This window comes from Hesperophylax consimilis, chromosome 25 (assembly GCF_061612785.1).
Source record: "Hesperophylax consimilis isolate HC1 chromosome 25, BYU_Hcon_1.0, whole genome shotgun sequence".
NCBI lineage: Eukaryota > Metazoa > Arthropoda > Insecta > Trichoptera > Limnephilidae > Hesperophylax > Hesperophylax consimilis.
The window spans coordinates 10985281-11991234 of record NC_142860.1 but is presented as its reverse complement, the minus strand read 5'-3'; the positions used below and the strand labels follow the sequence as shown (position 1 = coordinate 11991234).

Sequence of the window (1005954 nt, the reverse complement as noted above, 5' to 3'; positions counted from 1 at the left end):
TCACAACGAAATAAAAATTGGTATTATTTTTTATTTAAAATCATTAAAATTTATGGACAGTTAGACACCCCTGACCTGATTAATATGATCAATTACACCCAATAAATAGCACACGAGACACCATGTTCCATTTCACGAAGTTGCTTCTCGTACTAATTTCATGTACAATTTTTGTTCAATCGTGTGGGAAATAAAACTTGCTTTGTTGACATATTTAATTTAATAACATTGCCAAAAGTAATATGTAAAAATCCCTAAATGTAAAAGTGAAAGATTTTTTGCAAAATAAATTACTTACATTTTTTCATGTTTTAATTCAATGGGCCACTAAATCAGGGCTGACCCTACGTGAGCTCAATTGTCAAGGCACCAAGGCCCCGTAAATACTTAACAGTCCTAAAATATCGCCAGTGAGATTATTTTTAATATAAACGGCGGTAGAAAAAAAATCATCCGAATATTATTGGTGGCAGTACCTAGGCGTCTACTGATTTTTGACAAGGGGCGCCAAATATTTACTCGCGCCAAGCGCCGTAAAAAATAAGTTAACGAAAGACATGTCAATGATTACGATACTTACTAACATTAGATTATTTTAGTGATTTGGTTTGGTAACAGCAATGTTGTTATCATCTCTAAACATTTTTCTATAAAGGAATTAAAAAAAACGTTTCATATATTTCAAAACTGAAAAAACTTTTTCATCCCAAATTACTTGGATATTCGTGTTTCACGAATTTGTTTTAGCCATAATATATCAATTTATATACATTTTTTACAAAAAGTTCACACATGAGATACGTGCGAATAAGATAATATTGTTAGTGAGAGCTCATATAGGAAAACAAATCAAAGATCCGAAAAGCAAGTGTCGCCTGTAAGGTTAGGATCCCTATAAATATAATTCCAAGTTATCCAATCATGAACTTTACTATGCCCGTCCTTTCATTTACATTTTTTCTCCTTCCCATGTCCAAAAGCGTGCATTTTCGGATGTCATCTCATTCAAGTTTTCAAATAACTCCTAACTTTCTTATTCTTGTGGCAGCATTTCAGTCGCTCTGCATGCTTGCTAAGAGTTATTTACATCCGTCAAGTTGATTGATGCTAGGAGCCCTGACAAGATAAGCCGGGTGATACCATTACTAAAAATACGGACATACCGGTCCTTAGAGATTGCTCTCTTTTCCCCCTATATCTACTAATTTTACCTTTTCGTGCAATACTTCATTGAATACTAGTCTTCGTGACTTGTTTTTAAAAGTACGAGGTCTGATTCGATTAAAACATTTTTTTTGTGCAAAGTAAAATATTCCAGAATTTTATTATAAAAATTAGAATACTTTTTCCGTACAACTTTCCCCAATCTCCCTTATGTTGAATAAGCACATTTCCAAAGAAACCCTATCAATGCAAAAAGTATCTTTAAACATGAATAAAAATATGTTAAATGATATAAATAAGTAAATAAACAATATTTGCGTGATAAAGTAAATTTATAAAAGAAATTGATTTCAGGAAAAGTTTTTGACAAAAGAGTGCAATAGACTAAAATCATTGTTTGGTGAGCATAAACGAACAATTTAGCTTCGTGCGCTTTCGCGTCATTTCTTATAAGTCCGCCATTTTGAATGCCGCTAGTCGCGTATAATCTTGTTATCTGTCGTTAAAGTGGGATTTAGTGGTCAAATCTGCGGAAAAACTAGTGAAAGAGTCTCCTGAATGTTCTAAATTAAAGCATTTCCCAATTGTGATAATAAATAAGTGTAAATATTGGGTATTTTTCGTGAAAGTTCGTGATATATGTGAGAGTGACTCTGGAACCTGAAAAGAGCGCGTGGCTAGATTCTATCCTTTGTTTTGTCACTTCAATATTTACGGTAAGTTTCAAAACATAATTTTACGCATGCCTTATATAATTAACTCAATCGAAGTTGCTAATTACGGGTGTACCGGCTTTATAATCATTGTTCTTGTAAACCGCAAACACATTGGAGTACAAACTTCCATAATTTTGTGTACGGCGAGTGTGGGGCAAACGATGCGCGGCGGCTTTACATTCATTTTATCTTTCGGCTTCATTGCAAACTTTCCCGGAGCGTGTGAGAACAATGTTCTATACCCCTTGTTTACACCAACTTATAAATAAAGTTGGTGTTTATTGTGTAAACCCTCGGCATTCGGCTTGTGACTTACTGCGATGGACATATTTATTTAAATCGCGAAGCTTTACCAAATGACGGTCCATCGACGCATTTACTATCGCCTCACTACTTCTCACTAATTTTTATTGTATTATTATGTTAATTGTTAATGAACCTTTTTCGTTAAAGATTATACTCAATTACCGCCACAACACAAAACTGTTAAAATACCTACTTAAAACATTTAATTATCGTTTTATAACATGTGGGCAAGCCTAATCAAAACTGTCCATTGTGAAATAATTTCTCTCGGAAAGTTGGTCATAATAAATTAATGGTAAAATGTGTAATTTACCTGCTGTGTTTCAATCTTTAAATGAACATTAAAGCCCACATTTTGCTAAGAAGATGCATCATACGCTTCATTGCTCACTTCATTAAACTTATAAAACAGGTTTTGTACTTTTTGTCATTGCGTTGCCTTCGGACGGCGAGTGGCTACCGAGCCGTAAATAATTATTATTATGGTGGATTTTATTTTTTGAACAGCGGAAATATTTAATATATTCTTTTCCATCTTTTTAGATAATGTATGTTTGAATTTATCTATACATACCAAGCTGAACGGTAGTACACAAACTGTCGATAATTTTAGTAAATTGTCTGGTGCATGATTGATGGACTACTTTCACGCTTCTGGACTTGCCAATTTCTTTTTAGCATTATCCCTTGTCCCTTTGTAATGGCATGTCTTGCCGTCCTTGAAATCGGTATTATAATTCTTCCTATTTCTTTTCACGCATGATACTTTCCTAATTGTATTTATAAGGCTAACATCCGGCCTTTAATTCCTTTATTATTTTATCTCAATTTCCGACCGTTTTTACTAAATTATTTATGGCTTTCTGTGGGTAAAATGGTCGTACTTCTACGTGTGTTCAATTATTCAACGCTTTTTTGATTCATTGCTTTTCTAATCAGCCGACTCATGAAAGTAAGTGGGTAGGTCCCTACGTAGGAACTTTAATATTATGTATAATATATTTATACGTAATAATACTGTGATAATTATTATGACCTAGATAATTGACTCACGGCGTCACAAAGAATAAGTAACAAGATTATAATATTATATCTACACGATAGCATAAATAATAATCTAGTCTTAATTTAGAAATTTATTATTTTGTTTAAGTTTTTTTATGTTGAACAATGTGTTGAATTTTACTTTCACCTATCATACGTTTATCTAAATTAATGGTGTTATGTTTGTAGCCGAGTTTGTCCCGTGTTCATAATTTAATCTGTATAAAATCCCAAAGAATCAGCCTCGTCATTCTATGAAGTTACGCCATGCAGGAAAAAAATGCTGTTAATATTGTATTATGATGATGAATGTATTTAGAAATTAATAAATGTAGTATCAACGCTCAAACTTTGCGTTATTATACTCTTCTAACGGAGTGAGAAATCACAAAAATAACAATTTTTGGAAGTTATACTCCGAACAAAAATATGTATCATCGGTTTAAATTGGGTTTATAATATTTCAACGGTACTTAAAATGTCACCGCGATTACGTCGCATTTTCATCTTATATGTATTTGTACTTTAAATTGTCGCTCCACTGCCGAATTGTGTTAATATTGGATTGAATACACAACTGTGTTGTGTTATGATTATTAAATAACTCAATCATTAAAGTATAATATTGACTTTTTGCAAATACATTTTATTATGATTGTAGAGACGGTCTGCATTCATAGCTCCCGTAAGCAATCGGGTCCCTTATGTACATGTGTGACCGGTCTCTGCCTTATCGTCAGTTGGGTACTCTGCTATTTTATCGTATTCATTTCAAAGTATCCCAGTCCTTTGAAGTTCACGACGGTTGTGTTTGGCGATATCTCCTAGTCAACAGCTTGGTATTTAACTCCCCTATTATCTGAGCCTGGTTCCCATCAAGGCGGAATATTGGCACTATAGATGAATCAGTTGTTTCTTCATCTAACAGCTATTGTTGTTGTCCACTCCCAACGGTTGCTCGTGTTTTTTCACCATACCACTTTTTATTCAGTCTCACTGCAAATGGGGGATGTCACAGTTTCACTGGCTCAGATCAGATATCGGTTTGTACTCTCATCACAGAATCGACACAATCTTCAGTCAGCATACAACTTGTGACTCATAATAATATAGGTATGTATTTTTTTTTAAAGAAAGACAAACATTCCCGGGTTACGAATAACCTGACAATATTTGAAAATCTCCTACTACCACCACAGTACGCTGAAAATGTTGCTTGTTTTGTGATGGAGGACTTAGCCAGCCGAGGAATTGAACACACTACGCCTGGGTGGGACCCAAACGCGATGTCAACTCGGCCACCGACCGGTCAAATAATAAATAATAATGTATAAAATTTCCACCTCAATCGTTTGCTATCGCTTGGGGCCCCACCCAATACCAGTGCGCGAACCTAATTAAGCGCCGAGTGATAAGCATCTAAGCGCGCCCATTTCCTCGAATATAAGTCATTTTTTAAACGTTCATTTTACAACATCAAAGTATTCCGTTAAAGATGTCGTGTGGGCAGGCGGCAGGCACTTCGGACGAAAATTGAATATTGCCAGTTAAAATAAATTTTTATTAGTATATTTTGGTTGTACAATTTTTATTTTCCTGTTAATGTAATATTGTTTTATTGGGTACCTATTCAACATACTGTGTCATAATATATTCTGGACTTAGCAAGTCTAGATATATTTTTTAAGACTGGTGTACTGTGTACTTGACATTGATAATTAAGATTTTTTATAGAAAACAATAATATTTCCTTTATTGATTCGCTAGTTTTCTTACCTGTATTCGCCCATAAGTGAATTTAAACACTCGAAATATTTTTTTATTATTGTACAATAAAAATATATTGCTTGTCCTTTTTCAAAGCACCATATCTCAGCTTGTAACAGGTGATATGTTAACCTCGAAATTCCAAACGTGAAAAGCTGTGCTAACTTCATGATACCAGATATCACCCACCGCTCCATGGTAACAATTTTCCACTAAATAGTATAATATAATTATTTTCATGACGCCCGAGCTCACTGTCCGCGAGTTTTGGCTGCTTTATTATCAACAAAGTGAAATATATTTATTTTTAACCCCCCCCCCCGAGTCCTTGATGTTCGGAGCAAATATATGATTGATTCAAACAAAAAATGTTAAAAGTAAAACATTCATAGGGAATGTATTAATTAGGACAGAGTTAACTATGTAATTATTTAAAAACCACAAATCGATAAAATAATAACGATAACAAATTGTCAACTATATCAATCTATATTCATTCATAGTGTTATGTTGGCATTCTCGTATCTGCCAAATATCTTGTTTAAAATAGATTGCACACCAAGTATTTATCTTCTTTCATCATCGGAGTGACCATTGATTTGTTAGTTAGTTAATTAGTAAGTTTTATCCCTAAAATAGTAAGAAAGCTCTTATTAATAATTAATGGTGACATAATTCATTAATTATGTTAGTTAATTCCTTGCAGCTTTACACAGAAGCACACATTATTATAATACCTACATAATATAGTATACTTTATATGTATTCATGTTGGATTTGGCAACGGTTTGACCCGCTGTCAGTTCACTGATTTGCCCCGCACGATTTTCCTTCCGAAACTTGGCCAATAAAAGTTTAAAACGCAAGTTGAAAATTTAACTCCGCGCTGGGGGAGGAAAATTTAAAAGTTTTTACATCAGGACATAGTTTCATTATGTAGGGAACGCTTCCATAAGTTTTCTACAGAAGAAATACCATCATTATGTACGAGTATGATAAAATAACGTGGGAAGTTTTTTTAACATAATATTTACTGATGCTTTCTAAGTATCAAAGCCTCAACACTTTTAAAAAAAAAATGCTCATCATAACTTCATGAGTCATTACATTGAAACCTTTTTACATGCTGTCGGTATAAAAGGCTCTCTCGAACTTAAATACGGCGATGTGATACGAGTAGAAGATTCTCTCTGTATTGTTGCTCTGATGAGAGACCATCACACATAATACGAAACGACGCTTGATATAACTTCTCGGTTATTTAGCCTCACAACGATGCTATCGTTCCCCGACTCCGGTCATTTATCCGTAAATAAATTGGTTTCATGATAACTCATCAAAACGACAATTCAACACACCTATAAAAAGTGTTATAAAGTTATGAAAAGTGATGAAACAAAAACTAGGTTAAATAGGTTACATATGTAACTATTTAACCTAGTTTTTGTTTCATCTTTTCATAACTTTATAGGTGTATTGATTTGTCATTTTGATGAGTTATCCGGTCACCAAATAAATTATATAGGTATAAAGATCACGACGTAACCTTATTTCAGAGCTAGCGTACTACGTTAATCCTATATTACTATTATTTTTTTCCTACCAAGCGTAGACATCAATGTTGTTCTATTCATGTAGTAGTTTACTTTCTTTTCTACACCTATGTACAGTTTTATATACTTTCAATGATTTCTGTATTCGCTAAATACGTGACTGTAAATTAATTTTATTCGTCTATTGATTTGCCTCGTCCACTTTTCGCCAAAACCCCCCGTAAACAAGTCGTCGTGCATTTAATTTTCCGCCCTGTTTAAAACATTTTAGCTTCAGCAAGCTAAAGCACACTTATCAAAACGGCATGAATTAATTTCATTCCACACTTCTATTATTTGCCTCGTTTGCTTTTTGTCAAAATTCCGTTACATGATCGTCACGCATTTCATTTTTCGCCTTGTGTGAAATGCTTTTGCGTAAACAAACAAAAAACTCTGTTAAGTTATTAGTTTTGGCTTATTTAAATCTTGTAAAAAGATTTTACATTAATTACACTAAAGTTTTGCAAAAGTATTCATCTTCTTGTTGGACGACTTGAGATTCTTGAGAATACTCGTAAAGCACTTTCATCGGGAAAATTTCGAATAGACATAGATTTATGAGTAAATCAAACTTTATTACACTAGTATAAATATATTATCCGGTTACAGAGCTTTTTAGTGACATTGGTTTTCAACCATCTATGTACCTTACGTATCCTTTGATGACACGATTAAAGTGTAGTGGTTTTATCATTGCAACTATCGTATTGTCTACGGGCCCCTGGATTGGAAATTACAAATCTATAAATAATGGGTAGTATATTTTTTGAAAATATATAATTAAATAAAGCTATGTCATTTTCCTGGTACTTAATTGATTTAATATTGCGTTTTAATTCAAGATTAACGAACTAAAGAGCTAACTATTCTTCATAGTTTCGTTGCTAGTTTCCCGCACAAATTACTTTTAACATTTTATGTTTTCTTATATTTCAGGTTTCAATAAACTCCCCCACCCTGATATGGGGGGGAGTAGCGTTGTGAAAAATAGGAGAGGAAGAGGAATATAAAAATGTTGTTTAGTGGAATTTGGCTGTTCACTTGAGCTTTTTAATTTAGCATACTGTGACTGCTGATTTTGCTAATGTAACAAATCCTCTACACTTCAACGATGCAGTATTTTGGCGAATAATTATTTTCATTTTGAAGCGACGCGTTCCACGAATTCAGTCCTTTGTGGGAATTCGCATTCAAATCAGAATAATAATTAATTAACGTTTTATTACCACCGCCCACTGGAATATTTTAGTTTACATTGATTTAAATTGAATTGGAATTGAATGCATGAAGTACCTACTCGGATTGCGACAGCAATATCCCGGTTTATTGCCAATTTATAATCTCCGGGGAAATTTACGATTTCCGTTACTCATTTTAGTGGTACGACCACAAAATTTGATATGATTGATACGAGGATTTACCTTTGGGATAGGCAGTGTGGATATGATTTTTTTATTATTTTTTTTTATTTTGCCACGAAGGTATCCCTTCCCGTTTAGCCACATTTACAACGGGCTTGCAGCGCCATCATCAAAGCAGATGTGGACATGATGAATGATGATAAACACTCAAGGCTGAGTTGGCTTTCGACTGTGAGAATCTTAAATCGTATACCTATTATCGTAAGTTGGCAGGCCTCGAGGAAAACCTTCGTACATCCTGTGTGCAAATAGAAAAATAACTCTATCACAATCATATTTGTACCCAATACAATGCACCCATTAAAGTATGCGTTGCTTGTGTAGAGGTGTAAGTCGTAATCATAATAATTGCTTTTATGACATCGCACTCGTAGAAACATCTCGTCGATAAGTTACCGAGTCACAAACTGATGTCATCATTGTGCATACAAAACGCATATCGAGGATTTGCAAATATCATGTGTAGAATGAGATTTTGCAATAAGATGTTATTTTCATAAAGTTCAGGTATTAAAATCATGCCGATTGAGAATACAGTTCATTCACCCCAAGCGTAATTTATTTCTAATTTTATTTGAAAATAAATGCCGAATTTAGTTTTTATTTTTTCTTAAGAACCATTTTTAGTTTTTGTGATAGTTATATTCTGCTTTTATTATTATTTCTAATTAAAATTTAATAACAAGTCAATAATTACAAAAAATGATAGTATTGTTTTGGGTTATAATTTAGCAATCAAACTACAGTAGTGTTGTATTACTAGTTTACTTGAGTACTTTGACGTGCACTAACGAATTGTACCTGCGTAATTTTAGCTAAATTCTAGACATGCTACATATTATGATTTCGGATATACTTTCTCGCGTATCGCATTGTTGCGTAAGATGTGATACATCTAGCTAAAATATACTCTTAATTAGTAGTTAACTCTTCTGCAATTCTTTTTTTAGATTTTGTGTCTACATTAACACAGATATTTAAAAAAATACATCGACTCGCAAAGAAAGGCTATTTCTCTACCTGCTATAGTGACACATGTAATAAATATCTTAACATCCTAAATTCATCCTGCATAGCTAGTCCCAATCTCCACTTTTACAATCATTTCGCACAGAATCATTTTACAATAATTCTGTGCGAAGAAAATGCCCTGGGATGCTGATTTATCTTTATTGGACTGCTCTATGTATATGTATACGATACAGGATTAAAGTATTTATTCTTATGTCGAAACTTATCGAGTATAGACGTTCATTAGCAGCGTTCTCATTGTCGACACGCAACGTTACAATTGTTTTGCGTGCTGACCAACAAAACTATCGGCGAACTATCCTTTCCCTGGGCGACGTGTTCCGTGCTCGGTATAACGAAGAGTTTACCTGGTGGAGGGGCGGCGCTGGTGGCAGTGAAAGGGGAAGGGGCCGCATTTCTACCGTGGAATGCGTTCTGGCATTACCGCGCCGCGCCGTGGGCGTTGCCGCCACTCGCAAATTAATGCTGATATGTTATAGAGCCGATTGTCTAAGCTCTAGGAGAGATGATGGATTGCTTGTGGACTATTTTGAATGTTTTATTTGGACCAGCATTATTATTATTTTCGAATTCTTTTCAGCGAATTGTAAATAATATTGTGATTCATTCATTTACAAGCAAAACAACCCGCTTCTGCGGATGAAACGTAATTTTTCATACTAAATTGACGAAAGTTATTCTGGTTACAAGCAGCTTCGGATGTATAGCGTGGGTGTTCTTCAATCTTGTCACTTTCTTTGGTCACATTGAGCGAGAGTGAATCGTCTTTTACCTCACTTCCAATGTATGGTATAGTCACAATTCTGGACTCGAGGTGCTCGTCAAATTCGCTCAAGCATAGCGCATTCGACTCGTGAAAAGTCATATCAAGCACACTTAGGACGGGTTGTTTCGGAGAATTTGAACAATTCATCAAATTTCAACGTTCATTTTCGGGTTCTGTGAAAGTCCTATTCAAGTTCTGTTACTATATCATTGTAGGCTAGTTGCTTGACAAAACTGAAATAAAAACAGAACTTGAAAAAATCTTTCACAGAACTTGAAAATGAACGTTGAAATTTGATGAATTGTTCAAATTCTCCGAAACAACCAGTCCTTAGGGCGGGTTGTTTGACAGAATTTGAACAATTCATCAAATTTCAAAGTTAATACATATTCAAGTTCTGTGAAAATCCCGTTCAAATTCTCGTACTATCCAAATACTGCGAAACAACCGGCCCGTTTTGAAATATTAACGGAACTTCAATAGAATACTATTTACACTTTTTGGGTATGTTAAAACCACCAAGCTAGACACATGCCCGTGTTGTGGTGATTAATTATGTATAATATATACAGTACATTAAAATAATAAATCAAGTATGAAATATAGAAGAAATTAAAATAAGTATAAAATGTATATACTTTAAAAGAAAAAGCAGTATATAGTTTAAGATAGTATATGTAGTATACAATTTTTTTTAAAGTCCCAGTTCTGTGAGTACTAACAACAAACAACAAACAATTCATTAAAATTTCGGTTTATGCTTCGAACATTCATTGCGAATATTTGTAATATTGGTTGAACTACGAGATCATTATTTGTCTCCGTACATGGAAGTATAGCCAAGTTATCAGATATTTCCACCATTTATAATGTTCAATAAAATATGTCAATAGATTTGACGAATTATTTAAAATGACATTGAATGGCTCTGCACATTAAAGAGATTCAGATTAAGATTTAGAACTATGATGAGATACATACTTCTTGTGTTCATATAGAATATCTTTGGGCTGAAAGTAACTAATAGTATTTTACTGCTGATTATTATAAAGAATTTTAGGAAAATTAAAAATATATAAAAGATATGTAGCTAGATAGAATATATAGATATTGAAGTAAATATTTAGAAGGGTGGTAAGCTGTGATTAATTAATTCATTAATTAAAATAGAAATTGAAGTAAATGTTTAGAAATTGGGTGGTAAGCTGTGATTAATTAATTCATTCATTCATTATTTTAAAATGTGTATCGTAATGTTTGTTCCAATTACCGACATGTAGTTTTTTTTAGTAAGCTTAGTTATACATACTGGGCATTGCATCATCTCTATTATTTTATTTACTAACGAGTCTTGTTTTTATGCAAACTGTCATCATTTATGTTGTGTAAATGGTTCACATTATGATTCGCACGCGTTGCTTTTTCTAATTCAGTCTATTTCCACCGCTAGGCAAAGTGCTGACATCGACGTATCGGATCAAAACTAAGCTAAACATTATTTTGCTGTGTAGTCACTTTAGATACCTACCACGTTTTGTCAGAGTTCACACAAAGCTGAATTTGTTATGTTGAGCTTGTCTTAGTTTCATCGTATTGTTGTTTATTTTTCATGACGTGTTTTGATAATATTATTGAAAAATGGTAGCCTTGTTAAAAAAAATTCTCATGTTGATCTTTTGTCGGTTATTCTTTAAACGGTCATGTCATTGTTTTCTTAACTCTATTAACCCTTTAATTTATTGCACATGCCATTTTACGTGCTGTTCAAGCATAACTTTGTTTGAAAAGGGAGTAAGTTCTGATTGACTAGAATACGAACATCTTACCCGCCGGATCATCGAACATATACTTTAACTTTAAATTAAAAAAAATGGAATAACACAAACAACTCTAAATCTACTTAAAAGTTACTTAACTGGAAGAGAGCAGTATGTACAAATTGGTAAAAAAAAGTAGCAAAACTCTATCAATCAAGTACGGTGTCCCTCAAGGAAGCGTATTGGGTCCAATACTATTTCTCATTTATATTAATGACCTTATGAGTCTTCCCATTGAAGGGGACATAATAAGCTTTGCAGGTGACACTGTCATTATATTCTATGAACAAAATTAAACAAGCACACAAAAAAGCAGAGCAAGGTCTGACTGTACTCCAAAACTGGTTAAAAGCAAACTCCCTTACATTAAATGTGAGTAAAACTAAATATCTAACCTTCTCTAAAAACAAAAGAGGTCAACCAACGAATGAGCATACACTCAAATTACATGAATGTCTAAACAAATATCCGCAATGTTCTTGCCAATAAATAAACCAGAGGCAAACCCCTCTCACGATCATAAAACCAGAGCCAAGCAAACAGACATACTAAATATTCCTAAATGTAATTCTACCTTTGGACAAAGAAACTCTGATTTTTTAGCAATAAAATTACATAATAAACTCCCTTTCAACATCAAACAAAGGAAAACGGAAAATAACTACAAAGGGCATCAAATCTTGGCTTAAGGAAATATCGGAAGAAGAACTAGCTAATATATTAAAAACATCATCTTAGTCGCTGAAAACGTATACTAACATATATAGTCCCCCTGAGCACAGGATCTCCTAGTGAGGAGGACTTCAATGATCTGTTTTAATTTTATAATTTTTTCATGTGCCATACATAAATGTACCTAATTATTTGAAAAAGTAACTAAATAAAAAAAACATTCATATTGTCTGAATAATGAGACAAGTACATATTCATTGAATGTCCCTTCATTTCTCCAATTGCACCGTGAGAAGGCGTATATCAGACACCAGAGCGGTGAAAGTAAGTCATCGATCTTTGATCCGCCCCACAAATATAATAATTTATTTCTATCTATTTCAATATCCACCGCGATCGAAGCTAAGCTAGTACTACTAACTTAGTTGAGTATTTTTCTTACTTTCGTTTCCACCACGATCGTGATCATGAAAGTATGAAAAACACTCGTTACGATGCGAGTTAAGCTAAACTATGTTAGAACTAGCTTAGCTTCGTTCGCGGTGAATACTGCTCTTATGAGTGTAAAAAATATGAGATTAGGGTTTCCTGTTATTTACATAACAGTTTCGTGTACCTACTTATCGGAAAATTTTATTTGATATTCCTATCACTCTTACCTTTAACCCCGAATTCACTTTTTTTGTAATCAGTTTCTATTATTCTCATTCAAATGACAGTTTTCTTCATGACAATCGTCTCTTAAGATTACACTTTTTTTTATAAAATCGCAATTGATAATTGCCTAAACGAAATTCTGGATAAAAAAACCCTAAGTCACATATTCTGTCGAGAGATTGTTGTTATCAGATTAATTTTGATTGTAGTATGATTACTTGATATCATTTCAGCGCCACAACATACGAAAAGGAATTTCATACGCAATTTTCTTTGTTCAACAATGGTGTGCATTTTGAATTGGTTGTTGTTTGTCTAGTCATCGTGTCAAATCTAGTTACTTTATAGAGCGGAGCTATTTCATGCAAAGTTTTCGATAAGGAAGCAATTTAGGAAGACGTGTAAATAAACGGAAGTAATTTCTTTACAAAACTCGATCGTATTTGTATTGGCGAATTAGTAATGACTTGTTTTTACAAACATTGTGCGAGCGAAAGTATTCATTTTTAATTGACTTTGGAATCGTGGGTACATATATATTATATATTTTTAATATATTAATCAATTCTGCTATTTAGTTATTGCTTTTATAAAATTATGCTACCTGCCTCAACATAGCCAACCGAAGTTTGAAATAACAAAATTTAATTAGGTCATACTATCAAATAGATTAAAAAAAGTATATGTATTTATTTTCACGATAAACAATTCGGAAGTGGATGTAATCATTTTTTTACGTGTTACAGAATTATTTTCAAAACTGAAGGTTTTTCCAAAGATTTTTTTTTTACCTGTAGAAAATACCAGGCAGTAAAAATTGACCGTCACCAATCCAGTATTTTCCACTTATATTTTATTCTATTGCTGCCGTTTAAAATAGAAGCTATTTTAGTGTGTTTCATGGTTTTTATCAAGCAAGGGTTTATTATCGCTTTCATTTAACTTGTTTTATAACATCGATATTCTTATTCCCACTGAAATTACAATTTTTATGGCCCAACTATTCCAGTTTTTTTTTCCTTCGTTGCTCATCACACTAGGGAATTCCTGTGTCGAGATGAGCAGCATTATTACACCGTTAGCTTATAGTAAATTGTTATAATGTATTAGAATACCGAAAATCTTTTGTTAATATGGGATATTTCTACTAATGTTTTTATTCTAACATGTCCATGTAAGTGAGTCTGCTTTCATTAATATTTTTAATTTAATTTTAATTCATAGTTTTAATTTTTATTTTCTCATTACATTATGTTGGTTTATTTAGTGTAAAGTGAACCGGTGAACCTTCACAGAACTATAAATTAACTGTAATTATTCCAAAACTCACCTTTGTAGAATAGGGTTTTTTCTCACGGAAATTCCCTAATGGAACATTTTACTGTCGATTTTCCACCTCTCCACGGGGGAAATATTAACACTCCATTAGGGTGTGTCCGTGTATTCAAGTAAAACACAGTTTCAAAAACAAACAACTTATTAAGTTTAGAATATGAATGAATTACCTAGTAATTATTGACATTCATTTGAAAGCACCGACTACTGCAGCTATAAAACGTTGGTTTGCTTGAATTAACACAATAGCGAAAATTTAGTCTGAATCTGTTTGTACCTAAATATTTCCAAGCCAATCAAACATGATCGTGTGTGACCTATTTGGCGTATAACGAGAAAGTGTCGGAGTTCGTCGGCACATTACATTATTGACTGAAAGGTGTTAAGTTCTTTTCCCAGTGGAAATGAAGAATTGCTCTCCATTAAAGATAAACGTAAAATAGTTTTTATGTTGTTGATTCTATAGGTACATCATGCTCCGAGGCGAAATAACCGTTTTATGTTTTACCCAAATTTTTCAGATGAACGTGAATACCTAACTAGTAACTACGACATTTCATTTTTATTTTGGCTCGGTCTCTGCTTACTTTTCAATCCGGATAAATCGGCACACTTGAATGTTTTCGTAGCCAAGTCAGCTTTTTGCACGGTCAATACGAATGGTGAAAAAGATATAGAAGATTAGTATCAATTTAAATTGCCTGCAGGCGGCAATGTTCGCTCACTAGGTTTGTGTATAGTCTTTTTTTATAGTATCTGACAAATACTGTGATCTTAGAGATTGCTTTATACGAAGTATTTGCCTCGGTGGCAATGCTGAAGAACTGCAGCCGCAGAAAGCAAATTTCGACAAAGTTATTTCGTAGATTTGATTAGTAGATTAGTAGATTTGATATTTATAACATCTACTCCAGGCTGCAATCGAGGGTGCAGGCGTCAATGATTTGATTATGCCGAAGAAGTGTTGACTTTTTTTGGTTAAATATGTTTGTTTTGGTGACCGGATAACTCATCAAAATGACAATTCAACACACCTATAAAAAGTGTTATAAAGTTATGAAAAGTTTATGAAAAAGTACATTAAAAGTACATTAAAAGTTTAAAGTTATGGTAACTATTTAACCTAGTTTTTGGTTAAATAGTTTGAAGGTGTGTTGAGTTGTAATTTTGAGGAGTTATCATGGAACCGTTTGTTTTGCACATTTTTAGGACATAAACTAATCGAAACCTATCAATGTACTGGACAGTTATAAACAATCTGTTTTTTTTTTTTTTTTTTTTAATTATAAGGGTATCCATCGTGAATAATGTTTTTTTCATACGTTATCCTTTCGTGGTCATCCTCCCCTCCACAGTTTTACAATCTAAGGTCAATAGTGGAACACTTGAGATTCAGCGAAACCGCTCGTGTGCCATCAATTCCTCGTCGATTTTAACGCTCCTACAGTAGTTTATTCGTAGCATTATATACACAGACCCTTTATCGGTTTGTATTGTAATTACATACTCCTTTTACTGAATAAGGTCGCCGATTATTGGTCTATTGTTAATCAATCATTTTAAACCTTTCATTTCGGTCTTCTTTGATAATCAATTTTTGATTTCTGAATATCAAACCAGCTTGCGCTGACTAAAGGGGTTTGTCAGAAGAGTCAAATAGATAGTAAAACTAAAAAAAAATTGCTGATTTTTTACATTGTGTATGAAGGTAGGTTCAACAAATGCTATTTGAGAATAAAATCTTGCATATTTTTCTAGAAAAATTTTTAAATGTTATCAAAAACGAGTAGGTAAATATTTACTAAAAATTTTATAATATCAAATAGACAACCATTTTTTTCGTATTTATCTACGAAAAACTTTCACATCATCTATATAAAAATTCCTTGCGTTATGATTAAATGTGTAGAGAATGCTTGCATTTTATTTTTCGTATGTTTTACCACTAAACTTACTCTCGACCGTTTTCGGAAGAGCCCTCCTTTACGTCGGGATACAAGTTATAAATAAATAAATCACATACGTTTAGTGATTTTTCATTGTATTAATTTTGCGCCCGTGGGCTTTTACACAGGTATAATTTTGACTTGATGCATAATTTAGAACAAATTCCGAAAATCATTCAAGTATTTGTTTCTTGTAATCTAATTATGACAAATCCCAATGTAACCTTTTACTACGACCATTAAATATAAGAATCCTCTGCAGGAGACTTTTTAATTCTACTTTAGAAGTTTACTAACCTCACCCTTTGGACGGTGTTTGGTACAGTTTCCGAGTATGTCAATGGCCGCGGTAAACGCTCGTGCGGCGGCAGCGTATTCGTACACTCGTCTGGCGGGCGCATGTATTTCCCCGACTCGGCAGTAAATAAAATGCTGATTCAGAAAACACCCCTCGCACGCCGGCGTACATACTCGCTACCCACCATTCGCCACCCTAACCGGCTTCCCAGGCAATGGTAAGAGGGGAGGGGGAAGGGGGTTACCAAGTTACAACCCCTTGTGACATTCGGCTACTAACTGCGAACTGTGTGAACTCTTCTGATGTTAATGTCGGCTTTTGGGAATTGTCGGTAAACTTTATCACTTTTATTTTACTGCTTTTTATTTATTGTTACTTTTGAGGTTAGTAGTTAAACGCGTATTATAGTTTTTCTTTGATTAGTTTACTTTACTATTCTAGTAGGTACTTGTGGTATAAAGATCGATACTAATATACATGTAATTATTATGCATATTTAGTTAAATATACATAATCGAAAGAAATAATTTTCGAAGGTCGTAATGTGCGCAATTAGCGATTGATACATTTAAATCAGTCGATATACTTCAATCTAGAGTTCGGTTGATGTCGAGTTTGTACTTTTGGAATGGAATACCATTACTAAAGTGCTTATTATTTACCCGCTATTCTAAACGGTATAGATGTTCCTGTTTGCATATTACAGAGTGTGTGGTGCATTCAGCTTCTACTGCGTTTCCTTACGTTTATTATTATAATTGTCCAATGGTTTATCTTATTGTGCTTTACCAGCGAGTATATCTATCTAACGACTTAGATTAGTATTTTCTGAAAAGTCTTGAAATTTGGAATATAACTTCCGTACAAATTACTATTAATTTCAGTGAATTAATTATATTTTCATCTTCCAGAAATCGTAAGAAATCGTGGTCTAACAAATTATCGCATGAACTAAGCGTACATTTTCATTTTCCTCGTCCATATAAATATTATGCAACTCGAACCCGAGTAAAATGAACTTTACTACTTGCCGTTTCTATTGAACACTATATTATGACAAAGTAATATTCTCTATTACAAACTTAACGCTCTGGGACACTAGTTTTTCACGATGCAATTGCTATTCAGCACTAAATGTAGTAGTAAAACATATTTATTTTCCGGCTGTTATCTGTTTGGGAAGCCAGTTTGTTGTTTATCATTTACTAGTGTAAACCTATCGTTATGATCGTCATGGTCAATTTTTGTTATTTGTTTTTGGGGTGTTATGCCGTGTTGCGCTAACTCCTTCTTTAGCCAACGTTTCGGACAGCATTGCAGTGTCCATTATCAGTGCAGATGTGTTATTTTGATGATTATGCTGTCCGAAACGTTGGCTAAAGAAGGAGTTAGCGCAAGACGGCATAACACCCCAAAAACAAATAACAAAAATACTTTTGGCCGTGAAAATCTTAAATCATATGTCATGGTCAATGTTGCCAACTCAACTACTTCAAAATATGCTAGAGTGATGGGAAAAATATGCCAGAAATATGCTAAATTCCTTTAAAAAATGCCAAAAAAAAGCCAACATAAATTTAACTTAGTATTTGTTGAGAAATAGAGTGATGGGAAAAATATGCCAGAAAAATGCTAAATTACTTTAAAAATGCCAAAAAAAAGCTAACATAAATTTAACTTCGAAATAAAATCAGTGAAATAAAATATCAATATCTTCATCTTCTTCTTCTTCATTAACGGCAGCTGATGTGGAAGGCTGAGAGACGGAGTCGTTACTTTCTTTGGTCCCAATGCAGCGTAGTATTTCGTCAGGAACAGTGTAAGAATAACAGCACTTTCCTGCTCTCTTTAGGCCAAATCTCACGTACAAAATGGCATTCAGGGTTCTCACCGCCAAACGATTTCGGAGTTTTGTTTTGACCAGACTCATTTGGCTAAATACACGTTCAATGTCCGCATTTGAATGCGGCAATGTTAAAATAGACATTGCAAACTGACATAAATCACCGAAGGGGTTATTATTAGCTGCATTTTATATTGCATGACTTCATTCCAAAACTCTACAGTGGAAGTCAAGGATTCCCATTTAATGTGAACTATGTTTCTCCATTGAGACACCAGTTTTTCAATCGATATCATTTTTGTTAGTTTATTATTTTCATGTTTCTGTAAAAATAAGCCAAATAAATATGCTATATGCTAAAAGCATAATAGTTATGGTAAACATGGAGTAATTATGCCAAATTTAGCATATAATATGCTAACTTGGCAACACTGGTCATGGTAATGTATATCTTATTTAAACAATTAGTTGTCTTATCACAACTCCTCAGGCCTCAGCCATATTTTGTCACACGGTCGGAGTATTTCCGCTTTGCAATAAAATCCAAATAAATAAAATATTTTTGAACGTATCCGAAAACTAAAAACTTTTTTAGACAGATGATGAAATACCCTTTCATATTTTATTATTAGAAATAAACATTTTTTTTTTTAAATATTAAAATTTTTACTGCAAAAATAAAATTAAAATGGCTTACTTTACGTTTTTGGAACTAAAATTACTGATAACAAAAAAAGACTTATTTTATATTAGACAAATGTAACACAAACGTTAATATCGTCTCATTTTTTTCATTCAAGTTTGTTTTTTTTTTTTTCAAATTTCGGTCAGTAGTTTTGAAAATGTGTACATTTTGAATGTGTTGTGGATAACTTCTGTATTTAAAGTTTTTTTTTCTTTCTAACAACGTTTAGAACATATTCCTCACCACAACAGTAAGGAAGTGCAACGATTTGTTTGAGACCAAATGAGTTGTTGCCAAAAGTGAACAAATTAGCCCGAAGGATTAAGATTTTTCAGCGTATTTCAACATGTTCAAGTGTTAACGTTTTAATGAATACAGATTAATGTATTGTTTCACACCAGTGAGATTTCTTTACAACAACAATAATTATTGTGACAGCATTAATCATGATATTTCTTCAAATCCATGTTCCACACAAATCCCTGGCAGGTTCCAGAGTGGAAGAGATTCTCAGTATCGCCCTATTGTAAGACCACCATTCAGAATTGAAACGTTGTTTGAAATGGTTTTAGCCGTGTTTGGTGACTAGATCTAAAGAGCCAGGTACTCCCCCGTCTTCCTCTTTCCCATCTCCCCACTATCTTCAGCCTCACAACATACCCCAATAGGGGATGCCATAGTCTCAATGGCTCCAGACGGTCGGGAGCAAAGATATTAGAAGAACGAGATATGCTATGTTGGCCGCCGGACCGTAGGCGGAGTACTACCTAATTAGGGTACTTTGAATACTATCGGGACGTGTACGCACAGAAATCTGTTCTATGTATTAGTGCGGATACCTTAGCGTAAGCAAAGGTGTGCAGTAGTATTGGTGAACAAAACCGGCGACACTGGGCAAAACAATTCCACACAGTATGAACTGCTCATAGCACATCTCGTTCTTCTAATATCTTTGGTCGGGAGCTGTTGGGACTCTTGTGAGGTATTCACAATAAAAAATATACATAGATTTCGTCAGAAATTTCTAGCACGCTATAATAAAGTTCTCAAATAGGTACAAAATAGCGTATACCAGTTTAAAAAAAAGTGGGTGTGTCAAGCCTACGCAAGACAGAAGTGAAACTTCTTTTGTTAAACCGTATGAACCACAATCAATTACGTATTTCACTCGTATTACACTCACGACGCAGTATACTAACCAAGCAGCTGATGCTTGGCGTGGCGCAGTTCGCTGGTGTCTGAGAGAGAGGAAAGAAGAGAAGAGAGAGAACGTTCGTGAGCGGCTCCCCCACCTCAACAAGCGCATATGGTGAGAGAGGGACAGTGAACGGTGAGCGGTGGTGGGGGTACCCGCATTTTCGTGTCGATCCTGACTCGGTTTTACTCCGTCCCCGAATTACGCGCCTAAAGAAGTTTCACTTCAATATAATATATTTTTAAAAATAATGTACAATGTACAGAAATAGAATCCCACACAAGATCGCGTAGTGCGCTCTAGCGAACGGATATTTTATCAGAGGGAGATAGTTTTAATTTTTTTTTCTGTAAATTATTACATATTATCAAAATAAATAAATTAATTAAATAAATGTAATACAATTATCATAATATACGGATTAGATAATAATTTTAATCCAACACAATAACGCAAAGCGCGCTCTAGCGGAGTAATGTTTTATCACAGTGAGATAAGTGTTTTTATTATTTTGCAATATTATTTTCTTTTAAAAAATGTTCTGACCTACTAAAAAATAAGATATTGAATGAAAAAGGCGTTAAAAACAAAAAAATAATGTGCGATGGCCGAGAATCGAACTCGGATCAACTGCTTGGAAGGCAACTATGCTGACCATTACACCACCAACGCCAGTTGTCGGGATGAGCTAAGAAGCATTTATATGTTACTTCAAAACTTTGACTAGATCAAATGAACTTTAATCGGTGGTGGGGGTACCCGCATTTTCGTTTCGATCGTGACTCGGTTTTACTCCGTCCCCGAAAATTCATTACGCGCCTAAAGAAGTTTCACTTCAAAAAAAGTGGGGAAGATTTTGACACACCCCTAGGGGTCCCACGAACTGGATTTACTACCCAGTTTGTTTGTTTACTTCACTTGAGACAGATACTAAAAATGCGACCTTTTCTTATTCAATTGTAACTGACATACAGAGAATATATAACAACAAAATGCTTAAAAAATGTAAACTATTGATTATTTTACATTTCCACGTGCATAAGTAGAATTTTTAAGCTTTTAAGGTCATTTCATAAAAAATCCCCATTCCTAAAATTGAACAATTGAAAGATTAATATTTAACATAAGAATCAACTATACTTTTGCCACTAATCTAATAAATGTATTATCAATAGTAATTGGTAATGGAGAGTAAATGGCAAATAATGTAAAATCTTGCAACGTCCAGTGCTCATCATGTGTGTCCGCTGCGTGCGAAGTCTTATCATCCCCGAACTTACTTTCTAATAAAACTGTGTTTATCTGAAGTGACTTGCAATATAAGTATGTTTTCTGTATCTGTTTGTAAAATTAGATAATTTTACACGAACTTGTGGTAATTTTTCACGCTATATAAATTGTCCAATTATTATTATTATACATATTTGATTTTAACTTATACACCTGCGCAATTATATTGACGATATTGAAAGTATATTATTTTTACGATTCTTCTCATGATCAATAAAGCACACTTAAAAGAATATTTTAAGGTGCGCACACCTCCGCTACAAGATCATTCTACTTCAAGGCAAACTGCTATTTTTGTCTGTCTGCAATTTTTTCTAGGTCAATGAATTGCTTCACGCCCCTGAAAATATTTAGTTAACTTTGTTTCGCATTACTATGCTTCTATTGATGTTATGAGTTGTTTTTTAATTTCCTAGAAGAGAACGACGTTTTACAGTTCATTTAAATAATTTGTTATCAGAAAAAACTACTTTAAAACTGTCGCTTTAGCTTTGTAAATTTCCCTTGATGTGATATTTTATGAAAAATCGCACTACATAATTAGCTAAGTATTATTATTGCATCAACGTCGTAATAGCGTTTATAGCTTCCTCTTGGTCCATCAATGTCCTAAGTTCCATCTGTTTGCCCTCACGCGTCGTTCCTTTTGCATAGCGCAACGGGTTCGACAGTTGTGACCGGGGCGGATCCACTTTATTGCTTCTATAAATAATACAGTTAAGCTTTCCTCCATCTGCTGCTGCTCTCCGGATCCATAAACTCCGCCGGCCACGCTGCAAAAATGCCTTTTCATAAACGATCGCGCCCATCAAGCGAATAGTGTACTTTGCACAGACATTCCTTCTTCATTTACTTCTTTTTAACTGAAGACATTTACTCTCGGCGAGATGCCGACTTCTCCGGACTGAAACATCTGCAAATTATATTATGATATCCATGGACAATTCTATTTTCCTTGAACGATAAGTATTTGTTAGGATATCTTGCACAGGAGATTGCATAAGACACGATTGGATAAAATGTGAGAATGACATTTCCTGCACTTTCCCGTATTATTTATTATCCGTCATTTTTTTATATCATTTACTTTGGTATGTGTATCACATTACTCAACTTCCTAGGAAAATTTAATTATCTACCTTAAGTACGTGCGCTGATATTTTATTTCGTTATTCTTACATACACTTTAAAGTAATTATTAATAAGTGCAAGTAATACAAAATAAAATGTTCCTAATATAAAACATGCTAGTAGTATTTAAAATAATCAGTAACTGAGTGTAACATTCACACTAGGTGAGGTGTTCGCATGTTTTCAGATAAAGTGTCGTTGAATATACCTAGTAGGTTATTAGCACTTAAAGTACATCATAATAGTGTTCAGACACAGTAACAGTGTTGTTACTCTGGTCGCGATAAGGTTGAAATTGACTCATTGCGTCTGCAACCTGTCTAGAATTAAGCAATTCTGATGCAAAATCAAAAAAAGCAGCTGGAAAAACTTCCTACGTAGGAACTTCGACAGTTCAAATTGTTTATACCAGTCTGCTTTGTTTTTTGTAGGCTTGCGAAATGATACCGAAAAATGCCCTATCAGAAATGTCCAAGATGTACCTACTTTATTCATGACATTAAAAAAACAATTTAGGATGATTCTAGGTATTATAAACGGTTTTAAAATCATAATATTCATGTTTTTGAGGAGTCTACCAAAACATTAACTAATATTGAGGGCTTGTGTGAAGAAAATTTAATTGTTCAGAAAATAACCCCTTCTGACTTAAGTATAGTTTAGAGTCAGGACTTTCCATGCATGCTTTAATAAAAATCATACTTCGTTATACTATGAAGTGTTAATTTATTATTCAACAGCGCTTAGTAAGTTCGAATGTAATCAGACTTATGGTAAAAATAAATTGACACTGCGTTTGTTTTATGTTTCGTTTTGGATATAACAACAGACTGTGCCGCCGGACGGGTATAATAATATGTTACGCCAAACAATTTCCCTATATTTATGTTTTTCGTACTAAATTTGGGATTACCGAATTAATCTATTTTATATGCCCGGAAAAATCTATGATCTGAAAGTTGAACTGCTATTGAATTAGTTGATTTCAGATAACCCGTATTGGTAGTAACGGAAAACTTGTTTATTGTGTTTATTATTGTAATCAAAATTATTCATCTGTCTTCTGAAAATTTATTTTTATTTCTTCTTATTTTTCAGGTAAGCGATGATCAAATTCTCCTACATCAGTCCATTGACGAAACGTGCTTAGGTAATGGTAAATTAATTCAGATTTTTCGTATTACTTTCTTAGGCTAAAGCCTTAGAAATTAGCAATATTATTGTAAAATTTGATGAATTAAAGTAACGAACTAAATTAGATTATTTTATGTAAAAATAACTCGATTATCGCAGAAAACTCTCGCTTGGGTTAACCCTTTATACTTTTGTTCAGTTTGCAATGTTTTCTGTGTAGAAAAATTGACATAACTCGATATTTCGAAAACACATTCTTTTTGTTTGGGGAATTTGTAAGGAAACTATATCTTCACTTTCATCTCGTTCATATAATAAAACAATATTTTTAAAGTTAAACCGATTGTTATGATGGCGGCGCGAAATGTGAATTATTCATTTTGGCTATTTTTAGGATTTTATTAATGGCATCCAGTATATATACATTTGAGGCAAACTGGAAAGAATTATTATTTCTCTTTCTAACGTAAAAAAATTACATATTTCCGCATGATAGAAAAAATATTAAAATTCTTTTATAAAATTTGACCCTAAAACGCTGGAGGGGAAGTGAGCGTTAAAGTTAGCTGGTAATCTACAAATCTTACGAACAATCTCTGACATTCAGACATCAAGTAATTGTGTAGCAATTCACAATAATTCTCCCTGGTTCGCAACCTCGGATAAATTGAGCAATCATTTGATGAAATGCTAGATTTTATCTGGATAGTTTTCAAGTGCTGCGGTTCATTAACCTCTTATAATTTATCTTTAAGAGGAGCTAAAAATGTGTATATTCTTGGTATACCTTAATAGGCATTAAAATCGCTTGACAAACGGAGTCAAGAAACGTTCGATTTCAAGCAAAAAACTGGTTTTTACTTATTTTGTAAATAATTTTATAAGAAATCAAAAAAGTTAATCAAGTGAAACTGTCACAGATAATCTTAGATATAATACTGTATTTTTTTATAGTTGTTTCCTTAACGCGCTCATACATTTCTATTGAAAAAAAATATTTTTTAGTAATTTGCATTTATATTTTTATTGAGTAATTTATATTTTTATTTGTATTCTACTCAAGGGAAGCGATAGGAAAACCTTCAATTTATCTAAAGCATATTTTTTGGTATTCATAATGTCCACCAATTCGTTATAAAGATTAATCAAAATAGTGATTTGGCATTAAGCTTCGCCTTAACAAGAATCTACGATCTTCACTCTAAATGTATGTAATAATATTTTTTCTCCCAACTTACTCTATTTTCTCGTTTCTACTTCCTTAATAATGTCGGTTACCGTAATACTTAATTAAAAAATATTATTATCACTTGACGCATTCACACTTAGTTTTTAACCTATTTAGATTATCTCATCACTTAATATTTATACGTATTTCACTAAGAACCCACACAATACTAGATACCACTTTCCAATAAGTTCACTTCTCACTCTCGGGATGAATAATAATTAATCGCATGCGTGCATTGAAACATAATCATCGTTTTTTATGTGCATACCACACGTTAGTCTGACTGCTTGGGGCCAGGAAGACTATGCCATTCCCAAGTAATAAACTAAGAAATGTTGTGACCCGAAGTGTTTTTTTATGTGTACGAGGAATTTTAAAATGGCCCTCCAATATTCAATTCGTTATTTTCTCAATCTCAATTTGGAGTAAAAAATGTTATGGGCACTTTGCTGTCCGGTAGCATTTTTTTTTCAATTAAAAACAAAAATATTAAAAATTTCCACACTACATCACTGTCATTGGCATTGCTTTTCGTGTTCAACAGCTGTTATAAGCAAGTATGTCGAAGAGCGTCTTCGCTCTTTCGCACACACTAAATAATAATAGTTAAAAATGAGACGAATGGTCCCGTGCCATTTCGTTGTGATTGTAAAAGCGTGCCAATATAGGTACACACGTACATTATTCAACGGAATTCGAATAAAATATTGCCAGATGGGTTTTCAAACTTTGACAAAGGATAAAACAGTGGTGACGTGTGGTGAAAATATGAATAGTAAATTTTTTATTAAAAAAAAACGTTACCGGACAGCAAAGTGCACATAAGATTTTTTACTCCAAATATGCTAAGGAATAGCTGGTTAAAGTTTGTCGGGTACGTGCCGATACACCCTGTACATATAGGTCGACCGGTTTCGACAATGGAAATATAAACGGCATTAAATAAGACAATTACTAGGTTTATATAATGTCAAGTCACGATGCATTCTCCGATATTTTAATAATAGTTACTTAAAGATTTAAAAAAAATATATTCTATTAAATTTTATAACTGACTATTAATATTATTTTTTATCTACATCATGTTTGACGTATCCCCTAATTACTTAAGTTCAACCTGTAAAAGTGCTTCCAATGAAACTCCCACCGGTTCATTTTCGATATACCAAGCAAAATGGCCTTTTTGAAAGAAGATTTAAAAAGTGCCTATAAACAACGTAATAATATTAAATTAAAAATACTACATACTGAACTAGTACATGACCTTCACCCAGTAGAATGGGACTTATTCGACGATAAAGTGAGAAATGATGTGTCCAATAAAGGTTTTGAAAAAATAATCAAATTAGAAAATAAACTAAAAAAAGAATGTGAATTAAATAAATAAAACGCCTATATCAGCAACAAAGTTTTACGACCGCGTACAAAATCTTTCTTCCACTTTGTTTCACCCACAAGATGGCTCTCCTGTCAAAAAGGTTTAAATTATAACCTCCGCTATACCAAACATAACTATACTATAGTGATGCCATTGAAAATGTTGTAGTAGATGTTGAAACGGCGTAACACAAGACTCCACGAACATTCCAGTATAAAAGTGCGGAAGTGATAAAAAGACTTGTTCCCAAAAACACCCCTTCATTTAATTTGGAAACCCTCCACGCAAAGACTATTAAAAATTAAAACGTAGTGTTGTACAACAAAACAAAATGTAAAAAAAGGCTTTAAAAGTTTGTAAAAATCCAATGTTCACAGATTTATCACATGAAAACGTTAAATTACTCACTAAAAATACACAGGTTATATGGATTCCTAAAGATACATAAAATTAATAGTCCTATTGGACCTGTTGTTTCCTGCTGTAATTCCCCTAATTTTAAATTAGCCTTTTTTTAACTAATGTATTTAACAATGCCAATGTGTTTCTCCCTAAATACACAATCAAGAATATCATGGAATTAGTGAATCAATTGAAAAACTCATTCTCCCATCTATCACAAAACTTATTTAATTTAATGTTGTAAACTAGTTTCCCAATATACCTGTAATTGAATGTAAATCTTTAATAGCTAACTTACTTGTTGACTTGTCCAGTGGCTTACTCGGCTTTTTAATGTTTGTTTGAATAAAAATTATTCATAATTTAATGAAATGGTGTACCTGGCAAAAACATGGTCTACCAATGGGAGCCCCAACTATTCCTTGACTGACTTATTCACGAACAGCATTGAAAATAACATATTTTATTGTAAATATTTACTAATAAAAAATGTTCTTTTATGGAAATGTTATGTGGACGATATTTTGTGTATCTGGACGGGTACAAATCGCCAGCTAAACGCATGTGCCAAAATGCCGCCGCGAAATGACTAGAGAACCCCCTAAAAGTGAATTCTCTCCCTTGCACAATTTTTTACCAAAATGTACGGGGATTAAGATCCAAAACCGATGATTTCCTACAAAGTGTAATAATACAGAACAACGATCTTATATTACTATCAGAGACATGGCTTAACGACAGCATTTACAATAGTCAACTCTTCGATCAACGGTATGACGTGTTCAGAAAGGACAGAACCTCGGGACATTCAAGGGGAGGAGGAGTACTGCTAGCCGCGAGACGTGACCGTGCAACTCAAACCCAGAGACTTACCTATCTGGAAAGTAAAGACGAGAATATGTGGATAAAGACATGCCTAAATGATTTTGGTGTTATTTACATATGTGTTGTGTACATTCCACCGGCATCGCCAAATAAAACATATACCGATTTTTTGATAAGGTTACCGAGAATTTTAATTTTTTAATCAATAAAAAGATTATTATAATAGGCGACTTCAATCTAAAATCTAGTAACAAAGGCACCGAAATGGATCTCATATATTTTATGAATCTTTTCCAAATGGAACAAAGCAACTCTATTACAAATGTGAAGGGAAGCACGCTGGACATTGTTATCAGCAACATTGATTTAAAAGTATATAAATCCTTATACTCACTAGTTAAAGAAGACGCTTATCATCCATCGTTGTGTATAGAGATTTCGCCGAACAAAAACACAACCAATTGTCAAACACGAAACTTGTGGAATAATATTGATAATAGTGTTAGGCGAGGATGGAACTTCGAACATGGCGATTTTAAAGCTCTTTATTGCCATTTACAATCTCATGACTGGCAACCTTTGAAGGACATAAATGATGTTAATTTAGCGACACACTTTTTCTATTCCATAATTTATAAATATTTTGATATGTGTTTCAAAATTAAGCGCACTCCGAGGAATGGTAGAAAATATCCTAAATGGTTTTCTAGTGAGATTGTTAGCGACATAAAACTCAAATTCAAACATTACAAAAAATGGAAGAAAACTGGAATGGTGAGTGACCGGGAAATGTTTTGTCTACTTAGAACAAAAATAAAACGCAGTATTCGATTAGCACATGTGCAATATATTAATTCTATTGAAAAAAATATCAAATGCGATCCCAAATCTTTCTGGAAGTATATCTCGTCCGGAAGAAGTGATGGCGGGTTTGTTGACCATGTTACTTGGAATAATCAGTCTTTCTCAGGAGCAGATATTCCAGAAGCATTTGCAGACTATTTTAAATCAACTTATAGTAAGGAAGCTGCGGACTTGAAATCTTTTATACCTGGAAAAAATACGCCAACAAAAGCACAGAATGTTGATATTCAAAATATTACAAACACTGACATCACCGCTGCTGTTAAAAAATTAAAATCCAAAACTTCTTTTGGACCGGATCTTATTCCGTCATTCGTGTTAAAGGGATGCTTTGAGCCCTTATTAACACCTCTCGCGTATATTTATAATCTCTCACTTAACTCCGGAATATTCCCAGACCTGTGGAAAATCTCTAAAGTTACACCGTTACATAAAACTGGTGATAAGGCTTCAGTCTCTAATTATAGACCAGTGGCGATCCTATCCTCTCCAGCCAAGTTGTTTGAACTAATAATTCATAAATGCATTTATACCCAAGTTGAACCCTTTATAATTGACCAGCAACACGGTTTTAGGTCTGGCAGATCTACTGTGTCTAATCTAATGGTTTTTACGGAGTACATATCTCAAGCTCTTGATAGTAACAATCAAGTAGATGTATCATACAATGACTTCGCAAAAGCCTTTGACTCAGTAGATCCGCTTATTCTCCTAAATAAACTCGACCAATTTGGATTTTCAGCGAAACTTCTATGTCTATTTGTAAGTTATTTCTCCAATAGACAACAATACGTAACTTATGGTATTTTCCACTCTTCCAACTTCATCACAAACTCTGGAGTTCCACAGGGGTCGAATCTTGGACCCTTACTTTTCTCGCTATTTATCAATGACATTTACCATTGCATAAAATTTTCCAAGTTTCTCTTATTCGCGGATGACATGAAACTATTCCTTTTAATAAAATCTTTGGAAAATTGCTTGCAGCTACAAAGTGATATAAATTCTATCGTCGAATGGAGTCATACCAATAAATTAGGGTTTAATATTAAGAAATGCTCCATTATGTGCTACACCAAGGCAAACAAAACGATTTACTATAACTACAAAATGTCTTATTCATCTCTTCAGCACATTGTTATTTCAAGAGATTTGGGAATCGCATTTGATACGCACTTAACATTTCACGTCCACATAGAAACGATATGCAACAAAGCTTTAAGAATGCTAGGATTTGTGCTAAGCAACTCCAGACATTTTTGCAGCTCGGCCGCGATTCGTGTGCTATACTATAGTTTAGTACGTAGCATTTTGGAAGGTGGTTCTGTAATATGGGGACCAATGGATTTAACTTACTCTCAAATGATAGAGAAAGTACAAAAGAAGTTTCTGAGATATTTATATCTTAGAGACTTCGGATATTATCCCTGGTTATATCCATCAGCCTTTTTGTCCGGCATGCTGGGTATTAATAGCCTCACCGATAGAAGGAAAACTGCTTTGCTGATAACAGCATATAAACTTCTAAATGGTAACGTCTGTATTCCCGATATTATAGAAAAATTTGAGTTTTATGTCCCCGACAATTATACAAGAGCGCGCAGGCACAGAACCTTTGTCGTTCCAAAATGCAGAACCAACTTACCATTAGTAATGCCGCTCGGAAAAATGATTATGTTACTAAATTACCTGTCCCCTGATATAGATATTTTCCAACTTAATATTCACCAGTTCAAAAACGCTATTATTACTTAATAAATTAAAATAAAATGTATGTTTATTATTGGTTATGTATAACTGTAAATGTGCATTTAAAATAAAATAAATAAATAAATAAAAAAAATAAATTCCTATTACTCCGCAAATCCTTCTATACACAAATTCAGTTCACACTAGAGTTGGCATAAATTCCAGCTTTAATTTTCTAGATCTTACTTTATCTATCATTAACAACAGAATTAACTTCAACATTCATAGAAAACCCACATTTACCGACACCATAATACCTCCAACCACCCTATCTCACATAAAAATTCTTCTTTCCACAGAAGATTCACCGCCTAGTCACCATCCCTTTATCTAAATAATTTTTCTAACGAACTCCTTATAATAAAACAAATATCTATCAACACAACGGTTATGACTCTGATATAATTAATATAATTATCTTAAAAAAAACTTCACTGAATCACAACAAATAAATTTCTATATAATGCCATACCTATCATTAATAATAATAATAAATTAGCTACCCAAAGACGCAGAATTTTATACCTCTTCCCTTGCACCTCAAAACTTCCTTCAGAAATAAAGCCGGTCTTCTGTACTAATAATGACTCAGCCAAACTTTTAATTAATTGAGAAGACAAAAAACATTAAGCCACTCTGGCATCTGCAAACTCAATTGCAACGATTGCCCGGCAATCTATAAAATTGTCTATGGACAAGTGAAAACAACAGCTGATTCTGACAGATCCATATTTAATGACAAAAGTACTGAAATTTAAGCAAATTTAGCAAGTAATCAAAGTTGAAACATATAAACTAGTGAAAAATTAATCAAAATAATAGTGTATTTCGTGTTGACAGTGCGAAACAACTTTACATATTGCCCTGAAAAATTACGCATAACGAATTCACTGTCATTGTAAGCTATAACCACAGACAATTTATGTTTTTGAATTTTTGAAATCTTTTTGAATTTGTGAAGAGGTTTTTTTTGTCATAGACAAATAAGTTAAATTAATTTTAACTCAATAAGGGGTATTTCTGAACAACTATAAGAAACCTACCTACAAACTAAGATATAAATCAACCAAAATGTCTAAAACTCGCAAGGTTTGCAGTGCAAAGAAAGATACATCTTCACCTTTAGCAACCACGTCTGGCCCTATTGATTCACCGTCGGCGCATCAGTCAATGATTAACATTGACACTGACTCATTAATCAATTTTTTTGAGTCGAAACTTGAAATCATGCGCACTGAAAACAAGAAAGCAATTGACGCTGTTCAGTTAAAATTAGATGCGCTATCTAACGAGTGGAAGGACCAATACACAAAAATTCTGGGATGTGTGAGCGTTCTCCAAGAAGAAAACTCAAACCTCCGGCAAGAAGTCCAGTCACTCCGAGATGCACAAGATGAGATGGAGCAGCGCAGCAGAATATGCAATGTAGACATCCATGGGATTCCCGAAGCAAAGGGCGAAAATTTGATGACATTAATAGAGAAAATAGGATCCAACATTAACGTCCCGCTTCCAAGTAGCTGTGTGGTTTCTGCGCATCGCGTCGCTCGCGGCCACTCCTCGCCCTCCAACCGTCCGCGCAATATAGTCGTACAGCTATCCACAAAACGACTTCGTGATGATGTCATCGCTGCAGCAAGGACTCGCCGCGGCCTTACCATGGAGCAATTAGGATTTGGTGCTCCCACCACCAATTTTTATATAAACGAGCACCTTACATTGAAAAATAAAATCCTATTTGCCAAAACACGAGCCGCCGGAAAAGCTAACGGCTTTAAATACATTTGGGTGCGGAACGGCAGTATTCTGGCGAAGAGAAACGATCTCTCTCGGGTTTTCACCATTCGCCGTGAGGGAGACCTTCAAAAGATAATCACACATGATCAGCAAAACATGTGACTACAAACATGTTACTGCTGTCTTTGGTATCCGCTTTCTCACAGTATTCTGTATCCTGTAATTTGTTTCTTTCAAAGCTACTTTATATTTTTGTTTAGCGCGCAATATCCCTATAACTTTAAACCAATACCATGTTTCTCACATATTCATTCACATTCTAAAATGTCAACATATTTCACATTCATTGATCTAATAAGTAGTCTATGTTTTTTATGTAATTTCGAAGCCTCATATGCCCTGCATAATGTATCACTCGTGCGATTGTGGAATATGTCAAACGGCACTCCCACTCTGGTGAAATGATCTCATCATCATCTATAACCGTTTATTACCAGAACTGTGGTGGTATTAGGACCAAAACCCAGGAGCTACTAATTAATGTATTATCGAATAACTACGACGTTATAGTTCTAGTTGAAACATGGCTTGTAGCAAATATAAATACTGCTGAATTCATAGATTCGCGTTACACGGTATTCCGACGTGATAGGGACCGTACACTCACTGGTAAAATGGATGGAGGCGGTGTGTTGGTAGCAGTGCGCAAGGAGCTTGCATCTTCCCGGCTCGAAGACTGGGAAAATGGTCAAATCGAACAAATCTTCATTTCTATTCCGGTAAGGTCTTTCAATCTCATCATATGTGCAGTATACATACCTCCTGCCTCACAACCTACGGTCTATGATACGTTCTCCAAAAACCTGGAATCTGTATATTCATCACAACCAAATAATACTTTTTGTGTACTAGGAGATATGAATCTACCAACTCTGACTTGGTCATTTTCCGAAAACAGCAGTCAAGGTCTCGCCTCCTCAAATACGGCTGCATCGAAAACGTTGCTTCAAGCAATGTCATTGATGGACTTATTCCAATATAACTGTATACCTAACCATAATGAAAAATACTTAGACCTCGTATTCTACAGTCGTGAAACAAATGTTACACGTAGCATCAACCCTCTCATCTCAGAGGATAGACACCACCCAGCCCTTGAATTTGATTTATCCTTCGTAATTCAACCAAAAATCAAAAACAAAATACAGCGTAGGCGCAATTTCAGGAAAGCTAATTATGCTCAGATTAATGAGGACATTAATTGTATTGATTGGTTATCTGAAATCGCAAATTTATCAGCCGAAAAAGCAGTAGATCGATTCTATTTAAAAATAAACAATGTAATTGATAAGCTTATTCCAGTATTGGCACGACGAAATGACAAATTCCCCATATGGTTTACTCCAGAACTTATTAGGTTATCAAGGAAAAAAGATAAAGTCTGGCTCAAATGGAAGACATATAAAGGTCTTTCTGATTATCGTGAATTTTCCTTCTTACGTGCTACATACAAAAAACTGACTTATGAAACCCGAAGGTTATTTTTTGACAACATCGAAAGTTCATTTCAAAATAACATCAAAAGCTTTTGGTCATACATATCCTCATTAAAATCGTCTGATGGATATCCTGCTGCAATGTCCTTCGAAGGGCGCAAATCTAACGATGCCCAGGAAATTTGTGATATGTTCTCTGAATTCTTTAAGTCAACATTTGAACCTTCCTCTATCAATGACCCAATTATTAACATTGACCAACTTGAGGAAGTTCAGGACTCTGGACTTGCGCACATTCACACAATTAAACTAACGGAAAAAGAAGTGCACTCGAGTTTAAAATCGATGGACATAAACAAGGGTGCGGGTCACGATGGAATACCGGCGTTTTTCCTTAGATCTGCTGCGTCGTCACTGTGTGTGCCGCTTACCATAATATTTAATAAATGCCTGAGTGATGGAGTTTTCCCTGATAGGTGGAAGTTGGCCTATATTATACCGGTCCACAAGGGTGACTCGCGTCAAAGAGTGGAAAACTATAGACCAATATCCATTCTCTCGGCGATCCCTAAACTATTGGAAAGACTTGTCCATAACAATATATATCCCCAGCTTGCTGCCAAAATTACTGAACAACAACACGGGTTTGTAAAAGGCAAATCTACCATGAGTAATTTACTTATTTACTCAAATTTCTTATTTACTAGTATGGATCGAGGCCACCAGGTAGATGCAATATATTGCGATTTCGAAAAAGCTTTTGACAAGGTTGACCACCTTATTCTTATCAAAAAAATTATGTACAACGGAATTAGAGGAAATTTATTACGTTGGTTTATCTCATATTTAACAAAAAGACAACAAGCCGTATCATTACGAGGACACACTTCTACATGGGAACCAGTTACTTCTGGCGTGCCTCAGGGGTCAATCCTGGGTCCGCTGTTGTTTATTCTTTTTATTAACACTGTTACTAAATGTTTCGTGCATTGTTTATATCTTTTGTACGCTGATGACATAAAAATATTTGCCATTGTTCGGAATCTAAACGATTGTCTGCTCATACAAAGCGACTTAGTAAGGTTCGAAACGTTTTGCAATGAAAACAAAATTTACCTAAGCTACAATAAATGTAAACAAATAAGTTTTACTAAAAACCACAACGCTATCAAACACAATTATTGTATTGGTAATTATTTACTCGAACGCGTTTACTGTATAAGAGATCTAGGCGTTCTTTTTGATTCCAAACTCCACTTCGATGCGCACATTGATAATATTGTGAATAAAGCTTACAGCATGCTAGGATTTGTCATCAGAAACAGCCGTGAATTTCGAAAACCTGAAACATATCTTCTTCTTTACCACACTCTGGTCCGTTCTCAACTTGAATACTGCACCTCCATATGGAATCCACTTTACGATATCTATAAAGAAAATATTGAAAGTATTCAAAAGAAATTTCTGCGTTGCCTCAATTACAGAATGAGCGCACCCAAACGCGGGTACATAAATATGCTCTCGAGTTATAAAGTCTCCACTCTATCTAACCGGCGAACATACCTTGATCTCATGACTCTGTATAAAATCTGTAACAACGTTATTGACTGTCCCGACTTACTGAAATTAATAAACTTCAAAGTACCACCCAGAGTAACAAGGCTTAACGACTTATTCCACATTAGCAGGACGCGTACAAATGCTGGTGTCAGGGATCCAATCAGAAGAATGTGCGAATCACTTAATCAGAACCAAAACCTCAAGGACTCTGACTTATTCTTTGATACACGCACTACTTTTAGTAGAAAAATGAAGACTGTTTTCCTACAAAGTTCATAGTAAAAAACTTAGACATACATACTTGTTTAAATATGTATATATTATTTAATTTCTGTTTAACATTGTTTATCTATTTATATATATATATATATATATATATATATATATATATATATATATATTGACCTCTTCCCGTAGTATGTTGATCCAGTAAGAAGTTGTTAGACTATGTTGATCCACCTTTAACACCATATAACTTGGCTATTGTGGAATACATCTGAATGAATTGACAACAGTGGTACAATAATTATCAATGTTGCCAGTTTGCCAGAAAAACCATTTGATATACTGTTCATAAAATTTTCTAAATTTGTATGGAAATCGGATGCATAATTTATGTTGATCTACCTAAATTGGCATACTTATGTTGATCTCATATATATTGATCTATTCCCGTAGTATGTTGATCCAGGTAAGAAGTTATTGGACAAAGTTGATCTGTGTCCCTATATATGGTTTTACTAAATGAACCAATCAAGAGCAATCGGTGGACTGTTCATCACAAGGTTTTATCTGATTCCGTAATCTTTTGTGATATTGAACTCAAAGTATTAGTCTCTAGAGTCGGATATCGCATGAAATGACTGTGAGATGGTACCGTTTCAAATCAAAATGACGTGTTCATTCGACTGTTTGTTGCTTGAATTGTTTATAAGAAATGTATGCGTATTTAGATTGAAACGAAACTTTCGCAAAAATCAAATCCATTAAAAAAATACCTACTGCGTGGCGGGCCGGATCGAAAGAGACTGGTTGAGGGATACCTTTTGACCATCAAAATCCAAAATGGCGGCAAAAGGCATAATGTTATATGGGAAATATTGAACTTGCATCTATTACCATCTCTCCTGATTACGCTTCGTGACTTAGTAGGGGTGGCCGGGTTCTTGGTTATAATGGGTAATTAATGGATGATTGGACGAGGTTGGAGCTAAGAAAAAACTGTCCAAAGAAGCGAAGCTAGCAGTCCACAATGGAGTGCTGGTACCTACCCTAATATATGGAAGTGAGGCATGGAACTGGCAGAAGAAGGCTGAAAGTAGACTGAATACTGTAGAAATGAGATCCCTGAGGCATATGTACGGTAAAATCATGTATGACGAAATGTGCGTATGCTGTGTCTATTCTACAGATATTTTATTAGAGCCTGTTAAAAGGAGCTAGCAGCATTGATCCCCAGTGCACCGTGCACGTGCTTGATACTCGACAACTGCTTGATACTCGACAACTCGACGGACACGAGCGGATTGATGTTATCGATACATATATGAACGGGTCGTTTCTCCGACTCGTTTTACCGTAAGTCGGCTCGTATGTGGAACGAGCTATCGGCATCTGTTTTTCTTCCTCAATATAATCCGGGCCTCTTTAAGACCCGCATTAATAAATTCATTCCTACAGACCCTATCTTAATCCGCCCCATAACGCTGCCCAACTGGGTGGAGACATAGTTTCTATGTATTTAACGTATTAAGACAAGGGCACTCTTGTGAGAGGTGTCACATAAAAAAGTCATACCTCCGAATTTGAATATAGAGACATACAAAATGATCTATATTATAAGCAATGAATCCACCCATCTTTTATCGATTATCACATTATTTTAGAATTTAAAAAAACTCGTAAGCTTATAATCGCAGAACTCAACTCAACTTCAAATATTAATATTCTGTATAAACGATTGTTACATCTTACCGGAGATGACCAGATAAATCATCAAAATGATAATTCATCACATCTTTAAAAAGTTATGTAAAGTCATGGAAAGTGATGAAACAAAAACATTATTAACTGGGTTAAGTAGGTTAGGTTAGGTTAGGTTTAAATTTTTTATTCATCGTTTCTAATGACTTTACATCACTTTTTAAAGGTGTGTTGAATTGTCACTGTGTTGAGTTATCATGGAACCCTTACCGGAAATGTTTATATTTTAAAGTTCTCTAAATAAAATGAAATGCTCTTAAAAGAAACATCTCATATTTAATATTATACAACAATATGACCGGAAGTCGGCATCTTTCTTTGAAATAAATAAATCATAAACTAAAAAACAGCTACAAGGTGGTTACAAATGCAATTATATTTAATCAATTTGTTCGATTATATTTTATATGAAGTTTTTTTTACAGTGGGCCAAATGAATTCTATATGTGGCCAATTGAACCAATTCAACCAAAGTTGTCCAATTTTAATAACTTCGACGAGGAAAAGAAGTTTTTTAATTAGTTGAATAATAATTTTTCAAAATTTCAATTATGTTTAACGTAATACACTATCTGGCATCAAGAAAATCAGTCTAGTCACGAACTGTAACTATTTAGTGTAATAAAATAAAAAAATAAAATTATGTTTATATCATAGTTTGCTTTAATCTCAATAAAAAAGAAGGAAAAAAGTTTTTTTTTTATGAATGAGATAAAACTTTCCCCCAAACAACGTGTATATTTAACTAACTAACTAATTAACGATCACGCCGTTTCCCCGCAGGGGTAGACAGAGAGGACGGACCGCCAAACAACTCGGTCTTGGCACACACTTCTTGCCTCATTCACATTCATACATCGTCTCATAATACTCTTCTATTATTCTGACTCTTGACATGACCCGACTCGAGTATCTGATTCACTTGATCGTGCCATGTCTTCCTCGGGCTTCCCCGACTTCTGCTACCATTCACATTTGCATCATATATCCTCTTTACACACTCCTATCTTCGCTCATTCGCTCTACATGCCCAAACCATCTAAGCGTCCCTTTCTTAATCTTACTCATTACGCTTACATCAGCCTTGCACTCTTTGCGGATCTCCACATTCCTCACACGATCAAACATGGTTTAACCACACATACGCCTCAGGGATCTCATTTATGAATTAAAATTAAAATAGCAACTTCACATTAGGAACGAGAGGACAACGAACAAATAAGTACATTGACTAAGTGTTACGGACGGACATGCACTTGAGCAAGACTTGGGAGCTGTATTCACAGAAACTTAAAAAAAAAAAACTGACGTTTAGTTGTAGTACTGGGTCAATTGTACTGGTATCCCCCGAAAACATAAAAACATAAACAATATAAACTAATTTTTGAAAAGAAAGACAAACATTCCCGGGTTAAGAATAACCTGGCAATATTTGAAAATCTCCTACTACCACCACAGTCAGCTGAAAATGTTGCTTATGTTGTGATGGGGGACTTAGCCAGCCCAGGAATTGAACACACTATGCCTGGGTGGGACCCAAACGCGATGTCAACTCGGCCACCGACCGGTCTAAAATATGGCAGAAATCGCTCCAGTGGATAAATAATAAAATGTAGTTTATACCCATTTTAAAAAAAAAATCGTCTAAAGAAACAGAAAAATTTTTAAAACAGTAATAAATAAAATACATTCTGGAATCGTTAATAAGTCGTTATGAAATATTTAGCCGTGTTAAGTAATCAATAGTATCGCGGTGGCAAAACGTGGAATTCCATAGCCGTTTTTAATTTATTAAAAATATTTATGATATCAAAGACAAAACAATTAAATGTATTCTAATCAGGGTGTCGTTATATCCCGGCCGGCGGCTAGAGACTTAGAGTATTATTACTAAGGCCTGAGTCCGCAGGTGCATTATCTTAACAACGAAGAGTAGGTCTGATCAAATTCACAATACAGTATTATTTTATTAACAAAATTAGTTTTCATACAGAGAATATCCAAAAAAACGTTTTTAGTGTATAAAAACATATCGGCTTCTTTGTCTGGATGTGGTGTGATTTCATTTGTATTTTTTTATGAAACATTAATATGAATCATCGAGGAATTATCAAAATTTAAATAAAAAAATATTGAAGTGTTTTACGCTCTCATCTAGCTGGTATTAGTATAGCACTGCACGTGTCATCCATAAACTGTGAAACAAATCAGCCTCTCGTTGGGTGGTCATGTTAAATGAATGTTATTCATTGACACTATTTCTGTTTTCATTTAAAAAAAAAAATATGAATATCACACCAGAGTCCCTGGAGCCAGTGAGACTATGGCATCCCAAATCGGGGTTGTCGTGAGACTGAAGATATTGTGAACCTCGAAGGAGATGACGAGGAGGAAGTTGGGATAGTACCTGGCTATTCAGATCTGGTTGCCAAACACTAATTGTAAAATAGTACAAATTAATTTTAGTAAAATTTATTTCAGCCCGCGACCTTCGGATTGCTAGTCGATAGCCTTACCCCTCGATAACAGAGGCCGTCATTTAGGTACGTTTTAAATTATGTTTTACATTTGAAAGTAGACGTTTATCACAATTTGGGAGGAGGGTATGTGTACCACGGCCCCGGGAACCATTTATTGGATAACCCACACTTCTGCCATAGGTCTCCCCAAGTTGTTTGATATGTTTGGTGACTTATCAGGAGTGCCCGATTTTATGGGATGAGGTATGTGAGGGGCTTGGCGGCGGATGCGCCTGCCTAATAACTGCGTGGTGGGCCGGATCGATTAGTCCTCTTTCAACGCATCGCCTTGCAACGCAGTAGGAGAGTTAGATTCTTATGTATATCACTCAAACACACTGAACCCCAGATTACTACCCACCCATCAAACCTATTTACTTCCCAGAACTCACTCTCCTTCCTTTCCTTCAAAATTCCCCCAACACAGCATTCACAAAGATGACATAGGCCCTGAGGGTTACGATTTTCCTCAGGGCCTCCTGTGTGGAAATGATGTAAAAAATATAAGAAATAAACAACAATCTCGCTAAAGGTTGGCCGTGACCTATGGTAGGGGTGTTGGTTATCTAATAAATGGTTCCCGGGGCGGCGGTACACATAATTGTAATAGTTCTCGAGGGCTCTGATGTACAGACATTATGGCTCCTGTTGATTGACGAACATATACTAAAACATCGTTGGTTGGAATCGGTGCTTGAAATGACTTTAGCCATGTTTAATAAACAACAAATTTAAATAAATTTATAGCAATTTTAATTTAAAATTTGAAATTATTAAATTCTCACCAATCTAATCGCCGCAATTTTAATAGGCACATATTATGGATATTACGCTTTGTTTCAACTTAATCATTACAAGAAACTTAAGTCGGGAGAGATGGTAAAAGATACATTAAAATAAAATTTTATTCAATCAAAGTTCAAAATTTCTCTTATAAAATAACCCAGACAAACCTCACCCCATGAACCCGGGCACCCCTGCTAAGTCACGAAACGTAGTAAATGATGTATTAAATTTACAATTTTTGTTTAATCAAGTTCAAAAGATTTTTTTAGCATGGATTTGATGTTTGCGAAAGTTTTTCAATATAAATACTCGTGAGGCAGTCTATCCTCTTTAAGTACAAAGTCATTTTCATAGAATATGGATGTTCTAACACAATCTAAAAAGTACCACAACGCGCGCGAAATCTGCGGTTTTCAATTTACAACGCATGCAAGCCGTCAAGTTTGTCAGAAATATATAGATCAACAAAATAAATCGTGTAAAATGTATATGCGACCGAAAAATGGGCGTGGCTTACAGCTAAATCTCGATGACACAAGTTGATCTATAGGGATTTACATATGTATGCCAGCTTGGGTAATGGATCAACATATCCGAGGTGGATCAACAAATGCAAACGGATCAACATATACCTGGCGTACCGTCGCGCAAGATCAACATAGTACGAGAGGGGATAAATATATATATATATATATATATATATATATTATTTTTTTTTTGTTTTACTCTCTAAATTTTTTCAAAATAATTTGTAAATTCTTATAAGGATATTGCGCATTTCTTTCATATCTCTATTTGTAAAATAATATTCTTATGTATATATTCCCCTATTTATAAGTTAAAATATTTGTAAATGTTTTTAACTGCTGTTTAAGTTAATTCGTGAGAAATAGTTTGGATGCAGGTAAATTCTCTAGTTGATGTTTTGTATATTCTTGTCAATTGATATCTGTATCTGTTTTTTCTCCTAAATTAAAAAAAAAAAAAAAAAAAAAAAAAAAAAAAAAAAAAAAAAAAAAAAAAAAATACTGGGCGTAACGTTAATATTCGAATGAAAGAACACACCGGGTGTTGACAAGTACAGGTTCTCAAGAATATCTCTTAATAATTTAGAAACATTAGAAATATCGAAATCAAATAAAAAAATTGCTCACTTTTAAATAAACACTAAGAATTAATCTAACCCCACCCTTCCCCTACCCCTCTACCAGGCACTTCTTGATGCTCTCTCCCTCTCGCACATGCTTTCTCTTTTCCCTTTGTTGTTTTACTGTTACCTTTTCATTTTCCTCTGTATTTATTTTAGTTTATATTTCCGTTGTTCTGAAGAAGTTTGAGTGTAACCGAAACCGGTCGATCTATATAACTCAACAAAGTGGTTTAAAACAAAGTAAAAAAACTCTATAAATTGTCAAGCCACAAATTGTTTGCTTTCTTCGATATAATTTTTTAAACACTCTTGAATTAATTTACTACGCATCCATTTGCTTTGATGTCGCATTTAACATATTTCATTATATTTAATTTTGAATTCACTAGATGGCAGTATAATCACACTTCTACGATAGTCAACAAATAGCTGGAAAACGAGTTAAATCTCGTCTTCATTCCAACTAACTCACGTTATTTTCAAAACGATCAATGTGTGGTATTTGTCTTCCGCAATAGCAAACATCGTTTTCAGCTGTGTTTATTGCTAGAGTAATACGTCAATGACAATATAATATATATACTTACCTTATTATTATTGGCAATTGGTGATGAACCTATAAACTATAAACCGCTCCTCTGCATTATTTATCAAACCAGAAGCTATAACATTTAGCACTTTGAAGTAGCAAATAACTCGTTATCATTGTGTTTTTTACGTGATTGATATTAACTATATGTACTTGAAAATGTCCGTTCATCGAAACTCTTCTATTTAAATCTTGAAAACCTGTTCTTAGCCACACCAGTTATTATTACGAGCCTAGATTTATTGCCTTTATTTTAGCTTCCAAACACTTCTCACGGAAATAACCATAATGCGGTATTAATGGAAGTTGTAGAATTTTTTTAAAAGTAACACTTATTTTTTTGTTTTTTGTTCACCCATTCGCTCGGCAAAAGTGTAATTAAATCATTCATTCAACCCGTTTTGAATGTGTGCTCAATAATATAAGCTTGATCCTATTTAGGCAGCCTGTATATCAGGAAGGTTGTTATCAAAGGTCGAAGGGCTTTCGTATTTTGATTATTCATGAAAACTGCCCCACAATCTTAACTCTAAAAGAAAATCTGCTTTTGTGCCTTAATGAAAACTCGAGAACGAACGGTGGGTGATCACCGACGTACATTTTTGTCGCAGCGGCGTGATCGTCTTCCTTTCTGTGAAATATTTGTCAATAAATTAATCTGACAGAATATAGACAACTCGCATTGTAATATCACTATTCACTCCTCGAAAATAAAATCTGCATATGAATCACTAGTCCTTTTTACAGTGGCGCGACGCACAGTGGGCTGAAAATCGCTTTTCATAGACATGTTTTGGCTTGCAGTGTAAATAAAATATTGTAAACTAGACAAAGCATACTCATATGTAAAGCATTTAAGCATTAAAATGAATCATCTACATTAAAAAGTGTTTTTTTCAGCTTTGAGGATTTAAAAAAAAAATCGCAAGTTGCGCCACAATACGAAGTATGTCAAAAAAATACAAATAAATAGTAGTATATCTGTGTGTAAGGATATAATGGCCAACCTTATGATTCCAGAGATAACCTCATTTTTAATGTCAGTGCCATACAATTTTTTCTTACAAAAATGATAACTCCTTCATTTGTACACGCAATTGCTTCAAACGAAATTTTATAGCATAGTAATGATCAGCAGAATCCATTTCTTGTCAAAAAAAATACCCCTGAAAATTCAAGTCTCTATGTCTATGAAAGGCGATTTTAAGCCCACTGTGCTCCGCAAAATGCTAGCTGTGTAAAAACTTTACTACAAATCTCAAATTGGGTAAACAAAAGTCTGGGCTTGTTTCCAAAATTGAATATTTTGTTACACTATTACGAACGTGTTATAATTTACCCACCCTCGCTCATTTTTAGTTTCGCTGCGCCAGGCGGTTCATTTGAAAACGACTATTCAGATCCTGCGTAGAAAAGAACCACAATATGCTGCTAAACTTGGCTTTATGCGCTGCTAACCTATGGCTTTTGTCGCAGTTTATTCTCCTGGTGCCAAAAATATGGTCACGTGGTTTGCCTCCAGCTCGTCGAAATGATACCTAGATTTCATGTTAGGGCAAGTCTACCAATTTGGACGTCTATTTTCGCCGCTTCATTTCTATCGTGAGCTATGATAAAAGTTAGAACGTATATATCGTGTTTTTAACCGTCTCTATAAATAAGACAAGACCGTCGTTAGACATAGTCGTTAAAAGGGCGATGAATCCAGTTAGTAGAGCTAGTAGTCAATATTCAAGTGCGCAGATCTTGCAAAATTTATTTTATTTGCTCTTAATTATCATCTTCCACTTGTCTTTAATTAAGGCGACACAATATTCTAATAACGGGGGTTTGCTCGAGGCTCACATTTTAATTAGTTAGGAAGACAAAATTTTTGTGAGACCATAACTGTTCCGAAGGGTTAAGATACCGACTTTATTTTAGGGTGTTCTGTCGTCTTAAGTATATTGTCCTTTCTGTTTATACAAAATATAATTTGCTCGGCGCTTCACATTAGAATATTATACATCTATGCATAAATATAATAAACGTATTCACAGAGGCGGCGTGCCCGCTGCCCGCGTTCCATCTTCCAGTGTTCGATTTGTCGTGAAGACAAACCGGATTGCAAAAGACGTCGACCTTGCGAGCGTATTAACACAAGAAGTCTCCCCTCGCCGTCATTTTATTTAGCGAGACGCCCGAACATCTGTATGTATATTATATTCATTGCATAAACCACCTCTGAGGACAGGTTTTAAAATACGCCGACCGAGATAAATACAGATTCTTCTTTGCATACATCATGCATCATATGCACCGTGTGCAGTATGCCGATCCGTTTTTAATTTATCCGTACTTGGCCATCTACTGTGTCAGAATATGTATGGATCAAGCGAGAGTTGTTAGGGACCTAGATGGGCTTCCTTTACCTCATACACTTCGAGTGCCACGTTTTGTTTTATATTATATACAGCATTTTGCATCCGTAATCTAATAACATTCGTAACATTTCATAACATTCGAGCCCCTATGTTTTGACATTTTTCTTATGCGATGTAAATAATAATTAATATACAGGTGTACTTTAACAAATGATTTCTGACATTATTTGAAGTAAAAAATGTGAATCAAATTTTAGTTTCCTGTGACGTTTTTGATGTTTTTTCTTTACAAAAACTTTTTTTTTAAATTCCACATGTTCACATCGACCTTAGCTGTCCAATACCTACTGATTTTCTATGTTTTATGTTGAAAAAAAATGTCACCGACTGCAACATTTTTTTAAACATTTATTACTCCAAATAATATCAGGAATCACTGGCTGAAGTATGTCAAGTACGTCCCTTAACACCTGGTTTTATTGTTAACTTGAGTTGGGTCATGTCAATTTTCTGAATAACAGAGGAGTACGAATGCGATGATGTATGAATGAGAATAAAGCAGGGAGTGTATGTCAAGACAGAGTCGTGTGGCGGCTTATCCTTTCTGCTTACCTCTCCGGAAGCGGCGTGATGTCTAACCTAACAATTTCGTCCAAAACTGTCACACACTTCAGTTCAGGTTGCAAATTTTTACACATTTGGTTTTCTCCCTTTCTGCTTCTTTTTTAGTCAAACGAACAAAAAACTGGCAGTGTTGTTTGATGGAATTGGGTGAAAATATATGTAGGATTTAAGCAAGCTAAGTGAAGAATAACCAAATCACTTACTCTTTTGCATCTGCGAAGAAATTCAGACACGACACAATCTCCTTATTAGTTTATGTTTTTAACGACAGCCCGACAACCATTCCGAGTGCGATAACTCGAGGTAATTAAGATGAAGCTACAAGCCAAAAATGTGGATATTCTTGGTATACATTATAAGTAGGGGTACGTAAATTTCGTTTTTACGAAATAGATGCGATAAAAGCGAAATCTGCATTTTATTTGCGATAAAAGCGAAATTTGAAAATTAAATACTTTCGCACCTTTTTATACGTTACGTGCTTTCAAATGTTGATCAGACGCGCTAACAATTATTACAACTCTGTTCAAAACAGACAGAGACGGCTATTTTATCAACCGAAAATTCTATCGATCACAGCATGATGTTGAAGACAGCAGCTCAAAAGAGCTTGGATAAATTGTTGGTACACATGGGGGGGGCCGAATCCAACAAATGAGTGCTACAAGCACATTGGCAGATTATTTTGTCCATCGGAAGCAGCAAATGTGCCCTCTTCTTCTGTCAATTCAAATTCCATAGTGGAAAGCTTCGCAAAAATTCCGTTTTTTAAAAGTGTACCACAAGAAGAACTAATTGACGGGTACTCTCATTTTCACAGACAATTACTTCGATTGGTCGGCCAAGAAGCTCCTGTGGATGTAATGCAAGTTTTAGTTACATCAAAATCTTGCTACGCTGGATTTGCAAAAGCAGCTATTCAATGTCTCAATTGCCCTGTCAATAGTGTTGATGCCGAGAGGTACTTTAGTATCTACAACATTGTCGTTACTGATCGCAGGCAAACAATGAAAGATGAAAATGTAGAAATTACAACAATGCTAGCCTTTAATTGAGTTTTTAACACTGTATTTTTTTTTGCGAAATAAATGCGAAATTTTCTATTTTGAGTTTTTTTAAATGCGAAATCACGATTTTTTATTTGCGAAATTTACGTACCCCTAATTATAAGTAATAGGTATTAAAAATCGCTTGATAAACGGAGTCTAGAAACGTTCGATTTCAAGCAAAAAACTGGTTTTTACTTATTTTGTAAATAATTTTATAAGAAAGCAAAAAAGTTAATCAAGTGGAACTGTCACAGATAATCTTAGCTATAAAACTGTATTTTTTTAAAGTTGTTTCCTTTTTGCGTTCATACATTTCTATTGAAAAAATATTTTTTGTACTTTGCATTTATATTTTTTATTGAGTCATTTATTTTTTATTTGTATTCTACTCAAGCGGAGCGATAGGAAAACCTTCAATTTAACTAAAGCATATTTTTTGTTTTCATAATGTACACCAATTCGTTATAAAGATTAATCAAAATAGTGATTTGGCATTAAGCTTCGCCTTAACAATAAGTCACAAATATAAGAAGAAAAACGACATTTTTATTCTCAACAAATAACAACAACCACCTGTTTCCATGAGAGTACTACGAGTATTTTCTTCTAAGAGAACCAAGAGGTCCAAAAAACAAAAGTACTCGAATTTACACAATCTTTCTGCAATGTGTTCCATGTTTAAGGCGATGCCATACGTAGTAATGCAAAATCATGTGTTTTTGGTTTGAAAATTTGGTCGCCTAGAAATGTTTCAGATGCTTTAATCAAATACTGCGAGTAGAATACATCTTGGCCTCTGAAATAATCGAGTATTTTTTAGATAAGTCTTTTTATAAGCCCAGAAAAAAATAATGTAAAGGCCTATGGAAACTGCTTTAAAGTTCAAAATCTCCTACTTACGAACCCATTTTCGGTTGTGATTTTATTGTATAATGTGGCAAATTAAGTTATTTATAAAATGATTGAAAAAAAAAAATTATGCCTGAACATCCAAAAAATAAAATAAAAGGCGCTTTTTGGCCATGTTTTTTTCTTGCATAAATCAAAACAGGCGAATGGTGTTAAGCGGGAATTTAAACCTTATCGCTATCTACGTAAGGGTTGTTATTGATAACGGCTCGATTTAAAATATTACACGACGTAGTGCATCGCCTTAAAACATTTTCCAGCTAGTAGTGACGATTATGGATTAGATACGTACTGAATAAATGACATCCCAGTAAGAACTAATAATATTCTTATTTGAAAACACATAATATAGAGGAGCGTTATATCTAGAACGAATTTTTGTTTTTCCAAAAAAAAATTTGGTAAACTCCAAATACACACGAGTAATAACATAGAGATCACTGTAGAAATGTATTATAAGTTTGTACAGCGCCCTTGAGGTGTTTTTGCACAAAAACGGCGCTATACAAGTCGTCCAATTATTATTAGATGTGTCTGGGAAAAACCACCTTTACAATAAATATGATAACATTATCAAAGGAAGCCAAACGCACGTGAAACAGAGCGGAAAATTAGGGAACAGGAGCGAACTTTAAATGAACTCTAAAATAAGATTATATTATTTGATCAATTTCCGTTGTATATCAATGCATATGTACACAATACAATGTCAACATTATATTGTAATAATCTATTATTTCAGGCAACTTTGTTATAACTGATAAAACTCTCTTTAATTGTTGTTGTGATAAACTATTTGTATAATTATTTGGCAGCTGAACTTAACCCAACTGATATTGATTTACCTTATAGACATCATTGATGGTTGTAACACATATTTAAGCACTGCAAGTCTCCTATTAGAGCAGATTCTATTAGATACAGTAACAGTTAATATCACTTGAAATAACGTTACGCTCCTGGTGTAGACATTAGGTACTCTGTAAAACTGATGTAAATGAAGAACAAGTGAATAATAGTGTTTCATTTGAAAGAATTCATAAAATTTATATCCATGTCCAGAGACGATAATATTAATAATAATAGTATTTGGATGATTTATAAAGCGACGTTTTTATGCAAAATCACCTCAAGGGCACTGTATAAATATATAATACACTTCTACAATGATCTACTAACTATATATGGAGATAATATACAGTACCATACTTACCTGGTAGGTCACTTGAGATTAACATTAACTAATTGTTTATTAGCGAAATTTAGATACAGGATTTAGGACATAATTGGAAATAATTGGACTTTCTCTCAGTAATCGTATATTTAATTTAAGGGTATGACAGCTTAAAAATGTAAGTTTTTAGTTTAGACCTAAATACAGGGTATTAAGCTGATACAATCGTGTTGCACCTAATGTTCATGTTGAAGCGACGATAAATCGTGGCAATTTCATGCTCACCTTGATATATCAGCATTGTATCTTGTGACCCACTGAAATTACATTATGTCTTGTAGAATTTTATGTGGCTGGATCTTCTGCAAATTTTTCAGTGCCTCATCAAAATTGGCCACGCACAGTTGTAAGTTTATAAGGCATAAGTTGATTTCTGAAGAAAATAAAGAAGCATAAAGTACACCAAGTCAAATAGGATTTGTTTGAAAGCTGATTCAAGCATTGGACTCGCATCTGGGCATCGTGGAGTTCAATACTCTACAAGCTAAGGACTTGACAGCGGCACACACTTTAGTTACCGCTTTTAATGACAGCAGGAAGGGTTACAAAATTGGCTGGTTTCCCGTCACTCCTGAATATTTACATACTTACTTTAATTCTAATACCCCATTTTAATGATGCATCGTGAAGAGTGGGTGCACTTGGCTCTTCTGAACATTTCGTGTTTTGGAGTTGCATCCGTTTGTTTCTCGGGTACAGATTTTATCTTTATATTCATTTATCTATGTAAAACACCCAATCGGGCGTAATAAAATGTTTGTTAATTACAAACATGCTTTACAACAAACTGTCCATGTTTATTTTTATTATTATGTTACAAACTTTAACTACGTCATTATATTGCTATAATACACTTATAAAACTCCATTTTACTTTTTTTTTATTTTTTTATAGTGAATACCTCACAAGAGTCCCAACTGCTCCCGTCTGGAGCCAGTGAGACTATGGCATCCCCAATTGGGGGATGTTGTGAGGCTGAAGGTAAGTGGGGAAGGGAAAGAGGAATGTGGGGAAGTACCTGGCTATTCAGATCTAGTCACTAAACACGGCTAAAGCCATTTGGAGCAACGTTTCAATTCTGAATGGTGGTCTTACACCAGGGCGATACTGGTAGTATCTTCCACTCTGGAACGTGCCGCAAATATACTTTATATTATTTTAATTAATTAATTGTGAAATAACACAAATTAATCAAATAAAATTTATTTGCGCACGCCGGGTTCGAACCCGCGACCTTCGGAATGGCAGTCCAATGCGTTACCACTGGACTATGCCGGCCGTACTACCTTCGATACACAATTATATCTTCCATGCTTCTTCGTGTGCACTTTTTTTGGCTGTATTAATTTATCTGTGTTCTGTAGAACACCCAATTCGGCAAAATAAAGGTTTGCGAAATACAAACACGCTTTACAACAAACTGTTCGTTTATTTTCAATAATATCAACAAAGTTACTACACATTTGCTCTGCAACTACTTTCATAGTACCTTAAGTACTTATTATATAATAAAAAATAACTCCTTTGTACAACAGATACTCTCTATGATAACTTATATTGTACCTGCTTAGATTATTGTACTCCTGAACAACTTACCTATGACAATGTATACATTTAAAAGCCTTCAAGGCGTGATTAAAGAATAGTACAGAGTTTTCCAATAAGAGGTGTTATTTTAATATTCAATCGTAAAAGATCAATGGTTTCGTTGCTTGTGTGGCACGTACACGCCGTCTTGTTGAAAGTAAACGTCCAGATCAATACCATCCAATTCCGGACATAAAAAATCATTAATCATCTCTCGATAGCGCAATCCATTCACCGTAACTGTTGCTCCAGCCTCATTTTCGAAAAATTAAGGTCCAATGACTCCGCCGGACCATAATGGTGCTGCCACACGCAAAGCTCACATCAACAGATAATATAAAGCACAATAGCGCTCGCCATACAATCCCATACAGACCCGACACACGTAAAAAGATAACGCGCTATAAGTGTGGTTCTGAACTTCGCTAACCGAATTTATTTTACGTAACCGCTCCCGACGCGATATTTGAAAAGTTATGCGTCCCCCTCTCCGCCGCCAAAAGGAGAGGGGGTCATTTTAATTACGGAGCTACCAACTAAGTTCCGTGTTCCCTTAGTAAAGTTGTCACTTTGACAGATGAAATTATGTTCCTCGGCCGCTCTCGAATTCAACTGACCCCCTCTCCTACCATAGGTACAAATATTTGATAGCGTCGTGTGTCGGTAGAAAAGATGATGCGCTGTACATTAACTTTTGATGTGAGCTTTGCGTGTGTACTAACCATAAACCGCACCAAACAGTCGCACGTTGAGGATAGAGAGGCTTTTCAACAATAACTCTTGGGTTTTCCGAGCCCCAGATGCGACAATTTTGCTTGTTAACGAAGGTGGAACCGAGGTGGAAATGGGCCTCATCACTCAAGATGATTTGCATTTGATTCACTCAAGTGAATTTTAATAATTTCAATGCGTTGTTGAAGCGTGTATCGTTCCATTTTTATTAATGGCGTAGTTTCTACTTGTCAAATGTCAAAAAATGACAGCTTCAAAAGTAACATCCACCGAAATAGCGGGCATTTCAAAATAACACCTCTTATTGGAAAACCCTGTATTATGACAGAAACCAGGTCAAAGAAGCTGTGAATACGTGCCAACATGATAAGAGGCCAAAGATCAAGACCGACCCGGAAGACTAACATTGTGACATTAAATCTCTGGACTATCCAAACACTGCGTCCCAACATGCTCGTATCATTCGACAGATAGAGGTGTCTTGCAAAATCATAGTCGTCTGAACGTCCCCTCTAGCTATTACTACCCAGTTAAGCACTACACCCTCATCTCACATTGCTGACGTATTTCGTCCTATCCATCTCCCTTACGACGGTACGTATTCCCACCGATCGATATAACAGTGACCCCGCCGCAGTATCAGCTTATCTCGGCTCCGCTATCCGCTCGTCTTTGTTCCTGGCCGCCACGGATCAGCGGATAAGGCGGCCGTCGCTGCTGCCTGCATTCGTACCTGTACCGGAGTGAGCGACCTCGTGCCTCGCGCCTCGCAGTCGCTGCTCTAGACCGGCACCACTTCTGATGTTGTTTTGCTCTATTTGGCTATTTTATACCTTTATTCTGCTGTCTTAGGTCTAGCGACACGGCAGCTGCTAAAAATAGCCTCCGTGATAATATGCCATGGGAATATCTCCAAATGCAGGTAATAATTTGACTCCAAACACTTGTAGCGTTTGGAAGACGGTGCTTTTCGAAAAGCGTGCAGTCCTTACTGCTTCCTCATTTATTTAAATTGGAGAATTATAAACATGGAACAAATGACGCGGAAATGGTCATTTTAAAGCTTTGAAGCTCGTGATGGAAATAACACACCACATATAAAGGATAGTTCTGGATATTCCCCAAGAAAAAGCTCAAAAAAATGCAAATTTTAATGGAATAGTTCCCCTTAGAAAGTTTTGACCGCTTGATATTATTATACATATAAGATAAATAAAATGTATTTTATGGTATCTTGTCGTTCATTAATAATTCCAAATTAAAAACTGCGTTTCAAAACCATCTCGATTCAAAGCAAATCCTTGGATATCTCGCCAATCCTAGCTTCACAGAATTTAAAAAGTAAAATTTTCGTCTAAAAACACACAATAATTTGAATTTGCTTTATTACGAAATTTAAATTTCTATTCGCGTAAAAGCCATAAGTTTTATGATATTTAATATCTTATTATTTTAATTACAGTTAATAATAATAATTATCAGTCCTGCGTTCTTACTTTGTGTACCTTACTCATTCGTGAATCAGTACACCAACGTAATAATTTCAAAATATACACCATTACAACCCTACAGGCACATACCGTACGTAGCGCCATTTCATCTTTTGATAATCGTTTATTTTCTTTACTTACACTAAATTCCCCGTTCCTTGTTCAAAACATCTGTTTTTGTAAGGTTTATTAAAAAAATCACCGACATTACAAGTATCAACACCCTACATAATATATTAAATAAATAAAAAAAACTCATATCAGTAAATTTTCGCTCGCAGGCATGAGTCGAACCCGCGTAGATACTTAGTTCGCCCTGGTGAAAGATCACCATTTAAAGGTTGCTTGAAATGGCTTTAGTCGTGTAACCAGAGCTGAATATATTATATATTATGTTGTTAATTACAAACGGTTATCCTCCCCATTTCCTTGCGAGATAATCGCATTAAAACTAGTCCAAAACGCGCAGAACGTCGTATAATTTATTCGCCATATCTTTTTACTAATCTTGTCGGCATACCATTATTTGTTATGGCGTTCGATTATTTATAGGTCGTGTTAATTTCTTTCTGTCTCAATGGAGGCGAACCTCATTGTTGTATAAGTATATTGTTTTTTTCTCTCGATAAACGATTAACGACCGCCACAATGGGCGTTTGTGTCGATTTATTCAGCATCGTAAACTTTATTGTAAAGTAATAATATGAAAGTCTGCACCGCCTTGTCTTTTTTCTTTTATTTTTATTATTTATTAGTAAAGTTATTTATACTACACTGTGCGATTTTCACTTCCTACGCTAGAGCATAAAATATAATGTAGGTTGAAAGAGATTTGTCCAATATACCTTGCTTAGATATTTTGCGGATACCGCCTCATAGTAAATATTAAATATACATTTAATTAATACGTTTATTTAAATAATGCTTTTAGGAATACCATTTCTGTCGGGTCTGATGCTTTTCGGGAGATTTATTAAACATGCTCTATAATATTTGTGTCTTTTACTTTTGGTGATGGTTTCGCCAATTATGACATTTAATATCGCCGTGGCTAAGGGCCACCATAGAGCGTTGGCACATTGCTTGAAATGGTTCTATCTATGTTCAGTGACCAGATTTGAATAGCCACTTCCTTCACCTTCACACCGTTCCCAAATGGGCGTTCCAATTTTTCTGGGCAATTTGAATTCTGGTGCGGTAAAAAACATTATTTTATAAACGTTTTTACTATGTACATCGTCAAGTTCTCATGGCCATACACACAATGCTTTGTAATTTAAATTCTTTATGGTAAGTTTTTAGATTTTCACGGCCAAAAGCATTTTTGTTGTTTGTTTTTGGGGTGTTCCTTCTCCTTCTTTAGCCGACAGCGTTACAGTGTCCATCATCAGGGCAGATCCGGTAGATCCGAAGGTGTGTAATTGTTGGTTGTCGAGTTTGTGCTTATTTACTTGGAAGCGATACCGTGCCGCCAGCTTCAATCCACTACAAGCTTGTAGGTATTACAGTACAAGGGAACTGCAATTTAAGTGAAAGCACAGTATTTACGTTAGCCTGGGGCCCGTCCAAGTGCGAAATGCCAACGGAAGTGGCGACATCTTGTGGCGAATTCTAGAATTAGAAAACCGATTGAAAGCGGTTAAAGCAAATGTACCCAGTATCAAGGTATCAATACAGTGGTTTTATATTGTATTATTATATGGTATTAGAGTATACTTAGACATGTTATTTGCGTTTAGCTTTGGTGTAGCCGTCAATTACCGGATACCAAGAGCTGTTGAGCTTAGCTCCGTCGTCTCTATTGATATTAAATGGATTTTTGTAGATTTCAATTGCCTCCATAATCAGGCGTGATCTATAAGTTTTGGGTTTTCCCAGGACCTCAGGAGCAAATCCAAAGTAATGGCCGGTTTCAATAAAGTGTTCGGCGATTGCCGATTTATCAGGGTGGCCAAGTTTACAAGCACGAAAATGTTCTGCTATCCTTTTGGAAATCGTCCGCTCTGTCTGGCCTGTATAAACCTTGTCACAACCAGAGCAGCTGAGTTTGTACACTCCATCTGCTTCCAGAGGAAACTTAGTCTTTGCAGACCTCAGTAGGTCTTGGATTTTGGTGGTGGTTCCGAAGACAGCTAAAGAAGGAGTTAGCGCAACACGGCATAACACCCCAAAAACAAACAACAAAAATAAATTCTTTATGTTTAATATTAATCCAATAACCCAAAATACATTTGAACAGTAGTAATATTATCAAATAGCGACCCAAAGGTAAGGTGTAGGTAATGCTGCGCAACATGATTTATTCAAACGCCTCTTGCCGCAATAATACTGAATAGGTATTAAAGAATCGTAGATAAATTGTTGTTGTTGAACCCCATTCATACGTATACCTCCGGTTGAACAATGCGTGGAGTCGCTATTATACACCGCGCACACATCACCCGATCTTGAACAATGATCCCCCTTCTAACCTACTGTAGAATAAGGTAGGGGGTCGCAAACTGTATTGTAAATGCACCACTAACTTGTTTTATTGCGTTCGCGTACCACGTTTTTCAATAACACCAAATTTTCTATGTAAATAAAAGGCAATGTCCGTATACATGTTATTTAGGGGATAAACCACCTCAGCGCTCCGAAAAATAGATATAAAAATCTTTTTTTTATTTTACACGTACATATAGTTGTTTATGAATAATTTGAAATAATAACGAATAATTATAATAGCGGACATATGAGCCATCAAGTAGGGACCTCCTTTAAAAACCTTTGCTGTTGGTGTATCATCTGTCGGGCATCGTCTGAAAAATGAAAAACAAAAATTTCTTATTTAAAATGGTAATAGCTAAGATAGAAATTTAAAAAAATGGTAGAAATGGCATGAAATCAAAAAAATCGTACGAAATATTAGATAATATTATGTGTTGTAAATTTGAATTTGAAAAAAACAGTACGGCATCAACATCAGCGTCTTGAAAACTACTTACCTTCCGCGATTCCTAGCCGTATATGAGGTCTTCCATTGTTGCCACGATGTCCTCCGGCTCGCTTTGAGCAGCTGTTTTCAATTGCCTGGTCTCCTTAGTCTCCTGTTGGCCTCTCATGTTGGCCATAGATATTCGTCCGATTGCTACCTGAGTTTCGAGCCTACTCTGCTGCCCTCAATTCTAATTGCTATAACTTCGGAAATAGTCAAAATTTTGAAATGGTTAAACGTAAAAAATATTATTAAAAGTATAAAAAAAATTCTAGCAAAAAAAAAGATATTTTGAAAATCATAAGTAACCCCTTAACGCATTATCTCTGCACTGGAGTGATCTCGATACTTACGGGGTATTTCACCATCCTGCTCATAAACTGTCAGAAGCACTATGCATAGGATAAAGTATTATTTCGATTTCACCAACGCTCTAAAACGCCTATATGTAAGATAAAGTCCCTCTTCACTATACGGTACTTGAAGCAGCTAATAGTGGTTATATGTCGGATATATTAGCCGAGTTTTCTACCTATTGCCTTTCAGTACGTTTTGATTTGACACTTGATACTTTTGACAGCTGTGAAGTTTACATTATTTTACTTAAATGTGGATTTAATTGAGTATTTTGCCAGAATTGAAGATGCAGAAGCATATGACGGGTCGCGGGCGTCAGTAATGCGAATGCCAAGAGTGAACAGTAAGTGACAATATAAGCTTATGAAAAAAATTTGGAAGTCTTGAATGATGTAGATTTCATTTCGCGCTTTCGACTGATGAAACATGCTGTTATGTAATCCATAACCGAATCATCGACAAAATGTCTCGGAGAACCACCACCAGGTATGTTATTTTAATACAAATACATAACGAAATAGCTGTACTCAAATAATAACAGTGTATGTACCCAGTGACGTTAGTTACTGTGTGTAATGTTATTTTGTGTGCCCACATAATATATTATTATATCCTGCTACAAGCATTGTACATAGATACACCATAATATAATTGTTTTCAGGATTAACGCTGCACCAAAAAGAAGTGCTAGGAGGCTATTGTACACCTCCGTCCAGTGTACGTTCACTTCCCTTAGGACCTGGCTCCCAAAAGAGGTTTATTTATAATTTGGATCAGTTCCTTAAGGCTATCCTGCAAACATGTTGCAAATTGCAATGTCACCAAGTAAGAATCTTTGCTACTTCAATAACATACTACAGTAGTACATACTATAGTGATAAATAGTCATTAGAATCAATGAAGACTATTAAAATGATGAAAGCGCAAGCCAACTTCATTCACAAGACTCATCGGGCAAGTGACAAGCACAGTGTTGTCGCCTGAAGGCATTGCCATTGCACTGAAATAATAATGTTGATTACTGAAATTACTTTCTCTTATTTCAGGTGAAAAAATGCTGAAGTACGCCTAAACAGAAATGGTGTGTTCTGCATGAACACGCAAGTAACTGCTATGTTATATACATAGTTATATACTATACTGCACATCTTCGGATCTACCGGATCTGCCCTGATGTTGGACACTGCAACGCTGTCCGAAACGTCGGCTAAAGAAGAAGTTAGCGCAACACGGCATAACACCCCAAAAACAAACAACAAAAATGCTTTTGGCCGTGAGAATCTAAAAAACTTACCTAACTGCTATGCCAATTTAATTATTAGATACAACTGCTTCCAGGAGAGGTAGCTTGGATCCAGTCACGAGATCATTGAATAATGTTTATTGTTTAATAATCTATTATAATTTAAGTTCTATATTTGTAAATAATTATGTATTAAAAATATATATTTGTTAAAAGGGAATGGAATTAAAAAAACATTAATTTATTATTGCAATTTTTAATTGTGCTTTTCAGTTTCAATTGCCTCTTATCATCTTCCTCCTATTTCCTCAATTGTCTTCAAGTATCAGGACCCTCTGGAGTCTGGGGAATTCTGTTTAACGAGACGGCGGCTTATTTGAGGCAGTGGCCGCCTCACAGCAGACACCGGCTGCGGCTGCTTGATCGTCGAGGCGTGCGAAGCAGGGGGATGGTCCAACTATCCCACGGCATAAGGTCTGAGGCGGGGGATTCTGGATCGGAGACTGCATATCCAAAAATAGCCCTGGAAGTGGACGGTTATCGAGGAATGCTTCGTCTTCATCTTCTTCTATGGAGAACACCTCCATGAGTACCTCTTCTGCAATGGCATTCGGGTTATCTGGAAGTATAAGAGAGAATAGTGCGTTTTTAGTAATTTACTATAAACGCTCCCGAAAGAATTCAAATAATTCTATGAAAAAACATTTAGCGTTTGATAAATATTTGTTGAGGTTTGCAAATTTTCATATTAAATTAAAAAAAGTTAAGGGACAATAACTTTTATAACATCTTTGTCTAATTAAATACATTTTTGTTTCGTGTAAAGTAGTAATTACAGTTTTCATGATGAAAAAACCATTTGTAAGTGACTTTATCAATGTTTTAGTTCAAAAATTTTATATTTTTAAGTCGATTTGTACTGCACAAAACTGAGAGTCTTTAATCCACATTCAAGAACAATATTTTATTTTGAAATATATTAAAAAATAGCGAATTTATATGGAATCTGAATTCTGACAGTTCGAGATGCACGTTGCAAGGCTTTGGGGATTAACAGGAAGAACAATAATTCAAAAGAATCAGTGCGTGACATTGTGTGACTTTGAACATCCTCATTTGTAATATTATAATACCTGATGCCGTTATCTCCTAAGGACTTCACCGCGTCGCTATATTCAAGTAGTTTGTTTACACTGTCACTCGTCTTTCGTAAAATTAATGCTTCGATCTCGTTTATTCATCCTGAAAAATAAGACAAATCTTTTAATTCGACTCAAATCTCTAGTAAGATCGCATAATAATTAACAATACCAAAAACTATTGTACTTACCAAGAATGAATTGGGCAGAAATGTCGCCTGCATAAATAAACCACGTCTGTTTACCGTTTTGACGTTTGCAATTCCATAGAAACAATCGCATTTTAAAGACAGGCGTTGCATTAGACATTATAAAAGCGCTGTTGCCAGAGAGATTCGTCTAATAGCTGCGTGGGACCTTGTTTTCTGTGGTGAAACGCACCTAGGTTTATGAGCAACTTTATCGTATGCATAATTTTATGTGACATATAGTTATGATAAACTTTATAAGGGTTTGGTGAAAAAGCCCGTTAGTTACATTAAATTTCCGAGTTGTAATAATAATAATAATAATAATAATTGGATAATTTGTAGAGCGCCGTTTTTGTGAAAAATCACCTCAAGGGCGCTGTACAATTTATTTCCTAGGATCTACATTTGTTATTTAGTTTCTTAACCGTAACAATATTGTATACAAGTAGTGAATGACAGAAAAAGTTGGAAACGCCTGAGTAAGACAGCACGATAGACATGTGATGAACGAAGAAAGGGGTGTAAGGAGAATGTATGACGTGGAAGTGATTGTAGAAGACGTCGAGGACGCCAGAGGAAAACAAGGCACGAATACTAAAGTTTTCAATTATTTATAATGGTATTATTTTCATATATAATATGTACTCAGTTTTCTTGTAGGTACACTAGAATTCACAAACTTAAAACATTACTTCAAACCATTCACAACGCCGGGTACAATATAACAATATCGTCTATTGAGAGGAAGAGCTACAAGCCAAACATGTGTATATTCTTGTTACACCTTATTTTGTAGGTAATGGGCATTAAAATCGCTTGACAAACGTAGTCTAGAAACGTTCGATTTCAAGCACAAAACTAGTTTTTATTTTTTTTAAATAATTTTATAAGAAAGCAGTTAATCAAGTGAAACTGTCACAGATAATCTTAGCTATAATACTGTATTTTTTAAATTTGTTTCCTTTACGCATTCATACATTTCTATTGAAAAAAATTCTTTTTAGTAGTTTTTACATTTATATTGAGTAATTTATTATTTTATTTATAGTTGAGTAGCGCCCTTTGTGGCAGCTGGACGCGTCATGCCGTCTCCAACCGCTTTGTGTTTTTTTTTAGTATTTTCAAGGGAAACGAGGCAACATCCCTTTGAAGTTATTTTAAAAATCAGTGAATCAACATTTTAAATTAACTTACCAATTAGTAATCAGAACTTAATAGTAATGTGACTAGAGTGCAGTGTTTCAAATATGAATAATCGAAAATTGTGCTAAAAATATTCTAAATTCGCTGAAGTTGAACTTGGGACGAGAATCGGTAACTGTAGGTACGCCAGATGTTTTCAATGTTATTCTTGGAAACTCTGAAAGCCCTAACAAGTGCCCAAGGTGATTTATTATCCCTCCCGCCGCCTTTTATTTCGGAACAATGCACCACTAACATAATCACCAGAAACAAGTGTACAAGGATATGGATTTTCCGAACGTCACAGCGGTGCTGCCAAGGTTTGTTATCTATGTGAGGATACTGTGACAGCGCTTAATTAGCAGCAGACACATACCTGGATGGATGACGAACCTCGTGCTGGCACTGTTGGTGGCGCGGTGCACTCTTTCGCTGCAGTAGCTGGTCCAGTTTCCTCACCACCTGGGATTCTTGCTGCAGAGTCTCCATCCTCTACCTTCGTCGAATGTCACAGCGGTGCCATTGCTTCGCCTTAAAAGCGACAAGTGACTAACTTAACATTTTTGTTAACTGAGGTTTTAATAACGGTGTTCTTTACAATGCCCCCGTTAGATTGGAAAAAGTTCACTAGATAAACCTAGTTTAATTAGAAAAGCTTTGAAAATATACGATTACACTGCACTATGCACATCATTTCATTGTTGCTATTTTATCTTCCCCTGTTTACTATTTCATTTATTAGAATATTAATTGCAAAAGTAGAGTCGATATTTATGTTATTGGTATGGTAAATGATGCGTTTTGAAGAACTTCGACAAAATTGGAGCAATTTTTAGTATCCGTGCTAGGGTATTTTGCTCAAATAATATCCCCCGTGAGGCTTGCTAATTGCTTATTACCGCAGTTAGATTTAACCATAGCGGCCTGTATAGCCCGCGTACCGCAGCTTGTGTAGATCTGAAGCCAAACAGGGATTAATTAAGCCAGGGTGTGTTTTGTTTAGGGGCGGCGGCTATACTCCTAAACCGAATGCAAATGTGGCTTTTAATTAAGTTCAACGTGACGGCGTGGGGCTGCCTGTCGCCTCGGGTTTGCGCCTGTGTCTGCATCTTTGATGGTGAATAATGGACCAGAAATCTTTCTCTACTCTGGTCGGTGGAATAACTTCATGATGAATTATTGTCTTTAAATTTAGACCGCGAATGTAGAGCGTTATTGATGTTTAATGTCTAGCAGTTTGGCTTATTCCTTTCTACATCATGTCATGCTAGTATTTATAGAGTAGTGATTTTGTTGTAAATGTACCTACAATGTCAATGACTACTGCCGCGTATCCTTATTGTGTCTTATTCTATTTTAGTTTTAGTTAGCTCTGCATACTGCAATTCGATACAACTTTCGTACCTGTAACTTAAGTCATGAAGTGTGTGGTCTTCCGTTACCCCCTTCTTCCATGAAACCCCTCCCCCAGGATTATCAGTTAGGTATTCTTTCGTTTGTTTCTTTCCATAATGTGACCAAGACACTGAAGTTTCCTTTTATGTATAGCAATATTTCGTCGTTCGATAAAGGACCACTGTGTTGGTCAACCTTTCTATCCAGAGGCTATTTCGTGGATTGCCTTATATCTTCTTTGTAATGGTGTCCAGGTTACATGTCGTAGAAGATAATATAGCCGATTCTTTCATTTAGTTTTAGGTCACGGTTGCGGAAGAGTTTCTGAACTTTTAAATGCGAACCTTTCATCTTTAGATATGACAGATCTCTAACAAACTACCCTGAAAGAAAGAAACTTTGGTGTAAGCTAAACCGGTATGCGTCAAATGTATATCAATAAAATTGTGATTGCCATGAAGTTTACAAGATAATATAATGTCAAACAGAAACGGCAAACTAATTGCTTTCTCCGATAAATAATAATTGTTTTGTAAAATGAGTGTAGTTATACCCGCCCCTTCAAACAATCTTGTTTGTAGTAATATCTTCTTTGCAGATAATTAATGCCACCAGCGATTTTTTCAGCAATTTGCACATGTTCGTAAATACAATGTACAGACTTCGGACCTCCTAGTTCTCACTATTTTTTCCTAGAAGACTTAATTCGTGAAGCGTATTTTTGACGTAAAAACTATATCTCATTATATTCCACTCGCCCACTATGCGGCGCGAAAAATAAATAACGAAAGATGGAAGCGAAACAACCTTGAACTTTTAAATCAACACGGGCAGTGCGAGTAAAAACATTTAATGTTTGAGTTCTCCTCGGCGTTGACACACAACAATGCCAGGAATTCTTTTCCGTTTCGCTACCTCAGAGAGGAGAATTGAAATATTGATATAAACCTTTTGCCTGAAAAATTTACTTACGCAAACCTACCTTCATAATGTAATCATGGGCTAAGTAAAAACCAGCGAACTTTCAATCAATAATAAATAGCTTCAATTTCTAGAAGAAATATTTTGTAACTACAACTTGACTACCTTCGTGATATTGTTATGGTTCAAATACTGTACAACATCTTCCTGCGGATATCTTCAGATTGATCTGCAGAGGTCCATAGCTTGTTTTTGTTTTAAAATCACCACGATATCGAGTAACCCAAATAAGCTTCGTAATTAAAATCATACTTTCTGCTGCACCATATTCTGAGAACCAAAAGTCCAAGAATAAAATTAACTTCTCCGAATACTTTACTTTCTCCGCTATTTGTGTGGATTCTTCTATTTTTATTTGCAAAACCGTTGCTAGGTGCTACGATCTACAATTTATCAAACACTCTGGCAAACCATCCGAAGATTTTTAAATTAAAAAGTATAAATTGTTGGGAAGATTATTTAAACAGACGGGCTCCGTGCTCGAGGGGTAAGGCTCTCGACTAGCAAGCTGGAGATCGCGGGCTCGAATCCCGGCGTGCGCAAGTAAATTTTATTTGATTAATTTGTGTTATTTCACAAATTGCTCGTTTAAAATAAAATATAGCATAGTTGCGGCACGTTCCAGAATGGAAGATACTCTAAGTATCGCCTTGGTGTAAGAATTGAATTGAAGAATTGAATTGTACCATTCTGAATTGAATCGTTGCTTGAAATGGCTTTCGCCGTGTTTGATGACCAAATCTATTCAGCCAGATACTTCCCCACCTTCCTCTTTCCCATCTCCTTCCCTCTACCTTCAGCCACACAACATACTCCAATTGGGGATGGCATAGTCTCACTGGCTCGAGACGGTTGTGAGCAGTTGGGACTCTTGTGCGGTTTATCTTTTAAAAAAAATCTATTTTGTGTGCACGAATTACATATTCACCAGTACAAAGTAGTAACACTGAAATCAAATGACGGAAGGTGAAAACCAAATATGTGTATCAGGAGATTAAATGAATGCGTTCTCACCCAAACAACGCATTAACAATGCATGGTGACGTGCGCATTATTAATAATTATGTTGACGTCTGCCAAATCTTCCATAACAATAAATATCTATGGTCTAAAAAAATATCCCATTTATTGGTGACGGCATGATCTCCCAAAAGTTGAAAACAAATGAAACCAAGTTTATAAAATAATATGTACAGGGTTTTCCAATAATAGGTGTTATTTTGATATTCAATCGTAAAAGATCAATGGTTTCGTTGCTTGTGTGGCACGTAGCGACGTCTTGTTGAAATTAAACGTTGTCCAGATCAATACCATCCAATTTCCTCCATAAAAAATCATTAATCATCTCTCGATAGCGCAATCCATTCACCGTAACTGTTGCTCCAACCTCATTTTCGAAAAAGTAAGGTCCAATGACTCTGCCGGACCATAAACCGTACCAAACAGTCACACGTTGAGGATAGAGAGGCTTTTCAACAATAACTGCTGGGTTTTCCGAGCCCCAGATGCGACAATTTTGCTTGATGAAGCCACCGAGGTGGAAATGGGCCTCATCACTCAAAATGATTTGCATTTGATTCACTCAAGTGAATTTTAATAATTTCAATGCGTTGTTGAAGCGTGTATCGTTCCATTTTTATTAATGGCGTAGTTTCTACTTGTCAAATGTCAAAAAATGACAGCTTCAAAAGTAACATCTACCGAAATAGCGGGCTATTCAAAATAACACCTCTTATTGGAAAACCCTGTACTTTCATTGTATGTTATATTTAACAGGAACACTTTTCAGAAATGCAAAATTGGGAGTTACATTGTTAATGCGGTAATCATTTTCTTCGTCAATTACATTGTTGATGCGGTAATCATTTTCTTCGTCAATTACTTACAGCTTATAGTAAGGGGATTTAAAATATGGGAACACAGAAGTAATCATTTGAGTTATAGTAAGGGGATTTAAAATATGGGAACACAGAAGTAATCATTTGAGTAAGCTGAATCATTATATTTTGTCAGGCCGCATAAACAAGAAAGTAAAAAATCCTAAAACCTTTTTATTGAATCATAAAACGATAAAAAAAACATTGAACGGAAAACGGATATTAGCTGCATTCTGGGAATACGTATACTTAGTGGAATTGGCAGTTACGTAACTGGTAACTAGTAACGCTCCCGAGACCGGGGATCATAGTGCTTAAACGATCGCCATCGCAAAAAACATCTCGGAAAACAAGTTTTTCAATATACAATACACAGATACCTACATTTACATTCTGAACTATTTATATCTCTCACGAGACGAATACACGTGAACCCGTGTGATGTAGATAACACGGTGAGCTTCATTACAAGTTGAACATCAAAAGCCTAGAAAATAATGTTTGACACCAACAACTAACCTGCTAAGCGTCTGTATAAAGAATTCCAGTCGATTTTTTAAATATATTTTTAAAGTTCACCATGTAACTTAAATTCTAGTTTTTTTTTTCAAATGTCGGTTTCGTAGTATTAATAATTATAAAAGTTGGCATTTTTCAAAGCCCTCCAATATTCAAAAAAACCTACCGAAATCTGACGGGGTACGCGTGACATCATACGTACATCAGTTTTGTCGGTTAACAGTAAAGTCAAACTAGTTTGGGTTGGTATGAAATCAACAAATTCTAATTTCAATATTTAACATACTATCTAAATATCGTGAAATCTTTTGAAGTAATTTGTAGGTATACCGCACTGGTGAATCGTGTGCGAGACTCTACCCATTGTCCGCACTCTAATGCACGCGGCCTACCAACCCACCCGTGAGGTAGCTGTGTAAGTTCTGTCGTAATAATAAAACATATATATTTCGTTGATCTATTTGAATACATATTTTTTACGCCTTATATTTTTCATTCAAGTTCCTTATTACAAAAAACTCCGATGTTATATTCATAAAATGTTTGTTGTTTTTTCTCTCACTTTTTGTTGGTGTGCGCTATTTGCTTGCTCTTTCATGGATGATTTTCGTTTTATTCTTGCTGGCTACGAAGAAGTTCAAGTTAAAATATTAACTGGATAATAGGACAAAGCGTTTGATCCGGCTGGTGTTTTAATTTAGTTATTCATCTTAAAGAGTTTATTACAGGTGTGTTTTGTGACCACCCGACACATACGCCCGTTTTGTGGCGGTCGGTTATTGCATATTTAGAAGAATACCAGGTGTTAAGCCCCACATACCGTATTTCAACCGATTTATAACAAGTTTTTCGTTTACTCCTTAAGTTTTAAGTTTAAAAAAACGTTTCTTTTGAAGATAATATCCATAAATTTGTTATGCCGAAACGTTAATTATATGAAGTTCACTCGATATAAAAAAATCGCAAAGTAAGCTCTGAAAATTATGAAACACGTTTTGTTCTGTTATTTAATATGTTATAGGCATGAAAAAAATCACAGTGTATCTTTAAATGCAACTAAAGCATTTTTCGAGTGATTTCAAACGAGTCGTGTTTTATTAAATATTTTCACCATTTTCGCTTAATTATAATCGTTTATTAATATTAGCGCGCTCCCTCTTAACATCCGCGTTTACGCATCTCCCTTTCAAACCATCTTTAAACGCTTACTACGGGGGCTTAAGGGACGTACTTGACTTACTTTAACCAGTGATTCCTTACATTATTTGGAGTAAAAATTTAAATTAAATTTTGTACACCGGCCAAGTTCGCCTCTTAACACCCTGTATAGATTTTACAAGAATTTGTATTTTTTCCGTCTGTCAGTTCATCTCCCAGTAACCCTGTATAGATTTTACAAGAATTTGTATTTTTTCCGTCTGTCAGTTCATCTTCCAGTAATTCTGAACTCTTTCACTGGTTACATCCGTAAATACCAGTTTTCTATTATTTCGTAAAGCCTCGTTTACTGTTAGCTTAGTATTTTTAATAATCGTTTGATGTCTACCTTTATAAAGGCCCTAGTCGTGGTATTCGTCAAAATTGCACTATTTAAATTAACCAAGTATTAAAATGAGCAATATTTTTTCTCAGATGGCTATATGAACTTCTACATTTGATAAAATCTTTCCAGACAGCTAGCTTTCTTCCTCTAATTCAATCTGTGACTGTTCGCGTTCATTCTCTAACGAAGCCAACTATTCCTATCAGTATGTTATAGAATTACAGATGTATAATAGCATATCTATCTATAAAGCCGGGAATACACATGCCTGTAGCTGGCACACTTGCATGCCAGCTCCTTGCACATGCCAGCTACTATCATGTGTATACGCTAACTTGCATGCCTGTACCTGCCTTGCCAGTAGATTGCACAACATTTGATTTACTGGCATGCAAGTTGAGGGAGGGGACGAGGGGGGCTATGAAACCGGCATGTGTGAACGTCGTGACAAGTACGGGCATGCCAGTAGCTGACCTGTTGTTCGCCGCGGCCTTTTCTCTCATTAAATTAGCCACACATTGTACTGCCAATTGCAATACGATGATATTTAATTCACTTCGAATGTTTTCCATTGCCAAAAAGCTTGAGACTACTCAGTCTCAGAGTGATTTGAGACACGTACTGTCTAGTGACTGGCATGTGTATACGTCTTGCAAATACAGGCATGCAAGGACGCAACTGGCATGCAAGTTTAACTTGCATGTGTATTCTCATTGCGCCAGTAGCTTGCACATGCCAGTAGCTTGCATGCAAGCTACTGGTCCATTTTACAGGCATGTGTATCGCCGCCTTAATAGATGACGCTGTAGTCTGTACGTTGTAAGTGTGGGTGGTAAGTATTATAATAACGAACACACTGAAACCGAAAGTCTTCCGAATTTCAGTCAGTATTAAATTATTGTTATATATTCGAGACGAGTCTGTGACTTGGGCACCGCGCATTGGCTTAGATAAGCGTAATCATATAGGTACATTACGGTTCTCGGGGATAGTTCACACGGGGTTAGTGGCCAGCAGTTACGTGGGAGGTTGAAATTATTCGAATACTGGCTTAAACTCACTTTAGATAGTCACAAGTCTTGTTTAAATAATTTTTGTATGTTGCTTACAGGTGATACGTATTCAGCACTATTTTTCTTTTCTTTTCTTCATAGTAGGTACCAAAGGCTAAAGAAATTACAATACAACTTTTGTTCTAATGTTTATCATCTTAAATAAATAAAGTTGCTGTTTAGTTCAATCCTCGTCTTTTATTTATTTATTTTTATACTGCGCACAAGAGTTTTAAAAAAATATTGGAACTTTTTTTAAATGTTAGTTTTCTAAGGCCTACATGAATTTTACATAATGATGGAAATTCCATTTTGGTTTATTTTATAGCGCTTCAGTTCAACTATATGAATTATTTAGGTAATTTAAAAGAATTTAATTTAGAACTTAACCGTTTTTTTGTTTTCGTTTTATAGCGTTCGCCCTTGACGTTATATTTTACGAAAATGGCACTGTAAGAATACTCGCTAGTATTTACCTGTTTTTCCACCTTATCCGTTTACTTGTGGTGTAATATTATTATATTTACTATGCCCGGAGGTTACGCTGCCGCCGGCCGCTGATAAACGTGGCGAATTCCGGAATTCGCTTGTTCTCGGTTCGGAGGAAAATTCTAGAACAGTTGTTCATACTTCATATGTTCACGCGCCATACGAACTATATTATAACACAGTGACGTGGATCACAGAGGTCTTAAAAGAGTGTTCTTTAACTAGCTAATTAAATTATCATTGATAAATCTCCTTTATTTTTTTTATGTTGTGACCTAATTTAAATGATTAACTTTGAATTGTGACGCCTGCTGAATTTCCGGCAGTCGAGCGACATATTTCTCATTTATAAAACTAAAGAAAATCTGTTGTTTTTTATGTATTCTCAACAAGCGAAGTCCCATAAAAAAACTTCAGAATTTAGGTAGGTAGTTAATAAATAAATAAAAATACAGAATTTAGTAGTTACTTCCTAATTTCTGTAGTTCCTTTTTCACTCTACACAACTCAGCTCGCTGCGTATTATACATCTGTAAATTAGTATCTGTTTTAGCTGGTTTATAAACTACCACTAATAAACTTGTTATAAATTTAACACAACTGTTAAACAACCATTAATGTGTGGTAAATGGTTGTTTATCAGTTGTGTAAAATTTAAAACACCTTTATTAGTAAGGTGTAAGTATTTTAAAAGTAATTTACAGAACCCCAGTGATATTTCAGGCGGTATGTCAAAATGGCACTATATAATTTAAAGTCGAGCATTAATTTATTTTACAGAATTATTTCAATTATATAGTACCTATAAACGTTTTTTTTTATATTATATGTTTACATAGATCTTGCACAATGCTATACAGTGTAAAGTAACAATAATGTGTACGTACTGACATACATATTATAGTGTTCCGTGAACTCTCCACTAGAATATTGTATTATTGTTGTTGAATTTATTATATTATTACGCTAAAGAATATTATAAGAAAGACATACAACGTATAGATTGACGATGTGCAGATACTGTAAAGAATTTGTAATATATCGGCTGTGGTTTAGTAAAACTCTTCAAGCCGCAGAGTGACAACTTTATAGGAGACGAAAAAAAATTTTTTTTTCCGAATTTGTAAAACTATTGAAAAATCTTGAAGTTAAAGTGATAATTAATTTTCAAAATTTTTATGTAAAATAATAATATATTTATTTTATAAATTTGCAACCATAAACATGTCAATAGAATACATAACAATTAGATAAATTTAAGGATTCTCAAAACTTGCCTCACTAGGCTAGCGGCTAGCCTGTGTTGAGGCAGTCATTTTAATGTTTAGTTTAAATACTTGTGAGTATACTTACACTTATATTATAATATAAACACTCAAATTTTTTGTTGCATCAATAGTTTCGAATTTAAGTGTGAGCACTGGTAAAGGTCTTATTATTACTTTTTATTCAAATTATAATGTTCTTTTATTATCACGTTTTAATGTTCTCTGGAAGAGTATTGTACAATCTTGTTGTAATGTACCTAAAATTTCTTTGACCTAAAGTATTATGCATTATAGGAATTTTGAGTAAATCTTTGTTATTGTTTCGAGTACAGCGAGTATTTAAATTTTTTGTGTAGTATTATGTATGTTTGAATAAAGGTTCGTATGGATACGGCAATTCTATATTGAAATATGAGATATATGAGGGTTGGATAATTTCCTCTATGGTTTTCTCGAAATAACCAAAAATTAAACGCATACATTAGTTTTTAGTATTAAAAATACCCTAATCAGCAACAAATAATTTACGATGTTGTACTTTGAAGACTATTCTTTATGAAAAGTAACATTCCCAAAAAATATGGCTTTAAGGGTTTTTACTAAAACACTGTCGATATTATAGTGTTTCGCGAACACCTCACTAGGACAACCTGTGCTGAGGTGTTCACGTGTTTAAAAAGTAAGTTATCGCATGTCGTTTATTTGATTTCGTAAATAAGAAATGTGGGTAGAAAGAAACTCGAGAGCCAATTTCGGAGAAATGTCCGAGAATCGGTCGGTTAGTTGGTAGGTAGGTTATAGCGACGGGTTGACGAACTCTGCTATGAAATATGGCGGAACGCACATAGCACAGCGCAGCTATAATAGTAGCTATAGGAAAATAGCAATACCCATATCCACAGGGCCGAGTACCGCGGTACGTATGCAAATGAGAGACGCTCCGATCTCTCGCAAGCGATAAATCTCACACCGCACTTATATTATTCATGGTTTCGTTCCTACTAATATTATTTGTTTCGTGAAATATTGCTTAGGATTTTTTTTACATCGAAATTCATCCCGAATGATAATTCCAACAAGCAGGAAAACACAGAATTTAACTAATCTCGACATTTCGGAATTTGCATCGAGCAATTATTCTTTATTTGAGTTGTCAGTTTTTCGTGTTGCTAGCCAAATTGTTCATGTTTATTTTAGTTGATTTATTCTTATCGAAATTAAAATATTCCGATAAATTTATTCATTGCGTACACTACCAGTTTATTTATGATCTTTACAATATTTAAAAAACGTATAAAAATTTCAGGCGTACTAATCTACTGCACTGTTTGAGTATACTGTAAAATCCTTTTTAACGGGCGTAATTAAATAAATAATAAACAAAATCAACCTGTAAAAAATAGTTTTTTTACCATATACATCTACTTTCAAATGCCTTAAATAAATTAAGTTTTTCTGAGGATTGAACCTTCCTACCCATGAACTGGAGTCCACAACTCTACCAACCGAACCCGAATGGATAAGACCGACATTTATTGCGTATATTGAATGCTGTAATGTCATCGAATTTCAGAGAAATGCGTATGTGTTTGAGTGTGTTCGTGATTGCCACCAAAAGTTGATAGAATGCATCGTTATCGAGTCATCGACAGCGAGTCTATCAGCCAAGTTTCAGCTCGATCGGATGTCGGGAAGTGGATTAATTTCCGCTTCCAACATTAGCGCATTCATTCGTTTCCGAAAACAAAAGCGAAATTGTAATATATATTTTTAAAAAGTAACAATGACTGATGGAAGATAACGAAAATATTGTCGTTTTACATTTTTAAATCTTTCAAGATAACCAACCATACTATTCTTACGATGTCGATTTATTGTATCAGCTTATTTTTGAAACTTTTAATTATTCATTGTGGAATCGCATTTTAAAATGATTTCTTTAACGTATAAAAACACCTTTTATAACTTAGTTCCACTTATTTATTTCTGACGGACCGGTTTCACCTTATAACCAGCATCTTCAGACTGGTCTGAAGTGGAAAAAGTTATAAAAGTTTTTTAATACTTAAAGTCATATTCGTATCAACTTATCTTCTTAATAATAATAATATATAGCGTCGTTTTCGTGAAAAATCACCTCAAGGGCGCTGTACAATATTAAATAATGAATACCCCTAGGATGGTTACACCTAGTTACACCTAATGGTTACACCTAGGATTCACAATAACTAGTGACTTAAATCTAAGAATTATTTCTAATGACTTACGACTAAGAATTATTTCTAATGACTTACGACTAGGAATTATTTCTAATGACTTACTACTAAGAATTATTTCTAATGACTTACGACTAAGGTTCATAACTACTGACTGTTGTTTTTAATGTATTTTATTTTGTTTCAGGTAGGAGACCAATTTTACTTCGTCTTTTGAAAAAGATTCATCATTCTTCTAAGGTAACATTAATTTTCACCTATTTTCGAAAGTGATTTTCATTAAATATCCAGAAAATACATATTCTTGATTGTCAACGAAGGACATCAGAGTAGGGAAAAATGAATAGATTATACCAACATTGGAAATTGATCAATAACTTTTCAACGGGCTCACCACGAGTGACGAAAGCGAGATATTCAAATCAATATCGATTCAAACTCATTCCAATTAATTAGCGACCGAAGTAATGTTCCTGTTTAGTCCGCCGTTAGTCACTACGCGACTTAAGGAAAACACATGTCATTTTTCAGCCGACATCACCTATCGCTAACCTATACAAACTGGCTAGCATGTTGTTATACAGGGTGTATCGGCACTAACCCGACAAACTTTAACCAGCTATTCCTTAGCACATTTGGAGTAAAAAATGTTATGGGCACTTTGCTGTCCGGTAGCATTTTTTTTCAACTAAAAACAAAAAAAAAAAAAATTCCACACTACATCACTGTCATTGGCATTGCATTTCGTGTTCAACAGCTGTTATAAGCAAGTATGTCAAAAAGCGTCTTCGCTCTTTCGCACACACTAAATAATAATAGTTAAAAATGAGACGAATGGTGCCGTGCCATTTCGTTGTGATTGTAAAAGTGCGCCAATATAGGTACACACGTGCATTATTCAACGGAATTCGAATAAAATATTTGCCAGATGGGTTTTCAAACTTTGACAAAGGATAAAACAGTGGTGACATGTGGTGAAAATATGAATAGTAATTTTTTTATTAAAAAAAAACGTTACCGGACAACAAAGTGCACATAAGATTTTTTACTCCAAATATGCTAAGGAATAGCTGGTTAAAGTTTGTCGGGTACGTGCCGATACACCCTGTATACATGGTTTTCCAATAAGAGGTGTTATTTTGATATTAAATCGTAAAAGATCAATGGTTTCGTTGCTTGTGTGGCACGTAGCGCCGTCTTGTTGAAAGTAAACGTTGTCCAGATCAATACCATCCAATTCCGGCCATAAAAAATCATTAATCATCTCTCGATAGCGCAATCCATTCACCGTAACTGTTGCTCCAGCCTCATTTTCGAAAAATTAAGGTCCAATGACTTTGCCGGACCATAAACCGCACCAAACAGTCACACGTTGAGGATAGAGATGCTTTTCAACAATAACTCTTGGGTTTTCCGAGCCCCAGATGCGACAATTTCGCTTGTTGACGAAGCCACCGAGGTGGAAATGGGCCTCATAACTCGAGATGATTTGCATTTGATTCACTCAAGTGAATTTTAATAATTTCAATGCGTTGTTGAAGCGTGTATCGTTCCATTTTTATTAATGGTGTAGTTTCTACTTGTCAAATGTCAAAAAATGACAGCTTCAAAAGTAACATCTACCTAAATAGCGGGCTATTCAAAATAACACCTCTTATTGGAAAACCCTGTAGTATGTCTAGTACGCACGTATGTATTGCAATAGACGGCTTATTATTCCACATTGTGCACATTGCGGAGGTATTTGCTTGCTGAGGCCCAATAATAGTCTCCCTTTAGCCGAGTGACGTAACCGCAGATACTTTATTGATACTGTATAAGCCGATCATTCGTGGCAATTATTATTGTGCACAGTGCCGAGTGATGTCGAGTACCTATTCAGCTTCAACCTTTGGTACAGAATTAACTAGATTCGCCTTTGAAGCACACACAGGCTATCCCATACCTTCATATTATACCAATTCAAGGGTTTTTGCCATCATTATTACTTGCATATTGCTCCTTTTTCATTATAATTAATATTTATGACGCCAAGAAACGAATTACCGGTCACTCGGAACAACGGAAGTTCCGTCTGACGCAGAACAGTTATGACATGATGAGATCTCAAGGGCGCTTTATTAATATTAGGTAGTGCGATTGCACCATACTACTCTAAAATGGGTAATGGTTAACGGCAAGATCTGACACACCACTTTTCTGAGATAATTGAAGCTTTAACGGTCTGATTTGTTCTTCTATTTTGATAATGAGCTCTGGAGAGATCTACGAACTTTTTCGTCAAATAAAAACTTGTCAAAGGGAACGTGCGTGTCCCATCGTTCGGATCGAATGAACCGTTATTTTACCCTGTTAAAATTTTGTTTGTTCTTAAATTTCTTTATACAAAAAAGTGAGTGGGTCATGGAGGAAACACATCAGAACCTTTTCTAATAAAGCCTTCATTAAATCAATGGAGATGGCTAATCTAACAAAATTCATATCAATGTCTACATTAGAATCGATAAGCCCCACTTGTAGATATAATAATTTGTATGTGTTTGTTGGCGCTTCGAACATTATCCAATCATTCAGCCGCCATTGTATTTATGTTGTGTTTCGCGAGTCGCTAAAAAAATCGACCCAATTTTAGCGAACGTGTTATGCTGGCACCTACTCTCTCTCTCTCTCTCTCTATATGTATTTTAATGTATCACTCGGCTCTCCAATTACCATGATTTGTAACCGGGACTTCACGGAGGATATTATTTATAACACAGTTTTATTTATAAATTGAATTTTCCCCTAAATACTATAAACCTGCCGGTTACAGCTCTTCTGTTAAATTCACGATATTAGAGAATTTTGCTAATGAACGAATTCGAGAAAGTTAAGAGAGTATTCAGTTACCTATTTCTATATTTTATCTCGCATTACCGTGACTTTTAATAGCATATTTTGACTGTTCCTACATATTATTAAAATTTGTTAAAGCATCACGGTAACGAGCGTTTAAAGATGAGACTTGGGCCCCATACATTGTATTTTTTATGATACCTCGCAAAAGCGCTCCTGTCTGCTCATTGAACAGACAGTGGGACTATATCGCCACCCGGTTGGCAGCGTGAGAGGTGGATTAAGGAAGGGCCTGTAGGAAGGGATTTATTAAAAAAACGGATAACTAGAGAGTCGACTTGTCAGTAAACATAGAAAGTCTGTCTAGCCTAACATTTGTCTTGATGACGGATACTATTTAGAAGTCTTTACGAAACGTTGACTCAAGAAGGAAGAGAAAATGCAGCACCCCATTATTAATACCACCCCACAAGTCACCTAACAATAATTCTATTGGCCCTGAGAATCTTAACTTATATTTCTAAGTAATTATGACCAGTTCCTAGATTATCTTACCCGAGTTTAAATTCAACTAATGTGTGTTTATAAAAATAGGTACTCCATATTTGACCCCTGGTTCTCTTTCACAGACAGATTAATAATGAATAGACTCAGTTGACAATCTATACGCAAGCCGGCGCCGTGTCCCTATTTTTATTTCTTGCGGGATTGTGCTGGTATGCATCTTGTACGTACGGAGTACGACGATGTCTATCAGTTTGCAGTTTATTTCTCCGCCTGTACCGACATACTTCCAGTTTATATCTCCGCCTGCAGTCTGTACTATTCTATTGTACTTGGGTAGTGTATGTACCACGTATTTCCATAAATCGGGCCGCCTGCATTGTGGAAACACTATACTACTATTGTACGCTTTAGTTATGCGAAACGAACTATCGCGGGAACAAGTTGCGCGGCCGGCAGACGAATATATTAACAGATGTCATTAGCATTTACGTTGAACGGCTGTTGTAGGTGCTGAAGCCTGAAAATATCTCATAAATTAATAACTTGGCTACTTCGATACCGCACTCACCGCACTATTCTAGTTAAATTAATGATTATTATATTATTAATACCGAGACCGCCTGCAAACTGCATTAGGTCCACTGTGATGTCTCCATTAAGGCTAAGTAATGAAAAATCATTTGTTTTGGTTTGAAATTTTTATCTCAGAAATATTATAGATTATTCGAAAAAATGGATAATTTTTTATCTTTCTTTTTAGTTTTTTTTTTAGTCCAGAAAAATAGAAAGAATCAGGCCTGTAAAACTGATTCAAAGTGTAAAATTTCCTATTTACAAACCACCTTTCAGATATACTTTTATCGTATAAAGTGGCAAATTAAGTTTGTTTAGAACACACTTATTTATTTGTGCCTTCACAAAATAAAATAAATATCTTGGCGATGTTTTGTTTGCATAAATCAAAACAGGTGGCTGGTAAGCGGGAATTTCAACGTTATCGCCATCTACATGACTGCATGATTTTACCCAATTCCGAATGATCCACGCCTTAAAAAAGATAACTACTCTTCCTCAATTTGGCTTCAGAGCCATCTGAGCCTTTTTTCTCATCAAAAAAATTTAATAACTAAACTCCGTCTAATGAAATTAGGTTTAATTTTTCACAGCAATACAAACAATTGCTGTCATGTATGTATGTATGACTCGTATTTTCGCTTTTTTGTAATTGTTAAAGTAAAATATTGTAAGAAAAATCCATAATATAAATTTAGATTTTGTTTATTTGAAATGTATTTCTGCATTCGGTTATCTTATATTCACGTCGAGCCATTGACCTGCTCTCGTGCGCTCTATTGTTGACACAACTGTTTCGGTGGAGCATTGTTTGATTTTGGCAAATTATTGCGATGATTGTGTTTTTACGTTGATGTTGGTGCGTAATTTCGCAGAAACCTGCCCAAAGTAATTTTTTTCACCTGTTCATACAATCGATTATGCCAATCTTTCAATATAATAAACACACATTTCGGGCACATTATTATTATTTGAATATGTAATATTGTTTCAAGCCCCCATAATACACGGATAATACCTACTCTACGTCAGCGGGACGAACGCGCATCGGATGAACCAAAAAATAAATTTCATAGATCGCTCTTTTCGCCGTTCAGCGCTGTGGCCAAATATCATAATTTCGTCTGGAAATCATTATACATAATAATATAAAGTTAAAATTTGGAGTTAAACGAAGTAAGGTTGGATAAAGTTTCTATAAATTAAACTTATTATTTATATATTTTTTAACTCAGGCCAAGATGCCAAATAAAACTTCTGTAATCAAGTGGGTCATCCGACGACCCCATGCATTTTTCTGTCTTATGGGCTTTTAAACTATAGAAAACCCAATTATTCATTCAATTATTAAAGGTAACTTATGTATTTGCTCAGAAAAGCGTAAAATACTAAAATGATATGTCAAGGATGGTTCCATGATAACTCAACACTCTTTTAAAAAGTGATATAAAGTCATTAGAAACGATGAAATTTTTTTTTTTAACCTAACCTACTTAACCCAGTTAATAAAGTTTTTGTTTCATATCTTTCCGTGACTTTTTAAAGATGTGATGAATTATCATTGTGATGATTTATCCGGTCACCGTTAGGTATTTAAGCTAATATAAGAAGGATAGTAATTTTGGGTAATACATACTCCCCCACTTAGCTGAGGGATAGTTAAAGATCTTACAGTAGTTTTTAACTAAAAAAGTAGCCAGGTATCAGATGGCAGCTTGTCTGCATGTTCTGCCAAATACATTAGACATAGTCATTATGTGGGTATTTTCGGCAAAGGTACCAGATACATTCCAACTGTTTTCTGCGACGATTTTTAATAAATCAAATGTCAGAAATTGCTTGAGATTTTTAGCTGCAGCAAGATTACGTAAAAGTCGCATATTTTCTCCAAGATATGCCATGGCCTCTTTTTACAATCAATTGCTCACCGTTGCACACGGCTTATTCAACAACTCATTTCATCCCATAGACACGATAAAGATTAGCCGGCATTCCAGTCATCTTTTCCATCACACATTCAACAAGCTTCAGATTATATCTAAACATCTGGCAAACAGTTTTACAATACCCCCAAAGATACCATTACTAACGCAATCACGTAAGTTATTAACAATCTGCCACACTTATTATATTAAATGTAGTCTGTTGGCATTTTACTTGTATACCTACTTATATACACCCACATATTTTATTTTATTTATTTTATTACAAGATAATACATTACAAAATGATAACAAAGTAATAATGTATTATTCCCAATGAGTTTATAAAACTCATTTCGGGAAAGACAACATTAGAAAGGACAAGGCAAATAAATTAACAAAACATTAAAATAAATACATTAAAATAAATAAACGCAGATGTTATTATGGAGTACCAGAGAAAGATTGTGTTAGTCATTAATGAAACTGCTAAGGAAATATCTTTTAAGAGCTTTTGTCAATGTTTTTTTGTTAGTTGCCGGAAGTTTTAAATTATATATATATATAATTACACTCTCGTAATATACCTTAATATCTGGTAGATAAAATATTATGTCACTGTGTTTATATTGCGTCACAGACAATATGACATTATTGTCTTATTCTTTGACAGTTATTCGAATATTTCAAAGCCATTTATTGTTGATTCAATCCAATATTGTATTTGTATGCCTCTCTTGAAAGAATTGAGTTTTTATACTGACAAAACTATTTATTAATATTCATTTTGCGCATGTACGGGCGCAAACAAATAATTCGTCATCATATTTGAAAGCATAACTTCATTTCTCATAAAATAATTAGATTAACACTATCTTTGAACGTGTAGATTATAGAAATATTACATATACCTCATAATATACATATATGTTGGCCTAGATCCTAGACATGATCCCAGATGCATAAATAAAAATAATGTGCAATGATGGAGAACGTTGCTAACGGAGTGTTGAAGCCGCGACACCTGGTTAAGGAACCCGACGCTTTTTTTTATTATTTTTATTTTTTTTTATTTACTTTTTTTTTTTTTAACAATTTTTCATATAAGATAATGTGTCCTTACTGGGGTACCCCGTTCTAAGGTCACATTGTACATGGTTATATGTTTGAAATAGTATAAGTACATATGTTAAAATACTACATAGAAAATTAAAAAAACAATATTTAGAGAAAAAATAAGCTTTAGTCTTTGTTGGGTTGCAAAATTATATCTATATTCTTCCTTCCCTTATCCATAATCCATTTCTTAATGTTTCTTTTGAAGTCAGTTATTTTTTTAATGTTTTTTATTTCAAAAGGGAGGACATTAAATAATTTTATAATAGAATAATACTGCATATTTCTTTGTCCAAAAGTTGTTTTAGTTGTAGGTTGGTGTAACATGTGTTGTAATGTGGATCTTGTGAGTCTGTCTGAGTTTGTCTGTGTAAAGTTGTCCTGGTTTTTGAATGCGTAAATTAGTATATCTTTTTCGTATAATTGTTTTGGTGTCATTACATTCAGGGTTTTAAAAACATAGTCGGTAGGAGTTCTGATGGGGATCCTAAGTATAATTTTGAGAATTGCCTTTTGTGTTATGAGGACTGGTTTTATAGTGGAATCGCATGAGCTTCCCCATCCGATAAGACCATATTGTAGTCGAGATTGGGCTAATGCGTAGTAGATTTGAATTAATTGTTCTTTATCTAAAATTTTTCTTATTGTTTTGAAGAAATAGGTTAGTTTTTTTAATTTGTTGCTCACATTTTCTATTTGGGAGTTCCAATTTAAGTTTTGATCAATAATTATCCCAAGGTATTTTATTATTTGAATTTCAATCAATTTTGGGCAGTTGCAAGGAATTTCATGGTTCGCGGTTAAACAATTTTTATGAATTTTTATGTTTAGATTTGAATTGACTTTATCTGTCTGTTTGTTGTAAATTTTGAATTTAATATATTTAGTTTTTGTATCATTTAATGTTAGTGAATTTGTATCAAGCCATTTTTTTACCTGACTTTGAAACACTTCTACTGGTTATCGTGCCTCCAGCTTTTGCACAATCTAAAAGTGATATGAAATATAAAATAATTACATAGATAATATACGTTATGAAGATTTCCTGCATTTCTGATAATCCTTATTAAAGTATTCTGTATTACCCATTCAACAAGCCAAGCCCCCATCCAAAGTTCCATCTCCCTGTAACAGTGTGTAGACTGGTGTAACTGTATATTATAGTATGTACGAGTATATTGCAACACCCCCGCCGATACAATGCCCAACACAATCACATCGCGTGTTCACAGGTTGCGCCCGGGAACTTTCCCGCCAACTTTACAGTGACGGGAACTTTACTTTTCAGCCGCTGCACAGTGGTTCCAAATACCCCAAAACTTGGAAACAATTCACAGGACGGATTTACAGGAAATAAAAGGTGATATTATTTTTTGGTATGGGTAAAAAAAATAAAAATATTCGGTTTTAGTAAGTTTTACTGTGATTTCTGCATTTTATTAACAAAAATATAAAATTTAAAATGATAAAATTAAATTAAAAATATAAAAGTCCACATCCTTGGAAAATACAGGCCGAGTAATGTTTAATTTTTCTTTTTTAACATTCTGATGCAGACGATGAACAATCATCATCATCATCATCGGTGTTAAAAATACTTGAAGAATGAATATTCGGAGGAATTATTAAGTCGTAAACTTCCTTAGGAAAACGATTTAACTGTTTTTTTGGGAGTTTCCTGTAACTAGTTATGACAGGGTCAGATGTTACTAACATTAAATTAAAAATATCCTCATTACATTTCTCTCGAGAACATTTTCGAGAATAGTTTTCGCGATATTTTTTTAAATCTTTGTTCCGAGCTTCCTGAGCCTCTTCTGATAATTGGCCAATCGGCAGCAATGCATTCGATATTACGTCTGGCCCGTGGATTAATAACTTATGCACAGTAGGGGGCATATAATACCACGGATACAATTTAACGAAATACTTAGCAGTATCAAGAGAAAACTTCCTTAAATTGTCAATATTCATATCGTAACCACTTGATATTGTTACTAAAATGACATGCATTCTTTCTATAATTTTTTTTATCTACGCCTGTGATCTCTGATGCCAAATCTGCGTTGCGGAAAAATCGCCTGGCTGTATTGCCGTCATTGGAATTTCCAAAACCAGGCTTAGGCTGATCGACTTTTGATCATTGATGACCCCATTCGATTTTTGAATTCCTTTTGTATATTAGCTTTATGTTTCGCCACAATTTCCTTGTCTTGATTTCGGGCTTGCCTTTTTTTTATTGGTAGTTTATAACCCACATGCAAAAGACATTCGAACAGTCTAATCCAACAGTGTAACACTGACAAACCAAACTCTAAGGTTGAAGGTTTATGTGGTCTTGTTAACATTTTATCTATATAATTAAACTCTTTAGAACTGGCACCACAAATGTAGCAACGTTGTGTAGAAGCTGTATCTGTCAAGGCGTTACAAATTTTCCCATCAACCATTGTTAAGATGAGTTCATGCGACACCATTATAATTTTTCCATCAAGTGCCACGGGTGAACTCGTAAGATTTTTTATTTGCGCACTTATTCTGTTCTTTTCAGCAATCGCAAGTTGTGTCGACTCTTTGGCAAAGTTTATTTTAATTGGGCGGCAATATCTGGTAGACGATAGGCGAGGATTCTGCCACACAACGTTTGTATTGTCAGAGTTCCCGCATACTAAACATATGGGTACGATTGAAGATATAAAAACGCTTGAATCATCCGCATCCGCTTGCGTCCCAATGAACATCTGTTTGTAAGAACTATGCCCTGAACTGCCATCAAAGCCCCACTTTGAAATCAACCGCAAATTTTTTGATTGTTTACTTTTTAAACCACAAATGATTTCTTTTTGCACATTGATCACACGTTCAGAAGTGTGATTCAAAAGAGCTTGAACAGTTACTTCTGCAGATGTAGCAGTGATTGTTATGTCTTCTTTTTTTGGATAGCACGCTTTTTTTGCTTCAAGTACTATATTGTATGGTGGAAACCTTTCAGGATCTTTGGATCTTATGACACTGTACTGGTGCTTTGTAAGCTTGGCTTCCACCATGGTTGAGAGGTCTTCCTCCCCAGACATCCGTCTAGAGTGAGTATCTTCGAATACCTCGTACGCTTGTCTGTACTTAGATGCACGCCTAGGTGAACGAATGATGTCTTCTAATAATTTTGATGCAACCGGTTGTCCAGAAGCTCTCAAATTCATTTTTGTTGCAAACGCCAAATGAGAAAGAGGTGAATTTTTCCGAAGATCTTTAGTTTTTAAGCGTTTGGATCGGTCAGAACTCTGTTCAAATTGTATTTCCGGGCGACCGCTTCTATGTTGTTTCCCATATAATGTAAAACTGATAGGCGTCTCAAGCCATTTTTTATTTTGCATCACAAATTTAGCCTTAATTCGACGAGCAATTATCCATCTTGTTTTAAAGCGAAATTTGAAGCCCGCGATCTTTTTACCGAGTTTATCCAACCCTTCTTTAGGGCAATTGGTGAGGTTTATAAGTTTTTTTTTTCAAATATAAATATCGTCTGTCCATCTGTTGGCACTTTGAATTCATCAGTATATCAAATAACTCCCTTTGTCTCAGGAACAAATCCCTTGAAACCGAACCTGTGACAAAAATAATATTTATGAAGCACAAAAATTTAATAGTAAGTAAATTATGGAAAAATTACTGGACCGAAAAGGGGCATAAAAGTAGCAAGATTTTTTTTCTTAATATGATTCTAAAATAGTTTAGCTACAAAAGTGTATGAGCACTTTTACGAAATTCTAGGAAATATGTAACTATAACCTTAACTGTTTAAGAATTTATCGTATTTTTTTTCAAATTTGACCAGATATTTTAAAAAAATATATCGCAAATTTGTCACATTAGAAAATGAAAAAAAAAAACATTCCGTATTTAGTACATACCTGAAGGTATTGGATCCATGTTGAAAAAAATATGCCAGCAAGCGTTATACAAAGTTATCACTCCCTATATATTGTATTATAAATGTTGCACTTTCACACAAACGTCTTGCCTGCTCTGGAAGCCGATCTTTACTGACGTGGTACGCAGCGACGAAACATTTTGCCGAGTTCGGTGGTGGGGGGAAAGATGCGCTAGGATGTGTCGTCAAGATATAGCAACAAAATTTAGTGGTCCCTGTAATTTGAAATTTTGAATTGTTTCCAATGCTCCCATACTGGTAAAACCATAGTGCGCTGCCTGAAACTTTTGCCAAACTCGATTGAAAATATTGTTTAGGCATCGCTGGGGAGGGTGGGGCTAGTTGTCGAACTCTCTCTCCCTTTCGGCAGATAACTTTTCATTTTACGGAACTTGTAGTCAGTTATTGCCCAAATACTGGAGGTCTTTTATTTTGTGTCATTTCGATTGAGTGACACACTGAAATTGTGGTACGATTAATAAAAATATCAAAAAGTGAAGGAATATTAGAGATTGAATTAAGTGAACATGCCTGGATATACATACGACTGCATGTGTACCCGCAGCGATATTTTGCAAAAGACACCAAACGTTCAATTAATTCATTTATTTTGTACGCAATATGCCAAATAGTGACGTATCTTTTTGCTAAAATATAGCGTTTTTCATCGCACTTACGTCCGGAAATGAAGTTTTAGCCCTTCGTCCCACGGGTCGGAAAGCAATCGACGTAAACCAAATGCTGTTAAAAGACCCTGCGCGGAAAAGTATTACACTGAACTGCCTGCAGACTGTTATTGTACGAAGTTAATTTTCTGCGCAGGGTCTTTCAGCACTCGGTTTATGTCGATTGCTTACCAACCCATGGGGCAACGGGCTCAAAGTAATATGTCTGCCCAACTTAACCCCTCCGTAGAGGTGAATAATATAGTACACAAGCAGACGTGTACCCGACGTTGCCTACTTTTCTCTACTTTATATAAATATAATATGTATGTTTATGTAATAATTTTTAAAAAATTAAAGAAAGACGTACGTTCCCGGGTTACGAATAACCTGACAATATTTGAAAATCTCCTACTACCACCACAGTAAGCTGAAAATATTGCTTGTGTTGTGATGGTGGACTCACCCAGAGGAATTGATCACACTACGCCTGGGTGGGACCCAAACGCGATGTCAACTCGGCCATCGACCGATATATAAACCTTCCGGGAGAAATTCTCTAAATGACAGTGAAAACCCTGTCAAAATCCGTTGCGTAGTTTAGTATAACTGAGCGCACAAACAGACAGACGTGTAGAGCGACATTGTTTTATACTAATTACAGATTTCCCATAATCTGAAAAGTTCTGTATTTCCAATGAATACAATCAATTCAAAATAACATTAGGGTATTCTTAGATGTATGTAACAATTAATGCATTAATCTAATTAGAAAGCATTGTAAAACGTATTTTATACAATTCCCCGACCCAAAACTGTGCCAGAGACGCCAAGATGATAAAAACCAAATCTCAAAAAAAAAATCTTAATTTTGGTTGCATTCTGGCAATAGTATTCACTCGGAATGCAACTCAACAATTTTAGTATTTATTTATATTGGATGAACTAAATGTTGTATAAGATAACGAACGATATTTATAATAAAACAATCAAAATAATAATCATTTGACTTCTTGACACAATAATTGATTTGTTTTTTGTGATGGTGATTCCGTCTCAAGAGTAGATAAGACTCAATGTTCAGTTTACAACGAGTGGGAGTAAGCCCAAAGTAACTACTGTTTACCATCTGCATTTAGTCTAGATGAATCGTAACATTGTTGATCCAAACGAAAGCGGAGAGTCGATAAAACTACGACGTTCAGATGATTTAAAACCCTTATCGGCGACTAGGACGGGGCGCTCGCTGTTTCAAACTACCACTTAAAGTTACCCTGGTTAAATAGCTAATAAATCTGTAGTTAATATATTTTATGACTTTTCTTCATCGAAATGGTTCCACAAGGTTGGCTATTCGATGAATAAACAGTACCGCTGCCATCAATCTTATTAATTACTAGCTGTACCCCGCCACGCGTTGCTGTGTTTCAGTGTTACAGTGCAGTTAGAGAAACAATAGCGGTTGTTGCTTTTATGTCCAACCCTGAACGAAGAAATCTTGCTTTTTTTGACTAAGTTATAAAAAAAACTCAAGTTATTTTGAATCGGTCCATTCACATGTAATTACAAATTATTCAATGCATTTCATAAGATTATAAATGGACGTGTGAAAAGAAAGTGTTCAATAGATATTTGTAATCAAAAACGTATTTAAAACTGAATGAATGTACCATTCAATATGTTTTTTTTATTCATATGAGCGTGATTTATGGATATGGTCGTGTTTCTGATTTAATTCTTTTCACTTATCAATAATATTTTACGCGAGAGTTTCGCGTGCAAACTCAGATTAATTATTATAACTTTCTTTTGTTTTTTTCTGCTGATACAATTGCACAAAATAATTAATCATTCTTGGGTATTAATTCTCAAAAATTTAATATTTCACCATTTCTTCTGTTGGCAAATCGGCCTTTTTGGGTTGGGAGCGGTGTGGGACTCTTGTGCGGTATTCACAAAATAAATCATCAATTTCCAACACCTCTTGTATCTCGTCTTCTAGAATCGATCCCACGGTATACTCGTCAATGTAGTTATATTTGTACGGTACGGTACAAGACTCGGATTGTAGTCTGTACCTACGCATCCGAAGTGACCCGACCCGGTGACACGTTATTGATCTACCGCCCACCGGGCCTTAAACAGCTTGGACCTGCCGTCCGCTGAGCCCGAAGCACGCGGCAGGCTCTGCGCTCCCTTCGCTGCGGGCTGGGCGCTGCCAACCAGAACTGTGACAGTTGCTCTGAGAAACATTTATTATTCGTTTTTTTCAATTTCTTTTCCAATTAAATTTACATACTACTCATTCAATTTTCTAAAATTCATTTTATTTGTTTTTTTGAGAAAGACGAACATTCCGAGGGTACGAATAACCTAACGTGTATGAATTTCTCTTACTTCCATTATTATAAACGGAAGATTGAACCCGTGACGCCAGGGTGGGAAATCTGAACCCAACTCTTTGGACCACTCGGCTGATAATTTGACGCTAACCGCGTTATATGGTTGAGGCAACATGTTCTTAGTAATAATCTGAGAGTATTAAATAACGGTACATACCGACTTTTTATAATTTATACTTAAGTTAGTACATTGGTGAAAATTTACACAGTAAATTTTCCATGTGCTCAAGCGTCAATCAACTAAACTAAGTTAATTATAGTTTAGAAATTACTTAAGTTTGTTTTTTTTGTGTGTCACCTGAAATTTTTAAAATTTCGTTTAGATTAGATTTTCTACCCTTTAAAGCTACCGCCAGTACTAATTGTACTGGCTACAGCAACATCATCGCCGAAGAAGGGAAGCCGGCAACTCTATACGGCTTGCGAATTATTTCACTCGTACTCTTTTTACTGAGCGCCAGTAAAAAGTGATTTTTGGTTTCGTATTTAAAAATTAGGTATTATTTTGATTTATTACAGATTCGTCCTGTTTGACATTTCCGAATTGGATGCATTGATTGCTCTCGTAAGACAAGTTTAATGAGTCGTCTCTGCTCATAAACATATGTATTATTTGTATTTATTTTAAATATTTACCACTTGCTGAAAATTTTATTCCTACTTGGATAACTGCGCTAGTTGAAAAAAATCTCCAGACGATAAGTAAACGCAAATAATTGAAGAGAGTGCACGTCTCATTGTTTGTGTGCATAGATATGATTGTGGTTCAAACTGGTTCGAAATAGTTTGGCACACTCGCCAGCAGTCCCCTCTTATTCCAAAGTAATCCTATGATAAAGTGCACCACTAATCAACAAGAACCCTGACAACATTTGAAATACTTCTACCTACTGCAACAAGTGCTGAAAGGTGTGTCTAATTTTTAAGAATTATAATTAACTATGTATTTAATAATTAAACGTTCTTAATTAACTCTCTAATGATTAATTAAACTTTCTAATAATACTATATGCGTGATGGGAAATATTTCTGCGTAACGCGTAAAATTATTCAAGTTCAATGAACATTTATGTGTTAAATCGTATCAAACAAGCGATTGTGAGTAGGTGATAAATAATCTTATTTTAAAATAAAAATTCAATGTTTGAAATACGTATATCTTTACAAGATATTTAAGACACTACAAAATTAATCTTACATAGGTACCTAAAATAAAATACGAAGTCAGACTTTGTTTAATAATTGATGGTGGAAATGGTGAATGTATGCAGGTACGACAGTTGTATTTAACTGACTAAATAAAAATAAATAAATAAATTTGGATGTTCAAAAATTTGTCACTGCCAATATTCTACAATACGTAACTATGAAAAAAAAAACAATTTAAATCGTGGGACACGGCAAAAACGCAATAAACAAACTTTGTCGAAAATGCCCTTCATTCATTTTACGTTTATGTGGATTGATTGACAGGAGAGAGTAGATATACGAAGAACACGATTCTGTACACGATCGTGAGTAGAGGCTATCACTCTCATGCCTTTTCTGCTCAATCAATAACAATTTTTCAATAGATTCTTACACATCGGCACATTATATTTTTCTTTATAATGCTACGTATTAACGGGACAAAATTTGCGTGTCGAGCCGCGAATTATGGGAAAGATACGAAGCAACCGCAAACAGTGCTAACCGCCGCTTGCGGTTGCTTTGTTCCTTGCGCACCCCTAACATTGGCAAAAGGTCCACTGCTACTCAGCTGTACATTCCGGACCCGGAATTTAGCTTGTTTTCAGCTTTTAATTATTCAAATGTGATTTTGCGATCTGGGTAATTTCCCATTTGCTGTCTTCTAACTCGAACTTGTGGCGTTTATTAGCGCAGCACCTGAGAGTCGTTTGATCTCCCCCTGACCCAAATGCTGTGTAAGGACCAATGATTGAATCGAGATTCCCCCCCACCTCCCATCTCATCAGTACAATTATACAAAATAATGAGATGCTCCGCTCTCTTTGTGCGGGAATATCATCAACAAACATTTTCCTACAGATGAAAATAACACCAATGCGACTTCAATTACAAACGTACAATCATTTAGGTGCAACCCAACCTTACCTGGTTTTATCATTATTTTCATTTTTTAATTTAGTGTAAGGGAGGGAACTATGTCGCCACCAGGTTTAGGCTAGGCAGCGTTGTGAGGTGGGTCAAGTTAGGGGCTCTAGGATGGGTTTTATTGATTTATTGAAAAGATCTGGATTATATGAAGAGGAAAAACAGATGCCGGTAGCTCGTTCCACACACGAGCTGTCTTACACAAAAAAGAGTCAAAGAAAGTTCTCATTAAGCCAACATCAACTGTGGACGGGTGTTCCGCTTGTGTTCGTCGAGTGTCACGAACGTGCACCGGGGATCAATGCTGCTAGCTCCTTAGATTAGGCTCCATTAAAATACCCGTAGAACAGACATTGGGTCTGTGCATTACCAGAAATATTTAATATTTACGAATATCTTAATTTATAGCGCTGCCTACGTGAACTATCGCCTTTGGTTAAAGTGTCGCAAAACCTATGAAACCTACGACGATTAAATAATATTTATATCTGGTATTTAGCAGTCACTTTGTGGTTTTACATATTGATGAAAATAAAACAATTTAGTTGTTTATAACCACAAATTTTTATTTATTTAATTTTCTATTACCAACCGGTTTCGCTTAGTACAGTAAGAGGCATAAAATCAAAAGTAAACAGTTTAATTTTATACCCTAATGCTTGTACTAATCGAAGCCCGTCGGTTATAGGAAACAAATAAATATAATTTCGTGGTTATAAACAAAGTATGTAATTGTTTTATTTTCATTAAATTGTATTTAAAATCGTGACGATGATTATACGAAATTTATTAAAATTGTCAAGAATTCAGAAAAAATGTCTAACAACCGGAAATAAAACTCCGCAGACCAGCATTTTATGTTCACCATTTATATTAGATCCCAAATCGAATTTATTTTGCGAATATGATTCCGTCTTTTCAAATGGCGGGTCGCTTTATTCTTGGAGGACCCTCGAAACAAATATTTTTTATAAAGAAATCGTACTTCTTATTCCTAATAGAATTGAAGTAGAACCTCTTAAAACTGGGGTGGGTATATAAAGCAGGGGTTTTATGTACAATGGGCAGAAACCTGTCGCATTAATTTTTACCCAACCTTTCACTTTCCCATCTCCTTCAACCTCAACATTTCATATTATAATCAATATAATAATCATCTATCTTAATTTTATATTTATCATCAATTTAACTGTATAATTATTGGTTCATATATTAGAAAAGATTGCATTTCTTTGCCCCGAACGCCACATCAGATGGAATGATTTATTCAGCATACCACATTATAATGATGGGGATAGAATTTAAACAATTCACCAAATTTCAACGTTCATTTTCGGGTTCTGTGAAAGTCATATTCAAGTTCTGCTAACATATCATTATAGCGGACAATGTCTTGGTTCGGTGTCCTATCCTCCAAACTTCTGTTCGCACTAGGAAAACGGGTCCGGAGCTGGGACAATACAATATTTTTCCTGTTCTTGTGTCAACTAGGCATTATATGGTAATAACCACGAGAATTTCTCAATTAGGGAGGTATTGTTACCACTTATATTATATATATTGTTTAATTTTGTATTATATGTATATTGGTTAATAAATAAAAAAAACCACCGACTTCAATAACAATGAAAAAATAATGTTTGTAATGAATGCTGTCGGATATAGTGGTTGAGGTTTTTAAAAATCCACAAAACGTCAACAAATTTTTTCGGATTCACCTCGGTTATGTGATTTTTTTGTTACTGTGACGTATTTCCAGTTTTGTCATTTGTACAAAAGTGGAGTCCATCCAGAGTACACAATATTGGACCGTTCCTCGGGGGTTACTCGCTTTGTGAACATCAAAGGGAAGGAGGCCTGACCCACACGAATGCACGACATTTACTAAGCCCACCGAGGCTCCATCAGAATTACGATATAACAGTTGCTTGGGAATACATTATAATATAGTGTATTATGGCCGCCAGCTCGACAAAAACACACTGGACCCGCGTACTCAACGCATGCATACATCAGGACAACTTACAATCCACACAATTTCCTATGAAAATAGATGCTTCAGGAACGGTGACAGGATAACTCATCAAAATGGCAATTCAACACACCTATAAAAAGTGTTAATAAGTTATTAAAAGTGATGAAAAAAAATAGGTTAAATAGGTTACATATGAACTATTTAAAATAGTTTCACTTTTAATGACTATATCACCTTTTAAAGGTGTGTTGAGTTGTTATTTTGAGGAGTTATCATGGAACCTTCAAGAACACTAGTAGTAATTGCATACTTAAGTTGCGTACAAATGCCTTGTGTGTCCTTACCTTTAATCTCTTATGTTATGTGCTTTGCGGAGAAGATTCAACAGACCTCCTAACATCTTCTTTTGTGATCCTCAGTTTACCTGCAAGGTATCTTTTATAAGTAATAAATAATACTAGAACTACAAAGCAAGAAATCCGTTGTATGAAACGTCAAAAAACCCGAAAGGTGGGTACGCTTAGGCACAGCCTTTTCTCGGTCATCTTTTTTGCCATCATTAGTAGAGGTTCTAACTTCGGTCCGGTATCAGAGTGGTAGATACTCTCAGTATCGCCCTGGTGAAAGAACACTATTCAGAGTTTCCCATTTCCTTCTCTTCCTTCCCTTCCTTCCCTTCCTTCCCTCCCTTCGGTCTCGCAACATACCCAATTGGGGATATCATATCTTCACTGGCTCCGGTTAGGAGGGAGCAGTTGGGACTCCTATGCGGTATAACCATTGAATCACAAGGTCATTTTTCACGAACGCGGCTGAATGATAGTTGTTTATTCTTCTTTTTAAGATTCCTAGTCTTAAATAAATAAAACTAAAAATATTTTTCTCATTAATCATAAATTTCTCCGACATTTCCACTTAAATTGCAAATGGCGTATGAAGGCATTTTTGTCTTCCGCCTTCTCGGGCATTTATCGCTTAATGTACGCTTATCTTAGAATTCCGATAATTTGCACTTAGATTGTCTGCACTGTTTTTACGTACTTTACAAACCTTTGTTTTAGATGGTGACCGGATAACTCATCAAAATGATAATTCATCACATCTTTAAAAAGTCATGGAAAGTGACGAAACAAAAACTTTATTAACTGGGTTAAGTAGGTTAGGTTATGTTTAAATTTTGTTTTCATCGTTTCCAATGACATTATATCACTTTTTAAAAGTGTGTTGAATTGTCACTGTGTTGAGTTATCATGGAACCGTTTTAGATAAGGCGCAGCTTAATGACTATTTTCGATTAATATTTACTACGAATCGGTTTACCTTACGATTAATAAAAAAAGGCTTGGAATAAATTATAGTTTTCCCTATATTTTCCCTCGAGTAAATTACAATTAAAGTCTTAAGTACTTTATAAAAAATATAAGCGTTTGTCTTTACAAATATATGAACGCATATTATTTTATGGCTAAGATTATCTGTGACAGTTTACTTCGATTTTTTTTCTTTCTAATAAAAGTTTTCACAAAATAAATAAAAACCACTTTTGTACTAAAATCGACAATTTGTAAACTCCATTTGCCTAGCGATTTTTGTGCTTATTTCGTATATTCGTGGTGATATAAGGCACAATAAGAATGCACACTTTTTCGACTTGTGTATTCCTGAAACGTACAGACTACAAGCCGATTTAATTTATCTAATAGACCCCTCTTCTTGGTTGGCTGATTCTCCAGTTTTCTATTACGGACAATGTCGGCTGAATTACCTATTTTATTTCTTTACTTCTCCGGTGATGGAGAAAGGTATTGATGTAATTCAACGGAAAATGGAGTGTTTCGTAGTGACGCGATGCTTAATGCAGTCTGGTAAAGCTACATCTTACACGGTTGCATGATAACTCAACACAGTGACAATTCAACACACTTTTAAAAAGTGATATAAAGTCATTAGAAACGACGAAAAAAAAATTTTTCAAACTAACCTAACCCAACCTACTTAACCCCCAGTTAATAAAGTTTTTGTTTCATCACTTTCCATGATTTTATATAACTTTTTAAATATGTGATGAATTATCATTGTGATGATTTATCCGGTCACCATCTTACACATATCCAGTGGGATTCGCAATAAATCAGATTTAAACATAAACATGTTTCGTGGTGCTTTGTTTGGAGAAGCAGTAGGTTAGAAAGACATTTGAATCTCTCTCCACCATAAAATGTTTATGCATGTATTATATGTATAAACCTTCCGGGAGAAATTCTCTAATGATAGTGAAAACCGTTGCGTGGTTTAAAAGGACTAAGCGCACGAACAAGTCGCGGATAACAACTTTTTTATACAATTTAGAGATAACTGCAGTTTAAAAACTGTTGCGGCGTGAATGGACTGTAATTGCGGTATTTTGTGATATTGTTTGATCGACTTACCAATATCTTCAAGCTGTCGGCACCTTTCCACTTTGCTCTGCTTTAATCACCGGTAAGGTAATTGTTAGTATTGGAGGAGGTCAAGGAAAGGGAATAGTGATATTGGATTTGCGAAATGGTTCAATGCGTTATAGATTGCTATTTTTATGCACTTTTCACGGCGTTCTTTGCGGTATAACATTTGCCGTTTATAGCGCGGCGCGGTGGTTTTAATAACTCAAGATAGGTTATGCGGAAAGCGGTTGTACTTGCGGGCGGCGCGATACTTAAACAACTGACTCATGTAGGTAAAAGGCGCGGGACGCGGGTGGGAAACAACAGAACCAAATACTTTGCAACAATAACTGGCCCGAGCACCCATCATGCTACAATATAATTATAATATCTTTTAAATATTATTATAACTCCTCGTTTAATCTGTGCTTATATTGCTAATATACTTTTAGGTAAATTACCAACATTTTAGGGTCACTTTTTAGCTCTCTATTGAGAATATTTTAAAAAGTACGCTAAACGTGAGTCAATATTTTTTCTTCTTTTAACTCATAAAAACATGCTTATTTTAAATATGTGAAGATTGTTGAATTTAAGTGCTCAAAAGCAATGTTATTTTAACATCTAGTGTGTCTACAATGGTGTAAATTCTTTAAGTCTGTCTTTTGAAACGCCTACCTCTGTTTATTTCATGTTTCCCTGTACTTTATTATCTCCATTTAACATTATTGTTGCATAGGTAACATTGGCTCTGAGCCACTTACATGAACTTCGAAAGCGAAAACCACTCGTAATAAAATCACTTCAGATCTTTAAAATTGTAGGTGGGTAATAAATAGAGTTAATTTTAATTTATCTTTGATGGTGACGTTCAATTTTGGAATTTGATTCGTTTGTGTCCAGATGTTTTTCCTGGAATTGAATATAATCCATCTTGAAATAGACACTAGAAAATGCAATTATTACTTTGTGTTGATGAGGTAACCACCCTACATTGTTGTGACTGAATGAGTAATAATTATAGAAAAAATAATTAGATCCGAATGAACATGCCACCACCGACTTGTGCCCTAATAATTATAGCGGTCTTTTCAGTTGCGATTTGAATATGTATGAAGAGACAGGGCAGTATTTCTGTATTGCTTAATAGCAGGGGGTCTCGTGCTTTTCAGTGGTAAAATTTATAAATTATAGATGTGTTAGTAACCGAAAATATTAGTTTTTTTTTGTAAATTTCAGTCTTTTCAATAAATATTTTTCAGGATTATTTCATAAAAAAATAAAAAACATGAATAAATAATTATTTGTCAGTTACAACATTGAGAAAGTCGAATTCTTAAATCATACACTCCAGCTTAGTAAAAAGTCGTTATTAGTATTCTATCCGTCATGTTAATATTTTGTGCCGCTCTGGGAACCATTTATAGGATAACCAAAACCCCTACCATAGGTCACCCCAAGTGGTTCGCTACGTTTGGAGACTTATCAGGGTGTCCGGGTTCATGGGGTGAGGTTTGGTTTGTCTAGGTCTTTGCGGACAATGCTTTTGCCCACCTCTGCGTGGCGGGTCGGGTGAGACTAGTTGAGGGAGACCTTTTTACATCTCCAGCCGGACTCTCTCAACTCATATCCATGCACCGCTTTTAACTTTCTCTCCTTCCTTTCCCTAAAAAGACCCTCCACACAGCATACCCAAAGATGACAGGCCCTGAGGGAATTTTTCTTTCCTCAGGACCTCCTGTGTGGAGCTAATCTAAAAAAAGTTAGAAATTCAAAATCCTCCAGCATTCTTTGTTCTAAAAACGTAATTAATGTATTTCCTATTATTTTGCTTCTAATTTTTTTTTTTTTTTTTTTTGGAATTATTTTTTATTTTTAATAATAAGTTTACATGGTACATAATTCATTTTACATCTTGGGTTTTTTTACTACTCTTCCATTGAAAGCATTTGCTTGTGTATGGAAGTAATACTTTAATTAATTTTGTTGATTTATAAAATGTACTTATTTGATTTATCTTTTTGTTTCAGGTAAGTGATTGCGAAGTTCTGAATAGAATCCATGTTTGCTGGAATCTTTTGGAGAGGTAAAAACCAACATTGCTATTTTCTTTTTGGAACTAATTGCTCCTTTCTATTAATTTTCTCGAAATCGACGTACAACCGGCAAAAAGTAAACGGTTTTAAGCGAAATCTACGATTCTACTGATATATGTTTTAGAACAACTGACGTGCACGTAATTTATGATAAAAATATAGATCGTATTATTGATTGTAACGAAAGTGGAGAGAAAACAAATTGCCGTTTTTATTATTACATGATATGATAAATCAAGCAAACTTTAGTGAATTCACTAATTCTAATAACATTCTCGGACCTTTTCTATCACTCCCGTTCCAAAGGGGGTAATACACGTAGCCCAAACAAGAGTTTTGTGCGATATCTAAGTTTTTTTTACATCACATACACTCTATAATTTAGGTAATCATTAGTTAAGGCGATGCACTACGTCGTGTAATATTTTAAATTGAACCGCTATTAACTACCCTTACGTAGATGGCAATAAGGTTTAAATTCCCGCTTAACGCCATCCCCCTGTTTTGATTTATGCAAGAAAAAAACATGGCCAAAAGGTGCCTTTTATTTTATTTTGTGGATGTTCAGGCATAAATATTTAATTTTTTTCGATCATTTTATAAATAACTTAATTTGCCACATTATACAGTAAAATCATAACCGAAAATGGGTTCGTAAGTAGGAGATTTTAAACTTTAAAGTAGTTTTTATAGGCCTTCTTATTTTTTTCTGGGCTTATAAAAAGACTTATCTAAAAAATACTCGATTATTTCAAAGGCCAAGATGTATTCTACTCGCAGTATTTAATTAAAGTATCTGAAACATTTCTAGGCGACCAAATTTTCAAACCTTAACACGTGATTTTGCATTACTACGTATGGCATCGCCTTAAGCCACCCCCCCTTCCTAAATTCTATAGATTTATAAGTAATCTTTAAGTTTTAAAGTTCCAAAAAAAGTGTTTTAAGATAATATCTATACATTTGCTATGCCGAAACGGTAATTATATGAAATTCCATCGATAGAAAAAAATCGCAAAGTAAGCTTTGAAAATTATTAAATAGGTACTAGTTTTATTCTCTTATTTGATATCGTCGCTGTGAAATCAAACCGGCATATATGCAAAAATGGAGATTTTGAGTTATTGGTGTCAAAAAATTTCTTTTTTTCCCTTCTATTTTTATGTCGAACCGGCATGTCGTATAGTTGAATAAAAATCTGTCAGATGGCGTTGGGCCGGTATGCATTTACGCGTGAATCGCCATTTTTTTTAGCAGAAGACAGACCTATTCCGCAATACGCCAGTTGCTTCAAAACTTTCAAGGGGGAAATGCGTCCATCATGTAAGTAAAACTGGATTATCTCACAATAGTACATTTTTATTACTACCAAATATGACTTATTGTATGACTTATTGGCAGATAATCCGGTTTGCACTTAACAAAAGCGTTTATAGCAGCCTCAACTAAAACAAACCGGCATATATGCCAAAATGTCTGACCCGGGTAAAATTTCTCCCGGTTAAAAAAATAAATTATAATAGGCAAATGTAAAAAAAAAACTTTAGCAAACTGAAAGATGCGAAACTGCGGTGAGGAATACGAGTCTAAAACCCGTGGAAGAGTGAACCAACGAAGCATGAAGCCTCCTTGCCACAACTGTAAACGCAAGTGTTCCTAGTCATTACTACAGATCTCAAAGTTCTCGGGAGTATATCGATGGTGGAAAATCTATCGCCGATCACAGAGATTATCTAATATAACAGAAAGAAAGGAGTCAAACCTTGCAGGAATCAGCTACTACCAGTACAGAGGTTTTTTCAAGTCATACAAACTTTCACACTGAAGAAAGATCAGTGTGATGTTTGTCTCATTTACGACGGCAACTTTTACTTCAAAACCTCCTACGGATCACATGCCTGGGAGGAGGCGAAGAAAAGGAATAAACGGGGCAATGGGAGCGTGAATCCTGTTCTGATGCACGCTTATTCCAAGAGACTATTGATGAGAAGAAGAAAAATGGTATCCTAAAGTTAGTTACCGCCGGGATAATACCGTCAATTCAGATTTCCATAAACGATTGGGAAACTTTGAAGTTACCAGCAAAGGAAAGAGCAGTATTATGTTAATTGTTTATAAAAAAAATTGTGAAGCAATAAATTATTTTTTCATTGACAACATTGTCTTTTTTTATACCTTAAACAGGTTCCAAAAGAAGAAGCCACTGTGACACAAATGCAAATATTACACTGATTTTAAAGCCATACTGGCATATCTGCATTTTACTCTTAATTTAAGCAATTTTCGATTTATTTGCAACTACTACTTCAATAAGCAGTATTCGTCTAAATTTTATTCATTCATAAGGTGGCATTGAGGTGAACCAAACGGACGTAAAAAGGAAAATATCATATGCGAAATCTTTAAAGCGCTCTGGTGAAAAACAAGCATTTTGCAGATATGCCGGTTTGATTTCACAGCGACGATATGTTATAGGTATGAAAAATTCACAGTGTATCTTTAAATGCAACTAAAGCATTTATCGAGAGAGTTTTGCTCTATTTCAAACGAGTTATGTTTTATTAAATATTTTCGCTTAATTATTATCGTTTTTTAATATCCGCGCTCCCTCCAACATTCCTATTTACGTATCTCCATTTCAAACCATCTTTGAACGCTTACTACGAGACCTATTGATTGACTGCTGTGTGTTTTAGATGGGCCATGTCGACTTACTACTACCACGTAGGTACAAAGTAGTAACTGAGTGATAATGGAAAGAGCAAAAGTAATAATAAAATAAAGGGGTCTCTTCGCGATGTTATGGGGAATCCTAGTGACCCCCTTTCGGATCTTACGTAATTTTTACCTTCGGGCACGGAATGGTTAATTCAATATCAATGATTTTAAAACGCATTAGCAATGTTCGTGTTTTTCAAATGCCATTAAACTTCAACGTCATAAATGTCCAAATGGAATTATTACCAGTAGGAATGTGAATTATCTTTAAAACACGCGATTATCAGCAAATATTTTCATCACACGTAGAAAATGTAATAAACTAATCAATAATGTGACAACAGCCTCTATCTGCTATCAAATTAATAATCTCTATGTTTATTATTCCATTTTATGTAGCACGTGAGGTCATTTTTATTTTTATCTCACTATCTGTAATTGAGAAATCAGTTTTTCAAAACTCTAGTATCATACAAAAATCATACAGGAAAAAAATATCCGCATGTATTTTATATAAGCACACATACATGCATAATATCTTTATCTCGACACCTTTGCTTGAATATTTCCAAGTGTATATAAAGAGCATCCAGATTATTATTATACGCGGGTCGATTGTATTATAAAATTTCCCCCTAGGCAAAAAAAGTTTTATCGGGAAAACATAAATCACCATTGGTCAATGTGTCCTTGTCATATAATCTTATACCCGGATTTAAAGTTCAAAGGTCAGAGTCGTTATTATTATAAATATAACATTTTCTTTCTCCCCTAGCAAAGTGTACGTTCCCACCACGTGGGTAATAAATAATAATATTACACGATGCTAATTTATTGCCGCACTGTGGCGCCTGCCAATTAGTCCGTGTTAAGAGGAACGGCTGCGGTGCCTGTTTCATACAAAATTTTAATTTGGATTTACGGCTAAAATACTAGAGTAAACGGTTTTTATTTTTTTTAAGTTAAAAGACATGGTATATATAAAGTACGCATATGGATCAGATTTTCGATTTTTGCCTTAAATTATAGAATATAGGCCCCAGAAGATGACGATTTTACATGATTTTACGAGGCATCTTTGGCAATTTTTTGTGACCAAATGGAAGATATTTTTTGAAAAAATCTCACATATCCCGTCTCAGGCATATAATGAACTATACAATAAAATTTGAATCTTCACTGAAAAAAGTTTTATTTGCTTCAAAAGCCGAATTTGGTGGCCACAAATTCAACGTATATTTAACTAGCTTTTTTGTTATTGTCTCATTCGCACTTTCTTGAGTCGGGCTGGCTAGAGTAGGTGAAGCACGGGCCGGGGGGCAGGGGCCCCGGAGAGATCGCCTGCCTAACAAATACATGCATAAATACCTACGTCAATCGTCCTTCATTTTTTATTATTATTGCTAGTGTATGTATATGTGACATTCGCAGTCAGCCCGCGCGGACATATAATTGACGAATTTGTTACTTTGTTTACGAATAATATTATTTTTAAACTCCACAGTTTTTAACCGAAGCATCCCCAAATAATTTATTTCATTCAACATGGGTAAGTAATCATTATTTGAGCATTTTTAACAATGATAATTAGATTATGAATTAGGGTACTTACGTTATTGATTTTTATAAAATGTTATTTGTGTTTTAGGTCGAAAGTGGATACGTGGTAAGCCACCCAGTATGCACCGGAAAAAGAGGAAGTGCAATGTCAAAAAGACAGAAAGAACTCGGAACAGGTGAAAATTAAATGCAATATTTATTATAAGTATTTATTTTTTACGGTAAAAATGTAATGTTTTTTTGTTGTATTCAGTTCCGTAAATGATGTTAAAGATTGTCAGGCTAAATTTGCCAACAAGGATTTTTTCGATGCTAAAACATCGATGTGAATTGTGGGATTTTGAGCAAACGGTAAGCAAATAATTTTATTTTCACAAGAACAAACTCTCGAGAATGTACACAATAACATCAAGATACCATCTTTTGGTTAGTAGTGAGAGTTTCATTTTATTGCCGTTCAGCTTTTAGTTTTGATGACAGTGTTTTTACACATTGGTACAATTCAATATTACACCGACGATCTTTAATTAAAAGTGATTAAATTTAAGAATAAAAACCGTCCTCCATTTTTGCCTATAATTGCTTGTACTATTTTGTCGAATTTGTAAGTATAATCACTACACATATTGATCATACCTTGACAGTATAATATGCGGTCTTTTGTTTTCACGGTTTGATGCCTGTTTTTTTTTCTTTTAGTACCGATGTGATTGAACCCGAAATATCGTCGCAGAAAATGTCAGACGTATCACCCGACATTATATAACATATAAGTAATGCCTTTAGTTAGAAAATTGAAATTGGAAAATTTTGTGGTTGACTGACAAATTTTATGAAATTAAATTTTTAATTAAATTTTATTTATGTAATTATTTATTTGCTTATTTATATTGGAGTCTGTTCTTACTATACAACTACTACCTGTCCGACTTTTTTTTATTTTTCACCTTGTGCACATGTATTGTGTAGATTATAAAATAGGATTTTTTTCAGTATAAAAAATCTGGGACTAACTACCATAAATGTATTCCTCACTGCCTAGAATGGACGGAAATAATTATACCGATTCATTGAACATTTTTTAATAAAATATGCTTGTTGCTATTATTCTTGCTGTTATTGTGCTGCTATTTTTATGGTTATTTTTATTTATAGTTGTATTACTTAATTTTGTTGTTGACATAATATTCTTCTTACACAACACTTAAAAATAATCTCGACCAAAATCCCAGTGATAAAGTCTGTGCGTGTTCGGAATTATATACACAGCGACACGACTTTATAACTTTCTTCCAGATAAAATAAAAAAATGTGATTCACAAAAATTTCAAAGGTAATGTAAAAATTAAAAAAAATAAATGATTATGTCAAAGGTAAGGCCTTTACCGGTGCACTTACACAAATTTTAAGTAAGTGTATATTTCTATTCTCTACAATTATATTACTTACTGTTCATATATTATTTACTGCTGTTAATTCTATGTACTTATCTAATTTATAAACTTATACACCTATTATTACTATTATTATAATTTCGTCTGTGGCCACATGTACGATGCACGTGTACAATTTCCGTATCTCCTACAATAATACACGTATCTGCTAATTTAAATGAACTAAACAAAAGGGTGATTCCCCGTTTAGATGCAAATATATTCACGCACAAAAGAAAAAAAGCATTTCTCTTTTACTGGCCTTTTATGCGTGATATTGTCAGTGCCTAACGTGTACATGCGCATATACCAATACTATTAAATAATAGGTCGGAAGCCCTTGTATGCTGTGCTGCTAATGGAATGAACTAAACGAAAGGGACATTTCACCGACTTCGTGCAAATATTCAAGCATTGAACTTAATTTCTTTTTTATTTAATCTCATATTATCTAACTTTTTTTGATCGCTTGCAACGTCAGCCGTACTAAAAGCCAGGTACTCCCTCTCCGTTCCCCGCTGCACGCTCCGTTAGAGAGGGACACAGGACAATAATTATTTTTGCGGGAGTCGAAATTTCGTCCGCGAAAACAACGCTCTTAACTATTTATGTCGTTATACGTGGTTGATTTCGTGATTAATTTGTATCTATTCACAATACCTATGCCTAAAAAAGGTGCATTTTGACGTGATTATACGAAAGCTTCAAATGATATTTCCAGAACCAAAGGATGAAGGTTTATGACCACTTTATTCAAACTTATTACATTTGTTGATTCATTCCTCTTCTTCTGAACAGATTACTTTGACAACATTTTCTACTAAGCTTGTAAATTCGCATCGATTGCCGGTGATTGTTTAAGTAATATTTTAAACTTCCTGCGCTTTTTACCTAATAAACCAACCATCACGCCATTTCCTCGCAGAGGTAGGCAGAGTACGCAACGCAGTACTCTACGTGACATGTCTTGCTGTGACGACACCAACTTCTTCGATCCACTTCTTCGTCCACTTACTATTATATTAACGTATTTTATGCAGTACAATACACAGGCGACCTTTAAAATGTCCTCCCTTTTATGACTGAAGTCTCTTCTCTTAAATTTACCTAATGCCTCAGATGCCTGAAATCCTTTAGCTTGCTTTTTAGTAATGTCGATTAATGGTTTTATATTATTTTTCTTTTTAACTGATATAACTGCTCCGTTTTATAAAATGACTTTTAATTTATTTTCCAAATCCGTCAAAATGGCCCAGCGACAATCTCGAACATTCATCATCCGATTTGGCACTTCTGTCCCGTCCGAGTTGATAGGTTGCCTAGTCATGTCGATGCCATTTATTTTTCAGCGAGCCCAATAAATCACCGAATCTCGTTACTAATGTATCGGGAATCTAGTATACTGTATATACGTAAGCACTTGGTTAGGTATAGACGTAGCTAAAGGGAATCAGGAAAGTGCGCAATTATAGTTTACAGCGTACAAAAGGGTGGTTCAGGAAAATCAATGGGACTTGCCAGTCCTGACACTGCAGAGGGAGTGGGAAATAATAAATAACCCAAGTTGGTACACCCGGTACGCGCTCGGAGGAGATGAGCATTACCCTGACATCGCGTTGTATGTGTTCTGTGTAAGGCCGCGCATAAACAGGTCAACATTCGTGGTTTGGCTCGCGCAAATTGTGTCCTGTTTTTACGCACCCTAGTGTTACGTATACATACGTGAGCCGAACTGAATCTCAACTTATGGGAAAGGAACAAGGCAACCGCAAATGGCGCAAAACGCCGCTTGCACTTGCTTCGTTCCTTTCCCGTCATTCGTTGCTCGGTTCTTTTCTGCTCGTTGGTTTTGTGCTCAAATATGCTAAATAAATAATAATTGAAAATAATCAACCACTTTAATTGCTTAAAAACAACCGACATATTTCGAAGGAAATGCTTACTAAACTAAGTGTTGATTCTTTTTAATTAAAATGATGCTACAAAATAAATTTGCTCTGTTTGAAGATAATAATTGTTGATAGTTTATTTAAGGAATTATTTTTAGAATAAATTTGGTGGTAGTACGCGAACTCGAACTCTGAAAAGAGGTTGTGTTTAGTTTTCTAGTTGCTTGCAACCTGGTGTGAATTACATTTCATTTCTCACAGTTCTTTGTTCAGAATAAATATCATCTAGTTGTTTCTTTTGTGCGTCAAAATTGAAAATGACGTAATTATGTTGCCTTGAGATTTATTTATTAATTTTCGGGAATCTGTTGCGGTGCTCCTAAATCCTAAAAATAACCTAGAAAAAAAAGTTGGCATTAAAAAAACGTTTTTTTAGCGTCTTTCTTTTCAATTTTAGATTATTACTGCCACATATAAATATGCCACTAGCCAATCTTCGAATCCATTTCGTTTATCGGATTCGTTCACATATCACGTTCTACAGTGAGAACTATCGGTTTTCTCCAACACTGTTTTTCCTATATTTTTCCTATTTTTTTTCCTTAATTGTTTTTCGGAAAGAGATATATCTCAAAGAAAATGTTATTGGCTCCGTCAGTGTATACTGTAATATAAATACTGTAGGTATGTTTGTCCCGCGCACGTCCTTCCGTCTTGAGAAACGATTCGGCCGCCCCGAGTAATTTATTCATTGCCTCGCGCTCTGCGTCTCCGCCTGAACGGCGGTTTTCTCCGGCCGGCAGAAGCAAGGAGGACCGGGTGATATATTGACACTGCCGGCAGAACCAGGGAAATTGTACTACCGCCTATATAAGCGTCATTATATTGCTCCTCGGAACGGATGGAGAATTAATTCATAAGGCGGGTTATTTGGTATTCGAATTAGTCATGCGAAATTATGTTTGCGATGTATTTTATTTTACCTCATTTGAGAAATTATGTTGAAGAGATAGGTATTTTTTTTTTTTTTTATGAAACAAACAATCATTTATATATTTAGCATAAACAGCAATTATTTACAATATTAGACCAATAATGTTCCATTAATTCTAGTCGTTGATTCAATATTTGTAACTATATAATATATTTATAAATGACAAAGAAATATAAAGAGTAAACATTATAAGGAATTACAAAATGTTATAAAAACAATTAAAGACAGTTAGTTATGTAGTAATACAGTTTTCGCATGATTATAATAAAAACAATAAAATAAACTAAGATAATAGGATTATTTCACAAAATAAAAAAATTAAGTTATCAGTTTAGTAAGTTGCATTTTATATGTTCTCAAGTTACACTTAAAAATGTCTACATCTCGTAAGGCATTGTGAGTTTTACAGATACGTCCTATTAAAGAGTTTTGCGCATATTTGGCTTTACAGTGTGGTGTTCTAAATAAGTCGTTCGATCTGATATTGTGTTCAGGGCAACGAAATGCAATCTTTTCTAGCAGATATGATGAATCAACAAGACTGTTCACGATTTTGCATAAGAATAGGGCATGAGAAATTTTTCTGCGTCTATATAAAGCGGTAGGGTCAAATCGATGATCACTAAAGCGATACGATATGTGTTTAATAAATTAGGACTGGACATTTTCAATACGAACAATATATGTTTGATATTGAGGATTCCAAATGACTGAGGCAAATTCGAGTCCTTACATATGACATATATAGCAGAATTAGTGTGTGTGCTATAGTGAAAGGCTTTGTAATGGGTATAATAAATCTTAATTTTTTATAAGCTTTTTCTAAAATATGTTCAATAACATTTTAGAATCTAGCAGTACTAGAATTCTTCATTCTTCAGTAATGTATTATCACGTGATAAAGTTAGTGATATAAAGATGCTTTACCTGACCGGAAGTGCTTCGCTATCACCTGTTCAATAATTAACCTCGATACTACTACTACCCACTCTAAAAGCAATTTCAGAGCAATCAGCCGACTTTCGATTAATCCATATTACTGGCCGATGCTTTAGATCAAAAGATACCGATTTATTTTAAGATGATTTTTACAACGGCTGAAATATTATTTCCATTTAGGTCAGAGGCGGCTCTAGACATCCAGTCGCGGTAGGACATTTGAAAAAAAATGTTTGATCAATCTTTATTTGATATTCTTAAAAATACCCATATATTATTATTTATTTCAATTTGTAGATAGTTACGTCATGATTATATTAATATGTTAAATTGGAAATAACTACACAATCCATGTACTGCGGCAAAATATTTTTTAGAAATTAGATTTTAATGTAGTTTTACACAACATTAAAGTAAATAAAACAAGAGTTTGAAACGCCCGTCCGCAGTATCCAAAGATACTAGATGCGAAGCTAAGAGTATTGTGGTTCCGTGGTTCGAAGCGACGCGACATTTATCAATTCCATTTAAATTGGGATTCTATTGGACAGTGAACTTTTACGTTTTTTGTTTTGTTTCAATCTTCGGCTTCATTCTACATCGATAACAACACTAAGAATTATTCCAAATCTTTCCCGAACTGTCCAATTGAAAAAACAACCATTATTCCACACACGAAAAGCGTGTAAAATGAAAATCCGACATATGTTTATGTCACCATCTCTTTAAAACGTATAATATTCATCGTGCTGTCTCCCTCACCGCCATGACCTAAGCGTCCTTAAGCTTTCTTCAGTACCTAATTTTTACTTAGACGAAGAACGTTGTGCCATCTCATTTATTCTATGGCGCGCATAGGGACAGAAGATGTCAAAGCCGGGGACATTCTTTAAATTGACACAGCGAATCGTATGGACTTGTGAATGAAAGCTTCTATTAGAGAAAATGTATGTCACTCCCTCGCCGCCGCAGCCGCTCGCATCCCTGGTATTTCACGGTGCATTTCAAATAAATTAAGAAAAAAACCAGTTGATTTGATAAACATAATTTATTATTATTGTTGTCTTACAATTTTGGGGGATAAAACACCAATTGACCTAAGGGAAGAACCGCCTCCTGATTTAGGTATGTTTTTGCTTTATTCCACTTTTACGTGCTTTGCTTTCAAAGTTAAAATAAACAAGGTTAAAATAAAATCTAACATAAACAAATCACAACCATTCAGAATCGAAACCTGATTGTGTTTAGTAACCAGATCTGAATAGCCACTTACAACCTTAACACTCCCCTTCTCCTGCCACACAATATTATTGAATAATTTGGTTTTATCGTTGTTTTACTTTATTCACCAAATTAACGACTCCACTTAAAGAAGACGAGTTAAAAACACCTTTCAATGCTTCTAGGGATGTTCACCGACCATAATTCACCACACAATATATATGCAATAAAATTTATGTCTGAGTGATGTTAAGGACTGTACGCATTACATAGTGACAAGTTAATCTAATCTAACAGAATTGTTATTTAATTTCAATATTTGGCTGTTATTTGTACTTTAATTTATTAATGGCAAATAATTTTTCTCGCGGTGAATTTAACAAAGCGTAACTCTCGAAGCGTGTCAGAATTTAAAAGACTATTACTTCATTGTCTACTTGTAAGCACTCAATCCGAACATGGTGTTAACATTTTTTATTTAATTGTTGAGTTTTTTTCCAGTCTGTAAATCATTTTCGTAAGATGGTAAATTTAATCCGGTACTAAATGAACATTTGAATATTGCACGAATAAGTTAATGCGAATTTGAATGAAAAGTATAAATTAAATATATTGTTTGGTGGGAAAGTGGAATGTTTGCCATTTCATTTGGAAGCAATGTTTGTTTGGGAACGTTTTCATTCTAGTTTACATACGATATTAATGAATTGTATTCTATCACTCAGTCTTGTCAGTCACACTTCAGGATATAATAATAGTTTTGAATGAACATTACTCCGTGAAAGCATTTTAGAAGATCGAAATATGATGAAAATGCATTTGTTTCTTGCGGTTTATGACTCGAAGCATAATATTTAAAATATCCTCTAGTACGATATACGACGCGTTGGAATGCAAAATGCAATAAATTGATGCACCTACCCATTGCCATCCGTTCGTTCGAATATGTACGTACAAAGCTTTAATAATCGCTATCTTGATGCATTTCCTATGCAGTTATAGCGTCGTAAAGAAGCGAGTCTTGCGTGCATGTCTTATTTATAGCATATTATTTTATTGGTCACTGCTTTAAAGAAAGGTACGCCATACCCTTCGATGCGCTTTGAAGAACAGCTATTCCACGATGTAACAATGCAATAGTCGATAATAAACCCTTGATACATACTTAAGATTCAACAGTATAATATTTTATGTTCATGCGGGTATTAATTTTATGATTGAGATTTAAAGAGGTTATTTATTGACTTCTCGTAAGATTCTGTACAAAAAAATGCTGGATATTTTATGTCATTTTTGAGTTTACGACCCTAAGAAGCATATTTCGAATCCTACAAGAAAATAGTTATTTTCATATATTAAGTTTTTGGAGAGCAGTCAACGACAAATAATATTAACTTGAGCTAACTCTGCTGAAAAAGACATGTATTGTGCCAAGGATAGATTAATAAGCCTGCAAGACCAAGGGTGTTAGGATGTCTAATCTTTGGTAGCTGGATGGTACGCAAGCCAATAACACCGCACACTTTGACGTGGGTAGGGTTGCCATCCGTCCCGATATATCGGGACTGTCAGTGTTATCGAGTCCTCTGTGCCGAAAAAACCTTTAAGGTTCCGAACAATTTTGGGAGGCGGTTATGGGTATCGCCGCCCCGGGAACCATTTATTGGATAACCAACACCTCTGCCATAGGTCGCCCCAAGTGGTTCGCTGCATTTAGTGACTTAGCAGGGGTGCCCGGGTTCATGCGGTGAAGTTTGTCCAGGTCTTAACGGCGGATGCATCTGCCCACCAACTGCGTGACAGGAATAGGGTGGAGCCCGGTTGAGGAAGACGTAGTGGGAGGGTTAAAGATAAAAGATAGTCAAGGGATTGTGGGTGGTATTTTATACACCCTCGACACAATAGTCTCAGCCACACGTACACTTCGGAGCGGCGGTACCACGCGCCACTCCAGGCCGCCGCGCAGAAAAGTCCGAAAGTAAGGTAACGATTTACAGCGCAGTCCATTGTGAGACGAGTGGCAGAGCCTTATCTCGGTAATGTTTCGATTCTGTGGTCATCATTATAATAAAATCTTTTAATTTAATAAATGTACAAATTTATTTCTAATTTCTATGTGGCTATTCCGATTTGTGATTCGCTGTTCCTATTATGTTTAATATACAACAGCGGCTTAAGATCATTCGCGTACTCGCGAGCATTTGTAAAGTGCATTATGTGGTACCCGCATCTTTCATTATTATTTATGGTTCTGACCTTTAAGAGTGCATGCAATTGACGTTCTCTCCGCGCATCTCAACTCTCAGCACGTAAATATAATAGACCAATGCCATAGTAACTCCTCTGAGAACTTTCATTACTATACATGCAATCAATCGACACCTATTGTTGCACAACGATCTTGAATATCGACTGAAAATGCAGAAGGGAATGTCCCACATTTATCGTAATAATTGACTGAGCCTAGCGAAGTCCTGTTTTATCTCGACCGTCGGGCATTTCATCTATCTGTAAATTTGTTTGTACATTCCGCTTATTGTTGTGCAAATCTGCTGCATCCACTCCATTATTCAAGCCGGCCTTGCTTTGATTAGATGGCTAACTTTGACTGAGCTTTTTAGTATTATGGTACCTGCCTTAAGAATGTCTTGAAATTTCTTTGGAAAATTCATATAATTCTTTAAATAATAAATTAAATAATGAATTAATAATAAATTAAATAATGAATTAATAATAAATTAATTTTTACTGAAACAGTAAAAAATGTATATATAATGTATATATATAAATTTAAAAATAAAATTAACCTCACTACAATAAATAATTTAACGAATTAGAATGAAGATGATATCTCACTAAATTATTTTATAAATTATTATATAAAAAAACTAAAATCTCTTCACTTTATATGTTTTTATGATTATTTTTTTCTTCTATTTACATATGTATGTTAAGTTTTTATTATTTTCCCTTTACACACGAGTTTTAGACTCTTGTAAAGGTAAACATGTTAATTTTTATTGAAATATGTTCTTACTATGTAAATTTAAACATTATACTGTATTTTATAAAATAAATAAAAATATTAAAAAAAAAAAAAAAAAAAAATATAACTACCAAGAATTGTCATTGAAATTTCTTGGGAAAATTCATATAATTCTTTAAATAATTAATTAAATAATGATTTAATAATAAATTAATTTTTACTGAAATAGTAAAAAATGTATATATATCTAATATACCTAATTACGTTAGAAAAATCTAAGAAGAGAAAATTTGAAACGTATTTTTTTGGACGCGAGGTCTACTGTTCAATATATATGTTAACTAAACTTAACACCCCCTTTCAATAGTTGTGACTGGTGGACTCCGAAATTATTTATACAATATAATTTAAGCCTGTGACCGACCACACAATAAGCAAAATAAATACAAAACAATACAAGAACAACAAGTCAACAAGAACAACCAGAGATCAAATGGGAAAATAATTCACCGACTCCAGATATTTTCATATCAGAGGGTTCGGCTCGGAAGAACTTCTAATTGGACCTATAAATCCTACTGATCCCCAATATAAATATTTAAATAATGTTTCATAATCCTAAATTTTATTTTAAATGTATTTAAAATGACTTATTATTATTATTCTTATAATTATTTATGTTTATTCGGCATATCGCTTGCTATACATTCCAATTAGTAGTGTATGTACCTAAAACTCTATTTAGGTAAGTGGTAAACACAAATAATATTAGTAATTGACTTATTTTATAGACCTAATCGCTTGAGTTCCCGGCGTTGCCCGGCTTTACGCAGGGTTTTTTTGAAATTGAATGTACACTCAATGTTTGCAATAAAACTATAGAAGTGCGCTTAACAAGCTACATAATAATATAAAACAGTAGTGAAATCATATAAAAATGCTTACCAATTGTACTTATAAATAGCTCAACGTTATAAATAGGGTACCTACGTAGGTAGATACTCCCAGAATATTTTCAGGCCTTTACAAAAATATATTTTACCTGCTTATTATTTATAGATTTTTCCTTTAACGGAGATTTTTTTATATAATTGTTTTGTTTTAAGAAATGTTAGTTTAATGAAATTGAATATTATTCCCTTTTATCGTTTCACAGTCAATGTGCATTACAATAATATACAGTTATGATATTTCAATAATTATTTTTATCGGTTCATTATCGACGGAACAATGCAACCATTAATACAATGGTGTTATATACTATTACTATTTACAGTCTGTTGTGCAATGTGTCTGTGTTTGATTGCACATTGTCAATCACATGACACATATATCTATATAATGACTTACCAATGGGCCTATTATGGCATTGCATTATGCATTGCTCATGGTGGTCTCCTTGACCTTTATTTTGTTTATAAAAATATTACCATTCTATGGTACACGTAACATCACTGAAAACTATGAGATCAAAATATAATAATAGTTTGTTTTAAAATAGTTTTATTTTTAACCCTCAGACGCTTTGCGTGTATGTATCCGAAAACTAAAAACTCTTTTTGAAAGGTGATGAAATACGCCTTTAAATTTTATTATTAGAAATAAACTTGAAATTTTTCGATACATTAAAATTTTGAACTCACCTTACGTTTTTTGTAACTAAAATGACTAATTACGAGAAAAAAGGCACGTTTTATTAGACAAATTAATGTATTACAAACATTAATGCCGTATCATTTTTTTGTCTTTTCATACAAAAATAATTCATTCAAATTCGCGAATTTAAAAAAAAAATCGGTTAAACCTTTGGTGTACAATTTAATATTTCTTAACTATTATTTTTAAATTGAAAACTTTACGTAATTAATGGATTTAATTGCGACTGCAAACTCGCTATTAGAACAATCTTTTACGTGTATATAAAATGCATTAACTTTGTGGCTCGCCATAATGGTAAATAACCTTTTAGTTTGGTATTTTGTATGAAACTAATTCAACATAATATTTGCGTACGTAAAGCAAACCCCCAACCAAATCAAAAGTCGACAGTCGAGTGTGTAACAAGTAATAACAGCGTTTGGTGCTCGCTGAACAGTGAACATTTAACATTAAACGACAACTAATCAAACACCGCGCCGGCCGTAGAGCGAGAGAGAGCTTCGCGTCGCTTTGGCGTCGGCATCGGCCCGGGCACCCCCGGGGATGAGAACTGCGAACTCGACGCGTATAGGCTAATCAGGCGTTCGTGTCTCTGTTAGAGCTAAAGTTGAAATGTGGTCGGGCGGTGATAAAGTTCCTCGTTAGCTCTCCTGTTTACTACTGTAAGGATTGCACGCATCAACTGACTTTACACATTACAGCACTTGATGTACGAATTGCATCACTTAAAGGCTTTGCAGATTTCAAAATGGGAAATTACAAACATTCGTCGAATCGAATTTTTTAATCTATTTTAAAGAAGAGATAATGGTTTAGGTTGAGAAGTATCTGTCTATTCAGATCTGATCACAAAACATTTCAAGCTAGTAAATGGTGATTTCACCAGAGCGATATTCTTATCAAATCTCTGCTATTATGGTTTTCTCAATATATTCAATAATTATTATGTACCAAACCATCTAGTTCGGGTGGCCGGGTTCATCGGGTGATGTATGTTCAGGATGCGCCTGCCCATCAACTGCGTGGCGTGCCAGATCGAGAGAGGCTGGTTTGAGGAGACCCTTCTCTCGACCCATCGCCTTGCGCCGCAGTGGGAGGGATATATTCAAACATCCGTCACTCCTGGACACACTGATCCCTAGATTCCTACCCAACCCACATACCTTTTACCTTCTTAGACCTTTCTCTCCCAACTTTCCTTACCAAAGACCTTCCACAGAGCATCCCAAAGATGACATGACATGACCTGAGTGGGTTTAATGTTAAAACAATCTCCATTCTACACCCTTTTACATACAAAAAAGCATTTTGTCCTGAAAACAAGTGAAATTAAGAAGACAGTCGCACACAACCACCCTCCACTGTCTGTTACCTGTCTACCCACCAACATTTTCTAAACACATCTCCTCGTTTCCCCTGCGACCAGCAGCTGAGCCGCAGCGGCGAGGTTTTGTCTCCAGTAGACGCGTTATAATTGCCATTCACCAACATAGTGAAGTAGTTGAGCAAAGTTGCCAACTTAGCCGACCGCACGCCCCCCCCGCACGACGCGCGCCCAATTTCGGAAACTAACGGGGATGAATATTGAAGCAGCCATTGTAATTAAAATAATCCGAGTTTAAATAGTTTCAGCCTATCAAATGCTGTTTAGGGGATCGGTTGGGATTCACGCCGTGAAATGTAATCGTTGTTAGTTTTATTGACTCATTCGGATTGGTTGAACCGTGTAATTCTTTGAAACGAATTTTGCAAACACTAAATAAACTAAGTGTACCCTTTTCATTGAACTTAATGTACTAGAGCTACTATTTGGCACATCTTTATTATCTATTTTTAATTTAACTTCTTTATACATCGGTGGCTCTACACTCCATTCGCCACCAGTTCTCGGTTCTTCCCGTCCTGCTCCAAACTCTTCCACACATTCGCCCCCAGTTCTCGGTTCTTCCCGTCCTGCTCCAAACTCTTCCACACATTTAGTCCACCTTCCTCAGGGTCGCTTCCATTTGAGAGTGGGGACCACTTAAGTCATCATCTTTCTATGGTTTCATGCTTAACTATAGGCTTATTTTAATTTTGTATGATTGATTCATTTTCTGGCGCAGGTCTAAAAAATAGTGATAAAACTGATTTACAATGGTTTTTTTTAGAGCAGTTACCTACGAACTTGCAAAAAGTGTATATTAAGGCGATGACATACGTAGTAATGCAAAATCATGTGTTTTTGGTTTGAAAATTTGGTCGCCTAGAAATGTTTCAGATGCTTTAATTAAATACTGCGAGTAGAATACATCTTGGCCTTTGAAATAATCGAGTATTTTTGAGATTAGTCTTTTTATAAGCCCAGAAAAAATATAATGTATAAGGCCTATGAAAACTGCTTTAAAGTTCAAAATCTCCTACTTACGAACCCATTTTCGGTTATGATTTTATTGTATAATGTGGCGAATTAAGTTATTTATAAAATGATCGAAAAAAAAAATATTTATTCCTGAACATCCACAAAATAAAATAAAAGGCACTTTTTGGCCATGTTTTTTCTTGCATAAATCAAAACAGGCGGATGGTGTTAAGCGGGAATTTAAGCCTTATCGCCATCTACTTAAGGGTTGTTATTGATAGCGGCTTATATTGATTAATTTAAAATGTTACACGACGTAGTGCATCGCCTTAATTAATTTATTTGCGTGTTATTTTACTAGCGAGGATCAAAACACGAAACTTATTCCGCCTGACGTCATCCGATACAATGGGACCGACAAATATAAATAGTATCTGCCTACTTATGACGTGCACCACATTCTTTCTGCCTATTATTTCACCATCTCAGTTTATGATAAAATTGTAAATGTATAGTAAGTATAAGTATGCACACGGTATGCTGCCATTTCCATCGCTTACGTGACTGATGCAGATTGTCAAACAAATCTAATTTGTAGACTTTTGTAATGTTATTCCTTCCTGCATACAATAATAATTGCTTTGTATTATCCCAGCCTTGTTGAGTGGTCTAATGCTCATTTTCCGTCTTACGTATCTTCTCATTTCAAATTCGTTTTCAGCAGAACGTTATCTCAGTCGCAACACTGTCAACTACTACTTAAAATATTCTATCGAATCTAATTATATTGCAATTAAAAACGCCAATATCGGTTGTGATTCTGTCTGTAACTTCGGTTCAATGAACCGAACCTACAACTTAATTTTTTTTTATTTAAATTTAATTGTCGCTCTCAAAATTGGACCTGATTGTAGGAATAATTGAGATAAGCCATAAAGTAGGTAAAACCAAAATTATTGTATTTTAGTTAGTGAATGATTCTACATTTTAAATTTGTACCTACTTCTTTTATTTGAAATTTGATTATCTCTAAAATTGAAGATGCTTTTTATTTGTAATTATTTTTTAACCGCTTCTGTGCCAAGAGCGAGTTAACTCGCATTCTTGGCCTGCTGTGCACAGCTACACTTCTACCTACTGGCATTTAAAAGGTGAAATATGACGTTTTTTTGTTTGTTTTTAAAAGGCTATGTCGCTGAGGCAAATATTTTTTAGACAATTTTTTCAGATACACAAATCCTGAAATTTCACAGCTATCCCGTGATTTTCAACGGGTCCGCGCTGGTTCGGTCTCACCATTATAACTCTACAATATCATAATATATTCAAGGACTTCTGGACCTCCGTCGTCAGCATGTTTATTTCCAGGTTCCTTTGTAGACAGAGTAGAACGTGAATTACAATGGGGCCCATTCCCCTATATTTTTGCTCTCATTATTCTCAATTCTGACTACATAGTACTTGCGATCTTGTGATGCGTGAGTAGTTGTGTCTGAAACAGGTATAGACAATTTGTTTAGGCAGTGATGATCAACGTTTTTAACCGAAGGGCTAATTTATCAATTTTAAATGTGTTGGCGCACCGCGGAGGGTAGGGAACATCAGGTGGTATCGCAAACCTATGTATATTATCTAAAATAATCAGAACGCAAAACAAGGTCAATTCAGTGAATAAGAAATGTCAAAAATCCGGAAGCAAATGATTAGTAACATAGAGCACAATATTTATCAATCATAGAGCACACAACGAAAGCGCCATAGGCTCGGCCAAAGAAATTGTTAGGTTCAAGGTCAAATAAATGCTCTTGATTTTTATCTCTCGGAAAGTTTAGTCAAGAATACTTGGTATTTTATAAAACGAAATTCTTTAAAAAGCAACAAAAAAGCGCTGCGCTGCGAAGGTGATTGTAGAACCTTGAAATTCTGTGTGTTTAAGAATATGTATTTTTAAAAACTTATTATTTTGAGCGGCTGATTCAAAACTTTGTGAAGAAAGTCTAAAGCGGCCGCTACACTACTCGCTTCGACGCTTCGACGAAGTCCTCGACGAGTTAGCCGATGTTCGAAGTGCGTGCCCACACACTCGTGCAACTTCGCGAGTAACTCAGTCCAACCCGTCAGTGATTGGTTTATTTATGCCGTGACGCTTCGAGTCCTTTGACTCGGGCGCATTTACCGACAACAATCGGAAGTCGGACGAAGCGAAGCGAAGTTGCCCGAAGCGAAGCGAAGTTCGTGCCCACACTATCGTATTTGGTCAACTTCGATCAACTTCGCGAGTAGTGTAGCTGGGCTATAAAGTTTTCCGCTAAATATTTTTACAAAACAGAAAAGAAACAGTTAAATATTTTTGTTGATATTTTATTATGCCAAATCGGTTGTAGAGAGGGCTCGCGGGCCACGTGTTACTGGTTTAGGGTTTTGCCATTATTGATTCAGTCTCTTACAGGTGGTCCAGCTTCTGGTTTCCTCCTTTATTTAGGGTCAGTTTTGTTATTGTGCGTGTTCCAGAAGGTCAGTTAGTTAGTATACCGTCTTCGGAATCTGCCTGTCATTTCATGTTCATTTTATGCATAAGAGCGACTCGGCTTAAGTATATTCCCTTGCGCTTTCATCGGCCTTGCATTAATTGCAAATCTTCTTTTCTTAATACGGTTTAGATGATTTTACACGCCAGACGCTATGTAGGTATAATTTAGTAATGCGATATTTTTATGATTTACCGCTATTTGCGAACCTATCCTAACCAGTACATCTATTCTTCTTTATCATTGTTATTTGCGTCTTGGGCGACACTGTGTGTCTTGTTGACATTTATCTCCAGTCAAGGTGCTATTATATGTTAAACTTGATACATTGTAAGTGCTCATATAAAAATATTTTTCACAATTCAATTCGTAAAAGTCGGCAAGGAAAAGTATTGCGCCGGAAAATATAATTTCGCGCTTCGTTTTCTGGTTTATTTTTCGGGTAAAGGAAAGGTATATTTTAATAATATCTATCTTCGGTAGGCAAGCAAGCAGATTGTCTTTTAATTGTCTCGGTTGAAAACAATCTCAATAATAGATATAGTAGTGAGCCGCACGCTGCGACGATTCTTGACCTTGGCATGTTGCTCAATTAATCAGATTGACTTTGCTTTGTAGTCCGACGCATTCATCTAGCCCGTACTTACAACTTACACGTATAACTTATATATTATTATACAGGATGTATCGGCACGTACCCGACAAACTTTAACCAGCTATTCCTTAGCACATTTGGAGTAAAAAATGTTATAGGCACTTTGCTGTCCGGTAACATTTTTTTTAATAAAAAATTTACTATTCATATTTTCACCACATGTCACCAATGTTTTATCCTTTGTCAAAGTTTGAAAACCCATCTGGCAATATTTTGTTCGAGTTTCGTTGAATAATGTACGTACGTACCTACGTTGGCGCGCTTTTACAATCACAACGAAATGGCACGGCACCATTCGTCTCATTTTTAACTATTATTATTTAGTGTGTAAGAAAGAGCGAGGACACTTTTTGACACACTTGCTAATAACAGCTGTTGAACACGAGATTCGATGCAAATGACAGTGACGGAGTGTGGATTTTTTTATTTATTTTTTGTTTTTAATGGAAAAAAAATGTTACCGGACAGCAAAGCGCCCATAACATTTTTTACTCCAAATGTGCTGAGGAATAGCTGGTTAAAGTTTGTCGGGTACTTGCCGATACACCCTGTATATACAACATTATAATATTATTATTATGATTAACCTGTCTCACCTGTGATCATTCTTCTGTGAGTACCTCGGGAAGTTACTAATTCATCGCCTAGAAAAATAAAATCCGGTGCTCACCCCCAATTTTATAGTTCAAAAAAGTTTTATAATATTTTGAAACCGCTTTCCGTGAAATATTTTAATCGTAAGGTACAGTTTTTATTAATATAAAATATAAATAACTCACATCCGTAGGGATCGGTCTGAAAAAAAGTTATTAGAGTTATGAATTCGTCGGAATTAATCAAAATGTGAGCCTCGAGCAAACCTCCGTTATTAGACTATTGTATCACCTTAAGGCGATGCCATAGGTACTTAGTAATGAAAAATCATGTCTTTTTGGTTTGAAAATTTGGTCGCCTAGAAATGTTTCAGATGCTTTAATTAAATACTGCGAGTAGAATACATCTTGACCTTTGAAATAATCGAGTATTTTTTATATAAGTCTTTATAAGCCCAGAAAAAAATAATGTATAGGCCTATGAAAACTGATTTAAAGTTCAAAATCTCCTACTTACGAACCCATTTTCGGTTATGATTTTATTGTATAATGTGGCAAATTAAGTTATCCATAAAATGATCGGAATATATTTATGCCTGAACATCCACAAAATAAAATAAAAGGCACTTTTTGGCCTTGTTTTTTTCTTGCATAAATCAAAACAGGCGGATGGTGTTGAGCGGGAATTTAAACCTTATCGCCATCTACGTAAGGGTTGTTATTGATAGCGGCTCAATTTAAAATATTACACTTCGTAGTGCATCGCCTTAAAAAGCGCACTTTTTAATGTATTTGTGCACACCAACAGAGGTTCAAAATATATTTAAATTGGTTCGAAAATGGAATACCTTCCCGCAGTAGTCCTAGACCTATGATTCGAATAATATACTTGAACAGGTTGTAGAAACTTGCTTGGATAGGTACACTACATATTTGCTTATTTCCAATTTTCATATTACATCCTGGTTTACTAGCAGTCGGATACTAATAAAATAATATTTCCTACCGCACGATTATCTCAACATGGTGTGAAATATCGTGGATTACAACCTGCCGGGCATTGAGAATCAGGTGTTTTATGAATGAGCGTGCGGGCGTCACAGATACGGTTATGGTAATTCTCTCGGCGATAAAGCATACCAGGCGATACCTAATAGTTAATAATTATAATCCTTGACTAATTTCTATAGCGCCGTTTTTGTTAAATATCACCACGTTGGCCGCTTTACGAAATTAGATAATAACTAGATTTACGAGGAGAGATTTAGGGATGAGCTATGGTAAGAATAAGTGAATTAAATACTTGAGTCAGGTTCGTGCCGAGAGTTGGTACCTATATGTATGAATATGGGTGTAGCAAAGGTATAATCTAAGTATACAAGGTGTACGGGGTAAACTTCGGGTGGTGATTCTACATGATGGTAGAAGTAAAAAAGACACTTTCCTTTGTTCAAAATTCCGTTTTTTTCCATACAGAAATATTTTTCCATATGCGTTAATTCAACTTTTGTACCTAAAAACTACCTTAAAACGTTGAATTTTCTAAAAGTTATTTTGTTTTTTTTTTACTTGCCCTGATCATTTAGAATCACCTCCCGAAGTTTGTGCACTTTATGGCGTATAGGGTAAATGTACTCTGCGACTTATAGGGTAAATGGTTGCTTACCATTGTTGTGTAAAATTTAAAAAAAAACATGTGTTAGTAAGGGGGTTAGTCTGCGAAATAACCAGGTAAAGCTTGACGTACTTAACTTTGCAGTTGGGGGCGTCGTTATCGTAGATATTTAGGATACTAAAAACTTTTTGAATTAATAATGTTCTTCGTTCTTTCGCTCCTACTTAATCGATTTAAATAAATCTACATACTTATTAATTTTAGATAAAAGAGAAAAATCATATACATATATGTATAATAATATTATGTATATGATTTGACTGATAAAATGTTGTTCTTGTGCAAGAATGACCAAAATAATAAAGGTCTTCATTTGCACATTGAAACATTGTTGTCGGAGGCCCACTTTTATTTGGTTGTTATAATCATTGTCATCATATTCAACCTCTTTCCCATAAGGCGTGATTCATTGTAGGCTACTTCAATAGATAATTTAAATAATATGATCTCTTCGGGCCTCTGGCATATTTATTAGACCCTGTCAGAAGGTCGGAGAATTCGAGCGTATTTCCGCTTTGCATTCAAATCCAAATAAATGGAATATTTCTGAACGTATCCGAAAACTAAAAACTGTTTTCGATAGGTGATGAAATAAGCTTTCATATTTTATTGTTAGAATTAAATATGTAAATTTTGAAAAGTTAAAATTTTGAATGCAAACATAAAAAAGCTTATAAAAATTACTGATAACCAAAAAAACTCTATTTTTTATTAGACAGATGCATAAAATATACTGCCGCCACACTTTTTTGTGGTTTCATATAAAAATTCACAAAGTTACATACAAAATATCCTGCACATTTTAATCTTTCTTTAGTTAATTTCTAGATTCGAATATAAAGCATGTTTTCTCTTTCTTACACCGTTTAAATCATATTTCTCACTATGACAATAAGGGAGATACAACGGAACGATATGAACTGTTCACAAAGGCTAACAAATTAGCCTGAGGAGTTATTCAAATAGATTGTGTTAAACAAGTGACCAGAAATAAATCCCTCAACGTACATACAAACTATAATAAAGACGCTTTGCACCGCACTAATCTAATCGGTCTAATTCTGCATAAGCTATCTCAATATCAATATTGCGACTTATTACGGCGTGCCAAGACTTATTTGTGCCATTTGAATAAATCATATACACGACAAAGTTCTCCCGTTGATATATATTTGCAAAGCATTTTCGTGCCGAAACTTATCCTTCAATTTTATTCTGAAAAAAGTTTGTGGTTGGCATTTTTACAGTCGACAAAGTTATTATTTGTTTTACAACAGTTTTGCATCAAATAAGCTGGGCTACTTCTTTCTTCAAATAGATGGCCTTTTTAGATTTCTTTCGTAAAAATAGATGCAGTGTGAATATCGCACAAGAGTCCTCACTGCCCAAAGTCAGGAAAACTACGTTGATCTCAAAAAGGTTGCAACGCGATATATTATTATATAAAAAATAGTTATATCTTGTATATTATTAATAAATTCTTCTTCTTTCGTATGGTGCGGGGGGGGGGGGTGTCAGGGGGGGACATCTAGGTCTGCGAGCCTGTCAAGGGCCTCAGGCGTCGCCATATGTTCCTCATCAATCCCGCCGGGGAATGAATGGAGCGTGCATTCGTTGACCACATGTATAAAATTAATAAATTGAAAAAAAAAACTACGAATGCATGGCTGGAAAGTACCGGGCTATTGAGATCTAGTTACTAAACGTTAATTAAATTCAATTGAAGCAAGCTTTCGATCCTGAATGTTGTTTTTTTTTTTTCACTGTTAATTTTCTCTGCCGGGTTTCGTAAGCGCGATCTGTCGATCTGGCTCCAAGAAGCTTGCCACCAACAATTTAATGTACCTTATTATTCAGCAGAAAAGTTAGAATGAATGTCACTGCACGCCCCAGAGGTGTAAACAACATTAGTTCTCGTGCGTTTTAACATGAGTGCAGGCCGCATCTCATTATCATCCGGACTAGTATTAATGGCTGGGTTGGTGGGTCATGTCATTGAGAACAATCCGTCTGGTGTATTCATATTATATCTCGTCAGCGCTTAGGCCAGTTGCGGGACTACTGAAACGGCAATTCAACGGAAAGGTGAACTGAATGCCAACGTTCATTCATCTCTAAATCGGCCAACTCGAATTCATGTTGATTTAATTGGTACTTCCTCAAAACTGACATTTATGTGAGGCAGTAAAAAAATTATGATTATAATAAATAGTCCAGTCAGTGGGGGATAAAAAAGGGCTCCACCTTGCAAAAGGTTAGGTAGTAGCGATTTTCACATATGTTGTTAAAATTGGGACTCTAAAGAAAAAAAAAAGTTTTCGACCTTGGGGGGGTCGAGCTCGACCCGCCATCTTGGATTGAAGGTGCAAAAATGTGGTTTTTTCAAAATAATTATGAAGTGGTTGATTTTACAACCAAATTGTTGAACACAAACTTAAAGACAACTAAATTACCTACATTTTTTGTAAAAGTTTTTTTTTGTAAGTCTAATAGGTAACGAGTTACAGTGGTTGAAAGAAGAAAATTTTGACAAAAAATTGTAAAACTCCAGTTTTCTTGATAAATTTTGTACGAAAATATTACACAATATCATTTCAACGTATTTCTACGTTACAATATACTTATATAGCATCATCCGTGTGCTCGATGACGTTGATTTGTTATAGTGGGATCCTAGTCTACAGCTGACTTGGCAACACTGATTGAGTCCTGGTTACAGGACGTTGCTTGGATGCTCGGTCACTCAGTGTGCTCGTGCGCAAAGGTACGAAATCATCATTTTATGGTGTTTTCTAACAACTTCCAGAAGTCGTGCAACTTGAAGGTAGCAAAATTAATGTTGTGGATGGAGGATATCTTTAACATAAAGTTGTATGGAATCGGAATGATTATTTTGGGTCAATTTGCGAGAAGTACGTTCACTATGTAAGAAATCACTATGGATCACATGCAGTCATTGTTTTCGATGGATATCCGCTTGATGATGGTGAAAAAAATACGAAAACCGCCAGAAGACTTCGCCGATCGAAGAAGAACATGTCTGCAGATGTTCTTTTCGATGAAACAATGCCAGTTCAAGTTTCACAAGAACGATTTTTAGCCAATGAAAATAACAAAGTCCGTCTGATTTCGATGCTTACAAAGCAATTTATACAGGATGATTTTACAGTTAAGCAGGCTAAAGAAGATGCAGATGAGTTGATTGTCAATACTGCGATTTCCTTGTGTTCATCGACGCTGTTTTCATTATTGGCGAAGACGTTGATCTCCTACTTCTGTTGACAGCATTAGCGCCACCCAAAAGTAGTATATCTTCGCAAACCCGGGAGAGGCAAAACTTTTGAAAGACTGTATTCTGCGAATAGTGTGAAATACAAAGAGGCGGCTGAGAATATTCTGTTTCTTCATGCCTTTAGCGGCTGCGATACAACATCGTCCTTCTTCAACCAAGGAAAAACAAAATTTTGTTCGCTTGTGCAAAACGACACAAGACTCAATGCCATGATAGGAATCTTCAAACAACATGATGCAACACCAGAAGACATAGCAGTTGAAGGAACACGCTTTCTTGTTGCTTTGTACGGGGGTGACATCGATAAGGAAACCTTGGAAGAAGTCCACTACAAACGTTTCGCAAAGTCGACAACAAAAAGCAAATTCAATCTTGCATCTTTGCCACCAACGAACGACGCTGCACGGTGCCATGCATTTAGAACGTACCATCAAGTCCAAAAATGGTATGGAATCAAAAAAAAATCCAGAAAACTGGTGCTGGAAACGTGACACCAACGGGCTTGTTCCAGTAAGAATGACAAAGAAACCAGCACCCGCGACTTTATTAAAATTTATTTCATGCAATTGTAAAAAAGGATGCGGCATTGCATGTAGCTGCAGGAAAGCTGGATTGAAGTGTTCTATTGTATGTGGGTGCTGTAATGGTCAAACATGCCGAAATTCGCCAGAGGTTCACATCGATGTCGAGGACGAAGAAGAAGAGATTTTGTCAATGGAAGCCCAGAATCTCAGTATTACAGGCAATGAGTTAGATGATGACATTGATGACGAAGACTGTTATTAAGTAACATAATTTAAAGTAACATAATTCATAGTAATGTAACATAATTTCGAAATCTACCATCGCTGGTATATCTGTGTGGTAAACCTACTGGGGATACCACAATAAAAAATGCGCCATGTTCTCTACCTCATGGTGGTGTGGAAATGAGTTAGCAAAATTATTATAATTATGTAATGAATTACCCGAAAAAATTACAAAGTTGGGAATTTCATAATTTTTTAGAAAAATATTCACATTTCCGCCACTGTAACTCGTTACCTATTAGACTTCCAAAAAATAACTTTCTACAAAAAATGTAGGTAATTTAATTGTCTTTAAGTTTGCAATCGACAATTTGGTTGTAAAAACGACCACTTCACAATTATTTTGAAAAAAACAAATTTTGGCACCTTCAATCCAAGATGGCGGGTCGAGCTCGACCCTCCCAAGGTCGAAAACTTTTTTTTTTCCTTAGAGTCCCAATCTTAACAACATATATCAAAATCGCTACTACCTAACCTTTTGCAAGGTAAAACTCCCCACTGACTGGACTAAAAGCACGTGCGAGTAATTAAATTTTACATTGTTTCATTGAGCTAAATCTAGCTCTAAAGGAGCTGAGTTGGCAACCCTGCATACAGGCATAAATTTTCGTATACATGCATAACCCTGCAAAACAGGCGAAAATCTTTTATTTTTATTTTTTTTTAATGGTACAATATTTTTTTTACATTTCAAAGTTTTCCAGTAATGTTGGCCTCACTGGGTGGCTTGCCCGTGCTGAGGCCTTCATTTTATAATATGAAAATATAATCTAAATACAATCTACAATATAAGAAAATAATACATTTAATATATAATCTTGAGTGTTTGTGAGTGATGTGTGTTTATATTGGTTTTGTGTGTTTATATTGGTTTTGTGTGTTGAGTGTAGGTTTTATTTTATGCTATGAAATTTTGGTAATATTGTCTTTTTTTTTCTTTAATCCATTTTGTAATTTTGTGTGTGAATTTATTTTTATTTTCCTCAATTTTAATTTCAAGTTTTACACTGTTGAAAGCTTTTACAGCATGGTATTGGTAGTGTCTTTGTCCAAAGCTTGAATTTACTGTCGGAGTTTTTATGTTTTCTTTGTACGCTTGTCTAACTGGTCTGTTAGTGTTATTTTGTGTATGTTGAAATTTATTTTTTGTCAAAAATGTAGTTTAGTAGTGTTTTAACGTATAATTGGCGTATATCTAGTACGTCACAGCTGTTGAATATTTGGTCTGTATCAGTCAGTCTATGTTTTTTAGTATTACCTTTAAGATCGTTTTCTGTGCGGTTTCTATGTAATTGATAGCCGTTATTAGTTTTTTTTTTGCTTTGTGTGTGAGTTTTACTGTTTTATCTTAGTGTTATTATTTATTTCATTTAATATGACACCTGCATTTTTCGGCTTTTAGTGATACTAAGATTTAGTAATATTATTTGCTATAGCTAGCTACTCGCAATTCTTCGTTTATATTTGTAAGTTTTCGCGTTTCTTAGTTAATTTTTTATTATTGATTATTATCGAGAAACCGAGCTGATACAAATATAAAGTTAAACACTATAACAACATTCTACAGCAATGGTTACAGCTAAGAGCCCTATCAACAATATTATCCACACAGAAAAAAATATTAGATTACTTTTTTATTAGATTAGTTTTTTCAGAAAATTATTCATTATTTAAGTCACTGTTTTCCAATATTTATATGTAAATTAGCTTTCATATTTAGCCATCATTTTTGCAACTCAATAACAATAATCGTGAGGTTTGAATAATCCAGAATAAGCAGGTGAGCCAGCATTAAATTTCTGTTTTCGTTATTTCGCGAAGCACTTCGGCAAGCTCACGGAACACCAGTTAAGAACCACTGCACTGCAGGGTTAGTCAATATATAAAACCCCCACCCATATATTATTGCACGTGCTTCTTACTTCGTCCGCATTTATACACACCTATTGGTATATTATTCTGGCTTGACATGAAGTCTACGTAGTACGTTTTTTCGAGTCTGGGAAAATTATACCAAACCTGAATCTTATCCACTTCGCTTACATTCCTTTCTAAGCTGTAGGATTGTAATTCGATCATACATTCGTCTCGGGGATTGGACACCTCATTTCGTTTACTGAAGTCCTTTTCTCTGTCGGTTCGTTGTCTCACTGTCGTGTCAGTGTTTAATCATAATTCCGCTGTGAACTGCTAGTCTCGCTTCCTTAGCAACATATTATTATTGATTACTGCATTTATTCCTCTATTCAGATCACGTGCAGCAATTTTAATATGTTTTGCATCATAATATATACATACAGTGAAGCACAACCGCAAGTTTTGATATCCGGCCAACATGTGTCATAGCGGGCGATGCGGTGGGGCAAATAATATTACTCACACGTGCCGTTATATTCTGCAATACTAAATTAAACGTGTCAAATTAATATAATTTGAAATCTAAAAAATATATTGAATATAGGTTTTTGTATAAACCGGCTGATTATAACTTCTTTACATCTTCAGAGGACGTGTTCCTAGTCCTGAAAATCAGTGAAAAAACGCACACTTTCCAATCTTTTAAAATTATAATTAAAAGAAGCTTAATCAGCACAGCCGTATTGTAAAAAAAATGAAATCAGAAATGTGAATACATTCTATTATCTGAAGAAATTAAAATAAGTGTTCAATTAACCTTTTTGATTAGTTTGATCCGAATTGAATGCATGTTTCTAATTGTAGGTGCCCAATGTTGCTTGTCTATTGTGGGGATTGTACAGATCAGGTCACAGTACACATGTGTAACTATTGCTGATAGATTTTGTTTTAACCTCTCCCTCTTTCTCATAAAAGATGCATTTACTCGTAATTGCAAGAGAAGTTCCAACAGAGCTCTCAGTGACAGTACCATATTATTACTATATGTATTGTGTGTGCTTTACGGGTGAATTCAACGCGACACACATTTAGCTGACATGGCTCTGCACGGGATTGCGAATTTGCGAAAAAGTCGGAAACGTTTGCGAAAAGCGTAATCGCGATGCGTTGGCAAATTGGCTTTCCACCGGATACAGCACTTTTTCCTCGCTGTGTTTCTACGGATTATTCGGTATTAAATTTATGTTTACATGTTTTTGTTTTGAGTATATCACGTATATAAGTAAAGGTGGAGAGGTTTACTTTATTGTTATTATGATATTCCGCTAGTAGTATCTTACGGGGACCTTGCGATAATATTGGATGTAAAATCAAACTTTATCCAACACATTAACGGAGTCATCAAAAAAATTCTGGGATTTATAATTCGTATAAAATCTAAAATTCTCTCCCCTTTTCAAAATTATTATTAAGACACAATGAAACTCCGCCTTTAAGCAACTTTAGCATGAGAAACGTTTTTGACTTCAATTAACATGATGTATTGAGCTGTTTGTTTCTTAAAAATAATAAATTACATTTGACTAGGTATGTTGATTTGGAGAATATCGAGAACTTGTGAATTCATTCATTGCTTTATAACTACTGTGAATCTATTAGTACAATGTTAAGGTCGCTTGATTTGATAATCGTGGCTTATGTTCTGAGACGTCCCCGATTTTTATTTCCATCCACGGCTTTTCATGTTTTTACTAGAGTTTTTTTTTATTAAACATTCTTCGTTCTATCTCTTAATCTATCGTATATTACCTGCCCATCCGACTAAAGGACCTCGTTTGGTATTTAACATATTACATTACATCGGCCTTGCATTCTTTTCGACTCCTCTATTTGGTATCCAAATAATGATATTGCTATTTTCGATACTGACATCAATAGGTTTTTTCTTCCGCCGATCTGAAGATTGCATTTTACAAACCATCTGCCAAAATACGATTAATTGGAATAAAAGTATTTGCTTATTACTTTGCTTATTTTCGATGCTTTATTTTTATCACTCATTTGGCGTAGAACACTCCAAAATAACTCTTCTGTTACAATCATCAGAATCCATACATTCCTTGATCGTTGGAGTGATTATTATAGGTTAATTATCTTAACGGTAAGATTTGATTGGACTGAGAGTGGATCAATCAAGTCTTGGAGTTCGCGTCATAGCACAGTGTGGCTTTTAATAATGGTGTTATGGAATTTAAATATAATTACTGTGATTATCCATTCGTACAAAGTTTAGGTCATCTTGATTTGATAATCGTGTCTTATGTTTTTTTGAAACCCGGAAATATTGTCGTTTTTGATGTGAAAGATCGTTCAGCGCGACTAGGGGGAAAAATCGGCTCTTGCGTAGCAAGCGTGGTAAGACGGGACGACGCTTCGTTCGGCCAGCCTCGTGACACGTCGGCTCTTTCCGCCCGGCTGCCAAAACTCTGCGGAGAAGGCTCTTCAAAGAGTAAATTTTCTGGGATGTTTTGTTGTCCTTGAACTAATCTCATTTATTTTTCTCAATAATTCTCAATTATTTTTCTTAATTCCAAGGTAAAGTTTATTGTTGTCCAGTAAGACTTTTTCAACATCAATATTTTCACTAAAATCATCAATATTTTCTTGGGTAATCTGTGGTATTTCTTTATTGAAAAATATTCATTTACGATACAACTTTACCGCATCGTATAAATGAATACATTTTTAATTTGTCTTATATTTATCAAAAATATAAAAAAAACTTGTTAACTTTCATTTTAACTTCCTTCAATACAAATCAATTTTGATGTTTTACGTCTGCCGGGAATCCGCCGGATATTTATTTATTTATTAAGACATACACAGTACAATAAGAGACAGTTAAGGATATTTTTCGTTATCACATAGTTTTAGTACCTATAACGTATGTCCATAAAATATCATTATGTAATTTCGCCTGAGATAAATAATTTAAAAAAAGAGTTAATTTATATATTATGATAGCTTGTCACAACAATTCTACCTCAATCCCTCGCGCTTTTGGACTCTTGGGATAACACAAAATAACCTAAATTCTCGATAACAAGACATGGTTAGGTTTATCTTCACACTCGCAAAACTTGCAAATGTACATCTCACCGAAGTCATTTTCGTTGCCGAAAGACCAATCTGATACATTATGCATACTTCAATGTGCCACTCCCACGCAAACAGTTTGCCATAAGCCATAAACTTCCGTTAAAATCCGTGGCCATTTCATCGGGGAACCATATAAGGAAGCCATACCAAAATTCGCTTACATTGGTGAATATTTGCATTATTGTTTTCGCAGAACGAAAGCGCTTAGATCAATCAACAGCCTGTCTTCATTCCTCATTGGAAGAGAAACCCACAATTCAAATCTGCATATAAATTCATTCTGTTTGGTAAGTCTCGGAAACCAACGGGAATAATGAACAGAATAGAGAATAATGTAATGTGACTGACTGACTACTATACCTTTACTTCGGGTCGGCGCTTGTAGTATTTATTTTACGCATTATATTTAGTTAATCGTTATTACCGCTCAAATTTCACATCATTTCTTGCCCATGATAAATTAAAATAATTGAAAAATACATGTAACTTTGGTGTGACCATTGATTATGATGAATTTTGATTGCTGCGGAACTTAGAAATAAAGATAACATTATTTTAATTATTCTTGTTATCGCAGGACACCTTCAATTGAAAATAGTATTATGCCTGTGATAGACTAAGCTATTTTATTTTATATTTATCAAATATTCAAACACATTCCAATAATTTACAAATGTACATATTTTTTTAACGAAACTGCCCAACTCAATTGAGAATTTATTTCTCATGTTTGAATTGGGGAGTAGCTTCATTTTGGTTTATAAGGTGTAAAATTTCATTAATTGAGGTACATAATAATTAACAAATAAACCTTGATGATAAATTTAAATAATATAATTAAGAAAATAATTACAAACTTAAAAAAATATTACTCAAATAATATAACATTTATTAAACTTAGAAAACATAAGATATATACATAAAAGTAAATGTACTTATTAGGTAAGTAATAATAGAATGTAGGTACAGAGCTATTTGTAAATTGTTCGAAGACAGAGTTGGCAATATTGTATGAAATGGGTACTGAATAAATACTAATTAATGGGTGCTTATAAGCGCGCTGTACTCTCGTGGCTTGGCCTATTTTAGCATATAGCTCGCCATACATACCCATTGGTAATCGTGATAATCGAATAGCGCAAGTCTGTCAGCTCCATTTATGTACTCGTGGGAATATGTTATGAGAACTTTAAAAAAATATATATTTATAATTTTTTGTTACGTCATAGGTTTATTTACTTATAGAATAAAAAAATAATAAAACAAGCTTTCTCTTTTAGCGGCAAGAAACAAAACAAACATATTATGGAGAGAAATAAATTAACAAAAAATCTCACATCTGGAAGGATTCATAGATATACCTCAAATAGTTGAGGAAGCATAATTTTATATGAGTATGTACATTGAGAATTATATATGCATATACATACACATATTGGTTTATTTAAATATACATTCATACATTATATGTGTGTATGAATAATAAAATAGAATAATACAAAAAACAAGTTATATTAAAGATTAAGAATTTGTTATTTTTACAGCAGAGGTAACTTATTATTAGTGTAGCATTGGTTGTAATCCACGTATTTGTAACATTTTTATGTGTGCTGTTTGTCGGCATGTTTTTACACTTATTTTCTTTGAACTTTTAGGGTGAATTATACATTTTGTTGCAATGAAAAAAGTAGAAAACCTCAAGTAGACTATTTATGCTGTTGCTAAAACGATTTTTGGATATAAAACATCTAAAAAAATGTGTTTTTGGCACTGTAGGAAATTATTTTCTATACCTAAAAAATAAAAATTTCTTAGATATATCAGATAATCTTTTTTTCTTACATATTTTGTTGTTGAATTTCCAAAGTAGGTACTGAGAATTTATCCCCGTTGTAATCAAAATGATTGGCCCGGTCATAATCTCGTTTATCACAACTCTGGTATTTTACTGCCGGCAGATACTCTGTACAGTGTACAGGTACCACAATATTACGCCACCGTCTCGGGTCACAGTCTATGGACAATGAACGTAGCATCAGTGACGCATATCATAATAATCTGGTGACGCTCAACCAAAACCCCACGCACGTGTCTGTGGAAAAACAATATTGTGTTATCGATTCTCCTCACTACTTCTTTTCTCCTGGTACTGGCTGTTTTGATTTACCTTGATCATATCTGCTTTTACGTTTACTTGGGGTGACGCATTTTCAATACCCACCCTTTTATTTTATGCTCTTACGTCATCATCATGGCTAAAAAAATTGTGAAGAAAGGGCACCAAGTATCAATAATATGTTGCATAACTCTCTTATTTACCAAGTTAACTCTCCCGCAGTCAAGTGGGGGAGTAGGTAGTACCTACCCAAAATTACTATCCTCCTTATATTAGCTTAAATACTTGTTTTTTTTTTTTTTTAATTTAATTAAAATCAAATTTAATAATAAAATTATTAAGTTCTGCAAGTATTTTTTGGTTTTTGTTATTGTTATTTGTTATTGTCATTTTCAAACTATTTTGAACTAGTTTGAAAATGGCATTGACAGCCGAAACAGCTGTAACAATAATAAAAACCAAAAAATACTCGCAGAACTTGATTTTAATTAAATATAAAAAATAAACGGAGTTCTACGAATTAAACAAAAAAACAATAAAAAAAATTAAATACTTGACATCATTTTTTTAGTACTTTGCGTATTTCTGCGCAAATACATAAGTTAACATTAATAATTACTGAATAATTGGGATTTCGATAGTTTAAAAGCCCATAAGAAAAATGCATGGGGTCGTCGCAAGACCCACGTTTTGTTTGGCATCTTGGCCTGTCAGGAGTTTTACGCTATTAGAGAAATATTCTTGGGTCTACCTGGGGAGCTAGTCTATTTACTTATAAATGAGATATATGATATCTAAGGCTTTCTTGAAACTCGATATTGGTAATATTAATGACAAATCGAATATTGTATTGTTGAATATTGAATATTGTTCTACGTACTACAGGTGTTATTATTATGTAAATATTTCATTAGCTGTGTATATGGTGTTTGTTTTTAATTATTAACTCCAAATAAGATGCCCTGAGATTTTTGTAATGATCTACGCCATATTTGAGGTTGGTGTGCGTAGAGTATTAAAAATAGAAAGGTATGAAGCTGGGTCTTGAAGAGAACCATAATCAAAGGTTAGAACAGAAAACAAATAATGCAAAAAGTAATTTCGATCCGTTCTCTTATTCAATATATCGGGCACGCGTTTATCGTGTAAAATGCATTGATTATTATAGTAAAGTTGTACAGAAGTTTGTATCAGAAGTTGTACTCTGGCTCCATGTGAATACGTAGGTACGGTTCATGTTGGAAATAATTTCTGTGAATTACAACAATCATAGGTAAAACACCTGTAGTATGTTAGCTTGCATGAGCATTTTAGATTTATTCCTTTTCATTGCGGGTAGGTTTCATTAGGTTTTTTTGTTTGTTTTGTTTTTTACTACACAATTCAATTGTTTTTAAAACATTGCAAGTTATTCATTTCTGTGCTTTTTAAAGACATTTAGTGAAGAATTATAGTAAATAAATATAAACATAACTATAAAGAGTGGGTAGGTATATCAACTATTATCATCAAGGCAGCTTCATTGATGCTAAATATGTCAATATCCGAATTGATTCACAATAGCAAAATGGGCAGGCTGAAAGATACAGCAGTCTATACTGTCGGCGACAGAGATAACCATCGGGAACATAGAAATGAATGCTCTCCATGATAACCGAGTTTTCCAAACTTCCACGAATCAGTCTGAAGAAATGTGCAACAATGTGCACATCCCTCCCGACCCGTGGATTGTTCATTCCGAGCATGCTTAAGAGAAAGCCACGGGTTGTAGCCAAACAATGTAGAGAAATCCTCAGAAATTTCTTTTGAACTCTCCAACACGAGGAAATACTTTTCCTGGTGTGAACTCCAAATTACCGACCCACCTTAGTCTACTCTTTACTATAAATTGAATAAGACTACGAGAAAAATAATTTTTCCTCCAAATTCCTCGCACTCAATATGAATAACCATTGTGATTACCATTTTCAATGGCAGCTTAACAAACTTTCACAGCTTATAAAAATTCAATCGCGATTGTCTAACCGATATTACTATTGATGAATGGAATTGCGATGCAACGATTCTTATTTAGCGATTAATTTTATTGTTAATGTTATACTGAAAATATAAGCAATTTTCTCTTTGATCGAAAAAATACAACAAGTAAAACATCTAGCTAAGTATTTGTAAATTTCCAGTGGTTAAACAATCTATTTCTCCTCCCTAAATTAGTCCCAGATAACAGATATCATCTACATTTGCGTTTACACATTTTCGAAAAATAACGAGCAGAATAAAGATTATTTATTTTATTTAAATATATTCGCGGCCACCTCAATATAATTAATTATCGTGTGGTAAACCAGAAATTAATTTGCAATACCAATTACTAATCAAATATTAATAACTCAATAAGCTACCTTAAGGTGATTATTCACAAAAACGGCGCTGTACAAATCATTCAAATATTATGATGTGTTAATAATGGGGTATTTTTACAAACTCTGAATGCCGTTAACAATGTGTCGAAGATTTAAGTTAATTTTTATCAATTATGATTAAACATAGATTCGAATCGCGCATATCAACCAAACATCAAAATGACAAATAACAATTTAAGAATTATATCCGTGAACTGCAGATCAGTTCGCAGTTCTGTAAAATTTATACATGATCTTTGCGAATCACACGATATTATATTAGTTCAAGAAACGTGGTTACTCCCTACAGATCTTATCGCATATACACCCGGATTTCAACAGCTTGGGAACCTCTGCCGTTAATATCGCCGATGGGCCACTCCTAGGAAGACCGTACGGTGGAGTGGGGATAATCTACAGACAAAATTTAAGGGTTACCGCAATCCCAATGCATAACTGTCGGATGGCCGGACTCGAGGTTAGTTTGATTACTGAAACATTAAGTATTTTTACAATCTACATGCCAAATTGTTCAACTGACAACTTTGAGGAATATTCTAACTGCCTTGCCTCCCTACAAGCAATAATTGACGATAAAGATTACATTAACACAATTATTATTGGAGATTTCAACGCTAATCCCGACTCACTCTTTGGATTGGAGCTAATCTCTTTCTGTCAAGAATTTGAATACGTATGTGCCGACATCGAATTATTACCTGCGGATTCTTACACCTATATCAGTGACGCACACAGCTCTACCAGGTGGTTAGACCATTGTCTGGTAACGAAAAATATTTTGAAGCAAATTGTTGATATGAAAATATATTACGATATTGATTGGACAGATCACCGGCCTCTCGAGCTGATCTTACAAACAGATGGAATAGCAACAACGGAAGTGTTTACATCTGAGTTGAGGGATCCAGCACTATGGAATCCGAATAATATACTCGATATCGGAAAATATAACTCTTACTCGCAAACCTATCTCGTCAAAATCAAGTCAAATAAAACATTTGCTGAGGATGGTGGCAACCCTACACACGCCAAAATAAAATACCTATACGGCAGTATAGTAAATGCTCTGCGTAGCAGTGCCATTTCTGTGTTTACTAAGCGTACTATCCAAAAACATAAGCAAGTATGTGGGTGGAATGAATTTGTAGCGGATAAATACGATGAATCCAGACAAGCGATGCTCACTTGGATAACTAACGGGAGACCAGGCGAGGGTCCTGTCGCAGAGGATAGAAGGGCAAAGCGTGCTGCCTTTAAAACAGCACTAAAACAATGCCAAAATAACTCGACTCAACTCCAGATGGACAAAATAGCAGGGGATCTAGATAATCGTGACTTCAAAAAATTTTGGAACAATTCAAATAAACTGATAAACATGCGTTGTAAAATCTCGTGCAACATACACGGAGAGACGAATCCAGAAGTAATTGCAAACATTTTTAAAGAACATTTTGCAACTACTACACCGACTATCGACTCAAGTGAATCACATTTAACTGCTTATGATGATATCGATCTCACCATCACAACTAACATGATAAAATCGGCCATTAGTAACATGAAATCTGGAACGTCTGCAGGGCATGATGGTTTAAGCACCGAACACGTCAAACATGCAGGGTCAACGATTATGGGACTTCTGGCAACACTGTTCACCGACATCATAAAGAGTGGCTATCTACCCAAAGACATGACGAAGACAATTATTATACCGATAATAAAATCCAAACTGGCAGACATAACTTTACAGGAAAACTACAGACCGATATCCATCGCCACGGCCATCGCTAGAATATTTGAACGAGTTCTCTTAGATCAAGTCGGATACCATATGACAACGAAAGATAATCAGATGGGTTTCAAGAGAGAATGCTCCACTGACTCAGCTATATTTTGCGTAAAAAGAACGTTAGAATACTACAGGAAGAAGAAAACAACAACTTACGCATGCTTTCTGGACCTTAGTAAGGCATTCGACAGAGTTTCCCACCCCTTATTATGGAAAAAACTAAAGGAAAGAGGGATACCATGGAAAGTGGTAAAAATTCTCGAATCATGGCACCGTCAGCAAGAAAACCTTGTAAAGTGGAAAGACGGATTCTCAGAACCCTATTTCTTGAAAAGCGGGGTCAGACAGGGAGGATGTATGTCCCCAGTACTGTTTAACCTATACATGGACGAATTAACCCACAGATTAAACAATGCTGGAGTGGGCTGCCACATCGGAGGTCTATGTGTTAATAATATGAGCTACGCAGATGATATGGTTCTGATGGCACCGTCAATACGGGGATTGAGAATTCTCCTGAAAATCTGTGAAGAATTTGCTCACGAAACCAACATGATCTATAATGCGAAAAAAACAGCACTGTTGGTCATAAAACACGGGGAAGGCCCAAAAAACATTCCCCCTGTCTTTTTGAATGGTGAGATTCTGAAAACAGTAGAAACCACAAAATATCTAGGACATGTCATCAACAACAAGTTAACGGATGATGAAGATATTGACAGGCAGAGGCGTGTACTGAGTATAAAATGTAACATGCTCAGTAGAAGATTTGTGCTCTGTAGTCCACGAGTGAAAAGGACGCTCTTCATAGCATTTTGCACCACCCTGTACACATGCGAGCTCTGGGCTAATTTCAAGAAAAGAACAATGGAAAGGCTTCGGGTGCAATATAACAACGCTTACCGATTGATGTTCGGACTCCCCAGGCACTGCAGTGCCTCCTCTATGTTTACAGAAGGACGAGTTCCAGGATTTGCAGCTCTGTTAAGAACAAGGATTGCAGGACTGAGGGGAAGGATAAACCATTCCAGAAACATTCTTATCATAGAATCCCGTCTGACTTCAGGATCGAGCATTGAAGACCATTGGAGAAAGATACTTGCTCCCACAATCTTAGATCCGATGGATTCCCGTGTCTCTCTGGTTTAATTTCATCTTTAATTTAATTTTTAATTTTTAATCCCTTTTTATTTATTTTACTATATGTAAATACTATCTGTACTTATATCCTCTATGGGATGTGTGGGATTGCACTAACCTCCCCACATCCTGGAATAAAGAATTTATTATTATTATTATTATATTATTATAAATATGTAAAACTTTAATACATAACTAATTATTGATTTCAAAAGCGACCTAAAACCGCACATTTCGAAACGGTTCCAAATGGCTACAACGTCATTATTTTTTTCTTTCCTGAACTTTCTTGCCTTCGTTTACCATAAAAAGACCCCTCCACAACCATCCCCAAAAGATAATCCTCAGACCCTGGGGATTTTTTCCTCAACGCTAATTTAAAAAAAAACTGTTTTCGCCCTGCGTGACGTCAACGCCTCCGAAATCACGAATATAAACAAACATGTCGTTTTAGCCGAAAATCGGAAATGACACATTTAAAAAAAAATTTCGTCAACAAAAAATACCTTCACCATCGTAACATTTTTCTTAATTATTTTCGAGAGTAGAAAAACATAATTATCAATTCGAATTCGCTAAAAATGAAAATATCAATTTGTTTGTTTAACTTCCATCTTACTTTTTAGTGGAAATTGGCTCAAAATCTGCAGATAGTTTCAATATTTTTTGATGATCGAACCTTTTTGAATCGGACTCTTATGATTTGCTAAATCAGCACAATATACATAATTATTTTTCAATAATAATTACTAAACCTTCATATTAATTTATTGCGCTTATTCCTCAATTATTATTAATTATCAATTATCTCCGACTTTATACGAGTGTTTGATCCATATCGCAGAAGATAGGACCGGTCTGGCTGTCCAGCAACTTTCCTTCGAAGCTGATTTAATTGTTTATTCAGATATTTGCTCATCAAATACAGGTTTGTATTACATATTTATACTCCTCATGTGTGCGACTTGTATGTAAATGTGAGCTGTCGATTTGGTATCGTGAGATGTGTCTACACGTTTACAGTTTACACACTGATAGAACCTTGATTTGCATAGGCGACTTGCAAGATTTATGTATGGGCAGTTGTGAGGCTTGTTGGAAATTATTGGCAAAACTGCTTTTAATTCGTTACACTTTTATTTGTTTTGTTGAAATTATTTTATTATTATTGTCTCTAATGATGTTTTTCTCCCTCTGTTGCAGGCTCAAGCTAATAATAGTGTTTCGATTCTGACTTAGCACCCGGAAACTTGGTAAATATTATTCATTCTTACTTATACACTCTTTTATCATTAATTTCCGATCCTGTTTTTAGATTCACAGTGGTATATACTCTATCGCCGCTTTAAATCCGTGTTTAGTGACAAGTTGTGAATAACCAGGCACTTACCAACCATAATTTTTTCAATACCCCAATTGAGAAATACATACATTTAGTCCCACTAGCTTCGGGCATTTACAACTCTTGTGCGGTATTAAAATGTACTTTTTTATTCCTAGTTTTGTCTATTATGTATGAACAATTATTGTATTACACTTTTCCCCTAATAATTGTGTCGTTTACAGTAATTCTCCATTAAAATGTCATTTCTTCATTTCGTGTCAAAGTGTACATCATCTTGTCTTCCTATTCGGAGAAAGTAAGATTAATTCGTGTGAAAAAATGTACGTTAACTGTAGATGACTCACAAAAATGATATTTTTGTGCAGAGTAAAACGGTACCAATCATCACACTTCCACACGCAGATGATGCATGTCGTAATGGTCGCTGATTGCACTGATTAGTTCTGCGATTTCCTCCGCAATCTTCGGCTAATAGATCTCTTGGGCCTTAGGTATTGGCATATTATGTTCGAAGAATCTTATAGATTATAGATAATTATCGCCGATGATGAATTGTGAATTCACTTCAGTATTATTATAAGTGTACACACTGGACTCCCTTTTTACACGATTTCGAAATAACACGGTGCTACATTCCAATATCGTACCAGATATGCGTAAACGGGTTCGTCTATTATCTGATAATCTTTTACGATTTTTATAAATTTTGTTTTTTAAATTTATGTTTAAATAAAATACAATAAACAACATTGAGTTCAACATATCCTGATTTTTTTTACACAAGGAAACATATCCACCATTATTTTATTTTTTTTAGTATACACGGTATTGCGCGGAACGTGTCCACCGTGTAAAAAGTTCAGTGTATTATAATATTATGTGGCTGGGAAGTGGAGATACAAATGACAAACGTGTTATGTTCTGTATAGTATGAATGAAAACATAATGTGATGGTGATAAAATGACACATATTTCATTTTTCTATGGTATCCCTTCATTCGAATTCCATTCTAGTTCTGTTATTATCTCAATTCTGTGAAGCAACTGGCCTATAATGATATAAATAACAGAACTTTCACACAACTTGAAAATTAGCTTTGAAATTTGATGAATCGTTAAAATTCTGCGAAACAACTCATCCTAAGGACGGGTTGTTTCGGAGAATTTGAACAATTCATCAAATTTCAACGTTCATTTTCGGGTTCTGTGAAAGACTTATTCAAGTTCTGTTATTGTATCATTGTAGGCTAGTTGCTTGACAAAACTGAAATAAAAACAGAACTTGAAAAAATCATTCACACAAATTGAAAATGAACGTTGAAATTTGATGAATTGTTCAAATTCTCCGAAACAACCCGTCTAGTCCAGTCAAGTTAAACATGAAAAGGGGGTTGTGCTTGCAAAAGGTCCAGTCATTCTGATTTTTTTTATATGTTGTTAGGACCTAAACCAGTATTAAAAAAAAAAATTTGCAACTTCGAAAGTGCTGTGCGAGCGGCGGTGGACCTAAAAAACCAGGAAATTTTCGGATTTTTTTCAGTTTTTGCTCAATATCTCAGTAAAGGAAGGGTCTGACCGGTGTAGTCGGTATTAATACTTTTAAAGTAGACTAAATTTGCTATAATTTGAGACCAAAGCAAGCTATATAAAGCCATTGGTTTTCAAGATACAGTTCTTCAAAAATAGGCAATTTTTTCCAAAAAGTGAAATTTTTTCGAAATGGTCACTTATTTTGTAAAATAATTTCTAAAATACGCATCCCACGTCAAATATTGTATGAAATAAAGTTGTTGTAAATTTAATTAACTTTCATTTGAAACTAGATTGATATCTGTAAACTTAACGATTCTCTCAAAAATGGCAGATAACCAAAAACAGTCATAAGTGGATTTTGGGTGAAATGCAAATAAACTGTTCTCACGTCTTTTTATGGTTTTATTTATCAAACAGTTAACACATTTTTGATGAAAAAAAGATATTACATCTATCGGGAATTACGCCATCTTCAAACATTGTTTTATATACCTACATACTAAAATGCTTGTACAAACATCATGGTACCTACTTTATGGACAAATTACATGTACACAAAAAATAAAACTAATATAAATCATGTAGGTATTGTGTCTTGGTTGCCAAATCATGTCTTTCTTTTTATCTTAGCTGGGAGAGGCGCCCAGTCTGTAGTCGGGTCATCTTCATCGTCCGAGCATTTCAGCTCCACATCCGGGACGTTAATGCGAAATTTGCCACCGCATGACTGACAGAGGACTGAGCAGTGGAGCCCAGCCTTTCTATACGAGCAGCTCCCAGAGTATCCTTTCATGCATTTACATGAAATTTTTCGCAAAAGGGCTGGAGGTGCGAGATCCATCCCGGTGGGGATGGGGGTGAGTCCTTGAGAAGACAGCTTCCACCCCCATTCAGTGAGATTCAAGTTGACTCCCCGCCACTTCTGCACTTGGAGGTAGCACCTTGCTGCATGGTGGCCTGCAGCATCTTCCGTCGGTGGCAAACGGGCGAGGTTTATGTTTGTTGAAGTGACAAACGTCTTATACCTCAGGAAATCCAAAGTATCCCTCGCGATGTCACCCCAATATAGAGCCACGAAGCACTTGATGCCTGCTTCACTCACGGCTTGTGGGGTAGAGTCTGGCCGAAGGAAGACCTCCACTTGCTCAGCAAGTGGTTCACTCTTGCTCAAAAGTGTGCTGATTTTGGTCTTTCCTTGGCCAAACGGTGCTGAGGTGGTATCGAACCCGGCAAACGCGTGGGTAAATAGTACCGTTCCTGGTAATTGTCGGGAGTCCTGGGTGTTGTAGGAGGTTGTAGAGTAGTGACAGCAACCAGCTTCACCCTTCGTGCTCTTCTGAAGATAGACGTTTGTCTCTTCAGTGCCTAAACCATTGAGAAGAACGAGCAGGTCGACATCTTCTCCCACTATGACGACCCGATCGGCATCTGCTCTTTTTGATAACGTCATCATGACGATCTCTTGATCAGCATCTTCTTCGGCAACAGCCACTTCTACTCCCTCCTTCTGAAAGGCGTCACAGAGAAGAGTTATAAGGCGTATCTTATTGTTTTCATTGCCCAATACATGCTCTTGAGCAATTTGAATTACTGTGGATTCATCGAACGTCAATTCGTAGCTGGAATGAGCTGAGTCGTAGCGCCAGAGTCGTTCCGCTGTTTTGGTGTTTTTTTTTTTTTTTTAGGTAGGTGGTATAACGCACCAAAAGTGCTCGAACCGTGCTCTTCCGCTGCCACACGACCTTGTGCAAGAGGTAGCCACCATCCAAAATGACGTGAGTGCTGGCATCTATCGGCGTGTGGCTGGAAAGAGGAGTGTAGGCAGAGTACAGAGTAGATTTTGTGCCCTTGCGCATCCCTTGTTCATTGAACAGAGACATCGGGAACGGGGCCAGCTCATACTTGAAGTCATCCTGTAAATCCTGTTCAGATTTCTTTGCAATACACACTCGCTGAAAAATTGTGAGCGGATCCACAGCCACTCTTCTATTTTTGTCCGGCAGTTTAACGGTTGAGGTGATCGATGCCAGCGTGGTAACTTTATTTTTCCGTTTTATTACTACTTTGCCGTACATTTTCCCCACAATTTTCATCACTCCTTCCGTTCCAACTCTCTGGGCTGTGTGGCAATTAATTTCAGGACCTGCCAGTAAACCACTACTGATAGAAATTAAACTGTCAGTTTTGGGAAATGGAGGGTGGAGAGCAAACCAGTTTTTTAGTTTTCCCATATCACTATTATCTCGGATGATTCGAGAAGGTCTCATGTCTACATGCTGCTCTCCAGTATGACATGATAAGCTGCAAAAACTTTCCAGTTCTTCACAAATATTCAACATAAACACCATTCCTGTTGTTCACCTTGCCAGAACACTTTCGGAGATTCCCCTTCCTTGGGTCCAACCCACCATAGGTTTTCATGGATCGCATCAGCTTCTGCTCAATTGTTAGGTCTGACCACAACCCAGACCAAAACTTGTCAGACCGGCGAATGGTGAAGGATCCTTTTGTGAACATGTCGTATTCCCTTTTATCCATCCGATCTTGTAGAGCCATCATATCCTGAAGGTAGAGGTGCGCGCTCTTAGCATACAAAAAATGTCCAGCTGCGTGGAAAAAAGGGAGCATCTTGTGGACAGTGTACAAATGAAGGTTCCAATCACCAGCACGCTCTGCCTGGATGAATAGTTTTATCAAAGTGGTCATACAAAAGTATTGGACCCACAACTGTGATGTTGGACCATTCGCTTCAATTTTCTCCAAGGCACTTTTAAATTTTGCATTTAGTATTTGGTAGGTATCAATTTCTTCTGCTGATATAGTGAGAGACCTTTCAGTGTCTCGCAGCAATTTTTCAGTCTCGTTTCTTCTTTTTTCGTCTCAATTTTTCGGGGACAATAAAAATATTTGGCTAAAATATTAGTGGTGGTTTTAAATTTGGGTTAAGTAAGTTTCCCAATTATTGTATTGTTTAAATTTGACTGAAGGTCGTTATACTGGTCGATAATTATGCCATAAAATAAACCCATGATGACTCATGGGTTTATTTTATGGCATAATTATCATGGGTACTAATGGGTACTTGAAACTTGAAATAGTCGTAATTATATTATAACCCTAGGATAAACCCACGATGATTAATGGATTTACTTCACAGCACAATAAAACCATAAAAAGACGCGAGAACAGTTTATTTGCATTTCACCCAAAACCCACTTATGACTGTTTTTGGTTCTCTGTTATTTTTGAGAGAACCGTTTAGTCTACAGATATCAATATAGTCTCAAATAAAAGCTTATTAAATTTACAACAATTTTATTTCATACAATATTTGACGTGGGATGCGTATTTTAGAAATTATTTTACAAAATAAGTGACCATTTCGAAAAAATTTCACTTTTTGGAAAAAAATTCCTATTTTTGAAGAACTGTATCTTGAAAACCAATGGCTTTATATAGCTTGCTTTGGTCTCAAATTATAGCAAATTTAGTCTACTTTAAAAGTATTAATACCGACTACACCGGTCAGACCCTTCCTTTACTGAGATATTGAGCAAAAACTGAAAAAAATCCGAAAATTTCCTGGTTTTTTAGGTCCACCGCCGCTCGCACAGCACTTTCGAAGTTGCAAATTTTTTTTTTTAATACTGGTTTAGGTCCTAACAACATATAAAAAATTCAGAATGACTGGACCTTTTGCAAGCACGGATGTACATCTTGACTGGACTAGTCCTAAGAGTTTTTGAATTTGAATGAATTGTGGAATAGGGAATGATAGGTGGGTCATTTTATCGTCTCGATTTGTTTTACCTTACAGAAAGTTCGAGTGTTTATTTTAATTGTATTGTTGTTTATACTGTACAATTTATCAAATATTCATAACAAATGATGATTTATGTTCATTCTTCTGCCAAAAGTCATGATATGCATGAAGGCATTGTCAAATTATAAGTTACTATTTAGGGATCTATTAAAGATATGCCGATTTTTGTAGCTTTCAACCTTTTATTTTCTCTTTCAAATTATTGTAGAAAACACACTTCAATCGAAACTAGGTGAGGTCACCTATATGAGTAGGCGGTCGGATGTTGTATACAGTCGAGTAGAAATTAAAATTACTTTATCTCTGACTTACGAAAAATGTTCTTTGTGGTGGAATGCAAAGTCGCCCAGCCAAATCGTAAAAATTATTTATTATTTTGCACGAAACGGTGTGTAATGATATTTTTTACATTCCTCCTGCGCCGAGGCGTGCTCGCGTTTTGCTTCGGCGGCTCTGGAAAAAAATAATATTCCTTACTGCCATGACGGTGTGAGTATGTTACCAGTTTGCGCTGGTAAATGGGAGATGTTTGCGTGACCTCATGACTTGTAAGTTTCCACGAACTAATAGCTTTCCTTTGAGTTAAGTAGTCTACTGGAGCTAGATGAATCCACGTATCTAGATTATTTCACAAATAATGGTATGATTATATATAGTAAATACAGGGTTTTCCAATAAGAGGTGTTATTTTGATATTCAATCGTGAAAGATCAATGGTTTCGTTGCTTGTGTGGCACGTAGCGCCGTCTTGTTGAAAGTAAACGTTGTCCAGATCAATACCATCCAATTCCGGCCATAAAAAATCATTAATCATCTCTCGATAGCGCAATCCATTTACCGTAACTGTTGCTCCAGCCTCATTTTCGAAAAAGTAAGGTCCAATGACTCCGCCGGACCATAAACCGCACCAAACAGTCACACGTTGAGGATAGAGAGGCTTTTCAACAATAACTCTTGGGTTTTCCGAGCCCCAGATGCGACAATTTTGCTTGTTGACGAAGCCACCGAGGCGGAAATGGGCCTCATCACTCAAGATGATTTGCATTTGATTCACTCAAGTGAATTTTAATAATTTCAATGCGTTGTTGAAGCGTGTATCGTTCCATTTTTATTAATAGGGTAGTTTCTACTTGTCATATGTCAAAAAATGACAGCTTCAAAAGTAACATCTACCGAAATAGCGGGCTATTCAAAATAACACCTCTTATTGGAAAACCCTGTATATAACAGTATTTGATCGTGCAAGGACTGCGCTTCTACCGATCGATTCCTCGAGATGAGGCGTCTTCCATTAAAGTATCCCTGGATTATCATTTGGGTAATAATTTATCGCCCTCGTGATAAGTTTTATTAAAGACTTTAGTATTACAACCGCTTAATCGAGAGACCATGATCATAGACAATCGGTGATTAGAATAATTCAACGTTTACGATGCATCCGAATCGCAATAGTCGTATCACCGCGACAAAAAACATTCCGTCAAATTATAGCATATTATTTAAGTAAATTCTTGTCAATTTTTCACATTATTTATTTTCCTGCTTTGTACAGAAAGATCGTCAGAATTGATTTAGTAATGTTTTGTTCATTTATCAAATCGCCTGTTAAAATAACGTTAGAAACTGATTGACTTGGTATAAGAATAACCCGTACAACAAACTTCATTTTTTTCATGGTTCATTTATCTAAATCACCTTGTACGTAGCTAGATAGCGATTGTCTTCATCTTCACAATCATTCCATGCCCACAACCGTGAAACGACATCGTGTTTCCTACGAATGGCACGTTTAACTAAGCTTGGCGAATTTGATGACTCGTGAAGCCTCAGTAGAGTAAGACACCATCGGAAAAGTAATAACAATTTTTCTTCCGATTATTATTATTATTATTACAAGTGTCTGTCATTTCTCCGCCGGAGCATGCAGTGCTGCTTTGTTGGGAACTTTCTAAAGGCGTCTGCGAGAAGCGATTCGTCGAATTATGTAAACGAAATCTGACGTTGACCGACTTTCGGCTGTTGACAAGAAGTGGTGGCAATAGTTGCTATCGCCTTTTTTGTCAACGATGACCGACAGATTTTTGATGGTCGTGAATTATGCGCCATTAGATTTGTACAGCGTGTTCAAAGAGCATGATATTCCGTCATGATATTTATTAGGAAAAGAACACGTGTTCTCGATATATTCTGAATTACTAATATTTTATCAGGAAGTTGGCATGCTGTCACTTGTTTAACAGCATCATTTTTCTCCGTGTAAATATTATTAATATTGTTACGCATTTCAATCAATTCTCCCATTCAGGAGGTTAAGTGAAATTGTGTCGGGACATCGTAAATACTTATTTGTTATATATTTGTTATATATTTGTTATATATTTGTTACTTCTTATACCACCGACATAACTTTTTGAAAAGTATTTTTGAACTGTTAAATCAACGCTCGTAATAAGTGACTCGTTTATTATGTTACTAGCTGACGTGTACCCGGCGTTACTGGGGGTTATTATTTATATATTTCATAAGGTTTAGCTAGCGTTAGCAATGTAAGCGCCATTTGATTACAAAATATCGACTTTTGTCTACTTTCTATAAATATAATATGCATGTATTATTACAGCGCCCTTGAGGTGATTTTTCACGAAAACGGCGCTATATAAATTAGCTAAATATTATTATATCTAGATAAACCTTCCGGAAGAAATTCTCTAAATGATCCCTATCAAAATCCGTTGCATTGTTTAGAAGAACTAAGCGCACAGACAGATGCAGATAGCTACTTTATTTAATACTACTTGTGCAACCGTGTTGGGGGCCGAAGATATTTACGATATCCCGAGTTTTCTAAATTCCGAGTCCTGCCTGCCGAGTCCGAGTCACTCAATATTAGTATTGTATCTACATATTATACGATATGTACACGAATGCTGACAGAACCTTATCCATATAAAATTTTAATATTTAATCACGTCGGAAACAAGGCTGTCATTGGTATTAAAAACCTTCCAAAATAATTTTCTAAAGTTCAAACTGAGGTTATCGTCAAAATCATACTGAGCCACAGACATATGAATATATAGACTAGAAATTAAAGGTGAGGGGTAAAATCAACTGTTGAAGAACGAAGGGGGTAAAGCTGACTGTGATTCGTCAATAAATCAATCTGACAGTATATAGGCATCTCGCATTATAATACGAGTATCACCATTTAGTTCTTAAAAGTAAAATCTGCTTTTGAATGAATAGACATTTTTACATGGGAGCGCAAATTACTCGCCACGTTATGAACAAATTTGCGAAGTCCAAATTCGGCAAAAAAAATTTCTTCTATTTTCAGAGTCGAATATTTTGTTTACGTATTTAGTTAAGACACTTTTATAAGTGTTCATAATTTACTTCCCTGTAACAACGATGCGCACACTTGAGAATCGCTACATTCGACCAATGTTGGCTCGATGTGATAGTATATGTTTCTACAACTGAATAAGCTTAAAATGATGCTTACATATGGAATGTAATACGACAATTGGGTTTATTCTCTTTTTAACATCTATTTTTACATGTTTTCATATCACAAGCCACTATTTTTCCGTGTTATTTCATAAAATGCCTCGACCATAGCACGACGCTAGTTCGAACAAGAATGATGACGTCACATTCTCAAGATTCACGGGAAGCCATACGCGAGCCCAGCCGGCTCCAGTGGAACCGGTATGGGGAGTGGGGAATAATACGCTTTTAATCACTTAGGGCAGGTCTACTAATATTCATATGTCTATGTACTGAGCTTACTTTTGGTCTAGAAATCTTTTCGACTACGTTTTGCGGTCAACTGCCAACAGAATAAAAACTCGTCTGAACAAATTTTTATTGCTATTGATTTATTACGAACACTAATGGTTGTTGATCGGTTGTATAAAATTAAAAAACGTTTATTAGTAAAGTCCTAAGTCTTTGTGGCTTTAGATGCTAGTTCAATCTCTCAATTATTAAAGTTGCGTCTCGTATTCTAACAGATTGTAAACTATTCTCAAGGGGTCAATATCATTTCAGCTGTTAAATTTGTATAACTTATAGAAATAAATAACCCACGTGGTTTTCAGTTTGTCTAGGAGAAAATTTGTAGGTCACATTTGATTTCTTCTTGATGTTCACCAAATTCGCCTTTAATCGTTCTTTGTAGGTATTACTGCTGTTGCTGTAGAGCGAATGAACGGAGAAAGGAGTGTAAGGGAAATATATGACGCGAATGTGAATGGTAGAAGAAGTCAGGGACGCCGAGAAAGGACACGATCAAGTGAACTAAATCAGAATAACATAAGAGTATTGTTGTATGAAAAAAAAAAGTTGTATGTAACTAGTTATTCATTTTCGAAAAATCGACGTTTTATATTTTAGGGTGGAGAGACACATTACGCTGTACGCATCTTGCCTTGGCCTTTTTTAGAATATCGCTCGCCATACGCTAGCAATGATATGATATGCTGAATTACGCCAAGCCAAGAAAATGTAGCGCGCTTATAGCGTGGTACGTTACAGGCTTTATCTGTTTACCCGATGATATATCAAATAATAATATATAAGACATGATAAATTATATTCATAACAGATTTAGAAAAAAAAATCATCAAATAATAATAAATTGGTCGGACATAAAATCCGATGTGTAATTTTTTGTTTTACTTATTCTCTTAGATATCGAATATTGCTAACAATTATTAACGTTAATACACGAGTATATTTGAGTATAAAACATAAAATGAGTGTCGTTCTACTTACGAATCGAACTTTCTTCTATCAAAGAACAGCAAGTGAAAGTAGAATAAGGTTGACTGTTAACTTAAGGCAACGTTGTAATTTAGCAACGGTTGACTGAATGCGAACAAACCATTAAATATAGTATTTGTTTTATTGATATAGAGTATTTATTTATTACAGCAATAACACGTCGAAAGCAATTAGGATCAAAATATATCATGAATTCCGGAAACTAAATTTGGCTAGACGATGTATGAATGTGAATGAGGCAAGGAGTGCGGAGAAACAGCGTGATGGTTATTAATTAATTAATTTACTGGACAATTTGTAAAGCGCCGCTTTTGTGAGATATCACCTCAGGGGCGCTTTACAGTTGATGCAGGTATTACGAAAAATATAAATATTATAAAAATAAAGTGAAGTTAAGTTAAGTAAAAGGAAGAACAGTAACAGGTGACACGAAGATAGAAGATAATGGAGACTCTGCAGCAAGAATCCTAGGTGGTGAAGAAACTGGACCAGCTGCTGCAGCGCGAGAGTCCACCAACAGTGCCAGCACGAGGTTCGTCCAGGTATGTGTCTGCTGCTAATAAAGGGCTGACAGAATATCCTCACATAAATACGTTAGTTAAATTTGGCCACACCAGCCAAAAGGGGTGATAATAACCATTAATATTTTCCGAATTTTTACACGGAAATCAATAGTGGCATCAGTAATAAAAATGAACAATCTATTTGTATTCATTATAAGTGCCTATATGAAAATAATATAAATATATCGTCTGTAAGTGGCTTCACCACAGTTTGATAATGCCTTCAACGGGCGAAACAGCTGTCACGCGTTATAATGATAATAAAAATTTCACAGCAGAACTTGTTTTTAAATCAACTGTTTTTTTTGTTTGCTAATTAAATAATAATATTATGGATTTCCTAAAAGAAAAACCAAAAATCAAAATGGAGTTCTACAAATTAAACTTGAAAACAAAAAAATACTTTAAGGATCAAAGTTAATAATTATGTAATAAAGATAATTTTATTCTTTCATAAAACTGAACGTTTTTCTGACGCTGTTTATTTGTAATGCGTTTGCTTTAACAAAAATTGCTACTCAGGTTTTCTATGCTTTCATAAGAATAAGGTCATCCTCAAGATGACTACGTATATCAGTGAAATATACTTATAATGGCCGGTTTTTAATGCCGAAACGCAAATTGTCGAAAAAAGTAGCAATCACGCAATATTTCAATATAAATATTTACAGACGATTAATATCAAGGTCCTGTTGCCAAATAATTTATGAAATTTTCATTTCATTACATTTTAACCATTCGATACAAGTGTTTTATTTTGCTGTTTGTTTGAAGTCTCAAATCCACAAAATACTCGAAACTTATTATCGAATTTATTAGGCTATAATAACTTTCACAACGAGAAAGTTAATTAATTTGGAGGAAATTTTGATACGAAAAGAACAAAAGTTTCGCATTATAATAATAACAATGTCGGAAACATTTCTCAGATTTAGTAAAGTTGGCCAAATAACTTACAGTTTGTTTTTAAAAACTTATTCAACTCAGATCGAATTTATAAAGAGCTCTTCTAATAGTTCTATTCTTATAGCGTTTTATAGTTTCTACTTGTATCTAGTACTACATCCATTATCTTTCAAAAATTGATCCAAAATTAAAAACAATACAATCTTTTACACCGAGAGGAACCGGGATTTAAAGGAAAAAAGTAGAAATAAAATATCGCCACGTAATATCTATTATCTATATAAAAAAAATGTAAATGTTACTTTGTTCAAAATCTTAAATCTCCGAAAATTCTTCTCCGATTGCTTTGAAATTTTGACGCAACCTTGCATTTGAAAACGTGTGTTTTTTATATACCTTTATTATATAGATGTAACCTGTGACAGGTAAAAGCACTATTTTTTTATCTATCTCAACAGACAGACAGCCATAGCAATGCGTGGCGGGGTACAGCTAGTTTATTATATAGGTAGATTAATAGCAAAGCGACTTTATTTTTAAAATAAGTTTGCAAAATTTCTCCTCTAAACTAAAAAATTCGAACTATGGTTAAATTTTACTGTTTATGTTGACTAAACGAGATTTTATAAAATAATAATATGTTTAAAAAAAACTTATTTTTACAGATGTCGCGCCTGTGATGCTGTAAGTGGGTTCAGTTTGGTGTGATAAACAAACTGTCGAAACTGAAAATATATAAAGAAGATATAAATTGGTCCATTAGTTAAACTTTATGCTTAGAGTGTAATTTAATCCAAAAGACGAGAAAGAAAATGTCTTAAACCTGAAAACTTGAGTCGTTTCAATATCATTGATAACATATTATTGACATCGATCCGAAAGTCCCCAGAAAAAGTATTGGGCATTTGTATAATTTGCCAGCATCTCTCATCTCTTTTTGAAATGAAAAGTTTGAACATAAATTATGACCAGAGACCCTCTATCGGAATCGGAGCCATAATTCCCCGGGATCGATAAATCATAAATGTTCACAAAAATTATTAATCCGAAAAGCCTTCTCCGTAATGGGTGGGACTCGTTATGTGAAATCACAGTTATGTCGCCATATTTTTTTAAACTATACGTGGTTCAGCAAAATAATAATGAATGTATTATGTTACTCCTGAAGACACTTTCAATATATCCCCAACGTAAGAAATCATTAGCTCTTTTGATAAATACGATAATGCTTTGCAAATTCCTTCAATATAGAAATTTTTGTCATGTTCATGGCAAGTAAAATGAACTATTATTTATACGCTTGGGATTATCGCGGACTGGCATGCTGTGAGGATTTTTGAGAAAAAAAATAATAATCAGTAATAATAGTAATGACAAAAATGCTTGAACAGTTACTGTAATGTTAAGGCCCCTTAGTAAGCGTTCTAAGATGATTTGAAAGGGAGATATGTAAATACGAATGTAGGGAGCGCGCTAATATTAAAAAAAACGATAATAATTAAGCAAAAAATGTGAAATATTTAATATAACACTACTCGTTTGAAATGGATCAAAAATCTCTCGACAAATGCTTTAATTGCATTTAAAGATACACTGTGAAAATGTTCATGCCTATAACATATTAAATAACAGAACAAAATGTGTTTTTAATATTTTTCGGAGCTTACTTTTTACTGCAATTTTTTTGTACCGAGGGATTTTCATATAATTAACGTATCGGCATAACACATGTATAGATATTATCTTCAAAAATAACATATATATATATATATATATATTTATAAAGAGAAACTTGTTATAAATCGGCAGAAATTGGGAATGCGAGGCTTAAGTTAGTTACAAAGCAATGATTGCGTCTAGTAACAGAATTCAATCATAGTTAATTTAGTGTTAATGGCTAGATATTAAGTTATATTCATTATTCCAAGTAATTATTGAATCTGAAAATTACCATAAAGTGACCTAGGAAATATCTTGTTTAATGCCATTTGTATTATTTTCCCTTAAAATTATCCGATTTGGTGAATATTACAGGTTTTTATATAATTCTTTGACAGTTTTATTCGACTTAAAACCGAGAAGATAGCTATACTTTTTGACAGTAGAATTTTTTCTCTGATTACGTTTTTTTGTCTTGTCAAATAAATTTGATAATTTTTTCATCGTCTAAATTTTATTTCTTGGCATAATTTCTTTCTGGCTTTTGAAATGACTGATCATTCCGGTCAGCAAACTCGGAGTTATTGCTTCAGATATAATTTATTGTTTATTATTTTAAGTGGCAATCGACTGGATTTGATTTATTTTAGGTTTTATAATGCATGGACAATTTCGATTGACTAATTTTAGTCAAAAAATCACCCTAAGGGCACTGTACGGAGCTAGAATACTTGTTTCGAATTGTTAATTTCGATTTAAAACTATTTGTTTGCTAACAAACTCTGGTTCGATAAACTCGGAATTTAAAAAAAATTAATATCAATTTTTAAAATTTGAACCTATAGTATTATTTCTTTTTACCAGAAAATAGTTTTAATTCTACATTTTATACATGTATTTCTTTTGTTTAAATTTTTTAGTGTTAAAAGTAAGACAAATTTCGTGGTTTTTCAAGGGTCTCCGTTTTTAGCTAACATGCAATGTATTCTCATCAATAACTTGCTTGTTTAATATGAAGTCACAATGTTTTGGCTTTATGTCTAAAACTGCTTTCGTTTTGTATGAAATATTTCATCAAGTGCTTCGATCTTACAACCGGTTAAAGTTAATATTATTTGACGAACACCTAACATTAAAAAATGATTTATGTTACTCAAATTACGTAAAACATAATAAATGTTAACCAAATTACGTTAAAAAGGAATTATTATTATTATTTTTTTATGATTTTTTTTTATTGTTATTAAGTTTAATTTAAAAATAAACTGTTTTTATAAACCCAATAACAATATTATTGAATATATAAAAAATAAAACAAATAAAAAAAAAATAAAAGAATTAATTTTAATGAAAAAAATGTCTCACAAAAAAACCACTGTAAAATGAATGACAAAGAAACCGCAGAACAATATAAACCAAACACACATAATTTGTAAATTTCAACTACTTTGCAGAAATTAATTATATTACTTTAAATTTAAGATAATAAAATGGAGTACTACAAATTAAATACAATAAAAGTGAAAACAAAAAATTACTAAGCTATTTGTTTAGCCGATCTTTATCTCGAGCGGAGTTTGAAATTGACTACCGCCGTAGTAAATGGTTGGAAAGGCCTACGAAATCAAATGATTGTTTGTTGCTTTATAAAACATACTTTCCAGCGTATAAAGTACAAAATGTTTAATCCGCCTAATATTATAATGCCAACTTTACAGGAGCTTTGCGTACAAAACAAAACTTTCGCCCTCTTTGAACGACTCGGAGCTCTACATAAGTCCATACAGCCATACAGCCAGCCAGACCAGCAGCCTCTGCGCCGCGCGTCCAACTTTCTGGATTACTTTTGTTGCCAGAATTGTTATAATTTCTTTTGAATAAGTTCGCGGTGTTCCCGTTATTAGGGGGAGATTTTCCTCTCCCCCCATTTCTACCCTATTCGCTCCGGTCTACCCGCAGTAGAACAATAATAAATTAGAATGATTTATACTTTGCCTTTGCCATACACCCCCCCATCCCCCAACCCCTAGATATCCACCCCCTCTCCTTTGCGGGTTTTTATTTTACGACTTTTAATTGCGAATTTCTGGTTTGATGAGATTTCGCTTTTAGTCTTGACGGTTTATTAAGATTATGTTTAATTAATGAAATTTTATTTTAAACTTATTTTGATGCCCTGTTCAAGTACCTTTCTTTTTTTTCTATGATGGGAACGTACCCATCAACTTCCTGGAATTATTTTTTGTGGCAAATTAAGTTATTTATAAAATGATCGAAAAAAAATTAAATATTTATGCCTGAACATCCACAAAATAAAATAAAAGACACTTTTTGGGACGTTTTTTTCTTGCATCAATCAAAACAGGCGGATGGTGTTAAGCGGGAATTTAAACCTTATCGCCATGAACGTAAGGGTTGTTATTGATAGCGGCTCAATTTAAAATATTACACGACGTAGTGCATCGCCTTAAATGAAAAATACAGAAGATACTAGAGCGATGACTTCACGTATGAGCTTTCTCTGGAACTAAACATACAGCCCCCCGCCGAGAGTTTAATAGAGTAAGCAAGCATTTAAATCACATTTACCAAACCGTTTTAAGGTTCAATAATTGTACTTCCGAACTTGCCGCCATTTATGGCAATTATTGTTCATTTTTAATACATCGATTATTTATTGACTCGTGAACTTTGACTGTTTGTAATAGAAGTCGACTTTACTAACGCATGTCTAACGACAAACATCATCGCAATCACCTCCAAACCAAATAGAGATAAGCTATTCTACATGCTTATTCAAATAAATACATATAAATATATTTCCCACACAATCTTTTCTAAGAAAAACGTATTATTTATAAAAGATTAACTTTGTTAGGAATATAAAAAAAACGTTGAGGTGAAAGACAAATTGTAATTTGTACATTATGTTGTGTTAGTGAATCTAGCTTCTACTACGTTTAGCTTAATTGCGAATAACCTTATCTCCCCACACTTGTTGGCGGGATTGTTTTTTTCTGGCGGTTGCTATTCGCCGAACCGGCCGAAACCAGTTCCCGCCGGTTCGAGTGCACACATTTATCATGCGCGGCCGAAAGTGGAATTTATCAACGCGCGTGTGGCTTATTACCTCATTTCTATCTAAGTAGGTAGCAGCCAGCGCTTGCTCTGATACTATCACTTATGTCTGTAGATACTCTATACGCCAGTGGGAGCCGGAAATAAACTACTGTGGGAAATATTATATTATATATTGTCCTCGTGATACGACCGATACTTGTCTCTCTTAGAGTGCTTCTCAAATTGTCTTCAAATTTAGCCCATTTAATTTGCTGCCAATTATGAAAATGTATAATGTGTGTTTCTGGAATTGTGTGTGCTTGGATGACACTCAGTGCCACAAAACTAGACCTGCGCTCCGAAAATCTTTCAATCTCACGCACTGTTAAACAGTTAAACCAACCAAGCATCTACAATCTAGGGGTCAGTGAGTCAGTCCTGGGTGCACTGATCCCTAGATTCCCACCCAACCCTCATACCTTTTACATTACCCGAACTTCATCTCCTTCCTTTCCTTTTAAAGAAACCCCACACAACATTCCCAAAGATGATGACATGATGCCCCGAGTGAAATTATTTTCTTCAAGGGTGGGCAAAATGGATGAACTTCACATTCAATCGTCTTATACAAACAAAATTAGTGATAACTAGCGTAGACCCGAAATAATTTTCAAAATTTCAATTTTGAAAATACCAATTAAAATAATTTACTATTATAGGTAGGTATTTTGATGCTTGTCTGAATTCTTCACACAGTCGGTTCCTAATTTGAAAGTGGCACTTATATTCAAAGCAAATTCGTGTTTAATGAACCAGAGTTCACAGACAGACAGACCTACAACCGACATTAGTATGTTCAATTATCGTCGTATTACCAGTTTTTAAAACTTTGTAATTTTAAAACTAACTAACCATCACGCCGTTTCGCTGCAGGGGTAGGCAGAGAGCTTCTTGCCTCATATACATTCATACATCGTATCATACATACTCTTCTATTATTCTGAATCTTGACATGGCCCGACTCAAGTACCTGATTCACTTGGTTGTACCATGTCTTCCTCGATCGTCCCCCACTTCTGCTACCATTCACATTTACATCATATATTCTCCTTACATTCCTTTCTTCGCTCATTCGCTCTACATGCCCGATCCATCTAAGTGTCCCTATCTTAATCTTACTCATTACACTTACATCAGGCTTGTACACTTTGCGGATCTCCACATTTCTCACACGATCATACATGGTTTTACCACACATCCCCCTCAGGCATCTCATTTCTACAGCATTCAGTCTACTTTATCTGCCAATTCCATCCCTCACTTCCATACATCAGGGTAGGTACCAGCACTCCATTGTGGACTTCTAGCTTCGCTTCTTTAGACAATTTTTTGTTAGTAAATACTTGAATACCCGGTACCTGCGGCTTTTCATAGTTTAAAAATTACAGTTTTTCTTATCATTAATTCATATTACACGTCAGTCGTAGAAATGAATATGTCTTACCAAATAAATACACTAATGCAACGTGAACGTATGTAGTTAAAATCGATTTCTGGCAAGTTATCAACGTTATCATTATCGATATCATCCGTAGTATCATTCGACCCCTCCAAGTCTATTTATATCCATATCACCATGTCGGTAAATACAGGCGTAAATGTAATTCGCAGCTACTATGTATTGTATAATAATGCAAGTACATGCGAGTAATAACTACGTATGAAGTAAATCGATCCACAAACTGGCACCGCGAGAGGAGAGAATATTATACTCTTTATTTAATCTCTCGTTTCTGTCCTTACTGCGCAAGTAGTGGCTAACCGGTTTCAACAGACGATGATTCACACCGCACTGTCGTTATGAACAAAAATACAATACATACACTGTCTATGGTTTAACAATACATATAGCAAATAAGTTCATATAAAACCATTTATTTACCAGTAGGTATTTCTCATATGTAGGTATTTTATATTAATTATTATTGTCAGCCAAACAGACACAAATATACAGGGTGTCCCAGGGTAAAGTGCGCTAACTTCGGGGGGTAAAGTGCGCTATCTTTGGAGTTTGCGTGGTTGCCTACTGTCCCTGGGGAGGAAGGTTCAATCATTGATCACCGTCTTGCATCAAGGCAAAAATACTTGGTTGTGAATGTAACTGATATGTTTGTGAAATGTTAAATGTCTGTTTGTACTGCATCATACTGACATGTTCTTCTTTATGTGTAACATATGTATGGTGTTCTTATACATATACATTCCACATATATACAGTCAATAGAATCAATATAAACTGCTTGCTTCAGATGTCTTATAATGTTGGCTAACGGATGTATTATTTTAATGAAATTTTTTATTTTTAATTGTTAAGTCTCTGACAGCCCTGAATTGTTAAAGCTACTTTGCCATACACTCCGGCCATAGTGGCCAAGTGGAGATATAAATGTGATTGTAACAATAAACTCACAACTATTTGCGCTACTATAATATTTTGCTAGATTATATCTGTTGGCAAGTCACCTTTTCTGTATATTTTATCCTGTTTAAATTAAGTGTTTTCTATTATTGTAGCATTCTATGCCTTAAGAAAATTTCAGCTGTATCACATTCAATGTCGTTTTGTATACATATTGTCGTGTTCTTAAATGTAATACTAATATTCGCCTATGTACCACTGTGTACTTATAATCTAATGTATCACATTACTGTAAAAGCCTTTTATGGCGTTCAATAAATAAATAATCAATAAGCAATCCGTCAAAACCAAAATAAATTAAAAGATATTTTAACAGTATAACCACTCGAACGATCGCGCGTCAAAAAACTTTTTTCTCCGATTGCTCGCGGTTTTTTGGCGACGAATTTGAATATTTTCCGCCAACATTAAAAAAATCAAACCTCCGAATTTTAATACGGAGACATAAAACTGATTGTAGTGCTATACAGCCAATGAATTCACCTATATTTTTATAATTATTCTATATTTTTAGAATTGATAGATAAATTATTAAAAAATCTTAAACTTTATGAATGCGCGAAATTAGCGTTTTTGTGATTTGAAATTGCCGCCAGTGGCAGTTTTAAATATCTTTATAGAATATTTTCTACGTTTTTATGTTCTCTATGGCCTGTTTGATAACCACAGATGCAAGAATATAATGGGAAAATAATTTTTTGTACGTTATGCTCTCTTCAAAAGTTTGGTTAGAAAATAATTTTTTAAAATTTGAGTGCGTGACGTGTCAAAATTGAAATCACTGTATTATACTATATAATAAATTTACCACAAAAACTGGTATTACGTTAGGAAGATACATTAACTGTCTACAATTATTAATAAGCATAGTCGCCGTGTTGGCTTTATTTTATTCATTTGATGAATTATACAGAGAGCCTATTTCACGATGTCAAAATCATGGTGCTACTTTTTAAATAATTGTAAATTAGAACTGGAGATTTGTAACCATGTTTTTATATAACGTGCAAAACGAGGAAATAAGGCTTAAAATGAGATATACATCATAGATATAAACATTGCCAATATTTCAGGGGGATACTTTGAAAGTTGATGAAATTCACCAATATTTGACGAAAAATCACTACTGACAGCTACCTTAAGGTCAATCTACATAGGGTATATCGGAATATGTAAAATGATGATAAATTTGTATATATATATCAAACCTTTGTATGACCGTAGAATGGCAAATAAAATCATAGTGATAATTTTATATCTAAACGCAAAGGTATCGAAAAAAAATGGATGAGGGGAAAATAATTGATGGAACCAATAATTGATTTATTTATTAAGCCCTAATATCCTTTTAAATCAATATTACAGTTGTATGGTTACAATGAAAGAGCAGTATTTTGATTTAAACATTGTTTACACACTTTGTCATAATAAAAATGTATTCAGTTTATTGGTTTATTCATAATTTAAGAAAATCAATACATAATAATATCATTGTGCCTCGCTATAGAGTGAGATTCTGAGTATCGCTCTGGTGAGGGACCACCATTCAGAATTGAACATTGCTTGAATTGGCTTAGTTATGTTTAGTGACTAGATCTGGAAAAGACTAATACCTTGATACATTAAAATTGCCAAGAATACATACATTTCCTCTTTATTCGTGGGAGCCCATTTATTGGTACGCGCATGACGCTTAAATTGTTTTTTCGCAATCCATTGATCTGCATACCTGTTGGTCTCTCTCGCGATCAGTTCAACGAAATCTGCATCAAAGATTTTAAGAAAGGCATCCACAGGTTTGCCCATTTCGTCGGTATTGAAAGTTGGTCCCGGCGTGCCTGTGAAAGTCTCCCTTATCCCAGTAAAACGTAAGATATCATTAGACCAATCGAAAGAGTAACCTTCAGGCGGCAGAATCAAACGCATTGCCTCACTATCTACCTGGTCTTGTCTACTAAAGTCTATGGCCATAGCGGAGTTAGGTGAAACGTTGATAATATTATGATAAGGTATTGGCGGCATGCAGAAGGTATCCTCATCGCTCTCTTCGTGGTCGACGTCACTCGCTTCGTCATCCTCGTCGCTCGATCTGTCCATTTCTGAAACAACAGAAAACCCAAATTAATTTAATGTGTCTATATTACGATAACCCACTGCCTCTGGTACGGCTTATGACTCGCAATACGATGGTCGCGGGATCAAATCAAATAAATTATATTTGAATAATTAGTGTTATTTTCACACAAAATTCATTTAAAATAATATATATTATATTTGCGGCACGTTCCAGAGTGGAAGATACCCATAGTATCGCCCTGGTGTAAGACCCCATTCAGAATTGAAACGTTGCTTGAAATGGCTTTTGACGGCCGGCATAGTCCAGTGGTAACGCATTGGACTGCCATTCCGAAGGTCGCCGGTTCGAACCCGGCGTGCGCAAATAAATTTTATTTGATTGATTTGTGTTATTTCACAATTAATTAATTAAAATAATAATTAAAATAATATATAGTATATTTGCGGCACGTTCCAGAGTGGAAGATACTACCAGTATCGCCCTGGTGTAAGACCACCATTCAGAATTGAAACGTTGCTCCAAATGGCTTTAGCCGTGTTTAGTGACTAGATCTGAATAGCCAGGTACTTCCCCATCTTCCTCTTTCCCTTCCCCACTTACCTTCAGCCTCACAACATCCCCCAATTGGGGATGCCATAGTCTCACTGGCTCCAGCTGAGGCTCTTGTGAGGTATTCATATAAAAAAAAATATAAAAAGTTAATCAAATACTTGAGGCGGGCAATGTCAGGAGTCAGAATAGCACAGTCAGGTAGGTATGGAATGAAGAAAAGAGTGTGTGTGCCAAGATCGAGTTGCATGGTGGTTCATCCTCTCTGCCTACCGAAATGGCGTGAAGGTAAGTTAGTTAGTTTTATAACTCACGGTTTCCAAGTACAGACTCTTCTAGTACAGCTGCCTCGTCCACGTTACTTTTTCTGCCCATGTCTGACTCTGAAATAAAAGAAAACACAAATTTACAGTAGAATTTGGATATAATGACTTTGCATTTAACGGTCTACTGTTTTAAGTGACGATAATGTAAACTCTAGTAAGGTTTCATAGCTTTTAGTAGGAAAACGTATCCGTTTAAAGTGACCAACTACGTAAAGCGACCTATTTTAATGATAATTTGTCCGGTTACAAAACCCACCTACCAATACAGCCTCGCAACACAATGAGTCCCGTGAAGCGAAAGTGTTTTTTCAATTTAAGAAAAAAATGCTGTATTACACCGTTTAGAAGCCGGTGAATCAAATGTAATCCTCGCAAAGAAGTTCGGCATGTCTTATTTCTCACTCTGCAATACCCGTTACAGAAAAAAGATGTGTAATGATGCATCCACGACATAACAACAATACATTTTGTATGTTTGTTATGTGGAATTTTTAAGTACTATGCTTATTTCCTGCCAATATACCAACAGTGAAACTGTGCTAGGGATATCAATATAAAATATAGATAATTGATTTTATATTGAGCCCCTGGTATGACATTTCAAAAAATAAACTCACCGTTCCCAAACGCCGACAATTCTTCGTAGAATGGTACGTCCACCCACAGCTCGCTGTGATAGCCGGCTTCCGGAGAGAAGAGTTCCCCACTCCGCGATGTCCCAGGTAACGGCTCGGGAGATGCTGCACGGATAGGCATAATTGGTGCATTGGGAGCCGTTGATTGGGTCTGTGCGGGAGTGGACATCCACGGTGGTGGTACGGGTCGTGGCAACGGTGAAGGCGTCCCTTGTGAAAAGGGACACGTTGTTCTCTCCGGAGATGGAATTCTGAAAACATTTACATAAATCATAGAAAATTGTTCTCATTCACGTGTGAAACAGTAAGTACAGTATGTAAATAAACAATAAAATAAGAACTCTGTAAAATATGCACTGAATGTGCCAAATGCACAGAGCGCTGAACTTACCAACTCTCACTGTAAGAGTGGAACGCTGTCAGGAAAAAACAATAATATTGTACCAAGCATCTAAATACGATTACTTACTTTTGTTTAGTTTTTCTTGGAGGTGCGGTAGGGAGCAAAATGCGCGCCGCCTGCTTCTTGAATTTTCGGCTTTCCAGCTCTAGCCGGATGGAAGCAGGCAGGGCCCTAACAGCCTTTAGGGCCTTGACGCGATCTTCTCGCACCAGTAGCAAAGCAGGGTCGCTGTTTAAATAAATACAAATATATGATGAGTTCAACGGCCACAGCAAAGTACTTTCATAAAAAAACATTAAAAAATACTAACACTCCAGACGAGGCTGCAATTGCAGCTCTGCGTTGACGTCCACGTGCAGGTAGTCCGGCACCAGCTCGTACCCCACGTCTCCCTTTTCCTCTGCCTCCTCTTGCAGTCAGCACCGCTCTATAAATTTTAAATTGAAAACACTTAATGTAAGTACTTAAATGTTTAAATTTTGTTAAATATTGCACTAATATAAAATTTGAAAATAATTATTGGGTTGTGGAGTGATCCCTTTCCCTGGACGACAGCTGTTTCTGCACAAATTTGGTAAAAGTAAACAAATTAATTAATTATACAACTAAATTACTAAATTTTGATTGTGTGACGAAGGCTTTACACCATTTTACATGTGAAAAAGAGTCAACTTTTTGACATATGACTTAAAATAATTGGTTAGCAAATATCTGTATTAATAATGAACCAATTCAAATAAAACTTATATATATCTCTTTGTTTTGAATCACTGTGATGGAATATCTATATTTCAAATGCGCGAGTGCAGTATTTAAGACATTATTGTAAATCAAAAACAGATGACGTCTTCAGTTGACGTAATCTTACACAAAAACTTCAACCAAAACAATATAATACAAACAAACGAATTAAAAACGCATTTCAAAGATAGATAAGTCAATCATGATTACACAGATATATAATTATGCGTTAAAAACCCAATAAATTAATTACTTACGGCATTTTAGGAAGAGTCCAAAATTTCGTGAATGTTGAAAATTTATAATTTTGTTTTTGACAGGACGCCATAAAAAAACCGCGAAAACTCGTTAAATAACACTTCAAAGACAACGGATAAGTTCATAGACAAAGAGAATATATTATCAGCTATTCGATAAAACAAGTAGCTGGCCATGGAAACGTTTTAAATAATTACAATAAATATTTTACGAATGGTAGAAAAATCGGTCCATTTTTGGACCGATATCAATCGCAGAAAAATAAAAGTGGTCGATTTTTCGACCGAAATCGTTCCAGTGGTTATAGAAGGTAGGAGCCAGTCCCGGGGAAGAAGGTTCAATCCTCAGTCAAACCAACAAAAAAATACGTCTATTAATAAAAATTGATGTATTATACTTTGGGAGGCGGGTATGGGAACCATGTATTGGATAACCAACACTTGCACCGCAGCAGAAAGGATGGATTCATATATTATGTCCGTCGATTACGGACATACTGACCACCCCCAGATTCCAAGCCAGCCCTCATACCTTTTTCCTTCCCATAAATTCCTCTCTTTCCTTTCCAAAAAAGAATGAATTAAAAGGGTGAATTACTATTATATTTTTTACGGATTGATTTTGTGCTCCACTATTTAACCATTAAGTAATTACATATATTATATTGATAGTACAGTATAAAATATGACGTATCACAGAGCAGGCGATGTAAGCTAATATTCGGGTTTTCCTTATCGTCCTTATCAATGCTTTGACGCCTTATCACTCGCCAAGAAATAGATGTATCAAAAATATCTTTCCTAAGCCTTGTATAACCAGTTTCGATGACTCAATTGTTACTTTTTAGGCCTCTTCCGTACGAAATGTGTTTTTCAACGGCTGTTTCTACGCCGTTTTTTACACAAAGAAATGATTACGATACCAAAATAACTTGTCACCGCGGATATTATTTCAGATTTTTGTACCATTCCGATTTTCTTATTCATGCAATATTGTAATTCAATATTAGTCATGATATTATATGATACCAATCGTAGTTGTCATTTCTGATTATATTGATATCATTTAATTGTGTATGTGTAGTTAGAAATCTATAATCCCCCCAATAAATTAGTTTTAATTTTTACACCACTGATGAACAACCATTTGTGAATGGTAAACGGTTGTTTATTGTTGTGTAAAATTTTAAAAACGTTCATCAGTAAAGAGTGTTATTTTTATCTCAGAGCTTTGTTTGAAAAAAAAACTTTATCGACTTAAAGTGCACGTGAACGTGAAAATAGCCCGTAAACTGCAAACTCCACTATTCACCGTACAAACTCACCCACCTGCACAAATGTAGGTACAAATGCACCTAGTACGTACCCAGCGCTGTGGACAAATGCACCGAGTAGTGAAGTAGCCCGCCGCACTCGTAACTCGTAACAATGGCTGCACATTAAATCCCGTACAGCCTGTAATTGCATTCGTCTACCGGTCTACTCCATGCAATCTGCACTTTTGTGCTCGGTGACTGGGAAATGCGGAAAGTACCAATGCAACGATGCACAAAATACAGAGTGTTCCGTTTTTACACAATTTAAATACAACTATTCTCGTTTTAAATAATTGAATATACAAAACATTCTAGTGCTTTTCTACACTGGTTAACCGGTTTGAAATGTGCTCGCTAGGTACATCACTATTGGTGCGCCACTTATACATTTTACGAACTCTCTTATTGCGATGATTTCACTGTACCAGCATAAGGTATGTATTTGAGAGTAAACCTGTCGTATATTCACGGTATCCATAAAATGCACATCCTGATAAGTAATAATAAATGCAGGGTACCTAGTTTTGGTTGCATATTTCATTTAACTACAATATTTATTTAACTTTTTTTGCAGTCCGCAAAATCTATACATAGTGTACGAACGCAAAGGACGCGGGTTTCGGCTTTCGGATTAGTCGGCGCGTAGGCGGGCCGACTGGCGCAGACGCGCCAGCGAGAATGTTTGTATGTAAACGTATGAGACCGCACATAGTGAAGGCAGGTTCAGATTTGTGAGTGCGTAGCGGCGCCGATAAGCTTTACCGGATTTTTTATTTATTTTTTAATTTTTAAAATGAAAGACAAATATTCCCGGATTACGATTAACCTGACAATATTTGAAAATCTTCTACTACCACCACAGTATGCTGAAAATGTTGCTTGTGTTGTGATGGAGGACTTAGCCAGCCGAGGAATTGAACACACTACGCCAGGGTGGGAACCAAACGCGATGTCAACTCGGCCACCGACCGGTCAAAGGTGAATTCTTAATTGCTACTCGCCGGTGACGCCGGTTAGTGACGCTTATTTTGTTGAGCAGAGGGAAGGTAGTGTCGAATTGTAAAATGGGCGAACTGTTAATTGCCGCCGTTTTCAATAAATCGCCAGTCTGGGATAAAATAAATATTCTACACACTGTACACATGTTTTATTTCTTGATTTCAAGAAAGGATTATCCGAAAGTAAAAAATCTTTGTCAAAACTGACAGCTGCTGTCCGGCTACCGCGCAGGTGGCGCAATTTTTATCCGCGTTCTACGTGTTCTCAACTCGGCGCCAACTGCCGCCGACGAACACGGGCACTGAGCACCGATATTATGAAAGCCGAAACCCGCGTCCTTTGTGTACGTACAGATATCTTATATTGTGGGCCGGTATATCAGTTACTCTTTATCTCGCTATGCTCGTGAATCCTTGCTAAAATTTAAGCGTTCTAATTAGGCCACTTAATCCTAGCTAGCCGCAAACGAGTAGTCAGTGATACATCTTTCAAATTTGACATTTACGTAAATAATTGCACAGATACTTTCGTCTCGCCAAAATTTAAGTATATGAGTTATAGTTGAGTGATGTGCTAAGCTCGTATATAACAATCATGCGAGGATAAAGTGCAATTGATTTACCGGCCTTATATCATCACCAATTTTGATATATTGAGAGGCTGAAGAAAGTGGAAGGAAAGTTGAAAACTACCTGACTATTAAGATCTAATCACTATCTACGGTTTAAAGATTTTTCCATTTCAAGCAACGTTCTGTTCTGAATTGTTTTCTTTCGTCGGGGCGATACTTAGAGTACCTACCACCCTGAAATGAGATGCAAGAGTACCTATTACGATTTTGCTATTAAAAGTACCATTAATTTATTATTATTAATATTTTTGCTAGAATGTTCAGGCCACATTTTCACTGTCAGAACTATTACCTTTGTATATGAATGTACGACCTATTCCTACACATATATAATAAGTAGTATAATATGTGTGGTGCAACTGGGACCTTCTGCAGGTTTATGTGAAAGTTGCGCTTGTATCACCACTTGTATTGTTTGCATTTCTGCATGTACGAGTATGACTGCTCTTTGCTCCCGGTGCATTCTCATCTTTGTAATGGTTTTTAGGTTAGGATCGTTGTTAGTTCAAAACGTTGGTATTTTTCACGCCATCATCTTCTTCTTGATAATAAACATTTAATAAAAGATAGTAGTTTATATAGTATGTATGATTGTCAATTATTATTATTTTTAAATACGTCTATTTGAATTTCACTTTTGTTTTCGGTAATAAATTAATGAATGTATAATCTTGGTAGCGGAAATTAACCCACTTCCCGAAATCCGATCTAGCTGTAACTCGGCAGATTGACTCGTCGATGATAATGCATTCTATCAAATTTTGGTGGCACTCATGCACTGATATATATATACTGATTTTTTTTCAGAATAAGGCGTTTTATTATTATTATTTAATAAACAACAATTTACAGCAGTTAATCTACAAAATGAGGAACAGTTAACTTCAGTTTCAGCTTCAAGGAACTTCAGTTCTCAGACAAACCAAAAAAATAAAGTCATCATTTTTAAATGTTGACGACATTTGTCAACTTAATCGATATGAGAATAATAATTATTCTAACTAATTTTACTAACACAATGTTGTTATGGTGCTTTAGTTATACACTGAATGTGTATTTATTTATTTTTTTCGCACGTAATATACCTATACGTATTATTATTATTATTTAAATGTAATATTTAATTTTGAGGTTAGAAACATTATTGTTATAGCTTGATGAAATTAGTGCTAGTGTCAGCCCTAACACGTGTTGATAGATGTAATAAGCTGCATGATTTTTTTACTAAAAATATATATATTAAAATAGAATATAGATATGTTTTCTTTAACAATGCTCAGTGATCTTTCTGAGAAATACATTATGATCAACGCCGTACGGATAATTTTATGTTTCCACTCACGCCGCTCGCAACTCGCAAGTACGTGAACTAACAATCAAAGTTTTAAATGCAATTTATCATCTAACTGCAATGCAACTTTGGAATAGGGAATACGTAGATACTCAACTCGTGTGGATGTTGGTACTTCGGTACCTTCTTCTAGCACTATTACTAATTTCATCTGCTAACAAAACTTCATCCAAACACAATGTTCGGATGACGAAAGTTTGAATCGCTGATAACTTATTCGTTCTCTCCGAGTACCCTTTGGAACTTGTTCTGCCCTGCACCCCGTCCCCTGAGCACGGTGGTGCCTATACTTCAAGCGTTCTCGTGTGAGGTAGCACTAGGTATATTATAATAAAACCCCTCCGTTGCCAATGGTTCGAACATAAACTATATACATCCCCGATATCTTGAACATATTAGATAAATACCACCAAGAAACGGGCAATTGTCATCACATTACTCTAAACCACTGGAACGTTCAAACCAATTTTAAAACCACTGATCTCTCAATGTATACGCTTTTTTATTTTTTTTATCACTTACACACAAACTATTTTTTCACGGGAGAGTTTACAAAATACTTGATTATGACATGTTTGTTTATTTATTTGTTTTTGTTTACAGGTGAAAGAGGATTGTGTGACTTATTTGCAGAGAACTAAAGTGGTAAGCATTATTTTTTTTCCGTTTAGACAAACATTCCCGAAGTACGAATAACCTGACAATATTTGAAAATCTTCTACTACCACTACATTGATTTGAATCAATACTTGAGTTTTGTTATGTGTCATGTCAAGAATCTGCACCACGGAAGAGCATGTAAGGTAAGATGTTGAAACGTGAATAAATCAATGAGTGTCTCCCAAAACAGTTGTGTACATTTTATTTATTGGTCATTATTATACATATAGCGCCGCTTAGCGTTTAAATTACTTCAAGGGCGTGTCACTGGTCTGTCTATCCAAAATTAAATATATAAATAATACATTGTATATAAAAAAATCTTTACTTTTCACTATTATTTATTGATATCAACATGTTTCAAGAACAATGTTCCTTTCTTCATTCTTCGCTTATTGAAGAAACGGCGTTTTTATCTAGGAATTTAAAGTTTTCGCACTCCGATTACCTTCTGATAAATAAAGCGCACAAGGATCATGAGAGCTCCATTCTCATGTCTCGTGTCTATTTCTTAAGCTGGCTGTACAATCATAAGCCTACAGCGACCGCTACACCGGAAATTTTATTTGCGGTAAGATGGGGCTTCCCGTGAACAGCGATTTGCCGCTGTCAAATTTACGCGATTTTGCCAATAAAGAAGAAAAGGCCCAACTGGAAGAAATAGGATGTAACCTATAAGCTATACCCTTTGTACTCTTTTTGTGCAATAAATATTTTTTGAATTTTGAATTTAAATAAAGATTGGTTTGAGATAAAACAATTCTTCATGCGGTTTTGTTCCGTTAACGGCGGAATTGAATGGAGTTCATTAATTTTATCCGAATGACAGCCAGGTAACAGTAACTGACTTTGAATTCACATACGTAATGTTATAAACAGATGCGTTGAGATTATAAAGGGTTGGACCAATAATTAAAAAGAAGGATGCTCATTTTTAGAAAACTTTTTTCACCTGAAAAATAAATGATATCTCTTCGCTTTTTGGAATCAGAAAATTTTATTTCCGTTTACATTTGTTTTCATTGTGCTTATTTGAGTTCTATCTAGTGTTATTTTTATATTGTTTTCGGGAGTTGACAATGATCTTATTAAATTATTCTAATCAGATTTTAATTCACATAGTTAAAAAACTAGTTCTGAAAAAATTCTATGAAAACCTGTCTTTTAATTTATTACATCTCGCTTTGGCGCGTTTTAGTACCATTTTTTACGGTAATCGTTTCAACTTAACCTGATTTCATAAGCTGTGAGAAGGCTGTAAGTTCGAGCGGACGTCAAAAACTTACGCCTCTTACGACTTCTGTAACTTGCTATATATTACGGTAAGAGACTTTGTTTACATTGGTAATTTTGCCATAAGTAACTTACGTGATCGACTTACGGAAAATAAAATACGTATGTAAAGGCAGCATATGTCAAGTGCGCGGTAGCATTACACATTCTTGCGACAGTGTTTAGTGACGAGATGTTATAATCGCTAATGTGCTGGCTTCGAGTGCTGGCTTCGAGTGCTGGCGTACTCGGCGTGTTCCTAACCGGGCGGGTACTTGATATTTACTTACCGGCGTACATGTCCTACTACTGTACTTTCACTACTCCCGTGCGTTGTTGTGTGGTAATTTTTTTGCAGTGCCACGGTTCTCGGGTTCGACTCTCCACATCGACCTACTTTTTTTACATTAACTCCACAAAATAATTTCCCCCAGGGCTTATATCATCTTTGGGGACGTTGTGTGTAGGGTATTTTTAAAGAAAGGACGAAGTTCTGGAAAGAAAAAAGTAAAATAAGGAATCTGGGGGGAGGGGGTTAGTGGGTCCAGGAATGACGGACATATGAATCCATCCCTCCCACTGCGGTGTACCGATCCTTCCAGCCATGCATGGTGGGCAGGCACATCTTCTACCAAGACCTGGTTAACTTCACCCAATGAAATAATGAGGCATACAGGTAAAAATAAATCAGTAATTAATTTTTTTGTACCATGTCTTTCTGGGATACCCCAGACAATATCTTTCATCCACTTGCGTCATGTACGTTCTCCTCTCATCCGCTCTACAAGTGCAAAATATCTAAAGGTCCCTTTCTTGTGTAATCTAGTTAATTACGCTTATGTAATCTAGTTAATTACCTTCCATTATTTCCGAATCTCATCATTCCTTGAACGTCTAGAGTGCTTACGGATTTAATTTCTAATTCCATTCAATAACAATTTATAAATCAATAATGATTACATCTCTTTTTTCATTACGTTAATAAAACAATTATTGTTCTTTGCATACCTAATGTAGTCTTTCTTTCTTTCTATTGAGCTGATTGACGAAATTTTTTTGTGAAAATGGAAAATTGAATAGAATTATTAATCATAATATCGCCGTGGTAGTTTTTTTACAATTTAAAAAATATTAACATGTAATGACCAATTTGGGAGACGGGTTTGGGTACCGCCGCCCCTGGAACCATTTATTGGATAACTAACACATTTGCCATAGGTCGTCCCAAGTGGTTCACAACGTTTGGTGACTTAGCAGGGGCGCCGGGTTTATGGGGTGAGGTCCAGGTGGGATCGGGTGAGGCTAGTTGAGGGAGACACTTTTTGACATCTTCATTCGAACCATCACCTTGCATCGCTGTAGGAGGGATGGATTCATACGTCACTCCTGGACATACAGACCCCCAGATTCCTATCATACCCTTTTCGTTCCCAGAACTCCATATCCTTCCTTTCCTTAAAAATACCTTCCACACAGCATCCCTAAAGATGACATAGGCCCTGAGGGAAATTATTTTCCTCAGGGCCTCCTGTGTGGGCTTAATGTTAAAAAAAAGTAGAGGGATTTATTTTATATTGTCAAGTTGTTCGTAACCCGGGAATGTTTCTCTCTTTTCAAAAAATATTTTATATCTGTTATGATTTCCTCGTGGAAAAGTCCAAATTGATATTTGTTGTCAAGTAATAATGATCGTTGTTAATTTCCTTTGTGTATCACACACGGAGCGCAGAATCCCGTGCCCGAGCGTTCGGCCATTCCGACATTTCGATTATTGGAATTAATTGCCGGCATAAATTAGACTAACGATTCTGTTGTAAGCGCTATCCCGGAATACAGAATAAACAATTAGCGATAACACAGGGAGGAATTATTATTATTCGAATGTATACAGTGTACGGAATACCCAATATTTCCTATACATATTTGATTAATTATCCGATATTAACATCTAGTGAAAATTTTGGATGTGAACGATATTACTCGACTGTATTCCACGGACGTAATTAATTTATAATTTATTTAACCGTTTTGTCAAAAAGCTGGACGCTAGTAAGGGATTTTAATAGTTAACTAATTCTAATTATTTTCGTTTGTTTGAAATTCAGTACGCTAACGAAATTTATAATAAATATAACATTTGCATCGTGCTTCGGTTATCAATCTTTAATTCTTTCTTTCAGCGCAAATAATATGTTAAAGCTGTCCAATATTATTGTAAAATAAACACAATTCCGAATAGAAACTTCCTTCGAAATTTCATAAGCCGCGTATAATGACAGATCTGAACAGACAGGCTCTTCCAAACCTTCCTCTTTCCCTCATTAAGAATGACATAGTCCCACTAGCTCCTTGAGACTAGCTTCTTCGTATGGTGGAAGAGAGTTGATGGCGGACAAAGTGCGATGCTGAGAAGCAAGTCGACAGCATCGGTACTTAATTGTTCTTCAGCACAAGGTAGTATTATTCTGCGATGTGTTCCCATTAACAGTTTGGTACTCTTGTACGATGCTCCCATAAAAATAGGATGCCGTAGTCCACTAATCCATGTCCAGTAATCATAAAAAAACTTAATTAAATGTTGCTAAATATGCGTTATCTCTCCGCAGCATCTCGCCGACAGTTCCCTGATAACTCAACACATTGACGATTCAACACTTCAAAAAGTGATGAAAAAACTAACCTGTTTAACCTATTTAACTTTAAGTTTTTGTTTCATCACTTTTTAAAGGTGTTGATAAATAAATTGTGATAATTCAATCATTGTGTTGAGTTATCTGGTTACCCCCGACAACACCCCCTAGGAGAGCAGGGACTCCCCCACACTGCCAAACCTTATGTTAACATTCTCCGCGATGTAACCATGCCTTTGCCCGCAGTGCACACCCTTCTTGTTGGCTTGGCCAGGTAGGTATTCGTACCTGTCACCCCCTAATTTAACTCATTTGCCGGGATAAGTACTAACAGTCCGATGACAACCTTCTGACCACGTGCACTATTAGTTTTGCAAGTTTGTTAGCCTGTGACGACTGTGACTGCGGCGAATTCTGCGAGCCCTTATTGAAAATAATATAATATTATGTACCTTCTTTAAAGCAAAACGTTCGTACTAATACTGTGCATTTTGTTGTCATGTTTGAAACAATTAATACTTAGTTGCTACTTGATGCCCGAATTCGTACTTATTTTTCCCATTCAAGAGTTGCATAAGAAGTAACAGTTATATATTATTTATCTTTAAAAAAATCATTGGCATAATGACTAAGGACGGATTGGTTCGGAGAATTCGAACAATTCATCAAATTTCAAGGTTCATTTTTGGGTTCTGTGAAAGTCCTATTCAAGTTCTGTTATTATATCATTATAGGCTAATTGCTTGACATAACTGAAATAAAAACAGAACTTGAAAAAATCTTTCACAGAACTTGAAAATGAACGTTGAAATTTGATGAATTGTTCAAATTCTCCGAAACAACCCGTCCCAAGTCTTACAAATTATTTGCTTCGACGGAAAAGGCTGAGCAAATTTCGCTGCACAGTTCGAGAGTTTATGCAAGGTCGTGTGCATAATTAGCTTGCTATTAAAATATTACAAAATTGTAGAGGTTTTACAAATATAACACATTTTCCGTGAATTTAATATAATATTGCCAATATAATTATTATCTTATCATCTCTGCTAATTATCAACAATAATTTTATCTACCTACAGACTTGACGTTTCATCCTTGCTCATACTAATTTAAAGAAATAAACGCAAATAAAGCTATATTTAAGCAGTAAAAAAGTGCAGAATACATTGATTTCACGATCGTGTGTTGTTTGTGTGTTTTCAAACTTTAAAAAAGTGAATCTGTGCTCTATTTCATTGTTTGTGAAAAAAGGACAATAAGACACAACAATTTAGTGAATTAAACAATTAACAAACAGTGAAACATAACGAAATTTAAAGTTTATCCTAAATATCTAGAACCTATTAAGGTTTTTATTAAAAAACGGTGTTTTTTACTTTAAAAAAATATGAATCCACATCAATTCATGGATTCTGCGAAGGAGGCAATTGATGATTTATTGAATTGTGTTCAAGATAAAGTGAATAAATTTAATAAAGAACAAATTAACTTAATTACAACAAAACAAGTGCTATATTTAACTGGATGGGACATCTAACTCTTCAGTTATCTGAAGCAAAGGAAAAAATAGTCGAACCAACATTTGGATACGGCAAAGTAGCTGAAAACCAAAATAAAACATTGGAAAGTGATTACAAATTAATAGTTTCATCGAACAATGCTGACGAATCTTCAGAAAATATACAAAATAAAATCAGGAAGAAAATTAACTTAAGTAAGATTGGTGCAAAAGTGATTGGTGTTAATACGATATCTAAAAATAGAATACTTATAAAATGTTCGACAAAGTACGATGCGGAAAAAATGAGTAAAGCTATTGGAGACGAGTTCAAAGACATCAGCGCTACAGAAATTAAAAAGAAAAGACCAACTATAATACTTAAGGGCATTGCTAATGACTATAATAAGGATGATATAATACAAGATATAATCGAACAGAATGAAGATATCAAGGATGTGATGATAGATAAACCAGAAATTGAGATGACGTTAAAAAAGATCTTGAAAAACAAATATAATAACACATCTAATTACATAATAGAAGTTAGTACTGAAATAAGAAGAAGGCTAGTATATACCGGTAAAATCTATGTGGGATACCAGAGAATACAAGTAGAGGATGCCCATCCTCTAGTGCAATGCTATCACTGCCTGGGCTTTGGACATACTTCTGTCAGGTGTCTTCATAAAGAAAAGGACAAACCATTGTGTACACACTGTGCTGGTGATCATTCATACAAAGATTGTGCTAACAAAGATAAAGAACCTAAATGTAAAAATTGTGATAAAAAAAATAAAAAAATGAACTGGAATATTGACATCAGGCATTCTGCAAACGATAAAACGAAATGTATTGTGTATAAAAAAATGAGCTTTTTAGCAAAAGAAAAAATAGAATATTGACTAGAAATAAGATTAAACCTGTCTCAAAATAGATTTAGTGTTATTACATTTTATTACATAAATATCGTTATAAAAATTATAAAAAATCACAAATTAACTAACAAAAATAACATTATTATATTACATTATTTTTTTAATAGTAATATCATAACGTCACCTTCAAAAACATTTTTTTGTTTACTTAAACATGCATTTTTTCACTGTGTACTATATTTCACATTCATAATTATAAAAACAGCTTTTAAATTTTTTTTTAAATATGAAAAATATTCTGAAATAACACTAGATGTGAACATACAGTTTATTTTATATTTATTAAGCCTTTATCAAAAAATACTTGTACCAATTAGCTTCAAATACAATCACTTTTATTTTGTTAAATATTTAACATTAAATTCTTCAATTTATACTCAAAATATATCTGTTAAACAAAACAAGAAAACAATTAATTACCATCACGAATTAAATGGCGCAGAATAATTTTTCTTATATAGATAATGATAATGAAATAGATAAGATTAAATAAGATTAAACCTGTCTCAAAATAGATTTAGTGTTATTACATTTTATTACATAAATATCGTTATAAAAATTATAAAAAATCACAAATTAACTAACAAAAATAACAGTAGTAACTAAGTATTTAAGTATAACTGTAGTACAGTAAATAATTTAGAAGATTGGATAAAAAAACAAAACATAAATTCGTCTGATAATCTTGTTTGTATTCAATTAAATATTAGATCTATACAAAAATATTGGGATGTATTGCATATATATTTAATTAATTGTTTGAAGCATATTGACATTCTGATGCTATGTGAAACATCTGTACAAAATGAAAGTATGTGTATTTACAATATTCCTGGATATAATGCATATAACTACTGCAGAACTGATAAGTCAGGAGGAGGAATTATATTGTATATAAGAAACAAATTTGAATTTAGACTAAAAACATTAAAATCAATACATTTTGAAAATATATCAGGAAAGCTCATACTCCAGGACAAAACTAAAGTCAATATAATAGCTATCTATAGACCTCCTAATTTCAGTAAATCTTCATTTCTGACGGAATTATCATCATATCTTGAGACAATTAATAGTAAGGAAAATATTATCTTACTTGGAGATATAAATCTTAATTTGCTTGATGAACAAGATAATATTGTAACTTCGTATGAAAACTTACTTACTAACCAATATTTAACTAAATGCATCAATGTAGTAACCAGAGAAGCTGTATCAAATGGACAAATTACTCGCACGTGTATTGACCATATATTTGTCAAATTTAGAGGCAAGAAAATAACAGCTTGCGTCTGTGAAAATAATATTGCCGATCATTTTATCACTGCTATTAATATAAAATGTCATAAACGTCAGGTAGACTTTGCAAATAAGTATATTCAAATCATCTCACAAAAGGATATTGATAGACATATCAGAGATTATAACTGGAGTAAACTTATAGAGGATAAGGATTGTATTTCATTATATGAAAAAATAAAATCTTTATTTAATAAATTTTACAAGAGTAGTTCTAAAACGATAGTGCAAAACCCGAAAACACGACCTTATGCAATAAATGAATGGGTAAGCAGTGAATTATTATGTCAAATAAATAAAAGGGATAAACAATATAAAAAATGGAAAAGTACACCAACAAACAAAACATATGAAACAGAATACAAAAAATCACGAAACCTTGTCAATAAAATTATAAATAAAGATAAAACTAACTACTATAATAATAAATTTAAAAACTGTTTTAATGATACAAAAAAAACCTGGGATGTGATAAATAATATTTTAGGACGTAAACCCAAAAACGATTGTGATGAAACAATAACACGATATATGTTAAAAGATAGAACTGAGGATTCTGTGTCAAATGATTTTGTGAATTACTTCTCGGATAGCATCAGCAACATGTTACATAAATGCAATCACAAAGCTACTAATATTGTACTGGAAGAACTGCCTCACAGTTTATTTATACCAAGAAAGAGCTACTATAACTGATATTGAAAACATTGTTAAAAAAATGAAAAACTCTAAAAGCACAGGTATTGACAATATAAGAATGTTTGATTTAAAAAGAAATATAAAAACTCTTGGGACATTAATTACTCATTTAATCAATACGATAATAAAGCAAGCAAAAATTCCACAAGAATTTAAATGTAGCATTACTAGACCAATATTTAAAGGTGGAAAACACATTGAACTGGGAAATTATAGGCCTATTAGTATACTACCTGCGTTAGAAAAAATTCTCGAAAAATTTTTATCAAATAAATTAAATAATTACATTGAAAAATTCGCTATCATAGATCCAAATCAATATGGCTTTCAAAGAAAAAAAAATACTGAAAAATTACTGCAAGATTTTTCCAATTACATAAATAATCAATTAAATAATAAATTACATGTTATTGTGTTATTTATCGATAACTCTAAAGCTTTTGACACAATTAACTCTAAAAAACTGCTAGAAACCTTAGAAAAAATTGGAATAAGAGGAAATGTGTTAAATTTATTTAAAGATTATCTTAGAAATAGAAAAATATGTACCAAAATAAATAATACTTTTAGTAAAACAAAGAATGTATCTGCAGGAGTTCCACAAGGTTCCATATTGGGACCTACACTATATATAATTTATGTAACTATAATGAAAAAACTTTTCTCTTTTGTTAAACATTTTGTATTTGCAGATGATACGGCATTGGTCATATCACATAAAGATCTAAAAATTGCAATTGAACTCATGCAAATTGACTTTAATCAACTTTGTAAATGGTCACATGATGCAGGACTATTAATAAATGCTAAAAAAACCAAAGTTATGCATATAAGATCACCTAATGCCAGATTTCAATTCAATCCTAATATTATTTCTCATAGTTTTAATTGCATCCATAAAAATATCCCGACTAATTGTAAATGTGAAAGCTTAGAATTAGTTACAGAATATGTCTATCTTGGTGTTACAGTAGATTGCTTTTTCAAATGGGACAAACATATTAAAAAAACCTGTAAAAGACTCAGATCAATTGCTGGCAGAATGTACACATTAATTTTTTTCCTATCAATTGAAACACTTAAAATAATTTATATGTCAATGGCAGAATCTATTATAAGATATGGATTAACCATATGGGGAAATACTAGTACAACCAATCTGAAACAAGTCCAAGTTGTACAAAACGCAATTGTAAAATTACTAGTCGTCCCTAATATTTTTAAACAGAGACATAATACACCGTTGCTGTTTCAGAGTGCCAAAATTTTACCTGTTAAGGCTATACTATGGCAAAAAATCATAATTCAGTATATATTTACCCCGCAGCATAAAGAAAAATTAGAACATAAATACAGTACTAGATTCACGCGCAATGACGGGTTAATAGTTCCGAAATTTAATAATAAATACGGACAGAGAACGTTTGAATACAACATACCGAAGATATTTAATTTATTACCTGACACTATAAAGCAATGTAAATCTATGAATAAGGTTAAATATATGGTGAAAAATTGGCTATCGGAAAAAAAATATTTATTTTAATATGTATGAAATATTGTATGAAAAAATTGTTAATTCTGTAGATATAAGATGTAAATTATAACTTTAAAAAATGTATTTGAAACTAACTTTAAGCACCTGTTGACAAGCCAATTCAATCGGCTTAGCAGGACTTGTTTTTTGATATTATGTATTAACTATTTATTCAATAAAAAAAAAAAAAAATAAAAAAAAAAAAATCGCTTTGGATAGAACGGCTTGGAAATAACGAGGTTGCCATATTATTTTTTCAACAGCTCTCTCATTACGAGCGTCCAATCTTCTAAAATCTAAATGATCAAATTAACGTTAACCGTTGCAATAATAATTCGAGTACCCAACTTCAGGCAGCTCTATATCTATCGGCTCGGGTCTTTATCTATCGGCTCGGGTCTTTTTCTTCTACAAAGGGCATTGAAGAGTTCTTCCGCTGAAGGTAAACGTTACGTCGTTATTCGTGATTTATCTCAAACTCGGCACTGATTGCCGATCAGATAATGAACTATTCTAGCCAAGAGCTACTCGACATTATTTGAGATCTTTCGCCGAAGATTCTCTGTACAGTATTTTTTTAACCCCTCAGGTCTCTGGCATATTCTGACAGAATTTGTGTTTATTTCAGCTTTGCAATACAATCCAGATAAATAGAGTATTTCTAACATATCCAAAAACTGTTATTGTATTATTAGAAATATAAAAAGGCTATTGTTTCACAGAATTTGAACAATTAATCAAATTGCAATGTTAATTTTCAAGTAGGTACTGTGAAAGTCCTATTTAAGTTTTGTTATTATATCATTATGGGCCAGTAGCTTCACAGAACAGAAATAATAACATAACTTGAATATTACTTTCACAGAAATTGGATTTTAACTTTTAAATTTGATTAATTGTTGAAATTCTCTGAAACAACTCGTCCTTAATGATTGATTTCTAATAAATGCACGAAATTTCATATTTTTTTCTCAAATTGCGACTTTTGGTTTTCTAGAGGTGTAAATTTGAATTTTTATGCAGTTAACTTCTAGATTTTAATATAAAGCGTGGTGTTTTTTCTTTCTAACACTGACCTAACAAGACCATATTATGAGCTGTTCTCAAAAGCGAACAAATTAGCTCAAAGGGTTAATATTATTATTACTGTTGGTTTTTCCCACCTATTACTTACCGGATAGGTACGTGCTTCCAATGATTGAGATTTAATCTAGCTAGCTGTTCTTGGAAGCGATGTGTTTGTGATATTGATCGGTTAATTGACCCATTGAATAAAACTTTAAATGTAATCAGTTGTTCTTTTTTAAAAATAGAATCATTTTAAATGAATGGTATAAATAATCATTTATTATTTGAACTAATAACGATTACTAGTAGAATTAGTGTAGGGAAGTAATGGTATTTGTAGAAAGGTTGCGGAGGAAGTAAAACGATTTACCGAGAACAGAACCTGAATATTGTGATAAGTTTAAATGTGTTCATTTGTATTATTTTTTTTACATAAGGAATACCAGTAGAATTAGTGTAGGGAAATCATGGTATTTCTAAAAAATTTTACCAAGAACAGATTAATAGCTTAATTAACGGACCTAAATATTGTATTGAATTAAATTTTATTGTTGGTTATTGATTATTCTGTAATTATTATTTAAGGTGTTTGGCAAATTCTGATTTCTTTTGTTTTAATGTTCCGAGATTCTAACGTTTCTAATTATGCTTTTCTTCTCCTTTTTGTCTTTTTACAGTCCTTCCCTTTATTAGCGCCCTTGAGGTGATTTTTCACGAAAACGGCGCTATATAAATGAGCCAAATATTATAATGTACCTAAATTATGAATTTTTGTTCTTAGTTCAGAATATAATACAATATTGCTAATAACATCTGACTTTTTAACCCGTGGAACGGCGATGAGTCTCAGAAAACATTCTAGCAAAATATCGGATTCTTATTAGAAGAATTTGTGATGCGATTTTGACCTTAATGGTTTGAAAAATATATGAATACAAAACCAGCATCGCTTGGGCTAATAAAACGTTAGGTTCCACTAATATATTTCTGTTTTATGCTTCCTTCAACGGGAAATAACAATTTGAAAACTTTTAACTATGGCTGTTAATCAAAAAATAGATGGATGATTTTGTATACAGAATTATCATGATTATTTAAACATGAAAAAGGACACAACAGGGTGAAATGACATATATTATGTATGTCTTCACAAAATTACTATATATGAATGTGAATGGTAGAAGAAGTCGGGGACGCCCGAGGAAGACGTGACACCATCAAGTGAATCAGACGATTTCTGAATGTGGCAAGGAGTGTGTGCAAAGACCGAGTTGTCCTCTGCCTACTCCTGCGGAGAAAAGGCGTGATGGTTTGGGCATCTAGAGCGAATGAACGAAGAAAAGAGTGTAAGGGGAATATATGAATGTGAATGGTAGAAGAAGTCGGGGACGCCCGAGGAAGACGTGACACCATCAAGTGAATCAGACGATTTCTGAATGTGGCAAGGAGTGTGTGCAAAGACCGAGTTGTCCTCTGCCTACTCCTGCGGAGAAAAGGCGTGATGGTTTGGGCATCTAGAGCGAATGAACGAAGAAAAGAGTGTAAGGGGAATATATGAATGTGAATGGTAGAAGAAGTCGGGGACGCCCGAGGAAGACGTGACACCATCAAGTGAATCAGATACTTGAGACGGTTTCTGAATGTGGCAAGGAGTGTGTGCAAAGACCGAGTTGTCCTCTGCCTACTCCTGCGGAGAAAAGGCGTGATGGTTTGGGCATCTAGAGCGAATGAACGAAGAAAAGAGTGTAAGGGGAATATATGAATGTGAATGGTAGAAGAAGTCGGGGACGCCCGAGGAAGACGTGACACCATCAAGTGAATCAGACGATTTCTGAATGTGGCAAGGAGTGTGTGCAAAGACCGAGTTGTCCTCTGCCTACTCCTGCGGAGAAAAGGCGTGATGGTTTGGGCATCTAGAGCGAATGAACGAAGAAAAGAGTGTAAGGGGAATATATGAATGTGAATGGTAGAAGAAGTCGGGGACGCCCGAGGAAGACGTGACACCATCAAGTGAATCAGACGATTTCTGAATGTGGCAAGGAGTGTGTGCAAAGACCGAGTTGTCCTCTGCCTACTCCTGCGGAGAAAAGGCGTGATGGTTTGGGCATCTAGAGCGAATGAACGAAGAAAAGAGTGTAAGGGGAATATATGAATGTGAATGGTAGAAGAAGTCGGGGACGCCCGAGGAAGACGTGACACCATCAAGTGAATCAGATACTTGAGACGATTTCTGAATGTGGCAAGGAGTGTGTGCAAAGACCGAGTTGTCCTCTGCCTACTCCTGCGGAGAAAAGGCGTGATGGTTTGGGCATCTAGAGCGAATGAACGAAGAAAAGAGTGTAAGGGGAATATATGAATGTGAATGGTAGAAGAAGTCGGGGACGCCCGAGGAAGACGTGACACCATCAAGTGAATCAGATACTTGAGACGATTTCTGAATGTGGCAAGGAGTGTGTGCAAAGACCGAGTTGTCCTCTGCCTACTCCTGCGGATAAAAGGCGTGATGGTTTGGGCATCTAGAGCGAATGAACGAAGAAAAGAGTGTAAGGGGAATATATGAATGTGAATGGTAGAAGAAGTCGGGGACGCCCGAGGAAGACGTGACACCATCAAGTGAATCAGACGATTTCTGAATGTGGCAAGGAGTGTGTGCAAAGACCGAGTTGTCCTCTGCCTACTCCTGCGGAGAAAAGGCGTGATGGTTTGGGCATCTAGAGCGAATGAACGAAGAAAAGAGTGTAAGGGGAATATATGAATGTGAATGGTAGAAGAAGTCGGGGACGCCCGAGGAAGACGTGACACCATCAAGTGAATCAGACGATTTCTGAATGTGGCAAGGAGTGTGTGCAAAGACCGAGTTGTCCTCTGCCTACTCCTGCGGAGAAAAGGCGTGATGGTTTGGGCATCTAGAGCGAATGAACGAAGAAAAGAGTGTAAGGGGAATATATGAATGTGAATGGTAGAAGAAGTCGGGGACGCCCGAGGAAGACGTGACACCATCAAGTGAATCAGACGATTTCTGAATGTGGCAAGGAGTGTGTGCAAAGACCGAGTTGTCCTCTGCCTACTCCTGCGGAGAAAAGGCGTGATGGTTTGGGCATCTAGAGCGAATGAACGAAGAAAAGAGTGTAAGGGGAATATATGAATGTGAATGGTAGAAGAAGTCGGGGACGCCCGAGGAAGACGTGACACCATCAAGTGAATCAGATACTTGAGACGGTTTCTGAATGTGGCAAGGAGTGTGTGCAAAGACCGAGTTGTCCTCTGCCTACTCCTGCGGAGAAAAGGCGTGATGGTTTGGGCATCTAGAGCGAATGAACGAAGAAAAGAGTGTAAGGGGAATATATGAATGTGAATGGTAGAAGAAGTCGGGGACGCCCGAGGAAGACGTGACACCATCAAGTGAATCAGATACTTGAGACGGTTTCTGAATGTGGCAAGGAGTGTGTGCAAAGACCGAGTTGTCCTCTGCCTACTCCTGCGGAGAAAAGGCGTGATGGTTTGGGCATCTAGAGCGAATGAACGAAGAAAAGAGTGTAAGGGGAATATATGAATGTGAATGGTAGAAGAAGTCGGGGACGCCCGAGGAAGACGTGACACCATCAAGTGAATCAGACGATTTCTGAATGTGGCAAGGAGTGTGTGCAAAGACCGAGTTGTCCTCTGCCTACTCCTGCGGAGAAAAGGCGTGATGGTTTGGGCATCTAGAGCGAATGAACGAAGAAAAGAGTGTAAGGGGAATATATGAATGTGAATGGTAGAAGAAGTCGGGGACGCCCGAGGAAGACGTGACACCATCAAGTGAATCAGATACTTGAGACGATTTCTGAATGTGGCAAGGAGTGTGTGCAAAGACCGAGTTGTCCTCTGCCTACTCCTGCGGAGAAAAGGCGTGATGGTTTGGGCATCTAGAGCGAATGAACGAAGAAAAGAGTGTAAGGGGAATATATGAATGTGAATGGTAGAAGAAGTCGGGGACGCCCGAGGAAGACGTGACACCATCAAGTGAATCAGATACTTGAGACGATTTCTGAATGTGGCAAGGAGTGTGTGCAAAGACCGAGTTGTCCTCTGCCTACTCCTGCGGAGAAAAGGCGTGATGGTAAATTAGTTAGTTATACCATTTAATGGGTATATTTATGTGTGCTTATATCGTTACTTCTTATAATGAGTGTCGATTTCGTAATTGTATCACATCTAAGCATAATAATATATGAAGTTATTATGACAATCTTCCCTATAAGTACGCAGCAGACCACGCTGCAATGGTTTCGCCCGTAATTTACTCGTGTTTCGCTGTTCATCAAAAGTTGGCCGTGGAAAACACCGTTGGCTCGGCGATGTTAGTGTGACTCTACAACCTTAACTAGACGTCAACGCTTTTCCGATTAAAACTAACTTGTGCTAGCGCCAGCCAACCAACCAACCAACTTCCAGTCGGAAATATGAAGAAGTTACTTCTCTATTGCCGAGATCACTGTAAATAATAAACATCAAATTTATGTATGGATGCTTGACACCCGGCTTCCGTCGTGGGTTTATCAATATTCTGTATCATTTACTAGCTCAAGTCTACGGCGTTGCCCGGGCTTTGCGCGAAGTTTTAATGTAATTTGTGACCTTCCTCCCGTTATAAAGGTCAAGTGTGCAAATTTTCATCAGCCTCTATGTATTAAAACTGTATATTCGTACAAATCAAATCCATGCCCCCGCCACAGGTCCCAGACTCTCTTATTTATACAGGATGTCCAGGGTAAAGTGCACAAATCGGGAGGCGATTCTACATGATAATAATCGAAATTCTGTTGTTTTATTTGTACAAATATATTTTTCCATATAAGAATATTATTTTCTCCGTACAAACAATTGAACTTTTGTACCTGAAAACTTCCTTAAAACGTTGAAATTTCGAAAAAAGTTATTTATTATTTTTACTTGTACTATCATGTAGAATCACCTACCGAAGATTATGCACTTTGCCCTGGACACCCTATATAAATAGATTAATAGAAATACTAGTAATTAATCAATTTATTTCTCGTAGAAATTTTTCAAAACGTTTTTACTGTTTTATACAAACGGCGCACCGACGGCTCAGAAAAGCTAGAAATAACATAATTTTCTTTTATAAATGATTACATACTATAAAATGAATGTGAAATATAAACCATCCGTAAATGAAATGCTGAATTTCCTCGCATTTATTAATGGGTCCATTTCATAAAGGCTCATACAGTTCTCAGCGTTGCTTTTTAATTATCGCGTACCTACATACGGTTGTCAGTGCTATGTTTATTGCAGTTTGCTCTTCGCCGACGAGTTTTAGTGTAATTATCATAGTTGGTCCCGCAACAGGAAAGTTTCCCCGGGACCGAGTTCACCCCGACTTGCATAATATACAACATTCTGCCATGTGCTCTGTGCTTTGTGGCTTGCGTATTTCGTAGCCGGCGTGTAGTTGTGATCAAATTATAATAATATTTTTCCAAAACATGACTTTATACGAACGATTAAATAAATAATATTGCTAATTCCACTGAATATCTTAACCGATAGAGGTATGATGTGAGCGTGTCTAGTGTGTCTGAACAAGGGAAATTTTCTAATGTAGCCTAACCTAATCTATCACATCTATGACTGTTAGAATTGTAATAAATTATGCAATTACTGTAATGCATGCACAAGCATGCAAGCATACAGCCACGAAAAAGCTTGGTTTTCTGCAACGCGCTTTTCTCGTGATCGGTGAGTCGTGATCTATGCTAATTTAAAAGAAAACCGATGTTGTCAATTCACACTAGACAACTCGTCTCCTAGAACCCAGACAACCAATGATATTGATTATTGTGTGAATCTGAAGTGACCAGTCCGGTAAGTATGTTTTTCTGTATCTGTTTGCAAATAATATGTATGTTTTGCTGAATCTGTTTGTAAATAATAAAATTAAATAGATACTAGGAATTCATAATATTATACAGCGCCCTTGAGGTGATTTTTCACAAAAATGGCGCTATACAAGTTATCTATTTGTTATTATTATCATCATCCGTTTTCAGTATTTAATAATAGTTCATGCACTTTACGGACTTACTTGAGGGAACGAGTATATTTAGCCTAGAAACCACACGTTCTTGCAATCAAATCTTGCAATACTTAGTTTTAATATAGTGCATAACTCTGTTGACAGCACATTCCTCTGGGAATGCTATGGCTTGTAAGTACCTGAAAACTTCCGTCGTATTCGTCGCCGCGACTTGTTCAAGACACCACACGGCAGTACATAAGTTCTAGCACAGCATAGCACGACAAGGCGAATGTTGCTATTTAATGAAATTTCTGAAACAATTGATATATTATTTAATAAAGATCTTCCCAAATGTTAATTAATAAATTCAAAATAATAAATTAATCTTATAAAAATGCAATAATATCAAAAAACATGTATATTAAAGTTTTTTCTTTCGATTTCGATGGTACATTGCCTATGTTTAGCAGTTAAGTAGTTGTTTTTTTTAATATGTCGATACCAAAATAGCAGATATAAACTGAAAAGATGCGATGCTTTTAATTCCCATCATCATCACGATCATTATCGGATAGGGTATTGAGATATTTTTGTTTTAAAAGCTTGGCTTAGATCTTGGATACCACACGTGCCGCATAAGTGGTTGTTGCGATTCTACGTGATCTTATTTCCATTAAACTTAATTAATGCATTATTGATAATGTTATGATCGAAGGCTTACCATTCAGATTACAGCATGCTACACACTCTGATGCTAATCCCATGTATTATGCATATTCCAGAACATCGATCGGTAATGTAATAATATGTTGTTGCTGTGTTATCTTTTAACAAATAATCGTAACTATAAAGCAGAATGTTTCAGCAAATATTATAAAATTTCCCTAGGTGAATTACATCATTTGTTATTGTGAATAACGCCCAAAAGTCCCAACTGCTCCCAACCGTATTCATCAAATTAGACTATGGCATCCCCAATTGCGGTATGTTGTGAGGCTGAAGGTCATACCTGGATACTCAGATCTGGTCACCAAAATCGGCCAAAGCCATCCTAAGAAACGTTTCAATTATGAATGTCTTACACCAGGGCGTTACTGAGAGTTGTTGTTGAAACTCTCACCATGCACGAATAAATTATTAAAAGTTAACACTTCAAATGTATTTGATTTTATTCCAATTTTGCGAAAAGTTTAAGAATGAATATATTTTTCATGTTGAAAATAAATAACACTGGCCATTTTGCCTCTTTAAAGTTATACTTCATAATTACCAAATAAGTGCCCTCTGAGGGTCCCGTTTACAAACACGACGAGAAATAATACGAAAAGTTCCCCATCTCCTTGTATAGAGTGTATAGAGCAGCATCGAACTTCTCTATTAATACCTACCTGCCTAGCTTACATAATTGTTGGGTCAATCCAACGAACTTTGCCAATATTATAAGCTGATATTTCTGCATGAAAGGCTTATGCATAAAGTTGGGGAATACTTTGTCTTCCCTGATCACTTCTGTTCGGCAATTAGTTTGCTCCATACTTTGCTTGCCCCGAGTCGATAAGTTTTATCTTCCCTCTGTGTTTACTCTTTATCTTGCGTAGCGATAAGCTATTACAAACTCATCCGATAATGCCTACGTGTCTGTATCAGGGCCAGAGCTACTACTAACAGTACTAACACTAACCACACCCCTTTGTTCATGCGCCCTAGGTAATCGTGCGTACTACTATTATGTGTTTTTCTAATTCTAACCAATTATTTACCTCGTCATCGTTCTTTCTTCAATTATTTTACTATAATATATATATTAGATTCTGGTTTTATAACGAAATAACAAGCTTTTGAAAAAAATAATGTTTTACAAGTTGGTATTTGCGATAATACTACTGAAATATAACTATGCTGTTCCGGACTTGCAGAATGAGGGGTGGAAATTGCCAACCTCCGGTTGGAGATGATTCTGGGAGAGAGAGACAGTTCAAGAGGGCCTTGTTTATAAAATCTAGTCTTGAATTCTGTTCTGTTAAAATGCGTATTTTCTGTGCATATGAACGAATTACAGGTAAAATTGTGGTAGAGGGTTGTCAGTACCCACCCTTATGTACTGAAAATACGTAATTATGTAACTTAATTAATTTCTCGTCTACTTTTACAATAATAACAGTTATTTGTGTGTAAAAATAAATGTACATTTGTACGTCATAGGTACCTATACAGGGTGTCCGGAAACTCGTAGTACAAGCGGGAAACTGGTGAATTTACATCACATTTGGAGTCGATTTTGTAGTATATTTTTTTGATTTGAGCTTTCGTTATCGAGTAAATCGAGTTAGAAGTTGATTTTTTTTTTTTTTAATCAAATTCCTATAAATTATTACTGAAGATCAAAGTACACAACTAATTAAAACTATTTGAAAGTAAAACAAATAAAGAAACTCGGATTTGAAGCATTATTTTGAAATCACCCTTCATTTAATCCGGTGTAATCATAAAATATTTCTGCTCTGCAGGGTTAAAACATCTGTTGTTCAACCCTAAACACCAGAAAAAACTTTAACGCTAAAATAGCCGAAAAATATTTTTTTTTGTTTTTTTTGTGAAAATGTTCAAATCAAAAAACTTTATGTTTATTTGGGTTCCCCATGTGGTGTAGATTCTCCAGTTTCCCGCTTGTACTACGAGTTTCCGGACACCGTGTATAATTTGTTTGTTTTAGTTTTGTGCGTCTATAAAATTATCTTTTTTACTATCGATTATTATTTTAAAGTTTCGTAACACCTTTATCACGATTTGGTTAATTCGGTTGCCTTGCCGAAGAAAGGAAGATTCAAATTTTTGCTTAGTACTTCATTTAGCCCAATATTTCGTCTTTTCATTTCACATACCCCTGATACAGGTGTGCGCGTGTGTTTTTGTCTTATTATTGCTAATTTTAATTTTGGTCTCTTTTTATTTTTTTTATACGCTTACTATATACATATTTTATAATTTAAATTTATAATTAATTAAGGAGTACTCACTGTAGGAGCAATTCAAGAACATGACTACATGAAGGGTGTTACAAAATCATTATTTAGACTAATACGCACTTAAAGTGAAATAACACAAAGCTACGCTATACGAATGTTGCGTTATTATTACTCATTGTATTCTCCTGGACACTTGAGTTGGCTTATGACTAATTAATTATTTAATTATTTCTAATATACGTATTACTAAAATCTTAATTTTTTCTAGAGGGATTCCTACGGATGTAAGCTATTTATATTTAAGATTGATACAAACATTACCTTTCTATACAAATATTTTATTTAAAACGGTTTGAAATTTTTATTAAACGTTTTTCATCTGTAAAATTAGCGGTAAGTACCTGTTTTTATTTTTCTAGACGATGAATTAGTAACATCCCAAGGGATCCCTTTAGAAACATTTGAGATTTTAGTAATAATCATAAATAATAAAAATAAACCTTGCGGAAAGATCGATTTCTAGGCCTGCTAGGGCAAAGTTGACCGTAAGTCCGTCCATTACGCCGGGCCGCGCGCCGAATGTTGTTTTTACAAGACTTCATCACTTATGTCGTTAAGATTCCCACTTTATTTTAGAGATTTGATAGGGCAAATTCAACCGCAGGTCTGTCCAATCCACCAGGGCCATGCGTCGCATATTTTTGAGTATGGCTTTTCACTTACGTCGTTAAGATTCTAGCTTTATTTTAGGGTATTGTCTCGTCTTAAGCCGCCAGCTCGTGCGGTTGCGGAGCGCGTGTTCGGGGCGTTTGCCGGTCTACCTACCCCGTCAGCCTGCATAGATTTTTTGTTCCGATAGCAGCTGTTGGCGGATGGACTCGAGTTAATGGCCGTTGTGCATCCGTTGCCCGTTGGGACACCTTTGTTGGGTCACAAGCACCGGTACAAAACTACCCTATGTTTAAATTATGTATATTATTTTGTTATTTTGTCGGTATTCCCGAGTGGCCTTTTGCATGGTGCAATCGTTCGTATGATTTATTGCAACGCTTTGTTCGTGCCTACTTTTCGATACATCAATATTTTGAAAACAGCTGTTTTGTTGTGTGCTGATGTCGTGAAACGCACAGTTTAAATTGCGATAAGTGATTTCTATGCTAGCGTTAAGGCGATGCACTACGTTGTGTAATATTTTAAATTGAACCGCTATCAATAACAACCCTTACGTAGATGGCGATAAGGTTTAAATTCCCGCTTAACACCATCCGCCTATTTTGATTTATGCAAGAAAAAAACATGGCCAAAAATTGCCTTTTATTTTATTTTGTGGATGTTCAGGCATAAATATTTAATTTTTTTTCGATCATTTTATAAATAACTTAATTTGCCACATTATACAATAAAATCATAACCGAACCCATTCTTAAGTAGGAGATTTTGAACTTTAAAGCAGTTTTCATAGGCCTTTACATTATTTTTTACTGGGCTTATAAAAAGACTTATCTAAAAAATACTCCATTATTTCAAAGGCCAAGATGTATTCTACTCGCAGTATTTAATTAAAGCATCTGAAACATTTCTAGGCGACCAAATTTTCAAACCAAAAACACATGATTTTGCATTACTACGTATGGCATCGCCTTAATGTATTTATTATATCCACCGTGGTCGGAGAGTAAGGCTCTCGACTTGCAATCTGCAGGTCGCGGCTTTAGGGAGGAGACACATTACGCTATACGCATTATGGCTTGGTCTATTTCAGCACATCGCTCGCCATACACCATTAATGGGAATGTATGGCGAGTGATTCACTGAAATAGGCCAAGCCACGAAAATGTAGCGCGATTGTAGCGTGGTCTGTCACAGGCTTTAAATTCCCGCGTGCCCAAGTCAATTTTATTTGATTGATTTGTGTTATTCAACAATTTAATAATTTAAAAAAATAGGTATATTTGCGGCACGTTCTAGAATGGAAGATACTCCCAGTATAGTCGTGGTTAAAAACCACCATCCCGAATTGAAACGTTGCTTGAAATGGTTTTAGCCATATTTGGTTACCAGATCTGAATATCCAGGTAATTTCCCTCCACCCTCTTCCCTATCTCCTTCCTCTCCCCACTACCTTCAGCATCATCAAATATGGAATGTATTGCAATTCACTACCCCTGCATAAATTCTGCAATAAACTCTTATTATTATTATTATTATAAATAATAACATACCTCAGTTGGGGATTCCTAGTCTCACTGGCTTCAGACGTTTGAGACCAGTTGGGTCTCTTGTGCGGTATTTTGTACTGGATTTGTTGGAACGCCACACACCACATTCCTTACATACATTTCTAGCATCATCCAAATTCTTGCTTACCTCTCATGCATGGGCAATCTTTTGTTAGACTTGAGATATGATTTACACACGTATTTGATGCATGTCTGCGATGTCCCAGACATCCATCTGTTACACACGTCCAAACCATCTAAACTAGTGATGGTCAACCTTTGCCAATCGGAAGGCCAATTTATCCATTTTGAATTTGTTCGCGTGCCGCAGGGGGTCGGTCCATTCAAAATGACAATTCAACACACCTATAAAAAGTGTTATAAAGTTATGAAACTGATGAAACAAAAACTAGGTTACATATGTAACTATTTTACCTAGTTTTTGTTTCATCGCTTTTAATGACTTTATTTCACCTTTTAGAGGTGTGTTGAATTGTGATTTTAAGGAGTTATCACGGAACCGGTACATACAGCTAGACATGGTCGGTGATGTCGCGCAGCAATTTATATTGTCTAAAACCGTAATTTTGCAATGCAACAACCACAGAATGCTAAAATAAAGCGCCGAAGGCGAAAAATTTATATCTCCAAGGCCAAACGAATAAATGGTATCGATTTTTATTCTTATATATTTTTATTAAAGAACATTTGAAAAATACTTGCAAATATAATAATTCAAAATAGACAGACAGAATATTATTAGGAAACTCTTTCGTATTATGTTATACAGATTTTGAAATTGTAAAATCTCTAAATAGTAAAGTAAATATTAAAGTCTCTATCCGCATCTATCTGTTTGTGCGCTTAGTTCTTCTAAACTACACAACGGATTTTGATAGGGTTTTCACTATCATTTAGAGAAATTCTTCCGGAAAGTTTACACATATGATTCATGCATATTATATTTATAGAAAGTAGAGAAAAGTCGATGTTTTATAATCAAATCGAAAAAAAATATTTTCGGGCACTACATTGGTAACGTCGGCTAAACCTTATGAGATACATCTAAATAAACTACGGAATTGTATATCTTAAAAAGGCCTACAGAAAAGTCCGCTATGGAATATGTCTATCTCCTAAGGATAAACCCCACCAACGCCGGGTACACGTCAGCTAGTATTTGATAATCATATCAACAGAAATCTCTAAAATTCACGAAAAAGCTCTGCGCTAAAAGGTCGATCTACTAAATTCTGTCTTTTTAATAATGTGTAGAAAGCTTATTATTTTGAGCGGCTGATTCAAAATTTTGGTAAAGTACTAAAGTTTTCCGCTAAACCCTTTTATAAAACTGAACAAAAACCGCTGAATATTTTTTACCGCAATTTTATTTGGCAAAGTGGGCCGTACGGAAAAGAAAGGGTCGTGGGCCGCACAAAATGGGCACGCGGGCCGCGTGTTTCCATCACTGATCTCTACACATCTTTTTCTTAACCATTGTGCTTACACCGGAATTGAATTATTTTCTGATCTCTACATTAATTACTTCCATAACGCCTTACGAATATCATTTCTCATTATACCAAACCATGAATATTAAATTCCTTATTTATGTATTAATCTTAAGTTAGCTCACATCTTCGTGTGTGCTAATAGTTTTATAAACATATAAACATGTACATTGTTTGGCAAACATAATCTTTCTTTAAATATTTCAATAAAGTCACAAAAAAAGAAACGTTAATAATTGAGATAGACATATTTTCTTAATTCATTTTTGAACTTATTAATATTTTCTATCACAGCAATTTCCTTCGGGATTTTGTTATAGAGTTGAACGGCCTGGTACATCAGAGATTTTTGGGTGCTTGTTTTTTTTCTTGTTGGCAATCTAATTTGCTTAGAATTTCTCGTCCCGTGTCCGTGTATCTCGTTATTGTAATTTATTTTTCTTTTCAGTTCCTTAGACATCATCCCTAAGTTAATTTTATGTATAAAAATAAGTACATTCAAATACACAGTTTGCTTCACCGTCAAAATATTCAGTAATAATAAATTTTATCAATGCAATCCGAAACTGTAGTCAGAACTCTAAACGGTGCGTCAATTCTAAAGCGAGAATACACTGTACTATACCGTTATAGCAGAACTAGAGCGATACGTGTCATTCGTTAACATAATATTCACCGGTCCGTTACTGTGTGGTTTTCACTCTGCAGAGTTCAAACCAAGTTCATATTCAAATTCATACTGTTTGAACATACTAAAATACGCATGACGAATCAAATGGAGACCAATGGAATTTGTTTTTGTCACCTATTTTTTTATGTTAATTTTACCCCTAAAGTCTCTGATATTTTCGCATTACAGATAAATTCGATATTTTTTAACGAAAGTATTATTTCTAAGTAAAGTACTTATTCGTAAAGACTTTTTTCAAATTTTAACATTACAAATCGACATTTAAACTTTTTAAAGTCGCTTACTGAAGATTTTTATCACGATTTTTTGCGCGAAACTAAATAACTTTTTTATGGTAATTTGTTAATGCAAACTGAAAGCGCGGTATTCTCTGTTGCTAACACAGTATAAATCACATTTCTCACCGTAACATGAGATAGCATAACTTTAATGAGACTGTGTATATACTGTGACTGGGATATACGTCCCCAAAAAAGACTACGATTGTTTGTGAAGAATAATTCTCAATATTATTCAGCGGGTTAAGAAGTAGTGGTCTTCCAAATAATATTTTGATTAGCTCCCTCCCAAATATCATAAATTTTATTTCAAAACATGGTAATTTTCATCATAGGTACTTATAGGTTAGGCTAGTATCATTTCTTCTTTATATCATTGGATACGATAGGTAACACAATTGACTGAGCTTACGGAAGTCCTGTTCTTTTTACATACATATATATATGTGTAAAAAGAACAGGACTATTGAACAGGAGATATTTGACGGCCGGCATAGTCCAGCGGTAACGCATTGGACTGCAATTCCGAAGGTCGCGGGTTCGAACCCGGCGTGCGCAAATAAATTTTATCTGATTAATTTGTGTTATTTCACAATTAATTAATTAAAATAATATATAGTATATTTGCGGCACGTTCCAGAGTGGAAGATACTACCAGTATCGCCCTGGTGTAAGACCACCATTCAGAATTGAAACGTTGCTCCAAATGGCTTTAGCCGTGTTTAGTGACTAGATCTGAATAGCCAGATACTTCCCCACCTTCCTCTTTCCCTTCCCCACTTACCTTCAGCCTCACAACATCCCCCAATTGGGGATGCCATAGTCTCACTGGCTCCAGACGGGAGCAGTTGGGACTCTTGTGAGGTATTAACTATAAAAAAAAAACATATATATATATTTTTTAAATACATACATTTATTTTGGAACAAATATAATATGTGATTTACCCGCCTCGGAACAGACTTTGTCTAGTGAGGCGGGTAAAAGAAAAGAAAACAATGTAAACAACCATGAAATTAAATAAACGCCCGGGTTGCCGGCACTGAAACTGAAAAACTGAAACTGAACTTGAACATTTTGCATTTCGTCGAGATGTAAATGTGTTTGCGTGTTCTGTTTACGGTTCATGTTGGATACTACCTTTTGGTTACGCCAGAGTGTACTGTTCACAGAATATAAATAACTCGGAACTAAATGAATGAATTGCCTCTGTATTTTAGATATTAGGACAACGAACGCATCAACAAAACAAAATTCTCAAGTTATTCACTTCGTTTCCGGTCAATATTCACAAACAATCGTAAATCATTCTTCATCTGAAACTACTCGAAAGTGGGACAACGCTCTCATCTACATTTCATTCTACGTTCTTTCCTATTCTATCAATCCTATTGTCGGTTATTATTCAACCACGCGGTTAGTGGCGCAAACACCCCCATTCCTTGAATAAAATATTTATTCCTAGGGGGCAGACGTCTTGTGCGGGGGTTCTCACGGGCACGTATGTAGGGATGTCGAGCACGCGCGTCTCTTGCTAGGTTTCTCAGTTAAATGTGTTCGCTGTGTTGCGGCTCACTCACTCGAACACCGTGGTGAAATAAATCAGACGATATAGCGGTGTCACGTTGTGGTCAGTGTTTTTTTTTCTCAGCAACTCAACCTAAACTAAGAGTAAATTAATTATTTTCGACACGTTGAGGCAATTTATACCTTATCCGGACCAGAGCAAGGAATACCTAAGTGGCCACTCCCAAATCTCAAGGTCATATCAGAACAATATGCATCGCTTTAGTATTCAAAGTAACTTCTTAGTTACATGCCTTCCTTACCAAGAAAATTGAGACAAGTTATAAAATAATACGAAATTTCATTGATGCTAAGAACAAAAGGACACATTATTTGATACAATTCTGCATTTGAAAAACAAGTCACGTGTGTTCTTCATCTCCTTCTCCCTTCCGTAATCGTACGCATGTCTTCTATCGGGTACGTTTCAATCGAATCGATATGCATTCCGGATATTATAATATGTTTACGATCGGGACCGAAGATGTACGGAATTCTTGGAAGTGGGTAAATAATATTATGTTCTACAATATGTAAACATGCAAATGTAATAATTTAATAATCGCTGGTCGTTTTCGATTAAATCTCATTCCTCGATGCATGGTCTGCAGTGTCTGCATGCTAAATCATGTTATCGTGGTTGTTATTCGAGTCTACCTCGCTCGAAAGTTGTGTTTGTAAGACGAAAGCGATCATTACTTATATACCTACTAATAATACGAAGTAGGTGGGTATGAAGTGGCGATGTACGTGATTTTTACTTCGATCCCAAATCCAGTGGAGTCAATTCGCCAATTCGTCTGCGTGCAATTCTGATTTGTGTATCAATTCTGTGCAAATCTAGATGCTGGTCGAAATAATATAAATAAATGTCAAATCAACAAATAACAATCCGTTTTCAACGCCGCGGCAAGGCTTATCACCGGAGTATCTAAATACTCCCACATTTCAGAGCATCTCAAAAATCTGCACTGGCTCAAATGTCCTGAAAGAATCCAGTTCAAGGTATGCTGGATGGTATTTAAGTCACTTAACGGAATGGCTCCGGCTTATTTATCAGAATTGTGTATTCCAGAAGATTCCAACTCTCGACAGTCAACCCTTAGGTCAGCAACGTCATCAGCTATCGGAAGGTTGAAGGAACCAAAGCGCACACCAGATACTAAGTTCGGTGAGCGTGCTTTTGCCGTGTCAGGACCTAAAGCCTAGAATGGACTGCCACATGATTTGAGAATGATCGCAGACTCGACAGAATTTAGGTCTAAACTTAAAACGCACCTTTTCAGACAGTCGTATCCATAATTTCAGAAACCTCCACTTTCACAGTTGACGGCAATTTAAATTTAAATTAACAAAATGTAAAAAATACTAAAAATAAAATAAAATAAATAAAAATAATAATTAAAAATAAATAAATAAAAATGATAACAACTAACAATTTGTAGGCTTTTAAGACAGTTAAAATACATTTAAATTAAAATAAAAACTATAGCAGACTTAAGATCATGCGACGACCAGTGTTTTTTGATATAGTGTCCTCTGCGTGCAGTTCTATCTTTTATAAGCATAAACTTTTTAATATAAGTGTGTTTGTTGGAAGTGACTTGCCAGGTAAGTATGTTTTGGTATCATTTCTAAATAACAAATGTAGATCCTAGGAAATAAATTGTACAGCGCCCTTGAGGTGATTTTTCACAAAAACGGCGCTCTACAAATTATCCAATTATTATTATTATTATTATTATTAAATACTGTTGGTTTTCTTTGTAACGACTTTTCATCTCATTATAAATCTAATTTATCTATAATAAATTATAATGAAAAACTAACACTGAACTTTTTCGTTTACCTCAAAAATGTTTGATTGTCTCGTTTTATTCAATTGCTTCAAATCAATTATTCATGCTACCCCAATCGAAAAGAAATTGTATTGTATTATGAGTGCTTGTCGTAAAGTCCAATTATTTAGATGGAACGAAAAACAGTTCCCTTGAACTATCTGTAAAGTAGGAAATGGTCTAATTAATGCTTTTATAATTGACTAATACTGTTTTTTTGTAATAATTAAAGACCTTTTCCGTACAGTAAGGTTTTTTCATAATATTTTAGGACATAATATCATGTCTGAATGGGAATCAAGCAAGTAGGGTGTGTCGAGAGAGTTGCATGACTTTCAATTCTCTTCCCTAAATCTTGTATACGAATCCTGTGATACTTGATTAGTTAGTTTTCTGTGTTGTATTTTCTCTTACAATATATAATACAAGTTGCAAGGACCAAGTTTAGGTCTATCAACCTTAGTTGACTTCACAATAGGTACATAACTTACACACAGTGTTTTAATACTGAAGGTTATTAAAATGATGATCTTGAGGACTGAATTCAAATGCGTAATAAACAATGACAAGGTATGCTAACTAACTAACCATCACATGTTTCTGCGCAGGGGTAGGCAGAGGGGACGGACCGCCAAAAAACTCGGTCTAGGCACTCCTTGCCACATTCACATTCATACTATTTTTTTACAAGGTAGGCTTTCTTAGAATATTCTGACGCAGGGAACATATAAACTTGCTGACCCTTTCTTGCTAGTTACAATAGATAAAAGAATAGGTAAACGAGATAAAAGACATCGCACATAACTATACATTGGAGGGGACCCCACCACTTCCCCAACGTCGTTATAAGGAAACATATGGTTACCTCCTTCACCGCACACGTCAAGACCATTCTTTTTTTACTTAACGAAGCTACATTTTTTTAACGACTCTCTAGACCCAGGCAATATATACAGGGAAATTAATAGATATTTTAAAATCATTAAGTTAATGGAAAACATATCTGTATTGATAGATATCTGCATGTATTATTAGCATCAGTCATTGCCTATGTCCTATATTTATTAGTAGTATACGTGGTCTAAAGAAAAAAATGAGATAAATAATAAAATAAAACCAATTGTGGCAGAAAAACTGACACAAGTAAATCTATTAATAACGATTAAACTGGAATCGATATGATGAATAGGACACGCTGTAAGCTTCCTAACAATATTCTTTTACAAGCATAATATACACTTGCTGTCCCTCTTCCGCTAGTGACAATAAGTCGGCGTAAAAATGACAAAAGGGCTGTTCGTTGCCGGTGGAAGCGTATACCGATGCACAAATACATTCAATTCCAAGCTTTTTTATTGCAACCAACTCTCGCTGTGTTACCTAAACCACCATTCATTCCAGTGTTTGAATTCAATCACCAGTGAAACATTTATTCAATAAGCGAATCGAGCTTTCTTTATGTTCTTCCTTCCAACAGTGGGAAAGTCAGTGACACAAAATTCCACGAAATACCCAACGGAATCAATACGTCAGTTGTCTTTTACTGAGAAACGTAAGCGTTGGCTCCCGTCCACCGTACCCACCTTCCCATATAATGTAGCTACTTCTCTTATGTCTACTGGGTGTACGGCGTACCTTATCTTTACATATACAACACCCCTACGTTCCACGTAACAACTGTTTTTCTCACAGACATGTTGCCGTTTGGAATTGTTACTTTACTAGGGCATGCAAAATCATCGACAAATTCATTAATCGGTAAAAACATTCCATAATTCCAGATTACAGACTGGATTGGATAAAGGCATTATTAGAACGCGATTATTATGGCGTTAAGGTATTAAACATCACGGGCCTTACTAATATAAATAAATAAAACGAAAATACTTGTTATAACAGCCCTAATGATGGTACGGAGGTACCTAACCGGTAGACAGTGAAAATATATTAATAAATTGACTTAAAACCAAGTATTTTCGTTTCATTTATTTAAAATGTCAAGTGACAATGTGCTTCTTTTGAAAAAAGAAAATACATATAAATATTACACCTGCTTATACGTATTTTTTATAACCATTTTTGTGGAAAATCACCGCACTGGCGCTTTATAGTGATAAACAAGTTACACACGATTTTCTACCCTACCCGTTCTTATATGCTACTACCGAAATACCTGTATATATCTGAAATGCCTGTGTATATCCTGATGTTAGTCAACATTCAATGAGAGAGGAGAACAGCGACATTTGGAAAAGTAAACCTGTAATTAGAAATCTGTTTCCAGTTTAATTAATGTATCCATATTTACCGGTTTACCGAAAGCCGGTAATGCCTACCCTACGTTGTGTACCTAGTAATACAGTTCGGTCAGACGTGCTCCTTTGTGTGCGGGATCCTCCCCAACACCCGACGCGGTGCAGCCAGCGGCATGTGCCTCTCGTGACATTCTGGTTTTCACGTCCTCTCGGTAATATGTCTTCACTGCGCATTCTGCATTTTCCGAAAAGCATTTCCAGCATAGTATTTTTATTTCTCCACTTTTCTTCCAACTTACTTTTGTCACAATTTTGCGCTTGCGATGATCTTAGTATTACGTAGTAAGCTATATACTTCTTTGTCGGCGATACCTTGACTTAACCTTATTCATGATCCATAATGTAAATAAATCGGTTCCGTGATAACTCAACATAATGACAATTCCAAAACTCCTTTAAAAAGTGATATAAAGTCATGAAAAGCAATAAAAAAAACTAACCATATAAACCTAACCTATTTAACCTGTTTTTTTCATCACTTTTCATGACTTTTTAAAGGTGTGTTGAACGAATAAAATACTCGTTCAATTTAGTAGGCGATACATTTTGCCACACGGATCGTGGGTTTGGCCCATTTCAGCATATCTCTCGCCATACACTACCAATGGAAATGTATGGCTAGCGATATGCTCAAATAGGCCTAGCCACGAGAATGTAGCGCCCTTATAGCTTGGTCTGTCACAAGCATTAAATTCCACAGCACGTTTCTACGACTCGTTCTTATGTAAATCGAACTACACATACCTGCATTCGTCTTTCTTTCCCAGTTTAATCCGGACCTCTTCAAAAGCCTCTTTTACAAATTCTTTCCTACACCCCTTCGTTAACCCTGCTCATAACGTCGCCTAACCGAGTGGCGTTATAGTTACCTTTTCTTTACACACTTTGGACTGGAGAGTTATAAAATAAAATAAAAGTGGTTTTGTTTCAGAATAGTATCGCAATAATTGTAGATATAGGTATCTACACTATTAAAAACTACCAACTAGTAAAATATAAATGTTTTATTTTACTATTCCTCCGATATTTTGTACCTTTACGACTCACAAATCACTTCTACTTATTAGTATTTCTTCAGGCTACCGAATAACTGTCGAATATTACGATCACCCATAGGGACGTACGTCGTACAACCGAGACCGTCACTCATCAGTCTCTCCACATTTGCCCAGTAAGCACTCAATTAGCTGCCCTCGTTATGGTACGACGCACATGTTGATACAATCGAATATCGTCCAACCACCCCATCACACATTATTTCACTACCCGGTACTGTTTTATCTATCGGCGTGTTCACGCTACCGCCGCACATCTGTCTGCCACTCAGCCGTCCATACATTATTCACTAATGATTATAGTAGTTTGTTACCAAACTAACATACTACGGACTGTTTATTACTTTGTTAGTTCCACACTAGAAAGTGGAGAATAGAGTAAGCGGCGTGATGTGAATTGTTGTTTGTTTCACACAATGGTGGACTTTATCGCGTTTTAAAATAGGGAGTGTGTCGATAGCTGCATTGTGTTCATTTCAATATTTTAAAACTGGTTTATTTATTTTTTTCTCTTTTCTTATATTATGTACATCTAAATGGAAAATTATATGTACCATGTATTATGTTTATTTGTTTGTGTGTTTTGGTTATTTATTTTGTTGTTGTTTTAAAAATAAAAACCTTCTGTTGTCACTGTATTATGCTGTATTATGCAGTAAATGATGAATCATGTAAAAGCCCATCAGGGCGTTTAAATTAATAAATATTTTACGGAATCTTTCAATACTCTACGGAATCCTGCGCTTAGAACGCCTTTGTAACCTCTTATCAGTGTTACATTGCGTAATCTTTTATACTTTCACGTAATTTTATAATTGACTTTCCTCAAAGGCTTTCACATCGATTAATTTGAAACCAAATACATGTCGATTGTAGAAGTCTGGTCTATAGTAAGTTAAGCTTCTCTCTAAGATTAGGGTTTTCTGATTTCACATTTTACCTGCCTTTTTAAAAATAATCCAGCGAACTGAGGTTACCTGGTTGGCCAGGTGCCTCTACGAGAAAGCGATTTATTCGGGAACAATTTGTTCACAGCTTCAATTGATTTTCAAATTGTATGGCAAGTGGTCCCATCTTGTTGGAACAGTGTCTTCCTTCTATATTCCTCAGTCCGCTGGATTATTGTTTATAACTAATTTATACCTAAAAAGTAAGATATACGAGAACAAACCCAAGAATGTGACACTATTGAAGCAAAATATCAGATCAGAAATGGCAACCATTTCAACGCGTTGTTGCCAATCTTCGTTCTAGATTAAGGTGCCAGCAGTATGCAGACAGATAATCTTCGCAAAATAATTTTTCAGTTCTGTTATAAATAAAGAATACTAATTTTAATATTTATATTTCTTGTTTTATCCAACTATCGAATACCCGCTGCCCTTTTTGGACACCCTGTATTATTTTGTAGACCAGGCCAATACGATAAAATATTGAAAATTAAATATCGTTAATCATTCTCGTAGCGAAACAAAAACGGTACTGCCACCCACCGATTACTACTAGTCCCCCGACATAAAATATAATGCATTTGAGTGTTGATCAACTAACTGTTTTCCACGTGTAGTTTGGACTACTAAATCAATATCCATTTCGAATGGATGCATCGTAAAACGATTGATTGTGTGATATCAAAATACAGAATATCGAATGAAGCATACAATGTTACTTGGTACAATTTACGTGACCCGTTCTGTACAAATATAACAAAAAATATTTTTCTTATTATTTTTTTTAAAGATAAACTTACGTGTTTACAAGACAAGGTTTTTATGCGTATTTTAATTCATATTGAATCGGTTTAGTGATCAGATCTCGATAGCCAAGGTATTTACCAACCTTCCTTTTTCCATCATCACATTCTTAAACCTCACAACATTCCCAATGCCATGGTTCCATTCTGGGAGCAGTCTATTAAAAAGTAACTACTAATGAATTTATTCAGAATAATCGATCATTTTAACAATTTCATCATTACGAAATTCATTTTTAGTGTATTATCTATTTAATGTTTATAGCTATGCTCCGTTCTTAAAGGCTTCGAATCGAGACATACTTACTTAGAAATTACTACCCGTACCCATAATCATTTTTACCAGTATTATATTCAGACGGAATTTTTCTGCTGTTTATAAAGTTGTGAATCCACCGGTGAACGTTTTTTTTCCAAATTTTATTTGTGTTAAAATAATATCTAGCCTGCCAAGAAAACACAATTTATGATGCACTATTATTTTCCTATACCGAATGCTCCTTTATTTATGTGATTCTTGTGCACTTCGATGGTCAAACAATGCACTGTCGTGCAACGACTGCAGTTTGCTTAATCGCCCACCGCGTCGCTCGTCCGCTTGCTCCTCGGACTTGCGGTTTTATTGTTTAAGACCCTAGAGACTAAGTAAGTATCATTTCGGCTGTAGACCAATCCAAAACCCAATGTGTGTCTATTACGCTGTTAGTATTAAAAATACGGTTTAGCTATCCCCCGAGAACATTCATTTGAATTACGAAGCCCGGATCAAATATGCATCGGGTCGGTAAGGAATCGACATAATACCGGCAGCGGTTTTGCGTATAGTGCTTCCATTGCCCGCATTCTTAATGCACTTGGTTTACGTCGATTCCTTACCGACCCGTGAGAGTTAAGAGGAAGCTACAAGCCAAAAATATGTATATTCTTGGTATACTTTATATCGTAGGTAATAGGCATTAAAATCGCTTGACAAACGGAGTCTAGAAACGTTCGATTTTGTAAATAATTTTATAAGAAAGCAAAAAAAATTAATCAAGTGAAACTGTCACAGATAATCTAATCTTGGCTATAATACTGTATTTTTTAAAAGTTGTTTACGCGTTCATACATTTCATCTGAAAAATAAATTATTTGTATTCTACTCAAGCGAAGCGATAGGAAAACCTTCAATTTATCTAAAGCATATTTTTTGGTATTAATGTACACCAATTCGTTATAAAGATTAATCAAAATAGTGATTTGGCATTAAGCTTCGCCTTGAGGGGTTAGAGAAATATATGTACGGTAAACGTATTTAATCTGCTTAAATAAAATCTCATAATTAACAAGACTTTATTTAAAAATAATAATAATTGTACGTGATTTTATTTTTCCAACTTCTATTGAAAAATAATCAAGACGTGAATTTGAAGCAAACTTTAACCTCGTTTATCATACGTTAATGTTTTCTTTTGCCAACTACAGAACTTACTAACTTCGTAAGGTAGGAAACCTTTGGACCAAGGACGAAGGCCATTAATGTCACGTATTTATGATGTATAGTGTATGAAATTTTTACCCTACCCAAAAAGTCTATAATAGCTAAGTAATATTTTTAATATCCACATGAGATAAAAATTGTGGAGCGCAAAGATCGCCGTTCTATTTATATAAAGAACAAGAGTTACATTTGTAAATTCACGTGGGTATTTCACCGAATTTAACTCTTGTTAACAAGATTTTAATTCGGTAAATTCAAATGATTCCCCTTCATAGAAAATATTAATCTTGTACAAAATAATAGTAGGTATTTATAGCTTTATATTATCATTCTACTATCGAAAAGTAGCAGAAGTTGGGGACGCCCGAGGAAGACATGGCACGATCAAGTGAATTAGAAACTTCGTCGGTCCATGTCAAGAGACAAAATAATATAAGAGTATGTATGAGACGATGCATGGATGTGAAGAAGTGTGTGCCAAGACCGAGATGTTTGGCGGTCCGTCCTCTCTGCCTACCCCTGCGGGGAAACAGCGTGATGGTTAGTTAGTTAGTTAGTTAGTTTAGAGAAGTAGAAGTCACTTGCAGTTAAAACGCGTTGAAAACCAGTAGGATCTACTCGCATCGTATTGTGCAGTAAGAGCGGCGCTTTGGTCTGTTATAACAATCAATGGTGCATTTTCTTGTCTGTGCACTTTATGTGTACTCTCGGTTGTTACTGTATGATTTCTATATATATGTTATGATATATGTTGATTTCTTCCCCTTTAGTGATCTGCACACAAAACCGATATTTACCAGTTCTAGTTTTATCTACTAATTTTTTTAAAGATTTTCCTAGATTCAAGATAAATGTTCCTACTTCTCTTCCAATAGATAAAGCAAAATTAATTGACTCACATTGAATAGAACTAAATAACTCACCATCTCGCATTTTCCCCACAGGGGTAGGCAGATAGGATAGACCGCCACACACTCCTTGCTTCATTCGCATTAATATATCGTGTCATGCATATTACTATCCTGTTATTCTGGTATAGGATAATTAATAAATTAAGATATATTACCAGTAATTCTTCAATTGAAATATGAGATCGTCAAAAATATAACTAGGTCTCAGTACCTCATTTGGGAATGTCTTGTCCCGGAACGACGGTGGATAATGGATGTGGGTTTAATTCTCAGTTGCGACCGTTACCTTTTTATTTTCTGTTATCTTCTACTTCGATGATTAAATGGAATAATTAATTAAAATGATTAACTGCAGTATAATTTACTTTGAGATCTAATCGCTTTGATAAGTCACCTTAAAGACACGTTACATTTGCCGCTCTGCGAAGTATTTCAAGCAAGCAAGTGTCGCTAATGTCATCAGACACGATTTACACACGTGTCCGAGGTCCGCTGCACATATGAAGATCGAGGTAAATACTGATAAGAGATGCAACATATATGAAAATTTGCAAAGTATAAAAAAAATGTCTACGATATCAGTGAATTTCCATAATTATATTCAAGCACTCATCCGGTTGAATGAGCAACCTCCAATTTTAGATCAGTTTGGTTTGAATGGCGCCCATTAGATAATGGCGGTGGCGTTTGTTCTCGCGGTCAGACTTGTCATCTCTAATTCCGAAACCGGTTTACATTAAATACGCCATCGTTGTTCTTATTCTTCTGTTTCGTTCTAAATTTAAACACGGTCGCGAATAGGTAGCCGTCACACTTGTAGACTTCATCACAGAAACCAGGACATCTTTATATTAGTTTTCATTTTATACGAGTGCTGTTTGATGATTGCTCATAATTTACGTACAAAAATCGCATCTTCACTTTGATGTTGGGTGAGATTGTCAGATTGGAACAGGTAAGGTAAGCCTTCTCGACTTCTGTAGATCTCTTTTATGATGGAATTTATTCAAATTATCATTTAATGCGATCCTTGCAATAGTGAACGAACGAAATAAAATAATATACTATGTTTTTTTGTGAATATAATGCAAAACTTTACACTTTTCATGTGAATGAAAAGTCTAAAGTTTTCCAAATATCACCGAAATTTGTTTTATTTTGCCTTTTTTTTTCAAATAAAATTTTTACATACATATCAAAACTAAGCATTTTAGACGGATTTGTGTGTCCCTATTTGGGTTTTCATATTTATCTGGTGGTTACATTTTGGCCTCATCTCGTGGAATAATATACGTGATTTATTTTTACTTCTGCAGTAGACTTAAATATAATATTAACTTTTAACACACTTTGATCGGGTTATTTTTTCGCCGGCTGACCGCTGAAAACGGGCGAAAATAAAGGTCCCGCGCGAATTTGTGTAATTTGTTTTAAATCGCTATATCTTCTTAAATAATGGAAATATTTCAATAAAATTTTCTACATACTAACTCAGCATACCCAAGCTATAAAATTTCTAGCCGAAAACCAAGTATTATTTCTAATGCAACATAATAAATCGAAAACAAAGTCATTGTTGTGTCATTAGGGCTCAATTTTTTAAGTATAAACTAGGTTTCAATTTAATAAAATTACAAATTATTATATTTTCACCAAGCCCAAATCATTATAAAAACAAAAACAATTGCCACTTCTCTAGTATCGTCAAAGTAACACATTATTACCCATTGAAATACCACGTGTACAATTGCTCCTCGCACGGTACAGCGGACCAAAACCATCGGAACATGCTAATAATATTGGTTATTTTTTCAAATGAAATTTAAAATAATCACTTACGGTAGAATGCTTCTCGTATTGCTCACGTAATATTGTTTATTGTTTTTCACCATACACTATTAGGTTTTAGTTTCTAACCACTTTTATCTAATCAGTTTCAGTTCACGTCTAAAAATTGTTCATCTAATATTTGGATACGGTGTGATACTTAGTGAAACATTCCCCCCTATGAAGAGGGACGTCGCAAAATTGACACATATAACTCGTCAGACCTTTCGTTTTGTGCGCAGAACACACGCGACATTGTCTCTGGGGATATTTCTTTTTACCGCCGGTGACAATTTTTATCGCTTTATGTTTTTTCGTGTCCATTGATAATCTCCCTGGAGGATCTTTTTTCAAGACTTTCCTTTGTAATTGTGAAGTGGATGGTCTCGGTTCCTCAAAATTTGCATCAGTTTCAGAAATCTCGGTCATTATCCAATATTTGGCAACATTAAGTAAAAATTGTTTATAAGTCAGTCTTTTGGTTGCATTCAAGGCCTTGTAAACTTTGTAGGAATTAAACAGAGCACAATTCAATAAATACATCACAGCTCTCTTAGTCCATTTTTTGGTTCTTCTTATTATTGAGTAATACGAAAGATACTGATCTGCACGATCAACTCCTTTCATATATTTGTTATACTCAATAACACTCTGTGGTTTCCAGATTCGTAGTTTCGTCTTCCAATCGATATTGCCGCTTTCAAGTATGATCGAAGAATGTATAGTTGAAATCATTCTGACGTCCCTCTTAGATTTCCAAATTTGCAATAACACATCATTTTTTCGACGGAAAATACTTTGGCCTGGATTGAGTTTTACGTTTTTAAGGCATTCGGGAAAACCTCGATTAATTCGCATTGTTCCGCACGTTCTTATTTTATGTTTCAACAACACTTCACTAGTTTTAACGCTATTATAGTAATTGTCCATATATACATGATGCCACAAATTTAGGTATGGATTAAGCAATGTTTCAACTGTATCTATTAGTCGCTTTCCTTGCCCACAGTATATTTCCAAATTGCAAATATATCCCGTAGGGGCTTCACTAACCATTCGCACGAGAATACCATATCTAATTATTTTTGACGCATTGTATACTTTAAATGCTAGCCTTCCCCGCCACGGTATGATGCTTTCATCTAGAGAAAGCTCCCTTTGAGGCTTGTAAACAGAATTAAATTTTGGGATGAGATATGTCAAAACGGGTCGAATTTTTTCAAGGCGGTCGCTGGAATCGGTAATGTTTTGGTTATTTGAAAAGTGCCAAGATCTCCAAATTTGATTGAAACGATCACGGCTCATTGTTTTTGAAAATATGGGCGTCTCGATACATTGGTCTGAAGACCAATAATCTTGTCTCGTAGTTTTTTGCACTTGACCCATAAGCAGAATCAATCCTAACATTTTTTTCATATCTGGAATGTTTATGGGCTTCCACTTGATGGATTTGTTCGTTTGTTTGAATCTTGATTCATTTTGAGCATGGTAACGATTGCTTTCTTCTACCATCATTTCAAACAAATCATTTCCAATAAATAGTTCTACTACTTGCATAATACTTTTGGAATCAGCTGGTGTTACGCAAACACCAGGATGACCTAAAAATGATTCGATATTTGGCGGATTATCTATTCGAGACCACTCTTCTCCTTCTTGCTCCATATCACTTTCTTCAGAATCACTAAACTGTAATGGCATCACTGACATTCTTCTCCTACAAGGAATTTCTTCACTTCCACTAGATTCTTCACTTTCACTATCGAATTCAGGCAAATAATTACTAGAACAGGCAGATAAATTATCTGCAACGATTTCGTCATCACTTTCGTAATTTTCAGAATCCATTTTGAAAGGTTTGAAAAAGCTAATATAAATATTATCTCCTCAGAACACAACCGTACGACAATTTGCGTTTTAAAAACTGACATGCACTTGTCTTGTAAATATTTATTAGGGTCCGCCTAACTGTGTTTGCCGATACCTGCTTTTGTTAGTCGCGTCAGACACTGTGCGCTCGCTCGCACCTAGGAGTTGAGTGGGTGCGGAACAGAGATAGAGAGATTTGTTTCGGGTTTCATGGTCATAAAAACCCTCATTCCAAGAATTGAATTATTAGAATAACAGAATATGTCATCTAAATTACTTATTTCGTTGATCTTCAAATGAAATACCTATCAAGTGTCAAGTTTTAAATAATATAGGTCATTTTAGTTGAAATATCGATGTACACAAAAGACTCCAAGATAAATATTAAAAAAAGACTTGCATTACAATTTGATAATTATGTACGTATAGTTGGGACCTTTACAAAGAGATTGGTATATAATATTCATATAAAGACATCGGATAATTTCTTCTTTTCTGCCATTGAAATGAGGCGGGCGCAGAAGGTAGAACTACCCTTCCCGACGTTAAGCATCAATCGACCGAACGGGTAGAACTACTCTTCCCGATTAAAGTGTGTTAACATGGTATGTAGCTACCTCCCACTCCTGGCCGTTGCCAAAAAACTTTCCACGCTCCATTCAATTAAAAAGCGACAATCGAATGAGCTACTTTATCGTCGTATAATCAATGCTGATCAGTGATCACTGTTAAAGTAATTTTCAATTTTGTATTGCGAATACCGCAAATTAACTTTATTAATAATGTTTGTTCATATAAAGCACATACTTTGCGATGTGACATTATAATTTAAATTAAAACAATAACTTAGTAAACACCACTTTACAAAAAAAATACTTAATAGGCATTAAAAAAAACGCGGGATTCATCTTTTTTTTTAAATAATTTTTTTTTTTTTAAATAAAATACATTTTTCAAAATAAAAAAAATTGTCACGGCAGAGAATCGAACCCCGATTAACTGCTTAGAAGGCAACTATGCCAAACATCACACCAACAACTATTGTAAGACGACGTCATAAGTTCACTATGTTTACTGAAAAAATTGTCACGGCAGAGAATCGAACCCCGATTAACTGCTTAGAAGGCAACTATGCCAAACATCACACCAACAACTATTGTAAGACGACGTCATAAGTTCACTATGCTTACTGAAAAAATTGTCACGGCAGAGAATCGAACCCAGATTAACTGCATAGAAGGCAACTATGCCAAACATCACACCAACAACTATTGTAAGACGACGTCATAAGTTCACTATGTTTACTGAAAAAATAATAATATTTTTTTTAGTTTATAAATTATAAATTGCATATTCCTATACAAAACATAAATTACAATTACCTCTTGGATAAAATGTCCCTATTGAAACTTTCTGAAAGAAGAATAAGCACAGATTTAATACTGTTACAAAGAATACTACATTTTAAAATTGACTGTCCCGAATTACTTCAATGTATCAATATCCATGTTTCCAAAAAATCATGTCGACATTTCTTACCTTTTTACTTCAATAACACCAGGACACTAGCTTACCAAAATTCTCCGATTCCGAGACTTCACAATCTCGGAAACAAATATTCTGATCTGGGTGATATATTTCATTTGAAAACTAATCAGTATAAATGTTGTATATTCTATCACTTCTATTCTTCTAGACACAAATAGACCTATGTACCCATATAACTTCTCCGCTTCTACTATTTTGTTTTGTTGAATCTTTTAAATTCAATTTTATGCGTCAGGATTCATTTTTGTCATTATGTTCTTCTTTATTGTATTAATTTTTAAGTGTTAACTCTGATACAAAATACTTGTATTTTTTTTAAAGAAAAGCCCACTAGGGCGCGTAATAAATAAATAAATAAAATGTTAGGTACACACAACCGAAATTATATTGCTTGTTTTTTGTAGGGAATGAAAACAGATATTTACAGACTGTCGGTCATGCTATGAAAGGGGTCAGATGTATGAGATAAACTATCAAGGGAAATAAAATAAAGCGTCCAAAGGCTTACCAATTCAGCTTTGATACGAGTGTGATTTCACAAATCGTGACTCCATAAATGCACCCATGCATCATTGCAAATGAGTTTGTCAATTAAAAAAAATTTGTTCACCTTCTAAATTTAATCGTAGTATTTTTTTTTACAAATTTCGATTTCACAGTTAAAATAATTTTCAAACACGCCGAAACGATCGAAATCTGGTGGGGTACGACGCGTGACGTCATACGTACCTCATTCAGAATCCGTATTTATATTTTTGGTAAAATGATCATTGGGTTACATTATTATTCTTTTCAAAACCGCCAAAAGTCTGATATCTAAGACATTAGTGAATTGTCATTGGTTATTACAGTTTAGTGATTACATTGTGCAAGATAACATAATATGTGTTTCCGTACCTACTTGCCTAATGATTTATACGTATTCTGTATCTCACAAATTAATTCTCCACATAACCGAGCCACGGCCGTAAATAGTGATAATCGCTTGATTAGATTTAGATAGTCGTTCAAACTAATCTACATTCGTCTAATTTAGTTAGAGCTTGTTTCTAACTTCGTGTCGGTGATGATAGATCATTGTGGGATATGTTACATTATCCCCCCTTGGAATGCCGGGTTTCAAAATGATATTTTAATAAATTGCATCATCTTACAAGATAATGGGAAATATATTCTATGTAGTTTCCCCAGGATAGCTACTTATATTCCTACGAAAATATTCTTAAATTTTATTATTTTCTCCAGCTGAATAAGCATGCTTCACAATAAAAAAACAAGTCATGTGAGACTGTCCTGTAAATAAATACACTGCGGTGAGTTACTATCAAATGTAATATACATTTTTCAGTGAAATTACGCCTTTGTTTTATAACGTCATTTATCATTATTATCGATTGTATCATATCAGATTGACATCTACCTATTTTACAAAGCGATTATATTAAAAAATACTCACTTCGGTTGTGATTCCATCTGTGTCTGTGCTCTAATGCTTATATTTTCGGTACATATGCCGCTTTTATTTAAACAGATGGTGGTGAGAAATTGTCAGCGTAGTTGCCATCCAAGCAGTTTTAATCGAGATCTAAAAAAATATTAATTTGAAATTAAAAATGTATTATTACGTTTAATATTTTTGATGCTGTAGCAAAATTTCTCAGTTTTCATCTTTGCAAGTCAAATTACATTCCTTAACTTTTCACCTGTACGTAGTGTAACTAGTTTAATCATAAATATTCCAATTCCCACACTTACATAAATTTACTTAATTCTGATATTGTGGATGCGTTGTGTGTTGCAACAAGATTGAATGCTGTGGTTAAATATTCTATTAATTATTTTTAATTCAACTGCATCCTTTTCAGTTGTAGAAGCCAAACTTTGAATATGTACATACTTCTTGCAAGGTTTATGTTATAAGGTCTTTCAAGTTCAGGATTGTTACAAGTTAAGTTCCCCCCCCCTCCCCCTTCCCACCGTGGAGCAGAACAAACTTCGGGAAAACTTTTAAGGGGATGCGATAACGTTCCCCCAACTCCCCATCGCCGGGTTAAGGGAGTTGTTGCCAAACCCCATCGTATCAGTGTTACCGGTCTGTTGCAAGGGTTTATAACAAGAGTGTCGATATATTGTTGGGACTCGATGAATACGTCATAAACTATATTTATGTTTTTCGATAAAAAGGTATTGTAAACTTTGCACTTTTTAAGTTTAGTTACATTATTTTACTTACCTAAACAGAGTATCTGTTTTTTTTTAATGTGAATACCTCAGTGAAGTCCCTGTGATACTATGGCATTTGGGTATATTGTAAAGCCGAATGGAGTAATGAGGTGGGGGTGCGAAGGAGAAGGGGAAAAGGAAGGTTGTCAAGTACCTGGCTAATCAGATCTGATCACCAAACTCGGCTAAAGTCATTCTTAGCGATTCTTTTCTGAATGGTGGTCTTTCACCATTGCGATACTGATAGTATTTATCACTCTAAATATTCACGAGAGGTTACCTATGGCTTCATGAAATTTGTACAACTCTGGATTTTCTTTATCAATCCGAACTATTTGAATCGTCATTGCCACAATGGAAATGTTTATGTGCTTAATGGTTTTACTAAACAAATGGGTGTTTGATTATCGTACCTGTTTAGGTACTTGTCGATGGTATCACGTTGGTTATGTTATGGTATTTTTGCCATATTTTGAAAGTTTTACACGCTTTTCCAAAATATTATCTAATTTGTGTTTTCATTATTGTTTCAGGTGAGTCTTCCAGTCTTCCGCATTTTTAATTACACGCAGCTATTAATGGGTATGTTTTAATTAAATTCAAAATATAATAATATTATGTCATAATATTTGTTCCTCATTTTCATCAATGATATAACCAATTGCTTCAACGATGTCGAGGTATTGCTCTTTGCAGATGACGTCAAACTATACAAGAAAATAACTGATATAAATCATTGCCATATACTACAGTCAAATATTAGTAAGTTTAGAGATTGGTGCGTTCAAAATAATTTATTTTTAAATGTAGTAAAGTGCAAAACCTTGACTTTCTTCAGAAACAAAAATCCTGTTTTATTCGAATATTCCATCAATAACATAGCTTTAGAAAGAGTCACGGAAATGAGAGATCTTGGAATTATTTTGGACGAAAAACTAAGTTTCACCAATCATATCCATCAAATTGTGAACAAAGGTATGAAAACACTAGGTTTCGTATTAAGAACAACTAAAAACTTTAATTCTTTGCAAGCCATTAAACTATTATACGTATCTCTAGTAAGAAGTCTAATTGAATATAACTCAGTAGTTTGGTCTCCATCTTATACAATTCACATTAACAACATTGAGCGAATACAAAAAAAATTTCTACGTTTTATAAATTTTAAATTAAATATCCCTGTCGAAGACTTAAAATACAATTTCTTATTAAATACTCTAAAAATACATACATTAGAAGATAGACGTAAAATAAACGATTTAACGTTCTTATTCAAAATACTTAACTCTAAATTCGACTGTTGTGAACTCCTGCAACTTATAAACATACATACACCCACAGTAACAACACGACAAAATACAATATTCTACAGCAGCACACATAAGCGTAACTACATTGCCCACTCTCCGATACAACGACTTCACACCATGGGAAATCATTACTTGGGTGATGTTGACATATTCAATACCAACTTGGCAAGTTTTGTGGATCATTTAAAACATTTATTTCAACAATACTCCTAAACACATCATGTAAACCAACAAATAGCTGTAATTTTCTGTTTTTGTTTCTTGTGTTTGTATAACTTGTTACGTAGCTTTTATCAAATGTAATTTTATTCTTATTTTTTATGTTTGAAAGTATTTGTCAAATTAAAATTATACTACCAACCATGTAAAAGCCCTCTGGGCGTTAAATAAATGAATAAATAATAAATAAATAAATGTTTATAATCGTTGTGGCTTTCAAATTCCAACGGAACTTGAATCTTTAATTGACTTCATATCAATTTTAGTTAATTAATATTATAAAATGAATAAATCGTCAAGTTGTTCATAGATGTCTACTTCTTCACTGAGAAGAGTTAAGCCCTGCGATATCTTTTGGTCACACATCTTAACAGTAGTACGTAAATAAACTTTGAATAATTAATCAATACCAGAAAATTATCGTAGAGAACTTCGAATTATTGATCGAATCCAATGTCTGTAAATTCTTGTTTACATTCAATTGCCTGTTTATAAAACAGGTTTTTTATGAAATTCCGATGGATTGCGACGTTTACACAAGTTTAATTAAATATTTAGTTGCTCGTACGCAGTGCCGTATCGATTGCATGTATCTTTTACATCTAAATTCAGATTTTATGTGAATACCGCACAAGAGTCCCAACTGCTCCCCGCTGTCCGGCACGGAAAATGGAACCGGAAGGCGGGAAATGATTAATCCTAACCGTGATTATTTGCTTCGAGCCGGTGGAACTATGGCAACCCTATTTTAGGAAACGTTGTTAGGCTCGAGAAAGTGGGAAGGGGAAAGAGTCACTTAACATGGTAGCTTAATTCATTTCATGAGTTTTTTTTTTGAAATGTTGGTGTGTGGTAACCCATTATATAAATTTTCTTTTTTGTTTTCGTGTTCGCCAAGTTAAGCATCCTCGATTATTCCGCTACGTAATACGAGAAGTTAGGATTTATTTCAGTGCATTTATTGCAGAAATTCTGGTACTAACTACCATAAGTATTCCTCATTGCCCAGAATACCTATACATTAACACAGAGAATTTTTTCTGAGACAGTTTATTTACGTATAATAAATACTGTATTAATATATAATTTTTACTATTCATATGTAAAAGTCCCTAAAAGGGGCGTTAATAAATAAATAATATTATAAGTCGTCCTGTTTTTACATGCCACCCTTTTACCGTACCTTAATTGGCGTGAAATAAATAAATAAATAAATTATGATCTGTACAAAATGTCTTGGCAACCACTCCTTGCATTCACGTTCTATTATTCTGAATCTTGACGTGACCTCTCATTTGATTCAGTTGGTCGTGACATGTACCGGTTTTTTCAATTCAATCAGTGTTTAATGCAGCAGCACGGCTCATAACCATGGTTTCAAAATATTCGCACATTTCAGAACACCTTCGTAACCTTCACTGGCTCAAATGCCCTGAAAGAATCCAGTATAAACGGTGCTGGATGGTGTTTAAATCCATCAATGAAATGGCCCCACCCTACATCTCTGAACTATGCGTCCCGGAAAACACTGGTCTGAGCCAGTCAACTCTTAGATCAGCAACATCATCAGCTGTAGGCAGACTGATAGAACCTAAGCGCAAGCCAAATATGTACTAAGTTTGGTGATCGCGCTTTCGGAGTATCTGGGCCGAAGGCTTGGAATTAACTCCCTCCGGAACTAAAATCCAACAGAATTCAGGTCTAAACTAAAAACTTACCTTTTTAAGCTGTCGTACCCTTAAATTAAATATACCATTCCTAAGAGAAAGTCCAGTTATATCCAATTTTCCAATTAAGTCCTAAATCCTGTATCTAAATTTCGCTAATAAACAATTAGATAATGTTAATTAAGTGTTAATCTCAAGTGACCTACCAGGTAAGTATTGTACTGTATATTATCTCCATAAATAGTTAAGTAATAACAGATCACTGTAGAAATGTATTATAAGTTTGTACAGCGCCCTTGAGGCGATTTTGCACAAAAATGGCGCTATACAAGTCATCCAATTATTATTATTATTATGTCTTCCTTCATCTTGCGTACCCGACTTCTCATACCATTTGCTTTCGCGTCATATTATATTCTCCTGGCATTCTGTTTTTTCGTTCATCATTCTCATAAAATAACAAAGCTTGCAGCATCCATTTCAATTTTGCTTTCCAAAGCGATACAACTTAGTTTATTATAGGCAGAAGGGCACCGCACACGTATTGAAATATCGAGAAATAATTTGCATACTTCGTAATAATGTAAGGAACAAAGTACACACACACCATCTCGCATAGAGTTCAAAAGTACGTAATGGCTTTTCTAACAAGTGACGTAAGTATTAGTTGGGCGTTTACTATCTCGCATACAGGGTGGATCAACAAGATTCGATTATCTTTACTCATGCTTTGTCGGAATCTGATTCGATTGTACCCGAAATCTTCGGAAAAAAATATTTGGGATTGCTTTATAACCAGCTCCGGGGTCCCTAGAACGAACACACCGATAACATTATTTTGGTAACTTCTCTTCGTTTCCAAGCGCGACTGCAGATCAAAGAACAAACATGTCGACTAAATATGCTTTATTCGACGACTGTTGTTTGTTCGTGATCGACATAATCAATCAGATGATTTCGTACTAGGGGGCCCGAAAAGGGAATTCAATCAAACACCATTATCGTCGCGATGTTTGTATAATACCTGCATAAACTTTTTCTGATAAATTTTCTCCTAAATTGTTTTTTTTTGTGAAAACCAACGACACATGGGATTTGAACTAGGAACCCTAGATCCACGTTCGGTTAGAATGTTACCGTTGTGCCGCGGAGTAGGTTGGGGGAATCTGACCCCTGAATAAAGTTTTGGTAACATTAAAAAAGTTGTCTTCACTACTGTACCACATTCGGCAATAAATTAGTATCCTTATTCCTAGCTAGGTCGCCCTGTATCCCCATACATCTCCATACAAGTTGTATATTTTGTAGCCCCGCAGCGTTCGCATCCACCGTTGTAGTATGTATTGTAAACTTTCTTATGTGTGCAGTTTCAAACTTCGTTACTTCTTCCTCTTTACTACTGCTCACTCGCTTCTTCCATTCTTGGACTGTGAGGGAACTTTCTTCCTCGCTACTTGAAGGCCGAACTTTGAACTCTAAATCAATGCTTGTTTGTGTATTGTTATTATTCAAATGGAACCTTTTTTTATTTATTGCTTCTCATAGAATATAAAACATAATTTTTAACATAATAATTCAGCCTCACTGCTGTAAGCCTGTATCTAGGTTAACAATTTACACATTCTAGTGCAGCATAGTAAAGGTAATCATTACTTGTTTCATGAGTGGCCAGTTGGGTACTTCGAGAATGCATTGTAACAATTTTGAACCAAATCGGAATATTAAATGATTATTACACAAATATAAGATACACAGTAAGTATGAAAACAAATAGGGTGACTCCATAGACGTTCAAATTGATAGACCAGCCAATCACGGAAAGGGGAACAAAGGAAGTTGCGAGAAGCGCGGGAGGCAGGGCGACCATCTTCCTTTCTGTGATTTTTTCAAAAAATTAATCGTGTCGTTTAAAAATCGCTAATATTATCTTCAATAATTAAGTGTATAGTATTACATGAGATATCTTGTTTTAATGTTATACTGTTGTTTTAAATTGACTGTTGTTAATAAGCTACTTTTATTTTTAATTTAATTTAAAATCTTATGGTATAAGCCCAATATGTCGTTAATAAATAGATAAATAACACTATTCAGTCCTCGAAAATAAAATATGCGTACGAATTACTAGTCCTCTTTACAACTGTGCGCAAATTGCTGGCTAAAATAAGGTAAAAAAAAACTTGCAAAACTGCAAAATTTCATATTTTGTTAGACACTTAAAATTGTGTTATAATTTACCCACCTCACTCATTTTTAGGATCGTTGCGCCAGGCGGTTCATTTAAAAACGAACATGCAGATCCTGCGTAGAAAAATCCCATAATATACTGCGCTGAAAACCTTTGCCTTACTTTAGCGAATTTTTTTTTCTGCGCAGTATCTGGTTATTTGAATGTGCGCTCTTCGGCAATGTATTATCACCTAGTGGTGATGATCTGGCTTGTTGTCACACAGACCATCAGGGAATAAATTAATTCCCTATGAAAAAATGGATTGATTATTAAATTCACTTTGCAGGAAAGGTAACAAATTATAATCCAGCCACCAAATACATAAAAACAGAAGACTCACCGAAAATATCACTTGCATTGAGTTTACAGCGATTCCTTAAATCTCCAAATTCGGCAGCGGACGGCAATCGGCACGATAATATTTGCATTCGCACTATGAAATTATAATCTGCCACGACCAGCTCTCAATAGAGTAGAATTTAGAATAATAAAGAATTTACACATTGTAATTCTAAAGTACTGTCACTTTATTGTGACAAAAATATTTTAATCCTTTAGTCTTAAATCCACCAAACAGGAATAGTGCCCTCTTTTGTCAAATAATATAATTCGGATGCATCCATCTGATTAATGCAAAGATGACTGTAATTCATTATCACTCACCTGCAGAGCAAAATCTATACAAAACTGACCAGAGATGTCTATTCTGTCCACTATTTTTAATTTTTAATTTTCAAATTTTATTTCAAACTAATTTTAAATCTACTGCTTCTCCACCTAGTTTTCCTCCGCTCGTCGTAATGATACCCAGATTTCATGATAGGGCAAGTCTATCAATTTGTATGTCTCTGTTTTTAACAAACGGAACACAATTTTAAACCTTTATATATTTTGTTTTCTCTCGAATGCTCAAGTTGCCGTTTAATATTATGTACTCGTATATGTATGCTTTAATACTATGTATAGTAACTATTTGAGTAGAAAGTATTTATTTGAGTTTTTACTTAATATGTTTAGTACATACTACCCATATTAATGATCTACTATTTAGTAGCTACTTTGTGGATATTTGGTAGTTTTGTGCGCGGTTAAGTTTGAGCTTGCCTTGAATTTAATGCTAGTTGGTTTTTGATATCACAAACTACTTATTGAAGTTTGTTTGGAAGTTCGTATGCCGCGCACAATGTTCAGCACAAGTTTGCAGTTGGTAATTAAGCTCTTTGGAGACGTGTCGTGATAAGCCATGCATTCGTACCCAAGAAGTATAGGTCCCGGAAGTGGAAAATGATAGAACTCCACTCATCCTAGTTGAAAAACTCACGATTCGCTCAATATTTTTTAACCCTTTCCCGCTTTCATGTTAGCTTGATGTTGCGTATCAAAAATACACGGTGTCAGGAAACTAGTGCTACAAGCGGGAAACTGGTCAATCAACATCACATTTGAATCTATTTTACTTTTTAATTTTAGCTTTCGTTTTCGAGTGAATCGAGTCCGAAGTGTTATTTTTTCCGGTCAAAATTAAAAAAAAAAACAGTTGCTACGGAGTTACTGTTCAATGCCATTTTTTTAAATGCGTCGAAAGTTGTTTTTAACCCTTGCAGAAAAAAAATAGAAATGATCAAATCCAAAGATATTAGAAGAACGAGATATGCTATGTTGGCCGCCGGACCGTAGCCGGAGTACTACCTAATTAGGGTACTTTGAACGGTATCGGGACGTGTACGCACAGAAATCTGTTCTATGTATTAGTGCGGATACCTTAGCACAAGCGAAGGTGTGCAGTAGTATTGGTGAACAAAACCGGCGACACTCGGCAAAACAATTCCACTCAGTACGAACTGCGCATAGCACATCTCGTTCTTCTAATATCTTTGATCAAATCGAATGAAAATAGTTTTTGGGTCCTCTATGTGATGAATATTCTCCAGTTTCCCGCTTGTACCGCTTGTTTGCTAACACCGTGTAAAAATATTATCTTTTTTTATTTCTCTTAGGGCGCCGTCAAACCTTAATTTTGTTTTATCTGATGGACCTTTTAATTGAAATATAGTTCAATTCCAGATAAAGGGGTATTTCACCATCCTCTTGATAGCTTATACATAGGAAAATGTATATTATCCATAGACATATGAATATTAGTAGACCTGCCCTAAGTGATTAAAAGCGTATTATTTCCACTCCCCATACCGGTTCCATTGGAGCCGGCTGGACTCGCGTATGGCCTCAAGTGAAATTTGAAAACGTGACGTCATCATTCTTGTGCGAACTATGGTCGAGGCATCATCGGTTCATTTTACGAAATAACACGGCAAAATGTTGACTTGTACTATGAAAACTTGTAAAAATAGATGTGAAAAAGAGAATAAACCCAATTGTCGTATTACATTCCATATATAAGAATTATTTTACTCTATTTTAAGCATATTCACATCGTATAATATAGATCAGTTTTAGAAACATATACTATCACATCGAGAAACGTCTGGACGCGAAACACAAAGCCGGTTGGTTGCTGGGAAGTAAATTATGAACTTTTATAAAAGTGTCTTAACTAAATACTTAAACGAAATATTCGACTCTGAAAATAGAACCGAATTTTTTTGCCGAATTTGGACTTCGCAAATTTGTTCATAACGTGGCGAGTAATTTGCGCTCCCATGTAAAAATGTCTATTCATTCAAAAGCAGATTTTACTTTTAAGAAGTAAATGGTGATATTATAATGCGAGATGCCTATTTACTGTCAGATTGATTTATTGACGAATCACAGTCAGCCTTACGCCCTTCGTTCTTCAACAGTTGATTTTACCCCTCGCCATTATCTTCTCGTCTATTAATTCCTATAGTCTGTGATATTATCCTATTTACTTATTTATTGAGTCCTACTTTAGTATTCATTACTTGAACCTATACATATCGTATAAGTTAGCCGAGTTTTCTAACTATTGCGAGTCAAACATTTATTTGTTTATTAATTAACATACGTTATCCTATGGATAAGCTATCAAGCGGTTGATGAAATACCCCTTGAGGAATATTTAAAATAATCCGCTTTTTATAAAATTATTTATCTGTGTCGTATTCTATAAAGATTATACAATGTAGTTGTAAACATGTTAGTTGTACAAAGTACTTTTATCTTGCTAAAGAGCCGTGAGAACGTTGCGAAAACTTCTGGTAGGTAGATGGATTACGCCCATCCATATTTACCTCTTTTTTAACTATTTGAGGCCATCAGCCTTGTCGGTATTCTTACACTGTCTCTATCACACTTGATAATAAGTAGTTCAAATCGGATTCAGGACATGTCCTTGTGACTTGTGACTCACCAACTTTTTTGGCTGCTGTCTGTATCTCTTCAGAAGTTAATATAACATTTTGTGAAATATCAAGATCAAATTTGAAAATACATCATTGTTAATAATTCGGGCATACTTTTGGCATTATAAGTTAATCCAAGAAAGTTTGAAATGAAGAGGGCATGTTAAGGGTTTCGTATTGGAACAAGAAGAGGAATAGGGAGAAGTGGGGAGACTGGGGACTGAAAGAATAACCTCCTCACCCCTTCCCCCTACACACTTCTTATCAAACAAAGTTTAGTTTAGGGTAGGGCTGTGTAAGTTGGCTCCATTTCCACATAAAACTTTCCAACTTTTCCCTTCTGCCGAAAGTTCGACCCCACTTTCTTTAAATGCCTTCTTGCGCCTTTTAAAGATTTTAACATTTCGGAAAATGAATTATATGAAACTTTTGCCCAACTATTTTTATATTATGTACCTAGACCTACACGGCATTTTTATAGTACATACGTCATAGGACACCGACCTAGTTAGAGATCATTTGTAATTTTTAAATAAACCATTTTTGGTTACGTTACAGATTAATCATTTATTCTCTTGCATTAATTTTTACGGTATTAGTTTGACACAATTTTGTATTGATATAAGAAGTCTGTTACATTAAAGTACATTTGTTTTAAATATGTTTGTCAATTCTGAAACAACTGATTTGGAATGTAACACATGCAAGATGCAAGTTCAAAATATAATGATAAATCACCACCAGTTATTTAGGCACGCTTGCTTCACTAACGTAAATATTTATTTCCCACATACCCAAAATCAACACACAATACTTTTAGCTGATAAAGATTATAACAGTGATGCACAAACGGCGGCCCTCGGGCCTTTTGCCTAAAAATCAACAATATTCATTTATTGGTTTGACCTCCGGTTTTGAAAATGTTTACACGATCAAATTCTGTTTCTAAAAACAGTTTCGATATTTCTTTTCCGGTGTTATTGTCAAAATATTTAACGGCAGTTGAGAATGCCTGGTTCTAAAATCATATAGAATCACCCCCAGAAGTTAATGCACTTTACTCCCGGGCATAATTGTATTATAATGTAATTATTTGGTTTATTTAACTATTGGGTGTTTATCGTTTCTTGGATTTATTTCAGACAAAAATTTGAAATTTTACTATACTTTCACTGCTTTCTCGAATGTACCGAAAATAACGTTTAATATTTTACCACTCTCTCAAGGAGTTAGAATTTTAATTTAACGTATTTCGCTGTTCTCTACGTCACACACACTCATCCACTTTAGCCGTAAAATCAAAAGTTATAGCCTTCTCAGGGTTTTATCTGAAAGGATATAAATATCACAATAATATATTCCGAAAACTGTCTTGCCCATAACCGTTTCCAAATAATAAATGCCACTTTCAAATGACAAAAACGTTACGTTCTCGATTGACGACTATAAATAATATCACAGTCAATCGATGGCTGGGGTCTGATTTTAGCTTATCTAATGTTAATAGGAATTTCAAGCGACCAATAAAATACCCAATGGAAATTCAACATCTCTACAAACTGGCCATGTTCATGTTCCCTTGCGAAGCTCGTGTAATGCTTTCAAGAATGAAGCAATATTACTTGTTCTGTCTTGTTTTATGAATCTACGGGCTTTTGCAGGTGTTCTTTACTGGCCTTCGAGGAAATAGAATAGATATTAAATTAATTCAATTAAGTTTTATGATTCCGATGGAGTGGGTCTTAATCGGTTATATTTACGAAGAAATCTGTCTGTCCGTGTAATCAATTTATTCACTAATTGGTTTCACAAAAATTCAGTAAGTTAAGATATTTGTAACGCCACATATTTTTTTGATCGAGACTAGTTTTTTCTATTCAGGGTAACAAGTACTTGATGCGAAATATTGAATGAGACAAGCAAACAAATAATTTAAGCGGTTTTGATTCTTAATAATTTTTGATGTCCACGCCTACAATAATAATGTCTATTATATGCACAGCAATTAACAAGCATTTATTTAAAGAATTGTAATAAGAAAGATACTTTCAACACGCGCTGTGTACTTACTAATTTGATTTCTCACCGAATTCCCCGTCCCAGATATCTAATCTTCCTTAGCGGTAGGACCCGTTATAATTTCTAGCAGATTTCTAAAATAATATATCAAAAAATCTTACTTTACCATCTCCGACATGATTCAAGAACTAGCAATATTAATTATATGATTTTTCCTTTAACTGTTGAATAAGAAATAAAATATAAATAATTTCAGAAACACCACTATTTAATCAAAAACGATCGACGTGTTTCAAAAACAATGGGTTTATTTTTTAGAATAAACACTGTGTAATGAAGATTAACAAATTTAAAAATAGACAAATTGGTATCGTATTATTACAAAAAAAATCAATAATATAATATAGATCCTTGAGTAGCGTTATTTGTTCAATTTAAATTGAAATGACGTCACATAGTGAATTTTAAATTATATTTTAATTTTAACCTTAATTAGTGTTTCGCATCGAGCCACAATCACCAGTCATCTGTATATTATAATTATTTTATTAATTAATTTTATTTTAACCATTAGTAGTACTATCAATTTTATAGGGATTGCGTAGAAGGTTTTTTACATCCTTTTTATCACTGTTTCAGTTTGTCAGTTTATTTTTTTGTAGCTTACATTGCCCTCTTTGAAAATAAGTCCATTTATTATAAAAAGTTGCCTATGTCCATAAATGTTTTATAGTAATGCCTTCTCCGCAGAAAGCTTTTGCGCGTCAATCGGCAAAGAGGCTTTCGCCGTTTGGCGTATCTCGGTTTTACTGTACAGAGTTAAATATCACGATACAATATTAATAAGCCTCGGCTTACAAACACCCCAAGTACATAGAGCAGAGTAGTAGGAAACAGATAACAAACAAACAAACAAATAAAAGTATAATAATAATATCTAACGAATGTCTAAAGTCGTAACCCAACAAGTTATTACCGAAAGTTAAACTGAAACTCTCCGGGAACAAACTGGGAGGGTCAACACACTCCCTGTGTACACACTGTTTGTACTATAATACTTAATGCTCCTCTCTCCGGGATATAAAGTTGCTGAAATTTTCTTTTAATACTGATTTTTTACGTTTGATACTTGGAATATTAATATATTCGCAATGAATAATTGATTGAAAAATTGTGGGAATTTTAGTCTGTAACTTTCACGATTAAAAGTTAAAATTCTTTAATGTGGGTTACTATTAACTCTTCGTTAGACAACGTTAATTTTTTTGCCGTCCGTCAGTTGATTCTATTTTCGTAATAACTTGTTTTTATTGCAAAATTATGTTTTTGTTCTTAAATTTTACCGTCTTACCAAGTAATGGGCCTCACTAATAAACGTGTTAACATAAATGTAGGGTAAATAAATGGTTGTTTATTAGTTGTGTAAAATTTAAAAAACGTTTATTGGTAAGGTGAAAAGTATTTTTTATTGTGCCTATTCTTAGTTAGTTAAGTATAGTAAGGTTGACCAAGGCCGCGTTATTTCACAGGATTCAAACAATTCGTCAAATTTCAATGTTAATTTTCTAGTTCTGTGAAGGTTCTATTCAAGTTCTGTCATGATTTCAGTTTTGTTAAGCAACTGATCAATAATGATATAATACTAGAACTTGAATAAAACCTTCACATAACCTGCAAAACAATTATGAAATTTGATGAATTGTTGAAATTCCGTGAAACAACCCGTTGTAATTATATTAAGTAGGTAGGTATTGCAGTACCTCCTTAAAACTAATGATTTCAGAGGAAATTTTAATTTTGATTTATTAAATAAAAGAAAATTAGAAACATACTTTTTTGGACGCGAGGTCCACTGTTCACAAAACTTCTAGTAAATAAAAGCTCTATAAACAACCTTAAGGCGAAGCACTAAGTAGCATTACAAAGTCATGTGTTTTGGGTTTGAAAATTTGATCGCTTATAAATGGTTTAGATGCTCTAATTAAATACTGCCAGAAGAACACATCATGGGCTTCGAAACAATCGAGTTTTTTTTAATGTATCAGGCCTATAAAAACTGCTTTAAAGTTCAAAATCTCCTACTTACGAACCCATTTTCGGTTATGGTGTTATCGTTCAAATCAAGTTTTTTTTTATAAAATGATCGTAAAACATTTTAATATTTGTGCCTGAACGTTCGCAAAATAAAATAAAAATTTTGTGATGTTTTTTTCTTGTATAATCAAAACAGACGGATGGTGTTAATCGAGAATTTAAACCTTATCGCCATCCCCCAAGGGTGTTATTGTTAGCGGGTCGATTCAAAATGTTACACGACGTTGTGCTATCCTTTAAAAAAATCTTTCTCTGAAAACACGAAATGCGTTTTGTTGCTTTCCACCAGTATTTGCGTTTGATTTGTTGATTGTGTCTACGATTGCTTGATTGCGTCTGTATCTTTTCAGTGTATTAGTGTGTCTGTATGGCGGTTAAAGGGGTGGTGGAGACCACAGCCCTGTGAAACTTCGTCAAACTATCTTCTCTCTAGAGCAGGGATGTGAAACTGCTTCTGTTATACTCGTAACTAATAACGACAATAATAAAATGTATTCCGTAATATTAGTAGCTTATTTACGGTACTTGCGAAGTATTCTTCCGTAACTCGGTTGAAGTAAACGAAAATAATACTTATGAAGACGGTGTCCGGAGACTAGTGGTACAAGCGGGAAGCCTGTGAATATGAATCACATAGAGAATCCAAAAAAACCTTTTTTAATCTAAGCATTTCGTTCTTTTAGAACTTTTTTTGACAAAGGGTTTAACAAACTTATAATACAAAATCGATTCTAAATATGTAGAGACACCAGTTTCTCGTTTCGGACACAACGTATATTATTATTTTATTTTTAAGATATAATATAGGTACATCTTCATAATATTTGGATGATTTGTATAGCGCCGTTTTCGTGATAAAATCACCTCAAGGCCGCTTAACAACTTAATTTATGCATTTAATTTATTCCTTCACATAGACTTATAACTTATCACTTAGACATACAGATTGCATCTACCGGTTCGTCGATCCCGATCAAAGCCATATGTACAATGCATTTGATTGATTAACGGGATGCAAGAATGTACATATGTTATTATTATTTATTTGCATTTTATACAGGCAGATAATATACAGTACCATACTTATCTGGTAGGTCAGTTGAGATTAACACTGTTTATTGTTTATTAAAGAAATCTAGATACCGTTTGAACGCAAATGACATAATTATAAAATTGGACAGTATCGGACTTTCCGATATTTATTTTAAAATATGTATTTATGTTCTTTAATTGACGTGTTTAGGAAAGGAAAAGCAAACTTTTTACTGGGCGGTAACAGAGTACAAGGTTTTGATCAGAGTTCATCTTCCTAAATGTGATCCATCCCTCGGTATAAGAAAGTATTTGATTAATATAAATCCAATAAGATTAATAAGAAAAGTGTGATTAGGCTTATATTATAGACAATATAAGAATGCTACTTTCAGGCAGGTATATTTAATTTAACGGTATAAGAGCTTAAAGAGGTACGTTTTTGGTTTAGACCTGAATTCTGTTGGACTTTTTATGCATCTTAGTTCCGAACGGAGTTAATTCCATGCCTTTGGTACAGATGCTCCGAAAGCGCGATCACCAAACTTAGTACAGTGGTGCCTCACACAACGAACTTAATTCGTTCCAGGAGCAAGTTCGTTATGCGAAAAGTTCGTTATGTGAAACGCGTTTTCCCATAACAATACATGTTAAAAAAAATAATTCGTTCTGTAGCATAAAATATGGTAAGATGACATAAAAAAAATATAAATTTTTTGTTATTATTTTTATTTAGATACATCTAAAAACATAATGAAAAAAACACACATTTTTTAATTTTAAGAAATAATCGAATCTTGCACATCTTCATCCATTTTCCGCCGATGGTGCGCAAAAGAGAAATCACCTTCCTGCTTTTTTTAGAACCCATCATATAAAAAAAATGTTGAGTTTATCTTAAAAGGACGACTGCCGTGATACGTGTGCGATTTAATTCGTAATGAAGAACGATTGCTGCGATACGTGCGTAAGTTAAGCGTACTACGCAGTGACTAACGAGTCTAACGACTGCCTGCGCGGGAGGATGCAATTAATCGGCAGTGATCGTAGAAGATCGGGCGACTTCGTTGTGTGAAGCGAAGTTCGTTGTGTGAAGCGAAGTTCGTTGTATGAATCGTGAAATGAACGAAAAGGAAGTTCGTTGTGTGCAGCATTCGCTGTGCGAGGCGTTCGTTGTGTGAGGCACCACTGTATTTGGCTTGCGCTTAGATTCCATCAGTCTGCCTATATCTGATGATGTTGCTGATCTAAGAGTTGACTGCCTCAGACTAGTGTTTTACGGGACGCATAGTTCAGAGATGTAGTGTGGGGCTATTTCATTCATGAATTTAAACACCATCCAGCACAATTTGTACTGGATTCTTACAGGGCCCTTGAGCCAGTGAAGGTTACGAAGGTGTTCTGAAATGTACGAATATTTAGAGACTCCGGTTATGAGCCTTGCTGCTGCCTTAAACACTGATTGAAGTTTGACAATTTGATATTTTGGAATGCTGGCATAAATGCCGTTGCAGTAATCGAAACGTGAGACTACGTAAGTGATTTGTTGCCTCTGTAGGAAGGTTTCTTCAGACAGACTTGAGTTGTAGTTGTGGTGAAAAAACCGGTTCTTATAGTCCTATTTATTTGACTTTTAAACGAAAAGTTCGAATCGAAAATGACACCGAGAAGTTTGACTGTTGTTTTGGGGATAATAGAAATAGGTGAATCATCTCGGAATTTACGTTAAAAGAAATACATGGCTAGTTGCACCCCACGAGACAGTTGGCAGATCTGTTGGGGCTTTTATTTCAAGACTGAAAATAAAAATTTCAATTTACTTCCAACAAAAAACATTTGTAAAAAAAAACACTGTAGATGGATACTAGGTAAGACAGAAGATCTGTCTTCTTTCGACTTGCATCAATTATTTATTTCATTATTGGATCATGTCAAGTTGGTGTTGAGAATTGACAGTATCATATCACGAATATATACATTATCCAAGTAAATTTCAAAATAAAACTTTGGTAAAATTAATAATTTTTGACGAGGCCTGTTAACGCGCCCGCCTGCCACTATGGCTGTACCCAAAACTTAAAACAAACTTATGAATGTTGTGCGCGCTTACTTCGGGCAACTCCGACTGCCTCGCCCTCCCACTTCCCTCCCCCCACTCTCCCATCCATTGTCTCAACTGCCAGATCATTCCAGATTATGATTATCGCAAAGCCGAAGTCGCCGAGAAATGGAGGACCAATTTAAAGCTCCTTAAACTCGGCAACTTTCAAAGTGTCTAATGTATTAGCTTTTATGTTGCGGATTATATCCCCGCCGACGACTTTTTGTTTTGTTTTTTTTTGTTAATTTATAATTATACAGTTTTAATTTATGGTAATTTTATTCTTAACTATGTTATTTTTTAATCCTGTCTAATCAATAAATAATCGAGCTAAACTGAACTAAATTATGTGAGTATATTTTTATTAATTTATAAAACAAGAACTTATGAGTTTTTACTAAATGATATTTCGACAAATGAAGTGTTTAAAAAAATACATTTAGACACAAAGTTTTGTCGTTTTTGTGATTTAAACAATTTTGAAACACATTTATTGGATTTCAATTTTTTATTCACCAGGTTAGAAAATGTCATCTGACCTATTGCGTAGATAGCTAGTTTCAAAGATACCCCAGTCGCATACAAGGGATATTATAACCTCAAAATACAGGGTGTCCCGAGGTAAAATGCGCTAACTTCGGGAGGTGATTCTACATGATTGCAGAAGTAAAAAGAAACACTTTTTCGAAATTCCGATATTCATTTTTCAATACAAAAATATTTTTCCATAGAAGAATATTTATTTTCCCATACATCTTTTTTTACCTAAAAACTACCTTAAAACAGAAATTCTAAAAAGTTAGATATCTTTTTTACTTCTAAAATCATGAAGAATCATCCTCAGAAGTTAGCGCAATTTACCCCCGGACACCTGTATATGTGTCCTTGACCTATCAGCATTTGGGTGTCATATACTCCCAATTCCCAATTTGTCCAAGGAAAACGTCATTATCTAAATGACAATTATTTTTTTGAATAATTTCTGGTCGATATTGAAAAAAAAGCGTATAAGAAAGTCCAAATGTTTCGTCACATTTGAAAATGAATAGAAACGACAAAGGTTAAGGTAATGCTTGCTTGGATAATAAAGTGAGTGCAATAGACTTTCGAAAACGAAAATGGAACGCACAAAAAAATACAGACAGAGGAAATGCCGAACGGTCGAGTTAAAACAGGTCTTCGGTACGCCCAGTCAAATATAATTTTATTTATCTATTTTTTTATCCCCTCCACCTAGTCAGGATGGATTATTTTTGGCAAGACGTTTCAAGATCTTTCATTCTCTCTCTAATTTTGTTGCCTCGGCCCATTAGCGAAATAACTTCAGAACAAACAGGTTGGTACATTCAATCATTTTAGCATGCTAATTCGTCAAAGGCATTCGATAAAAAAATGATAGTAATTCCTTGGCACCGCCATAAATATGTAAAAGCAAAAGTATGAAAGTTAGCTGTTAGCTGTTAGGTACCACTGCGAGGAGAGGAGAGGAGGGGCCGCGCTCTCGAAATATTCCTAAAAGTTTGGTCGGAATTTGGAATGGCGAAACTTTCTACTACTTCTACACTTCTTCCTCCCCAACACAATTGGGAAGTTTCCCGAGTTGTTTTTTTCCCAGAGAGCGCTTCCAATGGCGGCAGCTTAAGTTTTTAATTGTGAAACCATCGCCACTAATGTTAATGTCGGAGATTCCTCGGATTGCCGCGACTACCCACTTTTTCTTCGCTTTCACCCTCCTCTTACCCTTGGCGGCTACCCTTGGAGTAACCCTTCTCCGCTAATTTGCTTTTGTCAACTTTATCCCGCAATGTTTGGGAATGCCGTGCTAAAAAATACACTTACAACTTACTTGTTTAGCGGAATTCTGCATGTTTACGGTTCACGGTCGACTTGGGATCAAATTTAATTGCGATTTCATTAACTAGTAGGTACGTTCATGCATTAGACCGTTCAAACAAAAATACTTAGGGACGGTTGTTTCACAGAATTTCAAAAATTCATTATATCGGTTTTGGCCAGTGTTTCACTTAACTGAAATAATATCAGAACTTGTAAATTTTTTTTTTTTTGATATCTTTATTTCTTTCTATGTAACAATTTCCAGACATTTTTGTTTTATTTTCCAATGTACATTTGTTACTTAAATTTTGTTTACTTGCCATCGGTTTCGACACAACCGTGCCATTAACTAGCAATCTTAAAACTAAGATGTTTTTAAGATATTTTAAACTTAATGTCTTTTAAATTAACTTTGAAATTTGAAAAATTCACCAATTTCAAGTTCTTTTATTATTTCATAATGAGCCGGTTGTTTCGAAGTACTTGGATAATAACAAAACTGATAGGAAATTCAAAGAACTTTAATTTTAACATTGAAATTGTATGAATTGTGCAAATTCTGTGAAACAATCCTCCTTATATTCCCTGATTGATGATAAACGTGAATTATGGGTTTTGGAGTGCAGTCATGTATTTTTAAATATATAATAGAAAACTCTGTGTGGTGCGTAAAGCAATGAAGACTTTCATTTTAAATTACTAGCTGCTTGTATATAGTGCGTTGTGTTTTTTTAAGACAGTGGTTTAGTTACTAATTAACACTGACAAGCTTCGGGAGGTGATTCTACATATATGATAGCACAATATAAGTAAAAAAATCAATCACTTTTTTGAAATCATAACGTTTTAAGGTAGTTTTTAGGTACAAAAGTTTAATTTTTCTATGGAGAAAATAATATTTTAGTGTGTAGAAAATAATATTATTATATGAAAATATATTTTTGTATGGAAAAAAACATCGGAATTTCGAAAACTGATATCTATTTCCTTTACTTCGAACATCATGATGTTTGAGCACTTTATCCACAGACACCCTGTTCATCGTACGTTTTAAAATATTTACCTGGTCATAACACCGTACAAAATTTCATTTAGCTCGTTTGGTAGACAATCAAATAATGTAATGTTTGCTTTCACCACGTAAATCTGCAAATTCACAAATTGTTTCAAATAATCATTTGGTATTCCAAAATTGTAATGCATTTATTGGAGTTTTTCACGTCAAATCACCACTAGCATTGGATGTTTGATGTCGAGCACTCCCGAGCTCTCGAGTGCCCGGAGTGGTAGTGTGGCTGTCTACCACCTACACCGTCACCTACTCGCACCAATACACCAATACGTGTATTATTTACAGAATTAGTATAATTACGTTCGACAGAGTGCGGCGTCTCTCTGAACCACTTGCTACGAACTGCGAAACTGTTAGCAACCAAGTAGTTGCCTTGACCTACCGAAGAACTATGAATTACTCATTCATAATATATCTAGAACACGTGTTCTTTCCTTAATAGATATCATGACGGAATGCTACAATATCAGTATTTGTAGGAACACGTGTTCCGCCGTCCTCACAAAACATTTGCTGTTAACTGATACTTTTTAGGAACTCCTTCAAATCATTCGTTATAGGCCCCGCAGTCACATTTTTAACGGAAATACGAATAGTTTTAACAGATTTGAAAAATTAACTGTGTTTCAAATCAGTTAGTTTTCTCCGTGCAATAAATTCAGCGAAATTAGCTTTTGTCGCTAGGACAAAATCAGGACGATTCTGCAGTGCCTTGTTCGTTTGTATGGTGTTGATTGAGAAGTTACAAGGGGATAGAACGCCATATATCACTATATATTGTCTCAGTTCACACGTGAATATCTAAATTGAAATTATATCTGGATTCAGTTTGTGGCAGATACTTTCAGTATTGACGTGGTGAAAGATCACCATTCAGCAGCGAAACATTGATTGAAATGGATTTAGCCGTGTTTGGTGACCTGATCTGAATAGCCAGGTGCTTTTCAACCTTCATCTATCACATCTCCTTCCCTTTCGCACTCCCCTCAATCTCATAACATATACCACAACTGTAATTCAAATAAAAAAGTCAACTATAAATAAAACTTAATATTATAAAAAATATGAATTTAAGTTGGTTTGTATACAAATAATGTTGATGTTAGTCTTTGTGAACTTATGTTCATTTTGCTTGGATTACTAAATCATAATACCTATGATAACATGATAATATTATAAAAGTTTAATTTTCCGTGAAACTTTTCTTGTTTGGGAACAAACCAATATACAAAACAACACAAAACTTGCGAACATCGTTCTCGTATTCGACTAGATGTTTAAATACTACGAACGTGCGTGGTAATATTATTAACATAAAGTAATGTAAATGTTTGTTTTCATTTTAATAAACACGGCATTGTAGCTGGTAACATGTTAAATTCCTGCTAAATCTAAATAATAACGACATTGATGGCCTAACCTTTCGCCTTCTGTTCTAGGAAGATCAGCGTGAATACACTGAATGCGCCATAGATATAGAATAAGAAAGACGAGCCATCACCTAATAAGCAATCAAGCTATTTCTGTTCTAGGAAGATCAGCGTGAATACACTGAATGCGCCATAGATATAGCATAAGAGAGACGAGCCATCACCCAATAAGCAATCAAGCTATTTCTGTTCTAGGAAGATCAGCGTGAATACACTGAATGCGCCATAGATATAGAATAAGAGAGACGAGCCATCACTCAATAAGCAAACAAGCTATTTATGTTCTAGGAAGATCAGCGTGAATACACTGAAAAACAACTCTGAAATGTAATGAATTTTCAAATTCTGTGAAACAACTTAGTTTAGTTTTAGTCCTTAGTTTTAAGTCCAGTTGTTTCGCAAAAAATCAAGTGTGACAAAGTCATCAAATAGCCAATCAGCGCCATTTTTTTTACAATCGAAAATTCACCGTTAAACACCGTTCTAGGTGCTTTTTCAGCTTTATATCATATAACAATAAGTTGACAAGCTTAATAACATTATAGTTGTCCTCTTCCGCTGATCACAATTTGTTCAAAAGCTGAAACGGGGAATGGGTCGTTTCATAGAATTCGAACGTTTCATCAAATTTCGAAGTTAATTTTCAAGTTCTATGAAAGTTATATTTAAGTTCTGCTATTATTTCAGTTCCGTGAAGCAACTGGCCCATAATGATATAATAACAGAACGTTTATAATGATAATGAACAAAAGAATACAACTTGAAAATGAACTTCGAAATTTGATGAATTTTTCAAATTCAGAGAAACATCCCGTACTAATTGGAATCGGCATTTTACGGGCTCATTTCAACTGTCAAAAATCAAAATTGCATTTGATGACATTTTTACATTTGAATTTATGCGAAACAACCCGTCCTATGTCTGTTTTACTCTTTACAATTGGAACGAGGGAGGACAAACTGAGACTAATGTACTGTATCTATCTCTCTGACCTTGAATTCGGCTGGTATGCTCTTTTATCACTCTAGGACTAGCAATCTGCAATCTTCCACAAATTGGAGATGCCATGGAGGTCCCACTGGCTCAGGGTATTTGGGACTTTGTAAATACCGCATAATAGCCAAGGAGATTATGACATCCCCAATTGGTGTATGTTTTGATGAAGAAGAGAGTGTGAAGGTTGGGAAGTAACTGGCACGTTAATGTTATTGCAAATGACTTTTCGGTCCTTTGAATGGTGGTCTTTATCCAGGGTGATACTTAGAGTATCTAAGTTGTATTGTCACTAGCTTCAAAGCCAACCTTGTACGTTATAAGTCCCTGTTCTGTTTGACTAAGCCTTCATTGCGTTTTATAATACCATTTCAACCAGCAAACCCGCTATCTCAAATGGGTAATTTAATTACATATTTAAAACGCGAAGCTTGTATTGTGCTAATGTTCAATGTACACAATTCCCCGCAATTAACTAAGGTTATGAAGAGTTATCGAACTTTCAATGTGGATAATTATTTAATTAAAACCATTACACCCCCTCCACCCTCCCCTAAAACCAACCCCCCGGCGTCATTTCTTGTTTTTCTTGTTACCGAAAAGTTTGTTGTTAAAAGTTTGTTTTATCTAGACGGGCGTAAACTTGAAATAACTCTCTTTCCAAAGAAACTTTGCGCCGGGCCGAGTTTGGAAAGTTTTTCATAAGGGATGGGGTGGTTTGTCCCCGTGGCTCCTTCATCCCACCACCCCAAATAAACCGAGAGCCGCCACTGTCGGCATTTTATACTCAATGGCTCATTTATATTCTTTTTTATTGTAGCTTTATTTGTATCACTTTACTGACAGTTATTTGCCCGTTATGATTTTTATCACTACAATGAATGAATGTTCCTCTTTTAGAAATAGCCTCTTGTAATTAATTAAATAAAATAAAAATAAACTTTGTATACACAACTATTTAACCAAAAAGGATTTGACATATTTCAAAACCAATGGTTTCTTCGTTAGGGTAAAGATTTAAATTATAAATTATTCGGTAGTAATTAGGCAAAAGGGGCCATCTGCACCAATTTTACTTGGAAATCTACTTCGAGATGGCCCTTTTTGCCACATTACTACCGAATTATTTAAATTGTACACGTTTAAGCCTGTGACAGACCACGCTAAAAGCGCGCTATATTATCGTGGCTTGGCCTATTTCAGCATATCGCTCGCCATACATTCCCATTGGCGGTGTATGGCGAACGATGTGCTGAAAAAGGCAAGCCACAACGCCACAAAAGTGATTTTGCAATATTGAAGAAGTAAATATTATAATTATTAGGTCACATATACAATGTCTCATCACAATTAATAATTGAATATATTGCACATTTCTTTTTCTACTGTTCATTGATGGGTTGGTACTGTTGGCAGTTGCAATTTGTTAATTTATTATAAGTTTTTGTTGCGATAAATGGTAGGATTTTTTTAAATGTCAATACTGCTCAAGAGTCACAACTGTCTAAGTCATTGGGACTAATATTATGAGGGTGAGGGGAGTGGGGGGAAAGGAGATGGTTTCGATTCTAATTGTCGGTCTTTGTACCACTCTGGAAGTAATCCATTAATTTGGATTGCCATCTTTCGTTTCTAAGTTCGAAATAAATTATTTAACTAACTTCTGAATAAGTATTTTTTCCCTTCGTAATACCCAATACCCTGCACCATCGTAAATCCTTTTGACATTCGGAAGTTTAAAATGAATTAATCATTATGCTAATTTTGTTTAAACTGAAATTGAAATCGAGATTACATGACAAGTTTTTTTCTTGAATAAATTTAGCAAAGTTATACAACTTTTGCAGCTTATCGAACTTTTCAAATAACCTCATTAAATTAAAGATTCATCTCGCAACAGTCATCTGCCACGTTAATATTAGACTCGCGTGTTCAATGTTTTATATCATTGAATAATCCCGCCAGTGGCGCACTGCTACTGTTTATACATTCAGGGGTGGGGGTGGTCAGGGAGGCCCGCCCAGTGGCGTTCCGGGTAAAGTTTTAATTGAAATCTGAATCGATCGCTCGTCGTTTATAATGCGCGGCAAAACTATTGCAATATTATTTACAAATAATTAATACGAATGGACAAAACATTAAATGTTTCGCCATTTGGGGCTGACACACGCGACCATGGAGACATCTGGAGAAAATATTTACGAAAAATTAACGAGGCTAACCCAACAACTTACTACTTTTTTTAAAAAGAAATACAAACATTCCCGGGTTACGAATAATATGGCAATATTTGAAAATCTCCTACTACCACCACAGTAAGCAGAAAATGTTCCTTGTGTTGTGATGGAGGACTTCGAACACACAACGCCAGCCAGCCGAGAAATCGAACACAATCCCTGGGTGGGACCCAAACGTGATACCAACTCAGCCACCGACCGGTCTATTATTTTGACAAATCTGCCTGTAACTTTGTATTTTATACCAAACAAATATTTGTTTTTCTAACGAATTCGTATAATTTCATTCTAATCAAATACACTTCTGTAAGTTAAGCTGGGTAAATTTTAGTGGGATTTACAAAATAATTGCCAAAGAGACGTGAATTCATATTTTCCATGATTATTTGGGAATTTTATTTACTAAAGGCCTTACTTTTTTATATTTTACACAACTAATAAACAATCATTACTGTATGGTAAATCGTAAAATTTTAGATAGGAGGTAAATATCTTAGCTCAAATGTTTTTTGCGTTAAGTCGCTCAACTCGAGTTGATGTGACCAACACGCACTTATGAGTATGTGTATCGGTACACATATTATAAATACATATAAATTTCCGACAACGATATCCTTGCGAAGCGTAACTGAGTAACAACACCCTTGTCTTGCTTGCGCCTATTACGCTTACGCATTATGGTGCTGCCAGACGCAAAGCTCACATCAAAAGTTAATGTACAGCGCATCATCTTTTCTACCGACACACGACGCTATCAAATATTTCTTCCTATGGTAGGAGAGGGGGTCAGTTGAATTCGAGAGCGGCCGAGGAACATAATTTCATCTGTCAAAGTGACAACTTTACTTACTGACAGCTTGAGCACGTTTTCGAAATGGATGATACTTGTCGCCTATTGCTGGATCTGTTGGACAGCTCATCCTCAGATGATGATGCCGCCAACTATATAATTATAAATGCTATTTATAAACTTTTTAGATTTTAAACAATCTGCGCGTAAATAGCGCATTTTCACATAACCTCTCCGTCGAATCAGGAAATTCGCAGTTCGCACGCCGATCGACGAAAGCGACATATAATAAATTATTGTAAAATAAGCTCAAGTCAAAGTCAAAGGGCGAAAATTTGTTTACTTCAAATTCAAATATTGATTATATTTATATTTTAAATATATGTTAAGTATGTTTGCCAAATAAAGTTTTTTTTTTATGTTTCTAAATTTACTAGCACACATGACGATATGAGCTAACATAATAAATAAGAAATGCATTATTAGGCTGCTTATGTCATGGCTGTCAAAGGGAACACGGAACTTAGTCGGTAGCTCCGCAATTAAAATGACCCCCTCTCCTTTTTACGGCGGAGAGGGGGACGCATAACTTTTCAAATATCGCGTCGGGAGCGGTTACGTAAAATAAATTCGGTTAGCGAAGTTCAGAACCACACTTATAGCGCGTTATCTTTTTACGTGTGTCGGGTCTGTATGGGATTGTATGGCGAGCGCTATTGTGCTTTATATTATCTGTTGATGTGAGCTTTGCGTGTGGCAGCACCATTATTCGTGAGAAAGGGACAAGTGTATTTGATCAACTTTGAATATTTGAAAAGAATTTACAGCTACGCGAAAAGTTTGACTGTGTTATTATTTTTATTACATATGTGTTAAAAATATTTTTTTATTATTATTTACACTCCAATGGGGAAATATCACGTCTTATTTAGAATTTTTTTTTTGGAAAATACCGTGTAGTACCGAAATTACAAGCCACTGAATCTAGTCTCGTTTGACGTCAAGAGACCTCATTACACACGCTTTACCCAAGTTTACTTTGAAAGCTCATAACTTGGTAATTTTTCTATTTATCGAAAAACCATTTTACTGTCGTTAATAACCCATTAAATATAATACATGCAATTTACAATAAAATAAATGAAGACGACCCCATTTTTGTTCTTTAGGTCAAATAACAAATTTAAAAAAAAAAAAAATCAAAAACAATAAATAAATCTTCCACGTGTCATTACTGGTCACTCGACTGAGTAAGCGCTCAACCACTTACATCGACCCTACCTGTCCAATACTGACTGATTTTCAATGTTTTTAGTTGAAAAAAAAATACGTCAAAAATGTCACCGGATCTAAAATTTCATGTACATTTTTTTATCCAAATAATATCAGCAATCACAGGTTAAAAAAAGTCAAGTACGTCCCTTAAGAGGAAGCTACAAGCCAAACATGTGTATATTCTTGGTATACCTTATATTGTAGGTAATAGGCACTAAAATCGCTTGACAATCTGAGTCTAGAAACGTTCGATTTCAAGCATAAAACCGGTTTTTATTTATTTTCTAAATAATTTTATGAGAAAGCAAAAAAGTTAGTCAATTGAAACTGTCACAAATAATCTTAGCTATAAATACTGTATTTTTTTAAAGTTGTTTCCTTTACGCGTTCATACATTTCTGTTGAAAAAATATATTGTTTAGTACTTTACATTTATATTTTTTATTGAGTAATTTATTATTTTATTTGTATTCTACTCAAGTGAAACGATAGGAAAACCTTCAATTTATCTAAAGCATATTTTTTGGTATTCATAATGTACACCAATTCGTTATAAAGATTAATCAAAATAGTGATTTGGTATTAAGCTTCGCCTTTTTTCCTGTATTGTAGTAAAAGTATCAGTATTAAAGTAAAAGTACATGTTTTAAATTAAAAGTACCAGTTTTAAAATAAAAGTACATGTTTTAAATTAAAAGTACCAGTTTTAAAATAAAAGTACTAGTCTTAAAATAAAAGTACCAGTTTTAAAATAAAAGTCCCAGTTTTAAAGTAAAAGTATGTTTTGTCCAGTTAAACAATGTGATGTAAAATGTATATTAATATGAATGTCAGTCCCCCTTCTTACTTGGACCGGACCCGACCCGAGAATATCAGTGTTAGTCTCCCTTCTGCTGAAACAAAAGTTTCTAACGAAACTGTTTGATTTTACGCCAAACTTTTGTAAAACACTTTTTACTTAAAAGTTTCCCGACCACCGAAATGTTCCGACAGAATGAAACAATTTATTTCCGACGAAAATATTCTAACTATCTTTAATCAAATTTGGTACGGCTCTTGGTCCATGGGAAAAATTGTCGGCAAAGCTATTAATGTAGAATTAAGATATCTTGAGCTCTCACCCCATACGTGTACCTGATATTCAGAATCAGTCGAAATCACGCACTCCTTACTAATATGGCGATGAGGTAGAAATTCCCGCTTAACATGGCCGCCTGTTTCGATTTTTTTTAAGGCGATGCCATACGTAGTAATGCAAAATGATGTGTTTTTTGTTTGAAAATTTGGTCGCCTAAAAATGTTTCAGATGCTTTAATTAAATACTGCTACTAGAATACATCTTGGCCTTTGAAATAATCGAGTATTTTTTAGATAAGTCTTTTTATAAGCCCAGAAAAAATAATGTAAAGGCCTATGAAAACTGCTTTAAAGTTCAATATCTCCTACTTACGAACCCATTTTCGGTTATGATTATATTGTATAATGTGGGAAATTAAGTTATTTATAAAATGATCGAAAAAAAAATCAAATGAACACCCACAAAATAAAATAAAAGGCACTTTTTGGTCATGTTTTTTTCTTGCATAAATCAAAACAGGCGGATGGTGTTAAGCGGGAATTTAAACCTTATCGCCATCTACGTAAGGGTTGTTATTGATAGCGGCTCAATTTGAAATATTACACGACGTAGTGCATCGCCTTAAACATCGTTTTATTTTATTTTGTGAAATTCAGGCACAAATAATAGAATGTTTTTCGATCATAATCTAAAGAGATTAACTTGCTATATTATATCATTAAACCATATCCGAAAAGCGGTTAGTAAGTACGAGATTTTCACCTCAAAGCATTTTGATGTGAATCATCTTTTAGCGCCTAGGGGGGGTAAACCGACTTTTGCTTGGCAAGCGTGGCGTGGCAAGACGGGACGACGCTCCATTCGGCCAGCCTCGTGACTAGTCGACTTCTTCCGCCCGGTCGCCAAAATTCTGTGCGATATATTTGCTTCTATTCTCCTAAAATTGGCGACGGATCTATCGTAAATAATTATGACTTTTTAATTTATAATATATTTTTAAAATTATGTAAAGACTTGTGTATTTTCATGTTCACTTCCTTCAATAAAAATCAATATCGATGTTTCACATCTGCCAGGCACGTAAGTCTGATACTATACGAGTTTGGAATGCTAAATTAGTCTAAAACTTAATTCTATAAAAATAAATAAAGTGCACACTTGTCAGCTTTACAATATAATAGGGGTGGCGAAAATTGTTAATCGTGCTAAAATGAATTAAAAATATTAAGTCCTTTAAATAATTAATATAATTTTACATTACATAGTTGCGGAAACAGTTTTCCAAGTTTTACATAACACCGTGTTGTCATAAATACATTTTGTAAAGAATCAAAATAAAATACTCAATGATAAACTACTTAAATTAGACTATGGCATGTAGGTAGTTAAAAAATGTAAGGTCAACAATAAATTAGGAAAATAAAATAATATGTATAACTAAATATTTGCAATGAATGTCATTAACACAGCCATCGTAACTCTACTTTCTAATATATATCATTACAATGAAAATAAATTAAAATATATTCCATTTGTATCCCCCTGAGTATTTGATACCCGCACAATATAATATCTTAAAAAACGAGATATTCTGCCAGAGTTATCTATCATCTGATTAAAGGAATAACTTGACGTTTTATCCCACTTTTGTTCCAAAGTTGTTTAAAATTCACCCCAACCCCGCCGCCGGAGTTTGTAATTAGTTTGTCGTTCGGTAGGGGCGGGCGGTCGCTTTGGGAATTATTATTATTATATTTGTTCGCCTTGCCTTTATTCTGTATCTCGTCTTGCGAGCGGTGGTGAGGCATTTTTTAGTAATGGTCACTAGGCTTATCTTGCTAGGGCATCCACAGAGCAACTTAACGGACGTAAATATATCTCTTAGGCCAGGTATATCGGTTGATTTTAAACTCAGTTTGGTTGGAACGTCGAGCTTAGCGCGGCCTATAAGATAATCCGTATATAGTCGTTAGCCTGGATATCAGCAATATTGCACGTATTTTCTATGATTTTAATAGATGAATGTGCTTCTTTTTTCTGTATAAAATCAAACTACATTGTACGTGAGTGGTATATATGTGCTGTCTAATATCATCGCGAGATCGCGAATATTTCAAAATGTCAACGCCAGTCATTGATGCAGTTTATTTTTAGGCAGGTTTAATTTACTAGTTGATTTTTTGATAAAGTTCCCCCTCTTCAATCAGCATGGTACATACGCGAGTTTCGTAATTTTAAATAGTATTTGTTTTGCTGGAGTCGTTCATTATTCATAAAATTACGACGTACTTACCGCTGAAAACAAATTGTCCTGACTGAAAATCCCTCTTATACCTTACCAGACTATTTTAGATTGATTATCAATTAATAACGTCAACATTCCTCATCGCTCGATGAATATAATAAATAGTTCATAATGATAAAGTTAGGTAATTTACGTAAATTTCTGTGAGATGGAAGTATGCGATTATTATAAACGTCAGATTTGACATGTGTCTTTGCTGGCGCCTCAATATCTAAACAAGGAATTATATTGCGGCTTATCATGGCTTAAGCGACCGACTTAGCCCGCTTAAATTTGAGCGACGAATTTCGTACGTAGCGAGGATGGGGACCGACCGATACGCCGGGCCTTAGCGAGCAAAGAGCAATAATTGATATACCGGCCCTAAGTAGATGAGTGTTATATCTATATCCATTTTTCTTTTTCCGCCGAAAGTTCGCGGAGGTCGCCACTGGTCGGTGCCGACAACACTGCTCGGCCGTACCCTCTGTATTCTGTTGCGCCTGTCCAAATTTAGAAGACTTTTATTATTTATTATTCTTGTAGTTTTACAGTTTGCTCCGTATGCTCCATATTCGTCGCGCAGTTTGTCAGAATAAACATGTTCAAGAAAGCTTTAACAACATATATTTGCCACGAGGAAGGACGAATTCTGCAGTGTTTATACTAAACTTGATTTTACACGTCATATTTCGTGTTGATATTGTTATGTTATAACTTATAGTTTGAATACATTTTGTTGTTAAAATACACGTTTATGTTATCGGTGTTTGAAAGCCGAACACGAGGTGGCGCTAATTCCGGTAATAATTCATGTACGCTTTTAGCAATTTCGGTATTATTTACAACGAGTCTGCCGTCTACTAACATTGCTGACAAGTAGAATGTTAGGTTATGTTGTCAATGAAAGCGTCTTTATGACAGATGGTGCGGATTTAGCCGTAACTGCATGGTGTGTGCAAGTAATTAGTAGTTTTGTGTTCATTAATTGATTACTAATGTTTCTTTTCTCTGTTTGTTGCAGGTCTTCGTCAGTTTGTGAATAAAATTCAGTGATAACCTGTGCTGTGATTTCGGTGGCAATGATTCGCCGGAAATTACAAAAATAGATTAGTATTAGTGAATAAATAAAGTCACTAAAGAGTGAACCAGCAGTGCTAGTAAATAAAACGTGTTTAAAACAAAATCTATACAAAAAAGTGTTAAGAAAAGAAGTGAAAAATTAATAAAAAAGTTTCTAGTTTTTATTAATTGTGTTGTGCGTGCGTCAGTAATAAATTCAGGGGTGGTTGGTTTTCGTAGCATTTGATGAGTCTCGTCCAGCGGGGCGATCTTCCTCTGCCTACCTTGGCGGGGAGCGGGCCCGCCTGACGCGGGGGGGGGCGGACCTAGATGGACAAGCGCAAGATGCTGCCCAAGAGAGCGCGCATGGACAACCTGCGTGGGCCCATTGCCAATGGACCCATGCAAGGAAGGTGACACATTTCATGCTAAACACCTTTCAATCCTCTCCATCATCCATCACTTCAATCAATACCAATACCTACCTCCAACCTACAATGTATCTTTTTCTTGCCCCAGAAACTCTTCAAATAACTCTCTCTTCTTTGGTTCACTCCTTGCAATCTCTAAATTCCGATTTCCTCATCCGACTTGTCGAAGCTATCATACATTGATTCCAAACCTCCTTTTGCCTGTTTTTCGATCTGCATTCTTTTCACAAACCATTTGGGCAGTCTTCCATTTGACTTTGGATCGTAGTGAGGCCTTCAGCCCCTTCAAATCAATGATTCCATTCATATTTGCTACTGAATATTCCATCAACGGAGGGTAACACATGTTGCATCATGGCCACTGCACTTGATAACATCAAATCTAACGTTTTGTAATCCATCTAATCTAACTATTCTCCTCTTGCAATTCCTCCAGTTTGGAAACTACCAAGCTTCTACCTACTGCTTGTTTGTTCTCTTATTTCATTAATTATTTCTATCCTGGTCCTACATTAGTTATAATAACTTATCCTCATCTAACCACATAACATGATTTCATTATTTACAATATTATGATACTTAACAACCATTAATTATTAGCCTTTACAGACATTCTCTTAGTCATCAAATAAAGAATTGCCACTTAAAACCCATTATCAATGTAAACTTTCTCCTTATGTTTACAATCCTAAAAATTTACCGTTGAGTTTAAAACTTTAAAACATTTTTTCAACATCAATATAATATATTTTTTGAAATCCTGCCCTCCTAGGCACAGATTAAGTAACTACATTTCTAACAAACTAATTTCATTAGTTCCTTACACTTATTGTTTAAAATCAAAATGTTTGGAAATATCAACAATCTTAATGATAATTGTTTGAATTGTTAAAAAGTTACTCAAACTTGCCAGATTCAATATTCTTGAGATATTACTTGTTTGATTTTTGGAGTATCGAACCGTGTTACGCTATTCCTCCTTCTAAAGCCAACATTTTGGACAGTCTTACAGTGTTTTTCATCTGTCTTGATGATGGAGATTTCAAAGAGAAGGAAACACGACTCGGCTCATTATGTCAAAGTTAAATAGTACAATTAAAATTATTTAGTTTATAATTCAATCCAGTTTAAATAATCTGTGCTTTTGAGGGCAGTAGCCAAACCCCCCGTGCATGTGTTTTTTACGTTTGACCAATAGCAACACTTGACTAAAGTGTACAACTTTTATTGACCAAATGTGTGAAAACACCAGCACAAGTTTTAAAGGTGTGCGGTTCCTAGAGGTTGTAATACTGTGCATGCCCCAGAATAGAAGAAGTCCTTGTGGTATGCACAGCTTTACAGCGTGTATGGACTTGATACCTCTAGTTTATATATTTGTTTAGTTTAGTACACCAGCATGCATCACTAATGTAGCGTCTCTAACTCCAGCACAAATGATTCCAGACCGCTGGTTGCATTACTAGACGGCAGGGACTGCAGCATCGAGATGCCCATACTGAAGGATGTGGCCACGGTGGCCTTCTGCGATGCACAGTCCACCTCGGAGATTCACGAGAAGGTGCTCAACGAGGCGGTGGGCGCGCTCATGTGGCACACCATCATCCTCACTAAGGAGGACCTGGAGAAGTTCAAGACGCTGAGGATCATCGTGCGTATCGGCAGCGGTGTGGACAACATCGACGTCAAGGCGGCCGGTGAATTAGGTGACTAACAAACAACACGCACTTTAGTATTATTGCTCCCGTTAGCACTTGGCTGTAGACTCATCTTCCTTCTTTCATGTTATACCTAAATATTATATAATTATTATGAGACATCACCATATACGCATCAGCATTTCTTCATCCTGTGTTGCTGCATGCGTCTTTTGAGATTGGCAGTGTCCTGTTAATAGTTCTATTAGCTCCCTCAATTAGTTTCTATCCATATTGGGTTGGGGTTTGCAACGTTTATGAATATATACTTTGAATTGTCTCATTCTGGTTGATTTCTCCCATTCCTTCCAGTCATGCTATTGGACCCAGTTTTCAATATGTAGCTTAGCATTTATTAAATACTGCGAGTATATAGCACCTTCATTTATACAATGCATTATTTCAAAGACACTTTGATTGATTGATGCTTTCTTACTTAGTATCTTGCGCACATGATTTGCCACCCACTATGAATGCTTTAATTACAATGTAATCAAATCACTTAGATCCAAGCTTTTAATGCTACACTGGATGAAAACAATCTTATATTTAGATTGCAAGACACTCTAGTTTTATATTTCAACATGTGTACATTTATTACGAGCATTTACCAATCTTATTATGATTAAAATACTAATAATATGATCATTTGATGTTTCATAAAGTTGTCTCGGATTTTAAGTCTCCGGTGATGTTTGGCCACCAGATTTCTATAATATAATTATAATTGTTGACTAATATGTTTTATATTCTCTTCTACAGGAATCGCAGTATGTAACGTGCCTGGCTACGGTGTGGAGGAGGTAGCCGACACCACTCTCTGCCTCATATTAAATCTCTACAGGAGGACGTACTGGCTGGCGAACATGGTGCGGGACGGGAAAAAATTCACAGGTTCGTACTCCTAATAATAATAATAATAATAATAATAATAATTGGATAATTTGTAGAGCGCCGTTTTTGTGAAAAATCACCTCAAGGGCGCTGTACAATTTATTTCGTAGGATCTACATTTGTTATTTAGAAAAGATACCAAAACATACTTACCTGGCAAGTCACTTCCAACAAACACACTTATATTAAAAAGTTTATGCTTATAAAAGATAGAACTGCACGCAGAGGACACTATATCAAAAAACACTGGTCGTCGCATGATCTTATGTCTGCTATAGTTTTTATTTTAATTTAAATGTATTTTAACTGTCTTAAAAGCCTACAAATTGTTAGTTGTTATCATTTTTATTTATTTATTTTTAATTATTATTTTTATTTATTATTTTTATTTATTTTATTTTATTTTTAGTATTTTTTACATTTTGTTAATTTAAATCCTATTCTACTTCTTCTTCGTGAGCCTTCTAGCCTCCAGCAATGAATCTGGGCCTTCCTATGCTAATAGAAGTGTGGTGGTCATGCAATATAATTACCCCGAATGGCGTGTATTAATGTCCAAAGTTTACTTGATTGAAGGTTTATTTGAGAAATTAGATTACAGAACTGTGTTAGAGAAATGCTAGGCTGTCATCATTGACATTGATTCAGTGTTGCCACCTCTCGATGGCAATGATTAAATTGCTACGGCGATTGTACCTGGCTACAGAATGTATGCAAAACTTATCTGCTGGAAACGAAATTCGTGATTCAAAATTGGAGGAGTCCATTGAATGAATTTGAATTTTTTCAGCTGTCATTACTTCATGAAATTTCACTAAATTGGGCTACATAAATGGATTGTTTTTACTATCGTCTACAATGATAGCTGATTAGGCTAAACAATGATAGGGCTAAGGACTAATCATTTATATTTTCGTATGATACTAAAGAAATAATTTCGCAGGATTTTAATGTCGATTGGTGTAGTGTATAGAAGTCTGAGAGTGAGAGGGATGAGGCACAAATGGGAGCATGCGTACGCACGTGAATAGCAAAGACAGCCTCATTGCAATTCTGGGGTTACATGTGAGAGGTTAAGTGTGTGTCGTATATCAAGTCAATAACATAGTGTAAAGTGTTCAGTTACAAATCAGAGCTGGACTAATTAATCTACCCCATCTTGATATATTAAGGAAATTACAATTAATAAAAAAGAAAATTCCGTAGAAGTGGGGTTTCCATGCAGTTTGTTGATAAATGGGACAGTTATTAATATTTCCTTCTTTTGGAGTCATTATATAAAACTTTTCAACAAAAAATATTGTTTTGCGTCCACGTCAATTATGAAAATAACTTTTTTTTTGTATGGAAGTAATTCCTGTTATACTGTACTGTTTAATTGTGAAAAATTATTGTTGAATTGCTAAGAGATCCTTGAAACCTTTTCTGATTTAAATGAACTGAAACAATTAATAAATTGTGAGAAGTTTTCTTGAATTTAAAAGTTTACTGTTCTTTTTCCACACTTCTTGGTAAGGAAATGGAACGGACTTAATCATTGAGTGATCAAGTCTATATCAGCTGAATAAAAATTAATCAAGTTGTGTATATCCTCAACGATCATTATTCCCAATAAAACTTAGTAATTTTGAGCTGAAATTTGGCCTAAACCACGCTCAAATGCTCAGCTACACTCTTCCCAATGCAATCTCTACTTAACTTGCTAATGCTCGGTTAGGGAATCCTGTGGGATTAAAGTTGTTAACCAAAGAAAAAGTTTGATAAACTCCAAAGTAGTAAAAAATAGTGGCATTTTAGACGTTTAAGTAAATCTAAATTTTGTAAATGTTTGTATTCAATTAATCAATAATAATAACATGTGGATAGTAGATTTAATGGCACTTTGTTAATGAAATGGCATAGATACTGCAAATTAACCATTTTTGCACTTATCATAATTATTTAATTAGCATCAAATCCTTCCAATTTTATTAGTTACTGTAGATCCAGTTTTGTTGTCATTTACGTTGTGACTTTTGTCAATGTTTGAAAAGGGTTATCATTGCAAAATGGCGTTCAAGAGTGAAATTGTAAGGCAGACTACGACAGATAGATCGATTCACTCGGGCTAGGTGCGGTGAACTTTATGTATGAAATAACTTTCCTACTTGACACGTCAAACGATTTTGATACGTCGAATCTAAGGTTCAATTGACTTTGTGTTCAGGTTTTGTAACACGCATTGTTTGTTTTGTTGTTGGTTAGGACCAGAGCAAGTGAGAGAGGCGGCCCAGGGCTGCGCTCGGATCCGGGGAGACACACTGGGCGTGGTGGGGCTGGGCAGAATCGGCTCGGCCGTGGCGTTGCGGGCCAAGGCCTTTGGATTCAACGTCATCTTCTACGACCCCTACCTGCCCGACGGTATCGAGAAGAGCTTGGGACTGACGCGCGTCTACACCCTGCAGGTAACATACTATCCCAAAGTAGCTAAAAATAACCAAAGGCCACTCTATTCACACTGCAATATTCCCATGCCTGATTTTTATCAGAATAATAATACATAATAACATAACATTTGTATCACTATTACAACTTTGTGTAATTTCACTTCATGTGAACTTTATTATAATAAACATTAAAATAGTGATTCTATCCTTTACTTTAGTTTTGTTTTATGTGTATGTTGGGTTATACTTATACAGAAATCTTCTAGTGAGGCGGGTTACTTTCATATTTGTAATATTGATCATGTTATTGCAATAAACGCCCGGGTTGCCGGCAATTAAAAAAAACAAAAATAGCTGAAGTCCCTGGCATTGACCGGACTTTACGCATAGTTTTTCAAAATCAGATAATTTTCCTCTTATTTTGAATGTCAAGTGTACTAAAATTCTGGGGTACTAAAATTATGTAAAATTCTGGGTAAAATTCTGGGGTACATCAAGAAGTACTAAAATTCTGGGGTAGGAAGAGGGGATAGGGGGTATTTTTTCTGGGGTACATCAAGAAGTACTAAAATTCTGGGGTAGGAAGAGGGGATAGGGGGTATTTTTTCAAAATCCTATGAAGATAAGTCACCTTCCTCTTGTTTTGAAGTTCAAGTGTGTAAAATTTCACCAATCTCTAAATAAAACTGCTGATTTGTATAAAAACGTACCTACCTCTTTATACATAGATTTGGTTATTAAGTGTAGGTAATAGTTATAAGCGCACTTGACATGAAATATCACAAAACTGCGCTAGGTATATAAATTCGTCATTATTAGTATTACGTCTCCTAAAGAGTTACTATATTCTGAAAATAGTTACGTACAGAGTATGCAGTTAATTTCAATGATAATATTCGTAGCCCAATTCCATAAATCTGCTCAAAATATATTATAAAATATAAATAGTGTTTTTTCTTCTATTCTACCATTTAGTGATGTGTTAAATTTGATTCCAGGACTTATTATTCCAAAGTGACTGTGTGTCCTTGCACTGCAGTCTGAATGAGCACAATCACCACCTCATCAACGAGTTCACCATTAAACAGATGCGTCCAGGTATTACTTTATTATGTATTCCTAAGAGAGTTGATTGATATGTCCCGCCCTCCCACTTTCATAGGTTGTCTTTCAGGTTACTACATATTTATTTATATTATATGCACATACGGGCTTTTACAAACATGTTAAATGTATAATAATATAGTAGAACATTATTAAAGCAAAATTATAAAATGGAACACATGCGAAATAATATAAAAGCTTACTTTAATATGTATTTATGAGGTATGCTATTATAGCCTTCTTGCAACTTCCGTGCAGTTGAACACATACTATTCCTAAGAAAGTATTGCCAACTGCATTCAATCTAGGTACAAGCGAGTATCTAAATGATTTAGTCCTGAATTGTTTTAGCAATTAAAAATAATTTTTTGATTGAGTATTTTTAGTTGGTATATGGAAGATAATTAAGTAAAACTGGACTGTCTGTAAAAATAAAAGTCAAGTCAACATTAGTAAATATTCAAAAACATCTCGTCTCTTATCAAAGAATTCTTATGAAAGCATATGTATCTGTTTCCAGGGGCTTTCCTGGTGAATACAGCCCGCGGAGGGCTGGTGGATGATGATGCCCTAGCTGCCGCCCTCAAGCAGGGGAGGATAAGAGCAGCAGCCCTCGATGTGCATGAGAATGAACCCTTCAATGTATTCCAGGTCAGTTACCTACACTTTATTCCGCACGACTCAAATACTTGCACACTTTATCCAACAAACACTCTTCTGTTTCAATGAGGTTTGTGGAACATAACCAGCTACATGCGTATATACTACTATATATGGATGAAATTGTAGCCTATCTAATGTAAAAGTCAAAATATTGATTCAGTCTTTTTTTACACCAAGAAATCGATAAACAATCTTCATCCCTGAAAGACTCACAGGTATACTAATTTGAAGGGTGCATTTCAGGCATAAACTAGTCCCAGCGAGATATCACACGTGATGTCATCTTTCTAGAACCTTCTGGCTTTTTTGTTTTCTAACAAGATGAGTGAGAAGGAAGAGGACGAACGTTGATGACATCCGTACGAGCTCTCGCTAGGACTTGTTTAGGTGTATTATAATTAGACGAGACACTTGGCGAAAAAAGCGATTTCATTTTGATAGAAGTTGACAAATCCATCTCTATCCCATGACTTCAGTCCAGATGGTACATTATGACTATGTTGAAATGCTTAGTGTTGTTGCATTAATGCAAAAGCAAAGCAAAATTTTTTGGTAAAGCTGACGTTGGTAGTAACTTTCCATTGGAATTAGTGTTTATATACCATTGAAATAACTGTTAATTGCTTCTAATTCAGAATAAGTTTTTTTGTTTAAAATTTAAATTCAACCAAATACAACTTCTGTCACATTGCATTGCCAATTCTAGTATGCTCGGCTAATGTTAGCATGGTTTATGGGTGTATCCTTCGGTTATCGAATGCCAGTGTCCCCTCTCCACCACATATTTCCCCGAACCATATAGAACACCCTATCAAGTCTCCGTCTGTATGAACTAGCCTACTTTATATTATATAACTTAATGATTGCAGGGACCCCTGAAGGATGCGCCCAACGTTCTGTGCACCCCGCACGCTGCCTTCTACTCAGACGCCTCGGCCACGGAATTGCGTGAGATGGCAGCCAGCGAGATCCGCCGAGCCATCGTGGGACGCATCCCTGACTGCCTGCGCAACTGCGTCAATAAGGACTACTTCCTGGGCGGATCTGGCCCTGGCCCTACGCCCACCTACCCCGAAGGTACCTTCCTTATTACATACATAAAATATATCACTCAAATGCCAGGTTCATCAGGTCAATTTCCTCCATCAGTCACGATGCGAGGTTTGCCAGGGTCATCAGTTCAATTCCCTCCATGAACATCAGTTGTGGTTGGTCTTCAAAAGGTTTGTCATCAACTGTAATCAGTCGGAAGAATAGTCCTCATGGCAGTGAGTTTCGTAACAATCATAAACCTTCATTGAAAGATATGGATTTCTCTATAGAGCTAAGGTTTGTAATCTTTTTTCAAAATGAACCTCTAAATAATAATTATGTATAGTATTTCACTCACAGCAGTGTTAATACTGCTCCCCTAATAAATATAATGTTTTTGAAAAGTAGATATTAATCAATTCTTTGTTTAATATTTTCACATGTGACCATTTTGCCCTTGGAAAAGGACTCCGCTCAACCGTATTTATGATTGACTAATATTTTCATTGTCCCCCCTAGTTTCTAATTTAAATTAAATTTAGTAATAGCCACATTAGTATGAATGTATGGCATTTTGGCTCTCTGGGTGAAGAATTGTATGTGTACCCAGTTTGGTGGTCATAAAAATGTAAAATGTGAATGGACAACCGTTTAGTAGTTTGTTTTAATCCCTGGGATCTTTTGAGATTTTGTCATAAACTTATTTTAAAAGATCTTTCAAATTCTAGAAATGTTCCTGTTTTGAGATTAACGTTCAAATAGATTTGCCGTTTTTGAAAGTATCACAAAATGAAATACTGTTTTTGAAAGCAGATGAACTTTTAGATTTTAATATTACAAATGGAAATATGCAGTTAAAAAATAATTTATTACCATATTAATTACCGATTTTTCTTTTCTTAAAAAAACTATTATATTAAAAAATTATATTTATTTACACCAATGTATTGTGAAGGTTATTGTCACTTTTTGTTTCATATAATTAATAAAAAATTTACAAACTTTGACGAATCTTTCGCAAACATGCAAGCAATGGCGGTCAATGACAATTTGGAATTTATTACAATTATTTGAAAGTATCTATGGTAAACTCTTAAATGCAAACACAGAGCATGGTGTTGCCACTTTCAACACTGCTTAAATCATATGAGTCGTGTAATTTCTATACCCGCTATATCAACTTTCATTGATTTGGAGAAAACCGCAAAAAACTGTCACATCTTTAGCGTACATAAGTAATTGCATTAAAATTTTTTATATAATGAATTGGAGTAATAAAATTTCGAAAAGCATTTATTTTTCTATATATGTCTAGCAATAATTAAGTAATTTCGATAAATAAAATGGATAAAGCGGATTTTGATACTCACTTCGTGATTTTGAAAGTCAACTGAGCCGACATGGCGGGTTTAGAAACACACGCGTAGATCATTTTGACACACGAGCGTGGTGTCAGAGCGGCGGCCATATTGTATTTTGGAAAAATAACTGCTTGTGATTGGTTGAATCCGATATAGCGGGTTTTGATAGTAACTTTCTGTATGATATGGCGGATTTGGTTTCTCACTCGCAGTTTTAACATGGTTTTTAGTCGTGATAAGGAGGGTTTTGAAACTCAATTTTAGGCTCCTCTTGTTGCTCGCAAAAATGTGAACAAGATGTCATACTCAGATCACTTTGTCAAAAAATCGGATATAGCGGGTATAGAAATTATAGGATTCATATATCTCACAGTAATATTATAAAAGGAAATATGTAGAACGACTTTTATGAGTGTGTAATCAGTTTTTATCATAAAGTGCACAAGAATACTGTGCACTAAAGCGCATAAAAACAGCCAGGGGGTTAATTTAATTCAAATTATAAAATTTTGTCTGTTTATGTGAGTTTCCAAATATCTGTATCCACAGCACATGACAATGGCCCCAACCGATAATAAACGAGATAACCTTAATGCCATGTATTGATTGTGTGGAGTATCCGTAGTGTATGAGAACCCTCTGCAATGGCCCCTTGTGCTTGCAGGCATAAACGGCGGCTACTACGGTGGGGGCGGGGGTGGGGGAGGGGGCGGCGGTGGCGGGGGCCTGCCGGTGCAGCAGGCGCACAGCACCACGCCGCACGAGTCGGGCGCCGCAGCCGTGGCGGCGGCCGTGGCCGCGGCGCAGGGCCAGGCCGCGCCGCCCGCGCCCCCGCCGCCCGCGCCCCCCGCGCCCCTGCCCCCGCACGGGCCCCCGCAGCAGCAGCCGCCTCCACCCCCCCAGCACTCGCTGGTAGGTAATGACAATCGCACATTTACTACATACACCTGCCTGCCTGCTCTTGTCCTGTTATCTTTCACTCTCCCTCTCCCTCTCCCTCTCCCCTTAATAACAAGTCCTGGAAAATAAAATCTGCTTACCAATTACTAGTCCCTTGCAAATTGCTGGCTTCGTAAACAACTTAGCTACAAATCCCAAATCGGGTAAGCAACATTTTGGGCTTGTTTCCAAAATCGAATATTTTGTTACTCTATTATGTAAGACACTTATTTGTGTTATTATTTTCCCACTTCACTCATTTTTAGAGTCACTACGCAACCCTATTTGTAGACGGTTCAGTTAAAAACGAGCATTCAGACCCTGTGCAGAAAAGTCCCACGATTGACTGTCATCCAAGCAATGCGCTGGGTCTGGTTATTTTAATGTGCGCTCTTCAGCAGTCAACATACGAGTGATGTTGTAGTTTATTCAAAGCATTCTCGAACCCTCCTGATGCTAAAAATATTATAGTTACGTGGTTTTCCTCCAACTCGTTGAAATGCTACCCACATTTTATGTCAGGGCAAGTCTTGTCAATTTGGACGTCTATGGGTTTGATAAATGACAAAATTCATGCATTCATGAAACTTTGGTACATTTTTTTGGCAGTAGAAATGAAGATCTACAGAGTTTGCCCAAAATAAAGTGATGGTGTTATTTTCATGTTTATTTACAAAAACCTCTCTTATCCCACCAAATATTAATGCTTTCGCCTTAGGAGTGGTCTCGTTGGTTCGACACCCATGATAACATACTAAACGATACCTCATTCAACCTACTTTGTAATGCAATCCTTCCCCTTAGAATGGTGTTTACCACTTTATTTTAGGGCGTACTCTGCAGATCTTCACTTATCCCGCCAAGAAGAATGAATGAACAGTTTCATAAACACTAATTTTGTAAATCATTTAGTCCATTTTCATACTATTTTACCTGTACTATTGCTACCTGTCTGGTTCTATCTTCAGTCAGTCGGTGTTGGGTTCGAACCATTCATTATAGATACAAGGGAGATGAGCCATGTACTATTTGTTAGTACGAAACAGCGCGCACAGAAATGTCATTAACATTGATGGGCACTTTTATAATTCCTACGGTTACTGCATGGCAACAGCACAAATAAAACAAAAAACGTAGGTTCTTTATCACAATAATACTGCAGCTCTTTCTTACAAACTAAGTAATAGTGTCTAAGAGCTGTTGAAAATGGGCCAAAAGATGTATGTATGTTTGTTTCCCCCCAAAGGAAAAATGTTATCATTATCGTACATCTCCCTCACACTTATTAAAGAAATGAAACATCTTTGCCGTTTGCAAGGGAACATCATTGTTTTTACATACAAACCAAACGCATCACTTTCATTGGCTCCGCCACTTTGATAGTCTGCAATTTGGTCGTAGCTTGGCAACAGTTTGCATACTTTCATGCTGTTTCTTCCTATGTTTCTACATTATCTATGGTTTGAACAACAGTTGTGCTAATGGACCGAATAGGCCCTTTCTAAAATACAAGTAAATCCAGCACTGCTTGTCATGTCTGATTTCTGCCTTATTCTCTCTCATTCTTAAAGACATTTGACCATCATTTACAACATTCATTGGCGACCATATAGCACAAATAAAAAATGTATGGTAATATCCTTAGAAGGTATTCAATTTAGTCATGTATCAAATTTTTACCCTTATAAAGAATTCACATTTGTTCCATACTCACCATAACTCTCCATTGATTCACTAACCCTTAGCTAACGTTTTCACCCGTAGTGTGCCTACAAATCCATTGTGGATTCGCTAGTAGTTCACCGCACCCTGGTTTTATTTTATTTTGTAACATAATGGCGTACTCAAATATTTTGCATTTGCCTGGTAACGTAATAAAGTATCCTAATATTATTCTAGACTCTCATTTCGTCACATGCAAAATATATTAATTTTATATTTGCGGAAGTGAAGAATATTTTAGATTTTCAAAGCCATGCATACGTATTTATAATTTATTTTTTTTCTTGTGATGATCACCTCTATTAAGCTTTATGGAAAATATAATAAAATCCAAGAATATATTTGTTTTTATTTAGGTATTATTATTTTTTTATAACATTTGACAGAAAAAAAAACATTTTTTCTGAATATAAGTAGCTATCTTGGGAAAACACATAAGACAGATAAATACATTTTTTTAAATGTATAAAAAAATGAAGCAGCACATGGCGAGCCATTGGCTTTTATCCTTTGGCACACAACAGGAGTAATGAGGTCATGGGAGGATGGCATTTTGAGGGTTAAATGATAGTAAACACTTCAGCAGACCTTAATTTGACCCTGTCATCCGTTTTGTCTTCCACAATGTAGAAATGCTAATCATCTATCCCTTTGTCACCTATGTTTGGTGTTAATACTCCATTAAAGTAATGATCCATTTTGCCTAATTCCCCTGCCCTAACCTTATTGGGAATGTGTACTTTTACTCGATTTGGTAGTGTTTAGTTTGAATGGTTTCAAATGTCTAAAACTTGGAATAAATCATTTTGAAGTGTGCACGTTATGTTGTAAATAAAAGTGTGTTTGCATGACTTTTCACCTCATCATAGTTTTTGTAATAACATTAAAAGTTTTGGAATGCCTAGTGTAGAATTTGGAATATTTTTCATTAATAATAATTTTAAAAAAAAGAAAAGCAATGCCCATGTGAAAGTTTTAAATGTATTTTATTGATGAATGTTGTGTTTTCCTTTATAGCCGATCAACACATCGGATCCGGCGAACCTTCTCCAGCCTAAACCGGAGAGCTCCGAGGTGCACTGAGCTCTGGCGCCCCTCTACCTCTGGGTGGGGACCCACTGTGAGGGCAAGGAAGCGGCAGCAGGGAGCGCAACTAACAAACAAACACATTCGTCCGCTGATCTTCTGAACACAACATACGTGCGACTTGGTCCTTCCAACTCCTCAACTAAACAAACTTCAGTCATTCGCGCATCAATTCTACATTGTTTTCTCTCTCTTTTTATTTTAATAATTAATTCATCAGCGATCTTTAATTCTAGTATAAGTAATCAAATGATGAGGATAGATTTAATAATAATAATGAATTTTAGCATTTAAGAAAAAATAATACATTTTTGAAAATTAAAAAAAATATATTGATATCTTATTATGTATCGTCGTCGTTGATGGGTTGATATTGTAAAAATTCAATGTAGGTGGTTTTTTTTTTTTTTAACTTTTTGAGTCACGCCGTCGTGCAAGAATTTACATGTGTAAATTGTTGTTTTACTGCACTTTTTGAGTATTACAATTTGATGTCTTTGAGTGTGATGTATCGGTGTAACTTTTGAGGTCCGCTTTTTGAACTTTAAAGACTAGACAAAAAGAAGAACAAAAAAAAATAGAGAGGAGAATAATATTCCTTGTGAATATGAAGTGTGAACATTAGATTGATATAGCCCTTAGCAGGCTTTTGGCGTATTACAAAGTGCTTCGAGACACAGTGAAGGAAGACAGTGATATTCGCACAGTGAAGTAGAGTTTTTTTAAATTGAGAGATTGCCCGCTGTCGTTCATGGGAGACATTAATTTAACAACATCCTGTATTTTCGTAAACTTGTGAATATTTAAAAAGTTGGTGTTAATTTTTCCTCTACATTATATTGTAAGTAATCATGAATGTGTCGAAAGAAGTGTTTTGAGTGTCCTTTATAGCTTGAATTGTTTTTCATAAGTGTAATATTAGTTCTATATTTAACTATACGAGATTGTCATAAGATTGAGCCGTTGTTGGATGTGCACTCTTTCCTTGTGATTTTTATTAGCAGCACTTGTAAAGAAATGATTACTATCAAAGCAATATTTACAAACAACTTGAAAATGTACAATGCAGGACAAAGTTATTATGTAGAATCATTGGAACGGAACAAACACAAAATACGAAATCTTGCATTGTGAATGGCAATTTTTCCTTTTTTTATTTTCTGAATAGTTTGATGAATTTCATAATCTACAAAATAAATGTTTGCAATCATATTGATTTTGAATCTTTCACACTGAAATACATTTCAGACTGTTAAACTGAAATTTCACACTGTTAAATATATTGACTGATGCAATATGGGATTTTTATATCTAGTTGGTCTGGCATTTATTCCACTATATATTTATTGGAAGAGTTTGGATTATATGGGGACCTTGAAATGGTGTATTTTTAACAGTTTGTTTGTTTATGCTTATTTTTCACCGCTGTCTAGGTTTTAGTTTTTAATTTGAATGTTCCGAAGAGACAACATTACATTATTATAGAAGTATTGAGATGAGCGTTTCCCGCTGAGAGAACCAGAGATTCCCCAAATAGCCTCGATCCAGATAAAGGCTCGAGAGCGAGGACAAGGAGAACCTAATTAGTACAATGCCACTCGATACCTGCAAGCAAATAATAAAACTATTTGTTATTGTTGAAATAGCTCTATTACAATGTTCTTATATCGCTTTCAGATTCTTTAAAAAGTATTTAGTACGTGGTGCCATTTAGGTAATTTGGAATAGTATATTTTTGTAAGTAATTTTATGGTACAAATGTTTACGACTTCGGTTGTTTTAATATCTTTTCTTGGCGCTGTCAACGCAGTAACATCAGAAACACGGCAGTTTTAATGTTACATTCTCTGGTTCTTTCAGTGATTCAACGTCTGTTCCATCACTATGTTATTGGTTAACTACACCCGTAGCTTTCATTTGCGCATATCGTCAAAATTGATCATTTTGCACGAATCTGAATAATAATATTATTCTTACTGTTATATTATCAACGTCTTCATTATTTTAATAATGTATCGCATTGGCGTACATGGTGAATTAACTATTTTTATTTTCTTCCAATCAATGTATAAATCAATGTCCACAACATTTCAATCATAAGTGCTAGGATAATGTTTAGTATTTTAGTATTAGGGATATACAATTTAAGTATGACGAGATACACAGGCGTGTGTTGCCCCCTGTTATCCATCAGTTATTCCTCTTCCGCAATTAATTATTCTTCTTGCCCGACTCTATTGGCGTTAAAGTTTTCTATTCTGTCACATTACTTCCGTATCGTATCAATCCCGTGCAAATAATATATTATATTCTTGTATTGCTCAAAAATACTTTAAAACGAACGTCACCCCTTTAAAACTGACTACAATAATTCCACGATAATGTCGGCAGTACTTAAAACAATCTAGAAAACTTTCCCGCCTTTGCTATAAATAAGCGTGGCTCACTTCAATTTGAACTTTATGTTTGAAAGCAATACTTGCGTGTATATATTTTAATGAAGGATGGTTTAAACCGATACCCGGATGCAGTTGTTTTGATCAATCTCGGATGGCTTAGAGAATGAGAGTATAATTGGTTTGTTTGTTTGTTTGGCTGGTTGTTGGTTGATTGGTTTGTTTAGAAGTGTTTGTTTACTTTAGCGGCACATTGCGGGCGCTGTGTGAATATTTGGTTGGTCGATGCATTTAAGTTAGTTCCTCCTATTTGGTTGGTGCAGAAGTACGGAGGAATGTTGACTGGAATTATGTTGTTGTCGGGCCGATTAGTGTTTCAACTATTAAATATAATTAAAGTAATAAAACTAGGAAGCATACAAAGAATGTTCCCGACTTTTCTGGCATTAGAAATTAATATTGATTATATTTAGGTGTTAAGCTAAGGTTACAACAGATAGCTAAAAAATAAATAAGCGAAGATTGTAGTCTAGGATTTGATCTTCCACATACATTTGAAATAAAAGATTGAGCAAACATTCTGCTATTTTCATTTCACCGTCCTTATCCAACCATTTGTATGTATTGTGATGCTATTTTCAGGATATATGTAATCATATAGGAAGCGGATGATAATACATCATGATCATATTTTACCCAAATTCGGTGCGTGATTCCAAATGGGATTAAAGCAACATTTCCACTAGGCAAGTAATCTGCGTGCAAGTGTAACATTGGACATGCGTGCAGGCACTTGCGTACTGCAAATCGACTTGCTTGCTGGTTGACACTCACTGTCATGGCACCAAATAGACTTGATGCGTTTGGTTGGGTTTCATGATATTTCATCAAAATGACAATTAACCACACCTTTAAAAAGTGATGTCATTCAAAGTGATGAAACAAAAATCTATTTAACCCAGTTTTTTTTTTCATCACTTCATGACTTTATATTACTTTTTGTAGGTGTGTTGAACCGTCATCAAAATAACGTTCAACACACGGTCACCATTTGCTTGCAATGTTGTGATAGAGATGATACTGCATTATTACCGCAATCACATTAAAAAACCGTTCTTCACTGGAATGGACTCAGGATTGGATTAAAAAAAGAATCAGTATGGTGCATAGACTACTCTCCTATGGCAATTGACATGCAGGATCAAACTTAGAGCGGCGCTCTATTCCCGTGCAAGTCAAAATCCACTTACAACATCCACAAGCAACCTGCACTTGCAACACAGGTAGAGGTTTCCACTACGCAAGCTATTTGCGTAATGGAAAAGCTGCTTGAGCAAAAAGTTATTGCATCAAATACAAAGGACTAAGCAGTATTTATTGTTTAATTAGTACAACTCCTTTTTAAAATGAATTATGTAAATCAAATTGCATAATTTAATAAGTTTTTTATTGTGACGAGTTGAGCTTTTTCAGTGTCCACGGACAAGGACAGTTTCATAATGGTCTTGAATGCCGTCTCTATAATAAAATCTAAGATACTTGCAGAATTGCCATAATAATCAAAGGAAAATGTTACTATTTACGCATGTAAGTAATAATATATTAGACCTTTGTAAACTTGGACGTACAAATTGGCTAGTATAAAATTAATAAATAAAAAAGAACTCAAACTAGAAGAAGAAAAATTGCAAGAGTGTTTTCATGTACAGGGTGGAGCAAAAGTAATCACCCTATTGGAAAACGCTATAACTTTTGCAAATGACGCCAAATGTCAATTCGGTTTTGACATTTGTGAAGTAAAACAATGCAGAATACAAATTGACAAGACATGAATCGGTTTACTCCGCTAGAATGCGGAATAACAAGCAGTACCAAAGTTGATCATAAAAAAAAAATTACAGTAAAAGAACATCGGGTGATTACTTTTGCCCCACCTGTACCTTCATTAAATTTCATTTTAGAGAAAAAGCATTTTTCTGTATGTAAGTAGTTATCTTATATAACAAAAAAAAGAAAAATTCTAAAAATGTTTATTGTGCAATGATGGAGGACTAAGCTAGCAGAGGAATCGAACCCACAATGAAATACCTAAGGTATTTGTCCACTCTGGTATTGAAGTTTGAAGTTACCCGTTGAATGAGGATAAGTTGTTTAAAAAAATGGAAAAGGTTCTATTCAAGTTCTGTTATTATATCATTACGGATCAGTTATTTGAAAAAACTGAAATAATAACAGCACTTTAATAAAACCTTCACACTGCTTTTTTTTTTTTTTTTTTTTTTAAAAGAAAGACAAACATTCCCAGGTTACGAATAACCCAACAATGTTTGAAAATCTCCTACTACCACCACAGAAAGCCGAAAATGTTGCTTGTGTTGTGATGGAGGACTTAGCCAGCCGAGGAATCGAACACGCGACGCTCGGGTGAGACCCAAGCGCTATGCCCACTCAACCACTGACCGGTCAATATTACTTGAAAATCAACTTTGAAATTTGATGAATTGTTAAAATTCTGTGAAACGGTTCCATGATAACTCAACACAGTGACAATTCAATATTTTTTTTAAAAGTGATATAAAGTCATTAGAAACGATGAAAAAAAAATTTTTTTAACCTAACCTAACCTACTTAACCCAGTTAATAAAGTTTTTGTTTCATCACTTTCCATGAGTTTATATAACTTTTTAAAGATGTGATGATTTATCCGGTCACCCTGTAAAACAACCCTTCCTTAAAGTACTTACTTGATTATTATTATGTATTATTTACCGTGGCAATGACGATATTGATTCTCAGTTCAAAATTTGAATAATAAGATTGATCAAATAATAAATAGTGAGCTTTGCATTTACAAATATTTTTTTCATTTAACATCAAAATGACTGAATTTGGACCTAGTTTTACTGCACTTAATGATGATGGTGTTGATTTAAAAGAAACCGAAGTTAATTTCCAAGGCAGGACGTTTATTGACTTGAGTTCAACCAAATTGATAGTTCTGCCAAAGTTTGAAATGAAAAATCTTAAGGTAAAATATATTATAGAGAAGGAAAATGCCATTTCATAATATTAACTCCCTTATTATTTTGATAAAATTGTCAAATTCTGCCTCATGCTTGATATGCAATAAAATTATAAATAGCACTTGGTTTCAACGTAATTACTACAAGAAACATCTATTTATGTTGGGTGAGATGACAAAAGATGCATTGAAGTTGCATTTTTCTCAATTAAAGTTAAATTTGAAGGTTAGGAAATATGCATATTTTAAAATTAAACCCAAACTAACAACCTATTTTGTGCACGTTTACATCTCCCCCAACTTAAATATTTGTTTACATTAGTAATTAAGTTGAAATCAAGTGTTGTTGTTTTTTAAGAGCCTTTGAATGAGGCGGAATTAGACCTTACTAACTTTACCTAATTTTTGAATGAAAGTTCAGATTGGTGTGCATTATTATTATTATTTTATTTGTCGCTCTTGCCCTCGCCCACCATTCTAGGGTATCCCAGTGAATTGGTGGAAAAATGGACACTGACTAGCAAAGACAAAAACTAACACTAATATAGTAAATTTCGTTTTTAATTTTACATTTACAGCAATTATATTTGGAGAATAACTTTCTAACTGAACTACCGGAGAATATGTTTACTGAAGCACCAAATCTGCGTTGGCTCGACCTAAGAAATAATAAATTGGTCAATATACCAGCATCAGTAACAAATCATCAACATTTAGAAACAATCCTGCTTCAAAACAATAAAATAACACATTTACCAACTTACCTCAGCACAGCAAAGGGTGTGAGACATATAAAACTGAGTGGGAATCCACTTCTTTTTCCCCCAACAGATGTAGTTAAATCTGGCACCGATAGCATAATGAATTTCTTAAACTTTTATTATGAAAGTGAAAATGCCGCTAATGAGGTACAAAAAACTTGTGATAAATTTATTGCTGTTTCAATTAAATCAGTTCCAAGCTCAGAAAACTGTTCACAAAATGGAGAAAAAGATAAAATCAATTCAAATGCTAAGCGAATTGAATGCAACAATGAAGAATTTGATTTTGAAGCTAGAATTATGAATAAAGACATTTTACAAGTTAATAATGATAGTAAATTTTTAGCAAAAATAAAATCTGATATTAAAAAAGGACAAAGTAATCAAATAAAAACTCCAATTTTGGGCGTGAAAAAACTAAATAAAGAATTAAAAGCAAATAAAAAAAAATCTTTTGATAAATTACATCATCTGCCAAATCACAGCATTTGTTCTTTGGAATATGAAAAAACTAATAGAAGTAATGAGGCTCATAAGACAGATTTAACCCTTTTTAAATACTTTAACAGCAATAAGTATGTGAGAAAGACAAAGGTTCTGAGTAAGCAGGAACAATCCTTGAAGATAGTGCAAACAGCCTTGCAGGAAAAGATGTTGGAGAAGAAAAAAGATTTGTTGACAAGGCGGGAAAAGGTGTTGCAAGATAGGAAGTAAGTACACTCTGTTTTCAATATGTAATCTCTAAATAGTTTAAAACAAAGTCACTATCCGCCTCTGTCTGTTTGTGCGCTTAGTTCTTCTAAACTATGCAACGGAGTTTGATAGGGTTTTCACTATCATTTAGAGAATTTCTTCCAGAAGGTTTATATATAATATATTCATTAATAGAAAAGTCAAGCAATTCCGGGTACACGTCAGCTAGTTAAAAGATAAATTACTTAAACTACACTGCAGAACTAAATAACTATCCAATTAAATCAATGGGTGATTTGCTTCCACTGTGTTTCTGAGAATGGTAGATATATATTATCGTTGTTGCGCTTGCAAAAACGGCTGTATGCCAGATTAGTCGACGCAAAATGAACGCCTGAAGTTTCAAGTCTGCTTTGTGTTGGTAGATGCCAATATGAAAATATGGCGGTGTATATAAAAATGATAAAATTGCTACAAATGTTGACATAGGTATGAAAAAGTTAAGAATGTATAATTTCAATCATAGAATATATTAATTTTTCATTAAAAATTTCCAGGTCATTAGATGCTCTTAAACATTGGAGGACTAATTACAAAGACGAAAAAGACAATAATACCACGCACATGTACTACACTCTCAACTTATCGAGCTTTCCTTACGACACAGACATAGAAAGAGTTAAAATTCTAACGAGGGCAGACATAGAGCAAGATTTGCCCGATAAATATAAAAAGAATATCAGGAACAAAAGCAAGACGATGAATCAGAAACACAGAGAGAAGGCACCGATACAGATGAGGATTTTGGAAGTGGCCGATACGATGGAGGCCATTAATGGTAGACCTTTTGAAGACTCACCGAGAACAGTACAGCAGATGGCAGCCAGTGAAATTAGAAAGGTATGTAGCTGCTACAGGAGAAACAAATAATCAATACGGTGGCACTTTCCGGAGTGGTAGAAACTCTCAGTATTACCCCGGTGCGAGACCACCATTCAGAATCGAAACATGGCTTGAAATGCCAAGTTTGGTGATCAGATCTAAATAGACAGATACTTCGCCACCTTCCTCTTCCCCATCTCCTTTCTCTCTCTACTATGTTCAGCCTCACAGCATACTGTATGCCATAGTGCCAGTACCTTCAGACGATTGAGAGCAGTTGACTTTTATGCGGTATTCATATAAATTTAATAAAAATTGCATTTTGGGCCCTAGAGCTTGCTTTTAAAGAAGTGCCTGTGGGTTGGTTTTTTTTATACAAATCTAGTTTTATCCCGAGATTGATGAAATTTTACACACTTGAATAGTACGAAAAACAATTGGAAGGTCACTGTCTACGTGATATTTCGAAAAACCAACCTTATTCGACTTCCCCACCCCTTAAAGCACAATTTTGATATTAAATTTTCCACACTCGACATTCAAAATAAGAGGAAAATTACTTAGGACGGGCATATCATTATAGGCTAGTTGCTTGACAAAACTGAAATAAAAACAGAACTTGAAAAAATCTTTCGCAGAACTTGAAAATGAACGTTGAAATATGATGAATTGTTCAAATTCTCCGAAACAACCCACCTTATACATCTTGATTTCGAAAAATCTGCATGAAGCCCGGGCCATGTCGGAGACTTTGGCTAGTTTGCATTTTATTTTCTAATTAAAATTTTTCTTTTTCAGTTGACTGATTTGAAGCAAAAAATTTTGAGATTGAAATTGGATAACGAAATAGGAGGATGAATTTCACAAGTTGATACAAATTTTGACTATCGTGTTATTAGACACCTATCATCTCAATTGAAACAGAGTGACAAAATTTAATGCTACTCAAAATTTTGGAACCATTTGAAAAATAAATAGTTTTCCATAAATAAACTTTTTCTTTGTGTTTAATTATAATAATATTTGGATGATTTGTGAAAAATCACCTCAAGGGCCCAAACCAACACACATAATAAATTTCTACAATTATGTATCTTATTATGTACCAACTATAAAGTCAAATGTACCTGAACAGTTAAGTGTAAGTATATTTAGATGAGTGGAAGATACTCTCAGTAACGCCCTAGTGAAATACACAATTTGGAATTGAAACGTTGACATCCCATCTCCTCCCATTCCCTATTCCTTCAGCCTCGCAACGTACCTCAATTGTGGATGCCATAGTATCACAGTTGGGACTCTTCTACGGTATGTGTATACATTAATAAAAATCAATGCATAAACAACAAAGTTTTTTTACTATTTTTACCATCTGTGTATTTTTATAAGATGTGTTTAATTTTTTTTGTTTGACTGAGGATTGAACCTCCCTCCCCAGGGACTGTGGCTCTTAACTGATATGTGAACTTTTAAAACTTATTTTTTTTTTTGGTTTGACTGAGGATTGAATCTTCCCCCCTGTCAGAAAGTGGGTTAATTTCCACTTTTCCAAGATCGCATTGATTCACAAAAACAAAATAGATGTATTTAAAAAAGGAACAAAACAATAAAAATCCCATGATAATGCATTATGTATTTATTGATTATAATATTTTCATAAAAAACAAACATGCTGTAAAATTGAAATAAATTGTTGGTTTATCATAATTACCTATACTTGAAATAGGTACATACAATATTATAAAATAATAAAAGAAGTGTTCTCTTGTCAATAAGCTTGTTCATCTATCTTTAAACCTTGCCTTACGGTGCTAAAAAATTCCTCGAGCTCCGGTGCTGTGTACTCAGTATAAAGGTTACATATTTACAGCCTTACTAAAAAAAAAATTACTTCACAATCTTTAAACGGTGTTTTTGTTACTCATTGTATAAAGACTGTAAAGTTTATATTTGAGTTGGTACAAAAAAAAAAATATCGCCGATATTCTGATATTGAGGGTGACAGCTATTTATATGTCTTCTTGTAATATATTTGTAAATCGTGTTTTTGTTCATACAATGGTCAGCGGCATATAGCATAATTCAATATATTAACAACTTATTTGTGTTATTTTTTTCCAGTTTTAGTATTAATTATATATGTATATTTAATTATTGTGCGCGTGTCATAAAATTTACTTTCATTTTATGTCAAAAAGTGCGGTTGAACGGTTGTACCATTTTTAAAATTGAATTTAATGGTCTATAAGAACTTCATTAAAGTGAGGTTTTTTTATAAGGTAAATGCCTAACGCGCTAGTTGGTGAACATGTAACGAAGAAATAAACATTTTAAGATGCATTCAAAATTTCAGTTTTTTTGTTGCTGTTTTCTGGGTATTAAAAACAAGTTCAATTTTTTTTTTATTGTATGAACAAGGTAAAAGGTGTAGTGACATTTTTCTTCCACATTCCTTAAATAAAAGGACTTTTTAGAATTTTTATATGTAATATTTTTTTAATAGCTTTTGGCAATTTTTAAATATTAAAGTATATTTCAAATACAAAAATCTAAAAGGTAATTTTATCTAGTTTCTAAAATGGTATTTGTTTTTACGACATCTTCAAAATGAAGAAATATATAGAACATTTAAAACAGCTTAGAAAAATTCCGAAATTTGCTGAGAAATTATTATTATTTCAAGAACAGATAAACCCTCTTTGGGTGGATAAGGAATGCATGTATTTTATGTTTCTCCATGAACTATTTTACCTTTCAATTAAGGTTTTCACATATATGGTCGTTTATCAATTCAAAAAAATTTTCACCACTTTTTTTAGTAAGGCTGTTAGAATTTTGACATTTTTAAGTTAGATAAAATCATAGAATAGAGAATAAGACAAGAAGTGCCTTTTGTGGGCATGTTTCGTGATCCAAATATTTGCTTAATCAATGCTTAAATTTCTAATAGAACAACTGTGTTTACGAAATTTAAATGGGATGGAGATCTACGACATCAGGCAAGTGTAAGTGAGACGGAACGCTGTGCTATTGGGCTAAATGGAACATTTGTTTCCATTCAAATTTGTATGGAAGGAAATTCAAGTTTTCTTCTTTATTCGGTGGATGAAATGAATAGTTTTCATTAATTTATTCAATTCATAAATCATTTCTTTAATAGTACATACATAGTATGGACATATGCAAAATATTATGTATCAGTGCTAAAAACGAGGAGAAAACATTGGCCATGCAGAAAACGCATAATACCCCCATTAAAGCCGGCAGACCGCCGGCTACTACTTGCAATCGCACATCGTGGCACGGTGAGCGAAACCCCAAACCCCTTTCGCTCGCTACCACACTTCTGCAAGTTATCAACGCACGCAGACGTACGTGCACATATGTTAAAAAAATTCGTGATTTTGTCTGTTGCGTTTCATAAATACTTATATATTTTAATTATTTTATCCGATACGTAAATATATTGCTGAGGAATACCTAATATATGTAACAATATAGAGATGTCAAATCAGTTGACAGCACCGGCAAGAAAGGTGTAACCAGGCACCATTAGAATTATGATCAATATTTAATTTATTTATATAGTTTATTCACCGTAAGAAATGGTCACCATCTGAGGCCAGTCAATAAACTCTTCTGTCGCACAACTTCCCAAATCATAGTCTAATTAACGGCACATTAACACATTTTCTGCCAGGAGCTTTGGTTACCATTAAAATTACATATGATTGGTCCGCCCACGGGAGTGATTGGCACTGAACCAGTTCATGTTAAAATGTTTAAATAAATTACTATAAAGAATAACACAAGAAGTGCCTTGTGGGCGTGTTTCGTGATCATGAATGATTATGAAATTCAAATAGCACGACGATATACATTTACCTGCAAGTGTAAGAGAGATAGACCGCATGCTAAATGGTTGAGAACCAAAAGTACCAAGTCGGTAGCACATTGTATTGTAGGCACTTCTAATTTTGTTCTTTATTCTATAGTTTCAAAATATTTGTATTTACTGATTGGATTTTATTGGATATCAATAAGTTTGTATCTATAATACAAGAAAAAATATCAAAAGTAATCTTATATAGAATGAATGAAAGTATGTACTTGATAATCTTATGGTAAAACTCGATAATATTTTATGATGTAATAAAAAAGTTCAACATTATATTTAATGTTATATGTTCTATGAAATTAAAGTCTAGTTCAGTTAAATGTATGTATAAGTCGTATATATTTACAGTCATGCACAGAAATTGAAGGAATATAATTACTTGTAAATAATATTGTTGAATTCACTTGTACAGTGGATGGAAGGACAAGTCAGGAACGCACCAGGAAGATGTGACATGACCAGGTGAACATTCTAGTCTTGTCATGTCAAGAGCATAACATTGTGAATGAAGCAAGGCGATGGGCCCGAACAGAGATGTATGGTATTTTATCTGCCTACCCTTGCCAAGAAATGGCACAATGGTTTTTTAGTTTAGGCATTAATTGTGCCTGGTAGCAGTTTCATCGTTCAAAGGCTAACCAAACTGTTTATGTAGACGTGAAATGAGAAATAAATTTTTAACCACTGTTAAAATTTTTATAAGTAATAAATAATTAAATAAGGTATAAACTAAAATACAATTTTACTGGCCCTTTATTTGTTATTCTGTCAGTACTGTGATTATATTTATGAACACTTTCCAGGCCGCGACTTTGGACACGTGCTAAGGGTATCACCTCACGAACAGAACACAAAGTTTAGATGGGAAAAATATGTAAACCGATTAGTTGAAAATATCTAAACGAATGTATTAAAAAATTATCAATTTTTTTTTTTGGTTTTTCGAGAATTGACCTTCCTCTTGAGGGACTCTAGTCAACCGCGCTAACAACTGAGCCAAACACCGATTGGGTAGGACCGACATTTATTTTGTATATTATCTGCTGTAATGTCATCCAATTTCAGAGAAATACGTAAATGTCCACGTGTGTGTACGAGTGATTGCCACAAGTTGATAGATTGCATTGTCATCGACAACAAGTCTATCTGCTGAGTTTCAGCTCGATCGTATGTCGGGAAGTGGATTCATTTTAACTTCAAAGATTTCCATTCGTTCATTCACGAAAAACCGAATCAAAATTCAAATAGACGTATTTAAAAATTTGGAACTTTTACTTTAAATAATGGGTATATAATTTTAGGGAAAATTATATATGTATTGACTTGTATTTTTAGAGTTCATGTATGAAGTCTGGGTTTCGTGGGATTGCTATGTTTGAAGGACCGTGCAAAAATGACGTCACAGTGGTCGTAAGGAACTCCGATAAATAAATTAAATGTTGTCAAATTGAACACATTGCTACGGTGGAATTATGAAAATAATCACTACCGTAAACTAGTGATGATTTTGTGCAGAATCAACTATAATAATATATGTAGTTGTGCAAGGAATAATTACTTTTAATCTTAACTATAAAACAGAAAATTTATTATTGTGGAAGTATGTCATTTCCAAATGGTGGCTTGGGCATTAATTAATTTGCAATTCAGAATTTAATTTTCATCATGATTTATGGAGATTTCAAATATCCATTTAAATGTAAAAATTTAGAGAGAACAAGACGCCACATAGTTTATTAATTTTTTTTTCAATTTATTGTTTTAAGAAAAAATATTTTTTAAAGTGTTGAAATTACATACGTACTAGTAAATCATAAGTACATATCTCAACAACAAAAAATATGCGTAATATTATATAGCAATGATGAAATTAACTTTCAAATAAGGGTAAACATACTTTAAGGTTATTATTTTCGAAATCACTTTAGTTGACTCTATTTTACTATAATAGTATATACTATTGATATTTTATAATAATAATTATTATATTATATCAATTTACAAATTATTTACATAATTAAGATGTAATTTTAAATAATTATTACACCATTAACATGTGCAATGGTTAGTACCAAAGGTTTAAAAAAAATACGCTAGATAGGTTGTAAAAAAATTGATTACACATAATGTCCCAAAACTCGTAGCATAAGCGAGAAACCATGTGAATCACATAGAGAAGCCAAAAAACTTATTTTTTACATATGCCTATTTTAGATATTAAGTATTAACCCCCGAGCAATGGATTATTTTTCAAAACTTAATAATTTGATTCAAAACTTTAGACTCGATTTAATAGAAAACTTAAGAATTATACCACAAAATGGACTTCAAATGTGATGTAGGTTCACCAGTTTCCCGCTTTTACTACGACTTTCGATTTTCTTAAGTGAATGCTTATTACTAAAGTTCGGATTTGCAGAAGCAAAAACAGTGTCAATAAAATTAAAAAAGGGAGATCAGACATAAAAGCGCGACGGTCGGTGAGCTATAACCAAATTGCCCCCACTGTCGGTAGATGCAATATGAAGAAGTAGTATAGATGAATGATGTAGGACATATAAATAATAGTTCATGGCTCACCTCCCTTGTTTCTATTATCGGTGTGCGATACGAGACAGGATACTAGAAACTAGAGTTCATCTTCTGATCTGGTTCCTCCCGCAGGGCGTACAAAACAAAATGCATAATTAATTAATCAGCAACATAGAAATGGTACAAAATACTCTTCACAAACTATTTATTGTATGTGGACATTGAAATAAAGCGTGCGCTCACTTCCAGGCACTGGGAGACTTTAATTTAAAGCTATGTACCCACGCTCGTTCATACTCGATGGTTTTACGCTCATTTGAACATGTCTCAATATGTGTACCTTCTTGCTCAAGGATTTTGGTTGATGTCGAGCCAATGCTGGATGTGAAAAAGATTCAAGGATCGTAATTCTTGATATTGACAGAAATTTACGATTGTCTTGGTGCCATATTTATGGAGTCTTGTGTCGAGCTGCTCAACACAAAGATGAGCACGGTTCCAAGTCAACATGTTCAATTGAGCCAAACTGTCGGGCATGAATATAAGTGTGTACATAGCTATAGACTTTCAAACGTAATCATGTACATAAGATACAGTTTCCCGATGATGCAAAATAATAATGCATCTTAGTGATTATACATAATAATATAAAGGTCATGATAAATAATTTTAATGTTCAAACAATGTAATGAATACATTCACATAACTTACAAAAATACAAAATAAATGCACGCTGACACGAAAAAACATTTTGATATTTTTAATGATTATTTTATAATGATAATTAGATGGATTTAGATTTTTTTTTCTCATTTTTCCCCTTGTGAATTTCTTGACGAAACTCCCTATCACGGTTAAGTATATCAAATATTTTAAGATTTACATTGCGAGAACTCACTAATTGTGAACAATTCTCCGCCGATTTCTTCGTGGCATCATAATCCGGTGAGACACGATTGCCTTTAGCCCAGCCGAACTTAAAAAAACCCCCATTACGTTTTTGCACAGCTTTAGTAACATTAGTCTTTTTGGCTAAGTCATCAATATTGTATGTCAAAGCTGAAGGAATCATTTTCATGATTTTGCATTTGATGGCTAGGTTCTGCAACGGAATGGTGTTGAACATCATTTTGGTAGCCACCTTGGCGGACTTTATGATGGACGATTTCCTGAAGACGCAAATGGCTTTCGAGGTGATTGTATGCTAAAAGTTACGGCCGAGGTAAATCTTGTTGCTGGTTGTGTCCTGCGTCAGCTCCACAAAGCCCAACTTGCCGTAGAACTGGTGCATGTAGTTGTCGGTGGAGTTTATGCACACGTGGACACCGAAGGAACCTGGAATATAAAATAATTTACTATCATTAATAAAGATTTTAAGAAACCATTAAGATAAGAAATAATTTGGATTCATTGGATTGGTCATAAGTTTCACGAATTAGCAGGGGTGCCCGGGTTTTTGGGGGTGAGGTTTGTCCAGGTCTTGGCGGCGGATACGTCTGCCCACCAACTGCATGGTGGGCCGGATCAGGAGAGGCTATTTGAGGGAGAACCTTTTCTTCATTTCTCCAGCCAGACTATCTCGATCCATCGCTGTGCACCGCAGTGGGAGGGATAAATTCATGTCTGCCACTTCAAGATAAACTGACCTTCAGACTCCTACCCCCCTTATATCTTTTTCGTTTCCAGAACATCCTCTCCTTTTTAATTTCCTTAAAATACCCTCCACACAGTATCCCCAAAGAGATTAGGCCAGAGGGGCTGGCGCAGAGAGGTAAGAAGTAGAGATTGTAGGTAGGAAGCAGTGTGGAAACTAACCGTTAGCCCTGAGAGCAGCAAGCAGGCAGGTGACGAGGCGCTTGGGTGCCGAGGGGTCGCAGCAGTGTGGCAGGAGGCTGACGCTCATGACGGCGGGGTGATGGCGGCTCACCTCCTCGGGCACCGTGTGCTTGGCGTTCTCAAAGTGCGAGCTCCACTCCTAAAGGAAAATCCACAAACACGTCTAGTAGGAAGGTACAAAACTAATATTGTTTTGTTTATTTGGATGCTCAAACTGCTAAAAAATACTTGTCAGTTGACTGCACTGTGTTGAATGCAGTTACAGATATTATCGATTCGAGGGCTTAAAGTCAAACAACGTTACCTACAAAAAGACAGACCAATTATTAGTGTTGCCATTTATTTATTTTTATAAAACTCCATTTTAATTTTAGGGTTTTTTCTATGTATTCAATTTATAAAAAAAGGGTTTATTAGTAAACAAATTATACACGTAACAACTGTTCCGCCTCCTTAATGCACTATCAAACAGTTTGGTAATGCCTTCAGAAGGTATAACAGCTGTCACGCGTAATAATAATTACACAGCAGAAATTTTTTGTAAATAAACTGTTTTTTATAAATTGAATATATAAAAGAAAAACCTAAAATACAGGGTTTTCCAATAAGAGGTGTTATTTTGATATTCAATCGTAAAAGATCAATGATTTTGTTGCTTGTGTGGCACGTAGCGCCGTCTTGTTGAAAGTAAACGTTGTCCAGATCAATACCATCCAATTCCGGCCATAAAAAATCATTAATCATCTCTCGATAGCGCAATCCATTCATCGTAACTGTTGCTCCAGCCTCATTTTCGAAAAAGTAAGGTCGGATGACTCCGCCGGACCATAAACCGCACCAAACAGTCACACGTTGAGGATAGAGAGGCTTTTCAACAATAACTCTTGGGTTTTCCGAGCCCCAGATGCGACAATTTTGCTTGTTGACAAAGCCACCGAGGTGGAAATGGGCCTCATCACTCAAGATGATTTGCATTTGATTCACTCAAGTGAATTTTAATAATTTCAATGCATTGTTGAAGCGTGTATTGTTCCATTTTTATTAATGGCGTAGTTTCTACTTGTCAAATGTCAAAAAATGACAGCTTCAAAAGTAACATCTATCGAAATAGAGGGCTATTCAAAATAACATCTCTTATTGGAAAACCCTGTATTATTGCTATGTTTTTTGTAGATAATGTTATTTGACTTTAATACCTAGAATTATTTGTAGGAAATGATGTTTGATATAAAACCCTCGAATTATATCCAACTATTGAGGCAAATTCTCATCAATAGTGTTGACGGCATCTACATAGTTGTTATTTCCAAAGACTAGTTATATTTTGACACAACGCTATTCAAGACGGTTCATAACATTACAGTAACGAAGGTACGAATGTAGAAATCAAATAATCCACAGTGAAAACCTTTGAACATATGAAATATAAAAACAAACAAAAAGTATACCTGCACAACATCATTAGGATACTTGTCCATCATGGCAGGGGTCCATTCTCTCTCCTGCCTCCTGCTGAACACCTTGGTATCGGGGGCTGCGCAGGCGTACCCCAGAAGCTTCACAGGGGGGCTGCCGCGGGGGCCCGGCTCCTCCTCCACCACCATGCACAGCTCGGGGTACAGGGACAAGTAGGGGGCTAGAAGTCTACCATACAAAACAAATGGATTAATAAATATTAATAATGGTCCGCCGTAATCTTTAATTCTATTTTAGAGATGGCCAGAGTTAGTACAGTGAAACCCTTTTAACTCATTCCCTTTTGGGACAGCTATCTTATCACGGTGACCATAATTTAAGTCTCTCGACAAAATGTTTATTTTTACGTAAATAGTAGTGGCATTGCCATCTCTTGAATATATTTTTTTTATTGAATTAGAAAAATTAATTTAATTAGTTTTACATTCAAAAATAAATTTATATTTATTAATACAAAAAGAAAAAGTTAAGTCACTTTTTACTCCATCAAAATATTCAGGACAAGTTCGCGCAACAATTAATTCAGTTGCAGTGGTCAGTTTCATTCAAAATAACTTCGGATGGGATGGGTTAACTATCCCGCAGCCAAGTGGGGTAGTACCCAAAATTAATATCCTCCTTGGTAACCGGATAAATCATCACATCTTTAAAAAGTTATATAAAGTCATGGAAAGTGATAAAACAAAAACTTTATTAACTGGGTTATGTAGGTTAGGTTAGGTTAAAAAAAAAAATTCCATCGTTTCTAATGACTTTATATCACTTTTTAAAAGTGTGTTAAATTGTCACTGTGTTGAGTTATCATGGAACCATCCTCCTTATATTAGCTTAAATACTTGACATATCACTTTAGTATTTTACGTATTTCTGAGCAAATACATAAGTTACCATTGATAATTGACTGAATAATTGGGATATCTATAGTTCAAAAGCCCATAAGACAGAAAAATGCATGGGGTCGTCAGAAGTCCCACTTGGTTACAGGTGTTTTGTTTGGCATCTTGGCCTGTCGAGAGTTAAGAAGTTCCAACACAAGAAGTTTGATGCTTAACCCTTGGTGTGCCTTGGTAACCCTTAAATGCCATCCTCCCTTATTCCAGTACTCTTTAGAGAGCCAGGGGTAAAATGCCAACCGCCCGACGTATATTGGCTGACAATATTTTCTTAATAACTTATTTGTTTTTCGCAAAATGATGTTTTTGTAAATTGTACTGTCTTACGAAATAATGTGTTTATATGTTTATAAAAATTTTATCCATATATCCTATGTAGTTTCACCAGGATAGCTACTTATATTCAGAGAAAAAAAAAATCTCTCCATTATCTCCGTTATAAAAAATATACAATTTAATGAAGAAATAAGAAAATATATTGAGTTTTATTATATGAATCCAGCTAAATAAGTGTTCTTCACAATAAAAACAGACAAGGAATTTTCCAACGTGCTATTTCACAGATTAAATAAACATATTTGCAAGTGACGAAACGACAAGCTAGAATAGTATTAAGATTGTACGTTATTTCCTTGCCAAGCCAATAAAAAATATTTTAGTATGCTAGAAGCATCTTTTACAGTTCAAAATACCACAAAATCGAGGCAAGTGCAGTGAGCTATTAGCAAATACACAATGGATTCGCTGGCACACGACAAGTACGACTTTGTGATGGGCCACACAGTAAAGCTCTTAGTAATGATCCCAATGGCTGGGCGGCTTACTGGTTGAAACACGTGCGTGTGAAGGTACCCAACATAAGCAGCTCGTGCACGTTCGATCGACACCGGTTCCGTTCCCAAAAACAGATTTATTTTCTGTTAGGGTTTTTTCAAAGACAAACTGGTGTGAAGCCGGTTGTAAAGGAATAAGAGATTTTCACTGTGTTTGTACAAAACAATACGGTCAACATCAATTTCAAGTTGAGGCATATTATTAGTAGGTAGATTTTCCCACTATGAACAAAAACCTAATTTACCTGTCGGCTGGTAGTGCTTGGAGTTCCGGAGGGAATTGATCAGAACAATCCATTCCATCTCTACAAGTTCTGTGACATATGGAGCACAACTAGAACAAAACAATACATTCATCAGAAAAATCCATTACGTGTCTAGATATTCTGTGGCATATGGAGCACAACTAGAACAAAACAATACATTCATCAGAAAAATCCATTACGTGTCTAGATATTCTGTGGCATATGGAGCACAACTAGAACAAAACAATACATTCATCAGAAAAATCCATTACGTGTCTAGATATTCTGTGGCATATGGAGCACAACTAGAACAAAACAATACATTCATCAGAAAAATCCATTACGTGTCTAGATATTCTGTGGCATATGGAGCACAACTAGAACAAAACAATACATTCATCAGAACAATCCTTTATGTGTCTAGATATTCTGTGGCATATGGAGCACAACTAGAACAAAACAATACATTCATCAGAACAATCCATTATGTGTCTAGACACATATCTAGATATTCTGTGGCATATGGAGCACAACTACAACAGCCAATACATTCATCAGAACAATCCATTACATGTGTAGATGTTCTGTGGCATATGGAGACAAATTAATGTTTACCTAAAAGTGAATAACTAAATTGAATTTACATAAAGGCAATGGTTTAACCCTAAAAGTGAATAACTAAATTGAATTTACATAAAGGCAATGGTTTAACCCTGCTGGGGGGTACTCATCTAACTTAACTAAAAAATTGACAGCTGAGAGTGGAGAGCCGGTACTGTGAATGCATTGCTGTCTTAATTGCGCACAGTCTTATATATACTGAGTGAGAGAGATTGACTGGTGAGCCTTCAACATGCAATCATAATATTGCGTAATTATAATATTGTTTATTACTTTGCAGAAAAGGGTTCATCAGGTAGTCTAGTTATGGTTTTTGGCAATATTATCAGGTAGAGGTATGTAAAACAGACCTAAAATCCGGGGGAAAAATTAACACTTTAACAATTGCGCATTTTAATTACTGTAACACTTTGTCAGCAATTCACCAAGCCCCTTTTCACAATGCTTTTTTCCTAGAAGATGCTGATCACAGATCCACTCGTGATTGTGTTTCATATTGTTTATATCAAACTCATGAGATCTTTTTGTGATCTGCATTATCGAGACGGCTACACACACACAGGCAATTTATATAAGCGAGGCTTGGTTGTTGAAGTTTTAAAAATATTGTAAATCGAGGAAATATTTCTACGAGAATTTATAATTAACACTTACCTGGTCCTTATCACCGTCGGCATATGGCCGTATTGTGCAAAGCTGCGAGGTGGGTGAGGCGGGCAGCTTGTAGGTTAACAGGTCATTGCCGTTGTCTATTGGGAGCAGGCGTTGCAGGTCAGCCGTCAGCCCCCCGCGGAACACCCACGGCTCCTGGTCCCCTGACATGAAGGCCTCCTTCCAGCCCTTGGAGAACCCTGGAATCAAATGTTAAGGATGTGTTTTTTGCCATATTTCTAGGTAGATAATACGGAGAACGGTTCCATGATACCTCAACACAGTGACAATTCAGTACACTTTTAAAAAGTGATATAAAGTCATTAGAACGATGAAATTTTTTTTTTAAACCTAACCTAACCTAATTAAACACAGTTAATAAAGTTTTTGTTTCATCATTTTCCATGACTTTATATAAATTTTTAAGGATGTGATGAATTATCATTGTGATGATTTATCCGGTCACCACGGAGAACACATGAAGCACTTGCTCGCAGTATCCTTGAATATAGTTCCATTGTTTGAATGGACTTGAAAAGTCTGGACAGAGCATTATTACGATTTTGTTTGAATGGCATTGAAGCCAAATCTGAGGGTGAGGGAAAATTGCCTGGCAGCCATCTTGTATGAAAAAGTTTTCAAATGACTTATTATAAATTTATTTTTGTGTTGTTAATGCAGTTAACAACGGCTTAAGATTTTACGGTAAACAGAGCGATTCAACTGCTTAACGATTCTGCATTGATCAACAACATTTTCAACGTCACTTACACATTTGACGAATGTCACAAAATAATAAAACTGCCCCCATGACCTTTTTATACTCAAATTTGTAATCTTCTCCGTAGTATATTGGTTTATAACTGTTACACGTGCGTCCCGAGACTGCAACGGAATATGGCCATTTTAATTTCATCTTCATTGATCGTGGCCAAATAAATAAATTTATCTATTATCTCTAAATTTATTTTTATGGTTCGTTCTTCTCAGGGTAAGCTGTTGGATATTGGATTAGTTTGGAATAGTCTTTTGGTTATGTACATCTCTACTAGACATTTTTGTGGCTTTTCGGATTCAACGCGATCAGTACGTAATGCTTGGCATCGAGCGATTCTGCCAGTGGAAAGTCAAATATTGCTGAGTTAGAAATAAATTATTGTGTTTGTACTTACATGTGTAGCTGCCTTGAGTGAAGTTCGCAATATTTGGTGGAAATTTAGCGAGTGCTGGAAGAAATAAATATCAATCAGTATCCTATAAGAGTATACCTAAAATATTAGTAAAAATCAGTAACAGCATGTACTATTATCGTCTCCATCCCGGCTAAAGTTGACAAACTCAAAAATACAATCCAGAGTTATATGAAATGTAAAAATACAGTCCAGAGTTACATGCAATGTAAAAATACAGTCCAGAGTTATACGCAATGTAAAAATACAGTTCAGAGTTATATTTTATTATTTTTTTTATTTATCTATACACGGTGTCCGGAAACTCGTAGTACAAGCGGGAAACGGGAGAATCTACACCACATGGGGAACCCAAAAAAACATAAAGTTTTTTGATTTGAGCATTTTCAAAAAAAAAAAAAAAACAAAAAAAAATATTTTTCGGCTATTTTAGAGTTAGTAAGTTTTTTCTGGTGTTTAGGGTTGAATAACAGATGTTTTATCCCTGCAGAGCAGAAATATTTTATGATTACACCGGGTTAAATGAAGGGTGATTTCAAAATAATGCTTAAAATCCGAGTTTCTTCATTTGTTTTACTTTCAAATAGTTTTAATTAGTTGGGTACTTTGATCTTCAGTAATAATTTATAAGAATTTGATTAAAAAAAAAAAAAAAAAAAAAAAAAAAAATCAACTTCAAACTCGATTTACTCGATAACGAAAGCTCTAATAAAAAAAAAATATACTACAAAATCGACTCCAAATGTGATGTAGATTCACCAGTTTCCCGCTTGTACTACGAGTTTCCGGACACCCTGTATAAAGTTTTTTTTACAAGTGGTTTTTCAATGCCTGTCTCACTAGGGTAAACCTGTGTCGAGACAGACATAGAGTACATCGATGTATATACATATAGTTAAGTGAATATGAATAAGGGTAAATACAAAATATAAAAATAATACATAATAATTTCAATACAATCAAAAGAACGGTTGGGTTTTTTTTTTTTTTTTTTTTTTTTTTTTTATAGTCGGAGGCGGTTTACTTACGTTCCCCGCGAGCACTTAGGCCATAGGCCCATTGTACTATCTCCCATTTTTACCTCATTCCCTTGCCAGTATCCCGGTCCCTTTTATGAAGTTCACCAGGGCTGTCATTGGATATGTGGCGATGTCTTCTGGTTCCACACTGTGTCTTCCCAGGTATCTGAGCCTTATTCCCAGCAGAGCGGGGCATTGGCACCATAGGTGAATTGGAGTCTCTTCCTCCTCTTCACATTTCCTACAGATGTTGGTGTTTTCCACTCCCAACAGTTGCATGTGTCTCCTGAGATGGCAGTGTCCCGTTAATAGTCCTACCAGTTCCCTCAGTGAGTTTCTGTCCATATCGAGTAGTTGCCTGGTTCGGTTAGGGTCCGGTCCGTTTATGAGTACTTTAGATTGCCTCATTCCGGGTGCCTTCTTCCATTCCTTCCAGTGTTGGGATTTGACCCACCTCTTGATATGTAGTTTGGTGTGGCAAGCTGCTACTCCTACGGCCGGCTCAGATCCCACAAGTGGTGCTTTCGCCCCTTTCCTTGCTAGTTCGTCAGCCCGCTCGTTGCCCTCAATACCTTTATGTCCTGGTACCCAGAGCAGGGTTACTTTATTGATGGTCGCCAGTTCTATTAGGATAGTCCTGCATTCCATCACCAGTCTGGAGTCGCATCGGTTACTTTCCAGTGCCATTAAGGCCGCCTGGCTATCAGAACATATGTTTATGTTCTTATTTCTGTACCCGATACTCATATTCTCCTGTGCGCAGACTAAGATGGCTTTCATCTCAGCTTGAAACACAGTGCAGTGCATTCCTAGAGGTATACTGAGTTCCCTCTTAGATCCCTGTAGACAGACCCCGGCCCCTGTTCCTTCCTCCATCTTGGACCCGTCTGTGAACCAGATTAGTTCCTGTTTGGAGTTTGGACCTGGGACCGTGTCCCATTCCTCCCTTGTGGGGTACGTCACTTTAAACAGCTGTCCGAAGAAGTATTCGGCTTGTTTGCCGTCCTGCTTCATCCCAGCCGTCGGACTAATTGCCCTCAGTCTTATTCCTATCTCCGTGTGACTGTTTCTGGGCAACTCTCCTCTCCATTGGCCATTGCAATGTAACCTGTAGGCTGCCGCCATCGCCGCCCCCTCTATTTCTATGTTTAGTGGGGGTAGGTTCAGCAGCACTCCCATGGCTAGTATTGGAGTGGTTCTCATGGCTCCTGTGATGCTTCTGCATGCAAGTCCCTGTATGTGATTGAGTGTGACCATCACTGTTTTCAGTGTTGTTCTCCTCCACCAGACCAGGGCTGCGTGCATGATCCTTGGTTTTACAACGGCTGTGTAAAGCCATTGCATCATTTTAGGTTTGAGACCCCACGTTCTGCCGCAGATTCGCCTAGTTGCCCACATCAGAGCACAGGCCTTTCTGCCTACAGTTTCCACCTGGTTTTTCCAGCTCAGTTTGGCATCTATGATGACTCCGAGGTACTTAACCGTGTCAGAGGGTTCTAATTCCTTTCCATAGAAGGTTGGATTGCTCCATCCTTCTAGTTTCCTTTTACGCGTAAAGATTACTAGTTCTGTCTTGTCTGGGTTGACTGACAGTCCTGTTTCTTCACACCATTCTTCCACTGTTGCCAGTGTTGACTGTATAAGGCCTCGGGTTGTGTCTGCATCCCAACACCTTATTATGGTTGCAATGTCATCCGCATACCCTTGCGTATATAGGCCCCTGTTGTTGAGTTTCCGGATGAGGTTGTCCACCACCAGGCTCCACAGCAAGGGTGATAAGACCCCTCCCTGTGGACACCCTCGTGTCACCAGCACTTTGATGCTTACCTCACCCCTTGTCACCGTAAGTATCCGGCCTGAGAGCATGTTCCTCAGCCACCTTCTGGTGGTTTTGTCGAGTCCATGTCTTTCTGCCGCTTCATCAATGGATTTAATAGTGGTGCAGTTAAATGCTCCCTCTATATCCAGGAATAGCCCTACCGCCAGTTCCCCAGTCGCTTGTGCCTGCTCCAGTTTGTACACCAACCTGTGCAGTGCCGCGTCGACTGACTTACCTGCTTGGTAAGCAAACTGTAACTCGTGGAGGGGCTTCTCTTTCAATGCCCCGTCCCTTATGTACCTGTCCATTAGCCTCTCCATCTCCATTAGGTTGGGTTAATCCTGTTAAGATTGTGTTCATTACAAATGTGGGAAAATATAAATAGATCATTTAAATTAAGTTTGAATTTGGTCGTGTGTAAATAGTACTTGTTGTCTATGTGCAATTTGGTTTACATATGCTTGCAATAGTGGGACGCCCTGTGATTGCAATCCATTTATATGCAATGCAAAAATACAGTCCAGAGTTATATGCAATGTAAAAATACAGTCCAGAGTTATATGCAATGTAAAAATACAGTCCACAGTTATATGCAATGTAAAAATACAGTCCAGAGTTATATGCAATGTAAAAATACAGTCCAGAGTTATATGCAATGTAAAAATACAGTCCAGAGTTATATGCAATGTAAAAATACAGTCCAGAGTGATATGCAATGTAAAAAAAGTGTTTTAACCTTTTCTATGCGTCATTAATTTGTATCACTTCGTTCACACGCGGGGCTATTTATCATCAATCTAATTTATGACTTTAAACAATAATCACGCATGGATTTTAAAATTTGTTTTAAAAAATACGTCGCTTATGTCTTGAATTATCTTTTCAAGTATAAATAAACAATCCGAACATCAATGAGACTTGATAAAAATTCGAAGTATATAATATTCGTAATCTGATACGGTATACCCGGGCGGCCATGTTTATATTTCAAAGATAACGATACACATGCTTATAAACATACCGGAGTAGAGCTCTTCAACTGTGGTGCGATGTAAGTGGTTGATTTATGGGTGCGATGTCGCGTTTGACTGGATACATGAAATATTGACACACTTAAAAAGGTTCATATAATAAAAAATAACTACACTTAAATTTACAAAAATAATGAAATAATTTTTCTGTTATTATGTCACCGTAAATATGTATCACTTAATATATTTTTTTATCGTGATAAATTTTGAAACAGTTCTCAACGCATAACGGCACATTGCACTCTAAGCACATAAATTTAGTAAGTTTTCTGACTTTGGGCTTCAGTGTTGAAGTGGCACAGACACGACACCTTCGACGAGGGTTTGTGTTTTTTGCTGAAGGGGGAACTTTAATGGGCATGTGTTTGGAAACAATTTTCGATGATAAACGCATCGGGTAATCTCTTGATGTTGTGGGACGTAAAATACTCGGCAAAGTTTTGTGATATTTCTCTAGTAATTGCTCAATCACAGCCATTTGGAAATCAGCCAAACTGACTTTTTTTGATGTTACAGTTTGGTATATTATGTGAGCATTTAATAAATACAAATCAATTATATGAAATGCAACTTTCCTGTACCATTTGAGTGACTTCCTCATACAACTTAAGTTGCTTAGCATCGTATCAGCTTTGTCTACTAGACCCATGTTCTTGTTATAGTCTAGAACACATTGTGGTTTTAAAATGGGCTCTCCTGTCGATCTATTTATTTTTCCCGATGGTCCAACAGAACCATCATGAAGAGTGGTCAGCATGTGGATTTCACGCCTATCGTGCCATTTCAAAGCTAACAACGGTGATTGGTGCTTTGATTGGATTTCCCCTTTCTTCAATTTAACAAAAGGTGCCATGCCTTTCCTGTTTTTCCGAACAGTGCCACAAGCATTAGTTTTTTTTTCGTGTAAATATTTAAATAAATTTGGACTAGTGTACCAGTTGTCGCACCACAAATTATGACCCTTTCCGAAATAATCTGACAAAAGGGTGGTTACAACGCCTCCCGAAATACCAATACCTTGAGTATCATTTTTTTCTGTATCAGAACCAACATAAATTATAAAATCGAGAATGAAACCCGTCATGACGTCACACATCACAAACATTTTTATTCCAAATCGGTGACGTTTAGATGGAATGTATTGCTTGAATAATAGACGGCCTTTGAAAACGATGATGCTTTCGTCAATACATAGATTTTCATGGGGCATCATAGTTGATTTAAAAATATTTCGTGTGTGGTCAACAAGAACACGTATTTTATGCAGTCTATCAGTAGGCGTTTGAATATTACTATCACTAAAGTGGAGCATCTGTAATATTATCTGATAACGGTCTCTGGGCATTGTCTTTCCAAATATTGGTGAAAAGATTATGGGGTTCGTACTCCAATGTTCCTCGATAGCTAAGTGTTTGTTCCTAGTCATGGCAAATGTTAACGCAATAAAAACGTACATTTCTGAGACTGTTGTATCAACCCATTTTGTAACTCTCGATTTTGCTGTAAAATCCATCGTCCTAACTTTATATTGATAAAATTGATTTGTTTCATCAACAATTTTTGTCATAATTTCTGTATTCAAAAAATGTTCAAAAAACATAAGTTCGGGCGTGTCTTCAGTTAACCTGGTATCTGGATTGATACCTGATGCGAAATCGTCGAATTCATAAATAATGGGTACGAAAGGGCCGGCAGTCCACAGATTTTCAACCACTTCTTCTCCTTCTTCAATGTTCATTTCGGGTTCAGAATCATGGCTTTCATGTATTTCAGCATCTTCGCAATTATTATCGACGTCACTGTCACTAATTTCAAAATCTGAATCTATTTCTAAAGTAGCACCAAATATTTCTTCGTCATTAAGACCACGACCCGACATTTTGTATTTTGGCAATAAAAATACTTTCAAAAATTGATAAAACGTCAAACTTGTACAACTTTACACTTGATTTTTCACTAAAAAAAAGTTTTAACCACGTATCTTTATTTGAAAATAATCTAACACTGACGAAATTTTATATTTCTTCAATAGTTTGAATGAATTTATGTAACTGAACTTATTTTAAAATATGATAAATCAGATGAATGTACACTGTAATTAAAAAAGTTCATATCCACGAAAAAGCAAACAATAATTCGATAAAACAATGTAATCTACACGGCGAGCGTCTCTGTTTGAGAATCTTATAAAATGCGCCTGCGCAATAACGTGTGTAAAGACGCGGGAAGAATTCAAACTGATTCATTTTTCGCTCTGAGTTGGAAGATCCCTTCAAATCTTTGTATCGATGATTAGGATACGTATTATGGATAAATATCGTAAGATGTCAGTAGTGTAAAGATGTGAGATTTTTTAAGAGTATAAGTTTTACCGTGCTCAAGCATGTTTCATACCCATAACGCCGAAGAAACTTTGCGTCGCACAGATGTGCCACCCGCGTACAGGGCATGTACAGTGCGTCGCAGGCGTGCGTCTCCCGCAGAGAAAAGGTTAAGATGAAGGAATAGGATATCAAATGTGTTAAAGTCTATCTAAATTTTTATATTCATTATTTTAAAGTGTGATGCACAATCTTGTTTTTGATTTGGTTGGTGATGTTTTGAACATTGAATTATTGTAATGAAAATAGGGTAGGAACTAAAGAATGAAATATATTTATTTAAAATTTGATGTGATCAATTTTTAAATTATAATAGACAGTAAAGGAAAAACAAAGGAAAATCACCACAAGACGATGTACTAATGTTAATGAAGCAAGGAATGTGTGTCAAGACCGAGTTGTTTGGCGGTCCGTCCTCTCTGCCTATTGCGTGATGGTTAGTTAGTAATCAGTAAAGGCTCTGGCAAACGAGCAACTTTTTAGGGTAATTTCTTGCCGTCTTCTTCTTTCACCGGCGAAAAAAGAAAACGACAAGCAATTGCTGTAAAAAGTTGCTTGTGTTTACCAGTCTTGAGAAAAAGGTGGTATTAGTGATAGGTTGTGGATTTTACATAGAATGAGGTGTCTCCTAATTTTTTATGTTTATGAAAATGTATTGTATTTAAAGAGTTAATAACAATGGTAGAATTAGTTTTTCGATAATTCTGAAAATGACAAAGTTATGCGTTAGACGTCACACGCAGTGCATTGGTACTGTACACTATATCATAATTTCGAATGTACCGCCATGTATGTGATGTCACACGCTTTTTGGCCAGTCACAAATATGAACATTTTGACGGCTTATATCTTCGATATTTTTGTAATATGTATTCAAATAGTTCTGTCCTCAGCATGCTCTAATTAAGATGATATATTTGTAAATAATGCAAATTTCAATGTAGGAGACAACTTCATTGTTGTGTGGTTATCTTGGTGTACAAATAAAAGTCTCGTTCAACTCAGATGCAGTGTTTATTGTTCAATAAAAATCGTTTTGACAGTCACAATATTTACGCGTTTACTATTCACAATACTATAGAATGCGGGCGATATCTAGGTCAAGGTTCCTAGCGCGGTAGTACTTGGTTGACGGACTGGAGACTGAATACTCGCTGCGTCGGGCTTATTTATAAGGTACAGCCGGCGGCAACAGTAGGTAGGTGAATTCGCAAATAAATCGGAGCCACTCGCTCAGTCTGGGCCTTTCGGGAACTTTCGGCGGCGCTGCGTTAACGCATAGGCGATCGGCTAGAACCTTCTAGCGAGTTGGCGTGTTGTGCCAGACTTGCTCGCAACGTATTGTCGTAGGTAGGTCGCGTTGTTTACGATCTAGCTGTCAGTAGTAACTCGCAAGTAGATACTCGTAGAAAGGTAGGTTGTTTATGTTTTTAGTTCTCGGTATTAATTTGCAAGTACCTAAGTAGGTCGAGCTGTTTATTATTAATGAGACAATTCTGGATTGTTCTCTCGTCGCCACAGTTGTAATGAGTGTAATGAAAAGGAAAAAAAGTGGATAAATATTGAGATATCACTGTGGAATGAAACCAACCGAGGCCAATAAATGGCTGAAGAGCCTTTGCCTTGGCTAAAAACTAGACTATATCAACTGTTTTAAAACAAAATGGCGTAAATAACATATTGTTACTTTTCAGGAGAGCAAAACCAGTGAAAAATTTTAGGTACCCTTGTGGATGACAACTATCCTTTTTTATGCTCCATATTTGATGTTTTTATCTTCTTTTATGAATGTACATATGGACAGAATTTAAGTGTGTAATGTAAGTGACTTACCAAGCCACTGCACGTAAGAGTTGAGCAGGCCCACCACAGCGCGGAGGTCCCATACGTAGCCGCAAAGGTCGTGCGATAGTTCCTTGTTCCGGCAGAGCCCCAGGCGGCGCGATAGTCGCGTCACTTGGCCGCACAGGGTGTCAAAGTGGCGCGCGCGAAAGTGCCACTCTTGCGACTGAAAAATCACAGAATATTAATTATTTGTAAATTTCTTTTACTCTCGGAAAAAAAAGTTTAAGGGTAGTAACTACTAGTTTACCCTAAAAACGAAAAATTTAACTTTTCTAAGATAAACAGTAATTTTGCAAAACCATGCAAATTAATTTTCAAATAAAAGCATTTCTTTCATTCTTTAACCTAACCTCAGACTTATTAACTCCGCAATTCTTGATATCCTTGGTGGGCGAAGCAAGCAGTACAGGAGCATTGCACTTGAGCCAGTTGAACTCCTGCAGCAATTTAAGTCCCTGGCTCCCATGCTCAAAGGGAAGATAGAACAGATCACAGAGCAACATTAAATCGTCCATATTTAATGAGTCTTCTGTATACCTGGAAAAGAAACAATGTACATATTATTGACAGTTCCACCAAACAAAACAGAGCAAATGCCAAGTTTATCTTTGATTTTCGTTTTGTAAACTAGTCTTTAAATCTTTTGCACGCAATTGTAACGGCTGATGGCAAGTAATTGGCATTAATAAGCAGCAGTATCAACCCTTGACCGTCAACTTTGGTTGCCGATAATGTTCCGCATGGGGGGGATAAAAAACCTGAGCCAAAAGCTTAAGCATGCTCGTCACTATAACTATTTTCAACAAAGCGGGAATGAATATAAATTTTTATCACATGTTAACACGAGGCGGTTATGCGCGTAACACCATTCCAGGTTAATTCCTACAAAGTCACCTATGGTATATCTGCCTGCGACTAATGGACACACGCCTGCAAGAAAATTTTGGAAATTTTGCCACCGCTATTGACGAGCCACTGACCTACACACTTCGACTGCCGAATGAACCCGAGGTCGCGTTTGAGCCTGACCTAAAAAGCAGACTATAGACAGGCAAAGTATAGTCAGTTGTGGCCTACTCTCCCCCCCTGCCAAATTCCCCTTACTCGAAGCCCCACGACCGGGTGCAAATTACCCGTAAAAAATAGTTTTAGTGCAATTAAGTGAACCTGTTAATACCTACGAAATCGATAATGTGAATTTGTATTGTGAATAATTAAGAAATCAACAATTTAACTAAGTTATCTGTTTCTATTGAACCCCAATGACCGCATCATGTAAATGTAATGTCAAAAAAAAATTGTAGTACATAACATGTTTTTCCACATAAATGTGCAAAGGACTACAAATGAACTCATAAAAGGACTAAATTTTTTAAAGATAACCCTAACTGAACAAAAAATAACTGATTAACTTACCTATCACTAGCATCGTTATTTTCCATCACAACTTCCCCCCCAGAGAGTTCTACTTGCATACATCCATTCTGAAAGAAATGATTAAATATGTATAGGTTTGTATTCAAAATGTTCTTTATAAAAATAATTTCTAACATTTCAGAAAATTAATTTTTAAGTGACTATCATGGAAGTTAAAGTATGATGAAAATTTATAAAGAATAGCCTGTACGAACCTCATTTGTGTCAGTCATAACAATGTCAATATCATTACTAGGGCTCTCCAAGTTGGTGGAAACGCCGTCCACTTTCAGGGAGTTCTTCAGGCTACTGATAATAGCGGCGGCTGTCTCATTCTCTGGAGTGCATTCCATGTCCGTGTCAGTGTGAGGCGGACTCATTGTGCAAGGAGACTCTGGACCAACAGTACATATTAATTATTTTATTAAAACTTATTAACCTGATCTATGCAGCTGTCGCAAACGTGATCCACCAGCTACTATCCCTGTAAAAGGACGTCGCCTGTATGATCCATGTTTCACTAAAACATAAGCATTGTTTTGGGATAGATCACGTTGAAAAGGACAACATTGAATTTGTCTCATTGAAAAAACCCAATGAGTTATAGATGCTCTCGTCTGTGTCTTGTAATTCTCATTGAAGTAAAAGTTGACAATGAATATGTCTAAGTTTATGTTATAAGTATTGAAGTAGGATTTTTATATCAAAGGCAACACAAAACCCTATCAAGCAAATTACTGTATTTTCAATCTCTAATGTACAAAAATTGATTTATTTCATTACATACTAAGTAGATTTTAGTTATTTTTAATAAAAACAATAGTACATACCTCCCACGCTCATGGCTCCATTTTGGATCTCTTTATTCTCTAACCTTTCATCGCAATCGTCCACAATAATATCTGCTGTGCTATCTTCGTTATTGACCAAAACCTTGACTCCATCAACAACAGAATGTCCCAAGTCTCCAGAGTTAGACAAAGCAACTTTATCCTTCTCTTCCATATGAGAAACCCTTACTTCCAAACAGTCTGACACCGTACACATTAATTGATTTTGGTTATTTGACATGACAGTTATGTTCGGCATGTTCGAAACGCTAGAGTTTTCGGAACCTTGGTCGTTCGAAGTAACTTCTAGCATATCTGAATTGAAATTCATTTTAGGAGCGTCGATATTGTTATCAGTGTTGTTGAGAGCTTCTTGATATTCTTTCATTCCCATTATAGGGACGGGTATCGTGGAGACGGGTATTTCCGCTGGCATGAGGATGTTCGAGGTGACTAGTTGTTGGATCGGGTTGGGGATGGATTCGTTGGTGACGACTTTGGAGGCAGATACTAAAGAGTTCATGATGGGGTTGGCGACGGGGTTGAAGTTCTCTACTGCTGATACCTGAAAGTATAGACACATAAACATGTCACGCTAGTTAAAATTTTTGAAAGTGACAACTAACTAACTTTTTAGAGGTTTTTATATTACTGTATGTGGCAATGTACATCGTTCTTAATGTAAATACATATCTCAAAGCCAAATTTAATATTGATAATTAGTTTTTAAATAATAGACATGCTTCTACAAAATCAAATTTACTTTGGAATTTTCATGGAGAGTAACAAAATGTGTTCAAAACATGTAAAACCTAGCTCTAAACCTGCAAACTGCAGTGTACCTCAAGGTAGTCATAATTTCACTGGACTGCAAATAAAGCTAGCCGCACAATACGGATTAATAGTGAAATAATCTTCCATCAAATCACTTTGAAGACAGTATGTCTTGCGACTTGCGACTCGCTGGAGAAAAACTTGTTAAAATACATAATAAGCACTCTATTTTGCAGTCAGTGTGGATTTTTTATCTTCAGTACCGTGACCGTGTTCAGCATGTGGATGATGTGCTGGATAACAACCGAGTCTACTGCACGTTTTAATAGAAGGGTATCATACCGTGGTGCAGACGTCGGCCAGAGCTTGCAGGTGCGTGGTGTTGAGCGTGGGCACGGCGGAGGACTGCGTGGCCGTGGTGACGGGCGCCGTCAGCGACATGCACGTGTTCAGCATGGGGATGATGGGCAGGATAGCAACTGGGGCCACTGGACGTTTTAATACACATCCGCACACATCATCCAGACGAATAATGAGAGCAACAGCTTGCGGCTGACATATATTGCTTGATATCGATCGCTAATTTGAATTTTTGCTTACTTGGCCAATGTAATCTTTATGGAATGGTTATTGGATAAATGCATATTGTACATACGCAAATACAACTTTTATGTTAGCACACTCCTCAAAACTGCCGGCCTGTAAGCTCGGAGTCATTAACTATATTTATACGGAGGCAAATTTAATTTAATTTCGGGCATATTTTGTTGTTTATTTATTTCTTAACAAGACATTTATGAAACATTCTTGCGGGAATAAAAAAAATATTTGATTAGTTTAAATAATGCCCCCAGACAAAAGCGTTTTGCAGCATTCATAATAAAAAAAAAAAAAAAAAAGGTGGAATCTCTTTAAGTGCACAAAAAGGGCGTGATTTATTAGTAGTTCGCTAACGTTTATTGGTGGCTTGCTGCACTACATTTACCTCTCCAGACTGCACTTTATTCCGGACGACGCTAGGGTCTTTTGTGTTTGGTTAAACTGTAGCGCACCTTTTAAGTGTTTTCAAATAAGAGAATAATTTACGAAAATTCAGTGCAAATGCCAAAGTGGTGGCGAAAAGGTGAAAGAAGTAATTGCATTAAATCCAACATTCAAGTGCTTTGACGAAATTGCAAGGTACTTTAACCTGTTGTGTTCCAACATATTTTCAAAAAGTCATTTCTCTAAATTCTATTATGGGAAAACTACTTACGCTAGACTATACACTATTTTTATAAATATATAAACACATTATTTGGTAAGATGGTGCAATTGACATAATAATTTTGTAAAAACAAAGTAAGTTATTACGAAAATAGAATCAGCTGGCGCACGGTGAAAATTTTCTATCGGTGATCAAGAAGTTCGACCAAACATGAAGTATGTAGCATCAGACAACTGTTTGCTAACATTTTTTGACGAATCCATCCCATTTTAATAATACATATACATTGTCCTATTAAAATTTTTTAGACTGGAATGCATTATTAAAATATGATTTCAAAAATGAATTTATTCGATCGTGTGTTGTTTTTCAAGCAATATTTGTCAGTTCCACAATAAATTAATAATAATAATAATCAGCTACAAGACGGCACAGATAACTCTACTATTAATTCAGTTTTAAATGTAATTATTTGATTATTTCATTTGACAAATTTAAATAGACTTACTGTTGACCACAGGTTGGGGCTTAACTATAGGCCCTGAGGCATCTTTTTCTATCGAGAACTCCGGGAGCCAATCAAGAACGGCACTTCTGTAAAACGGATGGAAAATTAAATTTATTTCCATAGATAAGTGAAAAAAATGTGAGGTGAAAAAATGTATGAATGTGAGATAGCTTACCTTAGGGCTTGTCTATGATGATAGACGTGTTTATTTACTGTAACTCCTTCGTCTTCTACTCCTCCACCTTCTTTTTCTAATTTAATATCGGCGGCGACACTGTCAACTGGAAAAGAAATTGTAAATATTTTTTTGTTGGCTCAATGTTTGTGATTTGGGAATCTCCTCTCGTTTAGTAGTTACGTATGCAATCATTAGGCCAACTTAATAACTACTACAAATTAATATTTATTTCAGATGAACAAAGCAGTGGGAGCAATACTCCGTCTGCCATATGAAAGAATACCTAAGAAACAATAGAATACAAATATGCAAAAGTACATTACAGAAGTATAAAATGAATAAGTACCAAGGTAATTGTAACATATTTAGCACTAGGTATTTGAGGTGGCTTGAGGGATATTCTCCATCCATGGTATAGGTGCGCACTGTGTCACTGGGTGACGGCCTGGACGAGAGTGTTTAGCAATTTGCAGTAGCACCAACTCATCCCGGCCACTTAGTGGTGCGTCAAAGCAGCGAAACTATGCACCCTTCCTTCTGCGAACATCTACAAGGCGCTGTATCGCTAAGGGAGGCCCAACAGCGTAATACTGTACTAGTGTGTGTGTTCATGACTCGTGTGTACCTTGTCCATTGTTCGCTAGTGTAAAAGTTCATACAGCACGTCTGGAATAATTGTTTCTTCACCGGAGGAATCTGGCGAGCACGTTGGCTGGCAAGATCAGTATTCTTCCCTTGCGTTCTGTAATATTATTGATACAGAGACCGTCTTCATTACTCCAATAAGCTTTAAGCCGTAGGCCCATTGTGCTATCTGCCATTTTTACAGTAGCCCATTCCTTTAAATGAAGTTTACCAGGGTTGTTATTTATAGTTTCAGATAGGTGAGACTCCTTACCATCAGAACAGGACATTAGCACCTCAGGTGAATCAATGTTTCTCCATTCTCTTCATTTTTCCCACAGCTATTATTGGCGCTTTGCACTCTCAACAGCTGCATGATTGTGTGTCCCGAGGTGGCAGTGTCCCGTTGATCGTCCTAGTAGTTCCACCAATTACAAAATATAATGAATTCTTGACTTACTGTTTGTTGAAACGTCGACACTGCAGTTGGCCCAGTGAGCTAGTGTTCTTATAGGAACAGTATTGGCATTGTATTCACAGTTAGGATTGGACAGGACACCTCGTAAAAGGGGAATCAGCTCGGGCGATCGTCCCGTGTAGGGTCCTAGAAAGGGAAAAGCCTTTCTTATTGACAGTTGAATGACATGAATTATATTAGGAATGATAAAAAAAACCCTACAATAATGTACAAAAAATAAGCATGTATGTATTTTAGATTTTTTTGTTTCATGGGAGAATTTCATTGAACCATTGTAAAAGAAAACTTTATCTAATTATTTATTTGGGATCGTTCTGGTTTTACCATGATAGGGGCATCTTCAGATTGGTAATTGACTTACACTAGGTAATATTATATTTTCACACCCGGATCAGAAGAGACCTGTAAATTTGGGCACAACTAGAGTTGAGGAAAACAACATAAATTTAGGATTGTGTGTACTGGTACATATGTAAACACAGCCTTTAGTCTTGTTTATACCTACTTAATGTTATTAAGAGAAAGGGACAACAAGTGAACAAGATGATCGAATTAGGATATTTTTTACAGTAATTCAAAAAGTTTCATAGTGTGTTTTTTTTTATTTTTATTTTTTTTTTATTTTTTATTTAGGAGAAAAAACAGATACAGATATCAATTGACAAGAATATACAAAACATCAACTAGAGAATTTACCTGCATCCAAACTATTTCTCACGAATTAACTTAAACAGCAGTTAAAAACATTTACAAATATTTTAACTTATAAATAGGGGAATATATACATAAGAATATTATTTTACAAATAGAGATATGAAAGAAATGCGCAATATCCTTATAAGAATTTACAAATTATTTTGAAAAAATTTAGAGAGTAAAACAAAAAAAAAAAAAATATATATATATATATATATATATATATATAAATAGATAAACAATGTTAAACAGAAATTAAAAAATATATACATATTTAAACAAGTATGTATGTCTAAGTTTTTTACTATGAACTTTGTAGGAAAACAGTCTTCATTTTTCTACTAAAAGTAGTGCGTGTATCAAAGAATAAGTCAGAGTCCTTGAGGTTTTGGTTCTGATTAAGTGATTCGCACATTCTTCTGATTGGATCCCTGACACCAGCATTTGTACGCGTCCTGCTAATGTGGAATAAGTCGTTAAGCCTTGTTACTCTGGGTGGTACTTTGAAGTTTATTAATTTCAGTAAGTCGGGACAGTCAATAACGTTGTTACAGATTTTATACAGAGTCATGAGATCAAGGTATGTTCGCCGGTTAGATAGAGTGGAGACTTTATAACTCGAGAGCATATTTATGTACCCGCGTTTGGGTGCGCTCATTCTGTAATTGAGGCAACGCAGAAATTTCTTTTGAATACTTTCAATATTTTCTTTATAGATATCGTAAAGTGGATTCCATATGGAGGTGCAGTATTCAAGTTGAGAACGGACCAGAGTGTGGTAAAGAAGAAGATATGTTTCAGGTTTTCGAAATTCACGGCTGTTTCTGATGACAAATCCTAGCATGCTGTAAGCTTTATTCACAATATTATCAATGTGCGCATCGAAGTGGAGTTTGGAATCAAAAAGAACGCCTAGATCTCTTATACAGTAAACGCGCTCGAGTAAATACTTACCAATACAATAATTGTGTTTGATAGCGTTGTGGTTTTTAGTAAAACTTATTTGTTTACATTTATTGTAGCTTAGGTAAATTTTGTTTTCATTGCAAAACGTTTCGAACCTTACTAAGTCGCTTTGTATGAGCAGACAATCGTTTAGATTCCGAACAATGGCAAATATTTTTATGTCATCAACGTACAAAAGATATAAACAATGCACGAAACATTTAGTAACAGTGTTAATAAAAAGAATAAACAACAGCGGACCCAGGATTGACCCCTGAGGCACGCCAGAAGTAACTGGTTCCCATGTAGAAGTGTGTCCTCGTAATGATACGGCTTGTTGTCTTTTTGTTAAATATGAGATAAACCAACGTAATAAATTTCCTCTAATTCCGTTGTACATAATTTTTTTGATAAGAATAAGGTGGTCAACCTTGTCAAAAGCTTTTTTGAAATCGCAATATATTGCATCTACCTGGTGGCCTCGATCCATACTAGTAAATAAGAAATTTGAGTAAATAAGTAAATTACTCATGGTAGATTTGCCTTTTACAAACCCGTGTTGTTGTTCAGTAATTTTGGCAGCAAGCTGGGGATATATATTGTTATGGACAAGTCTTTCCAATAGTTTAGGGATCGCCGAGAGAATGGATATTGGTCTATAGTTTTCCACTCTTTGACGCGAGTCACCCTTGTGGACCGGTATAATATAGGCCAACTTCCACCTATCAGGGAAAACTCCATCACTCAGGCATTTATTAAATATTATGGTAAGCGGCACACACAGTGACGACGCAGCAGATCTAAGGAAAAACGCCGGTATTCCATCGTGACCCGCACCCTTGTTTATGTCCATCGATTTTAAACTCGAGTGCACTTCTTTTTCCGTTAGTTTAATTGTGTGAATGTGCGCAAGTCCAGAGTCCTGAACTTCCTCAAGTTGGTCAATGTTAATAATTGGGTCATTGATAGAGGAAGGTTCAAATGTTGACTTAAAGAATTCAGAGAACATATCACAAATTTCCTGGGCATCGTTAGATTTGCGCCCTTCGAAGGACATTGCAGCAGGATATCCATCAGACGATTTTAATGAGGATATGTATGACCAAAAGCTTTTGATGTTATTTTGAAATGAACTTTCGATGTTGTCAAAAAATAACCTTCGGGTTTCATAAGTCAGTTTTTTGTATGTAGCACGTAAGAAGGAAAATTCACGATAATCAGAAAGACCTTTATATGTCTTCCATTTGAGCCAGACTTTATCTTTTTTCCTTGATAACCTAATAAGTTCTGGAGACCTAATAAGTTCTGTTATTTTTATTATACACGGTGTCCGGAAACTCGTAGTACAAGTGGAAAACTGGAGAATCTACACCACATGGGGAACCCAAAAAAACATAAAGTTTTTTAATTTGAGCATTTTCAAAAAAAAAAAAAAACCAAAAAAAAATATTTTTCGGCTATTTTAGGGTTAAAGTTTTTTTCTGTTGTTAAGGGTTGAATAACAGATGTTTTAACCCTGCAGAGCAGAAATATTTTATGATTACACCGGGTTAAATGAAGGGTGATTTCAAAATAATGCTTCAAATCCGAGTTTCTTCATTTGTTTTACTTTCAAATAGTTTTAATTAGTTGGGTACTTTGATCTTCAGTAATAATTTATAAGAATTTGATTTAAAAAAAAAAAAAAAAAATCAACTTCAAACTCGATTTACTCGATAACGAAAGCTCAAATAAAAAAAAAATATACTACAAAATCGACTCCAAATGTGATGTAGATTCACCAGTTTCCCGCTTGTACTACGAGTTTCCGGACACCCTGTACATATGCACACATTATTTTAAATCACTGAAATTTTTTTCACGATGACAAAAAATAATTTTGAAACAGCTGTGTAAAGGCAATGTATATGTACGAGTGTGAGTACTGTGTTCTACATAACTCTGATTGCGATAATACATTATCCACTCAAGCGATGGCTACCCAAAGTTGGGTAGGTGATTTTTATTAATTAAAATGAATTGTAAGTTCAATGATTTATTTAATTTTTTTTTTATAAAACCTAAAAATATGGGATAGAGGGTGAAATGTGGGTGAATTAATTGGCTTTAAGCTGCAGTAAGCAGTTTAAATGTCTCTGTATTTGGAGTATGATATTAATTAAATAAAACAGAAACATGTGGAAATCTCCATAGCTTAAGTGGTTATGTTTTGATGCAACGGTTGCATTATGTATTATTAGTTTTAACCAGTAATAAACACATTGTCTGGGAAATAATTTATTTTTTTGTGGGTTATCTTACCTAAGAACATTCTCTTCTGGTCGTAATCATTGGCGTGAAGGTTGTCCCAGATGACGGGTGGGCGCCTCAACACCTGGGTGATCTCCTCAATGCAAGCAGCTGTCAATACTTTTGATATCACTTTAGGCCCTGCAAAACATAACAAGTTATTAAAAGAATAATTAAATATATCCACTGTTTCACAAATATCATTAGATGACGCTATTTCTCTTGTCATGCTGTTCTCCCTAGCTAAGGATACAGAGTCTCCCGAGGAAATAAGACCATTGAGTTTACCTGTCCACATGATGTCAATGTCCTTGGACAGCTTAGCCCCGAGGGTGATGAGGTACTCGGAGCTGGAGACGGAGGGGACGGCCCGGGTGCCGCAATACTGCGTCGGGCAGAGCAGGAAGCGCACGGCGCCCCCGCCCAGGTGCTGCTGGACCTCGTTGGTCACAGAGACCTGAGGAAATAAGAAAAATCATTTTAAATGACCAACTACATAAGATTAAATATGAACACATCTACTAGTACCAAACAATGACAACAATTCGAAAAAATGCCAACAACGCTATCGCTGGCGATTGTCAACAGTTGAATATAATTGCCGACACTGAACACTAAATAAAATAATCATACTAATAATTCAGGGAATCTGAACTTCAGGGAGTTCTAACTATTGGGACAGTTTTAGCAGCTATATTTTTCTTGTCACTGATAAATTTGCCCAACGCTAGGCGCTATGTATCAGATTGGGGAGTTTCAACTGTTGGGACAGTTATATGTAGCAGCTATATTTTACTTGCCAACAGCAGGACCACTGCTGATCTATGTATCAGATAGGAAACTCCACAAAGACATCTAGTAGCTTCCTACATAACTATCTGGTGAATCTACATCACGTAATGAACCCAAAAATACAAAAAAATTTCAATCTGATAATTTTGTTTTTTTTTCGGCATCTAAAGGGTTAAAAAAACTTTTGGAGCTGGGTCTCAGTTTCCGACTTATTTCCCACGGCTCGTTATATTTTGACACGGCACTAATACAATGTGAACAAGTAAAATAAAGCAACCAACCTGCGCATGCGCAAAACTCTGAAATATCTCTTTATCAGCCTCGCTCATCTCCGGCTCAATATCATCAAAAAGCAACGCAAAGGCGGTGCAGCCAAACTGCGACACCTGCTCCAGCTTCCTCTTCAGAGCGGCCACCTCCTTCTGGTTGCTGTAGGTTATGTCGAGGCCCGGAGACAGGGCGTAGTAGAAGGCTACCCCCTGGGCCTTGGCGGCGGAGATCAGGCCAGTCAGGTGCTCCGCCTCCTCCACCGTGTATAGCTCACGCCAGTACGCTCGGTGCTTGTAGTCGTCTTTCGGGGCGTACACGTAGGAATCCATACCCCAGCGCTTCATTCTGAAAATAAATATTTATTTCATTGAATTAATGAATATTAGTATGTGGACATTGGGAAAGAATCCAAGTATAATGGATAAGATTAGATGGTTTGGGGATGTAGAACGGACTAATAAAGATAGGAGTATCCTCGGGGACGCCAGAGGAAGACATGGCATCATGGGATCAAATACTTGGGTCAGTACAGCTCTGGTGGCCTAGAACGGCCATATCGATAACTAAGCAATATTGGTAGAGTAAATTTAAATCGATAATGATAACGATAATTTAAGTAGATATGTCAATGTTTGCATTTCAGGGCCTCTGAGGTCTGCAAAAGACATGTTTCCTTTCGGAAGTCTAGAAACTCTATATGTCCTGATGATGTGTGCACTTGCAAGGCCATTCTAAAATGTTTTCGCAAGAAGGAGGAAGCGCAACAAGGGTCAATAGTATGAGAATTTTAATCATACCGGGTGCAGCAAAACAGTGTTGAAGGGCTATGAAAAAAAAACAGGGCAAATTACAGAAAAGGGGTTTATTTTATTTTATTCGCTACATCATGCCGTTTGATGCATCAGGTCCTGAAGATGACATCAGAAAAAAATAGCCCCCAGCAGCAATATATTGATGAAGGTGATTTCTGAATTTTTCACAACGGGTATGGCGGCGATTTTCTTTTGAATTCGATCCCTGAGTTCTTCCAAGGTGTGAGGTTGATATTTAAAAACATTTTTCTTCAGGTAGCCCCACAGGAAGAAGTCACAAATGCTCAAATCAGCTGAGCGCACAGGCCACCCTACGTCACCCCTCAGAGACGTGGCATGCAAGGAACATCTACTGCGGTTTCGGCATTGAAACTCAGTATGGGCCGTAACACCGTCCTGGTGAAACCAGATGTCTTCAAGATCTGTTTCCTCTGTCAGTTCTTCCAACGGGTTCAAAAAATTTTTACAACATGGAAACATAATGTTGAGCCGTTGACAGTCACGGTTCGTTCATTCTCCTCAAAAAAGAAAAAGGCCCAACCATCCCAAATTTGTAAATCGCACATCACACGGTCACTTTTGGGGAATGAAGAGGTCTCTCGTGAAGTTGCCTTAGTTGGGTTATTTTCAGCAATTTTGTTTATTCACAGAGATGGAAGGCCCGCGGTGGCGACGAAAGAATGGCCATTTTCAAGAAACGTGTGGACGGCGAAACCCCGGTGTTGTCCGGACCAAGCCATGGTAACGACTGAAAAAGACACTACCCTCCAGACTAAATGAGACACCTTACATGTTCCTGCCTCCACCACACGGGATGTTCCGATGCACCTTGTATTATGACACTGAAATGTTTTCATATTCAGAGTTTAAAGATTTGCTATTTGATGCTGATTTTTGGCATTGGTCTCACTAAGCTGTGCTGATTAATAAATCAATCGACTAAACAAAACTTGCAGGTTTATAAAAGATATAATATTTTAAGACATATTAATTTATACAGAACTAGCTGACGTGTACCTGGCGTTGCTCGGAGACTTTTCTCTACTTTCTATCAATATAATATGCATGTATTATATATATAAACCTTCCGGAAGAAATTCTATAAATGATAATGAAAAATCTATCAAAATCCGTAACGTGGTTTAGAAGAACTAAGCGCACAAACAGACAGACAGACGCGGATAGCGACTTTGTTTTATACTATTTAAAGATTTAATTTAAAGAGTGGGTAGAATTATTAAGATAAAATTAAATAAAAAGCTTTACTATTACAATTAAGGAAAAAGGTGGTATTTTTGGTTTCGACATATTATAAAAAATATAAGGATAAAGGAAAGAATGGTGATAAATAATGTGATTATAATGTTAAGGAGCCACAAAGACCGACGATAATATAGTATGCATCTTGTGAAACAAATATTTTATCAGTTTAAAATGACGCAGGGCTAAAATATATTGTTTACATGTGAATGCATGTATGTATTATTTGTTAAAAGAACTTACTTTTGAAAGAGATCCTTCCTCTGCTCTGTTGTCCATGGCCTTCCGTAAAATCCTGACAAAAATTAAAAGTATTCATAAATAAGGAAGAATTCGTCTAGATGCTGTTTTTAATTTCTGTGTAACGCTAGCCAAAGCTTTCATTATTGAAACAAAGCATTAATAGTATGCATAAAAGATTTATTACAAACATGATACTAGAAGTAAAAGAACAATCGGCGAGAAGGAAATAAAATATACTTGGATACACGACTGAAATCTAAAACAAGAATGCGTGTATGAATACGGCTACTGAAATACCTGTCTGAGGAATTTCATAGTATAACAAGTATATAGTATAGTTTAAAATTAAAGTATCTTAATGAATGGATACCTTCAACTACACCGCATATAAAATTACAGCTTTTGGTATCGGAGAGAGCATCCGCCGAATCGTCTGCCATGGCCGGTTTAGGTTGGTTATTTAGCTTCAGACGGTCGATCGACGAATCGAAGTCGATGTGTTAACGGTGAATCCGTTTGATTGTGATTGTTTATTAATAATAAAACAATAATACTACGGCATATCCGGATGTCGCTGCAGTACGACGGACTTTCTTCGCAAGTGCATACATAAACTAGTAAAACTTGTGAAACGTCAAAATCAAAGGTAATGGCAACATTTTTGCTGGCTATTCTTGCTATCACCAAAAACTACAAGTAGGTACCTAGTTACAATGTCCATCTTCGTCAAAAAACTGGCAACATGCAATAACGCGGGCCGCTTGTGTAGCAAGTTGCAACTTCTTCTTGACTGAAAATTATGGCGGCAAGTGATTAAATTTATAATAATACGTACATACAATATGGTGTTATAGGATGGGGAGGAACTTATAAAAAACACACACAACCGCTTTACAAAGCACAAACATTATTTTTTTTTACATTGAACTTCTCTTTAGTTCTGATATTTTCGGGTAGGCTGTTGAAGTACTTATTTTTTCCCTAGATATGTTGCTACATTTTTGAATTGGAAATATTAAAATTGTTAATATTTAAAAAATCTATTTAAACAACATACATATTCATCAGAACTTCGGTGAGAGAATTTAAAGTTAGAAAACTAAATGCATTATACAAGTTTACAAAGATAATATTCTAAATAAAACGGCACGATATAAAAATAATAGAAAACTCAGACGTACATCAATTCTCCCAACCCCAAAATGTAAAAAAACAATCTTGGAGTACAGTTTTTTAATAAATTGCCAGAATATATAATAATGATTTTTAATATCACCTTAAAAACACTGAAAATATGAACTGAATACTTTAACATATAAATAAACAATGAACATAATAACACACAAGCCTGGCTTTATTATGGTGGTACATCTTATACAGGGTGTCCGGGGTAAAGTGAACTAACTTCGGGAGGTGATTCTACATGATGGTAGGAGTATAAAAGAAAAATTAACTTTTTCCGAAATGACAACTTTTTTTCACAAACAAAAAGACGTACCTACTAAAAATCCTTAATGTGAGGACAGACTTACCCGATAAATTCTCCCCATACCAGCGTCTCCCGATCTGGCACAGCACGTAGCTGGTGGGCAGGCGCACCCTGAACACACCTCACCTGATGAACCCGGGCACCCCTGCCAAATCACCAAACGTAGCGAACCACTTGGTTGACCTATGGCAAAGTGTCGATTATCCAATAAATGGTTCCCCCGGCGGCAGTACCCAAACCCGCCTCCGAAATTGAAAATTAATAATCGATATTTTAGTAATGATTATTAATATTGGTGGAACTCTGAATAATAAACTAAACTACCCTTTATCATAATCCTTTATACAATTATCAAAAAAATATTAATTTTACATTATTTTGATAAATATGTCATATTTATTTTGAGTGTAAAAATGAAACGAAGTGAAATTTGTTCTAAGTGAAAGCTTTGCACCTGAGAACAATACCACGGGTACAGTTTGAGATCATCAGGAATTAGTAAGTGGAACATGCTGTCTATCAGTGCCCTCACTGTTTTTGCGCTAAAATTGTCAAATTAAGCCAAATCTCGACGGTATGAGAAGTAATTATGAACTTACCTTGGGGCAAACGTATTATGCTTCATTTTAGTTGAAATAATAAAGGAAAAACATGGAAAAAAACAGAAAATAGTTTGAGATCGACATTTATAAACAAATTATAAGCGGCCATGTTGATTTCGCTATATGCACAGCGACTAGTCGACAGGGGGCGTGGCCAACATATCCGAGCATACCCGAGGTGTTCCGAGTTGCAAAATCAGTGAAACGCGGTGGGCGGTGAAACGAAACGTCAGAAATGGCGTTGTAATAATATAATGTAAACAAACCTTTTTAGAACTTCGCTAGGTTTGTGTAACATGGTTTGTGATACAAAAGAAAGTGCACCCTTTTTTTTTTTTTTTTTTTTTTTTAATATATTATAATTTTATTGGTCTTCCATTAAAAGCCTTAGCTTGTGGATGGAAGAAGAGTTAACATTTCACATGTTATGTACAAATAAAGTCACGTGTACAGTTAATACAGTTAATACATTTCATATAATTATAATTACTATTTACTATAATCATGTATTTCAATATATATGTATGTGTAGGTAATATAGACACATGGCAATCAGACCTGTTAACTAAAATATGTAAACATATATGTATTCAGTAAGAAGAAAAACAAGTAAGATTTTTAGTGTGACATTCTCTAAAATACTTTTTGATGGAGTTCAACAATTGAATTTTGTTCCTAATGCTTCTGATTTCTATTGGTAGGTTATTGAAAAAGAATTTTCCTTGGTGAGTATAATGGTGTTGTGCAAAAGAAGTGTTTAATTTGGGGCACACAAATACATGTTTAAGTCTAGTACGATTTTCAGTTATGAATGCGTATTTATCTTTTTCTTTTATAATTTGTATAATTGAATTTTTTATAAATAAGTTTTTAAATGTTGGAACTTTGAATTCTTCGAATATGCTGTCAGTTGGGAAGTCTGGAGGTTTTTTTAGTATAATTTTTATTATTAGTTTTTGAACAATTTCTATGGGGGTCAGATTAGTTTTGTAAGCTGCTCCCCAACTGATAATGGCATACTGAAGAATAGACTGTACTAATGCGTAGTATATTGAGTATAGGTTTTTCGTTGATAAAAAGTTTCGTATCCATAAGAATATATGAATTAACTTCCTAACTCTTTTTATTGTATGGTCGATGTGATCTTTCCATTTTAGGTTTTTATCTATGATTATTCCAAGATATGTAATTTTATCCGCTATTTTCAGAAGTGAACATTTTTGCTGGCAGTGATTAGTATCGTGTTGTGCGAGAGAATGATTATGTAAGAATATTTGAAGATTTGGAGGTACAATGTTAGTGTTAATTTCGAAAGGAATGACATATGTTTTATCACTATTTAACGACAAGAGGTTATTGTCAAACCATATTTTTAGATTATTTATGTCTTCTGTAGCTTTTAGATTAATTTTTTCCCAAGTTTTTTCTTTTATTATAAGGACTGTATCATCAGCGTAAGAGATAATTTGGCCATGCAATGTTTGAATAAATATGTCGTTTACATACAAAATGAACAATATTGGTCCAAGCACGGTGCCCTGTGGGATACCAAAATTTGATGTTTCTTGGTCGCTAGTTTGGTCATTTATTTTAACAAATTGTGCACGATTGTTCAAATAACTTTCTATCCATTGGACGGCTTTATCATTGATGTTATTTAATTTCAGTTTTTTGATAAGCTTTGCGTGTGAGATACTATCGAATGCTTTTCTTAGGTCTATGAATATTCCTGCGCATTTATTTCCTTCATCAAGTGCAGAGTATATAAATGATGTTACATTTGCTATTGCATCTTGTGTGCTCTTTGTTTTTAAGAATCCGAATTGATTGGAATGTAATATTTTATTGTTTTCTAGAAAATCAACAACCCTTTTTTTCACAATCTTTTCAAATATTTTTGCTATATTCGATATTAGTGATATCGGTCGATAATTTGAAACATTTTGCGGGTCGCCGGTTTTAAAGATAGGGGATATTATAGATTTTTTATAATTTGTTGGGAATATGCCTTTAGTCAGACTGAGATTGATAAGGTGGTTTAGTGGTTTCAGTAGATACATTTTCATTTCTTTAAGAATTTTCACAGAAATGTGGTCAAAACCTGGAGAGGATCCGTCTTTCATGCTTTCTATTACAAGTTGTATTTCAGTTTCGGTAGTTTTTTAAAAAGTGGATAGTGTATTTTGTTTTTGGGTATTAGTTGTTATAGTTTTTGGTGTGTGTACAGATTTAGTGATTTTATCAGCGAGATTGTTTCCTACTTTAGAGAAGTAAGAATTAAAAATGTTTGCTGTTAGTTTTGGGTCTTTGGATACATCTATGATATTATTTTCATGTTTTAAATATTTTATAGAATTATTTTTTTTCTTATTTTCAATTGCATAATTTACCGTTTTCCAAATAACTTTTAGATTGTTTTCTGAAGTAGAGATTATTTTTTTATTTATTTATTTATTGGTAAAGGTAAGAGACAAACAGCTTATACATAAAGTAGTCGTCGTTTTTAAAGTAGTCGTCTTTACTTTTTTTAATTAAAGCTGTTAATTTATTTCTATATTTTTTGAGAACTATCTTAGCATTTTCATCGTGTGGATTTTTAATTGTATTTTTATATAGCCTTTCTTTTTCTCTGATAGATTTTATTAGGCCACAAGTGATCCAAGGTTTTATACGTCTGAATTTTGAATTCGTGTATAATGAGACCTCTGTTGTGGAGGTTTCAATATGATCCATAATTTGTTTTTCAAACATATTTGAGCATTGTTCGACATCGTTAGATTGTAGTATCGTACACCAAGTTTCTGCTTTCAATTTTTTCTCTAAAGTGGCAATATTTGTGGTTTTTTTAATAGTAATTGGAGCCTTAATTTGTGATTTTATTTCTTTATCATACAACAATAAGCAAGTGTGGTGGTCAGTAATATTAGTTTGCCAAATCATTGTTTTGATTTTATATAGGTTTTGTAATTTTATGTTTATCCAAATATGATCTAAGCAAGACGATTTTTGTCCGTGCATTTCTCTAGTATTTTTGTTTATGCATGATTTAAAATCTAATTCAGTCATACAATTTAGGAACTCATTTTTGAAAATATTTTCTGATTTTTCGTTAATGTTAATATTAAAATCACCCGCGATAAAACAGGTTTTATTTTTAAGCGGTAGTAATATATTTTTCAGTTGAGTTATAAAATGTGAAATATTTGATTCGTGTGTTCTGTAAATGGCAATTATGTGATAAATATATTTATCGAGTTTAATTTCGATTTGAATACAGTTAGTCAGTAATATTGGGTGTTCTAAAGTCGTGACAATACTGAATTTGGTGTGAACGAATATTGCGATTCCACTATTTTTATTGATATTTATTTTAGTTGGGATGTATGTATAGTTAGGAAGTTGAAAGGCTGGTGACTCATCATTTGTAAATGTCTCTGTTAATATTATACAGTCTGGTTGTAATATTAGATTATTGATTTTAATAATAAATTCATCAAAATTTTGAAACATACTACGAATATTTTGGTGTAATATGAATAAACCGTTAAATTTGTGTGGGAAAAATTCATTACATGTCTCTGTGCTTGCACATTCGTATTCATGGATTTTGTAGAAATTTTCTTTGGCTAGCTATAAAATCATCCATTTAAAATTAATTTTAATTCATTTAGAGCAATTGATAGCACATACATCCATAAGCTTGCCAAAACTATGAAAAATTAAATTAAAAGAATTACGCTCCGTTATTATAATTATATCGGTATCGTGTCTATTAGTGAATAAAGTGTACTTATATCTGTTGCGAATGTATAACATGAGCATATAAATAATACATAACATAAGCATATAAATAATATAAAATATAAGCATAAAGAGAAAATAAAACACGAGCTTAAAGAGATTAAAAAACATAAGCATATAAAGAAAATAAAACATAAGCATATAAAGTATACCAGTGATATATGGATTTGGTTGTTGCGGATATTTAACATAAGCGTGAAAAGTATGCATAACATTGGCATAAGTATACAGAGTATGCATATAGTTGTTGCGAGTATATATCACGAGCATATAAAGCATAAGCATATAAAGCAGATAAAATATAAGTATATAGAGAAAATAAAACATAAGCATAAGCATGTAAAGTACATAGGTGTTATAGGGATTTAGTTGTTGTAAGTATTTTACATAATTATAGCAGGCATATAGTGTAACTATGAATTGAAGATACATAGTACAAGATTTATATTGGTTAATGCTAAAACTAAATGTAGTGTTTGGGTAAAGAGATAAAAGAAAACTAGAGAAATACAAATTAAATAATTTAAATTCCCCTGTAACCATATACCTGTGCCCTTCTGTTTCATATAATAGGTTGAGATTAATAGTTAAAATAGTGATGTTAATGAATTTTGAGTAAAGTAAAAAATATTTTATAAACATAAATACAATAGTTACAGTTCTTTTACAAGTTATTGGGTGTGTGAGATAAGATGTGTTTGTTTTTGTCATTGATAATAATGACTGGTGTTCCAATATCTCTACGGACGTACACTTGCCCTCCACGGGTCCAGGCGAATTTATATAAGTTTTCCCGTGTAGCCTTACGTGCAAGGAACCACAAGTGTTTCGCACGAAACGTCAGGTGTTCCGAGACGTATATGTGAGAGCGAGGTCCTGCAATTCCGACGAGCGTGGTGTTGAGTTTTTCCTCTCTATTGTTAGCTTGTTTGTTGAACTTTTTTATGTCTGACAGGAAAACATCACGGTCAATATTGGTTTTAAATGATATGATTATGGGCCTACATTGGTCTTTAGGTATTTTTTGGGAGATGCGGTAAGCTGCGTCAATCTTGTTCATTTCCACGTTTGAATTAGTAGTTTTTTGGATGTTGAATATGAGGTTATTTAAGTTTTCCCCATTATTTTCCGGGATCCCCCTGATTTCAGCGTTTTTAGACCTATTTAGCCTGTCTATTTGCTCCATTTGGTTTTCTAATACTTCAATTCTTGCTTCGAGGCCGGTGTTCTTTTTCTCAAGCTTGTTATTAGTGTCCTCAAGCTCGTGGACGCGAAGAAGAATGTCTTCATATCGCTTGCTCATCCCCGCTAGAGTGGCAAGAATTTGCGTGTTTTGTTCGAGTAGTTTGGCAAGTAGTTCACTATCAATAAGTGAACTGCCACTGGGTTTGACAGTCGGTTTGACACAAATGCATTGTTTACATTTTATGAGGGCACGCCGCTCCTTAGAGAGGCGACGCGCGACGGTAGGTACTTTCCGTCACACCTCCACATTGCAGATGGAATGTCTCCTTGCAGGTTACGCACACAAAAATAGACTCGTCTGAAAGTGTTGGTTCGGAACATTTTTGACAGGTATTATTCATGTTGATGATGTATGATATGTTGATGATGTTTCACTGTTATTTTACGTTATTTGTAATAGGCAGTAAAAGTTTTGCTATAAGCAGTCACAGTTGTGATATGATGCACTTTTACTGAGATAATACAGGCGGAGACCTCTAGCGGCAGAGTCGAAAAATAAGTAATTACGATCAAATGGATGGGTGGATGAAGCTTTACAGGGTAGAAGGCAGATGTCTCTGTGAGGTAGAGAGATGGACCAATCGTAGGCCTCGATTTAATCTCCCACCAATCAAGAGGATCCAGAGGATGCGGGGCGGCCAGTGGGAGTGGTTTACCGAAGCAGACAAAGGAATGGACTTTGAACCGGGAGGGGCTATCTCGATTTATTACAGGAAAAACGGGAACCTTGGTAGAGGGTAGTGCGATGACGTCATGGGTTTGGAATGCAAGGGTGTGGCGGAAACGGGATCGTAAACCATCGACGAACGAGGGGGACGTGTTTCAAGAAGGGTAAGGGACATAACGCGAAACGAACTGGGAACTGAGAGAAATTGGTAGAATCCTACGTTAAGACATACCGGGAGTGGAAATCATTGGGGGAGAGGGCAGTTACACGCGTCAATTAAAAGAAAACAACAGAAATAAGGGAAAAACAGGCAAATTACGTAAGAAAAGTGGAAAAAAAAGCAAACATTGAACTTCTATCGTAAGCATGACGTGGAACCGCAAAGAAACAGCGTTGAGGTTACAGGAGAATGATGGCGCGAAGTTAGTTGCGAGAGGGATACCAAGGGAAAAAAGGTTGGCGATGTCAGACACTTGAAAGCACTGATTTTGGAAAAAAATACGGACATGGTTTTGGGCCATTAGGACGCTAATAACGATCCAACGAGGTGATAAAATTAACCCGCGTCTTATGGAGACGAAAATACATTAAAATTAATGTATAAACAATTAGTGGGGAAATTATGAGAGAGTACGTTCGGGTTTGTTGTGACAGGAGATTAAGGCCTATGATCGATGCGAGATGAAGTAGGAGAAAAGGACAGGAGATGGGCGTTTGGAGGTACCACCCGAAGTTACACCCAGAATTACAGAGAGGGGTTGTAAGAATCCAGTAATAATTCTTGGGATAAAGTTGGTCGAAGGAATAGGCAGGGTATCAAACCGATGCGGACTAAAACGTGGAATAAAAATATAAACGAGATGATGTAAACTGGGACGTCTCAACTAAAAGCAAGTATCGATGGGAGCCTTAAATAGAAATAATCGAAAAAAAAATAGGATAGCTATATTAGACCGTTTGTAAGGGAAGAGAACTAAATGTTAGAAGTGGGAGACGATCGTACGCGGGAGATTTAACACACTGAGAGGGGGAAACGGACGTGTACACCGTTTGAATTGTCGGGAGGAATTGGTTTGGAAGGTAGAGGGGGAAACGGACGTGTACACCGTTTAAATTGTCGAAGGCATAGGGAAGAAGATCAAAACTAAGTTCGTGAAAGCGTTAAGGACAAAGCGTATCACACCATAAACGACGGCCATTAAATAAATTGTGCGGACACGGTAGCATTTAAAAATAAAAGGCCGGAATTCACATTACAAAAAGACAGCTCGCACTAGAGCGTAATATAGAAAACGCCGTATGGGAATACGGGACCGCTTCCTAGTCCGCGTCTGATCTTTCTGTCACATGAGACGAATGCCAAGGTGTTAACTTTCTTGGAATGATCAGAATGGCCTAATTAGCATGATGCGACTATGGACGAAATAGAAAAGAACATACGAGTCGATAAAGGTTAGAATAGCATGTATTTGACGTGATTAATGAGGAAACGGGACTATAAAAGGGCTGATTTTAGAAAAAACGGGAAGTCCTTTCGTGAATTTTGAGAGAGTTGAAAATCGCCGGGAACCGTTCAAACACGTCGCGCTGCTTGGTAATTATTTGTGGACTTAGGAAAATTCTCTAGTCAAAAACGTACAGTTGGATTCAGTGTTTGGAAAAAAAAATAATATTAGCATCGGACCTTAGAGGATTTTAGAATTTCAAAGAAATAGTTAAACACAGTATTTGGCGTAATAATAAATTAAGGTTGAAAAAATTTAATTAATTTAAATTCAGTGAAAAAAAAGATTAGAAACGACACTACGGTGTCGCGTTATAAACCGAGTTGTTAATACGAAGTGTTGAAAGGGAGAGGGGAGACGGCTATAATTCGAGGTTAACGCGACCTTTCGTTGCCAGAAATTTAAACTAGAAAAATGATAGAAATAATAATAATACATTTAATGCTGGTATGAAAGAAAAAAATTTAAATCGCTTACTCGATTAACGTTCGATAAATAATAACCATACCTCGTTATAATGAAATAGTAAGAACCCAAAAATAGCTGAGATTAAAGAAATAAAATTCAGGGGAATTATTGATAGGTGGATGAATGCATAAGAACAGGTTGTTTGCCGTCGCTATCCCGGTGGATTAGAGGAGAGGGGCTCAGGTAAGTAAATTGCACGAATATAATATATTTGCAGGACAAAGATGGAGGCTGCTAATCCGGCAGTTATTTTAAAGACGCCAGTTGGGACCGTAATTATGTACGGATTATCAAATAACATATGTATGTGTATGTACGAATGAATGCATAAGCTGATAAAATAAATATCATTTATTCCATGACAAAACAATTACCAATTATTCTATGGACTAGGGTCGTAACCGGAATTTGTCATTATAGTTCATTGTAGGTAAAGTACCTATTTATCGTGGGGACAATTCAAATAAGTGGGTCGACCGGACCGACTTTTGTAACACGATAATACAATGGAGAAAGAAAAAAATATTCATTTCAAACCGGCTTTAAAATGGATAGGGCATTGACTCGAGTTGTGCTGAAAAACAGGTTGATTTATTAGGGTCTGAAGGGACAGACGGCCTTGAAGATTAACTGAGACATTAGAAACAGCTGAGTCTGGAATGCGGAGTTGGTTTCGAAAAAAAGATACGGCGGTTGGATGAATGGCTACTTGGGTACTAAAGTCCTGCTTCGAAGTCTACGAACATAGCTAAATTCATTTAACGGGAGTATCCCAAAATCAGACAGTGCCTGAGGGATAATCGAAGTAAATTTTGAGTTGCGGTTGGAAGTCTACGAACATAGTTAAATTCATTTAACGGGTGGAGCCAAAAATCAGCTAGTGTCTGAGAATAATTGAAGTAATTTTGAGCAGCAATCGAGGGGCTACGAACATAGCTAAATTCGTTTAACGGGAGTATCCCAAAATCAGACAGTGCCTGAGGGATAATCGAAGTAAATTTTGAGTTGCGATTGGAAGTCTACGAACATAGCTAAATTCACTTAAAGGGAGGATCCCAAGATCAGGTGGTGCCTGTGGGAAAATTTGAATAAGCAGGGTGGCAGACAGGAGACCGGAGGAGTCTGGGGACATGGCTAAAGGTCATATCTGAGTTGGTGATCTCTATAAATAAAATCATCAAACAAACAAAACCGTAATATATTATGTGTATCGTAATTATTAGCACTTATATTAGTATTTATGTATCAAGCGAACTGGTTGGAATTCACAACTCCTTCTCGGCGATGCTTGGTCTGGAATGTACTGTATAAATAGTACATTGCAGATTATAAAAACAAAACAAAGTAAATTTATATATATTTCTTGATATGTACTGTCTGCAGGGGGGATGTATGTGGTCTGGTAACTATCGGGATGATACACTACGGCTGCATACACGCCCTCTCAGAGGATGGGAAGCAGCCTAGGAAACTGCTCTCCACAAAGACCGCAAGTATATTTTTGCATATAGAACGAAACCGGTTCGTACTAAGTAGACGTAATTCTCGGAGGAGTTGGAATCTGGGAGCGTGAGACCCTGTTGAGATTTGGACGTAGTATGTGACGACCACAGGAATGGTCAACTAGGACACGGTAACTTAGGCACCAACTAGGAGATTGGGTCGAGTGATCATGCCAAACCCAGATCGATACGGATCATTTTCACGTCTTGCAGGAGGAAGGAGCCAGATTTTTGCTAGCAAAGTAATATTCCGAGTTCGTCATATATGCAATAACCGAATCGTACTAACACGCTGAAAATTAGTCCCATGTTATCCCATCTAGTAGGAGAGGTCGGCGATCCAGAGGTCCCGGAGGACAAATTATGATTGTAATGTACTAACAAATTATGTTTGACTTTCGTTTTGTGTATTAAGGTTTTATGACAGGTCGGTAGGACGGCCTAGTAGAACTTCTAAGGAGATCAGATTAGGGAAGGTAGACAGTATGGAGAAAGCGGGGGTTTTAGGTATTTTGATCCAATTTCGATTCGTTAACTTTGAAATTAACAACTCTGACCTCACCCCTGTCCTAAAGAGAACTAGGGGTTACCAAACAAAGTAATTAAAACCCGATACCATAAAGCAAAAAATCACACAACGTTTGGTGGGATTTAATTACAACTAAATACGAGGGAGTTACGTTGAAGGTCGTAACCGGCGTATTAATTAACTAAGTACATTTGTCTTTATATAAATGTATATATATTACTTGAGAACCATGAGTAGCCTTCGTAGCTACCGAAGGGAGAAAGAGTTCTGAGGATATTTTAATGCCGGTGGCCTAAGGTCACTTAGGTATTACAAAAAAAATTAAATTCAAAGGGTGAAAGGAGGAGTCATCTCACAGTTCTTAGCACAGATAAACACTGGATTGAATTGTCACTGTCAAATGTCACTTGATCGAAAATTAAGACACTTGTAATCGCTGTAGAATTAATGAATTATGAAATAAGACAAAATCATATAAGACAATATGTGTTATTTTGCTGATATCTAGGCTTTCGTCCAAGTACAGATTATGTTCCAAGCCGCGCTAAGCTCGACATTCCAACCAAGCCAAGCTTAAAATCACCTGATTTACAAGGCCTTAATAAACTTTATGTCCCTCTTTAAAATCTTCTTTTGATGTGAGCTCGAATAATCTGTCAAATATAAATGTCTAATAAATAACCTGTGTAATCTTTTCCTCCTAAATTAAATATTTGGTAATTTGTTTTTGATTCGCCTTGACCACGAAAAAGCGAAACCGCGGATGAAGAACCGCGGGTAAATGTTTCACTTTATTTCTTTAGTTTTAGCGATAATTATTACTTGATGATCGGCATTTTTCAAGGGTCGAATACGTATTTTATAATTGCCTAAGTCGTCTAAGATAAGAAACGTATCTCGTCGGTCTGATAAGGGAAAGCAAACGGGATAGAACGCCAGTCATGACTTTTTCATACACTCTCGCTCTATCCATCTATGAGACATCTCAATCGCCGAAGAAAACATTTTAAATGTGATAATAAAAGTTGGTATATCTATTCTAAGGGTGTCATCGAAGATAAAAATTGAATAATAAGATGATAATTGAATCGATTCAGAAGAAAATCATAAAATAGTTTTCTTACAAATCGCACATTTATTCATTTTTCAAAATTGATTCATTGAGTGTACGGAGACAATTTTTAGATGCGATGTTACTATATAAAATCGTAAACAACATTATTGACTGTCCGGATTCACTAAACAAAATTGATTTGAAAGTACCTTCACGCGACACACGTTCTACAATCGTTTTAATGTAAAACTAATTCAAATCAAACTATTTGCCTGATGGGACTGTGTTGAACATTTATAACGAAATATTTGCCTGATGAGACTGTGTTGAACATATACAGGGTTTTCCAATAACAGGTGTTATTTTGATATTCAAAGAAACTTTTCCCGTAAAAGATCAATGGTTTCGTTGCTTGTGTGGCACGTAGCGCTGTCTTGTTGAAAGTAAACGTTGTGCAGATCAATAACATCCAATTCCGGTCATAAAAAAACATTAATCATCTCTCGATAGCGCAATCCATTCACAGTAACTGTTGCTCCAGCCTCATTTTCGAAAAAGTAAGGTCCAATGACTCCGCCGGACCATAAACCGCACCATACAGTCACACGTTGAAGATAGAGACGCTTTTTAACAATAACTCTTGGGTTTTCCGAGTCCAAGATGCGACAATTTTGCTTGTTGACGAAGCCACCGAGGTGGAAATGGGCCTCATCACTCAAGATGATTTTTCGATGGAATTGTAATAATTAATAATAGTGCATTTTAATAATTTCAATGCGTTCCATTTTTATTAATGGCACAGTTTCTACTTGTCAAATGTCAAAAAATGACAGCTTCAAAAGTAACTTCTACCGAAATAGCGGGCTATTCAAAATAACACCTCTTATTGGAAAACCCTGTACCTAAATACTATAAAGAATTAGTTTTAGATGTATTGTAAAGTGTCCTTAATGTCATAAAAATATAATTATAACAAAATATTTGCTTATGGGACTGTGTTGAACTTATACAAAATAACAAATATTAAAACAAAAATCTATCTGATGTAGATATGTCCAATTGCAACGAAAATAAATAAGTCTCAATAAAGTCTAAAATAATGTAGAAACTAGAACAATACGACAAATAACTAAAACAACATTACCAACGCTACTTTAAATTGTAGGTTTCAAAAATTTTTTGGTATAGATTACCCTTAATTCTTATTTCTCCATGTGGGTCTTGAAGAGACCCATGTTGTACGAGACAGGAAACACAGAGGCCTCAAAACATTCCACAGCCGAGCTTTTGAACACAAGAACAAGTCGTAGGAATGACCTTTTCTCATGTGACAAATGTCAACGCCGCTGTCAATATCGCTTGTTCATCGGATTATCATTCATTTGGGCTGGTGGTGCATTTGAAATAGATATTCGCAAGGTATTACGACTCGCACAAGAGGATGTCAAAGGCTGATTCCAGTCAAGTCGTGATATAACATCAAATCATCGTCAATCAGCTTTTCGTCCGTATGTTCATCAACATTCTCTGTTTAAAAATATCCGAAAACTGCAGACTAACTATTATTTTTAATAAAAACCACCCATAAAAACACAAGAAAACCGTATTATTTGAAGGCAAGCTAACCAAAAACATATGAAAACACTGTCACAGCTAACCTCCAAACGTTGCGCGCAGGCATCACCTGATTTCAGTTACATCCAGCGGTCATCTTATGCATATAATACTATGTTGAAACAGTGTTGTCGACTATTTCATCTTTTGATTATAAAATATGTGATTCACGCATGTTTTATTTTTTTCCGTTTTAATTTTTTTTTTCAAAATGGGTCTATTTTCAGGGCTTTAGTAAAAAACTTATTAAAAATAGATTAATTAATAAAAATAATGAAATTATGTTAATTATTGAAAGCTAACATACCAATCTAAAAATGCTGCATAAATAATTGGTGGGATTTAGCATTATTCACAGTGAAAAAAAATCATACTTATCATCTATTTTTTTGATGCCTATAGACATCGTCATGGAGGTAATGGGTTAAAATTCGAGTTCTGGTTTGCTGCTTAGCTAAGAAGTAGTGTAGATTGCAGGATCGTGTTTTGGTAGGCGCGAAGCATGTCAAAAACCTGTATACAAATATATTATTATGAATAAAGGAAAAAAAAATGCGCCTTAAAATTCGAGATCTGGTTTGCTGCTAAGCTAAGAAGTAGTGTAGATTGCAGGATCGTGTTTTGGTAGGCGCGAAGTATGTAAAAAACCTGTATCCAAATCAATTTTTATGAATAAAGGAAAAAAAAAATTGCGCCTTAAAATTCGAGATCGGGTTTGCTGCTTAGCTAAGAAGTAGTGTAGATTGCAGGATCGTGTTTTGGTAGGCGCGAAGCATGTCAAAAACCTGTATACAAATATATTTTTATGAATAAAGGAAAAAAAATGCGCCTTAAAATTCGAGATCTGGTTTGCTGCTAAGCTAAGAAGAAGTGTAGATTGCAGGATCGTGTTTTGGTAGGCGCGAAGCATGTAAAAAACCTGTATCCAAATAAATTTTTATGAAAAAAGGAAAAAAAAAATAAATGCGCCTTAAAATTCGAGATCTGGTTTGCTGCTTAGCTGAGAAGTAGTGTAGATTGCAGGATCGTGTTTTGGTAGGCGCGAAGTATGTAAAAAACCTGTATCCAAATCAATTTTTATGAATAAAGGAAAAAAAAATTGCGCCTTAAAATTCGAGATCTGGTTTGCTGCTTAGCTAAGAAGTAGTGTAGATTGGAGGATCGTGTTTTGGTAGGCGCGAAGCATGTCAAAAACCTGTATACAAATATATTTTTATGAATAAAGGAAAAAAAATGCGCCTTAAAATTCGAGATCTGGTTTGCTGCTAAGCTAAGAAGAAGTGTAGATTGCAGGATCGTGTTTTGGTAGGCGCGAAGCATGTAAAAAACCTGTATCCAAATAAATTTTTATGAAAAAAGGAAAAAAAAAATAAATGCGCCTTAAAATTCGAGATCTGGTTTGCTGCTTAGCTGAGAAGTAGTGTAGATTGCAGGATCGTGTTTTGGTAGGCGTGAGCAATTGCGCCTTAAATTCGAGTTCTGGTTTGCTGCTTAGCTAAGAAGTAGTGTAGATTGCAGGATCGTGTTTTGGTAGGTGCGAAGCATGTAAAAAACCTGTATCCAAATATATATTTATGAATAAAGGAAAAAAAAATGCGCCTTAAAATTCGAGATCTGGTTTGCTGCTTAGCTAAGAAGAAGTGTAGATTGCAGGATCGTGTTTTGGTAGGCGCGAAGCATGTAAAAATCCTGTATCCAAATATATATTTTTTTTTTTTCTGTGCAGAAACGGGCGGTCCGTTTGATAGATTCCCCAATCTTAACAAACGGACTGCAATCTTTAGAGCACAGGCGTCAGGTAGGTATGCTGTCCTTGTTCTATCGGTATTACAATGGAAGATGCTCTGAGGAACTAGCGTCATTGATCCCTTCGGCACCGGTGCGTAGTCGGGATACACGCCAAACGCGCGCCCAACATTTGTACACAGTTGACACTTGTCACATGAGAACGGGTCGCTTCTACGATTCGTTCTTAAGTTCAACAGCTCGGCTGTGGAACGAACTGCCAGCCTCTGTGTTTCCTCCCTCCTACAACATGGGACTCTTCAAGACCCATGTTCACTCCTTCCTCTCCACAAAAAGACCCTCCACACAGAATCCCCAAAGATGACATAGGCCCTGAGGGAAATTATTTTCTTCAGGGCCTCCTGTGTGGAGTTAATATAAAAAAAAAAAAATATTTTTATGAATAAATAAAAATAAAAAAATTGCGCCTTAAAATTCGAGTTCTCGTTTGCTGCTTAGCTCAGAAGTAGTGTAGATTGCAGGATCGTGTTTTGGTAGGCGCAAGCAATTGCGCGTTAAAAATCGAGTTCTGGTTTGCTGCTTAGCTCAGAAGTAGTGTAGATTGAAGGATCGTGTTTTTGTAGGCGCGAGAAATTGCGCCTTAAAATTCAAGTGCTGGTTTGCTGCTTAGCTAAGAAGTAGTGTAGATTGCAGGATCGTGTTTTTGTAGGCGCGAGAAATTGCGCCTTAAAATTCAAGTGCTGGTTTGCTGCTTAGCTAAGAAGCAGTGTAGATTGCAGGATCGTGTTTTGGGAGGCGCGAAGCATGTCAAAAACCTGTATCCAAATATATTTTTATGAATAAAGGAAAAAAATAAATGCGCCTTAAAATTCGAGATCTGGTTTGCTGCATAGCTAAGAAGTAGTGTAGATTGCAGGATCGTGTTTTTGTAGGCGCAAGCAATTGCGCGTTAAATTCGAGTTCTGGTTTGCTGCTTAGCTTAGAAGTAGTGTAGATTGCAGGATCGTGTTTTGGTAGGCGCGAGAAATCGCGCCTGAAAATTCTAGTTCTGGTTTGCTGCTTAGCTAAGAAGAAGTGTAGATTACAGGATCGTGTTTTTGTAGGCGCAAGCAATTGCGCGTTAAAAATCGAGTTCTGGTTTGCTGCTTAGCTAAGAAGTAGTGTAGATTGCAGGACCGTGTTTTGGTAGGCGCGAAGTATGTAAAAAACCTGTATCCAAATCAATTTTTATGAATAAAGGAAAAAAAAAATAGCGCCTTAAAATTCGAGATCTGGTTTGCTGCTTAGCTAAGAAGTAGTGTAGATTGCAGGATCGTGTTTTTGTAGGCGAGATAAATTGCGCCTTAAAATTCAAGTGCTGGTTTGCTGCTTAGCTAAGAAGCAGTGTAGATTGCAGGATCGTGTTTTGGTAGGCGCGAAGCATGTCAAAAACCTGTATCCAAATATATTTTTATGAATAAAGAAGAAAAAAAATTCGCCTTAAAATTCGAGTTCTCGTTTGCTGCTTAGCTCAGAAGTAGTGTAGATTGCAGGATCGTGTTTTGGTAGGCGCGAAGTATGTAAAAAACCTGTATCCAAATCAATTTTTATGAATAAAGGAAAAAAAAATAGCGCCTTAAAATTCGAGATCTGGTTTGCTGCTTAGCTAAGAAGTAGTGTAGATTGCAGGATCGTGTTTTTGTAGGCGAGATAAATTGCGCCTTAAAATTCAAGTGCTGGTTTGCTGCTTAGCTAAGAAGCAGTGTAGATTGCAGGATCGTGTTTTGGTAGGCGCGAAGCATGTCAAAAACCTGTATCCAAATATATTTTTATGAATAAAGAAAAAAAAAATTCGCCTTAAAATTCGAGTTCTCGTTTGCTGCTTAGCTCAGAAGTAGTGTAGATTGCAGGATCGTGTTTTGGTAGGCGCAAGCAATTGCGCGTTAAAAATCGAGTTCTGGTTTGCTGCCTAGCTAAGAAGTAGTGTAGATTGAAGGATCGTGTTTTTGTAGGCGCGAGAAATTGCGCCTTAAAATTCAAGTGCTGGTTTGCTGCTTAGCTAAGAAGCAGTGTAGATTGCAGGATTGTGTTATGGTAGGCGCGAAGCATGTCAAAAACATGTATCCAAATAAATTTTTATGAAAAAAGGAAAAAAAAAATAGCGCCTTAAAATTCGAGATCTGGTTTGCTGCTTAGCTAAGAAGTAGTGTAGATTGCAGGATCGTGTTTCGGTAGGCGCGAAGTATGTAAAAAACCTGTATCCAAATCAATTTTTATGAATAAAGGAAAAAAAAAATTGCGCCTTAAAATTCGAGATCTGGTTTGCTGCTTAGCTGAGAAGTAGTGTAGATTGCAGGATCGTGTTTTGGTAGGCGTGAGCAATTGCGCCTTAAATTCGAGTTCTGGTTTGCTGCTTAGCTAAGAAGTAGTGTAGATTGCAGGATCGTGTTTTGGTAGGTGCGAAGCATGTAAAAAACCTGTATCCAAATATATATTTATGAATAAAGGAAAAAAAAATGCGCCTTAAAATTCGAGATCTGGTTTGCTGCTTAGCTAAGAAGAAGTGTAGATTTCAGGATCGTGTTTTGGTAGGCGCGAAGCATGTAAAAATCCTGTATCCAAATATATTTTTATGAATAACAAAAAAAAAAAAAAATTGCGCCTTAAAATTCGAGTTCTCGTTTGCTGCTTAGCTCAGAAGTAGTGTAGATTGCAGGATCGTGTTTTGGTAGGCGCAAGCAATTGCGCGTTAAAAATCGAGTTCTGGTTTGCTGCCTAGCTAAGAAGTAGTGTAGATTGAAGGATCGTGTTTTTGTAGGCGCGAGAAATTGCGCCTTAAAATTCAAGTGCTGGTTTGCTGCTTAGCTAAGAAGCAGTGTAGATTGCAGGATTGTGTTATGGTAGGCGCGAAGCATGTCAAAAACCTGTATCCAAAATTTTTTTTATTATTTTTTTATTTTTTTATTATTTATTGAGTTAGTTTATACATTTGAATATAAACTAATATAAACAAGATCATATTTCATTTTGTAATTTTACATATTTTTACAATAAATATAACATTTCTTTTTAAATACATTCATTTTTCCTTCATTCTTCAGACTTTCAGGCATTTCATCATACATTTTTAGTCCTTTGTACATTAGGCAGTTCTGTGATTTTGTTTTTTTCATATGTGGCAATCTAATCCTATTTACATTTCTGGTTTCGTAATTATGAACATCTCTATTAAAAACAATTTCATCCTTAAAATATTTTGGCATTTGGTTGTTCATGATTTTATGTACAAAAATTAACACATTATATAATAGTCTCTTTTTTATAGAAATCCAATTTAGCTGTTCTCTCATTTGATCTATGCTTGCGTATTTTCCTTTTCCTAGTATACATCTCATAGCTCTATTCTGTATAACATCTAGCTTGTTCAAGTTTCCTTCATTGGCCAAATATAACATAGTAGAGCAATAATCTAAATGTGGAGCAACTATAGTTTTATAAATCAGCTCTGTAGTGTTTCCATTTAGTTTATTTCTTAATCTTCTAAGAAAATTGACTTTTTTAGATACCTTCTTTAGCACATATTCAAAATTTGCTGCGAAAGTTAGTTTTGAATCTAGTATCACACCTAGGTACTTAATTTCATTTACTTTTTCAATTTTTTCGTCATTAATTGTCAATTTTAACTCTGTGTTATGCGTTTTGTTGCCTATTTCCATATATTTTGTTTTGTTGACATTCAGTTTTAATTTGTTTAATTTCAGCCATTTCGCTATATTTTGAAGGTCTTCATTTAATTTATTGATTGCATCTGTGTACTCTTCACATGAAATATAGATTAATGTATCGTCTGCAAATAATCTAATTTTGCAATGTTTTATGGTTTTAATTATATCATTAATGTAAATAATTAATAGAATTGGACCTAATACCGACCCTTGTGGAATACCGAGGTTGTTTTCTATCGGTTCTGATTCTGAGCTTTCCACTTTTGTTACACAATAGATGTTTTCCATGTGTTTGGAAATTTTCCACTTCTTAACGATTCATTTATTATGTTCAGTAGATGAGGTCCTATCACTGGCATTGCATCCCTTAAAACTGTAAAACTTATTCCATCTGGACTCTCTTTTGATTTGGTGCTGTTTAGAATCTGTAAAAGATATGTTTCATCAATCTCTTTAAACACAAGTTTTTCTCGGTTTAGGGGAACATTTCTCACGCGGTTGTCTTCCTTCAGTATTGGTATACTCTGATGTAATTCCGTTATGCTGTTTACAAAATATTTGTTGAAGCAGTTCTGTATGCTACCCTGTATCTGATGTGGAAATTCAATGTCATGTTTCATCCCTTTATCTTCAGTTTGCATTAATCCTTTTATGGTTTTCCACATTTTTTTAGTGTCTCCTTTTTCACAGATAATTTTATTTTTGAAGTAATCGTTCTTACAAACTTTCAGTTGTTTTGAGTATTTATTTCTTGCATTTTTGAATGATTTCCAGTCTTGTGAGTTTCTTGAGATTTTTGCAATTTTGTACATTCTATCTCTTTCATATTGTATTGATTGTAGTTTTATGTTATACCATTTATTTGTTCCTCTTATTTTAGTAGTTTGGATTGGTATTAACTGGTCGATTACTTCTTGAAGGTTATTTATTAATGATTTAGACTTTTCATTAAATTCCATTTGATGAAGTTCATTCATATCACCCAGAAGTTCAATTAACCTTTCACTGTTATATTTTTTATAATTTCTATATTTTATTTCTTTGCTGGTTTTCGTATTAGTTCTTTTTGTGTTATCTGTAATGTGTATAAGGTTATGGTCGGTTATTTTTGGCTCATCTAGAACTTTTACATTCAAATCTAATCTGTTGGATATGACAAGGTCAATTAACGTCCTGGATTTATCCGTTATTCGTGTCTCACTTTTAACAAGTTGTTTCATTCCCGATGCTTGGATAATTTTTTTAAGTCTTTTAGTATATGTATCATTCAAATTTTTGAAATTTATATTAAAGTCACCAGTTAGGATATTATTTTCTTCCTCTTCTAGGTTTTGGGTGCACCAGTTCTCTATAAATGATAGAAAGTCTTTGGTACTTGCATTTGGAGAATGGTAAATTACTCCGTATACTCCTTTCTTATATCCAGAAGTTATCCTGATCGCAAGTATCCAGCAGTTCTTTTCATATTGTGTGTTAGAAATAACTTCATATAATATGTCTTTTTTGATAATTATTATTGCTCCCCCTGTATGTCTACTGTAGGAATCACAGCGTATTGTTGTATATCCTTCAAAAGTAACTTCGCTATCTTCAATATCGCATGTTATGTGAGTCTCGCTTAACATTACAAGTGCAGGATCATTTCGTTCTATTAGTATCTGGATTTCTTCATTATTCGATATCAGACTCTGAATATTTAAGTATATAATTCCTTGCAGTTGGTTGCATTTTATAAAAAAATTTACCTTCTTCTTCTCCAATTCCAATTTCCTTTTGTATACTGGACATTCGAAGCTCCACGCTGGATGATTTGAGTCTAGGTTTATCTTCAACTTGTTTTTAGTATTAATACAATTATTACACTTTTCTGTTCCTCTAATAGCCTTGCATTCTTCACTTTTATGACCACCTGTACATTTAGGGCATACAAAGGAGTCTTTTTTACATTCGCTCCCTTTATGGTTGAACCCGTAGCATTTATAGCAGCGCTTAATGTCAAATGCATCAAATACTCTGACCTTTTCCCATCCAATATTTATTTTTTGCATTTGCAACATTATTCCATGTGTTTGTGTATCTACTTCCAAATATATTATATATTCTTCTCCTGTTTTTAATTTCTTGTTTTTTATTACAGTTACTTCCATTTTTTGTGGTTCTTCTGGAAACTCGTTCTGAATTTTTATGTTCTGAACGATTTCTTTTTCATCCATTTTATGTGTTACTCCAACGACTTTTATTGATGGGAATCTTTTATCCGGGATCTTCGTTGTATATTTTTCACAGAACTTTATTTTTATGTCTTCCTGTAGTTTTTCAATATGCTGACTATTTCTACATGTAACAATTATTTTACCATCCTTTGCATTTTTTATTCCCATCACTCCTGTTTCAATTGGATCAATTTGTTTTTTAATATCCTCTTCGGTTTTCTCCGTGGTCTGCTCTTCTTTCGGAGTGATAATAATTTTTTTCCCCAAATTTTGGTATTGCTTATTGTTACCGGTAATTTCCTTAAGTATTCTATTTTCTCCAGAAATATCGGCCATTTTTGCTGCCATTTCGCTTATTAACCCCAAAATTGTAATTGTTTTCGGGGTTAATTTATTAATTTGTTCTTTGTTTAGTTTTGTCGAACTGTCATTAATGCAATTTTGTAGAATTAGAACTGCATCTGTGGCTTTATCAATAAAACTTTTAGGATCCATCTTAAGTTACTTTATTTATTTCACTATTCACGGCAAAAATCAAGTTTTATGTGCGTTTATCTCAGATCACCTGTCTATTTTAATGTTTTTCTGTGGTTTTTTTTCTGTCAAAACTTTTAATGTAAACTTTAAAGATATATTGCACCTTGTTTACTCAAGACAACGAAAAACCAATTATTTGAATACATTCATTTACCACTTCTTTTTAAAACGATATATTGCTTGATTATTTTGAAACACCAATATAGCAACACTTTAACATAATTTAAGGACAACTTTATTGTTATGTTCAGAGTTCAATTCCATAGACTTAGACTTTTTACTTATGAAAAAAGGAAAAAAAAATAGCGCCTTAAAATTCGAGATCTGGTTTGCTGCTTAGCTAAGAAGTAGTGTAGATTGCAGGATCGTGTTTCGGTAGGCGCGAAGTATGTAAAAAACCTGTATCCAAATCAATTTTTATGAATAAAGGAAAAAAAAAATTGCGCCTTAAAATTCGAGATCTGGTTTGCTGCTTAGCTAAGAAGTAGTGTAGATTGAAGGATCGTGTTTTTGTAGGCGCGAGAAATTGCGCCTTAAAAATCAAGTGCTGGTTTGCTGCTTAGCTAAGAAGCAGTGTAGATTGCAGGATTGTGTTATGGTAGGCGCGAAGCATGTCAAAAACCTGTATCCAAATAAATTTTTATGAAAAAAGGAAAAAAAAATAGCGCCTTAAAATTCGAGATCTGGTTTGCTGCTTAGCTAAGAAGTAGTGTAGATTGCAGGATCGTGTTTCGGTAGGCGCGAAGTATGTAAAAAACCTGTATCCAAATCAATTTTTATGAATAAAGGAAAAAAAAAATTGCGCCTTAAAATTCGAGATCTGGTTTGCTGCTTAGCTAAGAAGTAGTGTAGATTGCAGGATCGTGTTTTGGTAGGCGCAAAGCATGTCAAAAACCTGTATCCAAATATATTTTTATGAATAAAGGAAAATAAAATTGCGCCTTTAAATTCGAGTTCTGGTTTGCTGCTTAGCTAAGAAGTAGTGTAGATTGCAGGATCGTGTTTTGGTAGGCGCAAAGCATGTCAAAAACCTGTATCCAAATATATTTTTATGAATAAAGGAAAAAAAAAATTGCGCCTTAAAATTCGAGTTCTCGTTTGCTGCTTAGCTCAGAAGTAGTGTAGATTGCAGGATCGTGTTTTTGTAGGCGCGAGAAATTGCGCCTTAAAATTCAAGTGCTGGTTTGCTGCTTAGCTAAGAAGCAGTGTAGATTGCAGGATCGTGTTTTGGTAGGCGCGAAGCATGTCAAAAACCTGTATCCAAATATATTTTTATGAATATGGAAAAAAAAGCGCCTTAAAATTCGAGTTCTGGTTTGCTGCTTAGCTAAGAAGTAGTGTAGATTGCAGGATCGTGTTTTGGCAGGCGCAAAGCATGTCAAAAACCTGTATCCAAATATATTTTTATGAATAAAGGAAAAAAAAATTGCGCCTTTAAATTCGAGTTCTGGTTTGCTGCTTAGCTAAGAAGTAGTGTAGATTGCAGGATCGTGTTTTGGTAGGCGTGAAGCATGTCAAAAACCTGTATCCAAATATATTTTTATGAATAAAGGAAAAAAAATTGCGCCTTAAAATTCGAGTTCTCGTTTGCTGCTTAGCTCAGAAGTAGTGTAGATTGCAGAATCGTGTTTTTGTAGGCGCGAGAAATTGCGCCTTAAAATTCAAGTGCTGGTTTGCTGCTTAGCTAAGAAGCAGTGTAGATTGCAGGATCGTGTTTTGGTAGGCGCGAAGCATGTCAAAAACCTGTATCCAAATATATTTTTATGAATATGGAAAAAAAAGCGCCTTAAAATTCGAGTTCTGGTTTGCTGCTTAGCTAAGAAGTAGTGTAGATTGCAGGATCGTGTTTTGGTAGGTGCAATAGTGTAAGCATGTCAATTTTTCACTCAAGTGAAAACCTATTATTGGTTAAATAATTAACACTTAATAACCATACTTTGCAATTATTATAACTGTTGGTTTTCCAAATAAAATAAAAGTAAAAAATAAAAAAAAATAAAAAAAAAAATAAAAAAAATAAAAAAAAATAAACCTGTATCCAAATATATTTTTATGATTAAAGGAAAAAAAAATTGCGCCTTAAAATTTGAGTTCTCTTTTGCTGCTTAGCTCAGAAGAAGTGTAGATTGCAGGATCGTGTTTTGGAAGGCGCGAAGTATGTAAAAAACCTGTATCCAAATCAATTTTTATGAATAAAGGAAGAAAAAAAATTGCGCCTTAAAATTCGAGATCTGGTTTGCTGCTAAGAAGTAGTGTAGATTGCAGGATCGTGTTTTGGTAGGTTCGAAGCATGTCAAAAACCTGTATCCAAATATATATTTATGAATAAAGGAAAAAAAAAATGCGCCTTAAAATTCGAGATCTGGTTTGCTGCTTAGCTAAGAAGTAGTGTAGATTGCAGGATCGTGTTTTGGTAGGTGCGAAGCATGTCAAAAACCTGTATCCAAATATATATTTATGAATAAAGGAAAAAAAAAATGCGCCTTAAAATTCGAGATCTGGTTTGAAAGCGACGAATTCCGGTTTCATTTTTGGGATGAAAATATCCGACGTGCCACATTACCAAAACTAACGGCAAAAGTTGATTGCATATTTGTTATGAAAAAAAAAATCGTTCGGCCAACTTTTGTGTGGGGAGAAGTACCTAACAAATGACATTGTAGGTATCCTCCAGATGCGGCAAAATATCTCATCGGCCACACGAATGAAATCGATGTCAGAATTCAGATAAAAATTCCCTGTTTACGAATATGTCGCTCGGCCGAAATTCGGCCGAGGAGAACCTTGTGGTCTACGTGATTATTCGAGCGAAAAATTAATTTAAAAATGTCGCTAGAAGAAAGGTATTTTTCGCTAAAAATTACTGTGGGCGTAAGCTATCTCACATCTTACTACACCGCGCAAAAAATATTTGATATATTAGAGGGCTGCCGACCTAAGAACCGCACCCTTTCTCTTCTCCCACCGCTCCGTGACCTCTCTCTACCTCAGCACTGCACATATTGAATCGTGTAGTAGCTTCTGTATGTAGAGTGAACATATTACATTTGCTGTTGCTTCGTACCTTTCCCATAATACGAGGCTTGGTTCACGTTTTGGCTCGCAAATGTATTCGCGCCATTACAATCTATAATGTACACGCCAACAAATATATTTTTATTACACTCATCGTGCGTACTTAACATTATGCTAGTGTTATATGTAGGTAAGCTATACTCTCATAACATATGAGGGCTTAGCATATTTCACCATTCCCAAGGGAACGTACGGCGAGCGGTATGACGAAATAGGCTAGCACACGTATCATGAGAGTATGGCGTACGTGTGAGACTAGCTTTGAAGCGTTATGTTATGATGCAGGGCTAGACTCCTTTTGTTTTAATATTTTATTCATTAATGTATTCTGCATCATCACATTTATCCTCGCCGATTCTCTAACCTAGTTAGGAACTGGGCGATTGTCGCTGGTATTGGTTTTGGTAAAATTTCGAATCATAATTTAAAATTTAAAATCTGTACTGGGCGGAAAGAGAAAAACAAAACACTTCTTGGCTGGACAGTCAACGCGTGGGTTGGTAGACTGTACAGACGATGGTCGCAGTGCTTTTCGTTTTTGAATAATTAATTGTACGGAATGTAATTCCTTATTTTTTGTCGCCAATGAGTGCGATCTTGCTTACGGGCACGGCGGTAAACGTTTTTCGTGACCGTAAAATAACCATTCCCGAAGTGGGTAATAGTGATCTCGCTGGACGGAAGTTGTTACGGACGGACCACGCGACCGCCGTATACGATTGAACGGGAATCCGTAAAGTAACGGTCAATCCTGTGTAGGATTGGATCATACGCGATTTATATTTTGTGCCATGCATGGCTGTCAATCGGGAACTTCGTTCTTTTTGATTTCTGGAGTTTGAATCCCGACATCGCACGTGTTCGACGGGCCGAGAAAGAGCCCTATGTATGGGTTGCAGCATCCCCAGGAACGGCTACGCGCTTATAGATAGCTGGAGTTCATGGATGTGGCCAGGAGGAGTATATCCACCTTTCCAGAAGACGGATCACGCTTCTACGGAGTTACGTCCGCCGCCGAATGGGTGTGCGGGACGTTCCGTCGCTTCTCCCATAGTTTAGATACAGATAGCTAAAAACTGGTCGGTCTTTGGGGTAAGTCAAAATTATATAACCTGTTGAGCTAGGGCTCATCAGCAAAATGTCCAAAAGGTTTCTAATACATGTAATATCTATCCATGCACCGCCTTTTATTTATGTACATTGAGATACCATCCTAAAACAAAAGAAACTATCATGATGCTGACACGCGACCTTGGTTGCGAACTTTCACACCTGAGATTATTGAGTATAAACATTCTAGATGATTAATTCTAACCTAGATTGGCGCGTTCTACCGAACAAAGATTATACAATTATTATTATTTGTACCCTGGGTCAAACCCTACTTAACAGTTATTGTAAAATAGGCCACTCTCACACATTAAATTCCTGGTGTGAAACCAGCTTTACAACTGTTTACAAACCTAATTTATACGCCTGTTCAATATTTTTTTAAAGTATGAGCAAAAAAGCAGTAAAGCCATTATATGACATACGGTAGGTACCTACATATCATATACATACCATGTTTGGTAATAAGTTGGGTTTTCAAGAGATAGATGGCACCAGTCATAAAGCTTACTCCAGAGTCTGACAGATGTCGCTAGAGTGTAGCAATTTTCTGTGGGATATTATTGCCAGACAACAAGCTTCTAGATACAGAGAATTACCAACCCTCGGGGAATGAATAGTGTAGCCAAATCCAGACTTATTTATTGTAACGTGAATAAACTAAATTATAGTAAAGAACCTTTTACTTTATCAAAGAGTTCCCCACACAGAAATCTGCAAGTAAAGCAGAGATATAACAGTTATGTGATATTTATTTTTAGATTTCTATAATTTATAAATAATACATATTTTCACACAATCACAAATAACATCTCTAGAGGTGCTAGAGTGGCATGTTGCCAATTTATGGAGATACAAGCTGGACCATTTATCACTTCTTCGCTAGGCTGTCGGCGAAATAATATGTATTTTTAGGTAGGTACCATGAAGCCATGTGACCTAGGCAGATGAAATATTAAAAGTAGTGTTCTCAGGGTTGTAAGAGGTTTTTCTCTATTACCTAGAACGAGGAAACTTTACATTGTTCCCTGGGTATCAAAAAGTCTTATTCCCCGTGACCTAGGACATAATACAAGTACAAGCAGTTTTCCCATGGTCTCAATAAGTTATCTTGCTATCTGTGTCCTAGAAGGAGAAAATAAAAATATTGTTTCGGTGGTTCAACAAAAAACCGACATTGGAATCATTTACGGTTATAAGCTGCATCTTGGTTATCAGTTGATCTCAGTCTTCTATAATTTTTGTTTTTGTTTTTATGAATTCTCTCGCAATCCTCTAACTAGCTAGAGTTTATCAAAATACCTCTAATATTTCCTATATAACTAAGATAACATTACATACGCACTTGGCACTAATGTTTACTTTGGTAGGCACTCCAGAGTTTTTGTACATTAATTTCTTCAATTTTTAAGTTGCCATAGTTGGCTATTTGGTATTTGCGAACTGACTCTATAAATTTTGTTAAAACTGCTTATTAATTAATTAAACAACAAATTTGATGAAAATATTACACTTTATTATTGACATGAATGCATAATATGACTAGACACTAAAGTTAAGTTACACATAAATTATTAATATTTACAGCAATCGATTAAATCCAAATAAAAATACACTTTGGTTATCAATTTATTTACAAAACTGTATTATAATATAAAGTTTTAATTATAATTATTACACATATTTGAATACATTTGATTACGAATGGAACAAAATAAGAATTTCATTTGGTTATAAAAAATATTAGGTATCTTTTATCGATGTGATGAGGTTACCCTGTATTGTGAGGCGAAAATATTTTTAAAGTAAAGCTAGTCTCACACGAGCGCTGTACTCTCATAATATATGTGGGCTTGGCCCGTTTCACCTCATCGCTCGCCATACATTCCTATTATGAGAGTATAGCGCTCGTGCGAGAATAGCATAAATTATTTTGTATCGGTTTAAAAAAAACATAATATACATATTTAGTTTCATATTAAAGGAAAATTAATTACTGGTTATCAGGGAACATTTATCTTATTATTTACAACAGAAATGCACAACATTTTAACAGAAGGGCCAATTTATAAATCCCCCGAGACATCATGATATACTTTCATATCAAACAACAGGTTTCAAAAGGTAAATAAATCGATTTAAAAAAGTTATTATAAAAGCAACAGATCTGAACCCCCCGGCTTGGCTCTGACGTCATCTGCATCCGATCGAGACACATTTGCAGAGAGATCGACAACTATTATGACTATTATATGGCGTCGGAAGATTAAAGATTTTTAAAGTAACTATAAATTGTAAACACGTTAATGCTCTGAGAATTTTCACGTAGGTGTTATTATACCTTAAGATTTGTTTTATTAGCTACTTTATAAAGAAAAACATGACATTCAGATGTTTTAATCTCGCTTGTAAAAGCTTTGTACCTACCTAGAGGACGAAAATTGAAAGGATTTAAGTAAGTTTATTTGTAAAAATCTATCTATAATAATTTAGTATTGCAGTTACCGACCAAACGCATTTTTGTTCATATCTATAAACAAAATAACAACATTGATTGACATTTTTAAAGTATTCAATAAGCAATCATCAAAATCAACTTTAATAAGTAACTACCTACCTACATTACACAAAATATTAAAATTCCAATTCTTTCGACATTCAATGTATTTTTTGGTAAAAGCTTTACAATTAAAAGATTAAACAATGATACTGTTAGAAACTGGTAATTTTAACTGGTTAATAACAAATAGTAAGACCTGAAAAGGAGACATCAAGACATTAAAATTGTCTAGTACATAACTATGTCACATCTGACGTGGAGATCTATAAAGGGTATCAGCAACACCTTCGCAAATAAATGCAAACACTGACAGCGCCTCCAGTGGTAAAAATGTGATTACCAAACAAGTGTACAAATTACCCGGAGCTCTTGGACCTACGGCATCATCCAGATTAGGGTAGGTACTTAAAAACCTACGTCCAGGGCGAATTTTAATAAAAGTATTTAACTAGTATTTAGGTAGGTACCGCCCAGTTTCAGCACTTTTTTCTTCTTGTTAAAATTTCAAAAATATGGAACAATGGCGTCTTATCTTATTTTTGTTGGCGGTCCATACCATATTAATTCATCTTACAATTTTGTAATTGCATCGTAGACTAGGTGCCTAGATAAATCACTAGATCTGCCGCTTATTGTAATCCATTACAGATAATAGAAACAAGGGGGATGCGCCGTGAACCATTAGTATGAAACCGCGTTCATTTGTGCAGCCAAAATCAGCCAAATCTACACACAGTACAACTGGTACCCCGTCTTATTTTCTAAGCATATAACAAACTCGTAAGTTATGTGTTTATAATAGTTATTTTTCATAAGGTATGGACTCCAGTGCGATTTATAGTCGCGCGATTGTTCAGTAGCAAAAATAATTAAATGTTTAAAATAAAGGGGCTCACACATGCGACAAAAAACTAACGAACTAGAATTGCGCTACTAGAAATCGCAGTCCCTAACTCATAACTATGATTGACCCAAGATCCGGCCCTGAGCCAAGCGACAGTCGAACTTTTCCATGCTATATCTCCCTTTGTTTCAATTATTTATCTAATCATCCATAAACTAGCGAATACGTTCACAAGACGAAAGTTAGTATCAACTCAGTAGATTGAGGTATAACGCCATATTGTTTTCCACGTTTAAAAGTAGACGGCCGCCAAATGTCCGTAAGGGTGTCCGTACTGTCATCCAAGCATTGCTGCATTATTGCCGTGGACGCGCATGTGACGGTTAAGGTTGCCAGACTGGGAAAATCTGGAAATAATAAAACGAAAACTAATTTAAATACTTATTGGGAACATACTTTTTTTATAATCGTACATTTTTTATGTAATGTTATTTCTTTTTTATATTACTTTTGTGCATCTAAGTTTCTTTTTATATGGCAGAGAGAGACAGTATTGTATTAACAACGAACATTTCATAGTAAATCTCGTTTGGAAGCTTTTCACAGGAAGAAAATGTATTTATATTTATCTGGTAAAATTATTCGTTTTTTCTGTTAAAAACGGGACTGGAGGCCTATAACGAATTATTTGATAAATTTCATAACAGACTATCAATAAAGCATGAATATGTTATGAGGATGTCGGATCACGTGTTTTTAAAAATAGTAAATAATATTGGCCCAAGGACACTTGCGCGAACACGTGTTTAAATATATTCGAGTGACGAATATTTTATTAGGAAATGGTCATGCAGTAACATTTTTAACAGTTCTTGATAAAAAAGACGTAATTATTTTTTCCGTGTAGGTAGGAACATAAGAAATCAAACATGCTAATTTCTATTGTCTGTGATGATGTGCGTTAGTTATTCTTGTGTCAATTTTTCAAAATTAAATGAAATTAAATTGATTGACTACTGCTTTGATTTTAAGGTCATTTTCAAAATTGGAACTGATTGTGTGAAGAATAAAATCAGACAAGATAAATAATACGATAAAGTAGGTAGGTACCTACCCGTAATCATATATTTTTTGAAATGAATAATTATTCTGTATTTGAAATATGTATTGCTTTGGATTGAATTTTATACGGGTTTTGTGATTTTTCAAGATAATTATAAGGACGGGTTATTTCAGAGAATTAGAACAATTCTTCAAATTTTAAAGTTAATTTTCAAGTTCTGTTATTATTTCAGGTCTGTCTGGCTGAACTGGCCTTTAGTGATATAATAACTGAACTTAAATAGAACATTCACAGAATTCGCGAATGACCGTTGAAGTTTGATGAATTTTTCAAATTCTATGAAACAATTCCTTACGGTGTATAATCGATAGGTTAATTTCTGATTTTCTCTCTGATTCAGTTTTTGAAAGACAACGATCCTGAGGCAAATATTTTATAAATACTTTCAGGTTCACAAATGCTACATTTTATTAAAATATCCCGTGATTTTTCACGGGTCCGCTCAAGTAATGTAAATTTGGGAGAAGTGTAATGTATTCAATTACCTCAAAAAACACAGCTTACATTGGTAAGGCTTCTCTCCCGAGTGGATTCTCAGGTGCTTCGTGAGTGTGGAACTATCGGAAAATGCCTTCTTACATGCTCGGCATCTGAAATTAGCACAATTATTGTGATTTATTTTTGGGGTATTATACCGTGTTGCGCTGCCACCTTCTTTGGCCAAAGTTTCGGATAGCATTACAGCGTCTATTTCCAGGGCAGATGTGTAAAGATTGTGGTGAAGTGTGTGCTGTATATGTAGGTGTGATACCGTGTCACCAATTCCAGGGTTTTTTTGCGATTAGTTTTGGTGTAGCCTTCAATTATCGGATACCAAGAACTATTTAGCTTGGCCCCGTCGTCTTTATTAGTAGTAATGATATCAGATAATTGACTGGCTACACCAAAATTAAACGAAAAAAACATCTTAAATTATAATGTATTACCGGCATAATACCCCAAAAATAAATTACTGTAACACCTTTGACGTGAAAATCTCAAATCAAATCAAATACATTTAATTTTTTTGGTCACCAAACTGCTTACCAAAAATTGTTTAAATGCTGAAACAGGAACCTTTAAAAAAACCGCCGATGATTGGCCATTTAACTATAATATTACATTTGAATTATTTATTTATTAATTAATTTTCGGGAAATCGACAGTTTACATTTAATCACCTTACCTTTTTACCTTTTTACTTCAATAACACCAGGACACTAGCTTACCAAAATTCTCCGATTCCGAGACTTCACAATCTCGGAAACAAATATTCTGATCTGGGTGATATATTTCATTTGAAAACTATTAATCAGTATAAATGTTGTATATTCTATCACTTTTATTTTTCTAGACACAAATAGACCTATGTACCCATATAACTTCTCCGCTTCTACTATTTTGTTTTGTTGAATCTTTTAAACTCAATTATATGTGTGAGGATTCATTTTTGCCATTATGTTTACATTCTTCTTTATTGTATTAATTTTTAAGTTTACTCTGAAAGGCTTGAAAATGCTTGTGTTTTTTTTAAAGAAAAGCCCACTAGGACGTGTAATAAATAAATAAATCAGTTTGTACATAAGTATTGTGTAGCTAAAATAAAACCAATTATGGATTTCCTCCTTGTGACTTTACCTCTACTGAGACAGTATAATATGGAATAAGTAAATTAAATAGGTGAGAAAGAAATATGAATTAAAAAATTTATACAAAATAAAAGATTATATAAAACGAAAAATTTACAAAACAATACATTTATGGCCACGGAGAGAGGTTAGCACAAGTTTAGTTATGTTTGCATGCGAAACAATTCATTCCCGTTATAAGAAAAGAAGCTTTAAAAGTGTCCTTTAGTTTCTTGTTATGGACTGGGTAGTGTATATATTCATATGTCTGTGGTAGTGCATAATTTTATTAAAGATTTTCACACACAACATACTAGACAGAAATAAAACATTATACTGAAAGGATTGAACAAATCAAAAACACAGAAATGTTTACTTATAAAAGCATCCACGTAGTTCTAAGTAAAGTTAAAAACCTACCGAGATTAAGGACGGTTGTTACAGAGAATTTGAACACTTCTTCAAATTTAAAAGTTAATTTATAAGTTCTGTTATTAATTCAGTTCTGTCAAGTAACTTTAATGATATAATAGAACTTGAATAGGAAATTAATTACAGAACCCGAAAATGAACGTTGAAATTTGATGAATTGGTTAAATTCTATGAAAAAACCCTTCGTTAGCATCGTTTAAAGAAAAATGTAAAAAATATGGATTTTTTAAGTATTAGAAATAACCAATGTTGTTAAAATGTACCCTGGTTTTTTTTATTAGACCACAAGAATCTATTGGAATGATCTAAGATATCTATGATCTAATTATCTTAAGCTTAATAAATAAATAAAATATTTTATTCACCTATAAGGACGTTCTCCTGAGTGTGTCCTCATGTGAGTTGTGACACTGGAACTCTGGCTAAATCTTCTATGGCAGATCTGGCAGCTGTAAAGAGATTTTTTAAAACATTTGCTTTTAGTTTGCATCGAAACAATTTCAAACCAAACACAATGCGATACCATTTACAAAATTACGTACAATAATTATAATCTGTGTCTCTAAATAGTATAAAATAAAGTCGCTATCGGCGTCTGTCTGTTTGTGCGCTTATTTCTTCTAAACTACGCGACGGATTTTGATAGAGTTTTCACTATCATTTAGAGAATTTTTTCCGGATGGTTTACATACATTTGATTCATGCATATTATATTTATAGAAAGAAGAGAAAAGTCATTGCTAACGCTGGCTAAAGCTCGTGAGATGTATCGACATAATGTACAACGGAATTGTATATCTTAAAAAGGCCTACAGAAAATTCCGCGGGTAAGTATAATAAGTCTATCTCCTTAGGATAACCCCAGGATAACTAAGGGTGTCCGGGGGTAAAGTGCACTAACTTCGGGGGGTGATTCTACATGATTTTAGAAGCAGATAAGAAAAAAAACTTTTTTTCTAAATTGAATTGTTTATACGGGAAAATAAATATTCATACATGGAAAAATATTTTAAGATGAGAAAAAAAATTAAATTTAGAACCAAGTTATTTTTTTTTACTTCTACCATCATTTAGAATCACCTTCCAAGTTAGTGCACTTTTCCTGATACCCTGTATATTAAGATAAGCCTGAACTAAAATATCATTGTAACTCGCCATTGCCGTAATCATTATAAAGTTATAACCAGGTTCGACTGTACATAAGAACTTATTACATATTCTCCTAATAAAATAACTAGTACGCAACAACACATAAAATAAAATACCAATGTAAAATTGTACCTATTAACTCCCACCTATGTATTAATCTATTAATTACCTCCTGTTCTACTCGTATAATCAGTTTTGTAACTCATCGGAATTGCTCTAGCAAGAAATAAAATAATAATAAAAAAATATTTAAAAAATAATGGATATTATGACATACTGTATATTCGGTTAGTAATAAAAAAGTTCTATAATTATTATTTTTATTCCAAAAATAATTATTCTCAATGAAACGGAAAAAGACACGTAATAAAAAGTCACCTTGCGACAGGTATCTCTTTTATTTTCTGTGTCTCCGTTTCATATTTTAATTGAGAAATTATGTGTATTTTTTATTTTTAGTATGTTCTTTTGTTTCTTATTTTCATTGAGAAATTATGTGTTTTTTATTTTATTTTTAGTATGTTCTTTTGTTTCAAATTTTCATTGAGAAATTATGTGTTTTTTATTTTATTTTTAGTATGTTCTTTTGTTTCAAATTTTCATTGAGAAATTATGTGTCTTTTTTATTTTATTTTTAGTATGTTCTTTTGTTTTCATATTTTCATTGAGGAATATTGACATTATTTTCCTTGTCTTTTTATAATATTTTCCGAGTCTTCGTCCGTTTCATATGGTCATTGTGAATTATTGACATTATTTTATGAGTCTTCTTCTACACCATATTTTCACTGAGTTTCATATTGTCATTTATAAATAGTAAAAAACAATGTAGATATTCGCGTCTGTCTGCGCGCTTAGTTCTTCTAAACTACGCAACGGATTTTGATAGGGTTTTCACTATCATGTAGAGACGTTCTTCCGGAAGGTTTATCTATATAATACATGATTATTATATTTATAGAAAGTAGAGAAAAGTCGATGTTTTGTAATCAAGTAGAAAAAATATTTTCGGGCACTACATTGCTAACATTGGCTAAATCCTATGAAATTCATCAAAATAATGTACTACGGAATTGTATACCTTAAAAAGACCTCTAAACCTCAAAACTTTATACCAACCATTTATAAGTCCCCGAGCAACCCCGGGTACATGTAAGCTAGTTTAAAATAATTGTTATTATTTTCTATGTCTTTGTTTCATTTTGACATATTTTGTTAAGAATCATTGACATTAATTTCCATAATTAATATTACAACTGAATCGTAAAGCTTCAACAAGTCAATACTAATTTTAATATTATTTGTATTATCCTTGATTAATCTACTGAAACCGAATAGAAAAAAGGTTTAGGCTATATTACATAATTTTAATTCAGTTTAATCGAGTGTTACTGTTAGGAATTAAACTTGTAAATAGTTTTCTAACTATTGTTTAAGGGTGTTCTCACCCGATTAAAAGATAAAATGTTTGCTTGGCTGATATTATTAATATTTAACTTACCTAAATGGTTTTTGTCCAGTGTGAGTCCTGACGTGCGCGGTAAGATTTGCTGCTTGGGAAAAGCTTTTATTGCAGTCGGAACATCTGAAATGTAAAAATATGTTGAGAAACGAACATATTCCACATAGAATATAATAAACACAACCTAGATTTCTCAACAGTTTGTCCTCTGGAAAACCGAACAACCGTTCATGCGCTGCTGGCATTGGAATTTCGCCCTAGCTAGAATTTTTTGATATGCGATTTAAACATATACATATACCACGAGAAAGTGCATAATCGCACTTGCAACACTTTAGAGTTAATTTATGATTCCATTATTAATTTCCCTAAAAGATAAAAGTTTAATAATAATAAAACGTAAGTAGTTTTTAAATAATTTATATCTCGCTAAAAAAATCGTTAATTAGTTTAGTTTGATAGCAAAGACTCATGAACAATGTCTAAGTGAAATATATTTTATATTTGTAATAAGCATTTACTTTGTGGCTCGTCATAATTTACAATAAAAGATATAAATTTGTTTTAGACCACTTTAATTGTCAGGAGAATATTAAAACTAATATTCTCCTGACGAAGGAAGGGTGCTTCCGAAATAAAAGAACATACCTTTCCTTCGTCAGGAGAATATTAAAACTAATATTCTCCTGACTATTAGTTTTAATATTCTCCTGACGAAGGAAGGGTGCTTCCCAAACCGGTAGAGTACAATTAAAATTAAAGTGGCCTAAAACAAATTTATATATTTTATTGTGAAATATATTTTTCTTGGTGTATACGTTGTGATCGCGCGAGTAATGAGTTGTTTGCTGCATTAGTGTTGTTGTCTTCTGCATAAAGAATCATAGCGTTCCTGATACGCCTCATTTAAATATTTGAAGCAATGACGGATAGCAATTCGGGACTTTATATGTAGGTAATAAACATTACCTGTAGGGCCTCTCTCCAGAGTGCGTTCTCAGATGTGTCTTCAACGTGCTCGGCCTTGCATAAGTCTTCCCGCATATTCTGCACAGATTCGGCTTTTGTTCATCTTCCGACCCTGAACACCCACTGAGAGACCCAATCTGCACCTTCCCACCATTCAAGGAATGCCCATTTTGCAATTGATTCCCTAGTTGTGGATACCCCAAATGAGGATTTAGATGACCCTGGTTTTGACTACCTAAGATCTGGTAAGTTGGACCAACACTGGCACAGTTTAATTGGTGTTCATTTGTAAGTTGCAACTTTGCCGTCGATCTGGTTTTGATCTGACTATGATTTGGACTTCCGAATCCTTGCGGCTTTTGCACCAAATTTGGGTTCAGGGCTCCGAAATTCTGGACTTGCTTCTGTGAGAATATATTGTAGTTAGGTACGTTCTGTTGACATTTTTGGTTTAGCTGTATGGGCTTGAATGAGGATGTTGCTGTGATGAGAGGATCTGATTGGTTCGGAGTCCTGAAGTCTGCTGTGAATGAGTATGTGGCTGATCCTGGGTACGGGGCGGGGCTGATGACTCCTTGGTTTTGGGAGTACATAACGTTCATTGGTGAAGATGAAGGATTTTGTCCCCACTGCATCTGGAAAGGGCGTGAATATTTCTTAAATATAAAGCAAACATTAATAATATGTATATTCGCTTAGATTTATTTGGGGGAGCTGCGGTACCTTGGTAGCTATAATGGATGAATGCATTGTATGATCAATATTTGTTCCTGAATGTTCATAAGTTTATTACATTAATCCTGAATATTGCACAAATAAGAAAAAAATAATAATTTGGGGAAGTTCTGATTTTTTGGAACACATTTATCGTAGATAGATAAGTCGAACCTGACCAAGTTTCTCGTTAACTCTTTATATTTTTAAGTTCCAAAATTATTTTTGAAGATAATATCTATAAATTTGTCATGCCGAAACATTAATTATATGAATTTCTCTCGATAGAAAAAAATCGCAAAGTAAGCTCCAAAAATTATGGAAAACACGTTTTGTTCTGTTATTTAATAGACGAATGTTAAAGGCATGAAAAAATTCACAATGTATCTTTAAATGCAACTAAAGCATTTGTCGAGAGATTTTTGATCTATTTCAAACAAGTCGTGTTTTATTAAAAATTTTCTCCATTTTCACTTAATTATTATCGTTTTTTTAATACTAGCGCGCTCCCTCTAACATTCGTATTTACGTACATATCTCAATTTCAAACCATTTTTGAACGAATATTTACGTAACGAAATCTCCTTAACAGAAAATGATATTTTTGGCAGTTAGATTTTAGACTTTATAATAGATACCTAAGAGCAGAAACGTTGACCTTTTAACTTCAATCACTGAAGCCTTTTCTGATCTTTCTGAAAATGTTTTTTCTTTCGTTTTGCTTCTAATTTTGAAGAACCTCGCAGTATTCATCACCAGGGTACATATCAAACTTTTGTCCGTGAGAATAAAACTGTAGTGATGTATATAAATACCTGTGGACACATCTGGTCGGGGGGATATCCATGCATGGTCATGTTCATGGAGACGTTGACGCTCATGGTGGGGAACACTCCTGCCCCACAGGAGTCGTAGCACCCTGGCCCGCCCATAACCATCTGTTAATTAAATATTATGAATAAAAAAAAATACAAATTAATCGTCATAAGATTTTGCAATACTAGAAAAAAAAACTTTCCACATAGGGAGAAAGCTTACTGAAATAAAATATTGCTAAATTATTAAAAAATATATTTTTTTATAATAGAGCGACTAGATGGTTCACGTGGCCTTAGTCCGTCTTCTTCTTCGCACCCTTCTCTACGACGACATCCCTTTTTGGGACATCCTGGATTCCGCTGCCGCATTCTGCATGACACGGAATACGATTTCAACATCACCACACAACTACACGGTATCGCACCATAATTATGACTTAAGCGAGCCATTTTTGCCAGACAGATTAACTTGTAAGTATCAATCAAAAATCAATTCATTTAATATGTTGCCATCTAATCCCGCGGTAACAACGTCTTCATAAAAATGATTATATTTTCGCATTTCATCGTTATACGTTAAAAGGGAAAACTCAGGAGCATGAAAATGTGTTCCGATATATTAGGAAAGAACAAAAATGTTATTAGGAAACGGCGTGCTGTCCCGTTTTTATGTAAAAGAATTTCAATAAATCAGCAATGCTCATTCTCCGTGCACTGAAATTTGCGACACGAGTAAGAATTTTTTAACGACATATCCTTATACTACTTAAGGTGATGCACTACGTCGTGTAATATTTTAAATTGAGCCGCTATCAATAACATATCTTACGTAGATGGCGATAAGGTTTAAATTCCCGCTTAACACCATCCGCCTGTTTTGATTTATGCAAGAAAAAAACATGATGATGTTCAGGCATAATTTTTTTTTCGATAATTTTATAAATAACTTAATATGCCACATTACACAATAAAATCATAACCGAAAATGGGTTCGTAAGTAGGAGATTTTGAACTTTAAAGCAGTTTTCATAGGCCTTTAGATTATTTTTTTCTGGGCTTATAAAAAACTTATCTAAAAATACTCGATTATTTCAAAGGCTAAGATGTATTCTACTCGCAATATTTAATTAAAGCATCTGAAACATTTCTAGGCGACCAAATTTTCAAAACAAAAACACATGATTTTGCATTACTACGTATGGCATCGCCTAAAGAGGAAGTTACAAGCCAAAAATGTGTATATTCTTGGTATACCTTATATTTTAGGCAATAAGCATTAAAATCGCTTGACAAACGGAGTCTAGAAAAGTTCGATTTCAAGCACAAAACTGGTTTTTATTTATTTTGTAAACAATTTTATAAGAAAGCAAAAAAGTTAATCAATTGAAACTGTCACAGATAATCTTAGCTATAATACTGTCTTTTTCAAAAGTTGTTTCCTTTACGCGTTCATACATTTCTATTGAAAAAAAATTTTTTTTTAGTAGTTTACATTTAAATTTTTTATTGAGTAATTTAATATTTTATTTGTATTCTACTCAAGCGAAACGATAGGAAAACCTTTAATTTTTCTAAAGCATATTTTTTGGTATTCATAATGTAGACCAATTCGTAATAAAGATTAATCAAAATAGTGATCTAGCATTAAGCTTCGCCTTAAGAGGAACGGCTGCGCGGCCTTTTTCACACAAAACTTAAATTTAGATTTGAGGCCAAAATACTTAAACAAAATTAAAATTATTGTTTTTAATCATAAGGTAAATATCCAGTAGACTATTTTTTTTCAAATGATATATTTCAGGCCACTAAAGAAATATATTTTACATTATTTTAGAGGCCACTTTGGCAATTATTTAATAAATGAAAATTATAATTTATGATTAAAATAAAATACTCAGATAAATAAATTAATATTAAAATACGCAGATTTAGGAAATTAAATAAAAAGAATTTGGCATTCTCAGACTATAAAAATATTACCATTCGTTATTTCGGCTACTGGCATTATACCTAGCTCTCTCATTAAAAATTTAGGCGTATTAGATCTGTAGCGTCGAGAAAAATCTAAATTAAATAATTAATAATAAACCGCTCGACCTACTTAGTACCTACTCCCGAATTATGTACCTGCAGTCCAAACCGCAACGTAAACAGAACAACCTACGTACTTCAAACACCTACTTGTCTACCAGGTGACAATACGTCACGAGCCGTCTTACACATACGAGAACTCGCCAGAAGGAACGAGTCTGCCGCCTATGCATAATTGCCGCGCTATCGAAGGTTCCTGAAACATACAGTCTGTGCGAGTGCCTAGGATTTAGTTGCCATCCACCTACCTACTGCCGCCGTCGGCCGTGTAGTATAAATATGCCCGACGCAGCGAGTCAGTCAGTCATCATTCCGCCGTCAGTCTACGAGGCTCAACGAGTGATCACCCGCGCTCTTCTTACTAGCGCGAAGGACTTATACCCGGCTTCCCCAGTACCACCATGGACTCTATCGGGACATCATCTTAGCGCCTTGTCCAGATCGCCGTTCCTGGCAAGCGCTGCTCGGATTACAAGCGCCCTGGTTCCAGTGTCTCTGACCAGCGCTTCTTCCACGCTACCATGACCATCACGAGGACACGCAGCATCCTCACTGGTCACACCGTTCCCGTTCAACCGCCTACAAGGTCCGCCGCACCTTCGGCCGTTTCGTCAGCACTGGAGTGCCTGAAGACCTACGTTCTTCGCCAGTGCCTGACCTTCATCGAGTCCCGGTCACCAGCGCCCGGCGTCGACTCACTGACCCGCGCTTGACCAGCACATCACCGCAGCAACCGGAGTATTCATCATCTGTCCTACATTATCTCCTCGTCACGGCAACTGACTCACCAATAAACACATGTGACCTTCACAACTTTCTTTCATTTCGTGCCTTCACCATTGATCCCCAAAGATCTATCAAAAAATTTATATATAAAGATGCAAAAGTCGGTCATTTTGAATACATGTAGGATAACGAAAGATTTTTTAAATATTTATGTTGAGGGATCAGTAGGATTTATAGGCCCTGTTGGAAGTTCTACCGAGCCGAACCCTCTGATATGAAAATATCTGGAGTCGGTGAATTATTTTCCCATTTGATCTCTGGTGAGTTGACATGTTGTTCTTGTATTGTTTTGTATTTATTTATATATTTATGTTTGGTATTTTGCTTATATAATGCACTAATGTTGATTGACTAGATGATCATTTGTGGAAAAGTGTGTGGAAGGGTTTAGTTTTTCCTAGGGGAAAGATTTAACCCGGACAATAAAATCGGAAGTTTAAAAATTATAATTATTTTTTAAATATTTATGTTGAGGGATCAGTAGGATTTATAGGCCCTGTTAGAAGTTCTACCGAGCCGAACCCTCCGATATGAAAATATCTGGAGTCGGTGAATTATTTTCCCATTTGATCTCTGGTGAGTGGACGGGTTGTACTTGTATTGTTTTGTATTTATTTTGTTTATATAATGCACATATAATGTTGATTGACTAGATGATCATTTGTGGAAAAGTGTGTGGAAGGGTTTAGTTTTTCCTATGGGGAAGATTTAACCCGGACATAAAATCGGAAGTTTAAAAAAAACTTTTTCCTAGGTTACAAATTTTTGCCTGAGTTGTGTTTCTGAATGGTGCGGTTTTATATCAAATATATTCTATGGATACTTGTTAAGTTGCGTATTATTATTTATAATATTACACTCCCATTAGGGATTTTACATGCATATCATTTAATAATCTAGCGCAACAGTGTCATGGAGTGCCCATGAGTGATATAGAAGAATAATATTATAAAAAATGATTAAAAGCATTAATTATTAGCCTGAAACACAAATATAAATTGAAAAAATCTTCCGAGAAAAAATAAATGTCCCCGACGGGAATTGAACCCGCACCTTCTGATCGCCGGTTAGGTTAACGGTTAACTTTGTGCTTTGCATAAAAACCTTGCCTTGTCATATTGTTTACCTTTTATAAAAAAAATTATTATATTTACATTGGTAATTATTTCAGAGTTATGCTTTTAGAACCTTCTAATGCATACCTACAAATGTTTTTTTGCAGTACCTTCTATATATATTTTTTCTTTGCAAACAACTTAATCATAACTTTTCCTGTCTTGTCCTCAAAAAAGTATCAGTGGGTCGGAGGACAGAGGACTGTATTAACCCTAGGAAAACTGCAATGAGACTTCCTTCAAATGATGCGCTGTTTACAGGGTGAAAAAAGCACTTGGCGTTGCTGCTAACTTCACTAGAGCCGCGCGGTTAGAGATAGTGCCATGAAAACGGTATCTAGTAGTGGGTTGAGCTTATTGTTCGACATTTGTAGACTAAATAACCCAGCTTGGTGGATAAGAATTGACATTGCCTGATTGAATTGATTGATGTAATGATTACCTGAGGGTGGAGCGCCAGATCCTGCTGGCCGTACTGCACTCCGAGCTCCGCGCCCGGGTGCACCACAGCGTGCTTGAGGGACAACAGTACGTCGGCTACTTCGTGTGGTTGCTTCTCTTTCAGTTCTCCTCTAGAAACATTAACATTGTTGAATTTTTACTTCATCATTATGATAGATTAAAGAAATATATACAGGGTTTTCCAATAAGAGGTGTTATTTTGAATAGCCCGCTATTTCGGTAGATGTTACTTTTGAACTTCGGTAGCTGTCATTTTTTGACACTTGACAAGTAGAAACTACGTCATTAATAAAAATGGAACGATACACGCTTCAACAACGCATTGAAATTATTAAAATTCACTTGAGTGAATCAAATGCAAATCATCTTGAGTGATGAGGCCCATTTCCACCTCGGTGGCTTCGTCAACAAGCAAAATTGTCACATCTGGGGCTCTAAAAACCCAAGAGTTATTGTTGAAAAGCCTCTATCCTCAATGTGTGACTGTTTGGTGCGGTTTATGGTTCGGCGGAGTCATTGGACCTTACTTTTTCGAAAATGAGGCTGGAGCTACAGTTACGGTGAGTGGATTGCGCTATCGAGAAATGATTAATGATTTTTTATGGCTGGAATTGGATGGTGTTGATCTGAACAACGTTTACTTTCAACAAGACGGCGCTACGTGCCACACAAGCAACGAAACCATTGATCTTTTACGATTGAATATCAAAATAACACCTCTTATTGGAAAACCCTGTATATACAGAGTCACCTAGGGTAAGTGGTGGGTAAATGTACGCGGCGATTTTTGCGACAATTTCCAACATATGCTTTATCTGCGCTCTTTCCTCAATTCTGTAGCTTTTGAGATTTTGGGTAGTACTTGAAGCAGGTCGTATATAATACAGTGAGCCCTACGTAGAAAATAAAAATTGACAAGTAAATTACATTTTTTCTACGGTTTTCTTATTTGCTTCGCCTCTGTCACTAAGTCTATCGTCCCACGCAAAGATATTAGAAGAACGAGATATGCTATGTTGGCCGCCGGACCGTAGCCGGAGTACTACCTAATTAGGGTACTTTGAACGGTATCGGGACGTGTACGCACAGAAATCTGTTCTATGTATTAGTGCGGATACCTTAGCGCAAGCGAAGGTGTGCAGTATTATTGGTGAACAAAACCGGCGACACTCGGCAAAACAATTCCACTCAGTACGAACTGCGCATAGCACATCTCGTTCTTCTAATATCTTTGGTCCCACGGGTCAGCAAGCAATCAAAATAAAGCAAACGTTTTAAGACCCTTCACAGAAAATTTCTCCACTGAACCACTATGGCGATCTTAATTTTCTACGCAGGGAATTGCAGTATTTAGTTTATATCGATTGTTTACCGACCCGTGGGACGATGGACTTAGTAACAGAGGGGACAGGTCAGACCAATGACGTCTACGACAATCATTTCAATTTTTATGTTATATTCGCGGGTACAGAAAGGCAACTATCATACAGAACCATTCATTTGTTTTTTTAAGTTTATTTTATTTATGTGTTATTGGTCAAATTTGCGAGGTAAGCATCCGTGGTTATGTGTTTGCGTACACTTACCCCTCTACGCTATTTTTATTTGTAGTAGGTATATAACAAAATAAAAATCATCACCCGTTTAATTTTTAGAGTTAAATATCTTGAGTTTATGTGTATATATGAAAGCATTCGAATAGATCACTTTGCACCCAAGAGCAATTTGAAAGCAGAGTGCACACACTTACACTGCGGTATGCGTTTGCTTACCCCGCATATGGGTTAAGGGTACGCAATCGACATGCACGTTTGTGTGTTTATTTATTTATTTATTGGTAAAGGTAAGAGACAAACAGCTTATACATAAAATATAAATATAAATATATACATGTTTATTTGTACCAATCTTTTAGCCATTATCCGTCTCTGCTATCGTTTTGATCACTTGTTCATTTATCTCTTTAAAAATGTGAAAATACATACTATTCTCAATTGAGGAAAATCTGGCCGTAAACGGATACATAGTTGATGTGAGATTTTTACAGCCAAAAGTATTAAGGTGTTTCTCTACCTCCTTCTCATGCCAACATTTCGGACAGCGTCACATCATCAGGGCAGATTTGTAACGCTGTCTGAAATGTTGGCTAAAGAAGGAGGTAGGAGTAGCGCAACACGGCATAATACCCCAAAAATAATTAACGATTTGTTCAAGGTGTAAATAAGTTGTTCTGGCTAGCCAACCAAAAGAAGAATTTTAGCATAATGGAGAAGAAAAACTGAATGATAGGTATATCGTATACTCATATATCGGATAAATTGGCTATTGCTAATTTATTAAGAATATATTCAAATTATTAAATATGATTTAAGATTTTCACGGCCAAAAGTATTTTTGTTATTTGTTTTTGGGGTATTATGCCGTGTTGCGCTAACTCCTTCTTTAGCCAACATTTCGGACAGCAATAACACATCTGCCCTGATGATGGACACTGCAATGCTGTCCGAAACGTTGGCTAAAGAAGGAGTTAGCGCAACACGGCATAATACCCCAAAAACAAATAACAAAAATATTCAAATTATTGGTTAAAAACGGGATTTATTTATTTATTTTTATTTATTTTATTTATTTAACGCCCAGAGGGCTTTTACATGTAGGTGGTACAATTTTGATGACTGACAATTTTGAAACACGAGAAAGAAATAATAAAAATAAAATTCCATTAAAAAATAATATATGCAAGACATAAAAAGAACAAGAACATAAATAAAAAAATACAGCGATTTGACTGGTTTACAAAAATACAACTTTCATTTAGGAATAGTGTTGAAATAAATCTTTTACGTGATCCACAAAATTGGCAAAGTTAATATTAAATATATCGACATCACCCAAGTATTGGTTTCCCATATATGGGATTGCAGGCTTTATCAATTAATTAACAGGTTTACTGAAAAACTTTTAGTAAATTAGGAATATATTTTGAAGATGTCTGAACACGTGTTTATGATAATCCGAATAATTTTGCAATACAACGAAAATTATTTGTATCGTCGTCATACATTATCAAGCCAACTCGATAATTAATTCTTAAATTGATGCTTTATTGAAAAGCCCTATTTTTTAATTTATCGTGAGGGCAAAAATAGCTTTTTTTCAAAAAAAAATCCATCTCATACCACAAAACGGTTTTTTTTAAATTTTAAAGCAATTTTAATTACAAAAAAATGTTTTAAAAATTGTTTAGTGTAATCGTAGTTTTACTTTGCGAGTTTTAATACATGTTTTCAATTAACATCCGAGAGGCCTTAGGAACATTCCTAGTAACAGGGGCCATTTGGAAACATTTTCCAATCATCGTTTTAAAGATAAATAAAATAGTGTAAATTTAAAATAAATATAAATTATTTTAAGCAGAACGCTAGAACAGCTGACCGAGCGAGGAGAAATAATAATAATAAAGCTGTGTTACGAACGCTTTGTGGACGCACTGAAATAAGAAAATTGTTTTAATTTTTTTTGAATGTTTTTATTTTTTTTATTTAACTTAGTAAGTACAGCAGATAGAAGGTTAATATTAAGAAAATTGCAAAGTAATAACAAAGTATATAAACGAACCGTCGAATGTATATATTATTTTAAGTACTTATATATTTTCAAATAATATATTTTTTTAAATATCTCAAACGAGGCATCATAAATTATCAAGCCAACTCGATAAGATTGAATGCTGTTGAAATGAGATCCCTGAGGCGTATGTGTAAGATTAAGAAAGGGACGCTTAGATGATTTGGGCATATAGAACGAATGAGCGAAGAAATGAGTGTAAGGAGGATATATGATGCAAATGCGAATGGTAGCAGAAGTCGGGGACGCCCGAGGAAGACATGGCACGATCAAGTGAATCAGATACTCGAGTCGGGCCATTTCAAGAGTCAGAATAATAGAAGAGTATGTATGAGACGATGTATGAATGTGAATGAGACAAGGAGTGTGTGCCAAGACCGAGTTGTTTGGCGGTCCGTCCTCTCTGCCTACCCCTGCGGGGAAACGGCGTGGTGGTTAGTTAGTTAGTTAGTTATATGTATAATTTATCTTAAGCATTTGGCTAATTACCTTTTTTATACAGGGTATTCGGGATTAATGTGCACAAACTTCGGGAGGTGATTCTAAATGATGGTAGAAGTAAAAAAGAAATATTAACCTATTCGAAATTCTATAGTTTTTTTTTCATACAAAAATATTTTTCCATTAAACAATATTTATTTTTCCATACAAACAATTCAGTGGTTTTATCTGAAAACTGCCTTAAAATTTGAATTTCCAAAAATATGTTTTATCATTTTTACTTGTAGTTTACCTCCCAAAGTTAGTGCACTTTACCCCCGGACATTTTGAAAACATTTTTTTTTATGGAAACGTGCAAATGTACAACAGTATGTTATTTAAAATTATCTGCATAAGGTACAAGTTTTTAATTAATACCTCCCTAATTGAGATAACTCGTGTTTAGGGAGAGTTTCACAAAAATTGTAAAGTTGCTCTTCATGGCACAGGACAGTCCTAGTGAGATGAGTGGCTTATGTTTATTTTTTTTATATAATTTGTGAATTAATAAACAAAATAGACCAGAATCTTTTTCATTGCTAATGTTGGAATTTTACTCTTCTATAAGAGCTTTCATTAGAATTTTTTCTCCAATTTTTGTGTCTTTCCCATCTTGCTCTCGCAGTCAGCCCGAGCTTAAATTAGCATACCTGAGAAGTTCCTCTTATAGGCATGAAGTTAGCTGTTTCAGCTAGGAGACGTATTTTAAAATATTCCAACTGTGTAAATTGTAATATTTTTGAAGATCTATGGATTCTAATCCAGGTGGATAAAATTGCCGACCCTATACATCACCGAATTGACCTAAATCCTAATCCTATTTTCATTTAATTAAATTTAACATTTAAAAACATATACTTAAAATACTTACTTGTAGTTTCCAGAACAGGGTGAAAAAGGAAACAGGCTTGGCAGAGGATCCAAATCCAACGGGGGTAGAGAGAAGGAACAAGAGGCCATTTCGTCAGGGATCCAATAGCCAGGACCCACCTGTCCCGGGCCCAGTGCACCCCTACACTCCTCGAAGCCTAATCGGTCATCGCAGTCGCCTAAGCGATCGTCGCAGTCTCCTAATCGGTCATCGCAGTCGCCTAATCGGTCATCGCAATCACCTAGTCGGTCGTCACATTCGCCTAAACGCCCCTCACCACAATCCCCCAGGCGACCGTCACAATCGCCCAAACGGTGGTCACCGCAATCCCCCAGGCGACCGTCACAATTAGTTAAATTATCTTCACAGTTCGTGATATGGTCGTCACAATTGCCTAAGCGTTCGTCGCAGTTGACTAAACCGTCGCCACAATCACCTAACTGTTCTTCACAGTCAACAAGCTGATCACTGCAATTGTCTAAGCTTCCTTCACAGTTCGTTAGGCGATTATCACACTCTCTTAGAGCGTCTCTACATTCCACCAAATGATCCCCACAGTTTCCCAACGAATCGTCACAATTACCTAACTGTCTTTCGCAGTGATCCAAACGACTGCTACAGTTGTCGATCAGCCTTCCATCGCAGTCTCTCAGATGTCCGTCACTTTCTGCTAAATTGTCACATTGAACTAAATGCACGTCACTATTATCTAAACTCCGTTCACAATTCGCTAATCGATCTTCACTTTCAATTAGCCGTACGTCACAGTTCACTAAACTATTATCACAATTAACTAGTCTTCCTTCGCAATCTTCCAGTCGGTCGCAGTTTACAAGGCGACCGCTGCAGTTATCCAAGCCCCCGTTGCAATCGTCTAGGTGGCCGTTGATGGTGTCTAGAGTTCCTCCGCATTCACCATTCCCACAGTTGAGGTGGCAATGGCTTCCCACGCAGTCCCTGAGCGAGCCTAGCGGTCCGCTGCAGGAGGCACAGTCCTGTAGGTTACCGTTACAGCACAGCACGCTATCGGAGACTGGATCGCAGCTCGAGGGGAAGCCGGTGAGAGTACCATTGAAGCTGGCAGCGTTGTTGTAAGCCGTATACTCCAGAGTCAGCCCGTACTGGGGGTTATTTGGAATATAACACGACTCCATTTTGAAAATGTCCTTTTTATATGAAATCCTCGGGATGTTTCCTCCCTCCCGCCGAATTGGCGTATCGTAAGCGGGCAATTTTTCCCCGAGGGGAAAACGGGAAAATTTTATCCGGTCGGGAGCTTACAGATACCGTTCATCCTTTTCCTTTTCACATGGATGCTGTATTTCCATCTCACCCTCTGTCGCTCTAGCAGATTTGACGGCGGCATCTTTGCTGATATTGTGATTTCCCACCATCGGTATACAGTTATTCCGTTCTTTCCGCTACAGCCTGCAAAGAGAAGGAGAGAGATGAAAACATTTTCGTGCTGAAGGGAGGGGGATGAAAATATGAAATTAATAATTAGAAAGGTAGATATGTACATCACAATATTGTCGGCGCCCTTATAACTTAATTGATTGCCGTTGAAATGAGATATTTTCATTGCGGAGATATGGCTTCTTAGGGTGAAGTTGCTTTGAGAACTTTCAGAGGCTGCTGAATATGTAATTGAAATAGTTCCCGAAGAGGGATGCATGGCCGGGTTTTTTTTAAAAACTATCTTCCTGAGGATGTACAAAAATATAATCCTTACATATTCAAACAATAAAACATTCCTTGTCTCCTACAGTCGCATTTCATCGGTGTTGTTGGGAGCATTACTATTATTTTGTTAATTTTAAATTTTCTAACTAGACAGAAAATTCATTTACTACGAATTACTAATTTGTATTCCCGTAAAAATTTTAAGGTATTAAAAATGACATATATGAAACAAAATATCGGCACAAATGATAATAATATTCTCGACTCGCATTGACAAAACATTGACATATATATTATTAGTATATCAGAAGACCACAATTTATTTAATTTATTCCAGAATCGATTATGAAACCAAATTGAAAAACTAAATCTCTCAGGATGGTGCAGTGGTGTGGTGTAATCCAATTTCCGTAACAACTGGTTTCCAAAGAAAGTCTTCCATCGTGTAGGTACATACTAAAATACTGTAGTCCAAAAAATATACCAAGACATAAATAAAACTGAATAGATTTTTTAATTGCACACATAATGAATAAATTTCTGTTCAAACGTGCGGTTCACATCTTTTGGTCTGATTCGTCATCATCATATATTGTTGCCGGGAAAATAAATTAACAAAGATGTATCAAGTTTTACAATAATATTTCAAATACACGATGGAGCCACAACTAAACAAAATTTCTCTAAAAAATTCCAACAGAACTTATTAATTATTAAAAAAACTCATTGCTGGAAAACAAAAGATTATTTATAACAATTAATAAGTGGTTTCCGGAAATTTTTGAAAACCCTCTAATGGGTATTTAATGGCTATTTATGACATTTATTAACTGGTTCTCTTAAATTATTAACTATGCATAAAGGGGTTTCTTGAAACTTTTAGAAACCCTTTTATGATATAATACAATAAGTATTTCCCACATTTGAATACTGGTTTCGGTAAAACATTATTTTTCTTAAACGGGTTTCCGGAAATGTTTGGATAACCTTTTATGACATTTAGAAGCTATTTATGACACTTAATAACTGGTTTCCTTAAGAAATTAAGCACGCATTATGTGGTGTTCTGGAACTTTCAGAAACCCTTTTATGACATAATATAATAACTGGTTTTGTTAAAAAATTATTTCGCATAAACGGGTTTCCGAAAATGCTTGGATAGCATTTTATTTCATTTAAAAGCTATTTATGACACTTACTAACTGGTTTCCTTAAACATTAATTGCGCATAAAGTGGTTTCCTGAAACTTTTAGAAACCATTTTATGACATAATATAATAACTATTTACCACTATTAATAACTGGTTTCCGTAAAAATAAAATTTTTGCATAAAAGGATTTCCGGAAACGTTTGGAAATCCGTTGGATGATAGCACACACTGGCTGCAGGTGCCTACGCAGAAATAGTCTAGCTTCGCATGTATTTGTGAAATGTAATACACCAGAGCTTCCTCGCAATTAATTACATTTAGGAAAACATTATTTTTAATGAAATTTGTTTAGAAATAGACAGCGAACCAACTAAATGGAAATCAAACAAATTTACAAACTCTTGTTTTAGCAAAACAGAAAAAAAGTTACCAGTTTATGAGCACAAAACGAATGGACAAGTTGTTCGGAGAATTATTTTGGAACATGATAAATTATTTTACAAATAATAAGTACAGAAAAAGTTAAACCAAAACCCTCGAAAACTACATGAGTATTTACACCTCGCAATACTACACGAGTATATCATACACCTAGCAATACTATACAAGCATATACATCTCGCAATACTACACGAGTAATTAGATGAGTTATTCATATTTAATTAAATTTACTCGTTCGTTGTTAATTTAAAATAGCATTTTTACCCAATTTAAGTACTTGTCAATATATCAACATTCATTGACGGTTCGTCTGCAAATGTTGCATACAAACAATTTTTGATAAAATCTCAACATATTCTCTATTGTATCATGTTTTTTGTAGCAAAAACTCAATAATAAGGAATGAAAAACGACTTGTTAGTAGCTGTGTTGACAAATGCGTCGGGTTCCCATCCATGCTTCGAGGGTTTGATTACACTATCAGCTAAGTCCTTCACCATTGCACAAACAACATTTTCCGCTTAAAATGATACTAGTAGAAGTTTTTCAAATATTGTCAGGTAATGTATTACCCGAGAATGTTTTTCTTTATTTTAAAGAAAAGGCTAGATTACTACCGATTTTTTCATTCGAATTTCATGTATTTTTTAATATATTACGTTAACCCTTACAGCCTCGGAAGGACATTACTGGCCACAAGCATCATATTCCATTAGAGGCCTTGAAGGACACATCTGACAAGCCATCCATAAAGTAAGTATAAAAAAGTATTTTACCTTTTTTCTACAATGTGAATAATGATTTGTTCATTATTGGAAATATAAATAATTATTCTTCTTAATTTGTCTCAAATATTTATACTAATATCCAAAAGAGTGTGATACAAATTGGCTGGAATTTTTCGTTGACAGTTGAAGTGATTTTTAAAAAAATATTTTTTTTTTGTATAAATGGCATGAAAAGTGAAGTGACAGTTTACTTACTAACTCCCTACATAAATGGAAAGTGTTTTTCAAATATAGAATCCTTTCAAAAATAAAGTAAGTTAAGTGTTTAAATATAGTAAGTTAAGTTTTCAGTAAGTTTTTTGTTAACATTTGCATGTTTGGTATTAAAATATTATTATTCAGAAATGTTAATGTTAACTCCGAAAACAGAAAATGCAAAGAAAATTTTATCTGGTTTCTAAAATGGTATTTCTTTTGACGACAACTTCAAAAACAAAGTCGCTATCCGCGTCCGTCTGAGCGCTAAGTTCTTCTAAACTATGCAAATATTTTGATATTGTTTTCACTGACATTTAGAGAATTTCATCCGGAAGGTTTATGTATATAATACATTCACCTTATATTTATATAAAGTACAAAAAAGTAAATGTTTTGTAGATTGCTAATGCTGGCTAAACCTTATGAGATACATCAAAATAATGTACTACGGAATTGTATATCTTAAAACGGCCTACAGAAAATTCCGGAACGGTATACGTCTATCTCTTAAGGATAACCCCCAGCAACGCCGGGTAAAAATCAGCTAGTAAGAAATATATAGCACATTTAAGAACCTCGGAAGCATTCCGAAATTCCATGAAATTTCAGTGTCGCGTCAAATACAGTTCGGAGATTGCATTTTCGATCATTTTCGAGTTGTGAGCCCCAATTCTGAATAGACTTACTAATATTTCTCAACAGTAGATCTCGCATCCAAATACATATTAACTAACTAACCATCACGCCGTTTCCTAGCAAGGATAGGCAGAGAAGATGGACTGCTCTTGCCACATGCTCCTCGCCGTATTAACATTCATATATCATCTCACACACAGCCTTCTATTAGTGAGAACTCTTGACATGCCCCGACTCAAGTATTTGGATCACACGATTGTGGCATGTCTTCCTCGGGCGTCACCGACTTATTCTATCATTCATATTAGTGTCATGTATTCTCCTTACGCTCCTTTCGTTTATTCTCTCCACACGCTCAAACCAAGTAGGTGCCTGTCTATAATATATAGGTGATACCTACGCAATCGCTTTTCTGATTAATTCTTCACGCTAACAGTTCCAATTTTGAAAATGACACTTAAACTTTTGTTTTCCCTCGTTTGTCTGGAGATACCCTACACACCAAAATGGGTGAAAATATTTTTTTCTCAGTATTAGAAATCCACAAATTTACCATTATTCCCCACCAAATAATCTCAATTTTTCAAATTGTATTTTCTACGAAAATACGGGTTTTTCACGCTATAGAAAAATATCACTTTTGTGTGAGCGATTGTAAATTACTTTAACTTGTAGCGATTCTTATTTCTGATTCTTTGTCAACAAGGGCGTCCGTGGAAGTTTCATCTACAAGGATTTTTAAGGGAGCGGCGAGGTCCCTCCACATGGATAGCTCGTAAATCATCATTTAAAAATGGAAAAACTCCCACTACAATCACAAAAAGTTAAAGATTTTGCTTGTACAAAGATGGAAGCAAGCAGAGGAATTGCACGCAAGATGCCTAGGTGCCACTAACAGAAAGGGTGAATAGTTATTACCCTAAAAACCTTATAAACAAATGTTAGATTAAGGAAAGGAAATTATGGAAAAGGCTATCGATATTTCCATAAATGAGAACATTTAGAACATTGACTTGAGCAGCGACTTTGAAAGGGGGATATGTAAAACGAATGTTAGAGAGAGCGCGCTAATATAAAAAACGATAATAATTGAGCGAAAACGATGAAATATTTAATAAAACACAACTCGTTTGAAATAGAGTAAATATCTCTCGACAATTGCTTTAGTTGCATTTAAAGATAAACTGTGATTTTTTTCATGCGTAGGTATAACTTATTAAATATCAAAACAACACGTGTTTTTAAAATATTTTATTTATATTTTATTTGCTTACTTTGCGATTTGTTTCGGCATAATAAATGTATGGATATTTTCTTAAAAAACAAAAAAATGCAACTCAAAAACTTAAAGTGTTAACGAGAAACTTGCTATACATCGGTAGAAATTGGGTATGCCATCTGCCCTTGTGATGGACTCTGTAACCCTGTCCAAAACGTTGGCTAAAGAAGATCTGTAATCACATCTTTTTAATTTTGCTCATATATTCAATAATTCCGAGGTTGAAAGATACGCCACTGTAAATATATATAAAAAAATATCTAAATTTAAATTTCGCATGGACCAGAGATGTTTTCATGAAATCTAAAATATTCTGGTCGCGGTTATTCATCTCCACCATTGGCAAATGTTCAGAAAACAGAAGCCTTTGAAAGCCGGTGAATATAAAGAGCCTACTTTGTCAAAGTAAAAGTTTCCAATACATAATACAAACATGTAGCATTGTTGTAATTCAATGCGAAAGTACTAAATAAACCGCGGGCACTTTGGCGGGCTTCGATTATTTTGTTCGCAGTTTATTGAGATGTGAAAAACACAAAATGCACTGAAAGAAAAATTCTCTAAAATGTCTTAAACTGTGGCGCAAGGCGATGGGCTGAGATACCAGTTGGAGAGGTCTAAGCGTCTCCCCAAACCAGCCTCTCCCGATCTGGCACACCACGCAGCTTGTGGGCAGACGCATCCTGAACACCTCACCCGATGAACCCGAACACCCCTTCCAAATCACCAAACGTAGCGAAACACTAGTTGTGACCTATAGGTAGAGGTGTTGATTATCCAATACATGGTTAAACCATCCTCCCAAATTGATTAAATCGTAAGTAAGAGTTCATTTTCTAGTTCCGTGAAAGTTTTGTTATTATTTTAGTTCTGTCAAGTATCTGGCCTATTTATTTATTTATTTATTAACGGACATCTTCCAAATTACAAAATAATAACACGAATAAAGTAAAATGAAAAATACAGGAGTAGACAAAGGTACATGAAAGCAAAGACATATGGTAGATATAATATAAGAAAATAAAGTGACAAGTCGAATCAAGTCAAGAATACGCCGTGGGTCAGGACCACAGGACACTTATAATATTCCGTCACTTGTTTAGCGACTGGCAAAAATCATTCAGACTTATCCCAAAAAAGTTAAGGTTTTGACTTGAGTTGACCAGTGTACACATTCTAGACAATGGTGAATAATATCCATAATTTGTCGTATGATGGTTGAGGAAGAGCAGTTCATTATTTCTGAGTGTTTGCGAGGGGACATTGAAGGAAATGAGTTGCAGTAGAGTAGGTGAATCAATAATACCATTTATAATTTTGAAGAAGCAAATGAGGTCATTTCTTTACCAACGGACTTCCAAAGGAGAGAGGTTTAGAGTTAGTTCAATTTCATCACATGAGTATTTGCCTTTTTCTAAACCTAGCCTCCTAGCAATCCCTCTTAAGAACCGACGTTGAACAGATTCAATGCGTCGAATGTGGACAGCTTAAAAAGGAGACCAAATAACACAAGCATATTCAAGATGGGGGCGAACCAAGGAGCAGTAAAGAGTTCTAAGGGTATTTACGTTTTTGAAGTCCGAAGTGATTCTAGTGATGAAACCTATAATGATGTAATAACAGAACTTGAATAGTTTATTCACAGAACCTCGCAAATGAACGTTGAAATTTGATGAATTGTTAAAATTCTATGAAACAACCAATTCTTAGAGACTTAAGCACCCTTTAAATTTGGTCGGTGGTTTAAAAACGCGGACGATTTTGTTTCAAGTACCCCGGTATACAAATTATTTCAAAAGAAATCATGTTTTTTTGAAAATTTTTGCAAAATATTTAAATTAGGATTCGTTGAATTCATACCGACGCGAGTGGATTTGACCTTACTTTTAACCGATAAACCCGAGGTACATATGACGTCACCCGTACCCCGTCAAATTTCGATCTTCTTGGCGGGCCGATCTTTTCTATGTGTTACATACATGTTTATAAGTTAGAAAGTGTACATTCACAAAAGAAAAAAAATTCCAGAATTCCTTATTCACTGCACGGAGAAAACTTACCGATATGAAATATTGATAATTTATTAAAAATCTGGTCAAATTATTCGTTTTCCTGTTAAAATCGGGACTGGAGGCCTATAACGAATGAATTGACAAATTTAAAAACAATCTATTAGTTAAGCACGAATATGAGGAAGTCCGAACACGTGTTCTTAAAATAATATTATTTTCGCATCTCGTCTATTATATTTATTCGGACAAGCCCCACCTGCACGAACACGTGTTTAGATATATTCTGAATGACTAATATTTTATCAGGAAATTATCATACAGTCACATTTATTGGGATTCATGTGCGAAAATCATATAAAAAAGGGTAACGGGGGAGCACTAGATTTCAATATCATCAGATGCCTTATGAATGAATTATCAGGTTTCCTGATAAATGTTTAGTTAATTAGGAATATCCGAATATTTTTGCATTTCGCCTTGCATTTGCTTATTTATTCTGATTTGAAAGCTTGTAATAGTAATTACAATGATGCGAACTCTGGCGGGGTATAAATGTAGTTCCCAACACTACCGCCATCTTGAACCGGAACCAGAACGCAACAAACAAATTTTAGACAGATGGAGTGCCAAATGATGTTACATAGTCCGAAATAATAGGTGGGTAGAACTTAATTTACAAACAGCCTCAAAGGGTTGAAAAGAAAAACACAATTAATTGAAGAATTGACGACCTCGATGACAAAGAGGTAAGCCCATTGACTCAGAACCCTGGCGCAATTCAAAACCCGGCTCTCTGGCATAAACAATTTAAGGCGATGCACTACGTAGTGTAATATTTTAAATTGAGCCGCTATCAATAACTGGCGATAAGGTTTAAATTCCCGCTTAACATCATCCGCCTGTTTTGATTTATGCAAGAAAAAAAAATGGCAAAAAAGTGCCTTTTATTTTATTTTGTGGATGTCCAGGCATAAATAATTTTTTTTTTTAATCATTTTATAAATAACTTAATTTGCCACATTATACAATAAAATCATAACCGAAAATGGGTTTGTAAGTAGAAGATTTTGAACTTTGAAGCAGTTTTCATAGGCCTTATACATTATTTTTTTCTGGGCTTATAAAAAGACTTATCTAAAAAATACTCGATTATTTCAAAGGCCAAGATGTATTCTACTCGCAGTATTTAATTAAAGCATCTGGAACATTTCTAGGCGACCAAATTTTCAAACCAAAAACACATGATTTTGCATTACAACGTATGGCATCACCTTAAACATTCAAACAGCACAGGCATATATTATTTTCCCTCTCGTTCCAGCGTAAAATATACTCTCAGCATAGATTTAATAAGACTCGACCATTGAGATTTGAAACACTACATTAAGCCCCCGCTACCCAATTTCTATCCATTTATAACAAGTTTTTCGTTAACTCTTTAGATTTTTGAGTTCCAAAAAAAGTTATTTTTGTAGATAATATCGATACATTTGTTATGTCGAAACGTTAATTATATGAAATTCCCAACATAGAAAAAAATCGCAAAGTATGCTACGAAAATTATTAAAATCACGTTTTTTTCTGTTATTTAATATGTTACCGACATGAAAAAAATCACAGTGTATCTTTAAATGCAACTAAAGCATTTTTCGAGAGTTTTTTGCATTATTCCAAACGAGTGGTGTTTTAATATATTATAACGTTCGTATTTACATATCTCCCTTTCAAACCGTATTTGAACGCTTACTACGGAGCGTTAAATGGCTTTAGCTAAGTTTTAGTGACACAGATCTGAATAGTCAGGCACTTCCTGAACTTCCTCATTCCCTTTCTCATTCTACTCCCTCACTTTTTTTCAATACATTTTCCCGATCGGGGATGCATTTTTGACTGGCATTGAATTCTCGTGAGATTTTAAAACCTGCCAAAAAAACTCTTACATTGAATATTCTATTAGAATCATAAATAAATTCAAAGTGTGTTCCAAAATTGAATCTCAAAATTCAAAAAAGATTTCAATAAGATTTAACCAAAGAACGATTGCGAAATAGATATTAAAAATATTTTTTATATGGAAAGCAATTTAAACTTCGTAGACATTTGTACGTAAGAAACCATAGAAACTTTGTGGCTACCGAGTGCCAAATTGTTTTTCAGTTCTCTTTGAACGGTAAAACATGTACTAAATTAATTTTAGATACGAATTGAATGGAGTAAATATACCTAGAGCAGTGGTTCCCAATTAGTTTTCCCCGACTACCCTTTCGAGAAAGAGATCAAACTCGCGTACTCCTCGTAGAAAAATGATAAAGTTTTTATAAATTTTATTATGTTAATCTTATTGATGGGATAATTATTCTAATAAAAGTGAAAATCACATATTGTTATTATGAAACAAATGTGCAAGTCTTTCTTCGGACATCTCAGAAAAATCGGGTTGATTTTTTGATGTTCCGTTCGCGTTACCTTTCAAGCATACCACTAATTTAGATCCACTGGCCTAATTAGGGATAAAAATATAATTCAGTCAGATATCGCATAATATTAGCATTCAATTTCATTCAAATTTGATGTTTGCACTGAAAAAATAGACGAAATTATTGTACTGATATCTACTACATTCCAGAATGGTAGATTCGACCACGATTAAGAGGGTTGAAACGTTTGTTGAAATGGTTTTAATTGTGTTTCGTGACCAGATATGAATAACCAGGTATTTCACCACCTCGCTCTTCTCATCTCTTTCTCCCTCCAGCCTCACAACACACCCCAATTGGGGATGGCATAGATCCACTGGCTTCGGACAATTGAGAGAAGTTTGGCCGGAATTCATACAAAAAGTACGTTTTGCGACTGCACCAAGACAATAAAATCTAGCTTTCAACTGTAACACAATAAAAGATTTTAATCCACTACAGATAACGTAAAAAGACTTAAGAAATATATTGATTAGAAACCAGAGATCAACTAGAAATTTCAACACTTTGACTTTGTTAGAAGTCAACTTAAGTACAATTCTCCCGCCTGGAAACCACATTACAATATTCACGTACAAGCTATTAAAAGAATACAAAATAAAATCTTACTTTTGTAATTCGGAAATTTTATTGAACTACGACACTTTTTATATGAAATGATTATGATTAAATTATTGGACATGGTATTTCTATAGAAAATTCTAAATTATGCATTTGATAGTTAAGAATTGCTCGCGTTGATAAGCTTTCAGATTCCACTACGTAATACGGAAAGACGTGATTTATTTCAGTGCAGAAATTCTGGGACTAATTACCAATTGTATGCCTCATTACCCAGAATACTAATTAAGGGAAATAATTATACCGAGTCAGTGGACATCTTCAGTTTATCACCAAATACAAAATATGTTACTGATGCAGTTTTGTTAAGTGTAATAAATACTGTATAATTTCTACTATTCTAATTATTAAATGAAAAAAATCACTCCTATTGAAGTGGGAATCAGGTTGATGAAAATTACAAAAAAAATAATTAAAAAAACACCTCAGTTATGCCTTTTTCAAATACAGCATGTTTGAAACTTCTTTCTTGAAATACGCAAGTATTTGTTTTCTAAAAAGGCACGCCAGAAGTAAATAAAAGTGGCAATCTTTTATTTAGAACCGAAATGTATATTACTAGTTTATTTGAAACTAGAGTAGAGCCGTGAAAATCACGGGATAGTCTGAATTCTTGACATATCAGTTCCAATATTAAAAATAATTATTAAAATAAATTTTCGTTTAAATTTTATATAATAGGTAAATAGCTACTTTATCGTTGGTCTGAATTCTTGAGATAATCAGTTCCAATTTTCAAATAGACCCTTAAAATTCAAAACGAATCCGAGAACATTGAACCAGAGTTATAATTTATAATCACAGAAAGACAAACTTCATAGGTGTTAGCTGATGATGTTTATGGAACTATTTCATTGTTTAATAATTATCTATGGTTATTTTTAATTTTTCGGAGACTGCACCCTTCATAGGTCGCTCAATGTCCTATTGCTTCGCGTTTGTCTCGTCTCCGTAGATACACTTTCACTCTGGCTTTAAAAAGCTAGTCAATAAAAATAAGTGACAACATTTCAACAAAATAAATGACAAAATTCGCGCGTTTGTGAAAATGTGCTCAAAAATTCGTCTTGGCTTTAGAAATGAAGATCTGAGAGTCCGCCCAAAATAAAGTGAACACCCTAAGGGGTTAACCATTGCAATTTTTCATGTTCATTTACTAAAAACTTATCTCATCTCATTATTATATTGATATTATCGACCTGGGAGTAGTATCATTCAATTATGCCATAGAATATAGAATAACAGTATTTTATTTTATTGGATTCAGTACAAAAACATTGTAAACGATACCTCACTCGACCTAGATCTTCATTTCTACTTCCAAGAAGAATGTACGGCCAAAGTTTCACGAATGCACGAATTTTGTCACTATTTTACCCGCACGTATGTGAATCATTTTTGAGTCTATTTACAAATATTATTCTATTAGTCTTCTTTTAGTTACGGGGTTACATTTTCCTCATTTATCCTTTCTTCCAAGTTACTCAGTATTAAGTTTTACAATACCAAATAACTTTACGAATTTACAATGAGTTTTGTTTATCTTTAATAAATTTGATCTGATAGAGAAACAAATGACAAAATTAGCAGTAGTTCAGTGAAAGATCTCGAAATATTAGCTACTGCAGTGAAAAGCCTCGAAATATTAGCAGTAGTTCAGTAAAAGACCTCGAAATATTAGCAGTAGTTCAGTGAAAAGCCTTGAAATATTAGCAGTAGTTCAGTGAAAAGCCTCGAAATATTAGCAGTAGTTCAGTAAAAGACCTCGAAATATTAGCAGTAGTTCAGTGAAAAGCCTCGAAATATTAGCAGTAGTTCAGTAAAAGACCTCGAAATATTAGCAGTAGTTCAGTGAAAAACCTCGAAATATTAACAGTGGTTCAGTGGAAGACCTCGCGTCTAAGATTTTTAGAACCAAAGTTATTTTCTAAGAACCTCGCCTCACGTCTAAAATAGGATATTTCTAATTTTCCCTAAATTTAAATCGAAACCAAAATATTATATGAAATCATCAAGCTTTATAAGTAGTTACTTAAATACCTACCTTATTAATTAACAAACACGTCGATTTCACATAAAAAAAAAATTTACTGAACCATTATCTGGAGCGTCGTGTGTCGCAAATTTTTTGCGTGGCTCGGTTTTTTTTTGTATTTTCGTATTAACTTACTTGTTTTTTGCAAAACGATATTTTTGTAAATTTTACTGTCTTACCAGATAATGAGTTTACATAAATATAATTTTTATTTATTTTCGTCTGAATAGGTACAATATTCAGAGAAATGATTTGTTATCGTGTCTTTCAACTAGTGCTGCGCACGGCATGTAGCGGCCACCATCTTGAAACCGGAATCGTAACTTAACAAACAAATTTAAAGACAGATGAAAAAAGCCAAATGGTGGAGTTAAAACAAGACTTCGCTATGTTCATTCAAATAACTACCTATTTCACAAGAAAACTACCACACATTGATCAAAAATGAGTGTTTGATTTTGTGACATCTGTATTGAAGAAACATGAAATGCTTAGTATTTTGTAATAGTTACCTTATTATAAAAAAAAATCAAATACACATTATTTTTCCAATATTCAACAATCCCCACATATAATTTTAAAACAAAGTCACTAAAAGTCCACCCACACACGCACCAACGTTTAATTTGATTAACAAGTCAATTGCAAAGCAATCGAAGCTTTACAAAATAATACTTTATTAACCACCATTATTTAAAACGAAAAACAATTACGTATTTTATAAACAACGTTTTAAAACTATTTTGACAGTTCGTATTTTGAAAGTAGGTACCTACTCACATTAAATATTATTTTAGCACTCGTTTAACGAAAAAATTGTGATTTTATTTAAAAATAAGAACTTGAAAAACTTTTATTCTTTTTGACAGCTATGCACATTTCGGTTTTCCCGCCGCAGGGTTTTAGCGCGCTTTTCGTGTATGCGGCCAGTAGACAATGCCGGATCGACTGACGATTGACATAATTGGCTATTGACTAAAGGGGGTTTGAAAACATTGTTAGGTCGAGGCATCACTGTCGCCGGGGGGAGGGGGTTCATCACACCTACCGCCTACCCCTCGCATGTGGGAAAAAATTACACACTCGCGGTGTTGAATTACCAACTCCACACAGTCAAGAGGGTTGTGTGCCTCGTGTGTGGATGGGATTTAGTATGTCTAAGTAGGCGGGGGTAGTCGATGACTGTATGGAGGATTGGTAGATACCTACATGATATGTATCTGTCTGTTGGTGAGTTAGTTAATTTCGAAATCACGGAGATATGAATATAAAGGAGTTAGTTGAGTACTAGCATTTCAGTAGGTAGGTCAAAAAATTAATATATTCCGTTCTTTTTTCTTACATTAACTCCACACAGGAGGCCGTAAGGAAAATTATATTTCTGCTGTGGGGGGGGGGGGGGGTTTGAGAAGAGGAAGAAGTGAGTATGAGTGAACATAAATATTGTACGAGGGAGGAAACACAGAGGCTGGCAGATAGTTCCACAGTCGTGTTCCTTGTTGCACAGAGAAAAATGAGTAATGCTGATTTATTAAAAATCGCTTAGAATTATTGTTAATCCTGTTAAAAATGGTACTGCATGCTGCTTCCTGAAAAATTCATTCATAAAAATACCGGAACATGTGTTCACGCATCTGCGTTTGTCTTAATATATCATGAAGAAATTCTAAAATGGATTTTTATATAGACATCATGACAAAACATTGGTATTTTACATAAAGTTTATCAGGATATCAGTTCATTCGTTAATGGTCTACAATCCCGTTTTTAATAGGAATACGAATTTGAAAGGATTCTTAATAAATAAGCAATATTTTTTATCAAGATGTTTTCTCCGTGAAAGCTCGAGAACGAGTCATGGAAACGACCCGTTCCCATGTGACAAATGTCAACCATGCACAAATGTTGGGCGCGCGTTTTGTGTGTTTCTCGGTGTGTGCACCGGTGACAAAGGGATCAATTACGCCAGTTCCAGGGAGCATTTCCAATGAAATACCGGTATAACAAAGACAGCATTCTCACCTGACGTCTGTGCTCTAAAAATTGCAATCACTTTGTTAAGATAGAGGAGCCATCAAACGGACCGCCTGATCCAAGGGTTTTTTAAAGTATTTTTTTACTCTAGATTAGAGGTTGCTGCCAAATTCAACAGTGAGGTGCACTTGTACAGAGTCAGCAGTTGTGTGCTTCCTTCCATCTGTGGTCCCTGTACAACCCAGCTTCTGAGAGGCTAACTTGGCTCTGGCTTCAATAGGGCGAGTTCCAAGGGAATTCTAATTACTTGATTATAGTATATCTTTGTGGTTTTCTGGTGCAGTGAGCTCAAAAGATTACCAGAGTTTAAATTCATAACAAGTATTGAAGAAAAGTACGAGACTCTATCATAAAAAAATATAAATAAAAATTCTCTGGTTTCGCAATCATGAGCCCAGGACTAGAGTTAAAATTCATTGTTCTAGCGGTAGGTATTACGCGTAGTTTTTATTTACCTTATTTGAAATGATACATAGAACCTTCCTATCGATGTTTTCTCTTGAATCTAATACTTTGAGAAGATTCACGAAAACTATAACTCTACGCTTTTAAATTACAGAATTATATAATCTCAATATGCTTATAATTATATAATTTAAGTTAAATGTATAGCTTATCATATAAATACAGTAGAAACTAATATGGATTTTTCCAGAAGGACCTATGAATTTGTCGGTTCCATGATAACTCAACACAGTGACAATTCAACACACTTTTAAAAAGGGATATAAACTCATTAGAATCGATGAAATTTTTTTTTTAACCTAACCTAACCCAACCTACTTAACCCAGTTAATAAAGTTTTTGTTTCATCACTTTCCATGACTTTATATAACTTTTTAAAAATGTGATGAATTATCATTGTGATGATTTATCCGGTCACCGAATTTGTCTTACTTCCTTTCTCAACCCGCCTTGTACCTCACTAAAATGGGAGATTAAATGGAGAAACCATCTCCTGACTCTACAACAACAAGCAATCTTTGGTGAGCTTCCGAAAAAGGACCCCAACCCTGCAACTAAAAAACGAGTTTTAAATTTTACACATCTGATAAACAACCATTTACCCTTTGCGTTCATTGATGTTTATCAGTTAAGTAAAAATTAAAACAAGTTTGTTAGTAAGGCCTAATATGTTTAAAAGTTATATCTGCTTCAAATAATTCATATGAAATTTTATACTTGACCAATTATAATTAAAAATATTTTTTGTAAATTTCAAAAAGTTGATTTTTTTTAACCCATTTGTGTCTAACCCAACCTAACCATTAATTTATTAATACGTACCTCATAGCTCATAGCTGACGCAGTTCAATAAAATATATTGCGAACTATTGATCCGTGTTTGAGGTATGTTTAGTGAAGGAGGCAGAGTCAGGACTATTTCAACAGATACGTAGTGACGTGAGATGGGAGAAGACAGAGTACGGGACATATAGGATAACATCTGATACACGACAAGCAAGGGCTGGATTCAAACGAAAGGACATTATACAACGAAAGGACATTTTTATCACAGTAAAAATCAATATAGTTAAATACTAGTAGTTCTGTAAACCGTTGACCAAAAATGTATGGTTATAATTTTCTTTTGTTTATTGGTATTAATGGTTGTATGGTAAAAAAAATGGTTCCATGATTACGCAACCTAGTGACAATTCGACACACTTTTGAAAAGTGATATAAAGTCGTTAGAAACGATGAAATTTTTTTTTTTAACCTAACCTAACCTACTTAACCCAGTCACTTTTTATAACTTTATAAAACTTTTTAAAGATGTGATGATTTATCCGGTCACCAAAAAATGTATGTATGAAAATATCTTGTAATTTTTTTAAATTAATTTTTATTTTTTATTATGAAAACATTACAGAATCGGCTAAATCGACTGTTATATTTCAAATATGATCATCTACATGACCGTCTTGCTGCCATACTGAACCTCAACTTATGGGAAAGGTATGAAGCAACCGCAAAAGCGCGAAACCCAGCATGCAGTTGCTTCGTTCCTTTCCCGTAATTCGCAGCTCGGTTCGCGTTTCGGTTCGCAAATGTATACTTACCATTAGATCATACAAAATACGTCTTGAATACTTCAAGATTAATATACTTGTCAATGGAATTGACTCATCTGATATGTATACGTAAGATAATTCACGTACATCTTGATACTGTATGAATAATTAGCAATAATGAAATAAATGGTCCCAATTAAAAAAAACATCGCCTATTTTAACCATCTAATTATAATGTGTCGATAAGATGTGGTGAAGTAGACATTTTCATCGATAATTTATAAAATGTAGAAAATATGTTCTGCTTTTAATAATCACATTATGTATCACTTGTGTCTGTTGCCTCTGTTTGTATTATTTATTATTTGTGTGAGCTTTTATATAATTTTGTATTTTTATGTGGATATTATTTAGGTGACATAGCAGGGGTGCTCAGGTTCATGGGGTGAGGTTTGTAAAGGTCTTGGCAGCGGATATGTTTGCCAACCTACTGCGTGGCGGGCCGGATAGGTAGGCTGGTTGAGGGAGACGTTTTGACTTCTCCAGTCGGTTTCTCGACGGGGTGTATTCATACGTCCGTCACTTCTGGACAGATTAAACCCCAGTTTCCTACCCACCCCTAATACCCTTTTCCTTCGCGGAACTTCATCTCCTTCTCTCCCGTAAAAAGACCCTGCAGCATCAGCATCTTCATAGATGACATAGGCCCTGAATGATTTTTTTTCTCAGGCCTTCTGTGTCCTGTGTGAATGTAAAAAAAATCCTTTGACCAAGAAGATTTTTTGTAAATTTATGAATTTTAACTTGCATTAATTTATGCATAAAACAAGTCAAAAATATTTCACCAACAAATGTAGATATAATATGTCTCGACGCCATCTAGTGGGAAATTTAGCACTAACAAAGCCTTTCCTACAAAAATAAAGTTGGTTGTTTACAGGTGGAAAAAAATATAATAAGCAGTAATTGTTGATTGAGGTACTAGTACTTGTTGAATTATTTGGCTGGTTGGAAATAAGCCGACATAGCTCAGTGGTTCAGAGCACCTGACCGGACATCAGAAGGTACGGGTTCAATTCCCGTTGGCGGCATTTATTTTTACTCGGAAGATCTTTTCAATGTGTATTGATATTTCAGGCGACTAATTGTTGCTTATAATTATTTGTAAATTTATAATTTTTTTGTTACGTAAATTTAATTATAAGTATATTTCACTAAAACGAGATTTTATAAAGTATAGATGTAAGAAAAATATTGAAAAAAATACTCAACTGTAATTATTAATAATTTAAAAAATGTATGTTACATCCCTGTTTATTGGCAACCGACAGTTGATCCCATATTCCATAAAACCGTCGGAACGTTCAAGTGAACCAGAACAGAAGAGTTAACTGGCTGACGACGGTTTCGCAGACCAGTGATCATCGGATTTCCTGCACACCCGATACCGGAGGAAGCTTTTTTACATACCATTCTGTACCACACTGTACCCACTAGTACCTACGAGGATACGAGCCGTATGCCATCGGCTGCTAAGGATGTATGCTAAACCTAACCTAACCACCTAATTGAAGTTACCACAAAAAATGATCCTCCTTAGTTTCTGTGGTTATGCTTCTATTTGTGGAGGTTATATTAAAAATGAAAGAAAATCATCTCTCAATCATTGTACAGGGTTTTCCAATAAGAGGTGTTATTTTGATATTCAATCATAAAAGATCAATGGTTTCGTTGCTTGTGTGGCACGTAGCGCCGCCTTGTTGAAAGTAAACGTTGTCCAGGTCAATACCATCCAATTCCGGCCATACAAAATCATTAATCATCTCTCGATAGCGCAATCCATTCACCGTAACTGTTGCTCCAGCCTCATTTTCGAAAAAGTAAGGTCCAATGACTCCGCCGGACCATAAACCGCACCAAATAGTCACACGTTGAGGATAGAGAGGCTTTTCAACAATAACTCTTTGGTTTTCCGAGCCCCAGATGCGACAATTTTGCTTGTTGACGAAGCCACCGAGGTGGAAATGGGCCTCATAACTCAAGATGATTCGCATTTGATTAACTCAAGTGAATTTTAATAATTACAATGCGTTGTTGAAGCGTGTATCGTTCCATTTTTATTGATAACGTAGTTTCTACTTGTCAAATGTCAAAAAATGACAGCATCAAAAGTAACATTTATCGAAATAGTGGGCTATTCAAAATAACACCTTTTATTGAAAAACCCTGTATTACTGGAAAATATTCTGATTAACCCATACATATATAATTATTAATTTAGAAATCAGTTATTTGTATTCAGGTTTGGGTATTTATGGGTGTGTTAGGTAAGCGTCTGCCCACCAGCTGCGTGGCGTGCCAGATCGGGAGAGACTGGTTTGGGGAGACCCTTTGACTTCTCCAACTGGTCTCTCGACTCATCGCCTTGCGCTATAGCGAGCGGATAGATAATTCGTCCGTCACTCCTGGACGCACTGATCCCTAGATTCCCACCCACTCCTCGTACCCTTTTCCTTCCCAGAACTTCCTCTTCTTAAAAATACCTTTCACACAGCATCCCCAAAGATGACATAGGCCATGAGAGAAATAATTTTCCTTAGAGCCTCATGTGGGGGGTTAGTTAAAAAAAATTGACCATCTCCTGTCGGGCCACCAGGGGGTCTCCATCCAGGCAAAGTTAAATCTTTAAATTATTGGTAATAAGGTTAAAATCGGGATTGCAGGCCGTTTTTTTATAAACTTTTAGTAAATTCCAAATACATCGAAACACGTGTCGTGCACCTGCACTTTCCAAGATAATATATAATGACGAAATGCGAAAATATTAGGAATTTTATGAACGCGTGTTACGACGTCGTGATAATATATTCGTATTTTACTAAAAGATTATCAGAAAACCTATCAAAAATTATTTTTAATGATGAAAGAGGCAAATTTTTTCATGCCTAGCACAAAGTATAACGTATTATTTTTGAGCAATAATTATAAGCCTGAGACACATATATAAATATAGCAAATGACTGGCAATCAGAAGGTTGTGGGTTCAATTCCCGTCGGCGGCATGTATTTTTTCTCGGAAGATTTTTTCAATTTATATCGGTGTTTCAGGCTAATAATTTTTTTAAAAAGAAAGACAATTGTAATGTTTTATTTCGCATTAGTCAGAAGTACACTTGAATATGCATCGCATATGGCCGCCCACAATATAAACTTTACATAGATAGTATAGAACGTATCCAAAAGAAATTTCTAAAATATATTTCCTACAAATTCAACAATAACTTTGAGTGTACATTTGAAACTTTGCAGCGAAGACGAGCAGTAGCTCACTCAATATTTATACACAGAATTTTAAACAATGACATTGACTGTACCGAACTTCTGTCCCTTATTAACTTTAACATACCTTTGAGACGTACACAGCAAACATTGCTATTCCATGATACTTAATTATAAAACAAATGCAGCATCTAATTCGCCAATTACCCGAGCTCTTCATACTCTAAATAATATTTGTCTTAACTCTAACATTAACATTTTTTCGGATTCACTGCCCAAATTCAAACGTGGCCTCAAGTCAATAATTTAAACTATTCGATGCGCAAATATACAGACACACACACAAACACTCACACATACATAACACACGTCACACACACACTTATGAACTACACACGTCACCTGGTAATTAAGGAATAAACATACCACCTAGCAGACATTACAAGGAAACATATTATCATAGGTACCCAATATGAAATAACTTATTCCTTGTATATTGTTTCATCTCTGTAAATCAAGTACTGTTTGTTTCTATAATATAAAAAAAAAATTAATGAAAATTCCCGGGTTACAAATAACATGACTTGGAGGACTTAGCAAGACGAGGAATTGGACACACTAGCCTGGGTGGGACCGAAACGCGTTGTCAACTCAGCCACCGACAGGTCAACAACGGTTACTTAAAAAGAAATAACAAATAATTTGAAGATAGTTTTTATTTGTTTCATTTCATATCATCTGTCCTGCTGAGTTGTAGAGAATGCAAACTTTACGACCGTTCTTATTGATTTGAACGAACTACAACTTAACTACAGAGGTGGCGAAATTGTAGTATTGACATTGAAAAAGATGGCTTCACATCAGTGCTCTGGTCAGCTGCAGTGGTAGGTCAGGGTCGGAGGTAGTGAAGACTTGGAAATGGTAAGGTTTCGTCGTTGGAGTTCGAAGTAGGTACCCACTTACTACTACCAAAAGCACCTGTCACTTATCTTACTAAATCTGGTATAAGTCTTTTCATGGGTATAATGAAAAACTAACTTACCATCAAAAGAGAGTATAGACTGCGAGACATCTCTGTCTTGGCGCAAACTTATTGCTTCATTCTCATTATGCTTCAAAATATGTACTCTTTTTTTTAACACAAATTTTTGATTTTTGACTTGGGAGCTGAAATTCCACACATCCGATCGAGCTGACACTTATTTATTTATTTTTATTTAAGTACATAAAACAGGCATGGTGCCCAAGAATTTACATACATGGAAGTTTAAATACATAATAATAACAAAAATAGTAACAAAATGAATAAGCTAAATATGCAGAAGTAAAAATAACAAATAAGAATGGGTAAAAGGTAAATACAAATATGTTCATAAACGATTTGTTATTGTCACACCTGTACTGGTGAGACACTGATTAGGTAGGTACAAGGTTGCTTCTCTTTAAATAAAGGGCTTCATCACAATATCAGCTTAATGACATCAAACTCTTTCTGAGAATAAGATCGATAGAAGACTGTAGAAAGCTCCAGGAAGATATCGATGCAATTATTGACTGGAGTATTGATAACAAACTTGGGTTCAACTTCCAAAAATGTTCAGTGATGTGCTTTACAAGGGCACACAAGACCATATATTTTAATTACAAAATGAAAGATACGTCACTGAAGCACATGGTGACTTGCAAGGACTTGGGAATTGTGTACGACATTCGCTTAACATTTCACGCTCATATTGAAAAGATCTGTAAATCAGCCACTAAGATGTTGGGTTTTGTCATACACAATTCGAAAGACTTGACCAACCTTGCAGTAATAAGGCTGCTTTACTTTAGCTTAGTGCGTAGCATTCTCGAGAATGGATCTCAGGTATGGGGGCCAGAGGACACTGTCTATGTACTAATGGTCGAGAAGATACAAAAAAAGTTTTTACGATACCTCTACATGAGAGAGTTTGGTTATTACCCATGGCTGTTTCCAACAGCATTTATCTCGGGAATGCTGGGTATATGCAGCCTTAGTTCCAGAAGGGATGTTGCATTACTCCTGATGGCGTATAAGCTACTAAACGGTTTAGTATCAATACCAGACATTCTGGCTAAAATAGGATTTTATGTCCCGGATAATTTCGCGCGAGGCCGCCAACACAGGCTTTTGATTCTTCCTAGGTGCAGAACTAACTTACCAATGGTGATGCCCTTGGGAAGAATCACTAGGTTAATTAACTGCCTCGCAGGAAATGTGGATATTTTCCACATGTCCTACAACGTATTTAAACGTGAAATATTATTATTCAATACTTAAAATTGTAAATCTAAATTTGAAACTTTTTTCTTTGTCCCACTTGTAAATGTACCTATTTGTTATTCACTTTTTTGTAAATGTTAATTATCGATATTGCAATGTTCTGGTTCATACTGTTTTTGCAAATAAACAATAAATAAATAAATAAATAAATAAATAAATAAATAAATAAATAAATAAATAAATATGATTAAAGGTAATACATTTTTTTGAAGTGTTTAAATTGGTCATTAAAAATGTATATTTCATTATTAGAGCCATGTATAATGTTATAATTTCTTAATTTTCGCGGTACAGGGGAAAATATCATGTATTTGTGTGGTAGGCTTTAATATAGAAAATGTCTTTCATCCTCCTTGTTGATTTTCTAGATGGAATATTGATGTTAATTTGGGATAAAATGTTTGGTGTATCAACTGATGCATGTATAATTTTGTGTAGGAGCAGTACGTCAGAAAGTTTACGTCTGACCGTCAGTGAGTGTAGTTTATAGTGCAAAATTCGGTCATTATATGTTCCTAATTGACCAGATAAACCTTCACGATAAGCAATTACACGGGCTAGTTTCCTTTGTATGGATTCAATCCTATAATTATGAATCTCATAATTGGGGGACCAAATTGTTGATGCGTATTCGAGAATACTTCGTACAATTGATTTATATAATGTTAAAGTTAATTCTGTACTTTTAAAACAATTTGTGATTCTTAGCGTTAATCCTAATACTTGTGATGCACTTTTTGAAATTGTATCTACATGTTTATTGAAGCTAAGTGACGAGTCAAATGTCACGCCTAAGTCTTTGATTGAAGTTGTGTGTAGTAGTTTAGTGTTTTGGCAGATAGACTTGTTGTCAATGTCAATGCTTTCTTTAAACTTGTATTACTTTATTCTATAAACTATGGTGATCAATTAGATTTTTTTTTTACATTCACACAGGATGCCCTAGGAAAATTATTTGCCTCAGGGCCTAAGTCCACTTTGGGGATGCTGTGTGGAGGGTTTTTAAGGAATGGAAGGAGGGGAAGTTCTAGGAAGAAAAAGGGTATGAGGGGTGTGTAGGAATCTACGGATCAGAGTGCCCAGGAGTGACGGACTTATGAATATATTATCTCTCCCGCTGTGGCGTGGATCAGACCAGTTGGAGAGGTCAAGGGTCTACCCAAACCAGCCTCTTCCGGTCTGGAATGCTATGCAGCAGGTAAGCAGGCCCACCCTGAACACACCTCACCCGATGAACCCGGGCACCCCTGCTAAATCACCAAACGTATCGAACCACTAAGGGTGACATTTAGCAGAGGTGTTAGTTATCTAATAAATAGTTCGCGGGGAGGCGGTACCTAAGCCGCATCCTAAATTTAATACGGATTTCTCTTAAATCGGATGACATTACAGCAGCTGATATAAGAAATAAATTTCAGTCCTACCCGATCGGCATTTGGCGGGGTTATTAGCGCGGTTGATTCCAGTCCCTGGGGGGGAAAGTTCAATCATCAGTAAGAAAAAATATAAATTCTTAGATAACATAGCAAAAAAACTTTTTTTTTACGTGTTGAGTTCTCTTATTAATCCAACTTGACATAATATATAACCAGTTTTCAGACCAGATTGTTTTATGACTTCCTGGCTTCTTCCTTCATTCACGTTTATATATTTATTCCTTACACTCCTTTTTTCGTTCATCCAATTCACATGACCAAACCGTCTAAGCGTTTATTTTTTAATCTTATTCATTTACTGGAAATAACTATCATTTATTAGAGATACGCGATGTTCCGTTAAAACGGTAGATAGTAACTAATTATTTGTGTGTTATTGGAAATGGCAAAAGGAGTATTAACAGACGGAGATGTATGGGGGACCCAAGTGACCCCCCCTTCGGATCGTAAAGGTTAACCAATCGCAAGTGCAGATATGAAAATCATAATACCTACAGATGACGAACAGTTGAATTGAGCAAGTGATTAAGTGGATGGTACAGGTAAATATCAATATTGGATGAGGTGATGAGGAAGGGAGTTTACAAGGTAAAGGGCTGGTGTGACTTGAGTAAATATTATATTAGTTCATTCATTCGAACAGAGTGGAAACATATATTTTATTAGTTACCATTCGAAAATACCAGTGCTTCAAATGTAGACGGGTAATTTCGGGTTTCTGTGATGTTGTGCGTGGTGTGAAATATTCCTACTCAATTATGTTTTGAATTCAAATGCCATTTAAAAAATTGGAACTGATTGTTCGGACAAGCCATAATCAAGGTACTTGAAAATAATTAGTTTATTCATACTATTATAAAATATTTTTTCCGTATATGAAACGTGTATTTGTTTTGTTTAAATTCACAGCGCCCTTGAGGTGATTTTTCACAAAAACGGCGCTATATAAATTATATATTATTCGTATTTTGGCCGTTTAATTCAGGTAAACACAGTTTTATTAGCAAGTTTAATATATAAAAAAAATCACTTTATAATACACCACTTTTATTGAATTAATAAATTAGAGCCAACCAGATTTTTTGTCATTTATTAATTGGTCTTATCTAAATCTGGTTGTCTGTTAATTAATTGTTTATTAATTTAATAAAAGTGATCCATTACAAAGTGTGTTTTTTTTAAATATAATATTACACCCCAAAGTATTTGCTTCCTTCATAAAAATGTCAAAGTTTAAGCTTGGAAAAGATCCGAATTTGCGCGCAGAGGACTATATTATATTAAAAATACTATATTAATAAAACTGAGTTTTTGCATGTTTAACAGTTGCTATTTTACTCTCCCTTACTATTTATTTATCTCTCGAATTTGTCAAAAAATAACATTTGTTTTTGAAAGGCAATGAGTTTAACAAATCTTACTATTATAATATATCATGTTTCACGGGTCTGCACTAGTTATAACATAAAAATGAGAAGAAGAAGAGTAAGATAGAAGACAATAATTGAAATAAAGATTAAATTAGTGAATTTACAGTGAATACAACAAGTAACTAATTAATTCTTACAATAGTGGGATAACTTAATGAGTAAAACAACTGTTATATTTAATCATTGAAGACAATATTAATAAATCTCAAACGAAAGATGTGAAACAGAACAAGATGCAGTCATACATACGTAACACATAAACGATAGCAGCCAAAAAATATGCGTTAAGAAAATTAAAATAATGTTGGTAGCTCTCAATCGAAGTAATCTGTTAAAAATGACGTAAATTGATTTTGTGGAATTAGCTCATTGGTTAGAACACTTCCTCGGCAAGGATCTGAATCTTTTTTGTCTTTTCTATGTCAAAGGTTCGCAAATATTGTCTTGAATGATTAAGGCTGGCCGCATACATACGTTTTCCGTATTCGATTTCCGAATTCGTTTTCCGTATTCGGACATCCGAATGCACGGAATCAGTAGAAAATACATTAACTGCCGCACACGTTCGTTTTAGTTCCGAACGGAACAAATTCCTTACGCACGTTCCGAATGCGAAACCGAATGGAAAAAAACCTAATGACGTCATGCGGAACGCAGCTATTGCATACAGTTTGTTTGTGCCGACGCAAACGTTCGGAAATTTCTGTTCAGTAATTCAGTGTTGCCAACGGATCTTGACCTAATATCGCCGTTTCTCATACATAAGGTAGCGTAAAGTAGCCGAATTTGCTGTTAGGTGGGACATGTTTAAAATTGATGTTTTTACGTGAAAATAAAAATTTCGTGGGGGGGGGGGGGTGGTAAAATTTGTCCCCAGAAAAATAAATTTCATGGGGGGGGGGGGGGGGGTGGCTAGAGTTTTTGAAGTATCTTAATTGGCGACCAGTCGCCTTTTACATTTTTTCGGCGCCGATTCTCGCTCTGAGTAGCCTAAATGGCGATATATCGCCCTTGTTGGCAACACTGGTACTGACGTTTATACATTCCGAATGAAGAAAAACGAACGTTTGCGCTAGTCTCACGGAATTCCGAATACGGAAAACGAATTCGGAAATCGAATACGGAAAACGTATGTATGCGGCCAGCCTAAATAAATTGCTTATTTAACTTTTGAAAAATCTATTGAAAATCATCAAACACACCTATTTTATGGATATTTTTAATAGCAGCCCGCTACGAAAATGACGTTCCAAGCTGTTGATAAAAGCGGTACAATATCGAAATCTTTTACAGCTTATACATATGTTTCCGCAAAATATCTAGTTTACCAGAGATTCAAGATTATTTTTAAAAACTTATTTATTATTTAAAATTTTGGAAAATGACAGAACGCGGTGCAAAAGCACATAACGCTCACAAGATCAACTTTAAAATCTTCCGAAAAGTTATAATTTTCTGTCCATTTCCACCACTGGCAAAAAAAGGTAAATTGTATGTAGGTACATCCCGATTTCTGATGATCCCGAAATGATGGGGTGAGTCGGGATTCGAACCCCAGCCCGGGATGAAGTGTGCAATGAGGCGTGCGTCAAACCTCCAAACACGGGGCCAGCTATCATATTTGTTACCAGTGGAGCTTTATTAGGGAGTAAAATTGTAGTTGAAGAGAGATAAATCTTAAAACAGGGTGGGTAGATAGATGTAATTACCGAGCAAATCGTAATATCAATAATGACAGCCTCCGTGGTCTAGGGGTAGGTTGTGGAAGCTCTTTAACTTGATTAATTTGTGTCATTTCGAAATTTTTCATTTGAAATAATATGTACCACGTTCCAGAGTGACAACTACTTTCATTATGGCCCTGGTATAAGACCACCCTTAATAATTGAAACGTTGCTTGAAGCAGTTTTAGCCGTGTTTGCTGACCATATCTGAATAACCAGGAATCCCCACACCTTCTTCCTCCCTATCTCCTTCATCTCCCTTCAGCATCACAAGGAACCCCAATTAATAGGGATGGTCTCACTTGCTCCAGACAGTTGGGAAAAATCAATAAAAATACAGATCATTGGCTGAAAATACTTTGCTTTATTTTAATATATTGCTGTATCGGTTTCAAAAGAGGCCTCCCTTCATAAGGATAATATTAAAACTAAGGTAATATACAAAATATTGACCGATATAATATATTTATATAACTATTTAGAGGTTGGAAAGTGAGGTTAACAAAGGGGGAGAAATAATCAGGGGATTGCGGTGAGAACAGAGCGGTTCACTGGAATTATGTCTAGAACAGGAATGACTAAGATAAATTGAATTGGTTATGCTATAAACCAAAATTGTTATTCAGGAATTTATTGATTTGAAATACTTCTAATTTATCTTTTTTCTATTAATAATTCATTGTTTAGCCGAGTTTGTTCTGAATAGCCAGGTTTTTACCAATTACATCTCATTCCGCTCCAGACATTCAAATCATTCAGCCTCAGAACATACACCATGGGGATGCCATAGTCACTGGCATCAGACGGTTGGGGGCAGTTTGGATTTGGACTCTTGTGTGTATTCAAATTTTAAAAAAGTTTTTTGGTTCATGGTTAAGATTTGTACAAATCATCATAATATTATCCTTCCTAGCCCCAAGTTTCTATAGACAGGGAGGATCTAACTGGAACTCTGGGGCCCCCTTGCAGTTTCATCTTTACACTATGGACACGCGAGACACGAACCAGAGCCCCCGGCTTGAAGGGTCCCCGGAACTCATGCCCATAAACAGTGCAGCTGAGAAGAGGGTTTAGGGAGGCATAAATCACCCGGCCCAGTCCGGACTTTCGCAGTACTTACCTAATATTTAAAGCGCCCTTGAAAACGGCACCATACAAATCATTAAATTATTTTTAAGGTATTATACTTATTGAAATTAAATTTTTTTATAACTAAACAAAAACATACAAAAAAAGATCCGCTCCATAGGATGGGGTGTCAAATTTACATAGTCAAGCTGTAATACATAGTCAAAGTCAAGAATTGTGTAACTTGTCACTATTTTAGCCACCGAATATCAGAAAAAATTGCAGGTGTGTGGTTGTGAACGAGGAACATTCCTCTGCCGAATTTCCCTGACCGGTCATCTGCGAGCATATTGGCGGTCTTACGCTTGGTCCATTTGGGTAAAAAAAACACCACCTCTCCCAGCCGAGGACTTGGGGAGTGTGAGCCCCATAAGCCAAGAGGCCACCCAAGGTTGAGCAGGGTTGCCATAAAGCTGATAAAAATAAAAATTAGATTAAAATTGAGATCGTCTTTATTTTTTTTATAGGAGGATGATCTCTATAATTTCTTTTGTTGAATTCATGGTAAATGATTTTCAAAATCGAAACAGATCAATTTTTGACAAGCAACAAAAGTAGTTGACTTCCAATATTATTTTATTTAAAAAATAATTTTTAATGTGTATTTTTTTTAAACATTTCCAATCCAAAATTTTAATCCGTTCGGCGCCATAGAGACTGATAAAATGGCTTTCAAAGTTCGAACCCAAGTCTTTCATTTGTACCCGTAAGAATGATATTTTTTGGACAGATGCAAATTTATGCTGATTTTGTAATTGATTTAGATTTGGACCATGATTCTTATCACGATTCCAAAATTTCAGCCCGTTCAGAAAATAGTCAGAAATATTTAAGAAATTTATCAGATTTATTTAAGAAATTAATCAGAATTATTTAAGAATTTTTTTTCAGAAATTTATCACAAATTTTTATGGAATAATTATAAATATTTTAGAAGAATTTTAGAAATATTTAAGAAGACTTTAGATATATTTAAGACGAATTTAGAAATATTTAAGAAGAATTTAAGGAATTTATCAGAATTATTTAAGACATTTTATAGAATTATTTAAGAAATTTATCCGAAAGGTTTATGAAATTAAAACGAAACATTTAAGAAGTTATAAGTAAATCAAGAAATTAAGAACAAATAAATAAATAGATGTTTTGCGCCATAGACCCTGAAAAACTGGCTTTTAAAGTTCGAACGTCTTGCAATAGCGCCCGTAAGAATGAACATTTTTTCAGAAATGCAACTTAAAACAGATTTTATTACTAATTTCGCTAAAGACAATGAATTTTATCTCGATTCCAAAATTTTAGCCCGTTTGGCATCATAAATTTGAAAAAATGCCATTTAAAGTTCGAACCCAAGTTTTGAAATAGCACCCGTAAAAATAAACTTTTTTCCAGAAATGCAACTTTATTAACATTTTATTAATGATCTCGCTTTGGACCATAATTCTTATCACGATTCCAAAATTTCAGCCCGTTTTTCACCATAAAGCTTGAAAAAATGGCTGTAACGTTCAAATCCAAGTCTTACAATAGCGCTCGTATAGAAAAGCAACTGATTTCGCTAAATAAATTAAATTTTATCACGTTTCCTTATTTTCAGCCCTTTGGCACCATAGAGCCTGAAAAAATGGCCTTTAAAGTTCGAACCCAAGTCTTGCAATAACGCCCGTAAAAATGAACATTTTTCCAGAAATGCAACTTTATGCATATTTTGTTAATGATTTCGCTTCGGACTATAATTCTTATAACGATTCCAATACTTCATTCCATTCGGTGCCATAGCGCCTGATAAAATAGCTTTCAAAGTTCGAACAAAGTCTTGAATAGAATAATGATTTTTCCACAAATACAATTATATTCAGATTTTGTAATTAATTTCGCTTCAGACCACAATTATCATAACGATTCCAAAATTTCATGCCGTTTGATGGCAAAGATCCTGATAAAATGGCTATCAAAGTTCGAACCCATGTCTTAAATTTGTGCCCGTAATAATGATGGTTTTTGAACAAATGTAATTTAATGCAGATTTTGTAATTGATTTTGCTTCAGACCATAATTCTCATGATGATTCCAAAATTTCAGCGCCATAGAGTCTTGCATTTGTGTCTGACAGAGTGATGATTTTTCCACAAATGCAGAATTGGTAATTGATTTCGCTTCCGACCATAATTCTCATAACGATTCCAATATTTCAATCCGTTCGACGCCATAGAGGTGGTGGTGGCCACAATGTGGTTTAAACAAGGGAGATAATAGAACAATAATTATTATTCTATCAACTAACTGACTTCTTCTTCTTCCTAGCACTATCCCAACTCATTGCCTAGGTAGGCTGTTGGGGTCGGCTCTTCTCGTTCTCAGGTTATAGCTTCTTCGGTTCTGAGTGTCGCTTTCATCTAGGCCGTTTCTTTGTAGGATTTTAGAGCATTGGGTCATCCAGGAGTTCTTTGGTCTACCTCTGGATGACTGTCTTTGAAGCTCTATAGACATTGCCTGCTTCACAGTGTGGTCTGGTGGTCTCCGTCTTATGTGCCCATACCATCTTAACTGTCGTTCCTCTAGCTTACTGTTTATGTCAGTGACACCCAGGCTACCACGAATGCGTGAGCTTTTAATTTTATCTTTTAATGATACTCCTGCCGTCCATCTAAGCATTCGCATTTCTGCTGATTTGAGTTGCCTAGAGTAGGAGTTGTACATAGTCCAGCATTCGGAGCCATACATTATCGCGGGTCTAACAATAGTCTGGTATGTCTTTCCTTTAAGTTTTATTGGCATTTTCGTGTCGCACAAAATTCCTGTTACGGATCTAAATTTCATCCATCCCACTCCTATCCTATGGTTGACATCCTCTGCACATCCTCCGTCTCTGTGGATGAGTGAGCCCAGAAATAATCATGTAATATCAACTAACTGACTGACTGGTCCAATCCATTCATATGCATAATTTTGTCACAAATCCATTATTATATATTTCTAATATTCCAAAAGCTGCCTTAACTTACTAATTTTCAGTTTGTCCGTTGTAAAAATTATTCTTTAATCTAAAAATTTTAGAATGAAAATTTAAAATAATGCTAATATGTGCAACATTTCACGAAGCTAGTTTTTACGAATTGTTAGTTTGGTCAGCCCTGAATCCTGAGGGTAGTGTACCGGTGTACCCTTTCACAATATTACGCAGCGCGAATTACATTTGACAAGTCCAACCACCCACGGTGCGCAGGAGCAGGCAGACCCTTCGTTTCCCCCTCTCATGGCGTGTTCAACACTGTTTATGGGATAAAAACAGGCTGATCATGATGCACTTCATTAGGCACTGCAGTTCCCATGCAAGGAGAGCTATGCGAGGCTCGCATACCTTAAGATGACGAGAAAATTTGAGGTGATTTTAGAACAAAATTAATTAAAAATCTATATTATGAAGTACTTCGTAGTGTATAGGGAACTCACCATTTCATGTGTGCTATGGGGGAGGAGAATCCAAGTCGGCATTTAAATATTTAAAAAAAAATCTGTTGACATACGAGTTTCATTTTCATATTATGCCCACACCACTTTTTTGAGACGATAGCGAGTTTCAAGCACTGTGTGTTTTAGGTTCCATGGTACCTCAGGACGGTGACCGGATAAATCATCAAAATGATAATTCATCACATCTTTAAAAAGTTATATAAAGTCATGGAAAGTGATAAAAAAAACTTTATTAACTGGGTTAAGTAGGTTAGGTTAAGTTAAAAAAAAATTTCCATCGTTTACAATGACTTTATATCACTTTTTAAAAGTGTGTTGAATAGTCACTGTGTTGAGTTAGCATGGAAATCTCAGGACAGTGGCAATTCAAAACACTTTTGAAAAGTGAAATAAACTCATTGAAAGTCATGAAAATAAACCCAACCTAACGTAACCTGTTCAACCTAGTTTTTTCATCACTTTTCATGATTTTATATCACTTTTCAAGAATGTGTAGAAGTATGTTGAATGGCCACTGTCCCGAATTAGCCGGTTAGCAAAATCACGTGTCACTTATTTGTACACACTAAACCGCCAAACCGGTTTCAATTAATTATTTTTAATGTGTATGGTTGGTTCCAGCTTGAAATATAGGTTAGTTTTGGACCCGATAAAAATTGTTTTAACGATTTTTTTCTCAGATTTCTCATCCTAAAATACAAACAACCACAAATCTTCCCTACGTAGAAGGTGGTCTGTAGCAGGACAACGTCTTCTATTGTAAAATGCATTTCAAATGGTTGAGTTAAATTCTAACTGGTTTATAACCTTAATATATAAAATATTTAGCCTGAGTATGTTGTATAGTCGACGGTTATCGCTTAAAATTTCAAAGTGTGTTGTTATTAGTGCCAGACGTGTTTAAAGATGTTTAAACGAAGGAGGAATACTTAACGCAATATCGTTTATAATAATAAGTGGAATTGTATTGTAAATATTGTGTATTATTAATTTGCACCGCGTTCTAAGTGGCAATATACTGTAAATATTGTGTTTTATTAATTTGCACCGCGTTCTAAGAGGCAGTATACTGTAAATATTGTGTATTATCTATTTGCACCGCGTTCTAAGTGTCAGTATACTGTAAATATTGTGTATCATTTATTTGCACCGCGTTCTAAGTGGCAGTATACTGTAAACATTGTGTATTATTAATTTGCACCGCGTTCTAAGTGGCAGTATACTGTAAATATTGTGTATTATTAATTTGCACCGCGTTCTGAGTGGAAGTATACTGTAAATATTGTGTATTATCTATTTGCACCGCGTTCTAAGTGGCAGTATACTGTAAATATTGTGTATTATTAATTAGCACCGCGTTCTAAGTGGCAGTATACTGTAAATATTCTGTAAGGTATTCCGAATCGCAAGGATCCATGAAAAGCATTTGCTATATTTAGTGTTGAAATCTTAAGAGAACGGTACTCTCCCAATTTTCCTCTTCATTACACAAATTAAAGTCGGAATCGTAAGTGAAATCGTAAGTCAGAGACGTTAGTGAAGATGGCATGTACAATAATCAGATACGCCCGGCACCGGACCTACGGCCGAATTTGCCCTAGCAGGCCTAGAAAATAGATCTTCTCTTCTCTTATTCTTTGATAAATTCTGATAAACATATTATTAAAATCTCAGATGTTTATATCTGAAACCATCGGGAAGTTAGATGAGGGTCTACACAGTACATATACAATCTCCTTTCCGGTAGCCTGACAACAGTAAATAGAATGAATATATTTAAGAAAATTTTGTTTTAGTAAACAATAATATTTAGATATTTTTAATGTGTGCTCAATTTAAGAAAGTGAAATTAGTGTATTTCTCTTAACTTAATAAACAAAGTAAAATATTTTGATGGTAAGGTACTTTTTGCATTATTCTTGACAATAAATAACTTATGTCCCGTTGGTATCCATCTTTTTTTAATTTTTTTTAATTTTATTTTATTTTATTGTTCTTCAAAGTACAATCCCACTAAACCGCAACTAAGCAGTTTGTCAACAGGATGTTCATGTTCAATTACAATATAACATATTTTCATAATATTATTACTTATTACAATACAACTTATACATCATATTTATCACCAACCACTGCCATAATCAAAAGTATTACTAATACAGAGTATCTCTGCTTAGTAGCCATGTTTTCAGCATATTTCTGAATATCTGAGGTAATTCGCATTTTTTATATTGCTTGGTAACATGTTGAATATTTTGGGCACGTTGTATTCCAGGGTTCGCTGTCCGTATGTATTGTTATGTTTTGGTACAAGCATTCCTTCATTATCTGAAAAAGAAAAAAGATATTGCAGTTCAAATTCGGTATGATTTGAGATTTTCACGGCCAAAAGTATTAAAATGATTTATTTTCGGGGTATTATACCGTGTTGCGCTACCTCCTTCTTTAGCCAACGTTTCGGACAGCAGTGTCACATCAGCAGGGCAGATGTGTCGCACATCACATATCATTTGCCCAGATGATGGATACTGCAATGCTGTCCGGAACGATGGCTAAAGAAGGAGGTAGCGCAATACGGCATAGTACCCCAAAACCAAATCACTTTAGTTCAAATTCGTCGGAATTAATTAAAGTGTGAGCTTGGAGTAAACTCCCACTCTCCGAGTCTTGTGGCACGACGCAATATCCGGGTCTTGTGGTACGAAGCAATATCCAAGTCTTGTGGCACGACGCAATATCTGAGACTTGTGGCACGATGCAATATCTGAGACTTGTGGCACGATGCAATATCTGAGACTTGTGGCACGATGCAATATCTGAGACTTGTGGCACGACGCAATAGATCTAGTTGCTCACTGGAACTCCAAATTTAAAAAAAAACAGTAAACAATTATAATATTCTATGAAAACTTGACATTCATTGCAGATATTAACTATACCTACATCTAATAAGGCTTTAAAGATGCTTGGCTTCCTTTACAGAACTTTAACTGATTTTAAGTCCTTAGATTGTATGAGAACCCTCCATATTTCATTAGTCAGAAATCAAGTGGAATAATATTCACCTATTTAGTCCCCTTTATATAAAGTTCACTCTAACAATATGGAAAGAATTAAGCACAAATTTCTTAGGCACGTAAGCTCAAAATTACAATTGAATACATTAATTATGTCAGTTTGATGAATCATTTGCATCTAATAATAATGTCTGTCATAAGAATTATGTCAGACCTGGTTTTCTTACATAGAGTCATTAAAAACTTTATTGGCAGTCCTGCCATCGTTACCACTATTAAATTCCATGTGCTGACTGGGAACACAAGACAAAACATTCTTCTGCAATAAATACACAACCAACTATCAGACACAATCACTAACCAGTAGGATGCATGATCTGGGCAACAAGTTTGGGAGTAGGTACTATTGAGACTCGTATTTATTGACTCCATTTATAGAATTAAGGCGATGCCATACGTAGTAATGCAAAATCATGTGTTTTTGGTTTGAAAATTTGGTCATCTAGAAATGTTTCAGATGCTTTAATTAAATACTGCGAGTAGAATACATCTTGACCTTTGAAAAAATTGAGTACTTTTTAGATAAGTCTTTTTATAAGCCCAGAAAAAATAATGTATAAGGCCTATGAAAATTGCTTTAAAGTTCAAAATCTCGTACTTACAAACCCATTTTCGGTTATGATTTTATTGTATAATGAGGAAAATTAAGTTATTTATAAAATGATCGAAAAAAAAATATTTATGCCTGAACATCCACAAAATAAAATAAAAGGCACTTTTTGGCCATGTTTTTTTCTTGCATAAATCAAAACAGGCGGATGGTGTTAAGCGGGAATTTAAACCTTATCGCCATCTACGTAAGGGTTGTTATTGATAGCGGCTCAATTTAAAATATTATACAACGTAGTGCATCGCCTCAAGCGTAATCTATACCAGCACTTTGTTGAATCCTATAAATTATAAATTATAGGAGAGTTAATAATGTAGTTTTAGTGATTTGTTTCATATGTAGTATTGTTCTAGTTTCTATAATATTTTATGTTACTGTTAGGTATTTTACTGATATTGTTTCATATTCGGTTTATCAGTTTACTGTTATATCATACTTTCAATTTTTTTTGTATAATTTTCGATAGCTCACTTATCTGATCTTAAAATCCGTGTAAAAGCCCGGCTGGGCGTAAAACCAAATAAAATAAATTTAAAATAAGTTGCGAGTCAATCATACTATGACATAAGTTTGTTGTAGTACGTTAAAAATAAAGTGATTAGAACAATTATAAACTCTTTTTATTAATAAGAAAAATGTTGTAATGTATGGCCAAGATCACTCTTAATGGGTGAAAGCCAATATAAAGAATAAAAAAAAAAAAAAAAAAAAACTCTTGGAGAAGAATGAACTGCGCTCTACGGTACAACACTATTTTTTTCATACTAGTGACGGCAGACGGGTACTAGGAATGTACCTACTAATTTACCTTACGCATGACTTAATGCCGCCTGTTCGATAATGCGGATCAAGTTACAAAATACACGATGTATCAGTATTTTTTCATAACGAAATAAAAGGTAATATTAGGTGATGTGAGAAGCATAATATAAACCCACATAATTAAAACTTACAGTAGTAGTTCTGCGAACAGTAGACCTCACGTCCTATATAAAAAGTATGTTGATAATCGTCTCTTATTTAATAAATCTGTACCAAAATATCCTCTGAAATCATATAAGATTTGGAAGTTAGTACTTAAATAACTACCTAATTATAAACCATATATTTTATGCAACCTTTTTTAAAATTTCAAATTAGGAATTTTACAATTTTCTAATGAAATGTCACATTCCGGTACCTACCCGTAATATTGAAAAAAATGCGAATAAGAACGTTCAAATAAACACGACGCTTGCACATTTCAAAAAATAATCTTTTCATCACATCTTCGGATCTACCGGATCTGCCCTGATGATGGACACTGCAACGCTGTCCGAAACGTCGGCTAAAGAAGGAGTTAGCGCAACACGGCATAACACCCCAAAAACAAACAACAAAAATGCTTTTGGCCGTGAGAATCTAAAAACTTACCTTTATCGAAGCGGTACGTACAAACAAATTTACAGACAGAGAAAATGAAAAACCGTCGAGTTAAATCAGGACTACGTTCAGTCAATTACATTGTACATTTAAGAATCTGTTTTTTTTGCATAAGTAAATGATGTTGATCAGCCAAACTTGATCTTTATCATTTCTTTCCTTTCCTCACTCACTTCAGCCCCACAACATACCCTGATTGGGATGCCGTAAAATCAGCGACTGTAAATAAAAATTATCTTATAATATGTACCTACATTATGTACTTAGGTGGCCAAAAAGTTCTCACTTGATTTCCTAAGGGTGCGCATAAACACGCGAGCCGAACTGCCAAGCGTTCACGCACGACTAATGGGAAAGGAGCGAAAAACAGCAATTGGCCCTATATACATATATATGTAATACGTGAAAGGCGTTTTCTTTCATGTCTATTCGCAACATAACGCAGTAATTTTGTTTGTAAATAAAAAAAAACATTTTTATTTCTTTATTAATATTATATGCCCATTTGGGCTTTTACTAACATTTGATATATAGAATATTTTAGTGATAATAATGGAACTCATGCAAAAGAATGATAAAAGTGAACATACATATGTCTTTAGTGCAGTTAACTTTTGTTGTATAGTTCTAGTTGGTATATGGAAGGTAATTAGGCTAAGTAAATCGGGGCTATCTATAAAACCATTAATAATTTCAAAAATAAAAAGTCTTGTCGGAAAAAAATCTTGTATCTGAAAGTTTTAATAATTATAACACATTAATTAATCCGTGTTTTCAGGAGTAGAGCTATCCGTGGTTTATAAAGGTGTATTTTGCTTCCGTTTACTTCATAAAAATGTCAAAAAAATGAGAACATCTTCCGATAGGGTGATGGGTTTTGAGCCTCGTGCTAACTATACTAAGTATAAAGATTAAAATTTAAGGCGATGTCATACGTAGTAATGAAAAATCATGTGTTTTTGGTTTGAAAATTTGGTCGCCTAGAAATGTTTCAGATGCTTTAATTAAATACTGCGAGTAGAATACATCTTGGCCTTGAAACAATCGAGTATTTTTTAGATAAGTCTTTTTATAAGCACAGATAAAAATAATGTATACGGCCTATAAAAACTGCTTTAAAGTTCAAAATCTCCTACTTACGAACCCATTTTCGGTTATGATTTTATTGTATAATGTGGCAAATTAAGTTATTTATAAAATGATCGAGAAGAATTAAATATTTATGCCAGAACAATAGAAAATCCACAAAATAAAATAAAAGGCGCTTTTTCGCCATGTTTTTTTCTTGCATAAATCAAAACAGGCGAATTGTGTTAAGCGGGAATTTAAACCTTATCGCCATCTACGTAAGAGTTGTTATTGATAGCGGCTCAATTTAAAATATTACACGATGTAGTGCATCGCCTTAACCGATAACTACAGTTTTCACTTTATATCTGAGTGGTACATAGCGTCGTGTTCGTACCCAGACGTCGCGAGTTCATTTATCTGCAAGGTAAGTTATCTATTATTGATATCCATCAGCGTCAGGCCTTCAAACATTCCCGATACATTTTTCTTTAACATTTTCGTATCAAAAACCTCCCCAATCCGAGGTTGAAACATCGCATGACACAAACAAACGTTAAAGCCGTGGACAGTCAGTATTGCAAACTAAAAGTACCTACCTATAATGTGAAGTAAGTGCCTACCTGCCTAACTAGCAGTCCGATAAGCGGATATCCGCCCCCGGGCTCGTCATGGCGCGGCGGCCGGAAGAGGATCCTACCCGCCGGCCGTTGGACCGGAACCGGCGGGAAACGATCTTAACTCGAAACTCGATACACGAATGGCGGGAAATCGATATAACGCGATGTCAGCACGTATTCGTGAATTTAAGGAAGGATTAATATCAAGTTTACTAACGGTGTTAAGTTAAATGATGTCACTCTAATGCTACGTATAAATAGCGAGCCGAAATACCGAACTTAACCTTAACTTATGGGAAAGAAACGAAGCAACCACAAATAGCGCGAAACGCCGCTTGCAGTTGATTCGTTCCTTTACCGTAATTTGCGGTACGGTTTGCAAATGTATACGTACCCTTATCTTAGTTAACAAAACAATATAAATATTTTACAAAGAAAATTGACATTATTTGTTTTTGAAAGACAAATAATAAAAAAAACACTTTTAGCTTGACACATCCTACGTTAGTTTTAATACAAATTTACAGTTTTATTTACTGTTGAAATTTTGAACACTTGACCTTCGATACGAGAGAAAGGTACAAGATGCAAGATTTCGAAAAACCACCCCACCCCCTGTATCACCCCTTAATGCAGAATTTTGATTATTCTTTATGCACAAAAATTACTGTCCACACGTGATTTACCGTGTGGTAATATAATATATAAAATACTAATTTTTTAACTGTTCACACGCAAAGGTATCTATAACCTTCCAAATTCTTGAATCCCAGGTCCCAGGGCACCATGATGTGAGAAGGATGTTCTCGAAGCGACGGATATCCTCATTAGACGCGTCATCGCGTCATGTCCATTTCTCCCGTAACCCGTAAACCATCACAGGTGACGAGAGCTGATACACACGATGACATCTCGCTTGCAATATGCTTCATATAATATTAAATTAGGTATGAGAAAATAAAGTAGAAATAAAGAAATCCATAAACAAATTTACATATTATCTAGAACTGGCGCAAAAACCGGTTAAAAATCACCATTACCTAAGAATTTTAATTTTTTTTGCTGGATTTTATTTAGGTATTGGAGCCAGGAAAGAGTCTAAAAGGGTCGAGAGGATACACTAAGTGGCATGAATGGCTAGGAAGTGACTAGAGAGACTAAAATAGACTAGGATGAGGTGATTTTGCACAGCGGTGCTGCCAAGGTCTGTTATCTATGTGAGGATATTGTGTCAGCGCTCTTTATTGGCAGCAGACACATGTCAGCGCTATATTAGCAGCGGACACATACCTGAACGGATGACGAACCTCGTGCTGGCACAGTTGGTGGACGGGGAAGTCTCTCTCGCTGCAGCAGCTGGTACAGTTCCTTCGCTACCTAGGATTCTTGCAGCAGAGTCTCCATCTTCTGTCTTCGTCGAACGTCACAGCGGTGCTGCCAAGGTTTGTTATCTATGTGAGGATGTTGTGTCAGCGCTCTTTATTGGCAGCAGACACATGTCAGCGCTATATTGGCGGCAGACACATACCTGAACGGATGACGAACCTCGTGTTGGCACAGTTGGTCTAAATAACAAATGTAGATCCTAGGAAATAAATTGTACAGCGCCCTTGAGGTGATTTTTCACAAAAACGGCGCTCTACAAATTATCCAATTATTATTATTATTATTACCTATAATTATCTACCTATTATATCGCCTATCTGAAATATTCTTCATAAAAGTAGTTTATTTTTAAATGACACTCAAATTCAAAGCAAATTGCTGTCGAATCGAACTTGAATAATTTAATGCAAGAATATTTCACATTTCACGCACATACAAACCGAAATTAGTATTTTTTATACTAATTCGAATGCCTTCGTGGTTGAGGGGTAAGGCTCTCGACTATTAAGCTGGGGTTCGCAGGTTCATATCCCGGCGTGAGCAAGTAAATTTTATTTAATTAATTTTCGATACTTCACAAAACTGATTAAAAAATTCATATATAGTAAATTTGTGGTACTTTTCAGAGTGGAAGATGCTTTCAGTATGGCCCTAGTGTAAGACCACCATTCAGAATTGAAACATTGATTGAAATGGCTTTGGCCGTGTTTGGTGACCAGATCTGAATAGCCAGGCACTTCTACATCTTCCTCTTCCTCATCTCCTTCTTCTCCCACTACCTTAAGCCTGACAACATACCTCGATTGGGGATGCTATAGTCTGCTCCAAAGGGTTGGGACTCTTATGCGGTGTCATATAAATAAAAATAACGCTGTTTAGAATTATTCATTGACTGAGCGTAGCGAAGTCCTGTTTTAACTCGAGCGTTTTGCATTTCATCTGTCTGTAAATTTAATTTGTAAATTTACTTGTATATTCCGTGTTCGGTTAATCTTGTCAAGATGTTAGCCGTGTTGCAGAGTACCTTTTTATTCCGCCAGAGTTCGTATGAGCGTTACGAGCTGTCAAATAGGAATAATCCACAATACGCGAGGTCTACTGTTCCCAAAACTGTTAGTAATAAATAGGTAGTTAATTGTGAAAAATCACGGTGTGTAACTTTACTTGCAGAATCAGTTTTTACAGAACTAAAAAGATATTACATGTTTCAAATGCAGAAAAAAATTAATCGCATAAAATTTATAATTTGGGAGCGGGTTTAGGTACCGCCGCTCCGGGAACCATTGGATAACCAACACCTCTGCCATATGTCACCCTACGTTGGTCATTTAGCAGGGGTGCCTGGGTTCGTCGGGTGAGGTGTGTTGAGGATGCGCCTGCCAGATCGGGAGAGGCTGGTTTGGGAAGACCCTTGACCTCTCCAACTGTCCATATGTCCATATGTCATATGTCCGTCACTTCTGGACACACTGATCCGTAGATCCCTAGCTCCCCGTCTATCTCTGTGAAAATGTCTTGGTTTGTTGTCCTTCCAAAATACTCTTCACATTGGGACATGGGTCCTGAGCTGGGACAATGCAGTGTTTTACTGTCCTCGTGTGATCCCTGCATTATTTTTTGCTTTTCGTGATTCGATTCAGATCGCCAATCTTTAATAAATTTCACCAAATTAAAGTTCTAGAAGAAAAGTCATCCTGACTAACAAAAGGAGAATAATTCTTTATTTTTACTGGAAAATTGAACTTCTGAAGGTTGTCAATCAACGTTATAGATAATACTAATGCCAACAATAATAATTTTCGGTTTAGTTAAGATTTATTAGTAATATCTTATTCTTCAAGAATAACTTACCTAAGGGTTTGAGAAAACTGGGGATAAAGCGCAGCTCGTTGAGTAACGCATTTTATATATTTCACAGCCGCTGAGTAGTAATTGAAACTATTCAACACTCAACCATACAATTGCTAATCGGGAGCTACTTAACGGTGGTGAAACCGTCGCTAGTTCATCGCCAATTCCTATTAGGGCCGGCCTTGAGACAAACGACTCCTGGCGCGAGTAAAATTTTGACGCCCCTTGTCAAAACCGGTAGACGCCTAGGTAGGTGATTACTGTAATCAATAATAGGTAGATGATTACTGTAATAAATAATAGGTAGGTGATTACTGTAATCAATAAGAGGCAGGTGATTACTGTAATAAATAATAGGTAGGTGATTACTGTAATCAATAAGAGGCAGATGATTACTGTAATCAATAATAGGTAGATGATTACTGTAATCAATAATAGGTAGGTGATTACTGTAATCAATAAGAGGCAGGTGATTACTGTAATAAATAATAGGTAGGTGATTACTGTAATCAATAAGAGGCAGATGATTACTGTAATCAATAATAGGTAGATGATTACTGTAATCAATAATAGGTAGGTGATTACTGTAATCAATAAGAGGCAGGTGATAACTGTAATAAATAATATGTAGATGATTACTGTAATCAATAATAGGTAGGTGATTACTTTAATCAATAATAGGTAGGTGATTACTGTACTCAATAATAGGTAGGTGATTACTGTAATCAATAATAGGTAGGTGATTACAGTAATCAATTATATGTAGATGATTACTGTAATCAATAATAGGTAGGTGATTACTGTAATCAATAAAAGGCAGGTAATCTATAATAGGTAGGTGATTACTGTACTCAATAATAGGTAGGTGATTACTGTAATCAATAATAGGTAGGTGATTACTGTACTCAATAATAGGTAAGTGATTATTGTACTTTATTTATTTATTTAACGCCCAGAGGGCTTTTACATGGTTGGTAGTATAATTTTAATTTGACAAATACTTTCAAACATAAAAAATAAGAATAAAATTACATTTGATAAAAGCTATGTAACAAGTTATACAAACACAAGAAACAAAAACAGCAAATTACAGCTATTTGTTGGTTTACATGATGTGTTTAGGAGTATTGTTGAAATAAATGTTTTAAATGATCCACAAAACTTGCCAAGTTGGTATTGAATATGTCAACATCACCCAAGAAATGATTTCCCATGGTGTGAAGTCGTTGTATCGGAGAGTGGGAAATGTAGTTACGCTTATGTGTGCTGCTGTAGAATATTGTATTTTATCGTGTTGTTACTGTGGGTGTATGTATGTTTATAAGTTGCAGGAGTTTACAACAGTCGAATTTAGAGTTAAGTATTTTGAATAAGAACGTTAAATCGTTTATTTTACGTCTATCTTCTAATGTATGTATTTTTAGAGTATTTAATAAGAAATTGTATTTTAAGTCTTCGACAGGGATATTTAATTTAAAATTTATAAAACGTAGAAATTTTTTTTGTATTCGCTCAATGTTGTTAATGTGAATTGTATAAGATGGAGACCAAACTACTGAGTTATATTCAATTAGACTTCTTACTAGAGATACCTATAATAGTTTAATGGCTTGCAAAGAATTAAAGTTTTTAGTTGTTCTTAATACGAAGCTTAGTGTTTTCAGACCTTTGTTCACAATTTGATGGATATGATTGGTGAAAGGTTTTTCGTCCAAAATAATTCCAAGATCTCTCATTTCCGTGACTCTTTCTAAAGTTATGTTATTGATGGAATATTCGAATAAAACAGGATTTTTGTTTCTGAAGAAAGTCAAGGTTTTGCACTTTACTACATTTAAAAATAAATTATTTTGAACGCACCAATCTCTAAACTTACTAATATTTGACTGTAGTATATGGCAATGATTTATATCAGTTATTTTCTTGTATAGTTTGACGTCATCTGCAAAGAGCAATACCTCGACATCGTTGAAGCAATTGGTTATATCATTGATGAAAATGAGGAACAAAACCGGGCCAAGGTGGACTACCTTGCGGTAGGCCACTGGTAGCCCGGAAAGCTTTCGACATCCAAGATTTTATTTTAACGAACAGTTTACGATTTGACAAATAGCTACTAAACCATTTTAGCATGTTATCCCTTATTCCTAGAGCAAATAGTTTTTGGATTAGTAGTTTATGGGATACTTTGTCGAATGCCTTAATTAATTAATGCCTTAATTCGTAATCAATAATAGGTAGGTGATTACTATAATCAATAATAGGTAGGTGATTTCTGTAATCAATAATAGGTAGATGATTACCGTAATCAAAAATAGGTAGGTGATTACTGTAATCAATAAGAGGCAGGTGATTACTGTAATCTATAATTGGTCGGTGATTACTGTACTCAATAATAGGTAGGTGATTACTGTAATCAATAATAGGTAGGTGATTACTGTAACCAATAATAGGTAGTTGAGTACTGTAATTAATAATATTCGTATGATTTTTATGTTTGTGTAGCGCTTTTTTGTGCATAATAATCTCACGGGCGATGCCGGCCCTGACCTATGATTAAAAGTAACTCAAAGGGTAGTTAGACAGTGTACCCAAGCTGATTTAAAACAGCTTATTTATTTTAACTTTCCTAATCGTCAATAGCTTCAAATCTTCAAACGTCGTAGAATTTCTCGGAATTAGAATGTGGCCACAATTTCCAAGTTTTTATAAATCGATTTCCGTTGTCATAGCAATGCGAGGGTGTTTCCCCGGAACTTATGGCACCTCCCCCCACCCCCCTTAGCGGACTGTGATTGGTGTAAAACCTCCCCTAACTCACCCATTGGTCCAATCAAATAAAGCCTTTCCTTTCCCCTATATCTTATAAAACAATAATAGTCATTACATTTATTAGAATTTTAATATGGTCAAGTGGAAAAGTTTTCTACTAGTAATCATAACAATAAGTAAATAACGCTTTACCTAACTATGTACCTATGAAGAGACTAAAACTCTCGTCATATTTTTTTTTTTGTTATGTGTAAACCGCACAAAAGTCCCAACTGATCCCAACCGTCTGGAGCCATTGAGACCATGATATCCCCAATTGGATATGTTGTGAGGCTGAAGAAGATGGGGAGGGGAAGTAGATGGAGAAGATGAAGGTACCTGGCTACTCAAATCTGGTCACCAAACACGACTAAAGCCATTTCAAGCAACATTTCAATTCTGAATGGTGGTCTTACACCAGGTCGATACTGAGAGTATCTTCCACTCTGGGACGTGCAGTAAATATCGTAGATATTATTTTTAACTAATAAATTGTGAAATAAAACAGATTTATCAAATAAAATTTACTTGCGCACGTCGGGATTTGAAACCGCGACCTTCGGATTGCTAGTTAAGATTCTTACCCCTCGATTACGAGGAATCTTGTTGTAATATGTGTTTATTATAATCTCCTAATGAATTCCGAAAAAAATGCCGTGCACTGCAAATTACACTAGTTCCAGAGAGAAGTCGTACGTGATGTCATCCTTCTAGTACATTATGTCTTTATCGTTTTGAGGACGACCGTCGAAAACGTGCATACGAGCCCTCTCGAAGGCTACTACGAGTATATCTAATGAATTACAGCGAGAATAAATTGGCAATTGTAATTTATTGTAAAGAATAAAAAAAACATATTTTATGATTTCAAATCAGAAAGAGTGTTGTTAAACAGTACCTACCTACCTGTTTTTATTTAATTTTACGTGGTTGTCTTAAATAAGAGTTGAATGAATATTATTTTCTTTCACGTTTTATCACCAAGCCTAACCCAATAGAGTATTTTCACTGTTTTTTTATTAATCTCTAAAAAATTACGATGATGACGGTATTTTTATTTTAACGAATACATTTTCTAAAACGATTAATGTGCCATTTTCGATTTGCCGCCAAAACGACATGTTCATGAATTCGGCGACGTTGCCGTCCCGCCGCGTTTGTGACAGCCGTCTTACCAGCAAGCCACCAAGTGACGGCTTCTGTCATAATGATTTAGCTTGTTGGAAAGGTTTTAGTATGTGCGGTTTCTGAAATCAATAATTATGAATGAAAATATTAAAATCACACTTTTTTAGTATGATTATCAGAAACCAGATCTTCCCGTCATTCGGTATTCGGAGTGGATTTTTCCAGAATCACGATTTATGGAAAACCCTTTGGTGTTTCATTTGTGTAGTAATTTTGTTTTTGATTTTCTTGTTTCCTCAAAACCTGTGCCTGAAATAAATTGAAATGAACACCCACGTGTCGTCTATATTTTAAAGAATCTACTTTTCGGAATGGAAAGCCAGATTTTTCATGGTTGCAAACATCTAAATATGATTTTCGAGCTAAATACAGCATATAAATTAGTTCACTCTTGAAGAGACTTCAAACAAAAATTTTCATCCACACTAATTTATTTTCTCTTAAATTATATTTTGATTGAATATTGTAGTAGTTACTATGGGCGCTGTGACCTGAATAATTAAATATTATCTATTGTTTTCTAGTAACATTAATATAAATAAAAATGTCAATGTTCGTTTGTTCAAAATCTCAAATATACGAAAGTTCTTAACAAATAGGTTTGAAATTTTGACACAACATTGCATTCGAATATGCGTGTGTTTTTATATATGCCTATATTATATAGATATTACCTGTGACAGGAAAAAACATTTTTTTTAAAAACAACAGGATCTGTTGGACGTAAAAGCAACAGGCGCTATTGTTTCATTATCTGCACAGACAAACTGAGCCAGTAGCAGATTGATAATAACATAGATTGTATGAGATTGACCACTTTCGCTTAACCTTAAATTCCGATCGTTCCGATATTCGATTGACTGTTTCAGGAAGATTACATTCACAGATTGAAAATCTAGGCTGTCAAAATTGAAACTAACAAATTGTGAGTGTCAAAAAAATATAATTTGTTTTTGTATAGTTCTATAGTAACTCTAACTATTTTGTATGGTAACTCTATAACAAAATCCCGAAGGAAATTGCTGTGATAGAAAATATTAATAAGTTCAAAAATGAATTAAGAAAATATGTCTATCTCAATTATTAATGTTTCTTTTTTGTGACTTTATTGAAATATTTAAAGAAAGATTATGTTTGCCAAACAATGTACATGTTTATATGTTTATAAAACTATTAGCACACACGAAGATGTGAGCTAACTTAAGATTAATAAATAAATAAATAGGTAACCCCACAATATCCACAGCACCGAGACAGATAAGATTGGAAATCTGCACGGGATTTTAATAACGAAGTACAATACAAACAACATAAGAGTAGGTACCTGCCAAAAAACCCTTGAATAATTGAACGCAAACATCTCTGTAATAAGTAGGTTCATGCATACCTACCTGCGTGTGTAAACAAACAAAACACTTTTATCAGGGGGCAACATTGAACACACCGTTTAGATAAGAGGGCCCGCTATCTATTTTATGACACCTGTGTTTATTTAGCAGCTTAACGTGTTGTGATTTTCTTCCGCATGAGAAATTGGGGTACCTACCCCAAATAATATTTTTATTCATCTGACCAACCCCTGTTTATACAAATGTTTTTTTGTTTGTATTATATATTTATTTGTCGATGTAAATTTGTGTATACAATAAATAAGTAGTATCTGAAAGAAGTTTTACATAATAGTGTTATGAAATAAAATTAATATTTTGGAAAAAATAAGTACACAGATTGATATCTACTAACATAAAATTTATTCTATGTACATGGTCATTAATCAAGCTTGTACCTACCTATAGTACCTACATAATAAGTGGATATTTGGACTGATGGTACTTAAGTGTTGTTAACATTAAAAAAAAATCTTTTCAAATATTACAATTTACAAAGTACTTGCCTAACAAAAATATATTTTAATATACGATTATTTTTATTCTATTTCTGAAATGTGTATTTTTAGATTCTGCCCGAAGAAACAATCAAATTAACTTACATTACATTTTATTCTGTGCGTGATTTTCACGGGAATTGACATAATAACATAATTGACTAAGTTATAATTTTTTATACATACTATCTTCTGAAATATTTACTTTTCTCTCAAAATCTCTTCCCCGCAATGAAAACACAAAGCAATAAACAGAAGATGAACAAGTAATCAGCAACCATCATTTTTTCCCACCGCAAACATCACCCGACAAAGCCAAGCAACCTAGGTCCAGATCGTCGATTAGTTATTTTAATATTTGCACTCAGATTTATTAAATACGCTAAGCGGAATATTATCTCCTTGTGGCCATTGTGGCTCGGGTTAATGCAGCTGAAAATGGGCCGAGACGCGTGGCGGACGCATGCCGCGGTCGGGAGGATGCGCGATGGGTGACGGTTACAGGGCTGTAATTAGGGAGGAATCCAACCCAGGATAGAAACAAATTTAGGGGATGTTTAAAATAGTGATTTATTTTTAATCGTAAGTGTTTTTCACACTCTACTGCGAAAATGAAGGGAGTGATTATTTTTGAAAATATAAAGAAAAAACCCCCAATCAAATCAAGAATGATCATCTATCTGCACGGAGAAAAATGAATATGTCTAATTTATTGAAATCCTACTAACCCTTAAATGCATGATTCATTAATTTTTCTGGCAAAAAATATATTTTGCTGATATTTACATGCATATAAAGAATTTTATTTTTTTGTAATTTTTTAATGATATTTGATTAAAAAAAAAATGTTTCAGGTTTACAACACCATGTATTTAATTAAAATTAATATGAACAATTTACGTATGAAAAAAAAATAAAAAACCTAAAAAAATTTCTCAAAACTAATAAGTGTACCGGAAAAATACGAGTTATTACATATAAGTATTGTATTATTGTATCTACTTACCTAAGAAAATCAAAATAATAACAGCAAAACAAAACTGTAATTCTAACCTCCAACCAATTTTCGAGAATCTTCACTTTGTTAAAGAAAAAGTGACATTTGACATTCGCGAAAGAAAAAAAGGTGATGCCACTCGATAAAATATATTACCGTGAACTTGATAATTCTAAAACGGCATGCATTAAGTATACACCAAAGAGTTAAAGGTGGTTTGAACGGTATGTTGCAGTTTTGCAACAGTATGCATTTAAGGGTTAAAAACGTGATTGCAATCCGTTTCCAAATAAAATATTAGTCTATTCAGAATATATCGGAACACGTGTGTTTATGCAGGTGTCCTTTTTGTAATAAATACATTACAATATTAGAAAACTCGTGTTCCGACTTCCTCATATCATATTTGTGCTTTACCGACAGTGATTATTATTAGGAAACCTGTCAATTCATTCGTCAAAGATCTGCACTCCCGTTTTTAACAGGAATTCTAATAATTTAACCAGATTAAAAAAAAACAGAAATATTCCAAATCAGTAAGTTTTTTCTTGTGCGTCTGGTTGGTAAGGATTTCATACAAAATTACCTTTACGTTCCATGTTCGCCATGCACATTCTCGATGGGACTGCTGGTTGACGGGTGGAATACTCTCCGGTTAAATATTTATATCTTATTTTGTGCTTTTTCAGATGCCTAAAATTATAAAACGACTGTACGGAATGTGTTTTCCTTTTTAATTTATACATATATTGTTATTTCGACAGATGATAGCCTTGTCTTTAACAGCAACTGCTGAACGAAACTTCGTCCATTTTTATTATTAAGGCTTATTTTACTACATCTAATTACAATACAAATCTTAACGCAATTAACCATTTTCGTTTGTATATTGTAGGCATCCTGCAGCCTAACCAATACGCAGGGACATGGGGGGGTCTAGATTTGTTATATAATAAATGCAGAGACAATTTACAACTCAAGTCTGTCCGAAGAAACCTTCCTACAGAAGCAACAAAACTACTTATCAACTCTTACGTAGTCTCACGTCTCGATTATTGCAACGGCATTTATGCCAGCCTTCCAAAATATCAAATTGACAAACTTCAATCAGTGTTTAATGCAGCAGCACGGCTCATAACCGAGGTTTCAAAATATTCGCACATTTCAGAACACCTTCGTAACCTTCACTGGATCGAGTGCCCTGAAAGAATCCAGTACAAACTGTGCTGGATGGTTTTTTTGTTGTTTGTTTTTGGGGTGTTATGCCGTGTTGCGCTAACTCCTTCTTTAGCCGACGTTTTGGACAGCGTTGCAGTGTCCATCATCAGGGCAGATCCGGTAGATCCGAAGATGTGTAGATATCTACCGGATCTGCCCTGATGATGGACACTGCAACGCTGTCCGAAACGTCGGCTAAAGAAGGAGTTAGCGCAACACGGCATAACACCCCAAAAACAAACAACAAAAATGCTTTTGGCCGTGAGAATCTAAAAACTTACCTGTGCTGGATGGTGTTTAAATCCATCAATGAAATGGCCCCACCCTACATCTCTGAACTATGCGTCCCGGAAAACACTGGTCTGAGGCAGTCAACTCTTAGATCAGCAACATCATCAGCTGTAGGCAGACTGATAGAACCTAAGCGCAAGCCAAATACTAAGTTTGGTGATCGCGCTTTCGGAGTATCTGGGCGGAAGGCTTGGAATAAACTCCCTCCGGAACTAAGATCCATTACAAGTCCAACAGAATTCAGGTCTAAACTAAAAACTTACCTTTTTAAGCTGTCGTACCCTTAAATTAAATCTACCATTCCTAAGAGAAAGTCCAGTTATATTCAATTTTTCAATTAAGTCCTAAATTCTGTATCTAAATTTCGCCAATAAACAATTAGATAATGTTAATAAGTGTTAATCTCAAGTGACCTACCAGGTAAGTATTGTACTGTATATTTTCTCCATAAATAGTTAAGTAATAACATAGATCACTGTAGAAATGTATTATAAGTTTGTACAGCACCCTTGAGGTGATTTTGCACAAAAACGGCGCTATACAAGTCATCCAATTATTATTATAATTATTATAAAAGTAGAGTCCTTGCGAGAGCCCTGAAGGAGTAACCATCTGTTACTTATACCAGGGCGGCTAAGCGGTGAATTACCACAAGTTTAGATATTATAATTGCTACATGTCTTATTCCATTGAATGGAAGCGTAATTCAAAAGCATACAGTATTCGGAAGCACGTGTGTGTAGGTACTAATCACGTATACCTACATTCAAATCTATATAGCACATTGCAGTGTTGGAATGGAATGTATGCTGTTTTATTAAGCATCAATCGTTTTTCAAAAAATATACCTACACCTGAGTATATAAAAAATATAAAGTGTTAGAACGAAGAGTATCTAAATAATTTATTTCTTAAAACTTCTGAAACCATTTAGCGATAGTACAACACTAAGGGTGCATGTTGGCCTTGTGTACATTCAAAATGCGTTCGCATTAATGGAGATAAGTGTTTAGTACCAAAGATTTTTTTTCTTTAGATATCTATTTCTGAAACCAGAAGTGCTAGTATACTATGAATGCGTTTTGGCCTTGTACATTTTCAAAATACGCGTCATTGACACATGACACTAGTCGAAAGTTGTAACCAGAATGAATTCTATTGAGATGCGGATAAATTATAAACAATTATAAGTATAGAATATGTAAAGTTCAATAGATTATGATACTAGTCAAATCTAGGTAAAGTTGCATTGTGACTTTATTTTCCAGGACAGCTCTATACAAAGTAAAATGAAAATGATGATAATACTTTAACCAGTTCCCTTTCACAGAGGTACTAAAATGGGAATAGTGTAGTAGTTATAAGAATTCCCTGTTTTCCCTTTTGTTGCCTTCATTCGGCCCTGCGCCATCTTCCAGTTCTAGTGTTACCACAAATACAAATGACAGTGTCCACGCGGCAATCTTTATTTTTGTAATTCCTTTTCTGTTTGTAATTGATATCTACCAATTCGTTGCAAGTTACATACATCTGTGGCGATTGCTATCTACTCGTATCTGTCCTTACTGCAACGTGGGGAAGTAAGTACCCCAGTACTCGGTTCTTACCCCAAGTGAAGATATCGTTTACAATAATTTAATATGTAGGTAGGTATCTCCTGTATTAAATACATGTGACTACAAGTAGGTACCGGGAAAAGTACCAACTCAACCACCATTCTTCCAATCAAGTCCAAATAATTTTGAGAAAGGTGAATAGACATTTTTTGGATCCCAACTGCTCCCAACCATCTAGAGCTAATGGTGATCTTACACTAGGGCGATAATGAGAGTATCTTCCATTCTGGAACGTGCCGTAAGTATACTATATAATTGTGACATAACACAGAATTCATCAGATAAAATTTACTTGCGTGAGCCGGGTTTTGAGCCAGTTACCTTCAGATTGCTAGTCGAGAGCCTTGCCGCTCGAACACGGAGGACAATGGTGTTATTTGCAAATTTTTTAGAAAGTAAGGATATAATAAAAGGTTTTTAAGACTTTCCATTTTTTCCCTGGTGTGTAAAACGAATCATCAGACCTACCGACTGATGATAATTTTAAATATTCAAAAGAGACTTTGTGAAAATTACATTGAACCTAAATTAATATCTTGGAGGAGGGTACGGGTACCGCCTTCCCGGGAACCATTCATTGGATAACCAACGCCTCTGCCATAGGTAAACCCAAGTTTTAATGACTTAGCAGAGGTACCCGAGTTAATGGAGTGAGGTGTGTCCAGAACTTGGTAGTAGATGCGTCTGCCCACCAACTGCCTGACGAGCCGATTGAGGGAGACCTTTTGATCTCTTCAGCCGAGATCTCTAGACCTATCGCTATATTCAAACATCCAGTCACTCCTGGACAGACTGAACCTCAGATTCCTACCCACCCCTCGTACCTTTCTCATTTTCCAGAAACTCATATTCTTCCTTTCCTTAAAAGGCTCACCACACGAAATCCCCAAAGATGAACTGGGCCCTGAGGAATTTATTTTCCTCAGGGCCTAAATTGTGGAATGTGGAATGTGAATGCAAAATAAAATAAGAATGGCCAGACATTTGTTTATTTATTTTTGAATTTCACATGTTTATTTTTTAACACAAAGGACGTCTAAATGAGCATATATCACAAAAACAAAATACTCTACAATGCAAGATGGAAAAATATGAGATTAGGAATGGTACAATACATAGATGAAATAAGTCGAAACATAGCTAGGCAGATGGTTTAATTGGATTTGTAATTCTTCTTGCAGATACAAATTCTACTAAGACCTGATTATATTTAGTGAAAGAAGCGTTAAACGTGTCAACAGCATCCTTATAATCATTTCCCAAACGGGAATGTACAATTGTGATTCCGTCTTGGAGTTATCATAATAATACGCAAGATATTGCCTCAATGTTGGTTTGCGAGGTATATGGATAGAAATGAAGTATAACATACAATGATATGCATATTAACAATTTTAGAATTTTAGAAAGGTATATGTATAAACATAGGTTAAAAAATTTGAATGTGAATGTCATTCTCGAATATTTATTCTAAATAAATCTCCAATCCGACACATTTTGTAACCAACATGACACTATACTGTCTAGACTCGAAGGGCTTAAAAATATGTACTAGGTCGGGTGAAAAAGTATGTAAAATACTATATTTCTGGCATGTTTCCTCGTAATGTATTAACCCCTCACGCCTCTGGCATATTCTGTCAGAAGGTCGAAGTATATCCACTTTGCAATAAAAATCAAATAAATGAAATATTTTTTATGCGAAAATTGTGTTTTGAAAGTTTATTAAATACGCTTTCATATTTCATTCATTCATTAGAAAAGAACGTATTCCTTTTTGAATATTAATGTTTTTTTAATGCAAACATGATATAATTTAAAAGTGAATCACATTACGTTTTTGTACTTTATTGAAAAAAACACGTTTTATTAGACAAACGTATTTCAAATCTTATTGTGACCTCGCTTTTTTAAATTTTCAATAAAAAATTACATTTTTTTCTAATTGTGTTCGGAACCTTCTGTTTCATAGACGATAGAAGTGAACATTTTAATTTTTCTGTGGTTAACTTCAAAAGCGTGGTGTTTTATTTTTCTAACTCCATTTAGATCATATTTCCCACTATGACAGTAAGGGAAACAACGATTTCTAGGAGATTATATGAGCTGTTCCCAAAAGCGAACAAATTAGCCAGAGGGATTAAACATTCACGTACCTATTTAAGTTTTGGGCATCGTGTCTGTTTTACCATCATTATAAAAATGGCCCTTTTCGCGACCAAGATTCCTCAGGACATATCGCTTCATATAGGTACCTACCTACTTCTTATAAATAAATTTCTTCATTAGGCGGGTAAGAACCTACATCTTATAATAATTTTCTTTACGTTGTCAATAGGTAACCACCGTGTGCCTTGGTTTAACAAGACTCTAATAACGGGGGTTTTATCCAGGTTCTCATTTTAATTAAGGCGATGCACTATGCCGTGTAATATTTTAAATTGAGCCGCTATCAATTATCACCCTTACGCAGATGGTGATAAGGTTTAAATTCCCGCTTAACACCATCCGCCTGTTTTGATTTATGCAAGAAAAAAACAAGGTCAAGAAGTGGCTTTTATTTTATTTTGTGGATGTTCAGGCAGAAATATTTAATTTTTTTCGATCATTTTATAAATAACTTAATTTTCCAAATTATACAATAAAATCATAACCGAAAATGGGTTCGTAAGTAGGAGATTTTGTACTTTAAAGCAGTTTTCGTAGACCTTATACTCGATTATTTCAAAGGTCAAGATGTATTCTACTCGCAGTATTTAATTAAAGCATCTGAAACATTTCTAGGCGACCAAATTTTCAAACCAAAAACACATGATTTTGCGTTACTACGTATGGCATCGCCTTAATTACGACGAATTCGTAACTTTAAGGGTACGTATACATTTGCGAACCGTACCAAAAATTACAGGAAAGGAACGAATCGTTTGCAAGCGATGTTTCGCGCCATTTGCGGTTGCTTCGGTTGACGTGCAGTTCGGCAGTTCGGCTCGCGAACGTATACATAGCATAAATACCTTTATTTCAGACCGAGACTCATGGATGTAAGTTTATTATATTTAAGATTAATAAAAACAGTGCATCACCATTATTTTTATTACGTAAAACGGTTTGAAAAAGTTATAAAACGTTTTTCAACTTTAAAATTAGAGGTAAGCATTAGATTTTATTTTTCTAGACGATGAATTAGTAACTTCTAATTATTCGATTAAAAACATTTGAGATTTTAATAACGCGTTTAATAGAATAAATTAAAATAAACCAAATAAGCAAATTGGACCATAGGTCAGTCCAATACGCCGCACGGTGGGCTGAAAATCGCCTTTCATAGACATATAGACTTGAATTTTCAAGGGTATCTTTTTATATTTTTTAAATCCTCAAAGTTGAAAAAAAAACTTTTTTATGTTGATTATTCATTTTAATGCATACATGCTTTACATATGAGTATGCTTTGTCTAGTTAACAATATATTTTATTGACACTATAAACCAAAACAGTCTAAGAGATAACAAAAATTTTTTGCGCAATTTGCTCTTTTTTTTGTTAAAAAAAGCGCAAGTTGCGCCACAATACGAAGTATGTAAAAAAAATACAAATAAATAGTAGTTTATCTGTGTGTAAGGATATAATGGCCAACCTTATGATTCCAGAGATAGCCTCATTTTTAATGTCAGTGCCATACAAATTTTTCTTAAAAAAATGATAACCCTTCATTTGTACACGCAATTGCTTCATACGAAATTTTAAAGCATATTAATGATCAGCAGAATCCATTTCTAGCCATAAAATACACTTGAAAATTCAAGTCTCTATGTCTATGAAAGACGATTTTCAGCCCACTGTGCGCCGGGCCGCGCGTCGCACATTTTTGTAGACGCCTTCTTCACAAGATTCCGACTTTCTTTTAGGGTAGTGTGTCTTCTTACCATAAATATAAAGGTTTTATTATAATAACAATATTGGCAATTTTGCAAAAATGACATTACTTGAAAAGACCTGTCGCTTTCTCAGGTAAGCTGGTACCTACATCTTAATATCATCATCCGTAAATATCATCCATCTTGCTTGCTTTAGGTAAGCACCGCAAATAAAATATAGCCATTTTTGCAACTAGATAATTACATGAAAACAAAAAATATATATTAGAAGCTTTATTACGTAGGTACTATTATTAACATTTTCAATGGCCATTTTTTACAAATCATCGCTTTATCACCAGCTGCTAACCCCGTACAAATCTCAAGTACGTCCAACAACTGAATTTGGAAGCCACCTCTGGACTGGAGCCCCAGGAAAAGGAGGGCGGTCCGTATGATTGACAATCCGTTGTTAACATACCGATTTTTATTTTTTTAAATTGAATAAATAGTTAATACATATCAACAAACAAGTCCTGCTAAGCCAATTGAATTGGCTTGTCAACAGGTGCTTAAAGTTTAGTTACATATCGTTGCTTCCACCGCAAAATTACCTAACTGCAAAAATGTACTTTTTCAGGAAAGCGAAAAAACCTTCCCATTTTATAATTAGACTGATTTTTTTAGTTTAATAAAAGACGTATCTAATGAATATTTTTTTCATTATATTTTATTTGGACAAAATATATTTTTTTTAAACAGTGTAGTGGCAGTGTTAGATAGGTATTTTTGCATTGAAAAATTTTTTCACTTATGGAATTTTGCACGTAAAATTTACTACCTAGTAGTACTTCCAGAACAGAATATTTACATAATATTTGTTTTATAACACTAAAGTGACGAAAATAAAATAAATCAACAACAAGATGAACAAAAAATTAAGAAATTAGACGTCTTCGGTCTATCAAATAATAATGATTTTTGATAAAATAATATAAAAATTAACACTGTTCTAAGACACTTAAACTAATATTTAATGAAAAAGTTTATCATAAAACTCCCAACAGAATTTCTGAAGGACACTTTTCAAATCCTGGAGGTGGTTGAATTTTTCAATTTTGTTTAATTTTTATCTGTCTCTTATACAGCTGTGCTGGTTGAGCGTAGTCGTTTAAGGTTGAAACTGGTGGCTTTAATAATGGCTTCCACGAATCATTATAATTAAGTTTAAAGTTAAGTCTACCAGCCAAATATTGCAAGCATCTTAAATCTGCTACTGTTGGGTCAACTCGTCTTTGTCCTGGACGAATTGAACTATAGACATTAACATCGTCATAATTCAAAAAATATTCGTAACTTAAATACTGAAGTGGGTTGAAAAATTCTAGCTTCTCTGCATACTCCCAGATAATCGGTTGGGAAGTAGATTTAGTTATTTTTAAGTTTTCGTTTAATTAAACTATGGCAGCTATGTACTTCCATTTGGGTATGACCCTTTTCTAAATAGTTATGCTCTATTTCTATATTAATGTGAGTTAAACTTAATCTAAGTAGTGCGTTTGAAAGAGTTGTGTTGTTATTTTGATAACCACAACCATCTGTGTACCAAACTATATTTTTGTTTGGGTGTTTGCTGCTATGTATGATTCTAAACTTTCACGAGTATTGTAGAAAATATATTGGCAATCAAACCCCCTTCACACTCATCCCATAGGTAGCAATAGCAATCCTTTGTTACCATGTTATAAATCGTATAATTGTGGACACAAAGTTTTGTTTTATAATAAAATGCACTTGCTTTCAAAGCAGGGGGCAAGTTTTACAGCTTGCATATCAATAGTGAACGTATGACCTGCAATAATGTGACGGAAGCTTCGGTAGATTCTTTTAAAAAAATTATCATTACATTTCGCCCTTCTTCCATAATTGTGTTATTATTGCGTCTGCATAGTGGGACTTTCGAATTGGATTTGTGTGTGTGCATACCACTTTTGAAGGCTGTAATCCAATTTGTGACAGTAGCTGAATCTAAATCAAAAATACTGTCAAATGTTTTCTTACAAACTTGCTTTTTTTCTTCACCATTTTTCAAGTAGTAAACGTGAGAATATTGCCTTCTTGACTCTCACAGGCAGAAGGCCGCTTTGTAGGAATACTATCTGTTAAAGAGCTGATATGTATATATTTTTTTCATATCCCGGTTCATATTTTACCAAAAATAAATAAACATTTGTTGTCTCTGAATACCATTAAATTCATGACAATGTTTGTTTTTAGAAGTCAGGCAGAAGTCAGAAAGAACAAATAGGTGCCTGGGATTCACTCAACAAGTATTTTCCATCATTTTGTTTTTTAAACCCATATAATCCTTTCCCTGCATTCTCCTTCTTTTGTTAGTTTCTCTTGTAGATATTGTTACTATGTTAGTATCATTTTCCAAACTAACATCTTCAATATTGTCAACACTCGCACTCGGAGGAAATTGTTTTCCTTGGGACATCGCCATCAGAATTTGAATCATCTGAGCTACTGCATTCTAATGCAGCCTTGTAATCAGAATCCAGGTTAACAGATATATCTTTCTCTATTATTTTCAGAATTATATGAAATATTGCATTCTTGTACAGCTTCGTTATCCGGCACTTTTTCCTCAGTGATAATCATTTCATTAGTATTTAATTAATTCCCAGCATCATCGTAAGGAAATGAAATAATATCATCCATCAGCAGAAGTTGCTCAATATCAACGTCAGACAAGTTATTCTCATTCATTATGTATGATGCAAAATTTGATAACTGCTAAAAAAATGGCGGTAGCAAAAATATTCTAACTTGCAAAAATCTATAACAGACAAGTTCAATAAATTGTTTTATTTAAACATAACTGAATAGTTATAAGTGTATTTCATGTATAAAATGGATTTATAAATATCTTATATATTTGTCACAGTTCACTTTGCATGGTAAATTCTATTTAAAATTACAATTTTGGAGTTTGAATGCAGCGCAACACAATGCGTGAAATCTTTCATGTTAAAATGGCAGTTAGATAATTTTGCAGGCACAAATGAGAAGCTGTCAGATAGGTAATTTAGTATTTGAATTTTGTTTTAAAAACCATGTTTTTGTTTATTGTATAATTTTGTACGGACGTAAGGGTCATAATTGCAGACAAATTTGCATCATTAGTACAAAAAGTGAAAATTGTCAGTTAGGTAATTTTGTGGTGGAAGCAACGATATACATTTTTATAAGTTATAATCTACATCTTATATCTACAGAATCAAAAAAAATTTCATACATATTAAAGTAATTTTTTTTTTCCGATAGCCAATTTTTCACCATATATTTAACCTTATTCATAGACTATTGCTTTATAGTGGCAGGTAATAAATTAAATATCTTCGGTATGTTGTATTCAAACGTTCTCTGTCCGTATTTATTATTAAATTTCGGAACTATTAACCCGTCATTGCGCGTGAATCTAGTACTGTATTTATGTTCTAATTTTTCTTTATGCTGCGGGGTAAATATATACTGAATTGCCATCTCTAATGCTCAGATGCAATGTAAGCAGGCTGAGTTCGTTCTACAGGTATTTTAATGGATACTGTTCTAAGGAGCTAGCAGTATTATTCCCTGGTGCACCTGTGCACGTGCGCAAACTCGACGAATACGAGCGAAACACCCGTTCACAGTTGATGTTGGCTTCATGAGAAGGGGTCGTTTCTTCGACTCGTTCATGTGAGCGAGCTACCGGCATCTGTTTTTCTTACTTCAAGACCAGCATTAATAAATCCCTCCCTACATCTCCTACCTTAACCCGCCTCACAATGCTACCCAGCCGGGTATGATGACATGGTTCCACTGTCTTCACACACTGTACTGACAGGGGCCCTCTTGCGAGGTGTCACATACAAATAGGTAGGTACCTACTTTTCATAAATAAATTTCCCTACATTTTCAATAGGTAAGTCCCATCTGCTTGATTTAGGTAGGTAAGCACCGTAGGCAGCCGTAACTCGCGCTGGCCACCGCTGCTTATTCATTGAATTATTGATTGGAGGCCCTTGTACGGATTCTAAAGACCATTACATTTCCTTGTGAGGCTTCCTACATCGCCATCGTTCATTGACAAATGAAATTAGGTATAACAATAATATGCACAGAACCGCATCAAGACAAATAATTAATAGGAAGAAAAAAAATAAGGTAAACTCTTTCTGACCAGGGGCGGATCTAACTGACAGCGTTTCAGCAAATCCTGACTGCCCTCCAACCTCTGCTGGGCCCCTATGGCCCCCTTGGTCTATGGGTACATGTGTACGAGCCCAGCCCCCCGACCCTTTTGTCTATAGACAGGGCTGCCTATAAGGGGGTTCAATGAGGTATAAATCATTGGGCCCGGGGCCAAAGCAATCGCAGTACTTACCTAATATTTAAAGCGCCCTAGAGATGATTTTGTCAAGAAAACACCGCTACACAAATAAAAACACCAGTAATAAATTAAAAGATTACTTGTAAAATGCAGGGCTGACACTATGCGGGCGAAATTGGAGCAGTCCACTCAGAGCACCAAATTTTCATGGCGCCAAGGCGCTGATAATACTTAACAGTCCTAAAACATCGCCGTTGAGATTATTTTCCATGAAAACAGCGCCACATAATTCACCCGAAAATTATTGATTGGAATGATCACCTAACTAGGCGTCTATTGTTTTTGAAAAGAGGCGCAAAACATTAACTCGCGCCTGGCGCGTTCGGCTCAGGGCCTTTTGTGAATGATATGTATTCAGACTTCCTTTTACGATTCTGCCAAAATATAACATCGTAAATACCAAATTTGATATATAATTCAACACTCCTCACATACCAACACTAAACCAGCCTTTAATTCCGACATACACCAGCACAAAACAAGACAACAAATTAAAATACACTTATCGTCATCTACTCGATACTTAATTTGGAATTAAGAAAAAGCTACAAGCCAAAAATGTGTATATTCTTGGTATACCTTAATAATAATAATAATAATAATTGGATAATTTGTAGAGCGCCGTTTTTGTGAAAAATCACCTCAAGGGCGCTGTACAATTTATTTCCTAGGATCTACATTTGTTATTTAGACCAACTGTGCCAGCACGAGGTTCGTCATCCGTTCAGGCATGTGTCTGCCGCCAATATAGCGCTGACATGTGTCTGCTGCCAATAAAGATCGCTGACACAACATCCTCACATAGATAACAAACCTTGGCAGCACCGCTGTGACGCTCGACGAAGACAGAAGATGTAGACTCTGCTGCAAGAGTCCTAGGTAGCGAAGGAACTGTACCAGCTGCTGCAGGGAGAGAGACTACCCCGTCCACCAACTGTGCCAGCACGAGGCTCGTCATCCGTTCAGGCATGTGTCCGCCGCTAATATAGCGCTGACATGTGTCTGCTGCCAATAAAGAGCGCCGACACAACATCCTCACATAGATAACAGACCTCGGCAGCACCGCTGTGCAAAATCACCTCATCCTAGTCTACCTTAGTCTCTCCAGTCACCTCCCAGCCTTTCATGCTACCTAGTGCATCCTCTCGACCCTTTCAGACTCCTTCCTGGCTCCAATACCTAAATAAAATCCAGCAAAAAAAAAAAAAAAATTCTTTCTATTGTCGTGATCCGACGATTTCACACCTCTGTCTCAGACCCTTAGGGCTCGCTTATCGCAGGCTATCATAAGCAAAATCTTGAACCAAAGTCAAAGTGAAGTTTATGTGTGTCATCTGTAACAAAATACATAAACAAAAACAGAAAATAAAAACAAAAACAAAAACTTTAAACAAAATATGGCTTATCTGTCCTCCAGGCAGACATCCTCGGTTGAAAAGGTCCCGTAAATCCCGACACCACTTGACACTTGAGTCAGGTATAAAATCTTCGACTGTATTGAGAATCTCTGTTCTAGCTTCACTTTCAAAATTTAATCGGTTTAAAATGCTATAATAATTGCAAATTCCGGCTAAACGGTAGAAGTTACGCGCATTTCGTGAAATAAGAAGGTAAGCACTATATAAAACACGGATGCTGAACATTTTTCAGCGATCTCTTAACAAGGGAAACCTTCTGAAAGGATTAAACAAACCGGAGCGGTTAAAACACGTCCGCTCTCGCAAAGTTGTACATATTGTAGGTAATAATAAGCATTAAAATCGCTTGACAAACGGAGTCTAGAAACGTTCGATTTCAAGCACAAAACTGGTTTTTATTTATTTTGAAAATAATTTTATAAGAAAGCAAAAAAAGTTAATCAAATGAAACTGTCACAGATAATCTTAGCTACAATACTGTATTATTATATTTAAAAGTTGTTTCCTTTATGCGTTAATACATTTCTATTGAAAAAATATTTTTTAAGTAGTTTATATTTATATTTTTACTGAGTAATTTATTTTTATATTTGTATTCTACTCAAGCGAAACGATAATAAAACCTTCAATTTATCTAAAGCATATTTTTGGTATTCATAATTATAAATATCGTTATAAAGATTAATCAAAATAGTGATTTAGCATTAAGCTTCGCCTTAACTCCTTACAAAACATTGCATACACGTAAAAATTCCAGTAACAACCCAAAAAATATTGGCAAAAGCTCTTCCGAGAGATTTCTTCAGCAGCTTTATTAACAAGTGACACAATGTTTCTTTGTAACTCTGTAACTTCTGTTTTTCTTTTCAACGTATTTTTTTTTCAATAACTGTGTTAAGTATGTTTTAAAATCTATGAACACTCTTCATTTACTGGTTTGCTTTCCGACCTAGAAAAAAATTCGCCTGTTGCGATTTTTCTGTCTGTGAATATAATAATTTATATTTTACTTTCTTCTCCCAGCACACAGGTACCTCAATTGAGAATACCATGTCAAAATTTTACCTGCAGCGCTTTTCCATGCCTTTTTAAAGTTGTAACAAATTTTCTACCCCCTTCGCTTACCTTCTCCAGTTGGGGATGCCAAAGCTCCATAGGCTCCGAGATTATTATGGAACTGGGACTAATGTACGGTATTATTATATATATTTTATTTTTATATTTTCTCAATTGCAAAATATCTTTGTGGCGTCATTTTAATTTAAATTAAATAAACACCTTTGCATTCACCACTATTTAATTTAAAAAAAGGAATGACATATATGATTTGAGATTTTCACAACCAAAAATATTATAGCTATTTGTTTTTGGGGTATTATGCCGTGTTGCGCTACCTCCTTTTTTAGCCAACGTTTCAGATAGCAATAAAATGTACATCATCACACAACCTGCCCTGATGATGGAATAATAATAATACACCAAACATAAATCACTATAAAAGGATTGACATGTTTCAAAACCAATGGATTCTTTGTTAGGCTAAACGTAAAATGAATATTAACAACTTGAGAAGAGAAAAAAATTAACCAAAATGAAATTATACATTTCTTTTTTACATCTCTGTCTGTTTATTTGATCTTTCCAAATGCAAATCATATTTTCATATCACAATTAGAAATAATGCCAGTATTTTGAATTTTTAAATTTAAAGGCTCACACGTAAAAAAGTAAAGTAAGGGGTAAAGTTCACTAACTAACTACATGATTTTAGAAGTAGAAAATATGAATAACTTTTTTCGAAATTCAAACGTTTTGAGGTAGATTGAAGGTAAAAAAGTTCAATTGTTTGTATGGGAAAATAAATATTCTTCAATGGAAAAATATTTTAGTGTGGAAAAAAAAGTTGGAATTTCGAAAAAGGTTTTTTATCTTTTTTACTTCTACCTTAGTCACTTATGCACTGACGAACGAAATACAAAAAAAAACGAAAAACAGTTAGGTACAAGCTGACAAACGCAAATATTAGGGGGGGTTTGAGGGTTCAAACCTCCCCCCATCGGCCTCAGTATTGCGTAGGAAAAAATAGTAGTAATAGTACTGGTAGATTAAATGTAATGTAAATGGAATGCCTGGAAATGAAACACTCTTATTTGCAATATATATTTAATGTGATGTAAAATAATAAGTTGTGGTAAATAGAGGTCCCAAAAAACTTTCTAAAGTGTCAGCTACACTACTCGCTTCGACGCTGCGACGAAGTCCTCGACAAAGTTAGCCGAAGTTCGAAGTGCGTGCCCATACACTCGTGCAACTTCGCGAGTAACGCTTCGAGTCCTTTGACTCGGGCGCATTTACCGACAACAATCGGAAGTCGGGCGAAGCGAAGCGAAGTTGCCCAAAGCGAAGTGAAGTTCGTGCCCACACTATCGTATTCGGTCAACTTCGCGAGTAGTGTAGCTGGGCTTTAATCATTTTTCAAACCCCCCCCCCCCCACTTCTACTTTGCTTCCCTCTAGCCCTGGGGTTAAACCCCTCCCCCTCCCCCATGTGAATGTTATAGCTACGCTAATGGGAGTAGCTATACGCCCTACTATTTAATTAGCTTTGCACTTGATGTTTTTACTGAATTTCCCCATACAAAGATAGTCAACTTTCTTATCCTAGTAAATTAATATACATAGTACTTGTATGTATTAGTAAAAATATAATGAAAAAATCTTTACGTTATTCTTGTTCCAAGTTATGTAATAATATATGTAAGAAAAAAATCTTAAATTTTTTTTATTTCCAATAGCAACCCCTTCAAATTTTTTAGATTAATAACTATATTTTTGTCATAAATATGTAGGAGACAGACTATGGTCGTGGCTCCGTACTATGCTGACTACATCAGCCTGATGGCTACCGCGTCAGATTTTCCGAGGCATATAGAAATGACAACACGTCAATTATGTAGTATATTTATTGACTGAATAAAATCAACCGTACTGAATTACATGTCATGAGTTAAAATTACTTCTTATGAAGTAAAAATCCTTCATCCCACTGCTGAAGAGTTTTGTCCCCCGTTGAACTCCAATATTGTGTCATAGAATCTAGCCAAACTCCAATGTCCTCTGTTTAACTCGATCGCTTTGTCAGCGAACTTGGGAAATCCCTCCATCCAAGTTATAGGCAGCCGCTGGTCGTCATCCAGTGAATTCTATAAATCAGCATATTGGTCGCATTGGCTTCTTGAGTTCGATGAATTCAGTACAGCTTCCCATAAATGTAGCAATAGTGTATGTCCACCCATCATTGTTTATAGAACTCAAATATAGTGGAACGAGTGTGCCACATTGAAATTTCGAAAAAGCACCACTTAAGAGGAAGCACCCTTTTTTAATTTATGTGAAACCCCACAAGAGTCCCAACTGCTCCCAACCCCACGGAGCCAGTGAGACTATGGCATTCCCAATTGGGGTAGGTTGTGAGGCTAAAGGTGGTGGGAGGGAGAGGAGGTGGGAAGAGGAGGGTGGAGAAGTTCCTGGCTATTCAGGTCTGGTCACCAAACACAGCCAAAGCCATTTTAAGCAACTTTTCAATTCTGAATGGTGACCTTACACCAGAGCTATACTGAGAGTATTTTCCACACCGAAACCACCCCTAAACTCAAAAATAACATGAAAAATATGCATGTGAACCATATTGTTTTTTTTAAGTAACCGTTTTTGATTTATGTAATTCTGTTTATTTCTTACCACAAACAGAAAATCTATATTTTGGTATAATGTAAAAAATCAAAATATTCAACTGATTTTCCATAAATTAATAAATCAATGCATATTTATTATTAAAACCATCTTTGTATTGCCTTTTTTATTTATTGGACAATTTGTAAAGCGCCGCTTTTGTGAGATATCACCTCAGGGGCGCTTTACACTTGATTCAGGTATTACAAAAAATATAAATATTACAAAAATAAAGTGAAGTTAAGTTAAGTAAAATGAAGTACAGGAACAGGTGACACGAAGATAGAAGATGAAGAATCTTCACAAGAATCCTAGGTGGTGAAGAAACTGGACCAGCTGCTCCAGCGAGAGTCCACCGCGTCCATCAACAGTGCCAGCACGAGGTTTGTCATCCGTCCAGATATGTGTCTGCTGCTAATAAAGCGCTGACACAATATCCTCTCACAGATACCAGACCTTGGCAGCACCGCAGTGAAGTTCGACGAAGATACAAGATGAAGACTCTGCACAAGAATCCTAGGTGGTGAAGAAACTGGACCAGCTGCTGCAGCGAGAGAGTCCACCGCGTCCACCAACAGTGCCAGCAGGAGGTTTGTCATCCGTCCAGGTATGTGTCTGCTGCTAATAAAGCGCTGACACAATATCCTCTCACAGATACCAGACCTTGGCAGCACCGCAGTGAAGTTCGACGAAGATACAAGATGAAGACTCTGCACAAGAATCCTAGGTGGTGAAGAAACTGGACCAGCTGCTGCAGCGAGAGAGTCCACCGCGTCCACCAACAGTGCCAGCAGGAGGTTTGTCATCCGTCCAGGTATGTGTCTGCTGCTAATAAAGCGCTGACACAATATCCTCTCACAGATACCAGACCTTGGCAGCACCGCAGTGAAGTTCGACGAAGATACAAGATGAAGACTCTGCACAAGAATCCTAGGTGGTGAAGAAACTGGACCAGCTGCTGCAGCGAGAGAGTCCACCGCGTCCACCAACAGTGCCAGCAGGAGGTTTGTCATCCGTCCAGGTATGTGTCTGCTGCTAATAAAGCGCTGACACAATATCCTCTCACAGATACCAGACCTTGGCAGCACCGCAGTGAAGTTCGACGAAGATACAAGATGAAGACTCTGCACAAGAATCCTAGGTGGTGAAGAAACTGGACCAGCTGCTGCAGCGAGAGAGTCCACCGCGTCCACCAACAGTGCCAGCAGGAGGTTTGTCATCCGTCCAGGTATGTGTCTGCTGCTAATAAAGCGCTGACACAATATCCTCTCACAGATACCAGACCTTGGCAGCACCGCAGTGAAGTTCGACGAAGATAAAAGATGGAGACTCTGCACAAGAATCCTAGGTGGTGAAGAAATTGGACCAGCTGCTGCAGCGAGAGAGTCCACCGCATCCACCAACAGTGCCAGCACAAGGTTCGTAATCCGTCTAGGTATGTGTCTGCTGCTAATAAAGCGCTGACACCTCACATAGATAAGAGACCATGGCAGCACTGCTGTGACAGTAGTACAGAGCAATACTACTGCATCGCCCTCAATTTTTTTACATTTATTTGTCAGACCGTACAGTATTGTACGCTAGAAAATGGAACCTAGAGGATCAAATTAATCCATGAATCCAACAAACTACATAATTGATCATGAAACCATTGTAAGATCCTTTATATCTTGATGCGATGAACTTTGGCAACTTGAGAAACTTCAGAATTCTTGATGAACTCTACAGTCAAGCATTTAAGATACTCGACTACGAATCCAGATGTTGTGGGTTCTAATCCCAGCATGCTCAATAACATTTAATATTTAAGGGTAAACATAACGTATGTTATATAATATAGGCGTTTATAGATGGTTTAAATTTAATTTATTTAAGAAAATACACTTCTTGCAAATTATGCTTTAAAATATAAAGGCAAATTATTTGTTTGTGCCCGTATATACGCAACATTAATAAATAGTTTTGTTCGCATAAAAATGCAATTCTTTCAGGACATATACATAAATACAACATTCTATTGTTGATATGGACAAAATTATTTATTCTTATTCATATTACGTATGTACATAATTGTTTGCAAAAAAAAAAATAATATTTTTTTTTTGTGAAAATATATTTTATTTTTGTTATTTTGTTTATTTGGGAAAACCAACAGATTTTTCACATTCGTAAATAATCAACTTATAAAAAATACAAATAATATCTAATGATAGGTTTTCACTTAAAAATTTAATTATAATAACAAACTAAGGGTCCAGTACCCGTGGGCAAAAAATATTTACAGAAAATACTAAATACAGTAAAAATAACATCGGATATAAGAACACAAGTAAATTACAATATATCAATTTTATCCTCACACAACACCAATAATCACCAATATATGTATATACCGAACAGATGTTTATAAAATGAATCACTTGTAACTGGACAGGGTTGTGCCTGTCTCACTAGGAACTCTCGTGTTGAGAGCAGCCTCAGTTTAAAACATAAGAAGTTTATATAACATAATATGTTTTAATTAAAAACAATCAGTATTGATCCATTGGAAATGCATACTTATAAATTGGTTTTAATAAAATCTTTGATATTAGATCTGTATAGGTCGATGATCCAAGACTTGGTATCTGATTTATATTTAGAGTAAGTTGAGTTATGTCTAATAGTCAGTGGAAGAGCATTCAATAGCTTTGTTGCAAAGCATTTAAAATTTCTTTTGCCAAAAGGTGTTAGCGAAAGGGATAAGAGGTTGTGATCTTTGGTTCCAGTATTGAAAGCTGTTTGGGGCTACATGATATTTCATCAAAATGAACATTCAACACACCTTTAAAAAGTGATATAGAGTCATAAAAAGTGATGAAACAAAACTAGGTTTAATAGTTACCTATGTAACCCATTTTGATGACATACCTGGTCACCGCGGTTTGGACATTGTCAAAAGCAGTTTTGTGTTTGATGTCATATAATAATATATTTTTGGCATAAAGTTGTCTAATGTCCAAACACAGATTTAATTTTAATATTTTAAAGCATAATGTGCAAAAAGTGTAATTTCATAAATAATTAAATTTACGCCACGTATGAACGCGTAGATTATAATGTATGTTATATTTACCCTTAAGACGATGCACTACGTCGTGTAAAATTTTAAATTGAGCCGCTATCAATAACAACCCTTACGTAGATGGCGATAAGGTTTAAATTCCCGCTTAACACCATCCGCCTGTTTTGATTTATGCAAGAAAAAACATGGCCAAAAAGTGCCTTTTATTTTATTTTGTGGATGTTCAGGCATAAATATTTAATTTTTTTCCGATCATTTTATAAATAACTTAATTTGCCACATTATACAATAAAATCATAACCGAAAATGGGTTCGTAAGTAGGAGATTTTGAACTAAAGCAGTTTTCATAGGCCTATGCATTATTTTTTTCTGGGATTATAAAAAGGCTTGTATAAAAAATACTCGATTATTTCAAAGGACAAGATGTATTCTACTCGCAGTATTAAATTAAAGCATCTGAAACATTTCTAGGCGACCAAATTTTCAAACCAAAAACACAGGATTTTGCATTATTTCCATTCAATTAATATAAAATAAAAGTATTGAAGCTGAGCATTTACAGAGTGACAGATATCCAGTATCGCCCTGGAGACAACCATTTAGAATTGAAATGGCTTTAGCCATGTTTGGTGACCAGATATGAATGGCCAAGTACTTAACCAACTTCCCCTTTCTTACCCCTCACCACCTTCACTCTCACAAAATATCCCGTTTGTGGATGCCAAAGTCCCACTGGCTCCAAACAATTGGGACACATGTTTTTGTAGAGTTATGGAAAGCGTTCAGTTTAAAATTTGTTTTATGGTGCATAAGGCACTCACCCAGAGGCAACTTATGCTCAGTTTGGTCACTTGACTCTGTGCAAAAACGGGCAGCACTTTAACCATCCTAACAAATGGATTACATTAATTAGAGCACAGCTGGGAATGCTGTCCTTGTTCTACCAGTATTTCAGTGAATGATGCTCTAAGGAACTAGCGCCATTGATGCACGGTCAGGAAACACGTCAAATGCACCCAACATTCATAAAAGAATGATATTTGTCACATGAGAACTGGTCGCTTTTACGACTCGTACTCGAGTTCAACATCTCGTCGGCTGTACAGCGATTTTCCGGCTTCTGTGTTTCCTCTCTGCTACAACAACATGGGTCTCTTCAAGACCCATGATCACTTCTTCCCCTCATTAAAAATAAACTACCACACAGCATCCTCAAAGGTGACATGGACCCTGAGAAGAAAAGGCGAATGCAATGTCAATATCTCAATGATAACGAAACTAATGTCTCAATGAAACATTTGTACATGGTTGACATTCAACACATGAGAATGGGTTGCTTCTAAGATTCGTTCTTGTGGTCAACAGCTCGCCTGTGGAATTATTCACTGGCCTCTGCGTTTCCTTCCTCCTACAAAATGAGTCCCTTCAAGACACAGGTTCACTCCTTAAATTCCTTATAAAGACCCCAAACATGTTTGGAGTTAATATTAAAGAATAATAATAATGTACGCAGTACTCTCTTAAAACACATTAAACGCCATTAGGGAAATGAAGAAAAATTACCATTTTAAATTTGAAAAATAAAATACTCAGATGGCATCGGCGACCATCAAAATGTATTCCTTTTTTTATTGACCAAAATTTCCCATGAAAATCAAGAAAATTAACTGCGGTCCCCGGTGACCTTCATGGTACTATGGGAGAAAAATGACGATTTTCGTTATGAGGTCACCGGTGACCTACGTGTTAATAAAAAGCCACCCCAAAACTGAGCAAGTGTCCAATTAGTGAAAGCGGCAGATATATATATATATATACATACAAAATATTAACTAACTAACCATCACGTCGTTTCCCCACAGGGGTAGGCAGGGAGGACGGACCGTCTTGGCACACACTCCTTGCCTTATACATACTCTTCTATTATTCTGACTCTTGACATGGCCTGACTCAAGTACCTGATTCACTTGGTCGTGCCATGTCTTCCTCGGGCGTCCCCGACTTCTGCTACCATTCACATTTGCATTATATATTCTCCTTACATTCCTTTCTTCGCTCATTCCATGCCGAAACCATCTAAGCGTCCCTTTCTTGATCTTACTCATTACGCTTACATCAGCCTTGCACTCTTTGCGGATCTCCACATTCCTCACACGATCATACATGGTTTACATGGATGTTTATACTTTCTAAATTAGTTCCAAGTAATCATGCAAAATATACCTACCGATAATAATATAAATTAAAATATTAGCCGGGCAGATAAATAGCAGAACCAGGGCTGGCCCTAGTTCCAAACGTCACCTGGTGCTAGTAAAAATCTCAAGGGCGCCGTGTTAGATTATTATCAGTGCCTTGGCAAGTCAGCGCCAGGAGTGGACTGCTACAATTACACCAGCAGAGGACCGGCTATGAGCAGAACAGTAAGTTGGCATAAGTCTTGCAGTAAAATGAATTCTTCACATGGGACATTGGACTTTCGACCTTTCATGCTAAAAAATAAACTCAGTTTTTTTTTTAATAAGTATGTATAATAATTTATTCTTTGAAATAATGTTCTTAAAATTATAGGTTACAATGATCACTTGAAATAATAATTGGTTATAAATCGATCATTCAAACAAATATGGAGTGATATAAATATAATTTAGATAAATTCTCTCACAAACAGATATCTCGGAATATTTTAAACAATATAGAAAGTGTTATTTGTTCACTATAAATACTGTGTGCAATCGTATTTGGCTAACTGAGGAACAGTATCAAAACTCAGAACATTAGAAAATGATGGTGCGTGCAATAGTGATTAATAGTTAAAGTACAAAATTCAACATCCCTACTTAACTAAAAATATATTAGCATATTTATATATAACAAAGCAACTAGAAAACCTCATTAATATACGTGAACCATTCCGTATATGAAAGTCCAGAACAGAATATATGTGAACAATGCTCCCAAAAATCCGTTTGTGAGTAAACTTCTTCTGGAGATGAAGAACTTTTGCCAATTGCTGCCAGCTTTTAGGAGTAGTAGAGCCCACAAACTGACCACCGAGAACAGGTAGAATCCAAACCCGTAAAAGCTCGTTAGCCCGAGTAATCCTGAAAAATATTACATTTTAATGAAGGCGAAGCACATGACATTTGACATCGACGTAAAAAGTTTTTTGAAAATGTTTACACACCAGTACACAAATAAACAAACCTGCTGTTCCGCCAGATAAAGCAGCCATTGACGTTCGGCAATATTCTACTACGGCTGCATTATTTCTCAGCCCCATTTCGCTGTAAGCGAATATTTCGCCGCCTTTGGGGTTCTTGCCCCTGTTTCCTACGGCCATTTTTAATTAATACTCGAGAATTCGAGAAACGTCAGAATTCAGGGTTACCAATGCACATGTTCATTTCGTTTCCCTTTTCCCATTTCCCTTTGGTCCAGGCTTAAAAATTAGAAGTTTGTTCGAAAACAAAAAGAAAACGAAATTAGAGTTCATTCTCACTTGGTTGGATAGTCAAGAAATAATACACTTTTGATCGTTATTAGTTACATCAGTTCTCGAATTGTAGAATCACGCATTTTCCCAACATCAAGGTTCTCCCCACAAAATACACTAACTGACTAACCATCACGCCGTTTCTCCGCAGGGGTAGGCAGAGAGGACGGACCGCCAAACAACTCGGTCTTGGCACACACTTCTTGCCTCATTCACATTCATACAATAAAAATACGATATTCACCGCAATTTGGGGAATTCCTCACGAACTGGCAACCCGGCATCAGATAACTACACAACTGTTTTCGGTCGGTGGCAGCGCTAGTGTAGATCGTGTGGATAAAAAAAGGTCTCAAAAATGCAAAAAAATAGTGCGTTTGTTCGCTAGTTCCTGTTTTGGCCGCCAACAAAGATAACTGTGTCAAGCAGAAAGGGAGATGGCAGATTGCAGGATTGCATATTTTGTTTTGGTGTACTACTGCCATCTTGCGGATTCGTGAATATCAATTAACCGTACAATTATTGTAGGTAAAGAAGAAACACTAATAAAATTCAAATTTTAGATTATTTTCAAATTTAATAACATTATTTGTTTGAGTTACTTGAAGATTAAACCAACCTGTTTTATTTGACCTAAGTTTTATTATTTTTTAAAAGCATTTTTATGAATTATTCTTATTTCAAGATAGTGCCTAAAATAAATCTCTATTTAAAAATAATTAGAAAAACATAACCTAATTTACAAAAATAAAAATTGTCAGTAACACATGTAAAAAAAATTATAGAGAGATAAATTTGGTTTATTTTAAGTGGTTGGTATTTTTAAAGTGATTTAGAATAGAATTTTTATTTCACTAATGTCATAGTGAATTTTGAACGTAGTAACGATTAATTTTGACATTTTAGCTAAAGTTGGCGGGAAAGACAGAATGTCGGTAAAGAAGTTCCTAAAATGCCGATGGCCGAGGAGGCGCCGTTTGTTCGTGCTTGTGTCAATGAACGTTTGAACTTAATTTTGTTTAATGTCGCCAATTGACAGTGAGTTTTCACATTTGTGCCGCAGTTTTTCACAAAAGAAACAATAAAACGCGGGTAAGTTTCGTTATTTAGGTCATTCCCGAATTATATCACCGCGAAAATCTCGTTCGAAAAAATTTGCCTCCATGGCGTGCAGTATGTACAGTGAGTGAGTGTGATTTCGTGAAAGTTTTTAGCAATTGTTTTCGCTAATACGGAAATAGCGCCAATTTGCACCATATATTCCGTGTCCATTGTTATGCTGGAGTCTAAAAACGCATCGAATGTATTTTTAACTCTTCACCAAGGCGAAATATTGCAATTCTTTAGTTCCTATTTTAGTATCCTATGCCATAATAGCAGTTCCTCACATCTCCCATTTTGTTCGTCGGACGAATTCCACGCGTTGTGTATAATATCTTGCAGATAAACACGTGCGGTCACCCCTGTATAACGTTATATTAGCTCAGCTGCACTTTTTTATGTTATTAATTAGTTAAAATATGAAATTTTCAATATTTTTAGTTCCCATTTTCGAATTCAACATGTTACCTCGAAATTCGTTATTGCATACATATTATCTGAATATTTCATTTTCTGAACCTATTTTATGCATTCAGACGTCATTCTTCTGTCAGAAAAATCAAAACATACCATAATTTCCTTTATTTACTTGTTTACAGTGATAAACAAGATTTATACATTTTGGAGGAGGTCACCTTAAAAAACAGCTTCGAGTATTTCCACAAAAGCATGATTTGACATCAAAAATGGCTACCGAAAATCAGTCTTCATTACCCAATGAAGATAACTCAATGTTATCTGAGAGTGCCAAGATATTTACTGATTCGTCTGACGAAACAGATACATTTGACAAATCTACGACTGATTCGCCATTAATATTTGAAAGTGATAAATTAAACACTTCAAGTATTAAACGCAAGAGCATCAAGAGATCTCAACTAGAACGGGAATTGGAGACAAACCTAACTCCGAAGATAACATCATGTAAAAAGTCGTCTACTCCGGAAGGTTCTAGTCCTCCAAATACTAGTCGTTATGGACGAGCGAGAAAGCAGAAAACAATCGCCGATTTCTATCCAACTGACGTGGCATTTCAACTGAATTCTAAACTATCAAGACCATCACCAAAATCACCTACAAAATCACCTACAAAGTCACCAACAAAGACGCCCATGAAACTTTCCCCAATAGCAACTCTGGAAAAAGTCAAATCTCCATTAAAAATGCAGTCAACCCCTTCAAAATACACATCACCAAAGATAAACGATAACCATACACCCAGCAAAGTTCCCTCTATCGATGATTATTCTCCTGTTGAAAAGAAATTAATCCACACGCCCTGGAACAACAACCCGACAAAAGTCCCCATGAAAGTTTATGTAAGAAAAGATCTTATACAAAGGAAGCGCGATGAGAAAGAAGAGACGGGCAGTTTAATGATGAGCATGTTTTCGCCAATAAAGTCACCACAGCCAAAAGAAATAACTCCCAAGTCAGAAAAAGCGATTTCACCAAAAATAGCGGTCAACAAATCCACAGAGAAACAACAAAAGAAACCGAAAAGACTGAGTTTGGGAAGTTCACCAAAAGAACAACCAAAACGAATATATAAACCAAAGATAAAAAAAGAAAAAGATGATTCGCTGAATGTTTCTGGTTTGAATTCGTCGGTTAATTCGGAATCTACAATGGCTGTGGATCTAGTGAGCGCTGCGGTGAATAATTTGAGTGTTTTGCAAGACGAAGCCAGTTCCAAGTGGAAATTGGGAGATTTGGCTTGGGCGAGGGTCGGTTCTCATCCGTTTTGGCCTTGCCTCATCACACGGGATCCTGTCTGCTCCAGATTCATCAGGAAGAAGAGTAAGTAAACCCTTTTTAATAATTTTTCTAGCTAGTGAAGCTGCAATATAATATTCATCAATATTTTTTAAATTGACAGAATAAATCTAACCATAATATAATATTGTTTGTGTTGGTAGCTAAAAATTGTAGACAATTCAACCTTTTGTTAGCACAAACAGCTTAGTCTTTTTTCTGTACCCGAGAAGCATATAGTATATTCCTGTACCTGAGAAGCATATATAGGGTTTTCCAATAAGAGGTGTTATTTTGATATTCAATCGTAAAAGATCAATGGTTTCGTTGCTTGTGTGTCACGTAGCGCCATCGTGTTGAAAGTAAACATTGTCTAGATCAATACCATCAAATTCCGGCCATAAAAAATCATTAATCATCTCTCGATAGCCCAATCCATTCACCGTAACTGTTGCTCCAGCCTCATTTTCGAAAAAGTAAGGTCCAATGACTGCCGGACCATAAACCGCACCAAACAGTCACACGTTGAGGATAGAAAGGCTTTTCAACAATAACTCTTGGGTTTTCCGAGCCCCAGATTCGACAATTTTTGTTTGTTGACGAGGCCACCGAGGTGGAAATGGGCCTCATCACTCAAGATGATTTGCATTTGATTCACTCATGTGAATTTTAATAATTTCAATGCGTTGTTGAAGCGTGTATCGTTCCATTTTTATTAATGGCGTAGTTTCTACTTGTCAAATGTCAAAAAATGACAGCTTCAAAAGTAACATCTACCGAAATAGCGGGCTATTCAAAATAACACCTCTTACTGGAAAACCCTGTAGTATATTCCTGTACCCGAGAAGCATATAATATATTTGTGTACCCGAGAAGCATAAAGTATTGCTACATAAGATTATTCCGGTAATTCATATTATTGAATAAAGTATTTGGGCATGCTAACCAGTGGGTTGATTCTATACATCTGTGATACACCTCTACATCAGTGGCGGTCGGTGACTTTTTGTAGAAGGGATGCTGGACATCAAATGTTTATACTCGTACTTACTACGTACTTGATATCAAATATGCACATCTAGACGCTAGCCCACGAACAAGATACAATTAGGTACTGTCTAAAATTATCTCCATAAATCCATTAAGCTCCATAACTCAATATTTCCAGTATCCAGAATAAGTAAAATAGCTGAGACACAAAACATTTTCACATTAATTATTCAAAACCACTGGAGCGCTTTGTGTTGCGCAATCAATTCAGCCATTCGATACAATTAACATCATTCCTCAAAATATTAGTAAAGAAACAATATGAAATGATTACTGCGGTTTATAGCCAGTGAATACACCTAAATTTCACAGTTTATTCCATATTTTTAGACTCAATAAGTACTCTAGGATGTACCTAAAGGTACTACTAAGATATTGCGCAATACTTGCAAAAAATTGTCGCAAAGCGCTCCAGTGGTTATACAACCACACAATTCACTATTATCATTTAGAACACGTTGGCGAAGTATCCATCTTGTTTTGGGTATTAATTTTTATTTATTTAAATTATGATTAAAAAGTAAATTGCACGTTAATAATATAATAACAAACTCAAAGCAGCGCGCGCATACAATCCAATAGATTAGTAATAGAGTATACGATTCTGTGCATTATACATATGAGCATTATAGTGCGCCCTACTGTCGAATTTGGCAGCCATCTCTGGTCTGGAGCCCCAAAATACCTGAAAAAAACCCTTGACTCTGTGCAGAAACGGGCGGTCCGTTTGATAGATTCCCCAATCTTAACAAACGGACTGCAATCTTTAGAGCACAGGCGTCAGGTAGGTATGCTGTCCTTGTTCTATCGGTATTACAATGGAAGATGCTCTGAGGAACTAGCGTCATTGATCCCTTCGGCACCGGTGCGTAGTCGGGATACACGCCAAACGCGCGCCCAACATTTGTACACAGTTGACACTTGTCACATGAGAACGGGTCGCTTCTACGATTCGTTCTTAAGTTCAACAGCTCGGCTGTGGAACGAACTGCCGCCCTCTGTGTTTCCTCCCTCCTACAACATGGGACTCTTCAAGACCCATGTTCACTCCTTCCTCTCCACAAAAAGACCCTCCACACAGCATCCCCAAAGATGACATAGGCCCTGAGGGAAATTATTTTCTTCAGGGCCTCCTGTGTGGAGTAAATATAAAAAAAAAAAAAAAAAAAATTAAAGACGGTTTTTTGTACGTTGGATGCTGTCATTAATATTGTATAAAGTTGACGAAGATATTGGGTTGTGGGTCTCAGTGCGCATGCGCGGAAAGAACGTACATTCTAGCATTCTTGGATATGGTTTACAGATCGCTTCCACACCAGTGTGTTTTACGCGTTTCACCGTATTTGAGAATGTATGTGTATTTAACTTGCCCGCTCTGTTTGTATCCTGTCGTTCGTTGTGCGTACTACACAAAAACGGTACGATAACATGCACAATGTCTTATAATAATAATAATATTTGTATGATTTTTTACAGCTTCGTTTTTGTAAAAAAATCACATTATGGTTGCTGTAGAAATATTAAAATATTTAAATTGCAGTATCGCTGTTTACGGCTAGAAGTCCCAATATTTTAACTCTAAAATGCAAGGGATGCAGAGCATCCACAGCATGTATGGACGGACCGCGCCTGCTCTACATATCTGCTAGTTTATATCGAATTTAGAAGCAGCTAGATTTTCCGTCATTAAAAGTAAAAAGGGCATCATTTCTTCCAACCTCTAATGTCGTAATCTAAAACAGTAATAACGTTTATGATTGAATTATTGAATCATTACCATATTAGTTTCTCCATTAGCACTGTATCATATCAAAATATAACTAGCCATTTAAAACAATAGCTAGATGCCCAACACTATTGAAGAAAATTTACATAAACAGTTAAATATAATAATGATAATATCATTTCCTACGTATGAATATTATCCAACACAATGCTACGCAGTCAACTGACTATGACGTATTTCTTTAGCAGTCTTTTCATCAAATAAATACAAAAGGTTTAAGAAACAGTTATACTTTGTGAACGCTAATATGCGAAATTTGGTTATGTACCTTCCTATTAAATGTTCTTGTGGATTTTTCTATTTGATACGGCTTACACATCAACTAGTCGCCCAGTAGTGGAGTGATTCTATCGGTGGCAAGTATAATATAAAATTCTCTAGTGTTGGGATTCCCTAATATAATTACGATTTTTATTTATTATTTTGTAAGTGTTTGCATCAGTGTTGGCATTATTCCCAATGGTTATATTCAACACTAGTTGATAATCGCCAACGATAGTGGAGTTGGAATTTTCGTCAATGCCCACTACTAGCACTAATAGTAAAAAAAGAATAAATTTTTAGGCTATGTATTCCGCCAATATGTCTTTTAAAACTATGTTTGCACACATTTCAGATGATTTTTATTCATTTAAAACATTTTATTTGTATATTAACTATTCGTTAATATTGCTACATTGTCGAAAGAACGCTGTTAACACACTTCTGGGGGAAATAGTACGTAGAGTTTTTTGCCGGTCCTACTTCGTTGGCAGTAAAAGCATTACTGTCCGATAATTTTATATAAATATTTTATATCAATCTCTTTGTAAGGGTTGTCTTCTAATTTTTGTTTTTTGTGTGGGAAAATATTTTATTTAACCGCTTCATGCTTTTAAACGAGTCACGCTCGCTAAATGTGTTCCAATTTCTGCTAGCCCGAAGTGACGCTCGCCGATTTCCACTTGCAACGTTCTATTTTTAGCTAACACTAGTAACGCTTGTGAGAGTTAGCGATGTATTTTACTCAGTTTGAATTTGCCTGCAGCTCAACTGCATCGGTCGTGTTTTTCAGCTGCTTATTTCGTTCTTATTTATATTTTAATTGAAAAATGTATATATTTACTTTGAATAAAACATTTAAAAAAAATACTTTTATTAAAAAACCCTAACATTAAGTGGTTAAATGAAATATTTTATTAATATAAACCTGTAGAACGGGTACTACCTCCTTATATTTATTGCACCGAAGATGCGGAATTTTTTTTTTTGTAATGATTGGTGCGTAAATGAAAAAAAAAATTGTAATGTACTAAAATGTGTACATTTTAAAAGGCCCAAAACTGACTTTAACTCCAGTTTACGGAGTCGTATTACAACAGTATTAAAGTATGTTTTAATTTCGGACAATAATTTTATACTTAGGGTGTGGTGAGAACTATGTAAAAAAAAATCTTTAAAAAATGTATTATTAAACATGTTTAAAACAAAATCCACTTTCTCCAATTGGACCCTTGTTTTCGCCTTGTTGAAGCAAAACCTCCTAGATCACAAGGCCAGGACACTGAATCAAATCAGCCTCCTAACTTGTATGAGAACCTCCTAAAAATGTATTTTTATAAAAAATTTTAAACTAACTAATACATTTTACGATGTTTTAATAAGAATAAATTGAAAAAAAATTTAAATTGTAAATTGTTTTTTAAAATCCCATACAATTTAGGAGGCTGCTTGAATGAGTGTCCCGGCCTTGTGATCTAGGAGGTTTTGGTTGAAGTATGTTGATATAAACAAAACAAAATACAATATTTAAATTTTAAACATTACAGTTAAATATAACAACAATTCTTTGCACTGTACTCACATAAATCATGTGTTTTTATATATTTTTATACCTATTGTCAATTACTGTTATAATATAACTGACGAAAATAACACTGACGTTGACGCGAACGCTAACATAAATAATGTTGTGCGTGTTATTTATGACGATAACAGCTATATTTATATTGTTAGTATACCTACTAACAATAGTAGTCTCAATTCACAATTTCTCAACGGATTTAAATAAACCTTGAGAAAATGGATAACATGTATTTGCTTTGAATAATATTATTATAATTTGAAATCAGTTGTCTACCTATGCACTATGTTATGCAAAATTATTGTTAGTACAGTTTTGCACGCTCATTAATCACATTAGATGTGTCATAAATCTCCGAATTGAAAACATAATTTCTATATTCACCCCTCTGTTGCATTTATATTATAAAATTTTCTTTATTTTTATTGTATTTTTAGAAAAATAAACTATTATGGTTGGCTTGCTTCACCTCCCATCACATTTGGTTGATCAAATTGACAATTTTGAATTTCTGATATTTGATTATGATCAGGATTGGTTATAGAACTCTATTGTAGACTTCTGTGGAATTAAAAAAGTTTTCTGAAGCCACCTGTAATTAAATATAGGGTTTTCCAATAAGAAGTGTTATTTTGATATTCAATCTTAAAAGATCAATGGTTTCGTTGCTTGCGTGGCACGTAGCGCCGTCTTGTTGAGAGTAAACGTTGTCCAGATCAATACCATCCAATTCCGGCCATAAAAAATCATTAATCATCTCTCGATAGCGCAATCCATTCACCGTAATTGTTGCTCCAGCCTTATTTTCGAAAAAGTAAGGTAAAATGACTCTGCCGGATCATAAACCGCACCAAACAGTCACACGTTGAGGATAGAGAGGCTTTTCAACAATAACTCTTGGGTTTTCCGAGCCCCAGACAATTTTGCTTGTTGACGAAGCCACCGAGGTGGAAATGGGCCTCATCACTCAAGATGATTTGCATTTGATTCACTCAAGTGAATTTTAATAATTTCAATGCGTTGTTGAAGCGTGTATCGTTCCATTTTTATTAATGGCGTAGTTTCTACTTGTCAAATGTCAAAAAATGACAGCTTCAAAAGTAACATCTACCGAAATAGCGGGCTATTCAAAATAACACCTCTTATTGGAAAACCCTGTACATCTAATTTTGTCTTTCTGTCTGCCTACTACTGGGATGTGAAAGTACATAATATTTGCAATTTGAAAGTATAGTATGCGCCAAAATTTAAATCTGACCTGAAGTTGATACAATCCATTCCCGCGCAGGTACAGTCAAACGCTAAGATTATCGCAGATCAAATAAAAAAGTTTTTTTTTATGTACCTAACGAGAAGTAAATATTTCAGCTCGGAAATGGAAAATAACTGACTTTTGGCTACTCAGATATGACCACCGAACATGACTAGTGCCATTTCAAGCAACATTTCAATTCTGAATGATTGTCTTTTACCAGGGCGATATTTTATTAAAAAAAAATAGGCTTATTGAACCCCATTGCTCAGACAGTAAATTATTGAAAACAGATATTGATCAACTTGACCACTCGGAATATTCCATTTATGTAATATGATATGCTGGTAGACATTGTTATGAAATCATTTTAGACCATAGCAAGATAGTGCTGCCCCCACGGATGTGAAAGTGCCAACGGCGTCTTGCGGCCACTATTGAAATTAAGTCATTGTTATGAAACTATTTTAACTCCATCCCTGCCATTCACGCGGATCGACGAATGAGCAATCTGTGCCATAACTGCCATTTACACCGTACCACGTAAATCGCGAGTATAAATGTTTCAAGGAAGATATTTCTACAATCAAATTCTAGATGGGGCTAAATATAAAGTTGATAATTTATATTGTTTATATTACGCAAAGCAGCATCCAAAAAAGGTCTACAAATTTCTTGGCGCAGTTGTTTAAATCTCCTGCCATTGTAACTGTTTGTGGATATCACATGGATCTTATTACATTATCAGTTGTGTGGTTCTAAAAGTTTTTTAATGTTCGGCGGAAATGTGGACTTGTGTTTTTATTCCCGAATTGAGAATTTAATTTGTTTTATTTAAATTTAGTTCGGTATTTCATTTTGTGTGTGCTGTTATACAAACATTTTTGAAACGGAAAGAAACAAATTTTTATATCCCTAAATATGTCTAGATGCGATCTCAGTGAAAAAGAGATACTAGAATTCGTCCTCGATATTGACTCGGAAAGTGAGGATGACTCGGATTTTATAACTCAACTTAGTGACAGCGAAGATGAACCTATCTAGACTGAAGTTACCCAAACAAGTTCGTCAGGAAATTGGACTGTGAATTCGGGAAATTTTAGACCAATTTAATGATTTTCCTTCTGGAATAATCGCAACTCCATTATTATCAGAAAATTCCCCAGATTTTTTTTTTTTTTTTAACATTTTCTAAATACAAATATAATGTCCGAAATTGTCAAGGAGATGAATACTATCAAGCGACTATTCAAAATGAATTTATTTCTGAAAATTCACGGCTTCGCGGGTGGAAAGATACATCAGTTAATGAACTCTACGTATTTATTGCAGTGACAATGCTAATGACCAGAAATAAGCACCACACGATAGCAGAGCACTGCTCAAAAGATCCCCTTCTGACAAGTAATATTTTTGGCAAGACGATGGCAAGAAATCGTTTCCAGATATTGCTGCTGCATATGTCAGCCCCTGATACTCAAATTGCTGGTTATAAATTAAATAAAATTAAACTTCTGGTCAATCACACTCGAAAAATGTTCAAGGAAACAATGGTGCCATATGAAAATCTATGCATTGACGAGAGCGTCATAGAGTTCAAAGGACGTCTTTAGTTTAAACAGTATATTCCGTCCAAATGTCATCGACCTGGAATAAAAATGTTTGTTTTGTGTGATGCGCAGACAGGTTTTATTTTAGATATAATTATTTATTGTGGTGATGGGACGGATGTCACTCATGAACAATGTCTCGGGACGTCAGGAGCTGTTGTCACCACTATGTTAAATGACTATCTCGGTAAAGGCCATAATTTATATGTGGATAATTGGTACAATAGTTCAATATTATTAAAATTTTTGCATGACCACCAAACTAACGCATGTGAAAAAATCGTAAATACATGCCAAAATTCAATAAATTGAAGAAAGGAGATGTTACCTCTCAGTATTCAGATTCACTGAAGGCATTAAAATGGCACGACAAAAGAGAAATTCACACGTTGACAATACTTCAAAGCGGATATGATGATAACTAGTATAAATTGCCTACGAAAATCAATTAAGTTGTACAAAAAAGTTTTCTTTCATTTAATCGATTTATATTTACTGAATTCTTACATAATGCACAAAACCATTACTTTCCAAAATCAGGTCTTTTCCTGATTACCAATTATATGTGATAAGATAATTATTAGAAAAATATCATATTACATCGCCCCCTGAAATTGGTCCACGTATGTCATAAGAGGCGCCATTACGGTTATCTGCCAAAATGCTAGTTAAACATATGCCGAGACCTATACCTGCAACGGAAAAAACCTTATAAAAACTGTTATGTTTGCTCAAATACTTAACTTAGACCAAAAACAAGAAAAGCGACCAAGCACATGTGAATGGTGAATGTAACGTGCCGTTATGTGTTTGGCCGCTTAACTTCCACGAGAAAAAAGAATATTAATTTTAAATCTTTCAAACATAGTGTAAATAAAATACAGTATAATCTAGTGCATTATCAAACATAAAATGAGAAAAAAGTTGGAGAATCGTGGCCGCACTCCATACAATCCATTATGACATGTAAGTGTTTATATTATATCTCTTTGTTTATTTGTGTTAGTGAGTCATTGTCGCCCTTCAAAATATTCTGTTAGCATTTATTATTTATGTCAAAAATACATTATACATTGGACACACTTGAGGTTTTGATTTATTTATAAGTATGTACTATAGATATCAGTAATGAGTGTCTGATATAAACAAAAGCCTCAGAGGCAAAGGGAACGCCATAAAGATTAATTTTATTAATGACTTAAAAGATAACGAAATAGCTTGGCGTGTCATAGTTGACAGAGTATATTGTTTGGGCACGGAATGGGTTAAATCATAGCTAGATAGTGCTGCCCACGCCAACGGCTGGATTCTGGCTGGATCCTGCTGCGAATCTGGCTAAAAAAACCCCAAGTAAAACCTTGAATTGCTCTGTGTAAATCTCCAATGTGTCGATGTATACCATAATATACACTTGTTAAATATCATTCTGTTGTCTTTAACAATCCCCGTCCCCACCTGAGTGAAGTAATCAGAACAAGATAGCTTTTCCCCGGCCTGGAACAAGTCAATATTGTGCCTTGAGCTAGCCGTGAGCCGTGAATTGACTCAGTTTGGCTGACACTCAAACCTGCTTCCCGTCTTATTTTGCCCCGCCCTTGTGAAACAGGAGGGCTCTGTTTTGTATGACTAATGTAGCACCAGCAAAACACAGCAACATAATGAAATGCAAACAGGTGGGTGTCTCTTTCTCGATTCGGTGGGTGGTGGTGCATGGCCGCTCTTAGTTGGTGGAGCGATTTGTCAGGTTAATTCCGGTAACGAACGTAACTCTAGCCTATTATTATATTACAGATTGCTCTGGGTCTCTTTGGAAAATTGAGTTGGGTTACTTATAGATGATGATGATTCTGACCCATGCTAAACTGCCAAAGCAGTTTGTCACTAAATTAATTAATGGTACTTTTACAAACAAATTAGGTGTAATGTCATTGGCCGGATGCTGGTCTTACTTGGTTCAACATGTAAACTTGAGTACGATAGATGAACCACCGGCAAAAAGTAACTTGTTTTTGAAAATTCATTGCGGTCTACAAAATCCAAAGAGGTGAAGTGAGAAGTCAGGGATGAAGATGTTCGTAGATGCTCAGTTTTAGGCAGTAATCTGTTACATGAAGAAATTAATGCACATGTGTATTGTACCGCTATAGATTAAATAATGTTTCATGTCGTTTTTTGATAACGAAAATATCCCAGTACATTACCGCCCCCACATGAATGCAAAACGAGTACAGGTTATTTTTGTCCAAAATCTGTTGCATAGTTTAGAAGAACTAAGCGCACAAACAGACAGACGCGGAGAGCGACTTTATTTTATACTATTTAGAAATTTTAAATAAAGATTTTTTTTTCATATCATTACAAGTTGCCAACCTTTAATTCTATTGCTTATCGGTGATGACAGATTATTTTGTTTTAATTACAATCGCAATACAAATACTACGGACCACATTCGTAGCTGGCATCCCACTAAGAATACCACTCGTACTTGGCATTCAAAGGGTTAAATTTATGTTGATTAAATTTCCGAATAACTCCTGAGAGCACAATACTAAGCCCCCATTTCGTCGTCGTTCAGGCAAAAGTCACCAACCCTAAAAACATCATTTTGAGATATCGTGATTTTAAAGTTTGAAGATGGAGGAAAAATCGGAATTTATTATTTTTAAGATTTTATCTTCATTAAATCACTCTCCCATGTCTTCCTAATAACTTCCAAAAATTATTTTAAATTTTTGATGCTCATTAATATATTTAAAATGGTTTTAAAGGGGGGAAGTTGGCTCAAATGTGGTTTGGTGACTTTTGCTTGTTAATAATCTGGACAGTAATAGCTAATAGAGGAACAGTGAAAGGTAGGAATATACGTTATAATAAAGAAAATGTGGGTAATAATAAGTTTTATTCAATAAAATAGGTAGAACTTTTAACATATTTAAAAAAATATATAAGATTAATAAGCAATTATTAAAAATTTACTCATTTTTTTAGAAAATATAGGCAAAATAAAGATTTTTTCTTCCTAAAGTAAAAAAACATGTTACAAAGTATAATTAAAACAAAGATCCTAAGAGAAAACAAATATAAAATTATAATTATTGATAACTAATCCTCTTCCTCTGTATCACTTCCAGCATCGGGTTCTGGATTCCTATTAATAACGCTTGTCGAACTCGGCAGAGTGGAATTCACCAGTGGTGGAATTGTTGTGGTATCACACCCTTTTCACATAATACCATCAAATCCTTATGTTTTAGAGAACTAATTGGAAGAGGGGTGTTCTAAACCCTTGACAATCGGTGTGGATACGTTGGAGCACGATTCTGAAGGCCAATATTGATTTTCAAATATTCCCCGGAATGGTAGGACTGGTTTTTTCAAATCGAAAGCATTTGACTTTTAACCAGTTCACTTTTTGTCCAGCGGTGTTCCTGGTTTTAATTTGTTTGGATAGGAGACCCAAATCGTAAAAATCACTATATTTTAACTCTTTTACGGTATAGGTTTTTGCATTCTTCTTGTTCCTATTCGAACGAGCAGCTGAAAAAATGTTCAGCCAGTCATGCATTGTATAGACACTCATGAACCTTTTTTGTTTCTCAATGGCACTATGCATGCTATCGCATTCCATCATCGAATGTCCCGATTCTAGAAATGTTTGCTCCAACACTTCAATACTATTCGAACTCTGCACCACATACATTAACAGACTCAAAATATTTTGATTACGGTTTTGACCACTGCAAGTGTCACTAAAAATAGAAATTTCTTTAACAGTACTTGGTATGTTATTAAGGTAATATACAAGCATGTTCCAATTTCTATGCTACCACGCTTGCCATTTACCTCATGCCAAGCATAACAGATGGCGTTGTTAGGTGGAGCTCCTTCATATATCGTCAAATTGTAGCAACAGAGTTTTCTACTGTAGTACAGAGGTGAAACAACGCTACTCGGGATTTGTAAAACACTTTGCAAATCATAGGTCACCGTGGTAAAAGTGTTGTCCCGAATTGCCCTTTCTTTGTCGAGAGCTTTGTCGGCGTTTGCTTCTTTTTCTCTGTCTTTGTGTTCCAAGTAGCTTTGCTCCAATTTTTTTCTCATCAACATCCTTCATTGAATTATATTTTGTACATAGAGCACACTGGCCTGAAAAAGGAGTAATTGTAATGCTTGCCAAATATCCTTTTGTAAGATGTGATGCTGGGCGGTACAACATCCTTTTCTCTGCAGTAATCTATAAACAGTGCAAACATTTTTGATATCGACAATTTGCTGTCTAAGTATTGCCGGCCTGATGATTTCCTCACGTAATGTGACTCTGTAACAGGAAATTTTTCAATATGTCCTTTGATCAGTTTAACTAAGCTGTTAGGCATCTTGTTTCCTGAAACATGCTTCCCCCTCTGATATGGGCCATTAAATACATTTAAATTGTTGCACAAGGTTTTCAAAAAAAAATCTCGGCAAGCTCAGCCTTTCTTCTCTGCCATCTTTGAAGAAATGGTAGTGCTTTGCATTAGCACGTTTCTTCAGAGGTGGCTTTACAATCCTGTATTTAATTTCTACGACCTTGGTGTTAGTCAGGATAAAATCCTTTTGACGGCAGTAGTCACCCAGACTCCAGTATTCAGAGCATATTAATTCTCTTTTCTCTTCTGGAAACTTTGTGGTGCAATTAAATATGCATTTAGTGCAGCTGGCTTTTTTGGGGGTTTTGGAACTAAATACCCTCTTGTTCACTTCATAAGCCTTTCCAGAATTCCTAAGATCCTTTAATTAATCCTTTAATTTTGAAGAACTCTGAAATGCAATAAAATTAGTAAATTATTACCTCCAAATACGTATTATGGTACATAAGACAATGTTAACGAATATAAAGTAACTGTTTGGTTGTAATTTCATTGCATTATTGAATAGAAGAGTTTATTTATGATAAACACTTACCGGTACAACAATGTCAATGGCGTTTGATGCACTGTGATATTTCGAGTAATGCATGATTACAGAACTCCGGTTCGGCAAATCGATATTACAAATCTTGCAAAGCATTACGATGTATACTAATATAACAATAAGTATTAACAAAACAATCGAAACAATAACGTCCCCGAGCATTTAAACGTTCAATAACAGGTTAGCGTCTTGCGACAGGAAGCGAATAGCATAGTGGCCTAGAAACGTCACAACGTCAAACGTCACATCATAGAGGAAACTGAGCATAAACGAAAAATATTTGTCAATCAGAACTCTCTATGGTTGGATGGTTGCTTTTGCTTGTTTATTTTATCAGTGCTGTGTTGAAATTGCAAGCAAAGGAAAGTAACCATTACGCGGTAGCGAGTTTTGCTTGTTATATTTTATACCAACCCGATCTTATTTATAACAAGCTAAAGTAACTATTCCTGCTTGTTTTTTTTTTTGCCTGTTTCAGAACAGTATGAGTAGTTCTAAAATGAAAATTAAGTAAAACTCACCAGCCATAGTTTAGAAACTTTTGCTTGTTTAAGTTATTACGAAATATTTATTTCTTTATACTGTCAAACATGTCTATCCGCGTATAAAGACTTATGCTTGTTGAGATGTTATCGAAAGTCATGCAGTGAAAAATAAATAAATTGGATTTACGAAGCATTTTATTAAGAGTGATTGTATACCTGACAAAATCAACTATTTTCGACACACACGAACTCTGTTGTTCATTTCCAAAACAATATTTTTTCTAACTAGAATTTATTTTAAAAACGTTTGCCTGAAAACAGTAAGATGGCGGTAGTGTAAATCTTCTTTATAAAAGTTATGAATTTCAGTTACCAGATGGCACTATTTTTTTTGTATGATTTATTTAATTAGAATATAAACGAATATATACAAGGTAACATTTAATTTAATTGTATGTATTTTAATATTTTTACAGAAAGCCTGACATTTCTTTTTTTTTATGCTTCCGATTTTGTTGTCCGGGTTAAATCTTCCCCATAGGAAAAACTAAACCCTTCCACTCACTTTTCCACAAATGATCATCTAGTCAATCAACATTATGTAAGTGCATTATATAAGCAAAATAAATACAAAACAATACAAGAACAACACGTCAACTCACAAAAGATCAAATGGGAAAATAATTCACCGACTCCAGATATTTTCATATCAGAGGGTTCGGCTCGGTAGAACTTCTAACAGGGCCTATAAATCCTACTGATCCCTCAACATAAATATTAAAAAAATCTTTTGTTATCCTACATGTATTCAAAATGACCGACTTCTGCATCTTTATATATAATTTTTTTGAAAGATCTAATACGCCTAAATTTTTAATTAGAGAGCTAGGTATAATGCCAGTAGCCGAAATAACGAATGGTAATATTTTTATAGTCTGAGAATGCCAAATTCTTTTTATTTCATTTCCTAAATCTGTGTATTTTCTTATTTTTTCGCTAACAGATTTTTTAATATTACAGGAATTTGGTATAGCGACATCAATGATATAAGTTAATTTTTTTAATTTTTTCATGTAAAACTATATCGGGTCTATTATGACTAATCGCTTATATTATTATTATTTCTTCATATATCTTTAGTCCTGATTTTCCATATTATGACATGTATGATGATGTATGTGCCAATTTCTTAATTATGTATATCTCTATTAAAAACATTTTGGCATTTGGTTTTACATAGTTTTATGCACAATAATTAACACATTAAATTCAATAGATAACAATGAATTAAATGAAATAATATAAATAAATAATTTTTTAAGTACTTAAAATTTTAAATACCAAAATACTTTTAACAAAATAAAATTTTATTGATTCTGTGGTCCAGAATTAATATCTAGGTTCAGATATAAATGCTAATACTTCTTTATTTGCGTACACCGGGTTCGAACCCGCGACCTTTGGAATGGGAGTCCAAAGCTTCACCACCGGACAGGCCGGCCGTCAGATGCACGCATTGTAAAAAATATACCTACATCTGGTCAAAAAACAGAGTACCTCTGTTCGTTCTACCTCGGTCAACAATAACCGTTATAAATAACATTATTGTTTTCTAAGGCCCACAGAAACGCCATCGAGCCCAAAATTCGCTTGTATTCAACAGTCCTTGGTGAAGCAAAACCTCAGATTTGGCAACATTCAGTTCATTTACAACGATGCCACTTGAACTAAAAAGCGCCTTGCGCGGGTGGACATTTTTGTAAGTTGTTTTACAGTGGACGGTAAATTGATATCCCTACCTAAAAATGTCAGGTTATTTGTGTTTTGTCTTTTCATTCATGTTTTTTTAGAATAATTTACAAAAACAATAATAAATATCGAGATATGGCCCGACTCAACAGGATGACGACCTCCGTGACGTCGCGGGTTACAATCTTGGCGTGCACGAATACCAACCTACATTTTATTTTAATAATTTGTGTTATTTCACAATGTACATAAGTATTATATTTGCGGCATTTTCCAGAGCGTTAGATACTGTCAGTATCGCCCCGATGAAAGACCACAAATCATTATTTAAATTTAGACCGCAGAACGGGTATTATTTATTGAATAAGTGAATCTACCTGGCTATTCAGATTTGGTCACCAAACACGGCTAAAGCCATTTCAAGCAACGTTTCAATTCTGAATGGTGGTCTTACACCAGGCGATACTGAGAGTATCTTTCACTATGGAACGTACCGCGCATATACCATACGTATATTAATTCATTAATTGTGAATAACACAAATTAACCAAATAAAATTTACTTGCCCATTCCGATATTCGATCCCGCAAACTTCGAGGCGAGAATTTTACAGTATAGTGTACAGAATAGCATAACCTAAGCCAGTGGCCGTTTGGCTTGAATAACTGAAACCGATTTATACGTTGAATATTGGCTTATGACATGGGAAGAGTCAATAGCGAACCATGATAGCGCCATCTGTTGGGATATTTAAAAGAAGCTTTTAGTTCGATGTTCTACCGTATTTAAAATTTCAAATAGGCGCCAGCAGACGGCCTGTTTTAAAAGTAATTTAAAAATCTAAAAGTTCTTTCTTAAATTGTAGTATAAAAAATATTAAATTAACTTTAAAAAATGGAAAAATATAATACCAGTAATTTATCGTTTAGTTTTGTTAAATAAACGTATCCAAAGTTTTATAATCTGCATTTTAAAAACAAGTACAATTAGAGTTTATGAAAAAATTAAACTACGAACCTATTTTATTTATTTTTTAGTTTTTTTTTTCGTACGTTTAAAGAAAACCCCTTCAGGTATTTTTTGACGATATTCAGCCTTTAATAGTATTTTTTAAAACGCACGTATTACGGTCTGAAAAAGGTCATATTTTCGATTAGATTTTGATAATTACTAAGCCTATGTTAATTTAAAAAATGTATAAAAAATTTTTTACTTCTTGAAAACACTATCATAATCGATTTGCTTAATAATATAATCATTATTTTAAATTAATAAAAAACTACACTCGCCCTTAACTAAAGTACTCCGGTGACTTGTGCATATTAAAGAACATAATTTTACGCATCGGGTGGCAAACTCAACTCAAAACTGCCTTTTTCGGGGTTGGTGACTTTTGCTTGAACGGCGACGATTTTGTTTGAGTCCCTGTCACATTTGATATTGTTGCAAATTGATGATTAGCACCATTTCGATTTCTCTGACATCTGCCGATTCTCTCCTGCTTGAAAGTTTGATAAAATTTTGATCGGCCATCAAGCATAATCATCTACGTTCATATTTCATTTGAGTTTGCTGATTAAACAGATGAATGTTATTACTAAAGTACGCTTTGTTTTGATAGTTATTGCCTCATTGAAGTATTATGCTAATCTGTGTATTTTTTTCCAGCTGTGGGCAGGTCTCTGATACCAGTGGAGGTGCTGCATGTTACCTTCTTCGCCGACTGTGGCCGCAGGGCATGGCTACTCTCCAACTTCCTCATGAAGTTTGAGGGGGAGGAACACTTCCACAAGACTAGGGAGGAGTTCACTCCTGAGGTCAGGATGGTTCCTTTATTTGCATCTCTAGAATCTAGCATAAAATCCAGACTTAAATTGTCTACACCAAGTTGCATCTTAGTCCTTATAAAAGCATACCCACATTTCCAGAAATAATTAATTTTCTTTATTTTTAGATGAAGAAAAAGGAAGCCAAATTCTGCGCCGCATTCAATGTTTCCGAGAGCAAGAAATCAAAATGGCTGACGGGAGTCACAGAAGCTGAAATGCTTTTACGCAGACCAGCAGAGACCCGGGAACAGTTCTTCATTACCATGTTCTTACCCACTACTATCGTCGCAGCTAAGGGTGCAGAGAAGGAAAAGAAAATTAAAAGAGAGATTTCACCTGATATATCGCTGAGTGAATCCTTATTTGATAGCCTATTTCGACGCCAACCAGAAGAGCAAGAAGAAGAAAAAGTTGAAAGTGGCGGAAAAGTATCTCAAGATGGCACGGATATCATCGACTTGGTCGACGATTGTATTAATAGCATCGCTGAAAAAAGTGGAATTGTGAAAATCAAAACTCAATCACATATGGATCGCTGGCTTTTAAAGGCCAAGCAACCAGTTAAAATAGAACCCGAAATTGCTGAAAAATCGACTGATAGTGATGCTGTCAAAACTAATGTTAAAGAAATCAAAACAACCCCGAGAAGTCAATCTGCTGATAAAAATGAGACAGGGAAGCCAAAAATTCAAGAGCGTAAAACTAGATCTTCCAAGGCACCTACTGAAGAAGTTTCCAAATCTACTAATGATGAGGAGAAATTGCCCAAATCTGTTGAACCCAAATGTTTATCCCTGAATAAAAGCCAGGAAACTCTGGACAGTGAATCTCGCATCCCTCTTAAAAAGAGAAAACTGTCTCCAGAAGTTCTTATGCCCGATACCAGTGATAGTAAGATAAACTCTTTAGGTGAAGAACTCGAATCTGAAGCTGTGAATGATGTTGACAAAGTAGTTTTTGTTGAAAAGGATGAAAATAAGTCTTCTGAGAGTGCTGATGGTGTAAAATGTGAAGAAATATCACCAGAAAGCTTAGAAGATCCTGATAAAGAGGATAATGAATCTGAAAACGTAGCTACTACACCTCGCATTGCTTCGCTTAGAAAACGTAAATCTGTTGTTACACCTACACAAACGGATGTGAAGGTTACTTCCGAAGTGAAAGAGGAAATTGAAAGCGATGAAGAGAAATCAATTCCACCTGCCAGCTCAAAATCTTCAGTGACAAGTAAAGTGCCTTTGTCTAAATATGACGATCCGGAATTCCAAGAGTTTCTAGAATTCAAACGGGATGCCTTGCTAGATGAAAATCCTGAGCTAACTGAAGAGTATGTTCTCTCATATCTGTATAAAGCCTGGCAATATGGAGAGAATCAGAGGACAGAGGATAAGAGCAGTAATGATTTCTGTCTCGTTAAAGGAATGGGGGACGAGGTTGGTACTCCTGAACCAAAAAAACAAAGGAAACGGAAGGAAGTAGTACATGACCACACTTCACCAACTAGTCCTGAGAAGGTCAGAGAAAAATCTTCACGAAAAAAGCTGGTGAAATCTAACTTGGTCGAAGAAGATTCTGACTTTTCCGATATAGAAGATGCTATTAAGAAAAATACTATTTCTAAATCTAAACCATTGGATAGTTTGGTGAAAGTTGCGACAAGTCCTAGTTTAGAGGTAAAATACGAACCTATCAAGGTTGAGACCGAAGTTAAGATAGTTAAGAAAACAAAACTGGAAATTAAAACTACAGAGGGGAATGGATTAGTAGAGGAGGTTAAAGATAAAGAACCTGTCGATTATTACATGGCCACCCTATCAGTCCCTAAACCCAGCATCTTCAAGGGTCTGTTCAAGGAAAAGGTCTGCGAAATCTGCGAAAAACCAAGCGGCCTGATCAAATGCAAAGGGTCGTGCGGTGGAATGTATCATCTAGTCTGCGTTAAAAAACAGTTGGAGCCCTCCTCCACCGACGACACTGATTCTAAACGAACAAGAAAACGGAAGAAGAGAGGCCGCAGATCTTACCAGTTGAAAAAGAAAAGTGAAAATGATACGTCTAAAACTGATGATAATGACGCTAGTAAGGCAGATTCAGATTGTGAGAGTGGAGACGATAGTCAAGTCGACGAATCCATCTCTGAATCTTTCACTCTTCAGAATGGCGTAGATACAAGTGAATCCAGAATCATCCAACCGCTTTTGAATGGGGAAATTCAAATCTCTCCCACAAAACGGCGGTGTTCACGAGGTGCGGTGAAAGATTTGGTAAAAAAATCACCCAGGAAAGAAGACAGTGCCTCTCCCTTACATATTGTAACTAATGCAGAAGACTTTGAGTCTCAACTCGAAAAGAAAATGCAAGAATTGATGGAGACAGCTGTTCCGCAAGACTTGGATCTTTCATCAGCTTCTTCTACAGACGGGGATGCAGATTGGGACAATGTCAAAGCGGGAGAATGCGTTATCGTAGACGTACTGGAGAGAAAACTGAAAATACTTGCGGAAAGTACAAATGAACCCGAAGTATCGGAAGTGTTCAAATGCAACGATTGTCAGAGATACGAAATCCCCCCCTGCTTTGTGTGTCGATCTATCACCTGCCCCAAAATAAATTCAGAAGAGCGTCAGAAGTGCAGTGTGATACATTGCAACAAGTTCTACCACGTGTCATGTCTTCGAGCGTGGCCTCAGACGAAATACAGCACAGGTGGACCATCTAAAAATCAGAAGAAATCTCAGCCTCACGTGGAAGCTGTGAGTTGCCCCAGACACGTATGTCACACGTGTGTGTCTGACGATCCACGTGGTTGTAGAACGAGGTTTTCTGGAGATAAACTTGTGCGTTGTGTAAAGTGTCCCGCCACCTATCATTCGTTTACGCAGTGCATTCCAGCCGGTACGAAGGTGATAACAGCAGCTACTATTGTATGTCCGAGACATTGCGATGCAAAGTGAGTACATATTTTTAATTGATAATGAATGTAACATTGGTAATAGATTATTTGTACAAGTAATTAATATATTGATAACTAGCAGAAGTGTACCCGGCATTGCTCGGAGACTTTTCTCTTCTTTCTGTAAATATTACATACGTGTATTATACAGGGTGTATCGGCACGTACCCAACAAACTTTAACCAGCTATTCCTTAGCACATTTGGAGTAAAACATGTTATGGGCACTTTGCTGTCCGGTAATATTTTGTTTTTAATAAAAATTTACTATTCATATTTTCACCACATGTCACCACTGTTTTATCCTTTGTCAAAGTTTGAAAACCCACCTGGCAATATTTTATTCGAGTTTCGTTGAATAATATACGAACGTACATACATTAGCGCGCTTTTACGATCACAACGAAATGGCATGGCACCATTGGTCTCATTTTTAGCTATTATTATTTAGTGTGTATGAAAGAGCGAACACGCATTTTGACACACTTGCTAATAACAGCTGTTGAACACGAGAAACAATGCCAATGCCAGTGACGGAGTGTGGATTTTTTTTATCATGTTTTGTTTTTAATTGAAAAAAAATGTTACCGGACAGCAAAGTGCCCATAACATTTTTTACTCCAAATGTGCTAAGGAAAAGCTGGTTAAAGTTTGTCGGGTACGTGCCGATACACCCTGTATACATGAAAACCCTATAAAACTCCTTAGTTTGTAAGAACCTTCGTACAAATAGACAGACGCGGATAGTGACTTTGTTTTATAGTATTTAGAGATTTTCAGTAATATATTGTTTTGTACCTACCTAGTGATAACTCTTTTTATAAATTCAATTTTTTGATTAATAATAATAATAATATTTGGATGATTTGTATAGCGCCGTTTTTGTGCAAAATCATCTCAAGGGCGCTGTACAAATATATAATACATTTCTACAATGATCCATGTTATTTACTAACTATATATACGGTATGAAGATAATATACAGTACCGTACTTACATGGCAGGGTCACTGGAGATTAACACTTAATTAACATTAACTAATTGTTTATTAGCGAAATTTAGATACAGGATTTAGGACATGATTGTGACCAGTGTTTTCCGGGACGCATAGTTCAGAGATGTAGGGTGGGGCCATTTCATTGATGGATTTAAACACCATTCATCACAATTTGTACTGGATTCTTTCAGGGCACTTGAGCCACATTATTTGTGCACGAAAGGAAAACAAAATGAGTATGATTTTGCTCTATTTAGAAAAAACAACGGTTTCTCCCTGCCGTATTAATTATTACTGAATCCTTTGTATGAATGCTTCAATGAAATTCTATATTTTTACTCATCTAATTTTGATCTTACAAGTTTTAAATTTATCTAATACCTCTCAATCTCTCCTTTTAAAAAATTAAGATAATGTCTACATAGTACAAATCCACGGGACCTCTCAAACCAAATTTCTAGTCAACAATTACCCGCGTAATGCGAAATTTGATAAAAACAAAAACCGAAATATCGAGTTATGTAGTTGGCCTGTGAAATTGACATTGGTTTTTGAAGTAAATTCATAATAATGAAGCCCAATTACTCCTTTCTTAAAAGGTTAAGGATCTAATATGATTTTAACAAGCCCTTTTGCTCAGAATAAAGCTATGATCGAGGACTACAATATGATAAAATGAACCCTTACCTGGCGAAAGATGAATTTAATGCACATTAACAGGTATAACTACATATTATGTAAATATTATATTAACATCAATGAATGTATTTGTTTTATTTCAGACTGAGCAAGATACCACTTCATGTGAATACTTCTTGGTGCTTCATATGCGCTAAGGGAGGTTCCCTCATTTGCTGTGAAACTTGTCCCACTTCCTTCCACGCCGAGTGCCTCAAAATATCACCGCCTGAAGGTAAAGTATTATTTTACAATTTTTTTTGTCTCTTATGTATAAGTATTGATACTGATTTAATTTCAAAACGAATACTTCTGTGGAGAGTAGACCTCACGTCCAAAATTTTCTCTGAAATCGTGAGACTTGTGAGTACGTACTTAAACATGTACATACTTAATTATAAAGTATACAATTATTTTATGTAACATTTAAAAAAAAAATCAATTAAGGAATTACACAATGTGTCTAAAGAAACATCACTATCTCAATGATCATTCTTTTTTCAAACTTTCTTCAGATAGGTAGGTACCATAATATTGAAAAGCTCTATCAAAGTTAGCCACCTAGTCAACATTAGCAAATACCTTACAATATTAATAATACCTCCAACTTCTGACGTTTCCCTTACATTCTGATGGCAACATGCTACACTATCGGCACGATTTGTGCGCCGTGGTTTTTTCTCATACATTTTAATGGATTTTATGTGAAATTATATTCTTTATTTTACGTTAATAAATTATAGAAGTCGAAATAAAGTTTTAATAATTAGATATCCCACATAAGAACTTGCTGCTTTTTTTTATCATACATTTAAATATATTAATGCGATCTATTAACTCTGTCTTTGATGGTTTAGAAAGGCAATAAAATACAAATATAATAATGAATAATTTTATAAAAAGATTTCAATACAATTAATGTATATAAAATATGCATTATTACATATCAATATATTCGATAATTCAAAACACATACAAAAATCTGTTTATCCTCCTTCATATTATCTAGGCTTCTTCGAGACCCGCATTAATATATCCTTTCCTACATCCCCTACCTTAAGCCACCTCACAAGGCTGCCCAATCGGGTGGCGACATAGCTCCCCTTGTGAGGTGTCGCATAAACATTGAACATCTTCAAATAAATCATCATTTATAACTTTAACTTTACACAGAAAGCTACATGGAATTAACACAGCTTTGCTGAATTAATAATCTTCAATCTTAACATTTTATTTGATAGGATTTAACGAAATCATTTCACCAACTATAATCTGTCAACATTTTTTTGGCATCTTGAAAAAGGACTTGGGAGTGTTTTTTTTGTTTGTTCGTAAACTGAAACACGGAACCTCCCTTTTAGAAACATTTTTATAAATGTTTTAACAATATCGATCAAAATACTAATTAGAAAGCGCACAACACTGCCATAAAAAAAAACTCCCTTTTGAAACATTTTTGTAAATATTTTAACAATATTGATCAAAATACTAATTAGAAAGCACACAACACCGCCATAAAAAATTTAAAAAGTCAACATGCTACACTAGCTCCCTCTAGCGGCTAGAGTTGTTGATACATATTGCCACTATTTCACTAGAGTTGGAAGTATTAATAATATTATAGGGTATTTGACATTAGCCATCTAGTCAAAGTAAGCCTTTCTTGAATAATAGTGGATACAGCAGATTTTCGAAACCAGAAATGGAATGTACCAACAAATTTAAATACAAATCAAATGCCAAATGGTTGTGTTAAAACAGTACTTTGCTGCGCTCAGTCAATAATTTTTTATGTTACTATTATTTCTCTTTTAAATAATTTGATAATGGCTAGTCGCTAATTGATAAATGAATTGTTTTGTTTCTTGTTTGATTTGAACCCGCAACCTCCAGATTGCTAGTCGAGAGCTTTACCCCTCGACCATGGAGGCCATTATTAGTTTTTTTAAATTGGTTAACTACCGTGATACTGAAAATTTGTTCTGGAGCAGTTCAGAGCACATTTTTTAGGTGGACATTCGAATGGTTAATTAAATCAATGTATTTGTTACATCGCTTGAAAGCTTTCATTACATCTGTATCAATATTTTGTTTAATATTCTAGGGGGCTACATTTGCGAAGACTGTGAGACAGGCCGCCTGCCCCTGTACGGAGAGCTGGTGTGGGTGAAGCTGGGCAACTACCGCTGGTGGCCAGCCCTTGTGCTCCACCCGGTGGACGTGCCGCCCAATATCGCCGCGCTGCCTCACGCGCCCAACCAGTTTGCCGTGCGATTCTTCGGGGATTACGATCATTATTGGGTCAGCGGAGGGCGTGTGTTCCCGTATCAGGAAGGTGAGCGAGATTTAATTACACTTAACCTTTTACAACGCTGACCATTTCAATACAACGTAATAAAAGATTATGTGCGACCTCTCCTGGAATAAGATCACAAGACCTAGGAATTACTAGAACATGATGTCAAAAATATTAAAAAATATATAAATGCGACCTCTCCTGAAATATGCTTTCCAAATATATAGTCTGCATTTAGCGAAGCATATAGATCTAATAGATCTAATAGATTCTATTAGATCTATATGCTTGTTTAATCGTTCTGTTCCCTCAGAAAATAGGGAACAGAACGATTCACAAAAATACCAAGACCGGCAGTATGAAGCTAAAATTACCAACCTTAAAAGAAAGAGGTGACTCGATTTCTCAACATTATAGTTCAGGACCACCAACACAAATGTAAATCTCCGTAAACACTCAATTATTAAAATTAACAATACACCCTTTGCATCCAATCCTAGGAAACACTTCCTTACAATTAGAGTAGTGGAAACATAGAACCAACTTCCACAATATGTCATTGGATTCTTATTTTGAGAGAAGAAATGATTAACTTATTTTAAAATTTAAATCGACTCCAATTACTGTCAAACTTTCTGTGAAATATGAGTGCATTAGCAGAAAGCTGCCTGCTCTTTTTATAATAATATAATAAATGCTATATCCACCGATTGATCACATATACCACACCGCGTAGATCAGATTAACGGGGTAAAATACAGGCCAGGAATTGAGTTTGTGAGGCAGGCTGAAAGCAGCAAGAATTACAATCAAGGCTAGGAGGGGCTCATGTTATTCCTTTGAGACTAGTTAAACCACACTTAACACTGTCAGACTGTGAGCTGCGGGGATTAAAATTCGTTAGTGGGTCAGTGTAGGGCTTGTTTGGCTGTATCTGAAAGGTGAGCCAACTTCGGCCAATATTCACTTATTTCAATAATTCTCAATAATATGAAAACAGATTTTCTACTTAAGTCGTTGACTCAATGCTGAGGATCGTGATCCCCACTCCAATCTCTAATAGGCTACTTGTATCACTTTGTTTTCATTCATTTTGTTTATCGATCAGGCAAAAATACTGCATAATACAATACAGTCGAACTTGGCCATAACGATCACGGCGAGGTCGATTCACTGATATACCGAGCAAATAATTTTGTCAACACAATTTCTGAATACATGAATGGGTCGTTAGGTCTGAAAAAAATAAAAAAAACCTTATTTAATAATTATTCTCGAAGTAAGTAGTAACAAACAAAGGGGCGGGAATTTCCTATCCCGTTAGGGACGGATTCATATGTTTATGGCACTATCTGTGTAAGATTGTCGGCTATTTGAACCATTGCTATCCATCTGGTACAATGTAAAATTGTCATAAAATCTGCAAAAGTCACGCGAAATTTCAGCTTCGCAATATTGTTCCCTTTTTACATCTTTTGTATTGTAACTCATCATCAATTTTGTTTTAAAAACCAATAAATATGTTTATGAAGGTACCTAGTTACGAGTACCTACATTCCTGCACGGGATAAATTTATGATAGTGATGCACAACTTTTTCAGCAGAGAGGCCACTTTGCCTATTTTTCAAACATCCTTGAGGGGGAGGGGGAGGGGGTTAGCAGTGATATTCAAGATTTTAGGTTTCTGTTGATTTTTTGAATTTCATCTTATACAAACCGGTTCTCCAAATTTGGTTCCATTTAGGAAATGCATCGTAAATTAACCAAAACTCTATAGAAAAAAGTTTTCAGTCAGGGTTTTCAATAGTTAACCCAAACATTTAAATTTTCTCTGTAGCCAAGTGGGCCGTATGAAAATGACATGCGGGCTGCAAGATTGGGGCCTGGGACAAGTAAATTTTTTCAGCTGAAAACCTAAACAATCCCGCAAGCTCGTTATTTATGAGAAGTGCTATTTTACAAGCGGTAGGTATAGTACTCGAGTTCTCAAGATACGCTGTAGGCAGACAGTTGATAGCATGTTGTGTAGAATAGTTAAATGACCCTTATCACTCACTGTTGGTGGGACAATAAACAGGCCGGAAATAGAGTTTGCAAATCAGACTTCGAGCTCTTTTGGTGCCGAGTTTTCTGCTGTATTTTATGTTGCTGGGATTATGATCATTATCAGGTTATGTTTCCTCAAATCGGGAAGCTCCCATATCAATCTTGTTTTGTGTTTATTATTGTAGGTGATACTGGACATGCTTCCAGCAAAAAATCAGCAGTGGACACTACATTCTTAACCGCCATCAAGCAGGCCCAGGAAGCATATGACATCATTACAAGTAAGAACATGCCAATGAAATTGATTATGTTTTAATATAGAAAGAATTTCGATTTTTGATCAATATAACTCAGAGTAAGGGAATATTGGATACACGAGACACCCACAACACACTTTTATCTATTTATCTCTTCAGTGTCTTAGGTAGATTTACCAGAAGACAGCAAAGTGTGTGGGTAGCATCCCTTTGAAAACTTAAACTTTCTAAATCTGAAAGAGTAGTTCATCTTCTTATGTGGAATTTACGGTAATCAAAAAAAATATTTCCCTCGCAATCTGCATTTTGACAGTTCGTTTTAAGATAATTGAATTGGAAAATATAGAGGTTTTAGGGGTTAAAAGATTTGTAAAAACCACCACTGTTTTTACATGAGAAAAGTTCAATAACAATTTAACACGCCAGGCCGGAATAAAGTTGGTGAACTAGATTGCATTCTGTTTTTGCACCCTGCATTATGTTCTATTATTGAACAAGTGGAAATATAACTTTTTTATTTAAAGTTATACAGGTTGTTACTTGACTTACTTTAACCAGTGATTCTCGATATTATTTGGAATTAAAAATGTACTTGCTTATAAAAATATGGAGTGCGGTAACATTTTTTATGTTTTTTTTTCAACTAAAAGATCAGTAGATATTAGACGGTTAGGGTCGGGATAAGGGGTTGAGCAATTACTCGGCTGAGTGGCCAGCACTGACATGAGAAAGAAAACGACATGAAAATTTTGAAAAAAAAAACCTAAAAAATGGTTTCCGAAAACCAAAATATCATTTACGTTTTTTACTCCAAATAATGTAAGGTATCACTGGTTAAAATAAGTCATGTACGTCTCTTAGCACCCTGTAATATTATGACTTCGAACTGACAAAATTTAGAGTTAGAATGAAAATAAATGTTGCATCTTTCCAGACATGAAGCAGCAGAATTCTGAAGAAGGGGAACTCTCGTCCAGCCTTTTGCCCCCGCAGTATGTGAAGCTGAAGGTGAACCGCGCCGTGGCAGGAGCGAGCGGGAGCGGCGGCAAGGGCGCCGCAGCCGAAGGTAAAGCGCAGCGCTGCGACTGCAACCCCTCTGCACCGCATCCCTGCGCACCTGATTCTGACTGTCTCAACCGGTAATTACATAATAAAGTTTTGTGAACAGTAGACCATGTGTCCAAAAAAGTATGTTTCTCTTTTCCTCTATTTAAAACCAAAATATCCTCTGAAATCATATACAGTGGTACCTCGACATACAAGTTTAATTCGTTCCGCAACCTTGCTCGTATCTTGAATTACTCGTATATCGATGCAGATTTCCCCATACAAAACAATTAGACTACCATTAATCCGTTCCAACCCCTAAAATGTCACCCCAGTTATTTTTGTTACGTGGTTTTGAATAATAAAAACGTATTTATAAATGACAAATATTTATTGTACAAAACCAAAAAAGAGAATGTAAATAAATAAATTAGATATCCTTACTGGTCTTTGCCTTTTTCGCTACATTTTTCTCGCTTTCACCTGTAGGCCGTTTAGAAAAAACATGTCCAAGGAGGTTTGTTTCTTCCTCCCTCTCAGAATGTTCCGGAAATGAGTTAGGCAAGTGTCATTAAAAAGATCAGATGCACGAACTGTTGCAACTTTTTCTGGGTGTTTCTTTTCCACGAACTGTGAAACTCTCTCCCACATTCTTAAGATTTCCTTTATCTCACTTGTATCACTTGTAGAAATAACCTCCTCCTCCTCTGACTCTTCGAAACCAATTTCTTGCATAACATCCGTATGCTGCTGTGACTGTAACTCTTGTATCTCCTCAGTCGTCAGTTCCTGGGTGTGCTCCTCGACGAGTTCGTTCACGTCTCTCTCTTCCACCTCTAGATCCATGGATTTCCGCAGAGACACAATCTCCTCCTCTACTGACATACCGGGTTCCAATTCTTCGTAGATCCTTTCAGCTACAGTTTCAGGCCACAGCTTTTTCCATGCAGATTAACTGATTCACTGACCGTGGTGGGCGTGGCCGCGCACACGCGCTACCGGCCGGCCTGCTAAACCGAACTAGTATCTCAAATTTTGCTCGTAACTCAAAGCAAAAAATCACTCGCTCGCCGGCTCGTATCTTGAAAAACTCGTATGTTGGGGCACTCGTATGTCGAGGTATCACTGTATAAAGATTTGTAAGTAGATATTAAAAACCTACCTACGTAATTGTGACCCATATTATATTTTATGTAATAGTTTTGTATTTTAAATAAGGAATAATTGTACAATTTGTCCAATGAAACGTCACAATCTCAATGACAATTATTTTTTTTAAACATTCTTCAGGCAGGTAGGCACCACAATATTGAAAAGCTCATTCAAAGTTCCCATCAGGATAATTGGAGACATCCTGTCACATTTCCTGCATATATTGATGTATTCCACTCCCAACAACTGCACGTGTGACTCCTGAGAGGGCCGGATCCCGCTAGTAGTTTGTAATTCTGATTATTTGCCTTCCAGAATGTTGCTGACAGAATGTTCGCCGAGCGTGTGTGCCGCCGGTGAAAGGTGTGAGAACCAGGCATTTGAAAAGCGCCTCTACCCGCCCCTGGCACCCAGCCGAACTAACCAGAGAGGCTGGGGACTCAAGTTGCTGGGAGATGTCAAGAAAGGTACTGCTTTTTCTGATTAATTCATAACTTGCCTACTATGTACAACTTTACTAAAAAGAGTTATGATAACTATTATAAAAACCAATAATAATGTACATACATATTATTATGATTACATATAAGAGATGGATGGTTTTTTTTAACACAAACATAAAAGAATTCATTTCAAAATCCACAACTATTTTTATATTAGAAATGTTGAATAACTGTTTAAAACTGTTGATGGTGTAAAAGACAAACCTAGAATAAAGTTTGCGAACTAGACTGCAAATCTCCTTTTACACCCTGTATTTTTTTCTTAAAGATAGACAAACATTCTCAGGTTAAGGCGATGCGCACCACGTTGTGTACTATTTGAAATCGGTCCGCTAACAATAGCACTCCTAACTCCTACATGGCGATAATGGCTGCTTTGATTTGTGCAAGAAACAAACATCGCCAAAAAGTGTGTTTTATTTGATTTTCGCAAAGTTCAGGCACAAATATTTAAATGTTTTACGATAATTTTCTAAAGAACTTATTTTTTCACATTATACAATAAAACCATATCTGAAAAGGGGTTTTTAAATAGGAGATTTTGAACTTTGAACAGTTTTAAATCTAGACTGTATTTTAGGCTGATTTTAGTGTCACGCCGACCGCACGCGCACTGTAGGCGCTGATGGTCGAAATATATGAACTTCTAGGAAGCGTTTTTGAATGACGCGTAGCTATCAGCGCGCAAGGTGGTCAGCGCTGATGGCTACGCAGCCGTACGCGTCGCGCGTCGGCGCCGCGTAGCTGTCGGCGCTGACGATCGCACGAGCGCCTCTGCTTTCAGTGAGCGTTCTAGTGTCGAGCGGAGCAGACGTCATCGCGTGTACAGTCATGGCGAATCGCCAAGTGGATACAGGTCGAGTTATCGATGAGGTTCGCCTGAAGAAGAAATTGTGGGATGCATTCGATCCACTCTACAAAAATAAAGAATCAAGAAACAAAGCCTGGGAGGATATTGCCGACACATTGTTCGAAAATATTTATTATAATTATTTCTAATATAATATAATACACTCCGCATTTTGGTCTTCGACTGTACAGTAAGGCAGTCAGTACGATACTGAAACGAGCCACGCTGAGTCTCAGCGCTGACGAACTACGCGGTGATCTATGAGCGCTGACGGTGAGCGTGACACTAAAATCAGCCTTAGACTGTCAAAAAAATGCTCAATTATTAGGCCAAGATGTATTCTACTCACAGTATCAGCGAGTGAAGAGCGATCAAATCTTCAAACCAAAAACATGTGATTTTTCATTACCTCTTATAGTGCTTCGCCTTAAGAATAACCTGACAATATGTATTTAAAAAAACACTTAATAAAATAAGTGGACGATGTTGCTTGTGCAATGATGGATTTACCTAGCAGGACTTTGACCCACGACCCTGCGGTGGGAACCCAACTATTTATTGTCAACTCAACTACTAGCTGGTCAATTAGTATGATGTATTTTTATATGTTGGGCTACAGTGCCCCTTGCGCAGTGTGCAGGTGAGGCGTGATGACGTCAAATTAAATTTGTTTTTAATTTCCAGGGGACTTTGTGATAGAATACGTGGGTGAGGTGATAGATGAGGCAGAGTTCCAGAGAAGGATGGCTCGGAGGCAGGAGATTCGGGACGAGAACTATTACTTCCTCACGCTGGACAAGGACCGCATGATTGACGCAGGACCCAAAGGGAACGTCGCAAGGTAATACATTCATACAACATACACAAATACAATTATCTTTAACCTTTTGTTTTCTGATGGGACTTGTGAGTGATGTTTAAATCGGTTATATGACAAAACAGAACATTGAAGCAAAGTGAAGAAACATAACAAACAAACATCGGTTATGTGACAAAACAGAACATTGAAGCAAAGTGAAGAAACATAACAAACAAATAATATCGGTTATATGCCAAAACAGAACATTAAAGCAAAGTGGAGAAACATAACAAACAAACAACAAATTTAACCTATTCTTTTATCATTTTCGGTTTTATCCGGTTACTGTTAAAATGAGTGTAAAATAATGGTGTTTTATCAAATCCTGTCATGTACTAGGAGCGGTAGTAAGCAGTCCTGTTTGGTAAAGTTTTTCCTTTTTTTACTTTTATGTGAATATCGCACAAGAATCCCAACTGCTCCCAACTGTTTGGAGCCAGTGAGACTATGGCATCTCCTACATTGGGGAATGTTGTGAGGCTGAAGGTGTGGGGAGGGGAAGAGGATGGTGGGGAAGTACCTGGCTATTTATATCTGGCCATCAAACATGGCTAAAGTAATTTCAAGCCGTGTTTCGATTCTGAATGGTGGTCTTACATCAGAGTATTATTTTAAATGATTAAATTGTAAAATAACACAAATTAATCACATAAAATACAAGAACTTGTGCACGCTGGGATTTGAACCCTCAATCTCTGGATTGTTAGTTGAAAACCTTACCCCTAGACCACGGAGGCTAGATAGCTCCCCTCCATAATGTTTTGATTGATGTATACGGAAGGTGTGTAAATTGAGTTATACTTGATGAAATTATGTGAAGTGTAATATCACACTAGAAAAAAGGTTATTGCTGCTAACCAGGCGACAACTGAGCTTTTTCTGCATCCTACAGATCCGAGGTGATCTCCAAACATGTTTGTTATTTCAGATAGAGAAGGCTCCACCTATTGCAAATAAACATGATTTCAACCATAGATAAAATAAAAACAAGACAGATGTCATTAAGGGTGAGAGGAAAAAACCAACATGAATGTGGGCAGTCTACCATTCAGTGATTTGAAAAAATATGCATCCGACAGTCTGCAGGCAACTGGCATTGCAGTTAAAGTATTTCAGTGTTCGGTAATGAAATCTGCTTACGAACAGCCGTCTTTAGTCATAACTAAAAATCCCAGATCTCATGAAAAAGGTTTTACTTTTGCATATGCACTGAATATTTTGTAAAAGTAAATGGTTTTACATTTTACAGTTGTCGCATAATTTACTCACCACACTAAACTACCACTTTGGCATTTTGCATCTCGCTGTTTATGTTTTGGTAGTATGAATGTCGCACACACAACCATTTTAAGATCATCATATTAAAATGAATACCCTTTAAATTAAATTAAATAACGCTTACCTGCAGCATTTAACGCAATATTTGTGATTATTGTCATTACCGTTTATATATTTATACAGTTTGAATGCATTGGAAATCATTAATCCGCATGATGGGCACGAGTCGGTTGTCAAAATTCAAATGATAACGTATTCTATTCAGTAAATGCGCAAACCGTGCTGGTGCCAAAATAGGTTGTCACGTGGTTGCCCCCAGGCCGCCGAAATGGTACGCACATTTGACTTTTGGGCATGTATTGTATTTAGACATTCAGATGATAATGTTTTGTTATTTTTTTTTCAGATTCATGAACCACTCCTGTGAACCCAACTGTGAAACACAGAAATGGACAGTGAACGGAGACACTCGAGTTGGACTCTTTGCCTTGAGAGATCTACCCGCTGTAAGTATTTTTTTCTTATTTTTTTTTTTTTCAGAAATATGTTGATGATATATTATTTAATTTTCACCGCTACTAGTTTCTCTTGTTAGATTTTTATGTAATTTCGGTATGAAAATAAAATAAAATTATGAACTATATTTAATATTTTTCCATCTTTCAAGGAATATCTTGGAACTAAACAAAATTTGTTTTTGCCTGTTTTGCATAACGGTAATAAAGTGAGACCGTTTTAATGAGTGCTTGAAGAAATAACATCGATTCCTTATCAACCGATAAGTTTACCGTTGCGTTTTCGCTACGTCAGCGTAATATGGGTTGACAATCCAAAATATCGCAAATTTATCAGATTACATTCACAATCAATTGATATCTAATCAGGTAACTCCATTAATGGAGGACTGAACGCAGTTGAGCTAACAAAAAATTGTCCAAAGAAGCGAAGTTAGCAGTCCACAATGGAGTGCTTTTTTTTTTTTTATTTTTTTTTATTTATTTATTTTTTTTTTTTTAAAGTGAATACCTCACAAGAGTCCCAACTGCTCCCGTCTGGAGCCAGGGAGACTATGGCATCCCCAATTGGGGGATGTTGTGAGGCTGAAGGTAAGTGGGGAAGTACCTGGCTATTCAGATCTAGTTACTAAACACGGCTAAAGCCATTTGGAGCAACGTTTCAATTCTGAATGGTGGTCTTACACCAGGGCGATACTGGTAGTATCTTCCACTCTGGAACATGCCGCAAATATACTATATATTATTTTAATTAATTAATTGTGAAATAACACAAATTAATCAAATAAAATTTATTTGCGCACGCCGGGTTCGAACCCGCGACCTTCGGAATGGCAGTCCAATGCGTTACCACTGGACTATGCCGGCCGTCAAACCGGCATAGTCCAATGCTGGTACCTACCCTGATGTATGGAAGTAAGGCATGGAACTGGCAAAGAAAGGATGAAAGTAGATTGAATACTGTTGAAATGAGATCCCTGAGGCGTATGTGTGGTAAAACCATGTATGATCGTGTTAGGAATGTGGAGATCCGCAAAGAGTACAAGGCTGCGTAAGTAAGCGTAGTGAGTAAGATTAAGAAAAAGACGCTTAGATGGTTTGGGCATATAGAGCTAATGAGGAAGAAAGGAGTGTAAGGACGATATATGATGCGAATGGTAGCAGAATTCGAGGACGCCCGAGGGGATATATGATGCAAATGCGAATGGTAGCAGAAGTCGGGGACGCCCGAGGAAGACATGGCACAATCAAGTGAATCAGATACTCGAGTCGGGCCATGCCAAGAGTCAGAATAATAGAAGAGTATGTATGAGACGATGTATGAATGTGAATGAGGCAAGGAGTGTGTGCCAAGACCGAGTTGTTTGGCGGTCCGTCCTCTCTGCCTACCCCTGCGAGGAAACGGCGTGATGGTTAGTTAGTTATCAATTGATTTTTGTCACTGGATCTGGGCAGTTGTAGGACTGGACAACTTCTGTCTTTTCATCTCCCTAATCCACCCTTTCAAATTATTATAGTAAAATATTGAATTGTATTCTCTTTACCAGGGCACTGAAGCAACCTTTAACTACAACTTGTCATGTGCGGGCGATGACAAGAAGAGATGTTTATGTGGTGCCAAAAGGTGCGCCGGTTTCATCGGAGCCAAACCTCTGCAGGTAATTCATTATTGCTTTGTTCTTTTATTTCACCTTCGAATAAAAATGTTTCTTTTGTGATTAAGACGCATTGTAATTTCCTGGTTGACCGATCTTGCTTTTGAACGGAAATTAATGAATTACGACCTCTACAAACTCTCCTTCACCATAAATATGAAGAAGAAAAAGTAGTGACTGCGGTGTATCAAGTGGTATAGTTGTTTTTTAACCACTCCCAGGCCAAACCCTGCATTTGCAGTGTTAAAGAATCGTGCCCACGCACGGTACAAAACACTGCAATTGCAGTGATGACCTTATACATTAATTTTGTCTTTGGATATTACCTTTACAGAGATTATATTTATATAGTATATAGTAAAGATAAAAATAAAACCTTTGTTGGCTGAATATAAGTTACGTAACTGATCCTCGCAAGTAATAATTTAAGATTCTCACCCGTTTATCACACTTGAACTAAAATATATTCAATATTTCCAGGACGAACCTGCTCCAAAGAAGATTAAAACCATCAAAATCAAACGAAAAAATAAGAAAAAGTCGCTTCCAAACACTCCCACGAATTCTCCAGTGGCATCATCACCTAGGAAGAGAATTCGGACAAGAACACCGACGTCAGAAAAAAGAAGATCGGCGGCTGCTGCAACTGCTGCGGTAACTGCAGCTGCTGCTACCGTTGTCATAGTCAAAGAACCTGATCCCGAACCTGCACCTGGACCAGAACCAGAACCAGAGCCAGAGCCAGAGCCTAAAGACGACATCGAGAATGATGTTAGAGAGATCAAAAAGGCAATGGGAGAAGTAGAAGAAAAAGAAAAGGGCTTAGAATCGTCCATAGAATCGAAAGATTCCGACAGCCCAATTTCATTGAAGGAAGTGGACCCTGTATTAGCATTAACTAACGGTGATATCACCGACGATGTTGAAATTGATCTTATCGAATCAACCAAGTCCGTGAAAAGGAAACGAGTAAGTTTAACCTATCCTGAAAGCAACAATTTAGAAAAATCTTTTAATAATCCCAATAAAAAAAGGGCTCGATCGAATAGTGTACATTTTAGTGAAACCGTCACCTATATCAACGATGTCGATATTGTTTCTAGTTCAGATAAACAATTATTATTATTGAATTCCAATGACGTTTCCGACGCAAAACTTAACGGGCGTTTGGAAATTGTTACAACTAATGGTATCGGTAAGGGTTCTGTAGATTATTGCAAGACTAAAGAATTGAATGACAAGGGAAAGAATTTAAAGGTTTATAGAGCACGGACGAGAAAATCTCTCAATAATTCGGTTGATGAAATTTAGACTTATAATATAATATTAAAATAGTTTATTATAAATTGACCCTTCTGTACCTAAAATAACATTGTATTGTAGGTATGAAAACTATAACACAGTTTAACCAGCTACTTCCTGCCAACTGTATAATGATGTTATCAATATACAATAATTGATTGTTGTCACAATTCATCGAACAAATTGCATATTTTGTAACATACATAACATCAAATGGGCCCAGTTCTATGAAAAATCGACAATTTTACAGTAAAAATGATTTAGACCAAGCATTAAGAGCATCATCACCCTCCACACAACCCCCCCCCCACCAACCCCACTCGCAGATGACGTAGGCCTTAAGATTTCCTTTATGGTCTTTATATTTAAAAATAATTGAGGTCCTTTCCCATTTGATAGACCACAGGATGGAGTCAAACTTGGCTGGACCCTTGTAAATTAGACATAATATGTGTCCAAAAACACATTATCGGCGGGGCTAGTGTGATTATATGTATTGTATCTATATCAATTAATGTGTATATAATATTTTGTTCATAAGACAATTTATTTGTAGTACAAAAAATAATGTTTTGACATGTTGTTTTGAGTTGCCATTAAAAATGTATATAAATTTTTCATAAGTTCTAAATAATTTTCATATTTTATTGAGTAAGTTTTGTTTTTTTAAAAAAAAAGATTTATTATAATTATGTATTAACATTTAATTAGCCTTAATTGTAAATGTTTCAAAAGTGCATTTTAATGTTAATATTTTCGTTTTTAATGTTTTCAAGTTTAAATTTGGTGGATCTTTGACTCTTGACAGTATCAAAATTGGTATTTAATTGGATAATATTGTGCAGAAACCATCCAACCTACAATTTTTAAAATTTTGACTATTTGGGGAATCCTACTTCATCAATCGTGATATTTTCATTTACTGAAGACACCCAACCCAAAAGTTCAAAATTAGAAATGTGGGTTGACAGATCTCAGAATTGTTCACGTTAAAATATTTGCAAATATTGCAGAAAAATCTGTATGGTTTGTATGATGTGTTCGACTTTGAACTAGAATTTTATTTTCGTTGGAACCAGTTAACAAAACATCTGAAACATACAAAAATGTAAAAAATATCATGTTTTTAATTTGCTGAAACCATCTAGCCTACGAAATGTAACCTTACTGACAAAATTATCAAGATATTTAATGTGATACCCAATAAATAATCAAGATATTTAATGTGATGACCAATAAATAATGCTTCTTTAATGTGATTATCTCAGTTTGCCAATTTGTGGGTTGGGTGGTTTCTCCGTAACATGGTCCAATTAATATTAAATATGTTTTTATATTATGCAAAACTCTTAGTAAAAATAGTTTTAAAGATGTTTTGTGAAGACAAACTTTATGTAAAAAGTACATATTAGCTGCTTATATAGTTGTATTAAAAATTTACTTTTTTTTTACAAAAGTTCAAAATTGAATGATTTCAAATTTGAATATTAAATACTGGTACATATTTTCATTCAGTGCACAGTGTTGTTGAAAATTGTTACCAATTCATTTGATTCCTACTTAAATTGAAAACTTTAAAAACCGTAGAATCTCGTAAAATTGTACAGATTTTTATAGGACTTTTTTAAACCTTACTACGTACGAAAAATAATGAATTTTTTTAATAAGTTTTTGTTTCTGATTTGAACTTTTTACTGATCTTAAAATGTACCAAATGTTAAAAAAAATAATTATGTTTCTGCCAAAAAGTTTTTTTTTTTTTTGAAGATTTGACTAAATTTATTATTAAACCGTAGGCGCCGGCATAAAACTTCAATAAATTAAGATACATTTTTGTTACAACATGTAGACAATACTCTTGATAAAGTGACACTTTGATTTTAATCCAGTAGAAGTAATATCCAAAGGCAAAATGAATGTATAAGATCGACACTGCAACTGCAGTACTTCGTACAGTGCGTGTACACGATTCTTCAACACTGCAAATGCAGGGCTCCTGTTCCTAGGGGTTAAAATACATTATGGAGTAATATTAATGTAAATATTTTTCCCAAAACCAAGAAAAAGTATTATTAAGTTGTAAAATAAGTGATTATAATTTTTATAAAGAAATATTTTTGATTTAAATTTAAAAAAAGTCTTGTGAAGTTTACTAAGTTTTAAAATATATAAATTGTTCAGCACTTTTTTAATATTATAATTTATTACAATAAACTTATTTAATTGACACACTTACAGTTCTGCATTTACGATTAAGCAGTATGACTATCATAGAGCATCCAATAAGGGACTAGTTATAGCAAAAGCTTCCCGGGGGCGTGCTGTGTCCATGCGAGCGTTTTATATCCACACTTGTCGCAAACTTCGAACTGTCAATATGTTAACTATTACCGAAATACTGCTTATTTATCTTCTCTGTCTTGAACAATGACATGATGGTCACTCAAAAAAGTGCCCGCTTTGTCCGTTTCCTTTATCTTGTTATCAATGAGTTATGCACAAATTTGCAACGGAGAGCCGCGGGCGCAAGGAGGGCGCGAAGGGAGCGCTCCTGGCGAGTATCGGCCGCCGACTATAATTCGTTGCACAGAGCATTTTACTACTTAGCCTCGGGCACTTGCTATAAACTAGTCCCTAATACTTATTTTAAGATTTCTTTCTCACATTAAATATGTCATCCATGAAAAATGATAAAGAAACCAGAATAATCTCATGTAAATAAAGGTACACCGCAATAAATTTGTTTCAAGTAAGAGTAATTATGTATTTTTTAACACACTAAAATATGGTTTTAAAGTTTTTGACTGAAATATTTTTTATATAATCAGTCAAGTCTGTTTTGTTAAACCCTGTTTTTAATACAATTTCTTTATTTTAATTAGAAAGAAACATTTAATAAAAGAAAGTAGAAAAATATAGTTAATTATTGTTATTCATGTATACATTTTTTTTACATTAACTCCCCATACTCAAAATACTGAGTGCGATTCCAGAAGGAAGAAGTCCAGCCATAGCTGGGAGAAGTATCTCCAAAGGCTGTGCGAGGTGATGCTGGGGCCTGCAGTGGCAGAGTCTGCTGAAGTAGCTCAGTACAGGCAACCCTGGTGTTGCTTCGTCGAAGCGTTGGGTCTCCGACTCGCAGGGAATATGGGGCAAAAGATTCTTGCAAAGTTCCATACACTAATCGCAGCGCCGCGAGCGCCCCGCCACCATACTTTAACGTGTTAAAAGCAAGAACTAAGTATGTAAAATGAAGCACATTTGACATTTGTAAATACGGATTGTATTCTACATAAAAAATGCACATTTGTGCTCAATTCAAGGGAAGACATCTGTTTTAGTGTCAAAAAAGGCACTGCCTTTTGATACAAACCACAAATGTACAATTAGTGACATCTGTCGATACCTCTATTAATTAATTAATATATTAAGTACTTATTTATTTTTCTATTCCGCGTGATTGTCTATGTTTTTTTTGAGCGAAAAACACTCCCGCGGAGGCAAGAAATTCCGGGTCACTCTCACTAGGAAGTAGCACAGGCGGTCCGCTTTCTAAAGACAGTCGCGTTCTTTTTATATCAGTGGGAGTTTGAAAACCTAGTTGGTGTATTATTTTATTAAATGCGGATTGGACGATAACCCACGGTTGCAATGGGCTAGAATCGCGTTCCGTTCGAGACAGGATGAACGCGTGTTTGATTTAAATTACGGGTTGGAAAAGAGTGTTGGCGCCGTTTTCGGCTGCCATGTGGATCGAATAAGTATTGTGTGTTATCAAGTTGATCGTGGGGCTCGGATGCCTTAAAACGTAGTCAATCTGTTTCCACCGATGAAGCCGTATGGCTCAGAACTTTATTTTCTCTATTAAAAGCAATATTCTGTTTGATTACTTTAGTATAGAACCCAGCATACCATCTTATCACGAGGATTGCAATTTAACAGTGCTCGTGAGCCCCGAATGGAAAATCATGCTCCTACCTTCAGAGGGTGGCATACAGGAAGCGCCCGTGAACATAATTCCATGTCTCATTGGAATTTTGGCATATTACGATTCGTAATAAAGTTCACGGGTCCTTCTGGTGATTCCGCCTTTGGCTGAGAACGTCCTGTCGCCGTAACAGTATGCATAAATGAAGCAGTTATTTGGATATTTGATGTGGCAGATAATCTCAACCGAACATTGGCTAAAACCAGCTTTGAAAATGTGCAAAAAAGCAAGTCTGTGGTAAGTTTTTTAATGTCAGTTAGTTAACTGTTTATCCTACTACCTGAACTGATTTCAACTATTTGCATGCCACCAGTGTATATGCCCAGGTATGGGCATGGAAGCCTAGCGACTGTCGCCGAGCTACGACCAAACTGCATGAACTAGCAGCGGAGACAATGAAAGTTAAGCCTTTGGTATGTAGGTAGAAATAAAGGTGTGGATCTACTGTGCGTAGATGCAATTTGCAGTTGTTAGCGACTCTTGTGCGTGTGGTTTCATACTAATAATGGTTAATAGCCCATCTCCCTTGTTTCTGGCATCTATTATTCCGACTTAACCTTGGCGTCCCAACACCATACATTTAGTATAAAGCAACGGTCATTCTCTTCTTTTAACATGTATAACATAAATAAGCAAAAAAAAAATTATAGCAGTTGATTTCGGAATCATAATTTATCACTCCCGAAAATTACTTATGTTTCTTGCCTTGGAAATTACATTTTTTCTTTTATAATTTACTGGAACCCTGCTTCAAATCTGTTGATGTTGTTCTCCAACCTCCGTGATCTAAGATATAAAAAAATAAATGAGTGATAATTTGAAATTTAAAAAAAATTATAAATAAGAATGACTTTTGTACAGTAAAATTAATTTTATTTACAAATAAATGACAATTATTATTATCATTGAAATCTCATAATGTACTTAATTCATTATAAAATAAAGTTAATTTCTAATACATAGAGAAAAAGTTATAAATATAATATATTTTATTTACGGTATTTGAAAACTCCTAAATTTAATATTTTATCAATATCACAATTGTCGTTATTATTGGGTTCTGAGAGAGTTTGGTATATTTTTCATGTGACAGTAATTTGTTAAGGCGATGCACTACGTCGTGTAATATTTTAAATTGAGCCGCTTTCAATAACAACCCTTACGTAGATGGCGATAAGGTTTAAATTCCCGCTTAACACCATCCGCCTGTTTTGATTTATGCAAGAAAAAACATGGCCAAAAAGTGCCTTTTATTTTATTTTGTGGATGTACAGGCATAAATATTTAATTTTTTTTCAATCATTTTATAAATAACTTAATTTTCCACATTATACAATAAAATCCTAACCGAAAATGGGTTCGTAAGTAGGAGATTTTTAAATTCAAAGCAGTTTTCATAGGCCTTTACATTATTTTTTTCTGGGCTTATAAAAAGACTTATCTAAAAAATACTCGATTGTTTCAAAGGCCAAGATGTATTCTACTCGCAGTATTTAATTAAAGCATCTGAAACATTTCTAGGCGACCAAATTTTCAAACCAAAAACACATGATTTTGCATTACTACGCATGGCATCGCCTTAATACCTTTGAGGGGCGAAACATCTGCCAAGTGAAATGCATAATAAACTAGCAGAACAAAAATTACAATATAAAAAAATTGATTTCAATATACCTACATTATTTATAAAATATTATTTATGGTAAAATTTAATTTCCCAAATTTATTATAATTCATAATAAAATATTAATTAATAAATTTATTCTGTAAGAATTTTAACAAAAGTAATGTTTTTAATTCCATAGCAGAAACAATTCAATTTAAAACAATATAATTATAATATTGTAGTTCACAAATAAATCAAAATTATGGTAGAAAATAATAACTAAAAGTCTCATGCATGTTATATTAAATATTTACAGATTTATTTATAATCAATTTCACTCATAATAAAATGGAACAACGTTTCATGGTCATAGACATTCAAATTGATGGACTTGTCCTGATGTGAAATCTGGGTATCATTTCGATGAGCTGTGGAGGTAAACCACATGACCATATTTTTGACACCAGGAGGGTTCGAGAATGCTTTAAATAAACTACCACATCAGTTGTAAGTAGACCGCCAAAGAGCACACATTGTAATAAGTCTGAATGTTTGTTTTTAACCAAACCGACTACCGTAGTGACGCTAAAAGTGAGCGAGGTGGGTAGATTATAACATATTTGTAAAAGTGTAACTAAATATTCAATTTTGGAACTATCTCGAAACTTTTTTATTGGGATTTGTACATAGTCAAGTTTTTTAGTTCAGCCAGCAATTTGCGTGCCATTGTAAAAATGACTAGTAATTCGTAAACTGATTTTATTTTCGCACACTAAATAGTGATTTAACAGTGCGAGTTGTCTGTATACTGTCAGATTCATTTATTCACAAATCTGCTCCGAGCAATTTGGTTTGATCCCCTTTCCCTGATGGGCAGGTCTATTAATTTGGATGTCTAGGATCATAGTCAATTATAATATAAAATTAAACCCTTTAGCCTCAAGAAACTAAAATGCTGAGACCAGATTTTGATGTATCAAATAATATAATATATGGTTCTTGTGGACTACAGCTTGGCTCTGGAATGATTTGCTAGATTCTGTGTTTTCTCCGTCCTACGAAATGGGTATTTTAAAACCCAGGTATACTCTTTCCTTCTCTATAAACGTCCCTCCACACAGCACCCCCAAGGACGACATAGGCCTCCTGTGGAGAGTTAATGTAAAAAAAATAAGACTGACAATAGGAAACTTTGGGAAAATCCATGAGAGTAAGCTATTGTCACACAAATTTTTATTTTGTTTTTAATTTATAATTATGTATTTGTCATAAATCTGTACCAACAGCACCCGACTTTCTGGAACGTCTGGTTGTGGGGCTGAAAGTAATGGGGAGGGGAAGAGTAAGGTGGAAAAATACCGGGCTATTCAAATCTGGTAACCAAACATGCCCAAAGCCATTTAAAGCAACATTTTGATTCTGAATGGTGGTTTTTTACCAGGGCAATACTGAAAGTATCTAACCACTCCGGAACGTGTCGCAAATAAACAATATATTATTTTAAATGAATAAATTGTGAAATAATACAAATTAATCAAATAAAATTTACTTGCGCAAGCCGCGATTTGAACCCGCAACCTCAGGATTTGTAGCCAAGGATCGTAATTGACCATGGAGGCCCTCCGATAAATCCATTTGTGAAATATTATTATCAAACCTTAAGATTTTAATCCAAAAAATGTCTGAGGCCAAAAGGGTTAATATTAAATTGATTAAAAGAATTCAGAACAAAATTACAAGCGGATATGGAATTTAAGGGTAAACTGAAAAGAATTCATAATCTGTTCTTTTATAGATGGCGCCAATTTAATAATGTCACTCAAATATACGTTTTGCAAGTTATGCTTTAAAATATTAAGATGAATCATTTGTTTGCACCAGTTCATATGCAATATGAATAAATAGTTTTGTCGGTATAAAAAAACAATTCTTTGAAGAAAGGCATTCAAATACAATATTGTATCGGTGATTCAATCCATTGTCCAAAAATAATTAAATTAGCGCCATCTATGAATGCATAGATTGTAACGTACGTTCCGCTTACCCTTTAACCAATTTTCCCGTTATTTAGTAATACAATGACTTTCAGTTGTCAGGTCTTTGAGACGTGGAAGGTTATTTACATTAGTTATTTCTTCAAGCGTGAACACCATTTGTGACTATTTTCTTACGTGAATTTCCATTTGTCAGGGCTGCCTTTCCAAACAGGGTTCTCCCCTCGTACTTGAAGAAGACATTGTAATTCTTTTCGAATTCTCTTACAAAGTTGAACTTGATGAAGTCGGCGGCCAAATAGATTGTTCCCAAAGCTGTTGAAGTGGTCAACCTGACGAATTCAATGTCAAATGCTAGTTTTTTCTCCTCTAGTACTTGTAGGAATCCAGGTTTGATGAAGTCCCAGCTGAGCCAGACGGAACCTACGCAGATGATTTTTAGAGGGTCCGTTTCGTACAATGAAGGGTCTATCTTGGATTTCAAGGCTATTATGGTCTTGGCCATGAGTATTCCGGCTTCCTTGAATAAGTAGAGACACAGAGCGTCACCTTGTTTTGCACCGTCGGCTAGTTTTGCACACAAACCTGTAAAACAAAATTTACAAATTTAACAACATAATATTGTTTTCAAAATATTAGAAAAATCACCGGATATTAAAATTCAAATTTTGAAAAAGACAATTATAAAAAGAATTTTCTGTTAAAATATTAAACTATAGGTAGGTACTCTATCGCTTGTCCGAATTTGTTCAAACAAACAGTTTCAATTTTCCTAAGTTCAATAGCTCGGCTGTGGAACGATTTGCCGGCCTATGTATTTCCTCCCTCCTACTTTCCTCTGGTCTTTTCCAGTGTTGCCAACTCAACTACTTCAAAATATGCTAGAGTGATGGGAAAAATATGCCAGAAATATGCTAAATTCCTTTAAGAAATGCCAAAAAAAGCCAACATAAATTTAACTTAGTATTTGTTGAGAAATAGAGTGATGGGAAAAATATGCCAGAAAAATGCTAAATTACTTTAAAAAATGCCAAAAAAAGCTAACATAAATATAATTTAGAAATAAAATCAGTGAAATAAAATATCAATATCTTCATCTTCATCTTCTTCTTCTTCATTAACAGCAGCTGATGTGGAAGGCTGAGAGATGGAGTCGTAACTTTCTTTGGTCCCAATGCAGCGTAGTACTTCGTCAGGAACAGTGTAAGAATAACAGCACTTTCCTGCTCTCTTTAGGCCAAATCTCACGTACAAAATGGCATTCAGCGTTCTCACCGCCAAACGATTTCAGAGTTTTGTTTTGACCAGACTCATTTGGCTAAATACACGTTCAATGTCCGCATTTGAATGCGGCAATGTTAAAATAGACATTGCAAACTGACATAAATCACCGAAGGGGTTATTATTAGCTGCATCTTTATATTGCATGACTTCATTCCAAAACTCTACAGTGGAAGTCAAGGATTCCCATTTAATGTGAACTATGTTTCTCCATTGAGACACCAGTTTTTCAATCAATATCATTTTTGTTAGTTAAAAAATTGGTTTTTATTATTTTCATGTTTCTGTAAAAATAAGCCAAATAAATATGCTATATGCTAAAAGCATAATAGTTATGCTAAACATGGAGAAATTATACCAAATTTAGCATATAATATGCTAACTTGGCAACACTGGTCTTTTCAAGACCCATATTCACTCCTCCGTCTTCTCAAAAAGACACCCACACAGCATCCTCAAAGATGGCAAAGCCCTGAGAGAAATTATTTGCCTCAGGGCCTCCTGTGTGGAGTTGACAGTAATTGAAAAAATAAATAGTTTAAAATATTTTGGTTTTATTTTTAAACATTCGGTCAGAATTGATTTTGTCCCCCATACATACCTGCAAACATAGGCTTTTCAAAATGTGCGTAGCAATGGTCCAGCAGGTCTGTCCGGTTGGTCACTTTGAAATGTGACTTCACAGCTTCCCACACATAGTCTGTCGGGTGAGGAGGCTCCAAGAAGTTATCATGGTCATCAAACACTATCTTGACGGCTCTGTGCGAAATCCAGTATGCTGAAAAATATATGAGTATTTCTCAAAAAAAGTGTACATTTTGGAAAAATAAAGTGTGCCTACAAACAGTTCAAAAATTTCACATGTTTTTAATTAATCATACAAAAAAAATATGCACCATTTTGTAGAATAAATATTAGGCTTTAAAATATCGAAGAATAAACATTACAATCGTATTAATTCGCAAATATTTTAATTTTTTTTAAAATATCGATTTTTACCTTCCATACAAAATAAAATTGCCACCCTACCCACCTCATTTGTTTATACTTCATAAAATGCGATAATAACGTTATAATATGTGATTTTTTGTAAGTTTTAGGGTCTTAATTAAATGTAGTTTCTGTAAAAAGGTAATTTTCTATGCGGTTTCATAATAAATTAATAATTTATGCACAAAAAACAAAGTGAGACATCATCATTTACTTTTTAGTAACTACTCTTTAGTTACGTTTTATTAGTACTTCCACCGTAATTTTTTAACCCATTCGTAAAATTTAACATGGGCAACACTAGCCTCTTTCTGATTGGTTGTTGGTCTGACTTCTCCGCCATAACATTAATTGTTAAAATCAGTAACAACGTGTTTCTTTAGTGGGACCACTATTTCGTAACAGGAAATATTTTAGCCTTTTTTCACAAAACGGTAAGTCTTTTTCTACTCATCTTTTTGTAACATGTGCGGTACGAACATTGCTAAGCTTACATATTAACACTTTTAAATTTTATCAAACCATTGACTTTTTATAACATAAATTCTTATTACAATTTCGTAACGTTTGTTATGAATTTCGTAACGTAACGATAAAGTTCAATGTAAAGCTGAGTGTACACAGTTACAACGTGATTAAGAAAAGTAAGTATATTGTAAGTGTGTCTAGCATTTTTATGAAAGTCTTATGTAAGTTTAGTAATAATGTAATATATTATGCACAATGCACAAATATACATATGTATTTAGATATAATAGGAAAAAAAAATTATTATACCATAGAGCAGATCTGTTGATGGCGTTGGAAAGTAGGTAGGTTGTAATACATAGGATGCGCTGGAAATTCCTGATGGTCAATGGCAGAGCAGGTGTCGTCGGACTTGTATGTTTTATCATCGCGATTATATGGCCTTATACATAATGACAAGTACTTACAGAGAAAGATCAAGCTGAGCCGTCCAATACTGGTTTTATTTTAAATAAGCTTGAGGCACTCATACACACTATCCGTTCTACAGGCGCTCTATACAATATTTATAAGTGCCTTAAGTTTTTTTATAAAAGCTTATTTAAATATAAATTTATTTTTATTTACTCTGATAAAACCATAACTACAGCATAACTTTTTTTTAGGAATGCCCCCAAAAACCAATGCCGAAAGGCAAAAAGCTTACAGAGAAAGACTGAAAAAGGAAAAGCCAAATAAATATGAGGAAATCCGAATTAAGCATTTAACAAAAGTTATAGAAAATATCAAAAATAAAAAAGAAATTCTTACAGAAGAAGAAAAAGAAGAGCTACGAGCAAAGTGGAGACAAGCCAATGATAAAAGAGCTGAAAGAAAGAAAAAGGCTAATCCTACGACACAAGACAATAATACATTTGAACGTAGAAAAAATAATAAAAAAATCCTAAAGGAAAAACTAAAAAAGCTGACTGAAGAAAATACTCGATTAAAAAGTCGAAATAAGAATTTAAGACAGTGCTGTAATCGGATGAAAAAGCAAGTGAATATTCTGAAAATATTATTGCATAAACAAACTAAGACTAATAATGATGCTATTCCCATTGAAACTGGATTATATAATAAATCGGAGATGTTATAATAGGAAATAATAATGCCATAGAAAATAACACTGATATTGAAAATATGAATAGTGAAAATGAAGATTCTAATAAAATCAAAGATAAACCATGTGGAGTGACTATCTTAAAAACTAAAAACTGGAAAATATACATACAAAAAAGAAAGTGGTTTGTAAGGGCCTTATCTCTAAATCTCTATCACTAAATGACTATATTCATGCGCCAAAGCGGAGTGATAAACCAAAGACTGAAAAACTGACCAAATGTGTCTCGGAAAGATTTCAATTATTATAAAAATGAGGAAGAAATTTATAAAACGCTAATGGATAGTGATTCAAACTAAATAATTGTATGTTATTAAATTTTTAATAGTTTAAACAGTGCCTGCTCTTTAATTCCTTAAGATTTGTTGAATATTGTGTTAGGTACTTCAATTTGGGAGCTGATAATTTGATTAAAAAACATTTATTTATACTCCCTTGTTTTTTTTTAAACCCCTTTGGTATAACAAAATACAAATATTTGGGTCGTGAGTTTATGTATGTTTGTAGTATGTACAATAAATAAAAAAGTAAAGGATAATTACATACATTTAAAAAAGACGACAACTAATTAAATTTAATAAATAATAAAAAAGTAAAATAAAATTTGCCATTGTGTAAACAAGCCTTATGTTTACTATTTAGTTACGTCTTAGGACTATTTCGTAACACTATTTCGTAACTACATTTTCGTTACGTACATTTATTTTGAGAAATACTCATATTAACATGATTGGTGAGAAAATAAAAGTGAATGAGTTGCTGAACAATTATGTAAAGAAGATTTCTGCAAACATAATGAGGTTGTCTCCTACAGTGAAATTTTATATTTTCAAATAAATGTATTAATTAGAGCATGTTGGGGTCAGAACTTTTAGAATTTTTGGAAAATACCAAATAGTGCCAAAGATATATATATACAGGGTTTTCCAATAAGAGGTGTTATTTTGAATAGCCCGCTATTTCGGTAGATGTTACTTTTGAAGCTGTCATTTTTTGACATATGACAAGTAGAAACTACGCCATTAATAAAAATGGAACGATACACGCTTCAACAACGCATTGAAATTATTAAAATTCACTTGAGTGAATCAAATGCAAATCATCTTGAGTGATGAGGCCCATTTCCACCTCGGTGGCTTCGTCAACAAGCAAAATTGTCGCATCTGGGGCTCGGAAAACCCAAGAGTTATTGTTGAAAAGCCTCTCTATCCTCAACGTGTGACTGTTTGGTGCGGTTTATGGTCCGGCGGAGTCATTGGACCTTACTTTTTCGAAAATGAGGCTGGAGCAACAGTTACGGTGAATGGATTGCGCTATCGAGAGATGATTAATAATTTTTTATGGCCGGAATTGGATGGTATTGATCTGGACGACGTTTACTTTCAACAAGACGGCGCTACGTGTCACACAAGCAACGAAACCATTGATGTTTTACGATTGAATATCAAAATAACACCTCTTATTGGAAAACCCTGTATTTGCGGCCAGCCGAAAAGTAAGTGGTATCACGGTATATTCGCGGAGGTACTGTAGCACTGCCATTCGAATTATGAATTGTAATATGCGAGGATTCCCAACATATTCTTTCATCTTTGTCCTTTTAAATTGTGGCATAATATTTTGAATAAGTTAATTTTTTCATCCTTTTCTTTTTTTAATGTAATTTTTTTTTTCTCTTTCTTTCTTCTCTGTTTAAAAAAAATAATAGTTTGTTACATTTTTATTGCAATTAAATATCATGGTCACCCTACATGTTTACAGCATTATATTTTAATGAATAGGCTGATAGGTACCATGTAGGTATCCAATTCGCAGAAACGTCAATGTAACAATATTGTTATCTTAATATTTGAATTATTTTTTTTAATATTTGTACTATTTTAAATCTCTTATAATCTTTGTATTATTTTTTTTAATATTTTGTAAAATTATTAACCTCAACACAGGCTTGTCCTAGTGAGGTTAAAAATTATAACTTTAAAAAAAAAGATACAATGTAAAGAAACGATAAATAAATAAATAAAATATGTGTGAGGTCACGAGACATAATTGCATAAATTTTATCAATCTTTACTTTAAAAGTTTATAACTTATAAGATATGGCGTCCAGGGGTAAAGTGCACTGACTTCAGGCGGTGATTCTAAACAAGTGTTGTAGTATAGCGAGAGGGTACCCAAAAAAAACCGAATTGATGTTGCGGGGGGCTTGGTAGTACAGCGTTCTGCCGGTAGAATCATGTACAGCTACCTTTCCTCAGTCAGAACGCTAGGCATTACGCTGGAGAAGTCATCCTTTCGGCTGGTGTGAATTTTTTCAGTGATGGTTGTTTTGTGTGCTCATCATTTTTGCGATGGCTGATTTTCTTGAATAGCACGCAGCCGTGAAGTTTTTAAAACTGGCAGAGAAACTCTTGAAATGTTAAAAACGCTACGATGCTATGGGGAAAACTCAAATTTGAGAATAACAAAGTGTGTGGTTCTCAAATGAAGAACAAACTCTGAATTGGAGACTCCTCTGACAACGAAAAAACAAATCAGCATTGTCTTGATGTTTGATCTCACTTGACGAGCTTTTTTGGGGTCAGGCGAATTTGGAATCTTCCATTGGATTGACCCTTTGTTTCAGGGTCTTATCCATAGCACCATGATTTGTCGTAGCGTGAATTTCATCATCGTTTTCCTCGTCGTCCTGCACCATGTGCGCACACAATTAAGCGTTTGGCTAAGCTTCTCGTGCAAACCTTCAAATAAACTTTCCGCGCAAACAGAGCACATTTTTTTAAATTTCTAATTAAATGGCAGCCAATTCACATTGTGACGTTACTTTTGCCCCACCTGTGTTAAAACAACAGACTGGAAATTGGTCAAATAAGCAGTAACAATAATTCCGTGTTCTTCAGGGGTGTATTGCTCCATTGCTTGTTGTCAACTAATGGTCTTATCTTTTTATCTATTTGCAAAAATTATGGCACATTCACATTGTGACATTACTGTTACTCCACCTTGTATAAATATTTTACATTCAATTTGAAACAGATTATGAATTATTTTTACCGCTGGCTTCATCTCCTAGCATGTGTCCCCAGCCTCCGCAGCCATGTTGGGTTCCATCTGGATTGCAGAGGAGTGTATTTGAACCAGTTCCTGTAATTAAAACAATATTAAACATTATTTATGAGACGTAGAAGAATTTCACAGAGAACATAAAAAATACATTTTCTATAAAAAAATAATAAGTCTATTGTAGATTAAACACAAAATGTTTTATTTTTGATTTAGAATCGAATTTTTTTTTAAATGTGATTATAGTGGCCTATTGTACCGTATTACCAGATAATGTATTTATATATTTATAAAATAGTATATAATCTAGAATAAGTAGTTTCCCCAGAATAGCCCATTTTCTTTTTTCTATGCATTCTGACAATTCAAAATATTATTTGGGACCTTTACGAAGAGTTTGGGTACATAATATTCATGTAAAAACATTGAATAATTCTGTCTTTTCTGAAAGTGAAATGAGGCCGGCGCAAAAGGTAGAACTACCCTTCCCGGCCTTAAGCATCAAGCGACTGAACGGGTAGAACTACCTTTCCTGGCCGGAGGGTGTTAATAGTTATTTCGTTAAAATTAAAATCAATTATTCAACTGTTTTTTTTTCTTCTCTTATTTAAGCTAAAATAAGTTCTCATTTTGAGTTTAATTAAGAAATATATATTTTTTTAAAATAGTATTAAGCCAAAAGATGGCGTCAAGAACAGACATCAAATTATTATCTTTTTTTTTAATGAAATAGCATTATTTTTCTTTTCTGGAAACTGAAATATTAATAATGATAATAATCTAACTGATACAAAGTGTTTTTAAAATAAAAAGTGCATATGAAGCGTGTCCATATCTTATGTACCCAAACATGTAATAAGCATTTAATTCAAAAAAATAAAATATTTTTTAGATTATGTACAATAATAATAATTGAATAATTTGTACAGCGCCATTTTTGTGAAAAATCACCTCAAGGGTTCCAAAAACGTAGCGACATCTTGGATTTGCTAAGGACATAAAAATTTATAGCAGGGAAGAAATTGTTAATCGATTATTCTGCATTCTTTTTCTAATAACAATAAATTAACATTTTTGACTGGGCAATATTACGTGAAACGCAATCACTCGCACTAATTAATAATATATTGCAGTATTGTGTGTATGCAAATAATGATAAGAGAACTGAAAATTAATTACGTCGATAGCCAACAAGGCAATAATTGATTAAGATACATAGCCAAAAAGATAAAATCCCCATGTTGCAGAATTCATTACAAATACATTAGTTAATTAAATATTGTAACAGTCAGACTGATCGTGTTGAGTCATGACTTCTTCTTTGATCTTTCCAACTGGTTGGGTAATATCATGATACCTCTTTGATAGAGCGCTAAGTTCCTTGGCTCTAGATCTAGAGGTTGCATGCTTTAATCCGGCATGGCCAAATACAATATAGAATTAAAATAAATTTGATTAGAACTTAGAACCTTTTTTTATCAGAGTGGAAGATACTCTTAATATCATCGCCCAGGTGAGGAACCACCATTCAGTTTTGAAACTTTGTTTGAAATGGCTTAAGCTATGTTTTGTGAACAGATCTAAATTGGTAGGCACTTCCCAAACTTTCTCTTCTACTTCTCCATCCCTACTTCCGTGAGCTACACAACATTCCCGAAGAAAATGGAGATACCATTGTGCAGTAGGTATCACATGAAAATAGAAAAACATACACCATGAAATAAAGTGCAAATTTAATGTAGGTACTATATTTTATTTAAAGTATTTCATTAATAAAAATAATTACCAGCTAAACAGCCAAACTCTTAGTGCTATTTCAGATAGAATGGTTGAACATGGTTTAAAACGCTCGGTTGTTGAGGAATGTGGAGTTCCATAATGGTATTCACCGTTGGCGCCGATTGACTCTAGGTGTATGAACAGCTATGAGAGCATTTAGTCGCTGAGCGGTTCCTGAGCATTTTCAACGTCCAGTTTTAAACTCTGCTCAAGGAGGGGCAGCAAAACCACGCTGTTCCTGCCGTCGCGTGTGGCTCATGTCAAACCGATTGATTCCGAAACCGAGCCATTCAACCGCCCCATGTTTCTAAGATCTTACCACTCTGCTACTGAGCTTGTTGAATATTGATTGTTATAGAATTTTTTGATTGAATTTGGAGGTAGGTAGATTGCATTCAGGGTACAATGATAAGCTTGTTTAACACGGGATAATTTGTCGCTACTAATTAAATAGTATTTTTTTGTAATTTTTGTTCAGGTTATATTTGTTCAGTGTTATATTGTGAACTATTGGTTTTCCAAATAAATTAGTGATGAAATCGTTTGTGTGACAAGGCACTCGTTTCAAGTGACTAAACTAACAGCTACTAAAAGTAGCAGCGACTAGATTAGAACATAAAGTCGCCGGAAATGTGCAAATTTCGCATGTGACCTTGTGGCCACAACTGTCGGCTGGTCTAATATTTGAAATCGCTGGTTACTAATCGCTAGTCGCTTTCTCAAGTTGTTATCGGGTATAGACTGTAGGACATTCCAATTGTTACTACCTACTTGAAGGTCCATTGGCTACGTGTGACTATCTACTAGCGGCTAAAAGAAGTGGCGAATACTTGCTGCTGCAACGTAGCAGCGAAAAACATCAGTTTTAGTGCAGTGGTACAGTATCTGCAGTCCTTTTGCATAACTACCTTCCACATGCAGCCCGTCAATGAGATACCCTGGAATTACACAAGAAATGTCTGTGCCAAGGCAATTGTGAAGTACCAACCGCTGATGATGACCACCCCCCCGTTGGGCGCTGCCGTGGCCACGCTGCCCTTGGTGTCGGAGCACACGAGCAGAGTGCGCGCGGCGTGCGGTGCGGCTGCCTTCACAGCCTGCTCCAGCTTCTTGTTGCCCGCCTCCTGCTCGCAGCCCGACAGTGAGAGCCCCTGGAATTAAACACAAACACATCAATACAGGTGCATGAAAAGGGGATGACCTTGGAAATAATCTGCGACAGTCAAGTGGGCTTCTGGAAAACATTTTAAAATCACATAATACAATATATTAAATTATGTTTTTGCCACATTTCAGATTGATAGATACTCTTAATTTCGCTCTGGTGAATGACTACCATTCAACATTTGTGTTTGGTGACCAGATCTGAATAGTCAGGTTCCAGACAGTTGAGAATCTTGTTTTTAAGACAATCTACCTTTCGAAATGATCCTTATACAATATACAACCTCATACTCGTATAGAATAAAATTGCTTTGCAGCGTCGACTGCCTGTCTATTATTTAAGTTTAACTAAATTTAAGTTTTTTTCTAAGAAATATTTAAAAAATTGCTCTATCAGAATTGTTTTGCTACGTTGTGTTTGCTTTACAACATTTTAAAGGTCTAGTCTGGATTGTTTTTAATGAATAATTATTATTCGATATACAGGGTTTTCCAATAGGAGGTGTTATTTTGAATAGCCTGCTATTTCGGTAGATGTTACTTTTGAAGCTGTCATTTTTTGACATTTGACAAGTAGAAACTACGCCATTAATAAAAATGGATCGATACACGCTTCAACAACGCATTGAAATTATTAAAATTCACTTGAGTGAATCAAATGCAAATCATCTTGAGTAGCAAAATTGTCGCATCTGGGGCTCGGAAAACCCAAGAGTTATTGTTGAAAAGCCTCTCTATCCTCAACGTATGACTGTTTGGTGCGGTTTATGGTCCGGCGGAGTCATTGGACCTTACTTTTTCGAAAATGAGGCTGGAGCAACAGTTACGGTGAATGGATTGCTCTATCGAGAGATGAATGATTTTTTATGGCCGGATGGTATTGATTGGATGGCATTGGATGGTATTGATCTGGACAACGTTTACTTTCAACAAGACGGCGCTACGTGCCACCCAAGCAACAAAACCATTGATCTTTTACGATTGAATACCAAAATAACCCCTCTTATTGGAAAACCCTGTATTATTACTGACTATATAAAATATCTTTTTAATAACTAGCTGAAATCCCCAGATGTAGACAGTGACATTTCTCTTGTTTTGAAGGTCAAGTGTCGTCAATCTCGGAATAAAACTATGGATTTGTATATAAATCAAATCCAAGCAGCCCCAGAACTCTCCTTCTCATCTAATCTAATTCTAATCTATTGCATATCGGTTTCGTAAAATTTTCCGTTTTGGGGTCGATGAACTCCAGTATGTGGCTACTTTCAAAATACTTCCTGAATCTTCCGAAACTCAATGTGACCTCGCAGTATCAACACCAACAATAATGATAACAAAGCAAGATACATTGCAAATAATAACACGCAAAATTGCAAATAATCTTTATGAAAATATTTCAACTCATAAAGCCGGCATTGTGTATAATAAATAGTATGAAATATGGAAACCATTGTACAACAATTATACTTTGTTATTATTAGGGACCAGTAAAGATAAGACATGTTTTATTATCTACTCATTACTGCGTAGGTAGGTACAGAAGGTGCAAAATATATTATGATGTGTTTCCAACGGCTATATTTCATTGATAACTTTATACTTGCATTAACAATAAATTACTAATGCAAGTTATTATTACATTTATGATCTTGTTATTCTCAGCAAATGAGATCCTTGTCATAATGGTACATAATATTATTATTACCCGAGTAATGCCCGCAATATATTACATATTTATGTAGTGTGTAGTGCGATATCCAATTTCCGTAAAAACGAGTCCACGCCATGCGTAGCAATGCCAATTCATGTTTTTTTGGTTTAAAAATTTGAGCACTTAGAAATGTTTTAGATGCTTTAATTAAATACTGCGAGTAGAACACATTTTGGCCTATGAGATGATCCAGTATTTTTTAAAATAAGTCCTTTAATAAGCCTAGAAAAAAATAATATATCAGGACTATAAAAACTGCTTTAAAGTTCAAAATCTCCTACTTTCGAACGCATTTTCGGTTACGGTTTTATTGTATAATGTGGCAAATTAAGTTTTTTATAAAATGATCGTAAAACAATTAAATATTTGTGCCTGAACGTCCGCAAAATAAAATAAAAGCCACTTTTTGGCGATGTTTTTTTCTTGTATTTATCAAAAAAGACGGATGGTGTTGAACGGGAATTTAAACCTTATCGCCATCTACATAAGGGGTGTTATTGTTAGCGGCTTGATTAAAAATGTTACACGACGTATGGCATCGCCATCTGGGTACAGAATAAAGTTTATCATGGTGCCATTAAAGTCAATCATATTGCCCTCTCAAACGCCTAATAGTATATTAAAGTATAAGTGGATAAACAGGTCTTTAAAACACGCGCGATTTCTTGAGCACGACGGCGTAGCCGAGTGCTCGAAATAAAGCAAGTGTTTTAAAGACCAGTTATCCACGAATACTTTACGCTATTTTTTTTTATTGGTACACTTTGAAAACATAAATATTGATAGTATTATTAAAAATTTGGAAATAAGAACTATTAATGAATTCGTGATGTGACATCACAATATCTTGTTGTCATGGAAATGAAAAACACAAACATTAATTTGCAATCTGTCACATAAGATTAATAGTTGGATTTATAGTAAAAAGTTGACATTTAGACTTCACATTTTGTTGATTTGTTGATGTTGCCATGGTAACTTTAAAAAACGCGCGTTCCATAAAGTGCGATTTAAACACGCTAGAGCGTACTTTAAATGAGTAAAAAAGGGAACCAATAACAAAAAATATGTTTAGTTCCCTATCGCGACCTTTCCCGACATTCGTAAAAAGAGTACACGTGAAATTATTATTATTGTTCAAATTTCCTAATTATAATAACATAATAATTACAAGTTGACGTGTACCCGGCGATGCTGGGGGTTATTCTTAGGAGATAGACATATACTATTACGGAATTTTCTGTAGGCCGTTTAAAGATATACAATTCCGTAGTACATTATTTTGATGTATCTCATAAGGTTTAGCTAGCGTTAGCCAATGTAAGCGACAAAAAAAATATTTTTTACCACATGATTAAAGAACATCGACTTTTCTGTACTTTCTATAAATATAATATGAATGAATTATATATAAAATCTTTCGGAAGAAATTCTCTAAATGATATTGAAAACCCTGTCAAATTCAGTTTCGTAGTTTAGAAGAACTAAGCGCACAAACAGACAGCTGCGGATAGCAACCTTGTTTTATACTATTTAGAGATTATAACAATGAGTTACAGAAAATTTCACTCCAACACTCGTGTTTCTAAGTACATACAAGGAAGCTTATCTACATTAGATTGTTGTACTATTCATTGTTTTAATAACGGCACGTCATTTCTCCGTTGTTTTTATCGGCAAAATGGGCTCGCTGAGAATATCAAGTGCAGAGGGTGTGTTCTACGAATGGCAGCATTTTCGGACGAAGTTAATATTAAATAATAACACTTGTGATGCCATAGTGATGAGATATCTCCCAATTGTGATGAATATGCGGGGGGAGGGGGAAGATTTATGAAAAATGCCATTACATACTTAAAATTTTTAATTGGAATTTACCATTCCCTGTCTCATCAAATACCCCCAAAATCATAAGCAGTTATAATTACATTAAAAATATAAAAATAAAATAGTATCAATATTACTACTTTGCATACAAATCCCTTGGCAGGCAATTTCCCTTCACCATAGATTTGGCTTCAACTTAACCTTTCAGGCCATTAGAAGGACATTACTAGCCACAAACATCATATTCCATTATAGCCTTTGAAGGACAGATCTGACCGGGACGTCAATACATTATAAAAGTATTTTTATATTTTTTTCTATAATGCGTAGATATGTGATAAGATCGTCATTTGATTTGTTTGTATCAAATATTTATACATTATTATATGGATAAAATTTAAAAAAATTGTCAAAGTATTCACTTTATTACGAATTGGCAGCATTTTTTTTTATTGACAGTTGAAAGTTAAAAAATTATTTATATATTTTTTTGTATAAACGGCATAAAAAGTGAAGTGAAGGTTTTATTACTAATTACCTACACAAAAAGAATATGTTTTATAAAAATCGAATTCCTTCAAAATTATGGACGTTCCGAGTCAAAATGTCCTGGAAAGTTTTTTTGTTAACATTTTTTCATTTTTGATATTAAAAATTATTTTTTTAGAAAACTCAATGTTTTTTTCCAATGCAAATATTTCAAAGATAATTTAATATAGTTTCTAAAATAGTATTTCTTTTAACGACAGCTTAAAAAATAAGTAATATGTAGCACAATTTAGATAACTCGGGAGCATTCCGAAATTCTAAGAAAATTCACCATGTCGTTGCGAGTTGTTAGTAGAAATATTAAAAACCTGAAGGGTTGATTCATACAAAACCGCACCAAATGCTATGTCCAGATCTTTTTAGGTTCATGGTGCTATCTGAAGTCTCTGTGTTGCTGTTGTTGCCTAGATACAGACCATATCAAAGGGTCCAACTCACCAGTACGTCCAGTTCCGTCATGGGGTCGATGCTAGCTTCCTGCTTGCCTTTCTCCACCATCTCTGCTATCCTGTTGGCCGTCTCGTCCACACCCAGCATCCAGTAGTTGGTGCCAGGGCCCGCTGTGCTGGATAGGAGTTTCCCATCCCCAGAGTAGATGCACAGCCGGGAGTGTGTTGCGCCACTGGAAATAAAAAAAATACACTCATCAGATGCACAAGAATGCGTAAATTGCTGAGTCGTGTTTAGGAAGCGATTCGCCCTTTGGAAAATAATTTTCTAGCCACTTGCCCTCCAGCCAAAATTCATAATAAATATTTTTTGGTGATGGTTTTAACTCACTTAAAAGTAGGCCTATGTTGCATACGTCGCGTTGCATCTTTTGGTGATGGTTTTAACTCACGTAAAAGTAGGCCTATGTTGCATACGTCGCGTCGTATCTTTTGGTGATGGTTTTAACTCACTTAAAAGTAGGTCTATGTTGCATACGTCCAGAGATGTGCTTTATTTCAAATAAATCCATTTCAAATGGAAATGCAAAATGCAAAATAGGTATTTTCCATTTTGCATTTTAAATGCTTTTCTAAAAACCATATTGCATTTTGCATTTTAAATGCTTTTCTCAATGCATTTTCCATTTTAAATGCTTTTCTCAATGCATTTTCCATTTTAAATGCTTTTTTGCAACATTCTTCCTACTATCTCCTCTCATCTTTTTTTCATAAGCCCCAAATATCAGTCGGTCCTCAACCTCGCTATGAGAGATAATTTACATTTGTCAAGTTGCTCCCTGGTAGGAGCCCTGGCAATTGAGTGATACCATTACAAAAAATACTAATTATTATTTTTTTGATTTTTTATGCATAGCACAAAGGGTAACAATTATTTTATAAGCAATATTATTAGCCTGAAACACTCATCCACATTGAAAAATCTCATGATAAAAGATACATGACGCCAACTATAATACAGCCAAACCAAAATAAAGTTGGTGGTTTCAGGTGAAAAAATGTAACAAGCAGTAATTGTTGAATGAAACACTAGTATATATTGAATTATTTCGCGGATAAGAGATAAGCCGCCATAGCTCAGTGGTCAGAGCTGTCGACCGGAAATCGAAAGGACACGGGTTCATGTCCCGTTGGCGTCATGTATCTTTTATCAGGAGATTTTTCAATGTGGTTGAGTGTTTCAGGCTAATAATTATTGCTTATAAAATAATTGCTACAAAAAAAAACTGATTCAAATACTAAACATGGGGCCATGACGCTATAATATTAAATGTTAGATAGCAGTTTCTATGTTTTTACGTTGGCAACATTAGTCCCGCGCAAATTTTTTGTGGTTTCATAATCCGTAGTCGTGGTGTTTTTGGATTTACCATCATGTAATATGTTTGTTCTTCATTGATGTCCATTATTAAATGACAAAATTGTTTAAAAATTCTATAATTATTTTGATTGTTTGACCTGAGAAACCATTTTGCATTTTCAATGCATTTTGAAAATAGGTATTTTGCATTTTGCATTTGAAATGCTTTTCTAAAAACCATTTTGCATTTTACATTTTCAAATGGAAAAGTTTTGACCCATTTCCATTTTGCATTTCAAATGGTTTTGGGTACCCATTTTGCACATCTCTGCATACGTCGCATCGCATCTTTTGGTGATGGTTTTAACTCACTCAAAAGTAGGCCTATGTTGCATACGTCGCGTCGCATCTTTTGGTGATGGTTTTAACTCACTTAAAAGTAGGCCTATGTTGCATACGTCTCGTCGCATCTTTTTTCCAAATGAAGTCGTGTAAAACCTAATCGTATTACACGGTGTCCGGAAAATTGCAGTACAAGCGGGAAATTGGTGGTGACATCAACCTTCTAGCGATTTTTTTTTCCAAATTTGATCAACAATTTCCTAATATTGACTCGATTTGCTCGAAAAAGAAAGTTTAAATCAAAAAAATTTATACTACAAAATCGACTTCAAATGTGTTAGATTCACTATTTTCCCGTTTGTACTACGAGATTCCGGAAACCGTGTGTATTTCAAGTAAATCAGATTCGATGCATAGTACGGAATGCGCGTTTTTTATGTGAATACCGCACAAGAGTCCCAACTGCTCCTAAACGTCTGAAGCCAGTGAGTCATTGGTATTCCCAATTGAAGTATGTTGTGAGGCTGAAGGTAGTGGAGAGGAGGGAAATAATTCATTCAAAGGAGTTCAGAGGGATTACTACATAAGTTACGGTGACCGTCTTGCATAAATCTTGAAAGTTTTGGCTGATTTCGATTGTGGATATATGTATATATTTACTTTCCCACCTGCCTCTTCACATCTCCTTCCCCTCCCCGCTACATTCAGCCCCACAAAATTTCCCAATTTAATAGATTTTCCTGAATTTTCTTTAATTCATCATATCTTTATTTCCCTATTCACTCGTGTAACTGTCGAGTACAGAAACGTGTCTTAAAACGATACCTTTAGAGGGAATAGGACAACCACGTAGGTACAGATGTGGTGCACGTGTTTGGCATGTTTCCAAATATGCACCTTGTATGTCGCCCCTTTGCCCTTCATAAATATAATTATTATTTCTATGTATGAACAGTAACTATTTATCTAGTTAACTAAAACAAATCCAGCAATCAATGAAGATAAATATGTGTAATGTCAGAATATGTATGTAGTAAGTAAATTATACTGAAGTAGTAAATTGTCTCCAGTCTCTACTAGTATAGGTATAATAGTATTATCCAAGCTCTAACAATTTGGAACACAGACCAATCAAACTGTATGGTTTCAATTACTAATATAACTTGCTCCTAATTTGGTGCAGACCGAGCGTTTATTTCTTTGAGAACCCCACAAGGGGCGTATTGGGTAAAGTTTATAAATGTTTTTATCCTATTTTATGCTTTCCATTTTGTTACTTTCATTACGTTGATTTTTAAGTTTCCACCAATACCAGATTACTAGAAATCGGAATATTTTTCCTACAGCAGAAATTCTGGGACTAACTACCATAATATATACTCCTCATTGCCCAGAATATTAATGGAGGGTAATAATGTGGATTCTTCTGTAAACATCTTCAATTTATCACTTAATAAATACAAAAGATTGTTACTGGGGCAGTTAAGTTATGTACAAAAAAAATATTAACAAAACTGCAGAGTAATACTATAACTAGCAGTTAAAAACCCGCTCCGTGGGTTTTTGCTGCTAGGCCCTGTGGGCGGCACTTGGTTGGGCTGTGCCCAGTTTAAGTGATACTAACAACAGTTACATTTAATAGATAGATATTAGGTCATTCACAGAGAGAAAGTGAGTATATATTGTTAAAACACGGAACAGGAAGGAGTTAATGAATAATAACATGCTCAATTTAGGCATAATAAGAATGACAGTTGTTTGAATAAATGAAATTTTACGTATTTGTGATGGATTATTTCAAATGAAACACTATTATTGACTACATGTCTACAACTGATATTAACTGTTATGGTACCTAATATAATTTGCTCATAGGAGACTTGCAGTGCTTAAATATGTGTTACAACCGTCAATGTCTATAAGTTGAATCAATATCGGATAGTTTGTCACAACAATTACAGATAGTTATAACAAAGTTGACTGAAATAATAGATTATTACATATTGATTAATTGTACCCGTGTTTATGGATAAAAGGAGGGTAATTGTGCGATGTGATTAGCAGTCGGTTTAATTAAAAGGTGTGAATTTTACTCCAACTGGTGGTAATTCTTTACCTAAAACTGTTACTGTATCTAATAAAGTTTAAAGTTAGATTATATATACACCTTCATCAGGAGAGTAAAAATCTATATATAAAGGTAGATTATTACAATATAGCGCCCCTGAGGTGATATCTCACATAAGCGGCGCTATGCAAATTGTCCAATTAATAAATAAATATAATGTTTAAATTTTATTATGTACGTATGCATTGATATACAATGGAAATAGATAAAATAATGTTATCCGATTAAACTTTATTTTATTAAAAAACAAATAACTTTTTTAACTTCACTTTATTATATACAACAAATGCATGTTTCATGAACGAAGTATACACCGAAGTCTAAAATTAAATATAGATTACAATTGGAAAAAAGAAGTGGAAGGAGGGGGGAGGGGTAAGAGTAGGCTGGGTTTATAAGAATTAGGAATTACAATATGAAAGACCAGTTAAGTGGGAAAATATTTTAAAGAGAGTTTAGAAAAAAAAATTCTTGTTAATTACATCTACTTTTATAAACATGTTCTCTTATTTCTAAAATTTCGAAATTATTTATTTGTGATGCTTTATATCCTGTGTGAAGTATTTTAAGACCTGAAAAAAAATTGTATATAACCATAAAACAATATATTCATAAGACAAATAACATTTAATAACGGTTATTCTAACAAATTGATAGTTGAAATACTAAATAAAATAATTAAACATATTATCTTCAAACGGTATTTTTACCCTATTTCTTAAGATATAAATAAACAATGGCGTAGAATTCTGTTTGTGGATAACGACACTTCTAAAATTATATATGTAAACATTCCTGGTACTATTCAACCGGCGTTTTACACTAATAACAGAATGAATAAATATATTCTTAATAATAAAGATGGCGAAAATCAAACAAAAAAATCAGGAGTTTATAAACTCAATTGGGCTGGATTGTAATTTATTTTACAAAGGTAGAACCAATAGAAACTTTGAAGTCAGAACTAAAAAACATCTCAGGGTTCTAAATGGAAAGAGTGAATCTGAGTTTGCAAATCATCTTTTGAATCACACTTTCGATAAAAATTCAGGTCTTAAAATACTTCACTCAGTATTAAAGCATCGCAAATAAATAATTTTGAAATTTTAGAAATTAGAAAACATGTCAATATAAAATCAGATATAATTAATAAGCAAAAAAAAAAATATAAATAATAATGAAAAATGCCATTGCAAAGTTGAAATAAACTTCCAGAAGAAATCTTATTATTAAACGCTTGATGTTCAAGTAATTTTGCATATTTAAATATACGCGCCAGTCATTTGATTCGTTCTTACACCGCCAGAGGTGCGCTCTGTCGGCCACCTATTGCCGCGGCGCGTATCGGCCATCGGCCATATTGAATTAACGCGTGCTTTTTTCGTCAAACGTCAAACGTAATCACGTAATTGTGGATAATTTTCACTGTAATTTAATCAATCCAATGGATTATGAACTTTCTAAGACATATTTTCCTCGATATTATCCAAAAATTGTATGAGCAGAAACGATATTTTTGAAGAAATATCGTATTACATGTGGCGATTCTATTTCAGTATGAAATCGTGTCTTAATTTTTAATGTCTTATTTAAACACAATTTGAATTTGACCAATCACAGGGCCTACATCGTCCAGACGCAAGCGTATTAATACTATCAGATAGTTTTAAATTTTATAATTTATTTTTACGTAAAAGCCTCTAAAAAGGTAGTTAAAAAAAAGACTAGGTAACGGAATGGTACTAACGGATTCTATACAGGGTAAACTGATTATTTAACTAAACGTGATTTTTTTCAATATTGATCGAAATTTATGAAAAACCTAATATTTTCCAAAAAGGTATTTAAAGAGCCATCAAATTAATTTTACACAACAATTATTAATTCATCAAAATCAGACTTTGTTTCATTGAATGTAGAGATGGGACATTGTAAAAATACCTAAAATCTAAAAAAAAAACAGTTAAAAATATATTCAGGTTCGACGGATTTATTTAAGTTACCAAATTAAGTAAATTAATAAATTTTCAAGTTAAAAATAAATAATACGAAAAAAGCCAATCATAATAGTAGGATATGACAAAAACGCAATGTACGAACTTTGGCAAAAATCCCCTGAAAGTAAATTGTACGACATGGTTCGAATCATTCTAATTAATTCGATCCAAGGTTTGGACAATTTAATCATTATAAAATAAAATACATTATGTGTATCTCATTGTTTATAAATTTATAAAAAAAGTTTTAATTTGCAACAGATTTCAGAGTTAATTAGTATGCACGATAAACTAGATTATACAGGTAAACCATTGCAAGTATTGTCTTTGTAGGAAACAAGGAAATTAATAAAAAACATTAAAATGTCAGTCAATCACATTCAAGGTTATGTAACGTGATGTGAGCGCTGAAAATCAGGTTCATTTTGTAAACATGCTCTTGGTGACTAATTTATTTGACTCACTCCGACTTCCATGATATCGTAACCCAATTCAACACACCTTTAAAAAGTCATTAAAACAGATGAAAAACAGAAAAAAACTAACCTAACCTACGTAAGATATTTAACCTAGTTTTTATTTCATCACTTTTCATGACTTTATATCACTTTTTAAATGTGTGTTTAATTGTCATTTTGATGAGTTACGACCCCTCTCACTTCCTTGATAACGTAACACAATTCAACACATCTTTAAAAAGTCATTAAAACAGATGAAAAAAACTAACCTAACCTACGTAAGATATTTAACCTAGTTTTTATTTCATCACATTTTATTACTTAATATCACTTTTTAAAGGTGTGTTGAATTGTCATTTCGATTAGTTATCCGGTTACCGTTTTATGTAGTAACTTAGAGCTCTTGTGCCGTGTTCACGGTACTCTGTGCTATATATTGTTTGAATTAAAAATATTTTTGCAATAAATGGAATGCCGAGTGTGGAGTCTTGTTTATTTTCACACGGTTAATATTTAAAAGCTCATTAGCTCATGAAGGAAATGATGATTCAAAATCGAAGCTTTGAACTAGTAATCCTAGAAATAAAAAAAACTTTGTTTATAGATACAATTATTTCCAAAAAAAAATTGGAATTTTCCATATTATTTTAACGCCTTGATTTTATTATTCAGCTAATATTGCTGCATTTTCAGTAGCTCTCAGGAGCGTAACGTGACAGTTTTAATTGGTTATCTCCATTAATTAAATCCAATTTTGGGAGACAGTGGTCGTTCACGCAATTTTGGGAACGGCTATTATAACCGGCCGTTATAATCTACGCATTCATACACGTAGATGGTGTTAATTTAATTATTTCACAAAAATAGGTATTTTGTAAGTCATGCTTTAAAACCTTAAGAGGAAGCTACAAGCCAAAAGTGATAGCATTACAATTTCCTGATAAAATATTAGTCATTCAGAATATATCGAGAACATGTGTTCTTTTCCTAATAAATATAATGACGGAATGCGACAATATCAGTATGTCAATATCAATGTCAGTATTTGCATGAACAAGTGTTCCGCCGTCCTCATAAAAAAATCGCTTTTAACTGATACTTTGTTAGGAACTCTGTCAATTCAATCGTTAAAGGCCTGCAGTCCCGTTTAATTAATTTTACCAGATTTTTAATAGTATGAGAAGGTGTGAGAGAGAGAGAGAGAGAGAGAGAGAGAGAGAGAGAGAGAGAGAGAGAGAGAAGAAAGATGAGTAAAAGAGTGTGAACGGTTGTCCAACGTCTCTTTTTTATCACCTGTTGGTTACTCGAGATAACTCGCATTGCGTGAAGAGGAAGCTACAAGCCAAAAATTTGTATATTCTTGGTATACCTTATATTGTAGGTAATAGGCATTAAAATTGATTGACAAACGAAGACTAGAAACGTTCGATTTCAAGCACAAAACTGGTTTTTATTTATTATGTCAATAATTTTATAAGAAAGCAAAAAAGTTAATCAAGTGAAACTGTCACAGAAAATCTTAACTAAAATCCTGTATTTTTAAAACGTTGTTTCCTTTACGCGTTTATACATTTCTATTGAAAAATTTTTTTTTTTAGTAGTCTACATTCATATTTTATTATTGAGTACTTAATTAATTTTTTATTTGTATTCTACTCAAGCGAAACGATAGGAAAACATTCAATTTATCTAAAGCATATTTTTTGGTGTTCATAATGTACACCGATTCGTTATAAAGATTAATCAAAATAGTGAGCTTCGCTTTAAGACGTATTATTTGTTTGCGCCCGTACATATGCAATATGAATATGAATAAATAGTTATTCCTTTTAAAATCTCAATTCTTTCAAGATAAGGATTAAAAATACAATATTGGATTGAACCACCGATACAATATTTTATTCGTATACCTTTCTTGAAATAATTTGAGTTTGTATGCAGAAAAACTATTTATTCATTACGATAACATCAGCCTTGCATTCTTTGCGGATCTCCACATTTCTCACACATACGCCTCAAGGACCTCATTTCTACAGCATTCAGTTTACTTTCTACCTTTCTCTCCCTCACTGCCATACATCCTGGTAGGTACTAACTAACTAACCATCACGCCGTTTCCCGCAGGGATAGGCAGAAAGGACACACTTCTTGCCTCCTTCACATTCATATATCGTCTCGTACATACTGATTCACTTGATCGTGCCATGTCTTCCTCGGTCGTCCCGGACTACTGCTACCATATACAAATGTAGATATTAATTTTGTCATGTTTGCTACGTGTTTTCATTTATCAAAGAGTAATCCCAAATAATCGCTTGGCGGCCCCTGTTCGCTCACAATAAATTAGCAATGATAAGCCGCTATTCACGCCTTGTTGCGAATAATTGAATCATGATGCCACAATTTAAATACATTATCAGCTCCACACATTTCATATACATCTTCATCTACGTTACATATATCATATCACTCCATATGTGGGTCACAAATCGCAAATTATAACTATGTACCTACCTACCAACTAAAAACCCAGATTTTTTAAATTTGATCGCTGTCAATAAAAGCGACTATATCATAAATAATGCTAGCTCGACTTTTCTCTAATTTCTATAAATATTATATGCATGTACAGGGTTTTCCAATAAGAGAAATAATAAACAAAAAAAAATCTTCAACTCTGGAACGTGCCGCTAGAATACTATATATTAATTTAAATTAAAAAATCCTGAAATAGCACAATCTCATCATATTAAATGATTATGATTGGATTTCTAGTTGAGAGCCTTACCCCTCCATCACGGAGGCCATCATAGAAACATAAAATTAAAATGGAGTTCTACAAATTAAACCTGATGACAATAAAAAAAATTACAACAAACCAATTGATGGCGAATTGGAAGTTAGATATTTCCCTAAATAGATTTAGATTGATAATATAAGATCATAAAAACCCTTTGTTTCTGAAATAATAAGTTGAAATACATAATAATTCGAATATCATTTTTTTAACTGTAGTTAACGCAAGGTGATCAAGGTTTGTTTTGCTTGTAGTGTCAGTGTCCAACCGCAGGGATTTATTCCACGAAAACATAATTACAATAATTATATTCTGTCCAATTAAAATAAGATTCGTGTCTACGATTCCTTTTTTAAAAAAATCTCGAAGATTAAAAACATTTGAACAGAGAAACTGATATTGGAGTAAGTTTACTTTGAAATCTTCTCGACTGAATGCAAATTCGTCGAATGGAAAACAAACATGTCAAACTGTGATATTATCAATGTATTTTGGTGAGTACGAGATATTTCACACTAAATAATAATTTTCTTTTTGAGTAAGTCCGAGCGTTCCTCGTTCCAAAAATAGGAACTTGAGTGAAAAATATTATGGCTTTAAAAAATTATATTCATTAGGCAGATCAACAAACGCTGATTCTGAAAAATTAAGTTTAATGCTACGTATAAACACGATAAAATTTCCGCGAGCCGACGCGAAGACGCGTAATTTTTTTTTAAAATTTTGTCCTGTTTATATGACCCTTAGTATATATCGTTGTAAGTAAAATGAATAAATCGTCTAAAAGAGATCTAAATGCCCTGTGATTGGTCGGCGGATTCCGACAGAACTTAGACCGCTACCTCACGGGTCGGTGAGCCACGTGCATTAGAATGCGGAAATTTTTGTGGAAAGTTGCGCTATGTAGACTCGCACACGGGTTACCACTGCAGTATACAAACTATTTCAAAAGAATCAATGTTTTTTGGAAACCTTATTTTTCATTTCATACGGACCCGAGTGGAATTGACCTTACTGTTTGTTAACCGACAAAACTGAGGTACGTATGACGTCACGCGTACCCTGACAGATTTCGATCATTTTTTCGGGCAAAGAAAAATGCAAACTTTGATAATTATTATTCACTTTTTAACTAAGTGACGACAACTGAGCGATCAACCAATTTAAGAAAGCCATGCTACTGGATTAAAATTGCCTCATTAAATGACTAGTTATAAAAAGTGTCGACAGAGTGAAAAATATTCGCAAAGTCAAGACACAGTGGCATTAAAGTCAGGCTAACACTTTATTTTTAACATATTACACATGTTTATTAAAAAAAATATCGGTTTATGAATTACATTATTTAAAAAATAATAATATACCTATATGCATTAATAATAAATACAATAATTAATTCGTAAATATTTATTTAACATTGAAAGTTTTTACTTTGATGACATTTTATTGTCTATGAAAGTGATCGGGGCCACTGAAGATAATCAACGGTAAAGACGTTTGGAAATAAGCGAATCGAACGTTACTAAACAAAACACTTGGCTGATCGTAGCCTGAGATTGATATTTCGAAAAATTCAGAACAACAGCCGATATTCTTTCAATTTTTTTTTTTTGAGAAAGAAAAACATTCTCGTTTAAGCTGACAATATTTGAAAATTTCCTAATACCACCACAGCAAGCGAAAAATGTTGCCTCTGTTGAAATAGAGGACTTAGCCAGCCGAGAAATTGAACACACTACGCCTGGTTGGGACCCAAACGCGATGTCAACTCAGCCACCCTTATTATCCCTTTCTAACGCGTTCCGTTCCATTTAACTATGAAGGATGTTATTAGTAGCTCATTCAATTATAAAAAAAATTTATTCGTTATGGCTATTCTATTCATATGCGTTTCGTTATTGACTTTCAATCTAGAAACATGAACGTGCTATATTTGTTGTTGGATTAGTATGAAGATAACGCATCTTTGTATTCATGTCAATGATTGAGCTTCAGAAATAATAAAAATATCATAATCCATTGAAAAAATTCCTTACAATTTTTAGGTAAATTATTGATTATATTATCGCCTACGTTTTATTGTTTTATGAATGGGATTAAATAAATTATATTGCTGAAGATAAGTCAACAATTGATGAGGAATATTAAACAATAAACATTTTTGCAATAATTTGAAATTTCAATAGAATGTCTACTTGTAAATTGTCATGTACATATTATTTGTCGGTGTAGGGACTCCCATTTATTGATATTACTGAACTTATATTGATAACTTTTAATGCGTCCATAATAAACATACTGCAGTTTTTTTTCTCTTTACACAAAGGCAGGGCCCTTATTACTCAATTGAATATAAAAAATGAAAAGTTTAATTTCTTTGGAAAGTAGGTCACCCCCTCGGGCAATTTTGGAAGATATTCTTCACAGAAGACAAATATATTGACATGTATCCCAGCCTGACACGATCTCATAAAATTCATGCTATCTCATTTTGTATTATGGTGAGGAATATGATTTAAACAGTGTTAGAAAGAGAGAAGAGTTCAGTTTGCATTAAAAATGACAGTAAACGCTCCCAAAAAATTAAAAATAATTATATGAAACATCATTTATCATTTGAAAAAAATTTGTTAAAGTAACTTTTTTTTGCAATTTTTTTGATAGATATTTTTTCATTGAACCATAAAAGTGAAGTGACAATTAATTTTATAATACCTTTGTCTAATTACATAATATGTTTTTGTTTTTTGTTTTGAGTTAACTAGAAATTACAGTTAAAAGTTTAAACGATAAAAACCATCGGTAAGAGACTTTAAAAACTTTACACATACTTATTTGCGATTTTTTTTAAATATTGCATATGTCGATTTGTAATACTAAAATCTGAAAGCGTCTTTTATCTGCTTTCAAGAACAAGTATTTTATTTTGATATAAGTTAAAAAACAGCGAGTTTTGTATCTGCATTCTGACAGTTCTCATATGAAAGTAAATTGCAAAATATCAGAGGCTCTAGGGGTTAAGTTATCTCTGTTAATCTGAATATAGAATGTCTATGTCAGCTGTTCATACATTGGGTAACCTCATCATATTAGAAAAGCACATCTATAATCATATAATAAAACCGATGTTTAACATTATTCCACTGTTTAATTAAAAAAAAGTTAACTTGCAAACGGAATGAAGTAAAAAACTTGGAATGTTCGTTTTTTTATATGTACTTTATTATTGCCATCATTGTGTATGAAAATGAATCATGCAAGGTCGAAGATTATCGAAATATCAGCTTTTTAACAGAAACCAGATCAAAAAAGTCGTTAAAAATATAAACAAACTATTGATATATATTTTTTTGTTACTTATTTTTTTTAATAATCAAAATAAAGTGGAACGAAGGAACTCGCGGCGGAAGATGATAACTTTAAAATGTGGAAAATATAATTAACTCAATTGACAATAATAATAATTATTAGATATTGCTTAAAAGTGATGCATAATATTTTTGTGCTCAATTCCTCCAAAGTGACAATGACAACTTGGAATTGACTGTAGTCTTTAATTCTGCGTTTCAAATATATAAGAATTCTAATATCTTTGCTGTGTATAGACACGATAAAAAACGGGCAAGCCGAGTCACGAATTACTGGATAGGAACGCAGCAACCGCAAGCAGCGTTTCGCGCTATTTGCGGTTTCTTCGTTCTTTTCCCAGTTCCTAGTGGTGGGTCAGCTCGGTAGTTCGGCTCGCATGTTTATACGCACCTTAAGACCCCGCATTCCGGATTTCTACCGATTACCCTTGAACACTCAAAGAATGAAAAAATGTTATTTTTTAAGATAATCCCTACACATTTGCCGAGTATATGTATATACATACCTATATTGTACGAAATTCTCTCGATAGAAAACAAATCGGAGAGTAAGCTCCGAAAATTATAAAAATCACTTATGGTTCTGTTAATTTAACATATTACACATATGAAAAAATTCACAGTGTTTCTTTAAATGCTACTTTAGAGTAGAGAGATATTTGTTCTATTTCAAATAGGTCATTCTTTATTAAATATTTTCATTTATAATAGTTTTCAATATTACTGCAGTCGTGGTTACATACCTCCCTTTCAAACCATCATCTTCTTCTTTTTGAACGCTTATTACGGAGCCTTAATATTTTTTTAATTGATTTTTCAATGTACATACAGCAGGAACAGTGTGACTATGGCATAATTTGTGAGACTGAAGCGGGTGGGGAAGGGAAGGAGATGAGAAACAGGAAGGTTGGTAAGTATCCGGCTATTCAGATTTTGTCATCAAACGTAACTAAAGCCATTTCAAATAACGTTTCGATTTTGAATGGTGGTCTTTCATTAGGGCGATACTGACAGTACCTACTCTTGTTTCTCGTGTTTGTAGTTGTTCTATTTTAGTAATCAATTCAAATAATAAGGCACAAGTAGTAATAAATGCCAATCAGTAAAATTATCATTGCTTAATGGGTTAAATTAGTTTTTATTTATTGTTTTTGTGTTTAATTCGTAGAACTCCATTTAATTTTTTTATAAATTTAATTTAGATTAAATTTGATAATATTATTATTAAGTTCTGCAAGTTTTTAGTTTTTTATTATTGTGACAGCTGTTTCGGCTTACAAGGCCATTTTCAAACTGTGGTTAGTCCACATTGAGACGACGTTTTTATTCTATTAAAATGTAAATTTTGAAGGTGCATACATTGATTTATTACTGGTTACACCGATGACATGATCTATTGTTGGTTAAACCAATCTATGTTTTCCCCTCAGTAAATGGTAATGGGTTCTTAATTATTTACTAATGACTTTATTGCTATGAATTATTTGGGTGCATTATACTGCTTGGGTTTTGTGAAAATACTGAGAAGTGGTGAGTAAATTATTTTCCGTACTTTATTAATTAGTGTTAAATTTGGGTCATTCGTTCGTTTATTGATTTCTAATTGTTCAAGTAAATTTAATCTAATGCCCTTTTTTTCTATATGCAATGGTTTAGGACCCTTGTTGTTAAGTGGGGTATGATTATTAACCAAGAGATGTTCTGCGAATTTTGAGGATGTGTTTTTATTATTATAACATCGTATATGTTCTTTGAATCTAGTTGAGAATGCCCTCCCCGTTTGTCCGATGTAAGTGGCGTTACAATCGGCGTGGTCACATTTTAATTCATATATGCCACTGTTATTGAGTATAGGGATTTTACTTTTAGAGTTTTTAAGGCTTGTTCCTAAATTATTGTTTGTTCGAAAAGCTATATTTAAACCACATTTTTTAATTTCTTTTGCAATTTTTTCAGATATTGGGCCGAGGAATTCGAGACATGCAAATTTTTCTATATTTTTGTTATTTACCGGATATATTAAATTGATTTTATTTTTATATTTCTTATTTTTTATTATTTTTTCAATGTTATTTGCCTCATAGCCGTTATTAATCGCGATCGTTTTTATCGTTTCCTTTTCTTTTACATAAGCTTTATTGTCTAAGGGAATGTTAATGAGTCTATGTACCATTGAATGGTACGCTGATAATTTATGAGACCAAGGATGATTTGAATTTGAATTTATTGTTGTATCTGTAAAAGTTGGTTTTCTAAATATTTCAAAGGTATGTTTATTATTACTTTTACCAATTGTCAGATCTAAAAAGTTTATTTTACCTTCAATCTCATGTTCAACTGTGAAGCAGATTTTATTATTAACGGTGTTGGCCCAATTAGTAAAGATATCTAACTGTCGGTTGGTACCATTCCAACATATAAGGATGTCGTCTACGTATCGGACATAATATACTATATGTTTAGCTAGGGGAGATTTAAGAATTATATTTTCAATATAATCCATAAATATCTCCGCTAGAAGTGGACTTAATGGTGACCCCATGGGGAGACCATCATGTTGCAAACACTTGCAGAAACACTTGCAGAACTTAATAATAATATTATCAAATTTAATCTAAATTAAATTTATAAATAAATTAGTTTTATCACAGTTTTAATCTACTTTACTACTATTACTTCTTTACTATTACTATTATTACTAATTTTCACTTTATTTAACAAAATTAGTCTCCATTATGATGTATACCGAATTAAACCCGTTTGTGCATTAAAATATATCGGCTTTTTAGTCTTGAGGTTGTGTGATATCAATTGTAACGTTTTTATGAAATACAGGGTTTTCCAATAAGAGGTGTTATTTTGAATAATCCGCTATTTAGGTAGATGTTACTTTTGAAGGTGTCATTATTTGACATTTGACTAGTAAAAACTACGCCATTAATAAAAATGGAACGATACACGCTTCAACAACGCATTGACATGATTAAAATTCACTTGAGTGAATCAAATGCAAATCATCTTGAGTGATGAGGCCCATTTCCACCTCGGTGGCTTCGTCAACAAGCAAAATTGTCGCATCTGGGGCTCGGAAAACCCAAGAGTTATTGTTGAAAAGCCTCTCTATTCTCAACGTGTGACTGTTTGGTGCGGTTTATGGTCCGGCGGAGTCATTGAACCTTACTTTTTCGAAAATGAGGCTGGAGCAACAGTTACTGATTAATGATTTTTTATGGCCGGAATTGGATGGTATTGATCTGGACAACGTTTTATTTCAACAAGACGGCGCTACGTGCCACACAAGCAACGAAACCATTGATCTTTTACGATTGAATATCAAAATAACACCTCTTATGGAAAACCATGTACTATCAAGTATCTAACAGTATAAAATTAAACTTTTAAAAATTATTTAGAAAAATATAACCAGAGTGGAAGATACTTTAAGTATCGCCCTTGTGTAAGACCACCATTCAAAATTGAAGCGTTGCTCGAAATGGCTTTAGCTGTGTTTTGTGACCAGACCCAAAGATCTAGGAACTTCCCCACCTTCCTCTCCCCCGTCTCCTTCCCCCCCAGCTGCCGCACAACACACCCCAATTGGAGATGCCATAGTCTCACTGCCTCCAGATGGTTGGGGTCAATTGGGAAATGTCAGATTATAAGTGAGACAGAGTACGTACTGAATGGTCTAGAACCAAAAGATTCCAAGTCAGTGCGTTTCTTTGCAATTTTCTTCATTATTCTATTGTCATAACCATGTTATTTACATATATTGGTTCGATTTTACGATATTTTTCCGATGTTGAATAAATGAAATTTATCGTTCATTATATTTTAATAAAACATAAGCAATGCGTAATAAAAAAAATATTATTGAGAGTACACCTCATAATAAAAGATAAGAGGAAACACTAAACGTGCATCGTAATCCCGAATAATACGAGTACGATCAAAATAATTCCCCCATTGTGGATTACAAAACAGCTGTAAACCTAATGAGGGAATGTCGGCAAACAATAATGGAGATAACATTACGTGTACGTCATTATCAGCGTTCATTGGAATAACATTGGACTTGAAAAATGTTATCTGTAAAGGGCGGGACACTCTAGCTAGGTACGGAGTACTGACCAATGTCATAACTCATCTCCTGAGTGCAAGTTTATCATGATTAATTTATATATTTTCCGATCGATCTGAACATAACGTAACATTTTTATGCAATCATAAAAAAAAACAAATTCAGGCTGCCCGCCCGCTACAGAAATTAAATATACAAACTTATTACAATAATTTAATAAGTTTAATTGTATTTTATTTGACGAAACTGCCCAACTCAATTGATAAATTAATTCTTGTGTTTGAATTGGAGAGTGGCGTCATTATGGTTTATAAGGAGTTATTTGAAGAACATAATAATTAACAATTAATTATATACCTAGATGATAAATTTAAATAACATAATATGATGTTATCTAATCTGAACTAAACAGAATAGAAATATAATAAACTTCAGTGGAAGACATAATACAAATATCAACACCGAACCGAAAGATAATTGCAAAATATAATTTCTTCGTAAATACAGAAGATAAATCGTTGTTTGCAATTTGTACTTATTTGCATATGTGTTTAAGGCGACGCACTACGTAGTAAGGAGAAAATCATGTGTTTTTTGTTTGAAAATTTAGCGATTCTAGCCTAGAAATGTTTCAGATGCCTTAATTAAATAATGCGAGTAGAATACATCTTGGCCTTTGAAACAATCGAGTATTTTTAGATAAGTCTTTTTATAATCCAGAAAAAAATAATTTATAGGTCTATGAAAACTGCTTTAATGCACCACCGAATTAAAAAAATGGTTAATAGATCAAGCCATAGACATTAATATTCATATGTCTGTGGATGAAGCTTTTTTATACTGATATTGTTTATAATCTTATGAATATGTTTATATATGAATATGAGTAATTTGCCCGTGTTACAACTGACTGTCTTTGTATTTTATTATTTTGTATTGTAGTAAGTTGAAAGTTGTTCTATTATTTTTTTTTAAATATGGCTCTGTTTTGTAGTTATTTAAGTTCTTATTTAAATTCTTTTGTATCTGTTTTAAATATTGTGATTTCTCGTTGTTTGTATGCTTTAGTAATATATTAATATTGTTAAACTGACCTGCTGACAAACTGCTTTTGGCAGTTTAGCGGGAAATATAATAAAAAAAAATTAAATAAAGTGTTCAAAATCTCTTACTTACGAACCTATTTTCGTCTATGATTTTATTGTATAATTTGGAAAATTAAGTTATTTATAAAATGATCGGAAAAAAAATTTATGTCTGAACATCCACAAAATAAAATAAAAGGCACTTTTTGGCCATGTTTTTTTCTTGCATAAATCAAAACAGACGGATGGTGTTAATCGGGAATTTAAACCTTATCGCCATCTACGTAAGGGGTGTTATTGATAACGGCTCGATTTAAAATATTACACGACGTAGTGCATCGCCAAATGATTAATACGACTAAGTCCAGTGGACATGCTTTAGCGGGCCGTACCCATAGCTATTTCATTCGTACACACATATTCTTTGAATGACTATCCCTTTCATAAGTGGTGCTACATTTTTTGTTCGTTTAGTATGAATATAACGTGTCTTGTATTTTTATAATGCCATTGGATAGATCTGGTAATATTTAAATTTTACTAACATTCGTAAGGAGATTTTTGAAAAACAATGAGCATAAATTGTTTTGATAAAAACGTTCAGCTTCACAAATGCTAAACTTATAATATCCCGTGATTTTTCCGGCGTCTGCGCTAGATTAATAATAATTTTGTTTTTGTTAGGAAGCTGAAAAATTAATGAAGAAAAAAGCTTAAAAAAAGAACATCGAATGGTGAGTATAAATTTCAGTATATTTGGAGGTTTTCGGGGTAAGAGGGGACTATGGTCGGGTGTTTCATACTAGTTCGAAAAACTTTCGTTATTATCATAAGTACATTCAAACGAGTTCTCTTTAAAATGATTGCGTGTACCTACCATTCTAGATTGGCTTTTTGTAAGGCTAGCATTACACTTGTAAGTTTTTTCGTAAATTTACGACTTCTAGCCAATGGGCGCATTGGATTTTCAAAATGCAAGATGCCCATTGGCTAGAAGTCGTAAATTTACGAAAAAACTTACAAGTGTAATGCTAGCCTAGGGAGATAAGTATTGACAATGATATTTCTTATTGTCATTATTGAATTCTCTAATCTCATTATCACTTTGAAAATATTAATAAGTAATTTATCAGATATCAAATTGATCGGATAACGGATATCCTGCCAAATATTCTGCTTAAATTTAGTCTATGTAAAAATGTTAGTCATAAAAAATTCTAAAAACAGTCGATATTCTTTGGATTAGCTTTCGATATTGGAATATAATCTGCTTAGATAAGAATAGTTATAATAAAAACGTTTTCCTCAAACAAACAAGCGAAATTATTATGAGCAATAATTATTAGCCTGAAACACAAAAATAAATAGAAAAAAAAATCTGAGAAAAAATAAATGCCGCCGAGGGGAATTGAGCCAGCACCTTCTACGTCGACTATTTTTATCCGCCAAATAATTCAATAAATACCAATATTTCATTCAACAATTATTGTGTTTTTTTACCTGAAAACAACCGACTTAATGTTTGTAGGAAAGGTATTGTTAAATACTAAATTTCTCATTAGGTGGCGTCGATATATATTATATCTTCATTTAATGGTGAAATATTTTGACTTGTCTGTGTATTATTATTTTTTATTAAAGGTAACATTATGTTTTTACAAGATAAGGTAATTTATGCAAGGCACAAATGATAATTATTATAAGCAAATTGAAATATACAAAGTGAAATATGTATTTTTTTAAATTTCTTAAAATATATCTCACACGTCGCTGCATCTTGGCATTACTGTCATTTCAGACATTTTGCGGTTAATAATATCTCCATGAACTCAAAAATATCGCGACCTAAATTCCAAACATCTTTGTATATTTTTGTCATAATTTATTATACTCAAAGTTTTAGATACTCTCAGTATCGCCCTGGTGTAAGACGACGATTCAGTATCAAAAAGTTCATTAAGCTTAAGCCCCCGCGTTCAGAATTTTTACCGATTTATAACATATTTCTCTCTAGCACTTCAAGATTTATAACATATTTCTCTCTAGCACTTCAAGATTTAAAACATATTTATCTCTAGGTCTTCAAGATTTACAACATATTTCTCTGTAGCACTTCAAGATTTATAACATATTTCTCTGTAGCACTTCAAGATTTATAACATATTTCTCTCTAGGTCTTCAAGATTTACAGCATATTTCTCTGTAGCACTTCAAGATTTATAACATATATCTCTCTTGCACGTCAAGATTTATAACATACTTCTCTCTAGCACTTCAAGATTTATAACATATTTCTCTCTAGGTCTTCAAGATTTACAACATATTTCTCTGTAGCACTTCAAGATTTATAACATATTTCTCTAGCACTTCAAGATTTATAACATATTTCTCTCTAGCACTTTAAGATTTATAACATATTTCTCTCTAGCACTTTAAGATTTATAACATATTTCTCTCTAGCATTTCAAGATTTATATATAACATATTATAAGATATATTTATAACATATTTCTCTGTAACACTTTACGTTTCTAAAAAAATGAATGTTATTTTTGAAGATAATATCTATACATTTGTTATGCCAAAACGTTAATTATATATATATATATTTTTTATAAACTCGACACAGGAGGCCCTGAAGAAAATAATTTCCTTCAGGGCCTATGTCATCTTTGGGGATGCTGTGTGGAGGGTCTTTTTGTGGAGAGGAAGGAGTGAACATGGGTCTTGAAGAGTCCCATGTTGTAGGAGGGAGGAAACACAGAGGCCGGCAGTTCGTTCCACAGCCGAGCTGTTGAACTTAAGAACGAATCGTAGAAGCGACCCGTTCTCATGTGACAAATGTCAACCGTGTACAAATGTTGGGCGCGCGTTTGGCGTGTATCCCGACTACGCACTGGTGCCGAAGGGATCAATGACGCTAGTTCCTCAGAGCAGCTTCCATTGTAATACCGATAGAACAAGGACAGCATACCTACCTGACGCCTGTGCTCTAAAGATTGCAGTCCGTTTGTTAAGATTGGGGAATCTATCAAACGGACCGCCCGTTTTTGCACAGAGTCAAGGATTTTTTTCAGGTATTTAAGGGCTCCGGACCAGAGATGGCTGCCAAATTCGACAGTAGGGCGCACTTGCGATTTGTACAGGGTCAGCAGTTGTATACTATTAAAGTATCTGCGGGCCCTGTACAGTACGCCCAACTTCTGAGAGGCCAACTTTACTCTGGCTTCGATGGAGCCCCCGTACCTGAGCTGGTCACTTATAGTTACACCAAGCATATCAATGGAAGGCCTGTTCGGAAGATTGCTTCCGTTGAAGGAGACTAGATTATCATTTGGATCCCTTTTAGACGTAATCAGACAGGATTGAGTCTTTGAAACATTAAATTCGACGAGATTATTTTTACCCCAGGAGGAAATACTCTCGAGATAACTGTCCATTCTCTGCTTCAAAGCCCTCCGAGCCGTTGGAGTTTGTGTGCCCTTTGGGGGCTTGTCAAACAAAAAGCTATCATGAACTGTACTGTCATCCGCGTAACAATGAATCGGTGCACATGTCAAAAGGTCATTGATGTGCAACAAAAGTCGGAGACAGAACCGATCCCTGTGGGACGCCAGCATTTATGGAGTGCGAGGAAGAGGTGAAACCGTCAGCAACCGCCTGAATCGACCTATCTCTTAAAAAGTCAGCAATCCACGTACACAGGGATGCGGGAAGTCCGTAAGAAGGCAATTTGTTGACAAGTCCTCGGTGCCAGACCCGGTCAAAGGCCTTGGATATGTCTAGTGCGACCGTTTGGGTCTCACCGTGACGTTCCAGGCACCGCCCCCAAACATGCGTCACATACGCGAGAAGATCACCGCACGAGCGGTTCCGCCGGAATCCGTATTGACGGTCGTTGATAATTTTGTTCTTCTCGAGGTATGTGAGCAGTTTGTCGTTGATCACACGTTCCATCAATTTAGACAGAACTGATGTGATCGCTATGGGGCGGTAGTTGGCCGGGTTGGAGCGGTCACCTTTCTTGGGAATAGGGTGAATGACCGCTTTTTTCCAACCAGAGGGCACAGTGCCACACTTCAGGGACATTTTGAAGAGCTTTGTCAAAACTGGAACTATTTCCGCAGCACACCTCTGCAATACCAGAGCAGGTATTCCATCAGGTCCACTAGCTTTGTTAACATCGAGCCCCCGTATAATGTGGAGTACATCCCGATGCCGGATCCTCAGCTTTTTCATATAGAAGCCGCAGTGAGGAACCGACGGCGGAACAGCACCTCCGTCATTGAGGGTCGAGTTTTCCGCAAAAATTTTCCCTAATAAGTTAGCCTTTTCGGTGGCGGTGTTTGCTAGTGAGCCGTCAGGTCTGGTAAGAGGTGGCAAACTGGGTTTGCAAAAATTCCGACCTATTGAGCCCGCAATGAAAAATAATCGCAAAGTAAGCACCGAAAATTATTAAAAGAACGTTTTGTTCTTTTATTTAATATGGTATAGGTATGAAAAAATTCACAGTGTATCTTTAAAGGCAAATAAAGCAACTGTCGAGAGATTTTTTTATCTATTTCAAACGAGTCGTGTTTTATTAAATATTTTCACCATTTTCGCTTTAATCATTTTTAAATATTAGCGCACTCCTTCTAACATTCGTAATTACGTATTTCCATTTCAAACCATCTTTTTAACGCTTACAACGGAGCCTTAACCGTGTTTGGTGACGAGATTTGAATAGCCAGATGCTTACCAACCTTCCTCCTTACCATCTCCTTCCTATCCCTACTCCCTCCGGCCTCAAAGCATACTCTAATTGGGGATGCTTTAGTCCAAAACCAGGATATATATGGATTTACTTTGTCCCACTGACTGCGAGTAGTTTTGTTTTCTGGATTTACATAATAACGTAGTTATTGGACAAATTTGTTAATATTATGTACCATTTCTCCACTGAGGTAGGCAGAGAGGATAAAATACCAAACGACTCATTTCAAGGCACATTCTCCTTTATTAATTTTCATTCATACATGATCTGAATTCTACATAGTACATAATTTTTGGATTATTTAGAGAACAGATACATCGATCCTTACTGACTTTATTTACTTATTCGTGTTCGCCATAAAACAGTTTTGCACAAATATATTAATTTGAGGTAAATCTAAGTATAAAAGGTCGTGGGGCAGTTTTACTATTTTGCGACACACGTCAAAAGACAGTTGCTGAACTGTGTGAAAAGTGACGGTGAGAATATCGATGGTCAATGCAGAATCGTTAAGGCGAAGCTTAATGCCAAATCACTATTTTGATTCATCTTTATAACGAATTGGTGAACATTATGAATACAAAAAAATATATGCTTTAGATAAATTGAAGGTTTTTCTATCGCTTCGCTTGAGTAGAATACTAATAAATATATAAATTACTTAATAAAAAATATAAATGCAAAGTACTAAAAAAAATATTTTTTCAATAGAAATGTATGAACGCATAAAGGAAACAACTTTTTGAAAATACTGTATAATAGCTAAGATTATCTGTGACAGTTTCACTTGATTAACTTTTTTGCTTTCTTATAAAATTATTTACAAGATAAATAAAAACCAGTTTTCTGCTTGAAATCGAACGTTTCTAGACTCCGTTTGTCAAGCAATTTTAATGCCTATTACCTACGATATAGTATACAAAGAATGGTTCCATGATAACTCAACACAGTGACAATTCAACACACTTTTAAAAAGTGATATAAAGTCATTTTTTTTAACCTAACGTAACCTACTTAACCCAGTTAATAAAGTTTTTGTTTCATCACTTTCCATGACATTATATAACATTTTATAGATGTGATGATTTATCCGGTCACCACAAAGAATACACACATTTTTGGCTTGTAGCTTCCTCTTAAGCAGTGGAGTCGCTCTGTTGATTGGTGCGTTCTGATAGGCAGAAGTCCTCGCTTTCGGAGCATATAGGAGTGCATGTGATATCCTACGAGTATACTTGCTAGGCACATATAAGTTAACCTCTTTCAATACAAGTGGATTAAGTATAGTTCAATAGAAGAGTTTAAAAATATATTTTTTGGCGTCTTCGGGAACCAGAATGGATACAGGAATGGATAGTACGTATATTTTCCCATTCATAGAAACGCATGAACCTCTTTTGTACTTTTTATATTTCTAGGATGTGGTTTTGTTCAGAAGGGACTCAAATAATGGAGCTATATTCCAAAAGACTGCGAACAGGGGTTCATACATTCTCCGTATTACGATTCCCTTAGTAAATGATCTCGCATTACGATTATTACGAAGTAAAAATACAAGAATTTTGTTGGCGCGGAAAACAATGTCAGATATGTGAGATTTGATTCGATAATCACGCTAAGGTCTCGAATCTCATTTTTGCGCTAAAACGATGCATCATGTCGTGTAACATATGGAATCGGGCAGCTAACAATAACAATCCTAATGTATATGGCGATAAGGTTTAAATTCCAGCTTAACACCAGCCGCTTGTTTTGATTTACGCAAAAAAAAACGTAGCCAAAAAACTTGTTTTATGTTATTTTGCCAAGTTCGTCCACAAATAATGTTTTACGATCATTTTCAAGAGAACTTAATTTTCCACATTATGCAATAAAACCATAACCGAAAACGGGTTCGTAAGTAGGATATTTTGCCCGATACTTTATTTTTTGCTGGGCTTATAAAAAAAACTTCCTTTGTAAACTTTTTACTAGCGACTACTACATTCAGTCCTTCAATTGAACTTCCTACGTTTTCCCTTCTGTCAATGTCCTTATCGACCTTCCCGTCTCTCGCAAATATACTTCCCAAGTATTAACATACACAAACTCGGCCAATGCTCCAAGATTTAAAAAGTTTAATACTTATAATTGACTGAGCGTAGGGAAGTCCTGTTTTAACTCGACCGTTTTGTATTTACTGGTACATTTCATTTCCGCTTGAAGATGGTGGCCGTGTTGGATACTGCCTTTTTATCACACCAGAGTTCGCATGAGCATGAATCCTTCAACGAGCTGTCGAATCGGAGCAATCAATATTATGGTATCTTTGGACCAATTTAAATACTAAATAAAAGTTTATATTTAAATACCTACAAATAAATCTTGAGATTTTAGAGGAAATTTTAGATAAAAGAAAATTAGAAACATAGAGTTTTGAACGCGACACACACAACTGCTGTTCTGTCAAAACCTGTAACCTTATTGGTACCTTCCTACTTCTCCACAATAGACAAAGCGTCGGTAGGTAATTGGAAACTTAAGTCGGTACTAACCCAATTAAGGTATATGAATAAATAGCCTCACTAAATGCTTTAAATTATCGTGGAATTGTAGAGTGAAACCGGTTAGCCATAAAAAGTCCAGAGGAGCTCAATCAAATAAAATTTAACAGAAGTTGAATTTTTTATTGTAATGTTCATAGAAATACTATTTACTTTTTTTATGATGGTCTCCATAAAGCAGTCGGAAAACAATATATTACATAGAAATTTAGAACACGTTAAGGTACAGTAAATGAGAGAAGGTAACAAAGAAAAATATAAAAACAAGTTGTAGCAATAACAAATAGTAGAAGTAAGTTAATAACATGTGTATATTGAAGATATAAAAATGCAAGAAGTGAGATAACTCTGTTATGTTACGTTGGTACAGTTGATATGATATATAGCAGAGTAGAAATATAAAGGGTCGTTATGTGGAAGTTCTCGCTTAATTAGGTGGATTTTGTCTACCTGATGTCGAAATCATATGCTGACTGTGCTCGCAAATATCACCTAAAGCCGCCTAATAACCATAGATGTCGGATTTAGTCTATTTTTTTATCGATATAGGGTTTGATCGATCGACCGTACTAGAACTAGATGCCCAGGAATACTTTAAATATGAACAATTCAAAAAGCAAATTAAAATATACCCTGAAAATTGATAATGATATATTGTACCCTTAATGGAGATTTACTTAATGAATACTATATAGCATTAAAAAAACAACTTGTTAGCTATTATTATTATCTTCCTAAAACTAATTCTCTAAAATTGTGTATATTGAATTACGCTTGTAATTAATTCGAATATTGAATTATGTTAATTTATATGTTGGTTTACGTTTGTAGTTATTTAATAAGTCTTTGAATATTGTGTACATAACATACTTTTATTTTTGTACTTAAATACTCCTCTCATAAGCACGAGCTACTGTAGCTCACCTTATGAATTAGTAGAATAATTAGAAAAAAAACATTATATAAATTTCCGTACAGTTATAATTTGAAATGTTATATCATTTTGTAATAAAAAAAATAAAATACACACTTTCAATTGGAAGGTCAAAGTTATTTCGTGAGATCAATTGGAAGAGCTTTCCGTAACAAGAAGTATTTTGGTTTCTGAACTTTTTTTTAATGTAAAAAATACAATCATAATACGGACATGTGTCTAGTGTGGTAGTCGAAAAGCAAGTAAAAAAAAGTGGGTGTGTCAAGCCTACGCAAGACAGAAGTGAAACTTCTAGTTTCAGCTGATGCTTGGCGTGGCGCAGTTCGCTGGTGTCTGAGAGAGAGGAAAGAAGAGAAGAGAGAGAACGTTCGTGAGCGGCTCCCCCACCCCAACAAGGTTTCACTTCAAAAATGCCACAGCCGAGAATCGAACCTCGCTTAACTGATTGAAAGCCAACCACGCTGAGCACCAACTGTAAGCAAAGCCGCATAAATTGATTATATTATGTAGGTTCTGAAAATATGAGAGCTTGTTATGTTTTATAATGTTACCTACATCACACCCAAAATATAATATATTTTTAAAAATAATGTACAATGTACAGAAATAGAATCCCACACAAGATCGCGTAGTGCGCTCTAGCGAACGGATATTTTATCAGAGGGAGATAGTTTTAATTTTTTTTTCTGTAAATTATTACATATTATCAAAATAAATAAATTAATTAAATAAATGTAATACAATTATCATAATATACGGATTAGATAATAATTTTAATCCAACACAATAACGCAAAGCGCGCTCTAGCGGAGTAATGTTTTATCACAGTGAGATAAGTGTTTTTATTATTTTGCAATATTATTTTCTTTTAAAAAATGTTCTGACCTACTAAAAAATAAGATATTGAATGAAAAAGGCGTTAAAAACAAAAAAATAATGTGCGATGGCCGAGAATCGAACTCGGATCAACTGCTTGGAAGGCAACTATGCTGACCATTACACCACCAACGCCAGTTGTCGGGATGAGCTAAGAAGCATTTATATGTTACTTCAAAACTTTGACTAGATCAAATGAACTTTAATCGGTGGTGGGGGTACCCGCATTTTCGTTTCGGTCATGAGTCGGTTTTACTCCGGTCCTCGAAATTGCATGACGCGCGTAAAGAAGTTTCACTTCAAAAAACCTGTATCCAAATATATTTTTATGAATAAAGAAAAAAAAAATTTGTTTGAATGCATACGATAGTCGGGAATTCTGTGTTTGTTTTACCGATAGTGGAATGGAAGCCACACCGATGAATTAGTGTTATTTGTCATTCGGCGCTGGTGCTCAGTTGCAAAACGCCGTAAGCGTTTGCTTCGTTCCTTTCCCGTAATTCGTGTCTCGGCTCCATACTCAGCATTAGACGGTAGACATTTAATGCATAATAACTGATCTATTTACCACTCGTTTGTGATCAAAAGAACTGCTGTAAACTTTTCCCCGTAAAAAAGCAAAGATGACTCCCGTAAAAGTAGAGATAATATTTCAATTTATTTCAATAAATAAATCTTTTCAAAATTTAAACCGAGAAAAGTTGAATATCCCTGAAATGCTACATTTCTGTCTAGACTGGAATGTGGTAGCGTGTTTTAGCACTGCTCGAATTATAAATTCCTTAACTTGAACTTTCTGAGGGCCACACTTTTACTGGAGTCCAGTAGTTCTCAATCGGAGTTCCTCGAAGCACTAGGATTCCAATACAAAATACAAATTGTTCATGATCGATTCATTTCCGTTTTTAATATAATTTTTTTTAACAATTGTATAATAAATATATACTATACAGTCTGGAATATTTTCAAAAGTAAATTAGAAATCTACTAACACGTCATAGAGAGTAGTGGTGTTAAAAGAAATGTTGCAAATTAGAGTGATTTATTTCCTGGGAACTATGCCGTGTTGCGCTACCTCTTTTAGCCAACGCCTACTTCTTTACTGCTGTCCGAAACGTTAGCTAAAGAAGGAGGTAGCGTAATACGGCATAATATCCCAAAAATAAATCGCTTTTAATACTTTTGGCCGTGAAAATCTCAAATCATAACTGTTATAACTTACTGTATCTTTTATTCTCATTTTCTTCGCTTATGTCTTTATTTCTCTTTAATGTCTAATAACCTAGTAATCGCTAAACCATTAGGCTGGCCGCATACATACGTTTTCCGTATTCGATTTCCGAATTCGTTTTCCGTTGTCCCCAGAAAAATTTCATGGGGGAGGGGGGTGGCTAGAGAATTTCGGGACATGTTTAAAATTGATGTTTTTGAAGTAGCTTAATTGGCGACCAGTCGCCTTTTAGATTTTTTCGGCGCCGATTCTCGCTCTGAGTAGCCTAAATGGCGATATATCGCCCTTGTTGGCAACACTGGTACTGACGTTTATACATTCCAAATGAAGAAAAACGAACGTTTGCGTTAGTCTCACGGAATTCCGAATACGGAAAACGAATTCGGAAATCGAATACGGAAAACGTATGTATGCGGCCAGCCTTAACCATACATTCTGGGAACACGTTAACTGGATTTTTTAACACTTCCGCACTTCCCGATGCTAATTATATAAATAATCTTGTTAATTCTCTGTAAATGTTTCAAAATAATAAACTAGTAGTTCTGTGAAAAATAGATTTCGCGTAATATTGATTACTCCAACTTTTCAGCTCGCAACGATTTCGCGCTGTCAGAATAAAAAAATACTATCAAACACGGCTGTCGTCTTGACAAGATTGACCGGCCATGGAACACATAAACAATTTATAGACAGACGAAATGTAAAGTGGTCGAGTCAAAACAAGACTGAAAATTGGATGAAACTATTTCAAGATACTTTCTTTCCTTTTTCCAAATATAAAAAAAGGCAGAGATAATGGTATTGGTCCTAATTTGATGTAAGAAATAGAACAATTAGTACTTTATCAACGATTAAAAAAACTATTTGAGAAATTTTTGTCAAAAATATACCCAGTGACAATCTTTACAAGGGTATTAAAAATGTTGGTACAGTTTTCAAAAATCACATTTATGTAAACTCAGTTTCTCAGTATTGTGTGTCATGTAACTAATATATGTAACTAAATAACTTAATACGGTTGACGAGGGTAGCCATAGGAACTATCGGACCTGATATAGATGAGATATCCTAATACCATGAGATTTAGTAACTACACGAGTATCGCACAAGAAGTTTTCCAATAGTTATTTTAGTAACAGTTACAAATGGCGTCTTTTTAAATCCATAATTTTTAATTCAAGGTATGTATGTATAATTTTATTGTTAATATTCGAAAAGATTAAGAACCACTGCTATAGAATAAAGCGGGTATATTTCAGGAAATTTGAAACCACAACGTTTTATTGTGTTTTCTATTCAAACAATCATGTTTGTTTGGTAATACGTATTACTTGTTTGAAAGCGTTTTACACACGTACATCTCATTTCATTCCAAGTAGAATAGTTGTATTTCGGTAAAATATGAACTAAAGTTAATTAAAATTAGTTTGGTATTTTTAAACACTTTCTATTCTTAACTAATTAGTTAATTTTAAGTGGATTTTGAACAATAAATAAAGGATTTAGCTAACAATGTCGTTATCAAAAATATTTGCGAAGATTGCCTATCAAGGTAATCATCTTTATGCGATTACATTGTTTCGCGAGATAGGTACCTACGTATGGCGAATATTTTAAAGAATTAATTTATTCAAGGTTAATGTCTAAAACTTTTAATATATTTTGCAAACAATTTAACTTGGCATGCAACAATATTGACTACATGGAAAAGCGCAACAAATGGAATATTTATGTTAATTGGTTAATTCAGCAGACATGCTATGTTTTAAGAGGAAGCTACAAGCCAAAACAGTGTATTTTCTTGGTATACCTTATGTCGTAGGTAATAGGCATTAAAATCGCTTGACAAAAGGAGTCTAGAAACGTTCGATTTCAAGCGAAAAACTGTTTTTTATTTATTTTGTAAATAATTTTATGAGAAAGCAAAAAAGTTAATCAAGTGAAACTGTCACAGATTATCTTGGCTGTAATACTGTTGTTTCCTTTATGGGTTCATACATTTCTATTGAAAAATTATTTTTTTTGTAGTTTTCATTTATATTTTTTATTGGGTAACTAATTTTTTATTTGTATTCTGATCAAGCGAAACGATAGGAAAACCTTCAATTTATTTAAAACATATTTGTTGGTATTCATAATGTACACTTATTCGTTATAAAGATTAACCAAAAAAGTGGTTTAGCACTAAGCTTCGCCTTAAAACAATCTTAAACCAGACTCGTGGCCAGCTTTGCCCCACAAACGTTGAACAAGCGAATAAGAATCTAATTAGTAGGTACCTTACAATGAGAGATGGTTGACTTTTCACAGGTTTTGAATAGTTTTTACATTCTAAACAACTGAAGTGATGATTATTTTGGTATTCATTATGTAGGTATACCAATTCGTTATAAAGATTAATCAAAATAGTTATTTGGCATTAAGCTTCGCCTTCAGTACTTTCAACACATTTGTTCAGTTTGATGTTTTCTGTGTATTTCGAATGCGCTATACATATCCTATATCTTTTTTTTTTTTTTTTTTTAATTTTCGGTAAAAAAATACTGTTTTAAAAACTAGTTAAAATGGCCTTTCCGGTGTATGCATTTAGAAAAATTGAGAGAACTCGAAAACACATTCGTTTAGTTTATAAGAAAACTGTACCTTCACTTTTATATAGTTCATATAATAATAAAAAAGAAATCCATTAAAAAAATCCTAAAATAAGTGTAAATATTTGAGGCAAACTGGAAAGAATTATTATTGCTCTTTCAAAAAAAAGATAAAAATACCTTTATAAAATATATATAACCCGGTCATATATGACCCTAAAACGCTGATATAATATTAAACCAATTATCATGTAAGTTTTTTTTTGACATTATTTCCGGTATGCAAGGTTTCCGGCATAAATAAACTGAACGAACGAAAAAAAAACAAGTCAGAATATAAATCCTTCAGCAAACTGGAAATAAGTACAAAGTTGACAGAAACTAGTTTCAAGTGAGCTTTGAGTCAGGCAATACTGCTTATTGACATTGAAAAAAATATTTATATTATAATAACTGGATCATTGACTTACCCCTCTATTCCTCCAAGAAGTACTTTTTTATCTGCCATGGTACTTTTCTAATGCACCGAACAGCTGAATATTTAAAAAAAGAACCGTTGGTGTTTAATTTGAAAATGGAATTAACACACGCGATTTCTGTTTTAATCAGACAGCTGGCGTTTGCATGAGCGCGGTACAATCTCGATTCTAGATTTCTTGGTGAAAGGCAACTGCGAACTAACCAGAATTCCAAGCGACTGACATTAACATTCGTGTGATGAAATAAAGCGACTGGCTACCGGCACTGAACGCAGATAAGTGATAAAACTTCAACTCAAATCGCACAGGATTGTAGGATACCCGCACGCCGTACGTCACTTTACAAGCGCCAAGCGTTGCAAAATAATACACTTTCTATCGATAACAATAATAATAAACAATTGAATTTGAAAGAGAATAGGATCTGTCAAAAATCTGGCAATTTGTAACAATTCGACATTATTTCAAGAGTTTTAAAATTTGGCAGTCCATATTTCTTCATTCTTTCAAGAAACTTAACTTTTGTGGATATTATTTCACTTCGAAAAGCTTGTATCTGTTCAAGAGAAACTGACAAATCTGTCAAAACAGCCACATAAAATATTGTTTCTCATGCTATAAATCTTTCACCAACGGAGATTTGAATTTATGTCCAACGAATTTAAACTTAAAAAATACGTTAGTTTATAGATAACTTTTAGATTATTATCACAATAATATAGGGTATCAAATATTATGAATTTAGGAACGTGGCGGAGAAACTGACATTAGTGACGTGCGATTGTAAATAAACTAAATTATTTATGTAAAGGGCGTCGTGATTACCATCTAGCGTCAGTATTTCGAAGCAGTAGGAAAATACGAGCTTTTCAGGCTAACGAAGAAACGTTTCAGCAGAGTTTTTCACCTTTTTGTATCGTGTATGAAATAAAATCTTCTTAACGAATTGAAGAACATAACTTATATTTCGGTAGATAGCACTGATGTGTAGATAAAGCTATCGTTTTGATTATTTTGTATTCTGTGAAGAGTAGACCTCTCGACCAAAAAATAGTATTTCTAATTTTCTTTTATTTAATAAATCAAAACCAAAATCTCCTCAAATCATAAGATTTGTATACATAGAGCTAAAAACATACTTAATTACCATATTGTAATATTTCCACCATGCCAGGTGCTAGGTATTAAGAGCACACGTCAAAAAATGACATTTAACATGACGTTTATTCAATTTTTATTCAATCTATTGGACAAAATCTTCAGTGTTATCAAAATAAAAAATATTTCAATTGAATATTTATAATAAAACTTAGGAAATAATTATTTTTTCGATTGGTGTTAGAAGTACAAGTCAATTTATATGTTTAGATTTTTTGTCTTATTAATTATCTTTTAATTAGGGAGGCAGGTTTGAGTACCGCCGCACAGTGGGCTGAAAATTGCTTAGGACATAGACATAGAGACTTGAATTTTCAAGTGTATTTTTTTTGGCTAGAAATGGATTCTGCTCATATGTAAAGCATACTCATATGTAAAGCATTTAAGCATTAAAATGAATCATAAACATAAAAAGTTTTTTTTCAAATTTGAGGATTTAAAAAAAAATACGCAAATTGCGCCACAATACGAAGTATGTCAAACAAATAAAAATACATAGAAGTATATCTGTGTGTAAGGATATAATGGCCAACCTTATGATTCCAGAGATAGCCTCATTTTTAATGTCAGTTCCATACAAATTTTTCATAAAATAATAATAACTCCTTCATTTGTAAACGCAATTGCTTCATACGAAATTTTATAGCATAGTAATGATCAGCAGAATCCATTTCTAGCCATAAAAAGACCCTTGAAAATTCAAGTCTCTATGTCTATGAAAGGCGATTTTCAGCCCACTGTGCGCCGCCCTGGCGACACCAGCTGCGTAGCGTGCCAGATCGGGAAAGGCTGGTTTGGGGAGACCCTTTGACCTCTCCAACTGGTCTTTCGTCCCTTCGCCTTGTGCTGCAGTGGGTGGGACATGTTCAGATGTCCATCACTCCTGAGTCTTGAATACACTGATCCCTAGATTCCTATTTAATCACCAAATTAAAGTTTAAAAATTTTTTACTGAAAAGTTGCTCTTTTTGACTTGTACTCTTTATAATTTTAGCATAATAGGTTTTTATGTAAGATAATTCTATTTCAAATAAGAAATTATTTAATTTGTCCAACGAAACGTCACTATCTCAAAGACAATTATTTTTTCAAAACTTTCTTCAGGTAGGTAGGTAGATAACATTATATTGAAAATCTCAGTCAAAGTTAGCCACCTAGTTAAAGTTAGCCATCTATTTTGCTTGCTTGAAAAATAATGTGGATGCTGCAGGTTTTTAAAAACGGAAACGGAACATACAAACAAATTTACAGACAGATGAAATGCCAAACGATCGAGTTAAAACAGGACTTCGCTGTGCTCAAATAAAATAATATTACTATATTTATCAAAATTTAAATGGTAACGACCTAAGCGAAATATTTTTGATCCTACTCTCGTGATACGAAAACACCCAATGGTGAGCAGCAAAACACTTTCATCGAATTCTTCAACTCAATTTATTTTAATAAAATATGAACACAAAGTACTGTGTGTAGTAAGATACTTCTATACTTATTAGCTCTGTCATACTCCTCTGTGATCTTCAATATCACACACTTAGATTAAAAGGGTCTATTTTTCCTTAATCAGTAGGTATTCCCTACCTACCACTTCTGACGGACCACTGTCACAGATTAAGGGTCTAAGTTCCCTTAATCAGTAGGTATTCCCTACCTACCACTTCTGACGGACCACTGTCACAGATTAAGGGTCTAAGTTCCCTTAATCAGTAGGTATTCCCTACCTACCACTTCTGACGGACCACTGTCACAGATTAAGGGTCTAAGTTCCCTTAATCAGTAGGTATTCCCTACCTACCACTTCTGACGGACCACTGTCACAGATTAAGGGTCTAAGTTCCCTTAATCAGTGGGTATTCCCTACCTACCACTTCTGACGGACCACTGTCACAGATTAAGGGTCTATGTTCCCTTAATCAGTAGGTATTCCCTACCTACCACTTCTGACGGACCACTGTCACAGATTAAGGGTCTAAGTTCCCTTAATCAGTAGGTATTCCCTACCTACCACTTCTGACGGACCACTGTCACAGATTAAGGGTCTAAGTTCCCTTAATCAGTGGGTATTCCCTACCTACCACTTCTGACGGACCACTGTCACAGATTAAGGGTCTAAGTTCCCTTAATCAGTAGGTATTCCCTACCTACCACTTCTGACGGACCACTGTCACAGATTAAGGGTCTAAGTTCCCTTAATCAGTAGGTATTCCCTACCTACCACTTCTGACGGACCACTGTCACAGATTAAGGGTCTAAGTTCCCTTAATCAGTAGGTATTCCCTACCTACCACTTCTGATGGACCACTGTCACAGATTAAGGGTCTAAGTTCCCTTAATCAGTGGGTATTCCCTACCTACCACTTCTGACGGACCACTGTCACAGATTAAGGGTCTATGTTCCCTTAATCGGTAGGTATTCCCTACCTACCACTTCTGACGGACCACTGTCACAGATTAAGGGTCTAAGTTCCCTTAATCAGTAGGTATTCCCTACCTACCACTTCTGACGGACCACTGTCACAGATTAAGGGTCTATGTTCCCTTAATCAGTAGGTATTCCCTACCTACCACTTCTGACGGACCACTGTCACAGATTAAGGGTCTAAGTTCCCTTAATCAGTAGGTATTCCCTACCTACCACTTCTGACGGACCACTGTCACAGATTAAGGGTCTATGTTCCCTTAATCAGTAGGTATTCCCTACCTACCACTTCTGACGGACCACTGTCACAGATTAAGGGTCTAAGTTCCCTTAATCAGTAGGTATTCCCTACCTACCACTTCTGAGAGACTAACTCGATACTCGGGGTATCTGCTCTTTTAAACTAAAAAATACAAAGAAACACATTTAAAAAAGTTGACCTTACTAAGGCTATTTTCTTTGGCGTGTGAAATACATTTTTCTTAACCTAAGATTAATTTCAAAGGGACGTGACATGAACTGTAGAAATATATTCACAGTGTATCCTAGGAACGCATTTGAAAATTTCATATTTTATTATTTATTATGGATTTACAATATTAGAGATCCCTTGGTCAAAGGCATCCTTGCAATTATTACACCACAGTGCAGTGGGTCAAAAAGTCGGGCGCTTTCTTTAGAGCTGAATGCAATACATTTTTAGGGAGATTTAATAAAAATAAAATAATAATCAAAGGCTTCGGAAAGTAGGTAGTAGAAAGAGTATTGGTCAATGCAAACGGACCAACACTTAAATATACATTTTACAATGAGAGATAATTTTTCATTCTAGAATTCGTGACATCTTTGAAGGACATTTTATTTGGACTTTTTTGCAGATGTGAGGTAAATATTATGTTATGATAATTTTACAAATGGTGGGAAAATGAATCTTTGAATAAATTATTTAACTTTAACTAATTTATTCCAATAATTATTATTTACTCTGGGCGCAGTATCTACAGCTGAAGATGATGCCGTTTTCTTTTTCTTTGTATTTCCAACAAGTTGATTGGATAATAATGGCGTAAATATTTTGAAAGGATTAATGGAAATATTTCACAATACCCATTAATTAAAAACATCTACTTGTGAAGGGGAAACTGGGTTATGTTTATGTTGGAAACTGGGATTTTTAAGAAAGTACCCACTGTGTAGGTAGATACCAAAATTTATCCGGCATTTCGAAGATAATTAAAAGTACTTACTCAACTACATATCGTATATAAATATATTCAATTAAATTATTCAACTTCTACAAAACGGTTAGAATAATAAATATTTAAATAATATTATGCTGCGTATACATATGCCAGCCGAAACGCGAGCCGAGCCTCGAATTACGGGAGAGGAACAAAGCTACCGCTTTTGTTTCGTTCCTTTCCCATAATTCGGGGCTCGGCTCGCGAATGTATTCGCGCCATTTTAATTAGTATCAGTTTTAAGCATGCTTATTGAAGTTATTTTATACTGCCAACACGAGTTGTTGTGCAAATTTATTCTGCGTATACATTTGCGAACAGAAGCGTGAGTCTACCACGAATTATGGGAACGCAACGAAACAACCACGTGGTTTCTTGATAACAAACCTTTAAAAAAAGTTTGTTTTTGTTTCATCACTTTTCACGACTTTATATCACCTTTGAAAGGTTTGTTGAATTGTCACTTTGATAAGTTATCTGAATCGTAGCATTATGGGATAAGTTGAAGGTGTGCTACAATAATTCATATAGGTAATTTCCAAGGATCTGTAGTGCCTCCACGATATTCACAGATGAGAGGGTGCACTCGTTCCCCGCCTTACTTCGCCCAGAGTATCCTGATTCTGGGGCAGGACACGGAAATCAACAAACATCATTGTTGTGACTGCAACTAACTAACTCAGCTCTCCACTCGATGAGAGATGGATGCAAATGATGCAGTGACCTCCCTGAAGGACAATACTTTAATTAAATTAAATTTATATTGTTTTTTTTTTAAATATTATTAAAAAAATTGTCATCACTTACATAAATGCTTTTCGGTGACCGGATATTCATTATATATTTTTTTTAAATTTCTATTTGTTTCACATTTATGTAATACTCGTAACCTCTGGCATTATCCTCCCAGTCCTGCAGGATTAAAAGAAAGTGTATTTTAAATTAATTCTCATCTTTGCCCCGGTCCGCTTGAAAACATACACGGTGTTCGGAAACTCGTATTGTAAGCGGCAAACTAGTAAATCTATATAGTATAGAAAACCCAAAAAAAAATTCGATCTAAGGATTTCGATTTATTTTTATTGTTATACCATACCATTTTTTAAATATTTTTCGGCAAATACAGAATTGAAACAATTGTTAGAGCCCCCTGTAAATTGTATTTAAAATGTATAAAAACTTTCTAACGATTTTTTTTTTCGAATTTACATATAAAGTACTCAACATAAAACCACGAACCACAGTAAATTATCTTTAAAGCGAAGCTTAATGTCAAATCACTATTTTGATTAATCTTTATAACTTATTGGGGTTCATTATGATTACCAAAAAATAAGCTTAAGATAAATTAAAAGTTTTCCTATCGCTTCGCTTAAGTAGAATACAAATAAAAAATAAATTACTCAATAAAAAATATATATTTTCAAGAAATATGAAAACTTTTAAAAAATACAGTATTACAGCTAAGATTACCTTTTTTTGCTTTCTTATAAAATTATTTAGAAAATAAATAAAAACCAGTTTTGTGCTTGAAATCAAACGTTTCTAGACTCCGTTTGTCAAGCGATTTTAATGCCTATTACCTACGATATAAAGTAAACCAAGAATATACACCTTTTTTACTTGTAGATTCCTCTTAAAAACAGTTTCATCTGTGATAATATAGTCTAGACATCATAGCCGTTTGAAATGACAACAAGAGATATTGTAGAGTAGTGATGGAGATGGTGATATAACAAAAATGCTTTTCCTTGAAGTTAATTTATTAATCTTTAACGTCGAGATAAAATAACAATTTGGAACTTTTCCATCGTAAAACTCACAAGACGTTACACGTTCGGATTTACCAATAGACTGCAGTCAAAAGTCAAAGCACTTAAGTGATAAAACAATTATAAACTTTCGGAAAGATACGACCTGAAACTTTTCAAAGTTTGTCGGCGAAAACATTTTTGCACGGCAGGTTAAATTGGCTCTCCCGAAAACGTTCGGACGTTCAGGTAATTTTATAGTACCCGCCTTATTATTAGTATTATTACCATGAAAACTTTGTTTATTTTTTTTTCTTATTAAGAGGAAGCTACAAGCCAAAAATGTGTATATTCTTGGTATGCCTTATTTTGTCACAAATGTAGGTAATAGGCATTAAAATCGCTTGACAAATGGAGTCTAGAAACGTTCGATTTCAAGCACAAAAGTGGTTTTTATTTATTTTGTAAATAATTATATAAAGAAGCAAAAAAGTTAATCAAGGGAAAATATCACATATAATCATAGCTATAATAATGTATTTTTTTAAAGTTGTTTCCTTTACGCATTCATATCTACTGAAAAAATATTTTTCTTAGTAGTTTACGTTTATATTTTTTATCGAGTAATTTATTTAACTATATTCTACTTAAGCGAAACGATAAGAAAACCTTCAATTTATCTAAAGCATATTTTTTGGTATTCATAATGTACACCAATTCGTTATAAAGATTCTCAACATATTTCTGTTTTTATCTACTGCTAGTTGAAAGCATTTCCAATATTCTAAGAATCAAATAGAAGTGATTGTGTTTGAAAGATGCAAACTATGATATAAAACTTGTCCATTTAACAAATGCCCCCAAAACGTCATCAATATCTGAAAGGGTTCATGTCAGAAATAGATGTGATCCGTGCTTACAGTGCCTCCAAATATCTTTTTTATATTGGTTCCATTTTTCCTCTGAAACTTGAAACCTGGCAAGTTCACTGAACTAGGTCACTGAATATCATATAACTGCATTATCTGAGACAATGTTAGGAATGGGATATATAAGTTAGAAGAAATCACAAAAGTTTAATATTGTTCTTTCCTGATGATAAACGTTGGTTTATTCTTTATGGTTCGTTAAACACGTCATGAAGATTTCAACGACAGTTGAATTAGCTCTAAACTTTTACTGGCACTATAGGTTTAGCGGTGATTTAGAATAAACCATATCGCTTACAATACGATTAAGAAAGGAATTGTTAGATCGTGTGGGCGTGTTATGATGCACAAGTGAATAGAATTAAAAGAAAAACACCATAATAGTTACACCATTTTTAATATCGGTCTCCACGGTCGAGGGGTAAGTTCTTCGACTACGGTTCCGGAGATCGCGGGTTCGAAAGCCGGTATGAACAAGTAAATTTTATTTTATTAAATTGTTTTTCATATTTAATAAGAATAAAATAATTAATGACATACATTTCAGGGTGGTAGATATCGTCACTCAGTATGGTCCTAGTGAAAGACAGATAAATGTTGCTTGCAAAGGCTTAAACCGTGTTTGGTGACTTCATCTAAATAGGCAGGTACTTCTCCGTCTTCTTCTTCAGCATGTCCTTCCCTTCTCAATACCTTCCAACCTTAAAACACACTCCAATTGGAGATGTAATAGTCTCACTGGCTCCGATTAGCAGGGAGCAGTTGGGACTCTTGTGCAATACGAACGAACTCTAAGCAGAATTCTTGCCTGAACAGACTATGCAATAATTACAATAGCGTATTATCCAAGGGTGATATTTTCAGTTGCGAACTTACCAAATACAAGAGGTCCATAAAATAATATTTCTCTGATAGTTTGTGAATAATGTTTATGTCTCTATTGTGATTTGATTTATATCTACAACCTCTCTCCATGGCTATAAATGTATTGTTTTGTGAATTTTTCGTTTTATATAATCTTTGGTTTTGTATAAATTTTTCATATTCCTTTCTCACAAATTTAATTTATGTCATAAGGAGGAAATCCATAATTGGTTTTATTTTACTATACATATAATACTTATGTACAAACTGATTAAATGTAAACTGTCGATTTCCCGAAAAAAAACCATACAGTCTTGTGTATAATGTTTAACTCCCGAGAAAAAGTGATTTGTCGTGAAACTTTTCTCAGTCAGTGTAATTTTCATTTTGCATCACTTTTACAATTTTCATACAAATTCATAAACCAAATAAAAAAGAAATATACAGTAAAAATACCAGCATTTATTTATTTTAAAAACATTTATTCAATAATGGAGTACGGACTTTGAGTGATATAATAAACAGCTTAAATATAAACTTAAACCAAAATTATGATGACAAACAAAGACAATATTGGAAACCATAAAAACTTACATCGGTACATTTATTACAAAAACTATGTTTAAAAATTGTGTTCGTTATTAATTAATGAATTATTTCTTATTTAGAAGTATACGTGTATGCATTTAATTTTTTTAAATCAATTATGTAAGAGATGAAATTTGAAATAAAAAAAAATTGCTAATGCAGTCGGCATGAAGTCAGCTCGATCACAATAAAATATGAAAGGATACTTAAGACTCGCAAAAAAGAATTAAGACAGGTTGATCGTAACAATCACTGAAGAGGTTTTTACTATAGAATTGCATTCCGAGTCAATTTGAAACAAAACCACTGACACAAATGTCATAATACCTTTAACTAGTAGCCCCGAGAAAACAAATGAAAATTTAGCTAATGGGCACGCACGCTGTCTCCCTCTCCTTCTTGGTATAATATATCGCCATCACATCAATTTATTAAACAAGTTGTGATTGATATTTTATGTTTGGTTGAGTAGGTACTATCTAGTCGAAGAGTGAATATTTAATGTTTTGATGTTGTTGTGTGAGAAATTTTCAAGGGCGCGCTGTCTCTCTTTCACTTCCTGACATCGTACATCGCCATCACGTGAAATTAAAAGAAGTAGTGATTGCAAGATAGTAATCGATATTTTATGTTTGGCTTGTCTTGGAGTAGGTACCACCTACTCCAAGAGTGAATATTTAATGTTTTGATAGTGTGATGAAATTCTCTATTGTTGTACTTAACTTTATATTTTTTATATTGATTATTATTTAAAATACTTAAATCAGTTTGTGTAATACACACGTGTTCCATTATTTTTTCTAATGTACTTGTTTCTTATAAGCTAATTGTATTATTGTATGTTGTATAAATATTATCACATTTATCATTTAAATACGTTTAGGTTAACATCAGACCTATAAACTAAAAACATGTTTTTTATTGTTTTTGTAATTGTTTTCACTATTCCTAAACTTGTTGAATATACAAAAAATGTAGTTTACGTATCAAAAGAAACATCAACATGTTTTTTTATTTTTTTCTCACTTAAAGAAAATTGTTTAATTTTATCTTTTGATGTAATACAATTTTTTTTATTTAAATTATCTTCTTATTCAGCATTTTATTTGAGTTTAAATACTACCACCGTTCAGAGTCGAAACATGGCTTAAAATTACGTTATCCGTGATTAGTGACAAGTTCTGAACAGACAGGTTTCCTACCTTCGTTCTTGTCCACATTCTCTCCGTACTCGATTCGTTCAGCTCACAACATATCCCTAAATTGGGATGCCATAGTCCCATTGGCTCCGGGCAGTTGGCCATTGTGCGGTAATCAGTTAAATAAAATATTTAGTTTCGAGCACAATGGTCCTTCTTCAGGTTACTAATGAAGAAGTTACGTAAGCCCCGCATTCCGAATTTCTACATTTTCTTACATATTTCTCTAGGACACTTTGAGTTTTTAAGTTTTTCAAAAAATATATGTTGTTTTGGAAGATAATATCTATACATTTGTAGAGCCGAAACGGTAAATTCCCTCGATAGAAAAAAATAAACAAAGTATGCTCCAAAAATTATTAAAAACACATTTTGTTCTGTTATTTGACATATTACAGGTATGAAAAAATTCACAGTTCTTCTTTAAATGCAACTTAAGGCGATGCACTACGTCGTGTAATATTTTAAATTGAGCCTCTATCAATAACATCCCTTACGTAGATGGCGATAAGGTTTAAATTCCCGCTTAACTCCATCCGCCTGTTTTGATTTATGCAAGAAAAAAACGTAGCCAAAAAGTGCCTTTTACTTTATTTTGTGGATGTTCAGGCATAAAAATTTAATTTTATAAATAACTTAATTTGCCACATTATACAATAAAATGATAACCGAAAATGGGTTCGTAAGTAGGAGATTTTGAACTTTAAAGCAGTTTTCATAGGCATTTACAATATTTTTTTCTGGGCTTATAAAAAGACTTATCTAAAAAATACTCGATTATTTCAAAGGCCAAGATGTATTCTACTCGCAGTATTCAATTAAAGCATCTGAAACATTTCTAAATTTTCAAACCAAAAACACATGATTTTGCATTACTACGTATGGCATCGCCTTAAGCATTTGTCGAGAGGTTTCTGCTTGTTTGTGGTTGATGTTTTATTTAATATTTTTACAATTTTCGCTTAATTTTTGAATGTTTTTTTATTTATATTAGCTGGCTCTCTCTAACGTCCGTATTTACATATCTCCCTTTCAAACTACAATCTTCTTATTTTTGAACGCTTACTAAGGAGCCTAAAACCCAAATAAAATGATTTATTCGAAGATACTAAGGCCCAGGTGTTTGAACACCCGTTAAATTTAACGTCGTCATAAATTGAACGATGCAAATTGTGACGGGGGCTCGGACAACTTGGCCTAACTAATTCTCTTAATTTTAACACCATTCCATCACAGACACTTATCAAATTAATTATTTTCGTTAAATTGTTAGATTATTATAAAATATTACTCGTATTGGTAGATTTTAGTTTTTAGATTAACTAAAATTTTAAAATTAATGTTACGCTTTGAAAACAACGTGTGTTTTAAAATATCTTTGGTATGTCATATTTTAGTGTTTATTAAATAAGTATGAAATTTTAATTAACATCGTTTTGTTCACCTTCTCCAATTTTGTAATTTATTTGTCTGAAAAAATCTAGTAATTTTGAGCTTATATATTTTTTTTTGTTTAATTAAATAATTAATTAATTTAAACATTTCGTCTTTTTTTAACTTCATTCCATCTTTATACGTATTTTTTTATATATCTTAAAAAGTTATAAAACATGGTAAAAATGTAAAAAATGAATTCAATTATTTATTAATGAATTCCATACATTCATTAATAGATTTATTTATTATTTATTAATTTTTAATACTTTACAGGGTGACTCGTTTTTGTTGTAAACTTTTAAGTTTAAAACAGATTATATCTTTTCAATCATAAATGTTTATTGTTTAAATTCATTCATAATAATTTCTATTTGGGAGGCTGTGTTTTCAAGACAAGTTTGTCTTAATTCCACCAAAATTAAAACAATATTCCAATCTTGTTTATCCAACTCTGTGTCCTACATTCTAATTAAAAACGTGTTTTCTGCGTAATTTTAAACATTTGGAACGAATTTTACTTAAAAATAATAAATTCATTATTTTAAATCATTTTAATAAGTATAGAATAAAAAAAACTTTGAAGCTCTATTTCTCCCGATTTACGTTTTGGTCTGTTGGACAAAAATGAACTAGAGCGACGAATTTGGTGTATTGCCTGCGTACCAATAGTGATTATTATATAAAACTTTTTAGAATTAATACTTTTTGGTATGGCATTTTTTCTCGTTAAAGAGTTTTCTTAAACGTCCCTCAATGTAATATTGTCGTATCAAGCAAGAGTCACCATGTAAATAATGTAACTAATATTTTTTTTTCTTATTCTTACTTGTGAATACAAAACACTTATACTATAACAACACAAAACATCACAAACATTCCTACATCTCGTGATAGATAAAGCTACTACACAAAAACACCCAATTATATGTAGGCATTATACTCGTATATTATTAATAATTACTAAAACAACATAACTTGAATAACAACTATCAGGATCTATCTTATTATAATAAAAAACTTGTTACGAGGAACTGCTGCGTGGCCTTTATCATACAAAACATTTTGTTTTCATACAAATTTGGATTTTAGGTCAAAATACTTGACCAAATTAAATATTTACATTATATAATTTTTTATAACCTCACTAGGACAAGCCTGTGTTGATGTTAATAATTTTATACAGTATAAAAATAACATAATATTGTTAAAATTAATGTTTCTACAAATAATGTACTTGTATACATTGGCTTCTCGTGACTTTTCTGTAACAGTGCTAAGCTTGAAAAATTCAACATTACTGAAGTTGTTGTAGCTGAAAACGATTTTCAGGAAATTTTAGATAAATTTTTTGAATTTCAGATAGTGGAACGAATTTTAGAAAAAAAATATAAATCGTTTTCAGCTACAACATCAAAAATGCAATTTTTTGTAATATTAGCACTATAGTACACCCAAAAGTCACGAGCCACCACTGCATTTATTGTACGTACTACACTGAAGTAACCCAATGCTTAAATCATATTCAATTCCAGCTAATTCATAATAATGTAATGTAGTAAACATGTAGGGTGACCATGTGTTGATATTTGTTTGAGATTTTTTTTAACTATTAATTTAAGAAGGACTAAGATAAAAATAAGAAAAAAATAAATTATGTAAAACATTACATTGTTAATTTAAAAAAGGCCAAGGATGAAAGAAATATACACATATCCAACATATTATGCGATTAATTTATAAAATTTAGGTTAAATATCTAGTACAGATAGGTGCTATTTTATTTATTTGTGTTTTAAATTATAAAATATGGCCGTTGAGTAGTTCAATTTTCACATGCCCCTACTAGATACTTGCTACACCTTTTGATTAATATTTTTAAAATTCTATTTGATCAAATATTTTGGCCTCAAATTCAAATTTGAGTTTTGTATGTCAAAAGCCGCCCAGCCGTTCCTCTTTTGCGGAAAATAATTCTCCATTATAAAGAGATTATTTTTCCGCAAAAGTTTTTTCAAAACTACCCAAAAATACACAACACAATTATAATTCTACGCATATTATAAAAATGAAAAACCACCATCTACAAAATTACATCATAAGATGAATTTTGTTCCTTTCCAATTACTTGGAATACCAAAGTATCTTTCTAGAACAAATAACATGTAAAATCTAAAATATAAACAATCTTATTGGTATAAAAATACAAAATATCAAACAAAACTCTCCTTAGGAAATTGACTGACCCCATTCTTGGAAATAGTGGACGTAGAATTCTTCGATATTAGTAAGGGAACTCTCACAAAATGGCTTTTTTTGTCATTTGAGCCGAGCCCTTCAATAACGATAGCATCTTTGCAATAAGTCGAGTCCACACTCTTATTTTGCAAATTCTCCTCTTCTCCGTCATTCTCAAGAGTTGAAATTTCATGTATAGTGTCTAAGTTTTCTACATTCTCAATAACAACTACTTCACTGACAATCTCTCTGTCTATTTCATCGTAGTTTTTATCCAAATAACTATTTAAATTAGCATTTCTCGCTTCATTGTTTACTTTATCTTCCTTTGGTATTAGAATCACATCGCTTACAAATCGCATGCTATTGCGTCTGTTATTTTGGACCGTCACAATTTCACTTACCTTACCGCTAACAACTATAGGTTTCTTTACCTGACTGCCATTATTTTGTGAAGTTTTTCTTGCGACACCATTCAGAACGGCGTTGATCTTTTGTGGAGACTTTTGAGAAGCGTTTCTATTGCTGTACCTCCTCCAAAACGAATCAGTAGTGTGCTGACTACTTGAATAATTGGTCGAAGTAGTGTTAAAAGTATCCTTTCTTTTTATATTGTCACCTTTGTGATACCTCTGCAGTTTCTTGAATTTGTTGAGTTTTAGCAATCTCAAAAATCCATCGCGAAACTTGGACGACATCAGGTTATAAAGGATCGGATTAACAGCAGAATTAAGATACAACATGATCCTGCAGAAAAACAAGATTGAATAATAGCCTTCAAGACCTAAAGATTCTAAATTCTCTGGTGGGACTATGACAATCCAAAGAGTTAGAGCTCTAAATGGTAAAAGACATACGAAGAAAGACAGTACGACTGTTCCAAGCATCATCACGACTTGCTTTCTATATCTCAGGTGACTTCCAGAGACGTGATGATGTTTGCTGGTCTGGTTGATGATGCCAGGGTTTTCCATGAGGTTCTTGGCGATTATGGTGTAGAGGATGATGAGGATTGCCAGAGGAATGAGAAAGAAAACGGATATGGTAGTAACGAAGTAGGTAGCTGTCCAGAAGGTGTCTGCTTGCGTGAGGCAGACCGGAACTATTGACCCATCGAAGTATTCCGCGTAGTGGTAGGAGGCCACGGCGAGAATTGGACTGGAATAAAAATAATAGTGAAATATTAGTTAATATTCAAAACGATCAAGGAAAAAACTACATCTCAAAAAATGCTACTTTAAGTTTAACGTTTTCTGTTTATCAACTTCTTCATAAATTAATTATCAACTTCTGCATAGTTTAAATATTACGTATGTAAGTATAGCGTAGGTTATATTAGAACATTCTCATAGGGCACATAATATTTGTGCACGGGCTCCGTCTTTTTAGCATCGATGATTAAAGATATTTAAAATTACATATAAAAAAATTCAAAAATCACTTTTACAACTAATTTTTGCAGAGGCAGCCAGCTTTAAATTTAATAACAGAAGATAATTTCGTTTCAGAATTACATAATTTGGGGTAAAATTAGTGGGGTATAATAAAAAAAGACTTCATTTATAGATTTTATATTTGGCCCAAAATAGTATATTTTACAACGCTTTAAGCAAGTGAGCGGAATTGTCTCAAATTTTCCAGCTAAAATAAGAATAATATTTATTAAGTATTTTTATATATAAATAGATATAATTTTAGGGATCAATCAAAGTTTTATAAAATGTTCGTAAAATTAAAATAATACTGGCATTTTTTATAAATAATAGAGTGAACTCAAAGCAAATACAAATATTTATTCATTTCGCAAACTTAATTTTCAAGTTCTGTGAAAGATATTTTCAAGTTCTGTTATTATTTAAGTTATGTCAAGCAACTAGCCTATAACGATATAATAACAGAACTTGAATAGGACTTTCACAGAACCCGAAAATGAACGTTGAAATTTGATGAATTGTTCAAATTCTGCAAAATAACTAATCCTAATCATTTATATTTTTAACTGAATGGATTGAATATTTTTGGAGGATAATATTATTACGATTAAAAAACATCTGTAAATAGGTCTAATATAAAATGAACCCTTCACCCATAGTGAATAATAATAATAATAAAACGTGTATTTACTTATTATAAAAATGAAAAAAGTATACTGTTTGGCTTAAGTCAGGGCGAATAGCTTTGTTATATATGTATATATTTTTTAAAGTATGTTTGAAAGCGCTTTTGAATACTCGTAGATGCCTTTCCGTTAAATATCACATAATTTTAAATATTTTAAACACGAATTGTACATTACACAAAGCTCTCTGGGGGAACTTTTAATTTATTTAGTTCCCGTTCATCGCAACTAATGTTTTTAGCACTTTTCAAAATGACGCTTCTTCTCAGTGAATGGTTTGCGGAATAACCGCTAGAGTCCAGCGAGCGCTGCTTTATTAAAATTGTCGAAACTCCGGGACGATTTCTCTTGTCGATTGTTTCCTTTTTGTATTTTTCATTTCCCTTCACGATTTCTTTACTCTCCGGAATACCACAAATTTGTTTCGATAAGTCTTCGGAAGATTCTGTTTTTTTCAAATAACCAGATTTGCTTCTTGCATTTGATTCTCTTTGCTTTGCAGTGAGGTCGCTGTCTTTGGTATTATTAAAAATTTCAATTTTACTATCTACTTTTTGGTCATTAGCTAAAATTAAAGGTTGAATAGGTTCAGAATTTTGCCGCCTAACTTTAAAAGGTTTAAAAACACGAAGCAGACTTTTAGTTCTCTTCAAATTGTTGGTATTAGAAATAATTGAGTTTTCGCTATCAATAAAACTATTGGCTTCTTCTTCTATTATAATATCATTTCTTTGGTCTGTAAGCGTAGTTTTCGGATCATTATTAATCGAAACGTTGGTTTTAAGCCTTAATTTATTGAAGTCACTTTGTGTTATCCTAGTATTTAAATCAGGTGATTTAAAAATTAAGGAAGGATGTTCAACAACCGATTGACTTCTATCCAAGTTGCATTTCTTATAAAGGGTATTCTTCAAAGTACTTTGCCTGGAGACAGAACTACTAGTGGTACACGATGTTGAAGTTGTTCTGAAAGTTCCAAGCCTATCTCTTCCGCCTCTTCGGTGATTGTTTAATTCGGATTTTTTTTTCATGTGACATACCAATAGGAATCCATCCCTGAATTTTGAAGACATGAGATTATAAAGAATTGGATTAACAGCAGAATTTAAATACAACATGGTTCTGCTGAAATACAAGATGTTATAATACGTTTCGATTCCGAGTTTGTTGATGGATTCGTCTGGGACAATGACGATCCAAAGTGTCAATACTTTGAAAGGCATAAGGCAGAGAAAGAAGCTTAGAATGACGGTTCCAAGCATCATGACTACTTGTCTTCTTGCCCTGAGGTTGTAGCAGTCTACGTGTTTGTTCATGACGACTTTGGAGGCTGCTGAAATAAGGTTCTTGGCAATGATGGTGTATAGGACCAGTAGGATGAGAAATGGAACTAGGAAGAAGAGGGATATGGTCATTAGGAAGTAAAGAGTGGGCCAGAAGGTAGTGGCTTGTGTGAGGCAGACTGGAACCGATGTGCCATCGTGGTACTCTAGCTGCCGGTACTCCGCCACTGCAAGGATTGGACTGGAAAGAAAATACAAATTTTTGTAATTTTTTATAACGATATTTAATAACCATTTGAAAATTAGCTAAAATAATTCATGAAATGTTTTCATTGAATCAAGTGGCTTTTTGTTTCTAAGGAATGAAAAAATATGTGATTAATGAATATTATGAATGGTAAATTAGCAAGATACTATCGTGACAAATCTCATTAAAAAGAAACATTCATTCAGTTTTCATTTGATATGACAATTGTGGGTCTAGCTTCTTTACCAACTTGTTACAGTTTCTGATTATGTATACATTTTGACCAAACTTGGTATTTTTGGTTGAGTTTTTAATGACACAAATTTTCAAAATTACACAGGGTTTCGGCAAATCCATATGATTTTATCAAATATTTTGATTGCAGTAGTTTTTAGCTTATTAAAATCACACACACATTCGAAAGCTCTTATTTCACCTGCCGTAGCGCATCAAAAAGCTTATTTCAAATAAAAGCATTTAAAGGAAAGAAGCAACATTTTGAAGACCATCATTATATTGAATAACCCAAATATTTAACATTAGCGATTCAAGGTTTCTATGCTACTTGATCGTTTAGTAAATGCTATACGTTTCTAATTCTCTTCCTTAGCGATATTATTACCGATTTTGAGAAAAGAAATATGACTGAAGCAGCTTTATTAGGCAATTTACTCACATTTTTTATATCCATCTAGAGTTTCTGTTAATTGTATATTTTCTGATGTCACTGTTTATAATCTACTGTATATGGTATATTTTATACCGTTGATATTAAAATAAATAAATAAACAAACATTACCTAACGTTGACAAACCCAAAGTACCACTATTTAAATGTATAGACAATTTCCTGACAAACTAAAGTTTTCAATCTCATAGTTCGCTTTATTTTCTTTTAAGTTCTTAAAAAAATCAAATATACTATCGGAATTAGACCGAGATTTTAGTAATATCGTCGAACTTCATTAAAATTTTTCACAGCCAAAGCAAATATTTTGACGATAATTCATAATGATCAATACTTATCGATTGGGTATGATGTGAGATTTTCAAGGCCAATGGTATTATCGTGATTAATTTTTGAGTTATTATGCCGTGTTGCTCTTATGCAGGGTAAAACAGACAGTGCAGTTTTGAAGGGTTGTATGAACCTGGAAGGGATCTCATGGGTCGGGACGGTCGTGCCGTTTTCAGTCGTTACCATAATTTGGTCCGGAAACACAGGGACTTCGCCGTCCACACGTTTCTTGAAAATGGCTTTCTTTCTGCTGCAATTTGCGACTTCTTCCTGTGGGGCTACCCGAAGGAAAATGTTTTTAAACATCGACCTCACATTTTGGAGGAACTGCAGGATCGAATTTGGGAGGAAATTGCAGCTATACCCGTCGAGATGTGCCAAACAGCGGCCGAAAACTTCATAAATCGCAAAATCGAAAACTTCATAAATGTCGTTTGATACATTGATGATTGCGAATTTGGGAGGAAATCGCCGCTATACCCGTCGAGATGTGCCAAACAGCGGCCGAAAACTTCATAAATTGCAATCATCAATGTATCGTTGCTGGGGGCTATCTTCAGGACTTGTTGCATAAAACGACATAATGTATCGAATAAAATAAAATAAACCCCATTTCTGTAAGTTGTGCTTTTTTTAATAGCCATTTAAAAATGCACTGTCTGTTTTTGAACTGTGTGTTTATCTGCATCCTGCATAATAACTCCAAGGGCATATAGAAGAGTATAAAAAATTAACAATTTTTGAAATCAAATTGTAAATGTAAATAATTATTGCACGCAACCATTGTTTATTACAAACATTCGCATGAAAAATTGTATCCATTTTTTGTACCAAAAAGAGTTAAAAAAATAAATAACCCAAAAATCAATCACAATTATTGAATCATCGATATGGTATTACGATAGATTGACGATTTTGTAAAAATCTGTTTTAAAACAATCAATGGTGAAAACTGTTTAAGCAAATCCTTACAACATAACACATTTTTATTTATACATAATATACCTATCTGAAATAGCATTTAAACGAAAGCATTTTTTTACAGATTCGCATACATTAATCATTGATCAGTTAGTATTTTTAGTAATCCTTATAAACAAACTGAAAGCTATTTCTGCCACCTCAAACCTAAGCGATTCATTACTCCTTCCAAGGAGGGCCTCACTAAAGGTTAAATTCACACAAATATGATTTAATCGAAAATTTAACCTACAATTCATCTAAAATGACTCTATCATCATAACATTGGTATATTTTACCAAAGATTTCTGCATTCTGATTTATTTATATTCACTAAAGTTATATTAGTCGATTTCAAATGATGTGATAGCTTATCCATAGGTTGACGTATATTAATAAATACTAGTATTAGGTAGAAAACTCCGCTAATTTATCCGAAATATAGTCATTATTCAAAGGTTCGAGTATCGAATAAAAAATCGGACTTAATAAAAAAAACCGTTATCTTATGAATAAGCTATCGAGAGGATTAAGAAATACCCCCAAGTCGGATAATGTGTTAATAATTATAAGTAGATATTGTATAAAATGTATGCATATTTTTCACTTATGCTTTTTGGTCGATACCGCATATTTGAGCTTCTCTTGGTCGTTAGTGATTCGAACCTTTAAAATTATTGAAAATAAAAGCTGTTTAAATTTGAAATTGTTGATATTCTTGTCTTTTTTTTGGGAACTGGTTATAAAGGAACTGATTGTTTATCAAAAAAGAGAGGATTTTAATTTTTTGAAAAACCTGATCGTCTCTTTCTGAATTTCTGGTTGGCAATACCTCCCCCCATGAAATAATATGAAATACCGGTTACGAGAGACATATTCCTGTTTTTATCTCATAGAAGCGTTAGACATTATTTTGACATTTATAGTTTCATTAACCCCACACAAGAGGCCTCGAGGAAAATAATTTCCCTCAGGACCTACGCATTCTTTGGGGATGCTGTGTGGAAGTTCTGGAAAAGAAAAAGGTCTTCCCAAACCAATTTTTTCCGATCTAACACGCCAGGCAGAAGGCAGGCGAATCCTGGACACATCTCATCCGATGAAACCGGGTCCCTCTGCTGAATCACCAAGCATAGCGAACCAACAAGTGACTTATAGCAGAGGTTTTGCTTATCCAATAAATAGCAATACTCAAACCCGCTTCCCAAATTGAATATGTTTGCGTGCATAATTCGCCATTTCGATAGTAAAGTTCATATAATCCGATGTCTAATTATAAGGCATATTTAACAAACATAAATTCTAAATCAGAATACGGAAGTTGATAGAGAATTATATTGATGTTATAATGGTGGTCGTATTACAGATTTGCTGTTGATTTGTAGGTTAAATCTTCGATTGAATTATGATATATTTTGCGCAATTCTTTTACGTAAAGGAAGGTAACTAAGCACAGGTGGATCCAAAGCCATGAAAACAAACACATATCTATTTAATAATATGAAAGTTCAGTTTTCACACCGTAGAAGCCAAAAAGCCAAATGTTCATATTATGCAAATATACTAATATGAAGTGTAATATAATAGTATGTGTATTATGTGTAATATAATATACTTAGCCATTTTGTAGTTTTTCATTTCCAACATTCGCAGCTTTAAGCCATATCCTTGTTATCTGTTATCTGTTAGTAGAACTGTGTTTAGTTTGGGTTAATGTTAATATTTAAGCTTTATTTGATTACGCAAGCATTTCACACGGTTTTAAAATAGTAGAAATTATATTAAGAAAATAAAATAAACATTATAATGTATTTAGAGTGTTTAACTAAATTATATATCATGTTTGTTGCTTGTAAAACATGTTTATGCAGTGGCGTGTCATCATAATTCAGTAACAAATACAAATATTAAATTATATATCATGTTTGTTGCTTGTAAAACATGTTGATGCAGTGGCGTGTCATCATAATTCAGTAACAAATACAAATTTTAAATTATATATCATGTTTGTTGCTTGTAAAACATGTTTATTCAGTGGCGTGTCATCATAATTCAGTAACAAATACAAATTTTAAATTATATATCATGTTTGTTGCTTGTAAAACATGTTTACGCAGTGGCGTGTCATCATAATTCAGTAACAAATACAAATTTTAAAAAAATATCTCAAATCGTCCTTCATATAATCACGGCCTTTTCAAGACCCGCATTAATAAATCCCTGCCTTCCCACAAACCCAACCCAACGCTGCCTAACGTGGTGTAAATGTATTTCCCCTGTTTGTATATACACTGTACAAACGTACTTGTCATAAAAAATAAAAGTAATAATAAAAAAAAAAACAAAATAATTTCGGCCGAGAGTTAAACAAAGCATCGGTATTGATTGTAAAAAATAAAAAATATATATCCTAGAATTTTTTTTGGTATCTCTACTTAACACAACTTGGTAAGGTACAAGAGATGGTGCTTATTATATATTTAATAACGCCCTAATGGGCTTTTACAATAAGATTATAAATTAAATTAAAAACAATAGTAACTAATTCCAGCCAGCGACACAACATATTACACAGTGCCTCACAGCAAAACTAGGCTAGCCCAAAGACACATCAACTATATTGGCCCAAAATTGTTTAATTCCTTGTCGAGTTAGATCAAGATGGGCCAAAACCTAAACTCGTATAAAATAAATGTTAAAAGCTGGCTAAGAAAAAATCTGGAAGTGAGAGAATTTTTTCTATAATTTGTACTACGAATATGATACCTAAAATATGCCATTACCGTCTACATTTAAAAAAAACTTCTATTTTACTTCAACTTAATGTGTTTATAAAATATTTATTTATAGTCTATTAACTTTTATTAATTACGCAAAAACTCCAGTAAAATCATATTAATCAAACTATAGGTACTTTATTATTTTTTTATTTATTTAACCACCACTATTTTGAATTCATAACTTATAATGGGGGGGGGGGGGGGGGTGAACTCTTCTAATCCCCTACTTTATGTACGCCCTTGCCCGTCACATAAACGGTCTCCTTGAACCGCCGATTCTCTGCCCGTTTCGGCCTTTAATCCAATTATGATCATCAGTCGTCAAGCAACATCATAAGCTAAACGCTTAAGGCCCGTAGTAAAAGCTCAAACATGGTTTGAAAGGGAGATATGTAAATATGAAAATTAGAGGGAGCGCGCTAATCTAAAAAAAAAGATAATTATTAAGCCAAAATCATGAAAATATTTAGTTAAACACGACTCGTTTGAAATAGAGCAAAAATCTCTCGACAAATGCTTTAGTTGCATTTAAAGATATACTGTGATTTTTTTCGTGCCTATAACATATTAAATAACAGAACAAAACGTGTTTTTAAACTATAAGAGTTCAAGTAAACTTGTTATAAATCGGTAGAAATTGGGTAAGCGGTAATACAATGGGCGAATGCAAAACTATTTTTTTTAATAAGTAGTATGATAGCGTGTTTCTTTAAAGTGGAAAATGGCCATTTTGATATTTACTTTATACTACCTAAATTTACTGGCTGATCAAAACTTGAAACGGGGGGAGAATCAGCTTTTAAACATAACAAAAATCAATACGGCACTAATCGTCCATCAATTGGCGGAAGTTGAAAAATTCAAACTCAGACAAAACACTAGATTGTTGGTTCCATAATAAATTGTTTGCAAATTGGATCGAAGCCGGGTAGTGGGTACTAAACAATATAGCCAATGTCATTTCAATTAACTAAAATTCTTAATTATTTGTTTGTGAAAATAATACCTCTACGGTGAACAAACTTCAGTGGTAAATTTATCGTTTTACTTAAAAAACTTTGGAACATATTTTAATTAAACCTTTAGAGATATTACTCAGACTATTTGAGAATCCAAAACTAATTAATTCCGTATGGATTGATTTCAAGCACTTGTCTTCATACAAATTCAATATAATTCGCTGGAACTTTCCAAGCACTAACAACTGGTTTATGAACTATTTGCAGTGAAATTATTCCAGGACTTCAATGTTTACAGAATATTTGATTAATCTTATGACGTGTTTTTCTTGAATCCATACCTATAGATAGATAGTTTTGAACTTAAATAGATATGTGTAAAACTATTTGTTTTTATGTTTAAGGAACTATTATGTGGGAATATGTCGGGGGTTTAGGATAACATAGGCAAAAACAGTTTTGAGATAAAAGCAAATACCGATTGGAATGCTCACATGCGCAACTGTACGCCCAACTGATATTCCCAACAGTTGTACGAGATAGAGCTACGTGTCACTAGTAAATATGATTACCTATGGCATTACCGAAACAAAGCTTAATTCAAAACGCCAGTTTTTGTAGTTAGGCCCCTGTGATAGTTAGCCCCCGATGTATCAATTAATTTTGTTTAATTAATGATAATTGTTAATAACCTACTTAATGATTTATAATTGAAGTCGAAATTAGGACAGAATTGAACAGAAACAAAATCCATTATTCCACCTCAACAAAAATAATCTAGCACTAAGTAGGTACATAATTATTGCGACTCCGATGAAATAAAATAAAATGTAATTTTGGTGTATACATTTGATTCATGGTTTCTACTAACGTATAAAAAAACCAGTTTATTTATAAAGAATATTTTCTGTGTAATTATGATTAAGCGTGGCAGCTCTACAATTTCGCATTCTGAAGGCATTATTGAACATTATTTTTTTATTAAAGATAAACATATGTTTACAAGACAAACTTTTATGCAAAGCAAAAAGGATAACAAATTATTATAAGCAATAATTATTTATGCTGGCAATCAGAAGGTGCGGGTTCAATCAATTCCCGTCAGCGGCATTTATTTTTTCTCGGATTATTTTTTCACATTTTGTTTGTGTTTCAGGCCAATAATTATTGGTTTGGTTTGATAATGCCTACAGAAGGCTTAACAGCTGTCAACTATAATATTAATTACACAGCAGAAGTTGTTAATGCATAAACAGTTTTTTTATAAATTGAATATTATTGAATATATCAAAGAAAAACTATATATATAAAGATGTCACTCACGCAAGGGTTTACTTACCAACATTTAACTTTGTAAGCACAATGTCAAGCTTACAAACGTAAACCCTTTTGATTGGAGCTTAATATTTACCAAGTTATTCCAGAAATAAATATTAATCATAAACTTGCAGAAAAGTCACCAGATGTCGCACATAAAACAAAATAAACAGGTTATATTTATCCAAGACACTGTCTAGATTGCATTTAGTTTGAATCTTGAGAGCATATATAAAGATAGCAGCCGAAAATGAAGATAATTTTGTTAGTTCTTATTCGTTACAGTTAAGTATGACCGGGAGGGTTCCATTATTTCAGTCCTAGATGCGACTGTATCTTTTTCTGATTTTTCTGTTACAAAATTTGTTTCAAGATTCGCCGATATTGTCTTCAATAATTAAATATGTACCTTTATTTTACAATGGCGACAGAATACCTAATCTTTCTTATGCACGTTTCGTTCTATAATTGTTTGGTATCAAAAACCCTCTTTCATCTCCTACATTCCTCTTATCCAATTCAAACTTATTTGCTAATAATAATATCCAACCTTTAAAAGTCTAGTAATGGTGGTCGACAGAGCCCAACATAATGTTATGTTATCATCTAAAATGTTTACTAAAAAAACCTTCCGAAGACCATTAAAATGACAAAAATGTATTATTATACAAAGTATGGTAAAAGTAATGTAATAATATGAATGTGCCATAATTTTTCAAATGGCGTGAAATGTCATTTTGCTTTGACATTTATGTTGTAGACATATAGAGCATTAGTTGACAACAAGCAATTTACCGATACACATCTGAAGAATGCGGAATTATTGTTACTGCTCATTTGACCAATTTCCGGTCTGTTGTTTAAATGCAACGGGAATCTCGTCGTCGTTTTCCTCGTCGACCTGCACCATGTAGTGAACAATTCAGCGTTTGGCTAACATTCGTGCAAACCTTCAAATAAACTTTCCGTGACAACAAAGACCATTGTTTTTCATTTTTACAAAATGGCAGTCAATGTAAATAATGACATTACTTTTGCCCCACTTGCGTTAAAACAATAGATCGGAAATTGGTCAAATAAGCAGTAACAATAATATCGCGTTCTTCAAGTGTGTATCGCTCCATTGCGGGTGTCAACTAATTCTCAATCTGTATGCAATAAAAATAAAATAACATTTGCAAAAATTATGTCACATTCACATTATGATATTACTTTTGCCCCTTCTTGTATATATTAAAACGATTCTCTTCATTTTTTACGAATATTCTGAGAACTTTTTCATTATATGATTTTACATAGAATTTAACTGTATTTTAAAATATAAATACAGTTGACTATTGGTTTTAAATATTATCTATAGGGATTTTCTTTTGTTTCTTGCTTAACACATTATTAAGCGGAAAAAAATTAGCCACAACATTCACTTTATATTATTTATAATTTTTTTATGTGACACCTCACAAGAGCGCCCCTGTCTGTACAGTGTAAAGTGTAAAGGCAAAGGAGCTCGGTTGGGTAACCCGGTCGGGTAGCGTTGCGAGGCGTGTAGTATATTCTCCATACATTTCATGTCCGATAGTTTTCTATTCAGATTATTAGATATGGTTTTTTATATCTTTAAAATGGACAATTTTCCTGCTGTTTTAAATAAAACGAATAAACACAATTGTAATGGAGATGTACAAAATAAGCTTGTATATCAATAAGGACGTATTTTCCGAGAATTCGTGAATTGTTTACTTTCAGTTACCCTTTGAAGAATTTAAAAAAAAGTGTCCATTTACTGTTTCTAATTTTTTTGTTCTTTGTTCTATTTTAGGTATTTTGTAATTTGCAAAAGAAACTAGTAATTCTTTCTCTTAGTTTTACAACCATTAATATCTCTCACTTCTTGTACATTTTCTGCGTTTTCAATGTCTATGCTAAAGCGTAGGTGTTAAATTATTAATAATTGCATACGTTCACAAATTAATGCATCAATATAGAATATCGAGAGCATCTCATATCCCCATCCTATATTCCTGTTCCCTTTACCTTCATGTTTATTTAATGCAAAATAAAACTTCCATATTATCCTCTAACCAACATTTGCATAATTAACTCTTTGGTCTAATCTTGCTTAACCTCCTATGTAAATATGTATTTATTTTTTATTTATCTGTTTGGTAGAAAGCAGTTACTTTGTGTTTTGACATATTAGTGAAATAAAATAATAATGATTTAAAAAAAAAATAAAATTTATTTTATTTTACTTTAAACTGTACCCTGGTGGTGCTTGTGTTTAGTGTTGTTTCACATTTATATTTGTTTTAAAAATCTGTTTGTTTCGGTTCCATGATAAATCAACACATCGAAAATTCAACACACCTTTAAAAAGTGATATAAAGTCATTAGAAATAAAGATTTTTTTTTTTAAAACCTAACCTAACCTAACCTAACCTACTTAACCCAGTTAATAAAGTTTTTGTTTCACCACTTTCCATGACTTTATATAATTTTTTAAAGATGTGATGAATTATCATTTTGATGATTTATCCGGTCACCTTTTGTTTCTCATCAATCTAAATATCTTCCATCTATTTATGGGAGAGTGAGTGAGAGAGTGACACCTTTAAAGATTTATATAAAGTAATTTTTACATGAAATTTCGAAAAACTCTGCGTAAAGCCCGAGCAACGCCGGGAAATTCAGTTACTAATTAAATAATTAATTTGTTTAGTATTCATATTAATGGGAGTATTTTATTAGAAAACTAGCTGTACCCCGCCACACTTTGTTGTGGCTCAGTCTATCTGTGCAGATATATAAACAAAAGCGCGTGTTGATTTTACGTACAACAGATGGCGCTATTTTAAAAATTAATCATGTTTGTCCAACAGATGGCGCTGTTTAAAGAAAACATGTTTTTAACCTGTCTGTATAATATAGGTATATATAAAAACATATGCGTATTCGAATGCAACGTTGGGTCAAAATTTCAAAGCAATCGGTGAAGATTTTTCAGAGATTTAAGATTTTGAAAAAACTAACATTTTTATTTATATATGAGGTGAGACATGACGTCAACCGAATTTGGTGACTGGATATTATGGCTATCGAGCCATGTATATCCCAACCTTCCTCTTCCCACCGCCTTTACTTCCCCACTTCTGCCTCACAACATACCCCGATTAGGGATGCCACAGTCCCTGGCTTCGAACATTAAAAAATTAATTTATTTGATTAATTTTCTTATGCCGATTTGCCCTTCAAGTATTTTAGTGTGACGTTTAAATACTTGGAAAGGATACACACGAACAAATTATTTGCGAGTCATGTTGATGTGACATTTTTTTTTAAACTGAAAGGTTGAAAACGCTCTCCAATTCTGCCTCCGTATTAATTAGAATACTGAAGCTCAACTTACAAATTGAGAAATTCAAAACTTTGAACTTAAAAACGAGATTCGGAAACTTTAACCTTATATCAGATTAGTTACTGGCTCCGAGAACAATTCCACCCTGATCTTTAATGAAAATATTTAGGGGTAGAATAAAGAGGGTAAAATAGACAGGATCAGATGGTATGGCTATGGGGGTGGCAGAATGATTTCAAAGTTCGAATTATTTTCATAAAACTAACTATCACACCATTTCAGAGCATTAGATATTCTCGCTTTTGTGAAATATCACATGTCAGAATCGAAACCTTGCTTGAAATGGAGTAAACCGTGCTTGGTGAATATATCCGAATAGCCATGTGCTTTCCGAACTAACGGCATCAGCACTCTACATAGTCCAGTCAAGATGTACATCCGTGCTTGCAAAAGGTCCAGTCATTCTGAATTTTTTATATGTTGTTAGGACCTAAACCAGTATTAAAAAAAAAATTTGCAACTTCGAAAGTGCTGTGCGAGCGGCGGTGGACTTAAAAAACCAGGAAATTTTCGGATTTGTTTCAGTTTTTGCTCAATATCTCAGTAAAGGAAGGGTCTGACCGGTGTAGTTTTTATACACACTTTTAAAGTAAACTAAATTTTCTATAATTTGAGATCAAAACAAGCTATATAAAGCCATTGGTTTTCAAGATACAGTTCTTCAAAAATAGGCAATTTTTTCCAAAAAGTGAAATTTTTTCGAAATGGTCACTTATTTTGTAAAATAATTTCTAAAATACGCATCTCACGTCAAATATTGTATGATATAAAGTTGTTGTAAATTTAATAAGCTTTTATTTGAGACTAGATTGATATCTGTAGACTAAACGGTTCTCTCAAAAATGGCAGATAACCAAAAACAGTCATAAGTGGATTTTCGGTGAAATGCAAATAAACTGTTCTCGCGTCTTTTTATGGTTTTATTGTGATGTGAAGTAAATCCATTAATCTTCGTGAGTTTATCCTAGGGTTATAATATAATTACGACTATTTCAAATTTCAAGTACCCATTAGTACCTATACCCATGGTTACCCATATGAATGGGCACGCATATTCACGAGCTGTTCGAGCCCACATTTTGGCAAACCTCACACTGGCCAGCATTGTTTTTATGAGGTTGACATAACTCCTGAGGAGCGAGACGAGACTGAAAAATTGCTGCGAGACACTGAAAGGTCTCTCACTATATCAGCAGAAGAAATTGATACCTACCAAATACTAAAGGCAAAATTTAAAAGTGCCTTGGAGAAAATTAAAGCGAATGGTCTAACATCACAGTTGTGGGTCCAATACTTTCGTATGACCACTTTGATAAAACTATTCATCCAGGCAGAGTGTGCTGGTGATTGGAACCTTCATTTGTACAATGTCCACAAGATGCTCCGTTTTTTCAACGCAGCTTGACATTTTTTGTATGCTAAGAGCGCGCACATCTATCTTCAGGATATGATGGCTCTATAAGATCGGATGGATAAAAGTGAATACGACATGTTCACAAGAAGATCCTTCACCATTTGCCGGTCTGACAAGTTTTGGTCTGGGTTGTGGTCAGACCTAACAATTGAGCAGAAGCTGATGCGATCCATGAAAACCTACAGTGGGTTGACCCAAGGAAGAGGAATCTCCGAAAGTGTTCTGGCAAGGTGGACAACAGGAATGGTGTTTATGTTGAACATTTGTGAAGAACTGGAAAGTTTTTGCAGCTTATCATGTCATACTGGAGAACAGCATGTAGACATGAGACCTTCTCGAATCATCCGAGATAATAGTGATGTGGAAAAACTAAAAAACTGGTTTGCTCTCCACCCTCCATTTCCCAAAACTGACAGTTTAATTTCTATCAGTAGTGGTTTACTGGCAGGTCCTGAAATTAATTGCCACACAGCCCAGAGAGTTGGATCAGAAGGAGTAATGAAAATTGTGGGGAAAATGTACGACAAGGTAGTAATATAACGGAAAAATAAAGTTACCACACTGGCATCGATCACCTCAACCGTTAAACTGCCGGACAAAAACAGAAGAGTGGCTGTGGATCCGCTCACAATTTTTCAGCGAGTGTGTATTGCAAAGAAATCTGAACAGGATTTAGAGGATGACTTCAAATATGAGTTGGCCCCGTTCCCGATGTCTCTGTTCAATGAACAAGGGATGCGCAAGGGCACAAAATCTACTCTGTACTCTGCCTTCACTCCTCTTTCCAGCCACACGCCGATAGATGCCAGCACTCACGTCACTTTGGATGTTGGCTACCTCTTGCACAAGGTCGTGTGGCAGCGGAAAAGCACGGTTCGAGTACTTTTGGCGCGTTATACCACCTACGTCCGAAACCACTTTGGGAAGAACGTCTCCATCGTTTTTGACGGCTACCCCGAAGATGCTACCAAAAAAAACACCAAAACAGCGGAACGACTCCGGCGCTACGCAGCTCATTCCAGCTACGAATTGACTTTCGATGAATCTACAGTAATTCAAATTGCTCAAGAGCATGTTTTTCTCTGTGACGCCTTTCAGAAGGAGGGAGTAGAAGTAGTTGTTCCCGAAGAATATGCTGATCGAGAGATCGTCATGATGGCATTATCAAAAAGAGCAGATGCCGATCGGGTCGTCATAGTGGGAGAAGATGTCGACCTGCTCGTTCTTCTCAATGGTTTAGGCGCTGAAGAGACAACCGTCTATCTTCAGAAGAGCACGAAGGGTGAAGCTGGTTGCTGTTACTACTCTACGACCTCCTACAACAACCAGGACTCCTGACAATTACCAGGAACGTTACTATTTACCCACGCGTTTGCCGGGTTCGATACCACCTCAGCACCGTTTGGCCAAGGAAAGACCAAAATCAGCACACTTCTGAGCAAGAGTGAACCACTTGCTGAGCAAGTGGAGGTCTTCCTTCGGCCTGACTCTACCCCACAAGCCGTGAGTGAAGCAGGCATCAAGTGCTTTGTGGCTCTATATGGGGGTGACATCGCGAGGGATACTTTGAATTTTCTGAGGTATAAGACGTTTGTCACTTCAACAAACATAAACCTCGCCCGTTTGCCACCGACGGAAGATGCTGCAGGCCACCATGCAGCAAGGTGCTACCTCCAAGTGCAGAAGTGGCGGGGAGTCAACTTGAATCCCACTGAATGGGGGTGGAAGCTGTCTTCTCAAGGACTCACCCCCATCCCCACCACGATGGATCCCGCACCTCCTGCCCTTTTGCGAAAAATTTAATAAATGCAATAAAGGATGCTCTGGGAGCTGCTCGTGTAGAAAGGCTGGGCTCCACTGCTCAGTTCTCTGTCAGTCATGCGGTGGCAAATTTTGTATTAACGTCCCGGATGTGGAGCTGAAATGCTCGGACGATGAAGATGACCCGACTACAGACTGGGCGCCTCTCCCAAGTAAGATAAAAAGAAAGACATGATTTGGCAACCAAGACACAATACCTACATGATTTATATTAGTTTTATTTTTTGTGTACATGTAATTTGTCCTTATAGTAGGTACCATGATGTTTGTACAAGCATTTTGGTATGTAGGTATATAAAACAATGTTTGAAGATGACGTAATTCCCGATAGATGTAATATCTTTTCTTTTGTTTGATAAATAAAACCATAAAAAGACGTGAGAACAGTTTATTTGCATTTCACCGAAAATCCACTTATGACTGTTTTTGGTTATCTGCCATTTTTGAGAGAACCGTTTAGTCTACAGATATCAATCTAGTCTCAAATAAAAGCTTATTAAATTTACAACAACTTTATTTACCACAATATTTGACGTGAGATGCGTATTTTAGAAGTTATTTTACAAAATAAGTGACCGTTTCGAAAAAATTTCACTTTTTGGAAAAAATTGCCTATTTTTGAAGAACTGTATCTTGAAAACCAATGGCTTTATATAGCTTGTTTTAGTCTTAAATTATAGCAAATTTAGTCTACTTTAAAAGTGTGCATATTGACTACACCGGTCAGACCCTTTCTTTACTGAGATATTGAGCAAAAACTGAAAAAAATCCGAAAATTTCCTGGTTTTTTAGGTCCACCGCCGCTCGCACAGCACTTTCGAAGTTGCAATTTTTTTTTTTTAATACTGGTTTAGGTCCTAACAACATATAAAAAATTCAGAATGACTGGACCTTTTGCAAGCACAACCCCCTTTTCATGTTTAACTTGACTGGACTAACACTGGATAAATGTTTTTAAAAAATAAACTGAAATAGTAGACTGATAAATGGTAAAAAATAATAATCATTGAAGACAGTGGAGGGAACTCCACTACTTTCCCAACAGCGTTATAAGGAAACGTTTAGATACCTCTGTTAAGTATTGAAACAGTTTTGGATAGTAACTACCTTTTTTCCCATCATATACTTTCATACCTACTATCCATTTCCTTCCTTAAAACAGCCTTACCCACACTTGAAAAGAAGAATATGATTTGTTGCTTTGTAAATTGTCGCAAGTACAGCATTCGAATTCGTGTCGTGTAGCAAGATGGTGCAATCGTCGTGTCCTTGTCGTATTATTCACATGCTTTGTGCTCTGTTTGCAAATATCAAAATCATATTAAAGATTATCTCGTTTTGGAGGAAATTTTACCCCGTGAACAGTGAAAGTTCGTCGAGAACCTATTGCCGGGATTCTTGGGAATTAAAGGTAGGCTGTTCCTTCATTCCACTTTTACCGTGATTTTTCAAAACCAATTGAATGAGTTTACAGCTTTACATCGTCGTTTTTTTGTGGATTTGATTTACAGTTCATTTCCGTGTAATAGAACACGTTACAACCTCCTTCACCGCACACATAAAGACTCTATTTTTTTATTTAACGAAGCTACATTTTTTAACGAATCTAGACCCTCGAATATCCTTGCATTTGGGTTAGCAAGCAGGGTGCAAGAACTTATATAGATAGTTTAATATTACAGACACCACAATCTGAAAACAGAATAGCAATCTGAAAATAGCAAGAAATAATGTACAACACAAAAAAAGATATCTAAAATGAAATATGTAACATATACAAGGTTATGAAAATGCATCATCGCGTTCTCAAAACAGCTAAATCGCTTTCGCCGGGCAGTCCCCCATTGAGAATGAACTCGATCAAATCATTACAGACAATATTAGCGACTCCCAATAGAAAATATGAAACAGAAAAAGATTCAGTCGTACCTAGGAATTGAAGCCAGGACCCCAGCATTGCCGGGCAAAGTAATAGAGCAATTAGGGCAATAGAGCATGACTGGAATCCTGGGTTAAATTCCAAGATGCGACAGAATCTTTTCATGATTTTTCAGCTTCAAATTTTCGTTTGAGAATTGTTAACACTATATGGTCGGGCATTTTATCGCCAAATTGGGGGCGAAGCGCGGGTGTTTTTTTAAATTTTAGCGACAAAATTAGTCTTTCCGCAAAATATTAATATCTTATGATTATTTGACATTTTAAAACTTTCAGTATTTTACTTTAAAAAGATCTCTCTATTTATTTACTTATGTGTAATTCCTCTTTTTACGAACAAAAACTTTCTAATTTCTTGGAATCGAAAAAACAGATTATTTCGAAATTTTCAATTCATATAAAAAAAACTATAACTAATAGTGCTTCAATGTGTGATAGCGTTCGACACTTTCAATCACTTTCCTTTATGCATGGGCACAATCCAAAACTTGCACATGTACATGTACTTGCACGTGCGTAGTTTGTGAGCGGAACATACGCGACAACGATTTTATTTTTAAAATTTTTTTGTTATGTTTCAAACTCATTGTGTTGACAGGTAGATATATTGGGTACCGCCGACAATAGAAAACACATGACCCCGCACTCATTTAGAACCCCTTGTTTACAATTTTCCCGCTCCTTAGCGCTTTGCGCAACAAAACGAGTAAACTCGTCTCCCGCGTCTTACTGTAAAAAGGCGTATGACGAGTTTTCTCGTTTCCCGCAAAGAATGTGTTAATATTATTTTCAATGTTTAAATATTATAATTTGAGGTTTTACCCGTTAAATTATTCAAAAAAATTACGTAAATCTTTAGGAGAGAAAAATAACGACAAAGATTAAATTTATCCCGTCTTGTCGGTGGGCTTTAAATGGTCTGATACGTTAAAAGGAATTAGCGCATATAAAACTGTATTTAAGCCAATTACTATGATAATAAATACAGTTTTGGTGTATTCTACGGAATTAATGGTTTATGAAATAAATTCAAAAGCTTAAGGTTTTGACGGTTTTTTGCCTTACAAAAATGATATTAATAAATCAAAGACATAAGATAATAATTTCGCCTAATGAACTACAGTTATTTTTAAAAAACAGAGAAAAAGGTTTTTAATGTTTTTCATACTAACTTTACATAATAGTTTTAGACGACCAAAAGAGAAAATGTCGAATAATTTATTGTCAAACAAGTTTTTTCTTTACATTTTAGTAGAAATAATTTTATTCTATTGTAACCCCCCAGAACACGTGTTCCGTCTTCCTCAAAAAATATTCGCGTTTTACTAGTTTGTTATGAAATTTGTAAAATCATTCGTTATTAACAAGAAAACGAATAATTTGCCAAGATTTTTAAGTAAGTTTTCTCCATGCAGTCGGGGGACTGATTTAAAAAATTCATAACAAACTATCAGCAAAACACAAATATTTTATGAGGAACATGTGTTCTTCAAAACGATAATAGTGTCGCATCTCGTCCATTATATTTATTCCGATAAGGCCACCTGCGTGAACACTTGTTCAGATATACTCTGAATGACTAATATTTTACTGGGAAATGATAATTCAGTCACATTTTTAATTTATAATTTATCTCCGTGTAGTTAAGTATTCTGACCTGTAACTTTATTAGTGTGAGTTACCTACCTAAAAAGTCTACCTACTAGAACGCACAATTAATCAAAAACAATAAGAAACTGTCTCATTTATGTAAATACCCCACAAGAGTCCCAACTGCTCCCAACCGTCTGGAGCCAATAAGACTATGTCATCATCAAATCGGGTGTATTGCGTTCGACACTTTCAATCACTTTCCTTTATGCAGGGGCGCATTGCAAAACTTACACATGTACATGTACTTGCACGTGCGTAGTTTGTGAGCGGAACATACGCGAGAACGATTTTATTTTTTTTATTTTTTTGTTGTGTTTCAAACTCATTGTATCGACAGGTAGATAGATCGGGTACCGCCGACAATAGAACCATTTAGAACCCCTTTTTTACAAGTTTCCCGCTCCTTACCGCTTTGCGCAACAAAACGAGTAAACTCGTCTCCCGCTTCTTACTGTAAAAAGGCGTATGACGAGTTTTGGAGGTATTGAGAGGAAGGGACGGAGATGTGGAAGATAAATGTGGGGTGGGGGGAGTACCCGCCTGTCTGACCAACTTTTCAATTCCGAATGGAGGTCTTTCATCAGGACAATATTGATAGTATCTGGAAATTTACTATGTATTCTAGCATACACGGTGTCCGGAAACTCTTAGTACAAGCGGGAAACTCATGAAGCTTTATTTGTTTACATTAATTCCACAAAGGGGTCTTTTTTAAGAAATGAAGTTGAAAAAGTTCTGGAAAGATAAAAGGTATGAGGATTGGGTTGGAATCTAGGGATCAGTGTGTCATGGAGTGACGGACATATGAATATATCCCCCCCACTATGGCGCAAGGCAACGGGTCGAAAGACCAGTTGGAGAGGTCAAGGAGTGTCTCCAAACCAGTCTCTCCCGATCTGGCACACCACGCAGCTGGTGGGCAGCTGCATCCTGAACACACCTCACATTTGGAATTATAGTAAAACATACTTCATATTCTATATATTACAACAGTTTAGGTTGTATCCTATTGAATAAGCCAATGGTCTTAAAACGTGTCCATTATTTTGTTTAAATAGTAGTGTATATTCACAAATAAACGTGTTTTAAAATTTACACAACTGATAAACAACCATTAATGTAGAGGAAATGATTGCTTTATTAATTGGATCAATTTAAAAAAAATATATTAGTAAGGGGGAAAGCGTTAAAATTTCATTAAATAAAATCAAATTTACACTCTAGAATTTCATCCTGAGGCCTCCGGATTCGTAAATAATAAATAATTTTGTTGAAATTAATTATTAAAGAAATTGTGTATTGCAGACCGAAAACTGGAACTGGTGGATGTTATTTAAACAATTTCTATTGTGAAATTATTTTTACGCCTTACAGCTCTGCTATATCGCCTTATGAAGGTAGTTTGATAATGCCTTAAGAAGGCGAAACAGCTGTCAACTGTAATATTAATTACACAGCTGAACTTGTTTATAAATTCAATAAAAATATTATTGAATATATAAAAGAGACATATATTATTGTACAAAGCAATCACTTTGTGGTTTGTCATATTTAATAAAAATGAGCGTTTAATTTTTTTAATAAAAAAAATTATAACCATCATAGAAGGGTCTACTTACCAATATTTAATTTTGGAAAAAAAAATTGACTGGAGCTTTATATTTAACAAGTTAATAAGTTACTCAAAAAAAAATATTCGTCGCAGCCGTGCAAAAAAGTCAATAGATGAGCAATTTAAAATAAAAACAGGATATATATCCAAGACACTGTCTAGATTCCATTAAGTTTGAGTTGAATCTTGAGATCATACTTAAAGATAGCAGCCAATAAAAATGTGTGATAAGAAAATTAAGATAATGTTGACTATTCTTATTCGAAGTATAATACAGGGTTTTCCAATAAGAGGTGTTATTTTGAATAGCCCGCTATTTCGGTAGATGTTACTTTTGAAGCTGTTATTTTTTGAGATTTGACAAGTAAAAACTACGCCATCAATAAAAATGTAACAATACACGCTTCAACAATGCATTGAAATTATTAAAATTCACTTGGGTGAATCAAATGCAAATCATCTTGAGTGATGAGGCCCGTTTCCACCTCGGTGGCTTCGACAACAAGCAAAGTTGTCGCATCTGGGGCTCGGAAAACCCAAGAGTTATTGTTGAAAAGCCTTTCTATCCTCAATATTTAACTGCTTGGTGCAATTGAGTCATTGGACCTTACTTTTTTGAAAATGAGGCTGGAGCAATAGTTACGGTGAATGGATTGCGCTATCGAGAGAAGATTAATGATTTTCTATGTCCGGAATTGGACGGTATTGATCTGGATAACGTTTACTTTCAACAAGACAGCGCTACGTGCCACACAAGCAACGAAACCATTGATCTTTTACGATTGAATATCAAAATAACACCTCTTATTGGAAAACCCTGTACATACAATACAAGATGACCGGAGAGTAGAGCCCCGGCAAGGCGAAGGTCCCGGCTTCAAGTATGGAGGCGACTGTATCTTTTTTCTGATTTTTTACTAATATTATCTTCAATAACCGAAATAAACGTTTTAATCACTTTGCCAGAGAGATGGACTAATTTATATTTTCTCTTTAAAAAAAAACAAAGTATTCAAAACATCACCAATAACCACGATTTTGAACAAATTTTGTAACGACTTTGCCTAAGGTTCTTAGAATACACTTATTCGAGGAACCTTGGACTTCGCAAAAGAAAATTCGCAGAGAAATGAGTTGAGACGATTTTGGTTTGTTAAATGTCCTGTCCTTAACGACCGAGTGACAAGTAAAGTTCTTTTTAAAATCGAGATTATATTATTTACGATCTCGTGAAATTCGCGAACGATGCGAAAACACGAAATTTAGTACTTTATGCCTATTTTACACGAAAACATGGCCAGAAGAAAATTAATCATGAAACAGATATTTTAAGTATCTTCTCTTGAAAAGAGATAAATAAAGAACGGGTTTTTAATGAAAGTAGGTTGTAACACAATAACAAAGAGATCTGAAAAGAAATTCGAAACTGTATTATACCTACATCAAGGCAAAGCTTAATGCCAAATCACTATTTTGATGAATCTTTATAACGAATTGGTGTACATTATAAATTCCAAAAATATGCTTTAGATAAATTGAAGGTGTTCCTATAGTTTCGCTTGAGTAGAATACAAATAAAAAATAAAAATACTCCATAAAAAATATAAATGTTAGCTACTTAAAAAAAATGGGTGTGTCAAGCCTACGCAAGACAGAAGTGAAACTTCTAGTATTCTTCTCTCTCTCTCTTTTCATTTCATTCTCTCTTTTTTTCTGTCTATTGACATATTTATAAGTAGCATGTGATAAAAAAAATTAAAAGTTATAAAAAAAGAAAAAAAAAATTAGTTAAAGCGGGGATCGAACCTCGGTTCTTCACGACCACAGTCGTGCGCTCTGCCTGTAGACAGCGAAGATGAGTTAGGAGAGTGAGTTAAACTAGGTATATAATATTTACACCTTGCTAATGTTTTCAGTATTATTAGGGCTTTTTTATACTAATTTTCATATATTTATTGGCAGGTAGAGTAGAAATTAATATTGTTTAGCGTTTGCCAACGACCATACCATGTTGAACACACCGGTTCTCGTCCGATCACCGAAGTTAAGCAACATTGGGCGCGGTCAGTACTTGGATGGGTGACCGCTTGGGAACACCGCGTGCCGTTGGCCTATTTTTTATTTTAATTTCATGTTTTTTTTATTTTTTTATCATTACTATAATTAATAATATCATAAAATTCTTTAACTTTTCAAGTATGCTACAGGCCTAAAATATTACTTAGTGGATTGATATTATGGTCAACCATTGAAAAAAAAAATTCCTACAAACTTATTAATGTAATTACGATCTTTTTCAAGCGCGTATGTAATGATTATTTTTATCAACCTCGCACACACCTTGCTAATTTTTTCAATATTATTAGGGCTTTTTTATACTAATTTTCATATATTTATTGGCAGGTAGAATAGAAATTAATATTGTTTAACTTTTGCCAACGACCATACCATTTTGAACACACCGGTTCTCGTCCGATCACCGAAGTTAAGCAACATTGGGCGCGGTCAGTACTTGGATGGGTGACCGCTTGGGAACACCGCGTGCCGTTGGCCCATTTTTTATTTTAATTTTATGTTTTTTTTCATTTTTTTATCGTTAACATCATAAAAAATTTTATATCATTCTTTAACTTTTCAATTATGCTACAGGCCTAAAATATTACTTAGTGGATTGATATTATGGTCAACCATTAAAAAAAAAAAATTCCTTAAAAACAAATAAATAATATTCCATGGCCGAGAATCGAACTCGGATCAACTGCTTCGAAAGCAACTATGCTGACCATTACACCACCAACGCCAGTTGTCGAGATGAGCTAAGAAGCATTTATATTTTACTTCAAAACTTTTACTACATCAAATGAACTTTAATCGGTCCCGCATTTTCGTTTCGGTCATGAGTTGGTTTTACTCCTCGAAATTGCATGACGCGCGTAAAGAAGTTTCACTTCAATAAAATGAATTCTTAAAAATATCACCTGAAATAATCAAAACACAAATTAAATAAAACAGTATCTCAGAAAATTGACCAAAAATAATTTCCGGTACCGGGAATCGAACCCGAGCCTCCTGGGTGAGAGCCAGGTATCCTAGCCACTAGACCATACTGGACTTGCGAAATTGTGCGAAAATACGTTATTTAACTTGTTTAATAATTACAACGAATTTTGTACACCATTTTTCTGAACGGTGAGCGGTGGTGGGGGTACCCGCTTTTTCGTTTCGATCTTGACTCGGTTTTACTACGTTCCCGAAAATTCATTACGCGGCTAAAGAAGTTTCACTTCAAAAAATACGTTTTCAGTAGAAATGTGTTAACGCGTAAAGGAAATAAATTTAAAAAAATAAAGTACTATAGCAAAGATTATCTGTGACAGTTTCACTTGATCAACTTTTTTGCTTTCTTATAAAATTGCTTACAAAATAAATAAAAAACAGTTTTGTGCTTGAAATCGAACGTTTCTAGACTTATAAGACAATATAAGGTGATACCAAAGATGCAGATAAAATATTTTTTTATAATATGGCAACATTACTTATTTGTTAATATTTTAGTATGAGTACCTATATTCTTACACTCGTAAATATGACTACAACCCTAACAAAATAATGGCCTAAGGGTTGACAGTGCAAACGATGCCCAAACTGCAAGGATTTGCATGGGAATTGTTACCTTTGGGGCAATAACGCTGTACGTTCTTACTTATTGCTTTTAGGGAATCCGACGTAAAATTGAGACTCGGTTGGGTGGACGCGAATTTCGATTCGTTTATTTGAAAGGAAGCCGGATGCATTCGTGGTAACCTTAAATTATCTTTCAGAAAAAACAAACATACATTAAAAAAAAAACTTTTTTGTTTTCTCGTAGGTAGACTTACTTCCTGCCTATTGCAAAGTTTATTTGTTTGTTTTTTTATTAACTCGAAATGGCAGGATATGTGGGGTGCGCAAAAATGTTAGAATTACTAAAAAATATGTTTTATAATATAACACTGAATGCAGTGGATGTGAGATTCTGGAGGCGTATTTGTAACCTAAGGCAAAGCTTAATGCCATATCAATATTTAGATGAATATTTATAACGAATTGATGTACATTATGAATACCAAAAATATGTTTTAGATAAATTGAAGGTTTTCCTATCGTTTCAATTGAGTAGAATACAAATAAATAAAAATTACTCAATGAAAAATATAAATGTAAGCTACTAAAAAAATATATTTTTTCATTAGAAATGTATGAACGCATAACGGAAACAACTTTTAGAATGGTATGTTTTGAGATTTTATTTTTTTTTTTATTTAAAAAAATACAGTATTATAGCTAAGATTATCTGTGACAGTTTCACTTGATTAACTTTTTTGCTTTCTTATAAAATTATTTATAAAATAAATAAACCAGTTTTGTGTTTGAAATTGAACGTTTCTAGACTCCGTTTGTCAAGCAATTTTAATGCCTATTACCTACAATATAAGACCGGACGTCCGTATTTTATAAAAGCATTTTTTTATATCATTTTGATATACGTAATTATTTTGAAGTAGGAAAAAAATATACAGCTTAACTTTAAAAATTATTTCTTATTATGTATTGTATAAACGAAGTATCTCGAAATATCGAGAACTCTCTATTTTTATACGCTTGGTGTAAGAAATGAATTAAAAATGTGGTAAAAATATTTGACAACATTTCTAAAGTTTGATATTAAAATGTAATTATTTAGAATAGGTTATGTTTATTTTAAATTATACACAGGGAAATAATTTTATCTGGTTTCTAAAACAGTATTTCTTTTAACGGAAAATTAAAATAATTGGTGTATATACCTAGCACATTTGAAATACATAGAAAACAATGTAAGCTCAGTAAAAACTTTTGAAAGGACTGAATAGTTAGAATGAGGAGATCCGAAAGAATTAATTCAAATCTAAGATCGTGGAATTTTGTAAGTGCTCATCAAATTATGACTTTAGAATTTAGGATATTAAAAAATTGAACTGTCTCCGTTACATGGAGAAAAATTAGTGCTGCAATTTTTTGTCTCTTTTTAAAAACGGGATTGCAGGCTACCCGATATTTTTTTGTATATTCTTAATATATCGGAAAACGTGTTCATGCCCCTGTATTTGCCTTGATAATATACAATAACGAGATGCGGAAATATTATTTTTTTTATGAATATTTTTTATAGTGATAATACATTATTATTTTATTAAAAGTTTATTAGGAAACCTAACTATTCATTCGATAAGAGCTGCAATATTTCATTAGCAATATTCAATGTTAGTAATTTTTCTTCGCGTAACTGCCTATTCTCGGTGCGTTTCAGTTTTTCATCAAATTGTAATTAGCTGACAAGCTTGGAAACATGATTACAATATTATGTTTTTAAGCTTTTAATACCCCAACCTTTGAAAGTTACACTAGTAAAGTTTGCACTTGAGGAGTGGACTTAAACAGTCTTTAAGTGTAAATGAAATACTAGTTATGTATGCCAATTATAATAAGCGTGTTACATTTCACTCCGCCTATCTTTGCGAAAAATTGACGCTATGGTCAGTGGCTGAGTTGACATCGCGTTTAGGTCCCACCCGCCGTAGTGTGTTCAATTCCTCGGCTGGCTAAGTCTTCCATTACAACACAAGCAACATTTTACGCTTACTGTAGGGGTAGCGGGAGATTTTCGAATATTGTCAGGTTATTCTAAATCCGAGAATATTTGTCTTTCTTTAAAAACAAATCATAAGATTATCTGTATATCCTAATTTTTTTACACACAATATACACCAAAAACCTTTTACTTCATATGAGATTTTTTTTGTTTACTGCGTTCATTATAGGCCATATAAGAAATTGCCACTAATATTGGTTATATATGAACAAACATGTAAAATATCTTCAAATCTCAACTGACTGGAAACAAAAATAAAACGAAATATAGTCAGTAACTCCAAAATTAAAATCGCCCCAAAAAGGCAAATTAAACTTTTTTACTATCCCATTTCCGTTAAATTGACCCCGGAAAGAAAAAATGCAGCCCCTCGGCCTGGCAAACTTACCCTGGCTCAGAACTGATGGATGAACATAATGTTCCGGACCTTTCAGGGCATTTGGGGCTCCCCATGCAAGGAATGAAACCAAATTGGGCCCTATTTCGAGGCAAAGAATTTGGGTTAAGTGCCAGCCGGATTATCCGCAAGATATACTTCTGTATAGTTCCCCCGGGTAGTTTTATGCAGTGCGTAGGTAGAATATGTATTATATTTTTTAAATGAGCTAGATAGTATTTTTAGATGCGTGTGATGCCACTATTTGATATGACAAAAAGATGTTGACATTCTGTTGTTCAACAACACGGGTTAGGTTTGTAGCGTCAAAATTTTGACACTTCAAAGAAACATGTTGATAATTTCTTCAATATTCCTTGCTTTTAAAGTAGATACAGGCAGATTGACAGAGTCAAAAGCATTCAAGGAATGAAATATTGAACTATAATAATGCGTTGCATGATGAATATGTTTTAATGTTTTTTGTTTTCTACAAATCTTTAAGCTGATTGTTAAATATAATTCAATAAAAACATTTATGTTTATTTTTCTTACGCTTACTTAATCCGTAAAAAGATATATTATTTTAGTTGTATTTAAAAAACTATTTTTCTAATTTTTGTACCTATTTTAATATTGTGTTTGTATTTATTTCATAAGTTTTTATTATCGTTTAAAAAATCGTTAGAACATTATTTTCTTCTAAAGGTTAATACTCCTCGAGCTCAACTTATGGAGTAGTAGAATAATAAAGTCAAAAATATATATGAGTCTGCATATTGATATCATTTGTAATGTTAAATAATTTACTTGTAATAATTAAAAAAATATATTTAGACGAGACATGAAGGGAAAAAATAGGTTTCACTTTATTACATCTAATCGATTTTATATTTTCCCTCCATTTGTATGTATTCTAATGATATTATTATAACTTATTGAAATATCCTAGTCAATAAATACATATATCCCAGCTAAAGAAACCTTCCTATACGCCTTTAATTTATGTCGTGGTGTTATACAAGCAAATTTGTAAAAAAACGATTCGGTTTCTCAAAAGGGCATATTAAATTGACTTGCCTACCAATGAAAAATGCACAATATCAGCGGGAACATAACACGTCAATGGGTTCGATTGTTGGCAGATGAATCATTTAAATGCGTTAAAGATCGACTAAAGATTAATTTTATTCATCCATTTCAGATATATTTCCAGCTAATAATTAAAACTAATTTTATAAACACCCTAATATAATAGAACTTCCTCCTTCTTCTGGCGCTTGTAAAATTAGATTGATAATGTTAATTTTAGTTATAAGTTTCTACATACGTAAATATATATTTTATAAAGATAGTAATAATATATTATATAATATAATATATAAGATTTTTTTTATTTTTTTATTTTTTTTTTATTGTTGATACATTTTTTTTACAATATTTCATATTTCAATTCAGTAATGTTGGCCTCACTGGGTTGTTTACCCGTGCTGAGGCCCCCATTTTATAATTTAAGAATTTATACATTTAAAAAAAAAAGAAAAACAACATTAAAATAAAGATAAATTTAAAATAAAAATAAAGACTAAAAATTAAAATATAATTATCACACTAAAAGAAAATATCAAAAGAGAATGTAAATCGGCATTTATAATGATATATGTGTTTGTGCGTGTTGCGTGTTTTATATATTTTTTTGTGTTGCGTGTATATGTTTTATTCTTTTATGTTATAGAATTTTGGTAATATTGTCTTTTTGTTCTTTAATCCATTTTTTCATTTTGTGTTTGAATTTATTTTTATTTTCCTCAATTTTAGTTTCAAGTGGAAGACTGTTGAATGCTTTAATAGCGTGGTATTTATGGTGTCTTTGTCCAAAGGTAGTGTTTACCGTCGGAGTTTTTATGTTTTCTTTGTACGCTTGTCTGACCGGTCTATTAGTGATATTTTGTGTTTGTTGGAGTTTGTTTTTTTGGTCGAAAATGTAGTTTAGTAGTGTTTTAACATAATTATAATTGGCGTATATCAAGTACGTCACAGCTTTTAAATATTTGGTCTGTGTCGGTTAGTTTATGTTTTTTGAGTATTACCTTTAATATCGTTTTCTGTGCGATTTCTATTTGAGCGATAGCTGCGTTTGTTGCTCCTCCCCAAGCAATTATTCCATATTCTATTATTGATTGGCATAGTGCATAATATATTGTTTTCAATTGTTTTATTTTTTATATGTTTCTTATGTTTAGGAAAATGTGTATTGTTCTGAGGAGTCTATTTGTGATTTGTTTGATGTGATGTGTCCATCTAAGATTATGGTCAATTAGGATTCCTAGATACTTTATTTGTTCTGTTTTTTCTAGAGGGGGGCAATCGCAGATGTTGGTGTTTATGCATTCGTGTATTTTTATGGTGTTTGTATTGTTTTTTGGCTGTCCTGTGTTAGTTATGCTGTACGTTGTGAATTTTGTTTTCGATATGTTTAGTGTGAGTGTATTTGAGTCCAACCATTTTTTCACTTGCGTGATTCCTAGATTCGCTATGTTATAAACCTTATTCCAATCCTTAGATTTAAATAGTAAAACTGTGTCGTCTGCGTAACTAATTATTTCTCCATCTATTTCCATGCTGCAAAGTTCATTTATGTAAATTATGAAAAGAACGGGCCCTAGTATCCTACCTTGTGGAACTCCGTGTGTAATCGGCAGTGGTTTGCTAGTATAGTTATTAATTTTGACTTTTTGTGTTCTGTCGCTCATGTAACTTTTTAATAGTTGTAGTTCTTTGTCTTTGATACCCATATTTTCTAATTTTTTAAAAAGTGTTTTGTTGCATATTGAATCAAAGGCTTTAGCCAAATCTAAATATATCGCTATGCATTTAAACCCTTGATCTAAGTTGCTATGTATATAATCTATTGTACTTGCTAAAGCTTCTTTTGTGCTTCTTTTTTCTCTAAATCCATATTGTTTGTCCGAGATTAATTTGTTTTCTTCCAGGTATTTTATTATTTGGTTTTTTAATAGTCTTTCGAAAATCTTTGATAGAGAGTTTAACAAAGTGATTGATCTATAGTTAGTTATTTCCATTTTATCTCCGGATTTATACATAGGGATTACCAGTCCTTTTTTAAGAGTATTAGGAAAGCAGGCATGTGTTATGCTAAGGTTGATTAGGTGTGTTATAGGTTTTAATATTTCATTTTTTATTATTTTAATGCAATCCGTTGTTATCTCATCTAATCCAGGAGCAATCTGGTTTTTTAATGTATTTATTATTTTGTTAATTTCCATTTCCGAACTTGTTTTTAATATAAATCTGTGTTGTGTTGGTTGGGTATCGATGTTTGATCTGTTTGTTTGTGTTAGTGTGTTTGTGCTGTGTTTTTTACGATTCGCTAAAACTTTCCCTATAGTTGTAAAAAAGTTATTTGCGTGGTTTGCCATCATTTCTATATTTGTTTTGGCATCTATTTTTTTCGAGTTAATATTTAGATGTTCGATAGTATTTTTTTGTTTGTATAATATATTAAAAAAATCCTTTGACTACCCAACAGAACGCCTGTTTGAAGAATTTCAAGTATCTACATTTAAAGACCTATATATTAAAAACTCATTAATCCAAATTATAAAAGAAAAAGATAAATATCAATTTTTAAATGAAAACAGAACGCGACTTAGACATGTTTTACTATGCCCAAAACTGAATACGTCTTTTGCACAACATCATTATACTTACCAGGGAAGAACTTTTTTCAATCGTCTACCAGAAGAAATCAGAAGTATTAATGATAAAACCCGAATACTGCTCTCTGTCAAGAGACATTTTAAAAATATTCTGAAAAAAAAACTACTGTCACTTAATTAATCTCACAAATATCCTTAGTTTTCCATAACTTCCTTTCTTTTTTAAATTTAATAAATTAATATATTATCCTTCACTACTATCAAAAAAAATACTACAGCAAACATACATTTATGTAAAAAGAATTATTTAAGTACTAACTAACAACAACATTTATGTACACTCCCCTTCCATACACAAGCAAATGCTTTCAATGGAAGAGTAGTAAAAAAATACAAGATGTAAAATGAATTATGTACCATGTAAAAATATTATTAAAAATAAAAAAATAATTACAAAAAAAAAAAAAAAAGTAGTTATAGGCCTTAGTCGTAAGTCATTAGATATAAGTCTCAGACGTAAGTCACTAGTTCTAGTGTTAACTATTTAAGAAATATATTTGTACAGCGCCCTTGAGGTGATTTCTCACGAAAACGGCGCTATATAAATTAGCCAAATATTATTATTATTATTATTAATATTCTCATTGACATGATAAAAAATCCGAAATTAATAAAGCTGGTATGTGACGTCACCTTTATTTTTAAAATCAATAATCGCTTATTGACAGCCTTGCATTATTTTAACTGACTTCATTCCATGTTAATAGAGAAGATTTTTTTCACATATCTTAATACAGGAGGCCTTGAGGAAAAAAACTCCCTCAGGGGCTACGTCATCTTTGGGAATGCTGTGTAGTGGGTCTTAAATGAAAATAAGTTATTTGTTTTATGTAGCGTCTAAGATATATTATAGCAATAAGGGCGTACAATCTTTCCATTTGGTATCTATGTAATTTTTCATCCCATCTCGTCCCTCGCCCCGTATCGGCAAACCCATCTATTAGCCTTACAGCATCCCTCGCAACTCGCAACCCCCGGTAACGCGGACGTGCATCCGACTTTGCATTTTTCTTTCCTTTTAGTTTTATTCCGTATTACTCTTTGTCTGAATTTTCCTGGATGAGAATGATCTGTATGGGAAGTGAGATAAGAGATTTAGTTTGTAGATCTTGACATCCGAGGCGTTATGGTAAAGACAAAATTCACTTAATATTATCTTTTTTGTGGGTTCTGAAATTGAGATATAAAATAGGTACCACCACAATTAAAAAACAAATAAATTCAAACCTTAGTAAAAAAAATAGAAATTTTGCTGTCTCTCTCTAAGATAATATGTATTTTTTAAATTTTTTATTTTTATTTTTTGCTAGAGCAATCCCGATAGGTTACAACATTGTGTGACGAGAGGAACAATACATAGGTGGGAGTTAATGGGTACAATTTTATATTGGTATTTTGATATCAAAATTATAAGTTTCACATACGAAACAGTATAAATATAGAAAAATATCACAATTATAAGTGTGACATACAAAACAGAACACAAATAGAAAAAGGGAGGATAAATATAACAAACAAGAAGAAACAAAAAAGAAACTGACTTACGAAAATAGTCCCTTTCCTTAATTAATTAACTAACTAAACCTTTATTAATTAGCGTAAAGAATTACGTAGTTTCGATGACCTCCGCGGGGTCGTGTCACAATTTATAAATTAAAAAAATATAATATGTAATATATTTGGGGCACGTACCAGAGTGGAAGATACTCTCAATATCACCCATGTGAAAAACCATCATTCAGAATTAAAATGATACGTTAACCATGTTTGGTGATCATATCTGAATAGCCAGGTTCTTCCCCTATCTCCTTCCCCTCTCCTAGACTACCTTCAACCTCACAGTATACCCAATTTGGGATACTATATTCTCGCTGACTCCAGACGGTTAGGAGCAGTTGGAACTCACAGTTGTGCCACATTCACATAAAAAGTTTCATTTTAGTTGATTTTCTTCCTTCATTTTATTCTTTGTAAATTATCAAATGTATGGTACTCGTATTACAATACCCCTACATATCTTCTTGTCAATTATGGAATGTATGGTACTCGTATTACAAAAACCCTGAATACCTACTTGTCAATTATGGAATGTATGGCACTAATATTACAATACCCCTGCATACCTAAATGTCAATTATGGAATGTATGGTACTCATATTACAATACCCCTGCATACCTACATGTCAATTATGAAACGTATGGTACCTACTCATATTACAATACCCCTGCATCTTGTCAATTATGGAATGTATGGTACTCGTATTACAATACCCTTGCATACCTTCTTGTCGATTATGGAATGTATGGTAATCATATTACAATACCACTGCATACCTTCTTGATTAAGTAAATTATTAACCTAACCTTAGTAACATTTATTAAAAGTATTTGATAAAAGTTCGTGAACAATTTAATTTTGTTAATTTATGATTATCAATACCAATAAATAATATATTATTACCAATTTTCAAGCTTTTACAGTAGCATCTACGTAAATCTACACGAATAACCCAAATATATACATATTGACAACTTCCTTACCAACACGTCTCCCTCAAAGAAATTCATTTTGAGCAAAATGCATTTCATATCGTTTGATGTGTCCCACATATTGGCGTATTTTTATAGACCGATATAAAAACATACCGAAGCCCTTAACACGCTTTTATACTATGTTATTTGAAAGGGAATTTTTATGATGTATTTTTTCCCTTTGAGGGTATTTTTTCCCTTGTATATTGAATATTGGGAAGTTGTGCAAGTTTTCAATTCTGCATTCTCATTTGAAGGTAAAATCCTTGTTAATATTTGACGTAGGTATGTACTAAAAAAGAAACGTATCAGTATTGTTTTATTTGAAATGTACTCGTAGGTACTTTTTGTTTTTTACAGCTTTTATTATAGCAACATGTTCACACTGCCTTTGCATAAATCTACAACGTTTACATTTTATATTGAATATTACTTGTAGGTACATAATTTGACATCGCTGTCAGTTGAGGCGGATTGGCTAAAAAACGACTCTATAGCTGAAACGGTTCATTGCTAAGGGCACCTCCTGAAAAGAGATGGCTTTGATATAAGTGATTACTTAAGGCGAAGCTTAATGCCAAATCACTATTTTGATTAATCTTTATAACGAATTGGTGTACATTATGAATACCAAAAATATGCTTTTGATAAATTGAAGGTTTTCCTATCGTTTCACTTGAGTAGAATACAATTAATAAAAAAATTACTCAATAAAAAATATATATGTAAACTACTAAATTTTTTTTTTCAATAGAAATGTATGAACGCGTAAAGGAAACAACTTAAAAAAAACAGTACTATAGCTAAGATTTATCTGTGACAGTTTCACTTGATTAACTTCTTTGCTTTCTTATAAAATTATTTACAAAATAAATAAAAACCAGTTTTGTGCTTGAAAGCGAACGTTTCTAGACTCCATTTGTAAAGCGATTTTAATACCTATTACTTACAGTAAAAGGTATACCAATAATATACACATGTTCGGCTTGTAGCTTCCTCTTAATGTAAGAAAAAAATACTCTAAAGCACATTGGTGACACCCATAGACGTACAAATTAATAGACCCAAACATGAAATTTGGGTATCGTCTTGACGAACAAGCCACGTGACTATATTTTGGCGCCAGGACGGTGGGTTCGAGAGTGCTTTAAATAAATTAAGAAATCAGTCGTGCATTGACCACCGAAGAACGCACATTATAACAACTATACCACGCGCTAATATTCGATAAATAATTCGCTAAAGTAAGACAAAGGTTTGCAGCGCTATCCATTGTGGGACTTTTCTGCACAGGATCTGAATATTCGTTCTTAAACGAATCGCCTGATGTAGTGCTAAAACTGTGTGAGGTGGGTAAATTTTAGCACGTTTGTAAACGTGTCTAGTTAAATAGTGTACCAAAATGTAAAATTTTGGAAACAAGCTAAAACTTTTGTTGGGTTTAGGATATGTGATGAAGTTAGTTACGCAGCCAGCAATTTTCGTGCCATTGTAAAAAGTGCTCATAATTCGTAAGCAGGTTTTATTTCCGAGGACCGAACGGTGATATTATAATGCGAGTCGCCTGTATACTGTCAGATTCATTTATTGACAAATCACCGAAAGTGTGCCCGCTTTCCTCTCAAGTTGGTTTTGTTACCGTTTCCCTGATTGACTAATCTATTCATTTGAATGTCCATGTTGAAACCGAAATTTAAGTTCAAGCGCTTTTTTGTACGCCTGTCAGATGTTTACATTCATTTATTGAAAATTCAGAAAAGTCACGCGAATCAAGATTTTTTTGCATCATGTAGTCTTAAAAATATATATTTTTTTGATTATGTGTTCTCGTATTCATTTCTCGAATGTAAAGGTGAGCACGCAGCTTTACAGGACAGAACATAAAAAGGGATGGGCACAATCACGCAATCACCAATGAACCTGTCATTGACATTAAAATATATAATGTATATGTTTTAATTAGTCGGTAAGTCAGTGTTAAGCTATCGTTTCTGTTATTTTTTCAAATTCGGGTAATCCATGTTATAATAGGAGCATAGTGTAAATAAATGAATAAATAATTGTTAGCCTCACTTAGAAAATGCTACAATATTCAGAAAAATTACGACCAGTTCCATCGAGGAAATAATATCGTGTCAAGTACATAGTGTTGCGTGTTTTGTCAGTTTTACAGACTTTCTCAGTCCGAAAACCACTTTAGTATTGAATCTACCCTTGACATGTTGCCTATGTGATTATGGAAGTATATTGTATCGTGTAACTATGCCATTAGCACTACTCTCCCCGGTTAGAATTATCTTGCGGAGGAAATAGAATTACAAGTCTTCCTTCCCTTCGGTTATCTCTTTATCTATGGAATCCTATACCCACATACCTCTAGGCGTCTAACTGTCACTGGAAAATCACTAACTGGAATAGAGTCTAAGTAGCTGACGTTGTGTTTCCATCGAATGAAATAAACAACTGTTTGTTAAAGCTAGGTTCACAGTACACTGGGTGTTAACGATACTTTACACCTATGTCGCTGAAGAGTTCTTATTTTTCGACGTACGTTACTTACAAGTATTTAGGAATACTGAAAATTATACAATAGACAGGTACTTACTCGGTTTCTTAAGAAGAGGAATTTACACTCCAGCAAGAAAAAGTATAGGTACCTACTTATGTTTAAGAGGTAGGTAGAGTCAATGCATGCTTAGAAGATCTTTTTTCACAATATTTTGGGAAGCATCCAAGATGCCTGCTTCAATAGATGCAACAATAAGGCGCTAGAGATGTCTGCATTAACCACCATCGTTATCGGTACGGTTTTGTCTAACAATATTAAATTATTTATTTGTCTTTTTAATCATCAGCTCAAAAACATAGCCCATTGTTTCGGGCGTGACTTGTTTGGGGTATGTTTAGGAGAGGAGGAGTGAACCATATTCCTGGAGAATTCATACTATAGGAAGAAAGCAGTACATCGTTTTAGTGCTAAACATTTGAGAATAAGAATGCGTCGTAAAAGTGAATGGTTGCCATGCACCGAATATAATCCTAGTACGGGCGCTGGGCACGCGCTTGCCGCATCTCCCAAATAACGCAAGCACGTTTCATTAAAATATCAAAATAACAGACATATAACTTCCAGCTGTCGTCGTTTACGCGGTGACAGGGGAATTGTGGGATTATAAACTTGATAAATAATTTAAGAAGTGTTAGGGTGAGACAACAATAGTTGAGCCTTTATATACAGTATTGCGTTTTGAATCGACCTCTTTCCATTCGCAGATTTCGCCAAAGCAAGACGTTAGTTATCTATACCAATTGTTACTTCACATCGTGTTGTCCTTAAACTAAAGATCAAAAAAAAATTCATTAGCCTCCCTCCCACAGACGCCTAAATAATAGACATCTACAAGATTGTTTGTCAAGGTTTCTACCTTGATTTGACAGGTTTTTACTAAGCCAGTTAATTTCTTGTGTTCGTAGATGACCTTGTCCCAAACGAGCCAATACGAGTTAATACGAAGAGAAACTCGTTGAAGGAGTTTGTAGGAATATAACACGATACTGCCACCTTGGGATACGCGATCAGATGTTGAGAGACGATAGCACCAATAGTTGTTGGAAATGTAAAGAAGATGAAGAAATGTCTTGAAAAAGGTTTATATATCTGGAGGGCCATGTTATGGTACCAGGAGACATCAAATGCCAAACATCAAATGACAACCCTGGTTAACTTTACTATAGGGACTGCGTTATTGCGAAATGAATTAAGTGAACCGTTGAAGATTGCTCACATATTTTTTTTACATTATCTCCATGGAGGAAGTTCTGGAAAGGAAAAAGGTGAGGGATGTATAAGAATTTGAGGGGTCAATGTGTCCAGTCCAAAATCTCAGAATCCATCCCTCCCACTGCAGTGCAAGGCGATGGGTCGGGAGAGTCCGGCTGGAGAAGTCAAAAGGTCTGCCTTAACCAGTCTCTCCCGATCTGGCCCGCCGTAACGTAGCGAATTAATTGGAGTGACTTATGGCGGACGTATTGGTTATCCAATAAATGGTTCCTGGGGCGGCGGTACCCATACCGACTCTAAAATCAACAATAAACTAAAAAAAAAATCAAAAATTTCAAATTCAAACCATCAATATCGTTTTTTCAAATTTGTTACATTACTTTGTAGCGCAATTTTAAATTGCTATTTAATATCAGCAAAATTTGTTATAAGATAAACAGATTATTATTACTGGCACACATAGTCTAAAATAACGCTAAATCTACTTGCTAATTAAAAACAACTATTGATTGATAATGATGTTTAGTAAAATTAATTTAATTTATTAATTAATTAATTTTTCAATAAAAATAACTAATTAACTTCTACCACCGATTAGGTTTATATTTTTATCTATGCTTATTTGAATATTTTTTTTGTTTATTTTATTCATTAACCCCACAGAGGAAGCCATGAGGAAAATAATATCTAGGGCCTATGTCATTTTTGGGGATGCTGTGAGGTGGGTCTTTTTAAGTAAAGGAAGGATATGAGGTTCTGGGGAGGAAAAATGTATGAGGGTTGGGTTGGAATACAGGGATCACGGAGTCATGGACAAATGATATTTCCCTCCCGCTGCGGCGCAAGGCGATGTGTCAAGAGAGACCAGTTGGAGAGGTCAAAGGGTCTCCCCAAACCAGCTCTCCACATCCGGCAGCCACGCAGCTAGTGGGCAGATGCATAATGAACACATCTCACCCGATGAACCCGGGCAGCCCTGCTAAATCACCAAACGTGGCGAACCACTTAGGTGACCTAATGCAGAGGTGTTGGTTACAAATGGTTCCCGGGGCGGCGGTACCCAAATCCGCCTTCCAAATTTACAGTATATTTGTATCCTTATGAAGAAATCTTTGGCTTTAAAACGCGTTGAATCTTTTTATTAAATATGCTGGTGTAAACGAAGTTGATCAATTTAATTAATAACTTTATTTGTGTAACTAACTGTATTAAATTTCCAGATAGAATAAATCAAACAATGTAATGTAATATTCATTTGCTGGATGCTTTTGGCAAACAATTACCAAGCTGTTGCTTCATAATAACGTTATTAATCGAGTTTCTTTATAACTTTGCTGCTTTGTAACAAAAATATAATTTGGTTTTATCAGATCTCAACGTTTTTAAAAAGGAAAAAAAAGCTACTTCCGACTTGAGAGTGTCTGTCTATTTATCCGGGTTAATTCACAAATTCTCACTAACCTATTCTTATGAAACTCGAGGAAAATTGGATATTCGCAAAATTGAGAAAGGTTAAGAACCTTTTTGTGTTGAAGCTATGAATTCCTAGAACTTGACAATAAGACAGCTTAATAAGCTTCCCAGATAGAACAGCCTGTTTTGGTCTAGAAAAAAAACTGTGGTTTTTTGTGTTATTTTACCCAAATCGGGTCTAAACTAATATACTTAGTTTTTTATGGTAAGTCAAATAGGATTGCGACAGTCACTCAGTTTTTGAAAAGCTTTTGTCTTTTCAACTTTAATATTTAATAATGATAGCCGATGTAGTTTGATCGTTTTCAGGAAAAGAGGTCGTAAACAAATATTAAACAGTCAATATTTTTCCGTAAACAGGTTTTGAGTTGATGAAGTCTAAACTAATGAACTTCGAGGTAACCATCGAGCCTATCATATTTTTTTTAGTAGTTCTGTCCCAGGCAACATAAAATGGATACCGAATATCTGTGTTTGAAAGTCAATTATTTTTACTTAACATGGACGAACATGTGGCAGTTTTTTCAATGAATTTGTGAAAATTTGTATTGGTACGTTGAATAGGTGATAAACTATTGTTTTTAAATTAAAATACGTATGGTTTTAGTATGGTAATACGACGTAGCATATTGATTAGAGTGTAATTATAATATTTATAAATTATTTTATTTCTTTAAAAAGTGCCCAAAAATCATTACCCCATCAATAAATGCCCTTATTTTTACAAATAACGTCTCAAAGTTATCACCGAGTATTTATTAATTTACCTCTTTACGGTGTAAATATTATGCGGCGTGTAAGATAAGAACAGTGAAAAACTTGACTGATTACCATGGTAAGCGCCATGGCGTTTGTTTAGTTAAAACAGTCTTAAACCAGGCTCGAGGGCGAGTTTACCACACCAACGTTGAACTGGCGTGTAAGAATCTAATTAGTAAGACCGATCGTAGAAATAAATTAAATATATAGTTTTTTTAAATTTTAAGTACATCAAATTTAATACTTTTATTAAGTCAGTTGTGGGATTGAATAAGATTTTCAATTTTTCGTAAAGACATAACACGCTCTTTGCAAAAGTGACAGCATCTTCCGATAAGGTGATGATGACTTTTGCGCCATTTATGAGTAAGCACTACCATCTTAAATCTAGTATAAGAATCATCGTTCTCAAATATAATATGTTCTCTTCTTTATATTCTTTTTTTAAATTTAATAGTAACATCACCTAACTCTATCCTGAGAATAAAAACAACAACAATAAAAATTCTACATTATTTGAAACTGAACCTTTTTTTTGTGAATACCTAGAATTCAATTTTATAGTCTTCTGTTGAAAAGATAATTGAATAATTTTCAAAAAAAAATTGATTTTCTTTTCATGTATGCTTATTTATTACATATGGAACAAATTTCTTTCAGGAAATTAAAATATTTAACCCTGGGAAAATTTTTATCCTTCAGATTCAATAATAACTTCTATTTCAAAGATATAAACTTTTAAAACCTTATTTTTCTTTAAAAATTAATCAACATTAAGGCATCAGCTTTGTCTTTGTTTAAGGCTATTTAAACTTTCTGTTGACTTAATCACGTCTCGATCCCGCTGCATTCCGAGCTAATTGTTTATTTTTAGCCAAATTTCGTCTTTGTGATGTTAATTCGCTGCACAAACTGGGTCACAACACCCCGGCTATATTGAAAAACTTATTATCGGCCGGGTAATCTGTAAGGGTGCTTCAGGAAGCGTAAAAATGGACCAATGCAAAAGGCCTAAAATCTCTTTATCCCTCTTTGTTATATAGCGCCTGCATTCTTGGGCGAAAATAAACAAAATAAGTTATTCCCGAGATAAGAAAACTGGGATAAAAATATTAAAAATACCCCCTACAGAAAATTGCCGAAAATGTGCAAGTTGTGATAGGAAAAATTTATGTAAAATTTGGACTGTATTTTTGTTCAGAAAGGATTGAAAAAGTTTCGGCTTTGTCACGTGAAATGCTTTGTTTAGTTGGCTATTCTAAAAATTGCAGATTTTTGCAGATAAGATTTTGTGAATGCTGACTTGAAAAACGTACAATATTTAACCCAACATTTCAAATTAGAGCAACCGTGTTATTTGTATATTCATTATAATACTAAGGAAATTTTTGTACTGTCATTTCTGGTGAAATAACAGAATCATGCTAGGAAATAACTTAATCACGACTGAAATTTTTTTAAAAAACAACGATATGCATAACGTATATACATAAAATATATTATACATTAAACAGAAAACAAATACTTAAGCCATCAATTACGATTATAATGTCATTCTTAAAAGAATTTCCCATTTTATCTGTGTGATCCTTGTCCGGTCAATCCTGTCAAGATGGTAGCCGTATTTGAGGGTTCCTTTTTATGACGCCAGAGCGCATGACCGTTGCGACTATAGCGAGCTGTCAAGTCGAAGTAATCAACATTACGCGAAGTCTTCTGTTCACAGAACTACTAGTACTCGTATTATAGGCAAGCACTTTTTCGCTTTCGCCTTCTGAATTATTTAACAGTTCAAAATTTGAAAAGGACACATCAATTCGAAGAAAATTCTAGTTCATTGAACCAGAGTTACGCAAGACAAACAAACAACCGAAATTAGTGTTTTTGATTACATTTTTGCAATGTTTGGATTTGGATTTTTGGAAATTTGGATTTTCTGCGCTTATAATTTATTTATTCTTTAAAGTAAATCCCAAAAATCTGAATATTTTTACAGCATATATATCTGCAAATACGTAAATAGATAAAAGTTTTACTTTTTGTGAATACCTATCTAAGACGTTAAACATAATTATATAACCTAAAGCTATTTTTGTTAATTGCCTTGAAGTAATATTTACCTGAACTTTTGCTATAAAAATTATCCGAGATCTTTCTTACAAAAATAAGGAAGACTTAATTTCAATGGAAAATTTACAATAATAGGCTTCCGCGAAGGCAATCCTAATTAATCTTAAATTAAGGTCTTACATCCTTTCTCTGTCAACTATAAATATTATTTCTATTTTCAATAAACCTTTCTTCTCCTTTTAAACAAAGCGACAGATGGCATTAAATAATATTATTATTCATAAAAGATCGCATTATCAGTTATTTAATCTAACTATTTTAATATTCTGAATAAGTAGCCTTTTGGAAATAATGATTATTAATTGTGAAATTTTTAGTAAATTTGTAAAGGAATTTATGATAATCATATTTTGGGAATTTAATGTAGTGTACATTTGGATTTTTATTGTTTTCTATGATTGCGTTTCGGCGATTAACCTTTATTTGCCGTTTATAATTGTTGGGACTTCCCGAGTTGTTCTTTGTTTATTCATCTGTAACAAACTATTTTATTAAATCCCCAGACCAAAGACTACATTAGCTTGGAAATAATTCAGTTTCGTTGATATTTTCATTTATTCCATACTAAAATTTTAGCCAGTAATTTCTAACATTTTCTTCACTGGTTTACGCCATTGATAGCGATAAGTCGTCTATAAACGAGCCGCACAATTTAGCTAGCTCTTTTCCAATTTTTTTTTAACAAAATTCGTAACGATAAATGTTTGTAAAAACACACTCCTTCCGAAGACCAAAAGTCTTGTCAAAAGTAAAACTATCACTTTGATAAGGCGTATTGTTAGATATCTGTTGGAAGATACTATCGGTATCGCCTTGTTGAGGGATCATTATTTAGAATCATAATGTTGCTTTTAATGGCTTTAGTCATGTTTATGGGCCAGATCTTAATAGCCAGAAACGTATTCTTTCTCCCTACTTTTTTCAGATCCACAACAAACTACATAGTATGATAATAATTTAGTTACAGTAAAATTATACAGTAAAATATATAAATTTGTTTTAGACCACTTCAATTTTAATTGTAGTCTACCGGTTTCGGAAGCACCCTTCCTTCGTCAGGAGAATGCAAATTGATAAATAAATGCAAATTTTACTATGAGAATTTTAATATTCTCCTGACGAAGGAAGGGTGCTTCCGAAACCGGTAGAGTACAATTAAAATAAAAGTGGTCTAAAACAAATTTATATCTTTTATTGTAAATTATGACGAGCCACAAAGTAAATGCTTATTACAAATAAGTAAAATTATACATTAAGGTTCCGTTGTAAGCGTTCGAAAAGAAGAAGATGGTTTGAAAGGGAGATATGTAAATACGAATGTTAGAGGGAGCGCTCTATTATTGATAATCGATAATAAATAAAAACTCGACAAATACCTAATTTGCATTTAAAGATACACTGTGAATGTTTTGACACCTTTAATGTGTTAAATAATATATCAAAATAACGTTTTTTTATAATTTTCGGAGCATTCTTTGCAATTTTTCTTCTACCGAGAGACAATTCATTTAATTACCGTTTCGGCATTAAAAATGTATATATTATATCTTGAATTTTTTTTTTTAAAACCTTAAAAACTAGTGTTCAAGAGAAATATGTTATAAATTCGGAATATGGAGGATTAAGTCATCCCTGTCATAATTGAAATTGCCAATCCCCTGGCATCTATTAAAAAAATGCTTGTTTTTATTTATATTTTTATGTATTTAAAAGTGGCGTGGAACCGCCTGGTCATCGTGGGCAGCCGCCCGGGGGATGGAATGGAAATCGCGAAGAAAAATCAAAGTGTACAAATAATGTTTTTTTTTTTAAATACTCCTAAAACATAGACTTGGTATGGTAACTAATCTATTAAGTATTTGCTGTCCGTCGAACATTAATTGATTCAACTATTATACAGCTCTGAACTAAAAGCGAAAGCGTTGCTGAAATTGAGATTTTTTTTTATCCAGAATTAGTTTGATTTAGATCATCGATAGGTAGGTAGGTACCTAAATGTTAAAGTAGTGTTGGTTTTACCGCAGGTGACCGAATAAATCATCAAAATGATAATTCATCAAATCTTTAAAAAGTTATACAAAGCCATGGAAAGTGATGAAACAAAAGCTTTATTAACTGGGTTAAGTAGGTTAGGTTAGGTTAAAAAAAAATTTCATCGTTTGTAATGACTTTATATCTCTTTTCAAAACTGTGTTGAGTTAGCATGGAACCGTTACCGCAGAACCGTGAAAAATAACAGGATATTATAATTCCAATTTTGATAAAGACAATTATTATAATTTTCTGTAAGAATGTTTTATTAGGTATTTTATTGATTTTGTCATTTTATAACAATAGTTCCAATTTTGAAAATAGCACTTAAATTCACAGCAATTATGAGTTCTGGAAGTTTTTTCTTCACTGAACCGGAATTACAGACACCCAACCTGATGTAGTATTTTAATGTTATTTACTTGGGATATAAGTCCATCCGAATGGAGTTTATAATTTTCGCTCGCTGAGCATATTTACGTTTCTTCCACAAATAAAAACGGCGATTTATTACGTTTTGACCGCATTATTTACTAGGTACAGAATGCCTCGACCCGGACGTTATTTTTAACATAAGAACAATTTAATAACAAGGTCCATAGCAAATTGTCTATATATTTATTTATGTTGACTTCGAAGTCTTACAAAATTGCCTCGGGGCTAGGCGTATTGCCGGTACGCCGCTGGTTTCATATAAAACATAATGGAAAAATCTTTATTTTCCAAATAAAAAACACGCACTGATAGGCAAGTATGTTATCTCATGTAATATTATCTACGTTTCATGTGCGTAAAATTTACAGAAATACTACGTAACTTCAGTTTACTTGAGATTTTAGTGGTAGTTTTAAAAAGAGGCAGTATAAAGAACTACGCAGCAAAGAGAACACAGATAATATACATTTTCTTGACGACCATGAATTATGTACATTATTTTAATTAATTTTACGACGTATATGAACTAGATACCTACCTGCTTTAAGAAAAAGTTCATATTTATTTATTTTGTAGCATAAAATTTTAAATATTTGGGATACTGAACCATTTCCCAGAAATGTATGTTTTTTTTTTAGATTTCTTATACACTTTCAGGTAAAAGTTTTAGTCGTGTTTTTTAACTCACTTAGTAGAAATGCAATGAAGCGAATCAAATTATTAGTAAAATTGGTATTTTGTTTTCAAAATCTAGTAAAAATAAAATATTTCCTACTATAGTAAATTGTGTTATACATACAAAATAGTCGCCATTCAAACTGTTTTTTCACCAAATTCCGAAATCGCAAAGTGAAGAACGAAGAAATGATTTGAACAGGGAGAGCGTAAAAGCCCACCTCAGTGGTCCATTTTTCAAGTGGGTAAACGTTTCAAATTAAACGTTGGGCATTGTGTCAATGTTTGTAATTCATAACTGGATTACACCTAACTCGAATGAAATAAGAAGAAAAACAAACGTAATAAGTTGATCGTGCAATTTTAATAAGCAGATTATTTGCGAAATTTCAGGATTGTTAAAAATCGAACAAAAGAATAAGTAGTTACATATAATTTAAATTTAAAAATTATTATCTTTTCTTGTAATACAGGTATTCTGCTAATAGGTCCTATGAAATTTTTCCATATTACGCGTTAACTAATCACGTAGTTATCACATCTCTAAATAGTAAAGTCGCTCTCCGCGTCTGTCTGTTTGTGCACTTAGTTCTTCTAAGCTACGCAACGGATTTTAATAGGGTTTTTACTATCATTTAGCGAATTTCCTCCGGAAGGTTTATATCATAATACATTGCATATTATATTTGTAGAAAGTAGAGAAAACTCGATGTTTATCTTGGAATTCGCATCTTCCAAATTTTTATCCGAAACATTAACTACCCCGAGTAATGCTGGGTACACCTCAGCTAGTACATATACGAGTATATAGAGATGTTACATCGATGCTCTCAGCGGCAAAAAATATACAAAGCCGGCCACCGTGTTCAAAGGGTAAGGCTCTCGACTAGCAATACGAAGGTTGCGGGTTCAAATCCCAGGGTGTAAATTTTATTAATTTAATTTTTGATATGTCACAAATGATTCAATAAATATAATACACTTTGTGTTTGCGACACTTTCCAGAATATACTTTTAGTATCGCCCTGGTGCGAGATTTCAGCATTCAGAATTGAAACGTTCCTAGTAATACGGCTTTAGCCGTAGTTGGTGACCAGATCTGAATATCCAGGTACTTCAACACCTTCCTCTTCGTCTTCGTCTTCTCCTACTCGCTACCTTCAGTCTCACAGCATACCTCAATTGAAGTTGCCATCGTCTCACTAGCTCCAGATGGTTGGGAGCAGTTGGAACTCTTGAACGGTATTCTCATAAAATATTTAAACAAAAGGAATTTAAATGAAATTATTTATTATTAAAATAATTTTCTGGAAAAATATTAAGTTATTTTAGGTAGGTACTTTATGTGCTAAAGAAGTTAATACAGGCAGGTACTTTATCTATTTGCCGCATTATTACAGCCAGTTCCATTTTGAAAATACTTAAATTCAAATCAAATCCCAGTTCTAGAGTTCATTAAACTAGAGTTATAGGCAGGCACACAACCGATATTAGCATTTTGATGATGAAGAAAAAATCGTGTTATTCATAAATATATTAGGGTGTTTTTAAATTGCCATACATTATTGGTAATTTACACAATTTCACAGTGTTAAAGATTCGAGATAAGGTATTGGCTTAAAAGGTCGACACTACATAACTTTCCACAATATTGTCTGACCAAAGGTATTTTGTTGTAATTACCACAATTGAGGCATTAAATATCACGCGAGAATATGATTTATGTGAAGGCATGTTGGGTTTTGGATTGTAAAATCAATATCTGTAAATAAGGAAAATTGTTATGGTTATATATATTTTCAACTTAAATTCGTTTTTTTTCGTTTATTGTTGCTTTATCTATAATTTATTTATTAGTAAATTAAAAAATCTAAAAATTTATACAAAGTAAGGCGTAATATTCCATACTTCTATCAGAGTTTCAAATTCTTTCAGTGAGAGCAATTCTGTGGTACAAAATTATATTTCAGCAGATAAATAACCCTTTATATATAAACAGGCTAGAACACAATCATAATACTCTTTTTAATTTTAATGAATGACTTATTGTACCTAAGCATACAAATAAATATGGACAAAGAGCGTTAAACTATATAATTCCCAAATATGATTTAAATTTTCACGGCCAAAAGTATTTTTGCTATTTGTTTTGATAAAAAACACATCTGCCCTGATGATGGACACTGCAATGCTGTCCGAAACGTTGGCTAAAGAAGGAGTTAGCGCAACACGGCATAACACCCCAAAAACAAATAGCAAAAATATATAATTCCCAGTTGTTTTAGTATGTTACCAGCTGAAATTAAAAACCTTGCCCAAAACAAACAATTGGTGAACTTACTGAAGACTTGGCTTACTGAAAGAATTAATTTGTATTAGCTTACAATGATATATTATTCTAAAGACTTTTAAAATTTTTATTTATGTTTTCATAGTTTTCTTTTGCTATATTTCTGTAAAATTTTTAATTTTGTGTTTTATATGTATAATTGTAAAAATGTAACTGTAAACTCACTATAATAAGATTTCTAATGTAAAGAACCCGTTAGACAAACTGCTCAAAAACTAGTTTATCGGGACTTTTTTGCCTTGTATTTATAAAGTGTGTATTTTTAAATAAATTAAAAACCCGTTCTTTTACTACAAGTTATATGATTCTAAGAATTATATTATTCATAGTTAATATACCTATTACGTATCTCCTGTTAATTTCATCTGTTTGTGTATTTGTATTTGCTATAAATATTAAAAAATTTATATCTAGTATAAACCTTTTAAACACTTATGTCTATTACAATAAGGACACTTTACAATAATCTAAAACCCATTCTTTATAGTATTTAGGCATAACCCACGAAAAGCAGAAAGGCTTTGATGAAAATTATTGTTCTTGAACCTTTCTAATGACGTAGGTATGATTGATAATAACAAAGAATACAAAATAGGAAGAAAGTGTGCGGAAAAAATGGAAATAAAGTGGAGAAAAAAATGAACACGAAGCTCACGAATTTTAAAACACTATTTAAAAGTTTGATGAAAAACTAAGTGCAAATAGTTTTTTTATCACGTGGTCAATGGGTAAAGCTCTCGACTAGTAAGCCGAAGGTATCGGGTTCAAATCCCGGCGTGCGCAAGTTAATTTTAAGTGATTAATTTGTGTTATTTCACAATTTATTCATTTAAAAAAATACACACTTGCGCCACGTTCCAAAGTGGAAGATACTTGAGATAATCGCCCTGGTGTAAGACCACCAATCAGAATTACTCTTCTCCATATCCTTCCCCTCCCCACAAATTTCAGCCCTACTACATACTCCAATTAGGGATGCCATGGTCTCACTGGCTTAACATAAATTAAAAAAGCTAAAAAATGTAATAAATTAGTTTTATACGGTAGGAAAGAATCGTGAAAAATGTCCAAGTTTAGCAATTTTTCGTAGTGGGAGTATAAGTTATCACCATTTCCTCATATCTTCAGGTTAAGTATAGTCAAACGCATCGTTGCGTTAAGGAATCTGCAGAAATATCACACTATTGTATGTTCCTGATTGGTAGATACTTTCAGATAGTCCTTTTCTACTGTCATATGCGAGGATGCCGTGTGGAGGGTAATTTTAAGGAAAGGAAGAAGAGAAAGTTGTAGGAAGGATAAAGAGATGAGTGGGGGTGACAGACGTACACATCCATCCCTCGATGAGTCGAGAGAGTTTGGCTGGAGATGTAAAAAGGTCTCACTCAATCTATCAAAAGGTGGAAGTAGTTGGGACTCTTCTGCGGTTTTCATACAAATAAAATGTGAAGCATAATATATGTAAATTTAGTAGTGGGGAATGAGCGGGGAATGGTAGGGGGTATGTATCATGCAGTTAATTTTATCATAACGTTCATAATAATCAAATTGAAATTCCAGAAGATATAAATACACTTTAATGCAAAGTAATATATGGATCGAGGTTACCATTAGACTTACACCATGTTCAACAAGAAAGTGCACTTAAGAAAGCTTAGTTGATCTTTTCCGGATTGTCAACACAAGACGAAACGTCAAATAAAAAATAAAAATTGTTGAAACTCGTTTCTTGGTATTGGTACAACATATTCGCTTAGATGATTTGTATGGTAAAATTTAAATTAAAAATTGAGATTATTTGATTATGTATGATAAAAATAAATCTTTATATTTATATCAACAGTGTAGTGAAGCGTTTTATCTTGCATATTTAAATGTAACATCACACTGTCACTCTCTGAACGTTTTTTTAAAGATGTTGTAGGTAATTTGTAAGCATAGTTCATAAAATAAAAATTATCAACGTATTTTAAAGCCAAAGGTTTCTTCATCGGGATACAAAGTATACTTTCTAAAGCAAAGATTTCTTCAGCAGAATGCAAAGTATACTTTCCAAACAAAAGGTTTCTTCATCAGTATGCAAAGCATTCTTTGTAAACGGAAAGTTTCTTCATGTGGTTACAAATTTTACTTTGTATACCAAAGGTTTCTTCATCAGGATGCAACGAATACTTCGTAAACAAATGTTTTCTCCATCAAGATACACAGTATACTTTCTAAACCAAAGGTTTCTCCATCAGGATACACAGTATACTTTTTAAACCAAAGATTTCTTCATCAGGGTGTAAAGTATACTTTCTAAACCAAAGGTTTCTCCATCGAGATTCAAAGTATACATTCTAATAGAATTATTTTTCAATTATTGAATTAGTTTATATTAATGGAATAATTAATTTTACACTTACATGTTTCTGAGTGCGTAATCTAATATGAATGCTGCAGACGCATTAGGCTAGGGACATTTATACTAACTATCAACTATTTTTGTATTACGAACATGTTTCATAAATGTCCATTTGTGACTCTATAGGTTCGGATACATTTGCGAACCGAAACGCGAGCCGGGCCTCAAAATATAGGAAAATGAATGAAGCAACGGCAAATGGATCGAAACGCCGCTTGCGGTTGCTTCGTTCCTTTCCCATAATTCGAGGCTTTGCTCGCGTTTCGGTTCGCAAATGTATACGCAGCATGAGAAAAAAATACATTCAAAATAAAGTATCGTGTTCACAGAAAAGTTATATTTTTTATTCAATCCGATGATTGAAAATGATGGATTATTTTGAAGCATCAATCAAAAGAAAAAAGTAATCAGTTCTAAACGACATTTTTGATATTTCGGTTAAAATACCGATTTTATTATAAGCAAGGGAGTTATGTGTAAATTTATTAAAATAACGTTATGCTGTTAAAATTAAACGATAATTAATTTAGTTTTATTAAGGACGGGTTGTTTCAGAGAATTTGAACAATTGTTCAAATTTAAAAATTAATTTTCAAGTTCTGTGAAAGTCCTTTTAAAATTCCGTTATTATTTCAGTTCTGTCAAGTAACAGGCCTATAATGATAAAATAACAGATCTTGAATAGGACTTTTACAGAACTCGCAAATAAACGATGAAATTTGATGAATTGTTCAAATTCTATGAAACCACCCATCCTCACAAATCTCACTCGAAAGTAGTTGATGAAATCATAAAAATCGAAGACATTCGGAAGCCTAAATGTACCGATTTATATATCTAAAATCCACGAGTTTAAACAAACAGTTAAGATCTTTAAACGTTTATGGATACAAACAAATATTATGCTGTATTAGATGACATTTGTAAATTATTTTTAAAAATAGTTTTTAAATCCTTAATTATCTGACGCGATTGAGTTAGAATAAGAACCCAAAACCTTTAACTATTCAGTTAAAAGCTATACCAATTACGCAGGCCACACAAAAAAATCATTGTTTTTAACGATTTTGAAAAAAATCCCGATACTACCGATAGGAAATAATAATATAAGTCTTAAGTGTTTGACACAATTATCTTTGCAGGCGGTCAAAGGCCGAACAAACGAACAAAATATGTAATTTTAAAAATATATTTTTTAAATAAAAAAGAACAAATAAGCGACGGTTATAATTTGTTATAATAACAGGTTTATAACAAATTATACAGCTGGATACACAAAATTTTGCAGTTGGGGGCGTCGCTAATATATTTTTTCGTATTAAAAAAATCCAGCCATCGACTGCAAATTTAAGTGTGTCAAGTTGTAACAATAGTTTAATAACACATTAAACCGTTAAACACACTATACTTTGCAGTTGGGGGCGTCGCTGTGTAGATTTTATAAATGTTTGGTATTTTCACTGAAGAGAATAGTGTTATCTATGCCGATTCAAATTAAAATAAGATATTTCGACTCCTAGGCCCCAGACAAGCTAATGAAAATTTTTATCTGTTTAAGAATGATTGTCGATATTTGAAAAAGTTAGATGAATTTCACTTGAATTACGAAAATATAGACCTTACTTCGGGAATAAAGACACTTTGTATACAAAGTTAAGAATGTCAAACTGCGTAGATTTGTTTTATCCATATAACAATGAAATCATAAAAATACAAGACACGTTATATTCATAATAATCGGACAAAAAATGTTGCGCCGCTTATGAAAAGGACAGTCATTCGAGGAATGTGTCTGTATGAATGGAACAGCAATATTAACGTTCCGATAAAGTCCACTGTCCACTGAACCTAGTTTAGTGAAACCACGCGCCTTGTCTTATATTCATACATTATAATCGAAAAAAAAAGTGGTACAAAGAAGCCATTCAAAAAATATGTGTGAACTAATGGAGTATGTCCACTGGACCTAGATCAGTAAAACCAAGCCTTGTCCTAATACGTTATCTTCATTGTGTTAATTCATCAAGATTACAGATACAATCAGTTCAAAGATACACAAATTTATGAATTTATTATTTTCAATTATTTATTTAGGATACCAATATAAAATTAACAGAGTTATCACCGGCTTCTAACTGTATAGTGTCGAATAATTGCTATCGTAAAGTTTAAATTAAACTAACTTTTACGTTTGATTAGAATAATTGAGTTTATGTATTTGAATACAAAGAAGCCTTCGCTGGTAAAATTTTAGGCCACCCAAACTGAAAAGTTTCAAAGGGTCCCGGAATTTCGATAGATTTGAATAAATGGATTGTAGAACTCAAATAAAAAAAGAAAATTGATTTTTTTCAATATCGGCTTCTTTTGATGTAAATTAAATAGTTTGATAAAGCTTTTTTTAATTTGAAAAAATCGGTTTACTTTGAAAACTCTGAAAATTGAATTATTTTATTAACTAACCATCACGCCGTTGGGGGTAGGCAGAGAGGATGGACCACCAAATACCTCGGTCTTGGCACACTTCTTGCATAGTTCACATTCATGCATCGTCTCATAGTACACTTCTATTATTCTGACTCTTGACATGGCCCGAGTCAAGTTTCTCTTCTGCAAATTCTGCTACCATTCACCTTTGCGTCAAATATTCTCCTTACACTCCTTTCTTCGCTCATTCACTCTACATGCCCAAACCATCTAAGCGTCTCTTTCTTAATCTTAATCATTACGCTTACATCAGCCTTGCACTCTTAGCGGATCTTCACATTTCTCACACGATCATACATTGTTTTACTACACATACGCCTCAGGTATCTCATTTCTACAGCATTCGGTATACTTTCACCCTTTCTCTGTCGGTACCAAGCCATACTTCCATACATCAGGGTAGGTAACATCACTCCATTGTGGACTGTTAGCTTCGCTTCTTAGGACAATTGAATTATTTATTACATAAAAATTGTCTTTTTAACTGATCGAGTGTAAAGAAAAGTTTAAAATATTTGTGTATTTGGTAATTAATATTCCATTTTCGTAGCATTTTTTTGTAACTTTTACAGATGGAAAAAAATGTGTAAAATGTATTCAATAAAACCAAATCATAGCTTTAAAATTATGATTTCTCTCATCGATACGCCTGAAGTTAAAAATCTGTATTTTTTGTTGTTGATGTATCTTGTTGAAATAATCTAAATAACAGAGGCTTATAAATAAAAATAAATACATAAACGAGGACTAATTTAAAAAATAAGCTACATATTTTATAAAATCACACAAAAATCATCAAAGCTTAATTTCGTTAGCGAATTGCTTTAATTTTTGCCCAAAAAACAGCAAATCCAAAACCAATTCTATTTCACTAGCAAATAATATATGTAAACAAGGTTTTTATATGTGAGCATGGTTGTCACGTTAACGTGGTTGTTATGGTTGACAATAGAAAGCACTCCTGAAAAGTTTTTTCAAAAGATTTGGATTGAAAAAAGCACACACTTCAATCCAGTAAAAAGGGTTTGCGTTATTCATGTATACTAAATAAAAATGCATGCACGTTTTTTGGTTCAATCGCATTGGGAATTAAAAGCAGGGGCGGTCGTTGACAATTTATAGCTTGCATAGGGAAGGACCGTAAATTTAAGAATCGTTCTTATAACTATTAATATGAATATAAAATTTAAAACCGAAATTATGTGTTCTTAATAGAATATATCAAACTAATCTCATCTGTTTTGCGTACTAAATTGGCACGTCTTTTTCACCGATAGATAGACTATTGAAACTGGGATGAAGATGGAAGAGGATGGGATATATTAACTTCGTTAAATAATTAATGATAAATTAGGGTAGACAAGGCTGGGTTAAAGTACAATGTCCTTTATCTGCAATATTTTACTTTACAGCAATCAATAAAACGATTAAAAAAAGGGTGTAGTAATCTACCATATTAAAATAAGGTAGTAAAAATAGCTAGCAATAAGACACGAGAAGTCAATGAAGAAAGATTTATCGAAAAATATTCATGAATTTTGGCAAAAATTGAAAAACTACCAATGAAATTAAAATGTAACATTGTCGTCAAATGGACATTCAGAGCCATTTTGTTTATTGAAATTTGAAAGGTCCCCCGTTAAACAACGATTGTAGGTGCGTTTCAGATTTCTATCACATTGTAATAAGATTACAAGTTTAATAACATGATAGTTGTCTTTCTCTGCTGATCACAAGGAAAAACAAAATGGTACTGAAAGAGCATTTTTTTATGACTTTGTTCAGTGAATTTCTGCGAAACAACTGGGTCTTGGAGTTCATTATTGTTGTTTTTTTTTTAAATCCTTCTTTTCTGTTTCGAAGAAACGTGCATTTTTCTTATTTATTTCTTGTTATTGTTGTTACCCATATGATTAATGTGATCTTAAATTCCCTTAACAAACATAAGAGCATAATCTCTTCATATGAGGAAAGGCTATTACGGCTTTTACTTTATACACTGTGAACATGTAGTAATTATTCTATGTTTGTATTACAAAATGCAGAGGGAATCGTTCCACCAATAAGCAACAATTTAAAGTTTTTGAAGGGAGATAAGTATTGTCAGGCTACATATAATTCTAGAACATTAATCGCATTTTATTAAAAAAAACGCCTACAAATAAAAAGTCACCGACCGCCCTTACAAAATTAAAAAAAACTCCCACAACTTAAAAAACACACACACACAAATTATCAAAAATATTAGTTTATTACCTTGTGAAAACCGCGGCTACAAACCAGGCCAGCGCACAAATGAGCGCGGCGCGCGTTTTGGTGCACACGTAGCCCGCCTTGAGCGGCTCGCATATCGCGTAATAGCGCTCGAAGCTGATCGCCAGTATTGTTAGCACCGAGGCGTGCGCCACAGTCAGTTCAACGAATGGCACGGCTAGACCTGGGAACAAAAAATAATAAGCATTGTTAAAATTACTTATAATACATATTTTTTATTATTTTGTGTATCTATTGTTATATATTTTGTCAATTTTTAAACAGATCTATTTGAATTTCGATTTTGTTCCCGTGAATGAATGAAAACGGAAATTAACCCACTTCCCGATATCCAATCGAGCTGAAACTTGATAAATAGACTAATTGTCGATGACAATGCATTGTGTCAACGTTTAGTGGCAATCATGCATACACACGTGGGATGATAGTACCTACAGCAGCTGATGCACGAGATAACCTACGTATCCGTCGACGTAACCTACGTAACCATCACAAAAAAACTAGGTTAAATAGGTTACGTAGGTAACTATACATGCAGGGTGGGGCAAAAGTAATCACCCGAGATTCTTTTGCGTGCATATTTTTTTTTTTAGTGATAAACTTTGGTACTGCTTGTTATTCCGCGTTCTTGCAGAGTAAACCGATTCATGTCTTGTTGATTTGTATTCTGCGTTAGTTTATTTCACAAATGTCAAAACCGAATTGAAATTTGGCGCCATATGCAAAAGTTATAGCGTTTTCCAATATGGTGATTACTTTTGCCCCACCCAAAATTTATATATTATATATTAAAAAATATATATATAGGGTGGGGCAAATATATATGTATGTGTAAGGTTGTGTGATGAAACAAAAACTATGTTAAGTAGGTTACGTAGGTAATTATTTAACCTTTTTTGTTTCATCAGTTTATAATCACTCTTTAGAGGTGTGTTGAATAGTCATTTTGATGAGTTATCCGATCACCATCGGGACTCACCATTCCAGAGACAGGGCTGCGAGAAAACGTGCTTCTACTATGAATTTAAGTTATTTTCAGAACACGTTTCTTGAATATAATGAAAGGAACTTTAAAACGCGAATGTTGTATAAAAGTTGTAGAGCATTTATTGAATCTAAACATAAAATTAATTTTTCAACACTTAACCATGAAACTGGATGATCTTATTAAAGCTATTTTGATTCCAGGATTAAACCTTAATATTTAACCTTTATATATCACTTTCTGTAAACATTTCGACAAGAACGTTCCTTTAAACCAGTGTTTTCCAAACTTTTTTCTATTTTGTTTCGCAACAGAAAAGCTCTATCGCCGGTTTACTAGTTATAACTCGTAAGTCAAAAGTCTATCGTAGTCAAGAATATTTCTTAAAAATCAATCGATTGTAAGGCCTTTTTAACGTGTTTTTGGAAAAAAAAATCTAGATACACATGTATAAGCGACTCATAGTAAAATACATTTCGTGTGACAATACATGAATGGCAGATACTCTCAGTATCGCCATTATGAAAAACTACCATTCAAAATCATTCGAAATATTTCTTCAAATGGCTTTAGCCGTGTTTTTGTACCAGGAATAGCCAGGAACGTAAACAAAATCCTGATTATCTTATTAGCTAGACCTCACTGTATTAATTTTTGTCTATTTACATGCAGACGCTCCTGGTTCTTGCCTGTCGTAAATAACCAAATAAACCGCGTATATGTAGTTTTTGACAGCGATAGTTCTTGCTTAAAATAATTTTGCAGTGTGAAAGATACGCAGTAATGTCACTGATAAAATTTTTACTACACTTTAGGATTTTGGCATTCATTGTTTAACAACGTGTGTGGAGAAAAATTATCCTATTAAAATTGTGGCAGCATGCGAACTTCCTGATCATTCAGAATATATAGAGAACACGTGTTATTTTTCTAATAGAAATCATGACGGAATGCTACAATATAAGTATTTCAGTATCAAGATCTGTTTTTTCCTCACAAAACATTTGCTTTTGACTGATACTTTTTAAGGAAATCTTTCAATTCATTCGTTATCGAAATTCGTAAATTAACAGTATTTTGTATCAGTAAGTTTTCTCCGTCTGGTGTTCTAAAATTTTCAGTTGTTTCCTGTAACTCTCGTCGTTTTCTTACATCCTCGGTGCTGTGGCCCTCGAGGCCATCGATCCCATTAGAATCTCACCCATGTTGTGAATCCCTGATGTGAAAACACATTAAAACGATTTTTTTTTCACAATCAGTATTCAAGTCAGCTCTTATAAAATAGAGACAGCCTTCCAACTGATTTTACGGGCGACCAAATATTCTCATTAAGTCACTTTCATAATAATCTTTCCACTAGAATAAACACGAATTTCATTTCGAAAAGTCAATCTGGAAATATATCTGACGCTTCACTGGAATCCGATAAGATAAATACCATTTTAATAACTGGTGTATTACTTATTGGAAAAAATATTAGGGTTAGTTATAAGATTTTATTCTAGAAAAAAATGTTATTAAACTCGTTACCGTTTGATCGAGGTTCTTGATAAAGTTAATTAAGGTCAACTCCAAAAATAATGCTGAAAAGTGTACTCAATTATACTATAGATTTGTTAAGTTCAAAAGTTGATGGCATTGGTAGCCCATCTATACGTATCATTAGTATATTTGAAGGGAAGAAATCACCTAAAGGAGTGAGAGCCTGAACTAAGATTTTTAAGAATTATTTTTACAAGCAATAATTATTCGCCTGAAACAATCATCCACATTGAAAAATCTCCTGATAAAAGATACATGACGCCAACGGGACACGAACCCGGGTCCCTTCGATTTCCGGTCGACAGCTCTGACCACTGAGCTATGGCGGCTTATCTCTTATCCGCGAAATAATTCAATATATACTAGTGTTTCATTCAACAATTACTGGTTGTTACATTTTTTCACCTGAAAACAACCAACTTTATTTTATATGAAAAAGGCATTGTAAGTGCTAACTCTCTCACTAGATGGCGTCGAGACAAATTGTCTACATGGTTAAGATTTTTAAGGATTGAAAAGGCATAATGACAGTGATTTTTTTTACATGTATAGGCATGGAACTGGGAGAGAAACGATGTAAGTAGACAGAGTGCTACAGAAATGCGATCCCCGAGGAGTGTGTGTACATAACCAAATACAAAGTCAGGTTATGACAAGATTAAGAATAACAGAAGGGAATGTATGAGACGATGCATGGATGTGATTGAATCAACGAGCGTGAGCCAAAACCAAGTTGCTTGGCGGTCCATCCTTTCTATCTACCTCTGCGGGGAAACGGCGTAATGGTTAGTTAGATACACATTTACCATCATCAACATCGGAAAATGACAGACATAATTATAATTTTATTTTTATTGTTTGTTTAATTAGATACTATATCATAATTTGAACAATCTAGGAAGCTGAAATACAAATGAAAAAAGATATAATATATTTTCTTAGTTTTTTTATAGGATATCACATTCCGATGGGAACTAGGCATTGGATAAAGGGTTTTCAACGACTTCTATGGTTCACCTTTATGGTTCGGGTAGGATTTTGAAAATTGGAAAATAAAATTCCAGTAAAAAATCGTAGTGAATATCGTCAAATTTACTGAAATAAACTAGTGATTTCTCGATAAGCTTTAATTTTGTCCCATCAACCTTTTGATCTATGAAATATTTCCCCACCTTTGATCACCTGTCAAGTCAAACGACGTCCCTCATTAAAAGCACCGGCTTGGCTTAAAATAAATAAATACACGTATTCCCACCAAAGTGCGTTCTGTCAAAAAACAAATCAGACGATTAGATACACAACAGCTGCTGCCTCTGGAGAAATTTCTGGAGGAATTTTTAAGAGTAAGGAATAGAAATAAAAATGAATGTTGGGTGGAAGCAATGCATCTTTTCATATTGGAAAGACCTCCTCCAAAACATGTGTTAGTAATTTATAATTGCAACTACAGGAAGAAGTTTTTCAATTTATCAAATCTATTTGAAAAATACCTACCCCTAATATCGAAAAATATGTTTAGAATGCATATCGTTGTTTATTTTATTTTATTTTTTATTTTTTTTTTTTCATGTTCTCCGTAAAACGGTTATTCACCAATACATTATGGAGAAGATTACAAATTAGACAAAAAGTATAGCAAAACACATAAAAAGGTCAGTTTCACTACTTTGTGACATACGTCAAAAGATAATTGTTAAACTGCCTGTAGGTTACGTTAAAAATGTCGATGGTCAATGCAGACTCGTTTTTAGACAATTTTTTTTTAGTTTAAAAAGAACATTATAATGTGGCGATGAAGATGAGGTGATGAGATGATCATCAAACATAGTCACCAAACATGGAGATGAGGAAATCAACAAATATCCACGGAGAAAAATGAGTACGGCTTTTTTTAATCAAGATACTGTTAAAAATGTGACTGCATGATCATTTCCTTATAAAATATTATTCTTTCAGAATATATCTGAACACGTGTTGACGCAGGTAGCCCTGTCCGAATGAATATAACGGACGAGATGCGCAAATATTATTATTTTGAAGAACGCGTGTTCCGACTTCCTCATAACATATTCGTGCTTTACTGGTATGTAGTTTGTTATGAAATTTGTTAAATCATTCGTTGTAGGCCTCCACTCCCGTTTTTAACAGTAAAACGAATAATTTGACCAGATTTATGATAAATTAACAATATTCATATCAACAAGTTTTCTTCATGTGAAGATGGTGAAATCAACAAACATGAAGATGAGAAAATCAACAAACATGAAGATGATGAAATCAACAAACATGAAGATGATGAAATCAACAAACATGAAGATGATGAAATCAACAAACATGAAGATAATGAAATCAACAAACATGAAGATGATGAAATCAACAAACATGAAGATGAGAAAATCATGATGTAACACCAACACAAATATCTACAGTCCACCATGGAACAGGAATCCTTGGTGAGGAGGACTGTGAGTAATCTACTTTGTATTCAAATAGTTTATTTTTTATTTTTTTCCATATTATGTATTTTGAATTGTGTAAGGATGGGTTGTTTCACGGAATTTTTACAATTCATCAAATTTCAAAGTTAATTTTCCAATTCTGTGAATGCTCTATTCACGCTCTGCTATTATTTCAGTTCTGCGAAGCAGAAAACACAGAACTTGAAAATTAACGTTTTTTAATTGTTCAAATTCTGTGAAACAACCCATCCTAAGTGTAGATATTTTGAATTGTGTGGTATGGCCTACACAATTCAGAAAAATGTGTTTGTTTTAAGTATTTGTACTCGAGGTGCACGTCTTCTTCTATAGTAAACTTCTTTCTTCTATCGTAGAGGAAAATGTACATCTATACAAATAAAAATGTAAATGTTCGTTTGTTAAAAATCTTATATCTCCGAAAGTTCTACACCGATTGATTTGAAATTTTGACACAACGTATGTTTTTATATGTAGATGTTACTCGTGATAAGCAATTTTTTTTTTTTTTTTTTTTTATTTTTTTTTTTTTTGAACAGCGCCATCTTTTGGATGACAAAGCAACTCTCGCTGTTGTTTATCTATCTGCACAGATATACTGAGCCTCAGCAACGCGTTGTGTGGTACAGCAAGATTTAAATATAATTTTTGGAAATATGGTCGAAGAGAGTGTTTGGTGTTTATGCTGGGTCATGAATTATCATTAAGGAGATGAAGTCATGAAGTATCACAAAATGTTAGTATTTTGAATGTTCTCTGACATTATTTCTTGTATTCCTCTCATTAGCAATACTTACGGATAGTTAAATACTCTATTAAAGAAAAAAACTTCAACACAATATAGGTATATTTCGATAAATTTGTATAGCACTAGAACAAACTTTTTTAAATACGAAAATAATGTATTATTTCACATACATAAAAAACAGCGGATATATTTTATTGTTTGTAATGCTTTGTCTGCTAATTCACTTTTTAAGATGTCTTCTTTAAAAACTAGTATTTACCTTATTTTTTGTGTTATTATAAAACTTTTGCGTATTTCATGATTTAGTTTCTTGTATTGCATCTCTACAGTAACTCTTTTAAAATAACTTAAATTTATATTTGATATTGTATCTCCACTTAAACCATATAAATAAGATAAACATACTTATAATACCCACACTCAGGCTTCGCCTTCGTGGGATTTTTTTTTAATTATGTACATTTATTTCAATATTTTTTATAAATTTTTCAATATTTTATGTAACCATGTATGTATAAAAAAAAATTTCAATAAAAAAAAAAAAAAAAAAAAACGAATTAATAAAAGTGCGCAAAATATAATCTGAAGTGGGGGATAAACAAATAACGAAGAATGTTCGATAAGTTTTTTATGAATGAATACAAAAATATAATCTACGTATTGTAGTGATAGCGCGCACCAACTGCCACTACTCCAAACTCTAATTGGATTTAGTAAGATTAGATGGTATTTAGTAAACATATAAAAATAGGTTAGTTTATTGGGTTTGTGTTTCTGTAACTCCGGTTCAGTCACCTCTAGAAAAGGGATTTGTCCTGATTTTCAAAAATTGCAATTGATTCTGAGAACGATTCAGACAAGTGATAAAGTTTGTATGAAAAATATTTTATTCACTGATAATTCTTTATTTCTTGTGTATCAATTTTTTTTATGTTTGAGGATACATCTTGTATATTACTTTTACTGTCACACTTGACAGTTGTTTTCCTTGTTTTACTACCCACACACAAGCAGTTCCTTAATGAGGTAAAATTAATTACTTTTAATTTTATATTTTATAAATTATTATATTGTAAGAATTTAAAAAATATATAAAAACTTCTCTCATGTACAAAAATGAATGATCAAAATAAAATAATAAATCAATTCGAAGTCATCGTCAAGACAACTTCGAATAGGAAATCCTAGTGAGGAGGAATGTACAGTGCACTCAAATTAATATTCACGATGAAAGAGAAACGGATCTTTTTGACCTAGTAGTATGCCAGTATTTCAAAAATAAAGCTACTTTGACCTGGAGCTCTGTATGCCAGTATTTAAAAAGTAAACATACTTTGACGAGGAGCTCTGTATGCCAGTATTTCAAAAGTAAACATACTTTGACCTGGAGCTCTGTACCCCAGTATTTAAAAAGTAAACATACTTTGACGAGGAGCTCTGTATGCCAGTATTTCAAAAGTAAACATACTTTGACCTGGAGCTCTGTACCCCAGTATTTCAAAAGTAAACATACTTTTATATTTTTCTTATATTGACTATAAAATTGTTCTTTATCCTTACATATTCCCGAATATACTCTATAGGGGGAGGTCCTACAGTACCGGCCGGCCTCCAGTACCAGCCAGTTACAATTTCCGAGATTCTACAACAAATGGCGCTGAGACAGTTCATCCAATCCACGCAGTATGGTATCACATGAAGATGCCCCGCTCGGTGGCGACAAGTTTCAACTAGCTTCGTGTCATTGTTAAGATGTCTGTTGGGAGGAGCGGACGTTCGCTGCACGATTAAAGTTCGGTGTGTTATTTCTATAGTTTTGAGGACGACTTCTAAAGAAGTCAAACTTGGTATGTATTGAGTGTTTATATAGCTATTATAAAATACATTTAAAATAAATCTTTATTCGCACAGTGTCACGCTATGTCGAAATAATATTTTACTCCGTTCCCTGCAGTACCGGCCACAAAATTGTCCTCCAGTACTGGCCACTATTTAAATTAATGTTTGTGTGATTAATTTTGCTTTTAGGTACACAAAGATGCCAGACCAGGAAGATATAAGTCAGACGAAGAAGAAAAAGGGGACCTGGGATCCTAACAATTTGCGAAAAGCCGTGGAAAAGGTGCTGAGTAAGGAAATGAGTGCGTGTCAGGCAGCAAATCGCTATCAGGTACCAAGAACAACATTGAATGATAAAATAAGTGCTATTAAAAAAATAATGAGGTCATTATGAAGCCAGCTATGGGTCTGTTTGCTTTCAGGAAAAGATGTTGCCAAAAATAGTACAAAAAACAAAAAAAAGTGTCAACAGTCTCCCAATACACCAACTCAAGAAAATACAGTCTGCCCATTGTGTCTAGAGTCTCATGACGAAGACTGGATTCAATGCGGAAATTGTAAGATCTGGATACACGAGGCCTGCGCCAATGTTTCAGAGACATCAGCTTTATATATTTGCGATTATTGTCTTGGATAAATTTAATGTTTCATTTTTTTGCTATTATTTTTTATGTTTAGCGATTATTACCTTGGATAAATATTGAATTTTTAGCTGGCCGGTACTGGAGGCCAATTTTTTAAATGTCGTTTTTTCATGTTCTTACAATTTTATTAATAAAGTTGACTGTTTCTAAATATATCGATATTTTATTATTTCTATTTATAGTAAAAGAGTTCCTTTACACATTTCACTAGGTATTTTGCATATAAGCGGAAGGATTTTTATTTCATTACAAATAATCCTTAAGGTGACGGTACTAGAGGACCTCCCCCTACACAATTTAATGTAATTATCACTTAAGTCGTAATCATGTACAAACTTTGCTTAAATATTGACTAATAAGAAATTAATAAAATTGATATGAAACAAATGACTTCAAAAAATACTCATATTTTAAGAATGGGTGGATTTAATATTGCTGTCAATTTTTATTCCAAAGCCCCATCATATTTCCTAAGAAACTAACGATTATTTTTGATGATATCCACTACACTAATAAACTCTTTCAAATATCTGCTATAAGACATATATTATATCGTTTATTCAATATTGACGAGCAGTAATAATCATTAAAGCAATTGGAACTTTTCCATTTCGTTTAATAAATTGTATTCTATAAGTACTGGCTGTCTAAGTACCTACTTGTAGTCTTGTTTGTTTGGAAGAGGCAGGTTTTTCATTTTGTATATATATATATATATATATACAATACTTGTAATCGTTTCATCAATCATGTTTTTTAACATATTTTAGTTTGGCGTATATATATTAAAATAAATAAAATGAAATTATCACTTGTTAGTACCTAGAGGTACTTATTACTCATATAAATAATAAATTAGTGATTTTGAAATAAGAATTGTAATTTGTATTTTTGTTTTCGGTAAAATATATTATTATTATTATTTAATCAGCAGACAGCATTCTGATAATGCGCTCATATCTGATTTCACAATAAGTTTCAGTAATTGAGTTTTATTAATTTCAATACAATATAATAATATATTTCATAATACGGACATTTGTCTAGTGTGGTAGTCGAAAAGCATGTAAAAAACTGTATACAAATATATTTTAAGAATAAAGGAAAGAAAAAAAAATTCTTTCTTCTCTACAAATAAGAATTTAATTATTAGTAGAATCGATGACATGTTGTGGAAGTTTGTTCCATGCAGCCACTACTCTATTTGCAAGGTTTATATTAGTAGAATCGATGACATTTTGTGGAAGTTTGTTCCATGCAGCCACTACTCTATTTGCAAGGTTTATATTAGAAGAATCGATGACATTTTGTGGAAGTTTGTTCCATGCAGCCACTACTCTATTTGCAAGGTTTATATTAGTAGAATCGATGACATGTTGTGGAAGTTTATTCCATGCATCCACTAATCTATTGGCAAGGAAGTGTTCCATAAGATTAGTTATCCCTAGTATTTAAACACAGAGACATTATACCTTACTGCTATTTCAGAGTGTGAATTCAACTTACATTATGTCTAACCAGCAACATAAAGGGCAATTGGAACATATTTATAATACGAGGTTCACAAACAACGAAGGATTAATAGTTCAGAAATATATAAACAAGAACAGTTAATTGTTATTTTTGTTTAAATTATTATTAGTGTTTGATTATGCTTATATTCTGTGAAATGTAAGTATTGTGTATATTTATATCGTGGATATTATATAAATAAATAATCAATAATATACAATATTTTGAAAAAAAAAATGGAATGAGTAATTGAACGATGATTGATTGGGAGGATCGAAACATATGAACGAGTAATGATAGAAATTGAACGATGATTGATTGGGAGGATTGAAATATATGAACGAGTAATAATAGAAATTGAACGATGATTGATTGGGAGGATTGAAATATATGAACGAGTAATGATAGAAATTGAACGATGATTGATTGGGAGGATTGAAATATATGAACGAGTAATGATAGAAATTGAACGATGATTGATTGGGAGGATTGAAATATATGAACGAGTAATGACAGAAATTGTGTACATATTAAAATTAATATTATGAAGTGAAAAACATAAATACCTACGTAAAAATAATACTTATAAAGGCACATGATGAAAAGATATATGTTTGGCTTAGCAGGACCTTAAAGTGTCTGTAGGTATATTTGTAAATTTAAAAAAGTTTGTCCAGAGAAAGTCTCGTAAAGAAAGCCTTCTCAAATAAAAATACCAACTGTGTTAGAAAAATGTAATGGTCATTGAAAAAGAAATATTAATTATTTGTTATTACCCAAGATAAAAATAAAATTCCTGCTTTGAAAAAATAGAATAATCTGACAAGGAAAAGGAACTCTTTCTAAAAAAAATAAACTCTAAATGAAATCGTGCTTATTGCAGAAAACAGTTAAGTAGTTACTTAATAAACACGTCATCTGTAGATTTGTTAAAGCACGCATCTCGGTACATCAATCATTAAAAACAAACGGGCATTCGACAAGATCGGGAAGACTTGTTTATAAAAACTTCTTCACGGAATACCTACTCATAGTATCGCGGTTAGAGTTGCATACATTAAATTTTCTGAACCGCGTTCAGTTTATTTCACGAGCCAAGACTAAAAGAAGTAAATTCATCATAATATACTCAATTGAAAAGGTAAACGTTATGCTACGTATACATAAGCGATCCGAAATACTGAATTGAACCTAAACTTATGGGAAAGGAACGAATGTATACGTACCATTATAAATGTGCGGTGGGTGCCAGAAATGAGCTCAATTTTCATACGCATTACTTATTTTTATAGTTTTATTTATTTAGTGATTATACATTACAAAATAATATTTATAATATTATTCTCTTGAGTTAAAAGAACTCATTTCGGGAAGACAACATTAATTAACATTAATAAGATAAAATAATCTTACTTTTACACAAGAAAACGAATTTAAAAGAGAGTTCAATGAACAGCGTACATAGATTTTAAGACTGACTAGACAGACTCAACATATTTAAATGGAAAATATTTCATAAATACATCAAAAGAATTCGACACAGAAGTTCTTTTGGAGTTTCAAAGAAATAATGTGTCACTACGTCGTGTAATATTTTAAATTGAGCCGCTATCGATAACAACCCTTACGTAGATGGCGATAAGGTTTGATTTCCCTCTTAACACCATCCGCCTGTTTTGATTTATGCAAGAAAAAAACATGGCCAAAAAGTGCCTTTTATTTTATTTTGTGGATTTTCAGGCATAAATATTTAATTTTATAAATAACTGATTTTGCCACATTATACAATAAATCAAACCAAAAACACATGATTTTGCATTACTACCTATGGCATCGCCTTAAGAGGACAAGCTACAAGCCAAAAATGTGTATATTCTTGGTATACGTTATATTGTAGGTAATAGGCATTAAAATCGCTTGACAAACGGAGTCTAGAAACGTTCGATTTCAAGCACAAAATTGGTTTTCATTTATTTTGTAAATAATTTTATAAGAAAGCAAAAAAGTTAATTAAGTGAAACTGTCACAGATAATCTTAGCTATAATAACGTATTTTTTAAAGTTGTTTCCTTTATGCGTTCATATATTTCAATTGAAAAAATATATTTTTTAGTATTTTACATTTATATTTTTAACTGAAATTTTTATTTGTATTCTACTCAAGCAAAACGATAGAAAAACCTTCAATTTATCCGCAGCATATTTTTTGGTATTCATAATATACACCAATTCGTTATAAAGATTAATCAAAATAGTGATTTGGCATAAGCTTCGCCTTAAGTGAGGAATATCATGGCACGCATTTTCCGCAAGCCACTGGAAAAGATATTATATTATGATCAACCTACTTTATCTTAGTCTATAGATAACTTATTTTTGGAGAGGGGAAGGATAAATTGCAAGAGTTTGAGAGTTTGAAATAAACTCGACGGACTTGTTGATTTTTATGAGCTTTTTATGAAGCATTTCGCCATGGAACTGAGGCAGTAATAGCTTGAGAGTGCATGCAAGTCAGCGAAATAGAATTTTTTAGAGCGGCATCTGATAATAATTTTATAAAAATGGCAGTAAGGTAAATATCATCTCAAGTGTGCTTTTTGTCTTTGTTATAAATGTTTCGTGGAATTTTAAATTAGTGACGTAAGTTGTAGAATTCAATAAAATGCATCGAACAGTAGAGTTCTGATACACACCCTAAATATATTAGAAAGGCAAATGAACGTGCATTACAAATGATTACCGGCTATACCAATAATTTTAAATGATTCTTAACAAATTAGCAATACTTATTTTGTGCGCAAGGAGTATATCAGGAAATTAGGAAAATTTCATATCTGGGTCATGTACTTCGAGGGGAGAAGTATCACTTGCTCCAGTTAATATTGAAAGGCAAGATAGAAGGTCGCAGAGGGCCTGGTAGGAGACAAATGTCTTGGCTGCGAAATATACGAGAGTGGACCGGCATTAGAAGTGTGGAGGAGCTATTCCGGGCAGCGCAAGACAAAGAGACATTTTCTAGAGTGATCGCCAATGTCGGGGGACCTGATACGGCACATGAAGAAGAAGAAGAGTATAAAATAATCAGTTGGCAACATCGCATCAAGACCTAGTACAATCAATTAAATCAAGTAGGTATGGGTAGGTATGTACTCGAATATAGTAAGATCATCAAACATACCCATTTTGTTTGTATGTTAGTCCTGCGTTAATGAAATCTGGTTCGATGATTTAAGTATTTGATTACAAAATGGAAATTGATTTGTGAAGAATTCAGACAAGCGATAAAGTATATTTTGTGTTTCCTACAGTATAATATTTTGAACAGATCATTATTAAAATTGGAACTGGTTTTTCAAGATTTCAGACTATTCTGTAATTTTTCACGGATCTGTGCAAATAATATAAAAATATTATGAAAGACGATGTATAAATGTGGATGAGGCAAATAACGTACAGCTTGACATACTTTCATTTTCAGACGGCGAAAGGTAGACTAACGAATGACTATTTTTCAATCCATTTTTTTGTCCATCCATCTTCCTGTACTCTCATTAAAATATCTTACCGACTGCGCCATTATTATATTATGATCAGAGTGTAAGATTTATAACTATACTATGTACATATAATTTATGAATTTGGGCGTGACTGAGACTAGCGTCTATTATAGGTTAGATCTGAGATGAGAGAGAGAGACCTTGATCAAGTGCAACTACTTATATACAGTTATTAACTCTTTCCATCTCACTCTAACACTGCTGGAGTCATATAAGAATTTTACTAATCATACAGCAATTCCCTTGCTACAAAGTTTTGCCGATATTTTAATTTTATTGACAATCTATAATTTTGTATAGTTGGTACATATCTTTCGTTAAACTTTCTTGGCTGATATTTATAACCAATTTTGGTAGGACCACATTGTGTACTGAAATGTTGATGGCGTATCTTGGATATTCTATATCACTGCTGCCATATATCAACTTGTATGATATATTTATGGATTATGGTGCACTAAAGGACACCATACACTTTTATTGCGTTTTTCGTTTCTTTGTTCAGAGCAAATGATTTATATATGTAAGGGCTTCCCTCCAATTTCTCTACAGATTTTTTATTGCAGTAATAAATTTAATGCCTGCATTTGGATCATGTGTTCATGAATGTTAATGCTATAGAAATACAATATACCCGTATAATATATAGACACTGGTCACTTTTACTAGGCCATGGAACATATTAAATTACCTTTTATGTCCAATAATATCATGGGATAGGAAATATTTCAATAAATATGTTCCTGCTGATGTGGATTTTATTAAACCACCATTCAGAATTAAAACGTTGTTTGAAATGGATTTGGTCGTGTTTGGTGACCTGATCTAAATAACCAGACTTCAGCGCCATTGGAAAAAGTGAAATTGCGATAAAAAATCTACATAAACCTAATGCTGCGCTGCAGACCGTTACCATACTATAGCGAACTTAATTTTCTGCGCAGTCTTGCAGCATTCGGTGTATGTCAATTATCTACCGACCCGTGGGAAGACGGGTTTAGTGTAAGCGACGAAGACTATTGTCATCTCAGTCACACTCGTAATGTAGAATGTAGTATTCGACGCAACTTTTAAATACGAAAACCACGCTCTACCACTATCCTATCGTATATTTTGTTTAAACGCGTATATTATTTGAATTTTATTTTTGTCAAACATGAACAATGTTTGAATTAAAAATTTATTTTTATCGAAGGAAGCAAACACTCTGTGATGTGACATTATATATTAAATGAAAAAATACACTTTGTAAAACACCACTTTTATTTTGAATTAATATTAACAGCCAACCAGGTTTCGCTTAGCTCAAGCTTCGTCAGGGCTAATTATATCTACTGTTGATATAACATATCAGTTGATATAATAAGCCCTGACGAAGCTTGAGCTAAGCGAAACTTGGTTGGTTGTTAATATTAATTCAAAATAAAAGTGGTGTTTTACAAAGTGTATTTTATCATTTAATATAAAAATTTACTGGAAAAAAGAGTATTTCTTCGTTGCTAGATTTTATCGTAACTTTGTGAGACAATAACAAGACTAGATGGATTGTAACGTAATTGGTACAGAGTATAACTACGCACTTATTTCAGCTTTACAACCTTATTTCTCAAGTAGGATGTCAAAATTTGACTGGATACGGACAGCTGTAACTTTTGTGCGTGGTATAAGAAAATCAAGAAAAAATATTTTAGTTGCACCCCACTCATCTTCCCATATGAAATAACCCAACTTCATTTCTTACATGGCGTGAGAAATGGATGGCACTTTAGCCATATCTATGGGCATCAAATTTCTGCGGCCTCCTTCTTTTTACCAATGATATTTAATGCCCCTATATGTGGCAAGTCTTTTCTTTCTGAATAGATTTATTGGGCAATGCATTTCAAGCCATCAATCGCTTCTGGATATCGTCCTGTAAGCAATTAACCCAGTTCTTTACAAAACACTACTGGCAACAGTTTCACCAGTAGGTTCGTATTATTTGTTTTCTTTTATTCTATTTGTTCGAACGCCTTGATAAATGATAAAAAGAGAATTGAATGAGAAATTTGTTTTCTGAAATATAAATGAATGTATGAATTTTATTACCTAATAAAACATTCCTAGTTTATAAGGACAAATAGGGCGTTCACAAAGTGTAAGATTTGTGACCCACAAACTTGCGACTCATTTTTTTAAAAATGTAACATAATATTTTTTTACAGATCAATATAAAATAAATTATTAAAAGTATAAATATCAATTTAGCTGTATTCCACTTTAAGGAAACACTGTACACAACAAACAATTTATTAAAAAACCATTTACTTTGCATTAGCCCATTGTATTACAATAAAGGATCATTGATTGGGGGGGGGGGGTTCTAATGTATCATCATTTTTAACATTTTAAACAATAAAAAGAACACTAATAAATATTATATTTAAGCTCCCGCATTGCCTATTTCTACCGATTAAAAACAAGTTTTTATTTCACTTTTAAAGCTGCTAAAAATATTTTATATTTCAAAATAATATATATACATTTGTTATGCTAAAACGTTAACTATACGAAATTCTCTCGATAGAAAAAAAAGCAAAGTAAGCTCGGAAAATTATTAAAAACAGGTTTTGTTTTATTATTTAATATGTTATGGGCATAGGCATTAAAAAATTCACAGTGTATCTTTAAATGCAACTAAAGCATTTGTTTAGAAATTTTTCATCTATTTCAAAAGAGACGTGTTTAAAAAAAATAACCCTTTTTGCTTAATTATTATAGTTTTTTTTAATATTAGCGCGCTCCTTTCTACATTCGTATTTTCTTATCTCCCTTTCAAACCATCTTTGAACGCTTACTACGGGGCCTTAAATAAACGTATTAATTCTCAACAACAAAATATTTTCAAACTCTCCATCAAAAATATATACCTATACAATTTTACTCCAGATACATAAAGACCTCGGTAACAATATATGTATATAAATAAATACTATCATTAGAAATAATAACATAACTAACGCTACCTTGGTTACGTACAACAGCAGCCCAACATAACGTATAAAATTAATCATTGATCTTCCCACTGAACTGAAAACAGAAATAAATTACGAAATTGTCAAGAATAAATTAAAAATATTTTTCAAATACCGAAACCATTGATGTACAGTCCAGCCGAATTCATTGAATTTTTTTATTCGTATGTTTAAATAGTATGTAAAAAAGTACCTGTACTATTTTTAGCTGGTTTTAAAAATTATGAACTATGATTTATTGAAATATAACTATGCATGCAATATATATTTTGAGATATTTCATATTATGCATATAAATAGCGTTAAGAGGAAGCTACAAGCCAAACATGTGTATATTCTTGGTATACCTTATATCATAGGTAATAGGCATTACAATCGCTTGACAAACGGAGTCTAGAAACGTTTGATTTCAAGCAAAAAACTGGTTTTAATTTATTTTGTAAATAATTTTTTAAGAAAGTAAAAAAGTTAGTCAAGTGAAACTGTCACAGATAATCTTGGCTATAATACTGTATTTTTTGAAGTTGTTTCCTTTACGCGTTCATACATTTCTATTGAAAAAAAAATTTTTTAGTAGTTTGCATTTGTATTTTTTATTGAGTATTTTATTTTGCTATTTGTATTCTACTCAAGCGAAGCGATAGAAAAACCTCTAATTTTTCTAAATCATAATTTTTGGTATTCATAATGTTCACCAATTTGTTATAAAGATTAATCAAATTAGTGATTTGGCACTAAGCTTCGCCTTGACTGAAATAAAACTGTTCGATAATTTTTAAACAAGGATTGTGAAAATAAGTTATTCCTAGATTATAACATAGCACAGCATAACACAATCGCAATGAGATGGAGAACAAACTCGTTCAGAGAATTTCATCGACATATTTCGTATCATCCATCAAATGTGCATTCTTGCAAAGACGCGTCTATTTCCGTAAACAAAAAACGGAAAAAATATTTCGCAACGTTACTTTGACGCGCTCTGAAAGTGGTTTCTAAAGTACACGCGGAATTAATCATCACTTGCTCAATTCACATTCACCGTGATAATAATAATTTTACGAAAATTAAGAACGCTGTGATAGAACATCTTTAGTTAGCAGAACATCTGTTTTAGTGTATCTGAAGCTGTAAAAACTATCGAGCAGTAAGCACGTCATCCTAATATTTATACTGTACTTTCTGTATAAGAATGTAGCAGTTTTTGAGCTCGCCCCCGCGTGCCGAATATCTACCGATTTATAACACATTTCCCTTGAACACCTTAAGCTTTTAAGTTCCTAAAAAAATATACGATATGTTTGAAGATAGTATCTTTACACGTGTAGAGACGAAACGGTAATTGTACGAAAATCCCACGATATAAAAAGTGGCAAAGTTTATTATTAAAAACACATTTGTTTTTGTATTCTTTAATATGTAAATAATTGTTCTATTATTTAATAAATGAGACTTAGTCATTTGTCGAGATATTTTGGCACAATTTTACACAAGTTTTGTTTTATTAAACATTTTTACAAATTTCGCTTAAGGCGATGCACTACGTAGTAATTTAAAATCATGTGTTTTTGGTTTGAAAATTTGGTCAGAAAAAAAATGTATAGGCCTATGAAAACTGCTTTAAAGTTCAAAATCTCCTATTTACGAACCCATTTTCGGTTATGGTTTTATTGTATAATGTGGCAAATTAAGTTATTTATAAAATGATAGAAAAACATTTAAATATTTGTGCCTGAACAACCACAAAATAAAATAAAAGGCCCTTCATTGCCACGCTTTTTTCATGCATAATAAAAAAACAGGTGGATGGTGTGAAGCGGGAATTTAAGCCTTATCGCCATCTACGTAAGGTGTGTTATTGTAGCGGCTCGATTCAAAATATTACACGACGTAGTGCATCGCCTTTATCGTTTTTTAACATACCTAAAATTCATATTTCAAGCCATCTTCTTCTTCTTTTTGAACGCTTACTACATATGAAGTGTTCCGATTCGTGGAAAATTCCCAAAATTGCAGGGAATTTATACGATTTTTCAAGAAATTGGATTTTGTCGGAGAATTTTATTTGTGGGGAAAATGCGGGGATTCTGGGCATTTCTTGATCATATCCAACAATATTGAAAAATAATATTTACGACAATTTTGAGAATGCACTATATTTCGTTTATATTTGCAGCAATTTGAAAGTGAAAATTCGAAAAAGACTAAAAACAGTGTTAATTTTATTTTGTCTTATTTTGGAAACTGTAAGGATTTTGTGAAGTATTTGAAAAATTGTGTACATCTCTTTTGGGTATTTTAAAACGTATGCATTGGCAACTCTGGTCCACATTCACATTTAAGCCGATGAAAATATTTTAAAGTAGGTTTTAAAACACCGGTAAATTGTTTACCAACGGTCACGAGATTCCGTCGTTTAACTCAGTGTTGAAAGCAGGTAATCTTAAAAATAAAAAAAACCTCTTGATTTCCGTATAAAATATAGAGCCGGTTGAAAAAACAACGTAAGTTTTTTGGTGACGCCACAGCGCAAATCCATAGATTCGATTTTTTTTGGAGACCCGAAAAATTAAAACTTGAAAATTATTTTAACTATAAAACTCAAATCTAAACTTAAACTAATTAACTATAAATCAATAAAAACATGTTCAGGTATTTAGGTTCAAAACAACAAAATGGAGTGCAGTTTCTCATTGCATGTGTACGAATGATTTTTTTCTATAGATTATTACACATCACACATTCCTTCATACTCTATACTTAGCTTTACAAGATTGACCAAAAGGTATGATGATATGAAGGATGATCTGCAGTCTCTCGTGTCTAGGATGAACGAAGTATGCATGAAGAATAAGTTGATGATGAATGTAAGTAAATCTAAAGTAATGGTGTTTGAAAGAGAGAATACGAAAACAGTGTGCAATATAGCTGTGAATGAGGAATACTTGAAGCAGGTAAATGAGTTTGTGTATTTAGGAAGTATGTTTACGAGAGATGGGAAGGCTGACAGAGATATTGAAAGAAGGGTAAATGCAGGTAGCTCCATTAATGGAGGACTGAACGCAGTTGGCGCTAACAAAAAATTGTCCAAAGAAGCGAAGTTAGCAGTCCACAATGGAGTGCTGGTACCTACCCTGATGTGTGGAAGTGAGACATGGAACTGGCAAAGATAGGATGAAAGTCGATTTAATGCTGTTGAAATGAGATCCCTGAGGCGTATGTGTGGTAAAACCATTTATGATCGTGTGAGGAATGTGGAGATCCGCATAGAGTGTAAGCCTGATGTAAACGTAATGAGTAAGATCAAGAAAGGGACGCTTAGATGGTTTGGGCATGTAGAGCGAATAAGCGAAGAAAAGAGTGTAAGAAGAATATACGATGCAAATGTGGATGGTAGCAGAAGTAGGGGACGCCCGAGGAAGACATAAATAGTTATATGAACGGGCCGCTAAATAATATACACTGGACCTAGATCCTCCATTAATTCATTTAAGCTTAGAGATTTCGCTTTAAATAACGGTTCGATTTTATTATTGTAACGAAAACGAGAATTTTCTTACTAAGTTATGAATTTATTAAGAACATATTTCCAGATAAACTATTGGAGGAGAAACAAAGGGAAAAACAGGGTTTAGAAAAGGACTGATTTAACCGAGCGTGAAAATATATACGTACTGTCAAATTTTATCGAGCTTAAAGCATAAAGTCTGATGCCCGTTGTGTTGGTGAATATTGTTTATACATACAAAAAAAAACAACAAAACGAATTTAGCAAAAAAATGCAATCGAGAAATCGGCTTTGGCTAAAAATTCTTAAGATGTTTTTGTAGGTAGCCCCATTTTCCTACGAGAATTAGGTTAATTTTCAACTTTAAAAAAAGATTTTCTTTGTCATCTATGCCGGCTTTTAAGAAGTAATGACGTATTCCTTATTGTCGATTCCACATCTAACAAACTATGCGGAGGGTCTTAGCCAAAACAAACAGGTTACATTTGGTTCACCGAATACAAGAATGCGAAGTGTTAGGTGATCGACATTTTACTCTTTGTTTGAAGACCTAGGAAATTGATAGTTTTGATGTTTTCCATTAGTGTTAAAACATTTACTGTTATGAACAGATGTTTGACATTTCAAAGAAAACACTGGAATAGAAATATATTCCTATTTTGACAGAATTATAACTACATCTTTGAAATAAAAACATAATCTTATATTACGCTACTCGCGTATAGTATACTCGACAGCCTCAGTGGACGAGGGGTAAGGCACTATTTATTGGATAACTATTATTGAATAACCAACACCCAGGGAACTATTTATTGGATAACCAACACCTCTGCCATAGGTCACCTCAAGTGGTTGGTGGCAGATTAGGAAAGACAGACTTTGACCTCTCCAGTCGGACTCTCTCGACCCTTCACCTTGCTCCTCAGCGGGAGGGATAGATATCCACCCCTCATACCTTTTTCCTTCCCGGAACTGCCTCTCCTTCCTTTCCTTAAAAACACACTCCACACAGCATCCCCAAAGATGAGTGAGGTTAATGTTTAAAAAAATCAAATAATATGTAATATTTTTGGAAATTCATTCAGAAACGTTGCGTGAAATGGTTGCAGCCATATTTAGTGACCCGATCTGAATAGCCAGATATTTCCCTATCTCCTTCATCCCTAACTCGTTCTCCTCCCAACTAATTTTCCAGCCTCACAACATAATAGAATTGGGGACGCCATAGTCTCACTGGCTCCCGACGGTTGGGACTCTTATGCGGTATTCAAATAAAAAAATACGAAAACCTGAAGTAATATTAATGTATGACTACACACAAAATCTCTGAGGTGAACAGATTGGCAAAATAAATTAATGTTTTTTTTATTGATTAATTTTTGGGTTATTATGCCGTGTTGCCCTTCCTCCTTCTTTAGCCTACGTTTTATCCAGTATTCATCATCAGGGCAGACGTGTAGATTGAGTGTTTATGTATGTATATTAGGGTGTCCCAGGACATAAGGAAGATTTTTTTTTCATGAATTTAAATATGCATACCCTTTTATTTTATTTTATTTGATCCTAATAACTCATATAATAAATATTATTTTGATTAAACACCGGCAACCCGTGCCGACTTGATGCCAAACATATGGTACAGAGTTAATATGGAAGGATTTTCAACTTTCATTTTTGTCGGATAAATAAAATTTAAAAATCTACAAATGTTTAATTATGTAGTATTTTATATTTAAAAATGGTTTATTGATTAAATTTTTTCTTCTTAGTTTGTTTTTTACAGTCAGGATAAATCTGCCGGTGTTCCTGAACCCATCGTAACAAAAATTATTTTTGTTCCTCTTTGACCGTGAGATTAAGCCATGAAAATCTTGCATTAACTTAACAGTTCTTTCAGCTGTATCATTCACTACCCTCAGCGGCGACACCTTTCTGACTTCTTGATACGAAGCATTATTTGACCACATCGTAGGAAATTCGTTAAGAAAACTGGCATCTGTGTTCAGACGATCAAATGAATACTTGCTCTTGATAATTTAAACTACTTAATAAACTTACCATACAATTTACCATAAAGATCTTCCTTCGATGAGATGTAACGTTTGTCATGGGTTGATAAATTATTTTTTTTGATATTTCGAGCATTTTTATTTTAGTTATTTGATCCACAGCGTCGTCAAACAGCGATAAAATAGATCCTTCATCGGTCAAATACCGTAACTGCTTACTGAACAGAAATAAAGCTGCCATTGAGATGTTTTCATCAATTTTTTCTTAATGCTTCATCGATTTCAAAAAGCACAAGTCCTGGTAAGGTGCTTTAACTGCTATAATACATTGTAACCATGGCTTTACATAGGATGTTACTATGAACAGGCAAACGTCTAAAAGTGCCGCCTTATCCTTACCGGTAATTTTAAATTGCGCACAAATTAATGATATTTTCAAGGAATAAAGCGCCTTTGCCATCCATCGAGCACCTGGAGGCCGAATCTTAAATTTTATCGCTGTATCTCCTCCTAAAACTATCACACAGAGCTCTAAAAACTCTCAATAGTCATCTCCAAGTATTTTTGTTGTCAGTTTAGTACGGTAAAAGTCAAGCAAATCATCGATTTCGGAAGCGGTTAGGTGCAATCGGGATCAACATTTTTCCAATTATCTCGAAACTTTTTGAAGAGTGGTATGTCAGGGCTTGTAGTCACTTGACTGATTTTTACTTCAAACATAGCTTTAAAAAACCAACTATGGCTATATTTGGTATATATTGACAGTTAAATTCACTTTCCGGATATTGTAGAACAAAACTTCAAGAACTTGTCCATTAGATGGCAGTTTAGAACCCAATATTTGGTGTTTTACGACTCCTATTAAAAATATACTCTATTTAGAAGTGCGTAAATCAAACAACATCTTGCCTGAACGAGTGATTTTCGTTTACTAACAAAATAGCAAGTTACTACAAGCTCATCAACACGTTTGCTCGCTGGCGTCTTAATGTACAAGTACTGACATCTTTCGATGCAAGTCGGCACGGGTTGCAGTTGTCCAAAGTAAACGAATTTTTTTTTATAAGTGTTTTGTCATTATTAAAACAAAATTAGAGGGTATGCGTTTTAAAATAACAACTTTATTTTTTTTGGGACACCCTAATGTACCTATATGTATGTATATATACCATGTTGCAAGCGTTAATCCTCTTATTCTGGTTTTCTGGGTTTAGTTTTGGTGTAGCCGTCTAATACCAGATACCAAGAACTAGTAAGAAGAGTTCAGCATCAAAAAATATATTTAAAAAATTTGCTGTCCAATACTTGAAAATTTTTTTGTGGTTTTTCGGCATTTCAATCCGAGGCTTTTATTTTTAGTGCGAAAATGACATGAAAAGAGTAACTGAAGCCTTATTATTACTTCTATTGATAAAAGAAAAACAAGCATTATTGTTCAACCCAGATATTACACCCGTACCTATCTAATTAAGTCACTTGAACTGATAAATACGAGCCGCGCCGAACAAACAAAGAATATTATGTACAAGTCAACATCAATACCCGCTTGTGCTCCGACAAGTCGAAAGTCATCAATTATCGGTTGTTACGACCATAGACATACAGAAAGTAGAGAAGAGTTACTACGGAGAATTCAACCTTCAAATACGATGGCTGAAAAATATATGTTTGATGTGAAACATGAATAGCGCTCTTGCACGGAGAGATGCTCCATTCGGCGGCCAGCCTCGTGACTTGGAAGGCTCTTACCGCCCGGCCGCCAAAACTCTGTGCGGTATATTTGCTTTATTTCTCACAAAAATGGTAATGGATCTATTCTAAATAATGATGAATTTTGAATTTGTAATTTATAACTTTGCGTATATTTTAATAATAATAGAAGAATTGTTATATTATATAAAACTGTAAAGACTTGACAAATTATTATAAGCAATATTTATTAGCCTGAAACAACAATATACATTGAAAAAAAAACTTCCTCCGACGGGAATCGAACCCGCAGTCTTCTTACTGCCGGTCAGGTGCGCTAGCCACTATGCTATGTCGAATTATTTTTAAACCGTCGAATATTTCAATAAAAACTAGTATTTTATTAAAAATTTTTTGCTTATTAGGTTTTCTATATGGGTGTTTCAGACTAATGATTATTGCTTATATTAATTTCTTATTCTTTGTGCTTAACATAATAAATACATTGTCTTGTAAACATAAGTTTATCTTTAAAAAAATAATGTACAGACTTGGTTACTTACATTTTCACTTTCTTCAATAAAAATCAATTTCGATGTTTCACTTCTGCCAGGCGTCCCGTCACAGCTATTTATTTAGTTTTTTGTATAATAGTTTTGTTTTGATAGTGATATTTGGAATCAGATTGAATGAAGCTACAAAATCTTGCGAACTGTGACGTCTGGCGTCTTGATATTTGCAGAGCTTTTGCTCTACAGAATTTCTAAGTAACGGCAAATATTTCAGCTCGCAGTGTAATTTTATGATAAAAATCTAAGGAGCTTTGTAATATTCATGTAACTTTTTGGAAAATAAGGCAAGACGCCAAATAATTGTTTATATCACATATAAATCCATTTTCCGTTGAATTAAGGAACCTGCCCAATAAAACTACTTGCACTTTTAGTATCAAATAGGGAACCAAAGGGGAATGGAGAGGAGAGATGAGACTCTTCCCTTGTGGGGGTTTCGGGGAACTAAGTAGGAGTGGAGAAGAGTAATGAGACCCTCTTCCCTCGGGATACCTTTAGGTAGCCAGGGAGGAGCAGAGAAGAGAGATGAGGCCACCTCCGCAAACTCTTCCCTAGTGGGGCCTTCACGGAACCAAAAGGCAATAGATAGGAGAGATGAGGCTCCCTTCCCTTGTGGGGCCTTCAGTGAACCAAAGGTGATTGGAGAGGAGAGATGAGACCTGGGAAGACACATTGTGGAAACAGAAGACATAGCCACATATCCAATAACAACCCTGGTGAACTTTATTTAAGGGACAGGGTGACTGTTAAAGGAATGATGTAAAATGGGAGATAGCACAATGGGCATATGGCCTAAGTGCTCACAGGAACTATATGTAAACCATCTCTGCTCTATAAATTCAATAAAAATAGTATCAAATAAAGCATAAGTTATAGAAAGTCAAAAGAAATCAATTTAACCCAAAGATGACATACGTCGGGTTGTGTCGCTCTTGCGTTCGGAAATTAGACCGAAATTCTAAGATACTTGGTTTTCCAATAAGAGGTGTTATTTTGATATTCAATCGTAAAAGATCAATGGTTTCGTTACTTGTATGGCACGTAACACCGTATTGTTAAAAGTAAACGTTGTCCAGATCAATACCATCCAATTCCGGCCATAAAAAATCATTAATCATCTCTCGATAGCGCAATCCATTCACCGTAACTGTTGCTCCAGCCTCATTTTCGAAAAAGTTAGGTTCAATGACTCCGCCGGACCATAAACCGCACCAAACAGTCACACGTTGAGGATAGAGAGGCTTTTCAACAATAACTCTTGGGTTTTCCGAGCCCCAGATGCGACAATTTTGCTTGTTGACGAAGCCACCAAAGTGGAAATAGACCTCATCACTCAAGATGATTCGCATTTGATTCACTCAAGTGAATTTTAATAATTTCAATGCGTTGTTGAAGCGTGTATCGTTCCATTTTAATAAATGGCGTAGTTTCTACTTGTCAAATGTCAAAAAAGACAGCTTCAAAAGTAACATCTACCGAAATAGCGGGCTATTAAAAATAACACCTCTTATTGGAAAGCCCTGTACCTTTAACATTTTTATTTTTTAGGACTTAATCCGATATCATCATAGCGTTTCATGTTTTATTCGACGTTAATTATACTATGAGTTTCGGTTTTCAAAACTTTTCTCATGCCTCTTTAGACAAAAAAAATGGTGATCATTCTTCAATTTTTCACTGGGAATCTATTCTTTGATATTTCTATGGTTCCCGTATGTAACTACAGCAGATTAAAGCACACAGCTTACCAGTAAGTACCGCGGCCGTACGCGCGCTGGTACGTGCGGTACGTCTAGGGTAGGTATATTTAATAGGCCTACTATGAGCTTAAAGGCCGACTGTTGACGCAAATGCGACATTTATGATTCCTGCAATAATCCAGTTTCTACGCGGAATATCCACTCCATTTGCACAGGGCCGGATGTACAATATTTTATGCCCGAAGCGGAAAGTGTAAATGAAGAAAAAATATTTTAGAGTCGTACATTATATATTTAATTTTTATTAAATATACAAAAATATTACAAATATAGAATTTCGACGCTAATTGCGAAAAATAGTATTTTTTTAACGAAACTGCCCAACTCAATTAAGAAATTATTTCTCGTGTGTGATTTGGGGAATAGCGCCATTTTAGTTTATAAGGTGTTATGCGATTAATTGAAGTACATTATAATTAACAAATATAATAAACCTAGAAGATAAATTTAAAAAACATAATATGACGTTCACTAATCTGTATAATAAATTGATTTAAAAAATCGTCCTTGTCTCGTTAGTTCTCCAAATCTGTTGTGGCGACTATTATCAAATAATAACATCTATGCTTAAGTAATGGCAGTTTAAAAAAATCCTATATACACAGGGTGCATCAGCAAAAAGGTGCCCAAAGGATTTTAACAAGAAATTCCTGGGCATATTTGCGGTTAAAATTATAGATGTCATTTTGCTGTCCGACCAGATATTTTTCTCAATTAAAAACAAAAGCCTAGCTGGTCACTGTATAGGAGACATAACATGTATCACGTGATCCGTTGCGACGTCTGACAGTGTAAAGTGTGATCATTAGCGACCGTGTGAAAAACATATTTAGTTTGTTTTTAATTGAACAAAAGAAAAAATCGCCAGTCAGCTAAATGGCCAAAACCCTTCGGCTGCGTGCTGATATACCCTGCATCCTTTTTTTCTTTTCAAATAAGTACCTCAGCTCGTGAAATCTATATTTACAAAGCCGCTGCGAGCAACACTTTTGGAAAAAAAAGGATGTTGAGTCAAAACTCAAGCTGAGTCAATAAAGATTTGTTTTAATATCCCTCGGATTTGATGTAAGTATTATGAAATTTTTAGAACATTCTTCACATTTTCAAGTTACCGCCGGTGGTCAATATATTGTGCAATGAAACTACTGTAAAAATGGCTGATCTGGTTAATGTTTTGTTAAATCTGCGTATAATATACCTACGATATTTTTTTTAAAATACAGGTAAATATATAATATATGTTTCTTGATGTTAAATAAAACCCCTCTAATTGAGATAACTCGTGGCAATAAATACGGCAATATTGTTTAATCGTTTATGTTATTAGACATATTAGTTATTAAGATGGTATTCATAAATTCCTAACTAGTAATTTTGTGAACAGTAGATTTCGCGTTATGTTGATTATTCCGGCAACATAGGCGGCAACAGTCGCAACACTCATGCGCTCTGGCGGAATAAAAAGGTACTATGAAACACGGCTACCATCTTGACAGGATTGACGCTCTGTCAACAAAATTCCAAAAATTTTGTTTGTTGTTTATATTGCAACAATAAACATTCGAATTTAATGTTTTTCGAACTTATTCCGGAAAAAAATACTGAGCTATTTCTTGCGCCCTTTCCGCCTTGGTTAAAAGTTCCATCAGTTAAGTAGTTTGGGTAGATCCGGCACTGCATTTCTATGAATCATAGAATGTTTATATTTACGTGGGTAGTGGGTAATGATTTTATAGTAGGTACTTTTAGCAAAAAGTTGGAAGCTAATGTTTATTTTTCACCTGTCATTTATAGTTGTAAAGCAATTGTTCAATGCATTAAAACACAGAAAAGAAAAACCAATAGCAGCGTGTTGTTGGTTTGTCCTTGTATCCGAAGTTAGCTCAGTTTTGCCTTACTTACTGTAGCGGTTTACAAGCGGTTCTCCCGCGGCGGGAGAACCGCTCGTGTAGCCTGGGCCTTACTGTCAGTGGCGGTTCCTGGTCATTCTCAATTGGGGTTCAATAAGAGTTTAAAGATATGACAAAATCAATCGATTCATCAATTTAAAACAGAAATTCATTTAATATCCATTTACTTAAAAATCCGTTCAAGTTTTATTATCAATTTTACAATATAAATTATTATTTTACTATTCAAATATTTGTAAAAAAATTAAGACCGTAAAAAACAAAGTGTTTTTAAGCTATAATACATCAATTTGAGGAATGAACCCTCCTCCCCAGGGACAAGAGTAAATAACGCTAACACCTAAGCCGAATTCTAATTCGTTGGTACCGACGTTTATTTCGTCAATTTTTATTTACTAAATATGTCAACCAATTTGATAAAAATGCGTATGTGCGTGACTTTATGGAATATACTGTCATAGTCAACGAGTCGATCTGGCGATCCGATGTCTGTAAGTGGGTTAATTTCCACTTCCAAGATTCCGCTTCATTCATTCATTCAATCAAGAAAATGACGGCCGGCATAGTCCAGTGGTAACGCATTGGACTGCCATTCCGAAGGTCGCGGGTTCGAACCCGGCGTGCGCAAATAAATTTTATTTGATTAATTTGTGTTATTTCACAATTAATTAATTAAATAATATATAGTATATTTCCGGCACGTTCCAGAGTGGAAGATACTACCAGTATCGCCCTGGTGTAAGACCACCATTCAGAATTGAAACGTTGCTCCAAATGGCTTTAGCCGTGTTTAGTGACTAGATCTTCCTTCACCTTCCTCTTTCCCTTCCCCACTTACCTTCAGCCTCACAACATCCCCCAATTGGGGATGCCATAGTCTCACTGGCTCCAGACGGGAGCAGTTGGGACTCTTGTGAGGTATTCACTATAAAAAAAAAAAAGAAAACAATATCGTTTATATAATTCAAATAGATATATTTAATAACTAGGAAAAGTGATAAAAAAACCTTGAATATAATAATGTCTTACTTATTGTATTTCGTTTACACCCGAGGCCTACACATTTACACAATATTGTGTTTTCCACAAGTAACATGTATTGCATCTTTTATTTGGTGCGCTGAACTAAAATACAAATATTTTGGCTTTGGAGATAGAGAGGTGCGTTACTTACTTACTACGAGACAGAATTAAATATTCCACAGGAATTATCTGTCCATAGGTGCATTCTAGATTCTGCTCCTAAGTAATAATGTTCATTGGGCGATTTTTTAAATTAAGAAGTTTAATGGCGCGTTATTTAAAACGTAGTAATATAATAAACGATGTTTATATTATTTGTCTTCACTACTGTCTGTGAGTTTATTGCACATGCACTCCTCTCAGACAACAGCCACTGATTCTGGTGAAAATTTTCACAGGTACCATTGAATTTTTTTTACTAAACATATATTTATTTTCATAGACCTGTCTGGGGTGTAGGTGTCGAAACGTTTTAAGTTGATTGGCGACAACAGTTTTTTTATTAATATTAATAGATGAATGAAGCATGCTCAGAAAATCCCGTCACTTTGTTGTGTACCGGACCACCAGAGGCGAGAACCTCGACAGACAAGAGAGGAGGACTCCGTTAACGGTTGATGTTCCAAGCATGAGAATGAGCTGTCAGCTTCGTTTGTACTACACAATTCAATCCTTCATCACCCAATTCGGTGGTGGTCTAATTCATCCGGTGATACTGATCTGTGTTAAGTGAGGATTTACCTTTTGAAATAAAACATTATTTTAATATTCAACATTAGAACCAGAAAAATGTATCTGTATTTTTGATAGTGAGGTGTTTATAATTTTTTTTTTTTGTAAATTCAAAATTTCAGCTTTGCGGCTCGTGACTTTTGGGTGTACTCTAGTACACCACTCGTTTAGTGCTAATAGTATTAAAATGGAATTATTGATGTTGTTGTAGCTAAAAACTATTTTTTATTTTTTTTCGAAAATTTGTATTTTTGTATGATGATTTTCAGGAAATCCGTGCGGCCATACTGAAATTTCCTGAAAATCTTCATACAAAAAATCGAATTTGCGAAAAAGAAAATCGTTTTACGCTACAACAACATCAATAAAGTCATTTTTTGTAATATATAGCACTCTAGTACACACAAAAGCCACGAGCGGCCACTGCCCGCAACAGGCTTAAGGTTTATAATTTTTTTGAAAATTATTATTTATCCTTATTTTTTTGTCATTACGATGAAAATTATGTCCAAAAATAATGTAAAAAAGTCATTGACGCTGATTTATGAAAATAAGCTGAATTTATTGCATCCGTATGAAAACAAGCTGCATTTGTTGAAACCGTCTGATTTTTGTATGAAATTTCCTGAAAATCTTCATACAAAAATCAAATTTTCGAAAAATCGAAACAAAAAAAATCGTTTTTAGCTGCAATAAAATCAAAAAAGCCTTTTTTTGTAACATTCGCACTCTAGTACACCCAAAAGACACTAGCCGCCACTGCCCGCGCAGGTTTAAGGCTTACAATGTTCTAAAAAATTATAATTTTTCCTTATTTTTGACATTACAATGAAAAATATGTCCAAAAATAGTTTTAAATAAAAATATCACCGACACTGATTTATGCAAATAAGCTTACTTTGTTAAAAATTCTCACTTTTAGACCATTTCACACCATTTATCATTCACTACAAAAAAATTGATAAATTTAATTTTTCAAAGAAAATTATTAACTTTTGACCTCTTGCGAGATACTATTAATGCTTTTTAATTAAGCTGGTTTCATTGATCACTTTTATGAACTTGAATTTTTGAATTTCAAAAAAAAGTTTTTTTCAATACACCCTACTACATAGCCAGAGGGTATTTTGTGAGGTGTCTACAAAAACTAACTTTTTTTTTTTTTTTTTATATTTACTCCACACAGGAGGCCCTGAAGAAAATAATTTCCCTCAGGGCCTATGTCATCTTTGGGGATGCTGTGTGGAGGGTCTTTTTGTGGAGAGGAAGGAGTGAACATGGGTCTTGAAGAGTCCCATGTTGTAGGAGGGAGGAAACACAGAGGCCGGCAGTTCGTTCCACAGCCGAGCTGTTGAACTTAAGAACGAATCGTAGAAGCGACCCGTTCTCACGTGACAAGTGTCAACTGTGTACAAATGTTGGGCACGCGATTGGCGTGTATCCCGACTACTCACCGGTGTCGAAGGGATCAATGACGCTAGTTCCTCAGAGCATCTTCCATTGTAATACCGATAGAACAAGGACAGCATACCTACCTGACGCCTGTGCTCTAAAGATTGCAGTCCGTTTGTTAAGATTGGGGAATCTATCAAACGGACCGCCCGTTTCTGCACAGAGTCAAGGGTTTTTTTCAGGTATTTTGGGGCTCCAGACCAGAGATGGCTGCCAAATTCGACAGTAGGGCGCACTTGCGATTTGTACAGGGTCAGCAGTTGTGTATTATTAAAGTATCTGCGGGCCCTGTACAGTACGCCCAGCTTCTGAGAGGCCAACTTTACTCTGGCTTCGATGGAGCCCCCGTACCTGAGCTGGTCACTTATAGTTACACCAAGCATATCAATGGAAGGCCTGTTCGGAAGATTGCTTCCGTTGAAGGAGACTAGATTCACGCTACATAACTCTTAGATACACAATCTCTTTGTTTAAATGTCATAAAATCAAATCTGCAGTTGAGTTCTAACGACCTGCAACCAGTGGGACTATGGATTCCCCAATTGGTATGTTGTGAGACTAAAGGGACTTCAATGTTGTATTCCATAAGCGCCCCCGACCCCTTCTTCCATCCACTTGTGTGCCTCGTTTTCTTTTGACATTACGTTCTCAGTTCATCCACTATAAATTTACAATTGTTAACAGACCGATTGCCATCTGCGTCTGTTCTACAGGAATTTTATTTATTATATTTTTAATACCCTTATCCAATATTCCTCTTGCAAAAGTCGGGGACGCCCGAGGAAGACATGGCACGACCAAGTGAATCAGATACTTGAGTCGGGCCATGTCAAGAGTCAGAATAATAGAAGAGTATGTATGAGACGATGTATGAATGTGAATGAGGCAAGAAGTTTGTGCCAAGACCGAGTTATTTGGCGGTCTGCCTACTCTTGCTGAGAAACGGCGTGATGGTTAGTTAGTTAACCAAAAATAAATTTCTATCTCTAACCAACTTAAACATAAAAAACCTATTGGCCAATTTTATTTAACCGTATATATGTTATAAAATATATTGGTTTCGTACAAATAAATAAATAACCTTATATTCATGAAAACTAAAGAAAATTCAGGTAGAAATTCTTGGATTGAACCCCGGAAAATTAGTTTATTTTCAAAAGCTCTCTAGGTTCATTTCTAAAGCTCCGTTGGTGGGATTCAAATAAATTCAACCTGAAAATCATGCAAATTATTTTGCCTCAGGTTACCAATGTACATTGTAGTCAAGTAGATATTGTCGCGTTTTCTCCAAGAATTCCAATCTTATATTCAAATACAACTTAATATGTACACCCTTTCTGGGTAAATAGAGGTGATGAAAGATGGTTTTGTCGCATGAATCGGATGCTAGTAGAGGAAAAGTTAAGAAAATTAAAGAAGCGACAGTTGAAGAATGAAGTTGTTGCCGAACTAAAAATGGAATACACATTCTGATCTTGTACACTTAGCAAGGGGAACACTTGCAACACAATTGTCGACACAATTGGTGCCTCTAAAGCTCCTTCCATCTGGTCAATTTGCAGATCCTCCAATACTTGGCCCCACGAAAGTTGTTTCCCCGGACAGTTCATCTCCCGGACAGTTGATCCCCAGGACAGTTGATCCCTCTACTAGTTGATCCCTCTGCCAGTTGATCCCTTGGTCACTTGATCACCCAAAGTATTATATTTCCAACGCATACTATTACTGATGAAGTAAGTATGTACGGCCGTACATATAATTTATTTATATTTGCAGACGTCTTAAGTGTAAATCCACCATACAAATATTTTAGCTAACAACAATGCTTCGGGGGATCAACTGCCTGGGGGGTCAAGTGTAAGGGGGAGCAACTGTCGGGGATCCAAGTGTAGGGGGGCCAAGTTTCCGGGGACCAAGTGTTGGGGCATCGAGAGTCGGGTCACCGATTTGTGGCTGAGTAATCCATTCGAGCACTGTATCCATTGTACCATTCACCCTGGCGTTGTGAGTTAAATGTTACATTAGTTATGTACTGTATGTACAGTAACAGTTATTTAAAAATAATATATTTGGGTACCTTTTTATTAAATTACTCATCATTTAAAAAAAAATATATGAAATTCAACAAAAATATTGAATAGTATGTATAATATTTATTAGTCTTTGAATACCTAATTCTCATTAATAATAAAATTAATTATTTTGGATCATTAAATCGTTCAAAAATATATCTGTCCATGAATGTAATTTTAATTACGGGTGTTAGAACGTTGTTCGTTGATTATGTTGAAAATTGCAAAATAACTTTACTCGAAAATAATTTAAATTAATAAGTCATCTTTGACGATGTTGATTGGAGGGTATTTTCAAGGAAAGGAATTTCTGAAGAGGAAGTTCCGAGAAGGATAATGTAATGAAAGGTGGGAAGGAATTAGAGGGTCAGTGTGTCAAAGATTGACGGACGTACGTATCCATGACTTCTATAACGGTGCTAGACGATAGGTCGAGTGAGCCCGGCCGGAGGCCCCCCTCGGTCAAGGTCTCTCCCGATCTCCACCGAGACCTAGGCAAACCTGACCCCATGAACGCGGCTACCCCTGCTAAGTCACCAAGCGCGGCGCAACACTTGTGCTACAGAGATGTTGGTTATCCAGTAAATGGTTCTCGGGGCGGCGGTTTTCATTACGGCTTCCAAAATTCAAAAATTAATTCATAGTTTCAAACTCTTTCTTTATCCTTAGCAGTTATATACAGATATAATCGCAAATATGCGTCAATAAATTCAACATGAACAAATAGTCTTGACACTAATGATCTGTAGGTATTAGTCTGTACAAACATCAGACCCTCAAACTAAATGGTGACTATTTAATATAATACGCGCCAGGATATTATCATTCCTCGTGTCAAACAGCCTTTTTTCTTGCATTATGGCGCCTACTAAATTGCCTGTCTTCAATTTGTACTGAATATTTTGAATAACTCGCAAGAGACTCTTGACAAAATTGAAATTTTCCTCAAAGTATTTGCGTAAAATATAAGCAATAGAAAGTACGTATTACTTTGTATGCGATTAACTGGCTAATTAACTAACCATTACGTAATTTTTTGCAGGGGTAGACACAGAGGATGGAAATAATTTTTTAAAGAATACCCTCTTAGTACAACTTTGAAATGTTTACAAAAGCTAATATTTATTTATTTTGTAAGAAACAAACAGCTTTTATATAATATACAATGATAGATATAAATATACAAGTTAACAGAAGTTTCTTATGTTAAAGTGCATTAGAAATGAAGTTTTAGTATCTTAAAATTAGTTTGGTGTTAAAGGAAGAGGAGAGGAAGAGGAAAATAGGAAGACGATAGGAGTTGCTGCCGATACATTCCATACTCTAGATATAATATTCTCGTGATTACTTTTTGGTTAACAGGACAGATATGTAGATTGTAGTGAGGTATATGTTTATGTAAGTATTTAGTCCCAACTGCTCCCAACCGTCTGGAGCATATCTATAGCATCCCCAGTAAGGATACGTTGTGAGGCTGAATGTAGTGTGGAGGGGAAGGAGATGGGGATTAAGAAGGTGGGAAAGTACCTGGCTATACAGACCTGTTCACCAAATACGGCAAAAGCCATTTCAAGCAATGCTTTATTCAGGAATCGTGGTCTTATTCCAGGGTGATACTGAGAGTATCTTTCACTCTGGAATGTGCCGCAAATATATTGCATATTATTTTAAAGGAGTAAATTGTGAAATAACACAAAATAATGAAATAAATTTTATTTGCGCACGCCAGGATTTGAACCCGCGACCTCTGGCTTGCTAGTCGAGAGCCTTTCTACTCGACCACGGAGGCCATAGAATAAAGAAGAAAACTAGAAGTGTCTTCCGTACAAATTTTAATGGAAACATATGTTTTATTTAGCCCAAAAGTCCAGCTTTCTGTCTTGTTTAAACTTGCCTGACATCTGACATTGTAGATCTCGATCCCATTTCAATTTCATAAACACAGTTTTGTGTTGGAAATTTAAGCCTCGAATAGCCAAATATTTGTATCAAGAAAAACGCCGAAAAAAGGAATTTCTTATGTTATTCTTTATTCCATAGTAGAACATGGTAGAGGTGATAACGTATTTCAAGTGTTTAACCTTTTAGCGCCAGTATTTCAGTATAATAATTAGTGAAAATTATGTAGTTTTAGGCGTTTTGTTTTGGTGTAAAGAGCTAATTTTGTTCAACGCATGATGTGTCGTTATTTAAATGATAATATATTTTTACCTAACAATTTAACTTAGCATTAAATACATGTAAAATTTTGTTAATATCCTTTCTTTTTATTACTATCGATATATCATATAAATCGCATTTTTCCACAAAACAACTAAAATAAGATTCCTTCTAAATGTTTTTCGACATATAATCGAATTCCTTCAAGACTATATCTGTCTTTCGTCCTATATTGGGTCCGAAGGGAGGCTTTCTCTTGCTAAGAGTAGCTTGCACCCCATAAGTATAAATAAACATGACCCACTAACCCCTAGAAACGTGTCAACTGCAATACAGAATGGTGTGTATATTTGAAAGCATACATCTTAAGGACTGATTTAGGGGCCTTGTAATTTGTCTCAAACAAAAATCATCCCCTTTGGTCCAATTTCAGAAATAGGAGGATTTAAATAAATGGATCGGAATGTATGAGTAAACAAGATGGTTATTTGTGATAGATAATTTGTTTGCGTCATTAATGTGATTTGTGACGATCATATTGCTGCAACATAAAATTGTGAGGGGATTTATGTAGTTCTTTGGTTTAATATTTATAAATATAAACAAAAATGTTCTCTTTGCAAAGATAAGAAATTCTTTGTGGTGAGACATTGAAAATGAAATAAACAAAATCTTTATTTTATAACTTCCATAAATATTTTATATCGACAGGGTTCTGCTCGTACCAAAGATTATTATTCTATTAACTATCTGTGATTACGTAAAATTTTTGCGAGGTTCGTGGTTATTTTTCATAGAACCGCGCTATTAAAATTATCTAAATATTATTAATAACGTAACGTAATGATAAAGTGAACGAGAAAAGTACGGGAGACAAAACACGAGATAAAACAAATTTACTGGATTTTCTAAATATCACCCGAAAACACAAACCAATCTTCCTGACACTCTTTTTAAATTTATTATTTTAAAAAACATCACGAAATTGTATGTCTAAACTAGATTTAAATGCTGCTTCATAAATATGTCGATATCCGAAATTATGCTGTTCAATTCTTTCAAGTCTTTAAATTCTCTAAATATGAGTTCTGAAGGATATAAATTGTAAATATAAAAATTATTAGTTTTTATGTAAATATGTAAGTACACCGAGGGACGAATCACATTTAGGAAAGTGAATTCTGATCAAAACCTTATACTGTAGTACCGCCCAGCATAAAATTACCGTCTTTTCCTTTCCTAAACAGGCTCATTATAGATCATAAATATGTATTAATAAAAATAAATACCGAAAAGTCCAATTATATCCAATTTTCCAATTTTGTCCTTTGCGTGCCAACCGTATCAAAATTTCGCTAATAAACAATAAACAGTGTTAATCTCAAGTGACCTATCAGGTAAATAAGGTACGGTATATTATCTCCATATGTAGTTAGTAATAACATAGATCATTGTGGAAATGTATTATATATTTGTACAGCGCCTTTGAGGTGATTTTGCACAAAAACGGCGCTATATAAATCATCCAATTATTATTAAATTCAAGGGTGCCATCCTTACCGGCATGGCCATTGGAAAGTTAGTTCTGCAGGCTGTAAGATAAAACTGTCTACATGTTTATGAAGGACATTCTTCTGTCGTGACGGAGATAGAACATAGAAATGTTATACCCAATGATTGCCGAATTTTCGAACCATCCATGATTCACTGTGATTTCATCCAGTCTGACGAAATGTGCAGCAAAGTGCACATCCCTCAGTTGGTTTGATCTTATTTAGGTACTCTACCTCTTCCGTGCGAACCAATTAATTGTGGGTTTGAAACGAAGTTATCGTTTTCATTCTGAACATCATTGTGTGGCTCTGATCTTATGTACTCTACGTCTCCCGTTCGAATCTATCAATTGTGGGTTTCAAACGAAGTTATCGTTTTCATTCTGAACATCCCTCAGTTGGTCTGATCTTATTTAGGTACTCTACCTCTTCCGTGCGAACCAATTAATTGAGGGTTTGAAACGAAGTTATTGTTTTCATTCTGAACATCCCTCAGTTGGTCTGATCTTATTTAGGTACTCTACCTCTCCCGTGCGAAACAATTAATTGCGGGTTTGAAACGAAGTTATCGTTTTCATTCTTTGGCTCTGATCTCATGTACTCTACGTCTCCCGTGCGAACCAATTAATTGTGGGTTTGAAACGTTTTCAATTCGACTTTATATCACTTTTTAAAAGTGTGTTGAATTATCGCTGTTAGGAAGCTTTATAGATGCACGCACAGATGGCAGTGCATAGATCTTGCGGGAAGTCCGCAAGATGGAGCCAGTAGCCAGTTGTCGCCAGGGCCAGTGGTAAGGCTCTCAGAGAAACTTACTGTTTCAGATTAGAGGTGTGAATAACGGTTCTTTTCCGATACCTAATATAACAAATAACACCCCAACCCAATAACATAGTATCATACCTGTTATTTAATAACACAGTATTCCAAGAATTTGGATAAGCTTGTAGATACGTAATAACTAATAACGATCGGCATCGTTATTCGTTGCTGGGGCCGAACGGCTGAGTCGATAATGAAATGTTATATTCATATTAGGGCAGGAGAGGAGCATAAAATAAATAATGTTTATAATTTGATGATTTTTATTGCTTTGCACTTTTCTAGAGACAGTTAAGTTGCATATATACATTATGAAGTACATAAAATTGTTGAATTAATTTTGAATAAATACCTCAAATAAAAAAAAAATATTTTTACCAATGGAGCGATTACAGAAATAAAAAATATTCTCCTTGATTGCTTGACATTCCTGCGCGAAAAAAGTTCATTCCACATTAAAAATATCTTACCACCGAATTCTCTCCTCGCATTACCACGAGATGTTTCGATTGTAAATGTTTTATGAGATTTGAAACAGTCGATTTGTAAGATAGTTTTGTTTGCATATGTTACACTTGGCAATTTTTTCAGTTTCACACCCAACTTCAAAAAAGTTCCACACTTCACTCGATTTTCTATTCGACATCTTAAATATACGCGAAGTCAAGAAAAAAACTAATTAAATCTCCACAAGCGAACAACGAACACTAAAATAAATAGTCTATAATAATGTCTATATTGCTTTCCAGTCCTCTCTATATTCAAAATTATCAAACAATACTTCGTATATCTTCGGTGATCGGGAAATACCCGAATTACGTTCTTACCTTCTTAGAACTTGGAACTTCCAAGTTCCAAGAAGTTAACATTATTTCATAATTTTGTTATTCCGTTCCGTTCGTTATTCGTTATTCGAATTATTTAGTTATTCAGTTATTTTAGAAGTCAACCGTTCCATGTCAGAACGGTCGACTAGTCGACTTATAAAATAACGGGAAGTTATTCAATACTATGTTATGCGGTACTAGAGTAACAGGTATGCCATTATTTGAAGATACTATGTTATCCATACCTGTTAACGTTATATTAGGCACACCTCTATTTCAGATACCAACTAGCCAGCTTCTAGTTAGGCCGACTATTGAGTCGGCAATATAATACGTGGAGTATTAATAAATCCCTGATTAATCTAAAAGAACCTATTATTTATAAAACTTCTTCACGAAGAGTTGGAGACCTGTTTGTGCGAACACAACAGTTATCATAGAACCATTTTATATAGATGTCACCTTTGAGAGGTGAAAAAACCATATACAAAGTATGTAAAAAGTCAATGGGCGTCTAAATAAATAATGTTATTTTTTATCTATAATCCCTGGGGTTAAAAGTGTGCCTTCAAAGTGCCATCATCAAACAATTTAAAGATAGAGGTTAGTGATAGTTTAAAAAAACGTTGGATATTAGCAACACAACATGCAAAGGTTGCAAAGCTCGCATCGCGCGCATAAACGAGGATACACGCATACAGCGATATTTTTGATCAATTACCTCTGCATTCGATCGAAAAACCGATAATCGACGGATCAATCAGCAAGCGAATACTCGTAGCATGCTCGTTCATGCACGAAGTTGATGTGTACACTATTATAGTAATTTGTTTCATTGGATGTTGTGCTGCTAACATCCGTCCGCAGCTTTAGGAATCCAAGAATAAATACTTCAAAACACCATCACGAATTTTATACACATTGCGAGTATTTTTTTTAAACCTCGTTGTATATTATTTTGTGTGCATTTTAAGCTCGACAGTTAAGTGCTTAGCTCAAGTATTATTAAGGTCGACAAGAGTGTTCAAGCTGTCTTAAAGTATGTATTACATTTTTAATAATGCATCTCTGGCAGGAAGACTTATGGAGCAATCATCTCCACGTTCTTGTTGAAAAGAGACATATTGCAGTACAGATACGGTATTACTTACTGTCAATTCTACAGCAGGGAGATAAATTCCAAGTCATAAGAATTTGCACTTTGGCAAAATGAATAAAGCAAATAAAATTGACGTCTCGAAGGGAAGTGCTGTATTTGCTGTTCATAACTTATGTAAAAATTATTCTGACAATTGCAACTTACCAAAATGCTCAATAGTGACGAAAAATAGTTTCAATAAATATTTAAGCATACTAATAGATCAACACATTAAATGGACAGGTTATATTGGACAAACTATTACAAGAATACAAACTTTACTATATTTTCCTCAAACTGAGAAATTTTCAAAAACCAATGCTACAGAAGGTTTATTATGCGCTAGCCCAATCAATTCTCCAGTACGGAATAATAGGCTAGGGCGTGCATATAAAACTAACTTATGTCCGCTGGAAGTGTTCTGTCCATTTAATGACAGAACTTATTGGACAAAATATTACAAGAATACGTAAACTTTTCTACATATTCCTCAAACTGAGAAATTTCCTATAAAAATAATGCTATAAAAGGTTTACTATACGCTAGCAAAATCAATTCTCCAATAAGGAATTATAGGCTAGGGAGGAGTATATAAAATTAACTTAGCCTCACTGGATGTAGTCCAAAAAACACTCATTAATCCATTTTAAAAAATGCAGTACTTCAAATCCACAAAGATTTGAAAAATAAATAGATTATTTTTCTGTTTCGGTAAACTGTTTACAACGTTTATAAATAACGGATACTTTACAAATCAGCTATGCCATTTTACTGTCTACGAAAAGAACGTTCTCGAAAATGAAAACATATACATTTTTACAACCTATTTTTGAATGTTAAATATTGAGTATAGAAATTCTGAATTTCGTCTTTTGAATTATGAGGCTTTACTGTACACAAATACAGGACTGACTTTTCAAAATCGGCATGATAACATTTGATATTGAATTTTGCGACGCGCTTTTTCATAGATAAAATCAACATGTTTGCAAGTGACGAAACGACAAGCTAGAATAATATTAAGACACATTATTTTTTTGCCAAACGAATGAAATTTATTTGAGTATACTAGGAGCATTTTTAAAATACCCAAAAAATCGACCATTTAAGGAAAATCCCATTCGTAATTATAATGTTTGCAATGATTTCTCAGCACACTCTTCATCCACCACTTCTCTCCGCTAATACATAAGTTTTATTCATTTATTTGTATTTTGGGAAATATTATTAATAGTAAAGCAACATGCTTTACGTCTGTAAGTAACAAAATCAAGATTCTACAGAAACCTACCATCAGTACATGTTAACAATATGAAATGGGCACTCCACACAACGCACGTGAGCCATTCCCAACTAGCAAGTAAGTTAATAATTACTGGAAAAATGGTGGGAAGGCCCGAATAGGTACATTATTATTGAAAAAACAAAAACCATTTATTTTGCACTTTTGACTGCTTAATTATTTAGTAGCTAGTTGGCTTAGGTTCACTGGGTGAACTTTTTGGACGAAGCTATTGTAATTTTAATAATTTGGTAGAGGCCGAATTACACCTGACGAGTGCTCGGCCAAGTCGTTCGCTTTGTTACTCGGCCGAGCAACCAGCGAGTCAGTTCGTTGAGATAAGTTTATAGTGCTGTTGGCATGGTTTCGCTACATGTGAAAAATAAAAAAAATAGGTCTTTCCAATAAGAGGTGTTATTTTGATATTCAAAGAAAAATGCCATTTTTTAATATAAACGATCAAATGTTTATTTTATTTTAAAGAAGAAGGTATGCCGTTAATATGAAAAAATAAAATTAGTCAAATGATCACCACAAGCATGACTACAGGACCATATCCTTTTCATGAAATTTTCCATAACCAAATCGCAAAGTGGCTGCCTTATGTCCTCGATAGCCTCACTAATTCCATATTTGAGGTCTTGAATCGACACTGGGCTTTTGGCGTAGATCTTCTCTTTCACGTGGTCCCAAAGGAAGAAGTCGCAAGGTGTTAAATCACAAGATCTCGGTGGCCAATTGTAATCACCTCTTCGAGAGATAACGCGGTCCGGAAACTTTTCCCGTAAAAGATCAATGGTTTCGTTGCTTGTGTGGCACCTAGCGCCGTCTCGTTGAAAGTAAACGTTGTCCAGATCAATACCATCCAATTCCGGCCATAAAAAATAATTTTATGGCCGGAATTAAATACACATAACTCCTCTTATTGGAAAACCCTGTATATTACAGTTTTATAACAACAAACGTCCAAAACGTCTAATAAGTTCTAAATTTTGCATTTTATTTATTTCACTTACTCTGACTCGACTAATTGCACTGACCGAGTGGACAGCGAGTGAAGAGCCGAGTTGAGTATGCAGGTGGAAGGGGTACTTAATCGACCGAGTCACTGTCTCGACTGAATTTGCTATCATACCGAGTAGTGACTGTACTGACTCTACCGATCACATCTGTCGAGCTGAATGTCTCGGTCGTAATTCAGGCATAAGCTTCTTTTAAAATTTTATACTACACAAATAAATTCTTAATTACAAGTTAACTTCTACAGTCTACCGTCTACCGTCTAGCCACCATAATACATCATATTAAATTAATTTATTCATTTCGGAAAGCGGACACCCTGTAAACTGTTTAAAATGTAGACGAAACTCGGGCGGGAAAATTTCGCTGTAACGACCGTTACAGAACCGTCGTTAGAAGGACGTCAAATCGTTACTAACGATGCAACCGTTTCCAACTTAAATGACTCGAGCTACGATTGCGCAGTAATGCAACTCTGATTAATTGTACGAGATTTAATGACTTAATTGTTTGTTTGGATGTGGAATTTGTAATTAATGAGCTGTGAATATGTTAATTTAACGATGCGAATATTATTATGTTGCATAAAATTTACATCGAGATTTGAATGTATATGTCATCACTGAAAGATACTACCCGGCTTCATCCGTGAATGTATGTATATGCCATCACTAGAAGTGTCCCGACTTTTTTTTCGACAAATCATTCTTCTTATCTAAAAATTGAAAAATCCGGATTAGATAATATTGTATATCTCCAAAAGCAATCTGGGGGACCCGGGATCAAACCCCGGTGTGCGCAAGTAATTTTTATTTGATTAATTTGTGTTATTTCACAATGTATGCATTTAAAATAATATAAATAGTATATTTGCAGCAAGTTCCAAGCTGGAAGATACTCCCAGTATAGCTATGGTGTAAGTGGCTTGTTTGGTGACCTTTCAATAGACAAGAATATTTAAAAAAATGGTTACTATTACTAAAAAAACAAAACAAAATAAAATAAAATAACAATGCTTAAAACATTACAACTTCTTAATTTATTAACATATTATTATATTTACTTATTTATCTTTTTTTTACACTAACCCTACACCCCTGATAATTTCGCCTAGGGTGTGTGTCATCTTTGGGGATGCTGTGAGGAGGTTATTTTAAAGGAAATGAAGGAGAAGAAGTTCTGTGAAGGAAAAGAGTATGAGGGGAATCTAAGGATAATTGTGTACAGGAGTGACGGTCGAATGAATATATCTCTCTCACTGCGGTGCAAGGCGATGGGTCGAGATACCAGTTTGAGAGGCCAAAGGATCTCCCCAAGCCAGCTTCCCCTGATCTGGCACGCCACGCAGCTGGTGGACAGGCGCCACCTGAACACACCTCGAACCCGCACACCCCTCTTAAACCACCAAACGTCGCGAACCACTTGGAGTGTCCTATAGCAACCACTTGGGGTGTATTTAGTATCCTGATGAAGAAACCAACAGTTTTGAGAAATGTTGATGTTTTTTGTAAAAAAAGCGTTAACAAAATGTATGTATATAGAAGGAAACATACTTCTATCACGGTGCTGCGTCTATCATTCTTCAATCACAACTTTGACTGCATCTCTATTGAGAGCGTAGCAAGGTTTAAGGTTGTATAAAACGGGGGGTGTTTTGAAGTGAACTGGGGATGTAATGACGGAATAACGATTGGTCTAACGACTGTCTTTATTGTAAGTCGTTACTGTAGACAATATTTGGTTCTTGTCGTCTGAAGGGGTTCTAAACTGAAGTCTATTATTATTATGATAGATAGTTAAAGGATTTACTGTCATATTTCACTTAATAACTATGTTTTAATGTTCAATAAAGTTCACACAATTTCTTTACTGCGTCTATTGTCTGGTTTGCCCAACGATAATAATATTTCGAAGGCGTGAAAAAAAAACTCAAACTACTTAATGATTATCAACAAAATTACTTATCTTGAACATCCTTATTTCGGTAGTCGGTGCATGGGCTAATGTCATACAATCAGTATTGCCTGAAATTATTCAAGTTCAACTAAGTTTTAATTTTTGAAATTTTGATCTAGTATACATGATGTTAAGAGACGTACTTAACTTACGTTAACCAGCGATTCCTTACATTATTTGGAACATAAAATGTGAATGAAATTTGAGTCTCAGGTTACTTTTTCACTTTTTTCAGTTGACCTGTATAAATCATATTAGGCGCCAACGTTATTTAACTAATGTTTAATAACACTTTATTTGTAACGTGCATTTATTTTGTTCAATTGTTTGGCAGATGCTTGGATGAATCAATGTGAGTGAAGATCCGTTACTGATACAACGTGTTTTATTCACTGAACTAGGTCCAGTGGACATACTTCACAGCGGGCTATTTCATTCTCACACACATATTCTTGAATGGCCACACTTTTCATAAGCGGTGCTACATTATTGATCGGTTGGTATGAATATAACGTGCTTTATGGTGATTTATTTTTGGTGTATTATGCCGTGTTGCGCTACCTCCTTCTTTAGCTAATGATGATAGTAATGGTAATAGTAATAGTAATAGAGTTCGCCACCGGAGAAGTGCTCAGAAAAGAAGCCATGGAAAGCTTATGGCGCAGACTATTCTAATCCAAGAATACCATCATCACTTTAATGACTGCCAGGGTGGAGTCCCTCTTAATGGTCTTACGGAGACGATTAAATATCCTCCATAAACGAAATTTTCGTAATTTACATTTAATAATTTTTCTCTCCTTTTCTGATTATCTTTATTTTGGTTATTTTGTTGGTATTATTTTTCTGAAATACAGACGTATTGCTTTGCACTGCCCCTCCATACCTTCTGGAATGATTTATTATTATTAGTAATAATATTTATGATAACGGAAGGTTTTCAAATATTGTCAGGTTATTTGTTACATGAGAATGTTTGTCTTTCTTTAAAAAATTAAAATACTGTGATATCTAGAAAAAACACGTGTTTTTCATATATTTTCATGAAATCTTGAATAATAAATTCTTAAAGTTTCGCGGTATTAGCATAAAATATACCCTTTTTTCTAATTTATTATTGATAACCACTGTCCTGGGCAACTTCTGTCGTGACGTTTGTTTATACACAGAAGGCGCTGTGCTGCAGTGAATATCGCGTAGGACGGATCCCTAATACCCTGTCGTCTGGGTGACGTCAGCAAACTTCGTTAGGACAAAATGAAACTAATGCTACATATTATAGTACATACAGTGTTCATGAACCAATTAGTCTGCATCTCCGTGATATATCCGCTGACTGGCCACTGACTGGACACTGAACCTATACTATAGATTAGGGTTGAAATAAAAATAATTAATCACTTTGCACTTGTAGTGTTTTTAATACTATGTTCATTTACATATCTCACTTTAAAGAACATTTAAAGTGAGATATTTTAAACATTTTCATAACATTTTCTAACATTTTCTCTTAAAAACGTGCGGAGATTTTGGAGTTTTTGACGATTTTGGTGCTATTTTTCCATATAAACTGATTTTGGTGCTATTTTTCCACTGAAACTGTTTTTGGTTCTATTTGTCCACTTAAACTGATGTTGGTGTTATTTATCCACTTAAAAAAATATATTGATAGCCTAAAACCATCCAACTCTAAGGGAAATGATGGACTATCATGTGATACATTAAAAAAAATAAAACAACATGTATTAACTCCATTACAACATATTTTTAATATATGCCTCAAAGATGGTCATTTTCCAGAACAATTTAAAATCTCCACTATAATACCTATTCATAAATCTGGGGATACGCATAAATTAGACAATTACAGACCAATATGCCTTGTTTCAAACCTATCAAAAATATTCGAAAAATGCATCAAATTTAGAGTCATTGAACACTTAGAAAAATATAAAATTCTATCGAAAAACCAATACGGCTTTCGTAAAGATCTAAGCACTGAGGATGCCATATATGAATTGACAAAAAACATTTACACATCTATCGATAAAAAAAGAAGTGTCTTGCCATATTCCTAGATTTAAGAAAAGCTTTCGACACCGTTAATCATAATTTACTCATTAAAAAAATAACTCGACTGGGCTTCAAAAAAGACACACTAAAACTACTATCAAACTATCTTAAAGACAGAACACAAAAAACAAAAATTGGGAATAATTATAGTTCAGAGACAAAGATAAAAAACGGAGTTCCGCAGGGAACTGTGCTTGGCCCGATTTTATTCTTAATTTATATAAATGATTTATGTAATTTTGTAATCCCGGGTAAAATTGTTTCTTACGCCGATGACACGGCAATAATAGTGGATGGTAATAATTGGACAGAAACTTTTTCGAAAGCAACTGTATGTATTTCACTTGTTTCAAAATGGTTAAAATACAACAAACTTGTCTTAAACTACAGCAAAACATTTTACTTACCTTTTTACAAAAACATAAAAACAAATCAAAAGACAACCTTAAAATTAGAATCCATAATGCAACTTGCAATCAAGACATGTGCTTCCTGTGCAACGAACTCGCTAATGTCAAAAATATAAAATATTTAGGAGTATCAATAGATATTAATCTTAATTGGAAATCATATATTAATCAAACCACTTCTAAACTAAGATATCTTAACTACATATTTTATAGACTCAAGGAAATTTTAAACGCTGAAAAATTGAAAATGATCTACTTCTCCCTGGTGCAATATGCAATCACTTATGGCATAATAGGATGGGGTGGTGCACCTGATACATTTATTAAGCCCCTACAAATAATTCAAAAACATATAATTAAAGTCATATATAACAAAAATAAAACATTCTCGACCGACCTATTATACAAAAAATCTAAATTATTTAACATTCGTAAATTATTTATATTACAAACTATGAAATATTTATTTAAAAACAAAAATAATTTCAAAATAAATGAAAACAGAATGAGCAAAAGAACAAATAATATATTTTACACCCCCCAAACAAATACTAAATTAATGCAGACACATAGCAGTTTCATTGGTCCTTGTACATTTAACCTTCTACCACTACAAACTCAAATGATAAATAAAACAATAGAATATGTTAAGGAGGTAAAATTATGGCTGAAAGACGCAGATATTGATACGCTTTTTATATAAATTTATTGATCCTTTCTACAACTCACTTGCTGAAACTTTATAAACTATTGTACATAATGTTTTCTCTTTACTTTTATAATTTTTTTTAATATTTTTTACTTATATATATTATACTTAGGTACTTGAAATATAGTAATGGTTTTATATTACCCACACTCAGGCAGTGCCTTAGTGGGTTTTCATTTCTTGTGTATACAATTTGGTAAAATATATTATGTTATTATTTACTGTCTATTATTATGTATAATGTATGTAAAGAAATGAAAATAAATAAAGTTAAAAAATATAAAATAAAAACTGATTTTGGTGCTATTTTTCCATATAAACTGATTTTTGTACTATTTTTCCACTGAAACTGATTTTGGTTCTATTTTTCCACTTAAACTGATGTAGGTGTTATTTATCCACTTAAACTGATTTTTTATTTTTCGGAATAACTTTATTGAGTAAAACCTCAAATTGTAATATTTAATTATTGAAGACAATATTAGCGATTTCTAAACGAAAATCTGAAACAGAAAAATCAGAAAAGGATACGGTCACATTTACGACATCTAGGTCCTAAAAATCAGAAAAGGATACGGTCACATCTACGACATCTAGGTCCTTGATGTGACCGTATCCTTTTCTGATTTTTCTGTTTCAGATTTTCGTTTAGAAATCGCTAATATTGTCTTCAATAATTTAACTGAATTTGGTGGTATTTTTCCACTTAAACTGATTTTGATGCTATTTTAACATTTTGGACAATTTTTTGCTTTTAATTTGTCCATTTAATCAAATTAAAATCAAAATCGAAAATTTATGTCCGATTTTGACGTTTTTGGTGCTATTTGTCTATTTTTAAAGTTTTTGTACGATGATTTAAGGTTTTCACGGCCAAAAGTATTTTTGCTATTTGTTATTGGGGTGTTGCGCTAACTCCTTCTTTAGCTAACGTTTCCGACAGCATTGCGGTGTCCATCATCAGGGGAGATATGTTATCTGAGGTTGTGGTGAAATCTGTACGATTTTTTATTTTTTATCTGAAACCGCACAAGAGTTCCAACTGCTCTAAACCGTCTGGAGCTAATGAGACCATGTCATCCCCAATTGAGGTTTATTGTGAGGCCGAAGGTAGAGAGGAGGTGAAGGAGGTATGTGAGAGGAATGTGGGAAAATACCTGGCAATTCAGAGATTGTCACCAAATACGACTGAAGCCATTTCAAGCAATGTTTCAATTCTGAAAGGGGGTCCCACAACAGAGCGAGGCTGAGCCGTAAATAAGCAATATATTATTTTAAATTAGCAAATTTTGAAATAACACAAAATAATAAAATAAAATTTATTCGCGCACCATTATTTGAACCCGCTTGCTAGTTGAGAACCGTAACCCTCGAGTAGGACATAATTTTTATTATATTTAACATTTTCCTCTTACTGTGAATGTTTGTTTTTCCGTTTTCAAAAAATGTAAACATAAATGTATTTTAATACGATATTCCCGCATCACTGATTGAAATAAAATAAAACTTTCATTAAAATAAATTGAATAATGAAAATCCTTGAGAACCACTTGAATAATTAATTTACTTGATTTAATTAAGAGTATTTATTGAATCCCCATTTGCATCAATAAATTGGCAAGTGTTATAATAATAAAAGGTTCAATAAAATGCGTAATTTGGGTGGAGTTTAATGATTATTGGAGAAGCTTAATCTTATGTGATGGTACATATAATTCCTCGTGATTCCGTTTTATCACACTTTTCCACAGTTTGTTATCTTCTTCTCAGAGAAGCGGCGAGAAAGGATGAACACTTTAATGGTGAACTTGGAAACAAATGATAGCTTAATGGTAACGACTTTACAGTAGTAATGTCGTAAAATAAGTATGCATTTGAAACGAATGACAATATCGGAAAGCGGTAAGATCGTAAGCTAGGGGCATCTCAACTTGGCGTATATTGTAAGGCCGAGAAAAGCGTGGAAGGAAAAGAGATGAAGAATTGGAAGGTTGGAAAGTACCTGGCTATTTATATATGCTCACCAAATACGGCTAAAACAATTTCAAGTAACGCACTACGTTTCGTTTTTGAAATGTGGTCTCCGATACTAAAATAATCTTAACTTTGAAGTATACGGATAATTTGTCAAGATGTCACCACTTTTCTGTTTTGAATTTCTAGCTCAACGTAACTATTTTAAGCCCGAAAAGTATATTTCATCATGAACTATGGGGCAGTAAAAACAATATATTTAAGGCTTCCGATTGAATTTTCCTAGCAAAAGCTTCAATAAGAAAAAAAATCGAATGGAGAGTGTCGGGAAAAGCCTGGCGAAGCCGGTTAGTAACTAACCTATCTACATTTTTCATCAGAAAATTTATCTACGTTTATTTAAATTTTTTCCACAAAACTCTGGAGTTATAAAATTTGCACAGCTTTTTCGGTCTGTTATTTAACTCTAATAACTCTTTTAACTCTAATGATACAAAATTCCGTATTGTTAATTCCATTTATTGTAACATGGTCGAAGTCTGGCAGTAAGAGTTTAATAATGATAAAATGTTAATAGTAGTATCACAAATTATTATCTTATATACTATACGTATAGGATATAATATATTATAGAAGATCAGTAAATTGTTATTCACAAGAGACGCTGAAATTACAATATGAAACACGTCTGATTAATTACGGTTGCAGACGTTGCTGACGTGCTAATTGAGTACAACATTCCCACACACTAACGACTAAAGATACTAACATATCTTTGGCAGCGAAATCGCTCTACGATATCAATCTTATTAGGTTGCTCAATGTTACATTTCAGCGTTCGGCCTAGGAGTAAATAAAAGCGGTGATAATAATCGATTTGAATTCGTTCGAATGAATTAGTAGTTCAAATAAAGTTGTAAACATTTGAAATTGTTCGAAATTCATTAGAATGATTTAGTAATTCAAATAAAGTTTTAAAACGTTCGAAATTCATTAGGATTGTTTATTCGCATTTTATTTATTGTTAATTAAGTGTTAAAACATTCGAATTTAATTAGTATGGGAGTAGTATTTCAAATAAAGTGTTAAAACGTTCGAAATTCATTTGATTAAATTGGTACGTATTATGAATGTATCTGGGAAGATTTAATTTACATTTTGTTATCACTTCCGTAATTGGCTGATATGCTCCTTAGGTCTTTGTCTCGTGCAGATATAAAATAGAGTTTACGGTTTCTGGCGAGAGATTCAGTATTGAAAGGTTACCTGTGAAGTACGAGGCTATTCACTCAACAATATAAACCCATTTCTAAGCAATTAATTTCATTTTCTCGCTTTCTAGGAATGTTTTGAAATAACTGTGCAGAAGATTAAAAATACTGTCCAATAATTATTATCGAGCTTATGTAATTTTATGAGCAATATACAAAAACTTCTAGTAATGAAAATAATAAAATAAATTGATAGCGTAAACACCGTTTTCGGAATTCCGCTCGTGATGAAATCGTAAAAAGTTTTTTTTAAATCTTTTCACGTGGGATGAAAATGTTAACTGGAATAAAGAACACTATTTTTTGTTTACAAATTTCAGTTTTTAAGGTTAATTTTTGAAACTCATCCAAAATTTTGATTATTAGGCTGGCCGCATACATACGTTTTTCGTATTCGATTTCCGAATTCGTTTTCCGTATTCGGACATCCGAATGCACGGAATCAGTAGAAAATACATTAACTGCCGCACACGTTCGTTTTAGTTCCGAACGGAACAAATTCCTTACGCACGTTTCGAATGCGAGCCGGCGCGTTCGGAGAAACCGAATTGAAAAAACCTAATGACGTCATGTGGAACGCAGCTATTGCATACAGTTTGTTTGTGCCGACGCAAACGTACGGAAATTTCCGTTCGTAATTCAGTGTTGCCAACGGATCTTGACCTAATATCGCCGTTTTTCATACATAAGGTAGCGTAAGTAGCCGAATTTGCTGTTAGGTGGGACATGTTTAAAATTGATGTTTTTACGTGAAAATAAAAATTTCGGGGGGGGGTGGCTAGAGAATTTCAAAAAAATAAAATTTGTCCCCAAAAAATAAAAAAATTCATGGGGAGGGTGGCTAGAGAATTTCAAGAAAATATAAAATTTGTCCCCAGAAAAATAAATATTTCATGGGGGGGAGGGGGGGGGGGGGGGTGGCTAGAGAATCAGGACATGTTTAAAATTGATGTTTTTGAAGTAGCTTAATTGGCGACCAGTCTTTTAGATTTTTTCGGCGCCGATTCTCGCTCTGAGTAGCCTAAATGGCGATATATCGCCCTTGTTGGCAACACTGGTACTGACGTTTATACATTCCGAATGAAGAAAAACTAACGTTTGCGCTAGTCTCACGGAATTCCGAATACGGGAAACGAATTCGTAAATCGAATACGGAAAACGTATGTATGCGGCCAGCCTTAAGTGCATTATGTTACACGTTTTTATAGCGTCCTAAAAATTTACAGTTTGAAGAAAAACAACTGATACGTGTAAAGAAGATACAAGAAAGTACAAATACGTAATAAAACCCTAGAAAAAGTTGGTTAAAGTATCAAAGCATAATATAAATTAATAAAAAATACAAGTATTTTTTTTCAAACATTATATTTATGTTTCCATTAAAATAAATTGGCTGTTTTTTCAAATTCTTATTTGAAAAATTTATTTATTTATTAAGTACAGGATAGACATTTATTCATAACTAGGAGGAATTGCCGTTTTCGGATAGTCGAAATTTGGATAAATTAAATAAACATTTCGTACAAAAAAAGACAGAAAAAAGAGAAGAAAATAAAGAATAAAAAAATTAAAACATATATTTAAGTAATGTTTGAAGAATAAGTACATATAAAATAATATGTGAAACCGCATCAGAGTACCAACTGGAAACCGTCTTGAGCCAGTTAGAATATGGCATCCCCAATTGGGGTATGTTGTGAGGCTGAGGATATTGTATAGAGGTAGTAGATGGGGAAGTACCTGGCTATTCACATCTGGTCAAACTGGGCCAAAGCCATTTCAAGTACTTTTCGATTCTGTATCTTCCACTCTGGAAAGTGCCGCAAATATACTATATACAGGGTTTTCCAATAAAAGGTGTTATTTTAAATAGCCCGCTATTTCGGTAGATGTTACTTTTGAAGCTGTTATTTTTTGACATTTGACAAGTAGAAACTACGCCATTCATAAAAATGGAACGATACACGCTTCAACAACGCATTGAAATTATTAAAATTCACTTGAGTGAAACAAATGCAAATCATCTTGAGTGATGAGGCCCATTTCCACCTCGGTGGCTTCGTTAACAAGCGAAATTGTCGCATCTGAGGCTCGGAAAATCCAAGTTATTGTTGAAAAGCCTCTCTATCTTCAACGTGTGACTGTTTGGTGCGGTTTATGGTCCGACGGAGTCATTGGACCTTACTTTTTCCAAAATGCGACTGGAGCAACAGTTACGGTGAATAGATTGAGCTATCGAGAGATGATTAATATTTTTTTATGGCTGGAATTGGATGGTATTGATCTGGACAACGTTTAGTTTCAACAAGACGGCGCTACGTGCCACACAAGCAACGAAACCATTGATCTTTTACGTTAAAATATAAAAATAACACCTCTTATTGGAAAGCCCTGTATATTATTTTTAATGCGTAATTTGTGAAATAATCAAATAAAATCCAGCTTCCTTGTCAAAAACCTTACCCCTCTACCACGAAGACCGCAAATTACTTAATAATTAAGGATTAAAAATAAAGGTACGTAACTGGTGTTTACAATGCATATTATAGTCCTACGCACATATTTTGTAGAAATAAAACAAGAGAGAGAAGAGAAAGAATATATTAAAACATGAAGTTAACTGCTATTTGATTAGCATACTTATTGAAATAAGCATATCTTAATAAGTATGCGAATCAAAGTAATTTCATGTTTTAATCTATTTAAAACGTGAAGTTAAATAGATTAAAAAGTATGCTAAACAAATAGCATAACAAATAGCAGTTAACTTCATGTTTTAATCTATTAATTTTTTTTTTATTAAAACATGAAGTTAACTGCTATTTGTTTAGCATACTTATTAAAATAATAGGTATGTACATATACTTAATAATACAGAATTAAAACATACAGGTGTTTTTCTGGCATTATTGAACATTTAAATTTCCTACAAACGTTTACGTTTTCAATTAAAAGTCTAATATTTATCCTATCTATATAAATTAAAATGTAAATTTCTGGTGTAAACAGGTGTTTTTCTGGCATTATTGAACATTTAAATTTCCTACAAACGTTTAAGTTTTCAATTAAAAGTCTTATATTTATCCCATCTTTATAAATTAAAATGTAAATTTACGGTTCTTCAGAATCTTAAATTTCCGATAGTTCTTCTTCGATTGCGGCGTGGCAGGCAGGATCTTGAGAAACTGGTTGAAAGAGACCTTATGACCTCTCCAGCAGGACTATCATAACATCACATTGTACCGCAGTGGGAGGGATGGATTCATACATCCGCCACTCCTGTACACACTGACCCCTAGATTCTTACCCAACCCTCATACCTTTTTCTTCTAATATAATTTTCTACCTCCCTTTCCTAAAAGCATCCCCAAAGATGACATAGGCCATGAGAGGAATTATTTTCCTCAGGTGCTCCTGCGTAGAGCTAATACATAAAAATAAATATGTAAATGTTCGTTTGTTCAAAATCTTAAATCTCCGATAGTTGGCTGCTACTGCGTGGCTGGTCGGATCGGGAGGGATTGGTTGGAGGCAACCTTTTAAGCTCTCCAGCCGAAATCTCTCGACCCATCGCCTCGCACCGCGTGGGAAGGATGGATTTATACGTCTGTCAATCTTGGACACATTGACCCCCAGATTCCTGCCCACCCCTCTTACCCTTTTCTTTCCCAGAACTTTCTCTCCTTCCCTTCCATAAAAAGACCCTCCTCACAGCATCTCCAAAGATGTTACCAGATTATATGTTTAAAAGTATTAGTATTAATAGTAGCACAGTCCATGGCTAACCCACGAAAGGCTGCAATGATTTTAGGCTTCCTAAGAAATTTATCGGCAACGCAAAACAATATTTATTATAAAGGTTTCAAAATGTTCAATGAACTTCCTTTAAAGTTAAGGAAGCCAAAATTTTAAGGAAGTCTTGCAGTTTTTCGTAGATTATGTCTCAATGTTGTCAAGTCCAAAAATATTTGTACGTAGGTAATAGAATATTTTTATAATAGTTTTAGAATAGATGTACACTAGATAGAAAACGTTAAATTTTATAACTAAATAAAAATATACTCTAAATTAAAAAAAAACACAATTTTATGAAACAATTATTTATTATTTGTACGAAGCGATTTTTTTATTTTCTTATCAAAGTAACAAAGAGGTTATAAATAATTCGACAAAGACGTTTACAAAAAAAAATCTTTTTCGTTTTTTTCTCAGGCTAATAGAAAAATGTTCTTTTTAATTTATTAAAAATTCTAATAATATCGTCTTTTCTTCTCTCTTAGTCTTCAGGACTTCTTGAAAACGTTAGAAAATTTAGTGTTTGCTAAAAACAATTTTTAAATTTACTTATTTGGCATGAAAGGGAAAAGGATAAATATGGAATTACAATTTCATTATAAAATGGAGATTAACGTGCCCTTAGGTTAAACACAGACATCTAATTTCAATCAAAAGTTCTTCCAAAAGATAATAATAAGTGTTTTAATATTTTTTGTTGTTGTTGTAACAAATAGATATAATGATATCCTCACTTGGATCTCCCGTGCGGAGGATTTAATTTACATATGATCAAAATTTAGTAGTATGGATAATACAAAGTAATTATAAATATATTGAATAATGTTTTATTCCAAAATAATTATAAATACATTACAGGGTGATTTTTAATTCAGGTTGGTGGTTTCGGTTTTAATCTATATTTGGTGTCAGTATAATATTATCTATGTCTGATCTTCTTATGTTTTGTATCCAGCATTTATTAGAGATTTAAATGTTGATTTATTTACTTAAAGATATATACAATAGAAAGTACAAATTACACATTAGGAAGCTTTGCCTGTCCGACTAGGAAAGTTTCTCGTTCCAGAACAGACAATGTTAAAATAGTGTATTGAGTTTTGAATGAGATTGGGAGTTTGTAGTAGAGTTTAGTACCATAGGATAGGAAGCTTTTTTGCCCAAATGTTGTATATGTAGTTGCTTTTTGAATATGTTTTTGACCCTGAGATCTAGTGTTTCTGATATTTGTGTTATAGAATAATATTTAAGTGACATGTTGTTAAGTTGGTTGAAGATTTCGTCAGTACTAGTTCTCGAAAGGATACAATAATAATTGTAAAAAGCAGAAATAGCATTACTCAACCATGCAGCTAGCAGTCCACAAAGGAGTTCTGGTACCCACCCTGATTATGGCACTGAGGCACGGAACTGGCAGAGGAAAGATGTAAGTAGACTCAATGCTGAAGAATTACAATCCCGTGTTAAAACGATCGATAAAAAAAATGTGGGGAGAATATATGACGCAAATGTGAACGGTAGAAGAAATCGAGGACGCTCGAGGAAGACATGGGACAATCGAGTCAATAGAAGAGTTTGTATGAGACCATGTATGAATGTGAATGAGGTAAGGAGTTTGTGCTGAGGCCGAATCTTTCTTCTGTTCTGAATTCTGCCCACTTGGTTAGTTAGTTAGCAGCCTTCTCTCTCCATAATTTGAAATGATGGCCTACAAAACCCTTGAAGAGCGAAACCAGAAACTTTGAAGAAAAGGCCATGCAGCTAATCAAAATGCGTTTTTATGAATTTGAGAGCCAGTGATTTGATCTTAGATATTCACTGACAAGATTTATTTTTTGGGTTGTTATGCCTTTTTTGGCAACGTTTCAATTCTGAATGGTTGTCTTACCAGGGCGATACTAAAAGTATCTTCAATTTTGGAACGTGCCACAAATATACTATAAATTATTTTAGATAATTAAATTGTAAAATAACGCAAACTAATTAAATACACTTCACTTGATCATTCCGGGATTTGAATCCGCAACCTCCGGATTGCTAGTCGGACCGTTGACGAAATATAGTATTATCCTAGTGAACGATATATTCACACTTGGTTTTACTATCTCGCTTTGCTAGAGATTCACGCCTTCTAAGTTTTTTCAATACTTTTTTTATTCTTCTTGAAAGATTGAAAAGTATTGAAAAACCAATGTATCAACCAATATATTGCGTCTTATACTTTGTTCAAATTTTCGTAGTTCACGATAGAAATGAGATAGTAATTTGATTGACTTAGAAACCTCGCAAAAGAAAAACTTTGCAAATTTCGCGACAGAGCTCACCGATCGTACGGGTTCAGCACAAGGATTTTCAGAATTATTTAAGTCGATACCAAACAGAAGACTCCTGATTGTTTGAGTCTTTTACATATTTTATTTAAAAACATTTTTATCAAAATTGTCGATGTGTCTACTTTGTAAAAATACTTACATTTTGTACGTTGATTGGTTTTGTTCACAAAATACTTAAGAAAATAGCCTGCACTATTTATTTATTTATTGAACTCCCGTAAGGGTTTACAAACATAATACAAGTAAAAAAATTAAGTACATAGAATTATAATACTTATCGGTGCAATAAATACTTATCATCGTACAAAAATAATACAGAAATTCAAATCAGTTACATCCACAAATAATTATTTTTGCTTTGATGCAGTTTTGATTACTTTATATATTAAGGCTAAGCTGCCAAATCACTATTTTGATTAATCTTTATAACTAATTGGTGTACATAATGAACACCAAAAAATATGCTTTAGATAAATTGAAGATTTTCCTATCGTTTCGCTTGACAGAATACAAATAAAAAAATAAATTACTCAATAAAAAATATAAATGTAAACTACTAAAAAATATTTTTCTTCAATAGAAATGTATGAACGCATAAAGGAAAAGGAAAAAAACCTTTAACATATACAGTATTATTGCTAAGATTATCTATGACAGTTTCACTTGATTTACTTTTATGCTTTCTTATAAAATTATTTACAAAATAAATAAAAACCAATTTTGTGCTTGAAATCGAACGTTTCTAGAATCTGTTTGTCAAGCGATTTTAATGCCTATTACCTACAATATAAGGTATAACAAGAATATACACATTTTTGGCTTGTAGCGTTCTCCTGACGGTTTTGAATACTATATCGAAAAGTTCCTATGTATGATGTATTGGCAGTATATGTATTATATTTAAGTAACATTTATTCACATCTTTATATTTCTTGTGAGGTGAGAACAAAGCATTTTATTGGAATTATTTGGTACATTTACCTGAAAAAATGACACGTTTTCGAACTGTTTACGTTTAGATATTTCAAGACATTTAATTGCAGACAGAATGTTTTGAAACAATAATTGCAGTCAGTTCCGAGGTAGAAGACGGTGATAATTAAATTGATGTTGGATTGAGTGATATTGAGAATCATGTGGGGCCGAAGATTAATAATATTCAGCTACCTACCTCATGAATACCAAGAGAAAAAGTTTCAATGTTAATTGTTAATTGATTGTTAAAAGCTTTACAAATAGTTATCGGATAAATGATCTCTATATATTTATAGAGATTGCAGACTTAATTTTCAGCAAAGGGTAAATAATTACCTTCTATGACCATAAAAAACAGCGGCTTCTAAGAAATGAAGTGTCCCAGGTGCTTCCAATTGTCCGGAGCCAGTCGGATTATAGCATCCCCAGTTGGGGTGTGTTAAAAGCTGCAGGGGTGGGCAAGGTAAGAAGGCAGAGAACAGGAAGTATGGAAAGTACCTGGTCATCTAGCAGGGCTAAAGCCAATTCAAGCAACTTTTGGATTCTTTTTTTCTTCTTTTGCCTTTAAAGGGTTATCTTATTTTACAAACTTGCGTGAGTTTGAATACAGTACCAGTTTTCTCTAACATTGTGTGACGGTCACACAAATCATCGTCAAGACCCTAACAGACCTAACTGCGAAAAGTAAGTAGGTTAGTCGACCTTTCCCTTTACAGATTTACCGATGCGTTGAAGAACTACTTCCTATTCCGTTTCTAGGCTGACTCAGCTACTGTACATTTATCTTGCTTTGGGTATCTTCAATTCTGTCTTCTAGCCATCTAGCGGGTTTCGGAAAAGCTTTGTTCAACGTTTAAAATTTTCTCTTTTCTTCTTTTTAAAACTAAATGTGTTTATGCAGAAACTTTCGCATGGCGGAAGTGTGGTACACCATAGAATAACTGTCAATCGAAATAGATTTTTTGAGATATTGACAAATATAATGATGATCTCACCAAAAAAAATTCAAGTTGTAAATATGTAATAATGAGAGTATTATTGCGAGAAACTTATCAATATGTAATGATTTTCACATATTTAAAATATCTCTGCTCATCTCTAATCGTCGACTGCTTTTGATAATAGTCAGACAGCAGTTTTGATGAAAAACACGTTAAAAACTCGTCATAATGTACGAAATCCCGGAGTGCGCAAGAAAATTTTATTTGATTAATTTGTTGAGTAATTTCTACATTTACTCATATAAAATAATATATAGTATATTTGCGGAACGTTTCAGAGTTGAAGACACTCTCAGTATCGCCCTGGTGTAAGACCACCATTCAGAATTGAAACGGGGCTTGAAATGACGTTGGCAGCAGTTGGGACTCTGGCAGTATTCACATACATTTTTCATAAAAGCGAGAAAATAACTTTAAAATATCAATTCCCAATAACGTCGTCTATATTTAAAAAATCTTTGAGTATCACTTCGTCACCTGTGCCCTTTTTTGACTGAACTTTCTAAGTAGTAAAACTCCCTTAGAACTTTATAGAGGTGGCTAAAATATTAAGGGTCTCAATCCCGCCCATAAAGCCGAAATCTTGTACCAAACGTTCCAAATAATCTATCTTTAAACGGTAAAAGTAAAAGGGTGAAGGAGTACGGAAGGTCGTGATAAGGATTTAGTTGAAAAAGGTTTAGTATTTTAAAAAGTTTATTGTGGTGATAAAATATCAGTCATTCAGAATATATCGAGAACACGTGTTTTTTTCTAATATATATGCGACAATATCATTATGGAAGTATTTTTAAAAACACGTCTTACGCCGTTCTCATCAAACAATCGCTTTTAACTGAACTCTATCAGTTTTAAATTCATCCGTTCTTTTTTAATTTGTTAGGAAGTCTGTCAGTTTTAAATTCATCGTTTTTTTTTTATATTTGTTAGGAACTCTGTCAGTTTTAAATTTCATCTGTTCTTTTTTAATATATTAGGAACTCTGTCAGTTTTAAATTCATCCGTTTTTTTAAATTTGTTAGGAAATCTGTCAGTTTTAAATTCATCCGTTCTTTTTTAAAATTTGTTAGGAACTCTGTGATTTTTAAATTCATTCATTTTAGCAGGAAAACGATTGGTTGGACCAGATTTTTAATAAATTATTTAACAGTATTTTATGACAGTAAGTTTTCTCAGTGTAGAAATTTTGTCAATATCGTTGATGCTACAGTCCTTGGAGTTCTGGCTACCTCTAGGAAACGCCTCAACTTTTGCCAGCCTTCAGTTGTCTCCCTTTTATTCCAGTTCTTAATACGCAAGGATGTGATGTTTGTCTCCACACTATCCAGCTACCATATTATCGAAGAAGATGATAATACTAAAAAATCTAAATGAAACATGAAATAGACAATGACACAACCAGGAAAATTGAATATTAATATTTATTTATACTTTAAAAAAAAGTCAATAGTTATCCCATATAAATAAAATAAAAAAATCGATATATTTATCCGAGACACCATCTAGGTTACAAACCAATTTCATTAGAAAAGTTGTTATTATTTAAAAAAAGGTAGCTGCCAAAAATATTGGAAAACTTAGTTGGAAGATAATATTTTTAATTCTGAATCGGAAATATGAGATTAATAAAAATGACGTTTAATAAATAGGTCCCAATGGTCGAGTGGTTTAATACGCCTATCCCTGTAAGACAAGAGATCCTGGGTTCGACTCCTTGTTGTCGATATGTTTTTATTTTTCTGTGTCTTGTTCTATTTCATGTTTCGTTTAGATTCATGAGTATCTTCTTCTTCAATGATATTTTAAATTAATGGGTATAACCTTTAATATAAGTTAAAAAAAGTCATTTCTTTCCATACATATACCTTGACTATTAGAAATTTTAACATCTCGAACATGTCCCGTTAGTTACTAGAAAATAATATAATAGTTAATCTGAATTGTACCCCGATGTCCCCAACCCTTTGAAGCTCTGAGCCTTCTTCGAGTACTCATCAGGATAGAAGTGTAGAAAGCAACCGGAATATATTTAGAGACGTGTTCTGACTAACAAAGTTTTAAAACAGATTGTTAACCAAGGTAGAACATAAGATAAAAAGTTTGACTTACACGTAAGATCGTATAACAAATTTAATGTTTTTTTTTTTTTTAATAATTTATTTTAAGTCTGTAATTTTTTCTCATTTATTCATATCTGCAGTTTATCGACATATGGGTATATGAAAACATTATTTTTGTGAAGGTTTTCAAATAGTTTTATATTTTTATGTTTAAAGGCCTTCGATACTGTTAATCACTACGCCTTACTTAATAAACTGGCTATAATAGGATTCTCCACGATACTACTCACCCTTTTTGCTAGTTATCTCGCAGACAGGAAGCAGTTTGTGTCTCATGGTCCCATTCCAATCAATACATTTTTTGTACGATCAGGGGTACCACAAGGCTCTAATGTAAGCCCACTCCTTTTTACTTTTACTTTTGAGTACTTTACTTTACTTTTAAGTAATTCTGCATTCAGGTTTGTTCTCTTTGCTGATGATTTTTTTATGCCTGGAGCCAGTGAGACTACGACACCCCATTTGTATGTTGTGAGGCTGAAGGTGGATGGAAGGGAAGGAAATGGGGAAAAGGAAGGTGGGTAAGTAGAAGGCTATTCAGATCTGGTAACGAAACACTGATAAAAAAAATCGATTTATAGCAACGTTTCAGTTCGGAATAGTGGTTGACACCAGGGCGATACTGAGAGTAACTTGCACTCTGGAACGTGCCGCAAATATACCTTATATTTTTTAAATAGTCTCTAAAGTGGGGTTGTCAGTAAATTGTTAAAAAACTTTGAAGATGAAAATTAAAAAGTTATAGAAATTTCTTTATTTTGCTCATTTTATCTAATACGATTAATAATAGATTTATATTTAAATTTGTAAAGAATCGTTTTAACGACAGAACAAAAAAGTGCAAGGAAATAATTATAATAATAATTATTTATTAATACATCCCACTAGGAGAAAATCAGATTACATGGAGTATGATTTCGGGTGTGGGTCTGTCTGTTGAAATTAAGTTTCATTATCAAAATTGGAACTGATTATGTCAAGAATTTAGCTAAGCGACAAGGTAAATCTATAATATATATTTTTTTAACAGAAAAGTATTTTAGCGTTTTCAAAATTGGAGCTGATGTGTCTAGAATTAAAACTATCCCGTTATTTTTCACGTGTCTACGCTAGTTTACAATAATAATCAAATCTATTTAAATGACAGCCTTATTTGACTTCCTCACCCTTCAAAGAGATCTAGTCTCCTGTCTACCAGGCTACCATAACACTGTCAGGAGCCTGTGGAATTAGATACAATACGTGTTCTGATTGCCGATGTCCTTATATCTTTGTCCTTCTGGTTTCCTGGGAGCCAGACATCGCTTCGGCCTAATACACGGGAGGGCTGTTCTTAGAATGATTGGAGTTAGCCCTTATTCTAGTTACCCCCAGAAGATATTTTCTGTAATATAAGTTTAACTACGTATGGATTACACCTTGCCTTGCTATTTATACGAAATTACATGGTGTAAAAATTTAATATTATTTTGATGTCTTTAAAACATTAATTTATTATATTATGAACTTGTGCGACGGAATAATGGGGCTAACAGATTACGCTATGTGCATCACGGCTTGGCCTATTTCAACATATCGCGCTTATAACGTGGTCTGTCACAGGCTTTATCGTTAATAGATTAGAATTGAGAGGAATACGCACGCCACAAATATGTTTTTTTACATTAACCCTACACAGCAGGTCCCGAGGAAAATAGTTTCCCTAAGGGCCAATGTCATATTGTGGAAGGTATTTTTTAAGGAAAAGAAGGAGAGAAAGTTCTGGGAAGGTTACAGGTATAAGTGGTGGGTAGAAATCTAGGGGTTAGAAGTGACGGACATATGAACATATCCCTCCCACTACGGCGTAAGGCGACGGGTTGAGAGACCAGTTGGAGAAGTAAAAGAGTCACCCCGAGCCAGCCTCTCCCGATCTGGCACGCCACGAAACTGGTGGGCTGGTGAATCCTGAACACACCTCACCCCATGAACCCGGGCACCCCTGCTAAATCACCAAATATAGCGATCCACTTGGGGTGACCTATGGCAGAGGTGTCATTCAATAAGTGGTACCCAAACTCACCCCCCAAATTGAGTGTATATTTGTAGTACCTATGTATTTTATCACCACGACCACCATACAGGTAGTAGGCATAGAAATCTCTTGGCAAACTGAGTCTAGAAATGGTCGATTGAAGGGCAAAACTGTTTTTTATTTACTTTATGCAAACTGTCGTAATTAATCTAAGCCATAAACAATTATTTTGAAAGTCGTTTCTTATGATATTCGTTCATAATTTTCTTGGGCTTGCATATATTTTTGTAAAGTTGTTAAAAACTTTATCTTAATTCTGATCAAGCGAAACGATAGGAAAACTTCGATTTATCCACCATATTTTTGGTACTCGTAATTTTAACTGATTTTGTATAAAGTTTGCATTGGACCTGTCCAAAAACAATTGGAGCAGTCCGCTCCGGTCGTCTACTTGCTATAAATATAGCTAAAGCCATTTCAATCAACTTAAATCTGATACGCGATTACACTAAGAAGTTGAGTGTTGTAGATCATCACATAATCAATTTTTATTAAAATATATCTGATGAATTTTGGTAAAAACACTTTTTTATATTAGTTTTATTTTTTATTAATAGAAATTTTGTACATGTTGTTCAATGGGTTAAGTAGTATTTTATGATTTATAGTGCTCTTCAATTAAAGGCCTTTTCTTGTGGGTGGAAGCGTACATTGGAAAAAAACAGATTAGTAATTGAAGTTTTCTGTTCGAGTGAAGGATTAAAAAAAATCTATAAATATTTTTAATATTTATATTTATAAAATTAATCCCTCACTCGAACAGAAAAAAAAAAAAAAATATATATATATATATTTATATATATATATATATTCATATATAGTCACATGGCAATCATGTTTATAAAATGAAAAGACTTACTTATTTACCTATTTAAGAAGATTCAAAAAGTATTATGTACGATAAATAAAATGTATGATTTTGAGGTAGAAATAGGGAAGCACTTTTTTGTTAAAGATTTTTCTGCAATATTTCTTAATGGAGTTAAGACATTTTTCTTGGTAAGTATAATGGTGTTGGGCAAAATAAGTGTTTAATTGGGGCAAGCAAATAAATATTTAAGTATAAAGGTGTTGGGCAAAATAAGTGTTTAGTTGGGGCAAGCAAATATATATTTAAGTATAACGGTGCTGGGCAAAGCAAGTGTTTAGTCGGGGCTAGCAAATATATATTTAAGTATAACGGTGTTGGGAAAAATAAGTGTTTAGTTGAGGCAAGCATATATTTAAGTATAACGGTGTTGGGCAAAATAAGTGTTTAGTTGGGGCAAGCAAATATATATTTAAGTATAACGGTGTTGGGCAAAATAAGTGTTTAGTTGGGGCAAGCAAATATATATTTAAGTATAACGGTGCTGGGCAAAGCAAGTGTTTAGTCGGGGCAAGCAAATAAATATTTAAGTATAACGGTGTTGGGAAAAATAAGTGTTTAGTTGGGGCAAGTATATTGTAATGTATTAAATTCAACGGCCAACGGAAGACAGGAAACCCCTCACCCCCGCTCGCTCCCGGACCCCGCAACACGTGCCCACCAAATATTCAATGGCATAACAACACGATTCGGACAGGAAACCCCTCACACACCGCTCTCTTCCGGACCGTCGCTAGGGAGCCATACGCACGTAGGCCATCGAGACTATAAAAACAAAGAAATGCACCCGTTAACGACAGTTAGGTACGAAAGCCCAAGGAAGTAGGTCACGCGGAGCCGCAGCGATATCCCGACTAGCGCGCGATTTCTAGATCATACGATATACTTACAACACAAGCTCCCGCGCAAATAACGATAGACCGGTACGGCTTGCCAACAACGTGTGCAGTGATGAACATTTTACAAATACCTATCTAATCGGACCTCTCGGACACAGTGCTTGAACGGTACCATAGTAACAAGCTTGTGCAGTGATGAACATTTTACAAATACCTATCTACTCGGACCTCCCGGACACAGTGCGAGACACCCCAGCCAGCGGCTCCCACACCGGGCTAAGGTAGCCCTAGGCGTCACCACGGCGTCGTCCACCACACCGCGGGTTCAACACCAAACCACTACAATCACCAAGTAACGTACTACGGAATCCCCCTTTAAGTCGTTGACATCCTCGAACGATAATAGAGCCAATATAGGTAGGGACTATATTTGTATAACCTGTCCATAAAAATCAACAATATATATGTATACTTCAATGTCTAAAAATAACTTGTTTCTTTTAAAAACCTGTCAATACAATGATGCTTGGGTTGAGGACTGCACGCCTGAGAAATCGAGCATAGCCGCGGGACGATTAAGTAACACAAACCAAAGGTAAGCCAGTAAGGTTTCCAGAGGTAAGAAGACAATTCTAAAACGTTACACTGGCGCTCAACGAAATCATCAGTATCATTGTATTGGTAAGGCTTTTACGAAGTTTATAATATGTATATAATTGTGTTTGTTTAATGTTATCCGTTGCCAGAAATATATTATGTGACATAATCTTGAATACCTATTACAAAGTAATTCAGATCGGAACGAAAATCACCGCGCGAGTTACCGACGGCAACTTGAATAAATCAAATTCTCACTATCTCGTCATGAATACAGTCTCATAATTACCGCTTAATTGCACCTTTTTATACATCTGTTAATTTATACTAATCATACAAATTTAATATGGATTCCCAAACCCCAATTCTAAATTTTGAAATGAGTTCAGCAGCGGTAATTAAAAAGCTGGAAATGATCGCTATTTACGACTTGGTCGCGGATGCCTTAACAAAGTTCAATCGAATAAGAGTATATGTTTTTTTTCCGCAAGATATAATTAAATCAGAATCCCCTTAAAATAATATTAAAATAAAATGCCATAAACGCCTCGCTCACTTCAATTTTAATTTCCCCACCTTTTACCACGATAATGATTTAAATAAAATATGCGTGTCATAAGCATGGTACGGAACTTAGCTTTTTCATAGTATCAAATCGTATGTATGGTCTCTGGCAAGTTTGTTTGTCACATCAAATAGAGGAGTGCACGCCTCGAGATGGGACAAATTAACGTTGGCTATCATGCATTACGTTCACACAACCACTGCAATAAGGACCCAATTGTCAAGCGGTTTGTGAAACTTAGGTATATATATATAATTATATTTTTTTTTCTTTCTCCCTCTTACCCATAAATCTCACTTCAATAATTTACAAATCGCCTTTTACAAGCTTAAAGTTTCATAATGGTTTACATGTCTCCCATAACCAGTTAGAAATAAAAGAAAAGAAACGTAAATTAATAGTAACATAAATAACTTCAAAAAAGACATGTTGGCGCTCAATTTTTTTTTTAATTATTCTTCTACCCCACGTAATTCTCATTATTTTTAAACGTAAAGACATAATCACAGTGATAATAAGCGATAATACCCGGACGTGACACGAAGGAGAATCTCGTATACACGGATAAACTGTTTACTTTGTATAATTAATAGGTATTGAAGATTAGTCCAGAAGGACATTTTCTTGTCAATGTTATGCCTAATTGTAATCATAAGATTATTCAAAGTATATGTACAGGGGTAACCCCCATCTCAGTCAGAGGAAGTCCCCTCTGAATTTGTTATAATTGTGTATTCCTGTTATGCACAATTAATTAAAAGTCACACGCCTGTCAGGTGTTATTCTTACCTTGATGAAGTTTTATTGTTGGCTCGGTGTAAGCCATTGTGCCTTACTCAGTTGACCACCAAGTCAAAACAGTAGATTTCGCTGTTTTGTTTTACATGAATAAATTGTTTTAATTACGTTTAATAACGTGATACCTTTTTGTAATAATTTCAGTTTAAACTGACAATTAAATTGTTTTAATTACGTTTAATAACGTGATACCTTTTTGTAATAATTTCAGTTTATTAAAACTGACAAATAAATGGTTTTAATTACGTTTAATAACGTGGAACCTTTTTGTAATAATTTCAGTTTATTAAAACTGACAATTAAATTGGTTATATGTTTGACCTTTATTGCATTAATAACGTGATATCATTTTATACGACACTTTCAGTTCCTTAAAATCTATTGTATTTCAATTGTATTGTTATTATTATTATTATTTAAATTTTTTTTTGTTTGTTTTTCTTTTTGGTTCTTGTTGAATGGACAAATCATCCAAATAACCAGTTTCACTAGACTCAATGTTTATAAGCGACCCCCTAGGTCACCTGTTATCCTTATTAGCAAAAAGTTTATTTTATGATTCCAATGTATAAAAAACTCAGCAATGGCGAATAGTTTTTTTGTAACAATTTATAAACCTAAGTTTATAAAATTTAAAACAAATTTTTGATTTTCTTTTATCATTTTCAGTATAAAAAAAAATGTTTTGTTTTGTATATTTACACCGTACTATCGATGATTTCTAGACCTTAGTCTGGTCAAATTCAAGTAGTAACACTTGCTTCATTATTATTAGCTTTGTTCTTATTTCATGTTGTTCAAACTCTATAAACAAATAAATAATAGTGATAATCTTAGGCTCATACATTCGTCCATGTCATAGTTGTATAAGATAAATTATTATTAATAATTGTTATTTTCGTAACAAAACTCAATTACAATTTGTAAAGAGTTCCCTCTTTTGCATAATTTCTAATTTATAAAATTTCAAATATAGCCACATCACAACCTAATTAGTTAATCTTTTTGCTCTGTTATACTTTCTCATCGCTTTCAGCACAAACCATCTCACACATTTTTTTGGGTGGTTGCATTACAACTTTCACACTAGTCTTTATTATTTACAAATTTTTATTTCCCTTAGTAATCACATTTAGATTCTAAACATAAAAAGGGACACTCACACCTTCACATTTATATTCTGTATTCTGTACTTACCCGTAAGTTAATTGTACCGGACGTACCTCCACCGACTTAAATTAATTTTAATAAATCTGAATTTACGCAGAGGCAGTTCCTTTACAAACTCACCTCTGCGCATATTCGAATTTAGGCAACAAAATTCTCTCTATAAAAATCTGTAATCTTATCTGCACTTGTGTAAAACTATAAATCTTATCTGCTGATTAATAAATAAAACCACGGGGTCAAGCAGTCATCATTATAGACAAAAAACAAAGGCTTGACCCCCCAACACCCTCTTATAAATTAAATACCTATCATCTGTACAAAACATGGAAGATTTGCATGAAATTTTGAAATTGTGCAAACGCAGTTTCCTTTACAAAACTTGCCGTTTGCACAAAATTGAATATTGTGCAAATCTTCCCCTTTTAAATATATGTTTTCTCTCTTTAATATGTAAATTTGCACAAATTAAATATTGTGCAAAGCTGCCTTGTAAAAAATATTTTCTCTCTGTAATATGTGCAAACTCACAAGATATAATTGAATAAAAATGACATGGGCAAAGTGGTTTGAAGAACAGTCAGGACCTAGTCAAAATCGTCCCCTTCCAAGTTACGCAACAACGGCGCTCTCTCCTGTGACAAATTCCGGGAACCCAAAAATAATTCTCGGAATTTGTCGCTAACAAAGGGAGAGCTAGGCCCGTTGGTCCTTTAAAAGGCGGACAACTTGTGCAATTCGGGAGAGAGCCAGCAACGATCGGACCATCAACATCTCTCCTGGACTGCCCTGACTGCCTTCTTCAAGCCTCTCCTGCCCTGGACCTTCACTGCAACCTGGCCTTCTTCTTTCTCCCGGCTCCCTGGTGCTCATCAAGAAGAAAACATTTTCACAATAGTCGAAGCGTCCCTAGTCAGGGCGCAGGTTCCCCCCTACCTTCCTTCCCCCTGCCTTATACCTTTCTCCCACATTTTCCCCATTTCTCCCTTTTCCCTATATTTATCCCCACTTTTCCCACATTTTTCCCCAATTTTCCCTATCCTAATTTTCCCCATTTTTACCACATTTTCCCCATTTTTCCTGTTCCCCATATTTTTCCCCATTTTTTCCATATTTTCAACATTCTCCCTACTTTTTCCCGACCTTCCCTTCCAAGGCGTCGAAGCGGCCAGCCGGCCACTCCCGCTATATCGTCTGTGCGGCCGGCGACTACAGTGCCGTCCCGTACATTAATTATAAGTAACATTTAAGTTTTCTTCTTGTTTATGTAGTCTGTAACTAGTTCTTTTCAATCAACTTTTACTTTAGCTGGCTCTTAGGCAGTTAACTTCTAGTTTTGGTTTAGGTATTGGCTCTTATGTAGGTGAATGTTTTTTTTTTCTTTCTTTTTTTTATTTTTCCGAAAAAGGGGGATAGTGTAATGTATTAAATTCAACGGCCAACGGAAGACAGGAAACCCCTCACCCCCGCTCTCTCCCGGACCCCGCAACACGTGCCCACCAAATATTCAATGGCATAACAACACGATTCGGACAGGAAACCCCTCACACACCGCTCTCTTCCGGACCGTCGCTAGGGAGCCATACGCACGTAGGCCATCGAGACTATAAAAACAAAGAAATGCACCCGTTAACGACAGTTAGGTACGAAAGCCCAAGGAAGTAGGTCACGCGGAGCCGCAGCGATATCCCGACTAGCGCGCGATTTCTAGATCATACGATATACTTACAACACAAGCTCCCGCGCAAATAACGATAGACCGGTACGGCTTGCCAACAACGTGTGCAGTGATGAACATTTTACAAATACCTATCTAATCGGACCTCTCGGACACAGTGCTTGAACGGTACCATAGTAACAAGCTTGTGCAGTGATGAACATTTTACAAATACCTATCTACTCGGACCTCCCGGACACAGTGCGAGACACCCCAGCCAGCGGCTCCCACACCGGGCTAAGGTAGCCCTAGGCGTCACCACGGCGTCGTCCACCACACCGCGGGTTCAACACCAAACCACTACAATCACCAAGTAACGTACTACGGAATCCCCCTTTAAGTCGTTGACATCCTCGAACGATAATAGAGCCAATATAGGTAGGGACTATATTTGTATAACCTGTCCATAAAAATCAACAATATATATGTATACTTCAATGTCTAAAAATAACTTGTTTCTTTTAAAAACCTGTCAATACAATGATGCTTGGGTTGAGGACTGCACGCCTGAGAAATCGAGCATAGCCGCGGGACGATTAAGTAACACAAACCAAAGGTAAGCCAGTAAGGTTTCCAGAGGTAAGAAGACAATTCTAAAACGTTACAATATATTTAAGTATAACGGTGTTGGGCCAAATAAGTGTTTAGTTGGGGCAAGCAAATATATATTTAAGTATAACGGTGCTGGGCAAAATATATAAAGCAAATATATAAATACCCATTCAGCTATGATTTAAAGCTTTTATAATTTAAATAATTGATTTTTTCTTAAATATTTTTTAAATGCTGGAACTTTAAATTCTTTCGGGGGGAGTCTGAAAGTTTTTTAGTGTGATTTTTATAATAAGATTTGATTTTTTTTAAATATATTTATTTAGTTATAAACATTAAAATTTTGAATCTAGGTGTGAGGCTAGTTTTGTAAGCTGCTCCTCAAATGATAATGACATAATTTATATCTTCACCTATTAATTATTTGGCGCCGAAAATTTTACTTCCTTGTCAACGGGGCTTTTGGTTGATTTCGTGGAAAATTCAAAAGTACGACATTTTATTTTGTTTTTTATTCTTCCAATATCTACTTTTCCCGGACATCTTTCGCTTTAGAATTTACTTGTAAACATAACTAATTATGTATTTTTATGATAATATTGTTTTTATAATAAAAACAGTAATGGACTAACCGACGGTCGACTTTGCCCTAGAAGATCTGGAAATCTATCTTTCAATGGTGTTCATTTGAATTATTTCTGATAAACCTATTACAAAAATTTCAAATATTTAAGAGAGATCCAGGGAAGTTACTAATTCATCGTACAGAAATATAAAATCTGGTGCTCAAAACTAATTTTATGGTTGAAAAACGTTTTTAAACAAATTTCAAACCGTGTTTCATAAACGCTTTAAATAATATAGTCCTGTTTTTATTAATCTTAAATATAAATAACTTACATCCGTAGAGATCCCTCTAGAAACATTTGAGATTTTAGTAATACGTTCATCAGAAATAATTAAAATGTGAACGTCGAGTGAACCACTGTCATTAGATTCTTATTACCCCTTAATAAACCAGTTATAAATTCTCATCATAATGTAACATTGGCGCAGCCGGTAGGAAAACCATAATTCCACTAGCTCCAGTCAGTTGAAAATCAGGTCATAATAAAAAAAAAACAGAATTCAATAATGTTAATGCAGTTGCATCTCTATTAAGAGAGTATACTATGTACATTTATGTAAGCACAAGTTAGTTGAATTTCCGAAGGTTTTAATTTACCTACATACTCGTTTGTACGAACAGAACCTACATTCCTTCATAATTGAAACGACTCTCAATTTCGTTCCCAACAATGCTGTTTATTATTTTAAGTTGTGAAAGTAATTAGAACCTTCATCTACAATTACATTTAACGTCTGCAAATTCAAAATGCAATTCCAAACCTCCACACTCCTGGAGAATTCATTAAAGTTCCTCCCTCAAAAGGTACCTTCTACACCCAAACCTAAACAATTGACGCGTAACTAGAGATGTTTCGCTTGAATATTTCGATATTTTGAATCGAAGTTTTTAATCGCGTTTTATTTATATTTTGATTCCATGTTTGTTTGGTTCCATCACAAAATAGAACATTGAAGAAAAGTTAAATTAACATCATTTATGTGTAACTAGCCTAACCAAACCTAACCTATCTTCGATATATTTATTGATATCAAGTTTAATTTGTAGAACTCCAATTTTTTTTTTTTTTTAATTCTCACATTTTTATCCTTTAATAACAAAAACTTGCCATCTAGTTATCATAATGTATAATAGATGTTTCGCCTTCTGATAGCATTATCAAACTCACAAGGTCACAAGGCTAACCAAAAACTAACGTAGTATAATCATAACTTCCTGTTAGGTCACTGTTCTGCCTTTCTCGGTCAGCATGTACCTAATATTCTTTTTTTCATCAATGCGGTTGCTGATTCTAATGCTAGGTAAATAAAACTAAAGTATTTTTAAAATCAAACTATTTTCTATCGTTAAAACAAAATAATTGCATCTATGGTGGTGTGAGTTCCAAATGTTTATACTTGTAATAAACTGTGGGCTGAATAAATAATTTTTTTTTTACCGATTATAGTAAATTTTTTTATTTAATGTGATTTAATAAAATAATTTGCTAAAAAGTATTTGAAACTCATTGAGCATAAAAATAATTTAATTTAGTAATGTGTATATTTTATTTGTAATATTACACTTTTCCTTTTGTTATTTGATTAATTTTATTCTTGATCTAAAATAATGAACTTTTAAATTTGTTTTTTTAAGTAATGTAATTAATTTATATTTGAATTATATTACATTAATGTATTTTAGTTTACTATTTTTTTTAACAATGTATACAAGCTAAAACTTAAAAGAAAAGAAAGAAAGATAACATTACACACAATATACAAGCAAAAAATTGAAAGAGAAGAATGAAAAGTAAACAATGCACAATGTGTACAAGAAAAAAACTTGAAAGGGAAAAATTACACAATATATACAAGCAAAATCTTGAAAAAGAAGAATGAAAAGTAAACATTAAACAATATATTCACGCAAAAATTTGTAAGAGAAGAAATAAAAGTGAACATTAGACTATATTTTCAAGCAAAAACTTGAAAGAGAAGAAAGAAAAGCAAACATTTAACAATATACCTTTACAAAAAAAATGTACCTATGTTTAAAACAAAAATCTAACCACGAAGAGTAAATTTAAACACATTAAATTGATCTCAAACGAAATCACGGTAATTTAAAAAAAATCGATATACATGTTTAAGTTATATCGATGATTTGGAAGTACCATCCCTACCACGCCAAGAATTGATAATTTATTCATCACTCGTTGCTTCAAAATTAAATTCGTATGAAATAATTCAAATAATCATAATCTGCATTCGGTTTCACGATTGATGAAGTCATTCAAATAAAGTCCTTTCCGTCAAAGTCTATTACAGAAGTATTATTACAATAGCGAGAGGTGCTGTTAAAATGTGTGGAAGTTTATATGTCTGTTTCTGAGCATCGTATTTAAAATTTGTATCTTTATGTTTTCAAACACGAACGATTTTTAAAAACGAACTAAAAAACTGCTGGCTGCCAAAAGAGCTGTCACCGAGGTTGGCTGATGTGACGTCACAAACGCCGTCTACATGAACGTTTTGACGGTAAACAAAATCTTATGTTTTAAATAGTTATTTTTCTGTTGACGAAAAATTGTTCGTCAACGTAAAATTAATGAACAAAGGTGCTATCGTATTTTCAAAATAAATGGCTTATTAAAAAATACGTTATCGGAATCGTATTGTCATTATTGTAAAATGAATATCATCCTTATAATACCTAAACGTACCTTTAAGTACGTTAAACGTATAAAACTTTTCTGAACACAATTTTAGGGATTTCCGATCTGTATTGTAAAAAAAATGTTACATTTAATTTTAATATATTATATAACATCAACAAACAAACAAAAAATGTCGTTAAGTCTTAACGTGAAATTATTAATAAACTGTTCGTTCATAGATGACGCTAATTTAATTATTTTAAAGAGAAACACTTTCAAGAAAGGCATTAAAATAAAACAATATTGGACTGAATCGCCGGTGCAATATTGTATTTGTGTGCCTTTCTTGAAAGAATTGCGTTTGCATAAGACAAAACTATTTATCATTACGTGTACAACCAAACAAGTCATCTTTATATTAGCATAACTTGCAAAAAGTGTTTCTTCCTAAAATAATTAAAATAGCGCCATCTATGAACAGTTAATGAATAATATTTTATTAACCCTTAATTGAAAATTAAAACTTCACGGTGGACCAGACAGATATGATAAAATTACTGTAATTTTGGTCTAAAAGTCACGATGTAATTTTTCATATTTGACAATTCTTACAAAAACGACACTGCCTCTCCAGGGACGTTGTAATAAAATTCTATGAAAAGCATAATAAAAAAATAAAAAGTCTTGCAAAATTCACACACAATAAATACCATTTTCATGCAAATATTAACAAAATTTCCATTCAAGGCCTAAACTTTTTACGTAAGCTACGAATATTTCGGTGCTTCATTTTTCATTCTATTATATGTTTTTCTGTGGAGGTTTAAGTGTTCATACTAGGCATTCACAAGGGATTCTATAGCACACAGGACACTATCGAATGACAGGTATGTGAGGCATCACTCACGTTGCTGACAATAGCTTGAATGAAATTTAATACAAGAATTATATCTTAAGCTACTCCTGTACTCCTGTTACCTTTCTGTTAAATCAATCCTTAGATGCTCTAAGGATTATATTAAGTACGAGAATCTTTGCGGTATTGGGTAGGCATGGTAGGTTCTTCAAATGCCGGTGGTTAGTGAGCAAGTGAAGGTTTTATTCTATATGCCATTGAAGTAGGCAGAGTTACTCCTGCTTGAATTGAGTACGTACTGTTGCCAAGCCAAAAGTATGCCGAATGACGTAGAATCTATACCTCGTTTGTGTCGTAAAACCATGGGTTACCGTATTACGAATGAACGATTATTGTGATTAAGTTTAGTAGATTCTCGATTGAATCGAAGGTTTTCAAGGATATTGCATTAACTCAACGAGAAAAAAATATCAAAGCTTATTTAGAATTTTTTTGTGTAATCATGAAAAAAATGTCCTCAAATAAGTTCTGAATTGTACCTTATAATATGTTGGCGAGGTATAGAACTGGCAGACGAATGACGAAAATAGGATTATAGTAGAAGTACAAGCCTTGTGTTATGTGATCAAGTCTGTGCCATCGAGCAGCGACAATTTGCAGATCGTTATTAATACGCGATGTTACTGCTAATTTGTGTGTTGTTTTACGGAAATAATCTATCTATCTTGTTCTATATATTATATAAAGAAAATGTAAATGTTCGTTTGTTCGAAATTTGAAATCTTCGATAGTTCTTCACAGATTTCTTCTAAATTTTGACACAACGTCGCATTCGAATACGCACGTGTTTTCAAATACACATATATATTATACTCATACTCATACATATACTCATTTCTTATACTTGGAAAAACCATGAAAATAGCACTTAAAACTAATCTCAACGAACTGACTTGCCCACTGTCTCTTTCACATATGGTAACCTTTACTCTCCAATAAGTTGCTTGACAGAGTAACAAAGGGAATGACTCGGCCGAGCACTCGGCAGGTGTAACTCGGTTGAGTGATTAGACTGTTTTACGCAGTGCAGCAATGACAGCAATGACATTGTGATTTGGAACTTTAGTCGGTATTGTAGTGTAATGTAATGAGATCCCTGAGCCGTATGTGTGTTTATACAATGTATGACTGTATTACGTGTGAGGAAAAATGGGAAAGAATGTAAGACAATTAAACTCCTATGCAGAGTATTGATAAAGGGAGGCTTAGAAGGTTTGGTCATTTAGTGAAGACATCCATTGATTGACGGATGGACGGATATCAGTAGAATATATGTGGATGGAAGAAAAAGTTCAAGGACACTCCAAGGAGATGTGGTATCATCAAGATCGTTCATATAATCGATGTAACACATGTATAAATATGAATGAAGCAAAATTAATGGCCTCCGTGGTCGAGTGGTGAGGGTTTTGACTACAAATGCGAAGGTCGAGGGTTTGGATCCAGGCGAGCGTAAGTAAATTTTATTTGATTAATATGTGTTTTTTCACAATAAATTCATTAAAAATGATATGTAGCATATTTGCGGCAGGTTCCAGAGTAGAAGATACTCTCAGAATCGCCCTGGTGAAAGACCACCATTCAGAATTGTTTGAAATGGTACTAGCTGTGTTTGGTGGCCTAATGAATATTGGCATATTAATTCTACAACTTCCTTTTTCCCTATTCCGTCCCTTTGCCGCTATCTGCAGCCTCGCAACCTACCCCAATTGAGGATTGCATGTTCTCACTTCCTACACACTGCAGGGAGCAGTTGGGACTCTTGGGCGGTACTCACAGAAGACAAAATCGAGGTCTCCGCAGGGTGATATAGCATCATTAAGTTGAGGTGTTCGAGCGTTTCAAAGAATTAGATTACATTTGAATATGAATTTTGTACGCAGGCAGATTATATGGGTTTAATTTTGGAGGTGGGTTTGCGTACCGCCGCCCCGGGAAATATTTATTGAATTACCAACACCTCTGCCATAGGTCGCCGCAAGTGGTTCGCTACGTTTGATGATTTAGTAGGGGTGCCCGGGTTCATGAAGTGAGGTGTGTTCAGGATGCCCCAGATCGGGAGGCGTATTTCCTTTTTTGTGTTCAATAGGAGGCAGTACTATAGTATTTATTTATTACAAAATAATAAGTTATAATGTATTATTCCCAGTGAGTTTACAATACTCATTTCGGGAAAGACAACATTATATTAAAGACACAACAACATTGATACATTAAAATAAATAAACGCAGAAGTTATTTTGGAGTTCCAAAGAAAGAATGTGTCAGTCATTAATAAAACTGCTGAGGAAATAGCTTTAAAGAGCTTTTGCCAATGTTTTTTTGTTAATTGCCGGAAGTTTTAGGTTACTAGGTAATGCGTTATAGTGTTATGTGCAATGTATTGTAAGGAGTTAATTCCAAATTTAGTCGTTAGAAAGAGAATTAGCATAACAAATCTGTGCGTGTTTCAAGGCGATCGGGAGAGGCTGTATGGGGAGACATTTTAACCTCTCCAATAGGTCTCTCGACCCTTCGCCTTACGCCGCAGTGGGAGGGATATAATCATACGCCCGTCACTCCTGGAAACACTGACCCCTAAATTATTACCCACCCCTCATACCTTTAACTTCCCAGAACTCCTTTCCATCCTTTCCTTAAAAAAGACTCTCGATACAGCATCCTAAAGTATGACATAGGCCCCGACGGAAATTATTTTTCATGTGTGAGGGTTAAAATAATAAAAAAAAAATCTTTTTTTTAATCCATAATCACTGTTGATTCTTTCAAATAAGAGCATGACCGTCTGAAACTCAGAGAAATGATGAGTGCAGACAACACATCTGGCTAAAAGTTTCAGAAATAACCACACAAACTAAAGCCTAACAATAAACGCGAGAAAAGTTGTTGCAAAACTTTCATCGGTTTAGTAAAACCCTTTGGGACAAACTGCGGAAAGTAATAGCCAGATTGCAAATTGTACTCGGTTGGCTGTTTTTCACAGTTTTTTGTATGGCAGTGTATGGAACGACGTATATGTTATGTATATTTATTCCATTGGTGTTGACAGCAGACAGCGAGATAAAGAGAACTTATCTGAGTTTCAAAAAAAACTAAAAAAATATTTTTTGTCCCTTAACCTAGATGACGCAATTTTTTTCATGTTGTGTGGGTTACATAAGTGGGGAATGTAAAGGAGATGGGGAAAAGGAAGATGGGCGAGTAATTGAATATTCAGATCTGGTGAATAAACATAACGAAAGTCATGTAAAGCAATGTGAGTTTCGATTCTGAGTGGTTGTCTGTTACCGGTGAATCTCATATTGAGTGGGTTTTTCACTATCCTCTCGATAGCTTATCTCTATGATAACGTATATTAATAAACAAACAAATAAATACACGCAATATGTAGAAAATTCGACTAACTTATAGGGTATAAATATGGATTTTTTAAAAGAAAATTACCGAGTTACGAATAACCTGACAATATTTGAAAATCTTCGACTACCAAGTAAGCGGAAAATGATGCATGTGTTGTGATGGAAGTCAGCCGAGGAATTGAACGTACGACTCCTGGGTGTGACCCAAACGCGATGCCAACTCAGCCACTGACCGGACATATGTAGCCAATGTTTATAGGTTCGAGTGCCAAATAGTAAACTCGAACTTTATATATATATATTTTTTATTTTTACTATAAAACATTCATATTGATATAAATAATAAATAAATCGAAAATTGAAATTATCCTACGAATAAGATAATGGAGAAATATTTTTGAATTATTTATTTATACGCCTAAAAAGGGTTTATGGACAAGCGGATGGAAAAAGAAATGATAAAATCTCCCCATATGATATGGTGAAAAGTGATAAAACCATGTAGCAACTAAATAAAATAAAAATATGTATCAAAAAAGGGATGCACAATCCATAAATAACTAAATAAATTAAATAATAATAATAATAATAAATTCTTTATTCCAGGATGTGGGGAGGTTAGTGCAATCCCACACATCCCATAGAGGATATAAGTACAAATAATATTTACATATAGTAAAATAAATAAAAAGAGATTAATAAATTAAAAAATTAAATAGAAAATGAAATTAAGTTAAAGCAGAGAAGAACGGGAATCCATCGGATTTGAGATTGTGGGAGTAAGTATCTTTCTCCAATGGTCTTCAATGCTCGATCCTGAAGTCAGACGGGATTCTATGATAATAATGTTTCTGGAATGGTTTATCCTTTCCCTCAGTCCTGCAATCCTGGTTCTTAACAAAGCTGTAAATCCTGGAACTCGCCCTTCTGCAAACATTGAGGAGGCACTGCAGTGCCTGGGGAGTCCGAACATCAATCGGTAAGCGTTGTAATATTGCACCCGAAGCCTTTCCATTGTTCTTTTCTTGAAATTAGCCCAGAGCTCGCATGTGTACAGGGTGGTGCAAAAGGCTAAGAAGAGCGTCCTTTTCACTCGTGGACTACAGAGCCGAAATCTTCTACTGAGCATGTTACATTGTTAATGACGGAAAATATTTTAATTCTTTCTACTCTCATAATTATCAGCGAAAAAATTGTTTGTGCACTGATGGAGGCGATGGGGGACTTTTTTTATTTTACATTAGCTCAACGCAGGAGGCCTTGAAGAAAGTAATTCCCCTCATGGCCTATGTCATCTTTGGGGTAACTTTTAGGAAAGGAAGGGGAGAAAGTTCTAGGAAGAAAAAGGTATAAAGGTTGAGTAGGAATCTGGGGTCAGTGGGTCCAGAAGTGACGGATGTATGATTCCATCCCTCCACTGCGGTGAAAGGCGATGTTCTGAGAGTCCTGCTGGAGAGGTCATAAGGTCTCCCTCAAGCAGTCTCTACCGATCTGGCCTGCCACGCAGTTGGTTGGCAAACGTATTTGTCGCCATGACCCAGACAAACCTCACACCGGCACCCCTGTTAAGTCACCAAACGTAGCGAACCACTTGGGGTGGCCTATGGCAGAGGTGTTGGTTATCTAATAAATGGTTTCAAGGGCGCCGGTACCCGTACCCGAATCCCAAATTGAAACTAACAGAGGATTGAACTCGCGTTGCCTAGGTAGGAACACGATGCATTTGCAACTCGGCTGCTAACTGGTCTAGACAAACAAATTTCACTACACCCTAAACATACACCTATTAAAAATCAAAACAAGAACCTACTACATATTTTATATGTGCTGTTTGAATTCCAGGAAGAAATTTTATTATTTTGGTATGTAAGAAGCTAGAATAATTAAAAATAATAATTATCATGTTTTAAATATCAAAAAATTATCATTTTGCTCTGGACAGAAGTGCTTTTCTCCTTCCCTTACAAAATTTATTGTATATAACGTAAATCGCTGAAGAACCCCCGTTTTCCGGACAAGCGGAATTATCGCGTTACTTACAAAAATACGTGCCAAATATTTTAAACTTTTACTATTTTTGAACAATAAAATAACTCAAAAGGGAAGCGGTTCTTCATGATGTTAAAGGCAACACGAAAATCCGTGCCAAGTGTCAGTTTACCAAGTCGTAAAATGACAGATCTTTATTGGTCTAATGGCCGATATTAGAATTGGAGATGAGTCGAGGTTAAGTTCATGAGAGGTCACTTGGGAAACGTAGATTTACGTAGATTTGAGATTTTGCCAATGTGTTACTATCTATCTGGGGTTAGCCAAGATTATTTACTACATTTTCATCTTGGTATGTGAAATCTTTATAATATGAGAATAGGTATGTGATGTTAAAAAGTAGAAATGGTGATTTTTTGTCTTTTTGATACGGGAAAGTTTCATTACTTTCAGAGTATTCAAGCAAAATGCCTACTTTCCCTGAATTTGAATATATGATAAACAAGTTAGAGCTATCATTCCAGTTCTTACAAAAATAAGTTCCAGATAAAAGAGGTACCCAGACCGCTTAAAATCTCTAAAAAAAGTAAAGAAAGAAATGTTTCTTGCGCCAAAACCAATATTTTTTGCTGCAAGTTGTGTATTCTTTTAGATTTCCAGGAATCTGAGAATAGGAACAGTTTTTTCAGGAAATGTTTGATTCAAATGTTGAAATGGGATATATAACAATATCACATCTAAATGCGTGTATCATTCTACGAAAGATAAAAATTTAAGACCTCTAAAAGCAAAAATAAAGGATATAATGATTTCTAAGAACATTCTTTCTAACCTCTTTATCTTATAATTCCCCAAAAATTGTAAAACCCGGTAGCGTCTCGACCACTTGGTAAATCTCGGGCCCATTCTAAAAAAGGCCGTACTAGTTTGTTGGATTACAAAAAAAAGCAATCAATGGATTCTGCAGATTTAAGAATCATGAATATGATATCATAATTTCTAATATAACCATCATAAGATTCTGTCTCTGGTCCTACCGACTGCGATAAACTGGCCGTGTGGAAAAAGATAATAAATAGGACAAAGAAATTATTATTATTATTTTTTTTCGTAGGAAGCAATCACTTTGTGGTTAGACATTATATATTAAATCAAATAAAACACTTTGTTTATTAACCACGACTTTTTTATTATTACATCTACCGGTTTCGCTACAGTCGAGCTTCATCAGGATGTGAAATATAACTAAAAACTAAGACAGACGTCATGCATATTTATAAGAAAGCAGAGGGAGACAGAATATAACACATTATAAAAGTGGGAGGAGTCAAATATTACATAGGCATAGTGAATTAAAGATATATAATAACAAAGTACAAAAAAGCAATTTTACATGAATTATACATATAATAATACATTTTAAAGACATAAGAAAAAACATAAAAATATTATTAAGGAGTGGAATGGATTGTGGGAAACAATTTAAATATAGGACTATAGAATGTGCTTTTTTGATTAGATAAGTTAATTTGTGTATTTAATAAATGGTCTGACAAGTTACTGTTTATAGATATCCTGATTTCTAGTGATTCTAAATTGTCTAACCTAATGCCTATACTATTTTTATGTAAGAGGCTAATACCGGTTATTTTATTAAATCTATGGTCTGCTGATATTAAATGGTTGGCGAGTTCCGAAAAACCTTTACCATTTAAACACCGTACATGTTCCTTCACTCTGGTGTTTACATTGCGCGATGTTTTACCTATGTAAAAGGCGGGACAATCACTACAGTTGAGTTTATAAATACCCGAATGGCTTAGTATGTCATCATTGTCCTTAGTATTAATCAAACATTTTCCTAGGGTATTGTTTGTATAAAAGGCAGGTTTAATATCTAAAGGAAGGTTCCTAACGCTTTGATTAACGCTTAATGACATACTAAGCCATTCGGGTATTTATAAACTCAACTGTAGTGATTGTCCCGCCTTTTACATAGGTAAAACATCGCGCAATGTAAACACCAGAGTGAAGGAACATGTACGGTGTTTAAATGGTAAAGGTTTTTTGGAACTCGCCAACCATTTAATATCAGCAGACCATAGATTTAATAAAATAACAGGTACTAGCCTCTTACATAAAAATAGTATAGGCATTAGGTTAGACAATTTAAAATCACTAGAAATCAGGAAATCTATAAACAGTAACTTGTCAGACCATTTATTAAATACACAAATTAACTTATCTAATCAAAAAAGCACATTCTATAGTCCTATATTTAACTTGTTTCCCACAATCCATTCCACTCCTTAATAATATTTTTATGTTTTTTCTTATGTCTTTAAAATGTATTATTATATGTATAATTCATGTAAAATTGCTTTGTTGTACTTTGTTATTATATATCTTTAATTCACTCTGCCTATGTAATATTTGACTCCTCCCACTTTTATAATGTGTTATATTCTGTCTCCCTCTGCTTTCTTATAAATATGCATGACCTCTGTCTTAGTTTTTAGTTATATTCACATCCTGATGAAGCTCGACTGTAGCGAAACCGGTAGATGTAATAATAAAAAAGTCGTGGTTAATAAACAAAGTGTTTTATTTAACAAAGAAATTATGATCAAGTTGGGTGGACTAAAAACAATCTACATACAAACAGACGAAGAAAGAACTGCGAAGACTGATTGTGTGGAAGAGGATTGGAGCAGGATGGTAAGGCCTGCAGATTAGAGAAGAATGACAAGCGACCGTTGCCGGTGAAGAAAATTATTTGTGAATGAGACCAGACCCTCACAAAAATGAAACGCAATTATGATGATGTGATTTAGTTGAGAACAGTGAATCCTTGCAGCAAGTGGGTGAGTTTGTGTGCTAAAGATACATATTCGCGGGATAGCAAAACATTTAACATATAAAAAAAACAGTAGTGGTCCCTGGATAGAATCTTGTGGGACTCCAAAAAACAACAAATCGGCAAAACCTTTATGAAATTCGAAGTAAAAACAGTTTAAAATCTTGTGAAGAAGCCAACTATGTCCAGCGAGAGGATGGAAAAGATGTCGGGGGTTTAGTGATGATATGTCAGCATGTATAAATACATTTAGCAATCAATTCTACGGATACCTGCCATGAAAAGATTGAGGTAGAGAACTTTTTCACCCGTTGCTCAAAGGTTCATCGCTACCCCTTTTAGTTAAAAGTATAGAAAATCGAAGACTGAAAACGACACAAAATATTATCTTATCTGTTAATAGAAAAACTTAATATGAAAAAGCTTTGCAGATTAATCTACTTTATTCTATACATTTGTCCCGTCTCCCGTCTGCTGGAAAAGCGTAAACGTAGCGACGGATCTTTTTTCCGATTTCCGTAAACAAAGTATCTTCATAACACGGGGAAAATATCTTTCCGGTGATATAAGAAATGCGCGTGGGATCTAGCCTAAGATAAATAGCAATATATAGGTATCTAATGATATAAAAGTGACATTTTTTTGCAATATTTTCCATCACAATAATGCTGCAGTCCATTCTTACGCACCAAATAATGGTGTGTAAGAAAGAGCTGTTAAAATTTAAAAAATGATATATCTTGAATTATTCCCTTGAACTCAAACATAACATCACATTTTAATTAATTTTCCAAATCTGTTGATTTCCTTAAAAAGAGATTTCTTGTCTAAATGTACTTATTTGTCTATACTTATCTATTTATAAATTCGTTAATTTTAATTATTCTGACGAAAAAGCCATTGGCTTTGAAACATGTAGATTATTATTCATAACAAGTGGTATAAACAAAGTAATTAATTTATGTATAATCAAAATGATGCCATAAAGTAATTTTACAACTCAATTGTTGTCTTCAATAAGAAGAGATATATCTTGAATTATTCCCTTTACTTCAACATTACGTCACATTTTTCAAGGTTAACATGCGTAAAAGATATCTTCAATTATTTTCCTTTACTTGTGTACATAACATCACACTTTTCTTCATTTTCAAAGCAGTTGATTAGCGTTATATTATATTTATTGAATTAACATTAACATCAGATTTTTGTGTCCATTTTTTGTACTTTTTTTCATCGTTTTCCCTTTTCACGTACTTGCATTTTTTAGAAAGTTATACCAATATTCGCCTTTACACTTCAGCATATCTGAAATATCTGTAAAATAGACTCAGAAAAACCTTAGTTTTTAAGTACGAGCACTACAAAATAAATCTCTTAAAAGAACTGTATTTTTTTATTTTTATTTTTTTAAAAGGCAATATTCTCCATGCTCTGTAATCTAATCGTAGTCTTTTCCGATCGCGTGGGGAAAAACGCGTGTTTAAGATTTTCCATGGCAGATGGTTTTCCAAATCACACAATTGACATCGTGAATGGAGCTACCTAACCTACACTACGTACTTAGCTACAACACACAAAGCTTTTTCATTTCAGCATTTCATTTCAAGTACGAGACGTTTTAATTTTTTATGAATGCGTTTCGATAAAATACGAAATATTTTATCCATACTATGGTGAATAGGTAAAAAAACCGGTTTGGCATAAAATCAAATAAAAAAAGTAAAAAAGTCAGTAAAATAACGCTTTCCATTTGAAAAAGATATTATGAAAAATAATAATGTTAACTTTGATATCTCTTCAGATATGATCACGGATTAAGCTTTGAAACAGCATTTAACGTGCTGGGTCCACACTCTTGGGGTAGCCGTCCATTTAGTCTGAGGTCAGAAACTAAGAAATACACCTCTTTAAGAATGGGTACATTCGTTAACCAATGTAAATAATGTCATAAGGAAATTGGAGACCTTATGAAATAGAATTTGCCAGTCTTTATGCAATGCTAATAGTACAATATTTCAATTTCAGTTTATTTTATATTATTTATTTATCCACTCGTGTAATAGCTACCTAAATTTGGGTAGCTCCGCTAATTCCCTGGAGCGATAGCTAACCAAATTTGGGTAGCATTGCTAATTTCCTTGACCGATAGCTACGGACATTTTGGCAGCTGAAGGAAAGTAGGTGATTAATATTAAAAAAAATTTCAAGGTGAAATATAGATGGATTGATTGTCCTTTTGACCATATATAATTATATTATTTTACGTACTACCTGCTTTATACATTCTTCTGGTTAACATATTTAAATTTAATAATACCCAATCTATCAATAACAGCACTGAAATATTTTTTATTGTTCATTCCTGTGACCTCTACCTCAGAAGTAGGTAATTTAAAGCATACAATTGAATTACGTCAATAACTAACTATGGAACTTAATTGTATTGTTTTGCATGAAACTGTGAACATAATGTTTCAATAAACACTGGTTTATCGGCACTGAAACTGATACTGAAACTGAGGCTGAAACTGAAACCGAGACAAAGACTGAAACTGAGGCTACTGAGACTAAAACTGAGGCTAAAACTGAGTCATAGACTGAAACTGAGGCTGAAACTGAGACTGAAACTGAGAATGAGACTGAGACATAGACTGAAACTGAAACTGAGGCTGAAACTGAAATTAAGACTGAAACTGAGATTGAAACTGAGACTTAAATTAATTAAATTATAAAGTTGACCATTTATTTTTATAATAAACTAGCTGACGTGTGCCCTTTGGTAGGGTTTTTGAATGGTTCGGAGTAAACTTTTGAGGTTATGAATTCTAGTTTATCTGAAAACTGTGTCTATTTTTAAGGTGGAAATAATATTATTTTAAAGAATTGAAATTTTTTTGCTTTTAATAAGTTTTGTTTGACTTTGTCGTACCATGTATTCCTCGGGCTTCCCCGACTTTTACCACTCACTACTGTACACCACATTGTTAGTATTACAAAATTTACATTATTTTGACATTTATTCGACTCCGTCTCTCATTTCAGTAGAAAATTAGCCCAGTAATTTTTGAGTCTATAGTAGACAAACAAAGAAACATTGATTTATATATATATAGCAGCCGTCATAAATATCTGTAATGGTAAACATTTCCTTACAAAGAAAAACAATATTAAGGTTTAAATTTTATTGCCTTATTTATTTTATATTTTTTAAGCAGCCGTCCAATGAATCTAGCAATAGCATTATTCACTTTCAGACAATTTTACCACTTAGGATATTAACAAAACCGCGGGAAAAGAGAATAGATCATTGTTTATGGCAATAAACCACGGCAATGGAACAGGATGCGATCTGAAATGACATATAACCTCAAAACACATAAAACTTTATATGTATTTTAGAAAATATATATTTTTAATGTTTTACGTGTTTGAAAGCTTTTCACCGTGTTTGTTTATTTGATATTTATTACACTCTTCAATCCAGATATTTATGTATTTCGATCAGATAAATCGATTGTCTTGAAAAAATCAATGTAAATGTTTTGGTTTTATTTGTAATTAAGATCAGAATATCTTATCTTATTTAAAATAAGGTTTGTTTGAAGATTGTGAGATTTCCGCCTAGTATACATATATATTTTGAAAACCCCCAAAATTACTCAATTTGTTGCCGTTATTAGCGAGGTGCTTAGCATCGCGTACTCGTATATTCGAATGGGTTGTCATTCTTATAGTCGTAGATAGTAGAGTGGGTTCCGATGACGTCAGAACTCGTCCGGAGCGTTCAGGGGCATGATATCATTTTGAAAGAACGATTACTTTCTCTACTTTTACTAATATACAGTGATACCAATGTTTCAAATAAATAAACGAATTCAATATATTTTTATTGTTTTATATGAATTTGTGACTTTGAAATCATTGTGACATTTAATTGGAACATCTGCCTGTAGAAATCACAAACATTTCTCGTCAAAAACTCGTTTGTGGAAATCTCCCATCCATTTCTTCATCATGTTCTTACATTCAAATTTTGCTTACGAATCTCCTTTAGTGAACGTCCCCATAATACTTGGATGTCAGGTACTTTCTGATCATTTTATCATTTCATTATATCATCCATCTGTTCTTTCTTTATTATGAGGTATTAATTTCAAATGTCTTCCTACATTTTAAGATACTTTGGACACGTTAGTCGTCAAACAGAGGACTACGACTTGGAGAAACTCAAAATAGTTACTGGCAAAGTGAAAGGGCAGAGACAAGTCACCGATGCGCTGGAGTGACCAAGTATCACTGGCGTCCGGTAAGTCCGTGTCCTTAGCTCTCCACCATAGAAATTGAAATACGGATCACACTGCACTGACAATATAACCGACTAGAAGAAGCAGGAGTTACAAAAATACGATTTCGCTCATACATTAAAAATATTTATTTTAATCTAAGTAAAAGTGGCAATAAAAAGCCTCGGTCAAGACAAAATACAATTGCTACAATAACACACGCTTAGGTTGTTAAAAGATAGAAAAAAAAACGTTTTACAAAAAATAACATATCTATTTTTTAGTGGCCATTGTGCTAACGGTAAACAAACATTGCTCTACTGTTCTGGCATAAAACGGGCAATTAATTTCTCCTTTAGGGTTTTGGCTGCTAAGCTGTGGTTTTCGCAGATATTGGGGCCGTAAAATGAGGATGGAACCAATATAGCCGATGCTTTTATTGTTTTGCTGTCGTGATTTAAACTCTTAATAAAGTAAATATTTTTCTAGCTTGTCGTTTTGTTTCTTGCAAATATATTTATTTATATCTGTTCAAATTTGATTTTGAAAATTTCATTCAATATTTATAATTTTTATTTTTATTGTGAAGAACGTCCAATTAGCTGGAAAATAAGACTCAAGAAGAAAACAAAATATCTTTTAATTCAAGTAGCTATACCGTGGAAACTACATAAGAGATAGGTATATATTTTTTAATAAATATATGAACACATCTGGTAAGACGGTACAATTTAAAAAAATATGATTTTGAATAAAATAAGTAAGTTATTACGAAAATAGTGTCAGTCGGCAAACGGGGGAGGTTTGGTATTTAACCACTGGCACACTTAGGAGTAATAGGTTTTGGTAGGATGCCATTCCAAGCGCCTCTTTTAGACTTTAGCAATACTTTTGAAAATTAATACATTCACTGTTGACAGTAAGATTTTACATAAAAATATCAAAAAGTGGGTAATAATTCATAATTTATCAATCCACGTGAATAAAATAATAATTAAATATAGATTAAGGTTATGGTGTCACACTCCATCACATTTGGGGGTCATACAATTATTGACGATCAGCGCCATTTTGAATTATCAACATTTGAACGGTCCAGATTCTCAGCCCGATTCAATTTTTTTTGTCAAGTATATATGTCATGTCCTTATACTTGTCAGCTGATCAAATCGCAGAATGAAGAATGAATTCTGATCATTTTACTCCAAGTAAAATTATATTTACAGTTTGTATAGTTTTTGACACACAAACACGCCTACAACACATAAACATGCCAATACGGTTATTTTTTTTATATTTTTTTTTTATAGTGAATACCTCACAAGAGTCCCAAATGCTCCCGTCTGGAGCCAGTGAGACTATGGTATCCCCAATTGGGGGATGTTGTGAGGCTGAAGGTAAGTGGGGAAGGGAAAGAGGAAGGTGGGGAAGTACCTGGCTATTCAGATCTAGTCATTAAACACGGCTAAAGCCATTTGGAGCAACTTTTCAATTCTGAATGGTGGTTTTACACCAGGGCGATACTGGTAGTATCTTCCACTCTGGAACGTGCCGCAAATATACTTTATATTATTTTAATTAATTAATTAATAAACAAAAGATTTAATATGAATTATTCTACAGAACACAGAGTTGATAGCATGAAATGTCTCTATCGGCAAAAAATGCTTCAACTAGCTAGAGAGCGCATCGACTATGAATAATACGGTAAATTTCATTTCTTTAAACTCTAATCTAAAACTTTAAAAATGAATGATTTTTTATGTAACGCATTAGATAAAAAAATGTATATTGAAGAAAATTTATGTCAATCTATGAAAGATTTTAACTTAATTTGCATTGAAAAAGGATTTACCCTATTTCATATAAATATTAGAAGTTTAGAACGAAACATGGATGAATTAGTTATAACATTAAAAGAATTAATTTTTTTCCCGGGCCTGATTGTCTTAACAGAGACACACTCTGCAGGCGAAATCAATTACACTATTCCAGGCTACACATACCATGCGACAATAAACAAAATAAACAAAAACTCAGGTATCGGATTATTTATATCTAACCAGTATAATGTTCTCAATATTAAAGAAATAATTAATGTTAGTAATGTTAACATATTAAATATAGAATTTAAAGACGTAAATAAATATTACAACATTATTGCTATTTATCGCACGCATACATCGATAGTACCTCAATTTATAGATGAATTAAAAAATATTTTGTTAAATTTTAGAAATAAAAATACCATTATTGTTGGAGATATGAATTTAAATATCGCAAACGACTATTCTAGTAAAGATAAAGACACATATTAGCAGAACTCAATTATTTATCGTGCATAAATTCTTATACTAGAAATGTTAAAGGTCAACGCCCCTCATGCTTAGATCACATTTTTACAAATATTCCTGATATCAAAAATATAAAATCAGCTGTCATTCATACATCTATCACTGATCATTATTCATGTATTTTTAACTATAAATTAAGCAATCCAACTTTGCCATTATTTAAACAAAATAATTACTCAAAAAAAGTAATTAATATGGATACATTAAAACACCAATTAGAATCAGAAAATTGGAATAAATTATTACAATGTAATGATGTCAATATATGTTGTAAAATGTTTGAAGAAAAAATATCTAAATGCATAAATGACTCGACAAATAATAATATAATAACCAAATCCAAAGTGTCGAACTTGAAACCTATAAAACCATGGATTACTCATGGTTTAGTAGTATCTGTACGACATAAGCAAGCTCTTTACAAATTAACTACTCAACAACCAAATAATAAAAATTTACTAAATCATTTTAAAGCATATAAAAACAAACTTTCATATATTATAAAAAACACAAAACAAAAGTATTATAAACAAAAGTTGAATCAGGCTGAAAATGATAGTAAAAGAGTGTGGACAGTTATAAATGAAATAATTGACAAGAAAAAAAACAAGAATAACGACATCGCTACTATATTTCATGACAACATGAAAACATGTTGTAAAGAAAATCCCTCAAAAGCTGCAAACATATTTAACACCTTCTTTGCGAACGTAGGGGAAAATCTTGCCAATCTCATTCATACTGACCCAAATATAACATTTCCAGACTGTAGTATTGATACTGACAATAATATAGCAACATTCCAAGTCACCACAGAGAACGAAATAATATCAATTATAAACGGTATGCAAGGAGGTTCTGCCCCGGGTTTTGATGGAATAACAGTTAATATTTTAAAAAATATTAAAAATCAAATTTCTAAACCGTTAAAACACATAATAAATGTAAGTTTCCAAAGCGGAGTGTTTCCATCAATCTACAAACAAACTACCATTACTCCAATATTTAAATCTGGTAACCCAGAAGAAGTTAGCAATTACCGACCCATATCAGTAATCTCGAACATAGCGAAAATTTTTGAAAAGATAGTTAAAAAAAGGATAAACCAATTTGTAAAATGTAACAAATTAATTAATGAAAATCAGTTCGGTTTTATGGAAGGTAGAAGCACTCAGGATGCAATTGCAAAATTAACAAGTCTTGTTCATAATTCATTAGATAAATCATTAAAATGCATTGGAATCTTCATAGATCTTAAAAAAGCTTTTGACAGCATATCACACGACAAACTTATAAGTAAATTAAGAAACATTGGATTAAGTGGTACAGCTATAGAATGGATAAAAAGCTACCTTTTCAAACGCCCTCAAGTCGTAAAAATCAACGATGTACTTAGTCAACAAAAAACAAGTCACTTCGGCATACCTCAAGGTACAGTCCTGGGACCGTTACTATTTATCATTTATGTAAATGACATATTCAATCAAAGATTAAATGGAAAAATAATATCTTATGCTGATGACACTGTCATAATAATTGAAGGTACTGATTGGAATAATGTTAATAACTTAGCAAATACTGATATTAATATACTGAAAAATTGGTTCGATAAAAACCTCCTCTCATTAAATACTGAAAAAACAAAATGTATCCCATTCTCTATCAACAAATTTAAATCAATACCAGAATTAAAAATTATAATACATCACCTTAAATGTAACAGAACTAATTGCAATCAAGAATGTTCTATACTTAGTCTAACTTCTGAAATTAAATATCTTGGTATATATATAGATCAACATTTTAAATGGAAAAAACAAATTTGTGAACTTGTAAAAAGAATTAGAAAATGTATTTATATATTTATAAGACTTAGAAATATTCTTAGACTAGAAAACCTAAAAAGAGTGTACTATGCAATTGTACAATCTATATTACAATATGGTATTATTGGCTGGGGAGGAACTTATAACAATATATTAAATCCACTTAAAATAGTTCAAAGATTGATAATTAAAGTAATATTGAAAAAACCATCCAAATTTTCTACTGAGATTCTCTTTTCAATATTCAATGTACCCACAATAGACAATATATATAAAAAATATTCAATTCTACAAATTTATAAAGAAATACAGTTAAATAACTTACAATTCAATTCATCAGCAAGATATCAAAAAACTATCAAAATCCCAAAACTTAATACAAAGCACACACAAAATACCTATCTCTATCTAGGTATAACATATTTTAACATCCTTCCATTATATCTAAAAAATATTGAAGATATTCAGGAATTTAAAATAAAATTAAAAAATTACCTAAAACTACTATAAAAGTCCATATCTTACTCTTATTATTATTTCCTTCAAATCTTGAAACTGTATTATTGATAAATCTTGCCTATTTCTTACTTATCCCTTTGGTTTTGCAAATATATTATTTACTTAGTTACATGATTCCATATAATTGAGCTAGGATTCACTCACCAAACACAAGAGCCTCGTCTCTTTATGGTGAGGAAAAGCTATTATTATTTACCTTGATAACACTGTATAATATGTATAATTGTATATTTATTGTAAAAAACTTACAAATATTAAATAAAAAATAAAAAATAAAAAAAAATAAAAATTGTGAAATAACACAAATTAATCAAATAAAATTTATTTGTGCACGCCGGGTTCGAACCCGCGACCTTCGGAATGGCAGTCCAATGCGTTACCACTGGACTATGCCGGCCGTCAGTTATGATGATCACTTCAGTGTCAAGGTGGCTTATGATGATGTTTACAGATTTAAAGTTTCCTAATTTCTAACATCTACTTATACTTTTCATAAATAAAGACAGGAGAGGTGACAAAATAGAGTTTGTTTAAACTGTGCTTGATTTAAAATCTTTCACGTTCTCCTCAAAAAAGAAATAAAAAACCTTTATTTATTAATTTTAGTGATAATGCATTACAAAAAAATAACAATAATATTTATAATAAATTATTGCAACTGAGTTTAAAAAAACTCATTTTTGGGAAAGGCAACATTAAAAAAATAAAAGAAACATATTTTTAGATAAGAAAACGAATTTAAAAGGGAGTTCAATGAACATAGTACATAGATTTTAAAACAAACTAGACAGACTTAAGGCGACGCTTAATGCTAAATCACTATTTTGATTAATCTTTATAACGAATTGGTGTACATTATGAATACCAAAAAATTGCTTTAGATAAATTAAAGGTTTTTCTATCGTTTCGCTTGAGTAGAATACAAATAAAAATTTAAATGTAAACTACTAAAAAATATATTTGTTCAATAGAAATATATGAACGCGTAAAGGAAACAACTTAAAAAATAACAGTATTATAGCTAAGATTATCTGACAGTTTCACTTGATTAACTTTTTTGCTTTCTTATAAAATTATTTACAAAATAAATAAAAACCCGTTTTGTGTTTGAAATCGAACGTTTCTAGACTCCGTTTGTCAAGCGATTTTAATGCCCGTTACCTAAAATATAAGGTATACCAAGAATTTACACATTTTTGGCTTGTAGCTTCTTCTTAACACAGTTAAATGGACAATATTATATAAATACATTAAAAGTAATAAACACAGAAGTTCTTTTGGAATTCCGAAGAAAGAATGTGTCACGCATTAATAAAACTGCTGAGGAATATAAGAATATATTTAATCAACGAAAATATCATATTTCATACCGAACTAAAGCTTTTTAAATTTAAGCCCCTGATATTACCTACCGCTAGCTAATCTCTTCCATCAGTTAAAATATGGCTTTAGAGAGCAAACACGCTAATAAACCATCTTGTGAATAAAAACGCAGATTTTTATGTCACTAAATTAAGCTGATTTTGTTATAGACATTTATTCTCGTCGTCTTTGACAAATGTAAGAATATTTTTGCTAGGCGAGACAGTTTTTCAATTTCAAATCTGTGTTTTCTCTATTACTAAAAATGTTGTTGAAAATAATAGCACAAAGAAATCGATAGAATTTGGGAAACGATTTTCTACTTCCGAAGTTGCTAGCTCGATTTCAATTTTTAAAATACAATCATTCCGTCCCGACGTTTCAGCACATTACTAGAAAAGGGTTTTTCGCCCTATAAAATAACTACAAACAAGTTTGATCAAATAGCTTGGATACCTAAGAAGTATGTATAGTTTTATTTTGCTTAAAAATATTTGCATATCAAAAACATCGAGGAAAATGATGACAATTTAAAATGCTTTAAAGCACGAGGTTCAAATATCATCTAAACATTTAAAATTAGGAATTTAATAATTACAAACTTGTTTAAACAAGAATAAATTCCCCGATGCCCGCTCCCTCAATTATTTAAATTAATTATTGAAACTCCCTCCTTACAAATAATTGAGGAAAATATTTTTTTCCTGTTATATATTTATGAATTTACTTGGATAAATCGCAATGATTGATTAATAATTCAAAAGATTTCTTATTAAAAAAAATACCCCATATCTGAGGACTTCTCCCCAGACTAACCATTATTTTTTTTAGTATTTTTTTTTACATTAACACCACAGAAGAGGCTCTGAGGAAAATAATTTACCTCAATGCCAATGTCATCTTTTGGGGTGCTGTTGACGGTGGAAGGTCTTTTAAAGGAAAAGAAGGAGAGAAAGTTATGGAAAGGTACAGGATATTAGGGTTGTGTAGAAATCTAGGCTTCAGTTTGTCCAGAAGTGACGGACATATGAATATATCCCTCCCACTGCTGCGCAAGGCGATGGGTTGAGAGACCAGTCAGAGAGGTCAAAGGGTCTCACCTCTCCCGATCTGGCGCTGATGCACCCGGGCACCCCTCTTTATCACCAAACGTAGCGAACCACTTAGGGTGACCTATAGCAGTGGTGTTGGTTATCCAATAAATGGTTCCAGGGGCACCAAGCCCGCCTCCCAAATTTAGAATCTAACACCATAATAACAATTATTGCCAAGCACTGTTATCGTATTTCTTCAATTAGGCATAATAAAATGGCGAATTTTATTCAACGCACAACTCAAACAAATTAATTATACAGTTGACTCTAGTTGTCAAGCTCTGTCTAGAGCAAGCTGTTAATAATGATTCTTGATGATTAATGATTCTTCTCGTCTGGTCATCAAGTTCTTATCTAACGTTTTTGATGACAATATAACTGTTCGAGTAGCGTTGCAAAAAATAATATTTTTCTGCAATAAATGATGAAAATACATTTTTCTGTATTAAAACATCTAATTGTAATTCATTATCTTTCCAATTTTTTAAATTTCTAAAAAGTTTATTTTTGCCGTAAAAATAGAATATGTAAGGAAAAATACTTTATAACAAAAATAAAATAGCTGAAAACAATGACGTTACAATTTATATAGACGCGCTTTAGAAATCTCAGTGGCAAGCAATAAGTACGTCAATTGCAGTGCTTTCGATTTCGTAGTTTTAGTACCAAACTGTCGTGTGCTCCCTCTAGGTAAATCACCATAAAAAGTGCCAAAATGCCCCCGCGTATGATAAAAAAGTGTTTTAATTACTGGGAACACTAGTAAAAACCAAGGTATTACATTTCATTTGTAAATGCGTGCAAATGACTTATTTTTTCGATTATTATAAATAATACAGTTGTTTCCCATCCGAAAATTTTATGATTATCGATGAGAAGAGCAAATTCCAAAGTCAGTGTTGTCGCCAACTAAACTTCACTTTAAGAAAAGTCTAAATATTTTTTATTTATAGGCTTACAATACACAAATCAGCAGTAACAACGAGTATCAACAACAATCACCGCCATTTGCAAACTGTCGTTGCTCTATTAAAGTAAAACCCTGACTTGATCAATTGACACCTCAAAATCCGCCATGAGCTCGGGCCCGTAACTCTAGTCGGCCTTGTAGTATTCGACGCATCATTTGAATACGAAAAAGCCGCCCAGTCCTATACATATATTTTTAAATGTCTATTTTTATGTTCGAATTAGTATATTACTGGAAACTTAAGAGTGTTTATTACTTGCCACAATTTATCTTAATTTTGTGAGACAATAACAAATCTAGATGTACCTATTTTAACGTCATTGCCTGAAAATCTAAAATTAGGATTTTTTCACTCAATCATAATTGACAATCAGCGCTATTTTGGTTTTCTAACTGTCCTTTTTCGCGCCGATTTTCGACCGGTTTCAGCTTTTGATCGATCCGTGATCCGTTTTCAAGCATAACCATCATGCTGTTATTCTTGTGAGCTGGTCAAAATTACATCAATTTTAAAATAAATTTCAACATAAATTTGTATTCATTGAACGTGAATAATTTCACGGGCTGAAAACCGAAATTAATATTTTTGATGATTAAAAAAAAATAGAAGCGCTAGGTGAAGATTTTGATGATTTTAGAAGGTTCTTTCCAAATTAAAATTAAAACCACAACTCCTATCAATTTTTCATCATCCCAGATTGTCCTCTGACCAAAAGCAGTAAAGACCTTTATTGGCTAAAGTAAAAATAGAATTTGTAAACTTTGGAAGTTTAGGCCACGCTGGCGCTGCTTCGCTGTTTATAGATAAGGCCGTGTTCAGAGGCTTGCTGTGTGTGTTTCAAATCGAAATTTACAAAAAAAACTCTTTACATTGGAAAAAAGAACCATGTTCCTTACTTCTATGTAGTGGGCTATTTACATTCTCTACAATATAAGAATAAGGTATCGTAAAATGGGGCAACTTTCGAATCGGGGGGGCACTTTGATCAACGCGGATATCTGCATAAGTATCGCTATCACAGTAATGTTTTTTTTTCGGGTAACGAAAATACAATGACACTTTGAAAATAAGTTTCAAATTTGTTGGTTTTGAGCGTTGAATTGTGAAGATTTCTAATATTTTCAGACAGAGATAAATAGAAATACTCATAGATATTATAAATACCCGTAATTTTAATAGTTTGGGGTCATTTATATTGTGAAGTTTATCAGCGTCTATCGATCTATCGATCTATCGATCTATCGTCTATCAAGTACGTATACAATATAATTATCTGAATATTCGGAATATGATTTTTTGAAATTTTATTGTGATAGCTTATAGCTTATAGCTTATGAGTCCTCCCACTCTGAATCGTGACTTTGATCACCATGTTTTCGTTTATTTTTGACCCCCCAAAAACATATATATAATTTTTTGCACATATTTCGTTATTTGTAACATGTGATTTTCTAAACAATTTATTTAGTTTCGATGTTGAAATTTGATCAGTCACCCCCGATTTTACACTATATAACTTTCAATTTAAATGTTAAAAATATTTTCTTGAGTCTTGTAATAAAATAGTGGCCTCATTTTCTGGGAATCCTGACAACCAATCAGAAACAGTGGGAATTACAGAGGTGTGTATAAGCGACTATACGTGAAAGCGAATGGAGAAAGGGGTGTGACAAGGAAAAGTTGTATAGTGATTCCTCATCTCCTTCGCCCACCCTTCCACTGTTGCGGTGCGATAGTTAGGTTGGTCAGGGGTCAAAAGTTTTGTGTCTTTTCAATGTTGGCAAATATATTCCACGTATTTAATTATTGAAGACACTTTGGGACTACTTTATTTCCCCCCACATGTGGCAATACTAACGCGAATTAATCCGCTGCTATACGCAAGCGAGCGTGAGAAGAGGAATCTTCATTCCTGTTTTAGGGTTCGATTCAACCGCCAGTACTACCACTCTTTCTGCCACCGTCACCGCGTTCTGTATAAATTATAATATTCGTCCTCACGAATAAACTAAATCAAATGTGCAGACACTCGTTTCAATCTCCCGTCTCCTGAACACAATTAACGGTTTGAGAAGGCGCCGTAAATTACAGCCAATTACAGCCCTATAATAAACCCACTGCCACAACACTATTAGCGATTCCAAAACGAAAATTTGAAACGATAATATCAGAAAAAGATACGGTCACATCTAGGACTCGAACCCAGGACCCTTTCTTTGCCGGGGCACCGCTCTACTAACTAAGCTAATGGGACCCTATCTCCTTCGGTCATATTTAACTGTATCATACTTCGAATAAGTACTATCGACATTGTCTTCATTTTCTCACACGGGTCCCATTAGTTCAGTTAGTAAAGCGGTGACCCGGCAAGTCAAGGGTCCTGGGTTCGAGTCCTAGATGTGAGGATTTTCAGATTTTTCTGTTTCAAATTTTCGTTAAGGAATCGCTAATATTGTCTTCAACAATAAAATATTAAAAGTTTTTGCAAAAAATAAAATATTCCATTTATTTGAATCGTTTTCTAATGACGATTGTTTATTACTCAATGACGAGATAGGTATTTCTGCTGCCTACGACATTTCGAAAGTTACTTCGTTCTTACCTAGTTATATGTTGTTCTAACACGCAATGCGCAGAATTTCTTAATTATGTCCTCTGCGTTAAAAACTGAATATAAAATTCTCTAATAAGCACTAAAGTGCCAGGCGAGTATATCTCTGTACAATATTATTATGTTTTATTTATTTATTCATGTTCTCCGTTATTAAGGTTATTCACCAATATATTACCGAGAAGATTACAAATTTGAGGAACACTTAAGTAAAAAATGTCATGGGGGAAGTTTTAATATTTTGTGATACGTGTCAATCTGCGGTAACTAGTTACCTGCTCCCTGCAGATAATGCTAATGTAGGTATATATTTTTCATATTACAGGACGTGGGGAGGTTATTGCAGGTTATTGAAAAAATCAACCCCATAAAAAGCAAAGTTATTTTAAACACTATAATACTATTTATTTTTAAATATCTTAACACTTCTGAAGATTGTACATTCATTCCCAGGGACTGAAGTGCAGAAATTTATTTCATATATTAATTGCTGTAATTTTTTTATTATTTTATACTACTTGATATTACAGAAACAAACAGTACATTAGTTACAGTGATCAAACAATATCAAGGAATTATATATTTTATGTTGTGTACCTATGATATTTTTCCTTGTAATGTAATGTTAAGTGGTTGTTTATTCCTTAATTACCAGGTGACGTGTGTAGTATATGAGTGTGTGTGTGTGTGTAATATATGTGTGTATGTGTGTCTGTATGTATGCGCATCGAACGGTTTATTTTATTGACATGATGCCACGTTTGAATTTGGGCAGTGAATCCGAAAAAAAGTCAATATTTGAGTTTAGACAAATATCATTTAGGGTCCGATTTTCGAGAAATGCGTATAGGTACCTACATGTTATACGATGCAACTCAATTTACAAATGAATATGTCCGAATGTGTGTACATAATTTCCACCAATGATAGAATGCATTGTCATCGTCAACGAGTCTATGTGCCGAGTTTGAGCTCGATCGGATGTCGGGCAGATGTATTTAAAAAATGAAAACATATATATAATGTACATTTTTACACAGCACCACACTTATTGGTATATGGTATTGACAGATGAGCTGGTGGATGTAATCTGTTTTCCTTATAATTTATAGTAATACTCTTAGATTGCCTGTAGTTAGTAATACAGTGCCCTTTAGGTGTCTTTTTACAAAAAAATTAAAATACATCCAATTATTATTATTATTAATAATATTTACTAGGTTACTTACTAGTAGCTACTACTAGTTCTAACTTAAGACTAAAGTCGTGAACAATTTTGACTGTGTAAACCCGACCATACGAACTCAATATCCATGCTAAAAGGCTTTCAAAAAGCCATTTAATTTTCCGCGTCAAAGAGTTTTGGATAATATAAAAATCACATCCCAAAAAAATAAGTCAACCTTGCATAAAATTATATTAAAATTCGGTGATTTCGCTTTTATTAATAATTTTTTAGGAATCCTTTGGTTTGGTTAGTCGGCTAAACAAAAAACTGCGAGATAAATGATTTTTTTTTTTATTGTTGATACATTTTTTTTTACAATATTTCATATTTCAATTTAGTAATGTTGGCCTCACTGGGTTGTTTACCCGTGCTGGGGCCCCCATTTTATAATTTAAGAATTTATACATTTAAAAAAAATAAAAGAAAAACAACATTTAAATAAAGATAAATTTAAAATAAAAAATAAAGATTAAAAATTAAAATATAATTATAACACTAAAAGAAAAATATCAAAAGAGAATGTAAATCGGCATTTATAATGATATATGTGTTTGTGCGTGTTGCGTGTTTTATATATTTTTTTTGTGTTGCGTGTATATGTTTTATTCTTTAGTATTATATTAGTATTATTTTAGTATCTTTTATATTTAGTATTTTTATTATTATTATTATTATTATCATAAAAATAATATCTTTATTTAAGAAATTTGCAACTATAAACATGTAAATAGATAGAATACATAACAAATATATAAAGTTGAGGTTTCTCATAACCTGCCTAGCCCGTTTTGAGGCAGTATACCTACACTTATATTATATTTTAAAATATTAATTTAAAAAATATATATTTAAAATGTTTGCATTTAGTTTTAAAAAAATATATGTTTTAATAAAATTGTTATTGATATTTCAATCAAGCGAGACTCTTAAAAGAAAAATAAAAATTATTTGAGGAAATAAGGCACAATTCGGTATAGAAACGTTGTTTGAAATGGTTTCAGACGTGTTTGGTGACCACATCTGAATAACCAGGCTTATCTCAACCTTCCTATTCCATATTTTTCCCTTCACTGGCTCTGGACAGTACGAAGCAGTTGAGACTTTTGTGAGGTACCTATTCAAAAATTTATTTTTTATTTATTTAGGGTTCAGAAAATTCATCAAAATTCAAAGTTAATTTTCAAGTTCTGTGAAGATTCTATACAAGTTCTGTAGCTAGTTGTTACAAAAAACTAAAATAATATCAGAACTTGAAAAGAACCTTTACAGAATCTAAAAATTAACTTTAAAATTTGATGAATTGTTGAAATTCTGTGAAACAACCCGTCCTAAGTAATTACAAAAATGTTATTTAACCTGACCTAACATAACCAAAACTTAAGCTTCCATCGAAAAGTAGATAGTATTAAAGACACACATGTAAAAACTTAATTATGGTTAGTTATTTTACACAAAACATCTGCATCTGCCCGTCATTTTTAAAACACTTTTAAAACAATGATTTTGGCTAATGGCTAATGGTTATTTTTACAACACAATCGATATAACCAATGATTAAATACATTTTGTTAAAGTGCTCAATTGGATCAAAATTGCATTGTAGCTGAATCCGTGTTTAAAAATTTATTTTTAAGATTTATCCCGGCCACAGAAAATAATGTGTTACGACACTGCAGATATGCGTTTTCAGTTCATGTTTATCCAGATTGTACCATAAAGCATTACCATACGCACCAGAATAGAATGGAAATTAAATTCCTAGAAAATTCCACACAACGAAATAAAATACACGTTACACATTTCACGTCGATTATACCCAGGCGTGTTACAAAATGATCGAGTTCAAATGAAAGGATGAAATAAAAATTCACATCGCAAATTTGAATAATACTTTGAAAACAGCTATAAATTTTAGTGACAGACCGATTCAGCACAAAGCTTCCTTGAAATGTATGAAATGCGACACAAAATACTGTCACGTGTATCTTTCTTATTCAAGGCAGCATATTCAGCTTTGAATGGAACGCATTTTGTATTCGATGACTGGTTATTATCGTGGTACTTTTTTGTCAGTGGTTGCTTTAAATCCGTTAGAGAAAAAAAATCAGAGGAGTTGTTCAGATTCATTGTTACGTTTTGGTGTTGTTTCACCAAACAATCCCACGTAATGTTCCGATGGAATGTAAATTTTGGGATTTTAAAATACGTATTTTTAGTATCTCCTCTTCCGTTTTAAAGCTAAAAAATAGTTTTTAGGTCTCTTCGAATATCGGAAGTTTAGTCACGGTTTGCCCTGAATATGTGTCTGAAATTTTGACTCCTCCAACAATGAAGACAAGAGTGTTTGAATACGCAAGTGGCAGTTTGGGAGGCGGGTTTGGGTACCGTGGCCCCGAGAACCATTTATTGGATAACCAACACCTCTCATAGGTCACCCAATTTTGTTTGCTACGTTTGATGACTTAGCCGAGGTACCCATGGCGAGGTGGCGTGGTGAAGAGGCTGGTTTGGGGAGATCCTATTTCCTCTTTCTCCAACTGGTCTCTCACGCCGTCACTTATGGACATACTGATCCCTAGATTCTTACCCACCCCTCATATCTTTTTCTTTCCAGAACTTCTATTCCCTCTCTTCCTTAAAAAAACCCTCCAAACAACATCCCCAAAGATGACAAATGACACCTCCTATGTGGAGTTAAATGAAAAAAAAAGTTACGTGGAATGAAACGTATTGTTTCAACATTCTTTCTATAACTTACAGTGGGTGGCCAACTTATTAATTATAGGTGCAAAAGTAACACTATTGTCAGTTTGAAGCTGTATAATATTTTTAGGTACTTTATACTTATATTTGTTTTTTTAGGTCAATTGGGTATATCTTATACAATTAAAAACGCATTTTAGAAAAAGCACAATACAAAATTTTTGGAGAAAATGAATTCCCTTGGAGCTAGTTACAGTTTCTAGCAGTCGTTTTAGCAAACATAGTAACTCCGGCTTCATTTATAATTTTCATACTTCGCACTCCTAATTCTCGCACTCGCAATTCCTTCGTACATTTTCTCCTGTTTTCCAGGAAAATGTCATGAATATTTCGATCAAGTTTATCAAGACATGGAGAAAAATTAGTATAGCATAGATACTGTTAAAAATGTGACTGCATGACCATTTCAAGTTATTATTCAACACGTGTTCAGATATATTCTAAATGACTAATATTTCATTAGGAAAAGTGGTCTTTTACTAATGCAGTTACATTTCGTTTCAGTCAGTCAGATTCGTTGGTTTAATCCACTGCTAGATATATCATCCATCTTTGCACAGCCAAACTTTTCCTCTGGTAATGATGAAAGCAAGATTAAATAAAAATAATAATTTTAGATTTTTTTTATGAAAAGCTTTAATTTAATCTAGGAAGATCAAGTATCAAATATTTTAAAGAAATCGTGTTCGTAGATACTATACAAAAGGAACGGAAAGGGAGAATTACACAAATTTTGTAAAACATTTTTATTTAATTCTAGGTGTATTTTCTTGTCAGTTATTTCAATAACATTTATAATAAGCACATAGTAATATTATCTTTTCGTCAGATACCTATAACCTTCTTTAACCCCAATTGTGAGAAAGTTATTTAAATTTAGGATTGTTAAATTTATTATTTGAACTTTATTTGATAACGTAACATATTTGAACATAAAAGAAACAACAAAGAATATTATTTGTCGTCCATGTAATTCAAAAATACCTTGATCTCGATTCATTACAATATGTTACAATCCTCTAATCAGTGTAATGTTTTAAACATAATATTATATGCACTGTTTTAAACATCACATTATATGTACTGTTTTAAACATAATATTATATGTACTATTTTAAACATAATATTATATAAACTGTTTATCACACTGTATGTACTATTTTTAAAATAATATTATATGTACTTTTTTAAAACTTCACATTATATGTAATTTTTTAAACATTATTTTATATGTACTGTTTTAAACATAATATTTTATTCAAATACTAATAATAAAACCGTTGTTTATTATTAAAAAAATATAATTGACATTACATTTAAAATTAACAAATGTTTTACATATATTAGCGAATATCCACCTATCTCCGAATATTGATCTCCAAAGTTTTGGCAGTTTTTCGATAGTTTTGAAGAAAATCTGTAATTTGGAGGTGAATAAGTTGTAGCACCAAATTTGAAGAGAACGTTGTACAAAATTTGACATATTTTAATAATTTTACTGATCGTTTGGATAGAGAGTAAAAAAAATGTTGACGAAGATTCAAAGAATCAAATGGATGTGGAGTTATCTGCAAAACCAAGCTTTTTAAGCCGCTTTTGTAAAATTAGCAACTTCAGTAGTCCGATTGTGATCTAAATGTAAATGGCACAAATTTAATCAATCTCAAATTCCTTCCTCGAAATGTAAAAGGAATATGACTTGTTTTTGCGCTCCATTTTGACAACAAAAAAGCCACACTTTCATAATTTCGCTTAGCTTTCAATAAAAAAATACTATGACATTAAAAAAAAATGTTGCTATTTGAAGAAAAGTGCTTGTGTTATATCTCAACACTGCAGTTACTTTTTGTGCAAGATAACGCACGAATAACTTAATGTAATGTAATCCGCACGACTACAATAGACAAACGAAAGTGGTTTATTTTTATAAAATATACTGGGCGCCACAACCCTTGGGCCACGAGATAAATTTAAATATTTGGCCACAATAAAAGCTTTTCATCGCTACTGGTGAGATATTTGTATGGGAGCCTTTAAAAACGTGCTCACGTTAATATTTTTTCAAGATATTGTTGTCGTGGAAACCAAAAACGCAACTATCAAACCCATTAAATAATACCAACCCTATTTTGGTTGTAGACTTTATCTACGTAAAGCGGTTAGGTGGAAATTCTCCTACCTATGAATTTACCCTTTATTGAAAACGTTTTGTCGTAATATTTTTTTTGTAAGAAACTGTGTAGTTAACATCTTGGGAAGGCGTCCATTTATCAGAAGTTAAGTGCTATTTCTTTGGAGTTAAAAGCTGTGGGTTCTTTTGTTCGGGTATCAATGTTGCTTAGGGGAGCCTTGTAGCTAGTTAAAACAATATTTTAATTTTGTTTTCAAAGAGGATGAAATTGATGATTTTGAAATATTTGCTCACAATTCTTTGACGGGTTTAACCCTCCCGCACCTGAGAGGGTAATAAAACCCCCAAACGTTGTATTTTATATCACATACTCTATAGTTTAGGTACTCCTACAAATAATATAGTAATCTATCTGCATTTTAAAATATATACCTTAATGTGTTTAGGAAATTTAATAATCTATCCATTTCCAGCGATTTTTTTTTTTGATCGGATTAGTTAAAATTTTTTGTTAAAATCTCAGAGAAATAAATAGATAACAAATTAAAATTTAAAAAAAACAATGCAACGCCAACTCAATCTTCTAAGTTGTGGCATAATCGAACCCAGGATATCTTAGTTGCAAGATGATATTGTAAATTCTAATTTGAAATATGAGATTGACAAATTTGACGTTTAAAAAATAGGTCCCAATGGTTAAGACGCCTGGCTTGTAAGCCACACAGACCATCAGGGAATGATTAATTCCCTATGAAAAAATGGGTTGATTACAAAATTCACTCTGCAGGAAACGTAACAAATTATAATCCAGCCACCAAATACATAAAAACAGAAGACTCACCGAATATATCACTCGCATTGAGTTTGGCAGCGATTCCTTCATCTCCAAATTCGGCAGCTGACGGCAATCAGCACAATAACACTTGCATTCGCACCATGAAATTATCTGTCACGACAAGCTCTCAAGAGAGTAGAATTTGGAATAAAATTGAATTAACATATTGTAATTAAAAAAATACTGTCACTTACTTTTGAAAAAAATATTTAAAAATCAGAAGACGACAATCAGGACAAGTGGTGCCCTCTCTTGTCAATCAATATAATTCGGATGAATCCAGCTGCTTAATGCATAGATGACTGTAATTCATTATTACTTTACCTGCAGAGCAAAATCTATGCGAGAATTCCCAGAGGGTTCTATAATATCACTATTTTTAATTTTAAGTTAACTAAGTTATAGTCTACTGCTTCTCTAGCGCCTGTCCCGGTAAGACAAAAGATACTGGGTTCGATTCCTAGTTGTGACCGTCATCTTTTTATTTATACTGTTTCATGTTTAGATTTATTAGTATTAAAACGATTTAATTAACCTTATTGAATTTCATATACCCACGAGAGCTACTCGTTCTAAAATTTTGTTTAAATGCAACAATATCAGGACTGAGTATTCCAAACACTCGCTTGTACCTAGGTTGCATGAAGTTAGTAATAGATACGCAGATGTGGCAGATCTATTTAACTGCACGCAAGGTAGGTACAAGAGGGCTATGCTATCAAATCTTTTCAATCAATATTAATTTAATCTAATTCTACCTTATTTGCACTATAGAAACTTATGTACTTGTATCTCTTGTTTACTTACTTACTTACTCTCTAATGTCATTTCACAATCAAATGCCACATATATTTGTAATTCTTTTTTTTTTTAAATATTTCTACGTTTTTTACTGTGACATGTTATCATTGTTTATGGTATATTTATATCGTTGATATTAAATAAATAAATAAATTATCTTCTTCTTCAATGATATAATGTATGATTTTGTTAATAAAATATTACATAACACATATTAATAAAATTATTTTAAAAATGCATATACCCTGTTGTGAACTCGCGATATATTGAATTCGTTATTGAATATCTTAACAGTTTGATCACGGAGCTTGTAAAATTATATTTAAAAAATTAACTTAGTTATCAGAAACAACCTATTAAATGAATTACGTTTACTACTGAGTTTCTAATGCCTTCTTAAAATACACATTAGTACAGTAATATAGCTATTACGCCCTACGAATTCGAACATCACGGTAATTAGACGTTTACGAAGCTGAAAATTTTAATGTCTTCGTGGGTTTGTAACTTCATAAATGGTGATTGCAACCTCTATAATGTTTTTTACACATAATTACTGTGGTTAATTTCCTCAATTTAACTAAAAGTATTTGATATCGTTGTACAGGGTGCCCTCAGAATATTTCAGTTCTAAGGCGGATTCAATACAAGAAATAGCAGGCAATTTATTGCAAACCAAATAGTTTACCAACACGCCATTTTTTGCAGGGGTAGGCAGAGTGGATGGTACCAAATAACCTATAACATTAATAATACGTCCAACTCCAGCACATAGCTGCAATATCAATAACCCTAGTCACTAGAGGGAGCTAGTGTAGCATGTCGACTTTGACATTCCTTTCAATAGCGGCAAAATGAATTTATTTAGTACTCAGTGGCGGTGTTCTGCGTTTATAATTTTTTTATTTTGATCACTATTGATAAAAATTATACACAATTTTGTTTCATAAAGTACGTTCACTTTAAGAAACAAATGACAAAAACACTCCCTAATCGTTTTTCAGATGTCAAAAAACATAATAACAAAAAATATAATTCTTCTCCTCTGTGGTCCCTGTATGAACAAATAAATATCTTAGTGGTCTCTGGTCAAAAAAATTTGTTGATCTAAATCGTCACTTTCCTAATTATTTTTATATCTAATTTATTTTATGATCAACTTTTTTCCAGTAAAAGAAAAGTAATTTTATGATTCATTTCCCTTGGTTATGAAGACATTTCAGAATCGAAATTCATTGCTGCCATTTCCAATTCGACTTGCTTTTATCGCCTTTCATCGGAAACCCGCTTTTTGGATAAGTGTTTTCACACAGGTAATTTCTCTCTCTCTTTTTTGAATGGCCCTGAATATATGTAAGTATTTCAAATAGTATAAGATGCTGAAATGGTTAACATATAAAATACTAGAATAAAATGTATTGACTCCTATAGAGACCTCATTTCTCTACATAAATCTCTCTAACATAACACCACCATAGTGAGATCTCAACAGGGCTTTTCACGTAAATAATTTGAGTAATCTGAGGTATAGTACAGATATAGTCTAGTGAAGCGGGTGATATACTTGTGCATTTTTATAATATTTTTTGTAGGAATGCTGTTTGGAAGGTGTTTTTTGGGAAAAGAGGAGTTTTGGGAAGGAAAAAAAAAGAGTGGTGGGTAGGAATCTGGCGGTTAAAGTGTGTAGGAGTGACGGACTTTTAAATCCATCCATCCTACTGCGGTGCAAGGCGATGGGTCGAGAGAGTCCAGCTATCGAGGTCGAAATGTCTCCCTCAACCAGGCTCTCCGCCACACAGTAGGTGGCTAGACCTAGACAAACCTCACCCCATGAACCCGGGCTGTGGGTCAGTGTGTCCAGGAGTGACGGATGTGTGAAAATCTTCCATGCATAAGACCAGCTGGAGAGGTCAAAGGGTCTCCGTAAACCAGCCTCTCTCGATCTGGCCCGTCACGTAAGCGCATCTGTCGCTAAGATATGAACACACCTTACCAGATGAACCCGAGCATCCCTGTTAATTCACCAAACGTAGCGAACCATTTGGGGTGACATATGGTAGATGGTTTTTAGATCCAATAAATGGTTTCCGGGGCGGCGGTACCCAAGCCCGCCACCCATATTGTATTATTATTGTAAACCCATACATCGAATTAAATAATATTCGTGTTTTGTGATGTACAATTCTGCATAGTAAGATACTTCTTAAACTACGTATCTCTTTCCTTTCTCTAATTCCCTGGTCTATTTCTGCATTTTGGATGCCATAGATCCACTTGGCAGGCAGCTGTGCGATAATCACACTAAAAAAACCTTGATTCAATCCTTCTTAGATACAAATCTGAACTAGTAAGTATTTTTAATATACCATCAGTAAATGGCTTTATATTTTACTAGATAGGTTCAAATTTATTTCAGTTTATTTCTTTGCTTTACCGGTTCTTGCTACATAACACATTATGTTTTTAATAGTTTACTGTACATTTTTCTGTAACACACATTATAAAATAGTGAGTTAATAACAAAGACTTTCCGTTAATAAATAAATAAATATGTGAAATGTCAAAACAAGTATTTATATTTTTGATACTAAAACTATTATTTATAAAAAAATTACATATGCTGAAGTATATTACAAATCGAAAATTCATCTTTATTTCGAATAAATAGATCCATTGCCTATTTTAGTGAGAATATATACAAATATACCGCACAGAGTTTTGGCGGCCGGGCAGAAAGAAAGTCACGAGACTGCCCGTTTCCGTGTAAGATCGTCGTCCCGTCTTGCCACGCTTGCAGCAAAAGTCGGTTTTACCGCCTCTGGCGCGCCAAAAGATGTTTTACATAAAAAAATATTTCACTTAGGAAAAGACGACCAGATATTTATCTGTAGAATGAACATCGTTAGTAAAATTTAAAATTACGACACTTATCAAAAAAGAAATAAACATTTCAAATAAAGAATTGCTAAATTAAATAACTACTTTGTCAATTGTCAGTTCGAATTTTGATAATCAAAGCAATTACCCGTTCTAGAGTTCAATTTAACACAGTTCCACAAAGACACAACCCCGAAATTATTTAACAGTAAGATTGTAGTTTTTGTAGCAGTTTCAGAAATTTTGGATGTTCGAACCTTTTTTGAACTGTTGGCGAAATCTGGGAATATTACATTTCAAATGATGTCCTAAACTTGAATTCAATTTAAGGCAATAAATTCAACTCAATTCCTATCACAAGTGAACTCATTTTTAAAGCAATGTATTGGCAAAAATATCTTAAACCATTTTGTGGCTTTTCCACCAAACATTTATCATGTTTTTTCAATATCTTTGAACAGAGAAATTCGTATAAGAACCAGAAAAAAACATTAAGCTTTAACGTGGATCGAACCCAGTACTACATTTATCACAACGGTTGACATTTCGAATATATTATTTGCACAACTTACACAAAGCTTCCCATTACTTTGACTTTATCTATAATATTGAATTTTCTCACACTCTCAATACGAACTTGAAGTTCAAGTGTTATTTGTATGATTATTTTTTATGATACGGTGATAACTTCTAAATGGGTTGAACCCAAATACATTCATATTGATGGACCAGCCAATCAGGTAAAAGGGAACAAACCGAGGCGTGACCGTCTCCCGTTTCTTGATTTAACAATAATTGAATCTGACAGTATACAGGTAACTCGCATTGTAATATCAACACTCAGTCTCAATATCTCAATTACTTTTTATAATGGAGCGCAAATTGGCTAGCTGCGGGTAAGAAAGTTAGGATTTTTAACAAAAAATTAATATTTTGTTACACTTTTACAAATGTGTTATAATTTACCCACCTCACTCATTTTAGCGCCGGAAAGCTGGGCGGTTTAAAAATGAACAACCAGATCGCACAGAGGACCGCGCTGCAAACCTTTGTCTTACTCAACTCTTCTATACAGGATCTTGTTATTTCAAATCTTGTTATCTCGATCGGTGGCCGAGTTGACATCGCGTTTGGATCCTACCCAGGCGTAGTGTGTTCAATTCCTCGGCTGGCTAAGTCCTCAATCACAACACAAGCAACATTTTACGCTTACTGTGGTGGTAGTAGGAGATTTTCAAATATTTTCAGGTTATTCGTAACCCGGAAATGTTTATCTGAATAAAAAATACAAAACAATTGTGCGCTCTTCGGCGGTCAATATGCGTCAAAGCATTCTCGAACCCTCCTGGTGCCAAAAATATGGTCACATGGTTCGGCCCCAGCTCGTCGGAATGATATCCAGATTTCGTCTTAGGGCAGTTTATTAATTTTGATGTCTATGGTTGAACCTTATGAGAGTAAATAGAAAAGTATTTGGTAAACTAAAGGTAAAAAAGTAATCTATTAACGTTATTTATCATATTAAAACTTACGTAGGTTGTTTTTGCTTTTTTAAGTCAATTTTCTAAATAATTAGATAAAGCATAGGAAGTAATATTTGTACAGTGCCGTTGAAGTGATTTTTCACAAAAAACAGATTATCCAAATTATCCAATTATTATTATTTTCAGTTTTTATTAGCAAATGTACTTGCTGTAGTTTTCTGTTAAGTTTTTAGTCACTATTTATATGTATATACACTATACACTGTGCCCGGAAACTCGTAGTACAAACGAGAAACTGGTAAATCTACACCGCACGGAGAAGGCAAAAAAGGTTTTTATTTATCGTTCTGAGCCTACCTATTTTTATAACTTTTTGTTTTTTTTTTCGTAAACTAAAGAGTTAAATAAACTTTAGGAACCCGTTTGTACGACGCATTTTAAAGAACATTAAACAGATAATAAAAACCTCCTAAAAATACTCGAGAGCGAAAGGTCAAATCAAAATAGTAACTACAAAATCGAGTCCAAATAATGTGATGTTTATTCAGCAGATTCCGGCTTGTACTGCGAGTTTCCGGACACCGTATATTTACCAATTGAATCATATTGAAGAGATTTAGTTTGAAAGTTTATTAAGGTCATAAAATTATATAATTGGGGCAAAGATATATAGATATTTATGTACAATAAAAAATAAATTATTATCTGCTCTGAATATTACTCAATAGGCACTTCCCCACCTTCTCCTTCCCATCTCTTTACCCTAACACTCTCTTTATACCCGAATTAGGTATGCCTTAGTCCCACTGGCTCCGAGAAACTGGAATGGTATCCACAAAAAGGAGATGAAAGGCATATTTAAGACCCCGCATACACAATTTCAACAGATTTATTTATAAGTTTCTCGTTAACTCTTTAATTTTTTATGTTCCAAAAAAATGTTTATTTTAAGATTATATCTATACATTTTTTATGCTAAACGTTAATTATATGAAACTCCTTCGATAGAAACAAATCTCAAAATAAGCTCCAAAAATGATTTGAAACACGTTTTGTTCTGTTATTTAATATGTTACAGGCATGAAAAAATTCACAGTGTATCTTTGAATGCAACTAAAGCATTTATCGAGAGATTTTTGCTCTATTTCAAACGAGTCGTGTTTTATTAAATAGATTCACCATTTTCGCTTAATTATTATCGTTTTTTTAAATTAATCTCTCACTCTAACATTCGTATTTATTCGTATTAAGCGCTCCCTCTAACATTCGTATTTACATATCTCCCTTTCAAACCATCTTTGAATGTTTACACACCTCATACATACAAAGAAGACGAAAGTTTTCTGAAAAAGTTCCGTAGATACTCTCAGTATCTCCCTGCTGAAAGACCGCGATTCAATATGACAAAATTGCTTTTTTACCATGTCTGAATAGCCAACCCTCCTCTACACTATCTTCCTTACATCAAAAATTCAATGCATCATGCCCAAATTGGGGTTACCGTAGTCTCTCTGACTCCGGGGAGTTGGGACTCTTGTGATGTATTCACAAAAAGTTTGTAAAAACACACAGTTATAAAAGCAATTTAACTTAAGAATAATATGTTTCATTTTTGAAAAATATATTAAAATACAAAATTAATAAATAAATTCACCTTTCGTCTCTCAATAATTTGAAATGATGGCCTAAAAAAAGATAATTTTAGAGTTTTTTAACGAAAATATACTATTGCATCGAGGACTTTTTGAACCCAGATCCTTCGCCTTGCCGGGGCACTGCTCTACTAACTGCGCTAACGGGACCTTATTCCCTTCAGTCATATGTAACTGTATCATTCTTCGAATAAGAACTATCAAAAATACGGTATTATCGGATGGGGCAGTGCAAATAAAAATATACTAAATCCACTAATTAAAACAAAAAAAGCCATAATGAAAATTATACTGAAAGTTCCTGTAAGAACTAGCACTGACGAAAAAAACACTATCTTACTTATTTTAAAATTATTTAAAAAAAATAAAATTATACTACCTGATATATGTTTATAATTAAATTCATGTTACTTTGTTGTAATATTAATTTCTTATAGTTAAATTATAATATGTAAATGACATCGTCAGCACGGGAGATCTCAGTGAGGATATCATTATGTCTATATTGTTACTAAGAAAAGAAGACAATAAATCATTATTATCATTATCATCATTTTTCTCACCGCACATTTTTATTATCTGCTATCTTTTTGTATGATCGCAAGATTCAAACCGGTAAGGCGAAGGTCCTGAGTTCAAATGTCCAAATTCAGATGCGACCGTTTCTTTTTCTAATTTTTATGTTTTATATTTTTTTTAATATCACCAATATCACGTTTTGGTCACCCTTTCACAGTTTTCCAACTACCCCAACCCATGTATTAGATAGTTTCACATTATTTCTTGTTTTTTTCTTTGTTTCTCAAGTTAAAATTCACGTCGGGAAAACTTATCCTAAAAACATCGCCGCAAAAAATCTTTGACAGCATTTTTGATTTATCATCCAACGAAACTATTTTTTATATACACCATGATAATAATATACTCCAGAGATACTTGACAAACATTGTTACATGTAATATTCATTTTGGGAACGTACTTCAATATTTTGGGTACACCCCTCTGGCGAAGAAAACTGTATTTTTATAAATAGAATCAGTTTCGAGAATCTATCAGGATTTTTTTTATTTATTCAAGGAGATTGTAATGCTTTTCTGTTGTTTTGTTCATATTTACTCTTCATTATATGAGATAGTAGGTTAAAAAAGCACTTCATCATTATTATAATATATTTATGTTGTGTTTCCGTATTTATCCAAAACCACCTAGATCACAAGGCCGGGACACTGAATCAAATCAGCCTTGTATGAGAACTACCAATAATTTTTTTTTTTTTAAATTTAACTAACACTTTTTAAGTTGTTTTGATAGAATATTTTTTTTTTAAATTAAATCGAATATTTTGGTAAAATCTCGTAAAAGTTTTTATTTTTATTTTTTTTTATTAATTATTTGATCAAAAAATTACTGAATATAATATATTATCATTAGTAAGTAGAATACCTATATGCAAGTTAGTAACAATGACATTGTTGAAAAACTAATGTTACAATAATATAACAGTTTCTAATAGAAAAAAAGTAAATATGTATGAGTTTTATAAAGATATGGGATAATATACTATATTTTAATAAACTGCATCACTAGGCGAACCTGCGTTGAGGCAGATTTTTTAGTTAATTATTTCTCGCATTTTGTCTATGGTTTACTTTTAAATGTTTAATATAGAATTGTCCAATATTATTATTATTATAGGTTCCTATACAGCAATATATTATTTTAAGTTATATTTTTATTAGCATATACACAATACAAATACAGCAAGTTTTAGCACAGTAATAATAAAATAACTTTAATAATAATATAATAGTTTTACATAACAAAATTAAAAAAAACTTATATCATTGATGTCGCTATTCCAAATTCCTGTAATATTCAAAAATCTGTTAATGAAAAAATAAGAAATAAAATAATCACAGATCTAGGAAATGAAATAACAAGAATTTGGCATTCTCAAACTATAAAAATATAACCATTTGTTATTTCGGCTACTGGCATTTTACCTAGCTCTCTCATTAAAAATTTAGGCGTATTGGATATATCAAAAAATTTATACATAAAGATGCAAAAGTCGGTCATTTTGAATACATGTAGGATAACGAAAGATTTTTTAAATATTTATGTTGAGGGATTTGTAGGATTTATAGGCCCTGTTAGGAGTTCTACCGAGCCGAACCCTCTGATATGAAAATATCTGGAGTCGGTGAATTATTTTCCCATTTGATCTCTGGTGAGTTAACGTGTTGTTCTTGTATTGTTTTGTAAACTACCAATGACAAGGCGTTTGGTTGGGTTACATTATTGTTTGCATATACACAATACAAATACAGCAAGTTTTATCAGTTTTTAGTTAGAAGTTAGAAGGCTGCCTTGAATGAGTGTCCCGGCCTTGTGATCTAGAAGGTTTTGATTTGTCTCACAATCTCTCTCTATTGTCAAGTATGTTACATCACTACTGTAGGTAATGAAGAACGAATATATTAGTATTGTCTGTGATTTGACTATAAAACAAGTCTAATGTCATCTGGATTAATAATAAAATTCCATTAAAGTTTTGTTATTATTTCAGTTCTGTGAAGCTAAAGGCTTTTAATTATTCAGTATCAGAATTTAAATATGACTTCCATAGTACTAGAATATTAAAGTTGAAATTTGACGAATTGTTCAACTACTGTGAAACAACCCGTCCTAATAAAAACAGTTATCAGTGTTTCCCATAAATCATCCTACTAAGTACCAAACGAAACAAGTGGACATCTTCAAATTTATCACGAAACAAATACAAAAGATTGTTACTGATACATTAAAATTACATTTAAAATTACTAATTTAATACCATAATATAATTTTTACTATTCTTATGTAAAGGCCCAAATAAAGCGCGTTAAGAGGAAGCTACGAGCCAAAAATGTGTAAATTCTTAGAATGCCTTATATCGTTACGAATAAGCATTAAAATCGCTTGGCAAATGGAGTCTAGAAATTTTATTTTATTTATTTTTTTCACAATTTTATAAGAAAACAAAAAAAGTTAATCAAGGGAAACTGTCACAGATAATCTTGGCCATAATATTGTATTTTTTAAGTTGTTTCGTTTATGCATTTCTATTGAAAAATTATTTTTTTTGGTAGCTTACATTTATGTTTTATATTGAGTAACTAAAAATTTTATTCGAATTCTACTCAAAGGAAACAAAAGGAAAAGCTTCAAATTATCTAAAGCATATTTGGTATTCATAATGTAAATCTATTCGTTGTAAAGATTAATCGAAAATAGTAATTTAGCATTAAGCTTCGCCTCAACAAATAAATTAATTAATTTTAATATTATGCATGTATTTATTCATAAAAAATACCCTAACTACGCATCAATCTTATTGTGACTATATATTTAGTGAACATTACCCCAAACAACAATAATCACGAGAAAGGATTGAACCAACTGCAAAAGGCGCGAGCCGCTAGCGTCGCAAGCGGTTGGTTAGTTCCTTTTCCATCATTCGTGGTTCTGCTCGCAAGTGTATGCGCAGCATAAAACATCTATTCCTATCTCTGAGCCACTCAGTTTATTATAAACTGTATTCGGTCCATGCATCATCTTCACTGGCGGTCATCCCTCAAGCGTGATTTGGGTTTTTAGAATTCGCTGGGAAAATCTCCCAGCTTATATTTCTCCTATGGAATATCAAATATTCGTTTTTGCACGTGTTTCGTGGTTTTATGGTTGTCTCGACTACAGGCAAAAACTATTTTTGGGAAACGTGTTTACCGACAAAGCCGTTGATAAACTTTTTCTAGTTTGTTTACTCGTAAGATGAAAACATGTTCAAGGAAAATTAACATTATATTAGTTCTTATCTGCGTATTTTTTGTTTGCACATGAAAAAAAAACTTAAATAAGTGCAATATTTATGTAACATTAAGATTTTGGTCGGGTTATTGCTTGGTTGGTGGTAATTTCTTTCAACAAATCTTGTATTTCTGTTTGTAGGTTAATTTTGTAATACGAAATAATACTTATCTATTATTTATACTGATATTTGGAACGGTTAACAGCTGAGTAAATAAATGCATTGGGTTCCCATCCAAATGTGAATTTGGGGATGCGTGTGTGGGTACCGCCGCCCCGAAACTATTAATGGGACAACAGTGGTTCACTACGTTTGGGGTGTCCAGGTTTATGGGGTGACACACTGACCCCCAGATTCCTACCCATCCCTTCCACACAGCATCCCCAAAGATGACGTGGAGCTTATGTAAAATAGGTCGTCACGGGATCAATTTCTAACGGTCGCTTTAGTTAATCAACCAAGGTTAGGAGATTCGAGGCGATAAAATTTGATTTATGGTATTTCTTTATCTGGAGCTACAGGTAAGATTCGAATCAAATAATCAATACAAGAATAAACAATGTAATAATCTAAAAATAAGTACATGCTACTTAATTGTAAGTAACAAAGTAGATAATGAAGCCTGTAACTTAGATAATAAGAAAAGACTATGTTTTAAATATTCAACATTTAAATCTTTAGAAAGAAACTGGCAAATATTTTTTTCTTGTTTTTATTTTTAATCTCATTTAGCCCTTTATCAGGTTTCACGTTCTTGGAAAAGTTCCACTAAGAAAGATTTAAGGTTCCTTTGATTGTGTTTTCGAAAACCATTTGAATGGAGGTTAAAATTTCAATATCTTAGCCAAATGAAATTAAATACCTCAATTAATTGAAAAGATATAAACTTTCGTGATACCTATTATTATTAGGGTTTCAAATTGTAAAAATTAATAAACTTAATTAATTTATTTATTTATTTTATTATTTATTTGTTTTTACTATTTAAAAAAAAATGTTTTTTATCTCCGCCCTCATCTAACTAAGGAATTCCTATGTTGAGACGAGCAGCTTTACAATTACATTCAACCAAATACCATAAAGACGCGGAATTATTTTTACTGCTTATTTGAACAATTTCGGTCTGTTTTTTAACCCAGGAAGGCAATAGTAATGTCACAATGTGAATTGGCTGTCATTTTATTAGAAATTAAAACAAATCGTGCTCTGTTTTCACGGAAAGTTTATTTGAAGATTTGCACAAGACGCTCAGTCAAACACTCAATTGTTCGCGCACATGGTGCAGGGAACAACAAAACGACAAAAACAACAAAACGGAAATTGGTCAAATAAGCAGTAACAATAATTCCGCGTTTTTCAGGCGCGCATCGCTTCATTTTTTCTAGTACATACGGCATAAAATGGCTTTTACAATACAGTGATAATCGAATTACACAGGATAATAGCAGTACATTACAGAACAATTAATTTGTTAAAAAAAACATTATTGAAAGTGATGCAGTTATTAATATAAGTGCAGTAAGACAATGCATAATTCAAAAGAAATATACACCAGTGTAACAATACTTGAACTAATACTAGGCTTGTATAAGACCTGTCACAAGTCGAAGTATGAGGTGTCTATGATAATAGTCAGTAGTTAATATAAAATAAATTCCATTTGACGGTCTTTACAAAAATTATGGCACATTCACATGATGACATTACTTTTGCACCACCTTGTATAAAATATAAAATCCATTTTACCCCGAATCCATAAACTATAAGTAATATGTAAATAGGTAGGCACCGACTTTGATGAAAATTATCTCGTGAAATGTAAAATCGAAGTCTTGAACTTAGTTTTAGATAAAATTTCCCTCCGAGGTCCTTAGACTCATCTGTCATCGTGCCAACCTCCTAACAAACGACTAAAAGATCGCGAGAACTCACACTGAAGTTACGCAAACCCTTTTAATATTGAATTTGCGGAATTACTATAGGTGTACGAAATTGCGCCCATTTATATTCGCTATGCTAATTGGTAAATGGGATGAAACGTCCATTGTCGTGGAAAGGTCAAATTTAAAAAAGTTATCATTATATTCCTTTATATTACAATAACGCCTAATAATAATTAAAATTGAAATGAGGAACAGCAGTTTCAACCTTCGAACTTAATGACCTATATATATATTTTTATAGTTAAAATAATTTAGAAAGTTTTAATTTTCCGGGTCTCTCAAAAATTCAACAAATTTATGGAAGTGACCCGTGAAGTCACCTTTTAACATCGAAAAGTGCAAAAATGCATCAATGACAGCAAGTGATTACCAACAATTTTTATTTTTCTAAACAATGAATAAGTAACTTCCCGAAGGATCACTCTAGAAACATTTAAGATTTAAGTACTACGTTCATCAGAAATGATTCAAATAAATCTCACAGAAAGATCGATTTTCTAGGCCTGCTAGGAGAAAATCGTACGTAGGTCCGTACATTACGCCGGGCCGTGCGCCGAATATTGTTTTACACGACTTCATCACTTACTTCATATATTTTAGAGAAAATTCAACCGCAGGTCTGTCCATTTCACCAGGGTCGCTTACGTTGTTAATATTCTTGCTTTATTTAGGGTATTGTCTCGTCTTAAGAATTTGAATTTGCTCTATCAAATCTATAAAATAAAGTGGGAATCTTAACGACACAAGTGATGAAGTCACGTAAAAACAATATTCGACGCGCGGCCCGGCGTAATGGACGCTACTGCGGTCGACTTTGCCCTGGTAGGCCTGGAAAATCGATCTTTCCGTGGGGTTTATTTTCAATAATTCTGATGAACGTATTACCAAAATCTCAAATGTTTCTAGAGAGATCTCTCGAGAAGTTACTAATTCATCGTCTAGAATAATAAAATCCGATGCTTACCGCCAATTTTATAGTTGAAAAATGTTTTATAAAATTTTCAAACCGTTTTACATCAAATAAATTAATGGTAAGGTCCTGTTTTTATTAATCTTAAATATAAACAACTTACATCCGTAGGGATCCCTCTAGAAACATTTGAGATTTAAGTTTTATGTTCATCAGAAATAATTCAAATGTGAGCGTCGAGTAAACCTGCGGTATTAAGGTCTTATGTTGCCTTAAACTGTCATAAAATTGGTCATACAACGGGAGGGTGTGACGTCCATAGTGCGGGTGGGAGGAAGGCACCGCTCCTACGAAACTAATTCCTTTTTTATGTGGGTACATCCAGTAAAAATATAGATGAATAGTTATGAAATGTTAATATAAATTATACATATGAGTTATTAATCTATAGATTATATATATATAGAGTTATTAATTATTAATAAAGTTATCAAATATTTTTATATTATGTTCAAATAAATTTGCACAAAAAAGAAAAAAATAACCCCATTAATTTCAGTTCGTACGATTTTTTTTTTCTTTTCCAATTTTATGTCCGGGTTAAATCTTCCCCATAGGAAAAACTAAACCCTTCCACACACTTTTCTACAAATGATCATCTAGTCAATCAACATTATGCAAGTGCATTATATAAGCAAAATAAATACAAAACAATACAAGAACAACACGTCAACTCACCAGAGATCAAATGGGAAAATAATTCACCGACTCCAGATATTTTCATATCAGAGGGTTCGGCTCAGTAGAACTCCTAACAGGGCCTATAAATCCTACTGATCCCTCAGCATAATTTTATGTTATTAAATTATAGAATAATTATCATTATATTTTTCAATCCGGTCTACAAGTTTAGTGTGTGCCAGTTTCAATTTTACAAGAATAATAAAAAAATCATTTTTTTCATCGTATTATTTTTATCATCGTTTTATTATCTTTTCTTGGAAAATTATTTTGTGCCGGTGAAAATTTTATCGAGTTTCTAACTAAAAAAACGTCTTTATATAATGCCAGACAATAGTTTGAACAATGGTATATCCATAGACAGGCGTGTTTCGAATAAGAATTAAATTTGATCTATATTCATTTATTTTTCGGTTATTATGCCGTGTTGTGCCAATTCCTTTTTTGGAAAACGTTTTGGACAGCATTACAGTGTCCATCATCAGAATGTGTGATGATGGGCACTGTGATGCTGTACGAAACGTTGGCTAAAGATGTAGCGCAACACGGCATAATACCACAAAAATTAATCAATATAATACTTTTGGCCGTGAAAATATCAAATCACATCTTAAATATGTTCTGTTTTAAATGTACGAACGCACGTTTAAATAGTTTTCATGGAAAAAAATATAACTTATGGGTGTAAATTATATAGGTATGGTGAAACTATATATAAAACTTGTAGTTTTTGAACAGCAGACCTCCCGTCCAAAAAAGTATGTTTTTAATTTTAAATTAAAACATGTGTAAGTATCTAGGTACTGAAATACATTCAATAATTATAAACCATAAAACATTTCTGCTTTAATTTTTTTAAATTTTCAAATAAGGAATTATATTATTTTTAATATTTTCTTAAACTTTGTTCAGGCAGGTAGGTACCATAATATTAATTATTCCGATTTGACAGCTTGTAGAAAGAAACACGCTAAGACGAGATAAAAAAATCCAGTAGCCAACACGACCACCATTTGGAAACGAAAACGAAACATACCAACAAATGTATAGTCATTTTCGTTATTTTTTGTTGGCAGGACAGAAGATTGCTCAATAAATATAAGATGTCATATAAATATTAATATTTTTCTTGCCACAACTTTGACACGCAAATAAATAAATCATCAATAATAACACATTATTTAAGAAACCATAAATTTTCGGTTCCTATTTTTTGGTCGCCTAAAACAAAAGACGCAAACGTTTTCTCTCGTCGCAAACAACTCCTAGAATAAATTTTCTAGAATTCTAGAATGTTATTTAAATTACCCCTAAACGCTCATAAATCAATGGTCTTTGTCTTCGGAATATCTTTTATGGGGAATTTTTCATGTAAAAGAATGTTGCCCTAGGATCTGCTAGCAATTTCCCGATATAAAATGTAGGGGAAATCACCCCTGGGATTTCTTGCAGCTTTTTTCCGATACAGAAAAAAGAACAAGCAATTTCTCGTTTGTAATGTGACAAAAGATACGATGGGAAATTAGCTCGGGATTGAATTTTATTAATTTAGAAATATCCCCAAAGTCAGACGGGAAGCCATTTAAGTAAGATTTATTGAACATCATTTCAGTATTGCCATTGCGAGAGATCACCATTTTGTTTATTTGTTGTTTTGGAACTTATTATTTGGAACTCCGATAAATGTGTATAAATTCTTTTTTATTATGATTAAAAATAAATGCGAACTATCAAGGTGTACTTTGTGCTCCGTGTATTAATTACATTGACAGCTGTTTCGCCTGCCGAAGGCATTGTTAAATAATTTCATAGTGTACAACAATCATCACTTATATTCGATAATGGGCTTGAAATATCTTGAACAATGTTTACTCACTTAAGACTTACAAATTAAGAAACGCTTCCCAACCGTTAAATGGTGTTTTTGTTGCACATTGGATAAAGACTGTACAAGATCTGTTTTGAATTATCACTAATAAAAATATTTTTGCTGTGCTGCAAAAAAACTTTCAACGTTGCATTTTAACAGACTTTTATTCTGTAAGTTATTTCTGACATTTTTTTTTTTTTTTTTAATTTAATCTTACCGCGTGGATTTAACGAAACCTTATGCACGTGCAGGTAAATATATCAATACTTATATTATGCAAAACAGTCAATTTTTTTTTGTAATTCTCTGGATATTCTAAGTAGGTAAATGTATTATATTTTTATAGTGGATACGAGGTAAAAGTGAAGTGACATGCAGAATCCCTAATTAAAAGGAAATTGTTTTGTAAATTTGGTATTCTGTTAAATTTTTGACGTTCGGAGTAAAAAATTTATGCGTTTTTTCCACCTTTTTTCAAGTTTAAAAATAAAATAATGCTGTTTATAAATGAATGAATGTAAACTTCAAATAGAAAAATCTAAAAGGTAAATTTATATAGTTTCTCAAATGGTATTTGTTATAACGACATCTTCAAAATGAAAAAATATATAGCACTATGTGGAAGCAAATTTTTGCTACCGGATTTTGGTTATCTCGCCAGAGAGATACGGCGTGAGTATCTTATACTACAGGGTTTTCTAATAAGAGGTATTATTTTGAATAGCCCGCTATTTCTGTAGATGTTACTTTTGAAGCTGTCATTTTTTAACATTTGACAAGTAGAAACTACGCCATTAATAAAAATCGAACGATACACGCTTCAGCAAAGCACTGAAATTATTAAAATTCACTTGAGTGAATCAAATGCAAATCATCTTGAGTGATGAGGCCCATTTCCACCTCGGTGGCTTCGTCAACAAACAAAATTGTCGCATCTGGGGCTCGAAAAACCTAAGAGTTATTGTTGAAAAGCCTCTCTATCCTCAGTGACTGTTTGGTGCGGTTTATAGTCCGGCGGAGTCATTGGACCTTACTTTTCAAAAATGAGGCTGGAACAACAGTTACGGTGAATGGATTGCGCTATCGAGAGATGATTAATGAATTTTATGGCCGAAATTGGATGGTATTGATTTGGACAACGTTTAATTTTAACAAGACAGCGCTACTTGCCACACAAGCAACGAAACCATTGATCTTTTACGATTGAATATCAAAATAACACCAATTTTGAAATAACTAATTAATTAATAATCGCGTCGTTTCCTTTCTGGAGCAGGCAGAGAGGACGAACCGCCAAACAACACGGTCTTGGCACACACTCCTTGCTTCATTCACATTCATGCATACTCGTCTGTTATTCCTATTCGTGACATGACTCGACTCAAGAATCTGGTTCACTTGATCCTGCCATGTTTAGGGCCGGCCCTGAGTAAACTTTTGGCGTCCGTTGTCAAAGCCAGTAGACGCCTAGGTAGGTGATCACTGTAATCAATAATATTCGGATGATTTGTATTTTTATGTGGCACCGTTCTTATGAAAAATAATCCTAAGGGAGATGTGTTAGGACTGTTAGGTATTATCAACGCATTGGCGCATTGAAAATTTGGCGCCCGGAGCGGATTGCTCCAATTACGTCCGCATGGGGTCGTCCCTGGCCATGTCTTCCTCGATAGTCCTCCTACATACACTCATTTCTTCGTTCATTTGCTCTACATGGCCAACCCATCTAAGCATCCCTTTCTTAATCTTACTCATTGCGCTTACATGAGTTTTTGCGAATATCCAAATTTCTTACACGATCATACATGGTTTTACCACACATACGCCTGAGGGATCTCATTTATAGATTATCTCTCTCATAGGTATATGAGAATACATGGTGAGAACCCGCGATTTATACATCATAGGGATTTGCTCTCTTAAATGCGCTACGAAAGTCTCCAATCCAGGAAGAATGAAGTGCTTGCAGTAACAGCGTTTAAAATAATAAAGTATTAAGTTGTATAGCCATGTTCAACATCACGACTTGCTCTGTATTCCACGTGGCAGAACGGACGTTCTGGCCTAGCATTGCTTGAAAATAAGTATGGTGCTGCCAAATGAAATCTGTAGGTCTCTTGACATTTTCAACATCGGCCTTGAAGGTTTCAAGAGTCATTTAAGGAAAATATTTTATTCTTAAAATTTTCATTTATTTGTTAAGATTGTATAAATTATGTCATGTGTATTGAAATAAGATTAAATAAATCTGTAATACACATTATTAAAAACAAAATCTAGTAAAACTCATCTGTAACCCATATTAAATGGACTTTTCTTGCCAAAACTGGGTTTCGTACCACCTCGAGTCAAGGTCAAGGCACTAACCGTTCTGTCACAAATAACTTCGTATACAGAAACGTTTATAAAGGCTTTTTTGTATATTTAAAAGATTAATTTTTAACTAAGTGTCGATAGCGGAAACACGTCCAAGAAACATATAATTTATTTCGGTTTTTACACAGCGACACAAAAAATAATACCAAATTTTAAATATGTAATAATAAACATTATTTTTATATAAAATAATTAGGTTCAACGAAATTCCACCATGAATCAAAAACAGGGTTATTAGTTTTGTTTCATAATAAAGACAAATAAGGACATAACCGGATTCTCAAAGAAATAATGTCCTCCAATACGCCATAAAGTTAGTGGACTGGCGCGATGGTGCCCATAATACCAAACAGCCCCAAAGCTTTTAAGTCAAACAGATAAACATCCCGTAAGTGGATCTTATCACGCCACATTGTCTGTCCGTAGCCCGCAGTCCGTACCACAGCCTGCAAAGTCAAGTTCATTGGGAAAATATCAAACTGAAAGGTGTTAGTACAGTGGATTGAGGCAATGTAAAGTAACATTGTAAAGGAACAGTTAAATGAATATATTGAGGCCAAGCAGTTATTAGTTCGACAACAATCTGGTTTTATAAAAAAATGTTCTTGTGAAACTGCTATTAATTATGTAATAGACGAGTGGAAAAATTTTCGAGATAAAAAAATTAAAATTATTGCAGTATTTCTAGACTTAAAACGTGCACAATTATGGGCAAAAACTTTATAATAACCTACCAAATGTCATAAAGGAAGCCCCAAGCCTTAGCACTTTTCGTAGGACATGTGCTTTATATGTAAAAAATAATTTTTGATTGTTGAACATACTCACCAATATTATTTTAGTCACCTAGATATCATATATAATGTAATTTTGTGTATTTATCTTTTTCTCTTAAAATGTAATTGTTATTTTTTGTATTTTTTATATTTTCCTACTAGATGTATGAAAAAATTTGCGTACATCTAAGTAAAGATTCAAAAACAAAAACAATGTTTAGGATACTGTCAATAATGATTTTATGATGCTTGATCCCTCGACAGTTGGACCCCCGACAGTTGTTCCCCCAGAGAGTTGACCCCCAGGACAGTTGATCCTTCTGCCAGTTGATCCCTCAGACATATGATCCTCCAAAGGATTACTTTTGTTGGATGTCTTCATTGGTAAAGTAATTGAATCCTAATTGGTAAGAATTGAGTATGCAGAGAGGATATACGGCCTGTAACAAAAGTCAGTATGTCCTCTTAGTACACCCGTTCATAGATTCTTAGTTATATTATATCAACTGCGGTTTGATAAAACCCTTCAAGCCATAAAATGAAAATTTAACAAACGATGAAAATAAATATTCACAAATTCGTAAAACTAATAAAATCTCTTGAATTTTATATAAAAGTGGTTATTTGTTTTCTAATTTTTTTAATGTAAAATATTGAAATTATATATACAATTATGAAAGATTTGAGGATTGAGTAATTTTATCTTTAATTTTCTCGAAATATAAGCATAAATTAAGTTTTTAGGATTAAAAATGATTTAATTCGGCAAAAATATTTTACCATTTCGTAATTTGAAGACTATTCTATATGAAACCACTGAAAAGCAACATTTATAAAAAATAATTCTATCAAATGTCCGAGGGACCAACTTAAAGTTGAATCAACAGTCGGGTCACCCGTTGAAATCACATTTAATCATATTATAAATATGATGTCGAAAACCTGATCAGAAAAAACAACGAATGATCAGTCATTATTCCGTTATTCGTTATCATTATGGTTAATGATAAAATTGCAAGGCAGTTGTTTTCTAAAACAACTTTTGTAAAGTACGGCACCATAACATAATATGCAGAGCTTTTTCTAAACTCAACTTGTAACTGCGACAATTGGACTAGTAATAATTTAGACACCATTGGTCGCCGGTTTAATGCAATAATCTCACGTACAAATTCAACCACTCTAGGGCCGTTGTAACATGATTAGTAAAAGACAATGAGGATTGCTTTGTTATTGAATAAAAGAGGTACGATGATTAATATTATATTTATTCAAATAGCAAATAGGGCTAGAGACTCTCAAATAACAAGATTAGCATCATCTCAAGGGGTGTGCGACAATTCGAATAATTGATCACACGGAAGGAATTTTAAGGTAGCAATAATAGTTAAAAGTGTGACACTGTGTATAGCATAAAATATCTGACCTGATTCACCGAAATGGGGCCATACAATTCTTAGGAAAGAATTGTAAATAAGTGAGAGATTGCCATGATGACCAGCGATTAAAAATAACTAGCTATGTCCGCCATCAGCGTCTCCCGTGAAATATGTCGACTGGAGCAGTTGCTCGTATCAAATCAGTTGGCGCGCCCTCTCCGCAAGGCTGTCCGATTGGTACTCGCGTTAGGAAATTATCTCTTCTCCTTCCTTCTAGGAAAGCCCATAGAGCACGAGTCCCATAGACGAAGGCGGTCTTGGATGGAGTTTGTTAAAGTTTGTTTAAGTTTGTCTTAAAACGGTAGCGGGGCAAAAGTGAACTGCTACAAACAGTTTTCGTCTCATGATATTTGTGATGGTTGAACTTGAACCGGTAGGTTATCAGTAATATAATTTGTATTTTTTTCAATGTTCTTAAATATCGACACTCTTCACCAACAATACTCAATAAACTGCAAGATCTGTTTACACATATTGGCTTACCACTCAATTATTTATTTTCTTAAAATGTTATGTAAAAAACATATGTTGTATCTTTATTTCTTTCTAAAATAAAGACCATCGTTCCTTCAACAAAACCATATGAAAATCAAAGTAAAATAAAATTTACATATTGTTATTTTGCATAGAGCCCTTGAGGTGAAATTACCCAAATTATGTTCTAAAAACGCGCCTAATCTTAAAATTGTTATTATTTTTTTTTTTTTTTAAATTTATTCTTTAATATATTTGTTAAACAATGGTATAGTATATTGTCCTCCACGCTAGGAGTTCACCTGTGTTGTGGAGGACTTTTTCAATTGTAAAGTTATATAATTCTAAAACAATACAGTGGAGTTGGTTACACAGAGAAACATTAAAAATTAAAATATAAAATCGATTTTTCCATAGTTATTAACATTAATTGTTGATTTTTGTGTTACGCAGTCTGTATTTTAGGGAACATAATTTTTATAAAGGAGGAGACAGATCTTTTAAGGTATTATAAGTGTGACACGTTCATTATTACATTTGTAATAACTGTTAATAAGGTCATATTTACCATCGGGAACTGTTTTGGCGGAAACAATGCGAACGTTGTGCAAATCATTAAAAAAGCATGAGAAAATGCGAAAATTGCTCTTAAATAAGTAAAAAAAAACGAAAAAATGCACTAAATAAGTAAAAAAAAATGAAAAAATGCGAGAGTTGCACTAATCATGTAAAAATGCGAAAGTTGCACTAATCATGACAAAAAGCACGAAAAATGCGAAAGTTTCACTAAATAAGAAAAAAAGCAAGAAAAATGCGAAAGTTGCACTAATCGTGTAAAAAAGCACGAAAAAATGCGAAAGTTGGACTAATCGTGTAAAAAAACGAAAAAATGCGAAAGTTGCACTAATCACGTTAAAAAGCATGAAAAATGCTATAAATGCACTTTGAATTTTTCCGGTCTAAGTTAAGAATCAAAGTTAATCTTTTGTTAACTATGTTAGAACAAAAATATTCCGTCCAGAGTATAAGAGATTCACGGGCAGAATGTTCCGGCACTAGAACGTCTGGAATTACCCACGGAGAACCGTTTTTTATGCGATTAAGATAAACATATTGACTGGGAAATACTTCCAAGAGGGAAGTGTCTGACAAACGTAGACATTCAATGCGGTAAATGAAAAATTGGTCATGCTTTGTTGGAGTCGTAGGGCCATGTGATTTACTTTTAACTGGTCGAAACACAATCTACCAGATTGTGTTAAGATCAGAATGGCTCAACTGACAAAAGAAGACGAAAGACAAGAGGGAAGTTGGGAGACAATTATACTAAATATACATTATGGCAACAAAACATACACCGTGTCCCACGAGCATACTGCGAAACTTTTAGGTTTCATGAAAATCTAATAAAAATAATCCTAATAAAGTTTTCTAACCTCTTGTAAAATTTTGGGAGATATTCTTCACAGATCATCGAGTCTTTTTGGAAGATACGTATCCCAGCCTGTCACGGTCTCGTAAAAGTTATGCTTACTCATTTTGTATTACGGTGAGAAACATGCTTTAAATTTTTTGGTTCTTGACTAGCAATCTGGAGGTCGCGGGTTTAAATCTTGGTGTTTGTAATTTATTTGATTAATTTGTGTTATTTTTATAATTTACTCACTTAAAATAATATATGGTATATTTGCAGCACGTTCCAGAATAAAAGATACTCTCAGTTTTGCCCTGGCGTATGGCCACATTCAGATTGAATTGTTGCTTAAAATGGCTCTGACCGTGATTTGTGACTAGATCTTAATAGCCAGTTACTTCCCCACCTACCTCTTCCCCTATCTCCTTCCCCCCACTACCTTTAGCCTCACAACATACCCCAATTGGGGATGCCATAGTCTCACTGGCTCCGGATGGTTGGGAGCAGTTCGGACTCTTGTGCGGTTTAAAAAACAAAAAAAACAACAAAAAAAAACAGAGTTAGAAAGAAGGAATACCTGAATACATTTAAATAATTCTATGAAACAATATTTAACATTTGAAAAATATTTGACGAGGCTTGCAAGTCTTTAAATAAATACTTTTTTAAATTTAGGCGACTTTTTATTTTTGCAGACGATGAATTACTTTATTCCCGAGAAAAGAATGTTCCATTTAGAAACATCTTAGATTTTAGTAATATGTTTATCAGAATTAATTAAAATAAACACCGCTGAAAGATCAATTTTCTAGGCCTGCCAAGGCAAATTCGACCGTAGGTCCGTCTAAAACGCTGAATATTTTGTGTTCACACCTCCTTCACTTATGTCGTTAAGATTCAAACTTTATTTTAGTATATAGTATTTTCTAGGACAAATTCGACCGCAGATCCTTCCAGTACACCGGTACAGTAAAAAATAACATATATGTTTTAATAACTTAACATAAAATTTTCATGGAGGTTTACTATATATATATATTTTTTTATTTCGAGCTAGAAAAATCCCGATGAGTTACAAAACTCATTATAGGGCGAGAGGAACTTACAATACGCAGATGGGAGTTAATAGGTACAATTTTACATTGGTATTTTGATATAAAAATGTATTTTTCACATACGAAACGGTACAAATATAAAAAAATATCATAATTACAAGTGTCACATACAAAACAAAACACAAATGAAAAGGATAGGTTAAGTAAAACAGAACAAGAAGAAACAAAAAAGGAAATAGGCAGGGAAAACTTTCTGTTATTTTCTTATTTCACATCCCATTTTATTTTTATAAAATTTTCAATAAATTCCGAGTAATTAATTACGCACCGTCAGTTTTTGCATGTCATTGAATTCAATGGTTCGACAAATCTAGTGAGTCGGCACCAGGAGACCATGCTATGTAAGGAGATGTAAAGATATAGAGAGACAGCAATGGTTCCTTAGATGTAGATATATGGGAGAAACTCGTGGAAATGTGTTTAGAGGAATGAAATTAGTCAGCAAAACTAGCTGGCATATTAAATATGTAGTTGGAAGGTAGAGAAGGAATTCGCAATATTTTTGAAACGAAATCAGTTGAAAATTATTATTTTTAACATTTTTTGTATTTGAAATGTTTTGAGATTTTCATTGCCAAAAGAATAATAGTGATTTATTTTTGGGATTTTAAGCAGTGTTGCACCAAAACCTCCTAGATCACAAGGCTGGAACACTGAATCAAATCAGCCTCCTAACTTGTATGGAAATCTCCAAAAAATTAAAAAAATGTTTTGATAAGTAAGAATAAAAAAATTATATCGATGTTTTTTGCAGAAACTTGTACAAATTAGGAGGCTGCTATGAATGAGTGCCCCGGCCTTGTAATCTAGGTGGTTTTGGTTTCAATACATCCTTCTTTAGCCAACGTTTCGGACAGCAGTACAGTGTCCATACTATACATAGTTAAACATTGCACTCTGACCTGATGAGGGACACTGTAATGCTGTCCAAAACGTTGGATAAAGAAGGAGGTAGCGCAACTCGGCATAATATCCTACAAATAAATCAGTATGTTCACGAGATATAGGAAGGCTGACAGAGATATTGAAAGAAGGGTAAAAAGGGGAGAACTGAACGCAGTTGGCGCTAACAAAAAATTGTCCAAAGTAGCGAAGTTAGCAGTCCACAGTAGATTGTTGGTACCTACCCTGATGTATGGAAGTGAGGCATGGAAATGGCAAATAAAGGATGACAGTAAACGGAATGCTGTAGAAATGAGATCCCTGGGGCGTATGTGTGTAAAACCATGTATGTATCGTTTGAGAAATGGCGTATGTGAAATGTGGAGATCCGCAAAGAGTGCAAGGTTGATGTAAGCGTAACGAGTAAGATCGGCCTCCACGGTCGAGTGGTGAGGCTCTCGACTGGTAATCCAGTAGCGGGTTCAAATCCCGGCGTGATCAAGTAAGTTTTATTTTATTAAGATGTGTTTCAGGGATTAAATCATTTGAAAATAATATAAGGTATATATGCGGCACGTTTCAGAATGGAAGACCCTAGCAGTATCGCCCTGGTATAAAACGACCATTCAGTTTTGAGACGTTGCTTGAAACGGCTTTAGCCGTGTTTGGTGACCAGATTTTAAAAGAAAGATATTTCCCCACGTTTAGCTCTCCCAATAGCCTTCCCCTTTCCCACTACCTTCAGCTTCACAACATACTTATATCTACTCTGATCTGGGAGATATATTTCATCTTAAAAATAATCAATATAAATATTGTTTATTTCAATTCTTTTATAGATCGAGACACAAATAGACATCTATAATTTCCGCGATATATATATTTTTATTTTTATTTTGAATATCTATTTATGTGAGACTTCTTATCATTTTTACTAATGTAACTTATTTTATTATATGATTTTGTTATAACATTTAATATTTTTTCTTTTTTCGTTGTATTATGTTTCCTTTATTGTTTTAATTTTGTAGAATCTATAATTTTTTTTTTTTTTTTTTTTTATTAAGAGTATACGATACAGAATATAGTATATTATATAAAGCATTGTACTCCCAGGAGTTAATAAACTCATTGCGGGAATGATACGCATTACATGAAACATATAGCTGTATGTATTAAATGGACATATGATGGGACATACACAACATTATTATTTCAGATAGTCATTAATAAGATGAAGTTTGAGCATGTTAGTTTGGGTCTTTTTACATTGACTTGCACATTTGATCTCGTTGGGTAGTTGATTATATTTTGTGTGAGCTATGTATTCTAGGGATCTTAGTCCATATTTTGTTGATTTGATTTTTGGTATATGTAGTTTGTTGTGATTTCTTGTGTTGTGTTGGTGTACGTCGTAATTGTAATAGAGTGTAGTGTTGGAATGTGCCGAGTGTTGAATTACTTGTAATATAGTTTTCGTTATTTCAAAAGTGGGAATGGTATTAAAAGGAAGTATTTGGGTGTTTCTGTAGATGTCTTTGACATATGTGTCCCAAGGTAAACTGAAAATAGTTCGCAGGGCTCTATTTTGGACGACTTGGACTTCTGAAATCATTTTTTTTGTAGCAAATCCCCAGATTCCGGCGAGATATATTAGATGTGAGTGAATCATAGCATGGTAAATCAATTTAAATAGAGAGGGAGGAAGTAACCCGCGAATACTATATAAAACACCAGTTATAGGAGTAATTTTGGATAGAACATGTTTAAATTGGTGATTCCATGTGAGTTGTGAATCAATGAAAAGGCCAAGATATTTTGTAACATCAGCCCTTTCAAGGCGGTTATTATCAAGACTTATATTAAGACTTACATTTTTTTTATTTGCAAACAGTATGTAATGTGTTTTTTGTATGTTTAGGCTAAGTTTGTTTAATCGCAGCCAGTTTGCCAGGCAAGCTACATCCCTTTCCATTTCCTTTTCAAGTTCGTTTACATCATTATTGTGATAAAGAATCACTGTGTTATCTGCATAGAATTGTATTGTACCCTTAAGTCCCCATTTAGCAATATCATTTATATATATTAAAAATAGTAATGGTCCAAGTACGAAGCCCTGAGGCACGCCACATTTTATCGTTCCCATGCTGCTTGTCCCCTTTCCAACAAAGGTCTGACAGTGTCGGTTAGAGAGGTAGCTACAGAGTAACTTCAGGGGAGTGCCTACTATGCCTAGGTGTTCTAGCTTCTTTAGTAGTATCCCATGGTCAACCGTATCGAAAGCCTTTTTTAAATCTATAAATAAGCCTGCAGCATGCTTACCCTGGTCTATATGCTTTTGGAGGGCGTATACAAAATCGAAGGCAGCACATTTTGTGTTAGATTGGTTTCTGAATCCATACTGTTGGGATGCGAGTAAATTGTTTGATAGGAGATATTTAGTGAGCCTAAGCTTAATAACCTTTTCAAAAACTTTAGAGACGACAGAGAGGATGGATATAGGACGGTTATTAGAAGGATTTTTTTTGCAATCATCTTTGTAAATTGGTAACTTGATAATAACTGTGATACTCTACTATTAAACTTTGTAGTGTGTAAAAGCCCATTAGGGCGTGTAATAATAATAAATAAATAAATATCCCAATGAGTGATGGGAATGGGAGCAGTTGGGACTCTTGTCCGGTATTCACATAAAAAACTTCAGATCTTCAGTTCTTCAGTTCTCCAGATCATCAGATCATCAGATTATCAGATCATCAGATCATCGGATTATCAGATAACTAGATCATCAGATCACCAGATCATCAGATCATTAGATCATCAGATCATCAAATCATCAGATCATCAGATCATCAGATCATCAGATCATCAGTATATTTGCGGCACGTTCCAGAGTGGAAGATACTACCAGTATCGCCCTGGTATAAGACCACCATTCAGAATTGAAACGTTGCTCCAAATGGCTTTAGCCGTGTTTAGTGACTAGATCTGAATAGCCAGGTACTTCCCCACCTTCCTTTTTCCCTTCCCCACTTACCTTCAGCCTCACAACATCCCCCAATTGGGGATGCCATAGTCTCACTGGCTCCAGACGGGAGCAGTTGGGACTCTTGTGAGGTATTCACTATAAAAAAAATAAAAAAAATCAGATCATCAGATAACTAGATCATTAGATCACCAGATCATCAGATCATCAGTTCATCCATCACATCATCAGATCAAAAGATCATTACGGAGAATGACAAAAAAATCATTTGAGTAGAGCGACATCTCTTTCTATATCTAGGAGTTTTTGCACTTAGCACCCTGTCAAAAAACAGGAATATCAAATTTTTAAATAAATAGTTTGGAGTTACATAGGTTACTTTCTATGTATAAAAATACCCCAGAATGAGAGTGAAACAGTTTTTTCAGTGAAAGCAGCTTAGATTTGGCACTCCATCAAGTAATCCATTATTGGTATTGGGTTACCAGGCGAACAGAAGGCGAGAGTAGACCAACTCTTTGATTTTAATGGGAATCTGATACGACAGGCAAATGTACATTACCGACAAGTATTCGGCAGATGATGTCAAATAAAAGTATAAATTACTTACGTTGAATTATCCGGGGTAATGACAGTGGCGGAATAGATAAATTCGAAAAAAACGAACTCAAGTGAAAGTTATTATTAAAATCAGATTAAATAACTAACGACGATTCTGAATATTATATAAGTTAAATAATTTTAGAATGGAATAACTTATTAAGTAAAACCTTTTACTGTAATATTTAACCCTTAAATGCATGATTTATTTATTTTTCTGGAAAAAAAATATTTTGTACATATTTACATGCATATGCAAGGAAATATAAAGAATTTTATTTTTTTGTAATTTTTTAATGATATTTGATTAAAAAAAATTGTTGCAGGTTTACAACACCATGTATTTAATAAAAATTAATATGAACAATTTACGTATGAAAAAAAAATAAAAAACCTAAAAAAAATTCTCAAAACTAATAAGTGTACCGGAAAAATACGAGTTATTACATATAAGTATTGTATTATTGTATCTACTTACCTAAGAAAATCAAAATAATAACAGCAAAACAAAACTGTAACTCTAACCTCCAACCAATTTTCGAGAAACTTCACTTTGTTAAAGAAAAAGTGACATTTGACATTCGCGAAAGAAAAAAAAGGTGATGCCACTCGATAAAATATATTACCGTGAACTTGATAATTCTAAAACGGCATACATTAAGTATACACCAAAGAGTTAAAGGTGGTTTGAACGGTATGTTGCAGTTTTGCAACAGTATGCATTTAAGGGTTAAAAAAATTATGATAATATTCACAACTCTCAAACAACAAATGTGAAACAGAAAATTTTTCCATCGCATCTACGTATTTAATCCAAGGTTGTTTCGTTATGACGTTTGTCATTTTTCTGGCATCATCAGCTTTGTTCTGCTTCCACCAACCATATAGCAGGAATTCAAACTCCGCTCTTAATTTTGGTACATGACAGGCATGCCCCGAGAAAAGTAACAGACGCAGCAAGTAACAAACAATCCAACCATCATTGACAAAAGACCAGAGAGAAAAACCTCCGTTTTACTCTCATTATTCGTAGCACATACTCACCGATTGTGTGCATTGGCTCAAGTGAAAAAGGTGACATGTGGTTCATCAAACGTTCTTCCCAAGTGCAGGTCCCTCTGGATATCAAACCAGAGAATCAAAAACCTGATAAGTACAGAAATCTGGCGATTGCTTTGTGTGTTGGTTGGGGTAGTGCAATATCATTCTCAAATTACAAGTCTCCTGTAATAGGGAAAGGATAACGCCTTTTTCTGCCCCAAATTACGGTGACGCCATTCCAGCGTCATCCCACACAAGATAAAGATAACAGATAAAAAATAATGAGTTTAGAAAAAAAGACAATGTTGGTAGTTCTTAGTTAAAAGTATTACACAATAAAAACATGACGGAAGTTGATAGGGTCGAATTAGCCCAGTCGTTAAAGAAAAGCCCCAGCAAGGCAAATATCATGGGTTGAATTCCTAGATGCAATTGAGTCTTTTTCTGTTTCACATTTTTCGTTTGATAGTTGTTAATATTATCTTCAACGATTAAATGTTATGTTAGTTGTATTGAATGTTAATTAGAGTTGACTTAAACAATACATGCTTAGTATTATGTTTTTATTGGTGCATGTTTTGTAAGTTTACAATTTTGACTTGTTCTTGCCTAAGTCACTGATGAACAGGATTTTGTCTGATTTACGCCTAATTATTGTCATTAGTGAAAACGACTATAAGTGCATACGATCATCGAAATTTAAACATGCTGTTTGCAAGCAATGCAACGGTTTTAGTACCTTCTTCGCCTCAACATTGGTTGTGGTATACCTTGTAAAATAAATAAATCGATGTTTTAAATGACAACCACCTCCTGATTACAATAAAGCCTCTGATGTCATCCTATTCCGAGGGAAAATTTCGGATAGAATAACAAGCAAAGCCGACTACAGTGCATGCCTTGGCGCGTGACAAATTTTGAAGTGCCACGTGATTCAGTGAAGTCAGTGCCATCTAGCAACGACAGCTTGCAAATGGCAGCGATCGTTATTGATACTCGTTGTAACTACTGATCTGTTTGTTGTTTTATCACAAGCATTTTAATATAAAATACTCGGAATATTTAGACTATTTTAATTAGTGAAGTTTACTTAGTGACAACACTGACATCGTAATTTGACATGTACTCCAGTTGGCCGTGTTGACAAGAACGTGACATCATTTGACGGTGATTTCCATGGCTCCACTAAACACTTATTCTGGATCATTTTTTACGAAATAAAAATATTTACAAAAATTCTTATGAAAAGTAAATCAAAATACCGGCATTTAAGATTAAAATACCGGCATGTAAGATTAAAATACCGGCATGTCAGAATAAAGTTCTGAACAGGCATGTAAGATTAAAATACTGGCATGTAAGACTAAAATACTGGTATGTAAAATTAAAAAACAGGCATGTAAGATTAAAATACTGGTAAAAGATTGAAATACCGGCATGTAAGATTTAAATACTGGTATGTAAGATTGAAAAACAGGCATGTAAGATTAAAATACTGGCATTTAAGATTGAAATACTGGCATGTTAGACTAAAATACTGGTATGTAAAATTAAAAAACAGGCATGTAAGATTAAAATACTGATATAAGATTGAAATACCGGCATGTAAGATTTAAATACTAGTACGTAAGTTTAAAAAACTGGCATGTGAGATTAAAATACTGGCATGTAAGATTAAAAAATGTAAATGAATAAAATAGTTTTGTGAAACCTTTTCAATCCAATTTATTCCATTTTCTCAAAAAGTAACCGGGTTTGACAAAGAGAAGGTTTGATCACTTCTCCCTTAGCCGTAAATTAGTTATCTGTCATTGAACCAGATACCAGGTGCCTTTGCCGTATTGAGAAATTTATGTATTTATTCTATTAGGTAAAATAGAATTAGGTAGTAGAAAGGTGGACTTGAAATGACGTATATATTAAATTAAAATTAGTATATCCACATAAAATGTATTACTACCTACATATTGCATAACTTGACATATATTTCGTCATAAAACATGAACGATCCAAATCTGCAAAGAAAAATGGCATTAAAAATTGAAACCAATTTATCAATGAGATCCCAATACAACATCAAAAATTAACACTAAGCCAAAAATGGAAAACAATTTTCTTTTTTCAGGAATTTAGCATTTCAATAAAATTTCCAGAGAAATTAAAATATGTATAAATGAAATTGGTTAGTAAAAACTGGCTGTGGATTTTAAAATTATTATTTTGCAAGATTTTGATCTTGACTAAATCTGTGTAGGTATATATTATATTGGTTAATATTAAAAGCAGAGGTCTGCTGAACCCACAGGGTAAAATCATTTCTTGTTATAATTCGGAAATAATAAAATAAAACTTGTAAAATGTGCTCAATAGAATCTTTCTTCTTCCATTGTAACCGCAAAGCGAGCTGGTCCTTCAGACTACCAAAGTGAAATCGGACCATTTTAGTATATTTATTAAAATCATCACGTGATTGTTCCATGCAAAATAAATCTCAGTAAATTTAATCGAGTGTTTTTGACAAGACATTTAAAACTCAAAAACATAAAAAAAATAAAGCAAGGTTTGAAAATGTACTTTTACTCTAACAAAGCTAATTTGACTATATAGAAGTCATTTTTAGATAACATAAAATTGTGATTGTTTTTTAACGTAACACCGTGTAAATAAAATTAACTAACCCGCAACAAGTCCTACACTCTAATGTAGATCTGCAAATAGTGCAAGGCTGATTTAAGCGTAGTGAGTAATATTAAGAAAGGGACGCTTAGATGGTTTGAGCATATAGAGCGAATGAGCGAAGAAAGGAGTGTAAGGAGAATATTTGACGTACATGCGAATGCTAGCAGAAGTCGGGGACGCCCGAGGAAGACATGGCACGATCAAGTGAATCAGATATTGAGCCATGTCAAGAGTCAGAATAAGTGTTAAGTATGAGACGATGTATGAATGTGAATGAGCCAAGAAGTGTGTGCCAAGACCGAGTAATTTTTAGTTTGGCGGTCCGTCCTCTCTGCCTAACCCTGCGGAGAAACGGCGTGATGGTTAGTTAAATAGTTAGTCATATTGTATTGTTTTTCCCACGTAAAATATGTAAACTTTTTTTTTAAATAAACATTTTTTTATGTAATTTAATAAACAACACCAGGAATGTAAATGTTAAATGAGGAAGAGATGTGATAAAGGTGTAAAAATGTGAAAAAAATTTTGTGGCTTGAAGCTTTTGAAAAATTAACCTCACGGCAGAGAGCAGCTCTTTCCGAAGGCGTTATGCTTGAACCCTTAAAGAATGTGAAATAATGATTAAGAATGGTGGATATGAATATCAACTACCAAAGAGAAAATCCATATTTACACTTTTCAGATTTACATTAAAATCCATATTTACACTTTTAAGATTTACATTAAAATATATATTTACACTTTTAAGATTTGCATTAAAATTCATATTTACGCTTTAAAGATTTACATTAAAATATATATTTACATTTTTAAATTTACCTTAAAATCCGTATTAACACTTTTAAGATTTACGTTAATTTAGATAGTTAAGTGTACACTTACATTTAGTTGCCCTTAGTTACTTATTTATTTTTATTTATCTATTTTTGCATTTTATCATATATATTGTACAATAAATGTGTAATATGGGAAGTGTGGAATTGCAATTACCTCCCCACATCCTGGAATAAAAATTATTATTTTTTTTGTGACAATAATGTTTAAGATAATTGTATGAACTTTTTTTCTACACATTTGCATCGACTAAAAGCGAGAAATACAAATACCAGAAACTTAAATTGTCCACGAATTCGCATCAAAGGGTGAATGGGTGTGGAATAAAGAGCAACGAACCGTGTACATCGCATTAGTCTGCGTATTTGGTTTTGAATTGAGAGGTTGAGGTTCGATTTCCGCGCAGCTCAAAAATATATCGAGACGGATTGTAAAAATTTGTTTCGTGCTGCCAGTCAGAAATTTGACTGCTATGTTCGTTATAGACTTTTCAAAAATTGCTTCATAGCATTCGTATCTCACAAATATGATAAATAACCATAATTTAATATTTTTTTATTGGAAGATTAAGTTAACAACCTCCGTGGTAGATTGGTAAGCTCCTCGACTTTGGAAATAAAAGTGGCAGTTTCAAAAACGGGCGGGGCAAACAAAAATATAATTTACCACCGGTCGGTGGCCGAGTTGACATCACGTTTGGGTCCCACTCAGGCGTGGTGTGTTTAATTCCTCGGCTGGCTAAATCCTCCATCACAACTCAAGCAACAGTTTCAGCTTACTGTGGTGGTAGTAGGAGATTTTCAAATATTGTCAGGTTATTCGTAACCCCGGAATGTTTGTCTTTCTTTAAATATATATATATATATATATATATATATATATATATATATATATATATATATCACACCGCCTATTTGGCGACCAGCATGGGCAAATATGCATTTAAAGTGGCGACCACCGACATTTGGCGACCGATATACGGTCGCCACTTTGTTTTCTCAAAATTTTTACACAGTTCAATAATAGATGTCGTTACAAGCATCTCAGCGAAATTAGTCCTGGTCGCCAAATTGGGCTGGGAGTGCAAGTTTTCGAATATTTAAGTTCCGGAGTCTGTCGCGAGGCAGCTTGGCGCTAGGTGATATACACAGCCACGTATTCCGCATTTCATTCCTGGCCTTTAGTGGCGACTGGGTATGACGAATTATTAATTTCACAACAAGCCTTTAGTGGCGACCGGGTACGACGTATTCTGCATTTCATATCTAGCCTAAAGTGACGACATTTCATAACTAGACTAAAATGGCGACCGTGTTCGACGTATTCTGCGTTTTATTCCTAGCCGTTATTGGCGACCGGAAACGACGTATTCTGCATTTCACGTTTAGCCTGAAGTGGTGACCGTGAAGGGTACAATGTTGCCGGTTCGTTTCAACTCGCGGTGGCTGGTTATTTGCGACGTTGCAGCACATGTTTTGCCAGTGGTCTCGAATGTCTTACTATTTCAAATGTATCTATTTTCAATTTAATACCGAGTATTGACGTCTGTACGTTTTAGAATTTATTTGGCGACCAATCATTTTAGTGTCTTGTCTACATACAGTATTGATTACTGTCGATACAATGAAAGCAACTCGTTCTAAATAGAAGTTAAAAAGCACAAATAGAAATTTAGAATGTGGGTATGGGTAGCACTTCCCTGGAAACCATTTAATGACCAACATCCCTGACATAGGCCACACCAAGTGGTTGGCTACGTTTCGTGACTTAGCAGGTGTGTCCGTTTTCATGGGGTAATGTTTGCCCAGGTCTTGGTGGTGGGTGCGATGACCGTTTACAACCGGTTACCGCGGTCAGGGCCGCTCGGTAATGCCGGGGCCTGACCCTCAGACTGACGACTGAGGGTGTGCTGCCTGCCCCATCAACTAGTTGGGAAACTGTTGTGCCGGTTCGTGACCGAAGCGGACCCAGCAACAGCGTTCGGGGACATTTGGGGTGACCTCTCCTGCCGGATTCTCCCGGCTCATCGCCTTGCACCGCAATGGGTGGGTTGGGTTCATACCATCCATCACTACTGTCCACTGTGATCCCTAGTTTACTACACACTCCTCATACCCTTTTCTTCCCAGACCTTCCTTTCCCTTCATAACATTGCAAAAAAATATACAAATAAGAAAACAATTAATTGGTGAACATTAAACAAACAACCATAAGGAACTCCAGTCCATTATTTTTATATTTTATTATTAGTAATGACATTCTGACTTAAATTACAGCATTTCAATTTTATGGTATCATCTTTTTTTTATTCATTTTATTAAAATCTAATTTAAAAAAATCTAATTTCAATTTCTCTACAAAGTCTCACATGGCGTCTCCAATAATACTAAACAATAGGTACGCCTGTACCTAACAACTGTCTTCACAATGCAATCACCTTTCTGAATGCTCCTGGCTATACTGGCAAGTATCTCAGATTTAAAGTAAAATACACAATGATCATACAAACAAAAATAAACAAAACCGTTACATTGACATGTCGGCGGAAAACAAAATTCTTATTATTAATTTATAAATAGAAATAGCATACTAGGGTTGTACTGCAATTATTTGTCATAAAGTCACAAGTAATAAACTAGTTTTTTCGATCTTTTTATTGTTTTTGTAAATCAAAATCGCATTCCAGGTTGTACTCCTAACAGTACTAAGGGTAAGGCTCATTAACAATTTATTAGTATGTAATTTTATTTGAATAAATGTTAAAAATATAAAAATTGATTATTTTTTCGGCATTGTTGTATTTTACATTGTTTTATATGGGAAAAATTATTTCGCAACGAGTGTTTCACATAACGAGTAAAATTCTGGAACGAATTAGTCTCGTTATGAGAGGTTCCACTGTATTTAAATAACTACCCTTTACAAAATAGTTTTATATTTATTTATTTACTTATTAATTGACGCCTTGAAGGCTTTTACATGAATACAAGTTTACAAGGATACTTTTTCAGGATCACAATATTAAGTGTATATAATTTAGAACATAACACTTGTTTAATTTACGTATAAATGACATGGAACGTAATATTAGTCATTCTTGTTTCTTATTTTACGTAGATGACATGAAATTATATAAATGCATTGACTCCGTATAAGACTGCAACCAGTTACAAGAAGACATTAACAAAATTGAACAATATTGCGAAAACAATCAACTATCTTCTAAACATAAACAAATATAATGTTATTACCTTTTCACGTAAAAAACATCCAATTAATTATACTTACAAATTGAACCTTGTACCCCTACAACGGGTAGAAACAATCAGATCTCTTGGATTAATACTACATTCTAAAATTAGTTATTTAAGGATTATATTGAAAATATTTTAGAAAAAGCTTATAAAGAAATGGTCTTTATTATAAGCATAGCAAAGCCTTTCCCCGTAGCACACACCTTAATTATCAGTTTCAGTGCCGGCAACCGGGGCGTTTATTTAAGGTTGGTTCTGTACAGATGTTTTTTTTTTCATTACCCTCCTCACTAGACATAGTCTGTTCTGAGGCTGGTAATTAACAATTTATATATAAACCAAATGTTTAGTAAAAAATAGTAAAATAAAAATAATAAGAAAAAATTTGAGTAAAAAAATGAGTAATATAGAAAAATAGAAAAATAAGTGTAGTACTGGTAGAAAAATATGTGTTGAAAAATTATGTATAAAAATATGAAATGAGTATTTCGAATTATAATTAATTGTAAAATTTTGTAATTTTGTTAGAATTTGTGTGCAGTATGGTTTGTAAAATGCATTAGATGTTTAGAATATTTCTAATATCTGTTCTTTGTTTTACCATCAACCAGTTTACAAATCTTTTGAACACCCAATTCAAATTATTTGGTAAGACGTAAGTTTTAGTTTGGGTTAGGAACATGTTGAATATGTGAGGAGCCAGGTAAGATTCGTGTCTTTTAGCGAAATTTGATTTGATATACGGTACTTGTAATTGTTTGTGTGTAATTGCTCTCGTGTTTTGCTAGTGAGTTATGTGATTCGGTAATTTTTTTATGCAGTTTTTGTAGATGATCTTCTTTATGAACAGTTTATTTATGTCAAATAAGTTATTTTCAATCATTAGCTGTTCTGTCGGATGTTTATAAGGCTTTCTAAACATAATTCGAATTATTGATTTATGATTAATTTTAAGGGATTTGAGATGAGTGTCTGCTGCTACTCCCCATACTGAAATACCATACATTAGAATACTTTGACAAAGTGCAAAGTATATATTTTTTAGCTGATTTAATGACATAAAATATTTCGTTTTGTTTGTATTGTTTTTGTTTTGAAGATGTATGATAGTTTCCGGATTTTTTTTGTTATTGGGTTAATTTGGAGATCCCATTTTAGATTATGGTCAACAGTTAAGCCGAGATATTTGATATTATCCGCATAATCTATTTTGTCACAAGTACAGCGTGTGTTATTTGTAGAAGTATTGGTGCAAGGGTGAAGATGGAATTGTGGGCGACTATCTGGCTGACCAGCTTTTGTTTTACTAAAAGTCAAGTATTTTGTTTTAGAAATGTTGAGTGTAAGAAGATTATTCATTAGCCATTTATTTATTTCAGTCATCCCTGCTTCTGTGTTTTTGTAGACATTTTCCCATGATTGTGCTTTGAATAAAATTACAGTGTCATCTGCGTAACTGATTACTTTGTACTCTATTTTTCCAAGGTTTATCTCAGTTAGACTATTTATGTAGATGAGAAAAAGTATGGGACCCAAGACGCTGCTTTGCGGTACTCCATACCTGTTACCTACCTTGTCACTTTCGTGTTTATTGATTTTTACTATTTGTTGTCTATTTTCAATGTAGTTGATGAACCATTTTAGTGGTGGACCGGTTATGCCGATATTTTTGAGTTTTTGATGTAGTAATTTATGTGAGATGGTGTCGAAAGCTTTTGCTAGGTCTAAGAAAGCCCCTACCACCTTTGACCCGCCATCATAAGTTTTTGACTATGTAAGTAGTTAGTTCCGATAAGGCGTCTTCTGTTCCCATTTTCGCTTGAAACCCGAATTGGCTGTTTGAGATCAGTTTGTGTTTATCAAGGTATGCGAGCAATCTTTTTTTCATAGTTTTTTCTAGTAGTTTGGATAGTGAATTGTGTTATAAATGTCATATGTAAGGTCACAACTTGAGTTCGCCGCAGTAATTTGGAATCGAAAATATCCAAAACAAATTTATAAAACACCTATCGTATCGCTTTAGTGATCATCGGTTTGACCCTATCGCTTTATATTAACGCAGAAAAATCTATGATGCTTTATTCTTTTACAAAATCGTGAAATGTCTTGTTGATTCATCATATCTGTTAGAAAAGATTGCATTTCGTTGCCCCAAACAAAACACCAGATCGAACGATTTATTTAGAATACCTCACTGTAAATCCAAACACTCGCAAAACTCTATAATAGGACGTATCTGTGAAAATTATAATACCTTACGAGATTTTCAACTTAAAATCAAATAAATTGCAACTTACTAAATTAATAATTAATAGCTAAAAACACTTTTACTTTTGGGAAAATTATACTATTACTTCCGTAGTTTGTTTTATTATTTTCAATTAGTACCTATAACCATGCGAAAACTGTATCTATTTTTAATATTATGTACTTCTTTAACATTTCATGGAATTTAATTGGTCTATAACATATTCATGTTTATTGTTATATTTCACTGTACGACTATAAGTTTCCTAAATAAATTTAAATAAAAACAAATTTAAAAAAAATAAGTTGAAAATTAAAAGTAGATACAATATAAGTGGGTACAGAGTAAAACAGAAATAATAATATAAAAGATATTGAACATGACGTTAGCAATGTAAATATTTTTTTCGGAAGATGCACATTTAATTTTATTATGGTTCGGACGGTGATATAGCGGGTGGGACTTCAACACTTCTAATTTTAAGCTGCCATATAATGTTGGAGATTTATTGCTTTCCCTACTTGAGATAGACAATAGATAAGGGCTTCAGTAGGTAGTTTACCTAACACTTAAAAACAAGTCCTAAAAATGTAATTTACAATGCAACATTAATTTAGAATTTCATAATATAGTTGTAAGACACCGTGTTTATAAATATACCATGCCAAAAATATTACTGTACTTTACAATATAAGGCTATGACATTATTTGTGAACATGTGAGGAAATAATATATGTTTTTATGCTACTTTTAAAAAATAAATGACGAATAAATATAATTCTTATGACAAAAACTATTTGGAATAGGAATTGTCGCATTCCGGAAAGAACAGATACCTAACTGAGTTTTGCAAATATTTTTGTATTTATTATTGTGACGGCTGTTTCGGGGTTCAAGTACTTATAAAACTTCAGTTACGCCACACGAAGGCAACTTATTTATATGATTTTATTTACCCCTTCAGTATTCTTATTTGTATGATGTTTTGGTGTTTTATTAACACACTTTGATCGGGTTATTTTTTCGCCGGCAGACCGCTGAAAATGGGCGAAAATAAAGGTCCCGCGCGAGTTTCTTTAATTTGTTTTAAATCGCTATACCTTCGAAAATAATGGAAATATTTTAATAAAATTCTCTACATACTAACTCAGCATACCCAAGCTATAAAATTTATAGCCGAAAACCAAGTATTATTTCTAATGCAACTTAATAAATCGAAAACAAAGTCATTGTTGGGTCATTAGGGTTCAATTTTTAAAGTATAAACTAGGTTTCAATTTTATAAAATTACAAATTTTTTCGTAGGAAGCAATCACTTTGTGGTTAGACATTATATATTAAATCAAATAAAACACTTTGTTTATTAACCACGACTTTTTTATTATTACATCTAGGTACCGGTTTCGCTACAGTCGAGCTTCATCAGGATGTGAAATATAACTGTTATATTTCACATCCTGATGAAGCTCGGCCGTAGCGAAACCGGTAGATGTAATAATAAAAAAGTCGTGGTTAATAAACAAAGTGTTTTATTTGATTTAAAATTACAAATTATTATATTTTCACCAAGCCCAAATCATTATAAAAACAAAAACAATTGCCACATCACTAGTATTGTCAGAGTAACACATTATTACCCATTCAAATACCACGTGTGCAATTGCCACCCAAAAAACCATCGGAACATGCTAATAATATTGGTTATTTTATAAAATGAAATTTAAAATAATCTCCTCAGAACACAACCGTAGGACAATTTGCTTTTTAAAAACTGGCATGTAAATATTTATTATGGTCCGCCTAACTGTGTTCGCCGATACCTGCTTTTGTTAGATGCGCCAGACACTCAGTAGTTGAGTGGGTGCGGAACCGAGATAGAGAGATTTGTTTCGAGTTTCAGGGACATAAAAACTCTCGTTCCAGGATTTGAACTATTATAATAACAGAATGTGTTATCTAAATTACTTATTTCGTTGTACTTCAAACGCAATACCTATCAAGTGTCAGGTGTTCAATAATATAGGTCATTTGACGCCCGAGAAAGACATGGCACGATCAAGTGAATCAGATACTCGAGTCGGGCCATGTCAAGAGTCAGAATAATAGAAGAGTATGTATGAGACGATGTATGAATGTGAATGAGGCAAGGAGTGTGTGCCAAGACCGAGTTGTTTGGCGGTCCGTCCTCTCTGCCTACCCCTGCGGAGAAACGGCGTGATGGTTAGTTAGTTAGTTAGTTAGTTAGTTGAAATATCGATGTACACAAAAGATTCCAAGATAAATACTAAAAAAAGACTTGCATTACAATTTGATAATTACGTACGTATAGTTGGAACCTTTACAGAGAGATTGGTATGTAATATTCATATAAAAACATCGGATAATTTCTTCTTTTCTGCCATTGAAATGAGGCGGGCGCAGAAGGTAGAAATACCCTTCCGACGTTAAGCATCAATCGACCGAACGCGAACGGGTAGAACTACCCTTCCCGATTAAAGTCTGTTAAGCTAGCTTGGAATGGCTTTAGCTGTGTTTGGTGACCAGAACTGAATATCCTGGTACTTCCCCACCTTCCTCTTCCTCGTCTCATTCCCCTCACCTACCTTCAGTCTCACAACATTCCCCGATTGGGGATAGGCCATAGTCTCACTGACTCCAGACGGGAGCGATTTAAACTCTTGTGTGGTATTCAATTAAAAAATGTACTGATAGACGCAAAAAGTAGAAGAACAAAATAATAAAACTGGAAGTGGGTGTACAAGCGTCCTGAGGGGTTTTACATGTAGGTAGTACAATATTAACATCACAGAAAGTTTTAAAACAAAATAAAGTTAGTAATAATAAAAATAAAACTATATTAGATAAAAAAAATACAACAAACAAAAATTAAAATAAGACAGCAAACAGAGAGGTTAATAATTTTCTTTTGAATTAACTTAATGTTTATAAGGTAAGGTTTATGCATAGCAAAAAGGATTACAAATTATTATAAGCAATAATTGTTGTAAGGCTGCGATTACACTTGGAAGTTTTTTTTACGTTAAGTGAGTTAAGGCAAAATTATCTATAAAGTGAAACGTCACCTATAAAGTGACATGCTGCCAATGGAACTCGAACCCACGGCCTTCTGATTACCGGTCAGCAGCTCTACTTCTGAGCTACGGCGGCTTATCCGCCAAATTAGTCAATGTGTACTTAGTGTTCTGCAAGCAAAATTATTGCTTATTAATTTTTTTCTCACCTGAAAAAACCAACTTCATTTTTGTAGGTAAAGGAATTATTACGGTGCTAATTAATTTAATTAATTAATCAATCAATGGTGCTAATTCTCCCACCTAAGGGCGTCGAGATATGTCTTGATTAATTGACTAATTTGGTGGGTATTAAATAAGCCGCCATAGTTCAGTGGTAGAGCTGCCGACCGGTAATCAGAAGGCCGTGGGTTCGAGTCCCATTGGTGGCATGTATTTTTTCTCGGGAGATTTTTCAATTTGTAAGTTTTTTCTCTTACAATAATATTGCTTATAATAATTTGTAACCGAGAGGTTTACAAAAACCTTCTTTAATCATGGTTATTATCGATTAAACTTGATTAATCTTAGTTTATCTTGGTTTATCTAAGTTAACTAACTAACTAACCATCACGCCGTTTCCCCGCAGGGGTAGGCAGAGAGGACGGACCGCCAAACAACTCGGTCTTGGCACACACTCCTTGCCTCATTCACATTCATACATCGTCTCATACATACTCTTCTATTATTCTGACTCTTGACATGGCCCGACTCGAGTATCTGATTCACTTGATCGTGCCATGTCTTCCTCGGGCGTCCCCGACTTCTGCTACCATTCACATTTGCATCATATATCCTCCTTACACTCCTATCTTCGCTCATTCGCTCTACATGCCCAAACCATCTAAGCGTCCCTTTCTTAATCTTACTCATTACGCTTACATCAGCCTTGCACTCTTTGCGGATCTCCACATTCCTCACACGATCAAACATGGTTTTACCACACATACGCCTCAGGGATCTCATTTCAACAGCATTTAATCTACTTTCATCCTTTCTTTGCCAGTTCCATGCCTCACTTCCATACATCAAGGTAGGTACCAGCACTCCGTTGTGGACTGCTAACTTCGCTTCTTTGGACAATTTTTTGTTAGCGCCTACGGCGTTTAGTCCTCCATTAACGGAATTACCTGCATTTACCCTTCTTTCGATATCTCTGTCAGCCTTCCCATCTCTCGTAAACATACTTCCTAAATACACAAACTCATCCACCTGCTCCAAGTATTCCCCATTCACAATTATATTGCACACTGTTTTCGTACTCTCTCTTTCAAACACCATTACTTTAGACTTACTTACATTCATCATTAACTCATTCTTCATGCATACTTCGTTCATCCTAGACACGAGAGACTGTAGATCATCTATACTATTAGCAATCAGCACCGCATCATCAGCATACAACAGGCAACATACTTTCAAATTATTCAAATTCGCGCCCAATCCCACCTCTTTCAATTCTTGCATACAATTATCCATGTATAGATTGAATAACCACGGTGACATTACGCAGCCTTGTTTAACACCTTTTGTGATATCAAACCACCCCGTAAAACCACCGTTTACCCTAACACATGCAACGCTTCCCTCATACAGAGACGCAATTGCCTGAATCAGATTCGTATTCACTCCATACTTGGACAACACCTTCCATAGCTTTTTCCTGTCGACTCGGTCGTATGCTTTTTGTAAATCTACAAAGGCACAGAAAAGTTTCTGGTTTTTTGCCAGAAACTTCTCAGTGAGCATACGCAATGAGAAGATCTGGTCCATGCACCCCCTTCCACTCATGAAAGCACCTTGCACATCCCATATTTTATCCTTTGTTTCCTTTCTTACTCTTTCAATCAAAATTCTACCATACAGCTTGCCAACTGAACTAAGCAGGCTAATAGCCCTATGATTCCCACATTCCATACGTGACCCTTTACCTTTGTATAATGGCATGATCACAGCCCTTCTCCAATCTAAAGGCGTGTAACCTTCCTTTAAACATTGGTTAAAAAGATTGCACAACCATGTGAGAATTACACGGCTACCTCCTTTAAAATATTCAGCAGCAATATTGTCAAACCCAACAGCCTTACCATTCTTCATACATTTAATCGAGCTTTCTATCTCATCCATGCTAATTTCGGTAACATTCACTCCATCGTCATTCATATCTGATTCGCCACTGGAATCACTGTCATTCACTTCGCTTTCGAAGACTTCCTCGAAATAATTCATCCATCTCTCTTTTATTTTTTCCTCATTCGTCAACATTTTTCCATCTTTTGATTTTATCACTTTCATGCTTCCGTTTTCTGGGCCACTCCGGGACCTTTTGACTTCTTTCCAAAACAACTTAATGTTTTCTTGGAAATGGTTTGTCATTTTCATTCCTTCTTCCTCTTCCAGGCGTTTCTTTCGTTCTTTCACTCCAACTCTTACTTTTTTCTTACATTCCTTATATACTTCTTTCGCTCGATACTTCTCTTCGCTGGAAGCACTGCCAGCTGCAATCAGACACAACCATGCTTTCTTCTTTTCTGAGACCAGTGCTTTAATCTCATCATCCCACCATGCATCACCTTTCTTCCTACCTTGCGTACTTATTCCACAAACCTCCCTAGCAGATTCACAAAGACACACTTTTATGTGGTTCCATGTTTCGTCTATGCTTAGACCATCCATTTCCTTCGCATTCAATCTTATCTCTGCACAATTCACATACTTACTTCTCACATTATCGTTTTGCAGTTTTTCTATTTTGACTCTTGTCGGAGCTGGTACCGTTTTCACTTTAGAGCGCCAACCGCGAAAGAGGTTTACTCTCGACACTACAAGAAAGTGGTCAGTTTCGACCTCAGCCCCTCTGAAAACTCTTGTGTCCTCGGTAACAGCTCTCAACCTAGAGTCAATTACTACAAAATCAATAATTGACCTCTCATTTCCTCTTTCCCACGTATATTGGTGGATACCTTTATGATCGAAGAAAGTATTCGACACAAACAGGTTCCACTCTAAACATACTTCAAGCATTCTGTTCCCGTTGTCATTCGTTCTTTTATCCCCAAACATACCTAAGACCGAATCAAATCCGTCACGTCTAATTCCCACCCACCCATTCAATTCGCCTGCCATTATAATCCTTTCGTTCATATTTTTTAGTCTCATTACAACATTCACACCAGTCCAAAAATCATCTTTCACTTCATCGCTTTCAGAATTAACAGGGGCGTAGCAAATAACAAGAAACACCCTTGTCAAACCGATTTTAAATCTGATCCACATTATTCTCGGACTTACACATTCATACTGCAACATACATTCAATCATTCTGGGAGACAGTAGCGCTGCAACACCTTGACAAGCCCTCTCCGTATCTGGTCTCCCAGACCAAATGACGAGCCTATCATTATGCTGCATTGTACCGCTACCTTTTTTCATACTCTCTGTTATACAAAGTACGTCCAAACATTTGCTCACCATAGTATCACACAGTTCGTTCATCTTTCTTTCCATTCCTCCTCTAATGTTCCATGTACCAATTCGACATTGATCACGTTCCGTCCTCCTCTTTGCGCCACCGAAGGGTTGGCGATGTGATGGATAGCGAACCTCATCGACATCTTTGTCGGCCATTCCCTTCCAAGTACTACTTAAACATCTTAATTATACAACTTATCATATCGTTACACACATAAAACAAATAATACATTATCTAAGTTAATCTTGGTTAATGTTTTGGTAGTCTTAGTTAATAATATGGGTATTCTTTGTTAGTAGCCTCCATACTCAAAAACTATATACAAAAAACAAATATTAATATAAGTACACTGATGCTCGAACTCTGAATTTTGTAAAATAAATGGTTTAGCAACCTAACTTTTACTATTGTCTAATTACCTTGTCATAGTTACCTAAGATTATTTTTGAGAAATAGTTCTTTGCTAATTAGCGCCATGCACTAGTCATCAAACCTGCTGGAGTGTTATTTATTTATGCGACAATTTTTGTTTCCATTTTTAATTTTGTACCTATTCATGTATGGGATTTCAGCACTGTGCAATGCCGCGTACAGTTCAGACTTAATGAATCCACCCATAAGCGACACTTTGAACTTAAACTCTTGTCTCTAACTGCTCAAGGAAAACCTCCCCTCTGCGGGTGTAAAACACTCAGCTAACCTCCAATCATACAGATGAGGTTAAAGAAATATCCGAAGAAAGAGTTGAGACTTTAATTAGGTAGGTAGGCAGCTGGGCACCTGCCCTACCTAGGTACATTGAAAAAAATTGAAAAATCGTCATACATATCGTGCAATACTTAGTTTTAATAAAGTAGTGCGTATCTCTATTTGATAGCCTATTACTCTTGGAATGCTTCGACATTTACGTGCCTGAAAACTTGAGCAGTAGGTAGTCGTCATCATGACACGAATTGTTCAAGATACCAAACTGCAGAATAGATTTTCAAGCATAGCATAGCATGACAATAGGAATTTTTCTATTGAATAATATTGTAAAAACAGTATATATATTTAATTACTCTAAATAACCTCAAAACTTGGTTCGTATACCTACCTGTATTCCCTAATATGTTTATTGTTATACATGAGAAATATTTTACGTATGTAAATTGCATGGTGTAAATATCTACTGATTAATCTATTGATCAATACATTAATTTAGTAATTGTGGAATGATTTGCCGGCCTCTGTTTTCCTCCCTCATGCATCATGGGTCTCTTTAATACCCATGTACAGTCTTTCCTCTCCTCAAAAAGACATGTTCAGGCCCAGAAGTAAATTATATTCCTCAGGTCCTCAATGTAAAAAATGGGTTTAAAAAAGTGTGAACAGTGTACACTGAGTGCATAATAATATTCGGATAATATTTAGAGCATCGTATTTTGAAAAATCACCTCATGGGCGCTGAAACTATGGTATGGTGATACTATGGCATATCCTTACAACGACACCCTTCGAGGATTTTCAGGATTAGCATAACTGATGAATTAGCAAGTCACTTGCCCCAGGACTTGTTGAAATTACAACTAGCTTATGGCAGGATTATTCGTTTATTATATCTTAAAATATCACGTGACATTAATATTTTTTCAAAGACAGACCATTTATTTCATCTTATGTTGTTTTTTTTAAATGCCACACAATAAAGTCTTTTACAAATTTAGGTACGTTATTATAGGTAAGTTGTGCAAAGTAGTATGACAAGTTTAAAGTACATAATATAATAATAACTGTGTAAAAGAAGTACATAAAAGATAAAATATGACACGTAAAAGATAGATATAATAGTACAATATTCTTTAAGTAGCAAGTTGAAATCTGGGTAGCCGGTAGAGTCTACGAAGATTCATGTTATTTATGATGATAGAGAAATTACTATAAGCATTCCAGCTATTCTTTGAACACGTATCCTCAGTGTTTTTTATATATTATTATAAAAAAAGTGTTGTTACACATAATAAATAAATAAAACAATTTGTTGAGCACGAGACCACAAAAAAATTCAAGAAAAGCTAATAATCATGCGACAGATATAAATATATTAGGAAGATGGCCAACTATATAACAGATGGATAACTTTTTTTTCAAAATAAATGCAAAATATATTATTATTCGTCAGCATAATTCACATCGAATGACGTTATAGGATAATAACAGGATATTATTGTAGTACTTATATTATGTAATCAATACATTTATCTTAATAATCTATGGCTTGCATAGACATATGAATATTCCTATGTCTGTGATGGCTTGTCATTGAAGTAAAATCATGTATTATTTCATAGTGCTTTCACACAAACAAAAGTATTGAAATCCGTAAGTCTAAACTTAAACTTTAGGTTGCACAGTTTACACCCGCGCTGTGCAAGCGGGTTCCTTTCAGAGCATCGGACCATCATAATATGATTATTTGCCGGAAATTAAAACAAAAATTATGTCCTAAATGAAAAAAAATAATTGATTATTGACAGTAGATGTAATATGGACGATGGTCCCTTTACTTAATCAATTGTTTATGAAATTTTCCTTAAACTAACTCAACTCTTTTTCTTGTTAGAATGGTAGAATAGAGTCATTACATAGGTACATAATATTCGTGATAATTACTAATATCAGTGAACGAAATCGTTTTATCTAAAATCAGAAAAAATTGCAATCGCCCAACAAACATTTGGTAGGGCGCTAATGTCAGATGTTGTTAGCTTTGACGAAACAGATTCCAATAAATATAAGAGGGATCAATCAAATTAATAATAATATGACCATTCCGTGATAATTTTATCCAACTCAGTTCTATCTAAACAATAACTTGTTTATTTACGGTGATAAGTTTATTGTTCGCCAAAAAAGTTGAGAAAATTATTAGTTTACTAATACGGATTTTGTGTTGTTTAGATATATAGAGAGATTATCTTGCCTTTATCACGAGACTAATTTTAAAAGGGTTCCCAGATTTTAAAATAAAATTTTGAAACATATTTATATTAGATTAGCCGGGCTTTACACACAATTTTTAGAATTCGGATGTAGGTAGTAATTTTTATTTTATTCTTATCGTCAAGTATGCAAAATTTCATCAACATCGCAATAAAACTGTAGATTTGTATAAAAAGCCAAACCAAACATCTTTATATATTATGCATGTAGATAGATATAAAGCTGATGATCCGGCCTTGCCCGGCTTTATGCAATTATTTCGAAAAGTGGCCCTGTCCCAATGTTTTTGTTTTTGTCGAATGTTTTGAAAACATTTTGTCGCTGGAGACCTGACTTGAGATGACCGCCGCTAACTATGAAATTTGGCAAAATTTCGTTGTTGTTTCTAAGCATAGAAAAATAATTAATTTTCTACCAATCTTACGGTTTCACTGTCAGTGAATTCAATTCATTTGGCTAATACCATTTGTTCCCACCCAGTCAAGGCCTGGCTGGTTTCATTGGCTGGCTAAGTCCTCCATCACTGAATAAGCAACCAACATCTGCCGCTTATAATGACGGTAGTAGGAGATTTTTAAATAGTGATAGGTTTTACGAAATCCAAGAATGATTATCTTTCTTTTAAGAAATAAACCTTTTCGCAATTGTCGTCCATCGTAGAAAGGCAGCTACTAAGTCAGAATACTTATTGGTGACAAACATAACGCTAGAGCCAAAGCGGTTCGTTAAAATACAAGCCAAAATCTATAGTCAATTTCGACAGACGTGAAGGGAGATAATTACGTTATTTTCTGTTATTTCTAATATAAAATGTATCATAAAATCGTTCACCATTTTGAATTTTCGGAATGCTATTCTTTTAAAATTAAATTTGCATCATTCTAGACAAGCAAATTAAATTAATGTATTATGTCGTCAAATTAACCTTTGTTTGTATGGACTCGTCTTTTCAATGACAGCGTATCGTTATATACATAGGATATACACCGGTGCCAAATCAAGACCAAATTAAAAGGATTCTGAAAGCATCGGAATATATACGTATGGCATACGGGAATATACGGAAGTCGTTAAATGTTCGTAATGAACGGACGCCTTATTAAAAACGTAATGTACTGTGATATTCGTAAGATATATGCGGTTACCAAAAGGGCAGCAATATGAGAGGGTGTCCAAAAGACTCTAAAATGTATGTACCTTGCAAAAATATGAATACCCTTAAAACACGATTTATGGCAAATTCTGTTACGATCACTTTATTCTATAACTATATATAAGTGAACATTCACAGCGTTTTTGTTTCTAAACCTACCATAAGCGGTGGTAGTCAAAAGGATGCGAAGTGAAAGGTCGCCACATCGGTAGCGGGATTTATATATATATATATATATATATATATATATATATATTTGTATAAAGCATACTTTGAGCCACATTATATACACTTTTTTTTTAATGCCATTTTGTTTAATCAACCCTTAAAAACTACCCCCTCACAGCTATATACGTCTATGATGTACCGTTTAAAATATATATCGATACATACATCTAGAGCATACTTTGAAGACATATTTTTATTCTGTCCAGACGATAGTTTGAAGACAGTCCTCAATGTATGCGTTATATATAATTTCCCGTCGTGGTCTCAAATAATGCTTTTCACAGAGAGGTGTTTCGTGTACATAAAGCATACTTTCGACCTATGGTAAGTAGGAAACTTCCATTGAAATAATGTGTAATTATTAATATTTTTAACGCCAGATGGCACAAATAATAATATCAAATAAATATGTAGATATTTACGCGCTGTGAATTTGGTACTTTACGATAAAGTAATGTTTCGTCTTCAAGTCAAATCCTTTATGAAACTTTTTCGCTGAGTTTTTCGAAAGATAAAAGAGTGAAAAATTTCATCCATCTCGAAAAAAATAATTTTCAATACTTATTGTTAATTTTAGCTTTTTTATAGGTACCAACAAACTTTTACCCATAGATAATAGAAACAAAGCGGATATGGCATGGAAGCGTGCCAACTGTCATCGAGCTTAGACCATACTGCACGGGTTGTACGTTTGGTGACTATGTAGGAGTGTATATGCAGGTCATTGTTAGGTTATATGATGTTGGCGACACTACACACAAACTAACAACGATTAATGGCCTATCTTCCTTGTTCCGTTACACATTTTAACTTTTGTGTTAGGTAGGCACCTAGATGGTTTTATCCATAGATAATAGAAACAAAGCGGATATGGCATGGAAGCGTGCCAACTGTCATCGAGCTTAGACCATACTGCACGGGTTGTACGTTTGGTGACTATGTAGGAGTGTATATGCAGGTCATTGTTAGGTTATATGATGTTGGCGACACTACACACAAACTAACAACGATTAATGGCCTATCTTCCTTGTTCCGTTACACATTTTAACTTTTGTGTTAGGTAGGCACCTAGATGGTTTTATCCATAGATAATAGAAACAAAGCGGATATGGCATGGAAGCGTGCCAACTGTCATCGAGCTTAGACCATACTGCACGGGTTGTACGTTTGGTGACTATGTAGGAGTGTATATGCAGGTCATTGTTAGGTTATATGATGTTGGCGACACTACACACAAACTAACAACGATTAATGGCCTATCTTCCTTGTTCCGTTACACATTTTAACTTTTGTGTTAGGTAGGCACCTAGATGGTTTTATCCATAGATAATAGAAACAAAGCGGATATGGCATGGAAGTTTGCCAACTGTCATCGAGCTTAGACCATACTGCACGGGTTGTACGTTTGGTGACTATGTAGGAGTGTATATGCAGGTCATTGTTAGGTTATATGATGTTGGCGACACTACACACAAACTAACAACGATTAATGGCCTATCTTCCTTGTTCCGTTACACATTTTAACTTTTGTGTTAGGTAGGCACCTAGATGATTTTATCCATAGATAATAGAAACAAAGCGGATATGGCATGGAAGCGTGCCAACTGTCATCGAGCTTAGACCATACTGCACGGGTTGTACGTTTGGTGACTATGTAGGAGTGTATATGCAGGTCATTGTTAGGTTATATGATGTTGGCGACACTACACACAAACTAACAACGATTAATGGCCTATCTTCCTTGTTCCGTTACACATTTTAACTTTTGTGTTAGGTAGGCACCTAGATGGTTTTATCCATAGATAATAGAAACAAAGCGGATATGGCATGGAAGTTTGCCAACTGTCATCGAGCTTAGACCATACTGCACGGGTTGTACGTTTGGTGACTATGTAGGAGTGTATATGCAGGTCATGGTTAGGTTATATGATGTTGGCGACACTACACACAAACTAACAACGATTAATGGCCTATCTTCCTTGTTCCGTTACACATTTTAACTTTTGTGTTAGGTAGGCACCTAGATGGTTTTATCCATAGATAATAGAAACAAAGCGGATATGGCATGGAAGCGTGCCAACTGTCATCGAGCTTAGACCATACTGCACGGGTTGTACGTTTGGTGACTATGTAGGAGTGTATATGCAGGTCATTGTTAGGTTATATGATGTTGGCGACACTACACACAAACTAACAACGATTAATGGCCAATCTTCCTTGTTCCGTTACACATTTTAACTTTTGTGTTAGGTAGGCACCTAGATGGTTTTATCCATAGATAATAGAAACAAAGCGGATATGGCATGGAAGCGTGCCAACTGTCATCGAGCTTAGACCATACTGCACGGGTTGTACGTTTGGTGACTATGTAGGAGTGTATATGCAGGTCATTGTTAGGTTATATGATGTTGGCGACACTACACACAAACTAACAACGATTAATGGCCTATCTTCCTTGTTCCGTTACACATTTTAACTTTTGTGTTAGGTAGGCACCTAGATGGTTTTATCCATAGATAATAGAAACAAAGCGGATATGGCATGGAAGCGTGCCAACTGTCATCGAGCTTAGACCATACTGCACGGGTTGTACGTTTGGTGACTATGTAGGAGTGTATATGCAGGTCATTGTTAGGTTATATGATGTTGGCGACACTACACACAAACTAACAACGATTAATGGCCTATCTTCCTTGTTCCGTTACACATTTTAACTTTTGTGTTAGGTAGGCACCTAGATGGTTTTATCCATAGATAATAGAAACAAAGCGGATATGGCATGGAAGTTTGCCAACTGTCATCGAGCTTAGACCATACTGCACGGGTTGTACGTTTGGTGACTATGTAGGAGTGTATATGCAGGTCATTGTTAGGTTATATGATGTTGGCGATACTACACACAAACTAACAACGATTAATGGCCTATCTTCCTTGTTCCGTTACACATTTTAACTTTTGTGTTAGGTAGGCACCTAGATGGTTTTATCCATAGATAATAGAAACAAAGCGGATATGGCATGGAAGCGTGCCAACTGTCATCGAGCTTAGACCATACTGCACGGGTTGTACGTTTGGTGACTATGTAGGAGTGTATATGCAGGTCATTGTTAGGTTATATGATGTTGGCGACACTACACACAAACTAACAACGATTAATGGCCTATCTTCCTTGTTCCGTTACACATTTTAACTTTTGTGTTAGGTAGGCACCTAGATGGTTTTATCCATAGATAATAGAAACAAAGCGGATATGGCATGGAAGTTTGCCAACTGTCATCGAGCTTAGACCATACTGCACGGGTTGTACGTTTGGTGACTATGTAGGAGTGTATATGCAGGTCATTGTTAGGTTATATGATGTTGGCGATACTACACACAAACTAACAACGATTAATGGCCTATCTTCCTTGTTCCGTTACACATTTTAACTTTTGTGTTAGGTAGGCACCTAGATGGTTTTATCCATAGATAATAGAAACAAAGCGGATATGGCATGGAAGCGTGCCAACTGTCATCGAGCTTAGACCATACTGCACGGGTTGTACGTTTGGTGACTATGTAGGAGTGTATATGCAGGTCATTGTTAGGTTATATGATGTTGGCCACACTACACACAAACTAACAACGATTAATGGCCTATCTTCCTTGTTCCGTTACACATTTTAACTTTTGTGTTAGGTAGGCACCTAGATGGTTTTATCCATAGATAATAGAAACAAAGCGGATATGGCATGGAAGTTTGCCAAATGTCATCGAGCTTAGACCATACTGCACGGGTTGTACGTTTGGTGACTATGTAGGAGTGTATATGCAGGTCATTGTTAGGTTATATGATGTTGGCGACACTACACACAAACTAACAACGATTAATGGCCTATCTTCCTTGTTCCGTTACACATTTTAACTTTTGTGTTAGGTAGGCACCTAGATGGTTTTATCCATAGATAATAGAAACAAAGCGGATATGGCATGGAAGTTTGCCAACTGTCATCGAGCTTAGACCATACTGCACGGGTTGTACGTTTGGTGACTATGTAGGAGTGTATATGCAGGTCATTGTTAGGTTATATGATGTTGGCGACACTACACACAAACTAACAACGATTAATGGCCTATCTTCCTTGTTCCGTTACACATTTTAACTTTTGTGTTAGGTAGGCACCTAGATGATTTTATCCATAGATAATAGAAACAAAGCGGATATGGCATGGAAGCGTGCCAACTGTCATCGAGCTTAGACCATACTGCACGGGTTGTACGTTTGGTGACTATGTAGGAGTGTATATGCAGGTCATTGTTAGGTTATATGATGTTGGCGACACTACACACAAACTAACAACGATTAATGGCCTATCTTCCTTGTTCCGTTACACATTTTAACTTTTGTGTTAGGTAGGCACCTAGATGGTTTTATCCATAGATAATAGAAACAAAGCGGATATGGCATGGAAGCGTGCCAACTGTCATCGAGCTTAGACCATACTGCACGGGTTGTACGTTTGGTGACTATGTAGGAGTGTATATGCAGGTCATTGTTAGGTTATATGATGTTGGCGACACTACACACAAACTAACAACGATTAATGGCCTATCTTCCTTGTTTCGTTACACATTTTAACTTTTGTGTTAGGTAGGCACCTAGATGGTTTTATCCATAGATAATAGAAACAAAGCGGATATGGCATGGAAGCGTGCCAACTGTCATCGAGCTTAGACCATACTGCACGGGTTGTACGTTTGGTGACTATGTAGGAGTGTATATGCAGGTCATTGTTAGGTTATATGATGTTGGCGACACTACACACAAACTAACAACGATTAATGGCCTATCTTCCTTGTTCCGTTACACATTTTAACTTTTGTGTTAGGTAGGCACCTAGATGGTTTTATCCATAGATAATAGAAACAAAGCGGATATGGCATGGAAGCGTGCCAACTGTCATCGAGCTTAGACCATACTGCACGGGTTGTACGTTTGGTGACTATGTAGGAGTGTATATGCAGGTCATTGTTAGGTTATATGATGTTGGCGACACTACACACAAACTAACAACGATTAATGGCCTATCTTCCTTGTTCCGTTACACATTTTAACTTTTGTGTTAGGTAGGCACCTAGATGGTTTTATCCATAGATAATAGAAACAAAGCGGATATGGCATGGAAGTTTGCCAACTGTCATCGAGCTTAGACCATACTGCACGGGTTGTACGTTTGGTGACTATGTAGGAGTGTATATGCAGGTCATTGTTAGGTTATATGATGTTGGCGACACTACACACAAACTAACAACGATTAATGGCCTATCTTCCTTGTTCCGTTACACATTTTAACTTTTGTGTTAGGTAGGCACCTAGATGATTTTATCCATAGATAATAGAAACAAAGCGGATATGGCATGGAAGCGTGCCAAATGTCATCGAGCTTAGACCATACTGCACGGGTTGTACGTTTGGTGACTATGTAGGAGTGTATATGCAGGTCATTGTTAGGTTATATGATGTTGGCGACACTACACACAAACTAACAACGATTAATGGCCTATCTTCCTTGTTCCGTTACACATTTTAACTTTTGTGTTAGGTAGGCACCTAGATGGTTTTATCCATAGATAATAGAAACAAAGCGGATATGGCATGGAAGCGTGCCAACTGTCATCGAGCTTAGACCATACTGCACGGGTTGTACGTTTGGTGACTATGTAGGAGTGTATATGCAGGTCATTGTTAGGTTATATGATGTTGGCGACACTACACACAAACTAACAACGATTAATGGCCTATCTTCCTTGTTCCGTTACACATTTTAACTTTTGTGTTAGGTAGGCACCTAGATGGTTTTATCCATAGATAATAGAAACAAAGCGGATATGGCATGGAAGTTTGCCAAATGTCATCGAGCTTAGACCATACTGCACGGGTTGTACGTTTGGTGACTATGTAGGAGTGTATATGCAGGTCATTGTTAGGTTATATGATGTTGGCGACACTACACACAAACTAACAACGATTAATGGCCTATCTTCCTTGTTCCGTTACACATTTTAACTTTTGTGTTAGGTAGGCACCTAGATGGTTTTATCCATAGATAATAGAAACAAAGCGGATATGGCATGGAATCGTGCCAACTGTCATCGAGCTTAGACCATACTGCACGGGTTGTACGTTTGGTGACTATGTAGGAGTGTATATGCAGGTCATTATTAGGTTATATGATGTTGGCGACACTACACACAAACTAACAACGATGAATGGCCTATCTTCCCTGTTCCGTTACACATTTTAACTTATGTGTTGGGTAGGTACCTACATGGTTTTACCCATAGATAAAAGTAACAAAGCAGATATGGCATTGTATTATTTCACAATTTATCTTTAAAAATAATATAAGGTATATTTGCGATACGTTCCAGATTGGAGGGTACTCTCAGTATTGCCCTGGTGTAATACCATAATTCAGAATTGAAAATTTGATTGAAATGGCTTTAGCCGTGTTTGGTGACCAGGTACTTCACCACCTTTCTCTTCCACATCTCCTCCCTCTCTCCAATACTTTTAGCTTATCAACGAGCAATTTCGAGCTACCGGCATCTGTTTTTCCTCCCTCCTATAATCCGAGCCTCTTCAAGGCCCGCATTAATAAATCCTTTCCTACAGCCCCTACCTTAATATGCCTCACAACGCCGCCCAACCGGTGGTGACATAGTTCCCCTGTCTGTACACTGCACAGGCAGGGACGCTCTTGTGAGGTGTCACATATATGTATATAAAAACATACCCAATTATTTGGGATGCCATAGTCTCACTGGCTCCAGGCGGTTGGGAGCACTTTCAACTCCCAGCCATCTGGAGCCAGTGAGGCTATGGCGTCCACAATTGGGTTATGTTCTGCGGCTGAAGGTAGTGGGGAGGGGAAGGATATGGGGAAGAGGAAAGTACCTGGCTATTCACATCTGGTCACCAAAAACCGTTAAAGAAATTTCAAGCAACGTTTCAATTATGAATGGTGGTCTTATACCAGAGCGATGCTAAGAGTATCTTCCACTCTGGAACGTGCCGCAAGTATACCACATGTTTTTTAAACTGAATAATTTGTAAAATAACATTACTTGAATAAAATAATTCATAATTATCTTGTAGAAGAAGTAAGAGCGATCTAGTAATTTTATTTACATTAGTAATGGCTCAATAGATGCACCTGACTTGATAAAAAAAATTAGTAATAACATTCAGATTACCAAATTGTGAAATGAGGCTTCCAGAGCTGTTCTTTGTTTATTTATTACTTTATTATTCTATTACTATTTCACTAATTCCCCAATCGAAAGACTACAGATTGGAAATAAATTTAGTTCCGATGATATTTTCATTTATTCCTTACCAAAATTTATATCAGAAATGTCTAAAATTCTGTATCCCTGCAATTAATTTAGTATTATTGTTATTTTTGTTACTATCCCTGCTATTATTGTTTCTATTTTATATTATTACACTTATGTTACAAGTTATTATTTGTAAAAGCCCTAATAATAATCAAATCATATTAACTTGCACCCGCCGGGGTTTGAACCCGCGACCTTCGGATCTGTAGTCAAGAGCTTTACCCCTAGACCACGGAGGCTGATAAAGTCGACTTTGAAAAATTGCTCCATGGGGGTAGGGGAATGGAAGGATAGCTACATAAAATACGAAATGAAACAATCAATTTGGCTAAGAAAATGTCCCGAGGAATATATTATTGAAAATGATATATAAAAGGTATATTTGCGCCAGCGTTTTGGTTCAGGGCCGGCCATGTCTGTGACTCCAGTTCCTTCAGCTGAATGTTGGTCCTGGACTCGTCTTCCATTAACCTGACCATACACTCCATATTCTTAGTGTGCCCCAGGTGCATTATTTTTGTCGTTTCTTCCAATAGTAAACAGTACGTAGAAGTGACTTTCTGAAAAAAAAAACATTAGACGCTATGAATTACACCCTCAGGTTGGAAATTTAGATTATATTTAGAAAATTGGAGTTTATTTGCCTACTTAGCATTACTAGGTACATACCTAAAAATATCTATTTTTATCTGCATACGATTGACGGCGGGTTTCTGCTCTTCTTTGGTTATCAATCCATGTTTTCAACTGCTGTGGCTGCCGGTTTTGTAGCACTGCATTTTCCATTATTGCTTTATGACAGTCATTTAATGAGGGCAATTTTTTTAGAGCTTTAAAATCACCGAAATATTTTGAAGCTGCTTTTCTTTCTTCTTCGCTCCATTTCACTCTTTTAGTTTTTCCGTAGGGAGATGCTGAAACACAAAAATAAAATGAACATTATATTTTTAGTAGATACTAAAAAGGAGTGTTAGCGGTAAGTAAAAGACGATGCCTACTAAAGATCGGTTAAAAACAAGGCTTTTGTTTCATGAGTAAAATGTAGGAAGGAAGAAATTAATAATTCCTAAATCTTTAACTTTGATAAATGAAATTGAACAAAATTTTAAATATAAAAGCCTCAATTGAAAAATTATCTAAAACTACAATAAGATTCCATATTTGTTATTATATTTAAAAATTCGTGGTTTTCCTTTATCGATAAATGGTTCATTTTTCTTATCTATTTTCTTATTATTTACAATATTTTATTGCTTATAATATGACTTTTATTTGAGCAGGAACTCCTTCACCAAACACAAGAGTTTATTTATTTATTTATTAACGCCCTATTGGGCTTTTACATATCGATAACATTTAATTAAATTTAAAACAACAGTAAATCATAAATATCAAAATTATTGAAAAATAATGCATAAAGTACAATAAAAATGTTAAGTTATTATCAAAATGACAAAAAAATTTATATATGAGCAATAAAACATTGAAAGTGTACTGATTACTCGTTATTTACGCCTAGAAAGTGCTCAACTCATTTACATTTTAATGTTTTCTCAAGTCGTAGCACTATACTTTTCAAAGTATAGTGCTACGACTATATATGGTGATATACGTATATATTATATAAAATAATATATTTGGTTCACATCTCTAATTATGACTAGGATCCAAAAAGACTTACTGCTGCGCCGTTTTTCACCGGATTCATTAAATGACCGTGTTGTATCCACTGAGGTATCCGCATTCTTCGGCAGGCATCCATGTTCTGTATTATTCATATTTTCATGGCTTGATCCAGGAAGATTGAAATCTGAACATGATGTTTTAGCACATCTCTTCCGTGTTTCAGTCCCTGGAATAAATAAATGGTTTATGAAATGATCAAATAATCTGCTGTTAATAAATCTGCCTGTGATATATCCCCGATAAGTCCTGCATTATGTACACTACTGACCATACTACAGGTCTAATTTGAAATTTTTTCGTGACTGGTCCCAACTATCTGGAACCAGTGAAACAATGGCATCCACAAACGGGGAATGTTGTGAGGCTGAAGGCAGTGGGGAGGGAAGAGATGGGAAAGAGGAAGATACGGAAGTGCCTAAGGGAAGGAAGTGGTATTCAGATCTGGTCACCAAATACGGATAAAACCATTTCAAGCAACGTTTCAATTCTGGATTCTTTCACCAGGGCGATACTGAAAGGATCCACTACTCTGGAATGTGCCACAAATGTACAATACATTATTTTAAATTAATAAATTATGAAGAAAAAAAATTGATTGAATAAAATTTACTAGCAAACCCGGGGATTTGAACCCAGGATTCTTAGCGGAGGATCATATTATCCACTCAACAAGAGAGGCCATTAAGGAGACCTGACACCTATGACTATTTTTATATCATTATTTTGTAAGCGATCATCCAGAATTTGAGTGGGTACAATTACACGTACTCCCGAGAGAAATAATGCTATTCAAAACTCACATATTTGGTCCGATCCAGGTGACTCCGTGCCATCCAAGTGACTAGTGGAAGCCAGGGAACTCGTTAGACTATGATTTTTTACGATTTCAGACTCTTTAGGGAAACTGATATCATAATCTGATTCATCTTCATCTGTTGCATCTTCACCCATCGCAGCTTCCAATAATTTGGATACATTAGTGACATCTCTGATGGTTACGGGAATTCTGTATATTTCTTTGTGAATTTGCTTGCTATGACCCATAAAGTTTGCAAGATCCGATACTTCCTCATCTTCGATTCCCAGCATCGCTATGTGTGTGGCTATATGTTTGCGTAGAGTTGTGCCTCGAAGTGTGGAAGGGAATGAAGCTCCACATTCCTGAGAAAATAATCTCAGAAGTTCACATGCCCGCAAATACGGCTTTTTTACCCCATTATTTCCAGTATTCGGTACGCTGAAAATAAATTCATTATCTGGTTGCACGCCAGCCTAATGGCGAAATTTGAGTATCAGCTCAATTGATTTTATCAAAAATGATTTTAATAAAACAGGCACAGTTCTTCCCAATTTACCTCGAAGAGTAATTCGTACAAATTGTTGTGCATGATTTCTGTGTTCTTTTGACATTTGACTGAATAGATGAGTGTTTACATCGATTGCTTCCTGACATTGAAAATCCGACAGAGTTATTCTTTCAATTTCTCCAGCACGTCTTCTGTTAAATATCATGACAGATATCAAGGTAGCTTCGCACAATGTTTTCCAAGCATTGAAGTCGAAACCTTTTTCTAAAGTCTCAGTACAGGTAGAACATTTTCTTTTTAGATAATTATGTAAGAGTCTAATATCATCCTTTGAGGGAAGAATTACTTGTTTTAATCTTCTTAGTTTGATTTGATCCTCTATTGCAGGCTTGTTTATAAGTACAGGGACTTCTTCCTCGAAGAGGACAAGAAAATCTTCCGCCATTTTTTTTTTCCTTCATTTTGTTTTTTTATGCATTCTGCACGTAGGCAATGTGCCAGCTTTTTTAGTAGTGTTGTGAGATTATTGGCAACGGCTGGAGTTTTGAACCACATGGTCAATCTGTCCCACTTAGCACATTCTCGAAGGGCGCTGATTGATGAATCAAAATTTTTTGGTTGAAATATAGATGCAAAGTCACTTATTTCCTTATTGATCTTTTTAATCGCCATTTTAAACCTTCCTAGCAATCTCAGGTGGGCTCTTATCATGTCGTGTTGGTGGGTTTTGTACTTTTCACACAGTTTATTTCCGAACACAATTAGAAGTTCGTCATACTGAATGGATTTTGTTATGGAATCATCTCTCAGTACGGGGAAAACTGTATATCTAAGTATGTCGTTAGCTCTGTGGTGCAAGTAACCGGTTAGCCGTCTCCCCATTATTTTTACTATACGTGATCCTTTTTTATGCGATTCATTGCATTTTTTGTAATGAAGACGTAGAGTACGTTTAGAAAAGAAACCTTTGCAGTTAGGGCAACATATGTAATCTTGGGCATTGTTGAGAAAAGTTTGCTGGCGTTGCCTAGATGTAATTAAAACACCAGTGTTCAATTGGGAATTTGTGTTATGAATAAAGTTTGACCTTTTTCTGATGGCATCAATGATGGAAAGTCTTTCATGATTTCCCTTTGGAAGATTTATGAATTTCTGTATGTCTTTTTCAGTGTTATGTTTTAGTTCCAAATGCCGGGCGAACTTTGACTGTAATGTATTACAGTAACAACAAAAAAATTTTTTTTTTCCAGAGGGATTTACTGTAAGTTTGCTTATATCGACCACAACTTTTATATCTAAAGTAGATTTATTGAGTAAAGATGAATTTACATTTTCAAAATGTTTAGGTCTTCCGTCTGTTCTGTCAGACCCAAAATCAAGAGGTATTGAAATGGTGATTCCTTCGTCTTTATTTAAGTTATGGTTTGCAATAGTACTTGGCAGAATAATTTGATCGATAGTGGTTTTTGGATTAATTGGAGTTGAATAGACTGGTGACAAAACAAATTTGATTAGGTACCCATTTAAAAAATACATTAGTTAGATATAAGTAAGTATCAGAAATCAGAATATTTTAAGAATCGAACTTACCTTTTATCTCTCGCAAATCATTAATTTTTTCAGGTAAATTTTCTGCCGTGGGCGAGGGCGATGTAGTGTCGACTGAGTCAATCCCAAAATCATGAGGTGTTAAAATGATAATCTCTCCGTTTTGATTAAATTTATACTTTGAGGAATTTGGGAGTATAATGTGTTCGGTAATTGTAATTTTTTTGTTTGGATTGACAGGAGTTGAACAGACTGGCGTTCCTAAATAAACAGTAAAAATATAATTATTATCACAAGGTACCTGGTAATATTCAAAATTGACACTAGTATTGGTATTGCGAATGGTAAAATTATTGTAAGCCAGCAGGCGTATGCTTCAACAAAAGAACTTTGATTATGTACTTATTAAAAATATATATACTAGGTAGCTATAGGTAAGTATTAGAAATAATATTTATAGAACCGAACAAACCATTTATCTCTTGCAAATCATAAATCTTTTCATGTACAGGTAAGTATTCTGCCATGGGCGGTGTAGTGTCAATTGAGTCATTCCCAAAATCATGAGGTGTTAAAATGGTAATTTCACCGTTTTTGTTAATGATATGCTTTGCATTACTTTGGGACACCACTTTTCCCCAATACCACTGGCCATCTTTCCATAAGGCTTGTGTACGTACACCGGGAACAGGATTTTTTATTAGGATTAGTTTATTATATTTAGGATTAGTTCTTTTTAAGGTTGCAAGAACACCATCCTCAAACAAAAATTGCAAATTGGTACCGTCATCGTCACCTAAAAGAGCATTTTTTATGAACACATTTTTGATTGCTACTATCAGAGATAACAATAACTACAATAAACATGCTTGGCTTTGCTTGGCTTGGCTCGGCTTGAGAACGGCTGCGCGGACTTTATCATACAAAGCAAACATTTGGAATTGAGGTCAAAATACCCAATTAAACTAAATAATACGTAGTTTTTAAAATGCAAATTCACTTTGTTTGCACCATTTATTTTAACAAAATTTTCAACATATTTCAGAAGCAATGGTTTCTTCATTAGGATAAAGTGAAATTTACGAAAAAAAATAATGAAAGGCAAACAAGTATAGACAGCAAATATAAGTTATCATAGACAAAACATTGAACATTTTAGTGATTAATTAGTTAAAGGTAAGATCGTAAAAAACAATTATATGAAATAAAAATTAAAAATTATTATTTAGGTAATTAATTGAATTTATATATTAAAAAAATTTATAAATATAACTATAAGAAAGGAGTAACCAGAATGTCTAAGTAACAAAAATAAATTAATATAAATATTAATATGATAATAAATTTAGGAGACAGCTATTTAAAAAAAGGTTATTAATAATATTTAATTTACTAATTACTATACTAATTGTAAACCCACTATATTTGTAAGTAATTTTTTTAAGCTTTATGAATGAAAAAAATGGTTTGTTTCAAAAATGCGGTTAGCAAATTCCGAATAATAGTTATTATTTAAGCATCCTAAGTGCTCCTTCTAGCCCAGTCAATGAAGGTTTTGTGTCGGAACTAATTCCCCGGAAGCTGAATTTTTCACAAATGTTAGAAGACCTTTAGACATGTATTTTTACAAAAGTCCCCGACTTTCCCTTTTGTGCTTCCTTCCCCACCCCCTCTTGAATATATTTTTCAAAGCCTTTCGGAATACGCTAATATCTCCTTAATGGTTTTATTAAATCAGATTATTTATTTTTTTTTTAGTTTCTAATTAGTTATTATAAAAAATTGTGTTCTTTCATTTTTGCGAGAAAAGCTATACAATCTCTACAATTTATTAGTAAAGGAAAAATATCAGTTTTTAAAATAGTATTTCAATATATATTTGCACATAACTTTTTTCTGAGCCTGTTAACGAAAAAAAATAAAACAACAAAACTTGTAGACAATATTTTTAGCTATAAAATAATGTACATAATGATGGGTTTTAATTTATAATAAGGCACGTGGGCTGTTAATAAGGAGCACGGCGCGCGGCGGCTCGAACGCCCAACGGTTCGCGGCGCAGCGAGAAATTACTAAAACCTAAGGAAAGTAATGATTGATTCAAGTACCTATTTGTTTTAGTTTTATAACAAATTCATCTTACGTTGAAGAGTTTTATTGTAATTTACCAGTTTTAGTTCGGAGGGGGGGGGGGGGAATATAAATATTTTCCCCTGCCCAATGAAGCGCTTTCATTATCCACCAACCGCCGTGCCCCGGTCTGGCTAAACAGTCATTATATTGTATAATTGTTTGTAACTTATTATTTAAATAAAGGTATGTGAGAAATTTATGGGAATCATTTTACGCGTCCTCAACAGTAACCCACATGCTCCAGGGACATGAATATTCTCGGGCAAACAGAGCCTACACTTTAACAGCAGCGTCTCTTGTCCACGTAATGAGAGAAGAATACCAAGTTATTGATGTGAAATAAAGACAAATAGAAAATATGCATCAAGATATAGTTACGTGGAAAAAGATATGAAGGAGGTTAATAATGATGACAATCTAAAAGAGACGATTCCATATACTCAAGCAAGTGAAGACAGGATTAAGGAATCATCGAGTAGGACTGCCAAGCTGTGGCTTTACCTTCTACATTGCATCGACCTCATGCTTAGATTTTTATTTGCAGAGAAGTCCGGGAATCGGAAAATGCACCTAAATACCTACTATTGTCGATATGCTTCCATTTTTCCACTCCGCAGGACATTTACAATATTTAAAATCAGCACATATGTGCGTTCAAAGTATGTTGCAACTCGAATCAAGAATAACTAAAGAAGAATATAAACTATTCACTGAAAATGGGTACTTTACAATTAGAAGAAACGACAGATATTGGTTCGTTACGTGGACGGACATGATCATCGAGCAGTGTCTCATGCGACCAATGAAGTCAGTAGGAGGTTTGACACATGGGCGCGGAATCACTGACAGCGCTCTGTCAAAGTGGAAACTTGGAACCACTTACTGCGTGAAAGTGCAAGAGAGCATTGAAGAATTCATCGGTATAGAATTTCATTTTACTGAACAGCATGTTGAGCTGCGCGAATCACGGAAGAAAGGGGATGAGCTAGATATAGGAAAATATACATCATGGCTAAGACAGCACAGCCCGTTCACCAAGCTCTCAGGGGAGCTGATGTCTTTATCTTCAGGGTTTGTTTCAGATAAAAGTGTCAATTGTGATAACGCTTATGAGGTGAACCTGGCAGCTATGCAAAAAATGAAAGGATGTAATTTTGGAGATATACGACTGAAAAGGAAAGACATGGTGACTATCCAGCAAGATTCAAATCCGCAACTGTTAGGACGAGGACAAGTTGCAGTAAACCCCCTGCAGCTATTTAACAGAATACTGTGCATTAGTGATAGTTCTAGTAAGCTTTAGACCTACTTAGGATATGAATTGGCTTCAAGACCCCCTCTATTTTTGATGAAGTCTCCCTTCGTAAAGGAACAAAATCATGTATGGCGAAAGTATTTAGCGAAAGTATTCATGACGAAGTTGATTTGGAAAATGCTGCAATAGTCATCGATGGGGGATACCTCCTACACTATGTTGTTTGGCAAACTGAAACTACTTACGGAGACAAAATTAAATCATACTCACGTTTCGTCCATACTAAATTTGCAAACATTCTATTGTCGTTTTCGATGGATAACCTGAAGAAAAAACTATAAAATATGAAGAGCAAAGACGAACTCATCGTTAGATATTGAATTAAACTTCATTACACGTTGTTTGACTAATAAGGAAGCTTTCTTATCTAATAAGAATAACAACAAAAATAATGATTGAAGCACTGTGTTATGAATTTAGTGAATCTGGTTTGAAAATTGTCACGGCCGCGGGTGATGCCGATATTGACATTGTACTAACCGGCATCGAACAACTCAACATCTTCTCAAAAGTGATCGTTGTTGGCAAGGATAGTTATCTTTTGGTATTACTTGTACGTCTTGCTCCTGAAGGAAAATCTATTTTTTTCTGTAAAGAAGTTGGTGGAAAGGCCCCTTCAAGAACTTTCTACATCATAGAAAAACCTATAATGTTACATAAAGATATTTGAAAACACATGCTATTTACCCATGCCATTACGGGCTGTGATACGACCTCATCTTTATATGGGTTAGGAAAGATAAAAGCTGTTGACATGATGAAAAACAATCCCGAAGCAAAACGCGCAGCTGAGGCATTTCTGGAAAAAGGTGCAACTGAAGAGAACTTGTTTCAAAATGTAGAAAAATTCGTTTTTGCCATGTATGGTCTTGGTAGCTACTCTAATTTAAAAGAAGCTCGATACTTTAAGTTTACCAGACTAATTTAAATCTAAATTTGACTTGGCAAAACTACCACCGACTTCAGAATCGTGTCAGCAACATTTGTTGACAGTTTATTTGCAAGTACAGTTTTGGTTAGGAAACAAACTAAACACTATAAACTGGGGATGGAGGTATGAAAATGTAAATGAAAATGGTGGAAAGAAAAAAAAATTGAAACCATTTGCTCCTGATGACCTTCTTTCTATGGTGTACTGTTCCTGCAAGTCTGGATGTGGAAATTACTGTGACTGCAGAAAATCTGGATTTACCTGCTCTACCATGTGCTACAACCGTAACGGATTATCGTGTCTGAACACACCCCAGTATGACGAAGAAATGGAAGACTCTCTTGACTAGAAAGTTATTTGAATATTTGCCTAATTAATATTGATAAGTATGAGTAATATAATTTATAAACCGTTTTGTCATTATAATATTTTATAAGGTATATTTTAAGAAACTTGTTTGAAACTAAACCATTTTAGATCCATGCACTATTTTAAGTGATTTGTTGTTTCGGTATTTTATTGTTGATAGGTGCACATAATAAAACAAGTGAGAATTTCCACAAAAGATTTTTTAGAACTTCGCCATAACATAAGGTCTGCAATATTTTAATGTGGTGAAAGGATAGTCCCACGATGTCGTAGGTGTTTTTGGCTTATTTCACATAATTTTATTTAAATAATAAGTTACAAACAATTATACAACATAATGACTGTTTAGCCAGACCGGGGCACGGCGGTTGATGGATAATGAAAGCGCTTCATTGGGCAGGGGAAAATATTTATATTCCCCCCCCCCCCCTCCGAACTAAAACTGGTAAATTACAATAAAACTCGTCAACGTTAGATGAATTTGTTATAAAACTAAAGCAAATACATGAATTAATCATTACTTTCCTTAGGTTTTAGTAATTTCTCGCTGCGCCGCGAACCGCTGGGCGTTCGAGCCGCCACGCACCGTGCTCCTTATTAACAGCCTACGTGCCTTATTATAAATTAAAACCCATCATTATATACATTATTTTATAGTTAAAAATATTGTCTACAAGTTTTGTTGTTTTATTTTTTTTCGTTAACAGGCTCAGAAAAAAGTTATGTGCAAATATATTCTGAAATACTATTTTAAAAACTGATATTTTTCCTTTACTAATAAATTGTAGAGATTGTATAGCTTTTCACGCAAAAATTAGAGAATACAATTTTTTAGAATAACTAATAAGAAACTAAACAAAAAATAAATAATCTGATTTAATAAAACCATTAAGGAGATATTAGCGTATTCCGAAAGGCTTTGAAAAATATATTCAAGAGGGGGTGGGGAAGGAAGCACAAGGGGGAAAGTCGGGGACTTTTGTAAAAATACATGTCTAAAGGTCTTCTAACATCTGTGAAAAATTCAGCTTCCGGGGAATTAGTTCCGACATTGGGTCTTTTTTTCCCTTCATTGACTGGGCTATTCAATATACAGGGTGTCCGGGGGTAAAGTGAATTAAGAGGTGATTCTACATGATGTGCAAGAAAAAAAGATAAATAACTTTTTTCGAAATTCCGGCGTTTTAAGGTAGTTTTAGGCAACAAGGTTGAATTTTTTGTATGGAAAAATAAATATTCTTCTATGGAAAAATATTTTTGTATGGGGAAAAAAATGAAGGAATTTCGAAAAAAGTATTTTATCTTTTTTACTTCTACCATCACGTAGAATCACCTCCCAAAGTTAATACACTTTACCCCCGGACACCCTGTATAATATATATTTTTAATTTGAATGAAATGAAAACAATTCGCTTTATGTACACCACTTATATAATCAAAATTATCAACATGTTTCGAAACCGATGGTTTCTTTGTCAGGATTAAATCAATTTTAAAAAAAATAGCAGGTCTAGACAAATAAGTAACAATAGGCATTAAAAAGAGTGATGATTACTTATTTAAATGTATCTTAAAAATAATGAGTAAAAGAGTAACAAAGATGTCAATATAACAAAAATAATTATTGTTACGTATTCCGCTTCACGCTTAATACGGAATATTTCACTTTCAAATAAATGGATTTAGCTTTATTATTACAAAGGACTACTAATTATGCCCGGGGAGTTCAAATTGTTCATTCACGCGATATGTCAATTAGTATGCGGCGCCGTGGTTCAAATAAAAAAATCAACTACATTCACATAAAAAACGAACTACATTAATATAAAAAATTAACTACATTCATAAAAGAAAATGAACTATATAAGTTGAAATTTATTTATAATATCGAAAATAATTCATGTCAAGATATTTTAAAAAGGTATGAGAATAAAATCAAAAAGCAGTCTATACAAACCTAGCGTAGCCCACAAACAAAATGTGATATAACTCTAAAGGGGATGCGTTATAAAGGGTTTGCTACTTCCAGCAAATTACATTTTATTTGAATTGAAATCTCGTGAACAAATGGAACATGGCTTTATAGTTTTGGTCGAACACCGGTGGTGAAATAAATTAAACAAAATTAAATGTGTTTATTTTTCGTTTTCCCCGACATCGATAGTCACTTTTGGTAATAATATAACTTAATTCAAGTATACATTCAAAATAAACATTCCATATTTACCATAAAGCAGAATTCGTAACCTTTACCCAAAAATAAATTATAATTAATACATAATATGTATTAATATGAAAATAAATGAAAGAGATTGCTATTAATACGTGGTTATTTATAATACTTAATTGATTGTTAACACATTTTCTAATTTCTAAATTTTCTATGTTATCTTAAATTAAAACCTGAATAAAAAAATGGTACAAATGTGTACTAGAAATTTGCTTAAGGTACCTGTTGATTAAAAAATAATTATTTAGTTTGGTTGTAAATTTCGACCTCAAATCCAAAATAAAGTTTGATAAAAACTTGACTTTTATTCAAATTACCTAAGTTGAATCAAAGTGTTATTTAGCAAAGTTTTCCAGTTTTACTTACGAATGCTACACAAATACGCATAATTATCAAAAACAAGGTTCTTAGTTTGAATTTCTCAAATAAACACAAACCAAGAACTTAAAAACCTTTTGTTTAAATACGAATGCCACACAAATACGCATAATTATCAAAAACAAGGTTCTTAGTTTGAATTTCTCAAATAAACACAAACCAAGAACTTAAAAACCTTTTTTTAAATAGGTTTAAACGTTCTTAGTTTGGCATTTTTAAAATAATTGTGAGTGCCTTTTTTAAAATAATGTATGTAGAAAGTGTATAGGGACAAATAAAACATTTGCGGGAAATTTACCTGTTTAATAAAATAATAAATATAATAAAAAAAGTTAATTTAAAAAAATATATATATATTAATAAGAGATAATGTAAATATAAATAATTTTTAAAATACACCTAATAATAAAAGATTAAAAAAAAACTTAATAATACTAATAAAGCATAGATAATTAGGTACATACCGTTATATCTTCTCATACGTGTTGCCATCACGTTCCCTTCAAATAACGAATGATCCTTCAACCACGGGAAACTTTTGACGCACTGTGTTTGAGTTTATTTAAAGCCAAGGGCTCGGAGATTTAAATACTTGTAATTAAATAGAAGATTACTTCGTAAGGAGGTGAACAGAATTTGCCGACTAATTACTGACCCCTCATCGTGGCCCTTTAAATACACTAAAGCGTGATTGTGTGAGTTCTTTGGTATAACACTATTGGCCGAACGAAGCCTTGAATGAGTGAGTGCATATTTGACGCAAAAGTATAATAGGTATATGGAGTTCGCAAAGTAATTTTACTGCCGTAAATCTTTTTCATGATGAAACTTGTGCGTGGTAATCCTTCGCAAACCAAAAGAGGAATTACTAAAGAAGTGGAAACTTTCATGAATTGAAAATAGGTATATATTTTTATGATTTCGACAAAAAATGTGTAATTCGACTAAACATTCAGAAAAAAATTAAGCATTTACCTACAGCAACAAAAACACATTAAATTTTAAATCTGTAACATTTAGATGAATAATTTTTATCACAATTCCCCATTAGGAGATATAAAGTTAATTTCTCACTTCCTTTATTTCTTAAAATGTCCTTGCATACTTATTACGTATATTAAATATTAAGTCAATACATTTGAAAATAAATATATCTACGGCCCTACTCATAAATATTCCCTAAAACGACGCTTCAACATCGTAATAGCTATTCTGGAGAGGGGACTGATCCTGCCGGATTGTAAATTTTTTACACCTAAGAAGATTTGACGAATTATTGGTGACGATTTTTTTGCGTGGCAATACTCATTAGCATTTAACATTTTCGGCGTGTTGTCAACTTCACGTTAGTTTATTTACGTCAATATTTAGACAAAAGTGGCCGTCATGTAGTAATCAGATTATACCTCTATTCCCATAATTACTTTTTAATTTTGATGAATACCTATTTATACCAATTTTATTTTCTAAATACTTAAGTTTTTTTACCGAGTTGCATCTCTTTACCTAACCTTAGTAACACCATTAAATAAAATAAAAACACTTTGTTTACCTTTTATAGTAGAACTGCGTATAGGTACCTAATACATCTCATTTTCATAAATGACACAAATATTCCTAGTTTTAAATTAATAAAACAACTTTTAGTATTCGATTAAAATTTATTTCTTTTATTGTTCCACAAAATGACGCAGTTTGCCAATAGTAACTGTCTCAATTAAAGCAGGAAACATCGAACGGAAGGCATGCTTTCAGTATTTATCGATTAAGCTTACATTACTCCGACACACACTAGCTTAATTAATCACAGGCAAATAATAATAATAATTGGATAATTTGTAGAGCGCCGTTTTTGTGAAAGATCACCTCAAGGGCGCTAAATGGTTCTAATAATGGGTTCAAGAAGCAGTTTCTGAAAGAAATCCGAAATAGTAGTACCTAAATATTTCAATATTGTTGAGCGACGAAAATCCGAAATAGTAGTAAGTACCTAAATATTTTAATATTGTTGAGCGACGAACGAACTTTGAAACAGCCTGTAGGTAACATTCGATTCACGCGTGCCAAGTCCATGCGCGTTGACTACCATCGAGAACGATAAATGCGAAGCCTTTATTATATGCACTCACTTCTAATAATAATAACAAATTAAATAAAAACAAATCACTTTGTTTACACCACTTACATCGCTTTCTTAATAATTTAAAAATCACCTCAAATAATAAAGTATTTTACCTTGAATTCACGGCAACAAGCTCGAAGAAAAAACTGGCCCGACGAAAAGTTAATGCTACGCCCAGACACTTAGGTACCACTTGACAAATATATATAAAGAACACAATTTTAAACTTTTTTCCACTTGTTTTTTATTTGACCGTGACCGGTTTCAGCCTGTTAGGGCCATCTTCAGACACTCGTGGCAACGCAAGCCTAGGTAAGCGTAGGCAAGCCAAACGTCGGCATCTACGCGCTTGGTACTTCCCTACCTTCCTCTTCCCCATTTACTTCCCCTCCACCACTACCTCCAGCCTCACAACATACCCCAATTGGGGATGCCATAGTCTCACTGGCTCCAGATGGCTTGGAGCAGTTGAGACTCTTGTGCGGTATTCACACACAATAAGAGTGGTATAATGCATTCGTCCCGGATATACGAGAGACCCAGTTGCAACCGTTACTTTATTTATTTTTCTGTGTCTTGTTCCTTTTCATATAAAAATTAACTAATTTACTTGAATTAATTATATATTTTTTTAAATAAATAAATCCATACACAGGACCCTGCTTGATATAATTTTTAAAAAAATGATTATCATTTGTCCAGTTATTCATTTTCACGATATTTACTATAAACAGCTCGGAGTTGTACTCTTCTCAGGGTTAATTGCCACATACAAAAAGAAACTTACCAACGCTTGCCGCGCCTTGTGGACAGAATACCAACCGGACCCCGGCCTGATCGGCGGCAAGCTATCGCAAGCCTATTCAAGCCAAGCCAAACGCTTGCGGACGCTTGCCGAGCCGAGACAAGTATCTGGGCGCCCCTTAAAACACTTTTTATGGTTTGTAGAAATATCTCAATATCATAAATATCGAAATGTTACAATTAAAAAAAATTATAAAATTATTATTTTTTTGGTAAACTAATGTTTAAGACAAGATTTTTTATGCATAGCACAAAGGATAAAAATTATTTTGTAAGCAATAATTATTAGCCTGAAACACTCATCCACATTGAAAAATCTCCCGATAAAAGATACATGACGCCAACGGGACATGAACCCGTGTCCTTTCCCGTGTCCCGTTTGCGTCATGTATCTTTTATCAGGAGATTTTTCAATGTGGATGAGTGTTTCAGGCTAATAATTATTGCTTATAAAATAAATATATAAAAAATTTGGAGTGAGATATGATAAGAATGTTCGTATATTTCGGTAACAAAACCGAATTCCGAAACCGGATCTTTTCGTAGGGCAACATTATATTTTTTAATGTAGAAACGGATTTCAAAATGTCCAAAACCCAATACAATGCTTTATTATATTATAACTTAGAAGAAATTAGATTTATTTTTTCATGTTTTTCATCGATCAATATTTTGATAACTCCATGCCACACCAATTTTATTTGAACGGAAGGTGAAAAACAGTTTCTCAAGAAAACTTTTAAAAAACTGGCTATTCAGATCTTTTTACTAATTATAGCTAAAACTATTTAAAGCAACGTTTCAATTCGCCGCAAGTGCACAACAGATTATTTAAATGAATTGATTGTGAAATAAGACAAAATAATTGAATAAAATTTACTCGCAACTCCGGGTTGCTAGGTGATAGCCCTACCCCTCGACCAAACCTTACCACAAACATTATTAATTTTCTCCATCAGGAGTGTTGAAAATTTTGAAGTGGTGCATATAAATCGATCTCCCATAGAATAGCACTATTATATATCCCTACGCGATAGTGTGACATAACACCAATGAGAGCTAAAATGTATCACGCCACAAAATAGATAGGTACCTAAAGGGTTTCCGGCAAGGGATACACAAAACAAACAATTTAGTTTCATGCTTGATATCGATAGTTAAATCAAATCTTGATTTTTTAGACTTCAGTAGGCAGGTACCTACCTAGGTCGCAACTTACTTGGACTTTACGATAATTTATGAAAAGATACGTACAAAGTAGGTAGGAATGTAATTATGTTGCATTCTGTAAATTGATTCGAATTCGTAAGATCAAAGAAGATAGACCGCATACCTACCACAGTTCTTACAATACTATAGTTAACATTTATTCAGTTGTTAGATTTGAAGAGGTTTTAACTGGGACGTTTACACAGTAATTAACTAGGTTTGAACAGCCAGGATTCGATTGTATTCTCTTTACACTCTTTTCTCCATTAATCCGTGCAATATGCCTAATCCATATAAAGCGTCCACTTCTTTATCGTGTTCATTATAATAACTTTAGTCTTTAGAACTCGCAAATTAAAGTTGAAATTTGAATAATTGTTCAAATTCTCCGAAACAACCCGTTCTAGGTTCGCTATTTCGCCTTTCGGAAAAATCTCTGGTGTATTTTGTTTATCTAGGTACCTACCAAATCAGAATCCAGTCGGTGTCCCGAAACGAACGATTACTCGTACTAGGTACTGTAGGTACGAGGAGAAGGAAATGGAGCGGTAAAGGTTCCTGGCTAGGTACCTATTTATATCTGGTCACCAAGCAAGACTAAAGTTATTATAATGAACACGATAAAGAAGTGGACGCTTAATATGGATAAGGCATATTGCACGGATTAATGGAGAAAAGAGTGTAAAGAGAATACAATCGAATCCTGGCTGTTCAAACCTAGTTAATTACTGTGTAAACGTCCTAATTAAAACCTCTTCAAATCTAACAACTGAATAAATATTAACTATTTTATTCGATACTTAAATAAGTTAGATAAGGAATCAATATGTATTTATTTGTAAGAAACCAACAGCTTACAGTATACATAATAAATAATACAGAGATAAATACCTACAATACGACTGCAATCCACTTGTATATTCACACAAGTGAATTTCAGTCAAGCCAAAAAAGTTTCCTATGCTAATATTGGTTTGGAGATGGAGTTTTGTTATATCTTTTTTTTTTTTTTTTATAAACGACAATTATAATTACAAAGTTAAGTATATTATTCGCAGTCCTCCTCACTAGGTATTCCTGTTCCGAGGCGGACTGTAGGTTTTTGTATAGGTGTAGATCGTGATTTCCTTGTTAATTTCTACAAAAAAATTTAAAAAATTGTCTTCACATTTGTTCAGTTCATAATTTTATTGATTTCCTCATCTTCGTGTTTACTTAGCCATAATTTGATGTTGTTTTTAAATTTTTGTGTCTCCGTTGTGTTTTTGAGTTCAATTGGCAGGGCATTATATAGTTTTGTAGCATGGAAATGATGATTTTTCTGGCCAAAAGACGTATTTAATTTTGGGATGTTCAATAGTTTTGAGGAATTCTTCCTTGTAATATATTTGTGTTGGTCAGCAGGGTACTCATATTTTTCTGTAAATTTGATTAGAGCATTTTTTGAGTATAGTTTTATTATACTGAACACTTTAAAATTTTTAAAAATGTCTTTTGATGGAGTTCTTATGGGTACTATAAGGATTATTTTTATTATTGCTTTTTGAGTTTTAATAAGTTGAGTTTTAATCTTAAAATTAATGTTTTGTTAGAGAAAAAGGAGAGGAATATAGGATAAGGATATAAGATGCTCCCGATACATTTCATAGTTTCGTATTAATTTATCGTACGCGTTTCTTCTATTCGATATTTCTGAAGATTTTTTTTTAAATGTCTATGCTGTGAATTTTTTTGTTATATTGCGTACATATTCCAGGAATTGGGATTTTTTTTCTAATGTTTGTTCTACATGTGGGCAAATGGAATAAATTGGATTGTCGGGTTGATCTTGATGGAATTGGAATTTTTATTAAATTGGTAAGCTCTGGCGAGTCTCGGCCATTATTTAGAATTTTATAATACAAGATTTGATAAAAAAATTAAACACTAGTAATTATTACGGTTTTGATAAGGATAACATTTTCATTTTAAAACTGGTTTATGCCTGTTGATTTCCGTAAAATACAACAAATAGAAATGATGGTTCACAGAATGATAATACCGATAATCTTATATGGCCACTAACTAAAAATAATATTAAAAATGTATTTTAATTATCATTGGTTGTGACAACCCTTTCCTAAAAGAAATATATTTGTTCAATGTAATCCGATAGCTGTCTGGGATATATCCGGTCGAGAATATGTGGAAAGGGTTCAATCAAATTACTGAACAAACTGTTGGGTAGCTGTCTCTTTTCTGCGCGGTGGCAGGACCACGTCAGTAACACGTCATGTTCACGTGATCGCGGAGTGAATTCGTAGCAAATCGTTTGAGCACTTTGTTATGAATTAATTTTTACACTTATTAACCACCTACCTATGATGTTTTTCAATTAAATTAAAATTCATCTTGTAACCGACCAATATTTAGCCCAGTTACCTAGGTACCTAGGTACATATCTATGAACAATTAGTTTTCTGAAAAATGTAATCAATTTATTTAGACAAAATTAATGAAATTAAAAGTTTTTAGATTTTAAAGAGGTCAAGTTCATGTTGGATTTATTTAATGATCCATTTGGAAAGTTTCACAAACTATGAATACAATTAAAAATGTGCGGAAGATTTTATTTTTCTGAAAAAAAACATGGGGTATGTTGTGAGGCTGTAGGTGGTGGGAAGAGGAAGGCGATGCGGGAGAGGAAAGTGGGAAAGTACCTGGCTATTCAGATTTGGTCACTAAACACGGCTAAAGCCATTTCAAGCAACGATTCTTTTCTGAATGGTGGTCTTTCACCAGGGCTATACTGAGAGTATCTTCCAGTCTGGAACGTGCCGCAAATATACAAAATGTTATTTTAAATCAATGATTTGTGAAATAACACAAATTAGTGAAATAAAATTTACTTGCGCACGCCGGGATTTGAACCCGCGACCTCCGGATATTTAGTCAAAAGCAATACCTCTAGACCACGGAGGCGTCATCTTGTGCGGTATTGGCGTAAAAAACTGTTATATAATAATAATACTAATGATGGTTTGTATAGCGCCGTTTTTGTGAAAAATCACCTTAAGGGCTCTGTACAAATTTATAATATATTTCTATAATCTATCCTACTAACTACAGATTAAGCAAACCACTATAGCAACTTATGGCTAGCAGATTGCATCCACCGGTTCGTCGATCACTAATACAAGACAATATGTATGTACAATTCATTTGACCAACGAACGTGATATTGCGTTAAAATGTACAATTATTATGTATTTATTTACATTCTATACAGGCAGATAATATACAGAACCATACTAACCTGGAAGGTCGGTTGAGAATGACACTATTGTTTTTTAGTAAAATTTAGATATAGTTTGCACGCAGAGGACAGAATTATAATAATAAATGGATTCATAATTTGTGCGGCACCATTTTGACAATATTTTCGTCACATAATTATTATTAGTAGTAGGTATCTATCGTTATTATTTACACATCTACATTAAACTTGTGCCTAACTAAATTTTTTTATTAAAAAAAATTTGGAACCTAACAATTTTTTTTTAAAATTAAATTATTGTACAATGACCCGGCGAACGTTGTTCTGCCATATAAATTATTCCTTTTACACCTTCCCCGCCTTCCCCCCTCACCATCCTTCTTAACTTCCCCCCTCCCGCCATCCCTGTATGCCTCTAAACATTATGCAATACACACACTGTTGTAAAATGCTTATACAAGTCCTCCATCATGACATAAACAACATTTTCCGCTTACTGTGATAGTAGTGGGATATATTTAAAGATTGTCAGGTTATTCGTCACCTGGGTATGTTTGTCTTTGTTTAAAAAAATATTACGTGGGCTGTTGTACAAATCGCTAGCCAAATAGCCAAGAGCCCCAAAATAATTGAAAGACCTTTTTCCCTGTGCAGAAAACTATCTTTAGAGCACAGCCGTGAAGTATGTGGGCTCTTATTGATCTACCGGTATTACAATGAGAGATGCTCTGAAGAACCAGAATCATTGATCTCTTCGGTACCTACGACTGGTTCTTGAGTTCAACAGCTCGGCTGTGGGACGATTTGCCGGCCTCTGTGTTTCCTCCCTCCCACAACATGGGGCTCTTCCAGTGCCTTGTTCAATCTTTCCTCTCATCCAAAAGACCCTTCATAAAGTATCCCCAAAGATGATATAAACCATGAACGAATTATTTAAAACTAATAAGTATTGTGAAATTATACAAATTTATAAAATAAAATTTACTTGCGCACGCCGTAATTTGAACCCGTGACCTCCGAATTCGTAGCCAAGGATCGTAATCTCAATCTCAACGGCGAAACAAAGAACAACTATTTTGTAGTTATTTAAAATATTGCATTATTCAAGTAACATGGCGATACTGAAAGTACCTATCTACCATTCTTGAACTTGCCGCAAATATACCATATAGGTACTAACGTATTAATTAAACAAATAAATATTGTGAAATTATACAAATTTATCAGATAAAATTTAATTGCGCACGACGTTATTTGAACCCGCGACCTCCGAATTCGTAGCCAAGGATCGTAATCTCAATCTCAACGGCGAAACAATGAACAACTATTTTGTAGTTATTTAAAATATTACATTACTCAAGTAACATGGCGATACTGAAAGTACCTATCTACCATTCTTGAACTTGCCGCAAATATACCATATAGGTACTAACGTATTAATTAAACAAATAAATATTGTGAAATTATACAAATTTATCAGATAAAATTTACTTGCGCACGACGTAATTTGAACCCGCGACCTCCGAATTCGTAGCCAAGGATCGTAATCTCAATCTCAACGGCGAAACAATGAACAACTATTTTGTAGTTATTTAAAATATTGCATTATTCACGTAACATGGAGATACTGAAAGTACCTATCTACCATTCTTGAACTTGCCGCAAATATACCATATAGGTACTAACGTATTAATTAAACAAATAAATATTGTGAAATTATGCAAATTGCACGCCTTAATTTGAACCCGCGATTTCTGAATTATTTTTTTTATAGTTATATTATTATTGCATTATTCACGTTACATGAGAGTAGGAAGTATGTACCTCTCATTATTATTTTACATACATTTATACTTTTGAATAGGTAACTAGAAAAAAAACTATAAAAATAAAAAGTATAAAACTCAGTACGGATAGTGAAGCCCACATTGTCAAAGTATGAAAATAAATTTATTTTGAAAATACATGTATCTGTAATATGATTAAAAACTATGAGAGCATTTTTTTTAATGTTTGCACAAACGTAATATGTGTAATTATTTTTATTAGATTATTTTAAAATCAGTTTTTAATACACCCTCATATTATGTACGAGCATATATTATAAGCATGTTAATTTTATTATTATCTATTGAGAAAAAATAATACCAACAATTAAATAAAAAAAATATTTGCGGAAACCGGGTTTAAAAATGCGACATTCTCCGACAAAAGCAAGCGAAAAAGAATACAAAAATAAATTAGGTAAATAGGTACCGAGCCTTTGCTAATTCGAAAATTCACAATAGAAAATTTTAAAATCTGAGATCGATACGATAGTGGCATCTATGGATATTTTAGTAATGTATGGCTCAAAGCATGCCTTCTGCATAATTTTAAAATTGGCTTCAATCTATGCGTTGCGTATATAATGCAAAGTGTTAGTTTGGGGACAGATACTTTGGGCCTGTCCCCAAACTATACAAATGTCCCCGAAGTATGGGCGCGCTCGAAAAACTGTCCTCATTCTATGCTTCCCACATATATATATATATATATATATATATATATATATATATATATATAGTCCTCTTCCCGTATTATGTTGATCCAGTAAGAAGTTGTTAGACTAAGTTGATCCACCTTTAACACCATATAACTTGGCTATTATGGAATACATCTGAATGAATTGACAACAGTGGTACAATAATTATCAATGTTGCCAGTTTGCCAGAAAAACCATTTGATATACTGTTAATAAAATTTTCAAAATTTGTATGGAAATCGGATGCATAATTTATGTTGATCTACCCAAATTGGCATACTTATGTTGATCTCATATATATTGATCTATTCCCGTAGTATGTTGATCCAGGTAAGAAGTTATTAGACAAAGTTGATCTGTGTCCCTATATATGGTTTTACTAAATGAACCAATCAAGGGGCAATCGGTGGACTGTTCATCACAAGGTTTTATGTGATTCCGTAATCTTTTGTGATATTGAACTCAAAGTATTAGTCTCTAGAGTCGAATATCGCATGAAATGACTGTGAAATGGTACCGTTTCAAATCAAAATGACGTGTGTTGCTTGAATTGTTTATAAGAAATGTATGCGTATTTAGATCGAAACGAAAATTTCGCAAAAACAAATCCATAAAAAAATCATAACTTAGCAGGGGTACACGGGTTCATAGGGTGAGGTTTGTCTAGGTCCTGGCGGCGGATGCGTTTTCCCATCTACTGCGTGGCGGGCCGGATCGAAATAAACTGGTTGAGGGATACCTTTCGACCACAAAAATCCAAAATGGCGGCAAAAGGAATAATGTTATGTAGGAAATTTTGAACCTGTATCTTTTACCATCTCTCCTGATTACGCTTCGTGACTTAGTAGGGGAGGCCGGGTTCTTGGTTATAATGGGTAATTAATGGATGGTTGGACGCGGTTGGAGCTAACTAAAAACTGTCCAAAGAAGCGAAGCTAGCAGTCCACAATGGAGTGCTGGTACCTACCCTAATATATGGAAATGAGGCATGGAATTGGCAGAAGAAGGCTGAAAGTAGACAGAATATGATGCCATGCCTCACTTCCATATATTAGGGTAGGTACCAGCACTCCATTGTGGACTGCTAGCTTCTTTGGACAGTTTTTTGCTATCTCCAACCGCGTTCAATCATCCATTGATTACCCATTTTAAATAATTACCCATTATAATCAAGAACCCGGCCACCCCTACTAAGTCACGAAGCGTAATCAGGAGAGGTGGTAAGAAGTTCAAAATATACCATATAACATTATTCCTTTTGCCGCCATTTTAGATTTTTATGGCCAAAAGGTATCCCTCAACCAGTCTCTTTCGATCCGGCAAGTCCACAATGGAGTGCTGGTACCTACCCTAATATGTGGAAGTGAGCATGAAACTGGCAGAAGAAGGCTGAAAGTAGACTGAATACTGTAGAAATGAGATCCCTGAGGCATATGTGCGGTAAAATCATGTATGACGAAATGTGCGTATGCTGTGTCTATTCTAGGGGTATTTTATTAGAGCCTGTTTATATATGAACGGGTCGTTTCTCCAACTCGTTTTATCGTAAGTCGGCTCGCATGTGGAACGAGCTATCGGCATCTGTTTTTCCTCCTCCATATAATCCGGGCCTCTTTAAGACCCGCATTAATAAATTCATTCCTACAGACCCTACCTTAACCCGCCCCATAACGCTGCCCAACTGGGTGGCGACATAGTTTCTCTGTATTTAACGTGTAAAGACAGGGGCGCTCTAGTGAGATGTGTCACATAAAAAAGTCATACCTCCGAATTTGAATATGGAGACATACAAAATGATCTATATTATAAGTTATAACCAATGAATTCACACAATTTTTATCGATTATCACTTTTTATTAGGATTTAAAAAAAATCGTAAACTTTATAATCACATAACTCTTGAAAAGAAAGTCCCAATGATTGGCATAAATCATTCAAATCGAATAAACATTATTTTTTAAATATTAATATTCTGTTTAAATTATTGTCACATCTTACCGGAAATCGTTATATTTTAAAGTTCTCTAAATAAAATTAAATCTTCTTATTTAAAAAAATTATCTCACATTTAATATTATTTAAACAATATGACCGGAAGTCGGCATCTTTCAGTGGAATATACTAAAAAAACACCACAAGGTGGTTACAAATGCAATTATATTTAATCAATTTTTTCGATTATATTTTATGTGAAGAATTTTTCACAGAGGCCCAATGAATATTAATGAAATACAATGAAATCACTTGCTTCATCGGTAGAGGAGACCAAAGCCAATTGAACTAATTTGACTTTAACATTTTCTACGTCTTGCATATAAAGTTTACGAAAAAAATACTTATAATCAACGTCAGACAATTTAACTGCCCACCAAATTCGTATATGATTTTTTTTCAATCTCATATAAATTAAGCTATATTCTCATAAACCAATTGAGTGAAATGCTGCAATGACCCCGACCCCGGGGTTAGTATTAGTTTAATTTAGTTAGGATTAGTTTAAACTTACTCTTCAAAATTTCATTTTTTTTTAACGTAATACACTATATATCCTCAAGAAAATCTGTTTAATCACGAACCGTAACTACTTGATGTAATAAAAAAAGAAAAACAAATATATGTTAATATCATAGTTTGCTTTAATCTCGATAAAAACAGAAGAAGAAAAAGTTTTTTTTATGAATGAGATAAAACTTTACCCCAAACAACGTGTAAATATATTAATTAAAATCAAAATATAAACTTCACATTAGGAAAGAGGACAACGAACAAATAATTACATTGACTAAGTGTTACGGACGGACATGCACTTGAGCAAGACTTGGGAGCTGTACTCACAGAAACTTTAAAAAAACTTGGGTTTATTTGTAGTACGGGGTCAATTATTATTATTATTATTATGTAATGAGCAGGCAGCATTCTGCTGATGCGCTCATATCTGATTTTACAACAAGTTTGACAGTAATTGAGTTGTACTGGTATAATTATCCCCCGAAAACATTAAAACGGAAACAATATAAACTACTTTTTTAAAAGAAAGACATACATTCCCGGGTTTCGAATAACCTGGCAATATTTGAAAATCTCCTACTACCACCACAGTCAGCTGAAAATGTTGCTTGTGTTGTGATGGAGGACTTAGCCAGCCCAGGAATTGAACACACTACGCCGCGCCTGGGTGGGACCCAAACGCGATGTCAACTCGGCCACCGACCGGTCTAAAATATGACAGAGATCGCTCCAGTGGATAAGTAATAAAACGTAGTTTATAGGCAGTTTATAAAAAAAAATTGTCTAAAGAAACAGATACATTTTTAAAACAGTAATAAATAAAGTACATTCTGGAATCGTTAATAAGTCGTTTTGAAATATTTAGCCGTGTTAAGTAATCAATAGTATCCGGAAACGCGGTGGCAAAACGTGGAATTCCATAGCCGTTTTTAATTTATTAAAAATATTTATAAAATCAAAGACAAAACAATTAAATGTATTCTAATCAGGGTGTCGTTATAACAAAAGAACGCCGGCATGGATATATCGCGGCGCGGGTGGCCACGCAGCTGCATTATCTTAACAACGAAGTTTAGGTCTGATCAAATTCACAATAAAGTATTATTTTTTAACGAAATTAGTTTTAATACAGAGAATATCCAAATAAACCTTTTTTGTGTATAAAAACATATCGGCTTCTTTGTCTGGATGTGGTGTGATTTGATTTGTATTTTTTTATGAAACATTATTATGAAGCATCGAAGAATTATCAATATTTAAATAAAAAAATATTGAAGTGTTTTACGCTCTCCTCTAGCTGGTATTAGTATAACATGCACGTGTTCGGTTCTAGACAAACTGTGAAAAAAATCAGCTTGCTCAACAACGTTGACGGTGACCTATGGTAGGGGTGTTGGTTATCTAATAAATGGTTCCCGGGGCGGCGGTACACATAATTGTAATAGTTCTCGAGGGCTCTGATGTACAGACATTATGGCTCTTGTTGATTGACGAACATATACTGAAAAATCGTTGGTTGGAATCGTAGCTTGAAATGACTTTAGCCATGTTTAGTAATAAACAAATTAGAATAGATTTTTTAGCAATCATAATTTAAAATTTGTAAAATTTAATTCTCACCAATCTAATCGCCGCAATTTTAATAGGCACATATTATGGATATTACGCTTTGTTTCAACTTAATCATTACAAGAAACTTACGTCGGGAGAGATGGTAAAAGATACATTAAAATAAAATTTTATTCAATCAAAGTTCAAAATTTCTCTTTTAAAATGACCCAGACAAACCTCACCCTATGAACCCGAGCACCCCTGCTAAGTCACGAAACGTAGTAAATGATGTATTAAATTTACAATTTTTGTTTAATCAAGTTCAAAAGATTTTTTTAGCATGGATTTGACGTTTGCGAAAGTTCCATTTCAATATAAATACTCGTGAGGCAGTCTATCCTCTGTAAGTATAAAGTCATTTTCATAGAATATGGATGTACTAACAGGATCTAAAAAGTACGACAACGCGCGCGAAATTGGCGGTTAAGTTACAACGCATGCAAGCCGTCAAGTTTGTCAGAAATATATAGATCAACAAAATAAATCGTGTAAAATGTATATGCGACCGAAAAATGGGCGTGGCTTACAGCTAAATCTCGATGACACAAGTTGATCTGTAGGGATTTACATATGTATGCCAGCTTGGGTAATGGATCAACATATCCGGGGTGGATCAACAAATGCAAACGGATCAACAAATACCTGGCGTACCGTCGCGCGAGATCAACATAGTACGAGAGGGGATAAATATATATATATATATATATATATATATATATATATATATATATATATATATATATTTAAGTAACCCACCATCAATATTAGACTGCTTGAATTTTATTTTGCATAACCTAACTTAAAATTTCTCCTTCTCATCTCCTTCTCCCACTTCCCTGAGCTTTATAAATATACAAGAAATGCCATAATTTGAGAGGCTCTTATAAGAAACGCTTTTTAAATACAATTATATCAACCCTTTTAAAATATCACAGTATTTTTCTCGCTTGCAAAGGAGAAATTACCCGATGTAGGATTAGAACTGGATCCATCAGTGAGCTTTTACCCACCCTGCCATCGATCACCCTGTGCTTTGTTGTGTAACATTTAAAACCTGTATCTTTTCTTTTATTTATACGACATTGCTTTCTGTTTTATTCACGGGCCAGATGCCTACTGATTTATTTAAAAGCCCTAACTAAGGCAGCACAGAAAAACTGCTTCAGCGAGCGCTTTAGCAGAATTTTTAATACCATTAGTACTAGAATAATTAGGGCTAATTTTCCAACATTTTCATGCTACAGGATGCTAAATTTGTGTTGAAATACTAGCACTGTTAATCATGTTGCTAAAATCATGATTCAGTGTTGATAAAATTAAAATATGACTTCAAATTATAACGTGGCATTAAGTGTGATTTAGAACTTGTTTACAAAATCAAACAACTGAGTAATTGTATAGGGTTAACTAACTAACTAACCATTACGCCGTTTCTCCGCAGGGGTAGGCAGAAAGGACGGACCGCCAAACAACTCGATCTTGGCACACACTCCTTGCCTCATTCACATTCATACATACTCTTCTATTGTTCTGAATCTTGACATGGCCCGACTCAAGTATCCGATTCACATTTGCATCGTATATTCTCCTACACTCCTTTCTTCGCTCATTCGCTCTACATGCCCAAACCATCTAAGCGTCCCTTTCTCTTGATCTTACTCATTACGCTTACATCAGCCTTGCACTCTTTGCGGATCTCCACATTCCTAACACGATCATACATGGTTTTACCACACATACGCCTCAGGGATCTCATTTTAACAGCATTCAATCTACTTTCATCCTTTTTTTGCCAGTTTTATGCCTCGCTTCCATGCATCAGCGTAGGTACCAGCACTCCATTGTGGATTGCTAACTTCGCTTCTTTGGACAATTTTCTTAGGGTTTGTAATCTAAAACTTGTTAACAACCATTAGTTACTTTTAACCCTCGTAATAATAAATATATTATACAAAAGTCAATGTTCGTATATATGTGCACTGTAATTTCGCTGAATATCAAAGCTTGTTCTTATTAGCGTACTTAGGAGCGTTTAGAGAAGACCTAGTTTAAGAGTCACAGTAAAGCCCTCTCTCTAGGCTAGAACTATTTTCTATTGGGCTTAAGTCCTACACTTCGAACACCTCTTATAAAAAGTGGCCAAGTCGTGACGCAGCGTTGTTTCATCTCAAAAATATTGATCACTAGCAATGGCGTGCAACTCACAAAGGCTGAAAAGCTGTGCCTGTCCAAATAAAAACGATATCCTGAACACTCACCGTCCACATTTCACCGCTGGGTAAATTGATGTACACAATTCATCGCAAGAAAAATTATAAGCCACATGGAAGTATGTTTTTAACTGAAAGAATTTATTAAAAATTATCGCCATCATTTAAAGAAAATATATTAAAAAAACAATTATGTTGCGTTAAGTTATTGTATTACATTTAATGTACAGGGTTTTCCAATAAGAGGTATTATTTTGAATAGCCCGCTATTTCGGTAGATGTTATTTTAAGATGTTTTTTTTGACATTTGACAAGTAAAAACTACGCCATTAATAAAAATGGTATGATACACGCTTCAACAACGCATTGAAATTATTAAAATTCACTTGAGTGAATCAAATACAAATCATCTTGAGTGATGAGGCCCATTTCCACCTCGGTGCCTTGGTCAACAAGCAAAATTTTCGCACCTCAGGCTCAGAAAACCCAAGAGTTATTGTTGAAAAGCCTCTCTATCCTCAACGTGTGACTGTTTGGTGCAGTTTATGGTCCGGCGGAGTCATTGGACCTTACTTTTTCGAAAATGAGGCTGGAGCATCAGTTACGGTGAATGGATTGCGCTATCAAGAGATGATTAATGATTTTTTATGGCCGAAATTGGATAGTATTGATCTGGACAGCGTTTACTTTCAACAAAACGGCACTACGTGCCACACAAGCAACGAAACCATTGATTTTTTACGATTGAATATCAAAATAACACCTCTTATTGGAAAAGCCTGTATTATTGCGGGCGATGAATTTTAGCCGCTTTGAACTTTTACACTCATTTCTTCAGTTGGCTGCAACAATCGGGGAAGATGATAATAAACGACAATATTATTTTAAAATATTCAATGTAATTCATACCTGAACTTGAATATCAACATACAGCCTACCATTGGTCCTAGAGCAATGCACGCCACTGATCACTGGGGTGACGCGGAAAGATGTTCGCTGCAGATGGCGTGTTCTTGAGGGGTTAACAGGGAAGAATGCGCCGTAACTTTTATATAGACGTTTTATAGCCCTTTTACTGGCTTTTCTTCCATTGTCATTTTAGGAATTACTTTTAGTCATGGTTTAGTAATTTTCACCAGATTCACCGCAGTACGACAAAAGAGTTGGAGATAGTTTGAGTGGTTTACGTCCATGTTAATAAATTGTATTATCATTGCGTTGTCTTGTTTATTTATTCTACCTCAGTAACTATGCTACCTTAAATGTAAATTAATTTAGTTGTGTACGATTTTAATAATATTAGTTTATAATTTTTAGAATAATTGCTACTTCAACAATTTGTTGGTATTTATTTTGTAGTTTTAGAAGTAACTTATTTTTTACAAATTATAAATACAAATTTCAGTGGTGGGGCTGTGTGTCTGTAACTCCAGTTTAATTGAACTCTAAAACTTTCGCTTTGAATTTTAGTTTCGTTTTCAAAGTGTTTATTTGGCGAATTCAAACAAAATAATACCTACTTACAATATAATACTTTTAACTGTCATTATTTTAAATGTCGTTTCCAAAATTAACGCTTATTTTTGCAGAATACAAATTATTCTATTAAGATCATCTTTCGGCCTTTCTCAAAAAAATTAAATTTGGATTTGAGACAAAAAAAACTAACAAAACTAAGGATGGGTTGTTTCAGAGAATTTGAACAATTCATCAGATTTTTAAGCTGTGTAAAGGTTCTATTCAAGTTCTGTTATTATTTCAGTTTTGTGAAACAACTTTCCAATAATGATATAATAAGAGAACTAGAATATAACCTTCACAGAACATTAAACTCAACTTCGAAATTTGGTTAATTGTTTAAATTCTCTGAAACAACCCATTCCACATAATATGTTTTTATCAAAATGTACAGCATATATCTGATACGGATATGTGCTTCTTTATTTGTTTATAATTATAATATATGGGCAATTTAAGAATTAAATTTTGTGTGATTTTAGAGACAATTTGTTTCAGCAACTCATCTCGGCTTCAAATGCAACAAATGATCTTCTTGTCAGTTCTAGAATTGACTTGTCAAACTTGTCCCCAATGATAGTGCAGGATTGGAAGATGCTTTTCGATTACTTATCGTCCAAGGATGACTCCAGTTTTATAAAATTAATTATGACGAAATCTAGTGGATTCTTCGGTCACCAGCCAAAAGGATGCCCACAGCTTTGTGATGTTAAACAAGGAAAGAATCCTGGTTCGATTTGAACTCCTCAGGTTTTGTGATACCAAATGATGTGTCCCAAAAAAATCCATATTCGGCAATGTAACCAATGCATCATGATTAATATGTAAATATAGGAGGTGCTACACAGAAACCATAGATTTAAAATAAGTACAAGGATCTTAACCCCTTGTTACAAATCTTTTAAGTAACAAATAGTTTTGTCGTTAGAAAAAATCAATTATTTCAGGGCACACAATATAATATTGTATCGGTGATTCAATCCAAAGAAATAAATATATATTATTTATTTTATTTATTATCTATTGTGGTTTTATTTTCTAATTTGGTTTTGTTTCATGTTAAAGACGTTCTGTATTATATAAAAGCCCTCTGGGCGTTAAATTAAGATTTTATGAAATTCCGAAATTATTTAAATAGGTGCAATTTGAAAAACAGTTAATATATTTTCGAAACTTTTACGTAAAATGGACGAAATTACACACGCATCTCGTGACATTACTGACAGATTTACACAATAACAGAATTACACATGGAGAGAATTACAACTGCTGTAATCACAAACATAAAAAAATCTGCGTTTAATAGTTTTAATTTTTGTGCTTAAGGGTGTGCTAAATAAATTTCATCTTTAAAAGAAAAAAGCAGAATTTAGGTTAGGTTTGTTTTGAGATCAGTAATTACAGTGTAATATTGGTATGTACAAGGTTTTCCAATAGGAGGTGTTATTTTGAATAGCCCGCTATTTCGGTAGTTTTTACTTTTGAAGCTGTCATTTTTTGACATTTCACAAATAGAACTACGCCATTAAAAATGGAACGATACACGCTTCAAAAACGCATTGAAATTATTAAAATTCACTTGAGTGCATCAAATGCAAATCATCTTGAGTGATGAGGCCCATTTCCACCTCGGTGGCTTCGTCAACAAGCAAAATTGTCGCCTCTGGGGCTAGGAAAACCCAAGAGTTATTGTTGAAAAGCCTCTCTTTCCTCAACGTGTGACTGTTTGGTGCGGTTTATGGTCCGGCGGAGTCATTGGACTTTACTTTTTCGAAAACGAAGCTGGAGCAACAGTTACGGTGAATGGATTGCGCTACCGAGAGATGATTAATGATTTTTAATGGCCGAAATTGAATGGTATTGATATGGACAACGTTTATTTTCAACAAGACGGCGCTACGTTCCACACAAGTAACAAAACCATTGATCTTTTACGATTGAATATCAAAATAACACCTCTTATTGGAAAACCCTTTATGTAAAATCCACCTAGTTGTAATTTCGGCAAAAGGGGATTTAGTGAAAGATCATTTGAATGAATATTTTGTGACATGAAAGCAGTTATTAATGAAGACAAAATTATGGGATTCATCATGACTTTAACTTTGTCTTTAGAGTTCTAATTCGTATTCATATCCCCTGGGAGATAAGACATTCATGCTGCAAATGCCATTATGCGAATTCCTTCCACATACAAACAAACTCCTGGCGGTTTTAACATGTGTCAAGCGAATGTGTGACCTGTCAGCAAATAAATAATATAGCTTTGACTAAAGGTTACATGGTGAAAACATTTACAAAGCGTTCAAAGGACATGAAAACATGACGAATAGATAAGGTATGGTTGTAAAATCAGTTTAGTTTTAGAAAAAAATCAATCGTTCGTCAAATTCGCATCATTGGGACACTAGCGATAGTATTCCTCCCGCATCTTTCCGCATCGCATCATTTCAGAAATTGAAGAAACATTCATTATAGGTATAACTGCAAAAATAAAATTAACATTGGGGGCCAGAAGTTCATAAGTAAGTTCAAATAAGAAAAGAAAATGTTCATTGTTATTATTTTTTGGGGTCATATCATATGTAACTTAATTTAAGGCTAAAATACCCAATCAAACTAAATGATATTTAAAAAAAATCTAAATGTTTTTATTGCAAATATCTATTTAAAGTATAAATCATTACAAAATCTTTTACTATAGCACCACACTAATTCTGCTAGATATTTCATATGTAGGGTCACAACTCGAGTTTCCCTCAGTCATTTGGAATCCTCAATATTAAACATACATTGATCGTATTGAAAATATCCAATAGAAATTTATTAAACACCTATCGTATCGCTTTAGTGATCATCGGTTTGACCCTATCGCTTTATATAAACACAGAAAAAATTCTGATGTCATATTCTTATACAAAATCGTGTAAAATCTTGTTTATGCATTATATCTGTGTATTGTTAATGCATTTCGTTGCCCTGAATACAACATCAGATCAAATTACTTATTTAGAACACCACACTGTAAAGCCAAAATATGCACAAAACTCTTTAGTAGGGCGTTTATATAAAACTCACAATGCCTCTAGAGATGTACACATTTTCAACTGTAACTTGAAAACATATAAATGCAGCTTACTAAACTGATTTTGTGAAATAATTCTATAATCTTATTTATTGTTTTTAGTATAACCATGCGAAAACTGTGTTACTACTAACTGTCTTAACATGTTTTATAACATTTTGTAATTCCTTATAATATAATGTTTATTTATTTTTATATTTCTTTGTCATTCATGATTATATTGTGTACGTACAAATACTAAATCAATAACAAAACTTAAGAGGAAGCTACAAGCCAAAAATGTGTATATTCTTGGTAAACCTTATATTGTAGGTAATAGGCATTAAAATCGTCTGACAAACGGAGTCTAGAAACGTTCGGTTTCAAGCACAAAACTGATTTTTATTTATTTTGTAAATAATTTTATAAGAAAGCAAAAAAGTTAATCAAGTGAAACTATCACAGATAATCTTAGCTATAATACTGTATTTTTTAAAAGTTGTTTCCTTTATGCGTCCATACATTTCTATTGAGAAAATATATTTTTTAGTAAAATATGATTTAAGATTTTCACGGCCAAAAGTATTTTTGTTATTTGTTTTTGGGGTATTATGCCGTGTTGCGCTAACTCCTTCTTTAGCCAACGTTTCGGACAGCATTGCAGTGTCCATCATCAGGGCAGATGTCTTATTTGAGGTTGTGTTAAAATGTGAGCTTAAGTATGAGGTTGTGATACCGTGTTGCCAGCTCCAACCCTCTGAGCTAACATTAACGTATCATTTTTTTTTATTTAAAGTGGTTTTCTTCGTTTAGCTCTGGTGTATCCGTCAATTACCGGATACCAAGAACTATTAAGCTTAGCTCCATCGTCTCTATTGATGTTTACGGGATTTTTATGAATTTCAATGGCCTCCGTAATCAGCCGTGCTCTATAAGTTTTCGGTCTCCCCAGGATTTCAGGAACAAATCCAAAGTAATGCCCGGTGTCAATCAAATAGTTCTTGGTATCCGGTAATTGACGGATACACCAGAGCTAAACGTAGAAAACCACTTTAAATAAAAAAAAAATGATACGTTAATGTTAGCTCAGAGGGTTGGAGCTGGCAACACGGTATCACAACCTCATACTTAAGCTCACATTTTAACACAACCTCAAATAAGACATCTGCCCTGATGATGGACACTGCAATGCTGTCCGAAACGTTGGCTAAAGAAGGAGTTAGCGCAACACGGCATAATACCCCAAAAACAAATAACAAAAATATTTTTTAGTAGTTTACACATATATTTTTTTTATTAAGTAATTTTTTTTTTTTTTTTGTATTCTATCAAGCGAAACAATAGGAAAACCTTCAATTTATCTAAAGAATATTTTGTGATATTCATAATGTATACCAATTCGTAATAAAGATTAATCTAAGTAGTAATTTAGCATTAAGCTTCGCATTGATGTAACTTTATTTTTCTAGAACATATGAATAATTAATGTTTATGCTTAAATTTACGACTGTATGTTTCCTAAATAAAATAAATTGAAAAAAATATATATATATATAGGCCATTAAGGAATTCAAATTTTCAGAATAATATACCAATACACCAATCCTGTGTTTACATTACTAGTCACATTCATTAGGATTCAATATTGTTGGCACGTATTTCACAATATCTCAAAATCGATGATGGGAAGAGGGGGTCTTTTGAGGCCAGGTTTGGGTTCATTGAATTTTCTGAACCCCCGGTAGGTATCTCACAGCTTTCCAAGATAAAACTGTTAAACTATAAAAAATGACAAAATACGAAAAAAAATTGTAATTTTAGATAGCTATATCTCCAACAAGATTATACTAACCATCAGTTTGAATTATTGAGTACAATGCAGTTCCTTTTAAGGATCAACTATGCAATAATTACAATAGCGTATTATCCAAGGTGGATATTTTCAGTTGCGAACTTACCAAATACAAGAGGCCAATAAAATAATATTTCTCTGATGGTTTGTGAATAATGTTATGTCTCGAATGTTTATATTTCTATAATGATCTGCTTTATATCTACAATCTCTCTCCATGGCTATAAGTGTATTGTTTTGTGAATTTTTCGTTTTATATAATCTTTTGTTTCATATAAATTTTTTAATTCATATTCTTTTCTCAGAAATTTACATAAATTATGCATTTTAAATAAACGTTACTATTTCTAAATAATAAAATTTTAATATCAAACGTGAAAAATGCTGTCAAAAACGCTAACCACATTTTTACTTAATGTTTTACTCCAATCATAGAAAAAATTGTTTTATTTGTGAAATTTATTAGAAAACTGTACCTTCACTTTTATCTCGTTAGTATTATAAAAAATAATTTTTATTTCTCTTTCTAACATGAAGGAAATTAAATATTTCCACATGATAGAAAAAAGATTTAAAAAAAACTATTATAAAATATGACCCTAAAACGTTGGAGTGTCAAGCAGCACGCCACTTTTGCAATCTAGTTGCTACTGAAAAATGTCGCATTGTTTTGAAAATACTTACGTTTACTTCATCAGCATAATAATCATAATAAAGCACCTTATCAATGAATTCCATTAGATCTACTGATTGAACAACATTATCATGATATCCTGTATTTTATCTTTTATATGGATTTGTTATCGTCCATATTTTGTTTTATATTACTCATACATTGTATACAAATTATTGTCATCAATATTGATCCATTCTGTATTACATCTAACAAAAAGGCAATTTTTTTTCATTATTTATACTAATTAAGCGAATTAGTCTCAATTTCCTTATATTAATCAGGCACACATTCACTATATAGCAGAACTTCTGTTTGCGTGTTCAAATTTTTATGTGAATAAAGCACAACATTCCCAATTGATCTGGACTGTCTGAAGCCAGTGGGACTATAGCATACCCACTTGGGGGTATGTTGTGAGGCTAAAGATTTTGGGGAAGGAAATGAGATTGGAAAGAGGAAAACTGGGAAGTACCTAATCAAATCTGATCACTAAAGATAGCTACAACCATTTCAAGCAACGTTTCAATTGAATGAATGCTGGTCTTCCACCTTGGAACATGTTATTGGAATAGTTTTTATATTGCAAGATTTTATTGATTTTATGTTAAAACAAATTTAATCAATAACTAATTCATTGAAATGTAACCCTTTAGTGCTAAAGTTCTTTCATAGAAAGATAAATAAGCTGGATTTCTCTGGATTTAATTTTATATTTTACAGGCGATATGGTTCAGGGATGTTCACACTAATTGCCAGGGAGTAAAAACCTACCCCTAAAGCCTTATTATACGTAAGGGATGAAATAGGAACATTTCTAAATTCAGCTCTTAGCGTTTAATTCCGACGTCTTAAACAAAGTATTATTTCTTTCAGTAAAAGCTAATTGAATTAAGAAAGAACTGTTAATTTTTTGGTGTGTGTTTTACAAAAATATATTAACATCTAGGAAGTATGGTTATCGCAATCCGGACATTTTTTAACTGTCTTTTTGGTATTTTTATTCAAATATGTTCATTAAAAAACTTGGCTCCCAATTGCTTCCCACGAGCAATAATTCGTTTTCCAGCTAGGAATGAATTCAATTTACCCATAATGTTTGTTGACAATAAAGTTGCTTTACAACAAAACCTTTCATGTTTATACCTATACTATTTCGCAGATATAGCGGATCTCTTTAACTGCACAGAAGCTAGGTACAAGAAAGCTATACTATCATATTATATATACTATACTATACTATCATATTATATGTACTTTACTTGACTATCATATTATTTTTACTATTTACATAAATGAACTTTGCAGCATGAAAAGAGACGGTGAAATAGTTAGCTATGCTGACGACACAGTTTTACTCTTCAAATCTAAGGATTGGAATAATGTATATAACATAGTGAATCTGGGAATCTCGCAAGTGAAAACATGGCTAGACTCAAACATACTTACACTTAACATATCAAAGACAAAATTCACAACATACAGTATAAATAGCACGGGACAGCCAAAAAACAACACAAACACCATCAAAATACACGAATGTTTAAACACCAACATCTGCGATTGCCCTCCTCTAGAAAAAACAGAACAAATAAAGTATCTAGGAATCGTAATTGACCATAACCTTAGATGGATACCTCACATCAAACAAATCACAAATAAACTTCTCAAAACAATACACATTTTCCTACACATAAGAAACATATATATATAAAATAAAACAATTGAAAACAATATATTTTGCACTTTGCCAATCAATAATAGAATATGGAATTATTGCTTGGGGAGGAGCAACAAACTCGGCTATCAATTACATAGAAGCCGCACAGAAAACGATCTTAAAGGTAATACTAAAAAAACATAGACTGACTGATACAGACCAAATATTCAACAGCTGTGACGTACTAGATATACGCCAATTATACGTTAAAACACTACTAAACTTCATTTTTGACAAAAAAAAATTTCAACATACACAAAATAACACTAACAGACCAGTTAGACAAGCGTACAAAGAAAACATAAAAACTCCGACAGTAAATTCAAGCTTTGGACAAAGACACTACCCATACCATGCAATAAAAGCTTTCAACAGCTTAAAACTTGAAATTAAAATTGAGGAAAATAAAAATAAATTCACACACAAAATTGCGAAATGGATTAAAGAACAAAAAAGACAATATTACCAAAATTTCATAGCATAAAATAAAAAATAAAACCTACACGTAACACACAAAACCAATATAAACTCACTCACAAACACACAAGATCATATTTGAAATGATTTATTATCTCTTTAAATATATTATGTAGATTTTATTTTCATATTATAAAATGAAGGCCTCAGCACGGGCAAGCCACCCAGTGAGGCCAACATTACTGGAAAACTTTGAAATGTAAAAAATATTGTACCAAATAAAAATAAAATAAAAAATATCTTCTAAATCATTACTAATGTAACGTAAGTCTACTATGCTTGTTGACAATATTTTGTATGAACTTGTATCTCCTTCTAGTATTAATTTTATACTTTCTGTCGTCATTTTATGATAATATATTTGTTATTCTGTGACATGTAATTATGGTGGATGGTATATTAATACCGTTGATATTAAATAAATAAATACTAATGTTAAGCTATGTTCTGTATAATTCCCAATCTGGCATTATAAAGGTTTGCCAAATACTAACATGCTCAACAATAAACTTTTCATATTTATTTTACCAACATCACCATTTTTACTAAATACTGTTCCGCTACTATATTCATAGAACGTATCTTCTAATCATAATTATTTATTGAACAAATATAAAGCCTTCATGATGCAATAAATAAATAAATAATATTTAGATCACTAGTAATTCTGTGAACAGTAGACCTTGCGTCCATTAAAAGTTTTCTAATTTTATTTTCTATAAAATCAAATAGATTTATATGTAGGTACTTAAATACTTACGTACTTGCTTATAAACCTTACATATCATATGCAACATTTTTTTTTAATATTTCTTATAAGGAATTACACAATTAATCCAAAAAAACGTCACCATCTCAGTGGCAATTCTCTTTTCAAACATTTTTCATACCAGTGGGTACCGTAATATTTATAATTTAGAATTGACAGCACGTAGTTGGAACCACGATTATAATGAAAAGGCCTAAGCTTATTTAATTAATAAAGCAAAAAATGTCATTTAATATTATATATTAGCATTTAAAAAACACTGCACATTTTTTTCTTACATGTAACATGTTAAATAAGAGAACAAAATGTTTTTTAATATTTTTGAAAATCTCCTATAACCACCACAGTAAGCTGAAAATGTTGCTTGTGTTGTGATGGAGGACTTAGCCTGCTGAGGAATTGAACACACTAAGCCTGAGTGGGACCCAAGCGCGATGTCAACTCGGCCACCCACCGATTTTTTTCTATCAGGGGGAGTTCATGTAATTACAATTTTGGCAAGTAGAATATATAGATATTATCATAAAAAATAACACATATATTTTTCAGAACTGAGTGCTAAAACCAGTTACATCACTACGTTGAAAAAGTTACACGAGAGGAATATCTCATTACCGTTGATGACTGAACGAAGCTGATCTGTCTTCCTCAGGCAGTTTATCCAATACATTTAAAATAAAATGCTTGACAAAAGTAAATCTTCCGTCTAATGGTACGTATACATTTGCGAACCCAAACGCGAACCCAGTCACCAGTTACGGGAAAGGTACGAAGCAACTGTAAGCGGCGTTTCGCGCCATTTGCAGTTGCTTCGTTCCTTTCCCATAAGTTCAGGTTCAGTTCGGCAGTTCGGCTCGCGTATGCATACGTAGCATAACATGCCCTTTAATATACTCGTAGCGTGGGATGATGATTAATTTTTAGGTCTCCTTGTTTTGTAGGAATTTGATTCCAGATTTCTAACTCATCTAATCTAAGCATACAATAAATACAAACAAATGTACTAATTTAGGTTTTTTAATTTTTTTTTAAGAATGACAAACTTTCCTGAGGTACGAATAGCCTGGCGATATTTGAAAATCTCCTACTACCACAACAGTAAGCAGATAATGTTGCTTGTGTTGTGATGTCGAACTTAGCCAGCCGAGGAATCAAACACACTACACCTGGGTGGGACCCAAACGCGATGTCAACTCAACCACCGAACGTTAATCATTGAACGAGGTGGGTTTCTCCGATTGAAAATTGGAACAGAAATATTGTTACGTCATATGATTGCCAAACTATATCCACCAATGAAAAATTCTGAAAGTCTATGGAATAAACTTTCAGAGTTTTTCATTGGTGGATAGTAGAATAAGTAGGATCCGAATGAGAATTTTACTGTCTATATATTGGCGTATCTATGTTTTTTAGGACCAATTTGTTTCATACAAAAAGCCCGAAGATGTCGATCTAGTGGTTTATGTATGCATTGAACTCAAATTGCATTGTATTTAAATTTTATTTTTGAAATCGGAACTGCTTATGTGTAGAATAATTCAGACAAGCGATAAAGTAGGAACCTACCTATAGTATAATATTTTAACAGAAAATTATTTTTATTATCTTTTTCACAATTTTATTATCACTAGACTAGAAAATAAAGCTTTCTTGTTTTGTAGCCATAAACATTGAAATGGATGTCTATATTTGTAGCAATGTACAGCGTCTGTTAGGTAACATTTCGCAAAGGTTGTTAAATAAAAGGTATTCAAGTATTATCAAAGTAAATTTAAACACATATGTAATTACTTCATGAAATAAAATACCCATAAGTTTGTTAATTTGTTAATAACGGGTTAATGACATTTATTTTGTAACATTACGTGTATAATGTTGATGGGTTCATTTATAATATTTGAAATTTTATGAGGTCGCTCTTTAATTGCGTACGTAGGTACTGGATTTCTTTTTGAAATATCAGAAGTGAGAGAAGGTGTTTTAACCCTTTATAGGTTACTGGTTAGTATATTTACCACCAGTATTTTCGGTCTAAAATGTACCCGAATGTAACCCGATACGATGATAAAACTGGAAAAGTATTTGATTCTAATAATTTAACAAGTAATTTGATGAAGACTTATAAAATTTAAACTCCCTTCAAAACATATTATTTACAAAAAAAAATTCCTTTACAAATCCACAAAGAATGTTTCAACAATTAAAATGAACACTTTTTTCGAACAGCAATAGACAAAATGTTTTTGGCTCTATAACTATTCCGTGCTATAACAACACTACAGGCCAACAATTTTACAAATATATTGAAGTGAAATGAATTAACAAATACGGTTAATATAAGATAGAAAAAATATTAATAAAATCAAACGGACACTAAAAAACTCTTCCAGTAATATTTATCAAATATTATTAAAAAAATAATTTAATGTTTCAGAATAATAATATTAGACATCGTTTTTTCCCCCTTCTTTTTTTTAAATCTTTCTAACTAATGACCCGAGCAGAAACGTAAGCGAGCTCCGAGTCATGGGGAAGGAACGAAGCAACCGCAATCGGCGTATTTTTTTTTCATGAGAGCAAAACAAAGAGCACAATCTCTTTCTGAAAAGCTTCTGGAAAAATGTCTATTCAAATTTTATTTACATATGTTCGTTTCTCCGCCTTTTTAACACGGGCATCTGCTCTTAAAAATGAGCAAAAGGGTTATTATTACATTTAAAAAAAATCTGTATATGTTTCATTTATTATTTGTATCATTTAGATTAATATAGACATGATGGTATAAAATATATAAATATATATATAAAATATATTAAAAATATTAAAGTTTTTACATTCAATAGACGTACGTACTATGTTTACCAGAGAGCGTAATAAGGAATTTTCTTTACATTAAAAAAAAATCACTGGTTCCTATATATGCCATATTTTTTTAACCTCTATTATAAATCTAGGGGTAAACTATGTAAAATTACCAAAAAAAATCCTTTGTCAGTTTCATAATAGAAGCTCAGAAAATATGGCATATATAGGAACCAGTGATCTAAAGAAGATTCCTTATTACGCTCTCTGGTAAATGTAGTGATTGGCTTAAACAACGTACTTCTATTGAATGTCAAAAATGTTAAAATATATATTTCTTGTCTTATTAATTATACATTAATAGAATATAAAAAAAATAGTATTAACCCCCGGAATTCGGCCCTTAAAAGGGTTAATTGTGACCGGTTCAGTTATGTGTTTGAAGTTTTATATGAGTTCAATACATAATCTAATTTCCAAGTAAAGAGATCGCTTCTGAAAGATCAACAGTGTTAATCTTGTTTAATGTTTTTGTTGCAAGTGTTTTCATCGTATTTTATCTGGAGGTGACTGAACTAGTAGGCATAACTTATATTTGTATACATATGTCATCAACACTTAGAAGTTACATTTTGTTTGAAATAAATGAGTTTATAATGAAAGTAACATACGTAAATGTAATTAACTGAACGCGGGTAAAGGACCAGTAATTTATTCGGAGAAAGTTCACACATCACGACGTAAATTGACAATTTTGAAAAGTTCTGGATGAGTCTAAATGACAATTCAACACACAAGTGATGAAAAAAACTAACATAAAATCTAACCTACGTAACTTATTTGATCTAGGTTTTGTTTCATCACTTTTCATGACCTTTTAAAGGTGTGTTGAATTGTCATTTTGATGAGTTATCCGGTCACCAAAAACCTCACCTCATGAACCCGTACACCCCTAAAAAGTCACCAAATGGAGTGAACCTCTTGGGGTGACCTATGGCAGGCGTTGGCTATCCAATAAATGGTTCCCGGGCGGCGGTACCCTAACCCGCCGTCTAAATCAAACAAAAAAAATTATTCTCTTCTGTAAAGCTAAGTTTTGTAGTATTAAGTACTAAGTTATTAATTTAAGTTTAAAATATACCATTAGTCACCTGTCAATGCATTTCTTCTCGTTTTGATTGGCAAGAGTTTATTCCACGTAGCCGGTGATTGATGCTAAACATATTCATACAATGAACTGGCAAACACTTTGGGCCACCTTGAGGCCAATCTCACCAATCAATCCCGCCCCGTCACTGACCTCCCTCTAAGGGGAGAAGGTCCATGTGAACCCACTATTGATAGGGGGATGTTGACAGTGGCGGGAAAGGGTGTTTTATCCGTTGTAATAAAAGTTTTACATTTTTCAATGCAGTAAACAAAGAAAAAATACTACTGCTAATTTATTAAGAATCTCTTCAAAGTATTGGTTATTTTGGTTAAAAGCGGAATTGCAGGCCTTACGAATGAATTAACATGTTTCCTGATAAAGTTGTAACAATTTACGAATATGTTATCATGACGTCGGAACTCGTGTTCATGAAAATGGCACAAAGATAAAACATTCTTAAATTGATGTATTATTTATTAACAATAAATTGACAGGCTTTATAAGGCCCATCGTGGGGGCAAACAACGATTTGAAGTTTTCCATCATTCCTTGACGGTTTTCTTAATATATCTATAATTTAATCACTATACATAATATTAACTTGTAGCGGTAAGCTACTAGAATGTTACGGGAAAGTTCGTACATGTACCTAACCGCATCGCCTTAGAACCTACAAGCGAAATATCGAAGTTACTGCCCATCTACCTGCTTACTAGCGATTGCACGCATGATTCTCGAATGCATTTGCGTCTATAAAAACGGCAGGGTCAAGATCCTTAGTCGTTCTGTCAATAATTAGCAGATACAAGTGAGTACCTACCGAGTATCCGCTGCCAACTCTGATCGGCAGGAATGAAAATATTAAAATAGAACAAGACATATCTATAATTATAAGATAACGGTCACAACTGGGACAAAGTTGTTAATATTATTTTCAATGATTGAAAATTACAATAAGGTTTAAACTTTTGATAATCAATAATAAGCTAATCCTAGTAATTTAAAATTTCTATTTTTAAAACTGACTCGTCGTGGAATTTCATTATTATGATATTATTGATGAAATTGAACTAACTCTAAACCTCTCTCCTTTGGAAGTCCGTCGGGAAAGAAATGACCTCATTTGCTTCTTCAAAATTATAAATGGTATTATTGATTCACCTACTCTACTGCAACTCATTCCCTTCAATATCCCCTCGCAAAGACTCAGAAATAATGAACTGCTCTTCCTCAACCATCATTCGACAAATTGTGGATATTATTCACCATTGTCCAGAATGTGTAGACTGGTCAACTCAAGTCAAAACCTTAACTTTTTTGGGATAAGTCTGAATGATTTTTGCCAGTCGCTAAACAAATGACGGAATATTAGAAGTGTCCTGTGGTCCTGACCCACGGCGCACAGTGGACGGAATGAAGAAAAAACACGAATTAATTGTGTGCTGGCTAAATATTAGTGCAATATTTTTTTTTAATATTATTAATGAATTATAACTATTTTTAAGTAAAAATATTAATATACTCTTATGTAGAAATTTCTTCATTAATTGTAGTGAAATTTTTTTAATGTTTTTGTAAAATGTAGGGCTCAAAATGTTAGAACCTGCCGCTATGTGGTATTTTTGTGTTACGTAATTAATTAAAAACTCTTTTGATTTCACAGAAGTGGCATTTAATATACCCCGTTCTTTTAATGCCTCGAATAATTCTCTCCGGGGAATGCATATAGGCCTTCCTGAAAATAACAAAATTGTTCAAGGAAGGACAAAAGATGATCACAATTTATATATGACATTAAAGGTGAGACTTCAGTCTACAATACTTTTATATTCATAAATGGGAACAAACGATGTTTTGTTTCTAAATGCTAATTGAAATATGCATTTTAACAGCAAAAAATTTCAAAAATAGTGTAAAATTAGATGTTAGTTCAAATCTCACACACATGATATATGGATATATAGTTTAGTAAATTAAATTAAGAATACCTTGAGGAATGTCAGCCATAACAAACTTTTGTAAATATATCCAAACGTCACTTTTTAGACAACCGACTCTGCTCACGCATAGGAGTGAACTGAAAAACGCGATGTCGAATATCCAACTTACGACAAACTTTGCAGCGTTGCCAAACTTCCATCAAGCCCTATTGACATATTTAAATTAACACATAAAATGCAGAAACTATTGTACTACACTAAAAAAAATATAAATATTTAAAAAATTAACATTTGCAAAAACCACTTAATTCGCGTTTTTTTTCCATTCCGTCCAAAGTGCGGCGTATTCTTGACTTGATTCGACTTGTCACTTTATTTTCTTATATTATATCTACCATTATGTCTTTGCTTTCATGTACCTTTGTCTACTCCTGTATTTTTCATTTTACTTTATTCGTGTTATTATTTTGTATTTTGGACGATGTCCGTTAGTAAATAAATAAATTACACAGGCCTGCGACCAAATTGCTTTCTTTAAAATAATGGGTCATTCTTATGTGTTTTAGTGCGCTGAGTTCAGAAATGCCCCCAGTTTTTTTTCCAGCACGTAAGCATTTTCCGCAAAATGAATTTTTCTGCGGGATTGCCTACCTTAAGGCGTATATTTATGAATATGCCGAAAAAAGTTGTTTTTCCTATTCGGCTTTATAGTTTTATATCAGAAACTATAAAATATGATAAAAATTAGTATATTTAACAGTATTAGTCAGCGTATGAATCATGGAAACCCAGTAGAAAGGTGTCTTTCTTAGTGACTAAGATGGTAAAACCTGAATTTTCCCAGTATTAGTCAGCGTATGAATCATAGAAACCCAGTAGAAAGGTGTCTTGCTTAGTGACTAAGATGGTAAAACCTGGATTTTCTCAGTATTTGTCAGAGTCTTTAGTTGATCCCAAAAAAGTGCTTTTACCTCCACTTCACATCAAGCTTGGACTGATGAAGCAGTTTGTCAAGGCATTGCCAAAAGATGGCGAAACGTTCAAGTACCTTGAAAAGAAATTCCCAGGACTGTCTGAGGCAAAGTTAAAGGAGGGTGTTTTTGTTGGTCCGGACATTCGGAAACTAATGAAAGACAATCAGTTTGAAAAGGTGATGAAAAAAGCTGAGAAAGAGGGGTGGATATCATTTAAAAAAGTTGTGACTAAGTTTTTGGGGAACAATAAGGACCCGGATTATGAAGAAATTGTAAATAAAATGTTGAAATGTTTTAAAACCTTGGGGTGCTCCATGAGCTTGAAACTTCACTTTTTGAACTCCCATTTGAATTATTTCCCAGAAAACCTTGGTGCCGTTAGTGAAGAGCAGGGCGAGAGGTTCCACCAAGACATCAAAGAAATGGAACAGAGGTACCAAGGACGATGGGATGTGAATATGATGGGAGACTACTGTTGGATGCTCCATAGAGAACTTCCAGACATCCCACACAAACGGAAAAGCTCAAAACCGAATTTTGAGGAAAAAATTTTGTAGATATTATAAAGAATTATAAATCCTTATTGCATATACATATTATTTTTATCAAATTGTATAAAAATGTAAATAAACCACTAGTAATATATATTTATTTTTCATTTCAAAATGCATTTTTACCTATATGTACTGCGGGTTTTGCATAACTTTCATTTTCATTTTGCGGAAAATCCCTACGTGCTGGAGAAAAACTGAGGGCATATTTGGACTCAGCGCACCAAAATACATACGATTCACCCATTACGGTGAAAAAAACTATCAAAAAGTGTCAATTTGCAGGCCTGTGTTATTGTTGCAATTATTGAAACAATTTTAAAGTTTTTACACTTTTAACAAAATTCGGATTTTTTTGTTCTTTCAATAGATTAATCTCATAATTTAATTTATCTATAACCATTCGAAGGATTGGTGTCATATATTTTACCATATTATTATGTTAATACCATTCCTAAAAATATTATTACAGAAAAATATGAAACTGCTTACTGCTTCTTAAAGCCAATAAATCCACCTAGATTTTGCCACTTATCCCATATTTTAGGTACTATAAATATGGTATATTTATAGTACCTAAAAAAACTTTGCTAAATAAAATTGCTCTAGTCGATAGTATGATGGTAGGAAGAAAATGGACATTATTTTAAGAGCAGAAAACTTTTGCGAGATCCTTTAAAATACTCTTAATTGCTTTTGCCTTTTTACCTGCTTTTTTAGGTTTTGCCTTTTTATCTGCAATTTTTAGAACAACAGCTTTTTGGTGAATTCAATTTGTTTATTAATTTTCAAAAAATTACAAAATCGTTCATTTTAATGCGTTTTTAAATACATTTGTTGAGGAAAATTCTTACATAAATATAAACAGTTGATACATCATCTACACTAGCAATAACAGAGGTCACCTTTCAAAGGTAGCTTCATTGATGCTAAAAAATGTTGATATCCGAATTGATTCTGTTCAACAGCAAGATTGCTCTCCCCACCGGCATGAACATTGGCAAGTTAGTCCTTCAGTCTGGGAGAGAGAACAGTCTATGCTGTCGATGATGGAGATAACCATCGGAAACATAGAAATTAGTGCTCTCCATGATAACTGAGTTTTCAAACCATCCACGAATCAGTCTAAATAAATCTGTAGCAATGTGTAAATACCTTCTGACCCGTATGAGCATACCCATCATGAGCATACCGTTCATTCAGAGCATACCCAGAAGAAAGTCGGTGGGATAAAGCCACGGGTAGTGGCCATACTCCCTCATGTAGAGAAATCTCAGGAATTAGTTCTGGACAAACTTCACACCATAAACCCGGGCACACCTGCTAAGTAGCCAAACATTTAGAATCTCTGGGAAAAAAAAAACCTACAGCAGAGGTTTTGGTAATTCAATGAATGGTTTCTGGAGCGGCGGTACCTATACCCGCCTCCAAAAATTTAGCCTCTGCCCCAAAATTAAATACATAACCATTATGCAACGGAAATTGTTTGTGCCAGATAAAAAGAAGACAAATAAAAATTCCTCTACCCCTGTGAAGGTTGTATTAAGAAGAGTGGGGGGAAGTAGGTAAGATAACAGCAGGGGGCCGCCGGCTCGCAACCCCCGGGGCTAAAAGCTATATCGGCCACTTGGAAAAACTACACTCTCACTGCCGATATACAGATTATCTTAGAGACACCCATACCACCATACGGAGAGTTACTAATGATCATATTGCTACTTGAAAGAAGAGCTTAGGAAGTTCGTACGGTTCGTAGAATAAGCACTTGCTTTTATTTTTTGCTTTTAATTACATGGTGATAAACAAATTAATGCCACTTAAAGGTGTAATATTAAACTCCTTTTTGCACTCGATTCAATTAATGGATAAGTTATTATTAAGTACATCTATTTAAGTAAGGTTTAAGTTTTCAAACAACATCGTAAAAGAATTGCCCCCTTCATCAGTTTGCCAGACGCACATCTATGCTGAATCAAATGACTATTATATACTGGCTGAATAACTCCACCGACTCCTCTCAATACATAAACATAAGAAGAAGATGGTAATGTTATGATTATTCTTCTTCTGAATTCATAAAAATGGAAAAAATATTGTTCAGATACAGCCGATTATTATTTATACAATTTTAGTTTAATCCATACTGATTAAACCTACCTACGACACCAGGAGAAGAAGAGTGCCCGAGCAGTACCTTTTCTACTGGGCCACAGATAACAAGTCACAAGTTCAAATCCGCGTTGCGTGCAAAGTTAAACAATTCGCCGTGGAGTTTTTTGTGCATCTGAAGGAACTAAGAGGATACCATCAACAAGGTTTGATACATCAGAACTTTGCAGTGAGGACGTTTTTTTATTAATTTCGTCTTCAAGAAACTTGAAGAAGTCTTGATTGCAATTTAAAGAGCTATCTAAACAGATGTGGAAAGGATAGATACTTACTTTCCTCTGAATTATGACAATATTTCATGATTAATATATATCACAGTGCAAAACTACAAGGTGATATGTGCAGACAGCCGAAAGTCAAAATGACGAACTGTTTGTTTTAATCCATAGACTTATAGTTAAAACTATATCAACGATGCCCTCCGCTGTATAGATAAACATATCGATATCTAGTTACATCCACATTTATTTCAATCAAGTTCAATTGTTGGTTCTGTTCTCTTCAATCAAGATCATACCTCCAATATTCATTCGGAAGCTTATGAAATGATTGCTGCAGTTCGAAGCCAATAAATCCATCTAGATTTCACAGTCTGTGTAATCTTTTAGGTTTTATATAGTAAAAACCTTAAATTCCTGATTCGTTTCAATTCATAAAAATCAATTGACCAGATTTGGAAAGCCATCGCTTGAGTTGTCATGACGTCAATGTGATGTTATTAATTTATTAACAGATAATATATTGTTAGTCGTCAAGTAGTAAGGTACTCAGTTCTGGATTCTACAACAGACCAGACGTTTCTTAATGTCGAACAGATTTAATGTGATTTAAAAATATATTCATTTAAACGGTGTTATCAACAAATTTTAACAGCTGTGCAAATACCAAAACACGTGAACTGAAAAGTATTTCAACGTTATATTTTGTAGCACATTTTTTCAACATTTCTTTTGAAACAGTGATCATAATAACGATGTCCTATCGCATACATATATATGTGTTAAGTGCAATTTTAAGTAAAAATAATTGTGTTTTCTAAAGCATTTGTAAATAGCTGTTTCGTTTGAAATTTACATTACTTATTTCGTCTAGAATGGTTTAAAAGCGAATATTCACCATCTTATAATAATAATAATAAAAATGTTTATTCCGTCATGTGAGGAGGTTAGTGCAGTCCAAAGATATTAGAAGAACGAGATGTGCTATGTGCAGTTCGTACTGAGTGGAATTGTTTTGCCGAGTGTCGCCGGTTTTGTTCACCAATACTACTGCACACCTCCGCTTACTCTAAGGTATCCGCACTAATACATAGAACAGATTTCTGTGCGTACACGTCCCGATACCGTTCAAAGTACCCTAATTAGGTAGTACTCCGGCTACGGTCCGGCGGCCAACATAGCATATCTCGTTCTTCTAATATCTTTGGTGCAGTCCCACACATTCCATATAGAGATATAATAAAATATATAATCAAAAACAAAAAGATAAAACAGAAAAACAAAGAAAAGAAAACAGAATAAATTGAGAATTAAATAGAATAAAATGATAAAATAATAGAATAATAGAAAGTTGAAGCCTTTAGGGAGCCGTGACTATATTAGGCGCTAGTATTTTTCTCCAGTATGCGTCAATGCTGGAGGATGGAGTGAGGCGGGCTTCCATAGTGAGGATATTTCCAGAGCTTCTTATCCTTTCCCTCATTCCTGCCACCCTGGATCTAATAAGGGCTGCATATCCGGGAACTCGCCCCTCCGTGAACATACGGGAAGCGCTGCAGTTTCTGGGGAGTCAAAACATTGTGCGGAAGGCGTTTTTGTATTGGACCCGTAGTCTTTCTATACTACTCTTTGTGTAGTTTGCCCATAGTTCGCACGTGTACAACGTTGCGCATAAGGAAAGGAAGAGCGTCCTTTTTACTGCTTTTTACTTATAATTAATTCCATCTTATAATTAATTAAAATGGAGTATACTTATAAATTGCACTTAACATGTATATGCGAGGCCAGCTATAATTATTATGCTCTAAAAATTGATGAATGAAAATAATTTAAGGTTTTGCCATTTTTAGGAAAAATTCTTCAATTTGTGATTTCATAGCTATCAACCGATGGACATGGATTAAACAAACAAAATCTGGTATTTAAAGATTTGGCGGGCTGACAAGAGGTTATATTTGGAATTTTTATATTGTTTACTAGCTGGCGCGTACCCGTTGTTGCTGGGGGTTATCCTTAGGATATAGACATTTTTTAGCATTCCTGACTTTTCTGTAAGTTTTTTTAAGATATACAATTCTGTAGTACATTATTTTGATGTATCTCATAAGGTTTAGACAGCGTTATCAATGTAAGCGCCCGAAAATATTTTTTTACGACTTAATTACAAAACATCGACTTTTATCTATTTTTTACAAATTTATTACGCATTTATTATACTCGTAAAACTGCCTGGCATGTCAGATCGGGAGAAGCTCGTTTGGGGAGACCCCTTGACTTCTCCAACTGGTCTCTTGATCTATCTCCTTGCGCCGCTCTGGGAGAGATATATATACTCATATCTCACACTGAACCCTACATTTCCCACCCATCACACATTTTTCCTTCCCAGAACTTCCTTCCTTTTTTTTCCTAAAAAGACCCTCCACACAGCATCCCTGAAAATGACAAGCCCTGAAAGAAATTATATTCCTCAACGCCTATTGTGTGGGGTTAATGTGAAAAAGTACCTACTAACAAATTATTTATTAAATAAGATAAAACAAGAAACATTCTTTTTCGAATGCGGACTAACTGTTCACACAGTTACTAGTTTGAAGGTTTTGCAGCTATTGTAAAGAACTTTGACAAATTCATTTACAAAGCATGAAATGTGAACGGATTCTATTTGATTCCCTTTATTTCTCTTTACGTCTTCCACAACTTTTATAAAACCCTTCTTTTACAACATACATAGTCACATGTAGTATTAGATTGACGTAGACGTGGCCGTACATTGTGTGTATTTGTACCTACATAATACGTGTGGACAGTAGACACACACATAGCTTTGTCTACATACTGCGGGACTTAGTGAGGCAGTCAGACAAATATTTGTTAAGGAAAAAGCTGGAATAAAGTGCCACTCTGAATATTTTGTTACGTTCCTGATTTAGGACGGGTTGTTTCGGAGAATTTGAACAATTCATCAAATTTCAACGTTCATTTTCGGGTTCTGTGAAAGTCCTATTCAAGTTCTGTTATTATATCATTGTAGGCTAGTTGCTTGACAAAACTGAAATAAAAACAGAACTTGAAATAATCTTTCACAGAACTTGAAAATGAACGTTGAAATTTGATGAATTGTTGAAATTCTCCGAAACAACCTGTCCTTAGACTCCATAAAATAATTTGAAAAAATGTTTTAGAAAATAAATATATTTTTTAAGTATAATTCATTTTTTAGGCCACAATATGTTACAATATATTTCTGCAGGCATTAGAATTGGTATTTCCAAAGACTGAATAAGATACCCTGATATTTCATACGAAATTACAGAAGAAACTATACGTATTTTATTTTAATTAATATACTAGCGCAGAAGTCAGTTCCAAATTAGAAAATCATAATTCGAATAACTTTTTGTTTAAAATAGTTGTATTATGCTTACTTAGGTTTTTTATCGGTTTTTGAATTCTTCAATTAATCGAACTCAATTTTGAAAATGATACTTAAATTCAAAACAAATCCGATATCCTGAGTAACACAGGACAGACGCACAACCGAATTTAGTACTTTTGATGATATAATATTGAATATTTATACGGGAGGGGGAGGAAAACTAAAGGAGGAAGGCTTACAAACATCGGACTATTCGGATCTAGTCACTAAATATAATGAAAGTCCTTAATAACTGTTTCAAAATAAGATAGTAATAGGTAATTTAAGCAACTCAAATTTTTGGATTCTGCAAAAAGGTCTCTCGCCAAGACGAAACTGAAATTACCTGCACTATGGAACAAGGCTTAAAAATATTCTATGCAATTATCGGTTTGTCTCCGAGCGGTCCAAAGCATAGGGCCCCATCCAGACGTCGCGTGGCGTGTTCCTTTGCTAGCTATGGAAGTCTTCCGTCGTTGTATAAGCAACATTTTACTTTTTTGTATTGTTTTCAAGTTCAATCTGTAGAAATACATTTTAATTTTAATGACGGCCGGCATAGTCCAGTGGTAACGCATTGGACTGCCATTCCGAAGGTCGCGGGTTCGAACCCGGCGTGCGCAAATAAATTGTATTTGATTGATTTGTGTTATTTCACAATTAATTAATTAAAATAATATATAGTATATTTGCGGCACGTTCCAGAGTGGAAGATACTACCAGTATCGCCCTGGTGTAAGACCACCATTCAGAATTGAAACGTTGCTCCAAATGGCTTTAGCCGTGTTTAGTGACTAGATCTGAATAGCCAGGTACTTCCCCACCTTCCTCTTTCCCTTCCCCACTTACCTTCAGCCTCACAACATCCCCCAATTGGGGATGCCATAGTCTCACTGGCTCCAGACGGGAGCAGTTGGGACTCTTGTGAGGTATTCACCATAAAAAAAATAAAAAAAAATTAATCATTTGTTCTCTAATTTCTAAATAGTATAAGATAAAGTCGCTATCCGCGTCTGTCTGTTTGTGCTCTTAGTTCTTCTATTCTACGCAACGGATTTTGATAGGGTTTTCACTATCATTAAGAAAATTTCTTCCGAAAGGTTTACATATATAGTCCATGCACATTGTACGGGACGTGTTTGCCTGTACAAGAAATGTAGGAATCTTTTGTGAACTATTGAAGCGCACTAAAGCTAAACACCCCGCTTTAAGGTCACCACTCACTTGATCTCTGTACTTCATCATGATCCAGACAAGATGACATGCGAGAAATACATCAGACAAAGCGTTAATACACAGTTTACACCCGATACATATAAGGTGGTTTATACCTTAGAATATATGGCTTAAAAAAGGATGCTTGTGGGGACGGGTAGGAGTGAGAAAACGCTTCAATTAGTATTTTTTTAAGATTGTACTTGAGAAAAGGAACAAGATAAATCAGCAAAGTAAATTACTAATGTTAGCTAAGTATATTACATTTGTGATTTAAAATAAATTTCTTTAGATGTTCATGTATGTTTTATTATGTTAGTAATTATCTCACTTCTATCCATTAGGGTTTGCTAAAATCCCACACCTTTTTCAAATCCCGCGGGATTATGGGAATTGAATTCAAATATCTCGCGGGACACTGCGAAATAATTCCAACATTACATTTTTTTAATTTTGTATCAATTCTTTTTAATACTAATACATTTATCATAAAAAAGACGTTGAAAAAGTAAAGTAGTAAGTCATTTAAGATGATAATAATATTAATGAAAATATATTCGAAAAGATAACACAACGTATGAAGACTTTGATAAAAAATAAAATTTGAAAACGTAAATGTCACTGACAAAACTCTCCATAGTCATTTGAGAGCAATCATATTTTGCATACTATTTATTACTATTTTTTTTTAAATACATTTCAAGAAATTTTGAAAAAAAAGTTCGTTAAAAACATCTACTATGGAGAATCCTGTCACCCATTCGTGAACAGACATGTGTGCACTGCAGCCCAGCAGCGGAAAATGCTCGCTCTGAATCCACAATAGTTGGTGGGGCTGTAATAGTATTTTTTTACAATCCCATAATACGTGGTATCACATATTGCTGAAATCCCGAGAGATCGTGGGATGCGGGATGCGGGATTGCGGGATTGCAAGCCCTACTACCCACGAACGAGAAGGATTGAACGAAGTAGTGGGAAGAATTAAACACGATGGTGGTGTTATTCTAACAAAACCAGCTGTAAGTTCAACAATGTTTAACTTAAATATGATTCCAATCAAAATATACAACGTGTCGGGGGGTAAAGTGCACTAACTTCGGGGGGTGATTCAACATGACTTTAGAAGTAAAAAAAGATTAATAACTTTTTCGAAATTCCAATGTTTTAAAGTAGTTTTTATGTTAAAAAGTTGAATTGTTTGTATGGAAAATAAATATTATTCTATGGAAAAATATTTTTGTATGGGAAAAAATGTAATACCGAAATTTTCTTTATTAGAACTACCATCATTTATATCACATTCCGAAGTTAGCGAACTTTCCCTCGAACACCTTGTATGTGATAATTATATAAATAGAAGTAAAAAAATAAATTTGAAAAACGTTTTCACCAAGAGAAATTTCTACCCAAACTATTTTAAAATGGGGTTTTTTCCATAAACTATGAATACTGTTAAAATAGTGTGAAGATTTAAAGTTTATTTTTGTGACTGCGGTTTTTATACTAAACATGTGTGATTTTAATATTTTCATTCATAATTATTGATTTCAAAAACGACCTAAAACCACACATTCCGGAACGGTTCTAACTTGCTACGACGTCATTATGACAAAAATGCCAATGTCTGGTAACACCGGCTGTCACCAACGTCACCCAGTGTGACGTCAACGCCGCCAAATTCACAAATAAAAACGAACATGTTGTTTTGGCACATTTTAAATCGTTACAGAAAATTTATTCATCAACATAAAAATAAAACGAAAATACCTTCTGATGATCTGGCTTGTAGTCAAACAGACCATCAGGGAAATTATTTCCCTATGAAAAAAAAGGTTGATTATTAAATTCACTCTGCAAGAGAAGTAACAACTTATAATCCAGCCACCAATTACATAAAAACAGAAGACTCCCCAGAAATATCACTCGCAATTGAGTTTAGCTCCTTAATCTTCAAATTCGGCAGCGGACAGTGGTGATCGGCACAATAATATTTGCAATCGCAGTATGAAATTATAATCTGTCACCACCAGCTCTCAGGAGAGTGGAATTTAGAATAATAAAAGAATCAACACATTGTAATTCTAAAGTACTCTCACATTATTGTGACAAAAAATATTTTAATCATTTTAGTCTTAAATCGACCTCTTTTGACAAACGATATGATTCGGATGAATCCATCTGATTAATGCAAAGATTACTGTAATTCATTACCTGCAGAGCAAAATCTATACAAAACTGAACAGAGATGTCTCTTCTGAAATTATTTTTAATTTTAAAATTTAATTCAAACTAATTTTAAGTCGACTGCTTCTCCACCTTCATTATCGTCTCTAGGGCCTTTAAAATGTCTTATTCAGGTGTTAACGTAGATAGTAGATATGTATGAAGATTAAATAATAAAAATTACTACATTGAAAATTTACCTTCCAAAATCACAGTTAGATAGACTTGGAAAGACCGAAAAAACGAAAACTCTACGCACAAGCACCAACTTATATTTCAAAATAAGTACTACGAAATAAAAAGGTTTTTTTATTATTTACTAGTTGTATCCCGCCAAGCGTTGCTATGGCTCAGTCTGTCTGTGCAGATTAGGGTATTTTCTTTAGTCATTGGTGCAGATAGATAAACTATAGAACAATATAATTTTACGTCCAAAAAAGCATGTTTTTACCTGTCACAGGTGACATCAATATAATACAGGTATATAAAAACACGCGTTTATTCGAATGCAACGTTGTTTCAAAGTTTCATCATCGAACTTTCGGAGATTTATGATTTTGAACAAACAAAAATTTACATTTTTACTTAATAATAAAGATATATAATGAATTTCAGTTAACTTTTTAATCTGTTATTATTCGCATTCTTTTAATATCAATTTTACGGGTTTATGGATTAAAACTTCGTGTTTTAAACCCCGTAACTGCTGTGAAATATTAATTATTCAATAATTTTAAGCCATTGTAACGACCGAGATAGTTTATTAATAAATTTTAATTTTAGTAAATTCATAATTCAGAGTGGTAGATACTACCAGTATCGCCCTGGTGTAAGACCACCATTCAGAATTGAAACGTTGCTCCAAAAGGCTTTAGCCGTGTTTAGTGACTAGATCTGAATAGCCAGGTACTTCCCCACCTTCCTCTTTCCCTTCCCCACTTACCTTCAGCCTCACAACATCCCCCAATTGGGGATGCCATAGTCTCACTGGCTCCAGACGGGAGCAGTTGGGACTCTTGTGAGGTATTCACAGTAAAAAAAAAAAAAAAATATTCAGCACCGAAATGTGAGTAAACTTTGCAAACAATTGGGGTTGAATTTTGTTTCTTCTTGTGAAACCGCACAAAAGTCCCAATTATTCCCAACCGTCTGGAGCCAGTGAGACTACGGCATCCCCAATTGGGGTATTTTGTAAGGCTGAATGTAGTGGGGAGACGTGACTTACTCCAGTGATTCCTGACATAATTTGAAGTAAAACAAGAAAATTAAATTTTGGTCATCGGTGACATATTTTTTCAGCTAAAATCAAATTAAAAATTAAAAGCATTTTTTCGTCCGAGTGACACGTGAAAGAATTGTATAAAAACAATACGTTTTTATATAACCAGTAATAATAATATATAATGATGAAGGTTCACAATGAACCGAAACCGGTTGGTTTTATTTTGTTAAAAATATATAAACAAAAATGTGGTATTAAAAACGAAGTTTAAAAAATTATTATAAGCAATAATTAGTCACCTGAAATATCCATACAAATTGAAAATATCTCCGGGGTAAAAATAAATGCCGCCGACGGGAATTGAACCCGCACCTTCTGATGTCCGTTCAGGTGCTCTGGACCACTGAGCTACGTAGGCTTATTCCCAACCCGCCAAATAATTCAATATGTACTAGTACTTCGATCAACAATTACCGCTTATTATATTTTTTCACCAGTAAACGACCAGTGATTCAGAGCACCTGAACAAACATATTTTTATTTTATTTTTACTCGGGAGATATTTTCAATTTGTATGGATATTTCAAGTGACTAATTATTGCTTATAATAATTTGTTTTCTTTTATGTTATGCATAAAAAACCTTGTATTAAAACATTAGTTTATCATTAAAAAATAAAAACAAAGTTATTTTATTCTAATTTTTGTGATTACGTATATCCACAAAAGGTTTGCTAAATGTGAATTTAAAAAAAAAAAATTGTTTCAAAAATGTCACCGGTTACCAAAATTTCGTTGTAATTTTTTACTCTAAATAATCAGTCGTCATAGTAAGACAAGTACGTTCCTTAACACCTTGTATATATGTGATGTATGGTAATAAGTTGGGTATTCAAGCGAGAAATGGCACTAGTCAGAAAGCTTACTCCAGAGTCCGACAGATGTCGCTAGAATGTAGCAATTGCCTGTGGAGTATCCTTGTCAGACTTCAAGCTTCTAGAAACAGAGAATTACCAACCCTCGGGTAATGAACAGTGTAGATAAATTCAGACTTAAATTTATTGTAACGTAAATACATGCAATTATTGTAAAGAACCTTTTACTTTATCAAAGAGTTCCCAATACAGAAATCTGCATAGTAAGCAGAGATATAACAATATACAAGTATAAGATTGTATATAATATAGTGTAAGAGCACTTTATTATATCGTAATCTTAACTTAAGACAAAAAAAAATAAAAATAAGCACTTATTTCATTATCTTTTCTAACCTTTATCTAGTCGAATTCACTCCATTTTGCAACTCTGTTATTTGAAGTATACGCTGTTACTTCACATTATCTACTATTACTTCAACATGTGACTTGTGTAAAGCACATGGGGTTAACTGGCCCTACGACTTAACTTCGACTACATCGAGTACAGAAATAAAAATGCTTTGTTCGCTCGGTTGTCCGTTGGTATTTAAGTACGTTATCTGCTACTGAGTTGGGAGAAATGCTCAAACTTAAAGCAATACACTGAAAGTTTTTTTTTCCTTCGAAATGGCTAATGCTAAAACTTCTCAGTAAACTATTTTCTACATAAACGAGTTGACTCGTCAGTTTGAAACTAGTATCTTACATGTTTTATTTATAGGATTTTCTACGTAGATTAAGAATGTACATGATAATGTGTAATTCAGATAATGCTTAATTTACTTAAATAATTTGGATAAATTTATATTATACCTATATACAATGTGGCTAGAATTTATAAGCAATGTTAACCAAGTTAAGCATGAATTAATAAAATTCGGAGAACCTTTTTCCATAAATTTTTACAAAAAAGTGCCAAATATGCGAAATTTATTTAGAAACCATTTTTTAGTTATGTCTCTAAAAGATGACGATTTTTTTATAAGTTCTGATGTATCGTAATATCGTACGACAATATTATTTTTTACATTAACCCCACAAAGGAGACCGTTAGGAAAATAATTTTCCTCATGGCCTATGATTTCGGGGATGTTGTGTGGAGGGTCTTTTTAATGAAAGTAAGGAGAGTAATATCTGGGAAGGAACAAGGTATGAGGGATGTGTATGGATGTGAATGGCTATGGGTTATGAAATATCAGTTGGATAAGTCAAAGGGTCTATCCAAACCAGCCTCTCCAGATCTGGCACGCCAAGCAGCTAGTGTGCAATCGCATCCTGAACACACCTCACCCGATTAACCCGATCTCCTGCTAAATCACTAAACGTAACGAACCACTTGGAGTGACCTATGGCAGTGGTGTTATCCAATAAATGGTCACCTGAGCTGCGGTACCCAAACCCGCCTCCCAAATTGAAATTACGTTTCGAATGGAAATTTTGTAAATCATTACAGTTACATTTGATTCGGTGTGCTAACTGCTTTCCAGTATGTTACAGATTTAAAAATACAGAGAAAACAAAGTATGATCGTGTTCGATTAACTTTGATATTACGAACAGTGCTGGCTCGTGACTTTTGGGTGTACTAGAGTGCTAATATTACAAAAAATGGCTGTATTGTTGTAGCTGAAAACGATATTCTGTTTTTTTTTTCGAAAATCTTTATTTAGTATGAAGATATTCAGAAAATTTCAGCTTGGCAGTGGTCAGCCTAAGACCTCACATTCCGAACATCTACTGATTTATATAATACTTCTCTGATTTTAAAAAACATATGTTTGAATATAATCTATAAGATGATCTATGATATTTTCCGAGTTAAAAAAGTAATTACATGAAATCATCATCTGGTTTTGTTATTTAACATGATTACTCGTATGCAGAGATGTGCAAAATGAGTACCCAAAACCATTTGAAATGCAAAATGGAAATGGGTCAAAACTTTTCCATTTGAATATGCAAAATGCAAAATGGTTTTTTAGAAAAGCATTTCAAATGCAAAATGCAAAATACCTATTTTCAAAATGCGTTTCTCAGGTCAAACAATTAGAATAATTATGGAATTTTTAAACAATTTTGTCATTTAATAATGGACATCAATCTAGAACAAACATATTACATGATGGTAAATCCAAAAACACCACGACTACAGATTATGAAACCACTTCAGTATTTGAATCAGTATTTTTTGTAATGGTTTCACTCAATTGCCACGGCTCCTACCAGGGAGCAACTGGACAAATGTAAATTATCTCTCATAGCGAGGTTGAGGACCGACTGATATTTGGGGCTTATGAAAAACAAATGAGTGGAGATAGTAGGAAGAATGTTGCAAAAAAGCATTTAAAATGGAAAAGCATTTAAAATGCAAAATGCAAAATGGTTTTTAGAAAAGCATTTAAAATGGAAAATACCCATTTTGCATTTTCATTTCCATTTGAAATGGATTTATTTGAAATAAAGCACATCTCTGCGTATGTACGAAAAAAAATCACTTGTTGAGAATTTTTGCTCTATTTTGAATAAGTATTCGATTACGCCTGTTAATTGTTAGCGTTTTTTTAGCACGCTCCCTCTAATATTCGTATTTACATATCTCAGCTTTAAACCATCTTCTTCTTCTTTTTAAACGCTTACTTCTACTTACCAGTTAAACAGATGTGTCAAAGTATCATAGATTGTTATAAAAATAAATTGCCAACAAAATATAGATGCATTGATCTTGCAACACCAGGCGGTGTAAACTGGTCAAATTTCATGACACCGTTCAAGAGTTATTGCTTTTATAGACCTCTATAATTTTTTAATGTTAATTGATTGGCAGTTTTCATGGGTTTTCATTCTTTCGAAAAAAGAACCCAAAACTTATTGACTTACGGCATTGTAGTTTCGGGTGTGCGAATTATGAATCCACTTGTATTTAATGACTTAATCATGTTTCTGGAAATAGCAAAGGTTCCCAAACATGTTTCTGAGGCACTTATTCAGAAATGTAATCAGTGTTATCGCCTTTGTTCGATTCCTTTCTTCTCTTTGTGTTCTGCTGAATAATTTACTCTGCTGCGCAATTCGATCGTTATTGGGTTAAAACATATAGTTAGAACTATGTGTGTAGAACATGGGGTTATCTTTATTATTCGAATATTACACCGGATTTTCACTTGCTGCATGTATGGGCACTGGATTAGTGATTGTTGGGAAACGTAAAGAGGAATGATAGATGAAGACTTGTAAGAATATAATTGCTTTTCAGTGCTGGCTATTTAAATGGTCTTGTTGTCCAGCAATGCCAAACTTCCAATCCTGGGTAAAAATCTATCATGTAGGCAATGCTGAGAGCCCTTTTTGCTCAGAAATTAGTTCATTTTCACATATTCTATACTCACATAAGAAATAGCAATATACTTGTAGGTAAAAAAAAAACATTTGCCCAGATACTTAACCTTTACGTACCTGTAGGTATATATTATGTATCACCCGAAGGGGGTCAGTAGAGTCCCCCAAGTTAGTAGAGTCTTTGAAATTCCTTTCGACCTTTACAGAAACAGATAGATATTTATATATATATTTTAATTAATTATCAATACCCGTGTAAGCTTTTACATTGATTTATATTTTACATGATTTAGTGCACGATATAGAGACCAAAAATGATTTTAAAAGTTTAGAAAACAAAAAACAAATTATAATTAATGGTGGTAGGTATAAAGATGTGTGTCAGTGGGTGTATATATTTTTTTATAAGAAGCGAGAAAAGAGAAAAAAAACGAAACAAATTTTTAAATTGCAGATGGCATACAAATAAAAATTTAGGTTCATAATACATAATTTACAAGCGTATAATACATTACAAAGTGCATGATTCAGAAAAAAGAAAAGAGAGGAACAAGTTTTGTTCATTGTGAATAAATAGTAAGATGTAAAAATGTATGCAATAGCTCCTGTGCGATGCTCATAAATTATAATATTATGCCACCTAAAATATCATTCAGGTATCTCTTGAATACTTATAAATTTATATTTAGTTTTGACGATAGGTATTTGAGGTGAATTTATTTCAAAGTCTATTAAACCGATAAAAGTGACTATCTACCGTTTTAACCGGACATCATCCGTCTTCGCTCAGCAATCGGTAAAAAAGATAGTACGCAATCGAGCGTAATTCAAAAAATACAATAGTACATATAGTCGTATATAGTAATAATTCAAATAAAGTATTGTTAAAGCCCTTTCCAGGAAAATGCACCTTTTATAACAACACTCGTGGCTTATTTGCGACGAGGAATTTTCTTAGTAGAAGTAGTGGGATTCTTGGCGTGGGAGAGGAGAGTCTGACCAGATAGACATAATTTAATAGCTTAAAAAAACAGTAACGGAATATGAGTAGGTATAAATATTTTTTATGCACATCGATTACAGGATAGTTTTCCTAGAATTATCAAAACTATATCGCACAAAACTCCAGTTTAGGGGTTGTTCATTAATTACCCCCTGAGAGGTGTGAGAGGGTTTTAATGTGATCTTGTTGAGAGTCCACCGTCCAGAATTGAAACACCAAGCGTTGCTTGCAATGGAATTAGTTAAGAACATAACAATGTTTAGTTAACCATATAAGTTAGACGACCCAAACAGCCAGTCATATCCCAATCTTCCTCTCATAGTTACACTTGCTCTGGGCATATAAAAACATAAAATTAGTAGTCATCGCGTGAGAATATGCATTATTAGATGTTATTAAGATGACTCTTAAACACATTATATCGTATAAAGTTTCGGACACACTGTGATTTTCCAATACACATAGTTATTTCGTTCACGGTACTAAAAAAAATAATATCCCAAGAAGGAAATCTAGCAGTCAACAATGGAGGGCTGATACCAACCCGTATTTATGACAGTGAGACATGAAACTGATACAACAACTTGAGGGGTATATGTGGTAAGACGAGTGTGAAACTGATGCACAAAGAAGGGACAGTGTGGAGAATATACATAACGCGGAAGTGAATGGTAAAAGGGGTCTAGAACGTCTGAGGAAGGTATGGCACGATCAAGTGAATCAGAAGGGTATGTATGAGACGGTGTATGAATGTGAACGAAGCAAGGAGTGTGTGCAGATAGAGTTGCGTGGCGGTCTGCTCTCTTTGTCTACCACTGCGGAGAAACGGTGTAATGGTTAGTTAGTTAAGTTATTGACTGAGCGTAGCGAAGTCATGTTTAAACTGGACCATTTTGCGTATTGCCTGTATCTGTAAATTTGTTAGTGCGTTCCGTTTCCGATTCAAGATGGTGGCCGATTTAATAGTTCAGTAAAGATTATCTTTTCAATTATGAAATGGTTGTGTTTATTTGGACTTTCTTATTCGCTTTTTTTTCTCAATATTATGGTAGGCAGAAAGTTGGAAAAAGCTGTTCATTGAAATAGTGACGTTTCTTTTGAAAAATTGTATAATTCTATATTTGAAATATATTGTTTATAAAAATGAATGTAGGTATTTAAGTATCTGTTTAAAAAATCTTATGATTTTAGAGGAAATATTATTTGTGATTTATTAAATGAGAGTAAATCAGAAAAATGTATTTTAATATGAACTATTGGTTTTATTAAACGTTTATCCGCTAGACGTTCCAGATGTATTTATTGCAATGAGCATGATTTAAATTTTCTTTTATTTATTCACCGTTTGGCGAAAAAATGAATTCTCATCCGTTCTAAGTTAAGAATATTAATTCGCTTCGCCTTATCTCTCCAACAGCCTGTTATACATTATTCATGATCATTATTATATCGAATATATTATCCGTTCATTTAATAGCTATCAAATTGTAAACGCAAATGAAAGCTGATGTAACGAAAGAAATATAAATATGTTTTATCAATTGCTTCGTTTCCAATCGCGGATCGTTTAAACAATAATATTTTTCAATACAAACTTAAAATTATGCGAGCCCGTAACATTTACTATATGAGAATTGACAAGAAACAGTGTGGCCAGAAATAACGTTTCATCCAATTCTTATTTAGTTTAATTCAACCAATCTTTGGGAGGCCTATTTGGGAGGTGGGTATGGATACCGCCGCCCCGAGAACCATTTATTGATTTATTGGATTACTAACACGTCAGCGAAAAGTTCACCCTAAGCGGTTCAAAACGTTTGGCGCATTGCATCGCAGTGAGAGGGATGGATTCGTACGTTCATCACTCTGGAACACTGACCCCCAGATTCCAACCAAGCCTTCGTGCCTTTTCCTTACCAGAACTTACTCTCCCTCATTCCCTAAAAATAGCCTCCACACAGCATCCGCAAAGATGACATAGGCCCTGAGTAGAATTATTTTTCTCAGGGCCTTCTGTGTGGAGCTAGTTTAAAAAATTAAATAATACTTTAGCGAGAGCTCTCCACATCATTTTTATCATGATTTAAGGAGCTTTGCAATGTCCATTCTACTTAAAAACAACATTAGATTACCAATAACGCATAGAATCTGATTTTATTCCCTGCTGAAATCTTTTATACCGTGACATTCGTATGGCGACGCAACGTTATAAAATCTGTACACCTTTTCCGACAGAAATTTTAATATCAAAGCAACTGAAATTGCGACCATAATGTATTTATTTATTTATTCATTTTTTGGGAAATCGACAGTTTACATTTGATCAGTTTGTACATAAGTGTTATTTATTAAAATAAAACCAATTATGGATTTCCTTCTTGTGACTTTAACTGAAACAGCATAATTTAAATTTGTGAGAAAGGAATAAAATATTAAAAATATATATATACAAAACAAAAGATTATATAAAACGAAAAATTTACAAAACAATACATTTATAGCCATGGAGAGAGGTTGTAGATATAAATCAAATCATAATAGAGATATAAACAATAGAGACATAAACATTATTCACAAACTATCAGAGAAATATTCTTTTATGGACCTCTTGTTTTTGGTAAGTTCGCAACTGAAACTATCAACCTTAGACAATACGCTATTGTAATTATTGCATAGTCTGTTCAGGCAAGAATTCTGCTTAGAGTTCGTTTTACTTTGATCAACCTTGAACAGGACACAAGAGCGTGTTGAACGCGCAGGTACCTTGAATGGAATCTTGTTTAGAAGTAGTATTAAAAAACCAGTGTCCATATGTAAAAAAAGGAATAAGTTCATCAATGTCTTAATTACATTATAAGAACGTCAAAGACAAGAATACCCAATTTATAATACAGAGAAAAAATAACGAAAAAAAAGTACAGGATCGCTGATAGCTGACGATAGCCAATTTTATAGTTGTCCTACAATTTTTTTTTTTTTAAATTAATCAAGTTTTTATACTTATATTTTTATAAAGAATAGTGCCCCTGCTGTCGGGCGGGTGGCGTATTTCATTTTTATACAAATCTACAGTTTTATTCCGAGATTGATGAATTTTTGAACACTTCATCTTCAAATCAAGAGGAAGGTCGCTGTTTGTATTTGATTTCGGAATTCTCTGCGTAAAGAACGAGCACTGCCTGGGATTTCAGCTGGTTCTTTATATAATTTCCTTTGGTCATTTCAATAACTATTTTCCACATCATAAAAATTAGAGGAAACAGAATTTGAATTAAAAACCGGGTAAATAAAATTAACCCAATCAAATAACTCGCAGCGGAAAGCTTTGGACCGCATATTTTAATTACGCTTTCTGGCTTTATTTCCTTCGTTCCAGACAAAGCGTTTCCTTTTTAATCCTTTACCTTAAATAAGGCCCTTAAAATACGAAGGACTGCGGAAAATCATGTTCATTTTCTATATTGTTTCCTAAGCCTATGTTTACTTAAGTGTGAACTATTAACCTCGGTTTCAAATTTAAATTTACATAATAATGTAGATATTTTCATTTCCTCTTGGAGACATTAGCAGGTAGATTTTATTTGACTTTGAATTTTGTCGCATTTTTTGGTATGGAATAATTTAAAGAAAAATATCGACGGTTTGAAGCTGAGTGAACAAATGCGTCAGTTTGAAAAGTTTTTTTCAAATGCTGGCTATGTCCTTCATCACGACACAAAGAACATTTAGGGTGTAATGGTAGTAGTAGATTTTCAAATATTGTCAGGTTATTTGTAACCCGGGAATATTTTTTCTTTTAAAAAAAAAATCTTCTAAAATTTACCACAAAACTGGAAAAGGTATAAAAGTATCAGGAAGTGCGAAGAATGGGATGAATTTTTAATTAAGAACAAGGGTTGCTTTTGGCCAGGAATGGCTGAAACAATTGGAGATGTAAAGGCATCATAAGGCTTACAACGGACAAGGTTTACTGGAGATTGTCAAAAATAAGAAACGGTAACAAAAAAAAATTGCGTAAAGACCACACAAGAATTCTTAATAACTAGAGCCAAGGAGGCTTTAGAAACACCAGTTTAGTGCTGTTATTGTGCGCCCTTAAGGATTGGTTTCTATTTTGGTTGATTATCTTTCTGCAAGGCAATACTGAAAGTATCTTCTACTCTGATAATATAATCCATCGATATATCTTTTGATATATCTCGGTTAATTGGGGTGTTAAGGCTTACCTTTCTGAAATGGAGATCTTTGAAATAGTTTGTTGAATACCGTAAAATGAGGTGATTTTGATCAATTTTCAAATTATAACTATAAAAAAACATTTGTGTTCAAAATTATGATGTAGATGTAGTATTTATTGCACATGTTTGAACTATCGAAATTTATATATGTTAATTTACATGTGTTTGAGGAGACAAAAAAATAATATAAATACGGTGATCAAAATCACCTTTTTCGGAGTGGAATGACTTTTACATATCATTTTTTTTAATATAACTAGAAAAAAACTGATTAGACACTTATTTTCGGAGCGTCATTATCTACGTTTCCTAACAAAATTAACCCATAAAAACCAAGTTTATTTTTTAAGTAATTATTAGATGTATTTAAAAGAACTTTTATTTTGGTTTGACTAAGGATTGAACCTTCCTCCTCAGGGGCTGGAATCAACTGAACCAAATTCAGATTGAGTAAGACCGTCTTTCATTTCGTATATTAACTGCTGTGATGTCATACAATTTCAGACAAAAACGTAAATTTCCGCATGTATATCAGTGACTATTCGACACACTTTTATATAGTGATATAAAGTCATTAAAAACGATGAAAAAAATATTTTTTTAACCTAACCTAACCTACTTAACCCAGTTAATAAAGTTTTTGTTTCATCACTTTCCATGACTTTGTGGCGTCGAGAAGAATCCAGATTAACTAATTTATAATAAGCAACTCAACGCTACTCAGGTACGTACTTGCAGGTACGTACTGACAGTTGAAATGGTAAACAAAGCAACCTACCTTTCTACGAGTACCTACCTTCAGCTCGGATCGTAAACAACGCGGCCTACCTACGACAATACGTCGCAGTCGATCTGGCACACTACGACAACTTGCCAGAAGGTTCGAGTCTACCGCCTATGCATAATTGCCGCGCCGCCGAAACTTCCCGAAAGGCCCAGACAGAGCGAGTGGCTCCGATTTAGTTGCAATTCATCTAAAACGTTAACTGTAATCAAGAAATATGCTCATCTTGCTTTGAACTCGGAAAAATTGAAAAGATTAAATATTTAGGTATTGTTATTGATACAAAATTAAATTGGCAGTCATAAATTAATAATACCGTCTGTAAATTAAGATATCTTATATATACATTTTACTGACTAAAAGAAGTGCTCAATGTTGAAAAACTGAAAATTATTTATTTTTCTTTGGTGCAATCTTCACTCATATACGGAATAATAGGATGGGTCGGTGCGCTTCATACACATATCAAACCTTTACAAATAATTCAAAATTATATCATCAAAGTTATGTATAGTCGGAAAAGAACATTTTCAACAGATGAGTTATACAAAGAATCTAAAATATTCTGTCTCCGTAAACTCTTTATTTTGCAAACTATGAAATACATCTTTAAAAACAAAAATAAATTCGAAATAAATGAAAACAGAACCAACATTAGAAATAATAATGTATTTTATACCCCCCAAACGAACACGAAACAAATGCAAACACACTGCAGTTTCATTGGACCTCGTACTTTCAATCTTTTACCGAAAAATATTCAAGTGATTACTAAACTTCCTCAATATTTAAAAGAATTAAAATTATGGCTTTTCGATACAGCAGTTGAAACTTTTTTTATTTAATTTATATCAATTTATGTTTCTCATAAAATATTCACCATAAACACTTATAACTTCACTATACACTATTATAAACACTTTTTATACAAACCGCTTAGACAAAATGTAATCTTGTTTTTATTATAATTATTGTTTATTTCTAGGTACAATAAAATAATAATTGAAATATATTACCCACGCACAGGCTGCGCCTTAGTGGGTTCCCATTATTCGTATTGATTTATATAATATTGTATGTAATTAATCTAAAAATTGGGAAAAATAAAGGAATTAAAAAAAATTATAAAAAAATAAAATCTGCCGTCTGTGGACAAATCTCACGAGTGACGATCGACGCGTCCCGCGCCCCCCGCGAAGGACAATACACCCGGCTTTGCCCGTACAATCATGGACTCCATCGGGACATCAACTTAGCGCCTTGGCCACGTCCCTGGCCAGCGCTACTCGGATTACAGCGCCCTGGTTCCAGCGTCTCTGACCAGCGCTTCATCCACGCATCATGACCACCACTAGGACACGCAGCATCTTCACTGGTCTGCGCAGCTCCCGCTCAACCGCCTACAAGGTCCGCCGCACCTTCGGCCTTCCCGTCAGCACTGGAGTATTGATTCCCCAGATCGCCAGTGCCTGTCACTCAACGAGTCCCGGTCACCAGCGCCCGGCGTCGACTCACTGACCCGCGCTTGACCTGCCAACACAGCCAGCATCCGGTGAATACATCTGTCCAGCGTCAACTCTCATCACGGCAAACTGACTCATCAATAAACACAGTGACCTTCACCGACCGACTTTCATTTCGTGCCTCTCACCTGATCCCCAAAACTTTATATAACTTTTTAAAGACCAATGAACATATTTTTAAATATTTTAGCTTTAACATAAACAATAATAATTGAAGTGTCCATTCGAAAAATGTCATTGTACAGCGAGTGCTTATCTTTTTCTTCATGTTGGAAGATCTAATCAGTTTTTTTCACTTTACGTTGACTCATAATTAATTACGATAACACTATCCACCTAAATGAGCTTAAATGGTTCACTTAAGTTATTTCATTGCCCATAAACATTTATTCAATTGCCAAAGTTAACTAACGGATAAACAATTGATTTATTTATTTATTAAGACATACACAGTGAAATAAGATACAATTAAGGTTATTTTTCGTTATAACATAGTTGTAGTGCTTATTACGTATGTACATAAAATATAATTACGTAATTTCGCCTTAGATTGTTCTGAAAACTTAACTAATGATTTTAAGTTAAAATCGATGAATTTAAATTAAAATTAATGTACGAGTAGGTAAAAGTTATAAAAGTAAGAAAGTGTGTGGAGAAATAAAATTAATTGAAATCAAGAATTATAATATGCTCACGAATTGTAATTGACTGTTAAAAGATATAAGTTATGAAAAATGAAGTGAAAGTATTTTTGAAATATGTCGTGCTAAGAAATTTAATAAGTTATTTTGTATATTAGAAAGGAATCATGAGAAATTTTCTTCACCACCTAGGATTCTTGCTGCAGAGTCTACATCCTCTATCTTCGTGTCTTCTGTTCCTGTACTTCATTTTACTTAACTTAACGTCACTTTATTTTTGTTATATTTATATTTTTTGTAATACCTGCATCAACTGCAAAGCTCCCCTGAGGTCATATCTCACAAAAGCGGCGCTAAACAAATTTTCCAATAAATAAATAGTGTCTAAATGTAGTAATTTTTCGTAGTGGGTGTAAGTTGTGATTGCGCGAGTAATTACTGAGTTGTTTGCTCCATTGGTGTTTTTGGTTTCAATATGAAAAAGTGTAGTGTGCCTGGTACGCCTCGTTGGAACATTTAAACCAATGACGGATAGCAATTCGGGACTATCTATTTTATTATTTTGCAGATTATGTAGAAACAACAGATCTGACAATGTGCGTCTTTTTTGTAAAGTTAACATATTATTTGTAGTTTTGTTGTAATTATAAGTAAATGTTTCGAAAATTTATTCTGTGTACTTTTTATTAAAACTATGTATACCTTATATTGAGGATCCCATACTGTGGAAGCATACAATTGTCAGTATTGAGTTCCTAATGCCCTATGAGAATTTCTATAGTGGCAACTTGAAATAAAATGGGGTATCATGGTAACCATTCAATTACTATACAAGAGTGCTAGAATTATCAAGAGTCAAGTGCTAGATTTAGGCACTCTAACAAATAGATACGGAGTGCTTGCTGACTTTATTAAAATGTATGAAATTATTCTATCAGTATAAAGTGAAACACTTTAACAGAGAGAGTTAACAGAGAGTAAATGGGATGACTATCAATGGGATTTTATTATGTACTTACACACTTGCTGATCCAATTTACTTCATTTAACTCTAAATTAATTTTAGTACCTCCTTTCTGAGTCACATCAAGGCGCGTGCAATGCAACATGCAAAGCAACATGAGCAACGAAAATTATTTGGACCGTAGTTAAGATGAGTTTGTGTATTTAATTTAATTTTTAATTTATTTAATATTATATAAACAAACAGTACATACTTTAAAGTGATGAAACAATATACAGGGTTTAGATATTTCATGTTGGGTACATATGATATGTTTCCTTGTAATGTCTGGTAAGTGGTTTGTTTATTCCTTAATTACCAGGTGACGTGTGTAGTATATATGTGTGTGAGTATGTGTAAGTTTTGTGTGTGTGTGTCTGTATGTATGCACATTCAACGGTTTATATTATTGACATGATGCCACGTTTGAATTTGGACAGCGAATCCGAAAAAAAAATCAATGTTTGAGTTAAGACAAATATTATTTCGGAAGTATGTTTACGGGGGATGGAATATCTGATTTGTTGTGAAAAAATGACATAAACTTGTTCTGTTTCATGTTTCGCTTAGACTTATTATAATTATCTTTTTCTTGAAAGATACATATTTACGGTTTATAATTAAGTACGGAGGGATTTAAGATCTTACTTGAAAATCTTATGATTTCAGAGGAAGAGAAAATTAAAGTCATACTTTTTTAGAAGCGAGATCTACTGTTTACAAAACTACTAATATATAAATTTATTTGATCGTTCCACGCCTTTTCAACGACTTAAAAATAATAATGTTTAACAAGTCAAAATATTTCAACAACAAATGTAGATACAGTATATTACGACGCCATCTAATGGGAAATTCAGCACAAACAAAGCCTTTCCTACAAAAATAAATTTGGTCGTTTACAGGTGGAAAAAATATAATAAGCAGTAATTGTCGATTTGAAGTACTTGTACATATTGAATTATTTGGCGGGTTGGGAATAAGCCGACGTGGCTCATTGGTCCAGAGCACCTGACCGGACTTCAGAAGGAGCGCGTTCAATTCCCGTCGGCGGCATTTATTTTTACTCGGAAGATATTTTTAATTTTTCATGGATATTTCAGGCGAGTAATGCTTATAATAATTAGGCTTAAAAATATGTATTTTTGGTTACTTGTTAGTAAGTTCTTCACGCGCTCAATTCCAAATCGTTTCCACTTTGTCAGTGTCAAAGATTTACAATGTTAAATGATAATAATTAAATTATTTCGTCATTTGAAACCAGTAATTTTAGTTGTATTTTACCAAAATAACGTAATGAGTACCTGCGTTATCACCATACTGGTACCTCTCTCTAATTTCATTGTGATATTAACATGGAGCTATTATACAAGGAGTTCGGCAATTGAGAACATTCGTATGCCGAAGCGTGTAACAAAAACCAAACGGAAAAAATACACATTATTTTTCTTACAAATAATAATTCCTTTTTTATCAAATGCGCCAACTACCGCACGCAAAGGTAGTGTTCGCCGCGCTGTTTGCGATGCCTTTATATGAAATGTGTATTTCTTTTGTTTAAATGTGTGACAGATCAAATTTACCAAAACTTAAATTTATTTTTTTGAAATGCAATGATTCTGAGGCAAATACTAAAAAATACATACCTGTATAAAATAAATGCATTCGGCTTGACAAATCGAACAATAATAATATCCCGTGATTTTTTACAAACATATTGATTACATCTTGAATATTTTCGAGTTGCTTGCAATGCGTAATTGTAGAAATTTAGAAGGCACTTAATTCTAATTATTATGTGACGTGTTGTTTCCTATTTTAAACAAACGAAAATTTACAATACTGGAGAACTAAATTTGACAACAGCCACTAATGTGAATTGGATTTACTTACCACGGTTAGGTCTAGTATTTCTTTGGTCTGTGGTCATTAACAATGGTTATCCTAAAGCTAAAAACCATTGAAAATAGTCCAAGCCCCCACGCTTTTAACTTAACCCTTCCAATACCAGAGTTCTTCTTCAGGAACATGAAGAAAAGTATACATGGTGTATCGCTTATGAAGGTTATTCCCCATGGTCACACTCAATTGAGATTTGGCTCAGTTGTTCAGTCGTTAGTTATTTTTATATTAGTATATTACAGTCTATTTTTTTTGCTGGGTTGCACACTTTATTTCAGCGACAAATACCGTAATTTGGTTGGACTGGGATCCAAAATTATTTTTTTAAAGGTTATCATTTTTATGCAGGTAACACTGTAATTGAATATATTTTTTAACAAAACCATTGTTCGTGTGATAGGTTTGTTTCTTGCTAATAAAAAAAACAAAAGAAATTAAAATCGAATTAAAAAAAATTGTAAGCAAAAAAATATGCACCAAAAATTTATTTATTTATACTTATTATGATTATATTTATATTTATTTTTCGCGGTAAGATGGAGATCCTGGGTTCGGTACCAGTTGAGAACATTACGTTTTTATTTTTCTGTGTCTTGTTCTGTTTCATATTTCGTTTAGTAGTATATTTTTCTTGAATGATTATTTAAACATATAATTGAAGAAGAAGATAATACTAATAAATCTAAACGAAACATGAAATAGAACAAGACACAGAAAAATAAAAATTTAACGGTCTCAGCTGGGAATCGAACCTAGAATCTCTGTCATCGGGACAACGCCTCTAACCACTCAATCATTGAGACCTAATCATTATACGTCGTTTTTGTCGATTTTATAATTTAAATTCAGAATAAACAATTTCGACGTCCTTAAGGCGAAAGAGCGTAAGCGACAATTTAGTAAAAATTGACTTAATAGTACAGTTTTTAATAGTAATATTAATATGCAGTAGCGTCTATAATTGTAGATCTATGTTTGTGTGGAAACAAAAGTGCGGTACTGAAAGGGTTAAAGAAACTATGGCATCAGCAATAAAGTAAAAGGTTTACGGTATCCATGCTGTTTGTTTAAATCCTTGCCTAGCCATACTGTAATTGATTATTAAACAGACGTACATTATTTTTTATCGCAAAACGGGGTTTCATATTGGTTTAGCATCAGTTCAAGTGACAGGTGATGGTGATTCACATCGGCCAAAGGATGTTGTGCTTAATATTATTTGATAACTATTAAAAGGCATTCGTGTCGTAGGAACTAGGCTGCAGACTAATTTAGTTTGGCCTAAATGGTTACGCTATGATAAGGCTTTGTTTATACGTTGATTAGGAATAGGTAAATGTGTTCATCGATTGTTTTAAGGAGGTTTGGTACCTTTTTGCGATAAACAAATATGTTAACAAAATTATCAAGATCGGTACCTACTTAGTATAAGTTATGCAAAGAAGCGAAGCTAGCAGTCTACAATGGAGTGCTGGTTCCTAATATGATGTATGGAACCGACAGAAGAAGGATGAAAGTGGACTGAATGCTGTGGAAATGATATCCATGAGGGATATATTCGTGGTAAAACCATGTTTTTTTTAAAGAAAGACAAACATTTCCGGGTTAAGAATAACCTGACAATACAATACAATAGACAGGGTTGATCAAAGCAAAACTCTAAGCAGAATTCTTACCTGAACAGACTGTGAAATAATTACAATACCGTATTATCCAAGGTTGATATTTTCAGTTGCGAACGTACCAAATACAAGAGGTCCATAAAAAAATATTTCTCTGATAGTTTGTAAATAATTTTTATGTCTCTATTGTTTATATCTCTATTATGATTTGATTTATATCTACAACCTCTCTCCATGGCTTTAAATATATTGTTTTGTAAATCTTTCGTTTTATTTAATCTTTTGTTTTGTATACATTTTTTAATTCATATTCTTTTCTCACAACTTTAAATAACTTATTCCATATTATGCTGTCTCAGTAACAGTCACAAAGAGGAAATCCATAATTGGTTTTATTTTTCTATATAATACTTATGTACAAACTGATTAAAAGTAAACTGTCGATTTCCCGAAAATGAATAAAAAAATAAATATTTGAAAACCTCCTACTACCACTACAGTAAGCGGAAAATTTTGCTTGTGTTGTGATGGAAGACTTCCATCCAAGAGCCAGTCTAGGAATTGAATACACTACGCCTGGGTGAAAGGCAAACGCGATGTCAACGTCCGAGTTGAGTTCAGATAGTTTGGGTATGTAGAGCGAATGAACGAAGAAAGGAGTGTAAGGAGAATATATGACACAAATTTGAATGGTAGAGAAAATCGACAACGCCCGAGGAAACATGACACGATCAAGTAAATCAGATACTTGAGTTGGGCCATGTCAAGAGTCAGAATGATAGAAGAGTATGTATGAATGTGAATGAGGCAAGAAGTGCGTCCGTCCTCTCTGAAACTGCGCGATAGTTAGGTTGTTAGTCATGCAAATAATATTTAGTATCTGCATGTTTAAGATCTTTCACGAATTAATTTATTGCCATGGTCAATTCAATTTATTTCGGTAGGTTCCTTCAACCTACAAGCTTTGAGTCATTTCGTGAAAGTAACATTTTTTTAAATATATAAAACTGACAACTCGTATTTACTTTCGTAGTTCACTTTCATAGCGTAGTTTTTGAATTCGTTATCATTAAAATATAGTGCTCAAATATACCAGTTACTAACCGAATACTTCATAACGTCGTGTTTCTCTACTATCCTGTTCCATTTTCCGCTGATATGACTAGCATTTTGGAAGGAGAGGAAGTTCTGAAATTAAAGCATGAGGGGTGGGTAGGAATCTGGGGGTCAGTGTGTCCAGGAGTGAAGGACGTATGAATCCATCTCTCCCACTGTGATTTAAGGCAATGTTCCGAGAGAGTCCTGCTGGAAAGGTCAACAGGTCTGCCTCAATCGGTCTTTCGCGATTTGGCCTACCACGCAGTTGGTGAGCAGACGCATCCGCGTGAAGAAAAATAATCCTGTTAAAAAAAGTGATAGCATGCCAACTTCGTGATAAAATATCAGTCATTCAGAATATATCGAAAACACGTGTACTTTTCCCAATACATACTATGATAATATCAGTATGTCAATATCAATATCAGTATTTGTATGAACACGGGTTCCGTCATCCTCATTGAACATTCGCTTTTGACTGATAATTTGTTACGAAAACTTTCAATTCATTCGTTATAGACGAACAGTCTCATTTTTGATAAGAAAACAAATAGTTTAACCAGACTTTTAACTAAGGCCAGGACAAACCTCACCGCATGAACCCGGGAACCCCTGCTAAGTCACCAAACGTAACGAACCACTTGAAGCGACCTATGGTAGAGGTGTTTGTTATTCAATAAATGGTTACCAGGGCGGTGGTACCCGTAACCGCCTCCCAAATAGTAAAAAAAAATTATATATCTAGTCCAAGTAAGGCTTTCTCAACCTGAGGAACACCAGACCCTTTTTGAGGGAAATCAATAATGGAATTAAAAATAAACGATAAAATGTTTCAAGTGCAAGCGATTCTGTTAAAATAATGTATGCACTTTCTCATGGTATACAGGTTTAAATCGCATATCAAAAAATTGCAGCTAGGGCGAAATTCCAATGCTGGTGCACGAACAATTTTGCAGAGGTTAATTAATACAGTGGTTGCAGCACATTTTCGAAAACGGAACGCACAAACAAATTCACAAAAAGACGAAATGACGGTTGAGTTAAAACATTACTGTTCGCATAGAAACAAAATCTGTAGGAAAACCAAAGTACCGAAATGTTAAAACGGAAGCAAAAAGTTACTTTATAACATAAGAGTTCTATTATCCTCCCTGTCAGCATCTCCTTTCTCCGTTAGAGAGTGTCAGATTCTGTAGCTTCAATATATGATAAGGCGGAATAGTGGTGAAGGGGCAAAAACTGTATCACCGCGATGTACACAGCAGATAGCTATGATGAATGGTGATACATTGCTGTTTAGAGCAATAATACACACTATTTTATACGTAATGCTTTTAACCCTTAGTGTGCCAAGAAATCCACCGTGGATTTCTGACGCTCGTGCCCGTAGTGTGCCGACGAATTCATCGTGGATTTGCCTGTAGTTCACCGCACTTACCCCGGTTTTATTGTATTTTTTTACTTAAATATCATATTAAAATATTTTTTATTCGCGTGGCAAGGAAGTAAAGTACCATAATTTTTTTTCTGTTCTCTCGTTTTGTCACGAATAAATATTTTAATTTTTATATTTGTGAAAGTGAAAAATATTTCCGATTTTCAAAGCCATAGTACTGGTTAATTTACAGGCCTCATTCATTTTTTAAGAAAATAGTGTTAGCCGGTGTACGTCAGGCAATTGACATTTTACCCCTGACGTACTAAAAAGTTCTAAGTCGCCGGAGGGTGGCATTCCAAGGGTTAAAGATTCAGGGACGGACAGGACTGCATATACTTTATGGTGTTAAAAATAAATTATGGTATTTTTAGACAATACACCATTATATACTGGGTGCAGCAAAACAGACGGTTCAGTTTTGAAGGGCCGGTACATCCCGTGTGACCTGGAAGGAAGTTCTCATCGTGTCAAGGGGGTCGTGTCATTTTCAGTCGTTACCACGGTTTGGTCTGGACAACACCGGGGCTTCGCCGTTCGCACGTTTCTTGAAAATGGCCGTTCTTTCGTCACCACCCAGCGGGCTTTCCAGCTGCAATTTTCGGCTTCTTCTTGTGTGGCTACCTGAAAGAAAATATTTTTGAACATCGGCCTAACACCTTGGAAGAACTCAAGGATCGAATTCGGGATAAAATCTCCGTTATACCCGCCGAAAAGTTCAGAAATCGCCTTCATTAATTTATCGCTGCTGGAGGCCATTAGCTTTCTGATGTCTTCTTCAGGACTTCGTGCATAAATCGGCATGATCTACCGAATAAAATAAAATAAACCCCATTTCTGTAAAACTGCCCTGTCTATTTTGCCCCACCTGTATCTAGTGGATTTATTACCTTCTAGGAGATGGGTTACATTGTGTATACTGGGTTATATTATGAAACATAGTGTTGTGGGTTACACTCCTCAGAGAGTCCCTCGGACACACTCTCCACTCTCGGACTCACTCTAGTAACAACCCTCGCCAACTGCTCTCTTCACGACTCTTTGCCCTGCCTGACTGCTTTCTGCGTGCTTCTACCCTGGACTATGTTTGATTTTGCACTTCGTTGGACCCGACCCGCACTGACGTAGCGGCTACCCCAGGACTCTAAGTAACCTATAAATATAAAAACATGCGGCTTGTTCGAAAATTGCAGAAAAGCATGCAGCGCATATATTTTCACACAAAAATCTTTTAGACCTGTTCCCAATCCACCCCTGATGAGTGCTCACGTGATATGTTTGGGAATTGGTGAAAATTTATGGAAAAGAATAATGTAATTTGCATAGAAAAAATATTTTTCAAGACTACATGCGGGCGTTACAATTCAGCTTTGATGAGAAATGTAAAATGTATGTATCTTATATTATTTAATGTGCCTTCATAAAATTATTATTGAAGCCATGTGCTCTAGGATTATTGGGTAACATTTTTAGTGCGTATGTCTATATTTTTGAAGCAGTTAATGGGTGTGTGCCAATACATACTTTAGTATTCAATATTATATTATTGTTTAGATCAATCTTATTTAAATTTAGTAGTTACATCATTTTCTATAGATATCTGGAAGTCTAAGCGCTATCAAATTGATAACTTAAAAATATCAGATCGATAGGCTCAACTTCCGATGATTCTATATCAATATCTTAAGCAGGGTTGTACTGCCGATAGCCGAACCGATATTGATACGAAATAAATAAGAAATCATTATACCGTGGCAACACTGGAGGATCGGTTTACGGATTGACATTTCCAAATGTCAAAAGCTAAATTAAATCAAAAATTAAAAATACTTAGGACGGGTTGTTTCGGAGAATTTGAACAATTCATAAAATTTCAACGTTCATTTTCAAGATCTGTGAAAGATTTTTTCAAGTTCTGTTTTTATTTCAGTTTTTTCAAGCAACTAGCCTACAATGATATAATAACAGAATTTGAATAGGACTTTCACAGAACGCGAAAATGAACGTTGAAATTTGATGAATTGTTCAAATTCTCCGAAACAACCCGTCCTTATAATTTGAAAATGTAAAATTGAAATACTAACTTAAATTAATATACATTGGCATTCCGCATGTATTTTTTACCCTAAAAAGGAGTTGTTTAATTAATGAGGTATTTTTAATCAAAACTAATGATATTTGAACAACTTTAATTTTGCCATCCTAGAAAGGAATTATTGGATCACGTCTTACACTATTTAATTTAGTCTTTGTACGGTGAACATGATTTCCTTCAGTTCTAAGAGTTTCGTTGGTTCGCCTCAGTTTATTTGAATAACACACGACGTTATTAAAAAAAAAAATTGGTGTATATTTACAGTTAACACCTTTACATTTACCGACTGTCGGAACCATATGCTGACAGTACTCGCAAATATCGCTAACTGACCATAGATGACTGAATAAGATTTTATCATACTATAAACACTAATCCAATCTGCGTCCACAAAAATAAAAACAAAACGATAACAGTCGATCATAATCATCAAACCAGAAGTAAGAGCAGAAACGACCTTTCTATTCCAACTAGCAATACTGCGGCTTATCAAAAAGTTTTCTCATACCTGGGACCAAAAATATACAACAAAATCCCCTATAAATTTAAACTGTGTGAATTATCAGCCTTCGGTACTAAAATTACTAAATGGTTATTAGACATAGGTAGGACAGATTCCGAAAAATTATTAAAAAACGTAGTCTGAGTTGATTTCTTTGATTTTGTATTTTGTATTTACCTAAAAAATATTTTTTTATTTTTCTTTCTTACATTGATATATTATATTTTTATTTTATATTTTACATGTACCTATCTGGATTTTATTGTTTATTACTGCTAAATTGTATTTTCCTAAAAAAAATATTTTCTTTCTATTTTTCTTTCTTACATTTATATGTTATATTTTAATTTTATTTTTATATTTTACATGTACCTACCTGGAATTATGTACACTCAACCTGCCAATTTGACTGTCCTAAAACGGGAAACTTCCTAGTTGGACAGTCAAAGCTTCCTTTTATATTTGTATATCTTGTATGTAATAAATGTAAAAATAAATAAAAATAAATAAAAAAATAAATAAAATAATAGTCATCAATATTATCAGTCAAGTTACTCAAGTTACTGAAGAAATAGGTAAACCGATATAAGTTTGTTATGGGTGTGACCGTGTGTCCGAAGTAAGCTCACTTTTTCCTTTCCTCCAGTAAAAATGATTTCAAATTTCAATAATATTTTTTGGCAGATAATGAATTTAACTGGCTTGTGTTTGACCGAAAGGTCTTTTGCAAAGATAGATCACATTTCTAGGAAAATCTCTGTTTAGTGTCTTAACTACTGACCGCTAAATGTATTCCTCGTTCGTAGTTCATTAAAAAAACATTGTGGTTTGTAAACACCAAAAGATTTTATATAAATGGATTTGTTTATTAATTCTAGGCCCAATCTTTTAAGAAAGCATCAAATTCTTGATGAATAAAAATAAACATGCATTTAGATATTTAATTTCAATTATTTCTTTTTCCAGGACCTGACTTGATGAAACCATTTAGACAGGTCGATCCGAGCTGGACGTTGCTAGTGAGACGTATTCCTCAAATGTCGTTTACATGAATAAATTAGAAAAATAAAATTGATAAATTTAGTAAGTTTAAAAAAATTCACCCGAGGATAATTGTATCGACTTTAGTCAAATATTTTCAATTAAAACTTGAGTAATGAGATTTTTACGGCCAAAAGTTTTATTGTGATTTGTTTTTGGGGTATTATTCCGTGTTGCGCTACCTCCTTCTTTAGCTAACGTTTTGGACAATTGAATTTAATAAATTAAACAATTTAATTTAATTTCATAATTAATTAAAGTAATTTAGTAATTAAATGGGACATGTTTTATTTTTCTGTGACACGTGAGCGCCCCAGTCAGTATAATTTAAAGACAGGGAAACTGCGTCGCCCTGGAAAAACAGATGCTGGTAGCTCATTCCACATACGAGCCGACTTACACAAAAAACAAGTCGAAGAAACGACCCGTTCTCATGAAGCCAACATTAACTGTGAACGTGTGTCCCTTTCGTGTCCGTCGAGTTTACCGCACGTGCACCGGTGCACCGGGGATCAATACTGCTAGCTCCTTAGAGCAGGCTCTATTAAAATACTTGTAGAACAGACTCAGCATGCCTAAATTGCGTCTGTGCATTAAAGATGGCAATCGGTCCGTTATCAACTGATTATCAAACAGGCTGACAGCCCTACTTTGCACAGAATCAATAAGTTAATTGTTGGGAAGTAAGAGCTTTCATAGATGCACGCACAGATGGCAGTGCATAGAGCTTGCGTGGAAGTCCGCAAGATGGAGCCAGTGGCCAGTAGTCGCCAGGGCCAGTGGGAAGACCCTCAGAGAAACTAACTGTTTCAGATTCCAATTAGCCAGCTTCTAGTTAGGTCGACTATCGAGTCACCATTGTAATACGTGGAGTATTAATAAATCCCTGATTAATCTGAAAGAACCATTTATTTATAAACTTCTTCCAAGACGAGTTGGAGACCTGTTGGTACGAACACAACATAAATCAAGTGTACTGGGGCTCCAGCCCAGAGGTGGCCCCCAAATTCAATTGTTGGGCGTACTTGAGATTTGTACAGGGTTAGCAACCGGTTATACTGAAGAATCTGTTAGCCCTATATAACGAACTTTTCACATGAATGCCTGATTTAAAAAAAGTTATGGTTTGTAGAGATTTCCAGGCTTTTTCAAAAAAAATTATGAGCAATAATTCCTAGAACCTTTTTACAACTTTCGTCCTGCTTATTTTTAAACCGCGGCTGTAGGAGGTCCAACGCTTTCGCCGTGTCAGGTAAATAGACATCAATCTACCTGCATTAGAGTACGTAAATAATAAATTTGTTTAATTTCATTATCTTGACAATACACACTGTAAAAACACCATAAAAACGAAAACATATTAATTTGGGGTTAACGGCCGATAAAGGCTAAATGTACTATCTATAATATTTGTATTGTTACGGGAACGTTGCTTAGGTGTGCCGTTACGCGAAAATTCGTAGTAATTATTTAATATATCGTCTGTATTAAGTATTTAATACGATGTATGAATGTGAATGAGGCAAAGAGTGTGTGTCAAGGCCGAGTTGTGTGAAACGGCGTGATGGTTAGTTGGTTAGTTAGTATTTAATTGAAATCCTTAGCACGGGAGATCCCAGTTAAGACATTATTATCTCTATTCGTAATTTGGGGAATGTTATGAAGCTGAGATAAGTAGGCATTTCTACCTAATGATGATGAGATTCTATATCTTATCCCTAGAACATGGTGAATGAAAAAATATACTTTAATGCACTAATTAGTACAATAAAACTTTAATTCTTTTTTATCTTGCCCTTCAAACTTTTTTAAAAATATTTTATTTGAGAGGAACCATATATTGTATAACCTCTGCCATAGGTCACCCCAAGTTATTCGCTACGTTTGGTGACTTAGCAAGGGTGCCCCGGTTGATCCGATGTGGTGTGTTAGTGATCGGTAGTTTTAGAATAATCTTTATAATTCGTTTCTGAGCTTTATGCAGGGATCACACGAGGACAGTACAATACTGTATTGTCCCATTTCCAGACCCATTATCCTAGTCCAAGCAGTTTGGAGGACAAGACATTATCCAAGAGATAGACGGGCAAGCTATCTACCTACCACAGCACTGAGCCGCGTTTTCTGCGTATAAACGCGTTTGGACAAGACAGTAGGACAATTGCCAGTTGCTCGACGCGTACGTATCCTAGCTTTCTGCGATCGCATCTTGTATTTCGGATTAAAAATGTCGCGTAATTGGAACACTTCAATAAATCTTGGTATAAAAGAATTAATATATTTCGCGAGCTCACTCGTAATGCGCGTCGTCGTGCATCTACTTCAGCCCTTAAACTACGGTAGAATTGTTGTATTGTTCCATTGTTCTGCCCTGCGTGGAGGAGGCTGTTAACGGAGCAGGGAAAGGACAATATTGTTTGTTTTTTTTTTAAATTTTAATTTATTTATGTTCAAATAATGATACATGTATATTGGATATATGCACAATGATATTGACAAGTAAAATGTACGGCGAAGAAAAGCTGCAATACAGGCTTGAATACATTATGGCCAAGTTAACAAAACAATCAACATTAGTTTCTAAATAGGCAGTGCCTGTTCTAAGAAACTAATCATGACCTTAATAATTTGTGTTGTTTGGTGCGTAATATCAAATATTGTTAATTTAAAAAATTAATCCTGTGGTGAATTCAGCGATGAAACCTGTGATGAAATCAGTGATGAAGCTTGCGATGAAATATGCATGCAATAATCACAGTTGAAACTAGCGATGTTGTGTTGAATGTAGTGATGAAGCACCCGATGAAATCACTGTTGAAACTAGCGATGTTGTGTTGAATGTAGTGATGAAGCACGCGATGAAATCACTGTTGAAACTAGCGATGTTGTGTTGAATGTAGTGATGAAGCACGCGATGAAACCACTGTTGAAACTGGCGGTTGAAATCACTGTTGTATTGTCTGCTGTATTGTCCTAGTGTGATCCCAACATTATAATTTGGATCAATGGCGGTAGCGTTACATCCTCCCCAGGCCACAATACTCGATTCGAAATTGACGTAGAAATAGTAAAATATTTTGAGTTCATTCAAGTTAAGAAAGAAAATAAATTTAAAGAATTATATCGAGTTTATTTGCTGATGTGATAATATTTACTTTCCTTTTAAAATTACTGTCAAATATAATAGCCAAAAATTTGATTTTAGTCACCTGTTCTAAGTAGTAATATTTTGTTAGTAAAAATTAATCTACCATCCTTAAAGTTTTTCGTTTCGTATACCAAACGTTCTGTACAACTGTAACAAATCATTGTAAACACAATGAATTACTTCACCCATTATATTTTTTTCCCGGAATAACAGTAATAATAATATATTACAGTAGTTACTGCGTTCTTGATAACGTCAAAAAACATTTATTTATCGAATGCTATATTCTCCGAATAGACAAAAATTATATTCAGACGTAGATTTACCGAAAAAAAAATCTGGCAGTTATAATTTCGACCACGTATTACGAATTACTCATCTCACACGTTAATCTGATTGAAGATATGTTATTCTCTCACGAGTAAATAGACTCTGTTCTATGTTTGGAGTCATCAAACGGTGTTTTGGTATTATTCTATCCCCACTAAATCTGCTTTTGTAAACAATTTTATTAAATGAAATGCGTTTTTGGACGGACTATTTCTAACTTGCCTGCCGCGCGTTGCGCATTTAATTTCATTCCAAGTCATATAAAAGTTGATTAGAAATGAGATCCTTGAGGCGTATATGTGGTAAAATCAAATTAATGTGGATATCCGGGAATAATGCAAGACTGAAGGAAGCATAGTGAACAATTAAATGTTTTATTAGTTAGTTACAATAAATGTTTTTTTTTTATTTTTTTTGAAAATTTAATTAAAATCAAATTTAATAATATAATTATTAAGTTTTGCCAGTATTTTTTGGTTTTTGTTATTGTTGCAGCTGTTTCGCTGTAATAAATCATTTTAAATTGGGAGGGGGAAAAAAAGAATCATATAAATAAGTCGTCTAAACGTGGTTATAACCACATTTTGAAAATGGCCTTGAAAGCCGAAACAACTCTAACAATAAAAGTAACTTGCAGAACCTAATAATTATATTATTAAATTTGATTTTAATTAAATATTCGGAAAAATTAAATGAAATTCTATGAATTAAACACAAAAACAATAAATCTAGATAACGAGGAGATTAACAGGAGATTTCCCTCAGGGACTTAGGACGGGTTGTTTCGGAGAATTTGAACAATTCATCATATTTCAACGTTAATTTGCGAGTTCTGTGAAAGTCCTATTCAAGTTCTAACATTAAATCATTATAGGTTAGTTGCTTGACAAAACTGAAATAATAACAGAACTAGAAAATATCTTTCACAGAACTCGCAAATTAACGTTGAAATTTGATGAATTGTTCAGATTCTCCGAAACAACCCGTCCTAAGTAATATTTGAGAATGCTGTGTGGGGGGTACTTTAGGAGAGAAAGTGAAGCACTTGACAATGACAACCTTCTATAAAAAAGGACATGCACGAAATACACTAACAAATGTTCAGACGCTGATATTTCCATTGACCCTCAGGTCAATTTATTGAAAGATCCTAGAAAATCCCTGCCGTGTGAAAGATCTTTAAGTTATTTTATCATTTTCATTATGTTATAATTCTTTTTGTATTTTGTCTATCTTTGATCAATTTAATATAATAATTTTATGACTTTTATTTTATTTTTATCTTGTTTAATTTTACCTTATCTATTAACGTATTTTTAACCTTGTTTTTCAGATTTTATTTTACTCTCAGTTCCACTATCAATAATAATATTTTATTTTTTTTTTTTATTTAATTATTTAAAGGTTTTCTAAATAATATGTATCTTATGCGGAAACTTAACTGGCTTATGCCCATTAAACATACATTTTTTTAACAATTGAACGGTTTATTTCCCAAATTAATTAAAATGAAAAAAAAACAAAAAACTTTAGGAGAACTAGGAGAGTTGAATACAATAAAAAATAGTTTCAGAGCCCATTTTACATGAAATATCCAGAAATATTATACCATTCCTACCTAATGATCACACATTTAATAGCCAATGTGTGCCACAAAGCACGTAACCCTTGGAAGTACAATTATTATTATTAATGTTAGGTAATGCCTTTTGTTTCCGTAAATCCATTAAATATATTCCGTAAGTCATTTCATACAAGTCCTCGAAGTGAATCAACAAAATTGTCTGTGTTTAAAATGAGGTAGTTACTATGTCGCACGCTGTGAGATTGAGGCAGTTTGAAATGAGCAATTTAAATTAAATGATAATTCCTTACACCTTTCGTCTACCTTTTTCCATGGGATAAACGAAACAGTGTTGCCCCCTGAAAAAATGGGTTTTTTCATATTCCCTACAAATATTAACATGTCTTTTGATCCTTATTTTTTTGTAAGAAGCAATTACTTTGTGGTGAGGCATAATATTTTTTAAATGAAACAAACACTTTCTACATTACTACGAACTTTTTTTATTATTTTACATATCGACCGGTTTCGCTTAAACCAAGCTTAAACAGGATATAATAAATAGTCCGGTTAAAAACCGGACTGCAGGCTCTTAAGGAATGAATTGATAAGTTTCATGTTAAACTTTTAGTAAAAAGAGAATGCATTATCCCGATGTCGGAACACTTGTTCATAAAAACGTCATTATATATTATATAGGCATTTGCGGGTGGAAGATCATGTGTTGCGATATATTAGGGATTTACTAAAATTTTAAAAGGAAACGGCCGGCAATCCCGTTTTAACCGGATTTTAATAAATCAGCAATGATCATCATTCTAAATGTGCGAGGAATGGATTCATACGTCATTCCTGGACACACTAACTCCAGATTCCTACCCACCCCTCATTACTGATTCCTTCCCAGAACTTCCTATCCTTCCTTTCCTTAAAAGACCTTCCACACAGCATCCCCAAAAATGCCATGATGCGGTGAAGGAAATTATTTTCCCCGGGGATGGGTTAGTGTAAAAAAAAGCTGATACTGAAAAGTCTAAACGAAACTTGAAACAGAACAAGACATAGAAAATAAAAAGCTATGCAATAAATTTGCTATTGGGAGACACTTTTTACATCCCTGACACTTGTGCTCCATATCTTCTACTTATTCAATTAATTGATACACGATTAAACGTCTCTTTTGGTGCCTCGTGAAATTTATTTTCGTAGTGGTGCCTTTCTAATTCCGTATTAATATTTAAATAAAAAGTTTTCTCAATAGAACAAAGAAAATCAAATATTCCCGGGTTTTGAATTACCTGACAATATTTGAAAAACTTCCACTATCACAATCAATAAATACATCACTTGGTAGTGAGGAAATGAGTTGAAAAAATTATTGTAATTATGTAATGAATAGACAGAAATAATAAAAAAAATTGGGGAATTTGACGAATTCTTCAAACAGAAGTTCATCTTCCTGTAACTAGTTATACAGGGTGTATCGGCACGTACCCAACAAACTTTAACCAGCTTTTCCGTAGCACATTTGGAGTAAAAAATGTTATGGGCACTTTGCTGTCACTTTTTGGCCATGTTTTTTTCTTGTATAAATCAAAACAGGCGGATGGTAAACCTTATCGCCATCTAAGGATTGTTATTGATGGCGGCTCAATTTGAAATATTACACGACGTAGTGTATCGCTTTAATGTAATTTTAATATAACTATAAACATTTTTTAATTAGAAAAGTCCGCTTTAATTTTTGGAATTGTTAAAATTGTGTACGGTTGGTTTAATAACATAGAGTGTGAAAACAAAAAGGCGAACATTACCGAAATCTGCTTTTGTTTGAGTTTAATGGAGAAGTCAAGACATTAGAGATATTCGTGACGTTTGCAGTTAGAACGCAAACGAACTTTACAAAAGCCGCTATTCAGAAGTTCAGTCAAGAGATTACATCAAATCCGCCCTATTCTCCTGATATTATTCCATCAGATTTTAATATTTTCGATCTCTATCCGAAATTCTCAGGGTAATCTCCTTTAACAATGATGCTGGTATTTAACATTTGTTTGACAACTTGTTCACCTCCAATTCAACGGATTTTTTCTTAACGTGGAATCAATAGTGGAAAAAAACTTTCAGAATATTGGGATCCATCGTTTACAACGCAATATGTTTTTGTATTTCTAGTTTATGTATTGTGATATGTTCTTAAATTTAATTAAATGTCTTCTAATTTCCACGCATCAAGACAACTTTATACAATGGCGCGTTGTATCTCATATATTCTATGATTTACTTAATTTCTATTATTTATTTAAGTTAAATCTTTGTAATACTGTATTCCTAATGAGTTTAATCAAACTCATGTTTTAATACGCTACTAAACTGTTTAATTGTATGCCCATTACTCTGAAGCAACTACTAACTGCAAATACATCCGCAAACATTCACAAAAAACATATCATAGCCTGGATCAAAAACCAAGATATTTTATTTTTTCAAAACATAATAACTCCAAACCAAACATAACTAAACCATAAAAAGTATATAATAAATAAACACGTTTTTCGAGATTTTACCAACTATACTCACACTTACAATACAAATATATGCACTTACATACATGTTAATATACATTAACATTTTTTTTTTACATATTTATTATGAATATTCTTTTTACAAAAACCATAAAAATTAAAAAATTAAAACTAAAACTTATAAATAATAAAAACTTTCTTCTACAACACATAAATACTTGTCACACCTATACATAACCACGTAAACACCTCAGCACAGGTTCTCCTAGTGAGGTGTTCACGAAACATACAATATTACTCACATACAGTATCACCTTCTCAAACCTACCTTACACACAACATATTTTAGTTATAAGTTTGAAATATACCAAATACAAATATAAATAATTATGTGAAACTGTAAATTATATATAGAAATAAAAAAATACGAATTTAAAATTGAGTTCAATGAAGAGTATACATAGATTTTAAAATAGACTAGACAGAATTAACACAGTTAATTGAAAAATATTTCATAAATACATTAAAAAAATATACAGAAATTAGGGAGTTTCAAAGAAAGATTGTGTCGCTGGCTAATATTTTTTTGTTTGCTATCGAAAGTTTTAAATTACTAGGTAATGCACTGTATTGCGAATATGCGATGTATTGTAAGGAGTTAATTCCAAATGTAGTTGTGTGAAAATCTATGGAATCTATAGAATCTATGTTCTCACTTATCTATTGAATCTAGATAAGTGAGAACAATCTTTCTATACCGTAGAACGACCGATATAAATAAAAATCTAACGTTGAATCCATATCGATTTATTATACAACAGAGCCAGTGTGAAAGAGCATCAATTCCTTTCAATTTTTAAATGGATCTTACCACGAAATAGATAATAGAATGAATCAGATGGCATCCCCGCTTAAGCCAATCAATTTTTCTTTTTTGGACTTCACAATTACATGTGATACATTATTGTGAATTTTTAATGTCTTCATCTGTAAGAGCATGTTAATTACGTATTTAATGATAATGGGTTAATTCATCGGCCAAATTAATTATTACAATGGGGTAACAAATTTGATGGATTAACGTTTGACCTATGGAGATAATGTAATATTGTCGTGATTTAAAGATTTGCGTGTAATTATGGGCATCGTAAGTCTAAAGGTAGAAACACACTGGGTCGAAGCATGCAACGTATTAAGGTATTTGGACTAAGTACAATCTACTGTAATTCTATCAGATTTAATGCTGTTGAAATGAGATACCTGATATGTGTGATAAAACCATGTGTACGATCGTGTGAGGAATGTAGAGATCCGCAAAGAGTGCAAGGCTGATGTAAGCGTAATGAGTAAGATTAATAAAGGGACGCTTATATGGTTTGGGCATGTAGAGCGAATGAGCGCAGAAAGGAGTGTTAAGAGAATATATGATGCAAATGCGAATGTTAGCAAAAGTCGGGGACGCCCGAGGAAGACATGGCACGATCAAGAAAATCAGATACTCGATTCAGGCTATGTCAAGAGTCAGAATAATAGAAGAGTATGTATGAGACGTTGTATGAATGTGAATGAGGCAAGAAATGTGTACCACGACCGAGTTGTTTGGCGGTCCGTCCTCTCTACCTACCCCTGCGGGAAACGGTGTGGTGGTTAGTTAGTTAGTTATTTAGAATAATTACAAATTAAACATTTTATATGGAAATAAATGCTTTTGAAACACACTTAACTTGTCAAACTCAACGCATTCCTATTCTTCTAGGCTGTCCAGATCGGCGTGGGACGTGTAAAGATTGAGAGTTGATCCAATCAGTTAATTTTGCATCCATGAGTGATATTATCTATGCATCTACTCTTATGTTTTTTATATCTATGGTTGTTGTTTTTACAGTTGGCTTAGTAAAAAATTAACTAAGTAAATCGTCCTCAAATTCGCTCTCTGAATAGCAAAACGTGACAAAGCTACGAATGACGTCTGCTGATAAGTAAAACACATACACAAAACCTAAAATATAAACATCAATTCAACTGACGCGTCTGCGCGCCACATACTTGAGAACAATAGACCACTTGTCGCGTGGTCACACACGTTGCGTGCGTAGAACCTGGGAACGTAGTAATGCGTGTATCGCTTACGTTGACTCAGTGTGTTTCTACCTTATTTGTTGTGAGATTGAATATCAATCAGTGAGTCGAGTCAATGGTTCACATTGAAATTTTGATATCAACCTTAAGGTATGTCATAGAGGCACGTAATTAGCAACGAAGGGACGAAAGTAAACTAAATTCATTGTAAATGAGATCCTTTATAGACATGTGGTAAGTAGGTACTAAAGTGTATACAGGGTGTATCTGGACGTAAGCATGTTCGCAGTAAAAAATGTAGATGCCATTTTGCTATCCGATGGTATTTTTATCATATTTTGCCATTACTTATTAGTTTTTTTTTCTATAGATACAACAGACATTATTTTTCTTCTTTTTTTAAACATTTGTTTTATAATACATATCAGTATATTATATATATTTATTTTCTATTTACCTCACGAGTAAATTATTTTACTCTTTTCAGTCTTACTGGTTTTTGCTACAAACATGAATAATTAAATGCATATTTGAATGTACAATGTACGTACTTACTTTAAACTTGAAACTTTTCTTTATGTACAATATCATTTTATTTGGATTTTATGTTAATCTTGGTATTAGCATTTGATTTTTATCTTTTTTGTATCGAGTTATGCTATTATCCATGTATTATGTTACACTTGCATACATACACTGTCAATTTACCCTGTAAAAGCCCGATGGGGCGTTAATGAATAATTAATAAATTAACATATTAAAAAAAATATGTTTTTCACACGTCGTCACTGATCACACTGCCACACGTCGCAATAGATCACGTGATACGTTCTTTGTCTTCTCTGTACCGTACTGATAGAACGAGACGCAGTGCGAATCACATGATGCGCTGGGTTGAACCCAGTGACGACGTGTGACAGAACCTTTTTATCTGTTTTTAATTTTTTTTAAATGTCAGTGAATAACAAAATGACTTCTACTTCAAGTATGACCAGGAATTCCAGGTCTTTCGGGTAATTGCTGATATACTATGTGTAGAATGATCTGATACGCAAAAAAATGTAGACATGATGAATAAGATTAAGAAACGAATGCTTTTATGGCTCGAACGCTTTTGATGACACAGGTGGATTATGTAAAGATTATGGACAGTGAGAACATCCTTAAACACACGGCCCGATCAAGTGAATTAATTCCTGGGGTCAGTCGGAATAGCGGATGTAATATAATGTGTTAGTTCCACACAAATAATGTGGTAAGTACATAATGTAATAAACAAATATTGTGTTAGATATAGAGTCATGCTTTCCAGTCCATGTTTAGTCCATCATTTCTATCAGCCAACGCTGCGTGGAAACCAGAGACTAGTTAGGTTAGGTTAGCTCTAACGATTTGTAGTTGTTAATAAATTGACCTTTAAATAATGTATCAATTTCCTTAGCATTTTGTTTGTATAACCCGACAGTTCACAGCCAAAACACATAATTTATTTCGTGTCAGAAAAGAGAGGAAAATAAAATGAGACTTTCAGAAACATTCCGCAATAAATCATTCCTTTCTCAACACAACTACACACAATTCGAGTGCGAAAGATTTGGGCTGTGAAAGGGCTGTTAAAGTAGAAATACAACACAATCCCGAGAAAATCCGAATCTAAACAGGTAACGGAATAAATCTTGGGTGAAGATAGATAATTTGTAATATATTTTTTTACAACTCATTTTCCTTCAACTTCATTCAGTGTTGGCATTTTAGATTTTTTAATGATGCTATTTGTTTTACGTTTTACTTTCTACATTTTACTTTCTACATTTTACTTTATACTTTTTACGTTTTATTTTTTTCTTTTTACTTTTTACGTTTTACTGTTTGCTTTTTTCTTCTTTTTACATTTTATTTTATTTTTTTACTTTTACTTTTTACATTTAATTTTTTACTTTTTACTTTTTAATTTTTACTTTTTACTTTTTGCTTTTTACTTTTTAATTTTTACTTTTTACTTTTTACTTTTTACTTTTTACTTTTTACATTTTACTTTTTACTTTTTACTTTTTACTTTTTACCTTTTACTTTTTACTTTTTACTTTTTACTTTTTACTTTTTACTTTTTACTTTTTACTTTTTACTTTTTACTTTTTACGTTTTACTTGTTCCTTTTACTTTTTACTTTTTACTTTTTGTGTTTTGCGATTTTTTTTTACTTTTTACTTTATAATTTTCATCCGTCATGACCCCAGAACTTACTGTTTATGAGTTTTTGCTTCAACTGTGTTACCATAATATAAATATTGTCTGTGTCTGGATTTTCTCATAAAAAATAATAAAACATACACGCATACTTTATAGTTATGATAAATATAGGTACGTGTAATTTTTATGTTTTGTTTCATTTTAGTTTATTAGGGAAACAAAAGTTATACGTACATATTTCATTGAAATAATTACATATTGCACGATTGCAAGAACCATTTAAATTTTTCGGATAAAATTCATATATATAATATATATATATATATAACAGAATAACATAAACAATTAAAGAACAACATAAAGTGGAGTTGATTAAAAAAAAAAAACAAAAAAAACTATATAAATAGATAATATGGAACTACACAAGTATCTAGACAAAAACAATACAAACTTACATCATAAAATACTGTTCATAAAGAAAGAAAAACAACACAATTAAAATGAGAACATAGCTTAAAGATCTTTCACACAGCAGGAGTAGAGGGTTCATAATCAACAATTTGTTTTTATTTTTTCCAATATACATTTATTGTTTTTTCATTTTTGACTTGAGGACAGATGGAAAATATCAGCATCTGAAAAGATATCGTATTTTGTGCACTCCTTCTGAGAAATAAATATTGCGTGTAATTAGTTTTTGAGTGCGAGACATAAAATTGTTGGTTTGCTCGTGTGTTTCATAATGGACAGTGAACATTAATGTTTTCTGAAAGGTACTCGTTTTCAAGAGCGTTGTGGATTTTTGTTGTTTGTTTTTGGGGTGTTATGCCGTGTTGTGCTAACTCCTTCTTTAGCCGACGTTTCGGACAGCGTTGCAGTGTCCATCATCAGGGCAGATCCGGTAGATCCGACGCTGTCCGAAACGTCGGCTAAAGAAGGAGTTAGCGCAACACGGCATAACACCCCAAAAACAAACAAAAAAAATGCTTTTGGCCGTGAAAATCTAAAAACTTACCCAGCGTTGTGGATGATTTTTAAAAATTTTGTTTTATTTTATTTTTTTATTATTATTTAATATATATAAAGTGGGTACAGGATATAATATGAGTACATAAAAATTTTATTTTTACATTACAAAATATATTTATGTTCGCAATCTCACCAATGAAGAAACAGGTTCTTGTGCTTGGTGAGAGAGTTACACTAATTATAAGAAAAATAGAATATCATTATGCTATAAGTAAGTATATATATGATAGGAACAATATATAAAGAGACAAAATCTAAATACAGTGGAGATGAGTATAGACTGATAATAAATATCAATGAAGGGAAAAACAGGCAATTATTTAGTTAATTATTTCTGAAAGAGTAACTTCAGTTTTAGTTTTAGTATGTTAATATCCTTTAATTTCTTTATTTCAATCGGAAGGTTGTTGAAATACTTTATTCCTAAATATTTATAGTTATTTTGCATTTGTTTGGTATCACTTTTTGGAATTTTGATATTGTATTGATATCTTTTAGATAAGTGGGTTTCAAATTTTTTGATTATATTATCTTTATAAATTTGGATAATTGCATTTTTCTTGAATATATCTTCTACTCGGGGCACCCCAAAATTGTTGATTGGATATACCTCTTCTATCTTGTAATTTTGATATATTATTGAACGCTAATGAGTCTTTTAAATGTTCGGGTGGTCGGAAGTATTTAAAGTCTTACTAAATGATTTTAACACGCCTGTTCAACGTTGGTGTGGTAAAGCCGTCCTTGAGCCTGGTTTAAGACTGTTTTGACCAAACAAACGACATGGTAATAAGTCAAATTTTTCACACTGCTGATGCCAAGCGTAATATTTACACTGCGTTTTTTTAGTAATGCTGTCAGTGTTGTGTAATGGTGCATGATATATATTACGACACACAGTAAAATAACCGCATCTAGAAATACTAATATAAAATTCCATATTACAAACACGTATCATAATATGTAAGGTCCCGAACCTGTGATATATCTTACACACTTTTCAAATACAAGGTCTGCCATAATAATTTTCACGATTTCTCCTTAGAGAATTATTAAGTGCATTGGAATTCATAGCTTACCAGATGTTACATGAATCTCTTCGAGAAGACCTGGATTTGTTTATTACCTACAATAATAATAAATTCGAGGAATAAATTCGGATGGTCAATCTGTTCATGCACTTTGGTCCGGAGTAGAAGATGCTCTTCCTAATAAAATAAACTTGGCTTTGAGAGAGAATGTTTTGTAATATTTCTAGTGCAAATGCCAAATATTTGGATATTATTTATACAGTGCATTTCGGTGTTGTGGATTTTCTTGTCTCGGTTTACTTTAACCACTGAAATAATAAACCAACAGAAGTGTGTTGGGCGTGTCCGTCTGCCCGAAGTAAATTGAATGTTTTCCATATTTCGGGTGAAATTATTTATTTTATTTTATTCATTCTAATTTAAATGAAATCAACGGGAGATTCTCCAAGGAACGAGCGTCATTGATCCCTTCGGCACCAATGCATATTCGGGAAACACGCCAAATGCGCTCCATCATCTATGCACGGTAAAAAAAACTGTTTAAAAAATACGTAGGAGTTTCCTTTTATATAAAAATATACGTTTTGATGGACAAAAGTGTAAACATATCTGTTAGATTTTGATTAATAACACATCACAAACCGACAAACAAACATTTAACAAATAAAAGAGTTTAATTGTTTTAAGCATAGATCTCTCTCCCACTTCTCTTTCATAGTAAAATCCAAAAAGTCAGAACACCGCAAAAATAATAATATATAAAAACTCCCACATGTTTTCGTAATACCGGGTGTTCCTGAATGACGTAAATATATACTTAATAATTTTAATTTTAATTGTTCTTCGTGTGCCTTTTTAAATTCAGTATTTAGAGGCTTACTAATAAACATGTTTTTAATTTTACCCAACTGATAAATAAACATTAATATACCGTAAATGGTTCTTTATTTGTGAAAATTTTAAAACATGTTTATTAGTAGTGGGGTATGACTAACTTAATTTGGCCAATGGCTTCGTTCATACTTCGTACAACTAGCGTACAAGACTGTTTGCAACTAGCAAATAAATATTTGAGCAATCGAAAAGGCAAAATAAATGTGAAATCAACGGTTACAATAATAAATATGAAATCAACTGTTACAACAATATATATGAAATCAACTGTAACAACAATAACATATTTAGAATTATCCATTAATTTTCAACTATCACTTGGCTTCAAGTCTGTTATAAGCTTGGTATATTTTCTTGGCTTGACTTATTTCAACATATCGCTCGCCATACATTCCCATTGGTAGTGTATGGCGAGCGATACGCTGAAATAGGCCAAGCTATGATGCGTATTATCCTTTTACCCAAATTTTTAGACATAACATTCTTTTCAAGACTTTCGGTTATTGATTATTTTTAGGTGCCTCTCTTCATTCAGAACGGAAAAGTGGAAAATAATTTCTTTTGAAAAGTATCTAGTAATAATAATGAACCATAATTTTGAATACGGCTTTAACTGTAAAAAGGGTCCACGTTTTCCAAGATGGCAGCGATAACATTATCTGCGGTTGAATTTGCCCTATCAAATCTCTAAAATAAAGTGGGAATCTTAACGAAATAAGTAAATTAACGTCACAATCCTCTTTTAAGTTTATATTTATTGTACTGTAATAATGTTAATTACTGATATAAACATGAAATAATTGTCAAATAACTCCTACGACAAGCTCAAGAGCTAGCACTCTTCATTGGAGTAGAAATTCAACAACATATGTTTTACACTATTACTTATTATTACCTAATTTTATGTACAATGTAACAATGTTATAAGTTAAACAATAAAAAAATAAAAATAATAAAAAAAAGTTATGAAGTCGCGTAAAAACAATATTCGGCGCGCGGCCCGGGCGGCGTAATAGACCTACGGTCGAGTTTGCTCTAGCAGGCTTAGAAAATTGATCTTTCCGTTTACTTTACTTTACTAAAATGTCAGATGTATTTAGAGGAATCACTCATTCATTGTAATCTGGTGCTTCCTGCTAAAATTAAACGTTTTATAAAAATTTTCAAACCGTTTTACAATAAATATTTTAATGGTAATGTACTGTTTTTTTAAAGGAGCCAAAGAGTTGATCTTACATAAAACCTAATACTTGATGTTTTTACTAGCGCAAGGCGCCGGCCGCTTGGCGCAGGGCCAAAACTACTACTGCAGTTTTAAAACTACGGAAGTTCTGTATTCCTCTAAAGGTACAACGACTGTAAAGTAAAGAAATGGTTCATTGCATAAGACACACATGGCTTGCGGTAAAGGAGTAGGCAGAACAGTCCACCACCTGTTAAAATGTTATGGCTGCCATTACTATTTCGACTCTCATCTCAAACTACATGAAGCATTTTTTTCCGGAAGCAATTATAGTTTCCTATGCAAACAAAATGCATACAATTACAAATTATATACAGATAAGCTCCTAGTACAAACATTTCTCTCGTGGCTATGAGTAAACATTTACTCGTAGGTGTTATAGGAAAATTTCTCTGTGAAGTAATGGAGGAAATACATCTTATTACGTTTTCATCACTTCATATTTTAACAACTGTTACGTAGCTTAACCTTGTTATTTATGTAGGTCGGTTCCAGGGATATAATCTATTTTTTGTTTTCTAATTTTAAGATGGCTAAGTCTAGCTAAAGCGTTCACAAAGATATTAACGCATTACACGTCATACTCCAGAGTTCAGTATCTTCCACTCTGTAAGTGTGTAAGACCATCATTCAGAATTGAAACGTTGCCCATAATTCAAATCTGAAAATCCAGTTACTTTCCCTTTATCTTCTGCATATCATACGCTTCTCCCACTACCGTCAGCCACACACCATACCCCAATTGGGGATGCCATAGTCTCTCTGGCTCCAGGAGGTGGTAAAAAGAGAAGATAATGTTTTTTGTTGAACTGGGAGCTCTGATAATTACAGTAGGGAAGCCACCAACTCCACAGATATATTTATACATCTGTAAATAATCCTTTACCTTCTCAGATAATACTTTTTAGATGCATTTGTTTCACAGAAATTGAACAATCAGCAAATTACAATGTTAAGGCGATGCACTACGTCATGTAATATTTTAAATTGAGCCGCTATCAATAACAACCCTTACGTAGATGGCGATAAGGTTTAAATTCCCGCTTAACACCATCCGCCTGTTTTGATTTATGCAAGAAAAAACATGGCCAAAAAGTGGATGTTCAGGCATAAATATTTAATTTGTTTTCGATAATTTTATAAATAACTTAATTTGCCACATTATACAATAAAACCATAACCGAAAATGGGTTCGTAAGTAGGAGATTTTGAACTTTAAAACAGTTTTCATAGGCCTTTACATTCTTTTTTTTCTGGGCTTATAAAAATACTCGATTATTTCAAAGGCCATGATGTATTCTACTCGCACTATTTAATTATAGCATCTGAAACATTTCTAGGCGACCAAATTTTCAAACCAAAAACACATGATTTTGTATTACTACTTATGGCATCGCCTTAATATTCAATTTCTCTGATAGTTCTATTCAAGTTCTGTGAAACAATTGGCCCTTTGTTTAAAATAATTTCGTCAAATGTTTGAAACGGACAAATCGCAAAATCTTTCAAACGTAATTGTAAAAAATACCCACACGTAGTCGATTGGAAGAATGCAATGAATGAATGCAATTGCAAGAATTAATGCTTTCACTAGTACCTATCCAATTACACCTCTAGATACCAGTTCATCAGAATACATTATGTTATCTTTTTAATGAAACTTTTTTACATATTCATAGTCCAATTATGTCCTTTGCGTGCGAACTGTAGGTACCTATATTTCTCTAATAAACAATAAACAGTTTTAATCTCAAGTGACCTTCCAGGTAAGTACGGTACTGTATATTATCTCAATGTATAGTTAGTAATAACATAAATCATTGTAGAAATGCATTACATATTTTTACAGCGCCCTTGAGGTGATTTTGTGCAAAAACGGCGCTACACAAATTATCTAAATATTATTTTTTTATTTTTTTAATATATACAATAATATTATTATTGGGTTTATAAAAACAGTTTATTTTTAAACAAGTTCTGCTGTGTAATTATTATTACGCGTGACAGCTGTTTCGCCCTCTAAAGGCATTATCAAACTGTCTTTAGAGGGCGAAACAGCTGTCACGCGTAATAATAATTACACAGCAGAACTTGTTTAAAAATAAACTGTTTTTATAAACCCAATAATAATATTATTGTATATATAAAAAAATAAAAAAATAAAATGGAGTTCTACAAATTAAACTTAATAACAATATCTAAATATTATTATTATTTATGGGAATACTGCCGAAAGATGTGTGTTAACTTCTCCTTTCGGGAATATCTATTATTTCAACGGCTTATACTTGGTGAAAATAAATCCAATAATTGAGATGAATAAAAACAATTCGCGATTGTCTGAAACCGGTCGGGTCAGAAAGAAATAAAAGTGGAATAAAGTTTTATCATAGTTTTACTTCTTTCTCAAACACGATGTAGTTAACAGAAAGCGAATTTATCCTGGATCTCTCAATAGTATTTTAGTCACCCGGTATAAAAGGTTCTATTTATAGGGTTTCCGTTTCCTTCCAGACAGCTTTCCGCCAAATCTGCCATATTATTATTTCAACTGAATATCTCATTTTCCCGCCAACCACTGCAGCGTTTCTTATTTTTTTCGCAGACTTGACTTGACATCAGTGTGGTTTTTTACCATCAGACTATAATAAAATCCTTGGGAATACGCAGGGAATGGTTCAAGAAACCGTAAGCCACATTATTGGATTCTAGGATGCATTGCGGTTGTTGTTAAATCAGCATTGACGGGAAGGGAGATGTGTAGAATATATATATCTGACCATTCGGTGGTGGTCTTTTTAAAACTTTTTATGCCAATTTAGGCAATTTTCTGTTACATGTAAATTTTTGGCCATAATTTTTATGCACGAAAAGATTTTTTTGAATAAATGAAACAATGTTACTTTGTTTTAACCACATCATTTTTTATATTATTCCTTGGGGCTAAATATATTACCTTAAAATTACAAAATAATGGGTGAAAATAATATAAGTATTGAAATGGGGGAGGGGGTGTGGAGACGTGATTAGGGATTAGTGAAGAGATAAAACGAACGGCGAAGGAGAATAGTTGCGCGTGAGGTTTAAAATTGAATAGCCTTAAATGTGTACCCTTCACCCCCCTTTGTCCCTTGTCCCCTTTCCTTGATCCGGGCCAAAGACAAGGATTATTGTTCAGTTGTTATCGTTGCATCTTACCCGCGAACATTTCGTGTCATATTGAAACCCGCATATGTTTGAACTCGGCTGTGACTATTTTGGAGCACACACCGTCCAGTGAAACGTTTTTACCCGCCGCAGTGAATTTCACTGTGTTTTTTGTTTTGTGTTAAGTGTTAATGTTAATTGTATGCAAACTGATAAGAGAACAGAACCAGCGGCTTAAGGAGAACGAGACCAGGGTAAGTCTTTGGGCCTTTCCTACTCATTTTCCTCTTGCAAACACTAAGGCAATTCAATTCGTTTTTTTTTGTTTGTCTTAGTCTATATCGCATCCGCACCGCAATACCGCAACCCCCCCGCACAATTGCGTACGAAGGATTTCCGCACAACCATCAAATTGGTCCTTCGAGCCGGATTATATTGTATTACTTTCGTTCGCAATTGCAATCTATAATCATTATTTGTACCAAAATCATGGCATTTGCATTATAAATGGGTTAAAATTTAGTCCGTCAAATAGTTATATTAAAAACGAATTACATTTAATTCCTCGTGGCAAATTATAGGTTGACAATAATTTAATCGTGTATGTAGGTACCTGGTTTAACGCAAGGAATCGTATTGTGTAAGTAGGTACTTGTATTCAATACTGAATTCTAATAATACGAGTACATACTTCGCTAGCGTTAAGTACGTAGGTATGTATTAACGACCGCTAATAATAGTTGGTAAACAAGAATAATAATAATTCAGTTGTTATTGAGTTTAATTTGGAAACACTTATCAGAAGAATTGTTTACTTTAATCAATTACGCTAGCGTTAATTAAATTATAGCGTTATTTAAATTATAATTAATTATTTGGGTTAATTATTTATTGCTAAATACATAATGGCTACTAAAGAAAAAAAGTTGAAACTACTGACGGCTCAGCGAGATGCGTTAGATGCACGTCTTACTAAGTTATTTGAACTATCAAATAAAATTTCCGACTTGAGTATTCTAGAGGAGTTTCTTTCGTTAGTTGAAACTCTAGACTTGACTAGAAGTAAGTATGAGGACATATCTCAACAAATAAATATATTAAATTTGGAAATCGATTCAAACTTTGAACCTGATTTTGAAAGATGGTTCAAGTTCGACGATATGTACGGACATATCAAAAGAAAAATATCATTAAATCGGGAAAACACTTCGCGGGTGGTTAGTAAACAGAATAAATGTAGTGTAAAACTCCCACCGATTGAATTGGCATATTTCGATGGGGAAATAAAAAATTGGCCCATATTTTATTCAAGTTTTATTAACACCGTACACAATAACGATACACTTTCGAATTCAGAAAAGTTATATTATTTGTTGGGAAAAATTAGTAACCGTGTTAAATCAACGTTCGCCGGGATCATTTTATCGCCGGAAAATTACGAAATTATTTTTAACTCGTTGATCGATAAATATAACGACAAAAGAGTAATATCTTCTGCATACATCGATCAAATTTTGGATTTTAAATCCTTTGCTGTTGCAAATATTAATAATCTGGAATCCTTCATTGATCATTTTGCGTCAGCTGTGGCAGCCGTTAAAAATGTAAATTTAGATAATTTGTGTGACTTTATTTTCTTACACATTGCATTGAAAAAACTTGATATGGACTCGGTGAAAGGATTCGAAACATACAATAGGGAAAATGAATTCCCCTCGTTTGAAGACTTGGTGAAATTTGTTCGGGAACAAGTTAAGATCTTGCAAAGAACCGGTTCTTCAAGAAAATCGGTGGAAAATAAAAGTGAAACGTCAAAACGGTCACAAAAATCGACGCATGCCTATATGAACGCTGGTAGTGAGGAAAATCGTCAGCCTATTAAATGTTTACTTTGCAATAATTTATCGCATGGAAATTTGTTTAAATGTTCAGAATTTAAAAAATTGACTGTAAGGGAACGGTTCAATTTTATCAAAAGAAAGGGATTCTGTTTTAGATGCCTTAGTGATAGACATAAGGCTAGGGCTTGCAATTCAAATCAAAATTGTCATAAGTGTAATGACAAGTTTCATCATACAATGTTACATTTTGAAGAACAGGGTGCATCACACAAGGGGCAGTCAGACTCTCAAAATGCCCAAAGAATTGAAAACCAGAAAGCTGATCAATCGAATGATCCAAAACCGGGCTGCTCCAATTCTGATGTAGCTTTGTGTACTTTTTCAACTGTTCGATCTCATAATCTAAAGACTCATTGTACTGTATTGCTGGCTACCGCACGAGTGGGAATAATAGACGCACAGGGAAATGAACATCTCGTTAGGTGTTTATTGGACAGCGCATCTCAGAGCAATTTTATTACTCGGGATTGTTGTAGAAAATTAGGATTTTTTGAATATCAACGCCCGTCTTGTTCCACCGTTAAGGGTATTGGAGGATCGTCTAAGCCCATTACAGGCTCCATACAGACCGAAATTTACTCTCGTTTCAATCGAGCAATAAATTATAACATTACTTCATTGATTGTGAATAAAGTTACAGAGCGCTTACCTACCGCCAAAGTTGATGTACCTTCATTGTCATATTTGAATGACTTACCGTTGGCGGATGAGTCATATGGAGAACCAGGAGAAATTGACATGTTGCTAGGAGCCCAGCTCTTCCCGCATCTCCTGTTGTCAAAAAGGGTTCAAGACCCCTTTCAGAGGCATAATCTGCATGCTTTAGAAACAGTTCTAGGATACGTTATTTTGGGATCAGCACCAACTCGGGTTGAGGATAATGTTAGCGTATCTTGTTGTGCCATGCTAGAAGAACCAGATGATATTTGTCTCAAAAGATTTTGGGAATTAGAAGAGGTAAACGTACCGTCTATTAAAGGTCCTGAAGATCGTGAATGTGAGGAAATATATCAAAGAACAACCACAAGAGATCCTGAAAATGGAAGATATATAGTAACTTTGCCATTTAAAGGGGATGTTTCAACCCTTGGGGATTCATTTGCAATGGCAAAGAAACGTTTTTTATGTCTTGAACGTAAATTGGAAGCCTCTCCAAAATTAAGAAAAGCTTATAATAATATTATCAATGAATATTTAGAGAAGGATTATTTGACTCTCAGCACTTCAAATGAAGGAAATGAGATGCCTTCATACATAATTCCGCACCATGGAGTTGTACGAGAGGATAAAATCACGACCAGTTTGAGAATAGTCCTGGACGCTAGCGCAAAAACAAGCACTTCCGTGTCATTGAATAATATTTTATATAGTGGGGAAAATTTACAGGGAAATTTATTTAATATAATTATTAATTTTCGTGTATTCCCAATAGCTCTTTCAGCTGATATACGCAAAATGTTTTTGTGTATAGGAGTGAAAGATAGTGATCGGAGATATCAACGAATCTTGTATCGCTTCTCGCCCAGCGAAGATATTAAAACTTATGAGTTTAACCGCGTTTGTTTTGGTCTTACATCCAGCCCATTTCAAGCTTTACGCACTATCAGGCAATTGGCCTCCGATGAAGGAGAAGCTTTTCCTGAGGCTAAGAAAATTATTGAAGAATTTTTATATATGGATGATTTTGTATATAGTATGGAAACTGAAGAGGGTGCAAAGGAAACGTCCTCTCAGTTAATCGCATTATTGAAGACTGGCCAATTTGACCTTGTCAAGTGGACCAGCAATTCGCAAAATGTTCTGGAATCTATTCCAGATTCGCATCGCTTATCAGCGATAAAGGAATTTGATGAAGTAAGCATGCATAAAATATTGGGCTTATACTGGTCACCAAATTCCGATTTATTCTCGTTCGTCACTTCTACACCTAAAACAGGTTGTACAAAACGAAATATATTGTCTTGTGTCGCAAAAATATGGGATATTATGGGCTTCATCGCGCCTGTCGTTTTATATGCCAAGCTTTTAATTAAACAATTATGGCTACACAAATGCGATTGGGATGATGAGCCTCCCGACGATATTGTAAGGATATGGACGCAATTCTGTGAGGAACTTTCCTCACTGAATAGAATACAAATTCCGCGTCATACTGGCATCACGTCCAGTAGCATCGTAACCATTGTTGGTTTCGCAGATGCCAGCGAAAAGGCATATGGAGGTATAGTGTATTTCCATGTCCAAAATCATGAAGCAATTTCAGTACATGTTGCTTGTGCAAAATCGAAGGTTTCTCCTGTGAAAATTGTTTCTCTCGCACGATTAGAACTTTGCGCTGCATTAATACTTGCAAAATTAATGCATAACGTAGTAGAAACCTTAGAAAAACGCTTGAAAATTGAAAATATATACGCATTTACTGATTCCACTGTAGCACTTTGTTGGATTCAGTCTTCTCCGCACCGTTGGGGGACATTCGTGGCTAATAGAGTTGCTAAAATTCAATCTGAATTATCGGCTACCTGTTTTAATCATATAGCAGGCACAGATAATCCCGCTGATTGTCTGTCACGAGGGCTTACCCCCAATCAAATTTTAGATCACCCGCTATGGTTTCATGGCCCACCGTGGATGAAATTTAGGCCTGATCGGTGGCCCATTACCACATTTGATGTTACTATGGTGACAGAACTACCCGAACAGAAGTCTATTTCGTTAGTAATGACTTCTGGTTTAGAAGAATATGATATTCTTACCCTGTCAAAGCGCTTTTCCTCGTGGAATAAATTATTACGATGTTTGGTTTACGTATTTCGTTTTCTTAAGGTGTTGCCATATCGAAAATATATAAGTGGGTCAGATTTAGAGTTCGTTGAGCTTAAAATATTGCGCGAAATACAACGAGCGTACTTTCCCGGGGAATTGATAAATCTACAACAAGGAAAGACGTGTAAACCCGTATTTCAACGTTTGAGACCGTTCTTGAATGACGGAATCATAAGGTTGGGAGGTCGTTTAGTTAATTCGGATTTAAATTATGATCAAAAGCACCCCATAGTTCTCCCGCGAAAGGATCACGTTTTAAATTTGTTGGTTGATCATTATCATAAAATTCATTGTCACTCGGGTCCCGCATTATTAATGTCTATTTTGAGGCAAAAATATTGGATACTGTCAGCCCGTAGTTTAATTCGAAATCGAGTACATAAATGCAATTCGTGTTTTCGGCTACGCCCTAAAACAATTGCACCTTTAATGGCGGATCATAGAGATTGTCGTGTCATTCAGTCTATAAAACCATTTACGCATGTGGGTATAGACTTTGCCGGGCCTTTAAGGGTAACCGTATCACGCGGACGTGGAATTCGTTCTCAAAAGGCGTATATTTGCTTATTTGTGTGTTTGACAACAAGAGCTATACACCTTGAATTGGCATCAAGTTTGAGCACCGAATGTTTTCTGAACGCATTCAAACGATTTCTTTCTAGGCGTGGTCCTGTGTCAAATTTATATTCAGACAACGGAACTAACTTTGTAGGAGCCAAGAGAAAATTGAATGAATTGCACGCATTTTCGTCATCTTCACATTTTGGTGAAGAATTTGCAAGTATTTTGGCCAATAATAGAATAAGCTGGCATTTGAATGCGCCAATAGCACCCCACTTTGGAGGAAATTGGGAATCCAATATTAAAAGTATGAAGACTCATCTTTTTCGGGTAATAGGAGATCAGATTCTATCGTTTGAAGAGGCAACTACAGTACTTGCACAAGTAGAAACCATTCTGAATACGAGGCCATTGTGTAGAACGCTCTCTTCAGACCCCTCCGAGCCCCTTGCGTTAACGCCAGCTCACTTCTTGACGACAACTCCCTTAAAAAACCTGCCCGCCATGGAAATCCAGAAGGATAATTTAAACCTTCTATCGCGTCATGATTTACTCGATAAATTAATTCAATCATTCTGGAAGCGATGGAGATTAGATTACTTGCATACTTTGCAAGTACGTCCAAAATGGAATACTCCTACTAATCCAGTAAAGGTCGGCTTAGTAGTAATAGTGGGAACTGAAAACGCCCCACCATTACATTGGCCGTTAGCTATTATTGATGAAGTTTTCCCCGCAAAAGATGGAGTAATTCGTGTTGCTCGTGTCAGAACAGTGCTGGGATCTTATATTCGCCCAGTAATACGGCTATACCCTTTGCCAACTCAATAGTAGTCTAGTAGCATTAGGTTTAGTCAATGTAGGTTAGGAAATTTAGGATAACTGTAGGTTATGTTAATTTGTTTATATGATAAATGCCATGACAATGCGGTTTTAAAAGGGGTGATTTCGCACCCTTTCAAGGCGGGGGGGATAGTTGCGCGTGAGGTTTAAAATTGAATAGCCTTAAATGTGTACCCTTCACCCCCCTTTGTCCCTTGTCCCCTTTCCTTGATCCGGGCCAAAGACAAGGATTATTGTTCAGTTGTTATCGTTGCATCTTACCCGCGAACATTTCGTGTCATATTGAAACCCGCATATGTTTGAACTCGGCTGTGACTATTTTGGAGCACACACCGTCCAGTGAAACGTTTTTACCCGCCGCAGTGAATTTCACTGTGTTTTTTGTTTTGTGTTAAGTGTTAATGTTAATTGTATGCAAACTGATAAGAGAACAGAACCAGCGGCTTAAGGAGAACGAGACCAGGGTAAGTCTTTGGGCCTTTCCTACTCATTTTCCTCTTGCAAACACTAAGGCAATTCAATTCGTTTTTTTTTGTTTGTCTTAGTCTATATCGCATCCGCACCGCAATACCGCAACCCCCCCGCACAATTGCGTACGAAGGATTTCCGCACAACCAGAGAATATATCTGGGACAAGATGTGACTGTAAGATAATATTTTTTAATTTTCATCTGTATGGATGAGGAAACCTCGAAATGTGGATAAATGTATCCTCTCATTACTTTGTTTTTTACTGTAGGTATAATTGATACTTTATTAAACTATTTCCAAAATTAAAGTTGTAGAAGAAACAAAGCATTTTTCCCTGTATAGCATTTACATACCTATTCTTCTTCCTGGATTTAATCCTTCTCAACAACAAACTTAATATTTTCCAGCTCAACCTTTCAGACATTTAAATATTTTTACCAACAAGTCCCAATAACGCTTCCGAGGTACTTTAAATATTCCTCATATATTTCTTATTTTTGAAGTTGTCGTAAAAACTAATACCATTTTAGAAACTAAATAAAATTATCTTTCAGATGTTTATATTTCAAATAAACATAGATATATGTAAATAATCATTTTTCAATACCAAACATGAAAATATTTACAAAAAAACAAAACGACACAAAGGTACATAATTTTTAAGGAATTCGATATTTAGAAAATACAATCATTTTTGTAAGGAATTGGTCAGAAAAGTGTCACTTCAATAAAAAAATATTTATAAATATTTTTTTAACTGTCAGCAAAAAAATCCCCTCAATTTTTAATCATACCCTGACAATGTTGGGGATTTTATCCATCGAATCAAAGTATTTGAGACAAACTGAGAAGAATATTTTTTTTTAATTTCCAATGACGGATGAATTACATATCTCCGTAAAATTTCTATAAAGAAAAGAGATAAAAATATTTTTATAATGTATGGATGTCCGGTCAGATCTGTCCTTCAGAGGCTCTGTTGAGAAGTGAGTTAATTAAGAGCTTCACAGATGCACTCATAGAGGGCAGTGCAAAGAGCTTGCTTGGAAGTCCGTAAGATGGCAGCTAGTGGCCAGTAGTCGCCAGGGCCAGTGAGAATGCTCCCAGACAATCTTACCGTTCCCAGATCCCATTTAGCCAGCCCCTAGTTAGGTCGACTATCGAGTCACTATTGTAATACGCGAAGTGTTCATAAATCCTTGATTCAAAACAAAGAACCTATTATTTAAAATCTCTTTCCACGATGAGTTGGAGAACTGTTTTTGGGAACACAACAGGCTCTAATTGAATATGTTTGTGGCTAGTAATGTTCTTCCGAGGCCAGAAGGGTTTTAAGTGAATTATTTCTTCCCATATATTTGTATAATTTAGCTCTAATTCTGATGAAAGGGTCGTTCTTCAGAAATCGGTAGACAATAAAAAAATTGAAGTTTATACAAAGTATCTATTTCGTTTAAGCCCTCGCATTCCCAATTTCTACATATTTCATTAACTCTTTGAATTTTTGAGTTTTTAAAAATATACGTTGTTTTTTAAGATAATATCTATACATTTGTACTGCCAAATTGATAATTATATGAAATTCCCTCAATGGAAAAAAACGCAAATTAAGCTCCGAAAATTATTAAAAACACGTTTCGTTCTGTTATTTAATAATATATGTTATAGGTATGAAAAAATTACATTGTTTCTTTAAATGCAACTAAAGCATTTGTCAACATATTTTTGCTCTACTTCCGATGAGTCTTGTTTAATTAAATATATTCACTATTTTCGCTTAGTTGATATCATATTTTTGATATTAGCGCGCTCCCTCTAACATTCGTATTTACGTATCTCCCTTTTTTTATCTTTGAACGCTTACTAAGGGGCCTTAATAACAAACTAACGCCCTCTGTGACCGAAAGTAAGGTCTGGAACCGGTTTGTAAGATTCATACTTCACCTTCTACTTCGCCTCTCCCACTTCCTTCAGTCTCGCAAAATTTTCGAAAATGGGTATGACATAACTATATCTATATATATGTCTATATTGCCTTCAGGCAGTTGGAACTCTTATAACAAAAGAAAAGAAACAAAAAAATTAAGGCGAAACTTAATGCTAAATCACTATTTTAATTAATTTTTATAACGAATTGGTGTACATTATGAATACAAAAAAAATATATGTTTTAGATAAATTGAAGGTTTTTCTACCGTTTCCCTTGAGTAGAATACAAATAAAAAATAAGATACTCAATAAAAAATATAAATGTAAACTACAAATTTTTTTTTTTTTCAATATAAATGTATGAACGCGTAAAGGTAACGACTTTTAAAAAATACAGTATTATAACTAAGATTATCTGTGATAGTTTCCCTTGATTAACTTTTTTGCTTTCTTATAAAATTATTTACAAAATAAATAAAAACCACTTTTGTGCTTGAAATCGAACGTTTGTTGACTCCGTTTGTCAAGCGATTTTAATGCCTATTACCTACATTCATGACAATACAAGGCATACCAAGAATATACACATTTTTGGCTTGTAGCTTCCTCGTAAGTAAACTGATTATTCTGATATAGTTACCTATTATTACGCTATGTTCATTCTCTAAAAACATAGCTAAGTGAAATAGTAGACAAGTGTAATAAAAATCGCGAGAGACGCAGAGAAAAACAATAAATTCACGATATGACAAATGATTTCTTTTATCATAAGTAAGGTTCGCAGAATTCGTAATTATGGCACACATCCCTTTGGTTCTCATCAAACAAGAACGTACATTTATGTGTTGACATAGTTAAGTGTTTTATGAATAAGAAACCCTTGTTTCACAATAGAGCCTTCAATCCGAAATAATAATGCAAATTTAGGGGTGGTTCACATAAAATAGATAGAGGGCGGCTAGGATGGTTGGTGAATTGGGACATTTGCATAATGTAGTGGCTGATTTAGGTGTAAGATAAACGTAATAGACAGGTTAAAGAAAGAGACACTTACTTAGTTGGGGCACTAAGATCTCGTATCGAATGGGATAATAGTTTCAGGGGATTTCAAGAAAATGAGCTGGGACATTCTGGATAGAGATATATTAAAGCAGTAGACACTTTGAGAACTGTAATTGACAGAGTGCTAGTGCTGTTTAAACCAAATACATCGATTAATTGTAAGAATGATGAGTTGTTGGAAAATCTTTCAAATGAATTGGTATCAATTGACACAATTAAAACATTTTAATTGGCAAATGATTTAATTAATCGCTATTTTGATCAAGACTTTACAGAAATAGAAAACTTACTAATTTGGTATTTACCTTTACACTTTGTTAAATGTCAGCCTCCCATTTGGCTGTCTAGAAATTTCAGCAAAATGTTTAGCAACGCTTTAAAAATCACTAGCTGAAGTACCCGGCGCGGCGGTTCCTGGGATTTACACAGGGTTTTTCGAAATCAGATACACACAGTGACCTTCCTCTTGTTTTGAAGATCAATTGTACAAAATTTCAGCAAACTTAAGAAAATGCTAAAATAAATTAATAATATTGTCCTCTCGCTGTTTCTAAAGGTTTAAATTGTCGATTTGTTCCTTTTTTATTTAAAAGAAAGACAAACGGGTTACGAATAACCTGACAATATTTGAAAATCTCATACTGCCACCACAGTAAGCTGAAAATGTTGTTTGTGTTGTGATGGAGGACTTAGCCAGTTAATTTAATTTCAATTGGATATCAATATTATTCTTTTCTTAATTATAATTCTGAAAAAAAAAATCTTTTCTTTATTTGCCTTCGTGGCGTGAATGACTTGTGGAATTCACACTGAGAAACCAATATACTAAAATAATGTATTTAACAAAACAGTATATTTAACAATTAACAAAAATTACAATTACATAGATAAAAAATTTTACTATCATAATACGGGCCTGTACCTAGTTTAGCAGTCAAAAAGAATGTAAAAAACTGTAATGTTTTAGTTAAGTTAGTTATGGCATTTTACGACAGGTAGATCTAGCGTGCTGCAAGCTATGCGCGTGCACGCCAGAATCTGAATGAATCCGAATATTTCCGAAACTAGCCGACCGTACTTACGGCCGTTGTTCCCGACTTTTCAAACAATCAATCTCAGGCTGCGATCAGCCGAGTAATTTGTTAAGTAACGTTCGATTCGCCTGTTTCCAAACATCTTTACCGTTGATAATCTTAAATGGCCCCGCCCACTTTCATAGACAATAAAATGACATCAAAGTAAAAACTTTCCATGTTAAATTAATATTGACGAATTAATTATTGATGCATATATCTTTTTTTAAAACTGTAATACATAAACTGATATTTTTTTAAGCAACCTATGTAATTTTTCAAAAATAGAATGATTCCTTGACTTTATGCCACCGTGTCTTGGCGTCGCAAATATTTTTCACTCTGTCGACACTTTTTATAACTAGTCATTTACTGAGGCAGGCTTAATTCAGTAGTTTTCCTTCATTTTATTAGTAGATCGCTCAGTCGTCACCTTTCCGTTGGAAAGGGCGTAGTTATGCCCTTGAGCAGTGTTGAGCCAATATTTCAGCTCAACTGTTGATCAGTAGGATTGGGAACAGCTACCGTCAGAGTCTCAACAGTAAAGGACGTCAGTCCTACAACAGTACCTTTGTAATTCTTATCATAAATAAACAACCTGGTAATCTTGACGATTCGTTTGAAAAAACATCAAAGTCTCTTACAATTCACATACAAATGGAATCTGAATACAGTCGTAATTGAAATACATTACAAAAACTAGGTACAAAACTTAGATTACGAATAAAGAAAAGAAAATAATGTACGAGTATGTATCTATCAAAATATTTCTATTATAAACAAAATAAGTTACGGATTTGATTTCATACAGCTTTAAAATAAAAAGAAACAATATTTACACGCTAGACACAATTGCGTATCCGCAAAACATGATTAAAATAATTTATGCGATAACACGTTTAACCGACAGTCATTATTTAATGCGGCAGATGAACTCGTGTAATTATACGATTAAGCAAATCCCCGACAGCTAAACAAGGCTTAAGCTAAAAGTAGATACCTACTAACTAGGTGTATGTAAGTACTACATTCTTATTGCACTTAGCATAATTACACTTAAAAGGGTATCAGCATGTAACCTCCAGATACTTAACATCACCAATAAGACTACACCGAAGAACGCAATTTACACCTGCTTATCTGCGGCAGTCTTGCAAACGATGAACACTTAATCAATTGTATTTAGCGGTATGTTAAATTTGTAACTTGTACTGAATATTTGATTTTATGAATTTTTATACATCTCACTGAAAATTAATCAAAGTAACATTCCGACAATATTCGGAAATCATTTTTTTATATGAATACCGAACAAGCGTCCAAAAATCTTCCTACCGTCTGGAGACATTGAGACTATGGCATCCCCAATTTGGGGTATATTGTAAGGCTGGAGTTAGCAGGAAAGGTAAAGAGATAACGAAGAGGAAAGTAGGGTAGTACATGGCTATTCACTCGGAAAGCCATTTCAAGCAACGTTTCAATTCCGAATGGTGGTCTTCCACTCTGAAATATGCCGCAAATGTATTGTTTTAAATTAGTAATTTGTTAATCAAATAAAATTTACTTGCTAAATGTTTTGAATTTGAACCTGCGACCTCCAGCTTGCTAGTCGAAAGCCTAACCGCTTGACCACGAAGGCATCAAATGTAGTCTATGTAGCATTTGTGGAAACACTGTGATTATTTTCATGTCTTTATCACGGTTTTTTTTTATTTATTTATTGGACAATTTGTATAGCTCCGCTTTTGTGAGATATCACCTCAGGGGCGCTTGAACAGAACCATAAGTGGTTTTTTATAATGTTCAGAATATACTTTGCCATTTTTTTTCTATGGAGGGAATTTCACATAAATATTTTTCTATCGAGAGAATTTCAAATAAATACTTTTTTTCTATCGAGGGAATTTCATATAAATACTTTTCGTTTGAGGGAATTTCACATAAATACTTCTTTCTATCGAGGGAATTTCATATAAATACTTTGTTCAACTTGGCATCTAAATAGAAATGTCTTAAAAATAACGTGTTTATTTGTGAATTTTATTATTCTTTACAAATATGTTATATAATGGGACCTTACTGGGGTATCCCGTTCTATGGTTACACTGTAGAACGGGATACCCCAGTAAGGATACCCCAGTAAGGATATTTTCATTATTTTAACAAGTAAAGTAACCTATTTATTTGCTGATTGTGTTCATTTTATCTCATTAATATCAACAGTTTAAAATACGGTTGATGTACACTTGAGCAATCTACTGAACTGGGAACCAGTAAAAGTGTCACCTATTATACACATACATTGCATGTAAAAAAAAATACTTAGATTAACAAGTTATCAAATATTACATTTATATAATTATATAAACCTATGTATATAAATTTCGACTACCATAATACGGGCGTGTGTCTAGTGTGGTAGTCGAAAAGCATGTAAAAACTGTACACATTAATATTTCATGAATAAAGAAAAAAAAAAAAAAAAAAAAAAAAAAAAAACTGTACATGTGCACATGGTTTTGTGTGTGAATTGAAATCTTAATACATAAAAATTCAGCCTGCGTATGTTTGTGCTCGCAAAACTCGAAAAGTAGTCGACCGATATCGCTGAAATTTTCAAAGTTTGTTCTTATTAGTGCTAGGATTGCTTAGACTTTTTGAATGGTAGAAATAGTCGGGGACGCCCGAAAAATAATTAACAGAATATCTCTACATCAAGAATATCGAAGCATTGCGTCCATAATAATAATATTTTTTTTGTAAAATTTTTCTGGCTTTCACCTTTCAAGAAAAATGAGTAATGCTGATTTATTGGAAATCTCTTCAAATTATTAGTAATCCTGTTAAAAATGGGACTGTAAGCCGCTTCCTCATAAACTGTTTGTAAATTCAAATATTTAAATAATATTTTACTTTAACTTTTTAGGATAATCAATTCATTCATTAAGGGCCTGTAATCCTTTTTTTAACAGGAACACGAATAATTTGAAGAGATTTCCAATAATCAGGAAGTTTTCTCAGTGCATTCTTTCAGATTATGGAGAGAGGGAAGGTGAATTTATATATTAATTTTGTAAAAGTTAAACCTGAAAATGCGCAATGTGATTTTACTAATGCAGATTTGATGATGGACACATTAGCTCAACATGGAGAAGTAGAAGTTCTTACTCAATTAACACGACTCAACAATTCAAGTAAGATTCAACCCATTAGAGTTAAATGCTTTTCAAACCAACCAACACATTACAAATCCCCTAAAATTTGTCTGTGTGACAAACCATATTATAAGTTCAAGGGTTTCTAAACGTCCTAGTCTCTGCAAAATGGTATAGGTACCCACAAGGGCCTGAGAGACGTGACTAGCGTAATATTAGGGGGAAGTCCTGTGCCTTGAGAAGGTTAAGGGAGGCTTTAACCCTAGGGTAACATTTCAAAAGGAGAAGTAGTTATCAATATGAAGTTAGAAAACTGGATCAAGTGCTTTGAAAGCGGGGTGAATGGCGCAAGTAGAAAAAGATGGTAACGAGAAGATTGAATGAAATGATGAGAAGTGAAATCAAAATGATTCTCAAGAGAGACCATAAAATATGGAGTGTTTGGAGAAGATAATTGAAGATGTGGAAGCTTGAAAACACTCAGTTCCGCTAGGCAGGGCTTTGTAACTAACGTGCGACTGACGTATTGTATGAGAAAGACAGCATGAAAGAAAGACAACAATGTAGGTATATAAAAGCGTGCAAGGTTGTCCAGTATTTCTTCAGCTGCACTTCAAATTATACAAATTAAAAAGATGATTAGAGATTAGTGAGAATAGTGGTAAAAATTCAAAATGTAGTAATTATATATTTAATTATAAATTTGTTGAATATTATATATAAATTAAATGTTACACATTTATTATATATGAATTAAATATTCATTTTATATTAATTATGGTTCCATGATAACTCAACACAGTGACAATTCAACACACTTTTAAAAAGTGATATAAAGTCATTAGCAACGTAGAAATTTTTTTTTAACCTAACTTTTTAAACTTTTTGTTTCATCACTTTCCATTACTCTATATAACTTTTTAAGGATGTGATGAATTATCATTGTGATGATTTATCCGGTCACCAACGGCATGAACATTAATCGTAAGCATGAACTTATTAATCGTAAGCATGAACACGTGTTCATGCAACTGCGTTCACGTTTTTAACAAGATTATAATGAATCAGCAATACACATTTTTCTCCGTGTACTCTTAGTATTGCCCTGGTAATCGATCACCATTCAAAATCAAAACGATGCTTGAAATGGCTTTTTTCGTGTTTTGTTACCAAATCTGAACAGCAAATTACTTCCCAACCTTCCTCTACCCTATCTCCTTCTTTTCCCCACTTCCTCCAGCCTCACAACATTTTTCAATTGTGGATGCTATAGCCTCACTGGCTTCAAAAAGTTGGGAACAGATTATTAAATATATATAGACAGTATTCAGATAGCAAAAATTCCGTTTACAGAAGCATTTAACAAATTCAAACTATCAATGGAGAAAATAATGGAATTTTTTATTTGTTTGCGCTCGAGTTGGCATTCACAGATAGTATAAACAAAATCTATAAACCATTTATTTATTACATAAAATGTGGTGCGTGTGCCATTAAACGGTAAGTAGATAGATGGATTTCGTTTATATGTTGATAAACTTCCATTAACCGTACAGTCAGCAAAGATAAAATGTGAATATTCATTATTTCACAATAATTATATTGGTGCAGACGATTCGATTCCTAATTTAGTACCATGAGAGTGAACTTTTATTTATTTAGGAACAATGTTTTTTTTAACTTATTTGAAAAGTTATAACCATCATTAAAAACATATTTTTGTTACATATCACAATCATTGCGCTATCGAGAGATGATTAATGATTTTTATGGCCGGAATTAAATGGTATTGATCTGGACAGCGTTTACTTTCAACAAGACGGCGCTACGTGCCACACAAGCAACGAAACCATTGAACTTTTACGATTGAAAATCAAAATAACACCTCTTATTGGAAAACCCTGTAGTTTGGTTTACGTTGTTCTATTTATATCTATTCTATCATATTTAGTTTCGTCGTAATTGAAGATATCAACGTCAGAAAAAAAAATTATCACATCGTCACGTCTCTTAAGGCAAGCATTTTGGTTTGAATTAGTTTTACATTGTTTGTCATCAAAAAGATTGTTCGAAAGTGTGTGACGTGTAAGTACTCTCAAATCAATTCTGTTTAGTAAATCCGGACAGTCAGTAATTTTGCTTACAATTTTATACAGCAACATCGCATCTGAATATTTTCTAGACACACACCATTGAATCAATTTTGAAAAATACAATTGTATCCAGATAATTGTTAAATCGACTGTGCGATCTGTCATATATATTTTATGATTTCTTTTAATCGATTCAATTTTGTTTATATGAAACGCATAAAATAAAAACCACACAGTTGACGCAATAGAGTTTGCGTTTAGTAAGATAATCGGATTATTCGTTAGTGAACTGTTCAAATTCTTCAAAAAAGACAATCGAATCAATCTTTAGTAAACTGTTCACATTTTTTTATAAATCATCCCGTTAAGAACAACGTTTTCGTAATATAATACATCTATTTTTATTAATCGTTTTTTTTTTTAAACCTTTTTTTTGAGGATTGAACCTAAATCCCAATAGGGATTTTAACCAACATTTTTTTCGTATATTAACTGCTGTAATTTGATCCAATTTCAGAGAAATGCGTATATGTTGACGTGTGTGCGCGTAATTGTGACCAATAGATTGATAGAAGGCATTGTCATCAAAAACGAGTCTGTCTTCCGAGTTCCAGCTCGGTCGGATGTCAAGAAGTGGGTTAAATGTCGCTTCCAAGATTTGCATTCTTTCACGAAAACCAAAAGAGAAATTCAAGTAATTGTATTTGTTTTTAAGTTTCAAACAAAATTTCAAAGAAATAGCACTTGTCAAAGTTTGTTGTACAGAAATTGAAGAAAATAACATTTGAAATAAATGTCGGTAAGTAGATTCCTTGAATGAGTGACATCTCTTGGCAGAAATTAAATCATTCAATTATATCCTTACATTATTACATCTATCTAATAATTACAGAATCTGTTTGCAGCATTTTAGGGTTAGGACAAGTCGGAGCCTTGTTTCGTGTAAGATATTAAAAGTAAACTAACTACTTGTTCGCGAAACATGTTCCATAATGTCCTGGGTTTATTCAAAACCACAGGGATATGTCCTTACGTAATACATTATAATACATAAAATACACCGTTTGCCTGAGTTTAAGAATATTTATTAACCGCGAAAGCCTGCGTAATTAAATTAATATTTCGTCATACAGTTGATGATCCTTGTGAGTTGTCACGAACGTTATTAAGTGCTGTAATTAATGGTGGAACATAGTGTACTGTTTGTTGGTAATTATTAATCTTCAGAGAGTATTATTTGTAGGTAGTTTAAGTAATAAACCGAAATGCGGAGATGTTGGTTGTGATATTCGCGTAAACTATATATAAATAGAATTTCATCAAAATACTCATGTGAACAAAAATGGTTCAATTTGGGGATGGGTTTGGGTACCGCCGCCCCAGGAACCAATATTGGATAACCAACATCTCTAAAATAGGTGACCCCAAGTGGAACGACATGTTTGGTGATTTAGCAGGGGTGCCCGAGTTCATCGGGTGAGGTGTATTCAGAATGCGTCTATATTCATAAGTCCGTCACTCCTGGACATACTGATCCCTAGATTCCTACCCAACCCTTATATCTTTTACCTTCCCAGATTTTTTTTTTAAATAACCTCCATACAGCATTCCAAAAGACGACATGGTTCCAGAGGGAAATTATTTTCATCGGGGCCTCCTGTGTGAGATAAAATAAAAAATAAAAAGTTGAAAAGATCGGTTTTTAGGCTGGAAATAGTGCTACACGTACGTAGCTCGCGTACAGTCATATGTAGATGAATGCATGAAGAGCAGTAGTGCCACGCGATACACTTCGCGCTGCATCCGACCATCAGTTCGGCTCGTCAGCGCCACGTCGTCGGACATACTTGTACTGTAGCTTTCCGTCATGACACGTGAAAAACACGTGTTCTCGATATGTTTTGAGTGACTAATATTTTATCAGGAAATTCGTATGCTGTCACTTTTTTAACAAGATCATTTTACTTCGTACAAAATGGTAGATACTCACAACATCGCCCTGGTCAAAGAGGTCAATCAGAATTGAAACGATGCTTGAAATGACTTTTACCTTGTTTTATGACCAGATCTGAATAGCCTGATACATCCCGACCTTCCTCTTTACCACCTCCTTCCGTTCTCCAATAATTGGGGATGCCATAGTGCCACTGGCTCCGACAGTCAGGAGCAGTTGGATCTCTTGTGCAATATTACACAATCTCAGATAGTGCTTTTATGCAGATCTAGCTAATATGACATGACCAACGCCATTCTAGTCAACCTATTTAGATCTTTTTGGCCGAACGAAACAGACGCAAACAATACACATACTTCAAATGTTTAATTACGTAATTATTCAATCATACGCATAATATGAAGAATTTTAATATTTTATATTCGTTAAAAAAAAAAAACGATCAAGAGCGTCCTGAAAAAAGTTAAAAGATAAATCAAAACCATTGTCAAAAAATTGTGATTAAAACTGTACTTTTTCAAACAACGTTATCAATTATCTGCTCTTATGGTGGTATCGGTTAAAAGTGTTATTAAATTCCGCTTTATTGAAAAATGCCAACCTTTTATCATTATTTTCAAATTTCATTGAAGTTTTTCAAAATACCTCTAAGACCGTAATAAATAATATTGAGTAAAAAAAATGAATTTTGAGTTAAACCTATGGTTAATGGTGAAAGAGTCAAAGAGGATGTGTTATTTTGATAACAAACAAATTTAAATAAACCAGTTGTTCATTTATTTATTTATTTTTCATATATACGGTATAACGTTGCCATCAACAAAAGTAAGAATATTGAAAGTACAAAAACTCAAACAAAAGTATTCAGTAATAAGCATAAAATGTAAAAGTTCAACAACTCAAAGAAAGGTATAAAGTAACAAGCATAAAATGGAAAAGTACAACAACTCAAATAAAAGCTTTTTTAATTTTATTTATTTACTTTTTGTATTAACTTTTTTTTGCAGCAGCAGCAGCAGAACTTTTTTAAAAATAAACTGTTTTTATAAACCCAATAACAATATTATTGAATATATAAAAAATTAAAATTAAAATGGAGTTCTACAAATTAAACTTAATAACAATAAATCAAATAAAATTAAAAGTATAAAATGTAAAAGTACAACAACTCAAAGAAAAGTATAAAATGTAAAAGTACAACAACTCAAAAAAAAGTATAAAATGAAGTACAACAACTGAAAGAAAAGTGTAAAATTTGTTTCATAATACTTTTATCGTATTCCAGCATCTCATTAAAAGTAGGTACCTACTTATTTTCAGGAAATTACCTATTCTCTTTTCAAAATAAGGTATGAAGCATTCTCAAAGAGAGAGACCTCAAATACCATAAATATACTAATTTCGGTTGCGTGTATGTCCTTGATTGTAACTCTGATTCAATGAACTCGGATTTTTTTGAATTTAAGTGTCATTTTCAAAATTGGAACTGATTATGTCAAGAATTCAGACAAGCGATAATGTACCTATACCCATAGAGCTACACAATTAGAAGCGCTATTGTGTAATGGATACTAATATCTCGTCGAAACGTGTTTATTCATTAGAACGCGATAAGCGGTGCGCGTAGACCAGATTCGGTAGTTTTAAAAAAGTAAAAAAGTGGAACCTATTTTTTCGCTTCATGTCACATCTAAATATAATACATCAATCACCTACCGATAATATAGTATTCCAACAGAAAATTATTTTGATTGTCATTTACTAAATTATAAATAATGATTAGGTACCTACCTAGAATATTTTTACTACGAAATTATTATAATTAAATGTTTGAAATGTGTATTTCTTTAGAGTTAACTTTGTTTAGTTAAGTCAATTTTCATGATTTTTGAGGGTCTGCGCTTTTTAGGTAAGCAATTATCAATCCTGCAATTATAATATTCCAAAATTTTTCACGGGTGGGCGCTAATAAGTACTAATTTTTATTTTCTTTTACTGTAAGATTATGATTTATGACGAAAGTTTAGCCGTGTTTCAAAAGTTTTTCCGTTAGCAGATCTTGAAAAGCTTTTTGGGGTAACAAATAATTAATCTTAATGTGATGTTCGCTGTCTTAGGTTTGGGTGTTTCGCATAGATTCAAATATAACATTGTCATCAAATGGCAAAACAATGCACAAAAAAAAAGCATATACTCCGACGGTAAACCCAAGCTTTGGACAAAGTTTTTTGTCCGTTACGTTTCCGTTTCAAGATGGTAGCACTTTTGATGTTTTTATGTTTTTAAAAAAAAATTGAAAGATCCGACGGTAAGTACAAGATTTGGACAAAAAAACCACAAATACCGGGCAAGAAAAGCATTTAACAATCTTTAACTCGATACAAAAAGTTAGGAAAAGAAAAAACATTTCGAAAACAAAAAGACAATATTACAACCAAATTATAACGTAAAATAATTAAACATCTTCATTCAATTTTGCTACTACTTATACTATTTGTTTAGTTTGTTAAAAAATGTAAGTTTTAGTACGTTTCTCTGGAAACACAATATCTGAACAAGTGCTCTCGCACTATCATAAAGACCCGGTGTCGCCATTTTGTAAAGCCACGTCGCAATTTATCCACCTCATTTCTGTGTAGGTTAAGACCTACCTACAAAAGCGCTTAATAAATCACCCCTTTATCACTTATGTTTAAGAAAATGTCGTACAAAGATAAGATAATAAATAGGCTGCTCCAGAGGCTGCTAGGCTAATTGGACTAGTCACTAGGGTCATCAAACCTCAAACTCATGTATTATTTTATTTACTGCCTTTTCTTTAGTACATTCACCTCACACATGTAATGATATCCTGTTACTTTTATCTGAATAACAAACCAAGGGTAGGAGGCTTTTCTTCTTGGGTAATTTCACCTAATGCTTTTTATGGGCTCCTGTTACTTTGATTGATCTAAATCAGAGACCAAATAAATTAATTAGTTAATTTTTGGAGTTTTATATCGCCTTTACCTACACGAGCTAACGATTTAAACGTCCTTGAAGTGTCTACCATCTGGAAAATTCTGCCATGATAGCGTACAATTAAAGACTATCCGAAACGTTGATTCAAGAAGGAGGAAGAAGCAAAACACAACTTTTTAACGGTATCCTATCAATATATTATATTCTGGTAAGTCTGGTTGAGATATGATTTCATATTCTGGATAATTTTACGCGAGGCCACCGCCCCAGACTCTTGATACTTCCTAGGTATAAAACTGATTTACAAATTCTCCTGCCCCTAGGAAGTCTAGTTTAGTTAAAAGCCTCTAAGGTAATTGTTAGAATGTGGCAATATAAATGCAATTATCTTAGGTTGGCTATAAGGTATCTGTAAACATTTTTTTGTTAGCAATACTGTTTCACCTTGTCTTATTGTATATTACTAAGAAGAGACCTGTCAATGTGTACATTTGTAAGAAGAAGAATAAAGTTATTACTGCATAAAACTGAACCCTTTTATTGAAATAATCACAGTAATGTGAATATTTTCCACATGACCTGTAGTAAATTTAACCTGTGAGAAGGCGCGCTATGAGCGTTTTGCTCAAACCGAAAATTGATTGTGATATTTTACATGTTACTCGGGGATCTAAGTACCTCCCAAATTATTCATCCGCTAGTACTGGTGTAACTCAGTGCCCCACTCCGTGCCCCCACCACCTTGTGGTGAGTACTTATGAGGGCCGAGTATCATCGCGTGGCATTTTCCTCATCGTGCTCCTCTAACGATTTAAGCCCTAAAAAGCATGTACTTTTTGCATTAACGTAACCTTCACCTTTCATACGTATTATAAGAGGAACGTAAGTCAAGATCTAACACATTTATTTCATAGTAAGTAGATGTTCTTCTAAATTAATTTATGTTAATCAGTATACAATAATAAATTACATTTGAAATAGTGTGAGTATTTTGCTCACGCGTGCCTTTTCGTATATTTTTAATGGCGCTCTTTCGCGTATTAAGCATGAACTTATTACTATGCTAAGAATGGGTAAACTATGTTTTTTAAAAGTATGAATGTTTTTACTGATTTATATTTCACTCTACGAATTGTAAAAAAAAACCAAAAAAAAAACATTTACTACCAAAATCAAGCAAAATAAAATTAATAATTTTTAAAATAAATTTTAATGAGAGTGAATTTAACCTAAAACGGATTTTTGATGTAGTTAATTACCTTCTGATCTTTCACAGTCAATGAATAAGTATCCCTTGCCTATAAAAAATACTGTAGCGTTAAAGAAGGATATGAAAGAACAAGCAAAAAAAAAATCAGAACAATGGAAAGTTTTACAACCACTCTAAAATCTTCTTTCGCTGTTAATGTGTAACTGTTATTTTTACGTCGGTCCTATCTCTAATCGTGGAATACGCAGGATCTCTTCAAAACGAGTGGTTCTATTCATATCTACCGGCACAGTGCGAGCGTGGCAGACACGGCACAGACGCGAGGAAAAAGTCGCAGGATCAACTAAGGATTGTGACACTCCGTGACAACACGATTTCGGTTCATTTGACATTCAAATTAAAATGAATTTATATTTCGTACTAATGAAAATTGCGTTTGCTTGCAGTATTATAATTAGTTATGGCGCCATTCTACTCGCATCTGCAATCTGTACCGTGTCTGCCACGCACGGTGCCAGTAGATGTGAATGGACCTTTTATACATTATTCATGCGTCCGGCATTCAGCACGCGAATTTTTTTAGCATGCTATATATATAGCATAAGATTGTTCGTATTAAACTCCTTCTGAGTGGTTATGCAAAGATGCAAAGTTTTTTTGATATTTGCCATTGGGAAGTGATGTAGTAAATTTTCTTCAACAATAGCGTGCTTTTCGGTTTTAAATTGTCCACATTTACAATGTGAAATCAATATATCACATAGTACGTTTGAACTATATAAGCTACCTCTTGAACAATGTTTTGTTTTCCACGTTCATCATGCAAATCATGTGGACTGAAGCATACGAGTAACATCCACGGCCATATGTTAGAGACTTTTGAGGCGATGCACTACGTAGTATTGCAAAACTCTGTGTTTTTGGTTTACAAATTTGATCGCTTTGAAATATTTTTTTAGATGCAATTAATATAATACTGCGAGTAGAACACTTCTTGGTCTTTCAGATGATCGTTGTTTTTTTAATCATTTTATAAGCCCAGAAAAAAGAAATTATCAAGCCTATAAAAACTGCTTTCAAGTTAAAAAACTCCTTCTAACGAAACCATTTTCGGTTATAGTTTTATTGTATAATGTGGAAAATTAAGTTATTTACAAAATGATCGTAAAAAAATTAAATGTTTGTGCCTAAATTTGCCTATTTTTGGCGATGTTTTTTCTTGCATAAATCAAAACAAGCGGATGGTGTTAAGCGAGACTAACCACTATCGCCATCTATACAAGGGGTTTTATTGTTAGCGGCTGGATTAAAAATGTTACACGACGTAGTGCATCGCCTTGAAGAGTAATTATTAATTAGCATGCGAAAAATTTTGGCATGCCACTATTAAGCACGTCTGAATCTGGTCTTAATTTCTTGAAGGTCGCTATTTTTATGAAAAAATAACTACAGCGACAAAGACATTGAGATTTTCAATTTGCGGCTACTCTCTTCAACATTTTGTCATTTTTTCAAGTCATGACAGTAAAACTGAATCAAGCCCCATTATTAAATATCTTATCTTATCCATATGAGAGGAAACGCCAGTCACGTGTATCTCGGCATGCATTTATTGCCTTGTTATTGGCAATCTTCTCAATTGATGAAATCCGTGGCATAATGGTCGACGTATTTGTCTCCGAGTCAAAATACTGCAGGTGTGTTAATTTGTTTTCCCTTTTCCTTGTAAGTGGTTCTTTATTTCACTATAATGTTTAAACGTTGTTGTGTTTCTTTTGTTCATAACATAATTGTTAATGTCACCTTCGGGGATGATGTGTGGAGGGTCTTTTTAGGAAAGGAAAGGAAGGAAGTTCTGGGAAGGAAAAGATATGAGGATTTGGTAGGAATCTGGAGTCAGGTGTAGTAGTGGCAGATGTATTAATCCATCCCTCCCACTGAGATGCGAAGTCCTGCTGGAGAAGTCATAAAGTCTCCCTCAACCAGTATCTCACGATCCGACCTGCCACGCAGTTGGTATAGCATGATATGGAAATTTTATGGAAAGATACTAGTTAGTACTTACATCTTTGCATAACTAGTATGGAATGTATCCAGAGCATCTCCTATCCTCATCCTAAATTGCTATTCCTCCCCTCCTCACCTATAATATATTTATATATATATATATAAATATATATATTTATATTTATATATATATTTATGCAATAAAACTCCATCTCCAATCAATTCTAATATAGGAGACTTTTTTGGCTTGACTATAATTAACATATATATATATTTATATTTGCTCTGTTAAAGCTGTTTGTCTCTCTACAAAAAAAATAAATAAATAAAATAAAAATAACTAAACCACCTTAAATGTATTTTATTTGATATAAGTAGGAGGTCCTAACACTTGGGTTAGAAACATTATTTATAAATAAAATCGTACGCCAATGGTAATTTTGAGTATCGCTATGTTTGGTAGAGAACTTTTGTATAGGAATTTGTTTGTTTCTTATTAAGGATTATATCAATTAAGTCCGAGTCGTGTCGTTGATTGGAGATAATTATTTTGTAAAATTACTTCTAGAGAGTGGCACAGAAAGTAATCCATGTATCATTGAATGATAATAGGATAGTGTAACTCTTTTCTCTTTTATATTCAATAAATTAAGATACATAAGTAAAAACCTGTACATTATAAAATAAACTGTTTGTTTTCCAAAATATAATAAAACAAAAATAAAATAAAATTAGCCGAATGCTTACATGAGATTGGATGATTAGATTTGTTGTGCATATAACATATGTAATTTAAAAAAAAAACTATATATTTATATTTATTTTAAAAAATAACATGTTACGTAATTTACAGAAAATATAGTAATTATTTCATCTAATTTTAAACATAAGATGTACCTCCATAATAAAGCTAGGCGTCTATGTATATTATCGTGTAGAGAATTTTTTCAGGAATTTATACATATAAATATGCAATACATGCATACATATTTATAGAAAGTATTGAAAAGTTTATACTTTGTAATCAAGTCGTCAAAAATAATATAGCGAGCTTAAGAGTGCAAGGCTGATGTAAGCGTAATAAGCAAGATCAAGAAAGGGACGCTTCGATGGTTTGGGCATGTAGAGCAAATTTTTTTTATTTTTTTTTTATTATTATTTTTTTTTTATGTGAAATAAAATATTTATTTTTATTTAAGTACATAAAACAGGCATGGTGCCCAAGAATTTACATACATGGATGTTTAAATACATAATAACAACAAAAATAGTAACAAAATGAATAAGCTAAATATGCAGAAGTAAATAACAAATAAGAATGGGTAAAAGGTAAATACAAATATGTTCATAAACGATTTGTTATTGTCACACCTGTACTGGTGAGACACTGATTAGGTAGGTACAATGTTGCTTCTCATTAAATAAAGGGTTTCATCACAATATCAGCTTAATATGATTAAAGGCATTTTTTTTGAAGTGTTAAATTGGACATTAAAAATGTCTATTACATTATTAGAGCCATGTATAATGTTATAATTTCTTAATGTTCGCGGTACAGGGGAAAAATATCCTGTATTTGTGTGGCAGGCTTTAATATAGAAAATGTCGTTCATCCTCCTTGTTGATTTTCTTGATGGAATATTGATGTTAATTTGGGATAAAATGTTTGGTGTATCAACTGATGCATGTATAATTTTGTGTAGGAGCAGTACGTCAGAAAGTTTACGTCTGACCGTCAGTGAGTGTAGTTTGTAGTGCAAAATTCGGTCATTATATGTTCCAAATTGACCAGATAAACCTTCACGATAAGCAATTACACGGGTTAGTTTCCTTTGTATGGATTCAATCCTATAATTATGAATCTCATAATTGGGAGACCAAATTGTTGATGCATATTCGAGAATACTTCGTACAATTGATTTATATAATGTCAAAGTTAATTCTGTACTTTTAAAATAATTTGTGATTCTTAGCGTTAATCCTAATACTTGTGATGCACTTTTTGAAATTGTATCTACATGTTTATTGAAGCTAAGTGACGAGTCAAATGTCACGCCTAAGAAAATGATTGAAGTTGTGTTTAGTAAAGGGATATTGTTAATGTGATATGTGTTTGAGAATTTATTAATGTTCTTTGTGAATGAAATTACGGCACATTTGTTTTCATTAAAATATAAATCATTTAGTGTACACCATTCATGAAGTGATGATAAGTCTTTTTGCAAATCGGTGCAATCTTCTAATGAAGTAATTTTTTTGTACAACTTAAGGTCATCGGCAAACAGGAGATATTTTGATGTTTTTATTCTTAAAATTATGTCGTTTATAAAGATTAAAAATAGCAAAGGTCCAAGATGCGAGCCCTGTGGAATTCCCGACGTTGCAGTAAAAAGCGAAATTAAAAGCGAAAGAAAAAGCGAATTAGCGAAGGAAAGAATGTAAGGAGAATATATTATGTAAATTTGAATGGTAGCAGAAGGCAGGGACGCCCGAGGAAGACATGGCACGACCAAGTGAATCAGATACTTGAGTCCGGCCATGCCAAGAGTCAGAATCATAGAAGAGTATGTATGAGACGATTTATGAATGTGAATAAGGCAAGGAATATGTTCCAAGACCGAGTTGTTTGGCGGTCCGTTGTCTCTGTCGTCCTGCGGGGAAACGTCGTGATGGTTAGTTAGTTAGTTAACATTGTTAACGCTGGCTAAGCCTTGAAGAAATTCTCAAATTATATTGATAACCCTATCAAAATTCATTTCATAGTTTAGAAGAAAAAACTCACAAACAGACGCCGATAGCAATTTTATCGTATTCTATTTGGTGAAGTTACAAATTAATAATATTTGTAAATAATGAGGAAGTTATTTAGTTGCTGTTCAGCACCTGACCAAATACAAAAGATGTCATCCACATATCTCTTAAATATAAACACTTTTTTTAGGAGAGGTGATTTCAAAGCTATAAAGCCTCTAGTTTCAATGATATATAAATGCTATAAATAGAATATGTGAATTCGGTCCACCAACAGTTTGGACGATTACCATTATTTATGAGTTCGAAGAATTTCACGAAATAGCGCGACATACGAAAATTTCGTTTTCATCTCCGCTTTTGGGCATTTTGTTACTTGTGGCGAATTAATGCCGACAGGAAGTGTGGAAAGAGGTGGCGTAATAAATTCACAAAATTAAAAGCTTGGAAATGTGTTTGATAAAAATTCCAATAAATTTTTTACTCATTTTCAATAGGATAACGTTTAGTCGATGTTTTCATTTATCAGTTTTGGCTTGGCTTTCTTTAGACAGTGATTTAGTTAGATATTTATCCAATCACAAAAGCAGAAGTTGGCCTAAGTATTACTAAAAATGGCTTGACTCTAACTTATTAACTTTGAATATAGATAAGACTAAATTCATAACCTTCAGCATAAACTCGAGAGGCCAACCCTCCAAAAACATCTACTTTAAAATACATTCCTGTCACTCAGCGAGCACCCCATGCAATTGTCCTCCAATCACACAAACCGAAAATATCAAATATCTTGGTATATACTTCGACCGTTATTTAAAATAAGACAGACATATAGAGTCGGTTAAAGGAAAACTAAACAAGTTGATTTACTTTTTCAAAAACGTGAGAGATATACTAAACATATATGATATAAAGAATATATGCCTCGAAATAGCACAATCTAAAGTAGAACACGCCATTATTGCCTGGGACTATGTCAGTAAAAAATACATAGACACACTGTATAAAGCTCAGAAACGCAAACCTTAATAATAGTAATACTTAATACACCCACTTCAACCTTATTCAAAAAATTCTCAGTGATGAAGATTAAAAAATTATATTCAAAACAAATACTAAATTTCCTTTACAAGAAACTAAACACATTTTAAACTTCACAAATTTCTCGCAATACTAGAACAAAAAATGCACACCAAGCCTAGCTGCTCTGCCCTTTCTTAGGACTCTCGGATTCATAACGATCCTTAGACATGCCAGACTTGAAGACTTCGATTTAAGGTACTTTTTGAAATCAAAATATTACTAAAATTAGGTTTATTTTTGGTATTTTTTTTTTCAACAGCCACCATTTATTTATTTATAAATAAAAATGCAAAATTCTTATTTGGCCAGTAGCCACAACCATAATCAACTCAAATCTTTTTGGTTTTGTGTTTCAGATTAATCTTCTTAGAAATAACATCAGCGAAGCAGACATCTTTTTCGAGAGTCTATGCGAATGCTGCTACCAGGGAGAGATACATTATGTAAAATAAATAAAATTAAAATTTTCATATATTTCAAGAGTTATTTTATGACTCCCAAAAAATTTATAGCAATATCTTTTATAGGAACGGCTCGGTGCGTTGCGCTTGTGTCGTGAGGATGTAACCATTTTTACGGGGTAATGCTTGTTCCTTCCGCATAATGGATAAGTTGAGTGACACTGGCGAAATTCGGAATCCTTATATCAACAGCCCTATACATTACGAGAAGACCGATTTAATTCGACGGTGAGTACATGCCGTGTAACCCCCGTAAAGTATACATTTGGAAAACATCAGAGTCACATTGAAATTCGGTAATAAATCAAAGTTACTTACACATCTCCTTCCCAAGTACCCAAGTTTCTGGCCTTGTGTTCACTTCCACCAAAACCGTTGGAGTGCAGACCAGAAGCACCATCAAATCTGCTATGCTCAGGTTCATTAGGAAGATATTGGTAGAATTCCTCATGTCCTTTGTCTTCATTATCACAATTGGCACCATCACATTTCCCACCACTCCCAAACACATGATGATGATGCAGAACACCATGGATGTCGTCCTAATATACGCAGGGATTTGAGGGTAGTCTATATCTAACGTCGAGTTTGTGGCGTTAGTTTGATTTGATGAGTTGAATGAGTTTATTGTGTTGATTGAATTGATTGTGGTGATCCCTATCGCTTTGGCAAGGGTGGCCATCGTTTCATTCGCTCCACTTTCCGTCGGAGCAAACATCGACGGGTTGTAGGAATCATTTTGGAAAGAATTGAAACTCTTTCGGCCATAGTCATGATGTAACGTATTGGAACGGTTCCGTTGTTCATGTTGAAGAGGGTTTGAACTATTTCTGCCATGGTTATGCTGGAATGAGTCTGAACTATTTCTGCCACGTTGTTGGAACGAGTTGGACCCAGTTCTGCCATAGCTATGTTGGAACGGGTCGGAATTAATTCTGCCATGGTCATGTTGGTAAGGATTCGAACTATTAGTTCCTTTTTCGTACTGAAACGTGTTGAAATAACCGTAATCATGTTGGAGCGGGTCAGATCCATTCTGTATCAATACAGAAGAGTTCTCGTAAGCGAACTGTAGATTTGAAGTGAAATTTCCTGTTTTCTCGGTGGGGTGAATGCTGAATTGTGATTGTATGGCAAATGGTCCTACAACCGAGGCTATTGTTGATAGCATAAGTTTTCAATTATCAACTTGTGTTTTTTTTTTTCTTTCAACTCACATAAAACTTTCTTAAAAAGTCAATACTTTGTATCTATATAACTATTATTTATTAACGCCGAAATCTTATTTTGAAATAGTTGCCTGAATAAATACGAATTAAAATCATTTTATTATTAAAAAACACAGCTATTTTTCGAACATTTACAATAAAATGGAAATAAAAAGTTATTTTTAATTTGTGGTTACAATATTTTTTAAAGCCATTTTACGAAATTGAACAAATATTGTATCATTTTGTGTGTGTATCTTTTATTTTATTTAGTTGTACTGTTCAGATGTTGTATAAATCACTGTCACACGAACGTCCATTGTATCTGAAAACAAAAAAAAAAGAAAACCATGTTAGTAAGCTATAAAATTACAGTACCTTAATTTAAAATGATCGTTCTTCACTTTTGGGTCATTATCATCATGAACTTAAATGCATACTGTTGCAAAACTGCAACATACCGTTCAAACCACCTTTCACTCTTTGGTGTATACCTAATGCATGCCGTTTTAGAATTATCAAGTTCACGGTAATATATTTTATCGAGTGGCATCACCTTTTTTTTCTTTCGCGAATGTCAAATGTCACTTTTTCTTTAACAAAGTGAAGATTCTCGAAAATTGGTTGGAGGTTAGAATTACAGTTTTCTTTTGCTGTTATTATTTTGATTTTCTTAGGTAAGTAGATACAATAATACAATACTTATATGTAATAACTCGTATTTTTCAGGTACACTTATTAGTTTTGAGAAATTTTTTTAGTTTTTTTTATTTTTTTTTCATACGTAAATTGTTCATATTAATTTTTATTAAATACATGGTGTTGTAAACCTGCAAAAATTTTTTTTAATCAAATATCATAAAAAAATTACAAAAAAATAAAATTCTTTATATTTCCTTGCATATGCATGTAAATATCTAGAAAATATATTTTTTTCCAGAAAAATAAATAAATCATGCATTTAAGGTTTAAGTATATGTTCAGTTTTGGGTCATAATCGGGTACCATTAATATATGTTTAGTTTTGGGTCATAATCATGTACTCAAATATGTGTTCAGTTTTGGGTCATTTTTAACAGCAGTTAAAAACATATACAAATATTTTGACTTATAAATAGGGGAAAAGTACATAACATAAGAATATTATTTTACAAAAAGAGATATGAAAGAAATGCGCAATATCCTTATAAGAATTTGCAATTTTTTTTTTGAAATAATTTAGAGGGTAAAACAAAAAAATATATATATAAATAGATAAACAATGTTAAACAGAAATTTAAAAAATATATATTTAAACGAAGTATGTCTAAGTTGTTTACTTTGAACTTTATAGGAAAACAGTCTTCATTTTTCTACTAAAAGTAGTGCGCGTATCAAAAAATAAGTCAGAATCCTTGAGGTTTTGATTCTGATTAAGTGATTCGCACATTCTTCTGATTGCATCCCTGGACCGTGACACCAGCATTTGTACGCGTCCTGCTAATGTGAAATAAGTCGTTAAGCCTTGTTACTCTGGGTGGTACTTTGAAGTTTATTAATTTCAGTAAGTCGGGACAGTCAATAACGTTGTTACAGATTTTATACAGAGTCATGAGATCAAGGTATGTTCGCCGGTTAGATAGAGTGGAGACGTTATAACTCGAGTCATAATCATGTATTATTTCTAGTGCCAATTTATATTCTGATGGTTATGCCGAGATGTCATTTTTCTTGGAAACAGTACTCGGAGTAAACCACCTACAGCAACAATTATTACACGTGACTGCTCATAACAGCGAGTGTCCATAACAATGGACAAACTTTATACGTAATATAGTCAAAACATTCAATCCCAAATGTTTTCTGTTGTTTCCAAATTTTCCTGCCACTATATCTAATATCACAACTAACTAGCATTATTCCCATTGCTTTAAAAAAGGTTTCGTTTATGCAGGTTGACAGGTAATTAGTGGATAACCTTTTTAAATATGGGTCGTGGATCTGGGTACCTATCATGTTTAGTAAAAATCGAATATTTATATTCAGAAACAAAGTACATATATTGTTTTACTGCTGTAGTCTGTATGTGTGTTTGGTGATCTAAATAGTTATGTACTTCCCCACCTTCCTCTTTCCCATTTCCTGAACTTTCCCACTAACTTTAGTCCCAAAAAATTTCCTATTTGGGAATGCATATAGTCTCACTGGCACCAGTCGGTTGAGAAAAGTTGGATCTGAAAGTTCCTTGTTTGATAAAATAGAATAATAGTCTAAAATGGTATACCTATCACAAATGCAAAATAGTTTTTGGAAAGAAAGATTATTACAATTATATTGGATAAGGAGCTAAATTGTCACAGAAATATTTATATATTATTGAAAGTTTTAGTTCCTATACTATTGTAACGTTATTGTAATATTTATGTATTATTACTGTATATGTTTATAGGGTGCGCGGGATTGCACAAACTCCCCACATTATGGAATAAACTAGTTATAATTATTGTCAAAATCCGCTTTAAAAATAAATAGAGAAGTCTACTATCCATGATACTATATACTCGTACTTCCATTCCACGTCAAACGAATGCGGAAAAGCTAACATTAAATCACTTGTTTTATTAGTCTTTACTTGGAATCGGTTTACATTATGGATACAAAAAATAGCTCTGTACCAATTGAAGTTTTTGAGAATCAAAATTTCATTTATTTATTATAAGCATTAATTACTCGCCTGAAATATCCATACAAATTGAAAATATCTCCTGAGTAAAAATAAATGCCGCCGGCGGGAATTGAACCCGCACCTTCGATGTCCAGTCAGGTACTCTGGACCACTGAGCTTCGTCGGCTTATTCTTCATGTGTACAAGTACTTGTACATATGAAGTAAAGTAAAGTTTAAGAACCTATTTTATTGCTTATCTGAATTTTTCCCACATCAATTCAAATTTCGAAAATCATTTAAATTTGAAGGTCATTGAACCATTTGAACCGGAGTTCACAGCGACACGCCAAGGAAATATTATTATCAACTACTAAATTTACCCGACCACGCGTTGCTTTAACATTTTTATTTATACAGAAAATTAATAATGATCAATGTTTGATTGATAATGATTTCTATTTCAGTCTACGCCTTATACAAATAAGATACTACCGGGCTTTCCAATAAGAGGTGTTATTTTGAATAGCCCGCTATTTCGGTATATGTTACTTTTGAAGCTGTCATTTTTTGACATTTGACAAGTAGAAACTACGCCATTAATAAAAATGGAATGATACACGCTTCAACAACGCATTGAAATTACTAAAATTCACTTGAGTGAATCAAATGCAAATCATCTTGAGTGATGAGGCCCATTTCCACCTCAGTGGCTTCGTCAACAAGCAAAATGGTCGCATCTGGGGCTCGGAAAACCCAAGAGTTATTGTTGAAAAGCCTCTCTATCCTCAACGTGTGACTGTTTGGTGCGGTTTATGGTCCGGCGGAGTCATTGGACCTTACTTTTTTGAAAATTAGGCTGGAGCAACAGTTACGGTGAATGGATTGCGCTATTGAGAGATGATTAATGATTTTTTATAGCCGGAATTGGATGGTATTGATCTGGACAGCGTTTACTTTCAACAAGATTTTACGATTGAATATCAAAATAACACCTCTTATTGGAAAACCCCTATATAATAATAATATATAGTTAAAATGTTATGAAACTGTTATGTATTGGAATTACGTACAGATAATATCTCGACAAGAAATAGCTGTCACCAGCATCGTTTTAAGTAAAATACTGACGTCATCCTGACGAGAAAACCTTAAAATACATTTACCCTTTGAGCATCGGAAAGAAATACTTCAAAATTAATTTAATATTAACAACTGTCATAACAAACGATACGCTTGCCGAACATTTGTACCCCAGAGGCTTTCATACGCCCACTAATTTTAGGAAAGGAATGTTTCTAGTACCTTATAATATCTAAGCAATGGACCCATTAATTTGTATAAGTGTTTCTCAAACTTTTCGGCTCACCGCCCCCTTTTTGTACAGCGCCCCGCTCTAGAAAAATCTTTCGCTTTTAGACTGAAATTATAGGTGGCGCAAATACGAGCGTTTATTGTTGCACACGTATATTATATATTCAATTATGACAGTTATTTCATCGTATTATCATTATTATTTGATATAGAATCTTCCCTTTTGGAAACAAACAAAATCTATATCAATCATCATCTACTAATAAACCCGAAACTTTCCATATTTCTTTCCAAAGAACTAACTGAAGCTTCTCGCAAACTCTTGTGCGAATGAGTCGACTAATTATTATAAGAAATCCACTGCAGTGGCAAGATTCCGTATATATTTAGCGATAGCCCCCAGAACAGACGGCCGGCATAGTCCAGTGGTAACGCATTGGACTGCCATTCCGAAGGTCGCGGGTTCGAACCCGGCGTGCGCAAATAAATTTTATTTGATTAATTTGTGTTATTTCACAATTAATTAATTAAAATAATATGTAGTATATTTGCGGCACGTTCCAGAGTGGAAGATACTACCAGTATCGCCCTGGTGTAAGACCACCATTCAGAATTGAAACGTTGCTCCAAATGGCTTTAGCCGTGTTTAGTGACTAGATCTGAATAGCCAGGTACTTCCCCACCTTCCTCTTTCCCTTCCCCACTTACCTTCAGCCTCACAACATCCCCCAATTGGGGATGCCATAGTCTCACTGGCTCACTATAAAAATAAAAAAAAAGAACATCAAAAAATTTCTTGAATCTCTTATTTTAACTTGACTTAACTTAACACAAACTTTATTGTCACTTGTTTTTTTGCATAACCAATTATTACCATGTACACCGTTGTTGAAAAGTTGTTTTTTTAACCCTCTCTCTGTCGGGTACAAATATACAGTAAACAAAAACTTGATTGTTTAATTCTTTTAAAAATCTGAAACCGCATAAGATTCCCAACGGCTCCTAACCGTCTGGAGCCAGTGAGACTATGGCATCCCTAATTGGGATATGTTTTGAGGCTATTGGTATTAGTTAGGGGAAGGATATGAGGAAGAGGAAGGTGGGGAAGTACCTGGCTATTCGGATTTGGCAACTAAACACGGCAAAAGCCATTTCAAGCAACGTTTCAATTCTGAATTGTGTTCTTCTTTCAGGGCGATACGGGTATTTTCTACTCTGGAACGTGCCGCAAATATACTTAAACGCAAATATATATTTTTAATAGTTAATACAATAACTGTTGTAATATAATAATGTTGTGATTCAACAGTATTATTGTATTACAATACTGTGCGGTATAGAGTACAATAAACAAAACAAAACTAAAAATTGCTTAAGATTTTTCTACTCGAAGGCCTCAGATTATATGTGCAAGCAAAAAATTCGTTATTTGTATCAACTTTAACAGGTAAGGAAACAAATTTGCTTACTTTGGGTATACGGTTGTATGTAAATATGTATATAATAATATATTATTGTGTACTACTTACATATAAGTTTTGCAGGCTAGTTTTGAAATGCTGTTTTATCCTTTTGATGCATGAAATATGTATAATATCGTCTTTTTTGTTCATTAATACATATCTTGGGATTTCTTTTCTATTTTTCTCATTTATGTATCGAGTTTAAGAATTTTAAATGCTTTTATTGCCTGGTATTTATGGTGTGGTGTACAATGTTGAACTAATTACAAAAAATATAGTTATGTAATCAGCCCTTATATATTGCCCCTGCCGCCTGCCACCCCATTTGTCTTGGAAACTTCACCACCCCTGGATATCTCCAACGCCCCCCCAGGGGACCATAACATCCACTTTGGGAATCACTTTTTCGCTAGAAGGATCAAAATAAGTGTACATCGTTCAACAGTGTGTATTCAAACCAACTAAATAAAATTTGACGAGTTAAGTAACTACTCCAAGAAAACGAATTTCGCAAATGAATGCCTGAGATAAGAAATGGATATTTAACGTTTCTCCACAATCCCGAAAGAGTGAAGAAAAGTTCAATTTAGAAAAATTAATTCCACCACTTTGACAAGATTTTCCACGGAATTCCGTTTTCTTTCAATGCCAAAAAAGTAATTCAATTCGACATTATAAGGATTCAAATGGCTTTATTCCGTTTCCACAAAAAAGGCCTGGTTCAATTATTTTCTTAGTTTTCCCTTTTTTTAATATTGGTGTAGTTCGGGTTGATGATTTTTTTGTTGTCAACGAAAGTTTGCAAAAGACAATGGTCGTTTGATAATTTTGAGGTCATATGTGAATTTCGAATGATAACGTCATCATGAATAATTTTTACATTACATGTTGAATTATTCAGAATGTAAGGACTTTTGATGCAGATGCTTGAGAAACTACAGATTACGAGGATCCCAGTGACTAATTTTATTGTTATTTCATTCCATGCGGAGAATGTATCCTATATAATTATTTACGAAATAAATTAAAAGCATTAAAGTGAGAAGATTTCATTTAAAGTAAATTCAGAAATGGTAAAAATGAGATTGTTAAAAATGAAGGAATTTAATGAGGTGACAATAGCTTAATCCAAAGAGACGTCATCATTGATCTGTCTTTCCAATTATGAAACTGTCTTTTCAATTATTAAATATTATTAGAAGGAGGTTAACAAGCTTCTATAATTTATCCGTGAAAAATTCTGAGGTCTGAACCCAAGGTAATTTTTTTTTTAATTTATTCATAAAATAAAACGTCTTTCCTTGAAATTACTTTTCCTTGTGCTCATTTTCACGTAGGTACGTATACATGTGGTATTCGTGCAAAAAAGTGCCCACCATTGTTAAAGGAAAATATTTTATTCCAAACACATAAATACAAGCAGCTTTGTGAACAGTATACTACGTGCACAAAAAAGTATGTTTCTAATTTTCTGTTACATAATAAATCAAGTAGGTACTAAAATACCTGCCTACTCAATTATGAACTATATATTTTATTATATATGTTATTAAAACGTATATTCTATTGTATTCCATAAGAGATCTAGATTTCAATCTTGATTCTAAATTCATATTTGATGTACACATTAATGACATTGTACAAATCACTTAAAATGGTGGGATTTATTCGCAGAATATGTAAACTTTTCAAAGATCCTCAATCAATTTTAACAGTGCCTCAATTAGAAGTAAACTTAAATATGGAAGCATTATTTGGACTTGCCAACAGAAAAATCATGTAGGTAAGTAGGTACTATTTTTCACATACCTAAGCCATTTTGCGTTTTTATACTATAGCGTTACGTGGTATATTTCAATGGGACAATCGAACTATTTTTTTATTAGATGGACACGATAACGAGACAAGAACAACGCACAAGATAGTATGAAGTGTCAAGTGTGTCACCCTTTCGCAAAGTGCCTTTAAATGACTTGAGGGGGATCGAGTGTCCTGAGCGATATTTTGATTGGGTAATTTAAATAACGCAATAAATAAAACAATAAATTGACAGCAAACAATTGGTAAAGAGACAAGTTCCGTTACTGCTTTACTGAAGAGTGGAATGAATGATACATTCCTATACGTAATACATGATACAATATGTTTTTCTTCTTCTGGTGATCTCTCCTATCAGGCCACAATGAGACGTGCTGCAACTGACAACTAAAGTACACGGAGAAAAATGAGTATGGCTGATGTATTAAAATCCTGTTAAAAACGTGGTGGCAATCCATTTCCTGATTAAATATTGGACCATTCAGAATATAAAGGAACACGTGTTCATGCAGGTGTTCTTTTCCTAATAAATTTATACTAACGAAATGCAACATTATTAGTATTTTTATGAACACGTGTTCCGCCGTCCTTATAATTCGCGTATTACTGATACATTGTCATGAAATCTATCAATTTATTCTTTAAAGTCCTGCAGTCCCGTTTTTAACAGGAATACGAATAATCTTACCACGTTTTAAAAATAAATTAACAATATTTTACAACAGTGAGTTTTCTCCGTGTAGCCGATAGCACTCGTTATGTTTTATAAATCAGACTCCGAAGACGTTTTTTTATAGACTAGAATACTTCAATGTCACACCTGGATTGAAGAACAGTTTTCTCGCAGTTCTTTAATAAACGACCAATGTTTCTAATGTCGCACCTGGGATTGAAGAACGGTTTTCAGACAATTTTTTAATAAACGACCAACGTTTCTAATGTCACACCTGGATTGAAGAAGTGCTTTTAGGCAATTCTTTAATAAACTACCAACGTTTCTAATGTCGCACCTGGGATTGAAGAAAATTTTTCAGACAATTCTTTAATAAACGACCAACGTTTCTAATGTCACACCTGGATTGAAGAAGTGTTTTTAGGCAATTCTTTAATAAACTACCAACGTTTTTAATGTCGCACCTGGGATTGAAGAACATTTTTCAGACAATTCTTTAATAAACTACCAACGTTTCTAATGTCACACCTGGATTGAAGAAGTGTTTTTAGGCAATTCTTTAATAAACAGACAACGTTTCTAATGTCACACCTTGATTGAAGAACAGTATCAGACAATTCTTTAATAAACAACCAACGTTTCTAATATCACACCTGGATTGAAGAAGTGCTTTTAGGCAATTCTTTAATAAACAGACAACGTTTCTAATGTCACACCTTGATTGAAGAACAGTATCAGACAATTCTTTAATAAACAACCAACGTTTCTAATATCACACCTGGATTGAAGAACAGATTTCACGCAATTCTCTAATAAACGACCAACGTTTCTTTGCTTTTTCACGTAATTTGATACTTTCGAACTTGTAAAGCTCATAAGAAAGTACTAAATTAAGGATAACATCAGTTAGTAGGTGTCAACTCTTGTCCGACACCAACGACTTAATCATAAACTGTTCCACTAGAACCTACCCGTACATAGGTGACATTGATCGTATAACTTGAAGTACGAAGTCTTAAAAAGACTAAGGACGGGTTGTTTCGGAGAATTTGAACAATTCATCAAATTTCAACCTTCATTTCCGGGTTCTGTGAAAGTCCTATTCAAGTTCTGTTACTATATCATTATAGGCTAGTTGCTTGACAAAACTGAAATTAAAACAGAACTTGAAAAAATCTTTCACAGGACTGGAAGATGAACGTTGAATTTAGATGAATTGTTCAAATTCTCCGAAACAACCCGTCCTTACTCCAACACAAACAATGTTTCTGCTATGAAGTCTGAATTTGTAAAAAAATTCCAGAAATACTGTCAACAGAATAACGCAAAAATAGGATAATATTTCAGGAAAAAGTGAGCAGTTTAAAGTCTACAACAATATTTTCACTGAATATAAAACATGGATTATATCCATTTATATAATTGGATTTTTGGCAAGTAATTAAATACCACCGGTAGGAAGACGATTGCAGCGCAAAAGACATTTAAAACATTTCCAGTCTCAAAGAAGTCCACGTTAACGACATCTTGAATAATTATGTTTATTTTTAAATGGTCAATATAATTATTTCATTGATTTTAATTATCTGTTCAACTATTTTTAATAAAAATTTGCTTAAATTAAATACCTACTCAGTTTAAATATCAACTTCTTACATTTTTTTGGATATACCCTATATTCACAGCTGGTAGCGGCCTCTAAAAAAGCTTTTAAAAATCTGAATAAAATTGTGTAAGTTTATGACATTTGAAAAGGTATCGCGTGGAAAATTAGAAAAAAAATTTTTAAGCATCTAAAATTTAATCATTTAGCATCGCATTCTACAACAATATAAGTAAAAAATAACGGGACCTTCACTAGATACCTAGATAGTCCTATACAGCATCGGATTGGTAAAAATTGTTAATATATAGAGCTTACAGGGAAGTAATAAAGAAGTAGTCATTAGGTAAGTTTTTAGATTCTCACGGCGAAAAGCATTTTTGTTGTTTGTTTTTGGGGTGTTATGCGACATCACATCTTCGGATCTACCGGATTTGCCCTGATGATGGACACTGCAACGCTGTCCGAAACGTCGGCTAAAAAGGAGTTAGCGCAACACGGCATAACACCCCAAAAACAAACAACAAAAAAAGTAGTCATTAATTTAAACGCCCTGATGGGCTTTTACATTATCCATATATTACAACATTTACTGCGCAAAAAATAAAAAATATTTTTTAGGTTCACAAAATATCTACAAGAAAACAACAAATATACGCAATCGCTCTTTAAATATGCTACATAAAAATGTCATTCAGGTATCTCTTGAACACAGGAAAACTTTTATTAAATATGTCGATATTTGAGGTGAATTTGTTTCAAAGTGAGTGAAAGCGAGAAATAGGTCGATGTATGTGGTAGTTGGTACTGAAGTTATTGTTGCATAATAATAAATTTTGCCTAGTTGCTCGAGTAGGTACTCTGAAATCTATGAGTTGCAGGAGTTCACAACAGTCAAGTTTGGAGTGAATAATCTTAAATAAAAAAGTTAGTTAATTTGTTTTTCTTCTATTTTCCAGGGAATGTATTTAGTAAGAATGTATAGTTTATGTGTTGAATAGGTATGTGTAATTTGAAGTTAATAAATCGTAAAAAATTGTACTGCACACTTACAATATTTTTTTATATGAATCTGGTAGTATGGGGACAACACTATTGAATTGTATTCTAACAAGCTGCGTACTAGCGACAGATACACGATTTTTATAACCTCCAACGATTCGAAGTCTTTGATGGTTCTGATTATAAATCGCAGGGTCTTCATACCTTTTGGTGTCGCGAAGCTGCGACTCCACTATATTTTTAGAGGTGGTGCAGAGGCTCTATGAGGCCCTATGCCACACGCCCAAAGGACCAGTCCCAAACTACACCGAATGCTAGGTTATGGGACGATTTTATGCATCCGACGAACCCGATGGACAGTGCAATAATCAAAAAGGTATAAATCTGGGCTTCTGGAGCACAAGATAAGCCCAGATTGGAATGCAGGAAAGATGGACTCACCCGTTGATGACTATCACACGTCTCCAGGAGTATTGGTTGATTTCACTTCATAAAATATATGTATAATCGCCCTGTCTGATATTAATTATCACTCCGAACTCTGATAAGCAACTGACACCACTTGTCTGATTTTACATGTGTCGCAACAATATTTTTACTATGGTGACATTTTTGGGATGGGTAAAAGGGTAGGTAGGACATTTGCAGGATTTTGTATTGATATTACACTTGTCCATTAAGCCTGTGGATGCATACCTAACAATCCCCTATATATTGCGCGAACACCTTTGTTAGTTTTTTGTTTTATGTGATTTACAAAATTTAATTGAGTGTCAAACATAACTCAAAGGTCCAGAAATTCGTTGATTTTATCAATGATTTCGCCTGAATATTATGCCTTAAGGAACTTATTTCCCATCGGACCTAAGCGGAAAACCGGCCCTGATTATGTATCTTGACTGTAACGTTTCATATTTATTTAAAAAAAACAACAGATTTGTATTTAAGATTTTCACGGCCAAAAGTACCTATTTTTGTTATTTGTTTTTGGGGTGTTATGCCGTGTCGCGCTAACTCCTTCTTTAGCCAACGTTTTGGACAGCATTGCAGTGTCCATCATCAGGGCAGATGTTTTATTTGAATAACACATCTGAATAACAAAGGGCAGATGTTTTTAAATAACACATCTGCCCTCATGATGGACACTGCAATGCTGTCCGAAACGTTGGCTAAAGAAGGAGTTAGCGCAACACGGCATAACACCCTAAAAACAAATAACAAAAAAAAACAGATTTGTAGTTTTGGCGCCAGTAACAAACTTCCTTTTTTTGTTCACCATTTTGTCTAGCCGACGCTCATGGATACACGTATCAAAACAACTTTTCCACAAAATACATGTCGCAAAAAATCTTTTCCACAAAACTATTTATTTATTTATTGCATCTCAATATACATAAATCACATTTTTTCTCATAAAAATCAACCTCACTAGGACTAGGACCTGTATCAAGATATCTATGGAGATGATCATTTTAACTATAATCCATCGTGTACGCCAAACATTATCTTATTTTTTGGCATTTTCTATTTAAACTTATTAAATCTTGCCAAGGACACATTTCCTAATAATTTGCGCTTCCATAAAATAGCATAAAACTCAACTGCGTCATACACAATCCTGGCAGTGGTAATTCTAAGGTATTAGAACCATTTTATGCGTTTTAAATCCCTTTATCTAAATATGGACCGAGCTGTAACGATTTTCCCAAAAGACGTAATGGGCCAAAAGGTGTATCAACGACACAAAATGCCGACTTTAACGACTATTATAAAAATGCTTACCCTACGCACCAATAAGCTTATTACTGTTGAGAAGAAGGGATTTTATTAGGTCTGATGGACATTAATTAATGTTCAAGTCACTGGCCGTTTAGATCTACGTTGGTGGTAGATATATAAGTAATCTATCCCTTATTAGATTCCTTAAATTTACTTACTATCCTTGATATATTTTGTTTAGTATATTATGCTTTATACAGAAATCTTCTGACAAATTTACACCCATGGTTTGCACAGAGAGAACACAACTAGCTTACGTGGAGGACTACATTTGATGGAATTTTTTATTGGTACTGAGTATTTACTAAAGAACATCAAATACCTACATAATTATCGCAACGAATCTAAAAATATATATCCGAACGCCAACGAATACCAAAATCAACATTAAAATACGTGTAACCATACCTACAATATCATATCGCAAACTTTTGAGATTACCATAACACGAGGGTGCGTGTAAGTTTTCGACCTCAACACCAAGATGGCGGTACTCGTCAATAAAAGCTAGTGAATGTAGTTGTGCATCTTTTGACAGTTACTCACCAAAGTTTCGGCCATCTTTGGCTCGTATGTTCTCATTTTTATTACGGTGATGTTTTTATACATCTCTACGTGTATGTTAATGTTGATTAATAAAAAGATTTATTCACATCTCCATGGAAGAGTATTACAATTTAATAAGATTTTGAAAAGTCACCTCAAAATCTTTACTAATTTATGCTACATTAATTCTTTGAATAGTTGACATTTGTCGAAATATTTTGTTATTATATCGTAGGTAGGTATATAATTATGGTGTTCAATAATCGACACTTACTCTTTAAGATCTAGTGCCCTGTTGGGTGAACAATTTAACGATTTCAAACAAAAGTGATAAAATTCCTTGTGTGTAGTTTAAAAAGCAATATTCTGCTCTGAGAAAGCTGAAATTACCCTTAGCATTGTTTTGCATATGCATAAGGCTGGCCGCATACATACGTTTTTCGTATTCGATTTCCGAATTCGTTTTCCGTATTCGGACATCCGAATGCACGGAATCAGTAGAAAATACATTAACTGCCGCACACGTTCGTTTTAGTTCCGAACGGAACAAATTCCTGACGCACGTTCCGAATGCGAGCCAGCGCGTTCGGAGAAAACGAATGGAAAAAACCTAATGACGTCATGTGGAACGCAGCTATTGCATACAGTTTGTTTGTGCCGACGCAAAAGTACGGAAATTTCCATTCGTAATTCAGTGTTGCCAACGGATCTTGACCTAATATCGTCGTTTCTCATAAGGTAGCGTAATGTAGCCGAATTTGCTGTTAGGTGGGACATGTTTAAAATTGATGTTTTTACGTGAAAATAAAAAATTTTCGTGGGGGGGAGGTGGCTAGAGATTTTCAAAAAAATAAAATTTGTCCCCAGAAAATAAAAAAAATTCATGGGGAGGGTGGCTAGAGAATTTCAAGAAAATATAAAATTTGTCCCCAGAAAAATAAATTTCATGGGGGGGGGGTGTGGCTAGAGAATTTCGGGACATGTTTAAAATTGATGTTTTTGAAGTAGCTTAATTGGCAACCAGTCGCCTTTTAGATTTTTTCGGCGCCGATTCTCGCTCTGAGTAGCCTAAATGGCGATATATCGCCCTTGTTGGCAACACTGGTTCTGACGTTTATACATTCCGAATGAAGAAAAACGAACGTTTGCGCTAGTCTCACGGAATTCCGAATACGGAAAACGAATTCGTAAATCGAATACGGAAAACGTATGTGTGCGGCCAGCCTAAATCAAGCAAAGCAAAAAATAGTAAAGTTTAGATTATACACTGAAAAAATCCCAAAGAAGTTAATGAAATTCCTTGCAGTCAAAAATTGCAAAATTACGTTCTGAAAATCGAGCCATGTAAAGCAACTTATTCATATGCATTTTGTTACCGTTTTTCGCAACACGCAAAATAGCATATTGCAGACGTGGACGACATAAGATGAATGCATTTTTATTCAGAAAATTCCATGGTACAATCTTTTCTAAATAAACGAGACCATAACTTAGAATATGAAGAACGTCCAGATAAATTTTTCGTTAAGAATACTCCGTGAACCAGTACAGGGTTTTCCAATAAGAGGTGTTATTTTGATATTCAATCGTAAAAGATCCATGGTTTCGTTGGTTGTGTGGCACGTAGCGTCGTCTTGTTGAAAGTAAACGTTGTCCAGATCAATATCATCCAATTCCGGCCATAAAAAATCATTAATCATCTCTCATAGCGCAATCCATTCACCGTAACTGTTGCTCCAGCCTCATTTAAAAAAAAGTAAGGTCCAATGACTTCGCCGGACCATAAACCGCACCAAACAGTCACACGTTGAAGATAGAGAGGCTTTTCAACAATAACTCTTGGGTTTTCCGAGCCCCAGATGCGACAATTTTGCTTGTTGACCAAGCCACCGAGGTGGAAATGGGCCTCATCACTCAAGATGATTTGCATTTGATTCACTCAAGTGAATTTTAATAATTTCAATGCGTTGTTGAAGCATGTATCGTTCCATTTTTATTAATGCGTAGTTTTTACTTGTCAAATGTCATAAAATGACAGCTTCGAAAGAAACATCTACCGAAATAGCGGGCTATTCAAAATAACACCTCTTATTCGAAAACCGTATATAAAATATACAATTTTCTTTCTTACTTAGCGCTTCGTCCCTAAAACTTTTCCGAGGATTAGTAAAAGTGAATTTAGTTCCACCTAAACCTTTAAAATGAACAAGTGATACACGCAAACTATTAGATCTTTTACAGTATACCAAAAATCCCGTTTGACCAAGAAAAAAGTAAAGTTCAATCGAGACTCCACACAATTTTGCACGGAACAATACGTCGCAATTGCCAAAATTCATGAATTATTGGGCTTTGGGCAACTGCTTAGTGCCCCATCTATATTATTCGTCAGATTTGACTGCATGCATCTTCCGTTTGTTGCCAAATCTTAAAAAGTAGTTAAGTGGAAAGAAATTTTCGCACGGTATCGAATACATTGATGCTTTAACCTTTGGAACACCAGACCCTTTTTGAGGGATATCAGAAATGGAAACAAAAATGATCTCTAAAGTACAATAAAAACACATAAATTTGTTTTTGAGCACTATTATTTTATTTTCACTCTACCGGTTTCGGAAGAACCCTTCCTTCGTCAGGAGAATATTAAAAACTGTTAGTTTTTAATTATGTAAATTTTTGTAAATTATGATGAGCCACAAAGTGAATGCTTTTTACAATTACGATCTCTAAAGTGTTTCAAATGCAGGCGATTCTGATAAAAAATTGTATTCATTTTCTTATGGCATACAGTTTTAATTCGTATATCAATACATTCCAGCTAGGGCGAAATTCCAATGCTAGCAGCGCATGAGCGATTTGAAAAAATTCTAGTCACTGGTGCACGAACTGTTTTCCAGAGATTAAAGGGCTAATTCGTTCAAATTTGATGCTGGCTTCATGAGAACGGGCCGCTTCTTCGACCCGTTTTTGTGTAAGACGGGTCGTGTATGTGGAACGAGTTACCAGCATCTGTTTTTCCTACTTTATATAATCCGGGCCTCTTTGAAAACCGTATTAATTTTTTTTTATTTTTATATATTACTTGTAAATTATTCAACATTATAAATGATAACAATATGCAGACTTATATATATAATTTTTTAGTTTTTTTATTCTACTACTCCATAAGTTGAGCTCCAGGAGCTCGTGTTTATGGGAGGAGTATTTACATTTAGTTCTAATGATTTTTTAAACAATAATCAAAAACTTTTGATATAAATACAAACATAATATTAACATAGGTACACAAATGAGAAAAGTGTGTTTTTAAAGATAATTAAAATAATATATCGTCTTACAGATTAAGTAAGCGTGAGGAAATTAAGGGTACAATATATCAGGTAAACAAATTAGAAAAATAGTTTTTTAAAGACAATTAAATTAATATATAAATATTTTTTTACAAATTGAGTAAGTGTAAGAAAATTAGGGGTACAATATATCAGTATCGATAATCCCTCCCTACAGCTCCTATCTTAACCCGCCACACAACGCTGCCTAACCGGCTTTTACATTGTACAATCAGGGGCACTCTTTTGAGGTTTCACATTAAAAAAAATGAAAATATAAAAAATTAATATTAAAAATTAAAAAAACTTGAGCAGTCATTCTGCCAAATTGGGATAAAACTACTCGAGAAGCGTTGGACAAAATGTTTCGAGGTATAAGGAAAACAGGTATTATACAGAGAAAAAAACACATTCTAAAATGCGGTTGTTCTCCGTTTCGGAAACTTATCCACTGATACTCATAAAAACTAATACGGTATTCCGCGAAATAACAAAAAAACAAAAGGTGATGCCATACGTAGTGATGCAAAATCATGTGTTTTTTTTGGTTTAGATGTTTAGTCACCTAGAAACGTTTCAGATGCTTTAATTAAATACTGCGAGTAGAATACATCTTGGCCTTTGAAACAATCGAGTATTTTTTTAGATAAATCTTTTTATAAGCCCAGAAAAAAAATAATGTAAAGGCCTATGAAAACTGCTTTTAAGTTCAAAATCTCCTACTTACGAACCCATTTTTGGTTATAATTTTATTGTATAATGTGGAAAATTAAGTTATTTATAAAATGATAATAATAAAATTAAAATATTTATGCCTGAACATCCACAAAATAAAATAAAAGGCACTTTTTGGCCATGTTTTTTTCTTGCATAAATCAAAACAGGCGGATGGTGTTAAGCGGGAATTTAAACCTTATCGCCATCTACGTAAGGGTTGTTATTGATAGCGGCTCAATTCGAAATATTACACGACCTAGTGCATCGCCTTGATTATATATGAATTCCTCGGGCATCTCCTACTTCTTTCATCATTCACTACTACATACCACAATTTAAAAAAAAAAATTACATCTTCTTTAATTCCACTCAGTATCTTATTCCGGTACAGATATATTAAGTTAAGTGTTCCTCGGGTGTCCTCGACTTTTTCTACTATTCAAACCACTTTCTAAACGCTTCTGGCACTAATAAGTACAAACTTAAATATCAACTATATCGATCGGCTGAATTTTTATATATTTAAAAGATGTTCGTGTCGAATAATGATTTAGCATCAAAATGGCAATCAATCGACTTCAGGATTTAAATCGAACCATTCACCCGCATCGTCTGAGATAAATAGCTAATTAATGTAATTATATCATTCTCGGTTAGCAATGGACATCAACTAATGATGATTCGACCGGATTAAATTCGCAATAGAATTGCAAATGATTCTCTATTGCGAATTTAATACGGTTTATTTTATAAAGCACGCAGTAATGAAAGTCTTTTTATAAACACAAAAACACCACTTTTTGCAAGCAGTTTATATATTCGGACATGACATCAATCATGTTGTAAGTTGTGACTTATCATTTTTGTGATGATGCCTGTGAAATATTTTCTTAAGGTTCAACAAACTTAGAAAATATACATCAAGGATGTAATTTTTTTAATGATAAACTAATGTTTGTGAAACAAGGTTTTTTATGCATAGCACAAAGAATAACAAACTATTGTTATTATTAAAAAAATAATAATTATTGACAACTCAAAATATTTCACCAACAAATGTAGACGGCCGGCATAGTCCAGTGGTAACGCATTGGACTGCCATTCCGAAGGTCGCGGGTTCGAACCCGGCGTGCGCAAATAAATTTCATTTGATTAATTTGTGTTATTTCACAATTAATTAATTAAAATAATATATAGTATATTTGAGGCACGTTCCAGAGTGGAAGATACTACCAGTATCGCCCTGGTGTAACACCACCATTCAGAATTGAAACGTTGCTCCAAATGGCTTTAGCCGTGTTTAGTGACTAGATCTGAATAGCCAGGTACTTCCACACCTTCCTCTTTCCCTTCCCCACTTACCTTCAGCCACACAACATCCCCCAATTGGGGATGCCATAGTCTCACTGGCTTCAGACGGGAGCAGTTGGGACTCTTGTGAGGTATTCACTATAAAAAAAAATATTAAAAAAAAGATATAATATGTCTCGACGCCATCTAGTGGGAAATTTAGCACTAACAAAGCCTTTCCTACAAAATAAAGTTGGTTGTTTACAGGTGAAAAAAATATATATATTAAGCAGTAATTGGTGATTGAAGTACTAGTACATATTGAATTATTTGGCGTGTTGCAAATAAGCCGACGTAGCTCTGTGGTCTCAGGAGATATTTTCAATTTGTATGGATATTTCAAGAGACCAGTTATTGCTTATAATAATTTGTTTTTAAGGATGTCATCGAATTTCTTTTCCAACCCAATTTTTTTTCTTTTTTTTACATTAACCCCACACAGGAGGCCTTGAGGGAAATAATTTCTCTCAGGGCCTAGGTCATCTTTTGGGATACTATGTGGAGAATCATTTTGGAAAAAAGGGAGAGGAAGTTCTGGAAAGGTAAAAATGTAAGAGGGTTGGGTAAGAAACTAGGGATTAGTGTCTATGAGTGACATGTGAACATATCCCTCCTACTGCGAGACCAGTTTGAGAGGTCAAAAAGGCCCAAACCAGTCTCTCTCGATCTGGTATGCCGATCTGGTATGATCGTGGCAGGCGCATCCTGAACATACCTCCCCGATGAATCCAGGCACCCCTGCTAAATCACCTTTGACTAGTTGGTTATCCTATAAATGGTTCCCGGAAATCAGAACCAGAGTTAAACATTATAATACACCAACGCAAATGTGGCAGAACTAACTGCAATCAAACTTGTCCTATCCTTAGTCCAACATCCAAAATAAAATATCTTGGTGTATATATAGATCAATATTTTAAATGGAAAACACATATTTTTGTGAACTCGTCAAAAGGATTAGGAAATGTATTTATATATTTATAAGACTTAGAAATATTCTTAGGCTAGAAAACCTAAAAAGAGTGTACTATGCGATTGTTCAATCTATATTACAATATGGTATTATTGGTTGGGGAGGAACATATAATAAAATTTTGAACCCACTTAAAGTAGTTAAAAGATTTGTTATCAAAGTAATTTTGAAAAAACCGTCAAAATTTTCTACCGAAATTCTTTTTACAATTTTCAAAGTACCTACAGTAGATAAAATGTATCAAAAATACTTCAATACTTAAATCAATACTTCAAATTTACAAAGAAATACAGTCAAATACTCATAACTTGCAATTCAATACAACAGCAAGATACCAGAAAACTATTAAAATTCCAAAATTTAACACTAAGCTCATTCAAAATACCTATCTTTATCTAGGCATAATTTATATTAATAACCTTCCATTAAATTTAAAAAATATCGAAAATATTCAGGAATTTCACCTTAAATTAAAAAATTATCTTAAACTATTATAAGTACAAAATACGTTCAATACTTTTTTTTTTTTAATTTGTGTATTACAGACTGTGTGTCCATTTACAATACACATGTAACATTAACTACACAATGTAAAGAATAATAAATAAATGATACGAAACAATGAAAGAAAAAGAATAGAAATAACAAGTTATAAATAGTGATTTTTTGCATTCATATGCCTCTTGAATTCTTCAAGGCTACTATTAAAAATATCGATAGTCTTGGAGGCGTTGTTTAACAGCGCCATACCTCGTGTCATGCTATGCCGAGCCAGTACGTCCGTTCTGCCACGTGGGATACATAGCAGATCATGGTGCCGTCCCTGGCTGTAGTTGTTCGGTACGTATAACTTCAACTCCAGAAGGTATGGGCTATCTATTAAATTATTAAGAATTTTGTACGCCGTTACTGCAAGGGCCCCACTCCTCCTCGAGTGGAGACTTTGGTAGCGCGTTTCGGCAAGCAATTTTTCGTGATGCATGAATCGCGGGTACTCTCCGTGCATTCTCAAATACATGTATCTCAAAAACTTTTTTTGAATCTGTTCTAATTTTTCAATGTATTTTTGTTGGTATGGGGCCCATACAGCGGAGGCGTATTCAATTTTAGACCTTATAATGCAGTTGTACAAAGTCATCATTGCCTCGGGATTGGAAAATTGTTTGCCGAGTCTTATGACAAATCCGAGAAGCTTGTAGCATGATGTCGTCAACTGCAATATATGGTCCGAAAACGTAAGTTTGGGATCAAAGACTACCCCAAGGTACTTGATGGATTTTACTTTTGACAATATATCATTTTTGATGCAATAATCGAATTTGATAGGGTTTCTCGAACGTGTATACGACATAGCGACACATTTTTTTGTATTAAAAAATAATTTATTTTCATCAGCTGATGATGAAATTGAATCTTAATCAGTTTGCAATTTGACACAATCTTGACCATCACAAATCATTGTTATCTAGAAGTAATATTGTTTAAATCTTGTGTTGTTTCTTAATAATTTAATTACCTTAATACTAACATATATATAAATGAACTAGAATTTCCTCACCAAACACAAGAGCATCGTCTCTTTATGGTGAGGAAAGGCTACTTTAATTTCTATTGTTTTATATCTTGTTTATCTTCTGTATACTTATCTATGTAAAAAAATATATTTTTCAAATATTAAATAAAAAAAATAAATACAAAATAAAAAAAATTTGTAGGTGGCCTCTGTTTTTTCTTTCCCAATTGAGGACATCATTATTTTGATGGTGTTGAAATTCCAATGGGCATCCATTGTCCGCGCATGCATGATCCAACTCTAGTATGAGGTCGTGAATGTAATGTAATTTTTAAGGGAATCCCGCCATAAATATCGGTGTAGGTACCTAATCAATATTTTTTTTATTTAAAATAGTAAAATATATCACTAACCGTCTCCAATTTCCTTGGATCGAAGACACATTGCTTCAATAAGGTAGTTACCTAACCCTCAGTGAATTCAAAGTTCACCTTACGACAATAAAAATTGAAATTATTGGAAGGCATATGATTTATATCACCAATAGCGAAGACCTGTGAAAAAATCACGGGATATTATAATTGTATGATTTGTGAAGCTGAACGAATTTATGAAATATTTGCCTCTGTATCCTTGTCTTCTGTTGTCTTTGAAAAGCAAATATTATCAATTTTAACATTTACCTATATTTAATTCCTTTTATGTTGACAAGTTAGAAAGACAATCAGCAATTTACCTTTCGAATGAACATCTATAGTAAACTTGAAAAATAACGAAATCTGTGAAAAATTTCAAAAAAAGAAATACGAATTTCAAATATAGAATTGCGTATTAATTAATAGGTTAATATTAAATTATTTTTTGAATTCCTACGTTTATCTGAATTATTCTTTAAACAAATCAGTTCCAATGTTTAAAATCAGCCTTAAATTCAAAGCAAATTTGAGTTCATTGAACTTGAATAATTTCACGCGGGAATAACGCACATCACAGAAAACCGAAAGAAGTTTCTATATTTGATGATTCACGTTTATGGTATATTCATTTTTACAGTTAATTATGTACCAACTTTATTTGATTAATTCGTGTTATTTCACAAATTACTCGTTTAAAATAATATATTGTATATTTACGGCACGTTCCATAGTGGAACATAGTCTCAGTATCGCACTGGTGTAAGACCACAATTCAGAATTAAAACATTACTTTAAATAGTTTTGGCCGTGTTTGATGACCAGATCTGAATAGTCAGGTACACTTACAATATACCCAATTAGGGATGCCATAGTCTCACTGGCACCAGGCGGTTGAGAGCAGTCGGGACTCACGTTAAAAAAAAATAAAACTCACTTTAATTTGACATTTAAATTACGTGATTCCATCGTCGAGAGGATGTTGAGACGGCTAAACATTGTACCGTTTTCCAAAATCCTCTCCAGAAGGAATGTGATATTATATTTTCATGACCTAATAAATCTCAACATTGTCTATGGGTGTGGAAAATTACAAAAATAACATCGTAAAAGTGTTGACGTTTATTGAATCCCATGGTTTATAGATATTAGGTTTGTTGTTCAAGTACATTCATGTATTTGAACGTATGTACTTGAAGAACAAACAAATTTACATAAGTATTTTGTTTGATTGTTAGGTATTGTATTTTGATGTTAAATGTGTTTTTCAGTTTTCATTTTTATACAATAATTGAAGTCACTTTTTATAGTTCTTTCGTATTTTAAAATAGTTTTTTCATAATTTTTCTAGTTACTTTCATAAGTCACAAATTTTTAAAAATACATATTATAATATGTAAACATCGCTAAACATGCAAATGACAAAGTACTTTGTTAGGATCAATATTTTTTTAGATTATTCGGATTATTTATTCTCAGTTTTATACTTTATTACAAGATTTTTTTAATAGTTAACACCAATTAAAATTTATTTTTCGGAGTTGTTACGAACGAAGACTTTTGACTATTTGTCAAAAAATGTGAAAAGTGAAACATTAAATTTTTAAGGACGGGTATTTCACATAATATGTAAATTTGAACGAGTCATCATTATCCATCATCATTAGTACTGTGAAACAACCGGCCCTTAATAAATAAATAATGAATACTGAAAAAAATAAATAATAAAGAACTTGAATATAAATTTGGAATTTGATGAATTGTTCATATTCTGTGAAGCGGCCCGTCCTATCAATGCTAATAATAATTCAAGGAAAAGTAGTTTGACGACCTCTCAGGGCCTATGTCATTTTTGGGGATGCTGTGCTGAGAGTACTTTTAGGGAAAGGAAGGAGAGAAAGTTCTGAGAAGGAAAATGGTATGAGGGTTGGAATGAATGAATTCATCCCTCCCAATGATTGCAAGGCGATGGATCGATAGAGACACCGCTGGAGAGGTCAAAAGGTCTATCTCAACCAGTCTCTTCCGATCCGACCCGCCAAGTAGTAAGTAGGCAAATGCATCACTCGCCAAGATCTAAACAAACCCAACCCCATAAACACGGACACCCCTTCTAAGTCACCAAACGTCGAAAACCACTTGGGGTGACCTATGGCAGATGTGTTGGTTAGCCAATAAATGGTTCCCGGGGCGGCGGTACAGGTACCCGCTTCTTTTTTAAAATCTTTTTTCTTAATTTATGTTTTAGAACTATTACACTGAAACTGTAAGTAGGATCTTTCGTACACTACTTTCGGCCGTACCGTGGAGTTATATCAAGCTTTGTACGATGTAACTTTTTTCCAATAAGTGGAAATATTTAGGAAGTATGTTACCATTTACCATTCCACTGTTTTCTTTCTGCATTGGCATGAAATACTGGCTAGCCGTTTTGTCAAAAATATAAACTATATCAATGACAAAGTTGTTTCTTTTTAGTTTAATTTGGATAACTTTTTAGCTCAGTTGTATTTCTAAATTTATGTTTTGTTTCGAGTTTATAAAGAGGAAGCTACAAGCCAAAAATGTGTGTATTCTTGGTATACCTTATATTGTAGGTAATAGGCATTAAAATCGCATCACAAATGGAGTCTAGAAATGTTCGATTTCTTGCACAAAACTGTTTTTTTATTTATTTTGTAAATAATTTTATAAGAAAGCAAAAAAGTTAATCAAGTGAAACTGTCACATAATCTTAGCTATAATATTGTATTTTTTTAGTTGTTTACTTTATGCGTTCATACATTTCTATTGAAAAAATGTTATTTTAGTAGTTTATTTACATTAATATTTTTTATTGGGTAATTTTTTTTTTTATTTGTATTCTACTCAAGCGAAGCGGTAGGAAAACTTTCAATTTCTCTAATGCATATTTTTTGGTATTCATAATGTTCAATAATTCGTTATAAAGGTTAATCAAAATAGTGATTTAGCACTAAGCTTCGCCTTAATAAGCTAGTTGTACCCCGCCACGCATCACTGTGGCTCTCTCTCTCTGTCTGTGTACATATAGAAACTATTCTATTATATCCACTAACACTAACAATATAACTAGCTATCTATCGGGTCCAAAACTATCCTATGTTTCAAGCAGGAACAAACGATACACGTTCACAAAATTACATTGAAATCGGTTGGGCGGTTTTGGATATTAGAAATTTTGAACAAACGAACATTTACATTTTTATTTATATAGGTTAAGAATTAATTGGGTGACAAAACCAATATGATTTTAATTTTCGTAGTAGCTTTACAATAAGCAATACTTTTTTTAATAATTACTGTAATTAATGATTAACAAACGTTTGCAATATTTAGAGCACATGCGTCAAGTAGAAATGCTGTTCGTTTTTTTTTTTTTATATGTGTTTATTCAGTTTTTTTTATTTGTACATTATTTTCTCTTACTTAGATCTTACGAAACTGATCAATCAGTTTAATTGTAAGAAATCTCTCATTTTTTTCTATTTATTAGCTTAAAATAATATTTTTAATTTCAACTTGATATCTTGGTACCACAATATTAATTGTTTTTATGTTTGACGGAGGTAGAACGATCTAATTTTCTTTTTTATTTTTGAATGACATGTCTCATTTTTAATATCTTCTGGTAATGAGTTAAACAATTCCGGAATTTTATGTCTTTTTGTTCTATATCCGTATACATTTTGCGATATTTTAATAATAAACATTTGTGCTTCTCTATGCCTAGTAGGGTAGTTATGGTTTACAGGTTTTTTGAATTCTGTATTCCAGAATTCATCTAGCGTTAGTTGGTAATCTATCCTACTATGTATAGAGAGCACATTACACAAAGAAAACATTTTTTTATAATCGCCTTCACATAATTGTATTTTTTGCCTGATATCAATTTTAGGAAACGGATTTGTAATTGTTCTATTTTATTTAAGTACGTTTTATACGTTAATCCGTAACTATTTACTCCGTATCCTATAATTGATTCCGCTAATGCATTATATATACAGTACAATATATTTTTATTAACAAAGTTTTTTAGGTGATAAAATTTCCCAAATATTTATCTTAATCTATTACATACATTTTCAATGTGATTTGACCAGTTAAAATTGACATCTATTGTAAGACCAAGGTATGTATATTGGTAAACTTTTTCTATGTTTGGGCATTTACATGTAGTCCAGTCAGTGGGGGATAAAAAAGGACTCCACCTTGCAAAAGGTTAGGTAGTAGCGATTTTCACATATGTTGTTAAGATTGGGACTCTAAAGAAAAAAAAAAGTTTTCGACCTTGGGGGGGTCGAGCTCGGTCCGCCATCTTGGATTGAAGGTGCCAAAATTTGGTTTTTTCAAAATAATTATGAAGTGGTTGATTTTACAACCAAATTGTTGAAAGCAAACTTAAAGACAACTAAATTACCTACATTTTTTGTTCCTAGTTATTTTTTGTAAGTCTAATAGGTAACGAGTTACAGCGGTTGAAAGAAGAAAATTTTGACAAAAAATTGTAAAACTCCAGTTTTCTTGATAAATTTTGTACGAACATATTACACAATATCATTTTAACGTATTTCTACGTTACAATATACTTATATAGCATCATCCGTGTACTCGATGATGTTGATTTGTTATAGTGGGATCCTAGTCTACAGCTGACTTGGCAACACTGATTGAGTCCTGGTTACAGGACGTTGCCTGGATGCTCATGTCTGCAGATGTTCTTTTCGATGAAACAATGCCAGTTCAAGTTTCACAAGAACGATTGTTAGCCAATGAAAATAACAAAGTCCGTCTGATTTCGATGCTTACAAAGCAATTTATACAGGATGATTTTACAGTTACAGTTTTACAGTTCGGTGAGCGTGCTTTTGCCGTGTCAGGACCTAAAGCCTGGAATGGACTGCCACATGATTTGAGAATGATCGCAGACTCGACAGAATTTAGGTCTAAACTTAAAACGCACCTTTTCAGACAGTCGTATCCATAATTTCAGAAACCTCCACTTTCACAGTTGACGGCAATTTAAATTTAAATTAACAAAATGTAAAAAATACTAAAAATAAAATAAAATAAATAAAAATAATAATTAAAAATAAATAAATAAAAATGATAACAACTAACAATTTGTAGGCTTTTAAGACAGTTAAAATACATTTAAATTAAAATAAAAACTATAGCAGACTTAAGATCATGCGACGACCAGTGTTTTTTGATATAGTGTCCTCTGCGTGCAGTTCTATCTTTTATAAGCATAAACTTTTTAATATAAGTGTGTTTGTTGGAAGTGACTTGCCAGGTAAGTATGTTTTGGTATCATTTCTAAATAACAAATGTAGATCCTAGGAAATAAATTGTACAGCGCCCTTGAGGTGATTTTTCACAAAAACGGCGCTCTACAAATTATCCAATTATTTTTTTTTTTAAACTTCCGATTTAGTTGTCCGGGTTAAGTCTTCCCCAAAGGAAAAACTTAACCCTTCCACTCACTTTTCCACAAATGATCAGCTAGTCAATCAACACTATGTAAGTGCATTATATAAGTAAAATAAATACAAAACAATACAAGAACAACAACACGTCAAATCACCAGATATCAAATGGGAAAAAAAAAATTCACCGTCTCCAGATATTTTCATATCAGAGGGTTCGGCTCGGTAGAACTTCTAACAGGGCCTATAAATCCTACTGATCCCTCAACATAAATATTTAAAAAATCTTTTGTTATCCTACATGTATTCAAAATGACCGACTTTTGCATCTTTATATATAAATTTTTTGATAGATCTAATACGCCTAAATTTTTAATTAGAGAGCTAGGTATAATGCCAGTAGCCGAAATAACGATTATTATTATTATTATTATTATTATTAAGCAGGCTGAAGAAGATGCTGATGAGTTGATTGTCAATACTGCGATTTCCTTGTGTTCATCATATGACGCTGTTTTCATTATTGGCGAAGACGTTGTTCTTCTAGTTCTGCTGACAGTATTAGCAGCACCCAAAAGTAATATATATCTTCGTAAACCCGGGAGAGGCAAAACTTTTGAAAGACTGTATTCCGCGAATAGTGTGAAATAAAAGAGGCGGCTGAGAATATTCTGTTTCTTCATGCCTTTAGCGACTGCGATACAACATCGTCCTTCTTCAACCAAGGAAAAACAAAATTTTGTTCGCTTGTTGCAAAACGACACAAGACTCAATGCCATGATAGGAATCTTCAAACAACATGATGCAACACCAGAAGACATAGCAGTTGCAGGAACACGCTTTCTTGTTGCTTTTTACGGGGGTGTCATGGATAAGGAAACCTTGGAAGAAGTCCGCTACAAACGTTTCGCAAAGTCGACAACAAAAAGCAAATTCAATCTTGCCTCTTTGCTACCAACGAACGACGCTGCATGGTACCATGCATTTAGAACTTACCATCAAGTTAAAAAATGGTATGGAATCCAAAAAAATCCAGAAACTGGGGCTGGAAACGTGACACCAACGGGCTTGTTCCAGTAAGAATGACAAAGAAACCAGCACCCGAGACTTTATTAAAATTTATTTCATGCAATTGTAAAAAAGGATGCGGCGTTGCATGTAGCTGCACGAAAGCTGGATTGAAGTGTTCTATTGTATGTGGGTGCTTTAATGGTCAAACATGCTGAAATTCGCTAGAGGTTCACATCGATGTCGAGGACGAAGAAGAGATTTTGTCAATGAAAGCCCAGAATCTCAGTATCACAGGCAATGAGTTAGATTATGACATTGGTGACGAAGACTGTTATTAAGTAACATAATTTATAGTAACATAATTCATAGTAATGTAACATAATTTCGAAATCTACCATCGCTGGTATATCTGTGGAGTAGACCTACTGGAGATACCACAATAAAAAAATGCGCCATGTTCTATACCTCATGGTGGTGTGGAAATGAGTTTATAAAATTATTATAATTATGTAATGAATAACCCGAAAAAATTACAAAGTTGGGAATTTCATCATTTTTAGAAAAATATTCACATTTCCGCCACTGTAACTCGTTACATATTAGACTTACAAAAAAATACATTTTACAAAAAATGTAGGTAATTTAGTTGTCTTTAAGTTTGTCTTCAACAATTTGGTTGTAAAAACGACCACTTCACAATTATTTTGAAAAAAACAAATTTTGGCACCTTCAATCCAAGATGGCGGGTCGAGCTCGACCCTCCCAAGGTCGAAAACTTTTTTTTTTCCTTAGAGTCCCAATCTTAACAACATATATCAAAATCGCTACTACCTAACCTTTTGCAAGGTAAAACTCCCCACTGACTGGACTAATGGCAGAGATTGGTTTTTTGTGTGAAAACAATCGTATGAATGACTTTTTATATGCAGTTCTTTATCCTGACAACTTCCATATGGAGAGTGTATAAGCATATATTTTGTTTTTTTTTTGCGTTAATAATAATTCCATTGTCGTGGGACCATTAAATTATGTTATTTAGGTCTGTTTGTAAAAATTCCTCAATTTTCTGTAGATTTCTGTCAGCACATATGATGCAAGTATCATCTGCAAACATGTAACATTTACAACGTTTTATTACGTTAGGTAAAGTGTTTACTTGCATTATATAACACGTAGGTCCCGATAAATAAATAAATATCGACCCTGTTGCTACTCCAGTGTCTGTTAACATTTCATCACTGAAAATTCCGTCAATTTTAACTTTAATTTTTCTATTTAACAGATAATTTTTAAACATTTTATTTAAAGGACCTCTAATACCACATTTTTCCGTTGCCTTTAGTAATGTTTGATGGTCCAATGTGTCAAAGGCCTTTTTAAAGTCTATAAAAATTATACCAGCGTAATATTTTTCATTTAAATGACAATTTATATGGTCAGTGAAATTAGAAAGTAATTGTGTAGTACTTTTTTCTTTTTGAAATCCGTACTGTATGGGATTTATGATTCTGTTTTTTTTCTATAAAAAATTATACTAGTTATACCGGTACTGCAGTGGAAGATGCTCCAAGGAACTAGCGTCGTTGATCTCTTCGGCACCGGTGCGTAGTCTGAAAATACGTGAAACGCGCGCCCAACGTACGTACACGGTTGACATTTGTCACATGCAAGGCCGGACGCATGCGGGCGCAATTGGAGCAGGCCGCTCCGGGCGCCGATATGCCAAGGCGCTGATAATACCAAACAGCTAACAGTCCTTAAGATTTTTTATCATAATCTTAGGCACTACATAAAAATACAAATCACGCAATTATTATTGATTACAGTGATCACCTACCTAGGCGTCTACTGGTTTTGACAAGGGCGCCAAAATTTGCTAAAACTATTTGTGTGCGCCGTTTGGTTCAGGGCTGGCGTTACACATTAGAACTAATCGTTTCTACGACTCGATCAACAGCATGGCTTTGGAACGATCTGCCGGTCTCTGTGTTTTTTCTCCCTCGTACAACATGGGTCTATTTAAGACCCATGTTCAATCCTTCCTCTCCTCAAAAAGATCATCAACACAGTCTTCCCAAAGATGACATTCCAAAAATGTATCATGCTTCGATTATTCAAATATTTTCTACCGTTTTCATAAAAACCTCTTTTTTTCCTGTGTAAAATCACGCACAATCTGAATTCTCGACAAAGCAGTTTCAATTTTGAAAATAGCAATTAAAATAATGTTCTGTACCTACATATATTTTACATTTGACGGCCGGCGTGGTCTAGTGGTATACGCTTTTGACTACAGATCCGAAGGTCGCGGGTTCGAACCCGGCGTGCGCAAATAAATTTTATTTGATTGATTTGTGTTATTTCACAATTAATTAATTAAAATAATATATAGTATATTTGCGGCACGTTCCAGAGTGGAAGATACTACCAGTATCGCCCTGGTGTAAGACCACCATTCAGAATTGAAACGTTGCCTGAAATGGCTTTAGCCGTGTTTGGTGACCAGATCTGAATAGCCAGGTACTTCCCCACCTTCCTCTTCCCCATCTCCCTCCCCTCCCCAATACCCTCAGCCTCACAACATACCCCAATTGGGGATGCCATAGTCTCACTGGCTCCAGACGGGAGCAGTTGGGACTCTTGTGCGGTAATACTGTAAAAAAAAAAAAAAAAAATATATAGGTACCTACATATAGGTACCTACCTATAATGTAATAATGGTAAATATTTAAAGTAGGTACCTACTTTCTCCAAAGTTCTCCAAACAAACACTTCGCATTCAGAAAATGATGACACTTAAATTAAAAGCAAATCCAAGTTCCTACAGTTCAGACAGAGTGATAATCGAAATTAATATTTTTATTTGTAAATATCACTTATTTTTATTATTTTATAATATTTAAAAAAGAAATAAAATAACACAATTCAATAAATTTGAGATTATAAACGATTTAAACAACATTGTAAAAATCATTCTATCTAGATTGAGAATATCCTGTATTTACCAGTGATAAAAGCTTTCATATGTACTCATTGAAATGCGAGACAACTTTTAAAAGCTTCAAAAATAAATAACGACCCGTAAATTAATTTAATGCTTTGGCTTTGACGTAATTGTATGTTCGTTGAACGTAGACGACTTTTATATATGAAAATCAACCGTGATAATATGGATAACCTTTTAATATCATCGTGTTTATTCCAAGTTATTAAATTATTATATTAAATTGGTATTATTCACAGAACAAACTGAAACAGTTCTAGCTGATGCGACGCGTCTGCTTTTTATTTGACTTCTCAAAATATCATTCAAAATAACATTCCAGATTCTTATGAGAATTCGTTCTGTGGCAATATTTTTAATGTATTGCCGATCCAGAGTCTAAGGCGGTAACGAAGCGTTGGAATGATTAATTTGTTTTACGTGTATTACAATGGAGCCTGCTTGAAGCGAAGCCAGTGAAAAATTTTGCAAATAAGAGTTCAAACAGTTCACAGTTGGTTTCCGCAGTATCGGAATGAGTACTCTCTATGCCTCGTTCGTTTGTAAAACATAAGGAAGTGCATGAGGAACTACTGCTACTACTAGTCTTCGTCACTCATTGACAAATTCCTTCCTTCAGCTCCTTTTTTCCCTAACCCACTTCACAACATTGCCCAATCCGGTGGCAATGCACTTTAAAACAAAAAAAAAAACGACGAATACTTCTGGCATAGCAATAACCTGACAATATCTTAAAAGCTCCTTCAACCATCATTATAATATGATTGAGGACTTAGCTAGCCGGGGAATTGAACCCACAACGCGACGCATGCCACGTTTGTCAACTTAGCTACTAAGAATCGATCAATGGATATTAGTGTATTTATATATCAATGGATATTAGTGTACAACAAATACCCTAATATCCATTGATTGTGAAAATCTTGATCCATTAAACACTGTTTCCGTGTTTTTGAGTTGTACAGGTTGATCGCTTTTTACATCCATTGGCATCTTATAAATAAAATCGGCACAAGGTAAGTAAATTTTCACTAGCGGCATTTATTAGTAACTAGCTGACGTGTAACGTTGCTGGAGGTTATCCTTAGATAGAGTTTTCCGTAGGCCTTTTTAAGATATACAATTACGTAATACATTATTTTGATGTATCTCATGAGGTTTAGCCAGCGTTAGCAATGTACGGCCCGAAAATATATTTTTACGACTTGATTTTACGATTTTTCTCTACTTGATATAAATTTAATGTGGATTTATCATATATTTAAACCTTGCGGAAAAAAAACTCTAAATGATAGTGATAACCTTATCAAAATCCGTTGCGTAGTTAGTTTAGAACTAAGCACACAAACAGGCAGACGCGGATAGCGACTTTATTTTATACTACAGGGTTTTCCAATAAGAGTTGTTATTTTGAATAGCCCGCTATTTCGGTAGATGTTACTTTTAAAGCTGTTATTTTTTGATATTTGACAAGTAGAAACTACACCATTAATAAAAATGGAACGATACACGCTTCAACAACGCATTGACATTATTATAAATTATATAGGCCCATTTCCACCTCGGTGGCTTCGTCAACAAGCAAAATTGTCACATCTGAGGCTCGGAAAACCCAAGAGTTATTGTTGAAAAGCCTCTCTATCCTCAACGTGTGACTGTTTGGTGGGGTTTATGGTCCGGCGGAGTCATTGGACCTTACTTTTTCTAAAATGAAGCTGGAGCAACAGTTACGGTGAATGGATTACGCTATCGAGAGATGATTAATGATTTTTTATGGACGGAATTGGATGGTATTGATCTGGACAACGTTTACTTTCAACAAAACGGCGCTACGTGCCCCACAAGCAACGAAACCATTGATTTTTTACGATTGAATTTCAAAATAACACCTTCTTATTGGAAAACCCTATATTTAAAGATTTTTGGAATGAACAAACCTTCATTTTGACTAAATCTTGTGTTGTGGGTATGATTTACCTTTTGTTTATATACGGTATCCGACAATAGGTTTTGACCTACAGTTTTAAACCATAATATCCCTCGAACAAGTAATAAATTAACTAACTTATATACTAATTTAATATCTCTTTTTGTGCATTATTACCTTTGCTTACTAAAAGGTTAGTCATAGAGTTTCGGATTTTTTAAAGATTAAAAAACATTATTAAGAATCTCTTCAAATTATTGGTAATTCGGTTAAAAGAGTATTTCAGGCCGTTTCCTGATAAACTTTTAGTTAATTCCTAATATATCGGAACACGTGTCAAAGCACCTACGTTTGTAAAATATAAAATGATGAAATGCGAAAATGTTAGAATTTATGTTATAAAGAATATCAGGAAACCTATCGATTCATTCATTAAGGGCCTTCAATTCTGTTTTTAACCGAAGGCTAACTGTAGGTAGGCACATTGTTTTAATCAACAAACGCGTAAAACATCAAAACCTTTCTCATTCGTTATCAAGTCAACAAAATTTGCAAACAATAGTTACATCACTTGCGGTGTGGAATTAACACATATCCAAGTGACTGTATTGTGCTGTCAACATTTCAATAGTGTCACATGCGTGTGTCTGTCATTCCACCGACAATCTCGCTTACATTGTTGTGCGGTGGAACCAATCGTGAGAATAAAATGTTTTTCACGTTCAGATAATGCTAATTATTAACAGGTATCTTAAGTTTTTTGTTGCATTGCGAACAATGATCATCGATGGCCAATCTACAGGCTGACCTAAAAGTACGCAAATTTTAAAAATTTAATTACTGTAAATTAAAGTTGACGCGACCAAAAGTTAATTAGGATTGTGTGTATTAGTGCATACACATACGTTTTTGACAGCGATGTACTTGCGAAAGTCACTTAATTAAGCAGCCTTTTGACTTTTTACGCCTACTTATTGTTTTTTATCGAAAAAGGGACAGCAAGCGTAAACAATAATCGGATTTGAATATTCGGAAAGTTTTACAGGGTTTTTTAGTACAGAGTTATATAAAAAAACTAGTAGTTCTGTGAACTGTTCTAAAACAGTATGTTACTAATTTTCACTTTTAAATTCAAAACAGAAATTTCTCCTGAAATCATAAATTTTGTTAGTAGGTACTTAAACATATATATCTACCCACTTAATTAATAAACACGATGATTTCACATTTAAAAAAAAAAACAATATTTAATGAACCCATCGTGTGATGACGCTACATTCTCCCCAGAATAGCTACTTAAATGCTGATAAATTATTTTTTATAGTGCCGATCGGCTACTTAACAGACAGGTTAACACGGCCACTATCTTTGCCACTATCATCGGAACCGGAACGTTACAAAACAGACTACTAACTTCATATAGAGGAAATCTCAAATGGTCGAGCGGTCCGAGTTAAAGCGGGACTTCTCTACGCGCATTTAATGAACTTTTTTCAATTCCACTGGAATTTTCTACTCTGAAGTCGAATCAAATGTTGGAAACATGATGTATACAAACAATTAACTTGTTTACTGTGTTTGGTTTACATCTGGTTACGAACATAAATGTTTTGTTTGACGTTCAATTCTAGTAGGTAGTTGAAATTTAAGAAGGTGTAGTTCTCTTCGTGAGTAATGTCATCTATGTATAATATCGATACGTGAAATTTGCCTAGCCCTTCCGATAGTGGGATTATATCGAAAGTTTATGGAAGATTGAATTATATGATGATATTTTCGAATAAAAGTTGTATTTGCGTGAAAATTGAGGGGGCTTTTTTATTTTATGGATTCTTTCGTAATCCTCTAACTAGGTAAGGCTTATAACAATACCATTTCATGTGTCTAACTGACAGTTGTGTCCGGTCCCCCTATCGTGAATTCAGTATTTGTACAAACACCGCCACTCGTCTCGTACAAAGATGATTGGTAACTAAAGGCAAAAATACTACTTTTTCATGCTTCTCAATAAAAATAAAACGTGTAACGTTAACACTTTGTGTATTATGGTGGAAGCAATTTCTGTCCTTTTCCGTAATAAATATCGCTAGCCTCCACTGCTTTGAGAGCGATGGACCCAAATTATTTATCATTTGGAGGAAAAATTTACGGAGCTCTGCTAATCTCATTTTTTATTGGAGTCACTAAAACTTAAATCCACTCGGGTTAATTCGGGATATAACTTAACCTTGGCTTAAAAAAAAGCTGTGCGTCTAATTAAGAAAACAACCATTTTTGTTTTTGGAACAATATATTATACATATTATGGTTGGTAAACTTAAAAATACTGCAATGTTACATTTTTGTTTAAATATCTCCTTGATTTATAAAAAGATATCAGACCAACAAAAAAATGTATGTGGGTTCGATTTGCAAAAAGTGAAGAAAAAATATTTGATTCACTGTGATTTGAAATTTATGGACACGTGTCGAATCCGGAAAATCAAAAATCGTGGGTTTAATTTGAGCGCATGGAGTCCGCGATGTTCAATGTGCAATGCCGAGTTATTGAAATTTGAAATTTCTCTGACAGAAACTGTAACTCATTTGGGTGCGATTGCCTCCTCACATTCATTATCAATTTTTTGGACCATTTGAGATCAATTATCAGAAAACTTTGTTTTGAAATGATGGAGAACTTAACTAACAGAGGATTGAGCCCGCGACGCTTCAGTGGGGACTCGATGCTTTGGTCTACTTGACCACTAAAAGTTAAAAATTTAAAATAAATGCTCACCAAGTGAATCGAAAATCTCAACATATTTTTATGAGATTACTTTTCAGTCACTCTGTTTCAAATGGAGGTGAAATAAAAATCCAGTTTCGTTTCTTTTGCTTATCATCGGAATCAAGATTCACCCAAGATTCTAACCCATATATGGTGGGTATTATAAATAATCACCCATAGATATGCGTAGGTAGGTGGGACTTAATAAGGCTTATTGTTGTCGGCCATCACTTATTACAATGTAACTTGTAACATGCCGCGAAGGAATGTTCTACTTGAAGATGATAGTTAGTATGTAATGATTATGATGATGCCGCTTTTATGAAATCAATTACGATTATTATATAGAAACTAATTTTCATAGCGAGGTTTTTTTTGGGTGACCCTGTTTTCTTCGTAGATTATGCGTGAACTGTAGATTCATCATTTAGTTTTATAAAACCATTAATTTGCTCGAACGGTGAGCTCTAGTATGATAAATTTGCACAGCTTTTTGTGTCTAGAATTTAAATGTGAACGCAACATTCGGTTTGAAACATCATTATTTAAATATTTACTTGTCTCTCAAAAAATACGGCAAAAAGACACCATTGTTTTAAATGTGATACTTGTTGAACGGTATGTATACAATCACAAAGTGAGCACTGGAGTCATTCAATTCGCATATATCATTATATCTGTAAAAACTATTGAAATCCGTTTCAGCTATAATTTTTTCCATCATGATATATGGAGCTTTGAAACATCTCTTATTTTGAATACCGCACAAGAGTCCCAACTGTCCGGAACGGTATTTTGTGAGGGAGTGGGGAAGGTAGGAAAATGGGAAAGATATGGTTGGGAAAATGGGAAAGAGATGTTTGGGAAAATGGGAAAGATATGGTTGGGAAAATTAGAAAAATATGGCTAGGAAAATGGGAAAGAGATGTTTGGGAAAATGGGAAAGATATGGTTGGGAAATTGGGAAAGATATGGTTGGGAAAATTAGAAAGATATGGCTAGGAAAATGGGAAAGATATGGTTGGGAAAATAGGAAAGAGATGGTTGGGAAAATAGGAAAGAAATGGTATTGTGTAGGCGCATTGGAGCAGTCCCTTCCTAGCGCCGACTTGCTAAGGCGCTAATGATTACCAAACACGGCAAAATTCACTTCAAGCAACGTTTCGATCCAGTATGGTGGTCTTTCACAGGGCGATACTGAGAGTATCTACCATAGTCGTAGTGAAACTAATGATAACATAAACTTTTGTCATTTTTCTCTCGCTATTTTTTATTTCATTTTAAGTAACGACTGTAAATAATAATAAAATAAAAATAATAAATGCATTATGTACAAATATATTAAACTTTTTTTTATTATTTCTTAGTCCTCTACTAAGGCAGGCTGGATTTAATTTTTATGTACTTTTCAAACTATTTGTATCTTCTGTCTAGTTTTTACTGTCCGTTTAATATCGAAATCTCCTGAAAGTTTTTCAAAGCAGGATTTTTATGTGTTCATTTATTTTTTCATTTTCTTAATGACTGTTGGGATGACAATGTAACAAAAAGTTTTGCCAACAAATATTTTTCAAAATAATCTTACAAATAGTTTTTCTGTACTTTTAATATCTATATACTTATTTAATTAATTAATTGCGTATAACCTTTATTTATAATCCTTTTTCTATTTGCTTTATGTCTGATGAGAAGTTGTTTGTTAAAAGTATTGTGAACAAATATTCGTAATTTAATTATAATATAAATGAGTCGATAAATTTTTAAGAAAAAAATTAATTAATTTAAGGAACTGATGTGTCATTACTTCAGACTATATCGCGATTTTTCACGGGTCTGCGCTTATTGTCTGCTAAAATACTTTATGGATAAGGTACCTACTTAGTCGACTATCTAGATTTGAAAAGATTACTTTTAATTTGATAATTTCTAAAGACATTTCGATTGCTTCTATTTTTATATGTATACGGACGGACTTAAGGCCCCGTAGTAAGCGTTCAAAGATGGTTTGAAAAGCAAACATATAGATACGAATGTTAGACGTAGCACGTTAATATTAAAAAAACGATCAAATTAAGCGAAAATGGTGAAAATATTTAATAAAACAGGACTCGTTTGAAATAGATTAAAAACCTCTCGTCAAATGCTTTAGTTGCGTTTAAAGATACATTGTTAATGCCTATAACATATTAAATAACAAATAAAACGAGTTTTTAATAATTTTTGGAGCTTACTTTGCGATTTTTTTCTATAGGGGAATTTTATATAATTAAGGTTTTGATAAAACAAATGTTTAGATATTATCTTCAAAAATAACATGAATTTTTTTTGGAATTTAAAAACTTAAGGAGTTAACGAGAAACTTGTTATAAACCGGTAGAAATTTGGTATGCGGGGGCTTAAGGACATAGGTAGGTAATCACTAAGAAAATGATTTGGTCAAATAATTTCACGTTTTATTTCTACCGTTATTTTATACACTTCAAGCTTCAAAGATTAATGTTTCGTATTATATACGGTAGAAAGTCATAACCATGTCATGTATAATTGTTTCCTGTAAGACATGAAAGGATTTTAGATGAATAATCGTTATCGTGTAGCGTGTATAATTTTATTTATTTCAAGATGTCGCCGTATAAAAAAATTTAATTAACAATAAGTATGTGATAATTTAAAGTAATTGCACTTGAAAATAAAAAATATATATATATATATATTGGGGCCAATTAATTCGTAAATAAAAATGAGCGCAAGTAATGCGTCCGCCCAGCAAGCGGATAAATCCGAATTTGAATCTTAGGCCGTAGCGCAAGCTAATCGATAAAAGTTTTATCAACAATATCGGTTAATTAATTAGTCGACATTTAAATATAATTTGATTATTAAAATTATTAAATATAATTAGATTTGAAAATTATCTTTTAAGCGATTAAGTCGTAAAGAAAAGTGAGCGTAATAGTAATTCGTCTGCCCAGCAAGCGGATAAATCCGAATTAAAATCTTGGGCCGTAGCGCAAGCTTATCGATAAAAGTTTTATTAAAAATATCGGTTAATTAATTAGTCAACATTTTAGAAATAATTTGATAAAAAATTATCCTTTAAACAGAAAATAAAAGTTAAAATTGACGGGAATTTATGTTAGGATATGTTAGCAAATACTGGTGTAGCGACAGAGTCGATCTCGAAAAATGTACACGGAGACAAAAAGGCCTAAAATTCATGAAATGTTTAACAAATTACCTATAAACATTAAAAAGAGAACTCTATTTCGAAAATCAAAACAAAAGTCAGGTGATTCCACCTCCGTGGAACCTGAAAAAAAATATAAACATTATTTTATATTCCTATGGCATGTAATCCGTACTTACATACCGCAATAAAAAAAGTAAAACAATTTTTTTTAAATTGCACTTTTATATTTACATCTTTTTATGTTAAGTACTACATTAAGTAAAGTTTTATTATATTAAAATAAGTATTATAATAATAAGTTGTGTTAAGTATTAACATCAACGGTAAACAAATAAATATGCAAAATCAGAGATTTCTTCGATTGAAAATGATTGCTCAGTTTTGTAAGATTTGTGTTAAATAAAATATGTACATAAAAAAACCTAAGAAAAAAAAGCAACTAAGTATGACAATTCACGTACTTAGTTTTTAACACCGATCCGTGGATAATCATATCTACATATCGATAAACAATGCAGCTAAGTTAATGAACGAAGACAGATTTAAACATGTCAAAACCGATTTTCGGTAACTATTCATAATATCACAGTAATGGCTACCGACTATTGGTAAAAAGGAAACAGCAAATACTTATAATAATCAATTTTGCAAAATTAATACTTTTAATTTCAATACGTCTGCGAAATAGAAAAAATGCGTCCGGGTTCCTATTATAGGGTAATTTTTTTCCCGACATTGATTAAATAAACAATGTACTGCGTCGCAGCTCGTGCTAAAATCACGATCGATTAACAAACATCAACAGCTTAGTTTGTTTTACCAATACTACCTAGTTATCGATATGCCTGTTCTAGGGCCCTTGGTCGTTCCAACTCTTCTTTTCTTTTCTATTCTACGATGTATTAACCAAAAAATATTAACACCATTAACAAAATATTAATATCAGAAAATATTCCGTGGATTCGATTGATTTTAAATTTAAACGGTTAGACATTATATTCATCTAATTTGTATTCAGATAAATGGAAATTGACAGCTGCATATCCATTTATAAACATTTCATTTAGAATGAAGTATGTATTTTCATAATTATAGACAGGGGAGACTTATAAGTTTCATGACGCTACTCCGATCACAAGGTTTTAGTTGGTCAGTTTGGTCATATAGATTAGATTCTCAGAGTAGACAGAGTAGAGGCATAATTATTCTTGTGCCCAGTGTCTTCAAAGAGTCTGTGTTCACTTGGGACTCATAGCTTTTATGAGATTGTAGTCGCTTTCTCCGAGTCTCGAGCGAATCCCCGCTGATGTTTTTCTCAATTTCGAGCGCAGAATTGGTATCCGTGCCTGGGCCAGTATCCCCCTTACAACTTCCCAGGGTTGTCTCATAGCAGCTTACGGGAAGCATTATGACATCACGATTTAGCCTAAAAACCTCTTCTCCCTGAAGTCTTCCTAATCTTGGGAAACTTTAACAAATTTGTTTGCTCTTATGCATAGTGCTCGAATGTCCATAGTGTTGGACATATCATCAGCTAAATTTTATGTCCTGAATATTTCAAAGACATAAGAAAGCACGATCGCGTACTAAATTAATTGATTATACTATTTGTAGTTCTATGTACAGTAAAAAAGCGTCTAAAAAAGTATGTTTCCAATTTTATCTTAACAAATTAATTGAATAAAACTAAAACCAAAAGTTTCTTTGTTATCATAAGATTTGTAAGTAGGTACTTAAATACCTCGGTACTTAATTATGAACCATGTATTTCAAAATAAAGATGAAATTTATCTAAGACAATAATTTTTTCAAACTTTCTTCAGGCAAAAAATGCGTATAAGAAAGTCCAAATAAACACGACGATTTACATTTAAAAAAAAAAATCTTTAAGGAATCTCGGTCGAAGTTGGCCATCTACTCAATTACTTTTGCTTGGCTTACTTGAATAATAAAATGGATTCAGAAGATTTTAGAAAATGGAAACGGAACACACAAACAAATTTATAGATAGGTGAAATGCAAAACAAATGAAATTTCTATAGCATGCATAGAATACATTATAAGAATACTTATGTATTTTAAACCACTTTATTCATTTAAACAGACTACTGATTTCGAAAAAACGGTCATTTGTCAGGAGAAAAGTAAAAAAAGACAAGCAAATACAGAAATTAAATTTAAATACAAGAAATAATAAAGTTTTGACTTGTAAAACAGCACCCCCTTATCTACCCCTTCCGCTTGATAACTTCCGTATTAGTTGTTGTAGATGGCAGCACTTTCGTTTGTAGTTAGCGTGTATATACGACAGATGTTAGCGTATTAATATTATAGAGTTTTAACCCTGTAATATTAATAGTATTAATACGCTTAAAAAAAATAAAAACCAATTAGGTAGGTACTTATATTTCATCCCGTCAAATATTTTTACTACAAATAAAAATTTATTTAATTTATTTACGTTTACAAAAAGGAAAGACTGATCTATATTTATTAATATTTTCAAAGCAAATTTCAGTAAATTTGGGTGATTTTTCGGTCGATTCCTCTCGGGTACAAGCCAGTTATTATAATGAGGTCTGGCGTACGGGCACAAGGTACATTCAAGCTTTTGTCATCATACTTTTTATGGTAGAAACTTCGCCAATTTTCCAGTTCTTTCAAAGCTTATGCCCATAGTTGTGATCCTCTGTAAATATATTCCCTCAACATTTTATTTACTCCGTTCGGTAAATAAACAGGAGTTCGTCGTACCTACTATTTTTTGCGGTAAATTTAAAATTTAAAGTTTTTTTTTTAATTATTTTATATTTAAATAAAATACTATGTTTAATAACCACTTAAGTTTTTATTAATTTTCACATCTACCGGTTTCGCTTCAATCAAGCTTCAACAGGATGTTAATTAAAAACTGATGAAGCTTGATTGAAGCGAAACCGGTAGATGTGAATATTAATAAAAAAATTTAGTGGGTTATTAAACAAAGTATTATATTTAAATATAGAATGTCTGATAACAGATTAATTAATTCCTATTTATTTTTCGGAATAACTTTATTGAGTAAAACCTCAAATTGTAATATTTAAATATTGAAGACATTGTCATATTGTCCTGGGTTCGAGTCCCAGATGTGACCGTTTCCTTTTCTGATTTTTCTGTTTCAGATTTTCGTTTAGAAATCACAAATATTGTCTTCAATTCTAGACTTGCAGAAAAGTCAACAGATGTCGCAAATTAAAAATAAAAAATAAGATAGGTTTATCTAAAAAAGACGCTGTCTGGATTGCATTTAGTTCGGGTTGAATCTTGCGATCATACATAAAGATAGTTGCCAATAAAAATGTGCGGTGAAAAAATGAAGACAATGTTAGTAGTTCTTATTTGAAGTATGATACAGTTAAAAGTGACCGAGGGGAATAGGGTCCCATTAGCTTAGTTGGTAGAGCACTGTCCCGGAAAGACAAGGGTCCTGGGTTCGAGTCCCAGATGTGACCGTTTCCTTTTCTGATTTTTCTGTTTAAGATTTTCGTTTAGAAATCACTAATATTGTCTTCAATATTTTAATTAATTCCTATGAAAAATAAAAAAAAATTTCATTTCATTTCTATAAAATAATTTATTAATCTTCGACACAGCAGGAATTTTTTTTACTTTATGTAGGTATATAATATATACACATTTTAAATATTTAAAACTCAAAAAAAAAATTATTTTAACAAATTATTATTTATTAATCGTATCGACACAACAAGAAAACTATTTGTCTTGTACGAATTATAATATACATGGCTTATAATTAGAGATGGCAAAATTTAGCATTAATTTTCAGATTTTTTAGCATTAAAAATAGGAAATTTAGCGTTTTATAACATTTTGAGGAATAATTTAGCGTTTTGCAGCAATATAGAAAAAAATGTATTTCCTGAGTGTTTTTAGCGCATATTTTAAGTATTTTTGGTAAAATATATGTTTACCTTCATTTGCAAGTATTTCCATGTGAAAGATTATAAATAATTAATTTTAATATTAAATTAATAAGGAAGGAAACTCTAAGTACGGGTCGAACACAAACACAACAAATGCAGATTGCGATTAACATCAATAGGCGTAATTTATTTCGCACAATTTGTGTAATGTCAAAAAGCAATTATAGCCTACAGTACAAAAATATTAAATATTTACACATAAAATAGTAACAAAATTATAAAAAATCGTAATGTACATATCGATTTTTTTAAATTCTCACATATTATTTTAATACCCGGTATTTTCGGGAAATTCGCGCCTATTTCGCTAAATATAATAATTTAGCTGAAATACGGCCAAAATCACGTTTTTCGCGTTAATTTGCGAAATAGAAATCACTGGAAACACTTTCAATTGCCTTGAAACGCAAAGAAAACTTATAAATGCCCTATTTTCGAAACATAAATATTTTTTCGCGTTTTTAGTTAAAACGAAATTTTGCCATCTCTACTTATAATGTATTCAGTTTGTAATTAATTAAATGAACAGTTTTTATTGAGTTATTTTCATGAAGCAGATTTATATTTTCCCCCCGAACAAGATCATTTCCAATTGTTCGGGTATATATACCGATAGATATTTACAACAATTATTTCCTACATTCCCGTCCTTGTAACTCTGTCACCAGGAGACGAGAGCTTTGTCAGTAAAGTTTCGACACCGCCTCTGTAAGGTTACATTCAAAGTTTAGTGCAATTTCGCAGTGGAGTTTCTTTACGTGCTGGCCAAGGACGAACATTGAGGACGCCATAAACAAGGTAGGACTTTCATTATTCTGGTGGCATTCTTTTATAGATCCCGTTCGTTCCCTTTTCGCCAAAAAATTCGCGGCCGGAAATACATCCGGTTATTTCCAAAAGCTATCGAACCACCAATAACTGAACTTCTAAATTATTTTTCAGTACAAGCTACACCTATAAACATAAATGTTAACTTTAATAACAATCACATCGAACCTTCCCAAACTTGTTCACTGCTGGGAAACAACTAGATGCAAATATAAACTGGAAAGAACATGTATCTAAAGTTGTAGCAAAAATCAGTATCTTTTCTTTTGTTCTAGGCACCCTTAAAATATCTTAAACATCGAGTCAGTAATCACCGCATACTATGGATACGTATACTCAACGATATAATACGGAATAGTTTTTTGGGGAAACTCAGTAAACGCCAAAGATGTTTTTATCATCCAAAAGAGGTGCCTACGAAAAATTACAAACTCTGATCACCGGGATTCATGTAGACCAATTTTTTAAAATCTCAAACTTCTGACAGTGACGGACATATATATAATGGAGTTATGCCTGTTAGTTCGATCATCTCCAGAAAAGTTCCCACAAAAAAACTAAACACACACTACAAGGTTCACAGAAAACTTATTAATCCCAAAAGCAAACAAAACTATATTTCAAAAAGGACCACACTACATGGCCATTAAAGTATATAACGACCTTCCACGTAGCATCAAACAAATAACCGACATACTTAAATTTAAATCATCACTAAAAACATTTCTCTTAAACAAATGTCACTACACCTTAAATGAATACCTTACATAAATTAAATGGTGACCGGATAAATCATCAAAATGATAATGCATCATATCTTTAAAAAGTTATATAAAGTCATGGAAAGTGATGAAAAAAACTTTATTAACTGTTTTAAGTAGGTTAGGTTAGGTTAATTTTTTTTTTTGTTTTTCATCGTTTCCATCGACTTTATATCACTTTTTAAAAGTGTGTTGAGTTATCTCTAATTAATTAACTTAACTCTGTTTTTTATTTACATACATTTGCTAACATGTAATTGTTGGGTTATGTAATATAATGTGTATTTGTTGGGTTAGCTGGAAGAAATAGGATGTAATCTATAAGCTATTCCCTTTGTATTCTGTATTTTTGTGGAATAAATATTTTTATGAATTTGAATACTATTTCAAATTGGAAGAGTTTTAGATGTTATTATTATATTATAATAACTGCTTTGAACTCAATTGAGGCATACGATTTTCTCGATAGTCAATCGATATTTGCTCGTGCACATTTTCAAAACTTCCTGACCCAAATGAAATCATCTCGAACAGACCCATAACAATAAAAGAAATTAATGACGCGTTGAAAAATCATTTTTAGATTGATGATTGATTAGTCGATCAACTGATCGATTATTTGTTTATGCATAAATATTATGATTGAAAAATTGGGTCAACCACAATATGATTTCTTCAAATCAAAATTAGCAATGCCGTACCAAGTGGATGGGGTCATTCACTGCGATATAAAAATGTATTCTTGTGTTATTTGTTATTGGGCCCGTATAAACTGGGCTTGATGTCTATACCAGAACATTGCTAACACGCTCACAGAATCATTGATAAAATGACGAATTAATTAGAATAAATTAATTTAGTGTTATGTTAAGTATTATGAACAAGGTTACATTTCATCGTTTATAAAATTTTATATATATATATATATATATATATATATATATATATATATATATTTGTATAAAGCATACTTTGAGCCACATTATATACACTTTTTTTTTAATGCCATTTTGTTTAATCAACCCTTAAAAACTACCCCCTCACAGCTATATACGTCTATGATGTACCGTTTAGTATATATATCGATACATACATCTAGAGCATACTTTGAAGACATATTTTTATTCTGTACAGACGATAGTTTGAAGACAGTCCTCAATGTATGCGTTATATATAATTTCCCGTCGTGGTCTCAAACAATGCTTTTCACAGAGAGGTGTTTCGTGTACATAAAGCATACTTTCGACCTATGGTAAGTAGGAAACTTCCATTGGAATAATGTGTAATTATTAATATTTTTGACGCCAGATGGCACAAATAATAATATCAAATATGTAGATATTTACGCGCTGTGAATTTGGTACATTCTGATAAAGTAATGTTTCGTCTTCAAGTCAAATCCTTTATGAAACTTTTTCGTTGAGTTTTTCGAAAGGTAAGAGTGAAAAATTTCATCCATCTCGAAAAAAAACATTTTTAATACTTATTGTTAATTTTAGCTTTTTTGTAGGTACCAACAAACTTTTACCCATAGATAATAGAAACAAAGCGGATATGGCATGGAAGCGTGCCAACTGTCATCGAGCTTAGACCATACTGCACGGGTTGTACGTTTGGTGACTATGTAGGAGTGTAGATGCAGGGCATTGTTAGGTTATATGATGTTGGCGACACTACACACAAACTATCAACGATTAATGGCCTATCTTCCCTGTTCCGTTACACATTTTAACTTATGTGTTAGGTAGGTGCCTACATGGCTTTACCCATAGATAATAGAAACAAAGCAGATATGGCATGGAAGCTTGCCAACTGTCATCGAGCTTAGACCATACTGCACGGGTTGTACGTTTGGTGACTATGTAGGAGTGTAGATGCAGGGCATTGTAAGGTTATATGATGTTGGCGACACTACACACAAACTGAAAACAATTAATGGCCTATCTTCCCTGTTCCGGTACACATTTTAACTTATGTGTTAGGTAGGTACCTAGATGGTTTTACCCATAGATAATAGAAACAAAGCGGATATGGCATGGAAGTTTGCCAACTGCCATCGAGCTTAGACCATACTGCACGGGTTGTACGTTTGGTGACTATGTAGGAGTGTAGATGCAGGGCATTGTAAGGTTATATGATGTTGGCGACACTACACACAAACTGAAAACAATTAATGGCCTATCTTCCCTGTTCCGGTACACATTTTAACTTATGTGTTAGGTAGGTACCTAGATGGTTTTACCCATAGATAATAGAAACAAAGCGGATATGGCATGGAAGTTTGCCAACTGCCATCGAGCTTAGACCATACTGCACGGGTTGTACGTTTGGTGACTATGTAGGAGTGTAGATGCAGGGCATTGTTAGGTTATATGATGTTGGCGACACTACACACAAACTAACAACGATTAATGGCCTATCTTCCTTATTCCGTTACAAATTTAAATTTTTGTGTTAGGTAGGTACCTACATGGTTTTACCCATAGATAATAGAAACAAAGCAGATATGGCATTGTATTATTTCACAATTTATCTTTAAAAATAATATAAGGTATATTTGCGATACGTTCCAGATTGGAGGGTACTCTCAGTATTGCCCTGGTGTAATACCATCATCCAGAATTGAAAATTTGATTGAAATGGCTTTAGCCGTGTTTGGTGACCAGGTACTTCCCCACCTTTCTCTTCCACATCTCCTTCCTCTCTCCAATACTTTTAGCTTATCAACGAGCAATTTTGAGCTACCGGCATCTGTTTTTCCTCCCTCCTATAATCCGAGCCTCTTCAAGGCCCGCATTAATAAATCCCTTCCTACAGCCCCTACCTTAATCCGCCTCACAACGCCGCCCAACCGGGTGGTGACATAGTTCCCCTGTCGGTACACTGCACAGGCAGGGACGCTCTTGTGAGGTGTCACATATATGTATATAAAAACATACCCCAATTATTTGGGATGCCATAGTCTCACTGGCTCCAGGCGGTTGGGAGCACTCGGGACTCTTGTGATGTATTCACATAAAAAAATATTAATCGAGGAGTTATTTGTATTGTTTTCAGTTGATATTTGAATGCCGCACAAGAGTCTCAACTCCCAGCCATCTGGAGCCAGTGAGGCTATGGCGTCCACAATTGGGTTATGTTCTGCGGCTGAAGGTAGTGGGGAGGGGAAGGATATGGGGAAGAGGAAAGTACCTGGCTATTCAGATCTGGTCAGGCAGCCCTGACCTAGTACGTACCCAATAAATACAATACTAGACCCCATGCTCCATTTAATGTAGTTGCTTCTCGCACTAATTTTCTACGCAATTCCTGTTCTCAGAGATTGCATCGTGTGGGGAGTAAAACTTGGTCTGTGATTGTGTGAGTTCTTTCGTATAACACTATTGGCTGAAGCCTTGAATGAGTGAGTGCATATTTGATGCAAAAGTATAATATATGGAGTTCGAAAAGTAATTTTTTTGCGTAAATCTTTTTCATGATGAAACTTGTGCGTGGTAATCCTTCGCAAACCAAAAAAGGATTTACTAAAGAAGTGGAAACGTTTATGAATTGAAAATATATATTTTTATGATTTCGACAAAAAATGTGTAATTCGACTAAACATTCAGAAAAAAATTAAGCATTTACCTTCAGCAACAAAAACACATTAAATTTTAAATCTGTAACATTTAGATGAATAATTTTTATCACAATTCTCCATTAGGAGATATAAAGTTAATTTCTCACTTCCTTTATTTCTCAAAATGTCCTTGCACACTTATTACGTTTATTAAATATTTAGTCAATACATTTGAAAATAAATATATCTACGGCCCTACTCATAAATATTCCCTAAAACGACGCTTCAACATCGTACTAGCTATTCTGGGGAGGGGACTGATCCTGCCGGATTGTAAATTTTTTACAAGAAGATTTGATGAATTATATTGGTGACGATTTTTTTAGCGTGGCAATACTCATTAGCATTTAACATTTTCGGCGTGTTGTCAACTTCACGTTAGTTTATTTACGTCAATATTTAGACAAAAGTGGCCGTCATGTTATAGTAATCAGATTATACCTCAAATATGATTTAAGATTTTCACGGCCAAAAGTATTTTTGTTATTTGCTTTTGGGGTGTTATGCCGTGTTGCGCTAACTCCTTCTTTAGCCAACGTTTCGGACAGCATTGTCCTTGATTCTTGGTTCTGCCCTGATGATGGACACTGCAATGCTGTCCGAAACGTTGGCTAAAGAATGAGTTAGCGCAACACGGCATAACACCCCAAAAACAAATAACAAAAAAGATTTTACCTCTATTCCCATAATTACTTTTTAATTTTGATGAATACCTATTTATACCAATTTTATTTTCTAAATACTTAAGTTTTTTTACCGAGTTGCATCTCTTTACCTAACCTTAGTAACACCATTAAATAAAATAAAAACACTTTGTTTACCTTTTATAATAGAACTGCATATACTACATCTCATTTTCATAAATGACACAGAAATATTCCTGGTTTTAAATTAATAAAACAACATTTAGTATTCGATTAAAACTGATTTCTTTTATTGTTCCACGAAATGATACAATTAACGCAGTTTGCCAATAGTAACTGTCTTAATTAAAGCAGGAAACATCGAACGGAAGACATGCTTTCAGTATTTATCGCTTCAGCTTACATTACTCCGACACACACTAGCTTAATTAACGATCTTAATTAATCACAGGCAAATAAATAAAAAAATAATAATTGGATAATTTGTAGAGCGCCGTTTTTGTGAAAGATCACCTCAAGGGCGCTAAATAGTTCTAATAATGGGTTCAAGGAAGCAGTTTCCGAAAGAAATCCGAAATAGTAGTACCTAAATATTTTAATATTGTTGAGCGACGAAAATCCAAAATAGTAGTACCTAAATATTTTAATATTGTTGAGCGACGAACGAACTTTGAAACAGCCTGTAGGTAACATTCGATTCACGCGTGCCAAGTCCATGCGCGTTGACTACCATCGAGAACGATAAATGCGAAGCCTTTATTATATGCACTCACTTCTAATAATAATAACAGATTAAATAAAAACAAATCACTTTGTTTACACCACTTACACCGCTTTCTTAGTAATTTCAAAATCACCTAAAATAATAAAGTATTTTACCTTGAATTCACGGCAACAAGCTCGAAAAAAAAACTGTCCCGATGAAAAGTGAATGCTACGCCCAGACACTTGCCACTTGACACTTGTGGCAACGCAAGCCTAGGTAAGCGTAGGCAAGCCAAACGTTGGCATCTACGCTCTTGGCGGACGTCGAGGCAACTACATCAGCTGTGACAGATGTCATTTTTCCTATTTCTATTTAAAAGCTAAACGAAGAAATTGCCCAAAAAAAAGACAAATTAATTTTATTGATAATTTGAGAAGAAATTTGAAAATAATGTAAAAAGATTGCTGCCAAAACTATGGGAAAAAATAGTTGAAGATAATTATGTTAATTTTGAAATTTGAAATCGTCAGAAACAACTTAAAAATAAGTGCTCTCGCTAGCAGAAAAGTTGCTTGAAATGGCTGTAGCCGTGATTAGTGATCAGATCTAAATAGCTATGTACTTCCCTACCTTCCTCTTCCCCATTTACTTCCCCTCCTCCACTACCTCCAGCATCACAACATACCCCAATTGGGGATGCCATAGTCTCACTGGCTCCAGATGGCTTGGAGCTGTTGAGACTTTTGTGCGGTATTCACACACAAAAAGAGTGGTATAATGCATTCGTTCCGGATATACGAGAGACCCAGTTTCAACCGTTACTTTATTTATTTTTCTGTGACTTGTTCCTTTTCATATAAAAATTAACTAATTTACTTGAATTAATTATATATGTTTTTAAATTAATAAATCCATACATAGGACCCTGCTTGATATAATTTTAAAAAAATGATTATCGTTTGTCCAGTTATACATTTTTACGATATTTACTATAAACAGCTCGGAGTTGTACTCAAGGCGCAAGTTAGCAACGCTTGCCGCGCCTTGTGGACAGAATACCAACCGGACCCCGGCCTGATCGGCAGCAAGCTATCGCAAGCCTATTCAAGCCAAGCCAAACGCTTGCGGACGCTTGCTGAGCCGAGACAAGTATGTGGGCGCCCCTTAAAACACTTTTTATGGTTTGTAGAAATATCACAATATCATAAATATCGAAATGTTACAATCGATATGATATTATAAGAATGTTCGTATATTTCGGTAACAAAACCGAATTCCGAAACCGGAACTTTTCGTAGGGCAACATAATATATTTTTTAATGTAGAAACGGACTTCAAAATGTCCAAAACCCAATACAATGCTTTATTATATTATAGCTAAAGAAAATATATTTATTTGTGATAACTATTTGTGATTTTGATAACTCCATGCCACACCAATTTAATTTGTATGGAAGGTAAAAAACAGTTTCTCAAGAAAACTTAAAAAAAAATAACTGGCTATTCAGATCTTGTTACTAAATATAGCTAAAACTATTTAAAGCAACGTTTCAATTTTGAGCGGTGGTTTTACTCAGAGCGCCTTTCACTATGCGATGCGCCGCAAGTGCACAACAGATTATTTAAATGAATTGATTGTGAAATAAGACAAATTAATTGAATAAAATTTACTCGCAACTCCGGATTGCTAGTTGAGAGCCTTACCCCTCGACCAAACCTTACCACAAACATTATTAATTTTCTCCATCAGGAGTGTTGAAAATTTTGAAGTGGTGCATATAAATCGAACTCACATGGAATAGCACTATTATATATCCCTACGCGATAGTGTGACATAACACCACTAACCAATGATAGCTAAAATGTATCACGCCACAAGAAAGATACAGCGGCAAGGGATACACAAAACAAACAATTTAGTTTCATGCTTGATATCGATAGTTAAATCAAATCTTGATGTTTTAGACTTCGGTAGGCAGGTACCTACCTAGGTCATTACTTACTTGGACTTTACGATAATTTATGAAAAGATATGTACAAAGTAGGTAGGAATATAATTATGTTGCATTCTGTAAATTGATTCGAATTCGTGAGATCAAAGAAGATAGACCGCATACCTACCACAGTTCTTACAATACAATTAGGTTCGCTATTTCGCCTTTCGGAAAAATCTCTGGTGTATTTTGTTTATCTAGGTACCTACCAAATCAGAATCCAGTCGGTGTCCCGAAACGAACGATTACTCGTACTAGGTACTGTAGGTACGAGGAGAAGGAAATGGAGCGGTAAAGGTTCCTGACTAGGTATTTATATCTGGTCACCAAGCAAGACTAAAGTTATTATAATGAACACGATAAAGAAGTGGACGCTTTATATGGATTAGGCATATTGCACGGATTAATGGAGAATAGAGTGTAAAGAGAATACAATCGAATCCTAGCTGTTCAAACCTAGTTAATTACTGTGTAAACGTCCTAATTAAACTCAAATTCTCAATTATTCAAAACTAACAACTGAATAAATATTAACTATTTTATTCGATACTTAAATAAGTGAGATAAGGAATTAATATGTATTTATTTGTAAGAAACAAACAGCTTACAGTATACATAATATATAATACAGAGATAAATACCTACAATACGACTGCAATCCATTCACACAAGTGAATTGCAGTCAAGCCAAAAAAGTTTCTTATGCTAATATTGGTTTGGAGATGGAGTTTTATTATATCTTAAAATTAATGTTTGGTTATAGAAAAAGGAGAGGAATATAGGATAAGGATATAATATGCTCCCGATACATTTCATACTTTCGTATTAATTTATCGTACGCGTTTCTTCTATTCGATATTTCTGAAGATTTTTTTAAAAATGTCTATGCTGTGAATTTTTTTGTTATATTGCGTACATATTCCAGGAATTGGGATTTTTTTTCTAATGTTTGTTCTACATGTGGGCAAATGGAATAAATTGGATTGGCGGGTTGATCTTGATGGAATTGGAATTTTTATTAAATTGGTAAGCTCTGGCGAGTCTCGGCCATTATTTAGAATTTTATAATACAAGATTTGATAAAAAATTAAACACTAGTAATTATTACGGTTTTGATAAGGATAACATTTTCATTTTAAAACTGGTTTATGCCTGTTGATTTCCGTAAAATACAACAAATAGAAATGATGGTTCACAGAATGATAATACCGATAATCTTATATGGCCACTAACTGAAAATAATATTAAAAATGTATTTTAATTATCATTGGTTGTGACAACCCTTTCCTAAAAGAAATATATTTGTTCAATGTAATCCGATAGCTGTCTGGGATATATCCGGTCGAGAATATGTGGAAAGGGTTCAATCAAATTACGGAACAAACTGTTGGGTAGCTGTCTCTTTTCTGCGCGGTGGCAGGAGCACGTCAGTAACACGTGTTAATATGTTCACGTGATCGCGGAGTGAATTCGTAGCTAATCGTTTGAGAACTTTGTTATGAATTAAGTTTTGAACTTATTAACCACCTACCTATGATGTTTTTCAATTAAATTAAAATTAATCTTGTAACCGACCAATATTTAGCCCAGTTACCTAGGTACCTAGGTACATATCTATGAACAATAAGTTTTCTGAAAAATGCAATCAATTTATTTAGACAAAATTAATGAAATTAAAAGTTTTTCGATTTTAAAGAGGTCTTTAAAGGATTTTAATGTTCTGAGCCGGGTAGCAGTATCTACCATTACATCAACACCACTACCATCACTCAAGTGTCTGCTCCTAACCGTCTGGCGACAGTGAAAGTACACATTTACAAATGTTCCGAAAGTGCCAGTGCAAAGTGAAAATGCCGAAAATATACTATAGTATAGGTACCAATGTATTAAGTAAACTTAATAAACTGTTAATTACACCTATTTATCAAATATTTTTTTTATTTTACAAGCAATAATTATTCGCCTGAAACACTCATCCACATTGAAAAATCTCCTGATAAAAGATACATGACGCAAGATATAAGATATACAAGATAGTTTACCAAAAAAATAATAAATATTTTTTTCTTGCGCACGCCGTAATTTGAACCCGCGACCTCCGAATTCATAGCCAAGGATCGTAATCTCAATCTCAACGGCGAAACAATGAACAACTATTTTCTAGTTATTTAAAATATTGCATTATTCACGTAACATGGCGATACTGAAAGTACCTATCTACCATTCTTGAACTTGCCGCAAATATACCATATAGGTACGAACGAATTATTTGGTATAATTTATCAAATAAAATTTACTTGCGCACGCCCTAATTTGAACCTGCGACCTCCTAATTCGTAGTCAAGGATCGTCATCTCAATCTCAACGGCGAAAAATTTAACAACTATTTTGTAGTTATTTAAAATATTGCATTTTTTACGTAACATGGCGATACTGAAAGTACCTATCTACCATTCTTGAAATTGCCGCAAATATACCATATAGGTAGTAACGTATTATTTAAACAAATAAATATTGTGAAATTATACAAATTTACTTGCGCACGCCCTAATTTGAACCCGCGACCTCCGAATTCATAGCCAAGGATCGTAATCTCAATCTCAACGGCGAAACAATGAACAACTATTTTGTAGTTATTTGTAGTTATTAACTATTTTCTAGTTATTAAAAATATTGCATTATTCAAGTAACAGGGCGATACTGAAAGTACCTACCCACCATTCTTGAAATTGCCGCAAATATACCATGTAGGTACTAACGTATTATTTAAACAAATAAATATTGTGAAATTATACAAATTTATCAGATAAAATTTACTTGCGCACAACGTAATTTGAACCCGCGACCTGCGAATTCGTAGCCAAGGATCGTGATCTCAATCTCAACGGCGAAAAATTTAACAACTATTTTGTAGTTATTTAAAATATTGCATTATTCACGTAACATGGCGATACTGAAAGTACCTATCTACCATTCTTGAACTTGCCGCAAATATACCATATAGGTACGAACGAATTATTTAAAACTAATAAGTATAGTGAAATTATAGAAATTTATCAAATAAAATTTACTTGCGCACGACGTAATATGAACCCGCGACCTCCGAATTCATAGCCAAGGATCGTAATCTCAATCTCAACGGCGAAACAATGAACAACTATTTTGTAGTTATTTAAAATATTGCATTATTCACGTAACATAGCGATACTGAAAGTACCTATCCACCATTCTTGAAATTGCCGCAAATATACCATGTAGGTACTAACGGATTATTTAAACAAATAAATATTGTGAAATTATACAAATTTATCAGATAAAATTTACTTGCGCACAACGTAATTTGAACCCGCGACCTGCGAATTCGTAGCCAAGGATCTTAATCTCAATCTCCACGGCGAAAAATTTAACAACTATTTTGTAGTTATTTAAAATATTGCATTATTCAAGTAACATGGCGATACTGAAAGTACCTATCTACCATTCTTGAATTTGCCGCAAATACCTATACCATATAGGTAGGTACTAACGTATTATTTCAACAAATAAATATTGTGAAATTATGCAAATTGCACGCCGTAATTTGAACCCGCGATTTCTGAATTCTTTTTTTATAGTTATATTATTATTGCATTATTCACGTAACATGAGAGTAGGAAGTATGTACCTCTCATTATTATTTTACATACATTTATACTTTTGAATAGGTACCTAGAAAAAAAAAACTATAAAAATAAAAAGTATAAAACTCAGTACGGGTAGTGAAGCCCACATTGTCAAAGTATGAAAATAAATTTATTTTGAAAATACAGGTATCTGTAATATGATTAAAAATTATGGAAGTATTTTTTTTTCACAAAGCACTCTTTTCAGGGTGGAATGCCTAAAACCAAAAAAAAAACTTTTTTTTTAATGTTTGCACAAACGTAATATGTGTAATTATTTTTATTAGATTATTTTAAAATCAGTTTTTAATACACCATCATATTATGTACGAGCATATTAATTTTATTATTATCTAATGAGAAAAAATAATACCAACAATGCGGACACCGGGTTTAAAAATGCGACATTCTCCGACAAAAGCAAGCGAAAAAGAATACAAACATAAATTAGGTAAATAGGTACCGAGCCTTTGCTAATTCGAAAATTCACAATAGAAAATTTCAAAAATCTGAGAACGATACGATAGTGGCATCTATGGATATTTTAGTAATGTATGGCTCAAAGCATGCCTTCTGCATAATTTTAAAATTGGCTTCAATCTATGCGTTGCGTATATAATGCAAAGTGTTAGTTTGGGGACAGATACTTTGGGCCTGTCCCCAAACTATACAAATGTCCCCGAAGTATGGGCGCGCTCGAAAAACTGTCCTCATTCTATGCTTCCCACATATATATATATATATATATATATATATATATATATATATATATTTATTATTTATCAAGTTAGTTTATATTACATACATACATAAAGTAACATTTCATCGTTTATAAAATTATATTTTTGCAGTAAGCATAACAACTCTTTTTAAATCCATTTATTCTTCAGACTTTCAGGTATTTTATCATATATTTTTAGTATTCACAATTACATTTACATAATTATGTATATTTTTACTACAAATAATTTCATCGTTAGAGTATTTTGACATTTGGTTTAACATAATTTTCATTAAAAAAAAAATCGTTTTATTTTTGACAGCCTACTAGATATATTCTGTTAATACATATTAAAGCCCGGCTAGAGGTAAAACCTAATAATAATAATAAGTTAACACATTTTGTAAAAGTCCCTTTTTATGGGAATCAAATTTAGGGCTCATCTTGTTTGATTAATTTTTAAATGTGTTTTTGTAATTTTGTGTTTTTGTTTTGTGTAATTTTCAGTTTATTCAAGTTTCCTTCGTTGACTAAATACAATTTAGTAGAACAGTAATCTAAATGCGGAGCAACAATACTTTTAAGCCCCGTATTCCCAATTTCTACCGATTTATAACAAGTGTCCCTTAAACTCTTTAAATTTTTAGTTCTAAAAAATATATGTTATTTTTTTAGATAATATCTATACATTTGTTATGCCGAAACGTTAATTATATGAAATTTCCTCGATAGAAAAAAAAACGCAAAGTAAGTTCAGAAAAATATTAAAAAAATTTATGTTTTGTTGTTTATATGTTATATGCAAGAAACAATTCACAGTGTATCTTTAAATTAAAGTAGAGCATTTGTCGAAAGATTTTTGCTCTATTTGAAAGGAGTCGTGTTTTATTAAATATTTTCACCATTTTCGCTTAATTATTATCGTTGTTTTTTAAATATTAGCGCGCTCTCTCTAACATTCGTATTTACATATCTCCCTTTCAAACTATCGTTAAACGCTTACTGCGGGGCCTTAACAATGACCTCCGTAATGTTTATATTTAGTTTATTTCACAGTTTTCCTTTTTTGATACTTAAGCACATTTTCAAAACATGGTATGAAAAGTTTTGAGTCCAATATTACACCTAGATTTCATGTACCTTTTCAATTTTTTCAACATCAATTGACGTATTTAATTCTACGTTATGCGTTTTACTACCTATTTCCATATATTTTGTTTGAATTTTCAAACAAAAACTTGTTTGAACTTCTTTATTTCCAGCCATTTTCTTATTCTCATACTTCTGTATACTCTTCACACAAAACATAGATAAACATAGGTATCTTCTGAAATACTCTCAAATTTAACTAAGTGTGACGTTAGCGAGTGGTCATTTACAGTAGATATAATTTATTTATTGTTATTTTTTATTGTGACCGGATAAATTGGGCTTTATGATATACATGCTATGACGTCAATCATTTATTTTTATTTATTTATAGAATACATGATAATACAATAATACATTTTCTTACATGTGATACATTAAATCACCACACTAGGCGACTGCCTGTCTCGTGGCGACCAATGGTATATAGTTAGTATGTGAGGTCTAGTGTTAACATATGAATTAAATATTTATACATGTTTAAAGTATGAAAGATTATATTAGAATGAATTATAATGGAAATAGAAAATATAAAAATGTTAAAGTAGAAAGCAGAAGACAAAAAAAAAGGAAAATAAAAAGAATAAAGAAGAAATAAAAATAAAAGAAAAACAAAAATATAAAAAAATTTAGAAGTCTAAGACATGCTATTATGCAGGAAAAGATCAAATACATAACTCTCTTTTCTGGTTGTGTAAGTGTACATTGTACATGCATGTATGAGCGCGTAAATACGCGTGTACACGCATACATCCACACACACACTTATTCATATTTATAGATGCATACATATTCATACAAAGATATACAAATATTTATGTATACATACATACATACACATATATATATATATATATATGTATGCATACATACATATACACATATACACATGCCTACTTGTACATAGTTGTTTATTCACTATATCACTCATTTTTTATGACAAAAATTGTTTTCTTATTTTTTTGTATGGTGATAATATTGAGCAATACAATATGAAATAAGACATTTTTTAAGGTTATTATGATAGAAGCAGAGGAATCTAGTTCGGAGTGTAAGAATTTATATTGAGTACACATATAATTATTATTGCTATGACTCATATAAAAAGTTGCCAGGAAAGTAGTGATAATTAGATTATATACTTGATTCTCAAAAGATATTAAAAGACTTGAGATTGGAATAAGGATGGTAGTAATTGTGTGTGTTTCAGAATGGTTTAGCTGTTAGATAAGATATTTAATACATATTTTAGTTGTTTTTATGATAGAGCTAGGAGAGCAATAATTAGAATAGTTAGTATATTGATGGAAATATTTAAAGTAAATATACTTCAATTTCTTTTTGTTAAAAGTTACAAAAAAAAAAATTGTTGGTGATAAGTAGAGCACTAGTGATGTTATATATACTAATTACAACATAAGTAAGCTGGATGAAAATATGTTTTATATTGGTTAGATATAGTTTTTCTGTAAGAATGGGATTACATAATATAAACTCACTAATTGTGTTAAAAATGGATGAGCTTGATAGATTAAAGAAAAATACATTATATCTCATGTAGGGTATCCTGGTGGTGGTGTGATTCATAAAACAAAAACAAAAAACAATCGATTTAAATAATAATAATACTAAGAAGAAGGAGAGTACACTATTTTGAGAATGTGTTAGTTTGTCGAAATTCGTGGTATGGCTCATGGAAGAATCAGAGAAAAAAGTTATGTTTACAGAATTAACAATATTAAAATATATATAAAGAATATACTGAATAATAGTAAGGTAAATATTTTTGTTTTAGTTGGACCTAGTTTGGTGAGGAAAATAATTTATCATCGAGGATGCAACTAAATTAACAAGCGAAACATACCACAATGCGAATGAAAAGATGCATATGATTTTGCAATAAGATTGTTTATGAGTTTTAAATGCTATTGGAATGTCTTTATGTATTTTCGCAATAGATGAGATATATATATATATGTTCGAAAGCAATGTAATATAATATTAAAAGACATACTAATAGCCATTAGGGAAAGTAAGAATACACATTGAGTATAATAGAATATCGGGTAGAAGCATTTTATAATACAATCATGAATGTCTGGTATAATGGAGTGATATAGCAGCATAGTAGCTTGTATCGTCAGTCACAGTAATTGACGTTTAACACGGTCCAGATCAGCAATATTATTTATTTATAGAAATTATCTTGGAAGTATCCGTTTGTCTCAAAAGAATGCGCCCTCCGGTGGACCAAGAGTGTTTGTAATTATTGTCTCTGGCAAAATTTTTTGTTTGAGATAGCAAAAATTTTCCTTTTTGAGTTAATTGATCGGATACATAGATGTGTTTGGCGGCTTGTGATAATCCTAGATCCCTTGTATTTATTTTATTTGTCATAGTGGTTGTGGATTTTTTGTAAGTTTTGAATTTGGATAGGAAGTCATCCCGCGATGTTGTGGTGTTGAACGTCGCTACGATAGGTCTTGGATTTTTGTCGGAGAACTTCGGTCCCAGCCTGTAGATTTTTGTAAATACAGAATGCACGCCGGTATTTTCGTAGTTGATAATTTTAGAAATTTTTTTGAGTACTTCTGCATTATTTTCAATGTCGGACTCCGGAACACCTCTTATCTCGATATTACAGATTTGGCTTAAATACTCCAATTTATCGATTTTTTCATCTTGTTTAGAGATAGTACTTAGTAGCATATTATTATGATTTTTTTGTGTAATTAATTCCTCATTGGCTATTTCTTGAGTTTTTTCGATAACATTTATACGTTTTCTTAGGTCATCTTGCTGATCTGACATAAATTGGATAGATTTTATTATTTCGTTATTTTGTGAGATGAGAGCTTCATATTTGCGTACATATGAATCAAATTTGTCTTCCACGAATTTCATAATGGATGTTTTGAAATCAGTCAGCTCTTTAATAAACAGTTGAGAAGTTAAAGGACCATTAGCGCCATCTATATTTGTGGTTGTTAAGTTGTCCGTGTCGTTTGGTTGGTTTGCAGATTTCGGCAGTTGAGTAGACTGTTTTGCTTGTTTGATGATAGATGGCGGTTCTTGCTCGTTGTTCAATAGTATGTCGTTATTAGTCTGTTTTGGTTTGGTATTTTTAGCATTTTTACTATTACATTTCTTGCATTTCCATTGTAAACTTCTTGCACTACGGCGTGAGGTTTCAGTAATATCCGCACAGCCAAGATGGTAGTTCATTTCACAGATACTACAGCATATAAAATCTGACGGAGTGTCAATGTTTTTTTCGCATACAATGCACTTTGTATTCATGATTATGTTATTTTATGCGATCTTTACGTACAAAGAGTTATTTTTAAGTGGATAAGATAGTAATCGGTATTCACTATTGCGTCACGTGAAGCGGAATAAGAGAAAAATAATGTTGATTTTTTTTCCAGTAGGTAGAGTTTGACACTTCGTGGCAGTTTTGGAAAGTAGGTAAAAAAAAACACTAAAACAAGCCACTCCACTTAATAAAAATTATCTGGTTAAACGCGCGGTCTACGATTTAGAAGAAAAGAGCACTTTAAACTTAGTTTACTATTGTTTTGTTAGGTAATTTTTAATAATTTTATGTAGACATAGAAATACGTCAACACTAGACTTGTTGGTAATGTTGCATGTTGCATTGCATTACTAATGATAGGGGGGATTAAGCTCAACCCAACCGAATACTATGTTTTTCAACGATTATAGGGCAATCTTAATTTTATCTCCAAATTAAAATTATCATGATGATAAAAAGTGGTACGATAATTTACTGTCTTCTTCTTAAGGCTGTTACTCATTGCTAAGGATTGCTAACCCTACTCTGATTTCTATGGTGGACAAGGCTCTTCCTCTTCCACCCCTCGTGGTTCTGCGGTAAGCATTGATGTATTATACTAGATTAGCCCTGTCTAGTTAAATTCTCTTCAAAAATGACACCACATAGCGTACGTCACAAATATGGAGATGAACTTAACAACCCAACTCTGTTTAAACTCCTTGGAACTGGGTTATTTTTGTGATTGAAAAAATGAACTTGCCCAGCCATAGCTGGGAAGCAAAATAAGTAAACTCTAGACCAACAAAAGGCAAAACGCAATGCACAGTGCCCATTTCGCTTTGAGACACAATGCGTGGGCTTTTTTCATAAATGTGCACGTGAACCAAACCAAAATTGTGTTGGGGTCATTTTTCAATGGATATCCCGTGTCTAGTCTAATTTAGTCTATGGCGGTAAGTGAAGAACCAAAGACACCGTCATTCCGAACTCCAGTGATACTTGGTTACTTCAGTGTATTGGTGACCCTCCTCTGCTTATCATGCATTTACCAGTAACTATGAGTTACTTCATGTTGGAGTCCTCAGTTTGTCGAGAAATGTATCCAAATTAACTTAAAGTAGGCAGACAAAATCTATTGTAATGCCTGGTTCTTCCAGAATGGACACGATTTTGTCCGTGAAATCCTGAGCATTTTTCTCCAGCACCACATTTTAAGGGCGTCATTCCGCTTTCTTTCGCTGCCTCTAATGTTCATGTCACCGGAGATCAAAATTTCATCTTCATTTTAAACTCCAAGTATGCTCAGGAAGCACTGGTTAAAAGACGTTTTACTGCTTCAGTGAGTTTCGAACTCGCATCCTCCGGACTCAAAGGCGTACCATCAAACCTTATTAATTCTAAATCGTAATATAACATTTAAAAATACATTATTTCAATACAAGGCATTCTTACAAATTTTTCTTAGTATTATTCTGTTTATCGAAAAGACCAAAAAATCTAATTAATTTGATTTTTTTTTTGTAATTAAAAAATAGAATACTGAGATCAAATCTTTAAAACAATATTTTCATTCTTATCCAAATTACATCGCTAATTTCAGGATTTTTTCCAAAAAAACTCGGAACAAAAATTTATAATGCTTATCGGAATTCTCATCCAAATATTTCGTAAATTTTTAAAATAGTTAGATTAATTGGTGTAAAGATACAATGTGTACACTAAGATACTGTGATAGGAAGAATTCCACAAAAAATATTCATGAGGAGTGGAACAGATTTCATACGATTTCGTGGAATTCTTGTGACTAGTGACGTCAATATATTCTACCGGGAAAGATAGAAAAGATATTTGATGTGTTGTAGCCATTGGTCAATTGTATAATTACTTAATGCATCCCCAACTCTGGAACAAATCAAAAATCCAACATGGATATTGTTTTTGTGAAAAATCATTAATCTGTTTTTTGCTACCAAGGTAAATCAAGATAAGAAAACTTTAATATCTTCGTCATATTATGAGGAGCGAGAAATGCAAGATTATGCAATTGATTATCCAGGGGGAGATTGATTGAAGACGCAGCGAGACGTGTACCACAACGCGAGTTGACTTCATCAAACAAGCTTAGCATTGATTGTATTACACCGGGGAGGAACAGACCTTTGAAAGTAGCGGAAGAGGGACAGTAAGTGCATACGAACGTCATATTCATATCAGTTCCAGTTTCCAGTTCGATCGGGCGCATGATCATATGTGATATAATCTCAGTTTTCATTATCTTAAGTTCGCATTGTCATTAAAAGATTTATTTGTGTCAGTATTTTGGCTACAATTTGTTTATTTTTCTTTAGGTCTCATTTATTCATTGGATACGTATGCTACTAATAAATATAGGATATACACAACGGCTGATAATACTGTCAATATAGACATATTATGTTTTCCGTTAAGTATTTTCCCTGTATATGCATGATGTTCTTTACCTTGTGACTAGCGGAAAGGGGACAGCAAATTTTTATATTATCTTCACTGTGAATTTAACCGAGTACACATTTTTGGTACGCTTTGTTTCTCTCGACTACGCACCGTTACAAAAATTAGCAATAACGCTAGTTAATCGAAGCACATTCCGTTAAAATATCAGTAAAACATAGTCAGAAACCTAACATAACGTGTGTTGTGACGTTTTCATAACATTTAAGAAATACTTCAGCTATTAACACAGAATAAAGAAGAACACAACAAATGCTCTGTAGACGTTATGTTTAATGTTTGTTTCGGGATCCAAATATTTGGCCAATAAGGTCTTAAATTTCCAATCCAGAAATGTGTTTCACCATGATTACGAAACTCAAATGGGGGAGAGTTATACAATGTTAGGCAAATGTAAGTTAGACAGAGCGCGTGTTAAATGTGCTAAATGGAACATTTGTTTTCATTCAAATTTTGTACGGAAGGCACTTCTAATGAATATTTATAATGGATGTGTGGAATGTCAAAAATAAAGGTAGCTGTAAATTATTAATGGATTTATAGATGGCCCTGATTTACTGAGTCAACCTATCACCTAATCACCTTCAAATACCAACTAGGACTAATCGATAGAATTTTTATTTTATATGCAACATCAATATCAGTACTGAGTCATTTAGATACTCGCTTGTACCGTGTGAAGAAAGCAATACTTTACCAGAAATTGGAGATATTTTCAACTGCACACAATATAGTTACATGAAGGCTATAACACACCTCAGTATTTTTTTTTTATTTTTTTTTTTTTTTATTTTAGCGACTATATAAAATAATTGTTACATACAAAATATAATGGTGAAATTAAGTATAAAATATTGTATTTCTTAGTCCTCCCTACTAGGGGGTCCTGTGCCAAGGCGGACTAAAGTTATTTAAATATGGTTTATTTGTCTTCTATGTCGTTTTTAGTGTCTTCTATGTCGTTTTTAGTGTCTTCTATATCGTTTTTAGTGTTTTCATTAGGGTTTTTTCATTGACCTCTTTCAGCCATATTTTTATTAATGATTTGTATTCATTAGGATTTTTTATTAGTTTTATGTCTTGGGGAAGGATGTTATGGAGTTTTGTTGCAAAGTATGTATAGTTTCTTTGTCCGAATGTGGTTTTATAACTTGGAATATTTTTTATATCATTTTTGTTCGATCTAGTGTTATGCATACACAGTCTAGTAGAGGATTTGTTATTTTTGAAGAGCTTCAATAATATATTTTTGGCATATATTTGCTGTACATTTGGTACGTCAAAGGAATTGAATATTTCAATTGAAGGCGTTCTAATTGGTACTTTCAATATGGTCTTTATGATTCCTTTTTGAATCGTATTCAGGTTGTGTAGGTACGTATGTGTAGCAAATCCCCATCCTATGATTCCATATTCAATTCGAGAATGACATAATGCGTAGTAGACCTTTTTCATATCCTTTTTATTTAATACGTTTCTTAGATTTTTAAAGAAATATATAAGGCTTGTGAGTTTTTCCGTAATACCTTTGATGTGTAGGTCCCATCTAAGATTTTCGTCGATTATTACTCGATTATTATTTCGAGAGATATTTTATGTTTTGTGTTTTTTCGATAATAGATGATATTAATAGTAAAATATTTAAGGTTAGCATACTACTATTTTTCTACATGGTTTTCCTATAATTTTAAATGCAGATTTTACTTCACATCTTCGTAAAAGCCAATTCAAGCTGCCTATGTTTGTGCTCGCAAAACTCGAAAAGTAGTCGAACGATATCGCTTCTTTTTAGTACCAGGAGTGTTTAGAGATTAGTTTGAATGGTAGAATAAGTCGGGGACGACCGAGGTAGACTTAACGCAAAATCTCTGCACCGTAATGAGATACGGAGTAGAATTATAGTGGTTGTAATGTAGGTTTTTAACAGTTATATTGTGGTAAACGGTAGTGAACGGTGGAGACATTAACAATAGCAGTATACGGTAGTGAACGGTGGAGACATTAACAATAGCGATATGCGGTAGTGAACGATGGAGACATTAACAATAGCGATATAGGGTAGTGAACGGTGGAGACATTAACAATATCAGTATACGTTAGTGAACGGTGGAGACATTAACAATAGCGGTATACGGTAGTGAACGATGGAGACATTAACAATAGCGGTATAGGGTAGTGAACGGTGGAGACATTAACAATATCAGTATACGTTAGTGAACGATGGAGACATTAACAATAGCGGTATACTGTAGTGAACGATGGAGACATTAACAATAGCGGTATAGGGTAGTGAACGGTAGAGACATTAACAATATCAGTATACGTTAGTGAACGGTGGAGACATTAACAATAGCGGTATACGTTAGTGAACGGTGGAGACATTAACAATAGCGGTATACTGTAGTGAACGATGGAGACATTAACAATAGCGGTATAGGGTAGTGAACGGTGGAGACATTAACAATATCAGTATACGTTAGTGAACGGTGGAGACATTAACAATAGCGGTATACGGTAGTGAACGATGGAGACATTAACAATAGCGGTATAGGGTAGTGAACGGTGGAGACATTAACAATATCAGTATACGTTAGTGAACGGTGGAGACATTAACAATAGCGGTATACGTTAGTGAACGGTGGAGACATTAACAATAGCGGTATACGGTAGTGAACGATGGAGACATTAACAATAGCGAAGCATTGTGGGATTCACTAGCATAATATAAATAAATCTTAAGCAGTTAACAATTAAAAAGCGCCTGTTTGACAACGGCACAGTGTCTGTTTATTCATTGTTTTAGTTTTGGTTAGTTTTGTTATAGAATCTTTTAAGTGGGTGTTCGCGCATCGTCACACAGTCGCAGCAATATATTATCATCGTCTCGCTGCATCCGGCAGTTATAAAGCCTAGTTCTATTGCTGACACAATTCGGTTGTAAACATCGAGCATATTGCCAATATAGAATTAGGGGGTAATAGCGAATGGGAGGAATCAACCTACTTTATTGGAGGTTTTAGAAATAGGTCCTTATGGGAGGTGAAATATGTCCTAGTAATAAAACTTTACCGTACCAAAAAATATTACTATTATCTTTTCACGACATTCCACGTAGTTCAGAGAGACAGTTGGTTTATCCTGAAGTTTTGTCAATGTTTTATTTTCATGAACCTTATTTTATTTATTAAATGAAAAGATTTTATCGGGGAATGGTAAGCTTCTTGGCACTGACCACAGAGTTCGCGTGTCCGATACCCGCCGAAAGCAAACATATTTTATTTAATCATTTAAGACAACATTCAAACGAAAAATATGAAACAAAAATACAAAATAAGATTGAGTCGCATCTAGTCATTGAACCCAGAACCTCGTTCTCGTCGGGGAGTGCTCTGACCACTGAGCTAATTCGACCTTATCAAATTACGTCATTTTAATTGTATCATACTTCTAAATAAGAGCTACCAATATTATCTTGATAAATATTAACACATATTTTTGGCTGCTATCTTTATGTATGATTGCAAGATTAATGTAATGATTACTTTTAAAACTCGTTCTAGTTTTGCACTAGTGAAAGAGCACCATTCTAAATCGAAACGTTACTCGAAAAGTATTGGATTAATGGTTGATTGATTAATGATTAATAGTATATGCATTAATGGTTGTTTATAAATAGTTACATGATCATATCTAGACAGGTTACAGCCAGGTACTTCCCAACCTTCCTCTTCCCAATCTCTGTTCCCTCCAAACTTCCTTCGAGCCTCACAACTTACCCCAGCAGGGATGCCATAAACCCACTCGCTCCGAGCAGTAGAATTTTAAAAAGTCGTATTTTGTCTGTTTTTGAAAAATACTAAAACTTTAAGGACGGGTTGTTTCGGAGAATTTGAAAAATTAATCAAATTTCATCGTTAATTTTCAGGTTCTGTGGAAGTTCTATTCAAGTTCTGTTATCATACCATTTTAGGCTAGTTGCTTAACAGAACTCTCCGAAACAACGCGTCCTTAATGTACCTGTGGGCAAATCATTTTAAAGAGGACACGATTGAATACAATTGCGTATACCAATATCGAATGTTTCAAAAAAGTATTCCAAACTTGTTTTTCCGACAATGTTTTTTATTTTAACTATGTATTATTGAATTAAACATTTTTTATCCATCCATTACAACACTACACAAACAAGGGTCCCTATCTCTCTATAATGACATATACAGGGTTTTCCAATAAGAGGTGTTAAAAATCTCTAAATGATAATGAATACCTTATCAAAATCCGTTGCGTAGTTAGTTTAGAACTAAGCACACAAACAGACAGTCGAGGATAGCGACTTTATTTTATACTATTTAAAGATGTTTGGAATGAACATACCTTCATTTTAAATCTTGTGTTGTGGGTATGATATACTTTTTGTTTATATATGGAATCCGACAATAGGTTTTGATTGACAATTTTAAACCATAATATCCCTCGAACAAATAATACAGGGTTTTCCAATAAGAGATGTTATTTTGATATTCAATCGGGAAAGATCAATGGTTTCAGTGCTTGTGTGGCGCATAGCGCCGTCTTGTTGAAAATAAACGTTGTCCAGATCAATACCATCCAATTCCGCCCATAAAAAATCATTAATCATCTCTCGATAGCGCAATCCATTCACCGTAACTGTTGCTCCAGCCTCATTTTCAAAAAAGTAAGGTCCAATGACTCCGCCGGACCATAAACCGCACCAAACAGTCACACGTTGAGAATAGAGAGGCTTTTCAATAATAATTCTTGGGTTTTCCCCAGATGCGACAATTTTGCTTGTTGACGAAGCCACCGAGGTGGAAATGGGCCTCATCACTCAATATGATTTGCATTTGATTCACTCAAGTGAATTTTAATAATTTCAATGCGTTGTTGAAGCAGGTATCGTTCCATTTTTATTAATCGCGTAGTTTCTACTTGTCAAATGTCAAAAAATAACAGCTTTAAAAGTAACATCTACCGAAATAGCGGGCTATTCAAAATAACACCTCTTATTGGAAAATCCTGTATAACTGTACCTTCCTATTCTTTTGATCATTAAAAGGCTACCACCAGTGGCGCAACATCAATTTGTATTTATGCTACAATGGGCAATGAGAAAAGTGTGCAATGGGTGATGAAATTGACTCTTGTACATTAATCGCTTAAAATGAGAGCATTCACCCATTAAATTCCTAAAAATCAATTACATCAAAACGCTTTTATCTACTACGGTTACTTCATTCGAACTCCGTACACTTTTCGACCATTTTACTAGCCATCGTATTAACACATTTCTGTCAAACTACTATAAGCCAACCCCAATGAACAGATATTTCCTAGAAGTGCGATCTATACTTTTTGAAACATTAACTCCACATATCCGTCATCTTTGAGGATGCTGTGTAGAGGGTCTTTTTGAGTAGAGGAGGGAGTGTACATGGGTCTTGAAGAGACACAAAGAGGTAGGCAAATCGTTCCACAGCCGAGCTGTTGAACTCATGAACATGTCGTTGAAACGGTCGACAAATGTCAACCGTGTACATATGTTGGGAGCGTATTTGGAGTGTTTCCTGACTATGCAATGGCGCCGATGAGTTTAATTACTAGTTCTCAGAGCATCTTCCATTGTAATACCGGTAGAACATGGACAGCATACCTACCTGACGCCAGTGATCTAAAGATTACAGACTGCCCGTTTCTGCACAGTAAATTTTTTTTCTGTTATTTTTGAGCTCCAGACGAGAGGTGGCTGCCATATTTGACACTAGGGGGCACTTGCGTTTTTCTCGGGGTCAGCAGTTATTACTATTACTACTGATTTGAAAGAAAACCGATGTTATCAATTTACATATGACCTTTCCACTTCCTTACTGATGAGTCAGGAAGGTTTCAAATGTAACTAGACAATAGTTTCAAGCAATATTTGAACATTGATGGAAAGGCCATTACATGATATTATACAGTTTATTTTGCGCCTTTGGCTGCACTTGAACATATATATTTTTTTAATTTAAGGGCAAACATATCGGTATTACGTATTACCTGACAATATTTGGATTCCTACAACTACTGTCATTATAAGCAAAAGAAGTTACTTGTACAATAATGGCGCATTATGCTAACAGATGATTGAACCCTCGACGACTGGGTAAGAACCCGACGTTTTGTCCTGTCTATTTGCAAGATGCGATTAAGCTAAAGAAATCGCTATAAGTTATATATGACCCGACCTGTCTGTTATGCAATGCGTAAATATTTCTACATTAGAAAGAGAGATTCTTCTCATTTTATCTCAGATATGAATAAGGTTAATAATTTTTAATTCGCGCCAACATTCAATTTCAATTTAACAATTATTTCTCATTTTTCATTTAGATAAAAAAAAATAGAAAAAAAATCATACAAATTCCCTAAACAAAAGGGATGTGTTTTGAAAATAACGATTTCTGACATTTTTTTGGACATTTGGATAAAAAATATAAAAATAAAAATATGATAAATGTTTTTATCCATATTTTTTATGTTCTACATTAAGATATAAGCATTTAAAAATAGCTAATAAACAATTAGTTAATGTTAATTAAGTGTTTACCTCACGTGACCTACCATGTAAGTACGGTATTGTATATTATCTCCATATATAGTTAGTAATAACATAGATCATTGTAAAAATGTATTATTTGTACAGCGCCCTTGAGGTGATTTTGCATAAAAACGGCGCTATTATAAATATAATAAACCCAACGGAAACCCAAGGAGGATCAATAATTGATCAAATGTCGGATAAATTTCAGCAGATGTTTAAGTAGAAAAAATTAACTTGATTTGGGCGGACGGACACGCCCACGTCAATCTTTATTATATATATTCAGTGGTCAGCCCACGTAATACGACATTGAGTCATTTCTGCCTTCCTAATTTTGTTATTCTTGTCTTTTGATAAATCGTCACTTCAAACGGACATAAGTGCCGCAAATAAAATAATGTTCACATGCCAAAATAGATTATTCGGCTAAAAATATGACCCGGAATTCTAAAGCAAAAAATGTTTCCACTAAATAATAATACTCCGTGGCGAATTCTACCGAAAAATTTTGCATGAGAATGGGAACTGTGTATCGATTCTCCAATCTAATCGCTCGAAATCGCCGTCGAATGTACATATATTGGTCGAGATTCTTATTCTTGAGTCTCGTCAAAGTTGCATACTTACATACGCCAAACGTCAAGTCATTCTACTCGAACAACGAGTGGGTCGAACCACTCGTTGTCCCAGTGGAATGACTTCGTCGAGAATCGAGGCCCTGGCCTGCGATTCTGGAGTTAAACGATCAATCGTTTTCGTATGCGCCGTCTTCGAGTGAAAAACTACTAGTCGTCGCGACTAACTTTTTCGAGTGTTTCAATTTTACGTATTCTTGAGCGTCGAACGGTTGAAGTTGGTAGAAGAGATGATTGTATTGGCACCCCTGTGAATATTGTCTATGTTCCTGATGTTTTTGGGATTTCTATGGTGTGACTGTCAAACAGACAACAGTTATTCGTTATTCAAAACAGAAATGGCTGCGGGACATATTACAAATTGACAAAAGCAACTCTTAATTGAGCTTGTAAGCTCCGATAAAGACTTAGTAAGTGGGAAATTTTCACCCACTTTTACATTTGCGGAATCCGCGCGGTAAAACAAAAATTGACAGCTAGACTAGATTTTGAAAGCCAATTCCATAGAAACGCCAACAACCTACCACTCGCTGCCCTGTTTTTACTGGTTATACCCAGTAGTTGTTGGGTGGAATGACTTTTGACGTTTGGCGTCGAAGTATGTACCTTCGACCAATTTCGGGAATAGCAACGACGACCAACGTACGTACTTTCGACGGCGATTACGAGCGCCCTCGATTCAGGAATAGAGCCTCAGGTCGAGGGGTATGGCTCTCGACTAGCAAGCTGGAGGTCGCGGGTTCAGATACCGGCGTGCGCAAATAAATTTTATTTGAATAATTTTTTTGTTTTCCCTAATTACAAGCAAGCCGAAGATCACGGGTTCAAATCCCGGCGTGCTCTAATAATTTGTATTTGATTAATTTTTGTTATTTCACAAATTACTCATTAAAAATAATAAATGGTATAATTGTGGCACGTTCCAGAGTGGTAGATACTTTCAGTATCGCCCCGGTGTAAGACCACCATTTAGTCTTAAAACGTTGCTTAAAATGGCTTTGGCCGTGTTTGGTGACCAGATTTGAATACCCAGGTACTTTCTCATCTTCCACTTTACCATCTTCTCAGAGAGAATTAGAAACATACTTTTTTTACGCAAGGTCTTGGTACTGTTCACAGAACTATTAGTTCTAGCTCTAGCTAAACACATTTCCAGCGACATTTAAAATCATTATTTTAATTTCTTCTACAATAATTATTGTAAATTCACTTTATATTTACTTTGGCTACGAATAAATCCTGTTGAAGGAATCATTGGTTCTGAAACATGTTAATATTTTTTTATTAAGATAGTGGTTTAATAATAGATACAATTTTTTATATACAAAAATTTAAAAATATATTGCACGTATTTCGGAATATGCTACAATATTTTTTTTTATTTGAACGAAGAATGTGGGTCGATAGTACGAAAATTACACCTGGCAATAAGCCCATCTTCATACTACTGTTAAATAAATATTTTAGCTTTCTGAGGATTGATGTTTCTCGTGACATTCTTGAGATTTCTCAAGCCAATTACTGATTAAGATAATACAAGTCATTGTTTGAGACCAGATACCTCGAACAGGGTTTCAAATCAGAAGAGATTTTTGTAGCGTAAACACATTCCACTGAGACAGTATTTATGAACAAAATTTTATGCAAATTCCATGAATATTTTGAACTTACGATCTTAAGCTTTAAAATATCGTTTTTTCTGTCAAAAGTAAAAAAGGGGTTTTCCAATAAGAGGTTTTATTTTGAATAGCCCGCTATTTCGGTAGTTGTTACTTTTAAAGCTATCATTTTTTGACATTTGACAAGTAAAAACTACGCCATTAATAAAAATGGAACAATACACGCTTCAACAACGCATTGAAATTATTAAAATTCACTTGAGTGAATCAAATGCAAATCATCTTGAGTGATGAGGCCCATTTCCACCTCGGTGGCTTCGCCAACAAGCAAAATTGTCGCATCTAGGGCTCCGAAAACCCAAGAGTTATTGTTGAAAAGCCTCTCTATCCTCAACGTGTGACTGTTTGGTGCGGTTTATGGTCAGGCGGAGTCATTGGACCTTACAATTTCAATCCAAATCTCGGGTGAATCCGGGTAGTAAAGCTAATTTGTTTTGTATTGTTTGTAATTTTTATATATATATTAGAAATATAATTGATGAATACATCTTTATCGCTGGACAACCACTGTTACATATTTTTTTAACATTCGCCGAAATATATAAACCAGGAAACAAATCATAAATTACACCCGATTATTTTCGCTTCCGTGGATAATTTAGCATTCCAACCTGGTCTAAGTGTGATTTAATATACTTTATGTAAGAGTTGACATTCAGTATAAAAATTATTTTATGACTTATCGTACAGGTCGGCTTGTTCCAACATCAGCTCGGTCTTATTTAAACGACATTCAAATCGACGATTAGCAGCGTTGCTTGAATTAAAATTAGCCGCGTTTTCGACGAGACCTGAATAGCCAGGCACTTTCCAAACTTCATTTTTCCCATACCCTACCTACCTTACTCCCCCCAGTGACACCAAAAACATAAGTTGAAGTTACTATAGTGAGATGGGCCAGTCAGCTGAGATTATTAATTGTGCGGTATAAACATTTTTTTGACGGTATTCGTTAAATGGCCCGTTTCAGCATTATATCAAATTATGATCAGCTGTCAAGCCTAATTTTCATGCTTTTCGAAAAAAAAAAAAAAATTAAATTTTTATATTAATATTAAAACCTTCATAATCACTTCCACGAGGAGACGTTGATTTTTTGATTGATTGATTGATTTTTTCTTAAGTAAGAAAATATAGGTATTTATTAACATACCACATTTATTACATCACTAAAGAGATTATCCTTTGAAGTGTGATCTGTACCAATTTGAAAGAAAATTGATGTCGCCAGCTTGCGATAATAAGACCTTTCGATTTTTATCATTTTTTTTTTGAATATTTATTCAGATGTATGCATATATGCCCCAATATACAGTCTTTTGAATATGATACCTAAAATATTCCATTATCGTTTACATTTAAAAAAAATTAACTTCTATTAACTTTAATACGAAAAACTCCAGTATAATCATATTAATCTAACTATAGGTACTACATTTTTTCTTATTTATTTAACAACCACTGTTTTGAATACATAACTTATAATGCCCACGCACAGGCCTCGCCTTTGTGGGATTTATTTGTTACTGTCTTATGTTTTGTATAATTATATATGTACCAAAAAAAATACAATAAAAAAGTAGGTACCTACGTAAGAACTTTAGAAAAAACTTATTGTTAACGCAACTATTAATCTTACATTAACATTGTCCTTGCCATTTTTCATATCCTATTTTACCTACAAGTACCTGTCATTATCTGACTATACCCACGTGTGTGTTTGACATTTTACAACAATAAAAGCGACTGTCAATACAGTTTATTGATGGAGCCTGTTTGATGAACATCTATTTGTGATCAGTGCTGTTATTGATATCAACTCAGAGTAGAAGGCCTGTGCAGTGAACATATTTGGTTCCCTCAGTGTCTTTCGTATCTAACCTGGATGTTATGGAAGCTTGTGCGTGAAATAAATCAAATATCCTGTGAGTAAAACCAACCACCATCATTTTTGAAGAACATCAAAGGGAATTCTTTCCTTACTCCATGTTGACCATCTCAAACCATAGTTGTGTCAACTTCAAAGTTCACAATTAATATTTTACAGTCCACTTTTGATTCGCCTATTGCGATCACACTTATAAACATTCATAGATGGCGCTAATATAATTAGTTTACGTAAAATCTATGATTCAATCCAGTATTGTGTTTGTATGTCTTTCTTGAAAGAATTGAATTTTTATACCTACAAAACTATTTATTTACATTCATAATGAGCATATATACTGGCGCAAATAAATATTTCGTCTTAATACTTCAAAGCAAAACTTTGCATAAAGCGTTTATTCATAAAATAATTCAATTAACGCCATCTACGAACGCGTAGATGATATGGTATGTTACGTTTACCTTAAATATATCAGCACACATCACAATCTGAATATAACAAAATAGTGGAACGTGCTTTATAAAACAAGACTTACTGCAAACTATGGACTTCCAAGATATCTAAATAAATACGACCAAAGAGCCTTGAAGAAAATGTTCGTAAAAATTATGACATGTTACTAACTCTATAAAAAATTGTACAAATTTTCAGATGTTGAAAAAAATAAGTAAAAAAGATTTTTTGTGATAATTTTTTTGCTTTTTTTCTCTTGAATTTTCTCTGTAAGTACTCTTTTTCTTATTCCGTACTTATTCTTTATTGTTTTTTTTTTATATTATTGAATTCGTTCGACCTTGGAGGAACAGAATTTTGAAATTTATTGAAAATATCACGAGTTATAGCTAGAGCTAAAGCGTTCATTTACCAATTAACCCCCTTTTAAGTGTGGAAAAGTATATGGTTTTCCAATAAGAGGTGTTATTTTGAATATCCCGCTATTTCGGTAGATGTTACATTTGAAGCTGTGATTTTTAATTTATATACATTATAAAATAAAAGAAATGATAAGAAAGTGATAAGTGATAAGAAGTAATGTGTAGTTTGTGTTTATGTATATAAAATAAATAAAAATTGAATTTATATACATAATAAAATAACACCTCTTATTGGAAAACCTTATATATATGCGGACTGTCAACGTGTTAAGATAGTATATTTCAATTCGATATTGTCAATTTATTCATATGTGCGAAGCCGTTTGAGGTTTAGAAATACCGTTCCACGATACCGTGAAACTATGGCATCCCCACTTGGGGTACGTTGTGAGGCTGAAGGTAGTAAGGAGGAGAAGGAGATGAGGAGTGGAAGGTGAGGGAGTACTTGGATATTAAGATCTGGTCACCAAACACGTGAACGATTGTGTTACACCAGAGCGATACTGAGAGTATCTTCTACTCTGAAAATATACCATATATTATTTTCAGTGAATAATTGTTGAAATAACACAAATTAATCATATAAAATTTATTAGCGCACACCGGGATCTGAAACCTCGATCTTCAGCTTGCTAGTCGATAGACTTATCCCTCTACTACGGAGGATGTCAATTGAATTGTGCTATCAGTGCTGTGGGTGTTGTAGGGCGATTTCTTATTTATTTCGTTGTCGAGCGCAAGCGATGTCGAGTAATCGATATAAAATTGTCGTTAGTCAAACCTGTAAATCTGACATTGTCAAATTATGCCAAACAGGGCAAGCAGGTGAATGAAATTGACTATTTTCCAAAGAAAGAATTTTGAATACGAAAATTGTCCTTACTTCAACATACTTGGTATCCATTTATCTCATCAGTTTTTTGTATAATAATGTACAAGTTATACAAGTCTAAGGTAGAATGATGAATGAATATAAATAAAGTAAAAAATTCTAAGATAAATATAAATAATAACATCAGAATAGTTATGATATTTCCAGAAGAAAGTCGGAAATGTTTGTGGAAATATGAATATAAATCTAACCTCGTACTATTGAAGCAGATAAAAAAATTCGTTAACCCTTCAAGTTTTTCAATATTTTTACCAACAAGTCCTAAAGACATGGTGAATTTTCTTTGAATTTCGGAATGCTCCCGAGGTATCTAAATACAAAATAGGGGGATGAGGATGATTTTAAAATGCAAAATTTTTACTAGAGTTAAAATTATGTTACAAAATTTAAATATGATGACAACCAAACAACATATAATATATAATACGTTAACAATGATGTATAAGCTTCAAAATAATATGCTCCCAAATTATCTGCAAAGAAATATTATTTACCATAAAAATGTTCATAATTATACTACGAGAAGACGCAGAGATTTTAGGCTTCCCAAAACTAAACATTCATGCACACAAAACAGCGCGTTTTATAAAGGGCAAAAACTTTATAATAACCTACCAAATGTCATAAAGGAAGCCCCAAGCCTTAGCACTTTTCGTAGGACATGTGCTTTATATGTAAAAAATAATTTTTGATTGTTGAACTCACTAATATTATTTTAGTCACCTAGATATCTTATATAATATAATTTTGTGTATTTATCTTTTTCTTTTAAAATGTAATTATTATTTTTTCTATTTTTTTATATTTTCCTACTAGATGTATGAAAAAATTTGCATACATCTAAATAAAGATTCAAAAACAAACAAAACATTTTACTTATTTATGAAGTTTTCGTTAAGAAAAATACTATTTTAGAAACTATATTAAATTATCTTTGAAATATTTGCATTAGAAAAAAACATTTATCTTTATAAAAAATACATTTTAAAAATCAAACATGAAAATGTTATCAAAATAACTTACCAGTGCATTTTGACTCGGAACGTCTATAATTTTGAAAGAATTCCATATTTACAAAACATATTACTTTTATGTAGGTAGTAAGTAATAAAAATGCCTTTGCAGATAAATGTCAAGTAGATTCGATATATACTGACTTCAGCAAGGCGTTCGATAAAGTTCATAAAATATTGATAAATAAATTAAGGAGTATGGGTATAACCGGGAACTATTTTAAATGGGTAGAGAGTTATTTAACAAATAGGCAACTTTTTGTAAAGTTAAATGACGTAATATCGGATGCCTTTTCTGCCACTAGTGGTGTGCCACAGGGCTCCCATTTAGGACCAATACTGTTTATTTTATTTATTAATGACATTGTAGAGGTTTTTTCCGATGTTGATATCCTGTTATTTGCTGATGATTTAAAATTATATAAAAAATTAAAAATATTTCTGATTGCATAATTTTACATAAAATTTAAACAACTTGTTTAATTGGTGTATATGCAATAAACTGGCACTTAACATTAGTAAATGTCAAATAATAAGATTTTATAAAATAAAGAAACCGACAATTTATGAATACAATCTTTTCAAAATTATATTAAACTCAGTAGAAACAATAAATGATCTAGGTATTATTTTTAACTCAAAACTTACATTTATTAGCCATATAACTAATATTTATAGCCATATAACTAATAGATCAATGAAGATTTTAGGATTTATTATTAGAATAACCAAACAATTTTGTAACATTGATACTATTCGCATTTTATACATAACGCTAGTGAGAAGAATTTTGGAATATAACTCTACGATTTGGGCTCCACATTACAATATCCATATTCAAGCGATTGAAAAAGTCCAGCATAGATTCCTTATGTATATTAATTTTAAATTAGGTATTCCAAGAGAATCCGTGGACTATAATTTGTTATTGAACTGGACTTATCTCGTAAATTTATCAGATCGCAGAAAAATCTGTGATCTATTAATATTATATAAAATAATTCACTCGGTCCTGGATACCCCTGATTTAAAAGAACTAATACGATTTCATTGCCCTGGTCTCGCTAACAATAGACTGACTCTACCGTTCTACTATAATAACACACATACATTATCACATTATTACTCATCAATCAGTCGATTACACATTTTGGGAAATGAACATGCCAACATCGGCGACATTTATTTCTTAAAATTAGCGCAATATAAACATGCACTCAAAAATTATTTTTCCATAATGTAACTTTATTTACGCAATATGGACATGTTGAAATGAAATGATGATATTTCTCATTGTTCTTTTTTTTGTTATTTTTGGTTGTGATACACAAAATAATTGTATATTATTTTTAAGTTTAAAACTACTGTAATGTAATAATATTATTTTTCTTACTTTGTACTCTATTATATGTTTATTTATATAAGGCAGTATAGCCGTTTATGTATTTAAAATAAAAATAATAAAAAAATAAAATAAAATGTCAATTCACTTTTTATACCGCTTATACACTATCAATGAAAAATGCCGAAATTCGTAATCATTCACTTTAACAATTCTTTTTAAATTTTATCCACGCAATAATGTATAAATATTTGATACAAACTATGAAGAATAATTATTCATCTTTCCAATGACGAACATATCACAAATCTACGCATTGTAGAAAAAAAAAACAATTATAATGTATTGATGCCCCGGTCAGATCTGTCCTTCAGAGGCTATAATAGAATATGATGTTTGTGTCTAGTAATGTCCTTCCGCGGCCTGAAGGGTTAACTTAAAGATTGATTATTGATACTGGATATTAAACAAGTCTGAGATAAATATAAACGCACGATGACAATAAAACTGTAAGGGAAGACGTAATTTGTAAGACAAGGTTATTTTATTCTTCAAATTTAATATCAAAAGAACTAAAACACTTGTATTGAAAAGGACTTACTGGATAAGTTTTCTGACCAAATTCCCAATACATATTTTTTACATTCTGAATACCGATAATAAAATACACCTTTCATGTGAAACTTAAAGCTAAATCACTATTTTGATATTTAAAACGAATTGGTGTATATTATGAATACCAAAAAATTTGCTTTAGATAAATTGAAGAATTTTCTATCGTTTCGTTTGAGTAGAATATAAATAAAAAATAAATAATTTAATAAAAAAATATAAATGTAAACTACTAAAAAAAATATTTGTTCAATAGAAATGCATGAACGCGTAAGGAAACAACTTAAAAAAAATACATTATTATAGCTAAGATTATCTGTTATTATACTTGATTTACTTTTTTGCTTTCTTATAATTTTTTTTACAAAATATTTCCTACAATATAAGGTACACCAAGAATATACACATTTTTGGCTTGTAGCTTCTCTTCACACGGTAAAGCCATTTCAAGCGACGATGTCCTGTCACCAGAGCGATGTTGAGAACTGAGAGTATCTACCTCTCTGGTGTACTATCTATCATTTGGTCACCTCTCTTGGTAGATTAATTCTTCATTGCAGTTGATTAAAGTAATAAATTAGGGGAACGTTTCATAAATACGTAACAAGACGCCGCACGTCGCCATGGTGCCGTGACTTTTTAATTGAAATCTCCATCAACAACTTGTCTCTAGTCAACGACCTCATTGCATGCAACTAATGATGCTGTTAAATGAAAAATGATGCAATGAAAAAAAAAATGTTTATTGGGGAAACAAACAGTTTAAAACACATATTTTATACAAAAATTCACGTTTACGGAGTTAAACAACATGAAATAGTGTTAACAAATGATTAAAAGGAACAACGTAATGAGAATGAGAAAAAATATTTGAAGATCTTATTACATTGAGCAGGGGAATAGAGGTCGCAATGAACCTTTGATTTTTTTTTTTTAGAATGTGCATTTAGTAGATTAAACTTTTTTTCGTGTGAAACCGCACAAGACTCTCAACTGCTCCCGATTGTCTGGAGCCAGTGAGACTATGGCATCCCTAATTGGGGTACCTTTATTGTGAGGCTGAATATAGTGGGGAGGGCGGAAGGTGGTCACCAAACACGGCAAAAGCCATTTCAAGCAACTTTTCAATTCTGAATAGTGGTCTACACCAGGGCGATACTGAGAATATTTTCAACTGTGGACGTGCCACAAATATACTACATATTATTTTTAATTAGTAATTTATGATTTAACACAAATTAATCAAACAGAATTTATAAGAGCATGTCTGGATTTGAACCTGCTACCTCCCGCTTGCTAGTCGAGAGCCTTATCCCTCGACTACAGAGGCCAAATGGCGCGAAAAACAAATTGAAAATATCGAAGTGTGAAAAGATGTTACTGTACTTTGTATAATTGTCTAAAATTAAAATTACCTATGCTACTATAATTTGTAGGATTCATTGATGAACACGCCTAATTCAATAAATGTAAACAGTAAATATACGAAGAGTACCCCAAAATGGGTTAGTGATTAGTTAGTGTGTCTAATTGTGTACGTGTTGCAGAAAAATACTACATTCTCTCTTGTGTTCCTATTCTGCACATGGATTTTTTTTAATGGCTACCAATTGAACTGTCAATAAATGAAGTTGTAATATATAATACTTTATTGTCTGTACATGGGGGAATATTTCCCAGATGATAGCAATTCGATATAATAAGAGATATCTAAATATGTCTAATTTTATCAGCAACCCAAACATAGCACATTTTATAAAACTTCACCTTTGAAAACTATCAAAATAGGAAAAAAAAATATTAAATTTCTTTTCTTGATTATTATTCCACTAAACGAAAACCAATGGTAATTATTTTATGAAAATATTCGACAAACCTACTAAAAAGGCTGTTATTTATCAGCTACCATTAGCATCCTTCCTAAAAAAACTACATAAAATTCACAAATAAGGTTTAATGGGGGAAGCAAAAATTAAAAAAATGAGCGAAATCATCTTGGAAGTTTTTTCCAAGTTATTAGAGACGTCTAACCTCAAAAAGTATCACTTGAAAATCGCTTAAGTTCAAACCATTATTCAATTTCATTCATCAATTTTCTTCGATGATGTGCGATATTGACTGTCAATCAGCAGGAATGAATTTTATAAAACATTTTATAACATCTATCAAACTCTTATTCTTTGTAGTTTTAACAATAACATAAAGTAAAATTTTGCGAAAATGTTTTTCCAGAACGTCTTGAGTTTTTTTTGAAAAAGGTGAAATTTGTTAAATCAGTGCCTATTACTTTCAAGGCGTCCTGACTCCACATAGTTTTCGTATTTTTGAAAGATGAATTTCTTAAAATTAATTAAATTTTACAAATATTTAATTTTGATATTTTATTCTAGACTAAAAGGTACAATTTTGCTTATTTTACATCACTACATCACTCTACATAACTCTACATCACTCTAAATGGCTCTACATCTCTCGACGTTACTTAACCTTGACCCGACCTTACATTACGCCACTCTGCATCACTCTAAATCCGGTCTACATCACTCAATGTTACTCTACCTTACTTAACGCAAATATACCTTACTCTACGCCACTTTACATCACTCTACATAATTCTACATCACTCTAAATGGCTCTACATCACTCGATGTTACTCTACACCAATCTACATGACTCCATTATGCTTTAGTTTACATCACTCTTCTTAATTGTTCAAGGTTGAAAATTTCTATCCACCACAAAGTAACTGATTTTAAAAATACATAGGAAGAAATGTAAATTGTAGTTTGTTGATATTTGCCTACTTAGCAATTTTATGCTTATTTAATTTCTTGTTAATTCTCATACCTGAATAAATTCTAACAAAACCTTCAATCTTATTTTAGTACTAATTATAATTTCCAGGAATTATTAACAACATAGGTTAATTAATTTTAATGCTGATAAGAGAAAATTAAATTAAAACCGGTAAGCGAAAGGAACTTTAATGTTTATCCCATGTCTCAGATTCGTGGTGTAGACGCAATACGTTATATTACTTATTATATCCTTGAAGTAAAGTCCTTGAAAAACATTATTTCAAATAGACGTGGCTTACTTAGTGATAAAACTTTGTGTCTTTCCCTGTGTCTCTAGAGTTGTTACAAAAACAAAAATATGATACCTAGACACGTTTCCCTGTCTGTGTTTCAAGAATTAATTTATTCAAATGCCGAAGGTTTATTTGTTCACTTGTTTTTTGTAAGTTATTTTATTTTGCCTTTTGCTAATGAAGGTCAGCAATCATATGGCCACTCTTAAAAAGTGAGCGTTTGCCTTTGTTGTACAAACTGCGCAAGTTTATAAATCAACTGTTTTCTCTTTGATAATTTGTCCTGTACTTATTTGGCGATTTGATTTTTTTTAAATATTTAAATAAATATTAATACATATTACACTTTCTAACTACATAAATACAAGCTTCATAATATTAATATTCATAACAATAATAATTTTATTTAAAATCAGTCATTTTAAATACATGTAGGATTACGAAAGATTTTTTAAATATTTATACTGAGGGATCAGTAGGATTTATAGGCCCTGTTAGAAGTTCTACCGAGCCGAACCCTCTGATATGAAAATATCTGGAGTCGGTGAATTATTTTCCCATTTGATCTCTGGTTAGTTGACGTGTTGTTGATCTTGTATTGTTTTGTATTTATTATGCTTATATAATGCACTTGCATAATGTGAATTGAATAGATGATCATTTTTGGAAAAGTGTTTGGAAGGGTTTAGTTTTTTTCTTTGGGGAAGATTTAACCCGGACGTAAAGTCGGAAGAAAAATAAAATTTTAACAATAATACATAATATCTTATCTTAACAGTCATTCTACATTAGAATAACTATAAAGTTAATTATTAATTATTTTATTTGTTTATCTTTTTATTAGTATGGATATTATTTACATTTGAAAAATATTTTTTCTTTTCAACTAGGAAAAAATCCGATTTTACGACAGGCAAAATTTACATAAACTGATACATATTTTGTACAATTATAAATAAAAAAAGAGAAGAAAAGAAAGAAAGAAAAGGACATAATAAAAAATAAAATAGAATAAATCTAAAGAGTTGATTGAAGTTCTGTTGTGTAATTATTATTACGCGTGACAGATGTTTCGTCTTCTGAAGTTAATATCGACCTTTAGTCAAAATTAAACGATGGAGTAAGTGGGGAAACTTTAAAGGGTAATTAAATTAAATTTACTCGGAAATCAATACAAATAAAAGCGATCAGTTTTTTTCACTATAGGAAGGTACCTGTAGGTACACGGAGAAAAATTAGAACTACTTTTTTATCAAGATACTGCATACAAGGTGACTGACAAATTTCCATTTTCCAATAAAATATTAGTCATTTAAAATATATCATACAGGTGCCCCTTGTCCGAATAAATATAATGTATTGAGTATTGTAGCGGGTGAAGGTCGTACATAATAATACTCTTAGGTGATCTATGTACAGGTATTTATTGGGGAGCTGCTTGTAACAAAAGAGGGACAATCCTAGTATGCATCGCCTTTTATAGCATCTCGCAAGCATGCTATCTCTCTTGCACTTACACACATTCATACAGACATCACACTAGCATTATTATGAAGAACACGTTGAACATATTCGTGCTTTACTGTTAGTTTATTATGAAATTAGTCAAATCATAGGTTATAGGTCTCCAGTTCCAATAATTTGACCAGATTTTTAGTAAATTAACAATATTTCAACCATAGTAAGTGTTATCCGTGTATACCTCAAGGATCTCTTCCAGTGCACTTACTAAATTCAATGCATTTACGTCCATACTAACTAACCAACTACCCATTTTTTCATTGATCAATGAAATGAACTTTATATTGACACATAAACCACCCCTTATATTGTTATTAGAATAAGTGTCCAATACAAACCATAACTTTTTCGCTTTCGGCGATATATCAGGCTATAACTTTATACCTTAATGAAAGAATATTAAAAGTTTTACTTCCAAATAAGTAGAATAATAGATACATAATTGGGAAAAAATTCGGTGTACTGTGAGGCTATTAATATTATTTATTTGTGGTAATTGTCTGGTCAGTGCTCTGAGAACCTGTCCCCATTATTTTAGAAGTCGAACGGCCTGGTCTTGTAAAAAAGATAGTCTTTGTTGTCGAAATGATTAAATATTTTAGGAAACGATATTTTTTAGATTGTAAAATTTTATGTTTCCTTTGTTGTATTATTTTTTGTAAAGTTGACATATTATAGGGAAGAAAGGGATAATGCGCAATTAATTCCTCAGATTTGTTCGGTTTTGGAAACAAATAGCTATTATCCGTAACGTCAAATTGTTTGCTTTTCGGAACAGCTCATATTGTCTAATAGAAATCGTCTCCCTTACCATTGAAATTAGAAATATGAACTAAACGGTGTTATAAAGAGAGTTTTATGTTAAAATACTAGCTGTTACCCGCCACGCGTTGCTGTGGCTCATTCTGTGCAGATAGAGAAACAACGCGTGTTGCTTTTAGGTCCAACAGATGGCGCATTTTAAAAAATCATGTTTTTACTTAATAGATGACATCTATATAATATATGTATATAAAAACACACGCTTATTCGAATGCAACGTTGTGTCGAAATTTCAGTTTCAAGTTTTTGGTTAAATGAACAATTACATTTTTACTAATATACATAGAAGTTAACCACAGAATAATTGAAATGTACACCTCTATGAAAAAAAAGGTTCCGACCACAATTTGAGAAATATTTTAATACAATGAATTTAGTGATTTTTTATTCATAATTTTTATATGAAACGACAAAAAATTGAAGTGAAATATTATATTTATTTAGATTTTATTGAGAAACGGAAATACACACAAATTCTCCGACTTAAAAACAGTATCATACGCGAGGTGAACTGCCGAACTGAACCTCAGCTTATGGGAAAGGAACGAAGACACCACAAATAGCGCGAAACGCCACTTGCAGTTGCTCCGTTCCTTTTCCGTAATTTGTGGCTCGGTTCGCGTTTCGGTTCGCAAATGTATACGTAATAAATTCCATAAGAAATATAACGGTCAATATGTCTGAATATTGCAGTAAGCAATATTCAATTCACGTTTATGTAAAAGATAACTCCAAAATTAATAATTAATTGTAATAATTAAATAAGTTTAATAACACATTATAAATTTAAGTATTAAAAAAACACATTTCTTTGCTGCGCTATAAGATGCATCAAAGGGCACGTCGATCAGATAATTCATAATTCAAAAAAATATTTACTGCACAAAAATACAGAGTTCAAAGGGTATAGCTTATAGGTAACATCCTATTTCTTCCAGGTAACCCAACAAATACACATTATATTACATAACCCAACAATTACATTTTAACAAGTGCATGTAAATAAAATATAAAAAAACCGAGGTATATAATTTACGTAAGGTATTCATTTAAGGTGTAGTGACATTTGTTTAAGAGAAATGTTTTTAGTGATGATTTAAATTTAAGTATGTCGGTTATTTGTTTGATGCTACGTGGAAGGTTGTTATATACTTTAATGGCCATGTAATGTGGTCCTTTTTTAAATATTTGTTAATATTAGTTTTGTTTGCTTTTGGGATTAATAAGTTTTCTGTGAACCTTGTAGCGTGTTTATGTGTTGAGTTTTTTTGTGGGAACTTTTCTGGAGATGATCGAACTAACAGGCATAACTCCATTATATATATTTCCGTTACTGTCAGAAGATTGAGATTTTTAAAAATTGGTCTACATGAATTCCGGTTATCAGAGTTTGTAATTTTTCGTAGGCACCTCTTTTGGATGATAAAAACATCTTTGGCGTTTACTGAGTTTCCCCAAAAACCATTCCGTATTTTATCATTGAGTATACGTATCCATAGTATGCGGTGATTACTGACTCGATGTTTAAGATATTTTTAAGGGTGCCTAGAACAAAAGAAAAGCTACTGATTTTTGCTACAACTTTAGATACATGTTCTTTCCAGTTTATATTTGAATCTAGTTGTATTCCCAGCAGTGAACAAGTTTGGGAAGGTTCGATATGATTGTTATTAAAGTTAACATTTATGTTTATAGGTGTAGCTTGTACTGGACAAAATTTTAGAAGTTCAGTTTTGTTTGTATTAAGCGACAGATTTTGTGATAACAGCCAGTTTGCTATTGATTTACAGTTGCCGTCAGAGCCAAGTTAAACCGTTTAGATTTGCTATTGGTTTTTAATAACTTCTCAAAGTTAATTTCTTATGTGTGTAAATAACATGCAATAAAATATCATGCTATATGGAATCAATGTTTATCCATATCAACGTAATATAGTTTTTTATTACAAAACTACAAAAAATAAATACACCCCTGAAACTCTTAATGGGCCGTATTCAGGCGGTCCTACCGTCATGAATCTAGGAGCGATATCTATGGAATATGACGTCATTTTGATTCGTTTGTTTACCGCCTAGACGCACTTTTTTCGATTGTTTGTTGTTTTCTGCTTCAAAAGTAAAATGAACAAGAGTAAAAATAATACAGAATCGTCTGAAATAATTATTTTTGACAAATATTTTTTACGGTGAAACAAAATATTGACAGATATAATATAATATAATAGATGACGCTAATGAATTTTTAGTGCATTCTGCGTAAAATATTTTTAAATATACACCAAAATGTATTTATATAGTACAATATTGTACATATTTTTTATATTCCCCAATATAAAAGTACCTAATGAAAAAATTCAGTAATGAGAAAATGACCTTAAAGGGGAATTACAGACTACAAAGTACGAATGGTTACTTAATTAATCTAAGGTTATCTACTTCAAACGTTTGATGGAATTAATCCAATATTTTGCCATCAAATCTGTATCTTTTGGAAACACATTTTCACCCCTATTGTTACACATTAGAACTTTCAACCCAACAACAAGTTGACGCCATTATTTTTATATTATGACATAAACTTTAAATTGTCTCGAATGACGTAGAAAGCGTATGTAATCTGACAGTTCATCGCTTCTAATATTACAGTATTTCAAATTTTGCCCTCTAACGGCCAAAATAGTGCGAAAACAACCTATTTCGTATGAAAAATGCAATTTTTTCTCTAAATAGTATAAAATAAGGTCTGTCAGTTTGTGCGCTTAGGTTAATAGGTTTGATAGGGTTTTCATTACCATTTAGAGAATTTCTTCCGGGAGGTTTACATAATATATAATACATCCATATTATATTTGTAGAAAGTAGAGAAAAGTAGATGTTTTATAATAAAGTTGTAAAACTACATTTTCGGGCACCACATTTTTAACCCTGGCTAAACCTTATAAGATACATCAAAATAATGTATTACGGAATTGTATATCTAAAAAAAACTTACAGAAAAGTCTGCTATGGCATATTTTTATTTGCTAAGAATAACCCCTAGCAACGCCCGGTACACGCCAGCTACTATAAAATCCTCGTCTGTCTATTTGGGCACTTAGTTCTTCTAAACTACGCGACGGATTTTGATAGAATTTCCACTATCATTTAAAAAATTTCTTCCAAGGTTTTTATATAATTTAATAATGCGTATTATTCTTATAAAAAGGAGAGAAAAGTGGATGTTTTGTAATCAAGTCGTTGAAAAATATTTACATTGCTAACGCTAGCTAGCTAGCTAGCTAACCTTATGAGATTCATCAAAATAATGATCTACGTAATTGTATATAATAATAATAAAAAATATTTACTTGCCAATAGATAAATTTAAGATAAATTCTATTGACAAAAAGGTCACTGCTCAGCTATGCATTCCGGATCTCTCCGGGAATGCAGCTGGTTTTCAGCAGTGCCTCCAATAAAATAATATATACATATTTAGGAAATGAAATGATATTAACAATAAAAACTCAAATCAACACAAACAAATAAAAATAGAAATAGTAGGTAAAAAAAATAAAAATCAAATTATTGCAAATTCATAATATAGTCAAATAAACAATATACAAAATCGCAACCACATATAGCTAAGTATCCCCTTCATTGTAACGATAGCAACGAAAACTTGAAAAGTTCGCAATGATATATGTCTATCTTCTAAGGATAACCCTCTGCAACAGCGGGTACACTTCAGCCAGTATTTTATAAATGCTTGAGAAATGAAGTTTGTCTTTTCATGTTTTGTGTAAATATATTTCTAATCTCGCTGTGATTTTCTTGAGATTTCATTTTAATCAGATGTAATCTGCCCTGATGATGGCAAACAAAGATGTTTACAATCACTGTATCCAAAATGCATAAAACTTGCACTGCTGAATGAATGCATGATAAAGCTTTTCGTACCGTCCTCCCGTCAATTTCTGTTATTGTATAACTAGCACGTGTACCCGGCTTTGATCGAGGACTTATAAATGGTTTGGGGCAAAGTTTTGAGGTTGTGAGACCTTTTTAAGATAAATAATTCCATAGTTCATTATTTTAATGTATCTCATATGATTAACCGAGCATTAGAAATGTTAAAGCTCGAAATTTTTTATTGGTTACAAAACATCGACTCTTCTGAACTTCCTATAAATATAAAATGCATGTTTATAAATATAAACATTTCTGATGAAATTCTCTAAATGATAGCTAATACCTTATCAAAATCCGATGCGTAGTTTAGAAGAACTATGTACTATTTAGAGATAAACAGATAATTATTAACTATCCACTAAGAATTTAATAGAGAAATATTTCCAAACAAAGGAAAGTGATGTAATAAAATTATATTCGCATTATGAATAACGGGTGTAATTAAGTACGCAATAAAGAAAACATAATAATATTGTATTTCATCCAAAGCTTCCGATACTAAAGAACCTTTCTTTAAATTTATTATCAAAATAAAATGTTTTTCTTGTATTTGACTTGAAATAAATAACTACAAGGTACTTTTAGCAATGCTCATAGCTCATAACCTACTTCTATTGAAAATATGATTAAAAATAATATTGGTTTCCTGTCTAAATTTTTTTAGACCAATATTACAATGTAAAAAACGAACACAAATTCTCCACGGATTCTAACAATTTTCTAGTTCGCATCGATGCCGCGATAGATCAAAAATAATAAAAATTAGCCTCTGAAAAACAACAAAAAAAATTACTGCAATACATCTATTTTTATGAGATGTATTTAAAAATACTTCTTTTTTTGACTGAAAATAAATGTAAAATAAAAAGAGGAAGCTACAAGCCAAAAATATGTATATTCTTCGTATATCTTATATTGTAGGTATTACAATCACTTGACAAACTTGAGTCTTGAAACATTCGATTTCAAGCACAAAAACTGAAATAATTTTATAAGAAAGCAAAAAAAATAATCAATTGAAACTGTCACAGATAATCTTAGCTATAATGTTGTATTTTTTATAAAGTTGTTTCCTTTACGCGTTCATAAATATCTATTGAAAAATTTTTTTTTAGTAGTTCACATTTATATTTTTTATTGAGTAATTTATTTTATTATTTGTATTCTACTCAAGCGAAACGATAGGAAAACCTTCAATTAATCTAAATCATTTTTTTGGTATTTATAATGTACACCAATTCGTTACAAAGATTAATCAAAATAGTGATTTGGCATTAAAACTTTTTTTCATGATTAAATGCGAACTTACAAATAAGTTAAATGTATTTGAGATGGGGTTTTTAAAAAAGAAAAATCTAAGAAACTTGGAACAAAAACAGTCAATTTTGGCCAAATTATCTAGATATTTTATTGCTTTTTATTGCTACAAGAGTGCGGTCGTACCCAGTATTCGTTTAGTGTATCGTATCGAGTATTGTACTACATTCTTACCTCGCAAAGTACCTCGCCCGGACGGGCGAGCGTATTAAGAAAGAACATGGATGACATTATCGAAGATATAAAGAGCGATATCGCAAAGATCACATCTGTTAAAGATTCAAGAATAAAACTGAGTTTGGAAAACAACCTAAAGAAACTAGAAGAACAAATTATAATAGAAAATTGTATTCTACAAAAAAAAATTATAAGTCTACAAGAGCAAATTATAACAAACAATGAGCACTATAATGAGAAATTAGAGAGTTTCGTGGTAAAAAATATAAAAACATATGCGCAAGCCACAACAACAATTAGCAAAATCGAGAAACAAATTCTACAAAAGCACGCCATCATTATATCAACGACTAAAAACTTCAAGGCTGAAGAAATGAGAAAAAGAATCGAAAAAAACATAGATGTAACCAAAATGAAAGTTGGTGTAACTGAATTTAAAAAAATTGGTGATCAAAAAATCATTATCTCATGTGCAAAAAAAGAAGACGTACAAAAATTGGCTACAAAAATAAATGAAACATTCGGCGAAGACATAAACGCTGAAGAAACAAAAAAGAGAAAACCAATAATGATCATAAAAAGATTACAATCAAATTTGTCAGAGGAGGAAATAGTCTTAGGCATAACTCAGCAAAATGAGGGGCTACAAAATTGCCGAAAGGATGATTTCAAACTCATAAAAGAAATCAAACTCAAAAAATTTGACCAACAAAAGACGTCCCAACAAGACGTGTCAAACTACTTACTACAAACGTCAGGAGCCATCAGAAAAATACTAGTTAACATTGGAAAAATCAACATAAAATACCAAAGAGTCCCAATTGAAGATCTTAACCCCCTTACGCAGTGTTATCATTGCCTGAAGTATGGACACACAGCATTAAGATGCCTGAACAGAACGCAACCTCCTACCTGCCCCCATTGTGCAAAAGATCACACCCTAGCAAAATGCACAGAAAGAAACAATAAACCAATCTGTTACAACTGTTCCTGCAATAATAGAAAATTCAAAGCAAACATATCGGACGACCACAGTGCTGATAGCATCAACTGCACATACAGACAAAAAATGCTTCAAATCGCCAAAGAGAGAATAGAATATGAATAAAATTGTACACCTACTTATTAGCGATAAAAAAACACAAAGGCTCTCAAGAAGTCCGTTCTCCATAAAATCTAACTCCAACAGTGAAACGAACAAAGGTGATTCACGGCTTCTAATGAATTTCAATATTATTATTTCTTCGATATGGATGACTTTGTGGTAAATGCTATAGATAAAACCATATCAATAGACGAAAGAATATATACATCAGTGAACGAAACAAACAACATATTAGCGATAAATTCCGAAGTTAGCCTAACCATATTTCATATGAATGTCAGGAGCATAGAATTGCATTTAGACGAACTCCTGGTAACAATAAAATCACTTAACAGACTAGACTGCATAATATTAACAGAGACGCATTCATCAAGTGATATAAATTATAATATTCCGGGTTATACATACTATGCAACAAATACCCAAATTAATAAAAACAGCGGAATCGCAATATTTATTTCAAATAAATATGTTGTGACTTTTTACAGAGAAATCCACATGCACAATGTAAACATTTTAAATATGGAAATCAGTTTCCAAAAGTACACCTATAGCATATTCGCCATATATAGAACCCATGCCTCAATATTACCAACCTATGTAGATGAACTAAAACACATTCTTCTTGCGAACAGAAATAAGAAAACTATCATTGTCGGAGACATTAACCTCAATATCGCAAATGATTACTCATCCTACGACAAAGATAATTATCTGAATATGATGGCAGAATTAAATTATATTTCGTGTATTAATTCATTTACGAGAATTATCCCAGGTCAACGACCTTCGTGCATAGATCATGTGTTCACAAATATTCAAGATATAAAAAACATAGTATCTGCAGTCATACAAACGACAATCACAGATCATTTCGGGTGCATTTTTACGTACAATCACGATAAAAAATGTTTACCAATACAAACTCTAACTCCGGAGAAGGACAACGGCCGACGCAAGACGCTCAACATAAATGCCCTAATACATAATCTAGATAAAGAAAAATGGCACGACATCTTCAATTGTAATGACACGAATAAATGCTTCGAACTATTTGAAAAAAAACTATCAATGCACGTAAGTACTGCACAATTCATTGATTCCAGAAAACAATCTTCAAAATTTAAACCGGTTAAGCCATGGATAACTTTTGGATTAATTGTATCAATCAGACACAAAGAAGCACTATACAAAAAATTTATCCGACAACCTACAAATGAAACACTAAAGAATCACCTAAAAGCATACAAAAACAAACTCACTTATTTAATAAAAAACACAAAAGAAAACTATTTTCGGCAAAAATTGGAAGCAACGGAGAACGATGCAAAAAAAGTCTGGCATGTTGTAAATGAAATTATAGACAAGAAAAAACATAAAAAAATGAAATACATAGCATCACAAATAACAATATCAAAATACGATGCAAAGAAAATCCTTTAGATACCGCTAACATATTCAACAACTTCTTTGCAAACGTAGGCAAAAACCTTGCAAATCAAATTCAAAAAGTACCGTCCAATGACGTACAGAACCTTAACATTAAAATCTCAAACAAAATTGACATGTTTCACCCTACTTCAGCACAGGAAATCGAGCAAATCATTTCAAGCATGAAGGGAAGATCAGCACCAGGTTTCGATGGAATTACTGTCGAAACACTAAAAATTATCAAAAAACATATATCAAAACCCTTAACACATTTAATCAACATAAGTCTCCAAAGCGGAATATTCCCAACTGTATATAAACAAACCATCATCACTCCAATTCATAAATCTGGCAACCCTGAAGAAGTGTCAAATTATCGTCCAATATCGCTGATCTCAAACATTGCAAAAATCTTCGAGAAAATTATCAAAAAAAAGGTTGACTGAATTTATTGACAAAAATGACGTAATTCACGGCAACCAATATGGATTTATGAAAAATAGAAGTACCCAAGATGCAATTGCCAAATTATCGAACATAATCCAGGACACATTAGACAAATCTTTGAAATGTCTCGGAATCTTCATAGATCTTAAAAAAGCTTTCGATAGTATTTCTCATGATAAACTTATTGAAAAATTGAATTGTGTTGGGATAAACGATAAAGCTTTAAAATGGATAAAAAGCTATTTATTTGAACGATGCCAAGTAGTCAAGATAAACAACTCACTTAGTCTACCACTAACAAGTAATTTCGGGATACCGCAAGGCACAGTCCTAGGCCCCCTACTATTTATAATTTATGTCAACGATATTTTCAAACTACCACTTAACGCAAACATAATATCCTATGCCGACGACACAGCTATCATAGTGAATGGGATCGACTGGAATATAGTTAACGAACAAGCAAATAATTGCATGAACACATTGAAACAATGGTTTGATACAAATCTTCTCTCATTAAACACTAACAAGACATACTATATACATTTCTCAATTAACAAACTACAAACACTCCCTAACACTCAAATAATTATTCACAATAACAAATGTAATAAAAACATCTGTATCCAAGGCTGTTCAATATTGAACTCAGTATCAGAAATTAAATATCTCGGAGTGATAATAGAACAACATATGAAGTGGAAAAGACATATATGTGAATTGGTCAAGCGTATCAGAAAGTGTGTATACATATTCATAAGATTAAGAAATATTTTAAAAAGAAATAACCTAAAAAGAGTATATTACGCACTAATCCAGTCGTTAATTCAATACGGAATTATTGGATGGGGGGGGTCATACAATAAGATTCTGACACCGATCAAAGTGGTCCAGAAGCTAATCCTCAAAGTAATCCTCAAGAAACCCTCCACGTATCCAACAGAAACGCTATTTACAGATTTCGGGGTGCCCCGAGTAGAAGATATATTCAAGAAAAATGCAATTATCCAAATTTATAAAGATAATATAATCAAAAAATTTGAAACCCAGTTATCTAAAAGATATCAATACAATATCAAAATTCCAAAATGTAAAACCAAACAAATGCAAAATAACTATAAATATTTAGGAATAAAGTATTTCAACAACCTTCCGATTGAAATAAAGAAATTAAAGGATATTAACATACTTAAACTAAAACTAAAGTTACTCTTTCAGAAATAATCAATTAAATAATTGCCTGTTTTTCCCTTCATTGATATTTATTATCAGTCTATACTCATCCACTGTATTTAGATTTTGTCTCTTTATATATTGTTCCTATCATTTATATACTTACTTATAGCATAATGATATTTTATTTTTCTTATAATTAGTGTAACTCTCTCACCAAGCACAAGAACCAGTTTCTTCATTGGTGAGATTGCGAACATAAATATATTTTGTAATGTAAATATATACTTTATGTACTCACATTATATCCTGTACCCACTTTATATATATATTAAATAATAAAAAAAAAAAAAAAAAAAAAATAACCTTGCTATCCCAAGGGCATGATAGACCAATAAAATATAATATGTAATAGTAAAATGGAGACAAATAACGGTATTATCAAACTTATTCATTTATACAAAAGTAATATCGTTTTCTTGTGTCATCTTTCGCAAAATGAAATAACGTTGTCTGAAATTACAAAACTGTCAGATAATCCAAAATCCAGATCAAATATACAGAGAAAAGTAGGTGCAGAGAACTACCCCACAAACGAATAACGAATGCGTTAGTGGGTAATATAAATTTTGCTGGCAGATTTAGGATTTATGTTGCATCGTAACCTCCCTTTCATACGTCGTGAACATTTTCCGAATGGATCCCATAAAGATGCTTCTGGCACAGGAATATAGGATAGGGGTAGGTGGTTGGTAGCCGCGCTTATAAACTCCCCACACCCTTAGCTGTGATCGCTGATGACGTCATGTTATTAGCCTAGCGATTTACTCTCCCTCTCGTGTATACATGGTTTCCGGAAACTGGTGATATAAGCGGAAAACTGTTGAATCTACATCACATTTGTATTACATGTTTTTTCTTTCTTTACGGCCTCCATGGTCGAGGATTAAGCCTCTCGACTAGCAATCCGGTTGTCGCGGTTTCAAATTCTGGCGTACGAACAAACAATTCAGGCTAATAATTATTGCTTATAAAATAATTGTTACCCTTTGTGCTATGCATAAAAAATCTTGTCCTAAAAAACTTTGTTTACTAAAAAAAAAAATAATAATAATTAATATTTGACAAGTTCTAGTATCTTCACCAAAAAATGTAGACAATTTGTCTCGACGCCATCTAGTGAGAGAGTTAGCACTTACAATGCCTTTCTCATATAAAAATAAAGTTGGTTGTTTCAGATGGAAAAAATGTAACAAGCAGTAATTGTTGAATGAAACACTAGTATATATTGAATTATTTCGCGGATAAGAGATAAGCCGCCATAGCTCAGTGGTCAGAGCGGTCGACCGGAAATCGAAAGGACACGGGTTCAAGTCCCGTTGGCGTCATGTATCTTTTATCAGGAGATTTTTCAATGTGGATGAGTGTTTCAGGCTAATAATTATTGCTTATAAAATAAACAATTTATTTTACTAAGTTATTCGTCTAAAATAATTTTGCAGTATATTTGCGGCTTGTCCCAAAATGGAAGATACTTTTAGGGATGGGTTGTTTCAAAAAATTTGAACAATTCATAAAATATCAATGTTTTTCAAGTTAAGTGAAAGTTGTATTCAAGTTTCGTTATTATATTGTTATGGGCGAGTTGCTTCACAGAACTGAAATAATAACAGAACTTGAATAGAACTTCTACAGTAGTTAAAAATAATTATTTAAATTATGTGAAACAACCGGACCTTAGTTTCGTCTTGGTGTAAGACCACCATTCAGAATTCAATGGTTTATTTAAATAGCTTTAGCCGTGTTTGGTGACCGGAGCTGAATAGCCAGGTACTTCCCCATATTACTATTATTCGTTCTTACATACCCAATTGGTTGTGCCATAGTCTCACTGGCTTTAGACGGTTGGGAGTATTCAAATGAAAAATAATATGAAAAAAAAATTTAAATCGAAATGAAAAGCAGAAGTGTATTTGTTTTTTAATGTGACGTGGATTTCTAGTTTCCCTCTTGTGCCACTAGTTTCCGGACACCGTGTGAATTTTGTTGTTATGATTTTATGCTATTTGTTATTTATTTTTGACGAATTGGATATATTTTGTCATGACTCGAGACTGTTATTATTTAATTTATTTGACTTCTATTTAGATTTATGATGGACAAGTTTAGTATTATTTTCATCAAAATAATTTATTAATTTGAGCATATTTCAAATTCGATGTTTAATGGTATAAGAAAATGTATTTAGTATTTACTTTCATAAATAGACAGTACTTATTTTTAGCTTCCTTTGTTAACCCCTAGTGTGTCACGAAATCCACTGTGGATTTCGTTGTGTGCCGGCCGATCAAATGTGGATTCTCAAGTAGCTCACCGCACTTAATGGTATTTAAAATACGATTTTATAGTATTTTCAACCTTAAAAAATTCTCCTAGCGTTCTTAAATATGTTTTATTCGTTCGGAAAGGAAAAATGTATACTTCTATTAAATTATTGTTTTAGCTTGCCGTTCCGTCACTTGCAAATATGTTTAATCGAAAAAGTCCTTGTCAAATGTCATAATTCCGATGGTCAAAAATTGCTTTACTCAAGATAGAATATACAAAAACGCTATAAATGCCTTTCAGATAAATTTTAATGGAAACGAATGATCCATTTAGCTCAATAGCCAAGCGCTCCGTTTCACTTAAACTCGCTTGACGACGTAGAATTTAAATATAAAATCGTAATTTGAATTTCGTAAACACAATTTTGCATTGAAAATTTATGCCTCAATTCAGCTAATATTTGGAACACTAACCACACCCACGAAGAAGTTCTTGTGTTATTATTTATTCAATTGTAGTGTATGTTCAACACATCTTTGAAAAGCGATTTTAATCATTTAAAGCGATGAACAGAAAAAACCTTAAACCCAACTCACGTAACCTTTATAAACAATTTTTTTTTTCATCACTTTTCATGACTTTATCACTTTACAAAGCTGTGTTGAATTTGTCATTTTGATGAGTCACCGGATCTCAATCTGTCACCGCATTTATTCAGGACAGCCACACAGCTCTCATATGAATAATTTTTTATTATAATTTTAATAAATATTTATTATAATTAAACTACGAGTATTTTCGTATGTCTTCATTTTATAACTTTAGAGAGGAAAAAAATATTTCTCTGATAATGAGTAGAGCAACTCTGCTGGGGAAACTATACAAATAACGTTTGTAAATATATGAACACATTATTTGGTAAAACGGTAAAATATACAAAACCACCATTTTGCAAAAAAACAACTAAGTTATTAAGAAAATAGTGTCAGTATTGCCTACATACAGTGTGTATTTGGCATTTTACCCTTGGCACGCTAATTTATTAAAAATCTGGTCAATTTATTCGTTTTCCTGTTAAAAGCGGGACTGAAGGCCTATAACGAATTATTTGACAAATTTCATAACAAACTATCAGTAAAGCTCGAAAATGTTATGAGGAAGTCTGAACACGTGTTTTTCAAAATAATAATATTTTTGCATCTCGTTCATTATAGTTATTCGGGCAAGACCAATACCTGCGTGTTCAGATATATTCTGAATGGCTAATATTTCATTGGGAAATGATCATGCAGTAACATTTTTAACAGTATCTTGATAAAAAAAGCCTTACTCATTTTTCTCCGTGTGGCACTCCATGGGTTAAATCAACTTAGTATTACACAATTTCTCTGCAGCGCCAGTGGTAGCCAGAGATGATTGATGCCCAAACAATTCTATCTTGGGACATACGCACTCACATCACACATATACTAATTAGATTAACTGACTATTGACATGACTGGATTCATGAATTTGACTTACTTGTTGGTGCCTCGTATTTTTCCTTTAGTTTAATTTTCATATACAAATTAAGATGAATTAAAACCCAGTGGAAAAGTGAAACAGCTAAGGGAACGTTAATTTTACTAGAGAAAGTTTAAATTTCCTTTGAAATACGATTTTAAATTACAAGAGATCCTTTATTTGAGACAATATTAATTTTATAGTGAGCCAACCCCTGTTTTTATGATAAGAAAATACTCTTTTTACAGCTTAACGTAAACATATTTTTAGATTCTGTAACTAATCGACTGAACGTAATGAAGTCTTGTTTTAACTTGACCATTTTATCATTTAGTCTGTCTGTAAATTTGTTTGTACGTTCCGTTTCCGTTTGAAGATGGCGACCGTTTGAGTAGTTGAACTGCTCCCAAACGTTTGAAGCCAGTGAGACACCCCCAATCCCAGTATATTGTGAGGCTGATGGTAGTAGCGAGTGGAAGGAGATGGGAAGAGGAATATGGGGGAGTACCTGGCTATTCATATCTGGTCACGAAACACGGCTAAAGCCATTTCAAGAAACATTTCAATTCTGAATAGTGGTTTTAAACCAAGGCGTTACTGAGAGTATCTTTCACTCCGGAACATGCATTTTATTATTTTTAATGAATAAATTGTGAAAAAATACAAATTCGTCAAACAAAATTTACTTGTAAACGCCGGGATTTGAACCCGCGACTGTCGTATTACTGGTTGAGAGCCTTATCCCTCGACAACGGGAGCCGTCAATTTTCGGACAAAAATTGTATTACTCCATTTTTGAAATTTAAATTTTGAATATATTTATAATTAAGTAGGTAGGAATTTAAGTACCTACTTAGACATCTTATTATTTCAGAGGAAATTAATTTGGATTTATAATAATTAGAGAAAATTAGAAACATACATTTTTTGGAAACGATCACAGATTTGCGGGTTTCTTTCTTGTCTACAACAAAAGAGACCCTGGCTCAAGACGATGGTTCTAAGTCACCTAATAAAAGGGATTCTGGGCGGCCGCGGATTTAGAAATGGGTCAGAGGTACGAAAAAGAAAAATGATAAATGAAAAAATTAGAGCAAGTCACTCAAGACAAGTAAAGTCATTTCAAATAACGTTTTAGTTGTGTCTTTCAATAGCCTTTTTTTGCTAAGATTGCTTGGAGATAATATGTGGCGGGTTTTTTAAAGGTAAGGACGAAGAGGAAGTTCTGGGAAGGACAAAGGTATGAGAGGTTTGTAATAATCTAGAGCAGGGGTGTCCAAACTAGATGGGACCCAGGGCCAATAAAAAAGACTAAATACATTGGTGGGCCGCAAAATATTTATAAAAATAAAATACTGGTAATACGTAATATCGTTATTTTATTATCTACTTTTTCATTAATTTGTCTTTTACAATTCTGTCAACATCAACCTCAATACTAGTGGTAGCTAGGCGCAGTGCATGTTTAAGTGAAGTATCTGTCAATGAAGACCTGTATTTAGATTTAATAAACTTCATTGTTGAATATGCACTTTCACAAAGGTAGGTACTGCCCATCATCGAGCCCATTTTTTGCCCGAAATTCTTCAGTTTCGGGAAACGTTCAGCGAGGAGCTTAAAAAAATCAATTCCTGTTTCTGTTCTGCCCTTGTAAAAGGGGTCTGATTGCAGATCACACAGTTCCAATTGATAATCAATCTTCACACTCGCAACTGCGATCGTTAATGGATGAGTAAAGAGAGCTATATCACTCTCAATTTTTTTTAAATCTGCAAAACGCCGCTCAAATTCGACGATTATTTCGTCCATGTATTTGAGGTGGTCCAAAAAATTACATTCTTCAAAATTTTTCATCTCTAAATAATGTTCTTTACAACTTGAAAAAAAAGAAAAATCATTTTGTTGTAGAGACGTTTTGAACAATTTCAGTTTACTTCTGAATCCATTCACATTTCCGTACATGTTGGCTATATTGAGGTTTTTACCTTGCAATTTTAAATTTAATTCATTCAAGTGTTGCGTCATATCAGTTAAAAACGCAAGATCAGCCAGAAACTGAGGATCTCGCATTTTATCTTGTAGTTCAGAAGTGTCAGATGATATCTCATTTTTTAGAAATAAAGGTATTTCTTTTCTTAAGGCGAAAAAGCGTTGCAAGCACTGGCCAGCACTTAGCCATCTGATTTCCGAATGCAATAGTAAATCTCCATAGTTTGCATCGATTTCACTTAAAAAGTCTCTAAATTTTCTATGTGTCAATGCCCTGTTTCCACCTCTAATCAAATTGGTTATCCTTATAACAACTTTCACAGCATTCATTTGACGCAAAGATTTCCACACAAGGCTTCCTGATGTATAATACAATGCAACAACGGGCAATCAATGCCATTTTGTGTTAGAAGTCCCGCGAATCCTGTCACTGTCCCGGTCATAGCTTTTGCCCCATCGGTCACAATACAAGAACACTTACGAAATCCTCCATATTCTACTATAGTTTTGTTAACCGCTTCAAATATATCACTGCCTTTAGTTGTTCCATGAAATGGTATTAAATCCAGCATTTCTTCCGTGATTGTAAAATCTTTGGAAATGCAACGTATAAAGATTATTAATTGACTGACATCGGTCTGGTCGGTACTTTCATCCAAACATATTGAATAGTATTCGCAATCTACAAAGTAATCACATATTTTTTTTGTAATATAATTACCCATGTCCTCTATTCGTCGCGCCACCGTTTGATGAGATAATGCAACAGATTCAAACTTTTCCGCTAATTTCGGCGGCATAAAGCGTTTAGCCATTTCAACTGCGCATTTTTTTATTAAAACTCCATCACTAAATGGTTTTTTTGCTCTGGCTAATTGTAATGAAACTTCATATGAGGCAGCCAAGCTTTGTTCATTCTCAGTACTTACTTTTGAAAACATACTTGTTTGCTGTATTAGTTTTTTTTTGTACTCAGCCACCATAATTTTTCTTGCTTCACCGACATGTTTTTTATACTTTTCTTCATGTAAAGAAGTATAGTGTCGCTTAACATTATATTCTTTACTTACAGATAAAACTTGCATACAAATCAAACACTGAATTTTATTGTTATTGTTGGAGATAAAGTAGTCTAACTCCCATTTCGCATTGAATGTACGATTTTCTTCACTTAACTTCCTCTTCTTTGTAGACATGATGAAAAGTTCAATATACTCAAACACAAAGCGAACAACGTAATACCAAACTTTAAAATAATGTAAAAGTCTTTAATAACCTGAGAGTAACCTTGCGCAATCAAAACTTTCATTGCGTTGAATGACAAGTGACAAACAAATGCCCAATGAACGATGCGCGGTAGGTACCTATTTTGAGTTCGGGGAATTCCCCGAATTCTCGAGTCAATAGTGATGTGAGCGACGTGATCGAACATACCCAAAACGTTTGAATTTCGTCGCGAGAAAAATAGTTTGCTCATTAATGTATTTAAAACTTCGAACAAAGAAGATAATGAACTAAAATCTGAATAATAATTGCTATCATACAAAATGTGACAAGAAATAAATAAAGTAACTAAGTTAAAGCAATTATTAATTAAAATAAATATAGTTTAAAAAAACTAAAAAACACGCTTTTAAATAATATCGAACTAAAAACTTCAAAATAATTTTTAAAATAAGCTTAAAGCAATAATGAATGAAAAATGATAGTATTATTGTTAAAAAGCGTGGGCGCTTTTTGCCATATTTTTCGTATATCGTGCGCCCGACGCTTTTTCACAATAATACTATCATTTTTCATTCATTATTGCTTTAAGCTTATTTTAAAAATTATTTTGAAGTTTTTAGTTCGATATTATTTAAAAGCGTGTTTTTTAGTTTTTTTAAACTATATTTATTTTTACTTTTTAGTTTCGTATGCTACAAAAGCGTGTTTTTTTAGTTTCTTTAAACTATATTTATTTAATGGTAGTTTCTTTATTACCGACTATGGTTCTAACAGGTAACTTTTATTCCGGAGAGGGAGCCTGAGAAACGGCTACCACTAGGGCCGAGGAAGGCAGCAGGAGAGTTACATACAAGCAAGCAAACAAGCAAGCAAGCAAGCAAACAAACATACAAGTGAAGTTAATATAAAAGCGTGTTAATAAAGTATTATTATATGCAGTGGGTACACCTACAGACCTCTTTGTAGTCGGTGTAACCGAACCGGACTTTTTTTTGAAGTCGGTTAAAAAAAGGTTCAATGGGCCGCAATAATCTAAACCGCGGGCCGCATGCGGCCCGCGGGCCGTGGTTTGGACAGCCCTGATCTAGAGATCAGTGTTTCCAGAAATGACAGACGTGTGAATCCTTCCCTCTCAGTGCAAGGCGATGGGTCGAGAGAATCCTGCTGGAGATGGTCTCCCTCAACCAGTCTCTCCAATCTGGCCCGCCACGCAGTCGGTTGGCTGACCGAAGTCACCAAACGAAACGATTCACTTGGGGTGACATGAATCAGAGGTGTTGGTTATCTAATACATGGTTCCCGGGGTGGCGGCACTCATTCCCTCCTCCCAAATAATGTACGCATTGTATACCTAGGTATATCCTAATTCAATAACATGGTGTAAATATTTGCAGTTCGGATCTGGGAGTATTTTTAAATCTTTCACAGTAAAAAAATAACGCACTTTTTCTTTCATACATATAATCGATTTTCTTTCTCGAATCTTTTTATCGATATTGCCTGATTTCTAAGGTCTGTTTGTAATGTTTGACAAGTAGTGGTTCTAGGGCCGACCCAAAAACATGAAAAGTCTGGTTTGGTTCTGAGAGCTGGGTGCTTGGAAGTTGTTTATTACTTACAATGTTCGAGTTGTGACACTTATGGGAATATTATAATATAAGTTAACCCATACAACATACTGAAGGGACGTTTATCTGATTTATCTGCTGATAATCATTTTTTTCATATCATACATTTTTTAAATATCTGGACAATATTAATTGAGGAGTGTTTTCACAATGAGATATTACTGCAAAACTTTTTATGTTTTAAGTAAATATCTGAGGGCCTACTAAGATGCCTTGAAATAAGATAATAATGGAACTTTAACATTATTTATTTATTTATTCATTTTGTAAGAAACCAACAGTTTTTATATAATATACAATGATAGATATAAATATACAAGTTAACTGAAGTCAAGCCACAGAAGTTTCTTATGCTAAAGTTCATTGCAAATGAAGTTTTAATATCTTAAAATTAATTTGGTGTTAAAGGAAGGAGAGAGGAAGAGGAAAATAGGAAGAGGATAGGAGATGCTCCCGATACATTCCATACTCTCATATTAATAATCGATCGTACGCATTACTTCATATCGATATTTCTTTAGGTTATTACCAAAAATATCAATGCTGTAAAGTTTTGTATTATATTGTGCACATATACGAGGAATTGGGGAATTTTCAGAATCAGATTGTCGGGTTGATCTAGACGGAATATGAAGATTTATTAAATTGGTAAGTTCTGGTGAGTCCAGACCATTATTTAGGATTTTTAAAAATAAGACAATGATCAAAAAAATTGAATGTAGGTATGTAGATATTTGACTTTGTGAAAAATTTCCATTTTCTGTATTACGTAGAACACGTAAATATAATCAATTTATAAAATCTGAATAAGCCATGGAGTACATGGAGAACAAGAATTTACAAAAAAACTCTTTAGGTAAGATATTTCTCTTTGCATAACCGATTTTTTTACCTTATCTGATTTTTCTCTTTAAAATCGACGAAAAATTGAAATCTAAGAAAATGAGCCCCAACTGCCTGGAGTCACTTGGACTATGGTATCCTCAATTTGTTAATATATTGTGAGAGTGAACAAGAAAGGGGTGAAGGAAGGTCGTGAAGTAGACCGGTCCCTAGAAACATTTTAACTCTTCTTGTGAAGGCATTAAATTATCGCTGCGCGCCAGCTGTTCTGCTGTCGTAATAACATAATTATTTTATGAAATATGATATTTTTGTAAATTTTACTGTCCACATCCAAATTTAAGTTTTGTATGAAGGAGGCCGCGCAGCCGTTCCTCTTAAGGCGAAGCTGAATTGCTAAATCACTATTTTGATACCGATCGACGGCCGGCGTGGTCTAGTGGTATACGCTTTTGACTACAGATCCGAAGGTCGCGGGTTCGAACCCGGCGTGCGCAAATAAATTTTATTTGATTAATTTGTGTTATTTCACAATTAATAATTTAAAATAATATATAGTATATTTGCGGCACGTTCCAGAGTGGAAGATACTCTCAGTATCGCCCTGGTGTAAGACCACCATTCAGAATTGAAACGTTGCTTGAAATGGCTTTAGCCGTGTTTGGTGACCAGATCTGAATAGCCAGGTACTTCCCCACCTTCCTCTTCCCCATCTCCCTCCCCTCCCCAATACCCTCAGCCTCACAACATACCCCAATTGGGGATGCCATAGTCTCACTCGCTCCAGACGGGAGCAGTTGGGACTCTTGTGCGGTATTACTGTAAAAAAAAAAAAAAAAATCTTTATAACAAATTGGTGTACATTAAAGATTTTCTTATCGTTTCGTAAATTGAAGATTTTCTTATCGTTTCGTTTGAGTAGAATTCAGTTAAAATAATAAATTACTCAATAAAAAATATAAATTTAAAATACTAAAAAAAAAAAAATCACTACAAATGTATTAACGTGTAAAGGAAACAACTTTAAAAAAATACAATTTTATAGCTAATATTATCTGTGACAATTTCACTTAATTGACTTTTTTGCTTTCTTTTGAAATTATTTACAAAATAAATAAAAACCAGTTTTGTGCTTGAAATCGAACGTTTCTAGACTCCGTTTGTCAAGCGATTTTAATGCCTACCACCTACGATATAAGGTATACCAAGAATATACACATGTTTGGCTTGTAGCTTCCTCTTAAAAAGCCACAAGTATTTTTCCAAATCGGAACCCGATATTGGTTTATAAACACAATTCATCAGACTGACAAGCGTCAATTCTACCCGGCACAAACAAATAGTTTAATTAAAATATCATCCTCATTCTAACACTATATAACGCATTGGCATTGGCACAGCTTGCAATTAATATTGAAAGTTGAATGCGCCAAGATTAGCGATACTCTTGGCCTATTAAATCACATTTCGAAGTGAACCCTTTAATTTAAAATTAAATAAATGGCTTCCTTCAGTCTGTGACGCTTCTTATTGTGTGTTATTCTGTATCGTTTATTTTATCAGCACAGAAATAAACTATAACATGTAGCGTGACGTCATCCAAATCCACCCACTGGTGAATCAATTCTAATCTACTAACAGATTTATTAGGCCCATGCTCTGTATTCCATATTTGTATTTGGAACGTGCTCTCTTATCGGACACGATCGTGCGTTCCCATCACTAGCTCTCTTTACGCCAGCTTCTATGAACATAAGTAGAAATGGACTATTCATTTCAACGGGTTAAAAATCCGTACTTAGAAAATTAAAAAAAAATTTTTTTCAGGTCGTGAAATAATAATCCTTCTAGGGATGAGTTTTTTTCGGTAGCTTTTGATGGCAAGTGATTTTTATTGTTAATAACACAAAGAGCTGTATTTATATAAAAACCTATTTCTAACATCTAGTTTCCGAAATCATAATCTTAACAAGGAAAGCTGCTTTTCCAATTAGGTACACTGTTCTTATTTCTAATCTATCAGATTAGAAATATCATATGACATATTACTAATTGATTATTGTAACGATAAGTAACATCATTCATAAAATGAAATAGAAAAGCACACGGAACTGTTTTCTTTAACGTTTGATTATCTATATCATTGTTTGATGTTCTATATCATTGTTTAGTGTTTTATATCATTTTTTGATATGCTATATCATTGTTTGATGTTTTATTTAATTGTTGAATGTTCTATATCATTGTTTGATGTTCTATATCATTGTTTGATGTTCTATATCATTGTTTGATTTTCTATATCATTGTTTGATGTTTTATTTCATTGTTTGATGTTTTATATCATTGTTTGATGTTCTATATCATTGTTTGATGTTCTATATTATTGTTTGATGTTCTATATCATTGTTTCATTTTCTATATAATTGTTTGATTTTCTATACCATTGTTTGATGTTTTATTTCATTGTTTGATGTTCTATATCATTGTTTGATGTTCTTTATCATTGTTTGATTTTCTTTTTCATTGTTTGATGTTCTATATTATTGTTTGATATCTATATCATTGTTTGATTTTTTATATCATTGTTTGATTTTCTATACCATTGATTGATGTTTTATTTCATTTTTTGATGTTCCATATCATTGTTTGATGTTTTTTATCATTGTTTAATGTTACTATAAATATTGTTTCAATTATGAATATTAAAATTAATATTTTCAATCAACTGCTGGTTAATTTGTTCCTTATATAAAGTCTTTCTCAATGACGTCACTATATATATGGTCATTGAACTGAAGAAAGTTCTTTTGCTTCCAAAAGTTGCTCTCCGCAAATAATAATTAAGTCATTAATTTTGATGTCAGGAATAATATTCTTTTACTGTTGTTCTCTAAATTTCTATTTTGCGATATAATTTTATTGAATAACAGATGGCAGTACAATGATAAGTACGAACATTGAAAAAGCCTTCGAGGAAACGAATGTATTTGCTGAAATGACAAATCTCGAAAACACGGTAATTGAAAGACCTTTTGCAGGAATCACACGTTTAATTTTTAACTCCTTCAGTCTCATTGCGTTGTTTTCTTGTTTATTTTTGTTGTTTTTTTTTCGAGTACGAATGAATCGATGTTTTTAATTAACTAAATAACATAATTTGATATTATTTATTTTCTTTTGTCTTTCCTTCTGTACCTACATTCGCTGGTTTGTTTTATTGTAATTCTGCTATAATTGGATTTTCTGCTTCTAAATTATGTTATTTTTTTCTTTTTAACCCTTCATCAAACACACCAGATCTGACAGACACAGTCCGGAATTTTTATTACCCCCTCCCCGTTAGAGTGGCGTCGGTCGGATCCCGTTATTCTCAGTACCTTGCTATCTTTAGGAGGCGCATCAAACCCCCTACTCAGTTTCTCACCTGACAATAGTTACTTGGAAAGTGGTACGTGTGACGTATGTGTTCTGTTAGGATCATCTATTAAGATTTTTTTTAATGATAAACTAATGTTTATAAGACAAGGTTTTTATGCATAGCACAAAGAATAACAAATCATTATAAGCATCAATTACTCGCCTGAAATATTAAGACAAATTGAAAATATCTCCCGAATAAAAATAAACGCCGCCGACGGGAATTGAACCCGCACTTTCTGATGTCCGGTCAGATGCTCTGGACCACTGAGCGACGTCGGCTTATTCCTAACCCGCCATATAGTTCAATATGTACAAGTACTCCAATCGACAATTACTGCGTATTATATTTTTTCCATCTGTAAATAACCAAATTTATGTTTGTAGGAAAGGCTTTGTTAGTGCTGAATTTCCCACTAGATGGCCTTGAGATATATTATATGACGGCCGGCGTGGTCTAGTGGTATACGCTTTTGACTACAGATCCGAAGGTCGCGGGTTCGAATCCGGCGTGCGCAAATAAATTTTATTTGATTAATTTGTGTTATTTCACAATTAATTAATTTAAAATAATATATAGTATATTTGCGGCACGTTCCAGAGTGGAAGATACTCTCAGTATCGCCCTGGTGTAAGACCACCATTCAGAATTGAAACGTTGCTTGAAATGGCTTTATCCGTGTTTGGTGACCAGATCTGAATAGCCAGGTACTTCCCCACCTTCCTCTTCCCCATCTCCCTCCCCTCCCCAATACCCTCAGCCTCACATCATACCCCAATTGGGGATGCCATAGTCTCACTGGCTCCAGACGGGAGCAGTTGGGACTCTTGTGCGGTAATACTGTAAAAAAAATAAAAAAAAAATCTACATTGGTTGGTGAATTATTTTGACTTGTCAAATATTATTATTTTTTTAATGATCAACTAATGTTTATAAGACAAAGTTTTTATGCGTAGCACAAAGGATAACACATTATTATAAGCATCAATTACTCTTTATTTTTACTCGGGAGATATTTTCAATTTATATGCATATTTCAGGCGATAATTGATACTTATAATAATTTGTTATCATCTATTAAAGTTATTTATTCTAATGAATACACGATGTCTGATTCTTATTGAATAAGGTTTTAGAAATATTTTAATGTTTGAAAATGATCACCTTTTTGCCCATATAATTTGATTACTTTTACAATAATTTTACCTATCATTTTGTCACTATTTATTTCAAAATTTCATTCATTCTCTCAGTATAGATCCCTATTAAGGTCATTGATTACTTTTTAAGAGCTGAAATTAATACAAGTAGTTAAGAACGGCCTTTTTCAAACCGGTTCCTGCCAGGAAAATTGTGCCCGAACTGAGGTGGCCCGGAGTTGCGCTCGACGGAGGGTTAACAACGTTATGAAATTAGTGGAAAATTAACTTGTTGATACATATTCATTGTAGTGTTTACCAAACCAACCAAAAATTTTAGACTTCATCCTTCTGTAACTATCAAATTTTTGGTCAAATCATTAGACAGAGAAAAATTTTGTTTGCATTATTGCAATTTATTTAGCATTATTGTTACTAGGGATGAAATGTTGAAACTGGACTGCAGACATATATGACTTCTGAATAAAAGAGGTCAGTTTTGCTAAAAGACCTCTATCCTTTAAGTACAAAGTAGATATTCGTCAACTGAAAAAATCCATGAACGTTTATTTTCATAAAACAGTGTAAAAAAATCAAATTCTGTGAGATACAGATTTATTCCCAGAATTCCCGGTGTAACGTGTTCTATTACACGGAAATGAAATGTAAATCAAATCCACAAAAAAACGACAATGTAAAGTTTTTGACAATTGGTTTTGAAAAATCACGGGAAAAAGTGTAATGAAGGAACAGCCTTCCTTGAATTCCCAGGAATCCCGGCAATAGGGTTCTCGACCAACATGCACTGTTCACGGGGTGAAATTTCCTCCAAAACGAGATAATCTTTAATATGATTTTGATATTTGCAAACAGAGCACAAAGCATGACGTGAATAATACGACGAGGACGCAACTATTGCACCTTCTTGCTCTCTCTCTCTCTGGTTTCAATCTTGGGATTGGTTTGCAGCAATTTCATCTAATCTCCTCTTCCATTCTTCCCTGTCTTGTGCGGCTATTTTGACTTCTGCATATGATGAGCAGCGCACGTCCACCAGCAGGTCCTTCAGGTACTCTCGGCGTGGGCTTCCCCTAGAGTTGGTCCCCTCGGTCATACCCTCTATTATGACATGCAAGAGGCCTTCTTGTCGTATAACATGGCCGATCCATCTTGCACGCCTTTCGGATAAGGTCCTGAGCAGGTGCCTTCCTCCTTCGATTCTTTGGAGAACTTCCTCATTTGTAATATGGTCTCTCCAGGAAATTCCTAAAAGTCTTCTATAGGACTACATCTCAAAAGCCTCTAGTCTCCGTTTATCTCTTTCGGATAGGTACCATGTTTCGCAGCCGTACATCAAGATACTCCATACTTTTTGCTACACGACACGAATTCGAATACTGTACTTGCGACAATTTACAATGCAATAAATCATCTTCTTCTTTTCTAGTGTAAGTAAACCTGTTTTTAAAGAAGGAAATGGATAGTAGGTGTGACAGTAGGTATATGATGGGAAAAATGGTAGATATTATCCAAAACTGTTTCAATACTAAACACCCGGAGTTACCCGCGAGTTTAACAATTAGTTATTGTTATAAGATATTTATTAGTCTATAAAGTTAAGTCCCCGGCATAGCCCGGGCTTTACACAGACTTTTTCAAAATCAGTCTTAGACAGTGACTTTCCTCTTGTTTGAAGGTCAAGTGTGCAAATTTCATCAATCTCAAAAAAAAACTGTAGACTTGTATAAAAATCCACCTACCCGCAACAGACAATCTTCTTTATATAAATGAATGAGAACAACTCAAAGAATTACGCGTTATTTATTACACAAATTTCTAAATTATTTTTCAAGTAGCCGAATTAGAATTGTGGCTATTATGTTAATTTAATGCGAATTTACTGAGTTACGGTGTCGAAGACGTTCTGAGGAATCTGGACCATAAAAACATCAAATAAGTTTGAAGTAATAATTTATTATTTATTTTTCTAAGAACCAGCGCATGAAGAGTGGATTTATCTACAGAATAATTTGAATCTTCTAGATTTTTATCGTTTTCACAAACAGTTTTGTTTTTGCAAGCAGTTCGTCTAAATGCATTTATTTTTTAGTACGCTAGGCAACGGTTAATATTTTCATTGGCTTATAAATGCAATGAATCACACTTACTTATCCATGGTAATTTCTTTGTATTATACAATCAATCCTAGGTGTTCAAAGAAATATATATATTAAGTACGAATTTTAAGGCAAGGGTCGATAAGGATCAAAGATATTAGAAGAACGAGATGTGCTATGCGCAGTTCGTACTGAGTGGAATTGTTTTGCCGAGTGTCGCCGGTTTTGTTCACCAATACTACTGCACACCTTCGCTTACGCTAAGGTATCCGCACTAATACATAGAACAGATTTCTGTGCGTACACGTCCCGATACCGTTCAAAGTACCCTAATTAGGTGGTACTCCGGCTGCGGTCCGGCGGCCAACATAGCATATCTCGTTCTTCTAATATCTTTGATAAGGATCATACTAATTTTCCTTACAGACTATTCAACTTGGTTAGTTCAATCGTTGCGTGTCAACCGTTGAATATTAACCATATCTCACACTTACAACGCACCTCCACACGATTCGACTTTACGTTCAACTCAACCATATTGATAACAACCGCTCAACGAAATTGAATCGTCTGTAAGACCAATAAGAAAGAAAAAAACTGAAGTGAAGATATTTTTATAATGTATCTACTGAAAGCTTTTCAAAAATGAAGCCAAGTTTTTTCTATTCACTTGATAAATCTCATCAAAACCTCATTCATATTTTTAAAGGATTTCTTCAAATCGATTTTAAGAAACATCGAAGGTATTTTTGCATACATATAAAAAATTCTGTCAACTTTTTTTTACATAACTTCACACAACTAACTAACTAACTAATCATCCCCGCAGGGGTAGGCAGAGAGGACGGACCGCCCAAACAACTCTTGGTCTTGGTCTTGACATACACTCCTTGCCTCATTCACATTCATACATCGTTTCATACATACTCTTCTATTATCTGTAGATACAGCTTATTGGCTTTACAGCGCACAAACAATTCCATTTGTCGAGTTACATCATATGATATTATTTTTATTTGTTTACTGTGATTACTTCCTAAGAAATTTACATGGAAACAATGCTGTAACTGCAAAAAAATTGTCATAGCAGAACATTGCGACTTTGACTTAAAATATAGCATTCTGCCGGGACGACCCCACTAATACGCTGATTTCCCATTAACAATGTGAATTAAAAAAAAAAAAACCTTTAGTGTGGGAGACAGAATGTTTGGACGAGTTAAATCGTATTGGCCTCACCTATCGGCACTATCAGCAGAATATCCGTGCCACGTACGCGTCGCGTGATGTGTCAATATTTTCACAAAGCTATTTTTCAGATGAATGATTTAAGTTTTTCATATTATGTTATTTTTCTCCTAAACCGATAATTGTAAAAATTAAATTTGGTGAAAGGTATGATTGGGAATTTATTTGGAATGCTCAAAAGAAAAAATAATATAATGAATTTTAAAACACATGAGATACTTGAAAATATTTTTAACAACATTTTTAAGGCGATGCCATATGCCATACGCAGTAATGTAAAATCATGTGTTTTTGGTTTGAAAATTTGGTCGCCTAGAAATTTTTCAGATGCTTTAAATAAATACCGCTAGTATAATACATCTTGGCCTTTGAAATAAGTCTTTTTATACGCCCAGAAAAAAATAATTTATAAAGCCCATGAAAACTGCTTTAAAGTTCAAAATTTCCTACTTACGAACCCATTTTCTGTTATGGTTTTATTGTATAATGTGGCAAATTAAGTTATTTATAAAATGATCGGAAAACATTTAAATATTTATGCGTGAACATCCACAAAATAAAATAAAAGGCACTTTTTGGCCATGTTTTTTTCTTACCAAAATCAAAACAGCTGGATGGTGTGAAGCAGGAATTTAAGCCTTATTGCCATCTACGTAAGGAGTGTTATTGATGGCGGCTCGATTCAAAATATTATACGACGTATGGCATCGCCTTAATGGAGGATTAATCTAATATTTCATCAAATTTGGAATTATTAAAACTTAGTTTGCGGAGAAAGTACTAAAATGCTCAAAATAGTTTAAAGTCATTTTTCTCAAATCCAACTTTTTGGAGATATAGCATTTTGCCAATGTACGGGCCCGATTTGTCGGGAATGACGTCATTCGCTCAATATTTTCATTTGTGCATCGTTTGTTTTTTGTCGGCCTCCGCGGTCGAGGGGTAAGGCTCTCAACTAGCGAGCTAGAGGTTGCGGTTTCAAATCCCGGCGTGCACAAGTCATTTTTTTGTAATAAATTTATGTTATCGATTTACTCATTAAAAATAATACAGGGTTTTCCAATAAGAGGTGTTGTTTTGATATTTTATCGTAAAAGATCAATGGTTTCGTTGCTTGTGTGGCGCGTAGCGCCATCTTGTTGAACGTAAACGTTATCCAGATCAATACCATCCAATTCCGGCCATAAAAAATCATTAATCATCTCTCGATAGCGCAATCCATTCACCGTAACTGTTGCTCCAGCCTCATTTTCGATAAAGTAAGGTCCAATGACTCCGCCGGACCAGCCCCAGATACGACAATTTTGCTTGTTGACGAAGCCACCGAGGTGGAAATGGGCCTCATCACTCAAGATGATTTGCATTTGATTCACTCAAGTGATTTTTAATAATTTCAATGCGTTGTTGAAGGGTGTATTGTTCCATTTTTATTAATGGCGTAGTTTCTACTTGTCAAATGTTAAAAAATAATAGCTTCAAAAGTAACATCTACCGAAATAGCGGGCTATTCAAAATAACCCCTCTTATTGGAAAACCCTGTATATAGTATATTTGCAACACGTTCAAGAATGGATGACACTCTCAGTTTCACCCTGGCGTAAGAGTACCATTCAAAATTGAAACGTTACTTGAAATTTCCATGGGCATTTTGGTGACCAGGTTTTAATAGCAAGTTACTTCCCATCTTCCTCTTCCATATAAAGTAAAAGATACACGAAATCATACTTGAAACCATACTTGAAACCATACTTGAAACTATACTTGAAACCATACTTGAAACCATACTTGAAACCATATTTGAAACCTTACTTGAAACTATACTTGAAACCATACTTGAAATCATAATTGAAATCATACTTGAAACCATACTTGAAACCATACTTTAAACTATCCTTGAAACCAGATACAAAAAAGGAACGAAGTCGGGCAAATACTATCAACGTAATTGAAACAACGGGATATCACACTCTGCGATATTTAGTCCAAAAATCCAAAAATAGAAAGGGAAGCTATTTTATGGGTTTCAGACGATAAGACGAGATGAGTCGTAAAGGCTTACATCGACTGAAGAAATAAATCTACAGAAGTGCCTTGTGAACGTGCTTATGTGCCTCAATTTATTAAGCTAATTTTTTCCGTACTTTTGTAGTAATTAATTAAATTTTTTTGAACCGTTCAAATTTTTGGTTGGTTTGTCTGAATACTAGGAGTCGAAACGTCTGATATAAAATGGTGTCAGGCGGGTTCGTGGGTAAAACTAGGCTCAATTTTGTTCTTACTTCTGTTGAATATAATAAAACTTTTTAAAAGTAAAATGTTTCCTGAATAGATAGATATCCATGTCCGTTTTCTTTCAAATATTCAGATCGGTATATATCTCACTTGTACGGAATTTCGGCACACTAACTAACTGCCGATATGTTAGGTGCTAGTTCATAATTTAAGAGGCGGGTATGGGTGTCGCCGCCCAGGGAACCATTTATTGGATACCCAACACCTCTGACATGTCATTCCAAGTGGTTCGCTACATTTGGTGACTTAACAGGGGTGTCTGGGTTCATGGGATGTGGTGTGACCGGGTCTTGGTGGCGGTTTAGATCAGGAGAGACTGGTTAAGGGAGATCTTTTGATCTCTCCAACTGGACATACAGACCCCAGATTCCTACCCACCCCTCATATCTTTTCCTTTCCCAGAACTTTCTCTCCTTCTCTTCCTAAAAAAGACCCTCCACAAAATAATAATCCCCAAAGATGACATAGGCCCTGAGGACAATTATTTTCCTCAGGGCCTCCTGTGTGAATGTAACGTAAAAAGGTGAATGAGTTAGCTAGTTGTTTAGTCTCATCTAGAGATCATTACATTTCTAGGGATTAGTTGTTCAGTGCTCACGTCCTGTTCCCATATTTTATTATCCCTTAATAAAATGATGAAATAAATTATTTTTAACACCTCCCATCAATTACTTGGCACATTGACAGTGAATTAATCAAATCAAACCAAAAACATAAAACTTTTTCTGCCTCATATTTTTTTCGGAAAATGCTGCGATCTCTGATGAGGTATGGTTATAATGATTTATTACACATGCGAAGCTAAATCATAAATATATTACTTTTTTTATTTTTTTTTTCATCATGTATTATTTTATTCCCACTAATTAAACTCTGGGTTAGTTGGAAAAATGCCACCTGGAAAGAAAAGCCCCTATGCTTTATGTAGTTAAATTTATAATTTATAATTACGCGCATGCGTACTGCATATATTGATCATAATACGGCAGTTTTAGTGGCTGACAGGTTTTTTTAACCGCCCGACCCCCAGGATTAGGGACGTATTAAGACTGAGATCGCGGGCTTTATTAAAAATCTGGTTGGACAAACAAGCAGTAAAACCCATTTGCAGGACTATCAGATGTATATTTTAAATCATAAACGCATAATCGTATATCGAAGCAATTACAAACAGACAAATTCTAAAACATTGCAAATATTATCTGAAAAAAGGTGAAGTTAGCAATTAAACGTGAAATGCGAAAATATCCTTGTTTTGAGATTTGCAACAAAGTGGTGCCAAAAAAATCTTGCATAAATATTATTATGAGTAAAGACTTTAACCCGAGCAGTATACGACCCGATTCACCGTATAGCTATATCAACGCTGCAGCGTTTTAGTGAGAGTATTAGGGAATCTGTATAAATAAGTCTATAAGATTACTAAATACAAAATAGACAACTGAGGCCCACACCTGAAAATATGTTAGTATTTATTGAATTTGGGAGGCGGATACGGTACCGCGTACCGTCACCCCGGGAACCATTCATTTGATAACCAACTTCTCCGCCATAGGAAACCCAGAGTGGTTAGCTTGATTTCGCGACATAGCAGAGGTGCAGGGTTCAAGGAGTGAGTTTCCTCCAGGTCTTGACGGCAGGTTCGACTGCCTGCCAGCTGCGTGGTGGGTCATATCGAGAGAGACCTTTCGACGTCTCCAGCAGGACTCTCGCGATCCATCTCCTTACACCGCAGTGGAAGTGATTCATATTTCCGTTACTCCTGGATACACTGACCCGGAGATTCCTTCCCACCATTCATACCCTTTTCCTTCCCAACACTTTATCTTCTTCCTTCAATTAAAAATACCCACTACCCAGTATCCCCAATGATGACATAGGCCCTGTGTGAAGTTGATGAAAAAACTTTCAGTATCACCGTGATGAGAGACCACCATTGGGAACTGAGACTTGAAATGAAGGCTAAAGCGTGTTTAGTTTAGTGACTAGAACTGAATACTCAGGTACACTCTAACGTTCTTCTTCAACATTCCCTTTTCCCGCTTCATACATACATGCTTCATACACTTGAGATTCATGTGCGGTGTTCACATAAAAAATTAGCCGTCACAGGGCTCCTGGCATGTGCGAAACATCGAAACTGAATTTTATTTAAGGAAGTTAAAATGTAAGTAAAAAAGTCTTCATATTTTTCATAATAAATCAATTATTTTGTTTTTATAAAATACGCGTAGTGAAATATAGTGGTCGTGGGGTAAGACCCTCGACTAGCAATATGAAGGTCGCGCATTCAAATCCCGGGGTGCGCAAGTAAATTTTATTTAGTGAATTTATGTTATTTTACCGTTTATTATTTTAAAATAATAAATAATATAATTGTGGAACGTTCCAGTATGGAAGGTTCATTTAGTGTCGCCTTAGTGTCAGACCACCATTCAGATTTGAAACGTTGCTTGAAATGGGTTTAATCATATTTGGTAACCAGATCTGAATAGCCAGGAACTTCCCCGCTCTCCTCTTCCCCATCTCCTTCCACATACTTCAGTCTTTTAACATACTCTAATTGATCACTGGCTTCAGACAGTTAGGAGCAGTTGAACATAAAAAATAAAATAAAAACCTTTTAAAAATTCATCACTGGTTAAAAAGATCCATTTACCAATTTTAGTGACAAAATAAGCAAATATACCGCACAGAGTTTTGGCGGCCGCGCGGAGAAAGCCGACGAGTCACGAGGTTGACCGAATGTTCCGTGCAAGAAGAGTCGATTTACGTCCCCTAAAATATGTTCCAAAGTAAGCGATCTTGGAGAAAATACTCATTTTTCTCTGGTACAATACACAGGTATTTATTATTTAATTATTGCACCAGTAAGAAACGAATGATAACAGAAGAATGTATTTACCGTATTAATATTTACTGTAGCATTAATAAAAACTTATAGCAAGAATTAAAATATTAAAGTATAAAGATTATGCATATAAATATGATTATTATTATTAGGTACAGGTAATAATTAGAACATTATAATTCATACGATGATTAAATTAAATTCACATTTGTACCGTAGAATGGAGCGACTTTTGAATGGAGATAACTTTGATAATCGCGGATATATATATATTTCTTCAATAGTTTCAAAATTACTTTGTGGTGTCATTTGAATTGTATGAAAATTAAATACTTCGTGTACACCACTTTTCAAGGATAATATTATTTTTATTATTATTAAAATAAACCGTTGGTTTCGAAACAATTTACAATTTTTTACAATTTACAATTTTTTACAATTTACAATTTTTTTAAAAGAAAGACAAACTTTCCCGGGTAACGAATAACCTGACAATATTTGAAAATCTCCTACTATTTCCAAAGTAAGCTGAAAATGTTTCTTATGTTGTGATGGAGGACTTAGCCAGCCGAGGAATTGAACACACTACGCCCGAGTGGGACCCAAGCGCGATGTCAACTCGGCCACCGACCGGTCAATTATTATGAAACATGTCGATTATTTTTTTATTAAAAGCGGTGTATACAAAGTATTTAATTTACATATAAGATATTTAATTATTAATGTTACATAATTACAATCAAGTCCCTCACTGCTAGATAACAGGGTTTTTTTGAGATTACGGGTTTTTGTTAACAAACTACTATTGGTTTTTTTTATAATTTAGGATCTATGCGTGTGTTATTATATAGCATTATTATTTTAAATCATAGACAAAACATAAAAATGAAAAGTATATAATACATAGTTGGTAAAATAAATAAAAAAAAATAAAAATAGAATCAGAAAAAATGTATAGATAAAATCAGAACACAGTGTTTTTTCTGCGTTCATTTCCTTCTGAAAATGTGTTTGGTAAAGTGTTGTAAATTTTAGGGATATTGTATTGTGTGGTTCTTTGACTGTATTTATTTAGATATCTGGGAATAACAAGTCCATCGTTTGCAGTTAGTCTTGTATTGTGAGCGTATTCCACTTTTTGCAATATTCAGATTGAGATGTGTGCTTACTCACAATTTGAATCCACAATATAGTACGAACATGTTATAAATTTACAGAATTGTGTAACAATGACTTAGATACATAATTACTTTGTTTATGTTCAGCTTCATTTAGAGTTATTTGACTTTAAATATCTGCATAATTCTCGCTAGCACTCAGATGTTGCTTGCTTCTTTTTAATGAATTTTCGGGCAACATGGATACAATGATGTTTCTAAAATTATTGTCAAATTAGATTGTTTCTATTTATAACCAAACATGCCTATTATCGGTTGAATTGTGAAGACGATTTATATATTTTCAGACAGAGACAAATGTGAATACATATTTTATTGTCATTTATATTGTTAAGTACAATATCCGTATCTACCGATGAGACTACTTGAATATTACATTTTTGGGGGACTGCCGTACCGTTTTAATAAGCTTATATAAAAATGTATACCATAGTCGCCCCACTCCCAAAAGTGACATTTGATCACCACGTTTTTATTTATTTTTTGACACTCCAAACACATAAATTTTTAACATATTTATATTTCGATAGTTAAAATAAGTGCAATAAATATGACGTAAAATTTTTCGACACAAAATATATTTTATATATTTAGTTTCAAAATTGAAGATTGTACGAAGTCACCCCGTTTTACAGTAGGTAAAAATTTTGCTGTGCCCAGAGTACCCAAGTAAATTTGTGGTGCTTCGTTTATTCATTGTTGGTAATTATGTATACATTGCATTTCTCGTCCCATTTCCGTGTATCTCATAATAATAGTGTATTTATCATTTTAATTCCTTTGACATAATTTCATTGTTTATTTAAAGATACATTATGTCTTATTAATCTGCTACCGTCATGAAATTAAACATAACTCTTACTTAAATAATTATTTACTCTTATTATTAACATAGCTTGGTTATAATACTGCCATTACATCTCTAAACAGTATAAAAAAGTATAGATAAAATACATGCTTATCTTTATAAAAAGTAGAGAAAAGCGATGTTTTGTAATCAAGTCTTAAAATATATATATATTTTCGAGCGCTTACATGCGATTACCTTATAAGATACATCAAAATAATGTACCACAGAATTGTATATCTTCAAAGGACCTACAGAAACGTCCAAAATGGTATATGTCTTTCTCCTTAGGATAGCTCCCAGCAATACTGGGTACACGTTGGCTAGTATAAAATAATATTTTAATAATAAGCTTGAATGAAGAAAAAATTGGGATCATATAATTATTACTCTACATAAGAGAAAGTTCCCGTCATTTATCTTTGCATTGCATCGGCAATCGACCCCGGAACCATCTAAGTAAAATGTTTGGTCAGTGTATTAAGAGGAAGTTACAAGCCAAAAATGTGTATATTCTTGGTATACCTTATATCGTAGGTAATAGGCATTAAAATCGCTTGACAAACGGAGTCTAGAAACGTTCGATTTCAAGCAAAAAACTGGTTTTTACTTATCTTGTAAATAATTTTATAAGAAATCAAAAAAATTAATAAGTGAAACTGTCACAGATAATCTTAGCTATAAAACTATATTTTTAAAAATTGTTTCCTTTATGCGTTCATACATTTCTATTGAAAAAAAATTTTTTTTAGTGGTTTGCATTTATATTTTTTATTTAGTAATTTATTTTTTTATTGTATTCTACTCAAGCGAAGCGATAGAAAAACCTTAAATTTAACCAAAAATTTTTTTTTCATAATGCACACCAATTTGTTATAAAGATTAATCAAAATAGTGATTTGGCATTAAACTTCGCCTTAACCATTATTCCACGAAAGCTGCTTACGAAATGAAATACCTATCCATGGAAGAGTATGAATAAATGCCACATACAGTGTAAAATGCGATGCACCACGTCGTTTTTCTTTTGGAATCGGGCCGCAAAAAATAACACTCCTTATCTAGATGGCGATAAGGTTTAAATTCCGGCTTACCACCAACCGCCGGTTCTGATTTATGCAAAAAAAAATCGCCAAAAAGTGTGTTTTGTTTCATTTCGCGAAGATCAGGCACAAGTGAGGTAAGTTTTTAGATTCTCACGGCCAAAAGCATTTTTGTTGTTTGTTTTTGGGGTGTTATGCCGTGTTGCGCTAACTCCTTCTTTAGCCGACGTTTCGGACAGCGTTTCAGTGTCCATCATCAGGGCAGATCCGGTAGATCCGAAGATGTGATCTTGGACACTGCAACGCTGTCCGAAACGTCGGCTAAAGAAGGAGTTAGCGCAACACGGCATAACACCCCAAAAACAAACAACAAAAATTAGGCACAAGTATTTAAATGTTTTAAGATTATTTTCTAAAGCACTTAATCGGCCATATTATAAAATAAATGGGTTCATAAGTAGGAGATTTTGAACTTGCACTTTAAAATATTAGTGGAGCCTAACGTTTTATTAGCCCAAATGATGTTGATTTTGTTTTCATACATTTTTCGAAGCATTGAGGTCAAAATTGCATCGAAAATCATTCTAATAAGAATCATATCAAAATTGTCGAATTTTCTCCAGAGATCTATAAGCGTTCCACTGATTAAAGCAGTTTTTTTTCTGGACTGAAAAAATACTGCTTTAACCAGTAACCAGTTTATCCATGAAAAAAATGCTAGAATATTTTAAAGGCTGAGATGTGTTCTACTAAAACATCCTAGATCACAAGGAATCAAATCAGCCTCCTAACTTGTATGAGAACCTTCAAATAATCTATTTTTTAAATTAAGTAAAACATTAAAAGACGTTTGATAAATTGAAAAAAAAATTAAAACCATTTTTTTTTGTAAGTTCCCATAAAAGTTGGGAGGCTGCTTTGAAATAGTGTCCTGGCCTTACTATCTAGGAGGTTTTGGTTCTCCTCGTAATATTTATTTAAAGCATATAAAATAAATTTTTCAAACCAAAAACACTGTTGTATGTATTTTATTGGTAAACAGATCTTATGTATGTTATATACGTGCTTTAAAAAGTTATACATACTTATGTTAGCTTTCATTATCTCCATAAATGTTGTATATCATTATTTTAGCTATATTTATTTATATAAAATTTGTAATTCAACTTGCCAACTTGATACATTATCAATGTTGCATTAAAAGATTGTGTTTTATATTGGCATCATAAAATTTTGTTTATTACTCTGACTACGGTGTTGCACTCAATGATCGACTTTTTTTTCAGTAGCACAAAACCATGGGAACATTTAATGTAAAGTTGAAAAACTTTATCTCAAGTAGGTATTCATTTGTATTACATTATTATCTAAGCATAAACTTATGGTTTACCTAATAATCAAGCAAATAAATGAAATAATCAATTCTATTGTTTAAATACATAATCTATGGTTCTGCAAAATGTGTCGATATAAAAAAATATTTCAACTTACCGTCTTGTTTCACAAACTTCAGAAAAAATAACAATCACCTTGTCACATTATTGAAATTATTTCAAAATTCATTTAAAAAATCAAAACATGAGATTCAAATATCTGTCACAACGAACTAAAAATTGTCCGGCCCGTTCTAAAAAAATCCTTTTTCAAACTTTAATTCCGCTGAAAACTGTACAGAAAAGTACGTTTAAATGTAGAAATTAATTGAAACCCTAAGAAGAGTTTCATTTTTTAGGATGTCAGTTAAGTTTTCATAGTGTCAACTGTTTATTGAAAACGATCTTTGTAAGTGAGCGATATTTCGCGCGGGACATTATACAGAGCATAACTGACGACACAACCTCCTCTAGCAAAAGCTGGCGGCGTACTGAAAATGAAAACTGAAATGTGTAGAACTTGCTACATACTGGCCGCTTGAAACGAAACGGAACAAATTCAAAGCTTGACTGCGACTATGAAAATTTTCCACCACACTGTAAAAAAAGCCATTCATTCCCACCTTCTTAAATTCGTTATCTATTCAACTTTTTTATTTTCTTACTCAGGTTTTCCATTTTGCGTGAGGTTTTGGTTAAGTAGTTTTTATTAGCTACGTGAAGAAGATATTCAAGTTTTTCACAGTATCACCAATTCGCGGAAGATAGTAAATTAGTTACTTCCTCTTGTCTTTGATTGTCTTAATGTAAGTAATTTAATAAAATAGTAAGCTGACAATACAACTTACAACTAACGTTTCATTGAAGTATTCAATGAGCATAAAAATATAGTTCTTCTTAACACAAAATTTTGAAAAGCAGGTATTTTACAAAAAAATCGGCTATGTTTATTTTATTCAGAGCAGAGAGGAAATTCACATTGTTTCATAACATAGTATCTGTATTATAACTTTTGATAAATCAAAATACGCAAATAAGTAAAAAAATATATGACATATTGGTTCTTCTTTGTCGAACGCACTTAAATAATTTCCCTCAGGGACTATGTCATCTTTGGGGATGCTGTGTAGTAGGTCTTTTTGAGGAGAGGAAGGATTGAACACGGATGTTGAAGAGACCTATGTTGTAGAAGGGAGGAAACACAGAGGCCAGCAAATCATTCCACAGCCAAGCTGTTGAACTCACGAACGAGTCGTAAAAGCGACCCGTTCTCATGTGACAATTGTCAACCCTGTACATTAGGGCGTCCCAAAAAAATTAAAGTTGTTATTTTTCAACGCATACCCTCTAATTTTGTTTCAATAATGACAAAACACTTATAAATAAAATTTCGTTTACTTGGGACTACTGTAACCCGTGCCGACTTGCATCGAAACATGTCAGTCCTTGTACATTTAGACGCCCGCGAGCAAACGTGTTGATGAGCTTGTAGTAACTTGCTTTTTTTGTTAGTAAACGAATATCACTCATTCAGGCAAGATGTCGTTAGATTTACGCAGTTCTAAAAAGAGTATATTTTTAATCGGAGTCGTAAAACACCAAATATCGGGTTCTAAACTGCCATCTAATGGACAAGTTCTTAAAGTTTTGTTCTACAATATCCGGGAAGTGAATTTAACTGTCAATCAAAGTGCAAATCTCACTATTCGCGAGTGTTTTATCTATTGGGAAAAGGCGCGTATACCAACCAAATCTTTACCTAATTGTGTGACTAAACTTGTAAACTTATATCAAGTTTGGAGGAACTTGCAAAAAAATGCGCAGAAAACGCACGACATATTTGAACAACGTCGTCAAGAGTTTGTTAAAAACTTAGATAATTTATTTGACATTGCACACGCCGATGCTCTTGAATTATTAAAAATAAATGAAGATAGAACCTTCTTGCAGCGGCAAAGAGAGCCAGGTCGTCCTGGCTACTTAGGGGGGGTTGACAAAAAACTGACAGATAAAAAGGAGAGAGCGCGTCTTAGAACAATTGAGGAAGAAAAGCGGCGTACTAAATGTTTATCTGCGCCAACGCCTTCAACATCGTCTTACGAACCGTCACAAAACGACTCATCTTCTGATTCTAACGAAGACACAAATTTAAAAGATTTTTCAAAACCGCTACAGAAAACTCAACCTGAAACCAATAAAACGCCGATGAGAAAAGACATAATTACTCCAAAGTTAGTCGCAGCGCTAGACAGGTGCCAGTTAAGTATGAGAGATTCTGTTTTCATTCTTGAAGCTATCATTGAGGTGCTTGGATATAATATTGATCAGTTTCCAATAAGTAAGTCTTCATTTCAAAGAATTCGAACGGAAAAACGAAAGGCGCGCGCGGAGGCCATAAAATTTAATTTTCAAAACGATGTACCAGATGTTGTGACCATTGTCACGTAACGAATCGGACACGTTCAAAACTCCCGCGAATTCAAATTAGTAAGCAGTGAGTTGTTACCATTGTCACTGTGCGCGCGCACCTGCCTCGCGCACGGCCAAGTTGGTAAAACTGCTCCACGCCACACTCGCCGACATTCAAACCACCAACGGACACTCACAATCTAGCTTTGGCCCTGCCTACATGTCTGTTCTGCTATCAACGAGGACGCCGTGTTTGCGCGCCTAAATTAACGGCCGCTTTGTACAAGTATTTTCAAAGCCTGTACCTAATCGCTGTGCCTACTCACCATGGAGAAATGTACGCGTAATAGCGCGTACAGTACGGAAGATAACCCTCCTTTTGTGGTTCATCATATACGCGAAACCTACTACAGATTCATCTAAGCGGACTAACTATCTTTACCTTTTATGTGCCTTTTGTGACTTGATCTATGCCTACACCCACGCTTGCCAGCCAGAACCTAAATTATCAAGAGAGATTGTTCCTAACGAAACGCTAGGGATATTTAGGATGTAAATGACCCATCTCATTTGTGTACCTGTTTGTAATTGTGCTTTGTGAATATACTATCATACCCCATTAATGCGTTTCCTTTGACGAATTCGAAGTGGTTTGTTTGTTAATCAGTTCCCCGTGTAAAAGCAGAAGCTGACCTGACCCCTGATGATCATGACCTCACCTTCTACCACCTGAGCTAACGCCGATATGTACTAAGGCACCCTTTTTGCAATGGACCTCTCACAGGGAAATTGCGCCCTTTTACACCATTCACTGGGACGGAAAAATGTTGCCCGCTTTAGATCCTCGAAAATCAAAAGAAGAACGTCTTACAATTGTTATATCATATGGGGATAAGGAACAACTTATTGCTGTGCCACGATTGGAAAGTTCTTCGGGAAGCGAACAAGCGCAGGCTGTATGGAATGCGATTGTAGACTGGAATCTGGAAGATAAAGTGCAAATTCTGTGTTGTGATACTACAGCTTCAAATACAGGTCGCTTCAATGGTGCTAGTGTGCTTCTTGAACAAAAACTTAATAGAGAAATCTTTATTTTTGCTTGCCGCCATCATGTGTATGAGTTGGTATTAAAAGCTGTGTTTGAAGTAAAAATCAGTCAAGTGACCACAAGCCCTGACATCCCACTCTTCAAAAAGTTTCGAGGTAACTGGAAAAATGTTGATCCCGATAAAATTCAGTGCTACAGAGAAAATCTCACATTGCACCTAACCGCTTCCGAAATCGATGATTTGCTTGACTTTTACCGTACTGCACTGACAACAAAAATACTTCAAGATGACTATAGAGAGTTGTTAGAGCTCTCTGTGATATTTTTAGGCGGAGATACAGCGAGAAAATTTAAGATTCGGCCTCCAGGTGCTATGCACCAAGCTCGATGGATGGCAAGGGCGCTTTATTCGTTGAAAATATCATTACTTTGTGCGCAATTTAAAATTACCGGTAAGGATAAGGCGGCACTTTTAGACGTTTGCCTGTTCATAGTAACATCCTATGTCAAGCCATGGCTACAATGTATTATAGCAGTTAAAGCACCTTACCAGGACTTGTGCTTTTTGAAATCGTTGAAGGCTTACGAAAAAATTGATGAAAACATCTCAATGGCAGCTTTACAGAAGTTCAGTATGCATTTATGGTATTTGACCGATGAAGTATCTATTTTATCGCTGTTTGACGACGCTGTGGATCAAACAACGAAAATAAAAATGCTCAAAAATATCAAAAAAAATAATTTATAAACCCATGACAAACGTTACATCCCATCGAAGGAAGATCTTGATGGTAAATTGTATGGTAAGTTTAATAAGGAGTTACATTTATGTTTTGTATTGAAGTTTTTGTTCATATCATAATTCAGTGAATTTTGTTTCAGAGAAAAATATTTACGACTTCATTTCAGTCAAAAGCAAGTCTTTGTTTGATCGTCTGAAAATAGATGCCAGTTTTCTTAACGAATGCCCTACGATGTGGTCAAATAATGCTTCGTATCAAGAAGCCAGAAAGAAGGTGTCGTCGTTGAGGGTAGTGAATGATACAGCTGAAAGAGCTGTTAAGTTAATGCAAGATTTTCATGGCTTAATCACGGTCGAAGAGGAACAAAAACAATTTTTGTTACGATGCGTTCAGGAACACCGGAAGATTTATCCTGACTGTAAAAAACAAACTTTGAAGAGAAAATTTAATCAATAAACCATTTTTAAATATAAAATACTACATAATTGAACATTTGTGCATTTTTTAATTTAATTTATCCGACAAAAATGAAAGTTCAAAATCCTTCCATATTAACTCTGTACAAATTTGTATACCATTTGTTTGGCATCAAGTCGGCACGGGTTGCCGGTGTTTAATCAAAATAATATTTATTATATGAGTTATTGGGATCAAATGAAATAAAATAAGAGGGTATGCGTATTTAAATTCATGAAATTTTTTTTCTCCCTTATGTCCTGGGACACCCTACTGTACATGTGTTAGGCGCGTGTTTGGCGTGTTTCCCGACTGTGCGCCAGTGCCGGAGGATCAATGACGCTAGTTCCTCGGAGCATCTTCCATTGTAATAGCAGTAGAACAGGGATAGCACATAAGATAGATAACTGACGCATGCGGTCTAAGGATTGCAATACGTTTGTTAAGAGAAGGGAATCTATCTAATCTATGGTTTTTTCAGGTATTTTGGGGCTCCAGACCGGAGGTGGCTCCCAAATTCCACAGTGGGGAACCAGACTAGTGTACAGTAGTGTACACTAGTCGGAGTGAGAAGTCGAAAAAAATCATTTTTCGAATTTCGACAACTCTATATTACTAAATGTTGCTATGAATATATATAGCTGTTGAAATATGTATTATTTTTTTCACATATGATGAAGGTGGGGCAAAGGACTTGAAGTTTTGAAAAAAAGATCAATTATGGAAAAATTTAAAAAAATTAAACACATATTATGATTACAAACAACTTTAACTTCATTATCTGCATTAAAATATAAAGAATAACAAGAATCTAACACTTTTTAAAATAATTTTTGCCTCCAGTCATATCATCGCATCCGAAGTCCCTGAAATTTAGAAGAAAAGTGTGATTTTGTTGCGAATTGCGGCATTTCTCTTCTCGATTTTATTCTTGCTCCATCGCGTGCTGTACTTCCGCAAACAGCCAAACTATCTTCAGTGACCAGTTTCCCACCTCTCTCTACAGCTTGAATGTGTCAGGAAAAAATTTCAATACGGATATTTGTATCTTCGCTCATAATTTTGTCCCATAATTCACTGTCACCGTATTTTTTTGTGAATGGTGGCTCGAACATTTGTTCTGTTCTCCAGTCTATCAAATCTTAATAATCATTGGCTTCGAAGTTTAATTTCGGCGTCAACAATATTCTTACTTTCTTACCCTTTGCATTTTGTCGGGTTTTAAGAATTCTTTTAATGCTAATTCTTTTATGTGTTGTCGTTCGTCTTGTAGCATCGCTAATAAAATATTTTTGGAATGTGCGAAGAAAGAGTTACGCTCGATTGTTCGAAAAATTTCAATTGTTTTCAGCTCATTTTTTTAAATAGGAGCATCTTTTAATCATGCTTAAGATGTGTTGCGGACCATATTTGCATGAAGGTTTTGTTTTTATGGTGAAACATGTTTGCGCGTATACTTTCGCAAACTTAGCAATCTCAACCAAACTATCGGATGGTAACTTTGTTGCTACGTATAGTCTCAATATTTTGTTTGCACAGGTTAGCCAACTTAGAGTGTGCCAGCTTTCCTGGTTGCTTATTAACCAAATCAGATTTCACGCTGCCTTGTGTTAAAGCTTGACAAATTTCATATAGATATTTTTGATCAGTGCTTAAAATTTACAGGTAACACTGCCTCAATCTTCTCAAATTTTACCACAGGCAAGTCTTCACAGTGCTGTAATATCTTGCCGATGACTCCTGCGAACGTACTGGGACCTGAAGTACTGCCGTCCAAAGTATTGAAAATATGACACAGAGGCATTCGAGGATCCCACCACTTACCCGCCCCGGTATAGGTAACTTATGGTTACCCCTTCAGGGCACTAGCATGGACTCTAATTTTTTTTTTCATGAACGACTCTACATTTAAAGAACGAAGCTAAACCTCGAATGTCCCCGCATATGTTGTTAGCAAGCAGTATGCAAGTGCTTGGTTATGTACGGGTTAGTATAGTGTTAGTAAATGCATACCTTTTGATTAGTGGATATAGGGATGAAGAATAAAACACATAGGAGGACACTAGGTCCGCAAAAACCAGTTTTGTGTACATAATGCTCTTGAAAGGAAAAGTCAGAACTTGGGCCCAGCGCTCACTCAGTAGTGGCGCTTGGTGCTGGTAGGCTGCGGTCACCAACGTATTGGCGGAGGCCATTAGCCGCATCCTGGCTCCAGTGACCCGGTGTCTCATCAGGCCGGCAAATCCATTCAGTCCTAGTTCCGTGAACATTGTCGATGCGCTGCTGTATCTTCGGTATCCAAATATGATTCTACAGGCGTCATTATATTGAATTCGGAGTCGTTCCATCGAGCAAGTTCGGTAGTGACACCATGTTTCACACGTATACAGGCCAGTACAGAATGCGTTGAACAGTATTTTTTTAACGGTATTGCTGCATTAGAAAAATCTGCGGGCAATCATGTTAGACACTATGCTTAGGCTTCTCCTTTGTCGATCGATATCGCCATCGTCCGATAGGTCTTGATTAATAATGTGCCCCAAGTATTTCACGTTCGAACATGTATTTATTTTTGCCTCGTTAAGGTATACGGGGAGCATCTTACTTGTATCTTGACTTTTTCCGTGGTGGAACGCAATCAATTCCGTCTTCTTCGGGTTGTACATCATATTATGCTGTTTTCCATATTCTTCACAAATGTTTAGGAGTAATCTTAATCCCTTGATCGACGGAGCTAGGAGGATCATGTCGTCCGCGTAGCTTATATGATTCATACATATACTGTTAACACGACAGCCCGCTCTGATATCCAGGCGACTTGATAACTCGTCCATGTATACATTAAATAGAATGGGGGACATACACCCTCCTTGCCTTACTCCTGACCGCAAATATATCGGCTGGGAGTATGTACTTGCCCACCGTACAACATTTTCTTGCTGGGAGTGCCATCGGGATAGTATGTTTATAAAAAAGGTAGGTATATTCCTAGCTTTCAATTTATCCCATAATGTTTTATGACAGACCCTGTCGAAGGCTTTACTTAAGTCTAAGAAGCACCCGTATACGGCAGTTTTTCGTTTCTTGTAGAATTCTATTATTTGCTTTGCAGTATATATTGCCATATTAGTGGATAATCTACATTTAAATCCCATCTGGTTATCTTTAGACATTAGTTTATCATGTATCTTATTTAATATTACCCTTTCAAATAATCTTGCAGTTATAGTTGCTAAAGATATTGGCCGGTAATTGCTGGAGTTAGTCATGTCAGGCTGTCCCGATTTCAGGATTGGAGTTATAATCGTTTTTGTCATTGCATCCGATATATGGTTGTGTTTAAGTATTGCGTTGAACAGTATGTTTAGTAGTTTGGGTATGTATCTACCTCCGTATTTTATGTGTTCAATTCTTAGATTATCATGTCCCGGAGACTTACCAGCCTTGGTGCCTGTTATGGCCTTCATTATACTATTTTCAAATAGGTAAACGTTTTGTCCATCATATTCCATAATATCAGGGACAGACGGTACTTCATTTCCGGAAATATCTGCAAAGGTTCTTCTAAAAGTATTAGCAATTTCCTCCGTGTTTGTGGACCCATCAATTTGGCTGGCGATTCAATTTTTTGGTTTGATCAGGTTGTTGCTTTTCTTCCAGAATTGGGCAAACTGCTTTGTGTCAAGTGATTTTATGATATCATCCATTTTTGTTTGTTCAGAAGAGCTTTGGCAGTGTTCAAGAGCTATTTTGGACTACCTTTTTCGTTTTCTTTCATCCGCAATGGGACCATGTAATGGTCTCCCATTCTTAATCCACTGCATCAACGCCGATCTGGAATTTTCGTAGTGTACCTTAACTTGTTGATTCCACCCAGCAATGTCACGATGTGTTTTTGGATTGCTTTGATCGTTCTCCCGATGAAATACAGTATTGGCAGCCCTACTTAAGGCTTAAAATGTTTACTCATAATAATATTCATGCACGATTATTTTGCATCACTGTACCACTTTGTTCCAATCCTCAAAAACACGGTCATTTTCACATTTCGTGAAATTTATAATTGCTAGATTAACGTTTCTTAAAATGACATTTGCGATGTCATTGATCCGGTATTATTTGAAATGTTTTGATTATGCGTTCCGTATTTGCTTTGGTAAACCGATCTTTCTATTTTTCTGATAGTGCTGCTAACGGATATGACTGCTTTTTATATTATCATTACGCGACCGGTCGATATTTATCAAATCCACAAAGTCCACGATCTCCATCTTAATACCATTATAATACGTCCCTAATCCTGGGGGTCGGGCGGTTTAAAAATCTGTCAGCCACTAATACTGCCGTATTACAGCCGGTATGCATACGCATGCGTGTGATTATGAGTAACGTTTTCTACTAACAAATTCATATATATATATTTTTTTTAATTTTCATTTCAGATCTCCATCAATATTATCTATTATGAGTAAGACGGTATATGTATATTTTAAACCGCCTTCAATATTTTTTACAAGATAAAAATATGAACCAAATCGGAATTGTATAATTTACCAACTATTATTCATATTATCAAAATCTTCAATCTATAAACTTCACCCGCCATAACACAGGGGCATCCTTAGCATGGCGGTTGAAATAACATTCAAAATGTATCATTCAATGTAAATTTTCTTTGAAATAAAATAAAAAGAAAATAAACGCCAAAAAATCATTTTTATTACAAAAAAATATAGAAATTAAACTTACAATTGCTTGAAGCGGTAAAAATAGGTGTTAAAAATACGTGACTGATACAGAGAGACGATTTGAGAAAGAAAAAAAACCTAAATATAATATTGTAACGTGTTCTATTACACGGAAATGAACTGTAAATCAAATCCACAAGAATACGACAGTATAAAGCTCATTCAATTGGGTTGGAAATTCACGGGAAATGAGGAATGATGGAAACAGCCTACCTTGAATTCCCATGGATCCCGGCAGTAGGGTTCTCGACGAACTTGCACTGTTCACACGGTGAAATTTCCTCCAAAACGAGATAATCTTTGATATGATTTTGACATTTGCAAACAGAGCACAAAGCATGTGAATATATTACGAGGACACGACGATTACACCTTCTTGCCACACGACACGAATACGAATGTTGTACTTGCAACAATTTACAATACATCAAAGAACAAATCATCTTCCTCTTTCCAATGTGTGTAAGGATGGTAGGTATCTTAGTATATGATGGGAAAAATGGTAGGTTTAATCCGAAACTGTTTCAATACTAAAAAAATATTGTTATCAGAATTATATTAAATTTGGTTCATATTAATTCCCCACCACTAACAGTCAAGGGCATTACCAGAAAAATATAGCATCATCTTCGTCCTTGTAAATTTTCGACGAACAAACAAATACGAACATTTAATTTAGTAACACTGTCTAATATCTCTTTTTCTTGAAAAGAATATCTGTTTTCCTCGGTAAATGAGTCACTTAAAAGTAGCATATTAGTTTTCCTAAGAAATTCGGGAAGCACAAAGCGTGGAATATTCATAAGAATAATATATTATGTAGGTCAGATATCTTGTATACTATGGCGGTATTTTAGGAACTGATCTAATTTTATTAAATAATTTGTTGATTTGGGCTATGAATGACCTTTGTGGTCGCAATTTTGATAACAATTGAAGTGCTAACATTGTGGGAATTTAAAGTTTCTTAAATCTTATGAAAATGAATCACATTTTTAAATAGTATTTATTTCATGATATGATATCCAGAATTACAAGTTGGTAACTCTACAAACATGTTGAGGGAATTTTTAAATTGTATTTATTTCATGATATGATATCCAGAATTTCATGTTGGTAACTCTACGAACATGTTAAGGGAATGTTTAAATAATTTTTTATTTCATGATATGATATCCAGAATTACAAGTTGGTAACTCTACAAAGTGTTGAGGGAATTTTTAAATAGTATTTATTTCATCATATGATATCCAGAATTACAAGTTGGTAACTCTACAAACATGTTGAGGGATTTTTTTTTTGTTTTAATTACGTTTAACCTAAACCAATCTCGTAACAATATAAACCAATATGTTGTAACACATCTCAACACTTGAACAACCCTTTGAAGGACCCCAACTTTGTATATATTATATTACTTACATTATATTGAAAACAGCGAAAATTTTATTTTATTTTTATTTTATGTATGTGAGTAGGTTTGAAAGTATTATGTATTAAATATGTTAATATTAAAATATTTAATATTGTGTATTAACTCCTTTTTTAAATATTCATGTAAGTAGGTATGTAAGTATTATGAAATGACTTTTTATCTTAAATATTTATACAAGTAGTTAAGTTAGAATTATGTATTTAATTATTTATATTAGTAGGTATGAAAGTATTATGTATTAACAAAATTAATATTGATATATTAAGTATGTAAGTATTTCGTATTAACTTTTTTTCAAAATGTTTACGTTATATAAGTATTGAGATTTACTTATCTTTTAAATTTTTATGTAGGTATGTAAGAATTATGTATTAACTATTTTATTAAATATTTATGTAAGAAAATACAAGTAATTAACAATTAGTAACTAACAACAAGAATTAGGTATGAATTTATTTTTTAAATATTTTGTTATGGAGCCGTCACTTTGTGGTTTCACATATTAATAAAATAAAAGAATATCTTCGTTTATAACCTCGAAATTTGTTTAATTTATTAAAACCGACACAGTTTCGCTTACTAGGGTACGAATTAAACTGATGATGCTTGTATGATTTAAGATTTTCACGGCCAAGAGTATTTTTGTTATTTGTTTTTGGGGTGTTATGCCGTGTTTCGCTAACTCCTTCGTTAGCCAAATAACACATCTGCCCTGATGATGGACACTGCAATGCTGTCCGAAACGTTGGCTAAAGGAGTTAGCGAAACACGGCATAACACCCCAAAAACAAATAACAAAAATGATGATGCTTGTGTTAAGCGAAACCGGTCGGTCTAAATAAATCAAACTAATTTCGTGGTTATAAATAAAATTATTGTTGTACATCATTAGCTTATTTTGTTTACATTGTAGAAATCATTTTTTTTATATTTTAAATATCAGTCATTATTAAATTTGATTGAAAATTAACTTTGGTGGGTTAAATTTATTTAAAAATGTAAAAACATCTTAGATTCAAGTCTCGGATAGATTTTCATGTCTATAAGACAATAAATTATTGTTGATTATTTTTCTGGTTTTATTTTCAATTTCGCAATTCTAATTATTTTAACCTGTTTATTTTTCAGATCTACGCAGACAGGGTAAATCCATTGCAATACTTATCTTCTGGAATTGTGAAAGATATAAAAGAAAAATATAATGTATCAATTTTTATGAGAAATAATATCGGAGGATATTTGATGCCTGTGTCCAGGGAGTCATAAAGAATAATTAAGTTCAGGTGGAAACAGTCTTTGCAATAATTATGTTGTTGGTGAATTCCCAAGCGGTCACAAGAAATACGTAATAAAATTTCTCTAAAGTTGGTAACATCAATAATAATGATTGGATAATTTGTCATCCAATCTATAGTATTAATATCATAATGACTGTACAGTTAAAGATTGTTCTAAACGGAAGTGGCGCCATCTGTTATCTTAAAAAAGAGTCCAAGTTTTCAATCCGCACCACTGGGTTTTTTAAACTTCAACGGCTCTTTTTAAAAAAACAGAGGGCGCCACTTCCGTTTTCAACAATCCTTAACAGTACAGTCATTATGATAATAATACTATCAGACCTAGATAATGCCGTTTTTTTTATGAGTTCCTAGGCTCTTTTTAATTTTACTATTTATAGTTTCAGAAAAACATTCTTACATGGCAGGTCACTTCAGACAAACACACTTTTTATATTTGTATAATAAGTACTTGCTTTAGTTTGAACGTCTGAGTACTAGAAGACTACGGAAAATTTTCCATTCGTAACCAGTTTAGGAATAAAACTATTTTCGGTTTTCTTGGAGAGGAAATTTTTATTAAGAGTTCCTTATAGATAAAGTTACAAACTAGATTGGTATCTTCTTTGAGATTCTTGAATTCTGTTTTTCAATCATTTGGTCCCTGACATCTGGTCGCAGAAAACCCTTCAATATTTCTGTGGGTTAATCTTGACACAAACTTTTGTCATTACTTTATTACTTTATTAAAAAATTATAACAAATACATTTGATGGAAACTTAAGTAATACTAATTTTCAGGTTTAATAGATAATTTTTCTTATTAATAACCAGGTAAATTTCATATAAGATGTCTCGAAATTGTTCTTATGTTCTATTTCCCAGCACACCTCTTACTTTTATGTTTTTCTTGTGCCGTTCCCCACTGTAACTCAAGGCCAAATTACACCTGCCGAGTACTCGGCCGAGTCATTCGCTGGTACTTGGCCGAGTAAACTCAGAGAGTAGAATAGAAGAGACAGTGGGCGAGTAAGTTCATTGAGATTAGTTCAAAGTGATGTTAACATAATTCGCGATGGAGGGAAAAGAGAGAAAAATAAGAAAGTTTTACAACAACAAATTTAATTCTAAAAATTACATTTTTTGATTTTTCTTTTTTTCTTGAATGACTGATCGCACTAACCGAGTGGAGAGAGAGTAAAATGCCGAGTTGAATATGCAGGTGGAGGAGGTACCTACTCGACCGAGTCAAGCCGGGCCTTGCTTCTATTGCACTGTCTCGCCTGAATCACTCGCCCGCTACTAGGCCGAGTACTGATTGTACTGATCTCATCAGCCAAACACTCGGCAGGTGTAATTCAGGCATTGCGCTGGGAATAAACAAAAACGAGTCGAAGAAAATGAAAATGAAGCCACCATCAACAGTAAACGTTCTGTGACTGTTGGTGTTCCACTCTTGTCCGTCGCGTTTCGGGTACGTGCACCCGAAACGCGATATAATCAAGTAGGTTAATTTCAGAGGAAATTTTAGGTTGATTGATTAATTAAGAGAAAAATAGAAACATACGGTTCACAGAACTTCTGGTAAAGTGCAGGACGAAGGAGTGCTGTGAGAATTATAAATCAATAACCAACGAATGATCCTAATGTAACATTAATTAATAAAATGACCTAAACAATATAACGCATTTAACTAAATAGCGTTCACATTATTATTAAACCCAGCATACTCAATTTCTACAGATTTATAACAAGTTTCTCATTAACTCTTTATTGTAATCATTTTATAAAATAAGTCAAGACAAAGGCACCATTATATTTATTGTCTGTTCCGCATGTAACATTAACTAAAGTAAAGGAATGTTCTGGGAAGGAAAACGGTACGAGGGAGAGTAGAAATCTGAGGTCAGTGTGTCCATGAGTGACGTACATATCCATACCTCCCACTGCAGTGTAAGGCGTTGAGTCGAGAGAGTCAAGTGCCAAGTCATCAAAGGTAGCTTGCCATTTGGGGTGACCTGTGACAGGGGTGTTCGTTATCCAATAAATGGTTTCCGGGGTGGCGGTACTCATTCCTTTTGATTAATATGGCTCCTACAATCCAGTTAGAATCTATCATTTGGTGCAGACATGCAGTATGGTTTTCGGTAACGCATTATAATATTGCATTCCTTTGTAGAGGAAACTATTTTGTGTATTTGCTTTGTCCTTTTTTGGTGGCCTAATTTCATTGCACGTTCTTGTGTAGTCTGTGAATGTTTTTGTTATATATAATTTTATTTGAAAAGTTCAAAAGAAATATATATGTTATTTTTAAGATAATATCTATACGTTTGTTATGACGAAACGTTAATTATATGAAATTCAATCGATAGAAAAAATCGCAAATTAAGCTCCAAAAACTATTAAAAACACGTTTTATTAAATGTTATAGGCATGATAAAATTCACAGTGTATCTTTAAATGCAACTAAAGCATTGGACGAGATTTTTTTTGCTCTATTTCAAACGAGTCGTGTTTTATTAAATATTTTCACAATGTTTCGCTTAATTATTTTCGTTTTTTTAATATTAGCGCGCTCCTAACATTCGTATTTACATATCTCCCTTTGAAACCATCTTTGAACGCTTACTGCGGGGCCTTAAACAATTAGGAAAACATTGCCATTTAATGTGCGAAAAATAGACTTCAAAATACCCCACAGCATAGAAAATCTATTGTCACAAATTCTTTCTCAGTAAATCGGTTTAACCGGTAATATCACAAAAAAATCATAAAAATTGAATTTGAAATCAGTTTGAAAATGACTTTGAACGCCGCAACAGCTGTCAAAATAATAAAAACTAAAATATTTGCAGAACTTAGTAATAACATTATTCAATTTCATTTACATTATATTTTAAAGAGTTCTGTGAGACCTTGACTCGGGTGACTAGACCGGATAGGCACCACATCAAAAAAACAACTGATAGAAGGAGACAGAAGTGGAGGACTCTCTAAGTATTGTAGCCTGTAGCGTCAATTATAACAATGTTCCCATGCAAACGGAAATACATGGACATTTTTTAAAAACAATTTAATGTTTAATAGTGTTTTAAACATTATTTTTTTTTATCATCCAAAAGAGGCCTACGAAAAATTACAAACTCTGATCACCGGGATTCATGTAGACCAATTTTTTAAAATCTCAAACTTCTGACAGTGACGGACATATATATAATGGAGTTATGCTTGTTAGTTCGATCATCTCCAGAAAAGTTCCCACAAAAAACTGAACATAAACACGCTAAGGTTCACAGAAAACTTATTAATCCCAAAAGCAAACAAAACTATATTTCAAAATATAGTATATAACAACCTTCCACGTAGCATCAAACAAATAACCGGCATACTTAAATTTAAATCCTCACGAAAAATATTTCTTTTAAACAAATATCACTACACCTTAAATGAATACCTTAGGTAAATTATGTACCTCGGTTTTTTATTTTTTATTTGTTAACATGAAATGGAAATTATTTTGTTAACATGAAATGGTTGGGTTATGTAATATAATGTGTATTTGTTGGGTTAGCTGGAAGAAATATGATGTAACTTATAAGCTATATCCTTTGTACTCTTTTTTTTTTTTTTGAATTTGTCACTAAATAACAAAAAGCAGAAAAAACGTTCCCCTCCGACGCGATCTGCCCTTATTTCATTAGGATTCAAGGTGGGCTGTATTTAACCGCTATTGTTTTAATTATAAAAATAAAATTATAGTCCCATTTGCAATAAAATTTTAATGTAACATATTTCTGGAACGTGACGTTGTTTTAGGAACAGATTTGGCAACCCGAATGTTGTACAAATGCGAGAATTTCAAAATGCGACAACCCGAAAGTTTGTCAGGGCTAAAAATTCTGTTGTGTGTCAAAAGTTCCCAAATTGAAATAAACACTTTGAGTTTTTTGCTGTCATTTGTTATTTTATAAATTCAAACGAAAGAGAGAACATTTTACAACGTTCTCTCTGCATTAGTTGGAATCTAAATTAGGAAATATGGCTCAAACCAACTTTTCAACCAACAGAAGAAATAGTGAAGATGAATTCAATCAACTCAGTTCTACCAATTTATATCTCCATCATTGTCATCCAATAATCGTCAAAAAGATTTAATATTTACATTTAACCCCTCCAGCGTTTGAGGGTCATATATGTCCGGGCGTCCATATTTAATAAAAGTATTTTTATGTTTTTTTCTATCATGCAGAAATACATAATTTTATTGAATTTAGAAAGAAAAATAATAATTCTTTGCAGTTTTTCTCAAATATTTACTGGAATACATTAATAAAATCCTGAAAATAGCCAAAATGAATAATTAATATCGTAATAATCGATTTAACTTTAAAATTATTTTTTATATGAATGAGATAAAAGTGAATGTACAGTTTTCTTTCATAAATTTCAAGTTTTCTCAATTTTTCTAAAATTGCAGTAAAATATCAATGTGGTTTGCGTTTTTGACAAAATTTTTCGCTTTTAATATTAAAATTATATCACTTAGAAATAGTAATATTTATTTTAAATGCATACACCGGAAGATAATTTTATCTAGTTTTTAAAACCGTATTTTTTTTATGGAAAATTCAAAAATAAGATTTATGTAGCGTATTTTAAATACATATAAAACATTGCAAACTGTACAAATGTGATGAAAGTACTGAAGGATTAATACAATTTAGTTAACCATTCTAAAAACACATGCCTAGAATTGTGTATGGCTTCAGACATGTCCGTGCCAAACGTCACTGAGAAACAGTTTTTTTGTATTGCTAATGCCTACTGATGGTTATTGTCATGAGGGAGAAAGGGACAACAATTGTACACTTTGTTAGAATTTTAATATCAAAAGTTTTATATTTATTTAAAAAAGTTTTCATAAATTAACATACTTCGGCGTGTAACATTCGGAATCGCGCAAAATCACGCACTCCTTACGCAAATAGAGATAATTCCCGTTTTCACCTTTTGATTTATGCCAAAAAAACATAGCCAAAATGCATGTTTTATTTTATTTTTTGAAGTTCAGGAACAACAAATATTAAAAAAATTTCCGATCATAATCTAAAGAACTTAACCATTCATATTGTACAATAAAACCATATCCAAAAAGGGGTTCGTAAGTAGGAGATTTTACATTGAAAAGCATTTTTTATAGGCCCTATAGTTACTTTTTTTTCTAAGCTTGTAAAAATATTATCAAAAAAAAACGCTTGACTCTAACTAAGACCTACTCGCAGTATATATTCAAACCAAAAGTACATGACTTTTTTAAATTTGCATTACTATCTAATATGTCCGTCATCTTTGGGGATGCTGGGTGGAGGGAAAATGTGCGGTGAGAAAAATAAAAATAATGTTGGAAGTTCTTATTCGAAGTATGATACAGTTAAATATGAGGAAATAGGGTCCAATTAGCTCAGTTGGTAGATCTGTGGTCCTGGGTCCCAGCTGCGAGCGTATATTTTCTATGTCAAATTTTCGTTTAAAAATCACTAATTTTATTTATAATAATTAATTAAATATATATGTAATTAAGTATGTATCTAAATATTCACATCTTATCACTAAACTCGACAACAACAATTTCAATCAATATTTCTTTCAATTTAGCATGAAATAAATTCTCATGAAGAACATTTTTTAACAGCAACCTATTCACCTAATTGGCCCTATGCTGAGCATGCCAATTTTTTAAAGTCAAATTCCAACTAAGCGGTCACTCAGTGTGAGTGAAGAAAGCAGCCGTCAGTAATGATTATAAATTTCGGTACAATTTACACCGCTTCAAGCTAGTCATAACATTCAACATAGCTTAATTCGTTGTTTCTCAACCTGGGGTATAGGGTGAATCACAAAAGATTAATAAAATACTAGTATTTATTGAATTATTTGGCGCTTTTACCTACATTCTTCCTATTAAAATAATAAATAAAGATTTGTTAATTAATTTGTTAATTAATGCGATAGTTGAGTATGTTTCATATTTGAAGCAAACATGAATAAATTATTTTCAAGTGATAATAGACGATTTCTGTATTTAGATATTAAAGACACCATAGACGAGAAGCCTTTTTGGCACAAGTAAGAAGTGGAAAAAGGAATATTTGATGACATTAATTCCATACAGCAGGCTCTGATTGTTGAGTGGATGGTATTTTTAAGGAAAGGAAGGAAGGAACATGAATTTTGAAGAGATACACATGCTGGAAAATCGTTCCACAGCCGAGCCGTTGACCTCATAAACGAATCGTAGAAACGACCTATTTTCATATGACACATCTTGGGCTCAATTTTGGTGTATTTTCCGATTACGTATCGTTGCCGAAGACATCAATGACGCCAGTTCTTTGGAGCATCTTAGGTGGATTACACTGCATCCCAATAGCATAAGCTAAAAGTCGTTTACAATAATTCTTATCGCCAACTATTCCGCCTACCGAGATACTGCAGCCCCACGTAAATGTTCCTGGAGGAACGAGTACACTCTTTCAGAGCGCTTCTCCGCCATCACATGGGAAGCTTATGACGCAGACTACGCCAATTAAGTAACAAAATCATCACTGCCATGGTTGCCTGGATGGAGTCCCCCTGATGGCTCTCTGGAGACGGGAGATGTCCAAATATTCTCCATAAATGGCTAATTATACTTATTTTTTTGTGTTTATCTTTCATCTTTTTTCACTTAAATTCCGCTTTTTTGTGCCTATCGGAATCGCCTATGTATTATTGCCGCCCTTGAGGTGATTTTGCACAAAAACGGCGCTATACAAATCATCCAATTATTATTATTATTGTAAGAAAGGTTTTTGGTGGTACGCCTGCTTGTTGAATGCGTAAGAGCGAGATGACTGATAGGGGTATAAAAGATGACGGATGCATCTGCTCGCGCGCTTTACCAAACCGACAGCTCAGAGATAAGACGTAGACAATCCGCACTTAATTGTTAATAAATCATTATATTGGAACACGCGTTCTATTATTGTGTTCCCACCAAGTCTGTAAATAACAGTCTAATAGTTATTTAACAGTGGCGCAGCCTACGGAAATCAGTAAAACATTGATTAAAAGAATCAACGCGCGAGATTTCGCTCAAGGAAATACGCGATATTGTCGAAAAAGTTCGGATTGCAACATATTGTTCGGGTCGGTAAAAAGGCCGGACCGAAATTATTGTTTTCTTCACTGGAAGGAGTGAAGAAGAAGAAGCCACTGGAGCCAGCCAGCTTCTCGGAAGGGGGAAGCACGGAAGGTCCAGGGTGTCAAGCGGCAGCATCTCCAAGGGTCAAAGGATCGGAGGGGTCCGGGCCACAAGAGTGGTCTGGAGGCAGCCATCAGCAGCACCAGGGTCAAGGATCGGTGTTGCCAGGTCTCAGAGCGGTCTGGGAAGAGCCATCCAGCAACAAGGGTCAAGGAGCGGTTTCCTGAGAGGGTCCAAGGAGCAGATTGGAGAGCGGAGAAATCTTTGGGAAGTTTTTTTCTGTTTTTCTTTTCTTGTCTTGTGGGTACCTTCTGGGTAGAGGAAGCATGGAGTCAGGATTGGGGTCCTTCAGTTTGCGTGACGGTAACTGGGAGAACTTCAAGGTCCGTCTCGAGCAGTACCTCCTTGTGAATGATGAAAAGTACGCATCGGATGTTAAAAAAAGAGCTATTTTCCTAAATGCTTTGCAAGATGATTGTTTTTCTTTACTGGTAAATTTGTGTATTCCAAAAAAAGTAACAGAGGTTGATTTAAAAGATTTAATATCTAAGCTCAATGAATATTGTTGTACGACAAAATGTTTCTTTGAAGAAAGGTCACAGTTCTATTCAGCTAAACAAAGGAATGACGAATCAGTTCGCGATTTTGCTGTTCGTTTAAAATCTCTTTCTAGCAATTGCAAATTCGGGAATAGTTTATCAGAGAAATTAAGAGATTTCTTTGTATTAGGTTGTAAACCCGGTAAGATTAGAGAAAAATTATTTCTCGATAGTGAATCATATACTTTCGAAAAATGTGTGCAAGTAGCAGAGTGTATTGAGCTTGTAGCATCAACCCAATCTCAATCAGCTGATAACAGAGTTTTAGCTAATTTAACAGTCGGCGGAGGTCGTGTCTCACCTAATACGCATGTGAAAAAGAGAGATGAATATAGTTTCAAGCGAAGCAGTAGCTGTAATCGGGCTCGTTCGCCGATTCATCATGTTACAAAGCGTAAGTGTACGGTTTGTGGTTATAATAATCACACGGCGGTAGAATGTAGATTCAAAAATTATGTATGTAAAATTTGTGGTACTAAAGGTCATTTAGCAAAACAGTGTAAACAGGTGACAACACGTAAAAACGTGAATATTTTGTTATCGATGGAATGGTTGGTGATGTACTAAGTATTGAGCCATATTATATAGAAGTTTCACTCGACGGAATAAATAATAAATTCATGGTAGATTCTGGAGCATCTTGTAGCGTAATTCCGGAAGAATGTTATCTCAATAAATTCAGCAGTATTGAGTTATTGCACGAAAACGTGAGCTTACGGAGTTTTGACAATACGCTCATTGGTGTGGTAGGTACTTTCACACCGATACTAGAGTATAATGGTCTACAACACCGACTAAAAATTATTGTCGTGCGTAGTTCGTCACTTTCGATTTTAGGACGTGATTTCATGAATCTCTTTAACGTGGGTATAACGGGGATCGTTAATTGTGTAAAACAAAATACATTAAAAGAGCGATTAGTGAAAAAATTTCCAGAAGTTTTTACGGATAAAATAGGAAAGTTTAAGAAGTACGAAGTGAATTTAACCTTAAAAGATTGTGCTGTACCGATATTTCGTAATCACAGAATAATGCCGTTTGCTTTGAAGGATAAAGTTGAAAAAGAATTAAGTAATTTACTTTCTAACGGTATTATAGAACAAGTTCAGTATAGTGATTTCGCGAGTCCAATCGTACCTGTGATTAAGAAAGATGGTAGCATTAGATTATGTGGTGATTATAAATCTACAGTGAATAATCAGTTATTAATTGACAAGTATCCGTTACCTAGAATTGAAGAATTATTAACCAAAGTGAATGGAGGCAAGGTTTTTGCTAAAATTGATTTAAAATCCGCATATAATCAGTTTGTTTTGAAAAAGGAGTGTAGACGTTTCACAACAATAAATACCCACTTGGGATTGTTTCAATATAAACGTTTAGTGTTTGGGTTAGCACCAGCGCCAGCAGTTTTTGCTAAAGCAATGGCAAATTGTTTATCAGGATTACGGAACATGACGTTCTACTTGGATGATATTATTGTTATAGGAAAAGATGAAGTCGACTTAGAAAAAAACGTGTGTCTCGTTTTAGATAGGTTAAAAAGTTGTAATTTAACGGTGAATAGTGAAAAGTGTGAATTCAATTTAAAAGTTATTGAATTTTTAGGTTATAAAATAAGTGAGCAAGGAATTCAACCGTGTCAGCAGAATAAAGAAGCCATTTTAAACGCGTCAGCGCCTAGTGATTTAAATAAATTGAGAAGTTTGTTAGGTATGGTTAGTTATTATCGTAATTTTATTCCAAACATGGCAGATATATTGTCACCATTATACGATTTACTTAAAAAAGATGTTAGGTTTCAATGGGATACAGAACAAGAAAACAGTTTTGCGATAATAAAAAAAATAGTAACTTCGGATAGGATTTTAACGCATTTCGACGAGAATATTCCTGTGAAACTTGTCACGGATGGAAGTTTGAATGGGATCGGAGCAACGTTAATCCATGTATTTAAAAACGGCGTAGAAAGACCAATAGGGTTCGCAAGCAGAACTTTAAATAAAGCGGAAAAAAATTATTCGATTTTGGATATTGAAGCAACAGCTATAATTTTTGGGATTAAGAAGTTTTATCAATATTTGTATGGCAGAGAATTTATTTTAGCTGTAGATAACCAGCCTTTGGTCAGAATTTTCGGTCAGAATAGAGAAATTCCTAAGATTGCGGCGTCAAGATTACAGCGTTATGCAGTTATGTTAGGATCGTTCAATTTTACGATTGAATACGTAAAGTCGAAAAATAATTGTTCAGACTTTCTGAGCAGGTGTCCAATTGAAAAGGTTAGCTGTGAAGATAATATAGAGTCTGGTTACATTAATTATTTTGAAAATAACGGGTTTAATTTGTCTTTAGACGTGATAAGAAGTGAGACCGAAAAGGACGAAATTTTAAGTCAAGTAAAACAATTTCTTATCGAGGGTTGGCCAGCATCAGTAAAAAAGGCACAAAATGTTAATTTTATTAGAGTTTTTTGGGAAAAAAGGTTGGAATTGTCATTGATAAATGGGTGTATTTTATATCAACATAGAGTTGTTATTCCTGAGTCTTTAAGACAAGAAGTTTTAAAGATGTTACACAGATCTCATTTAGGGGTTTTTAAGACTAAAGGCATTGCGAAAAGCTTTGTCTGGTGGCCAAAAATTAATCTAGATTTGGAGAAAATAACAGAAAATTGTAGAGATTGTTTAGAAATTAAACCAGAATCACAAAAGAGTTCATTAGCAGTATGGCCTTATGAACCTGAAGTATGGTTCAGGGTGCATATTGATCATGGTAGCTTACATAATAAAAACTTTTTAATTGTGATAGACTCTTCTTCGAAGTGGATCGAGTGTCTGGAAGTGAACAGTCTGTCTTCAAAAGAAAATGTTGAAGTACTTCATAGATTATTTTCACAATTTGGTTTTCCAGCAACTTTAGTTAGTGATAATGGTACGTGTTTTTGTTCTGAGGATTTTGAAAATTTTTGTAAGAAAAATGGTATGAAACATATTACTAGTCCAGTTAACCACCCGAGTAGCAATGGGCAAGCTGAGAATGCTGTTAAAACCTGTAAAAATTTTCTTAAAAAAATTTGTAAAAATAATAGATTTCCTTCAGATTATAAAGAAAAGTTAAGTAACTTTTTAACTGACTATAGAAATACCGTTCATGCAACAACAGGGTGTGAACCATCTGTATTATTAATGGGAAGAAAAATTAGAACAGTATTTGACTCTCTGATTCCTAGGAAGGTTGAGGAAAGAACGAATACTTCAAGTTCTACTCGTCAACAAAAAGTAATAAGAAAGGTTATTCAGAGTCAAGTCAATCAGAAAAGACAATATAAGGGTAGAAATAAGTCAGATTTGAATATAGGTCAGAAAGTGATGACTAGAGATTTCAGAGCTCAGGGTAATAGGTTATGGGTCCCTGGGGTTATTGTTGAAAAAAAAGGTAGAAAAATATATATCATAAAAATTAACAAGTCTAATATGGTGTGGAAAAGACATTTAGACCAGATAAAGAAATTACATGTTTCATGGCAGGAGGGAGATAAGCCGGAAGTCGGTACGTCTGACACTAGGGAACTGTCGACGGATGAAGTTAATCTCTCAGGTATGTTACGTAATAGAAGTGACTCTAATACTGTTTCTCCATGTTTCAGGTCTAACCCATGGCAGGGAAGACTTCGGCCAAGATGAGGACCTCGCAGTCCAGGAGGAGGAGTGGACGGGCGACGAGACAAGAGAAGGGAAGCAGAAAGAAACGCGGCATATGATAGTTAATTTTATTAAAAAAATGTTGTGTTAATTGTTTAGTAAATGAAATATATAAAATAAAATTGTAAATGAAATATGTAGTAATAGGGTATGATATATATAGATAGGGGCATTCAATTTTAGTAGGGGAGGATGTAAGAAAGGTTTTTGGTGGTACGCCTGCTTGTTGAATGCGTAAGAGCGAGATGACTGATAGGGGTATAAAAGATGACGGATTCATCTGCTCGCGCGCTTTACCAAACCGACAGCTCAGAGATAAGACGTAGACAATCCGCACTTAATTGTTAATAAATCATTATATTGGAACACGCGTTCTATTATTGTGTTCCCACCAAGTCTGTAAATAACAGTCTAATAGTTATTTAACAATTATTATTATATATATTATTTCAAAATATGGAATGTATTTCATCGCACTACCACTGCATACATTCTCGAATAAATTCTAATTATTATTATTATTATTGTAATACAGGTTGAACAAGGACAGCATACCTACCTGACGCCTGTACTCTAAATATTGCAATCCGTTTGTGAAAGTATAGGAATCCATCAAACGGATCGCCCGTTTCTGCACAGTGTTAAGCATTTTTTCTAGGTATTGTGGGGCTCCAGATCAGAGGTGCCTGCCAAAC

At 34.1% G+C, this 1005954-nt stretch overlaps 9 protein-coding genes, 2 long non-coding RNA genes and 3 other non-coding genes across 25 annotated transcripts; 7 read left to right on the top strand and 7 right to left on the bottom strand.

The window, feature by feature from the left end:
• The first annotated feature begins 1627 nt into the window (after nt 1-1627).
• On the top strand, nt 1628-252333 carry CtBP (C-terminal binding protein). Of its 8 annotated transcripts, none has more exons than XM_089646914.1 (13): nt 1628-1880; nt 70692-70740; nt 134040-134089; nt 162881-162922; nt 235969-236419; nt 237869-238143; nt 238897-239028; nt 241273-241472; nt 242453-242552; nt 243079-243209; nt 244091-244298; nt 246240-246526; nt 249293-252333. In XM_089646914.1, exons 5-13 carry the CDS (start codon nt 236337-236339, stop codon nt 249356-249358), a joined length of 1482 nt encoding a protein of 493 aa, XP_089503040.1. In that variant the 5' UTR covers nt 1628-1880; nt 70692-70740; nt 134040-134089; nt 162881-162922; nt 235969-236336; the 3' UTR covers nt 249359-252333. The 8 variants fall into 8 exon arrangements, with proteins under 8 accessions (XP_089503040.1, XP_089503041.1, XP_089503046.1 ...); XM_089646915.1 differs by having other exon boundaries at nt 70688-70740; XM_089646920.1 differs by lacking the exon at nt 70692-70740 and having other exon boundaries at nt 237884-238143; nt 246279-246526.
• Nucleotides 55473-56694, top strand: LOC149411539 (uncharacterized). The gene is made up of 3 exons (XR_016304811.1): nt 55473-55891; nt 56067-56230; nt 56452-56694. It is a non-coding gene; the product is annotated as an uncharacterized LOC149411539 (long non-coding RNA).
• On the bottom strand, nt 130184-158027 carry LOC149411538 (uncharacterized). Its single transcript, XM_089646676.1, has 7 exons — nt 157981-158027; nt 157293-157409; nt 157049-157210; nt 156562-156830; nt 155933-156001; nt 154934-155091; nt 130184-130300 (listed from the first exon to the last, which is right to left on the bottom strand). The coding sequence occupies exons 1-7, from the start codon at nt 157983-157985 to the stop codon at nt 130184-130186; spliced, it is 897 nt and encodes a 298-aa protein (XP_089502802.1). The 5' UTR covers nt 157986-158027.
• Nucleotides 252334-255673: 3340 nt separating the features above from the next.
• On the top strand, nt 255674-257973 carry LOC149411536 (uncharacterized). Its single transcript, XM_089646675.1, has 4 exons — nt 255674-255687; nt 256110-256250; nt 256791-257133; nt 257914-257973. The coding sequence occupies exons 1-4, from the start codon at nt 255674-255676 to the stop codon at nt 257971-257973; spliced, it is 558 nt and encodes a 185-aa protein (XP_089502801.1).
• A 763-nt stretch (nt 257974-258736) lies between these two features.
• Nucleotides 258737-293335, bottom strand: Oga (O-GlcNAcase). 2 transcript variants are annotated; one of them, XM_089646881.1, is made up of 20 exons: nt 293078-293335; nt 292708-292759; nt 290404-290737; nt 289619-289787; nt 289343-289471; nt 285383-285526; nt 284296-284401; nt 284121-284206; nt 282748-282893; nt 281632-282196; nt 281017-281195; nt 280802-280869; nt 279736-279922; nt 279374-279548; nt 271273-271326; nt 270104-270300; nt 268829-268917; nt 266830-267025; nt 265361-265520; nt 258737-264880 (listed from the first exon to the last, which is right to left on the bottom strand). In XM_089646881.1, the coding sequence occupies exons 1-20, from the start codon at nt 293145-293147 to the stop codon at nt 264750-264752; spliced, it is 3237 nt and encodes a 1078-aa protein (XP_089503007.1). In that variant the 5' UTR covers nt 293148-293335; the 3' UTR covers nt 258737-264749. The 2 variants fall into 2 exon arrangements, with proteins under 2 accessions (XP_089503007.1, XP_089503008.1); XM_089646882.1 differs by having other exon boundaries at nt 282748-282884.
• Nucleotides 293336-323309: 29974 nt separating this feature from the next.
• Nucleotides 323310-341832, bottom strand: LOC149411534 (uncharacterized). The gene is made up of 9 exons (XM_089646674.1): nt 341262-341832; nt 340679-340898; nt 335681-335810; nt 331244-331366; nt 329715-330349; nt 328785-328868; nt 326500-326583; nt 324581-324685; nt 323310-323379 (listed from the first exon to the last, which is right to left on the bottom strand). The coding sequence occupies exons 1-9, from the start codon at nt 341830-341832 to the stop codon at nt 323310-323312; spliced, it is 2022 nt and encodes a 673-aa protein (XP_089502800.1).
• Nucleotides 341833-411895: 70063 nt separating this feature from the next.
• EMC6 (ER membrane protein complex subunit 6) lies at nt 411896-412753 on the bottom strand. The gene is made up of 2 exons (XM_089646815.1): nt 412581-412753; nt 411896-412477 (listed from the first exon to the last, which is right to left on the bottom strand). The coding sequence occupies exons 1-2, from the start codon at nt 412714-412716 to the stop codon at nt 412269-412271; spliced, it is 345 nt and encodes a 114-aa protein (XP_089502941.1). The 5' UTR covers nt 412717-412753; the 3' UTR covers nt 411896-412268.
• A 1076-nt stretch (nt 412754-413829) lies between these two features.
• Nucleotides 413830-450969, top strand: NSD (Nuclear receptor binding SET domain protein). The gene is made up of 13 exons (XM_089646996.1): nt 413830-413961; nt 414570-415770; nt 432122-432270; nt 432408-435232; nt 437014-437144; nt 439014-439244; nt 441438-441533; nt 442444-442648; nt 444024-444175; nt 445746-445902; nt 447605-447704; nt 449261-449371; nt 449849-450969. Exons 2-13 carry the CDS (start codon nt 414657-414659, stop codon nt 450677-450679), a joined length of 6102 nt encoding a protein of 2033 aa, XP_089503122.1. The 5' UTR covers nt 413830-413961; nt 414570-414656; the 3' UTR covers nt 450680-450969.
• A 4344-nt stretch (nt 450970-455313) lies between these two features.
• Nucleotides 455314-504445, bottom strand: Nagk (N-acetylglucosamine kinase). 2 transcript variants are annotated; one of them, XM_089646967.1, is made up of 7 exons: nt 503665-504445; nt 472694-472877; nt 467990-468152; nt 465214-465303; nt 460141-460317; nt 458436-458843; nt 455314-455444 (listed from the first exon to the last, which is right to left on the bottom strand). In XM_089646967.1, exons 1-7 carry the CDS (start codon nt 503700-503702, stop codon nt 455386-455388), a joined length of 1119 nt encoding a protein of 372 aa, XP_089503093.1. In that variant the 5' UTR covers nt 503703-504445; the 3' UTR covers nt 455314-455385. The 2 variants fall into 2 exon arrangements, with proteins under 2 accessions (XP_089503093.1, XP_089503094.1); XM_089646968.1 differs by lacking the exon at nt 455314-455444 and adding an exon at nt 455525-457410.
• An 11739-nt stretch (nt 504446-516184) lies between these two features.
• Nucleotides 516185-982072, bottom strand: ETHR (ecdysis triggering hormone receptor). Of its 3 annotated transcripts, XM_089646832.1 has the most exons (5): nt 982052-982072; nt 981713-981887; nt 860770-861984; nt 573133-573313; nt 519636-521140 (listed from the first exon to the last, which is right to left on the bottom strand). In XM_089646832.1, the coding sequence occupies exons 3-5, from the start codon at nt 861620-861622 to the stop codon at nt 519790-519792; spliced, it is 2385 nt and encodes a 794-aa protein (XP_089502958.1). In that variant the 5' UTR covers nt 861623-861984; nt 981713-981887; nt 982052-982072; the 3' UTR covers nt 519636-519789. The 3 variants fall into 3 exon arrangements, with proteins under 3 accessions (XP_089502959.1, XP_089502958.1, XP_089502957.1); XM_089646833.1 differs by lacking the exon at nt 519636-521140 and adding an exon at nt 516185-518655 and having other exon boundaries at nt 981713-982053; XM_089646831.1 differs by having other exon boundaries at nt 981713-982053.
• On the top strand, nt 542026-542144 carry LOC149411530 (5S ribosomal RNA). The gene has a single exon (XR_016304827.1). It is a non-coding gene; the product is annotated as a 5S ribosomal RNA (ribosomal RNA).
• LOC149411529 (5S ribosomal RNA) lies at nt 542467-542585 on the top strand. Its single transcript, XR_016304852.1, has one exon. It is a non-coding gene; the product is annotated as a 5S ribosomal RNA (ribosomal RNA).
• On the top strand, nt 718796-718867 carry TRNAT-GGU (transfer RNA threonine (anticodon GGU)). The gene has a single exon. It is a non-coding gene; the product is annotated as a tRNA-Thr (tRNA).
• On the bottom strand, nt 734140-735484 carry LOC149411527 (uncharacterized). Its single transcript, XR_016304805.1, has 3 exons — nt 735372-735484; nt 734360-734604; nt 734140-734250 (listed from the first exon to the last, which is right to left on the bottom strand). It is a non-coding gene; the product is annotated as an uncharacterized LOC149411527 (long non-coding RNA).
• Nucleotides 982073-1005954: the final 23882 nt, after the last annotated feature.

Bases quoted from the DNA above. Each gene is read 5' to 3' on its own strand.
- EMC6 (XM_089646815.1), bottom strand. From the start codon at position 412,716: ATGGCCGTAGGAAACAGGGGCAAGAACCCCAAAGGCGGCGAAATATTC. The intron at 412,478-412,580 runs GTTTGTTTATTT...AATATTTTTCAG, and splicing joins TTTATCTGGCGGAACAGCAG to GATTACTCGGGCTAACGAGC.
- LOC149411534 (XM_089646674.1), bottom strand. From the start codon at position 341,832: ATGGAGTCGTGTTATATTCCAAATAACCCCCAGTACGGGCTGACTCTG. The intron at 331,367-335,680 runs GTAATCATTACA...TTTAATTAACAG, and splicing joins ATCTGGCGCTCCACCCTCAG to ATGGTTATGGGCGGGCCAGG. The intron at 324,686-326,499 runs GTGAATAAAATA...TGCTAATTTCAG, and splicing joins TCAGGAGAACGTCCTTATAG to ATGCCGAGCATGTAAGAAGG.
- ETHR (XM_089646832.1), bottom strand. From the start codon at position 861,622: ATGCTATCAACAATAGCCTCGGTTGTAGGACCATTTGCCATACAATCA. The intron at 573,314-860,769 runs GTAAGTAACTTT...TTTTGTTCCCAG, and splicing joins GGTACTTGGGAAGGAGATGT to GTCTAGCCGTGCCATTCGTT. The intron at 521,141-573,132 runs GTAATAAACTAA...TTTTCTTTCCAG, and splicing joins GTAGCCGCGGTTTTCACAAG to TCCAATCCTTGCAGTGGCGG.
- NSD (XM_089646996.1), top strand. From the start codon at position 414,657: ATGGCTACCGAAAATCAGTCTTCATTACCCAATGAAGATAACTCAATG. The intron at 441,534-442,443 runs GTAAGAACATGC...GCATCTTTCCAG, and splicing joins AGCATATGACATCATTACAA to ACATGAAGCAGCAGAATTCT. The intron at 444,176-445,745 runs GTACTGCTTTTT...TTTAATTTCCAG, and splicing joins GCTGGGAGATGTCAAGAAAG to GGGACTTTGTGATAGAATAC.
- LOC149411536 (XM_089646675.1), top strand. The intron at 256,251-256,790 runs GTAAGTACACTC...AAAAATTTCCAG, and splicing joins AAGGTGTTGCAAGATAGGAA to GTCATTAGATGCTCTTAAAC. The intron at 257,134-257,913 runs GTATGTAGCTGC...TTTCTTTTTCAG, and splicing joins CAGCCAGTGAAATTAGAAAG to TTGACTGATTTGAAGCAAAA.
- LOC149411538 (XM_089646676.1), bottom strand. The intron at 157,211-157,292 runs GTTAGTATTTTT...TTATTTAAACAG, and splicing joins ATTGCAGCCTCGTCTGGAGT to CGACCCTGCTTTGCTACTGG. The intron at 130,301-154,933 runs GTAGATAGTGAG...TTTTGTCTGTAG, and splicing joins ACTTTAGTAGACAAGACCAG to ATTATCCCCACTCCACCGTA.
- CtBP (XM_089646913.1), top strand. From the start codon at position 236,337: ATGGACAAGCGCAAGATGCTGCCCAAGAGAGCGCGCATGGACAACCTG. The intron at 236,420-237,868 runs GTGACACATTTC...CTCTAACTCCAG, and splicing joins AATGGACCCATGCAAGGAAG to CACAAATGATTCCAGACCGC. The intron at 246,527-249,292 runs GTAGGTAATGAC...TTTCCTTTATAG, and splicing joins CACCCCCCCAGCACTCGCTG to CCGATCAACACATCGGATCC.
- Oga (XM_089646881.1), bottom strand. From the start codon at position 293,147: ATGGCAGACGATTCGGCGGATGCTCTCTCCGATACCAAAAGCTGTAAT. The intron at 292,760-293,077 runs GTATCCATTCAT...AATTTTTGTCAG, and splicing joins TATATGCGGTGTAGTTGAAG to GATTTTACGGAAGGCCATGG. The intron at 270,301-271,272 runs GTAAGTACAAAC...ATTTGATTCCAG, and splicing joins CACTCAAGGCAGCTACACAT to GGTTCTCCAAGGGCTGGAAG.
- Nagk (XM_089646967.1), bottom strand. From the start codon at position 503,702: ATGGCAGATAAAAAAGTACTTCTTGGAGGAATAGAGGG. The intron at 468,153-472,693 runs GTGAGTTGGACC...GTTTAATTCCAG, and splicing joins TGACGGAACTGGACGTACTG to GGGCTCTCACTGTCGGGCTG. The intron at 455,445-458,435 runs GTAAGAAAATAG...TTTATATCTTAG, and splicing joins CCTGACAAATGGAAATTCAC to ATCACGGAGGTTGGAGAACA.